The sequence below is a fragment of the Macaca fascicularis genome, chromosome 7 (genome assembly GCF_037993035.2).
Source record: "Macaca fascicularis isolate 582-1 chromosome 7, T2T-MFA8v1.1".
Taxonomy (NCBI): Eukaryota; Metazoa; Chordata; class Mammalia; order Primates; family Cercopithecidae; genus Macaca; species Macaca fascicularis.
Window position 1 is genome coordinate 105,011,981 of NC_088381.1, and position 1,153,433 is coordinate 106,165,413.

Here is a 1,153,433-nt window from a genome sequence, read left to right on the forward strand (position 1 = left end):
GTTAGGAAGTCAAATTGGTGGGCCCCACCCCGACCTAAACTGAATCAGAATGTCTGGGGATAGGGCCCAGAAACAAGTTCTCTGTTGGTTGTCATGAACGTTAAAGGTTGTGAACCACTGACCTAAACAATTGAGGAACATTAAGGAACTTACAGTGTATTCTCTCTATAAAAGGTTTGGTTATTCGTACTAGCACCTTAGGATAGTTACCAAAACAAAACTACTAATTTATACTCTTTTTAAACTACAAGTTGCCTATTTTATGTAGGAGAGATATAAGATTGTGAAATTCTCCAAAAATACCTGCCACACCCCTAACAGACAGGAGATGATAAGAGTAAAACAGAGAACTGGGAGGCTTTAGAAGCCCTATTGTAATATTTCTTAAAACACATTATTTAATGCTAAACATATTTAGTGTGAGCCATATAAAAATTGCCATTTTTGGAGGTCAAAAACCGTTGAATATCAGCAATTAGTATAGTTCAATTTATGTGATTTCTAATGTACCAAGTGCAATAATTTGGTCTCATACTTGATTTTTTATTTCTCAGACTGAGTCATTAAAAGTTGATCAGTGATATCTGGCAAAATTATTTAAAGTGCTTGAGGAATTGGGGAGACTTGCTGCTTATGTGATCAGATACACAAAAATGAAGTTTTTCATTTCATTAAATATTTGATTAAAACTGCTAAGTTTGAAAATGTTTACCAAGAAATAGTTTGCAGAAATTTTGCTAACTTGATAGAATAAAGGCTTTTGAGCAATATCTTTCAGACTTTTACTAATTAAATATGGAATCTTGAGTGCAATATAGAATCACTTATTCAACAAATACTGAGAACCTGTTATATATTAGGCATAGAAACAATTTCAGAGCTCATAGAAAATGTTTTCCTCATTTTTCAAAGCAGAAATTTAGTTTTCCAAGATCCCTCGGGAGTAATAGTATAGCTGGGATTCCATCGCAGGATTCCTTCTTTTGATAGCAGTAGATTGTGGATTTAAATATTAACCAAAGGCTAAACAAACTACAGTCTGTCACACAAATAGCCCCACAAATTAATTCCATTTTTTTTAAGTTTTTAAAAATTTGGTCACAACTATTAAACCTCAATGCACACACTGAACCAAATTCTACACTGAGAGCTCACTAAGTGTTAGCACTTGCCTAGATACTGACAATATCACTACAAATCCCTCCCCCATGGCACTTACAGTCTAATGGAGGAGATCCACCTTGTAAGTAAATTTTTGCCTTCCCTACATTATCCAGGAAATGCAATAATACTTTCAGGTCAAGATTTAAAGACAACCTTTTGACATAATTATTTCCATGAGTGTCTTCCCCTCCGAAGATCTTATCCAGGGTAGGTGGGAGCAAGCTTGTATCTCACTGAAACCCAACCTCTAAAAAGCCCTATGGATTCAGTTAGAGAACTCCCAGTTATCCTTGTTAAAAAGTTACTTCCTCTTTTTAACCTCTCTGGACTAGAAGAAATATCTTTGAGTGAAAAAAGCAAGACTTGATATCACATATAATCCAGTCCTATACCTCTAGAATACTAGAGGATATGGGGCCTAGGCATGAGAACATTCTAGAGGTTGGGAGTCAACAAGAGTGAAGACAGAGCCAACGAGTACTCACTGTGCTAAACACTCTGCTAAACACTCTGATAATAGAATGTAAATCTCATCTGCAGCTAAATTTGCTCATGGCCAATATTGGAATGCTGGAAGATTTAGTGCTGAGAAAAAATGGTAATATTTACTTGACCTATTTCAGATTCCCTAGCCTCTATCACATTGTTCTATTATTATTTTGAATAATGATGTGATATCCTAATGGGGCAAAACTGCTAAAGTATGAAGATTATATTTTTTAAATTATTGATTTATTTAGCTGATCTTGGTTGATAATTACATGATTAAATTATTGACTTCCCTATCATTTGTCAAGTGGCTAAAAAAACCGTTCAGGAACATTACTGGGAATCTAGGAGTTAATAAAACCTCTAAGCCGTCAACATGCAGAAATCCATTTAAAACTAATGTTAGAACCAATTTTTTAAAGGGTGGATATCTGATTTCTTGTTTCATATCAGATTAGAAAGAACATATTAAAAGATAATTGGGTTGTTTGGGGAGAATAGGGGAGGTTCTAGAAAAGTAAAGAGCAATCTGCTACCTTCAGGCCATATTCAGCCTATCTAGTCAATTGTAATCACAACGTTCATTGACTATACCTTCTCCCAGGCACTGGGCTAATAAGCATTTTGTAATCCATTATCTCATTCCTGTTTTACAAAGGAGGAAACTGGCACTGAGATTAAGTAACTTCCCCAAAATAACACAGTATTTGGCTGAGGTATTAATTTGAACCTAAGTATAATTTAGGAGCCCTCTATTTGGTATGCTATGGGTTTTTTTTGTTTTGTTTTAATTTTTAAAATAATCTTTTGTAGAGACAAGTTCTTTCTGTGTTGCCCAGGCTGATCTGGAACTGCTGGGCTGAAGCAATTTTCCCATATATGCCTCCCAAGGTGCTGGGATTACAGGTGTAAGTCACACCAGGCCCAGCCACGCTATGTTTATTATTAGACATATGACATTAGGCTATATTTATTATGTTTATGATTAGGCTATATTATTAAGCTACTATTTTGGGGAGTTTGTTGTTGTTGCTGTTATTGTTGTTTTGTGAGATGGAGTCTCATCCTGTTGCCCAGGCTGGAGTTCTATGGCGCTATCTCAGTTCACTTTAACCTCTGCCTCCCGGGTTCAAGCGATTCTCCTCAGGCCCCTGAGTACATGGGATTACAGGTGCACACCACGACGCCTGGCTAATTTTTGTGTTTTTAGTACAGAAGGAGTTTCACCATGTTGGTCAAGCTGGTTTCAAACTCCTGGCCTCAAGTTATCCACCAGCCTCAGCCTCCCAAAATTCTGGGATTGCAGGCATGAGACACCAGGCCCAGGCTTGGCTTGTTGTTATTTTAAAACAACAACAACAAAAAAAAAAACAACAAAAAAAAATCTAATAGTGATGGCATCTCACCAAGTTGCCTAGGCTAATCATGAACTCCTGAACTCAAGCCATCCTCCCAAATTGACCTTCCAAATGTTGGGTCTGAGCCCTGGCCAGCATGAATTTTCTAAGTCAGACCAAAGAACTGTTGACAGATAACTTTTTGTTGAGGGAGGCTGTTCTGTGCATTGTTGGATATTTAGCAGCATCCCTGACCTCAATCCAATAGATGCCAGTAGCAACTCGCTCCTGATTATGATAACCAAAAATGTCTCCAAACATTGCCAAGTGTTCCAAAGGTCACTTCTCTGGTATCATTTAACTTTCCAGCAACATTTAAAAAGAAAAGAAAAGAAAAGAAAAAAACCTGACCACCCTTTGTTTAAAAACTTTCTTTTCTGATTGTGTCAAAATCAAAGGGCTGGGCACGGTGGCTCACATCTGTAATCCTAGCACTTTGGGAGGCCGAGACGACGGGTGGATCACCTGAGGTCTGGAGTTCCAGACCAGCCTGACCAACATGGAGAAACCCCGTCCCTACTAAAAATACAAAATTAGCCAGGTGTGATGGCGCATGCCTGTAATCCCAGCTACTCGGGAGGCTGAGGCAGGAGAATTGCTCGAACCTGGGAGGCAGAGGTTGTGGTGAGCCGAGATCGTGCCATTGCACTCCAGCCTGGAAAACAAGAGCAAACCTCTTGTCTCAAAAAAACAACAACAACAACAACAACTTCCTTCTCTTGGCTTCTATGATACCTCACTTTCCTGGATTTCTTACTCCTGTGTGGTCTGATCTTGTTTTTTTCTGTTTTCCTCCTCCTACACCTAATCTCTATTGGAGTGCTCCAGAGGTTGGGTATGTACTCTCTTCTTTTGTTTATCCAGATTCTCTTCTCAGGGAATCTCATCCAGGGCCTTAGTTAAAAGTAATTTTTATACGCTGATGACTCCCCCATTCTTATTTCCAGCCATGGAAATAACCAACATCCCTGAATCTCCAGAATTATATATACAATTATTTATGTTACATCTTTACTTGGGTATCAAAAAAAAAAAGATAGTTTGCCCCAGCGCAATGGCTTCCCACCCCATGCGGCAGAAGGATCCCTTGAGGAAAAGAGTTCAAGGCTGCAGTGAACTATGACTATTATAGCGCCACTGCACTCTAGCCCCTGGGCAACAGAGAGACCCTGTCTCTAAAAGAAAAGAAAAGAGGCCGGGCGCTGTGGCTCACGCCTGTAATCCCAGCATTTTGGGAGGCCGTAGGCGGGCAGATCACGAGGTCAGGAGATCAAGACACGGTATAAACCCTGTCTCTACTAAAAATACAAAAAATTAGTCGGGGGTGGTGGTGGGTGCCCATAGTCCCAGTACTTGGGGCTGAGGCAGGAGAATGACATGAACCTGGGAGGCAAAGCTTGCAGTGAGCGCCACTACACTCTAGCCTGGGCAACAGAGCTAGACTCTTTCTCAAAAAATAAAAAGGAAAAGAAAAAGAGATAGCTTAAGTTTAACAGAACTTTTGATGCTGAACCCCAAACCCTTTTTTCCCCATATATTTCCTATTTCTGAAAATGGCATCACTATCCATCAAATAGTTCTAGCCAAAAACCTAGTACTCATGCCTGATTTTCTTCTCTCCACATCTAGCCCAACAGTATACCCTGTAAACTTTACCTTCAAATATATCTTGATTTTGTTCACTTCTATCTCCATTGCAACCACCTTTGTTCCAGCCATAATATTTTTCACCTGGACTACTGGAATTGTTTCCTAATTATTCTCCTGGCCCTTATTGTCCCCACTCAGTATTCAGCGTTTTGGTTTTTTTTCTTTTTTGAGACGGAGTCTCACTCTGTCCCCCAGGCTGGAGTGCAGTGGTGCAAACTTGGCTCACTGCAACTTCCGCCTCAGGTTCAAGCGATTCTCCCCAGTAGCTGGGATTATAGGCACCCACTACCACACCCAGCTAATTTTTGTATTTTTAGTAGAGATGGGGTTTCACCAAGTTGGCCAGGCTGGTCTTGTACTCCTGACTTCAAGTGATCCACCCGTCTCAGCCTCCTGAAATGCTGGGATTACAGGCATAAGCCATCATGCCCAGCCAGTAATCAGCATATTTTTTAACATGTAGTAGATTATGACAGTACCTTGTTTAAAAATCCTCCAAAGGGCATAGTAGCTCATCCCAGCACTTTGGGAGGCCAAGTGGGGGCAGATCATTTGAGACCAGAAGTTCAACACTAGCCTAGGCAACATTGTGAAACCCTGTCTTTACAAACAAACAACAACAACAAAAATTCTCCAAAGGCCTTCAGTTGCCCTAAAAACCAAATCAAACTTATAACGGTCCTTTCAGGGCTCTGTATGAACGGCTCATTTCTATGTCTTTATCTCATACTATTTTGCCTCTGATCCAAACACAATGGTTTTCTTTCTGAATTTGAATATTTCAACCTCGTTCTGCCTCATGGATTTTGCATTTGATGTTTATTTGCCAGGAATATTCTTCTCTTGGCCCTTCCCATGACTAATTTCTTCTTTTTTGTTGTTTTTGTTTGTTTTTTGAGATGGAGTCTCACTCTGTCCCGCAGGCTGGAGTGCAATGGCATGATCTCGCTCACTGCAACCTCTGCCTCCCGGGCTCAAGCAATTCTGCCTCAACCTCCCAAGTAGCTAGGATTACAGGCATATGCCATGATGCCCGGCTAATTTTTGTATTTTTACTAGAGACGGGGTTTCACCATGTTGGCCAGGCTGGTCTCGAACTCCTGACCTCAGGTGATCCACCAGCCTTGGCCTCCCAAAGTGCTAGGATTACAGGCATGAGTCACCATGACCAGCTGATTTCTTCTTATCAGAAAGGTCTCAATGTCATTATAGTGGATGATGTTGGTGCCCCATCCAGATCCCTTTACCAAGCTGGCCTGCCCATACCAGCTGCTGTGAGTATTAATGGCTATGGACTCATAGTTAATTTATTTTCTAGAGAAATGTCCTCTATTAGTCTGTTTTCACACTGCTGATAAAGGCATACCCAAGACTGGATAATTTATAAAGAAAAAGAGGTTTAATGGATTCACAGTTCCACATGGCTGGGGAGGGCTCATAATCATCTCAGAAAGTGAAAGGCATGTTTCACGTGGAGGCAGACAAGAGAAGAACATGACAGCAAAGCGAAAGGGGTTTCCCCTTATAAAACCATCAGATCTCATGAGACTTATTCACTACCATGAGAATGGCATGGAGTGGGGGAACTGCCCCCATGATTCAGTTATCTGCCAGCAGTGGGTCCCTCCCACAACATGAGGGAATTATGGAGCTAGAATTCAAGATGAGATTTGGGTGGGGACACAGCCAAACCATATCATGCCCTCAGCAAAAGAGAAGCTTGGGAAGTCACACACATCACTACCTTACCTGGGAGGTTACATATGTCATCATTTCCCACTTCACCATGCTGGAGGCAACCCCATAGCCAATGACTGACTGAAATAAAAAGGGGAACAAAATGCTGACCTCCTTGCCTTAAGATCGGACCAATACAGTAGCCCCCCGCCCCCACCAACCTTACCTGCTGGGAGGAATACATTTCAAGACCACCAGTAGATGCCTGAAACAGCTAATAGTACTTTTTTTTCCTATACATATATATCTATGATAAAGTGTAATTTTTAAATTGGGTAAAGTAAGGCTGGGCGCGGTGGCTCAAGCTTGTAATCTAAGCACTTTGGGAGGCCGAGGCAGGTGGACCACCTGAGGTCAGGAATTCGAGACCAGCCTGGCCAACATGGTAAAACCCTATCTCTACTGAAAATATAAAATTAGCTGGGCATGGTGGCACATGCCTGTAATCCCAGCTACTTGGGAGGCTGAGACAGGAGAATTGCTTGAACCTGGGAGGCGGAGGTTGCAGTGAGCTGGGATCGCACCATTGCACTCCAGCCTAGGCAACAAGAGTGAAACTCCATCTCAAAAAAAAAAAAAAAAAAAAAAATTGGGCACAGGAGCACAGTAAGAGATTAACAAAAATAATAAAAATAAAGCAGTTACAACCGTATACTGTAATAAAACTTATGTGAATGTGGCCTCTTTCTCTCTCAAAATATCTTACTGTACTGTACTCAACCTTCTTGTGACGATGTGAAATGATAAAATGCCTACATGATAAGATGAAGTAAGGTGAATGACATAGCCATTGTGACATAGCATTAGGCTAATACTGACCTTCTGACCATGCATAAGAAGGAGGATCATCTGCTTTTTGGTGATTCTGGGTCATCGAGCAGTGATGATGTGCATGGATGTCAGAAGCAATGACTGACAGGTTGGGTAGTATATACATCATGGATAATGCCGGATAAAGGCATGATTCATATCTGAGGCAGGACAGAATGGGATGGCCCAATATTTTATCATGCACTCAAACAACACAATTTAATACTCATGAATTGTTTATTTCTGGGATTTTCCATTTAATATTTTTGGACCACGGTTGACTGCAGGCAACTGAAATTGTGTACAGCAAAACTGCAAATAATGGAAGACCACTGTACTGTGTTGCAACTCATGCTCCAAAGCTGCCTTTGGACCTGGCTAAGGTTAAACTATAGCTGAGATGGTATCTTTGCTTACCTTTGCAAGAAATTTGTCCATTTCATGTAAGTTATCCAGTTTATTGGCATACAATTTTAATAATATTCCTCTTTTAATATCTGTAGAATTTGTAGTGATGTCACTTCTTTAATTTCTGATATTGGTAGACTTCTTTCTTTTTTTCTTTTTCTTTTTTAAAATTAACCTTCATTTATTTGGGTACGTCTGCTTTATTTCTTGATCACTTAATTTTATTGGTATTATCAGAGAACCAGGTTTTAATTTCATTCATTTTTCTGTATTGCTTTTCTGTTTTCTGTTATACTGATTTCTATTCTTATAATTATTATTTTCATTCCCTCATTTACTTTATTTTATTTTGTTCTTTATTAGTTTCTTGAGGTGGAAGCTAAGGTTATTGAGGCTGTTCCTTTCTAATATTGGTGTTTAGTACTATAAATTTATTCTAAGTACTGCTTTATAGGCATCCCACAAATTTTGATTTTTTTTCATTAATCTAAATTATAGGACTTTCCTTTTTTTTTTTTTTTTTTTTTTTTTTTTTGAGGCAGAGTTTCCCTCTCATCCAGGCTGGAGTGCAATGTCGCGACCTTGGCTCACTGCAACCTCTGCCTCGTGGGCTCAAGCAGTTCTCCCGCCTCAGCCTCTGGAGTAGCTGGTACTATAGGCATGTGCCACCAGGCCAGGCTAATTTTATTTATTTACTTATTTATTTATTTATTTACTTACTTATTTTTTTTTAGAGTCTTGTTCTATCCCCCAGGCTGGAATACAGTGGTGCTATCTGGGCTCACTGCAACCTCCGCCTCCTGGTTCAAGCGATTCTCATGTCTCAGCCTCTGAGTAGCTGGGATTACAGGCACCTGCCACCACTCCCAGCTAATTTTTGTATTTTTAGTAGAGATGGGGCTTTGCCATGTTGACCAGGCTGGTCTCGATCTCCTGACCTCAGGCAATCCAACCGTCTCTGCCTACCAAAGTGCTGGGATTACAGGAATGAGTCACCGTGCCCAGCGGACCTTATCTTTTAGAGAAGTTTTAGGTTTCCAGAAAAATTGAGCAGAAAGCTGGGCGTGATGGCTCAGCATGTAATTCTAGCACTTTGGGAAGCCGAGGTGGACAGATCGCTTGAGCCCAGGAGTTTAAGACCAGCCTGGGCAACATGGCGAAATCCCATTTCTACTAAAACTACAAAAAACAGCCGGGCATGGTGGCTCAGGCCTGTAGTCCTAGCTTCTTGGCAGGCTGAGGTGGGAGGATTTCTTGAGCCCAGGAGGTCGAGGCTACAGTGAGCCAAGATTGCATCACTGCATTCCAGCCTGGGCAACAGAAGGAGAACGTGTCTCAAAAACAAAAACAAACAAACAAAAAAAAATTGAGCAGAAAGTAGAGTTCTTATATACATTTCCCCCTGCACCCCATAGGGTTTTCTCTTATTGTTAACATCTTGCATGAGTGTAGTGCATTTTGTACATTAATGAATCAATATTGATACATTATTATTAAAGTTCATAGTTTACATTAGGGTTCACTTTTTGTGTTGCACAGTTCCTTAGGTTTTGACAAATGGTGTTTTCACTTTTTATCACTTTAAAATGCTTAGAAATTTCCCTTTTGATTTATTCTTTGTCCCATGGGTGATCTAGAAGCATGTTAATTAGTTTCCAAAAACTTGGAGATTTTCCAAACAGCATTCTCCTATGAATACCTAGTTTACTCTGGTCAAAGAACACAGTCTATATGATTGGAATCTTTTAAAATGTATTGGTGTTTGTTTTATGGCCTTGATTATGGTCTGTCTTTGCAATTATTCCATGTGAATCTGAAAATAATGTGTATTTTGCTGTTGATAGGTGGTCTGTTCTATAAATGTCAATTAGACAAGTTGATTGATACTGTTGTTCAAGTCTTCTGTATCCTTACTGATTTTCTGTCTGCATGTTCTATCAATTGTTGAGAGATAAGTGCTGAAATCATTAATTGTGGATTTATTCCCGTAGTTCTAAAACACTTGGAATCATGTATTTTGAAGCTCTGTTCTTAGATATTTAAGAAAGGGAATAGTGGAGGGCAGAGAATCTGATGCTGAGATCAGGAAGGAGAATGAGTTAGTTTTTTTTTTTTTAATTACATATGTGATAACTGAAAATGAATCATGAAAGGATACCAATTGGGAAGGATCAAATAAACTTCACGGATGACATGATTACTATGTAGAAAATTCCAAGAAGCCAATTTTTTAAACTCTCCTGAAACTAATAAGTTATCATAGCAAGGTTGCTTGATACAGCTTAGTATTTTGGAAACCAATTGTTTTCCTACACTCTAGCAATAAACCACTGGAATTTGAAATTAAAAATGCAGTGCTATGTACATTAGCACCAAAAAATTGAAGTACTTAGGAATAAATCTAACAAAATACGGTCAAGACCTAACAAAATTCTGATGAAAGAAAGAAAAGAAAATGTAAATAAATAGATATTCTATGTTCATGAATAGGAAGGCTCACTATGATTAAGATGTCAGTTCTTACCGATTGGATTTATAGATTCAATGCAATTCAACCAAAATCTCAGTAAGTTATTTTGTGGAAATCAACAAACTGATTCTAAATTTTATATGGAAAGGCAAAAGACCCAAAATAAAACAATACTGAAGCTAGAGAATAAAGTAAGAGGACTGATCTACTGACTTCAAATTCAAGACTTACTGTAAAGCTACAATAATCAAGAACAAACAGGTCAGTGGAATGGAATAGAAAGTCCAGAAATAGGCTGGAGATGGTGGCTAACACCTACAATCCCAGCATTTTGAGAGGCCAAGGTAGGCGGATCACTTGAGGTCCGAAATTCGAGACTAGCCTCTCTACCAAACCCCCTTTCTACCAAAAATACAAAAGTTAGCCAGGCGTGGTGGCATGCACCTGTAATCCCAGCTACTCAGGAGGCTGAGGCACAAGTATCGCTTGAACCCGGGAGGTGGAGGTTGTAGTGAACCAAGACCACACCACTGCACTCCAAACTGGGTGACAGAGTGAGATTCTGTCTCAAAAAAAAAAAAAAAAAAAAAGAAAGTTAGTTCAGAAATAGACCCCACCAATACAGTCAATTGATCTTTGACAAAGAAAAAAAAGCAATTTAATGGAGAAAGGTTAGTCTTTTCAATAAATGGCGCTGGAACAATTGGACATCAACATGCAAAAAAATGGATCTAGACAATGGCCTTATTCCTTCATAAAAAATAATTAAAAACAACTCACAAACCTAAATATGAGACACTCAATGACAAAACTTTTATAACATTTGAGAACATCTAGGTGATCTTCACTTAGCAATGAGTTTTTAGATTCAATACCAAAAACATGATTCATGAACGAAGAAATTCGTAAGTTGGACTGTTCATTAAAATAAAAAATTTCTGCTCTGTGAAAGACACTATTAAAAGAATGAAAAAACAAGCCACAGAATGGGAGACAATATTTACAAAATACATACTTGATGAAGGATATGTATCTCAAGTATACAGAGTCTTAAAACTCAGTATTAAAAAACAAGCAACCAATTATACAACATGGTGACTACAGTTAATGACAATATATTGTATTTTTGAAAAATACTTAGAGTAGATTTGTTTGTTTGTTTGTTTGTATGTTTGTTTGTTTTTTGAGATGAAGTCTCACTCTGCACCCAGGTTGGAGTGCAGTGGCGCAATTTCAGCTCACTACGACCTCTGCTTCCCAGGTTCAAGCGATTCTCCTGCCTCAGCCTCCCAGGTAGCTGGGATTACAGGCATGCACCACCACACCCAGCTAATTTTTGTATTTTTAGTAGAGATGGAGTTTTGCCATGTTGGCCAGGCTGGTCTTGAACTCCTGACCTCAAGTGATGTACCCCCCTCAGCCTCCTGAAGTGCTGAGATTACAGGTTTGAGCCACCATGCCCGGCCTTAGAGAGTAGATTTTAAGTATTTATTTAAAAATAAATAAATAAATAAATAAATAAATAAATAAATAAATAACTATGAGGCAATACATGTGTTAATTAGTTAGATATAACCATTTCAAAATATATTTTATTTTATTTATTTTTGAGACAGAGTCTCACTGTGTCGCCCAGGCTAGAGTGCAGTGGCACAGTTTGGGCTCACTGCAACCTCTGCCTCTTGGGTTCAGCAATTCTCCTGCCTCAGCTGCCCAAGTTGCTGGGATACAGGTGCCTGCCACCATGCCTGGCTAATTTTTGTAGTTTTTGTAGAGATGAGGTTTTGCCATGATGGGCAGGCTGGTCTTGAACTCCTGACCTCAAGTGATCTGCCCGTCTTGGCCTCTCAAAGTGCTGGGATTACAGGTATGAGCCAGCGTGCTTGGCCTTAGAGAGTAGATTTTAAGTATTCTCACCAAAAAGGAGATAACTTTGTGAGGTAATGCATGTGTTAATTAGCTAATTTTAGCCATTTCACAAGGCATATATATTTTAAAACATCATATTTTACATGAGAAGCATGTACATTTTTGTTTGTTTGTTTCATTTTGTTTTGTTTTTTTGAGACAGAGTCTTGCTCTGTCACCCAGGCTTGAGTGCAGTGGTGCAATCTCCGCTCACTGCAACCTCTGCCTCCCTGGTTCAAGCAATTCTCCTGCCTCAGACTCCTGAGTAGCTGGGATTACAGGCGTGTGCCACCAGTTCTGGCTAATTTTTGTATTTTTAGTAGAGACAGGGTTTCACCATGTTGGTCAGGCTGGTCTCGAACTCCCGACCTCATCATCTGCCTTCCTTGGCCTCCCAAAGTGCTGGGATTACAGGTGTGAGCCACCGTGCCCGGCTGAGAAGTATGTAAAATTTTATCTGCCAATTTTAAAACTGCAAAATCATTTTCTAGTAAGGTTGAGCCAAGTTATATGTCTAACAGCAGTATTTGAGAGTATCCATCTAATCTTAACTTTGTTGCAGTGAATAATTTTAAAAAAACAGAATGTGATATAAATGTATGTATGTAACATATAATTGTAAGCCAATTTGGATAACAAAAAAGAAAAGAAAAAAAAAACATAGAAAGGGGCTAGGGCTAGGGTTTTCACTGCTAGAAAAAAAAACAGCAATCCAATTATGGCCCAAATAACAAAAAACAGGCAAAACAATGTGAATTGACACCTCATCAAAGAAGATAATACAGAAGGCAAACAAGCATATGAAAAGGTGCTGAACACTACACAGTATTCCACTAGGGAATTGCAAATTATAACAACAATAAAATACGTTATACATCTATGAGAATGCATAAAACCCAAACCACTGACAACAAATGCTGGTGAGGATGTGGAGAAACAAGAACTCTCATTCATTGCTGGTGGGAATGCAAAATACTGCCTCCACTCTGGAAGACAGTATGGCAGTTTCTTACAAAACCAAACATGCTATTAACATATAATCCAGCAATTGCACTCCTTGGTATTTACCCAAATGAGTTGAAAACTTATGTTTACACAAATATAAAACATATATTTACACACACACAAAATATATAGATATCTATAGCAGCTTTACTCATAATTGCCAAAACTTAGAAGCAACCAAGAAATCTTTCAATAGGTGAATGGAGGCCAGGCGCAGTGGCTCTCATCTGTAATCTCAACACTTTGGGAGGGTGAAGGGGGTGAATCACTTGAGCTCAGGAGTTCAAGACCAGCCTGGGCAACATGGCAAAACCGTATCTCTACAAAAAATACAAAAATTTAGCCTGGCGTGGTGGCATACACCTGTAGTCTTGACTACTCAGGGGTGCTGAAACAGGAGAGTTGCTTGAGTCCAGGAGGTCAAGGCTGCAGTGAGCCAAGATTGTGCCACTGCACTCCAGCCTAGATGACAGAGTGAGACCCTGTCTTAAAAAAAAAAGAAAAAAAAAAAAAGAAAAACAAACCAAAAAAAAAAAAAACAGAGGAAAAGAAAAGAAAAAAAAGGTAAATGGATAAACAAATACTATTCAGCCATAAAAAGATAGGAGCTGCTGGAAGCAGTGGAATCCCAGCACTTTGGGAGACTAAGGTGGGAGCATTGCTTGAGCCCATGAGTTTAAGAGCAGCCTGGGCAATATAGTGAGACCCTGTCTCTAGCAAAAATAAAGTAAAATATAATAAACAAACAAATAAACAAACATGAACTATCAAGTCTTGAGAAGATATAGAGGAAACTTAAATACATATTGCTTAGTACAAAAAGTCAATCTAAGAAGGCTATATGTTGTATGATACCAACTATGTGACATTCAGGAAAAGGCAAAAACTATACAGACAGTAAAAGAAAAAAAAAAAAAAAAAGAGTGGCTGCCAGAGAGTGTGGGAGTGGCAGAGATGAATAGATGAACACAGGGGATTTTTAGGACAGTGAAACTATTCTGTATGATATTGTAATAGTAAATACATGACACAGTGCTGTTGGCAAACAGCTATAAAACTGTGTGACACCAAGAATAAGCCACAATGTAAACTACAGAGTTTAGTTAATAATGTATCCATATTGGTTTATCAATTGTAACAAATACTAATGCAAGGGACTAAAGCACATAAAATTGGAACAATACAGAGAATATTAGGCCCCTGCACAAGGATAACACACAAATTTGTGAAGTGTTCCATATTAAAAAAATAAATTTAAAAATAAAACAAAAAATAATAAGGGAAACTCTGGGGGTGACATGGTATAAGATAACTTCTGTACTATCTGATCACTTTTCTTTCTTTTTCTTTAGAAACAGGGTCTCATTCTGTTGCCCAGGCTAGAGCACAGTGCTGTGACCATAGCTCACTGCAACCTCGAACTCCCGGGCTAGTAGTGATCCTCCCCTTCTGGCTCCCAAGTAGCTGGGACTACAGACATGAGCCACCATGCCTGGCTATTTTTTGTTTTATTATTTCTTGTAGAGACATGGTCTCACTATGTTGTCCACACTGGTCTCCAATTCCTGGGTTCAAGTGATCCTCCTACCTTGGCCTTCCAAAATGCTGGGATTACATGTGTGAGCCAGTATGCCCAGGCTCACTTTTCATTAAAGCGAAAACTGCTTTTTTTAAAAAAAAAAAAAAAAAAAAAAAGCCTATTGGAGTCGCTTCCAAGATGGCCAAATAGGAACAGCTCTGGTGTACAGGTCCAAGTGAGATTGATGCAGAAGATAGGGAATTTCTGCATTTCCGCCTGAGGTACCTGGTTCATCTCATTGGGACTGGTTGGACAGTGGGTGCATCACACAGAGGGTGAACCAAAGCAGGGTGGGGCATTGCCTTACCCTGGAAGTGCAAGGGGTTGGGGGATTTCCCTTTCCTACCCAAGGGAAGCTGTGAGTGACCATACCTGGAGGAATGGTACACTTCTTCCCAAATACTGTGCTTTTCCCATGGTCTTCGCAACTGGCAGACCAGGAGAGTCCCTCCCATGCCTTGCTCAGTGGGTCCTACATCCATGGAGCCTTGCTTGGTGCTAGCGCAGCAGTCTGAGATTCACCTGGGATGCTGAAGCTTGGCGGGTGTAGGGACGTCCACCAGTGCTGAGGCTTGAGTAGGCAGTTCTATGCTCACACTGTAAGCAAAGCGGCAGGGAAGCTCAAACTTGGCAGAGCCCACTGCAGTTCAGCTAGACCTACTGCCTCTCTAGATTCCACCTCTAGGGGCAGGGCATATCTGGACAAAAGGCAGCAGAGAGCTTCTGCAGACTTAAACGTCCCTGCCTGACAGCTTTGAAGACAGCAGTGGTTCTCCCAGCATGGCGTTTGAGCTCCAATAATGGACAGACTGCCTCCTCAAGTGGGTCCCTGACCCACATGTAGCCTGACTGGGAGACACTTCCCAGTAGGGGCCGACAGACACCTCATACAGATGGGTGCCCCTCTGGGATGAAGCTTCCAGAGGAAGGATCAGGCAGCAATATTTGCTGTTCTGCAGTCTCTGCTGGTGATACCCAGGCAAACAGGGTATGGAGTGGACCTCTAGCAAACTCGAACAGACCTGCAGCTGAGGGGCCTGTCTGTTAGAAGGAAAACTAACAAACAGAAAAGAATAGCATCAACATCAACAAAAAGGACATCCACACCAAAACCCCATCTGTAGGTCACCAACATCAAAGACCTAAGGTAGATAAAACCCCAAAGATGGGGAGAAACCAGAGCAGAAAGGCTGAAAATTCCCAAAACCAGAACACCTCTTCTCCTCCAAAGGATCACAACTCCTCGCCAGTAAGGGAACAAAACTGGATGGAGAATGAGTCTGATGAGTTGATACAAGTAGGCTTCAGAAGGTCAGTAATAACAAACTTCCCCGAGCTAAAGGAGCATGTTCTAATCCAGCGGAAGGATGCTAAAAACCTTGAAAAAAGGTTAGATGAATGATTAACTAGAATAATCAGTGTAGAGAAGAGCTTAAATGTCCTGATGCAGCTGAAAACCACAGTATGAGAACTTCATGAAGCATACACAAGCTTCAATAGCCGATTCGATCAAGCAGAAGAAAAGATATCAGTGACTGAAGATCAAACGAATGAAATAAAGTGAGAGGAGAAGTTTAGAGAAAAAAGAGTGAAAAGAAATGAACAAAACCTCCAAGAAATATGGGACTATGTGAAAAGACCAAATCTACGTTTGATTGGTGTAACTGAAAGTGGCAAGGAGAATGGAACCAAGTTAGAAAACACTCTTCAGGATATTATCCAGGAGAACTTCCCCAGCCTAGCAAGGCAGGCCAACATTCAAATTCAGGAAATACAGAGAATGCCACAAAGATACTCCTCAAGAAGAGCAACCCAATCCCAAGATACATAATTTTCAGATTCACCAAGGTTGAAATGAAGGAAAAAAAGTTAAGGGCAGCCAGAGAGAAAGGTCGGGTTACCCACAAAGGGAAGCCCATTGGACTAACAACAGACCTCTCGGCAGAAACCCTACAAGCCAGAAGAGAGGGGGACCAATATTCAACATTCTTAAAGAAAAGAATTTTCAACCCAGAATTTCATATCCAGACAAACTAAGCTTCATAAGTGAAGAAGAAAAAAATCCTTTACAGACAAGCAAATGCTGAGAGATTTTGTCACCACCAGGGTTGCCTTACAAGAGCTCCTGAAGGAAGCACTAAACATGGAAAGGAACAACCAGTACCAGCCACTGCAAAAACATGCCAAACTGTAAAGACCATCGATGCTGTGAAGAAACTGCATCAATTAATGGGCGAAGTAATCAGCTAAAATCATAATGACAGGATCAAATTCACACATGAGAATATTAACCTTAAATATAAATGGGTTAAATACCCATTTATATTTAAATACCCATTAAAAGACACAGACTGACAAATTGGTTAAAGAGTCAAGACCCATTGGTGTGCTGTATTTAGGTGCAAAGACACATATAGGCTCAAAATAAAGGGATGGAGGAAGATCTACCAAGCAAAGGGAAAGAAAGAAAAAAAACAGAAAAAACAAAAGCAGGGATTACAGTCCTGGTCTATGATTAAACAGACTTTAAACCAAAAAAGATCAAATGGGACAAGGCCATTACATAATGGTAAAGGGATCAATTCAACAACAAGAGCTAACTATCCTAAATATATATACACCCAAAACAGGAGCACCCAAATTCATAAAGCAAGTTCTCAGAGACCTAAAAAGAGACTTAGACTCCCACACAGTAATAATGGGAGACTTTAACAACCCACTGTCAATATTAGACAGATCAACGAGAGAAAATTAACAAGGATATCCAGGACTTGAACTCAGCTCTGGGCCAAGCAGACCTAATAGACATCTACAGAACTCTCCACCCGAAATCCACAGAATATACATTCTTCTCAGCACCACATCACTCTTATTCTAAAATTGACAACATAATTGGAAGTAAAACACTCATCAGCAAATGTAAAGGAACAGAAATCACAACAAACTGTCTCTCAGACCACAGCGCAATCAATCAAATTAGAACCCAGGATTAAGAAACTCACTCAAAACCACACAACTACATGGAAACTGAACAACCTGCTCCTGAATGACTACTGGGTAAGTAACAAAATAAAGGCAGAAATGAAGATGTTCTTTGAAGCCAATGAGAACAAAGACACAACGTACCAGAATCTCTGGGACACATTTAAAGCAGTGTGTAGAGGGAAATTTATAGCACTAAATGCCCACAAGAAAGCAGGAAAGATCTAAAATTTACACCTTGACATCACAATTAAAAGAACTAGAGAAGCAAGAGCAAACACATTCAAAAGCTAGCAGAAGGCAAGAAATAACTAAGATCAGAGCAGAACTGAGGGAGATAGAGACACCCACAAAAAACACCCTTCAAAAAATCGATGAATCCAAGAGCTGGTTTTTTGAAAAGATCAACAAAATCGATAGACCAACAGCAAGACTAATAAAGAAGAAAAGAGAAAAGAATCAAATAGGTGCAATAAAAAATCATAAAGGTGATGTCAGCACCGATTCCACAGAAATACAAACTGCCATCAGAAAATACTATAAACACCTCTATACAAATAAACTAGAAAATCTAGAAGAATTGGATAAATTCCTGGACACATACACCCTCCCAAGACTAAACCAGGAAGAAGTTGAATCTCTGAACAGACCAATAACAAGTACTGATATTAAGGCAATAATTAACAGCCTACCAACCAAGAAAAGTCCAAGATCAGATGGAATCACAGCTGAATTCTACCAGAGGTACAAAGAGGAGCTGGTACCGTTCCTTCTGAAACTATTCCGATCAATAGAAAAAGGGAGAATCCTCCCTAACTCATTTTATGAGGCCAGCATCATCCTGATACCAAAGCCTGGCAGAGACACAACCAAAAAAGAGAATTGTAGGCCCATATCCACAATGAACATCTATGTAAAAATCCTCAATAAAATACTGGTAAACTGAATCCAGCAGCACATCAAAAAGCTTATCCACCATGATCAAGTCAGCTTCATCCCTGGGATGGAAGGCTGGTTCAACATATGCAAATCAATAAACATAATCCATCACATACACAGAACCTATGACAAAAGGCACATGATTATCTCAACAGATGCAGAAAAGGCCTTCAACAAAATTCAACAGCCCTTCATGCTAAAAACTCTCAGTAAGCTAGTTATTGATGGAACCTATCTCAAAATAATAAGAGTTATTTATGACAAACCCACAGCCAATATTATACTGAATGGGTGAAAACTGGAAGCATTCCCTTTGAAAACTGGCATAAGACAGGGATGCCCTCTCTCACCACTCCTATTATGTTGGAACTTCTGGCCAGGGCAATCAGGCAAGAGAAAGAAAGGGTATTGAATTAGGAAAAGAGGAAGTCAAATGGTCTCTCTTTGCAGATGACATGATTGTATATTTAGAAAACCCCATCATCTCAGCCCAAAATCTCCTTAAGCTGATAAGCAACTTCAGCAAAGTCTTGGGATACAAAATCAATGTGCAAAAATCACAAACATTCTTACACACCAAGAACAGACAAACACAGAGCCAAATCATGAGTGAACGCCCATTCACAATTACTACAAAGAGAATAAAATATCTAGGAATCCAACTTACAATGGATGTGAAGGGCCCCTGCAAGGAGAATTACAAACCACTGGTCAACGAAATAAAAGAGGACACAAACAAATGGAACAACATTCCATGCTCATGTATAGGAAGAATCAGTATTGTGAAAATGGCCATACTGCCCAAGGTAGTTGATAGATTCAATGCTATCTTCATCAAGCGACCACTGACTTTCTTTACAGAATTGGAAAAATCTACTTTAAAGTTTAAAGTTTTACAGCATTGGAAAAATCTACTTTAAAGTTTTAACCACAAAGGAGTCCGCATAGCCAATACAATCCTAAGCAAAAAGAACAAAGCTGGAGGCATCACGCTACCTGACTTCAAACTACACTACAAGGCTACCGTAATGAAAATAGCATGGTACTGGTACCAAAACAGAGAGATAGACCAATGAAACAGAACAGAGGCCTCAGAAATAACACCACACATCTACAGCCATCTGATCTTTGACAAACCTGACAAAAACAAGCAATGAGAAAAGGATTCCCTATTTAATAAATGGTGCTGGGAAAATTGGCTAGCCATATGTAGAATGCTGAAACTGGATCCCTTCCTTACACCTTATACAAAAATTAACTGAAGATGGATTAAAGACTTAAATATAAGACCTAAAAGCATAAAAACGCTAGAAGAAAACCTAGGCAATACCATTCAGGACATAGGCATAGGCAAAGACTTCATGACTAAAACACCAAAAGCAATGGCAGCGAAAGCCAAAATAGACACATAGGATCTAATTAAACTAAACAGCTTCTGCACAGCAAAAGACACTATCATCAGAGCAAACAGGCAACCTAGAGATTGGGAAAAATTTTTTTCAATCTATCCATCTGACAAAGGGCTAATATCCAGACTCTACAAAGAACTTAAACACATTTACAAGAAAAAAACTAACAACCCCATCAAAAAGTTGGCAAAGGATATGAACAGACACTTCTCAAAAGAAATTTACGCAGCCAAACGCTTGTGAAAAAACGCTCATCATCACTGGTCATCAGAGAAATGCAATTCAAAACCACAATGAGATACCATCTCACGCCAGTTAGAATGGTGATCATTAAAGAGTCAGAAAACAACAGATGCTGGAGAGGATATGGAGAAATAGGAATGCTTTTACACTGTTGGTGGGAGTGTAAATTAGTTCAACCATTGTGGAAGACAGTGTGGCAATTCCTCAAGGACCTAGAACTAGAAATATCATTTGACCCAGCAATCCTATTACTGGGTATATACCCAAAGGATTATAAATCATGCTACTATAAAGACACACACGTATGTTTATTGCAGTACTATTCACAGTAGCAAAGATTTGGAACCAACCCAAATGTCCATCTATGATAGGCTGGATTAAGAAACTGACACATATACACCATGGAATACTATGCAGCCATAAAAAAGGATGAGTTCATGTCCTGTGTATGGACATGGATGAAGCTGGAAACCATCATTCTCAGCAAAATATCACAAGGACAGAAAACCAAACACCACATATTCTCACTTATAAGTGGGAGTCGAACAACGAGCATACATGGACACAGGGAGGGGAACATCACACACCCGGGTCTGTTGGGTGATGTGGGTGCTGGGGGAGGGATAGCATTAGGAGAAATACCTAATGTAAATGACGAGTTGATGGGTGCAGCAAACCAACATGGCACATGTATACCTATGTAACAAATGTGCACGTTGTGCATATGTACCCTAGAACATAAAGTATATTTTAAAAACCTATTAAAAAATGAATCATGATCCTTTAGACAGGTAGCTAAAGGATCCTTATATCCTTTAAAAGGATTACTATAGTCAAGCAAAGTGCCATGGGACTGACTTGAAAATTTTAAAAATAGCCTTAACCATCATATCTATGTTCATTAATCTCATGTCTAGCCCAGTCTAGAACACTTCCTTACATGTGACTGCTGGAAAGCTACTCTAAGATGCTTCCCTAGCAATTCAAACTCATTCTATCAAAAACTGAACTTACTTATTCACCAATTTCTTTAATATAATCAATGCTTTCCTCTTTCTCAACTAGTTATTTACTAGATTTGCAAGCTATTTCCTACTTCTTCAAGCCACCCTTTTCCATCTATCCTCATACATTTTATTTATTTATTTATTTATTTTTTAAGACAGGGTCTAACTGTCGCCAAGACTAGAGTGCAGTGGTGCAAACTCGGCTCACTGCAACCTCCACCTCCCGGTTCAAGTGATTCTCGTGCCTCAGCTTCCTCAGTAGCTGAGATTACAGACATGTGCCACCATGCCTGGCTAATTTTTGTATTCTTAGTAGAGCCAGGGGTTCCCACCATGTTAAATAGGGGGGTCTCGAACTCCTGGCCTCAAGTGATCCACCCGCCTCAGCCTCCCAAAGTGCTGGGGTTACAGGTGTGAGCCACAGAACCCAGCCTTTTTATCATTTTTCAATTAGATTAACTAGTCTTCCAAATTTGAGAATTTTGATTCTGAAATATATTTCCACATTTATAAATGAAAGTGTAAATCTAATCTCATCACTCCTGTTTAACTTTCAATATTCATTGACTATAGAATCAAGTCCAAGGTACTTAACTGAGAGATCATTTATACTGCCTGGCATGGTGACTCATGCATGTAATCCCAGCACTTTGGGAGGCCAAAGTGGGAGGACTGCTTGAGACTAGGACTTTGATACCAGCCCAGGCAACATAGTGAGTCCCCAACTCAATTTTTAAAAAAGACCTTTCATAATCTCTCCAACTTCATTTCCCACCACTTTCCATGTTAAATTTTATACTGTGATACTAAATTGCTTATAGCTCCTTACAGTATCTCACCCCCGTATTGATTCCTTTATAAGGAATTCTGTTTTCTCTGCACCTCCACCCTCACCTGTTTACCTTGCTAAGTCTTATTCATACCACAGGAGGCATTTTCTCCTTCAGATTTTCCTGACTCTGTCTTCCTCATCCCCTAAACTCCCCTATCCCAAAGCCATTTCTCAGTTTACACAGTGTGATGGTTAATTTTGTTAACTTGGCTGGGCCATGGTGCACAGATATTTGGTGAAACATTATCCTGGATGCTTCCGTGAAGGTGCTTTTTTGATGAGATTACCATTTAAATCACCAGACTTTGAATAAAACAGATTATACTCCATAATGTGTATCCAACTACAATTCTTTTCTGAGGCTTACCCGCCTCTTCCCTCAGATTTTGGACTCACTAAAAGTTCACAATTGCATGAGCTATTTCTTTACAATAAATCACTGTCCCTCTCTCTATGTAGTCTCTATGTGTACACACATATCCTTTTGGTTCTGTTTCTCTGGAGAACCCTGATTAATACATATGGTATTCTCAGCTACTTGTGTGCCTAATTGTTATTCATTATTTTATTTACAGAACTGATCAGTGTGTGACATATTGCGGGAGCCTGATATTTATAGACTTGATAATATTAATAATAGGACATTCTTTTCTTCCCTGTAACAAAAGAGTGATTCATTTTCTTCTTCTCATCTTCATCCATATTTCTGCAAAAGCCCAGCTTATATGAGAGATGAAGACATAGATAATATCTTTGATAATCATTTTGAGAAGAGAAAAAAAGCTATAATTTATCTCTTTCACTTCTCATAGACAGGCAACTGTTAGAATGATAGAAAATGAAGAAATGGGTATGTTGGTTATGGTGGTGGTGGAGGGGAGTAGGGGAAAACTTACCTGTTGTGGTATGAAACATTTAGGGAAAGAGCATTAATGAGTTACTTCCGATACATTTGGAAAAATAATAAGGAGAATTAGTCCTAAAGTTTGAACTCACTGCATAAAACAGAGAGAGAGAGAGAGAGAGAGAGAGAGAGAGAATCAGCTTACTAAAAGGAAAGAAAATATGAGGTTTCTCTTTATCCTGGAGACGGTTAGCACCCAGATAACAGGCTTTAAAAAAAGGAGGAAATGAACTTTACTCAATGAAAAATATTATAATTTTCTCTAAATTTATTCTACTAATTCATCACATGGTTTGAATGTTCTCATCGTGGTAGTCACTATTCTGCTTTATTTCTTATTTCCTAGCTAGGAAAATCAACTTTTTCCTTTGTTTTGCACATAATTTGATTTGGCCTTAAGCCTTTGCACAAGCTATATACTTCCCGATTGGAGTATTTACTCTGATAAACTGTACAATCTTTGCTTTTGTTTCATAGATTTTTATGGTACTTTATGTTCATAAATACGATTCAAATCCTGACTGAAGCAAAAAAAAAGAAAAAAAAAACACACTTCAAAGCTGAACCGGTAACAAACTTCTTGAGCGCACTGTCTGCTCATTACAGCATACATAACCAAAATTTTGTGAATATTATAACCTCTGTTGTTCCAAGTTAATTTACATTCAAGTTTTCCATTTTGTTTGTTAGTTTTCACAGCGTCATGCTCTGTCCCCCAGGCTGGAGTGCAGTGGCGCCAGCCATCGTAGCTTATTGCAGTCTCCACCTCTGGGGCTCAAGCGATCCTCTCACCTCAGCCTCCCCAGTAGCTAGGACTACGGGTATGCACCATCATGCCCAGCTAATTTTTTTGATTTTTAGTAAAGTCAAGGTCTCGCTATGTTGTCAAGGCTGGTCTCGAACTCCTGGGCTCAAGCGATCCTACTGCCTCAGCCTTCCAAAGTGATGGGACTACAGGCGTAAGCCACCGAGCCCAGCCATTTTAGTTTTTTAAACTCTATTTTGTACATTTACTAAAGGATAAGTTCCTTTCATTAACTTAAACCACCAATTTAGGAACCCATCAGCACCTCATATTATGCCTATTCTCTGGGGTGTATTAAAAATATTATTGCTCATTACTCAGCACCCAGAAGAGTACTTGGCACATAGCATGTGGTCACTAAGTATTTGGCCTCTGAAGGAATCATGAGCAACAGGAGTTAAAGTGACATTTATAAAAGCAATTCTGAACTATGGAACAAAAAACCCAAATTTAAATTACTAGTAGTTAATTATACCATTCTTAGTTCACGGAGGTAGGCGAATTGAAAACTTTGGAAGTTTTTAAATTCTGTAAGGTTTAACATTTATTCTTAGAGGATTCACATATCGTACATAAGAATCCAGATCTCATTCCAGCACGTCAGTCAAAAAAAAAAAAAAAAAGTCACCAGCTCCAAGGTTTTAGTGTGAAACGTTCTTTGGCCAGAATCTAGACAGTACTTTTGTTTACTCAACCGGAGCCCGATCTGGTGCCATTTTCACTCGACCGTCGCTTCCAAACACGCCCCTCCCACCTCTCATCCCAAACCACACACAAAGAAGGAAACCACAAATTTCGCCACGTCCTGGGAAAACTCCACGAGGCCAAGTGTGAGGCCACAAGACGCCGCTTTTAGTTCCGCGTTTTCCCTCTTGTAATCCTATTAGGTTTTGTCCAGACAACGTTTTGCTCTTTCAGAAGAGAAAGAGCGTTTTGCGCTCGTCGTCTTGGATTCGACAACCATAAGCGGCCCGTTAGGGCAGCCACCGCAGCGGATTAAGTTCGACTGGTTTCTCTCCAAATTCCTCCCGAGCCTTCTCTTCAAGCTCTCCTTTTCGCCTGGAGGCCCCGCCTCGCGGCCCGGCAGCGCGGCACGCGCATGCCCGGTGAGCGCCGCCTGCGCCTTCCCCTGAGGCGCGCCGCCGCCCCGTAGGCCCTCGCGCGCCGCCAGCGGCTGGCTCCCTCCGTCCCTCCCGCGCCGTGTCCCGCCCCTCTCCTCCTCCCGGTCGTTTGTCCGTGAGTCTGGAACCGGGAGGTTCAGAGCTAGTGGCGATTGGCTGACGCGGTGGCTGCGCACTGGGCCGGAGAAACTCTGGTCGGGCGCGCGGTGTCGACTCCCCGGGCTATGCTAGGCGCATCTCAGGTAAACGGTAGGGCAGGAAGGTTTGGGCGACGGAGAATGATAGTGGTGGGCACAGATCAGCCCTGGAGTTTTCGGCCGCAGACTTTTCCTTGGAGAAGGAGAAGGGGCCGCGCGGAGTCTGTACTTAGTGAATGCTGACCCCGCGTGGCCGAGAGTGACGGGGCTCCCTCGAAGGTCAGTGTCGTGGGGTCCTCAGGTGGCAGACAACTCTTTCTGGGTATGATTTTGGTATTGTCTCCAGTTTCCTAATACTGGACCTGAGCAGCTGAGCATTTATTCAAGGGTGTATTTTTTTTGTTTTTGTTTTTGTTTTCCCCTTAAGTCGCGGTTAGTCAGAAGGTTCCAGTCCTTGCCCAAACTCTGATCGACTCTGTGTCCTTGAGAGAGTCACTTACTCGTTTTATATTTCAGTTCTGACACGTGGAAGTGTGGGCGAAGAATGAGGGGCTTCTTTAAGCGCGCTGAACCATGCAGTAAAAAGATACTGTTGGAATTTTTTTTTTTTTTTTTTTTTTTTTTTGTTCACTATGTCCCTGGGCCCAGTGCAACGTTTGGGAAGCATTTTAAGCTCGATGGATGGAGGGAACAAGACAGCCGCATTATTAGACAAGGATAGTAGAAAGGAACAACTTTGCACAAGCACACGCGTTTGGAAAAGCTCCTTTGAGCATTTTATGCAGGTTAAATCACAATGGTAGTAGAGAGAAATAAGTCAAAACAAAGGGCCAAACAAAAAACTACATTTCAAGGAGGTGTTTTTTTGTTCCTAGGTAACTTGAATATACTATCACAAGTTATTGGCGTTTCAAAGTTTTTCCTTGTGATCTGGTATGGAGTTAATCTAAAATGACAATTACATAATCATTCCATGCAATCGTATGCCAATAAAATTAATTAAAACAAAGTTGACTTTTTAATGTAAGAAATAGGAATCAAGACATGTCATTGATGGGAAGTATGATGGCAATCAGCAAAATGAATGGGATATGTATACAATTTTCCTTCAAAGGCAGAGAGTTTAAAGAAATATTTTTATTGCGTTAATATTTAAAGTATGAAGACCTATAGAAAAGTGTATGAATCATAAGTGTACAGCTCAGTGAATTTTCACAAAGTGTACATACCTATGTATCCAGTATCTAGATCAGGAAAGAGTATTAATGTATCCCAGAAGCCTCACTTCATGGTTCCAAAGGTAATCATTATCTGGACGTCTAACATTATATTTCACCCATTATTTACTTTATATAAATGGAGTAATATGGTATTTAGTCCTTAGTGTCCGATTTTTGCTCAATATTTTATTTGTGAGATTTATTCAAGTTATGTAGCAGTTCGTTATTCTCATGCTGTATGTATAGTGTTTCTAGTTTTTGGCTATTACCAATCTGCTATAAAGATTTTTAGAAATATTTTGATGAAATTATGTTTACTTTTTTTTTCTTTTTTTTCTTCTTTTTTTTGAGATGGAGTCTCGCTCCACCACCCAGGCTGGAGTGCAGTGGTGCAATCTCGGCTTACTGCAACCCCCACCTCCCGGGTTCAAGCAATTCTCCTGTCTCAACCTCCCGAGTAGCTGGGACTACAGGTGCCTGCCACCACACCCGGCTAAGTTTTGTATTTTTAGTAAAGACGGGGTTTCACCTTTTTGGTCAGGCTGGTCTCAAACTCCTAACCTCAGGTGATTCACCTGCCTTAGCCTCCCAGAGTGCTGGGATTACAGGTGTGAGCCACTGCGCCTGGCCATGTATACATTTTTACTGCGTATATGCCTACTAGTAAAATTACCGTGTTACAGGATAGGCAGATGTGTGCTTGTGGTATACACTACTGAAAAGTTTTTCATATTGTGTTGATTTACACTTTAGTGGCAGCTTGAGAATTCTGGTTCCTCCAAATGCTTGCAACATTTCACATTGTCTTTTTAATTTTAGCCATTCTAATAGGAATATAGTGAAATAACATTGGGATTTTCCCATAATTTCCCTAATGAATGATGGTATTGAGCACATATTCATGTGTTTACTGGCATTTGGATATCCTCTATTTCTGTAAGGGACCAGACAAAAAGTGTAGGCAGCCCTCGCTTTGTAGAGTTTCAGTTAACCAAGTAATGTGTGAAGCTCGGACTACCTGTATTTTAGGTTGTACAGGCTGTACAGTCTCTGTTACATATTCTTTTCTGTTTTTTTCCTCTTTTCTTTGTTCCCAACCATTTAAAAATGTAAAAACCATTCTTAGCTCATGGGTTATACAAAAACAGTTGTTAAAAGATAACTTTAGGCATATTAAAATTTTAGGGTTTATATGAGCATTCAGCAATTTCATAAATTGGGTATCACCAGACCACAAGTCGTTCAAGACTCCACCAAGAGGGTGTGAAGGGAAAACTTTTATAAGGTGTTTATGGAAATAGACAAAGAAAATATTTGATTGGTTACAGTGGAATGTCTCTAGTTAGAAGTTGGTTGGTGGTTTCTGATTGATTAAACTCAAGTTTAGTTTTACTGTTTACATTGAGTTGGGTTTTGGTTTATTTACATAGGAACCCAAAGTGCTGGAACTGTCTCAACCTAATGGTTTCCCAATTAGTTTTTTTTTTTTTTTTTTAACACAGTCCACTGGCTGGATTTGGGTTGTGGGCCATAGTGTACTAACCCCTGCTCTATTGAAAAATGTTTGTTCAATCTTTTGCCAATTGTTTGGATGTGAAATCAGTAACTGAGATGGGCTACATTAGAGAAATATATATCCATAATACTATGTCTGTCTGTCTATCTCTCTATCTATCTATCTATCTATCTATCTATCTATCTATCTATCTATCTATGTATCTATGTGTGTGTATGTATATATATATTTTTGAGATAGGGTGTACCTCTGTCACCCAGGCTGGAGTGCAGTGGGGCGATCTTGGTTTACTGCAGCCTCTGCCTCCTGGGCTGAAGTGATCCTCTTACCTCAGCTTCCCAAGTAGCTAGGATTACAGGCACACACCACCATGCCTGGGCTAATGTTTGTATTTTTTTGTGGAGATGGAGTTTTGCCACGTTGCCCAGGCTGGTCTTAAACTCCTGAGATCAAGTGATCCTACTTCCTTGGCCTCCCTAAATGCTGGAATTACAGGCACAAGCCACTGCACCTGGCCAGTATTGTTAAGCAGCATGAGTTATAGTGGTTTGGTGTTGAATTTCAGATCTCTAAATATACTTTATTTGGTTTACCAGTTTTACCTTGAGACTAATTAGAGGCCAATTTGATTCTTGTCTGAATTGTTTTTACTTCTCCCACTTTCTACTCACCCTGTAAATCTGAAGAACAAAAGAGAGGTAAGAAGTGAGAAAAGAAAGGAGAGACAATCTTTCTTTGATACTATTTAAAAGGCTAGGAAAGAAAAGTATGAATGTCCAGACAGTTCCGGGTATTTTGAGTAAAAAATATAAAAAAATACATTGTTTCACATGTTCCTGTGAAGAGATCACCAAACCGGCTTTGTGTGAGCAACATGGCTGTTTGTATCACCTGGGTGCAGGCGGACTGAGTCTGAAAAAGGAGTCAGCAAAGGGTGGTGGATTGTCATTAGTTCTTACAGGTTTTGGGATAGGTGGTAGAGGTAGGAGCAACGTTTTGCAGGCAGAGGGAGGATATCACAAAGTACATTCTCAAGGGTGGAGAGAATTACAAAGAACCTTCTTAAGGGTGGGGGAGATTACAAAGTACATTGATCAGTTAGGGTGGGGCACAAACAAATTACAATGGTGGAATGTCATCAATTAAGGCTATTTTCACTTCTTTTGTGGATCTTCAGTTGCTTTAGGCCATCTGGTCACAAGGGATATGATAGCTTAGCTTGGGCTCAGAGGCCTGACATATATAATATACTTATTGTAATATTTTGAAGTGCATATTGTCCTTTGAGCTATTCCATCCTGGGATGGCTTTTTAAAACATTTTTATCTAGTGATTGAGTATACTCATGATATAGGAAGTAATAGCCATTGACTTGGGCCATGAAGCTCAACTGTGACATCTCTTCCCAGGATCCATCCTGGGAAGTCGTTTCTTCCTTAAATGTCCCTTTGGACTGCCCAGTTCATCTTCTTTTACTCTTGGCCCCCTGTCTTTTACTCAGTATTGCCCAAAATTTTACTTTAATGCCCTTCAGCCCACCATCCATGTTAACATTTTTAGCTAACACTTTCTCGGTTTTTGTTGTTGTTCTTGTTGTTGCTTTTAGAAACAGGATCTTGCTGTCACTCAGGTTGGAGTACAGTGGTGCAATCATAGCTCACTGTAACCTTGCCCTGGGTTCAAGCTGTCTTCCCCACTGCAACCTCCCAAGTAGATAGGACTATAGGTGCTCAACATCACACCTATTTTAGTTTTTGTTTTTGTTGAAACAGAGTCTAGCTTTGTTGCCCAGGCTAGTATCCAACCCCTGGCCTCAGGTCCTCCTGCCTTGACCTCCCAAAGTGCCAGGATTACAGGCGTTAGCCACGGCACCAGCGCCTTTTTTGTTTTTAAGTAATTTATAGAAGTGAATTTAGTGCACATTTAAACATATATGCTAATACTAATGAAGGGTGTGAGGGTAATTTCATCAGTGTGATCCTTTCTTTGATATGTATAATTGGTTTTTTCCAGTCTTACTTGATTGTTATGCAGATGGATTTAAGATGGGCCTCACCTTCCACTATCAATTCATTGCAGTTAAGTAAGCTTTTCTTATATAGAAATTCTGGATCCAGTACATACTGCATTTCATTACACACACATGTGCACACACACACAATGACTAATGTAAATACCTTCCTGCTTTATAAGTCCCACACAAAGCAATTGTATTCATATGCAGTGTTTTTCATGGCACTCCTTGAATCAACTTGGAGTCACTGCAAATTATTATGGGTAATAAAGGGCATGTGCCAGTGGAAGGGATTCTCAGACAAGGGAGTCCCCTCCCTCCATGGCTTCAGACTTCATAAGGGAGCAAATAGGGAATTAATGTGGCACAAATATTTAATTTGTACCATCAACCTTAGGTGATGCTTTCATGTTAATAAGGATGTATTTGTGGGTTGAATTGTAGTCACTAGCTTCCAACAGTACCTTCTCCTCTGGACATTGCCTGCACTACATTGCCATTGTTGACTTCTGGAACAATTTTCCAGAATTTCATTGCTAACACACCTTGCCTGTTCTGGTTGCAGTTTTTAGATACTTTATTTAGGTTACATTTAATCTTGTTTACCCTGTTTAGGGTGACTGTGTGTTCAAGGTGAATGTATTTGTCTATTGCTTATTTGTTGCTTTTATAATTTATTTCCAGCAAATCTTATTACTAGTATGTCCAGCTACCTGGGACTGGGGATGGGCAGATGACTCACTTTCACTGGCAACTTCACATACCATCTAGAGATGGCTTAGGGTTGATGAGAGAAAAAGAGATAATGTACAAGATGAATCAATTGTAGCTGTTTTTGTTAGCATTGTATTATTATTCTCTCTATTGAATTTATTAGATTTTGAGACTATCATAAAGAGAAGATAGAACTGTTTTAGAGCATTAATTACAAAAAAGTTTACTATAGTGGAAAGAGCACAGGACATAAGAGCAAAAGAAGTGTGGCTTACTACCTGTTTGTGTTAACTTTTCCTGTGACTCAACTTTCTTTTGTGAAATGAGGCATTTTGATGAAGTATTTCTAATCTCTGGTAATCTTTTTCAAAAGACACAGAGTTGGGAATGCCAAGAGACCATAGGGGTCATTTAGGCTACCTTCTCAGTTTAGTCACATAGTTACTAGAACCTATTTTTTTCTGATTTTTATTACAGTTGCTTTTTCCATTATACTACCTGTGATAGGGAGCCTTCTAAAGTGACCTTGGTGTTCACTCTTATGTAGTTCCTTCCTCTTGAGGGTGAACTAGACCTAGAGGCTCACTTCTACTAGAATATGGCGAAAATGGTGTGATGTCACTTATCAGATTAGATTACAAAATTTATGACTTCCCCTTTTTGCTGGCACTCTGTTGCTCACTCACCTTGAGGAAGTCAGCTGTCATGTGAGCTGACCTGTGAAAAGGCCCACCTGTCAAGGAACTGAAGGGGACCTCCAGCCAGTAAGGAACTGAGTTTCTCAGTCTAAAAACCCTCAGGCATTTATTTAATTATTTGAGATGGAGTCTCACTCTGTTGCCCAGGCTGGAAAGCAGTGGTGTGATCTTGGCTCACTGCAACCTCCGCCCCCAGGTTCAAGCAATTCTCCTGCCTCAACCTCCTGAGTAGCTGGGACTACAGGCTCGTGCCACCATGCCCAGCTAATTTTTTATATTTTTAGTAGTGATGGGGTTTCACCACGTTAGGCAGGATGGTCTTGATCTCCTGACCTCATGGTCCACCCACCTTGGCCTCTCAAAGTGCTTGGATTACAGATGTGAGCCACTGCGCCCGGCCCCCTCAGGGATATTAATCCTGCCAGCAACCACCGAGAGAGTTTAGAAGCAGATCCTCTCCTTGTTGAACGTTGAGATGACTGTACCCCTGGCTGACACTTTGATTCCAGCCTTGTGAGAGACCCTGGGCTGGAGGACTTAGCTTAGCAACACTCAATTTCTGATTTTTAGCAACTGTGAGATTACAAATGTGTATTGTTTTAAGCTCTTGAATTTGGGTTTAATGTGTTAGGTAGTGATATGGTTTGGCTGTGTCCCCATGCAAATCTCATCTTGAATTGTAGCACCCATAATTCCCTCATGTTGTGGGAGGGGTCCAGTGGGAGATAATTGAATCACAGGGGTGGTTTCTCTTATACTGTTCTAATGGTAGTAAGTCTATGAGGTGTGATGGTTTTATAAGGGGAAACCCCTTTTGCTTGGCTTTCATTCTCTTTTGCTGCCACCATGTGAGACGTGCCGTTCACCTTTCATGATGATTATGAGGCCTCCCAAGCCACGTGGAACTGTGAATGCATTAAACCTCTTTCTTTTGTAAATTGCCCAGTCTCAAGTATGTGTTTATTAGCAGTGTGAAAACGGACTGACACAGTAAACAGACTAACACAGTAAATGGACTAATACAGTAGAGTGGGGTGCTGCTGAAAAGATACCCGAAAATGTGGAAGTGACTTTGAAACTGGGTAACAAGCAGAGGCTGGAATAGTTGGGAGGGCTCAGAAGAAGACAGGAAAATGTGGGAAAGTTTGGAACTTCCTGGAGGCTTATTGAATGGCTTTGCCTAAAATGCTGATAGTGATATAGACAATAATGTCCAGGCTGAGGTGGTCTCAGATAGAAATGAGGAACTTGTTGAGAACTGTAGCAAAAGCAAAGAGACTGGTGGCATTTTGCTCCTGCCCCAGAGATTTGTAGAACTTTGAACTTGAGAGAGATGATTTGGGATATCTGATGGAAGAATTTTTTTTTTTTTTTGAGATAGAGTTTTGCTCTTACTGTCCCTGTTGGGGTGCAGTGACACAACCTCCGCCTCTGGATTCAAGTGATTCTCCTGCCTTGGCCTCCTGAGTAGCTGGGATTACAGGCACGCACCACCACGCCCAGCTAATTTTTTGTATTTTTAGTAGAGACGGGGTTTCATCATGTTGGCCAGGCTGGTCTCAAACTCCTGACCTCAGGTGATCCACCTGCCTCGGCCTCCCAAAGTGCAGGGATTACAGGCATAAGCCACCACACCCAGCCAGTGGAAGAAATTTTTAAGCAACAAAGCTTTCAAGAGGTGACATGGCTTCTCTTAAACACATTCAGTTTTTTATTTTTATATTTTTTATTATACTTTAAGTTCTAGGGTACATGTGCACAAAGTGCAGGTTTGATACATAGGTGTACATGTGCCATGTTGGTTTGCTGCATCCATCAACTCATCATTTACATTAGGTATTTCTCCTAATGCTATCCCTCCCTCAGCTCCCCACCCCCCAACAGGCCCTGGTGTGTGATGTTCCCTGCCCTGTGTCCAAGTGATCTCATTGTTCAATTCCCACCTATGAGTGAGAACTTGCGGTGTTTGGATTTTGTCCTTGTAATAGTTTGCTGAGAATGATGGTTTCCAGCTTCATCCCAAGTCCTTGCAAAGGACATGAACTCACCCTTTTTTTATGGCTGCATAGTATTCCATGGTGTAAATGTGCCACATTTTCTTAATCCAGTCTATCATTGATGGACATTTGGGTTGGTTCCAAGTCTTTGCTATTGTGAATAGTGCCATAATAAACATACATGTGCCTGAAGCACATTCAGTTTTATAAGGGAAGCAGAGCATTAAAGTTGAGAAAATTTGCAGCTTGACCTTGCAATTGAAAAGAAAAACCCATTTACTGAGGAGAAATTCAAGCCAGCTACAGAAATTAGCCTAAGTAATAAGGAGCCAAATGTTCATCCCCAAGACAATGGGGAAAGTGTCCCCAGGGTATGTTAGAGGTCTTCACAGCAGCCCCTCCCATCATAGGCCCAGAGGCCTAGGAGGAAAAAATGGTTTCATGGACCAAGCCCAGGGTCCCCATGCTATGTGCAGCCTAGGGACTTGGTATCCTGTGTCCCAGACACTCCAGCCTTGGCTGAAAGGGGCCAATGTAGAGCTCAGGCTATGGCTTCAGAGTGCACAGGCCCCAAACCTTGGAAACTTCCATGTGATGTTGAGCTTGTGAGTGCACCGAAGTCAAGAATTGGGGTTTGGGAATCTTCGCCTAGATTTCAGAGGATGTTTGGAAACCCCTGGATGTCCAGGCAGAAGTTTGCTGCAGGGATGGGGCCTTCATGGAGAACTTCTGGTAGGGCAGTGCATAAGGGAAATGTGGGATTGGATCCCCCACACAAAGTCCCTACTGGGGCACTGCCGAGTGGAGCTGTGAGAAGAGGACCACCATCCTCCAGACCCCAGAATGGTAGATCCACTGACAGCTTGCAGTGTGTGCCTGGAAAAGCCTCAGCCACTCAACACTGACACATGAAAGCAGCTGGGGAGGGAGGCTGTACCCTGCTAAGCCACAGGGGCAGAGCTGCCCAAGATTTGGGAACCCACCTCTTGCATCAGTGTGACCTGGATGTGAGACATGGAGTCAAAGGAGATAATTTTGGAGCTTTAAGATTTGACTGCCCTGCTGGAGTTTGGAGTTGCATGGGGCCTATAGCCCCTTCATTTTGGCCAGTTTCTCCCATTTGGAATGGCTGTGTTTACCCAATGCCTGTACCCCCATTGTATCTAGGAACTAACTTGCTTTTGATTTTGCAGGCTCATAGGTGGAAGAGACTTGCCTTGTCTTGGATAAGACTTAGGGCTGTGGACTTTTGAGTTAATGCTGAAATGAATTAAGACTTTGGGGGATTGTTGGGAAGGCATGCTTGGTTTTGAAATGTTAGGACATGAGATTTGGAAGGAACCAGGGGTGGAATGATATGGTTTGGCTGTGTTCCCACTCAAATCTCATCTTGAATTGTAGCTCCCATAATTCCCTCATGTTGTGGAAGGGACCCAGTGGGAGATGGTTGAATCATGGGGCAGTTTCCCCCATACTGTTCTCCTGGTAGTGAATAAGTCCAGGTGAGTTCTGATGGTTTATATATATATATATATATATTTTTTTTTTTTTTTTGAGACGGAGTCTCGCTCTGCCACCCAGGCTGAAGTACAGTGGCCGGCTCTCAGCTCACTGCAAGCTCCGCCTCCTGGGTTTACGCCATTCTCCTGCCTCAGCCTCCCGAGTAGCTGGAACTACAGGCGCCCGCCACCTCACCCGGCTAGTTTTTTGTATTTTTTAGTAGAGACGGGGTTTCACCGTGTTAGCCAGGATGGTCTCGATCTCCTGACCTTGTGATCTGCCCGTCTCGGCCTCCCAAGGTGCTGGGATTACAGGCTTGAGCCACCGCGCCCGGCTCTGATGGTTTTATAAGGGGAAACCCCTTTCACTTGGCTTTCATTCTCTCCTGCCACAGCCATGTGAAATATGCCTTTTACCTTCCATGATGATTGTGAGGCCTCTCAATCCACGTGGAACTGTGAGTCTGTTAAACCTCCTTCTTTTGTAAATTGCCTAGTCTCAGTTATATTTTTATCAGCAGCATGAAAACAGACTAATATAGGTAGCAATAGACAACTACACTACTCATTAATGCCAGAAAAACTTTAATCTGTTTTTATCAGTTTAAACTTATTTGAGGACATGATATTATTATTTTTTGAGATGGAGTCTCTCTCTCTTGCTCAGGCTGGAGTGCAGTGGCACGAGCTTGGCTTACTGCAAGCCTCCCAGGTTCATGTGATTCTCATGCTTCAGCCTCCTGAGTAGCTGGGATTACAGGCACGTGCCATCATGCCCGGATAATTTTTGTATTTTTAGTAGAGATGGGGTTTTGCCACATTGGCCAGGCTGGTCTTGAACTCCTGACCTCAGATGGTTTTCCCACCTCAGCCTCCCAAAGTGCTGGGATTACAGGTGTGAGCCACCATGCCAGGCTGAGGGCATGCTATTTTTTATATCTTGAAAAACCAAATATTAACAGTTTTAATTATAAATCCCATACTTGTTTTTAGTTATAATTTAATTGCTAGGTGTTTGTTTTATTTCTAAGCTGGCAATGTAAATAAATTATTACTTTGAAGGGTTGATTTGGTGTTTTTTTTATAGTAGATGACCAATAAGACGTATTTACCCTAGATCTGCTTTAGGCTGTTGGCATAAGCATCTCTGACTCAGATATTGGCTGCATTGAAAGCATTTTTAATTTAGATTTTATACTGTTTTGGATGCGTATAGTCAGGTAATCTATTCTTGTTATGAATGTGCAGTTCCGTGTTAGGATGGTTTGATTATGTATAAATATTACTTGGAGAATGACTTTTAATATGCATGGTTTTATAAGTTTTGGAAGCTGCTTGAGTACAAGAAGAATCGTATTACTGGAATCCTTAATGCTGTATATTATTTTATTGTCTATTAAAGCATACCAATTTCCTATCATCATAGTTTTGAGGATTTTACTGCTGAGTAACAAGTTTCGAAAAGCAGAAAATATAAATAAATGAAAATATAAATAAATAATATAGAGAAATTAACTTTTAGAAAACATAGATCAATTAATGTAGATAGTATAGATCAATTAACTTTTAGAGAACATAGCAGCAAGTAATACATGAAAAGTACATAAAACATACATGGACAGTTTAGTGAATGAATAAAAAGTGAACACCCATGTAGCCACCATCAAAATATTTAGATTTTTTCATTTTTTGAGACGGGGTCTCACCATGTTGCCCAGGCTACAGTGCAGTGGCACAATCTCGGCTTACTGCAACCTCTGCCCCCTGGGTTCAAGTGATTCTCCTGCCTCAGCCTCCTGCGTAGCTGGGATTACAGGTGCATTCCACCATGCCCAGCTAATTTTTGTATTAGTAGAGATGGGGATTCACCATGTTGGCAGGCTGGTCTCAAACTCCTGTTGTCAAGTGATCTGCCTGCCTCAGCCTCCCAAAGTGGTGGGATCACAGGCGTGAGCCACTGCACCCGGCCTTGTCACTGTACTTCTGACATTATCATTATGCAAAATCTTGGTACAGTGATCAAAACCAGAACACTAATATTGTGGTTTCACTGGGTAATTCATTAAATATTGCATAAATTTGAATAAGTTGAATAAAATTACAAAATATAATTTAATTAATACTATTCATTAGACTGTAAACTTTATTGACATGTCACTAGATTTTCTATTAATGTTCTTTTCCTATTCTAGGAACAAATCCAGAGCTGATGTTATATTTAGTTGTCATGTTTCCAGTGTCTTTTCCTATTTGTGACTTCTTTCTATTTTGATATAGCTATGTCAGCTCTCTTTTGATTAATCTGTGCATAGATCTGGATTTTTAAAAATCCAGTGGGACATCTCTGTCTTCCAGTTGGAGCATTTAGCATTTGGGTCATTTCATCCCTTTATATTTTTTATTATTGCCTTTTTTCTTAACCTTTTGTTATTTTAGACATTATATAATATAAGACTGGGCATGGTGGCTCACCCCTGTAATCCCAGCACTTTGGTAGGCTGAGGCAGGCGGATCACCTGAGGTCAGGAGTTTGAGACCAGCCTGGCCAACATATGCGAAACCCCATCTCTACTAAAAAATACAAAAATTACGTGGGCATGGTAGCACTTGCCTGTAATCCCAGCTACTCAGTAGACTGCAGCAGGAGAATCGCTTGAACCCTGGAGGCAAAGGTTGCAGTGAGCCAAGATCATGTCACTACACTCCATCCTGGGTGACAGAGCAAGACTCCATCTCAAAAAAAAAAAAAAAAAAAAAAAGAAAAGAAATTAGATAATGTATACACATGGTTTTGGTTTTTGGCTTATTTGAGACAGAGTTTCACTCTGTTGCCCAGGCTGGAGTACAGTGGTGCAAACATAGCTCACTGCAGCCTTGACCTCCTGGGCTCAAGCAATCCTCCCACCTCAGCCTCCCAAGTAGCTGGGACTACAAGTGTGCCACCACACCTAATTTTTAATTTTTTTTTTTTGGTAGACATGAGGTTCCCCTATGCCCAGACTAGTCTTGAACTCTGTTCCTTAAGCGATCCTCCCACCTTGGTCTCTCAAAGTACTGATTACAGGTGTGAGTCACTGCACCCTGCCAAATTAATGTGCTCTATTATTTTGTAGCTTCCCTCTTTAATTTAATAATATCTTGTACATGTGTATGTTTTTGAAAAACGCTCAAACTGTGTTTCCCTCTTCTCTCACACCACACTAATCAACATGGAAGACTTCTGTGACAAAATGTCAGGGAGTTTTTCCCCACCAGAAAGCAGTGGACACCAACTGGATATCCCCCAATTCAATTCTGACACTATGTACTTGGAGATAGTGTCAGAACCCACAGGTTGGGTGCCCACTCCCCAAGACTGCCCCATCCCCCCGCCCTTTTTTAATGGCTCATCCCTTTTGACACCAGTCACAAGTTAGAGTTCCCATTACCTTCTCTTTAGTTTTGAGTAAATTGCTGGAGCAGCTCACAGAACTCAGGGAAAGTCATTAAGTGGTTGATTTATAAGGGATGTTTAACCGCCCATTGGGTGCTTCCTGCTCACTGCACAGTCAAAACCAATTCACTGAGACTGTGCTGTTGCAGTCGAGAGGTTTATCAATACAGAACTAGCCAAGTGGATGGACTGGCAGGATTACTCCAATCAGTCTCCTCGAAGACTTGAAGATTAGGTGGGCAGGGGGCTAGAGAATGAGTTTGCTGACATGTGATGCAATCACAGGCATATGGAGAGTGTGTGCACTGAGTTGGCCTCTCTGTGGGGGCCACAGGACTGGTTGAGGCATCTAAAGGAGCAATAGGGAAAGTCACAAACCTTGTGACCTCTGGCCACATGACTCCTGACAGCAAGGGATTATAGAAAGGGAAGCGAGAGGACAATGTCTGGTTATCATTTAACTACAGCTACATTGTAGCAGAATTTAGGTATCTCCCATAATCCTAATTTTGTGGCCTTTCATTATTTTTACAAAGGTGGTGTTTGTACCTGAACAAGTAGGGTTTCATTTTAGGCAGGTACTATTATCATCCCTACTTCAAAATTAAACTATAAACTAAATTTCTCCCATGATTAGCTTGACCTACACCCAAGAAAGGTGAGTACAGCCAGCCTGAGAAGCTAGAAGCAAGATGGAGTCAGCCATGCTTGATTTCCTTCACTGTCATAATCTTTGCAAAGGCAGTTTCAGATGTTATAAAGGATAAAGATGAAAACAAGCATAGGAGATGAGGAGGCAGAGCAAGGTGATGGAATAGAAAGCTCCATTGCCCACCCCTCCACCACCTAAACAAGGACACCAAGTTAACTATCTGCACAGAAAAAAAACACCTTCATGAGAGCCAAAAATCAAGTGAGCACACATAGTACCTGGTTTTAACTTCATATTGCTGAAAGAGGTACTGAAGAGATGGAAAAAAACAATCCTAAGTCACTGCGACTGTTTCCCCACTCCCAGCAGGGGTGGCATAGTGCAGAGAGTTTCTCTGGGAACTGGGGGAGACAAAACACAATTGTGAAACATTGAACCCAGTACTGTCCTGTTAGGGCAGAAAGGAAAAGCAGACCAAACTCAGCTGATGCCCGCCCATGGAGGGAACATTTACACCAGCCCTAGCCAGAGGGGAATTGCTGATCCCAGTGGTCCAAACTTGAGTGCCTTCGAACCTTGCCACTGAAGTCTGCAGCACTCTGTGTCTCCATATAAACTTGAAAGGTAGTGTAGGCCATAAGGACTGCAACTCTTAGGAGAGTTCTAGTGCTAAACTAGGCCCAGAGACAGTGGACTGTGGTTGAGGGGCATGTGACATACTGAGACACCAGCTGGGGCAACGAGTGGAGTGCTGATATCACCCCTCACCTAACCCCAGGCTGCGTAGCTCTCAGTTCCAAAAGAGACCCTTTCCTTCTGCTTGAGGAGAGGGCGAGTGGGGAGGACTTTATCTTGCATCTAGGATATCAGCTCAGCCACAGCAGGATAGGGCACCAGTCAGAGTTGTGAGCCCCACTCCATGTCCTAGCTCCCAGATGACATTTCTAAACACCCCCTGGGCCAGAAGGGAACTCACTGCCTTGAAGGAAAGGACCCAGTTCTTGCAGCATTCATCACTTGTTAACTGAAGAGCCCTTGGGCCCTGCATAATCAGCAGTGATACCCAGGTACTACATCAAGGGCATTGGGTGAGCCTCTGAGATTTGCTGGCTTTAGGTAAAACTCAGCACATTACCAGCTGTGGTGACTATGAAGCAAAACTCTTTCTGTCTGAGAAAAGTAGTTGGAAAAGTAAAGAGGATGGACTTGTTTTGTACCTTAGATACCAGCATTGCCACAGGTGGGTGGAACACTAAGTGGGCTCTTGGGGTCCCTGATTCCAGAACTTGACTCTTGGATAACATTTCTGGACCTGCTCTGGGCCAGAGGGGAGTCCACTTCCCTTAAGGGTGAGTCACAACCCAGGAAGCACTCATGACAGGCTGACATAAGAGACCTCGGGCTGTAAGGGAAGACTGATGGTAGTCTGGTGGTAATCCTCATGGCCCAGGGTGACAGTGGCTACGGGGTAAGGCACCTCTGCCTTTGGAAAGGGGAGAGAAGGACTGAGTCTTGTGCTTTGAGTTCCAGCTCACCCAGAGTACAATAGAACACCTGGTAGACTTCCAGTGTTTTTGACTCCACTTCCTGACTCTTTTATGGCACTTCGGGACTCACCTGGAGCCTGGGGGACCTCACCACCCTGAAGGGAAGGACATAGGCCTGGCTTGCTTTGCCTCCTGCTGACTGTAGAGTCCAAGGGTCTTGAGCGAACATTGGCTGTAGCCAGGGAGTTACTATGGCAGGCCTTGGGCGAGATCCAATGCTGTGCTGGCTTCAGGTCAGACCCTGCAGTCATAGTGGTGGTGGCCACAGGGATATTTATGTCACTTTATCCCCAGATTTATGTGACATAGAACAGAGAGAGATTCTGTGTGTTTGGGAGAAAGTAAGGGAAGAGAACAAGAATCTCTGCCTGGAACAAGAATCTCTGCCTGGTATTTCAGAGAATTCTTCCATATCTTGTCCAAGATTATCAAGATTATACCTATGTGAGTCTGCAAGAACCACAGCATTACTGGGCTTGGGGTTCCCTCTAAAGCAGATATAGCTTAGGTCACACCTAAGTCCTTTCAAATATCTGGAAAGCCTTCCCAAGAAGGACAGCTACGATAAACCCAGACAGTGAAGACTACAATAAATACCTAACACTTCAGTGCCCAGATACCAAAGAAAATATACATTTACACTGTTCAGGAAGACATGATCTCAGTAAATGAACTAAATAAGGAAGCAGGGACCAATCTTGGAGAAACAGATATCTGAGACCTTTCAGACAGAGAATTCAAAATAGCTGTGTTGAGACCACTCAAAGAAATTCAAGATAATACAGAGAAGGAATTTGAATTCTATCAGATACATTTAACGAAGATATGGAAATAATTAAGGAGAGTCAAGCAGAAATTCTAGAGCTGAAAATGCAATTGACATACTGAAGAATACATCCAAGTCCTTTAATAGCAGAAATTGTCAAGTAGAAGAAAGTTAGTGATCTTGAAGATAAGATATTTGAAAATACACAGTCAGAGAAGACAAAAGAAAAAAGAATAAAAAACAATGAAGCATGCCTACAGGATCCAGAAAATAGCCTCAAAGGGCAAATCTAAGAGGTATTGGCCTTAAAGAGGAAGTGGAGAAAGAGATAGGGGCAGAAAGTTTATTCAAAGGGATAATAATGGAGAAATTCCCAAACTTAAAGAGAGATATCAATATTTAAGTACAAGAAGGTTATAGAACACCAAGCAGATTTAACCCAAAGAAGACTATCTCAAGGCATTTGGTAATCAAACTCCCAAAGGTCAGTGATAAAGAATGGATCCTAGGCCGGGCGCGGTGGCTCAAGCCTGTAATCCCAGCACTTTGGGAGGCCGAGACGGGCGGATCACGAGGTCAGGAGATCGAGACCATGCTGGTTAACACGGTGAAACCCCGTCTCTACTAAAAAATACAAAAAATTAGCCGGGTGAGGTGGCGGGCGCCTGTAGTCCCAGCTACTCGGGAGGCTGAGGCAGGAGAATGGCGTGAACCCGGGAGGCGGAGCTTGCAGTGAGCTGAGATCCGGCCACTGCACTCCAGCCTGGGTGACAGCGTGAGACTCCGTCTCAAAAAAAAAAAAAAAAAAAAAAAAAAAAGAATGGATCCTAAAAGTAGCAAGAGAATAGAAATAACATACAATGGTGCTTCAGTGTGACTGGCAGCAGACTTCAGTGGAAACCTTACAGGTCAGGAGATAGTGTCATGACATATTTAAAGTGCTAGAGGGCAAAAAAACCTTCTACCCTGGGATAGTATATCTGACAAAAATATCCTTCAAATATGAAAGAAAAATAAAGGCTTTCCCAGACAAACAAAAACGGAGGCATTTTATTAATGCCAGATCTATTCTACTAGAAGTGCTAAAGGGAGTACTTTAATTAGAATGAAAAGGATATTAATGAGTAATAAATAATTGCCTGAAGGTACAAAACTCACTTGTAATAGTACACAGGAAACCACAGAATACTATGGCACGGTAACTGTGGTGTGTGAACTACTTTCATTCTCGGTAGAAAGAATAAATGATAAAGCAATAAAAAGTAACTTCAACAACTTTTCAAGACATAGTACAATAAGATGTAAATAGAAACAACAAAAAGCTAAAAATCAGGTAGATGAAGTTAAGGCAGAGTTTTTATTAGTTTTCTTTTTGCTTATTAATGAGAATAGTGTTAAGTTGTTTTCAGATTAAAATAACGGGTTGTAAGATAGTATTTGCAAGCCTCTTTGTGGGCGGCAAACTACCCAGGTGCTAAGGCAAGAGACCGAGGGCACGAACTGTTCCAGTATAATAAAGAAAATATATAAAAATAAGAATAGTTATACTAGATATAGATCATAGATATGATTATATATGAATATCATTAATCATTAGTTTGTAGCAATTACTCTTTATTCTAATATTATAATAATCCTTGCTTTTCAATTATAACCTAGGAAAAGCCAGGCCATACAGAGACAAGACCTGAGGGGACATGGTGAGAAGTGACCAGAAGACAAGAGTGTGAGCCCTCTGTCACGCCTGGACAGGGCCACTAGAGGGCTCCTTGGTCTAGTGGTAATGCTAGCTCTGGGAAGACGCCCCCACATACAGAGATAAGAGCTGAGGGGACATGGTGAGAAGTGACCAGAAGACGAGTGCGAGCCCTCTGTCACGCCCAGGCAGGGCCACTAGAGGGCTCCTTGGTCTAGCGGTAATGCTAGCATCTGGGAAGACGCCCCGTTGCCAAGCTGACCATGGTCTAGCGGTAGCATCAGTGCCAAGGAAAAACACCTGCTACTTAGCAGACTGGGAAAGGGAGTCTCCCTTTTCCCGGCGGAGTTTAGAGAAGACTCTACTCCACCACCTCTTGTGGTGGCCCACTAATGTCAGGCCCACTCACAGTTATCTGGAGGCCTAACCATCTCCCTGTGATGCTGTGCTTCAGTGGTCATACTCCTGGTCTGCTTTCATGTTCCATCCCATACATCTGGCTTTACCTTCTAGATAGCAGTAGCAAAATCAGTGAAAGTACTAAAAGTCTCTGATATGCAGAAATAATGGCATAAGCTGTCTTCTCTCTCTCTCTGTCTCTCTCTCTCCGCCTCTGCTGCCAAACAGGGAAGGGCCCCCTGTCCAGTGGACACGTGACCCACATGACTTTACCTATCATTGGAGATGGCTCACACTCCTTACCCTGCCCCCTTGTCTTGTATCCAATAAATAACAGTGCAGCCTGGCATTTGGGGCCACTACTGGTCTCCATCTTGGTGGTAGTGGTCCCCCAGGCCCAGCTGTCTTTTCTTTTATCTCTTTGTCTTGTGTCTTTTTTCCTACGATCTCTTGTCTCCGCACACGGGGAGAAAAACGCACCGACCCTGTGGGACTGGTTCCTACACCTCATGGTAACTTCAAACCAAAAAACGTAAAATGGATACACAAAAAAATAAAAAACAAGAAACTAAATCACATCACCAGAGAAAATCACCTTCACTAGAGGAAGACGGAATGGAAATAAAGAAGGGAGAGAATATCATAAAACAACCAGAGAACAAATAAGAAAATAGGTGGAGTAAGTTTTTACTCATCAATAACAATGTTGAATGTAAATGAACTAAATTGTCCAGTCAAAAGACGTAGTGTGGTTGAATTGATGAAAAAACAAGACATGTTAATCTGTTTCCTACAGGAAACACACTTCACCTGTAAAGACACACAGACAGAAAATAAAGGGATGGGCTGGGTGTGGTGGCTCACGCCTGTAATCCAAGCACGTTGGGAGACTGAGGCAGGCGGATCTCCTGAGGTCAGGAGTTCGAGACCAGCCTGGCCAATGTGGCGAAACCCTGTCTCTACTAAAAATACAAAAATTAGCCAGGTGTGGTGGCGGGCACCTGTAATCCCAGCTACCCAGGAGGCTGAGGCAGAAGAATCACTTGAACCTGTGAGGCGGAGGTTTCAGTAAGCCAAGATCATGCCATTGCACTCCAGCCTGGGTGATAGAGCAAACCTCCATCTCAAAAAAAAAAAAAAAAAAAAAAAAAAAAAGAAAAGAAAGGGATGGAAAGAGCGGAAAGAGCTATTCTATGCCAACAGAAACCAGAAAAGTGCTAGTTATGCCAGGCAAAATAGATTTCAAGACAAAAACTATGAAAAGAGACAAAGAATGTCACTATTTAATGAAAAAGGGGTCAATTCAGCAAGAGGATATGACAATTTAAAATATATATGCACCCAACACTGGAGCACTCAGATATATACAACAAATATTAGAGGTAAAGAGAGAGATAGGCTGCAATACAGTAATAGCTGGAGACTTCAACATCCCACTTTCAGTATTGAACATATTTTCCAGACAGAAAATCAACAAGGAAATATCAAACTACGTTTGCATTATAGACCAAATTGACCTAATAGATGTTACAGAACATTTCAGTGAAGAGCTACAGAATACACATTTCTTTTCCTCAGCACATGCATCATTCTCATGGATAGACCATATGTTAGTTCACAAAACAAGTCGTCAGACATTCAGAAAAATTGAAATAATATTAAGCATCCTTTCTGACTACAATGGAATAAAACTAGACATTAATAAGATGAATTTTGGAAACTGTACAAATACTTGGAAATTAAACAATATACTCCTGAATGACCAGGGGGTCAATGAAGAAATTAAGAAAGAAACTGAAAAATTTCTTGAAACAAATGATAATGGAAACACAGCATCAAAACCTATGGGATACGGCAAAAGCAGTACTAAGAGGGAATTTTATAACTATAGGTGCCTACATTAAAAAAGGGGAAATACTTCAAATGAACAGTCTAGCAATGCTTTTAAAGAATTATCAAAGCAAGAGCAAACCAAATCCAACATTACTAAAGGACAAGAATAAAGGTCTGAACAGAAATAAATGAAATTTTAATAAAAATACAAACGATCAATAAAACAAAATATGGGTTTTTGAAACGTTAAACAAAATTGACAAACCTTTAGTCAGACTGAGAAAAAAGAGAGGATCCAAATCAGAAATGAAAATGAGACATTACAACTGATACTGCAGAAATTCTAAGGATAATTAGTGGCTACTATGAGCAACTATATACCAATAAATTGGAAAATCCAAGAGAAATGGGCAAATTCTGAGATAGTACAACCTACAATGTTCGATTCAGGAAGAAATTCAAAACCTGAACAGACTAGTAATAAGTAACGAGATTGAAGCCATAATAAAAAGTCTCCCAGTGATGAAAAGCCCAAGACCTCGTGGCTTTACTGCTGAATTCTAACAAACATTTGAAGATAAACTTAATACCAATCCCACTCAAATTATTCTGAAAAATAGAGGAGGAGGGAATATTCCAAACTCGTTCTCTGAGGTCATTATTACCCTGATACCAAAACCAGACAAAGACACATCAAAAAAAGAAAACCAATCTCTCTGATGAAGGTTAATACACACATTCTCAACAAAATACTAAAACCGAATTCAGCAATCCATTTGAAAGATCATTCCTTATGATCAAGTGAGATTTTCCCTGGGATACGATGATGGCTCAACATATGCAAATCAATCAATGTGTACATCATATGAGCAGAATGAAGGATTAAAAACCATACGATCATTTCAATTGATGCTGAAAATATTTGATAAAATTCAACATCCCTTCTTGGTAAAAACCCTCAAAAAGCTGGATATAGAAGGAACATACCTCAACATAATAAAAGCCAGATATGACTGACCCACAGTTAGTGTCATACTGAATGAGGAAAAACTGAAATTCTTTCTCCTAAAATCTGGAACATGACAAGGATGCTCACTTTAACCACTGTTACTCAACATAGTACTGTAAGTCCTAGTTAGAGGCCTTCCTTCTTTTTTAAAATATTCTCTTAGTACTGTGGATTTACTTTTAAGCATTGATCTAACTACATCTAACATTTTAAAAAATTATCTAGTTCAAAATGTTGTGTTTCCATTTTTATCTTGTTCAGAAGTTTCCCTTTTAGCTTCCTTTTTAGAAAAATGGGTTATTTGGGATTGTTTAAGGATTTTTCAGATTATCTTTCTGTTATTGATTTCTAGTTTATTTCTTGTCTATTTTTAGTTATCATGGTAAGATAACATGATTTTCATGATTTCATCTTTTTTCAATTATTATTATTTTTTTTGAGACAAAGTCTCACTCTGTTGTCCAGGCTGGAGTGCGGTGGCACAATCTCAGCTCACTTCAGCCTCCACTTCCCAGATTCAAGCAATTCTCATGTCTCAGCCTCCCGAGTAGCTGGGATTACAAGCATGCACTAAAATGCCCGGCACATTTTTGTATTTTTTTTTAGTAGAGATGAAGTTTCACCATGTTGGCCAGGCTGATCTGGAACTCCTGACCTCAAGTGATCTTCCTGTCTCGGCCTCCCAAAGTGCTGGGATCAGAGATGTGAGCCACTGTGCCTGGCCAATTTTATCTAAGTGTATTGAGGTCTGTTTGATGGACCAGAATAGGGTCTATTTTGGTAAATGCATCATGTGCACTTGAAAATATTGTGTATTCTGCCATTGTTGGGTGGGGTTTTTAAATAAATGTTAAGTCAAATGGATTGATTTTTAAGAAAAACAGAGGCTGGGTGTGATGGATCACACCCAGAATCCCAGCACTTTGGAGAGGCCGAGGTAGGCAGAACACTTGAGCCCAGGAATTCAAGACCAGCATGGGCAACATGGTGAGACTCCATCTCTACAAAAAAATAGAAAAATTAGCCTAGTGTGGTGGTCCCAGCTACTCAGGAGGCTGAGGTGGGAGTATTACTTGAGCCCAGGAATTTGAGGCTGCAGTGAGCTGTAATTGCGCCACTACATTCCAGCCTAGGCAACAGAGTGAGACCCTATTTCAAAAAAAAAAAGAAAAAAAAGAAAACCAGAGCTGGGTAGTATTAATAGTTAAGGCGGTAAAAGCAGATATTATTTAGGAACTAATGCAATAAGGGAAAAGAGACCTCAATATAGAAGTGGGTTCAGTTCCCATGAGCATAGGCAAATGGGACTTTATAGCTAAGGAGCAGGGAGGGGATCAGTGGATGGAAAATTACTAACAGGAATCATCAGGGTTAGAGAAGATTGTGGTTAAACCAACTTGACAGGATTCTTTCTGAAGTCAGGCCATGGTGATCAAAGATGGAGGATTCTCAATAAACTGACTTAGCAGAATTCTTGCTAAAATTGGATGGTGCAGAGACAGACACAGAAACCCAAAAGGTTGAGGGCTAGTATAGTAGATGGTTCAAAGGAGCCTCATTAAAGTTTGGTCAAGGCAAGATCCTTTTTATTTGTTTTTTATTTTTTTGAGACAGGATTTTGCTCTGTCACACAGGCTAGAGTACAGTATAGTGGTGTGATCACAGTTCACTGCAGCCTCAACCTGGGATCAAGTGATCCTCCCACCTCAGCCTACGGAGTAGCTGGGACCACAGGCGTGTGCCACCATGCCTGCCTAAAATTTTTTAAAATGTTTTGTAGGGACGAGGTCTTACTGTATTGCCCAGACTGGTCTTGAACTCCTGGGCTCAAGCAATCCCCCTGCCTTGGCCTCCCAAAATGATGGAATTACAGGTGTGAATCACTGAGCCTGACTAAGGCAAGGGTCTCTGTCACTGAGATACTAAGTCTTCTGTATCCCTACTGATTTTCTGAGCACGTATTCTCGTGATGACTGAGAGAGGTGTGATGAAGTTTCCAACTATAATTATGGGTTTGTCTTTCTCTTTTCACCAGTTTTTACCTCAGGTACTTTGATGCTGTTTTGTTAAACGCTTACATATTTAGGATTGCTTATGTTTAGTTAGTAAGTTGAAACTTTTATTGTACGTATATAGTTTGAGTAATATCTTTGTTTTATATTGTCTGATATGAATATAGCCACTCCTGCTTTCTTTTGATTAGTATTTGCATGTTTTTTTCATTGTGCTCTATTATCCTAAATAATACATAGTTAGGAAAGGGTAGTTTGTGGAATGTTTTTACTTTGTGTGCCTTTTGTTATTTTAAATAACATTTTGATTTTAGAATATATCGTTTTATTAAATGTGACCTAAGATCCTTTTATTTTAAGGTGTGAGGATGTAAGTATTCATCACATAATTAGAAAAAAATTTGTATTATTACATTACATTCTTGGAAGGAATCTGAAAGGTAATTTCCTGTGGATTTTTTTTTGCATTTGAATGCTGAAATGCTGTTTTGCATTGTCTCAACCATATACCTATAACCGAAAAAACATTTAAACATTGAAATTCCTTCTTAATGAATTATTTTTTGAAGTATGACAGACTTCTTCTTTAAGCAGCATGTCTTGAAACTAATTAGTACTTTAATACTTTTATTATCTTTTAAGTTTAATGTAAATCAAAGCCACTTCCTTAATTTATGTCAAACAGCTTATTGCCAGCATGGGAGCTGCAGATACTGTGTGTTATAGCTTATGATATCCCAAAGTAGAACATTTTATTCAGTGGCATGAGCTGGCACAGTGGGCTAGATTATTCTAATTCATTTGGGTAAGTGAACTGAAGCTTAGAAAGTTTATGTACAAAAATGCACTGTCAGAATTTCTTTTTGATTCTTTCCAGGTAAGAAACTGGTTTTAGGATTTCAGCATCTTAATTTCTATTGTCTTTATGTCATGCAGGTAATTAATTTTAATCTTATTTTAAATTAAAATCTACCTACATGTCTCTATTTGTTTATTTACTTATTAATAGAGAGTCTCCCTTTGTCCCCCAGGCTGGAGTGCAGTGGCGTGATCATAGCTTACTGCAGCCTCGAACTCCTTTTTTGAAGCAATCCTCCCACCTCAGCCTCCTCAATAGCTAGGAATACAGGTGTGCACCACCATGCCAAGCTAATTGTTTTAAAAAAGCTTTTCATAGAGATGCGGTCTTGCTGTGTTGCCTAAGTTGTACCAACACATATTTAGATGCCTATGCTTTGTTTGTTAATTTTTTTTTTTTTTTTTTTAGAATTAAAATCTCATTTGAAAATATTTTGTCTCATGATTACTCACAGGTTGGTTTGGAAGCTCATGATCTACATGTAAATGTACCTGCCTTAGTTTGTCTTGTGTTGCTATAAGAGAATGTCACAGATTGGGTGACTGATCATGAACAGAAACTTATTTGACTTACGGTTCTGGAGACTGGAAAGTCCAAGAGCATAGTGCTGGCATCTGGCAAGGGCCTTTGTGCTTGTCATCTCATGACAACAGGTGGAAAGATGAGAGCAAGAGCAGGCCCATTGAACAAAACTACTCTCGTGATAACGTTGTTACTCCATTCATGAGGGTGGAACCCTCATGACCTAATCACCTCTTCACAGTCCCGCCTGTTAATACTGTCACGTGGTATATTAGTCTGTTCTCACATTGCTATAAAGAACTACCTGAGACTGTATAATTTATGAAGAAAAGAGGTTTAATTGACTCACAGTTCCAAAGGCTGTACAGGAAGCATGGCTGGGGAGGCTTCAGGAAACCTACAATCATGGTAGAAGGTGAAGGGGAAGCAGGCACATCTTCACATTGTGGAGCAAGAGAGAGAGAGCGAGCAAAGGGTGAAGTACTGTACACTTTAAAACAACCAGATCTCATGAGAACTCACTCTCATGAGAACAGCAAATGGGAAGTCTGCCTCCATGATCTAATTACCTTCCACAAGGACCCTCCTCCAACAGTGAGGATTACAATTTCACGTAAGATTTGGGTGGTGATACAGAGCCAAACTGTATCACATGGCAGTTAAATTTGAATATGAGTTTTGGAGTGGACATTCAAACCACAGCATATTACCCCTCATTCCACAAAACTCATGTTCTTCTCACAAACAGCAGCCCCAAAAGTTGTTCCAGCATCAACTCAAAAGTCCAAAACTCCAGAGTCTTATTGAAATCAAATATAAAAATAAATAAATAAATAAATAAATAGACAAATCAGATACAGTTGAAACTCAAGGCGCTATCATCCCAAGGCGGATTGCTCTCCCACTGTGAGTCTGTGAAATTAATAAGTTACATGCTTTTTAAATACAAGTGGCAAAGGCATAGGAGAGACATTACTGTTACAAAACAGAGAAATAGATAAGAAGAAAGGGATAACTGGTCCCAATTAAGTCCAAAACCTAACAGCAAAAACAACATTACTTTTTTTTTTTTTTTTGAGACAGAGTCTCGCTCTGTCTCGCAGGTGGCTGGATTGCGGTGGCACAATCACAGCTCACTGCAGCCTTGAACTCTTGGGCTCAAGTGATCCTCCCATCTCAGCCTCCTGAGTAGCTGGGACTACAGGCATGCACCAACGTGCCTGGCTTTTTTTTTTTTTTTTTTTTTAAACTTATTATAGAGATGAGGTTGCTCTCTATGTTGCCCAGACTGGTTAAAAGTAACCATGTAGCTCCTTCAGTATTTTGCTTAGACATTTCTTCTGCCAGATATCTTAGTTCATTGAGCTTAAATTCTGCCTTCCATAAAGCCTTTTGGGCAAGGACCTAATTAAACAAAGTTCTTTGCAACTTTATAGCAAGGAATGCCTTTACTCCAGTTTCCAATGCCTGTTCTTCATTTCTATCTGAGACCTCATCAGAATAGCCTTTACTGTCCATATTTCTACCAAGATTCTAATCGTCATCTCTTAAGTTATTGGTAAGAAGTTTCAGACTTGGCCTACAGCTCATCTTCTGAGCCCTTAACAGAATTGCCCTAAGCTCTCCATTTATGTCAATCTAAGCTTTTTCTAGCCTGTTCCTCCAAATTTTTCCAGCCTCTACCCATTACCTCGTTCCAAAACTATGTTCGGATATTCAGATATTTGTTATAGCTACAGTCCTGCTCCTTGGTACTGTGCTACTATAACAAATACCACAGGCTGGGTAATTTATGAAGAGAGGGTCTTCATCCATGGTGGAAGGTAGAAGGTGGAAAGGCAAGCAAGGTGAAAGTGAGACCGAGAGGGCCATACTTACTTTTTTTCCCTTTGAGACAGAGTCTCACTCTGTTGCCCAGGCTGGAGTGCAGTGGTGTGATCTCAGCTTACTGCAACCTCCGCCTCCCGGGTTAAAGCTTTTCTCCTGTCTCAGCCTCCCAAGTAGCTGGGATTACAAGCCTGCACCACCACACCTGGCTGGTTTTTCTATTTTTTGTAGACTCGGGGTTTTACCATGTTGGCCGGGCTGGTCTTGAACTCCTGACCTCCAGAGATCCGCCCACCTTGGCCTCCCAAAGTGCTGAGATTACAGGCATGAGCCACTGTGACTGGCCTGGTGTTTACTTAGTTTTGTGGTAGATGTTAATATTTAATATTTAAAAATATAATATTTTGTTTATGGGTTTGGGTCTACTATCCTGATTGCTCTATGTAGACATATGAGGAGTTTCAAAAACTATGCTGCCTCTACCACTATCTTTTTCAGGATCCTCCTGTTTTTTTTTTTTTTTTTGAGACAGAGTGTCGCTCTTGTTGCCATATTGGAGTGCAATGGCACGATCTCAGCTCACTGCAACCTCTGTCTCCCGGGTTCAAGCAACTCTCTTGCCTCAGCCTGCCAAGTAGCTGGGATTACAGGCATGTACCACCATGCCCAGCTAATTTTTTGTATTTTTAGTAGAGATGGGGTTTCACCATGGCCAGGCTGGTCTTGAACTCCTGACCTCAGGCGATCTGCCCACCTCAGCCCCCCAGAGTGCTGGGATTACAGGCGTGAGCCGCCATGCCTGGCCCCTCCTGGGTGTTTTTTACAAAGTTAAATTTATTGAATTTAAAGGGCTGTGTTCTTTGAAATTATGTCCTGCTACAATATTCTTTAATTTAGGAGAGGCTGGTTATTACAGATGGTGACTGTTCCTTCCTTTTAAAGTCCTTCCTTTATGAAATAAAAACCTGGCAACAGTTTTATTTTGGAGATTTTACTAGGTTGTGAAATCTAGCATTTTGATGACCATTTATCTCAATTCCCTAAAGCAGGAAAAATAAGTGATTTCTCAAAGGTTACAGAGTTAATAAATGGCAGCACCTGTATCTAAATATGTATTTTATGATTCCACATGAATCATCTTTGAACTGGTTATAGGAAGTGACTGAGTGAGAGAGAACTCTGTTTAGAAAATGCTTTACCAGGCGGGTGTGGTGGCTCATGCCTGTAATCCCGGCACTTTGCGAGGCTGAGGTGGGAGGATTGCTTGAACCCGGGAGTTTGAGACCCACCTGGGCAACATAGTGAGACCCTGTCTTTACCAAAATTTTAAAAAGTAGCTGGGTGTATTAGTCCACATTCATGCTGCTGATAAAGACATACCCAAGACCAGGCAATTTACAAAAGAAAAAGGTTTAGTGAACTCACAGTTCCATTAGGATGGCGAGGCCTCACAATCATGGTAGAAGGTGAAAGGCACATGGCAGCAGACAAGGGAAGACAGTGAGAGCCAAGCGAAAGGGGTTTCCCCTTATAGAACCATCAGATCTTGTGAGACTTATTCACTACAACTAGAACAGTATGGGGAAAACCAGCCCCATGATTCAGTTATCTCCCACTGAGTCCCTCCTACAACATGAGGTAATTATGTGAGCTTTAATCCAAGATGACATTTGGGTGGGGACACATCCAAACCATATCGTTCCAGCCCTGGCCCCTCCCAAATCTCATGTTCTCACATTTCAAAACCAATCATGCCCTCTCAGTACTCCCCAAAGTCTTAACTCATTTCATCATTAACCTAAATGTCTACAGTCCAAAGCCTCAACTGTTACAAGGAAAATTCGTTCTGCCTATGATCCTGTAAAATTGAAAGCAAGTTAGTTATTTTCTAGATGCAATGGGGTATAGGCATTGGGTAAATACAGCTGTTCCAAATGGGAGAAATTGGCCAAAACAAAGGAGCTACAGGTCCCATGCAAGCCCAAAATCCAGTGGGGCAGTCAAATATTAAGGGTCCAAAATGATGTCCTTTGACTCCATGTCTCACATCCAGGTCACGCTGATGCTAGAGGTGGGTTCCCATGGTCTTGGGCAGCTCTGCCCTTGTGTCCTTGCAGAGTACAGCCTTCCTCCCAGCTGCTTTCACAGGCTGGCATTGAGTGTCTGCAACTTTTCCAGGCACATGGTGCAAGCTGTCAGTACTTCTACCATTCTGGGGTCTAGAAGATGGTGGCCTTTTCTCATAGCTCCACAAGGCAGTGCCCCAGTAGGGACTTTGTGTGGGGGCTCTGACCCCACATTTCCCATCTGCACTGCCCTAGTAGATGTTCTTCATGAGGGCCCCCACCCTGCAGCAAACTTCTGCCTGGACATCCAGGCATTTCCGTACATCCTCTGAAATCTAGGCAGAGGTTCCCAAACCCCAATTCTTTATTTCTATTCACTTTTAGGCTCAACATTATGTGGAAGCTGCCAAGGCTTGAGGCTTGCACCCTCTGAAGCCATGGCCCGAGCTCTATGTTGGCCCTTTTCAGCCATGGCTGGACCAACTGGGACACAGGTACCAAGTCCCTAGGCTGCACACAGCACGGGGACCCTGGGGCTGACCCACGTTTTCCTCATAGGCCTCTGGGTCTGCAATGGGAGCAGCTGCTGTGAAGACCTCTGGAGACATTTTCCCCTTTGTCTTGGGGATTAATATTTGGCTCCTCATTAGTTATGCAAATTTATGCAGCCGGCTTGAATTACTCCTCAGAAAATGGGATTTTCTTTTCTATCGTGTGGTCAGGCAGCAACTTTTCTGAACTTTTATGCTCTGCTTCCCTTATAAAACTGAATGCCTTTAACGGTACCCAAGTCACCTTTTGAATGCTTTGCTGCTTAAAAATTTCTTCTGCCAGATACCCTAAATCATCTCTCTCAAGTTCAAAGTTCCACAAATCTCTAGGGAGGGGCAAAATGCCTCCAGCCTCTTGCTAAAACATAACAAGAGTCACCTTTACTCCAGTTCCCAACAAGTCTCTCATTTCCATCTGAGCCCACCTAAGCCTGGACTTTATTGTCCGTATTGCTATCAGCATTTTGGGCAAAGCCATTCAACAAGTCTCTAGGAAGCTCTAAACTTTCCCACATTTTCCTGTCTTCTGACCCCTGCAAACTGTTCCAACCCCTGACTGTTACCCAGTTCCAAAGTTGATTCCACATTTTTGGGTATCCACAGCAGCACCCCACTTCTGCTGGTAGTAATTTGCTGTATTAGTCTGCTTTCATGCTACTGATAAAGACACACCCAAGACTGGGCAATTTACAAAAGAAAGAGGTTTAATGGACTCACAGTTCCATGTGGTGGACTCACAGTTCTACGTGGATGGAGAGACCACACAATCATGGTGGAAGATGAAAGGCACGTCTCACAAGGCAGCAGACAAGTGAAGGCAGTGAGAGCCAAGCAATAGGGGTTCCCCCTTATAGAACCATCAGATCTCATGAGACTTACTCACTACCATGAGAACAGTATGGGGGAAACCACCCCCATTGATTCATTTATCTCCCACTGGGTCCCTCCCACATGAGGGAATTATGGGAGCTACAATTCAAGATGACATTTGGGTGGGGACACAGCGAAACCGTATCACTAGGTGTGGTGGTGCGTGCATGCCTGTAGTCCCAGTAACTCAGGAGACTGAGATGGGAGGATTGCTTGAGCCTGGGAGTTCAAGACTGCAGTGAGTCGTGGTTGCACTACTGCACACCAGCCTGGGCAGTGGAGTGAGATCCTATTTCCAAAAAAAAAAAAAAAAAAAAAAGGAAAGTCTTTTACCTTTCAGCTAACATGCTGGCTTAGGACTCCTTTCTGGGTAGTGTGAGAAATACTCCTTGGGAGATTGGAGATAAGATTTTTGGCAGCTTCCTGATTATTGAGAATTCAGTGTCCAGTTAATTCTTGACTGTGATGCCTCCTTTTTTGAGTTTGTTCTATAAGAAGCTGAAAATGTCTCTGAATATATGAGGTGCTGTGAGAGCTAGGGAACTCATAAGGCATATGTATTAGTTTCCTACTGCTGCTGTAACAGCTGTAAAAAATCATCACTAATTGGGTGGCTTAAAACAACACAAATTTATTATCTTATGATTCTGGAGGTCAGTAATGTGAAATAATCTTCATTGGGCTAAAATGAAAATGGCAGTAGGGCTGGGGATTTTTAGCGTGTCTTAGGGAGAATCTGTTTCTTGCCTTTTCCTGCTTCTTAGAGACTGCTTGCTGTTCAAATGAAATTGTGCATTTCCCCAAAGAGGTGATCAATTAACACTGTATAGTCTATTCATGTATTCAATACTTCAAATTATTTTAGTGTAGTTAATTATTTAACCTATACAGAGTCATTGTATACTATCTCTCCTCATATCTGGGGTTTGGAAATGGTGGTGCAGCTGAACAGAGACACATCCAAGGTCTAAAACATGAAGTGTGATGTGTGTGTGTGTGTGTGTGTGTATGTATGTATGTGGGTGTGTATTTTCAGAAGTGGAAGTGGGGTGAGCTGGAGGTTATTGAGTCTCAAGCACCACAGAATCACTGTTGACATTTGTTGTTATTGCAACAAGGAACTCCTTTAGTCAGCATTGAGGGAAGTGGGCCGGCAATCTCTTTAAGTTGTGTACCAGGATAGGAGAGACTATCTTGCACTTATAACACCCAAATAATGGCTTAATACAACACAAGTTTTTCACTCATACAGAGTTTGGCTTAGAGATTAAAGCTCCTTCTATCCTGTGATGGCACCATCACAAGGTTCTCAAGGTTGTTGTGGGAGAGGGCTAAAGGAGCTCACAGAATGCCTTTAGTGGTAAGTCCTGAAATTGGCTTGTATCACGTCTGCCCACACTACTTTGGCTACAATTCAAGTGACCAAAATATAAATAAGGCTAGGAAATATGATTTTCCTGCACATTTAATAGGAACTTGTATGGTTATAATCCAAATAGGATGGGGATTTGGAAAGGGATAGAGTAGAAGAGGAAATGATGGTTAGATCCCATCTCTTTTCATTACTCCAGCAAGATTTTTACCCTGCCTTGACAGTACCATTTGGCACTTGCTGCTTGGGCTGTTGCTGTGGATTTCTGTATTGGTGGGACAGACGATTGACCTAAGGTAACATCTGGAACTTAAGAAACATATACATTACACATTTTTCTCTCACCTATTCTTTCAGCATCACCAGTGTCTGCCTTTCACCTGAGGTGGCTCCCAACCCTATTTCAAGACAGTTGACACACAGATTTCTTGAAGTTTCTGGTTGATTCCTCAGGTCAATGACTTTTTTTTTTTTTTTAAAGTAGTTCTAGGTGGATTTTGGGGAAGAGAACTAGCAACCTTTTGCAGTTCAGCGTCTTAAGGGGAACTGGACGCCTTCGTGACTGCTGATTAAAACATTTTTAGGACAAAAACTCCAACCTTACCTTACCTAAAAACCGTTTAGTTTCTTGTCCCCATAAATAGAACAAACAGTTCATTGCTAGGGTCTTGGTATGATGGTAATGACATGATGGCACCATGACCCAGAGAATAGCAGAAAACTTTGTATTGGGTTACCTATGAAATGTAGTTCTTGCTTTAGGAAGCAAATTGTCTTTCTTTCAACCACTGATATTATCTTTATCCTCTCTCTTCAGGTCAAGTTAAAGGTCTGAAACAATAATTAAAAAATCAACTTATCAAAAATACTTTGCTTCACATTTTTTGTGTGTAATTAGTGTTGCAAGGCACCCAAAAGAAGAAATACTGGAAACAATTTGTGGCCTGGCACAGTGGCTCATGCCTGTAATCCCAGCACTTCGGGAGGCCAAGGCAGGAGAATTGATTGAGGCCAGGAGTTTGAGACCAGCCTTGTCAGCATAGTGAGACCCTGTCTCTAAATAAATGAATAAATTTGATTTGGTAAAATAAGTATCCTGACCAATAAAGAAAAGTTAACAGATTGAAAATGGTAAAGTTTCCAAAGTAAGTCAACAATTTCATCAAACATCTTTACAGTGTATAGCTTATTTAAACATGTATACTTTTCTAGGTATTGTGCAAAACAGGCACTAGAGAGATGAATGAGTGCATTGTTAAATTTATAAATATTATTAAAAGATTAATTTGTGTGTGTATGTGCTTGAGAAGGATCTCATTCTGTTGGCCAGGCTAGACTGCAGTGGTGTGATCTGAGCTCACTGTAACCTCCTCCCTGGCTCAAGTGATCTCTTACTTCAGCCCCCAGGTAGCTGGGAATACAGGTGTGTGCCACCACACCCAGCTAGTATTTTTTGTAGAGACAAGGTTTTGCCATATTGCTTATGCTGGTCTCAAACTCCTGGATTCAAGTTATCTATCTGCCTTCGGCCTCCTAGAGTGCTGGGATTACAGGTGTGAGCCACTGCACCCAAGCCCATTATTCATTCTTGCCACGAAGATTAACCATAAAACAAAACAAAAACAAAAAAGCCCATTGGCTATATGAATTAACATTACAGAGTAGCAGACCAATTAACATTATTAAATTAAGTCAACAACATGAAGAGATATACACTTAAATTCCATATTGAGTTTATGCAGCGATGTAGAAATAAAACTATTAGGAGGAATAATCTGTTACTGTCACTACTGATTATATACCTCTTTATGCTAGTGATTGATTTTAGGGGCTTTTATTGAATTAAATTTACATACTTTATATCATGATTCAAAAATAGGGTTTGACTCAAAGTTTAGTTACATTAAGGATTAAAATATTTTTACATTAAAAATATATATGTTACAAAAAGACTGCATGGTCTCATTTATATGTAGAACCTAAAAAAGTTGAATTTAGAAATAGAGAGGAAGATGATGATTATCAGGGGCTAAAGATTGGGGATGGGAGTGATTGGGGAGATGTTGATCAAAGGAGACAGAATTTCAGTTTGACAGGAGGAATAAGTTCAAGAGAGCTATTGTAAAACATGGTGACTACAGTTAATAACAATGTATTATATTCTTGAAAATTGCTAAGAGAGTAGATTTTGTGTTTTCACCACAAAAAAGACATGTGAGATAATGCATATGTTAATTAGCTCAATGTAGCCATTCCACAATGTATATTTCAAAACAACATGTTGTGCATAAATATGTACAATTTTGACTTGTCAATTAAAATACATAAATATGCATTTAAAAATAGTTATTAAGAGGTGAATTTTGATAATCTTAAATCTACTCTAACAGTACTAATAATTTTCACCAAATTTTTAAGAAATACAAAAATGTTTTACCATGTTATTTATTAATAGGAAAAGGTCAACAAAGTGTTGAGAAACCCTGCTGCTGCTTTTGTGTATGTCTCTAGCTGTTTGTTATTGTGACCAGTGGAACTTTGAAGAGAGTTTTACAGTGGTGCTTGCAGGGTATTGCTCCATATCTCTATCTGGTGGAGTAACTTTGTATATTTTATCATCTTCCTTAAAGGGACAGCATGAATACTAAGCTTTTCCGTGGAGAAATGAGCTGCCACTTTTCTTTTCCCTATGGGAAAATTTTAGAAGATGTTGAAGAAATCCCAAGTGTTCATAAATATTACTTATCAAACGAAAAATTTTGGTCAGAATCTTCATTAGGAAAAATGTGGGTAATTATATGTTATAGATGAAAAGCTGGGTTTTCTAAAAGTTTTGTTAGGTTTACTGCAAAATTAATAAAAAGGACTGACACATAAGCTTTGCAAAGTGAGTCTATTTCTCCAGTAGATGGCGCTGGATACTAATGATATTGTGCTACTGCATGGCAAACAAGGGAATGCAGCTGATGAGATAATAATATTAAACTTAAGTAAACCAATATATAATACAGTTCAATACTCTTCCTATTCATTATGTAACTAGAGGCAAAATATAATTTTATTCCATATATCTCTATCTATCTATCTGTCTATATGTTATTTTCCTGTTATGTGTGGAGAATGTATACAGTTGATTGGTGGAGATGGTTTTTATTGGTCTGTCCTTATACTTTCAGTCAGTACTCTAATGACCAAGAAAATGGAAAAGATTTTATTATTATTATTACTATTATTGAGACAGGGTCTCGCTCTCACACAGGTTGGAGTGCAGTGGTGTGGTCATAACCCACTGCAGCCTCGAACTCCTGGGCTCAAGCGATCCTCCCACCTTAGCCTCTGGAGTTATTAGAACTACAGGCACTCACCACCATGCCCAGCTAATGTTTTTATTTTTCGTGGATATGGGTTCTCCCTGAGTTTCCCAGGCTGGTCTCAAACTCCTGGCCTTGAGCAAGACTCCTGCTTTGGCCTCTCAGAGTGCTGGGATTACAGGCATGAGCCACCGTGCCCAGCTAATATTTTCAATATACAGTTGAAATTATTATAAATGGCTTCCACTCAATGATTTGCCAAAATAATGGAAGTTCTCCATTCCCACTGGTATTAACATACTGACTGATTTCTATAGTGTGCTTGATACTAAGGCTAGTAGATGAGTGTCTTGTAGATACTTCTGCTTTTGCCAGTTGATCTCTATACTTAAAAAGTAGTGTCAGGTGTGTTTGTTCTCAAACCTGTTTATACTAATTGTATCTGTGATCATAATTATGTAATTTAATATATTAAAATAAGCTAATGGAAACTCATTATAAAAAGCATTCTCTCTATTAAAAATAAGATGAATGTTTTGGAACAATCAGTAAAGGTTAATCACTAAAAAAATTGCTATCAAAGAGGTGTGGATGAGAAAACTGAATAAAAGCCCTAGAGACCGGGAGCAGCAGCTCACACCTGTTATCCTAGCACTTCAGGAGGCTGAGGTGGGAGCCTCATTTGAGGCCAGGAGTTAAAGAACAGCCTGGGCAACATAGGGAGATTGTATCTCTACAAAAAATTTTACAAAAGTAGCCAGATATGGTGATATGTGCCTGTAGTCTTAGCTACTCAGGAGGCTGAGGTGGGAGGATCACTTGAGCCCAGGAATTTGAGGCTGCAGTGAGCTATGACCACACCACTGCACTCCAGCCTGGGTGACAGAGCCAAACACTGTCTCTAAAAAATATTAAATTAAAAATAAAAAGTATTTTATTATTGTTTGGCATATAAATCATACTTCTACAGTTTACCTAATATATACTGTTTTATAGTACACAATGATATAAATATACACTGTGAATACAAGTAATACTTAGAAAATAAAAGTTAAAAGAAGTTACTAGTTAAAGAATTATCACTCAGCTAATACATTTCATATATCAGGGTTTATAAGGAGTTTTGGTTAAGGTCTAGATCAACTTAACTCTTTTCTTCACAGTCTACTCTCTGTCCCTTATTAGTATCTTGCTACACATGTTCAGTCATCTTTTTATAATTTGTCTCACATTTTTTTTCCCAATATTTTATATAAAAGGAGAAACATACTAGTATTCCTGTGATCACCAGGACTTGAGCCATCCAATGGGAAAATGGAAATTGCAACTATATCTCTTCACAAGTCTTCTAATGTCCTCTTACCATTCTAACTATTCTTTTTCCTATTCTGTCAACACATACTTGTACCTTTTAATATCCTCTTACCATTTTGACTATTATTTTTTCTTCTCTTTCAGCAATACTTGTACCTTTTTATAGTATTGATGGAGGCATTTACTTGCATGTATCATCTTTCTAAGACCAAATTCACTTTTTTTCTCAATTTTTCACACGTATCATGTCAGTTGGGGCCTTTAATTCAGCCTGCCAACATATTTTCTAATTCTGGAGATCAAGCAAATTTGATTTTCATTTACTTCTTTTAATGAACCTGCAATCCCATTGCTATATCACACTGCCAAGGCAGAAAGATTAAAATCTGGCCAGTCTAAGATGGCCAGATTCTACAGTGATTAAATTATTCAGTAGTCCTTCCTAAGTGATTATGTAAGTCTTCTCCATTGTAGCTGAGGTGTATACTGTTTCATCAGCTTAGTGAGGCATCCACTCCATGCATGTATAGCTTCATCTTTCTAAATTGATGCCAGTCTTGACCAGTCTTCTGGAAGACAGCACCCTCTAGTGTCACTATTTGGGGTAACACATGTATTTCATCATGAAATGCCACTCAACACCATTTGGGCTTGATTCAGTAATTCAATACTCCCTAAAATTTCCAGTCATTCTTTGATTGCTGGGGCCAGTGTTAATACAGCCACTACAAATGTTAACATCAGGTACTTGTGGCCTGAGTGCAATTTAAATATAAATTGGTCCCAAGAAGTAGTCAGTTGGCTGTATTTAACTTCCATATTTTTTCAAAAAGCTTTTAACTTTTTCAAAAAGTTTAGTCTATATGTGGGGGCTTCAAAAAGTTTTTGGAAAAATGGAATTAAAAGATAAAAAATATAAACTTTATTTCTCAACATAAGTGTCATCAAGTTCAGGACACTTTTGTTGATGATAATACCAGCCATTTAGTCCATCCCTAAAGAACTGAGGGTCCTAGGAATTTAATCATGTCAGTGCAGTCATTTTTACATCATTAGCTGATAAAAAATGAATGCCTTTTACATATTTTTTAAGATTAGGAAACAAAAAGAAGTCAGAAGGAGCCAAATCAGGACTATAAGGTGAATGCTTTATGATTTCCCATCAGAACTCTTGCAAAATTGCCCTTATTTGATGAGAGGAATGAGCAGGAACATTGCTGTTGGGAAGGAGGCCTCTCTGGTGAAGCTTTCCTAGGCATTTTTCTGCTAACGCTTTTGTTGACTTTCTCAAAACACTTTCATAATAAGCAGATGTTGTCATTCTTTGGCCTTCTAGAAAGTCAATCAAAATGCCTCAAACATCTTAAAAAACTGTTGCCATGGCCTTTGCTCTTGACCAGTCCACTTTTGCTTTGACTGGACCACTTTTACTTTTTGGTGGCCATTGCTTTGGTTGGACTTGGTCTTCAGGATCATACTGCTGTAAAACCATGTTTATCTCTGTTACAGTCTTCAAAGAAATGCTTCAGGATCTTGATCCTACTTTTAAAAAATTTCCATTGAAAGCTCTGCTGTTGTCTGCAGCTGATCTGGGTGCAATGGTTTTGGCACCCATCGAGTAGAAAGTTTGCTCAACTTTATTCTTCAATCAGAATTGTGTAAGCCTATTCAATTGAGACGTCTGTGGTGTTAGTTATTGTTTCTGCTGTTAATCATTGGTCCTGTTCAGTTAGGGCATGGACATGATACATTTTTTTTTCTTTTTTTTTTTTTTTTTTTTTTGAGACGGAGTCTCGCTCTGTCGCCCAGGCTGGAGTGCAGTGGCAGGATCTCAGCTCACTGCAAGCTCCGCCTCCCGGGTTCACGCCATTCTCCTGCCTCAGTCTCCCGAGTAGCTGGGACTACAGGCGCCCGCCACCTCGCCCGGCTAGTTTTTTGTATTTTTTAGTAGAGATGGGGTTTCACCGTGTTAGCCAGGATGGTCTCGATCTCCTGACCTCGTGATCCGCCCGTTTCAGCCTCCCAAAGTGCTGGGATTACAGGCTTGAGCCACCGCGCCCGGCCCATTTTTTTTTCTTGAAAATAGAGGAAAACAATCTGCTGCTGTGGGCTTCGTCTTCAACATTGTCCGGTCCCTTCTTTTTTTCTTTTCTTTTCTTTTTTTCAGGTGAGATCTTGCCGTGTTGCCCAGGCTGGCCTCGAACTCCTAGGCTCAAGTGATCCACCTCGGCCTCCCAACGTGCTGGTATTACAAGGCATGAACCACCATGCTTGGCCTTAATTTTTAATTTTTAAATTTTTTGTAGAGACGAGGTCTGGCTGTGTTACCCAGGCAGGTCTTGAACTCCTGGCCTCAAGTAATTCTCCTGACTCAGCCTCCCAGAGTGCTGGTATTACAGGCATGAGGCACCACACCTAGCCCCCAACCTTTAATTTAATTATTGACTGTTGCTTTTGTTAAAGTATTAGCATAACCTAGAATATAGTACGCTTCCATTCTAGCTACTACTCATTTATTCGTCCCTGCAGTACTGATAGAGGTCTACTGTGGTCCCCTTAGCTGAATTCTTTTTTTTAAATTTTTATTTATTTATTTTTTGAGACATAGTCTCGCTCTGTCACCCAGGCTGGAGTGCAGTGGCGCGATCTTGGCTCACTGCAAACTATGCCTCCCAGGTTCACGCCATTTTGCTGCCTCAGCCTCCCGAGTAGCTGGGACAACAGGTGCCCCCCACCACGCCTGGCTAATTTTTTTTTTTTTTTGTATTTTTAGTAGAGATGGAGTTTCACCGTATTAGCCAGGATGGTCTCGATCTCCTGACCTTGTGATCTGCCTGCCTCGGCCTCCCAAAGTGCTGGGATTACAGGCGTGAGCCACCGTGCCCAGCCAGCTGAATTCTTAAAGCGTATGTTCCCAAACTTTTTTTCATGATGCCCTTAGTGTCTTAATATTTTTATGCTACTTCTGAGCTATTGTTTTCTCTTGTTCCAAACTGATTTTTGCATGCTACTTGCTTTTTATCCCAGTAACTGTTGTAAACCCAGATTTGTAAAGATATGAATTCATTGAATAGAATGTAGTGAGATCTAATGATCCAACAGTGAACCTTCTTGAACTAGTAGTTCACATAATGTTCAACAGATGTCATTGCTTCTCTTGAAAATTTAAAATATTTAATCCCTTTGTGTTTGCTGCAGTGTTAGGGAATACCTTGACACACAGGTCAGGAACCATAGGTTTGAGGCCATCTTCAAGGAATTACTGTTGACTTTGTATGAGTGTGTGGTATAGTTAGACTCTAATTGTAATAATAATAGTCCTCTGTTACTGGACTATTTATTAATCGCAGATAGCATTTTTTCTTGTTTGTGTGTATGTGTATCATAAAAGTACATAACATAAATTTTACCACTTTAAGTGAATAGTTGAGTGGCATTAAGTACATTCACAATGTTGTACAAACATTACTGTTAGCAACTTCCAGAACTTTTCATCATCCCAAGCAGAAACACTGTACCCATTAAGCAGTATCTCCATATTCCCCCTCCCCTGGCTCCTGATAACCTCTATTCTGCTTTTTTTTTTTTTTGAGGTGGAGTCTCGCTCTGTCATCCAGGCTGGAGTACAGTGACTGGATCTCAGCTCACTGCAAGCTCCAAATGTCTTATGACAAAGACATTTGCCATAATATTATTTTAATTGTTAAAAATTTGATAAAACTACATGTTCAGTAATAGAATAATGGCATAACAAACTTTATAGTCATGCAATAATTTTAAATGATGGTTTGCTAATATTTTTAAGTGAAATTACAATACAATAACTTTAGTTTTTTTTTTTTTGCGATGGAGTCTTGCTCTGTTGCCCAGGCTGGAGTGCAGTGGCCAGATCTCAGCTCACTGCAAGCTCCGCCTCCCGGGTTCACGCCATTCTCCTGCCTCAGCCTCCCAAGTAGCTGGGACTACAGGCGCCCGCCACCTTGCCCAGCTAGTTTTTTGTATTTTTTAGTAGAGACGGGGCTTCACCGTGTTAGCCAGAATGGTCTCGATCTCCTGACCTCGTGATCCGCCCGTCTCAGCCTCCCAAAGTGCTGGGATTACAGGCTTGAGCCACTGCGCCCGGCCTCTACTTTCTATCTCTATCAATCTGCCTATTCTAGGGACCTCATATAAGTGGAATCATAAAGTATTTGTCCTTTTGTATCATTTTACATTCCTACCAGCAATGCACAGGGGTTCCAATTTCTCCATGACCTTACCAATGCTTGGTATTTTCAATTTGTGTGTGTGTGTGTGTGTGAGATGAAGTCTTGCTTTGTCACCCAGGCTAGCGTGCAGTGGCGCGATGTCGCTCACTGCACCCTCCGCCTCCCAGGTTCAAATGATTTTCCTGTCTCAGCCTCCTGAGTAGCTGGGATTACATGCGCATGCCACCACTCCTGGCTAATTTTTGTATTTTAGTAGAGACGGGGTTTCACCGTGTTGCTTAGGTTCGTCTCGAATTCCTGAGCTCAGGCAATCCGCCCACCTCAGCCTCCCAAACTGTTAGGATTACAGGCGTGAGCCACCGCGCCTGGCCTCAATTTTTTGATAATAATCATCTTGCTGGGTATGAGTCATAACTCATTGTGGTTTTGACATAGATTTCCCTAATAGCGCATGATGTTGAGCATCTTTTCATGTGTGTATTAGCCATTTGTGTGTCTTCCTTGGAGAAACGTCTAATCAAGGCCCCCCCCCCGCCACTTTTTTTTGCCTGTTGAAGGCTATAGTAGTGTGTTTCTTTTGAGGCTTTTCTAAATTATTATTATTATTATTTTTGAGACCCCTGTCACCCAGGTTGGAGTGTATTGGTGCAGTCTTGGCTCACTGCAGCCTCTGTCTCCTGGGTTCAAGTGATTCTCCTCCCTCAGCTTCCTGAGTAGCTGGGACTACAGGCATGCCCCACCACGCTTGGCTAATTTTTTGTATTTTTAGTAGAGACAGGGTTTCACTATGTTGGCCAGGCTGGTCTTGAACTTCTGACCTCAGGTGTTCCATCTGCCTTGGCCTCCCAAAGTGCTCGGATCACAGAGTGAGCTACCGCACCTGGCCTCCAAATTATTTGTGCCACTTTTCCTTGTTATGTGTGATCATTGACAGCTGTTCCTTTAGCTTATGTTCAGCTGGTGTTCTTACAGAGTTTTCCTGGAATGCCAGGGCCTCTTTCAGTCTTTGCAAATTGCTTATGTGCTGGGACACTCCTTTACCCCTTAGATTTAATCTGATCCAGGGGATCAGCCTGAGGTGAAAGTTTAAGATCTCAGGTCTTTTCTGGGCATGCCTCTTGCCTGGGCATGTGTTGGCTTTCTAGATTCCCCAGTATACTTGGCTGCTTGTCATGTGGTCATGTGTTAATTTCCCAGAAAGTCTTGCTCCAGCTTCTCTTTCAAGTCATAGATGGTCTGTCATATGTTTCCCCCAGTCATTTCTTGGCCTGGGTCTCTGTGGACCTGTTGTCACTTTGCAGCCTGTACAAGCAGTACCTGCCACTTTTCTTACCTGAGTTCTGAGCTAGAAGAAACAGAGGAGTGCCTTGTGTCAGTCCTTCAGCCTCTCCTAGACAGGTCTGCACAGACATGCACAACAATTTGTCTGTCAGGTCTTCTCTGCTCCCTCTAGTTAAAGGGTGGAACTGCTTCAAGTATAGGACTCCCACTGCAGCGGGTGGGGGATGGGGGAAGAGCAAGTGAATAAAGCCATATAATACTGTGCTACCATTTTGAAGATGTCTTTTTCTTGATTTGGCATTTTTTTGGTTGCTGTAAACCTTTGTTTTCTATAGCTCCAGGAAAGTTGGTTCAGACAGTTTCTGCTTTGATTTTTTAAAAAATTCTCTCTGGGATAACAAGAGCATACATTTTTCTAGTCTACTATTTTACTAACATCTCTGCACTTTGACTTTGTTTTAAAAAGTTTTATTGTTGTTTGTGGAGGCCGGGTCTTGTGTTGCTCAGGCTGGTCTTGAACTTCTGGCCTTAAGTGATCGTGCCACCTTGAAGTTTTGATCTTAAGTAGTTAACTTTTGCACCCAACTTGGTGGGTGGTTTGTGTCTGGTTAAGACACTGTGCAGGTGCTCAGAGAGATGTGATTGCTATTTAAGGAAGGAGAGAATCTGTGTGGTTGAACTCTAACCCTTGAGCCAGTTTGGTCTCTATTCTTGTGGACTGCTTGGTTAAGTCCTACTCACTGCCTGTTATGGTTTGTTTTGGTATGTGAACATTTCGCTTTCTTCCTTTTGAGCTTGCTTTTGTCTTTGAAATTTTGAAATTTTTTTCTTCTCTTAGAGACAGAGTCTCAGTCTGTCACCCAGGCTGGAGTACAATAGCGCGATCATAGCTCGTTGTAACCTTGAACTCTTGGACTCAAGTGATCCTCCTTCCTTGGTCTCCTAAGCAACTGAGACTTACAGGCAAACACTATCTTCTCCCTTCTGTGAAATAATTATTCAGTGAATTCTGCAAGAAAGTAAATGCTGTATGTTCTCTTTTATTTTGCAATATATGTTTTAACTGTTTGTTATAAACGATTGCAAACATACACAAAAGTAGAGAAACAGAATCACAAATGCCTATGTATGTATTACCCAGGTTTGAAAATTATCCTTCATGATTTGTGTTTGTTAATCTTGTTTCATATATATCCCATATTCTACCTGTCCTGTGAATCCTGCTGTTTTTCCCCCATCTCCCATTCTCACCCCAGGATAATACTTATTAGTGATACAAACTTCCCTCAGGAGGCATATAATGTTTGTCTTTTTGTAATAGTTTTAATACTTGTGACAGGATAAATATTCAGTTTTGGTTTCCCTTTATTTTATTTGAATTTAAGAAAAGATTTTTCTTAAAGAATTAATAATATAAAATGCCAGGTTACTCATACGCCGTTTTGCAAGTAGTAATCATGATCATGTTATATAAATCACCGCATCATAGAAATGAAACCTTCTTGAAAGAAGTGCTATTCTGGGCTGCGTGCAGTGGCTCACACCTGTAATCCCAACACTTTGGGAGGCAGAGACTGGTGATCGCTTGAGCCTAGGAGTTCAAGACCAGTCTGGGCAACACGACGAAACCCTACCTCTACCAAAAAAAAAAAAAAAAAATAGATGGGTGTGGTGACTTGTACCAGTGGTCCAGCTACTCGGGAGGCCAAGGCAGGAGGATTGCTTGAGTGTGGGAGCTGGAGGTTGCAGTGAGCCAAGATCACATCACTGCTCTGCAGCCTGGGCAACAGAATGAGACCCAGTCTCAAAAAAAAAAGTAATATTCGTATTTTTTTAAAATGAAAAATGAAAAGTCATCTGTGTCTTTTGGAAAGTCTTTTAAAAGTAGCATACATTGCTTAATTTTTTTTTTTTTTTTTTTGAGACAGAGTCTGGCTCTGTCGCCCAGGCTGGAGTGCAGTGGCGCTCAGCTCACTGCAAACTTCGCCTCCTGGGTTCACGCCGTTCTCCTGCCTCATGAGCAGCTGGGACTACAGGCACCCACCACCACGCCCAGCTAATTTTTTATATTTTTAGTAGAGACGGGGTTTCACCTTGTTAGCCAGGATGGTCTCGATCTCCTGACCTCATGATCTGCCCGCCTCAGCTTCCCAAAGTGCTGGGATTACAGGCATGAGCCACCACGCCTGGCCTGCTTAATTTACTTAATACTTGGACAGAAACACTCTGCAACTGTATTAGTATTAATTTTATCGCTAATATTTTTAGCTTAGTTGGTTTGTCATTTTGAGATAGCTTTTTAAAAATGTATGTTTGGAAACAAATTTGTAGTTGAATATGTATTTCTGGATCCTAAGAAATTATAATGTGGTTAAAAAAAAGAGTATAACACTTACATATAATTTATAGCTGAAATTATAATTTGAAATTGCAGGAAGAATAAAACTAATTGTTTCTTCAAGGAAATTTGTATATATAGTTCAGCTTCTTGTGTTTTTTCTTTTCACAATGCATTTTTATTGCATGTTATGGAACATCTGTTTTGGTATCATATTCTTACTACTTGCTTTTCATTAATGAAAACATTTATTAAGAATTACTCAAGAAATTAAATGAGCTTTTGTAGTTTCTTAGAAAAATGAATGGAGGAGGCTGTGACATACTTGGTAATGAACAAGAAATTGGAACTATAAGTCTAATTTATTTTACTATCTTTAAAATCTTCACTTCTAGTAATTGTGTTCTATAACCTGTAAGCTGACTTTAATATTAAAATTTTTAAAAATGAAGTACGTAGGTTGCATGTAGCACTGTTCTTTGGGATTGATTAGCTACAATAATTTTAGCAAATTATGTAGATAAAATACTGTGTTTTTTGGTGTTTCTTTGAGACATGTCTTACTCTGTCGCCCAGGCTGGAGTATAGTATGCAATTATGGCTCAATTATAAAATTGTCATTACATGTTTAAAACTCAAAGTATAACTTGTTAGTAGAATATATTTATTCTTCTGTATATGCCTCTGTTTGTTAAGGTCTTCTTTGTCAGTATTTATTGTAAAACTACAGAAGATATGGAAAATCACTAAATGGCTTTTGTTCAATTTGAGAAAAATCTGTTAGTAAGCATTATAATATATTATGAATTAAAGACCTAAATGATTATTTTTACTTTATTTCTGAAAGACATTTTCTGATAGCTATTCTTTTGTTTGATTTCAAGTGGCTGCTTATAACAGTTGTCATTATAGATCAGTTTAGCTTGCTCTAATATGTTTTCACCTTTGATTTGCCAGGAACTTCAGTTGGCTGTATGGAAATGTAAACCTTTGTATGAAGGAGTATATCATTGCGTCAGAACTTGGCACCCACAAGGATCTTAAGCAAACAGGCTATTTGTTCCCTGGAGAAACTATTCTATAATCTGACTTTGTTTTTATATTCTGTTCTGTGCTAGATTAAGTGATTTAGTTTAGTTTTGCTTAGGGCAAAACGTTTCAGGATATTTTAGAAAATCCTGGTATGTGATTACCCTCTGAAAATAATATTAGTTTTAAAATTTTGCTTTTTATCAGTAGGCTTTGTAGTGCCATATTCATTCTCAAAGTGTCATTTGCAGCTGGCACTAAAGACTACTGCTGTATTCAAAATAGTATATTGTCTTATCCTCCAAATTTTGAAAATGTGGAAGCCATATATTTGAAGCACTAAGTATTAATTTCCTCTTAATTTGATGTCCTTTTATGGTTAGTTTTTAGAGAAACTACCAGTAGGTGACACACACACATACACACGTGCACAGGTTTATTATAAGGAATTGACTTATGTGATTGTGGAGGCTAACAAGTCCCAAGATCTGCAGTCGGAAAGCTGGCGACCCTGGAGACCCAGCAGCGCAATTCCAGTGCCCGTTTGAAGGCCTGAGGTCTAGGAGAGCTGATGGTATATTTCCAGTTTAATGACTAGCCAGGTTGAGCCCCCAAAGAGTGAATATTTCATAGTCTGAAGACAGGAAAGGACTGGTGTCCCAGCTGAAGGCAGTAAGGCAAGAGGAGATCCCTCTTGCTTTCTAGAGGTCAGCCTTTTTGTTCTATTCAGGACCTTGATTGATTAAATGGTCCACCTACATTAGAGAGGGCAGTCCACTTTACCCAGTACACTGATTCAGATGTTAATCGCATCCAGAAACAACCTCACAGACACACCTAGAATAATGCTTATAAATATCTGGCCAGCCCACGGCCTAGTCAGGTTGACACATAAAATTAGGCTAGGTTCAGTGCCTCATGACTGTAATCCCAGCACTTTGGGAGGCCGAGGTGGGAGGATCTCTTGAGTCCAGAAGTTTGAGACCAGCCTGGGCAAGATAATGAGAACTCGTCTCTATTATGGGTGCGGGGGGATAGTGAGGGGGTGGGATGGGGAGGCGGGCGGAAACCATTACATTGACCTTCAATGATGGGATGTAATGAGTCTTTTTTGATGGTAACTTTTTGACTACTAAAGCATAAACAAAGGGGAACTGTCTGTGATAGACATAAAATGTAATAATATAAAGCAATTTATTTTCATTATAAATTTTTTAAACTTTAGACTCCTGAATTTAGATGCCTGAATTCTGAGACAATTGTAAATAGTCCCTAATTGAACTAAGAAATGTGGTTTTTAGAAATATTTGTTTAGTTCTCAGAAACTCTTTCTTACATTTTGAATTTCTCTATTTCAAGAAATTCTTGTCATATGTATTAGTTTATTTTGAACTTTTTAGTCCAGTTAATCCAAGCAAACACGGCAGCAAGCAAGCAGTCAATCAATCATAACAAAGTATAATTATAAAAGATTAATTAGGCAATAATAGTTTTTTCAAAGTTTCAAGGGTGTCATGAAGATCACTTTCTTTCTATTCATTTTGGGCCTCTCAGTGGTAATGTAATGTCCTTCAAGGTTTCCTATTAAATTCCATATTAATTATAAATATTTAATTATTAAATTAGAAGTAATACATGCACCCAATTAAAAAATCAAATTATACATATAAATATAAAATGAAATATAAATGTTTCTTTCCCTATTTTCTCTATCTCCCCACCCCAACTCGTAGGCCCTTTCTTCAGACTTACCACTGGTAATAGTTTCTTATGTATACTTCTGTAAAAAAATAATGTGCCTATTCAAGCATGTATATATATGTGAGTTTAATTTTTCTGTTTTTAATTTATCCATACTTGGTGCCTGTATTGTTTGACCAAAGATATATTTGTATAGGAAATCTATTTGTCTTATTCACCATTTTATATCTAACTCCTATAATAATGTCTGGCTCATAGTATACACATAGTATATATAGATCTCTTGCATTTGTGGTATAAACCATATAGGTTTTCCATATGGTTGAGCCACATTTTATTTATACCAATTTTCTATTGATGGACATTTATGTTAGTTCTAGTTTCCTGCTAGTCATGTCCCTCCACCTGTCCATCCACCTGTGTGTTCATCAAATATTTACTGAGTCCATATTTTATGCCAAAGACTCTTCTAAGGATGCAGAGATGGAGGAGAAAATCAAGGGCCCTGTTTCCATGTAAGTTGCTGAGATATATCAAAAAACAATGAAATAAAATCTAAACAAATCAGTTTCATGAAGGCAGTAGTGCAGGTAATGTGATGAGAAAAGAGTTTCTACTTTAGATGGGATGGCCAGGCAAAACCTTTGTAAGAGATGACTTTTGAGCAAGGCCTGCATAATGAGAAAAATGGCTTAGAGATCTAGAAGAGAGAATTCTAGGCATAGAGTATAATAGCAAGATAAAAGCTCTGAGGTAAGAATAAGCTTGGTGTGTTCGAAGAACAGAAAGAAGACCAGCATGACTGGAGCATGAGTATTTGTTCTTATGAATAAAAACTGCTTCAATGAATATCTTTGTACATAAAAATATATCTTACATATTTTTGTAAATATTTTTAGTAATGGAACTGTGGGGTCAAATAATTTAAATATATGCCTTTTAAATTTGTAGAGCTGTGGTACAGGGCCACTATTATCCCTTACCCTTTCTTCCTGAACCTCTTCTTGCTTTTCATAGCTCTGAGGAACTTGAGTTGTCTGGAGCTTCGTAAGGAGTAGGCACACTGGGTGAAAGAGATTCTTTTAGGGAGAGAATGTGTCAGGGGCTATAAATGTTTGAGTCTTTTGTATAATAAGATGAAAATCCAATAGTAGGACATGTGCTTATATTGTGTTGTGTGATAAAATATTTGGCTCTCTGAAATAGCATGCTTTCTTTTTTATGAAACTGTTTTAATGCAGAAATTATCAGCATTTCTCAAGCTAGAAAATACAAAATTCAGAGTTTTTCTGAAATTACTGTTGGATAAAATGAAGTATTGTAAATGATCTCTAGTTTGATACTTGGATTCAATTTACACAAATTTGTGATTAAGCTAAGAAAATATGAAAAATGTGGCATAAACCAAAGTCAGCTGAAAACATTTGGTAAAGTGTGGCTTTTGTGGAGGAAGGTAGGAAGAGCATCTCCTATTTAAAATGTTTTTAAAAATCCTGGATACTGTTACATTGGGGAATGAAATCCCATTTTTAAATGCTTCTCTGTCAAAAAGGCATTATTTAATTTTAAAGGGTAAATGTCAGAATTACTTACAATTTTTTAGGCAGATTAGAAATTTCAGACTGGTCAAAGAACAAATTTTGTTTCATGAAGTGTTTTAATGCTGAGTAAATAGGAGAGTCAAGTCACATTTGAGAGCGTAGGGATGTTTGTTTAAATTTTTTCAACCTACTTTTTTTGATGAGTGCATGTAGGAAACTTTATCAGATATATTGAGATTCCTATGTACCTAGAGAGAGAGAGGGTATGCAGTTTGCTTAATTATTATTTATTTTTATTTTCTTCTTTATAATAAGACTCACTTCCTTTTTTTTTTTTTTTTTTGTAAGACAGGGTCTTGCCAGGCTGGAGTGCAGTGGTACAACATTGGCTCACTTTAGTCTCCATCTCCCGGGTTCAAGCAATTCTCCTGCCTCAGCCTCCCGAGTAGCTGGGACTAGAGGCACACACCGCCAAGCCGGGCTTATTTTTTTTTTTGTAGAGATGGGGTTTCACCGTGTTGGCCAGGATGGTCTTGATCTCCTGACCTAATGATCTGTCCGCCTCGGCCTCCCAAAGTGCTGGGACTACAGGCATGAGCCACCATGCCCGGCCATTTCCTTTTTTATATACTGAAAATTTTTCAGAATTAAAAATAACTTGGAGGAATGAGGCTAAGAATTTATTATGGAGAATATTTTAATTTAACAGCTGCTCATATATCTTCTGTTGGTTATAGTAGAGTTTGTTTTTTTTTTTTAAATAGGTAATTTTTTCCATCCAACTTATAAACAAACTTTAGCTGGAAATTGATTTTACGTTGCCTCTTGAACTTGGTGTAGATTAGTAATAACGTAATTTTTATGTTTTGTCTGTAAAGTAGTAAGTTAGCATTTGGATTAAGAAACCCAGTTTATCTGATTGTCTACTGTAAAATCATCCCACTAGTTTTAATGTGAATATATAATTTTTGACCGAAGACAAATTCTTGATATCAAATCTTTAAGGTAAGGACAGAAAATAGTATTTTATTAGTCTTAATCCTTTGTCCTAAAAAAGATAGAAGTATAAATATGTTGCATGTTTACAGAAATCTTCTCCTATTATATGTAGATATGTTTTAATTGTTTGAATCATTAAAACATCTAATTTTTGCTGAATATGCAAATATGTCACTAAATCTGTTTTTTAAGATTTTTCCAGTTTAATGTCTGAATCCAAATTCATAAAGAGTTGGAAAAATGAGATGTCTGAGCTATAGGATTCACAGGGATTTCATATGAAGCCTATTTAATCAGGATAACACTGTTATTAATATTCATAATGTCAGCTGGAACACAAATGACAGACTATGAGGCCTAAAAATTTTACTTGGTGAATTTATTAAAAGTAGCTTAAAAAATTAATGGAATTTAAGTAAAGTTGGTGAGTATGAAAATCTTGTGTTAGCAGAAAAAAAAATCTCTATTAGAACTTTTCCTTTAAGACCATTTTGCATTGATGTCTTTTGACAGATTTCATTGGTACTTAAAGAAGAAAGATGCATGAATGGTCATTTAAGAGGATTTAAACACATTGGCACATTAATTTTTACATGAATAATAAGTACTTTCCAAAAGCAATTAACTTACAGTGTACAAGATATGAATTGAAAAATAAGACTGTGACATCAAGGGCAAAGCAAATGTGCTGTACATTTTAAACTTAGTGACAGGACTTTTTAATATTTTGATTTTTTTATTTTTATAGTTTGTGCTGGTTATGACTTAGAATGTGGTTATTTTAATGCACTTAAAAGCAAATTTAAAGGACATTAATTTATTGGTCTCTCTGTCTCCAAAAATATTGGTGTAGTGTTAAGCATTATCTTCTGCCAAGGACCATTTGTATTTTTTGAAAAAGTAAATATTTATTGTGTTAATTGCAATATTTTGTCAGAGAACATGTGCAAATTACAGAAAGGCAATGGGATGATACTGTTTGGGTTTAAGGCTACTAATACATATTTTTTACACAGGCTTATTGGTTATAACATAACTTAAGAGTATAATAAATAAGCTTCTGAAAGTTTAGTCTGAAAAGTTATGGACCACTTGAGTAGTTAGTATGTAAATACATTTGTCCTGAATTTTAGCCTAAGAAGGTAAAATATTGGGGATGACCTAAAATAGAATGCGTTTTTGTGTAGTACTTGGTACTCTTTACATTTTGAAATATGCCTATAATGAGAGTTATAAGAGTACTCAGGTTTTTGTTTTGATTATTGAAGTTTATTAAAAAATTAGTTTTAGATCATTATGTAAAGTCACAACAGTATTGAATATTTTGTTTTACATTTTCCATGCATGTTTTACTACATATAAAAGCATAGTTTAGTTATTATCCATAACAGTCAAGTTACACTTTGCCATTGAGAGAACAGAGGTGTTGACTGGCAGTCTCGTTGGGTACTAGAAGTTTCACTTGCAGTCTGTCATAAGCATTATTTGATTTCATTAAAAGTGTAGAAATTGCCTATATAAAATAGATGTAGTTTGGGACTCAGAGCTTTATTGGACGAGTCATTAATTATCTCAGTGTCCATAAATTATCATAATATAGGTATTAATTTAGATTTTTGTTGTAAGTCATGGAATCAAATTGATATATTGGTTATTTTGTCTAGAGGCTTTCTAAAAGTTGGGTTTTGTGGAATTTTTTTGTTTGACTCTGAGTTATTCCTTTAAATGCCCAGGAGAGGGCAGCATTTTACTACATCAGGCTTATAAAAGAATTTGCCCTGCTTAGACTGTCAATGTTTCTTGTAATTACTCCCAGTATATTTGTTGCTTGCTTATGAATTAACTTGCATTTATGGAACTAAATCATTCCAATCATTTAATTACACCTGAGGAGCTGAACTATAATTGCTTGCTTCCAACTAGGATCTGATATGGCTTGAGCAGTATTAATTTGGTGTTTACTTTTCTGAGTGCTAAAAGCATTAAAATGATTGTGCAATGGGATTACATTTTACTAATTGCTGGCATTCATTAGCTGGGTAAATGATGAGGAAGAGTGACTGTATATTGCAGAGGGATAAAATTATGGTTTTAAATAGTATATTACTAAGCACATTAAGGCCTGTAAGACATGTTTTAAAATACTCCAGAGGTTATTAAAGACTGTATTTTCTACATGTCTTGGTATATGAATCTCTTATTAAAATACTGCAATTATTATTAACCTTTTTGGGCAATATGTAGGGAAATGGCTTCATTGACTGGAACATATTTCTTTGATATTAATAACTTCCTATATTTTCAGCTAATCCAAAAGTAAATGAGAAACTTAGAAAAAGATTGCCAACTCCAAATCAACATATTTAGAGAAAATTGGAAAAGGAGAAGCTTACTACAGCTTTATTTGAGGACTTTTTAAAGAACGCAGGGTTTTATCTGTGAGGTAAATCTAATTTTATTCTCCTTAAAAGCATAAAAAAAACACTCGCATAGTGTTTTATCATGTTTACTACGAAAACAAGAGAGAGGAGTATCGGTAATTCCACAAGTTAGTGATGGTCTTTATGTTTTTTAAAATTAGAGTAGTATTCTTAAATTTCTTTTATAAGTAAAATTTATAAAAGTAATCTATATGAATATATACACAGTAAATTGAAATCAGTAAATTTGAAATGTTTGGTATAAAATTTATGGCAAATAAAGTAAAAATTTATTTTTCTTAAATGCTTAAAATTATAGTTGGAGAATATTTCAGTTAAATAAATTAAATGGTTCTCTACCCAAATCAGCATGAATGTCTAAAAAGCTTAACCTGAACTGTATATACTAAAATATATGTGTGAAGAAAAGAACCTTTTTCTGAGAAAAAGATTTAATTTCGCCTGTTGAAATTCTCAGTTAATTGTCCCATTATAAATGTTTTAGAAAACCATTTATCCTGTAAATTCTCTGTTAAACAAAGGTAAGGTTTAGGTGTGTTCTGATATATTGTTTTCAGTTTATTTATCTAGAGTTGACTTTATTTTAGCTGCAAATCTTGGAGTAAAAACCAGAGACATTGCCAGAGCAAACAAGAATAGAAATACAAATGGAGAACTGGTCAAAAGGTAAGGACTTTTAAGGTATTAATACCAAACCCCAGGTGTTATGCTAGTTCAAGGCACTGAGTGAAGTGTGTTTGTTCTAACCAATATATTAGACAGAGGTAGACAAGCGCGCACACACACACACAGACACACAACATGCACACAGAGACCCAGGGATTATGAAAGAGATAGAAAGAAAGACACACAGAGAAAAGAGACATACACACAGAGAGAAAGGGACACACACATGCACACAGAGAAGGAGACACAGAAAAGACATTGAGAGAGGGAGAAAAAAAAAGACACACCGGGAAAGAGAAACATGCCTACATACAAAGAGGCAGAGGAGACTGAATGACTGTGACAGAGATGGACGGAGCCACATTCAGAGAAAGAAACACACAGAGAAGGAGATCCTCAGAGAAAGAGACACAGGAAGGAAGATACTTGAAGAGGGAAACACATAGAGGCACAGACACACACCTGGAGGTGCACAGAAAGAGAAGCATACACAGAGACTCAGAGAAAGAGAAATACCACAGTAAGAGAGACTTGGTGGGAAAGAGACAGATGTATAGTGAGGGAGAGAGAAAAAAAAGAGACACACTGAGAGTGATAGAGACACAGGCATGAGGACGGATACAGAGAAAGAGACGTACATACAGACAAGGGACATATATAGTGAAAGAGACAAGATATGTCTCTTTCAGACATATAGTGAAAAAGACAAGATACATATATACATCTTCTCACAAAGAGAGAGAGAAATGCCAGAATGAAAAAGAAAAATCTACCAGAGAAAGACACACACATAAAGTAAGGAGAGAGACTAGAGAGAATGAGGGACAGACATGTATATATGCAGACAGAGTAGAAAGACATAGATCAGAAGACACATACACTGAAAAATAGACTAAGACACATATATGAGACAGAGAAGAAGATACTCACAGGTATGCACATGTGGAGGAACACAGCCTGAGAGGCAGAGAACAGTCAGAGACAGATACAATTTGAAAGACAGTCTGAAGACAGAGACAGACTGAGAGATGGCCTGAAAAACGGAATGAAGGAAGGAAGGAAGGATGGATGGATGGATGGATGGATGGATGGATGGATGGATGGATAGGTGGATGGGTAGATAGATGGATGGACAGACAGACAGATAAGAGTAGCACACATAAAGGAAGGGGCGAGAGATATTTAAGATCTATTACGGTAAAATGTTGAAAATTTGGAATCCTTGGGAAATGATTCTTTCTGAATGTGATATTACATATATTTGAAAACTTAAACCTTTATGTACATCTTTTAAAATTTCCTGTTATATTATAATTTTAAAAATAGGATTCTTATTAAAACACTGTATGCATCTCTTCCTTTTTTGGTTCCCCTTCCCCCAACAGGGCTCCTGTTCAGCATAGTCCAGCCACATTTTTATCCTTTTTTGAAGGTTAAAGTCCATTTTTGAGGACCATTCTATAATCATTGTACTGAATAAGTTAGCAATTATGTATTCTTTTGAGGGATAGAAAGATCTGAGTGCCTTTTTCTGATTTCTGCATTTTGTTTTTGATATTTATACTGTTACAAATTTTCCTGCTGTTTGTACCCACCATTAGTAATTTCCCTTTTTATTTGTCACACTAGGCTGCTTATTATGAGTTTAGAATCCAGACAGCTGATTTAATTCTATGTAAAACAATAATATATAATATCTGGGTAACATAGTTAAAGGTTTTTTGTGCAAAGTTAATAGTGCATGTACTATGTGACACTTAATTTTGGTGTGCTCTTTATATTCAAATTGTGGATAAGAATGTATTGGTATGAAGTTAGGAGCTAATTTGTTATAGCTATGTTTATTCATTTATTTGAGTAACTAAGTAGATACTCTTAACAGCTCAAAAGCATTTTACTCAATTTAAGTAAAAAGAAAAAAGAAGCAAATAATGATGCATTTGTTGTGTTTCTGATTCACACATCGTATTGCTGTAAGAGTCATGTTCAAATTAGAGACCAAACAATCTTTAAGGAGTGAAAGGAGTTATTTTTAATATATCTAAAGAGAGAGAGACTGTAGAGGGAGTACTGCTGATAAATGTCCAATAATCAGGAAGGATGTCAAGGAAGGAGCTGATGAAGCTCTGGGATACTTACGAAAAGGAAAGTTTTATGGTTGAAGATACAGATGCATAGACAGTTTACAGTAGGCACAGACTACAGCAGACATGACTGATACAGCATTAAGAAAATCTACATTTTTACAGGCATCTTTTTGACATTGGAAAGAGGAATAAGACATTCCCATTTATAAGGATCTGTTACTAAACATTATTAGGAAAAAGGTCAGATGCGGTGGCTTATGCCTGTATTCCCAGCACTTTGGGAGGCCAAGGCAGGTGGGTCACTTGAAATCAGGAGTTCGAAACCAGCCTGATCAACATGGCGAAATCCTGTCTCTACTAAAAATACAAAATTTAGCTGGGTGTGGTGGCGCGCACCTGTAATCCCAGCTACTCGGGAGTCTGAGGCAGGAGAATCACTTGAACTCCAGTGGCAGAGGTTGAAGTGAGCAGAGATCATGCCATCACACTCCAGCCTGGGCAACAGAGGGAGACTCTGTCTCAATAAATAAATAAATAATATTAGGAAATAAAATTAAACATAAATATTTTAACTTTTGAGTCTTGTGATAACAGATGTTTAAACAGTAAAATCTCACATTGTCATCTCCCTGATGGCAGGGTTCATGGGATTTATCTTAAATCACAGATTGCTTCAAAGCTCTATCTTACATAAATGTTCCTAGTCAGTTCCTTTGAATAGTTATTTTATTTAGCATAATTTTACTAATTAAAAAAAATTGAGTTAATTAAAACTTGTATTACACAGATATGGCTTTATTTCATCTTACAAATTTCATTATAAAGAGTGTTGAAGTGGCCATTCTTTTCCTAGCTTTACTGTAGAAACACTTCTGAAATATTTTAAGTCAAAGAGCTGATAAGATTGATAATGTAACATATATAACCGTTTATGTTTTTCTTTGTTTTTGTCATTGTAGACATTTTGGAAAATGGAAAGCTGAGGTTGGTAGGTGGGCTGGGTGATGATATCTACAAAATAAACCCAAGTTCTTTTTTTTTTTTTTTTTAAAACAGTCTCACTCTGTCATCCTTGCTGGAATGCAGTGGTATGATCATGGCCCACTGTAACCTTGAATTCCTGGGCTCAAGCAGTCCTCCTTCCTCAGCCTTCTGAGTAGCTTGGACTACAGTCATGAGTCACTGCACCTGGCTAATTTTTTTTTAAATGGTTTGTAGAGGTAGGGAGTCTCACTATGTTGTCCAGGCTGGTCCCAAACTCCTAGCCTCAAGCAATTCTCCTGCCTCAGACTCCCAGAGCACTGGGATGACAGGCAAAAACAACTGTATCTAGCCCCCACATTTCTTTTAAGTAGTTGAAAAAACAGTCCTGAATGAATGTAGTTTGTAAGTTGACAAAAACAATGTGTGTGTGAATAAACATATATTCCCAGCAAAAAATGTGTTACCATCTTCAGGCCTTTTAAGGGGTAAGTGATGTTTTGCCTTTTTGTGAAAACTTCTATTTAAGGGTTCTCTTTTAAAAAAAAAAAAGAAAAAAATGAAATGTAATAATCAAAGGAGTTTATACCCTCTGAAATAATGAGTTGTTGTTATATTATTGGTTGTTTAGCCCTGTTTTGTATTTACTTATATACATAACTGTAAGAAAAAAGACATAGGGATTATAAATCTCATATGAATAATTATTTGGAATACTGTTAGAAATTCCTGATCATTTCTTAAATGAATGTTGGGATTTTTATTAGCAGATACATGGTCTAGTTATTTTATAGCATACAGCAATTCTTTGCAAACAGTTTACATATTATTTACAGGTAAATATGTCTGCCCTAAGTATACATACTTGCAATTATGTAGGTAAAAATGAGGTCTGGATACCAGTTTAATTTAGAAAATTGTGAAACTCATTTAAATTTAGAACCTTTAGGGGTCAGTGTTCCCTAAGAAAGGTTACAAAAGGTTACTGTGCCTACCAAAATTAAATATTAAATCTGCTATATTTTAAATATATATATGTATATTTTACCAATTTAAGGTAAGAAATGATGAGAATTATACCTTGAAGAAGCTTTTGACCAAAATCTTTCAATTTAATGGCTTTGTTCAATATTGTTTTTAGGATTATTATTTGTGGGGATCATCATATGTAATATATGTTTTACACACAAAGTAGTTATTTTTACTTATGTATTATCTAAATTTAGATCTAGATTATGTATTTTAATTAATCTTTAAGCTTAAAAAATGATCATGATTCTAAGTCAGGAATCATTGTGCTTATTTGAAATAAGGTGAAAAAACACTTCTAGAACTGCTGTGTAAATAGAATTCTTACATTTTTAAGTTTATTGGATGCTAATAAATATTTAAAAATTTTTTATCTTACTGAATTTAAGTTAAAAAAGTTGTCATCTTTATTTTAGAATTGAACTAGCAAGTATCATTTGTATCCATGATTCTTACAGTTTTTCTATAAAGCACAGTAACACAAATATTTTTTTAAATAAATGAAACTTAACGAAAGGTAACTTGCAAGTGGTTAGTTTCTTGTTTAGTCAGAATAATGTTTATTTGTCCTTGGCGTTTTGAACCTGTGTGCCATCGTCAACCTCTTGTATTATTGATTCATTTATCTTTCTGTTTGTTCACAAAGTACATGTTCTTTTTTACCTTTTATCCATCTGCAATTCTGTAATTGAATTATAACTAAAACTATTGCATGATTTGCAAACAAATTGTAACTGTAGACACTGAAGAACCACTGTAGGAAAACATCATTGATGCTTTTAAATGTTGTTGATCATTATGACTAAAATATGATTGTAGAATCTCATATCACTTTCATAAACTATTTTATGTTTAAGGCAGAGAAGAAGGAAATGACAAATTGCTTAAACTGGACATTCATTGCTACCAGCAAGATAAGCTGGTAAAAAAAAAAGCTATTTCCTAGACATTATGATTATATACTCCTTGAAATTAAAGGTTTTGAAAATGTCTAGATCACTAATCATTCTGTATTCAATTACAGGAATTAAATTTTATTAATGATTGGCTTTCTAGTAAGTAATGGTATATTTTTCATGAAGAAGACATGTAATTAGTGGTTTTAGCTTATTGCCTATATTTTAAAGCAGAAACAAGATTGTGTTGGAAAACCAATACATTTAATAATGTCGGTAAAATGTTATGGTGGAAAGAACACAGATTTGGAGCTAAACATAAGTTTCAATTTTTACATCTTTCACTTAACTACCTACTTGGATTTGGGTATAAGTTTCATAAATCTTTGTAAGCTTGAGTTTTCTTTTATACGAAATAGAGAGATAATCTATTTAGGACCATTGCGAAGATTAGGAATGTTACATGTAAAGTCCCTACTACAATGCCTGAAGCAGGAAATGAATTTATTTAATCTGTATTTCACTTACCACAGCAATTATTTCCACCAATGTGATGGTGGTAGGTTACAGATGGTAAATAAAAATAAAAATAAAAGGTGGTTGACAAATTTAGAGGACTTTTAAGTAAACCGTGGTGATTGTCTTTCTTATTCCTTCTAGCTATGGAAGGTACATTCTACTGAGTTTCGAGAGTATTAAGAATCCTTAATAACAGTATTTGAAATGATTGTTATAGTATTATAAAGAATCTGTTTTCTTCTAATATAATGTTCAGAATATCATTGGAACTTTAATTTTTCAAAATGGTATGCTTATAGTTAGTATATTTGATATACTATAATATATAATTAATAATATTCATTTAGAGTAAAATCTATTTTTGTCTGTATTGAAATTCCAGTTGCAATAAAAATCTCCAGATTAGTGGCATCACAGAGTATTTTCATGTGCCTTTTCCTTTTGGCAAGTGTGGATTTAAGGTTGCATTTTAAAAATTTTACATGTGCCATTGGGGGTTAAAAGAAGAACATGTCTGAGGTCTGATTAAATTTACTACTTATCTCCATAGGACCTAGCTTAATAGAGTGCTAGTAGCTTCTCACACATGACCATCTAGAATATTTGAGAGAGTGGTTTTAGGAATACTGGCAGCTGGCCAGCAAGGATTGATTCATTTCCTGAGGAGATGCTGAGGCTACTCTTAGAAGAATGATTGAAGTTATAGTCTTTTATTTTAAAAAATTTCCTTTAATATAAATAAATTTATTAAATACAATTCTGGAATTTTTAATTTTTTAAGCTTGATATGAATGATTCTGTTAATACTCTTGGACTGAGTAGAAAAATGGAATGAAAAAACAAAAAATGTTTACAAGGGCAACTTAGTTTTCTAACTGGCTATGACATTTGTTGTGAACCCTTTTAAGATTCATGATTTCTAATATGAATACTTCATGTTGGCGAGTTTATGCCACAAATTATTTTTTAAATTATATTTTGGCAGTTTAAAAAATAGACTTTATCTTTCAGAATAGTTTTAGATTTACAGTAAAATTGAGTTGAAAGTACAGGGTGTTCTCATACATCCCCTACCCCCACAAACATCCAACCTCCCTCTCTGCCAATTCTCTACCACAGTTGTACATTTGTTACAACCAGTGAGCTAATCAATAAATTCTTAATAGGGGAAAAGTTTGTGAGCTAAAAGGATTTCTTCTTTCTCTTTCTTTCTTTCTTTTTCTTTCTGTTTTTACTAAATTTATAATGTTTTTAATCAGTTCACACTGTACTCTTCATGCGCAATTCTTACATCTTTGGTTCCTCCATTTTATAGAAATGATCGTTTCTAGGAAGAATGAGCATGAAAAGTGGCAAATTTCCCTTTTAGTAGGACCTTTTCTCCCACGTTTCTATTCTGTTGGTGTGATCCTCTTTGTAGAACTTGTGACTCTATTTCTTTGGGTTAAGGAAATACAAACTCTACTTTTAATATGCAGATTCTTTTACATTTATTTGTGGTCATGAAAACAACATTTTTTTTTTCTTTGAAATAGAAAACAATGACTTGATTTTGTCAAAAGATTTTTGCTTTGTTTTAAATTCTCCATCCTTAAGATTCTGAACAAATCTTTGCTAAAAATCCTAATTTATTTCTGGTTATGGCCTTTCATGCCAGAACACCTCTTATAACACATATTTACAGCATGCACCTTAATATAATGTTCCTGAATCTTTAATTTTCTACACATGAGAATTTCAGCTTGTCATATTTCAGATGACTGTGTGGCCTCTGTAGTACGATTAATATAAAGATCTGAGTGTGCGTTGGCATTTTGTTGATTTAGGAGAACTGGATCAATATAGTATGTAGACTGAATTGAAGGCCCTTTAGAGAGTTGTTCCAGGTTGGCGGTAGGGTAGGACTGATGTGACTTCCTGGACTTAAAGGTATTTTAAATACATTTTTAAAAAGTTTCTTAAGTGATAAAATTATATATTTTAGTGTACATTTACTTACTACTTTTTGGTTGTAAATACATTTGTAGTAGTAGAATAAAAATCTTTTGGAGGAGTTCACCAAATACTCCAACTTTTAGTGTTTTGGTTTTATTTGAATCAAAACAACCTGTCATGTAGGACGTTATTATCTTTTTGGGAGAATTTCAGGTACAGTTTTTCTTTGTGTTCTGCTTATTTCAGGGAATATGAAAAAGCAAACTTAGAGCAAGTCAGGCTTCAAAATTTTGAAATTAAGTAGATTATAGTGTAAATGATTGAATTAAAAATATTCTTATCTGTAGCTTTTGGATGAAATAGATAATACTTTGCCATATGGTAAAATTGTTTTTGAAAAGATGCAAACTAAAAAGTAATTATGTAAAAAAATTGTGTTTGAACTTCTGTGTTTATTTTTTGACAGATTCTAGTTTTTACATACAACCATTTAGTATTATAATATTAGGATGCTGATGTGTGAACAGTACAAACTGATGGATTTGTATTGATAAAATTATACTCGTGTAGAAACAATGTTTTTGCTACTCAGTATTTTTAAAATTAACAATTAAATGCTCCTTTTAAATACAGTTTTGCTGTCTGTACCAAGATAATTTGATACACTAAAATTAATACAGTTAACAAACACTGTTCATTGATTTGAACAGTTTTAATATAGAAATATAATCACATTCAAGCACAAGATACCATTATTTCTTTCTTTATTTAATGTTCTCTCCACTCCAGAAAATTCCAGATTTTCAGATTAGTATTAATCCCTAGCAGATTAGGGTAGGTATGGTTCATTTAGCATTAGTTTCCTTGAACCAACAACAAGTTTTGGAAGAAAGAAATATGATAAGGGAAGACAGAACAAATATGTAGTCCTTAAGGTTTCAGGCCTGTGTCCAAACGCTAAGATTGGTAATATGGAGTATGGATATTCTGTGTCCTTTCCATTAATTATTATAAAAGTGGAAAGAAGTTATAATTTGAAGGAATTTCTATTGTAAGTAGATCAGATTATTTTTAAATGTTTATCAAAAAACCAAATGTTACAAAATTTGGAGTCACTGAAGCTGTTTTACTCAATTGTTTTTAAGAGTTTAAAGTTAAAAAAAAGTAATGATTACAGTTCAGCAAACCTGTTTCCTTTTGGAAAACTTCATTCTTATATTTTATAATCAACCAGTATAGAGTTAAAGATTAGAACAAGGCTGCACTAGTCCAGGTAAGAAGAATGACAGAAAATTTTTTTCATTAAAAAAGCTGTCTTTGATCTCTTGAGAATGCAGTAGAAACTAGCATCAGAGATTTCCTCTGCATTTTTAATAGGACTTTTGCTTTCCATGATGTTCTATATTGGCCCTTTATTATCTCTTTAAAAAAAGTCTCTGCCCTTCCCCCAAGTCATTTGAAACGAACACATTACCAAAAAACAAATTTACTTTTCTGAGGCTTAATTTTTTTGTTTCAAGTACTTAATGCTTTTTTGAAAAGTTTAAAATGCTAACTCTAACAAGGGGCTGATTATGCTGTAGTGTAACTAACAAGGCACTAGTTTAGCAGTTACAGTTGATTAATGAAATAGCAGTCTTACCTTTTCCTTTTATGATTTTCTTTTTGTTTTTTGGGTTTTTTGGTTTTGTTTTGTGTGTGTGTGTGTGTTTTTGAGAAACAAGTGGGGAATTTGAATAAAATATATCATTTGCATAGAAAGTTATGTAATGATGCCATATAGAGTATAATGATTTCCTAAAACCTTGTATTTAAAGTAACCTGAATTACAATGAGAGATAAACAGAATATTTACCCATCCCTTATGAGCTGCTGCTGATATGTAAATTTATTCTTCTACTTTGCACAAATATACTTTTGAGCTACTGCTTAAACACTTTGAGGTCCTTAGTCAAACAGTTTTAATGATGCCTCCAATATTATGAAAGTGTGACATTTGATGAATGTCTCATATAGTTTTGATATCTGGGCACATGTCAACAAAAAAAAAAATGAGCATTGGTTTGTCATGCAACACCTAGATAATTTATAATTTTACTGTTTATATCCATCTTGACATTTTTTATCTGCCAAAGGCAGGTTTCATTTGGAATCTTAATCTGAGATTTATTTGGTGGATCTGGAAATCATAGCTAGGGTTCCCACAGGAAATGGTCCATCTACCAACAGATTAAATGGCAGTCCTGCAGTTGTTAGGGGAGCTCTGCATTTAACACACATGCATACTCATTCAGTCAGCGCTGTGGAGAAAAATTAAAGTAGTAACCCAGGTTTAGGAACAATGTAGCTAAAAAGTCCCATATTTGCTGAATGACAAAGGGTTATATAGCAGCATTTCATTTTATTATTCGTGCTTGAATTTCTTGTTTGCTTTGTTGAGTCTGCTGACGAATACTAATAAATGCCTGCAACAATCCAGACGAGAGATGCCTGGCAACAAAGCTATGCGGTGGACCTCCCTGATCTTCTCCAGTTCACAACCTGACCTTTTGAAAAATTGGCTGGGCTAAGCTGCAGAATTTGGGTGTAATGGTTATTGTTAACTCCAGCTTTAGGATTTATTAATTTGTGTGATCAAGACTTACCTATACTTCAAAGTTTCAAAAGACCAAACACAATCATCCATCCATTAGAACTAACACTGTGTTTCACTGATTCCCGCTTAGTATCTGACTGGTGATTCTTCTATTTTGTTTTCCAAATCTAAATATATTCTTAAACAAAATGAGTGGCACATATAAAGAAAGTTTGTTTTTTCCTCTTTATGTTTATTATTGGAAAATTTATCTTTTATAAATTATTTATGAAATTGTTGAATTCACAATTGGTATATCTTCATTCTTAACAAACAAAAAATACATAATTATTAAACCTATTTTATTGCAGTTGTAGAAATTTAAGACTTTCCCAGTTCACTCATGTTTTTAATTAACTTATACACATTATTCTAATAATAAGAAAATTTGAGAAAGGCTGAAAAGGTTACACATATATTGCAAATAGCCAAATAGCTCATATCACTGGGGAAAAACAACAACAAAAAGAGTTATGTTAGTTAATCGAATTTTAGGATAGTTTTCACAATCATTTCAGCCTAAATAATATTTGCAGTGTTTTTAATATTTGTAATAGAAGTTGTACAAACCCTTAATTTATGTGATTTATAAGTTATATAGCCTAAGCTGTAGGATATTACACTATTATATTGTCCTCATTGCCTTCATATGGTGAAGGATGTTGAAATTTAAAAGCTTAAACATATGATAGAATTTCACAAAATATTTATGTGCTTTAAAGAGTTCATACATAAAAATTGAAACTTTTCCTCGATAGAATGAATATTGATTCATTCATGACCATTTCAGACTTGGTGAAACAAACAAAAACTTAAAAAAAATTGATGTAGTATCACAGCTTTAAATAGCTGTTTTATCTGAAAAAAAAAAAAAGAATAAAATTGTAGTAAAAGAATTTTCATGAATAGCCAATAGATAGTTTGAAACATGGTACATCAAGTCATTGAATTGTTGTATCTAAGGTAAAATAATCTCACCACTTCTTTTTGGGATGTGTGTTTATCTAAATATAACCATGTGTAGTAGTATAAAGAATACAGTTTATTTTGTTTGTCCAACTCTAATGTCCAAATGAATGAGTTATGTGATATTGACAGATTTAGTGATTTTCTGGTTTTTCAACCTTAGTAAAAGCTTATTTCAGTATCTTATAGCTACACGTAGCCTTCACCATTCAATATGTTTTTGACTTCTCCTCAGTATGTATACAGTATACCTTATTAAGAATTACATATGCACTGAGGACAGTGGCTCACACCTATAATCCCAGCACTTTGGGAGGCTGAGATCACTTGAGCCCAGGAGTTCGAGACCAGCCTGGGCAGCATAGGGAGACCTTGTCTCTACAAATAATAAAAACAAATTAGCCAGGTGTGGTGGCACGTGCCTGTGATCTTAGCTACTCTGGAGGCTGAGGCTAGAGGATCGCTTGAGCCTGGGAGGTTGAGGCTGTAGTGAGCCATGATGGTGCCACCTCACTCTAGTCTGGGTGACAGAGTGAGACCTTGTCTTGAAAAAAGTAAAATAAAAAATTACTGTCTGTGCTTTCCAATATGGTAGCTATGGGCACCATGTGGCTATTGAGCACTTAAAATCTGGCTAGTCCAAACTGAGATTTGATGTAATTATAGTACAAAAAAGAACATAAAATTTCTCAAAGCAATTTTTAAATATTACATGTTGAAATGGTCATATTTGAGAAATATTATATTACTTGTTATTGTTTGATACGCTTATTAGAAAATTAAAAATTGTATAAGCAATTTGAACAATATATCTTTTGGATAGTGCTGATCTATATGATTGAACATATCACTGGGACTACCCACATTCTGCCACCAACCTTTTCTTTACTTGTTTGCAAGAGTTATTCATATCATCTGCCTCCCTCGTTCTTTGTCATTTCCCCTGAGAGCAGATAGAGTTTTTAATTTACCTTTACATCTTACACAGCACCTGGCACTGTGTTGGTTCTTAATAAGTGTTGAATAAAGTACTCATTTTCAATGCTTATTTGCTCTCCATATATTCTTTAGCTGATTTTCTAATTCAGTATTTCTGGCCAGATGCATTGGCTCACACCTGTAAACCCAGCACTTTGGGAGGCTGAGGTGGGAGGATTGCTTGAGCTCAGGAGTTGGAGACCAGTCTGGGCAACATAGTGAGATCTCATCTCAAAAAAAAAAAAAAAAAGGAAACCTAATTTAGTATCTCCTTTCATTGATTCATTTCATTTCATCGAATGAAAGCCCTAATATATTCACTGTTTTGTTCCAGTATGTTTTAGGAAGATGAGTATATTAGGGAGTTTACAGTCTAGAAAGGGAGACACACATAGATGAGAAGGCTGTGAACTGTAGAAACTACATCTGTGTAACTATTCTTCTATAATGTGGTTGGACATAGTTGCTAATGTAATGTGGTTGAACACATTATAGAAGAATAATTACATAGTTGTGGTTGGTAATTAACTTGGTGATGATACTGAAAAACAGATGAAAGAAAGATTCTCTTATAATTTCATTTATGCTGTGTGTAGAAACAATCTAAAAGTATGTTGGCAAGTTTGTTTAAAGCACAGATAGAGGGTATTAATTATGTAGACCAATGAAAGTAAAATTATGGCTTTATTTTATGACTGTTGAAGCCAAAATACAAATTTAAAGAGCCCTGAGAGAGCTGGTATACGGTATTCATGTAAAAAGTTTCCATTTTTTAAGCTAAGTTACCTAGTTTCCTGTGACTCCAAAATTAGATTCTCAGGAAGATAGGAGCCTGTGATCTACCAGCTGTGATCCTGATTGTAATTAATATCACATGCCAATATAATGAATGATCAAATTATGTTATAGAAGTATGTCATTTAAATTTCTTGTTTTCCTGCCATGGGGTTGAATTTGCTGTTAATTTTCTTTTTTTGACAGTGAATTTTCTCTCAGAATCTTTCCTGAATGTCAAGATTTCTAAATTTCAAAGTTGTTACTACTTCTGTAATGTATTAGTTTTATAATCTGATACAAACTTTATTAAACCATTATGTATTAATCACAAGTTTTAACCATCTTAAGTATTTTCTCTTTGTGTTTATGTTTGTCATTGAATTAGGTGGCGTTCTATTTATTTTTCATTTCCATGTCTTCTGATATTTTAAAAGAATTATATACAGTTGTTTACAGGATAACATTATTTGGGCCCAAAGAAAAGAGAAAAAGTAAAAAAGAGAAAGTATTAGATATGTTAGTATTTCTGAGAGATTTTTTCCCCATTGTTGCTAACATTTCCTGAAAGAAAAAGTAAATGTTTAGATAACAACTTGGTTGATTAGGTCAGCTGTACTGATTTTAGCTGTGCAACTATATGCTGACTATTGATCAGCAAATAAATTTGTTCAGGAAATTGAGAAAATTTAAAATGTGAAAACTAGAATAATAACTAGGAAAATAGATACCTTTCTTGCTTTTCTTAATATTTGAGAGAAATTAAAGACATAAATTTGAATTGTAAGTTTGAATATTGTCCCAAGATGGTGATGTTATCTCACGGAAAGGTAGGAGAAATCAAAATAGAGAAAGTAGCTTTTAGCAAAGCAGATTCTAAAGATAATAGTCACTAATATTTATTGTATATTTTATGCCAACACTTTTCTAAAAGATTTATGTAACTTAGTTTAATTCTCTTAACATTTTTTTGAGGTAGATGCTATCATTTGTACTCTTTACTGCTAGGGAAATTGATGAAAGGTTAAATATTTTGCTAAAGGCTGTACAGCTATATTATGGAGCCAGAATTCAAACCTTGTAGTCGTCTTCAGAATCCTGTGGTTCTGCTTGGAAGGTCTAAGTGTATCAGTGGTGTAGTGATTAGACCAGTTGGATGGTCTAAACTTTTATCTTGTACACACATATTAGGCAAATCTACTGTAATGTGACAGAGGTTTCTGATAATGTTATGTATGGGGAAAAACACATATAATATGCATCTGTGTTGCCTAGATGTTGTGGGGGAGCACATATAATATGCATCTGTGTGGAAAGCTAACCCTCTATTCCACAGAAAAGGGAAACATAGTTGGAAATATTTAGTAATGGAAATAAATATTATTTGTACACACTGAGAGAAAGAGAGTATATACTATGTTTAAATTACTTAAGGAATTGGTAGAAGTCATTGGGAGCAATCACTAGTCAACATTGTTCTGATTATTTAAAAACTAATGTTCATTAAAAAAAAAGTTTTTACTCATTGTAAAAAGACATCTTTTTTTGTTATTGTTTGTTTGTTTTTGTTTTTGTTTTATTTTGTTTTGAGATGGAGTCTTGCTCTGTTGCCCAGGCTGGAGTCAAGTGGCGTGATCTCCCCTCACTGCAAGCTCCGCCCCCCGGGTTCATGCCATTCTCCTGCCTCATGTAGAACTACTATAGAAATTCCATCATCACATCAAATTTGCAGTCTAATAGCAAAAGAAAGTCTTGATATTTTGATGTTTTTATATAATATGGCGATGGACCATATAGGAAGGAAAGAAGCGTTAATCATGAGATTTGGTTCCTTTTATATTTATAAAATCAGATGCTAAGGTATAACCTTCTTTTCTCACCCCCCAAAAGACAGAATTTACAGAAGTGGTGAAGTTGTGTTATCAAGTATCAGAGAACACATTAACAAATTGCCTTTACTATGTTCATTTTAGATATAAATGCACTAAGTAGCATCTTCATCTTAAGAGGCAGGCGATCCATTTATTTGAATGTATTTGCCCCTAATACTTCTATCCCCTCTTCCTCTTTCCTGTCCCTGAGCTCTCAGGTAGCTGGGATGTTGCTATTCTGAGTAACCCCAGTAGGAACCCTAGAGACAATTCTAGCTCAACCACTCTGAAGAAACAGCTCTGTAAACAGTATTGACCCCCCAGGGGACCATCAAATCCGTTTACACAGATACCAGTTGTCACAAACTATTTACAAAGCCAGGCAGAACAGAATTTCCCAGCCTCTAAGAATCCCTATTTGATTCTAGCTACTGCCTTACTTCTGTATAGTGGTCATTAAATAATAGTTATTTTTGGCAATGAGTCATGATTTACTGGGTAGCATCAATCTGAGTATAGTGTATGTTAAAAAATGTATAATTGTCTGAAGAATTGAACTCAAAGGGAATCTTAAAGCTTTCCTTCCTAGAATAGGCAATGATGTTGTAATACTGTTAATTTTCCAGACTAAGGAATTGAGGGTTTAACAACAGCATTAGCATTGTGACAGTTAACAATACTGACACCTCCAGGAGCAAGCAATAATTCATTAGATCATGAAAATGGTTCATTGGAAACAGCATGAAAGTCACTAGAGAGATACAGGGTCTTCAAAGCATATAATGCAGCTGGTCTCTGCAGATGTATTAAGTACTAAGATTTTATGCCTAAATGAATAAACTGTCTCTTGCAATAGCACTAGATGGCATTTTAGGGTAATACCTAGTAGTAATCCATAATGTCGTTTTCAATTGATAGCAGGATAAGTTTATGTGGTAGTGATAGTATCATACAGTAAATGCAAAAGTTGGGAATTATATTTGGTTTGAAGTGGTCGAATTCTTATGTCTAAATAAAAGAATGTGCCCACAGAAAAGCAAATGAAGAGATTGATAGTAATCATAAATTTTTCCCTGTTAACTCTGAGAAAGTCAGACTTCATAACTTTTGAATAATGAAGAAGAGATTGACAGTTTATTCTTTAAGTCCATATAGATAAATGAAGTTGAATAGTATTAATTCGGTTAGTCATAATGTTAGAACAGTCAACGATGACATTAATTAAACACTAAAGTGGATTACTAAAGAGAGTTTCCGTTTCAAACCACATGAAAGAGATAGAGGAATCAACAGGACGGTTTTAGGTTTCAGTTTTCATCTGCCTAAAGATAAGAGTTTGAATCGAAAGTGAATATCTTTCTGTTTAACATTTATCTTATCTTTTAAATTGACTAATATGCAAAACAGACCAATAGCTTCACTTTATGACATTTTACTGGCTTGTGTTTATATTTCTGTATGCAGTTCTTTTTCAAGTGATGGGGCAATACAAATAAGCTCAGCTAAAGCTCTTAGTAGCTTCATCTCATTATTGCTTCATAAAGATCCTTCAGAGATGGAGAGTTTAGGGAAAATAACTGAACTTAGAGTTACTAACTGCTTTCATCTTCTCTTGGTTGGAAAAGGTACTAATTCAGAAATAAATTTGGGCTCTGAATAAGGTAAAGAAAATTAGGCAAAATGCAAGATGATAGAGCAGTATCTTAACATTTGTCTTGAAAAGTCAAAGTGCATCATGCCTGTTACTTACTCACTAATGTTTCAGAAAAAAAAAAAAAAATTGTAAGGTCAGGCATGGGGGCTTATGCCTATAATCCCAATACTTTGGGAGGCAGAGGCAGGAGGATTGCTTGAGCCCAGGAGTTTGAGACCAGCCTGGGCAACATGGCAAGACCCCATCTCTGAAAAAAAAAAATTAGTGAGGCATGACAACACAGCACACAGCTGTAGTCTCAACTATTTGCGGGGCTGAGTTGGGAAAACTGCTTAAGTCCGGGAGGTCAAGGCTGCAGCGAGCCATGATTGTGCTACTGCACTCCAACGTGGGTGACGGAGCAAGATCCTCTCAAAAAAAAAATTGTATTTGTGTAGATACATATAGAAAGAATGGTTAATAAAGCAAGCATGATAAAATGTTAATATTTGGGGAGTCTAGGTAAAGGGCATACAGTAATTCTTTGTTTTGCAACTTTTTTATGAGACAAATTATTTCAAAATAAAACAGTAAAAATGAAGGATTATCTAATGTCAGTTTTTGTCAGTTTTCTCATTTAGCTTGCTTCTGTAGTCATTGAAATCTTTGACATTTGGCTCTCATTTCTTCTCTCCATTTTCTGCCATTTTTCTGGATGACTTCAGTGCCTTCAAAGGTGGTACTTTCAGCACACTGACTTCTTGATTTTCCCCACTCCAAGTATGTTCACTTTTAATTTATTTCATCAACTCATTTCCAGATGAGCCATACCCTGGACTTTGTCCTTAATACTGATTTTAGAAATTTTCTTCCTGACTATAACATCTTGTCATTTCAATACAAGAAGTGTCTCTTGGTTTTTCCTAAATTTATTTATTCTCCTCTATATTCCTATTCCTATTCTCTTATTTTTATAGTCTATTAACTTTTTATTTCATCTAACTCTGCCTATTCTTTGGCAGTTTGCTACTTCGCATATCCCTACTTGACCTTTTTTGGAGCAAATGCCTTTGTGAAGTCTTCCTAGAGTCTTCCAGGTGAGCATTAGTATGTCTAGCATATTGTATGTATTTGGCCTCCATAGCCCAAGCATAATCCTTACTATACTGTATTCAGATCATTAGATGAGTTTGCTATCCTCACTGTACTAGAGAGTCTTTGAGTGGAGTGTTCGTTTCTTATTCATCTTTGTTTTCCCAGTACCTACCACAAGGCATATCACACTGTAAGTTTTAAATGAACGATCAGTAAATTAATGAATAAATAAATTAGAGTAGTCAACCTTTTTATACAAATATTTGAATACTAATATAGTGTAATGCAGGATGACAGACAGGAGAGCATTGAGAGCCTTCAGAGGATTTAACATTGATTTCCTGGAATCATACTTGCCAAAATAGTTGGTCAAAAAAACAAGACAAGCAGGAAAATTTTTATAAATCAGCCATGTATATTCTAAAGTAAAATTAAATTCTCAGATTGGGAATCTGAGGTGGAAGGATTGCTTAAACCCAAGAGTTTGAGGCCAGCCTACACAACATTGCAAGATCCTGACTTAAAAAAATTTTTTTGAAATAAATTTTCAGTAGAAGAGTATGGATAGTCTGATTTGCAGAGCAGGCTCCAAATTTCTGATGAGCCTTTTGAATTAGAAATCTAAAAGCTTTTACTACTGAACAAAATGAGAAATATCCAGAAATAGAACCAAGTCACACAGTATGGGTCCTTTAAAAATTTTTAACATTTAAAATTAAATTTTAGAATGAAAGTCTAGAGTGTGTCAGAAATCAATGGATTTATTGTAAGAAAACTTCAAGGGGTTATAATTACTAAGATCCAGGAGGGATCAACAAAGAGCCCTCTTATTGGGAAGCTCTTATTGGGAAGTTTCCACATCTGCTCTAAGTCTGAAGAAGATAATGTGGTCACAAGTTAAATAATGGTGATTTATCAAGAGTTCAGGGGATCACAAAATTTGACATTAGGTTAAAACCGAAGAAAGAGAACTATAAAACTAGTAAACAAATAGCAAATTTAAATAGCAGGGATAAGGTCAACAAAACACCAGGAGGTAAGGAATAAAAAACTGAAAGGAAAAATTGAATTAGACCTCGAAATATGGTGGTTAAAACTTGGGACAAGGCTGGGCGCGGTGGCTCATGCCTGTCATCCCAGCACTTTGGGAGGCCGAGGCGGGCGGTTCATGAGGTCAGGAGGTCATGACTACCATTGCCAACATGGTGAAACACCGTCTCTACTAAAAATACAAAAATTAGCTGGACGTGGTGGCACGCATCTGTAATCCCAGCTACTTGGGAGGCTGAGGCAGGAGAATTGCTTGAACCCGGGAGATGGAGGTTTCCGTGAGCTGAGATCGCGCCACTGCACTCCAGCCTGAGTGATAGAGCAAGACTCTGTCTCAAAGAAAAAAACAAAAACAAAACAACTTGGGACCAGTTGTAGATAATGGTAAATTTGGTCTTGAACAGGCCAAAAAGAGTTGGGACTTAAGAGTCTGAAGCAGTTGTGGGGCTGTCATGGGGACCTGGGGGCTTTTATAGTTGGCAGTGGTCCATGGACCATCCTTTTTCCTTTTGAAGAAACATGGCACTTCATAAACTGAAGAAGAATGTGGGGCTTAAGAGTTTTTAAAAAATATGTCCCTAGGGGCAATTTTTGTTATTTTGATAAAGCTTTCAGTAACTATTTCTGATTGTTTTTCATTTGAGCTACTTACAATGTTATGTTAGTGTAAGAAAGCATGGTCTGTTAATAATATAGAGGCTTTCCTTAGTGCCCATTTATAAATTTTCTTATTCAGATTTTGAGAGTTTCATTATATTAATGCCGGCCTATTACAGAAAAGTAGCATGGTGACCATCTAATGCAAACCAAGTAAGAATTTTCAAATGTCAAGAATGAACAAGTAATCTTCAGATGTATCTGTTCCTAAAACTGTCTAATTTAATTTAAAACAATATAATGTTGAAATTTCACACCTGTCTTACGGTGTGTAATTATGATAGCACATTCTCTCTTCTAATTCATTTCTTCAGAGTGATATGAGAGTAATTTACCAAAAACAAATGATACTGATCTAGTTTCCAGCTACCAGTAAGAATAATGTCCAAGATCTGGAGTTCATCACTGGCTATACCTAATTTCAACATATATACAAGCTAATGATTTTCTCTTAAAAATGAATATTTTCATGAGAGGTATTTTATTTATAAGCACCCCCCTTTTTTTGAAAAAAATCAAAAACAACTCAGCCTGAGCAAAATAGCAAGACCCCATCTTTACAAAACATAAAAATTAGCCAGGCATGGTGGCACGCTCCTCTAATTCCAGCCATTCAGAAGACCAAGGCAAGAGGATTGCTTGAGCTCAGGAGGTTGAGGCTACCGTGAGCCATGATTGCACCACCACACTCTAGCCTGGGCAAAAGAGAAAGACCCCATCTAAAAAAAAAAGTAAGATAAAATAAAACGACTCTTTTCTGCCTCCAATGATTTTAAGTTTAAAGAAGGCACTGCCAAAAATCAGGTGAGATTAACCTGCCTTTTAAAGTTCAAGAAATATTTCTGCTCCAAATAATAAAATACTAGTTGCAATCAGTATTGGTGCCTGTTGAGCTGATTTACTAGTGAACGAGTTTGCTTTGTGTATGTATTTGTGTGTCATTTTCTCCCCAAAACTTTAATGTGTCATTAAATACACACTGTCCCTTTGAAATAGCCATTATGTACTAGCTGTAGCGTAAGATAATTTTTGTGAGATAGGCGTTGCAAAGTATCTTTTCTAATGTATAATACATATAGGATAAGATGGAGGTTAGAAATAATTCTCCTTGTATTGTGTCCCTTTTAATATGATGATGATTACAAAAATAATAGTTAACATTTATTGATGTGTCAGACACTAGGCCAAGTATTTTGCATGCATTAATTTAGACCTCAACAGTAATATTATATACCCATTTTACAAAAAAGAAACTGAGGCAGGATGGGTTGAGCCCAAAGCGATGCACTTGGCAAAGCTGGAATTCTAACCCAGGCGTCTAATACCAGAGTTCCACATACATTATCACTTCACTATAATCATTAACTTATTGTATACTATTTTCAGAAATCTAGAAAAATTAATCTAGAAAATAATACCTTCAAATCAGTGGTTCTCAGCCTTGAGCATATGCTGGAATCATTTGAGGATCTTCAGAAATATAGACTAAGTCTTACAGAGATTTTTGAAGCTCTGAGGATTTAAAAAAATCTCCTTAGGTTATTCCAACATGCAGCCAAATTTTGAACCACTATCCTAAATATCTATTAACTGTGGAAATGGAAGTCTTGATGACAAAAACCACACTGTCCATGCTTATCTGATTACAGTATGATTAAGACTAGAAACTATCTGTTTAAAACTATAAGAGTGTTTCCAAAAATATTTATTTGATTGAATGATTTAATTTGTAGTTATGGTGTTTAATATATCATGTGTTACTTTTTTGTTTAAATACAGACATAACCCACAGTTATCTTGAGCAAGAAACTACAGGGATAAATAAAAGTACACAGCCAGATGAACAACTGACTCTGAATTCTGAAAAAAGTATGCATCGAAAATCCCCTGAATTAGTTAATGAAATATCATATGAGAACACAGAATGGCCAGGGCAGAGATCAAGGAATTTGCAGATCATCAGTTCTCATCCAGATGATCAGTCTGTTTACGCCACTACTGAAAATTACAAGTAAGTGCTCATAGCCTTAGATTTAGAAAGTGGTAATTGGGGCCAGGCGTGGTGGCTCATGCCTGTAATTCCAGCACTTTGGGAGGACGAGGCAGGCAGATCACTTGAGTTCAGGAGTTTGAGACCAGCCTGGCCAACATGGTGAAACCCTGTCTCTACTGAAAATACAAAAGTCAGCCAGGCGTGGTGGCACATGCCTGTAATCCCAGCTACTCAGGAGGCTGAGTCATGAGAATTGCTTGAACCTGGTAGGCGGAGGTTGCAGTGAGCTGAGATTGTGCCACTGCACTCCAGCCTGGGCGACAGAGTGAGACTGTCTCAAGAAAAAGAAAAAAAAAAAAAAGGAGAAAGAGAAAGTTGGAATTGGAAGAACTTTTTCTTCCTTCCTCCCTTCTTCCCTTTCTTCCTCCCTTCTTCCCTTTCTTCCTCTTTCCTTCTTCCTTTTTGGTGTTGGCTAATTTAAAAACTTATTAAAACTTGGCGAATCTATCAGGGTTTTCTACTGTTTCCATGATATGGGTATAATATGTCTAGTTAACTAAGTGAAAAAGCACAAAGTGCATCTGAAGAAAGGCAGTGAGGTTTAATTCCATTTTGTTCAATATTATTTTCTGTGACCTTTCTTTATGTATTTGGAAATAACTGTTAAATTGATATACATGAGATATCATTCACGAAAGTAAAAAAGCTGGCAGCTCCAGGACAAGGTAAGCCCAAACATGCATTTTGGTTTGGGTTAGCACTATTTTTCATTTAAATGAATTTGAATGCTTTTAAAAGGGCCTTGTGCTCTACCATTTGCCTTCCTTATTATTTTACGTTCTCAACTTTTACCCATTCACCTTGCCTACCTAGCTCATGAAAGGATTTGAATTTGTGATACCTGATACTTTTACTCATGAGATTAAGGAACTTTGATAATTAGTCATGTGCTAGAAAAATATTATTAGATTTAAAAAGAAGTTTCAATGACTAATATATTTTCAGTCTAGACAAAATAATATTTTACAGCATACTATTTTTAACTGAGTTTTGCATAGGAACTTTTATTTCTACTTACTTTCAAATTATTCAGTAGATATGTTAATAGATAGTAAGATATAATTAAATAGATGTATTGATAGTTCCCATCCCTTTTTCAGATTCTTACTAAGGTGTAGGTTGGAGTACATACTGGGGAGTAGAAGCACAGAAGAATGAAGTAGGGATAAACATTTTATAACCACATGGGTAAAGTAAATAGTAGAGATTGGGCTAAAGTCAGATTATGAGATATCTAGTATAATTACAACAGGAGACATATATGGTAAATAGAGCTGCACTGACTGTCCCAGACCTCACTAAATTTGTTCTTAGTGACTCTAAGATTTACCTATGCTTACAAATTTAATATAAGGCCTTCAAAAAGCAGCCCATCTCTTTTTCTTTCCCTTCCTTTATACTGTTTACTTACAAGTTGATACTGTTCTCAAGTAGCATATAAAATGTCAAAAAATTAGTTTATCTTACTCTGAAATATTAATCAGTTTCTTTATTACAGCATTATGGAACATAGGCACAATGATATGCATTATGAATGTATGACTCCTTGTCAAGTTACTTCAGACTCAGATAAAGAGAAGACAATAGCATTTCTTCTAAAAGAATTGGATCTTCTCAGAACAAGCAATAAAAAGGTATAATATGGAAAGTCTGATAATTGCATAGTATGGTTTTAGCTGTTGATCTTCTAAATTTCCTTTGTTGCCCATCATAATTCAGTTTTATTTTGTACTTTAATCATTTAACAGTAGCTTTATGTTTTTGCCATAGCTTGCCATCAGGGTATGGTTGAGTTAAAGGGTTGACAATGAAAACATTTTTTTGGTTTCCTACCTTGCTGGTCCGCATTAGCACTTCCTTTTTCATAAGCCCCTGGTTCCTTGTATAGGTATCTTAAAAAAAAAAAAAAAAAAGATTCATTCAAATTTTAGTAAATATCTACTTCAGCATTATAGAGAATGAGAGATAGAATGTACTGGTTTCATGTTACTATCTTAATTTTGTTTTTTTATTAGTATCCGTTCCCCATATTTGACCTCAGTAATATATGTAATTAAACATTTCAGTAACAAGACTTGGCCATATTGTCATTTACCTTGTGTTAATCTTATACTGCTGCATTTTGTCCAGTCCAATTTGTCACGTTATGTTTTATCTTCTGACTCTTATTCTAGTTATAGTCATGTGATCATTAAATAATTTTACTAAATAATGTACATTTTCTGTGTCTTCTTCTTTTTTTTTAACCTCTAAATACTTCTCTGATTTTAATATTCTAGTTGTGTGACCTAATCAAACTGAAGCATGATGTCAGGAATGTTGATCATGTTTGAAGGAAAACAGCTAAAATGACAAAAACCTAGGGAGGAATTAAAAAAACATTTGGAGGGATTCTGTATGAGACATTTTCTGTACTTTCATTTAGCAGTTATTTATTAAATGCCAATTATGAGTCAGGTGTCAGTGCCAATTTAAATGGAATATGATGGGGTAGTATTCTCAAAGGGACATTTGTATCAGATATTAAGATTATTGTCTTAATTTTGTTTCAAAATATTGGACTTACTAAGAGAAACTGTAAAGCAGTGCTATCTATTATTTTATTAGGCAAATCCCCTCCAAATATTTTGCATTAAGAAAAAAGGATGGATAAAACTGCTTTTGCAGTAGTTGTTTTTATTATTATTTCTTTTGAGATGGAGTTTCACTCTTGTTGCCCAGGCTGGAGTGCAATGGCGCGATCTCGGCCAACTGCAACTTCCGCCTCCTGGGTTCAAGTGATTCTCCTACCTCAGCCTCCCGAATAGCTGGGATTACAGGTGCCCGCCATCACACCCAGCTAATTTTTTGTATTTTTAGTAGAGATGGGGTTTCATCATGTTGGCTAGGCTGGTCTCAAACTCCTGACCTCAGGTGATCTGCCCATCTCGGCCTCCCAAAGTGCTGGGATTATAGGCGTGAGCCACCGCACCCTACCTGCAGTAGTTATTTTTAAGAATAGTGTTGGTCTTCTGAATTTCATTTGCCTCTTCATGCACCTGTACACATAAATTAAGTGTATATTGGGATGTTTTCATAATTTCTATATAATTACAGGTAATTATTACTTTATAAATAGCTTAAATTTTTAATTTTTTTTCTGGAGTTATATATCTAGGCAGTTAAATATTATATAAGAATTAAGAAAAAAACCAAAAACTTTGAAATTAATTATATTTTTGCAAGACCTTTGTCAGATAAAAATCCATGATTTTTTTTTAATGTGCTTTAGCTTCAACAGAAATTGGCTGAAGAAGATAAAGAACAGAGAAAACTAAAGTTTAAGATGGAACTCCAAGAGAAAGAAACAGAAGCTAAAATTGCTGAAAACACAGCAGGTATAGTAGAGGAATATTAACATATGGCCTGAAGAATCACACACAAGGTTATTATATGATGTGTCTTGGTGAATACTAGCATACTGGCTTATTTGCCAAAGGAGGGAAGCTCTTTCCTTTTTTTTTTTTTTTTGGCTGCTTAGAAAATAGGTGGCTTTAACATCCTGGTACTGGTATTAGTGAGAGCTTTACCTGTATTCATACTGATTTGGGCATTAAATGCATTGTTAACACCATGTCAATCCAATCACAAAAAGGTTGTTTGTTTTGTTGGAAGGGGCTGAACAAACAAGGGGAAATAATGATTACCAGTGCCTCTACCTTTCAACCAGCAGTTCAAATACCACTTATTGTTTTAGCTCGTTGAGAGGAAATACTTCTCCTTTGTATGAAGATAGTCACATATTCATTGCCAATGGAAACCTACATTTGATTAAAAAATCTGTTTTGTGCAATTAATAAGTTTTCATCTGATGATGTAGATGCTAATAGAGATAATATTTTGCCTGAGATTAAAGTGAAAGGTTGCCAAACTTTCAGATTATAAATGATTACCTTAAATATGTTCTGGAGTCTATCTTTACTCACAGGTCTTTGCAAGGAGAAATTTTTTAATGTGTTTTTGATATGCTATAGATACAATGAAATGATTCTCAATGGTCTGTGATCTCCATCTGTGTATGCCACTGTGAATGTCTCTCTCACATTGTTTTAGTATGTTAAGGAAAGAGAAATTTCATAGAGTGATAGACATTAGCATTCAGAGCCATTTTAGACATCACTGATTTTAACATTTTTATATCATTTGGAATGCTTTTAAGAAACAATTGAATTTTGTGATTAGTGTGAGGTTATCATCATGCTTTGCAAGTCACTTTAATGGGATTACATATGTGAAAGAATTATTTTAGGTCAGAGATTTGATTAACTAGTAGAGCTTGTCTTTAAAATATTACTGTGGAAAATAGAACTGAACATTGCTATGAAAATATATCAAAGATGACCATAAATAAATACACCAGCTGAATACTAGATGGTTGCTTTTCTGTTAGTGTTAAACTACCATAACGTTTTTATTTTTGTGTGTGGGAAAATATGAGAGCAACATATTTTGAGGAAAATTAATAGTTTGTTAAAAATAAGTATTTCAAATATAAATTTAGAACAACTTGGCAATTTCTTAGCTTTTTATAATCAAATATATAAATATACTAATTGTTAGGATACTATTACAAGAAATTTGTTTTGGATACTATTAGAAGATTTTTGTTTTAAGGCATTTGCATAATGTTAACTTTGCATATGTCTTACGGAAATAATTTAATAAGATTTGGGTTTTCATAACCTCTTGAAAATCATGAATTAATGTGTCTGCCTAGCCCTAGCCCATTTATTTCTTGGAAGGGAAACCTAATTAAGCAATAATATTTACTACTTAATTTTTTTATAATGTAGCCAAGCAGATACTTCAAATATTTATTTATTGGTATTTAAGGGTTCCCATTTGAACAGTTTGAATCATGCATTCATAAAATGGAAATAATTTGATTACTTTGTTATTCTTATAATTATATTTCTCATTATTAACAAAATATTATATTAATAAATGTCAATTATTTAAAAGATGTTTAATAAAATGTTTATAGCATTCTAAATTGATGAAAATAACAGTGTTATTTAGTTTCTCTGGAACAAAACAATCTAACTAAGAGAGATATGTCCAACCATTTGCTTATAAAAATGACACAAAATGAAAATTCCCCAAAGTTTTTTTAAGGTATAAATTTTCAAAGTGTATCTTTCCTCTTTAATATTTTACTTCTATCTCATTTTAAGAAGAGACTTAAAGTATTTTGCCTATAACATTAGAAAGAATTATTATTACTATGTCAAAATAAAAATATGAATTGCTGAAGAAATTCATTGGTTTAAAACAACAGAAAATTTGGTAACTGACCCTTTGGTGGACTTTTGAACCTTTTCATATTTTCCCATTTTATGTATGATCTTAAATAAGCCTGTCTTAAATAAACTTATTTTCTATCTGATGAATAGGAGGTACAGTCAAAAAGCAAAACAGAACAACAAAAACTACCTTGTTAGTATCTTAATAGAAAAAAGAGCAGTATAGGACTATGATTATATCTAATGAATTCTTTATTTCTTGTAATGTGAAAGAACAAATAATCCACATATGCATGGATGTTTGTTTCTATGACTGCTCATTTTTATATTTGAAATAAAATGTGTATTTGGCAAAATATAAGCACGCACACATACATAAGTATTATAATATACTTAAGCAGAATATATATGTTTAAGAAGATCAAACCATTTCACAATAAAAGAAATACTTATAAGAACATCTGAACTAAACATTGGAAACAGCAAATAGGAGACAATCTGTCTATAGATTTTAAAAATAAAATGTTAACTAAAATATGAGGTACCCTAAGGAAATAGTAGGTATTTTCTTAGAGTATGTAAAATACAGAGATTTATATATAAAGATATTCATATAATATTAGTTGCTATAGCAAGAGAATTAAAAACAGTCTAACCATAAGGGAATTATTAAATAAGTTATGATACATTTATAATTTGAGACATTTTGTAATAATTAAGAATATTTGAGGATATGAGAAAAACATCATAACTATTAAGTGAAAGAAATAGGGGAAAAACTATAATATAATGTAAAAATAACAATATATATACGTGTATGTTATATAAAATAAGAGGCAACTGTTGGTGGTCTTTAAGTGAAACTATTAATTTTTCAGTGAACAGTTTCTGCCTTTTTCAGATTTTCTATAATGAGCATAGATTTAGTGTTAAAAAAAATTGTTTTCAAAAGATGTGATTTTTTTAAGAAATTACTTGCACTCTAATCTTAAAATTTGAGACATAAAGACCATATGGTTTTATGATGGCTGTGATCCAGTTTTGCCATTTTTTACCCATGCCATTTTTTTAGTCTTTCAGCTTTTCCTTGTATTTATTTTTATATCTTTATGTTTATTATGTATCATATATACATTAGTCTATCTTGTCTTCCAAGGTGATTGTATAATTTATAAGACTCTGGTACAGTCAAGACCACGTAAAACAAAAGATGTCCAGTTCTCAGTAGGCAGTTTGGAGCAATTGGGAAGACCAAAATCCTTAGAGTCACATTGATCCAGGTTCAAATTACAGCTTGGACACTTGATATTGATTCTCTACCGTTGGGCATGTTATTTAACCTCCTTTAATCTTCTCCCGTGTAAAACGTGAATATTAACCAACTTACCAGATGATTTTAAGGATTAGTGTTATTATATCAAAGAACATGATATATAACTAGTACTCAGTAAGTTGTGGCTCAAATTAATATTATTTTGTTGCTTTACGTTTATGAAATTCTTAAATCTTTGATGTCATTATTGCCAGAAGTTGTGAAAAGACATTTTATTCTGTTTGGCTTTTAAGTAAAAATTAATGGGCTACTGTTAATAGATTTTGAAAGGCACTAAACTGAAAAATGGACAAACAGAAGAAGAAACAAAGTATTTGATTATTAATAAAACTGCAGTTGAGATACAGATATTTAATATCACTAATACATTTTACTCAAATGTGAATTCAAAATAAAAGAAATGGGATGCAAAAGATTTGAGCTTTTATGCAATGTGTACCTATGATGAACTTTTATGTAGACCATTACTTAGCTTCAAGTCTTTTTCCTTTGTTTCCCCATTGGTTTTTTCATAACACAAATCTGTTATTCTAATGTGATTTTATGAGAGTTTGAAACTCAGCTGTGTTCCCTATCATGTTAAAATCTCTGATGGTTGACTCCCTTACCTTTCTTTTCCTTTCTCACTTCACCATCATTATTGTCATTGTCACCATCATTGATACTGTTTATTAAGCACTTAAATGTTTCACAGGAACTATGCTTACTTCTTTACAAATCAGACAAATATTTATTACAGACTCATTATGTTCTAGGCACTGTGTTAGACACTGAATATAGATCAGCATATAAGACAGATTTGGGATCTCAGACATTTTTTTTTTGTGCCTGTTATTACTTCTCTGAAATCATAATACACCATACATGTTGTAAGTAGTGGTTAAATGCGCAGACTTTGAATTCAGACCTTTGTTCTAATCTTTTTGCCACTTATCATGTGTAATGACAGCCTCACTAAGCATTAGTTAAAATCTACTATAGGTTGTTGTGATGCTTAAGTGAGATAATGTTTATGAAGTGCTTAACCCATAGAAGGCACTCGATAATAATTATGATGATAAGATGATGATGATGTAACCATCTTATTTTCTCAAGACTTCTTCATCTAATAGAGGACATACTCAAAGTGTTCCTAAATGTGTGATTATGTAAATAACTATCCCATACTTATCTATATAATTAGTATGGGATAGTAATTTATATATGGTTTTGTTTCATAAGGAATTGATTTTTATTTCTTTTGTTAAAATAGTTTACAAAGAATTTTTATTAACAATTTAATTTGATCCCCAGTTTTGAGTTTTCCTTGATTTTTAGAATTAACCTTATTTCAAAAGTGTTGAAATATTTTTTAAAATCTAAAATCTCTAAAAAAAAAAGTTAGAATGTATAATAAGTAGGTCTTATTTAGTCTTAGGAAAAGCTGAAATGACCATCTCACTCCCTATGTGTTAATTATTTACTTCATTGTAGCTGTTTAAAACTTTTTACTGAGTTTTAGCTCATTAAATTATACATGTGGGTAATATTATTTGAAAATTGTATGAATGACCTTCAAATGCTAGGGGATGTTTTAGAGAAGCAGAGAAGAAACATTGCATTTTTGTTCTTTAGGTATGTATCTCTTCTCACCTAAAAAAAGTCATTAAAACACAAGCATTTTAAAATTGGTTTTAGTTCAATTGAATTTAACAATGAGATATAGTATGCTATGGCCTGATTTGCATCCATTAATTTACTCTTATGTCAGTGATGATGTGTTTTTATGTGTCTTAAAAATAGCTTGTTCAATTAAACCTTTCATTTTTCCCAAACAGTCCCAGTGGGCATTATCTAGTGTTTTTTGTCTCTTTAATTTTTGTTATTCTATTATATTCTATTCTATTGCTTTTATAGCATGCAGATGATGCTTGAATTTTACATAAAAGTATTTATTTAAATAGTGTTTTATATGTTATTTTGTGATATTTAAAATATTTATGTTTCTTTAAAAGCCTTATTTTTCTATTTCTTAAAAGCTCACTTTAGAGCCTCTGCTTTATATGTTAGTTATTTTTCTTTCTTGCATGTCATCCATTAAAGATTAGCTGTGGAAGGTTGGAGCATGGAGAGATTATGAATGACAGAACAACTCCTGTAGAATAATAATCAGTTTTTGGTATTTAATGCTGTTTGACTTTTGCAGACACATTTCTTATTAACCTTTGGTACAAAGAGAAATCCAGGTTCCTGATATCTCATGGAGAAGATGAATTTGAGATCCTCTTCCAATTAAACTGAAATAAAGCCAATATTAGGTTTTAGCCAAAAGAACTCCTTAGTTCCTAAGTCTTGTGTTTTTAAGTTTCTATCTATCTATCTATCTATCTATCTATCTATCTATCTATCTATCTATCTTCTAATCTGTCTTACTGCATTTTAACCTGTAATTCAATGGTTACATAATTTGCTTAACTTACTTGTACTGATGATGCAAGCATGTGATTTTTCTCTTTAAACATAGATTTCTTTCTATGCATGCAAATTTAGACTGATACTTTGTAAATTAAAAAAATATATTGTCAATATATTTTTATTACAGAGAATGTTTATTTTCTTTTGGTAGGGAGAAGAGGAGTTTAATTGATATACTTTAATAGCAAGTATATCAAGATACCCTAGTGGATTAAAATGGGAGAAAAAATTATATTATAGAAAATGTTTACATTATTCTCTTGTGAAAAGATTATCTGTTACTATGTATCATATCTCAGATGATGTTGACCATCTAAGAGGAAGAAGAGTTAATTTTCTTTACCAGAAAAGAAAATGGCATAATTTTTATCTTTAAGAAATAATACACATTGGAATCTAATTTTTCTGTGTATATAATGGGCATCAATAAAATGTGATAGCTTTTAACCTAATACTTCAATGCCTTAACAGTATTAAATTATAATGCTGCCTTAAATTTATATCTATATTTATTTTTTTAATTTGAAAAGAAAAGGGATTTCAAGGATATGACCACTAATTTCGGATAAGAACATGAAGGCCCATCTCTGTGAAATACAGCAGGTAGAAATATTGATAGACTATTGAATATATTACTATCTTTGGCTACAGAATTCTATGGATATGAATCAGAATGAATTCTGACGAGTGCCAGGTCAAATAATACTTGAGGAAAGAATATAACCAATTTTGTATCCTTGCTTCCTGGAAAAGTTTGTTTTTTTCTGGAAAAACAATAAAATTGCAGTAGACGGAGGATCCGTTATATGTAAGAATAGCCAACAGCTGGAAATATTTTATTGGGTTTAACATACAGTGGACTTTAGCATAATGTCAAGCATTTGAAAATGTAATTAAGGTATTTACAACATAAAAATAACAAAAATAAAACTTTTCAGAAAGTTATCTAAAGACTCTTTCACATGTCTAATGATTCTAAAGAGGAAATGAGATTAGAAAATATTTAGATAGCACTTATATTTCAAATAATTTTCATATTGGTATCTATTAAAATTTAATGCTGATAGTCTGTTTAGTAAATACACAAAAAATTTTTAAGTTATATTTCAAAAGGCATATAATTATCAATACTGATATTAATGCTTCAGGGATAAATTTTTCTCTTTCACATTGGAAAAGGTAGCTCCAATATCACATATATTAAATCTTTGAATGTAAGCATAGAACATATTTTCAGAAAAGTTTTTTATAAAGTCTTTGAGTTTTCTATAGTAAATACATGTGTATACTAATCGAGGGTTTTTAAAAAAATGCTTTTGATTCATTGTCTTGCTACTGAAACGTACTATTTTGCATAATTTTCAAATTAATCTTGAACAGTTTCTGTACTGACACTGAGTATAAATTTACAGCAACTTTACAGAGGAAAGTTTGAAGTATATATTAAGAGTTTTAAAAGCTGACTTTTAATCTAGTTATCATACTTCTAGTAATTTTCTTAATTAGGTATGTATATACATAAAGATGTGTATACAAAGATATTCATTACAGTGTTGTTTATATAGCCAATAGTTGGAAACTTCCATAATCTCATATTAGGAGCATCTTAGTTGAATCATATATAGCATGTCCAAATGATAAAATTTCATGTGCTATTTTATGTTTTTGAAGAGTACTGAAGAATGTAGAAACATATGCTGCTTATTTTAATTACAGGGTTACAAGGCTATATTAAATATTTTTCTCCTTTAAATTTTTATGAGTTTGTACTACTTTTTAATCAGAAAAAGTTATTTACAAAGTAATTGTATAAAATGTTGCAAAGTCCAGTTTTAAAAAACAAATAGTCCCATCTATGAAAGAAGTTCTGGAGTAATCAGTTGAATTCAGCATTGTTATGCCAAAAACAGAAACATTGAACTAATTTGAGTAGGTTTTGGTTAATTTTCTACTGGTGTGGGTCATCTACCATCTATTTTAAAATTTCCAATAACCAGTTTATGCAAAGAAGGAAAAATTACAATTATTAAGGAAATTAAAATATATAGTGTTTGTAGTTCTAGAATATATATTTGGTGGTTTTATAAATGCCAATTGTTCTCAGATTTGCAAGAAATCAATGTGACATCATTATAATTCTTCTCCAGATGGTTATTGCTCAGGTAAAACTGTAATGGTAGATATTCATAGAATCTGAGATTCTTTATATGTAGTAAAGTCTGATCTTTTACAAAATTATTGTCTATATTGCTTAGAATTTTCCAGCATGAATTATTATCCAGTTATTATTTGATATGTTTAAAATCCTAATGATTTATTTTTCCTTCTTTTTAATTTAGCCTTTTATGTTTACGTAACTACCATAGGATGTTAACAGATGGATTTTTTTTCCTGCAAAATGTCTGTCCTCCAAATTATGTTATTTAGAGAATCATGAGCCAATGTTTAAACTAGAATGTTATCCAAGGTACTGTCTCACTCTTACTGTATTTTAAAAGTAGTTTGAAAAGTGTGGAATATGGATTTGTCAATAGACTTGGGTCTACTAAGAAAATATGTACTCTGCCTTGACTCAATAAACTCATACTTAGTATGGTTCAGCTTCTTCATATTTACTCTTGCCCATATTAGAAAACAATTAGCTTACTAAACAAATTTGAGTATTTGGTTGAGGGGGGTACGGGTGATCCTCTCTGAATCTTTCTCATTTGACTAAGAATTATAGGATATTTGATAACCATGTTTAAAAATGGAGATATCCAAATATTATTGTAAACACCCAATGATTTGTTTTACCTACACTATAAGTATTTTACTTGGTTGGCTTACATAGTAGCTAATAATATTTGTTAATGTAATTTAACTGCTGTGAACCTTTACTGAACAAATATTGAAATTTATTCAAGTCAAAGAAAGAGAATCTCTAATGACTTTTGTTAAAGCTTCTATTTAATAGTTAAGGAGAAAAGTTTGTATGACATATGAGATGCAATTAACAGTAGATTTTACATTTAATAAAAAGAAAGAAGCATGCGTATTTGCTTTATTCATTCCATCATAATTTGCATTAGAGCTGTGGGTGTTTAATGAGCAAATTCCAACTAAAATGCTATATTGATTTTCTAGTGAACTTTGTAATAGTCATCCACCTTGGAAAAGCTCAGTGTTTACAATTAAGTTTTCTTTACTAAAAATGTTTGAGAGTTGCATATTGATCCTTCGAAAGTACTGAATTCCAGAATCAGGATTTTTTATAAGCAACAAATTTCACATCTAACCTAATAGATGTTAAAAATTGTCATTCAGTTATACCTTAATTTTGGTTTTGAGGGTTTTTTGTTTTATTTTTAATTGACAAATAATAACTGTATATATTATTCCCTTAATTGATGTATGATTTGCAGATTTATGAAGTGCAATGTGATGTTTCAGTACATGTACATACATTGTGAAATGATCAAATCAGTCTGATTAACATATTTACCACCTCAAATACTTACTGTTTCTTGGTGATGAGGACATTTAAAATCCATTATTTTAGCTTTTTGAAATATATATTACTATTCATTATCAGTCACCTTGATGTATAATAGATCACCAGAACCTATTCCTCCTGTCAAACTGAAAATTTTATTTTTTGACCAAGATCTCTCCTTTCCTCCTCCACCCTCACCCCCAGCCTCTGGTAGCTATTGTTCTACTCTCTACTTATGTGTGTCCCACATTTTTAGATTCCACATATGTGAAATCATGAGGTATTTGTCTCTCTGTGCTTGGCTTATTTCACCTAGCATAATGTCCTCTAGGTCTACTCATGTTGTTGCAAATGACAGAATATCCCTTCTTTTTTTCAGCTTTTCCAGCTGAGAAACCTAAATCCTACCCTTTAAAGGCTGTATTGTATTCCATTGTACCACATTAAAAAAATTCATTTATCCATTGTTTGGCATATCTGTTGTTTCCATATCTTGGCTATTGTGAGTAATGCTGCAATGAACATGGGAGTGTAGGCATCTCTTTAATGTACTTCTTTCAACTCCTTTGGATACATACCTGGAAGTGGCACTGCTGGATCACATGGTAATCTATTTTTAGTTTTTTGTGGAACCTCATACCGTTTTCCAAAATGGCTGTACTAATTTACAATACCACCAACATTGTGTAATGGTTTGCTTTTCTCCACATCCACACCAACACTTGTTATCTTTCATGTTTTTGATAATAGCCAATCTAACAGGGGTGAGGTGATAGCTCATTGTGATTTTAGTTTGTCTTTCTCTTGTGATTAGAGATGTGCAGCTTTCTTTATATAACTGTTAGCCATTTGTCTTTTTTTGAGAAATATTTGTTAGGTTCTTTGCCCATTTTTATTTATTTTATTTTATTTAGTTTTCAGACTGAGCCTCACTCTGTCGCCCAGGCTGGAGTGCAGTGGCACGATGTTGGCTCACTGCAACCTCCAACTCCCGGGTTCAAACAATTATTGTGCCTCAGCCTCCCGAATAACTGGGATTACAGGCTCATGCCACCAGGCCTGGCTAATTTTTGTATTTTTAGTAGAGACAGGGTTCCACCATGTTGGTCATGCTAATTGTTCTTGAGTAGTTCGAGTTCCATGTATATTTTTGGTATTATTCTTTTAATTAATGTGTCATTTGCAGATATTTTCTCTTACACTGTAGGTTGTCTCTTACTGTTGTTTCCTTAACTGTGCAGAAGCTTTTTAGTTTGATGCAATCCTATTAGTCTGTTTTTACTTTCATAGCATGTGCCTTTGGGGTCATATTCAGGAAGTCTCTGTCTAAACCAATGTCATGGAACTTTCCCCGTGTTTTATTCTAGTAGTTTTACAGTTTCAGGTTTTATGTTTTAGTCTTCAGTGCATTTTAAACTGGTTCTTGAATAAGGGATGAGATGATGCTTATTTTTATTCTGCATGCAGATATCTAATTTTCCCAGCACCATTTATTGAAGAGATTGTACTTTCTCCATTGTGTGTTCTTGGTACCTTTGTTGAAAATCAGTTGACCATAATTGTGTGGGTTTATTTCTGGATGCTCTATCCTGTTCCATTGGTCAGTGTGTCTGTTTTTATGACAATACCATGCTGGTTTTTTTTTTTTTTTTTTTGAGACAAAGTCTTGCTCCGTCGTCCAGGCTGGAGTACAGTGGCGTGATCTCAGCTCACTGCATCCTCCATCTCCCAGGTTCAAGTGCTTCTCCTGCCTTGGCCTCCTGAGTAGCTGGATTACTGGAATGCACCACTTACGCCCAGCAAATTTTTGTATTTTTGGTAGATATGGGGTTTCACCATGTTGACCAGGCTGGTCTCGAACTCTTGACCTCAGGTGATCCATCAGCCTCGGCCTCCCAAAGTGCTGGGATTACAGGCGTGAGCTACTACACTCAGCCACCATGCTGTTTTGATTACTCTGGCTTTGTGATATATTTTAAATGGTAGTTACTTAAAATTGCTTTGACTGTTTGGGGTCTTTTGTGATTCCATATGAATTTTAGGATTGTTTTTTCTATTTCTATTTCTATTTCTGTGAAGAATTACAGTAGAATTTTGATAGGGATTGCATTGAATCTTTAGAGTAATGCCTTAATTTTGAAAAACATTCTTATCATTTATAAATTCTATAACTAGATTTTATGTGTTTGTGCATGTGTGTTTTCTGGCATTTAAAATTTTAACCTTAGAATACTTAAATGGCAACATCCTTTAAATGCACATATACATCTTTGGATTTGAAGTAGCATTAAAAAAAAATGTTTTCTCTTGATCACACAGGACCAAAGAAGCCCTCTGTATATAATACTTACTTTTAAGCATAGAGATGTTTGGACTTATTACTAAAGCACCTGATATGCTAGTCTTACCTCTTTCATCAGGTACTATTTCATGTAAAGTGGTATATAACTTGCATTACAAGTAACTGTATAAAGATCTGGCCACAGTTTATAGAAATGAAAGGAAACCTATTGGCATTTAAAGTTTAGTAATTAGTATTTTAACATTTTGATATCTCAGAATATTTCAGGGTAGCATGTTGATCTATGCTTACATCACTATTTACCATCATTTTGTCCCTTCTGTCTGGCCTACAAATTAGAAGTATTTTATTAGACTGATGTGCTGCCTGCTGCACTAAGGAGGCAACTTAGAAGTATATGATAATGTTAAACTTAAAAAATCTTAGAATACCGTATTTTTGTTTGTTTGATTTTTGAGACCCTGTCTTGCTCTGTCTTCCAGGCTAGAGTGTAGTGGCACAATCTTGGCTTACTGCAACCTCCTGCTCCTAGGTTCAAGCAGTTCTCCTGCCTTAGCCTCCCAAGTAGGTGGGACTACAGGCGTGAGCTACCATGCCTGGCTAAGTTTTGTATTTTTAGTAGAGATGGGTTTTCATCATGTTGGTTAGGCTGGTCTTAAACTCCTGACCTCAGGGGATCCACCTGCCTTGATCTTCCAAAGTGCTGGGATTACAGATGTGAGCCACTGCAATATTTTTGATAAACTATTATTAATATAAATATGGTATGCAGCATACAATATAGAATGGATTCAGAATAATTTTTCTTTCAGTCCCTTACATAATTTTTGCCTGCCAATGAAAAAGGCTAAAAATTGAGGAATTTTGACTTAGATTTTTAATATGTGAGTAGTACAAATTAATCAAAACCACATTATTAATATGTCTAGGAATTAAGTCACATTGTGACTGTGGTTTGAGTATTTACTGTAGTGGTAGAATGGAACTAACATTTGTTGATGATCCACTTTATTTTATTTATTTGGCCAAGAGCTTTCATATATTTTCTAATTGAATTTTTCATAACATCATGAATAGTGGTGTTTTACCCATTTTATATACCTGAACTTCAACTAAAATAATGTAAGAAATTAACAAAAACAAGGTTGCTAACCCTTAATACCTTAGATCACAATTAAAACTCATATTCTTCCATACACCATGCTATTAACCATACTATGCAAGATACACCATGTTGGTTTCTCCAAGCTGTTATTACTGCCCTTACTGGTAGGATATTCTGTAGCATTAGAAGGGAAAAATAAAATTCATTTTTGTGTACTACAGTTGATAGAAGTTGCTGTCGAAACAGCATGAGGCGCCAGGCGTGGTGGCTGACACCTGTAATCCTAGCACTTTGGGAGGCCAAGGCAGGTGGATCACCTGAGGTCAGGAGTTCGGGACCAGCTTGGCCAACATGGCAAAACCCCATCTCTACTAAAAATACAAAAAATTAGCTGGGTATAGTGGTGGGCGCCTGTGATCCCAGCTACTCAGGAGGCTGAGGCAAGAGAATTGCTTGAACCCGGGAGGCGGAGGTTGCAGTGAGCTGAGATTTCACTATTGCACTCCAACCTGGGCAACAGAATGAGACTCTCAAAACAAACAAACAACAACAACAACAAAAAACCAGCATGGGGAATTGATACAGTAGTCCCATCTTATCTGTGGTTCCTTTTTCCACGGTTTCAGTTATTCAAAGTCTGAAAATATTGTGAAACATTTCAGAAATAAACAGTTCATAAGTTTTAAATTACATATTGTTTTGAGTAGTGTAATGAAATTTTATGCCATCTTGCCCAGGGTGTGAACTGACTGGCTAGTTAGATCCATGCTGAATACTCTACCACCACTTTTCCACTACTTACAATTTAAGAAATACAATAATAACTTTTTTTTTTGAGACAGGGTCTTACTCTGTCATCCATGCTGAGTGCAGTGGCACAATTACAGCTTACTGCAGCCTGTACCTCCTAGGCTCCAGCTGGGTTTCACCAAGTTGGCCAGGCTGGTTTCAAATTTCTGGGCTTAAGTGATTCTCCCACCTTGGCCTACCAAATTTTTATTTTTTTGTAGAGACAAGGTCTCACTATGTTGGCCAGGCTGGTCTCGAACTCCTGGGCTCAAGTGATTCTCCTGCCTTGACCTGCCAAAATGCTGGGATTATAGGTGTGAGCTACCATGCTGGGCCTAATAACTATCTTGATTAACTGTATATTAATCTGTAACAATCCTTGGGCAGGGATCCAATGCTTTACAAACTAAAAGAGCATTTCAAAATATTTCTGAAGTTTATTTTGTAGTTCGACAGTATAAATAAAATTTGGTTCAGCAATTCAGGTATTTGAGGCCCTCTTTGTCTAATGTTGCAGTAATATTACTATTTTTTTTTGAGATGGAGTTTCGCTCTCATTGCCCAGGCTGTAGTGCGATGGTGTGATCTCGGCTCACTGCAACCTCCACCTCCCGGGTTCAAGCAATTCTCCTGCCTCAGCCACCTGTGTAGCTAGGATTGCAGGCATGTGCCACCACGCCCGGTTAATTTTGTATTTTTAGCAGAGGCGGGGGTTTCACCATGTTGGCCAGGCTGGTCTTGAACTCCCGACCTCATGTGATTCGCCCACCTTGGCCTCCCCAAGTGCTGGGATTACAGGCGTGAGCCACCGTGCCTGGCCCACATTGCAGTAATGTTTTAAAAAATTATGTAAGATTTCAAACATACAAACAATAAAATTATGCTTAAGAAATGATAATTTCAGATAACATTAAAGCTCCTGATACAGTGCTGCAAAAATCTAGATGATGCCATTTGTATTAAAATCTATATCAACAGTGTCCCCTGCTCTGTGCAGATGTGCACTACTATAACAGCAGAGCATTGTCCTATTTTATTCTTCCCTTACCCATTTTCTTTCCTCCCCTTCCACCTTCCCACTGAGATAATTACTATTTTGAATTTTGTGTTTACCCTTTTCATGATCATTGTATTATTATTTATTTATTTGATACTGAGTCTCACACTGTCACCCAGGCTGGAGTGCAGTGGCGCAATCTCGGCTCATTGCAACCTCCGCCTCCTGGGTTCACGCCATTCTCCTGCCACAGCCTCCCGAGTAGCTGGGACTACAGGTGCCTACCACCATGCCTGGCTAATTTTTTGTATTTTTAGTAGAGACGGGGTTTCACCATGTTAGCCAGGATGGTCTTGGTCTCCTGACCTGGTAATCTGCCCGCCTAGGCCTCCCAAAGTGTTGGGATTACAGGCGTGAGCCACCGTGCCTGCCCTGCTCATTGTATTATTTTTACTAACTGCGTCTATTCATAAGTAGTGGGTAGAGTTGTTTTACTTTGAAACTTGCTATTTTTGCCAGCATTTTGTTTTTGAGATTTGTCCATTTGTCCATAGTCAAGTCATTTTAAATGCTGGGTAGTATTCCATTCTGAATGTAATTTATTTATTCCTGTTAATGTTGATGGACATTTGGGTTATGCCTAACCTTTTGCTGTTATAAGCAATGCTGCAGTAAGTATTTTTGTACATGTTTACATTTACATATGTGCATGAATTTCTCTAGGCTACATATCAAAGAGGGGATTTGCTAGGCTAGGCCTATCTTCAACTTCAATAAACATTGCCAAATTGCTCTTCAGATGGTTGTAGAAATGTATCTGCCTATCTGCAATATGTATGAGAGTTTTCTTTATTTCACAGGCTTACAACATTTGCTATTATTAGACCTTTAAATTTTTGCTCTTTTTAGGGGTATGAAGTGGTATCCCAGTTTTGCAGTACCTATTACTAAAAATACTATTTTCTGAATTGATTAATTGATAGTAATTCAGTTTAATGAGTAGTCCTTACAATAATAATTACTTATGGCTTTTATTTTTGCTAAAGGTATATATTTCTCCTTTATTTTCTATGATTGATTGTGTGCTTTATATATTTTGGTAGCTCTGGTTGAAGAAGTGTATTTTGCGCAGAAGGAACGTGATAAAGCTGTTATGTCTAGACTGCAATTAGCCATTGAGGAGAGAGATGAAGCAATTGCACGAGCGAAGCATATGGAAATGTCTCTAAACATGTATGTACACTTTTAAAACTCTGTATGATATTAGGAGCACTTATAAAAGGTATGCTTTAGGTGGTAGTTACGTATTCAAAAATGTGACTCATTCTTAATGTGTTACCCTAGGAAATTGCATATCTCCAGTCTTTTTCTTTCTTTCTTTTTTTCTTTTTTTTTTGAGATGGAGTCTTGCCCTGTTGCCCAGGCTAGAGTGCAGTGGCGCAATCTCAGCTCACTGCAGCCTCCGCCTCCCGGGTTCAAGCGATTCTCCTGCCTCAGCCTCCCAAGTAGCTGGGACCACAGGCACCTGCCACCATGCCTGGCTAATTTTTTTACTTTTAGTAGAGATGGGGTTTCACCATGTTAGCCAGGGTGGTCTCAGACTCCTGATCTTGTGATCCGCCCACCTTGGCCTCCCTAAGTGCTGGGATTACAGGTGTGAGCCACCGTGCCCGACCTCTCCAGTCTTTTTCTAAAACCTTAGGCATGCTAGTTTGCCTGTCAGGAATAGCAGTCAATTTAAAAAAAGAGAGAAAGAATTGCACATCACTCTCAATACAATTACTTTCTTTATTTCTTCATAGTTTTGTTGTTCCTTCATATGTGACTCCTCTTTTTATTATCTCCTCTTCTCCTTATTATCACTTTTAAAATTTATTTGAGCTATCTAAGTCTTTCACTGCTCTCTGCTTAATATCCCTGTTCCTGTTCTTTACTATTTTTTACTTGCAGTTTTTTTTAGCTTTGGTTTTTAAACTTGAGTGATACTTGAATAGGGTGGAGCCTAAGAATCTACATTTTTTAAAGCAACCCAGGTGATTCTGATAGATAAATGATGGACTACACTTAGAGAAACAATGCCCTAGAAATATGTACTTTTCAAATTCTAATGTACAATCTAATCACTTGGGGGATCTTGTCAGAATGCAGATTCTGGTTCATTAGGCCTGGGTTGGGAGCAGAGATTCTGTCCTTATAACAAGCTCCCAGATGTTACACATGATGGTAGTCTAAGGAATATGCTTTAGTGGAAAGGCCCTAGAACATCTAGAAATATGTTACCTGTACAGATAGATAGAATCCAGTAATCTAATATTTAATGATCAATCAGCATACTTATGGCATGTTTACTTTGTCCCGTGTTGTAGTAGACTCTTGGAGGAATGGAGTAAAGTGCTAATTAAAACATGGTTCACTGGGGAGACAAAAAGCCACAAATAATTAATAATATGTGTTCAACTTGTGATTAGGTAATATTTGTTTTTTGTTTAGATTAATGATTTCATTTTTTTGAAGATTGATAGGCTCATTGTAGACCATTAAACTTGTTGGAAAAAAAAAAAAAACAAATAAAGAAACAAAAACATTCACCTAAATTCCACAATGCCTATTCCAAAATAACCATCTTTATCCATAGGGAAACATTATTTCAAACATTTTCTCTTATATACTTAAATATCATTACCTAGAAGGATAGATGGCTTGGGGTTGATTGGAGGTAGCTATCGATTTAATTCGATAAAAATCAATTCATTCTCTACATGTTGTTGTATTTGAGAAGCAGTGTAATGTAGAGACTAAGAGCACAGATTCTGAACCCAATCTATCTTTGAATATTGGTTCTGCTGCTTCCTTGCTGTATAGCGATGGACAAATTACCCAAAGTCTATAAGGCTCAGTTTTTTGGTCTACAAAATGTATATAATAGTGCAGGTTATGAGGACTTATACAGGTTGTCATAAGGACTAAATTACTTGTTGACTATATATGTATATATGTAAAATATTTGATATATATAATTAAAAAATATATATATATGTATGGGTTGGTTGGTTGTTTAGAGACAGAGTCTTGCTACATCACACAGGCTGGAGTGCAGTGGTGTAATCAGAGCTCATTGCAGACTTGAAGTGGGCTTAAGTGATCCTCCTACCTCAGCCTCCCAAGGAGCTATGACTACAGGGACTTCAGGCACATGCCACCATGCTTGGCTAATTTGTAAAGTTTTTGGTAGAGATGGGGTCACACTGTGTGGCCCAGGCTGTTTTCAAACTCTGGGCCTCAAGCGATCCTCTCACCTTGGCCTTCCAAAGCCCTGAGATTACAGGCATGAGCCATTGCACCTAGCCAAATCACTGAATATTGAAAAGTACGTGGCTCATAGTGGGTGCTATGTAAGTGTTAACTTGAATTTAAGAGTAATAGTCAATTGAAGTGAAATTGAAGAAAATTTTGAACTTCATGCAATATTTTCTCTCAATAAACTATATTTATTTTCTAAACACTCTTCTAATAACAAATGAGACTGAAAAAAAGGTGTTGGAGTCATCAAATTTTTTTCTTTTATTTAATATATATTTATTTTTAAAAATTGAATAGAGCCGTGGTTTCGCCATGTTGCCCAGGCTGGTCTCGAACTCCTGGACTCAAGCAATCTGCCTGCCTCAGTTTCTACAAAAAAAAAATTATTTAAAAAATTTAGCTTGACATGGTGATAAATGCCTGTAGTCCCAGCTACTTTATAGGCTGAGGTGGGAGGATCGCTTGAGCCCCAGAGATGGAGGCTGCAGTGAACCTATGCACTCCAACCTGGGTGACAGAGCAAGATCTTGTCTCAAGAAAAAAAAAAAAAAAAGATAAATACATAGCTCAGAGGGTGGCAAGTAGGACATGATTGCAGTCTCATTTTCATTCTTTCTGGGCCTGATAATTAAAAGGGCTTGCATTCCTCAGATAAAAGTTCTTTTCTCATATGAAAGAAAGAAAGAAGCACTTTAAAACTCCACTTTTTTCATTAAGAATTTCACATTAAAAAATCTGTAAAAGTTGTATTCATTTCTATAGCCATGTTAGTTTTTATAGCCAAAGTGTGCCCTGTTGTTTAATCTTAACTTTAAAAGGATTGAATAATCATTGCTGGAAGTTTTATCATAGATAGCATTTTTATCCCTGAGTTTTTTATTGTGAGGAATCACTGGGTGCGTCAGTGGAAACAAAAACACAAACTCAACGTGCTTTTTTCTTTTCTCTTATTCAACACAACAGTCAACACAGAAGTCTTTTGTGACCAAATGTGTAGTTATTTTCCCCACACACCAAGTAAGTAATCAGTTCTGCAGTAGACACCAGCTGGGTGTCCTCCAATTAAATTCTGACACTATCCACCTGGAGAAAGCATCAGATCCCATAGGTTGAGGGCTCAGTCCCACAAGACTGGCCCTGCTTCAGACAAAAATCGTTAAGTCCAGGCCTCTGAAACTTCTGACTGACCAGCTTCAAGTGAGGGTTCATACAGTTCCCTCTTTGGGTTCGATTAATTTGTTAGAGCAGCTCACAGAACTCAAGGAAAACTTACATTTATTATAAAGGATATGACAAAGGATACAGATGAAGAGATGCATAGGTCAAGGTATGGGGGAAGAGGTGCAGCGCTTCCATGCCCTCCTTGGGTACACCACCCTCCAGGAACCTCCACATGTTCAGCTATTAGGATGCTCTAGGAATCCTGTCCATCTGGGTCTTTTATGGAGACTTCATTACGTAGGCATGATTGATTAAACCACTGGCCATTGGTGATCAACTTAACTGCCAGGCCCCTCTGCAGAGGTTGGGGGTTGAAGCTCAGAGTCACAACCTTTTAATCATACAGCCTTCCTCATGACCAGCCTCCATCCAGAAGGTATCTAAGGGCTGCCAGCTATCAGTTAATCATTAGCATACAAAAAGACATCACTTTGGAGATTGCCTGTAGGTGAGGAAAGGAGTGGGGGAGTGGAATGATGACCAAATATTTATTTCACAATATCACAGCAGGTGAATGAATTTCGCTTTCAAAGTAAGAGCTCATAAATACCTTGTTCTCTGATTTAACATGCTTCAGATTGGCTGTGTGTTATCCTTGTATTCAAGTTTTTTTATGAATATAATTCTTGAGTCAAGTATCCTTTTATTCTAAACATTGTAAAAATGTTACTCTCTTGTCTTCTGTTATTGTTTGCCTGAAAAGAAGTCTTGAGATCAATCAGATTCCCGATCCCTTTGTGTGTGTGGGTTTTGTTTGTTTGTTGTTTGTTTTTTGAGACAGAGTCTTGCTCTGTCACCCAAGCTGGAGAGCAGTGATGTGATCTCAGCTCACCACAACCTCCGCCTCTGGGATCCAAACTATTTTCCCACCTCAGCCTCCCAAGCAACAGGGACTACAGGTGAGTGCCACCACACCTGGCTAATTTCTGTATTTTTAGTGGAGATGGGGTTTCACCATGTTGGCCAGGCTGGTCTGGAACTCCTGACTTCAAATGATCCACCCACCTCAGCCTCCCAAAGTGCTGGGATTACAGGCATGAGCCACCATGCCTGGCTGTGTGTGTGTGTGTGTGTGTGTGTGTGTGTGTGTGTGTGTGTCTGCCTTTTTTTTTGTCAGATACCTGAAGGATTCATCCTTTATTCTTAAAGTAGGGCTGAATCAGGGCAATTGTGTTCATCATTCTTTAATAAGGTTTTGGGGACCACAGCATGCTTTTCAAAGGATTATTTGATTCTTCCTTTATTTCATGGAAATTTTACCTTTTTAAAAAAATTTAACTTTTATTTTAAGTTCAGGGGTGCATTTGCAGGTTTACTATATAAGTAAACTTGGGTTTTGGGGTTGTTTTGTACAGATTATTTCATCACCCCAGTATTAAGCCTAGTATCCATTAGTTTTTTTTCCTGATCCTCTACTTCCTCCCATCCTCCATGCTCCAATAGGCCCCAGGTCTGTTGTTCCACTCTATGTGTCCATGTGTTCTCATAATTTAGCTCCCACTTATAAGTGATAACATGTGGTATTTGGTTTTCTGTTCTGGCATTAGTTTGCTAAGGATAATGGCCTCCAGCTCTGTCCATGTTCCTGTGAAGGACATGATCTTGTGCTTTTTTATGGTTCCGTGCTATTATTTCGTGGAAATTTTACTTTCTAAATAAGTTTTTTTGTAGAGATAGGGTCCTGCTATGTTGCCCAGGCTGGTCTCAAACTCCTGGCTTCAAGCAGTCCTCCCTCCTTGGCCTCCCAAGGTGATGGGATTATAGCTGTGAGCCATCACAACTGGCTCATGAGAATTTTAGGTCTACAAATGTTTTGGATTTTAGGTTTTCTACTTTAGAGACTCCAGATACACTTATACGGGACATTTTTGTCCTTATATGTTATCTATTCAATAATGATTAATATTTTAATCTGCTTTTGCATTCACTGTGATGATTACAAATCTTTCCTTTATGTTGGTAATCCCAATTGTCATTGTTCCTTTCCATGGTCTTTCTAATTAATGTATGTAATTTTTATTTATTTGTTTATTTTTGATTCTCAATTTATTTCCTTAAGTTTTATATTTCTCTTTTCACTTTATTGTTTTAGCCCCTTCTCTTTTATTGAAATGATTTTCTTTTCTTTTTCTTTATAAAATGCCAACCATGGGTAGGAAAATTTTCTTCTTTCCCTTGTGTCTTATTTCATTCATGCTGCCGCAATAATAGAATACCTGAGACTAGGTAATTTATAATGAACAGAAATTTATTGGCTCACAGTTCTGGAGGCTTGAAATTCAAGATCAAGGTGCTGGCAACTTTCAAGGGCCTTTTTGCCGAGTCATCACATGGTGGAAAGCAGAAGGGCAAAAACAGGCAAAAGGGAGCTAAACTTGCCCTTCTATAATGACATTAATTCATCCCATAAGAGAGGAGCCCAGTGGCCTAATCACCTCTCAGAGGTCTTACTTCTTAATACTGTTACCATGGCATTTATTTATTTATAGACAGAGTCTCGCTCTGTCTCCCAGGCTAGAGTGCAGTGGCGCTATCTTGGCTCCCTGCAAGCTCCGCCTCTCAGCTCCCTGCAAGCTCTGCCTCCCGGGTTCATGCCATTCTCCTGCCTCAACCTCCCAAGTAGCTGGGACTATAAGCGCCTACCACCACGCCCAGCTAATTTTTTGTATTTTTAGTAGAGACGGGGTTTCCTTGTGTTAGCCAGAATGGTCTCTATATCTGGATCTCGTGATCCGCCCGCCTCAGCCTCCCAAAGTGCTGGGATTACAGGTGTGAGCCACCGCGCCCGGCTGACAATTAAATTTTAACGTGAGTTTTGGAGAGGACAAACATTCAAATCATAGCACCTTGGTTTATGTTTTCTCATTTTATTACAAACTAATTTCTTTTGCATGTTTTGTGTTGTATTCGTGGTGTATTCACAGTTGCCATATCATTTCTTTGCATCTTGCTCATATTTGAAATAGGCAATTTTGTTAAAAACTTTTAGCAGAACATAATGGTACAAGTGAATTTTCCTTAATAAACTTTTTTTTTTTTTTTGAGAAGGAGTCTCACGCCTCGCTTTCGTCGCCCAGGCTGGAGTGCAGTGGCATGATCTTGACTGACTGCAACCTCCACCTCCCGGGTTCAAGCTATTATTCTCCTGCCTCAGTCTCCTGAGTTGCTGGGATTATAGGCACCTGCCACCCCCCCGGCTAATTTTTGTACTTTTAGTAGAGACAGGTTTTGCCATGTTGACCAGGCTGGTCTCGAACTCCTGACCTCAGGTGATCTGCCCGCCTCGGCCTCCCAAAGTGCTGGCATTACAGGTGTTAGCCACCATGCTCAGCCTCCTAAACATTTTATTTTTAGGCCTGTTTGCCTTATTTGAGCTGCCATTTCTTGGCAAGGCATTGCTTTTGCTACCTTTCTATATAACCCTAGGGCAATGGGATGGGAATGGAGTTTGGTAAGACCTCTCTGGGACTGTATGCTCCTTTTGTGGGAGGTTCTGTCCTCTGCTTATGGGATTTTGTTTGGTGCCGTACATTAAGGGTTCATGCTATCTGGTCTCTCTATATGTATCCTAATTTCATGGGGATATTGCTTTTGGGCTTTTATTTGTTTCACTATTGTAGTAAAACATGGCCAGCCTTGATTCTTGCTTCCTCTATATAGATTCTTAGGTAATACAGGCTTTTCTTCATGAAAAATTTTTGTTAGTTTTCTCTGGGCTGTCTACTCAACTCATTCTCAGATTATTTCTAAGCTGTGTGGTATCAGTGAAAATTTCTGTTTTGTTAGCTCACTGTCTTCCCAACACCTGTTTCATAGGTAATCTAGCCAAAATAATCATCTCTGCACCCTGCACTCCCTCCCTATTTAAAAAAATTACTACATGACAGCCTACTTTCTTTACCATTTGGTTAATTTGCATATTCTATTCATGTAGGTATATGATGGGATGAGTAGACTTGGGTGTTCAGATTTCACTGTGCCATCTTTACTTGGAATTCCAAGTTTTTAAAGATTTTTTAAAAATTGTAGAGTAGTTTTAGATATCTAGAACAGTTGTGAAGATCATACAGATAGTTGCAGCATAATCCTCACCCATTTTCTCTTATTGTTAACATCTTACATTACCATGGTACTTTTGTCACAGGGGAGAATTCAGTATTGTTACATAACTATTAACTGAACTCTATACTTCTTTTAGATTTCACTAATTTTTCTAAAATATCCTTTTTATGCTCTAGGATCCTAACCAGCATTGGATTTAGTTTGTATATGTCCCTAGCCTGTCCTGGGCTGTGACATTTTTCTCTAACTTTTCTTGTGTTTTAAGACCTTGATAGTTTTGAGGCATATTGATCAAGGTATTTTACACAGAATATTTCTCAATTTGGGTTTTTCTCATGGTTATGTTGGGGTTATGAGTTTTTAGGATGAAGACTACAGAAGTGAGTGCCATTTTCTTCATATCATTTCAAGGCTATATTCTACTGATTGGATTTACTACCAGTAATATTAACCTTGATGGCCAAGGTATGGTTTGCTAAGTTTCTCCACTGTAAAGTTACTTACCTCCATTCCTTTGTTCATGCTCTACTCTTTGGAAGCACATCACTAAGTACAGTCCATCCTAAAGAATGAAGATGGGAGGTTGTTGAGCTCCACCTCGTGCAGGGGAGAATATTTACATAAATTATATGTAACACTTTAATACAGGAGATTTGTCTCTTTTCCCATTTATTTATTTATTCAGCCATTTGTGTCAGTATGGATTCATAGGTATTCATTTAATACTTTGGATTGTAATCTAATACTATGTTATATATGTTGTTGCTTGAAATGTTCTACCTTTGTGGATTGGAAGCTCTTTCGGGTTAGCTCCTATATTTCTTTGACGTGTCCCCATTCCTTTCTGTCATTTATTTGTTTTTGTTTTGAGACAGGGTCTTGCTTTGTTGTCCAGGCTGGAGTGCAGTGGCATGATTACAGCTCACTGCAGCCTTGACCTCTTGGGCTCAAGCAATCCTCCCACCTCAGCCTCCCCAGTAACTGGGACTGCAGGCGCTCACTTGGCTAATGCCTGGCTAATTTTTAGAAATTATTTTAGAAACAGAGTCTCACTGTATTGCCTAGGCTAGTCTCAAGATCCTGGGCTCAAATGATACTCTGCCTCAGCCGTCCAAAGTTCTGGAATTACAGGCAAGAGCCACTACATCTGGTCTCTTCTGATTTTTGAACATTTTCTTTTTGGCATGACAGAAAGCTCCAGGGTCACCTTATGTAAGGATGTATAGAGCTGTGCCCCCCCAGTAGATTCAGTCATTCCTCCAAGGAACTCTAGATCCTTTTATTAGAAAATAGTATTAGAAACCAAGATCTGGGTGTGAGGTGTGCCCTTTGTTGTGGGAGTATGACTGCTTCTAGACCATTTCTGCAGACAGAGTAGGATACACACACACACACACACACACACACACACACACGTGTATATAGACACTAACTGATATATACACACACATATCTCTTATTTATACACCTATCCATTTGTATCTATATCAAGCTGAACATAAGTTCACACTGATGTTCTTAATTCTAATCCATTACCATACTGTTTATTATAGCCTTCCCCTTTTGTTCATCTGTAAATTACTCTACCCAGTGGTGACAAAACTGGCCCCCACTAACCACCATCTATTTACTTATTTGTTGAAACCCAGTATACATTATAACTCTTTCTGAGTCATTAACATATAACTCCATGAGAATTAACTTTAACAATGAGAATGTACTATGTATACTTCTTTTAGTGTTTAGTTTTATAGTTTCAAGACACCATTTTCCAAAATTACTTAAATTGGCTCCTTCCTCCGCCCCACCTCTATAAGTGAGTTTAGGCCATTTTTTAAAAATATAATTAGAGTTATTTATCGTAGTCTGCATTCTATCCTAGTGTCCTTTGATCTCCTAGTTGGTTTCTTTGTATGCATACATTAAGGTTCACTATGTGCTGTAAATATCTGTGGGTTTTGACAAATGTGTAGTGTCATGTATCCAAATTAGTTCTGCCACTTTAAAATCCCCACTGCTGCTTCTACTCAAATCTTCCTTCCTTCCCAACTCTGTGGCAACTACTGACCTGCTTTCTTCCCCTGACAGTCTTTCCTTTTTTAGAATGTCATGTTAATGGAATCATACAATATGTAGACTTTTCAAACTGGCTTCTTTCATTTAGCAAAATGCATTCATGTTAATGCATTAATTTATATTATGTTCTTTTTTTCTTGTTGAATAGTATTCCATCGTATGGAAGTATCACAGTTTTTGATTCCTTCCTTTGTATAAAGGATATCTTGGTTACTTCTATTTTTGGTGATTTTGAGTAAAGTTGCTCTAAGTATTCATATACAGGTTTTTGTCTGGACATACATTTTCAAATCAGTTGAGTAAACCCAGTAGCAATACTGCTGAATCATAAGTTAAATCCATGTTAATTTTACGGGAAACTGCCAAATTCTTTTCCAGAGTGGCTATACTAGCAACGAATCAGAGTTCCTGTTGCTGTATATCCTTCCAAGCATTTGAAACTATTGTTTTTGTTTTGTTTTGTTTCTTATTTTGGATGTTAGCCATTCTAACAGGTGTGTAGTAGTATCTTAGTATTTTTATTTGCATTTCCCTGATGACAGATGATATTGAGCATCTTTTTAAATGTTTATTTTCCATCTGCATATCTTCTTTGGTAAAGTGTTCAGGTATTTGGATAGTTTTTCAAATTGGATTTTTTTTTCTTATTATTTAAAATAGTTGTTTATATTCTGGATATAAGTCCTTTATCAGATATGTGGCTTGCAAATATTTTCTTCTAGTCAATGTCTTGTTTTTCTGAGTCTCTTAGTGTGTTTGGCAGAACACAAGTTTTAAATTTTGGTAACACTTAAATTTTGATAACAATTTTTTTTTCTTTTGCTTATGGACATTCTTATATTCTACCACCATTTGTTGAAAAGTCTGTCATTTCTACATTAAATTTCCTTTGCATCTCTGTCAAAAATAAGTTGACTCTTTATCTGTGGGTTAATTTCTGAATTTACTGTTCTGGTTCATTAACCTATATGTTGATCCCTTTGTCAATATCACATAATCTTGATAGTGAGTCTTGAAATTAGGTGGAGTCTTTCAACTTTGCTCTTTTATTATAAAATTGTTTTGGCTATTCTAGACACCCTTTTAACAAAATTTCTGTAGTATAGTCATTAAAACTTTAGAACTCTTCTTTGGAGATTTGCAGGTACTATAATGTTCATTTTATCACACACCAAACAGTGGTATGCTATATTTACATGCAGTTTATGTTAATAAATTTCATTATATAAATCAATCACTGATTTCATTCATGAGATTTGCTTCTAAAAAGATTTTTATGCTTTTCAAAAATCAAATTGACCTCCAAAAGACAACAAATCAGTTTTTCATAAAATGTCACAACTCTTTGGAAATAGGTGTATTCATGTTTTATAGATGAAAAGCTTACAGGGCTAGACTACTTGGCCAGAGACTCTCAGTCAGTCAATTACATATTGTCAGAATGTCTACCTCAGATTTACACAGGCAACTCAAACTTAGCATATCCAAAATGAAACTTATTCATTCATTCTTAAAACCTGATCCTCCTCCTTAATCCCTTATCCTGATCAGTGTTACAACCATCTTCCTACATATCCAAGCCAAAGCTTCTTCCTCAGAACTGCTATTAAACTGATCTCTTATTTGGTTTATTCTGTCTCTTTAACTAAAATATTTAAATTGAGCCTATCATTCTTTCCTATTTTTTACCCTTCATTGCATATCTACTTTAATTTATACATATATTTGTTACAGTTTTTATTAAAGTATATTGAAATTAGTGTTCCTTGAGACAGAATCTTTTTCATTTTGTCTTTTAGATCATTAGTATTAAGGGAAGAATGGGAATGGGAGAAAAGGAATGCATTCAATTTCAGCCTTTTCTTTTAATTAATTAATTCATTCAGTAACTATTGACTGTACTGTGTCCGGTACAGTGCTAGTTGCTGGGGACACAGCGTTATGGTCAAATTGACTTAAGTAAGTAAGTAATCATATAAATACTTAAAACAATTAATTAACAGTTAATTTGAAGAAATTTTTGGTTCCTAGAAACAGCTTATAAGAGGGACTCCTTCTGTATCAGAGTCTAGGAGTTCAGGTAGGGAGAAGAGTCAGGGAAGGCCACACATACCAAGCAAGAAAAGCAACAGCAACAAAGAATATTATGTCAGCATAGTATCAGATGGTTTGGTGAGGTTCTTTTCTCTTCTGCTGAATCTATAGGTTCTGAACCGTCAAGAGTGTGTTTTAGACTACATCTTGATAACGGGACCAATACATAACTGGTTTTGCTTGACTGAAAGGTATATGTGGGGGCATCTAGTGTATGATAAAATTATATAAATTGTTCACATCTTTTTAAAAAAAATTCCTAATTTCTTGCTTCCTATAATCTTCAGATTCTTTGTTGTCTTTTTTCTCTCATGTGCTTTGCTACTTCTGATCTACGTTGTATCTGTGTTACAGTGTCTGCTTTGTCTTATTCTGCCTTTCTCTGCTTTTCTTTACCCCTTGGATCATTAATGTTTTTTCTGTTTCTTTTTTGGCTTTTATCGAAAACTAGGGGAAAAAATAAAAAAGAATTCAAGTTAAAATTACCTAAATATACATACTCTTATACATGTTTGCATTTGTATACTTCAGCTTTTCAGATCATGATACCTTTTTTTTCAGTCTCTTTGCTATTGTTGGTACTTTTTAAACATGTTAAGTGTGGTGGTGTGTAGAAAATGAGAGAGAATAAAAGCAAACAAATCAGAGTTTTCTGATTAGAATAAAAGCAAACAAATTATAATTTTCAGAAAAATTTGAAATTTATTTATCATTTGAGGTCAATGTTTGGCATCTTAGAGTTGAACAAGGTGAATGACTATAGTTTCAGAAAAGAAAAAGGTGATATTGACTGATTTAGGGATAAATCAAGAAATGCGACATTTCACGCATGGATCTTTTCACTTAGAGTGCAAGGATGTCAGTCAGAATTTGCATGATATAGGAAATCAATTGAAACTTGAGCCCATAGACATTTACTTCAGCAAAATTCTTACTAATTATCATGACTGTGTCAAGTTAGACTGTTGCAGGCATAATTTAAAGTTTACAAAAGGTTGAAATTCTTTTGTCTAATTGTAAACCTCATATTAATGAGATATAATTTATAGTTCACCAGATATATTTCATATAACACCAACTATTATTTTAAGTCTTTATTTAAATCAGTAGAGTGTTACGTGTTGTACATACCACTAGTAAACCTTAGTACCTTCCCCAAAGTCTTTTTAAACAGAAAATTAAAGCCATGTATAGCTGCTTCAAATCACCTCTTTTCTGAAAAGACAAGTTGTCTAAGTTTTGTGTTGTTTCAAGTGACACAGTATGAGATATACTTATTGTAGACCTGATTTTCATTTTCTGAAAATTATTTTTGTTGATTCTTAATCTTTAGATATTGAATGATCTAGCTTAGAAAATTATGTCAAATATTTTAAATTGGCACTTACAGTGCATTAACATCAAAGATCTAGTCTCATTTTCCAACACTCTATATCAAGGATTTGCAAAGTAAGAACTTATGTTGAAATTCGGCCTGCCACCTGTTTTGTAAATAAAGTTTTATTGGGATACAACTATACTTGATCACTTATTGTGTATGGCTGCTTTTGTACTACAGAGGGAGAATTTCGTAGCTATGATAGAGAGCGTATGGTAAAGCCTAAAATAATTACTATTTGGCCATTTGCAGAAAAACTTGGCTGATCTCTACTCTATATAATCTAGTTGAGACTAAATTATGACATAATCTTCTTTGATAAATCTGTGATATCTGTGATATTTCCTGAAACTTTTAAAGAAATACAAGTAGAGAAATACAAGTATTGACTTTTTCTCTTTCCAGACTCATGTTTGTGTTGAAAGTTACTTGTATCTATGCAAATTTTCAAATCTCGAAGTAATAATTTTTTCATTTTGACTAAAGTTATATTTTTCTTTTGCTGGCCATTTATCACTATACTTACATCAATTATAAAGAATAATAACAAAGCAAGATTGAGATCCAAATGCTAAGTGACTCACTTAGCTCACTTACGTCCTGTGTGTCAGACCTAGTACAGTAGCCTTACCAAAAACATAATTTGAATTTATTTATCAGCAAAATGACAAGTCGGTATATATTGTGTGCTTTTAGCAGCAATCACACAAATTATTTAAAGTCTAAATACTAAATTCATGTGCCAGGGATCTGGAATAGCCCTTGATAAGAACTTTTGATTCTGATTTAAAAAAAATATTTAAATTAGTAGGGAATTTTAATATTAGACTAAATACAATGATCTTAAACCTTTCTTATTGAAAGCTGTTAGTTTAAAACATTTGAACTCTTCATCTTCCTCTCCTTAAAGTAATGCTTTACTTTGCAATGCCTGAAGACAACTTATAAATATTACATAGAACTTCCATACACTTTTTTTGTGTGTGTGTTGATTATTTGGAATATACAGACTAGGTAACTTACTGTTATTTCCTTCCTGGTCATATAAAATTCTTTGAAACTAAAAATAGAGATTTATAACCTTGGTAACTAAAAGTCTTTTGTTATTGCAAAGGTTCCAGAGGAATCTACCAGTCTCAATGTTTAATTGTCATGTATCTGTTCACATTTTAAATTATCAAGTTTAACAAGGTAATTATGAAGTTTGTAAGCATTTTAATTGGATTTTATTGGGTAGCTGTCATAATTAGATGTTACTTTGATTGTACCTAAAAAGAATGACATTAAAAGATAATATTAGATAAATATTTCTCACCACATATAACTTCCTTAAAAATCGTATTTAGCCAACCAATTACTGCTGGTTAAATGCCACTCATTTTTTTCAAATATTTTCACTATGATAATAAATAAATGTAAGAATTTTATTATCTTATAATTTTCTGTTAGGTTTTTCAATTGAGATGAAAAGAAGTTTCACAATTTATCTTCACAATTCTTATAGAACAAACTTTTGTTAGGCAGCATCATTGAAAATTGTTCATTTATTTTGAACAAAAAAAGATAAAAGATGAAAGTAGTTGCCCTTCTTGAAATGCAAACCTAAGTGGACGTTAGTAGTTTCAGATACATTGAATTATATATAACTTAAAATTACTATACATTCCTGTTAACTTATACTATTTTAGTATGTCTAGAAATAGCTCTTTAATATTTGTGTATATATTTTTTTCTGTTAAAATACTAAGTTCTAAAAGTACTACTTTTCCATGAGTGTAGCAATTTTATCCAGTTGTGAAGTTTGGAACCATTTTGTGGTATATTTATTAAGTGTCTTCTATTATCTTTGGCTAGTATCCTCTTTTATGGTAAATGTTAAATCATAGGAACACAGAAACAGAGGAAAACTTGAGAAAACAGAAACTTGGATATCTAAACTTTTAAATGTAATTTTAAAATAATTGAGATCCTTTCTAGAATCTATACCTTTTCACTAATGCATATTACAAATGTACTTTTAATTTACGTAATTGGAATGGTTGTCTAAATTATATTATAGACATTTTCTATGTAATTTAAAACTGCTTTCTTTACCTTTACTGCATTTCTTCAATTTCTCAACATCAATAAACATTTCAGTAGCCACTATGACTCCTAAAAGACAAAATGCATTTCTGAGGGGAGCCCATTTGTGTTTTTTGTCTTTATGTTGAATAATTCTACATACATTATGAAGAAGAAAATAACATTAGTCATCTAAAAACTTGGTACAATTTTGGTCAGCCTTCCTATACGTTTGTTTTATAATAACAACTAAGTAACAGCAAGAGGTTTTTACTTCAAATTTAGTGTAATTATTTGTTATTGCTTTTGAGGGAACATAGTTAAACTTTGTAATAAAAATACTTGCCTTGTTTTACTTATGATGGTGTCCAAAAAAAGAGAGGAAATACAGTTTCTGATAAAAATGGAAAGTCCAGGAATAAATATAATGATGAGAATGAGTGCTTTTATCACTGGGGAACTTTCTTCATCTAAGCACATATGAACAATTGATCCTTGTAGTCATATATAGCAGTAAACATTAATAACTTAACAGTCTGAAGTCAGTGCAGAAGATATGGAGCATTATTGAAAGATGGAGTCAAGCAGGTGGCACTTTAATATGTTCAGTGTCATGGTTGACTCTAAAGACTAGTCGAATGAAATTACTTGAGGTTCTAAAGATTTAAAAAGCGAACTCATTTTGCTGCACTAAGGAAATGCTACTGATCAGGCTTTCTGTGTCCCTTTTTTCTAGGCTAGAAAATATTAACCCTGAAGAAAATGACATGGTAAGCCATTCTCTGAGGAGATTTCTTGATGTCAGTCTTATATCTTAGAGGCTTAAGTTCAATTGAGTGGGTTTCAAGAACTAAGATGTGGGAAAAAGAAGAATTGACACACTAATAATGTACATCTTTGCTGCAATATGAAAATTCAATAACTTCACTCAGTCAATTTACAATTCACATGTGCCTATTAATTAAAACCCTATATTAAATAAAATATATTAAAACTTCATGTCTGACTAACATATAATGGTGTTGGTAGACATTACAGGAATTACTGAACAGAATAAACAATGCAGACACAGGGATAGCTATTCAGAAGAATGGAGCTATAATTGTGGATAGAATCTACAAGACCAAGGAATGTAAAATGAGAATAACTGCAGAAGAAATGAGTGCAATAATAGAAGAACGGGATGCTGCCTTGTCTAAGGTAACTCTGCATGTATCTGTAAAAGCATATACTTACCATTTTCATCTTTCTTTTTTTAACCATTAAAAAATGACTGTGGCCCAGATATTCTTAATTCACATTAGTTTTTAGCACATAATTAATACCACAATGACTAGCTATATTAAAATAATTATGTATTTTATTTTACTACTGTTCAAAATATGAGACCTCATTTTAAATAAAATTTAATGCAGTCTCATTTCTTAATAAAATTAAACTTGCTTTATAACAGGCTAACTTGTTATAGAAATTTAGTTATATTTTTTCAATTAATCACTTTTATATGGGACTTCTTACTTAAGTTACAGTTTTCTGAAGACTATGTCTGTATTACTGTTTTATTCCCAATGCCTAATTCAGTACCTTTTAGTAAATCTTGATTAATGGATCAAAATTATTCATGTATTTTTTTCTGAATGCTACTTACACTTTCCTGCTTTACCTGAAACCTGATTACCTCCCTCAGGCCACTGCTTCCAATGCAGTCCTTTCAACTAGTGACTGTGCTCTCTCTCATACCAGTTATACCACTGGACTTGGAGGCTTGTTTCTCGTTATTGTATTTATTTATTTATTTATTTATTTATTTGTGTGTGTGTGTGTGTGTGTGTGTGTGTGTGTGTAGATTTGGTATCACCTTGTTTCCCAGGCTGCTCTTGAACTCCTGGCCTCAAGTGATCCTCCTGCCTCGACCTCCCAAAGTATTGGGATTACAGGCATGAGCCACCACACCTGGCCTTGTTAGTGTTTTCAGATCTATGCCTTTTTCACTCCCTAAACACCTCCAGCTTTGAAACTCATGCATCAGACTCTAGCACCCAGTATACACTATTGTTGTAGTCATGTACGCACTTCTATATCACTTCCCTTGTTTTGTTAAGATTTTTGGGTCTACTCCAATGTCTCTTTCTTCAGCCTACTCCTGTCATAATTCTTGGTGATGTAAATTCCTATGTAGTTAATCCTTTCAAAAATTGCAGCCTCTTATTTCCTAAATTTCTCTACTTTAGTCATTGTGTGCTGCGCACTATATCTGCTATCTACTCTGTGGTCATACTCTGTTCCTGGTCATTCTGAGTGTCAATGTCAAGCTTCCCACTTTCTGCTCTCTTTCTAGCTCACTCATGCTAGAGCTCTGATTCCAGCTTTTTTTTTTTTTTAAGACAGAGTCTCGCTCTGTCACCTAGGCGGGGTGCAGTGGTGTCATCCTGGCTCACTGCAGTCTCTGCCTCCCAGGTTCAAGTGCTTCTCCTGTCTCAGCCTCCTGAGCAGCTGGGACTACAGGTGTGCGCCATGACGCCCAGCTAATTTTTTTGTATTTCGTGTAGAGACAGGGTTTTGCCATGCTGGCCAGCTGGTCTTGAACTGCTGACCTCAAGTGATCCGCCCACCTCGGCCTCCGAAAATGCTGGGATTACAGATGTGAGCCACTGTGCCTGGCCTCAACTTACTTCTATCAATCTTACTAACTCTTTTCTATCCCTCAAACCCCTTATGTCCTTACTCCCCCACCCCAACACACACACACATCTAGCCAACTTGCATATAACGTAACCTCATTTCTCTTGGCCCTCTTCGTTTGTCCTACTCACCCAGCAAAATCAAAACCTAGTTAAATGAATCTTTCTATCTGTTTTGTATCTTCACAGCTTTATAAGGCAGGAGAAAAATCACACAGATTTACTGACTGCACTTACCTTAAATCCATGACCAACTATTAATATATTCAGTTAGGTTCTTAGTGTTGCCTGGCAACTTCTTGCTTTTTGCTTGTCTATTCACTCTTCCCTCTAGAGGACTCTTTTATTTCTTCTTTCTCCTTAGTTATCTAACCTCTCCTCCCAGTTAAAAAGATAACTTCTGTATGCCCACAGCCATTTCATCTACCAGTCTGCCTGCATTTGCACCCATGTGCTCTGCCTTTTCTACCTTACTTTTTTCTAACTACATGCTTCTATTTAAAGACAATCTCTCTGTTTCCGTACTAGTTCACATCTTTTCTGGCCTTCACAAGGTGATCGCTTAACCACTTTTTCCTTTTCTCTCCTACTTCGTAAAATGTTTCATATTAGTTCATTTCCATTGCTATCCAAAATGCCTTACCATCTCCCATGGAGGCTGAGTGGAAGTTTTGGTAAGTCTTGGCCTAGTTGTGGTTCACCCCTCTATTTTGGATGAGGCCTCCCAAACTGAGAGCTGAGTATTTACAAGGGCCTGACTGCTGGATGATCCTGTATTCGAGTGTGTGTTTGTTTCCTCAGCACTGGTAGACTGTGGAAAACTCTACTATTTTTTCAGAGGTTTGGGGGCTTAGCTTTTTAACTTAAAGACCTGTAGAAGTTTGGAATTTGGCAAATGATTTGGTTCAGAAACAAGTCTCAAATCTCCATTTTGTCACCTCAGCTCTGAATAGCTGTCAAAAGCTTAGGTGGTTTCTCTGTCTTCCAGCAGGAGTTCTTTGCCTAGTTAAAGCCTGATTTCTTAGTGTTTTCCCAATACCTAGAATATGACACTTTCAGGGGGAAAAAATAACTGCATATCCTCCAATGATTCCTCTCCAGTTAATTCCTCTTTAGAATCTTAGACACTCAAGCCATTATTGCAGCAACAGCCCTCTGATACCTTTAGGCAGATGATTTTTGTATTAAATCTGGCTTTTCTTGTTCTTGAATGAAGCATTGGTTCACCACAAATGATTCCATGCTGTCTAGACATGGAAGTAAGTTAACTAAAAATAAGCACATAGAGCATAATTAAATTCACTGCCACTCATTCCCTCTTCCTATCTTTTCTCCCTCCACTGACTTTCATGGTATAAAAGGATAAATAAATAAGAAGTTAACATCTGGTAATATTTGCTGACAAGTTGTTATGTATAAATACCACTGCACTATATTTATGGTTATATTTTATGAGAAAGGTGTTGTTTAGTTATTTTGACTTGCTTATTTGCAAGCCTTATGGCTCAATAAATACTCATTTTAATTTTTATGTTACAGTCATTATATACTTACACTTTTGAATTATTGTCTTATATTTCTGAATGGAAACTTTTCTTAACTTTGATTTTTTAAAAATAAACTTGTTGGAATAGTTTTAGATTACAGAAAAGTTTCAAAAATAGTACAATATAGACAGCTCCCATATATTATCCAGTTTTGGTTTTCCCTAATTTTGTTATCTTAAATCATTGTGATGTGTTCGTGAAAGTTAGGAAACCAACATTGGTACATTAGTATCAATTCAACTCTAGATGTTATTCAGAATTCACCAGTTTTCATTAGTGTCCTTCTTATGTTTCATAATTCAATCCAGGGTAGCATATTGCATTTAATTGTCACGTTCTTCCAGTCTCCTCTGGTTGGTGACAGCCTATTCATCTTTCCTTGTATTTTTTTCCTCCATAACCTCAATAATTTTGAAGAGTACCTCTCACATATTTTAGAGAATATCTCTGAATTTAGGTTTGTTTTTCTTGTGATTAAAGTGAAATTTTGAGTTTTGGGAAGGAATACCACAGGGATTTTGCCTTAATTTAATTTAATTTAATTAATTTTTTACTTACTTTGAGAATGGATTCTCACTCTGTCATCAAGGCTGGAGTGCAGTGGCACCATCTTGGCTTACTGCAACCTCTGCCTCCTGAGTTCAAGCGATTTTCTTGCCTCAGCCTCACAAGTAGCTGGTATTACAAGTAGGCGCCACCACACCTGGCTAATTTTTTGTACTTTTTTAGTAGAGACAGGGTTTCATCACGTTGGCCAAGGTGGTCTAGAACTCCTGACCTCAAATGATACACCCACCTCAGCCTCCCAAAGTGCTGGGATTACAGTTGTGAGCCACCATGCCCAGCCTTAATTTTAAAGCTATTATTTAGCATCAGACATTTTCTAATTATGTCTTCTGTATAGTGCTAGGAAAACTTTAGTCACATTCCATATAGATATTAAAAATTTCTGATTCAGTGATAAGTTGTTGACTTTGATATACTTGATATCTTACTTTATTTTTCAAATCAAGTCAAAATCATTTATTTACTTTAACTGGCCTAGTTAAAAATGTTACCTTTTTCAGATAAATTGTTATACTCTTATTGATCCCAAATTGTTTTTTCATTTCTCTTCTATCTCAAACTGAGAGCCAAAAGCCTTAAAGTCTTTCATAGCATTAATTTAAAAATTATAATTAGCAATTGTTTGATCAAGGAATTATATTACCAACCAGTCCTCTATTCTTTCTTTATCATTTTTTTGGCCAGTTCACACTTCCCTATTTTATTCAAATTGTAGAAATATCTGGAATCAGAAGATAAAGCTGTAAAATTCCGTTTCTTCACTATTCTTTTCCGGGATCTTTCAGATTATTATTCTATCCAAACAAAAAATTTAGAATTTTAATTGCAAAGATTTTTATAGAATTACAGAATTTTAAATTTCATAGGACCTTAGGAGTCATCTAGTTAAATTGTTCACTAAATTAATGATCTGATCTGTCACTAATTTTTAATTTAGTCAAATATCCATCTTCTGTTAATATCTAGCCATTGATGTTAGAATTGGTCTCAAAACATTTGATCATATTATTTGCATCAAATATATTCAAATATTTATCAGTAATGTCTTAAGTCATGAGGGCTAGGCCTAGAAGCACAATTGGACCCAGGTCACACATCAGTAAGCAACAGAAAATTATTGAACTAGCCAGGATTGGTGATTTATTAGCTTTGAGGGCTGACTTTATTGGGAGATACAGTAATTAAAGTAATTATTCCTAGATATTCTGGCAAAATTAGGCTAGCTCTAGGGTATGTTTTCCTTATAAGGGTATACATAAATGGGCAAGGCCTGGCACCTGGAGGCTTTGGGTCTTATTGGTATTTGTAGTTAGTAAGATAATATTGTAGAGCTCTTCATTGATTGGACCCTTGCCGGTACCTAAGTGAGGGGCCCAACCCCTGGGACCTGAATAAGTCAGGTATGAGAATGGGGGTAACTATATGGACTTTATGGACTTTAACCAAGTGGACCACTCAAAACAGAAGGCAAAAGTCTTGTCATAGAGACTTAGAGTACAGCAGGGATAAAGGAAGAAAGTGGTAAATTCTATATGAACGTACATGTTTGGAATCTATTATAGGACTAATGGAAAATATGCTATGACTCTTGGATGAATTTCATTGGCATTGACTGATGAGAATGGAGCTTTGATTATATTGCCAGGCTTGATTATAATTAGTTCAGAAACTATAAGAAAAGGTGCATACATGCTAAAAACTTTTAGGAGCAAAGCACAGCAAGGCAAAGCAGAAACTAGCACTGTTTCTGCTTTTCAGGTTAAACATCTTTGTATCCTTCAACCTTTCCTTGGGTTTCCTTCTACTTTTGTGTCTTCTAGATGTTAGTTTTTTCTTGCCTGTCTGTCAAGGCCAAATCAGTGATCATACATTTCTGTTTTCTGGACACCATACGGAGAATCTGCACTCATCACTATTTTCTAGAAATGAGTCATTCCATATATCTAAACTTATTATTAATTTCTATACTCTTATTTCCTGTTTTTATTGTTTAAAATATTTCTAAGATATTTATATTGCTCCTTTAGATGAAATATAATGAGCACACCTTTTGTGATAATTTAGTGCCTCTTTTTTTTTTATTAACAAATATTGTAATGAAAAGTACAGATCCAGAGATCCTTCATGTTCAACATTGATAGAAAACCCATGGAAGAATCAAGGGGTAATTAAAGAAATTCAGCTAAACATTTCACTGTTCAGATTCCTTTGCCAATATAGGCTACAAACCTATACCAAGCACCAAGCTGAAGGAGTAAACTAAGTAAGAAGAAGACATGAAGAAGAAGACATGAATCCAATCTAGTGATGCAATGAAGAAAATTCTAGGAAACTGCTGAAGAATGCATGGAAAGTACATTAGTCTATTCTTTTTGACTCTTTCTGCCTTTAAGCCTGTTTTTCCCTCTTACTAGAACATACTTCCTCTCTACTTGTTGCTCACTTGTCTGCATTATACTTCAAAGACATTTTAAATATCATCTCTTCTGTAAAGATCGCTCGCATGAATCAATATTGATAGCTATGTCATTTGTGCCCATATTTTACCTTGTATCCTGTTACAGGCCTTATCACACTGTATTACAGTTAATTGATTTTATGCCTGGCTTTCCTACTAACATGCACTTGCATGAAGATAGAAACTGTTTATTTATTTGTGTCAATTACAGTCCCTTGGATGTGAAGTTACTTACTATGTTTGTGGAATTATTGAACTTAGCTATTTTAGATATTTCAAGATACATGAAACTAAAAGAATTTAGTGAAATATTATTCATTCATTCACATTTTATTGAGTACCTGTTATGTGCTGTGTGTTGGGAACTCAGCAATAATCCAGATATAAAATATTCCTACTCTTATGGAACTTACATTTTCATATGCAGATGTAGATAGTGAACAAACAAATAAAGTCCTTTCAGTGGTGTGATGAAAATAGGTAAATGTATAGTGACGGCAGCTGCGGGTGGGATTGTCACTTTAAATAGGGTGATCAAGGCAGGCCTAGTTTTCAAGATGAATTGTTGCTCTAAGACTTGAAAACTTGAGGAAGAGAAGTATCCAGCTGTGCAGAGAGCTATGGAAAGAGCATTCCACCAGAAAAGAAGAGATCAACAGTACCCTGAGAGAGTGAACAAACTTAGGTGTTTAAGGAATCAATGCAAATATGCCAAGCTTCCATTTGATTGAGGTACAGTGAGCAAGGAAGATAGTTACAAGTGATAAGGCAGAAGACATAGGCAGCAGACAAGTCCATATGGTCTTCAGATAATGGTCAGAAGCAGATATTGCATCTAAATGCAGAAGGGACTGAAAGACAAAAGCTGTTGAAATAGTCTAAGCAAAAGATGAAACTGATGGTGGTTCAGAGGAACAAGTGTCAATCAAGAAAGTGGACAGATTTGGGAAATATTTTAAAAGTACAATAAGTAGGCCTCGAAGACAAATTGGATTTGGACATAAAGGAGCAAAAAGAATTAAGGCTGACTTCTGTATTTGGACTTGAACACTGTGTTGGCTCCATCTGTTGTGATGGGGAAGTTTCTTTGGGGTGAGATCAACATATTTTAAGACATATTACAGCATATTACATTCTCTTTTGGATATGGTATATTTGAAATTATTCTTAAAAATTCAGGGAGAATTTTGAGCAGTTACTTGGTTATTGAAGCCATTGGGATATGGATAAGTAAAACTGTGGGACTAGATGAAGTTAGGGAAAGCTCACCAAAGAGAAGAGGGGCCAAGACCAAGTTGTGTGGTATGTCAACATTTAGCAGTTGGGCAAAAGAGGAGGAGCCAGGAGAGGAGATTGGAAAAGAATGTTGAATGAGGTGGACGGACACTGAAATGAGTGTGGTGTCAGGGAAGGCAAGAGGGGAAATTGTTTCTATTTATTTATTATTATTTTTTTTTTGAGACTGAATCTTGCTCTGTTGCCCAAGCTAGCATGCAGTGGCGCAATATGAACTCACTGCAACCTCCACATCCTGGGTTCAAGCAATTCTCTTGTCTCAGCCTCTCGAGTAGCTGGGATTACAGGCGTGCACCACCATGCCTGGCTAATTATTTTTTTGTACTTTTAGTAGAGACGAGGTCTCACCATGTTGGCCAGGCTAGTCGTGAACTCCTGACCTCAGGTGATCCACCTGCCTTGGCCTCCCAAACTGCTGGGATTACAGGCGTGAGCCACCGTGCCCAGCCAGAAATTGTTTCTAAAAGATGAGCATAGTCAGTTCCCTTGAATGGTGTGGGTTCAAGCAAAATGAAGATAGATTTGATCACGTGGATGATGTTGAGGGCTTTGACAGGAGTACTGTCCAGAACAGAGGCCACCTTGGAGTGTTTGAGGGGAGAATGCAAATAGAGGAAATGCAGACAGTGAATACAACTTTTTTCCCCCCCTCTTGTAATGTAGATGGAAAAATTGGCATTAGATGGAGAGAGGGCTTATGGTATCTTGGGAGTTTTTTTTTTTTTTTTTTTTCCTTTCTTTTTTTAATGAGATACTCTACCACATGTGGTTGTTGTAGTGATAAAAATGAACCAAGAAAAAAGTGATGTTTTCAGGGATAAAAAACATAATTGCAGCCTGTGCAATTATTAACAGGGTGGATGACCTGAGTTCAGGAGTTTGAGGCCAGCCTGGCCAACATGGTGAAACCTTGTCTCTACTGAAAAATACAAAAATTAGCTGGGCGTGGTGGCAGGCGCCTGTAATCCTAGCTACTTGGGAGGCTGAGGCAGGAGAATCGCTTGAACCCGGGTGGTGGAGGTTGCAGTGAGCCGAGATTGTGCCATTGCACTCCAGCCTGGGAGACAGAGCAAGACTCCATCTCAAAAAATAAATAAATAAAAATAAATAAATAAATATATAAATAAAAAGAACCAAGTCCTGGAGTAAATGAGTAAATTGATAGGAAATAGGTTCTAGAACATAAGTGTAAGAATTGGCTTTTGTTAGGAACAGGGAAACTACTTTCATTCTAACAGATGTATGCAAAGAGCTTGGATAGATACAGATGCTGGCAAGTTGATAAATTTAGTAAAGGAAAGTTGGGGGTGCAGTGTCCCTCTCTATTAAAATGTTAGATTAATTTAGATTTTCAGTGGATTAGTGGATGGTGCTGAAGATTTATAATGTAGAGACAGTTTGGAGTCGTCGTCATTGTTTGTATGTAAATGAACATAACTAGAGAAATATAAGATTGCCAGGCAGAGCTGAATACACATTTAAGAATTAGGGTAGTTAAATTTTTAAAAGCGTGTCAGGGAAGTTGTGTGATTTCTTTTAGCATCTTGAGTGTGGTGTAAGTAGTGTGGTGTAGTAGATATTTGATTTTAACTAAGATTGAGATTTTAATGGGTGAGGGACCAGAGTTATTACAGCAATGAACCCCAGACTCTCCCTCACCATGGACTCTCCCTTATGTAAAGAGGAAGAGGAGTGATGAGGCACGTAGAAAGAAACTGAGGAGAGTGTGGTATCACAGAAGGCAAGGTCCCGGATAGTAAAAAACTGGTAAATCCATGTGTTGGAATTCTTGGTTTGTCAAGTAATTGTGCTATAGTGATTTGCAGTCAAGAGAAAAAGGCACTAGAAATAAAGATTTTGAATGTATTTCAATTATTAGGGTTAGTGATTCCAGATATTTTTCTGTGTAATTTTTATATGGATGTATAGGAAAAAACCCTAAATGATACATACTTTATCACACAGTCCGTAAACCAGATTCAGAAGTGGTTAAAGAGAAGAAGCATATCTAAGGAAAAGTATGAATAATTTAAAACTTGCAAAGAATTTCCTCCTTATTGTAACAAGTATAGAAATTAAGGTCTGAGAAGATAGTATAATGACACATATTTCAAGATTCAGAAATGGGTGCTAGAACTTTCCTGGCCTGGTTATGAATTTCTCACTTGGCATCTGCATGACCAGCAGTCACTGTGATAAAGCAGATTGAGATTGGGGAGTGCAGCATAAGCTAACAAACCCACTTGATAAGCATACCTAGAATCCTGGCCAATGATGTAACCTTCAAGGTTATCTTTTCACTTTAGCAGAGGAAATAATCAAATATCCTAGTGTCTTAATCTCTCCTTTTTTAGTGTTGCCTTCACTTTGTGCTTCTTATAATTAGCATAGTGTTTAGCATATAATAGATACAAAATAATAAATTTAAAATATTAGAAATTTGACAAAAAGATTATACTCAAAAGGAAAATAAAGCATAACATGTAGAATTTCATTTTTCAGGAAAAGTAGGAAACATATTTGGTATTCTTAATTATAGTGACTGTAAGATTTTCATTAATTTTTTCCCTTGTCAGTTTGTTAATTTGCTTTCCTGTCTATCATACAATTATTTGCTTATGCATGTTTTTCAGTCAATCTTGCTAAAATATATTGTTGATGGTTCATCTATTGTAATTACTTTTTTCTTATTGTGAAATTTTTACAACTTTTTGAAAGTATATGTAACTTTGGAAAGTACAGATAAGCAAAAAGAAGGAAAAAATTGCCCCCAGACTCACTTCCTAGAAAGTTATATGTAGATTGTCTTTTTTCAATGCATATTATATTGTATATACTACTTTGTAGCCTGATTTTTCACATTAATTTGACATTTTGTTAGATATTCTCATAATTTTACTTCAATTTATTTATTTATTTATTTAAGACAGAGTCTCACTCTGTTACCCAAGCTGGAATACAGTGGTGTGATCATGGCTCTGGTTCAGCTCACTGCAGCCTTGACGTCCCAGGCTCAGGTGATCCTCTAACCTCAGCCTCTAAGGAGCTGGGGCAACATGCACACACTACGATGCCAGACTAATTTTTTTTTTTTTGTATTTTTTGTAGAAATGGGGTTTCACCATGTTGCCCAGACTGGTCTTGAGCTCCTGGGCTCAAGCGATCTATCTGCTTCTGCCTTCCAAAGTGCTGAGATTACAGGCATGAGTCACTGCACCCGGCCTCATGCTTTGATAATGTGGACGTGTTAAGATTTGTTTAACTCACCTGCCATTGAGAGTTTTGAGAATGGTAACATTTTTGTAACTAAATTTTTATGTACATCCATGTTTTTTTCCTCAAGGAAAATTCCTAGAAATGAAAAAGATGGACCAAAGAATATAAACGTTTAAAAATAAACGTATTTCTGAATAGCCTTCTTAGAAAAGTTATACCTAGAAATGTTATTTGAAATTTCATTTGGGGACTTTAGGCGGGTAAAATGCTAAGAAATGTAGACTTAATTCTCTAGGCAATGTGAAACTTGCAGTTTTTGAGTTTTCTTATAATGCAGAAAGTGCACTCCTGAGGAGGATTTCTGGGCAAGACTTTATCAAGTGCCTTGATATAAATATAAGTCTGAGGAGACCAGTGATAATGGGAACCTATTATAATTGAGGCAAGAGATGAAGAGGTTCTAAACAAGAAAAATAAGGAGAGGAATAGATATGAAAGCTCTGGAAGCTTGTATTTTTGTAAATTAAGGTATAACTTGAAGTGAAGTAATCTCAAGTGAAGGATTTGATGAATTTTTATATATTTGTGTTCCCTTGTAAGCAGCATCCAGATCAAGGTATGGAACACTGCTAGTACTCCAGGAGGCTCTTTCCTGTCTCTTCCCAGTCAGAATTTCTCACCAAAGATAATCACTCCTCTTACTTCTGTCTCCATGGGTCATTTTGCATGTTTTAAAACTTCATATAAAAGGAATCATATGTTATATACTCCTTGTGTCTAATTTCTGTCACCCAATGTTATGACTGTATGTTGATCTGTATTGTTAATAATTGTTAATAATGTGTCTTTTTCATTGTGGTGTGATGTTCCATTGTGTGAATATGCCATGATTTATTTGCGTATTAAACAGATGACAGAAATTTAGATTGTTTTCATTTTTAACTTTTTATGAATGAAGTATTACAGAGATTCTTGAACATATCTTTTGATGGACCTAAAAGTTTATTTCTTTTGATACATGTACAGGCACATACAAAAGAAAAGAATAGTGGAGTCATAGGTTTAGCTTTCTTAGGTAATGCCAAATGTTTTTCCAAAGTTGTGCCCGTTTACAGCAGCAATGTAAGTGAGTTGCTCCAGTTGTGAGAGTTAATACTTGGTATCATTACTCATTTTAATGTCAGTCATTCTGATGGTGTATAGTCATATTTCATTGTGGATTTATTTTGTATTTTGTGTTTCCCTAATGACTAATGATGTTAGTAGCTTTTTATATGTTTTTTGGCCATTTTGATATCTTCTTTTGTGAAATGTCTCTTCAGGGCTATTGTCCATTATTAAATTTCGTTGTTTTTCTTATTAATTTATGTAATTTATATATATTTGTACAGGCTGTGGCTTGCATTTTTATTCTCTTAATGCTGTCTTTTGATGGAAAAAATTCTTAATTTTAATTAAGTCTAATTTATCATTTTTTTCTCCTATGGTTAATGCATTTTGTGTCCTGTTTCAGAAACCCTTGCCATTCGCATTTGAACATGTTCTACTGTGCTTTCTTCTAGAAGCTTGATTATCTTAGCTTTCACATTTAGGTCTTGATCAGTTTCAAAATACTTTTTAAATTGTCAAAGTCGGTTATTTTCTTCATATAGATGTCTAGTCGACTTGTCTCAGCATTGTGCAACTAATGAGTTATGTCTCCCCATCCTCCCAGCAATGAATTGCAGTAGAGCTTGTGTAATAACTTAGGTTATTGTGTGGATCTGTTTCTGGACTCTGTTCTATTCCATTGTTGTAGGTTTTTATCCCTGCAATAATGATCCAGGATCTTAATTTCTGTAGCATTGTAGTAAGTCTTAATTTGTGGTAGTGTAAGGATCCAACTGTCAATGTTCTTCAGTATTTCTGTAGCTTTTCTCAGTTCTTCATTCAGCTTGTTGTTCTTCAAGCTGGTAGTATTTAGTGGGGATTGCATGGCCTCTGAAGAATAGTTAAAGCAAGACTGGCATCTTAGCAATATTGAGTGTTCCAAATGGTTGATCTTTTCATGAAAATGATTACTTTTTTCTTTATATACGGCTTCGCATTCCATAAATTTTTGATATGCCATTTCTCGTTATATGTGTCTAATTATTATATATGTTGAAATATTTTTTAGTTTCTACTTTTGTTTTCTTCTTTGACCCATGAATTACTTAAAAATATGTTGCTTAATATTAAAACATTAGGAAATTCTGAGGCTATCTTTCTGTCACTGAGCTGGAATTTAATTCTCTGGTGGTGAGAAAATATAAGCTATACTATTTCAATCCTTAGAAATTTGTTGATACTTGCCCTGTGACCCCAAATAGGTTCTGTTTCTTAGGCAATTCATGAAGTTTGTATATTCTGTAGTTATTGAGTGTAGTATTGTTTCCATATGTTATTTAGACCAAATAGGTTAATCATGTTGTCCAGTTGTTGTGCATAGATTTATTGTGCATCTGTTATGTTGGTTATCAAGAGAGGTGTTTAAAGTATTCAGTGATTACGATTAATTTTTCTCCTTTTAATTCTGTCAATTTTCATTTTATTTATTTTGAAGCCATTTTATTGTGTACTAAGGTCTTTACGATGACTCTATCTTCCTATCGAATAGACTGTTTTATCATTATGAAATGCCCACGTTCATTTCTGATAATACTTTTTGCCTTAACATCTACTTATATATCTGAATGTTATATCCTTTTCCATCCTTTACTTTCAACCTTGACCCTAACATCTTATTATGAAAAATTTTAAACATATGGAAAATTTGTATGAATTTTACAATGGACGTTTGTATACATACCACCTGAAATCTATTACTATATTTTGCTAAACTTGATTTATCACATTATCTAGGTATTTACTTAGGCATCCGATGCATTCATGTAAATGCAGGCAACAATACATTGGCTTCTATATTCTTCAGCATAGTATATCATTAGGTGGAATTCTGTATTTTTGTGGTTATTTTGTTTTTATTTAAAAGTTATACACATTGAAATATAGAAAACTAAGTGCGCATTCTCTATGTCTGACAAGTGCATACAACTATATAGTCATCACCACAGTCAAGATACAGAACATTACTACAGTATTAACCTAGAAAGTTTCCTCATGCCCTATCCAACCAATTCATGTTCCCACCTCTCAACAGCAATCACTGATCTGATATTTTTATATGACTCCTTAGTTTTATCTTTTTGAAAAAGTCATATTCGACATCACAGTCTATCTAAGATGACCACATTTATTTGTTTTATTCTGTTCTTATATAGATAAGAAATGTATCTTTTTAAAAAACTTGTACTTTGCTTAGGAGGATTGATTTTTTAAAAAATGTTTTCATTGTGTGAAGTAGACCTAGATTTTCTTTTTTTAAAAATATTTACTCATTTATTCATTTATTTTTGGAGAACTTGCAAACTTTTAACTATCATTTACTATAACAACTGAACTATAGGGAAAATGAAATAGGTCATTTTGTAAAAATACATTTAATTACCAAGAATTTAGTATGGGGAATTAATTGCAGACAACTTAGCTATAAAATTGACTCAAATTAGTATTTTTCCACATGCCTCTTATCAACCTCTTTTTTTTCATGTGGTGACTAAATGCTGCATTTTATTGATTAAGAGATTTTGAACATGACAATTCATTCATTCGATTGCACTTCTCTTTTGTTTTATTTATTTTATTTTTATTATACTTTAAGTTCTGGGATACATGCGCAGAACCTGCAGGTTTGTTACATAGGTATACATGTGCCATGGTGGTTTGTTGCACCCATCAGCCTATCATCTACATTAGGTATTTCTCCTAATGCTATCCCTCCCCTTGCCCCCAACGTCCCCCCAACACACACAGGCCCCAGTATATGATGTTCCCCTCCCTGTGTTCATGTGTTCTCATTGTTCAACTCTCACTTATGAGTGAGAACATGCAGTGTTTGGTTTTCTGTTCCTGTGGTAGTTTGCTAAGGATGATGGTTTTCAGCTCCATCCATGTCCCTGCAAAGGACATGAACACATCCCTTTTTCATGGCTGCATAGTATTCCATGGTGTATATGTGGCACATTTTCTTTATCCAGTCTAACATTGATGGGTATTTGGGTTGGTTCCAAGTCTTTGCTATTGTAAACAGTGCTGCAATAAACATATGTGTACATGTGTCTTTATAGTAGAATGATTTATAATCCTTTGGGTATATATCCAGTAATGGGATGGCTGGGTCAAATGGTATTTCTTGTTCTAGATCCTTGAGGAATTGCCACACAGTCTTCCACAATGGTTGAACTAATTTACACTCCCATCAACAGTGTAAAAGTGTTTTATTTCTTCACATCCTCTCCAGCATCTGTTGGTTTATGACTTAATGATTGCCATTCTAACTGGAATGAGGTGGTATCTGACTGTGGTTTTGATTTGCATTTCTCTAATGACCAGTGATAATGAGCTTTTTTTCATATGTTTCTTGGCTGCATAAATGTCTTCTTTTGAAAAGAGTCTGTTCATATCTTTTGCCCACTTTTTGATGGGTTTGTTTTTTCTTGTAAATGTGTTTAAGTTCCTTGTAGATTCTGAATATTAGACCTTTGTCAGATGGATAGATTGCAAGAATTTTCTCCCATTCTGTAGGTTGCCTATTCATTGTGATCATAGTTTCTTTTGCTGTGCAGAAGCTCTTTAGTTTAATTAGATGCCATTTCTCAATTTTGGCTCTTGTTGCCATTGCTTTTGGTATTTTAGTCATGAAGTCTTTGCCCATGCCTATGTCCTGAATGGTATTGCCTAGGTTTTCTTCTTGAATTTTTATGATTTTAGGTCTTATATTTAAATCTTTAATCCATCTTGAGTTAATTTTTGTATAAGGTGTAAGGAAGGGATCCAGTTTCAGTTTTCTGCATGTGGCTAGCCAGTTTCCCCAACACTGTTTATTAAATAGGGAATCCTTTCCCCATTTCTTGTTTTTGTCAGGTTTGTCAAAGATCAGATGGTTGTAGATGTGTGGTGTTATTTCTGAGGCCTGTGTTCTGTTCCATTTTTTTATGTATCTGTTTTGGTACCAGTACCATGCTGTTTTGGTTCTGTAGCCTTGTAGTATAGTTTGAAGTCAGGTAGCGTGATGCCTCCAGCTTTGTTCTCTTTGCTTAGGATTGTCTTGACTATACGGGCTCTTTTTTGGTTCCATATAAAATTTAAAGTAGTTAAGTGTATTAGAGATTTTTATGAGTCCTTTCGTTATTTTTGTTTTAACAATCATTGAAAATTCAGAGTTTTTCACTGTTAATGTTAACTTTTTATTTTCTCACAATTTTGATTTAAGATAAAATTTACATGTACAAATGAAATACATAAATATTAAACTGGCAATTTGATGAGTTTTGACAAATTTATACACGCATGTAACCACATCCTTATAAAGGTATACACATTTCCATAGCCATAGAAAGTTCCCTCATTTATATTTCTTCTCTATCAATCATTTCTGCCCCACCCAAACAACTTTACTGTTTTTTTTTAAATTACAGATTTGTTTTGCTTCTTCTAGAATTCTATGTAACTGGTATTGTATAATATCAGCAAGGTATTTGTGATATTTTCCAATCAGTAATTTTGTTCTTTTTATTGATAAGCAATACTTCATTGTTTAATATTACATTTGTTGTTCATTCTCCTGTTGGTGGACATTTGGATTTGTCCAGTTTTTATCTATTATGATTAAGACTGCCACAAGAATTCTTGTATAGGTCTTTTTGTGGACATACATTTTTATTTTCTTGGTTAAACACCTAAGAGTGGAATTGCTGCATTATAAGATAGGGATGTATTTATTTTTAAAATAAATCAGCACACTTTATTTGGAAGTGACTATTATTTTACATTCTCAGCAGCAATTTACTGAAGTTCTGGTTGCTCTACATACTAATCAACACTTGTTATTGTCAGTGTCTTAAATTGTAGATATTTTAGTAGGCATATATTGGTATATCATTGTGATTTTAATTTGCACCTCCCAGTGACTAATGCTGTTGTGAACTTTTTCAGATACTTATTGGCCATTCATGTATTTTCTTTATTGAAACATCTGTTCATGTCTTTTGCTCATTTTTATTTTGGGTGATTTGACTTTTTATTATTGATTTGTGTTTCTGGGTGTGGTTCTGATTGATTCTGGATGAAGTCTGTTGTCAGATACATGTGTTAAAATATTTTCTCCCAGTTTTTGCTTGTTTATTTATTTTGTTAATACCATATTTTGATGGGAGGAAGTTTTAAATTTTGATGACATCTAATTTATCAATATTTTAATTGTCTTGTTTAAGGAATCTTTCCTCATTTCAAGATTGCAAAGATGACAGCTTGTTTTCCTCTACAGGCTTTAATGTTTTAGTTTTCACTTTTAGTCTGTGATTTATTTTGAGTTAATTATTATGTATGGTAAGATAAAGATTGAAGTTCATTTTTTTAAACAGGTGAATATCCAGTTGTTTCAGCATTATTTATTGAGAGATGATTTTCCCCCATTAAGTGGCTTTCATGCCATTGAAAAAAATTAATTGACCATATAAGTGTATGTCTGTTTATGGATGTACTATTCTTTTCTAATGATCTATTTGTCTATCTTTTTGCTAATGTCACACTGCATTAATTACTGTAAATTTCTAAGACAACCGTTGAAAGTCCTCCAACTTGTTCTTTTGTAAGGTTTTTTTGGTTATTCTAGGTTCTTTGCATTTTCCTGTAATCATAAGAGTCAGATTTTTAATTTCTACAAAACACTTGATAGAGTTATGATTTTCATTGTATTGAGTCTATAGATTATTGGAACAGAGGGAGACTGACATCTTAATAATTTTTAGTTTTTCAATACATGGTATATATCTCCATTTATTTCACTTATCACACTCTGCTTCAAATTAATAATGCACTACATGGTTTAAATTGTAATAATCTTTAAACAGCAAAATTCCATTTGCCCTCGTCTTCTTAATATGTTGACATATATTTTGTATTCATTTTATTTCAAATAAAAAAAATCCTTCAAAGAAATTATGAGAAGCAAAAATATACTCTTTTATCTACACATTTATTTTAAATTAACTTTCTTTCTTTATGTAGGAATTTCAATTTTGTTTTTTCTTAACTTAAATAACTATCTTTTAGCATTTTTTCTTTCCTTCTTCCTCCCTCCCTTTCTCTCTCCTTTTCTTTCTTTCGTTCCTTGCTTTTTTCCTTTATCTCCTCCTCTACCTCTTCTTCCCTTTTTCTTCTTCTTCCTTCTCCTTTTCGCCTTCTTATTCTTTCTGCTTTTTCTAATACTGTATATATCTGCTGTTGTTGAATTCAGTTCTCATTTATATGAATGTCTTCATTTTACTCTCATTTTTAAAGGATATTTTCACTAGATATGAATAGATACATGACATGAATATAAGGAATGCCCTAGGGGATCTTCTGTATTCAACATATATTCCTCCTTACCCCTTTTGGATAGTGGCAACCCAGTTTCCTCTTGGTAGTGAGGATCTGTGATCCCAGCCAGTACAGCAGCCTCCCTCCTCACCTGTTGATTCAAAGGCATGAGGAATTCCAGGTGGTAATTTCAACTTCCAGACAAGTGGTATCCATGTTATGTCCTCCTGCAAAAGCTTTTCCCCATTTGGAACTAAGATGCTTGAATTAACAGCATCTTAATTTGCAGAGATAGGAAGCAAATATTTTGCTAGTGGATCACTAGGGGTAAAAGTGAATGGAGTCATTCCTGTTTTTATCCCTTAATTATTGAACCCATGAATCCTGGCTATGGGTAAAAAAGCATTGTATAATAGACTCTGATACAGAGTACATATGTTATTTTAGAGAAATTTACCCAGCCCCACAAGGGACTGCCACCTAGCTGGCACTGTAACCAAGTCTCCAAAAGACCATTTTGCCATTCTGTCAAGCTAGCTGCTTCAGGATGATTAGGGACATGGTAAGACTAATGAATTCCTTGAGCACAGGCTCACTGCTTATCTGTGCTTCACTGTGAAGTGAGTTCTTGAATCAGAAGCAATACTCTGTGGGATGCCATGGTGGTAGATGAAGGCATTCTGTAAGTTCACAGTTGTTTTTTTTTTTTTTTTTTTGCAGAAGCATTGTGTGTAGGGAAGGCAGATCCATATCCAGAGGAAGTGTCTATTTCAATAAGAAGACAGCACAATCCTTTCTGTAATGGAAATGGTCCAGTGTAATCACCCTGCCATTATTCCCCTTGTAGATTGCCCAGGGAATGGTGCCATTTTGGGAGCTCAGTGCTGGTCTCTACTGGCAGCAGTGGCTATAGCCAGGTCAACATTGGTGAGTGGAAATCCATGTTGCCGAGCCTCTGCAGAACTTCCATGCCTGCCATCATATTTACTGTGTTCATGAGCTCATTGAGGAGTGATAGGAATGTCTGGGGAAATAGGCGGACTGATATCCACAAAATGGATCATCCTGTCAACCTGATTATTATTAAAGCCCTCATCTGCTATGGTCACCCTTTGGTGAGCACTCACGTGAAACACAAATACTCAGTGTTCACATGTGAATGCTTTATCTTGAAATGTAAATTATCTTTAAGATAATCTTGGTAATTGATATAAAGGACCAATTCTAAGGAAGAGCAGAAAATGAAAAGAAAACTGTGAGTGTAGCTAGAGACAATTCTTGATTTGGAAAAGATTTAGAGGAGGCAGAGAGAAATGAACTCAGACAAGATTAATAACAAATATATAGCTGTATTTAGAAGTGAAGAGAGATGAAGTCAGAGAAGTTTATACTTAATCCCTTATTTCTTATTTGATATACTTTATTTGTTGAGCCTAGGAGATAGAAGGTTGGATTTAGGGTCTTGAGGTCAGTAAAACTGCAGTGTGTGGAAGAAATCCAGGTAAGAAAATGAAATGGATCAGCATGCAGTATCCCACATGAGGCTGGAAATAATAAAATTCAGAGTCTTTTTTTTTTTTTTTTTTTTTTTTGAGACAGGTTCTTGCTCTGTTGCCCAGGCTTGAGTGCAGTGGCACAATCGTGGCCCACTGCAGCCTCAACCTCCTCAACCTCCTGGGCTCAAGGGATCCTCTTTCCTCAGCTTCCCAAGTAGCTGGGACTATAGGTGCATGCCACCACACCCGGCTACTTTTAAAATTTTTTGTAGAGACAGAGTCTCCTTATGTTGCCCAAGCTGGTCTTGAACTGGGTTTAAGTGACCCTCCCACCTTAGCCTTCCAAAGTGCCAGGATTACAGGTGTGAGCCATCGTGCCTGGCTAATTCAAGCAGTCTTTAGCTGATGGTGAAAGTGGAGAAAATATATATTTGTTTTCTATTATAATGGATTTATCCTGGGTTGAAGTTGACAAGGTTTCTAGTGTAAGGAATTTGAAGGTGCTTGGGACAGTGTTACTGAAATAGTGAACCAGATGGTCTAGCATAGACAAAAAATAATCCTTTTTAAAAGAAACTATTATTTTGCTCTTCTTAGAGTATTTTTAATAAGAAGGCAGAAGAATAGAAGGTTGTTATCTAAGAGCAAGAATTTTGAATTAAGGAGTGAAGAGACCTAAGAGCAACATACAGTACTGGTTGTGAACATTGTTTGAAGGTAAATTTCATTAGAAAAAAAAAAAAAAAGAGGGTTAAATGTGAGTTTAGAGTGTTGTTTGGGTGACCATTGTTTTTGTCTAAAATTTTTGCAGAAATTTTTTTTTTTTTTTTTTTTTGAGGCAGAGTTTCGCTCTTGTTGCCCAGGCTGTAGTGCAATGATGCAATCTCTGCTCCCTGCAACCTCCACTCCCCAGGCTCAATCAGTTCTCCTGCCCATCCCCCCAAGTAGCTGAGATTACAGGTGCCCACCACCATGCCCAGCTATTTTTTTGTACTTTTAGTAGAGACGGGGTTTCACCATGTTGGTCAGACTGGTCTCGAACTCCTGACCTTGGGCAATCCATCTGCCTCAGCCTCTCAAAGTACTGGGATTACAGGCATGAGCCACCACACCTGGCCCAGAAAATTTTCCATTAAAATATGGGAAAGTAACCTTGGTGGTAAGTAGTTCACAGTGTCACAGATGAGAAACTAGTCATTTAAATCCAAATCAGTGCTTCTCAAACTAGCTGTGGTGAAGGACCATTTTTTAAAAGTTTTTTTCAAAGCTTTTTAAAAGTTTTATTATATGTTACTACCTTTGTAAATATGATTAAAATGAATTGTAAAAAGTGAAATTTTAAAAATATGCAAAATTCAAACATAATAGTTTTTAAACTATTGGCTTTAACAGCCATAAAATTTCTTTGTCAGATTACCATAAAGTGTTTAATAGCTGACTTTGAATTCTAGTACTAGCTTCATGTCAGTAACAGACAGTTTTGGAGTAGTACTTGTCCCTGGATCACACTTTGAGGAGTACTGCTCTAAATGAGATAGCAGAAACTTCAAAAATGAAAGCGATATATAACGAAGTGTTCTTAGACTGGAAATAGCAGTTGGAAAGTAGGAAAATCCAAGTCCTTTTTTCCTGCATCTGAAGCAACAGTATGTGAGAGAAGGAGCATGCTCAGTTACAGAGGGTTCAGAGAGAAGCGTTACTGGAAGTGGGGCAGTTTTGTATTGAGCTGAGGAAATAAACGGATTAGGCTTAAGAATATATAGAATGATCGGCCGGGCGCGGTGGCTCAAGCCTGTAATCCCAGCACTTTGGGAGGCCGAGGCGGGCGGATCACAAGGTCAGGAGATCGAGACCACAGTGAAACCCCGTCTCTACTAAAAATACAAAAAATTAGCCGGGCGCGGTGGCGGGCGCCTGTAGTCCCAGCTACTCAGGAGGCTGAGGCAGGAGAATGGCGGGAACCCGGGAGGCGGAGCTTGCAGTGAGCCGAGATCACGCCACTGCACTCCAGCCTGGGCAACAGCGTGAGACTCCGTCTCAAAAAAAAAAAAAAAAAAAGAATATATAGAATGATCTTGGCAATGAAAAACTACTTCCAAACACCAGAGATGACGAAAGTACAAAGAGGGCAGGCAGGTGAGGAAAGAGCTAAGTCATAGGAAAATTATAGTTTTAAAATACTAGTTGACTTTAGGGAGCTGAATGATAGACTGTTTTCACTAAGATTGCTCTTAAGTTAATCACTGCTCAATAGTTTGAATGATGTTCCTGGCCTTACATATACACATCCATAAAACAACTTTAAGAACATTAAAAAAAAATGCAGGTAAATGATTGACTTCATTAAAAACTAGAAAGTGTCCTGAGAACTGTCTAAGGTCTTTAAAGCTTTTGCTACAGTAGTTGGTTAATCAGTACACAAATATTTACTTGCCTCCTGTAGAGAACACTAGTTATCATACTTACATGTTCAGAAATAATTTGAGTTTGAAGTCTCAATGAGAATGACTTTTTATATAATATTCAACTTGTTGATACTTTGATTTGTCATATGAACTTTTAGTTTTAGTCATGTTGTCATCTTAGAAGTTAGAGTTGCTTCTGTTAGGATTTAACAATGTTTGGGCAGCACACATTATACAAGAAAATTAAGAATGAGCACTTAAATAATTGACAGCTCTGTTGAGATTACAACATTTATAATGGCAAATAAAGTTTGCAAACTAAGAGGAAGCACCTGTGATTCCACGAATATAACTGAAAAAGAGCTTAATAAACTATTAAACTGTGGCTATCATCCAGTAAACGCTAATGCTCTTTCCTGAACTCTGATTTGTGTTTTAAAATAGTGTAAGAAACATCTCTGTCCTTTTATGCAATAACTGCCAACTTAACATTTAGGTTATACTGTTGTTTGTTTATGGATTTTGAGAAGATCCATTGAAGTTTACTTAAGAACCAACTCATTACAATGGTATTATTTACTGAATTTTGTTTTCCTGGTCATTAGCTAACTATAGAGTTCAGCATTACAAGGTTATAACTATACAAAAAGGATCAAAATACCACATCCTAGTAGTTGTATTAGCCAGAGAAGTAAAGTCATCATCTTAGAAATAAATGCTTTTGCAGCACTGAAGAGATTATAAAAAACGAATAAGCCAAATCAGACCTTTTATGTGGTAATTTTATAATTATCTTTATTTTAATCATTTTAGTAATAAAATATTGTTCTACATTTTAATTACATTCTGATTATTCACATTAAACTATAGAAATGCAATACTTTTCTTGTATAATTCTTATCAAAACAGAAAATTCAGAACGGTTCTTGAATTTTTACATTTATTATTGAATTTGAAGAGGAAGTGTTGTTAGTGAATTTTAAGTTTTAATTCACCTACTATAATTGTAATCTCAAATCCATTTAGTCTGCAAAGAGGTTTTAGGTAAATATTGCAAACACCTGGAAGGTAGGAAAATACCAACATAGTGTTCTTAAATTTTATACAAACATAATTCTAATTTAACTTTAATGTATTAAATATAGTTATGATTCCATATAATTAACAGTCCTCAATATAATTAACGGTTCATACATTAAATGTGAGATATAATATCCTTTATGTTTGTATTACCATTTCCTCTTGTTAAACTCTATGACTATCCCAGCAGACTGAGATCTTGAGAAACTGTGGATGATAAAAGGGCTGTTCTCAGAATATCAGATACTTCTAAAATTAAGGGACTATGTAACTTTTGTTTTTGTGTCCTCTTAATTTTTTTTTTTTTTTTTGCAACCTGTTTAGATTACTTCCTCAGACTTATCATTCTACCCTTTCCTTCTTTTACCACTAGAATACACAGAGTACACAGCCAGAAAATTAGGATGCCAGGAGGAGAGATCAGAGAGGGATGGGTTAAACAGACAAGTGATAAATTAGTTTTTGTGACTTTTGTATTCAGGAGGGTATTTGTTGTATTTAAAGGGCTAAAATGGAGCAGACATCTGGGATATATTGAATATTTATCTTTTTTAGTTCCTTATGTGAAAAATGAGTGGGCTGTGAATGTGTGGATTTATTTCTGGGTTTTCAGTTTTGTTCCATTAGTCTATGTGTCTGGTTTTGTTTTGGTTTTTAGTCTATCCTGTGGTCCCATATTTATCTGTTTTTATGCCAGTTACCATGCTGTTTTGATTACTGTAGCTTTGTAACATAATTTGAAGTTAGGTCATATAATTCCTGAAGCTTTATTCCTTTTTTTTCTTGGAATCTTGTGACTCCATATCAATTTTAGGTTTATTTTTTATGTTTATGTGAAGAATGTCGTTGGTGTTTTGATAGAGATTGCATTGAATCTGTAGCTTGCTTTGAGTAGTATGGATATTTTAACAATATTGATTCATTCAATCTATGAACATGGAATCTTTCCAGTCTCTGTGTGTGTGTGTGTGTGTGTGTGTGTGTGTGTGTGTGTCCTCTTCAGTTTCTTTCATCAGTGTTTTATAGCGTTCATTGTAGAGACTTTTTACTTCTTTGGTTAAGTTTATTGCTAGGTATTTTATTTTATTTTTCACTATTGTAAATGGGATTACATTCTTGTTTTTTTTTTTCAGGTTGTTCATTGTTGGCCTATAGAAATACTACTAATTGTTTATGTTGATTTTATATTCTATAACTTTACTGAATTCATTTATCAGTTCTAATAGTTTTTTTGTGTAGTCTTTAGGTTTTCCTAAATGTAAGATCATGTCATCTGCAAAATAGGATAATTTCAATTCTTTCTTTCCAGTTCAAATGCGTTTTATATCTTTTTCTTGTCCAATTGCTTTGTCTAGGACTTTCAATAATTTGTTGAATAAAAGTGGTGAAAGTGAGTGTCCTTGTCTTGTTCACTATCTTATAGAAAACACTTTCAGGCTGGGCCCGGTGGCTTACGCCTGTAATCCCAGCACTTTGGGAGGCCAAGGCAGGTGGATCACGAGGTCAGGAGTGCAAGACCAGCCTGGCCAGGATGGGGAAACCCTGTCTCTACTAAAAATACCAAAATTAGCCAGGCATGGTGGCAGGTGCCTGTAATCCCAGCTACTTGGGAGGCTGAGGCAGGAGAATTGCTTGAACCTGGGAGGCAGAGGTTGCAGTGAGCCAAGATCATGCCACTGCACCCCAGCCTGGGTAACAGAGCAAGACTCCTCTCAAAAAAAAAAAAAAGGCACTTTCAGTTTTTTCCTATTCTATATGATTCTAGCTGTAGGTTTGTCATTTATGGCCTTTGTCATGTTGAGATATGTTCCTTTCATACCCAGTTTGTTGATAGTTTTTATCATGAAGGGATGTTGAATTTTATCAAATGCTTTTTTTGAAATCTATTGGAATGATTATATCGTTTTTGTTCTTCACTCTGTTGATGCAGTGTATCATGTTTGCTGATTTGCATATGTGGAACCATCCTTGCATCCCTGAGATTAATCTCACTTGATCATGTTGAATCAAACTGCATATAACTTTTGATTCCCCAAAACCTTACTAATAGCCTATGGTTAACTGGAAGTCTTACCTTTAACAACACACAGTTGACTAACACATCTTTTGTATGTTACGTGTATTATATACTGTATTCTTAAAGCAAGCTAGAGAAAAGAAAATGTTATGAAGAAAATTGTAAGGAAGAGAAAATACATTTACAATATTGAACTATATTTATCAGTGCCATAAATTTACATCATCTGTTTATAGGATGAATTGTCCAAAATGGCAGGCAACCACAATTTTAGTTGTCAATCTATGGTACATATCAGGCAATTCAACTATTTTTTGGTAATGTCATGACTTTTCTCTGCTTCTCTGGAGTACTTCCAGCATCACTAGTGGCACTTTGTGTGGTCCCATGGTGTTACTGAAGAGTTACAGTATTGCAGTGGATTAAAAATATGTGAGAACTGCAAGAGATCATTTTGCTATTATACACAATTTACTGGAGACATGAACTGCTGTTGTGGAGATGAGTAACGTCCCATGGTGTTTTAAGGAGATACTTGCAGTAAGTTAGCTCACTGCAATAGTAATAGCAGACAGTTATGAAATTATTATAGTAGTATAGTATTGCTAGAGATAATTTTATGCAGCTATGATTTAATACTATTAGATCAGTGCAAAAGTAGTTGTGGTTTTTGGCATTAATAAATCTTTACCTTTGTTTACATTCTCTTGATGGCAAATGGTTCCATGTATAATCTGTGTTTGTGTGTGTATATTTTGATAAATTTTAACTTTTTCCAATGAATTTGTATACATTTAATGGTAGTCAGTTATATTAATAAAATATGCACATTTTATGCACATTTTAATGCATTCATGGTATTCATGGTATACCTAACTTTTTATTAACTTTTCTGATATTTTTACCTTACACAGTTCATCTTTGAGTTTTTACAAATTGTCACAACCTTTCTGATATACCTACTGAAAAAAATCTGTGTATAATTCGGCCTACACAGTTCAAATTTGTGTTGTTCAAGGACCAACTATACTCCAGTTAAAGACAGATACTGTGACATATTAAAGGTAGTGAAAGTCAGGAGTCAATTATATATACTGTCTGTAAGAAACATACCTGAGACAAGACACAAATAAGTTGAAAGTAAAATGTGGAAATATATAATATGTGAGCTATAAACATAAGAAAGGTGCTATGGCTATATTAATATCAGACGAAGTAGACTTAAAGGCAAAGAGTATTACCAGAGATAAAGAGGGACGTATCACCAGAAATACATAGGAATCCTAACCGAATATACAAATAATAGCAGATCATCAAAGTACAAGAAGCAAAAACTGAGAGAACTAAGGGAAGAAGTACACTATTTAGCAATCATAATTGGAGGTATCACTGCTGTTCTTTCTGTAATTGACAGACAATTTGAACAAAATTCATTACCGTTATAGAAGGCTTGACTTTGCAATTACCTGTTGACAACTATAGAAATACATTCTTCTCAGGTTCACATGGAACAATCAAAAAGATAAGACTATATGCTGGACTTTAAAATAGTTCACAATACATTTGAAGATAGAATTTATAGGCATATATGTTCTGTCTACAAGGGAACTGAATGAGAAATTAACTAGAAAAGATATTTAGAATAGGAAATTAAGCAGCACCTTTTAAATAAAGTGTCAATGTAAAGTAGAAAGAGAAATTTAGAAAAAAAGATAATAACTGAATGATATACACAGCTTCATGCTAATGCATTTAGTAACCCAGATGAAATGGACAAATTTATTGTAAATAAATACACTAAAACTATTTACATTTTCCGTTTCTTGTGCAAGTTTTGATAAATTGAATTTTCAAAGAATTTATTCATCTAGGTTAAGATACATTTGAAATAGAAATATTGACAATTCAATATTTTTAATGTTATGGAAATGTGAGACCTCGACTGTTCAGACAATCTTAAAAAAGAGTGAAATTGGAAGACTTATGTTACCTGATTTTAAGACCCGAAAACTACAAGGGACAGTCAAGAGTGTAGCTTATCCATACACAAATCAATGGAACTGTATCAACAGTAGAAATAGATTCATTCATATATAATTACTTAATTGTTTTTTACATTTTTAACAGCTTTATTGAGATTCATATACCATTCATACCCTTAAAGTATACAATATAATGCTTTTTGGTATATTTAAAGTTGTGTAGTCACTACTACAATTTTAGGACATTTTAATCAACCCCAAAAGAACCCCTGTGCCTGTTAGTAGACACTCTCTGTTTATTTCCCCCAAATGTATTCCCGCCAGCCCTAAGCAACCAATACTCTATCTGTCTATATAGTTGTCTATTCTGGATTTTACATAAATGTATTCATAGAGTATGTGGTCTTTTGTGACAGGCTTTTTTCATTTTATATAATTTTTTTCAACATTTATCCATCTGGTAGTATGTATTAGTACTTTTATTGCAAAATTGATCATTTTTAAATTGTCAAATAATTGTATGGATATGCCATATTTTGTTTATTCATTTATCAGCTGATGGACATTTGAGTTGTTTCCACTTTGTGACTATTTGGCTGCTATGAACATTAATGTATAGGTTTTTGTGGGAGCATGTTTTTCATTTCTCTTGAGTATATACTTTGAAGTGGAATTGCTAGATCATGTAGTAACTCTAACATTTTGATGAACTACCAAACTGTTTTCCTAAGTACCTTTACCGTTTTACATTTCCACCAACAATTTATGAGGGGTCCAATTTATCTACATTCTTGCTAACACCTGTTACTATCATTCTTTTTATTATAACCATCCCAGTGGATGTGAGGTGGTATCTTGTGGTTTTTAGTTTTTTGTCTTTTTAAAAATTGTGGTAAATATACATAACATAAAATTTACTGTATTCACTATTTTACCTATACAGTTCAGTAGTGTTCATATCACCATCCATCCATCTCCAGAACTGTTTCATATTGCAAGACTTAAATTCTGTACCCATTAAACAATAGCTCCTCATTCTACTCTCCCCCTAGCCCCTGACAACCACCATTTCACTTTCTTTGTCTATGAAGTTGAGTATTCTAGGTACTTCATGTAAGTGGAATCATACAGTGTTTGTCCTTTTGTGACTGGTTTATTTCACGTAGCACAATGTCCTCAATGTTGATTTATGTTGTAGTGTGTATCAGAATTTCCTTCCTTTTTTAGGCTGAGTAATATTCTGTTATTTGTATATACCACATTTTGTTTGTCAATTCATCTGCTGCTGGCAATTTGGGTTGCTTCTAATGTTGGCCATTGTGAATAATGCAGCAATTTATTTATCTTCATTGGAGAAATATCTTCTATTCAAGTTTTTTGCCCATTTTTAAGCTGGGTTTGTTATTGTTGAGTTCTTTGTATATTCTGGATATAAACTCCTTATTTGACATATGATTTAGAAATATTTTCTCCCATTCCATGGATTGTCTTCTCACTGTCTTGGTTGTGTCCTTTTGTGCACAAGTTTTTAATTTTGATATAGTTCAATTTTATCTTTAGCTGCTTGCGCTTTTAGTATCATAGTCAAGAAATGATTGACAAATCCAATGTCATGAAATTTTTTCCCCATATTTTTTTCTAAGAGTTTCAGAGTTATTAGCGCTTATTTTAGGTCTTTGATCCATTTTGAGCTAATATTTGTATATGGTATAAGGTAAGAGTCCAAAATCTTTTTTTTTTTTTTTTTTTTTGCGTGTGGATATTCAGTTGTCTCTGAACTATTTGTTAAAAAGACAATCCTTTCCTCATTAAGTGGTTTTGGTACCTTTATCAAAAATCACTTGACTATATATGCAAAGGTTTACTTCTAGACCCCACTATTCTGTTTTATTGGTCTACATGTCTGTCTTTATGCCAATACCACAGTGTTTTAATTACTGTAGCTTTGTAATGTTGAAATTCAGAAGTGTGAAACTTTCATGTTATCATTCTCTTTTATTATTATATAATGTCCTTCTTTGTCTCTTCTAATTTGCTTGTCCAGCTATGTCTAGCCTACTCATAAGCCCAACAAAGGCATTCTTTGTTTCTGTTATAGGGTTTTCGATCTTTGGAATTTCTTTTTCGTTCTTTCTTAGAATTCCCATCTCCCTGATTATATTGTCCATCTGTTTTCCCTGATGTCTACTTTATCTATTAGAACCCTTAGCATATTAATCACAGTCGTTTTAAATTTCTGATCTGATAATTCCAGTATCTCTGCCATTTCTGAGTCTGGCTCTGATACTTGCTCTGTCTCTTCAATTGTGTTTTTTGTTTTTTGCCTTTTCATATGCCTTGTAATTTTATCTTTTTAAAAAATTTTTTATTTTTTTATTTTAAGACAGAGTCTCACTCTGTCGCCCAGGCTAGAGTTCAGTGGTGTGATCTCAGCTCACTGCAATGTCCACTTCCCAGATTCAATCGATTCTCCTGCCTCAGCCTCCCGAGTATCTGGGACTACAGCATGCACCACCACACCCAGAAAATTTTTTGTATTTTTAGTAGAGATGGGGTTTCACCATTGTTGGCCAGGCTGGTCTTGAACTCTTACCTCAAATTATCTGCCTGCTTCTGCCTCTAATTTTATCTTAACAGCGAGACATGATGTACTGGTTAAAAAGAGTACTAATGGGTCTTTTTTCCCCCTTGGTTGTAGTATCACTTGGTTGCTATGGCTTCCTAAATGGTTTCTAGAATTCCCACAAAATGTTGTTCCATATTTTGTTGTTAATTTGTGTTCCTATTGGGGATCGAGGGCTTGGAGCTTCTTTGTCCGCTATCTTACTGATATCACTCTCCTCACTGTGATCGTGATGTGCATTTCCCTAATGGCTAATGAAGTTGAATACCTTTTCCTTTGCTTATTGTTCATTTGTAAATATACATACATGTACATACTTTTTTTTTTTTTTTGAGACAGAGTCTTGCAATGTCACCAGGGCTGGTGTGCAGTGATGCAATCTCGGCTCACTGCAACCTCTGCCTCCCAGGTTCTAGTGGTTCTCCTGCCTCAGCCTCCCGAGTTGATAGGATTACAGGTGCCCGCCACCATGCCTGGCTAATTTTTTGTATTTTTAGTAGAGATGGGGTTTCATTATGTTGGCCAGGCTGTTCTCGAATTCCTGACTTTGTGATCTGCCTGCCTCAACCTCCCAAAGTGCTGGGTTTACAGGCGTGAGCCACTGCACCCGGCCTTGTGTGTGTTCTTTAGAGAAATGTCTGTTGTGATTCTTTGCTCATTTTAAAATTGTGTTATTTTTCTTTTGCTTATTGAGTTGTAAGAGTTCTTTTTATATTCTAGATACAATTTGTTTTAATCAGATATATTATTTGCAAAATTTTCTCCCATTCTGTAATTTATCTTTTCACTTTCTTAGTGGTATCATATGCAACACAGAAGTTTTTTATTTTGATAAAATCCAATTTATTTTTTCCTTGGTCACTCAAAGGATAAGAAGGCTTTGTCTAACTCATGGTCACTAAGATTTACTCCTGTTTTTTCCTAATATTTTTATAGTTTATCCTTTACATTTAGTTGTATGACCTACTTTAAGTTCATTTGTTGTATGGTTTACAAAAGGAATTCAATTTCAGTCTTTTGCATGTGACAGTGGCTTAATTTTTTTTTTTTTTTTGAGACAGAATCTCACACTGTCTTCCAGGCTAGAAAGCAGTAGTGTGATCTCGGCTCACTGCAACCTCTGCCTCCCAGTTTCAAGTGATTCTTCTGCTTCAGCCTCCTGAATATCTGGGACTATAGGTGTGCGCCACCATGCCCAGCTAATTTTTGTGTTTGTAGTTGAGACAGGGTTTTGCCATGTTGCCCAGGCTGGTCTAGAAGTCCTGGCCTCAAGTGATTTGCCCGCCTCAGCCTCCAAAAGTTCTGGGATTACAGATGTGAGCCACCACGCCCGGCCATTTTTATCAAGGTACCAAATCAGCCTACTTGAAAAAGAAAAGTATTTTCAGCAGCAGTGCTGGAATAGCTGGGTACCAGAAAAGAGTCTTGACCCTTCCCTCACACCATACTAAAAAATGAGTCAAGGTGGCTTATAGACCTCAACAAGACAGCTAAAACTGTAAAGCTGTCAAAGAAACCATAGGAAAATGCCTTTTTTGCCTTGAGGTAGGCAGGAATTGAAAGAAAAGACACAAGTAGCTGTAACTATAAAGACAATATTGATAAATTTAACTTAAACAAGATAAAAGTGAAAGCTCATCAAAAGCCAACCTTAAGAAAATAAATTGGCAAGCTATAACCTGGGAGAAAATATTTGTAATTCATGTATAAAACAGTGGACTTGTATTAAATGCATATTTCATCATGTATAAATTGATAATAAAAAGATACACCACCAAAGAAAATGAGCAAAAGACTGGAACAGAACTTCAAAATCATCCAGTGACAACCTGAAAAGATTCATTATCATTTGTGATCAGGGAGACATAAATTTAAATATGCTACTACATCACATGTACTATGGTGTCTGAAATTAAAAAGACAGACAACAGCAAACATTGGTAAGGATATGGAGCAACTGAAACTCCTCCATTGCTAATGGGAGTGTGAAATAGTACAACCAGGTTTGAAAACTGCTTTGTACTTTCTTAGGCAGTTGAACATATGTCTATTCTATGACTTAGCAATTCCATTTCTAGGTCTTTACCTTGGAAAAATGAAAATAAGAATATGCTGTAAGACATTTAAAGGAATGTTTATAGGAGCTGATTTATAATATTCAACTATTGAAAGTGATTTGAAAGTCATTTCATCAAAAGGCAAATGTATATACAAATTGTGGGATATGCATACAATGGAATACTATTTAGCATGAAAAGCATGAACTGCTCTCACACACTCTCACACACAAACATAGATGAATCTTTAATACATATGTTGAATTAAAGTCAAAGGATTACAGAATTAAAAGTTTCATTGTTTTTTATAAACTTCAAGAAGAGATGAAATAACCCATGCTATTACAAATCAGAATAGTAGCAGCCTGTGGGGATTGGTGCAGATTGGCTTAAGAGGGAGTACCAAGATATTTTCTGGTAGAAGTAGTCTACATCTTAATTAGGATAGTAGTAATCGAGATTTATAAATTTGTCAAAAACCAATCAATTCTGTACTTAAAATGTGTGCATTGTACTGTATGTAATTTTAACTAAAATAAAATCCCTATAAAATAATAATTTGGCTTATAAGGTACGGTTAAAATTTCAGAAGTTCCCTGTTTAATACATTTTTTTTTTCTTTACTCCTGCATCTTCTTTCCTCTGGTTTTTGTGCTTACTTTTTCCTATGCAGAATCTTAGCGTCTTACTACTTTGTCTTTCCTTATTTTGGCCTCCCTTGCTTTACTCTATTGCTGCTGTGATATAGTTGGTCCTGACCCTGGGTTAATGTGTGTGTTTTTGTCTTTGTTTCAAAAAAAAAGCTTAAATAGCAAAAATAAAAATTTTAAGACTACAGAAAGCTTGTAGAAAGAAGATATAAAGAAAGAAAAGATTCTTGTACATTTGTACAATGTGTTTATGTTTTAAGCTGCTTACTACAATAGTCAAAAAGTTAAAACAAATTAAAAGTTTATGATGTAAAAAAGTTACAGTAAGCCGGGCACGGAGGCTCACACCTGTAATCCTAGTACTTTGGGAGGCCAAGGCGGGGTGATCCCTTGCATCCAGGAGTTCAAGACCAGCCTGGGCAATATAGTGAGATGCCTTCTCTACAAAAAAATACAGAAATTAGTTGGATGTGGTGGTGCATGCCTGTAGTTCCAGCTCCTGCCTCTGGAGGCTGAGGTGGGAGGACTGCTTGAGCCAGAGAGATTGAGGCTGCAGTGAGCTATAATCATGCCACTACACTCAGCCTTGGTAAAAGAGACCCTGTCTCAAAAAAAAAAAAAAAAAGAAAAAGAAAAAAGAAAAAGAAAAAAAGTTACAGTAAACTAAGATTTTTTATTGAAGCAGAAAGTATTTTTTATAAATGTAGTGTAGCCTAAGTGTACAATGTTTATAAAATCTATAGTAGTGTACCAAAATGTCCTAGGCCTTCACATTCACTCACTCACTCACCCAAAGTAACTTCCAATGCTATAAGCTCCATTCATGATAAGTGTCTTGTACAGCTATACCATTTCTAATCTGTTAATACCATATTTTCACTGTACCTTTTCTATGTTTAGATATACAAATACTTATCATCGTGTTACACTTGCCTATAGTATTCAGTACACTAACATGCTGTACAGGTAACTATACCGTATAGCCTAGGTGTGCAGTAGGCTATACCATCTGGGTTTGTGTAAGTACATGTCTTGTTTGCACATCAACAAAACAGCCTAATTATGCATATCTCAGAATGTATCTCCATTGTTAAGCAATGTATTCCTGTATCGTGAGTATTAACCAAAGTGTGACACAGACACACCCAGTGAGCACATGCTATTGGAAAAATGGCACTGATGGATTTGCTTGACATGGGGTTGCCACAAACCTTCAATATGTAAAAAACATAATATCTGTAAAATGTAATAAAGTGAAGTGTAATAAAGTGAAGCTATAGTATGCCTATAGCTATTTTTTTGTTTTATATTTCTAAAAAGAGCATTCTGATTTTAGCAAGTATGCTAGCCTTAGAATGTGAAATTAAAAGGTGAGAAATATTTGCGTAGAGTGTTTTCATTAATTTACCGTAGACATTGTTAGGAATGAAGGAACTGAGTTAAAAGGTAATAATTCTATATATCAGCTAGTTCCTTTCTGATCTTTGTTAAGTATTTCCTTGTATCAGATCTAAGTATTACTTAAAAATTATCTGTATCTCTATTTGTTCAAAGTTCTAATGTTATTTTTAAAATTTTTTTATCAGTTTAGATGAGGTCTCACCGTGTTGCCCAAGCTGGTTTTGGGTACCTGGCCTCACGCGATCCTCCTGCCTCAACCTCCCAAAATGCTGGGACTATAGGCATGAGCCAACACATCTAGCCCAAAGTTCTAATTTTAAAATATCATTAACTTTTTCTGTAGTTCTAGCTGTTTCAGTTCCTTTTGCTATTGTAAATGTATGTGTACAGTAAAAATTTGTTGACAACTGATTTATACTGCTTGAATTTGAATCCTGCTTATTAGCTGCTTGACTTTAGAAAAGTTATTTATTATTCTTCGCTTCTGATTTTTTTCTCTTCAAAATGGTATAATAATACCTAACTCATAAGGCTCACATCAAGATTAAATAATTTAATACATATAAAACACTTGGAACAGGACCTGGCGCACACTTATTTCTCACCAAGAGTTGATTGACTATCATAATTAATGTGCATGTTGGCTGGGCAGAGTGGCTCATGCCTGTAATCCCAGCACTTTGGGAGGCCAAGGCAGATGGATCATCTGAGGTCAGAAGTTAAAGACCAGCCCAGCCGGGCGCGGTGGCTCAAGCCTGTAATCCCAGCACTTTGGGAGGCCGAGATGGGCGGATCACAAGGTCAGGAGATCGAGACCATCCTGGCTAACATGGTGAAACCCCGTCTCTACTAAAAATACAAAAAACTAGCCGGGCGAGGTGGCGGGCGCCTGTAGTCCCAGCTACTCGGGAGGCTGAGGCAGGAGAATGGCGTAAACCCGGGAAGCGGAGCTTGCAGTGAGCTGAGATCCAGCCACTGCACTCCAGCCTGGGCGACAGAGCGAGACTCCGTCTCAAAAAAAAAAAAAAAAGACCAGCCTGGGCAACATGGTGAAACCCTGTCTCTACTACAAATACGAAATTAGCTGGGCATGGTGGTATGTGCCCCCCAGCTAGTTGGGAGGCTGAGGCAGGAGATTTGCTTGAGCCTGGGAGAGAGGTGGAGGTTTCAGTGAGCCAAGATTGCGACATTGCATTCCAGCCTGGGTGACAGAGCAAGACTCTGCCTCAAAATAAATAAATAAATAAATAAATAAATAAATAAATAAATAAAGCAAGCATGTTAAGAATTATTCTGAAATATATGCAAATCACAATTTTTTTTTTTTTTTTTTTTTTAGAATCTCACCCTGTCACCCGGGCTGGAGTGCAGTGGTGCGATCTCTCGGCTCACTGCAACCTCCGCCTCCTGGGTTCAAGAGATTCTCCTGCCTCAGCCTCTCGAGTAGCTGGGATTACAGGCATGCACCACCACGCCTGCCTAATTTTTGTATTTTTAGTAGAGACAGGGTTTCACCAGGTTGGTCCAGCTGGCCTCGAATTCCTGACCTCGTGATCCACCCACCTCGGCCTCCCAAAGTGCAGGGATTACAGGCGTGAACCACCACGTCTGGCCGCAAATCACAATTTTTTAAATGAATAACTTTTTATGAGTACAGCTAACATAATAATCTTAGATAGTGTTATAAAGAATGATATTTTAATAGCATGGATTACTAAATAGCTGTATACATCTTGTATCTTCTTTAATAATTTTAAGTTCACTCATTTTTCTTTGTAACTTAAAATGTTCCTTCAAATTAATCTTTTATGGATAATTTAATAGTTTAAAATATGAATATAAATTACTATATTTGTTATTAAATCTCTATTTTAATATAGTATTTTAGGGATGTTTATATGTAGTTAAAATATATATTTATATATATGTATAAATATGTAGAAACATGTCATTGCATGGCATATATTGCCTGGTGGGTGCTGATACATTGCCTAATGAATGCTCAATAATAATTTATTGAATAATTTAGTTATGTTATATATAATGTATAAATATACACACATACATATCAGCTGTAGTGTTATGTGGTTTCAGAGATTCATCCACTTAATTTTTGGTATTTGTAAACCTCTTACTCTTATATAAGTATTCATGTAAATTAAATTGTTGATATTTTGCCAGAGTTTGAAGAAACAAGTTACCTTTTCAAGTTAAAAAAAACTCTTTATTCCAAGTCATTGTAATGTGGAAAAAGCATTGTAATTATTATTTTTACATCTAAAATGGAGTGATTTTTAAAAATTCTTCTAAATGAAAAGGAATAAAAACTTCTATAGTCCTAAATACTTTCAAACATCTGCAGTTCAATGTACATCATTCACATAGACACCAAAGTTTTGTTTCTGTTTTGACTGGAAAAGTCTAATATTATTTTTGTCTGCAAAGGAAAGAGTTGTATCACATCCAAATGGGAAGATGTTTGATTATAATATAATCAAGATGATTTGTGACTCAAAGCAGATTGTGGAAAACCAACAGCTATTAAAAACTTAGACAATGTTATGGAACTTTTTTGTTAGGAACTTAAGGCATGTTTATCTTTCAGAAAGTAAAGAACATAGAACAGAATCATTAGGATTTATTTTCTGCATGATATAATTCTTCAGAATTCACAATGATCAATAAAAGGAAATTGCAGATCATATAGTAAATACTGGCTACATTTATTTTCTAAAAATTTGTCATGGATTTTATTAGTTCACTTGCATTGTAGAATTAGTTTTTGTTTGTTTTCAGTGACAAATTTCTTCTTAACAGTGAGTTCAAGAGAGCTGGTATCATGAATCCTTATGGTATTTTCAGCCTGCTACAATTTTCCATCTTTTTAAAATATGTGTCCTCCATTCATTTACTCCTATTATTTTGAAGGAAATCCCAGATATAATATTCTTTTCATCTATAAATTTTATAGTGTATCTCAGAAATATATAGACTCTTGTTTAAAACATAACTACAGTATCATCACACCAAAAGGAGTAACAATAAATCTATAATATTGTGAAGCATCCAGTTTTAATTTTCAAATTCCAGTACCTCATAATTTCACGTTTGTTTTGAGTATATAAATAAGAATCACACATTGCAAATGAACAAATTGACTCTTAACCATCTTTTAATTTATAGATTCCCCTTCATCTTTTTTATTCCCCTGGAATTTATTTTTAAAATAAATTTAAAATAAAATAAAGTCAGTTTTCTTGTAGAGTTTTCCAGTTTTTTCATTACATCTCTATGGTATCATTTAATATGTTCCTTTGTTTTCTTTTTTTCCATATATGTACTTTTTTCCCCCAAGTATTCAAATATGGATACTTGACCTAGAGACTTAATGAGATTTAGATTTGTTTTTATTAGCAAAACTATTTTATAGGTGGTTTTGTGTTCTTTCATCTGGAAGCACATGTCACGTTGTGCTTCTTTCTATGTTGTTAGCAAATCTCAATGCCTAGATCTGTTACTATACTAATAATTTCAAAATTGTGATGTTCTAAAGATAACATTCCTATTATCTTTATTAGTTAGAATATTTCTCTAAAGAGAGCTATCTTCTTATCTATTGTTTGATTATCCAGTGGTAAAATTTATATAATAAAGAGTGGGCCAGACACGTTGGCTCACACCTGTAATCCCAGCACTTAGGGAGGCCCAAGCAGGAAGACTGCTTGGGGCCAGTAGTTTGAGACCAGCTGGGGCAACATTACAAGTCCTCATCTCAACAAAGTTTTTAAAAATAGCTGGGCATGGCGGTGTGCTCCTGTGGTCCTAACTATTCCAGAGGCTGAAACGAGGATTTCTTGAGCCCAGGAGTTCGAGGCTGCAGTAAGCTATGACTCCAGCCTGGGTGATAGAAGGAGACTTTATCCAAAAAAAAAAAAAAAATAGTGGACAATACTTAAATACTTGTTTGTCAATATCCTCCAACATTAACAATTTGTTTTTTAGTTTTTTATTTTCTTTTTTTGAGACAGGGTCTTGCTTTGTCATCAAGGCTGGAGTACAGTCATACAGACTGGAGTGTAGCTCACTGCAGCCTTGACTTCCTGGATGCAAGCAATACTTCCACCTCAGCCTTCTGAGTAGTTGGGCCTACAGTTGCACACCACAATGCCTGGCTAATATTTTTTCAGTTTTTGTAGAGACAAAGTCTCCCTACATTGACCAGGCTGGTCTTGACTCCTGGCCTCGAGTGATCTTCCTGCCTTTGCCTCCCAAAGTTCTGGGATTACAAGCAAGAACCATTGTGCATGGCCAAGTTTTTAAAATTTTTAAATTGTCATTATACACAATAATTTTATTCAGTGCACTTCAGTTATTATCAGTTATTGATACTGAAATTATATTTTCTTTAGATAACAGGGAACTTTTTCAAGTTGGCCTCTGAGTTTTTTCTGAGTCTCCTTAATAATTTATTTTTATTTATTTTTATTTATTTTTTTTTTGAGACGGAGTCTTGCTCTGTGCCCCAGGCTGGAGTGCAGTGGCGCGATCTCAGCTCACTGCAAGCTCCGCCCCCCCGGGTTCACGCCATTCTCCTGCCTCAGCCTCCCGAGTAGCTGGGACTACAGGCGCCCGCCACCTCGCCCGGCTAATTTTCTTGTATTTTTAGTAGAGACGGGGTTTCACCGTGTTAGCCAGGATGGTCTCGATCTCCTGACCTCGTGATCCACCCGTCTCGGCCTCCCAAAGTGCTGGGATTACAGGCTTGAGCCACCACGCCCGGCCTCCTTAATAATTTATTGGTATCTGCTATGACTGAATGTTCCTGGATCATTCTGCACATTTCTTGTTCCAGAACTGGAATCAACCAAACATCCATGGAGTTCTTTATTTTCAGTAGGAGGTGATACTTGGAGCCCATATTCCAGGTGCTAGGGGTCCTCACTGCTACTGAGTTTCCTGTTGTTTTTAGTCTGTTTCAGTGGGCAGAACTAGGAAGTACACACACATAAACACTCGTATTTTTTAAAAATAAAACTTATGTGTGTTCATACTGATACTTCAAATTGTGAACTAGAGAATGTTTACTTAACATATCTTATGTGTGTATCTTTTGTCTCTTATGGTGAGAATCTTAGTTCTTCAGAATACTATGATATATACAGTTGACATTTACTTGAAATACATTACTTGATTTAGGGACACATATCTTCTCTAGCACTTGTCCTGTGTCTTTGTATTTGTCAAAGTAGGGGGGATCATTAAAATACCTGAATGTGGATGGGCACAATGGCTCACGCCTGTAATCCCAGCACTTTGGGAAGCCGAGGCAGACAGATCAGTTGAGGTCAGAAGTTCAAGACCAGCCTGACCAACATAGTGAAACCCCATCTCTGCAAAAATACAAAAATTAGCCAGGTGTGGTGGCGCAAACCTGTAATCCCAGCTGAGGCAGGAGAATTGCTTGAACCCAGGAGGCAAAGGTTACAGGGAGCCGAGATCATGCCAGTGCAGTGCAGCCTGGGTGACACAGTGAGACTCCATCTCAAAAAAATAAAAAAATACCTGAAGATATGGCCCTTTCAGATACTTGCCACTTTGGGCATTCCCTGGACCTTACCTTCTGTTCCTTTTATACTGGTAGCCATGGAAACAACCCAAATATGCAAATATGGATAAATGCCTTCAGTGTAAAATAGCTTTATTATTTTTATATTATGCTTATCTCTTTATTTATAATACTTCATGTAAAAATTGGCCTGAAAGTCCCCCCGCCAACACAAACATACACACACAGCCTTTCCAGAAAAGTTGAAGAGAAAGACCATGAGGATTAAAAAATTGAGAGGAAACCTGAAGAGCTACAGACATACTGGGTAAATAGTGATATAAGACCAGATATTGATCCCAAGGGCTAGGAACTTTGATTTTTATTACCATTAGAAGGTGATGATATGGCCATGCGAGGTGAGAACTGAGTGGAGAACCTTGAACAGCCAGACTGTAGAAAGAATGCCTCTTCAGTGAAAGGAACTCTAGAAAAAAATAGACAACTTACTGGTTCAGAGAAGTGATAATGAAGCTTGTCTCTGGCCAAGACATAGCAAAGGGGGAAAAATTATCCTGAGAAATTAAAGGGCCACACCTGCTTCATATGGGAATATAGTCAACACGTTACATAACTGTCGTGGTGAGAAACCACAAAGTCATTAAGATGTAAATCTGACCTAGATTAATAAAACTTTAGGTCATCCAGCAGAAACATACAAAACCAATCTGGCAATTCATCTACACGCACAAGTTAATACCAAAAAAGGAATGTCTGCTAAAGATGGGAAAAGTGAAAATGTTTATGCCACATAAAAAATACAACATGAAAAATAATTAAAAGGATTATGCTACCAAAAAATTGAGATAACAGGAAAATGTGAAAGCATATAAAATATATACATGTAAACAGAGAAACCATTGAATAGACATATACAAAAGGATCACTGTGAAAGAAAGATAGAATTGAAAAGCACGCAACTAGAAAAATGAAAGCTATAGTCACTGAAATTAAAAAATAAGTGAATAAATGAAGAATAGATACAGCTGAAGATAGAATCAAGAATCTTGAATCACTAATGATAGATGCTCAGAATTCACACATAGAGATTGAAAATAGATTAAAAGTGATTAAATTAAAAATGAGTTGTAGATCTAATATGGCCAATATGAGTTTCAGAATGGGAGCACGATAATATTCCAAGAGATGATAGCTGTGGATTTTCCATCTTTAACAAGCACAGAGTATGAAGAAGTTAAAAGTAAGTCCACTCATAGAGATATTGTCGTAGAACTGTAGAACATCAAAATTAAACTAGAGAAGACGTTAAAGCAACAATTGAGAAAAAACATAGCAACCTACAAAGGAATTACTATGAAATTCATAGTGACTTTATGTTAACAACAATCGATGCCAGACTAAAATGGGATAAATCTTCAAAGTGCCAAAGAAGTAACATTTATCATAGTAGTTCTATCCAGTAAACTGTGTGAGAACAAAAGAATCACATTTTCAAAGACTGGATGTCTCAGTAAAAGAACTTTTTTTTTCTTTGTTAATAAAACTTTTATTTTGGATTCATGGGGTACATGTGCAGGTTTGTTACATGGGTATACTGCGTGATACTGAGGTTTGGGGTACAATTGATCCCATCACCCAGGTAGGGAGCCCAGTACCCAACAGGTAGTTTTATACCCCATTCCCCCTTCTGTCTCTTCCCTCTCTGGTAGTCCCTAGTGTCTGTTATTCCCATCTTTATGTCCATGCTTACCCAATGTTTAGCCCCCACTGATAAGTGAGAACATGTGGTATTTTGTTTTCTATTTCTGCATTAATTTGCATAGGATAATAGCCAACAGCTGCATACATGTTGCTGTAAAGGACATGATTTCCTCTAAAAGAACTTTAAAAACTGTACCTCTGAAAAAAAAGCGTTCAACCCGGAAGGAAAACTAGATGATTTGATAAAGGATGTCTACTGATTCTTCTAGAAATAGATTATAGACATGGCCCCAGCGAATAAAATGATGTGATGATCAATTAGGACTCATCAGAGTAATCAAATGATTGTTATACATTAGAAAATTGAGATAATTCACCGTATTAATGCAACACATTTGGTAAAAGCATGCAATAAAATTAAACACACTAGTATTAATATTACAGAAGGGGAGTGGGACAGGTCAGCAAACTAGGAATAAAAAATAATGTCCCTGATGTGATCAGAATACCAAGCAAAATGCCTCTTAATGGTTATATATTAGAAGCATTTGTTTTAAGGTCAGAAACCAGAGAAGGATGACTACCACTAAAAGGAAAATTTTCTTAGTACCTCCACTTCTACCTTCCTAGTCTGAGCCACCTCATCTGTCTCCTGGACTAACTACTCAACCTCCAGACCAGACTTCTTTCTTGCATCTTCCTTTTCCTTCCCCGCCCCCTCCCTTACCCTCCCCCCTCCCGGCACTTTTTTGTTTTTGTTTTTGTTTTTGGAGACAGAGACTCTCTCTGTCACCCAGGCTGGAGAGCAGTGGCGCAATCTCAAGCCCACTGCAGCCTCTGCCTCCTGTGTTCAAGGGATTCTCCTGCTTTAGCCTCCTACAGGCAGTGCCACCATGCCCAGCTAATTTTTTTTTTTTTTTTTTTTTTTTGAGATGGAGTTTTGCTCTGTTGCCTAGGCTGGACTGTGATGGCAGGATCTCAGCTCACTGCAACCTCGACCTCCCAGGTTCAAGCGATTCTCCTGCCTCAGCCTCCCAAGTGGCTGGGACTACAGGTGCCTGCCACCATGCCTGGCTAATTTCTGTATTTTTAGTAGTGACGGGTTTTGCCATGTTGGCCGGGCTGGTCTTGTAATCTTGACCTCAGGTGATCTGCCCACCTCGGCCTCCCAAAGTGCTGGAATTACAGGTGTGAGCCACCGTGCCTGGTCACTGTCTATTCTTAACAGCAGGCAATGTGAATGTACAGTAATGTCAAACAAATTATGTGGCTTCTCTACTCAAAACCCTTTAGAAACTTTCCATCTCACTCAAAGTAAAAGCAGTAGTCTTTACAAGAATCTCAAGGCTCTACTGACCTCATCTCCTACTCTTCTCCCCCTTGCTTACTTCATTCATTCCTACTACAGGATTCTCTTTGCCATTACTCAAATATACCAAATAAGTTTCCCCCTTGGGGCCTTTGCACTTATTGTTCCTTCTGCTTCAACCACTCCTTCCAAAGATATGCAAGATTTAGTGCTATTTCTTCTTAGACTCCGTATTCAAATATCTTCTCAATTATGTCTTTTCTACTTGAAATTGCAAAGTATTTCTTTACTCTGTTGGCACTCTGTATGCCTTTAACCTGTTTTTCTTCAACATTTTTCACCTTTATCATTCTATATATTTCATTTACTTATTTCATTTGTTTTCTCTTTTCCCCAACTAGAATGTGAACTCCACGAGAGTGCATTTTTCCCTAGCTTGTTAGATGCTGTATCTCCAACCATATACAACTGCCTGGAACAGAGTAATTGCTTAATATTGGTTGAAAAAAATGCACTTCAGAATAGGCATTCCTTGGGGGAGAAAAGAATGGTGATATTTAAGCATGGATAAATTAGTTATATAGTTCTAATATTTTGATTTTTTAAAATCTGAATTATGAAATATTAATTTACATTTGGTAAACATTGGTGATAGCAGTTTGTGTTATTTCCTGTCTCTTTCTGTATTCTTTTTCTTCTTTTCAGAAACAAGGTCTCACTCTGTCGACCAGGCTGGAATGCCATGGCAAGACCATAACTCATTGTAGCCTTAAATTCCTGGACTCAAGTAATCTCCCACTTCAGCCTCCCTAATGGCTGTGGGACTACAGGTGAAAGACTCCATGCCTGACAAATTTTTTAATTTTTATTTTTGTGGAGATGTGGTGTGTTGGTATGTTCCCCGGCTGGTCTTGAACTCCTGGCCTCAAGTGGTTCTCCTGCCTCAAACCCCAAAGTGCTGGGGTTACAGGCATGCGCCACTGTGCCCAGCCCATTCTGCTTTTTCTTTTCTTTTTCTTTCTTTCCTGTTTTTTTTGTTTGTTTGTTTTTTGTTTTACTTTATATATTTAACAATTTTTTTTAATTTTTAATTTTTGTGGGTACATGGTAGGTGTGTATATTTATAAGGTACACGAAATGTTTTGATACAGGGATGCAATAATCTTGGGGTATCCATCCCCTCAAGTATTTATCTATTGTGTTACAAACAATACAATTATATTCTTTTAGTTATTTTTAAATGTACACTTATCATTGATTATAGTTACCCTATTTTACTGACAAATATTAGGTCTTACTCATTCTTCCTAACTCTTTTTTTTGTACCTATTAACCATCCCCACTTCCCTCCAGCCCTCACCTACCGTTTCCAGCTTCTGGTAGCCATCCTTCTAACCCCTGTGTCCATGAGTTCAATTGTTTTGATTTTCAGATCCCACAAATAAGTGAGAACATGCAACAATCTCTTTCTGTGCTGGGATTGTTTCACTTACCCTAATGATCTACAGTTCCATCCATGTTATTGCAAATGACAAGATCTCATTTTTTTTTGTGATTGAATAATACTCCACTGTATATACATGTGCCGTATTTTCTTTATCCAGTCATCTGTTGATGAACACTTAGGGTGCTTCCAAATATTGGCTGTTGTGAACAGTGCTGCAACAAACATGGGGATGCAGATATCTCTTCAATATACCGATTTCCTTTCTTTGGGGTATATACCCAGTAGTGGGATTCCTGGATCATAAGCTCTGTTTTTAGTTTTCTGAGGAACCTCCAAAATTTCCTCCATAGTGGTTATACTAACTTACATTCTCACCAACAGATGGGCAATTTGCAAGTATTTTCTCCCATACTATGAGTTGTCTCTTCACTTTGTTGATTGTTTCCTATGCTGTGCAGAAGATTTTTAACTTGATGTGATCCCATTTGTCCGTTTTTGCTTTGGATGCCTGTACTTGCGGGATGTTGCTCAAGAAATGTTCACCCTTTTCACCCTTTTTCCACATGCTCACCAGCATTTGTTGTTATCTGTCTTTTAGGTAAAAGCCATTTTAACTGGAGTGAGATGATAATCGAATTGTAGTTTTGATTTATATTTCTCTGCTGATCAGTGATATTGAACACCTTTTCATATGCCTGTTTGCCATTTGTATGTCATTTTTTGAGAAATGTCTATTCAATTCTTTTGCCTTTTTTTAAAAAATTGGATTATTAGATTTTTTCCTGTAGAGTTGTTTGAGCTCCTTATATATCCTGGTTATTAATTCCTTGTCAGATGGATAATTTGCAAATATTTTCTCCCATTCTGTGGGTTGTTTCTTCTCTTTATTGATTGTTTCCTTTGCGGTACAGAAGATTTTTAACTTGAAGTGATCCCATTTGTCCATTTTTGCTTTGGTTGCCTGTGCTTGTGGGGTATTGCTCAAGAATTTTGTTTTTGTTTTTGTTATTTTTAAATTATACTTTAAGTTCTAGGGTACATGTGCAAAACGTGCAGGTTTGTTACATATGTATGCATGGGCCATGATGGTTTACTGCACCCATCAGCTCGTCATTTACATTAGGTATTTCCCCTAATGCTATCCCTCCCCCAGCCCCCTTCCCCCCGACAGGCCCCAGTGTGTGATGTTCCCCACCCTACGTCCATGTCTTCTCATTTTTCAGTTTCCACCTATGAGTGAGAATATGCGGTGTTTGGTTTCCTGTCCTTGCGATAGTTTGCTGAGAATGATAGTTTCCAGCTTCATCCATGTCCCTACAAAGGACAGGAACTCATCCTTTTTCATGGCTGCATAGTATTCCATTGTAGGTATATGCCACATTTTCTTAATCCAGTCTATCATTGACGGACATTTGGGTTAGTTCCAATCTTTGTTATTGTGAATAGTGCTGCAGTAAACATACCTGTGCATGTGTCTTTATAGCAGCATGATTTATAATCTTTTGGGTATATACCCAGTAATGGGATCGCTGGGTCAAATGTTATTTCTAGTTCTACATCGTTGAGGAATTGCCACACTGTCTTCCATAATGGTTGAACTAATTTACACTCCCACCAACAAGTGTAAAAATGTTCCTATTTCTCCACATCCTCTCCAGCATCTGTTGTTTCCTGACTTTTTAATAATCACCATTCTAACTGGCATGAGATGGTATCTCATTGTGGTTTTGATTTGCATTTCTCTGATGACCAGTGATGAAGAGCATTTTTACATGTGTCTGTTGCCTGCATAAATGTCTGCTTTTGAGAAATGTCTGTTCATATCTTTCAGATCCTTTGCCCACTTGTTGATGGGGTTATTTGTTTTTTTCTTGTAAATCTTGTTAAAGTTCTTTGTAGATTCTGGATGTCAGCCCTTTGTTAGATGGGTAGATTACAAAACTTTTCTCCCATCCTGTAGGTTGCCTGTTCTCTCTGATGGTAGTTTCTTTTGCTGTACAGAAGCTTTTTAGTTTAATCAGATCCCATTTGTCAATTTTGGCTTTTGTTGCCATAGCTTTTGATGTTTTAGTCATGAAGTCCTTGCCCATGCCTGTGTCTGGAATGGTATTTCCTAGGTTTTCTTCCAGGGTTTTTATGGTTTCAGATCTAACATTTAAGTCTTTAATCCATCTTGAATTAATTTTTTTTTTTAAGTTTAAAATATTTTATTGTATATCAACATGTTTTAAACATTGTAGTATAATCATTTCAGTATACCTTTAAATATTTTATTAAGACAAATTTCACTTTCCACAGTCATGTAGTGATGGGCTATATTTAATTTGTTTTATTTTATTTATTTATTTTTTTAAATTAATTTATTATTATTATACTTTAAGTTGTAGGGTACATGTGCATAACGTGCAGGTTTGTTACATATGTATACTTGTGCCATGTTGGTGTACTGCACCCATCAACTCGTCATTTACATCAGGTATAACTCCCAATGCAATCCCTCCCCCCTCCCCCCTCCCCATGATAGGCCCCTGTGTGTGATGTTCCCCTTCCTGAGTCCAAGTGATCTCATTGTTCAGTTCCCACCTATGAGTGAGAACATGCGGTGTTTGGTTTTCTGTTCTTGTGATAGTTTGCTAAGAATGATGGTTTCCAGCTGCATCCATGTCCCTACAAAGGACACAAACTCATCCTTTTTGATGGCTGCATAGTATTCCATGGTGTATATGTGCCACATTTTCTTAATCCAATCTGTCACTGATGGACATTTGGGTTGATTCCAAGTCTTTGCTATTGTGAATAGTGCCGCAATAAACATACGTGTGCATGTGTCTTTATAGCAGCATAATTTATAATCCTTTGGGTATATACCCAGTAATGGGATGGCTGGGTCATATGGTACATCTAGTTCTAGATCCTTGAGGAATCGCCATACTGTTTTCCATAATGGTTGAACTAGTTTACAATCCCACCAACAGTGTAAAAGTGTTCCTATTTCTCCACATCCTCTCCAGCACCTGTTGTTTCCTGACTTTTTAATGATCGCCATTCTAACTGGTGTGAGATGTTATCTATTGTGGTTTTGATTTGCATTTCTCTGATGGCCAGTGATGATGAGCATTTTTTCATGTGTCTGTTGGCTGTATGAATGTCTTCTTTTGAGAAATGTCTGTTCATATCCTTTGCCCACTTTTTGATGGGGTTGTTTGTTTTTTTCTTGTAAATTTGTTTGAGTTCTTTGTAGGTTCTGGATATTAGCCCTTTGTCAGATGAGTAGATTGCAAAAATTTTCTCCCATTCTGTAGGTTGCCTGTTCACTCTGATGGTAGTTTCTTTTGCTGTGCAGAAGCTCTTTAGTTTAATGAGATCCCATTTGTCAATTTTGGCTTTTGCTGCCGTTGCTTTTGGTGTTTTAGACATGAAGTCTTTGCCCATGCCTATGTCCTGAATGGTACTACCTAGGTTTTCCTCTAGGATTTTTATGGTATTAGGTCTAACATTTAAGTCTCTAATCCATCTTGAATTAATTTTCGTATAAGGAGTAAGGAAAGGATCCAGTTTCAGCTTTCTACTTATGGCTAGCCAATTTTCCCAGCACCATTTATTAAATAGGGAATCCTTTCCCCATTTCTTGTTTCTCTCAGGTTTGTCAAAGATCAGATGGCTGTAGATGTGTGGTATTATTTCTGAGGACTCTGTTCTGTTCCATTGGTCTATATCTCTGTTTTGGTACCAGTACCATGCTGTTTTGGTTACTGTAGCCTTGTAGTATAGTTTGAAGTCAGGTAGCGTGATGCCTCCAGCTTTGTTCTTTTGACTTAGGATTGTCTTGGAGATGCGGGCTCTTTTTTGGTTCCATATGAACTTTAAAGCAGTTTTTTCCAATTCTGTGAAGAAACTCATTGGTAGCTTGATGGGGATGGCATTGAATCTATAAATTACCTTGGGCAGTATGGCCATTTTCACGATATTGATTCTTCCTATCCATGAGCATGGTATGTTCTTCCATTTGTTTGTGTCCTCTTTTATTTCACTGAGCAGTGGTTTGTAGTTCTCCTTGAAGAGGTCCTTTACATCCCTTGTAAGTTGGATTCCTAGGTATTTTATTCTCTTTGAAGCAATTGTGAATGGAAGTTCATTCCTAATTTGGCTCTCTGTTTGTCTGTTACTGATGTATAAGAATGCTTGTGATTTTTGCACATTAATTTTGTATCCTGAGACTTTGCTGAAGTTTCTTATCAGCTTAAGGAGATTTTGGGCTGAGACAATGGGGTTTTCTAAATATACAATCATGTCATCTGCAAACAGGGACAATTTGACTTCTTCTTTTCCTAACTGAATCCCCTTGATTTCTTTCTCTTGCCTAACTGCCCTAGCCAGAACTTCCAGCACTATGTTGAATAGGAGTGGTGAGAGAGGGCATCCCTGTCTTGTGCCAGTTTTCAAAGGGAATTTTTCCAGTTTTTGCCCATTCAGTATGATATTGGCTGTGGGTTTGTCATAAATAGCTCTTATTATTTTGAGGTACGTTCCATCAATACCGAATTTATTGAGCGTTTTTAGCATGAAGGGCTGTTGAATTTTGTCAAAAGCCTTTTCTGCATCTATTGAGATAATCATGTGGTTCTTGTCTTAGGTTCTGTTTATATGCTGGATTATGTTTATTGATTTGCGAATGTTGAACCAGCCTTGCATCCCAGGGATGAAGCCCACTTGATCATGGTGGATAAGCTTTTTGATGTGTTGCTGAATCCGGTTTGCCAGTATTTTATTGAGGATTTTTGCATCGATGTTCATCAGGGATATTGGTCTAAAATTCTCTTTTTTTGTTGTGTCTCTGCCAGGCTTTCGTATCAGGATGATGTTGGCCTCATAAAATGAGTTAGGGAGGATTCACTCTTTTTCTATTGATTGGAATAGTTTCAGAAGGAATGGTACCAACTCCTCCTTGTACCTCTGGTATAATTCAGCTGTGAATCCATCTGGTCCTGGACTTTTTTTCGTTGGTAGGCTATTAATTATTGCCTCAATTTCAGAGCCTGCTATTGGTCTATTCAGGGATTCAACTTCTTCCTGGTTTAGTCTTGGAAGAGTGTAAGTGTCCAGGAAATTATCCATTTCTTCTAGATTTTCCAGTTTATTTGCATAGAGGTGTTTTTAGTATTCTCTGATGGTAGTTTGTATTTCTGTGGGGTCGGTGGTGATATCCCCTTTATAATTTTTAATTGCGTCGATTTGATTCTTCTCTCTTTTCTTCTTTATTAGTCTTGCTAGTGGTCTGTCAATTTTGTTGATCTTTTCAAAAAACTAACTCCTGGATTCATTGATTTTTTGGAGAGTTTTTTGTGTCTCTATCTCCTTCAGTTCTGCTCTGATCTTAGTTATTTCTTGCCTTCTGCTAGCTTTCGAATGTGTTTGCTCTTGCTTCTCTAGTTCTTTTAATTGCGATGTTAGAGTGTCAATTTTAGATCTTTCCTGCTTTCTCTTGTGGGCATTTAGTGCTATAAATTTCCCTCTACACACTGCTTTAAATGTGTCCCAGAGATTCTGGTATGTTGTATCTTTGTTCTCATTGGTTTCAAAGAACATCTTTATTTCTGCCTTCATTTCATTATGTACCCAGTAGTCATTCAGGAGCAGGTTGTTCAGTTTCCATGTAGTTGAGTGGTTTTGATTGAGTTTCTTAGTCCTGAGTTCTAGTTTGATTGCACTGTGGTCTGAGAGACAGTTTGTTATAATTTCTGTTCTTGTACATTTGCTGAGGAGTGCTTTACTTCCAATTACGTGGTCGATTTTGGAGTAAGTACGATGTGGTGCTGAGAAGAATGTATATTCTGTTGATTTGGGGTGGAGAGTTCTATAGATGTCTATTAGGTCTGCTTGCTGCAGAGATGAGTTCAATTCCTGGATATCCTTGTTAACTTTCTGTCTCGTTGATCTGTCTAATGTTGACAGTGGAGTGTTGAAGTCTCCCATTATTATTGTATGGGAGTCTAAGTCTCTTTGTAAGTCTCTAAGGACTTGCTTGATGAATCTGGGTGCTCCTGTATTGGGTGCATATATATTTAGGATAGTTAGCTCTTCCTGTTGAATTGATCCCTTTACCATTATGTAATGCCCTTCTTTGTCTCTTTTGATCTTTGATGGTTTAAAGTCTGTTTTATCAGAGACTAGTATTGCAACCCCCGCTTTTATTTGTTCTCCATTTGCTTGGTAAATCTTCCTCCATCCCTTTATTTTGAGCCTATGTATGTCTCTGCGTGTGAGATGGGTCTCCTGAATACAGCAGACTGATGGGTCTTGACTCTTTATCCAGTTTGCCAGTCTGTGTCTTTTAATTGGAGCATTTAGTCCATTTACATTTAAGGTTAAGATTGTTATGTGTGAACTTGAGCCTGCCATTATGATATTAACTGGTTATTTTGCTCGTTAGTTGATGCAGTTTCGTCCTAGCCTCGATGGTCTTTACATTTTGGCATGTTTTTGCAATGGCTGGTACCGGTTGTTCCTTTCCATGTTTAGTGCTTCCTTCAGGGTCTCTTGTAAGGCAGGCCTAGTGGTGACAAAATCTCTAAGCATTTGCTTATCTGTAAAGGATTTTATTTCTCCTTCACTTATGAAACTTAGTTTGGCTGGATATGAAATTCTGGGTTTAAAATTCTTTTCTTTAAGAATGTTGAATATTGGCCCCCACTCTCTTCTGGCTTGGAGAGTTTCTGCCGAGAGATCTGCTGTTAGTCTGATGGGCTTCCCTTTGTGGGTAACCCGACCTTTCTCTCTGGCTGCCCTTAAGATTTTTTCCTTCATTTCAACTTTGGTGAATCTGGCAATTATGTGTCTTGGAGTTGCTCTTCTCGAGGAGTATCTTTGTGGCGTTCTCTGTATTTCCTGGATTTGAATGTTGGCCTGCCCTACTAGGTTGGGGAAGTTCTCCTGGATGATATCCTGAAGAGTGTTTTCCAACTTGGTTCCATTTTCCCCCTCACTTTCAGGCACCCCAATCAGACGTAGATTTGGTCTTTTCACATAATCCCATACTTCTTGCAGGCTTTGTTCATTTCTTTTTCTTCTTTTTTCTTTTGGTTTCTCTTCTCGCTTCATTTCATTCATTTGATCCTCAATCGCAGATACTCTTTCTTCCAGTTGATCGAGTCGGTTACTGAAGCTTGTGCATTTGTCACGTATTTCTCGTGTCATGGTTTTCATCTCTTTCATTTCGTTTATGACCTTCTCTGCATTAATTACTCTAGCCATCAATTTTTCCACTTTTTTTTCAAGATTTTTAGTTTCTTTGCGCTGGGTACGTAATTCCTCCTTTAGCTCTGAGAAATTCAATGGACTGAAGCCTTCTTCTCTCATCTCGTCAAAGTCATTCTCTGTCCAGCTTTGATCCGTTGCTGGCGATGAGCTGCGCTCCTTTGCCGGGGGAGATGCGCTCTTATTTTTTGAATTTCCAGCTTTTCTGCCCTGCTTTTTCCCCATCTTTGTGGTTTTATCTGCCTCTGGTCTTGATGATGGTGATGTACTGATGGGGTTTTGGTGTAGGTGTCCTTCCTGTTTGATAGTTTTCCTTCTAACAGTCAGGACCCTCAGCTGTAGGTCTGTTGGAGATTGCTTGAGGTCCACTCCAGACCCTGTTTGCCTGGGTATCAGCAGCAGAGGCTGCAGAAGATAGAATATTTCTGAACAGCGAGTGTACCTGTCTGATTCTTGCTTTGGAAGCTTCCTCTCAGGGGTGTACTCCACCCTGTGAGGTGTGGGGTGTCAGACTGCCCCTAGTGGAGGATGTCTCCCAGTTAGGCTACTCAGGGGTCAGGGACCCACTTGAGCAGGGAGTCTGTCCCTTCTCAGATCTCAACCTCCGTGTTGGGAGATCCACTGCTCTCTTCAAAGCTGTCAAACAGAGTCCTTTGCATCTGCAGAGGTTTCGGCTGTGTTTGTTATTGCCCTGTCCCCAGAGGTGGAGTCTACAGAGACAGGCAGGTTTCCTTGAGCTGCTGTGAGCTCCACCCAGTTCGAGCTTCCCAGCAGCTTTGTTTACCTACTTAAGCCTCAGCAATGGCGGGCGCCCCTCCCCCAGCCTCGCTGCTGCCTTGCCAGTAGATCACAGACTGCTGTGCTAGCAATGAGGGAGGCTCGGTGGGTGTGGGACCCTCCCGGCCAGGTGTGGGATATGATCTCCTGGTGTGCCTGTTTGCTTAAAGCGCAGTATTGGGGTGGGAGTTACCCGCTTTTCCAGGTGTTGTGTGTCTCAGTTCCCCTGGCTAGGAAAAGGGATTCCCTTCCCCCTTGCGCTTCCCAGGTGAGGCGATGCCTCGCCCTGCTTCAGCTCTCGCTGGTCGGGCTGCAGCAGCTGACCAGCACCGATCGTCCGGTACTCCCCAGTGAGATGAACCCAGTACCTCAGTTGAAAATGCAGAAATCACCGGTCTTCTGTGTCGCTCGCGCTGGGAGTTGGAGACTGGAGCTGTTCCTATTCGGCCATCTTGCTCCGCCCCCCCTTCGAATTAATTTTTTTATAAGGTATAAGGAAGGGATCCAGTTTCAGCTTTCTACATATGGCTAGCCAGTTTTCCCAGCACCATTTATTAAATAGGGAATCCTTTCCTCATTTCCTGTTTTTGTCATGTTTGTCAAAGATCAGATGGTTGTAGATGTGTGGTGTTATTTCTGAGGCCTCTGTTCTGTTCCATTAGTGTATATCTCTGTTTTGGTATCATTACCATGCTGTTTTGGTTACTGTAGCCTTATAGTATTGTACGAAGTCAGGTAGTGCGAAGTCAGGTAGCTTGATGCCTCCAGCTTTGTTCTTTTTGCTTAGGATTGTCTTGGCAATGCAGGCTCTTTTTAGGTTCCATATGAACTTTAAAGTAGTTTTTTTTTTTTCCAGTTCTTTGAAGAAAGTCAGTAGCTTGATGGGGATAGCATTGAATCTATAAATTACCTAGGGCAATATGGCCATTTTCATGATATTGATTATTTCTGTCCATGAGCATGGAATGTTTTTCCATTTGTTTGTGTCCTCTTTTTATTTTGTTGAGCAGTGGTTTGTAGTTCTTCTTGAAGAGGTCCTTTACATCCCTTGTAAGTTGGATTCCTAGGTATTTTATTCTCTTTGTAGCAATTGTGAATGGGAGTTCACTCATGATTTGGCTGTTTGTCTGTACTTGGTGTGTAGGAATGCTTGTGATTTTTGCACACTGATTTTGTATCCTGAGACTGCTGAATTTGCTTATCAGCTTAACGAGGTTTTGGGCTGAGATGATGGGGTTTTCTAAATATACAATCATGTCATCTGCAAACAGGGACAATTTGACTTCCTCTTTTCCTAATTGAATACCTTTTATTTCTTTCTCTTGCCTGATTGCCCTGGCCAGAACTTCCAACACTATGCTAAATAAGAGTGGTGAGAGAGGGCATCCTTGTCGTGTGCCAATTTTCAAAGGGGATGCTTCCAGTTTTTTCCCATTCAGTATGATATTGGCTGTGGGTTTGTCATAAATAGCTCTTACTATTTTGAGATACGTTCCATGAATATCTAGTTTATTGAGAGTTTTTAGCATGAAGCGCTGTTGAATTTTGTCAAAGGCTTTTTCTGCATCTGAGATAATCATGTGGTTTTTTTCATGGGTCCTGTTTATGTTTATGCGATGGATTATGTTTATTGATGTGGGTATGTTGAACCAGCCTTGCATCCAGGGATGAAGCCACATTGATCGTGGTGGATAAGCTTCTTGATGTGCTGCTGGATTCGCTTTGCCAGTAGTTTACTGAGGATTTTCACATCAATGTTCATCAGGAATATTGGCCTAAAATTCTCTTTTTTTGTTATGTCTCTGCCAGGCTTTGGTATCAGGATGATGCTGACCTCATACAATGAGTTAGGGAGGATTCCCTCTTTTTCTATTGACTGGAATAGTTTTAGAAGGAATGGTACCAGCTCCTCTTTTTACTTCTGGTAGAATTAGGATTTGAATCCATCTGGTCCTGGACTTTTTTGGTTGGTAGGCTATTAATTATTGCCTCAATTTCAGAGCCTGTTATTGGTCTATTCAGAGATTCAAGTTCTTCCTGGCTTAGTCTTGGGAGGGTGTATGTGTCCCGGAATTTCTCCATTTCTTCTAGATTTTCTAGTTTATTTGCCTAGAGGTGTTTATAGTATTCTCTGATGGTAGTTTGTATTTCTGTGGGATCGGTGGTGATATCCCGTTTATCATTTTTTATTGAGTGTATTTGATTCTTTTTTTTTTTTTTTTGAGACTGAGTCTTGCTCTGTTGCCCCGGCTGGAGTGCAGTGGCGCCATCTCGGCTCACTGCAATCTCCACCTTCCAGCTTCAAGAGATTCTCCTGCCTCAGCCTCCTGAGTAGCTGGGATTACAGGCACGTGCTACCATGCCCAGCTAATTTTTTTGTATTTTTGGTAGAGACGGGGTTTCACCATGTTGGTCAGTCTGGTCTCGAACTCCTGATCTGCCTGCCTCAGCCTCCCAAAGTGCTGGAATTACAGTCATGAGCCACCGTGCCTGGCCACATCTATTTGAGTCTTCTCTCTTTTCTTCTTTGTTAGTCTGGCTGGCAGTCTATCAATTTTGTTGATCTTTTCAAAAACCCAGCTCCTGGATTCACTGATTTTTTTGTTGAATGGTTTTTTGTGTCCCTATCTCTTTCAGTTCTGCTCTGATCTTAGTTATTTCTTGCCTTCTGCTAGCTTTTGTATTTATTTGCTCTTGCTTCTCTAGTTCTTTTAATTGTGATAGTAGGATGTCAATTTTAGATCTTTCTTGCTTTCTCTTGTGGGCATTTAGTGCTATAAATTTCCCTCTACACTCTGCTTTAAATGTGTCCCAGAGATTCTGTTATGTTGTATATTTGTTCTCATTGGTTTCAAAGAACATCTTTATTTCTGCCTTCATTTCGTTATGTACCCAGTAGTCATTCAGGAGCAGGTTGTTCAGCTTTTATGTAGTTGTGCAGTTTTGAGTGAGTTTCTTAATCCTGAGTTCTAATTTGATTGCACTGTGGTCTGAGTGACAGTTTGTTGTGATTTCTGTTCTTTTACATTTGCTGAGGAGTGCTTTACTTTGAATTATGTGGTCAGTTGTAGAATAAATGTGATGTGGTGCTGAGAAGAATGTATATTCTGATGATTTGGGGTGAGAGTTCTGTAGATATCTATTAGGTCCGCTTGATGCAGAGCTGAATTCAAGTCCTGGATATCCTTGTTAACCTTCTGTCTCGTTGATCTGTCTAATGTTGACAATGGGGTGTTAAGGTCTCCCATTACTATTGTGTGGGAGTCTAAGTTTCTTTGTAGGTCTCTAAGGACTTTTTTTATGAATCTGGGTGTTCCTGTTTGGGTGCATATATATTTAGGATAGTTAGCTGTCCTTGTTGAATTGATCCCTTTATAATTATGTAATGACCTTTTTAGTCTCTCTTTTTTCTTTTCCTTTCTGTTTGTTTGTTTGTTTGTTTTTGCTCTTGCCCAGTCTGGAATGCAATGGTGTGATTTCGGCTCAATGCAAACTCCACCTTCCCCAGGTTCTTGCCATTCTCCTGCTTCACCCTCCCAAGTAGCTGGGACCACAGGCGCCTGCCACCACACCTGGCTACTTTTTTGTATTTTTAGTAGAGACTGGGTTATACCATATTAGCCAGGATGGTCTCGATCTCCTGACCTCATGATCCATCCGCCTTGGCCTTTCAAAGTGCTCTTTTCTTTTGATCTTCGTTGCTTTAAAGGCTGTTTTATCAGAGACTAGGATTGCAATGCCTGCTTTTTTTGGCTTTCCATTTGCTTGGTAGATCTTCCTCCATCCCTTTACTTTGAGCCATGTGTGTCTCTGCACATGCTATGGGTCTTCTAAACACAGCACACTCTTGGGTCTTGACTCTTTAACCAATTTGTCAGTCTATGTCTTTTAATTGGGGCATTTAACCCATTTATTTTTAAGGTTAATATTCTCATGTGTGAATTTGATCCTGTCATTATGATGTTAGCTGGTTACTTCGCCCATTAATTGATGCAGTTTCTTCACAGCATTGATGGTCTTTACAGTTTGGCATGTTTTTGCAGTGGCTGGTACTGGTTGTTCCTTTCCATGTTTAGTGCTTCCTTCAGGAGCTCTTGTAAGGCAGGCCTGGTGGTGACAAAATCTCTCAGCATTTGCTTGTCTGTAAAGGATTTTATTTCTCCTTCACTTATGAAGCTTAGTTTGTCTGGATATGAAATTCTGGGTTGAAAATTCTTTTCTTTAAGAGTGTTGAATATTGGTCCCTACTCTCTTCCGGCTTGTAGGGTTTCTGCCAAGAGATGCACTGTTAGTCCGATGGGCTTCCCTTTGTGGGTAACCCGACTTTTCTCTCTGGCTGCCCTTAACATTTTTTCCTTCGTTTCAACCTTGGTGAATCTGAGAATTTTGTGTCTTGGGGTTGTTCTTCTCAAGGAGTATCTTTGTGGCATTCTCTGTATTTCCTGAATTTGAACGTTGGCCTGCCTTGCTAGGCTGGGTAAGTTCTCCTGGATAATATCCTGAAGAGTGTTTTCCAGCTTGATTTCTTTCTCCCCATCACTTTCAGTTACACCAATCAAATGTAGATTTGATCTTTTCACATAGTCCCATATTTCTTGGAGGCTTTGTTCATTTCTTTTTACTCTTTTTTCCCTAAACTTCTCTCACTTTATTTCATTAATTTGATCTTCTATCACTGATAATCCTTTCTTCCACCTGATTGAGTTGGCTATTGATGCTTGTGCATGTGTCACGACATTCTTGTGCCATGGTTTTCAGCTCCATCAGGTCATTAAAGGTCTTCTCTATACTGTTTATTCTAGTTAGTCATTTCTCTAACCTTTTTTCAAGGTTTTTAGCTTCCTTGCCATGGGTTAGAACATGCTCCTTTAGCTTGGAGAAGTTTGTTACTACCGACCTTCTGAAGCCTACTTCTGTCAAATTGTCAAAGTCATTCTCCATCCAGCTTTGTTCTGTTGCTGGCGAAGAGTTGCGATCCTTTGGAGGAGAAGAGGCACTCTGGTTTTTATAATTTTCAGCTTTTCTCCTCTGGTTTCTTCCCATCTTTATGGTTTTATCTACCTTTGGTCTTTGATGTTCTTGACCTACAGTTGGGGTTTTGGTGTGGATGTCCTTTTTGTTGATGTTGATGCTATTCCTTTCTGTTTGTTAGTTTTTCTTCTACCAGTCAGGTCCTCAGCTGCAGGTCTGTTGGAGTTTGCTGGAGGTCCACTCCAGACCCTATGTGCCTGCATATCACCAGCAGAGGCTACAGAACAGAAATATCGCAGAACAGCAGATATTGCTGCCTGATCCTTTTTCTGGAAGCTTTGTCCCAGAGGGCATCCGCCTGTATGAGGTGTCTGTCAGCCTCATTGGGAGGTATCTTCCAGTTAGGCTACATGGGTGTCAGGGACCTACTTGAGGAGGCTGTCTGTCCGTTCTCAGAGCTCAAACGTCATGCTGCAAGAACCACTGCTCTCTTCAGAGCTGTCAGACAGGGATGTTTAAGTCTGCAGAAGTTGTCTGCTGCCTTTTTTTCAGCTATGCCCTACCCACAGAAGTGGAGTCTATAGAGGCAGTAGGCCTTCCCGAGCTGCGGGGGCCTCCACACAGTTCAAGCTTCTTGGCTGCTTTGTTTGCCTACTTAAGCCTCAGCAATGGCAGATGCCCCTCCCCTAGCCAGGCTGCAGCCTCACAGGTTGATCTCAGACTGCTGTGCTAGCAGTGAGCAAGGCTCTGTGGGCGTGGGACCTGCCGAGCCAGGCATAGGAGAAAATCTCCTGTTCTGCTGGTTGCTGAGACCATGGGAAAAGTACAGTATTTTGGCGGGAATGTACCATTTTTCCAGGTACAATCTGTTACCCCTTCCCTTGGCTAAGAAAGGGAAATCCCCCAACCCCTTGCACTTCCCAGGTGAGGTGACGCCCTGCCCTGCTTCAGCTCAACCACTGTGGGCTGCACCCACTGTGCAACCAGTGCCAATGAGAGGAACTAGGTACTTCAGCTGGAGATACAGAAATCACCCATCTTCTGTGTGGATCACACTTGGATCTGCAGACTGGAGCTGTTCCTCTTCGACTATCTTGGAATGGAAACCAATAAAGTTTTGCTTAGACCAGTGTCCTGGAGATTTTCCCTTATATTTTCTGTAGTAGTTTCATAATCTGAGGTCTTAGATTTAAGTCTTTCATCCATTTTGATTTGATTTTTTGTATATGGCAAGGGTTAGTGGTCTAGTTATTCTTCTGCATATGGAAATCCAGTTTTCCCAGCACCATTTAATGAATAGACTGTCTTTTCCCCAGTGTATGTTCTTGGCACTTTTGTTAAAAATTAGTTCACTGCAGATGTGTGGATTTGTTTCTGGGTTTTCTATTCTGTTCCATTGGTCTATGTGTTTTTATGTCCAAACCGTGCTGTTTTGTTTACTCTTGCTCTGTAGTATAATTTAAAGTGAGGTAAAGTGATTCCTCCAGTTTTGTTCTTTTGTTTAGGGTAACTTTGGGTCTTCTGCATCTCTTCTGGTTCCATATAAATTTTGGGATTTTTTTTCTATATCTGTGAAGAATGTAGTTGGTATTTTGATAAAGATTGCCTTGAATCTGTATATTGCTTTGGGTAGTACCTACGTTTTTACAATGTTGACTCTTCCAATCCATGAACATGGACTGTCTTTTCATATTTTGGTTTTCTCTTTAATTTCTTTCATCAGTGTTTCATAGTTTTCGTTATAGAGATCTTGCATTTCTTTGGTTAAATTAATCTCTTTGTATTTAATTTTATCTAAAACTGTGATAAATGGGAGTGTTTTCTAAAATTTCTTTTTCAGATTTTTCACGGTTGTCATATAGAAATGCTACTTATTTTTGTATGTTGATTTTGTATCCTGCAACCTTACTGAATTTGTTTATCAATTCTAATAATTTTTTTGTGTGTATGTGGAATCTTTAGGTTTTTCCAAATATATGATCATATCATTTGCAAACAAGGATAATTTGACTTCTTCCATTCCAGTTTGGATGCCCTTTATTTCTTTCTCTTGTCAGATTGCTCTGGCTAGGACTTACAGTACTATATTGAATAACAGTGGTGAAAGTGGGCATCCTTGTTGTTTTCCAGATCTTAGAGGAAAGGCTTTCAGTTTTTCCCCATTCAGTATGATGCTTGTTGTGGGTCTGTCGTATGTGATTTTTATTATGTTGATGTACGTTCTTTCTGTACCCAATTTTTTGAGTGTTTTTATCATGCAGGGATGTTAAATTTCATCAGATGCATTTTCAGCATCAATTAAAATGATCATGTGGTTTTTGTCCTTCACTCTGTTGACGTGATGTATCACATTGATTGATTTGCATATGTTGAATCATCCTTGCATCCCAGGGATAAATCCCTCTTAGTCATGATGCATGATCTTTTTAATGTATTATTGAACTCATTTGCTAGTGTTTTGTTGAGGATTTTTGCATCAATATGCATCAGAGATATTGGCCTATAGTTTTCTTTTTTTGATGTGTCTTTGTCTGGTTTCGGTATTATGATAATACTGGCCTTGTAGAATGTGTTTGGAAGTCTTCCCTCTTCTTCTGTTTTTCAGAAGAGTTTGAGTAGGACCGGTATTTGTTCTTCTTTAAATATTTATTAGAATTCAGCAGTGAAGCAATCAGGTCCAAGGCTTTTCTTTACTGAGATAGTTTTTATTATGGCTTCGATCTCATTACTTGCTATTGGTCTGTTCAGGTTTTGGATTTCTTCCTGGCTCAATCTTAGTAAGGTTGTTTGTGTCTAGAAATGTGTCCATTTCTTCTAGATTCTTCAATTTATTGACATATAGTTGCTCATAGTAGGCACTAATAATCCTTTGAATTTCTGTCATATTGATTTTAGTATCTCTTTTCATCTTTGAAGTTTACTTATTTGAATTTTCTCTTCTTTTTCTTAGTCTGGCTTTTGTTACATGGATCTCTTGTATTTTTTTTCATTTCAGATTTATTCATTTTTACTCTGAACTTTATTGTTCCTTCTACTAATTTTGGGTTTAGTTTGCTCTTTCTTTTCTAGTTCTTTAAGATGCATTGTTAAGATTGTTTGTTTGAGGTTTTTCTTCTTTTATGCTGTAGGCACTTATCTCTGTAAACTTCCCTCTTAGTACTACTTTTGCTGTATCCTGTAGTGATGTTGTGTTTCCATTATCATTTGTTTCAAGAAGTTTTTCCATTTTCTTCCTAATTTCTTCATTGACCTACTGGTCATTCAGGAGCATATTGTTTAATTTTGATGTGTTTGTGTAGTTTCCAGAATTCCTCCTGTTATTAATTTCTAGTTTTCTTCTGTTGTGGTTAGAGAAGATGTTTGATATTATTTCTTTTTTTTTTTTTAAAGACTTGTTTTGTGACCTAACATATGATCTACCCATGAGAATGATCCATGTGCTAAGGAAAAGAATGTGTATTGTGCAGCCTTTGGACGAGATGTTCTATAAATATCTAGTAGATCCATTTGGTCTGTAGTTCAGATCCAGTCTGAAGTTCCTTTGTTGATTTTCTTTATGGAAAATATGTTCATCCCTGAAAATGAGATGTCGATATCTCCAGCTATTGTTGTATTGGAGCCTATATCTCTCTTTAGCTCTAATAATACTTGCTTTATATATATATGGGTGCTCCAGTGTTGAGTGCATATATATTTAAAATTGCTATATCCTCTTGCTGAATTGACCACTTTATCATTATATAATGATCTTCTTTGTCTCTCCTTAGAGTTTTTGTCTTGAAATTTGTTTTGTCTGATATAAGTGTAGCTACTCCTGCCCTTTCTGTATCACTTAAATGACAAATTTAACAATTAAAAATATAAACATTGAAGAATTAATTTGGTGAGAATATCAATAAAATTTGAGATGTGATTAAATGATAGGATCTTTATCTGCTTTATAACTATTTTATGAAATTATAAAGTGACAGTAATTAATATAGTGTGCCACTTCCTAATCAATAAACTGTTCAATCCCGTTGCATCAAAATAAATTTCAAAATTACAGAGTTTAATAAAAGTAAAAAGAAACAAACCACTAGAAATTATATATAAATATGCGATTGTGGGGAATATGTTAGACTTTTCAAGGATAATGTCAAATGAAGAAATAATATAGGATTACGTAAATTTAAATAAACATTTAATGTAGTTAAATATGCTACAAATATTTATTTTACAAGAACGTTTAGCATTTATTTCTTGAGCATGAATGAGTGAATTTTTTATGTTTCTACCATGTAGTTTGGAAAAATCCCTATTCCTGGGTGATTTCTAATTTATTTGGAATGAAAAGAATAGGTGTCACACAACTCTTGACCATGCTTCCTCATTTTCTTCAGATACACTTAAGTTTCTACTTTCATTTATTTTCTCCTGTATTCTTCTTCTTTCTCCAGTGTCAGCTTACAAAATCACATGCCCAAAACAAGCCCAACTCAGATGTCAGCAGCTCCATGAAACATTCTTTCTCCCATAGCCAAAATAATCTGCTCCACCTTTGAATCCTAATAGATCACTTAGTTATTACATTTTAATACTTAATAATTTTATATTAAATTTAGTTGAAAATGTAAAGGATAATTTAGTAGAGTGTATCTCTACTTTATCGTCACAGTTAGTGCTATGCCATATTCGTTTTCTTGGACCATAATTTGTGTCCTCAGTAACACACACTGTGATTTGATTGCATTCTGACCAAATATTTTTTTACTGGCTATAAAAGATAACACAGTTTAATATGTAGATCATGTGTCTCCTGAAAATAAATGCCACATAATATGTGTCACAGAATTTTCATGTAAATTTTTAAAAATGTGATAGGTGAACTAAGTTGTCATACAGCTCATGATGGAATAGACATGGCAATGTAAAAAAATCTGCACTCAGTCAGTATTTTATCATATTTGGAGAATTTAGTTTCAACAAAACTATCTGCTAAATTAAATTAATGTTGATTAGGAATGCCTTGATATTATGGTTATTTTATTTATTTTTAAGAGTGTTTTGATTTTATAATTGCATTATTTATGCATGAAGTGTGTATACTCAATTTTACATTTGTACACAGACATCATTCGGCAATCTAAGTCAGTATCAGGAGTCTGGTAAGACTTTTTCTTCCAAAACATTTTGTATATTACTCAAAGTTGTGAAATATTGATACATACTGACTAATATTATTTGGATCAGAGGCAGAAGAAACCAGAGGAGTAAGAAATGTCATTTTGGATGATAGCTGCATTGTGATTGTAAAATAATAAGTAATGATTTTTTATTCATCCATTATGACAACTATCCATTTGTCAAATAATATAGAAAGAACTTTTTCCTGATCTTAAATCAGTATGTGTCCTTATTAGTTGTTTTGTAAGTATTCTAATTTTAAAATAGATAAATTAAGGAATGGTTTTTAACTTTTTCCTCAATGATGGGTTTAGTACTTTATTTGTTTAATCCCCCATGTATCTTCCTATTGTCCTGATTTACAGCACACCATTTTATAGCCTGTGTAATTATTATGTGAAGTGTTTTACGTATTTATATTGAAATCTTATATTGAAATGGCAAGATATTTCAAAAATTTTTTGAACACAGATGCTTCTATTGGCTCATTGAAACTTTTACTTATTTTTTTTACTTATATTCTCTTATATTCTTTACTTGTATTCCAAATAGGTGAAAGTGATCATTTCACATATCTGTTACCACTTTTACTTATAAGTAAAATTTGATCAAAATGGGAGAAATTAAAAACACTTAATTCTTTATCTGTTTCCAAGTCTTGGCACTCTGGCTATTGCTTTTTTTCCCTATAAAATTGTTTCCTTAGATATTTTTAAAAACTGGAAATATTTCTGAATGTACACCTTATAATTTTTATTTTAAAGTATTGATAAAATGTGATCATACAATATCATATTGTAGTTTATTTAGAATCCAATATGATTTTTAGAAGCACACTTTTATTCAACCAATAGATGGATAATCAGAACCATTTGCTCAAAGAATAATTTTAAATATGGTTCGACCTTAATTTTATAAAAGTGTTTTTGTGATTTATATAACATTCAGATTAATAAAGTAACTGAAAATTGTAATTGAATTTTTAGAATACTATAAGCAATGTTTTTATTTATTGTACTTACCATTACTTTTACTTACCATTCTTGTTGCCAAAAAAAAAAAAAAACTACCTTGTATTTTAGAGAATACAGTGATATTATTTACATTAATTCATGTGGCTTGGTGAAAAAAATGCTATAACTCCTTTACTTAATGGGATTCTTCCCCTGTGGCAGTGCAAACGGCTAGAGCAGGAGCTTCATCATCTGAAAGAGCAGAACCAGACTTCAGCAAACAACGTGAGACATCTGACTGCTGAAAACAATCAAGAACGTGCTCTGAAGGTAAATCTCCGTTCCTTCTTGCAGGCAAATTAAGGTTGTAAGCCCTTGGTGCCAGCTTTCTGTGCTGCATATATCAGTTGTGTACATTGCAGCAGAAGTGAGCTGTGGTGTTTGCCAACAACCCCTTCTTTAAACACAGATACAGCACCCTTCTGTTAGGGTATATTTTATTTCATGTATGTGTATGTGAAAACAACACATTTTCTGAATTTCGAGTGATGGTATGTTAATAACTTTTAGTACATGTTTATTCTGTTTCTTTTTTATATCATTACCTTTTGCAGTTAATAAAAAGTGACCACATTAAAAGAAAAAAATTAAATTATGGGCCTTTGCTTTGCATCAATATTTATTGTAATAATTTTTAAAAGGACTTTTGTAATATTAGTCACCCACAGAACTGACAGTCCTTGAAGAATATGTGAATGTGTTTGGGAAATGAAGAGGTACTTAGAATGTTACAGTAAAAGAGAAAGAAAGATGTTAAATAATAAATTCAACTAGAACTTTCAACAAGTGAAATACACGTTTCATAACAAAAAGTTCTGTCCCATTGTAATATAGATCAAGTAATTATGAAAAAGGACATGGTTTTAATTCTCCTAATTATATTTTTTTCTTAAAGTGCTTGTGACTTTTCCTTTTACTTTTTGTCTTTTGCCCAGTTCTCAGTATAGTGCCTGTACACAGTAGTTGTCTCTACCCTCAAGGTGCTTGCATTCTCATGCTAACCTGCTAAGGTTTAAAAAAAGAAATCCATGAGAAACAGAAAAGATTCATCATTGTTTTTATTGTATAATAAGAAAAGATTTGCTACCAAGAAGGTTATATTCTACTTCGCTGTCTTAAATTTTTTTTTTTTTGCTGCATATTACAGAGCAATATCATGGCATTAGCTGTATAACTCACTAAGCTGGAATCATGTACCAAAATTGAGGAAAATTGTGACATTTTAATGTAGAAAATATTTTTAATCTGTCTAAGAAGTATAAGATTTGGTAGAAGTCAGATTTTTCCACAAAATGTATTTAACTTCATTTTGATATTTTTAGTGGTAGGCTTATAATATCTTTGTTATTATTGTTTAATGCACTTTCTGCTTTAGATAGATGAAAACGATAAGTGAGAAAGGAACAAATTATAGATTGCTGTGATTATTTCTAATTACCCCCAAGGAATTTACTATTTTATGAAAAGTAGTAATAATTTTTAAAATGTATACTTGCAAAATAGAAAACATTATTTGAAAAGCAGCTTCCATAATGTATGCTAATTTGTCAGTGTTAATTTGTCAGTGTTAGGGGACAGATTTAATGGGCTTAATATGATATGGCAGTCTCCATTTAAAACAGTGCCTAAAATAAAAATTCTAGTTTGTTAAGTATATGTTAATTTCATGGTCTTTATTCTGGCACTTCTGGTTGTGTGTTTCTGTTGAATTTAGTGAAATGATAGCTGCTATTTATGGAGAGAGATAAGGAAATAGATGGAATAATTTTTTTTTTTTGAGACAGAGTGTCGCTCCATTGCCCAGGCTCGAGTGCAGTGGTGTGATCTTGGCTCACTACAAACTCTGCCTCCTGGGTTCAAGCGTTTCTCCTGCTTCAGCCTCCTGTGTAGCTGGGACTACAGGTGCCCACCACCACGCCTGGCTAATTTTTGTGTTTTTAGTAAAGTCGGGGTTTCACCATGTTGGCCAGGCTGGAAATAGATAAGTTCAAAACAAACATTAAACCCCCATAAGATAGAAATTTCTGCTAACTGTAGACTACTATCTAATTTAAAACAATATAGCTATATTTTCACTCCTGACAAATATACTATATTAAAATCTTTTCTAGTTGCTCATCTTTTTTTGCAAAAGTCTCAAATTTTTCTGTTGTCTTTTAATCCTTCGTAACATTCATTAAGTAAGCTAGCTTAAATTCTTGGTAAAGATGAAAGGAAGAATTAATTTTTTAAAACTTATCAACTCAATCTTTATTAAGCATCTGTGTTCATTTAAGCTTGTTTTAAAATGGTCTGTCTTGCATAACACTGACAAATTTTTTATTAATTTTATGCCATATTTCCTCATGAGAAACTCTAAATTTTTTCTGAAAATTAGGTCAATTATAAAACATTTGCTTTATTCTGAATCATTTTTTAAAAATTACTCTTACCTTCCAGGAAGTTTTTGTGTTTTATTTGATGCATTAATTATAGCGCTATGTACCTTTAAGTTGTCATATGAGTTAATGAATAATAAGTTTACTACCAAGCTATCTGGTGAGTGAACAGTTTGCCTCCTTTCTGAGCAATATGTTTATCTTTTACAACTTATTTATAAGTATCATTTTTCGGTTAACTGATTTAATATTTAATTAGTATCTAGTAAGTGTCAGAAACAACCTTTAAAAACGATTCACTGTCTCTAAAGCTTTCAGTCTGCCAATAATATTTTTAGTATTATAAATAGTACTGTTATGAATATCACTATTAAATGTCAACTTGAGTAGGGTAAAAACTGAAAAATTCATGCTTTATTTTATTGAATTACACGGAAATTCCTAAAGGTAACGATTCTAGAGATATATTTGGGGGAAAACAATCACAATTAGTAGTCATAGATTACATAGAATTTTCCAAAATAGTTATAGCAAAATCAGTTATCATGCAAGGAAATACTTTTTAATAATCTAGTGTCATTTTAATAATAATGTCTGTTTATTCTAATAACCAGAGATTTTTTTCTAAATTACTTTTTATGATAGAGACTAAGATAAGATTTTTACTGATCATTTATAAGCATTCTTTTTAATGTAGGATGCAGTTATGCTAGATAATTTTGCAGGCCGGGTGTGGTGGTTCACACCTGTAATCCCAGCACTTAGGGAGGCTGAGACGGGTGGATCACTTGGGGTCAAGAGTTCGACATCAGCCTGGCCAACATAATGAAAACCCGTCTCTACTAAAAAATACTAAAATGAGCAAGGCGTGGTGGTGGATGCCTGTAATCCTAGCTACTCAGAAGGTTGAGGCAGGAGAATTGCTTCAGCCCAGGAGGCAGAGGTTGCAGTGAGCAGAGACTGTGCCACTGCATTGCAGCCTGGGCAACAGAGTGAGACTCCATCTCAAAAAAAAAAAAAAGAAAAAGAAAAAGAAAAAAAAATTGCAAGGCATAGCACTGTTTCTCCTACTTTTATATTTTCTATTTTCCCTAATAACAAGTAAAACACAGTGGTATCTATAGGATAAGAGACTGAATTATATTGATACTAGTATATATTCTGAAAGTTACTTTTTTAAAAAACAGCTTATTTTCTTGTTTAAAGTAAATTTTATCTACTTAAGAAATTGGTTTCTGGAAGAACATGTTTTTGAACACGTGATTTTGTTTGTTTCTTCATTCTGAAACAGAGTCTCACTCTGATGCCCTGGCAGGAGTACAGTGGCTCGATCTCAGTTCACTGCAACTTCTGCCTCCCAGGTTCAAGTGATTCTCTGGCCTCAGCCTCCCAAGTAGCTGGGATTACAGGCATGCACCACCACGCTCACTAATTTTTGTATTTTTAGTAGAGATAGGGTTTTACCACAATGCCCACCCTGGTCTCGAACTCCTGGCCTCAAGTGATCCGCCTGCCTTGGCCTCCCAAAGTGCTGGGATTACAGGCATGAGTCACCAAGCCCAGCCTTGAACATGTAATGTTTTTAAAATAAATTTGCGTTAGATATAAATATGTAGACATCAAACTTAATAAGGAAATTCATATATATTGCCTTTCTATCCTTTCTTCTTTTTTTTTTTTTTTTTTTTTTCGTTATACTTTAAGTTCTGGGGTACGTGTGCAGAACATGCAGGTTTGTTACATAGGTATACACATGCCATGGTGGCTTGCTGCACCCATCAACCCATCATCTACATTAGGTATTTCTCCTAATGATATCCGTCCCTTAGCCCCCCACCGCCAGACAGGTCCCACTGTGTGATGTTCCCCTCCCTGTGTCCATGTATTCTCATTGTTCAACTCTCACTTATGAGTGAGAACATGCAGTGTTCGATTTTCTGTTCCTGTGTTAGTTTGCTGAGAATGATGATTTCCAGCTTCATCCATGTCCCTGCAAAGGACATAAACTCATCCTTTTTGATGGCTGCATAGCATTCCATAGTGTATATGTGCCACATTTTCGTTACCCAGTGTATCATTGATGGGTATTTGGGTTGGTTCCAAGTCTGCTATTGTGAACAGTTCCGTAATAAACGTAAGTGTGCATGTGTCTTTATAGTAGAATGATTTATAATTCTTCAGGTGTATACCCCGTAATGGAATTGCTGGGCCAAATGATATTTGTAGTTCTAGATCCTTGAGGAATTACCACACTGTCTTCCACAATAATTGAACTAATTTACACTCCCACCAGCAGTGTAAAAGTGTTCCTATTTCTATGCATCCTCTCCAGCATCTGTTGTTCCCTGATTTTTTAATGATCACCATTGTAACTGGCATGAGATGGTATCTCATTGTGGTTTTGATTTGCATTTCTCTAATGACCAGTGATGATGAGCTTTTCTTCATATTTTTGTTGGCTGCATAAATGTCTTCTTTTGAGAATTGTCTGTTCATATCCTTTGTCCACTTTTTGATGGGGTTGTTTGGTTTTTTTGGGGGTAAATTTGTTTAAGTTATTTGTAGGTTCTGGATATTAGCCCTTTGTCAGATAGACAGATTGCAAAAATTTTCTCCCATTCTGTAGGTTGCCTGTTCACTCTGATGGTAGTTTCTTTTGCCATGCAGAAGCTCTTTAGTTTAACTAGATCCCATTTGTCTATTTTGACTTTTGTTGCCATTGCTTTTGATGTTTTAGTCATGAAGTCTTTGCCCATGCCTGTGTCCTGAATGGTATTGCTTAGGTTTTCTTCTAGGGTTTTTATGGTGTTAGGTCTTATGTTTAAGTCTTAAACTGTCTTGAGTTAATTTTTGTGTAAGGTGTAAGGAAGGGGTCCAATTTCAGTTTTCTGCATATGGCTAGCCAGTTTTTCCAACACCATTTATTAAATAGGGAATCCTTTACCGATTGCTTGTTTTTGTCAGGTTTGTCAAAGATCAGATGTTTGTAGATGTGTGGTGTTATTTCTGAGGCCTCTGTTCTGTTTCATTGGTCTATATATCTGTTTTGCTACCAGTACCATGCTGTTTGGTTATTGTAGCCTTGTGTAGTTTGAAGTCAGTTAGTGTGATGCATCCAGCTTTGTTCTTTTTGCTTAGGATTGTCTTGACTGTGTGGACTCCTTTTTGGTTCCATGTGGAATTTAAAGTAGTTTTTTCTAATTCTGTGAAGAAAGTTCGTGTTAGCTTGATGGTGATAACATTGAATCTATGAATTACTTTGGGCAGTATGGCCATTTTCATAATATTGATTCTTCTATCCATGAGCATGGAATGTTTTTCCATTTATTTGTGTCCTCTGTTATTTCCTTGAGCAGTGGTTTGTAGCTCTCCTTGAAGAGGTCCTTCACATCCTTGTAAGTTGTATTCCTAGATATTTTATTCTTTTTGTAGCAGTTGTGAATAGGAGTTAATTCATAATTTGTCTCTCTGTCTATCCTTTTTAAGAATTATTTTCATTATTATTATAATTTTTTTTTAGGTTAGCATCTCACTCTGTCACCTAGGCTGGAGTGCAATGGCACAATTACAGCTCACTATAGCCTCAACCACCTTGGCTTAAGTGATTCCTCCACCTCAGCCTCCCACATAGCTGGAATCGTGGCATGTGCCACCATGTCCAGCTGATTTTTTTATTATCTGTGGAGACGAAGTCTCAAACTCCTGGGCTCAAGTGATCATTCCACCTTGACCTCCCACAGTGTGGGGATTACAGACATGAGCCGCCATGCCCAGCCTCCTTTTTGATTTATTAATTTACCTTCGTACTCACACATTTCCTTCCTATAATTGGAACTGTCCAATGTAATTCCATTGAAAGCGAATCTTCCTTAGATTATAAAAGAGCTCTGATTGCTGATAAAACTTTGGTATTTATTATTTATTATCTTTACATCCCAATCAACCTAAGAAGAATAACTCATTTTAATCTTGTTGGGTCCTACCCTCTTGACATACTGGTTTTCTTTCCTCTCTTCCTGTTCTTCTCTTCTCTTCTCTTCTCCTCTTCTCTTTCTTTTCTTTCTTTCTTTCATTCTCACCATGTTACCCAGGCTGATCCCAAACTCCTGGGCTCAAGCAATCCTCCTGCCTCAGCTTCCCAAGTAGGCAGTTACAGGCAGTTACTCCTGTGACTGGCTTTCTGTAGTTTACTGTCACTGTATCCCCATTTTTTTCCCTCTTTGTTTGCTCTTCCTTACTTAGTCTTAATTGTTGGTGCTTATTTTTCTATTTCTAAAGAATAAATGTTTTCTGGGTTAGTTGTTTCCTCATTCTTATTTTTTAAAATAAACTTTGCTTTTTAGAGTAGTTTTAGATTCACATCAAAATTGCAAAACACAGAGTTTCCATATACTCACTGGTCCCACAGACATACAACCTCTCCCACTATCAACATCCTGCACCAGAGTGGTATATTTGTTATAGTCATTGAACCTACATTGACACATCATCATAACCAAAAGTTCATAGTTTACATTAGAATTCACTTGGTGTTGAACATTGAGTGGTTATTGATAAATGTATAATGTTGTGTAGTCATTATAGTATCATGCAGGACAGTTTCACTGCCCAGAATATCCTCTGTGGTCTGCTTGTTCATCCCTCCTGACCAGCTTTTTGCTGTTTCCATAGTTTTGCTTTTTCCAGAATGTCATATAGTTGGAATTATAGAATATGTAGCCTTTTCATATTGGCTTCTATAACTTAGTAATATGCATTTAAAATTCATAGATATCTTTTGATGGCTTTACAACTTTTTTTTTTAAGTACTTAAAATATAGGCCTTTTTTTTTCTCTTGCTCAAAAAACAAATCAGGATATAGTTGCTTAATGTTCTGTCAGTGGCTCATGGACTAAGAGGTTTGTTGGTGCTAAACTCTTAGCACCAGCTAAATCACATTTAATTGTGTGGATATACCACAGTTTATTTAGTCAGTCATCTACTGAAAGGCATCTTTGTTGCTTCCAAGTTTTGACATTTATGAATAAAGTTTCTATAAACACCCATGTGCATTTTGTTTGTATGGACCCAGGTGTTTTCAACTCATTTGAGTATGTACTAAGGAGTACAATTTCTGGATCATATGTAAAAATATATTTAGTTTTATAAGAAGCTGCCAATTGTCTTCCAAGGTAGCTGTACCATTTTGCTTTTCCACCAGCAATGAATGAGAACTTCTGTTGCTCCATATTCTCACCAGCAGTTGGTGTTTCTTTTTTGTAGTCTTCTCAATTTCATTTTTCCCTATGGCATCACCTATCATTTTTGTCCTAATGATCCTATGTCTGCTCTTCCACTTGAATATCTTAATGTCTGCTTAACCACAGCAAGTTTGAATCCAAATGCCTAATTTGACTCTGTAAGCCTTCTCCCCGGGAGGAAATCAAGACCTGAGTCAAACACTATTGATTGTATAACTCAACATTTATTTCCAGTCATACTCTCCTTTGCATGACTCTGTTGTAGACACTGGAGAAGTTAAATACTTTCTCAGCTTTTCTTTTTACCAGTGAGACATAAAAATGAATCTACAGTAGTAGGGGAGGAGGAAAGAGGGATATCTTTGTAAAAGTTTTTGTTTTCCTTAGATAAGGGCAGATGAAGTAAACATCACTCCTTCCTCCCTTCTTATTACATGCTGTCTGAAATTGCAGCAGTCATTTTATAGTCATGAGACAAAGACCAAGGGTAGCTGGCTATAACACCATTGAACCTCTTAGCCAATGAGCCACTGAAAGAACATTAAGCAACTATATCATCAGCAACTTTTGGGGGGGCAAGATAAAATAGCCCTATATTTTAAATCATTCTTTATGGTTTTCTATTATTTACTGCCAAATTGGTCTATTAACATCTATCAATTAATGGTACTACCATCCTTCTAGGCATGTAGGCTAAGACAGTTGACATAATCTTCATATCCTTTCAAGCTTTCCCCCACCACAAAGCAATTCTGTGTTCAGTCTTGACAGGAATGTGGTGGTTCTTTCGTATTTTTATGCCCTTTTTTTTTTTCTTTAAGCGACAGGCTCTTTCATTTTGCCCAGGCTGGAGTGCAGTGGTATAATCAAAGCTCACTATAACCTCCAATTCCTGGGCACAAGTGATCATTCTGCCTCAGTCTCCTTAGTAGCTATGACTACAGGTACATGCCACCACACCCCACTCATTTCTAAATTTCTTGTAGAGACAAGAGTCTTGCTATGATGCCAGGCTGGTCTCAAACTCCTGGCCTCAAGCCAGGCCTCCTAACTGGGCCTCGCAAAGTGTTGGGATTGCAGGCCTGAGCCACTGTGCCCAGACTTCTCTGCCATTTTTATTGTCTATCCTATGTTAAATTCATGTTCTAGATGATCGTACTACCCTCCTAACTAATTATTTCATCCTCAGTTTCTCACATCTTAAGCAGTTGTCATGCTGCCATCAGCTATCATTCTAAAACATAGGTGACACTTTTCTACTCAAAAACCTTTGCTAATTCTTGCATTTTCTGCAATGTAAGAAGATATAGATATCTTGAGTGACCCTCCTGATAAAAATAATGAAAAAGGACAGTGATTATTTATTTATTTATTTATTTATTTATTTATATTTTTTTGAGACAGCATTTCACTCTTATTGTCCAGGCTGGGGTGCAACGGCACGATCTTGGCTCACCGCTACTTCTGCCTCCCAGGTTCAAGCGGTTCTCCTGCTTCAGCCTCCCGAGTAGCTGGGATTACAGGCATGCACCAACACACCCGGCTAATTTTGTATTTTTAGTAGAGATGGGGTTTCTCCATGTTGGTCAGGCTGGTCTCGAGCTCCTGACCTCAGGTGATCCGCCTGCCTTGGCCTCCCAAAGTGTTGGGATTACAGGCGTGAGCCACTGCACCTGGCCCAATAATTTATATTTTAAGAGTATTTTAAAAATATACTCTTGAGAAAGCAATAAAATAAGGAATCTCCAAAGGCCTCAAACAAAGCAGAAATGAAACATACACACACACACACACACACACACACACACACACACACACACACACACACACACGGGAAATAAGTAATTGCCTGAAGCTGTCTTTCACTCTGAATAAATTTGTCAAATCTTGGTAAATTTGATCTTCTGTATTAGTGGCTGCAAGGGCAAGATAGATAGGAGTTAGAGCTAAGAGCGCATTTATGCCAGTGAGTGTTATAATGAGACATCCTCTTCTGAAACTAGTATTCTTGATGGTCACACCATTAGTGTTTACGTGAACAAGAGGCAAGCCCTTCATACAAATAAGATAGCAAGGGAACTTGACTTTCTTGACTGTGAAGAGGGAAAAATCTCCGAGAATTTATTATCCACAGCCACCTTTTGGGCAAATTTAGAACCACATAGGTAGCCTGAATTTTTGCTGCATGTGTGGTTCTAAAAGCTGAGGACTTAATTTAAATGGTCCTGCCCTGAAGGTGCCCACAGACAACAGACCAAAGGAAACTGTCTTCACATTAAGCATCTAATAATTCCTATATATAAGTTTCAAAGACCCTGAGCTCACAGAAAACGAAATCAGAAAATGCATAAGAGAAAAAGGCACTTGTAATGAAAGTCAGCAAAAACATATAGCAACAAAATCATATAGTTCAACAAATAGTTCCGATATTTTAATGTCTCCATCACAATATGATATAAGCATGTTTATTATCTTTTAGGAAAAAAGAGAGACTTAAAAAGAAGAGCAAGTAAACTGAATAAAAATGACTTAAAGTCCACTCAGTCATGTTTAGTCAAATCTAACTCAATCACTAGATTGAACGTATAGAAATGTAAAATAACCAAAACTAAACATATAGCAAATAGATTGAACAGCAGATTACAAACAGTTTAGGAAAATATTAGTAAACTGAAAGATCAGAAGCAAGTATGAAAATGGAAGCCAGAGAGACAAATACATGAAAGTTATAAAAGAGATGTTAAAAGACACAAAAAACAGAGGAAAAGAGCTAAAATAAATCTATTCAGAATTTCAGAGAAGATGGCAAAGGGAATGAGGAAAAGGCAAGATACAAAGAAATTATGACTAACATTTTTAAGAATTATCAAATGACAAACACCTCAGATCTAGGAATTCCAAATGAATTCTCATTATAATAAAGGAGAAAAAAAAACCCACTGGAGAACATAGGAATTAAAGAAAAGCTCTTAAAAACAACCTATTAGAAACACGTTTATAAAAGATAGCAGACTCACTGAGTTCTCCATGGCAATAATGGAGTAGTACTTTGAATACAGTGAGAACAAGAAGAATAATGCATTAGATATTACACAGAGAGAGTAATTCTCAAGAACAAGAATGAAATAACAGTTCTATAAATAAAAAGCTTCGGTTGCATTCTGTTGCCTGTGGAATGAAAATTCAAGCTTCCTCTAAGTATGGAATTTAGGACTCCATACTATAGTTTTACCCTGCTTTTCTTTTTCTTTTTCTTCTTGAACTACTTCTCTCTCTTTTATAAACCCCAGATATTTCCCACTACTTAGAGTTTCCTAAATGTTCTTTAATTTCTTCTGGTGTTTGCTTTTGTTTTGACTTTACTTTTTTCTGTCATGATTATTAGTTAATTATTTAAATGTCATTTTCCATAAATCAGAAACTTCTTGGATATGAGGAATCATAACTTTTATGATGCTAGTCCCTTGGAATTTAGCACATTGTTTATATCATATTATACAACCAGTTTTTTAAATAAAAAATCTATTTTAATATATCCTAGTTGAAGTCAAGATATTTATTATCCACAGTGTTCAAGACATGGATAACATGGAATTATTCTGCTATAATATTGTCTTAATAATCACTAACTGTGTCCAACTAAAACTCTATAGAAGGATTTCTATTTTGTGCTAACATTTCTTAGTTTATAAACTGGACAGTACCATTACAGGAATTCTGGTTTTTACTATTGGCTTAAAAATATTGATAAAAGAGCTTCTGTTTGTTCATTTTGTCCTTTGCTGTTTGTAGTATACTGCAAGATAAGCTCTTTTAAGAGACTAAGTAAATAGCAAGCACCATTTATTGTACGTAATAGTAAGTAATAATACAATTGTTAAGAGGAAATCATTTGTTGAGGCTGGGCACGGTGGCTCACGCCTGTAGTACCAGCACTTTGGGAGGCTGAGGCGGGTAGATCACCTGAGGTCAGGAGTTCGAGACCAGCCTGGCCAACATGGCGAAACCCTGTCTCTACTAAAAAGCTCAAAAATTACCCGGGTGTGGCGGCACACACCTGTAGTCCCAGCTACTCAGGAGGGTGAGGCAGGAGAATTGCTTGAACCCAGGAGGTGGAGCCTGCAGTGAGCCAAGATCACACCACTGCACTACAGCAGCCTGGACAGCAGAGTGAGACTGTCTCAAAAAAAAAAAAAAAAAAAAAAAAAAAAAAAAGAAGATGAAATCATATATTGAGATGAGTTGTTAGCCTTTTTCTTATAGCAGCCACATTAATGTACTATCTTTGATATGCCCAGATGGATACCTTCTATTGACAGTGGAGTATGGCTGTGAGTTTTTTATTTCCTTTTTTTTTTGAGACGGAGTCTGTCTCTGTTGCCCAGGCTGGAGTGCAGTGGTGTGATCTTGGCTCACTGCAACCTCTGCCTCCCAGGTTCAAGTGATTCTGTGCCTCAGCCTCCCGAATAGCTGGGATTATAGGTGCCCGCCACCACGACTGGCTAATTTTTGTATTTTAGTAGAGACAGGGTTTCACCATGTTGGCCAGGCTGGTCTTGAACTCTCGACCTCGTGATACACCCACCTCGGCCTCCCAAAGTGCTGGGATTACAGACATGAGCTATCGTACCCGGCTGATTGTGGGTTATTTTTTATAAGATAATTCTAGTAATAGGTTTTAATTTAAAAATCCTGAATTTACCATTTACTAGCTATGCAGCATTGGGAAATTCAGAAATTCCATGAATATTGGCTCCTGCATTTTTACGATAATAAAAGCAGGGAGATAGTGTTACAGCTAATAAAATATATGTGTAATCTATTATAAAATATGACGTATTATGCCAATGTTACATTTGGTGTAGGTATCAAAGACCTGTGTTCTTGTCTTTGTTCTGCTATAACCAAACTGTATGATGTTTGTCAAAGTATTTTTATCTTCAAAATGAGGAGGTTGAATAACATTTTGTCATTTAAATTACAAAATAATGTGATTTTATGAATTTGTAGTGTGGTATCATTGTTTTACTTATTTATTCAACAATATATATTTGTGAGTTGGTCTGAATTCAGGCCTATATAGATTCTTAATTAAGAGAAGAGCAGTCATTTTCAAGCTAGTATGGTAATAGGTAGAATGACCATATAGTTTATCATTAAGACATTTTTGAGAGCAAAAAGTGTATGATTAATATTTACACCAAGACAACAGGGTTATGGCCGCAAAGGGATCCTTATGATGATGGAAGAGTTCCGTATCTTGATTGTGGTGATGGTTATGTCAATTTATGTGTGATAAAATTGCATAAAACCACACACACACACACACACACACACACACACACACACAAGTGCATGTAAGACTGGTGAAGTCTGAATAAGCTCGGTGGACTCTGTCACAGTGCCAGATTAAGATACTGTACTGTGGTATTTAGATATTATATTGTGATGGTATAAGATGTTAAACCATTGGGAGACATCAGGTAAAGGTACCTGTGATCTTCGTGGACATTTGAACTTCCTGTGAATTTATAATGATTTCAAAATACAAACTTACTTTTAAAATGTGAGTTACGTAGTCCAACCTATACTCAAGGGGAATGGATTACATAAGGACATGAATTCCAGGAGGCAAGGATCATTTGAGGCATGCTAGAGGCTGCCTATCACAACTTGGGTGTATATAAACATCATAAACTTAATATACCAGAAAGCAAATTCCTGGTCTTACCCACCCAAAAACTTGGTCATTTTGCAGACTCTATCTGAACAGAACATTCTTTTAACCTAGCAGTGGCTTAGGCCAAAATCCCAAGAGTTAGCCTTGACTCCTGTCTTTCTGCTGTGTTCCACATTGTCTCTGTAAACAAATTCTCTTGGCTCTACTTTTAGTACATATCAAGAATTTAGCCACTTATTACCTTTTCCATTGCTACTTCTATCTTTCAAGCCCCTGTCATCTCTTGCCCGAATTATTGCGAAAGTCCCCTAATGGTCTCCATTTCTTTCCTTGTCCTTCTCTATTCTCAGCACAGCCTCCAAAATGATCCTATTAAAATGTAAATTAGATTACCTTACTATTCTGCTAAGAACCTTCCTATGGCCTGCCATTTCACTCGAGGATAAACCTACATGATCTCTTGATCTGGCAGTCCCCTTATATCATACTTCATTGTAGGTGCACTACTCTTACTCTTTCTCAAACACACCAGGCATGCTTTTATCTTTGGACTTTGTACTGCCTGTTCCTACTTCCAAGGAAGACATTTCCCACAAATGTTCACACAGCTCACTTTCTTATCTTATTCAAGTCTATTCAAATGCCACCTGCCTAGTAAGGGCTCCCTGACCAACCTGTTCTATGTCTCAACCCATACCCCAGCAGCATTTTCTTTGTCTCCTTCCTTGCTTTTACTCTAAAGTACTTGACATCATCTTACAAAGTAAGATGATAATTTGTATGATAAAATATATATTTTTTAATTTATTATACTTTTGTGTCTAGTTTCCTGATAGGAATTAATGCTCTATTAGGTTAGGGATTTTTGTTTACTTTGTACACTTCTGTATCTACCGATGACATTTAAAATCATTGATAGTAAGTTAAAGATACTGACCAATCTCAACAGATGCCAGCTGTTAATAATTTGAATGGCCGTACCCATACATACCACCTGAAAACTAGCCCTGGCTGAATTTCCTACAAAAGTGCCTGGCACAGGGTATCCATTAAATAAATAAATATCTGTTGAGTGAATTAATACCACACATGTGGTTTAATGTCCTACTTTACCTGCTTAACACTTCTTAAGCATTCTCCAGTAGACTTTTTTTTTTTTTTTTTTTTGAGACAGAGTTTGCTTTTGTTGCCCAGGCTGGAGTGCAGTGGCACGATCTCGGCTCATTGCAACCTCCGCCTCCTGGGTTCAAGCGATTCTCCTGCCTCAGCCTCCCGAGTACCTAGGATTACAGATGCCTACTACCATGCCCAACTCATTTTTTTGTATTTTTAATAGAGATGGGGTTTTACCATGTTGGCCAGGCTGGTCTCAAACTCCTGACCTTATGTGATCCACCCGCCTCAGCCTCCCAAAGTGCTGGCATTACAGGTGTGAGCCACCACACCTGACTGACTTAAGTGTTCTTATAAATATTCTCTTAAAATACTACATAATTTGCATTGAACAAATGCATCATAATTTTAACTTTCTTTAAACTTGATTATTTAGCTTGCTTGCAGTTTTGCACCACTATGAATACTTCTGTGAAAAATATTTTGTATTTAAATATCTAACCATATTTAGCAAACAAAAAATGTTTTTCAAATTTTGGTTTTTAATAAAGCAATTTTTTTTTGAGACAGAGTCTTGCTCTATTGCCCTGGTTGAAGTGCAGTGGTGTGATCTTGGCTCACTGCAACCTCTGCCTCCTGGGTTCAAGCGATTCTCCTGCTTCAACCTCCCGAGTAGCTGGGATTACAGGCACCTGCCACCAAGCCTGGCTGATTTTTGTATTTTTAGTAGAGACAGGTTTCACTGTGTTGGCCAGAGTGGTCTCAAATTCTTGACCTCAAGTGATCCACCTGCCTCGGCCTCCTCAAGTGTTGGGATTACAGACATGAGTCACCACACCTGGCCAATAAAGCACATATTTTAAAAAGCCAAATGATTCTCTAAGGTTGTAATAAAAAATGGCGGTTTGCTTCCTTATCTACCATTCCTTATTTCTACTTCACAGAAAAAAATCACTTTCAACTTATTTAACTCTTCTATGTCTGCATTTATATGTCTAAATAAAAAGCTCATTTCTTGATGTGTAATTTTTAGTTATTATTAATTGATTTCCTACTATGAAGATTTAGCTTTCTCACCTTTTTGTTCGATGTTTAGTATTTACATTATTATTGGTAAATATTCACAGATGACCATATAGTATTCAGACATCTCAGCAAGAATTCTATTTTCTATCATGAACCAGTTAATATAAAAACACATAAATATAAAACTAAAGCAAAAATGTAAGGAGGCTGGGCACAGTGGCTTACACCTGTAATCTGAGCACTTTGGGAGGCTGACGAGGGTGGATGACTTGAGGACAGGAGTTCAAGACCAGCCTGGCCAACATGGCAAAACCCCATCGCTACTAAAAATACAAAAATTAGCCGGACATGGTGACGTGTTCCTGACGTGGTTCCTGTGCCTGAGTTAAGTCTTTTGTCCTTACCTAGGATTCTTGTATCTTTTGCCAACATGCATGAAACTGTGGCAGGCTTTTTTTTTTTTTTTTTTTTTGGTTTACAAGTAGGGTAAAAAATCTCAGACCCTTGACAGTGCTTGAAAGAACAGATTTCCTTTTTTGCTCTAAATAGTTTGTCTTTTTCACGATTATTGTCTAGATTTTTAGTTTGTATATTCTATATCTGTTACTAATACATACATATACTCTCTATTAGGCATATACATTTCCTGTTAATACATTCAAGTACATTAGGTAACCTAAAATTATTACATTTTTCTTTTATAGAATCTGGACCAATTTCTCTGTAGGACTGCAACACATTACTGGTCTTGGAACCTACCTTCATTTTGTGGGTTCCTTTAGTTTCTTCTCTATTGAATCCCCTGTTTTCTGGATTCAGTTTTTCTCCTTCTTAATTTACTCTTTCCTTTTGATGGAGCACATTCTCTAATAATTTCCTGAGAAAGGATGCATGAGGGATAAATTTTTTAAGAGTGTGCATTATTTCTTCAAGATAGATTATCCAAGAGCAGAGTAATTGAATAGCAGTATGACTATTTGAATTCAGATTCCTGGACTCAGTTCCAGTATTACTATTGCAGAATGTTTGACAAAAGTAGCTGAAATCTTAAACTCTGACTTTACTATTTTTAAACTTCTTAAAATTAAAATTATCTTTAAAAATTTACAAGTTTATTAAAATCATAATGAGATATCATGTCATACCAATAGAATGGCTAAAATGAAAAAATACTGATATACTAAATGTTGGCAGGATGTGGAGAAATTGAATCTTTCATACATTGCTGTTAGGAGTATAAAATGGTACAGCTACTTTGGAACACTGTCAGTTTATTATAAAGTTAAATTTATACTTACCATATAACCCAGCTGTTGCACTCCTGGATCTTTATCTCAGAAAAATAAAAATTTAACACAAATCATGTACATAAATGATCATAGCAGCTTTATTCATAATTGTCCCAAACTAGAAAGAAGCCAAATTTAGTAGGTCAATGGATAAATGTCCACACAATAGAATATTACTCAACAATAAAAGGAAACAACCTATTGATACACCCATGACTCAGATGGGTTTCAAGGGCATGATGCAGAAGCCATTCTCAAAGCGTTAAAATTATATGATTCCATTTTTATATAAGTCCCAAAGTGACAAAATTATAGTGATAGAGAACAAATCAGTGGTTGCTTAGGAGTTAGGTTTGGGAGTAGGCTATGACTATTGAAAGGTAACACGGGGGAATTTCTTTATAGTGAACCGTTCTGTATTCCCCTTATGGTGATATTAAAATGTCACAGACTTATATGCCGAAGAGGAGGGAAGGAGGGAAGGGAGGGAGGGAGGGAAGGAAAGAATGTAAGAAGGAAGGGATGAAAGAAAAGAGAGAGGGAGGGACAGAAGGAAAGGAAGAAGGGAGAGGGAGGGAGAAAGATAAGGAAGAACGGAGAGAGGGGAAAAGGGTGCATATAAAAATGGGTGAAATCCAAATACGTTCTATATCTTTTGAGTTAAATAGCATTGTACCAATGTCAGTTTTCTGGTTTGGGCAATGTACTATGGTACATATACAATAAGATATCATTGTGAGAAGTTGGATTATCATTGGGAGAAGGATAAGATATTATCTTTGGGAAAAGAAAGCTGCACTGGAGTTCTCTGTACAGTTTTTGCAAGTTCTGGTGGGCCTTGAATTATTTTGAAATAAGTTATTTTAAAGTTATACATATCCATTGTGGCCAGTGAGAAAAGTGCTGAGATATATAACAAAACCTAATGATGTTCCCCTTTGCCCTCTCAGTGTTCCTAGACCTGCCTAATTAACCTTGATTAGGAATTACAATCATGGATATATCTGCCTTTTACCTAAGTTTAGTGTAATGAATTCAATATTGTACCAATTAGTTTGACATTTATCATGGGATTTTTTGTTTATTTTCAAAATTTAAAATTTCACCTTGATAGGTCCAGTATATGGGTCGTCTCTGAGTCCGGTTTTGTGATTTGTCTTTTGACATTTTGTTTTGTTTTGTGTTTGCTTTTTGTGTGTCTCATAATTTTTCATTGAATGCTGGATATTATGAATAGAACAGTGCTTCTCCTATCAGGTCAGTAGTGTCAGCATTGAGTTGATCTACTCTAGAGTTGAAATAGATTTGGGTTTTGTTGTTGCTGTGCTTACTGTCAGCATATTATAGGTTTCAAATGGCTCTAGTTGTAGGAGGCTGTTGCCGTATGTTTAGAATGGAAGCCCAGATGCTAGATTTTTCTCAGTGTTCATGCCTCATTATTGCTTTTCAATTATCTCAATATGCTTGCATCTCAAAGGTGTCTCATGCTACACTCTTGCCCTTCTCCCAGCAGTAGAATACTATTTTATAGACTGGAGTTGGGGTCTGGGAGTTCTCAGCTCCAATTTTAGTCCTGTGTAGACTTTGGGTTGGGGCTTTTCTTAGAATTTCTTTCCAGTCAGCCCAGCTGACTTAGATCTGTGGCAGGTATTGTACAGGAGAGACTTTTCCTTCTCAGTTATAGAAGCTATCTAACGGTATGTTGTAGAATCCTGGGCCCAAGTCTATTGTTCCCTGCCACTCACTCAAGGATAGAGGGATTTTTTTTCTTTTGTCCTCCCCAAAGCACTGGGTTTTTCCTATATCCTAAGGGTTTTGCTGCCCCTCTTTCATATGGCTTTTGCTCTATTCATAGAAGGGTCTGGGTAAGGGGTAAGGAGATTTTTCCCCTTTCCAGCACAGCAGCCATTTTCCTCCCCTACACCCTCTGTACATCTTGCATCTCCAGGAAGCTATCTCTGGACACCTAACCTGCCCTTGATATTTCTCATGAGCACCCAGTGGAGATCTGTGTAAAAGATCCTATGAGTGAGTGCATACTTCCTTTTTGTCAGGTGTTCCCAAGAGTTCTAGGTAGGTGGTGGTTGGCCCCTCATCCTTCCATGCTCTGACCAAGGTAAGCTGGTTCATTCATTTCATTTCTCCTTGGAGGCTTGCTTCTCCTTGAAATTCAGACTGCTTCTTTGCCTTGTGAGTTTGGCTCTCTAATGGGCTCATGAAAGGTTACATTGTACTTTATTCAGCTTTTGTTAAAGTGGCCCTTATGAGATAGTACAATTCTATTTTATAGGTGAAGAAACTGAAAAACAACAGTTAATAACTTGACCAATGTTATGGTTAGTAATAATTTGTGAATTTCAGATCTGAATCCAGGCAGTTTGGCTCAAAGGTCACATTCTTAAACATAAGTGAAATTGACCTACAGTTTTGTTTTTATTTTTTTTTTGAACTACGTCAGGCATTTATTGTATTAATATATAAATATGTATGTTAATATATGACACCCCCCCAAAAACAAATCCCATATACATTAGCTGTCATTTCCCATTTCCTCCAGCATTCCTTCTCCAGCCTCAAGCAACCACTTCTCTGCTTTCTATCTCTATAGATTTGCCTATTCTGGAAATTATTAAATATGCCTTTCTATCTCGATAGATTTGCCTCTTCTGGCAAATCATACAAAATGTGGCCCTTTGTAACTGGCTTCTTTCACTTAGCATTGTTTTTAAAGTTCATCCATACTGTAGCATGTATCAGTACCTCATATCTTTTTATTGATACATAGTATTCATCATGCAGATACACCATGTTTTGTTTATCAGATCATAAGTGGATGGACATTTAGTTTGTTTCTGGTTTGGGGCTATTATGAATAATGCTGTTATGATCATTCATGTGTAATTTTTGTTTGGACATGTTTCCATTTCTCTTGGTATATACCTAGGAGTGGAATTGGTAGATCATATAGTAACTCTATGTTTAGCATCTTGAGGAACTGTCAAATTATTTTCCTAGGTGGCTGCCCCATTTTACATGCTATGCAATAATATATGACATTTCCAAATTTTCCACATTCTGATCAACACTACCTAGTTTTTTATTGAAGCCATTCTAAAGTGGGTGTGAGGTGGTATCTCCTTGTAGCCTTGATTTCCATTTTTCTAATGACTAGTAAATAAGGAGAACTTTTCATATGCTGGCTGACTATTTTTACATCTTCTTTAGAAATATGCCTGTTCTGATACTTTGCCCATTTTTGAATTGGGTTACTTGTCTTTTCTTTGTTGGATTATAAGATTTATATATTCTAGATATAAGTTCCTTGCCAGATATATGATTTATAAATAATTTTCCCATTATATGGGTTTTTTTTCACATTTTTGATGGTATACTTTAAAACACAAAAGTTTTAAATTTTTATTAAGTCCAGCTTATCTGTTTTTTAGTTGTTGCTTGGGATTTTGGTTTCGACCTAAGAAAGCTTTGCCTAACTGAAGGACCCAAAAATCTGCAGTTATGTTTTTCCTCCTAGGAGTTTTATAGTTTCAGCTTTAACATTTAGATTTCTGAACAATTTTCAGTTACTTTTGTATGTTGTGTGATGAGGTAGGGATCCAAATTTATTCTTTTGCATATGAGTAGCCTGTTGTCTCGAGACCATTTGTTGAAAGTACTATTTTTATCCCCGTTAAATTATCTTGTCACCCCTCTCAAAACCATAAATATGAGGTTGAGTTCTGGACTCTCGATTCTGTTCCACTTATCTGTATGTCTGTCCTTATGCTATTACCATAATATCTTGATTACTGTAGCTTTGTAGTAGGCATTACATCAAGACCTGTGAGTCGTGCAAGTTTGTTCTTTTTCAAGATTGCTTTGGCTATATCAGTTTTTATATTAGGATTACTAGCTTAATGAATGATATAAATTTCTACCTTTCACTGTGGTCTTGTTTAAATTGCATTAGAATGATCTTGGCTTAAGTAGTAAATAGGATACGTTTTTTAAGTCATATAGTCTTAATGCCTTTTTATACAGTGAATTTTAAATTACTTTTTCAGTTGTTTCAATATATACATCTAGTTTTCTCCTTCTTAAGTCAACTTTAGTGGCTTGTATATTTTGCTACGAAAATACCTTCTTTCCTTTGACTACCAGATTTGGTACCACAGAAATGTAAATAATTCTGTTATTTTATAATCTGTTTTAGTTTGCTATATTACTATCTCATCTTTATTATAGCAACTTATTTTTCGTTTTCCTTAGTGCATAAATGATTGTACATTGGGAAATACAATATCAGGAAATAGTTTGAAAAGGAAGAGAATGATATCAGATCTTGTACAGGTTGGACTGATACCATGGAAATGTATGGGAATATTCAGAGGTCAGATTTAGAAGAAGAAGAGAAATAAAAAGAAGAAACAATAGTGAATTCTAACATTTAAGTGGTACACAAAAATAAGTGGTTCATGAAGGAGACTAAAAAGTAGTAGAAAGATAGGAGGATAACCAACAGACTGTGTTATCACACAATTCAGAATAGAATAAAATTTCATGGAGTGGTTCAGTGTCAAATGCTGCAAAGAAAAAATATAAAGTGCCCATTTGATGTGGCATATTAAGGCAGTGGTAGCTTTGTCATTGCAATTTCTGTTCATTAGTGGTAGTGGAAGCCTTGACTCTTGTAAATGGAAAGTTTAAAAGTAGAAAAATGTAAATTATTTTTTGAGGTGCTCAGTTATTAAGTAAAAGTGGGAAGATTAGTGTATAATGTGTATGTAATGCTGAGGAAGATTTATTTTAAAGAATGAAGAGTGTAACAAATCTTTTTTATTGTTTACTCAAATTCATTTACCCATCCCTCAACCATTCTCTTTCAATAAGAAATCTGTTGCATGGCCATGTAACCCAAAGCCAGCTAATGACCTTGAGCTGTATGGCTTGGTTTGAAAAGATTGTAAGTCAGATTACTCCTTCAGTAATTTGGAATTGAAATACTGAAAGGGAAGGGAGCTAGTCAGTTTTGAATGCTAAACCAAATGATCATGAAGTAGGCCTGGGTCCATGTAGACAGCTATAGACTATGGGCAATCTGAACTTATGAAGCAGCCAGTTGGAAAAGAGGAGAGAAAGGAGTCAGTATATAAAGAAAACACCAATTTTTGAACAAGGGAGATGGGGAGAAATTCTGCCTTGGTTTCTAACAGCGTTCTGTTCCCTTGCCAGCCTTTGTTTTCTACGTAATAATTTTTTTCTCAAGAGAATGTCTTTCTTTACAAGCAAGACTCTCAGCTAAACCAGGTTTACAGTCTTTGCATACCAAATGTGGAATTGCTCTAACAGCATTCATTATGTGCTGTCTAAAATGAACAACTACAGTGAAAGGTGGTTCCATGGATTATAGCACCAGCTATAGTCAAATCATTATAGCCTATGCAGGTTCATGAGGTCCATCAAGACACAATAAAAACTGATGAGATGCAGATGAAACAACTGTGAACTATTACCTCTGCCATGAAAGGAATACTGAATTACTGTGAGAAATTTCTGTGGAGATTATTTATGACAAATGTAAATGTAACACTTATGATACTTGCATATAATTGCTTCTAACTGGTTACTAATGATGTTTTCCTAATTGTGAGTTTCATAGTCAGTGTTGTTTTAGGAATTTGATACTTTATGTTGATAAGTAATGATGGAAATATAAAATTACATTACAAGCTTCCCTACAGGAACCATTTTATACGTTTTGTAATATGCCACCAACTTTAAAAAATGAATACTTGAATGAAGCCATAAATTTTTAGTAAGAGACTGAATTTTAGGCCCAACAGGCAGACATATCAGTATGTTAACTGACTTTGGATAGATCCTGGAATGCTTTTCCAACCTTTGTGTCACTTGGTCTTTGTACCTGGCGTTTTCTCTAATGGAAACGCTCTATATTGTCTATTCCCTTACTTTGTTCAGCTAATACCTACTTATCCTTTTTTCAGTTTGGCCGCAGTACTTCTGGGAGAGGAATTTGGGTGGTAGAATGAAATTGTTTTAATAAGAAAATGTTCACCGACCTGGAAAAAATCGAATATGTAAGACTCTCGGTGTTGCCAGGCCTTCCTCCTCGGCCTTTCCTATCTCTGCCCACATCAATAGTAGGTACCTTCATTACTAGCTTCCTCCTTACCTTCTACTCTCATTGGTGGTGGTGGAAGCCATGACTCTTGTAAATGTAAAGTTTAAAAGTAGAAAAATGTAAATTATTTTCTGAGGCGCTCATTATCTTCTCCTTTCTTTTTCTAACCTATTGACTTTTGGTATTACAATGGCCAAGAGGGTGTAGAAGAGCAGGTGTCTGTGATATATTTTTGGGAACAATGTCCTGGGCAGAGGTCAGGTTAGGTAACGAATATAGGTTAATGGTTCTTTACAAAGGCATGTATTTGAATAATCAAAAAATGTTTCGAAAATAATAAAATCTGGCCCAACCCAAAGTCTACTGAATTGGATTTTTTTTTTTTTTTTTCAAGACAGGGTCTCCTTCTGTCACCCAGGCTGGAGTGCAGTGGTGCAGTTGTAGCTCACTGCAGCCCCCGTCTTCCAGGCTCAATGGATCCTCCCTCCTCAGCCTCCTAAGTAGCTGACACTACAAGCACACACTTCTATGCCCTGCTAATTTTTTTTTTTTTTTCCATTTTTAGTAGAGATGAGATCGCACTATTTTGCCCAGCCTGGTCTGGAACTCCTGAGCTTAAGCTGTCTTCTCAGCTCAGCCTCCCAAGGTGCTGGGATTATAGATATGAGCCACTGCGCCTGACCTGAATTAGAATATCTTACTCTGAATTTGAAAACTTGCCTAGTGTAGACTCTGTGTTTGGAAGGTAAAGCAAGGACAAAATAGTTTCTCAACCTTCTTTTAGGCCTGTGAATTTTTTGTTCTTAAGTTGATACCAATTGTGCTTTAAAATTTTAGTTTTGTTTGATTTTCCAGTTGATTTCTATATTAGGATGATGTCAGTATTTTGGTAGTATTATCAGTTTTATGTCTTTTTAGTGCTTTCTTGGTATTTTAGGGGGAAGAATTGGTTGAGGCTACATGGTGAATGCTGGTCAAATGAAATTTGACATTCTTTGATTTTTAACTATTTCCAGTAATTGAATTCTATGTAAAGTTGTGCCCTAAAGTGATTTGGAATAAGTGATGTATTAAATTCTTTGATGAATTGCAGTATAGTAATACTGTGAAAAGTATAGCATAAAGTCCAGATTGGTTGCTTGAAATACTATGAAATTTGATTAGTTAGATGTTAAAAATTAAGCATTCTTTCTAAACTAAAAATACGTTTTTAATAAATAAACTTACTATTGTCAAATGGAATTAATTTACTTTACTAAGTAAGTATTTCTGCTTTGAAATATGATATGGAAAGTAGTTGAGACCTTCATTAGAGATTACATAAAATTCTCAGTAAAAGTAGTTGCAGTTACCAATGTAGTTTTCGTACTAAGCTAATCTTTATTCTAATATTTTTGACCTGAGTGTTGATATTCAGACATACAGTTTTTAACAGTTCATCTAAAGAACTTTAGCATATATATTTCTTTTTTAAAAAATAACATTCACAGACTGACACAGATATGTCCTCTACAACAAAATGACTTTATTGTGTTGTTCAGTGTTGGTTAGTTTTTCTGTTATGTTGATGCATTAAAACAGATATTAAATTTTATCATTAATTCAGTGCCTGGTCTCTCATCAAATCCCCTTAATTACAAATTGACTCCAAGGATTAGACAGCATGGATTTTAATTTTAACTGAAACAAAAAAAGGCGTCTTGGAAAATCACTCTTGCCTACTGACTCATAGATACATTTTATAGATCTTATAATTTATTACTTAGCATTTAAAATTCGATACAAAAAGCATTATTTCCAACATTTTTATTCTTTTGTATTTATATTAATTTTTTTAAAGAATATATTTCACAGTCTTGAAAAAAATTTTGTGTATTTTCAGATGAATGTCAACCTCTGGGAGTTTTGATAACTTACAGCCTTTTCTTTAGAAAATGTTAGCTTTGAATCATGTACAACCATAATTGTATCTGAATGGCATTTATAGTATCTTTTATTTGTATGTTCTTAATGATTTCACAAAATCATGCAACATAGTTTTATAAATTCCATGCAAGTGTTTTCAGTATAATCCGGTATCTTGTTTCAGGTATTGTTTGTGATTTATGACTATTTAATCTTCACTTTCTTTTGATACTTGCTATTTGAGGTTTAAGTCCAGAGTCATTTTTGTGTATTTTATTCTCAACTTATATCAGAGTTTTTGTCCTTCTTTCTTAAAAGTGACAATTTTTTATATTGAATTTTATTACATAAATTATTCATTTTAAATACTAGAAAGACTATTATTTTTACTAGAAAAGGAGGATAGTGAAATTAAGTCATGATCACAGCCATCAAAAAAGTACATTTGTTCGTTGTATTTTTGCTCCATTATATGATGGTCAGGTTTTAAGTCTGAGGTGCCTCTTTTAAAAATTTACTTACTGTAATAATTGCTGGAATCTTACTTGTGTTAGTCATTTACTGGCTTTTATCCAGATCTACAAGTTTTCAGATAAGTACTTTACTTTTAGAAAGACCAAGAAAGAATTACCAACAAAACTTGAGTATTCTAAGATATATTAATATCATTTGTTTTTAATAAATTTTGCTGTGTTAATTACCTTCGCCTTTTGAGAGGTTATAAAATGTAAGTAGGAACCTTTTTCTAATTAAGTAAATGTTGTATATCTTACATTTTTGTGAATTTGATTTTTAAATGACATTCCTTTACTGGCTTTTGTTGCTGTTGCTGTTAAACTGGATTTTTATATGCTGAAAAATATTTAAAGTACAAATGAACTCAGTTCATCGTGGCAGAGGAAGAAATTCATTGCCTAGAAACAGATTGTTTATGTACTATTAGATGGTAACATAAATCAACAAAAGAAAGGAAGTTAACTTCTAATACTGACACACTACCCTTTCCTTGCTCTTTTGTGCCCATAGATATCATGCGTATGTTATAATACCACAGTACAGTGAACTCTGTCAAACTTAATTCTAAATGTCTTTACTTCGTTGGTTTGTCACAACATTATTATTTTGTCTCAATACTATATAATGTCGTTCACATTTGAGATGAAACAATGCATGGATAGATCTGAACAAGATGGCAAAAGTTTACTTTTATTTATTGTCGATTGCTTCTATTTAGCCAAATATTGTATAGCTCTGATATTAGTTCTTCACAATTTTAAAAAGGTAATAGAAAATGATAAAATACCTGAGGAAATTTTGGGAAAAATATAGCTACTGATATAAAATTGTCATTCAGTTTTATTTTCATTCCTATTCATTAATTTTATTTTATTATTTAAAAAGGCAGATATCTCTTTATTAAAAACTACTAGTTTTTTATTGAAAATAGTCAAATCTACAAACAAGTGTGATTTCAGAGCACAGTTCTTACATGGATTGCGCAAAGGAATTATTTGTGAAATTCTGAGGGTAGGACTAAACCTCTCAAAATAACCTCCAAGATTAATTTGGGAACTGGTTGATAATTACTTGGCCATTCCCTTTACAGTACCTGTTTCTTGATGTGTATGGTAAAATATAAAGAATTACTTTTTCTTTAGTTCTTGTATTTACTAGTTAGGTAGTAGCTTATCAATTTCTAATGAATTTTATCCCTGTTTTTTAAAGGGCAATTTTATACAATTATAAGTAATAGATTGATATTTCAGTGTTTGAAAATTGATGCCATTTATGAGTTGGTTCCAAAAACCTGAGTTCCATGTTTTGTAACAGTTTGGGAATTATTTTACTTTCCGTTTTCTATTTTTCTCTGTAAATGATTTCTACTCCTATTTAGGTACCTATTAGCATACAGTTTTCTAAAAGAGATTACATATTTCAGTTAAAGTTCTGCATTTTTCTGAGTTGTACGTTAAACCTTACAAGAAAAAATCAGATATTTTCTGTAAAAACTATACAATAGAAGAAACAATCTAAATATGGTCAAAGAAAAGATTTTGCTTTAAGAAACTAAAGAAACTGCTATAAAATATGGTGGAAGAGAGAGGGCAGGTAAGTTTGGGGTGGTGGAAATTTTTAAAGAAATTCCACTTTTTATCTTATGCAATTAATATTTAATTGGCTACATTTAAAAGTAGTGAAAAAGTGATCTATTTGCTAGAGATTTACAGAACAACACTTTAAGCTCTTACTTATTCTGAGGTGTTGAAAGGTGAAACATTTGACATTTTCTTTTCGGGTATTGCTTTAAAAAACAGAGGGCGAGAAAGAGGCGTTGCCACATCAGAGTTAAGGGTGTTTGTGGTTGTCCGTGACAGCAGCTCTAGTTTTAAAACACCTGTGTTTACTTTCCAGCTTTTCAGAATCTGCCTGAAAGTGGCCTAAGAATGGCACAGGCCTTCAGGATGGCTGGTTTTTTTATAGTACAGAAAAAGAACTAAACTTGACACTGTTGTTTTCTGTTGCAAGCATTTGGTTCTTTTCTTTTATTTTATACATTTTATCACTATACGTTCTTATATATGTCTGTAAGATAATGCATGATTTATATAATCTATACATTATACTCTAACATAACCATTTTTTTAAAAAAAGATTTCTTCTCAGCCTTTTGTTCACTGACTAGAAAAAGCTGATGAAAAACTGCTTTTTACTGTGCAAATGTTTTTTTCTTTCTTAACTGAAAGAAGTTTGTGAAAAATAAAAATTGATATACCATTTTAGAGAGAAACAAAAGAAAATTGCATTAACCAAAGTGGCCTAACATATAGCTTTGTTAATTTTTTATCTTTTAGTAGACATTTCTCAAGTCTTCTTTTTATATCTTTTGCTTTATAGGAGTGGTTTTTAGAAATATTTTTATAAACCTACAAATGTAATTTTCCCTTTAGGTTTATTTATGTCTTATTTAGTGGTTTGGAAATAGGTTGAGTTTCAGCCTACCTGTCATCTCTTAGCTGGTCATTGTTTCCAATTTATAGACGTGTGCTTTTTAAATAATTATATGGTACATTTTTTATTATTTTATGACATTCATATGACACTGAAATAGTATATAAACTTTATTCTCAATTTAAGATGCTCCTAGTTATGATATTTTAGTTTAATAAAATTGAGGTTATTTATTTGTTTCAGTATTTATTTTCAAACCTCTTTAATTCTTTAGTACAGTAGACATAGCCAGATGTCATATATTCTGTGATGCATTCCTTCTACATGCAAATTCTTGATTACAGTAGCAGACATTTCCATGAGATTACAGTTTATGTCAAGCCTGGTTGATGTATAAAAGGAATAATTCTGTCTTTTGACAATAAATTGATCTTATTTCTCCATGTAACTGGATTTTTAAACACTTTTTTTGTAGTTCAAACCCTTTTGAGAAGCCAATGCAAATATTGAGTCTTCTCCCTAAAAAAATACAAATTTACAGAAATTTGCATATAGCTTCAAGGAATTTTTGTCCTTCCCGAGCTCACTGATGAGCTCTAGGTTAAGAACCTGTATTCTAGGTCTTATTTTATTTGGATAATTGTTAATTGTTCAGAGAGTTGCTTAGACAGTTAATATAGTAGATCACAGAGAAATCGCTGAGTCAAATACAGAATTAAGTGCTTATTTAATATGTCACCATGTTAGGTGTTAAAAGGCATAAAGCAATAATTGACCTTACTAGCTTTAAATGTAAATAGTATTTTAACAATATAGTTCTTACTCCATAATGGCTATACATATATCTGTGTTATAATCCCAGCTTTTCAGTGGATTTGAAATACAAATTATAGTTATCTCATTTTTCCCAACAGAGCCAATTGATAATATGCCTATTTTCTATTATACCTATTATCTCAAAATAAATTCAACAAGTATCATTGCATAAAAGCTGTAAAAATAATATTCAATAATATTCCATTCAAAAACCATAAGTTCGGTGTTGACATCCAATTAGGTGAAGAATGATCAGCTGCAGACAGTACCTTAAAGGAATTATAAATGACAATGTATATTACCTAGAAGATAATGAAACCATAAGAAAAATAACTAAAAGGTGAATTTTTAAAATATGAAAGTATTTAGGAAACATTTTTTAATATAAGGAAAGTGGTAAATTTATTTTAAATGGAATAAATTACATAAAAATAACTAGAATATATTAATAAGGATTTATAATATTTCTTTATTGTATATACTTTAACATGGATCAGAAGAAATGTTTTGATCAGATTAAACCACTACTAAGAAAAATAATTTTATTTCAAGTGTTCCATTTTCATTCTTTTCTGTGACTAGGAAGGAAGTAAAGGGGAGGAAGGATTCTCTGAGGGCTTTTAGGACCTTTGTTTCCAGAACCTCAAATTGTTGAACTTAAATCATGAAACCTGATACAGTATTTCCATTGAGTGTATCAGTTTTGTCCTGGTGACAATTCCCATTTGGTAGTGCTGTATACCTGTGACCTAACTTTCAGCCTAATTTATGTATATTCACTTTATTGTATTATATGGAATTTAAGATTCTCTAACAAAAATGTGATATATGTATCTGTCTCAATGACATTTTTAACTTCCCTATTTATAAGACCATAGTTTTCTCTGTGGCAGGTTTTTTCAATCTGGAAACTATCAGTCTTGTTTTTAGAATGTATTTATTATAAAGTATTGGGTGTTTTACAATCATGCTTCTCTAAAACTAATATTTTCCTATGCAATTCTAAAGAGGAAATGAGAAAACCTCTAAGATCCAAAAGACATATTAAAATAAATAAATAAAGGAAACTTGAGGTAGAAATTAAGATAATTGAACCAAGAGAAGGGAAAGCCAAAGATGTAACTCAAAACTGTGCAAATGTTTGATAATGCTACTTGGAAAATTATATATTATTTCTTGTCCAACTAGAAGTGTGAACCAGAAAAAAATGTTAATAAGTGATTAGGAAAAACATTATGTAATAATTCCTAAACAATATAAGAGCTTAAGAAAGGTCGTCAGTCTCATCTTAGAAAGGATGAAAAAAACTTGAGGTAATCAGCATTGTTGGAGAATTGTGGGGTTTCAACAATTATTTGTTTAAAAGAAAACTGAGACTTTAAGCACCTGTAAGCCTTTTTGTTTCAACTGTTATTGACTATCTTTCAAAAATGCATTAATACATTTGCTTGCCATGGTAAATTTTGTAAATTGAATGTATTTGTATTGGATGGTATTTGCTTGTTTCAAGGGTAGAAAACCACACCCCAAACTGCTTAAGCGTAAGTGAAACTTATTGTTCACATAGTTGAAAAGACCAAGGACAGGGCTAACTTCCAGAGATTATTTTTATTTTTATTTTTTTCCTTTTTTCAATTAATTTTATTGACAGTATATTTCATCCATTTAAGGTGTACAGTCAATGCATTTTGACATATGTGCCCGCTGTAATGAAGATACAGAGCATTTCTATCATCCCACCAAAAGTTTTTTTGTGCTGCCTTCCAGCCTCTATCCCCAGCCCAGCCAACCACTCATCAGCTTTTTGGTCACAATAAATTCACTTGCATTTTCTAGAATGCTGTACAAGTAGAGTCATATAATACCTACTCTTTTGTGTCTGGCTTCTTTCAACGTGATGATTTTGAGATTCATCCATGTCATGTGTAATAGTAGCTCATTTCTCTTTTAACTTAAGCAAATTCTTGCATAGGACCCCAAAACTTTTGTTCTGTATCTGGGTTTTGTTTGCCCTGTTCTATGTATTGGCTTAACATTCATGAGGTAGAAGCTTCTGCCTTCTCAACTTCCCAGTTGAAGGCTAGAAGGAAAAAAAAAAGTTGTTTATCAAAAATAAAAACAGAAATTCTAGAATTGGATCTTTTAAACTTGGATTACTGCTAGAGGTCATGTGCTTACTCATTTATCTCTAAAATGATTACTGTGACCAAGGGAGTGAAATATACTGTTTGCCTTAGGACAATCTAGGTCTGCCCCTGAGGATATGTTATGAATAAGGGAAGGATGGTATTCTAAAATAAATTTGAAATATTTTCCTACCAGAAACACTAAAAGAGAATGAAGGGTGGTAAAAACAAAAACAGATTTTTACTGTAATAATATGTCTTCTTTATAAGACTAAAAAATGTATGCTGGCATGTAGTAAAACAGAGTTCATTTCTATTTCTTATCTTTTCAACTCTTGAAGGAAGAAAGATAATCCCAGAGTTAACGTGTATGTGTAGATAATATTTATATATGTACATGAATATTGCATCTAATCACATGATTGATATAGAGTAGATCTCTTGTTTTCCAGCTGGATTTCCTGACATCCTGGTAATCTGAGACTTTCTTTACTCTTTTTTGTGTCAATTTTTGTATTATACATTTATTGTTCTGTCTTCTGAGCCTTGATTTTGGATTCTTCAGAATCTTTTATTCATTGGAGTAATAAGACTAGAGAGAATAAAACAGTTGAAGTGAAGAACCTGAAAGGAGAGATTATTTTTGCAGCCACTTTTATCTCGTAGGCATGTGTTGATTATCTGCAGGCAGAAATCTAAAAATTCTAGCTTTATACTCATGGAGAGCCATTGTCAGGTATTAAAAAAAAAAAAAAGATTTTTGGTTGATATTGAGGGGAGGGAGCATTAAGCACACATCCAGTAGTGCCTTCTGGATATCTGTGACTGCACAGGTTTGGAGATTAAAAACAAACAAAAAGTCTGAAAAGCAGGATGGACTTTGCAGCTGTTTCATAAGAACTAGAGGTTGGGCATGGTGGCTGACACCTGTAATCCCAATACTTTGGGAGGCCAAGGTGGGTGGATCACCTGAGGTCACTTTGGAACCAGCTGGCCAGCAGGATGAAACCTGTCTCCACTACAAAAAAAAAAAATATATATATATATATATATATGTGTGTGTATGTGTGTGTGTGTGTATATATACACACACATATATACGGACTATACATATATATGTGTGTGTATATATATATAGAGTCAGTATATATATTTTGTGTATATATATACAAAAAATTAGCCAGGCATAGTGGTGGGCATCTGTAATCCCAGCTACTCTGGAGGCTGAAGCAGGAGAATCGCTTGAACCCAGGAGGTGGAGGTTGCAGTGAGCGAAGTTTGCACCATTGCACTCTAGCCTGGACAACAAGAGCAAAACTCCATCTCAAGAGAAAAAAACAAAAAACAAAAAAAAACCAACTAGAGGCTAATTGACCCCCATACTCTACAGTACTTAATTACAATGATCAGCCCCACTTTATCTACCTGGCAGAGATGAAGGTTAAACCTCAAGACTAAATCATATCTAGAATGTCACTTATATATTATATACAATGGAAGGCATTCCATTGAAAATTTCTAGATACACAAGAAGATAAGTCCACAGGCTCAAAACAAAGAGAAATACACATTATATAAACTGACTTAAAGTTGATCCAAATATTGGCATTAGATGACAGGGACTTTACAATAGCTATGATGAAAATATTCAAAAAAGTAGGAGAAATCAGAGACAAAATTGATGAAAATATTAAGCATTCCATTATAAAATTGTAATCTCTATAAAACAATCAAATGGAAATCAAATAGAAATTCTAATAGTAATGAACACAATATCCGAAATTAGATGGGCTTAGCAGAAAACAGGATTAGTAAACTAGATAACAAATCAACAGTAAATTTTTAAATTATAGCAAAGATAAAAAGGAGTTAGGGGAGAGGAGACGTAGCTGAAGAGACAGTGAAACTCAAAACAGTACAATGTAGGTATAATTGGAGTCTCTGAAGGAGATGAGAAAGACACCGTGACAAGCAGGAGTTGACAAGATAGTAGCCAAGATTTCTCCAAAAACTGTTGGAAATTTCAAACCACAAATTCTTGAAGCTCTGAGTACACCAAGTAGGATAAATAAAAGAAAATGACACATGGACACAACATAATTAAAGTAATAAACTCAGAGATAAGGAGAAAAATTTTAAAGGCAGACTGAGGGAAAAAAATGTTCAAAGAACAGCATTACTGACTTCTGAATTCTCAATATAAATAACAGAAGCCAAAAGAGATTAGAATAACGTTGTTAAAGCTCCAAAAAAAAAAAAAAAAAAAAAAAAAAAAAAAAAAGAAAGAAAGAAAGAAAAAAAGCCAGTGTAAAATTCCATACCTAGTTTAAATATCTTTCAAAGCAGAATGTGACATAGTGACATGTAAACATAGTTCAGACAAACCCCAAGAGAATTAGTCACATGCAGATGGGAATTGAAAGACATAGTAAAGGGAGTTCTTAAGTCAAGTGGAAAATGATACCAAACACAAACAAAGAAATGCAAGAACAAATTCAGAGCAGCCAGAAGGATAAATGTGTTTGGAAATATTAAAATATTGACCTAATGAAGCCAAATCTTTTTTTTTTTTTTTTTTTTTTTTTTTTTGAGATGGAGTCTCGCTCTGTTGCCGTGCTGGAGTGCAGCGGCATGATCTCAGTTCACTGCAACCTCCACCTTCCAGGTTCAAGCCATTCTCCTGCCTCAGCCTCCCAAGTAGCTGAGACTACAGGCGCATGCCACCATGCCCAGCTAATTTTTGTATTTTCAGTAGAAACGGGGTTTCAGCATGTTGACCAGGCAGATCTCTATCTCTCGACCTTGTGAATCGTCCGCCTCGGCCTCCCAAAGTGCTGGGATTACAGGCATGAGCCACTATACCCAGCCGCTTATTCAAAATTAATAATAATGTCTTGTGCCATTTCAAATCCATGTATAAATTAAAGTCCATGAGAAAAATAACCCTTAAGCCTAGAACTGGGTAATGGACTCAAAATGTTCTAAGGTTATAGCATTACTAGAGAAGTTATATGTTTATATTAGACTGTTATAAGGCAGGAAAACAAGTTAGAATCTCTAAGATAACCATGAAAAGGATAAGAATTTGAATTTAGGAACTAATGAAGGGGTAAAGTGATATAATAGGATACACTTAAATAGTCCAAGCTAAATATTAAAATAATAAATATAATCCTGAAAAAAAGAGTGATTTGTTAAACCAAGTGGACTAAATGTTCCAGTTACTCCAATTTTTTTTTTTTCCTTTCAGAATTGTTTTCAGCCTGTCTATATCTACAGAGAAAATCCAATTGGGCTTTTGATAGGAGAAATGACATCTTTACCATTGAGTTTTCTGATCAAGGAACAGTTATGTGTCTCCAGTTATTTAGGTCTTCTTTGATTTATTTAATAAGCATTCTGTAGCTTTGAACATACGGATTTTGCACATTTGTTGCATTTAAACCTAAGTATTTAATATTTAGCACTATTACAATGGTATTAATATTATTTTAACATTTTGCTTTCCACTCTTACATTAATAATATCCTACAGCTTTGTTGGACTCACTTATTAGTTTTACAGTTGTTTTTTAAAGATGCCTTGGGATTTTCAATGTAATTATGTCATCTACAAATAGAGACATTTGTATTTCTTTCCATTATGTATACCTTTTATTTCCTTTTCCTTCCTTATTGCATTGGCCGTAAGTTATTTAGCTATATTAAATAATAGTAATGAGAACAGACACCATTGCCTTGTTCTGTATCTTGAGGAAAAGTATTCGGTATTTTACCTTACGTATGTTGTTAGCTGTGGTTTTTTGTAAATATCCTTTATCACTGTGAGAAAGTTTTAGGCACTGACTAGTTTGCTAAAAGTTTTTATTGTGAATAGATGTTGAACTCTGTAGAAGGATTTTTCAGCATCAGTTGGGCATAAAAGTAATTTGAACTTATGAAATAAAAAATAGATATCAATAAGTTATAGTTTATTAAAGAAATTAAAGTCTTGTGCAATTTGGCTACTTGTAGTGGTTAGAGTTGTGTCCCCCAAAAATATATGTTCAAATCCTAATCCCTGTACCTCTGAAGTGACTTTGTTTGGAAATAGGATCTTTGTAAATGTAACTGAGTTAAAATAAGGTTATACTGGATTAGGGTACCACCTAATCCAATGACTGGGGTACTTTTCAGAGGAAAATTTGGACACAGATACAAAAGACATAGGAAAAAAAGCCATGTAATGAGGCAGAGATTAATGTGTCCACAAGCCAAGAAATGTGAAAGATTAATGGTAACTACCAGAACCCAGGAGAGAGGCAGAGAAGATTCCCTCTCAGACCTTCCATAAGAAAGCAACTGTGCTGACACCTTGATTTTGAACTTCTGGCCTCCAGAAATGTGAGAGTATTTCTGTGGGTTTTAAGCCACCCAATTTGTGGTTCTTTGTTTCAGTAGCCCTAGGAAACTAATACACTGCCCTTTCTGGTAACATATTTTTGAGTTATAAAACATTCTTATTTTCCAAAAAAATAAGCGTGTGTGTGTGTGTGTTTGTGTGGTTTTGTTTTGTTGCAACATACATATAACATCAAACTTGGGTAGTTCATTCTTCTTTTTCTAGGTTCCTTGTAGTGTTTTTTAGTGATCATCAAGCAGGTTTAAAGAAAAGCATATGAATTACTTACCTTTATTGTGTTTCTAAATTAAAGAGGACATTTTTTGTCCTATCCTTTGAAAATATGATTTTATGGCAGGCCAACTTTTTATTTATTTACTTATTTATTTATTTAAATTTTTCCATAGGTTATTGGGATACAAGTGGTATTTGGTTACATGAGTAAGTTCTTTAGTGGTGATTTGTGAAATTTCAGTGCACCCATCACCCGAGCAATATACACTGCACCCTGTTTGTAGTCTTTTACCACTCGCCCCCTTCCACCTCTCCCTGCAAGTCCCAAAGTCCTTTGTATCATTCTTATTATGCGTTTATGTCCTCATAGCTTAGCTTCCACTTATCAGTGAGAACATATGATGATGTTTGGTTTTCCATTCCTGAGTTACTTCACTTAGAATAATAGTCTCCAATCTCATCCAGGTTGCGGCAAATGCCGTTAATTCATTCCTTTTTATGGCTGAGTGGTATTCCATCATATTTTTATAACTGTGTTCTATCATGCATATATACATATATCTACACAGTTTCTTTATCTGCTCATTGATTAATGGGCATTTGAGTTAGTTCCATCATTTTGCAAAAATCGAATTCACAAAATTTAAGATTTTGTGTATTGTACTGCTATAAACATGCGTATACAAGTAAATTTTTCATATGATTTCTTTTTCTCTGCGTAGATACCCAGTAGTGGGAATGCTGGATTAATTGGGAACTCTACTTTTAGTTCTTTAAGGAGTTTTCACAGTGTTTTCCATAATGGCTGTACTAGTTTACATTCCTACCAGCAGTGTAGAAGTGTTCCCCGATCACTGCATCCATGCCATCATCTTTTGATTTTTGGATTACGGCTATTCTTGCAGTAGTCAGGTGGTATTGCATTGTGGTTTTGATTTTCATTTCCTTGATCATTAGTTCTGTTGAGCATTTTTTTCATGTTTGTTGGCCATTTGTATATCTTCTTTTGAGAATTATCTATTCATGTCCTTAACCCACTTTTTGATGGGATTTTTTTTTTTTTCTTACTGATTTGTTTGAGCTCATTGTAGATTCTGGATATTAGTCCTTTCTAAGATGTATAGATTGTGAAGATTTTCTCTCTCTCTGTGGGTTATCTGTTTACTCTGCTGACTGTTCCTTTTGCCATGCAAAGCCTCTTTAATTTAATTATGTCCTGACTGTTTATTTTTGTTTTTATTGCATTTGCTTTTGGGTTCTTGGTGATGAAATCTTTGCCTAAGCCAGTGTCTTTAAGGGTTTTTCTAAACTTATCTTCCAGAATTTTTATAATTGCAGGTCTTGAATTTAAATCCTTAATCCATATGTAGTTGATTTTTGTATAAGGTGAGAGATGAGAATCCAGTTTCATTCACCTACATGTGCCTAGCCAATGATCCCAGCATCATTTGTTGAAAAGGGTGTCCTTTCCTCACTTTATTTTTGTTTGCTCTGTTGAAGATCAGTTGGCTATATTTGGGTTTATTTCTGGGTTCTCTATTCTGTTCCATTGGTCTATGTGCCTGTTTTTATACTAGTACCTTGCTATTTTGGTGACTATAGCCTTATGGTATAGTTTGAAATCAGTTAATGCAATGCTTCCAGATTCATTCTTTTTGCTTAGTCTTGCTTTGGCTATGCGTGCTCTTTTTTGGTTCCATGTGAATTTTAGAATTACTTTTTCTAATTCTGTGAAGAATGATGGTAGTATTTTGATAGGGATTGCATTGAATTTGTAGATTGCTTTTGGCAGTATGGTCATTTTCAACAATATTGATTCTACCCATCCATGAGTATGGGATATGTTTTCATTTGTTTGTGTCATCTATGATTTCTTTCAGCAGTGTTTTCTCGTTTTCCTTGTACAGGTCTTTCACCTCCTTGGTTAGGTATATTCCTAAATATTTTATTTATTTATTTATTTTTGCAGCTATTGTAAAAGGGGTTGAGTTCTTGATTTGATTCTCTGCGTGGTCACTGTTGGTTTATAGAAGAGCTACTAATTTGTGTACATTAATCTTGTGTCCGGAAACTTTGCTGAATTATTTTATCAATTCTAGGAGCTTTCTGGAGGAGCCTTTAGAGTTTTCAAGGTAAACGATCATATTGTCAGCAAACGGTGACAGTTTGACTTCCTCTTTACAGATTTGTATGCCCTTAATTTCTTTCTCTTGTCTGATTGCTCTGGCTAGGACTTCCAGTACTATGTTGAAGAAGACTGGTGAGAATGGGCATCCTTGTCTTTTTCCAGTTCTCAGAGGGAATGCTTTCAACTTTTCCCCATTCAGGATTATGCTGGCTATGGGTTTGTCATAGATGGCTTTGATTAAATAGAGGTATGTTCCTTGTATGCCAGTTTTACTGACAGTTTTAATCATAAAGGGATGCTGGATTTTGTTGAATGCTTTTTGTGCATCTGTTGAGATGATCATGTGATTTTTGTTTTTAATTCTGTTTATGTAGTGTATCACATTTATTGACTTGCACATGTTAAACCATCCCTGCATCCCTGGTATGAAACCCACTTGATCATGGTGGATTATCTTTTTGATATGTTGTTGGATTCGGTTAGCTAGTATTTTGTTAAGGATTTTAGCATCTATGTTCATCAGGGATATTGGTCTGTAGTTTTCTTTTTTGGTTATGTTCTTTCCTGGTTTTGGTATTACGGTGATGCTGCCTTCACAGAATGAATTAGGGAGGGCTCCTTCTTTCCCTCTTTCTCTGTCTTGTGGAATAGTGTCAAAAAGATTGGTACCAATTCTTTGAATGTCTGGTAGAATTCTGCTGTGAATTCGTCTGGTCCTGGACTTTTTATTTTTGGCAATTTTTAAATTACCATTTCAAACTCACTTGTTATTAGTCTGTTCAGGGTATCTAGGTCTTCCTGATTTTAGGAGGGTTGTATGTTTCAAGGAATTTATCCATCTCTTCTAGGTTTTCTAGTTTATGTGCATAAATGTGTTCATAGTAGCCTTGAATGATCTTTTGTCTTTCAGTGGTGTCAGTTGTAATATCTCCTGTTTCATTTCTTAATGAGGTTATTCGGATTTTCTCTCTTCTTGTCTTGGTTAATCTTGCTAATTGTCTATCAATTTTTTTTAACTTTTCAAAGAACCAGCTTTTTGTTTCACTTATCCTTCGTATTTTTTTGTTTTGTTTTGTTTCAATTTCATTTAGTTCTGCTCTGATCTTGGTTATTTCCTTTCTTCTGCTGGGTTTGGGTTTGGTTTGTTCTTGTTTCTCTAGTTCCTTGAGGTATGACCTTAGAATGTCAGTTTGTGCTCTTTCAGTGTTTTTATGTAGGCATTTAGGGCTATGAACTTTTCTCTTAGCACCACCTTTGCTGTATCCCAGAGGTTTTGATAGGTTGTGTCATTATTTTCATCCAGTTCAAGGAATCTTTTAGTTTTCATCTTTATTTCGTTTTTGACTCAATGCTCATTCAGGAGCAGGTTATTTAATTTCCATGTATTTGCATGGGTTTTTTGTTTGTTTTTTTCTGAGATGGAGTCTCACTCTGTCGCCCAGGCTGGAGTGCGGTGGCACGATCTCTGCTCACTGCACCCTCCACCTCCTGGATTCAAGCAATTCTCCCGCCTCAGCCTCCCAAGTAGCTGGGATTTCAGATGCATGCTACCACGCCCAACTAATTTTTGTATTTTTGGTAGACAGGGGTTTCATCGTGTTGGCCAGGTTGGTCTCGAATTGGCTGGTCTTGAACTACTGACCTTGTGATCCACCTGCCTCAGCCTCCCAAAGTGCTGGGATTACAGGCGTGAGCCACTGCACATGGCCTATTTGCATGATTTTAAGGGTTCCTTTTGGAGTTGATTTCCAGTTTTATTCCACTGTGGTCTGAGAGAGGGCTTGATATAATTTCAATTTTCTTGTTGAGGCTCATTTTATGGCCTATCATATGACCTATCTTGGAGAAAGTTCCATTTACTGTTGAATAGAATATGTATTCTGTGGTTGTTGGATGAAATGTTCTGTACATATCTGTTAAGTCCATTTGTTCCAAGATATGTTTTAATTCCGTTGTTTCTTTGTTGACATTCTGTCTTGATGACCTGTCTAGTGCTGTCAGTTGAGTATTGAAGTCCCCCATTATTATTGTCTTGCTGTCCATTTCATTTGTTAGGTCTGTTAGTAATTGTTTTATAATGTTGGGATCTCCAGTGTTAGGTGCATATATGTTTAGGATTGTGATATTTTCATGTTGGACAAAGCCTTTTACCATTATATAATGTCCCTCTTTGTCATTTAACTGTTGTGTCTTTAAAGTTTGTTTTGTCTGATATAAGAATAGCTACCCCTGCTCACTTTTGGTGTTCATTTGCATGAAATGCCTTTTTCCACCCCTTTAAGTTTATGTGAGTCTTATGTGTTAGATGAGTCTCCTGAAGGCAGCAGATGGTTGGTGAGTTCTTATTCATTCTGTGGTTCTGTATCTTTTAAGTGGAGCATTTAGGCCATTTATATTCAGTGTTAGTATTGAGATGTGAGGTACTATTGCATTCATCATGCTATTTGTTGCCTGGGTACCTTGGTTTTTTTGTTTTTTGTTTTTGCTTTTGCTTTTTAATGAGGTTCTGTTTTGATGTGTTTCCAGGATTTGTTTCAAGATTTAGTGCTCCTTTCAGCAGTTCTTGTAGTGGTGACTTGGTAGTGGCGAATTCTCTGAGCGTTTGTTTATCTGAAAAGGACTGTATATTTCCTTCATATATGATGTAGCTTCGCTGGATACAAAATTCTTGGCTGATAATTGTTTTGTTTGAGGAGGCTTAAGATAGGGTCCCAATCCCTTCTAGCTTGTAGGGTTTCAGCTGAGAAATCTGCTGTTAATCTGATAGGCTTTTTTTTTTTATAGGTTACCTGGTCCTTTGTCTCATAGCTCTTAAGATTCTTTTTTTCATGTTAACTTTAGATAACCTGATGACAATGTGCCTAGGCGATGATCTTTCTGTGATGAATTTCCCAGGTGTTCCTTGTGCTTCTTGTATTTATTTGGATGTCTAGGTCTCTAGCAGGGCTGGGGAAGTTTTCCTCGATCATTCCCCCAAATATGTTTTCCAAACTTTTAGATTTCTCTTCTTTTTCAGGCACACTAGTTATTCTTAGGTTTGGTGTTTAACATAATCCCAGCCTTCTTGGAGGCTTTGTTCATATTTTCTTATTCTTTTTTTCTTAGTCTTTATTGGATTGGGTTAATTCAAAGACCTTGTCTTCAACCTCGAATTTCTTTCTTCTACTTGTTCAATTCTGTTGCCGAGACTTTCCAGAGCAGTTTGCATTTCTATAATTGTGTCCATTGTTTCCTGAAGTTTTGATTGTTTTTTTCTTTATGCTGTCTATTTCCTTGAATATTTCTCCCTTCACTTCCTGTATTGTGTTCTGGATTTCCTTTCATTGGGTTTCACCTTTCTCTGGTGCCTCCCTGATTAGCTTAATAACTAACCTCCTAAATTCTTTTTCAGGTAAATCAGGGATTTCTTCTTGGTTTAGATCCATTGCTGGTGAGTTAGTATGATTTTTTTGGGGGGGAGGTGTTAAAGAGCCTTATTTTGTCATATTACCAGAGTAGGTTTTCTGGTTCCTTCTCATTTGGGTAAGCTCTGTCAGAGGGAAGGTCTATGGCTGAAGGCTGTTGTTCAGATTCTTTTATCCCACGAGGTGTTCCTTTGATATAGTACTGTCCCCCTTTTCCTATGGATGTGGCTTCCTGTGAGCCAAGCTGCAGTGATTGTTATCTCTTTACTGGGTCTTGCCACCCAGCGAGTCTACCCAGCTCTGGGCTGGTACTGGGGGTTGTGTGCACAGAGTCCTGTGATGTGAACTGTCTATAGGTCTCTCACTGTGGATACCAGCACCTGTTCCAGTGGAGGGGGTGGGAGGTAGGGGTAAAATGGACTCCATGAAGGTTCTTAGCTTTGGTGGTTTAATGTTCTGTTTTTGTGCTAGTTGGCCTCCTGCCAGGAGGTGGCACTTTCCAGAAAGCATCAGCTGCGGTAATATGTAGAGGAACCAGCAGTGGTCAGAGCCCTAAAGTTCCCAAGAGTATATGTATGCCCTTTGTCTCCAACTACCAGGGTGGATAGGGAAGCACCATCAGGTGGGGACAGGGCTAGGTATGTCTGAGCTCAGACTCTCCTTGGGTGGGGGATCAGGGTGAGGTTCCCAGGTCAATGGAGTTGTGTAGGTAGGAGCATTATGGCTGCCTCTGCTGAGTCATGCAGGTTGTCAGGAAAGTGGGGAAAGCCAAAAGCAACAGGCCTCACCCAGCTCCCATGCAATCTAAAGGGCTGGTCTCACTCCCACTGTGGCCCCTCTAACAACCCTAAGTCTGTTTCCAGGCAGTGGGTGAGCTGGGCTTAAGAACTTACCCCAGGCTACCTGCCTCTGAGCTGCTAAAGAGAAGAGCTTGGTTCTTCCCCTACCTGTGGAGTCTGCACATTGGATTCATGCCCTCCTGTGAGTTCTGGCCAGGAGACTTCTTGCCCCATTTAAATTGATACAAAGTTCAGCTGGAGATTTCCTTCTCCCTGTGGTGTTTTCCCCTGTGCCTCTGGCTGCCCTCTCATTGGATTCCTGTGGTGCCAGGCAGGAATGGCTTCCTTGGGGACCCAGCAAGCTCCCAGGGTCCTTCTGCTGCTTCCTCTACCCCTGTATTTTGTTCAGCTCTCAAAATTGACTCAGCTCCAAGTAAGGTGGGAAACTTCTCCCACAAACTAGACCTTCAGTTTCCCCAGTGGGGCGGTCGCGGTGGTGGTGGTCGCGAGAGGATTATCTCCTTTCCCACTTCCGCAGGTGGGGCACTCACAGTATTTGAGGTGTCTCCCGAGTCCTGCAGGAGCACTCCACTTCCTTCAGAGGGTCTGTTGGTCCTCTTAGGATTCCTGGTTTGTTCTTGCAGTTGTTCTGGAGCTAAAATTCATGATGTGAGCCTCCACATACTGCTCTGTCCATCCGAGTAGGAGCTGCAATGTAGTCCTGCCTCCCATCTGCTATGATGATCTGTCCTCTCAGGCCAACCTTTTCGTATCTTCTCTGGCCATCAACAATGATAGCCACTGTAGACACATGTCTAAGGAGACCACCTCAATTTCTATAGAATAAAGAAAAATCATTAAGCAGTTTTGCATATTTTGGGAAAGTGAAAAGTGATCAAAAGCTTATAATATGAAAACCACAATATCACAGGTAAGCAAATCACACCCCTTCTAGCAGTGCTATGTACAAGGTATGCAGGACATTGAACTGATAAAATCTTTTCATTTTTCTTTGATAAGAAGTTTATAGACTAAATGGAAACTCCCAAAATTTACCTATGTGTTATGTACCCCAGAAAAGGCAGATAAATGAGGAAAGTCTAGTTTTTATTTGGACAATATATCAATAGTCTTTTTTATGATTTCTTTGGTTTTATTTAAACCATGGAAATCAAGATGATGATGTGAAACTTCATTTTTGAAATAAGAGTACCTAATAAGTAGCGGAACATTTGTTGTCATATTTTGACACATCACTTGATATACTATAGAAAGCATTATTGCTATTAAGTGCTGACAGAATCAGCTCTACACTGTAAGAGGCCAATGCATTTCTTATGAAAATTTTCGTTTTTGTTTGTCCATAAGACAATTTAGTTGCAACCTCTGAATGAATATGTGTATTAATAACTTCACTCAGTTTCATAGACCTGTCATGGAAACCATACAATAATGTGTGTTTCATGTGACTCAAGGTAACACAGCAGCTGCTAGTATTGGTGCCATTTTGGGAGGAAAAATAAAACAAACCTCTGAATGATTAAAAATACTTGCCCTATGAGATTCCATCTTCATATGTGCTTTCACATCTTCTCCAATATGTCGAATCCCAGATTCTTTTCTGTACAGTGTACAGTATATTCTGTTTTTGTTGTTTATCTCCCTAAGCCAGTGATGCATTCTTCCATTTAGTCTTCATTTTTTATGATATCTGAGTCACGGTGGCATTGGAGTTGTCGTCATTCTCATTTTCATTATCTGAGCTCTTAGAAAGGATAGTGATAATATTCACAGTGTTAAAAATTAAACTAGCACTCTTTTGATACAAAGCACAATAGTTAATCCACAGAGAAAGTCAAAGATGGGTTGTTAACTTTCATATTTACCATGCACTTAAGTTGTACACTTAAGTCACATCACTAGGAGTGATGCAACAATGGATGATCCATTATTGTCAGTCATAAATTATGCTTGCTCACATTAATGGTCAGGAAAAACAGCAACTACAGAAAGCAGATAATCTATGCCATGTCCATTAGACACTAACACCAGTGTTGTTTTTAGCTCTATTTTTTTGTACCACCACATGGATTTGTACATTTCCCCCAAACGTGGTCACCTATTGCCAAAGACTGGGACTTTTTAAGTTTCCCAGAATGATTGATCACCCACTGGAAAACTCTAATATTGTACAGTGGGCTCTTGAAAGTGAAGCAAAGATTATTCTTGGTGAAGGAGGAATTGGACAAGCCCTGAAGATTTTTGCCTGGAGGAGTGGTACTATGTATGACTTGATAATATGAGAGTCAGAGGACAGTAATCTCACGTTTTAGTGGCATTAATTAGGGCAGGTATAAGAAGATAGGAAAGACTGACTTGGAGGCTATTAAAGTATTTCATGAATGAAGTAAAGAAGATTGCAGGGCTGGGGGGCCTTAAATAACAGCAATAGTAAGAGATAGGAAAGAATGTGAGGCATTTTGAAATAAGTAGCAGAACTTATTGACTCGCTCACTGGATATGGGAAATGAAGGAGATGTTTTAAGATAACTTCAAGTTTTTAAGACTGACTAATTAGAGAAATAATGTGACTGACAAAGACAGTGAAATTGAGTTTATTTGATTTTTCTAAACAAGTAAGTTTAGAAAATGCCTTAGTTAAAGCATAAGTAAGATATATGGTTGGTGTTTGAATATACTGGGACTGAAGCTTGTTGATAAGGATAGTACAAAGCCTAGTTGTCCACTCTGTGGGACCAATATAAATTCCCTATGGAGTCAATGTTATCCAAAAGGGGGACTATTTTCCACTTGTATGGAAGCAAAATAAATACAACTTTTAAACGTTTGAATGAATAATAGAGAAGAAGCAATGGAATGAAGGTTATTTTTACTCCAACTACCTAACTCCAGGTTTTCTTAGATCTTGGAAAGAAACTACCCCTTGTCCTGTTAATGGTTGTGCCCTACAGAAACTTGCCAATCTACCTAATGAGGAAACTGCTTACTACTCACTTGTTTGCATCACTACTATTCTAAATATGCCAGTTTCGAAATGTGCTCGAGGAATCCATACCGTTTGGTATGAATAGCCTTTGAGAGACCATATGCAATTCAGGGAATTTGGTTGGTCCATGAAGAAAGACCACGTGTACCACATAGTTGGCTCCCTTGAGTCTTTTTTATTTAAAGAAGAAGAAAATGTTAAAAAAAAAAAAAACAAAAATAAGACTTCTTATAGAGAACCAAAGATATTTTGAAGGAGTGATTAAAAAAAGACCATTGTTTAAAAAATATAATAGGTGATTTTAATATCAATGATCAGGGACAAAAATATAAATAATGATTTGGAACAGCAAAGGGAGAAACACTAAGAAAAAACACAAAGAAATGGAGTGAAATGATCAGAAGCAAAACATAATTTATGGAAAATGGAGTAAGTGCAGGAGCAAGAGAAGTAAATGTCAGAGAAACCACATTCAAAGAAATAATAAAAGAAAACTCAGTTGAGCTGAAGGAAAACTTGAGTTATCAAAATGAAAGTCCATAACAATGTCTGAGTAGAATAAATAAATTACATCTTTGCTCATGTAAATTTATATACATATGCTAAATATATAGACATGTCTGGGCAAAATATCTGTACACTAATGGTGAAGAGAAAATGTTATACCTTTATAACATTTGTTATAAAATTGTATAGAGCTGATTATTTACAAAAGAAAGAGCATCACAGCAGCATAGAATTCCTGACTTGCAGTATTGGAAAACAAGACAGAGCAACTATGTTTATCAATCTTAGAGGAAAAGGTTGCAATTTGAGGATACTATATCTAGCCAAAATATCATTTATAGAGGAGGGCAAAACAAAGACTTTATGTTCATAGTCATAGGACTATGAATATACCCCTTTTTTTCTTCCTGTAGGAATTACTTGAAGAAGTATTATAGCTAAAGGAAAATTAAAACAGATATCCAAAGAGGATAAAACATTGTATAAGAATCAGTGAAACGTAGTCTATCTTAAAATTTATAGATAATTTTAAAGCAGTGATAACTTTAATTGTGATGTGTGTTAAGGAAGGGTCCTCAAAATACGTTACATAAAATAAGAAAAATAAAAAGTATGGCATGGAACTAGTTTTAAATTACTCCAAATGCACTATAGGAGTAGGAGTTATGGATAGAGGAGGTTTAAACATCTTATTTTTGCTTTAAATTTTTTCCTTTGTTGATTGGGCATATCACTTATGAGATGGTGCAAAACTGAAATTAATGTCTTGAATATGACATGCAGTAAAGCAAAGATGATTATTTCAGTTAAGAGAAAGAATTTTCTTATTCATAGGGATATGCATGCTGGGTAAAGCTAAATTAATATCTTTCTGTGATATGATTATATATCACATGATTTATTAAAATGTACTTTCTGAACAATTATTAAAGACATCTTCCTGATTTTAAGGTATGCATTTATATTTATTATTGAAAACATTTAATGAAAGCTTACATACTACCATCCGAAACTACAGAAAGAAAAAGGAAAAAATTTGCCACCTTTTGGGGAGATAAACATACCCCAAAATGCATATAAAATTAGATCAGTACTATAATAGATACATGCAGAAGCTAAAGGGAAATAGGAAGAAGATGTGAAAGACTTAACTGTGAGGATATTTAGGAGTCTGCCAATGAGCAAGATAGGAAAGGCGTACCGAACAGTGGGCACCTGTGTTATGGATGAGAAAATGCAGGTGTTTATCCCAGGTAATTAAGCCGTCCAGTGAAATTCTTAAATTGAAATGCATTGAAATTGGTGTGAAAATGAGATATCTTAGGTGCAGCCTGTTGAAAGCAGTTCTGAATGCTTGAGTCTTGTTCCAGTGTTTTTAAATTCTAGATGAATTGTGGCCTAAGTATTTTTAAATTTCAAAAAGGCAGCATTTAGAAGAATTGTGTGTAGTAATCAGATGTTCATTATATATTGCCATTAATTTTTTCCAAAGGAAGGAAGATATACATATCGTGGCTTATTTTTAAACAGCAATGAGCTTAGGAACTGTGACCGTGAAACAGGTTTCACTTCTCCCTTCCCTGTTTAGGTCACCTAGGATCTAATGAGGAGATGGCAGGCCTCTTGCTTCAGTAGTAGCCATGGCTGCTCTGCCTGGTTATTTAAGATGGGTAGAATTGTTAGGCAGTAGCCACAACCTGTTCCTTTCCACAGAGGAGAGAGAAGCACGATTAGCTGTTACATTGCTTGTGTACTTTTCCAATATTCCTGCCTAGTGGGAAGGGAAAGGAGGGCTACCCAATATCAGGGTGGAAGATATTTACTGTCACTGCTACCATGCTGAAAAGTTAGTTCTTTTCTTAAAATTGAAAAACCACAGAATAATTATATGGCCTAACAGAGATTTTCAAACATAAATGCTAATGTGTTGTTACTCTGTTTACACATTTTGTTAGCTTCTATATATCAGGGGATTCCCTGTAAATTCCAGAATCTTAAATATTACAAATTCTCATGGGAGGTTGGTTTTATAGAGATGGATAATTTTTTTGGTTTTGGTAATGTGCTTATCTCTCTTGTTTTGTAATTATATAAATGTTGAAATTTCTACTTTAGGAGCCATAATTACATAGAATGTGATAAGACAGGTTTCTAGCTTTTTTTTTTTTTTTTCCCAAATAGAGATGGAGTCTCACTGTCTTTCAGAGTCTGTTTTTGAACTCCTGGCTGCAAGCAATCCTCTCACCTTGGCCTCCTAAAGTGCTGGGAGTACAGGCATGAGCCACTGTGCCTGGCCTCTAGCTAATATTTTTTATATCAGACACCCAAAATACTTCAGTGGCAACCTACGTAATATTACTTTAGAAAGTTTGGTTCTGTTCATTGTTTTTTATTACAGCCTTTCTTGGTGAAATGATTTATTTACATGTTATTTAAAGTTTCTGTCCCCGTTAATTGTCGTGATGTCTAACTGAGGTGTTAAAAACTGATAAGCAGTAGGCTTTTCTATTTAATGCTGGAAGAACAAGCTGCTTGTGATGACCCAACAGGGACATGAGGAAGGTTTGTGAAAGGGGTGCATTCATCCAGCTCTAATCCTTGTTTTCAGAAAGGCAGTGTCTTTGAGTGTTCTCTAATTAGTGAATAGATATGGTTGTAAATTCTTGTAGACACCTCTTTTGTAGGACAGAGGTGGTTTGCCTGGCTTGTCTAAATCTTTGTTTTACATTTCTTGTAAGTAAAAATGTAAGATGAATATTTAAAATAGGAAACATAAAAGTAATTTTAAAACATGTAATTAATGGTACTTTATCAATGTGGTCCAACATAGCATTTCTTTTTTAACATCCTCATAATTAGAAACTTGAATATTGTATTTCAGAAAACGGTGTCTACAAAATAAAATGTTTTTATTTTTTGTTTGCTTGCTTATTTTGCTGATTTCTTTGTATACATGAAATGTTTACTGCAATGAAATAAATTCTTTTTGGGTTTGGTAAAATTGCTTCTACCAGTCACCTAGGAAATATAAGCTAGGGAACAAGTCACTGATATTTAGTCATACCAAGAGGAAATATATTGCTTCAGTGAACTGAATATAAAACGTGATCAGTGAAAACACCTGGAAATCAGAAAGAACTGATTTTAGTTATGCTTCTCTTTTTCAAAGAACTTAAGTGCTTAGCTATTATTGTTAGTGCTGGAGAAGTAAGTTGGCAGTGACATTTGAAATATGATAAATAAAAGCCTGCAGAATGTCTGCTTCTACTTGTAGCACTTGTCTGATTCCTTCTCCAGAAATTGCATAATGGAAACTGCCATAGAGTTAATGCCACTCTAATGTATCACCGTTACTTGTTTTAATAAATGCATTCTCTATTGCTTTGTAATGATAAAGGTATAGTTACTGAAACTGTCAAAATTATAGAAAGAGAAGAATAGGAGCTTTTTGTCTTTATCACCTGTATTAATAACTGGAGATAATTACTGCAGAGCAGCTGGCTGTTGGTTTTAGGGAGCATCAATTGTTCTTCTTACCCAGCTGTTGACTAATAAGGATAGTCAACACATCTGTTTCAACAGCTGGTAATTAACAAAAGCCTAATTGCTGAAACTCTTTTAACATCCAATCTGTGAAAAAGAAGGGATGTAGAAGAATATTATTTACTTTGTGCTTTGCACTTTCTGAAACCAGTTTCTCTTTTTTCTCTCTCCTCACTTTTTTTTTTTTTTCTTACTTTGAACACCACTGCCTTTGTATGAAGCATTGAATGGCAGGAGAACACAATATGGTAATCCAGAGCTTAACTTTTTCAGATCTTTGTTGGTGTTTCTTATTGCAACATTTCTTTGCTAACTTGCAAGATAAAATGGATCAAAAGCATTTTGAGTAGTTCCATACAACAGTTAAAATCCGCAGCAGTGTGCCCTAGGCTGTGCTGCTGTTGTCTGAAGCATCCAAAAGGAAACAGGGGATTCTTTTTTCTTACGCTTTTCACATGCTTAGATACTACTCCCAAATAATTTCCACATTCATATACAGAATTTTTGTTTAAATTACTGCATATGTGATTAACGTAAATGAAGTCAGCTTTAGCAAGGCCTCTTCCTGTGGTTAAAAACTATTTTAATTGTCATCTCTTAAAAACTTAAGTTTACTCATTTTAATGCCTATATGTCAACTTAAAGTATTTAAGAAAACTTTTAGCGTATTTGCGAAATCTTGCTTGGTTTATTTTACATTAAAATGTGATTTGGTCTTTTTAAAAAGTTTCTTTTAAATTAGATAACTTCGATAATTTCTTGTTGATTTTTATAATAAATGAATAAGATATTTGCCGGCTTGGACATGGACACCTGAATAAAACTGTTTCACAAATGAGAGATTTATAAATTAGTATTTCTTTTATTTATATACTTTTAGTACTTTAATCGTGAACTGTTTCAGTAAAAAAAAAATCTTTCATATAGCCTTGATTATAAATCTTTATGTGTTTCTGCAGTTATAATTGTTTGCTAGATATGAATTAATGTGTACATGCCAAAAAATTTGCTAATTTTTCTCCAATTTAAAAAGTTTCCTTGTAAAACAAAATTGATGAAAATGTTTTCTTTAAAAGTTTTTTTTTCAGTTTTCATGGCTGTTTTTTCAATAGTCATTTTCATATTCTTTTACACTTTTTTTATAGCCTATGCGCTTAAAAAACTTTTTGATGAATGAAAAATGTATTTGTATTAATTAAAGATAATATAATCATACTGATTTTCCTTTTAATACTTTCATAAAATTTTAGAATAATCTTATGGTTAATTTGCTAGACAATTATTCTGGTGCTTATTTGACTATCCGACAAGTCCTTAGCTAAAATGATAGACAAGTTCACTTGATTAAACCTGCTTCACTAACTTTTCATTTGGCAATATTTCTATGCAGGCAGTTCTTTAATTGATGTTGAAATGGTACAGAAGAAATTCTACCCAAGTGCTTGTCGTGGACTGAATTGCAGATTGCATAATTTCAAAATTTTTTGCTGGCAAGACAAGTTTGGTTCAGCATGTGTTCAGGTGATGAAGTGTACTATAGATGTAGTGAAAAAACATACACGATCCTGAACAAATAAACAAAATACTGCTTGCTAAAATTCTAACTAAATAAAAGGGCACTGGCATGTAGAGAAATGTTTACGACTCAAGTATAAAGGCGGGAAATATTGTCATTTTGAGAAATGTTTGCTTCTTGAGTTTAAATAAGAATTTAATTTTCTCTGTGTGCTCATGTTCTTAGGTAGTACCAGAGAGCTTAGTGAAAGGAGTATATCATGCCATGAAAAAGGAGAGTGGACTTTTTTGAGGAACCCACATTCCATCTGATGTTTTCAGTGTTTTCTTGTGCATAATTTGTTTTTATTTCCTGAAATAAAAACAAATTAATAAAAACAAATTATGCACATTCCTGAGAAAAATAAAAACAAATTAATAAAAACAAATTATGCACATTCCTGAGAAAATGACCTGAAGAACTGTTGGTTTGGTAGATGAAAATTCAGTAATTTAACAGATATTTTCTGAAGACCATTAAATGCTATGTGATTAGTCTCTGTTCTAGACATTAAAAGTGGTAAATCTCATTAAAGGATGAAGAGACTACTAGTGAAACCAGTGAAATAGTCAGTGGTTTTTACATCTCAGTAAGAGTGGCTTTCAGAGGTGGAGTCAAGAAGTCTCAGTATTTAAGTATATAAGTAAAGTAATGGACATCTAACTAGCAACAGATTTAAGATTTTAGTATCTTTTGAGCTAGGGTTCATTCAACTTAAAAGTTACAAAGAAAAGATAAAGTCTCCACAGTCTAAATTAATGCACTAAGAAATCGTTCAAGACAAATATTTTAAATTGTAAAAGGCTTAAGTAAATTATAACAGACACTAAAAATAAAAATACAGAGTTGTAAAATAAATGACAGGAAATGGACAAGAGCTAAAAATTGGAGTAAACAGTGTTACCTCTGGAGTTAATCGCAGTAGTATATAGTAGCACATTTGAGATTGGAGAAGTTGGGAGAGTAGTTAATGCATAGATAGAGTCACTAGTAATCCAAAGTCTAGTTTTGGTTCTGCCACTAACCTTTCTATATAACCTTAAACACTGAGTGTTTAAATAGATCATTTCCTAGTGAATGGTTTTCCTACACCACGGATTTGTTTCCCTAAAGGATACACATTGTTAAAGGCAGTTGGGAGGAATATTTCAATTTCTATTTTTGAACATCTTATCAATTATATAATTAGTTATATATACCTTTTAAAGAGTGACACTATGGTAACCTGTAACTATATATATGTAAGTTAGAATATGTGGCAGTTATTGGATATCAGAGACTTATAACACATACCACTCAATTGAACCACATCAGCTGCTTTAGTGATTAAACTGCTTTAAATAGTTCTTATTTAAATAATTCTTACATAGTGTTTAATGTAGTGAGAGACCAGTGAGAGAACAGTGAGAGACCACTGTTTAGACAGGAAGGATATTGTCACACAGGTAATACCAAGCTTAGAAATGATAATATTGGAAATTTACCTTGTACTATTCTTAATCATTTAATCAAAATTCTTATCTAACCAATCTTTATATCTCCCAGTACACACTTTATTTTTTCTTTTCTTTCTTCTTCTTCTTATTTTTTTTTTTGGAGACAAGGTGTCAGTCTGTCACTCAGGCTGTGTGTAATCATGGCTCACTGCAACCTAGAACTCCTGGACTCAAGCAGTCCTCCTGCCTCAGGCTCCCGTGGAACTGAAACTACAGGTGTGCACCACCACGCCTGGCTAATTTTTGATTTTTTTTTTTTTTTTTTTTTTTTGTGGAGACAGGCCCTCACTGTGTTGCCCAGTCTGATCTAAAACTTCTGGCCTCAAATGGTCCTCCTGCCTTGGCCTCCCAAAGTGTTGGGAATACTGGCGTGAGCCACCACACTCAACTCTCCCAGTATTTCTAAAAAAAAATGTTAAGAGAAAATATTATTATTAGAGCGATTATATCCAAAATTTTATTTTACTTTTCATATATTGTGATTTTAGACTAGAAGACACCACATGAAATACTTGAAAATGTCAATCTGAAACTTTTTTTGTTGTGTGCTTTTTTTAAAAAAACAAGGTTAGGTGCAGTGGCTCACACCTTAGTCTCAGTACTTTGGGAGGTCAAGGCAGGCAGATCACTTGAGCCCAGTAGTTCGAGACCAGCCTGGCCAATGCAGTGAAACCCCATCTCAACAAAAATTACAAAAATTAATTGGGTGTGGTGGCACGCACCTATAGTCCCAGCTACCCAGGAGGCTGAGGTTGCAGGATCGTTGAGCCCCAGTGGTCGAGGCTGCAGTGAGTTGAGATCGCACCACTACACTGCAGCCTGGGTGTCAGAGGGAGACCCTGTCTCAAAAGAAAAGAAAAAACAAGTCAGGAAAATTATTTAAATAAATAAATAAACCAAGCTAATCTACCAAATGTGAGAATTATAAACAGTGTCATCTATTTTTGATGGTTGCGATATGTGTTAACTTTCAACATAGACTTCTGCTTCCTGCAGTGTGGCAGGCAGATACTGCAGTGACCGTCTTGCTGCTAAACTGCGAGGTCCTAGATGAAACCGTTTCATCCATGCCAGCATTGCTGGTTTCACAAAAAGCATATGAAACGTCTAAAGATTTTACTTCACCAAAAAACGGGAGTTGAACCAGAGGCAACCCCCTTCCCCATGATAAGCACACAGAAGGGCCACAGCAGCCCTAAGAAAACACATCTAGAGGAATAGTTTGTATCATCATTTTGGTCCCAATCCTTGGTCAGCAGCAAGGCTAGGGATCTGAAACAGAAACTCCTGCATTAATTCAGGCCTCTTGAACTTTAGGAATTGTCTCCCTTGGCTCCTTCATGAAACAGATGCAAGTACTCCTTGGAAGAAGGCATCCCCAGTTTAGTCCAGCAGTATTCCCAAGATTATTATCAGGAAAATTTGATTTCAAAATTAAAGATCAATCAAGCACATCAGGAAGGAAACCATCATGAATGACAGCAGATACAACACAACAAAAACAAACAAATAATAAAATCATCTAAAGAATATAAGTAGCTATGTATGAAATGTTTAAATGATATTTAAATAAATGCAGTATGAACCACAGCCCTGAGTAATCCACAGGTGCTTTTTAGGAAACACTAGGCAAATCTGGAGAAAAAAAGTTGCAAGTTCTTACAAAAAAAGACAAAAAAATTATTTAGAAATAAAACACTCTGCAAGACATTGACCATCAGGTTACACACAGCGAAAAAAATAATTCGTGGCTGGGCGCAGTGGCTCACACCTGTAATCCCAGCACTTTGGGAGGCTGAGGCCGGTGAATCACAAGCTCAAGAGATCAAGACTATCCTGGCCAACATGGTGAAACCCCGTCTCTACTAAAAATACAAAAGTTAGCTGGGTGTGGTGGCACACGCCTGTAGTCCCAGCTACTTGGGAGGCTGATGCAGGAGAATGTTTGGACCCAGGAGTCAGAGGTTGCAGTGAGCCGAGATCGCGTTACCGCACTCCAGCCTGGTGACAGAGCGAGACTCTGTTTCAAAATAATAATAATAATAATAATAATTCATGCATTAGAAGACATATAAGTTGGAATATATCTTAAAAATTACCCATAATTCAACACAGATGGATGAATCAAATATTAGGAGATTTGCAGTAAGATGGTTCAACAAGCATTTAATTGGACTCCGAAAAGGAGAGAATACAGGCCATCCAGGAAAAGCATCATTAGAACTGAAAATGACTGAGATTTTTCTAAAACTGATGGAAGATACCTATCCACAGCAAGATAAGAAATCTAAACCCAATCACACCATAATCAAATTGAGGAATGCTAACATGAAATAATTCTAAACATCTAGCATTCTAACATAAAATTATAAAAGTAGCCAGCCAAAGGAAAAATACAGATTCCTTTCAAATGAGCAACAATTAGACTTGAACATGACCTCTCCATAGAACAGTGGAAGTCAGGAGACATTAGAATAATGCTTTAAATGTACTAAAAGAAAATAACTGCCTGTTTAAAATTATATACCAGCGTGAATATCCCTCAAGAATGAATATGAAATAAAGACATTTTCAGACAACTAAAAACTGAATTTTTACAATTTCAGAATTGTAGTAAAGAAACTTTCAGGAGCTGTTGTTTAGACACAGGTACATGGTTCTATAAGGAACCTCCCAACCAGGAAGGAATCAGAACACAGAAGAAAAGTGACTGATAGAAGTGAATATTAGTTCAACAAAATAATAATATTTTGGGGGGGTTAAAACTATGTAAAAAGAATTAAAATACATTTATAAAATAGCAAATAAATTAGGAGGCAAGTAAATAGAGTTAAAGGATTTTAAGTTCCTCTTATTGTCCAAGAGTATTAATATTAAATTTTCTATGAGCCAAGCTACATCTTGTAATTTCTGAGATAACCATTAAAAGAATAGAAAATGAAAGTATGGCATTCAGAAGTAAATAGGGAGAAATGGGATGATAATGAATGAATCAATTCAAAAGTTAGCATAAAGAGGTTTTATTTTAAAAATATAACATAGAACTAGTGAGGAAAGTAGAAAGCATACAAGAAGATGATAGATTTAAAGCCAAATTTATTGGAAATTTCTTTAAATGTCAAAGCACCAAATGTTCCACTTAAAAACAAAGATTGTTTAACTGGAGAAAATATGCTGTTTACAAGAGTCACATCTAAACCTAGGCATATAAAATAGATTGAAATTTAAAAAATATAAAAACATATCAGAAAAACACTGTTCAAAAGAATGCTGTTATAGCTATATTAACATCAAATGCAATTTGAAGCTATGAGGTCTTAACATTTTGTTTATTTTGCATTATATTTAATAGCTGAAGTCGTGTCTCCCTGATCCTGTTGCAATGCAATGATACTACACAACACATGATTTCTCTCATATAACCACTGTGAATTTCTTTTTTCCTCGTTCTACCATTATTTACTCTAAAGAACCTGTTCTAGAACAGCGTGTATTTTAGATATTTTCTTTCATGTAGAAACATGTTCATTCTAGACAGGCCAAGCGTATTGAAAATGTGCTCAGTTTTTCCATTTCTCATGTTTTCAGGTATCTGACAACTAACCAAAACCTTGTAAAGATCACCAGAGATTCTGGGCTCTATGTAAACCTGTGGCCACTCTAGTTTTCTGTGGTTGGTAAACTATGGCCTCTAGACCAGCTGCCTGTTTTTGTAAATAAAATTTTATTGGAACACAGCCACATCTGTTCATTTACATATTGTCTATGGCTACTTTCTTGTTACAATAGCAGTTGATTCCTTGTCCCAGAGACTGTGTGGCCCACAAGCCTAAAATATTTATTTTATCATCCTTAATAACTCCTAGTCTAGACTACCACATGGCTTGAACTTATAGTTTAAGCTAAGTCCTTTCTCACCTTATTCGCCGGTCACTTAGTACAGTGCTGTTCCTTACAGACATCAGTTACTTCATAATAATATCACATCAAAGGTTCAATTGTGCCTCTTATATAGCTTACATATTCACTTTGATATGGCTATATGAGATAATAAGTTACCTCTTTTTATCATTACATAATAATCCTGTGAGATGGATATTACCACTTTCATGCTACCAATGAGAAAATTTAGGTTCAGAAGCCTTAACTTGTTCAGTCCTCAAGCTGATTGCTGGTAGCCTAACCCAAGCTTGCTTAACTCCAGAGACCTTGCTCTTAACCACCTCATGGTATTACCTACTATCATCTCACATGAATGTGGAAGCTCTTTGGAAATGTGAAATACTAATCTGTTTTAATTGTGGCATCATAATATGTAATACTATACTTCAACAATATCTACCAAGTATCTGGTATGTGCTGAGCACGGCATTCATGTTTTGGGACTACTATGTAGTCCCTACCTTGATATGTATGTATGTAAATAACTGTGATGTAAGATAGGTTGAGATAGCTGTCATAAAAAAAAAAAAGGCTTTAAAAATCACTAAGGCAAAAACAACCCAAAGGTTTATCACTGGAATGGAATAGATAAATAAATAGTGGTATATTTATGCTCATTATATACTGTACAGCAGTTATAATTGTATACAATAAGGAACAAGAAACAATGTGGATGAATCTCACCAGATTAATGTTGAGCAAAAAAAAGAAACAGAAAAGAATATATATTATATTATTCTATTGATATAAAGTTCAATAACAGGCACTACTGATCTATGATAGTAGAAGTCAAGATGATGGTTACCTTTAGGGAAGGTGAAGATTAGGTAGAGGCATGAGGATGTTTGAGGGTGATGGAAATAATTGTATTTGTTTGTATAGTTTTCTTGTTAAACAGGTGTGTTCACTTTATGAAAATTCATTGAGCCCTGAACTTTTCTTTTTGTATATTATACTTCAATAAAACATTCATGTAAAACAAAATAAAATTTAAAAAATATTACTAAGGATTTTGCAGGTGAAAAAGTTTCTGGAGTGGGGAAGATAATCAAGAAAGGACTTTATGTAAGAAGTAATAATTAAAATGGGCCTTGAAGGATTGATGTAGATTTGATAGCATGGCATAGATTTGGTGTTCTAGATGGAGGGAATATTACAATTAGGCAGAATTTATGGCAGATCCTTGGCTAAAGTGAATGTGAAGGAACAAAAGAGAGTTCAATGCCACATTGTGGAAGGCCTTAAATGCCAGCATGAATGGTTTATGCTAATTTAAATATTATCAAATATTTAATACACATCTTTATTTGTACCATGTATAAAAGCATGCATATGTGTATAGTTCCAACTCTCAAGGAGCTCATAGTTTAAAAAGGAATATAAGTATTAATGTATTTTAATAGTATTAATCATTTAAATATAAATATTAATATAAGTATTGAAACAAATAGCAATAGCAAAAAAAGAACTCCATAAAGAAAATGAGAAGATATGCCTAAAGTTGTCTCAAGTTTTCCAGCTTCTAGAAGCTCTCCATGTTCCTTGGCTTGTGGGCCCCTTTCATCTTCAAGGTCAGCAATGGCCAGTTTAATCTTTCCTACACTGCTATCTCTCTGGTTCTTATTCTTTGCCTCCCTCTTCCACTTAAAAGGATACTTGTGACTACGTTGGGCTTACCCAGATAATCCAGGATAGTCTTCATCTCAAGGTCACCTGATTAGCAACTTTAATTCCACCTGTAACCCTAATTCTCCTCTTTTCATATAACCTAACATATTCACAGGTTCTGGGGAATAGGATGTGGCCTCTTTGGGAGACATTCTGCCTATTATGCCCAAAATAAGAACTCCTCCCAGATTACATGTGGGCATGAGACCACAGGTAGGATCAAGTAACAACATCTGGTTGGAGTGAGGGATTGGGAAACAAGGCATTTCCTAAAACACCTTAGTTTAAAAGGCTTTTTTACTAGGCTGTTTTATCCCATAAACATAGTGCCTCAAGGCTATGGGCTTTCAAAGGCCTGCAACAATGCGGGGGAGTCAAATATAAGTTAAAAACTAACCAAACCCAGTATTTCTGCAACAAAATGTAAATATTTACAATTAGTGAGATAAAGGAAGACCATAAATAGCTTTACATCAGTTTACCTAGGTTTAACATGAATTGATTTCAGTGCCAAAAATTTTTTTAAAGTTCTTTTTTGTTTTCAGAAATGTTGGGGTTTTTGTATTGTGAATAAAGGATTATTAACCTATAATTTTAATGACTTTATTAAAAATCAAATCTGACATAATCTTTAATAATACCCATAATACACATGAAAAGACAAGTTGACTTCTCCCAATTTAGTGAATGACATATTTTCATAATAGGCCATCCATGATCAGTAGTCCAAACGTTTCCTAAAAGCATGGAACTAATTTATACACCCACCCAAAATGTGAGAGATTTCTAGTAATTTCACATCGTAGCCAGTATATCCTACTATTGTTAGTCATTGTAATTTTACCTCTTCAATTGTGGATGAAGTGACAGCATATTGGGATTTAAATCTTATGTCCCGGAAAACTAGTGATGTTGAGCATGTGTATCATGTTTGTCAGCCATGTAGATGTCTTCCCTTGTGAAATATCTCTTCATGTCTTTTCTTTCATTACTTCGAATATTCCATCTTACTGCCCCTGGCCTCCATGGTTTCTTATAAGAAATTCACTGTTAATCTTATGGAGAATCCCTTTTAAATAATGAATCATTTATCTTTCACTGCTTCAAGGTTTCTTCTTTGTTTTTGCTGATATAGAAGCACAATTACATGTTTATGCCTCTGTATCTTAGTATTTAGTGTTTTGAAAAAGCCAAAGTGATACAATACTTTGGAGGGTATAAATTTAGGCAGACACCAAATCCAAGTAAACAGGCAGAGGTCTGGATTCAAGATTAAGCCAAGTACTAGGAAACAAGCACAGAATGGAACTCAGGCTAGTTGACTAAGAATAGTGTCTTAAAAACGCACTTGCAAAACAGGCAGAAGAACACTTGCTGAATCATTGCTAGATCCAGTAGAGAGAGATTTTTTTTCCTCTACCTTACCTGCATGTGTGTAAATGGATAAATGCTTGGAAGCTTGTGCCACCCCTGCCCCCAAAATAGAATAGGCTTCTTTGGGAGTTAGTTATTGCAGTAGAGAGAAATCCTCATCATCATTATTCCTTAAAAATAGATTATATACTATTACTAATATTTCTGAGAATGGTAATACTACTTTTTTGCCAGGTGTCTGTAAAGTTGAGGGAAACACCACAGATGACCTTTTGTCATTAAATGGACTAACATCCAAAAACTATATATGTGCCTCCAAGAAAGGCTTGGATGGCATCTTAAACTGTGTGAGTTATGTTTAAAAAAGTAATTCTTATACCAATTTATTTAAATCAAATTAGGTAATATAATTCATTGATAAAAATTAGCACAGATTTTTTTTAAAGCACCAAATTTTGCCTAGTATTTATAACATAGCAGTTAAAAGGAGAGACTTGGGCCATAATTCCTGAGTTCAAACCCTTGTTCCACCATTGATTAACTGGCTGACAAGTAAGTGATGTAACATTTTCCTCATCTTTATAATAGAATAGTAATAGTAGCTACTATACAACATCTTGTGAGAAATGATATATGAATATAGAATGCACTTAGAATAGTGTCTGGCATGTCTTCCTATTTTGCTGTGTCTATGTATAACTGTATATTGTTAGGACTTGAAAGAAGACCAGAATTTGCCCCCTCATTAACAGACAATCTGCGTAGTTAATAATCTCTCTCTTATTTTCCTCTCTTCTGAAACGGTAGAAATAGCATTTATTCATTCAATGAAAGTATTCAAGCTCCTACTATCTCAAACTAGATAATATAGTACAAGTCTTATACATCACACATCACTATACATATTTAAAGTATTATAAATTCTGGTATTGGTGTTCATGATAAAGAGAATCCAACCTAAACTATACTTAATAAAAAATATCCATTAAAATCAAGTCTTTAAAATGTATTCTGTTTTCACAAGTGATCACTGAAATCCTATGACACATAGTAAAAGGGGATTCTTGAGGAATACAACATTTTGTATACAGTCATGCGTTACTTACAGTGGGGATCCACTGTATGTATCCTTAGGTGATTTCATATACTAACCTAGGTAGTATAGCCTACTACAAACCTAGGTAGTATAGCCTACCTAGGTTATATGGTGTAGCCTATTGCTCCTGGGCTACAAACCTGTACAACATATTCAGCTGTGCCACAACAGCAAGTATTTATGTATCTAAACATATCTATACATAGAAAAAGTACAGTACAAATATAGTGTTATATTTTTATGGAACTATAGTCATATATGTGGTCCGTTGTTGACCAAAGCGTTATTATTCTGTATGTGACTGTACTAATTTTGTTGGGAAGGAAAATTACATGATCTGTGACAAAGAACAAGAAAACTCTCCTACTTACCTTGGTCAACAAAGACTTTCTGGTGAAGATAGAATCATGAGGAAGACTGTAAACAGCAAGACCTCTCAGGGACTTGGACATCTTTCATTATGTGTAAAGGTTTTCATGGTACCAGCCAGATCTACACTAGATTTTATTTTCTTTACTTGTTTTGCAGCACGTCTCCTGCTTCTTCATCTGCTGAGTGATCCAGCTAGTTCACATATTAAAGCATGTCCCAGGCACTGTTGTGTTTTACAGATTTTAACTTAGTTCTTCCTAACATCAGCCCTCTAAGATATAAAGTGCAGTTACTCCACTTTGTAGGTGAGGAAATTGAGGCATATGAAGATTTGCTAACTTGCCAAGATAGGACAGTTTGTAAGTGGTGAAGCCAGGATGTGACCCCAGCCTTTCTGGTTCCATAGACTATGCTTTTAATCACCATGGCTGCACTGTCTTTCTGGCATATGTCTCTCTCCCCTGCCTTTCTCTCCTCCATGGCTTCTGCTCACTGCCCATGAATCAGTTTCTGCCTGTGAATGTTCTGAGTTCTGCTTCCACCACAAACTCTTCTTCTCTCTCTCATCATGTCAGACTATCTCATATATCACTTGACAGTGTATATATGACTACTTTTGACTGAGGAACCTCATTATCTCTGGTCTGATAAACAGAGAGACATGACATCAGGACAAGATAGAACAACCTCTAAGGAATCAGCTGTAGGGAACAATACACTATGGTAATACACAATGGTAAGCAATCCAAGCCTTCCTGTGAAGTGGAGGTTTAATTGAAACCTGGTCATTTTTATCCTTGTGAAAACAGCTTTTAACTTTTTGGGTATCCTTATACAAGTTATTTAGTTATGTTTCTTTTCTACTAGATTCTTAACCTTCTTCTGAGGTTAAAAATTAAAATCCTGGTAGGTCTGTAGTCATGTTCTTTGAACAATCGTCTAACTTGATGTATTGTTTGAAGATATACCATTATATATTTTATGGATGTGTTTAATAGTGCTAGCTCAATCATATATATTTATGGTTACTCTGGAAATAACTCTATTAAAATAACTAACACACATATTAAATTATACGATATTGAAATGTGGTCTTGTATGGTAAAATAAGCAACGTTTTCTGAATACTTGTTAGTTCCAACTTCCTTTCTAACCAGCTATGAAACCTTGCACAATTTCCAAATGTTTCCCTGAACATGTTGTATTAGCAACAATTTCCTCCTCTATAAAACTAAGGTTCCGTATTACCTCTGAGATCCTTTCCAAGTCTAAAATTATTTGCTTCTGTGATTTAATTTGTACTGTATGCTTCTTTATTTAGCAGATATCACACATAACATCAAATGTCTCTGTTCTAAGATAAAAACCAATTTCTATTCATGGTCTTGAAGTTACCAAAATAAGGCTTAACTGTATCAGACTATAACTATTAAAAACACATTTAAACCAAACATAACAAGATCTCAAGGAGAGATAAAAGTGGTTTATCCACAATAGTAGTTAAGAATAGTGCTTAGTGATGTGCACAGTGGAGTCTTTTCTTTGTCATTCTGAGTTACTAAATTAAACTCTAATGAAACAGTGTAGTTCATTTCTGATACAGTGCCAGTACAAATGGCTGTCCTATTTAGATGGCATTAGTCAAGACTGATATCAAGATAGGTAACTATAAGACTAGCTTAACATTACTTAACCAACCCATTTTTCAGTCACGGAAGGTATAAAATACACTGTGATTATTCTGTGGACTTTCATTATTGTCATTAACTCTGTTATCAAATCATCGTTTGATTCCATTGTGACACCTGGAATTAAGTAATTTATATATAATGTGTACAGTGGTATAAAAAGAAAATATGTATTTTGGAACAAACAGGTCTGAATTTCTATTTGAGTTCACTAGCTCTGTTATAATTAGAAATTACTTAAGCTTTATAAACCTATGTTTTATATCTTGCAAAATAGGGATAATAGGAACTACCTCATAGGTTGGTTATGAGAATAGACTATAGTAATGTATTTTAAACACTTGAAAGAATGCCTAACTCATAGTAGGTGGTCAAAAAGTGGCATTGATTTGTAGTTAAGCATGGATGCTTTAAAGTGATATCATTATAGACAGAAAGTTTGGGAGTTTTTTAATAAAGTATATGTTTATTTATATATAACTTTATATATCTATATGTAGATATATAGATGTATAAAGTGTAAATATACACTTACCACAGGACTCAGCAATTTCACTCTTAGGTATTTACCCAAGAGAAACAAAGTTATATTTCCACGGAAATGACCTATATATAGATATTTACAGCAGCTTTATTAGTAATTGCCAAAGAACTAGAAATCAGCCAAATGTCTAACAGGTAAGTGGATATACAGTTTGTGAGACATTCATACAATTGAATACTACTCAGTGATATAAAAGAATAAACTACCAATACATGAAATAATGTGGATGAATCTCAAAAAATTATGTTTAGGTAAAAGAAGCTAGACTCAAAAGACTGCATACTGTATGATTCCATTTATATGACTTTCCTAAAAAGGAAAAAGTATAGGGACAAAAATCACATCACTGATTGCCAGAGGCTGGGTGTGAAAAGAAGGCATTAACTCCAGTGTTGCACAAGGACCATTTGGGGGTAACAAGAATATTCTGTGTCAAGCCTGGATAACTTTGTCAAAATTTACAGAACTATGTAGTGAAAATGGGTAAATCTTTACCTTGTACAAATTATGACTCAATAAGTCTGATATTGAAAAGTCCATGTGTGTACTTACTTGCATATATGTTTACTTTGATAAAATTTTACTTAAAATATGACTATAAGAAGAAAAAGTGTTATACTTGTGTAAAATGTTTATACTATAGTAAAATTATAAACTATTCTTGTAAATAATGAACCCAAATTCATAAAAGTGTTTTTCTTTGGGGCTAGGAAGGAAGAAAGGGATGTGACTGATGAGTGTGATACGTGGAATGGGGTAGGGATTTTTTTTTTCTTTTTTAGAAACAGGGTCTCACTTTGTTGACCAGGCTGGAGTGCAGTGGTGCGATCCTAGCTCACTGAAGCCCTTGAATTCCTGGTCTCAAGCAATCCTCCTGCCTCAGCCTTCTGAGTAGCTGGGACTATAGGTGCATGCCACTACACCCAACTAATTTTTAAACTTTTTGTAGAGACGATGTCTTGCTATGTTGCCCAGGCTGGTCTCAACCTCCTGGGCTGAAGTAATCCTCCCACCTTAGCTTCCCAAAGCACTGGGAAATGAGACATGAGCTACCATATAGGCATAAGCCACTGTACCTGGCTGAATTTTTTTTTTTTTTTTTGTGAAGCAAAATAGCAATTTTTGAAAAAAAAAATTAAAGCAAGGTGTGTATAACAGTGTGTATAAAGCGCTGTCAATTTTGTAAATAGGGATAATTTATTCGCAAGTGTCTATATATGCTTATATATGTACAAACTATCTCTGAAAGAAGGTACAACAGACAGATAACTAGTAATCTCAGGAGAAGGGATTTGTAGTACTGAGGGTAGGAGGTGGGAGATTTACTTTATATTGTATATTCTCTTACACTGAGTTTTGTTAGTTTTTGTTTAATGCATGCATTTATTTTTGCAAGTATACACATAAATGAATACATGCAGTTTTTATAAAAGTAATTGTCAGAAATATGGGAATAGGATGCCAGAAAGAAAGACAGGAAAAATATCTTGTTTGTTATTTCCTTGATATTTTTGATATGACATTTATTTTTGACCTATAGTATGATAGGATTATATGATATAAATATCAATCTAGGAAATACTATAGAAGTAAATAGCACATTTAAATTGGTTGAATATTTCAACAGTGCATGCAACAGATACCCAACTCAAACTAGCCTAAGTCACCCTCCAACTTACCCCCCGACAAAGGATTTTATCTATCCTGGAAGTCCAGGAAGCAGATCTGGATCTGTTTTCTGGCATACGTGAATCCAAGAGTAGAAATGATATCGTCAGGACTCGATTTTCTTCTGGGGCTAGTGGGATGCAGTACTTCAATTAGACAACCTGGATCTTACACCTGAGGTGATGGGGGATGAAACTCACTCTAGCCACAGAGACTGAACAAGATCACTGTAGCATAGGGTAAAGTATTTCCCAAAAAAGAAATGCTGCCAGATAAGCATATATGTGATAAAGTAAGGATATTGTAAAGCCAGAAAGTTTATAGTAGCTTTGAACATAATCACTAGGGCCTAGGAAGAAAATTAGATGCTGGGAATTAAGAAATTGAGTGAACTGTTATAAAACAACACCAAGTCTTCATAGTCAACTAAATGTGGGAGGAGAAAGTGAAATTTTCAATAATACCTTAAGCATGGGAATTTAAACTTATCACAGTCCCATTTTCATTATGAAAAATTCTAGGCCGGGCGCGGTGGCTCAAGCCTGTAATCCCAGCACTTTGGGAGGCCGAAACGGGTGGATCACGAGGTCAGGAGATCGAGACCATCCTGGCTAACACGGTGAAACCGTGAAACCCCGTCTCTACTAAAAAATACAAAAAACTAGCCGGGCGAGGTGGCGGGCGCCTGTAGTCCCAGCTACTCGGGAGGCTGAGGCAGGAGAACGGCGTGAACCCGGGAGGCGGAGCTTGCAGTGAGCTGAGATCGGCCACTGCACTCCAGCCTGGGCCACAGAGCGAGACTCCGTCTCAAAAAAAAAAAAAAAAAAAAAAAAAAGAAAAAAAAATTCTAGGCAAAAACTACATTTTAGTGTTTTCCTACAATAATTTTTGTTTTGTTGGTTGGTTTTGGTTTTGGTTTCTGTGCACAGGTACCAAGTAAAAGACTTCAAAACAATCATTTTATTTCAGCATTTGTATATATGTAGCACTGGCACATATTTATTTAGTAAAATCTATATTACCTGTTCAGTATTTGATATTCCTTAAATGCACGTTTGAAGTCTGAAGTTTTTAAAGTTGAATGTGATATGTGTGATTCTTTTTGACCTGCCATTAGTCACAGTGGGTATCTGTGTCTTCCAAGTTACCATTTTAATCACATTTTATGGTATACTGAAAATTGGAAAAGCTTTCATTCTTTGACATTAAGAATCAGCCATCTATTTTTACTTTAGATGCTTTTCCCTAATTTTTTAGAATGTTTTATCTCTAATTATGGACTATGGCATGTTAAAGCAAGCTTTCAAACATCTTAAATTTAGCTATAAGGTAACACTTGGATAGAATTTACCAGTTCAGAGAACAAATTAATCTTAATGCTAAAACTTATATGCAAAGGTCCGAACTGCTGCATGTTTTTAAAATTATCTATTATTAAAATAGAAAAGTGGCACTCTGTAAAGTTCACTTTTATTATGTTGATTAATTTTCCTATAATCAGGATTTTACAATTTTTCATATGACTTCTTACACAATAAAACAATTCCAGTGAAATTATGTGAATTCAGCAAAATTCTGAACCTGTGGCTCCAAACTTCTATTACTTTTTAATTGTTGGTGGTTTTCCTACTTTGTGAGGTTTGTGACAACAATTTGCTCTGCGTTACCTTTCAAACACCACTTAAAGCAAAGTGAAAGATAACCATTTTATGAAAATTTAACTTTGAATAAACAATACTAAAATCTGACTTACCAGTGCCAGATTTTCAGTTATGTTGAAAACTGTTTTTGGTGTTGTTTGAAATCCAATGGGAATGATGGTGGGAACGTGGCAAATTCTTTTTAAATTACTATGTTGAACCTCATTGAAAAAAACTGATTACCTGTTCTTTAAAACTGAAATATTATAGCAGGATGGAACAATAATGCTCCTTTAATAAAGTATCACTAGCATTTAGGGTTGCTGCCATTCTCCCCTTTCAGAATTTGTTTTTTTCCCACAGAGAAGGAATTGAAAAGGTTAAGTCATAACTGTAAGAATCAGTTTGTAGCCTGCTGTATTTTTTTCACATTCAGTATGAAAGATGGCTTAACAACATATTTAGAATTTTCTGAGTTTTACTGTTAATAAAGTTAAAAGAAAATCTAGTATGATCAGGCAGTGGAGCCACATTAAATTTGTATGTGAAACACACATTGTACTTATCTCTACTATAGATATTGCTCTGAAACCCATGTTCCACTTTCTGAATTCTCTGTATAAAGTTAAACATTGCAGAAGGGCATATATCTGATGATACAGATAAATAAGGTTGAAGTTTAGTAATGAGCAAGGTTGCTAAATTTAATATGTTCAAGTTTTTAGTATTTGTATTATTAATGCCTTTAGACTATTTTCTGGTAACTTATGGGACTCTACTGAAAACATTCATAGGTTTGGTTTTTTTTAACTGTCAGTAATTTAAGACTACTGTTCTTACTGTAGTACTCTATTTTATCACACTAAAATGAATACTGAATTTCTTAAAATATTAATTGCTTGCAGGCAAAGTTGTTATCTATGCAACAAGCCAGAGAAACTGCAGTTCAACAGTACAAAAAACTGGAAGAGGAAATCCAGACCCTTCGAGTTTACTACAGGTAAAATTCTTTTCAGCCTGGGGTTAAGTAAATATTGTTACTTTGGGAAATGTTTCTACCTGATTTTACAATAGTGAATAAGGAAATACCTCAATGAAATTAAATATTATGCACTTAAAGCATTTTTATAACTAAAAAAAGATTCAGGCTTACAATATTTCTTATTCTACCTCTTCTCTTTCCTATATTTGGTCAAGTTTAAATTTCTACTCTCGTCATAACTATGAAATTTACATAATCCATTACCATGTGTCTAAATGAAGCCTGGATAGCTGTTGAGCTATTTGTCCATCTAAATACCACCTCTAAAACAATTGTAAATGTAAAATATACATATATTTATATTTATATGTATAAATGTAATATATATTTAAATATATATTTTTAAAACAGCACATGCATAGTAATAATAATCTTTCATGTATTTTAATATGACAGAGTTATTAATTTATGTTACAGGAGTATTCACAACTACTCCTGTAACATTAATAAGGTAGGTATTTTTTAATGAAAATGAATAGAAATGTCAGAATGTATCTCTTATAGTAATGGTAAACTTTTGTTTCAGGTTTGTATGTGAGAAACAGAGAAAAGATTGTGTATTGGGTTATGTGTAAAACATATATTCTTACAGTGGATCATGGTAGAAAACATTGAAAAAACACACCAATGTACAATGCTATGTATATTCTTTCATTACTAAGTTTAAAAAAATCCTCAAGTCTGAAATGTAGAAATTCACTAAGGGGGCTGTTAAATTTTTGAAAGATTTTTGTTTTAATTTGGACCTTTTCTGAGAATAAAGTTAAAATGCATAAAATACAATTAAATCAAAATGTTTAATTGAAATACAGTTAAGAAAATATTGTGTCATGATATATCATGATATACATGCATCATTATTAATGGATAAAATAACTAGATCTAGCAGTAAGTCCATTAACAACTTTAATTTCAAGCCAGTGATGACTGTAAGTGGTATTTTTGGATAACTGCAAATGCTGAAATGTGACATGAAAATACCAGTGATTTCTATGGGTGCAAACTCTCAAGAACCACTGATAGTACTACTGCAATTTCTTGCTCATGTTCATAATTGTAGGAAATACTGTAGTTCCATGAGAGTTGGTGAAAATAAAGGTGTAATTCTTTCCCATCCCCAGGTTAAGCCCTCCTGCTTTGGAGCAATGTTAGTAACATCTGTAGTAGTTGGCTATTGTTATGAGTTGAATTATGCCCCCCAAAAGGGTTATGCTGATGTCCTAACCCCTGCTATCTCAGAATGTGATTTTATTTTGAAATAGGGTTTGTACAGAGGTAATCAAGTTAAAATAAAGTCAGTAGGGTGGGCTGTAATCCACTACTACTGGTGTCCCTATAAAAAGGGGAAATTTTGGACACAGAGACAGACATGCACAGAGGGAAGACAATCTGAAGACACATGGGGAGAAGACTGCCATGTATCTACAAGCCAGGCAATTGCTGGCAAACACCAATTGCTGGCAAACACCAAACACTAGAAGAGGCAAGGAAGGACTCTCCTTTACAGTTGTCAGAAAGAACATAGCCCAGCTGACACCTGATTCCAGACTTCTGTAGTTTCCAGAACTATGTGACATTAAATATCTGTTGTTTTAACAGTACCACCCAGTTTGTGGTACTTTGTTATGGCTCTCCTTGGAAACGAATGCAGTTATCAAACATCAAGTATGTTTGGTTGGTCACTGACTGTTGGGAATCATTTGCTTTTGCAATTAGAATTAGTATCTATAAGTGGGCATACAGGTAAGCAAAACCCTGATGATGAATGAATACGTACTACCAACCTACTTTATTTTGGACTATAAAATGAATATTACACTCTTTCGCCTGTCTTTTACCCAATGACTCTCAACTGTAGCTGCTATTAGAATAATCTGATGGTCTCTAAAAATTCTGATGCTTAGCCCACTGCATGCTGATTACATCAGTGTCTTTTTAAAGCTCTCTAGAAAATTCCCGTGTGCAGCCAAGTTTGAGAGCTGATGTTCTACATGCATATTTCAGTTAGCTCCATTAAATTAAGGTCTCTTATTGGTAAAGTAATAAAGAGGCAGATATTAAACCAGTTATTAACACATGAATACCATATGATTTGTGCCCTGACCATGGACATTGCAACGTGGTAAGTAGTAGATTCACCCTATTGATGGAGAGGATTTTTATGGAACATTCTCCAGTAGCATTTATGGGACAGGACAGTGGGTGCTCTGTTGATGAAGTGACAGTGTCAGAGAATTCCGAGAGGTATATGATAATGTTGCATGAACTGACATTACTTCCTAACAAGCAAACCTTGATGCCAGTTCCTGAAGCTCCTTCTCTGCCAAATTGTGAAAGATGATTGAATCATTTTTGAAAATCATAAGGCTAAAATTCTTGTTTTTCAAATACTCTTTAAAATCTACATGAGTCTAGTAGGATTATATGATCTCTTCTAAATAGAGGTTGGTAATTATTGGTTCAAAGATATGCTTCACAACTACTTTTCTCACTGCTACTTAAAAAATATTTCTGGTGATGTAATAAAGCCACTGGGATTTGCAATTAGACAGCCATGCCATGTGTGGTCGTGTATAAATGAACCTCACCAAACTCCTTTCCTTTCTTTAAAATGAGAGTAATAGTACCTACTTATAGGGTTGTTTTAAGTGTGTTCAGCTCTGAGCACAGTGTTTGGTTTATTGTTATTGATCAACCAGTGTTAAGATATATTTCTTTTTAAAACAAAAGATCAGTGAGGTAGGAGTAGAACCAAAAAATATATCACTGAAACTAGAGAAGATTTCCCAAAGGAAAAAAGAGTCAAATGTTACTAAGTGGTTAACTCTGATAAGGACCAAAGGTATCCTTTACATTGGAAATTCAGTGGCCATTAGTGACTTCCACAGAGTAGTTTAGTCAATAGAGTATTATATATAGACATCAGTTTTCTGTGAATTGAAGAGTAATTAGGAGGTAAAGAAGCATAGCAATTTGGACAATAGAGCAGTCCTTGAAGAAACTTGAGTAAGAAAGGTGGTTGTGATAATTGAGAAGAGAGGAAACATAGGTTAAGGATTTTTGTTTTTGAAAAATAGCAAATACTTGAGTATATTTATGGCTAATTTGAAGAAGCCAAAAGAAAGAATTCTTATAGAGCAGGATTCCAGAGGAAGTAGGAAGAGTTGGAATTTAGAGTATCTGCAGAAAAGTTCACCTTGAAAAAGAAGCTGGCCAAATTGTGATCAGAGACAGGAGTAAAGGAGTTAAGAATAGCTGTATTACTAAATTTGAGGCCACAATTAGTATTAGCCACGCCCCCCCACCTCCTGCATAAAGTAGGGGTCAGTGTTGGCTTCTGAACATGAGAGGTTGGGCAGATCACCTGAGGTCAGGAATTCGAGACCACCCTGGCCAACATGGCGAAACCCTGTCTCTACTAAAAATACAAAAAATTATCCAGGCGTAGGGGCGGATGCCTGTAATCCCAGCTACTCAGGAGGCTGAGGTAGGAGAATCGCTTGAACCTGGGAGGTGGAGGTTGCAGTGAGTCAAGATTGCACCATTGCACTCCAGCCTGGGCAACAAGAGTGAAACTCTGTCTCAAAATACACACACATACACACACACACACACACACACACACACACACAAAAATATATATATATAATTCAAGAGCTGAAGAGACAGGAGATTGAAATCAGAAAGCGGAATGTTACTATTTAAGTGAAATGCTTAAATGAAGTGAAGCACTCAGTTCTGAGCATGATGCAAAAACAGATAAATCCTACCTATTGAATGAAGAGTGGCATATCACTAGATATATCATAAGAGACCTGCACAATGTGTGATGCATGGAAGAATGTTTGGTATCCACTCAAAAATGTAAGGGAAGTTGCATCTTCCAGGGAGATTCCATGTTTCCCCTAAAACAAAAAGATACAGAGAACTTTCCTGCTTCGCTGATGGGAATGTAAATTGATGCAGTCACTGTAGCAGACAATTTAGTGGTTCCTCAAAGGTCAAACATAGAATTACCATATGATCTAGCAAGCCCACTCCTAGGTATATACTCAAAAGAATTGAAAGTAAGGACAAGCAGTTACTGTACACCAGTGTTTATGAAAGCATTGTTCATATTAACCAAAAGGTAGAAACCACCCAAGTGTCCCTCTGCAGATGAATAAACAAAATGTGGTATATACAGAGAATGGAATATTATCCAACTATTCATTATTCAAAAACAAATGAAATTCTGATACATGCTGCAACATGGACAAACCTAAAGACATTATGCTAAGTGAAATAAATCAGATAAGAAAGACGAAGATTGTATGATTCCACTTATATGAGGTACTTAAAATAGGCAAATTCACAGAGACAGAAAATAAAATAGAGGTTACCCAGAGTTGAAGAAAGGGAATAGGGAGTTATAAGAGTGGGGAATTATATGATGTACACAGAGTGGGATGATGAAAAGTTGTGGAAATGAATAATGGTGATAATTGTACAATATTGTCAGTGTACTTACTGCCAGTAAGTTGTACAGATAAAATGGTTAAAATAGTAAATTTTATGTTGTCATTTTACTACACATTTTTTAAAGGTACAGAGCACACTCTGTGAGGATATACAGAAATTTATTTTAAATGGGATCAGTAAAAGATTCCTGTGATGTACAACTCTAGGAAGGGGGAGGAAATTACCAAAAAACCAAGCTTAAGTTTCCTGCAAGCTGAAAGTCTATTTTAATTTGATTTAAATTAAAGTAAACTGTATTTCTTCCACACCTAGTAAATGATGCTTACTTATCTGTATGTCAAACACAACTAATTCATAGAGATATTAGGTTTCTCTACTAATTTTCTTATGTTATAGAAGAAATGAAAAGGTTCCTTTTTATGTGAAGGAACCTAAAACTAACTCCGTAATTTTCAGATAGATTAAATAGATAGATAGAACTCATAGATAACGGATTATATTTGGCAAGCAATACTTTCAACTATCCAAATCAGTTTACATTTACATATACATTTATACATGTATGCTGTCAGAGAAAGTTATTTACCAATATTTAAGAAAAAATAAGGGTAGGAAAATATAGGATTAGAACAGGTAGCTAGAGCCAGGAGTGAGTCAGAATACAGCCGGCATGTATACTGTGAAGCAGCAAAAGAGAAAGCTTCAACTCTGACTCTCAACTCTCCAACAGCCAAAACAATGGAGGACGTATGATCAGCTCTTCGTTTTAGGGGCAGATTAAAATATGATGATGGCTTTCCTTCTACCTTTCCTTTGATTTTACTAATTAGTGGCTGGACATGGTGGCTCACGCCTGTAATCCCAGCACTTTGGGAGGATGGCGGATCGCTTGAGTCCAGGAGTTCAAAACCAGCCTGGGCAACATGACCAAACCCTGTCTCTACAAAAAATACAAAAATTAGCAAGGCATGACATGTTCCTGTAATCCCAGCTACTCGGGAGGCTGAGGTGGGAGGATCACTGAGGTGGGAGGATCACTTGATCACAAGAGGCAGAGGTTGCCGTGGGTGGAGATCACACTAGTGTACTCCAGTCTGGGAAACAGAGTGAGACTCTGTCTCCCCAGTTTTTTTCTTCTTTACTAATTAGTGATACTGGCGTTTTTTTTTTTTTTTTTCCTTCTCTGAGTTTGGTGTAAGAGCTACTGCTGGTAAAAACATTCCATTCCCTTGTATGGAAATAAGGAAAATGGAAATATGGAAATACAGGTTTATGAGTTTCTTTTTTTTTTTTTTTTTTTTTTTTTAAAGAGTATCATTATTTATTTGATAAAACAAAAGATTGTATGTATTAATGGTAGACCATGATACATCATATGGATTTAATTGCTAAAAAATCAAGTTTAAGTAATATTTCAATGTAAATTTACTTAGCAATGCTTACAAATAAAAAACAATTATGTACTAAAGGGATACCATGCAACATGGATCTTTAAAGTTCATATGGAACCAAAAAAGAGCCCGCATCTCCAAGACAATCCTAAGTTTTAAAAATGAGTTTCTTTATTCTGTTTGTTTCCTTTGAGTTTTAGAATATTTTGAGTGCTAAGAAAATGAAGCCTTGGCCTTTTGTTTCTTTCAGCAGTTAGGAGGAGTGGCCAGTGAGATGGGAGAGTAGAGATAATAAACTTACCACTGTAGCTGATAGCTCTTTTGCATTAAAACAGAAAAGATAGCAGGAGAGGAATAACAATATCAAGATTTAAAATAAATTCCATATATTATAAAAGTGCTATTATTAAATATTAGTACCTCCTGATTGCTATAGCAAATGCTAAATTCATTTGCAACACCTTCGTTAATCAAATCTAGACAGTTCCATCAAGAAAGAATCTTAAACTTTTAGGGATTAGATTTGTATTTAGTAATGATTTTTTTCCTGTTGTTATAAACCTGTAGTGCTGCATTCCTACGTTCAGGAGACATAATAATAACAAATTCTTTTCTAATTGAGGGAATGCCTGTTTCAATGTTTGCTGATTTTATAGTGCTTCCTTATATTTCCTTTCACTTAAAGAAAGTGTAAATTAAAGTGTTTAGACAAGAATTAGACCTTGTTGTTTGGTGGCAGTAGTATAGGATTTATTATACATATTATAATTAACAACAGTCAGTGTGCTTTACATTTTTGTTATATTTTATGTGATTCCATGTGTGAATTTGTAATGCCATTCAGAATATGGTAAATTTGACATTTTAGAACATAAATGTTGAAGAGAATGCTTCACTTTTTAAGGTAGTTTGTTTCCTATGATTGAACTAGTATTTTTTGACAATAATTATATGAAATACTTATGTGTTTAACATAGTGAAAAGTGGGATAAACATGAACCCTACTTACTGGGTTTGTAATATACATTTAAAAGTCATAGAAACCATAAAGATAGAGTCCAGATGAAATATACTCAAAAAGAAAGTAAAATTCTTTATTTTTTTCTGTACTACTTTAGTAAATTTTATTCAGTATGGGTCCTGTTCTCTTTATATACTTTTTTTGGTCTGTGTATATACTATCCTTAACAATCAGAAATACTGCTGATTGTCACTAGAATCCGTGAGGTTTTTTATTTTTTTTATGGTAGTGATAGTTTTTTACTGAACCATATGCTTTCTTGGTTGGAACTACGAGTTGGTAAGAAAAGTCACTGGTGATTATAGCATGCAAACTATAGCCATGAAGCTAAAAATACATGAAGTATTTTTCTCAATGCAAATCCCTCATCAAGAGTGGGGTTGAACACTTGATCCTGACCTCATTAGTTGTATATTCTAATCAATTGGCCTACCCAGTGACATAAAATTTTTGTCACACCTCTGTTTTCTCTAATAATTAACTATTTATGGAGCTACATTATGGTACCATACTGCAACAGCTGTGATTAAAAAGAACACAAGAAGACTTGAATTACACTTCCATCTTTGGCATTAATCAGATTTTTTTTTTTTTTTTGATTACTGTAGACAAGTTTCAACTTTGCTAGATTTCAGTTTCTTTAATTTTGATGTGAGAAGCTTTTTCTACTTCTCACATTTTATGAAATTTGTTACCCCTTTATATGAAGTAGATTAAATTTTTATTTAGTAACATTTAGAGTCAAACAGTCTTTTTATGCCATTAAGTTATATCTATTTTTCAGGGCCTTTAAATTTAAAAATTTACAGCTGGCTTCACTATTCAAGTCACTATGTATATATTTATTGGTGACTCTGGAATGTAAAACAAAAATAAAATTAAAACAGTTTAAAAAAAAAACTTAAAGTATACATTTTCTACATGTCCAGTGATTTGGACTATATTTATTAAGCATTCGTCTCTTCTTCCTCTCAACTTACAGAATATGGCATTTACTAAGTGACTTAACTTCTGAATGTCGGTTGCCTCACCTGTAAACATCAATAATATCTGACCTGCTTAATATGAAAACCAGTGAGATGATATATCTGAATGTTTTTGAAAACTGTAAAGCACTGTGCCAAGGAAATATATTACTAAGTGTAATTTATAAAATCACTTACAAATTTTTGCTGTCTTGAGATATAAGACAATTAAATTAGTAAAGAGGTTATTGCTACTGAAGTAAATTTAAATCTTCTGTAACTTTGTATCCAGAAGGACGTTTTTTGGCATTATCAGTTTTCATGATTTTCTGCGCCTTATTCAACACAGTAAGTTATAAGAATAAAACTAAATTTCAACATGTATAGCTCTCAACTGCTAGTTGTTATTCTACAAAGTGACTCAACCTCCTTTTAAGAGCATTTAGCAAAATATTTTGTCACTCAATGGTTGTGCCTAGCAAAGGACCCAGAGTTTGTATTAGAATGGGCTTGCTAATTATAAGTCCTGGAATTTGATGTTTCTAAACATTATTTCTATTAGCTTGAGAAAAATATAATTTTATATTTTGTTACATTTTAAAAGTGCAGTGTTTCCCTTGGTCTTGGCACTCAGAATCACTATTATTATAGGTCCACAGGTGGCGGTTGCCTCCTACATAGGTAATCTTTGATTCATCGCTTTCTTAAATTTAATTTCTAACCAACTTTTGCTAGATTTTTCCTTGCAATCATTGTCACTTTTGCCTTTTCCTACTTAGACTACACCTGAATAATTTCATGACCAAGCTTTTTTTGCTACTTTGTTTACTTGTCTTCTCCATCCTTACTTCTCTTAAGATTCCTGAAACTTTATTTTCACCCTCTCATTCAGTCATCAATAGTATTTAACAATACCACATTACATATATAATAAAATCCAAACTCTTTAATGTAACATTCATGAACTTCCTCGATATTGCTGCCATCTCTGTTTTGTTTTGTTTTGTTTTGTTTTGTTTTTGAGACAATCTCTCTCTGTTGCCCAGGCTGGAGTGCAGTGGCGTGATCTCGGTTCACTGCAACCTCTGCCTCCCAGGTTCACGCCATTCACCTGCCTCAACCTCCCAAGTAGCTGGGACTACAGGCGCCCGCCACCATGCCTGGCTAATTTTTTTTTTTTTTTTTTGTATTTTAGTAGAAACGGGGTTTCACCGTGTTAGCCAGGATGGTCTCGATCTCCTGACCTCGTGGTCTGCCCACCTCAGCCTCCCAAAGTGCTGGGATTACAGGCGTGAGCCACTGCACCTGGCCCTGTTTCTAATTTAATATTTCACCAATCATCTTTTTGCTTCCCAGTTTCATTCATATTTGTGTCACTGGCATATTGCTTCACACATAGTAAGTGCTCAACAAGTATTTGTTACACTGAATTGACTATTATGTGCACTTCCAAAATAGATTGTTCAATATTTCATGGACACACCCAACAATTTCCCACTTCAGTGCTTTCTCATATGTCATCTTTTCCTCCTGGACTACTCCATCTCTGCCTATCCCATTTTTATTGAGGCTTCGCATCATAATTTAAATAACAGCTATTCTATTAATCCTTTTCTAATCTTGTCCTTTAGAAGTGATCTCAATATGTAAAATTCCTATCATAGTTATTCACAGTGGCTCTCTAGCAATACATACCTCATGCTTTCTTGTCCAATAGTTCTATGAATGTGTGTCTTAATTCCCCTACTAGTGCTTCTATTCTTCATGTATAGCAAGACTTCAGTAAATATATATCAGCAAATGAATAAACAATCAAATTTAACACGAGATTGAAAGTTTCTTCAGATGTAAAGTGTCTCCTGCACAGTTTTTTTTGTGTGCAATGCATATAAGAAGTCATTGATAAATGTGTGAATGAATGAATGATTTGAGATGACATGAACCTAGTCTAGCATGTAGGTTAGTTATTTACACGGATGTGGGTCAAAATGGGGTCTCCATATAATAAAGCAAATATATCACCTACCAAAAAAAATTCTTTTTTTTAGAAATACAGTGCTCATATTTGAAAACTATCATTGGAAACATTTGTTTGGATTTTACCTTTCTTAAAATTTAGAATTAAAAAAAACTTAGGAAAAATATCATTATCCAGTGTTCATTGCAGCATTATTCTTAGAATGAAAAAATAAATTAAAATATTTTCCGTGGATGCTTTGTTTGGTCTGCATATCATTGGAAAAAATATATTAAATTCATTGCCAAGATGAGATCTAGGAGATCTGGCAATGTGGGACCCTTAGGATTATAGTATGACATGTTTATTATTCAGGGTCTTCAGAGAAAGAGAATCAATAGACTGTATATAAATAGGGCAAAAGATTTGTTTTAAGAAGTTGGCTCAAACAATTGTGGGGCCTGGCAAGTCTGAAAAATCTCAGGGCAAGCCATCAGGCTGCAAAACCAGTGAAGGGTTGATGTACTTTTTATAATTTGTTATTTTTGAGTCAGGGTCTCGCTCTGTTTCCTAGGCTGGAGTGCAGTGGCGCAATCATAGCTCACTGCAGCCTCAAACTCCCATGTTCAAGTGATCCTCCTGCCTCAGCCTCCGGAGTAGCTAGGACTACAGGCACTTGCCACCATGCCTAGTTTTTTTGTTTTTTGTTTTTTGTTTTAATTATACTTTAAGTTCTGGGATACATGTGCAGAACATGCAAGTTTGTTACACAGGTGTACATATGCCATGGTGGTTTGCTGCACCCATCAACCCATTGTCTACATTAGGTATTTCTCCTAATGCTATCCCTCCCCTTGCCCCCCAGCCTCCAACAGGCCCCGGTGTGTGATGGTCCCCTCACTGTGTCCATGTGTTCTCACTGTTCAACTTCCACTTATGAGTGAGAACATGTGGTGTTTGGTTTTCTATTCCAGTGTTAGTTTGCTGAGAATGATGGTTTCTAGCTTCATCCATGTCCCTGCAAAGGGCATGAACTCATTCTTTTTTGTTTGTTTTTTTGAGATCAAGTCTCGATCTGTTGTCCAGGCTGGAGTGCAGGTTCAAGTGATTCTCCTGCCTCAGCCTCCTGAGTAGCTGAGATTACAGGTGCCCGCTACCATGCCTGGGTAATTTTTGTATTTTTAGTAGAAACAGGGTTTCGCCATGTTGGCCAGGCTGGTCTCAAACTCCTTATCTCACGTGATCACCCGCCTCGGCCTCCCAAAGTGCTGGGATTACAGGCGTGAGCCACCGCACCCGACCCTGAACTCAGTCTTCTTTATGGCTGCATTGTATTCCATGGTGTATATGTGCTACATTTTCTTTATCCAGTCTATTATTGATGGGCATTTGGGTTCGTTCCAAGTCTTTGCTATTGTGACTAGTGCCACAATAAACATACGTGTGCATATGTCTTTATAGTAGCATGATTTATAATCCTTTGGGTACATACCCAGTAATGGGATCGCTGGGCCAAATGGTATTTCTGGTTCTTGATCCTAGAGGAATCACCACACTGTTTTCCAAAATGGTTGAACTAATTTACACTCCCACCAACAGTGTAAAAGCGTTCCTATTTCTCCACATCCTCTCCAGCATCTGTTGTTTCCTGTCTTTTTAATGATCGCCATTCTAACTGGTGTGAGATGGTATCTGACTGTGGGATTTGCATTTCTCTAATGACCAATGATGATGAGCTTCTTTTCATATATTTGTTGGCCACATAAGTGTCTTCTTTTGAGAAGTGTCTGTTCATATCCTTTGCCCATTTTTTGATGAGGTTTTTTTTTCTTGTAAATTTGTTTAAGTTCCTTGTCGGTTCTGGATATTAGCCCTTTGTTAGATGGATAGATTGCAAAAGTTTTCTCCCAAAAATACGGAATGCTTCACGAACTTGCCTGTCATCCTTACACAGGGGCCATGCTAGTCTTCTCTGTATGGTTCTAATTTTAGTATATGTGCCAGAGGTGAGCACTAATTAAAAAAAGAAAATAGAGACAAGGTCTCACTATGTTGCCCAGGCTAATCTTGAACTCCTGAGATCAAACAGTCCTCTCACCTCAACTTCCCAGTGTTGAGATTACAGGTGTGAGTCACTGCACTTAGCAGATGTTGTGGCCTTGAGTCTCAAGATGCAGAATTTCTTCCTCCTTAGGGGACCTCAGTCTTCCACTGATAGGATAAGGTCTACTCATAATTATAGAGGCAGTCTATTGTACTCAAAGTCTACTAATTAAACATGTTAATCACAGCAAAACAAAAACAAAACCAAAAAAAACCACAAAATCCCTTCACAGCAGCATCTAGATTGCTGTTTGACCAAATATCTCATTACCATAGCCTAGCCAAGTTGACACATGAAATTAACCATCACTCATGCATTTCAACAATTGACTAGGGGTAAGTAAAAATTACCCTCTCTAAAAGAGGCATGCACTTGCCATTTCACCACTTTCTATTCCACCTACTTTGTGAATTTAAAGTCATCTTCCTCGACCTTGTACGTATTTAATTTTATGACCCCAAATGTGTGTTGTGATATTACTTATAAAATGGATGTTTGTACACATATACATATACTGTAGCCCCTGGCTACCTCTCTAACCTTATTTCTTAACATGTTTCTACTCTTGGTTCACTCTAGCCACACAAGGTCCCTTAATAACTCAAATATTCTAGGTGTGCTCCCATCCCAGTGCCCTGCCATGTGTTTTCTCTGCCTGGAGTGTTCTACCCCCAGAATGTCACATGAGTATGTTCCTTTACTTTGTTCAACTTTCTGCTTCAATATCACAACATCACACTATCTAAAATAGCGTACCCTGTTACTACATCACTCTATTTGTTACCCTCCTTTATTATTATTTTTTTCATAATAGACATGCTTACATGACACTGTACTGTGTTTATGGATTGTCCTTTAGGATTTTGTTTTTTTCTTCCTACTGAATCTTATACCTGAATCACTGCTTCGCACGTCTTTGATGCTCAATAAGTGTTTTGAATGAATGAGCATGTATTAATATATGTATGTGCTTAACCATTGTGATACATTAGAAACTTAACAACAGGTTGCCTGGGAAGTGAGACTGAGTCTAACAGTCAGATTTCTTACATTCATGGTAAGTGAGAGAAGACTTTAACTTTCCTTTCATACCCTAATAAAGTGTTTGAATTTTAAAATTTTTTATGTACATGTATTACTTTTGTATATTATATCAATGAGTTTGTAAGTTTTGAAAAGACTCATGCGTGGTAACCTGCACAAATTAAGCTTAGTGCTTAGAATTGATAATGAAAAACTGATCCATGTTTTGGTATATCTATTTATGACAATGTGATTAATTTTTTAAATAGATTTTATTAGTGTTGTGCTTTACAAAAGGCAGGATTTATAAGGGAATTAAATTCCAGAGTAGACTTTATTCACCTGTGTTATGTAAAATATACATGTAAATGATAACTTCACTTACATTTTATGTTTGCCAAATATTTTTAACTGTTTTTGAAGGTATTTTACATGGCAGTATTTCAAGCACTTTTTAAAAGTAAAATAAGATGTTAAAAAAATACTACCAACTTTAAAAGAACTATTAACGTAACATTCTTCTTCAACTTGATGTAGACACAGGGTTCTGTGACTGGTTAGAGATGAAGAGGGTGCCTTTTTAAAATAATTCAATACTGTGAACATTAGCTGTAGTCAGAAATGATAATGAGAGGAGAGAATTCCTTCATATTTCAATAAATTTCACTCAGTTTAATTAGGTTTATTTAGTATATTTTAATTATAGATGTTTTCTTTTTCTTTACATGACACATATGCATTAATAAATGAATTAAAGTTTTTTACTGAATCTAAACTAGTTAAAAATTTTGGCAAATGAAAATAATAGCTAATAATTGAAGACCTTTGTTCAGGACATTCTGATTCATTAATTGCAAAAACAATAAATGTTAAACATACAGTACAAGATCTAATAAACTGAGATCTTTAAGCTAGTTTTGATTTCTATAAACTTTCTAATGCCACTGCTGTCATAAAAAGCTTAGTAAATATTGACTAAGGATGATGATGACGATCCAGCAGTATTTTTAAGACTGGGTGGCACTGGCAGTACAGTCAGATATCCGGGACTTAACGTTGTTATTTTGCCATGAGGCCCTTTCACCTGGCCCTCTCCCAAAAGGATAAATGTTTACCTATAGTTAGGCATTTAAATGTGTAAATATTCCAGATTCAATTATATGTGAGGTAGCTAGAGTTTTCATTCTTTAAATCATGAACTAGTTCTCTAAAGTTTAAATGATTTACAAGTTTGCAAGGGTCAAAATAGACTTGACTGAATGTTTTCCCCATAATTCCAAAAATATTATTTTATAAGCCAGTTCAGTATAAAAATATTGTGCCCCACTGACTATTCCAAACCTAAAATATTTGTGAAACTTATGAATTTATTAAGGTTTAATTTACTATTCTGTTTAGCTGTTAAGCTTTAAATGTTGTTGTATAGTATGTCTTGTTCTCTTCAGGCTTAAAAGGGTTTTATGACAATCAGTATTCTATTAATGTAGTTCCAGTTATTCCCCAAATATCTTCTAAAACTTCCTGGTTCTAATTGAATCACAACTAAACAATATTCAGTTACTATGTAAAACAATCAGGAAGTTCAAAAGCCTAGAGATAGGGACTGGTTTTTTAGTTTAGTTTTATTCAATGTTAATCTGATCAAGATTTTCATTTATTTTAACCCATGGAAAGTTTAGTTGTCCTGTCAAGCTTGGTTAGCTGTTCTAAACTATAAAAAATAAAAATTTTTGAAAAAATGATATGAAAAAAGGTGAGAATTGAGATTTTGTCCTAGAAAGTTGGACACACTGTTGACTTAAATTATAATTAATAATGAAGAAAACATATATTTCTAAATCCACTTTCATTAGGTCTTCGTTCACCTTTTCACTTGTAAAACTTTTGTTTTCCATTCATTCTTATGTATGATACAGTGTTTTAATTGAGAGCTAACACCACAGTAAGACAGATGGTGCAGGTTGTGACTTTCTAGCTGAGTGACCATCTACAGGTAATTAACCTCTCAAAGCCTCAATTTCCTGACCTGCAAAATAAGAATTGTAATTATACCTGCCTCATATCATTGTTTTAGAATAACCAAATCAAATAATGCATGTACAATGCTTTATACAGTACTTGGGTACACTTAGGTGTACCCAAGGTAACCCATTATTATAATCCCTATGTTGAGTTTTTATTGTTATCATTAGCTCTTTTTTGAGAATCTGTCAATACATTTATAACTTTTTTCAGCATTTTAGACTTTAAATACAATATTTTGTGAACACAATATGCAATCATTTGATTTTTCTTTAGGAACAAGTTTTTACTGTAGTTAAGATGGTTGATTTTTTTCTTGTGAGGCATTTAAAAAATATGTTGTCAAAATGGCATGCTTGAACTTGGATTTGGCCCTTTTTGATTAACAGTTTGTTTTCAGGAGTTGTTTATTCACACAGCAACATTTTAATGTTCAAAATATATTGAGAAATAGAAATCTAATAATTTCATCACTTTTCCCCAACCTGTGAAAAACATGTTTTCCAAAGAGTACAAATTCAAAATAATAACATTTTCTTCAATGTTTTGTGTTAAAATTTTTACCCCAGAAAATACAGGTATAATTTTTAAAGCTATGTTTGTAATTCTTTCTATCTTGTATCTTGGAGTTTGATACATATGTTATTTAATCCCTTCAACATCCTTGTAAGGCATCATCCCTTTTTGGAGAGAAGAAAACTGAAACAGAGAGAAAACTAACATCCCCTAGGTTACATTAAGGCCATTGACAGAGGCATAAATATTACCTAATCCTCCTGATAGCTGGGCCTTTTACTTTACTACTGGACCCCTTCCTCTACCCTTGCCTCCCTCAGAAATACTGCTGAAGCAAAGCTGGTACTTCAGCATTATTTCCCTGATTTGGATATGCCTGACATGTTTATTGCACAAAACACATCACTGAGACCATGTTAAAGGCCGGTTAACGCGGTAAAAGAATCTGACCTGCTTTGGAGTTTAACAGTCTTTGTCTATGTTCAACCAAACTGTACAAATACAACCACAGTTGATGTCTGGATTTATAGACTACCACTGATTTTTTTTTGAAACTTTAAGCTCTAGCATTATATCATATGTTAAACTACAAAAACTAAATACTGTGCCTAACAGCAATTTTATCCATATAATCATAATAGTTTATGTTTATTAGTATGTTGTAGTGTTAATATTATTGTTTTATCTATGCTGTAGCACAATCACTAACCTAACAACAATCATATTTAGTAGTAACCATTAACCAAATAGCTATTTTCAGTTGTATATGAATTTGTTAAGAGCCTGCTGTGTACTAAAGACTCTGCAGACTTTTGTGAAACATAGAGTTAACAGAGGATAAGATGCAATTGCTACCTTAAAATAGATTATAATTAACTGGAGAAAAAATATATACTAAAAATGAACATACATTACTATGTGCTGTTAAATGAAATACTTGGACACTTCCATAGCAAGTCACAGAAGGGAGAGATTCTTCTAGGCTTGAATAAATTTCACAAGATTTTATGGAATACTTGAGAATTGAAGTATATGAACCAATAAGGCTCTGATAGAGAGGAGAAGGAAGAGGGCATTCTAGCCTGGAAGAACAGAATAAGGAAAAGTAGAGGTTTAATGAACACACTGTGTTATATTATGGAATTAAGAGAAAATTGCAGGAATTTTATTGTTAACATGCATTTAGTTTTTATTCTGTTTCCTGGAGAGCCTTGGGAATATAGAACTTATTCTTTGAAGCATTAAAAATTAAACTTATACTCAAAAGAAATGCTTCAATACTTTATATAGAATTTAAAGCATCTTAAAAGCCTAAATACATTTTTGAAAAGCTTATTATGGAGAATTTGGGACATATACAAAAGCCTACAGAATGAACTCTGCATGTACGCATCACTTGCCCCTGAAAACATCAACCCCTAGTCAATCAGATTTCATCCACACTCTCATGCATATACCCCCACTCTCTGGTATTATTTTAAGGTAAATCACATATATAATGTTACTTTACTTACAAATATTTCAGTATGTATCATCTAAAAGATAAGGACTCTTATTTTAGCATAATCACAATACCATTAACATACTTAAAAACAATTTAACAATAATATATTTTATTTAATAAATTTATTTTTTTGAGACAGGGTCTTGCTCTGTTGCTCAGGCTGGAGTTCTGTGGTGCAGTCACAGCTCACTGTAGCCTCCCCTTCCAAGGCTCAGTCTCCTGAATAGCTAGGACTACAAGCTCACGCCACCATGCCTGGCTAATTTGTTGGGGTTTTTTGTGTGTGAAGACAAGGTCTCACTATGTTATCCTTCTGGTCTTGAACTCCTGGGCTCAAGTGCTTCTTCCAGCTCAGCCTCCCAAAGTGTTAGGATTACAGGCATGAGCCACTACACCTGGGCTAACAATAATTTCTTAATATCATCAAATACCCACTCAGTGCTAAAACTTCCAATTGTTTCATGTCATAATGTCTTACTAATTTGTGTTAATCAAGATTTAAATAAAATCCACATTGCAATTGACATATATACATTTTTATTATATAAATTTATGTGGCACAAGTACAGTTTCATTACATGCACAAATTAAGTGAGGGTCAGATCAAGGCTTTTAGGGTATCCATCACCTGAATAATGTACATTGTAGCCATTAAGTAATTTATCATTATCTACCCCCATTGCACCCCCTCACCTTTCTGAGTCTCTATTGTCTATCATTCCACTCTCTATGTCCATGGGTATACATTTTTTAGCACCCAGTTATGAATGAGAACATGCAATATTTGTCTTTCTGTGTCTGGCTTCTTTCACTGAAGATAATGACCTCCAATTCCATTCATTTTGCCCCCAAAAAACATGATTTCATTCTTTTTTATAGCTGTGTAGTATTCCATTGTGTATATAAACACCATATTTTCTTTACCCAGTTATCTGTGATGGACTCATAGGTTGATTCCATATCTTTGCCATTGTGGATTATGCTATGATAAACATACGAGTGCAATGTAATGATTTCTTTTCCTTTGGGTAGGTACCAAGTAGTAGGACTACTGGATCAAATAGTAGTTCTGTCTTAAGTTCTTTGAGAAATCTCCATACTGTTTTCCACAGAGATTGTCCTAATTTACATTCCCACCAATAGTGTATGAGTTCACTTATGTCTGCCAACACACCAGCATGTTATTTTCTGACTTTCTAATAATGGCCATTCTGAGTGGTGTCAATAAGAATGTCTCATTGAGATTTTAATTTGCATTTCTCTGATGAGTGGTGATGAGCATTTATTCATACACCTATTGGCTATTTGTATGTCTTCTTTTGAAAAAAATGTCTATTCTTATCAACTGCCACTTTTTAATGGGATTATTTAGTTTTGCTGTTGTTATGTGAGTTTCTTGCCCTTGCCAGATGCATATTTTTCAGATATTTTCTCCCATTCTTCAGGTTGTCTGTTCACTTTGTTGATTATTTCTTATGTTGTGCAGAAGCTTTTTAATTCAATCAAGTCCCATTTGTCTATGCTGTTGTTGTTGTTGTTTGTGCTTTTGAGATCTTAGTCATGAATTATTTGCCTAGGCCAGTGAACAGAAGAGTTTTCCCTAGGATTTCTTCCAGGATTTTTATAGTTTTAGGCCTCACATTTAAGTATTTAATCCATCTTGAGTTGTGTTTTCTATATGGTGAGAGATAAGGGTCCAGTTTCTTCTGCATATGGCAATCCAGTTTTCCCAGCACCATTTATTAAAAAGGGCATCTCTTCTCCAGTGTACATTAGTGTCAATTTTGTCAAAGATCAGTTGGCTGTAAATATGTGGCTTTATTTCTGAGTTTTCTATTCTGTTCCATTGATCTGTGTGTCTATTTCTGATATAGCCTTGTAGTATAATTTGAAGTCAAGTAACATAATATACTGTAGAAAAGCCTCTAGTTTTGTTTTGTTTTTTGTTTTTTGGGGGTTTTTTGCTTAGGATTACTTTAGTTATTCAGACTCTCTTTTGGTTTCATAAGAATTTTAGGATTGTTTTTCCCAATTCTATGAAAAATGATGTTGGTATTTTGATAGGGCCTGCGTTGAATCTGCAGATTTCTTTGGGTAGCATGGTCATTTTAATAATATTAATTCTTCTGACCAATGAGCATGGGATGTTCTTCCATTTGTTTGTGTCAGCTACAATATCTTTCTTCTGCGTTTTGTAGTTCCCCTTGTAGAGATCTTGGCCACCTAATATGCTGGGATTGCAGGTGTAAGCCACCATGCCCCACCCCTGTGGATTTTTCATAGATGCCCTTTTATAGGTTGAAAAAATTTCCTTCTAATTCTACTTTAGGGTGTGTGTGTGTGTGTGTGTGTGTATGTGTGTGTGTATGTGTGGCTATTGTAAATGGAATTGCATTCTGGATTTGGCTGTCAGCTGGATGTTATTGGTGTACAGAAATGCTACCAATTGTTGTACATTGATTTTGTATCCTGAAACTTTAGCGAAGTTGTTGATTACTTCCAGGAGCCTTTTCAAAGAGTCTTTAGGGTTTTCTAGGTATATAATCATATTATCAACAAAGAGAGATGGTTTGACTTCTTCTTTTCCTATTAAAATGTCTTTTATTTCTTTCTCTTACCTGATTGCTCTGACTAGGACTTCCAGGACAATGTTGAATAAGAATGATGAGAGTGGACATCCTTGTCTTGTTCCAGTTTTCAAGGGGAATGATTACAATTTTTGCCCATTCAGTATGATGTTGGCTGTGGGTTTGTCATAGATGGTTCTTATTATCTTGAGTTATGTTCCTTTGATGCCTAGTTTGTTGAAGATTTTTTATCCTGAAGGGATGTTGAATTTTATCAAAAGCTCATTAAACCTGCACATGTACCCCCAAATCTAAAATAGAAGCTGAAATTATAAAAATAAATAAATAAAAATTTTAAAAAATTGTTACTGAAGGTACCATTAAAAAAGAAGAAAATAACCTTTGCAATAGCATCAAAAAGAATAAAATACTTTGGAATAAATGTAAGAAAATTATCGCAAAAACTTATGCTTTGAAAATGACAAATACATGGTTAAAGAAATTAAAGAAGATCTAAATAAGTGGAAAAACATCTGTGTTCATGGATCAGAAGACTTTATACTGTTAAGATGATAAGAATCTACAAATTCAATAAAATTTCTCAGAATGCTAGCTAACTTCTTTGTAGAAATTGAATTCTAATTCTAAAGTTCGTATGGAAATGAAAGAAATCCGGAATAGCCAAATTGATCTTGAAAAAAAGAGCAAAGGAGGCAGAATCACACCTCTTGATTTCACAGCTTACTGCAAAGCTACACTAATCAAAACAATGTGGTATTAGCATAAGAATAGACATTTTGTAATTGAATAGAATTGGGAGTCTAGAAATAAATCCTTAGTGTACATGAAAAGAAATAGAAACTCTGAACAGTTCAATATCCATTGAAGAAATTGAAGTCCAAAGCAGGAGGAGCTTTAGGCCAGGAGTTTGAGACCAGTCTGGGAAACACAGTGAGACCCTATCTCTACTAAAAATTTAAAAAATTAGCTAGGCATGGTGGTGTGTACCTATAGTTCCAGCTACTGGGGAGTCTGAAGTGGGAGGATTGCTTGAGCCCAAGAGGTCGAGACTGCAGTGAGTTACGATTACACCACTGCACTGCAGCCTGGATGACAGAGAGACTGTCTCAAAAAAAAAAAAAAAAAAAAAAAAGGAAAAAAAATGAGAGAAGAAGAAGGAGGAGGGAGAGAAGGAGGAATTGAATTCATAATTTAAAACATTTTGCAGAGAAACTTCAGGCCCAAGTGTCTTCATGGTGAGTTTTGTCAACCATCTAAGGAAGACATAATAACAGTCTTAATACAAACATTTTCAGAACATAAAAGAGAATGGAACACTTCCCAACTCAGTCAGTAACATCTGTTTTACATTAGTATGAAAACCAGATGAGGGCATTACAAGAAATGAAAACTGAGGCCAAAGTCCTTCATGATGATGGGCTCAAAAAAAAAAAAAAAAACCCTCTACAAAAACTAGCAAACCAAATCCAACAGCATATATAAAGGGTACTGCAATGCTAAAGGTGGCAATGCAAGGTTGGTTTAACATCTGAAAATCAATGTAATTTACCATGTTAACAGAATAAGGGAGAGAAAATAATCATTTCAGAGGATGCAGAAAAAGCATGTGATGAAATTCAAAACCCATTCAGTTGTTCAGTCTGACTGATAAAGAACATTAGGAGAAAATTTACAGCTATGATATTTAATGACAAAGGCTCAATGATTTCTATGTAAGATCAAGAACAAAGCAAGGATGATCTTCTCACTTCAACTTTCTGTAGGAACCGATAATTATTAAAAATTGGAAAAATAAAGCTGCTTTTATTTGCAGATGATATGTTGTACACATCCTAAGGATTCCTGTGGATTCTTTAAAAGAAACTGAACTTTTAAATTTCCTTTTCTAATTGTTCATTGCTAATATATGGAAATACAATTGATTTTTACATATTGATCTGAATTAACTTATTCTAGTAACATTTTAAAGGTTGCATACAAAATTATGAGAAATTTAAGGATGAATTTAACACTGTACTCTGAAAACTACAGATTGCTGAAAACAATTATGGAAGACCCATGTAAGGAGAATTACGTAGTGTTCATAAATGGGAACACTCAATATTGCTGTGATATCAGTTCTCTCCAAATTGATCTGTAGGCTATATATTATCCTAATAAAAATTACATTTGTGTTTACTGTAGATATTGACAAGCTAATTCTAAAATTTATATAAAAATGCAAATGATTAGAATTGCCAAAGCAATTTTATAAAAGACACAGTTGGAGGAATACCTGATTTCAAGATACATTCTGTAAAGTCACAGATATCAAGACATTGATATTAGTGAAAACGTAAATGTACATATAGATCCGGAGGATAAAAGAATTCTACACATATATGGTCAGTTTATCTTCAACAATGAAGACACGGCAATTCATAGGGAAAAGGCCACCATTCAAGAAGTAGTGATAAAACAAGTGGATATGTAAACAATTATATGCAAAAAATTAACATTAACCCTAACCTCACATCCTTCACAAATATTACCATGACAGTTGCTTTTTCTTATTTTACTTTTTATTCCTACACCTAATATACTATCTGGCTGATAGTAGGTGCAAAGTAATGGTTTGTATAATAATAAACAACTACACTCTAGTTCTCCTAGTTTCTGAATCTAATTTCAGTGAAAGATGCCCATCACACTTTTAGGAGGCGAACTTTTATGTTTTATCTTCAAAAAGATATAACCAAATTAGACTGGTTCTAGTTCCCTCATTTTACTGTGTCAATCTGGGTAGCTTTCCAATCATAGCTCCCTGAGGCACTCACCAGGCGCTGAAATGCTTTATAGCTTCACAGATATTTCTTTGTGTCATTGCGTTTGTATGTATTAGAAACTGTAAGAATAAGAACATGTTAAATTTAAATAGAGGAACAAGAGGCAGAACAATGATATGTGACTGTAGATAATTCAATGCTATTTGTTGATAGTGCTCATTTGCATTTTACTCCCACTGGCAGCTAGAGTCAACATGACTTATACATTTATCTTAAATACTTTAATTCCAGTCAGCTGTTTTTTTTTTTTAATAATATAGATGTAATGTGACTTTTATTTTGCTCAAAGAACTTAGAAAATATTGGTACCTATCTTTTTAATGTATGGGTAGGTAGGCAGTTATGAATGTTGGTAGGTGAACTAAAGAGATCAGATGACTTGGCCATTGACACGGAAGAGCAAGATTGAAGCCAAAGTTCAGGACTCTTGACTAATTTTATAAAACAAGCAGAAAGACTGCATACTTTTGAGTACCTCTCATTACAGGGCTGCAAACTGGATATGCTCTTAAAGACAGAAATAAATAGTCTGACCAACCAAAACAAAAATATTTCTCTCCAAAACTGTGTTTCATAATTGTTACTTCAGTCACTGCACTAGTGAGAAAACCCCAGTTAGGTGCTAATAGTCCTTTATAACCCTTCAATACCTGCCAATCTTCCTTTAAAGGGGAGTCTCTGCACTATAGCACTAGCAGCCATAGCCAGTGTGGGCTAATGCAGGAGTGTAGAGATCATTGCAGAAGGCAGCACAGAATCTGAAGTAGGAAATGTGAATCAATATGTCCTGTACATGCTACTTAGTTTGAAACTGGTATTTGTACTAGTTTATTTGTAAAGTGCCCACAGTATCACTAGCAAGAAATCCTGTTTGTTTTCATTGATGTTATTTTAAATAGGTTCTAATACGTAGCAAAATTCTTTTTACTTGCCAAACTATATTTATTTATTGACTTTTTTTCTTCTTGAAGGATTGTTTTATTTGCCAATAAATAATTACAGCTAGCAAAAAAATGAAACTAGCAGTTTTCAAAGTCTTTTTTTTTTTTTTTTTTTTTTTTTTTTTTTTGAGATGGAGTCTTGCTCTGTCGCCCAGGCTGGAGTGCAGTGGCTGGATCTCGGCTCACTGCAAGCTCCGCCTCCCGGGTTCACGCCATTCTCCTGCCTCAGCCTCCCGAGTAGCTGGGACTACAGGCGCCCGCCACCTCGCCCGGCTAGTTTTTTGTACTTTTTAGTAGAGACGGGGTTTCACCGTGTTAGCCAGGATGGTCTCGATCTCCTGACCTCGTGATCCACCCGTCTCGGCCTCCCAAAGTGCTGGGATTACAGGCTTGAGCCACCGCGCCCGGCCCAGTTTTCAAAGTCTTAACAGTTCACTTTATTCCATAGCATAAAGTCTGAAAAATCTTTACAAAGAAGTTAATGTCGTCGTTTGCTGTGCTGTTGTCTTTTAAAATCAATGAGGTGGGGTTAAGCAAGAGAGTGCAAGGGTAGAGAAACTTTTAAAGATCTTAGAGAACTAAAAGTCTTACTTTATACTGTTAATTATACTAAAAAACCAAACAATCTCAAATTTCAAAATCAGCACTCTGCTGACTCTTTCATATGTATAGAGGTCACTCATAGTTTTCGCATTAATTAATATTTTCTGGTGAACATATAATGTGTTCAAATTCCATGACAGACAGTTTCTTTTATGTCTTCAAGTTTGAGTTTTTCAGGTATTTATTTGTACATAACTCTTCAAACATTTCTAACTCATTTTTGACTCTTTGTATCTTCTCAAGAACTACCTTAAAATAATTTCTGGTTTATGCCAACAAAGAAGTGAATGGCAGCAAGATCACATTCTTCCTTCTGTCACTTGAGAAGTGTTTTTTACATTCCATACATCGGTACTTGATCAGACAGGTTACTAAAATTTTTGCCATGTCAAAGGCATTTCTAAGAATCAATAGCTTTTTCCATTTTCTTTTAACCTCCCTGTTAAGTTCTGCAGTTGATATTACCAGTAAAAATAAAAAAAAAAAAAAGGAAGAAATCTTTGGCAGAGACAGTCCACAAAATAATTTCAAAAAAGTACTTAAATAAAACCTACATACACTCAGACTATAAGTAATTATATTTATGAGTATAAACATTGACATAATGTAGACTTGTAGAAAACATATAAGTCTGTAAAGAATTTATATTGTCGCAAATAGTTCTGAAAAGTATTTAGCAAACTGAATGGAGATGAAGAATTTGATTTTTATCATTCACCTGTCCTTCAGTGGAATTAATAATGAAATTATTCATTGCTTTAATACAAGTTGATGTTAAGTTTTGAAAAGTAAGAAGCAATATTGCTGACCATGCTAGCCATGTGGTATTCTAAAATTATAGCTCCTTTCCTTTCCTTTGGATTGTATTTGTCAACCCTGTGCCAAATAGAATGTTCTTTGGATCAAGACAAAAGGATTTTTAAAATACTTAACCAAGTACTTAAAATTGGACCATATTTGGGGTTTTTTTTCTTACTTGAGCCATGACTTTCTTCTACCGATTTTTTTTTTATCCTGCCTGAAATTTCTGATTACTTTTTTTTTTTTTTTTTTTTTTTTTTTTAGACAGTGTCACTCTGTTGCCCAGGCTGGAGTGCAGTGGTGCGATCTCAGCTCACTGCAACCTTTGCCTCCTGGGTTTAAGTGATTCTCCTACCTCAGCCTTCCGAGTACCTGGGACTACAGGCATGCGCCACCATGCCTGGCTAATTTTTGTATTTTTAGTAGAGACAGGGTTTCACCATACTGGCCAGGCTCGTCTCGAACTCCTGACCTCAACTGATTTGCCATCCTTGGTCTCCCAGAGTGCTGGGATTACAGGCCTGAGCCACCTTGCCCGGCCACCTTTCTTTTTCTTGGATCTTGTGCATCATTATTTCAGCTCTTCCCATCCTGTCACTCTTAATTTCTGTTTTATGAGGTCTCCCTTTACATCAGGGCAGTCCATCTCCCTATTGCAATCTAGACCTGTGTGTGGCTCTCCAGTCTGCTGCACAGTTGTCATCCTAGGATTTGTCTTCTCTTCTGCATTGGTTTTGCTGTGTCTCGGATTCTGTATCTTCTTTCTTGCTTTATTTCCCCTTCAAGAAATTTCCAAACAGAGAAGTTTTCTGAATATAGAATTCATATTTTAACATTACATCCTTTCAAAACTTTTAAGATGTTATTCTTTCTCTTTTCTTGCTTCTAGTAACTGATTTCAGAATGAATCAATCTTCTTTGTTGACTTTTTCTCATGGAAGGTAATTTTTTTAATCTCAGTGTTTTTTTCAGTTTGGTATTCTGAAATCTGATAAGGAGGTATCTGAGAATGGATCTTCCTTCATTTACTGTGATCTCCACTTATAGATGCTTGCAACTTGAAGATGTTTGGCTTTCATCTCTGAGAAATTTTCCTTAATATTATTTGATAGTTTTCTCTTTCGTTTTTCCCCTTGGTGTATCTCTTTCTGGTATCCTAATAGCCAGATGTTATACTTTCTGGACAGATTCTTTCATCCTTAAATTTCTGATACGTGGACTTAGAAATTTCTTCAACTTGATTTCAAGTCTTTTTTATGAATGTTTTTGAAATATTGTATAAATATAAAGTCATATCTATTTTTTATGGAGGAAATAAAGTATTTCCTCATTGTTTTTAAGTAGCATTTCATTTCCTAGCATAGAATAAGTTGTCTATGGATTAAAAAATTTTTTAAGAAGTCTTGTACCCTGATAATGTAAAATATTCTGTATTCACTTAAAAATTTAATAAAGTGGTATTACAATTGTATTTATAAAGTTAATGCAGTCTTAATATTATAGTTTTTAAATAGGAATATTATTTGTTTCCTCTAATCAAATTATTCTAAACATTTATTTTTAAGATCTACATCACATTTATTCATCAAGATTGGTATTTTCTATGGAGTTCTTGACACCTCTTCCCCAGGGCAATATTAGCTACTTTGTACAAGTTAAGCTTCTTCCTTGTTCACCTTTGTATCATCCCCTACTTCATCTCTGTACCTTATCTCCACTGTCTTGCACATCGATGTAGGTGCTCAACTAACATTTGTGGAAGAGAAAGAAGGCAGGTATTGAGATGGCCTTATTAAGTGTCAGAAGCCAGTGTTTCTTCTACTTGTGTTTTTTTGAGAATTTTAAAAAATAACTTTTTATTTATAAATGAAAGATAGTCTCAAATATGATGAGGCTTTTTTGGTTTAGAAAAGATTGTACATCAAAAGGTTTGCATATTCTTATCATGGACAACACATTCACATGCCATTTCGGGTGGGTCTGTTATTCTTAAACAATGAGCTTTTCTTTATAACTGTGATTCTTATACATGGAAATGGAGCTGATTCTCTCTCATAATCATAGGATTGTTTAATGAAGAAATACATTTATGATAGAGAAAGAATTGACATCCAATTGATTTTTAAAATCAAAGTATGACTTAAAGGATTATTTTTAAGGGGGAACCTGTAGAAAGTAAATGTTCTGCTAAATTGTATTTGCCAAAATATATCAAAGAAATCATTATGAGCCTTAAGGTTCTTTTGTTTATTCTCTTTGCCTAGTACTTGACCATTAAGGATTTGAGATGAAGAGAAAGAGATATGGCTACTAAAAAGTCTCTCTTTTCAATGCAGTTCTAATAACAAAGTGTGAAATCTGGGACTCAGCCAAGTGTTACTTATTAATATCTTAAAATGATTTTTAAGTGTTGCATTTTAAAAAATTTAATATAGTAGAAAAGCATCAATTATAGAAATAGTTTTATGGGTATGAACAACAAATGAAAACTTGATTAAAGGTGGCCATATCAAGCATTCTTCACTTGAAGTATCTTGCCAGCTTCTGAGTAATGCTTTGATTTGGTTTGAACCTTTTGTATGCAACAATTTTTAATGCAAGTTACTACAGTTCTTTCTGAATAATATAGGTCATGAGAAGTTCATTTGTAGGTGGGGCAGCTGTACTACTTTGGGGGACTGTCTTAATAGATCCATTTCATTAATTGTCATGAATTTTTTATTAACAAAACCAGTACATCAGGTTTAGCCAGCTAAAAACTGTTCTCATAGTTGTTATCTTTATTGTCAGAAAGAATATTGTGAAAATAAGGAATTACTGCACATGCTTTAACTCTTCATTAAACAGAAGAACGGCACTATCCATGAAAAATAACTTAGGGGCATATTATCAAGTTGACATACAGTGTTTTCAGTTTTGCAACTCCCATTAACTTTAAAACCTTGTGCTTTAACTTCAGTGTCTTCCAGTTGGGAATAATGCCAGAGCCGTCTGTTAGGTACTCAGAGTTAATGGGATTAATGTCAAGTAGCAGGATGTTCATTCTCTCTTCCTTAAGCTTTATTCCTTAGGTATTTTTAGATAAATGTCCTTCTAAGGAATTTCTTTTAGAAACCAGGCAATGGTATTAAGAAGCAGCAGTAATGGACTGGAAAATGAATGATATTAGGATGTGCATTTTATTTACCAATGAAAGAAATTTACTTCAATCCCCATCTGATAATCTTTATTATTAAGTCATACATAGAGCTTTAAAAGTATGATTTTTTTTTTAACTTCAAGAAGTCTCAAGAGATTTCTTAGACATATGATAGGTCATTATATTGTTAGCCATATTCTTTGTGTCTTCAAGGCCATAATCTCTTTTTACTTCCTACATCTTGTGAGATAATTAGTAGCATGAATTATCTTTATTTAAATGGTTTTACAAGTGAAACAGGGAGGTGCTTAGTGGTTGCTTCAGGATCTCATAACTAATCTTTGATACAGTACTTAATAGAACCTGGAATTTATATTTATACTCATTGTATTTGATTAAACATTTGTCTTATAAAATTTTAAGGTTGAAAAAGTCTTGAGAAAATCATGTTTTGAAAAACAAAAATCATGTAGTCTTTGGAAGAAGGCATGTTATGGCTGGAATCCTGGCTTCACCCTTTACCTGCTTGACTCTGTGTAATTATTTGACCTCTTTAGCTCCATTTTCTCATTTTAAATGGAATGGTAACCACCTTTCAAAATTATTGTACACATTGAATACAATGTTTATAAGTGCCCCAAAAAGATACTCATTAAAATAATTAGTGTCATTTTAATATAATCTACACATTTGGAATTAGACCTTAAAAAATAAGTTAAACAGAATTAGCCAAAGTAACATGATTTGTTAGTGACAAGCTTGCAATTAGAACCAAAGCATCCTAACCAAAACCAATATTCTTTGCAGATGTATTCTTTTATTTATTGAAATTATCTAGGCTATTTAGTCAGTTACTCATTAGTGAAAAACACACCGTTCAGTATCATCACTTTTCTTTTTTCATACCCCAAATTCATTCATTATTTGAATGATTGTCATTTAGGCCAGAATTCCAGAAGTTTTTCTATGTGTGTGATTTAAATAATCTGGTCATTTTTAGAGGGATACTATCAAGCTCTTTTATAATCAGAAGTTTTTCAGCAGCTGTTTATGAGACTCTGCAAAGTGGATCTAGTTAGCCTTGACCTGGAATAAATAAGGCATTGACACACTATGTCATACATTTGCCCCAGTGTCAATATCTGCTGATTCATGGAGTCATGTTCTATGTACTGGCTCTGCTCATGACCTGTGTGCCCTCTGACTAGAACTGTGCTCATGGCTCCAGATTCGTTACTCCAGCTGGATTACAGGCCTCAGGGTACTCCTGGAGTTTGGCCTTCTCTGAGGCCAATCTTCATTGGCAGTCTTGATGTGGATCTTCTAACCCTCAATTTCCCATACCGTCTAGGCAGTTTACCACAGAAGGTGTAGTGATAGTGTTAGCTAACACTTACACAGACCTTTAATTTTGTCAGTTCTTTTATATTTATAATTTGAGCTGATGCTCATAACAGCTGTGTGAAATAAGCAGTATTATCTGTCTTACAATTGAGAAACCTAAAATTCAGTTAAGTAATTTCCCCAAAGTCATACTGATATTGAATGAAACAGCTCAGGTTTTTACAAATCCCATATTGCTTTCACCTTTCAATCATGGTTCATGATCCTGCTGCTGACAGTTGATAACAAAAGTATCCTATTATAAAAACACAATGAAAATATATAAAGTGACTGTTGTGATATGAGAGGTTTCATCATATGAAGCATAAAGAAGCATGTATGTATAAATCCATGTGGGAAATAAAGTATTGTCAAAGTGTTAATTAGGGAATAAATTTTACTTCTCTCTTTTTTCTCTCAGTACTGAGCACATGGGAGGCAGCCGATGATTGTTTCTGATTATTTCATTTAGAATACCAGAAAAAGGACAATGTCGATTATAAAAAATTCTTACTCTGATATATTGTGACCATCTTATAGGAATTTTTTTCACTGTTTGTGATAATAATTATCATATGTCTTTTCCTTGAACTGCCTCCACATACTCCTCTGGATTTTTTAACCCCAACCTATATGCTGATGACTCCCAAATGCAGAAGCCACATCTCTCTCTCTTTAATTTCAGTTTGTATATCAAAACTATCTGCTGGACATTTTCAGTTGATATTACATGGTAAACCTAATTCAAAATGTCTAAAATAGAAGGCAGCAATGTCCTTTTTAAAACTGCTCTTTCTTCTGAATTACTATGAGTCAATAAATTGCATCAATTTTACTTCTTAAATATTTCTTGAATCTGTTTTCTCTTTTTATTGTTAATACTAATATCCTATTCAGATCTTTATTATATATTACTTGAAACTACAGAAATAGCTCCCTAAATAATTTCTCTACACCTGATTTGTTCTCTTCAAGTTCATTACTCACTCTTTCTTGACTGCCATTTACCTTAAAACCATTCAATAATAGTCTTCCATTTCCACAAGATAATATTATAGTTTTAAAGCCTTCTCATTATCTAACTCATGACTGCCTCTTTGTCTTCATCTTTTACTCTTTCCTTGTCGTGTACTTGAGGCCAAACTGCTTTAGTTATCTGTATACTGTTATTTTTCTCACCAACATACTTTTGCTCATGCTGCCTCATGCTTTTTTTCAGGAATTGTTCTCTTGTAAATAACCTACTGCCTCTCTCCCCTTTCATTCACCAGTCAAATTAGGTGTGCATCTTCTCTGCTCCCAAAATCTATTATTATCTGCCTTCTCAACTTGCACTTTGAGTTTCTTAAGGCAAGGATGCTCTTATTCAGTTTATAATTCTAGGGCAACTAATGTGTTTATATTATAGGTATAAATTTTTTTCATTCATGCACTTTTAGAAATTTGGTGGTGTTCTGTGAAAATTACATGATTTTAATTTTTAAAGTGTATTTCATTGTGATGTCAATAATCTCCTTAATAGCTCAGATTTAGTAAGTCTATGTTTACCAAATTGGATTTATTATATTTGTATGTTATTTTCCCATTAAATAAATTATTTGTTACATTCTGTTATTCAATATGTTTCAATAGATTGCATAAATATAGGATTGCTGACAGCATTATTGTAGAATCCTTGGTCTTATCAATATCATGTAGAAGAAAATATAGGTTTCTTCTACATGACATTAATGTTGGTAACTTTTTTGTGAACTCATCATACTCGTTGCAGGAATAAAATAAATAAGATGTAGGTCAGTTTTCAGTCCTTTGCCCATCCAAATTAGTCCTCTTTCCTATTTTCACTAATTGAATATATCTTTTAAATAATGTATATTTCCTTGAATAGTTAACAAGATCAGATAGATATTCCTCAACCTAAATAAATGTTGCTAAATGATACCTGTCCATAGTATATTCCTCAGATAAAGAACAAATTATAGCCTGGGACCCTGTTCATACTTATATTATGGGTAAGTTCTATACAAAACCATAATAGGCACGTATTAAATGAAAAACAAGCTTATTGTACCTATGAATTTTTCAGATAAAGGAAATACAATTTTTATTAGTGAAAAGATCCTAACATTCTTTGTAAGGTCAGCATCATTGCCATCTTGCCCTAATCCACTATTTCAATCCCAAGCCAGGTAAATATGGAATTATAAGGGCAATAAATATTACCCTGTTAAATTAAAATTTAATTTAATTTAAATTTGCTTGTTAGATTGACTTATGTGTTTTTGTTATTGACTTGTTTCAACGAGATCTCATAGTTGTATTTGTCACTTCCAAAAGTAAACTTCATAAAGGCAGTGATTACCAGAAGGTAGACAGAGATATTGAAGTGCTACAAAATCTAATGTTTATATTTCAGACCTTTACTTAATATGAAAAAAGCTCATTCTACTGTTATTTTCTCATAAAAATATAGAATCTTTTGGAATAAAGTATGAACATATGAAAACACACTCTACAGACAACCTTTAAGGAATTGTTTTTACAGTTGACTAGTTCTTGATAATTGTAACTAATATCCTTTTTAATATTTGCATAATAATTGGATATATCTTTACTATTGAAAAGGACATATTGCAGCAATATATACTTTGTTGATAGAAAATTTATTTTAGAGCTATACATGATGTAAAAAGACCCATCGTGAAAAGATAAAATTTGAAATAAAGCATTTGTTATAAAGAATTGGCATCTGGGGGCTTTGGTGTAGAGTACAGAGTAGAAAATTCATGAGAGATGAGAGCCTCTTAGACCAGGGTAGTAGATGAGCTCTCCAGAAAGGGACTTTACCTGCACGTGGGTGTTTCCTAAATCTGGATAAAATCTTCATTCTGAAAGTACCACAAAAGTAGCGTTCTTGATCTTTCTCATTCATTGGTCTTTCCTTAATGCCTAGAACAGTGTCTGGCACAAAGTAGGTGCTCTGAATAAATGAGAATGGACATGCCTTCAACCAGACTCAAGAGTTTCCACATACTGGGTTTCCAGCAATCAGAAAGTGGGTTATTCTTTTCCTGGTTGCACAAAATACATAGCAATAGTGAGATGAGCACACTATCCTTTCCTCAAGATAATATTCTCTCCCTCACTTACCTTACTCTACATGTTGGTACTTGTGCTCTACTCTGCACATTTCTATTTAGGACTAGCCATATTTGCAATCCCATAATGAACTAAATATTTTCAGCAAAGATTTTCTCATACCACCATGCTGATATACATGACCTTTTCTACCTGAAACGCCCTTTATTTTTCCTTGTTTGATTAACTCTTACTCCTTTTTCAAGACTTAATCTGGATTAGGTGCTCCTTGTATGTATTCCTATATGTTCTTGTTCTTGTCTTTTGTAATCACCCAAATCAGACAATTTCTGAGGAAACATATAACTAAATCACCTATAGTATCACACCACAAATTATTTGGGTTCACAAGTTACCTAGCTGAAGCATTTGCTGCCTACAAGAAACCCACCTCATGGGTAGACACTCATATACTCACACATGGGTAGACACTCATACACTCAGACATGGGTTGAAAAAGATATACCATACAGATGGAAAACAAAAATGAGCAAGAGCAGCTATACTTATATCAGATAAAACAGACATTAAATCAAAAACAGTAAAAAAAAAAAAGATTAAGTCATTATATAATAATAAAGGGTTCAATTCAACGAAGAGATATAACTATCCTAAATGTATGTGCACCCAGATTCATAAAACAAATACTCCTAGACCTACAGAAAGAGATAAACAGCAATAGAATAATAGTGGAAGACTTCAACACCTCAATGACAGCACTAGATAGATCATTGAGGCAGAAAGTCAACAAAGAAATTCTGGGCTTAAGCTGAGCTCTAGACCAAATGAACCTAATAGACATTCTCAGAACATTATACCCAACAATGACAGAATACACATTTTTCTCATTTGTACATGGATCATTTTCCAAAATAGATAATATATTTGGCCACAAAGCAAGTCTTAATAAAGTCAACAGAATGGACATCATACCGGTATTTTCTTCTTGGACCACAGTGGAATAAAACTAGAAATCAATACCAAGAGGAACTATCAAAACTATGTAAATACACTGAAGCCAGTCACAGTGGCTCATGCCTGTAATGCCAGCACTTTGGGAGGCTAAAGTGAGAGGATCACTTGAAGTCAGGAGTTTGAGACCAGCCTGGCTAACATGGCGAAATGCTGTCTCTACTAAAAAAAAGAAAATACACACACACACACACACACATACACATACGCACAGACACACACACACACTTAGCTGGGCCTGATGGCACATGCCTCTAGTCCCAGCTACTTAGGACGCTGAGGCAGGAGAATCACTTGAACCCAGGAGACAGAGGTTGCAGTGAGCCAAGATTGTGCCCCTACACTCCATCCTGGGCGACAGAGCAAGACTCTGTCAATAAATAAATAAATTGAAAATAAACAGCTCGTTCCTGAATGGTCCTTGGATAAATGGTGGAATTCAGACAGAAATTTAAAAGTTATTGAAACAAATGAAAATAGAGACACAACGTACCAAATCCTCTGGGATACAGCAAAAGCAGCACTAAGAGGAAAGTTTATAGCGTTAAATCTCTACATCAAAAAGATAAAAAGGTCTTGAATTAACAACCTAATGCCACACCTCACCCCTAGGAACTAGAAAAACAAGAACAAACTAAATCCAAAGCTAGCAGAAGAAAAGAAATAACAAAGCTCAAAGCAGAACTAAATAACAGTGAGATGAAAAAAATGAACCAAAGAATCAACAAAATGAAGAGTTGGTTATTTGAAAAGAAAAACAAAATTAATAAATGACTAGCTAGAATAACCAATAACAAAAGAGAGAAGATTCAAATAAGTACAATCAGAAATGATAATGGTGACAATACAACTGATACCACAAAAGTACAAAAGATCATCAGAGATACTATGAATACCTCTATACACACAAACTAGAAAACCTATAGGAAATGGATATATTCCTAGAAACTTACAGCCTCCCCAGATTGAACCAGGAAGAAATAGAAACCCTGATCAGACCTGTAATGAGTAATAAAATTGAGACAGTAATGACAACGTTTCCAACAACAACAAAAAGCCTAGTACCAGAAGGATTCACAGACAAATTTTAGTACATGTACAAAGAAGAGCTGGTAGCAATCTTCTTGAAACTATTCTAAAAAGTTGAAGAGGAGGGATTTCTCCCTAACCCATTCTGCGAAACCATCATCACCCTAATACCAAAGCCAGGGAAGGACACATATGCACAAAGAAAACTACAGGCCAACATCCCTAAAAAGCATAGATATATAAAAAAAGCATAGATACAAAATTTTAGCAAACAGGCTGGGCGGGCACAGTGGCTCATGCCTGTAATCCCAGCACTTTGGGAGGCTGGGGTGGGCAGATAAGTTGAGGTCAGGAGTTTGAGACCAGCCTGACAGACATGGTGAAAACCTCGTCTCTACTGAAAATACAAAAATTACCCGGGCATGGTGGCTGTCTGGTGCCTGTAACGCCAGCTACTCAGGAGGCTGAGGCAAGAGAATTGCTTGAACTTGGGAGGCGGAGGTTGCAGTGAGCTGAGATTGTGCCACTGCACTCCAACCTGGACAACAGCAAGACTCCCATCTCAAAATAATAATAATAAAAAAAAAATAATAACAATAATAATAATAAAATTCTAGCAAAGCAAATCCAATAGCACATCAAGAAGTTAGTACACCACGGTCAAATGGGTTTCATTCCAGGGAGGCAAAGATGGTTCAACATATGCAAATCAACAAATGTAATTCACCGCATAAACAGAATTAAAGACAAAAACCATATGATCATCTCAATAGATGCAGAAAAAGTATCTGATGAAATCCAACATCTCTTCATGATAAAAACCTTCAACAAACTAGGCCTTGGAGGAGCATACCTCAAAATAATAAGAGCCATATACAACAGACCCACAGCCAACATCTTACTGAATGGGAAAAAGTTGAAAGCATTTCCCCTAAGAACCAGAACAAGACACCCATTTTCACCACTCCCATTAACATAATACTGGAATTTCTAGCCAAAGCAATCAGGCAAGAGAAAGAAATAGAAGGCATTCAAATTGGAAAAGAGGAAATTAAATTATCTCTGTTCACTGATGACATGATCTTATACCTAGAAAACCCTGATGATGCCTCCCAAAGACCCCTAGATTTGATAAATGACTTCAGTATAGTTCCGGGATACAAAGTCAATGTATAAAATCAGTAGCATTTCTATATGCTAATAACATTCAAGCTGAGAACCAAATCAAGAACTCAATCCCATTTACAATAGCCACACAAGAAATAAAATCCTAGGAATATGCTTAACCAAGAAGGTGAAAGACCTCTTCAAGGAGAACTACAAAACACTGATGAAAGAAATTCTAGGTGATGCAAATGGAAAAACATGCCATGTTCATGGATCAAAGGAATCAATATCATTAAAATGATCATATTCCCCAAAGGAATATATAGATTCAACATAATTCCTATCAAATTACCAGCATCATATTTCACAGAATTAGAAAAAAATACTGCTAAAATTCACTTGGAACCAAAAAAGAGCCTGAATAACCAAAGCAGTTTTAAGCAAAAAGGACAAAGCTGGTGGAGGCATCACATTACCTGACTTCAAATTATACTACAAGGCCATAGTAAAGAAAAACAGTATGGTACTTGTATTTGTCTGTTTTCCTACTGCTGATAAAGACACACCTGAGACTGGGCAATTTACAAAAGTAAGAGGTGTTTGGACTTACAGTTCCACATGGCTGGGGAGGCTTCACAATCATGGCAGAAGGCAAGGAGGAGCAAGTCACATCTTATGTGGATGTCAGTGGGCAAAGAGAGAGCTTGTGCAAGGGAACTCTCGTTTTTAAAACCATCAGATCACATGAGACCTATTCACTACCACGACAACAGCACGGGAAAGAGCCTCCCCTATATTCAGTCATCTCCCACCAGGTCCCTCCCACAACACATGGGAATTATGTGAGGTACAGGATGAGATTTGGGTGGGGACATAGAACCAAACTGTATCATGCTGCCTCTGGCCCCTCCCAAATCTCATATCTTCACATTTCAAAACCAATCATGCCTTCAGAACAGTCCCCCAAACAGTCTGCTTATGAGCTGGTAAAATCAAAAGCAAGTTAGTTATTTCCGAGACACAATGGGGGTTCAGGCATTGGGTAAATAAAGCCATTTCAAGTGGGAGAAATTGGCCAAAACAAAGGGGCTACAGGACCCATGCAAGTCCAAATCCAGCAGGGCAGTCAAATCCTAAAAGTTCCAAAATTATCTCCTTTGGCTCCATGTTTCACGTCCAGGTCATGCTGATGCGAGAGGTAGGTTCCCAGAGTTTCAGGCAGTTCTACCCTGTGACTTTGCAGGGTACAGCTTCCCTCCCGACTGCCTTCACGGGCTGGTGTTCAGTGTCTGCAGCTTTGCCAGGCACACGGTGCAAGTTGTCAATAGATCTACCATTCTGGGGTCTGGAAGACAGTGGCCCTTTTCTCACAGATCCACTAGGTGGTGCCCTAGTAGGGACTCTGTGTAGGGGCTCCCACCCCACATTTCCCTTCTGCACTGCCCTAGCAGAGGTTCTCCATGAGGACCCTACCCCTACAGCAAACTTCTGCCTGGGCATCCATGCATTTCCATACATCTTCTGAAATCTAGGCAGAGGTTCCCAAACCTCAATTCTTGACTTCTGTCCACTCACAGGCTTAACACCACGTGGAAGCTGCCGAGGCTTGAGGCTTGCACCCTCTGAAGCCATAGCCTGAGCTCTACATTGGCCCCTTTCAGCCACAACTAGAGTGCCTGGGATGCAGGGCGCAAAGTCCCTAGGCTGTACACAGTGTGGGGACCCTGGGGTTGGCCCACAAAACCACTTTTTCCTCCTAGACCTGTGGGCCTGTGATGGGAGGGGCTGCTGTGAAGACCTCTGACATGTCCTGGAGACATTTTTCCCATTGTCTTGGTGATTAACATTTGGTTCCAAGCTACTTAAGCAAATTTCTGCAACAGGCTTCAATTTCTTCTCAGAAAATGGGTTTTCTTTTCTATTGCATTGTCAGGCTGCAAATTTTCTAAACTTTTATGCTCTGTTTCCCTTGTGGAACTGAGTGCCTTTAACAGCACCCAAGTCACCTCTTGAATGCTTTACTGCTTAGAAATTTCTTCCACCAGATACCCTAAATCATGTCTCTCAAGGTCAAAGTTCTGTAAATCTCCAGGGCAGGAACAAAATGCTGCCAGTCTCTTTGCTAAAACATAACAGGAGTGACCTTTACTCCAGTTCCCAACAGGTTTCTTTTCTCCATTTGAGACCACCTCAGCCTCGACCTTATTGTTCATATCACTATCAACATTTTTGTCAAAACCATTTAACAAGTCTCTAGGAAGTTCCAAACTTTCCCATATTTTCCTGTCTTCTTCTGAGCCCTCCAAACTGTTCCAACCCCTGCCTGTTACCTAATTCCAAAGTCACTTCCACATTTGGGGGTATCTTTTCAGCAACACCCCACTCTACTGGTACCAAATTACTGTATTAGTCTGTTTTCATGCTGCTGATAAAGACATACCTGAGACTGGGCAATTTACAAAAGAAATAGGTTTATTGCACTTACAGTTCTACATGTCTGGGGAAGCCTCACAATCATGGCAGAAGGCAAGGAGGAGCAAGTCACATCTTATGTGGATGTCAGCAGGCAAAGAGAGAGCTTGTGTAAGCAAACTCCCATTTTTAAAACCATCAGATCTTGTGAGACCCACTCACTATCAGAAGAAAAGCACAGGAAATACCCACCCCCATAATTTAATCATGTCCAAATGGGTCCCTCCCACAACACATGGGAATTACGTGAGCTACAAGATGAGATTTGGATCGGGACACAGAGCCAAATTTTATCAGTACAGATAGAAAAATGGACACATAGATCAATGGAACAGAACAGAGAACCCAAAAATAAAGCTGCATACATACAACCAAGTGATCTCTGACAGAGTTGATAAAGATATACAGTGGAGAAAGGACACACTATTCAATAAACGGTGTTGGAAAAATTGAATAGCCATATGCAAAATAGTTAAATTGGACCCCTGTCTCTCACTGTATACAGGAGTTAACTCAAGATGGATTAAAGATTTAAACATAAGATCTGAAGCTATGAAAATCCTAGAATAAAACCCAGGAAAAATTCTGGACATCAGCCTAAGCAAAGATTTTATAACTGAGACCTCAAAAGCAAATGCAACAAAACCAAAAATAGACAAATGGGACTCAATTAAACTAAAAAGCTTCCAGACAGCAAAAGGAATAATCAACATATTAAACTGACAACCTGTAGAAGAGAGGAGATATTTGCTGTAAACTATGCGTTGAACAAAGGACTAACACCTGGAATCTACAAGGAACTCAAATAACTCAATAAGAAAAAAACAACCCCATTAAAAATTGGGAAAAGGACATAAACAGGTATTTCCCAAAGGATGACATACAAGTGGCCAGCAAACGTATGAAAAAAATACTCAAATCACTAAACAGAAGAAGAATGCAAATTAAAACCACTATAAGATACCATCTCACACCAGTCAGAATTGCTATTATAAAACTTCAGAAAACAAGGTAGCAAAGATGTGGAGGAAAGGAACCACTATACGCTGTTCGTGGGAATGTAAATTAATATAACCTCTGTGGAAAACAGTATGGAGATTTCTCAAAGAAATAAAAATAGAACTACCATTCAGCACAGCATTCCTGCTACTGGATATCTACCCAAAGAAAAAGATACCTGCACTTGTGCATTTATCTCAACACTATTCACAATAACAGAGCTGTGGACTGAACCTAAGTGCTCATCCAGTGGATGACTGGATAAAGAAAATGTGGTGTATATATATATACTGTGGAATACTACACAGCCAAGAAAAAGAATGAAAATATGTCATTTGTAGCAATATAGATGGATCTTGAGGTCATTATTCTAAGAGAAATAACTCAGAAACACAAAATCAGTTACTCTTTGTTCTCACTTATAAGTGGGAGCTAAGCAATGGATACACGTGGAAATACAGAGGAGAATAATAGACACTGGGGATTCCAAACTGGGGTAGGAAGAAGGAGGTGAGAGTTGAAAAATTGCCTGTTGGGTACAGTGTTCACTATTTGGGTGGTGGGTGTACTAAAAGCCCAGACTTCACCACTGCAATGTATCCATGTAACAGAACTACACATGTACCCCCTGAATCCATAAAAATAAAAATAAATTTTTAAAAAGCTGGCTGGTAAAGGTTAGTTAATGCAGCTTATCTTTTCACATATATGCAATTGTGTTTTCAGTGCCAGAAAAAGAATTTTAATTTCCTATTGAAGTGCCTGTTTTAGCATCAGTATACCAAATTTATATTTTTTGATTTCCATGAGTAATTGGTTACCTGTGCAGCCTGAGTTAACTAGTATCATATTTTCAACTTATTTCAGTGAAGTTTTGTTATCATTTTAGATTGAGGCTCCAGACATGTACCTGCTGGCCTCTCCCTTGTTCTGATCTGACATTGGTCTCTGGCCAAAATTTGAGAAGTAGGAAAATACCTTTATAATAAACATTTCAGAGATCAAAATCAAAATAGACATGTCTTCAGGAGGCACAAACCGGAAATACCAATTTAAAAACATGAATATTCTTTCCAAACTCTTGATATACTGTGGTCAGCAATATACAAAATGCAACTCCTTGAAGTTGGAACATGGTGGAATATGGTGCCTTACTCTTCCAAAGTGATACAATATTGAAATAATCTTTAGACAGGATTTTAGGAACAATTATATTACACTTAGACCATCAATAACATCGTAAAATCTAACTTAATATGTCACTAATAGTAGGAAACTAATAGTAGGAAACTTCCATACACCAGCTATGCAGGCAAAAACATATATAAATATTCCTTTCAGACCACCACAAGGTAAAATAAGCAGGTCTTCCTAGTGTTGAGAAATGCATCATTACCACCTCAAATCTGGCAAATTTGTAATATTTGTTCATTCTAAAAACTGAACTTTAATGATTTTACTCTAATACTTTTTCTTTATTTTTTCATTTTTAACCCTTTTGATATTGGATGTATCTTGCAGAGTCATTAATTCAATGTAGGACTTTCAGTCACCAGAACTTATTTCCTACTTAGGAGTGTAATTTGTGACTTTCTACAATTAGGCTATTAAAATTCCCACCTCATAAGTCAGTCAGTCTTTAGTAAGTGTCTTAAATTTTAGACTGAATAATAATAAATAAATTAAAAAAAAAAATTTTAGACTGAAATACATTTAAACTATTTCTCCTGCCAGAATTTAAAAAAAGTACTACTAACTTCCTTCCCAATCTGTAAGCATTAAATAAGTGTAAATTTAAAGAAATCAGACTCATTTCTAGACAGGACCTAAGCAATTATCAAGTATTCTAATAAAACTTAAATCTTAGGATATTTGTTTATTTATTTCAAGAATAAAACTGCTAGTTTTTCTGCTTAGCTAGGACTTAAATTAGATAAAACAAGGGGGCTCAACAGATAATTTAAAAAGTAAATAGGTAAAGCCCAACCTGTACTATGTTGAATAAAAAGCAAAAATCCAAATGTCTTCTAATTTTTCCAGAGTGTGTTGCAAGAGAAATTTTATAACATTTCCTTATGACAGCAGCTGTACAACAGGTTTTGAACCAGTCTAGTGTAGTGTTTAGTAAAGTGAAAGGGGTTGGGTTGTTTTATGCTTTTTAAGTTGGCATTTTACCAAGAGAGAAGTTTGGTGGTTGTTATTTTTCCCTCTTATGTTTAAGTGACAAAGTACTTGATTAAAGTGAACATGATTTTATATTAATTCTAATTTGTTCTTTTTCTGAGGAAGATAATAAAATGAAATAATCCAAATGCTTTTACACCTACACAGTATATTGCTGAGCAAATTATTTAGGGAATGGAAGAAAAGATAAAGTTGCTTTTAAGAGTCCTTTAACATATCAGTTTGATAACTAGCAAAACACCTTTACAGCCATTAAATATTTACCAAGACTTGGCTTTGGACAGGGGGGCAGTTTAGTGCACCAAATTTCACTCTATGCAATGCCATTGATTAGCTATCAGAAGGACATAGTTAATAAGTAACTTCAGGTATTACATGTAGAGCACTCTACATTCTTGTCAAATCTTTTCTCTGAAGATGACCTAAAAAAAAGTCAGTTACAACCAGCATTCACCCCACCAATGATTGCACAAGCACAACTTTGAAAGAAAGAAAGGCCGGCAAATCAGTTGAGCAGTACTTAGGCAATCTTTCCTAGTGACTGTTGTCATTGCTACTGGACTTTAGAACTGAACATGTTTACATTTAATTAGAAAGGACACACAGTTTACAGCACAGTAGCTATCAATATCGGATCAGAATTGATTTCCGCTTTCTCCCCAGTGATTGCTTCCTTCAAGCTAATTAAAAAAGGCATATAATCAAATGGCTCACATAAATTTTAAAGTAAAGTAAACAATATTTCCTGGCGATCAAAACAAAAGTAAATGACATTCATCCTTATCATTAGCTACATTTTTTGAAATAATTCTGTTGCTTATAAATGTGATATAAGCCATGTTTAACATTATCAGACTACAAAGAAGAAACCTCAATGAATGTTTTACTAAGTACTTTAGCTCTCAAAGAAGCAATAACCTTAATTTTATATTTATAACCCTAAAACCTGTAGATAAAGCAATCTGATGGAACCTTGAGTTGACTTTGTTCAACTTTTCAATTTTCACATATTGTACAGAAAAACTGCTGAAAAATATAATGAAATAAATAACAAATTGATTTTCTTTTAAATAAGGTGCATACAGCACATGCATAATATGCTTAAATTAGGGATCATCTTGGTGTAAGTGATTAACAGTTCTCTATAATTACTGTAGGCAAAATCATCAACAAAATTATGATAAAAGATCATTTTTTTGTAACTGCCTGTCTATTCTCTATAAAGAGACCTGCTTCAAATTTCATAAGCTAACATTTTGGTAATTATAATAAATTATGGTGAAGTGATTTTAAAATAAGAAATATAAAGGGAAGTAGAAGTTACGTTCAGGATAATCACAGCCTTTCTTCCTTATCTATGGGATCTGCTATGCAATAGCACATCTAGAATGGAAGACCATCAAGACTTAAGGAAATACAGATTGTGAGCAGGTCTTAAGAAACATTAATTAACTAATTCACAAATATTTATTAAGCATTCTTGAGGTGCTAAAGATAAAAAGGTGAGTAAAACCTCTATAAGATTAGAGATTTTTGGCCAGGCACAGTGGCTCACGCCTGTAATCCCAGCACTTTGGGAGGCTGAGGCGGCAGATCACCTGAGGTCAGGAGTTCAAGACCAGCTTGGCCAACATGGTGAAAAGCTGTCCCTACTAAAAATACAAAAATTAACCAGGCGTGGTGGCAGGTGCCTGTAATCCCAGCTACTCAGGAGGCTGAGGCAGGAGACTCACTTGAACCCGGGAGGTGGAGGTTGTAGTGAGCCGAGATCACGCCACTGCACTCCAGCCTGGGTGACAGAGTGAGACTCCATCTCAAAAAAAAAAAAAAAGAGAGAGAAAGATTAAAGATTTTGATCTGCTTTGTTTACTGTTGTATCCCCAAGCATTTACTATGTGACAATATAGTATATAAACATGTATTTACATATATGTGTGTGTGTGTACATTTGTGTGTGTGTGGTTGCTCAATAAATGTTTATTGAATGAATGCCCCTTTCAGGAATTATTTCACCACAAGCAAATGTTTGCTCAACTGCCAGGGGGGCTTCCAGTTGCACTTCTTTTCAGCATTCCAGGGAAACCACTGAAATCCACAATGATATTATAGTAATGAGAGTCAATGTAACATCCCCTTCAAGGATACATTAATTTCATGAAGTTAGTTTTGCTTGCTTTTCTTTCTTTCGTTTCCTTTTGAAATCTTGGGGTATTTTGAAATTACTCTTAGGGTCCACAAAGTAATTAGTCTGTAATCCACATTGATTAACTGTAGACTAGTCCTAAATATCCATACCTTATCTTCTGCAGGGCATATGCAAATTACAGATTCTTGTCATCCACTAAAACATAAAAAATTAAGAACCACATGAAACAGGCTTGAGCAACAAGTTATTTTATCCATTTCACAAATATTTATTAAACTGTTTTCTAGGTAGTAGATAGAAATTAAATGGTGAAAAGACAGTTTCCCCTGGGGTTTACTCTTTATCCAGTTGAAAGGTCTGAGTACTATGGGAGAACATGAGGAGATGACCTAAGCTGGACACTAGGTCAGATTTGTTGGAGACTCTCCTATCCAAGCTGAGATCCAAAGGATATGTAGGAGCTAGTTAAGTAAAGGGAGATAGTGTCAGTGTTCTAGGGGACTTGAAGGTTATTCATCCTGACTGGAGAATAGAGGTAAATAGGTGAATGATGAAAATGATCTATAAAGAGAGGCATGAAAAGCTTTGTAAATGAGGTTTAAGAAATTTGGACTTAATCCTAGGAAAAGTGAGGAGCCATTAAAGTGTTTTAATCCAGGGAGTGATACATTCATATTTGTGCTTTCGAAAACTCACTCAAGGCAAAGAACAACTGAAAAGACTATTGTAGTATATTAGTCCATTCTTGGATTGCTATAAAGAGATACCTGAGGCTTGGTAATTTATAAAGAAAGGAGGTTTAATTGGCTCACAGTTCTGCAGGCTGTGTAGGAAGCATAGTGGCATCTGCTTCTGGGGAGGCCACTGGAAGCTTCCAGTCATGGCGAAGGCAAAGGGGGAGCAGACATGTCACATGGCCAGAGCAGGAGGAAAAGAGAGAGAGCAGGGGGGTGCTACATACTTTTAAACAAGCAGATCTGGTGAGACTCACTCACTATTACAAGAACAGCACCAAGGAGATGGTACTAAACCATTTATGAGAAACCACCCCCATGATCTAATCACCTTCCACCAGACCCCACTTGCAATACTGGGGATTACAATTTGACATGAGATTTGGGCAGGAACACAGATGCAAACCATATCATGTGGTAATTCACTTGAAAGAATAATAGCAGTCACTCTAAATTAAGATAGTGATAATGGGGCTTGCTGTGGTTTGAATGTGTCCCCCAAAAGTTTATGGATTGGGAATTATTGCGATTATAACAATATTAAGAGGTGGGCCTTTAATAGGTGATCCAGCCATGAGGGCTCTGCCCTCATGAATGGATTAATGCCATTATCATAGGAGAGGGTTAATTGTCTTAGGAATGCACTCCTAATAAAAGGATATGGTCAGCCCCCCATTTTCTCTCTTTTGTGTGTCCTTCCACCTTCCACCTTCCACCATGGGATGACCCTCACCGGATGCTAGTGCCATGCTCTTGGACTTTACAGCTTCCAGAGCCAAATAAACTTCTATTATTTTAAACTACCCAGTCTGCGGTTTTCTGTTATAGCAACAGAAAATGAACTAAGATGGGGATGGAAAGAAATTGAAAGATGCAAAGGAGATTTATGTATAAAATAGCATAGACTGTGAGGTGAGATATAAATATTAAGGATGATGTGTAGGTTTCATGCATGAACAACTGAATAGATGGTGATGCCTAAGGAAAGGAGGAGGAAGAGAAAGAGTCAATTTGCAGAGGGGTACAAAATGAGATCATGAGTTCAATTTTAGACATTGAGTTATAGATATTTGAAGAAGGGTCACATGGAGATGTTTATGAGGTGGTTATAAGGATCTGTTGCTTAGGATAGAAATCTGAGCTGGAGAGAAATACTTCAGAGTTAAAGGTCATTAGTTATATCGATGATCAAGTGAAGCCACCTGATATGGTTTGGATTTGTGTTCCCGCCCAAATCTCATGTTGAATCGTGATCCCCAATGTTACAGGAGAGGCCTGGTGGGAGGTGATTGGACCATGGGGATGGATTTCCCCCTTGCTGTTCTCGTGACAGTGAGTTCTCATGACACCTGATTGTTTAAAAGTGTGTCACCTCCCCTTGCTCTCTCTCTCCTGCTCTGCCATGTGAAGATGTGCCTGCTTCCTCTTCACTTTTCGCCATGCTTGTAAGTTTTCTGAGGCCTCCCCAGCCATGCTTCCTGCACAGCCTGCAGAACTATGAGCCAATTAAACCCCTTTCCTTGCAAATTACCCAGTGTCAGGTAGTTCTTTATAGTAATGTAATAACAGACTAATACACTATCAGTGTGGGTTGCAATCAGGAGAGACTAGGTAGCATGAGAAGACAGCAGTTAAAGGTTGAGTAGAAGACAAGAACCCTTCAAAGAAGATTGAAAAGCATCAAGGAAAGTAAACAGAAACCAGAAGTGTATTGTCATGGAAAGCAGGGAAAAAAGGCATTTCTAGAAAGAATTCGTCTCAGGTCAAATAAGAAGCTTGAAAAGTGTCTTTTAATGCAAAGGAGAGTAATAGATGCTGGGAACTCCAAAACGAGGGATATTGGGAGGTGGGTGAGGGTTGAAAATTTACCTATTGGTTACAGTGTTCACTGTTTCGGTAATGGGTACACTAAAAGCCCAGACTTCACCACTACACAATATATCCATGTAGCAAAACTGCACATGTACTCACTGAATCTATACAAATAAATTTTTAAGTATCTTTTGTATTTGGTAACGTCATTGGAACACTTGGAGACAGAGACGATTATAGACCCTTGAATTGACGTTGAGAAGATAAAGACAGCAAACATAGACCATTTGATTCTAAATGAGATGATCCCAAACCAGGTCCAAGAGAAATTTTAGAACAAACAGGAATATTTTCATAATTTAGTGAGTCAAAATCTGTGATAGAAAACAACAACAAAATCTTCTAAGGAGTATGTCTGGTCCAATTAACTAAAAAAATAAGTTCCTGAACTTTGTTATATTTCCTGGATTTGAGCTTCAGTATATCTCCATGTTCTCTTACAATTCCAAAGCTATCCTGCTCAGAGAAGGGCGAGGTGAGGCTTAGCAATTAGAGATCTGGTGTCTTCTTAGAGAGTGGGAATACTTGTAGCTATACAAACTACTCCCTAGCTAGAGCAATTTTTTTGAAAGGCAAATATTCTTATGCTTTCTTTAAAATCCTTTAGTAGTTTCTCATTTTCCCTTTGATAAAGACCAAAATATTCTATATTTCAGGAAGATTCTATGTGCTCTGATCCCAACTACTTTTTTTTTAATGCTCTCTGAACACTGCCTAACTGGGATTCATTTAGCTCTTCAGCCATCCTTTCTCTTACCATCGGCCTTTGTACATGTTCTCCCCTGTGCCTGAAAAATTTTTGTCCACCCTCCTTCAAATTAATGCCTACTTTTATCTTTAAATCTCAACTCAAAAGTCACCTCCTTTGCTTTATAGCATTTATAATAATTTGAAACATGTGTTTAGTCAGTACTCATCCCTAGCCCTAGCAAAGCACCCAGCACATAGTAATCACTCATTTATAGGAGGGAGGGAAGCAGGGCCTGAGGTATCTCAATGCAGTGACCCAATTCTGAGTAAAACAAAGCATATGCTTACAATAGGCATGTACCAGCTGAACCCTATATTCAGCAATTCAATTAATCAAGTAGTTCTTTAGAAGCAGCTATGTAGCAAGCACTGTGCATTTGTAATATTCTCATAAATTGTGTTTATTTAGACCTCATATCTGAAATCAGCATCAGTGCTTGTCCAACAACTAAACTGTATATAATGTAAAATAAAACTATATATTTAAAAAGGCTTGATTTACTTTTCCTAAGGGAGTTGGGATCATTAATAAAATTAAAAAATATTGGGCCTATGTAAGAACAGTTGATTGTTTGCTATTATTAGGCTGGTGCAAAAGTAATTTTGCACCAGGCTATACATTTTTGCACCAGCCTATACATTTTTAGTATAAAAATGTATTCATGTTGATGTTATAGGGCATAATTTCCAATTATGGAGAAACTAGCTAGTGAGAGTGTGCTGAGCGCCTCAAAAATTCTTTTGGCTAGAACTGATCCTTATGCAGATGGCACTATTCTCTTGTGACGGAGTACCCCCATCTAAGTAGAATTAGGATGAAAAATGATATGATAGCTTATTTTTAACTAAGTGTCTTCACTGAAAAATCATGTAAAGATAATTTTGTCTAGCCTTCAATACTAAGCAGGAATACATCAACATAGTGAGAGCATCTTATTTTTTTGTAAGGCATCAACATCCTATTGTACAATTCTAATAAGTCCCATTCTGAGCTGGATTATGTTACCCTCTGAAGCAACACAGAATTCTGTAAACTGCCTCTTCAAATACTTGAAGAGACTTATCATAGACCTTTAATTTATTCTCACTTCCTGCCCAGTATGTTTTCTCAGCAGTTTTCCATAAAACCTAAAGTTTTACAGACCACTCACTACCTGGTAAGCCCTCCTATGGAGGTGCTTCAAAGTATCCCTATTATAAATTGTAACAGGCATAACTGAATTCAGGTCTGATTAGGTCCAATTTGGACACTGCTGTAGCTTGGATGTTTGGCCCCTACAAACCTCATGTTGAAATTTAATCCCCAGTATGGTGGTGCTGGGAGGTGGAGCCTAGTGGGAGGTGTTGGGGTTACGGGGGCAGATCCTCCATGATCTACTTGAGGCCTTTCTCATGGTAATGAGAGAGTTCTCACTCTTAGTTACCACTCTATTAGGTCTTTCTCGACTAAAGATGGTTGTTAAAAGCATCCCACACCTCCCCGCTCTTTCTCCTGCTTCCTTTCTTACCATATGATCTTTGTACAAGCCAGCTCTGCCATGGGTGGAGGCAGCCTGAGGCCCTCACCAGATGCCCAATTTCGAACTTGTCCAGACATCAGAACTGTGAGCCAAATAAACCTTTTTTTCTTTAAAACTACCCTGCCTCAGGTATTATTTTATAGCAACGCAAAGCAAATGAACACAGACACTATACTATTGCGGGCCATGTTTGACTGTTCCTTTGTATCTTGTCAAGTTTCATTCCTGCTGAATTTGGTTAGCCAGTTTTCACTCCTACTCTGTGTGTGTGGATGGGAATAGTGGTGGAGCAGGGACTCAATTAATAGACTTTCTTTATTAGAACAGTTTAGACTCATGGCACAATTAAGGAAGTAGCACAGAATTCCCACATAACCTCCCCAACACACAGTTTACCCTTTTATTAATGTTTTGTATTGATGTGGCACATTTGTTAAAACTAATGAAAACATACTGATGTATTATCATTAGCTAAAGTCCATAGTTTACATTAAGGTTCACTCATTATATTGTACAGTTCTATGGCTTTGAAAAATGCATGTCATATATTCATTATTACAGTGTCATAGAGAGTTTTACCATACTAAAATACCCATGTGCTTTTTATGCATGCCCATACTTTTTATTCCTCTCCCTTCCCCTGAATCCCTAGCAACTACTGATCTTTTTAATGTCTCTGTAGTTTTGTTTATTCCACAATGTCATATTGTTGGAATCACACAGTATATAGCCTTTTGAGACTGGCTTCTTTCACTAAGCAATATGCGTTTAAAGTTCTTCCATGTATGTTCATGGCTTGATAGTTCTTTTTTATCATTAAAAAATATTCCATTGTATAGACACATTATAGTTTGTTCATATATTCACCTATTGAAAGACATCTTGGTTGTTTCCAGTCTGGGGAAATTATGAATAAAACTAGTATAAACATTCTTGTGCAGGTCTTTGTATGGACATAGGTTTTTATTGGGTAAAAACCTTGGAGCATGATTGCTAGATCATATGGTGACATTCTTGGTCTGAGTCCCCACCCAAATCTCATCCAGAATTGTAGCTCCCATAATCCCCATGTGTCGTGGGAGGGGAGGGACCCAGTGGGAGGTAATTGAATCATGGGGGTGGATTTTTACCATGGTGTTTTCATAATAGTGAATAAGTCTCACGTTTTATAAAGGGCAGTTCCCCTATATACAGTCTCTTGTCTGCCACCATGTAAGACAGCCTTTGCTCCTCATTCACCTTCAGCCATGATTATGACCCTAGCCATGTGCAACTGTGAGTCTATTAAACCTCTTTTTCTTTATAAATTACCCATTCTCAGGTATATCTTTATTAGCACTGCAAGAACAGACTGTTAAATATGGTGAGGCTATATTTAGCTTTGAAAGAATCTGCCAAACTATCTTTCAAAGTGGTTGTACTATTTTGCATTCCCACCAGCAACGGATGAGATGAATGAGGATGTTGTACAACAATTGGTATTTTTAGGTTTTTGGATTCTTGCCATTCTAATAAGTAGTGTAGTAGTATATCATTGTTATTTTAATTTACAATTCTCTGATGACATATTATGTTGAGCCTCTTATATGCTTACTTAACCATCTATATATTTTCTTTGCTTAAGTGTCTGTTGAGATCCTTTACTTTTTTTTTTTTTTTTTTGAGACAGAGTCACTCTTGTTATCCAGGCTGGAGTGCAATGGCATGATCTCAGTTCACTGCAACCTCTGCCTCCCAGGTTCAAGCGATACTCCTGCCTTAGCCTCCTGAGTAGCTGGGACTACAGGCATGCACCACCATGCCTGGCTAATTTTTGTATTTTTAGTAGAGACAGGGTTTCACCATGTGGGCCAGGCTAGTCTTGAACTCCTGACCTCAAGTGGTCCACCTGCTTCTGCCTCCCAAAGTGCTGGGATCACAGGCTTACTCATTTTTAAAATTAAGTTATTTATTTTCTTATTGTTGATTTTAAAGAGCTCTTTGTGTATTTTGAATACCAGTCCTTCATTAGTATGTGTTTTGCAAGGATGTTCTCCTATTTTGTGAATTGTCTTTTCATTCTCTTAACAGTGCCTTTTGTAGCACAGAAGTTTTTACTTTTAATGAGGTCCAACTTACCTGTTTTTTTCTTTCATAGATCATGTTTTTGGTGATACATCTAACGACTGATCAGCAAGCCCGAGGTCACCTAGATTTTTTCTTGTTTTCTTTAAGAAGTTGTATAATTTTGTGTTTTGCTGTTATAGTCCTATGGTCCATCTTGAGTTACATTTTGTGAAAAGTCTAGTCTTTGTCTAGGTTCATTTTTTCATATAGATATCCAATTGTTCCAGCACTATTTGTTGAAGAAGAAGAAACTATTCTTTGTCCATTTGGTTGCTTATGCTACTTTGTCAAAGATCAGTTGACAGTATTTGTGTGTATCTGTTTCTGGGCTCTCTTCTCTTCCATTGATCGATTTTTCTATTCTTTTGCAACACAATGCTGTCTTGATTACCATAGCCTTACAGTAAGGCTTGAAGTTAGGTGGTGTCAGTCCTCCAATATTGTTCTCCTTATATACTGAGTTGACTATTTGGGGTCTTTTGCCTCCCCACATAAGCTTTAAAAATCAATTTGTCAATACAAAATAATTTGCTGGAATTTTTATTGGGATTGTGTTGCATGTGCAGATCAAGTTGGTAAGAACTGGCATCTTAACAATACTGAGTTGCCTTATCCAAGACTCAGTTTATTTACATCTTTGATTTTTTTCATCAGAGTTGTATCGGTTTCCTCATATAGATCTGGTACATATTTTGCGGGATGTATACCTAAGTATTTCTCTTTTCGGTACTAATGCAATCTCAAATTAAAATTGTTCATTGTTGCTACATAGGAAAGCAATTGACCTTAAAATAATCTTATGTCGTACAATCTTACTATAATCACTAATCATTACTAGTTCCAGGAGTTGTTTTATTTGTTTGTTTGTTTGGTTGGTTGGTTGGATGGTCTGGAATGTTTTTTTCAATTTCATGGGATTTTCTACATAGCCAATCATGTCATCAGCAGAAAAAAAGATAGTTTTATTTTTCCTTCCCAATCTTTATACTTTTCACTTTCTTTTCTTGTCTTACTGCATTAGCTAGGACTTCCAGTACCATGTTGAATAGAAGTAGTGAGAGGGCACTTCTTACCTTTTTCTTGATCATAGGGGTAAAGCACCTAATGTCCTACCATTAAATATGATAACTGTATGGTTTTTATAGATGTTCTATATAAAGTTGAGATAGCTCCTCCCTATTTCTAGGTTACTGAGAGGTTTTTATCATGAATGGGCATTTAATTTTGTCAGATGCTTCTAATACATTAAGTCTCACTTGGTCATAGTAATTCCTTATATATTGTGTTGGATTTAATTTGGTAATATTTTGTTTAGGGTTTTTGCATCTTTACTGGTTTTCAAGTTTTACTTTCTTGTAATGTCTCTCTCTCTCTCTCTCTTTTTTTTTTTTTTTTTTGAGACAGAGTCTTTCTCTGTTGCCCAACCTGGAGTGCAGTGGTGCAATCTCAGCTCACTGCAGCCTCCCCCTCCCAGGTTCCAGTGATTCTCCTGCCTCAGCCTCCTGGGTAACTGAGATTACAGGCATGCACCACACACCCGGGTAATTTTTGTATTTTTAATAGAGACAGGGTTTCACCATGTGGGCCAGGCTGGTCTCGAACTTTTGATCTCAGGTTATCGACCCACCTTGGCCTCCCAAAGTGCTAGGATTATAGGTGTGAGCCACGGCGCCTGGCCTCTTAACTTGGTTTTGGTATTAGGGTCATGCTAGCCTCATTAATTGAATTAGATGGTGTTTCCTCTGCTTGTATTTTTTGGATGAGATCATAGAGAATTGATATTATTTCCTTCTTAAATATTGAGTAGAATTCACCAGTGTGCCTGGTGCTTTCATTTTTGGAATGTTATCAATTATTTTATTGAATTTGTTTAATAAATAAATGTTTATTCCAATTATTTATTTCTCCTTGTATGAGTTTTGGTAGTTTGTGTCTTTCACAGAATTGATCTCTTTCATGTAAGTTATTAAACTTACAGGCATGGAGTTGTTCATAGCATTTTTCTATTATGCTTTTAATGTCCCTGAGATCAGTACAGATTGTGCATCCCTAATCTGAAAATCCAAAATGCTCAAAGTGTACAACTTTTTGAGTGCTGACATGACATCACAAGTATAAAATTCCACACCTGACCTCATGTGACAAGTCACATTCAAAATGCAGGGACACAACACACAGTTTATTCAGCATCCTCAAGAGAAAAAAAAGACCCTCCCAGCCCATTCAGCTGCAATATATCTTTTCTGAGCATACCCAGATTTCCCTACACAAGCACACCTACAAAGCATAATAAAATAGCATGTGTGCAGGCTGGCTGCATGAACAGCAGGTCACTATAATGCCCCACATGGGGCCAGGATTTACATATGTTGCTCACTGCGTGTTTTTGTTTTCTATTGCTTTGCTTATTCTCTGCTCTGTGGTATAAAGATATTGTTGAAAAAGGCTAAAAGGTCTGCAGATGCCCCATTGGGAACAATCATAAGAAAAAGAAGAATCATTTATGTTTATCCATAGCTCAGAAAGTCATGCTATTGGAGAAACTGGACAGCAGTGTAAGTGTGAAATGTCTTACAAAAGAGTATAGTGCTAGAATGACTACCATATATTACCTGTGTCACAGAAGGATAAGCCATTGAAGTTCTGTGCTTAAAGTGATGAAAAATAGAATACTACATAAAGCTAAAAGTGAAGACCTCAGTCATGTGCTGAAAGAGTAGATCCATCAGTGTTGAAGTGAATATATGACACGTAATAGTGTATTGGTCATGAAACAAGCAGAGATCTAGCACAATGAACTGAAAATTGAAAAACTGTGAATATTCAACAGGCTGGTTGCAGAAACTGAGAAAAAGAATGATATTAAATTTTTAAAGATTTGTGGTGATAAAACTTTTGATCACAAAACAGCAGAGAAATTCATTGACAAATTTGCCAAGGACATTACTGATGAAAATCTGATGCCATCAAACCAAAAAGGAAGATAGCAAGAGATGCCACAAAGTATCAACAAAACCACCAGAAAACAATTAGCAAAATGGCAGTAGTCTTTACTATCAATAATTACCATGAATTTAAATGGATTAAATTATCTTAAAAAAGGACATACTGTGGCTCAATGAAAAAAAACCAAGACCCAACTATATGCTATCTACAAGAGACTAACTTTACTTTTAAGGACACATAGACTGAAAGTGAAAGGATAGAAAAAGATATTCCACATAAATGCATACCAAAAGATAGCAGGGGTAGCTGAATATTCTTGGACAATTTAGACTTTAATTCAAAAGCTGTAAAAAATAGGACATTATAATAATGATAGAGGAGTTTATCAAGAGAATATAACAGTCATAAATATTGTTTTAGACAATATAGACTTTAAGTCAAAAACTATAAAAAAGAGACAAAGAGGACATTATATAATGGTAAAGAGATCCATTTATCAAGAGGATATAACAATTACAAATATATATGCATGCAACATCAGAATACCTAAATATCTAAAACAGATATTAAAGGATCAGTGGAGAGATAAATTGCAACAAATTAATAGCAGGGGACTTCAATATACCACTTTATTTATTTTTTGTTTGTTTCCAGTGGGGTTGGAGAATACCTCACTTTAAGCAATGGACAGATTATACAGACAGAAAATTAATAATAAAAGATTAGACATGAACAACACTTTAGCCCAAATGGAACTGACAGAAATATACAGAACATTCAGTCCAACAGGAACAGAATACACATTCTTCTCAAGCACACATGGAACATTCTCCAGGATAGATCACCTGTTGGAGTACAAAACAAGCCTTAGCAAATTGAAGAATATTGAAATCATATCAAGTATTTTTTTGACCACATTAGTTTGAATCCTAGAAATCAAGAACAAGAGGAATTTTAGGTAATTCACAGATACATGGCAATTAACATGCTCCTGAACAACCAATGCATAATGAAGAAATTAAAAGAAAAATTTTTAAATATCTTGAGACAAATGAAAATTGAAACACAACATACCAAAGCTTATGGTATAGAGGAAAAGCACTTCTAAGGAAATTTTACAGCAATAAATGCCCATATCAAAAAACAAGACATATTTCTAATAAGTAACTTAAGATTTCTCCTCAAGGAACTAGGAAAAGAATAACAAACTAAGCCCAGCCCAAAGTTAGCAGAAGGAAGGAAATAATAAAGCTCAGAGCAGGAAAAAAATGAAGTAGAGACTAGAAAAACAGTACAAAAGATCAATGAAAGTAAGACTTGGTTTTTTAAAAAGATAAACAAAATCTACAAACCCTTAGCTAGACTAAGAAAAAGAGAGGGAAGATTCAAGTAAATAAAAATCAGAAATGAAAGAGGAGACTGTACAACTGCTAACACAAAAATACAAAGTAACAGACTATTATGAATAAATATATGCCAATAAATTGGATAACCTGGAAGAAATGGATAAATTCTTAGACAATAGAACCTACCAACACTGAATCATGAAAAAGCAGAAAATCTGAACAGACCAGTAATGACTATAAGGAGGTTAAATCAGTAATAAAAAAAAATCTTTCATAAAAAGTTGCCCAGGACCTGACAGCTTCACTGCTGAATTCTACCAAACATTTAGTGAAGAACTAATACTAATCCTTCTCTAACTCTTCCCAAAAATTAAAGAGGAGATAATACTTCCAAACTCTTTTTGCAAGGCCACCATTACCTTGATCCCAGAGTCAGACCAGGACATTACAAGAAAAGGAAATTACAGGCCAATATTCTTGATAACATAGATGTAAAAATTCTCAACAAAATGCTGCCAAACCAAATTCAACAACACATTGTAAATCTACCATTATCAAGTGGGATTTATTATTGGGATGCATGGATGGTGAAACGTATGCAAATCAATACATTTGATACATCACATTAACAGAACGAAAAACAAAAGCCATGTAATTATCTCATTAGATGCAGAAAAAGCATTTGACAAAATTCAACATACTTTCATGATAAAAAACAAACAAACAAACAAACAAAAACAACTGTCACAACTGGGTGTAGAAAGGATGTACCTCAATAAAAGAAAGGCCATATGAGAAGCCCACAGCTAACATTACACTCAGCAGTAAAACATTAAAAGCCTCTCCTTTAAAATCTGGGATCAGACAAGGATGCCAGCTCTCACCATTTCTATTCCACATAGTGGAAATTCTTGCCAGAGCAGTTAGGCAAGAGAAAGAAATAAAAGTCATTCAAATAGGAAAGAAAGAAGTGAAATTGTCATTGTTTGCTGACAACAGGATCACAAACCCTGAAGACTCCACACACACACACAAAAAAAAAATCCTCTTAGAACTAATAAAACAGGTTGGGTGCAGTGGTTCATGTCTGTAATACAAGCACTTTGGGAGGCCAAAGCAGGAGGATCACATGAAGCCAAGAGTTCAAGACCAGCCTGGGCAAAATAGTGAGACCTCATCTCTATTTAAAAAGTTTAAAAAATAGGCATGTTGGCACATGTCTGTAGTCCTAGCTGTTTGGAAGGCTGACACAGGAGGATTGCTTGAGCCCAGGAGTACAAGGTTACAGTGAACTATGATTGCACCACTGGACTCCAGCCTGGGTGGCAGAGAAAGATCCTCTAAAAGAATAAAAACACAAAAAACAGATACGGTAAAATTGTAGGATACGAAATCAACACCCCCAAATCCATAACACTTCTATGCACTAACAACAAACTATCCGAACAAGAAATCAAGAGAACAATCCCATTTGCAATAGCTACCCCCTAAAAAAAAATAAACCTTAGGAATAAATTTACCAAAAGGAGATGTAAGACCTGCACAATGAAAATTCTAAAATGTCAATGAAAGATATTGAAGAGGACACAAATAAGTGGAAGGTTATCTCATGTTCATGAATTAAAAGAGTTAATACTGTTAAAATGTCACACCAAGTGATCTACCCAAAATCATATACAGATTCAGTGCAATAATTATCAGAATTCTAATGTCATTGTTAATAGAAATAGAAAAAAAACTATCATGAAACTCATATGGACGCCCCCAACACACACACACACACACACACACACACACACACACACACACAGCAAAACCACATAGCCAGGGGAATCATAAGCAAAAAGAACAAAGCTCGAGGCATCATAATAGCCGATTTCAAATAATACAACAGAGCTGTAGCAATTAAAACGGCATGATACTGCCAAAAAATAGACCTACTGACCAATGAAACAGAATAGAGAGCCCGGAAATGATTTTTGCCAAGGTGCCAAGAATGCACAATGGGAAAAGGATAGTCTTTTCAGTAAATAGTGCCTAGAAAACTTGATATTTACATGCAGAAAAATGCAGTTGGACCTTTATCTCTCACCACACACAAAAGTCAACCCAAAATGGATTAAGGACTTAAATGAAAGGCCAGAAACTATAAAACTATTAGAAGAAAACATAGGAGGGAATCTATATAATGTTGCTTTATTGGATTTGACCCCAAAAAGCATAGCCAACAAAAGAAAAAAATAGACAGATGAGATTACATGAAACTAAAAAGCTTCTGTACATCAAAGAAAACAATTAGCAGTATGATGAGACAGCCTAGGGATTGGGAGAAAATACTTGCAAACCATACATCTGATAAAGGGTTAATATCCAAAATATGTAAGGGACTCAACTCAATAGCAAGAAAACAAAACACCCAATTTAAAAATGGGCAAGGGATTTGAATAGACACTTCTCAAAAGAAGGTATACAGATAGCCAGTAGAGATATGAAAAAAATGCTTAACATTGCTAATTGTAGGGAAATGCAAATTAAAACCACAATAAGATATCTTACACCAATCAGAATGGCTGTTGTATTAGTCCATTTTCACACTGCTGTCAAGAACTGCCCAAGACTCGGTATTTTATAAAGAAAAGAGGTTTAATTGACTCACAGTCCCACACAGCTGAGGGGGCCTCAGGAAATTTGCAATCATGGCAGAAGGTGAAGGGGAAGTAAGGATCTTCTTCACATGGTGGCAGGAGAGAGAAATGCAAGCAGGGGAAATTCCAGACACAAAACCGTCAGATCTCCTGAGAACTCACTCACTGTCATGAGAACAGCATTGGGGAAACCACCCCCATGAACCAATTACCTCTCACCAGGTTCCTCCCTCAGCACCTAGGGAATTGCAATTCAGGATGAGATTTGGGTTCTAACCATATCAGCTGTTACCAAAAAGACAAAAGTTAACAAGTGTTAGTGAGGATATGGAGAAAAGGGAACCCTTGTATACTCTCGGTGGGAACATAAATTAATTCAGCTGTCCCTCAGTATCTGTTAGGGGATTGGTATCAGCACCCCAAGTGGATAGCAAAATCCATGGATAGTCAAATCCCTTTCATAAAATGGTATAGTGTTTGCATATAACCTATGCACATCCTCCTATATACCTTAAATCATCTCTAGCCTATACCTAACACAATGTAAATGCTATGTAAATAGTTGTTACACTATATGTTTAGGGAATAATCACTAAAAAAAAAATCTGCACATGTTCAGTACAGACACAACCATGTTTTTTTTTTTTTTTTTTTTTTTTTTTTTAGACCAAGTATCACTCTGTCACCCATGCTTCAGTGCAGTGGCATGATCCTGACTCACTCCATCCTCCGCCTTCTGGGTTCAAGCGATTCTCCTGCCTCAGCCTCCCGAGTAGCTGGGATTATGGGCTTATGCCACAATGTCTGGCTAATTTTTTGTATTTTTTAGTAGAGATGAGGTCTTGCCACATTGACCAAACTGGTCCCAAACTCCTGGGCTCAAGCAATCCAACTGCCCCAGCCTCCCAAAGTGCTGGGATTACAAGTGTGAGCCACCAAGCACAGCCAACAACAATCTTTCTTTCCTTAAAAAAAAATATATATATATATATATATATATATATATGTGTGTGTGTGTGTGTGTGTGTGTGTGCATGTGTGTATTTTTCATCCATGGTTGGTTGAATCCACAATTGCAGAATCCATGTATTCTAGGGCCAACTGTGTGTCCATATATTGAGGGCCAACTGTATAACCATTATGGATAACTGAAAAGCAGGTTCCTCCAAAAACTAAAAATAGAATTATATGATCCAGCAATCTCACTTCTGGATATTTACCCAAAAGATTTGAAATCTTTTTTTTTAAGGGCAGAGTTTTGCTCTGTGACCCAAGCTGGAGTGCAGTGGCATGATTGTAGCTCACTGAAGCCTCAAACTCAGGGGCTCAAGCAATCCTCCTGCCTCAGCCTCCCGAGTAGCTGGACTACGAGTGTATGCCTCCACACCTGATTGATTTTTTAAAAATTTTGTAGAGACAGGGTCTCACTATGTAGAGCAAGCTGGTCTTGATCTCCTGGCCTCAAGCAGTCCTCCCACCTCAGTTTTCCAAAGTGCTGACTTCACAGGTGTAAGCCACCACAACTGTCCTGAAATTATTTTTTCAAAGAAATGTCTGCATTTCCATGTTCATTGCAACATTATTCACAATAGCCAAGTTATGGAATCAACCTAAGTATCAGTACCATCAACAGATGAACGGATAAAGAAAATGTAGTGTATATATCCAATACAATACTAGTCAACCTTGGAAAAGAAGCTATGAGTTCTGTCATTTGTCTTTGGCTTTAGTTTTTTGAAGTTTAATTGTGATGTGTCTTTGCATTCATTTATGTGAGTTTTCCCATTTGGAGTTTTCTCAACTTCTTGTAGGTTTCTGTGTCTTGCCACATTTGAAAGTTTTCAGCCATTATTTCTTTAACTACTTGTTTTTTAGCTCTGTCCTCTTCCATTTCTCCTTCCATGACTCTGATGACCCAAATGTTAGATTTTTTTTTTCTTTTTTTTGAGACGGAGTCTCACTCTGTCACCAGGCTGGAGTGCAGTGGTGTGATCTCAGCTCACTGCAACCTCCGCCTCCCGGGTTCAAGTGATTCTCCTGCCTCAGTCTCCTGAGTAGCTGGGACTACAGGAGTGCGCCACCACACCCAGCAAATTTTTGTATTTTTTAGTAGAGATGAGGTTTCACCATGTTGGCCAGGATGGTCTCAATCTCTTGACCTCGTGATCCGCCCCCCTCAGGCCTCCCAAAGTGCTGGGATTACAGGCGTGGGCCACCTCACGTACCTGTTAGATCTTTTATTATCGTCCACAGGTCCCTGAAGCTATGATAGTTTTTTTCAGTCTATGTCTCAGTTTTTCATATTGAATCGTTTTTATTGTTCTATCTTCCAGTTCTCTTATTCTTTCTCTGTCCCTTCAATTCTGCTATTAAGCCTATCCGCTGGGCTTTTCATTTCAGTTATTTTATTTTCAGTTCTAAAATTTCCATTTGTTTCTTTTTTACTATTGTTATACTTTAAGTTCTGGGGTACATGTGAAGAACATGCACTTTTGTTACATAGGTATACATGTGCCATGGTGGTTTGCTGCACCCATTAACCCATCACCTACATTCGGTATTTCTCCTAATACTATCCTCCCCTTGACCCCCACCCACCGACAAGCCCCAGTGTGTGATGTTCCCCTCCCTGTGTCCATGTGTTCTCATTGTTCAACTTTCATTTATGGGTGAGAACATGAGGTGTTTGGTTTTCTGTTCTTGTGTTAGTTGGCTGAGAATGATGGTTTCCTCCACTTCCCTGCAAAGGACATGAACTCATCCTTTTTTATACTGCATTGTATTCCACGTTGTATATGTGCCACATTTTCTTTATCCAGTCTATCACTGATGGGCATTTGGGTTGATTCCAAGTCTTTGCTGTTGTGAACAGTGCCACAGTAAACATACGTGTGCATGTGTCTTTATACTAGAATGATTTATAATCCTTTGGATATATACCCAGTAATGGGATTGCTGGGTCAAATGGTATTTCTTGTTCTAGATCCTTGAGGAAATGCTACACTGTCTTCCACAATGGCTGAACTAATTTACACTCCCACCAACAGTGTAAAAGCATTCCTATTTCTCCACATCCTCTCCAGCATCTGTTATTTCCTGACTTTTTAATCATCGCCATTCTAACTGGCGTGAGATGGTATTTCATTGTGTTTTCATTTGCATTTATCTAATGACCAGTGATGATGAGAATTTTTTCATATGTTTGTTGGCTGCATTAATGTCTTCTTTTGAGAAGTTTCTGTTCATATCCTTTGCCCACTTTTTGATGGGGTTGTTTTGTTCTTGTAAATTTGTCTAAGTTCTTTGTAGGTTCTGGAAGTCAGGTAGTGTGATGTCTCCAGCTTTGTTCTTTTTGCTTAGCATTGTCTTGGTAATGCAGGTCTTTTTTTGGTTCCATATGAAATTTAAAGTAGGTTTTTCTAATTTTTTGAAGAAAGTCAATGGTAGCTTGATAGGAGCATTGAATCTATGAATTACTTTAGGCAGTATGGTCATTTTCAAGACATTGATTCTTCCTATCCATGAGCATGGAATGTTTTTCCATTTATTTGTGTCCTCTCTTATTTCCTTGAGCAATGGTTTATAGTTTTTCTTGAAGAGATCCTTCATATCCCTTGTAAGATGTATTGCTAGGTATTTTATTCTCTTTGTAGCATTTGTGAATGGGAGTTCACTCATGATTTGGCTGTCTGTTTGTCTGTTATTGGTGTATAGGAATGCTTGTGATTTTTGCATATTGATTTTGTATCCTGAGACTTTGCTGAAGTTGCTTATCAGCTTAAGGAGGTTTTGGGCTGAGATAATGGGGTTTTCTAAATATACAATCATGTCATCTGCGAACAGACAATTTGACTTCCTCTCTTCCTATTTGAATACCTATCAATGCTTTCTCTTGCCTGATTGTCCTAGCCAGAACTTCCAATAATATGTTGAATGGGAGTGGGTAAGAAAGGGCATCCTTGTCTTGTGCCAGTTTTCAAAGGGAATGCTTCCAGTTTTTGCCCATTCAGTATGATATTGGCTGTGGGTTTGTCATAAATAGCTCTTATTATTTTGAGATATGTTCCATCAATACCTAGTTTATTGAGAGTTTTTAGCATGGAGGGCTGTTGAATTTTGTCAAAGGCCTTTTCTGCATCTGATGAGATCATCATGTGGTTTTTGTCATTGGTTCTGTTTGTGTGATGGATTATGTTTATTGATTTGCATATGTTGAACCAGCTTTGCATCCCAGGGATGAAGCTGACTTGATCGTGGTGGATGAGCTTTTTGATGTGCTGCTGGATTCGGTTTGCAAGTATTTTATTGAGGATTTTTGCATCAATGTTTATCAAGGATATCTGCCTGAAATTTTCTTTTTTTGTTTTGTTTGTCTCTGCCAGGGTTTGGTATCAGGATGATGCTGGCCTCATAAAATGAGTTAGGGAGGATTACTTCTTTTTCTGTTCTTTGCAATAGTTTCAGAAGGAATGGTACCAGCTCTTCTTTGTACCTCTGGGAGAATTTGACTGTGAGTCCATCTGGTCCTGGACTTTTTTTGGTTGATAGGCTATTAATTACTGACTCCATTTCAGAACTTTTTATTGGTCTATTCAGGGATTCTACTTCTTCCTTGTTTAGACTTGGAAAGGTGTATGTGTGCAGAAATTTATCAATTTCTTCTAGAGTTTCTAGTTTATCTGTGTAGAGGTGTTTATAGTATTCTCTGATGGTAGTTTATATTCTATGGGATCAGTGGTGATATCCCCTTTATCACTTTTTATTGCATCTATTCGATTCTTCTCTCTTTTCTTCTTTATTAGTCTGGCTAGCAGTGAATCTATTTTGTTCATCTTTTCACAAAACCAGCTCCTGGATTCATTTATTTTTTTGAAGGGCTTTTTGTGTCTCTATCTCCTTCAGTTCTGCTCTGATCTTAGTTATTTATTACCTTGTGCTAGCTTTTGAATGTGTTTGCTCTTGCTTCTCTAGTTCTTTTAATTGTGATATTAGGGTGTCAATTTTAGATCTTTCCTGCTTTGTCTTGTGGGCATTTAGTGCTATAAATTTCCATCTGCACACTGCTTTAAATGTGTCCCAGAGATTCTGGTACGTTGTGTCTTTGTTCTCATTGGTTTCAAAGAACATCTTTATTTCTGCCTTAATTTCATTATTTACCCAGTACTCATTCAGGAACAGGTTGTTCAGATTCCATGTAGTTGTGCAGTTTCCTTATCCTGAATTCTAATTTGATTTCACTGTGGTCTGAGAGACTGTTTGTTGTGATTTCCGTTCTTTTGCATTTCCTGAGGAGTGTTTCACTTCCAATTATGTAGTCAAATTTTGAATAAGCGCAATGAGGTGCTGAGAGGAATGTATATTCTGTTGATTTAGGGTGGAGAGTTCTGTAGATGTCTGTTGGGTCCACTTGGCGCACAGCTAAATTCAATTCCTGAATGTCCTTGTTAATTTTCTGTCTCGTTGATCTGTCTAATATTGACAATGGGATGTTAAAGTCTCCCACTATTATTGTGTGGGAGTCTAAGTCTCTTCATAGGTCTCTAAGAACTTGCTTTATGAATCTGGGTGCTCCTGTATTTAGTGCATATATATTTAGGACAGCCCTTCTTGTTGCATTGACAGCCCTTCTTGTTGCATTGATCACTTTACCATTTTATCATACCCTTCTTTGTCTCTTCTGATCTTTGTTGGTTTAAAGTCTGTATTATCAGAGACTAAGATTGCAACTCCTGCTTTTTGTTTGTTTGTTTGCTTTTTGTTTTTTCGCTTTCCATTTGCTTGGTAAATATTCTTCCATCCCTTTATTTTTAGCCTTTGTGCATCTTTGCACGTGAGATGGGTCTCCTGAATACAGCACACTGATGGGTCTTGACTCTTTATCCAGTTTGCCAGTCTGTGTCTTAATTGGGGCATTTAGCACATTTATATTTAAGGATAATATTGTTATGTTTGAATTTGATCCTGTCATTATGATGCTAGCTGGTTATTTTGCCCATTAGTTGATGCAGTTTCTTCATAGTGTTGATGGTCTTTACAATTTGGTATGTTTTTGCAGTGGCTGGTACCAGTTTTTCCTTTCCATGTTTAGTGCTTCCTACACGAGCTCTTGTAAGGCAGGCCTGGTGATGACAAAAATCTCTCAGCATTTGCTTCTTTGTAAAGGATTTTATTTCTCCTTTGCTTATGAAACTTAGTTTGGCTGGATATGAAATTTTGGGTTGAAAATTCTTTTCTTTAGGAATGTTGAATATTGGCCCCCACTCTCTTCTGGCTTGTAGTTGTTTCTGCCAAGAGATCCGCTGTTAGTCTGATGGTCTTCCCTTTATGGGTAACCTGACCTTTCTCTCTGGCTGCCCTTAACATTTTTTCCTTCATTTCAACCCTGGTGAATCTGATGATTATCTGTCTTGGAGTTGCTCTTCTCAAGGAGTATCTTTGTGGTGTTCTCTGTATTTTTTGAATTTGAATGTTGGACTGTCTTGCTAGGTTGGGGAATTTCTCCTTGATAATATCCTGAAGAGTGTTTTCCAACTTGGTTCCATTCTCCCCATCACTTTCAGGTACACCAATCAAAAGTAGATTTGGTCTTTTCACATAGTCCCATATATCTTGGAGGCTTTGTTTGTTCCTTTTCATTCTTTTTCTCTAATCTTATCTTCACACTTTATTTCATTAAGGTGATCTTCAATCTCTCATATTATTTCTTCTGCTTGATCAGTTTGGCTATTGATATTTGTGTATGCTTCACAAAGTTCTCGTGCTGTGTTTTTCAGCTTTATCAGGTCATTTATGTTCTTCTGTAAACTGGTTATTCTAGTTAGCAATTCCTCTAACCTTTTTTCAAGGTTCTTAGCTTCCTTGCGTTGGGTTAGAACATGCTCCTTTAGCTCAGAGGAGTCTGTTATTACCCACCTTCTACAGCCTACTTCTGTCAGTTCATCAAACTCATTCTCCATCCAGTTTTGTTCCCTTGCTGGCAAGGAGTTGTGATCCTTTGGAGAAGAGACATTCTGGATTTTGGAATTATTAGCCTTTTGTGCTGGTTTCTCCCCATCTTCATGTATTTATCTATCTTTGGTTTTTGCTGTTGGTGACCTTTGGATTGGGTCTCTGACTGGACGTCCTTTTTGTTAATGTTGATGCTATCACTTTCTGTTTGTTAGTTTTCCTGTTAACAGTCAGGCCCCTCTGCTGCAGGTGTGCTGGATTTTGCTGGATTTCCACTCCAGACCCTGTTTGCCTGGGTATCACCAGCAGAAGTTGCAGAATAGCCATAATTGCTGCCTGTTCCCTCCTCTGGAAGCTTCGTCCTAGCGGGGCACCCCCCCAGATGCCAGCCAGAGCTCTTCTGTATGAGGTGTCTGTTGGCCCCTACTTGGAGGTGTCTCCAAGTCAGGATACATAGGGGTCAGGGACCCACTTGAGGAGGCAGTCTGACCCTTAGCAGAGTTTAAATGCTGTGCTGCAAGATCTGCTGGTCTCTTCACAGCCATCAGGCCGGGACATTTAACTCTGCCGTAGCTGCGCCCACAGCCGCCCCTTCCTCAGGTGCTCTGTCCCACCCAGGGAGATGGAGGTTTTATCTATAAGCTCCTGACTGGTGCTGCTGCCTTTTTTTTTTTTTTTTTTAGAGATGCCCTGCCCAGAGAGGAGGAATCTAGAGAGGCAGTCTGGCCACAGTGGCCTTGCTGAGCTGCAGTGGGCTCCACCAAGTTCGAACTTCCCTGCCGCTTTGTTTACACTGTGAGGGTAAAACCGCCTACTCAAGCCTCAGCAGTGGTGGATGCCCCTCCTGACACCAAGCTGGTGCATCTGAGGTCGACCTCATACTGCTGTACTGGCAGTGAGAATTTCAAGCCAGTGGATCTTAACTTGCTGGGCTCTGTGGGGGTGTGACCTGCCATGCCAGACCACTTGGCTCCCTGGCTTCAGCCCCCTTTCCAGGGGAGTAAACAGTCTGTCTCACTAGCATTCCAGGTGCCACTGGGGTATGGAAAAAAACTCCTGCAGCTAGCTCGGTGTCTGCCCAAACGGCTGCCCAGTTTTGTGCTTGAAACCCAGGACCCTGGTGGCGTAGGCACCAGAGGGAATCTCCTGGTCTGCAGGTAGCGAAGACCGTGGGAAAACCGCAGTATCTGGGCCAGAATGCACAGTTATTCAGCCTCAGTCCCTCACAGCTTCCCTTGGGTAGGGAAGAAAATTTCCCAACCCCTTACACTTCCCAGGTGAGGCAATGCCCCACCCTGCTTTGGCTCACCCTCCATGGGCTGCACCCACTGTCCAGTCAGTCCCAATGAGATGAACCAGGTACCTCAGTAGGAAATGCAGAAATCACCTGCCTTCTGTGTTGATCTCCCTGGGAGCTGCAGCCCACAGCTGTTCCTATTCAGCCATCTTGCCAGCAAATCCTCCATTTGTTTCTTAATTATATCTTCTATTTCTTCCATCTCCTCAAAAGCAGAAGTCTACCTTCTATTAAGTTTGACAGTATAATTTTTTCATTTTAGTGATGCCCATTATGTATTATATGACAAAATTCAAGATAAATTTTGTTGCCTGTGAGCTATACAGTGGTATATAAACATAAGTGGCTTTGTGAGTATAATCTCCTACCACTCTGCTTCCCACATCACCAAATTTATGAAGCACACAATATACTCTTAGATAATCAGGAGCTGGCCCTACATCAATTCCAGGTGCTGTAGTATATTTAATAATTAGATATTTTTGGCTAGGTGCAATGGCTCAGGCCCGTAATCCCAGCACTTTGAGAGGCCAAGGTAAGTGGATCACTTGAGATTAGGAGTTCAAGACCAGCCTGTGCAACATAGCGAAACTCTGCCTTTACCAAAAATACAAAAATTAGCTGGGTGTAGTGGCGTGTGCCTGTAGTCCCAGCTACTCAGGAGGCTGAGGTAGTAGAATCGCTTGAACCCTGGGGGTGAAGGTTGCAGTGAGCTGAGATCATGCTGCTGCACTCCAGCCTAGGTGAAAGAGCAAGACTGTCTCAAAAAAACCTCCAAAGACTTCGATATTTTTTAATGCTTCCTTGGAATTATTTGTATAGGTTGTTACATTTCTAAGCATGAATTCAACAGATATTTAGTGACACCCAATTTGTATTGTGAAATGTAGCATCCAGAAAGCTTTTAATAAATATTAATAAATATATTGACAAGTTATCCAGTTTAAGATTCTTGAAATTTTAAGTGCAGTATTAATTGGCTTGCTTTATAATAAAGAAATTATTTTTTCTCTGAAAGTACTTTAGCAAGTTATTTTATTAAAATAAATCAACTGCAGTAACAGTGGAAGCAAATCATTGAAGTTACTAGACTGTTTGATTTGCAGATTAAGCTTCCACATCCACACTTTTATCCATTCTGAATATATTTCCCTCTATCTGTATGTCATTAAAAATTAAAGCCTATTATACTGTAGCATATGCTGATTTCCTTAAAAATAAGTGAGGAAGTCAATGATTTTCTTTTTTCAATTAAAAATAATGTTTAAGACGGGGTCTTGCTATGTTGCTCAGTCTGGTCTAGAACTCCTTGTCTCAAGCAATTCTCCTGCCTTTGCCTCCCAAAGTGCTGATATTAAAGCATGAACCACCATGCTCAGCTTCAACTATCTTCTTGAAAGGGTCTTAGCAAATTAATTGATGTAGTAAACCAGGAAATAAAAGTAGACATTATCCTTTCAGAAATGTATTCTTAGGAAAAAGCAGCACATACTTCTACATTTCATATTTGCTTAGGTTTTATTTTAATTCAGTAAAACAAGCCAAACCTGCCCATTTTTTAGACAAGAATGATTTAAGAATGTTATCAGTAAGCGAACAAAGGTTAAGAAAACTAGTTTCCTTCTCCCAATTCATGAAAAACCTGTAGGGACAGGCAGTTGTTTTTCTCAGTAAAATGTTTATAAAATTCTTGAGTATTGTGTAACATTTTGTACAAAGTTAATTAGATATAAGTAATTCCTTTTAACAATTATACAGATATGAATGCCTATTCTCTGGCAGATATTGTGCCAGTTATTTTGACACATGTAGATCACCTCATTTCGTTCTCATATGATTTCCATGATATTTTTCTCATGATTTTGGAGTTGAGGAAATTAATATTCAGTAGGTAACTTTTTTCCCCAGTGTTACTCAGAGTGAATGACAAGACTGAAATTGTTGACATAGTGGTCTGGATAATTCTCTGTGGTAGGAATCTATCCTCTGTTTACCAGCATCTCTAGCTTCTATTTACTAAATGCTAGTACCATCTCACCCTCCCCACTACCCCCACCAGTTGTGACAAAAATGTCTTCAGATGTTGCAGAATGTCCTCTGAGGAACAAAATTACTCCTGGTTAAGACCTACTGATCTATATTGTCGTACCTCATCTCTAAATTTTAATCTAAAAATATATATCCAATTAAAATAAATAGCATATATACAACACACTAATGATTGAGCAATTACTGTAAAATAAATGAAGCATAAACAGAATAATAAGTGCATATTCTACGATGATGAGTAAAATGATCTCCTGTAAGGACTTGGCCAATACCTGATCATGGAGACAAGAGAGGAAGTCAGGAAAAGTAGCATCAAACTTAGTATAAATGGAAAAGTACTAATTGCAAAAAAAGGCTGAATCCATGTGTAACATTACAATTAAGAGAGAGTTCAATGAGCAGGTAGGCAGACAAGTTGAAGAGAATATAAATATCTGTAAGCAAAACAAATAAGTGGCTCATAAACCGGATAATTCCAAGTTATATTTAGCAGGGGTGGCATAGAGAGTCAGGGACCAGGAAAATAGTCAGGGCCATAGACAAAGTAATAGACCAGGGAACATCGAAACCAAGACAGAAACCACTTCAGAAGGGAAATCTATTACATGGTACTCACTGGAGTAATACACATTAAGGACATTTTCTACCTTGGCCTGCCATTGGACTTAATGTGGTGAGCAACGTAGGAGACAATGTGCAGGCTTATTTGATGTGAATTAGAAATATGATCATATCAAATATTAGTGAGTAAAAATATTTTTAAAGTTTTACCTTCTACACTAAATTATAAAAGTTAAATTTATAAAGAATTATATAATTTTAAAACTGGAAGAGTGATTTTAAACTTTGCTTATCTTATTGTTGCTTTTGGTGTTTTAGACATGAAGTCCTTGCCAAGGCCTGTGTCCTGAATAGTATTACCTAGGTTTTCTTCTAGGGTTTTTATGGTATTAGGTCCAACATTTAAGTCTCTAATCCATCTTGAATTAATTTTCATACAAGGAGTAAGGAAAGGATCCAGTTTCAGCTTTCTACTTATGGCTAGCCAATTTTCCAAGCACCATTTATTACATAGGGAATCCTTTCCCCATTTCTTGTTTTTCTCAGGTTTGTCAAAGATCAGATGGCTGTAGATGTGTGGTATTATTTATGAGAGCTCTGTTCTGTTCCATTGGTCCATATCTCTGTTTTGCTACCACTACCATGCTGTTTTGGTTACTGTAGCCTTGTAGTACATTTTGAAGTCAGATAGCGTGATGCCTCCAGCTTTGTTCTTTTTGTTTAGGATTATCTTGGCAATGCGGGGTCTTTTATGGTTCCATATGAACTTTAAAGCACTTTTTTCCAATTCTGTGAAGAAAGTCATTGGTAGCTTAATGGGGATGGCATTGAATCTATAGATTACCTTGGGCAGTATGGCCATTTTCACAATATTGATTCTTCCTATCCATGAGCATGGTATGTTCTTCCATTTGTTTGTGTCCTCTTTTATTTCACTGAGCAGTGGTTTGTAGTTCTCCTTGAAGAGGTCCTTTACATCCCTTGTAAGTTGGATTCCTAGGTATTTTATTCTCTTTGAAGCAATTGTGAATGGAAGTTCATTCCTGATTTGGCTCTCTGTTTGTCTGTTACTGGTGTATAAGAATGCTTGTGATTTTTGCACATTGATTTTGTATACTGAGACTTTGCTGAAGTTGCTTATCAGCTTAAGGAGGTTTTGGGCTGAGATGATGGAGTTTTCTAAATATACAATCATGTCATCTGCAAACAGGGACATTTTGACTTCTTCTTTTCCTAAGTGAATACCCTTTATTTCTTTCTCTTGCCTGATTGCCCTAGCCAGAACTTCCAACACTATGTTGAACAGGAGTGGTGAGAGAGGGCATCCCTGTCTTGTGCCAGTTTTCAAAGGGAATGCTTCCAGTTTTTGCCCATTCAGTATGGTATCGGCTGTGGGTTTGTCATAAATAGCTCTTACTATTTTGAGATACGTTCCATCAATACCAAATTTATTGAGAGTTTTTAGCATGAAGGGCTGTTGAATTTTGTCAAAGGCCTTTTCTCCATCTATTGAGATAATCATGTGGTTTTTGTCTTTGGTTCTGTTTATATGCTGGATTACGTTTATTGATTTGCATATGTTGAACCAGCCTTGCATCCCAGGGATGAAGCCCACTTGATCATGGTGGATAGGCTTTTTGATGTGCTGCTGGATTCAGTTTGCCAGTATTTTACTGAGGATTTTTGCATCGATGTTCATCAGGGATATTGGTCTAAAATTCTCTTTTTTTGTTGTGTCTCTGCCAGGCTTTCGTATCAGGATGATGTTGGCCTCATAAAATGAGTTAGGGAGGATTCTTTCTTTTTCTATTGATTGGAATCGTTTCAGAAGGAATGGTACCACTCCTTCTTGTACCTCCGGTAGAATTCGGCTGTGAATCCATCTGGTCCTGGGCTTTTTTGGTTGGTAGGCTATTAATTATTGCCTCAATTTCAGAGTCTGCTATTGGTCTATTCAGGGATTCAGCTTCTTCCTGGTTTAGTCTTGGGAGAGTGTAAGTGTCCAGGAAATTATCCATTTCTTCTAGGTTTTCTAGTTTATTTGCATAGAGGTGTTCATAGTATTCTCTGATGGTAGTTTCTATTTCTGTGGAGTTGGTGGTGATATCCCCTTTATCATTTTTTATTGAGTCTATTTGATTCTTCTCTCTTTTCTTCTTTGTTAGTCTTGCTAGCGGTCTATCTATTTTGTTGATCTTTTCAAAAAACCAGCTCCTGAATTCATTGATTTTTTTGGAGGGTTTTTTGTGTCTCTATCTCCTTCAGTTCTGCTCTGATCTTAGTTATTTCTTGCCTTCTGCTAGCTTTTGAATGTGTTTGCTCTTGCTTCTCTAGTTCTTTTAATTGTGATGTTAGGGTGTCAATTTTAGATCTTTCCTGCTTTCTCTTGTGGGCATTTAGTGCTATAAATTTCCATCTGCACACTGCTTTAAATGTGTCCCAGAGATTCTGGTATGTTGTATCTTTGTTCTCTTTGGTTTCAAAGAACATCTTTATTTCTGCCTTCATTTTGTTATGTACCCAGTAGTCATTCAGGAGCAGGTTGTTCAATTTCCATGTAGTTGAGTGGTTTTGATTGATTTTCTTAGTCCTGAGTTCTAGTTTGATTGCACTGTGGTCTGAGAGACAGTTTGTTATAATTTCTATTCTTTTCCATTTGCTGAGGAGTGCTTTACTTCCAGCTATGTGGTCAATTTTCGAATAAGTGCAATATGGTGCTGAGAAGAATGTATATTCTGATGATTTGGGGTGGAGAGTTCTGTAGATGTCTATTAGGTCCGCTTGGTGCAGAGTTGAGTTCAATTCCTGGATATCCTTGTTAACTTTCTGTCTCGTTGATCTGTCTAATGTTGACAGTGGGGTGTTGAAGTCTCCCACTATTAATGTATGAGAGTCTAAGTCTCTTTGTAAGTCTCTAAGGACTTGCTTTATGAATCTGGGTGCTCCTGTATTGGGTGCATATATATTTAGGATAGTTAGCTCTTCCTGTTGAATTGATCCCTTTACCATTATGTAATGGCCTTCTTTGTCTCTTTTGATCTTTGATGGTTTAGAGTCTGTTTTATCAGATACTAGGATTGCAACCCCTGCTTTTTTTGTTCTCCATTTGCTTGGTAGATCTTCCTCCATCCCTTTATTTTGAGCCTATGTGTGTCTCTGCATGTGAGATGGGTCTCCTGAATACAGCAACCTGATGGGTCTTGACTCTTTATGCAATTTGCCAGTCTGTGTCTTTTAGTTGGACCATTTAGTCCATTTACATTTAAGGTTAATATTGTTATGTGTGAACTTGATCCTGTCATTGTGATATTAGCTGGTTATTTTGCTCATTAGTTGATGTACTTTCTTCCTAGCATCGATGGTCTTTACATTTTGGCATGTTTTTGCGATGGCTGGTACCGGTTGTTCCTTTCCATGTTAATGCTTCCTTCAGGATCTCTTGTAGGGCAGGCCTGGTGTTGACAAAATCTCTAAGCATTTGCTTGTCTATAAAGGATTTTATTTCTCCTTCACTTATGAAACTCAGTTTGGCTGGATATAATTCTGGGTTGAAAATTCTTTTCTTTAAGAATGTTGAATATTGGCCCCCACTCTCTTCTGGCTTGGAGAGTTTCTGCTGAGAGATCTGCTGTCAGTCTGATGGGCTTTCCTTTGTGGGTAACCTGACCTTTCTCTCTGGCTGCCCTTAACATTTTTTCCTTCATTTCAACTTTGGTGAATCTGATAATTATGTGTCTTGGAGTTGCTTTTCTCGAGGAGTATTTTTGCGGCATTCTCTGTATTTCCTGAATTTGAATGTTGGCCTGCCTTACTAGGTTGGGGAAGTTCTCCTGGATGATATCCTGAAAAGTGTTTTCCGACTTGGTTCCATTTTCCCCCTCACTTTCACGCACACCAATCAGACGTAGATTTGGTCTTTTCACATAATCCTATATTTCTTGGAGGCTTTGTTCATTTCTTTTTCCTCTAGACTTCTCTTCTCGCTTCATTTCATTCATTTGATCTTCAATCATTGATACTCTCTCTTCCAGTTGATCGATTCGGTTACTGAAGCTTGTGCATTTGTCACGTACTTCTCGTGTCATAGTTTTTATCTCTGTCAGTTCGTTTGTGGCCTTCTCTGCATTGATTATTCTAGTTATCCATTCTTCTATTCTTTTTTCAAGATTTTTAGTTTCTTTGCCCCGGGTACGTAGTTCCTCCTTTAGCTCTGAGAAGTTTGATCAACTGAAGCCTTCTTCTCTCAACTCGTCAGAGTCATTCTCCGTCCAGCTTTGATCCATTGCTGGCGATGAGCTGTGTTCCTTTGGAGGGGGAGATGTGCTCTGATTTTTTGAATATTTTGAATTTCCAGCTTTTCTGCCCTGCTTTTTCCCCATCTTTGTGGTTTTATCTGCCTTTTGTCTTTGATACTGGTGATGAACTGATGGGGTTTTGGTGTGGGTGTCCTTTCTGTTTGTTAGTTTTCCTTCTAACAGTCAGGACCCTCAGCCGTAGGTCTGTTGGAGATTGCTTGAGGTCCACTCCAGACCCTGTTTGCCTGCGTATCAGCAGCGGAGGCTGCAGAAGATAGAATATTGCTGAACAGCGAGTGCTGCTGTCTGATTCTTGCTCTGGAAGCTTCGTCTCAGGGGTGTACCTGGCCGTGTGAGGTGTGAGTTGTCGGTCTGCACCTAGTGGGGGGATGTCTCCCAATTAGGCTACTCAGGGGTCAGGGACCCACTTGAGCAGGCAGACTGTCCATTCTCAGATCTCAGCCTCTGGGCTGGGAGATCCACTGCTCTCTTCAAAGCTGTCAGACAGGGTCATGGACATCTGCAGAGGTTTCTGCTGCTGCTTTTTTTTTTTCTTTGCTATGCCCTGTCCCCAGAGGTGGAGTCTACAGAGACAGGCAGGCCTCCTTGAGCTGCGGTGGCCTCCACCCAGTTCGAGCTTCCCGGAGGCTTTGTTTACCTACTTAAGCCTCAGCAATGGCGGGCGCCCCTCCCCCACCTTCGCTGCTGCCTTGCAGTTAGATCTCAGACTGCTGTGCTAGCAATGAGGGAGGCTCCTTGGGTGTGGGATCCTCCTGGCCAGGTGTGGAATATAATCTGGTGTGCCATTTGCTGAGACCCTTGGTAAAGCGCAGTATTAGGGTGGGAGTTACCCGATTTTCCAGGTGTTGTGTGTCTCAGTTTCCAAAGGGATTCCGTTCCCCCTTGCACTTCCCAAGTGAAGCCATGCCTCGCCCTGCTTCAGCTCTGGCTGGTCGGGCTGCACTCTCTGACCGGCACTGATTGTCCGGCACTCCCCAGTGAGATGAACCCAGTACCTCAGTTGAAAATGCAGAAATCACCCATCTCATGTGTCACTCGCACTGGGAGCTGGAGGCTGGAGCTGTTCCTATTTGGCCATCTTGCTCGCACCTCCCAAAAAAGGAATATTAATAGGACTTCTCATGCAAGTTGTGACATTTAGTGAGTTAACATATAGCATTTATTTTTAGATACTGTTTTCTCTTAAAATGCAAGAAAATGCTATTGCAGGATTTTAAGTGACATTATCTACTTCCATCTTTTTAAAAAGATCATGTCCCTTGTTTGGGAAAGTCTTGGTGGTAATTAACAGGTTTCCAAGACATTTTGAATGCTAAGAAGCTTTTGAACTTGCGGGTACAATCCAAACATGTCCATCTGAGAGAAAAATCAAAATCAGGTATAAATTTGCCCCCTAAAAATTAAATGATAAAAGACTAGGAAGTGAGGAGTGATTAGGAAATTAAATCAGGATGCTCATAATTTTAATAATAGTGAGATTTTTAAAACTTAATCATTGATTCTAATTGGTTACAGTATACTGGTTACTGCTTTAGGCATGATAGAGAAATGCAGAATTCCCAAACTAAGCTGTCTCACTGAGTTTTAAATTAGGCCATATACGTAAAGTTAAAATATAAGGGAATGGAGTAGGCTAAGATTTTTTAAACAGTTTACAAAAAGCATTGCCATTAAAGGAACAATGATAAATTGAACTTTATTTAAATTGAGAACTTACCTTCATCAAAAGACAGCATTAAGAGTCAGGCATTGTGGCATATGCCCATAGTCCAAGCTACTCAAGAGGCTGAGGCAGGAGGATTGTTTGAGCCCAGGAGTTCAAGGTCAGCCTGGGAAACAGTGAGACCTTGTCTCAATCAATCAATCAACATACACGTACATAAGTATATGAATAGAATGAAACATCACTGCATCCATATTAAAATAACTAAAGTTAAAAGCACTTGCCAATGTCATTCTGAGGGAGGATATAAAGCAATTGAAACTCTCATATTTTGCTGATGGGGTATAAATTGGTACAAGTAATTTAGAAGACTATTAGCAGCATCTAAATCTAAATCAGCATCTATTATCAGTGTACTAAATCTGAAAATAATGCATACCCTTGGAGAAATTCTACTTTAGACATGAATACCTAGGTCCATCAAAAGACATGTACAAGAATATTCATAGCAACAACAGTGGAATAGTTAAATAAGTTATGGCATATGTATATAACAGAATATTTTATAGCAATAAAAAGCAATGAATGATATGCAACAGCAAGGTGAACTTCACATACCAATTGTTGAGGAAAATAAGCCAGACAAAAAGTTTAAAAATAGGCAATTTACATTTTGATAAAGGTTGGATTAGTACTTACCTTTTGGGGAGGGGAAAAATGGGAGGGAACACTAGGGGTCTTCTAGATTTCTGCGTTTGTTCCGTATTTTGTTCTTCACATTTTTTCAAGCTGAATACTTTGTATATATGCACCTTGTGTAATTTAAAATGTAGTTAACAAATCAAAATATAACTAATAATGTTTTAAGCATAAAGAACATAAGAAAGTACCTTTGTTAAGGTTTAGCTTTTAGTTTGTTTCTTTTTAATTTCTTTCTTTCTTGCGTCTTTCAAGGAGATACAGAGAGTGAGCTAAAGAAAATTGGAACTTGGAACAGACGAGATGCAGAAAGTGAGAGGACACAGAAAAAATAGGAAAACGGGCAAGAGACAGTCCTTAGGCACATAGGTTGGTAGAAAAAACTGAGAAGAAATGAAGTAGGGTTAGTTAGATTAATAACAATGTGAAAACCATGAAAAAAGATATTTTTTGCACTCCACAAATGTGGCACTACATGCCATTCTAATTTTCTAGGTAGTAGCCAATTGACCAGGGCTTAGTAACAGTCTGTATTCTTAGGAAGGAATTTGAATCCTGAAATGATTTCATCTGGTATGCTGACTGTCCTTGTTTCATGTCCATCCTAGTTCTATGGGATGCCTTCTCCAAAATAAGCATACTGTAAAGGCTTATAGGTAACTTAAACTAAAAAAGGAAATGTATAATTAGTTTGAACAGTTTTAAAGAAAGTATCACACGAGGTATTAGGACAATGCCAAAGTTCACTGCCTAGCTTTTTGCAGGTTTAATAATGATATTGCTTTCCTTCACATTATCAATCTATATTATATAGTTAAGTTGTTTTACTTCAAATGTCTCCAATCGACATTTCCTTTGTATGCATATACTGAAATGATATTTAATAAAAAAGAACATCTCCTGTGTGGATTTTAAATTTCTCTTATTAAATATTTATATTTTCAAAATGTCTTTATTTAATTGAGTGAGGTGCTTGGTGCCATTTCAGAATAACCTCAGGTGGTAGGTGGTAATGACATATCAAAGATTTGACCTTTAGCATTTTAGGATTCTATTTGTCTGCATTTTCTTCTGCATTCATTTGGTCTTAATTTATATGCTATTTCTCTGTATGACTTAATGAGTAGATGTATTTGTTATAAGATTCATTAGCCAAAAATATATATATATATACACACATATATATGAATACATATTATTTCTGTGCAATCTGACCAGTGATTTTAAATTCATTTATATCTCAACTGTGACAAGTAGAAAATGCTGTGTAGAAGGCTGGTCAGTATTTGCATAAACCTCATCCATTCTCATTAAGTGCTTGGAAGAATAGACCCTCAACCTCCTAAACCAATGCCCATTCTCTTCTCACTTCTTTCAGCTTATTACATTCTTATATTTGCCTAGAGATACTTTATTTTCCAGTTCTCTATTCCTTTTAAAGAAAATTGAATGTAATATTTACATTGATTTAATTAAATTAACATCTTGCAGCATCTTTTTGTATGCTTTGGTAGCATAGTCATTTGTCTCGGTTTTCAGCCTAGAAGCAGAAAAATTATCAATTTTATATGTTGTGACATAAAAATTATTTTCATTTGCTCATTTAAGTATTCATTGATTTTTAGAATTAGAGACTCTAAATGGAGGTTTTTGTTAAATAGATCATAGATCACTCAGTCTACATTACTTATCTTTAAATTATTTTTTAATATTTTCTCAGTTTACACAAATCTTTATCTCAAGAAGAAAATCTGAAGGATCAGTTTAACTATGCCCTGAGTACATATGAAGAAGCTTTAAAAAACAGAGAGAACATTGTTTCCATCACTCAACAACAAAATGAGGAACTGGCTACTCAACTGCAACAAGCTCTGACAGAGCGAGCAAATATGGAATTACAACTTCAACATGCCATAGAGGCCTCCCAAGTAACCAATGAAAAAGTTCAAAAGTAAGTTAAATGATCTTTTAATACTTCAAACACATGAAACAAAACAAAACACTTTCTTTTGGGAACTAAACAATACGTATTTATTGATCATATTAATAGTTTAAGACAAAAGTAGAATTAACCCAGTAAACTTTTTTAGATTGGATACCAGATGCCATATTTGGGGTCAAAAAAGTCATTTTCTTGGGAACTAATGTTACCATGTAGGGCAGACCATTTTTATTTAATAACTGATCATCAGTTCATGGAGGCCATACTATTTAAATCATTTCACAGTCCCAAGTTAATAGGCAAAGTTATTAGCAAGGGGAAGAGGCAGTCAAGTTACCACCTCAACTCATTCAGCTTTTCAATAATCCTGCTTGAGTTGAGATCATCTGTGACATTGCAGTCTGAGACTTGTAGGTGCATAAAAACCAGTAGGGTGAAATTAATTTTCTTGTGTTGCTGTTCTGAAGTATTCAATACTGCTTTTCACAGTGCATAATTATATGTGTTTATTTTGAATGATCTTTGCATTTTTATTAAAATTTAAATTAAGCTGCATAATCTGTCAGTCCTTTTGACAGCTAGCAAAATGTTAACAAATAGCTTATCAGGCAAAGAAGTCACTTGTTAATTTATTGGACTTGAACATTGTAGCAGAATTTTCTGAGACACCTTTAATGTAATAGAACCACTGTAATAGAATACATAGAATACATGTAATAGAATATATTTTAACCTTCTTTATGTATTGTTAACAGCATTACAGCATTCACATAGCTAGTCACCTTCAATTTCAAAGATATACCTTTTTACTTAACAATTATTTTGTCAGTTTTACACTATGAAGCAGTGCTCACATCAAGGTTTCTTACTTCCCACTACTTCTTATTAGAAAATGTCATCTCGACCATTTCCTTAATATCCCCAAAGTTATATTTTGATTAATAGCCAAAGTTATGTAAGTCAGTAGTTTTAAAATAGACCATTTTAAAACAGTTTAGAATTTGTGCGTTTTAATCTTTACTACCAGTGTACCTTGAAACTTTTGATTTGTGTAGGTATTATATATATTTGTAAGTTTAAAGATTGGGTTTGTATTCAGTCATAAACTATATCTAGTTATTCACAATGTACATTATATTATAAGAACACGATGATGTATAGGTAGATCTCATTTCATTGTAAATCACAATCAGTAACTTTTGACAGGATCTGATTTGGCTCTGTTTGCTTAAAGTCTACATATAAATACAAATTTCAAAGGTTTCTTTATATGGAATCCTTCAATTTCTATACATGACCAAAATTCCCTAAAACAGTCATTCCCACAGACCAATTTGATTTTCAAAAAATCTTTGGATGTGTTATTAACCTTTTATTTTTTAGATCTCATCAACTATCATCATCATTTCATTAAAAAAAATTTGTTTATACACCCAAAAGTAGAAATAGCATTGTCTCAGATAATGTTTTAAATTAAATAACTTTACTGAATGGCCAAGATGACTGAATAGGAACAGCTCTAGTCTGCTGCTCCCAGCATGATCGACACAGAAGATCGGTGATTTCTGTATTTCCAACTGAGGTACCCGGTTCATCTCATTGGGACTGGTTAGACAGTGCGTGCAGCCCACGGAGGGTGAGCCAAAGCAGGGCAGGGCATCACCTCACCCAGGAAGCACAAGGGATCGGGGATTTCTTTTTCCTAGCCACGGGAAGCTATGACAGACTGTACCTGGAAAATCGGTACAGTCCCACCCAAATACTGTGCTTTTCCCACAGTCTTACCAGCCAGCAGACCAGGAGATTCTCTCCTGTGCCTGCCTTGCTGGGTCCCACACCCATGAAGCATGACTCACTTGCGAGCGTGGCAGTCTGAGATCCACCTGTGAGGCTGCAGCCTAGTGGGGGGAGGGGCATCTGGCATCTGCCATTGCTGAGGCTTCAAGGTAAACAAAGTGGCCAGGAAGCTTGAACTGGGTAGAGCCCACCGTAGCTCAGCAAGGCTTACTGCCTCTATAGACTCCATCTCTGAGGGCAGGGCATAGCTGAACAAAAGGCAGTGGACAACTTCTCCAGACTTAAATGTCCCTGTCTGACAGCTCTGAAGAGAGAAGTGGTTCTCCCAGCATGGCATTTGAGCTCTGAGAATGGACAGACTGCCTCCTCAAGTGGGTCCCTGACACCCCTGTAGTCTAACTGGGAGACACGTCCCAGTAGGGGCCAGCAGACACCTCATGCAGAAGCTTCCAGAGGAAGGATCAGGCAGCAATATTTGCTGTTCAGCAGCTTCTGCTGGTGATGCCCAGGCAAACAGGCTCTGGAGTGGACCTCCAGCAAACTCCAACAGACCTGCAGCTGAGGGACCTGAATGTTAGAAGAAAAACTAAAAAACAGAAAGGAATAGCATTCAACATCAACAAAAAGGACATCCACACCAAAACCTCACCTTAGGTCACGAAAATCACAGACCAAAGGTAGATAAAACCACAAAGATGAGAAGAAAACAGAGCAGAAAAGCTGAAAATTCTAAAAACCAGAGCGCCTGTCCTCCACCAAAGGATCACAGCTGCTCGCCAGAAAGGGAACAAAGCTGGATGGAGAATGAATTTGACGAGCTGACAGAAGGCGGCTTCAGAAGGTTGGTAATAACAAAATTCTCTGAGCTAAAAGAGCATGTTCAAACCCATCACAAGGAAGCTAAAAGCCTTGAAAAAAAGTTAGAAGAATGGCTAACTAGAATAAACAGTGTAGAGAAGACCTTAAAGGACCTGATGAAACTGAAAACCATGGCACGAGAACTTCATGACACACGCACTAGCTTTAGTAGGCGATTCGATCAAGAGCAAGGAAGGATATCAGTGATTGAAGATCAAATTAATTAAATAAAGTGAGATGACAAGATTAGAGAAAAGTAAAAAGAAACAAAAAAAGCCTCCAAGAAATATGGGACTATGTGAAAAGACCAAATCTACGTTTGATTGGTGTACCTGAAAGTGACAGGGAGAATAAAACTGAGTTGGAGAATACTCTTCAGGATATTATCCAGGAGAACTTCCCCAACCTAGCAAGGCATGCCAACATTCAAATTCAGGAAATATAAAGAACACCACAAAGATACTCCTTGAGAAGAACAAACCCAAGAAACATAATTGTCAAATTCACCAAGGTTGAAATGAAGGAATAAATGTTAAGGGCAGCCATGAAGGTCGGGTTACACGCAAAGGGAAGCCGACTTTCAGCTGATCTCTCAGAGGAAACCCTACAAGCCAGAAGAGAGTGGGGGCCAATATTCAACATTCTTAAGGAAAAGAATTTTCAACCCAGAATTTCATATCCAGACAAACTAAGCTTCATAAGTGAAGGAGAAATAAAATCCATTACAGACAAGGAAATGCTGTGAGATTTTGTCACCACCAGGCATGCCTTACAAGAGCTCCTGAAGGAAGCACTAAACATGGAAAGCAACAATTGGTACAAGCCACTGTAAAAACATGCCACGTTGTAAAGACCACCGATGCTATGAAGAAACTGTATCAATTAATAGGCAAATTAACCAGCTAACATCATAATGACAGGATCAAATTCACATATAACAATATTAAATGTATATAGGCTAAATGACCCAATTAAAAGACCCAGACTGGCAAATTGGATAGTCAAGACCCATCAGTGTGCTGTATTCAGGAGACCCATCTCACATGCGGAGACACAAATAGGCTCAAAATAAAGGAATGGAGGAAGATCTACCAAGCAAATGGAAAATAAAAAAAAAACAGAGTTTGCAATCCTAGTCTCTGATAAAACAGACTTTAAACCAACAAAGATCAAAAGAGACAAAGAGGGCCATTATGTAGTGGTAAAGGGATCACTTCAACAAGAAGAGCTAACTGTCCTAAATATATATGCACCCAATACAGGAGCACCCAGATTCCTTACAGGAGCACCCAGCTTCATAAAGCAAGTCGTTAGAGACCTACAAAGAGACTTAGACTCCCACACAATGATAATGGGAGACTTTAACACCCCACTGTCAATATTAGACAGATCAATGAGAGAGGAGGTTAACAAGGATATCTAGGACTTGAACTCAGCTCAGCACCAAGCAGACCTAGTAGACATCTACAGAACTCCCCCCCCCACAAAAAAATCAACAGAATATACATTTTCCTCAGCACCACATTGCACCTATTCTAAAATTGACCACATAATTGGAAGTAAAGCACTCCTCAGCAAATGTCAAAGAACAGAAATCACAACAAACTGTCTCTCAGACCACAGTGCAATCAAATTAGAACTCAGGATTAAGAAACTCACTGAAACTGCACAACTACATGGAAACCGAACAACCTGCTTCTGAATGACTACTAGGTAAATAGCGAACTGAAGGCAGAAATAAAGATGTTCTTTGAAACCAATGAGAACAAAGACACAATGTACCAGAATCTCTGGGACACATGTAAAGCAGTGTGTAGAGGGAAATTTATAGCACTAACTGTCCACAAGACAAAGCAAGAAAGATCTAAAAGTGACACCCTAACATCACAATTAAAAGAACTAGAGAAGCAAAAGCAAACAAATTCAACAGTTAGCACAAGGTAAGAAATAACTAAGATCAGAGTAGAACTGAAGAAGATAGAGACACAAAAAACACTCCAAAAAATAAATGAATCCAGGAACTAGTGTTTTGAAAAGATCAACAAAATTGATAGAACACTAGCCAGACTAATAAAGAAGAAGAGAGGGAAGAATCAAATAGCTGCAATTAAAAATGATAAAGGGGATATCACCACTGATCCCACAAAAATACAAACTACCATCAGAGAATACTATAAACACCTCTATGCAAATAAACTAGAAAATCTAGAAAAAATGGATAAATTCCTGGACACATACACCCTCCCTAGACTAACCCAGGAGGAAGTTGATTCTCTAGATAGATCAATAACAGGCTCTGAAATTGAGGCAATAATTAATAGCCGACCACCAAAAAGAGTCCAGAACCAGACAGATTCACAGCCGAATTCTACCAGAGGTACAAAGAGGAGCTGGTACCATTCCTTCTGAAACTATTCCAGTCAATAGAAAAAGAGGGAATCCTCCCGAACTCATTTTATGAGGCCAGCATCATCGTTATACGAAAGCCAGGCAGAGACACAACAGAAAGAAAAAGAGAATTTCAGACCAATATCCCTGGTGAACATCGCTGTGAAAATCCTCAATAAAATACTGGCAAACTGAATCCAGCAGCACGTCAAAAAGCTTATCTACCACGATCAAGTCAGCTTCATCCCTGGGACACAAGGCTGGTTCAACTTATGCACATCAATAAATATAATCCATCACATAAACAGAACTAATGACAGAAACCACATGATTATCTCATTAAATGCAGAAAAGGCCTTTGGCAAAATTCAGCAGCCTTTATGCTAAAACTTCTCAATAAACTCGGTATTGATGGAACGTATCTCAAAATAATAAGAGCTATTTATGACAAACCCACAGCCAATATCATACTGAATGGGCAAAAACTGGAAGCTTTCCCTTTGAAACTGGCACAAGACAAGGATGTTCTCTCTCACCACTCCTATTCAACATAGTGTTGGAAGTTCTGGCTAGGGCAATCAGGCAAGAGAAAGAAATAAATTATATTCGATTAAGAAAAGAGGAAGTCAAATTGTCCCTGTTTGCAGATGACATGATTGTGTATTTAGAAAACCCCATTATCTCAGCCCAAAACCTCCTTAAGCTGATAAGCAACTTCAGCAAAGTCTCAGGATACAAAATCAATGTGCAAAAATCACAAGCATTCCTATGCACTAATAACAGACAGAGAGCCAAATCATGAGGGAATTCTCATTCACAATTGCTTCAAAGAGAATAAAATACCTAGGAATCCAACTTACAAGGGATGTGAAAGACCCCTTCAAAGAGAGCTACAAACCACTGCTCAATGAAATAAAAGAGGACACAGACAAATGGAAGAACATTCCATGCTCATGGATAGGAATAATCAATATCATGAAAATGGCCATGCTGCCCAAGGTAATTTATAGATTCAATGCCAATCTATCAAGCTACTAATGACTTTCTTCACAGAATTGGAAAAAACTAATGTTCATATGGAACCAAAAAAGAGCACACATAGCCAAGACAATCCTAAGCAAAAAGAGCAAAGCTGGAGACATCACACTACCTGACTTCAAACTATACTACAAGGCTACTGTAACCAAAAGAGCATGGTACTGGTACCAAAACATATATAGAGACCAATGGAACAGAACAGAGGCCTCAGAAATAACAACACACATCTACAACCATCTGATCTTTGACAAACCTGACAAAAATAAGCCATGGGGAAAGGATTCCCTATTTAATAAATGGTGCTGAGAAAACTGGCTAGCCATATATAGAAAGCTGAAACTGGATCCCTTCCTTACACCTTATACAAAAATTAATTCAAGATGAATTAAAGACTTAAATATAAGACCTAAAACCATAAAAACCCTAGGAGAAAACCTAGGCAATACTATTCAGGACACAGGTATGGGCAAAGACTTCATGACTAAAACACCAAAAGCAATGGCAACAAAAGCCAAAATTGACAAATGGGATCTAATTAAACTAAGGAGCTTCTGCACAGCAAAAGAAACTATCATCAGAGTGAACAAGCGACCTACAGAATGGGAGAAAATTTTTGCAATCTACCCATCTGACAATGGGCTAATATCCAGAATCTACGTGATTTGTTTGCACTTAAACAAATTTACAAGAAAAAAACAAACATCCATATCAAAAAGTGGGCAAAGCATATGAACAGACACTTCTCAAAAGAAGACATTTATGCAGCCAACAGACATATCAAAAAATGCTCATCATCACTGGTCATCAGAGAAATGCAAATCAAAACCACAATGAGATACCATCTCATGCCAGTTAGAATGGTAATCATTAAAAAGTCAGGAAGTAACAGATGCTGAGAGGATATGGAGAAATAGAAACGCTTTTACACTGTTGGTGGGAGTGTAAATTAGTTAACCATGATGGGAGACAGTGTGATGTTTCCTCAAGGATCTAGAACTAGAAATACCATTTGACCCAGCCATCCCATTACTGGGTATATACCCAAAGGATTATAAATCATTTTACGATAAAGACATATGCACACGTATGTTTATTGCAGAACTGTTCACAATAGGAAACACTTGGAACCAACCCAAATGTCCATCGATGACAGACTGGATTAAGAAAATGTGGCACATATACACCATGGAATACTGTGCAGCCATAAAAAAGGTTGAGTTCATGTCCTTTGCAGGGACATGAATGAAGCTGGAAACCATGATTCTCAGCAAACTATCACAAGGACAGAAAACCAAACACCATATGCTCTCACTCGTAGGAGTGAATCGAACCATGAAAACACTTGGACACAGGGTGGGGAGCATCACACACCGGGGCCTGTCAGGGACTGGGGGACTGGGCTTAATGCTCTTATCTCTTAAGATAGCATTAAGAGAAATACCTAACGTAAATGACGAGTTGATGGGTGCAGCAAACCAACATGGTACATGTATACCTATGTAACAAACCTGCATGTTGTGTATATGTACCCTAGAACCTAAAGTATAATAAAAAATAATTAATAAATAAAATAACTTTAATTCTGAAAAATTCACTCTCTCTTCCTTATTTTTTGCAATTAACCATAGACAGATCAAAACTTTTTTATGGAATGGCACTAATCCATGGATCAGAGTTTAAGCACAACTGTGTCATTTATGAGAATTAAATGTTAAAACTCTTATTCTTCTGATTTCCAACAGTAAGCACTAGATGAAGTATTATCGGATTTTCCTTTTCATATTTGATCCACTGTATTTCATATTTAATTGGGCAGAGTATATCTTCATGAGGATATTAGCCTATTTTATTGAGTTTAAGAGAAATGTTATCCTCTTAAAGGAAACCAACTTATAAGACTTTGCAAGATGGTATTCGTAGTCTCCTTAAAAATCTGAAATCAATATTATTAGCAAATAATTTTAGAAAGTTCTTTGAAAATATGTCAGTATTCCAGGGAATTTAAAATTTGAACTAAAGGAATTTCTTCACAATCAAATTTTTCTTCACAATCAAATTTCTTAAATAACTTTCCTCTTTTCCCTTCACAATCAAATTTCTTGAATAACTGATCTGTATTCACCATCTCTAATTTTTCAATTCCCATTTACTCCTCTGCTACTCAGTACAGTATGGCTAGTTTATATACTGAAATTGTTCTTCTTAAGATCAGCAGTAATTTTCTAACTACTAAATTCAATGGCTTATTTTAAACTGTATTTTTATTATACAATGAATATATGTTTATGGTGAAAATAAATAAAGACCTTCATATCTTCAGCAATATAGCATAGTGGTTTAAAAGCTCAAGCTTTGAATTCAGAATGTATAGGTATGTGAACCTGGATATAAAACACTATGCTAATGTGGACAATAATGCTTCTATCTCCTAACATTGCCATGATAATTCGGTGAGCTAATATATATAATACTTTTAGAACAATATGTGTTACATAATTCCTCCTTCTCTTGGCATTTCACTCTACACTGTACTATCTCATTCCTCAGAAGGGCTCTACCTTTTCAGGACTAAATGCCTTTGTGTATATTGGTTCCTCTGCTCATACAATGTTATTTTAGGATTTTTTTTTTAAGGTTAGCAAGCATCCGATCACAAATGCAGTTAACTTTTACAATATTTATCCTACTTGAACTCTCATCGTTTAGTACTGTTCATCATTCCTTCCTGAAGCCTTTTCTTTTCTTAGATTCTGTAGCACCATTTTTTTCTACCTTTATTACTTCTCTGACTGTTCCTACTCCATTTCTTTGAGGGATTACATCTCCCAGCTATCCGAAAATAATGGTTTCTTAAAAGATTTTATTTTTCTTCTACTTCTACACAATTCCTGGTAATGCCATCTATTTCCTTAAGCTTCAACTACTACTTATTCGCCAAATAACTTCCAAATACTTATCTTAGTACTCACCTGTCCCCTGAGATCCAGTCTCATGTTTCCAAAACTCTTTACTCTTCACTTCCCTGAAAGTAAAGTCCTGTCCATTCTCCTGTATTTCCTGCCTCAATTAATGCACTTCAGCAACTTCCATGCTGTCCTTGTTTCCTCACTCTTTTTTTTTTTTTGCCTTTCACATTCACTTTGTCATGAATCTTTGTTTTGCCTGCTGCCTAAATATCTCCTGATTCACTTTACCTCATCCTCTCTTGGTAATTGCATTCATTGAGACCCTCATCATCACTCATCTAGACTTGCAATAATCATAAAACTAGTTGACCTGCATTGGGTCTTTCAAATTTATCCTCCTCACTGCCACCAATTAATATTTTTAAAATGTAATTTGTATCATATTATTTCCCTGTTTAAAAATTTTCAAGGTCTGTTCATTCTGTACAAGTTAAATGATTTAACATGACATATGAGGCCTATCACTTGCCTTCTCCCATTGTTCTAGTATCATTTTCTCCCACAACACATACCACAACATCTTTCATGTGCTATTTTTTCTTCTCAGAATATATTTCTCTCTTATTGTTGCCTGGCCAAATTTTTGTTACTTCCTAAAGTCCAGTCCAAATGTCACGTCTACAATAAAGACTTTACTGGCTTCTTCCAGTTAATTATTTCTTTATTTTCTGTTTCTTTAATGTTTTCATAGTATTTAATCCATACCTTTACTAATCATCTAAGATCGAGGATGTGTGTGTGTGTGTGTGTGTGTGTGTGTGTGTGTTTGTGTATAGTGACCTCCCTGACAATTCTGAGGGTTTTTTATATATATGTGTATATATACATCTATGTGTATATATACATACACACACTCAAAGAGTGATATATGCATATATCACTCTTTGAAGTGTCAGGGGAGTCACCGTAGTGTCACACAGGGTTCTTAGCATAGAGCAAACATACTTCCCACAAACTCAGCTGCTTAATCTGTTTGCAGGATGAATTACAGAACAGGATAGATGACTCTGGGTGCTGGGAAGAGGAACAGAGTACATTTCTACAGTTTCTCAATTTTAAAAAAGCCTACATATATGTACATATATAGTACAGGTACATATATACATACACATATATCATTTATATATGAATATACACATATATTGTTTATATATGTGCATGTACATATGTATATATACTTATATGTGATATATAGGTATCATATGTTTGTATATGTTTATACATATATGTGTCACATACACGTGATACACATACACATGTATGTGTGTATATACATATATGTATATCTATATACTTATGTAAAAACTATATGTGTATGTGTATAGACACATGTAAGCTGTGTATATGTACATATATGTAGGCATTTTTTAAATTAAGAAACTGTAGAAATGCACTGTTCCTCTTCCCAGCACCCACAGTCATTGATCATATTTTATATTCAACCTGAAAACTATATATATGTATATGCATACATACTTAGTTTATATACACACATATATAGTTTATATGTGTATATATATACATGTAGTCTATATAGTCTATTCATCTTTGTATGGTCTATATACATATAGACTATATATACTTACATATATAAACTATATATATGTCTATATATAAAGCTTATATATACACACATATATATAAACTACATGTATATAGACATAGATATAGACTCTGTGTATATATATGGTTTATATATATACACATACATGTACGTGTTTGTGTATATATATAGTTTTGTTTTGGTTTTGGGGGTTTTTATGAGACAGGGTCTTGCTCTGTTACCCAGACTGGAGTACTGTGGCACAATCATGGCTCACTGCAGCCTCAGCCTCCCCAGGAGCTGGGTCTACAGGCATGCGTCACCACACCTGGCCAATATTTTAGGTGGGTTTTTTTGTTTGTTTTGTGTTTTGTGTTTTTTTTTTTTGGTCGAGCTGAGGTTTCATCATGTTGCCAAGGCTTATCTCAAACTCCTGGGCTGAAGCAATCTGCCCGCCTCAGCCTCCCAAAGTGCTGGCATTACAGGTGTGAGACACTGCACCAGGCATAGGTGGTATATTTTTTACATCTATTTTCTACCTAGTGCACTCTCTCCCAGATTTCCTAAGACATTGACTGTGTTCTATTCATCTTTGTTTCTCCATCTCTTCTAAAATCTCATGCAGATACCTGCTGTAAAGTAAGTACTCTGTAAATGCTATGAACAAATCAACCATAACTGTTTATAGTTTGAGAGAATAACAGAATAAAGTTAAAGCAGGTCAAGTTAGAGATACACAGGAAAATTTCAGATATACTCCCCTCTACTTTAGGCCCATAACAAATACTTTTGTTCCCAACCCAGAGTCCAGAGTTTACTAGTTTCATAGAAAAGCATGACTTCTATGGCTGGTCCTTCCCTCCCTCCCCTCACTGCCACCACCATACCTTTCACTCTCCGAGGAGCTGGCAGTGCTTACTTCCTGTTGATCAGATTTTAACCACGCACTTCCATCAAATATAATTACATTTAGAAGACCTGAAATCTTTGGTAATAATACAGACTATCTACTGTTGCTATTTATTCATAGAATTTTACATTTATTTTCTTTCAGAATCATAAAAAAATTTAATATTTTATGAAATATTTTAGCCTATAGGAGTATTCCTAGAAAGACAAGTTGTACAGGATTACCATCCATAAGCTAGCCAGTATAGGCAGATCATCACTTACAGGGGAAAAGTCTGTGCATGCCATACCTCATCATCAAAAAATGTCTTCTTGGCCCACCTGTCATAAAGCCTAATCTTTTATCAGTGGAAATTCATTCTCTTTTATTTACGTACTTTTATTGAAAAATGTGTGTGTTTGTGGATGAATAGCATATTGTGATTTAGCTTTTAGATTGCTCTTTTCCTGGTACTGAATGTTTGTACTTGGTTTTGGACAGAGGGGTTATGTCGAAGTAAAGAGAATTAAAGAGCAGCTAAGAACACGGGAACTTTGTAGGAAAAACTTCTCTTAATAGTTTTGTCAAAGACTATCCCTAATCCCCATTTATTAAAGAGAAAACTGACATATCAATCCTTTAAAAGATGTTTTTATTCATCATGAGAGATTTAAAACTTTGTAATTCTTTATGCTATAGTTTCTTTTCCATCTACAAGTATGCTTGCTTCTTGTGGCCTGGAACAAGTGCCAAAGGACTTTTAAAAATACATTTTGCTATACTTAGCATGCCTAAGCTCCACATAGTTACTTAAAGTAAAAGTAATTACAACCAGGCTTATAAGGTTAGAACTCTCAAAGATCTGGATTTTACACGGAAATAACTTTTGTCATATGTCATTTTTACTGTGGTCCAGATTTACAGTGCTATGATTCAAATTCCCTCATAAACTATATAAAATCATATACTGTAACTATATAATGAATAGATGAGACAAAGAGATATGGAAAAAATTGTAAACTTTTAAACGGATTTGTAAGAAAAGATGTATCAACTCAAGAACTTTCATCCTTCCCATACTTTTCTAAAAAGAAAAAATCCATTATTTAAAATTTACAAGAGTTCTGCTCATCTTAAATTTTTATAACATAATTAAAACATCAAAGATCAGGTTAAAACATTTCAATTTGTAGGTTTTCTTAAGTTGTAGATTGTCTTTTGAAATATAGGGCACCCTATATCTTTTGATCAGTATTGACCAAACACACACACACACACACACACACACACACACACACACACACACACACAGCTGTTTAAAGTCTTTTCTGCTATTTGACCAAATACTGATTTCTGTGAAGAATTTGGTGTTACAAAGAAATTGTGAATTCTCAGCCTGGTTTTCCTGCTGACAAGTAAGAACCGTCTGTAGTTCTCTTCGAAGTGTCAGGGGAGTCACCATAGTGTCACACAAGGGTTCTTAGCATAGAGCAAACATACTTTCCACAAACTCAGCTGCTTAATCTGTTTGCAGGTTGAATTATAAAACAGGATAGATGACTGTGGGTGCTGGGAAGAGGGACAGAGCATTTCTAAAGTTTCTCAGTTGAAAAAAAAAAAGCCTACTATTTTCATCAATAGATTTTACTAGATTTTTTACTTTTGTTGCTGGCTCTAGAATCTGATTTTAACTATTTTAACCATATGAAAAATAATTATGCTTAGCATAATGAAATGCCTCAGTGAATTTTTTAAAATAATTTCATTGTCTTTTCATTAAAATTATTCTGGTTCTTGTCAACTTTACCTGTGATATTTTTTCTATAAATTTTTTGTTGGACTGTAAGTGTCAAGGCAAAATTAGACATATCTGAACAATGTAAGTACTTGTTGATTGAATCAAAGAATAAGTTTCATAATTCCTCAACTCAGCAGAAGGTATAAATCAATATTTTATATAATGTTGAAAGTTAGCTTTGATTTATTAGTACTATTAATAAGTGGGAGGAGACCTAAAACTTTTCTAGAAATTGCTCTTTAAAATATATTCTTGTGTTTAAAATTTGAAAGCTGTGAAATATATGTACTTCAGCAAGTAATAAGTCGAATGTTTATTTGTGATAGTTTATCAACAAATGCCCTCCCTAATTAGCTTTGGAAGGCACCTTCTAAATCTAATTAGAGATAGTTTTATTATCATCTATATATGGAAGATGGACTCAGATGGCTCCTAAACAGTCATCATAAGATGTACAACATCTAAACATGCTTAATTTTTATTCTTTGATGTGCAATATGCTTTTAAAGAATTTAATATTCTGAATTTGTGAATCATAAAAGTTAAATTGTATTTGACTTGTGAAATGTGTCATCTCATACTCTGTTAAACAAACATTTCATTAAAATTATCACTAATTCCATTATATGCTTACAGAGTGGATCACCTTTCCCATCCATCTATATATAAAGTAGGTTTCTTTAGAGCTGATTTTATTATACACATAGATATACCTACAATGTTTAACAAATACGTAATTATATTCATTTATTTATAAAAACTAAAGAATTTGGGCTTATATCTTAACTATTGGGGAATGTCTCATGTTGATATGAAGAAGAAACATAGTTTTAATTATCTGAGTTACTCCTTTGTGCCAGGGAAGGATTAATGTGGGATTATTAGGATTGGTGCCTAACCCAGAATATAAGAATTCCAATGGAGTGCAAAGTGAAGGATCCAGGCTAAAGAAGAAAAAGGGCTCTTTAAACCTAGCCTCTGTATTTTCCCCGATAAGGTAGATCCCTTTTGTAACTAACCTTATGGAATGAATGAAAATGAGCATAAAAGTAGGAACCAAAATTTTAAATTACAAGATGGCTTTTTGTATTTAATGTACTTCTTCATTTCAGAAACTGTCTTCCAGTGATTAGAACTAGAGTTGAGCTACTATATGTTTCTGCATACTCAGATAGATAAAACATGTTTCAGATGAACGCAATAGGAATTGAAGAAAAAGAACAAACGACTAAATATGAGATATCCATACTGTTTCAGTTCAAATAAAATACAAAAGTTTTGGGTTTTGGTTTTTATAAATGCCAGTACTACAGTGATTTTAAAAGTCAAAGACTGGAATTTTTATTATTTTAGGGAAATGATAGAATCCACTTATGATGATCATATACATTTTAACTAAAATTTGATAGGGAAAAATACCACATTTTTTATACCTTAGAGACACATACATGTGATTTTCACATAACTATTTTATATGAAATATAAGCTCCTTAGAGGCATATATGATCTAACAAGTATCCTTTTCTTTGTTTCTATTCTTAGCTGCAGTCAATAGCTTTCTAATTTTTTATCACTTGACAGGCTACATAGCTCCTGGATACTTCTGTGAAGTTAGGAGTACTCAACTACCTTACCTGAGATTCGTTGAAGAATTGATAAAAATAAGATGTATAAAGTGATTTGAATTCCCTAGGAAAAGATTACTAAATGACACTAATTGTTAGTGTACTTTAAAATATTTTTATAATAAAGGGGAAAAGGAAGGTATTGTAGAAGTTAGATTTTTAGAAGTTTTAGTCATTCCTGTGAAAACATTGCTCAGTCTCATTAGATTTGATGTAACATATTGTTTAACTTGATACTTTACATAATTCACTCAAAACTTTCCCCTTTGTTGTCTCTGTTATTAAACACACAGGTTAGATATAATGTATTTGCTGGTTAATATAGAAAAAATACACTTTTTGTTTTGTTTTGTTTTTTGAGATGGAGTTTCGCTCTTGTTGCCCAGGCTGGAGTGCAATGGCGCAATCTTGGCTCATGGCAACCTCCACCTCCCAGGTTTAAGCCATTGTCCTGCCTCAACCTCTCGAGCAGCTGGGATTACAGGCATGTGCTACCATGCCCAGCTAATTTTGTATTTTTACTAGAGATGGGGTTTCTCCACATTGGTCAGGTATACTCATCTAAAATCTGATTTCACAGTTGTGCAACTATCCTAAATAGACAAATAGGTTACTAGGTATAGATTTTATTCCCAAAATATAATTGGGAGAAACTCAATTGAACCCAAGAACACATAGAAATACAAATTTCACTTGGATTCTAAGATTCCATAATTGATTATTTATCCCTACTGGGTCAGGGATTTGCCCATGTCCATATTTGCCCCTTGGTAAATTTACAGAATGAAGAATCCTTTGCTTGTTTCATTGTAACTTTGATGGTGAAATCATAAACATTGTCCATAGATTAACTTTATTCTTGATCATCTACATTTAAGGAGAAAAAAGTTTGTATAACAATATTGAATATAGTTATAGCTGATGCATATCTTCTTTCTTCCTTCAGTGTTACACATTCTTGAACAACTCAGCAGAGGCACTTGTCACTTCTTAACCTAAATATAATGAAAAAAATAAGTTATACTACTGTAGAATACTTTAGCAGGTCTTTCTATAGGAAGACTGACCAAAAGTGAAAAAAAAAAAATTCTACAAATTCCATGTAAATGATATTTTGGAACCTACTAAACTAATTTTAATTTTTTAAGTTGCTTTGGCGTTTATAGAATACAAACTAATAGTTCTTAGAACATCATCATCTTTTTAGTTTTTCCTTTGCCTCAAACAACACTATCCTGTGTATATGTATAAGCATATATTGTATCTCTTTCTGTTACTGTGTGCCATATAACAAGCTATATAATGGTAAAAATAACATAAAAAATTTTTAGTGTCTTGAAAGATCTTTCTTAAGTTAAACTAATCTGCCTTTTTAGCTAAGTTATGTGTATTTCACATAACTTCCAAGAAGTTCTCTAGTACTGACTCTCAGAGGGCCTAAATCTTTCCCAGAATGATGGGAGTAGCACAGTTCAAGAACAAGAATGAATCTCTGTATAATCACACCACAATGTAAGGTGACCCTAGGACAGAGAACTGACCAGATACACATATGGGTTTTAGGAAGACTTTCTGATGCTCTTTTTTAACACAGCTGTGAGAAGAATGTGTTTAAGACCCAGTAGTCATTCTTGAGAAGAGCTGGCAAAGGAAACCATGAGGAGAAGAGAATTTAACACATGGGTGTAAGAGAGTCCGGCTTCATTGATGCGATCTGAGGGGAATTCCTAATGACTGGAAGAATCAAACTTGGCAATGAAAACACAAAGCTCTTTTCATCAATTCAAATGCAGACTCTAAAGCTGCAGATGGTCACCTCCAGCCTTGTCTATTCAGTGTGGGGTTTTATAAAATGGCACTTTGGTGAATACTAATAGATCAAAACAAAGATTTAATAACGTAAAGATGTGGTGTTCATTTTTAAATGAGTATACAGGTCAGTGTCTCAGAAAAGGATAAAAAGAGTACCTTTTATATGTGGGTCTAAAGTCTTTTTGTTATTTTTCAACCTGAAAAATAAATGGCATCTTTAACATACAGATTGTGTTTTATGGAGTCCAGTTTACATTATGAAAAAGAGGCCAAAATTGGAGTTTATATTTATGCTCAATGATTTCATTTCTTCTGATTTGAGGACTCTCAGTTTATATTTGTTAATGTCATTCTTTAATATTTTCTTGAAGTACGCTTGATAGGATAAATATATGTTGCCTTTCTCAAGGACGAATCAATCTAATTAAAATATAGTTCAAACATTTTATTCTCAGAACAGAACTTTTTCTCTCACCTTTTCACAGAATGCAAGGAGACATTGTTTAGAACAAAGGAAGACTTTGAACTTTAATTCAGTCCTGAAATTACATTTTGGCTACTTTTTACTTTATTTGCTATGACTTTAGAAATGTACAGCAATTGCTTATGTATTAAAATATAATTCATTGTGTTTAAGCTGTTACTTATTTTACATTACTAAGTCTTTCTTTAAATTGAAATATGCTGTATTTTTTTAGAATAAACTATATTGTACTTGGTTAGCACTTGTAGTTTATAAAATATTTAAGCTAAACCAAACAAATGAAGCTTTATTCTCCAAAATAAAATACAAGCTCAATAACTCAATAATAGCTTTCTTGTTTCTGCCATTTATGAGGTAAATATAATGATTAGGTCTGCATTCCTAATATTTGTATCTAGCAAGTTACACTAAAATATAGAAAATTAAGACACTAAAATTGAAAGTTAAAGGGGAGGCAACTTAGTATCTAGTAAAAATAATTAGTGAACTAACAGGACCCTCAACTGTCATTAACTAGGTATATACAAATCATTAAATTTGCTCTCAATGTTCTCATCTGGAAGACATACTTGCTCTAATCTACTTCAAAACATGGCTATAAGGATCAAATGAAATACATGTGCATAAAAGTGCTTTGAAAAGTATAATGTGCTCTGCAAACATCAGCTGTTTAATATCTTCAACTTATATATTTTTAATTAAAACATTATGATCACTTGTTTGGAAACAAAAAGGGAAAAAAATTATATTGTAGCCTCAGAAACGATACAAGAACCATGTAACTTTTGAAAGGGATTCTTTACATATATCTTGAAACTGGAAGTAAAGAGGGTTCTGTGCATTCTCATACATTACTGGTGAGAACGTGAAATGGTAAAACCCCTGTGGAGGAGAATTTGGCAATATCTAACAATAGCACATATGCATTTGCCCTTTGACTAAGGAAGAATCACTTTTAGGACTCTATCCTGAATATAAACCTCCATGCATATGAAGCAACATAAGAATTACAGTATTGTTTTTAATAGCAAATAAAAATAACCCAAATAGGAGAGAAGTTAAATAAATGATGGTACATGCACATAGTGTAATACAATGCAGCTGTAAAAAAGAATAAGAACAATACCTATAAACTGATATTGAGTGATTTCCAGGACAGATTGCTAACTGAAAAAAAATCAAGTGCTTCTCATTTACTGCCTTTTGTGTGAGAAATAAGAATAAAAGAACAGGAAAGATCAGCCAGAAACTAAAATGATTACCTTTGGAGGTATAAGGGAAAGAGATACAGGCACAGATGGGAGTGCAACTTTTCTGAGTATGCCCTTTTGTACAGTTTTGACTTTTGAGTCATGTAAATCTTTTACATATTTAGAAATTGAAATCAAATTAAAAAGATAAAAAGAAAGCCCTAAAAGTGACTATAAATAGGAATAAATATACCTAACTGTATAGAGAATTGATAAAATACAGAAAAGTATCTTTTGATCATCATACTCTGACTATACATCCTTAGTGGCATATAGTCTAAGAATAGAAATACATGCAAAGAAATTTTAAAGTTTACTCACTATGTTAACAGTTATTAGTCCTACTAGTATTAACATTTTGAAATGATTTTATGTATATTGTTGAACTGAGCAAATAAATAAATAAATGTTATTAGGAACCAAGATTTCCACCATAAAATAAATGGAATTAGGAAATAGAAACTGAAATATTACATTTGAATTAGAAATATCAAAATGAATCTCATGATTTGATTTTCCTTATTTATTTTTTGAGACAGAGTCTCACTTTGGAGTGCAGTGGCAGGGTCTCGGCTCACCGCAACTTCCGCCTCCCGGGTTCAAGCGGTTCTTCTGCCTCAGCCTTCTGAGTAGCTGGTATAACAGGCACATACCAACACACCCAGTTCATTTTTGTATTTTTAGTAGAGATGGGTTTTTGCCATGTTCTCCAGGCTGGTCTTGAACTCCTGGCTTCAAGTGTTCCATTTACCTTGGCCTCCGAAAATGCTGGAATTACAGGCATGAGCCACCGCGCCTGCATGATTTTAAATATATACATATTTTTCTTAGCTGTGTCAACTGAAAAGGGCTTAAAAGCAGTAGACATATCTAGCATCCAGATTTTAGTTTCTAAGTACCATTTCCCATTAAAAAGTACCAAGCTTCTAGGTCAGGTAAAATGCAGAGTAGTCTGGGATGTCTTTTTGTGCCAAGAAACAAGCAAATGCTCAAAGATTAACGGGGTTGTATAGAAAGGACACATAAGCCAGCGTGAAAAGGTTTCCACTGACCAAATTTGGGATGATTTGTGAGTCGAAAAAATAAACTCTATTTGATTACAAAATATTGAACTTTTACATCTTAGAGTCTACAAACATATTCAAAAACAAGAGATGAAGGATAAAGAGGAAAAAGCCTTTTGTACAGAATAATGTCAGTTAATAAATATAGAGAGAGTGATACAATTAGAAAATCAGTACCTTGTAACTTCCAGCATAATTAATTCAAGCAAAGACCATTAATCAGCTATAAAATTAGTTAAAAGAAGCAACCTTGGTACTAGAATCAGTCAGTCTAAATAGTTTCAGAGAGCTTACTTAGTATAACTAAGGAGTTTAGAGCTTAGAAATCAGGGTGGGTTTAGACATAGGGGTTTAGGATATCAACTGCCTTAGAACAATATTTAGGGATTTATTATTAAAATTTACTTTGGGTATTTTTCTCACTCATGTATTCTGTGCTTATGTAAATGATAGCAGATAGACCTAAACCACTCAACCCTTTATCAGAAGTCATCTTTTAAAGAAACTATGAGGTAAAGAAGTTTTGCTTTAGAGACTTTGTCAGTATTAGACTAGGTATTGATCCTTTCCTTATTTAAAATTTTGATATTTTTCTCATGAAGTTTTTGTGTTGTGATTTTCAAAACTATTTTTATTAACATATTCCTCATCTTGATTACTTTCTTTTACATCCTTTTAAATTTCAACCTGAGATGAGTGCCTCATTCACCTCACTCTAGTTCTAGCCTTGAATACCCAATAAAAGATGAAAAAGACACTATTACAGGGGGGAAAAAAATACTGTTACAGGGGAATAAAAGACACTCCTAGTTTATTCTCTTTAAAAATAAGAATGATAATGATAACTTGCTAAGTTATCCTAACTTGTATGATTTCTATTGAATGGTATTTTATGTTTAGAAATGATAGTAATATCGTAAACTTGAACTATCGTGGTTCTTTCCACCTTACAGAATTTGGCCAGGTTTTTAATTATATGGTGTCCGTAAACCTTACCACTGTCTAAATTTCTGTATCTCAATTCATGTTTGGAACCTGCATCACTTTTATCAACTGTTACTTTATCTTTATTTCAATCATCTTTTATACTCTATGTATATCAATCATCATATCTATCAATAGGGCCCGATTGCTTTCGAGACCTTAAATGTTGACCTAAAGATGAGAATGTATGGTTTTTATGAATCATAGTTAAAAGAGGTAGGGAAAATGACTGTGATGATGCCAGCTTAATAAGTTGAATATTACTTTTACTTTGTAGGCCCATGGCTTAGTCTAAAATTTGAAGTTGCATTGATATATTATCTCTACTAGTCTCCCAAAGGATGTTGCCTGTCTTTTGAATTAAACTTGAGTTAGGTTGATTTGTATTCCCTGTTAATCAAAATTTGAAATGTTGACATTAGAAAATTTCATTCAGTGCTAATTATATATGACTTTTATGAAAGTTAGGAAGGAACGAATCCTACATTTTAAAGTTTAGTATCTGCCTAAAGCCCTATGAAAACAATAGTGAGTAGCTTAATAAGCCATCTTAATAAGATACCTTAATAAAACTAACCAGTTATTCTAGCTTGCTGCATTTCATTGGCAGTATAAAAATCAGTGACTCACCTCCTCCATCATTAATTGAAACTTTTCTGGGTTTAAAATGATCAAAACCTTTAGCAATGTGAAAGCAACATTTCCCAATCTTTCTTGCCTCTTGAATCTCTCCAGTATATATTCTCTATGTAGTGTTTTAAACATCCTTTTTTGCATTGGTATAAGATAAAGAAGTTAACTTGCATTGATTGTTTTATAAATTTTATTTACCACAATCTTTAATACTTATGTAACATCACATGGTGTTTGACTTCAGCTATATAAGAAAAATCATAATTTGTTAAATTTTATAATGTAATATTAAGTTGAGTTTAGGGTCTGAATATAAATAAGAAAGTAGATTAAAATTTGATAACATATTATGACATTAAATAACTGCTTGTGAGGTGATATTTGGAATTCTTAACATTTTACTTTTTTTTTTTTTTTTGAGATGGAGTCTCGCTCTGTTGTCCAGTGGCGAGATCTCGGCTTACTGCAACCTCCGCCTCCCAGGTTCAAGTGATTCTCCTGCCTCAGCCTCCAGAGTAGCTGGGATTACAGGCACCCACCACCATGCCCAGCTAATTTTTGTATTTTTAGTAGAGATGGGCTTTCACCATGTTGGCCAGGCTGGTCTTGAACTCCTGACCTCAGGTGATCCACCCGCCTTGGTCTCCCAAAGTGCTGGGATTATAGGCATGAGCCACTGTGCCCAGCCACATTTTACTTTTAAAATAAAACAATAGAGCCTCTATTTTCTAGAATATTTTCACAAATAGCACATTGTGGGTGTTTTGGCCTTTATGCCAGTATATGAAAAACTAAATTGAATATTTTTGTTCTAATATGTTCTCTCTTTAACTTCTTTTTTTAAGAAGCAGCTACATAATGGGTAATGTGAGTAGTGGGATCAAATGAACACAATTTATAGATCTCGTGAAGAGAATCCTGAGGTGAATTTACAGATTTATTTTTATGCTCCTCATTAATTTGTATTTCAACATCCATATACTTTCTGCTTGCTTTACTTCTTCAATGGCCTATTAGGGATGGAAATTAAACAAGTTACAACTAAGAAAGAAAAAAATTATTATCTAAAACAACATGTTGGCCAGTTCTGTTCAGCTGAATGACAAACAACTCAGTCAGCTGATTGAGTCATGAATTGCTCTGCGGATCTCTTCCAGTACTCCACTTTGCTCATTTGTAGGCTCTTAGAAGTCCTCAAACTATTCCATTTTAAAAAGCAAAAAAACTTTAATAAAAATTTTATTCTTTGTTGCTTGAACCCAGAAGGTGGAGGTTGCAGTGAGCCAAGATAATGCCACTGCAATCCAGCCTGGGCAACAGACTAAGACTTTATCTAAAGAAAAAGTAAATAAATATATATATATTCTTTGGCTTCAATAATATAACAGAGAACATTACCACCTTTGCCTACATGATCTTTACATTTTTAAATTACAAAATTTTTACATGATGCTTTAGAGAATTTTATTGTGTAGTTTTTGCTCAACCCTTTTACTCTCTTACCAATTTAACACATTTTATTGTTTAAAAGTATTTATTTTAAAATACTAAAAAAATTTTTAATATTTTTATTATTTATTAACAAATACATTGCAAAAGTCAAGTTATCTGAGCTAGTTAAATTCAGATACATTATTGAAAGAAAGGACTTGTTTGCTAGCAAAAGTATTTGTTACATCATATTAATGTTAAATGTTACTTTACATGTCTTCAAATAAGAAAACATTTTCCCAAAAAAGAAATTTAATAGTTTGATATAGAATAGTTGACCATATAACATAAAATACTAAGTAAACATTTTTCCCATCATGGACAAAGTGTACAACTTAAAAACCTAATTTGTTTATGTTAGCGGACTTACTAAATATTAGTCTTTGCTAGTCTAGTTTACACCATATATCTTTTCCTTATGCCAACCTTCTGATTTGCTCTGAAGTATTCTGCAACTTACTATTGTATGATACTAGCCTCAGAGCTAGCTTTTCCAGTTTACTGAGAATGCTTATTATACTGTGTAACTGATAAATCAATAAAACCTCATTGTAATGTGTAAACTGCCATCTCTATGAAGCAGTTAAAAGCAAACTGTGAGTGAACACATGAGTCCAAAAAAAGTATGTTTTGATTATATTGACTCTGAAAATATTTGACTTTCATAGAATACATAATTTATTGTGTAGTATAAATTGGTTGTATTATTGCTCATAATTTTTTGAATAATGAATCCAGTGAATAGTAAAATAATAAAAATGTTTGTGTCCTAGGAATACATAGTTATTCTGGAGAGCTACATGTTAGTGACAAATTAATAGATATGAATCCTATTTTCTTACTTAGGGAGTGAAACCGGGACCCATTAATACAATTTTTATCCTTAGTAATTGAATTTTATATTGGTTTCATACATTTTCTATATCATATGAAAACAAAAATAAAGAACTTTAAAATAGCATTTAAGTAACAATTTAAACACAATAAACTCTACCCTAAGTAAATGTCTTTAGAAAGGAATCAGATCAGTGCATCAAAGATTTATGTTAGCAGTCATGTCACCTTGCTTTTTTTTTTTTTAATTCCTGCTTAATGAACAAGTTTCATTACTCATTAGAATTTGGGTCAAGTTCTAAGTATGATAGCTAGCCTATCTGTCTGCCTAATTATTTAATGAGTCCATACTTTTATGATAAAACTTAGCTTTGATACTGTTTTGTGATAGATTTTGTCCCTTTAGAAATACCCCTTTTGACTACTGGAAGTGGTTGTTTGTATTTTTAAATGGTGATCTAAGTATCCTAATTAGTTATTGTAAAGTGAAAATTTAAACACAAATCATTACAGATATCTCAGGAAGTAAATAGGTGAGTTATAATAGCTAAGCCAAATATAAATATTAGACTTTTTTTTCCAGATCTCAAATACAAATCTATTTCATTCCAAATAAAAAAGATGAAAGAGAAAAATTCCTAATGGATAAAAGCAGAAAGATTGTTGCACATTCAAAACAGGTCATGATTTAAATATTTTTCTATTTAGTAATTATAATAGTTAGATGTTGATCAATTGTATTCATGTCCTAATTCAACAGATTTTTTTAAAACATATTCTGTGTGTTCCAGGCACTGTGTTAGGCACTGATGAACAAACTCAAACTGTATCTTGACCTCACTGTACCTTTACCTCATAAAGTAAATCTTTCAGGAGAGACATATTAAAATATTCATACACGTAAGTATATAATTATAAATTCATTTAATATGATGAGGAAAAATTCCTAGGAACGCTAGGAAAGTATAACAGGTAGATTTAGATTTGTGGTAAGGGAAGAGGTGTTTATCTAAGCTAAGACCAGAAGTATAAATAGGAATTAGCCTGGAGAAATAGCCTGTATGGAAGCCGAAGCAAATAACTTGGCTTGTTGGAGAAACTGAAGGAAGATTTTTGCAGCAAAATAATGGCTGCTTGGAGCAAAAAAGAGGATGGAGTAGTATGCAGAGTCAGATCTTATAGAACCATTTAACTCCCGTGGTGGTTTTTGTCTGTTATTTCCCATTTTTTGACTTTATCTTACAACAGTGGAAGTTGTTGATGGATTTCAATCTGGGATATATTCTGATTTGCATTTTTAAAAGACTAACACTGACTACTATGTGGAAGATAATTGGAATGAGACAAGAGTAGAAATAGAGAGACTCACTAGGAAGAAATAGAACTGATGAGAAATTGTGATAACTTGGATGTTGGTGGGGGGAGATTGAGAGAAATAGTGAGATGAGATAAATTTGGACAGTAGACTTTCTGGAAAGATACAGGGTGTCGAGGAGAGCTCCCAGATAATTGTCTTGAACAGTCTGATAGATGGGAATACCATTTACTGAGATTTGGAAGACTGGAGGAAGAACAGAGTGAAATGGAATGACATCTTTAGCAGGTTGAATTTCAGTAGTATGTAAATTTCAGTAGTATGTAAAACATCCAGGTGGATGTTCGTCTTGACATCTTAGTTTTTCTTTTTCTTTTTTTTTTTTTTTTTTGAGATGGAGTCTCGCTGTGTCACCCAGGGTGGAGTACAGTGGCGCGATCTCAGCTCACTGCAACTTCTGGCTCCCAGGTTCAAGCAATTTTCTGCCTCAGTCTCCCGAGTAGCTGGAATTACAGGCACCCACCACCATACCTGGCTAATTTTTTTTTAATTTTTAGTAGAAACAGGGTTTCGCCATCTTGGTCAGCATGGTCTTGAACTCCTGACCTCGTGATCCACCTGCCTTGGCCTCCCAAAGTGCTGGGATTACAAGTGTGAGCCACCGCACCGGGCCTGAAGCTTACTTTAAAAGGACAAGGGATGTATAATCATTAACATGAAAGACTACCAAAAAAAAAAAAAACACAAACTGGAAATAAAATGAGCATGAATGGACAGCTGCTAAAATATTTTGGTGAAATAAGAATAAAAGGGGTCCTTAAATAATGAAAGGATGGAAGTTGAATGAGAGTAGTTCCTGTCCTACCTTGAGTTATTTGAAGGTACTTAGAGAATTCTTTGAAACTTACTTCTTCTGCCCTCCAATTCAATTATTATTTTAATCAAGCATGTGCTATGCACCAAGCAGTGAGGCAAGCACTGAGAATTACTGGTAAAATATAATTCAAGGCAGCAGCATCTGACATCACTGAGCATACAGTCTAGCAAGGGACACTGACTAGTAAACAGCAATCATAATAGGGGAAGTGTATAGTATGTGGGAACACTTAGAAAGGACGTCTGTCTCCAACTTGGGTGAATCAAGGAAGGTGTTATCATTGTGAAAACCATATATTCCATTAACTCTTTGGGCTATGTTGCTGTAAGTCTTTATTACTTTTTAGAGTGTACCATAGAGTGTAATATCTTCAATTTTAGAACCTCCAAAAATATGATTTTAAAATACTGAATTTGCTACGGCACATGAACAATATTGTTCACCTACTAAAGGAATAACATAGAATCTAATCGAATCGATATCCCTCACTTAAAACCCTTGGGTTTATATGTGTTTCATAATTCAGAATTTTCCAAATCTTATAAAGGGATGTTGTTCCAGAAAGCACCCTATAATCAAACACATGAATATTTTTGCAATGAGATATATGTGAATTGTCACCTTAAATCAAGTCAGGTTTTGCTGCAACAGGAGTGCAGCAAACTTATCAAAGTACCTTTTGTTTTTCAGAGCTTTCTGAACTTTGAAATTGTACATTAAAGGATTATGCATATAGCCTACTTGTCCATAAAAAAAGTTGGACCTGATGAATTAACAATAAAGATACCCAGTGAAAATTTTATATTGTTTTGTGCCCATAGTAATTGTTGAAATTAAAGAGAACTCATTCAGTTAAATTTGTTCCTCTATGATGTGTATTGAATATTCCTCAATGAGAGAGAGAATAAATGGGAAAAAGTAGAGGATACGCTTAATGGCTTCTTTATCATAGTATTTCTAAGAGACTATGACATATCAAATGTTGTTAAAGTTATAGAGAAAGAAGAATCACCAAAAATGTGATAACTTAAAATATGATTTCTTAATAATTTGACTAAATATTAGTGTCTCATAATCAAGCCTCTCTAGTCAATGTAGTTGTATATTTGTTTTTTTTTTTCTAAGAAATGCTACACACAGCAAAACCTATCAACTAAATGCATTTTACACAGAATGACTATTATTCCTGATAAGGAATTTGTTATGCTATGTTTAGAATTATTGCTATACTACAGTGAGAAGGCACTTGGAAAGGCAAAGTGGACTTGTACTTCTTTTCTTTTCTTTTCTTTTCTTTTTTTTTTGAGACAGAGTCTGGTTCTGTAGTCCAGGCTGGAGTGCAGTGGCACAATCTCAGCTCACTGCAAGCTCTGCTTCTCGGATTCACGCCATTCTCCTGCCTCAGCCTCCCAAGTAGCTGGGACTACAGGCGCCTGCCACCACGCCTGGCTAATTTTTTGTTTGTTTTTGTTTTTGTTTTTGTTTTTAGTAGAGACGGGGTTTCACCATGTTAGCCAGGATGGTCTTGGTCTCCTGACCTTGTGATCTGCCCACCTGGGACTCCCAAAGTGCTGGGATTACAGGCGTGAGCCACCATGCCCAGCCATGTATATGCTATTTTATAACACCAGTTGATATAGTAACTTAACAGACAAGGCTGAATTTGTTATTAAAAATTTGTCCCAACTGGGAACTTTTTATATTTCAACATTTCTCCAAAACTTTATCTCTTTGTTATTAAAGTTTTTTTTCTAGAATCTGACAAACCAGTTAAGTTTTATTTTTAATGAGATGCAAAACTACATATTAGTTGGGTTAAGTAAAAAGAAAATGTCAAATGCCACACATGAAAGGTTTTTTTGAAGGAGAGATTTGTAATTTTTTTTTTTCTGGAGAAGATGTCCTTTTGCATCAGGCTCCAGCTACATTTTGTTTTTTGTTTTTTGCTTTGTTTTGTTTTGTTGTTTTTGAGACAGAGTTTCGCTCTTGTTGCCCAGGCTGGCGTGCAATGGCGCTATCTCAGTTCACCGCAACCTCCCCCTCCTGGGTTCAAGCAATTCTCCTGCCTCAGCTTCCCGAGTAGCTGGGATTATAGGCATGTGCCACCACGGCTAATTTTGTATTTTTAGTAGAGACGGAGTTTCTCCATGTTGGTCAGGCTGGTGACGAACTCCCGACCTCAGGTGATCTGCCCGCCTCAGCCTCCCAAAGTGCTGGGATTACAGGCGTGAACCACTGTGCCCGGCCTCCAGCTAGATTTTGAAGGATGGGCCACTAATGGAGAAAACAAAATAGATACACAATTAAAATTGTTTTAAAGCCTCAAGTTTTCATTGAAACCAGATGAAAGCTGTTTTTACTCCTCCCCATAGCGTCTTTCTTTACAATTTGGTGAATGTAATCACTATTTTAAGGGAAGTATTTAGCCTATTTGTGAATAAAAATTTTTACTGACGTGCCCAAGAAAGATAAAAACAAATGTGTGTATATTCATAGTGCTAAACTTAACTTTGAAATGTTAGTGTCTTCAACACTGTCAACTTCTTTATAGACTTTAAAAACTATAAATACTGATTAGTAATTTCCAGACAATACACAATTTTATAAAAGTATAATTTGAATCTCAGAACTGTATCCTATACGTTTTTTTGTTTGTTTGTTTGTTTTTTTGTAGACCAGAGTGCAAGTTCTGTGACAAAAGCAGGTAATTTGGTTTTATTTATTTATTTTTGAGATGGAGTCTCACTCCGTCGCCCAGGCTGGAGTGCAGTGGCGTGATATCGGGTCACTGTAAGCTCCGCCTCCCGGGTTCACGCCATTCTCCTGCCTCAGCCTCGGGAGTAGCTGGGACTACAGGCGCCCGCCACCACGCCCAGCTAATTTTTTGTATTTTTAGTAGAGACGGGGTTTCACCGTGTTAGCCAGGATGGTCTCCATCTCCTGACCTCGTCATCTGCCCACCTCGGCCTCCCAAAGTGCTGAGATTACAGGCGTGAGCCACCGCGCCCAGCTGCGATTATTACAGAGGAAACAAATTCCTGGAAGTGGAATTCTTGAGTTAAAGAATATTTAGAACTGTTAGAAGAAGTTTCTAGATCAATTAGAAAAACAATTAGGCTATTTTTAGAGATATCCTTGAGGAACTGTGTATTTTTAACTCCCTTCAAGTACATGGAAAAGAGAGAAATATAGTACTGTTTTTTAATAGCAGGAAGGTAGCATTTCATCTTGCCCTCTAATTATAAAATATATTATAATATTCTCTGAGTGATCTAAGTTGCAAAATTTGTAAAGATATATAGTAATAGCTAGAATTTAATTTGGGTTTAGCCTATTTGTCAATAAAAATTTTTACTGATGTGCCCAAGAAAGATAAAAACAAATGTGTGTATATTCATAGTGCTAAAATTAACTTTGAAATGTTAGTGTCTTCAACACTGTCAACTTCTTTATAGACTTTTAAAACTATAAACACTGATTAGTAATTTCCAGACAATACACAATGGTACAAATACTGAGAAAGTCTGTATTCAAAATTTCTATACTTTTAAAACATGCTTTTTTAATAACTTTCAAAGACACTGGTATCCTAATAGAAAAGAATGATGTGAAGCTGAAAAAGGCAGTGTGTGTCCCATCAAAGAGCTTCACTGCTATGGTTTGCACAGACTGAGAGAGAAGGTTTGGACAGAAGTTAATAACTTCCTTGAGAATAGTCAGTCATCCTCTGTTCTCAGTAAGCATGTCAAAATAGTGGACCAGAGTCTTTGATCGATTAATGTGAGTGATTTAAATCTTCAGGTATATGAACATAGCATTCGAAGTACTATACCTATGGGAAGTTTTTGGCAAAAAGGTGACAAGTATGAATAACTCTTTCAACTTGTTTTTTACAGTTGGCAACACCTCTTCTTGCCATTTCATTGTAAGCATTAATACAAAAAATTTCTTGTTAGTCTGACTACTTACTGGATGGAATTTAAAACATTTTATCACTTTTTGGAAAGATGTAGGATTTTAGTGGAAAATGTAGACTAGTGTAAGAAAAAAGCAACAAAATTGATTTTATTTTCATCTCTGTTACTGTTATTACAAGATATAGAGAAAGACAGCTAATCGAAAAAATTGTGTCATGTATTTAGCACTACTGGTTGGATATATTAAAAGCATTTCATACCTCCTTTGCCTGTGATAAGTTTATACCACTGGTTTTGAGTTGTTTCCTAATACTGCTACAGTAAACATACTTGTACCTAAATATTTGGAGAGGGTTCAAGTGCCTGCAAATATAATTAAGTTAAAAAGAATCTGGCATGTTGTAATTTGTGTATATGTATGTGTATATATAATGCTAGTAATATATTAACATAATTTTCTTTGTTCATTTATTATTTCATAGAGTAGGATGGCACTAAGTAACCTCTTAGTTGTTCAGTACAGGGTAATACAGAGAGAAGGAAGGCTTCAAGGAAATTGAACATGGCCCTGTAGAATGGGTGGGATATGAATTAGCACAGGGGAAAGAAGAGAGGGTAATACAGAGGAGAGAAGTAGCAGAGATGAAGCACAGGCACAAGAGTAAATATAATCTATGAAAGGAGCTGCAGAGAGGTCACCCTGGCAGGAGCAGAGGCTCCTGGAGCATGAGATCAGATAAGCAAGACTAGTCTGAATTACTGAGAGCCTTCAAAAGTATGCAAAGACATTTAGATTTCATGTGATAGGAAATAAGAAGCCAGTGTAGAGTTTTTAAAGCAGCGATGATTACTTGATGAAAATAGCATTTTAGGAACATCGATCTCTCACTTAGCATTGGAAGATTAATTAAATCAGGTTGGTGTTACAGGTAAGAGTACCAGCTAAGAAGCAGTCATGATAGTATAGTATTTTAAGATAGACAAATGATGGGCTGATGTAGGTTGGTAGCAGTGAGAATGGGAGGAAGAAATTCGTATCAGAAACACTATTGACAAAATGTGATTTAATGACCAACTAGATGTGAAGGGTAAAGAATTCAGCATTTTAAGGTTCTCTGCATAAGAGATAGGAAAAACACAGTGCCATTAATAGAACGTCTTCATTTCAATACTAAGAACTAATTTCATTTTCTTTTTGTGTAACCCTAACTTATAAACTTATGAGAAAAAATATTAAGTTGAGTTTGAAAAAAGTACGGCCAGATGGCAGATATAAAACTCATCAAAATTGGCTTCTAGAAACTGACAAGGAAAAGAAAGGAAGGGCTTGTAAGGATTCTTCTCTGGGAATAATAGAAATACCCATGAGAATTTCTTTGGAATGACAGCAGTTTAGATTGTATAACCCCATTTCCCAAATAATTAAACTCTTTCCATGGAGTTTAGTGCTAAAAGTCAGAATGTCCAAAGTTATTCTGAATGATAAAGATTATTCATAAGAGCTGTATCTCAAGCCGTTCAAAGATAGGCCAGATGTCAAGGCTGCAGTTTGAGGTATCATCCTTCAAAAGGCAATAATATGTAACTCCTCTACTGGGCAAACAGCAGATCACTTTCTGAAGTGATGTCATTCAGACTGAGAATTATCAGAAGTAGCCTGATGTGTGAATATTTTAAAGTCCAGATATAAGCAGCTGGAGACTACATGTAGAAAGGATTTTTTTTTTTTTTTTAAGATGGAGTTTCACTCTGTCACCCAGGCTAGAGTGCAGTGGCATGATCCCGGCTCACTGCAACCTCCGCCTCCCAGGTTCAAGTGATTCTCCTGCCTCAGCCCCCCGAGTAGCTGAGATTACAGGTGCCCGCCACCGCGCCCGGCTAATTTTTCTATTTTTAGTAGAGACGGGGTTTCACCATGTTGGCCAGGCTGGCCTCAAACTCCTGACTTTGTGATCCACCCGCCTTGGCCCCACAAAGTGCTGGGATTACAGGCATGAGCCACCGTGCCCAACCAGAAAGAATTTTACTAATTATTTTGTTTAAGAAGGCACATGATGAGGATGGACAATGAATAGTTATTGTAAATCTTTGCTTATTTGCCTCTCTTTGTTCCTGCCAGACTGACCTCTATTCAGTTCCTCTCATAGATTATATTCATCCTTGTACCTGTGCTTCACCTATGCTGCTTTTTTTCTATACCTTACCCCCTTTTCTTTCCTCTTTGCTTTTTCATATCCCACCCATTCTACAGGACCAAGTTCAATTCCCTTGAAGCCTTCCTTCTCTCTGTATTACCTGTACTGTACAACTAAGAGGTTACTTAGTACAATCCTACTCTATGAAATAATAAATGAACAAGAAAAAAAAAGTAATTTATTACTAGCATGATATGTATATATATATAAGCTAATAAGCAAATATTTACAGCAACTATTCATTCATATTATCTAAGTGATTTACTCAAATAGGTATTTCTACCAAAGTTAGGTAACAAAACACATACCAGAAGAGGCAGATAACTGCGTATCACCCAAACCTAAACTAATCTAAGGAAAAATAACAAATTACAATTTTTACATGTCATGTTTTGTAGAGTTTCTGAAAATCCTTGAGGATTTTATCAGGAGACAGGTTTGTGACTATTTTCGTAGCACACAGATGAGAATTGTTCTGCTAATTAAGATGAAACAATAATTTTCATTTGGCCTTACAGAGCTGGCGCTTTAGGTGACCATATGGTACCTTGAGAGGAGGGAAGGGGACCTATTTGCCTCCTCTGCTCTATAAGCTGTCATCTTGGGGGACAGAGAAGGTGGTGGGCCAGTCCTTGTGTCCTTTCCACCTTCCATGCCCATACATTACCCATCTGTTCAAAAGGAGAGGAAGAGGCATTAAGGGATGGAGGGTGACTATGTATTACTTACCCATTTTTGAGTAAATGTTTGTTATTCCAAAAAAAATTGGCAAAGTATCTTCCATAACTCTCTAAATCATAATCATTATAAATAAATGAGGCCTTAATTATTTGCTGCCAATTTCTGGATATTTTCTAGAATACATAGATCTATATATATTGTTAACAGTATAAATACTGTAAGTCTAAAGGAAATCACATGAAAAGTCTATCTCTGTGATCACTCACAGTAAATAAATTTGAACATAAGTGTAATTCACACTTAAGATCATTGTAACTCAGTCCCTGATATAGTTTACTAGTGTCCTGTCAGTTCAAAAGAGTTAATTTGTTCCTATGTTACTAACTTACTACCAAAGAATAATCTAGGTACTGAGAATAAAGCCCATTAATCCTTACTACTAACACTTTAACGCATAAAAGAAAGATGTGTGTGATTTAATTTCAAGTCATCTATGGTGCTTGAAAAGTATTAACTGTGAAGTGAATGGATATTAAAGAATGAAAATTACATTTACAAGTGGCATATGAAAATCAGGAATCAGGAAAAAAAAATGAAAGTCAGTCTTACAGTCTTACTAAGAGAATAGTCTCAAACCTGTCTCCTGGTAAAATCTTCAAGGATTTTCAGAAACTCTACGAAACACGACATGTGAAAATTGTAATTTGTTATTTTTCCTTAGATTAGTTTAGGTTTGGGCAATATGCAGTATCTACCTCTTTTGGTATGTGTTTTGTTACCTAACTTTGGTAGAAATACCTATTTTGAGTAAATCATCTAGTTAATATTAATGAATAGTTGCTGTAAATCTTTGCTTATTAGCTTATGTATATATATCATGCTAGTAACATATTAATATGTTTTTTCTTGTTCATTTATTATTTCATAGAGTAAGATGGTTCTGAGTAACCTCTTAATTCTTCAGTCTTTCTCTGCATTAAGAATTCCTTGTCTATAAAATACAAAAGAAGTATGTATGTTTCTACACTATTTTGTGATAAATGAAAATATAAACATATGTGGTATGGGCTTTATAACATTTTCTATTTTCTGTGTTGTGATGTTATACTAATTAAATAAAGTATAGTCTATGATGAGTATGCATCATAACAATTTCAGAGCAATCTGCCTATTCGTGGTTATATAGCAACTAAATTTGATGTTTTAGAAAAGTAAATCACTCTTATTTATGTAAAAAGATTAGGACTCTGTAAAATATCTAAGCCCAATAAAATGCAATTTTAAACTGCCAGAAAGAAGCAGTGGCTACCTGAAAGTCCAATAATACCATGAATGAAATTATACTTCAGATTTCTATTTATTTTATCCTTATCTTGAAACCAAGGATTGATTCCCCATAAGAAAAAGACTGTGAGGACAGTATAATTGGGCAGTTTTCAAAACAATATTTAAGAAGGAAACAACTTATCACTCAATTTTTAACAAAAGACACTCTAAAAATAGTGAAACTGTGATGTTTTAAATAAGACAATGATGTAACCAACAAACTCCATTTCCAGCTGAAAGAAATCAGGATACATCAAGATACTCTATGAGCCTTCAGTTGTAACTTAAGCATATGCTCACATGGGGAGTAGGAGAGTAAAACACAAACACAAGAATAAGGCAAAAAGAGAGACTTTCCCACTCATCTACATCCTTTTTAAAAAATACCACTGATGTACCCCATTACAATTCTTAGAAATCAAATAATTTTAAATGGGATCATTGAAATGGTTGACACTGAATTTGTTTTTTCCTACTTTCTGTCACATGCCTGCTTATTTTTGACTCCGATGCTTCTTCCATAGAAGATGCATAAGCAGTCCACATTCAAGGCAACTTCATTCATTTGTAAGCTTCTTCTTTTTTCTTCTGACAAATTATGAAATCAAAAGAAGAGCTGAAACCAGCCTGACCAACATGGTGAAACTCCATCTCTACTAAAAGTACAAAAAATTAGCTGACAAAAAATTAGCTGGGTATGATGGCACATCCCTGTAATCTCAGCTACTTGGGAGGCTGAGGCAGGAGAAGCCCTTGAACCCAGGAGTTGGAGGTTGCAGTGAGCTGAGATAATGCCACTGCACTCCATCCTGGCAAGACTCCTTCTAAAAAAAAAAAAAAAAAAAAAAAGGAAGAGAAAGAAGGTGAAGAAGAAAAGAAGAAGATGAAAAGAAGAAAAGAAGACGATGAAGAAGAAGACAAAGGAAGAAAAAGAAGACGAAGAACAAGAGGAACTGAAATACCTTTACTTAGTTATTACTTAGGGTGAAATTTTATCTAACATATTTCTCACCAAACCAAGTGAGAGAAATCTGTTCTTTTTAGATAACTGCTCTATCATTCAATGTTATTCTGCAAAGATTATTGACAAACTATATACTATAAATCTTCACATCAATTAATTGACTTTCTTTTATTCTTGAAACCTACCTTTAGGAGGTCAGCATCAAAATTTCAGCCCGTTACTTTAAAATAAGAAATGTAAATGTACTCCTTATTCCCAACATATGTGTGCTATATTTATTCATAAACAATATTCTATTGATTTTTGAGAGCCTGTTGGGCTGGTTACCAAATATACAGGGGTAAATACATTGTCCCTACCCTTATGGAGCCTCATGGGCTTGTTATGGGAATTGAGTTTTCTTGGGGATGTTACATATGATTTAAATATCCCCTGATAGACAAAGTGAAAGAGCCCAATAAAATTGTAACTTAATCTTAATTTATTCTATTATCTCAGTCACTTTCTAATGTTTTTAGGGAATTAAGCAAAATAACTCCATTATCTTCTGTTACGTACTTTCCTGATAGTATCATCCAATACACTTAGTGCTGCCATGGGCCAACTGGAATCCAGGGGACAATCTAGACATCTAACTTACAAAACCTTAATTAAGCCTTGAGTAAAATTATACCAAACGTAGTATTTTAAAATCCAAAAGTTGAAATAAAATTATTTTAGTGATACTATAAAGAAGGAAATATTGCTTTATTTTCTGTGTTCTCATTTTTAAAGGAGGTGAAACAAAAGTAAAGAAAACAAAGTTTCACATATTTTAATTTTCATATCTAACTTTTATGTTTATTATTCACCTAAATAGATATTAACTGATGATATGATTGATTGGCGAGCTTCATTTTTCAAGGTTACCTAAAAGATAGTAGTCAATGTTTAAAATATAGGTAATATTTTGGTACCTTGTCTACTTTTAATATTAATGACATTGAAAAGGGAATGTCATATATCTAATCTAAGCACAGTTGAATATACACATACCAAGTTTTTTCTGTGTTCTATTTAATCTCAACAGTAAATCCAAGTTTCTTGCTGAATTTCAAGGCATGAAGTAACTTCTTAATGTAAATCTAAAAGTCAAACTTAATGCAGCATGGTAAATAAAATGACCCAGGAATTGTGAGATCTGAGTACAGCTTATTCTCACTTTATCACTGTTTTCCTATCTAACACACTCTCTCGTTCACAGTATTTAAAACCTTTTAGCCACTTGAAAAAGGTATTATAACTTGCTATGGATGAAAACTCCTTTTATAATCTATCCTTACAGAGAATTTTGTAAAAAGACTTCATATGATATATATCTACAGTAGAAACACCTAAAAGGCTGTATAGAACAAGTATTTAGAAGGTGCTATTCACAAAATAATTACCTAACAAATATGCATAAATGAGTGAACAACAGTACTTTGTGTAATTATGTATCTTAGGAGCTAAATTATCTACATTATTTCTTTGTTTCCTTTATTCCAGTAATTCTTTATCTTTTTTCAGTTTCTTTTTCCTTTGCTTTATTTTCCCTTTCTTTTCTTTTGGAGACAGGGTCTTGCTCTATTACCCAGTCTGGAGTGCAGTGGCACAGTCTTAGCTTACTCTAACCTCAGTCTCCTGGGCTCAAGCGATCCTCCAACGTCAGCCTTCCTAGAATTGCGGACCACAGGCATGCACCACAATACCTGGCTGATAACTTTTTACATAGCAAAATGGTTTGGGGAGAAGGGCTGAATTAGATTTGATTAATTTTGAAGTTATAGTAGAAATCGACAAATTAATTCATACCTGATTAGTAATGAGGCTTTAAAGGTAAATATTGTTGGCTGTATCTCCAAAATTTTTCTTGCTTTTCTCCCTTTTTTAAAATGCATGTATATCCAGCCAATGATACCAGTTGACAATAAGAGGGACATGTAAGGGACAATCTTATATGCAGACAGAGATGATAGTCACATCCCAGGAGTCATTTAAGAGAAAAATGTGAATACCAAAATACATCTATTTTGATATCTATCAATTGATACCTGAAATTACTCCATCAGATATTTCCATGTTACAGTTAAAGCTTTGTACTGTAATAAATTGTAGATATGCCTTTTTGTGAATCACATAACATCATCATAAAGTTCAGGACAAGTGCTAAGCATCTTTAGGGGGAGAATATGAGGATACTTAGATTCTTGATAGGAAATGAGTGAAGTATCATTGGGGTAAATTTCTGCTAAGCATTAAGTTTTTGTTTTGAGTTTTTTCTCTCTCTCTCTCTAGAATTCTCTATTAGTATCAGAATTCCATTTTAATTATTACTACCAAATTATTTTAGACTTTGCTCTTTGAGAAATAAAGACAAACTTTCCACTTTCACAGTTCTGTCCCATGACTAGCCCAAACGATTTTTACTTTGACTATTTGATATCAGGTGTAAAAAAGAAAAAAAATGCGGCCCAAAATCATTTTAAGAAACATAAGAATTTTCTAAGCTTCGACTTTTTTAGGGGATGGGTGCCAAAGATGGCCAAATAGGAACAGCTCCAGCCTCCAACTCCCAGCATGAGTGACACAGAAGACAGGTGATTTCTGCATTTTCAACTGAGGTACCAGGTTCATCTCACTGGGGCGTGTCAGACAGTCGATGCTGGTCCATGGGTGCAGCCCGAACAGCAAGAGCTGAAGCAGAGCAAGCCATTGCCTCACCTGGGAAGTGCAAGGGGGAAGGGAATTCCTTTTCCTAGCCAAGGGAAATTGAGACACACAACACCTGGAAAATCAGGTAACTCCCACCCTAATACTGCACTTTATCAAGGGTCTTAGCAAACGGTACACCAGGATATTATATCCCACACCTGACCCAGAGGGTCCCACGCCAACAGAGCCTCCCTCATTGCTAGCACAGCAGTCTGAGATCTCACTGCAAGGCGACAGTGAGGCTGGGGGAGGGGCACCCACCATAGCTGAGGCTTAAGTAGGTAAACAAAGCCCCCAGGAAGCTCAAATTGGGTGGAACCCACCACAACTCATGGATGCCTGCCGGCCTCTGTAGGCTCCACCCCTGGGGACAGGGCATAGCTAAACAAAAACAACAGAAACCTCTGCAGGGGTAAAAGTCCCTGTCTGACAGCTTTGAAGAGAGCAGTGGTTCTCGCAGCACGGAGGTTGAGATCTGAGAATGGACAGTCTGCCTGCTCAAGTGGGTCCCTGACCCCTGAGTAGCCTAACTGGGAGACATCCCCCATTAGGTGCAGACCAACACCTCACACCTCACATGGCTGGGTACACTCCTGAGACGAAGATTCCAGAGCAAGAATCAGACAGCAACACTTGCTGTTCAGCAATATTCTATCTTCTGCAGCCTCTACTGCTGATACCCAGGCAAACAGGGTCTGGAGTGGACCTCAAGCAAACTCCAACACACCTGCAGCTGAGGATCCTGACTGTTAGAAGGAAAACTAACAAACAGAAAGGACACCCACACCAAAACCCCATCAGTACGTCACCATCATCAAAGACCAAAGGCAGAGAAAACCACAAAGATGGGGAAAAAGCAGTGCAGAAAAGCTGGACATTCAAAAAATCAGAGTGCATCTCCCCCTCCAAAGGAACGCAGCTCGTTGACAGCAACAGATCAAAGCTGGACGGAGAATGATTTTGACAAGTTGAGAGAAAAAGGCTTCAGTCAATCAAACGTCTCAGAGCTAAAGGAGGAACTACGTACCCAGCGCAAAGAAACTGAAAACGTTGAAAAAAGAATGGATGAATGGATAACTAGAATAATCAATGCAGAGAAGACCTTAAAAGAACTGATAGAGATGAAAACCATGACACAAGAACTACGTGACAAATGCACAAGCTTCAGTAACCGACTCGATAAACTGGAAGAAAGAGTATCAGTGATTTAAGATCAAATGAATGAAATGAAGCGAGAAGAAAAGTCTAGAGGAAAAAAAGGAAAAAGAAATGAACAAAGCCTCCAAGAAATATGGGATTATGTGAGAAGACCAAATCTACGTCTGATTGGTGTGCCTGAAAGTGAGGGGGAAAATGGAACCAAGTCGGAAAACACTTTTCAGGATATCATCCAGGAGAACTTCCCCAACCTAGTAAGACAGGCCAACATTCAAATTCAGGAAATACAGAGAATGCCACAAAGATACTCCTCGAGAAGAGCAACTCCAAGACACATAATTATCAGATTCACCAAAGTTGAAATGAAGGAAAAAATGTTAAGGGCAGCCAGAGAGAAAGGTCAGGTTACCCACAAAGGGAAGCCCATCAGACTGACAGCAGATCTCTCAGCAGAAACTCTCCAAGCCAGAAGAGAGTGGGGGCCAATATTCAACATTCTTAAAGAAAAGAATTTTCAACCTAGAATTTCATATCCAGCCAAACTGAGTTTCATAAGTGAAGGAGAAATAAAATCCTTTACAGACAAGCAAATGCTTAGAGATTTTGCCAACACAAGGCCTGCCCTACAAGAGATCCTGAAGGAAGCACTAAATGTGGAAATGAACAACTGGTACCAGCCATTGCAAAAACATGCCAAAATGTAAAGACCATCAATGCTAGGAAGAAACTGCATCAACTAATGAGCAAAATAACCAGCTAATATCGTAATGACAGGATCAAGTTCACACATAACAATATTAACCTTAAATGTAAATGGACTAAATGGTCCAACTAAAAGACACAGACTGGCAAATTGTATAGTCAAGACCCATCAGGTTACTGTATTCAGGAGACCCATCTCACATGCAGAGACACACATAGGCTCAAAATAAAGGGATGGAGGAAGATCTACCAAGCAAATGGAGAACAAAAAAAGGAAAGGGTTGCAATCCTAGTCTCTGATAAAACAGACTTTAAACCATCACAGATCAAAAGAGACAAAGAAGGCCATTACATAATGATAAAGGGATCAATTCATCAGGAAGAGCTAACTATCCTAAATATATATGCACCCAATACAGGAGCACCCAGATTCATAAAGCAAGTCCTTAGAGACTTACAAAGAGACTTAGACTCCCATACAATAATCATGGGAGACTTTAACACCCCACTGTCAACATTAGACAGATCAACGAGACAGAGTGTTAAAAAGGATATCCAGGAATTGAACTCAACTCTGCACCAAGCGGACCTAATAGACATCTACAGAACTCTGCACCCCAAAGCAACAGAATATACATTCTTCTCAGCACCACATCGCACTTATTCCAAAATTGACCACATAGTTGGTCAAAGCACTTATCAGCAAATGTAAAAGAATAGAAATTATAACAAACTATCTCTCAGACCACAGTGCAATCAAACTAGAACTCAGGACTAAGAAACTCAATCAAAACCTCTGAACTACATGGAAACTGAACAACCTGCTCCTGAATGACTACTGGGTACATAACGAAATGAAGGCAGAAATAAAGATGTTCTTTGAAACCAATGAGAACAAAGATACAACATACCAGAATCTCTGGGACACATTTAAAGCAGTGTGTAGAGGGAAATTTATAGCACTAAATGCCCACAAGAGAAAGCAGGAAAGATCTAAAATTGACACCTTAACATCACAATTAAAAGAACTAGAGAAGCAAGAGCAAACACATTCAAAAGCTAGCAGAAGGCAAGAAATAACTAAGATCAGAGCAGAACTGAAGGAGATAGAGACACAAAAAACCCTCCAAAAGTCAATGAATCCAGGAGCTGGTTTTTTGAGAAGAACAACAAAATAGATAGCCCACTAGCAAGACTAACAAAGAAGAAAAGAGAGAAGAATCAAATGGACTCAATAAAAAATGATAAAGGGGATATCACCACTGACCCCACAGAAATAGAAACTACCATCAGAGAATACTATGAACACCTCTATGCAAATAAACTAGAAAACCTAGAAGAAATGGATAATTTCCTGGACACTTACACTCTCCCAAGACTAAACCAGGAAGAAATTGAATCCCTGAATAGACCAATAGCAGGCTTTGAAATTGAGGCAATAATTAATAGCCTACCAACCAGAAAAAGTCCAGGAACCAGATGGATTCACAGCTGAATTATACCAGAGATACAAGGAGGAGCTGGTACCATTCCTTCTGAATCTATTCCAATCAATAGAAAAAGAAGGAATCCTCCCTAACTCATTTTATGAGGCCAACATCATCCTGATACCAAAGCCTGGCAGAGATACAACAAAAAAAGAGAATTTTAGACCAATATCCCTGATGAACATCAATGCAAAAATCCTCAATAAAATACTGGCAAACCGAATCCAACAGCACATCAAAAAGCTTATCCACCATGATCAAGTGGGCTTCATCCCTGGGATGCAAGGCTGGTTCAACATACGCAAATCAATAAACGTAATCCAGCATATAAACAGAACCAAAGACAAAAACCACATGATTATCTCAATAGATGGAGAAAAGGCCTTTGACAAAATTCAACAGCCATTCATGCTAAAAACTCTCAATAAATTCGGTATTGATGGAACGTATCTCAAAATATTAAGAGCTATTTATGACAAATCCATAACCAATATCATACTGAATAGACAAAAATTGGAAGCATTCCCTTTGAAAACTGGCACAAGACAGGGATGCCCTCTCTCACCACTCCTGTTCAACATAGTGTTGGAAGTTCTGGCTAGGGCAATCAGGCAAGAGAAAGAAATAAAGGGTATTCACTTAGGAAAAGAAGAAGTCAAATTGTCCCTGTTTGCAGATGACATGATTGTATATTTAGAAAACCCCATCGTCTCAGCCCAAAACCTCCTTAAGCTGATAAGCAACTTCAGCAAAGTCTCAGTATACAAAATCAATGTGCAAAAATCACAAGCATTCTTATACACCAGTAACAGACAAACAGAGAGCCAAATCATGAATGAACTCCCATTCCCAATTGCTTCAAAGAGAATAAAATACCTAGGAATCCAACTTACAAGGGATGTAAAGGACCTCTTCAAGGAGAACTACAAACCACTGCTCAGTGAAATAAAAGAGGACACAAACAAATGGAAGACCATACCATGCTCATGGATAGGAAGAATCAATATTGTGAAAATGGCCATACTGCCCAAGGTAATTTATAGATTCAATGCCATCCCCATCAAGCTACCAATGAGTTTCTTCACAGAATTGGTAAAAACTGCTTTAAAGTTCATAGGGAACCAAAAAAGACCCCCTCCGCATTGCCAAGACAATCCTAAGCCAAAAGAACAAAATTGGAGGCATCATGCTATCTGACTTCAAACTATACTACAAGGCTACAGTAACCAAAACAGTATGGTACTGGTACCAAAACAGAGATATAGACCAATGGAACAGAACAGAGTCCTCAGAAATAATACCACACATCTACAGCCATCTGATCTTTGACAAACCTGAGAAAAACAAGAAATGGGGACAGGATTCCCTATTTAATAAATGGTGCTGGGAAAATTGGCTAGCCATAAGTAGAAAGCTGAAACTGGATCCTTTCCTTACTCCTTATACGAAAATTAATTCAAGATGGATTAGAGACTGAAATGTTAGACCTAATACCATAAAAACCCTAGAAGAAAACCTAGGTAATACCATTCAGGATATAGGCATGGGCAAGGACTTCATGTCCAAAACACCAAAAGCAACAGCAACAAAAGCCAAAATTGACAAATGGGATCTAATTAAACTAAAGAGCTTCTGCACAGCAAAAGAAACTACCATCAGAGTGAACAGGCAACCAACAGAATGGGGGAAAATTTTTGCAATCTACTCATCTGACAAAGGGCTAATATCCAGAACCTACAAAGAACTCAAACAAATTTACAAGAAAAAAACAAACAACCCCATCAAAAAGTGGGCAAAGGATATGAACAGACACTTCTCAAAAGAAGACATTCATACAGCCAACAGACACATGAAAAAATGCTCATCATCACTGGCCATCAGAGAAATGCAAATCAAAACCACAATGAGATACCATGTCACACCAGTTAGAATGGCAATCATTAAAAAGTCAGGAAACAACAGGTGCTGGAGAGGATGTGGAGAAATAGGAACACTTTTACACTGTTGGTGGGACTGTAAACTAGTTCAACCATTGTGGAAAAGTGTGGCTATTCCTCAAGGATCTAGAACTAGAAATACCATTCGACGCAGCCATCTCATTACTGGGTATATACCCAAAGGATTATAAGTCATGCTACTATAAAGATACATGCACACGTATGTTTATTGCGGCACTATTCACAATAGCAAAGACTTGGAGTCAACCCAAATGTCCATCAGTGACAGACTGGATTAAGAAAATGTGGCACATACACACCATGGAATACTATGCAGCCATAAAAAAGGATGAGTTTGTGTCCTTTGTAGGGACATGGATGCAGCTGGAAACCATCATTCTCAGCACGCTGTCGCAAGAACAGAAAACCAAATACTGCATGTTCTCACTCATAGATAGGAATTGAACAATGAGATTACTTGGACACAGGAAGGGGAGCATCACACACTAGGTCCTATTGTGGGGAGGGGGTATGGGGATGGATAGCATTAGGAGATACACCTAATGTAAATGACAAGTTAATGGGTGCAGCACACCAACATGGCACATGTATACATATGTAACAAACCTGCACGTTGTGCACATGTACCCTAGAACTTAAAGTATAATCATAATAAAAAATAAAAAAAGAATTTTCTAAGCTTCATTTCCTGAGTATCCCCTGTGTTTGGGATAGTGAGGGTTGGTAGTGGAAACAATGTGTACATAAGTATTGAATTGGGAGTCATCATTTTTAGGTCAAAAACTAGACTGATAATACAATCAATGCTTTTGCCGAAAGTTGGCTTTTTTTACTGAAATGTGTTTAAACAAAACCTAGGTGTCTACTCTGCTTAAACTTACATAAAGCTCTAAATTTAGCAACATTTTAGTACTGATGAAAATTCTCAAATCTCATGACTATCACAAGATATTGGAGATACCTGAACACATGGGATCAAGTAGGTAGTAAGAGGGCCTTTTAAAATGCATTCTTTGGTTTCTACTTAATCTCAAAGATCTTGATATGAAGATTAACAGAGAGAAGAATGCTTGATTCTAATTATTATATCCATGTAAACTTTCAATGACACCTTAGCTAGGCTAAGATTTTTAACACTATCCTTTGTCACGGAAAACACTTATATGTATGATATAAGTCATAGTTGATAGTTACTTTGGCTTTCTACATCCCTGCTGGTGTCATTTTTTTTTTTTTTGCATTTTCTCTACCATAATTACAGCTGAAATCTCACTTTATTATTGTTGTAGTGTCCAATTCTAGGTAAATAAATTATGCCCACAGCCAAATCAATCACAACCCATTATTACATTTGAGTTTTCTATTAATAAGATTACAAACAAGTGTTTTAGTCTCAAAATTGTGTAAAACAAGATCAATTTGTAAGTTTCTATCCATTTAATAGTGAACCTGTTCAATAAAAAAAGATATTTTTTAATAAGGCAAAATGCATGATACCAAACACAGCATTGTTAGGTTGGTAGTATTTTGGAATTCACGGTTTGGGTTTGATAAAAGTGACTCATGAACTCTTCAGTAAAGCTTTCCGGTGACTATATATTGAATGTTGAAAGATCACTCATTAAAATTAAATTTAAAAATAAAGTAAATGCTCTATGCTGTGAGCCATACAAGGCATAGTATCAACTTCAACAAGAAATGGTCTGCAAACACACCATATTTGCCAAGTATCATCACAGTCTAGAAACTTCTGCTTCCATGTCACAGATCAAGAAATTAGGTATTAGGCTTTTTTGGGTATCTGTAAAAGCCCTAATTAAGCCCTTTAACACTCTAATTGAAATAGGTACAAATGCTTCTGGATGATACACTATAGCTGGTCCAGATTCTTTAGTTGCAGACTGACCTAATAACTCAGTGATCTACTCACTAAGGACTTAGTATGCTCTGACAGTGAAAACAGTCCTAGTTGCCATATAATGAGCCTTGCAGGTCTAGCTATATTTCAGGAATTAACCTCTATAGCTAGTAGGTAAGGAGGAATAATGAACTTTAATATGTCTTGATTTCAGAAGTCATTTCACAAACTGTCTCAAAATAACTTTCTGGAAAAGATCAAGAAATGATTGCACAGTTCTGAGAATTTATAGCTAATTGAAAAAGAATACATATTATAATCTGTAAAATTGCCTCTAAGAGCTTTTCTCTGTACTTTATCTTTGGTTCTTTCCTAGTCAACATTTTTCTGAAGACCTAAGTTAAAAACATAAAGAGTAGACTTCTCAAAAGAACAAAAAAAAAAGTGATAGCAAATTCAGGATGCCAAAAGATATGAATTGCTGGGGAAAATGAGCTATATTTACTAAGATGAAATCTGACAGGGATAAATGTAAAAATCTTAAATTTAGGATCAATACTGTAGTAGAATGAGAAATGGCCACAAATTTTTTTCAGCTGCTCCTGCTCCATCCACCCTTTGAATCTGGGCTGGCTGCGATTCACTTTAACCAACAAAAGAAACCAAGGAATGCTGTACAACTTCTGAACAAGGTCTCAGGAGGCCTCACTGATTCTGGCATTGCCCTCTTGCTGACTTGTGCTCACCATGTAAATAAATCCCAGCCAGCTTACTTGAGAGTGAGATCGCACATAAAGTGGGAGTCCTAGCCAGAAGGCAGGACCAACTGTTAGCACGTGCCACGCAGCCCCAGTGAACTATAGCTGCTTGAGTGATTCCAGGCAAAGCTTATAGCTGAGCCAAGCCCAAACTGATATGATTAAATAAAATAGAGTTGTTTTAAGCTACTGACTTTTGGGTGATTTATTCTGAAATGGAAATATTAATTGTAAATGTCAAAAAAGAAAGTTTGCCTTGGTTTTGCTGGCAAAGCAGGCCCAGGTATTAGTGTGTGAGCCTTTTGCCCCAACGCTAAGTCTAAGCCCATAGTGAAACATGGCAGCATTAAGATAGCAGTAAATTCCCAGATTCAGAGAGATATAAGTTCCATTTCCCTTTGTAATGACCATACTGGATTGTTCTGTAGGACTCTATGTTTTTAAAGACACTGGACAGCAGAGAGAGTAACCAATAACGGTGAGCAATTTATTAACCTATACAAAGCCCTTCGAGGACTGGAAGTGTTAGACTCAAAAAAAAAAAGTAAAACACAGTAAAGATATAACAATTCTCTTAACATTTTGACAACACCTCATAAAGGAAATCAAGTAGGGTAATGATTTAAAGGGTAGGTGTAGGCAGACAGGTAGAAGAGCCCAGGAGGCTCTCTATAAAAATAAGGAATAATTATCTGACTATATAGTTATTATTCACTTCCCCGTTTGATGTGATTTGACTGTGTCCCCACCCAAATCTTATCTTGAATTGTAGTTCCCATAATCCCCACATCTCATGGGAGGGACCAAGTGGAGATAATTGAATCATGGGAGTAGTTTCCCCCTTCCTGTTCTCATGATAGTGACTTAGTTCTCAGGAGATCAGGTGGTTTTAGAGAGGGCTTTTCCCCCTTTTGCTTTACACTTCTCCTTGCTGTTGCCATGTGAAGAAGGACATGTTTACTTCCCCTTCCCCCATGATTGTAAGTTTCCTGAGGCCTCCCCAGCCAGGCTGAACTGTGAGTCATTTAAACCTTCTTCCTTTATAAATTACCCAGTCTTGGGCAGCCCTTTATAGCAGCATGAGAACAGACTAATACACTATTCTTATCACTTTCTAACAATTCTTGTTTTCACTTTCTGTATGACTTTTCAACCCATTTTCCCATCTACTTCTACCTTCACCTTTTCACTTATGAATTCTTTCTTCAGTCTTTTTCAGATATACTTTTATCAATTTCATTTTTTTATATTCCCTGATTTCTTATATGTACTTTTGTGAGCATATTTGTGTGTGTTCATATTTATATGGTAGTATCTGTATTTATTCACAAATATGTCTGCATATGTTCATTTTTATATGTATCTGTGTGCATTATAGTCTGTACATGTATCTTTCAGTTGTGGCTAAAACTGAGCAAGAAGTTTATTTCATTAGTTACAGTTTCTGCATGGTGGAATGGGTAAGCCCGATTAATTGCCTGTCCTCTTCCATATATTTCTGTGCTTCCTCCCCTCCCCATCTTTCCCTCCTTCTCCTTTTGTCCTTACACCTCAGCTCCTTTTAATCTGTCTTCACGAACCTTCTTTCCTTTGTTTCTACTTGTGTCTATCCACAACTTCTGCACTGAATGTGTCGCCCTCACATTTTACCCGAAACTTGAATTTACCAAGGACACTATTTTCCCAGTAGCCCACTGAACACTAGCATTTCTCCTTTACCCCATATAATAGGAAGGAAAGCTCTGGTTCCCTTTTAGTACTTTCATACCTTCTGCATCCATGTAAAACCCCTTCTTTGAGGTTTACATCATCCATCTCTATCATTCTCTATCCCTCTTGTTCAGTAATTGCTTCTGATCTCCTGATCAATGCCATTTATTTAACGTGAGTTTCAAGCATCTCATTCAGTGTCTTCCTCTCTACTCCAGCTTCTGCATTCATGCTAACAAACTTCAATATCTGTGTCAATAACCTGCATTATTCATTTGCCTCCTGAATGTTAATGACCTTTACCTTTTCACTTCAGCTACTCACTCTGGATCTTGTTGTCACTCAGAACTTTTCTACATCTGAAATCCTAAGGTCAAAGTTGCCTCTCTGACAGGAATCACAGTCTTATTCCAACTTTTCTTGCTTTTTAGCCTCAACACAAATCAAGATATCCAGTCCCTTGCTCTCTCCATTCTCCCCGTAGAGTAACAGCCCTTTGTTGACTTGCTTTCTTCTCTCCTCAGTCTGGAGTCTAGATTTAATCACTTTCTCCCTAAGACACTCAGTTTCCTTATGTCCTGGTCTTTTTCATGCTCCTGTCCTGTAAGTCATAAACTCTGAGTTACTTCTATAACTTGCTTTCCCCAAATGTACCCCCAAAGTATAGAGTTGATGAGGGGGAAAGTATACCACTATGATGGTTTATGTCTTCTACAAAGCTGTAGTGTCTAGCTTTAGCTAGATGAATACCACTTAAAAATCCTTTTTCATATCCCTGGTCACCTCCCTTTCTTGTCCTATTAAACCCTCACTATTGTCTTTCAGCCTTTTTCCTCACTCTGTGCTTTCAGCAGAAATCTTACCTTTCTATTCCATGAGGAAAATTGAATCTAGCAGGCATGAGTTCTGTCATTTCCTTCCTCTACAACTACAAGATTATCCACAGATATATTCTTTCCACCTCTTTTCTTTTAGTCTTCAAGGAAAAGTTAACCAGTCATAGTTTCAAGGATAATCCTACAAGTTATGCTTATGATCCATTCCTCAGAGGCCCATTTTAAAAAGCATGACCTTCCTCCCTTATATCTTAGCATGTTTCTGTATTCTCCTTTTCCATAGTCTATCAACACATTCACATGTTTTCCATTTCTTACAAGACTCCTTCAGCCAAACATCCCCTTGTAACTACAATTCTCTTTTCTTTACATTCTAACGAAGATCTTGTAAAGCAGCCTATACTTAGTTTTCACTTTTTCACATTCCATTCATGCTTTATCTCACTTTTATCATACCATTACAATTGCACTCAAAAAAGGTTATCATTTCCTGGCAAATCAAATGGACACTTCACTTTGATCTTGCTTAAGCACCTACTTAACTCTGATGATCACTCCCTTCTTGGAGTTCTCTTCTCTGGATTCTGTGACTGTCATATTCTTGGTCCATCTTTTACTTCTTTGACCATTCTTGCTCAAATTATTTTTAAAATTTATTTTCTTTATATATTTTTTGTCATTTTGGTTCTATCCTCTTCCTCCCTTTCTTCTTTTTTATTTCTTCTCTCTCCAAACATTTCCATCCACTCCGCTGGCTTCAGTTGCAACTGAAAGTAAAATGTAGTATGTATGGCATGCCTGTCTAGCCCCATTTCCTGCTATCTTTCACCTCTTATTTTGTTGTTCTGAGAAACCATACTACTGGCAGTACTTGAAATGCATCAAGCTTTTTATACCTGTGTGTTATTTCCTCTGCCTGGAATGCACATCCATGCGCTGTCTCCATTCTTACCTTTCTTGAGGTAACTCTCATCCTTCAACACTTAGGCATCATCAGGAAGCCTTTATAGACCTTTCCTCTCCTTCCATACCCAAGGTAGGTTCTGTTAATACCTGTGTTTATATTATAACATTTACTAATAACTTACTGGAGTTATCCATATAAAGATCTAGTTTCCCACCTTACTGCTTCTTATGAGTAAGAAGCAGTTCTTTAAATAATCAAAGCCCAGCACAATGCCTGGCATATAGGAATTACCCAACAAATACTTGTTGATTGAACTGAAATAGACCTAATATTCTCTCTTTAACACAGACTCTTATATCCAAGTGCCTGCTTAAGATCCCCACTTTTATGTCCTACTGACACCACAAACGTGTAAGACTTAACTTACACACATATTCCCCACACACACATACCCACACACATACTCCCCAGCAAAAATCTACTGTTCTTCCTCTCCATTATCTTGATTAGGGCATCACTATCTATCTAGTCACCAAAACCAGAATCCTAGGAGTCAGCCAATCTTGCCCAACCCACCTCAGCTCATTCTATCCTCAGAGGTCATGAAGTCCTTTGGATCCCATATCCTAAATATCCTTCAAATGCATCTCCTTCTTTCCATCTGCATTGCTACAGCTCTAATTCAGGCCTTTATTTTTATTTATTATTTTTTTTAGACAGAGTCTTGCCCTGTTGCCTAGGCAGAAGAGCAATGGTGCGATCTCAGTTCACTGAAACCTCTGCCTCCCAGGTTCAAGCAATTCTTGTGCCTCAGCCTCCCGAGTAGCTGGGATTACAAGCATGTGCCACCACACCTGGCTAATTTTTAAATTTTTAGTAGAGACAGGGTCTCACCATGTTGGCTAGGCTGGTCTCGAACTCCTGACCTCAAGTGATCCGCCCACCTCGGCCTCCCAAAGTGATGGGATTACAGGTGTGAGCCACCTTGCCTGGCCTGACATATTTTTAAATTGTGGTAAAATGTCATAGCATAAATTTATCAACTTAACCACTTTTAAGTGTATAGTTTAATGGCAGTAAGTACATTCATACCATTATGCTCACTAAGGTATTTTTTAAATAAAAGGCTATGTGGTCTTCTGACTTACAGGTCAACCCGCCTTCATCCCATCTCTGCAGTATTGGCAATATGAACTTTCTAAAATGCAAATTATGTTACTAGATGAGTTAAAACCCTTTCATTGTGTTCCACTGTCTACATCAGCAGTTTCATCACAAAGTTTTCACAGGTTCAAATTGAAGTAAAGAATAAAATAAATAACATACCAAGTTTTTCTTAAATATTTTAGCTGAAAGATCGAGTGAGTGAATGGATGGCAACATTAATCAAGACAAGAAATACTGAAACATGCATAAGAATTAAAATACTTTTGTTTTAAATATACTGAGTATCATATGCCGACAGTATAAGCAAGAGGAGATACCTTGAAGGCAGTTGGATAAGTGAGTCTAAAATGCAGAAGAGAATTTTGAGAAACGGGTCTAAATTTGGAAGTCATGAGCATTTAAGTGTCATCAAGGGAGCAAAATGTAAAGAAAAGATGATAAAATACATCAACATTAAAAATACCAACAAAACAACAACCATAGTGATAAAAGAAACAAAAATCATATTTAAAGTCTTCTCATCCTTCTGATTGAAAGGGGGCAAGATCTTGAATACTAATGGCAAACCCTAGGTGCAGCATTTTTAGTGACTTTGTCTCCTCTGCTGGAAGGATAATTGTTATTTGCCTCTCTTGGATTTCCCTGGTTTTTTCCTCTTGGAAAGGAAAAATAAACAAAAAGCCAACTTCATTGCCTAAGTAATAGGAATGCTTTTTTCTGGAAAGAAAGTAACCAATAAGAATTTTCCTATTCTCACATTGACAAATACAAAAATTATTTTCAAAAAGGGAATCTACAGTGAGATATTTACTTTGGTACAATTCAATTAATGATGAGGAATTTGTTCTGCTTTTACTCCTTCCTGTCCCTTTGCAATAAATTACCTAGTCAATAAGAGTAATTCAAGCCACAAAAATTCAGGAATAAGCCTTAAAAGTCTCTATACTTTTGGAAGCATTGTGGCAAATTGGATCAATCAGGAACACGGTAGTTGGACCTAGCATCATGTCTCAGTTTCAAAACCCATTAGCTATATGGCTCTTATCAAATTGCCCCCCTATATACTTTGGTTTTGTAATCTGATGGTAATTCCTATAGGTTGGTGCAAAAGTCATTGTGGCTTGTTTATGTGGCAAGTCACATTTATTGATTTGCATATGTTGAACCAGCCTTGCATCCCAGAACAAAGCTTACTTGGTCATGGTGTATTGACTTTTTAATGTGCTACTGGATTCAGATTGTTAATAGTTTGTAGAGGATTTTTTATGTCTTAGTTCATCAGGGATATTGGCCTGCAGTTTTCTTTTTTCATGTGTCTCTACCAAATTTTCATATCAGGCTATTGCTGGCTTCATAGAATAAGTTAAGGAAGAGCTCCTCTTCCTCAATTGTTTGGAATAGTTTCCAGTAGGACTGGTACCGGTTCTTCTGTGTATGTCTCGTAGAATTCAGCTATGCGTCCATCCAGTCCAGTGCTTTTGTTGTTGTTGTTGTTGTTAGTAGATCTTTTATTACTGATTCATCTGATTTGTCTATTCCTATAGATTTTCTAATTTGTGTGCATAGAGTTGTTCATAGTATTCTTTGATGATTTTTTATATTTCTGTGGGATTAGTTGTAATGTCATCTTCGTCATTTCTGAGTGTACTTATTTCAATCATCTCTCTTTTTTTCTTTTATTAATCTAGCTAGCAGTCTATCAGTCTTCTTTATTTTTCTGAAAAATTGGTTTCATTGATCTTTTGTATGGGTTTTTGCATCTCAACTTCATTTAGTTCTTATCTAATTTTAGTTATTTATTTTCTTCTACTAACTTTGGGATTGATTTATTCTTTTCTTTCTAGTTCCTTTAGATGCAGTTAGATTGTTAATTTGAGATTTTCACAACTACTTGATGAAGACATTTAGCACTATAAACTTTCCTCTCAACACTGCTTTAGCTGCATCCCAGAGACTTTAGTAATTTGTATACCTGTTTTTATTCATTTCAAAGAATGTTCTGATTCTGCCTCAATTTTGATATTCACCCAGGAGTTATTCAGGAGGAAACTGTTTAATTTCCATGTATTTGTGTAGTTTTGAGTGATCTTCTTGTTATTGATTTATATTTTTAATGCACTATAGTCTGAGAGTGTGCTTGGTATGATTTTATTTTTTTAATTTATGAGGACTTGTTTTATGACCAAGCGTGTGGTTGATCTTAGAATATGTTTTTTGTATAGATGAGAAGAATGTATGTTCTGTGGTTGTAATTTAATTTCTTATAACATGTTGTTACTAGAATACCAGATGAAATACACCAGCAAATATGTCCTCAGATAAACTGAATAACTTGAGGAAAATTTTTTAACGATGCTACTAAGACAAACAGTTCATTAACCTGTAATGTGAAATCTGTAGGTCTATAGTAACTCAAACCCTAATGGAAATAGCTCTGAACTAAAAACAAGGAAACCAGGCCCAGGTTTATCACTGTTTTACCTCACAATCTTGTATAAGGGTTTACTTGTCTGTTCTTCAGTTTCTTCATATTTAAAATGGAGAAATCCTAATCCTAGCTCTAGCCCTTTTCGTGTTTCATGAAGCTGTTGGGAAGATATCATAGAGTAATATTTAAAGCATCTGGAGCCTATTTTAGTGAGCTACATAATTTTTTAAGGACATTATTGATTTGGATAGTAAGAATAGCCTGCAGGCAAATCCTGCAAGGTGCTTCAACAGACACACACGTCTACCTTCCTGTTGGCACAGCCCATGTTTGGCAGGTGTATTCCATTCCTTACAGGAAGGAATAGGTGCTTCATTGTGTTACAGAAGTCAGTAAGCTTTCACAAAACTAAGTAAGTGACATTTTTCTCATTTCTGAGAGCAGATTTTCATAAATCATTCGACCTGGATAAATTGAGAATGTAGTTGATCTGGTAATTGTTGAAATATAATGAAGACATTGCAAAACATGATATTTAAGTATTTCCTCCTAATCTCTTACCTTAACAAGATATAAGAGTTCTAAATGGAAAGATGTCCTAATGTAGAAAAAGGAAACAAAAGTAAGATGAGCCTGTCTGTAAAGGAGAAGCCAGAAGAAGCACAACACAGATTCATCTCAATAATTTGGGATTCCACTGATTCTGAATTTATAGTAACAATAATAATAACTAGACAAAATAGAGCTTTTATATTGTGAAGAAGGTTTTTTCACTAGTTAGTAGTATAAGTTATATTATGGAGAAGGGATACATTCAGCCAGTTTGCAAGTAATATTTTCTGGCTTTTAACAATATATGCAAAGAAATGCTACTAATGTCTTATAATGATTTCTGCTGGGAGCTGTTTAATGGTTATTTCAAGTTACTATCAGATTTTAACAATAAACTTAAAATTTCATAGTGTAATTCTGTAATTCATACATTTTTCTTTCCCCTCATCCACAACTCAAGTTAATTAAATATTGCCTTAAAAGATTCATGTAGTCCTATGAGTCATAATATTCAGAGTGTGTAAGTTAGCACTAGTTTTTAACCACTAGGGAAGGTTCAAGTATTGCAGACTAATCTGAGAATACAGTGAATTTTCTAATGACTCTTCTAGTTCGGGTATTTGTACCACTAGACTGTTTTAGTGGATATACAACGTTTATGTATAGTTTGCATTTTAGAAAAGTTTGTAGTAATGAACTTAGACAAGATTTGCCTTTTTACTCTAAGACCATTACTGTGTTTCTTAGAGCAAAGTTTTTTGATGTACTGAATGATTTTGTTTTATTTTCCTGTTTTTTGTTAACAGAATTCTTGATAGATACAAAATCATCCAATAAACTTCAGCTAGTTTTCAGCATTATATGCAGTTGATTTGTCCATTCCTTACTGAAACTTCCAAATCTTCTAACCCAGCGTATATGACACTAAGAATACCCTCATTCCTTTCGTGTCTAGCTCTGTGCTGTGTTTATTTGCAGAGGACCCTCATGCATGGATCCATATAAATGAGGCAAACTGTGAAGCAGACTAGACTGTGCCGCTTACCAGTCTTTGAGAGAGAAAGATTGTGTATATGAAAACTGCTAGGCATGATATTTACTTATAAGGAAGATTTCTGTGTGTATAACATCAAGCAAGATTTTTGGTTGAGGTTTTATGCTTTCAGTAAAGAAAATAAAAGAAGAAAACCAATTAATGGTCTGATTCTATCATCTTTTGTCAAGCAAAACTCTCACTGATCCACATGAATGTGACCTCCCGCTCATAGAGTAGTCTAAGAACACTGCAGAATGGACTTCTGAACTTTCGACTCTCTTTTCGATTTAATTAACTAGTTTTTAATCAACCAAAAAAAATCATTTTCTTTGACGAAAAAGTCTATGTAGGTAATTTCCAGTGTATTTATGCTACTCAGAAATAGAAACTTTTTTTTTTTTAATTTATTTATTATTATTATACTTTAAGTTGTAGGGTACATGTGCATAACGTGCGTGTTTGTTACATATGTATACTTGTGCCATGTTGGTGTGCTGCACCCATCAACTCGTCATTTACATCAGGTATAACTCCCAATGCAATCCCTCCCCCCTCCCCCCTCCCCATGATAGGCCCCTGTGTGTGATGTTCCCCTTCCTGAGTCCAAGTGATCTCATTGTTCAGTTCCCACCTATGAGTGAGAACATGCGGTGTTTGGTTTTCTGTTCTTGTGATAGTTTGCTAAGAATGATGGTTTCCAGCTGCATCCATGTCCCTACAAAGGACACAAACTCATCCTTTTTGATGGCTGCATAGTATTCCATGGTGTATATGTGCCACATTTTCTTAATCCAATCTGTCACTGATGGACATTTGGGTTGATTCCAAGTCTTTGCTATTGTGAATAGTGCTGCAATAAACATACGTGTGCATGTGTCTTTATAGCAGCATAATTTATAATCCTTTGGGTATATACCCAGTAATGGGATGGCTGGGTCATATGGTACATCTAGTTCTAGATCCTTGTTTTTTAATTAGAACAAAAAGTCTGGTTTTCTTAGTATCAAATCATTATGTATATTTAAATTATTTCCATTCTACTGTAACTTGAAATTTTTTCCACCTAGCCACATAATCTGGCTTTATTTTTATCAGCTGATTCTATGAAAAGATGGGAATTTAGTACCTCATAGAAGTTACACAGTATACCAACCAGTGAATCACTTATCTAGCTAAGTGACAAGTGAAACATTGCTGGTATTTCTGTTTTGAAATATGTGCTTTTCTTAGGTAAAAATCAGTTTATTCTACATTTAATATGTGATCCTGTCATTGCATAGTAAATGATTCATTCACAACCTTAATACAATTAGGTAAATGCATTAAATGCATTGAAGTAAGTATCTTATTAGATGCCACTTTGTGTGGCATCTAATGCTGACATAATTCAAGGATCTGGGTTAAAGTTTGTGTCATTGCTGGTTTTTGAAACCTCAGATACTTGGCACTCTGTAGCAGTGTCTTTCACAGTAATGCTTTGTTTCTTAACATGACTGTGAGGACTGCTTGGTCACAGGCAAATACTGTCCTTTATCAGCCAGGACATTCTTAACAATAATTGCCCTTTTTTTTCCCCTTCTCACCCCCATCCCAACCCCAACTTAGTTTGGAAAGGCTGGTGGATGTACTGAGAAAGAAGGTTGGAACCGGGACCATGAGGACAGTGATCTGATTGAAAAAAAACGACAGTCTGGGGAAGCGATCACATCTGGTGACCAGGCTGCTTCATTCAACACTGTGTAAACACTAAAGCCTTAACTTAGCAAACAGTTGTTAGAAGTGGGACACTCCAACCACATTCCAAGCTGAGATAAAATCAAATCACAAATGTTTAACCACTTTGCTGCTGACTTGAGTTATTTATCCAAATATATTAACTACAGACTTTTACCAATGGGTAGCTATAAGGTTACAGCTTATTTTGTAACTATTTTATATCTCAATATCTTTAATATAAATCTTTTTACTGAGAGATCATTATAGAAACATGTTAAAGTTGGTTAGTATCATATCTTCACATGTGGCCCTTTCTGAATCAAAGTGCAGCAAAGTAAATATTGTCTAAGCTTTAATCCACTGTGTTAGGTCAAAACTTCAAATACATGCATTTTTCAATATTTCTTAACTGATGAGAGAGGCCTAAACATGAGTGTGTAGTCTTCCTTCAATGCATGTATGTAATCTTTGTTAGTATTAAAAGATATTAAATATAGATGCCATGAATTAAATGTATAATTTGTTTAATAAGAGATGGATATATTAAAATTACATTCATCAAGGCATGATTTTTGTTTCACTGTAAATAATGCAAACTGTTTCAATAAAAAGAGCAGACTGTTAATGTGTACTTATAAATTCACATTGTCAGTATTTTTTAATGTTGGGTCTGAAAAATTATCTAAATTCTACTTAAGCTATAAATCTCTGTCATTTTTGCTTGAAAATTAGCATGCCTCTGTCTTAAAAGAACAGAGACCATCAAACCTGTTAAGTATTCTTATTGTTTATCTTTTTTTAATTGCCATTTGATTTTTGTTGTGGAGGAGGGGGATCTAATACATAATATACAATAAAATTATAATGTAGAAATATAAGAATTCAGAAAAAAGTAAACTTGCCATTTGGTTGAGGTTACCTGCTTTTTATTTTATTTCAGAAATAAGATCATTACAGCATAGCAGTCATATGAAGTTATGAATAGAACTGAGATTTTTATGTAATTAGCTATAGAGAAAATACTTTCATATTTTTAGATGAGACAGATGAAAGACCAAGAGGAAATGACTGTGCCTGGAACAGAATGAAATAGACAAGTCGCGATTTAATTAGTGAAAATTTTGTAGGCAAGTAAAATTTTTTTCTAAGTCTATATATTCTTAATTCATCTTTAAGATTGAGCTAAATTATCTACCATTGCCTATTTACAGGATAAGTACATTCAGGACAATTTATTGCACCATTCTTTCATATACTATAGTAGATTATCCATTTGAATTTTGTTTTACTCCACAGGAAAATGTAAGCTACTTTGTCATAGGTGACAAAAGAATCATAGTACTAACAAACTCTATTTCTTCCTTATTAAATCTGTATCCATTGAAGTACCTTTTTTAACTATGAGAATTAGAAAATAAGGGACAACAGAGGTTAAAACAAACTAATTTAATTTGCTCTATACTCCTAAAGATAATTATATCCTCTCATAGACCAATGACTCTATAATAGAGAAATATGTAATGATTTAGTCATGCATGCAGTTTTTGTCTCTGGGCTCTATTTGAAACATGTAACAGCTCCCTATGTGAAGAAAGAGCATCTTTAAAGTCATCTGGGAGGTGCAGGTAAGTAATGAGAAAGTTTTTGTCACAAAATAGTCCATTCCTGATCTCACTTAAAATAAGTCACAAGTAAACTTGAATTTTCAGTTTAATCCTGAAAACAGATGAACTTTTCTTGAGTTATTTTGTCTGAGTTTTTAGAAGACACAAAATATAGTATAAAGACATTTCACGATTTCCAAACAAATGTTTCTACACTTAAATGATCAAATTAGAATAACCAATTCCTATAATTAAGATGTGGAACTTTTATAGAATATGATATTATAAAGTTAAATTTGCAAAATAATTGTAACATCCACTGTTGTTCAGTATAGGTAATCTCCCAAAAATATCACATCCTCTTGAAAATGAGTTGTCTACAAAATTTCAAGTTCAAAGTATTACAGCCAAATATTATCTTAATTTCTTACACTTAAAAGTGTCCATCAACAGTGTGTCAGATGGTCTTTATATATTTTTTCTGTATGAATGAACAGCCTTGCCTACTGAAGATAGGTTCTCTATATATTCAACAATAATGCAACTTTAGAAGTATTCCACACTGCTGAGAAATGTTGCTTTGAGTTTGTTTTATACATCATCTACTAAATCCTATAGTAACATGAGAATTTACTTCTTCTTGTAAAAATAAGTAACTTAGAGGAAAGGCAGAAATGCTAATACTAACATTTGTAGCACTTGATTTACAAAGTCGTTTTACATCTGTTTTTCTTTTCATTTGATCCTATCAACAATCATAATAATAATAAATTATATATAACCCATATAATAATGATGGTGATGATAATTTTAGTATTACTGTCATTATAATTATTATTATATTCATTCTACAGATGAGGAAACAGACTCAGTAAGTCTTGAAATTTGCCAAGGACTGGCTGGGACCTGGAACTAAGATCTTATAACCACATTCCATGTAACTATGAGTCTGTAAATCTCTCTGTAAGAAAAAAATTTCAAAGTAAAGATTTTAACTCTTGCAATTTATGTTGTTATAGTACCATTTCTTTCACATACTACATACGAATTCCTTAGTAATCAAAAGATTGTACACATTTCTTTCAATGAAGTACAATAATGTGAATTGCATGTGTAAACAGCATCACATTATTACCACCTCTCTGTGGTATTATAGTGGCAGTATGCTTTGCCTCAGCCTTCACTAATTAGGAATATTGTGACAATTCATTCCTAATAAAACATATCATGAGTCTCTTTGTACTATTTTTAATTTGGCCTGATGCTAAAACCTGTCAGCTTAGTTTTATAACATGGTAGTCTAAACTTCAAGCCTTGCTGTATCTCCTAGAACAATTTAGAGCTAAAACCAGTTATAAGCAAAGTTATTGGTTATAAGCAAGGTATAAGCAGTTAAAGCAAAGTTATTAATTATTAATATATGAGAATTTAAAATTTTATTAATAAGTTAGAAATTATTAATGTATTTTAAATACTTTAAGGAATAAAATATTTTGCTTATTTTTTCAATGATAAAGTTGATCCTTTGTATATTTCCTTATTCAAATAAACTCAGTCCTATCATCTTATCAGGTCACTTATTTATATAATTAGTTTATTTTATTAAAAAGCTAGAAAATTAAAGTGTATACTTTTAATATTGAATATAGTTTCATAGAAAAACATTTTATATGTACTATTCTTAAAGATCACAATTATTTTTAAAGTTTCTATTTTCAAATAGTTGTGATTAATAAGGCATTGTATGATGAAATAGCCATGGCTCATACATTTTTGTCTTTTCACATATGATGTGTTTGGAACCCACATTTTTTACTGATTTTATTGTGTTGTTGGTAACTAGTATTTACAGCTAACCTATCTATTCATATTTTACATATTTATGCATGCACACACACTGATACATTTACCTTTTTAAAAAATCATTTATAAATGAACTGTTAGGCTCCAGTGATTTCAGTATTTTGTTCATGTTTTATTGGAAATGCACGTGGTTTCTTAGGCTTTTAAACAAATACATGGAATGGTTGAGAGATTTATTTTGCTCGTGCTTAGCTAAATATGTCATCTCTAGAAAAGATGTGGTTTGTTTTGGCACTGTTTTAAAAACTCAAATATTTTAAGCATTTGTTAAGTTGGAGCTTGCACATTTAAACTAGCAGCATACGTTCCAGAAGAGCATCTCAAGTTACCAAATTTTTTGTAATCCTTTTACTAGAATAATCTTTTTTGAAAAGGTTTTCTTGTGCTAGCTTCGGCAGCATATATACTGAAATTAGAAAAAAAAACCTTTTTTATTACATGTTTTAGTGTATGTTAAGTTAAACTTCTAAAAGTTGAATTATTTAATGTAGGACTTCATAAATAGAATTTGACAATGATAAATGTGTATTTTTGAGAATCATTAAAATATTGTATATAATGATATTCCTTTGCAGAAGTCTTTATATGCTTAATTTTTAATCTAATTGTCTTCTAAATATAGTTTTGGTGTATGCTAGTATTTTAGAAGCCACCAATTTCTGGACTATCTGATTATTAACAAAGATGTATTTTAATGCACAAGCCCAAATGTCTAAAATATATATTTACTTTGTATTCAAATAAAATCCCCTATTGCAAATCCTATACATAGTTCAATGCAATTCTTATACATCGATCTTAATCAAATGTATAAATGTACAATCCTGAAGACAGTGTACTAGTCTTAAAAATATGCAGTATAAAATATATTGCAGTAAGGAAACAGATTAAGTTCACTGTCAAACTGTCTGACTTCCTTAACAAATTTAATAAAGAGAAATGTCAATATGAACAAATTTGTTAGGCACCTTAGGAATCTTTCAAAACTATTTAGATATAAAATAAAATTATAGCAATAAAATATTGAAGAGAAATATCATTTTTAGTGAATATGGTTAGAAAGAACCTAAGAGGGGAGATCAAATTATTTTAATTAAAAAATAATAGACTGACTCAAATCTACCATAAAGCACCTCTACTCACTTTGGAATATGTACGTGGAATTTTGCTGTCAATAGCTGAAATCTAAAAACACTGTTTCTGTTGCATTTGATTATTCAATCATGATAAGGTAAATGTAAACAGACTATGTAGCACTGTTATCACCTGGAGTGAACTTAGAATTTAGTACGTGAGTACAAGAGGAATGCAGTGGAAGTGGGCAGTAGGTGTCTTTGGGGCAAAAATTCTATAAACTGGTAATATCTAAACTATCACATTACTTTGCTAAATTATTGTTTCATGATGTATGACCTTTGTGATTTGTCACACATTTTACTTCTACATATGCACATAATTGTAACTTTTTTAACTTTAAAAAGTAATTATATTTAAGAAAATTTTTAAAATAAGAATGAACGTATGTGATATTTACTCACATATTTACCATTTCTAGCGCCCTTATTTTCTTTGCATACATCCATGTTATCCACCTGTTACCATTTTCCTTCTGCCCAAAGTATTTATCATCTATACTAGTGAAGAACTGTTGGTTCAACTTTTGTATGTCTGAAAATGTGACTCTTTTTCTGCCTTCATTCTGTGAAAAAAATGCTGCATATAGAATTTGAGGTTTACAGGGTTTTGTGGATTTTTTTCAGTATTTTAAAGACGTTGCTCTAATATTTCTGGTTTGCTTTGTTCCTGCTGTCATTCTTATTTTTATTTTCTGTACATTATGTGTCCTCTAGCTGCTTTAAAGATTTTCCCTTTGTCACTTGTTTTAATCAATTTGATTATGATGTGCAGTGTCGATTTCTGCATGTTTTTGTGCCTGTGGTTTGCTGAACTTCTTGGATCCATGTTTACAGTCTTTATCAGAAAACTTCAGCCATTATTTTTTCCAATATATTTCCCTATCACTTTTTCTTCTTTCTCTGGAACTACTATTCTCTGGATATTAAGCTACTTAAAGTTATCCTACAACTTGTTCATGCTTCATTCTTTTTTTTTAATTTTTAATTTTTGTGTGTACCTAGTAGGTGTATATATTTATGGGGCACATGCGATATTTTTATATAGGCATCCAGTGCATAATAATCACATCAGAGTAAATGGGATATCCATCACCTCAAGCATTTACTTTTTTGTTACAATTAATTATACCCTTTCAGTTATTTTAAAATGTACAATAAATTATTGACTGTAGTCACCTTGTTGTGCTATCAAATATTAGATCTTATTCGTTCTAACTAACTATATTTTTATTATATTTCTTTTCAATTTTTTTCTGTTTCATTTTAGATAGTTCTATTACTTTGTCTTCAAGTTTGCTAATCTTTTCTTTTGCAGTGTCTAATGTGTTGTTAATCCATCCAGGGCCTCTTTCTTCACAGACATTGTATTTTTCATCTCTATAAGTTAGAATTGAGTTTTTTAAATTTTGTATGGCTCTCCTTAACTTGTTCATGCTTTGCATTATCTTCAGGAACATAAAACATATACAGTGGTTTCACTTCCTTGGTTTTAGTTACCCACAACTAACCACAGTCCAAAAATAGGTAAGTATGGTACCATAAGATATTTTGAGAGACAGAAACCACATTCACATGCCTTTTATCACAGCATATTGTTATAATTATTCTATTTTATTATTAGTTATTGTTTATCTCTTACTATGCTCCATTTAGAAATTAAACATTATCATAGAAATGTACATATAGGAAAAAATTTATATAGGGTTCGGTACTATCCTTGGTTTCAGACATCTACTGAGGGTCTTGGAATGTGTCCCCCACAGATAAAAAGGGATTGCTGTAATAACTGTTTTAATGTTCATGTTTGTTAATTATGTTATCTGTGCCATTTCCAGGCCTGTTTCTATTGACTGATTTTTTTTTCTTACTATAGGTTATATTTTTCTGCTTTACATGCTGGTAACTTTTTACGGAATGCCAGTTATTGCAAATTTTATCGGGTTGGGTGCTGAATATTTTTGTATTTTTTTAAATGTTTTGAGTTTTGTTCAGGAATGCAGTTACATTACTTAGAAACAGTATAATACTTTTAAAGCTGTTTTATGCTTTGATGGGCAAGACCAGAGCAGCTATTCTAGAGCAGAGTTTTCCTCACAACCAAGGCAATCCCCTTCTGAATATATTACCTTATATTCTTTATAGTATATGATGACCATATGTAAGTTTAGGTCATTGCTCTGCCTTTTCTTTCCTGGTGATTTTTACCCTGGCCTTGCTAATTTGCTCACATATGTGTGTTGATCAATACTCAGAGAAAGACTCAAGGAATGGTCTACAGCTCTTCAGAGCCAAACTCGCTCTCTGGTATATTCTCGCGCTCTCTCTCTCTCTCTCTTTTTCTCTGTGCAGCCTCTCCCAGCCCTCTCTGCATATAATTTCTTCTCTCCAGTACTCTGAGCTGCAAATTCTGTCTGCTCTGGTGTCCCCAGATTCTCAACTCTGTGTCCTCAACTCAGGGAGACTTCCAAGCTCTGTTTTGGTTGCCCCACTCTACACTCTGTAAATTCTCCAGACTATAAGCGGGGGCAATCATAGGGCTCACTTCATTTGTTTGATTCACTGTCCTGGACTGCCTATTGTCCAAAGTCCAAAAACATTGTTTCATGTATTTTCACTATTACTTTTTATTTGGTTGGTGGTGTTGGTTTTGGTTTTGTTGTTGTTGTTTTTCAGTTTTTTGAGGACAGTGGCAGGATAAATCTGGTCCCTGTTATTCCATTGTAGCCAGAAGTGTAGGCCCTCCTGTAGATCTTTTAAAATGTCATCCTGTTAATGTCTAGCTTCTCTCTTACCTGTTTAGAAATCAGCCGTCAGTCTTATTGTCTCCTTGAAGTAAACTTTTTTGTTTCTCTGATTGCTTTTTACATTTTTTTCTTTTACTTTGTTTTTTGGCAGTTTTATTTTATGCCTTGATGTGGTCTTCTTTTTATATTTCTTGCTTGAATTCAGAGACCTTGTTAAAGCTCTGTCTTCATCTTTTCTCAATTTTAGGACATCTTTAGTCAATATCTCTTTCTCCTCCTGAGACTTCAATTACATATATGTTAACCTTTTCACTGTGTTCCTATATTTTCCGTTCTTTTTTTCTAGCTATATGTGTAACAGTTTTGATTTTTGTTTTTGTTTTTGTGTTTTTAAGATACGGGGTGTTGCTAGGTTTCCCAAGCTGGTCTCTATCTCCTGGCCTCTAGCATTCCTCCCATCGTAGCCTCCAAAAGTGCTGGGATTACAGCCATGAGCCACTACACCTGGACAATTTTGAATTTTTTTGATTACCTGTCTTTTATTTCAGTAAGCCTGTGTTCTGCTTTGAAGGCCAACTATTGAATTCTTAACTTTAGGTTTTGAATTTTTAAATTCTACAATTTCTTTTTTTCTTTTTTGTACATTCGGATTCTCCAGTGAAATACTCATCTTTCTAAATCTATTTTCTTCTCCCTTTGCCTCTGTTTTCCTGAACATACTGGTCATTATTACTTTAAAGTCCATGCCTATTAACTCCAATATCTGAATTACCTCTGGGTCTTTCTCTATCATCTATCTTGTCTCTTGGCATGCCTATTAATTCTTGATTGAATGTAACATAACCTGAACCTCCAGATGATTTTGTCTGCCTCCCAAGAGGGTTTATCCTTTGTTCTCCTGCGATGACTGAATGAAACCCAGTCACCTTTATCTAGTAAAGTACTGTGTTGGCTTGAATCTGGGTTCTAGTTTGAATAGGATCAGTTGTTTCTGGTTTGCCTCCTTTCTTGTTGCATAATTCACTAGGGCCTTCAGTGGTGAAAGTGATATCTTCACTGAGCTTTTTTAGAAATTCTCATTTTAGCTTTTTTAATCTTTCACTTAGGATATCTCAGAATTTGCCAACTAGATATATGTGTCAGGCCCTTTAGGTCTCCAATTTTGTCACTCCAGCCCTGCAAAATTGCCCAAAGCTCTGCTAGTTTCCCTATTCCTAGAAGCAATCTTCTGCTAGGACAGAGCCCACATTATCAATTCCCTCATCTTCACCCAGAACCAGCAAATGCCTCCAAAGGAAAAGTGGCTGCAGATCATCAGTTTACCTCTCTGTTGTTCTCCTTTCTGGAATCTTAGTCTCTCTATTTGCCTTTATTTTACATCCTCTTCAACACTTCTAAACAAATACTGTTTTTTATACTTTATTCAGCTTTTCTGGTTGTTGTTGGCAGGAGGACTGGTCTATCACAAACTATTCTGTTTTGTCTCGAAGCAGAAATTCAATGAATTTTAAATTTCCTTTATTATAATTTTCATTTCTAGAGGTTATATTTTGTCTGTCTCCAAGTGCGTTTGATCATTTTTAGAGTTCCTGTATTTTTAATTTTTTTTTATTTTCTTACATGTTTTAAACATGTATTTCATACTTAATTTCTGATAATTTTGACATGTCAAGTATTTGCTGCTCTGATTTTGTTGTCTATTATTTCTGCTAGCTATCTTTATTTAAATGTTTGGTGATTCATTAATGTGAACTTATATCTTCTTAGAACTATTCTCTATGGAGTTTTTCAAAGCCTGGGTTAAAGGTGGGTTCCTCCACAGAGTTTTGCATTTGCTTCTGCCAGTCATTTGGAAGCATGTTGGATCACTTTAAAATCTTAATTTGACTTTTATTAGGCCACTTAGGTAATGTTAATTTGGGTTGAAAATCCACAGAAGAGCTAGCTTATGGTTATAAACTTCATATGGGAAATTTTTTTTTTATCCTTCATTCATAGCCTGAGTTCAAGATTTCTCTCCCCAGATGGGTTCTGGCTTTGTACTTTGTCCCCTTCTACATTACAAGGCCATGAAAACCCAAGCTCAACTTTACCCCTGTCATAAGACAAATGCTTTTGAGATGAAAACTGCCTTTTGTGCTTTACTTACCACTCAGGGTTGCATTTTACTTAGGTTTGGGCCTCAGAGTATTCCTTATTGACTGCCAACATATTGATGAATTTGAAAAGATGTTTTTCATATTCTATCCAACATTTTTAGTTGCTTACTGCAGGAGGTACCAGGTCCATCATAGCAGGAAACAGTAGTCAAGGTGGAATGTTATTAAACCTATACACACACACACACACACACAAACACACACACAGAGAGAGAGAGAGAGAGAGAGAGAGAGAGAGAATTGCACTGCTAATAAAATGTTCTGAATTTAGTATCACTTGTATACATGATTAAAATGAGCAGATAATAAATTTACCTTCCAAGATCCATAATTGCAGCTCTTTTTCCCCACCAGTAACTACAAGCAGTTTTTCATTAAAGAAAAGAAAATGATTGAATAATCCAAATTAGCCTGGGCAAGAAAATTAACAGCTGCCTAAAATGAAATGTTTGAGTTATGAGCCATGTACCACTTTGGTTTATCTGCAGCCAAAAGGTTCAGAATCCTTATTCAATTAACCATGTTGCTTGGGAGGGCATGGTTGCCCTGAATAAGAGCTGCCTGGTGATGAGTAAGAGGTATCCGTGACACACAAGTTCAGACCTTGCAACTCTGTTTTTGTTGTTTGAACTTTCTTCTCCGTTGTAGCTAGGGATCCGGCGTGGAATTTAAACACTTGTGTGGTAACTCCATTCCTTCAAGCCATTGTGTTGTTAAGCTCTAGCTAACGAACTTTTCACACTGGCTCCATGTAAAGCAAGACTTAGAAAACAGCAGTGATCAACATTTTTGGCTTTATAATAAGATTATATAATTTATATGTCTTCATGCAACTAAGATGCTCTTGCCTTCCTAGACCAACTGCTCCTAAAAGGTAGCCTTTAAAATATATATATGAAAAGTAAAGAAATAAGCCAAACTGCACTAGCAAAAATTAAGAAGTAACTTTCATTTCAAAAATCATACCCACTGTGGCAGAAACTTCAAAAAGTATACCTGTTTTAAAACTTAGGAACTTTGCCTAAAATAGAGGAACTATAACTGTATAATATTTTTATAAGGTGAGAACTGCCAAATGCACCAGTCATGTATACTTTATCTCATGTGGCCCTTCTTCCATGCCAAATGTTTTTTGTTGCTTAGGGAGATCTTCCTGATAATGTCACAAAGAATGTCTCTCAGACCCATATAGATTAGGTACACATTGGCTAAGAACAAGTTTTTCTTTAAAATACCTAAGCTTCATGTTGCTTCTAACTATACTATCTTGAGTCTAAAAGCCAAGTGACTGAAAGACAAGAGGCTGAATTTCTCCTCTAACTCATAAACCAGTTCTGAAGATACTTCTGTGGGAGAAAATTCAAATATATTTTGAACAATAGTATAATAATTTGACATAAAATATCTCAGTGTTATTTCTTTGAAGAATTACACTTCATTTAAATGTGTACACGGATTACTAATGTCTCAGTATGATATAGTCTTAGCACTTTGCAAAATTGGATTTGCTTTTTGCATCTTAAACTGTGATCATATCATAAAGAGTAGTTATATAATTTTATTTAGGTGACATAGAGGAATGTAGGAATGTGAATATGTAATTGTTGTCAAAAAAAAGTGAGGAAAAGTTTTTGAAATCAGAAGTTTCCTTTCAGTTAAAGCTTCAGTTATATCACAGCAATAATTTGTTTCTGCTTTTATAAATAAAAAACTTTTATAAATTGCAACAACTTTTCAAGGAATATAGTTAGTTATTTATTGCAGATATTATTTTCTTTACATTTTAGGAAAGTTGCCTGGGCCCATGTTGCATTTTTTAAAGAACCAGTTTCCCAAACTATACATAGAAGTTCTATGCTACATTTTGTTTTCTTATGAATGGCAAGAAAATTAATAAAAGTGACTTTTATTCATAACGTACTAATACCTGAGACCATGTACTCCAGGCATACTCTCCATTTCAGTTCCTAACCCATATTTTCACTGTTTGATTCATTCGCCATTTTCAACCCTATACTCAATCAAATCCACCTTCACTTTTTAAATCCAGTTCATCCATCAAGCTCACTTATGTACCACCCCCTACATGAAGCTTTCCCTAATTCCCCACCCCCACCCCCCCACAAAGTTGTAGTTAATCTCCCTTCTATTTGCCATCTAGCTCTTTCTTCATCTCTCTATTAGGGCAGTTAATAACTTTTCTCTTGGTTTCAGTATTCCTTTACTATTTCCCATTAGAATGCAAGCTCCTGAAGATGAGAGATTCAGTTTTGTTCATATTTCTTTGCACAGGTAAATACTTGATGAATAATCATCCTTGTTTAATGAGAAACCTAAATTTTCAAACTATTTTAACTTTGTAAACATCTGTGTGATATGCCTTTCTAAAAATATGACATTAAAATATTAAAATTTAAATATTTTTCCTATATCAGTGATGTTAAAATATACAATTATGTCAAATTATCTAGCACCTGGCACATTCCCAGCTAAAACATTGTACTTACCTGAATACTGTAGCTTTTTAACTGTAATTAATTTATCAATTTAAAGTGAAGGGTTGCTATGGGGTTTTTTTGACGTTGTTGTTTAATTTTTTTTGTTGTTTGGTTTGGGGAGGGGGTGTGTGTGTGTGTGGTGTCTGTTGTGGTTTGTTTTTTGTTTTGGGTGTTTTGTTTTGTTTTGTTTTGTTGAGACAGGGTCTCACTCTGTCACCCAAGCTAGAGTACAGTGGTGTGATCATAGCTCACTGCAACCCTAAATTCCTGGGCTCAAGTGTTTCTCCCACCTCCGCCTCCCAAGTAGCTGGGACTGCAGGCACATGTCACCAGCCTGAATCACTTCTTTTTTAAATTTTTTGTAGAGACAGGGTCTTCTGAAATTGCCTAGGCTGGTCTCAAAGTCCTGGACTCAAGCAATCCTCCTGCTTTGGCCTCCCAAAGTGCTGGGATTGCAATCATGAACCACCACACCCAGCCTTGGTTTGTTGTTTTAATCCAAACTTCTTGTGTAGCTGTTAAATGTTGGTACTGTGCAGTCCAAAGTTTGAAATTTCACTCCATGATGAACTGAAGACTGGTTTTATTTTGTTGACTACAAAGTTTATACAAAATTTCCAGGTAAGAAAATAGGTCATTTAAATCCTTATTGAGCAATAATGATAACTACATTGCTTGTCCAAATTCAGGCAAGGAGAAGGAGAATGCAAACAATGTATAAACCAGTGTAAATTGTTTGGATATCCTCTTATGTTGCTGCATGTACTTTAAATCATGATTTCAAATTCAGTGGTCCCTCATTTTCTAAAAACAACCAAAGTTATATGAGCTCTTATTACTTTGATATACTTTCTTGAGATTTTACTCTCTGGTTATATTATTCTTTCAATACCCAAGTCATATTTTAAGATATTTGGGAGCAAAAATAAATTGTGCATGAATGTTACCTACTAAACTACAGCTTCAAAAATTGATATTTGGTTACTAATATTATTTTGTCTCTGATTCAGTATCCACCAGTTTTCATCATGTAACTTGTTGAATGATGATTCTAAAGCTTCAAAAAATGCCTGCCATTCTTCAACAAATAGGTCAGTTGTATCAAAGCCTTTCTGAAATACTCAAGCAAAGAATATTTACTGCATTTTACTTGTATGACCATGACATTAACATACTTTAAGTTCCTTAAAGAAGATTTTCTTCTCATAAATCTGTTTTGGCTGTGGCTAATCAAATTATATTTTTCAATATAGTATGTCCTTCTCCAATATTGTTTCTAGTATGTACTTCATACACAAAGTTAACTATGTTGATTATAATTGACTGCTGGCAGAGTGATTCACTTTTGATAAGAGTAACTGTATTTTGCTTGTAATTTTCTAGGAAATTAGCTTTTTTACCATGAAGGAACAGGAAACCAAAACTTTCAGCATTGTTTTCCATGTTGAAAAATTAAAATTACATAGATGAATATTGCTCAAATGCTAGCATGTGGCCAAATGAATCATATTTGCCTTAAAGTAGCAAAAAGGTTAAGATACTACCTGCGTTCATACTTAATTTTTCTTGAGATTAATCACAGAAGAAATGAAAATGCTATTGATTCCTAACTCTTGTCTTGAACATCTGAAGTTCTCTTAGCTAATAACTTTTTACTTAGAATTGTATCTTTAATTATAGGATCTCTAATCACTTTGAAACCACTTAATTAAAACATTGTCCTTTTATATAAAACCTTCACATTTGTGAAAAATGAGAACAAAGGAATTGAAAAACATTTATAATGTGACATAAGCAGGCATTTTCACAGCTAGAATTGCGAATGTGCATCCATCCCTAAGCTGTTCAGGTTGTCAGCCATACTGCTTCCCTATCTGCTGCTGTTTAGAGCTGAAACTTGTGCCATCATGGTTAATGTTTTGACAGATTTTATCATAAACCTTGATGCTGTAAATTTGCCTTGAGCCAAAATTTAACATGTTGTAAGTTCAGAAACAGTTTTTACTGTTGGTGATCCAGAAAGGGAAATAAATCAATTATGCTCTTTTGAATGATAGGAGTATAGAGTTTAACTCCCTAAAAGTTACACATTGCTTGAAATTTGGGACAAATTCTCATTCTCTATTTTCAGGACCTCTCAGTTGTCAATAAAACCATACATTAACACTTTTGTGACTTTTGTAAAGGAGAATCTACCAAAGGAAATATTATGTAGCTTATATATGCTTACTAAATTTTGTAACCAAAATATTATCCGTAATTTTTTTTAATGAAAAAGTCCTTTGCCTTAGTATATGGAAACAAAAATGCAAAACTCTTGGAATAGCCACTTTCTTTCCAGATAATTTATTCAGAATTCTCTTTAGTGAGCCCCTATTTTACAGTGCCTGTCATCTACTCTTTTATACCTACTTATTTTATTAAACATGCTCCCAATCATTGCTATTTCTAACAGCCTGTAGATCTAGATTTTTTTTTCTCTCTAAAACATCGTCATTGACCATGACCATTAATATTTACTCATAAATGGATTTGTACACAGGCTTAACCATAGCACATCAGTGAAGACAAAAAGAGTTGTTACTCAGTTCTTTACCCTAGAATAAATCAAATCAACAAATATTTATTGAATGTCTACTATGTGCAAATAGCCCTGGACTGGTCAGCTTTTAAAAGTCATCCAACTTTTCACATTAACAAATCAAAGCATTATTATTTCAAGCATTGCTGAAGCTGCTTCCATGTCCTTAAGGTGACAAAGCATGTGAGGACTTTGCAAGTACTTGGAGTAAAGGAAGAGGAGAGAATTCACAGAGTGAAAAGAGGAGAAAGAGTGCTCTAAAATATCACCAATGGACTGCAACATGTATGTATGTACGTGTGAGTTTATGTGTATGTGTCTATATTATGTATGTGTTTATATCTGCATATACATACAATGAGAAGAATGAGTGATTTTGGAGAGAAATAACCTTCATTAAAGTACTATAGGAATAGGCATTCACATTTTAGTCCAGAGTTTTGTGTTAAAAATAGGCTTACTAGTTTAACTAGTGTCAAGTCCTGTGATAACAAAAAACCAAAATATATCATGGTACAACAGAAAGTTTGATCAATTTGGAATCCCACATTCTAAAACCTGCTTGCCCTAAAGTGTATTATGAGATAACCTCATCAATCAATAGAATTATAACAAAAGAAATGACTTGTACATTATCATTATAAAAAATTATTGTATAGGCCTTAAAAAGAAGTTAATTTTATCATAAATGAAAGAAGCTACTTAAGAGCTCATTTTAAAGATTCTAATTGCTATTGGAAATGAAATAGAAACTACCAGTAACAGCCAAAACTTGTGTACTTCATTAACCTACACTATTCTGTGTGCTTAATTTTGTTAATCTATAAAAGATAATATACTATCTATTCACATCAAATAATTAAATGTATTTTCTTAGTGAGGTATAAAAGAGAAACTGGTGATAATTTCCAGCTTTGCCAAACAGAATTCATCCTGGCCGTTTTGCATAGAAGGTATGCGTGTATGTTGGCCATAGAAGATACTGTCATTGACATTCTCACGGGCGATATCTGGTAGCAACTTAAAAATATTTGTTTGGGAGAACTAGTTTTTAAATATCAATTTTTGCCTCCTATTCATAGGCTAGTTTAATTCCTAATGAAAATCAAAACGGACTCTTTAATCTTTTTAAACAGCAGATTTTCTCTTTCCTAAAGTGCCTCAGATAATTTCTTAATTTTTGTTTTCAGAAAAAAAAAATGGCATAGCTCTATTGAAACTTTATGTTTCTGTTACAAAATTGTTCATTATTAGGATCACCTTGAAGCAAAGATATCTTCTCGTGTCGTCTTTTAATTACTTGCTACTTTGCCTATCTGGTTGTAATTTATCTTCAAACCATACCCCAATTGCTCTGCAGTAAATTTTTGATTTCTTCTCACATACAGTCTTTTTTTTCTCAGCAAAATTACCCCGTTGACCTTCTTAAACACAGTAAGCACTTTCAACATGGGACTATTTACACTGGTTTGATATATTTCATTTATTTCCTTGCTGTATTGTAATCAATGTCTTAGAGATGTTCTAAATAAAATTGCACTTGGGTGATCCAGATCCAATGCTTGTGTTCATGAAGAAATACTATCTTTAGAGTTGTTTCTAATTCTCACCTAACCTTTCCCTATCTTTTGACCAGGATTCCCAATACTGAGACCCTCTTACCTAGGACCTAGCCTGGATTCACCTGCCCCCTTGTGGTGTTCCTCTCTGAGAAGTTAATTTCTGAAATTTGGGAAAGATAATTAATTTCTGATATTTGGATTTGGCATTACATAGCCTGAGAAGAGAAACCTCATTACCCTTGGCTAGTAGTCTAGAGTCAGAAAAGTTATCTTCTTTTAGCCACTGGCTAACATAAAAAGATGAAAGGTATTTTTTCTTATTCAGGGCACAAGAAGGAACTTGAGCACTATAAAGAAATAGAAGTATAAAATAAGTGACAATGCCTAATTTTGTCTAGTATCAATATTAGTGACCTACAGATTGATAAACTAAAGAAGTGTTTAAAAAGTTCTCATATAGCAACTACATAAAATTTATTCCATGTCAGTGTCTCCATTTTTAGTGAGTGGAGAAGGAAGGGAGACTGGTATTCTATTTTATTTAAATTTTATATAGATTGCCTAAGCCTTTCATCAAGGATGAATATATAAATATAAAAAATAAATTGAATCTTGTATAATGTATAGTCAAGTGTGTTTGATATGACTGACGCAAATAGATTGTTTCCTTTTCTCAAAAAGAATTCATTCCTCACATGCCACAGCACTAACTTTTACTCTTCAATTGAAGTCAATAGAATTTGCCATGGAAAGGGGATATATATATTCAATGAGTGACTTTACCTAACCACAAATTCAGTGACATTTTGCAAGAATAAGGACTTCACAGTTAGGCCTCTAGTTAATAACAACATAAAAATAAAAGCAAGGGAAAGGGAAAGTACTATTTTCACAAATAAACCATTTATCTTTCTTAGGAAGAAGAGATAGATTAATAAATTATTATTGTTAGCAAGATCCCAAGTAAAATTTTAAAGATCTCCATTTCTGTCTGTTAACTGTAAAATATTTTTAAAAGAAAGCAGTTGTCTCTTTACATGGTGTACTACCTCCCACCCTACCTGCACCCAAGCCTGTTTGGATTGAGAAATAGTGATACTCTGTGGCATTTTAAATATCATGTCACCTGACCTGAGATCTAGAAGAAGAAACAGTATGCAAGCTTTAATAAAGCTATTTGCAGGCCAACTCCCAAATTTCTAGTATTTACCGCTCCTTTGCAGTTCCTCTTACATTTGTAACAGTTGACCTACTAACAGGTTCCCAGAAACACAGATTCAAATTTTGGCAGGCTTACCTCACCTCTTTGTCCTTCCAAAGTACATAAATGCTAAACTGGGTTCACAGTGAGAATGAGAGTCATTCCAACAAAACTTTTAAAACCAAGACCCTTTCTGCTCCCTACCAAGTTACTGCCATCTTCTCCGAAGAAATAAAGTTTTGTCAGTGTGCCCTTGGCATAATTTCTTCAGCCTGGATTAAACACAGGTGACTGAGAGTCCGCCTTATCTCCACAGGGCATTAGTCACTCTATAAAAGTTAAATTTATTATGAAATGCTTTGTTTGTGTTAACATATATCTTCTCTGGGAAGTTGGAAACAAAGGCATGTCCTTTAAGACTCCATATGGGGAAAACACATCCTCCTTTGGAATTTAACCTTAATTTGAACCAAGATCTGTGAAAGAAAAGTACTTTAGTGTATTGTTCCCTTGCTCCACCCTTCTATCCCCTTATCTAAATGGAGTTACTGTTGCTTCGTGTTTTTTTAACTCTTCCAATTCCAGTCCTTGCTTTCCTGAGTTTAAAATTTATCCTGGGAAAGAAATATATTAAAATAATTGTGGCAAACAATTATGCTTTGCTTTTAAGAATGAATTTTTTTTGTAGTATATTAATTCTGACATCCTTAAAGTTAGGTAAATGCACAGCCAGTTTATACATCTTCGTTTTTCATTTTGTTGTTTTAAGGTACATTGTAAAGAATATTTTATTTCCTAAAAATTTTATTTCCTGCATATCGTCTCTAAGATTCTCTTGCTAGCAAACATTGTTATATGTGCATAGTTTACACCTTATTAGAAGTAAAAAAGAATTAGAAGTAAGAAAAGTTTCCATTGGGAACGATGATGAGGTGCTATTTGAAAGACCAGTTTTCGATCTCTGTTTTCCGTCAGTCTGTTTGCAAAGTCTTTGTGAGGGTTTCCTATGTATCTAAAATCCAGAGATGCTCCAATGCTTCTTTTCAAAAGCAAAAGCAGAACCTCCATTACTGCTGCCTCAGCATAACAGCCTGGTTGTTTAATAAGCATCAAAGAAAGCATTTCAAAAAGAAAATACTTTTATTTGACATTTTAAAAATGTTGCTTATATAAATGCTTAATATGTTTTAATAGTGTCTACCAACAAACATGTAATCATCCAAATGATTTTCCTTTCTTGACTTTTCTTACATTAAAGAAAAATCAGAAACTAAATTCAAATATGTTTAGATATTAATTTATTCTTAAAAACTGAACATAATTTTAAAATATACTTGTATGCAACCCCTCCCAAAATAACTATCCTCAGCATTATTAAATTGAAAATTTCATAGCAAAAACAAAAATAATAATAATTTTAGAACAAAGCATTTACAGATTCCTTTGCTCACATACTTCATTATCTCATCATATATTTTATTTAAATGATAATATTGAAATTAGTTTGATAACCGTATTCTTAAAATATGGAATATATATAAATAATGTATTTAAGGGACTGGGACCTTTATCACAAGTAATATGAAATCAAGATATCATTGTTTTCCCACCTCAGTTCCATCTATTTATGTTAGTTCCACCCCAAGCAACCCTCATATAATGATCATTGAAGCTTAGTCTCTACTACTTGTTAGCATATGATTATATACTATCATTGTTATTTAAGTTCATAATATATATCAAGTTTCTTCATGGAAATTATAAACTCACATGGGGTAATAATGAACTGACAGCTTGAATACTTTACCTCTTAGACTCTAAGTTTTTAGTCCTCTTGGACTTTGTGCTGCATTAGATACTAATTTGACTTAAAAAAAAAAAAACTTTCTTAAAAGATGACAACCCTATTCCTCTTGATGCCTTACTAAATGCTGTCCCCAATTTTTTCCAAAGATGATCTGGATGATTATCTTCATGGCATCTGTAGATACCTGTATAGTTATTCATAGATAGTTCTACCATATGATAGGAAGGTTATAGGAAGACATTTCACAGGTGTAAAATGGTCAAATAATAGATGAACAAGATGATGGGAGAAGTGAAGATAGGTAAGAATAAGGTTGAATAGGCAAATGTTAACCAGAATTAAAGAAAATAATAAAAAGTGTGAGCTTTATAGGTGAGGAGAAGAAACAATATAGCAATAAAGGAGCAAAAGGAAGAGAAAGAACCAAAGATAACTCTAAACTGTCATATGTATCCAGGTTGGTAAATTCCAAAATATTTGCAAAATTTGATTAAAAAGATTAATAGTGTGTGTGTGTATAAAAATATAGACAAGAATGGTCTTCACATGTTAAATTCAAAGATGCAAATATTTGACAAAACAATTAGAATAATAAAACACTGAATTTCTTTATTGATCATGAGGAATATTACTTAACCATGAGCTGTATTACTAGACAAAACCATGTTAGATAAAATAAGAAATAATGTTTGTTCATGAGAGTTGTTTATTTTTATCAATTTCTATTTATGTTTGAATCTTATAAGAGACACTTTAAAATGTTTAGCTAAATCAAAATAGTCCTTACCCAATGAAATCACAACATGATAGAGTCATGAGAAGTATGGGTAATAAACTGTGGCAATGGGTGAGGGGTAGGGAGATAAGATTGTAAAACATGTAAGTTTTATCAATATATATTAATCATATAATGATTTACAAATAATGTACAGTACAAGGAAAGGTAAAAGTAATGTTCTCAGAGGAAATGTTTCCATTCTCGTTCTATTTGGAAGTCCTTGGGACAATTTGTGTTCTGATTATATTTAGAAATCTTTAGTATTTTGTCTTGGCCAGGTGTACTTGCTCAGGTTTGTAATCGCAGCACTTTGGGAGGCTAAGGTGAGTGGATTACCTGAGGTCAGGAGTTTGAATCACCCTGGTCAAAATGGTGAAACCCTGTCTCGACTAAAAATACAAAAATTAGCTGGATCTGGTGGCGGATGCCTGTAGTCCAAGCTACTTAGGAGGCTGAAGCAGGAGAATCGCTTGAACCTACGAGGCAAAGGTTGCGGTGAGTCTTGATCACGCCACTGCACTCCAGCCTGGTGACACAGAGAAACTGCGTCTCAAAAAAAAAAAAAAGAGTCTTCAGTATTTTGTCTAAAAGTATATCCTGCAGAGAGGATTGAATGAGATCATAGAGGGGGGTTTATTGTTTTTATTTCTTAATTATTTAGGCAATACCATACCTGGTGCTGGGGATACAAAGTTGAATAAGACGTAGTCTCTGACCTCATGGAAATCGCAGTTGAAAGGGAATTCACATAGCTTTAAATAATTGTCATACATCGTGTTAGGGGCCATGACAGACATAGGCTCAGAACAGGTAAAAGGGCATCTTGCTCTTTCTGTGACATTAAGGAAGGTTTCCCAAAGGAGATGATGTTTGAACTAAGTGCCATTGGGATTGGCAGTTAAGAAGTCCTTGGTGACTTTAATGAGAGTGATTTCTACTGAAATGAGAGGCAAAATCCAGATTGCAGTGAGCTGAGAGGTGAATGAAAAATGTAGAAATGGAGACAGTAAATATAGACCACTTTTCCCAGGAAATTGCCTTCTACCTGTTCTTACTTACTGCCTCTGAAAAGATATAATAAGGAATTTCATATTACATAGCACAATTAAGTGCTAATTATAGCAATGGATTATTTTCTGGGTGTTAGTGAAATAAGAGCATTCTGCTTGTACAAGCTCAATAACATGAATCCTTCCATCAAGAGCCTCAGTACTTGAAGGAGGGTCATAGCTACACCTTTGTATTATATACAGCTTTGATTACCAATTCTATTTCTTGTCTCTACTGTGGAACTTCACAGTCTTAATTGCCAAATACACCCAGATGAAATTTTCTCTTTTCTTCCTCTCTTCTATCTTTCTTATAAATTCTCTTTACACCTCTAACCATATCTCTTCGAGGGATTCAAATATTTTATTATCCATACATTATCTTTCTAATGTTAAATATTATTAACTGAATAAACACCAAACGTCTTAGAGCATTTAAGGCCCTACAGACTTTTGTTCCAGCCTACTTTCTCAGCTTTATCTTTCTGTGACCTCCCCTTTCATGCTGCAATGTCACCTTGGGCTGTATGTGCCCTGAACTTTCTGGCTTCCAATTTCTTACACTTAACTCTACCTGGAATTGTCCCTCACTGCAATCTCATATCTAAATCCTAAATCCTATCTGACATTTATGGTTTTACTCAGTTGTCATATTCCCTATAAAAGCTTTTTTTTTTTTTTTTTTTTGAGACAGTGTCTTGCTCTGTCTCCCAGGCTGGAGTGCAGTGGCATGATCATAGCTCACTACAGCCTCGACCTTCTGAGCTCAAGTGATCATCCTACCTCTGGCTCCTGAGTAGCCAGGACTACAGATGTGCACCAACTTCCTGGCTAATGGTTTTGTTTATTTGTTTGTTTATTTGTTTTCTCCACAGAGATGAGGTCTCTTCCTATTGCCCAGGCTGGTCCCGAACTCCTGAGCTCAAACAATCCTCCCACCTCAGCCTCCCAAAGTGCTGGGATTACAGGCATAAGCCACCGCACCCAGACATTTTTTGTCTTTCTGCATATAAATAACTTTTCTTCCCAACTCTTACTATTTTATATGTGCTTCCTATGTCTTTGATTCATTCATTCACTTATTCATTCATTCCACAAACCTGTGTTGGACACCTACTATGTGTCAGAAACTAAATTGGCCATTTTCTCTCTTTCTTCTAATTATTCGTGTGTTATCACTTCTATCACATTATAAATTCCTCAAGATCAAGGATCATCTAATATAACTCTATAAATAGCTAACACATGCTTTACCCATGTTTTCAACAAATGTGCTGAATGTGTTAATGAATAAATTAATCTCAAATGGAGATTCATCCCTGAAATTTGAGAAGGCAAAGATAGCACCCAAATCATTTATCCTCCCTGCTGTGGATTTCCCTCCTGCCATTATCTGCAAGAATACTGTTTGACAACTTCTCAGCTTAAATGTCTTTATATGGCATTTTTAAAAATGGCATTTATCTTCCTTGTATTTATTCTCTTAACCTCTTCCCTGCCCTCAGCTCCACCATTCCACTGAAAGATTCTGCAAGTTATAGTATTAATCAAATTCTTCCACTTTATGTCCATTACTACCTCACCTAGCTGGTGACCATGCTACAATTTCTTTCTAAAAAGATTCACTCAGCCCCAGTGACTTCCTTCTTTCAATTGACACTACATGTGTTGTCTTTGAACATGGACTCAGATTATATGGCTTTCCAAATTTCTTCTCTTCAACAGACATTTTTAAACTGTGTAATACGGCTGGCCACAGTGACTCACGCCTGTAATCCCAGCACTTTGGGAGGCCGAGGCAGGCAGATCACTTGCGGTCAGGAGTCCAAGACCACCCTGGCCAACATGGCGAAACCACGTCTCTACTAAAACTACAAAAATTAGCTAGTCATGGGGGTGCACACCTGTAATGCCAGGTACTCGGGAGGCTGAGGCACAAGAACTGTTTGAACCTGAGAGGTGGAGGTTGCAGTGAGCAGCGTTCGCACCACTGCACTCCAACCGGGGCCAACGGAGTGAGACTCTGTCTCAAAAAAAAAAAACAAAAAACAAAAAACAAAGAAACAAACAAATATACTATATAATACCAACACTAACACACTTTCATTTCTTTCCTAATCCCTTATCTTCTATTTGTCAACAATCTTTAGCTTAAAATGTTAGTCACCTCTGGAACGTTCTATGTGTTCATTTCCACCAGCATAGTTTACTATCAGTTCAGCTTTCTAGAACCCAGTTTGTAATCCATTTCCAGGAGGGTTTTTTGATTAACCTAGATTTGTGTATCACTACCCTTAATTGTTCAATTACTATATGTTGTTTACTATAATAATTTGAACTAAATTTGTATTCAACTTGCTCTCTGTAAGAGTACTCCATTATGGGCATTATCTAATCCAAACTGGACAAACTCCAATAGGAATCCTGTACACTGATCTGTATTCTAAGTGTGAAGATTTGCTCTTCATGATGATGTTAATCTGTGTTTCCTAGTCTTGAGAAATGGATTTAAGCTGGGTTCTAGAGAGCTAAAGTGATAGTAAACTTGCTGGTGGAAGTGAAGATGTAGAATGTTCTAGAGGTGACTAACATTTTAAACTAAAGATTGTTGGCAAATAGAAGATGAAAGAGTAGGAAATAATTCCAAGATCTTCAACTATTCTAGCATTACAGTATGTACCCAAATTATCTTAATTGTCTAGTCAACCAAAGTTTACAAAAAATAAATTCTGCCATAACTATGACTCAAATATATGCTAACCCATAAAATATAGGTAAGAAAGTGAATTTGAGGCTTGAACACAGGTAATTAAGAGGATCTTATAAGAATTGCCAAGACTTGATGGCTAAGGACTCAGGTTTAGACTATAATAAGGAAAGGTCTTCTGCTTCTGGCTATGACAGAGTTGCTAGAATCAGATGAATTCATACACTGAGAATAACTATAAAACTTGGACAAAATACAAAGCAAAACAAAACAAAATCTGAAAGCTCTGGAGAACAACCAGTGCAGCCAGGACCTCAGGGACCAAGATCCTGGAGAGAAGGAAAACATATTGAAGTGAGTACTGCTCTGAGAATAGCGATTTCGCCTTGGAATGTTTGCTGATTCAAGGCTTGGGGCATAGAGGCATAACAAATGGAGCATTCTTGAGCCTGTGGCAGTTGTACTGGGCTGAGGAAACAGAAAAAGTGGAGTTCAGAGTTAAATTAAGCAGTTATTACATGAGGGGCCAAGATCTAGAGAAAAGTGCTATGGACAGTTAAGACCAACATTCTATGTGCATTTTTCCTTCAAGGCATTTTCTGATATCCAACAGGCTAAACTCAAGACGAGACACAGAAAAAGCAAGTAAAAAAATACATATTAGGAAGATTAAATCTAGGGAGAGAATCTGTCAGTTCCATGATTCTGAGGAGACAAAAGTTGGAGTGCAGGTCTCACCAAAGAGGAGAAACTCAGCTTTTGATTCACACCTTGGAAAATCTACATCATAAGAGTAAGGACACATTTATAGCTAGATTACCCTCAACTATACCAAGGTGATATTCTCAAACTCTTAAATCTCCGTAGAAAGCAACAATATCATCTAGAACCCCCACTGTTTTCATACATAATATTTATCATTCAACTGAAAGTTATCCAGCATGGCAGACAATAAAACTAAATGACCAAAAACCAACACAAACAGAAAATAGAAACAAATCCACATGTGATTCAGATATTGTAGTTATCAGACACAGACTTTAAAATCATTATAATCATTATAATCAAATTTGCTCAAAGGTGGATTTTAAATGGAAATTTTTAAAAAATTAAATGGAAATCTTAGAACTGAAAAATATAAGAACAAAGTTAATAATTCAATAGATGGTTTTAGTGGATTAGACCTAGGAGAAAACTGAATTCAGGAACTGAAAAGGAAATTCAGAAACTGAATTTCCTGAAAAGGAAATTTTCCAGAAAAGGAATTTAGGAACTGAAAGAGAGGCCAATGGAAAATGTCCAAATTGAAGAAGAGAAAGAAAAAAAAGAAAAATCTATAAAACATTGTAAAAGATATATGGAACATAGTAAAAGACTTAGTGTGTGTAATTGGGGTTCTAGGACAGAAGGAAAATGGGATAGAATCAGTATTTGAAGAGATATTGACCAAGAATCTTCTAAAACTGATGAACAGTATGCTATTGAAACATGAGATTCTAAAAACTTAAACACACACACACGCATGCACACACACACACCCCTAGGCACATCATAAACAGCTCAAAAAAATACAAATAGACAAATCTTCAAAACAACAAGAGAGACAGCTCTACTTCCACTTAGGATGTAGAAAACCATAAGAAAGTGTCACACCTGCCTAAGAATGAAAAAAATAAATTATTATGTATAAAATCATAACTTTTTAGCCTATCAGAGAGTTGAGATTACAAAGCAACTAGATGAATTAAATTCCAAAGAAGAACGAGTCCCTCTGAGGAGAAATGAAACACACGAATTGTCTCATTTTTTGGCAGAGCATGGGAGAAAGAGGTGGTAGTCATAAAGTGGGTAAGCAGGAAAGAAAATGTTAACAAAGCCTTAAACGTACCCATGGACTAGCATGACAGTTCAGAATCCCTGGGAATCCCAGAGCACAGAGGACATTTGCCCACACTCACCAACACTTTTTCATGGACCTCCACTGGGCGCTTATGAGAAAGACTGAGAGTAGAGCGGGGACCTGAGAGAGTCTTCTTTTCTATGGAAGATTTCTGCAGGGCCTGCCAAGGTTTGAGGCTAGAGCAGGAGTACCTGGAGAAGCACACCCAAGGTCCAGGCCCCTTTTGAATACAGGTTGATGAATGGCCACAGCTATGAGCAGGTATGTATCTAGGAACAGGTATAAAACCCACCTACACTCTGGGTCCTCCACTGATTCCAGGCAAAGGGCATCTACCAAGTGGAGAGAGGTAAGAAATCTGCCCATATATTGTATCCAAACCTGCTTTAACATGAGGCAAAAGCTGTCTTCGTGGGAAGAAGGGCAAGAACCATCCTATGCCTTAGGCCTAGGTAAAGATTGGTGATATTTAGAAAGGTTCAAGAAACTCATACACACTGAAGACACTCCAATACAAGGTAGAATTTGTAGGAAGGGGCAAGGAACCTGCCTGTGTGTTTTTAGGTTTTTAGAATCTCATGTTTGTTGTGGCATATTGTTCATCAGTTTTAGAAAGCCTGCACTGAGTAGGAAGCAGAGATCATCTGCTGCTGGAGGATGCTCAGATGTACAGGGCTTGCCTAAAATCAAGAAGAGAGCAGGAGAACTGAGAAACTCCTCCCCTTCCCCCGCCAGAAGCCTTGTGTCTGGTAACAGGTAACAATAGCCATCTACTGTTGGAGAAAGAAGAAAAGCATGGAAAAGATGGAGCAGGGAAAGAGGAAAAAAGCAACAATCACTCTCCAGAACTGCAGGTCTTACATTAAGCACAAAATAGGAGCAGCCCAGCCCACCACCAGAGGGATTTCAAGTCTGTTGTACACTGAAAATAACCATAGCTACAACAAAACCCAATTTACCGCAAATGCTGACTAAATCAACTAATAGCTCCACATTAATAGCTTGATGGAAGGATAGATATTCCCTCTTTGAACATTTGCTTCAGTCTCTACTCTTCTTCTATAAAACATACCTGGCATTTAAAAAAAAAAAAAAACACACACACATTTAAAAAGTTTAAAATACCTATGTGAAAAGATAAAATAGTCAGCAGAACCAGACCCAGAGGTGACTCAGAAGTTGAAACGACTAGAGACTACTAGAGACTCAAGAAAGAAACAACAAAAAGAATAAAACGACATATGGCTTTCAAAAGAGTAGGAGTAATTCTGTCTTCTCAGAGAAACAGAAGCCAGAAAAAATGAAATAGCATCTTTAAAGGGCTGAAAGTAAAACAACAGCAACAACCTGGAATTAAATTCCCAGCAAAAAGTGAGAGAGTATCACAAGCAGAACTCCACTAAAAGAAATCCTAAAGGAAGTCAAGTAGGCAAAAGGAAGGTGGTCACAGATGGATCATACTGACAGAGGAATGAATGAATATAGCAGGTAGGATAAATATGTGGGATAAAACAAATGAACATTGACTGTGTTTTAAAAATAGAATACATGAAACAAAAAGTTTATTTTATTCAAAACAAATATATCTATTGTAATTGAAAGTTGAATGACTAGAGCTAAGTAAATAAAGCGTAAGTTTGAGGAAAATGTATATCCAAGTGGTCATCTGATGTACACTTGAAGCTTCAATGTTGAGAAGCTCAGTATTTCCTGAGGTGACCTACTCAATCTAAAATCATGTTATGGATGTCTTCATATAAGCTGTAATCTGTAAGTCTCTAATTTCTACCCTTTGGCCCTAATTCTGCCCTCTATACTCACATACAATAAATGGTTCTAGTCTCCCTCACATATGCTTGAAACAACTGTAATATCCTTCAACTGTAACATAAATATTTTATTCTGTGGCAAAACATCCCCATTCTAAACCATCCTTCACAAGGCCTGATTTAGTTCTCATCTATATTTACAATCTCCTAAAGGTCTTGCTTTTTCTTTTTTTTAATTTTAATTTTAATTTTTTTTTATTTTATTTATTTATTTATTTATTTATTTATTTTTTTGAGACAGAGTCTCTCTTGTCACTGAGGCTGAAATGCAGTGGCATGACCATAGCTTACTGCAGCCTCCAACTCCTGGCTCAAGTGACCCTCCTGCCTCAACCTCTGAGTAGCTGGGACTAGGCACATGCCACCATGCCCAGCTAGTTGTATAAAAAATTGTATAGAGACAGGGTCTCACTTTGTTTTCCAGGCTGGTCTTGAACTCTTGGCCTCCAGCAATCCTTCCACTTCAGCCTCCCAAAGTGCTGGGATTAAGGGTGTGAGCAACCATGTCTGACCTATAGTTCTCAGAGAATAAATCCTAACATAGGAAACATGACCCTGTGTTGACCAGTGCGTTCTTGCCTTCCCCATTTCATGTATGCAGCCTAAGATGACATTATCTTTTCTAAGGGAGGAAAAGCATGCTAGTTATCCCTATATAATTTCTAATTTTACTCTGTGAAAACTCTGGCCTCAAGAGGTTAGAACTTAACTGCACTCACTGGAAGCTTGTTGCAGGAACATTAGGCTAGAAATAATGTACAGACAAGAATTGGCCAAAGAGCATCTGGAGGCTATTTTAATGGATAATGGACAGTATTATAGACTAAAATTGTGACCTCTGTAATGTCCAGAAAATAGATATTGGGAACAGGAATTATTGACAGGGCATATTAATCAATTAGAGATATATGGGCAAGAAGAGAGACAAGTCAATGATGACTATGACTTTTCGAGCCTGAGTGACTAAGAGTTTGAGAAAAATGTAAAAGTCAGGAGGGATGCCCTGTTACTGAAAGAAATGTGTTGTTTTAATTTAAATATATTAAATAATCATGGAAATGCCTTGTAGACCAGTATAGAAATAAGAAGGAAGTTTTGTTCAAAGGGTAGCAGTTAACTTTTAGTTTGCTGCGTGATAATTCAAGCCATGAAACAAAGGAACGAAAGGTCTGTCAATATTCTCACACCAGATCATTAGAGGCATATCTATAGTTGAATAAGTTGGGTTTGTAGCTTGTTGCAAATAAGGAGACTATGCATCATGGGGAATTGTGTGGCATTTCAGTAAGAGGATGTTAGAAAGGACATTATATGATTGGGGCTTGTGTTAGGTTATTCAGGGGAGAGTTCAAGATAGTGGGACTTTGGCTACAGCTGTAATTTGTAAATAAGCAACAGTTACTCTTATTAGCTGGGATGAAGGGATGCTTGCTATAATTGTAGTTTACATAGGGATCTTGTTTTCATCTGTGCTTAGACAAAATTACAAAGTGGTCTTGGTTTTGCCTCACTTCACTCTGGTTATAGAGTGGCCTTGACTAATGTTAGTGTTCAGTAAAATCGTTTGGTGGGCATGTTTATTTCAGAGAGGAGGCAGGACTCCTTCTCATCCATGACCTCATGGAGGATGCACTGGTATAGGAGTAAAAATGTTCAGTTGGGATAAGGGTAGATGAAGAAATGGATGACAGGTAAAATCATCTGTCTCTTTACTTTTCTTTTCTTTTTTTTTTTTTTCTTTTTCAGTGAAGTTAGAAATAAGGCCATCAATCAAGATTGGGGAGAAAGGGAGATGAAAAAGCCTAGAGAAAGTTTAACTCATCTAAGAGGTTATTCAGTGAATCAACAAAAGATGCCATTTTCTATTAAATCATCTATTTTATTAAAGAGATAAATGCAGCTGTTGCTGTATATCATGAATTTATGAAAGATTTAGGAGTGGGAGTTCTTTTTTTCCAAAAAAACAAATGAGACAGGTTACTATCTTTTTATATGGGAGTGGTACAAACCTTTTATTTGAAATACCCATGCTAGGGTAAATATTCACTGATACAAATAATTTGTAACCTTTATTTTGGCTTTTGGACTGTGTCTCTCAAAGGAAAAAAAAAATCTTGCTATTTTCAAAAGTTAAATAGAACATCAACCAGGGACCATGGCCATCCAGAAGACTGAGTTCCATAAAAATGGACTCCCCACTCCCACTTGAATCCTCTGTTTTTGTGTATCTAAATAAATAGACGCCTTGCTCATTTCTGGTATTAGGTGTGATTGAGAGATATAACTCACTTAGCAGCAGCAGCAGCAGTTTCTGTGCATGCTATAGCCCATGCTCTTGTGAGCATCAAAAGGAGATGAAGCCTGATTAACCATTTTGAAATCTATCGGATGAGAAGTCCTTACAAAACAACTTTTATACGCTTTAATTAAAAACGTGTTCCGGCAGCTCAGAGATGAATGGGCTTCAGGGGGAGCAGGGCTGAGCCCGTTGCTATGACGACACCAAATCTTTTCACGCCTGGCCCTTCCTCAGCACACTCTGTCTAGCTCTCTCCAGCTATTAATTTGCCTCTGTCCCAGCTCTCACTCCCTCAGTCCCCTGGACTGTGAGTCTATACATGACCTAATACCTTTTGCTGCTTCTCCTATGGTACTTCTGTTTCTATCATCTTTTCATCACTTATATTTCCTTGGGAATCTCTGCTTTCTGTTCCTCTTGAAAACAAGTTACTCGCCTGAGTTGAAAACACTTAAAAATGTTATTTCAAAGCATGGTAATCATTGTTTATTACCCCAATGATAAATTTAATTGTAAGGGTCTTGTATATAGTTGAGAAGAATCTTACTATGTTCTACATTTTTTTGTATTTCAGGTTGAACACTGGCTACTACACTACTCTTTCTGTTGCTGAGGGTAAGATGAAAATAGGACTCTGTTATACTCTGGGAAAGTTAATTTGTGCTTAGTGTTAAAATCTCAGGTTATTCCACAAACAACATCACCTGGTAACAACTGTAAGTGAACATAAGACTTTAAAATATGTGTTTACTACAAATCCTGGAGAAAAAAATAGCAGATCTTACTTTATTTAAGAAGGCTCTTTGGATATTTTAAGGTAGTAGTCATTGTATAGGGAATTAAATAAAACGCAACACTGTCACTTGCTATATCATATGAATCATCAAGAATTGGATAGAATTTTCCCCTCTCAAGACCCAGTAGCAAATTGGGAGGAAGCTGATATCTGTGCAATCTTGTATTCAATGGGAGTATATAAATTATAGTATTATTACACAACTTCTCAATGTCACTCTTTGACTCATCAGAGACCTTACAATCTTTCATTTTGCTTACAATTCCCATTCTCCCTTTTCACCTATTCTGTTTTGTAAGATGAGATAGGTGAATGGAATGCAGTGGAGATCATTTCTCAATATTTCTCATTTCTCTCTCTGCTTACCTCACAATCTGTTCTTGCTATGGTTATACTTTTAACGTGAATTATCTGTCAGACTAAAGGAGCATTTCCTTCCTAATTGCCTGACTCAGTAGAAATGCTGAAGTGTAAAAGACAGGTGCAGACTCAAGGGTTAAGCCTGGGCATGGCATTTCACTGTCCAGAGGGCAGGCTACTACTTTGGCACATTGGAAGCCCAGAGTCTGGATTTGAGTCTGGGAGGCCAAATCATTATGCAGTGCTCCAGCTCCAGCTTTTGAATCTCTGCAATTGAAATATAAAGGTTTTACTTCTCTTTGGAAGTTTTATAATGAACTGCCTTGACCTATTTGCTATTGAAAACTCTGATAAAATATATTCCTGATAGGACACATGTAAATCTCTGGGTCACAAGGAACAAACACTCTGAAAATTCTCCAGTAAGAGGAACAGTATTCTCAATGAACCAACTCCCAATTGGTTTCTAGTTTTTCTTTCTTTTAATTTAAGAATTTAGCATATTTTAAGAAGTTGAGGTCCTGTGATGTATTATCATAAATTATACTTAAAAGGCAAAGAGACTTCATGACTTAGCATTTGGGTGACATCTCACAAATGGATCAAGTCTCAGGTTTATAATGCTGGTATCATTCAAAGGAATTTGGAGATTTAAATTTATTATTTTCCTCTCAGTATTAAGGATAGAAAATCAAATGCTTAATACATATTAAAGGAAGTTTCCCACCTGGGCATTTTATTTGGATCAGGATCAATCTTATGTAGGAACTAAATAAAGTAAGTGTGTATAGACTGGCTGAATAAATAGAGAGACAAGCATGTGGGTATCTGAAACAGGTTTGAGAACTAATAAAAATGGATCCTCGAAGAGGCATATTTAAAATGCAAGACAATTTTACCTTAATAAATAACCAAGAAAATACTGTTGGCAAAATGTTTTGCACCATGAATATAATTTCTCCAAGAAACTCAAGAAGTGGAAGGGAGTCCTTCAGTTCTTGACATTTAAATCTATTCAAACCATGGCTTGGGAATACTCTGAGGAGAGTAATCTTTAAGGTGAGTGAGCTAGAAGACATAAGAGTCTTTTCCATCACTATTTTCCATGGCTTCATGATTCATGATTCAAGGCTGAAATGGGCATTGGGGTTGCACTTTAGATAACATTGGATTTTCATTTCTGTTGAAATGCTTCACATCTTCTTCCTTCCTAATTCTGTTCCATGGCCAAAGACATCTACATGAAAATCATAGTATCTTTTGTTTAGTAATTCATCCATCCTATGGGGCCCTGCTCACCTGAAGCCACATAATCCTTTATGTGTACTCAGACACTAGATAAATTGTTTATGTGATAAACCACGGGCCTGTCCTGTAGTTTCTGAGGTTGGGTAGACTATATGTCAGAATTAAAGCTTTTTTGGTGGTTGTTTTAAACATATAGTTATGCAGGGAATTGTTCTTACGCTGGGTCCCGAGTCCTCTGAAGCCCTCAAAATATCATAAAAATTAATTATTAAATAGCTATACCTACATATAACTTATTCTTATTATACATATTATGTTAAACTCTTATTCAAATTGTTAATATGTAAAATCTAATTCACTGCCATCTTTACCCTGTATAAACATCTTTCTCTTCCCAGTATTTCTAAGCATGTGACAATGAATATGCAAAGGAAGCGCAGCGGTCCACCAGGTGTGGGATGTGTGTGGCAAAATTCAAGACAAAGATTAAACCTCCACTTGATGTTGCAAAAGAGATTTTATAAAAGGTGACTGAAGTAAGTCACCACAGTGTAAATGAGCCCGTCACCAAGATTCAAACCTATTTTTAATAAGTTAATAAAAATGGGCTAGGGGTCCAAAAGAGAATTCATTCAATTTTTGACAACCTGTAGCATTCAGAGTTTAAAACTCACCTAAAGAATAGAATTTCCCATACACTTCTTTATTAGACACTCAGAATATCTGCAGGGTAAATGTTTTACATCCTTTCTGAGGTAAATGAAAACTATAAAGACTTCACAAAAGTGAATCTATATTTTAATGTAAATTACATTCAGGATGCTGCTGTATAAGACAAAGGGGAAGAAAGAAAGCCTGGAACGAAGAACTGAAGTCTTTTAATCTTACATACTTGAGAGGAACCCCCGTCTCACCACCCCCAGTGCCATTGAAGGTTGTTGTCAGAGTCAATGGGTTAAATTTGTAAAGGTTACTCTATGCTGAAGAGAATTAAATAACTAATCCCTGTATCTCCTGATGAAAATAATGCCTCGCTGGAAGTCAAATCTGAAACACTTCTCTTGGTTGACCTGAAAGCAGCATATTACTCAGTTTCTTGCTTCCTTGCTTTCAGGACAGTTGTATAGATAGGAAGTTCTTGTGGATGCTCCTCTAAGTCCATGTATATATTTGTGTGAGTATATATAGCTATCTACCTGTCTATATACCTCCTACAGCATGTGTGTACTGGCTCTAATTCTCTGAAGAGAAAGGTGAAGAGTCCATTGCTTGGAGGCTGGGATAGTCATGACTCATTGGTGAGGAACGACCAATTCAGTTACTACTGCAGAGTATTTCAATAAGTCTTCTGTTTGTTTAAAGTACTTTAAATTGTTGTTATTATTATTGTTTATCTGACTGAAATAAAACTTTAATCTGAACTTTCCCCAGTAATGGGGGTAAAGAGCGGGGAGTAAGGTTGTATAGGAAGCATCTCAGTAATACCTTGAACTGCAATTTAAGACACGGGGCTATGAAGTCTTCTTTGATCACGATTCTGAGAGATTCAAAATATAATCTCTCTCTTTCCCTCTTCCTCTCTCTCTCTCCCTCTCCCCGCTCTCCTCTCTCTCTCTCTCTCTCTCTCTCTCTCTCTCTCTCTCACACACACACACACACACACACACACACACACAGTCAAGACCCACAGTGTCTGTTTTAGTCGGTTGTCACCTCCACCTCCCTACAATCAAGAGGGCAGAGAAGGCGGGGGCTGGAGGTGGCTGAAAGGGAAGGAATGGCGGTGGAACCCGGGAGGAGGCGACATTCGTGTCAGGTGGCGGTCCCAGGCAGTGTCCATGGGCCCAGAAGCGGAGGGGACGAGGCATCACGCCCGGCGCCCAGACCCCTACACCCGGGGGCGAGACCTGGTATTCCGCGGTCCCCGCCCAGGCTCCTGGGGCGCTTTTCCGCAATGGCTGGCGTGGAAGCGAGAGGGGGCCCAGTTTTTCGGTGCCAGGTTGCGGGTACAGCCGGCTCCGCGCCAGGGTTGGGCGGCGCGGCCGGGATGCTGAGAGCCATGCGTGGTCAGCCAGGGGCGCAGGGCGGCCCTTCTGCCCAGCGCTCCCAGGGCACCAGGGATGGCTTCCCAGCTGGAGGACGGGAGGGAGGAGAGTTAATATCCATTCTGCGGGGGCCGCCCTCGGGGGATGGTTACGAAGGGAGAAATGAAAAATAAATCAAACGAGAGAGCCATCCCGCCCCTCCCCGCGCGGTCGCGGCGAGCGGCGCCACTGGTCCTGCAACCTCGGGCATGCCCGCGCCCCGGAGCCCAGGGGGCGCCTCAGTGGGCCGGGCGGGCTAGGACTGCGCCTCTGTGCGGGTCCCCAGGAGCGCTGCTAGCCGGCCAGCCCCGCCCGGCCGGGCCCCTCGGGCAGGATAGAGCTCTGCTTTGCTCTTTTCGTTGGCCAAGCACAATTGTGTTATTGGAGATAATGAATTCAATCCCCATCAAAGGGCATTAGGCTCGCCCGGGCCCTGGCGTTGCTGATGCCTTTTTTTTTTTTTTTTCAAACCAGGAATGAAAGGCTGAGGGAAAAAAAAAAAAAAAAATTCTCTGGGGGAGCCTTTCCCCTGATCGCTGCTTTGAAGTGAAGGGGCCCGGGCATTGTTGTTCACCTCGCGGCCCATACGGCTGAAGAAAGCCCGGCTTTTGATGGGCTGAGAACCGCCTCGGCAATGAGCACTACGTCGGGCCGCGCGGCCTGCGGGCAGCATATGTCTCAGGGCACCCGGGCACCGTCTGGCGGGCGGGGCCTGGGGCCCGGTGGGGAGGGGGCTTGGCCCGGGAGGCCGGGACTGGAATGAGGCCAGTACCCAGCGGCGGGGATCCTTGGGCTTCAGGCCTCGGGCCAGGGGTCTGCCGTTCCTCCTGCTCACCTGGCGTAGCGCAGGAGATCCACCTGTGTGGCTGATGAGTCCGACTGGGAGGCCGCACAACCCTTTGGGGTGAGGGTGGGAAAAGTTGGCTTCTCCTTGAGGGCAGGGAGCGGGTTGGTCTTTATTTTTAAGCACTGGGACCCAGCATCTAAGGTAGCTGGCTCAACTAGAGCTTAATGAGTCTGAGTCCGCGAAGGTGTGCACTCGGCAAGGGGCCTTCGTGCGACACGTAGTTAGGACTTTTCACCCGTGACTCTGCACATCGCGCAGCGCGGCGGAGCTCCCGGCCCGGAGTTGGGTAGGGGAAGCGGACACTTCGCTGCAGGCGCGCGGCCCGCTCCGCCGGAGGGACAGTTTCTCTGGCGTCCGCCGCGTCTGGCTGCGCAGTTTGTGCCCAGGACCGAGCATTAGCATCAGATCACCTTTTCTAAAACTTGTTTCAGGCAGTGAAGTTTACTTTCAGTGCCCCCAATGTGAACTTTTCCCACCTCGATTCGCTCCTCCACTCCCGGTCGGCCCCAGGGCTCTCTGGCCCAAGGGTCAGCAACCAGAGCTGTTCGGTTCCCTTCCCTGCCCTCCCCATCTCCAGCCCCCTCCTCCCCTCCGCTAAGGATCCGGGTTATCCGCCCCATTAATATATTAGCCAAGCATGACACAAAGGAAGCGCGTGTCAGCAGAAGGCGGTGTGACTCCAGGGAGAGGCGAGGAAACCTGGACGAGGCCCTGCGCTACAACACGGCTCATTGCCGCTTGAGCTCCTGAATCGGCCTCCACCTACTAAAAGCGGTGGAGGACACAGCGGGAGTTGGCGCCCAGGGTTGAGCCGCTGTTGAGCCGCAGTGTATAGCTGGACTGTGGCAGTGAAGCACAAAGCCCCCAGGTGGGACCCAGAGCTAGGGGAACGTTCCAGTAATATCCCAGTCACCTGAACCATGCAAAGAAATTCCGCTCTCCAGGAGCACGGGACTAGGCGGGCGCCTACTTCCTCCCTCGTGCATAATAGGCCCTTAAAATTAAATATACAAAGGATACAAACCTCCGCAGAGCTCCTTACAGTCTTTTCATTAAACTGTTTGTGTTTTAAAACAATTATTTGGCGTAAGAGAGAGAAACCAAAAAACTGACCTGGGATATGAGCAGGCAAGCAAAAGAGTAACAAATGTACTCCTTTATAAAGGTGTGTGTGTGGGGGGGGGGGGGTTGACTAAGGAGGTTTCCAATTTAATTTATTGTTCTCTATTTCCAGGCAATGCTTTGGGGGGAATTTCCAGGTTGTTTTTTTCTTGGTTTCAGAAATTGAAAGAAGAGAAAAGAAAAAGCCCCTGACGTGTAATCTTGAAGGGGAGTTGAGAGACGTAAAAAGTTAAACCAAGGCAACCTCACACTTAAATTCTGGGTAAGGCCTGCCATTGGTGTCACTGGCCTGGTTCTTAACCTGACTTCGCCAGTGACTTGACCCGCATTCCACCTGGATTCTGATGTGTTCGAGCACGATTCTACTTAAGCCCTTTCTTTCCTGGATTTTGAGGGAGAATATCTTGCCTCTGTCCTGTAGGTTGACTGGAACATAGAGAACCCCAAAAGATCACGGAGTGGCACCTAGAAAAAGGAGGGCTCCTTATTTCCCGGGGCTACAAGGAGGAGGGGCGCTCACTCTCACCATGCGCTTTGCTCTTACTCTGTAGTCACAGCTAACATAATCGGAGAAATAAGGAAGTTAAATAGAAAAAGAAAGGTGGCAAGTGAGGATTTCCCCCTTGTCAGGTGTTTTAAAATGTTTATAATAGGAAAATGCATGCATTTTACAAGTTAAAATTGAATGGCATGGGTATTTTCCAGCCCCAGATTGCTTGGTAAAACGATGGTGGAGAACAAAAAGGTGAGGGCTGCAGTCCTAACTGGCCAAAGTTCAAAGAACCATGCTGGGCGGGGGCTAAAAAGAGAAAAAACAATGGAACTATTATGCCCCCAAACTTAACTATTTGGAAGAAAAAACGTAAGATTTAAGGTAATCTGTTGTTAAATGTTATTTGGATACACTAGCATCGTGGATGAAAATAAAACTTGCAAAATAAAACTTGCTACTTTAAGAAACGCTTTACCTTCCAAATAGATTCTATTTATAAACAGGAAGATTGTGAAATATTCACGTTTTTTCATTTCATTTTCTTACATTCTGACTCTCATGAGAATCTATTGATTCTAATGATTCTTTTAGTTTGAGAAAATTTTGTTTTTATATTTCAGTGTAATTTGATTACCTATGTAGTTCTAGGTATCTTTAAAACAATCACCTTTTTGCATATAACTATCTTGGAGTAATTAGGCATGCTCTTAACTCCATTTAGTTGCAAAACACACTTTATTACAATTCAGAAAAACAATTGGTATTTAATTTTTGAAGGCAAAATATTTTTTACACATGTATAAAATGTCTATTAACTTACTTAAGCTATTTTGTTTTTCAACGAATTTTTTCCTGTTGACATTGAAGGATCACATTAAAATACATTATAGCTAAATGTTCTACAATATTACTGCTAAATCAACAGAAAACCAATTGATCTTTAGGAAAGGTTAATTAATTTGGGCGACAGGTCTTCTACTTTGGCCCGCATTGAAAGGAATTTGTATTGATCTCAGCAGTTTTTTGCAAAGAAACTTAAGCATGTTTGTGGAATTGAGACCAATTTTTTAAAACGCCAAAACAAGGGCTTACATTTTTATCACTTCAGGACTTCTTTTCTGTTATGGCTCATTCAAATCGGTTAGACTTCTGGGAAATAGAATGTTTTTTATACTTTCAGTGAAATCAATTAGGTATCTATCCTTCAGAAAATGAAAACAGAGGTTAGGAGCTTTACTAGGATCTTGTTTGTTTTAATCCTTCCTTTCCTAATAATTCTAATCAGTTTATCCTTTATGAGGGGGATCACAAAGGAACAATGGAAATTAAATTGTGCCTTTGATTTAAACACTGTATTAGCCATCATGTAGAAAATGGACGGAGCTGCCTTCTACTTGCGAACACTTGTGAGTTGTTTAGTTTTTGCTGAATAGAACTGGTGAGCTTTTCTTCTTCCCTATCTTTGGTTCTCTTTTTATCACCTGAAAAATGTTTCACACCTGCCCTTCCTAAACGCAAGGTGAGAGTAACAATTGCAGCTTCCCTACCCTGTCCTATGCTCACCCCCAAAACATTTGTTTTTTTTCTTTTTTGTAAAAGTGTTTGCTTGGTGGCCTTGGTGGGTCCGAGCACCTCCGGAGCTGTACACTTGGGTCTGGAGGAAGGCTTTCCCTCCTCGCCCCTCCTCGCCCCCTCCCTCCCCTCCCTGGGGACCCCTCCCCCATCTCGGGCGAAATTCCTAAGTCCAGCGAGCGGGAGCACCGCGGCGGGACGGTCAACAACCCCTTTCAGGCCCTGGTCTTCGGGAGCTGGCGAGGTGAAGAAATGTGGAAACACCGAGACGAAAAGCGGATGGGGTGGGGGTCGCAGGAAGGCGGCGCCCTCGGGGAGGGTCTCCGCACTCCCTGGGAACCACAGATGGTTTCCTCTGGCCCAGGGGCGCGGCGCCCCAGCCCGGGCGCCCGGGCGTTTGTGTGTCCGGGTTTCCGAGGAAGGGATTACGCAGCGGGAGCAGCCGCGGCAACGCGGGCAGCCGGGGCCGCAGGAGCCGTAACGAGGCGGCTGGCCTTCTTTGTTGACTTTTAGGTCCCAGGCTCAACAGGAGATTTATTCGCTAGGAGGGGAAAATGCTCAAACAATGAAGAACTAACTGCACTTGTCACCTCGAGACGTTTGCTGTCCTCCTCTGTCCGCCTTCCCTGGTAACCAGCTGTCCTGGCCGCCAACCCGCGCGCGTCCTAACGCCCGGGTGGCAGGTCGCATCGCTCAGAGGTGGCGGAGTATGCGGTCTGAGAACTGCGAGAAGCCCACGAGGCAGGGACTGGGCCTGCAGGCTCCTCGCGGCCCAGCTCCCGAGGCAGGTCTCCAAAGTGCCCCGTCCCCCGCATAATTAGACAACGTCTCCGGCAAGTAAGAGAGCAAGAGCTAAGGCCAACTTAATGGTGGGGTGAAGGCAAGGCGCTGATGTTTCTAATACGTTGAAAACAAGAAAGGGAACAGCGCAGAGAGGACAGCACAGAAGTTAAACATCTTAGATTCAGTGGGGGCGGGATTCCGAGGCCCAAGCCCATGCCTTTGTCTTACGTTTGGAAGCTGAATTTGCCCACATTTGTTTACCTTATGTAAATATGAGTAACTGTTGGGGTTGGAAGCTTTTTCCTCTCTTTGGGACTTTGATGTCCTTACGAGGTCTCCAAATTAGGGTTTGAAATTATTCAAACCAGTAATTTCCCTCCCCTCCTCCTTTCATTAACTAAAGTGAGTGGGGGTTTGGGATTTCTGGATTTTTCTCAAGTGCTACATGGCACCCTTTCTCTCATCTGGGGAGGCAATTACGCGATAATTAAGCGACTCACACAGCTCTTTTTATCTTGTCCGCGGTGTGGAGTGGCGCGATCAAAGTAAAGGCTGTCCAAGTTCAAGCCCTGGTGAGGATGGAGTTCATACACAAGAGCTCAGGCAGGCCGGCCTCTGCTTGAGCTGGTGTTGTTATTGTTGATGTCAATCCGAACAAGACTTACAAAGAAATAGGTGGACTGGAAAGTGAGCCTGCTATCAAAGGAGATTAATGATTTTGTGATCCCAAGCAACTATGGGGTGTGAAGTTGCATTTAAAAGCTCCTTAGAAGTCAGACAAATTATCAACTTTAAGTTCTTAGGAACGACATTTTTGAATCAAAATTTAAAAAATAACTTCACAAAATGCAAAACAGCGGCTGCCCTAAAATGTCCTGTAGGCACAACGCTTCCCCTGCCAGAGTGAATTAACTCCCCTCCCCAACCTCCTCCCGAGCTACCCTGATGGCTAAGTTTTGTTTCTCTTTTAATGAGAAGAGGGTTCAGGAGTCTCCGTTGGAGACAACTTAATTCTATCAGCCACAGCTGATATTTTATTTTCATTGGAAGAATTCTCAGATAAAGGAAAGTGATACATTGGGGAAGGAGGAAAGGTAGTTAAATTAATATTTGATTTTGTAGTGAAAAGGCTCAAAGGAAACACAGAAGGCTTAAGCCGGTGTGGAAAAAAAAATGAAGTAAACATCACTGGGAATAAAGAATCTTAAAAATCTCAATTCTTGGAATATTAAATCAATTTATACACTTGAATTTCTTTCACTCCCTTTTACTAGCTAATAAATTCATTATAATAATAGACAAAACAATTTTATTTTCATTTTTGTCATTTATATTCAGTTCTAGAATTTGAAAAATATCATATTTAGAAATATCCACTTCGGATTTAGTTAAGTGAAGAAAAATAACAGAAATCCTCTTTTGTTAACATTTGATTTATTTAAAGTCCTTAATTGCAAATGATCAAGAACATTTTCCACGGCTTAAAATCTGGTATTATTTTTGTTATTTAAATCAAAATATTTTTAATTACAATCACATTGATAAAAATTAACAATTTAAGTTGTAATTTTCACCATCATTTAAAGCAATTTCAGCTGTAAAGAAAAAGAATAAACCATGCAATAAATTAACATTGAGAAAGCAAAGAGAAATAATAATGAAACCCGTCTGGCTATACTAACACCATGTCCAACTGTGGAAAGTGCATAACACTGGATGAAACAAGCACACGATGGCAATGATTAAAATGGCCACAATCAATAGGATTTTTTAATCTTGGACCACATTTTCAAATCCAGCTCCCTATAACTTATCTCTCCTCCAACATTGTAATATTCCCTTTTTCTGGAAAAAATATTCTTTAAATGGTATACACTCATAGAAACTAATTTTATGTTATGTGACCTCAGAATGACATGACCATGGCACTCTGCAAAGCAAGAAGCAGAGTTCTTGAGGGCAATTCCTGAGGAATTGATTCCCAGGGCCGTCTGTGGGTAGAGAAGACAAAGGGGTTGGGGTCCTTGTAACTTTCGGTCAAGCAGCTCTTGAGAATGTATCATGTATATCACCTATCTATTACCTCTATATGTTATGTAAATATACGGAGGATGTCTACACATCTGAGCATGTGCATAATTAAGTCCATACACAATATACATGTGTTTCATTTAAAGACATCTGCTATCTGCATGTATCAGAAATGTAAACTGAAAAGCAAATGGCTCTGATGTTTATAATCTGTTTATGTCTTGCTATCTAACAGCAGTATTGTCTTTCAATACTTTAAGAACCTCTAGTGTATACTTGTTTCTTCACCATTTCAATTCTTATGGTTAAGAGTATTGCCACAGACCTGTAAACTCGTAGGGGGTCAGGTAAGGAGGGGGGAAAAGCACAAACAAATATTTTACAAACTTGAGCATCTTCCTTTTTTGTTTTTTTTTAAATAACCCTCCACAAACTAGAATGTCTGGAGGGGAAAGAGGGAAGAAAGAGAGGGGGGCAAAGGAGGAGGAGAATTTCATATATACACTTGTGGATCATTGAACTTCGCACGAAAAAAATTGGTTTGGGGTTGTCTTTGTAGTAATATACACAATGAATTTTGAATACAATAATAAAGTAACAGTCTTTTGCACTGGGGGAAAGGTTGTGTATGAAAAGGAAATAAAAATAGTTGTTGGGATTTTATTATGCTGTTGTCGGTTTGGTTTGTGTGGTTTTGTTTGCTGTTGATTTTCTCTCTTGCTACCAGCATGGCTGTGCCTGACAAACCCCCCAGTCCCGGAAGCTAGGAAGTGTTTAGGACGGGTCTGGAATACACACCTTGGTAGTACGCCGGCTCCAGGGCTGAGGGCTCGATGGGGCTCCTGGTGGTCACCGAGGCGCTACCTAGAGGCAGGCTGGTGGGCAACGTAGAGCCGTAAGGCGAGTACTGCAGTGCCTGCTCGTATGCCTTGAAGTCCAGCTTATGCTGCTGCTCCGAGGAGGACATGAGGTTGTTGATGGAGAACGGGTGGTTGAAGGAGTAGTGGGGGTCCCCTTTCAGATGCAGCTGGGACTCGTGGGGTGCCAGGCCGTGTGCCGGGTGAGAGGGGGGCACAGAGGCCAGCGCCCCGGGCCCGGAGCTTATGGGGGGCGCAGATGAGGAGGCTGGTGTCTTCAACTCCGAGGCGCCCCCTGTCGCCGTCGCCCCACTGTGGTCCAGAGTCTGGGGGCTGGCGGCGGGCCCGGGGGCCGGCGCGCCCTCTAGCTGGCCGGCCTTCCCATGCACGCCCCGATGGAGGGGCGAGTCGGCGCTGGGGTTAGAGGCGCCAGAGGGGTCCTTGCGGCTCTCAGGACCGCCCTTGGCGCCGCCGCCCCCGCTCCCGCCCCCGCCGCCGGCCCCCGGCTGCTTCTCGCACTTGAAGCGCTTCTGGCGGCGCAAGTAGCAGCCGTTCTCGAACATGTTGCCGGAGTCCGGGTGCAGCGTCCAGTAGGAGCCCTTGCCCGGCTTGTCCGGGGAGCGCGCCACCTTGACGAAGCAGTCATTGAAGGACAGCGAGTGGCGGATGGAGTTCTGCCAACGCTGCTGGTTCTGCCGGTAATAGGGGAAGAGGTCCATGATCCACTGGTAAATCTCGCTCAGCGTGAGCATCTTGCTGGGCGCCTGCTGGATGGCCATGGTGATGAGCGAGATGTACGAGTAGGGCGGCTTGGCGTGCGGGTAACTGCGCTTGAACGTCTTGGCGTCGCCGCCACCGCCCGCGCGGCTGCGGCCCAGGTTGGACGGCGCGTACGCCATGGGGCTCATGCACTGGTTCATGGCGGCCGCGTAGGGGCCCAGGCCATTCATGGAGGCCGCCTGCTGCGCGCCCATGGCGCCCATACCGCCCGGGCTCAGCGCCGTACCCATGGCCGTCACGCCGGCCGCAGTCATGCTGTTCATGGCGCCCGCCGAGCCCCCGGGCATGCCGGCTACGGCGCCGGGACTCAGGCCGGCCCCTAGGCCCGGGTTGGCATAGGACATGTTGAAGGACGCCGGGGTCATGTTGCCGCTCGTGGTCATGGTGTTCATGGTCATGTAGGTGTTCATGGAGTTCATGGAGCCCAGGCCTGAGTTCATGTTGCTGACCGGGACGGAGGAATAGGCCTGGAGCAGAGACAGCGAAGAAGCCCCGGAGGGCGGGGTTAGTGGTGGGCACCGGAGGGCGGCCGGCCGGGAGTTAATCCGGGGGCAAGTGCAGAGCACTTCTGCAGAACACGGGACACCCCCACCCAGGGCAAACGGCTAAGCGCCCTCCCCAGACCGAGCAAAGATGTCTTGCACGGTCGGGGGAAAATCCTAGCGCGACAGGCATGAAAGATAAGCGCTCACAGAAAATATGTCCCCAGGAAGATGTGTAATCGCCTTACACGCCAGGCTCAGGGGCTGGCTTCCAGGGCCCCCTCATCGCCTCCTCCATCCACGCTAGGCGGTCTCCAAGTCTCCACCCCAGCCAGCCTCGGCAAAGCGCTCTTTGGGGGGAAATGTCTTTAAAACTCCGAAAATAGAATTAATCTCTGACCCTCTGCTTATTCACTTCACCCTAAGGGTGCAATGGGTTCCGCGTCACAGGCCCACGGAGCGGGCCACAGGGCACCAGCTCTGTGCCCTCCTCGCCTGAGTCTGCAGGCCTGGCTGACCGCACAGCGGTTTCGGTTGTTATAGCTGACTGTTAATGAAACTCCCTGATAGAGCAAATCACCTATGGACATGGGACCCCCTGAATCATTTATTTCCCAACAAGTGGCTTTATTGTCCTAGGAGTTTTTGCTTATGGTGACTTTTTGTTTTTTATTGTATTTAGAAGTACTGTTTTCTACCTGCTTGTAGCAACTGTAATGTTAAAAAGGGAAGCAAACTCAGAAGTTAAATAAGTTTTGGAAAAATCAAACTAAAAGTACATCCATAACAGAACGGGCTGGGAGGGGGTGCCATAATAATCTCAATGTGCTATATGCATTTTATTTTAACGTGACTTTGCATGTACACCTCTGCAAGCTATTTAGAAACTCGCATTAATTTTGTCACCACTTCACCGTCCCCTATTTAAAAATACTGGTGACACAGTTTGTCAAAATAAATCTTTTTTTTCCCACATACTGATGTTGCTGCTGATGATTTCAATGCCCGGCTTTGAAATTCCGTGAGTAGTCTTGAATAATTTAAAATTCAAAAATAAAATTCTACCTATTTTCTCTTATGCTATTGTATTTCCTAATTCTCAGCTTTAATATGTTAGAAAGTACTTTCGCTAGGGGTCTCAGTTGAATGGTAGGGTCGAGATGACTGCGTCAGAATTAAATCTCTGGAAGACCTCTGAGCTGCTTTAAAAATCATCAGCAAGCGAAAATCCTTATCAATAGCAATGTGGGAATGCATTCGGTACAGTATTTTAAACATACAGAACCTAGGCATATTAAAAAGCACTCCACTGATAATTTAATAAGGAATAATGATGTCCTTAAGTTTATTTTCATCAGCAAGTATGACTCAGTTTGAAAACATGAGAACAAATAGATTTAAATAGGAACACCCAGTAAACTATGGTATGCAAATAAACTCAGAGGTAAACTTGTGAATATACAAATCTAAATAAGTTAGTTACCATCAAAATATTACGTGATTCTATATTTTTCTGTCCACGTCTTAAAATTCTTTTTTTACTTTGGGGCTTTATTTTCTTTCCCTCTTCCCAAGATTATCCAAGGCAGTTCCAATACGCGTTTTCAATAATGGTAATTAAACTTTTGGGGGGTAATAGCCAGCTGTTTCCAGAAAAATACTTTTAATAGGTGCTAGTCCTCCCTGTACCTGGTTTTCCCTGTAATCCTTTTGTGCACATTGTAAAAATAACCCCCATGAACGTGCCACCAAGGGGACAATGAAGAGAAACAGGTTCTCGGCCCGGAGTTCTGAAGAAGATTCTGGTCGCACTAGCGCCACCCAGCGGTTTTAGAGAAGGCGCACACTTCTCCCCACATAGGGCTTTTGAAGAACAAGTTTTACAAAATTTAGAAATCGTTTCATTATTGAGACACCCAACTTGGCGGCAGAGCGCTTTAATCAGAAGACGTCTGCGGATTAAACGGCGGGACGAAGAGGTCGCCTTGCGGGTATGCTCCGGCTTTCTCAGAGTTGCTTCCAACTCGCGCCAGCGTTCGCCCGCCCGCGGCACCCCGGGCCCGGCTCCTGCTCCCGCTCGCTGCTGGGAAGAGGCAAGTGCTTCCCAGGGCCGCTGTTTTCAAAGCCCGGAGTTTCCTAAAACTCCCTCTCCGGCTGCTAGAGTCGGGACAGAGCAGGGCAGCAGGTCCCGCTTCCAGGCCCGGCCAAGGCCCGGCCGGGACCACACCGGCGGGCGGGCAGCGGTGGCACCGAGGAGGCGCCCCCGGCCCGACTGTCCGCCCTGCCCGGCGCCCACCGTTCCCCGGCCTCCCCCGGCACGGGCTCCAGCGACGCCCCGCCGGCCGCCCGCCTCGTCTCGCCTCTCACCTCCTGCGTGTCCGCGTAGTAGCTGTTCCAGTCGCTGGTCTCATGCCCTTCCATCTTCACAGTCCCTAACATCCTGGAGCCACCCTGCCCAATACAACCATCCAGCCCTGTGCGAAGCGACGGGCGGCCGCGCGGCGCGGGGCGGGGGAGGGGAACCGAGTAGCTGCAGTCACCCGAGCGCCCGCGCGGGCCCAACGCCACCCCGGCGAAGAGGAAGCCCAGAGCTGCGGGGCGCGGCTTGCGAGGCGGCGGCGGCGCTGCAGGCGGGGGCAGCGCCGGGGGCAGGCGGCTGCCGCGGAGCGCGGCGCCGGGGAGCGCCTCCGCGGGAAGTGAGCGGGCGGCCTCTGCGAGGCGAGTGCAGTTGAGCTGATGTGGATCTTACGTCGCTCGAGTGCCCACCTCCTCGTCCTCTCCCCATTTGTCCGCCGCACAAAGACGCTCGCACCTACAAAGCCCGAGGTGCACCTGCAAGGCGGCCGCCCGCCAGTCCGGCCGCCGCGCCTCCCGCCCCGCCGCGCCACCGCTGCGCGCCCCCCCTCCCCCGCAACCCCTCCCCCAAGCGCGGCCCTCACTTTGTTTGCAAAGCAGTGTAATTGGTTTAGGCCCGGAGGCTAGGGAAAGAGGGAAGTGGGGTGGGAGGGGGTGTAACACCCTTTGGAAAAAGAAAAAATAGGCGGGGCCAGGCGGGCGGGCTAGGGGTCTAGATGGGAACCTCATAGCCAGAGAAGGCTGGGGGCGGTGGCGTCGGAGACTGGGCTTAGAGACTTTGTGGGCTAAGTGACCCCGGGGTCCCTCCCCAGAGGTACTTGCCACCTTCTGAGCGCGGGCTGCGGCCCAGTCTCGCGCCCCTCCTGCTCTCCTTGCCCCCTCCCTCCTGATTCCTGACCCAAAGTTCAACCCCAGGAGACTGGAGAATACAGACTTTTTTTTCTTTCTTTCTTTCCTCCTGAGCTTCCTACTAGAAAAGGGAAAAAGCCCCACTTTTGCTTCGTCACTAGAAACCGGGTCATCTGAGTCAGCCGAGCCAAGTGACGTTAGGCCGACCCGGGCTCCCGGCTAGCAGAGCGGAGGCGCTGCCACGAAACTCGTACCTGCGGCTAAGAGCAGGTGAGTCACAGCACCGGTTTATATCTTTATGACATAACTTTTTTTTTTCCGCCTCGTTCCGCTCCTCTCTCCTGTCATCTGTAGCGACCATAAAGAGGAAGCAACTGAGAGCAGATGTCTGTGTGATAGGGCAGGCAGACCCAAGTCGGGCCGTCCTCCCTCTGCCGGGCTCCTCCTCCCGCCCCCCTTCAGCAGCTTCAGGGACTGAGCTGGAGACGACCGTCTGGTTTCTGATAGGAAAAGGTCAGGGGGAGGGGACATCTCCCATAACACGCGCGTTAGCTGGGAGAGCAAGGGCCTGGGCGCGGGAACGCGTGTGCACTGCGAAAGAGGTGCCAGGCAGAAGCCCGAGACTGCCCGCAGCGGCGCTTGGTCCTGTGACCCGGAGGGTCCGGGCTGAGATCTCAGGGGCTCACTTGGTTCCTAATCGGTCCTGGACGTCGGTGGGAGAGTCTCCCCAACGCAAAGTCTCTTTACTCTCCTGAGGCCCTGGGTGGTGGATTGCCCACTTGTCCTAGGAGAGAGAATACTGAAGTGACTGGGTGATAGGCAATGAGTTGGTGATAGATTGGGAGATGGTGAGTGTGTTTCTGACTGTGTGACCGTTTGTGTATTTCTGAGCACGTGTGACTGAGTGTGTTTGTTTCTGAGTGTCCTGTGACCATGGGTTTGTTGTACTGCCTGTAGAACCACTAGGTTTCCTTAAGTAACAATAAAATAAAATCTAAAGTAATTAAGAATCCGCAAAATCTTCTTGTTTTGCAAAGTTTTTAAAATGTTATTAATCTCATTTTAAGAAATATGTTTTAACTTGTTTTCCAAACAGATACCTTTTTCCCTGTGCTTTGTTCTTTTCAATCTCTTCTACTTGAAATCTGGCAAGCGAATCACTTTAAATCCCTGAACCAAACAAATCTCTTAAGTCAGCAGGGGAGCAGAGAGGGTGAAGATGTGCAGTTAAGGAAATAAAAAAGATAAAAGCATTGGATTACTTTTTTTTTTTTTTTTTTTTACAAAAAGGGTGGGGGATAGAAACGTCACATAAGGAAAGGAATGAATGAAATTAAATCCACCTGGACCTCAGGAGGGCAGGAACCCTCCCTAATGCAGCCTTCTTCTGTGACTGCAAGTTGTCCCATCAGTTTGTGTAAATGTATCTGCGAATTGTGTGTCAGAAACTAATTCTTTTTTGCAAAGTTCCCATCAGTAGCTGACTTTAGTTCCATTTGTAAAGTACACGGATGCTCAGCTTCCTCGGCCTGATCCGGGGGACTTTCAGTGCTAATGAGCTTCCTTGTTCCTTCTGGAGGTGATTCTCCAATACCCTCTCGGCTCTCCAATAACACGGAGCAAGACTAGGGTATTTTCTACCGAGAGTAACAATTTATAGATAGTAATAGCTTTTATAGTGCACAAAAAAGCTGGTGCTTTAAGCAGGGGGAAAACACTGTCACCTTAAATGGGGGATCAATTACAATATTAAATATTCTTTTAGCCCACTTCCCAAACCTGCTAAGTCTCATATTTTCAAAAACAAAACAAAACAAAACAAAAAGTTGTCTTAGGAAAAAAAAATCCACTTTTCATAGCATGATGGCCAAAGCGGAATGTCTTCTAGGCTTCTTCAAAGCCCAAGACCGGTGATGCAGAATGGACTCTGACAGCTTCGGAGCCTTGATCCAGCTCAGGGATCCCAGGTTCGCGGCTCGCGGCCAGGGGGATTTCAACAAACACAGCGCCTCCTGTCGTGGAGAGGGAAAGCTGAATTTTCCCGCCTCCAGGGAGCACCGCCAGGCGATACTGGACTCCGCATGCGTCCCACAGCCAGGGAGTTAGGTTCTTAGAGCTAAGGCCAAGATGGAAGGAGAGATGGCAGTTCGTCCAGCTCTCAGCCTCTCTCCATCTCAGTGGCCGCATTGCAAGATACCTAACACATTTAGGAGGTGAGGTTCTAGTGTACCCAGATGCCAGCCAGTCACTTTCCCCGAGGTTTAAAAGCGAATCAGCAGGGTCGTGTTAGGTCTTTGACTTGGAAATACATACATACATACATACATACATACATACATACATACATATATACATACATACATAACTTCCATGCTGCTGTCTGGGAGTTGCTGGCCAGTCGGTAGCCAGGTCCAGCGACTGCAGCCTGCTCTTTTCGAACCTCTTTTCCCAAATAGGCACCTACGCTACTGCAAACTGTGCTTTGCAAGGATTGCGCTGCTCGTTGGAGGAAACCAGGCCTGTCTTCAGCTCTGGGGAGGACGGGTGGACTTGGGGCTGGGTACCCACGAGGGCAGGCACGTGGCGGCTCCTGGGGTATTCCCGGTTAAGCTTGCCTGTGTAAGGACAGGTCTGCGACAGCCCGGGGCGGTCCAGGTCGCGGGGAGGGCGGGCTCCTCAAGTGGAGGGAGCCGCGGCAGTGAGGACTGTAGGGTGCGCGGGTACTCCAGGTGGCCGCCAGCGGAGGAAGCCGCCCCGCCCTTCCCGGAAGCTGCGCCTGCTACACCCATGGGGCCAGCTCCCGAGGCAGTCCCGCAGTACCTGGGCCGCACTGGGTCCTTCGACCACGCTGGGCTGCCTCAGCTTACACTTCCCAGCAAGCTCTGGCTGGGAGCCCCTTCCTTAGATATTCTCCAGACAGGGAGAACCAGAGGGCGACGACGGCGAAAGGTGGAAGGAAAGGCCGCGGGCTCGCGCCTCGGGCCCAGCCGGCGGCCTCTCGCGGCGACGGGGTCCTTCCCATTTAGCAGGACCGCAGGGTGGGCAGAGAGCAGGGCCTGGGCCGGTGGGGCTCTGCGGTGCCCACTCGAATCTATCTAGGGCTTCCCTCTGTGGCTGTCCTTCGCCTGTCCCCTTTCCTTGCTTACCCTTCCCTGGACGGGGTTGTTGTCAGGTGGCGGCTGCAGCAGCCCAGCCAAGCTTGGTGTGGAGTGGTCCGAGTTCCCCCGCGGACCCCCACCCCCTCACCCAGATAAGAAGCTTAAGTCCTCCTTCTGCAGGGGAGAATCGGATCCAATGAAACTAAGACCTGTGGTCGTGAACGCGGTTCAAAGCCGACCCCAACTGGGACCCGGCTTAGCTTAGAAGTGAGGAAGGCCTGGGACGCTGGACACAAGGGGTCACACCTGCGTGTGCCTGGCCTTCGCAGTTGGATGTGTGCGCCGAGCTGGGGAGGGGGCCAGGGAGCCGTGAGATGGCGGTCCCCCGCGAGAGAGAAGCATGGGCGGGGCCAGGTTCGAACTCCTTTCCTTCGCTGCCTTCTTTTTATTTTTCTTCCTTATACCTTCCTTCCTCTCTCCCTTCGTTCCATCATTAAATCTTTAAGGGATTAATTCACAACTCTGTAGTAGGTAGGGGCCCTGGGACCACTTGACGGGCCTTTGCAGGCAGTTCTGTACAGAGTCCAATCCTGTAACCGGCCTCAACCCTGGCTGTGTGTGCATGTGCTTGTGTCTGTGTGTCTTTGTGTGTAAAAGCAACGCATAAACATAACCAGGGCTTTCCCTTATTTTATTGAAGCAAACAAAAACAGCTACTGGGTTTGTCTTTTCCCCTACTGCTGCCTGAGCGCCACCGGGTTTCTGAGCTGCCGGGGGCGCGGACCTAGCTCACCCGCAGCCGGATGTCGGAGCCGGAGCTGCTCCCCACCCGGCCTCGCCCGCGGGCGACAAAACCGTCCCTCTGGCCGTGAGAGAGCATGGCCTTGCCAAAATCAACTCGCATTTTCATGTATTCAAATGAGAAAGATTGAGAAGGGCAAGTTCCCCTGCTGGGCAATCGACAGCGTTGGAAGGAAGAAGTGCCCCCTGGGGCCTAGTGGAAACGGGAACCAACCTCCCTCGAGGCCCCGGAACCGATACGGCGCCCCCTCCAAGGCCTGGGTCCCCGCGACCGCGCGCATCTCCCGTTCTCTGTGGCCCCCGAGTTACTGACTGTTTTGTTCACACCGGTCAGCGCTTGTTGGAGGACGTGCTCAGTCCCAGCCAGTCCCTCCTCATCTAGCCCCTCCTGGGGAGCGCGGTGTCTGCTCTGTGCTGCTGAAAGGATCCTCAGACTTTCCGGCTCTACTTTAAAAACTCTAGGACTAGGGTCCTAGGGGAGGGACTGGCAATGCGCGCTTCACACAAAGAGTTGGAAAATTAGAGGTAAACGTGACACCTCTTAGGTATCCGTTAGAGCAGAAAAGACCTGAGCAGCTGAGGTCCTACTGGGTGCCACAGACTTGGCAGGGTGCTTGGAGATCCTGGCGTTTCCCCACCTGCTGCTCCTGTGTGCAATAGCTGGGAGACTGGAAACCTGGGCGAGGGTAGGTCAGGACCTCCATTCCTCTCCATCAGCAGAAGCCCGCGTTAATGGAGAGCAGTGATGGAAGCTGATGAGCTTGGAAAAGTCAACTATTTCATATCCTGTCTTAAAGCTGTAGCTTAAATCTAAATCCTTCCTGAAGGGTCGACCAGTGTTTAGCTTCTCCGTCCTAGGCCAGCCAGCCCCCGCCAATCCACTCGCGCCCCTCCCCACACACACCCAGGAGCTTTCCCACGGTCTCTCAGTTGTCCCTGGTAGTTGAACTTTGGCTATTCATATGTGATTACCCTCAAATTACATAGTGCTATTTAACAGATGCTTTAATAAAAAGTCATATGTCATATCTTACACTTAGAAAGAAAATAAAAATATATTCTGCCGGTAGTTTTTCATTGTATCAGTTTTCTGATTTCCCCCCATATTTTGAAATTATGCTTTGGACTCCTTGACTAATTTACTGGCATGCCTAGAGGGAGGTTACCTTCATTACTTAAAATTAAAATTCGATTGGAGAGCACTGTTGGGTGGCTGTTTCTGGGACTTCCAGCAGCTGTTCCAAGAGCTAACATCAGAGGAAAGTTTTGTTTTAAGAGTTGTGCATTTGCGTGAAGTGTTTTGATTTTTCTTGTTCTGTGGACCACAGAGCAAAACTACTGCTTAGCTTACCTTGCAGTGAGTTTGCTTCTAAACTAAGCGCTATGAAGCAGCCTCCTTGGCAGCATTTGCTTTTGCTGGGTTACTAGCAAGATTTTCAGGAACTCTGATTACTTTCTGAATGTTGTAATTTTGGATGCCTACCAGAATCATGGATCAAACTAAACAAATGCAGCAGCTACCACTGGACACTACCTGTGGTGGAAGTCCAGAGCAACCTCCTGGAGTTCCTGTTAAAACATTTCAGCCTTTCACAAACAACTGAGCCCTGCCCTCCTAAGGTTCACACCTTGCTCTGGATGCCTTGCTATGTTTTTATCACACACCAACAGCAAATTCTATTTGTTTCTTTTTCATTTTTTCTCTCCCTTACTGGTCTAGTAGCTCCTTGAGGGCAGACACTGCTGTGGTTCCTGCTGCCAGAGCAAAGCCTGTAGCATAGTAGACTTTCAATAAAGATTTGTTGAGTCAGTCAACTGACTAGCCCATCCCTGAGACTGGCCAGGTTAGCTTCAGTCAGGGAAGAATTCATGAGTCTAGACACCATATCCACCACATCCAAAGTCCCCAAGTGAGAGGATCTGAGGGACTTGATTCAGGTGCACTAGGAAAAAAAACAAAGGTTTTGTGGAATGAATGGGCCGATGGACTGAGTGAAGAATTGGATGGGAAAGATGCTCTGGCACAGCCGACAGGGTCTCAGACATCTGAGAACATTGAGCTTCCAAACCCGTTGGGTCTGGCTCTTCCCCTGTCAACCACGCCTCATTTTAACCAGTATTATCGGGTGGCATAACAAATAAATGCTCCCTTTCCTGGGCACCTGGACATGGGCGGAATCAGTTCCTCGCTTTGCCCATATAGGACAGTCATCGTGTGACCCAAAGTCAAATATTTCACTTTTCCTCGCTGTGAAAATGCAACAGCCACACCTGTCAATAGCAGATATTGACTAGAAGTTAAAGAACCCCATGAATTTTCCGTCAGGCAACACTTTTCACCAGGAGCTGGAAAGGAAACATCGGTGTTTAAATAATATGTTTAAATTGGCAAACAAATAAAGCCGAGCCCACGTTGTGAGAAGGAAAAGCCTTGCACTAGAGCTCTTTATTAGTCCGAGCCTGCGCGCCCGGCTTAGAGCGCGCTGAGTGTTCGTTCCGGCCCCTGCTGTGGGGGGCGCCTGGGGCTCTGCGCGCCTGCGGGGCGGGTTTTCGCACCGAGCGTCACAGAGGTGATCTTCCTCGGTGCCTGCCTCTTCGCTGGCCGCGGCGGAGACAGCGCACTTGAAACTACCAGGCATTGACCTTAATTGCCTCTCTGTCTTGTATCATAAGATATAGAGTGTTTTATTCTACCTAAGATACAAAGTATTTTATTCTACACACTTTCCATGTGTAATGTAACGATTTCCTTAAAGGATCACCAATCTCAGAATCTGCAGTGTTGTGGAAATGTAATAACTGGAGACCCCTTCTGTCATTTTTTCATCCTTAAATTTTAATTGCCCCGAAATAAAATGCAGGAGTTGGGAGAGACGTTACAAGAGTAAACATGCCTACCTCCTCTTCTGGGCTGCTATCACTCGAGAAGCCACAAGGCTGTGCGGTCCTCCGGCCGCATCTGGTGTCCTCGATGTTCCTCCCACCCCCACTCTCCCACCGGGTGGATGTGGGGTTCAGCCGTGGCTCCGATGCGGCGGAGGATCTGCACCCCAACCTTCCTGCTTTCAGGTCCTCTTCTCCAAGCTACAGCTTACCCAGACCTCTGTCACCTCGGTCAGGGGGAGGTGGTCGGAACTTGGATCAAGCCTCACCCACCTTAGAGACTCAGGTTTCGAGTTTTAGCAGATCTGGTGTAGATTTGTTTTCTTTCAAATGCTTTCGAGAATGCAGTTGGTGGCGTGGATCCCACTCTTCTCGCGCCACTGGCCGCCTCCCGCCAAAATACCTTCCATTGTGAATTGCTGATCTCCACTGACCTCCTCATGACCCTCCCCCTACACCCCCGCCAAGAAAAGTGGTTTCAATAAATAAATCCCGGTGCTGGGGTTAAAGGTCAGTTTACACTGGAGCAGGAGCTTCACAAATTCCTGCAGGTGCTGGATGGGAATAAACCACCATCCCAAGAGATGACAGAGAGAGAGAGGAAGTGAAGACTACAGAAGCTGTGTGGAGATGCGGACCCGGTGTTAAGATTAGGGTGGGGCAGCATGGTTCTGACATTGGCAGCAGTGCTGCCAACTTCTAATATGTTAGGGAACCCAGCCAGGCCCTCTATGCCGCCGTTTCCTCTTTTCCCAAGTGAGGAGCTTGGACCCGATGCCGGATTCTGGCAATCGTCAGTTGTAGGAACAAAGTCTGGAGTAGTGGCTGACATGAGAGTCAGCCCTGAAGACCTCACCCAGAGAAATGAGGAACCTGTGTGAACCTAAGAAGGAAACCGCTATGGTGATTGTGGTGGTGGGTGGCTCAGCTCCAGAAGTGGTGAAGCGACTTTCCCGGAGGGGAGGAAGGCTCTGGGATAATTGATACCGCAAACATTTCCTTCCTTTTTGCTGAATATCCAGGTTTGTGGTGTATGTTTTATGGTAAATTTAGGGCAAAAGCTTTCCTCTGTTTCACTGCCTGTCATCTCCAAAGACAGCAGCAGCAGAAGAGAAAGACCAACCTGTCCTCCCAATTTCCAAGCCCAGGCAAAGCCTCCTCAGGGAGGCGAAGTCTCAGCACTCTGCACACTCCTCTCCCTAGGGCTGGCAGGCTCAGGCCACTCGTTTCTGAGGCTGAAGATCTCTGAGACTTTTTCTCATTAGACAAACTCCATTGGGGCGTATTCCTTGCAATCGACAGTGCAGTTGGACATGTTCAATGCAATTCCAGCTTGGAATCAGACCTAGATTCCAATCCAGATACTGCAGGGGACTAGCTCTCCCTGAGCCTCAGTTTTCCCAACTGTAAAATGGGCGTGGGAGTACCCACCTCATACCAGTTGAGTGTAGATTGAGTATGCAATAAGTGGTAACAAAAAGAGCCTTCACAGAATTCTGGGAGCCTGGGTGGTGCTGGATGCTGGGACATGTAGTGGCAGGTGCTGCTGACCAGGTGTGCCTCCTGTGCTTCGCCTTCTAGATCTTTTGTATGTTGTCACCATTCCTTCTCTGCATTGTTGCAGTTCCTCCAAGCTACAGTCTAGGAGGAGGAGGGAGCTCTCCCATGGGAACTGGACCGCCGGGGGGCGGAGTCTCAGTGTCCACCAGGACCCTGCTGGGAATTTCCTAATTTCCTTGACTGGCGGAGCCACTCTTCACTCAGTCAGTGATGGATGACAAAGGAAAAGCACCATCTGAAGGAGATCCAGAGACAGCATCAAGCTCACATTAAGGACCTTCTGGGGGAAGGTGGTTCAAGGGGAGAGGAGATGAGAAGTCTTGAACCTCCTACCCTTTAGGTCCTGCTGAACCCAACTGGGGTAGCAGAACACATTGTCCATTCCTCCCCCTAGGCGAGAGAGGGAAGATGCCTCCCCAAGAGTCTGCCTGTGCCTTTCCTGGGCTCCTGAGAGTATCGTCGGAGCCCGCCTGAATTTACCAGCTGGACTTGTAGGCATTGGGTGTCTGGGCATGCCTCTCTCAGAGACCCCGATCATCACCCTGGCTATGTGTACCTCAGGCAAACACGGGTTGTGGTTTGGATCTAGGAGGCACCCAGGAAGGAGAGGGGAGATGAGGAAGAGGAAGAAAATGAAGTCTGGGCTTCTGAGAGGTCAATCCATCCTCAGCACCTGAACTTGGGGAGAACTGAGATGAGAAAGCAAGACTCTTGATTTCACTTAGACACTTTCTCCTTCCTCCTCTGCCCTTCTCATGGACAGTTAGGACCACTTATAACTCATTTAGAGAAGTATACTTAGACATTTTCTAAAATCCTGAAAACTCAAGACATCATTACATCAAGGAAGCTTTAGTTGCTCTCTTCAAAAATTATTTGATTTAAATTCCCTAAAACTTTTTTCCTGGGAGTTGAAGTCCATCTGAAATGAAGCGAGCATGCTGGGCTTACGGTGTATGCTTCAAATATTAAAGACTTAAATGTTACCTCGCATGTGCAAGAAAGCTTAGTGGGATGCTAAAGTTTAATTAAGACAGACAATATAGTCTGTGAAAAGACCAAATCACAGAGGGGTTTCAGTGATTTGTCTGCTCAGATATAGGTATGTCTGCTCAAGTGAAGACCAGAAATTGATTAAACCCTCCTACTGACGAAGTTTGGAAGGGCTGCAGTTCAGTTGTGGATCCAGGACTCTTTCATGAGAAACGTCCCACAAATTTTAGACAGAGTTTGGATGGGCTAAGAAGGTCCTGCATACCAGCTTCAGTAGGTTTCTGAATTCTGCTTCACTCAGTAATCAGAATCCAGGTGAATAAAATAAAATATTTCCTTCACTGGAAAACAGAAAAACAACACATCTTCAAAGCTTATTAATTTTTCTTGGATTGGTATGTGGGTGAGTGAGTATGGGGGAAGTGGGATCATACACAGAAGTCTCAGGCAGTGATCTCTGGCTAAATGCAGCTTCTGTTTTTACAGCTTACTTGGGAGAGCTGTTAGTTTTTCTAAGCGTAAACCAGGCATTGGTTCTCTAAGTTCAATGTTTAGGCTACAAAGCACATACAACAGTCTTACATATTTACCTTCAGAAAAGGAATGGCTCTGACCTAAAACTCAGCAAAATCTCTAGTGTATTACCATAGCTGGAGAACATCTAAGCAAAGCCCTTTGGAGATGTAACGTGTAAATGGAATGCTAAACATCAGCCACTACCTCCAAGAAAAATAAATCCTTAATTCCTGGCCAAGTACACCTGCTTTGGACCAGGCTCATTACTGTTATTTGTATCTTTTCTTTTTCAAATGGATAGTTTTCTTCACAGGTTTTTTTTTTTTTTTCTTTCTGCTCAGTGTTTGCTATTTTTATCCTGCCTTAAGAATCCCGAGGTCATTCCCCAGTGACAGACTTCCAAGGTGCTCCAAGGAAGAGTGGTAGCTGACTTCCCAGGGGTCCATTCCTGAACTCCATAAGCTTAGATGTTAGAACCCCATTCAAGTTTGGGATCTGGAGGGAAGCCTGGCAGATGTTAATTAGGTTACCATGGGGAAGGTGGGGTGCGTAGGTGCTTGAAGAAGGCTGGAGGTAATCAATGCCAGAGAAGGCCCTAAGGCAATGGAAGCTGTCTCAATATGTTTATTTCTGTGGATCAGTGGCAGTACAGGCAACTTTTGGTAGGGGACTCTGCTGGTTATTCTCTGTTATACTCTCCAGCTCCCCGTTTTGCCTAGTTCTCTATGGACCACACTACTTAGTCTTCCTTGCCTTTGGACTTACAAATGGGTTTGACCAATGGAGGACAACGGTGCAGGACTGAAGGGCAGGAGGGCAGAGTGGTAGGAGTACTTAGGCCTCCTGCTTTCTCCCTGCCTCACTGTGGTTTTGACCTTTACTTCCCGTCTCTGTCTCTACAGTCCCATCAGCAGCTCATCTTCCACAGCTTCAGCTCTCACCAGGCTCTGTTAACACCTCCTTTTCCCCCCTTGCCCCTTCAGATCAAAAGTATTAATACCTTCCTAATATTGCTAGACCTTGAGTGACTCATTTTCTCTTGTTAATTCCCTTTAATCCCACCTTCAAATTTTTTCCCCCAGGAAAACCCTTTCGAGTGTACCATCTGTTTTCCTTGGGGCCTTGACTGATGAGGAGAGGAACAAGGATTCGTAGAAGTGAGGTATGGTGTCTTCAGTTCTTTCCAGTTCATCCTCATCCTGTAACTCATCAAAAGGCTCTACTCCTTCCATGTCACCATCTTGGAGTACAGCCATGAAGGCTCCAGGATTTCTGTGGTGGCTGGTTTCTACAGGAAAGCCTGCCTATGGGTCTAGCAGGAAAGCACACTCTGAGTTTATTTGCATTATATTTGCCATTTTAATTTGCTGATTTGCATTTGACATAATCGTTAAAGTAACTGATGCTAAAATAAAATATTGATAGTATCAAGTTTTTTTGGCCTTCAGTGAACTGAGCTTTGCTATAAATCAAGGACTGAGACTTTTGCTAGTGATGAGTTGTGTTAATAGAAGCAGATGCTAAACTAGGTCCAGTGACCGAGGGGCTCATGGGAAATGTCCTTGTGTGTTCCCCAAGGCCTCAGCATCTTTGGCTCCTCATCTCTAGAATATTAAGTCTAGAGCTCAGTCCTTTACAGGTCTGTGTCTGGCAACAACTCAGTCTTGACTAGTGCTAAACCAGTGACATTATTTAGGTGTGACCATCAATGAGAATTCTATGTGCCAACATTGTGCTAGATACTAAAGACACTAAACTGAAGACAAGATTCTGCCTTCCAAAGATTAAAACAATGTTCCAATATTATTATTTGAAAATTTTGCATACTTCTATGTAGGAAAAGTTCATAAAAGTGGAATTTCTGGGTTAAAATACATGCAAGTATTTAGTCTTTTTTTTTCTTTTTCTTTTTTTGAGACAGGGTCCTGCTCTGTTTCCCAGGCTGGAGTGCATTGGTGCAGTCATAGCTCACTGCAGCCTTGGACTCCTGGGCTCCAACAATCCTTCCACCTCAGCCCCAAAGTAGCTAGGACTACAGGTGTGTGCCACCATGCCCAGCTAATTATTAAAATTTTCTTGTAGAGGTGGAGTCTTGTTATGTTGCTCAGAATGGTATATTTAAGCCTTTTGAGACATTTTGCTATATGACATCTAGCAGGATGCCCTCAGAAATCTGTGAGTAATGCTGTTTCCTCATTCCCATGCACACACTCTATTACTAACTTTGTAATTTGATTGATGAAAACTGCAAAACATTGTTTTAATTTGTATTTATGAGATTAGTTGAGTTGAATATTCTTATAGTTCTATTGGCCATAATATTTCTTCTTTTGGGAACTGTCATTCACACCTTCATTAGCCAATTGAAAATTTGGAGTGGCTACTTCGCATCCACAGAATACTGGTCCCATGTCTGCTATAAGTGTAGTAACATTTTTACTAGGTTTTTATTTGCATTTTAATTTTATTTTTTAATGCATAATGCAGGTGTTTCAAAAATCGGTATTTTTATTTATAGTTTCTGCCTTTTATGGTTTAGTGCTTACAAGTTTTTGTTGTTGTTGTTGTTGTTTGAGACAGGATCTTGCTGTGGCACCGAGAGTGGAGTCCAGTGGTAAGATCCTGGCTCACTGCAGCCTGGACTTCCTGGGCCTAAGCAATCCTCCTACCCCAGCCTCCCAAGTAAATGAGACTATAGGTTCATGCCACCATACCTGGCTAATTTTTTTGCCAGGTGAGACAGGGTTTCACCATGTTGCACAGGCTGGTCTTGAACTCCTGGTCTCAAGTGATTTTACTGGCCTTGGGCTTCCAAAGTGCTAGAATTACAGGTGTGGGCCACCAGTGCTTACAAGCCTTATCTGCACAAAATCAAAATCTTTCATCCAGTTGGAACTTATTTTGTGCACAATATGAAGTAAAGACATGATTTTAGTATTTATTTCCCAAGTATATAAACCTTTAGGTGGGCCCTAATTGTGAGGAGACTCAAATTCTCTTTGGAGAACTGTGTTTGGACTTTGTTCTGTGGTGATACATCAAAGGTGTGGGAGCTGGAAAGTCACACTGGCCATACTTTCATTAATGCTGTAGTGAACTACAGGGGGTTTCAAAGCTGGGTGGCAAGGGGACTGGTAGGTGGTGGTTGGAAAGTGGCAAAAGTTAGAGGAAATCATAGTGTTTCAATGACTATTGAATGATTTTATGCTGCTCTTTTGAGTCTAATTGCCCTCTCTTTAAGATGGTACTAGAAGTGTTAACATTTCCATATGAAGTCATTACAACATCAACAAGTTTGAAATACCTTTAACTCAATAACTAACTCCTCCTCCTCCCACTTCTTCTGTCTCCCACTCTCACCTTTTTAAAATGAAACTAGATCTGCCAGGCACAGTGGCTCCTGCCTGTAACACCAGGCACTTTGGGAGGCAGAGGTGAGAGGATTCCTTGAGCCCAAAAGCTCAGCTCTGGGCAGCGTAGAGACCCCTGTCTCTAATATATATAAAATTAGCTGGGCATCCTGGTACACTCCTGTAGTTCCAGCTACTTGGGAGACTGAGGCAGGAGGATTGCTTGAGCCTGGGAAGGCGGCAGTGAGCCGTGTTTGCCCCACTGCCCACCAGCCTGGGTGACAGAGTGAGACCCTGTCTCAATCAATCAATCAATCAATCAATCAACTAGACCTAGAACAGAGATTCCTAGCACAGGATTACTAGCTAGGGGACCTCAGGTGAATTCCTTAATCTCTTTGTATAATCTCTTATCTGTACAATGAAGATGATAATACTACCTAGCTCATGGATTGTATTATCCTATGACATGGATACCTGTGTCCTTAGTTACTGTTTTTTGATTACATAAAGTGTTAATGAACAATATTTATTTGTCATTTAAATTGTTTCCTGACTATATGATAGACATATTTCAAGGTTATATTAATTTGAATATTTTTTCAATTTAGGAACATGGCATGTATATTATTTTTGTGCATCTTTTGCGATAGTACCATGAACAATTAGTCACTTCACAAGCACTTTGGCTGCTTGCTTATTATTTTGATTAGGAGGGAAAAGTAATTTACTCCTGGCCTGAAGGGGCTGCCCATGCAGAGTGCTCACAGGGCAGTGAGATGTGATGTAAATGCAGTAACATCGCAGGGTTGGCAGATCTTCTTCTGTAGAATGCTTCTCATCTTGACAGCATTCAGCAACCATTTTTGAACACATTGTGTTAGGGAGTGAAATAACAGACCTTAGAGGTTGGATTATGATCTCCATTTTATAGACGAACATGCAGAAACCCAGAGAGGAAAAGCAACTGGCCCACATGGTAAAGCTGTGTGTCCCACCCTGGCTTTGTCTGTCTCTAGAGCAGGAGCTTCCTTCTGGAGGCCTGAGGATGCATCAGTCTCCAAAGCAAGGCTGTTCAGAGGCCCCTCTCTAGGGAACTGTGCAGCACAAGACTTTCATCTTGGACTTCCGGGAAACACGTTGCCCTCTTCCAGGACAGATCTTACGGAGGATCTCTAGAACGTTTATTTCTTATTTTGACTCTTCATGACAACAAACTCCAGTACATTTTATCTGCCATTCTCCCACATCATTTTTTAGTTGCCTGAATTTGGAGAGAAGGGTTGGTACAGAGGAACAGAAAATAAACATGTGCGGTTCTGCTAAGTGTACTGAGCAAAGCACATTCATCTACACTATATTATCTAATTGGTTTTTCTTTTTCTTTTTGAGCTGTTAAAAAATGGTGAGATATTACACAAGAAAATGAACACAATAGAAAACAATGGTTTATCACAAAGAGAAAATCTGAGAAGCCATCACCAAGGTTAAAAGTAGAATGTTGCTAGCATCCCGACTGCCCTGGTACTGCCTGCCCACTTACCATCACCGTCCCACTCCCAAGATGGCTACTCTCTGGACTTCTATGGTTATTACTTTCTTCTGTTTATTTGTAATATACCAGCTGAGCCTACGTTCATAAGCACCACAGTTTTTGAACTTTGTGTGCTGAAATCATACAGTATGTACCCCTCCGTGTCCGGCTTCTTCGCTCAACATTATGTTTGTGAGACATTCATCTGTGTTGCTCCCCAAAGCTGAAGGTTTAAGTCTCGGGGTCCAGTATTATTCTTTTAAACGTAGAAAGAGCAAGAGTGTTAAGTAAGCAGTTGGTTAAGTTCCGTAAAAGCTGCCAATCCAGGCGGCTTCAGTCCAGGAGGCTCTTCCGGAGCAGTGTCTTTTAGCGCCCGGAGAAGTGAGGCCTGGGTTTGGGGTCCAAGTCCGAGGTTGCCCTGGAGCGGGTCCCGCAAGGCGGGTGCACTTGAGGCAGGCGCCACGGTGCTGGAGGCTCCTACAGGGCTGAGGCGCGGGAGAGGCGGGGCCGGGGAGGGCGCGCGGCTAGTTGCTGGGCGACGGAACGCGTCCTTTCTTCCGTGGAGCCAGTCGAGCCCACCCAGCCAGTCGAGCCCACCCGGCCCCTCGGCACCGGAAGGGCCTGTTGCACACAGGCCGAGCGGCGGGGCCAATCTCACCGCCACCTGAATGGGAGCGGAGGCGCCATCGAGGCCGGGTGAGAGGAGGACGCGGCCTGGGGCGCGGTGACTTCGTGTGGGCGCTTTGCGAAGGAGAGGTGCGTTGTTTGGGCGGAGTGGTTGTCCACTCTGTTCCGCGTGGCTATTTCGTTGTGGCAGGTTCACCCCGGCAGAAATCAGGGTAGAAGGGGCTGGGGCACTGGGGCTGGAGTTTGGGCTGCCTTTCGTGGGAGAATGACCACGGGTTGAAGAGGAGCTGGGAGGATTGAGAACCTGGTGGAATGGAGAGGTAGGTGTACGACGCCAGACCGGGCTGTGGGGACAGGAGAAAAAGAGGCTAGGAAGGAGAAAGAGGGGGATTCAAAGAGACTTCGGGAGGTGAAAGGTCACAGTGGAGGTACTTTAATTTCCATCTACCTGACCTCTGCTGTTCCTTTACAGGGCAGCTTGTTTTGAGTAAACCTTAGCCACCATTAGGTGACTGCTCTCACTAGGGTCAATGTATGCAGTTTCAGAATAGAGAGCAGTTGCCTGAGCTTGGCTCTAACTCCTTGATGGACGGTGAGACACTGTGGGCTTAATGCCAGGATTGTTGGCATTGAAGCCCACAGATCCACAATGGAACTGTTGCAAACTACTGTTGCAGAAATTTAAAGGAGATCAATAGTTTTTTTGTTTTGTTTTGTTTTTTTGTTTTTAACATGCAAATCTCAAAGTTGAACAAATTGCTTTTTTCGTATCTACAACTTTATAGAGGCATAATTTATATTCAGTAAACTGCACAAATGAACAATTGTACAATATACAAGGTACAGGCATACAATTTGATGAGTTTTGACAGATGCATACACCTTTGAAACATTTCCTGCAATCAATATAACTGAACCTTTTTATTCTTCTGCCCTCTTTGCTCTTCATCCCTGCTTTTAGCCCACACCCTGCAACCAGTCACATATCTGCTGTGTGACACTATAGAATAGGTTGTATTTTCTAGAATTTTATATGCAAGAAAGCATACAGTATATGCCCATTTGTGTCTGGCTTCCTTACTTGGCATAATGATTTGCCATGACCTTTTCCTTAATTACTGTAGCTTACTGTAGTAGGTTTTGAAATTGGATAGTGCAAGTCCTCCAGCCTCTTCTTTTTAAAAATCACATTGGTGATTTTAAGTCATTTGAATTTATGTATACATTTTAGATTCAGCTAGTAATTTCTATTTAAAAACCTGCTGTATTTTTTATTGGGATTGCATTGACTTTATAGATCTATTTGGAAGAATTGTGATTTTAAGAATATTGAGTCTTCCAATCTATGGACCTGGTATGTCTTCATTTATGTAGATCTTTAATTTCTGTAAATAATGTTTTGTAATTTTCAGTGTAGAGATTTTGGACATTTTTTGTTACATTAATTCCTAAATGTTATGTTTTGTGGAGGCACTAGTGTAAGTGGAATTTAAAAAATATTTTCCAGTTGTTTGCTGCTACTATATAAACATGGAACTGATTTTGTATGTTGCTAACTGTGTATTGTGCAACCTTTATATTTTCACTCATTAGGACATATAGATTTTTGTAGATTCCTCAGGATTTTTACCCTAAAAATTATGTCATCTGCAAATAGGGGCACTTTAACCTTTTCCTTTTCAATCTTTATTACTTTTATTTCTTTATCTTGCCATATTGCAATGGCTAAGACCTTCAGTATGATGTTGGATATGCATGAAAAGAGTGAGATATTTTTTCCTTGTTTCCAACTTTAGGAGGAAAGCATAAATATAATGTTAGCTGTAAAGTTTTTGTAGATTTTCTTAATTAGATTGAGGACATTCCCTGTGATTCATAGTTTGCCTAAAGCTACTAATTTATTTTTATCCTGAATGGTTGTTGAATTATTTCAAATATTTTTTCACTACCAAAATAATCATATTGTTTTCATGTACTCTGTTAATATAGTGAATTATATTGATTTTCAAATAAATATAATAAATCAAGATACTTAAATCAATTTTTCAACCCTTGGATAAATCTATTTGGTCAAAATGTATTATCCTTTTCAAAAATATATTTTTGGATTTGATTTGCTAATATTTTGTTAATGATTTTTGCCTATATGCTCCTAAGGAATATTAGTATGTAATGTTCTTTCTTTCAAAAAAGCCTTTGTCAGGTTTAGTATTATGGTTATGCAGGTATCATAAAATAAATTTTCCTTCCTCCTCTATTTGCTGAAATAAATGTATGTAAGATGGGTGTTATTTCTTTCTTGAATATTTGAGAGAACCATCCAGGGCTGGAATTGTCCTTGTGGTAAGATTTTTTGATAACAGATAAAATTTTTTAAAAATATAGAGCTATTCAGATTTCCTGTTTCTTGTGTTAGTTTTGTTAAGTTGTAATTTTCAGAATTGCCCATTTTGTCTAAATTGTTAGATGTTGTTGGTGTAGTGTTGTTTATCACATTTTTAAAATTGTCCTTTAATATCTTTAGGTTCTGTAGTGAAATCCTCTCTTTCATTCCTGATATTGGTGATTTTTGTTCTCTTAAACAGTCTAGTCAGATGGGTTTTTAAATTCTGTTGAAATTTTAGAAGAACCAACTCTTGACTTAATTTTCTCAATTCTTTTTCTGTTTTCCATGTGATTGATTTATATCCTTATATTTATTATTTCATTCCATTACTTTGAGTATACGTTATTCTTCTTTTCCTAGATTCTTAATGTGGAACTTTAGGTTATTGATTTTAGACCTTTCTTCTTTTTGATTTCATCATATAGGGTATAAGTTTCCTTCTAAACACTGCTTCAGCTACACCCCACACATTCTGATATGTTGTGTTTTCATTATTTTTCAGTCTAAAATATATTCTATGATTTAATAATATCTTTTGTTTTCAATTTACTTACCTGTTGGCTTTTTAGTTGCACTTCTTTGCATTACTTTAAAAATGGTTTCTCTAGTAATTACAATACACATCCTTAACATTTCAAAGTCTACTTAGAGTTAATATTGAACTAGTTCACATAAAATGCAGAAACTATACAACCATATAGTTCTTTTGCCCACGCCTATCCCAGTCTTTTTGGTTCTTGTCATATGTACTGCACCTACTTACATAAACATTCCACAACACAATATTATACTTTTTATACATTATTTTTAAACTTAAGAGAAAAAAAATAGCTTCATGTACTTATTCAGACATTTGACACATTTCTCATCTTCATTCATTTTTAAAGATTTAAATTTCCTTCTGGTATCATTTCTCTTCTCCCTGAAGACCATTCTTTAGCATTTCTTGTAATTTCTATTGGCTGGTGAGTAATTCTCTTAGATTTTTTGTTTTATCTGAATATGTCTTTATTTTGTTTACCTTTTAAAAAAGAATATGCATGCTAGATATAGAATACTTGGTTGACAGTTTAAATTAATCAATTTATTTATTTATTTATTGAGACAGAGTCTTGCTGTGTTGCCCAGGCTGGAGTACAGTGGCACAATCTTGGCTCACTGCAGCCTTTGCCTCCTGGGTTCAAGAAGTGTTCTTGCTTCAGCCTCCCAAGCAACTGGGATTACAGGTGCCCAGCACTGTGCCCAGCTAATATTTGTATTTTTAGTAGAGACGGAGTTTCACCATGTTGGCCAGGCTTCTCTCAAACTCCTGACCTCAGAAGATCTGCCTGCCTGGGCCTCCCAAAGTGCTGGGATTACAGGCATGAGCCACTGCACCTGCTCTGGGTTTACAGTTAAAAAAATCTTTTAGCATGTTACAAATCCTGTTTCCCTGTCTTCTGTTCTTAGGGATGTCTGATGAGAAGTCCATGGTCTTTGAATTATTGTTTTCCTGTCAATAACGTGTTGTTTCTTTCTGTCTGCTTTTGAATTTTATCTTTGAATTTGTTTTTTATCACTTTACATATGATTTGCTTTACATTTATTCTGGTTGAGTTTCACTGAGCTTCTTGAATTTATAAATTTGTCTTTCTTCAAATTTAGGAAGTTCTCAAACATAATTATTTTTTATTTTTTGAGACAGATTCTCTCTTTGTCACTCAGGATGCTAGAGTGCAGTGGAGCAATCATTCTCCTTTTTCCTTGGGATACTAATTATCTGAATGTTAGTGCTTTTTGGTATTATCCTTACAGGTATCTCAGGCTTTCTTTTTTCTCTTTTCTTATAATGGATAATTTCTGTGCATTTATCTTTAAACTCAGTTACTCTTTTCTCTGATATCTCCATTTTCCTAATCAATTTTTTTTGAAAATGTATTTTCAGGTATAAAATTTCTATTTTTATTTTTTTAATTTCTCTGCCAAGATTTTCTTATTAATTTCTAGCATATTTTCCTTTACTTCATTGAGCATAGTTATAATGGTTGCTTTAATGTCCTTTTCTAATAATCTCAACATCTGAGTCATTTCTAGAATGGGATCTGTTCAATTTTCTTTTTCTTTTTATTAATCTCTAGCATATTTTCCTTTACTTGATTGGGCATAGTTATGAGAGTTGCTTTAATTTAAGTCCTTTTCTAATAATCTCAACATCTGAGTAATTTCTGGACTGGGATCTGTTTATTATCTTTACCTCTGAGAATGAGTCAATTTTCCCAAGTCTTTTCATGCCAAGTATTTTTGGACTATATCCTGGACATTGTGAATGTTTTATCATGTAGAGTCTAGGTTCTGTCATATCCTTTCTGAAGAATGTTGTTGTTTCCCATTTAGCAGGCATTTCACCAGTCAGTTAAACTCACCGTAAGACCTGTCTTACTCTGCGGTTGGTGGTTCAGTTCAGCTCTTTAAGCCTTTGCTGTGCTACTTTGAGTTTGTCTTGCATATACATGAATCAAAGGTCAGTCAGAGATATGTGGGGTTTAGAAGAATTTGGGGATTATCTTCTCTGGGTCTATTCCCTCCAGAATTTCTCTCTCAGTTCTCAGTGATGTTTGTTGTCTGGGTTCCTTTCCCTGATTCTTATGGCTAGAATAATGAAGGGCTTCCTATCAATGTTTTTGACACTTGCACTATGCCATTCTGCAATTATGGACTGTGTTTGAAGAAAAACCACAATAAACCAGAAACTTCTCTCCAGGCCAGTTTACACAAATGTTGACTTTCCTCCACAATCTTCCTGTTTTATTTACTCTGAAGAATTCTTAGGTCAATAAAAAAATATTTTGTCCAGACTTTATATGTTGTTGTGAGGAATTGGTCTGTAAAGATGCATCTGTGAATTAGCCAGGCATGGTGGCGGCTCCCTGTAGTCCCAGATACTCAGGAGGCTGAGATAAGAGAGTGGCGTGAACCCAGGAGGCAGAGCTTGTAGTGAGCTGAGATCACGCCACTGCACTCCAGCCTGGGCGACAGAGTGATACTCCATCTCAACACTGCACTCCAGCCTGGGCGACAGAGTGATACTCCATCTCAACACTGCACTCCAGCCTGGGCGACAGAGTGATACTCCATCTCAACACTGCACTCCAGCCTGGGGGGCGACAGAGTGATACTCCATCTCAGAAAAAAAAAAAAAAAAAAAAAGAGATGCATCTATGGCTCTTCAACAAATTGCATTTGAAACTGAGAGCAGGCAATATTTTAATATGTCAGAAGTACGATGACCATTAAACACACACACACATATCATTTTATTTTTATTTATTCTTTAAAAATTTTTATTTAAGACAGTCTTTGTCACCCAGGCTGGAGTGCAGTGCCACAATGATGGCTCACTGCAGCCTTGACCTCCTGGGCTCAAGCAATCCTTCTACCTCAGCCTTCTGTCTAGCTGGGACCAGAGGCATGTGCCACCATGCCTGGTTAATCTTTTATTTTTTGTAGAGATGGGGTCTCCCTATGTTGCCTTATTTGGTCTTGAACTCCTGGGCTCAAGTGATTCTCCCTTCTTGGCCTCCCAAAGAGCTGGGATCACAAGATGAGCCACTGCACCTGGCCACATTTTATTTTTAAATTTTGGCTTTTTAAGCAATTAAAGGGAGTCCAAGAAGGGAAGATAGAAAATGGGGAGAAGAAAAAGGCAGGGGAGTATTTTGTTGTTTCATTAGCTGTTATGTATTTATATATGTATGTATTTTTGAATGTAAGTATACATTCACAAGGGATATAGGCATATTCTAGATGACTGTTATAAAGGGCTGAGGTTTTATAGTTATTGAAATTTCTGTGAGCTTTTGAAGAGCTTAGAGAGAAACCTTTTCTGAGCCTGAAAAATAGCATTTTTTCTATTTTCTATATCCTTGTAAATGAGCACATGTAAGTGGTTTTTACTATTATTGATATTAACAGGATTAAAGGCAGCAAAACAAGTATAGAAAGTGCAGAAAAATAGAAATAAATCACTGGTTTCCCATTCTTTCAGCAAAATTATTAATGTGTTTATATATTTCTTTTGAGGCTTTTTTTTTGTAAATGACAATGAGGGCACAAACAGATCTCATTTCTCCCACTGATATTTCAAAAGCAAGTATTGTTTTCAGAATATTTTTGTTTTCCTTGCAAGGCTGAAGATTTCACTAAATGAGATAGATTGTCTTTGGGCTAAGAAGTTTGTTTTGGAACTTTAGTACTGTGCATTGGAAATTGACATTGGCCTGAAGTTTAGGAAGTATGTCAATTGAGATGATATTTGATTATGGACCTAGGAAAACCCAAATCTTGTTCTTAATATGTTATCCTTCTCAGTGTGGTCCCCTGACTACATATAGGAAGAGGTCAAGGTCAGGTAATCCATATTACTTTCTGGGCCCATTCCTAATGTAATACTCTGATGAGTTAGGCCTAACATATGCAGACTGCTTTCCCTTTGTGAGGTGGGTTTGTGTAGCTTGGAACCAAGTCATGTGGTAATCTCCATTTATTTCGACTTTAGTTATAGTCTAGAGCAAAGTTTTGGATTTTCTGTTCCAATAGGAGAAATAAACACAACTGCAAGAACCAGAGAGCAACCTGCAATGGTCTAGAGAATTCAAGTGGGCAGCCCTGCCTGAGTCTTTAGCCATTTTTGGCTGGAGAACTTTCTTCTGATGGCTGACCCGGCCTTGTGAGAGAGAAGAAAAGGCTGGCTCTTGACGCTTCTGACTACTTCACTGCTCAGGCCTTGAACCTCCTGGCAGAAGAGAAAGGAAAAGGCATAGACAGATTTTTAAGAGCATTGTCCCATTTTAAAGGGTAGGGTAAACATAATCAGCCTGGTTTGTGAGCTGCCTATTTGACACATCATGTAGATGAATACTTTCTCCTTCAGAGACAACTACATTATTTTTCCCTTGGTATCTCCAAGCTAGAACTAGTTTCTCTTAGTAAATTGCTCCTTTGAAAAAGAGAACATGCTATTTTCTCACGAGAATGAATGTTTAAAAGTCATTTTATGTATTTTGTGTTGTAGGAGTGGGTAGGGGAATAAAGGCACTTAGCTTTGATGGACTGGCCCATGAAGCACTGGTATACCACTCATCTTGAATGCACAATGGAAGTTCCTGTTGAATTTAGAAGTTCTATTTCCTGTTGGTTTAATTTTAGATAGAAAGAGCAACTTTCCTGTTAAGAACTCATGGGAATGTACTAAGAAGTGTTAAACAATGAACAGTTGTTAAACTTCAATAGCAAACAAAAGGCCTGGGAGAAGTGAGAAAGCAGGAACTAAGAAATAAAAGGGAAGTGTGAGTGGGAGAGTCAAGTCAGATTCTCATCAGGTACTAATGTACTTCTGGTCTGTGCTCTGTTCCAGTTACTACCTTTCAACCTTTTGCAGGAAGAAATGCAGATAGTGTTGATATGAACATATTGCCACCTGTGCAAACAATAACAGTCAAAATACTGGGGGAGGGGGTGCGATTATACAGCATTTTTTAAAGTAGGGAAACTTTCTTAAGGGCTTTAGAAATAATTTCTATTGTTCATATCCTATGGTCTGGAAAACTGGCAACAGATAATTTTCACTATTTAACATGAACCCTTCGTATGGATAGAATTGAATTGCCCAAGGTCTAGTCAGTGATGGAGCTAGGTAAAGAAAGAAAGCCTATTGATTCCCAGATATGATGAGCTCTTCATGTAGCGGGGTCTTCAATTAAAAGCAATAAGACTATATTTGGAGGATAAACAGGAGATTTTCTTCATACTATCAAACATCATGATAAATGAATAATTACAATTGTAAAGATAATTATTTCATGAATTGATATGAGTCCAACTAAGAAATGTAGATAAGTGATAAAAATGCAAAGTAAAATAAAAATATGTTTTCCTTTAAGTTTTAAGTCCATATGGATTTATTTGGGTACCTGTCATGAAATACACCAAAAAATTGCACCAAATAGCTGTGTAGTAGTCTCAGCACAATTTATTGAAAAATTCTTTTATCATCAATTTAACTAATATTTCATCCTTTTTCTCACTTTCTCAGTGTACTTATTGATTTTAGCAGGAGGTTTTCAATTCTAATTATTGTATCTGTAAATCTTTAATCTGGTTGCTCTTCATTGAGCAAGAAGTGCTGCCTCATTTCTGTTTTCCTTTCTTTTTTTTGGCTAATCCAGCCTGTTTATTATTTCGAATGAATCCAGAATTACCTTTCAAAGTTCAAAATATCATTTTCAGAGTTTTGCATTGGCATGAAACCAATACAGTATTTTGGTAAGGCCTGATATAATTAAAATATTTGGTCTTTCCATCAAGGAACATTAACTTCCTATTTAGTTGAATCTTTCTTCAATATCCTTCAGTAAAATTTAAAAATTTTAATCATGTAGTTTCAGTACATGTTTTTGTTAGGTTTATGCCCAGATACTTACTTTAAAAATACTACAAATGAAATTTTACCATTATAGTAAAAACATTGTTTTACATCTGTTGCCCAGGCTAAAGTCCATTATGTTTTTGATGAGACCATTTTGGTATAAAGAAATTATTGGGGGATATATATAAAATATATATTATATATAAGGTATTATATAAATATGTAAATTATATCTAATATATATTATACATAAATTATATATAATATATATCAGTTACATATAATATAATATAGTATAAATTATATGTAATATATTATATAAAAATATATAATATATAATATATGTAAATTATATATAATATATAATATGTAAATACATATAAATTATACATAATATATTATATATAAAATTATATAAAAATATATAAAAATATATAATATATAATATATAAAAATTATATATAATATATAATATAATATATAAAAATATAAAAACATATAAATTATATATAAATATATAAATTATAATATATAAATATATTAATTATAATATATTAACTATATAATATATAAATATATAATAAAATTATTATATATAAATAATATATTATATATAAATTATATATAACTATATTCTGCAAGGGATTTGAATTTAAAATATATAATATATATTATATATAATATAAGGATATAAGGATATAAGGATGGAAATTCTCTAGGATATCATCCAGGAGAACTTCCCCAACCTAGTAAGGCAGGCTAACATTCAAATTGAGGAAATACAGAGAATGCCACAAAGATACTCTTTGAGAAGAGCAACTCCAAGACACATAATTGTCAAATTCACCAAAGTTGAAACCAAGGAAAAAATGTTAAGGGCAGCCAGAGAGAAAGGTCAGGTTACACACAAAGGGAAACCCATGAGACTAACAGCAGATCTCTCGGCAGAAACTCTCCAAGCCAGAAGAGAGTGGGGGCCAATATTCAACATTCTTAAAGAAAAGAATTTTCAACCCAGAATTTTGTATCCAGCCAAACTAAGTTTTATAGTGAAGGAGAAATAAAATTATTTACAGACAAGCAAATGCTTAGAGATTTTGTCACCACCAGGCCTGCCCTACAAGAGATTTTGAAGGAAGCACTAAACATGGAAAGGAACAACAGGTACCAGCCATTGCAAAAACATGTCAAAATGTAAAGTTCATCGATGCTAGGAAGAAACTGCATCAACTAGCGAGCAAAATAACCAGCTAATATATATTACATATTACATATAATATATAATATATAAAATATATATTATGTATAATTTATATATTATATATTATTATATATTTATATATAAATTATATATTACATATTATAATATATATTTATATATAAATTAATAATAATATACATTAAATATATATTATATATATTTTACATTCAAATGCCTTGCAGAATCCTATTAGAGTTCTAGTGTCGGTGTTTTCAGTAGATAATCATATCTGGAAATAATGATGACATTCCAGAGGTGTTTCTGCCTTACTGTTTTATTTATTTTCAAAGAAACTTGACCTTGAGTGTTCTCTAAAGACTTATTATTCTTCTAGTTCATTGTATTTTGTTTTACTTTCATTGTTTTACCCTGATTTCTTGAAATGCTCCTCTTGGTGTGTTCTGTGGAACACTGTCCTCTTCATTTTTCTAACTCTCTGATTGCTCTTGCCCCTGCCACCTCACACAGGTAAGTATGCCACAGAACCTGTCATTGGTCCCCTATTTATATTTACTGCTAGCCTGGCTTTGGGTAATGATCTTTTAAGATCTCAAAATGTACTTATGATCATAGCTAGCTGGCCCTGCTGAATAACAGAATTTTTAAAAATTGTAGTTAAAATACACATAACAAAATTTGTCCTCTTAAACATTTTCAAGTGTACAGTTCAGTGAATAATAGAAGTTTTGTTATGACTAAGACGTCATTAGGCTGACTCAAAGTCCCTATTTTTTGAAGGAGTTTTCATTGCTCCCATTTATTCCTAATCATTGGCCAGGTCCTGTCAGTTTTACCTAGCTTTGTCTCTATTTTTACTCTGCTTCATTATCAATGCCAGACTCAGGCTCCAGCTACCAGATTCTTACTTGTCCTTCCAGGCTTTATTCCGTTTTCTACTCAATATATCGTTACTTTTCTGCTAAAAATTTAGAGTGGTTTCCAGTAGCTCACAGAAAAAGTACAGAGAGTGGCACTGAAGGCCTCATAATCTAGCTGCAGCCCATCCTGAGGTTTCTCGCATTCCCTTCCTACATGTTGCTGTGACTTAGATGACACTTTGAGGGAGTGAGCTGGGTAAGGAAGGGGACACCTGGGACCAGTTGGAGAGGGAAGGGGAAACAGCTGTCTAGCCACAGGAGCTGGGATTTGGCCCTTGCACTGACAGACCCTTCATTTTTCTTTTTTTCTGAGAAACTGCAAATCTGAATTGGTATATGAAAATCTTCCAATTTAAAATAGTTGGCTATGAATTAAGATTGTGGAAGTAAGCCAGACATGGTTGCTCACACCTGTAATTTCAACACTTTGGAAGGCTGAGGTGGGAGGATGGCGTGAGCCCAGGAGTTAGAGACCAGCCTGGGAAACACAAAGAGACGGAATCTCTACAAACAAAGTATTAGCTGGATGTGGTGTACCACATTTGATCACAGCTACTCAGGAGGCCGAGGTGGGAGGATCGCTTGAGCCCAGGAGGCAGAGACTGCACTAAGCCATGATCATGCCATTGCTCTCCAGCCACTTGGGCAACAGAACGAGATCTTGTCTCAAAAAAAGAAAAAATTGTTGAAATACTCTGAACAATACGGGCTGAATGATCCAGGCCTCAGGCCACAGTTTGTGGCCTTCATTCTGTTGTAGCAGGGGTCCTGGGGATTTTCTAAGCTATGCTTAGTACGATACTACTTGCCTGGAAGTGAAACATTACATTAGAGTTTAAAGAAATGTTAAAAGAAATCCAATAGAGGTTTGGGAAACTTCCACCGAAAAAAATGACTGCTTTAGAGGTTTTTCATGGTTCTTGTGAAATGGCCAATAGGTGGACATAAAATTACATGATAATATTACCCACTTGTGCCTCAGGGAGCACAGTGAGGTTCTATTATGAGAAGATTTGCTGAGCTAGAATTTTATTCCAGTTTTGTTTTGTATTTATGTATATACGCACACCACACATATGATTGTTTTGGGGCTTACTTTACAGGTCAAATTTATCAAGATGTCCACGATCCCGAGGCACTTTGGCCTGAAATACAAAGAGGAATCCTATATGTTTAAAGAGCTTGAGAAGGTTCGGCAGGAAACTAAAAAGGATTTTCTCCGATTCAAGCAGAAGTTGGCCTCCAAGCCGGCTGTAGATGAAAGGCCAGTCCACAGCCTCTATGCCCCCGGCGCGGCCCGCCCCGAGCGCGTTTCCTGCGCCGCAGCCCGGACGTCGAGAGGGTCCCCTTCGGCTAAAGGCCCTGCAATGTCCGCGGCCGCCCTCCTGCAGGAGGTGCTCGGAGGCGCGCCGCGGCCCTCGGGCCTGGGTGAGGCGGCGGCTCCAGGCAAGACCTTGTCGTTTCGCCCCCGGGACTTTTACTTGCGGAGCTCCGCGTTCCTACGGCATCAGACCCTGAAAAAGCCGCCAGTCATCGCCTCGGGGTTCGGCACGGCCAGACCCGTGGTCCTGCTGCCACCGCCCGAGCCGCCCGTGAAGCGCAGAGCGTGCAGGGTATTGGGGAGCTCGCGGCACGCGGCCCCCAGGCCGGTCCTTGACCTGGGCAGGGGGCGCGAGGAGGGCCAGGAGGTAGCTCCTCTCTCAGGGCCCTGCATGGCCAAAGAGAGGAAGGTCAGCTCCATCTCCACAGAGGACGGTTACACGGATGTCAGCAGCGGGCGGAGGAAAGTGAGGATCCGCACCCACTTCATGAGCGAGAGCCGGGCCCGCGAGGCGCGGGAAGCGGCGGGGTTAGGAGCCCAGGGAGAACAGGAGAGCTTGCCGCCCAGCGACGCGCGGGAGGCCGCCTGGCAGGCGCTGCTGCCCGCCCGCGTGATCCCCACGTCCATCGAAGAGATCATCGCCTCGCTGCAGTCCGAGGCCCAGCTGGCCTCCGACCAGACCATCAAAGAGCTCATACGGAGCATCCTTGGCCAGAACTACGATATTAGAATGGAAGTAGGTGAACCAAAACCAGAGTAATGTTTCTCCCAAATGCAATTTGAGGTACATTGCATATGTAAGCGTAGTTTATTATGGATGCTATTTCGGTGCACAGGGTGTCATGTATTATAACACAAAAACACTGCGGCGTTATTCAACTTCTTTGCATTTTGTTTGAATTTTCCATTTGAATTTTTGAATTTTCTGTCTAGGGAGTGTATCCTCTTTTCAAAGCGAAGGAAACTGAGCGATGATCCCAAAAACTGATTCAGAGAACATTAGCTGAAGACTTCAGTAACACGTCACTAGTAGCCTTACCCTTCAAAGGTTTTGTGATTATTTACTATTAAAGGAACAGGCATTTTATGTGAAAAACTCTTTTTTTCTGTTACAGTTTAATATTAGCAGTAGTAAATTAAAGTAAAAGTGCATTTATATTCTAAGAAGATCAGCATATTACAATTTATAAGAATTCTGTACTTTCAGTGAAAATCATTCTCTTGAAACATTTTAAAAAATATTTTCTAGGTCTTCCCAATCATAGAGATTTGTAAGTGCGTCTTGTGTGCCAAACTCTATGGGACACACTATACATGCATTTTTGTCCCCATGACAACCCTATCAGGTCAACAGATACTAATAAAAGTCCTGTCTGACATGGGGGCCTTCTAGCTTTAGTGAAGTTAAAAAAGATTGGCACAGTGTTCTGGAGCTAATGCATGGCAGAGCTGGGATTCCACCCCAGGCAGTCTCATCCGAGACACTGAGCTGGAACCATGCCCGGGACAGCCCACTGATTCATTATGACTTGTCCTGGGTAGGAAGCTAAGCTAGATAGGGTCATATTTAAGTTTAAGGTATGTTGTCCATTATACAGACTTTGCTGTGGCAGGGACATTGACAGCAAAAGTAGTAACAAGGGAACTTGACCCCCAAACCCAAAGAAAGAAAGAAAGAAAAATATGAGACACAGTCTTTTTTGAGAATGACAGAAGCAAGAAGATTCTATTACTGTTCTTGGCTGCAGCTACAAATATCTTATTAGTACACAGAATACTGCTACTGCATTATGTCTTTAAAATTGTTTCAGCCCCAGAATACACTCTTGGCTGTGATTTAAGGAATGTGACCATAAAGGGAAGCAAAAACAGGTATGAGCAAGAGTCTCTGGTGTTGCCTTTGGCCTAATGTTTGTGGGCAGAGTATGACAAATGTTCTGAGTTGAGACTCACACCTCCCCATTGTTACTGAACAAGATCAGGGTGACTGCTCAGGCCATTTAAAAATGGGTATTTCTAGTTAGATTTTCTGTGAATCTAATAAGAAATCAGGGATGCCCAATGAAGAGCCTTAGCAAAGAGAGGAGAGGCCTCGGCGCCCCTTCTTCTGACATAGGCCCCATGCTCTATGACGTAGTTAAGGTACTTGACATGAAGAGGGGATGGTATTAGAAACTGGCCCAGAGGTCCCGTACGGTTGAGGAAAGTTATACCTCAGAGCAGTGTCCCATAAGAAAGATTGTATTTTGGCGGGCTCAAATGGACTTAGGGATATATGAAGAGAGACTATTAAATGAATAATGAACATTGCAGTGTATTCGGCTCTTCTACCAGAAGTGTTAATTCCTCTTGTGTATTCTTTTTTTTTTTTTTTTTTTTTTTTTTGACAGAGTTGTGCTCTGTCGCCCAGGCTGGAGTGAAGTGACACGGTCTCCGCTCGCTGCAACCTCCACCTCCCGGGTTCACACCATTCTCCTGCCTCAGCCTCCCGAGAAGCTGGGACTGCAGGCACCTGCCACTACGGCTGGCTAATTTTTTTGTATTTTTAGTAGAGACAGGGTTTCACTGTGTTAGCCAGGATGGTCTCGATCTCCTGACCTTGTGATCTGCCCACCTCGGCCTCCCAAAGTGCTGGGATTACAGGCGTGAGCCACTGTGCCTGGCCCCCCTTGTGTATTCTTTTTATGGCATTTATCCTACGTATTGTTTTATGTAGGAGAGTGGCATGGATCATGGAGCATTAGAATAAAGTGTATCTTGGACAGTATCAGGTATCTCAGTCCCATCCCTGCCTCTCATTATCTTGATTTTTTGAGTGCAGCCTGGATTTTGTTCTTGGCTTTTAAAATTTTGACACCCCCACCCCACAACAATTCCAGAAGATAGAACTTGCATTTCTTAAAGTAAAAGTGGCTTCGGAAGTTTTATTAGGGTGAAAAATGTACAATGGGGAATTTGTTGCAATGGCAATGGGTGGTAGGTGAGAGACAGTAATAAGAATGCAAGTATGGGCCCGGCGTGGTGGCTCACGCCTGTAATCCCAGAGCTTTGGGAGGCTGAGGTGGGTGGATCACCTGAGGTCAGGAGTTCAAGACCAGCCTGCCCAACATGGTGAAACCTCATCTCTACTAAAAATGAAAAAATTAGCTGGGCGCGGTGGCAGGTGCCTGTAATCCCAGCTACTTGGGAGGCTGAGGCAGGAGAATCGCATGAACCTGGGAGGTGGAGGTTGCAGTAAGCCAAGATCGTGCCATTGCACTCCAGCCTGGGAGACAACAGTGAGACTTTGTAAAAAAAAAAAAATGTAAGTATGCAAGTGTAAAAGTGGTATCCAAATTATGATTTGAAAAAATTCTTAAGATTAGAATAAGAATGTTTGTTTTAAACGTTTGGGGCTTATGTTAATGATGTTCTTTCCAGGAAAAACAAGGAACATGGTTCTTCCCTTTAGAAATCATAACTTGCAGCCACATAGCAATCCCTAGAGGGAAGCTGAGAGGTAAGATGATCTTGGCAGGCTGGACTGTCTTTGTTGAGAACTTGTTAAAGGACATTCCACACGCAGCACTTAGAGGTCCATAGTTACGTGGGCCTGGAGTTGCAAAGAATACGGAGGGTTAAACTTAGCTGTCAGATGTCAGACATCTAAACCAGGATTTCTCAACATTGGCACTCTTGACATTTTGGGTCACTTAATTTTTCATTGAGGCTGGCTGTCCTGTGAATTGTAGGATATTTCAAGGGATCCATGGCTTCTGCACACTAGATACTAGCAGCATCTCCCAAGTCATAACAATAAAAAATGTCTCCAGATGTTGCCAGATGAGCCCTTGAGGCGGGAGCAAAATTGTGCCATCCTCTTTTATCCAATCGAGAAACACTGACCTAAAAAGTATGCATATACCTTGGCAGGAGAAGTAGAAATGTTATGAATGTTTGTTTGTTTTGCTAAGACATTCAATAGCATCAGTCACAAAGATACATTCTAATTACACGAGGCTGGGATTCACAGACCACTTTCTAGATGTTAACTGGAGGATGAAGTATCCAGGTGGTCCTTGCTTCTGTCATGCATAGTTGTTTCTGATCATACAGCTCAAAAGGAAAATGGCTTAACGTGACCTAGATAAGAGAGAATTCATAGTCCAAGTCTCCTATAAGCAAATAATATACAGTCTACAAAAAAGTTATGTCATAAAACTTATGCTTATGTTTGCCTCAGGGAAGATGAAATAGATATCCTTTTTCTCTATTCTTCCTGCTTAGTAAAACTAACTATAAACCCTGAACATTGTATATAAAACAAATACCAGAAGACTCCAAAACATGAATAGCAGAAGACAGCACATCTAGGGACTTTGGGGCACAAGGAATGACCTGGTGGTGAATTCTCTGACTTTTCTTTTTTCCTAATTTCTCCCAGACTTGTAGCTAAAGAAGCTAGTAACATACATAGGAATGCCAATGGTTACAGCTGGAAAAAGCTGCAACAAAAGCCTGCTCTTTAGCCAAAAGATCAGGAAAGGGGCAGCCTAGCAAGACAAAAAGTTTTTAGACAATAACTATGTTACTCTGGCTAAATACTGCAGAAAAACCTGTGGCCCCACTCCCTCCCCACCCATCAAGCCTGGATGGGGAGCCTGTATTTCTGATATAATTTGGATATTTGTCCACACTCAAATCTTATGTCGAATTATAATCCTCAGTGCTGCAGATGGGGCCTGGCGGGAGGTGTTTGGGCCATGGTGGGATCCCCCATGGCTTGGTGCTCTCTTTGCAATAGTGAGAGAATTCTTGCAAGATCTGGCCATTTAAAAATGTGTGGCCCCTCCCCGCCACTCTCTCTTGCTCCTGCTTTCATCCTGTGAAGTGCCTGCTCCCGCTTTGCCTTCCACCATGATTTTTAGCTTCCTGAGGCCTCCTCAGAAGGTGACGCCAGAGCTGTGCATCCCGTAGAACCATGAGCCAATTAAACCTCTTTTCTTTATAAATTACCAAGTCTCTGTTTTTTTAAATTGTATTAAATCTTTAATTTTTATTATTATACTTTAAGTTCTGGGATACATGTGCAGGGTTGTTACATAAGTATATAAGTGTCATGGTGGTTTGCTGTACCCATCAACCCGTCATCTGCATTAGGTATTTCTCCTAATGCTATCCCTCCCCCAGCTCCCCACCCCACGACAGGCCCCGGTGTGTGATGTCCCTCTCCCTTGTCCATGTGTTCTCATTGTTCAGCTCCCACTTATGAGAACATGTGGTGTTTGGTTTTCTGTTCCTGTGTTAGTTTGCTGAGAATGATGGTTTCCAGTTTCATCCACGTTTCTGCAAAGGACAGGAACTCATCCTTTTTTTATGGCTGCATAGTATTCCATGGTGTATATGTGTCACATTTTCTTTATCCAGTCTATCACTGATGGGCATTTGGGTTGGTTCCAAGTATTTGCTATTGTGAATAGTGCTGCAATAAACATACATGTGCATATGTCTGTATAGTAGAAAGATTTATAATCTTTTGGGTATATACCCAGTAATGGGATCACTGGGTCAAATGGTATTTCTAGTTCTAGATCCTTGAGGAATTGCCACACTGTCTTCCACAATGGTTGAACTAATTTACACTCCCACCAACACTGTAAAAGCATTCCTATTTCTCCACATCCTCTCCAGCATCTGTTGATTCCTGACTTTTTGTTTTGCTTTGTTTTGTTTTGAGATGGAGTTTCGCTTTTGTTGCCCAGGTTGGAGTGCAATGGTGTGATCTCAGCTCATTGCAACCTCCACCTCCCAGGTTTAAGCAATTCTCTTGCCTCAGCCCCCCGAGTAGCTGGAATTGCAGGCGTGTGCCACCATGCCCGGCTAACTTTGTATTTTTAGTAGAGATGGGATTTTACCATGTTGATCAGGCTAGTCTTGAACTCTTGAACTCAGGTGATCCGCCCACCTTGGCCTTCCAAAGTGCTGGGATGAAAGGCATGAACCACTGTGCCTGGCCTGTTTCCTGACATTTTAATGATTGTCCTTCTAACTGACTTGAGATGGAATCTCATCATGGTTTTGATTTGCATTTCTCTAATGACCAGTGATGATGAGCTTTTTTTCATATGTTTATTGGCCACATAAATGTCTTCTTTTGAGAACTGTCTGATCATATCCTTCACCCGCTTTTTGATGAGATTGTTTTTTTCGTGTGAATTTATTTAAGTTCCTTGTAGATTCTGGATATTAGCCCTTTGTAAGATGGATAGATTGCAAAAATTTTCTCCGATTCTTTAGGTTGCCTGTTCATTCTGATGATAGTTTGTTTTGCTGTGCAGAAGCTTTTTAGTGTAATTCGATTCCAACTGTCAATTTTGACTTTTGTTGCCATTGCTTTTGGTGTTTCAATCATGAAGTCTTTGCCAATGCCTATGCCCTGAATGGTATTGCCTACGTTTTCTACTAGGGTTTTTATAGTTTTTGGTTTTATGTTTAAGCCTTTAATCCATCTTGAGTTAATTTTTGTGTGAGGTGTAAGGAAGGAGTCCAGTTTCAGTTTTCTGCATATGGCTAGCCAGTTTTCCCAGCCCCATTTATTAAATAGGAAATCCTTTTTCCATTGCTTTTGTCAGGTTTGTCAAAAGTCAGATGGTTGTAGATGTGTGGTGTTATTTCTGAGGCCTCTGCTCTGTTCCATTGGTTTTTATACCTGTTTTGGTACTAGTACCATGCTGTTTTGGTTACTGTAGCCTTGTAGTATAGTTTGAAGTCAGGTAGCATGATGCCTCCAGCTTTATTCTTTTTGCTTAGGATTGTCTTGGCTATATGGGCTCTTTTTTGGTTCCATATGAAATTTAAAGTAGTTTTTTCTAATTTTTTGAAGAAAGTCAATGGTAGCTTGATGGGGATAGCATTGAATCTATAAATTACTTTGGGCAGTATGGCCATTTTCACGATATTGATTCTTCCTATCCATGAGCATGGAATATTTTTCCATTTGTTTATGTTCTCTCTTATTTACTTGAGCAGTGGTTTGTAGTTCTCCTTGAAGTGGTCCTTTACATCCCTTGTAAGTTGTATTCCTAGGTATTTTTTTCTCTTTGTAGCATTTGTGAATGGGAGTTCATTCATGATTTGGCTCTCTGTTTGTTATTATTGGTGTATAGGAATGCTTGTGATTTTTGCACATTGATTTTGTATCCTGATAGTTTGCTGAAATTGCTTATCAACTTAAGGAGATTTTGGGCTGAGATGATGGGGTTTTCTAAATATACAGTCATGTCATTTGCAAACAGAGACAATTCGACTTCCTCACTTCCTATTTGAATACCTTTTATTTCTTTCTCTTGCCTGATTGCCCTGGTCAGAACTTCCAATACTATGTTGAGTAGGAGCGGTGAGAGAAGGCATCCTTGTCTTTTGCTAGTTTTCAAAGGGAGTGCTTCCAGCTTTTGCCCATTCAGTATGATATTGGCTGTGGACTTGTCATAAATAGCTCTTATTATTTTGAGATACGTTTCATCAATACCTAGTTTATAGAGAGCTTTTAGCATGAAGGACTGTTGAATTTTATTGAAGGCCTTTTCTGCATGTATTGAGATAATTATGTGGTTTTTTTGTTGGTTCTGTTTATGTGATGGATTACATTTATTGATTTGAGTATGTTGAACCAGCCTTGCATCCCAGGGATGAAGCCAACTCAATCATGGTAGATAAGCTTTTTGATGTGCTGCTGGACTCAGTTTGTTAATCTTTTCAAAAAACTCGTACCTGGATTCATTGATTTTTTGAAGGGTTTTTCGTATCTCTACCTCCTTCAGTTCTGATCTCAGCTTAGTTATTTCTTGTCTTCTGCTAGCTTTTAAGTTTGCTTGCCCTTGCTTCTCTAGTTCTTTTAACTGTGATGTTCTGTAGATGTCTATTAGGTTCGCTTGGTCCAGAGCTGAGTTCAAGTCCTGAATATCCTTGGTGATTTTTTAATCTTGTTGATGTGTCTAATATTTACAGTGGCATGTTAAAGTCTCCCACTATTATTGTGTGGTCGTCTAAGTGTTTTTGTAGGTCTCTAAGAACTTGCTTTATGAATCTGGGTGCTCTTGTATTGGGTGCTTATGTATTTAGAATAGTTAGCTCTTCTTGTTGCATTGATTCCTTTACCATTATGTAATGGCCTTCTTTGTCTTTTTTGATCTTTGTTGGTTTAAAGTCTGTTTTATCAGAGATTAGGATTGCAACCCCTGGTTCTTTTTTTTTTTCTTTCCATTTGCTTGGTATATATTCCTCCATCCCTTTATTTTGAGCCTATATGTGTCTTTGCACATGAAATGGGTTTTCTGAATACAGCATATTGATGGGTCTTGACTCTTTATCCATTTTGCCATTCTGTGTGTTTTAATTGGGGCATTTAGCCCATTTACATTTAAGGTTAATATTGTTATGTGTGAATTTGATCCTGTCATTGTGATCTAGATGGTTATTTTGCCGGTTAATTGATGTGGTTTCTTCATAGTGCTGATGGTCTTTACAATTTGGTATGTTTTTACAGTGACTGGTACTGGCTTTTCCTTTCCATATTTAGTGCTTCCTTTAGGAGCTCTTGTAAGGCAGGCCTGGTGGTGATAAAATCTCTCAGCATTTACTTGTCTGTAGAGGATTTTATTTCTCCTTCACTTATAAAGCTTGGTTTGGCTGGATATGAAATTCTGGGTTGAAAATTTTTTCTTTAAGAATGTTGAATATTGGCCCCCACTCTCTTCTGGCTTGTAGGGTTTCTGCTGAGAGATCCACTATTAGTCTGATGGGCTTCCCTTTGTGGGTAACCCAACCTTTCTCTGGCTGCCCTTAACATTTTCCCCTTCATTTCAACCTTGATGAACCGGATGATTATGTGTGTTGGGGTTGCTCTTCTCAAGGCATATCTTTGTGATGTTCTCTAGATTTTCTGAATTTGAATTTTGGCCTGTCTTGCTAGGTTGGGGAATTTCTCCTGGATAATACCGTGAAGAGTGTTTTCCAACTTGGTCCCATTTTCTCCGTCACTTTCAGGTACACCAATCAAACATAGATTTGGTCTTTTCACATAGTCCCATATTTCTTGGAGGCTTTGTTCTTTCCTTTTCATTCTTTTTTTCTCTAATCTTGTCTTGTTGCTTTATTTCATTAAGATGATCTTCGATCTCTGATATCCTTTCTTCCACTTGATCAATTCAGGTATTGATACTTGCGTATGCTTCATGAAGTTCTCTTGCTGTGTTTTTCAGCTTCATCAGGTCGTTTATGCTCTTCTCTAAACTGGTTGTTCTAGTTAGGAATTCCTCTAACCTTTTTTCAATATCCTTAGCTTCCTTACTTTGGGTTAGAACATGTTCGTTCCCACTTTCTGAAGCCTACTTCTGTCAGTTGGTCAAGCTCATTATTCTCCATCCAGTTTTGTTCCCTTGATGGCAAGGAATTATGATCCTTTGGAGGAGAAGAGGCATTCTGGTTTTTGAAATTTCAGCCTTTTTGTGCTGGTTTTTCCTCATCTTCTTGGATTTTTCTGCCTTTGATCTTTGACGTTGGTGCCCTTTGCATGGGGTTTTTGTGTGGACATCCTTTTGGTTGATGTTGATGCTATTCTTTTCTGTTTGTTAGTTTCCCTTCAAACAGTCAAGGCTCTCTGCTGCAGGTCTGCTGGAGTTTGCTGGAGATCCACTCCAGATCCAGTTTGCCTGGGTATCACCAGTGGAGGCTGCAGAACAGAAAGATTGCTGCCTTTCCTTCCTCTGGCAGCTTTGTCCCAGAGGTGCATCTGCCAGATGCCAGCTGGAGCTCTCCTGTATGACGTGTCTGTTTACCCCTGCTTGGAGGTGTCACGCAGTCAGGAGGCACAGGGGTCAGGGACCCACTTGAGGAGGCTGTCTGTCTCTTGGCAGAGCTGGTGTGCTGTAGTGGGAGATCTGCTGCTCTCCTCTCTTCAGAGTCAGCAGGAAGGAAGGTTTCAGTCTGTCAAGCTGCGGCCACAGCCACCCCTTCCACCAGGTGCTCTGTCCCAGAGAGATGGGAGTTTTATCTATAAGCCCCTGACTGGTGCTGCTGCCTTTTTTTCAGAGATGCCCTGCCCAGAGAGGAGGAATCTAGAGAGGCAGTCTGGCTATAGTGGAGCTGCTGTGGGCTCCTCCCAGTTCGAACTTCCAAGCGACTTTGTTTACACTTTGAGGGGAAAGCTGCCTACTCAAGACTCAGTGCCTTAGTAAGGGCAGACAACCCCCCCTCCTCACCCCCACCAACCTTGAGTGTCCCAGGTTGACTTCAGACTGCTGTGCTGGCAGCGAGAATTTTAAGCCAGTGGATCTTAGCTTGCTGGGCTCCGTCGGGGTGAGATCCAGTGAGCAAGATCACTTGGCTCCCTGGCTTCAGCCCCCTTTCTAGGGGGGTGAACGGTTCTGTCTCGCTGGTGTTCCAGGTGCCACTGGCGTATGAAATAAAAACTCCTGAAGCTAGCTTGATGTCTGCCCAAATGTCCACCCGGTTTTGTGCATGAAACCCAAGGCCCTGGTGGTGTAGGCACCCGAGAGAATCTCTTGGTCTGCAGGTTGCGAAGACCATGGGAAAAAGGTAGTATCTGGTCTATAGTGCAACATTCTTCATGGCATAGTCCCTCATGGCTTCCCTTGACTAGGGGAGGGAATTTTCCAACCTCTTGCACTTCCCAGGTGAGGCGATGCCCCATCCTGCTTTGGCTGACCCTTTGTGGACTGCACCCACTGCCTAACCAGTCCCAATGAGATGAGCTGTGTACCTCAGTTGGCAATGCAGAAATCACCTGCCTATTGCGTTGATCTTGCTGGGAGCTGCAGACCGCAGCTATTCCTGTTCAGCCATCTTGCCAGCAGGTATTTCTTTATAGCAACATAAGAACAGCCTAATACAATTTCCAATATCAATGGGCTGTGGGATGGAGACAATGGAGTGTCCCCTACCCCTACCCCTTCCCAGTGGGATGGAGACAATGGAGTGTCTAGACTTTCAATACTGTCCAGAAGTAAAGAGGCCACCCTCTCCCTCTTCCCTCTGGTGTCAATGGAGGCCATGTGGAGAACCGTAATGAGACACTCCTATTCTTTCCAACTAGGATGGGATCAGCAGAGGCCTAGTGGGGAGCCAGAACTCCTAGTCCCACCATCAAGTAACAAGGAGGCCCCCATCCCAGGTGCCAGTAGAGGCTGAGTGGGAACCTAGACTTCTACCTCCACTTGGCAGTAACAGGGGAAGTGCCTCCCTGCACTGCTTCTGTTAGAGCAGTGTCAGAGAAAGCCAGTTGAAACAGAAAGTCTAAGTAATATCCAGACTCTCATAATATCCAAAATGTCCAGGTTTTAATAGAAAGTCACTCATTATGCCAATATCCAGAAACATCTCAATTTAAAAGAAAAAAAGACAGTTAATGGATGCCAAAGTCAAGATGACAGAGATGGTGGAATTATCTAACAAAGATTTTAAACAGTTCCTCCACCAAAACACCTCAGTGAGCAGTTATGAATGTACTTGAAACAAATGGAAAAGTAGAAATTCTTAGCAGAAAAGTAGAAAGTCTCAGTAAAGAAACAAAATATTCAAAGAAGAACCAAAGGAAATTTTAGTACTGGAAAGTACAATAACTGAAATAAAAACTCAACAAATGGGTTCGTTAACTGAATGGAGAAGACAGAGGAAAGAATCAGTGAACTTGGAGAACAATACAATATACTTGAGCTGCAAACAGAGACAGTAGACTGAGGGGAAAAAAATGACAGAGCCTTACGGACCTGTGGGACTAAAACAAAAGATATAATTTGGTGTCATCTTAGTCCTGGAAGAAGGGGAAAAAGAGGGCAGGACTGAAAAAGTACAAAAAGAAATAATGGCTAGAAGCTTCCCAAATGTGGCAAGAGACATAAACCTACATATATTCAAGAAGATGCTGAGTGAACTCCAAACCAAAGAAATCCACACTAAAACACATAATAGTAACACTTCTGAAAACTAAAGTCAAAGAAACAAAAATTTAAAGCAGTGAGAGAGAAACAATATGTTAACCAATAGGAGAAAATAATTTGACAGTAGGTTTCTCATTGAAAACTATTGTAGTCAGAAGGAATTGACACAGCGTTTTGAAATGCTGAAAGAAAAGAACTATCTACCAGAATTCTATTTCCATTGAAATAATTTCCTAAGAATGAAGGGGAAATCAAGACATTCTCAAATGAAGTAAACTAGGATTTTTTTTCACAGCAGTTCTACCCTAGAAGGATGACTAAAGGAAGTTCTCTAAACAGAAAAGATTAGAAAAAAAGATTCTTGGAGCACTAGGAAGAAAGAACATAATAAACAAATCTATGGCTACGTGCAATAGACTTTCCTTCTCCTGAGTTTTCTAGATTGTGTTTGATGATCGATGCTAGAATTATAACGCTGTCTGATGCAGTTCTAAATGTAGATAGAGGAAATATTTAAGACTATTATAGATAGAGGAGTTAAAGTGGATATAAAGGGAGGTAAGATTTTCATGTGTCACTCTAATTGGAACAATTTCCATTCCAGGAGACCATGCTACTGGTACTGGTATCATGTACTATCTAGAGAAATGACTTAAAAAGGTATAAAAAAGATGTACAAAGCGATTCACTCAAAAAATATAGACACATCAAAATAGAATTCTAAAAAATATTGTTACCCATAGGAAGGCAGGTAAAGGTAGAAAGAAGTCACGTAAAGGCATAAAGAACAAAAAGAAAACAAAAAAAAAAATAAAGTGGCAGACTTCAATCCTAAGATATCATTAACTGTAAGTGGTCTAAATGTACCAACTGAAAGGCAGAGATTGGCAGGTGGTTTAAAAATATGACTCAATGATATATTGTCTACAAGAAATGTTTTTCCATTATGATATTGGTGGGTTGAAAATAAAGTATGAAAAATATATATTATGCATATATTAGTTGGGAGGAACCAGGAGTGGCTATATTAATACCAGATAAGGTAGACTTCAGAGCAAAGAAAATTACCAGAGACGGCCGGGTGCAGTGGCTCATGCCTGTAATCCCAGCACTTTGGGAGGCCGAGGAGGGTGGATCATCTGAGGTCAGGAGTTTGAGACCAGCCTGATCAACATGGTGAAACCCCGTCTCTACTAAAAATACAAAAATTAGCCGGGCATAGTGGTGCATGCCTGTAATCTCTGCTACTCAGGAGACCGAGGCAGGAGAATCGCTTTAACCCAGGAGGTGGAGGTTGCAGTGAGCTGAGATCGTGCCATTGCACTCCAGCCCCTGGCAACAAGAGCAAAATTCCATTAAAACAAAAAAATTACCAGAGACAAAGAGGACTTTATAATATTGTAAAAGGACCAACACACCAGGAAGACAAATCACAGTTTTAGGCATGTATTTACCAAATAACAGAGCTACAAAATATGTGAAGTAAAAACTGGAAGGAGAGATAGACAAATTGAAAATTATAGTTAAAAACGCATAATACCCTTCTTTCAGCAATTGGTAGAAAAACTAGACAGAAGATCTCTTAGGATACAGAGGAACTCAAGGACCCTATCAGCCACTAGGCTCTAACCTACATTTTTAGAATACTTTACCCAACAACAGGAGAATATACATTTTTATCAACTGCTCGTGGATCATATACTAAGATGGACCATATCTTGGACCATAAAATGAACCTCAATACATCTAAAAGAATTGAAACTATATAGAATGTATTCTCTGACCCTACGGAGTCAAACTAGAAATTGATAACAAAATGATGATAGGAAAATCCCCAAACACTTGGAAACTAAACAATACAATTCTGAATAATCCATGGGTCAAAGAGGAAGTCTCAGGGAAATTAAAAAAAAATATTGAGCTGCATTAAAAAATGTCAAAATTTGTATACCACAGCTATAGTAATGATGAGGGGAAAATTAATGGCACTAAACGTATACATTAGGAAAGAGAAAAAGCACCAGATCAATTATCTAACTTTCCACCTAGTGTTATAATGGCTGGTTTACTGAAATAAGTAATATGGTATCCACTTGTAAGAAAATTACATTTAAAGCCATTTGATCCAAGCAAATTTTATTACAGTTATAGAAAAAAACAGATTTCTAAAATTTAATGAAAAGGCAGAGGAAGTAGAATGATTAAAATAATTTTGAAAAAGATTTTGAAAAAGAAAAAAGTGGGAGGTATCAGTGTACTTTATTGCAAGCTTTTTATTTAGGTATAGTAATCAAGACTGTGTGATATTGGGGTGGAGGGAGAGAGAGTGGAATAGAGGACACAGAAGTGGAGCCACACAGATATGCCCAGCTGATTTGACAAAGTGCAGAAGCAGTTAACTTCATTTCAACAACTGGTTCTGGAACTAGTAGACATCCACAGGCAAAACAACGATGACGACAAGAACAACAACAACAAACAAAACAAACCAAAACCAAAAAAAAAGAAAAAAAAAAAACCATAAAACAAAACCACAAGAAAAAAACCCACCTCAATCTGTCTCATGGACTTAAATGTGAAACAATAAAACTTTCAGACAAAATCATAGAAGAAAATCTTCTAAATCTCAACTAAGAGTCCTTAGACTTGATACTAAATGTATGATCCAAAGGACAAATTGAGACAGTGGACTTTACCCAAATTAATTTTTTGTTGCTCTACAAAAGACCCTCTTAAGAGGATGAAAAGACAAGCTGTGGACTGGGAGGAAATATTTGCAACCACACATTCAGTAAAGGACTGGTATCTTGAATTTATAAAGAACTCTCAAAACTCAACAGTAAAAAGTTCAATTAGAAAATGGACACCAGTGTGGTGGGTCATGCCTGTAGTCCTAGCTACTCACGTGGCTGAGGCAGGAGGATCTCTTGAACCAAAGAGTTTCAGGTTACAGTGAGCTGTGATCATGCCATTGCACTCCCACCTGGGCAACAGAGTAAGACGGGGTCTTGAGGAAAAAAAAAGAGAAAAAAATAGGCAAAAGACATGAACAGATATTTCACAAAAGAGGATATACAAATGCCAAGTAAGCACATGAAAAAATGTTCAAAATCATTCATCATTAGGAAAATGCAAATTAAAACCACAATGACATGTCACTGCACAACTACCAGAATGCCTAAAATAATAAAAAAAAGTGACAACACCAGATGCCAGCAAGGAGGCAGAGATGCTCGATTACTGATACGTTGTTGGTAGGAATATAAGATGACATGGCCACTCTGGAAAACAGTTTGGCAGTTTCTTAAAAAAGTAAGCATGCTACTACTGTGTGATCTAACAATTGCACTCCTAGGCATTTATTGTCCAGGATAGAAAATTTATGCTTGTACAAAAGTCTGAGACAAATGTTCCTAGCAGCTTTTTTCATAATAACCCCAAACTGTAAACAACTCAGATGTCCTTCGAGGGGTAAATGGATATCTAACTTAGGAAGAAAAGGAAATGAAGTATTGATACCTGCAACAACGTGGATGAATCTGCAGATGATTATGCTGAGGCAATAAAAGCCAATCTCCAAAAGTTAGACACTTTATGATTAAATTATATAATGTTCTTTTTTTTCTTTTTTCTTTTTCTTTTTATGTTTTTGACATGGATTCTTGCTCTGCTGCCCAGGCTGGGATGTAGTGGTGTGGTCTCGGCTCGTTGCAACCTCTGCCTCCCGGGTTCAAGAGGTTTTCCTGCCTCAGCCTCCCGAGTATCTGGGACTACAGGCACTCGCCACCATGCACGGCTAATTTTTATATTTTTAGTAGAGACGGGATTTCGCCATGTTCGCTAGGCTGGTTTTGAACTCCTGACCTCAAGTGATCTACCTGCCTTGGCCTCCCAAAGTGCTGGGATTACAGGCGTGAGCCACTGCCCCCGGCCTATATAATATTCTTGAAATGACAAAATTTCAGGAATGGAGAACAAGTTTGTGGTTGCTGGGAGTTAAGGGTGGGTGGGGGTGGGAGGGAAGTGTGTGTGGCTTTAAAAGGGCAACATGAAAAATCCTTGTGGTGGTGGAAATATTTTTGTATCTTGACTGTATCATTGTTGATATCCTGGTTGTGATATTGTATTACAGTTTTGCACAATGGTACTGTTGGCAAAAGCTGATAAAGAGATCTCTGTATTTTTCTTACAACTGAATATAAATCTACAGTCATCTCAAAATAAAAACTTTAATTAAAGATGCTAGCAGATTCTTTATAAAAGCATGTGCCTCTTTTTATAAGTTATAAGAAGATACATATGAAAATAATATATTCTCTTTAAACCTCCAACTTCCCAGACTAACCAATACTTATTGTTGTTTATCCTTCTACACTTCTGAATTCTTAGTACAAATGTGTGTGTACATCCATACATACAATACATTTTTCTTTGTAAAAATAAGAACATGCTATACATATTATTCTGCAACTAACTTTTTGATACATATCAAAGAACATACATTGCCATGTATAACTTATGATGTATTCTTTTAAAGAGCTGCATATTGCAGAATTCATGGCCCTTTGCTTTTCAAATTTCATCTTTTCCTATATTAGGAACACAGTTTTGCTCACTGAAGGTATAAATCAAATAACCTACCAGGATTTGGGCAAATAAAAGCAATGTGTTGTTTGAATGACAGCAGTACAATTGGAAGGGACTCATTTGGGCAAATCATTTCTACTCAAAATTACAGACACTTTTATTACACTTTTCTCTTAACATTCCCTTCATGCAGTTCTTTTTCCATCCTTACAGATGTAACAGCTTATGCTAGTACAAATTATGTAATAATTCAGAAGTTTCCTTCTATTGCCAAATTAATTCACAGTTTTTTTCTGTGTAAATGTAAAAGTTCTCACATAACATTTGGATGCTTTCAGTAAATGCAAATGCTATGTATTTAATTTTTATTCATTTTTAAAAAATGGAAAGTGACTGGGTGAGGTGACTCATGCCTGTAATCGCAGCACTTTGGGAGGTCGAGGAGGGAGGATCACTGGAGCTCAGTAGTTTGAGACCAGCCTGGGCAACATGGTGAAATTTGTCTCTACAAGAAGTACAAAAAAAAAAAAAAAAAAAAAAATTAGCCAGGCGTGGTGGTGTGCACCTGTAATCTCAGGTACTCGGGAGGTTGAGGCAGGAGAATTGCTTAAACCCAGGAGGTGGAGGTTGCAGTAAGCTGATATTGTGCCACTGCACTCCAGCCTCGGTGACAGAGTGAGACCCTGTCTCAAAAAAAAAAAAATAAAATAAAATAAAAAGAAAGAAAAAAGAAAAAGAAAAGTAAGATATATATATAGAGATATATATAGAGATATATAGATATATATAGGTATATAGAGAGATATATAGCTATATAGAGATATATATATCTCTTTTCTATAATAATATATACTAGGTCTAATATATATATATGTATAAGATCTAAAGGAAAATACCTATTTCTTTAGATGGTTTGATTGTAACAAGGATTTCGAATCAAGTTAGAAGTTGTTTCTTCAAAATAAACTATTCTTTTTCAGATACAGGTGCGGTTTATTTTCCATGAGAGTTTTTTTTTTTTTTTTCAAGATTAGAATATAGAGTTACTTGAAAAATGAAATGCTAATTTATTACAGAATGCATATATATTGTTTTCTGTTTCTTAGTACAGATGCTACTCAGCAATGATTTTTTTTGCTTGTTTGCATAATTAAGTCCCTTAATTTAGACTCTAAAGGACAATGGCCAGGTGCATTTGAATTTTGGAACTGATCAATTTCTATGCATACCAGAGTTTAAGATCTGCAGATGAGATAAAGTGAAGAATTTTTAAATGTTGTTAAAAATAATTGCTTTTTCTGGCTATTTCCGGTACAATTACTTGAATATTTAGGGTAAAAGCATCTCCTCCTAGTCCTCCATGGATTGTTTTTTTAATACATAACTCAATTTCACCTTTGATTTTGTAATGTAGAGGGTTTTTTTGTTTGTTTGGTTTTGTTTTTTGAGATTGAGTTTTGCTCTTGTTGCCCAGGCTGGAGCACAGTGGCACGATCTCAGCTCACTGCAACCTCTGCCTCGTGGGTTCAAGCACTTCTCCTGCCTCAGTCTCCCAAGTAGCTGTGATTATAGGCATGCGCCACCATGCTTGGCTAATTTTTGTGTTTTTAGTAGAGATGGGGTTTCGCCATGTTGCCTAGGCTGGTCTCGAATTCCTGACCTCAGGTGATCTACCTGCTTTGGCCGCCCAAAGTGCTAGAATTACAGGCATGAGCCACTACACCTGGCCAATGTAGGCATTTTTAATGCTTTTACATTTTAAGGACTGGTCCAAGGCCTTAGAATCTTTCTAGGTGGGAGGTGAGGTGGGCCACAAGCTGACAAGCTGCAGAGTTAAAATTCAGCACTAATCACTGTCTTGACATTGTAGATTGTTAGTCTACTTTAAGGGTAATTTTTGTGATACCTTCAAGTCATGATTTTCATTTGTTGAGTGTAAAACTACAGGAAAGAACTTAAACAGTTTAAAACAGTTGTTTAACATGTAAAGTTGATATTACAGCTTAAAATAATGTAGTTATCTTGACAGCAAATTGAACCAACTAAATATCCCAGTTAGGTTACACATTGACATATTGTACATGGGAAGCTGTTTATTTTTTATTACTGAAAAGTACAGTATTTGGTTGCCTTTGAAGTCAGCCATTCTGTAGCTGTAAACAGCCTGAAGCTAGGCAGCTGTATTCTTTACAGTGTTTGTTTTAAAGCAGAATAGGTAAATATGTGGGTTTTAGGGATGGGTAGATAAACAGTTTGACAGTAAAATCAAAATCTTGAGAGCTAGCCAACCACAATCATGTTTAAGCATCTCTGATCCCAAATGAAAATAGTCTAACAGACTGCACAGCACATTTTCTAGTTGTGTTGGATATGTGTTTCATTTTTGGAGGAATATTTTTTTATAAGTACCTGGTTTTCTCAGTTCATTGCTAAGGGTGCTGGATCTTAGTCTCGCCATAGTGAAGAAGGATAGCCTGACAAAATTAGTCGTATTTATTATCTTTGTGAGTTTGTATGAACCTGGTAGGAGAAGCTTTACATTTTTAGTCTATCTTATTGAAACTATAAGTAATATGTTCTCATTTAATACATTTTATTTGACATATTTTACTTTGTTTTCTCATTATTTGGGGAAAAAAACTTTCATAGTCCTGGTGATAAAATTCCCCATAGTGTTTCTTTACCCTCATTTTTCACTAAAATAGTGTCTAGAGCTGGAAAGTAACCTGATTAATTTTGTATTATTGATAACAAAACTGAGACCCAGTGAGGAAAGTGACTTTCGCAAGGCCATACAGTTGATTAGCATAGTTGAGACTAGGACTATTTAGTTCTTTTGACAGCCAGTCCAGAACTGTTTTTATTCATATTACATCAGATGTATACATACATGCAGATGACACTTTGCTTTCTCTCTTTTACTCTATTCCTACCTTCCTTTTTTCCTTTACTGACTTAAGATCTAGATGCTCAGGTATCCAGAATTACTTGTCCCTTGATTTCTCTCTCAGATCTCTGCTTTGGTGGGAGGACCATTGCACTTTCCCGTGCTTTGATGGTCCCATAGCCTCTGCTGGTAGCTTCTGAGCCTAGCACACCTGGGCCTGAGGAGGGTCAGCAAGAACCAAGGATTTGCTCATAGAGCCCTGTGGTGTTGGTAGGAATGGTGGGTGTGGGATGAGACTTGGGCTGAGCACCTAAGGTAGCACATTTTGTCATCAGAGTGAAAGAATACAGTTGGGACAATCTGCAGGTGGTGATGACATTTGCAATTGGTTATATGGTCACTAACCAGTTACATTCAGTCAAAACCCACTAATTTTGCCAACTTAAGTAGCTGTTAATATGAATAAAAGATAAAATCTTTATATGCCCTCTGTAACAGACTGACCTGCTTTTATTTAATCTTCTTAGTTATTTTTGAAATCTTTGAACTGTTCTCAAAGTGAATACCTGCAAGTACTTTCTCATCTTAGCCTGATGGGCATGGGTTATGAGTCCCTATCTCTTTTTTTGGAAGAAGAGCTACTTTGACTCTTAACAATGGGGATACTTTCTGAGAAATGTGTCATTAGGTGATTTCATCATTGTATGAACATAGTGTACTTACACAAACCTAGGCTAGATGGTATAGCCTACTACACACTTAGGCTGTGTGGTATAGCCTGTTCCTTCTAGACTACAAAGCATGTTACTGTCCTGAATACTCTACCCAACTGTAACATAATAGAAAGTATTTGTGTATCTAAACAATGTAACTAACGTATCTAAACTATGTAAACATAGAAAAGATAGAGTAAAAATGCAGTATAATCTTACAGAATCACTGTCATATATGGGGTCTGTCATTGACTGAAATGTCACTATGTGGCACACAAAATGACATTTGAAATCTCATTATCTGGCTGGGTGTGGTGGCTCACACCTATAATCCCAGCACTTTGGGAGGCTGAGGCAGGGGAATCACTTGAGGTCAGGAGTTTGTGACCAATGTGGCAAAACCTTGTCTTTACTAAAAATAAAACTAGTTAGGTGTGGTGGCTCACTCCTGTAATTCCAGCTACTCAGGAGGCTGAGGCAGGAGAATCACTTGAAGCGGGGAGGTGGAGGTTGCAGTGAGCCGAGATTGCACCATTGCACTCCAGCCTGGGTGACACAGTGAGACTCTTGTCTCAAAACAAAACAAAACAAAAAACAAAAACCCTGAAGCCAATAGAAAACAAAAACAAACAAAAAAGACGTCTTACTATCTGTGGTGAGTTTTAGGGTCTTGTTGAGAATTTTCAACTTGAGAGAATGGGGTGTGTCTATGGCCTTACCAGGAATTCCCGAAAGCCAGGAGGAAGAGCCAATGCTTTGGATGTTATTTAAGGAGGGCTACAGGATTGCTATGATCACACGGCTAGCTGTTAATCAGCATACTCATCATCACATTTTTTTCAGTCTTGGTAATAAGTAAAATTCCCTGTACCCTTTACCCTTTCCTCACCCTTTAACGAGGAAGCCTATCTTTTTTAAACCTCACAGATAATACAATAAATAAAATTCCTGTCATTTTCTTGGCTTACTACAAATTTATTAGGCATACAGGAGCAGATTATAATAAAGCCAGACCTCATCATTTCAGCCAAATTTCCCCTCAAGAACATCACTAGTCAAGCTCTTCATCTCTTAATCATTGGAAATAGGGTTATGAAGAAAGGAAAGATTGAGACAGCTGAGACACTTTTCATTGTTCTGATTTCATTATGCTGTCGAGACCTGCCTAGTTTATAGTCTTTGACAATCAATTATTACTCTGGAAAGTGATTATTAAACAGTTTATGGAATTATGGCTTTTTATGCTTTACTGTTCTGTTGCTCTTTAGGGTTAAGTGAAAAGGCTTATTAAATATCCATTTACAATGGAATCTTTGAAAATGTTAAATGGAATGCATAATTCATATCGGCTGTCGCTAGGACAAAGCCAAATCGGTTTAACTAAGTATCAAGTTACAATGAAAGAGGGAGTAAGAGGCAGCCCTAATAGAACTAGTTCAAAGTAGCTAATGGGTCCAGATAATCAGAAAACCCAAAGTAATATTAATAGTGGATTAGACAGGATGAAAGTTTATTTCTGTCTTGTAAAAAACGGTCTTATAAAAAGGATATGTAATACCAATGTGACGTTCCATAGGGCCAGGGATCCAGAATCCTGACATTTGAGTGCTCCACTGACTCATCTGCATTCCCAAGGCCACCGTAAGGTCCAACATAGCTGCATCAGTTATCACCTCTGCATTCTGGCCAGCAGGAAGGTTTTACACAAGAAAAGCATGTGTCTGAGATTGCACACCACTTCTGCTTGTATTTAATCTGGCAGAATTTAGCCAGCTACAAAAGAGGATGAAAAATGAAATCACTCTCCTAGACAGCCATATGCCATATGCCAAGGTTCACATTATATTACTATGGAAAAGGGTAGAAGAAATAATGAGGTAGTTTCTGATATGGTCTCTATGGTGATACACCTTGTGTAGAGACTCTTGTGGCCAAAGTGTTATTCACTCTTCCAGCAAAGTTTTTTTTGAGCACCGGCAATATTTAGCCCTGTGCTTGGCACTAAGTATGGAAATATTTTATTATGCGACGGTTTTTAGCTTTGAGGAGTTAGGTAACATAACAAGGGAGCTAGCAGACAATGGAAAAGGGCAGAGAAAGCCCTGGGTTTAGAGTTAGATAACCTAGGTTTGGATCCTTGATTTATGATTTATTTGTTTCTTAAATTATTGGTGCTGCAGTTTTCTTATCTGTTCAATAGGGTTAATAATACTTACCTTGAAATACTGTGAGAATAAAATGTTCTTAAATAAGACAATACATGTTAAATAGGCTGCATTTAAAAAGGCTCTTAGTACATACTACTACATTGCATCCCAGTAAGGTTGAACCAACTACTTGCCAATTAGTAGGGAGTACAAGTCTGTTTCCCCACATCCTCACCAGCTTTGCGCATTTTGGTACTTTTCACTCTTTGCTAATTTGAAGGGCAAATTAGCAGTAGTTTTCCAATACTTTTCAGCTGTGGAAACATTTCTTCAAATGAAATATTCAGTGAAAGTTTAATATCTCAAACATTTAGTAGCATGTCAGCAGTGTCTTAATTAGAAATGGAGGACCTGGTCCTACCTGCTCAATCCAGACTCTCAACAGCACACTCTTTTTTTGAGACGGAGTCTCGCTCTGTCGCCCAAGCTGGAGTGCAGTGGCCGGATCTCAGCTCACTGCAAGCTCCGCCGCCCGAGTTTACACCATTCTCCTGCCTCAGCCTCCCGAGTAGCTGGGACTACAGGCGCCTGCCACCTCGCCCGGCTAGTTTTTTGTATTTTTTAGTAGAGACGGGGTTTCACCGTGTTAGCCAGGATGGTCTTGATCTCCTGACCTCGTGATCCGCCCGTCTCGGCCTCCCAAAGTGCTGGGATTACAGGCTTGAGCCACCGCGCCCGGCCAGCACACTCTTACTCTTTGGTCTTTAAAACAATTATTCATTCTTGCAATGTTATTGGGTGCCTGTTGTATCTGGTGCTATACCAGATGCTTGGAAATGTTAGTAAATAAATGAAATCCTTGCTTACAATCTAGAGGGAGGAGGCAGAGTGTAAACAAATCAGTAATGTCTTAGGTGGCAATAAGTAACAAAAGGAAGAGTAATTTAGGACAGAGAGATAGAATAATGGGGGAGGGAGAGACAATTAAATAAGATGATCAGAAAAGGACCATAGGAGAACATGACATTTGAGCAGAAGTCTGAAGGAAGTAAGGGAACAAACCATCAAATTCATGTGTGAAGGAGAACATTCCAGGCAGTGAGAGGAGACAGTGCAAGTCTCCAAGGTAGAAATGTTCTGTGATGTTTGAGAAACAACAAGGTGGGGATCTTTGTATGGGGAGTATGATGGCAGATGATGTCACAGAGATAGCCAAGAGCCAGATCAACTGGGGCAGTGGTTCTCAATACTATCAGACCCAGCACACTTTTCTTACTGGGTATGTTTTGCTCTTTTTAATATTCTGAACAAAATTTATAAATAATTATCTTTTACCTATTCATGCAATGTAAAAATTAATATAACACCCTTTTTGTAACGTACAGGAACAATGAGAATGATATGTGGTTAAATAAATTACAAATGACTACACCGGAAGAAATATGAAGTTGTTAGCTGCTTTTATCTACCCATAGTGAATCTCTTTGGGTAGGAATATAAGGAACCATGATGGGTATGGAAGACTGGAAAATGAAATAGCAGTGCAATTGGCACTATAATACATTAGGATTTATGGTAGCAGACTAGGCATATGTGTATATGATGAGAAAGTGGTAAATAACCTTACATGAAGTTGGAATGTATGCCAAGACCAGTTATAGACTTTTGAAATGGAGAAAATGAGCTAGGCCTCTTTATAAATGTAATGTCAACATAAATCTCTGTTGTGACATTGGACAAAGTGACAAAGTATCAGAAAACCAAACCAAACAAAACAAAACATCTCTCCCATCTTGAAATCTCAACACATCAGAACATATTCAGTTTCTGGTGCTTAAAAGGACTTTGGAAGACATATCTTTCAAAAGATGATGAGACTATAGGGTGGATAGGAAAAAAGAAAGTAATACAAGAAGACATGAAATAGACCTCTGTGGACAATTTCAGGGTAAAACAAAAACAACAGGCCATTCAAAATTAATAATTTCAATATGTAACTTTCCCAATATAAATGTATTATTTTGCTAAAATATTAAAAAATTATATAGATTGGCAATAACATTTATTTTAAAAACTTCATTAATGCAATATTCCTTATTCCCAAATTTTACTTGCCTCTGCTAATTTAATTATGGTTGGTTCTAAGTTTACAAAATGAACTTCATATATTCTTTGTATATATTTGTATATAACTGCTGCCAATGCAGAGTGAAACAGGTGTGTTGTTTTGGTGACTAAACTATTAGCATAGTTGCTATGATTTACACAGTAGTTGCATTTCTGGAAAATACAGAATGGGTTAAATGAGGGATATATTTTGTGTGTTTAAATATATAAAATGGAATTAGATTCCGTCCTCATCTATTTATGAAACTATTTTACCCACATGAAAGTCTTTCAGGACATGTATTTCTTTGTTTTGTGGACTGCGCTGTGAACTGCAGGATGTCTACTATATCCTTGGCTCCTTCTTTCCCACTAAATGCCAATAGCAGTTTGTCATTCTCGCAACCAAAAATGCTGTCTCTCCCATCCACTGGCCAGCAATTTCTAAATGTTCTCTAGGGAGTAGTACTGTCCCTTCTGAGAATCACTGATGTATAGAGTCTTGTAGCCCATGGCAAGAAATATGGATTTCACTCTGAGTGATTGGGGAAGACACTGGAGGGTTTTGAGCAGGGACATGACATGATCTGATCTTGTTTTAAAGGGAGTATCTGACTACTGTGTGAACAATACATCATAGGTGGAAAATGGTAAAGGAAGGAAGATATGTTAGGCACCTGTTAAAATAATCCAGGTGAGAGATGATGGTGACTTGGGTCAATCATGGTGACAGTAGGAAGGATGAGAGAAATGGTCACATTCAGCATCTACTTTGAAGGTTGCTTGTGGTTTGTATGTGTGTTGCAGGGGTGGAAAGAGAAGAGGAGAGTCAAGGATGACTTTATGGTTTATGGTGTGTGTAACTGGTAGGATAGTTTCCATTTTCTGAGATGGCGAAAGTCAAGGGTGGGCTGCCCAATTGTGAAGTTGATTTTAGACATGTTAAGTTTGAAGTGCCTAATACACTTTCAAGTGGAGATATCAAATATGCATTCAGTTATAATTCTAGGGTTCAGGTGGGAGGTTAGGGTTAGAGGGATGGGAAGTCATCAGTGATCAGATGGTATTTGAATTCATGAAACTGGAAGAGCTGACCCAGGGCATAAGTGTAGCTAGAAAGCAGAAGAGGCCTAAGGGCCCAAGGACATGCCACTGTTAGAGTTAGAGAGAAGTGGAATAAACGAAAGAAGCTGAGGGGAGCCTGGTATAGGAGACAAACCAGGAGAATGTGTTTGGTGGAGACCAAATGGAAAAATTATTTCAAGAACGATGCAATAACTGTGTCAAATACTGTCAAGTCTAGTAAGATGAAGACTACAAGGTTTAACCATAGCGTTATAACTATAACATTACTCTCTCTGTCTCTCTCTCTCTCTCTCTCTCTCTCACCCCTGCCCATCTTATAGATTTTATTGCTGTTGTACATGGGATGCATTTTGTATTTGCATTTTCAAATTGCTTATTACCATATTGGTTTAAATATGTTGAACTTGTGGAATTTCTTGTTTAATATGGTTGGTGTTTAATGAAAGTGGTGATAGTAGGAGTTCTTGTTTTATCCTTGACTTTAAACCAAAGACTTCTAGAATTTTACCACTAAGTATGTTGTTCACTATAGCTTTATGATAGATATTCATTATTAGGTTCACTTCCTTTCTCAGCTTGCTAAGAATTTTTATCATGAATAAATGTTGAAATTTGTTGAATACTTTTTCTCTTTAATCTGTTATTGTGACTTACTAGTTAATCTGAACTATCCTTGGATTCTGGGAAAAATGTTCTAGGTTACAGTATGTTTCTATACACTGATGATTTCTATTAGAGTTTTTGCATTTGTCTTCATAGGTGAGATTGAGTATTCTTTTTTTTCTTCTACTGCATTTGTCCACATTGGTTATCAAAGTTGTACTATCCTCATATGTTGGATGTCTGATTTCTTTTTCTGTTCTCCAGAAACAGTTTGTAAAAGTTTGGTAATTTTCACCTGTAATATTGTCTGGGCTTGTGTCTTGGGTAAAGAGATTATAAAAAATAATCTTGGTTTCTTTAATAATTACTAATTTATTCAGGATGTTAATTCCAACGATCAGTTTTGTGACTCGTGTATTTCTAGATATTCTTTTTATTCATGTTTTCCCACATTCATTATCATGAAGTTATTAATAGATTGTTTCTTGTTATTCTGTGGCTTGACCTTTTGATTTTATAGCTATAGAGTCTGTCTCAGCATGTAGTGGGTTTGAATCTCCGTTTGTAAACAGAGATGTGCAAGAATCATGTTTATTTATCTACAATTTGGAGATTCACACCTCCCCACGCCCCAGGATATATAGAGTTTCTTAAGATCACACGCCATGCTGGACACCTCTGTTGAGACATCCATACTTCTATCTGATGGTCCACTTAGGTCTTCCCAACATTGGTAGTCCACACAGGTCTCTTCTAAATTGCCCCTGTTCCAATCTCCCTCTACTCGTGGCTGCACAGAAATCATTTTGCTGTTCTCAGGCTAGTCTAGGGCCTGCTAAATTCTGTGAGATGATATAATGCTCCACCTGCCTTGACATTCCGCAGGGCTATTTCTTCTCTGGGATCTTACTGCTTCCTGGAGTCTCCATGAGACGAAGTCCTAGGACTTTTCTGTTCTTCCTTCCCAGAAATGCATCTTCTTTTGTTTCCTTTGGGCTTAGCCCTGGGGAGCTGGGTATAAGCCCCTAGCCCAGGAACCCCACAACATTTATGTTTTCTTCACCTACCTGCCAACTTCCTCTGGGCCAGGAATTTAATTCATTTCTAACTGCAGAGAAAGGAAATGTTACTCAAACTCATTTTGTTTTCTCCCAAATCACTTGTCATTTATTCTTTCTATTCTACCTGGTTCCCAGGTTTTTGAAACCTGAAAGCCAGAAAGAGGCTCTTGTCTGTCATTTTATGTTCTCCAGTAGTGCCTTTTACCTGAGGCCATGGTCCCTCAGTGGTCTATGTGGGTAAAGGGAAAATATTGGGTGTGTGAGTTGGAGGGAAACATTGGTGGATATTTCACAGCTATCTCTTTAGCCTCTTCATTTGACAGATGAGGAGATGGAGTCTCCGGGAAGTAACTCATTTGCCAAGGCCATATGTAGTTGGTGGTGAAGCAGAGACCAAACTCTAGATACCCTATTACTCCTGTATTCTTTGATGTTATATATTGTCAAACAGTTATTTGAAACCCTTATGGAGTTTAGGTCCTACAATCCCATATATATTTCAAATAGATTTTTAATTACATTGTAACTGCTATCCTTAACAAATGAGTCATCTTTAGATACTGACTTTTCTTGATAATTAGCGATTTAGTATTTTAAGGACAAGTAAGCTTTCTTTTATGCTTAGTCTTTCAGAAGAAACACTTTCTAAAATCTGCTATGCTCGTTCCCCTTTGTGAAAGCAGGTGTTGCTTGTTCCTTCTTGCATTTCCATTACCTGGCACAGGTGTGCCCCTGCAGAGGCGCTAAGTTGATCTTTTCCTTGAGGACAAAGGGCACCATTTTAGATGTGGATCCTCTATGCTCTACTGTGATACAGTGATGGCCCAAGATCTCACTGGGTGAGTGAAGCCTTTGCCCCCACACCCTGCTTTCAGCTGTGTTTTGAATCTTTTGTTTCTTTTTTTATAATTTTTGTTTCTTCCTCCTCATTAGGCCGACAGTTGGCTCCGTTTTGCAGTCAGTATTTTGGTTTGCTGTAAGTGCCCCTTCTCCCACAGCTCTCATCCTAATATCTTATTCTGTTCTGCCCTGGGCTTAGAAACTAGATAAATAAGCTTGGCTACATTGTTTGTAAAGTAAAAGTAAATAGCCTCCAAGGGAGGGCCTCAAAGCTTTCCTATGGGAAAGTGTGTGAGCTTCCTCTGCACCGGCCTTTGCTAACATCTCTTTTGCCTCCTCTAAAATCTTTTTTGCTTACATCCTGCTTCTTGTCTCTGCTAGATCCGTGAGGTCAGGTCTTTGGATGACTGCACAGTGGATAGGTGAAGAATAACAGCTTGTTTATTTTTTTCTTATAAATTGACTCGGAGATACTGTAAAAATATTTTTGCATTTGAATAATCCATATTCTTAGTATAGCGCTATTAACTGGATCCTTTGCAAATCAGAATAAAAAAAAACAGCCGTAGAACCACAGAATACCTTTGGGCAATTTGGTTACTTACAATGCAAACTATAACGCTGACCCTGGGGGCTTTTGAACCACAACTGTCAGTTTAAACAAAACTCCAAACCTAATTAAACATTTGTTGGATAGGATGCTAGTTTGAGAACTGGTTGGGCAGCTTTTGAAACTTAATGATGCAGTTCTTCACCAGAAAACATATAGAAGTATTAATACTTGGTACATACATTATTTAAGGCTAACTATAAGGACTTCATTTCATCACTTTTTAGACAGTGGAGAACAATTTCCTGCACACAAATTAATTGTAGTGTTTGTGAATTTTCTTTTCTTAGTTGTTACATTATAAAATTGAAGTGAAGCTATTTCCCATACCCCCTTGGCCCCCCCTTTCCCTGCTCCTTTTCTTTTTCTAATTCTTCTCTGTCAACACAATTCATATGTTGTTCTTAGATTCCTGTCACTATCCATTTGAATATTTAAATAACCAGAGTCAGGCTTTTGAACTTCCACTTGGCTCTTAGAAGAAACTGAATATATGTACTGTATATGAGATATATATATATATATATATACACACACACACACACACACACACACACATACACACACACACGTGCACACACACATATATATGTTTTCATCCATGATTCATTTTTGGGTCATTAATGAAAACAATGAATTTTCCTTTCATAAATATTTATCAAGTACCTTCAAGGTGCCACATATTAGAGATATTTAATCTCCCATATGTACATTGTAATGTAAGAAAATAAAAGGAACATTTCTGCATATAAGTTGTTTAGTGTGTCTCAGGTACAGAAGGCGCCAGGCACTGTGGTGCACACCTGTAGTCCCAGCTACTTGGGAGGCTTGAGGCTGGCAGATGCTTGAGGCCAGGAGTTTGAGGCTGCAGTGTGCTGTGATTGCTCCTGTGAGTAGCCACCGCACTCCAGCCCTGGCAACATAGCGAGACCCTGACTCTAAAAATAAAAAAAGTTTAGAGGGCACAAATGGGGCAAAGCCAGGGTGGGATGCAGAGTCTAGAGGGAGATGAAGCTGGAGAGGCAGGCAGTGGTCAACATGTGGCCATGGAAAAGAGTTTAGGTTTGATTCTGATGGCACTGGGCTGCCATTGGAGGATTTGAAGCAGCAAAGTGATGTGATGCAACTAAAGTCTTTGACAGATCATTCTGGAGGCAGTGCTCACATGGACTGGTGGGCAGAGGAGTCAGGAGCTGAAGCCTTAATCCAGAAGGAAAGGAAGTATGTATGAATTCAGGCAGGGCAGTGAGGCTGGAGAGCAGGATATGGTTAAACAGGACAGCAAGTATTCAGGTGATGGACTCAGCATTAGGTGGTTGAAATGACAGTAAACTATTAGGTTGAACCATATGAAATTGCTGTTTTTATAGGTAAAAAATGATCAGATCAGCAATTTTGTATGGTTTACCTTAATCCATTGCAACAGTTTGAAGAGGGACGGTGAACACCTGATCAGAGAATAATTTACAGTAAGACTGGCTGTGATAGAAAGAAATTGGACTACAGCTGAAAGAGGTTATATAGGGATTTTCTTTTAAATGAATGTTTATATGATGAGAGGAATGATCTAGCAGACAGAGAGAGAGATGGAAGATGCAAGAAGTAGATTTAATTTTTGTTGTTGCTGTTATTATTTTAGTGCTTTATTTTTTGTTATATTTTAACTTTTATTTTGATCAAAGTAATACATGAACATAGTTTAAAAAAATCATATAGTACAACTAGGCTTATTAAAGCAGTTCCTTGTCAAACCTTTTCACACCTCTCATTTGTACTCCCTAAAGACAACCACTTTCCAGCCTTTTAGTTATTTCATCTTATCTATGCCTTTATATTCTAAATCATATCTTAATGATACTAGTTTCTGACTCCCCTCCTCCCCCATTAGAGAAGATTTGTTGATTCCTATTATGGAATATAATGATTTATTGCTTTTACTAGCAACCACCTCTACCCATGGCACATGCACTTTCCTAGCTTCCCAATAGTAGCTAAGTATAATTTTTGATATCTGCAATATTATATTTAGATACCACAGGTAACATTTCCTTTCTCAAGTAGCTGCTTTTTCCTACAGTTCATGATTGCAAGCTTTATTTTTTTCATGAAATAATTTTCTATGTGTACATCACTAAGTTATCCCTAAACTCTTTATACACGTGTAAATGTCTTCTTAAAATATTCAGACATGCCAGGTAATCTCTCCTATTCTTTTTTTTTTTTTGAGACACTCCTCTTGGAACCCTTTGATCTCCTGGTATAATCAGGATTAATGGCCCTCTGGGCTTGCTGTTTAGCAGTGGCCCCGGCCTTTGCTTTCTTCTGTTGATTGGGTCCCATATCTTTCTCTTTCTTAATTTACTAACTCTACCAACAAAGGATACATGGGAAATATATATGACATGACGTGATGTGGCTCCTTTTTCATTTATTTGCGATGGGGCCTGAGTGGCCCTTTCATTCCAACATCCTTCAATTCTGGGAAATTTCCTTTTAAAATATTTTCCCCTTTGTTTTCTCAATTCCTACTTTCTATAACTTCTGTTATTTGGATGTTGGGGGTGTGGACTGATTGTCTTATTTTTATATATCTCTCCTATTTTCCTTTTTGTTCCCTCCTCTTCTTTTCTGAGAGGATATTTTCAATTTTATCTTCTTACTTTGCCTCAAAGTATTCATTCCTGCTAGCATGTTTTATGTTTGACCCTTGCTGTCTTCTGCTGTGGTGTGGGAGAGATGTTACTGGACTGCGTGGAGGTGGATCTAGGGAGGCTGTTTTCAGTCCACTTGCACTATCAGTTTTGGAATTAGCTGCCTCCAATTCCTAAATCTTTCTGAGGTCTTATGATATGACTTGTTTTGCTTCTGGGTTTTCATTTTAGTAAAATGTAGTTACATTTCTTAAAGAGTTGTTGATAAAATAATAAAATATTTGCAAGACATTCTCTTGTCAATGTACTCATGTTTGTTGTTTTTAAGGTACACCTTTTTAATGTATTTATACACTGGCAACTTAACTACATGCATTACAATAGTCAGTCACAAGAATAAATAACCATCTTGTAGAATACATTTTGAGGTTCTTACTGTCTATCGAGTCATGTCCAAAGTAAACTTCCTTTTATATATTTGTCCCCAATTAGAAGAGTGTTTATTTAAAGCAATGTCTTCTTATAGTTAAAGCTTGTCTAAGAAAATTGTTTCTATAGATGCTTAATATAGTTTGCATGTGTGTTCATGCCCAAATCTCATATTGAAATGTAATCCCCAATACTGAAGGTGGGGCCTGTTGTGAGGGGACTGGATCATGGGGGTGGTTTTCTCATGAATGGTTTAGCACCACCCCACGTGGTACTGTCTTTGAGATAGCGAGTGAGTTATTGTGAGATCTGGTTATTTATAAGTGAGTAGTTTGTAACTCAAAGGATAAATGCTTGAGGGGATGGATACCCCATTTTCCATGATGTGGTTATTTCCCATTGCCCCATAAATATATATACCTATGTACCCACAAAAATTTTAAAAATAATGAAAAAATATTAAAAGTATGTAGCACCTAACCCTTCACGCTCTTGCTCCTGCTTTTGGAATACAGTGTGGGTGTTCCCCCTTTGCTTTCTGCCATGATTGGAAGCTTCCTGAAGCCTCCCCAAAAGCAGATGCCACTATGCTTCCTGTACAGCTTGCAGAACTGTGAGCCAATTAAACCTCTTTTCTTATAAATTACCTAGTCTCAGGTATTTCTTTATAGCAATGTGAGAAAGGACTAATACAATGCTTTTTAGAAATTCTTTCTTTATAGAAAATATATTAAATGTAGCCTTAAGAAAATAGAAGTTAGAACTGACAGAATTATCACTCTGGGGGTAAGCAGCTCAGGGATAAATTTTTCTCCTTTTTAATTTAATCTCACGTTTTTAAGAGAAAATATATAGTTGATATCCAGACAAAATTCAAATTATTTTAAATAATAGCACTCCCAGAATATGGCCAAGTCAGGTATTTGAATCTTTGAAAAATGTTGTTTTCTAATGCATAAGGGATGATGTTAGGTTTCATAATCAATTTATGTTAATCTGAAGATTACGCTTTCCCATTTATCAATTTGTCCCTTCCATTATTTTTAAATTGATACTAAGTGCATGATTTTAGTACCCTGGGAATGGGTTTGGGAATACTGAGAGGGAGTTATTTTGGCTGCTTTTAGCATGTGCATTACAGTTACTGCCACTGACAGCTCTCGTTCCCCCAGCTGTCAAACTACTTGCTTGTCCAGTGTAGCAGGCCCAGAGATTTTGACACAAAGACTGGAAAAGCAAGAATTATGGCCAAATACCACCCTTGAATTATTATACTCTAAAGATGAATATTTATGATAAAACATAAATTGATAAATACATTTATCTAAATAGAGAAACTACAAAGACCCTAGAAGAAAATCTAGGCAATACCATCAGGACATAGGTATGGGCAAAGATTTCATGATGAAAATGCCAAAAGCAATTGCAACAAAAGCAAACATTGACAAATGGGGTCTAATTAAACTAAACAGCTATTCCACAGCAAAAGAAACTATAATCAGAGTGAACAGATAACCTACAAAATTGGAGAAAATTTTTGCAATCTGTCCATTGACGAAAGTCCAATATCCAGAGCTTGCCAGGAACTTAAATTTACAAGAAAAAACAAACAACCCCATTAAAAAGTGAGTGAAGGACATGAACAGACACTTCTCAAAAGAAGACATATTTGTGACCAGCAAACATGTGGAAAAGAGTTCAACATTACTGATTATTAGAGAAATGAAAATCAGAACCACAATGAGATACCATCTTATGCCAGTTAGAATGTCTATTATTAAAAAGTCAAAAAACAACAGATGCTGGAGAGGTTGTGGAGAAAAGGCAATGCTTTTATACTGTTGGTGGGAGTGTAAATTAGTTCAACCATTGTGGAAGACAGGGTGGCAATTCCTCAAAGACCTTGAGGCAGAAATACCATTTGACCCAGAAATCCTATTACAGGATATATACCCAAAAGAATATAAATCATTCTACCATAAAGATAAATGCATGAAAATGTTCATTGCAGCACCATTCACAATAGCAAAGACACGGAATCAACCCAAATGCCCAGCAATGATAGACTGAATAAAGAAAATGTGGTATATGTACACCGTGGAATACTATACAGCGATAAAAAGAATGAGATCATCTCCTTTGCAGGGACATGGATGGAGTTGAAAGCCTTTATCCTCAACAAACTAACACAGGAACAGAAACCAAACACCACATGTTGTCACTGATAAGTGGGAGCTGAATGATGAGAACACATGGACACACTGAGGGAGAACAACACACAGTGGGGCTGGTCAGTGGGTATGGGGAGAGGGAGAGCACCAAGAAGAACAACTAATGGGTGCTGGGCTTAATACCTAGGTGATAAGATGATCTGTGCAACAAACCACCATGGCACGTTTACCTATATAACAAACCTGCACGTCCTGCCCATGTACCCATGAACTTAAAATAAAAGTTGAAGGGAAAAAAATGATGAATTAGCAAAATTAACCTTCAGCATCTTGAAGAAAAAGGGCTATGTGAGACGAACACAAGCAAGTTCAGCAGGGCCAAGCTGAGCTTGTGATGAACTGGCTAGTTAATATTTAGGGACTGTACCTCTCCTTAAGACCAGAATCACACTCTTTGTGATGAGATACTCAAACTCCAGGGCTGCACCAGGAACTGAAACTGACCTTAAAGCAGCTAAATCAAGCTTGTCCTCTCATGCACATGCCAGAGCCTTGATTTAGCATTACTTCTTTCCTGTCTTCTACCTCCAAAATACAGAGTTTAACCTATAGGAGCTAAATGAATATAGGATAACTAAACAACACATGAAATGATTCTAAGTGTAAATTTGATTTTAGATCATCCATCTATATTATACTGCAACTTACAAAAGCAGTGATTTCCAGTGTTTCAGAGAGACCTTGGGTCCTATGGAGGGGTGAGGGCAGGAATGAGTGGATAGGCTGTGGTCCTTCCAGCAGCCTCCATCGGCCTTCACCTGATTGCAACATTCCCCATCGATCTACTTTATACACTGGGCCTCCAAGTATGAGTTTACTTGACAGATAGGTCCTACCACTTATAAAAGGTGAAAGTGGCCAGGCTCAGTGGCTTATACCATAATCCCAGCACTCTGGGTGGCTGAAGTGCAGGGATCACTTGAGCCCAGAAGTTTGAGACCAGCCTGAGCAACATAGTGAGACTCTGTCTAAAAAAAAAAAAAAAAAAAAAAAGAAAAAGAAAAAGAAAAAAAATGAAAGCCATGGATGTAAAGTATAGTTTTAATATTCTTAATTTTCCAGTGTCATAGCAGTTTCCTGGAGCAATGCAGGGAGAGTGCCTGGTCAGGCCACTGAGGAGATTCCTTGCTTCTCTCAGAGGGTGGCTCTTTTGTCAAACTGCCCATGAACTCCTTTAGGAGAGAAAGGGATGGGAAATAAGGAAAGATACCCTCAAAACCTGTTTGCTCAATCTGTGAAATTTATCCCCTTTTTGTAACATATTACCCATATCCTTTGAGGGGATAAGTGGGGGAAAGACAATTACCGAACCCTGTCCTGGTAATGTCCACAACAATTCAGGGCTCTCAAGGTTCCAAAGTTACACTGTGGGCTGGGACCAGGGATGCATTTTGACTTTGGTGGGCCTCAGGCACTTTTGCCTTTGGGGGCACTTTTTCCCATAAAAATACTGAAAAAAAAAATTTATGACTATGTTGGTATAAAAGTAAATATTATCCAGGCTGATTTTATTATTATATATTTATTATTACTATATGTATTTTTCTTCTGATTTTTTATTTTTATTTTTTAACTCATCCTCCATTATTGGACATTTATTACGTCTAATTTTTTACTTTTATAAACCACGCTGTTTTCTTTTGATTTTAAAAGAAATTAAAAATAAAACATTTTTGTGGGTCCTTAAAATATCACAGGCCCTAGGCACTGTACCTACTGAGTCTACTGGGTAAGTCAGCCCTGCTTGGGACAGGGAGATTAGGTTGGGGGAGGAGGACTCCTCTTCATGTCTTAGTGGGACAGTTTTAAGTTAATTGGTTCTTTCGTATTTCACTTATAGTACCCACATACTCATTTTCTGTTTCCCCGCCCCCTGTCCAGCACATTAATATTATGAATCAGAAGTGAATGTCATGGGGTGGAACTGGAGACAGATCAGAGAGACGGAACCACATCCTTTCCCAGAAGACCAAGGTTTTCGTATGGGGCCCTGCTCATCAAGCTTAACTTCTTCATTGGTTGGGATGTTTTCCCAAGTGACTCTCCATTACTCATGCAAATGAGATTTTGGAAAGTCTGTCCCATCAGACTTTGTCAGACATGCCCAAACATGTTCAAATCCCAGTTAGACTCAAGACAGGGTTCCCTATATTTGAAAAACGTTAGGGTTATTTTTATTAATCTTTTCCTTTGATCTGTAAGAATACCTTTAAAAGATGAAGAATGAGAATAAGGGGTGTTTATAAGTAGATATTCTTATTTTCACTGTCTGTGCTTTAAGTTAGGCTCTTATCAGCCTTCACTTGGATCCTTACAGTATCTTCAGGACCAACTTTCAGTTTTTACCCCCACTGAAGTTTATTCACCAGACATTAGTATTAATTTATTTTAAAATTTGGCTAGGGCTGGGCATGGTGGCTCACGCCTGTAATCCGTGCGCTTTGGGAGGCCGAGGCAGGCAGATCATGAGGTCAGGAGTTCGAGACCAGCCTGGCCAACATAGTGAAACCCCATCTCCACTAAAAATACAAAAATTAGCCGGACATGGTGGCACGTGCCTGTAGTCCTAGCTACTTGGGAGGCTGAGGCAGGAGAATTGCTTGAATCTGGGAGGCAGAGGTTGCAGCGAGCCGAGATCATGCCACTGTACACCAGCCCTGGTGACAGTGTGAGATTTCCTCTTAAAAACAATTTTTTTTGGCTGGATACCTCCTGACTGCAGGATATAGTCTAATTCCAAACTATGGATGGCATAGAGGGTTCTTCATAATTTGACCTTACTAGCATATTTTTTTTTTCTTTTTCCTTCTAATTTATTCACCAGTTGTATCAGTCGGTTAATGCTATGTAACAAACTCTCAAAACTAAGGGCTTAGTACCAAACAATATTATTATAGCTCTCACCTTTGTGGATTGGCTGGAGTCAGCTAATCTAGGCTGGGTTCTATTCTGGCTGGAGACTTTAGCATGGTCAGCTCTGTTCCATGTGGCACATCGAGACCAGGGACCTCCATGCACTTTTATTCCCCTGGAACTAGTGAATTGACTAGGCATGCACTTCTCATAGTAACAGAAGAAGTTCAAGAGAGCAACCTGCAAGCTGTTGAGTCCTAGGGTAGGAATTGGTGCATCATTACTTTTGGCCCATTTTACTGGCTAAAGCAATAAAATGAATAAATCCAGAGACACATGGTTACATCCAGAGTCAGGAGGCAGGAAAATAAACTTTGCTTCTTGACAGAAAAAAAACTGCAAAGTCACATGGCAAAAGGTGTGGATAGAGTGAGAGGTGAAAAATTGAGGCCGTTAATACAAAATTTACCACACCAGCCATCCACTGAATTTTAAAATTTCCTGAACACACCATGTCTGTTTATGAAAGGGATGATAAGGACTCATTCCAGGTGACTGAGTCATGAGGAACCTTGGAAAGTTTATTATTGCTAAAAGACTGTTGTGGTGTCTCTTGCTTCTTGGTTCTATGACTTCTTCGGTTCTTTCCTCACTGATTCTGTTAATCCAGACAGCCTTTCCATACCTCCTACATAATAAGAGTCTGTTTCTGATGCTTCCAACTGAAAACCTTGACTGAATACCTTGATAACTTGAATAATCTCATTGCTTCTGCCCAAAGATTGTCTCTCTTGAGAAGTGAGAGAAGGGAAATGAAAGAAGTGAATAATGTGGTAAATATTTCCATAGCTTCGTATAAATGAAATTAATGGATTAATTTCCCTTTTGAGGCCGGGCGCGGTGGCTCAAGCCTGTAATCCCAGCACTTTGGGAGGCCGAGATGGGTGGATCACGAGGTCAGGAGATCGAGACCATCCTGGCTAACACGGTGAAACCCCGTCTCTACCAAAAAATACAAAAAACTAGCCGGGCGAGGTGGCGGGCGCCTGTAGTCCCAGCTACTCGGGAGGCTGAGGCAGGAGAATGGCGTAAATCCGGGAGGCGGAGCTTGCAGTGAGCTGAGATCCGGCCACTGCACTCTAGCCTGGGCGACAGAGCGAGACTCTGTCTCAAAAAAAAAAAAAAAAAAAAAAAAAAAATCCCTTTTGAATTAGAATCTGGCTGTGAGCAAAACCATGTTAGAGCACCAAATAAGCACACAACCACAGGGCTCATCACTACCCCTTGGAAGTACAGCTGGGGATGAGGAGTGAGGGAGCCAATGGGAAGATGCTTTCCATCCTAACCCTGTTTGAGTACAGTAAGTGGCACATGTGCACCTGCCTCAGGGGAAGAGAAAGGATCTGAAAATCAATCTAAGGAGTGTTTCTCTACTTGCAGTGCTCTTTGAATCCACTGGACACATTTACTTTCTACTTCTCTCTTAAGAACTATTTTAAGGAAGTGCTGCCTTCTATTCTAAATATAATATTCCCCTCCCTTGCCCCAACTCCTTGGTACAAGTTTACTTTGTGCTTCTCTTATGACATGCATTATTGTTATTTATCTACACATCAATATATATGTTCATCTAGGCTGTGACTACCTAAGTGATCATAATAGACTTTTGCCTTTCTATTTTTAGTAGGATGGATCAAATGAATGCTGAATTTGTTTTATAAGACCATAAACAATCTGGAAGCAAGATTATTTATCTTTTGCTTTTTTATCCTTCACATCACCTCATATAATTCCTTGGACTTAGTAGTCACTCTATAAATAAATATTTGTTGAATGATGTAAACAAAAATATGCTTACTCTTGAGGCTCTGAATTTTATTATTGAAGTATTTATTTATGTTATTAAATCCTCTGTGAGATTAGGAGGCTTAAGAGAATATTCTTATGGATTCTTCTGAAAATTTATCATTTCCTCTCCCAGATCCATATGAGAAAAATTTGGAAGAGATGGAATTTAGTATGGAGAAGAGATAACTGATGGCTGATTATTAATGCTCTTTCACAGGTGATATGAATCAATCACTCTTCATCTTAATTAGGGAAGGTATATGTATTCTCTAAAATACAAACATAGGTTAGATGTTATTAAATATATATTTCTGTTTGTTAGGGGACTTATAGAGTTTCTCTCGTTGGCTTTGTTTAATAATAGGACAAAGAACTATGTTCTTGGTGTGGGCTTATGATGAGTCCTGCCTCTAGAAAGCTCTTTAATTTTCTATAATTCCATATTTTTCACAAATACTGTAGAAATGATACATGGAATGTGTCTTTCAAAGTTACTGACAATATAGTGAAATGTTAGATGATTAAATATATTTCCTGATATTTGGGATAATTATGTGGGACAAAGGAGGGCATATTAAGTATTACACAGTATGTTTAACACATGTACTTTGTGTTTTTCCTAAGGATCTAGTACAAACTACCTCACTTTTTTTTTTTTTTTGAGCCTCCTTCTATTGTCCAGGCTATAGTTCGGTGGTGTAATCTTGGCTCACTGCAACCTCCACCTCCTAGGTTCAGGCAATTCTGGTGCCTCAGCCTTCCGAGTAGCTGAGATTACAGGCGTCCACCATCATGCACAACTAATTTTTGTATTTTTAGTAGAGACAGGGTTTCACCATGTTGGCCAGACAGGTCTCGAACTCCTGACCTCAAGTGATCAGCCTGCCTCAGCCTCCCAAAGTGCTGGGATTATAGGTGTAAGCCACTGTGCTGAGCCAAACTACCTCACTTTTTAATGGGTTTTGTAAAGCAATAGATATCTTTTAAGAAGGCTAAGAACAATTACACAATAATAGGTAATAATGAAGAAACACATACCTAAATAATAAAAATTATGAGATTTTGAGATTTTAGGTTCTTTAGGAAATGCCATGAAATATCTGAAGAGCTAGAGTTTTAGAGCCTTTTTAAAGTTATTTATTTCTGTGCAACAAATCACCCCAAAATTTAGCAGCTTGAAACAATGAACATTTATTTCACACAGTTTTTGTGGGTAGGGAATCTAGGAGCAACTTATCTATGTAATTCTAACCTGTGGGGTTGTGTCAAGTTCTTGTCTGGGGCTGCTATCATTTGAAGACTTGATTGAGACTGAGGGATCTGCTCCCAGGATGTCTCAGTCATAAGACTGGCAATTTGGTGCTGGTTGTTGGCAGCAGACCTCCCCATAGGACTGCTTAAGTGTTGTTATCACATGGCAGATGGCTTCCCCTAGAACGAGTCATCTAGAGAGGGCAATGCGGAAGTTGCCATATATATTTTTTTGAAATAGCCACACACTGTAATTTCTGCTATATCTTATTGATTACACAGGTCTGTCCTATTCATTGAGGAGGTGACCATTCAGGAGGTGGGAATCATTGGAGATCATCTTGGACAATGGTTACTAGAGCCTTTTTGAAATAAGATCTGCAAGTGGTACTACAAATGTTTTTGTTGAACGCCAGGATAGGTGAACACATATTAATTTGTTGAGTTTTATATTAGTTAGTATTAGTTAACATTTTTGAATGGTTTTACAGTAGAAAACATTTAAGAAAATTAATGGAATTTATTATTTGATTCAGGAACAGCAAAAACAGTGTTTTTGAGATGTAGCGTCATTTGAGAAGGCATAACAAATATGTTTTCATCCTTCCTCAGTGATATGATTTGGCTCTGTATCTCCACCCAAATCTCATCTTCAATTGTAATCTCACATGTCGAGGGAGTGTCCAGTAATCCCTATGTGTTGAGGAAGGGAAGTGATTGGATTTTGGGGGCGGTTCCCTCATTCTGTTCGTGATAGTGAGTGAATTCTTATGAGATCTGATGGTTTTATCAATGTATATTTTTCCTGTGTGCTCACACTGTCCTGCTGCCTTGTGAAGAAGGTGCCTGCTTCACCTTCCACCATGATTGTAAGTTTCCTGAGGGCTCCCCAGCCATGCAGAACTGTGAGTGAATTAAATCTCTTTACAAATTACCCAGTCTCGGGCAGTTCTTTATAGGAGTGTGAAAACAGACTAATACACTCAGTTTGTGTCTTGGGAATTTTAGTTTTATGGAATACTGTTGACTAAATAAACAAAAGAGGCATATGAACTTTCAAAAATCATTGATGTAGATGCATAATTATTTTCATGTGGTCTTACATTAAAATATGGGATAAGAACTGTATTTCCCCTCCCTCCATCCCTTGACCCAGAACCCAGCTCTTCTTCACATTTATTTTTCACTAGCATAACTAAAACTGGTGCATTCTCTGATATTGATACTCTTATCCTCATCTCTCTAAATAAATTAGATTCCTATTGAACTTGGAGCCTGTGCATAATAATTACGCTTGATTAAATTCAGTGCTTTGCATTTTGAAAAACATTATTCCTAGTCTGTTGTTTTCATCTCTCTAACTAACTGAAACTTCTTGAGAGAAAGAATCTTGACTTATATTTCTCTTAGATTCCTAGCCTTGGAATGCTGTGGCACAGTGCTGCTTGCATAGCTCCTCATAACTCACTCAACAGTTGGTATGTAATTCAAAGGGGTGTTGTACCTGAAATATCAGATGCTATAACCTAGAATCAGGCATATTAACTTAGATTTCTCCATAGCCTTCTGAAACAAAAAGTCTGGATTTTTTTGTTGTTTTTTCTAGTATGAATGTCAAGGAATAAAGAATGGTGCATTGCTCAACTATAGGCTTTATCATATTCTGGAAATATTTTTTCTGGTTGCATTGCATCTGTTTTGGACGACCTGATTTAAACAAGCTTTTCATGAATGCCTCATTTTTTTTTTTTCTAAAAGCACTGTAGTTTTCTTTCATAGGGTAGCTATCAGAGAAGTGATATTATAAAAAGTAGAAATTTTACTTGAAACCCAATAATGTTATGTTTCTGGAACTACTGTAGTTTTTGAACAGGTTTAAGTAATGGATTATGTTCTGTTAGGACTTTGTGCAAAAGATTCTGTACACATTTAGTTATAGATAGTGCCTGTAGCAATTTTGATGTTTAAATTTATATGGTAGCTGTTCAAATTCCATTTTTTTTTCTTTTTCAAATTACATTTTTAGAGCCAACAGGTCTATGGAATACAGGGTCCAGTCACCCAGAACAGTCATATAAATGTTTAATTTAAAGAGTCACAAGGGGTAAGAATGGATGTCAAGCAGCCCTGATACATTCTTGTGCCTGTAAGGAGGATTCCACAGGCCAGCGCCATCAGGGTTTTGCCTGCAGGAAGCAAGAGAAAGTTAACGCAGATCAGGACATTTTTTCAAGAAAGTAACCTGTGTGGATAAATATTGTTTAGGGCCATACAATGCCTTTTCTTTCCTTCTTTCTAAACCTTGAACTTTACAGTAAGTTATCTAAAGGCAGTGCAGCTTGACTAAGTGCTGATGAAATCATAAAAGGGTATATTTTAGAAACACTCTTTTGGCCCATGCTATTTGGGCCAGTGTCATTTGGGGAGAACCTGGATTGCATGACGAAGAGTAGAGGGCAGCTGCTGTCTCTACTCGTTCTTTTAATGATGATTGAGAAAATACTGGGTCTGCCTAACGGGGCACAGGAACACTGCTGCTTCTGTTGCTGTCCATCTGCTTGAAGCAGTTTAGGGGAAAGACCATGTGGTCTGTTTGTTTTGAATACTAAACAGCACCCTTTAAGCCTCAAAGCTTTGGTTTCAGTGTCTGTGAAATTTGGGTGTCCTTCGGGTTTTATTGATCCTTCAAGGTCCTTCCAGCTTGGACATTTTGGATTCTGTTACATGCTTTAGGTGGAAACTGCTCTATGAAACACATTAAAAAAAATGTATCCAGGATTGTGAAGCTGGACCCCTTAGAGCTTTATAAATTTTCAATTGTTTGTGGAGTTAAAAAATTTTGTTTAATACTTTGGCAGACTTGTGGAGAATGTAGAAATAAACTACTAGTTACAGTTTATAACTCAGGGAGAACGGTAGAATTAATGCACGTTAAACAAAATACTAATTGTATTACTTAAAATTTTTCTTTTTGATCTTTTTTTCTTAGTCCAACATCCAAATTTTCTGATTCAAGTCAATTTTTATGTCTCAGTCAATTGTTTTTTGTTTTCCTCACATTTCCTAAGGCACTGTTTTGCTAGTTTATAATTTTTGTTACTTTTAGGATTTTGTTCCTTGTCTCATTTTCTAAATTTCTGAGTTTGGTTTTGGTGAATTGATTTTCTGTCTGAATAACTCTACAGATTATTTTGGGAATTTTAGGTATATAGTAGTACCTCTTCAAGTAACAGTTATGTGGTTAGCTCATTTCTTATAATTATGTTCTTTTCTGTTTCATATCTAGAATTTCCAGTATAACGTGAAATTATGATGGTGCCAATAGGGATCCTTATTTTGCTTTTTATTTTAACATGAACAAAAACTATTATTATGTATAAGACACTTTCTGTTTGCATGTATTATATCATTTAATCCTCATAATAAGCATATGAGGTATGTGCTAATATTATTCCCATTTTACAAAATTGAGAGGTTGAGTAATTTGCTTGAGGATATCCTAAAGTGACCGAGTCAAGATTTGAAACCAAAACCTAAGCATGTGTGCTCAACCACGTTATCATTCCACCTTCCATGTGATTTTCACTTGAGAGTACCATGAAGATCATTGTATGTTTGTACATTTGACTTATAAATTAATGGATTTCCTAATGTTGAATAAATTGCATTATTTTTACTCTCACCTGTTACCTCTACATCCATTTGTGTTCCTTTGCTATTAAACTTTAGATCCAACACTAACAAAATTATTGTTGTCAATAAAACATTTTTTTACATTACATGTCTTTTTTTTTTTTTTTTTTTTTTTTTTTTTTTTTTTTTTTTTGAGACAGTCTCTCTCTGTTATCAGGCTGAAGTGCAATGGCGAGAGATCTCGGCTCACTGCAACCTCCGCCTCCCTACGTGTCTTTTTTAAATGTCAAGTGTGAAGTTTATTTCTCTGGCTTTACTAGACTATAGACAAACAAAAATAAATCCTTATGTCGTTGGGTTGGGCAATGTAGTAACTATCACGTATAAATTTTACTGCTATATTAGTTAAAAATGTTTAAGGAGCAGGGAAATGACATTTGTTGTGTACCTACTATTTTCAAGTGCTCATCATATCCAATTACTTTTTTTTTACACTGAGGTGAATTCACATAATGTAAAATTAACCATCTTACAGTACACAATTCGGTGGCATCAACATTTCCAATGTTGAGCAGCCATCACCTTCATTTAGTTTCAAAACCATTTCATCCTTCCAAAAGGATACACTATACACATTAAACAGTCATTCGCCATTCTCCATACCCCTCAGGCCCTGGCAACAACAATTTGGCTTTGTTCTCTATAGATTTACCTATTCTGGATGTTTCATATAAATGGAATCATACAATTTATGACCTGTGGTGTCTGGCTTCTTTCAATTATCATAATGTTTTCACGATTCATCCAGCATCGTGGCATACATCAGTACTTCATTACTTTTGTTGGTTGAATGGTATTCTATTGTATGGATATACCAAATTTTGTTTATTCATTCATCCGTGAGTGGACATTTGGCTTGTTTCCACCTTTTGGCTATTGTGAATAGTGCTGCATCGATGTACAAATATCTATTGAAATACCTACCTTCAGTTTTTTTGGGCATATTCCTAAAAGGGAAATTGCTGGGTCAATTGGTAATAGTATGCAAGTTTTTGAGGAACCTCCAAACCTTTCCAGTGGCTGCACCATTTTACATTCCTGGTAGCAGCGTACAAGGATTCTAGTTTCTCTGCATCCCAGTAAAGTCTTATTTTCTTTTTCTTTTTTTTATTGTAGCCATCCTAGTGAGTATAAAGTGGTATCTCATTGTGATTTTGATTTGCATTTCCCTGATTATTTGTGTTGGTCATCTTTTCATGTGCTTGTTGGCTTTTGTATATCTTCTTTGGAGAAATGTCAAAAATACTTTGCCCATTTTTTGACTATATAGAAATGAAAATTTGTTGTCTATCTCCTGTGATTATATCTTCACTTTCGCCAAATAATTCACAGAGTTTTGTAATTCACAACAGAGAATTAGTGCTATGACTTCCAGAATATTCTTCTTGTATGTTAGTGTCAAAACTCTTTCAAGGGAAAGAATACTAGACAATTTTCTGTTGCATGGTGATATTAATGACAGTGACTCTGAGACTAAAAAACTTGCTTTTCTTGTTTGGGAAATGCTTAATTGAGAAATGCCAAAGTTGTTGACACTAAAGAATGATTAGTTAGAGGATCATGGTCAGATAGTGGTGGCCAGGACACTTATGACTAGTAGGAAGAGGGAGGGAGTGAAATTCTTAAGCTGAATAATCAGGGTATTTCCTTTGAAGCTTCTTTCTGTTGTTTTTTTCTGCTTTAAAAACTGCTTGTGTTATTGCCAAAGAGTATTATTAACTTCAAAGCCAGGAGTCCATTGCCCATTTTTAATTTTTTTGGTCTTTTTGTTGACTTCTAAGACTTTCTTATATATTCCTAATATTAGACCCTTGTCAGGCAAATGATTTACAAATATTTTCTCCCATTCAATGGGTTACATTTTTACTTTCTTCATAGTGTCCTCGATGCACAGAAGTTTTAAATTTGGTAAAATTCAATTTGTCTATTTTTTCTTTGGTTGCTTATGTCTTTGTTGTTATATCTAGGAAGCTATTGCCAAATCCAAGGTCATGAAGATTTATTAATATGTTTTCTTCTAAGAATCTTACAGTTTATAGGTCTTACATTCAGGTATTTGACCCATTTTGAGTTAATTTTTATATATCATATGAGATAGGGGGCCAACTTTATTTTTTTTGCATGTTGATATCCAGTTGCCCCAGCACCATTTGAAGAGTATATTTGTTTCCCATTGACTGTTTTTGGCACCTTTGTCAAAAGTTGATTGACCATGGGTTGGATGAGTTTATTTTTGGACTCTCACATTTATTCCATTGATCTAGATGTCTATCCGTATGTTAGTATCACACGTTTCGATTGTTGTAGTTTGATAGTAAATTTTGAAATAGGTAAGTGTGAGTCCTCCAGTTTTATTTTTCCTTTTCAAGATTGTTTTGCCTATTCAGGGGAACTTTCGATTCTATTGACTTTTAGGATCAGTTTTTCTAGTTTTGAAAAAAAGGCCCTTGGGTTTTTGATAGGGATTGCAAAGAATCTGTAGATAGCTCTGGGGAGTCTTCCCATCTTAACAATATTAAGTCTTTCAATCCATGGACATGGGATGCCTTTCCTTTCATTTAGGACTTCTTTAGTTTCTTTCAGGAATATTTTATACAAGTCTTGTGCTTTTTTGGTTGAATTTATTTCTAAGTATTTTATTCTCGTTTGTGGCATTTTAAATGGAATTGTTTTCTTAATTTTGTTTGTAGATTGTTCATTGTTTGGAAATAAAACTTATTTTTATATAATTTCCCTGTACCCTACAACTTTAGTGAATTAGTTTATTAGCTCTAGTAAGTTTTTTTGTATTCTTTATGATTTTCTGTATATGTGTAATCATATTCATTTACAAATAAAGATATTTTTTAGAATTACTGGTTTTTATTATTCTGATGACAGTGAACTTTGGGCAGTGTTCTTTGTGTGTTTCTGCTCAGAGGTCATTGAACTTAGGGGGTTTGTAGTTGTCATGATATTTGGAAAATTTTTGGCCATTTGCGTGTCAATGTTTTCAGTCACTCTCCATATCCCTTTCTGGAGCTCCAATTAAATATATGTTTGACTGAGTATTTGTTCATTTTATTTTAGTTTTCTTTTGCTCTGTGGTTCATTTGGCATGGTTACTGTTGATAAGGCTTCAGGTTAACTGACATTTTCTTCTGCAATGTCTTTCTCTTCTGTTAATGCCACTCAGTGAGAATTTTATTTTAGATGATGTATGTTCTATCTATAGATGTCACATTTAATTCTGTTTCTTAAGTTTGCTCCTCTTTATGCTTACATTTTTATTTAATGTTGAACACTTATAATATTTATATTAGAAGTTTAAGATCCTTATTTGCTAATTGCAAAATGTATGTCATTTCTGGGTCTTTTTGTATGATTTTCTTCCTGGTTATGTATCACATATTTGTGCTTCTTCATGTGACCAGCAACTTCTGATTGGATGTTGGACATTATGAATTTTGCATTGGGTTTTATTGACTTCCTTTAAAGAGTGTTAGAGTTTGTTATGATAGGCAGTTAAGTTACTTGAAGAGCAGCTTGATTTTTTAAAAGAATTATTTTAAAGCATTGTTAACGTCCACAAAAGTCTTTACTCAAGGGTTAATTTAGCATTACTACTAATGGATGATCCTTTTGGCCTTTATAATTAATGTACCATGTATCTTCCATGTCTGGTGGGAGACCTAATGAATTCCAACCTTGTGTGAGCTCTGGGAATTGTGGCTTACAGCTCCTTGGTAATTGTTTTCTTCCCTGGCAAGGTTTCTTTGTCTAGCCTCATGGGTTTCCCCATTGCATGGGCAGACTTTCAGCCAAAGACTCAAGGACCCTATGCCGATTTCTGGAGCTCTTTGTCTGTGCAGTGCTCTCATCTCCACACTGTTCCTTACAAACTCTAGCCCCTTTGTCCTCCTCTCATCTGATTTCTGTCTCTTCAATTTAGTAAGATACTTGGGCTCTGTTTGGTTTCTGCCTTTTTGTGCCATGTTCTGGAAATTGTGTCAGGCAGAAATCAGGTAATTGTAACTCTTACCTAGTTTCCATTCTCTGTCATCACAGTTCTGTACTGCCTGTTGTCAAATCCTAAAATAGTTGCTGTAATATTTTGTCCAGTTTTATAGTTATTTATAACCAGAGGACAGAAGTAGAAGCCAATGGCCTGAATTAGATCCTTTTAATAAAGCAAATAAAAAGTAGAAAAATAAGAGTTTTAAGGTACAATGGGAGTTTGAATCTTGCTGTTGACATTACTAAAAGGCTAGAAGAAAAAGGAACCTTAAAAATTCATGTAGGCCAGGCACAGTGTCTCATGGCTGTGTAATCCCAGCACTTTGGGAGGCCAAGGAGGAAGGATTCCTTAAGACCGTGAGGTCAAGATCAGCCTGGGCAATGTAGAGATACCCCATCTCTACAAAAAAGCAAAAACATTAGTTGAGTGTTGTGGCATGCACTTGTAGTCCATGCCACTCAGGAGGCTGAGGTGAGAGGAACGCTTGAGCCCAGGAGTTTGAGGTTACAGGGAGCTATGATTGCACCACTACATTCCAGCATGGGTGACAGAGCAAGTCTGTTTCAAAAAAAAGTCATGTTATTGAATGCCTATTTAAAAAGTATTAAGACTGAGGGGAAGGAAAGCAAAATAATGTGCCTGTTGATGCCTGATTTGTGGCTTTACAGTTTGGATGGACAGAACCTGGGTCTCTTTATACCTAGATCATTGTTAGTAATTGGAGTGTACTATCTTCTTGCCATTTCAACTGAGTAGAGAGTATATCATTGCAGTTATCACTAGCTGTGGTAAAAATGATACTAACAGTCCATCCGGTGAGGTTTTAAGCATATTCCTTCTTGCCCTTGGATGCATTAAATTTTAGTTTTGATTTTATCTTTCTTGTGCAATGTTTTATAGAATCTGACTTAATAGCATTATTTTATAGCATCTGACTTAATATTACCTATCTTGTTAAATCTAAAAATATATTTATAGAGACCAGCAAAAAGCCATGAAATTGAAAACATAGATAAAAATATTTTATATTTATTTATTTATTTATTTTTTAAACAGTTTCCCTCTTGTTGTCTAGGCTGTAGTGCAATGGCATGATCTCAGCTCACTGCAACCTCTTCCTGCTGGGTTCAAGTGATTCTCCTGCCTCAGCTTCCCAAGTAGCTGGGATTACAGACATGCGCCACCATGCCTGGCTAATTTTGTATTTTTAGTAGAGATGGGGGTTTTACTATGTTGGTCAGGCTTGTCTCCAATTCCTGACCTCAGGTGATCCACCCACCTCGGCCTCCCAAAGTGCTGGGATTACAGGCATGAGCCACCACACCCTGCCTTTATTGTTTTTATTTATTTACCATGTGTTATTGACTACTTTATATTTCTCTATTTCTCATTTACTAGCCGAATTGACTAGCATTTTAGTATAATGAATAATGTGCCTCAATGATTTAAAAAATTTGCATCACTTTGCTTCCTTTTCTTATTCAAGGATATTTCTTTAATGGGAAAAATGTACCGCAAAACATCAAGTATGCAAGCAGAAACACCTGAGATACAAGCAGAGCATAGATTCCAGATGGGTGCTGAGGAATCACAAACGGTAAAGCTTTAATAAAAATCCTCCTTGCCTCTGTTAAAGTAACAGCATGCTTTCTGTTGCTTGAATGTTTATATAGAGAGTTAAAAAAATTTCTCTGATGTATTTTAGAAGTGTGTTTACCTGTGAGAACATCTAACTCGATACCACACTGGGAGTCTTGGGCCATTTTGGCTCACTGTTGCTGGCTACCATGGACCTTCTGAGCTAAGGCCCCAAACTCTTTTTAGAAGGGGAAGATTTTAACAATTCTGATTTAGAGACATTTAGATCTAGAAGGTAGTTGGATAATTAATTAAAAATTGTTAGCTTCTAAGAAAGCATTACTTTTGTCTGTATTCAGCTAGAAGAATTGTTAAAAGCATTGCGAGGGAAGAATTTGGTTGAGAAATGTGGACAGTTGGTGACAGATATTTGTTGTGGAAATAAATATTTCTTTTTATCCATCATTGGTAAAATAACCATTGGATTCAAAGCAATCTGGAACATATTCCTTGTGAATGGAAAGTGTCTCCCAGTGTATAGAAACTCACATTTACATAGAAAAGTGATAACCTGATGGTCAGTTCCTCTACAAAGAATTCATAAAATGTTACCATTAAATTACAAGCTCCTTTGGTTCCTGAAAATATGACCCCCGCATACATAAAATTGTGATCATATTTCATTTTTAGGTTAGCATATCATGTTCAGAAAGTGCATGGAATTTTTTCTTTTCACAAAAGCTATGAATCCTGTAATATTAGAGTTACCCCAAATGGTTGAACTCCTAGAGTTTGAGATGCTTTCAGGCCATATCTTTTTCTCCTTTGTATTCTTATTACTAGCCTCATGACCCAGCATGAGATGGTACCAGTAGCCCTTTGTAATAGTATGTGGATATATCAATTAGGAAGCCTTACCATATATGCTGTGGACTTAAGACTGACATCTAGGGTAGCTGCCTCTAGTTGACACTGTTTACAAACACATATCAAACCTTCTGACCTTGACGCCTCTAACAGGTATAGTAAACTGAAAATACAATATCAGTGAGGTTTAGCAAAATAGAAATCTTCATTAATAGAATAAACTTAATACCATTCACTACATTCATGTAAAGTATAAGGAAAGATACCATTTTGAAGGAAACTGTGAAAAAGGCCAACAATCAGGTATCTAGCTTAGATACCATCTTGATTATTTAAAATAAAGAGTTAAACAAAAATATTAATTTATTTGTAATTCTGCTGGAACCATTCCCTAAGCATTGACATTTACAGGCAATCACTGGACCTCTTCTGGCCTCTGGCTTTTTATAAGGAAGCTGACCCACTTCTCTAGAGGTAAAATACTTTTCGACTTGGTACCTGGTCATGGACGCTTCCATCCATCCCTCCTGCCCTCAGACATCAGACTCCATCTTCTTTGGCCTTTGGACTCTTGGACTTACTCTAGTGGTTTGCCGGGGGCTTTTGGGCCTTTGACCACAGACTGAAGGCTGCCTTGTCAGCTTCCCTGCCTTTGAAGATTTTGGACTTGGACTGAGTCACTATTGGCTTCATTCTTCCTCAGCTTGCAGAGGACACACACAAAAACTAAATACAAAAAAAGATATATCCCTTGTAAAGATGTGAGTCAAGCCAATGGAGTGGCTGAATGGCTCCCTGCTAAATATTCAAATGTCCCCCATCCTCTTGCAGTTAGATGGGGTCATGTAGCTGTTTGTGGCCAATGGGGTGCGAAGGAAAGTGATATGGTCACTGCTCTGTGGTGACCATAAAAGCTGTGTTTTGGTGTGAAGGAACTACAACCTGGAAGCAGCCTAGATGGCTGAGCTACCATAAGAAGTATGCCTGCCCTAAAGAGCCACTTTGATTTGTAGTCAACACACTGTCCCAGTGTGTTGAACCACTATTTTTTTTGGTGGGGGAGTAGTTGGGCATAGCCTATCCTGATGACCAGTGACAAAAATGAAGCTAAAAAAGTTTAAGTAACTTGGCTAAGGTCAAACATCTATTAATTAACAGATCCCGGATTTGAATTCAGTCCCATTTGGTTAAAAACATGTTCTTAATCTTTCCATAACACCATCCAGTAGCTTTATAAAAACATGAGCTCCTGCTTGATGACTTGTGATATGGAAAAAAAAAAAAAAAAAAACCAACATGAGCTCAAGATTAAAGTTCTATTTTACAAAATTAAATTTCTTGGTCTAGCTATACCTTCTTGCATAATAAAGAAAATTTCATAGTATTTGGTATTGTATGCCATCTTTTACCCATAACAACTGTGGGGTAGCTGTAGTTTTGAGACAAGGGCTGAGGAAAATAATTTGCCAGCGTTCACATTTTTCTTAAGTCAATTTGAGCTTCTCTTTCTAAATCTTCAGAGGAAACTTATCACCTGTGCTTAGTTTCAAGCGTGCATTTTCATATTCATCTTGTTGTCAGATAGAATCTGTTGCATCACTGAAAAGCCTAGAAGGACCAATTAAAAAAAAAAAGCATTCTCGCACATTTACTTTTTCCAACAGAATATGCATAAGGAACTTCCTGAAGCCATGTCAAGTATTCTCCAGATTGAACAAGAGGATATAGAATGGGGAACCTCAGAAGTAGAAAGCACAGTATTTAAACCTCAGGAAATTTTGCAAGTTCAGCCAGCAGAGGAATTAAGTAAACCTTTGGAAGATGGACAGCCCACAAGTGATTCAAAAGAAGCCAAGCGGGTGTCTTTAACGGTAAGAAACTATTTATGTTGGAAACACCTAAGAGTTATGAGAATTGAGGATGTGCAGGTGTGAAGAATTGGCCCAGGCAAGGACCAAGGTATGGGGCTGGGGGTGGGGGTGATGGTGTGTTCACTCTGAAAAGGGGACCTCAGAAGTGCAAGTTGCCCATTTAGGAAAAGAGAACATGTTTTTTTGAGGATTTCTAGTGTCAACCCTAATTGCAACTCTGAGGAAAGAAAACAGATTTTCAAGGAGGGAAGGAATTTTTAGGTCTTTTAGAAATTGGCCAAGAATCTTCTAGTTACCATCTCGAGGAAGTCAGGAATTATAGTGCAGGAAATAGAACTTGGTGAACTTCATAGCTTTTATAACGTTTTACCTCATTTAGGTTCATACTAACCCCTGGGTCTTTCTCTACTGTGAGAATGTTTACAAGATTCATTTTATCTATTGTTTACATAATTTTTTTATCATATTTGCACATCACCCTGCCTTTACAGTAGGGTTTAAGTTTCCTCTTATCCATGGCTTTACTTTCCGAGGTTTTAGTTAGCTGTGGTCAACTGCAGTGTGGAGATAGGTGAATATACATAGGACAGTAAGATATTTAGAGAGAGAGAGAGAGAGAGACCATATTCACATAACTTTTATTACAGTATGTTATAATTGTTCTATTGTATTATTAGTTATTGTTGTTAATCTTATACTGTGCTTAATTTATAAATTAAATTTTATCTTCAATACGTATGTATGGGAAAGAGCATAGTATATATAGGGTTCAGTACTATCCAAGGTTTCAAGCATCCACTGGGATTTGGAACATATGCCTCACAGATAAGGGAGGATTGTTGTATTAATTCTTTTCATTAATGTGAGTCACTTTTTTACTTAAATAAATTTATTTAAAAATAGATATATTATTAGCATTTAAAAAAAGGCCCTTTTCCTTGAACCACAGCATGTCATCTTGATTATCAACAGAAATCCTCTCCCAAACTGATTCAGATGGATGCCCCTTCTTGGGTAAACAGCCTTTCTGGTCAGTTCTTCTACTTCTGCGCCTCCCCTCCCCACCAATGATTATGTTCCTACTACGGTTCACTGACGTCAACTGGCAATTACTCGTTCTTCAATTTTTGCTGGAGACTCCCAATTCTGAAACCTGGGATTTGTCTGTGGCCTTCCTCTTCTCTTGCTGTTTACATATAAATCAATCTCCAAGGCTTGGAATTTCCCAAATGTTATTGCTTCTATATTTTTCTTCTCTTTTCTAGTTACCCCATCCTAGTCTGGGTCCTGGTGACCTTATGTCTGAATTAATGCAGTGGTTATTCTTCATTTCTTAAGCCCTGTTTTCTCAGGTTTATCCTGTATGACACTAGCCTATTGGTCTTCCACGAATAACAGGTAATAAGGAAGATCCACAAGTAATAGTTGACCAGAGGAAATACCCTACTGCTTTCAGGGACAAGGGTCTTATCCTGTGGTTGGTGACTGACCCCATCAGTCATGCCCTTTACAAAGCATGCATTTGGATGTTTCTAAGAAGCATTCTAGGAAGAATGTTTTGATCAGAGTGACTTGGTGAATGGATTACAAGACTCTAAATTGAAATGAGAAATATTTCAAGGGGAGGAGAAGAGAATGTCTAATAAAATATTATGCCTTATTGTTGTGGGATATTGTGGTACCTTTAAGAAATGCCATAAAAATAGCACCGAACTATTCCCACCAAGTCTTCACTAAGAATCATATGTTTATTTATTTGTGTTAACATCTCAAGATTAGTTGTTATTCATGAACTTTACACTGTATGTGGACATTTGAGTCCATAAGGGTAGTTTCTAGCATTTCTGCTCAAAATGCTAGCAGAATGAGGAACAACGTACTCCAGCAAGCCTGGCCAGGTTGAGGATTAAGCAGACAAGAAGACCTTTTCTGACATGATTAAACAGAAGTAGCACAGAGGTGTGATAAAGGAACAGTGCAGGACTTTAATTGCTCAGATACATGCTGGAAGGTTTTGTTCAGCAGAAAAAGTGAGAATTTGATCAATCCTTACCTGATTGGCCATTTCTACTCTTAGAAGCTCATTAGTATAATGAAGGTAGTTAGTATTTTTGTCATGATGAACAAAAGAAAGTTAGATAGAAATAATAGTGATTCTGTGAATAAATAACTGACACAAAGCCAATAATAGGATGGTTGAACATTTTAGAAAATGTCAGTAAAAGTCTAATAAAAATATTGATATGATCTCATGACCTGATATTATAAATTGAAGGAAGTTTAACAGGTATGGGGATGCCCTAAATCCCCCAAATTCTCACAGAACATGTGTGAGTAATCTATTGCATTTAGAGTTTTAAAAATATCCATAGAAATGCATATCCATATAAAAATATAAAGGTGGCATGTTGCTATAAAATTGTACCAAGAAAGCCGAGATCCAGAATGGGTTTAGTCCTATGAATAATGTTAAGAACAAAAACAAGTGTTTTTGGTGTTAGTTTTGGAGCAAAGAGAGGGGGAATAAAAAGAAAGATAACTCTGTTATTTGGATGAATAGTGTGATGACAAGAGATGACAGAGCTGCCTTAATTTATTTTTGGAAAAAGGTTGAGGTTTTAAATAAACAGAAGTATAACAAAGAGAAAAGGAAGCTGATAAACTTATGCTTTGTGTCTTTTAAATCTGACAGGGAGAATGATCTTTAGTTTAGAAAGAAGAATTCATAATAGAAACTTAAAGTCCAAGATTTGTAAAAGATTTTAAGAGTTAACTTGGATATCTGAGGCTGTTGGATGGCTCAGGTAGATGAGTTTAAGCTTGTTGCACCTTTCAGCAGCAGCTTTGGGGAGCTGCTGCAGTGGGAGAGGTGCCAATGCCTGGAGCCTGGCAACTGCAAATATGACTTTTATATTTTTTTTAAGTGTAAGGGTTAAGATTTCTGCAATCTATGCATTGATCTTGGACAAAACTCTAGAATTATTAAATGACTCATTAAAATAATTGTGTCTGAACCCTTCTAAAAGGAAGTGGTAATCACTTGGAGTATGGGCCCCTTAAGGTAAGTCATGGAAGACTGACCTCATTTATTTTCCTAGAATTCCTAGACTGAGCATCATAAAAATGTCAGACCTGGTGTTCAACATGAGGATTGTGGGAAGAGCACAGGTTCTGCAACTAGATGTCCAAGGACCGAATCCTCTCTTTACCCTTTACTAGTAGTGTGACCTTAGGCAAAGTACTGAACTCTACTATATGTCTGTATTGTAAAATGAGGATAACGACAGTACCCACCTCATATTGTTTTTGTGAGGATTATATGTAGATGCTACAATATAAAGCACTTAGAACAATGCCTGACACACAGAAAACTCAATAAACATTAGTTATTGTTATTATCATTGGAATATCAGCAACTGCTTATGAAAGCCTCCCAATGATGGTTTTGTAGAGGAGATTGTGGTCAGGTGGACTGTTAAATGGATTTGTAATTAGTTATGCAAAGGATGCACAACTAGTGTATGGAAGTCTTGTGGACTGCTACAGGGCTGTGCCCAGTTCAATATATTTCCTAAGGGTTTAGATGATGTATTAGTCTGTTTTCATGCTGCTGATAAAGACATATCCAAAACTGGGCAATTTACAAAAGAAAGAGGTTTAATGGGCTCACAGTTCCACATGGCTGGGGAGGCCTCACAATCATGGTGGAAGGAGAAACGTGTGTCTCACATGGTGGCAGACAAGAGAAGAGAATGAGAGCCAGGAGAAAGGAGTTTCCCCTTATAAAACCATCAGATGTTGTGAGACTTATTAACTACTATGAGAACAGTATGGAGGAAACGGCTCCCATGATTCACTTATCTCCCACTGGGTCCCTCACACAACAAGAGGGAATTATAGGAGCTACAATTCAAGATGAGATTTGGGTGGGGACAAAGTCAAACCATATCATATGAGAAAACGGAAAACTTGCTGACTGAATTTGTAGATAGCATCAAAAATGCTACTGGTAAGATGTGTCTGGAGGAGGTGGAGCAAGATGGTGGAATAGAAGGCTCCACTGATTGTCCCTTCCACCCCACAGTACACCAGGACACAGAACCTGACTGTAACTTCATATCACTGAAAGAGGCATTGAAGAGGTAGGATAAATAGTCTTGCATTGCCGACACCACCCTGCCCTGACCCGCTGGCAGCAGAGGGGTGGTGCAGAAAGTGTTTCTGTGCCCTGGGGAGAGGAAGAGCCAGCAAGTGTGAAGTATTGAACTCACTGCTGTCTTGTTATAGCAGAAACCAAAACTTAACCAAACTCAGCTGGTGCCTGCCCACAGAGGGTGCATTTAAATGAGCCCTAGCCAGAGAGGAATAGCTGATCTCAATGGTCGGAGCATGATTTCTTAAAAGCCTTGCCACCACAGGCTAACATGCTCTGAGGCCCCAAATAAATTTGAAGGGCAATGTAGGCCACAAGTACTGCAACACGTAGGTAAGTCCTAGGGTTGAACTGGGCTCAGAGATAGTGGACTAGGGAGGCATGCAACCTACTGAGACACCAGCCAGGGCAGCTAAGGAGTGCTGGCATAACTCCTCCCCTAACCCCAGGCTGCATAGCTCATGGCTCCAAAGGAGACTCCTTCCTTTTGCTTTAGAAGAGGAGAGGCAAGAGTGGGGAAGACTTTGTCTTGCGTGTTAGATACCAAGCTCAGCCACAGCAGGATAGGGCATTGGTCAGTGCCATGATGCCCTAGCTTCCAGACATTTCTAGATATGCCCTGGGCTGCCTTGAAGAGAGGGACCAAATTGTAAGATTCATCACCTCCTAACTGAAAAGTCCTTGGGCTCTGAATAACTAGAAAGGATACCAGTTGAGGGCCTTGGGTGAGACCCTGACACTTGCTGGTCTCAGGCGAGACTCAGCACATTCCCAGCTGTGGTGGCTATAGGGTGAGACCCCGGCTTTAAAAAGGGGAGGGAAAAGTAAAGAGGACTTTGTATTGTACCTTAGGAACCAGCTTGGCTACAGGGGAGTAGAGCACCAAGTGGGCTCTTGGGGTCCTCGAGTCCAGGACTTGGCTCTTGTACACCATTTCTGGACCTGCCCTAGGCCAGAGGGAAGCCCACTCCTCTGAAGGATGAGTCCCAGACCAGGCAGCATTTACCACAAGCTGACTGAAGAGCCCTTAGGCCTTTAGGAAACATTGGCAGGAGTCTGGCAATACTCCCTGTGGGCCTGAGAGCGGTGGCTACAGGGAGAGGCTCCTCTGCTTTTGAAAAGTGGGAGGAAGAGTGGGAAGGATTTCATTTTGTAGTTTGAGTGCCAGTTCAGCTGTAGTACAATAAAATGCCAGATGGACGTCTAAAGTTTTTGACTGTAGTCGCTGGCTCCTGGATGGCACCTCTGGTTGCACCCAGGGCCTGAGCAAATTTGCCACAAACAACATACGCCTGGCTGGTTTTGCCACCTGCTGATTGTAGAGCCCTAGGTCTTTGAGCAAACATAGGTAGTGGCTAGGGAGTGGTTATAGCAGGCCTTGAGTGAGACCCAGAGCTGTGTTGGCTTTAGATCTGACCCAGTGCAGTCCTAGGAATAGAGGCCATGGGGTGCTTGTGTCACTCCATCCCCAGCTCCAGTTGGCTCAGTAGAGAGAAAGAGAGAGAGAGAGAGAGGGACTTTGTTTGTTTAGGACAAAGTAAAGCGAACAAGAGTTTCTGCCTAGTAATTCAGAGAATTCTTCCAGATCTTATTCAAGACCATCAAGGTGGTGCCTCTACGAGACTGCAAGTACCACAGCATTACTGGGCTTGGGGTACCCCACCTTAAAGCAGATACAGCTGAGATCACAACACCCAACTCCTTTTGAATATCTGGAAAGCCTTCCCCAAAAGGATGGGTACAAACAAGCCCAGACTGCAAAGTCTGCAATAAATACCCAATTCTTCAATGCCCAGACACAGACAGATATCGACAAGTACCATAATGATCCAGGAAAACATGACTTCACCAAATGAACTAGATAAGGCACCAAAGGCCAACCCTGGAGAAATAGACATATATTCAAAATATATAGAGACATAAAAATAGCAGTTTTGAAGAAACTCAAAGAAATTCAAGATAACACAGATAAGGAAGTCAGAATTCCATCTTAGAAATTTAACAAAGAAATTGAAATAATTAGAAAGAATCAAGCAGAAATTCTGGAGTTGAAAAATGCAGTTGGCATACTGAAGAATGCATCAGAGTCTTTTGGTAGCAGAATTGATCAAGCAGAAGGAATAATTAATTAGCTTAAAGACAGGCTATTTGAAAATACACAGAGGAGACAAAAGAAAAAAGAATAAAACAATGAAGCATACCTACAAGATCTATAAAAAAATCTCAAAAGGGCAAATCTAAGTGTTATTGGCCTTAAAGAGGATGTAGAGAAAGACACAGAGGTAGAAAGTTTACTCAAAGGGATAATAACAGAGAACTTCCCAAACCTGGAGAAAGATATCACTATCCAAGTATGAGAAGGCTATAGAACACCAAGCAGATTTTACCCAAAGAAGACTACTTCAAGGCATTTAATAATTAAATTCCCAAAGGTCAAGGATAAAGAAAGGATTTTAAAAACAGCAAGAGAAAAGAAACAACATACAATAGAGCTCCAATAAGTCCAGCAGCAGACTTTTCAGTGGAAACCTTACAGGCCATGAGAGAGTAGCATGACATACTTAAAGTGCAGAATAAAAGCAACTTTAACCCTAGAATAATGTATCTGGTGAAATTATCCTTCAAACATGAAGGAGAAGTAAAGACTTTCCCAGACAAACAAAAGCTGAGGCATTTTATCAACACCAGACCTGTCCTACAAGAAATACTAAAAGGAGTACTTCGACCAGAGAGAAAAGCATGATAATGAGGAATAAATAATAATCTGAAGGTACAAATCTCACTGGTAATATTAAGTACACAGAAAAACAGAATATTATACCACCATAACTATGGTGTGTAAACTTATCTTAAGTAGAGAGACTAAATGATTAACCAATAAAAAATAATAACTATAACAACTTTTCAAGATATAGACAGTACCATAGATATAAATAGAAACAACAAGAAGTTAAAAAGCAGGAGAATAAAGTTAAGGTGTGGAGGCTTTATTCATTTTATTTTTCTTTTCTGCTTGCTTGTTTGTGTGTTTATGCAAACAGTGTTAGGTTGTTCTCAGTTTAAAATAATGGACTATAAGACAGTATTTGGAAGCCTCATGATAACCTCAAATCAAAAATAATTCAACAGATACACAAAAAATAAAAAGCAGGAAACTAGATCATGTCACCAAAGAAAGCCAACTTTACTAAAAGGAAGACAGGAAAGAAAGAAGGAAGAGAAGACCACAAAATAACCAGAAAACAAGTAACAAAATGGCAGGAGAAAGTCCTTACTCTTGAGTCACAACATTGAATGTGAATGGGCTAAACTCTCCAATCAATAGACATAGAGTGGCTGAATGGATTAAAAATAATAAGACTCATTGATCTGTTGCCTACAAGTAATGCACTTCATCTATAAAGACACACATAGACTGAAAATAAAGGGATGGAAAAAGATATTCCATACCAATGGAAACTAGAAAAGAGCAGGAATCTCTATACTTATATAAGACAAAATAGATTTCAGGAAAAAAACTATAAGAAGAAGAGAAAAAGAAGGTCACTATACAATCATAAAGGGGTCAATTCAGCAAGAAGATATAACAGTTTTAATCATATATGCACCCAACACTGGAGTGCCCAGATTTATGAAGCAAATATTAGGGAGTCAAAGAGGGAGACTCCAATACAATGACTGAAAACTTCAACATCCCACCTACAGCATTGGACAGCTCTTTTAGACAGATATTCAACAAAGAAACATCAGACTTAATCTGCACTATAGAGCAGTGGATCTAATGGATATTTATAGAACATTTCATCCAATGGCTGCAGAATACACATTCTTTTCCTTAGCACGTGGATAACATTAAAAAAAAAAAACCAATATTAAACATTTTCTCTGACCACAATAGAGTAAAACTGGCCAGGTGTGGTGGCTCACATCTGTAATCCTAGCACTTTGGGAGGCCAAGGTGGGTGGATCACTTGAGGTCAGGAGCTCAAGACCAGCCTTGCCAACATGCTGAGACCCCATCTCCACTAAAAATACAAAAATTAGCCAGGTGTGGTGGTGTATGCCTGTAATCCCAGCTACTCAGGAGGCTGAGGCATGAGAATTGCTTGAACCCAGCAGGTGGAGGTTGCAGTGAGCCGAGATTGTGCCACTGCACTACAGCCTGCGTGACAGAGCAATACTCTGTCAAACAAACAAACAAAAGCAAACAAAAAACAACAAAATACAATAAAACTAGAAATTAGTAACAAGAATAATTTTGGAAACTATACACATTGAAATTAAACAATGTGCTTCTGAATGACCAGCAAGTCAATGAAGAAATTAAGAAGGAAATTGAAAATTTTTTTTGAAACAAATGATAATGGAAACATAACATACCACAACATGTGGGATACAACAAAAGTAGTACTAAGAGGGAAGTTCATAGTTATAAGTGCTTACATCAAAAAAGAGGAAAAACTTCAAAAGAACAATCTAATGATGGATCTTAAAGAACTAGTAAAGAAAGAGCAGACCAAACCAAAAATTAGTGGAAGCAAAGAATAAAGGTCAGAGCAGAAATAAATTGAATTGAAATGAAGAAAGCAATACAAAAGATCAATGAAATAAGAAAGTTGGTTTTTTGAAAAGCTAAACAAAATTAATAAAGCTTTAGCCAGACTAAGAAAAAAAGACAGAAGATCCAAATAAACTCAGAGATGAAAAAGGAGACATTACTACAGAAATTCAGAGGATCATTAGTAGCTGCTATGAGCAACTATATGCCAATAAATTGGGAAATTTAGAAGAAATGGACAAATTCCTGGACACATACAATCTACCAAGATTGAATCAGGAAGAAATCTAAAACCTGAACAGACCCATAACAAGTAACAAGATCAAAGCCATAATAAAAAGTCTCCCAGTAAAGAAAAGCCTGGGACCCAATGGCTTCACTGCTGAATTGAAAGCACTAACACCAATTCTACTCAAGCTATTCTGAAAAATAGACAAGGGAATGCTTCCAAACTCATTCTATGAGGCAGGTATTATCCTGATACCAAAAGCAGACAAAGACACACACACACACACACACACACACACACACAAAGGATTACAGGCCAATATCCCTGATTAATATTGATGCAAAAATTCTCAACAAAATATTAGCCAACTGAATTCAACAATGCATTAAAAAGATCATTCGTGACAAAGTGGGATAAATCCCACTTTGGGATGCAAGGGTAGTTCAACATATGCAAATCAATTAATGTGACACATCCTGTCAACAGAATGAAAGACAAAAACCTTATGATCATTTCAATTGATGCTGAAAAACCATTTGATAAAATTCAACATCCCGTCATGAACAAGAAGAAGAAAAACCTTCAAAAACTGGGTATAGAAGGAACGTAGCTCCACATAATAAAAACCACATATGGTTTTTACCAGTGAGGTGGCTCACACCTGTAATCCCAGCAGTTTGGGAGGCTGAGGCAGGTGGATCACCTGAGGCCAGGAGTTTGAGACCAGCCTGGCCAACATGGAGAAACCCTGTCTCCACTAAAAATACAAAAATTAGCTGGGTATGGTGGTGTGTTCCTGTAAGCCCAGCTACTCAGGAGGCTGAGGCTGGAGAATTGCTTGAACCTGGGAGGCGGAGGTTGCAGTGAGCTGAGATCACGCCACTGCACCCCAGCCTCAACAACAGAGCAAGACTCCATCTCAAAAATAAATAAATAAATAAATAAATAAATAAATGAATAAACAAACCCCAAAACCACATATGACAGAACCACAGCTAGTATCTTACTGAATGGGGAAAACTGAAAGCCTTTCCTCTAAGATCTGAAGCACCTGAAAGACGCCCTCTCTCACGACTGTTATTCAACATCATACTGGAAGTTCTAGCCCCAGCCATCAGACAACAGGAAGAAATAAAAGGCATCCAAATTGGAAAGGAAGAAGTCAAATTATTCTTGTTTGCAGATGGTATGATTTTATATCTGGAAAAACCAGAAGGCTCCACAAAAAACTATTAGAATTGATAAACAAATTTAGTAAAGTTGCAGGATAAAAAGTTGACGTACAAAAATCAGTAGCATTTCTATGCCAACAGTGAACAAACTGAAAAGGAAGTAAAAAGTAGTCTCATTTACAAAACACCTAGGAATTAACCAAAGAAGTGAAGGATCTCTATAATAAAAACTATTAAACACTGATGAAAGAAGTTGAGGAGGACCAAAAGATGGAAATATATTCCATGTTCATGGATTGGAAGAACCAATATTGTTAAAATGTGTATACTATCCAAAGCAATCTAGAGATTCAATGCAATCTGTATCAAAATACCAATGACATTCTTCACAGAAATAGAAAAAACAATGCTAAAATTTATATGGAACCAAAAAGGCCCAGAATAACCAAAACTATCCTAAGCAAACAAAAACAAAAACCATACAAAGCAAAACAAACAATAACAACAACAAAAAACAAACCCCAAACAAATAAAAACAAAAACAAAAAACCTGGAGGAAAATCACATTACCTGACTTCAAATTATACTATAGAGCTATAGAAACCAAAACAGCATGATACTGACATAAAAACAAACACATATACCAATGGAACAGAATACAGTACACACCTACAGTAAACTCATTTTCAACAAAGGTGTCAAGGGCATATGCTGGGGAAAAGATAGCCTCTTCAATAAATCATGCTGGGAAAGCTGGATATCCGTATGCAGAAGAATGAATCTAGACCCCTATGTCTCACCATAGACAAAATCAAATAAAAATGGATTAAATAATTAAATCTAAGACCTCAAAGTATAAAACTACCGCATAAAATTGGAAACTCTCCAGGACATTGGTTTTGGCAAATATTTCTTGAGCCATACCCCACAAGCACAGGCAACTGAAGCAAAAATGAACAAATGGGTTCACATCAAGTTAAAAAGCTTTTGCACACCAAAGGATACATTCATTAAAGTGAAGAGACAACCCACAGAATGGGAGAAATATTAGCAAACTACCCATCTTGCAAGGAGTTAATAACCAGAATATATGAGGAGCTCAAACAACTCTGTAGGAAAAAAATCTAATAATTTATTTAAAAATGTGCAAAATATTTGAATATACATTTCTCAAAAGAAGACATACAAATGGCAAACAGACGTATGAAAAGTGCTCAGAACTTCAATGCGATATTATCTCAGCCCAATCAAAATGGCTTATATCCAAAAGACAGGCAATAGCAAATGCTGGCAGGGATGTGGAGAAAAGGGAAGCCTTATACATTGTTGATGGGAATGTAGATTAGTACAACCACTATGGAGAACAGGTTGGAGGTTCCTCAAAAAACTAAAAATAGAACTACCATATGGTACAGCAATCCCACTGCTGGGTACATACCCCAAAGAAAGGAAATCAGTATATCAAAGGGATATCTGCACTTCCATGTTTGTTGCAGCACTGATCACACAACAGCCAAGATTTGGAAGCAACCTAAGTGTCCATCAACAGAAGAATGGATAAGAAAATGTGGTACATACACATGATGGAATACTATTCAGCCATGAAAAAGAATGAGGCTGGGCACAGTGGTTCATTCCTGTAATCCCAATACTTTGGGAGGCCTAGCCGGGTAGATTGCTTGAGCTCAGGAGTTTGAGATCAGACTGGAAAACATGGCAAAACTCCATCTCTATAAAAATACAAAAATTAAACAGGCTTGATGGTGCATGCCTGTAGCCCCAGTTACTTGGGATGCTGAGGTAGGAGGATCAATGGAGCCCAAGAGGTTGAGGCTGCAGTGCATCATGATCTTGCCACTGCACTCCAGCGTGGGCTACAGATTGAGGTCCTGTCTCAAAAAAAAAAAAAAAAAAAAAAAAAAAAGAGAGAGAGAGAGAGATTTAGTCATTTGCAACAACATGGAAGGAACTGGAGATCGTTATGTTAAGTGAAATAATCCAGGTACCGAAAGACAAATATCACAGATTCTCACTTATTTGTGGGATCTAAAAATCAAAACAATTGAACCCATAGAGATAGATAGTATTAGGATTGTTACCAGAGGCTGGGAAGGAAGGCTTGATGGGCGTGAAGTGGGAGTGGTTAATGGGTACGAAAAAATATAATTAATGAATAAGCCATAATACTTGATAACACAACAGGGTGACTATAGTCAGTATTTATTTATTTATTTATTTATTTATTTATTATTTGAGACGGAATTTCACTCTTGTTGCCCAGGCTAAAATGCAATGGTGCAATCTCGGCTCACTGCAACCTGCACCTCCTGGGTTTGAATGATTCTCCTGCCTCAGTCTCCTGAGTAGCTGGGATTACAGGCAAGCACCACCATGCCTGGCTAATTTTGTATTTTAGTAGAGACGGGTTTCTCCATGTTGGTCAGGCTGGTCTCGAACTCCCAACCTCAGATGATCCACCCGCCTTGGCCTCCCAAAGTGCTAGGATTAAGGCGTGAGCCACTGAGTCAGTCAGTAATAATTTAATTGTACATTTAAAAATAACTAAAAGAGTATAATTGGATTGTTTGTAACACAAAGGAAAAATGCTCAAGGGAATGGATACTCCGTTTTCCATGATGTAATTATTATGCATTGTGTGCCTGTATCAAAACATTTTATGTACCCATGAATATATATACCTTCTATGTACCCACAAAAATTAAGAATTAAAAAAAGATTTGATTAGTCAAATCTCATATGAAATTTAATTAGGATAGCCTTAGGATCCACACAGTAAGTGCATAGATATGGGATGACAAGATTTAGTAGCAAATGTGAAAAACTTCAGTGTTTTAGGCTGTAATGTAGTTTTGTGATGAAGTCACATGCAGTCATAGTTTGCATTCATTGACAAATACCATCTTTTTTTTCTGGCTGATCTGATTATATCACACCTCAGATATTATATTCACATCCGGGTGTCCAACCCCAGGAGGAGCTCTAACAAATTAGAGACTATTTGGAAGAAAGCAGTGAAGATGACTAAGCATAGTACTTCAAAACTATGTCATGTAAGGTAGAGTTGAAAGGACTGGGGATGTGTATCTGAGGGAAAAGCAGGCCCAGGGGATTAAACTGTATTCTAATATTTGTCTGTCTCTCAAACAATTGAGAGCTAGATTGTGCTTGGATGGTTCCCGAAGTTTGAATTGAGACTGGTGGATGAAAGTTGTTAGATTCAATAATAAAGAAACAAGCAAAAATTCCAGGACTGGAAGACTTTCAAACAGAAACTGGTTGAGTTTATATGTATTCAAGTTCTCCACTCCTGCCCATGTTTCAGCCAGTTGATGACCACTTTCTGGAAATACTGTACAGGAAATTCAGATTACCAAGATGGTTGGATGGAATGCTCTGTATTCATTGAACTTTCTTTATTCTTCATTACTTCATCACCCAAGAAGTTGCAATAGCTCCTTCCTTACTACTGTATCAAACCTAAACCCTACCTAACATAAGAAAATTAACTTCCTTTTATCTGGCTACCTTCTACTTATTCAACCATAGCTTTTCCCAAGGAGGGCCTCCCTGATTTCTTCCTTAAATCTAATCTCAAAAAAATATAGAGAAACCCACAGAAAACAATATCTTTACATGAATGATTACCATGAATTCTGCATAAGTTTATTCTGATAAACTGATCAAAACAAAAATATAAAGCACTAAAGTTCTTTTTAGCTTGTGGTTGTAACTAGCAGTCATGCCAAACTTTAAGGATATAAGGGTAAGTTTTATTACAAATACCAATAAAGAAGAGTGCACTTATTGGGGGGAAATATTATATTTATTCTTCAGTAATTTTAAGGTAATAAATAAAAATATTGTAAATAAACATGGTACTAATATTTTTATTGTTATATAGGTATATATGTAAAATTTAGGAATGGATTCAGATGAAACTATCACTTTACTTTTAGCATTCTGTTATAAAATATACATAGAAATCTGGAGTTTAAATATTAGATGACTCACTAAATATGAGAGAAAGATCTAACTCTCGTGTTGCATCTTACACTTACACTTTATATTTTCTTAAAGGCAAAATCATCAGAATTTTTGCAAATTGAAGGAAAAGAAGTTAAGCAAATGCAGAAACGTGTATCACTGAGACCAAGAAAGTCTTCAAAACCTCTTTGTGATAAAAAACTACGTGAAAAGTAATTTTCTTACATTTATAATTTTCCTATTGGAAGAGGAGTTATTCAGTAGCATTGAGACGTGAAAATACATTTTTATAAAAGAAAACTAAATGTTTTAGAAATTCAGATATGAGAGCTAAGTTAAACCTCACAGGAAAAGTTGGTGACAGATTTTACAGTTAGTGCTATACTTTATGCTTTTTTCTTTTCCTATTTTTGACAAATGTGCCTACTTTCATGATGTAACAATAACTGGAATAAAAATAACTCCTTGTGAGACTAAAGAAAATTAAATGTTAGCATGTTAGATTTGATATTTTTGGTCACTGTAATGCCTGATTTGGATCAATTGCTTATTATATTGGTTAATTTTGTTATGATAAAATAAAAAACAAGCCAACACAAAATGTCCATAAGCCATCTGTTTGGTAATTTAGATGGCATTATTTTTCTCTACTATTAATATCATGCTTCATCCTCACATCCATAATTTTAATGGAGTTTCTTGTTACACAGGAATACAACCACAATTTTAAATAATAGTGTGGAAATGCAATTTAGATTATGATTTACGTTTTGCCAGTCACCTTGTTGATACTCAGATTTTCTCCTTATTTCACCACTAAGTTTTTATGGGTTGGTTTCTTCTAGATTCTTCTTCATTTAACTCTTAATGGGGGTTTGAAGAAGCTTTAATTATTAGCTTTTGTTGTTTCTTAGGGAACGGAAAGGTATGCTGGACATGGAAGACAACCTTTTTATGGCTAGCTCAAACTTTGTAAATGGATATTACTCACAATTTAGTAGCTAAGAATAGACTCATGGGAAAAGAATTCCAAAGTTTATGAAACAGTCAAATTGGCATTTAAGTGACCCTGTACATACCATTGCTTATCTGCATTGCTTTAAGCTCATTTAGTTAGCAAGATTATGTATTAAAACAAATAGTGACAGCAGACAACAAGTATTTTACCTTCAATAAATAGTTACTGTCAGATTATCAATGAAGCAGAAACTGCTTGATTTTTTTTCTAAAAAACCTTTTGCATTTAGTGCATTAAGCAGAGTAGTATGGCCACACACAGAGTCAGAGTCTTTTCTTTTTTATGTCTTAGTGTTTCAAAGAATGACAAATAGTCCTGTTTAAGAAGAGTGTGCTATAAAAACACACAACCTTTCCTGGGCATGCCAAAAATATTTGTAGATCTTATTGATATATATATATATATATATATAGTACTGCTTTAATTCATTAAAACAAAAATTAGAAATTTTTATTAGAGAGAAATAGAATGAGATGCAGAGGAATAAAAGTCTGATATTTTAAAAAATTATATAGTAAAAAAGAACCTTGGAAAAATGTTTCTGAAAGTCTTTTATTTACTGTTCCTTTTTCTTTAATCAATTTTCAAGCTAAATTTTCTCACTAGCCCTCAAATTAAATTGTATTCTTGGGAATTCAAACATCTATTGCAGCATATTGTTATTTAGGTCAATAACCAAGAGAAATATATTTGCTTAATGTTAATAGACTATAATGGGCACATAGGAATTCAGATTTGTTGTGATGCTTTTTAAAGAAAATATAAAAATCAGTAATGTAATCTCAAACACATTCTACTAGCCAGGACCTGTCTCAGGTAGAATGATGGTGTAGGTGAGCTTGACATCAGAGCACACCTTTTTTTTCCACCTCTATTTTAAAAGCCCTTTGTTAGGAGTCCAGAGTACCTGGGAGCCCTGGCTTTCTGGACACCCCCTTTCACTCCTCCAGTTAGGCCTCTTTGTCTCAGGCATTTCCAAATGTTTAGACTTACCTCTCTTTTCCTCTTTCACATGAACATATTTCATATCCTATTTGTGTTAGGCCCTATGCTTTTTTGGAAATGCCATAGACCACTCTCTATTAATGATTCAATAGTGTACATATGGTGCCTGGCAATGGGTTAGGTGTTGTGTAGTGCAAAATAATAGTAACAACCTTAAAAATAAACCATTTCTTGAGATATTTCAACAGACTGGGAATGACACATCTTCTATTTTTATCAGTTCTTATAAAGGCAAGAGTTAGGGATTTTTATCCTCATTTATCAGAAGACTTTTAAAGAAGTCAGTAATACAGTTGGCAAGTATTAGAACCAAGATCCTGATCCAGGCCCAGCCAACTCCAAAGTCTATATTCTTTACACCATGCTAATCTCTGAATCAGTCCCAGCCATATGAAGTGGTCAGTGGACAGACCAGCATTAACCCTCTAGATAAAGGGTCAAAATGGGTGACACAAGAGTAGAGCAGCTTACAAAAAAAGACAGTTTGTAAAAAAGAAAAAAAGATAAACTTGGCAGATAAGTCTGTCCTTGAGATCTTGTTTGAAGAATATTTAGACGTGGACAAAAGGGTAGACAGCACTGTATCCATAACTGAAAGAACTGACAGGTCTAACCCTGTGATTTGTCCTGGAAACTGATGAGAATAACTAACTTCTGCCAGGTGAGACACACTGTTCTAAATGCATTCATTCTTCTTTCTTAAAGCAACTGTATCCAGGACAAGGTATAGAGAAATTAATTGACTTGCTTATGACCAAGTGAGAATTGTAAACAGTGTTTGAACCCAGGCAGTCTGACTCCAGAGTCTGTACTCTTAATCACTATGCTAGAAGTAAGTCCAAAGGCTAGGAGCCTTGAAACATAGAGAAAGGAAGTTAGACAAATGCAGTAAGCAACAACCAATCAATGTGCTGGGTAAAGGAGCACTTAAAGGAGATCGATCTGGTAGAATTTTGCAGAGGGGAATAGACAGAGGCTGCAGTGCTCAACCCAACTGGCGAAGGACTGCCTGTGCAGGCTGAGGTGATGAAGGGTATGCTGGCAGTGAGGATGCAGAAGGAGCACATCTGAGCAATCCTGTGCAGGGGAGAAACTGTTTTGCATTGGACGTGCAGGTGAAAGAGAGAGGGGTCAAAGATGTTTTCTGTCTCCAAAATGAGAAATCTAGTTAAGGTAGTGATATTGGAAGTAAGATTTGGGAGCTCTCAGCACAGAGGTAATAGCTGAAACACTAAAGATGATTTTTCCAATGTACAAAGAAAAGTTCAAACCTCAGAAGCCACACCCAGTTCAGAAACTGGAGAAGGAAAACCAATGACTAAGTCAGATTATGATGAATTTGAGGGGTAGATGGAAATCTGGGATATTGCAGTTTTAAAGGCCCGTGAAGGAAGAGCAATTTCAACAAGTCATTCATATTCTCAGCTGTATTTTGGGGTTCAGAAGAGAACATGATCTAAAGATCTAAAGCTGATTGGATTGGATTGGATTGGATGGGATGAAAAGAAGGTCATTTTGTTATGTAAGCTTTAATAGGAAGGTAGGGATGGAGTACTTCTGGAGAAGGACCACTTCCACCCAGAAGTCACTAATAGGCAAGAAGTTTGGTCAATAGCCAGTAATGTTGTGTGTGGATCCCAGTGGTTACCCACTAATTTTGTGACCTACCCAAAATAAGGATAATTATACCTCCAATACAGCTTCATCGTGGGAATTAGAGAAAATGTGTGTAGCGGACCTAGCGCAGAATCTGTCATATAGTAGGTGCTCAATAATTATTTGTTGATTGGATGACAGGTGGCACTGGGGATTAAGAAAGCAGATTTTGGGTTGGGCGCAGTGGCTTACGCCTGTAATCCCAGCACTTTGGGAGGCCAAGGCGGGTGGATCACTTGAGGTCAGGAGTCTGAGACCAGCCTTGCCAACATAGGGAAACCCCATCTCTACTAAAAACACAAACATTAGCTGGGCGTGGTGACACAGGCCTGTAGTCCCAGCTACTTAGGAGGCTGAGGCAGGAGAATCGCTTGAACGTGGGAGGTGGAGGTTGCAGTGAGCCGAGATTGTGCCACTGCACTCCAGCCTGAGACTGGGTGACAGAGTGAGACTCCGTCTCAAAAACAAAAAACAAAAAACAAAAAACAAAAACAAAAAGCAGATTTTCATGTCATCCTCTCTACTTAGGAAAGAAAGGAGAGACATACAAGTCCCAGCAGAGTGGGAAGGGAGATACCACACTAACTTAGAGAGACCCAGAGTTCTATCAATGCTAGTTAATGGATAATGTCCTTCCTATATTGTTCCACTTCTTTAGGGACATTAGCGTTTGAGCAGAGTAGCAAAGGGGTAATACGTGATGGCTGGATATGGTTTCCACAGACTGAGTTTCAGAATTCAGGAAAGAAGAGGTTGGGATGAGATTATGATAAAGAGTGTGTTTTTAGACTTGATCCTGAGATGCCTGTAGACTGTAGTCTGTAGAGGTGTAGGTTGAGCTGTTCAGCAGGCAGTTAGATACAAGTTTAAAGCTCTAGACAATGGCCTGAGATTGTGATAATAAATTTGTTATATACCATTATTATAGTTTTAAATCAGATCTCCTATATTTATATATGTCTTTAGAACCTGAACTAAATTGTCAGTATAAATGTACTTTATATCTAAAGGCCACAAAATGATGAAAGAAGCCCACTTTCTTTTTTCTGTTGCAGAATTCCACGAGACTACTCCATGCCGCACCTTCATGATTTGTGCGCCACCATCCCAGCCCGGGAGCTGCCCATTGACTTGCGCCTGGCTTCTCGAGTGTATCACACTGCTAACAGGAAAGGCCACAATACCCTGCTTGGAAAATTTGGAACCTCTTTCTTAGATGATCACTTTACAGATGAAGAACAAGCAGATAGGTAAGAGTTCCACTGGTAATTTGATTTTAAACTGAATGTAAACTATCACATAAATCCTGCCTTTGAGTTCTAGATTTTAAAGACTTGATTCTGTTCTTGGACACTAAAGAGAAGGGAGCAGTTTTTGTTTTTTTTTTTCTGCCACTTCCTCAGGTATACAGTCTAGGTCTGTGTCTCCATTTCCTGATGATATTAACATGAACCCATTCCCAATTGTAAGGTAACGCTAGTATTCCCAGAGTGTTACATACATGATCTCATTTGTTTGTCATCACAACTCTGGAGTACAAATGTGGAAATTGAAAGTAATAAAATTTAAGCAATTAGCTACACATAGACAATTAAAAAAATCACAGATTTGACACTTGGACCCAGTCATTTGAACTAGATTTCACCATCATTGGGCATACTTGGGTCCAGGGATCACATACAAAAGTCATTGCTCTTGGAGTTCGTTCCCCTTCTTGGGTCTCACTTTCCTTTGGAATCCGCATATTCTTTTGTGGAGAGTGTATAATTTGCAGCATCCTCAAAAGAAAGGAGAAAAGGGAAGGAACCTAATATTTATGCAGCAATAACTCTATTCTGAGCACTGTGCTGTGTGCTTTGCATATGTTTCCTATTTAAATCTTCAACTGTAAGGGAGAAGTTGTAATTTCTGTTTTATTCATGAAGAAATTTAGGGTTCGTGATATCAGGTTACTTGCTGAAGTTCTTATCTCTCGATAGTGACTAGAATCCAGGTTTGTCTAACTCAGTTTTTATCAGCCTTTTCATTATCACCCACTTAAAGAGAATTTTAAGGCTTTTTTTTTTTTTTTTTCTAATCACCCCTCCTGATTAAATTTTAATGTGCTAGATATACTGTATATCTGTTTATATATTATATGAATGTATGTCCTTTATAAATAAAAAGAGTAAGCTTTAATCACTCTGTGCTCCCCCCACCCCAAGCACCAATTTTCACCTCCAGGGAGGGATATTACCTACCCATTGAGAATGCTTGCTCTACAGTCTCTTGCCTTTCAGAAGCCTTGGTAAAAATACTGAAAAATGTACTACATGTTTTAAAACTATTGCAAATATTAAATATTAAGTTAAATGGAAACTTTTTTAGTATTATAATTTAACTATCCTAGGTATATGAGAATACTATTCTAAAATATTACTTTTAATGACACTGTCACAAAATCATTAGTAACCATACTTTCCATGGCATATTTTGAATGCGTTTTCTCAAACTTGACTTCTAGTAAAAATGGCAACACTACTGCATTATTTCATGAATTAAAAATTACCTGGTTTCCCAGTGATTAGCAATCACAATTAGTTTCTATTTGAATCCCTAAAAGAAGGTCACTTTTATGTTTGTTTTCTATGTAGGCAAAAAAAATTTTAGGATTTATTTATCAATCATAATTTTATACATCTAAAGTCTTTTAGTTTTGCTTTATCAAATTAAATTCTTGAAAAAAATTGTGTATGAAGAATTTTTGAAATTTCAGAACTGCTCCAGTATCTCCAGTAGAAAACAGCAGTTCAGCATGCCATTCTTTGGAATGTATGTTAAAGCCTAAAGCTGGGAGTAGAAAATAAATACATAAACATAATCTAGTAGTCATGAAACTCTACCATTTTGAGTCATTCCCATTAGCACTACGCAAGCCAAGCATCATTTGGAGGACTTATAGCTTCAATTATTCATGCAAAGTGTTAGAAATGCTGGTTTCTTTCCAATTCTGAAAATATTTTTCTTCAAGTAGACCTCACTTTCTTTTTCCGAGAGTCAATAAATGTTCTATTTGATGAGGATAATTCTTGGCAATTTGTTCCTAAGTACTAAATAAGAAGTTAATTTAAGTACTGAATATTTAATTCTCCAGCATCTATCTCTTGAGGATTACCTTGCTAAACATAGCTTAACCTTTTCAAAATATATCTGTCTGCTGAGCCTACAAGTTCAGAGAAATGTATAATTTTTTTCTGCGCTACCAAGTGTTCTCAAGTAAGGTAACTGTAAACAAAATGAATACCCTTTCATCGGATGGCTTTTTGCAATTTTTTGTGCAATGATCAGTTAACTTCAAAGGTAGTAATACTTGTGGTTGTATGGTTTTAATGTTTCCTGATTTTGTTAATCATTATTTATGGCAAATACCAAGACTATTTTAATGGAATTGGAAGGGTATATACTTAAGTTTATTTGAAGTATAGTGTAGTGTTCAAACTTAACGCTTAGTTTGCTAAAGAGTAATTATGATGAGAACTATACAAATATCTTGTATTGGCCATATTTTTGCTTTAAAAATGATTTGTATATTATATAGAGAAGTTTATAGACATTTAGTTCAAAGTTTTGGTATGGGATTTTATATTTGAGGCTTTAAAGTAGGGGAAATCATTAAAGGTATTTAAAGACTTAGATTAATGTTAACAACTTGGTGAATAGCCTTTCAGACATCTCTTGTATATGTACGTGTTTAAACCACCCATGACATTCTATAGCCTGAGTTTCTTCACTCAAGATTGTTTGTGAACATTTAAATTATTTCATGATATTTACTGCTTTATACAAAAATTTTTTAATAGAGACAGGGTCTTGCTCTATTGCCTAGGCTGGTGTGCAATGGCATAATCATAGCTTACTGTAACCTTGAACTCCTGGGCTCCTCCCACTTCAGCCTCCTGAGTAGCACTAGGCTAATTATTATTATTTGTTTATTTTTGTAGACATAGAGTCTCACTATGTTGACCAGGCTGGTCTCAAACTCCTAGCCTTAAATGATCCTCTTGCACCAGCCTCCTAAAATAATAGGATTACAGGTGTGAGCCACTGTGCCTGGCCAGATAGTTACTGCTATAACCAAGCTATGGTGACACTGTTTATGCCAATTTATGACACTGTTCTTTTCCTTACACCCTTGCCAAACTATGATTGTTGCTCTTGTTGAATTTTTTCTAATATTTTTTTATTTTTATTCATTTCTTGTAAGGTTGAACATATTTTTAGATGTCTCTTGGTTATTTGCTTTTTTCCTTTTGAGAATTACTAGATCACATTTTGTGGAGTTGTCATTTATCTCTTTTGTATTGTTTTGTGAATGATCTTTTTATATTAAAAATTTTAGTTATTTGCCATATATGTTATAGATATTTTTTCAATTTGTTGCTTGCTTTTCAGTTTTGTTTTTGGTGTTTTATGCTATCAGAAATGTTTTAATGTAGCAATTTTTTAATGTGTTCTAGTCTTGATGCTAATCTTAGAAAGGGTGTTTATACATTTACATTTTAAGGTATTCTCTCATATTTTCTTCTAGTAACTTTGTGGTTTCCTTTGGAAAAAAATTAAATATTTAATCCATTTGTAATTTATTTTGATAAGAACAATTTTAAAATACAATTTATTCAATGAATCTTCTTTTCCTTACTGTTTTGAAATGCTAACTTTCAAATACCTTAAATTCCGACATGTTATTGAGTCTATTTATGGATTTCTGTTCCATTTCACTGATTTGTCTATCTAAAACTACTTGCGTATTTCCTTGATTCACCATCAATAGAGAGTTGGTGGCAAAAATCCTGTCCTACAAACATTGGCTGACCTTTTCAAATCAGGCACCCCTTATAGCCAGCTCTTGGGTGGTGAGCAATGCCAGGCTATAAATCCCAGACTTAACCCGCTAGTTGACTTCAAATTAAAAAAGAAATTCCTAGTCAATTTTTGGAAAATATGTGGACAGATCATTAGTTTTATACATTAGAACAGCAGCAACAACAACAGAAAAACTAAAGGTTAAGTGTCAAAATTCAATGTTTAATTTCATTTTTGATTATTTTATTACAAAAAACAATAAAAATATTTTAACAAATATACAAAAACATGCAAGCAAATGTGAAAATGAAAAACAATTAAAATCTTGCCATTTATAGATAACACTGTTAAACATTCTTAAATATAGGATTCCAGAGTTTTCCTTTTGCAAATAAATCATATAGAACAAAACTAGAATAATACTATATGCATAATGTTTTGTAACCTAACTTTTAAAAACTTATGTGTAAACATCTTTCCATGTCAATAAATATTGATCCGAGTGATCAAATGATATGCCTAACTCGGTAGTAGGCACAGAGGTAGGCACTAGAGAGGCATCTGCAAACAAGAGAAATATAATCACTGCCTTCAGGGAACCTGGAGACCAGTGAAAAGAAAGGTGAATTAATTACTGTGAATGCGACAATTAATATAGAGTTGTGCAGAGTGCTATGGAAACATGTAAGAGGAGTCCCTGATTATTTAGGGAGGTTTGAGGAAATGATACTTAAATTGAAACCTGAAAGATGGATAGAAGATAGGAAGGAGGAGGGGAAAGAATGTTTTAGGTCTTTGGTACTCAAAGTATAGTCCACAAACTAGCGGCATCACCATCACCTGGGAACTTGTTAGAAATGCAGGAAATTTGTATACACTTTGAAGTTTGAGTTCATGCTGTGGACAATTGGAATCCATCTGAGAACTGGAAATAAGTCCAGTATTAGAGAACAGGAAGAGCAGTGATACATTTGAAGCTAGAGCGGAGGCAGGATTTTACAGTTACCCCGTATGTGTATGTGAGGGCACACGTGAGTGCTTGGGGGAGGGATTCTTAGTCACAGTGAATTGGGAAAGCATTGATAGGTTTTCTGAGGAAGAATGACATGATCAGGTTTGCTTTAAGATATCACAGTCCTTGTCTTCTCAATTGTGTTTGACACAGTTGATCACTTACTTTTCCAGAAGTCACATTTATCCCTTGGCCTTAGGGACCACTCCTTTCTTGGCTATCTTCCTGCTTCCTTGGCTATGACTTCTCAGTCCCTCCTCCTGGTGTCTCCTCATCTCGACTTCTCAACATTGGACTGCCCAGGCTTAGCAAGGTGATCTTATCCAGGACCATGGCTTTAAATGCCATTTATATGCTGATGACTATCAATTGGTAAGATAAATGCATGAGGATGTTCATCATATCGCTTTTTATAATAACTAAAAACTGGAAACAACCTAAGTGTCCATCATGGAAGAATTTTAATTGTGCGCTCAATAATGAGATGCATTGCAACCATAATAAAGAATGAAGTAGAGCTCTGTATTCTGAAAGGGTTAGAACTAAATTCAGAAACAACATGTGTATTATATAAAACAATTTTTTTCTGTGTGTGCGAGAAAAGTTCAAGAAACTGTTGATTGTGATCATTTTGTTTTCATTGTACACTTAACCCATAAAAATGAAAGCTACTTTGTTTTATTTTTTGCTTTATTTATATGGCATATATTTCCATTTTAATTTTAGTCTGTCTTAGTTGTGTCCCTTGTAGAATGCATAGACATAAGTATTTTTTGAGCTAATCAGAATTTTTTTCTGATAGGTTTTTTTCTAATAGGTTGCGTCACCCCATATTCATTTATTGTCCTATCAGATGTACTTGGTATTATTTTGTCATTTTATGTTTTCTTTTTCCTTTTTTGCTTCTTTGCTATTTCCTATAATCTGTTTTATCTGCCAGCATTTGCCTATGTGTTTTTTGTTTGTATCATTATCTGATGTCTAATCTTGTGAGACAGAAATCTAAAGCCAACCCGTTTTTCATTTATTTGCATGTAATATGTTTCTCCTACTCATCTTGATGCTTACAGAATTTTTATGTTTTGCTTTAAAATGAACAGTTTCCCTAGCATATGTTTGAGACTGGATTGCTTTCTAATTAATTTTTAGGGGTACGTGGAAAGCCTTTCTTGTATGCAAATATAGTTCTTCTCTATAAGACTTTTTTGTTTTATGTTGAGTAATGTTTCTATTCTATTTATTTTGTGCATTTCTTCAGGAATATCAATTAGCTGTATGTTGGATCTTCACTATCTTTCCTCTATATTTATCATTGTTTTGCTTAGATTTATCTCTTAAACCTCTGTTCTTCAGTGGTTTCATTTTCTGTGGTATAAATTTTAAAAAGTCCTTCTAATTTCCATTGTGAGACTGCTATGGCATTTACAGATTTTTTTCTAAATTCTATCAGTCTCTTAAGAGAATCTCTTTTGTTTATATGAATTTTATTACCTCAAGAAAAAAAGCAGAATCTTTCTAAAATATTTTTGTGTCCTATAATAAATCTTTCCCAAAAGGATGTTCTTTCTGTCACTTTTTGAATGCTGTATTTCATTTTTGTAGCTTGGAGACAGTCTTCACAGAAATCATTTTGGGTTTTTCTGTGTACTCAACTTTGAATGAAGGCAAATTATTTCTGGCTCCCCAAAGTTAATATTGGCTAGATTTACCAGGCATTTTTTGACTGTTTATCTTGGAGGTATTAGAATAGTACTTTTAGATCTTAAGTAGGAGAACCAGAGATGCAGGTTTATGTTAGCAGTTGAGTCAGTCAGAATCTGAAAGGCACTGGGGGTGGGATGGGACAGGATCTGAAAAATTTGCCTCTATAGTTTCTCTCTATGATTGTTAAAAATATTGTACTAAGGGTGACCTTTTCCTATCAGGCTTTCTATATGGTAGATTACTATAAGCTTTTCTTCTGTGCATATACATATATTATATATACATACATTTTATGAAAATGACATTATAGGTGTTATTTTGATAACATATTCCTTTGAGGGTATATATCTATATATATAAATAAAAATGTAAGGACACATATATGAGTAGTTTGACTTACTATCTCTACTGATGATAGCTTACAAATCAAATATTTAAGATGTGCTTTTATTTGAAAGATTTTATCCAAATCCTTCAAATAAGGTAGTAATATTTGTTAAGAAAATGGAAAATTATCTAACAGAAAAATGCATTGAAATACACTACATTTATTATATAATTTTGTATTAATAACAACTCTAAGTAGTAGATAAAATAATTTTATTTCCCAAATAAAAAATACAGCATAATGATTGACTAGTCCATGTTTATGTAGCTGGTAACAGCTGGGATTCAAACCCAGGTCTTTATAATTTTAAATGTGGTTTTTATTATATTCTACTGCTTTGTGTATTTGTGAAAGGCCCTTTCATTTTTTCTCTTTATGCTTAATTTGTATACTTACCCTCATTCTGTTTTTAGGACCAATTTGACCTAATCTAGGAAGAATCTGAGGAGCTTAGTTGGATAATCTGTGTGAAGCATATTTTATTTGCCCCTGGTGGTTTGTATTTGATCAATTGTGAACCAATTTTGGAACCTGGGCTTCTGCTTATATAGGATGAGGATTTTATCTTACTATTGCTTGTTGCCTCCTAGGAACTGAAAATCCTGTTTTGATTCTAGGCCAAGGATGTGGCCTTGGTCATTGTGGGAGACTTCTCTGATGTTAATTACTGAAAGCTTTGCAGTCTCTGAATATTGCCTGGTTTTATACTTCCTATCACTGGTTGCCCCCCACCCAAATGTGCCGTCATCTCATACTAAACCTTTCTAATTATAGTACACCCAAGACCTGTGGTCTGTTACACTTCATTTGTAATACTCTGTTCTGTCTCATATGCTTTTTATTTCCTACCAGTTTAGGTATCTGCGACTGACCTTCCCCCTACCATCTGTCATTTCTCAATGATCAGGTCTAATCCTGGCCCCACCCCTACCCCTTACACGGCCTTGTTCCTTGCTGCATAATCCAAGCAGTGACCTAAGGTATTACACCAAAGAACATGAGAATCACTGTGTGAGTTGGTGGTATATGTCGCAGCAGTACATTGAACAGAGTTATAAGACATCTTAGTAGTTCCCTAGCCTAAACCTCTCATATTATGGATGAGGAGACTGAGGCAAAGCTTTGCACTCTATGTCACAGTTGGTGGCAGAGATAGAACTGGAATTAATAGTAACCTCATTTTAAATTTCTGTTATATTCACTTTGAACAAATAGTCCTGTCAGTAGGTCTTCAGCATGTTTTTAAAAATACAGTTTGGGATGACAAAAAATCATTTCAGTATGCACTATCAATCTCTGGTAAGAGTTAACACTTGTGTATTTCTGTTTTTACATGGAAATACCAAAAAAGGAATTATTTGGAAATTTGTCTGTTTCCATAATTGCCAGTATGTGAAAGCTGGATTTTTAAAAAAAGTAAAGCAGTATCATTCCACCAGATGTCACTGTTTACATGTAGCAATGAAGTTACAATGATTAAAAATACAATTTCCCCCTCCCCAATCATGTTTTGTAAAATGTATATATATACACACATATATATAGTTATATACTTACTCTTCTATAGACTTGTTATTTTATCAAGACTATATTTTCTGATCTTTTTAAAACATACGAAGTATTCATATGCCTCTGCTGTAGATTTCAAAGAAAAAAATTATAAAAGACTAAAGAAAGTTATTTGTAGATTAACATTTTCAAGAAGATGAAAACCTAAAGCTTTTTCCAGACCTTGGCGTATGCTTTTTAAACAACATTCTCTGTAAGTTAATGTTTTTCAAATTGTGAATTGCGACCCAGTGAGTGGGTTGTGAAATCAGTTTAGTGTGAATCAGTTTGCTATGAGCACTTTAAAAAAATGGTATCTAGAATAGAACCATTGCATGTGAGATTGACTTTGATGAAACTTTTGTATGTGAGCACTCTTCAAATTTCCCTGTATACATCTTCTATGAGTTACCTAAGAGTGACTGTGATCTACATCCTGTGAAGCCTCTCGCAGGCTTTTGTACACCAAAGAGCAAGATAAATTTGTTAAGGAAGAGATAGTGAAGCTGTGATGGAGAACCTGTCTGTTAGGGTCATGCCAAGGTAGGGGAGGATTGCTGGAGGGAGATCCCTTCTCCATGCTTCACAAGATGTAACTCACAGTCACCTTTATGTAACTCGTAGAAGATGTGTGCAGAGATTTTTTCAGAGTACTCACAACTTAGAACAAATGTTTTCCAAACTTCTTTAACAGCATCATACAATCAGAAATACATTTCTCTCTCTGGCCTCATGGGATGCCAATGTGGACCCAAAAGGAGGTTTAACTTTCACTCCAAGAGAGGTGGGCTTGTTTCCTTCATTCAACTCCCTCAATGATCATAAGCAATAGTGGTTATAATATCAATCACTTTCTTAGCATATTCTGTGTGCAAGCCTCTTCACACACATGATTTCTAAGACATTTGACTCTGAAAAACTCACTGTTGCCATTTGTAAATGAGGAAACAGACTGAAGAAGGAAACAGCACAATGAGGGGCTCAAATTCTGTTTTCTAACCTCATTCTAAAGGCTCACTCTTTCTACTATATTAGTGATTTTTAGTCTTTCTTGAGGATAAGAGTCATCTGGGTTGTTTGATAAGTTTGTCAATTCCCAGGCTCTATCACAAACCTACTGAATTAGAATCTTCAGAGAAGGGGTCTGGGAAGATGCAAATTTGATTTCATCCCAGGATATTCTTATGATTAGGCTGTTTTAGGAAAGATTGAGTACCTCAGTTGTTCTCCATCTTCAGAGTGTACAGAATTACCTTCAGGGCTGGTTATAACACAGATGGCTAGGCCTCAGCTCCTGAGTTTCTGACTCAGGTCTGTGGTGGGCTCAATAACTTGCATTCCTAACAAGTTCTTATATGATAATAATGCTGCTCAGTAGGGAACACACTTTGAGAACCCCCAGCATCTCGTGCCTTACCAGTGATTCTGTTTCCCAGGGTAGAGTATGGGGCTGGCTTTGGCTCTGAGACTTTTCTTACTCAGCCAAAATTCAACAATATTTATTTAGTACCTACTCCATTCAAGTTTTTGGGAGACAGAAAATGAGTAAGTCTCACTTTTTCTCCCAAACAAGCCTATGCTCTACTGTGAAAAAGGCATATGGAATAGAATGCAGTATATTGTATAATGAAAGAGCAGATGAAATGCAACAGGGAAACCAGGGAGTCAGACATGAATCTGGGCTGGGCAGAGGAGGATTTGTAAAGGTCTGTGGAGGAGTTGAGATCTGAAGGTCTTGCTCTCATCATTCTCCATTTCCATAGCCACTCGGTACTATAATGGCCTGTTGATTTTGCCTGTTTCCCCTATTGCTCCTGGAGTAATCCCAGCACATAAGGCATTTTTTTTTTGCATTGCAAATGTAGCTTGGGTGGGAGGTTGGGGGAAGGAAGCAGAGTTGGCAAAGTAGATGGTGCCCAGACTGTGAAGGACCCTGACTGCCAGAGTCAGGAGCTTGGATTATATATACTGTGTGTGTAGTCAGTGAGATGTTTGGAGAGGGGGTGACTGATAACAACAGTTTCAGGGATATGTGGCATGGATTGGAGGAGGGAGGGTCTGCAAGTAAGGGACCAGCAAAGATGGTATCACAGGACTCAGGTGAGAGAAGATGCAATGAACAGGAGAGACATCATGGAGGGAGAATGAACAGAAATAGTCATTACTGTTGGGAGTGAGGAAGAGATTGGTGATGAAGAGATTTGCAGTCTGAACCACTGAGATAGTGGTGTTTTCCAGACAGAACTCTAGAAAGGGTTGGTTCTTTTCTCTGGACAGAAAGAAGGAAGCAGGGAAAATCTGGATAAAAATTTCCAGGTAAGTGCTTCATCTTTGTCATACAGGAACATAAAGGCTAACCTTAGGTAAGACTTTCCACCAAAGCCTCCATTCACGTCTACCAGAACTATGCACTCTAGAATGTCCAGTGACCTTCACTTTCTTCCAACCAGTCCAATTTCTGTTTATTTAGCGTGCTTTTGGAATATGAAAGAGCAAAAGACAGTAAGTTAGAAATGACTTTTACTATCCTGTTTCTGGCTTAGAGCCAGAGAAAAGTACAGCAGTGCTTCTAGATAACTTCTTAGTCACCGCTCTCCTCATCACCATCTCCTTCTCCTCCCAACCTATCTTAGAAATACTTATTCATCCTGATGTATGTATTCACTTGGCTCATTCTCTTAGTCCCTAGACTTTCCCCTGTTCTTTTGTTTTTCTGGATGCACTGGAATTCAGCTTCAGAAAACAGAAACATCCTATATTAGTCTGTTCATATGCTGCTAATCAAGACTGGGTAATTTATAAAAGAAAGAGGCTTAATTGACTCACAGTTCTGCAGGCCTGAGGAGGCCTCAGGAAACTTACAATCATGGTGGAAGGGGAAGCAAACATGTCCTTCTTCACATGGTGGCAGCAAGGAGAAGTGATGAACAAAAGGGGGAAAAGCCCCTTATAAAACCATCAGTTCTTGTGATAAACCACTCACATCATGAGAACAGCACTATGGGGTAACCACTCCCATGATTCAATTACCTCCCACCGGGTCCCTCCCACAACACATGGGGATTATGGGAACTACAATTCAAGGTGAGATTTGGATGGGGACACAGCCAAATCATATCACAGCTGTAGCTATTTTAAGCAAAAAAGGACTTAGTAATGGGAATTTGGTGTTTTAAAATCAATGAGAGGGTTAGAAAAATGGGGCATTAGGTAGGGAGATCTCCTGGGGATGACTCACAGAGCATGTTTAACTGGCTGCCTGGGACGCTGCTGCTCCTGACACAGGAAGGCAGCATATCTGGAAGCCAGCACTGGCAACATACCACCTTAACTGAGATTCAGGGATTAAGTAGCCTTTACTGTCACAGCTTTGGACTCTGGAGCCACACTGTGTCTGTTTGACGTGCTCACTGAAAAAAAACAAACAAATAAAAAACACAACTCACAAAGTCGTAACTTTACTGGAACACTGCTACAGAAGAACTCAACATTGTCGTGACTGTACTTGCCAACAGAAACATCAGAACCTTCTGCCTTCTGAATGGCATTTGGTTAGTGGATTCTAAATAATATCGAGAACACTGGCCTCAGGAGAGTTGTTTTTTTTTTTTTTTTTTTTAAGATAGAATCTGACTCTGTTGTCCAGGCTGGAGTGCAGTGGCGTGACCTTGACTCACTGGAACCTCCACACTCTGAGTTAAAACAATTGTTATGTCTCAGCCTCCTGAGTAGCTGGGACTACAGGTGTGTGCCACTACACCCAGCTAATTTTTGTGTTTTTAGTAGAGACGAGGTTTCACTTTGTTGACTAGGTTGGTCTTGAACTCCTGGCCTCAAGTGATCTCCCTGCCTCAGCCTCCCTAAGTGCTGGGATTACAGGCATGAACCACCATGCCTGGCCAAGAGAGTTTTACCTTTCTATCCTTGGCAGTTCAGAAAAGTACGTTAGAAGGAGGATGGAATGGGTGTTAAGTGGCAGTGGTATTCACCTTGCTGGGAGTAGAGTTTTAAACTCTCCTTGAATTCAAGTATTTTAGTAGGTAAGATAGGAAACTTTTATTCATGACTCTACTCTGACAAAGCCATATCTTCTCTAGCCTGGCTCTGAGTGGGTCTACTTCTTAACAGCAGGAATGATGGGATTTGAGGATTTCAGTATATTATTAACCTGCTGTAATCAGTTGGGTTTTTGTATGCTTAATTTTCACATTTGGTAACTCATAAAGTGATTCTTCATATAATAGTGTATCAATAAGTTAGAGGAAACAGTAGCTCTAAATGCTTCAATGTGAAATCGATATATCTATAATACGTATGTGGCACTTGACTATGTATATATTCTTGGATATTTTGTCTTTATGTTTATTTTATATTTATTTTACAGTTAAGTGTTACAGTACAAAAGTTAATGTATTTTTAAGCCAGTCTGTAGGTCAGTAATTAATGACACATTTTACCTTCAAATTTTGATTTATCTCATCTCTTTAGCTTAATCTTGTATTGATAAGTTTTGTTCCATATATATTCTTACGTATATGTAGCTTGTAGTCTAAAAGAAAGACTTGATGCCTGAACAATTTTCTGTTCATCCCAGCAAGAAGGGAAAACCATAATGTGAGAAGGCACTTCTGCTTAGGCTGATGCTTTGCCCCAGTCCAAGAAATGAAACTCTGTGTGTATATGTGGGCTTGGAATGTGGAGTAGGTGAGAGATCAGAAGGTAGAGAAGGTTTTTTTTTTTAAACCTCTTTTGTAACTAGGCTTTCATAGGGTGAATTTATTATTCTAGTATAATGAAACAAAATCATCATAAATGTTACTATTAAAATGTATTAAGAACCAGATATTAGCATTTTTTGGATTATTTCTCATTTTGGATTATCTGACTTCTACACAATCTCTGTTTAGTGCAGGTGTCAAATGTCTATGTGTTTATTTCAGTGGAGTTATGAAATGAGGGCAAATATCTTATGCTTTGTCAATTACTTAAAAACAAACTTACTGTTCTTATCACATTGTAGAATATTATATGGAATTCCTGTTATGGATGACAACCAAGAATATGTCCATATTCCTCTGACACCACAAGGGATACCACCTGAATTGGCACAAGGAACTAGAGAGCGTGCTCACAAACCACACTTGCAAGTCTTGGGAGAGGAAGTAAGAAACTTTCTTTAATATTACTTTTTTGTACCTCACAGGTCCTCAAACTTTTTGGTTTCAGGAGACTTGTTTTACTCTTAAAAATTGTTGAGGGCTGGCCAGGTGTGGTAGCTCATGCCTGTAATCCCAGAACTTTGGGAGGACATAGCGAGAGGGTTGCTTGAGCCCAGGAGTTTGAGTCCAGTCTGGCCAACATAACGAGACTTTGTATCTACAAATAATAACCCAGCTGGGTGGCACATGTCTGTGGTCCCAGCTACTTGGGAGGCTAAGATGAGGGAATCACTTGAGCCCAGGCAATTGAGGCCTCCGATGAGCCGTGATTGCACCACTGACCTCCGGCCTGGACAACAGAGAGAGACCCTGTCTCAAAAAAAATTATAGAAGACCTCAATAATTTTTTATGTGAATTATATCTATTAACATGCTAGGAGGCCAATAGAACCTTGGGGAATCTGAGGGACTATAACAAAAGATCTAGTATTTGTGTTATCACAAAAGATGGGGAGAGACTGAAAAGTATTGAAATAAATTATATCTGAAAAGTTACCAGTTTGGCAAAAGGCAGAAAGCTATAGATTCAGGAGCCTGAGCAAATCCCAAACTGGAAAAATCCAAAGGAATATGGAACAAATCACATAATATTCAAACTTCTGAAAATGAAAGATAAAGAAAAACCAAACATCAATCTAAGAAAAGTGGGAATGGCTATATTAATATCAGATAAGATAGACTTCCAAGCAAGGAAAGTTCTCAGAGACACAGAGGGGCATTATATTAAGATAAAGAAAGCAACAAAAAAGAAAGGACATGCTACCTGTAGGGGAAAAACAATTTGAATGGAAATGGGTTTCTCATGAGAAGTGATGGAGGCCAGAAGTAAGTGGCAGAACATTTTTCAAGTGCTGGAAGAAAACAACTGTGTTCCAGAATCCTATGTCCAGAAACATATCCTTTAGGAATGAAGGAATCAAGACATTCTCAGATAGAAGAAAATTTGTTGCCAGCATACCTACCCTAAAAGAATGGCTAGGAAAAGTTCTCTAAATAGAGAGAAATAAGAGAAAAAATTCAGGAATATATAGAAGGAACAAAGCCCATGTAAAGCAAAAATATGGGTAAGTACTATAAAACTTCCTTCTCCTTTTGAGTTTTCTAAGTTATGTTTGTCCGTTGAAGCAAAATTTATCATGCTGATGTGGTTGTAACAGAATTTAGAGGACATATTTAAGACATATTATATGTCTTAAAGAGACATAAAGGGAGGTGAGATATCTACGTATCACTTGAACTAGTAAAATAATACCCTCAGTCAATTGTGGTAAGCTATATTTATAAAATGTAATACTTAGAGTAACAATTAAAAAGCTATACAAAGAGATACACTAAAAACACTATAAATAAATAAAAGTAGAATTCTAAAATATGTTCAAGTAATGTACAGGAAGACAGGAAAAAGAAAACAGAGAAACAAAAGAAACCAGAGCAGACAGGAAACAAAATCTAAAATGACAGACTTAAACCCTAATTTAAATGTAAATGGTTTGAATTTAGCAATTAAATGACATAGTGGTAAAATGGATTAAAACACATGACCCAGATATATAATATTTACAAGGAACAAATTTAAAACATAATGATATAGCCAGTTTGAAAATAAAAAGGTTAAAAATACACAAACATCCATCAAAGAAAAGTGGGAATGGCTGTATTAATATCAGATAAGATAGACTTCCAAGCAAAGAAAGTTCTCAGAGACACAGAGGACATTACATAATGATAAAAGTGTCAGCACATCAAGAAGACATGCCAGTCTTAAAAAATATATGCACCAGACCATAGAACTGCAAAACATGCAAAGCAAAATCTACGAACTGAGAGGAGAAATAGACAATTCCACAATTATAGTTGGAGAGTTCTGCATTTCTCTCTCATGAATTCATAGAACACTTAGAAAATCAGCAACAACCTCATCAACCAGTAGGTTCCAGTTGAAATTTATAGAACACTGTACCCAACAAAAGCAAAATGCATATTCTTTTCAGATGCCACGAAACATATACCAGGATAGAGCAAATCCATAAGGGACTAAAACTAGAAATCACTAAGAGGAAGATAACAAAAATCTCCGAACACTTGGAATCTAACAGAATCTAACTCCAAATGGTACAACTATGAATAATCTATGGTAAAGGAGAAGTTGCTAGGAATTTAAAAAATACATTGAACTGAATGAAAATGAAAATACAACATATCAAAGTTTGTGGGACATAGCTAAGCAGAATTTATAGCACTAAATGTTTTCAATAGAAAAGAGAAAGTCTCAAATTAATAATTTAAGCTCCCACTTAAGAACCAAGAAAAAAAAGAGCAAAATGAACCAAAAACAAGCAGAAGGAAGGAATAAAAACAGAAATCAATGACATGGAAAACAGAAAAACAGTAAGGAAAATTAATGAAAGGAAAAGCTAGTCATTTGAAAAGATCAATGAAATTAATCTCTGGCAAGACTGACAAGAAAAAAAGAAAAGCCATAAGTTACCAATATTATAAATGAAATGAGGTGTTACTACAGACCCTGTAGATATCAAAAGATTAATATAGGAATACTATGAACAACTCTATACACACATACACTTGATTACTTAGATGATGTGAAGAAATTCTCGAAAAACACAAACTACCACAACTCACCCAGTATGAAATAGATTATTTGAATAGCCCTATAAGTATTAAGGAAATTGAATTATTGATTTATAGAACATTCCACTTCTCCTAAATATGTAAGCCCAGATGATTTTACTAGAGAGAATTCTACCACACATTTAAGGAACAGTTAACACTGATTCTATACAATCTCTTTAAGAAAATAAGAGGAGGGAAGACTTCTCAATTCATTTTTTGAAGCTAGTAATACCCTAGTACCTAAACTAGGCAGTAAACAAACAAACAAACACACACACAAAAGGAAGAAAGAAAAATGCAGACCAATATCCTTGCTATGGTTCAAATGTTTGTCTCCTCCAAAACTCATGTTGAAATTTAATTGTTATTGTAACAGTATTGAGAGGTGGGACCTTTAAGATGTGAGTAGGCCCTTATGGGTGGGAAGAATGCTATTAGAAATGGGCAAGTTCAGCCCTCTTTTTCCCTCTTGGCCTTTCTGCCTTCCCCATGTGAGGACATAGTAAGAAGGCCTACATCAGATCAGTGTCTTGATCTTGGACTTCTTTCCAGCCTCCAGAACTGTGAGAGAATAAATTTTTATTCTTTATAAATTACCCAGTTTCAAGTGTTCTGTTACAGCAGTGCAAAACAGATTAAGATAATTCCTTATAAATATTAGATATAGGAAAAAACTGCTTTAAAGTTCATATGGAACCAAAAAAGAGCCTGCATTGCCAAGACAATCCTAAGTCAAAAGAGCAAAGCTGGAGGCATCACGCTACCTGACTTCAAACTATACTACAAGGCTACAGTAACCAAAACAGCATGGTACTGGTACCAAAAAAGAGATATAGACCAATGGAACAGAACAGAGTCCTCAGAAATAATACCACACATCTACAGCCATCTGATCTTTGACAAACCTGAGAAAAACAAGAAATGGGGACAGGATTCCCTATTTAATAAATGGTGCTGGGAAAATTGGCTAGCCATAAGTAGAAAGCTGAAACTGGATCCTTTCCTTACTCCTTATACGAAAATTAATTCAAGATGGATTAGAGACTTAAATGTTAGACCTAATACTATAAAAACCCTAGAAGAAAACCTAGGTAGTACCATTCAGGACATAGGCATGGGCAAAGACTTCATGTCTAAAACACCAAAAGCAATAGCAGCAAAAGCCAAAATTGACAAATGGGATCTCATTAAACTAAAGAGCTTCTGCACAGCAAAAGAAACTACCATCAGAGTGAACAGGCAACCTACAGAATGGGAGAAAATTTTTGCAATCTACTCATCTGACAAAGGGCTAATATCCAGAACCTACAAAGATCTCAAACAAATTTACAAGAAAAAAACAAACAACCCCATCAAAAAGTGGGCAAAGGATATGAACAGACATTTCTCAAAAGAAGACATTCATACAGCCAACAGACACATGAAAAAATGCTCATCATCACTGGCCATCAGAGAAATGCAAATCAAAACCACAATGAGATACCATGTCACACCAGTTAGAATGGCAATCATTAAAAAGTCAGGAAACAACAGGTGCTGGAGAGGATGTGGAGAAATAGGAACACTTTTACACTGTTGGTGGGATTGTAAACTAGTTCAACCATTATGGAAAACAGTATGGCGATTCCTCAAGGATCTAGAACTAGAAGTACCATATGACCCAGCCATCCCATTACTGGGTATATACCCAAAGGATTATAAATCATGCTGCTATAAAGACACATGCACACGTATGTTTATTGCGGCACTATTCACAATAGCAAAGACTTGGAATCAACCCAAATGTCCATCAGTGACAGACTGGAGTAAGAAAATGTGGCACATATACACCATGGAATACTATGCAGCCATCAAAAAGGATGAGTTTGTGTCCTTTGTAGGGACATGGATGCAGCTGGAAACCATCATTCTTAGCAAACTATCACAAGAACAGAAAACCAAACACCACATGTTCTCACTCATAGGTGGGAACTAAACAATGAGATCACTTGGACTCGGGAAGGGGAACATCACACACCGGGGCCTATCATGGGGAGAGGGGAGGGGGGAGGGATTGCACTGGGAGTTATACCTGATGTAAATGACGAGTTGAGGGGTGCTGACAAGTTGATGGGTGCAGCACACCAACATGGCACAAGTATACATATGTAACAAACCTGCACGTTATGCACATGTACCCTAGAGCTTAAAGTATAATAATAATAATAAATAAATTTAAAAAAAAAAGAAAAAAAATATTGGATATAAAAATCCTTAACAAATGTTAGGTCATAGAATTAAAAATACATAAAAGGAATTATCCACCACGACTTTAGGGAATTATTCCAGAGATTTGAGGCTGGCTCAGTACTGGAAAGTCAATCTTTGTAATTCATCATTTTAACAGAATAAAGAAGAAAAATTACATGATCATATTAATCAATGAAGAGAAAGCATTTGACAGATTTCATCACCCATTTTCATGATAAAAATTTTCAGAAAAATAGGAATGGAGGGAAACTTCTACAGCTTGATAAAGAGCAGCTACAAAAACCTACAGCTAACATAGTATTTAATGGTGAAAGCCTGATTGTTTCCCCACACCACTCTTTTCAACATAGTGCTGGAAATTCTAGGCGGTGCACTAAGGCAAGAAAGGGAAAGAAAAGCTTGCAGACCAGCAAAGAAGCAATACAGCTGCCCCTATGTGCAGATGACATGATTGTCTACATAGAAAACTCTGAGGAATCAGCCGGGTGCAGTGTCTCATGCCTGTAAGCCCAGCACTTTGGGAGGCCAAGGCAGGCAGCTTGCTTGAGCCCAAGAGTTTGAGACCAGCTGGGACAACATGACAAAATCCCATCTCTACAAAAAATACAAAAATTAGCTGGGCATGGTGGTATGTGCCTGTAGTCCCATGGCCTTAGGGCTTTCTGGGAGGCTGAGGTGGGAGGATCACCTGAACCTGGGAGTTTGAGGCTGCAGTGAGCCGTGATCATGCCACTGCACTCCAGCCTAGACAACAGTGAGATCCCCATGTCAATAAATAAATAAATAAATAAGTTCTGAGGAATCTGTACAAGAATAATCTCACAGAACTAATAACTGAGCTCAGTAAAGTGACAGGATACAAAATAAACATGAATAATTCATTGTATTTCTATGTATCTATAGATGAACATGTACTGAAATATATACTGAAATTAAAACTGTATCATTTATAATTGCTTAAAACTGAAATAATTAAGTGTAAATCTAACAAAGCATGTGTAAGAGTTACATGCTGAGGACTACAAAATGCTGATAAAAGAAATAAAAGTGATCTAAGTAAATAGAGGGATTCCCTATTTATAGATTGGAAGAATCAGGATAGTAAACCTGTCATTTCTCCTCAAATTGATACACAGATTTAAGCAATTCCTGTCAAATTTCCAGCAAGGCTTTTTTTGTACATGTAAACAGGAGTATTCTAAAGTTTGTATGGAAATGCAAAGGAAGTAGAATAGCTAAAATAATTTTGGATAAGAAAAATGAAATGGGAGAAATCAGTTTAGGTGACTTCCTGACTTACTGTGTTACAGTCATTAAGATTGTGTGGTCTTGGTGGATGCATAGGCCTATAGATCAATGGGACAGAGTAGAAAACCCACAAATGGACTCCTACAGATATGCACAACTGATTTTTTTAATAAAAATCCAAAAAGTATTCAATGGTGTAGGATGGCCTTTTCAAACAATTGCTGCTGAATCAATTGTACATCCCTTAGCCAAAAAAAGAACCCTGACCTAAGTCTTGCATCCTATAAAAAATGACTTAAAATAATAGTTTGTAGACAAATGTAAAATATAAAACTATGAAACTTGTAGAAAAAAATAGGAGATCTTTGGGATTTAGGGCTAGGCAAAGCATTCTTAGACTTGACACCAAAAGCACTATTTGTACAAGGAAAAATAGGTAAATTGGACTTCATCAGAATTAACTTTTTTTCTCTTCAAAAGACTCTGTTAAGAGGATTAAATACAAGCCACAGACTCGGAGAAAATATTTTGCAAAACACATATCCAGCAAAAAATTAGTATCTAGAATACATAATGAATTTTCAAAACTCAATATAAAAAAATCTAACTGGAAAGTGGGCAAAACCATTAATAAACATTTCACCAAATAGGATATGTAGATGGCAAAGAAGCATATGAAAAGATGCTCAACATCATTAGCTGTTAGGGAAATGCAAATTAAAACCACCATAAAATATTACTACAGAATGGTTAAAATAAAATAATAGTGATAACACCAAATGCTAGTAAGGATGTGGAAGAGAAATAGGATCGTTGATATATTGTTTTTGGGAAGGTAAAATGGTACAGATGTCTAGAAAGCAGTTTGGTAATTAGAGAAAAATCCAAAGTATGCATGCAGTTCTGTAAGATAAAGTGTCCGGGCATGCATACAACCCAGCAATTGCATGCCTGGGTGCTTATCTTACAGAAATGAAAATTTATAATTACATTATAATTTGTACACAAAGGTCATCACAGCTTTATTAATAGAAGCCAAACTCTCTGTGGGCTTCTCACAGTGTACTCATGCCAGAGTAAACTGCAGCCTTGAACCATTGCTCAGCCGCCTTACCTGTGAGCTATGAATACTGAAGCAGGTTGCACAGTGAAAAAAAACAAAAAGCTCAAACAGGAAACACTCTGGATATCCTTCAGTGGGTTAAGAAAACTGTGGTACATCCATAGATGGAATACTAATCGCCAGTAAAAAGGAAGTAACTATTGATATATGCAACAACAATGAATCTTAAGATAATTATGCTGAAAAATCCAATTCTAAAAGATTACATACTGTGTAATTTCATTATATAACTTCCTCGAAATGACAAAATTATACAAATAAAGAATAGAATAGTGGTTTCCAGGTTTTCAGGATGGGGGTTAGGATGAGTAAGACTTTAAAGGACAAGATGGATCCCTTATGATGATGGAAATGTTTTGTAGCTTGACTGTTTCATGTCAACATGTTGTTTATGATATGGTACTATGGTTTTGCATGATATTGTCTTTGGGCTAAACTGGATAAAGGGAAGATGGGATATCTTTGTATTATTTCTTAAAACTGCATGTGAATCTACAATTATCTCAAAATAAAAAGCCTGATACCAAAATTGCGGTCCGTGGAACAGAGAAAAAAAAGAAAAAAAATTTAGCCTCAGTTAAAAAGATAATTGTTACATGATGATGTATACAATAAAAAACCTTGTTGCAATTGAAATCTGAAACTGTACTGATGACTTCCATACTTTATTATGTTAAAATCTATTGTTTTATCTTGTACTTTGAATGGATCTTTTACTCATGCATTATTTCAAATAACATCACACATTAGTTATTTGGAAAATGTTGTTCATTCAGTTATTTAACTCTTCAAATATTGACACATTTCAGTATAATACACAATATCAAAATAGATTATTTTAAAAATTGTCAGAAAAGTTATTTAGCATTGGGAACCTTGCAAACTCATGGTAAGGGACACACGTTTTCCAAAATTCTAATTTTTGTTCAAAAGCTCAATTTTTTTCGTTGTCACAAATACACTTGGTTGTTTTGTTTGAAGTGACAAGTTTGCTTCTTTCCTTTTTAAGAAAAATCTTGCCATATACCCAAGTCTCAATAAACATGGTTTGATGTTTGTTTTCTTAAATGAAAATGGAGGCTAGTTCAGTTCACAACTCAAACAATAGCACACATGCATTTCCTCCAAACCACCATCATACTTCACCATGGCCACAGATGTATTTTGTTTGTATTTCTCATTTAATCACATTAAATATTAAGATGTTTGGAGATTTAATAAAGTTAAAAATTTTTCCTTCTTTCTGGTGGGCACTTTTAAGGTGCTGCTGTCTTGATTCATACTTTGGCACTGTGAGTTTTACCATATATATAATATATATACACACTCATATATACATATATACACATATATATGTGTGTGTATATATATACACATATGTGTGTGTGTGTGTGTGTATATATATTTTTTTTCCCCCATCAATGCAAATGTTAACATAGTGAAAAAGGCAAATAACCTTCCCCAGGGTCTCAGATTACATTTTGAAAACTGATATTCTGCCTTAGGTTTCATTTAAATGAAACTTAACTTGACCCTGAAACTAATTTGCATGTCTCTTTCCCTTAGTGAACAGAATACTCTGACCTTGGGTCATCAGTATGAACAAGAGTTATTGTATCAGCTTATAATATGCATCATGGCCTTAGGAGGTATGCAGGAACTGTTAAACACACATTAACCCAGGATGCTTCAGAGTTAGTCATTCAGTTTGCTATGCAACAGCCATTGTCCTTTCAAGTTCTGGCAGCCACCACCTCTGTTGCTTCTAATATTTTCCTAGGACTCTTCTTAGAAGTTCTGAGCATTGCTGGGAGAAGCAATTTACCATGGTTAGTCTTATTTACTAGTTTAATTTAATAAATTCTCTCCTGAAGGTGCATCTGTACTTTCCCTTGAGAGCAAATTATTGTTGTTTAGTGATAGCTTTCCTGCCCTTCCTACTTGGAGACTTGTATCTTAACTTCTAGGGCAGTAGTTTTATTCTGGTTGCTTAAGCTGCTGGAAGTGTACTCCATGGGAAAAATTACTGTACTATATGTGACATAACATTTGAATACCTGAAATCCTCTTAATGTGTAGGTGATCCTTAGAAGATTTGCCAGCTGTTTTTGGAAGAGTTTATTCATCTTTTAGTAAGGACTTCCTGGCTCTAGGTGTGTACAGCATAAAGTGATGTACTATGCCCAGCATAACAGGACAAGTGAGACCAAAAACTTAATTTTGAAGTCTTATGCTGGAAAAATTACCTGGCAACTACAAAATCTGCCTTTCTCAAAATACTGTATTCTTCTGGGAAACAGGAAACATGTGATCAAGTATATGGAATAGTTGAGGATTATATCTCTGACTAGAAATAAAAGCACTCCAGATGCAGTGACACCTTATAATAGTGAATCTTTATTTACTGGGTTTGGGTTTTCATGTATTACTCTGGAAAGTCTGTGTATCATCCACACTCCAGATGTCATTGTTAAGCATTCATTTTTAAAGCTAGAGTTATGTCTTTTTGCAGTTGATGCTTTAAAATTGAGCTCAGTTTCCTGGTGAAAGACAGATCATTTTGGGGAAAAGGCATAGTCCAATTAAATATTATTACAAGTAAATAAAAATATTAAAGAAAACATAATTATCAATATTGTGGCAAAACATAATTATCAATAATATTGTGGCTTCATAAAGCTATTATTTTAAAATCTTACCACATTTTCTTCAAGATCTTGTCATGAATACCTGATTATTATTTTTTCGTATGTAACTATTAAAAATTTTTTCTTTTTACTGTTTTATTATTATTTTATTTTATTTTTTGTTTTTTGAGGTGGAATCTCACTGCAATGCCCAGGCTGGAATGCAATGGTGTGATCTCAGCTCACTGCAACCTCTGCCTCCTGAGTTCAAGCTATTCTCCTGCCTCAACCTCCCAAGTAGCTGGGACTACAGGCATATGCCACCATGCCCAACTAATTTTTATATTTTTAGTAGAGATGGGGTTTCACCATATTGGCCAGGCTGGTCTCAAACTTCTGACCTCAAGTGATCCACCCGCCTGGGCCTCCCGAAGTGCTGGGATTACAGGCATGAGTCACTGTGCCCAGCTTATTGTTTTATAATAGTTTTATTTTTAAAAATAGTTTTAGACTTACAGAAAACCTACAAAGACAGTATGGCAGTTTCCCATACATACCACACTGTGTTTCTCCTATTATTAACATAGTAATGGTGGATTGAATAGTTGTCTCCAAAAGATATGTCCAAGTCCTAACCCATGGCACCTGTGAGTGTGACCTTATTTAGAAATAGAATCTTTGTAGATGTAGTTAAGGATCTTGAGATGAGATCATCCATAGGGTGGGCCTTGAATCCCGTAACCTTATAAAAGGCGAATGCCATGTGAACACACACAGAGACACTCAGAGAAGAAGGCCATGTGCTGGTGGAGACAGAAATTGGAGTGATGCTGCTGCAGGCAAAAGAATGCCAAGGATTGCCAGCAACCCCTGAAGCTGGGAAGAGCAAGGAGGAATTCCTCCCCAAAGTCTTCAGAGGGAGCATGGCCCTCCCTTCACCTTGAATCCTGAACTGTGAGAGAATGTTTGTTGTTTTAAGCCAAGCAGTGGTAATTTGTTATGGCTGCCCTCGGGAATTTATATGACATATTACAGTAGTATGGTGCATTTGTTAAAATTAATGAACCAATGTTGATACATTATTGTTAACTAAGATCCACATTTCATTCAGATTTCCTTAGTTTTTATGTAATGTCCTCTTTCTGTTTCAGGATCTCATCCAGGATACCATATTTACATTTAGTTATCAAGTCCGTCTTAGGCTCCTCTTGGCTGTGATACTTTCTCAGACTTTCCTTGTTTTTGATGGCTTTGACAATTTTGAGGAGTTCTGGTCAGGTATTTTGTAGAATGTCTCCCATTTGGGATTTGCTTGATCTCCTCCCCTCCCTTCCTTTCCTTAGAGACAGGGTCTTGCTCTGTTGCCCAGGTTGGAGTGCAGTGACATGATCGTGGCTGACTACAGCCTTGACCTGCAGGGCTCAAGTGATCCTCCCACTTCAGCCTCCTGAGTAGCTAGGACTACAGGCACATGCCACTATACCTGGCTAATTTTTAAGATTTTTTGTAGGGTCTTACTTGCTTAAGCCAGTCTTGAACTTCTGTCCTCAAGTGGTCCTCCAGCCTTGGCCTCCCAAAGTTCTGGGACAGGTGTGAGCCACCACACCCAGCCATGATGTTTCTCTGATTTGATGGGATTATGTGATTTTCTGAGGAAGACCACTGAGGTAAAAAGTGCCGTTTTCATCAGGTATCAGGGGTATGTACTATGGACATGATTTATCAATGTTGATGTTAACCTCCATCACCTGGCTAGGTAGTGTTTACCAGGTTTCTTCATTTAAAGTCTCTCTTTGTTTCCCTTCCCATATTATTCTCTTCAGAAGAAAGTCACCATGCACAGCCACACCTAAGAAGTGAGGAGTTATGCTCCATCTCCTTGAGGGTAGAGTGTCTACAAAAATTTATTAGAATTCTTCTGTATAGGAAGTGTGTCTATTCTTCTCATTTATTTATTTACTCAGTCATTTATTTATGTCAGTATAATTTGAGAATATTTACATTATACTTTGAGTTGTAATCCAATATTACATTATTATTATTAGTTTTGATAAAATTTTTTGATCTTTGGCCATTGGGAACTCCTTCAGTTGGCTCCTATGTCTCTTTTGACACCCTATCATTGTGGGATTTTTTAAATAACACTTTCTTAATTTTTGGCAGTATTAGATATTCTAGGTTCATCTTGTATATTTCCTGCCCTAGTCCTAGAATCAGCCATTTCAACAAGGAGTCCTAGGTCTCTTTATTGGGGAATATAATTAAAAACTAAGATCCAGGCAGTAGGTGTACTTGTTTCTACTGGGCATTGTTGCTTCCAGGTCTTGTCAGCTGTCAAAGCAAGGAAATATATGTGTGTACACAAACTTGTATAAATAAATACATGTATGTATACATATTTCTATATGTAAATATCTGTATCTATAGTAAGCTAAATATGAGTTCTTACTGATGCATCCAACTCTAATCCATTACCTCATGGGTCGTTCTAGTTTCCTTCCTTTTTTTCTACTCCACTTGTACTCCAGCAGTGACAAACCAGTCTTTCGTAATTCTCCCTCAATTTATTAAATTTTTCAATTCCAGTACACATGCATAGAAGTATCAGAATTGTTAATTCATAATCATGTGGAATACAACTTTATTACCTAATGTGTAACACTATGTGCACAGTTCTTTTGCCTTAAGTTTTATGTCCTCATTTCCAACGTAACTGAGGTCAACAACTTTTCCCCCCACCCCTTTGGGTGAGATTGTTTCATATGTTTGTAATATAGTTAGACTGTTTTATTACATTCTGCATTCCATCCTGGGATTCCTCCTGACCTCCTAAATGATTTTTAAAAATTCATATTAAAGAAGAGATCAGGCATATTTAGGGTGGTATGGCCGTAGGCATCAATTTGCATTGCATTAAAATTCAACTCTTATGCTTCAAAGTTCAGTGGGTTTTTAAAAATGTATAATGTCATGTAGCCACAATTCTACAGAATACTTTCACGTCGCTAAAAATATCCCCTAGGCCTGATTAATTTTTATTTGGAAAAGAAATACAGAAACCAAACTAGCAAACACCTGAGAATATGTTAGTAAGATTTTGGAAATGTTAACATTTTGTCATACTTGTTTCATTTTTTTTTAAATAAAATTTTAAAAATTATTAAATTAAGGCCTTTTGTACTTCTTAATTCCATTTCTCTTCCTCCCTACCCAGCAGTTACTGGTATAATTATAGTAGTTTTTCCATTCCATGAGTTTATACTTTACTAGATGTATTCGTGAGCCTAACCAATAAATAATACTTTTTTTGTGTGTTTTCTGGATACATTTATATAAATGACATGGTTTTATATGATTCTTTCTAAAACTTGCTTATTTTCTTCTCAATACCATGCTTCTAAGATCCACCTCTAGATCATAATTTTTGTATTTTAATGTGTTTTATGGTGTTTATGAGTATACCACATTTTATTTATGTTACTCTATTAATGGCTATTTAGATTGGGTTTAATATTTTTATTTCACATGCTCTGTGAATATCCCATACACATTTTCCCATGCATGTGTGAAAGAATTTGCCTAGACTATATAGCTGGAAGTTAAATTCCAGGAAGATGTGGCATGTACACTTTCTACTCTACTAGATATGGCCAATTGGCCTCCAGTGTGTTCTACAAATTTCCCCAAGTCCTTAGGGTCAGTTGGTAATGCAGACTTTTACATTGTTGCTAACCTGATGGCTTTAAAAAAATTCTTTACCAGATTTTCAGAAGCTATGGAACCAAAAATTCTCAGCAACTAAAAATAATTTTGACAGGAGATTGAGTGTTTACTCTTGGGGCCATTTCGTACCATTTCTAATAACCTTTTATGTTGTTTTCAAAGATGTGTGCTTATCCAGAATTCACGAAGTTGTTTTGGAATACAGCTGCACCTAAATTCTCTGTTCCAGAATCTGTCATGAAGGAAACTCTATATCCAAAATATGAGGTAACATACCAAATGGGTTTTCTCTTTTATTGTTGTTGTTATTATTTAATAATTAAATTGTATAATTGGCTGTGACATTAAATTTTACTGGACATTTATATAAATTACCAGTTATTGCCATAATTAGGATTAATTGGATATCACTATAGAAATTATTTATATATGTAAATAATTATATGTATGTATAGAATTATATACCTACATACTTATGAATTTATAATTTTATTATATGTATATGTTCTATACATATAATATATAATACATATAATAATACATATACATAAAATATGTTCTATACATATACACACACATATATAATTTTTTTTGAGATGGAATTTTGTTCTTGTTGCCCAGGCTGGAGGGCAATGGTGCAATCTTGTCTAACCGCAACCTCTGCCCCACCGGGTTCAAGCAATTCTCCTGCCTCCGCCTCCTGAGTAGCTAGGATTACAGGCTTGCGGCACCACACCTGGCTAAATTTGTATTTTTAGTGGAGACGGGGGTTTCTCCATGTTGGTGAGGCTGATCTCGAACTCCTGACCTCAGGTGATCCACCCACCTTGGCCTCCCAAAGTGCTGGGATTACAGGGATGAGCCACCATGCCCATCCATAATTTTATATATTTAATGTATATTTAAAAAATGTTATACTTATCCATGTGACTTTAGCTAGTTAAGAAGAATATTCTGTTTTCTTTTTGAAAGAATGTTTTATTTGATTGAGAGTTCAAGATATAAAGCTACTTGAGTTGTTTAGAGATCTTCATGGTATTTTCATTTGTTTTTAAAATCACATTTTAAATTAAATTAATATTAAAAACATTTAATAATACCCAAATGTGGTAATCTTTTTCCTTCCCTTAAAGAAGAATGATTACTCTCATTTTATGTTATACTGATCATTTTAAAAATTAGAAAAATAAGGAGAAATAAAACCAAATAACCTATTATTCTTCTCCCACAGAGAATTGCTGCCCACTTTTTGGTTCATTTTCTTTGGTTTGTAAAAATTCTTCTCCTTTTTCCTCCTCCTGTTTTCTGCTTTTTCCTTTTTTTTTTTCTTTTACAGTATTTCAGTGATGAGCATCATTGTACATAAATTTTTAGTGGCATTCAGGATTGTTTTATTTGCACAACGCTGTAGGCAGCTTATGAAAACACATATATCAGAAAAGGATAAAACAAAAAAGTTAAAGAAATTGTGGGGAAAACATAACATGAGTAATAGCATAATAAAGCCAGAGGTAAGGTTAATATGAAGACATTCAGTTCATGTATGCTGTTGCTTGAAATGGGGTCATCAATTTATCTCCTAGCTTCCCTGCAACCAAGGCATGGTTGGAGTCTTGTTCATATTTAACCTGTCGATACTACACGTTTAGAATGTTAATATTGAAATATCTTTGCATTTCTTGGATTCCTTGTTCATAGTGTATTATTGTTAAATATTATGTTGAATTCTGTTAGGCCATATTTTATTTTTAATTTTAAATATATACTCATGGGTGAAATATCTGTGTAGTGTATTTTTTTTTCCTTTGTTGGACTTTGCTATCAGAGCTATTCTTGCTTTATAAGGTTAACTGGATAGCATTTCATCATTTTTAATATTCTGAAATTGATATGGCATAGGAATAATCTTGAAAAGTTGGAAGAATTCACTGTTCAGACTCATCTGAGCCATTTGGTAAGGTAATTGATAATTAAAAATTTTTCTTTTCTAATTCTTAGCTTATTCATATTCACTATTTTTCTTGTCAATTGGCAACATATTCCTACAGAAAGCTATGTATTTAGTTGAAATTTATAAGTTATATGCATAGAGTTGCATATATTTTGTCAGTTTTAATATTCATTTCTAATATTGCATCATTTTCTTTTTCCTTTCTGATGGTGTTTCTGATTTTTTTTCTTAGAATAGAATTTTTAGAAAGTAGTTTTTTTCTTGTTTCATTTGTTTTTAAATTAAGTGCTTTCTCTATATGTGTCAGACTACTATACTCATACCAGTATGACACCATCCCTTTTATTTTATTTTTTTAGAAAGATATGTAATACATAGTTCCCCGGCTGTTACATATCATGGCCAGTCAACCAGGAAAACACATGAGTTTAACCCACCGTCTTTGACCAAAACCCTTTTGGATTAAATATTAATTCAGTGTTGTTACTTCTCCTTTCAAACATATTTTTGGTTATTGGCTTTCTGCTTTCCATAGAATGTTGACATTCTATGTTGGCATTTTTCAAATTTTTTTTTTTTTTTTTTTTTTTTTGAGACAGAGTCTTACTCTATCGCCAGGCTGGAGTGCAGTGGTGCAATCTTGGCTCACTGCAACCTCTGCCTCTTAGGTTCAAGCAATTCCCCTGCCTCAGCCTCCTGAGTAGCTGGGACTACAGGCGCGCACCACCATGCCTGGCTAATTTTTTGTATTTTTAGTAGAGATGGGGTTTCACCATTTTAACCAGGATGGTCTCCACCTCCTGACCTTGTGATCTGCCCACCTTGGCCTCCCAAAGTGCTGGGATTATAGGTGTGAGCCACCACACCCAGACTCTAATTTCTTTTGCTGAAAACTTAATTAATTTCTTCATGTTTCTTCTTTTTTCTAAATAAGTAATTTATGAGTTTTCTTCTGTGTACTTGACCTTATTTCAAACCTTTTCATTTGCAGTGTCTTTATTTATTTTCAAAGTAATTTCTATTGCAATTTTCCTTTTCTTTTTGATACACCATAGTGTTTAAACATTTTTTAAAAGCTTATTGGAATTATTTAAAATTTTATTTTAAAACCTTATTAGTGTAAGAAATATATTCTTCAAAATACCAGTTTCTTGGAATTTATGGATATTTGCTTTTTTGTACTAGATATCCCAATATCTCTCAGTTAATTCAGTGGTATTATTTGTTATCATTTTTATATTGTGGCCAGACTAAGCAGAGCATACCTTTGGGATCAGATAGTCTCGAATCTGATATCCACTTACTTCCTGGGTAACCTTGTACTATTATTTTAACCTCATGAAGCCTCTTTTTTTTGTTTGCACAGTGTGTTTTTTGAGGATTTAATGAGAGACTATATGGTGCATTGCTCAATAAGTAGTAGGTGCTCAAATAATAATAGACTTAGCTATTATAATATTATTACATTTTATGTGGTATATTTATTTCATTTGATCTTATAAAGACTTTAATTAAATACGGATTTTCAATGAAGTTATGTTTTGTCAATTTTTCCATATGTTAGCCGGGCGTGGTGGCTCATGCCTGTAATCTCAGCACTTTGGGAGGCTGAGGTGGGTGGATCACTTGAGGCCAGGAGTTGGAGACCAACCTGGCCAACATGATGAAACCCTATCACTACCAAAAATACAAAAAAAAAAAAAAAAAATTTCCACGTGTTACTAACAGTTTTACTTTCTGTGATTAGAAGATGTTTTGTCTTTATTATGAATTTTGTCTCTTATTGATTTGAAATGATCCAGTTTGGCCTATTCAGTGTTTGAATTCTACTCTAGTATATCTAGCCCTGTGTTCTTTTCTCTGTGTTCAGAAATATTTTTATGTTAATACTTTTTGTTGTTTTTGTTTTGTTTTGTTTAGTTGTGCCATATAAGTAACATATGGTGTTTTGGTCCTACTATTATTATTTCATTTTGTGATTTCTGTTTTTTTAAAATTTCTGTTCTCTTTTGTTAACTCCCTACTGTCTGTGCTGTTTTCAGAGTGGCAAAGGCTATTACAATTGCTTCAGAAATCACACTAGTAGTATATGAATGCTTTCTTGTAGTAAAAATTCAAACAATAAAGATGAATATGACATAAAGAGCATTCCCCCTCCTTAATGCTGTCCTTCTCCAGTTCTCTTCTCCCTGAAGTTGGCCGTTGTTAAATGCATTTTGTGTATCCATTCAGACATTTTCATTGTCATTTATGTCATGCAGGTGTGTGCAAATGAATACTTTTACATATATGCATTTGTAATTTATATTATTCTACATCTTAATTTTTTTCACTTAAAATACTTGAATATATATCTTTGCACACACATGTGTATTTCTCTGTTTGGAATTCCTAGTCAAAGTGTATGTATATTTCAAATCTTAGAAGACTATATATATTTGCATTTTTTTAATAATGCAGTCTAACCTTTTCATTTACTTGAGAAAATACATATTGTTTTTGAAAAATATGTCATGAGCTAGAAGGAGAAAGTTAATAATATAAAGTATATGAAAAGATTACCTTAATGCAAAAGATTGGTGAATATTAATTTCCATAAGTCAATGTGGCATCCATGAAAATATGATGCTCACAATCTGCTTCAAGAAAATCTGCTGAGGGGGCATACTTGACTGGCGGCCTCCAGCTGCTGTCCTGTAGACCTAACATGGCATTTGCTCCAAGGCCATGCTTCCTTGGGGCTGCTCCCAGCCAGGGACTGAGCACAAGGTGGTTGCTAGAGCAGATGCATTCCTGCTTGATTGTGATTGCTTTCATGGGCAATTTTGGCTCAGGGACTTTTCATCTGCCTGATTGAATCTTTCTTAGAACTGTTCCGTGGTCTGAAGCTCTTCCTACCTAATCCTTCCTTTCTCATCCCCTTTCACAGATGTCAAATCTGCATAGTGTTCTGAAGGCTCCCCCTGCCTATTCCTGTACCTTCCTTTTATCCTATACTGTTGATGTCTACTTCTACTTGAGCTGACAGAGTAGGGATTCTGTAATATGAGTGCAATGTTTTTTAAACTATATGTTTGTTTACAAAGTATGGGCATATATTTTTCTATGTATGTTTACAGGAAAGTGTGAATGTAGGGAATTGAGGGTAGGCAAAATTGTTTTAAAAGAAGTGAAATTGTAGCAGGAATAGGAAGAGTTAGTGAGAACTGGTGACCATGGAGTAACCCACTAGAAAAGTAGTATTGATACTACTACAACACCGAAAGAAAATCAGTATTGGTGGTTGTCCACTCCCGGAGACCAGGAGAAAAAGATCCAATAGCATTTTCTGGCACAAAAAGATAGCTCAAGCTCACCCGACATTTTCATTTCACCAGAACTGGCATTGACTCTTTCTTCAAAGACTCCTGGTTCTGATGAATGGGAAATGATATTTAGATGCACAGATCTATGTGCTCATATTTTTAAAAAGCAAATTTAACTTATTTTTTTTGTTTGATGCTGCCTTTTTTATTTTCACCTGTTATTCCTTTTCTTAAACTTATATTTTTCAGTTGTTCTTTTTTAAATAAAATTCAGTAGTCTGGATATAATATACTCATGATTTTACATTTTCATGGTTATTTAAAAATATCTGGCATGTATTTAAACACATCAAGAGTCAATCAGAATCTATATCCTTTCTATGAAGGATTAAGACTTTAAAATGTTTCACTTTACTCCCATCTGCCATCTGCCACATTTGAGACCATTAAATATTTTTGATCCTGATAATTTCAGTGTTCACTCTGTGCATCAACAATTACATAGATTTAGCTGTTTTTCTGACTTAATTTTCTTTCCACAATTTCTTGTCTTATATCATTTCCTTTCTTCTAATCATTTTTGTTTTCCTGATTATATTTTTGACTAATTCTTTCCAGAAAGATTTGTGGGTGGTAAATTTTGGAGTACTTGTATTTGTGGATGTATATTTATTTTCCTGTGCCTCTTGCATTCCAATTTGATGTGGCATAAAATTCTATTGTTCTAATTACTTGCCAGGCAGCATCCAGTGTTGATAATAAGTATTCAGACACTGTAGTTCTCATTCATCCCACTTGGAATTTCTTGGTCTTGTTTAAAATGAAGACGTGAGTCTTTTTACATGTCATTTTTTCATTCATTCATCAGATAAATACATGCCAGTCACCTCTATGTTTGAGTCACTGTTCTAGAGGCTGGAGCTGCAGCAATGAAAATTCAAGGTCACTAATTTCATGGAGCTTACATTTTGGTGTGAGGTACAGATACAGTAAACATGTACAGTGGATTCTTGTCATTTGTGGTAGTTATGTTCCATAAAGTCACCTCAAGCACTGAATTACTTGATATTGAACTGTTGCCCTTAGGGGAAGTAGAAGGCGAGGGTCCTGTGAGCCTCTGGTTTTCATCAGCTGATCAATACATAACCTTGCTTTATGAGGTTTTCTATTTAAAAACACCTTATTTAATATATATTTTTGATTCATTACTACTGAAGTCATAGCCGACAGCACTATAACTCACGCCTGAAAGAAGCTTATGTAACACATTTATTTTCTCTGTAATGTACATTGCAGGCTTCTTGCACTTAGGAACGCTAGCCAGCACTTCAGCACTATACTGGGGACCATTTTAAAGAGCAAAATCACAAATCAAAAGCACAAAAATGTGAAAAACACGACACTAAATAGGCCATGAAAAGGAAACTTCTTTACAGTACGAGAGCTAAAACAAGAAGGCAGAATGACATTTTGTTCAACCTCAGCTGGGTGTTTAAATCTGCCACTGTGGTGTAGATTTGTCTATATTTTTCTGTAATATTGTCAATTTTTACTTTATATATTTTGGGGCCATGTTATTAGATGCATACAAATGAAGAATTGTTAAACGTTGTTTGTGAGTCAAAACTTTCAGTAATGAACTGAGCTACTTTATTTTAGTAAACACTTTTACCTTAGAGTCTATCTTTATTATTAATGCATTGATAACAATTTTCCTTTATTAAATATTTGTTCCCTTACACATAACCTTTCTGTATTCTTATATTTTAGATGTGTCTTTTGTAAACAACATGTGATTAGAGGAAAACAATTAAATAGATTTGGATTTTTTTTTTGTTTTTTAATTGGGCCTATTTAAAATTTACGTCCACTTTTCATTGTTATTTTTATTTTCTTACCCATTGTATGCTTAATTTTTGCCAATTATTTGGGTGTATTGTGTTTTATCATTTCTGTTGTAAAAGTTATATATAATTGATCCTTGAACAATGTGAGGGTTGGGGGTGCCAATCCCTGCACCGTTGAAAGTCATGTGTAGCTTTCAACTTTCCAAAAACTTAACTACAAATAGCTTATTGTTTACTGGAAGCATTACTGATAAACAGTCAATTAACACATATTTTATATGTTATATGTATTATGTACTGCATTCTTACAATGAAGTAAGCTAGAAAAAAGAAAATGGTATTAAGAAGATTATAAGGAAGAGAAAATATATTTACTGTTAGTTAAGTGGAAGTAGATGATCATAAAGGTCTTCACTTTGTTGTCTTTATACTGATTAGGCTGAGGCAGAGGAAGAAGAGAGGTTGTTTTTGCTGTTACAGGGGTAGCAGAGGCAGAAGGAAATCTGTAAATAAGTAGATTTTCTGAACCCGTGAAGTTCAAACCCATGTTATTCAAGGGTCAACGGTATGTTTTTCTTATTCCTGTGGCAGTTTCCCTAGAATATGCATCTTTAACTTATTGCTATCTAATATACATTAATACCTTTATACTCCTCCAGGAAAATACAGTGACTTCAGAATCCTTTGATTCCGTTTTCCCTTTCTTGACTTATGCTCTTACTTTGATCCTTAGCTTTTAAAGTCCAAACTAAATTTTCATTTTATGTAATATACCTTAAATTTTACCCATATATTTATCTCTTTTTTTTTGCTTTTCTTTTTTTTTCCTCGCATCTCAGACACTTATATCTGGAATCATTTTACCCTCTGCTTAAATTGTATCCTATAGAATTTCTTTTAAGAGGAGGGGTAGAAGGTCTGCAGTTGGTGAAATCCCTGGTTTTTCTTAGTTTCAAAATGTCTTCATATTGTTTCATTCTTGAGGAATATTTTATCTGAGTATAATATATTGGCAGATGTTTTAACACAATAGTGATGTTCCATTATTTTCTGGCATTCATTATTGCTGTTGAGAAGTAAGTCTTAAATGTAAAGACTTTGAAGCTAATGCATTTTCTGCTTCTACTAAACCTGGCCGGTTTTAAGTTTTTCATTTGCATTTCCTATAGTTTCACTATGATGTGTCTAGGTGTATATTTCTTTTTATTCATCACATATTGAAATCCTTTGAGTTTGTAGTTGACATCTTTCATTAGCTATGGAAAATTTTTAGTAATCTCTATCCATTCTCTATTTCATTTTCTAGGATTTTAATCACATGTATTAGGTACCTTTTTTTTTTTTCCTCTCTTGTGCTTGGTATTGGATTCTGGACAATTTCTTCTAACCTATGTTATCGGTGAGGTCCACGAATTTCTCTCTTTAGTTGTGTATAATATACTGTTAAACTTGTTTTTTATATGGTTCTTTTTAGTATTTCTATTTTTCCTTAAATCTGTTATGTTATGGTGTTTCGTTTGTTTGTATACCTGTCTGTCTTTACATGTTTGCTTATCATTGTATTTAAAACATGATTTTAAGGAAACATTTGAGACTTAGAATGGCATTATGGCATTTTCTTGCTCCAAAGGACATTTTTGTTAGAACCTGAGGTCTTTACCATTTAGAAACAGCTTTAATCTAAAGTTGAGGCTTGAGTTTCTCTGACTACCCTCGTGATAGAGCCCAGATTGAAAGTCCACAAAAAAGTTGATTATTTCCACCCACTTTTAATCTGAGGGTGTACCCCTGTGGTATTCCAGTTTATATATAATTGGGATGTGTTATCAGGCTCCACATCTCAGGTAGATTCTGGACTTTGATTTTTGTCACCCTTGCCCCAAGAAATTGCCAACTCTGCAACTCAGAGTTATAGTTGTTTTGGCAAACATTCTGAGAACAAAGCATCTTTGAATAGTAGGCTTACTTTTTCTGGTCCTTGTTTTTTTCTCAGATTTTGGCTCATCTTTTCATTTTGCTAGCTCTCTGATGGTTTGACCATTGTTTTTCAAATTGTATGTAGCTCTCAGTTGTCCTCAGCAGAGTTCCTAATGTTACATAATTAGAAGCAGAAGTCATTATTGACTTTTAAAGAAACTGTTTCCATTTCTCTTTGCATCCCAGCTTTTATTGCATGCATACCAATTTCAACAATATCTTTGGGGTAGAGTAGGGGGACTTTTTTTTTTCCATTGGATATCACATAAGCAACACTGTAAGTGCCCTCTCAAGATACCTTAGTTTGGGCTTTATTTTGACAGTTTCCAAGGCTCCAGCATATAGGTTCCTTTTTAAAAATAAGTAACCATTGATTGTTAATAAGTTCCGAAGTTTTGATATCTATGAAGCATGGTACTAAGGTTGTTGTCCTTATTGTTGTTAAAAGCATTCTTTTAAATATGTAATATCTGCTATTCCATCATATTTCAATATCTTGTGTAAGCATATGACAAAATGGTTTGAAAATACCTGGTATACCATGTAGTTTGTTTTTAAAGAATAATGATGAAAGTGACCAGTATCTTTCTATTATGTCCGGTAATTATCTTACCATACATTGTACTATCACTACTTTCTGAAAATATAACTTGAGAGGATTTTTAGCAAAAATTCAATGCTTGGTGATTCCTAAGTTACCCATAGCCTTCTCCATTGTCAGTAATAATTACATAATATTTTTAAAATCTGACTTTTTGTTCAATAAATATTAAAAAAATTTTAATGTTAGTGTTCAAGACCTAACAATTTCAAAAAACAAAGTAGTAGTATGATTTAATTAATCATTAATCCACCCAGCTGTCAAATTTAGGTCTTCTAGGTTTCTGCATATCCAAACCACTGATTACAAGATAGAGAAGTAGCACATTTAATAATAACATTAATTATTGTGGCAGTTTACTCTTACAACAATAAATATATCTACATACTTAACCGATAGAATTCAAAGCATAAAGCACTTAAGGCAAATTTCATTCCAGTTTACATTTAGAATGATTGTTTGTATTTAACAATGAATGTTCATATGTTGACAAGCAAACTAGATAATGTTTTGTTCATAATCCTAATATTAATATGCTACATAAATTCAATGTTAACCTGTGAGATCATAGGATCATCGATCACTCCTAAGATTAAGGATGTCAGAAATAATGTAGAAGTAACCATTTTGCTAAATGCCAACACTGAAGCCAAATTGCAGGTTTTAGCCAAATACTATGGCTGTAGCTGGACTTTGATGCATCTCTGGTGTTTTCTAGAATTACACTACTTTCATATGTTTTCTCTTTTGTTAATAATGTTGTACTGTGAAGTAACAGTCATCGTAGGCTTTTAAAAAGTATTCCAAAACATAATTTAAAATTGTTATCTTTTTATCACAGAGTGTTCAAGCAAGCAGACTTTTAACTGATAAATTTTCATATAAAAGCAGTGCCATTACTTTTCGTCGACATAGCAGAACAAATTTTTGGGTATGTACAATTTTTGTTCTTAATTAAGATTGTTTAGTATATCTGCCTACAGTCCAGATATTAATTATGGTAATTCCAGAAATTATTTCTTGGGTCCGGGCATGGTGGCTTATGCCTGTAAATCCCAGCATTTTGGGAGTCTGAGGTGGGCAGATCATTTGAGGCCAGGAGTTCGAGACCAGCCTGGCCAATATGGTGAAACCCCATCTCTAGTAAAAAAACGAAAAAATGAGCTGGATGTGGTGGCATGTGCCTGTATCTCAGCTACTTAAGAGGCTGAGGTGGGAAGATGGCTTGAGCATGGGAGATCAAGGGCAACAGGGGGAGACTGTCTCAAAAAAAAATTTTTTTTTCTTGGTACTTCCTCATTCTGGGAAATGGCTCAGACCATTCAGTGCTATCTTTACTGAAGATACATTTCTACTTTCTCAAATATGCTGTTTTTATGACTGTTAGAAGATGTTATTCACTAAACAATAGCAGGATATTTGTTGTGAGTTTTTCTAACACTTCTAGTTTTTTCAGTCATTCTTGCATAGGTCTTCAATATCAAAGGAACATGTATATGAGTCTTTGACTAAATGGAGAAACTGTTTGTGGCCATGAAACACAGTAAGACTGATCACTTTAAATGGTGATCAGATGCATAGTCATGACTTTTAGTATAACTAACTGCAGTGTATCCAATGACCTGACCTTTATTGGGTACAATTAGGACATGGTTTTATTTTTCTCTCACTAGTGCCTAATATAGTCCTTTTTTTTTTTTTTTTGAGACAAAATCTCACTCTGTCTACCAGGCTTGAGTATAGTGGTAAAATGGTGGCTTACTGCAGCCTGGACCTCCCGGGCTCAATGGGGTCTCACTATGTTGCCCAGACTGGTCTCAAAATTCCTAGGCTTAAGTGATCCTCCTGCCTCAGCCTCCCAAACTGTTGGGATTGCAGGTGTAAGCCACTGGATCTGGCCTAGATATTTCTTTATTACTGTTTGCATCATTATTATGCTTAAGGATATGGAACGTGCCATTTTCTTTGTATTTTGCAGTCTAGTTTAGTAGAGCTTTCCAACTCTTAATATAATAACACCAGTCTGGGTGTTATTATAGTAAGTGGTAACACTTGCGTGGTTTCCTGAACTATAAGGTTGAGATTGCTCATGATTAGAGGAGACTATCCAGGGGCTCCCACTAAAGCAGCCCCAGGGTGAAGGGGATTCATGGCTTAGCGTATCTGTCATACATTCACACACACCAGTGCCACCTACACCAGCTGGGTAGCTTTGCACTGTCCTACCTTGTACATAGCAGGTAATTGGTGTTTGTTATATCAAGTTGAATTTTAAAAAAACAAGATAGTTTTTATTATTATACACTCTTCTACATTAATTGATAGATTTTAAGTTCTCTTCCTCTGTATAAAGTCAGTGACTTCAAACTCAGTATCTGTATTTTAATTAGTATTTCTGAATTTCATTAATTTACCTAAACAGTTATTAGCCAAGGGTTATATATTTTAGCTTACCAAATAGTATTTGTGGCTAATGTATATTTTTCATTTGATTATTTCACAGTGTTTCTTATCAAGAAAATCTGCATCATTTGAAAATATCCAAAAATGGTTTAGTGCACAACCTACACAACTAAGGGTATTATAATTTTATAGTTTTTACTCTCTAGAAGAAACATGTGTATTCCTAGGAATAATAATCACCTTATGGTTTTTTTTAAAAGCATATACTTCTATATTATATTCTCTAGTCTAATTACATATTGAGTTTTATATAGTTTCTTGAGATGGGGGAGTACAGTAAGTTGCAGATGGTCAATATCTCTATTGTACTTTAGTATATAAAAGTATGTAACTGGCTAGTATGAAATTATTATGTTTGAAATTTGGGCCAAAATTCACTATACAGAAATACATCTCTGTAACAAATTATTTATTAGCAAATGAAATGCATTTAACTTATTGATGATGGCTCAATAGGCAGGAAATGCTATATCAAAGGATTTAAAGTAATTTATCTTTTGTAAGTAATGAGTATTAGAGTTTCAGGTATTAATGCATAATTATTAAAATTATAATTATTAATATTATAATATTAAATAATACTATTATTAACAATTAAGTGGATTCTCTAATGATTAGATAAAATAAATACTGTAATAGATTGTGATTTCATTACTTCCTATTATAAATATAGAATTGAAAGTTATTGTGGAGAATATTTGAATGGTACTGTGTAGAAATTCAGTGTTGTTAAAGCGCTTTTGAAAGAAAACCCAAATTGATTTTTATGGAATAAGGCATTTTAACAGCTTTTGCCCATTCTACTAGTTTTTTTGCATTAAATATAAAAGTACAACATGTAATTTATTTGGATATGTAGAGAGCATTCTCTTTCAATTAAAATATAGAAAATCATAATGCTATCTAATTTATAGTGTTGTTTACATATACCTAATTAAACATCCTATGACCAACCAAATTATTGTACTTTGCTTGAACTAACCCACTATTAACTTTATCAGCTGACTTTTGAATAATTTTAAGAATACTGATTTTTAAACTTTTAAATTAAGTGACCAAACCACATTAATAGTAATTGTAACAGAATTAATTAATTTTGAATGCATAGCAACTAAATTGATTTTACACTTTTTCTTCCTCTTTGCTTGCTTAACTAAGCAAGTAAAATCTGCTGTAGACTTGAGGAAGGAGGATATCATAGCTCCTTTGGAAATCAAGAATGATATGCAAAGCAGTATAAAAGAGGTTATGTTTCAGAAAACAAAGGAATTGAAACGTCAGCTCCAGCTCACTAAGCAAAATAAAACTGAAGAACCCATCCCTGTGAAAAAAAATATAGATGACATCTTTGATAACATGTGCGAAAAACACAGTTTGAGAAATCTCTCTTTGACTCTCATTGAAGCATCTAAAAAAGCTGGCATTAGTTACATTGTTTATCCCAAGAAAAAGAAGATGAAATGGAAGAAAAGATTGAAACAACAAAAACTTATATTCGTGTATGAAGAGTTATCCAAGCCTCCAAAATCTCTTGAAAGGTCTTGTTTAAGTGATTTCTTTTTATAGTTTAAGAAATATATTGTGGTTTTGACCTCAATTTTATAATCTCACCTCATGAAGTTATTATTTTATTCTGCACTGAAAATATGAACCCTTCACTTTTTGAAAGACAAACCTCTGGCTGGGTGAGGTGGCTCACGCCTGTAATCCCAGCACTTTGGGAGGCCAAGGCGGGTGGATCATCTGAAGTCAGGAGTTCAAGACCAGCCTGACCAACACGGCGAAACCCCTCTCTACTAAAAACACAAAAATTAGCTGGGCATGGTGGTGTGTGCCTGTAGTCCAAGCTACTCAGGAGGCTGAGAAGAGGTTGAACCCGGGAGGCAGAGGTTGCAGTGAGCCGAGGTCAGGCCACTGCACTCCAGCGTGGATGACAGAGTGAAACTCTGTCTTAAAAAAAAAAAGAAAGACAAACCCTCATTTAAAAATATATGGATATTTCATAGTATAAGTATGTGAATGATTCAAATTATAATTTAAATAGGGGATTGATTTAAGGACATGAGGTAAGACTAAATCAATTTGATAGCTAACTGAAATCTTCCAGAAAGTAAAAAACCCAAACAAGTTATTTGAAGTGATTTAGTAACAAAAAACAACTCCTGCTCCACACAAATTCTACCCATTCAAAATAGATATTTAAGTATTTTTAAATTTTAAGTTATTGAATTGATTTATAAATCTAGATAATTTTGGGCCCGGTGCAGTGACTCACACTTGTAATCCCAGCACTTTGGGAGGCTGAGGCGGACAGATCACGAGGTTCAGGAGATCGAGACCATCCTGGCTAACACGGTGAATCCCCGTTTCTACTAAAAATACAAAAAATGACCTGGGTATAGTGGTGCGCCCCTGTAGTCCCAGCTACTTGAGAGGCTCAGGCAGGAGAATTGCGTGAACCTGGGAGGCAGAGGTTGCAGTGAGCTGTGATCATACCACTGCACTCCAGCCTGGGTGACAGAGTGAGACTCCATCCCCCTCCCCCCCCAAAAAAAGGCTGGGCGTGGTGGCTCAAGCCTGTAATCCCACCACTTTGGGAGGCCAAGATGGGCGGATCACGAGGTCAGGAGATTGAGACCATCCTGGCTAACACGGTGAAACCCCATCTCTACTAAAAATACAAAAAAATTAGCCAGGCGTGGTGGTGGGCACCTGTAGTCCCAGGTATTCGGGAGGCTGAGGCAGGAGAATGACGTGAACCCAGGAGGCGGAGCTTGCAGTGAGCAGGGATCACGCCACTGCACTCCAGCCTGGGCAACAGAGTGAGAGACTCCGTCTCAAAAAAAAATGTTAAAAAATTTTTTAAATATTGTAAGCTCTTATTTAGGAATCAACACAGAAATATTTTTTTCCTTACTTGGAAGTAATAGTAGCCAGTATATTTAAAATTATGTAGGGACCTGAAATAATAACCACTGAAATTCCAAATGTGTTCATTATTAAGTGTTCAGGACATAACTTTCTTATAACAAAAGTATTGTGCAAAATAGTTTCCTAAAAGCTCTGAGGTTTCTTTTTAGATATCCCAGGACATCACAGAATTTATTAAACTTGTGTCCTTTTGAAAAAGTAAAGACTTTACTGATGATAAGAGAGTAAAAAAAAATTTGTTCACTTTATAGTTATAAAGACTTGCTGTCTGCAAAAGAGTTAATTATCTCTTGAAATGGTGACTTATTGTCCTTGAGAAGACTGGGGGGCATAGTACTTCATAAGTGTGAGTGATAGAGTGGAACAGAGGCCAGCCATAGTGGAGAATGCCATTCAAGTCTCATGTTCTTTGTATACTACTTATGCTTAAGTTTCATCTGCAACAAATAGAGTATCTGGAAAATTTTTTTTGTTAGTTCATCTGTAGAAGACTTCAAGTAGGTTTTCTAAGTTGATAAATGTTTTAGATCAGAACCAGAAGTTTGCTTATACATTTTAGATACATTTACTGATTTTTAAAGTATTATGAATCTTCACCATCCTAGAAAGGGTAATACACACAGCACCATTTTGGCCACAACCTAAATGACTTCTATCTAAAAAAAGGATATAAACTGATCAAATGCTGCTTCTGTGGGGTGTGGTCTTCTTACTGACCTTGTATCATTCTGAATATAAAGTTTTACCATTTAAAAAGATTTCTTTGCCTTCTAATAACTGACTTTGAAATTTGTATGTGCTGCCAATGAGTGTAACAGGAACCCTAGGATGAACCTCTTGGTGGAGGCAGTAAAACAAACTGTGGGAATATTTGTTTAAGACAATATGTTAGTACAGCTTTCTTACCTTTTTAAAAAAAATCTTATTTCAAACTAATTTACCACATATAAATGTAGACACAAATTGTTAGTTCAAAACTAACAACTATGGAGCAACTTGAAAAATAATTTTGTTCCTATAGTTTGAGACTTTTTTCCCTTTTTTTTTTTTTTTTTTGAGACAGAGTCTCTCTCTATTGCTCAGGCTGGAGTGCAGTGGCACCTCGGCTCACTGCAACCTCTGCCTCCCAGGTTCAAGTGATTCTCATGCCTTAGCCTCCCAAGTAGCTGGAATTATAGGCATGTACCATGACGCCTGGCTAATTTTTCATATTTTTAGTAGAGACAGGGTTTTGCCATGTTGACCAGGCTGATCTCGAACTCCTGACCTCGGGTGATCCACCCGCCTTAGCCTCCCAAAGTGCTGGGATTACAGGCATGAGCCACCGTGCCTGGCCTTTTCTCACTAATCTTAATTTGGTAATTCACAGATTTGCGTCTTACCATTTTGTGTTCAACCATGAAGGTTATTTAATCACACCCATTCTTGGCTGGCTTCTCTTAATGGTGGGAAGCAGACTGCATGTGTTCTTATACATCAAGTCAAATTATGACTGTGGAAAGTCACTCCTGCAGACTGGAGCCACCTCACCCAGATTCATGCATTTCCTTTTATCTCCTTAGCCCTGTTGCTTCCCTGCTCAGCTAGGTCATGGCAGGTTGCCAGAGTTTGCAATAACTTTGCAGCTTCATTGTTTCTCTAGAAATTTCCCTCTGCTTTGGTCTCTGAGCTCAGTGTTGACAGAGCAACCCGAGGGAGTAGAGGAGACCTTCCTCAGTAGCTGGCTGACCCACAGTGAGCTCTTCCTATCAATGAATCTTGGCTGCCTTCACTCCCTTGTACCCACTGCCTTACTTCCTATGTGGGCTTTTGTGAATTGCTAGCCTCTTGATCTCTGCCAACGTTCTGTCTTCTGGGACTGAGTAACATTCTTCATCTGAGATCCAGGCTACCAGCCTGTGTGACAATGGCGTTCCTATCCCTCTGAATGCATCTTCTTGTGCCCCTTTCTAGAATAATTGTCCTTAGTCTTGACTCACTTGACCTGCTCCTGCAAGTGAACCTGTGGTCTCAGACCTGGTTTTCTTGGCCCATCTTGTGCTGCTGCATTCCTGAGAGTAGCAGAATTTATTTTCCCCCAAGCAAGAGTTGTTATATTTTCCTTAGTTGTTTTACTCTTCCACTTTTTGTTTTTTGTTTTTTTGTTTTTTTTTTGAGACATGTTTTCACTTCTGTTGCCCAGACTGGAGATCAATGGTGTGATTTTGGCTCACTGCAACCACAGCCTCCTGGGCTCAAGGGATTCTCCCACTTCATCATCTTAAGTAGCTGGGCCTACAGGTGGGTGCCACCACGTGTGGCTACTTTTTGTATTTTTTGGTAGAGACAGGGTTTCGCCATGTTGCCCAGGCTGGTCTTGAGCTTCTGGTCTCAAGCAATCCACCCGCCTTGGGCTCCCAAAGTGCTGAGATTACAGGCATGAACCACTGCGCCTGGCCATCAAGACTATTTTGACTTTCATTTACCACTCTGCTTCTCTAAGAGCTGGCAGCAGTGATGTTCTAGGAGCAAGAACTCTGGATCAGGAATTTGTATACATCCATATCCCAACCTCCATTTACTAGATCCTCAGTGACTAGACCGAGCTACTTAATTTCCTTGAATATTTGTTTCCCCATCTAGAAGATGAATACCCTGTCCACATGGTTTCTGAAGTTATGTCCAGCTCAAATATCCCTTGATTTGGGTAGTCAAATTATCCTTATTTTTATACCAATAATATTTTGAGCAAAACGTTTAAACTGTTCAAAATTTCTGTTTCCTTTAATTGTCTTACATCTCATCTCAGATTAACTGTATGTACACATATTCCAGCCCAAAGGCTTGACTTTCTCAGACTGGTGTGATAGCTAGCAGATTAATTTACTCTTGTTCCTCCAAATGAAAAACCATAAACCATATTCATGGCTATGAAAACATGATTTAAACTTGCAGTACAGGAAGAAATATTTACCTTTTGGGGTAGATGTAAACAGCCAGTCCCCTCTTTTATCATGTTCCTTTTCTTTGTATTATTTAATTTTAGTGATCTGGGACTATAATTCTTCCTCATGAAAGTTCATCCATTGTCTGCATTTCCTTTCCTTTTTACATCCTTCTAGAAAGTTATATAGCAAGATCTTGTTTCCTTAAAAACATTGTACTTATTTTATTAATATTTATAGTAAAAATAATACATGCTTATTGTAAAAACTTAGAAAATACAGCAATACTACCATTGAGAAATAAGTCACAATTAACATATTTTTGGATGTTTATGTGGGAATATATTTTAACAAAGCTGTATGTATATACATGTATGTGTGTATAATAGTGCTTATATATCTATATAGAAACCTTGAAATTATATACATCAAACTATGAAAGTGATTATTTCTGGAATAATGAGAAGTGATTGGTGGGTGGTTCAGGAGTTAGTCTGGGATATGTATAGCTTCAAACTTAGATTTAGAGGACGCCCTCTTTCAACTCTCTTTTATCTGGAATTTCCTCCTCATTCTTGCCTCTTTAGTATCCTTTCTGCAGTTTTTCTGCCCAGTAAAATTTCAGAGTACTGATCACAATTTTAGATGTTACAGAAAAGTCAGGATATTGAAAGAGTGAAGCCTCTGAGTAGGCAAACGTGGATGGGACATAGAACACAAGTGATACAACTGAACTCCCAGGGAAGAAGTTTTGTACATTATATGAATAAAGCATCTTCCTTCCCTGGGAATGTATATTTTGTTTAAGAAAATGAAGTAAGTGTTCAAGGCAGATAGCTCCTATATTTTCAATGAAGGCAAAGTTTATCAGCTTAAAGTGAAGAGTTGGAGGGACTATAGTTAAATGCAATTTCTCTTGTTAAATCATGGCACATAGTAAGAATTCAGCAACAATTTGATGAATGAATAAGTTCAGCCATTCATTTCTGCAATATACATTTATTGAGCACTACTCAACAGTACTACATAACAGATACCGTTTTAGACAAGGAGCATAGGGCAAGGAACAAGATTGGCAAACTCCCTGTCCTCATAGAGCTTATATTCTAGTGGGAGAGAAAGTGGAGAGGTAAACAAATAACATTAGGAAGTGACGAATGTAATGAAGAAAATAAAGCAGTGTAACAAAGGTTACTATTTTAGACAGAGTGGTCAGAAGCCTCTATAAGGTAGTGATATTTGAGCGTAGAACTGAATGGAATGAGGGAATGAGGTATTTGAATATCTGAAGTGGTCATAGTGAGTGCAAAGGCCTTGAGTTGGAGACATGCTTGTTGCTTTTGAGGGACAACATAGAAATCAGTGTGGCTAGAACAGAGTGAGTGCAGGGTGGAAAGAAGCGAGGTTGAGGAAGTGGTCAGAGATAATACCAAGTGGTATAGGCCAGAGTAAATTTGAAATTATTCTTAAGAGTGCCAAGAAATCATTGGACTTGAGAATGGGGTAGTGATGTTTATAGGTTATGGCAAAGACTTTGGATTCTTAATAGAAAAGGAAACACTGGGATTTGGGAGCAGTGAGTTGATAGGATCTAGTTTATGTTCCAGAAGGTTCACTCTGGTTACTTGTGAAAAATAGATTGTAGTGAAACAGGGAGACCAGTTAGAAAGCTATTGAAATAATTGAGGTGATAAATAGTTTCTTGGTTTGGGATGATAGCAACCAAAGTAGTGGAAAGTGGTTAGATTTTAGATAGATTTTAGAAATAGGGACAACAGGATTTGCTTGTGGGTTGGATATGGGATATATATACACACACACACACATACACACACACATATATACACACATACACATATATATGTACGTACACATACACATATATATAGGTATGTACACACATATATGTATGTGTGTGTATATATATGGAGAGAGTTGTCCCTGACATCTAAATGTAACTTCATCAGATTCTCCTAAACTAGGGGAGTGGAAAAGAAAGCATGTCAGGTCAACAGCTGCAAACCAGGTGCCAGAAGGTGTGTTCATTGCTTCAGTAAATATACCACATCTGGAACTAAACCTGTAATTGTTATCACCACCTGATTAAATTTGTGATAATTTATAGTCACTTCCTACAAGCGATGTTGGTTTTGCACTGGTAGAACAGGAAAGTAAACTGGAGATGTGGTGGGAATTGCCACCTATATCCTTCAAGTCTGATGGTGACACTAATGTGTAATTTCCCCAGAATCTGGTATTGCTTTTTGTTTGCTATCTTGGTGGATAGTGGTGTGAGATGGGATGAGGGCGATTTCCACTTGGCCCTTACTACCATTATCTTCCTCAGTCTACCGTTTATTCAGTTGTTACATGTATTTACTCCCACTATACATTCTGGGACTAGGGAAATTATCAAAAAATGGGTCCATGTCTCACTAGATCCACTGTTAAATGGTCTCAGACCAAGATTCTATCACTTGACTTTCGTAATTCTTTAATTTGATTGATAAACATCAGTGGGATTTGTAGTGGGTATCTGTGGATTAGCATAAGATCAGAGCCAGTATCTAATTACCCCTAAAAGGTTTGAGGTTCCCCTTTCTTATACCTTTAGAAGATTTCAGGGAAAATTCACTGTGTATACCGAAGCCACATTGAAGGATTCTTCCTCAGTGATACTTTTCCCGACCTTCCTGTTAAGAGAGGTTTTGGACTATGAACTGCCTGGGGTGTGAAAGCTGGGTAAAAGATTGTGAACCCCCACTATAGCTGGTTAGATTTGTACTGGAAGACCTATAAATTTTTCCCCTATGTAAGCAAAGAACACCCAAGCAAGCTGCCCATTTATCTCATCTCTAAGGACATTTAGACATTTAGTTATTGCCACAGGTCCTTGAGAGTTAAAATCCTGTTATTACTATTCTGACTCTGTTGCTTATTGTGGTCATTGTATCTACCATATCTGTAGTGGTAAATGGGATTTTACCACTCCAGGGTTCTATTATTCCCACTGGAGTCAGTGAAACAAATTTCTTTGCTCCCGTTCTCCCACTGTCATTCTTTTCCAGCTCTGAGGTCAGCATCCACAAGGCTTTTCAAGGGTATTGCCCCCTCACTTATGCGTTCTCTGGTCTTTCCAAGGGTTAGGACTTGACTAAGCACATTCCATATTGCAGTCAAATTCCTGTTTCTTGAACCTTAGAACTCATTCCTCTATAGCAATGGCTCTTATAGTGTAATCCATGCATGTTTGTTACCTGGGAACCTGTTAGAGGTGCAAGTTCTAGAAGTCCACCCTAGGTCTACCGAATAAGAGACCCTGAGGGTGGAGCCTCAAAATCTGTATTTTTAACAAGTCTTTGGGTAATTCTGATGCATGCTGAAGTTTGAGAACCCTTCACTTAGAGTATTCCCAGGTGTTCTAGCTAAGGCTGTGTGTGGTGAGGCCAGCAGCCACCAACCCAAGGTCACCTCCATGGAGGAGGAATGTGGGAGACTGAGGGACTGTAATGGCTGAGGCTCCATGAGAGGGTTTGAGAGTCACAGCTGAGTGATTTCAGGACATGCTTGAGGTAGGTGCCTTACAGCATATGAGGCAATGTCACAGTGTAATCATTGAAAGAAACTTATGCAGGAGAGGACTGAGAGTCTGAGATAGGGGATCTGACAATTCCTCAGCCAGTTTCCTCAGTAAAGGGAAGATAAGCGGGAACTGGAGATTTAAAATTCTCACTCTCATTCATAGCTCCTTGCATGTTAACATCCCATATTTCAGTTTTCTGCTTCTTGCCTACTAGCTTCATTAACTTGGTTCACAAAGTTTAGAGGCTACTTAATAGGTACTGCAACTACTCTTTGGTCTGAAAGAAGTAGTCAACTGAACACACAATTTTTTATTTTATTTTATTTTTTATTTATTTATTTTTTTATACTTTAAGTTCTAGGGTACATGTGCACAACGTGCAGGTTTGTTACATATGTATACATGTGCCATGTTGGTGTGCTGTGCCCATCAACTCGTCAGCACCCATCAACTTGTCATTTACATCAGGTATAACTCCCAATGCCATCCCTCCCCCCTCCCCACAATAGGCCCTGGTGTGTGATGTTCCCCTTCCCGTGTCCAAGTGATCTCATTGTTCAATTCCCACCTATGAGTGGTGTTTGGTTTTCTGTTCTTGCGATAGTTTGCTGAGAATGATGGTTTCCAGTTGCATCCATGTCCCTACAAAGGACACGAACTCATCCTTTTTTATGGCTGCATAGTATTCCATGGTGTATACGTGCCACATTTTCTTAATCCAGTCTGTCACTGATGGACATTTGGGTTGATTCCAAGTCTTTGCTATTGAACACACAATTTTTATAATAATTATTGTTGTCTTAATGACTTAAAGCTCCTTGATCTCCCAATGCCTTGTCTTCCACCTGAACATCAGTCCCTGCTAACATTGGTGATATTTGACAAATTTTTATACCACCACATGCCATGGATTACCTATGTCCTATTTCAGCCTGGCAAGGAGGTTATCCTAGAATGCTTTATGTGTGTGTGTGTTTCCTGAGTCCATCTCTGGTACTAATTACTTCGTCAGTGAAGATCCCAATCATAAACACCACTCAGCTTAGGATAATATTGGGAGAAATTTACAAAAATATCAAAGTACAAGGAAACCAAAAATAATAATGCAGTATCCTGGGATTAAAAATGTAAAGCCATTTTCTACTCCGAAATTTGAGAGGACAAAAAGAGGGAGTGATGACTAGAAGCTGAAAGAAAAGAGTTGTATAGAAATGGTTTTCTCGAAAGCAGTAGTGATCTTTGTTCAAGAATCCTGGGGAGTTTGAGGAGACCCTTCATCAGGAAGCCAGAGGAATAAACACCTTGACTTCACTCTCCTCCTTCCCTCTGTTGGGGTTCCTAATTGGATAAACTTTATGAGAAGACAGAGACCAAGGGATCCTAAGGCTATAGTCTGTGCAGATCAGTTTCCTGGGACAGGGAGCAAGATGGAGAAGGGTAGAGATGAATATGGAGGTGCAAACAAAACTTATCTGGCACAGAAGACCTTTCTAAAGTGACATTTGGTCAGAAATATGAATTGAGAAGGAGCCAACCAGTCAGAAGGGCTGACAAGGGCAATGGCCTTGAGGCTTGCTCAAGGCTGGAAGTTAGGGAATGAGGGGGAGAGTAGTGGTGTCGAATATTTATGCTGGTACCTGATCATGTGGGGTCTTATGGACCATGGTGAAGAGCTTGATTTGCATACTGGGGAAGCTCTTGGAGGAGTGATATGATCTTATGTACATTTGTAAAACAAAAAACAAAAACTATGCCTGGCTGCCATGCAGAGAATGAATTAGACAAAGGGCAAAAATAGAAGCAGGGAGTTAATAAATTATTCTACTCTAAGAAGAATAGATGATGGTGGCTTGCACTAGAATGTGGAAAGGAATAGAGAATTTATGAAAGTAAGGAAAGGGAAGGAAACTGACTTTTCTTACTTTTGTTCTCCTAGTGTTCAGCACTAGGTATTTCTCATAGTACATACTCAGTAAATATGAAGTGATAGGGTAAATTATTTTATTTCAATATACTGAGTTTATTCTTATTTCCTATGGCTAGTACAGTACCAGCCCTATGGCACATGTTACTCAATGAAGACTATATTGCAAAGGGAGAATTTGAGAAGGCTAATCCTAGACTTGTAGCATTTGAAAGCATATTAGGTATTATTTAATTTGATAGCCTACTAGAGAAGGGTAAAACTGGGATATTCAGTTGATAGTCTGAGGTGTAGTCAACTCCTGCCTTCTTCCCGCTACCTCAAGTTCATGTCCTCTTTAACCTCTTGCATGGCATTTTTTTTTTCTCACATTATGTTTACTTCCTTAATTCTCAATTGTAATTCCTCTGGTGGGTTAGGTATGGTAGAGGGTGTAAATTAAACTTGAAAGGCGCATTGACCTCATTTTTTTAGTACTCTAAGGAGGCTACATCTTTAAAAACAGTCTTTTGCTTTCATAAACTTGAGATTCTTCATACAGTGTTACCGTTTTATTAAATGAAAAGGAGAACTTGCGCATAAAATTAGCATGTAATTTTGTTTTGATAACAGAAATAGTAGTTTTATGTGTGACTGAGTTGATTTACTGATTAGAAAGATGATTGTATTTCTGTAATTAAAAAAATCACTCTTTTAAAAACTAGATCAACATCTCATGGAATACTTCCAGAACAGAAGAAATATTTGTTCAAAGTTCCATTATATGAACGTCAAATACGGTGTCCCAGTTTACCTTTGTATTTAAATTTTGAAAAATTCTTCCAAACTAAGGGAGGAATTCCAGAAAATATTGATCCTCGGACATGGGCTTTTGATAGCCTCATTGCGGACAAAGATGCGAGCACGCCTGTAAAAGAGAAAGATGATAAAATATCAGTTCCTAAAGACCCACCTGAAAGAGTGAAAGAACCACCAAAACTAAAATTAAGTGATGATGTGGAGTCCGATCTTCCACAAGAGGTCATTAAACATTATGAATCTGAAGTGAAGATTTTGACTGAAGAAATAAACGATAAGACAAAATATCCTGCATTTGCATATTGTAGGCGTGGAGCTATTTATAGAAAACTGGGAAAGTTGCAGAGTGCCATGAATGATCTACAGAGAGTAAGTTTTATTTAACCAAAATAGTAATATTCACCATTTACACTTGCTTTTAATTGTATAGTAATTTTTGCTGAAATTTTGAACAATGAATGTTTATAGTATAGCATGTAGAATTATTATAACAGTATAATTATTTGCATTTTCAAATAATATTAAAAACATGATTTTTAGTTGTCAGATTGGGAGGTTTTATTTTACATTACATACATACAAAGCCACTGGGATCAATCGTGTTTGAAACATTTATTTGATAGGATATCCTCCTTTAACAAATCAACTTTAACTGAATTTTTACATATATTTTCTAGGTAATGCTCTTGGAACCATTGTTTCTCAATGCCTATTGGCAACGACATTTAATTTATCTTTTCCAAGACAAAATTAATGAAGCTTTGGATGACTTGAATTATATACATAAATATAATAAAAATAATACAGGTGGGTTGTCTGTAGAGACAGTTATATTACCTACATTTTGACCTCAACTTTGTCATTTATTGGTACTGTAAGAATACATAAATCAGTAGATATATGTCCTGAAAATGACTTTCCTCAATTAAATTTTTTTACTCTTGTTATTGTAAATCCAGGGCTCATACAATCCTATAGTCTTTTTAAAATACTTATCATGGTTTGAAAGTTTACTGTCTTTGATATATATTGCAGTAAATTGGTTCCTTACTGCTCATCTCACAACGAAAGAATATGAATTTAAAATAGTTAGTTATAGAAGTAATTTACAAATCTCTCTTTGATTTGTGTGATTTGATCACATCTCTCTGAGTTAGTTATTGTATGCTTAGGCTTACTTGGTTGTAAGAAATTTGTACCTTTGCTCTTATGTGCTATCCTCCAATCAACTTGAAGCACCCATGGAACTTTCTAGGAATGTGAAAATGTGATATTCACCTTTGTATCCCCAGCACCTACAACATACCCATAAAATAAAACATGAGCTTAATAAATGATTTTTGACCCGTGTTGATCGCTGCTAAAAGTCCATTAAGTTTTGTGTTATCACAGCCTAACTTTTTACTATGATGATTAAAGGATTATGAAAAAACATTTTAGACATATGGAAAGGTAAAGAGTAATTTTTGTTACTTCAAATTGAAAGTACTTTTAACCACAAATGAGCATTTATCCAGCCTTTGAGAACAAATTTGGCATTGTCAAAATAAAAATTAAATGAAATGGGTCAAGGCACAGTGACTCACGCCTGTAATCCCAGCACTTTGGGAGGCTGAGGTGGGCGGATGACATGAGCCCAGCAGTTTGAGACCAGCCTGGACAACATGGTGAGCCCCCGTGTCTATAAAAAAATATACAAAAATTAGCTGGGTGTGGTGGCATGCATCTGTAGTTCCAGCTATTTATTAGGCTGATGTGGGAGGATTGCTTGAGCCCTGGAGGTCGAGGCTGCAGTGAGCCATGATTGTGCCACTGCACTCCAGCCTTGGTGACAGGAGAGCCTGCCTAAAAAAATAAAATAGAATAAAATAAGATAAACTAATAGTTAAGAAAATGTAATAGAGAAAAATTATTTTGACTACATTTTTTGGAGGGAGAGGGATTAATCTTTTAAAATTTTCATAGTGAATGAAAGGATTATAACTCCAAATTTTATCTTTTTAATTTTCTTTAGAGGCATATTTGTCAAAGGCAGAAATTTACAGGGGAAAAAAAGACGTAACTATGGCAATTCTAAATTATACCCAGGCAATTAAATGCAGGCCCACAGATGCTGACATCTATTTCAGGAGGGGTGAGATGTATGAAATAGCAAACAAAGTACTGGCCATTGATGACTTTTCTAAAGTAAGTCTTATCACATATAATTCTACCATTTATATAGTTTAGATTGCGATATCCTCATGCAAATAGTACAGCAAATTTTTGAAGATCTTTTCATATATATTATATAATCAAAATTGATTTGTTATAGGTTAGGAGCTAGAGTTTTCATTACTGGAATTTATATTAACACTGTGTTAATTATTATTTTTTAAATTGTGAATGAATGAATTTACATCAGAATTGGACGTGGAGGCCTTGAGATAACATGTAGAGGGGACCAGCTTTTCCAGCTGCCTCCTCTGGAGCCATGCTACAGTGGTTAAAGAAGCCTTTGAAAATTGCTTCTTACCTTTAAACATTAAAGAAAAGTATTTTCTACTTTTTAACTCTTGAATAACTGATTCTTTTCTGCAGGGAACCTATCTGCTCTCAAAGAAGCTGTGCTTACTGGTTTGTTCATACATTCATTCATTCATTTGTTCACTTGCAAGTATTTATTTACTAAGGCAGTATTACAAATTATGATATTAAGGCATTGTTACAAATTGTGGTAAGTACTATGAAGGAAATAAGGATGGTGGGAGAGTAACTTATGTTTAGGAGATGTCAGAGAATTGAGGAAATGAACTTTTTTTTTTTTTTTTTTTTTTTTTTTTTTTTTTTTTTTGAGACAGAGTCTCACTCTGTCGCCCAGGCTGGAGTGCAGTGGCGTGATCTTGGCTCACTGCAAGTTCCGCCTCCCGGGTTCACGCCATTCTCCTGCCTTAGCCTCCCAAGCAGCTGGGACTACAGGCACTGTGTTAGCCAGGATGGTCTCGATCTCCTGACCTTGTGATCTGCCCGCCTTGGCCTACCAAAGTGGTGGGATTACAGGCATGAGCCACGGTGCTGGACCAGGAAATGAACTTTTAACTGAATCGTAGTCAAGGCAAAATATTCCCCTTATTGCAGTACAGTTCTAACTCTGATCTCCTGACTTTAAACTCCAAATTCTTATTCCTTACTGCAATTTAGAATTTAGAAGCAATTATTTAAATAATTTAACTTTCCATGTTCCCAACTGCCCTATTTATGAATCCATGACATCCACTTGACATTTTTCTGCTTGAGGAGAATATTACATGTTTTGTTAACTTCTGGTCTAGAAATGACCAAAAAGCTCTTTTGAAGATGCTGAAATTGTTAGATTATCTATTCTCTTTGTTTCCCCTATCCTGCACCAATAGTTCAGAAATAGAGTAATGCAGCACACTGAGATCAAACAAAATTTGAAATCTTTAGGATTTTTTTTTTTATTTGAAAGATATTTGGTCATCACCTTTGTGCTTCAATTCTTTTCTACTAACAATAGGTGAAGAGCTTTATAACTGATATATGATTTAGTCTGTTCCCTCTATTACTTTGTATGTCAATGTAAAATGAATGAGCCATGCCAGTACCAGTTCAATTCTCTTCCCTATTTTAATGGCTAGATTAATCTATATTTTATGTGATTGAATCAGCCTTGATGTAGTCTAATATGTTACGTCTTTAATTAGGATAAAATGCTGAGATAGATCCAATGAACTCCATTCTAGTTGAACAATTCACTTATGAATTTTTATCAGCAAAAGTTTCAGTGAGCAGAAGCCTGGGCTTCCTGTATATGCTGTTTTTTTTCCTCCTAAAAAATATTCCCTCTCTAGAATTCGATGATGGAAAAAATCTCCTAAAGGTATGTTCTTTAGCTACCACTCTGAAAATTCTGACATCTTCAGATGGTTTGCTTTTATTAACCTGAAGTTAAAAACATAGTTTTAGATCACTTATGTGATTATATACTTCGTTTTTTTTCATTTTGTGATGTTTATGTACCTCCCCCTGTCCCTGTAGTGTATTTTTTATGATCCCAAAAGAACAGATGCATTACTGAAACGTGGGCTGTTTTATTATGAAAATGAAAACTGGTTTGCAGCCATAGAGGATTTCACAGCCTTGTTAAATATAGATCACCAAAATTCTCAAGCAAGGTAAGAATGATTTTAGATGTCGTTTTTGAAATTATTACTATTATTTGAAATACATTTTCAGAACAGAAAATTGCTTGAAATATATCAGACAGCTCTTTAAAAACAATGAATCAATTTTCAGTGCCATCAATAAATGAAAAACCCTTGCCTACAACCTAATGGTGTGGGTCATTTAATAGGCATAAATGACAATTTAAAATTGTTTCGTTTGCATTTCCTAAATACTAGTTGCATTATCAATTTCTAAAGCATTGCCTACCACCTTGCATCTCTTCTTCATATCCTTTGTACTTTGAGCACAGAAAACTATTCATACATTTTCTTGCAGTATCTTTTGTTTACTTATTTATAGAGAAGGAGTCTCACGCTATCACCCTGTCTAGGGTGCAGTGACGCAGTCATGGCTCACTGCAGCCTCAACCTCCTAGGCTCATGCGATCCTCCCACCTCTTCCTCACAAGTAGCTAAGACTACAAGGTTGTGCTGCCACAGCCTGTTAATTTTTCAATTTTTTTTGTGGAAATGGGATCTTGCCTTTTTGCCTAGGTTGTTTTTGAACTCCTGGCTTCAAGGGATGTACTATCTTATTGTATTGTATATTAAACTTTGTGCATTGTGCAGTTTTCATTTGCACATAGTATAGTTTCCATTTTGTTGCTTTTCTTTTAGTCTAAATTTTGTTTTGAAATGGTTTAAAATATGTATATAATCATGTCTACTCATCTTTTCACTTGCAGTTTTTAATTTTAAATCATTTTTAAAATATTATTTTATTTTACTTTAAGTTCTGGGATACATGTGCAGAACATGCAGGTTTGCTAGATACACATGTGCCATGGTGGTTTGCTGTACCCATCAACCTGTCATCTAGGTTTTAAGGCCCGATGCATTAGGAATTTGTCCTGATGCTCTCCCTCCCCTTGCCCCCGACCCCTGACAGGCCCTGGTGTATGGTGTTCCCCTCCCTGTGTACATATGTTCTCATTGTTCAACTCCCACTTATGAATGAGAACATCCGGTGCTTGGTTTTCTGTTCCTGTATTAGTTTGCTGAGAATGATGGTTTCTAGCTTCATCCATGTGCAAAGGACATGAACTCATTCTTTTCTCTTTCTTTCTTTCTTTCTTTCTTTCTCTTCTTTCTTTTTTTCTTTCTTTCTCTTTCTTTCTTTCTTTTTCTTCTTCCTTCCTTCCTTCCTTTCTCTCTCTCTCTTTCTCTCTTTCTTTCCCTTTCTTTCTTTCTTTCTTTCTTTCTTTCTTTCTTTCTTTCTTTCTTTCTTTCTTTCTTTCTTTCTTTCTTTCTTTCTTTCTTTCTTTCTTTCCTTCCTTCCTTCCTTCCTTTCCTTCCTTTCCTTCTTTCTTTCCTTCTTTTTCCTTCCTTCCTTCCTTCCTTTCTTTCTTCCTTCCTTCCTTCCTTCCTTTCTTCCTTCCTTCCTTTCTTTCCTTTCTTTCCTTTCTTTCCTTTCTTTCCTGAGACAGAGATTCGCTCCTGTTACCCAGGCTGGAGTGCAATGGCATAGTCTCAGCTCACTGCAACCTCTGCCTCCTGGGTTCAAGCGATTTTCCTGCCTCAGCCTCCCGAGTAGCATCCGCCACCACACTTGGCTAATTGTTGTATTTTTAGTAGAGACAGGGTTTAACCATGTTGGCCAGGCTGGTCTCGAACTTCTGACCTCAGGTGATCCGCCCACCTTGGTCTCCCAAAGTGCTGGGATTACAGGCGTGAGCCACCATGCCCAGCCTGGACTCATTCTTTTTTATGGCTGCATAGTATTCCATGGTGTATATGTGACACATTTTCTTTATAAGTCTATAATTGATGGGCATTTGGGTTGGTTCCAAGTCTTTGCTATTGTAAATATTGCTGCAGTAAACATACGTGTGCATGTGTCATTATAGTAGAATGATTTATAATCCTTTGGGTATATACCCTGTAATGGGATTGCTGTATCAAATTGTATTTCTGGTTCTAGATCCTTGAGGAATCGCCACACTGTCTTCCACAATTGTTGAAGTAATTTACACTCCCACCAACAGTGTAAAAGCATTCCTACTTTTCCACACCCTCTCCAGCATCTGTTGCTTCCTGACTTTTTAATGATCAGCATTCTAACTGGCATGAGATGATACCTCACTGTGGTTTTGATTTGCATCGATGAGCTTTTTTTCATATGTTTGTGGGCCGTGTAAATGTCTTCTTTTGAGAAGCGTATGTTCACCTTCTTTGCCCACTTTTTGATGTATTTCTTTTTTCTTGTGAATTGGTTTAAGTTCCTTGTAGATTCTGGATATTAGACCTTTGTCAGATGAATAGACTGCAAAAATTTTCTTCCATTCTCTAGGTTGCCTGCTCATTCTGATGATAGTTTCATTTGCTGCACAGAAGCTCTTTCATTTAATTAGATCCCATGTAGCTATTTTAGCTTTTGTTACCATTGCTTTTGGTGTTTAAACATGAAGTCTTTGCCCATGCCTGTGTCTTGAATGGTATTGCCCTGGTTTTCTTCTGGGATTTTTATGGTCCTAAGGTGTAAGGAAGGGGTCCAGTTGTAGTTTTCTGCATATGGCTAGCCAGTATTCTCAACACCGTTTATTAAATAGGGAATCTTTTCCCCATTGCTTATGAGTGTCAAGTTTGTCAAAGATCAGATGGTGGTAGATGTGTGGTGTTATTTCTGAGGCCTCCGTTCTGTTCCATTGGTCTATATATCTGTTTTGATACTGGTACCATGCTGTTTTAGTTATGGTAGAATTGTAGTAAAGTTTGAAGTCAGGTAGCGTGATGCCTCCAGCTTTGTTCTTTTTGCTTAGAATTGTCTTGGCAATGTGGGCTCTATTTTGGTTCCATATGAACTTTAGAGTAGTTTTTTTCAATTCTGTGAAGAAAGTCATTGATAGCTTGATGGGGATCGTATTGAATCTATAAATTTCCTTGGGCAGTATGGCCATTTTAACGATATTGATTCTTCCTATCCATAAGCATGGAATGTTCTTCCATTTGTTTGTGTCCTTTTTTATTTGTTGAGCAGTGGTTTGTAATTCTCCTTGAAGAGGTCCTTCACACCCCTTGTAAGTTGGATTCCTAGGTATTTTATTCCTTTGAAGCAACTGAGAATGGGAGTTGACTCATGATTTGGCTCTCTGTTTGTCTGTTATTGGTGTATAGGAATGCTTGTGATTTTTGCACATTGATTTTGTATACTGAGACTTTGCTGAAGTAGCTTATCAGCTTGAGATTTTGGGCTGAGACGATGGGGTTTCCTGAATATACAATCATGTCATCTGCAAACAGGGACAATTTGACTTCCTCATTTTCTAATCGAATACCCTTTATTTCTCTCTCTTGCCTGATTGCCCTGGCCAGAACTTCCAACAATATGTTGAATAGGAGTGATGAGAGAGGGCATCCCTGTCTTGTGCCAGTTTTCAAAGGGAATACTTCCAGTTTTTGCCCATTCAGTATGATATCGGCTGTGGGTTTGTCATAAATAGCTCTTATTATTTTGAGATATGTTCCATCAATACCAAATTTATTGAGAGTCTTTAGAATGCGGGGCTGTTGAATTTTGTCAGAGGCCTTTTATGCATCTATTGAGATAATCATATGGTTTTTGTTTTTGGTTCTGTTTATATGATGGATTACGTTTTATTGATTTGCCTATGTTGAACCAGCCTTGCATCCCAGGGATGAAGCCCACTTGATCATGGTGGATAAGCTTTTTGATGTGCTGCTGGATTCGGTTTGCCAGTATTTTATTGAGGATTTTTGCATCGATGTTCATCAGGAATATTAGCCTAAATTCTCTTTTTTTGTTGTGTCTCTGCCAGGCTTTGGTATCAGGATGATGCTGGCCCCATAAAATGAGTTAGGGAGGATTCCTTTTTTTTTTTTTTATTGATTGTAATAGTTTCAGAAAGAATGGTACCAGCTCCTCTTTGTACCTCTGGTAGAATTCAGCTGTGAATTCATCTGGTCCTGGACTTTTTTTGGTTGGTAGGCTCTTAATTATTGCCTCAATTTCACAGCCTGTTATTGGTCTATTCAGGAATTCAACTTCTTCCTGGTTTAGTCCTGGGTGGGTGTGTGTGTCCAGGAATTTATCCATTTCTTCTAGATTTTCTTGTTTATTTGCACAGAAGTGTTTATAGTATTCTCTGATGGTAGTTTGTATCTCTGTGGGATCGGTAGTTATATCCCCTTTATCATTTTTTATTGCATCTATTTGATTCTTATCTCTTTTATTCTTTATTAGTCTTGCTAGTGGTCTATCAATTTTATTGATCTTTTCAAAAAACCAGCTCCTGGATTCATTGATTTTTTGAAGGATTTTTTGTGTCTCTGTCTCCTTTAGTTCCGCTCTGATCTTAGTTCTATTTTCTCTCTTCTGCCAGCGTTTGAATGTGTTTGCTCTTGCTTCTCTAGTGACTTTAATTGTGATGTTAGGGTGTCAATTTCGATCTTTCCTGCTTTCTCTTGTGGGCATTTAGTGCTATAAATTTCCCTCTACACACTGCTTTAAATGTGTCCCAGAGATTCTGGTATGTTGTGTCTTTGTTCTCATTGGTTTCAAAGAACATCTTTATTTCTGCCTTCATTTCGTTATACACCCATTAGTCATTCAGGAGCAGGTTGTTCAGTTTCCATGTAGTTGAGCAGTTTGGAATTAGTTTCTTAATCCTGAGTTCTAGTTTGTTTGCACTGTGGTCTGAGAGACAGTTTGTTATAATTTCTCTTCTTTTATATTTGCTGAGGAATGCTTTACTTCCAACTATGTGGTCAATTTTGGAATAAGTGCGATGTGGTGCTAAGAATGTATATTCTGTTGATTTTGGGTGAAGAGTTCTGTAGATGTCTATTAGGTCTGCTTTGTGCAGAGCTGAGTTCAATTCCTGGATATCCTTGTTAACTTTCTGTCTTGTGGATCTGTCTAATGTTGACAGTGGGGTGTTAAAGTCTCCCATTATTATTGTGTGGGTGTCTAAGTCTCTTTGTAGGTCTCCAAGGACTTGCTTTATGAATCTGGGTGCTCCTGTATTGGGTTAATATATATTTAGGATAGTTAGCTCTTCTTGTTGAACTGATCCCTTTACCATTATGTAATGGCCTTCTTTGTCTCTTTCGATCTTTGTTGGTTTAAAGTCTTTTTTATTAGAGACTAGGATCGCAACTGCTGCTTTTTTTTTGTTTTCCATTTGCTTGGTAGATCTTCCTCCATCCCTTTATTTTGAGCTCTGCATGTGAGATGGGCCTCCTGAATATAGCACACCGATGGGTCTTGACTCTTTATCCAATTTGCCAGTCTGTGTCTTTTAATTGGAGCATTTATCCCAGTTACATTTAATGTTAATATTGTTATGTGTGAATTTGATCCTGTCATTGTGATGTTAGGTGGTTATTTTACTCATTAGTTGATGCAGTTTCTTCCTAGCATCGATGGTCTTTACAATTTGGCATGCTTTTGCAGTCACTGGTACTGGTTGTTCCTTTTCATGTTTAGTGCTTCCTTCAGGATCTCTTGTAAGGTAGGCCTGGTGGTGATGACATCTCTCAACACTTGCTTGTCTGTAAAGGATTTTATTTCTCCTTCACTTATGAAGCTTAGTTTGTCTGAATATGAAATTCTGGGTTGAAAATTCTTTTCCTTAAGAATGTTGAATATTGGCCCCTACTCTCTTCCGGCTTGTAGAGTTTCTGCCGAGAGATGTGTTGTTAGTCTTATGGGTTTCCCTTTGTGGTAACCCGACCTTTCTCTCTGGCTGCCCTTAACATTTTTTCCTTCATTTCAACTTTGGTGAATCTGACAATTGTGTGTCTTGGAGTTGCGCTTCTCGAGGATTATCTTTTTTTGTGGCGTTCTCTGTGTTTCCTGAATTTGAATGTTGGCCTGCCTTGCTAGGTTGGAGAAGTTCTCCTGGATAATATCCTGAAGAGTGTTTTCCAACTTGGTTCCATTCTCCCCCGTCACTTTCAGGCACACTAATCAGACGTAGATTTGGTCTTTTCACATAGTCCCATATTTCTTGGAGACTTTGTTCATTTCTTTTTACTCTTTTTTTCTCTAAATTTCTCTTCTCACTTCATTTCATTCATTTGATCTTCAATCACTGATACCCTTTCTTCCAGTTGATCGAATTGGCTACTGAAGCTTGTGCATGCGTCATGTTCTCATGCCATGGTTTTCAGCTCCATCAGGTCATTTAAGGTCTTCTCTATACTGTTTATTCTAGTTAGCCGTTTGTCTAATCTTTTTTCAAGGTTTTTAGCTTCTTTTGATGGGTTCGAACATCCTCCTTTATCTTGGAGAAGTTTATTATTACCGATTTTCTGAAGCCTTCTTCTCTCAACTCTTCAAAGTCATTCTCCATCTAGCTTTGTTCCGTTGCTGGCAAGGAGCTGTATTCCTTTGGAGGAGAAGAGGTGCTCTGATTTTTATAATTTTCGGCTTTTCTGCTCTGGTTTCTCCCCATCTTTGTGGTTTTATCTACCTTTGGTCTTTGATGATGGTGATGTACAGACGGGGTTTTGGTGTGGATGTCCTTTCTGTTTGTTAGTTTTCCTTCTAACAGTCAAGACCCTCAGCTGCAGTTCTGTTGGAGTTTGCTGGAGGTCCACTCGAGACCCTGTTTGCCTGGGTATCACCAGTGGAGGCTGCAGAATCGTAAATATTGCAGAACAGCAAATGTTGCTGCCTGATCATTCCTCTGGAAGCTTCGTCTCAGAGGGGCACCTGGCTGTATGAGGTGTCAGTCATCCCCTACTGGTTGATGCCTCCCAGCTACTCGGGGGTCAGGGACCCACTTGAGGAGGCTTTCTGTCCATTCTCAGATCTCAAACTCCATGCTGGGAGAACCACTACTCTCTTCAAAGCTGTGAGACACAGACGTTTAAGTCTGCAGAAGTTTCTGCTGCCTTTTGTTCAGCTATGTTCTGCCCCCAGAGGTTTAGTCTACAGAGGCAGGCAGACCTCCCTGAGCTATGGTGGGCTCCACCCAGTTTGACCTTCCTGGCTGCTTTGTTTACCTACTCAAGCCTCAGCAATGGCAGGCGCCCCTCCTTCAGCCTCCTGCAGCCTTGCAGTTCAATCTCAGACTGCTGTGCTAGCAGTGAGCGAGGCTCTGTGAGTGTGGAACCCTCCGAGCCAGGAACAGAATATAATTTTCTGTTGTGCCGTTTGCTAAGACTGTTGGAAAAGTGCAGTATTAGAGTGGGAGTGATCCGATTTTCCAGGTGCCATCTGTCATGGCTTCCTTTGGCTAGGAAAGGGAATTCTCTGACCCGTTGCACTTCCCAGGTGAGGCAATGCCTCCTCTGGCTTTGGCTCACGGTCTGTGGGCTGCACCCACTGTCCTGCATCCACTGTCTGTCAAGCCCCAGTGAGATGAACCTGGCACCTCAGTTGGAAATGCAGAAATCACCCGTCTTCTGCGTTGCTCACACTAGGAGCTATAGACTGGAGCTCTTCCTATTCAGCCATCTTGCAACCTCCCACTATTTTTGTTTCTTCTAAGTAGGCAACCTAGTAGCTTCTTTCTTCTATTTTTCCTTGTCATCTTTATTTTATTTCTAACAATGGATATGCTTCACATTATTAACTAACTGAAAATGAGTTTTTTAGCATAGATCTAAGTCAGTGATAATTTCAAAATTGGAGTCAGAAGTTAATGATAAAGGAATCCAGTTTACACAACTAACGCAATAGCTTTCATCCATGAAAGAGCAGACTCTCACATATTTGGATGTATCTTCAAGACCCAGAGAAAAATCTTCTAAAACTTCTACTCACTAGGGCCCATGTTCTGCAAAATGGATCAATTTGTTTTTCTAGGGAGCAATTTTGTATAAATTAGTGCTTAATACATTTTGGGAAATGAATAAATAATAAATATAATGCTTATTTTATTGACATACCTCAATGAGAAATGTAAGAAATGAAATTAGTAAGCATATAATTAATATGTAGAATGTACCTAATAAGCATATAATTATGTATACAATAAAGTGTCCTTCAATTTATAAAAAGTTTGTATCATTTTTACTGTTAACTTCATGACTAAACTCTCTTGTGAAGCAAGGAGAAACATTTACAAATTGTTATTCAAATATAAAATTAGTTGTACAGGTTTACCAAAAAGAGAAAATGTATACTTTACAATACTTGTTAAAACAAATCTTTTTTTCCTAGGACATACCGAGGGATTGCATATGTTAAACGGAAATTTTACAAAGAAGCAACTCAAGATTTTTCTGCTGCAATTCACTTAGATCCTAATAACTGGTTAGCATTGTATTATCGAGGTTGCTTATTCAGAAAGAGTAACCCTTTTAGAGCGCTACAGGATTACAGTGTTTCAGGTACTTTGCCTTCAATTACATGTATGTAGCAATCTGATCTGAGATTCAACAGCTCAGTTTCATAGTGGTGAATGGTAAAGTGGGGCCACTAATGTAATAAGTATACTACTATATACTAATATACATTATAAGTATATATTACATGAGCTTATACATTTTAATATTCTTATATAGATATACAATATATGAATATATAGCTATAATGGTTTAGTTATAAGTGTTTCTAATATGCCCGTTGTGTGTGTGTGTGTGTGTGTGTGTTAACTGTGGCAAGGGGAGAATGTGACATCAAAGAAATCTCTTTCTATAATATACTGGGTTCTAAAGACTTTTCTGGAAACCCAGGCCTGTTTCCTAGTCAGCTTTCTAAAATGGCAGTAAATTGTCCTGGTGGGCTGTGTCCTGCTCCATAGGCTCAGCCCAAGAGATTTGTCAAATTCAGCGTTTTTAACCCATAAACTAAAAATAGGTTTTGGGAATCCTTAGTAGCTAAGGACACCAACAGCTAAAAATGGCCATTTCTGTGTTACCCTCAATCAGCACACTCCTGGTTTATGCATGTGGCCAGCACATTTGGTGAGCATAGAGTCAGTGCTCAGTAAACAGACTCCAACAGAATGAATGAGCTCATCCTGACTGATGAAATCCAGCCTGAGTCTAACGCTCCAGATATGCCTGTGTTCACCTGGGTGCGAAGTTCTAGAATCCCATCATTGTAGATTAGACGGTGTCTAGAGATGAAGAGACAACTAGATTTCCACAGGGAAGAAGAGCTAAGGTGATGGTTACTTGATTGTCTTAAGTCCATTTGCCTTCTGAGGTCACCCTTCTCATTAATGTTAAAATAAAATAACTCAAATTTCATTCTGTGTATTGAGAGGAGTCTAGTGTCCTCCCCTCTATTTCCAAGGATTCTTGGGAAAGGGGCCTGAGGATTTCTGTCTAATTCTTTCGTCATCTTTGAGTCCAGTTTCAGCTTTTGGCTGGATTCCCCATCTTTGCTCACCCTCACTTCTGTGGCTACTGTTCTCTTGGCTTTGCTTTTTACCAGGTCTGTCCTTCATTCCCCAGTATAACATCAACACAAACATGTTGTGTCTACTAATCTGTTACTGAATGCTTTAGGGTTCAGAAGATAAATTTAGCACAGGTAACTTAAATTTGAAGATCAAACCACCCCCATTTTTAGAAGTTTATCTGACTCTGTCAGCCCTATCCATCTACCACTGGCCAAATCCCTTTCTCTCTGGTCTTCCTGTAAAGGCTTCTTTCTTATATTTCCCTCTTATACAAGTTTTGGGCTTCTCATGAACTCCTCTCCCCACTTCTAGGCTATCACAATAATTGAACAAAATTCCTATTATTTAATTATCCAGAGCAGACAAACTTGATTTCAGCCTCAATCCTTTCCTACCAGATAGCCCAAGGAGTTTTATCGCCCACAACAAAAAAGGACTCTCAAGATATTTTGCTAAGCTAGTAATAATAATAATAATAATAATAATAATAATGATATCTAACATTTATTGGGCATTTTGCTACTTGCAAAGTGCTTTTTAAAGTGCCAAATAAGAAGTATCTCAATATTCAGAGTAATACTAGGAGCTCGGTACTATTTTCATTCACATTTTACTGATGAGAAAGCCACAGCACAGAGAGGTTAAATGATATTTTTTTCCTTTTTCTTAAGAATCATTTTTTTATTATTATTATTTGTTAAGAGCAACCATCCAAACTGCAGCTGATTTTTCAATTGCTAGTCAATCATACCGTGAACTGAGCAGTTAGATTTTCTTCAAGTGATACCAGTCATGTGCCACATAATGATGTTTCAGTCAAAAATGCACTGTATATACTATGGGTAAACCTGATATACGTATATACATATGTAACATATACCATCTAGGTTTGTGAAAGTACACTCTATGATGTTTGCACAATAAAGAAATCCCCTAATAATGCATTTCTAGAACATATCCCTACTGTTAAGTCGTGCATGACTGTATTTACTTAATCTTTATGATCATTGCTGACACTAACTATACTTCCCTAAATTTAGTACTGTGAATATTTTTGTCTTAGACTGTAAACATTATGCACATTTTGGCAAAACTTTCCATCTTAAGGCAGAATGGCATGAGAAGCTTTAAAGATATGTGTCAAAACTTGTGGAAACCCCATCTAATTCACTAACATGTTTTGAAAGTGAAGGGGCAATCAGTAGGCGAGAGACATGAGATGACCTCTAGACTGGTTACTGATGAGAGTCACACACCTAGAGTACTGAGAGGAGGTTCTTTTTCTCCCTTCCATTATTTGGGATGTGCATCCTGGATAGTTGTTATTTGGGATGTGCATAGTCAAGCCATCTGCCTTACCTCCAAGCTCTGCTTGCCTTGGTGTAGCCTCTTTGCTTGTCCATCCTGGTTTGTGTGTAAGCCTGACCTCTGCTTTCTGCCTTCAGGACTAGTAACCAAGCCTGTTCTTGGCCAGTAACGATGGCTTCCTGATAAAATCAGGCCATCAAGGGTCATGTCACCCTTCTGACTGGAGTTGGATTCTAGGCCAGTCTTTGCCACTGACTGTCATATCATGACGGTGGTCAATGTACTTACCGCCTTTGGACTTTAATCTCCTCACCTATACAGTGAGTGGACTATGCTAGATTCCGATCAGGGTTTAGTTCAGCTCTAATGAGTTTGTGAACCACAATTGCCACATTGTTACTAATAAATACATTTTAATGTACAATACTATTGTTTAACTTACCAAACAAGTACACTCATCATAGATATGTTTCTATTTTATATAATGTTAAAAAAAGAGAATAAGCAATAGGAAGGTTACAGACTAAAATATAATTTACATATGGTTATTTTAGAACCTGAATGAAATACATTTTTTTAAATTTTTAAGCACTCATAAATGATGGCTATGAGAATCTTGGTTGTTTTCTACATCGGGGAATAGTCTATGCACATCTAAAACTTTGGTTGCTGGCAATTTGTGACTTTGAAACTGTTATTTCTCTAGAAAGGTACGTTTTCCTTTTCATATTTATTGATTTCACTTTTGTAAAAAATTGAAAACCTAAAATGGGAGAAAAAGTTTCTTTCCCCTAATCGTTGATAACCTAGAAAAAGTGAGACACTTATAAAGTCATCCTAGAATTAGAATACTACTTCTAAAAACAAGATTACTTCTAAAATAAAACCTGTTCTCAACAACTGTTTGCCTCGGGTGTTTTTGCAAATTTTAGAAGTTAAATGGGTTTGACAGGAGTTAAATCCATGGATAAGGAATCAATACTATTGAGGATTTTGGAGATGCCCAGGCTAGAGCTTTTTGAAATTAACTTCATGGAAAACTGTCATTAAGTTTTAAAATAATAAAAAAATTCTGCTTGGTATATGATTGCTATGGATAGCATACAACTCAATGGAAGGCAACCTTCTATTTAGAACTTCTGGCTTTGTTTTGTTTAGTAAAGCAAAATAAAAACACTAATACCATGTAGACCATAGGTTCAGGAAGAAATACAGACTGAAAGTTAAATGCACTAGTCAGAAAGACAAACTGTAAATCACAGATTTAATTAAAATTTCCCCTTTCTTCCAATGAAGCATTTGTGAAAAGGAAGGTGTCAGAAAGAGTAACTAATCATGTCAATTCCTTGCCAACCAGCAGATGGTTTGCTTAATCTATCCAAGGTAAACTTTGAATTTGACACAGGAAATTCGTGGAGCATGACTCCATAATGACCACAGTGGTTTTCTTTTGGACATTTTTGAGCCAGAAAGAAAAAGAAAAGAGTGTCAGTTTCAAAGAGACAGAAAACGGGAAGTAGGAACTTTGGTGTCTAGGCAAGGGGTCAGGGATTCTTTTAGACCAGATTATTGGATGGGTGGTTTTCTCATTTTGAAATAGTGGCATCAAACATGATAATTTCTAAGGTTATTTCTCTGCTGAAAATCATTTGATTCTAAGAGAGATAAATAACATTTATTTGATACAGAAAAGCTGTGTTAATATGTATGTGGAGAGGATTTTAACCCCAAGCCACCAAACCCTTGAATATGACTGTTTCTTACCGTCACTCATGGCCAATAGAACATAGCCTGAGGTAAAGACTCTTTAGTTGAGAAAAACTAAGCTTGTGACTCAAGATAACAGGAAAGTAAATCAAAGAAGAGTAAAGTTTTGCTAAAAGTCTAGGAGACTTCAGGAATTCTGTTCCTAGCTCAGACCCTAAAAACATTAATTCCCTCCTAAGGGTTTCATAAAGGTATTTATAGTTTTTCACAGAGAGCAGCTAATTTACTTTCCTTTGTAAAACATTAAAAAAAATACTCTGATGAATACTGATGCATCTATTTCATTCAGTTTATTCCTAATTGGAGAATATTTGGAATAATGAAAAATGTTTAACAAGATTTCACTTTCTCATTTTTTTTTTTTTAGAACTACTACTTTGGCTTATGTAAATATTGGCCTCATACATCTGCTATACCTGGATAACTACACGGAAGCCATTTGGCAATTTTCTGAGGCTATTAGAATTGATCCTTTATATATTCAAAGCTATCTTTGTCGAGCAGAAACCTATTTTAAGGTATTTAAGCCTTGAGAACCTTCATTTTTTTAAAAAAAAACGTTAATTTTCTGGATATTTGTTCAGCATAATTTTAATATATATATACATATTTTAGATAATTGTAGGGGCTAATGCATTTATAAACAATGTGTTAAGCTGATAGTTAACTCTAATTACTCATTTATAAAGCTTCTGCTTTCAAGGTGTACATTTTTATGTCTTTCACTTTTGCAAATAATACCTTTTTTTCTTTATTACAAAAGCATTATATATTTATTGCAGGTAATATATGCATGCAAATACAAATAAACTGAAAGCTATTATATATAATTTTATTCTCTAGGGATAGCTGCTCTAAACAATTTGAGTCTATGGTCCAATGTTTTGTGTGTGTGTGTGTGTGTACATACAGGTGAGTAGGTAGATTTATACAATGGGATCCATCCATAGAACGGGATACTGACCATTCATACTTCCCTTTAATTTTGTTTAATTTTTATAAGTTGTTTAAATTAAAAATAAATGTTATATGTCCCAGCTGTGACAAATTAAAACAGCACAATAAATAGGAAAAATCCTCTCCAATTCCAGCCAGATCTGATTTTCAGAGATAACGCTATAACTTTTGTCTCTACCCTTCAAAGTAGACACGCATTTCCTCCACTTCACCTCTAACTGCCCTGTCCAAATACTAGTTTCTCACCAGGATTTTCAAATAGCAGCCACAGTGATCTTGCCAAAACATGTCAGATTATTTCGTTTCTTTGCTCAAGCCCTTCAATAGCTTCCCTTGTGTTTAGAATAAAAGCTAAATTCTACAAAAGCCAAAGATCTGAAAGACCCCACAGGAACCATCTCCTAATTGCCTTTCTACCTTTGTCTCTTGTCTATGATGGTTTCAGCCAGGATAAACTAGGCTATGCTGGGGTTAAAAAAAAAAAAAAACCTTCAAAATTACTGTATTAAAACAAAGGTTTATTCCTGGCATACACTATATGTCCCTGGAGGATTGCCTGGAGGCTCTGCCCTCCATTGTCTACGTCTCAGGACCCAGTGTGACTAGAATCCCATTCAAAGTCCTTACTCTGCTGACGATGGAGGTGGGGACCCAGGGCAGGTTCAGTGTTGCCATTAGGTCATGTTAGCTCTTGACTCTGTCGGGGAAAGGATGGACATACTCATAGCGTGTGGTTCTTTTGCTTAACCTAACCCTGTTGATGAAGCCAAGACCATCTGTGGAAGTTGGAGTTTCTCTGAACACATAGAGAAATCAAAACACTAGCATGATAGCAAGGTGTAAGGATATAGTCAAAGGCTGTTCTGAGAGGCAAAAATCTCTATGCCGTAATGATTGAATAGTTTGTGGTGCATTCACACCATAGAATGTAACAGAGATGGTGACAAGAATAATAGAAGTATGCTAGCTGACTTGGAAGGGTTTCCATGAGATATTTTTGAGTTACAAAAGTAGGGCTCACAAAAGAGTGTGAAGTGTGTACAATACAATTCCATGTAAATAAAACAATTGTAAATAAACCCTTGTATATGTATGTACAAGAATACATACTCTCATTATGTGGGTTCATCCTCCAGGGTAAATCTAATCTAAGGTTGCCTGGTAGTGGTCTAATGTCTCTGGACCACAGGGAAGCTTGTAGAGATCTGAGAATGTGCCTCCATTTGTCTTAAGTCAGGGTTTCCTCAATGCATAGACATGTATGGTTGGTAGAACAGGTGTAGCAATGTGGACATATGACTATATGATTTATTAATTACACCATCCTGAATAGGGTTAGCTTAGGAAGCAGCAGGCCTGAAGTTCCACAGAAAATTTCCAATTTGTTTTAACAAATTTCAAACTTCTTCCTTTTCTGTTCCCTCTTTTGAGTCCATCCACCACTTCCTCCAAACATTTTTACCATCTCTACAGGTACTGCCTGCTTCCATGCACAAATTAGTTTTGTACATTTGCTTCTTTGCATCATTGTGCGATAACAATAAAAAAATTGGTTGGTTGTCCCAGGTTAATTTTGCTCTGGTCTGCAGAGTGCTCTGTTGTCAGTATTTCCAATGGTAGTTGATTTTGTCCCCAAATTTGTACAAATTCAGTTTCTGTGACCAATATTAAGGGAATGATTAATGTTTACTTTTCATTATATATTGATATTAAACAGATTACTTTTCATCATTTTTTTATTTTGTTATATTCATTCATTTACTTAATTTTTGTGCAGGCCTGTTCTTCCTCCCTTATTTTTAAGTGGAATATAGTTTTAGTTTTTATCTTACTGTCCTTTGCATGATACTTTATTTCTTAGTCTTTATTCTTATTATTGTTTTTGTCTAGACAGGGTCTCACTATGTTGACCAGGCTGGTCTTGACCTCCTGGCCTCATCAAGCGATTCTCCTGTCTCAGCCTCCCAAAGTGCTGGAATTAGAGGCCTGAGCCTGGCCTGTATGCTACTTGATTAAGATGGATCAGGTTAACTGAAAAAGTTGTTAGGGTTGAGGGAGAAAAACTGAAAGCTAAATGATAAAAGAGAACACAAACATGCACACAATCCAGAATGTATTATATAATCACATTTGTGTGAAATAGTATAAGTGGGTATGTATAATTATTATTCAAAATTAAAGATAGATTATTTTTAAAAACTAAGAGTATATCATAAATTTTTCTTTTCACTTCTCTGTAACCTATTTGCTTTGTTGATTCTTAAGAAAAACATGTATGTTAGGAGATGTACCTGCAAAATTTCTGTAGAAAGGGCGAGAGAATAAATATCAGAAAGGAAGCAACTGGTATTATTAGGAGCTAAGTTTCTGTTTATCACTCAACAGTTGCATAAATTGAAAAAGGCAGTAAATGAATTGTCTCGTGCTATCCACCTTCAGCCAGATGGAATCCAATTATACATAAGAAGGTATGAGCATAGAAACTGAATTTTTCCTGGGATAATTTAGCATCAGAGAAATTGAATGGGGATCTTCAGTTCCCTCTTGAACCTTTCAGACTCCCCATTTTACATTTAATCTCCCAGTAATTGCCATTTCCCCACCGGCAAGCCAGTTTGTTAAACTTTAAGATAGTTTATTACATAAGATAACCAGATTTTTCCCTTTGCTCTACCTCTGCATCAAAATATACCTGTTTAGTGTTTATGTTCTTTGAGACCTTTTTAAGCAACTAGTCATATAGTTATCACATATCTCATAAGAGTAAGGTAACATATTTTGAACAGTTGTTTTGATTATGTCCACAATCAAACATGAGCACGTGTACCAAACATAAACCTCCACTAATTCAGTGAAAAGAAATGACATATTGAATTTTATACCATTTCTACGGGTACTGCCTACTTCCATGCAGTATTTCAAATGTAGTAGAACTTTCTATAAAGATATCCTTTGCAAGTTATGAGTTATCACTATCAAAAATATAATCTTTTAAGGATTTATAGACCTGGGAAAATGGAATGAGACAATGCTTTACTGATAAGGGCTTGCTTTGTCCTTGAACCACATTTTAGCAATTTATGTAAATACCTCCTTCCTTGTATATGCCTTGAACTTTATCTTTTAATAATTTCTCAGCAAAAAGTATAACATTTTAAATACAGATAATTACAAAAAGAGATTTGGGTATTTTTCTTTCAGCGTTACATTTCCTAAGTTTCCTCATCACATCACTATGCTAATTGATGTATTTAGATTATACAAAATGTCTATAATTTTCACTTTTTTAATGCATACATAAGTAAATAAGAATAAATATATTGTAAAATTTTAAGTAACTGATTATAAGAAACTTTATTTTAGAAAGTTTATTTTTAGCTGCTTGGAATCAAAATCGATTATTTCTTCTAGAGGACAATATCTTCTTATGATGAAATGTTATGATCTTGCAAAGTTTACTATTTATCAAGTAGCAGAAATGGACAAAGGTAAATATAATTAATTATAACTTTTAAGAAATACTTCAGTATTTAAAATTTTTATGCTATTTTGCAATAGTTATGTATAAGTAGCATGAAGGATCCAATTGAAAATCAAATTAGATTTTGAAACTTTAGTTTTATACGTACATTGCCAATTAGTAAAATGATTCATAGCAGTGAATTTTGTGAGAGAGTTTTTTATGGGAAATATTAAGCTTACAATTTTTCTATTTTTTGTTTGTAATTGGAATGTCTTGTTGGTTACTGGTAGTAAATAAATCTTAGTATAATTTGTTAATTTTATAATTTGTTGATTTGTTAATTCATATTATAAAGACAAATTATTGAATTACTCCCTTAGAATAATTATATTCAAAATCCTTGATACTTGGCAAAGATATCGATAAACTTTCCTTCCCTTTTAGGTCTTATTGAGTTGAGTCCTATACAGCAAGCCCTCATTTATTCATTTTGTGAAAACCATGACAAGGCCATTGAGGTCTTGGAAGGAATCAGCTGGAATAGAGCTGAGATGACCATGTATGCTCTATTAGCAAAAGTTCAAATGAAGGCCAAGAGAACCAAGGTGAAAAGTCCTCTGAGTAATGTTTACTAAACCTATTAATGAAGTGTATATATTGTGCTTAGTATACCACTTCAAATATTTTTCACAAAATTAAGTCATACTATTTATTTATTTTTCTGTGAATTAACATTTGGGTTATTTTCTCTCTTTTTTTATTGCCCCCTCTTAAGAACAGGGCTGCCCTAAATATTCTTTTTCATGTATTCAGTCAGCATGTGGAGTAGTTTTCTAGGATATATTTCAAGGAGTGCAATTGGTGTTATATAGAGAATGTGAATGTTTAACTTTCAAGGAAATGACGCATTGTTTCATAGGGTGGTACCAATTTATTCTCCCACCCGAAGTGTAGGTGTATTCCTGTTCCTGTTGATCTGCATCTTTTATAGTAATTGATATTGTTAGGCTTTATTTTTGCCAATTTGGTGGATAAAAATTGATGTCTCGTGGTCTTAATTCACACTTCTCAGTTTGAGCATCAGGTTGAGAATCTTTTTATGTTTATAAGCCACTCATATTTCCTGTTCTATCAATTTGCTATACATATTTTTCATTTCTCTTGTTCTTATTGATTTTAGGTATTTAAGATATAAATTCTGTATACTAATCCTCAATTGTGTGCTGAGTATCTTCTTACAGTTTGTGGCTTGTGTTTTGTTTCTACGGTGTCTTCTGATGAACAGAACTTCTGAAGTTTAGTGTAGTTGAATATGTCTATTTTAAAATTTGTCATCAGGGCGTCTTTAAAAACATCTTGTTTAGGAAGCCCTTTTCTACTCCAAGGTCAAGATATTCTTCCCTATTTTCTTTGGAAAGTTTGAGTTTTTCTTTTTCCATTTAAGACCTTACTCTATCTTAAGATTATTCTTTTTTAGCATGAGAGAGTGATAAAATTTCAGTTTTCTCCATATGGGTATTTAAATGTTTCAGTAACATTTATTGAGATGTTCTTCTTAACCCAAAAATCTGCAGTGGTACATCTATCTTATTACAAGTTTTCACATATGTGTGGATCATGTGCTATTTTAGGTTCTCTGTTCTGTTCCTTTGGTCAATTTTTCTATTACTGGCCCAGTAGTACAATGTCTTAATTGCTATAACCTCATTGAAATTATTGATATCTGGTGGAGCAAGTCCCCACACCATATTCTTCTCTAGGAAACTCCTGGTTACTCTTCAGCATTTACTCTGCCATATATGTGTTAAATTTAGCTTGCCCAAGGTCCATTAAAAACTCTCTTGAAATTTTGAATCTTTAGATTATTTTAGGGAGAATTGACATCTTTATGATATTGAATTCTTTAGTTTATGATCATAATGATATATCTCCCCATTTATTTCACTTTTTCTTTTGAATAGATTTTACATATCCATTGCTAAAAATTTCCTAGTTTTCTAGGTTTTTTTCCCATAGTTTTTGCTGCTATTATAAAGGGTATCTTTTTTAAAAATGTTCTGTTTGCTGATGGCTTGTAGAAATGAAACTGATTTTTGAATACTTATCTACTAGCTGACCACCTTGCTGAACTTGCTTATTTCTGAAAATGTTTAGGTCTGTTCTTTTGGGTTCATAACTAGGAAAATATGTCATCTATAAATAATAATAGTTTTATTTTTTTCCTTTCTTTTTATGTATTCTGTTTCTTATTCTTGTCTAACTGTGCTGGCTAGAAACTCCAAGACAATACTGACTAAAAGTAGTGACAAAGACACCCTTATATTCTTCCAAATTTTAAAGGAAGTTTACCCCTAAGAATGAAGTTTGGGATTGATTTTTGTAGATAATTTAAACAAAGTAAAGGTTAAATAACCTTTCTGTTTCCATTTTGAATTTTATCACATTATTTTTCATCAGGTATTGAAACAATTATTATATTTTTATCCTTTAATATGCTAATGTAGCAGATTATATGTCACACATGAAATTAAGTAATCTATGACATTGTTTAGTATTAGACCAACCATGTATTCCTGGGTTAAACCAACTTGATCGGAATATATAATCTTTTTGTAGACATTGCTAAATTTGAGTTGCTTGTGAGGATCTTTGTGTCTATATTTATGAGTGAGATTAGTTTTGTGGGATTTGAGTATTGATCTTATAAGATTATTTGGAGAGTATTTCTTCTTTCTATTTAGTGAATGAGTTTGTCCAAAGATTGTAAGGATGTCTTCTTTGAAAGATTATTTAATGCTTTAATATCTAGTACATGACACACATTTAATAAACATTAGCCATTATTATTCCTATTTTTTTCTCCCTGGGCATTTTAAGACTTTTTATAGGCTTCATTCCATAAGCATTTAATCATGAGAAACTACCTTTAGTATGAAAACTAAAAAACCTTTATTTTTGCTCTCTTGACCTCTCCAGTTACTGGCTTTTTTCTCTTTACTCTGGCACAACCAAATCTTGCAAAATTGTTTATATCCCTTATCTTCATTTCCTCACTTTCCACTCATTCTGCTGCTCACCACAATCTGGTTTCTTTCCTCTTGGACACATGATAAAGTGACCCTCAACAAGTTGTGCGCTTGTGTGACCTTGAGTGTGAGTGGAACCTGTGACTTGCTTCTAACCAACAGAGTATGGGAAAGATGATAGGACGTCACTTCCATGATTATATTACGTTATGTAGTAGACTGGAGAGAGAAATTCCCTTCCTGGCCTTAAAAAAAACCAAAGAATTATACTATGAACTGCTTGTGGAGAGGGTATCATGGCGGGGAACTGCTGTGGCCTCATGGACCTCAGAACAATCTTCAGCCAATAGCCAATAAGAAGCCTGGACCCTCAGTCATGCAGCCATAAGAAAACGAAACCCACCAACAATCAGAATGAGCTTAAAAGAAGAGAAAAGAAGTTTTCAGATGAGAATGTAGCACAGTTGACACCTTGACTGAAGCCTGGTAAACCCTAAGCAAAGGACTCAGCTAAGCTATGCCCAGACTCCTGGCCCCTGGAAACTGTGAGATAAGAAATGTGTGTTGTTTTAAAGCATTCCGTTTGTGGTATTTTTTATTTTTTGCAGCAATAAGAAAATAATACAGATGGAGTGCCGCTATAACAAATACCTACAAATGTAGGAGCAGCTTTGGAATCAAGCAGTGGGCAGAGGCTGAAAGAATTTTGAGGAACATGACAGAAAAATCTTCAATCACCTCAAACAGACTGTTAGTAGATACCTGGTTTTTAAAGACACTAGCATTGAGGACTCTGAAGCAAATGAGCAACATGTTATTATTTTTATTTAGCAGTTCAAAGCTTAGTAAAATTTTCTCATATAGTTGTATGGAAAGCAGAACTAATAACTCAGAGCCTGGATACACAGCTAAGATAATTTCCAAGCAAGGTGTTGACAGTGCTGCCAGCTTTCTTTTTGCTTCTAATAGTAAAGTGTGAGAAAGGAGAGATAAGAACTGTTAAACAAAATAAACCAGGACTTGCTTATGTGGAAAATTTTCAACTTCTCCAGATGGCAAAAGAGGACAAAATTCACTATCAAGAGAAAAGGACAAGGTGTGGCTGGACAGCACTTTGCTAAGATCTTAGAAGGATCATGAGGGCAGAGTATTCAGTCACACTAGTTCTCTTTCCTTTCAAGAGATTAAGGACATGCCTTACAAATCTTCTTAACCAAACCAGAGGATCTCTAGAAGCTTAAGGGCATTGTCCCTCAGACATCTCAGCAGGAGGCCAAAGTAGAGAAGGAATTTTCTTGAAAATAGTGGATGTGGCTTTTGTCTAATGAAGTGAATCCCTGTGAAATCCATGGAAGATCCCCAGAGTTTTTAAGAGAATTATTTCTTTATAAACACTGATAATTTGGACTCAAACAGACAGAGTACAAAACGAAAGAAGGCTGTCAGACCTCAAAATCATTCTGGCAGGAAGTAGGTTAATAAAACAACTCAGCTGCAAACATGTACAACCTTTTATAAAAAAGGAAAAAGGACCCAGAAGGCAAGACTAAGAACCCACAGGATGACACTAAGGGCCATAAATGTTTTGAAACCTAATCAAGAGACTGAGCGTTTGCCCAAATGTGTTTCAGAACTGCCATGGACCAGTGGCTCATTTTAATCTCCCATTTTCCCCTTTTAAACCAGAATATCTGTGGATATTATTCTATGCCTATCTCACCATTGTACGTTGGGTGTTTTGGGGACAGATGCCTTGTCTCTTTAATTTCACAAGTTCACAGATGGAGAGAGAGCAATTGTGCCCCAGGAGTGGGACCTGGTGGATTTTACTTGAATGCCTCATCTAGACTTGGACCTGCTTTAAATGATGAAATTTTAGATGTTGAGCTGATGCAATAATGAGCTGAGACTTTGGGGGACCTTGGAATGGAGGAACGTATTTTGCATGTGGTAAGAATGTTGAATTACTGGGGGCCAGATCATTGGAGTCATCTGGTAGACACACTCTAAGATTATTATTATTATTATTATTATTATTTTGAGACAGAGTCTCGCTCTGTGGCCCAGGCTGTAGTGCAGTGCCGCGATCTCGACTCACTGCAAGCTCCGCCTCCCAGGTTCACGGCATTCTCCTGCCTCAGCCTCCCGAGTAGTTGGGACTACAGGTGCCCGCCACCACACCTGGCTAATTTTTTTGTATTTTTAGTAGAGATGGGGTTTCACCATGTTCGCCAAGATGGTCTCGATCTCCTGACCTCGTGATCCACCCGCCTTGGCCTCCCAAAGTGCTGGGATTACAGGCGTGAGCCACCGCACCTGGCCTCTAAGATTATTCTTAATCATACCCTATGTTACCTCCTCACCTTCCTTGAGTATGTGCAGGACCTGTGACTTGCTTCCAACCAATAGAATATGGCAAAATTGGTGGGGTGTTGCTCCATCAATTACGTTACAGTATATAAGACCTTCTTAGCAGAGTAAAGAGAGAGAGGTTCTCCTGCTGGCCTTGTTGTGACTTCCTGTGGAGAGAGTGATGTGGTGAGGAACTGTGGGCAACTGGGACCTGAGTGCAGCCAATAGCCAGCAAGCTGGTATCTCTTATTGTGGTTTTTATTTGCATCACACCAGTCAGAATGGTGATTATTAAAAAGTAAGGAAACAACAGATGCGGCCGGGTGCAGTGGCTCAAGCCTGTAATCCCAGCACTTTGGGAGGCCGAGATGGGCGGATCACGAGGTCAGGAGATCAAGACCATCCTGGCTAACACGGTGAAACCCTGTCTCTACTAAAAAATACAAAAATCTAGCCGGGCGAGGTGGCGGACGCCTGTAGTCCCAGCTACTCAGGAGGCTGAGGCAGGAGAATGGCGTAAACCCGGGAGTCAGAGCTTGCAGTGAGCTGAGATCCGGCCACTGCACTCCAGCCTGGATGACAGAGCGAGACTCTGTCTCAAAAAAAAAAAAAAAAAAAAAAAAAAAGAAAAAAGAAACAACAGATGTCGGCAAGGTTACAGAGAAATAGGAATGCTTTTATACTTTTCAACCATTGTGTAAGATGGTTTGGGATTCCTCAAAGACCTAGAGGCAGAAATACCATTTGACCCAGCGATCTCATTACTGGGTATATATCCAAAGGAATAAAAATCATTCTGTTGCAAAGATACATGTGTGTGTATGTTCCCTGTGGCACTATTCACAATAACAAAAATGTGGAATCAACTCAAATGCCCATCAATGATAGACCGGATAAAGAAAATGTGGTACATATACACCATGGAATACTATGCAGCCATAAAAAGTAACGAGATCATGTCCTTTGCAGGGACATTGACAGAGCTGGAAGCCATTATCCTCAGCAAACTAATGCAGGAACAGAAAACCAAACCCTGCATGTTGTAAGAGGGAACTGAACACTGAGAACACATGAACACAGAAAGGGGAACAAGACACACTGGGGCTTGTAGGAAGAAGGGTGGAGGGAGACAGAGCATTAGGAAAAATAGCTAATGCATGCTGGGCTTAATACTTAGGTGGTGGGTTGACAGGAGCAGCAAACCACCATGGCACACGTTTACCTGTGTAACAAACCTGTGCATCCTACATATGTACCCCGGTACTTAAAATTTAAAAAAAAAAAAAAAAAAAAAGAAGCTGGGGCTCTCAGTCCTGGAGTCTCAAGGAAATGAAGTCTGCCAACAACATGAATGAGCTTGGAAACTGATTCTCCCAGTCAAGTTTACAGAGGAGAATGTAGCTCAACTGACATATTGATAGCAGCTTTGTAGGACCTGGAGCAGAGGACGCAGTTAAGCCATGCCCAATCTCCTGACCTGTGGAAACTGTGAGGTGATAAATGCTTGTTACTATCATTTGCTAAACGTGTAGTAATTTGACTTGTAGTGATAGAAAATGAATGCACCTCTGGTTTGGAATCAAGCACTCTTGCTAACTTCATTGACTTGTTTTTTTTTCTTTTTCTTTTCTTTTCTTTTTTTTTTTTTTTTGAGATGGAGTCTTGCTCAGTCGTCCAGGTGGGAGTGCAGTGGCACAATCTCAGCTCACTGCAACCTCTGCCTCCTGGGTTCAAGCAATTCTCCTGCCTCAGCCTCCTGACTAGCTGGGATTATAGGCACGTACCACTATGCCCAGCTAATTTTTGTATTTTTAGTAGAGATGGGGTTTCACCATGTTGGCCAGGCTGGTCTTGAACTCCTGACCTTAGGAGATCCACTTGCCTGTGCCTCCCAAAGTGCTGGGATTACAGGTGTGAGCCACTGTGCCCGGCCTTCATTGGCTTTCTTATTGCAGATTCTGTGATCATTTCTCAGTATGGATCATGTCTACTCTTTTGTTCACATTTGGAGTTTTTGGTCTCTGTATTCTTTGAGGACTGCTTTTTTATATTTACTTTAATCTCCTCCTCCCGGCCTGTCCCCTGTGACTTTAGCTGGATACCTGATGTCACCATCAGCTACCCTCTTCCATCCAATAAATAGTGATGTTAATATAATAGTGATATTAGTGTGTGTATATATATATATATATATATTCTCTTGGTTCTAGTAATAAATAGTGATATATAGTATTTATATATACTATAGAAATATAGTAATAAATAGTGATGTTAATATGTATATATATTTTCTTGGTTCTACTTCCTAGATATTTCTCAAATCCACTTTCTTTCTTTATTTCTATAGCTATTATCCTGGTTTGGAACATATAATTAAAAAAATTTTTCTTGAATTATATAGCTGCATTGTTGTACTCTTCCAAGCTTTTATCCACACAGCAGCCACAGTACTTTCTGCAGACCATAAAGATGACTTATCTGCAAGCCTCTGCAGATGTCCCTCAGATGACACCATAAAGTAGTGAAAGAGAGAGAGATGGGGGAAGCAGGAGGAAGTGAAGATGTGTTCATTTTAATTTAAACGGGATGGAAGGCTTGAGTAGACAAGTTTTTTGGACTTAAGGAGTCAGTGAAGGGGCAGAAATCCAGACAAGGAAGGAAGTAACAGGTTGGTCAGGTGGGGCAGAAGGAGATGGGGTCAAGGACAGCTTTTGAGGAGTTAGCCCTGCAAGGAATGAGAAAGAAAGCAATTCAAAGACAGGAGAGAAAAAGGTTAAAGTGAATGAAGATATAGATTTGTTGAAAAGTCGAAAGGGGGGAAATTGAGACAATAATCCACTTTTTCTAGGCAAGGTCATGTGCTGAGAGTGAGGACAGAAGGAGGGATGCTGGGTGACTTGCAAACACGTAGAGCTAATGCTCGATAGAAGCCATAAAGGACACTTAGCATATCCAAGTGAAATCTCATTGTTTCTTTAGCAACTTAATACAATTAAGAAGATGGTGTGACCAGGAACAATTATTTGACTTTCTATATAAAGATATACAAGGAGTAGTTAAGTATTAAATGGCATTTCTATCTTTTTCATTAATGAGACTTTTGAGTTTTTCATTTAATGAGACTTTTTCATTAATGAAACTTTTGACTATTTTGAACGTTTTCATTAATGAGACTTTTGAGTGTTTTGAATAAATAAATGGGTGAGTTTTGGAGGTGGTTTATTTTTTTGATGCCAATAAAACCCTATTAGGAGGACAGCAGGACACAATAAAAATTGATTAAAATTATGTCAGATATTATCAGTGGAGATCTTTTACTACCTAGTAGCTTCCTAGTATTCCATTCAAAAAAATTATTAGGAAATTATCAATAAACTAGTTTATAAATTTAAGCCTGACTTAAGCTTGAGTATAGCCTTGGGAATTTACAAATTTTAGTTCTAAAGATCCATGTCCATAAACCTGTTTAAGTACTGGCTTGTAGGATAGGCATCTGGGTGGAACTCATGAGGGTAAGACTTCTGAACTGGATTCTCTTCCTGTAGTGTGCTGACAAGACCTGTAACTTCACCAGGTCTGTTTGTTCCCAGATAAAGTAAGAGTAGAGGTGTGTGCTCTGTGCTCCTTTTAACATATAAGGCTGTAATGTTAAATCAATAGTGGAAAGAAACATTTCCTGCCCCCTCCCTGCTTTTTTATCATTATAGGAAGCTGTGAAAATGCTTAAGAAGGCTTTGGATGTCATTTCTCATTCCGATAAAGGACCAAACACCACAGCAATTTCAGCAGACTGTCTGTATAACTTGGGTCTTTGTTACATGGAGGAAGGCAATTTACAAATGGTATTTCGTGTATTTAGGAGTATAGATTATTTGTAATTTTAGAGACTGGTTGCTTGTATGCAATTCTGTTTCCGAAGACCACGTATACAGTGGGCAACTGGTCCAAAGCTGCTTTTGAAGCTTGGCTCATTATAGTCAGTCTGCACCCTGCAACACCTAGGACATTGTTTTATTTAGCCAACATGTTTTATTTGATGCTTGTTTGTCAACAATATTCTAAAGATTAATGTATGTTTCCCACCAGAACAATAAATCTAACTGCAGGAAATTATTACAGTAAAATAATTTTATCACATTAGTATGAATTCACTTACTAAATTTTAAGTACTTTAAATGCTTTAACATAATGTAGAATAAATGGAAAAGATTAGGGCATTCTGGCTTTTCTTATTGATCATTGAACAATTCAAATCAGATTGAAACGGGTTGTTAAGATGGCCAGATACACTGAAAAACAGTTGATTCAATTATTACATATTTATCCAGTCTTTGGTGATTTTAGGCAAGTCTTTACTTCAAAATTATCACTGATATGACAAATATGTAAAATAATTGATACTATCTGATGGCTAATGTTGGATATTCTACAACTGTATCTCTAGACACACACAGACACACACACACACACATACAGACACACACAGACACACACATACGCATGCACAAATACACACACATCATTCTAATTCTTAGGTTCATGGAGTGGACAGTGTTTTAAAGTGGTATTGGTATACACAAAAAAAGAGGTGCACTTGATTAGTTGTTCTATTAAGAAATTCCAGTAAGTATGAGACAAATTACAAATATTTTACATGTTTTTAGTCCTTTTGAACAACAAGAGCAAACTCAGCTTTGCTTTAAAATGTGGGGAAAATTTTTAGAGTTCTGTGGTTCTGAAGTTTTATAATGATGCATTTGCTGGATCCTAATGGAAAATAAATGTGCTAGTTGTGATTTCTTTGAAGAAACAAAATCTGAATAACAATTAAAATTATACCACCCAAAATATTGTAATATAACAATATGGATTATGTAGACCTTAGTCTGGGAATAAGACCTTTAATTATAATAATCATCTCTACTTGTTTCTAAATATTAGTTTTATTTGTTCCATGAGATCCATTAGGAGAAATGTATTAAAATAATCCACAAATAGAGTGAAACTCTTCAACAATAGTTATATACTGTAATTCATTAACATTTTAAAACAATATATTATGTCACTAAATGGTTTGCATTTTGACAATATGCTCCTGTAGGCTTTTGATTCTTTTACAAAAGCTGTGAAAGCAAATCCAGATTTTGCAGAAAGCTTTTATCAACGAGGGCTTTGTAAAGTGAAACTCCACAAGGATAGCTCGATTCTGGATTTTAATCGTGCCATTACCCTCAATCCAAAACATTACCAGGTATCTAAATAGATGTTTTTAGTGAGTTGTAAAGTGTTAATTTTGGTAAAACTATTAAATCTCTTATATGCCATTGTTATTAATTAGCACCAATCAGTTTCTTATACCTACTTTTCACTTAACTGTATTTTGATAATCCAAATAGCTGTATTTCTCCTTAAACTAAAAGTATTCTTTCCATCAGTGATATTATGATGTTATATATAAATGTATATGTGAATGTGATGTATGTAAATATTGTTAATATATTAATGTGGCTGTTAATACTTTAAAGTTTATATACTCATTAATTTTACTTACTTTTTGTTTTGATGTTACATAGATTCCTAGCTTTCAATAGACTATACAGACAACACAAAATTCAATAGGTGAAGCTTGATTGCATCTTGATTTTAGGAATCTACAAAATTCGAATCTGGTCTAAATATTAGATGATTTTAGGAAATTTCTATAAATCATCTTGGATATATAATGGCAGTGTGGTTATGTAGGAGAATGTCTTTTTTTCACAGGAGATGCATACTAGAGGACTTGGGGTAAAGTATTACCATATCTACAACCTGTTTTCAAATAGTGCAGGAAAAAAATAGAGAAATATGGCAAAATGTTAATAATTATTAACTCCAGGTGATAGGTATTTATCATTCTTTCAATTATTCTGTGTCATTTGAAATTTTTTTTCTAATAAAAGAAATTTTTTTAAAAGACTATATTTTAATACCCTCTTTGGGAGGCATAGATTTGTTCCAAGTATCATATATTTTGGTAGAATTGGTGCTTTTACTAAAGCACCCATTCCTGCTTTCTTTCTCTCTCTCTCTCTCTCTCTGAATAGGCATATTTAAGCCGAGTAGCATTCTATGGTTTAAAAGGCAGGTATTCCAAAGCAATCTTGAATTGTAACAAGGCTATAAAAATTTACCCTGAGAGCGTACGTGCCTATCTCTACAGAGGAGTTCTGAAATACTACAACAAGGTAGGGCCATTTCCTGCCTGGCTTACTGAAATTTTAGGGTGGGAAGACTCTTATGCTAGGCAGGGGACTCACTTACTTTTTTTCTTTGTGGTTGGGAATCACTGTGATATGAAGGGCAGAACTACATAGAAAACTTTACACTTTCCCAATTCATATTTTTTTCACAAAATAATGGTATTTATTTTTTATATTACATTTTAAATAACATTTATTATTTATTTTTATTAAGAATGTAGCATATATTCATTGCAGAAAATTTGGAAAAATACGGAAGGGAATAAAGGATTATTATCTCACCATCAATGATAATTCCTGAGTGCATTTGTCATATTTGTATTTAGTCTTTTACTTTCCTCATAAAATATGATATATATTTTCCAAAATTTGGACTATGTACTTATATAACTTGTTTGGTGCCCTGCTTTTTACACTTAATCTTTGAAGATAGTATTTTGCTGACTGCATAATATTCCACCATAATTTACTTTTAATTACTTTATTGTTGAACTTTTTGATTGTTTTTAAAATTTTTACTATTTTACTGTTTAAAATAATATAGTTATATACATCTGAGAACAAAATTGCTGCTTGGGTTTATGATTGGTTCTTAAACAGAAGTTACTGGGTTAAAAGTTGTGAGCAGTACCATTGATATGTGATACTGCACTGAATACTTTATTTCTCTCTACTTTTCTTTTCTGATCTTTCTTTGTAGCCATTTTATATGAAATTTTTACAAATAATGCCTTAAAGCAAAGGTAAGACCTTGCATTATGTGTTAATTCCATGAAAATTACTATCTATAGAAATGGATGATATAAGGTATCAGAGAAGAATCAAAGAGGAAGCAAAAGAGAACAAGGGTAGAAAACATGCTGATTATGTGATATGACAGTCACAATGACAGAAGCAAGCAAGCACTGGTGAATGTTTGCTGCATTAATATGGTTGGCTTTATTTTATTTTACCTAGAAGTATGATTTTCTCCTTGCCATATACCAACACTGGTAATAAGATATTTACCTAAATTAAAGTTGTTGATATATTTAATTTTGTTTGTAGGTAAGAGAAACTATAATGATAATTTCTACCAGGGGATTTTCTTAATTAACTCTATGAAAGATTAGCTTCAATGTGTTAATTTCACAGATGATACAAGGAATGGTTAAATGAGTGTTTCAAAAACTCTGATAGAAACAAGAATTTATTTTATGATTAAATTTCAGTCCATTATGATTTTCCTTTCTCACATAATTACTTTTTTCTTTTTAGACTTATAAGCTAGCAATTACAGATTTAACCACAGCTATCAGCATGGACAAAAATAGTTATATAGCATTTTATAACAGAGCATTATGTTACACCAAGATAAGGGAACTTCAAATGGTAAGATGACCATTTTAGTAAACAATGTGTTTAAAGTGTTTAATAAATAACATGCATTAAATAGCTTGTTGATTTCAGTCAATAAACATGTAATAAACAATACATTAAAGCATTTGTAAATTCATTTGAGGCATTTATAAAGTATTTTCTTATTACTTCTGCTAGAATTTTCAAAAGGAATTCCTAAGAAATACACACATATAAAACTTGAGAAACCAAAGAACCATTTCAAAGAATATTTAATTTCTTTGTTGGTGCTCACGAAATTTTCTTATATAATTTCTGAAAGAAGTCAAATGAAAAATTAAGTTGATAATGCTTATAGAAGCATTTAAAGGCATTTATAAATTAAATCCATCACATAATTATCATTTGAATAAATGTTTCTACCGTATGCGGAATTTTTTATTTTTTTTTTGAGACGGGGTCTCACTCTGTTGCCCAGGCTGGAGTGTAGTGCTGTGATCTTGGCTCACTGCAACCTCCACCTCCTGGGTTCATGCCATTCTCATGCCTCAGCCTCCCAAGTAGCTGGGACTACAGGCACCTGCCACCATGTCCGGCTAATTTTTTGTATTTTTAGTAGAGACGGGGTTTCGCCATGTTAGCCAGGATGGTCTCAATCTCCTGACCTCGTGATCCGCCTGCCTCGGCCTCCCAAAGTGCAGAATTTTTAAAGCAGTAGCAATCACTAGCAATATTGTGGTTTCAAAATTTTAATGTTAGCTACGGCAGTTTGTGTAGGCATTCTTTTGTTTGGTCCTCAGACCACACATGTAGCACGGAGTATGGAGTGATGGTTTTCAGCTCCAGGGACCAGTGACCAGGTTTGGCCCATATTTTGAAGGCCTGTGGGCTGCAGCAAACCTTTTTTTCCATTTGTCTTGATCCAGCGTCTGCCGGAGCAAACTCTTGTTTATATTTGTAATCTTACCTACTCTCTTCTCTCCTCTGTTGGTTTGGTCCCTTTTCAATGAGGATTCCTCACTGGGGAGCAGCTAGTCTTGTGGTCTTTCAGAATAATGTCCCATCCTCTTCCTCTGTTACTTGCCTCCCTCTCCTTATTCCTGCCCATGTCCGTAGTAAATGACGCATTCTTTTAAAAGGCTAGGTCACATTCCTGCTGTTCTTTGTTCACACACTCCCCAGTCTGTGAAACGTGGACAGTGAAATCTGTTTAAAACATTTAGAAATTTAGAAATGTACAAGCTTTAGAAGGGAAGTTGAGAAACTTTGTCTCTACCTAAGAGGATATAAAATTCTTGGTAACCAGATTATCAGGTTTCCTTCAGAGATGTTGATAAATGAATAGCTAATTTTTAACAAGGGGATTGTTAAGATGCTAGCAGCTGACAGAAAGATCATTTATTAGAGTGACCTGCACAACAGGGGCCTTTGAGGATTCCCTCCCCAACCCCATTCTTGTAGGAAAGGTAACCCTGAATAGGAGAACAATGGGCTGGGGTGGGGAGGGAACACTCATTGTTTTGTTATCTCAGATATGTGAAAGAGCCAGTGCCCTGTTAATAAAGAAAATGGAAAACTACCTAAATCAAGTAAAACTAAATTACGATAATAAAATATTGGTGATTTCAGAGTTGCCAGGACTCTGAAGCATTTTATCCAATCTGCTAACTTTACAGATGAGGAAATGGAAGTAGGGAGAGGTTCGAAAAACCATCCAAGTCACACAGAGGGAGTTAGTGACCTGTATTGTTGTCCACAAATTTGTTTGCTTCTGGGTTAACAGTGTTTAGGTGGCTTTGTAAAACCGTCTGACCTCCAGCATGTGGACTGGATGTCATTAAGCAGTGTGTCCTCCTCCACCTGTTTCTCAGCATTCCTGCCATCCCTAGCCTGAGAAAAACCAAGTAACTTTCTGCAGAAAATGCACTTAGGCATTCTCCCAAGATATAGTTTCATAAAAACTAAGGAAAGATGAATTCTGGTTCTAACACTTGATATTAATAAAAATACTGAGCAGTTACCACTTATTTAGGGTTTATTGTGTGACAGGAACTGAGCTAAATGCTTCACTGAGATACAATCAAAACATTTTTAAGTAGATCCTTGTAACAATATGATGAATTTTTAACACGCCAATTTTGCAGATGAGGAAGCTAAGGCTTAGTGTTAAGTAATTTTCTCCAAATTGAGGAGTTAGTAATGATAACAGAGGCATGGCACAAATCCAGGAGAGGCCAAGGCCCTGACCCTTCCTCTTAATCAAAACCTGTGTGCTCCCATCCCTACCCCTTACCATCATTGATCTTTACGAAATCTTATTTCCCAGTTTTTATTTCCTCTTGTGTTGCAGATTCAGCTGCTCAGTGGATCTCCAAGGCATCATACTGGTTTCACATAATGTAATTTAGTAAAAGAAAAATGTTAGACAATTTGTGGCTAATATTCTAGGTTTGGTTTTTTCTTTTTTGACAAATATTACTATTTATTTTTACAGTCCTGGCAATTTTTATTTATGGTTATGCCACAACATACCTATAGGATCTTTAACTGCACATTTTTTAAAGACACTTGAGCACCCAACATTAGGAAACACCAGAGGAGGGCAAATGAACAAATATAAAATGCTCTTTGTCATTTTCAGTTGGCAGATGCTACAGGCATAATAAGATTTAGCCCTTTTGTGTTCAGACCATATGGCTGTTTTGGACAGAATGTTCAGTAGGAAAATGGTTTAAGAGATTCAGCTCCAACCCAAGTTTAGGATGCTTCTAGTACCTAGTGCAGAGTAGAAACCAGTAAAATCTTGTTTAGTCAGTGAATGTAAAAAAAACAAAAAAAGGTAAAAGTAATGGAGAAGGGTCTGAGTTGATTCTCAGATTACACTATGTGTCTTTTAGAAAAATGAATATATTTATCAAAATATTTTGAGGTAACTTTCATACAAGTGCTTATTTGTTAGTTTTATTAAGATCTATTTTCATTGATTCATGACTTTTTCATTGTATACAAATTTATTGAATGCATGGTATGTGCAGGCTTGATTCTTGTTACTGGGCTTAAAACAGTGAACAAAATGGATAAGCTATGGCTTCATAGAGCTTAGGTTTCAGCAAGGAAAACAATACAACACTAAAAAGAAATTATATATTTAATGATCATTTGATGAAACTACTGAGTCAGGGCAGAGTGCTAAATCCCTCTCTTCCAGCCCATACACCAATGAAAATGTATGGGGTGACTTGCAGGTAAAACATGAAATGCAAGCACAGTGTGCACTGCTTATTGAAAAGTGTCCATGATACTTTTTGCCTAAGGGTACCCTTTAAATCTAACATATGGTTATTTTGGCCATAAATTATAAAACAAATTGAACTAACCATTGGGTCCTAGTTTGGACATAAATATATTTGTTCATAGCCAATGAATTCAGGCTCTAAAAAGCTGAATCTATGTTACAAATGATTATTTTATTTTTAGGCATTAACAGATTATGGAATTGTGCTGCTTCTTGATGCTACAGAAACTGTAAAACTAAATACGTTCCTTAATCGTGGACTCATCTACCTAGAACTAGACCAGTATGGCTTTGCATTAGAGGTAAGCCTTCCTGTTATGTGAAGAACCCACTTGATTTTGCACATTGACTTCTGAGAACTAGTGAACAAGATTTTATTATTATCAACTGGCAATATTAATGAGTGATAGCTTAACTTTAGCAAGAATTCTATTAAAATACTTGAAATGACTAATACACTCTGTGAAAAAAATGTGTATTTTTGCTTTGTTTGGATTACAGATAAACAGCCAATACATTTTTAGACATTTCTAATTTGATCAAGACCATCACTTCTTTTAAGGGAGTACAGACAAAACTCAAGTTACTTAGTAAATAAAATGATTCCTGTAACGTGTACTCTGCTGTTTAGTGGTAACTTTCTCAAAAGTTTCCTCTTTTCCCTTTGCAAATATAGCAAAATAAATCTGTTTCAAACAGGGCAGGAAATAGTTGCTCAGAATGGGCTACTGGTAACAGGTTTTTAAGTTAGTGGTGACAGGCGTTCAGAATCAGTAGAAAAAAGCATAGACAAGGTATTCAGATGAAACAGGTAGTTTAAATGTATTTCATTAAAGAATAATTAGGCCGGGCGCGGTGGCTCAAGCCTGTAATCCTAGCACTTTGGGAGGCCGAGACGGGCGGATCGCGAGGTCAGGAGATCGAGACCATCCTGGCTAACACGGTGAAACCCCGTCTCTACTAAAAAAAATACGAAAAACTAGCCGGGCGAGGTGGCGGGCACCTGTAGTCCCAGCTACTCCGGAGGCTGAGGCAGGAGAATGGCGTAAACCCGGGAGGCGGAGCTTGCAGTGAGCTGAGATCCGGCCACTGCACTCCAGCCTGGGCGACAGAGCCAGACTCCGTCTCAAAAAAAAAAAAAAAAAAAAAAAAAGAATAATTAAACAAAATTCATCCTCATTTTTAACTTTTTATTTTTATTGTCTGTTTGTAACTCTTAGATTAAGAAACAGGAGGTAAAAATTAAATAGCAATTTGAAATGTGTAGTTAAATAATAACAGTTTTGCTTCTTTGTCTCTGAGGAACTGCAAAATAACATATGGAGTGGAGTACATCCTGTTCTTTTCATCTCCCAAGATGATTATTTTTTCTATTTCTGGAGTCATTTTTTTGAGATTCTGTGCAACTTAATCATTTACCTTTGAGGAAGTTTACGCTATGAATAAATGTGATCTCAATGTTTGAATACCTTTAAGCTTTTTGATATATTAAAAATATTTTTGAGCTGTGTCACTAGGTATACCCTCAGGTAGATGGAAATAAAGAACCTGCCTGTTTGTAGTAGGCAAGAAAACAATGGGCAACAGTGTTGAGGTGGAGAGAGTGAGATAATGGAGATGGGGAACAAGGGACTGCAGCTGTTAGAGAATTAAATGCAGGGCCCATGTTATCCTTTGTATAAAGATTTATTTAGTACTAAGCAACCACTAAACAACTGTTGCACACTTGCTACACACTGGGTCCTCAACAATGCTGCACAATTTATCATTGTAACTTACAGAGGAGGAAACTGGTATTCAAAAGAGGTTAAATAAGGCCTTTCCACAGTAAGTACTGGGGTAACATCTGAACTCAGACCTCAATTCCAAATTCTATCTTCTTTCAGGCAAGGCACTGGCATTAATATATGGAGATAAATGAGACAGAGTTCCAGTCTTTGAGGAGCTGATGGTCTAGGGAGAGTCATTCTTGTCCCCTCTCTTTCCTCATACCCCACATCTGACCCATTAGCAAGTGCAGTCAGCTCTACCACTAAAGCATATTTTGAATTAAATCATCTCTCATGATTGCCACTGCTATCTTCCTTTCAACCAGTAAGTACTGGGGCAAGAGCAGAACTCAGGTTTCAGAACTGAATCATTTCTCTTCTGGACTACTGTAGTAGCTTCCCAACTGGCTTAAGGTTCCACTCTTGCCCCTCTACATGCTATTCTCTAAACAGATGCTACAGAAATCTCTTAAAAATATAAAGCAGATCAAGTTATTCCTTTGCTCAAAACCCTCTGATGGCTTCCCATCACACTTAGAATAAAATCTGAACTCTTGACTGTGACCAAGCAAGACATTACTTGATACGACTGCTGCTCACCTCTGATCCCGTCATCAAACATTCTCTTCTCTCCACTAGTCATGCCACCCTGGCCTTTTGCCATTCCTTGGAAATGCTGAGCTCCCTTGCTGCCCTAGGACCTTTACACGAGTGAGTCCCTGTGCATACAGCACTCTTCCTCCTGATCTGTGTATGATTCATGCCATCGTTTCATTTAGGTTTCTGCTGAAATGTGACCTCTTCAGTCAAAAAGGTAGAAGCTAAACTAAAATGGAATATTAAAAAATATTAAAAGAATCCCATATAAGTCTAGGAAGGGGAAGCAGAGGAACAGAAACGGAGAAAATCAGCAGAAAAGAAATAATAAAATAGTAGACCTAAATCCAGCCACACCAGTAGTTATATTAAATGGAAGTAGTCAAAATACAACAATGAAAATCATGAAAATGTCTGATTGGAATTTTGTAAAAGTCCCAACTATATTTTGGCAACCAGAAACACATTTTAAATATAGTGGTATAGATAGGTAACAACAAAAAGCTGGAAAAGATATATCACAGAAACACAAATTGAAAGCAAAAAATTCAATTTTTCTCTATGTGAAGTTAAAAAATTAATTAAAACAACTAAAAAACGATGTGAGCAGGGGAAGAAGCAATGAAATATGTAAGACTGAGTAATTAGAGGTCTGCATGAAAAATCAAGAGAAAGTAGAATCTTTAAAAACACTTTTAGTGGGAAAGATTGATTAACAGAGAAGCTGAGTAGCCTGAGTGCTGAAAACATTAGTTAGTTGAGAGCTGTATGCCCTTCATAGGAACACTTTGTTCAGGAAGCATTTCGACTGGGATTGTTTGTGAAGTTATGGCTAAGTTAACCAGAAGTTAATGGGTTAAGAACATTTGTTTTCCTCTTTTCCCTCTTGAAAACCTACCAAGATAATAGTAAAGGGATTAAAAAAAAAAAGTTATAATGCTGCAAGGTTACAGATAGTAGAGAAGAGATGTTCAGGCACCCCAAACTGCCATTCTCGATCTAAATCCCTCAAACTTAAATATAAATGGGTAGCCAAGGATCAAAGCTTAAGGGAAATGAAAGAGCGACTAAAACAAACAGGTTGTCATAAGTATATAGCAGTGGCCCCCAACTTTTTTGGCACCAGGACCGGTTTCATGGAAGATAATTTTTTCAGGGGATTCAGGTGGCAGGGTGGCAGGGTGATGGTTTCGGGATGAAACCGTTCCACCTCAGATCATGGGGCATTAGATTCTCATAAGGGGCACACAACCTAGGTGGGCGCAGTTCACAATATGGTTTGCACTCCTATGAGAATCCAGTGCTGCTGCTGATCTGACAGGAAGCAGGGCTCAGGCAGTAATGCTTACCTGTGGCTCACCTCCTGCTGTGATTGAGATGTAAGATTGAGATGTAGATTGAGATTGAGATGTAGATCTACATCTCGTATTCCAGGGGTCCCCAACCCCTGGTATATAGAGCTGATGGGAGAAGGGGAGGCATGTGAAGTGGTAGTGTGAGACTGCTAAATTCTATTCTATGTGGTACACATTAGTGACTGTGTGGTTTGTTATTTATCATCCTTATATTACAGAGATAATTAATGCAGAAGAGAAAAATTATAATATTAAATAACAGTGGCTAACTTTATTCTAAGTAATGCTAATAGTCATCTTTTATGTCTATTGTTGATAATTACTGCCTAATTACCATGTAGTATAATAATGATTATGTAGAGTCAAGTTCACTTTTGTAAGTTTCATCTGATTACAAAACTGAATTTGTTTTAGCCTTTTAAGTTACATGGTCATCCTTGAAACTTCCAAAATTCATGGGAATGTTTGTATTAAAGCTCACTTACACTTGGAAGTTTGCCTTATTTTTAGCAAAAAAAAAAAAAAAAAAAAAAATCCTCCTAGAGAGATGTCTGGAAGCATTTTTATTATATTATATTTGATTAGACAATAATTAAAAAAATTTTCTTCCAAATAGTTCCATTTGGTATCAAATATGCTTCTTGAATCAATGTGGGGTGTCCACATCTACAGGTTGGTCTGTGACTAATACTGCCTCCTCCAGCATGATCTCTGAGTGCTCAGATTAACCTTACTACTCCCTCTTCCACCTCCAATAACAGCAGAAAATTTATCCTACCCTTCAAAGACAGTCAGCCTCTTCCCTCTGACATAGCCAGGGAGGGTTTGTGGAAGGGAGGGGGCGGGGAGGGAGAGGGAGAGTGTGGGCTTTGATTAGCTCCTTTCTGGCTGGGTAGTGTCCTTTGGGGCTGTAGAGTTCCAATGTCTGGCTTCCAGGAAGGAAGCCTGGAGGGGTTTCCTTTTGCCACTCCAGAGAAGAGTGTAATATTCCCTACTGCTCTGCTTGATCAAGTGAGATCACAAACACTGTCCAGGAAGATTCCTACTGAAGCAGTCTTCTGGGGGAAAAAGCAGTGCTATTTTCATTCCTTCACAGATTCAGTACTCTTTCAGAAGCCCTTCCTATAGTATAGCAATCACTAAAATAAATCTACATCTCATATATTAATACATATGTAAATATCATGCAGTTGACGTGATATAATATTTTGTTTTGCAGTTATATATTTGAATATTTTCTTAATTTAAATTTCTTATTAAAAATAAGATTTATTTTTAATAATAATTTTAATAATTAATACTGAATTAATATTCAGTATTAATTCAGTAATAAAATATTAATTCAGTATAATTCAGTAATAAAAATAAGAAAATTTAAATTTTCTTATTTTACTTCAGGCCTCAAATATTTCTGTAGGACTTTGAAGAGCCATAAGCTTCAGACACTGTCCCTGGGGCCTGATAGAGAAAAGAGCTCTGGGCTACCATGGCATGATCTTTTGTGGACTTAGCCCTTTGAATGCTTTTAAACAGCCTCTTTCTAGTGGCCACTGGGATCCTTCCCAGCTGACCTCCCTAACTTCAGATCTGGCGATTAGAGTTTCCATTTCTCCCTCACAGGAGGGCTTATGGATCCTTGACAAGAGACGATTTCTCGCCGGAAGTGTGGATTCCAAAGGCAGCAGCAGCCCCAGCTCATCCATACAGAAGGCCTGGTTATGCCCTTTCCCCAACCTGGATGCCTGTTTGTCCTATAGTCATGTAACATCAAAGGTTCTCTCCAGGTGCATTTCCTTTTCTGTCTAGATAGAGAAGTCTCCAGAGGAGTTCACTGGGAATAAACAATAGAAAGAAAGTAAATGAGATAGATACCTCATTACCCATTGCAGGGAAAAACCATAGGAAAATAATCTCCATTCTTGAGTAGAGACCAGTAGTACAAGATTCTGAGTGAGTCTACAATAATAGGTTTCCTTTGTTTCATCTGTTCTTATTTGATGTGATGCTACAAGGAAAATATAAAGTTTTAGAAAGATGTGTATTTTAATGCTTGTGTCACATGTATTTAGGAAGATGTGTATCTTAATGCTTGTTTCATTGTGGAATCACAGTTAGAAGGAAGTTTAAGATAGCACATAAAATAATGTTGCAAAATTAACAAAAGCTTATAACATTATTTCAGGATTTTAAACAAGCTGCTCTGATAAGCCAGACTAACGAGAGCCTTTGTCACGCCACTGCCATGTGCCATCACAGGTATGGAGTGCAATTGATGTCGAAGTGGAAGCAAGCGGGACCATCAGACTTATCTAATTATCACCCCATAAACAAGCCAGGAGAGAATGGAAGAAACTGGGAGAAATTGTGAATGTGACAGAGTACAAAAACGGGGAGGGACACAAAGAGTTCCCTGTGTAGACACGGGGACCACATTTAGTGTTCCTCAGCACCCTTCTGCCTTCTAATAGACTGTTCTACACAAATTAGCAGGCAAATGCTTCCATCATGGCATTGGGCAGAGTTCATCTAATCCAAGCATAGATGCTGGGAAAGGATCATGGCAATATATAGAATAAAATTATGTGTAACTCAAAATAGCTAAGCATAAAATAATTTATTTTGTTCATAAAGTGGGACTATTATAAAGTCTCTTTCCTGGAAGAAAGGGTGATTTTAAAATCTTATGCATTTTTAAGAAAAGTTTGCGTTTAAAAACATGACTAAATCTAAATAAAAAACACCAGCAAATATCTACAAAAAACACAATACTTAAAGCAAAGTTACTTCTTCCTGGGTTTATTATAAAAATAAGTTATAGAAGAAGAGATGAAAACACTTAAATAAGGTTAAAATATAGAAGATAATCAGCTTAAAATATACTCTGAAATAATATTATAGTGTATAGACTTTGCTAGCCATAATGCTTATGTTTCTACATATATATTTGACATCATAAAATTAACTTTTAGTAATTTTTCTTTTAAAATTATAGAGGTTCAGCCTGTGAGGATTTTAATATGTGATAAAATGTATTTGATCAAATAATAGTTTATCACTTTTTTCCCCCTAAGAAACAAATAATACCAGTTAATTTGGAGGATTAAATTAGAATAGTTCCAAATTATGTAGACTAGGCTGTATAAATACCCAGTTTAAAGAGTAAAACATAGTTTGAATTATTTAGGAAATTGACATCCTTTTTTCTTTGAGGACATATATAGTACGCTACATTTTCCTATGAAAGTTTATTTTTTTTAAATTTTATGGGCAGAGTAATACCATAACTGGAACTTCTGAAGGTGTCTTTGTGTTAAAAGGCCTAACCTGGTCTCAGACCTTTCATTTTGTACAGACAGCGAAACCCGGTCATACTATTGTCTATTTTAATCCAGCAACCTTTGTGCAATCTATCTCTTTAAGTAATTGTCATTCTTAAGAAGGGATGGAATAACGATGACTGATGTGTTTGTTTTGGTGGGCGGGTGAAGACCAAAAATGTCCGAGCTCATTGCATTCTGTTAAAATTAAAAACAGACTCCAAAACTACTCTCTACCTCACTCCTAGGTTTAGGAACCATTAGAACCAGTAAATTTCTCTATATGTCGGTTCACAATCTCTTTTATGAAATGTAATCACTGGGTATATACTGGAGAGCCTCCTTGAGCTGATACTGCTTTGCAATTCCAAATAACCAACTTTCATCACCCAACTAGAATCTCTATTGTTCTTTAATAAAAGTAGAATTTAAATCAACTGTACACCTGTGAAAACTCAGAGTCCCAGTTCCACATGTTCCACGTGAGTTGTGCTGAATTTAACAATAAGGAGTGTTTAGTGATTGGTCGTATATATATATTTTTTGCTTTTCAAGGTGAGCTATAACATCCTTAAGCCACAGATGCATGGACTGTAACTATGGGGATTTATTCCTGGTGTGTCTTACAGTAGGGAAAGTAAACATTTTCTCATTTGGAAAAATTCTTTAAAGAAATAAATTTTTAAATTTTAAGACTTTGATCTTTGATCTCGTGGGGTTGCAGACTTTTGAAGTATCCTTTGTATATCTCTGGTTCTCACTCTTGTGGTTGCTAGGAGACAACATTCCTTAGGCTTGAATATCCTACTTGTTGCCCAATTTAGTCACCACTAGTGTTATGGTAGAATTAATTTTTAGAACTGAGAACGCCGCTTTCATATTTCAAAAAATATCATAGAGGGAGATTACTCAAAGTTATATATCCTATCTACTTTTTACTTCAGCACATTTATTTTACTATTCTTACATATTGGGGCATAAAATATTTTTGAGTCTTTAACTCTTCAAGCCAGATTCTTTAGTTTGGGCAAGGATTTGTGATTTATTTGTACAACTCAGTAGGGCACATCTGGTCACGTATGTGATTAATTTGTAAAATGCAGTGGACCTTTGTGTCTGTGGCCTAGTGGACAAGCTCAGCACACAATCCCTTGTTCACAGAACACAGTAAATAGAATCATGCATCTCCAGGAAGTGATCACATGGCTCTAGATTTATGTGAACACATTTTATTTTAGAAAACCTCATTTAACATACTTTTACACTTGTGGTAACTGGTGCTTAACAATGTATATCTCATTGAACGTGTATCCTGACAAGATCATAGATATTCTGCCACATTCTCCCATTGGCTAAATGCCATGCAGTTACTTAACAAGGGCTTCAACCTGTAGGACACTGTGACAGACACATATTCAGAGAAATGAAATTACTGTTTCCACAGTGGCATCTGCTCATTTTGTTTTTTTCCTGGTCTATTGGTGCAGGAGGCTGGGGAGCCTCTGATTTTCAGCACTTTTACCTCCCTGGACTTGATTTTAGTCACTATCGGCTTTGAGGAGCTTGCTAGCTGTCTTTCAAGATCTCTTTTCAGTTTTAAGATTTAATGATTATTTACTTTGTCTGAACAGACTAGTTGTTCATTAAAGATTAGTGCTGATAACTTGATGGGTACAGAAAAATAGCTTCAATCACTGCCATTTGGTAATTCACAACTTGTATGACATTGTGGTGAGCTTCAGTTCACTGCCTTATTTTTCTAATTGGTTAAGCTATACAGAAGGGAAGATTGTATTTCATAAACCATATATTAGAATATGTACTCACAAAGGATTTTTAATTTCACTGGGTAAGAGGGGCCAGGGTGTATGATGCAATTTGGATGTCAATATTACTACGGGCATTTCAATGAATTTGGGGAGAATATGAGAGAAAGGGATTTCCCTGGAAATGTCCATTGAAATGCTCACTATAAGTATGCATCATAAGTAAATGCTTCACTACCCACAGATAGAAATACTAAACACAACAAAACCTCTCTGAACCTATCAAAACTAAATGCATTTTACACGGAATGACTATTATTCCTGATAAGGAATTTGTTATGCTATGTTTAGAATTATTGCTATACTACAGTGAGAAGGCACTTGGAAAGGCAAAGTGGACTTTTACTTCTTTGTCTCTTTCCTTCCTTCCTTCCTTCCTTCCTTCCTTCCTTCCTTCCTTCCTTCCTTCCTTCCTTCCTTCCTTCCTTCCTTCCTTCCCTCCTCCCTCCCTCCCTCCCTCCCTCCTTTCTTTTCTCTTTTCTTTTCTTTTTTCTTTCTTTTCTTTCTTGAGTCTCACTCTGTTGCCCAGGCTGGAGTGCAGTGGCGTGATCTCGGCTCACTGCAACCTCTGTCTCCCGGGTTCAAGCAATTCTCATGCCTCAGCCTCCTAAGTAGCTGGGACTACAGGTGCATGCCACCATGCCTGGCTAGTTTTTTTGTATTTTTAGTAGAGATGGGGTTTCACCATGTTGGCAAAGCTGGTCTTGAACTCCTGACCTCAGGTGATCCACCTATCCCGGCGTCCCAAAGTGCTGGGATGACAAGCATGAGCCACCATGCCTAGCCCGACTTTTACTTCTTAAATAGTGCCAATTATCAGGAAAGAGAGCACAATTTCATTGTATACTACTTAAGGAAAGTGACCTTGTGTTTTCCTGAGTAACTCAAAAGGCGGCGTCTGATTCCCATATGTGGATGTTAACCTTTGCCTGCTTGTAACATCAGAAGCAAGCTTTCTTAATGCTTCACTGTGGATTGTTGTGTGAGCTTCTAGAAGAACACCTGTTGCACCACATTTGGGAAAACATGGAGCAAGTATTGCAAGTACCTTTTACTTTTCATGGCCTGGACAAGCATTAAAAAAATACTGTATCACATTGTGAGAAACTGAATTGCCTTTCAGTTTCAAAATGAATTCTTTCCCAAACCTTCTGAACACATCAAGGAGAATGTCTTAGCTAAGAGCTGGTCTTTTTTTTTTTTTTTGAGATGAAGTTTTGCTTTTGTTGCCCAGGCTGGAGTGAAGTGGCACAATCTTGGCTCACTGCAATGTCTGCCTTCCAGTTTCAAGCTATTCTCCTGTCTCAGCCTCCCGAGTAGCTGGGACTTCAGGGGACTGCCACCACGCTTGGCTAATTTTTGTGTTTTTATTAGAGACAGGGTGTCATCATGTTGGCCAGGCTGGTCTTGAACTCCTGACCTCCCAAGGTGCTGGGATTACATGCGTGAGCCGCTGCGCCTGGCCAGAGCTAGTCTTGAAAAACTTTCTGTTTGTAATCGATGGTGTAGCACTCAGGCTGTTTTCTGCAGAATAAAGTATCCAGCTCCAAGCTTATCATTTTAGCTTATTATTTTATTTATGACATGAGATAATTTTTCAACTTGTGGTATTTAAATTAATTTGCTTTCAAAAATAAATTTAGTTAAGTAAAAAAAGTGAGTTGATTTAAAAGAAAATATTTAGTAAATGATAGTATAGGTGGAACCTGGGGCAACTTTCATGAAGGAAGGGGTAGTTTGGAAATCACTGGTTTAAGAGATACTCTTGAGTAACCTCTAGAAGATGATAATTCCTGGAACAGTCTATCCTGGGTTCCATGTATTTTATAAAGGAAAAATGGGCAAAGTAGTGATCCATCTTATTAAAATTTGAAACCTGTTTGAGAAGTAATGAAGAGAATGGAAGGAAGATATAATCTTCAATGGGTGAGGGTTTCTGTGCTAGGTGTTCTTCACATGTTCTTATTTGATCCTCATAACAACCTTAAAAAATTAATATTAATTTTCATGTTCAGGCTCAAATCTGAACTCCAAGCCTTTCTTCTGGCTACCTTGTTGAGATATCAGCTGGCTCTTGTACACCAACCACAGGTGTATTATAGGTGCAGATTGTGTGGTAGAGATGGCTGTGTGGAAAAGCACGGATTTTGGAGTAAGGCTTATCTGAATCTCAGATATTTTCTCTGTGCAAACATAGTATGTTAGTTACTCTGCCATTACCTGTGTGCAAACTTTTCTGTGCCATAATTTTCCTTTCATCTGTAAAATGTAGATAATTATAACTAGCTTACACAGTTGTTGGAAGTATTAAAGGAAATAGCACATGTTAAGTATTTAGCACAGTACCTGGTAAGTAAACAATGCTAGTTTCCTCATTCCATTCTATTTTTAAAAATCCTAGACTCTCTCCATGTTAATTGAAACTAATTATTATTATTAGATATGCATATGAAATGGAGAAGCGACTTTATATGCCCATGAACAAATATTTGATGCCTTTACAAGAGAGTAATTAGGGAGGATAGAGAGAGTTATCATTTAGCCAAATACATTCACAATTTGATAAATAAAATGCATTTTACTTTCTTCTCTCCCCTTCTCTCCTGGTGTCCACATTGAAATGGCCTGCCTTTATAGGAGATCTGACGTAAGGACGCCCATGTGATGAAAATCTGGCTGTTTTCATTGTATAAGGAAATATTAAATGCATACAAATAAGTTTATTTTAATCTATTTTTAAAAAGTAGATTTCATCAATCGTAGCATATGTTTTTCTATACTGGTAATTAATGCCTGTTAAAAACAGATTTAAGAATGCCATGTGGACTTTAGTAACTTGAAAAAAAAATCCAGAATATCATCCCATCACATTCTGCTATGAAAATGACCCTTTCTTGCCGTCTTTCCTTTTACCAAAATCTTCAAAGGACCTGTCACACTTCCTTAGGTCTTATGGACTTATGTGTCTACCTCCTACAATGGATAATAGAAATGGAGATTTTTTTTTGTGAGTCAATTCAAATCTTTATGGACAAGTCAGTTACAGAAAACATTGCATATGCCACCAGAATGCATCAGTTCACCAGAAGGCATCAATATTTTTATTTATTTGCAGAATTAATGAGTTTGAAGAAGCTGTCAATTTCTTTACCTGGGCTCTTAAAATTAACCCATGTTTTCTGGATGCTTATGTTGGACGGGGAAATTCTTACATGGAATGTGGTCATGCTGAAGCCACCAAGCAAGCACAGAAAGACTTTCTGAAAGCGCTGCATATTAATCCAGCATACATAAAAGCCAGAATTAGTTTTGGCTATAATTTGCAGGTAATATAGCAACATTTTGAGCATTAAAAGCATCTTTTGGGGAGAAAGAATTTATTTGGCTCTTTCCTGGCAATGGGAGTATATGTTATTTCTTTGGTTATGAACATTTGTCTTTTCCTTGCTTTTAGGTTCCAGAGTAGCAGTGGGAGCAGGGGGTTTAGTTAGTTATAGAGAGACTGTCTGGATCTGGATCAGCCTGGGGAACTGGTAGGCTGGTTAAATGAAAATCTTTTGAACCTGAGCTTCCTTTTATGTCTGCACCCCTCCCTACCTTCCTCCTCATTTACAAACAACTTTTAAAATTTGCCTGATGAAGTTCATCTATAAGAACCTGGGTAACATTTATTTTACTAGCTTGTATACCTAGGCCCCACAGGTTTTGTCCTATTGCATTAGTGGAAAGCTAAAGAGAAGAAAATTAGCCATTATTGGATCACAGAGAAATTTTCAAAGTCCATTTAAAGAGAGGGATTTCCAAGGCAGCTAGAGCTGACTGCAATCCAGTGAAGTGTGTTAAGATCATCATCATTCATTGCATTCAACAGACATTAACTGAGCACTAAATATAGAACGGAAACTGCTCTAGGCCTAGGGATATAGCAATGAACAAGATATACTTCCTTCTTCTTGCAGAGTTTACTACTCAGTGGAGAGATAGGCATCAAACAATTAATCATATGAATAATTGATCATAATCATGATAAGTGCAACAAAGGAAAAGGATGAGTTGTAGTATAACTTATAACAAAATAACCTAGCTTTGTTTGGGAGGTGAGAGAAAGCTTTTTGAGAAATTAATAATGTTGAGGTGTGAAAATAGGGGCCATGGCTAGGATACAGTGTTCCGTAGAGCAGAACCGGCCCATCAGAAAGTCTCCTAAGAAAGAGACAAGAGGGCCCAAGTGGATGGAATGTTATGGGCAAAGGGAGCAGGGCATGAGTTGAGGCTGGAGTAAAGGCCTTATGGTCCAGTTAAAAATATGAATAACAGTAATAGGAGAAGTGACATCAAATTTGCATTTTATGAAGATCTCACTGGGTGTATAGCAACCTAAAAGAGAATTGAAAAGCCCAGCAGTGTAAAGAATTGAGTGAGGAAGGAGGACTGCAAAAGGAGAGTTAGGCTCATCTGAGTTCTGTCCAGGGAAAGAGCAACAGTTTGTTCAACAAATACTTACAGATTCCCTTATTATTTGCCTAGCACTAGAAATATAGAAATGAGCACAACAGATGTGGTCTGGAGCAGATGACAGAGATCTTACTGTGAGGCAGTTTGCTATTTAATATTCTAATAATCTAATCTCAATTTGCCTGATTCCTTGTTTATTAAATGAGCTTGTGTTGACAGTGTGGATTTACAAATGGTTTACCCAGAGAGAGAAGATTTGATGGTCAGGAAACAGGGTCTTGTTCCCTTAATGGTTGTATTTCTTTTTACTTTCATATGAGAGTCCCTAGGCTCAGCTTGGTTAAAGTGAGTCAGCTTCCGAGATTCTGGCAAGATGGGTTTTTTTAGCCCATTAGAAAAAAAGACAGACTCCAGACTGTACTGAATTTATTAACTCACTGCCTTCCTGTGGAGGCATTTAGTTGCCAGCTGGTCTTCTCTAGGAAGCACTCTGACATCGTTCTATTAACAATGCCCCTCTCCTGACCTCTTTCTTTTCCAGTTGGTATAAACAGAAGCTTGGTAGATTTACATGTATTTTCCATGGAATACGTATAGTGATCCTAAAACGCCAGATGCTGGCATGATTTATCAGAATATGTTTTACACCATTATTCATTTATTATTCAATACATGTTTATTTTATTATGTATATTATGTATATATTATCTATAACTGGAGATTCAGTGCCAACCAAATAAATGCAATCCCTCCCTATGTGTGTGCAGCTCAATGTGAATCTTTTTGTGTTGGTAAAAACCGTTGGCATTTCACATGGTGGCTATGATTTTATGTTGTCCAGGATTGGTACAGGAGATGACTCTGAAGTTAAATATATTTTAATTAATTAAAATTTCATCATAAATACTCAGAGGTAATTAGTCAACTGAATACAGCCACAGTATGCTTTCAGTATGCCTACTTTCTGGTTTAAAAGAACTTAGATTTAGCATGGCTAAATACCCTTACTAAATACTCTTACTAAAGTTTTATTTGATTGAGTCAGAATCATAAACATTTGTTATGTTATGGACTATTTCCTACTTTGTGTAATTGGAAAATTATTTTAGGCCCAAGGAAAATTCCAGAAAGCTTGGAACCACTTTACCATTGCCATAGATATTGATCCAAAGAACTACTTAGCCTATGAAGGAAGAGCTGTGGTCTGTCTTCAGATGGGTAATAATTTTGCTGCAATGCAGGATATTAATGCTGCCGTGAAGGTAAAAACCATCTTAGATTATATTATTATTAGCATAAATTAACACTGTCAATGAATAGGTTCAAGTAAGAAGTTCTCTGTTAGCTTTTTAAAGTACTTATGCAGAAAATAATGTTTTGTATTTTTTTAACCGAAGTGATCCCTAGGGTAAAGAGTTATGGCTTGCCAATTTTATAACCTAAATGCACTAAAACCCCAAAGTCCTGATAAATGTTGATCGCTTTCAGTAAACACGCTTTATACTTTCATGGGACATCAATATTATTTTGTCATACAAAGTGAATGCGTAACATAAAATAATGTTCTAGGTTTGAAGGAACTAAAGAGAGAACAGTGTAAATCCCCAGAATCTTCCCATAATGAAATGACAAGTAAAAATCTCATGTTGAATGCATGGACAGAAACTCTTCTTTACTTCTAGATTTTGGGTTTTGATTCTATAGATTTGGGCAGATATTGTAGTGTTTGAGATGAGGAAAAGGAAAGAACTGAAAGATAATTGCTACTACATAAAAATACACCTGTTAACTATTCAATTTAATTTCTTCTCTAGCTTAACAGCTAAACAGATAAGCTTTTCCACTTTGTCTATTCCTTGGAAAGGAACTGAGTGAAAAAACACTAAGATTATTTGTTTTATAGCAACCAAATCAACAAAATGTTGACACTGAACCAACTTCATACCAACTCCTTTCTCAAAATATTTGTTCTACTGGGGTTTTACATGCACTATAAAACTACTCATTTCCCACAAGTAGATTCTCTAATGTTCATTTTGGCAGACGTGAAATCAGAGATACATACTATTCCCAGATGTTAAATAATCATAATATTATACTGCAGATCAATACTACAGCAGAATTCTTAACAAATCGTGGGGTGATTCATGAGTTTATGGGCCATAAACAGAATGCAATGAAAGACTATCAAGATGCAATTTCTCTAAACCCCGAGTACTCGCTGGCTTACTTTAATGCGGGAAATATCTACTTTCACCACAGGCAGTTTTCCCAGGTAATGTGAGTTTTACTTAACACTTTCTTTTTGACATGAAATGCTATCTTTATTATATATAGCTTCAAAATGTAGTTCATACAGTCTCAGGCTAATAATGCATTGGATATTAGCTCTTTTATTTAAAATGTTGTCTTACATAAGAATGCTTATAATTTATCCATTAAATATTTATGCCTCTATGGATTTATTCTCCTCATTATCATCAACAACACTTGTAAAAGTTTTTTCTTCTTTTATATTTTATCATAATAAATGTCTTGCTAGAATCTTATTAAGACATAATTGACATAGAACAAATCACACATATTTGAAATGTATGATTTGATGTCTTGACATATGTGTACACCTGCAAAATCATCACTACAATAAAGATAATAAATATCTATCAGCACCAAAAGTTTTCTCATGCTCCTTGATATTTTATCCTTCCTTCCCTGAAAAATATGAAATGCTTCATGAATTTTCATGTCATCCTTGCACAGGGGGCATGCTCATCCTCTCTGTATTGTTCCAATTTTAATGTATATGTTGCCGAAGTGAGCATCCAGTAAACATTTTTTTGGACTTCCCCAAGTGTGAGGACTTGCTTTGCGATACGTATTGTCACCAGCTCCCGCCTGGAATCCTCTGTTCTTTCCCCCACTTAGACTTCCTTCAAGACCGTCCTTATGATTATCTAACTCACCTTAATTTATGCTTTTTCCAAATTTCTGCCATGGGAGCACTTGACTGGGAGTAAGAAGACTTGGATTTTAGTTCTGGTTTTGTGTGATGCCTTAATCTCTTTGGATTTCAATTCATAGTATCTGAAACAAAAATGTTGGGTCATTAGATGATGGTATTTTCTATTTTTTGGATTTATTTCATTTGAATCATAAGGCATTTACATGATTCAAACTCTTAATTTTTAAGTTTTTGCTTTTTATTTATAGTCACTCTTTTTTCTGCTTTCCTTGAATTTGTCTTGTTATTCTTTATCTTTTTGAGTTGGAAGCTTAATTTATTTTCACCCTTTCATTTGTATTGTAATAAGTTATTAAAAGTATGACTTTTACCCAAGTACTGTTTTGGCAGCATTCCACACATTTGGCCCTGTAATGTTTGCTTGTTTAGCTCTGGTAAAATACACCTAACAAAAACTTTATCATCTCAACCATTTTTAAGTGTATATTTCAGTAGTGTTGAGTATATACTGAAATGTTTTTATTAATGTTTTTCCCAGATTTTGCACCTGTAATTTCTATTTCCCATTTGACTAAAGAATAAATTAATAGGGCATTTAACCAGATGGAAGGACATTTATATTTTCTACATTCTGGAATTTATTGAGTTTTAATGTAGTCTAATGTAAAAAGCTTTTTTGAATATGTCAGGGTCATTCCAAAGAAAGGGTAGCTACTATTAGGATGTGGATTTAAGTCTACATTTATGAAGTCTACATTATTAATTAGTTTACATTCATACTTTTTTTTTCACTTGGTCTATCTTGGACTGAGAGATTTATTCAAGTATCCTGTTATTAGGGGGTTCCTATATGTTTCTCTTTACATCTCTTATAATGTCTGCTTTGTGAAAATCCATGCTACATTATTTCATGTATAGATATTTATACCTATTATATATGCATTATGAATTATAGCCTTCAGCATTACAAATTTCCTTCTTTGTTTCTTTTAATGCTCTGTGGAACAAATTATCTTTTGTGTAATATGAGGATCATGACCTCTGAGACCTTCTGATTTGCTTTGCCTGATATCCTTTGCTTTCCCTTTTCCTTTCAACTTTTAAAATCCTTTGTTTTTGGTATGTCTCTTTTATACTGCATAGAATTGGATTTTACTTTGAGAGCTAATTTGAAAATATTTTTCTTTTAATAGGCAAGTTAAGCCCATTTAATTTTGATGTAAGAAATACATTTGATCTTAGTTCTGTCATTTTATGTAATACAAGTATGTTAATGTTAAAAGTATTTTGAAAGTATTTAACTCTCTGTTTTTTATTTCTTGACTTTTTTTCAGTTTTTGTGATATTTAGGAGGGTTTATAGTTTTGCTGTAGTGATTACCTTTATAAAAATAACTTTAATACTCTTAATTTAGTTTCTCTACTATGAACAACAGTGAAATTACCCCTAAACTCCTCCTCCCTCTCATCCATTATTCAATTTTAGTTAGTAATATTCTTTTTTTTAAAAAAAATAGTTTATCCTCATATTCTTAAATATGCTTCAGCTTATTATGTCAGCTTGTCATATAAACTTAGTTTCCACAGTCTCTTGGGTATAAAAATTAGTCCAAATTAAGGTGAGTTGGATAATCACATCATAGGGAGGGTCTTGAAGGAAGGCTAAGTAGGGGAAAGAGCAGAGGATTCCAGGCTGGAAGCAGTTGACAATAGATATTGCAGGGCAACTGCTGACGCTTGGGGAAATCCAAAAGAATAGTTGCTGCATGTTCACTTGGGCAGTACATAATCTAATTCTCTCATTTTGTTGTAAGTTTTATTATTTCTACACTGCCTGAAGATTTAATATTTATGTATTATTTTGTTACCCTTATTGCACATTTTAGTCTTAGTTCTTCAGTTAAGTATATTCAGTTCTCATCACCAGATTATTTGCCAAACTCCCCTTCCCCGCAATAATTTCTTGGTTATCTGAAATTAATCCTCTGGTAGAGTTCTAAGGAGGGGCTCCTGAGAACAATATTCCTTGGATTTTTGCATGTTGATAGCTGTTTGCCTGTAGCCTATTTTATACCTTAAGACATCATGGCTCCTTGACTCATGTTTCTTTCCTCGAGTGTCTTGTAAGCGCTGCTTTCTTTTCTGGTGGTGTATGTTGGTGTCAAGAAGCATGATGCAAACCGGATTTTCTTTTTCTTAAAAGCAACTTGCTCTGTCAAAATAACCACATTTGTTTTTTAAGGAAAAAGTTTTAACAAGGTATGCCTTAGGGTTGACCACTGCAGGTTAAATTTATCAAGTATACAGTATATGTTTTCAGTATGTAGATTTCAGATAAGTGTTGTTGAATTCAGTTAACATTTTTTTTTTTCTGTTTCATTGTTCTGAGTTTGTTCACTGGGGATACCAATTATATAGATGTCATATATTCTTTAACTTTGAGTTATTCTCATTTTTTTTTTCTTAATGTCTGTTTAATTTTCTTTGTCTTTCTTTTGTATTTTTTTCTAAATCTTTATACTGTTTCCTGAGATACCTGTTATCCGTGTGGACCTCATAAGTCAGGTTTCCTTTTTATTTTATTTTTCTAGTTCTATCCTATTTCCATGCCATTTTTTCCTGATCACCTCTTTTCTGGGTTCCTATATTTCTGATTCATTTTTTTTCTTGATAGCAATTGCTTCCTTAAAAATTTTTTTCTAAAATAAATTTTTTAAATGAATTTTTTTCAGAATCATTTTATTTCAGAATGTTATATTTTTATTGATACATACTAATTGTACATATTTATGGGGCACATGTGATATTTTGATACATGCATACAATGTGTAATGATGAAATCAAAGTAATTGGAATATGCATCGCCTCAAACATTTATCTTTTCTTTGTGGTGAGAACATTTCAAATCTTCTAGCCATTTTGAAATATACAATAAATCATAAATATAGTCACCCTGCTGTGCTATCAAATACTAGAACTTGTTCCTTCCATGTAACTGTATTTTTGTTCCCATTAACCAACCTGTTTTCATCCCCCCACCCACCCCTCCCAGCCAGTTGTAACCACCTTTCTACTCTCTATGTCTCTCTATGTTTATGATGCAAAGTTTTTTTTTAAGCCTCCAAATATGAGTGAGAATACGTGTTGTCTTTCTGTACCTGGCTTATTTCGCTTAACACAATGTCTTCTATGCTCACCCATGTTGCTGCAAATAGTAGGATTTTGTTCTTTTTAATGATACAATAGTATTCCATTGCATATATGTAACACATTTTCTTGATCTATTCATCTGTTGATGGACACTTAGGGTGATTCCATATCATGGCTATTGTGAAAAGTTCTGGGACAAACCTGGGAGTGCAAATATTTCTTCAATATACTGATTTTCTTTCTTTTGGATATATAGTCAGCAGTGGACTTGCTGGATCATATGCTAGTTCTTTTGTTTTGAGGAACCTTTGTACAGTTTTCCATAATAGCTGTACTAATTTAGATTCTCACTGTCAGTGTACTAGAGCTCCCATTCTTTGCATTCTTGCTAGATGTGTTTTTTTTCTGTCTTTTTCTTTGTTTGCTTTTTTTTTTTTTTTGACAATAGCCATTTTAACTGAGGTGAGATAATATCTTACTGTGGTTTTGATTTGCACTTCTCTGACAATTAGTGATGTTCAACTTTTTTTTTATAGATCTATCTATAAAAAAAAAGTATGTCTTTTTTTCAGATCATTTGCCTTTTTAATAGGAATGGTTTTTTTTTTTTTTTTTTTTTTTGCTGTTGAGTTGTTTGAGTTCTTTATATATTCTGGTTATTAGTTCCTCATTGGATGAATAATTTGTAAATACTTTCTCCTATTCTGTAGGTTTTCTCTACACTCTATTGATTATTGCCATTCCTATGCAGAAGCTTTTTAAACTTGATATAAAACCACTTGTCTGTTTTTGCTTTTGTTGCCTGTGCTTTTGTGGTCTTAACTCTTGAAAAATCTGTGCCATATTAATCAGTGTCCTGAAACATCTCCACAATGTTTTATTCTAGTAGATTTATATTTTCAGGTTTTACAGTTAAGTCTAATCCATTTTGATTTGATTTTTGTACATAGGGAGAGACAGGGGTCTAGTTTCTTTCTTCTGCATATGGATACCCAGTTTTCTCAGTTTTATTTATTTGGGTCTTTTCTCTCTTTTTAGTTAGTCAATCAGTTTTGTTTATTTTTACAAAAATATAACTTCATTTTATTGATGTTTTATATTTTTTAAGTCTTTATTTCTGCTCTGATATTTATTATTTCTTTTTTTTTTTCTAATTTTGGGTTTAGCTTGTTCTTGCTTTTCTAGTTTTATGAGGTGCATTATTACAGTGTTTATTTGAAATCATTCTACTTTTTTGATGTAGGCATTCAACTCTATAAACATCCTTCTTAGGTTTGCTGCATTTCGTAGGTTTTGGTATGTTGTGTTTCCATTTTCATTTGTTTCAAGAATTGTTTTGTTTTCCTTCTGAATTTCTTTATTGACCCAATGGTTGTTCGAGGCATATTATTTAATTTTAATTTGCTTATTTAATTTCCAAAGCTTCTCTTGTTGTTGATGTTTTATTCCATTGTGGTCTGAGAAGATAGTTGATATAATTTTGATTATTAATATTTGTTGAGACTTGTTTCATGTTCTAACATGTAGCCTATCCTGGAGAATATTCCATATACTGATAAGAATGGGTATTCTGGCCAGGTGCAGTGGCTCACGCCTGTAATCCCAGCACTTTGGGAGGCCAAGGTGGCCAGATCACGAGGTCAGGAGATCAAGACCATCCTGGCCAACATGGTGAAACCCCGCCTCTACTAAAAATACAAAAATTAGCTGTGCATGGTGGTGCGTACCTGTAGTCCCAGCTACTCAGGAGGCTGAGGCAGGAGAATTGCTTGAACCCGGGAGGTGGGAGCTGAGATTGCACCACTGCACTGTGGCCTGGTGACAGAGCAAGACTCCGTCAAAAAAAAAATAATAATAAGTATTCTGCAACTGTTGGATGAAATGTACTGTGAATGTCTGTAAGGTTCATTTGGTCTATAGTGCAGTTTAAGTCTGCTGTTTGTTGATTTTCTGTCTAGATAATCCATCCAATGCTGAGTGCGGTATTGAAGTCCCCAACAATTGTTTTATTATTAATGGGTCTAACTCACTCTCTTTACCCATAATAATTGCTTTATATATATGGGTGTTCAAATGTTTGGTGCATTTGTATTTACAATTGTTATATTTCTTGCTGAACTGATCTCTTTATCATTATATAATGATATTGTTTGTCTCTTACGTTTTCTGTCCTGACGTCTATTTTGTCTGATATAACTGCTTCTTTTGGGTTCTGTTTTGTAGGAAATATCCTTTTACATCTCTTAACTTTCAGTCATGTGTCCTTAATGGGTGAAATGTGTTTCTTGTAGCCAGCATATAGTTGGGTTTTGTTTTATTATCCATTCAGTCAGTCTATATCGTTTAATTGGGAAATTTAAACTGGTTATGTTCAGAGTTCCTTTTGATAGGTAAGGACGTATTTACGTCATTTTGTTGTTTTCTTATTGTTTTCTATATTTGTTCCTTTCTTTCTTATTGCTTATCTTTGATAATAAAATTTGGCAGCTTTCGATAATGATAACATTTGTTTCCTTTCACTTTCTCCATTGTGTGTTGTTTCAGTGAGTTTTATATTTTAGTGTATTTTTTATGATGGTGGATATTGTCTTTTGGCTGCCAGATGTAAAAATCTCTTAAGCAGTTCATGTATGACTGGTCTTATACTGATGAATTTCCTCAGTCTTTGTTTGTCTGGGAAAGACTTTCTCCATCATTTTTGAGCAATAACTTTGATGGGTATAGTATCCTTGCTTAACAGTTCTTCCCCTACCACCCTCCAGCACTTTGAATATATCATCCAATTCTCTCCTGGCTTATAGGATTTCTGTGGAGAAATCTGCTGTTAGTCTGACAGAAATTCCTTTATATGTGACTTGATGCTTTTGGTGTTTTTAAAATTCTCTCTTTGTCTTAGACTTTTGATAGTTTGATGATAGTGTGCCTCAGAGAGGGCCTTTTTGGGTTGAATCTCTCTGGGGACATTTGAGGTTCCTGTATCTATATGTATATCTCTTCCAATATTTGGGAACTTTTCAGTTATTATTTTACTGAATAGGTTTTCAATGACTTTTTCTTTTGAACTCCCAAAATTGAATGTTTGTTCACTTGATGGTATCCTCTATATGATGTAAGCTTTCTTCGTTCATTTTTATTCTTTTTGTTATTGTTGTCTGACTAGGTCATTTCTGAAGACCTGTCTTCAAGTTTAGGAATTATTTCTCCTATTTTACCTAGTCTATTGGTGAATGTCTTGATTGTATTTCTTTAATTACATTCATTGAATTCTTCAGTTCCAGGATTTCTCTTTGGTTATTTTCTTATGATATCTATATTTGTTTGATTTCTCATCTAAATCATGAATTCTTTTTTTGATTTCTTTGTATTGCTTATCTGTATTCTTTTGTTCTAAATTTCTTTAAGGTAAATATTTTGAATTCTTTTTCAAACATTTCACAAAATTTCTTTTCTTTGGGGTTACTGGAGATTTATTGCACTCCTTTTGGGGTGTATTTCTTTGCTTTGTCATGTTTCTTGTGTCCTTACATTGATATCTGCTCATCTGGTGTAACCATCACTTCTTCCAATTTTATTAAGTAGCTTTCATAGGGAAAGACTTTTTTCTGCAGATGTATCTATAAAGTAAGTTGAATAGGGTACTTCGGCTTAGGTTCTAGGTGGGCACCATAGAGTGGTATAGTCTGCATATGATTACTTCATCTATAATCAATGTCAGTGGTGTCTGTGAGTTCCTTGGTGGCTTAGGCTGTGGTTATTAGTGGACACTGTGGTGAAACTTCACTGGAGGTGGTGATGCCAGGCAGTCCAGTCCTCAGGCCCTGAGGTAGCACATGGGGGCCGTTGCAGGCAGTGGTTTTCCCTGGGTGGGCAGTCTTTGTGCTCCTGGCAGGGCACATAGGCACTGGCAGTGAGGGCGGTAGGCTGGGAAGGTCAGTCTTTAGGCCCCTGGGCTGGATGTATAAGCACTAGTGGTGTCCATGGCAGGGTAAGTGTGGTGTGAAATGTTATAATTTTAGTTTTCATTGTAGAAATACTATCTTTTTCCTGGTGATTTTTTTTTATTGTCTTTGAGACTTTGAGGGTAAGAGGTTTGTGTGTATGTGTCTTTAAGATGAGAGATATCAATTTACGCTCCAATGTTAATAAGAACAAACTAGTAAATTGTTGGTAAAGGAGAGTGTCAGGGATAATTAGGATCAAAATCTTCAAGAATTTGATGAAGTTAAGAGTTTGGAAGTTGCACATGTGGCCCTTGATGGGAGCAGAACACACTACCCGTTATGTCATTAGGAAAGGCAGAGGGTTTGGGCATAGTTGAATGTAGGTTTTGGTAGTATGTAACCCTATCTGTTGATTATATCTTCTCCATGGATACAAGTATTAGTCACCAGTTAACAGTGGGAGTGAATGGTTAAGAAAGAAAGACAAGATGGCTAGGATTTTTAAAGAGAAGAGAGAAAATGTGAAATAATTGTGTTAAGAGAGTGGTAAGATGAGCATATTAGAGTGTAGTAACAATATGAAGTCCTCATTTGAGGTTTGTAGTTTTAAATTTCAAAATGAGATCTTGAGTCTTTCTTGCTTTGCATATAATTCTCTCTATACAGATTAAATACTGCTTTATGTCATGCAGTTGTTTCTGTGTTGATCTCTGTCTCCTTACTCTGTAAGCTGTTAAGGGGCAGGAAGCACACTCTGCCCTCTTATCTCTACATTTCTCTGCTCTGAAAGTCCATTTATTATCATGACTTACACTACTTGAAACTCTCCTTTCTTCTGAGCTCCTAACCCATATTTAGGAGTTGCTACAACTGGATATTTTACAAGTTCATTAAAGCCCATTCTGAATTGCTCTCTCTATCCATTATCCTCAGCCGAGCTTTCTTCATATAAATGCTCTCTCAATTCGAGTTGTCATCTTCCATAAAGTCACTTGAATAGAAATGTCAGAGTCAACCATAACTTTCTGTTTCTTATGTCCTTAAGCTAATGTCATCTAATCCTGTCAGTTTTACATCTATCCTGTCAGTAGAGACAATTGCTCAAAGATCAGTTGTCTCTAACTTGACCAAACTCAGATCACCCTCTGGCTGGATCCTAGAAATGTTTATGTGCATTGTAGTTAGTTAATGTGATTAAGGCAAATAAGATTCCCAGGGCAATGTTATATTTCCATAGATGTTTAAGATCTGCATGAAAAGGAGATATTCACCTTTTTCATTCATTTGTCTTTGATTACTATATGGGCATCATGTAGAAAAGTATTTGGTTAGATCCAAAGTGTAGTTTAAATTCTTTTTGAAGTATGGCTGTATTCCCTCCAAAGTATAGACAAATTATCTGGGCAAATATTTCATGTAAAATATGTTCCATCTTTTGACTTGATATACTGGATGCCTGAGCTTTACAGTGCACACTCCCTCCAGGGACTAGCAAGCTTTGGGAATAGGTATTCAGCTATTCTAGTATGCTTTGGGCTCCGTGGAGAAAATGGCTTTTATTCCCTTTCACCCTCTGCCCTCATCACCTTATTTCTGACTATAAAGGAGGTAAGACTTCGGCTAGGAGGAAGGGTCCCTCAACTGATCTAATAAACTCTAGAGGGTTAAAAAAATGTGTGTGATCTGGCTTCTTTTATCTTTAGTGACTTAATGATAACCACTTAATGTGATTTAATGATCTTAAACCACAGTTGGATGTGCTACTTGCATACATTATGAACTACAGGTGACTTTAAAAAATAACTGGATCTGCTTTTTAATTAATTACAACGTAAGGGCATTAAACCAATTATTAAAAAATCAAGGCCATCTGTTGTGGTAGATGCCTTTAGCCTCTAATTGCTTCATAGTTAATATTCTGATACTTCAAGTAACCTCATTAAATTTATAGGTTTCATTTTCTAAGTAATATATTTGGCAGCTAGAGTAGAAAGTTACACAGTTCAAAGTTCTTTTCTCTTACGTGAGAAAAAGAATTTGCTCTTACATGATTGAAGGTTTGCCTTGTGATGTGTAATTGTGTCTTCTTTACTGATAATTTACTGGTGAATCAAAATGAAGTCTAAATTACTTTAGGAAGAAAGTTTTGGCCTTGCTTGGAGTCTTTCCCTTGCCTCATTTCTGAGAACTGGGGGTGCAGCCTTCTCTTCAGGAGAGAATCCTCTTCAAGCTCTTCACAGAATGCTGTCAATCCTGTCCCCCCTCCCCCCAACCTGTCTCAGGGTTGAGATGGATTTTACATCTTGAGCTAATTACCTCTCAAAAGTAAGAGGAAGCAAAATTCATGGAGTATTGCCTAAAGGTGATGTTCCCTCTCCATGTATAGACACTGGGAAAAACGTGATATATAAGTAATAATTGACAGAGTCCTTACTACTTTCTGCATATTGTTCTCAGTACATTACATATTAGTTCACTTAACCCTCACATCAACACTGGAAGTGGAGTTTTATTTGTTACCTTTGTTTTACAGATGAGGAAACTGATGCAAATAGAGTTTTAGTAACTCATTCAAAGTAGAGGCAGGATATAAACCCAGCAATATGACTCTATGGTCTGGGCTGTCAGCCACTGTGCAATCAGTGTTCCATATCACTCATGAAGGAAGTGAATAGAGGACAGCTCTTCGGGAAACATAGAGGAAAGTAGTTCAGTGACAGAGAGAATTTTAAGAAGGAAGGAGAGACCAAAGGTGTCCATGCCACAGAAATGTCATGGAAGACAAGAACTAGAATGTGTCCAGTAGGCTTGAGGACAGCTGCAATTTTAGCAACAACAGAATTCATGGAATAGGGAGAAATAGAAGCCAGATTATGTTTGGTTCGGAAAAAGTTGAGTATTAAGTAATTGGCGAGTGGCAAGCTTTACTGTGAAAAGTGACTCTCTCTTTAAGGTAGGTTTTAAAGTAGCGGCCAGGTTTTCATCCATCAGGGAATTAGAGATTTCTAAGTTGACTAGCAGGATGTCTAATCAGCATCTCAACTATTTGTGGTGAAAGGCCAGTTAAAAAAAATTCTAGTATACTGTAATCAATATACATTGCTAAAACCCAATAAAAATGAATTACTAGAAATGTGATCAAGTGCTGGGATGTCATAGCCATGTCAAAATTCTATAAAAGTTACTTATTGTTTATTCTCAATTTTGGTACTTGCCTCTTTGCAGAGCTCTAGCAAATGGCTCCTGGACCAGGACTCCAATACTGCTTTGCAGACTAACTTGAGGGTCCCTTTCAGATCAATGATGAGTTGTGAATAATCTCAAGTCCTTGGTCTTTTCAACAAGCTGATATTTCCTCTCTCTTTTTTATACCTTTTTTTGGTATAAGTGAGTTTTTATCACTCTTGTATGTCTTAGAACCTTATTTTGAAAAGTCTCTTGTGGTTGAGCTCTTACTCTGCTTTTTTACACAAAGTTTTACTTTTCTTTCTTCTTTTGTTTTCTTGTTTACTTTTTTTTAAATTGTACTTTAAGTTCTGGGGTACATGTACACAATGTGTAGGTTTGTTACATAGGTGTAAATATGCCATGTTGATTTGCTACTCCCATCGACTCATCATTTACATATCCCTCCCCCAACCTACCACCCACTGACAGGCCCTGGTGTGTGATGTTCCCCTTCCTGTGTCCGTGTATTCTCATTGTTCAACTCCCAATTATAAGTGAGAACATGCAGTGTTTGGTTTTCTCGTCTTGTGTTACTTTGCTGAGAATGATGGTTTCCAGCTTCATCTATGTTCCTGCAAAGGACATGAATCCATCCTTTATCATGGCTGCATAGTATTCCATGGTATATATATGCCACATTTTCTTTATCTAATCTATTATTGTTGGGCATTTGGGTTGGTCTTTGCTATTGTGAACAGTGCTACAATAAACATACGTGTGCATGGGTCTTTAGAGTACAATGATTTATAATCCTTTGGGTATATACCCAGTAATGGTGTTGCTGGGTCAAATGGTATTTCTGGTTCTAGATCCTTGAGGAATCACCACACTGTCTTCCACAATGGTTGAACTAATTTATACTCCCACCAACAGTGTAAAAGCATTCCTATTTCTCCACGTCCTCTCCAGCATCTCTTGTTTCCTGACTTTTTAATGATCAGCATTCTAAATGGCATAAGATGATACCTCATTGTGGTTTTGATTTGCATTTATCTAAACACCAGTGATGATGAGCATTTTTTCATGTGTCTGTTGGCTATATGAATGTCTTCTTTTGAGAAATGTCTGTTCATATCCTTTGCCCACTTTTTAATGGGGTTGTTTATTTTTTTCTTGTAAATTTGTTTGAGTTCTTTGTAGGTTCTGGATATTAGCCCTTTGTCAGATGGACAGATTGCAAAAATTTTCTCCCATTCTGTAAGTTGCCTGTTCACTCTGATGATAGTTTCTTTTGCTGTGCAGAAGTTCTTTAGTTTAATTAGATCCCATTTGTCTATTTTGACTTTTGTTGCCATGCTTTTGGTGTTTTAGTCATGAAGTCTTTGCCCATGCCTATGTCTTGTATGGTATTGTCTAGATTTTCTTCTAGGGTTTTTATGGTTTTAGGTCTTAGGTTTAAGTCTTTAATCCATCTTGAGTTAATTTTGGTATAAAGTGGAAGGAAGGGATCCAGTCTCAGCTTTCTGCATATGGCTAGCCAGTTTTCCCAGCACCATTTATTAAATAGGGAATCCTTTCCCCATTGCTTGTTTTTGTCAGGTTTGTCAAAGATCAGATGGTTGTATATGTGTGGTGTTATTTCTGAGGCCTCTGTTCTGTTCCATTGGTCTATATATCTGTTTTGGTACCAGTACCATGCTGTTTAGGTTACTGTAAACTTGGAGTATAGTTTGAAGTCAGGTAGTATGATACCTCCAGCTAGCTAGACTAATAAAGATAAAAGAGAGAAGAATCAAATAGATGCAATAAAAAATGATAAAAGGGATAGCACCATCGATCCCACAGAAATACAAACTATCATCAGAGAATACTATAAACACCTCTATGCAAATAAACTAGAAAATCTCAAAGAAATGTATAAATTCCTGGACACATACACCCTCCCAAGACTAAACCAGGAAGAAGTCAAATCTCTGAATAGACCAATAACAAGTTCTGAAATTGAGGCAGTAATTAATAGCCTACCAACCAAAAAGAGTCCAGGACCAGATGGATTCACAGCCGAATTCTATCAGAGGTACAAAGAGGAACTGGTACCATTCCTTCTGAAACTATTCCAATCAATAGAAAGAAAGGGAATCCTCCCTAACTCATTTTATGAGGCCAGCATCATCCTGATACCAAAACCTGGCAGACACACACACACACACACACACACAAATTTTTAGGCCACTATTCCTGATGAACATTGATGTGACAATCCTCAATAAAATACTGGCAAACTGAATCCAGCAGCACATCAAAAAACTTATCCACCATGATCAAGTTGGCTTCATTCCTGGGATGCAAGGCTGGTTCAACATACGCAAATCAGTAAATGACAAAAACCAAGTGTTATTTTTCTAATTTGTATTTTATCCTGTTGTTGTGGCCTTCTTTTCTATTTTATGCTTTAACATATTTTCATCTCTATACAGGGATCTGGGATTTGGGGTAAGAGGCAGTGGGAGGATTTTTTTTTTTTTTTTTTTTTTGAGATGGAGTCTTGCTCTGTCACCTAGGCTGGAGTGCATTGGTGTGACCTCCACACACTGCAACTTCCGCCTCCCAGATTCAAGCAATTCTCCTGCCTTAGCCTCCCGAGTAGCTGGGATTACAGGCACCTGCCACCACACCCAGCTAATTTTTGTATTTTTAGTAGAGATGGGGTTTCCCCATGTTGGCTAGGCTGGTCTCGAACTCCTGACCTCAGGTGATCCACCTGCCTCAGCCTTCCAAAGTGCTGGGATTGCAGGTATGAGCCACCGCACCCAGCCAGTGGGAGCATTTTAACCCAGCCAACAGGAGTATTATATCACTGACATTATCTAGAATTGCTGACACATTGTAATAACAAAAAACAGATCAACTTTTGGTTGGGTTTACCTTTTTACATTCTCTGCAGACAATGCACCTCTGTACCTGGGATGAATTGCTTCTATTGCCCCCTTGGTATGCCACTGGCGTTAATTTAAAATTAAGACTAAAAGTGCTTCAAATTTCGGTATAGTAAGTTGCTAATTAAAATATATCATTATCTTCATATTTTGTAGGCCAGTGGCTACTTCTCAAAAGCTTTAAAATTTGATCCAGAAAATGAATATATTCTCATGAATCGAGCTATTACAAATACAATATTAAAGAAATACGAAGAAGCAAAAGGAGATTTTGCAAATGTAATTGAAAGCTGTCCATTTTGGGCTGCAGTATATTTTAATAGAGCACATTTCTACTACTGCTTAAAGCAATATGAACTAGCTGAGGAAGACCTTAATAAAGGTATACTTTTGGTAATTATTTTGGTAAGATTGCAGTGGTTGATGTGATTATTTTTAGACTACAAAAGAAGAAAATCATTAGGTCTATTTATTTAGATAAAGTTACATAAGAATTAGTGGTTTTAGATATCATGTCCTTGATATAATCGATATAGATTCCTTTATGTAATATCTTAACTTAAAGCTCTAGTAAACTGAGATATAGAGAATTATTACAAAACTATACACAAACAATGCCAACCTTTCGAAGAAAGACATTGTACTGTGTTTCCCCAAGTTAGTTTGCTTAGAAAGATTCAATATTTTTAATTTAACTAAATAGTTCTGTTTGAAGAAAAATATTTTCAAATAAAAAGTATTAAAGTTCTTGATTTCATCCATTGAGTTACTTTTTAAAAAAAGTTCTTATACAATTTTTGTTTGTAAGGAAATGAGACTATTTTTTGAGTGCTAGCTTAAACATATCTTGATTTTCTTTTTCTTTTGCAGCCCTGTCTTTGAAGCCTAATGATGCTCTAGTATATAATTTTAGAGCAAAAGTTCGTTGTAAAATAGGTCTGATTGAGGAAGCTATGGCTGACTATAACCAAGCACTTCATCTTGAAGACCATAACTCAGTTATATGATTACATAGACCGTGGTTGCTAGAGTAATTTACACAACTGTTCTCTCTGAAACTGAAACATATTTGTTGTCTAAAAGGTTCCACCATTTTCATTATTGTATTCATTATGCTTAGTCTTCCATATAACCTTCTATGCATTTTAATAAAATGTTTGTTATACATTAATTATAAAATTTATGTCATTTTCTGCATATTTGGAATACCTTGATAATTGAATTTTTTCAAGGCTGCAAAATTTAAAGGAAAATGTTTCTTAAGGAATTAAATAGGAATGTTTCTTAACATTTAAAATATTTTCTTTAAAGTAATTCTTTTTGAAATAATACTATATATTGTAGAAAAAATGTCATCAACCTTTTCATCAATCCTTGCTGATAATGTATTCAACAGTATACAGATTAAAAAAATAAACAGAACTGATGACTATAAAAAACTGAACTCAAGTAAACCCCTTCTCTTTTCCTTTAAACAGTGTGTATACAGGTTAATAGTCTTCCTAATACCTATATTCTTCCAATAGACAAATGTGTTTCTCTTTTACATGTGGCCTGCCTTCTAGGACAGCACCTATAAAGATTTTGGACATCATGTTTCCTTGAGATAGTTCCCTCTGCCTCTTTAATGCAGCTATCATAGATACATATAAAATCTGTATATATTTATAATTCTTGCATTGCAGGAGTTGATGAGTGAAAATAAAACAACTAAAAACTATTTATAGAGTGTCTCTGAGGAATCTTTGAATGAACCAGAGAACTCTTTCCCTTTGCCTCACTGATAACAGCAAGACTTCTTAACTTTTTTTTTTTTTTTGAGACGGAGTCTCACTATTGCCCAGACTGGAGTGCAGTGGCGTGATCCTGGCTCACTGCAACCTCCACCTCCCAGGTTCAAGTGATTCTCCTGCCTCAGCCTTCTGAGTAGCTGGGATTACAGGCGTGTGCCACCACACCCAGCTAACTTTGTATATTTAGTAGAGATGGGGTTTCACCATGTTAGCCAGGCTGATCTCGAACTCCCGGCCTTGGGTGATTGGCCCGCCTCCGCCTCCCAAAGTGCTGGGATTATAGGCATGAGGCATTGCTCCAGGCCTGGCTTCCTAACTTTAAATTTGCTCATATTTGCCTCATTTGGGTTGTTTCCCTTCTTGGTTTTATTCTTCCAGTACATCTCCATCTCCTCAGAGACCTGTGTTCACTGTAAGCAGGCATTTGGAAAGAATACTTCTCTCCACTCAGCTTTCTTTGTTTTTAGTTTGATGTACCAGATTTTCATAATAGGATGTTGACTTTTATTTAATTAGTCAATTAAGTAATTCTTTTTAAGAGGCAGGATCTTTCTGTCACCCAGGCTGGAATGCAGTGGCGTGATCATAGCTCACTGTAGCCTTGATCTCCTTAGCTCAAGTGACCACCCTGCTTCAGCCTCCCAAGTAGCTAGGACTACAGGCATGCAACACCATGCTTGGCTAAATTTTTATTTTTTGTGGAGGCGGGGTCTTGCTATATTGCCAGGCTTGTCTCGAACTGCTGGACTCAAGTGATTCTCCCATCTTGGCTTCCCAAAGTGTTGGGATTACAGGCATGAGCCACTGTGCTTAGCCAGAATGTTGATTTTCATTTGTAAGCCACCATGGGATGCTTCACACTATTTCAGGAAAATTTTCTTGGTATGATGTGTGGGCCCATGTGAGGATTGGGTCATCCCTGGTGAGTTATTTTACTTGGTAAATCAGACAAATTTAATAAGCTGCTTCATAACCTCTTTCTCTCACTTATCTTCATGCCTTTTCATCTCTGCCCCAGCCACAGATGAGATTCAGACAAACCACATGCAGCCACAGACAGCCCCTGCCTCCTGCCTATGCCGCAAGTCACTCACCGACTGCCCTGGGGCTTCTCTGTTGAAAGAGGTGATAGAGGCTGTGGGATTCTCAGTGCCTGCCCCTATGCGCTGTGGACGTGCAGGGGACAGTTCCTGTCGGATGAACCTTTTTGGTGATGGGAGAAATGAACTGGTAGATAAATTCTAACCTCTTCCGTCTCTTCTTGGTGGAGTGTTCTGAGACACTGAGTGTACACGGCTCCGTGGAGGATAGTCCTGAGTGATTATGCAATCAGTTGTACTTACTGGTGGCCACTTTCAAATCACACCTCATGCTGGTGCTTCTGTCTTCCTTGCCTCACCCTCCCTTCTCAGCGTCCCTGCTTTCCTGGGATTGTACTTCTCGATAAAGTAGTAACACAGAAGCATTTGCCTTGGGGTCTACTTTCTGGTGGGAGCCCAGGCTGAGACAGTTAGTAATTTAATATTTTTTTCTAATTGTACACAAATCCTTGTAACACAAGGCAGGATGTGATAACTATTGGGGAAATGATACAATCCAAGGGTCATGCGAGCAGAGTAGGACAAAACATGTCTAACTTTTCAAAATGCCGTATGTCCCCTGGCTCATATCCCCTTGGCACCCACAGTTTCTGCATGCACTGACAGAATCCTATTGCAAGCATCCGTGATTTTCCACGGGAGGCATTTCTTTCTCTCAGCCCGTGCCCAGGCCAGGCCTTCTGAAGAGGAGCTGATGACACTAGGAGGAACCTTCAGCTAATGACAGAAGGGAATTAAAGGATAAACTCCCTTGTCTCTTGAAGGGATAGCTCTCCCTGACTTCCCCAGTGGGATTAAACCCCAGTGACCTGCCATATAATTTTTTCTGTGGCCACACCTTTTGTTGGCTTTTTCCCTTCCCTGTCTTACCTCCCTCTCCCCTGGCAAAGACAAAAGCATGCTAGGATCTCCTCCCAAGTAAACTACTTGCACTTAAATAAATAAAACCTGTCTCAGGATCTAAGATGGCAGCATTGAGGAAGAAGCATTTAAGCTGGTCCTGAGCAGGAGAAAATGCCCATGGGCAGAGGTGTTGAATAGTAAGACTCTCCATACAGACTGAATGTCAGGACAGAGATACAGCAGTGAGAAAATAAAGAAGCATATTTTGGAAAGGGGCTGGAGCAGAGTTTTTGTGAGTAAATGATAGAAGGAAAATAAGGCTCTGTAGTCAGAAGGAGATAGAGAAAGAGGGTTTTTTTTTTCTTAGTCATTTTTTCTCCCTCAGTCTTCACATTAGTAGACTGCGGATATTTTAGCCTCGCCAATAAAATTGGACATATGAAAATTGATCAGTACTCTACAGAAAAAGGTTTACCTTGTCCTGTATGTGCTCCAACTGTATGTGGTATAGATTCCAACTCTGACAGTTGGAAGATGCAGGGCAGATAAAGGGAAGGATAGCATGATGAAGGAAGGATTGAGAGGATGGAGAACACAGAAGAAAGTAACTTCAGGAGGTCATAGGATGTAAATGAGGTACTCATGCCCCAAGGGAAAAGGAAAAAGGGAAAAGGAAAAAAGCTTTCATCTTTTCTAATTAACTTTGCTTGGTTTTGATCGCTTCAGAAGGTTCCCTGAGTCTACATGCTTCTCACTGTTGTAGGACTTACTGGTTGGGTTTAATTTATTTATAATAAGTACACAAACACACACACAGGACTTCTTCTGATGATTATCTCTGGGAGATAAAATTGGAGGGAGAAAGGAGAAAGGGAGCAGAAGATTTTTCACTTTGTTTTATTAAATTTTTTTTACACATCAAGATGAAAGAAGAGTGGTGGAATTATAGATGACTTTTTCAATTTTATGCACTTCTGTATTTTTTTTTAGTTTTTTTTTTTTTTGTTAATTTATGTATTTTTTTAACTAGAATATAAGCTTTATAAAGACAGGAATTTTGTCTTTTTTGTTAAGTGCTGTATCTCCAATGCCTGTAGTGCCTGGCAGCTAATTTATGCTCATAACATATTTGTTAAATAATACACAAATTACAACTACCAGGGATCACCATTATTGTATAGATATTGTGGTGTGAATTATTTGCTTGTCATATGCCCTTCAGACATCTTGCATTCCTTCCATAAGACAGATACTGAAAGCTAAAAGTTTTGCCTCCCAAATGTCATTGCAGCCAGCAGAGTTCCAGATGTGATTTAGTTTCTGCCAGTTTGATGCAATCTGATGAGGCTGAATTGAGGCAGTATCATCCAAAGCACCCTTCTGCTCATGCTAAAATAGTTGGCTAGAGTAGAATTGTTAGATTTAGCAAATACAAATATAGAATAACTGTAGTATGGTTTGGATTTGTCCCCTCCAAATCTTATGTTGAAATGTGATCTCCAATGTTGGAGGGTGGGGCCTGGTGGGAGGTGATTGGATCTTGGGTATAGATCCCTCATGAAGGGTTTCATGCCACCTTTTTGGTGATAAGTGAGTTCTACCTCAGTTAGTTTACTGGAGAGTTGGTTGTTTAAAATAATCTGGCTCCTCCTTCTCCCTTTCTTGTTCCTGCTCTCACCATGTGCCTGCTCGGGTTTCACCTTCCCTCATGATTGTAAGTTTCCTGAGGCCCTCACTAGAAGCTGAGCAAATGTTGGCACCCTGCTTGTAAAGCCTGCAGAACTGTGGGCTGATTAAATCTCCTTATAAGTTATCCAGTATCAGGCATTCTTTGTAATAAAACAAAAAGCTGACTAATAAAATCTGGTTAAATTAGAATTTCAGATAAATTATTAATAATTCAGGGCTCCCAGTTAAACACAGGTCACTCAAATTTGAATTTCAAATCAATAAGTTTTTTTAGTATAAGTATATCCTATTATATGGGATATACTTATACTAAAATTATTCCGAAATTTAGTTTCAGAAAAACATTTTCAAAAGAAAATGTTGTTGATCAGAAATTCAAATTCAAACAGGCATCCTGTGTCTTATCTGGCAGTCCTGCTCTGGAACCAGCCATCTGGCCATGGCTTCTGACCCTAGATGGATCGTATGTTTCCCTAGAATCTACAGTTGCTGTGCCCATTTCTTTATTTTCAGGCTTCCTCTCTGGCAGAGCAGCATCTCCCCCAGTTTGGCCAGTCTTGTGTTGCTCTTCTGGGGGCCAAGCCCAGACCCTGCTTCTCCAGACTTTCCAATGATGTGAGCACCCATGTCCTTGTAGGAAACCCCTTTCTTTGTAAAAGAACTAGATTGCCTTTGTTATCTATAACTGAACTCCTACTGATACTTTTCTGTTCCCAAGATTTTTTTTTCTAATTTAGAGCTTTATTTTTCATTTGACATGGATGGGAGTCTCTTCTCTGCAATGAGGCATTTCTATAGTTTGGTCACGGGCAGAAGAATGTAATTAGAACTAAAAACTAATAATCACAATATTTAGCACTTAGAGGTATAGCCTTCCATGCCTCACCTATGTTGCCTCTACTTTCTCTGTAGCCTTGTAAGGTAGGTAGGTATCATTAGATGAGGAGACTGAGACTCAGAAGGATTGAGTTGTATGATTGGGGTCACATAGCTAGTGAGTGGTGGGGTTGAGGTTGAAATCCTGTTCTAGTGCCTGCTCTGCGCTTCCTGCTCCTGTTCACCTGGAAAAAAATCCAAGGCAAGATAAACGCATGTTCTATTAAACAGTCTTTATTATAATGATATTAGAGCTCTTTGGCTTCCTAATGATTTTTTGTGAAGAAAAAGTATTTCCAGTCTTTCACACTTTTTTTTGGTACTGTCTTATATACATATATGTATGCCTATGTCTGTCTATCTATCTCTTCATTTATCTATCCATCCATCCTAAAATTAGATAAATGCACAATAGTAATAAGGTTATCTCAAGCTTTTAATTTGAAATACAGTCAATGTGCTATGTCTTATATTTCATCTCTAACAATAAAGGCAACATAGGAATTGACACCATAAAGGTCAACACACAGGCAGTAAGAAAGGGAGAAAAACAAAACCATTATTTGTTAAAAACCGACTATATACCAAACACCCAACTGTGGCTTAAGGTTATATATAGGTGTAGATATATATACACATATATGTATATATAGTTGTGTGCATATATATGTGTGTGTGTGTATATATATTTTTGAGACAGACCAGGCCGGAGTGTAATGGTACGATCTCAGCTCACCACAACCTCTGCTTCCCGGGTGATTCTCCTACCTCAGCCTCCTGAGTAGCTGGGATTACAGGCATGTGCCACCAAGCCCGGCTAATTTTGTATTTTTAGTAGAGATGGGGTTTCTCCATGTTGGTCAGGCTGGTCTCGAACTCCCAACCTCAGGTGATCCGCCCGCCTCAGCCTCCCAAAGTGCTGGAATTACAGGCATGTGCCACCACGCCCAGCTAATTTTGTATTTTTAGTAGAGATGGGGTCAGGCTGGTCTCGAACTCCCAACCTCAGGTGATCCGCCTGCCTCCGCCTCCCAAAGTGCTGGGATTACAGGCATGAGCCACCATACCCGGCCAATATATTTTCTTAAATTGATTTGCTAGTATTAATCGAACTCATTTTCAAAGAAAGAATTTGTAAAAGTAAATGCGTGACTATTAAAAATGTGTCATTCTACCTAAAATCATCTCATTTTATTCCAGTCATATTACATTTTGGGAAACATTGTACTTCACAGTATTATTGTTTGATGGGTATAGCTAGAAGAGTAACCAGAGTGCGGGAGGGAAGAATGTCAAATGCCAGCTGAGATGGATAAGGGAAAGAGAATGAACAGGAAACATAAGGTGATTGCCTGGGCAGACAGGTCAGAGTCAGAACAATAATAGCCTTTTACTTTGAGAGTCCCAGTCTACATTCTTAGTGTGTTTTTGTAACAGTAAGATCTTACTCCCAGAGCTTCTCCAATGTCACAAAAAGGTTTTGTTAGTCAAAGCTTTAGACTCATTGATTTCCAAAAACAACAGGAACCTTAATGACCATTCACAATGAGGTACCAGACTTTGTTCAAAATCTCTTCCTCTTCTCACTCATCTTTGCCTGGCTAATTTATTCTCAAGAAGGGTCTTATTTCCCCATCTAGGAGAGTGGCTTAGATCTTTTGTTATATATTCCCACAGCACTGTCACCTTCTCTTTGGGAACGCCCTTCACATCTGTGTATCCTTGTTTAATGGTTGTCTTCCTCACCAGACTGGAAACTCTTCCTCACCAGACTGAAAACTCAGATTGTGTATATCTGTTCACCACTGCATCACCAATGCTTATCACAGCTCCTGGCACTTATCAGGTGCTTCATAAATATTCGATGTGTTTATTTAAGGAAAAGACAGGTATGGACCCTCACACAGGACTCTGTGACCCAACACACTACAGATACATGTTTTACTATTCATTTATAAGATAAAGTGAGCATCCTGCGAGATTTCAGGCAAGCCTTGACAAAGCAGTGACTGCCTGCATCCTCAGTACTTTTCTTATTTAACAGTTCATCCTTAGTGTCCACACAGCTTTAACTGTGCCTAACTCATACACACACACACACACACACACACACACACACACAACATCCTTAGGATCAGGAGATAAGATTAACCTTGAAAAATGAAGTTTCAAGCAAAATCAAGACATAATGCATGAGATCACCCTGCTATAAAAATACTCTAAGGATTAGTCAACCAGTAGTAGCTGAAAACAGAACTCTGTCAAGGTGATAAGGTTGTAATGTCTGAAACAATGATGTATCAACATCTCAACCTAATCATTGTACTCTTTATAATTAGATGATGACATAACATAATCAAGTTGTAACCCAATAAAGTCGAGTGCATATGAGACTATGCAGATTTTTAATTTCTGTGCTTTTTAAGAAAGGTTATACTAATCGAAAGGGCATGGTGGGTGTGGAACTTAGAATAGGAAGAGGAGGGAATGATCAGAGTGTAAACATCTATATGCACGTTTCTGGCTCTGTCTGCTGAACAGATTCTCTAAACAGTGCACAGGAACATTCTGATATTTTGACCCCTCCCCAACTGGTAAATTTCCATCAAGTATATGGACCATACCATTGTCATAACTTTAATTCATGAAACCAATAAGACAATTCAACAACTTCTTTTCTTGATTCTATTCTATCCAAGAAGTCTTCCATTGATAATTAGTTTTCCATATGGATATGCAGAACAGTATGTATAGTGTAGTAAGCTTCCATTTTATTGTAAAATAAAACCATACATATGCAGAATATATTACATTTTCGTATAAAGCCTTAAATGAGTTTCATACATCAGACTTTAACAATGAGTGCCTGTAGAGAATGGGATTGATGGTGTAGAGTTTATTGGTAGAAGCTGCATGAGAATTTTAAGAGATCTTCAGTTTGATTTTTTTTTAACTTTTGACACTTCTGCATTCTCTGATTTATGTATTTTTAAATCACTGAGTACAACTTAGTTTTATAATAGGAAAAATGTAAAGTTATCCCCCTCCCATGTTAAAATAGCTTATTCGAGGCAACATTTCAGACTCTAAAAGTCCCACATTGCCTTTTCCATGTATGCCTGCAGTGGACTCTGAGCTAGAGCTGGCAGAGCAGGAGTTGTTCAGAGGTCCCACTGGTCCAGGGAGGTACTGTCCACAAAGCATCTCAGGTCCGTGTTTGCATCATGACCATCTCTTGGGAAGAACTTAGCTTTAAAAGTATTTTTCTAAAATACATAGGCTGATGACCATAGTCACTTAAGTTTCTAAGGAAAATATGAAACTTACTACCTAAACCTGTGAGTCAATTGAGGTCTTTTACTTCCCAGGACTACAATTTTAATTTCTCTGCAAAAGGATCTGTTCATTTGCATGCGCTCATGTGATGATTTTGCTTTGCTTTAGAGCTGTTACTTCTCTGAAAATAAAAAGATCTCTAAAGCCTCTGATAAAAAGAAAAGAGGATAATCACTGAAAACTTTGTCTTAACATATCTATCAACTTTATGACACAAATTTTAAAAGAGGAAAGAATTTTGGGAGGCCGGTGGTTTGTGCTGATAATACCTGTAATTTTGTAATGTGACTTAAAAGCAAAAAATCACTAAGTGGAAAAAGCATCATTTACATTTCAAATACAAATATACTCCTTAATCTTACTTCAGTTGGTTAATAGGTGAGACAATTCAATTTATTGCATATATATAAAGTATCATATGATTTTATATATAAAGGATGTGATTATATATATATTATACATAAACCACATGACACTTTAAAGTACAATTTTTACTTACATGGTTGTAAGACCTAAGGGAAAGATTCCTAATTGTTTTGTATGAAGCATTACTTTCTTTCTCTAACCTTCCTATAGGAGACCTATGTGAGTCTACAAATCAACTTGCCTTATATTTAAAGAAAGAAAAAGTAATTGGGAATTTAACTTAATATTTATGTCATTCTTCCATTCTTAGTATTTATGTCATTATTACTCTTACCCAGTAGTCATTTTGTGTAAAAAGCTTGTTATAAACCACTAAATGCTGAATTTATTAGACTGGGAGAGCATCATTTAGGAATGTTTGCTTTATAAGTCAGGAACAAATCTCTCTTTTGAATGTAAAGACCAAGATAAGAATTTTAGTATCTAAGTTAAGGTGTTTTATTCTGCAAAACCTAGAGATGAGGTCTTCTTTCCCTAAAAATGATAGAGCAATGATTTTTATTAGTCTTGGAGTCCTATTCAGAAAATTGACAAATTCTGTAGCAGAACTCTGTGCCTTTGAAATGTGAGAGACATCTCACCACAACTTCTCCATGTATAATTTACCCTGAATAATGTATGAGTCGTGTAATAGCCCTGCAGCGCATACTCATCTTCACAGAATACTGACTTCTCTAGTATTGCGTCTTCTGCTTTCCATTCCTATGCTGTGTGTTTACTATATTAAGTCTTTGATGGTGAGCAGAAAAGGTGGGAGAAGAATATTTGAGAGCTGAAAATCCTGGGCAATCCAGGAAATAGTTTAATATACTAGACTTCTCATTGTAGCTTGGTTGTGAAAATGTGATCTTTGCTTAGAACTTGCCTCTAGGGTTTCGGAAACCGGGATTTCTTTACAACTAGGGAAATAAGTGAGTAGCCAAAGAGTATCAACTTTACTTCAGGGGTGTTAGAGGGGGAATTGGTATAGGGCACCGGGAGGGTTGAGAGGGAAGAGAAATTTAAGTTATTTAAATGGAAAGTAATTTAAAATATTTTTACATCGAAAGATACAGCTATGTCATGGGACAGAATTTTTAAAGTTCGCATGAATCTTAGTGGTAAGGCACAGGGCTTTGTAGACATTTCTCGTTTTTGTTTGACTGCTTTGGGATATGCCACGGGCCCACAGGCTGGCGTTCACTCTGCTAAGGACCATGAGACAACGGCAGCCTCTGCCACCCCAGTCCCACATCAGCACTGTTTTCTGAAGCCCCTTCAACAGCAAGTGCTCACTGGATTCTCCCAACGAGTTGTTAGCCCATTTCGCAGATGAGAAAACCTTGAGTACAGAAAGATTAGGTGGCTTATTGAGGTCCCACATTTAAGGACAGAGCCACAATACAACCCAGGCTACCTGCAAAATACCATTTCAGGAAAGCTTTGGAATGGAAAATACCAATAAAGCAAGATTAAAAAACCCTGAGGCCCTCTCTTGCAAGTTTTTATTTAAACGATTCTAATAGAATGCATTCTTGACTGGATGTAGAGTAATTCATTTCTCAAAGTATTTTCAATGATACATGTATTTTTTAATTAGTATTTTAAGTGCCATCTCCATGTCTACTTAGATTCATTCTATGCTATATAAAATATGGGAAATAATAAAAACATTTAAGTGCTTACTAAATGTCAAGACCTTTTCTAAATGCTGCATGTGTACTCTCTCTTTAATTACTGCAACCGCTCCATGAAGCTGTTATGATTCATATCCCCATTTCATAGATGAGAAAATGGCAGTGGAGAGAGGCAGGGTTATTTGCCTGAAGTAACGTGTAGTAAGAGGTGGAACAGTTTGAGTCCAGGACCTCTGCTTTACCATGATCCTAAATGGCATAAGGAGAAAAAGGACCGAGGCCCCCGTCCTGTACAAAGGAGGTGACTGTCAGTGGCCTCCAGGCCTCAAGGAAATCTGTGCCCTGGAAATTCTATCTCTTGGCACCCCAGAAATTATATGTCTCCTTGAGGAGTTGAGGAACTTTATGTTTTATCCTATGTTTGAAATAGCCTAAACCCAAAGTGGCCGATTCAATTTTGCTTTAAAATGAGGAAGATTAGAGGATAAAACACAACCTTAAAACCTAATAATTAACTTCACAATGCTGTAGGGTTATAGCTACTGCTAAGCCAGAACTTTATTTTCTGGATGCTAAGTCACTCTGAGATTTATCCCTGAAAGTTTATAGGAAAAAGAAAGGAATCTCTGAGAGGAAATAGCTAATGCTGACCGGGTGCTCAAACAGGACAGGGGTTTAAGAGTAATTTCTGCCATTAAGCTCTCCTGTAACCCACAAGCAATAAATGACAGTCTTTTAAAAATGACAACGGCTTATCGAATTCCTGGGCACCACACAGGAAAGAACTCGATCAATTTCTCTACACTTGTAATGTCAAGAGGACTCATACTCTAGACCTCTGTTATAAAAGAGGAATTGTTTATGGCTATTGAAAAATCCTTGTGGAGCTGTCCATCAAACTTTATGAAATATGTGAGTTACTTAGGTATCAGCTCTCTGGATCTAATTTTCTTTCCAGAGCATTTGGAATCAAACCTTTTTCTTACTGGCTGGTTTCACATTGATAAACATTGAGCATTTTTACTCTTTTCTCTCCTTTCCTACCTGTTTTTATTGACTCTCTTCCTATCCTTTTTTCTTTTCTTCATCTCCTGTTCTGAGATGAAGAAACTGTTAGTGTTTCTCAAAATGGAGCCTGTGGTCTACCTGTGTCAGAAAAGACTGGGATGCTTACTAAAACTTCAAATTTCAGGCCTTACATCAACTGTACTAACTCAGATTTTTTGGGAGTGATACCCAAGAAACTGAACTTCAGTAAGCTCCCAAGGAGATTCCTATTCACATTGAAACAGAGAAGGTCTGGTTTAGTGGTTTTCAAACTTAATTGTTGTGGAGGGTTTGTTAAAAACACAGATGTCTAGGCCTCACCCCAGAGTTTCTGATTCAGGAGGTCCTGGGTAGACCTGGGACTTGCATTTCTATAGGGTTCCTGGGTGATGCTAATGCAGCTGCTGTTTTGGAAACCCCACTTTAAGAACTCCAGAGTGGGAGGCTGAGGCAGGAGAATGGTGTAAACCCGGGAGGCGGAGCTTGCAGTGAGCTGAGATCCGGCCACTGCACTCCAGCCCGGGCGACAGAGCGAAACTCCGTCTTAAAAAAAAAAAAAAAAATTCCAGAGCGTTGAGAAGCTCTAGTCTAATCTCTGAAGTTCTGAAAAAGCTTTTAAATAAAACATACCCTAAAATGTTGAATGTTAATTATTTTAGTTGTAAAAATATAAACATTACAAAAACACTTACATTTCTATCTGTACCTCTGTGTGTATCATTCCTCACTCTCCATCTCTACATATTGAACTCTGCTCATGGTTCAGAGGGTGATGGTCCTTGATATGGGTTGGCTGTGTGTCCCCACCTGAATGTTATCTGAATAGTAATCCCCACATGCTGAGGGAGGGAGGTGATTGGATCATGGGTGTGGTTCCCCCAAGCTGTTCTCCTGATAAGTGAATTCTCATGAGATCTGATGGTTTAAAAGTGTTTGGCAGTCCCCTCCTTGCACGCTGTCTCTCCTGCTGCCTTGTGAAGAAGATGCTTGCTTCCCCTTCACCTTCCACCATGATTGTAAGTTTCCTGAGGCTTCTCCAGCCATGTGGAACTGTGGGCCAATTAAAACTCTTTCCTTTATAAATACTTTGTCTCAGGCAGTTCTTTATAGCTGTTTGAAAGTGGACTAATAGAGTCCTCCTCCACGAGACCATCCTTGATTCATACAAATGTGGGTCATCTCTCTCCTCAGCCCCAAACCCCCACCCTGGCTTTCTACTTCTTTGTGGACACTGATTCCCTTCTACATGGCTGTGCAGTTGTTTGTGTTTGGGAGAAGATGTTTCATCTTTCCTACCATATTGCAAGCTCCTAAACACAAGGTTTGTGCCTTTTTATTCTGTTTTGCCCTGCAGTATATAGAGTAGTCCTAGGCACTTTGGTGATGCTCAACAGATGTTTCAGTAATAATAAATGAATGCTTTTCTGGGCGAAGGATGCATTTAATTCCTTTAAATTAGAGCTAGACTATTAAGGTTTCATATCTTCCACCTGAAGGATCCTTCCACCTGAAGGATCTTTCTTCACAAGAGTGATGGCCATTCTTTTCTTTCATTTGACTGAGAAGGTAGGTAGTGTTTTGGATGAGTCCCCTTATAGAAAAACCTATTAAAATCCAAGGAACTCTCCAATAAGTTGTTGAGGCCTAGTGCTGGTATCTCAGAAAGATTTTCCTACTCTCTGTCTATGTAAAGTGTGTTTCCTGCCTCACCTGAGAGCATGTTACAAAGGCAGCGTCCGGGGTCCTACCCCAGACCTCCCGAATGAGAATCTGCAGGTGACTTGTATGTGCGTTCATGTTTGAGAAGCAGTGCCCTAAGAAGTTTCCTTCTTTGACTGAAAAAAGTACTTAAAATAGTACTCAAGTCAGTACTTGAAATTTTGGCGATTATAGGTTTGTTAATTTTTTTTGTTTATTTTACAAGACACTCTGTGGTAACTGGGAGTTCTGCCGAGGGTTTGTAACCATCATTAAAGATTCTTATTAAATGGGCATCATTTTATGTTAGACATACTAAAGAAACATAATCTGAGCTTTGCCACAAAACCAGACATCATTGATGTGGTCAAGCATATATTAAGACATAATTAAACATACAAAGCCTATAGATGCAGCATCAATACAACATGGGTGGATTTGTTTTTGAAATTTTTGTTATTCATCCTCTGTAATCTGTATTTCTTTGATTTCAGAGTTTTCAAAACAATATTTTTTAGCTATATGTCTATAAAAATTTGGTATTAAACTAAACAGAAATTTAGTAACCTGGGCTGGTTTTATAAAGATTGATATTCCTGAGTACCTTTGAATCTGTCTCAATTTGTAATGAAAAAGCATAAAAATTCTGTCATATGGAAAACTAGTTGTGCTATATGGTACTCATTTTTGACTTTAATTTGTAGTATAACTCATGTATAATGGATCAGGCATCAAAGGGATAATTAACAGTTTGAAGTAAATTCTCAAAAATAAGGAAAAGTGCTTATATGCTTTGTATTAAAATGTTTATTCATAATTTAGAGTTCAGAGTATGCCATTATTATACAAATATAAAAACATTCATTTAAGCTTATTTGAGATTCCTGTGCTTAGACTATTGATCCTTCCTGCTTTTCAGTGCATGGATTATGCAATATTTAATGTGTGAGGCTTACGTGGGATATAAACTTTCTTGGTTAATAAGATCTCTTTCCTTTTATGACAGTTGTGATTCTGGTAATATGCTCATTAGAAAGGTCAGAGTGGCTGCTTTGAAAATGTGTTCAGTACTGGGATGAGTATATTGGCAAGGCTCTTGAATGAGTTTGGGAACTTCATATGTCTTGTTCATAACTGTGCTTTTTTTCATTTCTTTGGGAGGTTTTATGTGACATAATTTAGCCAAAGAAGAGCAGTGTCATTAAAAAGCTATTTAAGAGATGGATAGTATTACCGGCTATAAACATTCTGCTCTCGTAGGCCCAAAAGCTTTAGAATAAGTGAACATAGCAGTTAATTGTAAGAATATCTTTTTCCATTTTACATAATATTATAGGATTTGGATGAGTTATTTCTTGACTGTTGTAGACTCTACTTTTAAATGTTCTACTTCCTAGCTATATCATTGCTGTTAAATTTCCAGCACATAATAAATAATATATTATTCACATTCATAATAATTTTGTTTCACTGAAACTGTCTTTGAGATTGAAAACAACCAATGCATGCTATCATTTCAGAATACGATAAAATGACCATGTTCATTATAAGCAGATACAAAACAATACCCATCTCTTCTTAATGGGAGCATAAAATCCTCTTCAAATTTGATATGTACTTTTCTAAGTTATATGAAGATTAGCATTGTAAACAGTCACGTTTCTTATCAGCTTTATTTCTCCTTGGGGAATTTTACTTTCTGTTTCTTCTTCCTTTCCTCAACAAAAATCTCAATAATTTCTAAATCAGTAATGGAGGGGCCAGCTTATAGTAGGCATTTGATGTATATTTGTTGAAATTTATATTTGGGGAAAAATTTTGATCCTTTAAAAAAGAAAGGTTTTAAAATGCAGACATGGGTTTCAGCAAATCTCAACAAACAGTCAATGCTAACAGCCAGGATATGGAAGGTAGTTACGTATGTTTTATATCAGTAATAACTAACATGCCTTTTAGTCTTGTATTATTGCGCTTTAATGTTTAGAATAATAAACTTCTACATAAATGCATATAAGTTCCTTGATCTCCCTGTATGTCAGTTTTCTGAATCAAAGCAAATTAACAGTAAAATAAGGCTGTTTCCAGAGATGAAATAGTTCAAAAGGCTAAGGCACTTCTTTTTTTTTTTTTTTCTAAAGTGCATATCTGCACTTAGGTTTAGAATTGCATGTCTGGAAAAACTATTCATAATCTGCTTTTCTCCCCTTTTCTTTTATTTTTGCCTGTATTTATTTTGGCCAGCTGGTGAGACAGATCTTTTTCAGGGCTCAGCCTTCCAGTCTGAGCGTGGTTCTCCAAAACCAATCTTTGGATTAAATTCCTGTTTTATTCACTCTGGTGTCTGAACAGTGTTGATGTCAGGGGGCCACGGTGACCCAGTTGTCTGTCCCAAGTGGCTGGTGGCTTGCCAAGTAAAGAGCTTAGCCGGGCGGCCACACACTGTTGCATAGTAGTGCACCTTAGCTAGGCGGTGGCCACACACTGTTGCACCTGGGGAAGGAAGTTGGGGTAGAATCCTTGGGCAATCTGTCTCACGTTTGTGTCTCTCATGTCAGTTGTCTCATATGAAGGTAGACACAGAGGTCTCCTGATAAAATAAATGGCCTAGTGTGGCTTTCACCTTGTCTCTAGTCTTGTCAGTACATCTGATGGGCTCACATAAAGATTGAGCTGAGGAGGCTGGGGCTTAAAAGTTATCCTTGTTCTGAAAATATTCCATGGCTTTGATTCTGGGGGAAAATGGTAAAATTTGGTTCCATTCTATGTATAATTTGTTCTAACATCGTTTTAGGATTTTTAGTTAAGTTTGAGCTCTAAGCATCACAGTCAGCCTGAGAAATGACCTTTCTTCTCAGAGGTTCTGGAATTCCAGACCTAGGCATCCCCTGAAAAAGATCAGATGGGGTGTATTGACTAGGAACCAATTTTCGTTTGGGATTGGGCAGGCTTAACAAGTGGCTAGTTCACTTCTCTGTCAGCTGTTAACATTGGCACATGAACACAGAAGATTTAAAGGGGTCTATACCTCACAGTCCTATAACCTTGAATGTGAAGGTCTCAGCTGATGTTGTCACAAAACAGAGATATGCTACAATTGAAACCCTTGAGCACTTCTCCCCTCCCTCCTTCTCTCCTCCCCCCTCCCCCTCCTTCTTCCCTCCCTTCCTCTCTCCCTCTCTCACTTCCTTCCTCTCTTCCTCCGTTCCTTCCTCCCTTCCTCCTTTCCTTCCTTCTTCCCTGCCTCCCTTCTTCCCTTCCTCCCTTCCTCCCTTCCTCCCTCCCATGTGCTCACTACACACAAAATGGCCACTTTCAGCTTTCCCTAGTTGGGATCAATAAGGCAATCTGGTATGGTAGAAAGGCAACAGAGGGGTCTGGGTGTCAGAATGAGGCTTTGTAGTCATGTCTCTACTAGCTATGTGACCTCAGTTAACTGCTCTGAACCGATTTTCTTACCTGCAGGATAGGCCTTCAAGTCCCTTCTAGCCCTAAGATCTACGGGTTTGATGGGAATAATATTACCTGCCTACCCGACTGAGTTGTTGTGGGAATTAAAGGAGATCATATTTATGAAACTACTCTTTAAACCCTCTACAAAAGATTAAGCAATATGATACTATTAATTCCCTCTGAAGAATCAAAATAGCTTGCAATTTACTCTTAATCTTCAAGACTGTGTATATATATCTTTTGTATTTAGACCTTTAATGATGTATGCCATAATGCAGGACAAATGAACAGACTAATCTGTCTCTCACTAGATGTTACTCCAAGTCACATTCTAAAGCAGTGGATTGGAGGGAGGAACTATTTTTATTTTTTTTGAAAACAGAGAGAAAATTAATCCCAGGTACACATGGTTCTGGACTTTTTTTTTTCTACTCCTTTCAAAGTTCTGAGAAGCAGTTTACTGTTTCACACTAGAGATTGCTTAAATAGAGCTGGGCACTCAACATTGTCGGGGAGGAATATGCTGTGGTCCAGAACTGCCCACAGCCAGGGAACCCGGTTAGAAGTGAGGGACGGTGAGTTTTGCCTGCAGCCACGACACACTCAGAGCCCAAAGGGAAGTGGTGGTAACCTTTGTACCTGGCTGTCACTGTTGAGACACAGCAGCAGCATTATATTAGGTCCTCTATCCTCTTGTGATAGCAAAAGAGTATTTTTTATAGTTCCAGTTCAAAGAGTGACAAAGAAACTAAAATGTCCCAAATGTTTTAAATCTGTCTATCTATCTATCTATCTATCTATCTATCTATCTATCTATCTATCTATCTATATGTATGTATTTATCTATCGATCTAGTCTGTCCATCTAGCTAGTCTGTCTGTCTGTCTACCTACCTAATTTGGATGTAGCTGAGAGTAGCATAGAAAAAAATAAGACTATTCAAGAGGTTCTGAATTGTTCCATAATTCTGCATGCTTCTGAGTCATCTTTCCATCTAGATTGCCCGTTCCCTGAGGGCAGAAACTATGTATTAGGCTCTTTTCATGTCCTTGCCTTACCCTGATAGCACTGGACTCAGTCCTCAGCCCATCACAGGTGCTTGATAACTCCTATTCATGAAGAAGAGGTGGCTGGTCCGACAGAAAGAGAGAGGGGGTGGGAAATCCCATTCTTCCTCTCGTTCTCTGTGTCCTTGAATTTTGAGCTTATGGTTAAAGCTGAGGGTTAAGCACTGCTTAAGCTCTGTAAGGTGTTGTAAGGTGGTGCAAAGGGCCCTGGGAGGAGGGTCCCAGTTGCCCACCTTTTGTCCACTGCTTTGTGATGAATTCTAGATCACCTTGTGGTTACCTGCCTATTAGGAGGTGCTGTTGAAAAGTCACTTAAAAAAAATAGGACTTTGGGAGAGTGGGGCAGGATCAAATGAAGGGGACCAGCAGTGTTCATAATGGTGCTGAAATTTAATTTCAGTGCTGACCTTTTATTTGACATTTTAGATAATGCTATGGATGTGCTCAGCTATTTGTTCTTAACATATTTTCCATCTTTTGGGGGCACTAATCTACTTAAATTCAAAGTCAACAAAAGAATAGAGTAAATTTTTTGGCTTTAAAAATCACCCTTTTGAAAAAAGAGTTCATTCACAATAGCAACAAACTATGCAATGTGCATGAGTTCACTTAAATGTTCACAACTATGAAAGAGTGCAAAACTATGAAGGGGCAAAAAATTAGAAGGATCATGTTCTGAGATGGGAACAGTTCTAATTATTATATAATTAATATATAGGTGCTAATTATTCCACATTAATATATGCAGTTTAAAATTCTATTAAAAATCTTAATGAGTTACATTTTTTAGAAGTTGACAACAGAATTCAAAAGTCTTCCTAAAAGAATAAATTGATCATATTGAAAAATGCAAACTGAGCGTGGTGGCTCACGCCAGTAATCCCAGCACTTCGGGAGGCCGAGGCAGGTGGATCACCTGAGGTCAAGAGTTCAAGACCAGCCTGACCAACATGGAGAAACCCCGTCTCTACTAAAAGTACAAAATTAGCCGGGTGGTGGCGCATGCCTGTAATCCCAGCTACTCAGGAGGCTGAGGCAGGAGAATTGCTTAAACCTGGGAGGTGGAGGTTGCGGTGAGCCGAGATCGTGCCATTGCACTCCAGCCTGGGCAAAAAGAACGAAACTGCATCTCAAAAAAAAAAAAAAGAAAAAAGCTTAAAAGCTTGAAAACACTAAAAACTGATGAGGCCGTGGAGTGATAGAAACCCTGCTTATAGGGAGGTAAATGTACAAGCACTCTGGAGAACAACTGGACAATACCTACTATGAAGTTGAAGATGTATACATCCGGCAGCCCAGCGAGTTACTCAAGAGATCTTTCTACATGTTTATGGAGATAGGGACGAGAATGTTTTACAGCAAAAGAAACCGCACATAAAACCTTATATACAAGGCTATAGGCAAATAATTTAAATGATACATTCCATTCATACAATGGAATATTATAAAACAGTGAAAATGAAGGAACTGGAGCTACATATATAAATTGCACAAACATTGAACAACAACAAAAAAATAGGAAACAGGAATATTTTCATTTACTTACAAGAAGTTTTAAAAAATGCTAAACAAGTGTATATAGTGTTTAGAAATACATATGTAGTCAGAGTATAAATAAACTCGAGAATGATAAATGTCAAGGACAGTGACAGGATAGTAAGAAGCTCTTTTTTACTGGGGGAAGTAATTTGGGAAGTGTACACAAAAGACATCAACTGTACTGCTAATGCTAAAACACCTTAAGCTCGTTGGTAGGTATATGGGTGTTTGTATTAGTCCATTCTCACACTGCTATAAGGAAATACCTGAGACTGGGTAATTTATAAAGAAAAGAGGTTTAATTGGCTCATAGTTCCACAGGCTATACGGGAAGCATGATGCTGGCATCTGCTCAGCTTCTGGGGAGGCCTCAGGAAACTCACAATCATGGCAGAAGGCAAAGGGAGAGTGAGATGTCTCACATGGCGAGAGGTGGAGAGTGAGTAGGGGGAGGGGCTACACACTTTTTAAACAACCAGATCTCATGAGAACTCCGTCACTGTTGTGAGGACAATACAAAAGGGGATGGTGCTTAATCATTCAGGAGAAACCACCCCCATGATCCAATTACCTCCCACCAGGCCCCACCTCCAACATTGGGGATCACAATTTGACATGAGATTTGGTGGGGACACGGATCCAAACCATATCAGGGTTTATTATTCAATATACCTTTTCATATGGTGGAAAATCTTCACAACATGTTGAAAAATGTTAAAGGGTAAATATATGAGACTAGCACAATTTCTATTTAAACAAAACAAACCAATCATGAGGACCTTATCATACCATACCAGATATGATAGTGTCTTTTAAAAATTGAATGAGTGCATACTGTTGGCTGAGGAATGGAATTCCGACTAATGGAAAAAATAGAAAATCTTCAATCTGATTCATATCGTCTATAAGTTTTGGTATGCAATTAAATGGAAGAAACAATAAAAAGGGATGGAATTTTTGCTAAGTAGTGTTGGGACAACTGGATAGCTATTTGCAAAATATATAGGGAAAAAACCAGTACTTTATCACCACATAACAAAATAAATTTCAACTGGATTAAAGAAATTTACATGCCAAATTGATAACAGTATAAAAAACTTTGAGAATATTTATATAATCTTGAGCGTGTTAAATTTTAAAAACTTGAAACCAAATCCAGAAATAAAAAAAGATAAAGGTGGATTGATTTGACCATGTACAAATTTATTTTTTTGTAGCAAAACGCTACAAAAATAGTAAAAGCAGATATTAAAAAGTATATATTTGCAGCATATGTATAAAGAGTTGTCAAGAATGAAAAACCCCAAATATCAAATATATGAATTTTATGGTGAAGGCTATAACTCAAAAAGGAAGAAATCACATGAATAATATGCATTATAAAATTTTTAAAATCAGGAATTAAAGACAAATTAAACCACAACTTTCACCTAGCAAATTAGCAAATAATAAAACATAATCATCATATCCAGTGTTCAAGAAAATCACCTCCCATTCATTGCAGAAGGAATATTAAATTGGTCTTAAGATTTTCACAAGCTTTGTCTGTATCCATCAAAAACCTCTAAAATATGCCTCCTCTTTGACCTAAAAATTATACTTCTATAAATTTGTCCTAAGAAAATTAAAAATATAAGCAAATATTTAGATATTATCATGCTCATCAAGTTCTGTTTTTAAAATTGAAACATTGGAAGCCATCTAAAGGTACAAAAGCATACAGATTAAATTAAATATGGAATATTTATAAAATATGATGTTATTTCCCTATTACAAAGTACATTATCTCTGAAAGGTGGAATTAAGATGTTTATTTTTCTTAATTATATGTAAATAAAATAATTTGCTAAAATAAAGTTTTCTACAATTTTGAAAAGACAAAAAGTCTTACACTTAATTTTTAAGTCCCTGTTTTTATTGTCAAACTCTAAAGCAATTCTGAAGCTAAAAGCAAATATTCATGAACTTCTGTAAGAGCCGTAGAAGAATTTTCTATAGAGATTATTATGTTACAGTACAACTAATATATGTTGGCTAGATTTCATGGAGTAGTGACCACCATTACCATTTCATATTCTTAAGAAACATGTGAAATATAGTTAATTGAGTTTATTGCATGTTTAATGCCTCAAAATAAGACTCACAGTGTCTGTGTGCTACTATTACTAGTTTTACATAATTAACGAGGAAAATAGCCCTATAGAGAAAAATATATTTTCACCAATTTTCAGGAAGAAAATTGGTGCATTAATGATGTTATAAGTTATTTGAGTAAATTAAGAATATACACCTAGGGTTGTAGGCTATGAAAGATGGACCCTACCCCAAGGCACCTGAGATGAGAAGAGATTGTGGGGCCATCAGAAAGGCTTCCTGGAGGTCATTCCCCTTGGTAGGAGTGGTTGGGAAGCATTTTATTCTGTCCTGCCCCTCCCTCTAGCAGGGACACTTTCTTAATTATGATTGATGTAGGCGTCATTTATGTGAACTTTTGCTCTCTGAGCACACAACACAGCTGGTAGGCTGAGAGAGTATTCTGGGCGGTAGGAAGAATTACCTTTGGGATTAGAAACCGGATTTTTTTCCTTGTTCATGCTACTGAATATTACTGTTGATAAGAGTTACTATAAAGTTTGATAGTGAAATCAGCCCTGCTGACAAGAGTTTTCTCAGCAATTAAGCAAGGATTAACCTTCCTGAAGTAACTATTTTATCAAGTCACCCTTTTGCTAAGGAATTTTTCATGATTTCCATTACTTTATGATCTGAAAATCAGATTCCTTGATCTGGCACCCGTGGCCCTCCATTTCCTGACTATCCCACTTTCTGACCACATTTTCCACTATTTCCTATACACCACTGCCCAGGCACATGGGACCATCTACTTCCTTTAAAATGTAGGTCCAATGTTTTCCTCCTCAATATCATCACTCACACTGTTTCTCCTTGAGAATACCTACTGCACCATCTTTGCGTGTACTACTTTTACCTCAATCCTGAGCTCCTACACAAAATATTTTTAATTTCCCAATTTGGAGATCATCTCTCTTCCTCACCAAGAACCAAATGAAGGTTTGATCTTTAACTATATGATGAAACTTACCTTTTTTTTTAGCCTGTATTATAGATACCGTGTATTAATACTTATTGTTAGTGATTACAGTAAGCTTTTCAATGGAAGGACCTGTGTTTATTTTTGTTTTGCAAAGCATTTAACCCAGTGCTTTGGGATATAAATATTTGTTGAGTGAGTGAATGAATGAAATGCCTGACTACAACCCTAGCCACCAAATCTTTGAGTTCATCTACTAATGCTTGTTCCCTGGGCTATACAAGCCAGAGGTAAGAGCTGGTGGTCCTGTTAACATATAGGCATTTAATTTTGGTTCTTGCCTTCATCATGGCTGTGAGGCTTTAGAATCTCACAGTGAGTTCAGGGGGTCACTGGGTACCATGTCAGCGGGCTTCATGAACAAACCCTGGCTGCCGTTACGTCAGTAGCTGCCATCTGTTCCTCTCAAGCTCCACCTTCCTTTGGTGACTTCTGTGTGGCTGATTAAAGCCACTTGGAGGACCTCACTAATGCTCACTCCTCCTATGGGTCTCCTCTATTGATCTCGTCACTGGGGGGCTGGCTCCACAGGTAAGCCATACTTGCTACTTGTTCCTAGGAAGTCAGGGAAGAGGGGAAGGAGGCAACGGATTGCCGCTTTTCACCTCATCAAAGCTATGGGATCCTGCCTTTTGGCTGCTTTCATTGATCCTTTTATTCTCTATGGATGTTTGTTATGAGATCTTTGTGTTCACAATGAGGAGTCCTAAAAACAAAAAAGATGTCAATGTCATCCATTTAAGTAATCTGTACAGCCTTTTAGAAGCAACTAAAATATTCTGTGACAAGCATTTTCATTAAAAAACATCCAATGTGAGAGGCTTACTATAAACTACACAAAGTGTTGTGGTCTTCTAACGGGTGCAGACATGGCATCCTCATAATCACTCTCCTTTGCAGTTTGAGCCTATTGTTTTTTGTCCTTCCTGCACTGAATTGAAACCACCTTTGTCACCTCTGGAAACTTTGACTTTAGGGCAGCTCCAAGGCTGACTGAGGTGAATATGGAACACGTCCCTCCAGTGTCTGGATTGAGCAAGTGAAATATCTCTCTGGGGGTAGAGGAGTGCCTGCCTGCAGGGACAAGGTAGAATGGGGGACAGGGGAAGAGTATCCACGTCTGCAGCCAGGCCAGCACAACAAGGCCTCGTTTCTCCTCCGCTGCAAAAAGACTGGATGCCTCACTGTTTTGTACTTCATTTCCTTTGAGCTGCTGCCCTCTCTCCTCCTCTGCCAAGTGTATGAGTTTGGCAGGGAGGCTGGCAAGCATTTCACAAGACGGTAAAGGTTAAGGTACGGTGGAGGTTGTTTAGTGCAGAATTGTAAATATTTGTTAAAAGGTTTGTGGAGCTGCTTCTTTTGATACCTCTAATCCACCGAGACAGAAATAACTTCAAAGCCATGCCTAGTCTGACTTGGTCCTCAACCAAAGGAAAAAATCAGCTACTGCTAAAATGTGTTTTCACTCACAGCCAGGCAGCCTGCCTTAGCAGGCGTCCTGAAGGATGAATCATAACGTAATTGTCTTTGGGCACTTGCACATCTGCTTAGGAGCGTCAACAGGGCAGGAGCTGAGCTGCATGAATAAATGTGAAGGAGCCTTTAGTTTACACCGTTCCATGCTGTCGACAGCGGAACGAGAAGTCCGTTCAGAAGGATGGGCTGAGCCAGCTCGCCTGCCCACAGAGAAGGAAGGCTTCCCAGCGTGCTACTTGGAATGTAGGGAGAACAATATTTCTTTACAATTTGGGGCTTCTCCAGGGATTTCAGAGCAAGGATTTCCACATTATCTCATGAGACCTGAGTATCTGAGTTCTTAGGTGGAAAACAGGAGAGGGAATTGGAAGGTATTGCACAATTGCAGGTGGGTTTTAAGAATTTTGGTAGTTTAAAAAAATACTATAAACTTCTGTGAACAATTACTGTTGAAGCCAATTCCTTTATTTTCTTCCATTATTATTTTTATCTCACAGAATTTCATTTGTTCCCCAAAGCCATAAAGAACAGACGAGTGAATAGTATTCTGGGTGTCATCTATAGGGAGAAAATTGATTACATAAACTTAATGTAACAGTTGAAGAGGCTTTAGAACTTTGCAAGGCCTCTGGACTGAGGTTGGCTTATTTCTCAGTCAATGCTTTGTGGCTTTGGGGTTGAGATTTGAGGCCTGACCACAGTCTCCCTACTACTTTTAACTAGAAGATTGTAGTATGCATTTTCATACAAGAGCTGACTCTACTGCTGAAAGTGAAAATTGTTGGTTGCATCCAAACCCTTGGATCATTTTCTGATAGATGATGATGGGCTCACTTGCTCACTGCAAGAACTCCTATGGCAGTGGATCATGGCTTGCCACACTTTAGAATCACTGAGAGTAGTAAAGAGGCAAGAATGTCTTTGCCTGCCACCAGAACTTCTGATTCTATTGGTCTGGGATGGCTCACAGGCAGGAAATAATGTTTAATGCTCCCACGTGATTCTAATGTAAAGCTAGGGTTGATGATCTGTGTTCTGTGTTAGGTGACTGCCCAGCACAAAGAGATAAAACAGCGCCCCATCCTCTCCATATTTTCTGATTCGTTTCCTGTTTTGGCAAAGAGTGAGGATGGTAGAGGAGAGAAAATATTGTCATGATCTTTGGTCTGAGACTTCATTTTTTCCCCAAACAATAATTTTGTGTACCTATTCCTATCCCTATGAAGATACCAATGACAAAAAAAAATACAAAAATTGATAAGGAAGCAGTGTTTGCTGAGTGAAATAAGTCAGGGCATTTAGAGACCTGGGTTAAGAATCCTGACTCTTAAACTCTCAAACTTTGTGATATAGGGCAAGGAATTTGACTTTTCTTCAACATTGGTTTGTTCCTCTTATAAAAAATGAATAATGATGTATATCTCATAGTGCCATTACAAGAGTTAAAATGATGATAAATGTAACATCTAGCACCTATGCACGCAATAACAGCTATTCTAATATGGTTGAGTGGGCAACAAAAACAGTTACTGAGAATCCATGAAATTTTTTTAAGAAATGAATTTTATGGTTCAGTAATAATTTCCAAAAGAATTCATTCAGTAATTTATTTATAAAATCTTTATTGAGTCAGTATTATGTACAAACAAATGTGCTGGGGATATGGGACCAGACACAGTCTCTTGACTGATGGGGCTTATAGTCTAGTGGTAAGTTAGAATAGAGAAGAAGGAAAGGGAAACAATGGTGTCGAGACTTTTACCTGAAAAGGTTGAATTCTCCTCTATTTGACTAAGAAACACATCTACTGAGAACACTTATTTTGTAGGCAAGCTCAACAGTTAGATACCCAAGTTTTGTTATTACTGTGTAGCAAACCACCCCAAAACTTAGTGGCTTATAACACACATTTTGCATTATCTCTCATGGTTCTAGGGGTTGATGGGGACTCACTCAGCTGGGCTGTCCTCAGGATTTTTCACACACTTGCAGGCAAGTGGTAGCTGGGACTAGAGTCATTGGAAGCCTCTGCTGGGTTCACTGACATGGCTTGCATGTGCTGCTGGCTGCTGGCTGGGAGCACGGGTGGGGCTGTCAACTAAGACACCCCCATGAATCTTGGGCTTTTCACAACATAATGAGTGTTCCAAGAACGGGCGTTCAGAGGACCTAGGTGGAAGCATCATGGATTATTATGACCCTCAGCTTTGGAAACCACAGCATCTCACTTCTATCACTTAACACATTAGCAGGAGGCCCCAGATTGAAGGGGTAAGAGATACTCAGGGCGTGGATTCAAAGAGGGGTAGTTCACTGGGGAGGGAGCGTTAGGTATCCTTGGATCTTTGGAGATGAGCTACCATAGAAATCCTGCAGATAGCTGGAATAGTGGCTGTGGAGTAGGGATGAGTGATTGTGAGACAGGATTCAGATTTGGAAGACATCTGTGTAGAGGTTACAGTTAGAGTGAATGGAGGACTACTTTTAGAGGAATGGAGACTCTTACAGTTATTCAATGGAAGAAAAAACTGAACCAAAAATAGGTCTCATAGGTGAAGAATGAAGAAAGTCTAAACTCGGGTGTTAATGTAGAGAAGTATCTCATCAAGAAGGGTGCGATCAGATTTAAATGTCTCAGAGTTTGAGAAGAAAGAGATCTAGAAATGTATGTGATTTAACAAAAGGGAGGTCAATGAGTCACAGCATAGTATAATAAATATGTGCTAGGAGTTTGAGTTTATAGTATAAGATTATCAGTTAGATTGCTCCAGAAGGACTTCATGAATGGAATGAGGCCTTAGCTGGCATTTGAAGGGTGTATCTGGGAATACATTCTGGATAATACATTCTGGTTGTGTGTTTGGGCTGGTTGTGTCAGGAGCCAACCATTCACCAAACCCATCCTCATCTTGCTGGATATTCCACTGGACTACATTAGATGTTATATGACTCTGAGCTCTGATATGTGCTTATAACAACCATCCACATGTGATTCTCCATGTTCTCTCTCCTTTTGAAATGACCCTGGAAGTCACATGTAAAGGATGGCAGAGCTGAAAGATGGAAGAATCCTGAATCCCTGAACCACCCATTGTAGGAGAGCCACCTGCCAAGTAGGAAAACCTGTTTTGGATTTTAGGTAAGCAATAAAAAAACTTTTGTATTAAGCCACTGACATTTTGGTTAATGTATTCCAATGACTAGCAATATCTAGAAGTGAAAGAGTCCTTTAAAGGACAAGAAATAGACTGATGAGGCTAAGGAGGAGAGCTGGGAATGGGAATAATTGGAGGAAAAATTGAAAAAGTTGGTGGTGGCCAGATTGTGGAGGACATCTTACAATATTACCTCTTACATTTGTATTTTCAAATTTGAAAAACATGTCATATTATCTTTTTCTTACATAGCCTTATGAGGCAGATATTAATATTATATTTTAAAGATGATGAAATTTAGGCTTAAAGCCAGTGATTATACCCTAAAGTTATGTAAGCACAGAGCTAAGGTTCAAATGCAGGTTGACAGAGTTGGAGGCTAATACTCTCTCCAGTAATAGACAGCTAACTCATATGGCCAATTGAAAGTTGGAAACTACTACACACAGTCTGTGTGTTCAAGGCAGAGTCTAAGGATTATTATTTTGGTAGCAGCTTTTAGGATGAATGAGCAGTGATTCTAACTAATGAGCTTTGGAGACAGCAAGGAGCAAAATGATAAGCTTGAATTAAGATGGTGGCAGATGAGAAGGAAAGGAAGGGTCAAAGTAAAGTTTTATGAAGGAGAAATACACAGGGCCTGGATCCTGGGTGTGAGATACAAGAGTGAGGCAGGATTAGATGCTACCTACTGTTAAGGTTCAAGTATGTCTGGGCATGTTTAGCAAAATGGTAGGCAAGGCCCCAGAAGAGTTCATTTGCATGGGGACTTCAATTCATCTTGAAAAGAGGACTTTTGTCCCTGTCTGGGGGAATGGAAGAGAGGTGCTTATTCAATTCCCAGGCCCTGTTCTAGATCTAAGATAGGCAGAGAGAGGAACAGAAGGCAAAAGCAGATGAAGATGGTTTCATAAAATATTTTGTGAAATGTGGGGTAAAAGACTGTTTCGGAGCTCAAGGAACAAACATGTTATGACATGGTGCTGGAGTAACAGGCCCTCTTGCCTTTTTCTTATAGGACCTGCATGGCTCTGACCCGATGCGGCTTGAAGGGGGTGTGCATTTTTTTGGAATTGAGTGCACTCTGCACATTTGGGAGCCTGGGGATAGCACAGGGGCAAGAATGGCATTTGGGAATTGTATCCCCTCAGAAGGTGCCAGTGGGGCAGCAGCACCTGTGCCCCTGTGGAGTAAGCAGGCAAGGGCTTCTCATCTGCATGAGTGGGACACTCACAGGGGGCTCAGGAACACCTGGTTGGGGTGAGGGGAGGGCCTTGCAGCACGTGGGGACAATGGATGAGCAAAATTTAAATTATTGCTATTGATGTAGTTATTTGCCTCTAACAATTGGTGAGCCCTGGGGAAATTCTGGATCCCACTGGGCCCCATGCTGAGAATATTAATGTATAATTTAATGAGGAGACACCTTCCATACACAAGATAGGATCATTTAAGGATTGAGACCTGAACAACAAAAACCGGCTTATTTATACAAATGTAACCTAATCCTAACCCTGTTTAAGCTTCTTATTGTGGGCCCTTTTACTTGATGGGACTTGGTCTGGCAGCATCCTTGGTGTTTAAGAGGTTATATTTTCAGAAAGAAAGAATTTTTTTTACTTGAATGTTTCAAAATGCTTTCATGGTATGTGAAGAAAGCCACTTGATTAAAGCGTTTGTAGTTTATATTAAATCCCTTTCTTCTTTGCAAAGAATGTAAAGTTCTGGCACAAACTAAAAGGGTTAACCTACACCTGGCCCTTTCACTGTGTCATTGCAAATATTGTGAGTAAAGTCCAAAATATCAGTCTTCATGTGAATATTTGGTAATTTCTCCCTGCCCCACCCCTGCACCCCGAACCCCCCAACCATGTATCTCACGCTGTAAATATGTTATTCATTTATTAAGTACTGTGTGGCAAGCAAGCAAATTAGCAGTTTTGACACCCCCTCCAGTAGTAAAGAGGGAGAAAACCTGTAGAGACTAAACGTTTGCTCATTCATCTGTTCATTGTACCACCCTTCTCTTACAAAACCCACTAACTAGAAGCCTCCTGGTATTGGTTCTGTGTCTGTCTGCTCCTTCTCCTGTGTTTTTGAGATGCAGAGCTGCCTGTTTAAACACATAAAACCCATCTACACGTTGAGTTTAGATGAGACCATCCTAAGCCACAGGCTATTATTTTTCCTGCTTTGAGTATCACTACCTCGCTCGCATTTGTTATCCTCAAAGAAATGGCTCCCAAGGGCGAGGAAGCAGTCAGTGCTGCACCTTCCTTCCCCCCTTCTCAGCAGCCCTACTTGTTTGATAGATTGCTCCATTAGAGCAAGTCTATTTACTTAAAGACAGACTGCCAGACTTCCATAAACACTTGTGAGAGAAAGACAGTCCAGTTCGTTGTTCTCTGCCCAGCCATTAGCCACGTTGTTTCAAACCTTCTGTATTTTGGCCTGGAGGACACACACTTGGAGGTCGGTGAGCCACGTTTCCTGCAGGAGCTGTTTCTGGCACTCCGGGTGTTGCTCATTCCCTTCTCTGCAGCAGGGGAGTCAGTGTCCCTTGTAGGCAAGAATACAAAGCAAACTGAAATGCTAAAGAAATAAGTTGGCAGAGCACGTTCCACAGGCCCAATCCAACAACAACGTAGTAACCATTTAATTTTTGCCCATTTGTTTTATTTGTTGCATAATATGCTTTAAGGCAAAGTTAGCACAAATAATTCATTCATCCAGTATTTACTGAATGTCTGTGATGTGCCAGGTACCATACTAGGCAATGAGGATGTAGCGTCGAAGTAAATCAGACAATAATCACTGCTCTTCTGAAGCAAACAATCTAGTGGGAAAAGAAAACAGTTTGCATATTAAGTGAAAATTATGCAGTGAAACCTAAAATTACAGGGCTTCACATATTTCCTAAATCTATTTGAAATAACATACAGTGTCTTATCACTTTACAGTTTGTAAATAGTTTTTTACATATCAGGTGAAATCAAGGAGGCACTTTCATATGCTTCAACTTTATTATCATTTCAGTAGTTCTGTGAAGTGGGCGTTATTTACCTTGTTTACTAATGGTGAAGCTAAGCTCAGAGTTGGTTGTGTAAGCCCAGCTTTGCAGAGTCACCTCAAGCTCAGACATTCTGACAGAGCAACTAGAACAAAACCTCAAAACATCCAATGAGTTGTATGTTTTTGAAATAATACTGGTAAAAATGTAAACACTCAAGGTTAATAGTGGTCTGACAGTTAGTGGAGGGAGACTCAAGGAAATTCATAAATTATGCTACTGTCACTTGCATCCCTCCATACTTTGCCTCTTAGGGTGTTACATACTCAAGAAATCGCGGGGAGGGGAGTGTGGAACAAGCAGTGGGAAACTAGCGCCACACTCTTCCGTCTCGCAGTGAGATGCTGGAAAAGACCACTGCATTTAGAGTTTCCATACCTGAGTCTCAGTTGAATCTGTGATGTGGACTGGAGATTCCAATTATCAGGAGTGTGTCTGGGGCACTCTGGGGCCTATGAACTCTAGAAACAAAAACTCCCCAACTCCCTTCAGAGGCCAAGTCCTGCATTGAGGAGAAACTGCTGGGAGTAGAACCCAACCTGACAATAGGAATCACAACGCCAATAGAATGAGAAATCCCAGTAAGAATGGGAGAGGGAGCAGAGAAGGAGCATCTCAGAAAGCCGGGATGTATTTATCTCCTTAAAAACAACAAAAGAGGTAATTATAGAGCTATGGGCCTAGACAAGTGATCTAGACACATCCTTCTCTCCTAAAAGTGGAGGAAAACTCATCTGTCTGAAAAATGAGCAACAGAAAAAGGATCGTGGGTGAATCACATACAAAGTTACGCAAAAAGGAACGTAAAAAGCAGAAAATGTCCCTATTCAATGAAGAATTTAGAAAAATGTGCTGAAATAGATGACAATTATAACCAGATGTTTCAAAATAAGCTAAAAATTTTAAGAAAGTGATAGAAACTACGAAAGAACAACAGAAGTAAGAATTAGAAAAAACTCAGAAATGAGATAATTGGGCAAAAGGATAATTTCATTGACAATAGAATTTATAAAAAAAGTTTTTAAAATTAGAAATGATAAAACTGGGAAGAAAATAAAAGTTAATTAACACAATGAATATTGTCTTAAGAGAAATAGAAGAGGGAAAAAGAAAAAAATTTAAAAATCAAGAAATGAAGGAAAGAAAAGCTGTTTGAGAGAATGTGATACATAAAAGAACAAAGAACATCCAATATACATATTATAGGAACCCCCAAAGGGGAAAATAAAATAAATGAAGCACAGGAAATATTAAAATCTGTAATATGAGGAAACTTTCCTGAAATAAAAAAATGAAGTCAGGTCTCATATTAAAAGGAATGACTTGGGAAAACTGCTCCCCAGAAAACCAATACCAAGACATACTCTAGTAAACATTGGACCTGAAAGCGACCCTAGAGAAAAAGATCCTTTGGGTATCCAGGCAAGAGAACAATTCACGTGTTAGGGAAAATAAATAAAATTTTAATCAGACCATCTAAGAGCAGTATGTTAGCCAGAGAACAACAGAATAACAATTACAATACTTAAGAAAATGTCAGCTATGGAGTTTATATCTAGCCAAACTGACCTTCACATATACAGTTCAGACATGTTTCGTGGCCATGGCCCAAACTTAGGAAGCGGCAATCCTGTGAGTTCTTCCTGAGGGATCTATAAGAGCATGTGACTTAGACAACCCTGATTACTGTCAAGTTGTTGGTGGAAGGGCTGGTGGACCTTGCTGGTGGAAATGCTCCACTAAAAGGAGGAAGCAAACTCAGGAGAAGGAAGGATGATATTCAGGATGCATGGGATCCAATGCAAAACAGGTAAAAGCAAGAATAATCTGACAGATTCCTTTGTGGAAAACTGTCTTCAATAGAAGCACTTTGGAGGGTATGGGAAATTTAGTCAGATGTTTAAATAAAGCACATGAAAAAAATAAGACAATTATTCATTCCAGGACAGACAAAAAGATGTATGAGAAATTAGATAGAATCATAGTATATTACCTGACTTAATGAATAATATGTACATAGTCAAAACACAGAAACTGAATATAGATATGACTCAAGATATATTAATAAGACAAATTATATTTAGAGAATAATGAAGAAGAAAAGATGGTATAATTGAACTATTATCCTAATCCACTAGAGTAAAAAGTCAATAGCTAATGAATCAAGTAATAGGATTATATTGTATAAATTATTCAGAAATATGGAGCAAAAAATGGAGGAGAAACAGTAAAAGAGTTTGAAGATATTGTTTCTGGGGGAAAAAGATAAGGAATGTGAGAGGGATAAGGGACTGTTGTTTTGGTTATAAGCCTTTTAGTCCAATCTGATTTTTTTAGACAGCGTCTAGCTCTGTTGCCCAGGCTGGAGTGCAGTGGCCTGATCTTGGCTCACTGCAACCTCCGCCTCCCAGGTTCAAGCAATTCTCCTGCCTTGGCCTCCCGAGTAGCTGGGATTACAGGCACCCACCACCACGCCTGGCTAATTTTTGTACTTTTAGTAGAGATGGGGTTTCACCATGTTAGCCAGGGTGGTCTCAAACTTCTGGCCTCAAGTGATCCACCCGCCTCAGCCTCCCAAAGTGCTGGTATTACAGGCGTGAGCCACCACACCGGGCCCCTATCTTTTTGTCCAAAGTGTATGTAATCTTTGATAACAAATGAAAATGCTAATTAAAAAAGAAAAACCTCCACTGAGCCCTGACTTTCAAACAAAACCGACTCCCTGCCCATCACATGTCCCAAGGGCCTCACCCTGGCAGGTGACCAGCTGTCTCTCCATGGTCTCTTCCAGATTCCTCCAGGTCCGAACAAGAACCACTGATGCAGAACGTGAAGACCAGAAGCGTTCATTAGCGACCACCCTTTGTTTGACTGATGAGGAAATCAAGGCTGATGGTGAGTGGCTGGCCCCAACGCACTGCTCTCTTGTGTCTGACTTAGATCTTGGGTCACCTGCCCGTGATTGGTGTTCTTTCTGCTGTCACAAAGTGCTCCCTCCAGTGAGTTTATTCGATCCGTGTGAACATCTGCCTTCGGGCTGCTGGTGGTCTCAGCGCCTGCTTTTCCCCTGTCCTCTTAGGCATGCTCTGATTTGAACTATTTTGGAGCTGCCTTTGGGGTGAGTTTGGCCTGTGAGTCCAGTGCACTTTAACCTGCCCTCTGCTGCCCTCTGCTGGCGACATCTGGGCTTTGCCGTTCACCCTTTTAGGCGTGGCCCCACCACTTCCTTTCTGTGAAGAACATTCTTTGCGTCTGGGCATGATTGTGCCCTCTGACCTGTGCCAATCCATGTTGACTAGTCCCGTCTGTTACCTGGGAGCTTGTTAGGAATGCAGAACCCTAGGCCCCACTCTATATTTATTGAATCAGAATCTGCATTTTAACTAGATCCCAAGTGATTCATATGCACATTAAAGTTTGAGAAGCACTGTTCTGGGTCAAACTCAGCTACACTCAGGAAACAGTCGAGATCAATCTTTTCTACTCAGTAATTATCTTGGATCACTCTAATACCTGTTCCAGTTCTGTCACTTGGTAATGATGATTTCTGGTCCAGATGCTTTTTTCTGCCGGGATGGCTGTCTGCAGTAACAGAGAGCAGGAAGTGCCGTACTTGGAATCCTAAATTTTAAAAATCCACTAAATTAAAAGCTGGGATGGCAGGAAGGCATAGCACATGAATTGTGCTACAATATTTCAATCCTCCTGCATCTTTTCCCCTTTACCTCCCACAATTAATAGAAATGTCATTTTGGCTTTGAAGATAGACTAAACTTATTATTCAGTAAGTTTAAAAAAGATCTATTTTGGTTTTGGAGGGTTTTATTTTATTTTGTTGTGACATGGTCTCGCTCTGTCACCCAGGCATGTGCCACCACACCCAGATACATTTTAAATTTTTAGTAGAGACATGGTCTCCTCTCCAATGTTGCCCAGGCTGATCTTGAACTCTTGTGCTCAAGTGATCCTCCTGCTTCAGCCTCCTAAAGTGTTGGGATTCCAGACATGAGCCATGGCACCCAGTCTCTATTTTGTTTATAAATTATAAAATCTTTTTATATAACTGCACTGGGTATTTGGGAGACATTAGTCTGTGGGGTTTTCAGAATGCTAGAAATACAACATGTTACTTAATGAAGTATTCCCCCATGTTCTCTTTCACAACTTCATTCATTCTCAGGCATTTGATTGTCAAAGGTTTACTAAGCACCCACCATAGACCAGACATGTGTTAGGTTCTGAGAATTCAGGGCAGACGTGGCTCCTACTTTCATTGATATTCCAGTCTAATGTGGAAGACAGAGATTAAGCAAATTATGATTTCACGACAATTGTATCAAGAGAAACTGATGAAAGTTCAAATTGGTTTCCACAGAAAAATGACATTTAAATGGAGACTTAAAGGATATTGGAGTTGGTGAGGGGTGTGTGGGAAAGAGCAATTTAAGCCAAGAAAGTCCTGAGAGGAGCAGGAGCTGAGTGGGAGCACCAGGAAAAGGAGTGTGGTGGCGCACAAGCTGGAGACGGTCTGTGAGGGACATTGAGGTCAAACGGGGCAGGGTTTAGTAGCATCTGGAAGTTAGCTGGTGGTTGATCTTATTGTAAGAACAATGGGAGACCCTGGAGAGTTAAACACAGGGAAAATGATGTGATATAATTTTTTCAGTCTCACCAAACATGCTATTGTTCATGCAGTTTGAAGCTGACCCTAAATCTCTGGGCCATGGTATCTCTTATGGGCACACCAGACTTTGGGTTGAGTGTAGGCTCTGAAACCATATTCCCCTGTTCCCAGGAGACCAGCAAAGACACCTAGTTCTCCTCCTTCTGCATGCCCTGGAACACAGAACTGTAGACTGTGGCTACCCGTGTTCCATCTACTTCCGGAAAGAGGTCCTCCCCTCCACTCTCTGCCATCCAGCCCCTTGCTCCAAAACTGTAGTAAATGGGTTTAATGTAGTCTGAAGTTTTTCTACAGAGTATATTTATCGCCATAGCAAATGATGCTCATTCTTTGAAAACAAGGCTCTGGTGTATAAATGATAAGGATAGTTTTATCCAGGCATAAAGCAGAGAGACTGACACCAGTTCATGCCTGGATAGAATGATTGGAAAGGGGAGTCCAAAGAGAGAATTCTGCTCTGACAAGAAGAATTTCAAAATATGACTCTGCCCCCCAAAAATTTGACTTCAGAAGGAGGAACTCACACTATTCGAGAAGGAGTAGGCAGGTTGTTTAGAATCTGTGAAAACGGAATAAGTGGGCATGTTTGCTTTTATGACTTACAGCAGAGCAGAAGAAAAAATAACACAAATCTATTATTAGAAATGCAGTTTGCTTTTAAATCAATTATGTAGAGACTGTGAGAAAGAGGAGTCAAAATAAACTTAGTATAAGGAAGATTTTACTCTGTAACTAGGTTTTGTTTTCTTTGGTTCTATATTTTGCTATTACTGAAAAATTGTTTATTTAGTGAAATACATTAAAGTTTTCTTAACACGTGTAACTACCTTTTACATAATTAGCCCTTCTGTAGCAGTATTTAACATCTGTCTTTGCCATAAGTCCCAAGGGCAGCTGAACCCAGGCTGCAATGGGCCACATTGACTGGCCATCTGAGCTTGTGGCTCGGTGTAGCAAACATGGTCCCCAGAGATATCCCAAGAAGCCTGGAGGACCAGTCTCAGAAAACAAACCAATGTTGGTGTGTGTTTTGTAAAAAAGTTTCTCCAAACTCACATGTAGCACTTCTCTGACCATAGCACTACCTATTGCTTTGGTTTGAAGCCAAGAATCTGCTTTTGCAATTTTAGTCTGCTTCCAATATGTCAAAAGATGCTGTAAAATTCTCAGACCTGGATGATCATATACTGATTTATACATTTCTATTTCCACCTACATAAGCACATACCATGTAACTCACCAGGGACTTCAGGAGTAAAATCATGCAATGACAGGTAGTAACTCTAAGAATTCTGCACAATCAGTGAGTGTCCAAGCTCTTCTAGAACTCTCTATGAACCATCAATAGAGCAGGTGTAGTTTGAGGATGATTTATTCTTCAACTGAAGTCGATTCAAGTCACTTTCTAGGGAAAAAAAAGTGTTGCTTCTTAGGGAACTGTCATTTCTCTCCACATTTCCTTTTCACCCGCCAATCTTGCTTGAACCAGGCTCCGTTTTAACAGTGAATGTGGAAGTAAGAATGCAGAACCCCATTCTGAGGAACAAACAGCATTTAACAGGTGAACTTGTAGAAGGAAGACCAGTATTTGGGCACCATCAAACTTAGTAGGGCATTTCTAGTGGAACAGAAATGTTTTCCTTGCGGACAGATATCTAACAGCTCTCACACTGATTTCTTGGGGAGATAATAAGTACAGTAAAGTATGCAATTTACTTTAGATGTTCTGGATGCCTTTTCCTGTGAGATTTCCTCATGTGCCTTTTTTGTGCTGTTTTGTGTTTCTGTGTACAAGAGAGAAATGTGTTTCCATTATGCCTAGTGGCAAAAGTAAGCCAGGCTGGAGGTTTTTTAATTTACTGTAAACTGCAACTTCCTTATAGCAAGGTGCTTACTACTGGGGGATGGAGTTTACAGAATGAATACAGTTGAGTGAGGTTAGAAAGAAAACCAGAGACAAAGAAAGTGGCTATATTGAGGATGCTTAAAATGTTCTATTTTCTGCAGAGGCACATATAACAAACTGACCTCTGAGAGCCATAGTCACAAGCTCATTAAAAGCCCAGAGCTAGAAAAAAACCTCCAGATGTATGGCCTATTTCTCACTCCATCCTTGCCATGGTTGGGCTTAGGAACTTTGACTACCCTGGTGAAAAAGGAAAGAAAAAGAAGTGGGAGGGAGAGAATCATTTTAAAATGAAAGGTTTAAATTTGAAGTGACTGGGTATACTTAAGTGAAAGTAAAGACTCTAAAGCTAAACCAACATCAGTTCTGGAAACATAAAGAAGTGTAAATTTTTGCACATCCCACTCTCAGTACAGAATCTCTGAAACTTAAATCTGCTCAGGCACCAAGCAGAGCCCAGAGAAGTATTATACAGTAGTTCCTCCCAAGAGCACTTCCATGCATAGAACTTACAAGCCATCCTAGTGAGTTTCCTAAAACGAAATCATCACTCTATTTTCCTTTGATACCAAAACAAAACAAAAAAAAAAAAAAAAAGGAAAAAAAAAAAGAAGGAGAAGGAGAAGGAGGAGGAGGAGAAGGAGGAGAAGGAGAAGGAGAAGGGCAAGTGGAAGGGGAAGGGGAGGGGTAGGGGGAGGGGTAGGAGGAGGGGAAGGGGAAGGAGAAGGAGAAGGAGTCATTCTTTTTCTGGCATTGGCCAGTTTTGTAACGTTAAAATTTGATATCTGTTAAATGTGTACAACATGCCTGGTCCTGTGTACCTCTGGGGTAAAAATGTAAATATGGTACAGTCATGCCCATGGAGACCTGACATTCTAGTCAGAGACATTAGATATATGCATGTTGAGTAAACGATTAAGGAATAGGACAGCGTATCACGAAGTGATCATTGGGTAAAACTGAATAACAATGACATTTGTTGCACACTTGCTATGCACCAGCTTCTGTATTAATCACGCTATGTATATTAACTATTTTACCCCGACAACAATCCTGCAGGGTAGGGGCAATTATTATCCTCATTTAACAGAAGAGAAAGTGGAGATACAGAAGGTGAGCGCCATCTTCAGGCTGTATGTCATTGAACTAGCGTTTAAACCTGGCCTGAGCTTTGCTGCCTCCCAGAGTTTAAAGCAGAGAGGAGAGCCTGGGCCAGAGTTATTCGAGTGGCTTCTTAGGAGAAGCAGAGTTCTGGACTCTGGGCAGAGTCCAGAAATAAGAGTAGGTAGTTGTGGATTGCTAGTAGTGGAGGTTGGAAGGCCTTCCAGGTAGGAGAACAGCATGAACACAGGAGGGCTCCAGGCAGGAAGAGTGGTACTAAAGAGAAACTCTGACATGGAGGCCAGTGAGTTCCAGTGGAAACAGAACAGGCTCCAGGGTTATGCCCATCCTGAGTTCCAGCCCAGTCATTTACTTGCTTCAACTTCCCTGAGCTTCAGTTTCTTCATCTATATACTGGAAGCAAATTAATAACCTCACTACAGAGTTGTGAGTACTCAAGATATGATTCACGTAATCTCTTAGCACAGAAACTATCACATTGTCAGTGCCCAATAAAAGGAAGCTATTATATTATTCTAAGAGATATGTTAGGAGAAGTGGGAAACTCATACAGAACAGGGAGATGGGACCAGATTGTGGAAGGTCTTGTAAATCAGGTGGCAGTGAATAGGCATGTCATGGTAACCACTTGGGAAGTGAAGTCACAAACTTCAGGCCAGTGTATTTCTAACAGGGTTATGACTTATAAATGAACAATGATCAATATGGTGGGCTGTGACAAGGGTTTTTTAAAAAATAAAATCGAGCTAGAATTGAAATTTCACAGTGCTTCAGGGATAATACATTATTGTTTTATGATTCTCTTGATTCAGTTTGTATGTATTTTTTTTATTATACTTTAAGTTCTAGGGTACATGTGCACAACGTGCAGGTTTGTTACATATGTATACATGTGCCATGTTGGTGTGCTGTACCCATAAACTCGTCATTTACATTAGATATATCTCCTAATGCTATCCCTCCCCTCTCCCCCCACCTCCCCACAATAGGACCTGGGGTGTGATGTTCCCCTTCCTGTGTCCAAGTGATCTCATTGTTCAATTCCCACCTATGAGTGAGAACATGTGCTATTTGGTTTTCTGTTCTTGCGATAGTTTGCTGAGAATGATGGTTTCCAGCTGCATCCATGTCCCCACAAAGGACACGAACTCATCCTTTTTTATGGCTGCATAGTATTCCATGGTGTATATGTACCACATTTTCTTAATCCAGTCTGTCACTGATGGACATTTGGGTTGATTCCAAGTCTTTGCTATTGTGAATAGTGCTGTAATAAACATACGTGTGCATATGCCTTTATAGCAGCATGATTTATAATCCTTTGGGTATATCCCCAGTAGTGGGATGGCTGGGTCAAATGGTGTTTCTAGTTCTAGATCCTTGAGGAATCGCCACACTGTTTTCCACAATGGTTGAACTAGTTTACAGTCCCACCAACAGTGTAAAAGTGTTCCCATTTCTCCACATCCTCTCCAGCACCTGCTGTTTCCTGATTTTTTAATGATTGCCGTTCTAACTGGTGTGAGATGCAAATCTCATTGTGGTTTTGATTTGCATTTCTCTGATGGTGAGTGATGATGAGCGTTTATTCGTGTGTCTGTTGGCTGTATGAATGTCTTATTTTGAGAAGTGTCTGTTCATATCCTTTGCCCACTTTTTGATGGGGTTGTTTGTTTTTTTCTTGTAAATTTGATTGAGTTCTTTATAGGTTCTGGATATTAGCCCTTTGTCAGATGAGGAGATTGTAAAAATTTTCTCGCATTCTGTAGGTTGCCTGTTCACTCTGATGGTAGTTTCTTTTGCTGTGCAGAAGCTCTTTAGTTTAATGAGATCCCATTTGTCAATTTTGGCTTTTGTTGCCATTGCTTTTGGTGTTTTAGACATGAAGTCCTTGCCCATGCCTATGTCCTGAATGGTATTACCTAGGTTTTCTTCTAGGGTTTTTATGGTTTTAGGTCTAACATTTCTAATCCATCTTGAATTAATTTTCATATAAGGAGTAAGGAAAGGATCCAGTTTCAGCTTTCTACTTGTGGCTAGCCAATTTTCCCAGCACCATTTGTTAAATAGGGAATCCTTTCCCCATTTCTTGTTGTTGTCAGGTTTGTCAAAGAGCAGATGGCTGTAGATGTGTGGTATTATTTCTGAGGGCTCTGTTCTGTTCCATTGGTCTATATCTCTGTTTTGGTACCAGTACCATGCTGTTTTGGTTACTGTAGCCTTGTAGTATAGTTTGAAGTCAGGTAGCGTGATGCCTCCAGCTTTGTTCTTTTGGCTTAGGATTGTCTTGGCAATGCGGAGGGGGTCTTTTTTGGTTCCGTATGAACTTTAAAGCAGTTTTTTCCAATTCTGTGAAGAAAATCATTGGTAGCTTAATGGGGATGGCATTGAATCTATAGATTACCTTGGGCAGTATGGCCATTTTCACAATATTGATTCCTCCTATCCATGAGCATGGTATGTTCTTCCATTTGTTTGTGTCCTCTTTTATTTCACTGAACAGTGGTTTGTAGTTCTCCTTGAAGAGGTCCTTTACATCCCTTGTAAGTTGGATTCCTAGGTATTTTATTCTCTTTGAAGCAATTGTGAATGGGAGTTCATTCATGATTTGGCTCTCTGTTTGTCTGTTACTGGTGTATAAGAATGCTTGTGATTTCCCATTGATTTTGTATCCTGAGACTTTGCTGAAGTTTCTTATCAGCTTAAGGAGATTTTTGACTGAGACAATGGGGTTTTCTAAATATACAATCATGTCATCTGCAAACAGGGACAATTTGACTTCTTCTTTTCCTAACTGAATACCCTTTATTTCTTTCTCTTGCTTGGTTGCCCTAGCCAGAACTTCCAACACTATGTTGAACAGGAGTGGTGAGAAAGGGCATCCCTGTCTTGTGCCAGTTTTCAAAGGGAATGCTTCCAGTTTTTGCCCATTCAGTATGATATTGGCTGTGGGTTTGTCATAAATAGCTCTTATGATTTTGAGATACGTTCCATCAATACCGAATTTATTGAGAGTTTTTAGCATGAAGGGCTGTTGAATTTTGTCAAAGGCCTTTTCTCCATCTATTGAGTATTAAGATGGGAGTTACCTGATTTTCCAGGTGTTATGTGTCTCAATTTCCTTTGGCTAGGAAAAAGAATTACCTTCCCCCTTGTGCTTCCCAGGTGAGGTGATGCCTCACCCTACTTCAGCTCTCGCTGGTCGGGCTGCACTCGCAGACCAGCGCCAACTGTCCGACATGCCCCAGTGAGATGAACCCAGTACCTCAGTTGAAAATGCAGACATCAACCATCTTCTGTGTCGCTCATGCTGGGAGCTGGAGGCTGAAGCTGTTCCTATTTGGCCATCTTGGGCATGCCCCTCGACTGATTTTTCCATGTATTTTTGTATGTGTACTTTTTAAATATATATATATATATGTGCAGGGTAACTACAAAAATTATTTCTTAGTGTAGATTGAGGTGAAAAAGCTTTAAAAACCACTGATTTAGATAGTATCCTCCTCTACCAATTCCAGATGTCCTGATAAATACCAACTTGCCTACAAGAGCCAGAGGAAATTCGAAAATGCATGACATTATAGTAAGTACAGATTTTAAACCACAGCAAAGTGAGACTGTGTAGAAAGTTTATTTTGACTTTATCCTGTGGGGCTGCAGTGGCACAAAATGGTACCCTGACATAGTTTTGATGTTTGTCCCCCCAAATCTCATGTTAAGATGTGATTCTCAATGTTGGAGGTGGGGCCCAGTGGGAGGTGTTTGGGTCATGGGGGTGGTTACCTCATGAATGGCTTGGTGCCCTCCCCATGGTAATGAGTTCACACAAGAGCTGGTTGTTAAAAAAGAAGAGACTGGGACCTGCCTCCTCTCTCTTGCTTCTTCTCTTGCCATGTGACACACCTGATCCCCTTTTGCCTTCTGCTATGAGTAAAAGCTGCTTGACGCTTCACCAGAAGCCAAGGAGATGCTGGTGCTATGCTTGTGCAGCCTGCAGAACTGTGAGCCAAATAAACTTCCTTTCTTTAGAAATTAGCCAGTCTCAGGTATTCCTTTATAGCAATGCAAAATAGATGAATACATGCTCCATACCAAAGAACCTGAGGTGAGTGGAGTTCCTTTCGAAGAGGCACTCTTTACCACTTTTGATCTCCAGAAGCCGTGTAGTGAAAGTTGTTCCACATCTGGCTAAAAACTTTTATAAATCTTCCAGAAAATTTGTGTCAGTTCCCCTTCCTAAAAAAATAAACAAATATGTAGGAAATCATCATTGTTAAAGAAACACTATTTTAAATTTTGCTAAATGAATGGAATTTCCCCCAGTCAAATTGCCCTTTTTCCCCGATAGCAACAATACCCTTTCAGCTAATCATTTGATATGTTGGGTCTGTAGAATTTCCTCATTCTTAGGAGGCAAGAGCTGGTTCTTCTTGAATTGTTACCAATGGCAATGATTAACAAAGGGTACAATGTGGGAAGTTGGAAGGGGGAACATAAAAGGTGTTTAGTAATTACTGGTTAACAATGTCAAACCTAAAACTAATCCTGTCCTAAATTGTTCCATAAGTGAGATTCCTCCTTGTTCCCAACCAGAGAGAATATAATTCTGTTCCCTAGGTCCCCAGTATCCTCCAAGCCCCTCTTTCTCACTCCATATGGACACAGGAACAATTCACAACTGATCTCTCTAAGGACTGAAGTAACTTTGATGCAGTTTCTTACTGGTGCATCCCCAAAGTTGTGTTTCTATTCCTAAAGGCTGTCTTCTAACTCATCTTTCCCTCCAGGAAGATGTTGTGGTGTCTTTTCCTCATTTCATATTCTTACCTTCCTGCTCTGCTTATTCATTGAAAACCATCCACTCTTTCCCTCAGCACAGTGATTTGAGAAATTGCCCTCATGCAGTCTGTTTTTGTTTCATAACATGTTTGTCCCCAAGCTTTGTGGTAATTATTTTGACCTTGGATCTTTCTGGAGGACTATGAATTCCTGTATCTCCCATGCCTCACTTCCACCTACCAAGTTGATTCTGTTCTCCTTTTGCTCCAGGCCAGGAAATTATCTCTTGGCAATCTTTCTTATTTGCATTACAACCTATGTAAAGCATTCCTACTTTTAGAAACCTTTCTACTTTCTGAATGCCAAATCTTGTTTCCCTTTCTTTTGAGATATTTTTCAATGCTATTTTGCAATACAGACAAAATATGGACTGGATTCCCAAGACCCCAACTACACCCAACAGTGGAAGGAGAGAAAAGGACAATGGGACATGAGATGCTAAATTCAGTACTGACCTGGATCCCAAGAAATTTGAACATTTTCAACTATTCTATTTAGCTATTTGACAGTACTTGTGAGTTTTTTGATTATGAAATTATTTTGTGTGAGTACTAATATAAGGTGAAATGTTCTTTGGAGAACTAATCTTCTAACTTCTCTAACCATTGATTTGTTGCATATTCAAAATATGTTTTATTAAAAAATTTTATTTTTAGAGCAGTTTTCAGAGGAAAACAGAGTTTTCTATAATATCCCCCTTACTTTCCTCATTATGAACATGCTGCATAAGGGTAAGATGTTTGTTACAATCCATGAACCTACCTCAACACATCCTTATCATCTAAAATCTCTAGTTTACATTAGAGCCCACTCTTGGGTTGCACAAATATATAATGACATCTATCCACCCATTGTATTATTGCACAGAATAGCTTCACTGCCCTGAAAATCTTTTGTGCTCCACTTACTCATCTGCTGCCCCACCTGCCTAGCAACCACTAATCTTTTTTCTTCTCCATAGTTTTGTTTTTCCCAGAATCTTATAATAGTTAAAATTGTACAGTATGTAGTCTTTTCAGATTGGCTTCTTTAACTTAGTAACATGCATTTAAGTTTCTTCCTTGTCTTTTCATGGCTTGATAACTCATCTTTTTAACACTGAATAATATTCCTTTGTCTTGATATACCACAATTTATTTATCCATTCACCTGTTGAAAAACATCTTGGTTGCTTCCAAGTTTTAGCAATTATGAATACAGCTGCTATAAACATCCATATGCATTTTTGTGTGTGTATGGACATAGGTTTTCAGTTTATTTGAGAAAATACCAAGGAGCATGATTGCTGGATCATGTGCTAAGAGTATGCTTAGTTTTGTAAGAAACTGCTAAGTTATCTTTCAAAATGCTGTATCATTTTGTATCCTCATCAGTAATGAATAAGAGTTTCTGTTTTTCCACATTATTGCCAGCATTTTGTGTTCTCAGTGTTTTGGATTTTGGCCATTGTAACAGGTACATAGTGGTACCTCATTGTTGTTTTAATTTGCAGTTCCTTAATAATATGTGATGTTGGGCGTCTTTTCATTTGCTTACTAACCATTTGTGTATCTTCTTTGGTGAATTGTCTGTAAGAGTCTTTTGTCCATTTTTAAATTGTTCATTTTATTTTTGGTGAGTTTTAAGAGTTCTTTGTATATTTTGGATAACACTCCTTTATCAAATGTGTCTTTTGCAAATATTTTCTCTCAGCCTGTGGCTTGTTTTATCATTCTCTTGGCAGTGTCTTTTGCACCGTAGAATTTTTAATTTTAATGAATTCTAGCTATCATTTATTTCATGGATTGTGCCTTTGGTATTGCATCTAAAATGACATCTCCATACAAAAAGGTCATCTAGATTTTCTCCTATGTTATCTTCCAGAAGTGTTACAGTTTTGCATTTTGCATGTGGATGTCCAGTCATCCCAGCCATTTGTTGAAAATGCTATCTTTGCTCTATTGTTTTGCCTTTGCTCTTTTCTCAAAGATCAGTTTGTGAACTGATCTTTATGTAGGCCAATTTCTTGGCTCTTTGGATCATTTTCTTGGCTTTATGTGGGCCTATTAGCGAGCTTTCTGTTTTGTTCCACTTATCTACCTGTATATTATTTCATTGGTAACACATTGTCATGATTACTGTAGTAATATAAATTACTGTAATAATAAAAAGATATTAAGTCTGACGTTGGGCAGTGCCAATCCTCTGACTTTATTCTCCTTCAATATTGAGTTGGCTATTGTGGGTCTTTTTCCTTTTCATACAAACTTTAGAATTAGTGTTTAATATCCACAAAACAATTTGCTGAAATTTTGACTGGGATTGTGTTGAATCTATGGGTCAAGTTGAGAAGAACTAAAATTTTGACAATATGGAGTCTTCTTATACTTGAAGATGAAATATCTATTTTAAATTTTGTCTTGGGTATCTTTCATCAGAGTTTTTTCGTTTTCCTAACATAGATTTTGTATATATTTTGTTATATTTAAACCTAAATATTTCATTTTTGGGGGTGCTAATGTAAATGGTAATTTATTTTTAATGTCAAATTCCACTTGTTTATTGCTGGTATATTGGAAAGTGATTGACTTTTGTATATTAATCCTGTATCCTGCAATCTTGCTATAATCACATATTAGTTTTAGGATTTTTTTTGTCATTTCATTTAGATTTTCTACATAGAAAATTACATCATCTATAAATAAAGCCAATTTATTTCTTCCTTTCTAAATTTGTATACCATTTTCTTCCTCTTCTTGTCTTATTGAATTATCCAGAACTTTCAACACAATGTTGAAAAGCAGTGGTGAGAGGGGACATTTTTGCTTGTTCTTGATCTTAGTGGGAAAGCTTTGAATTTCTTACTGCTAGGTGTGATGATATCTATAGATATTTTGTAGATGCTCTTAATCAAGTTGAGAAAGTTCCTCTCTATTCCCAGTTTGCTGATAGTTTTTATCATGAATGTTTGATTTTGTCAAATTATTTTTCTGTATTTATTAATATGATCACATGATTTTTCTTTTTTAGACTATTGATGTGATAGATTATATTAAATGACTTTTGAATGTTCAGCCAGTCTTGTGTACCTAGGATAAAACTTACATGGTTGTGATATAGAAGTATTTTTATACATTGTTGGATTTCATTTGCAAATATTTTGGTGAGGATTGTTGCTTCTATGGTCATCAGTGATATTGGTCTATAGTTTTCTTTCTTCGTAATGTCTTTGTTTGGTTTTGGTATTAGGGTAATTCTGGCCCTATCAAAAGAGTTAAAATGTAGTCCCTCTACTTCTATCTTTTGAAAGAGATTTTAAATAATTTGTGTAATTTCTTCCTTAAATTTTTGTTAGAAGTTACCAGTGAACCCACCTGGGCCTGCTGCTTTCTGTGTTGAAAGGTTATTAATTATTTATACAATTTCTTTAATAGATATAGACTTATTCAGATGCTCTATTTCTTGTGTGAATTTTAACAGATCGTATTTTTCAATAAATTGGTTCATTTTATTTAGATTATAACATTTATGGGCATAGTAATTTTTTTATTATCCTTTTAATGTCCTTGGTATATTTACTGAGGTCCCCGATTTCATTTTCATTTACTGATTTGTGTGCTCTCTCTTTTTTTTCTTAGCCTGGCTAGAGGCTTATTGACTTTTATTGCTCTTTTCAAAGAACCAGCTTGGTTTTACTGATATTTTTCTATTGATTTCCTGCTTTCATTTTTATTGATTTCTAGTATAATAATAATAACAACAACAATAATAATTTTCTTCTGCTTACTTTGGATTTAGTTTGTTCTTCTTTTTCTAATGTTCCAATGTGGAGGCTTAGATCATTGATTTTATGTATTTCTTCTTTTCTAATATAATCATTCAGTGCTACAAATTTCTCTCTACACAGTGCTTTCACTGAATCCCCCAAATTTTTTAAATTGTATTTTCTATTTTATTTGGCTTAAAATATCTTATTTTTTCTTTTTTTGACGGAGTCTCACTCTGTTGTCCAGGCTGGAGTGCAGTGGCATGATCTTGGCTCACTGCAACCTTTATCTCCTAGGCTTAAGCAATTCTCCTACCTCAGTCTCCTGAGTAGCTGGGACTACAGGCATGCACCACTATGCCTGGCTAATTTTTGTGTTTTTGGTAGAGACAGGGTTTCACCATGCTCGCCAGGCTGGTCTTGAACCTCTGACCTCAAGTGATTCACCCGCCTCAGCCTCCCAAAGTGTTGGGATTACAGATGTGAGCCACTGTGCCCTGCCAAAATATTTTAAAAATTTTATTAAGATTTTTCCTTTGACCCATATTTTTTAGAAATATGTCGTTTAATCTTCAAGTATTTTTGGATTTTATAGACTTTTTTTCTGTTATTGATTTCTAGTTTAATTCCATTGTAGTTTGAGGTATTATATGATTCTATTATTTTAAATTTGCTAGGTTTGTTTTATGGCCCCAAATGTAATCTATCTTTTGGATGCTTCTCGTGAACTTGAAAAATGTATATTCTGTTATTGTTGGATGAAATAGTCTATGGATGTCTACTATATCCAGTTAATTGATGATGCTAGTGAGTTCAACTATGTCCTTACTGGCTTTCTGCCTGTTGGACCTATCCATTTTTGATAGAGGGATATTAAAGTCTGCAACTATAGTAGTGGGTTAATCTATTTATTCTTGCAGTTCTGTCGGTTTTTGCCTCATGTATTTTGATGCTTTGTTGTTGGGCGCATACACATTAAAGATTGTTATGTCTTCTTGAGAGTATTGACTCTTTTTTTAATCATTATATAATGTTCTTCTTTATCCCTGATAACTTTTTTGCTCTGATGTCTGCTCTGTCTGAAATAAATATCATTACTACATTTTTCTTTTGATTAGTAAGATCATGGTATATCTTTCTCCATTCATTTACTTTTAATCTATATGTGTCTTTATATTTAAAGGGGATTTCAGCTGGAAAACATATAGTTCATATAGTTGGACCTTGTTTTTTGATTCTTCTTACAATTTTCTTTCTTTTTCTTTTCTTTTCTTTTTTTTTCTTTTTCTTTTTCTTTCTTTCTTTCTTTTTTTTTTTTTTTTGGAAGAGTCTCTTTCTGCCTCTCAGGTTGGAGTGCAGTGGTATAATCACAGCTCACTGTAACCTCTAATTCCTGGGCTCAAGTCATCCTCCTGCCTCAACCTCCCAAGTAACTAGGACTCCAGGCATGTACTACTATGCTCAGCCAATTTTTAAATTTTTTTGTAGAGACAGGGTGTTGGTTTCTTACCCAGGCTAGTCTTGAACTCCTGGTTTCAAGTGATTCTCCTGCCACAGCCTTCCAAAGTGCTGGAATTACTGGCATGAGCCATTGCACCTGACCAACAATCTGTATCTTTTAATTTGTGCATTAGGCCACTGATGTTTAAGGTGATTATTGATATAGTTGAAGTAACACCTACTACATTTGTTACTGTTTTGTATTTGTTGCCCTTGTTCTTTGTTCCCAGTTTTTTCACTTCTTTTATGCATTTTGTGGTTTTAAAGGAGCATTTTATATGATTCAACCTTCTCTGCTTTCTTAGCTCAATTATACTAATTTTTTAGCTTTTTTTTTTAAGTCGATGTTCTGGAATTTGCAATACATGTTTACAACTAATTCTAGTTCACTTTCAGATAACACTATGCCACTTGATGCGTACTGTGGAGTACCTTACAATAACAAAGTATTCCCAACTCTTTCCTCACTCCTGTCTCTGGTCTCTTCACTGCCATTCACTTACACACACACACACACACACACACACACACACACACACACAGGCATATAAAATCAAATACATTCTTGCTGTTATTTTGAACATGCTAGATCTATTATGAATAAAAAAGTAAATGTTTTTATTTTACCTTTATTTCTTCAGATACTTGTTCCTGTGAAGGTTTCTGCTCTGCTAAGTTGTGATTTTCTGTATCTGCCTGTCTGTCTTTTGACAGAGTCTCGCTCTGTTGTACAGGCTGGACAACAGAGTTTTTGGGATGGTGGTGTTCCCCGTGACCTCCCTTCTCTAACAGATCTAAGAAGAGTTGTTGATGTTCCAGTTTGTTTAGCTTTTTACTTTTTGGGTTGGAGTGAAGACTTCTTAGCTGTTTAAATGCCAGACTAGAACCTGGAAATCTGCGTATTTTCATAAAAAGGATGCAATACATAAAGGGATACAATCTATTGGAATATTATACTGTAAAGTTAGAAAAAAGCTAGAATGAAACTACCACATTCTCTTCTATTTTTGTGATTTTTAGCCAGGAAAAATGAGAGGCTCTAATTCCCTTCAGAGAGATTTCTTACTCTCACTGTGGGTAGCTCTGGAGCCCTTCTATATGAATATGTTATCAGTATATTGTCACGTATTCAGTGTCCTCTGGAGGCCTGGCTGTGTTCTGGTACTCGGCACACATTGATGCCAACAAACTTGAAAGGTAGAGATTATTTATCAACATTTTTTTCTGATGGGGAGATGCTCAGGTTAAATGGCCTCTCTAGTGCCAAAAAACTGTAACCAAGGATTAGAAATATAAGCTAGATAGCTTAATCTACAATGTCAGAACCTTTCTATTATTTATAGATAATTTACTATTTTTGTATTTTTAGTATTTAAAGTCTGCACTGTCCAATATTGTAGCCACCAGACCCAAGTGGCTACTGAGCACTAGAAATATGGCTAGCCCAAATTGAGATGTGGATTTCAAAGACTTAAAATGGACATATCTTATTAATAATTTTAAATATTGACTAAGTGTTGAAATGATAATAGTTTAGATATATTGGGTTAAAGAAAGTATATTGTTAAAATTAATTTTACCTGTTTCTTTTTATGTTTTTAATATATCTACAACAAAATTTTAAATTATATTTTTAGCTTGCACGATATTTCTGACAGCTCAAATCTTATTGTCCTGCCCTAATTAACAAAGGTGAATTTGTTAATTTGTGCTCTGTGTCCTAGGCTGCTGAATGTGGCATGGACCACTCCCTTGCAGTTGTATGTAATATTCGCTCTCTGCTTAGGGAATCTGAGCCTTTTGATTGTGCCTGCCAGAGGCTCATCCCTTCAGCTCAAGGTCAGCGAGATGTTTGGGCTTGCACCCAGATGTCCTACTTTCTTAGTTGGCTGTGTGCCAGGCTGTCTGTCTGCTGCTGTGTTGCACTGTCTCTAAGCCACCAAAGTCAGTGTTACCTTGTTCCCCTGCAGATCTTGTGAGACAGTCCATGGGGAGCTTTGGCCCTGAAAGACTTGGCTAAAGGCCTGTGAGTCTTTAGAAATGATGCCAGAAGCCCTGTGGAGAGCAGCGTGATTCTGGCGAAAATGTAAATATCTTCTATACACAGACATCTCATACACCTTACCCCACATTCCAACACCTCGTTGACTTTACTTAAAGGGCACATCATATATTCTTGTTGTCTTACAAATTTTGAGTAAACTTTTCAGATGCCCAACCAAATCCTGGGTTATGAGCTCCTTTGAATGATGAATGAAGCAGAAAAGTAAAAATAATAGATTATTATACTTACCATATTGGTTGTTTGTTTCAAATCTGTTTTTATTAAGCTGAAACCAACTGAAATTCTCATCACATGTACTTAATACACTTTCATTCATTCATTAATAGAGCATCATCTGGGCAATAGACACTGCAGGTGACCCAAATAATACATACTCCCTTCCCTCAAAGTACTTTTGAAAGTCACATATGTAAATGGACACAACATGAAGCTAACTGCCAAATTGCATTTAAGGATCTCAACAGAGTGCTTTTTGGAGGTAAGAGGGGAAAGAACTTTTCACCAGGATGACCAGGGCAAACCATCAAGTAGAAGATTTAATTTGGGCTGAACTTTGAGAGATTAAGAGAGCCTATTCAAAGAAAAGAAAGGATGTTTGGGTGATGGAAAAGGGTCAATAGTTAGGTTAGAATACGGTGTTCTTGTTTGGGAGGAACAGGAGGTGAGGTCAGGAAGGTGGAAGATCACATTGAATATAATTACTCAATGCCAGGCTGAAGAGTGTCAATTTATTTTTCCCCCTATATTAATGTTAGGATAAACAAGATAAAATTATTGCAAGAAACATATACAATGGAATAATAAAATATAATGAAAACTACCAGACAAGAGGAAATACAAATTAAAATAAGAAGGCAAGAACAGATGACATTGCTAAGGAAAAACTATTTATGAGCTTCCTAGTGGCCAAAGCAAAAAGGAAGGTCAGATTGATATTATAATTATTATAGTCCAAAAAAACTTTAATTCTATGAGAAAAGTGACATCAAATTTAAAAGAAATTTCTCATGTGGGCTTAATAATGTATAGAAAATTCTTTAATCATAGATTTATTTAAATGTCCTTTTATAAAATAAGAGAGAAAATACTGTGTATATTGGTGCTTTCTAAGTAGAATGTGCATACAGTCACCTGGGATCTCATTAAAATACAGATCCTCTTTTGATTACTATAGCCTTATAGTATGTGTCAGGTTGGGTAATGTGATACCTCCAGCTTTGTTCTTTTTGCTTAGGATTGCTTTGGCAATTCAAGCTCTTTTTTGGTTCCACATGAATTTTAAAGTAGTGATATGGTTTGGCTGTGTCCTCACCCAAATTTCATCTTGAATTGTAGCTCTCATAATCCCCACGTTTTGTGGGAGGGACCCAGTAGGTGTTTCATGGGGGCAGTTTCCCCTATACTGTTCTCATGGTAGTGAATAAGATCTGATGGTTTTATAAGGTGAAACCCCTTTCACTTCACTGTCTTTCTTTCTTGTTTGCCGCCATATAAGATATGCCTTTGCTCCTCCTTCACCTTCTTCCATGATTGTGAGGCCTCCCCAGCCATGTGGAACCATGAGTTCGTTAAATCTCTTTCTTTATAAATTACCCAGTCTTGGGTATATTTTATCAGCAGCATGAAAATGGACTAATACAGTAAATTGGTACTACTAGAATGGGGCACTGCTGTAAAGATACCCAAAAATGTGGAAGTGACTTTGGAACTGGGTAACAGAAGAAGTTGGAACAGTTTGAAGGGCTCAGAAGAAGACAGGAAGATGTGGGAACATTTGGAACTTCCTAAAGACTTGTTGAATGGCTTTGATGAAAATGCTGATAATAATATGGACAATGAAATCCAGGCTGAGGCGGTCTCAGATGGAGAGGAGGAACTTGTTGGGAAGTGGAGTAAAGGTGACTCTTGCTATGTTTTAACAAAGAGACAGGCAGCATTTTGCCCCTGCCCTAGAGATCTGTGGAACTTTGAACTTCAGGGAGATGATTTAGCGTATCTAGAAGAAGTACTTTCTAAGCAGCAAAGCATTCAACAGGTGATTTGGGTGTTGTTAAAAGCATTCAGTTTTGAAAGGGAAACAGCATAAAAGTTTGGGAAATTGCAGCCTGACAATGAGATAGAAAAGAAAAACAAATTTTCTGAGGAGAAATTCAAGCCAGCTGCAGAAATTTGCATAAGTAATGAGGAGCCACATGTCAGTCAACAAGATAATGGGGAGAATGTTTCCACGGCATGTCAGGGACCTTTGTGGCAGCTCCAGCCCTCACAGGCTTAGAGGCCTAGGAGGAAAAAATGATTTCATGGGCCAGGCCCAGGGCCCTCTGATGTATGCAGCCTAGGAACTTGGTGCCCTATGTCCCAGTTGCTGTAGTCATGGCTAAAAGGGTCCAAGGTACAGCTTGGGCCATGACTTCAGAGGGTGCAAGCCCCAAGCATTGACAGCTTCCACATAGTGTTGAGCCTGTGGGTGCACAGAAGTCAAGAATTGAGGTTTGGGAACCTCTGCCTAGATTTCAGAGGATGTATGGAAATGCTTAGATGTCCAGGCAGAAGTTTGGTGCAGGGGTAGGACCCTTATGGAGAACCTCTGCTAGGGCAGTGTGGAAGGAAACTGGGGTTGAAGGCCTCACCCAGTCTCCACTGGGGCACTACCTAGTGGAGCTGTGATAAGAGGGCCACCATCCTCCAGACCCCAGAATAGTAGATCCACTGACAGCTTGCACCGTGCAGCTGGAAAAGCAGCAGACACTCAACACCAGCTCATGAAAGCAGGTAGGAGGGAGGCTGTACCCTGCAAAGCCACAGGGGTTGAGTTGCCCAAGACCATGGGAACCTACCTCTTATATCAGTGTGACCTGGATGTGTGACATGGAGTCAAATGAGATCACTTTGGAACTTTAATATTTGACTGACCAGTTGGATTTTGGACTTGCATGGGGGCCTTTAGCCCCTTTGTTTTGGCCATTTTCTCTCATTTGGAGTGGGTGTATTTACCCAATGCCTGGAACTCCACTGTATCTAGGAAGTAACTAACTTGCTTTTGATTTTACAGGCTCACAGGCAGAAGGGATTTTCTTTGTCTAGGATGAGACTTTGGACTGTGGACTTCTGAGTTAATGCTGAAAAGAGTTAAGCCTTTGGGGGACTGTTGGGAAGGCATGATTGGTTTTGAAATGTGAGGACATGAGATATGGGAGGGGCCAGGGTGGAATGATACAATTTGGCTGTGTCCCCACCCAAATCTCATCTTGAACTGTAGCTCCCACAATTCCCATGTTTTGTGGGAGGGTCCTGGTAGGAGATAATTGAATCATAGGGGCAGTTTCCCCCGTACTGTTCTCATAGTAGTGAATAAGTCTCATGAGATATATTGATTTTAAAAGGGGAAACCCCTTTCACTTCATTCTCATTCTTTCTTGTCTGCTATCATATAAGACATGCCTTTGCTCCTCTTTTGCCTTCTGCCATGATTGTGAGGCCTCCCCAGCCATATGGAATTGTGAGTCCATTAACCTCTTTGTCTTTATCAATTACCCTGTCTCAGGTATGTCTTTATCAGCAGTATGAAAATAGCTTAATACAAATAGTATCTTCTAGCTCTGTGAAAAATGACATTGGTAGTTGTGATTGGAATAACATTGAATCTGTAGACTGCTTTGAGTAGTATAGCCATTTTAACAATACTGATTTTTCCAATCTAGGAGCATGGAATATTTTCCATTTGTTTGTGTTATCTATGATTTCTTTCAGCAGGCAGTGTTTTGTAGTTCTCCTTGTAGAGACCTTTCACCACTTGGTTAGATATATTGCTAGGTATTTTTTTTTTTTTTGCTATTGTAAATAGGATTTTATTCTTTCTGTGGCTCTAAGCTTGAACATTATTGATGTACAGAAATGCTACTGATTTTCATACACTGATTTTGTATCCTGAAACTTTCAAAAACAGACACATGACCAATGGAACAGAAAAGAGAAGCCCGAAAATGAAGCCTTACACCCACAGCCATCTGATCTTTAACAAAATCAAAAAACATAAACAGTGGGGATAAGACTTCCTATTCAATAAATGGTGCTGGGATAGCTGGCTAGCCATGTGCAGAAGAATGAAATGAGACCCTTACCTTTTACCACATGCAAAAATTAACTCCAGATAGATTAAAGATTTAAATGTGAGACCTCAAACTATAAGAATCCTAGAAGAAAACCTAGGAAATACCATTCTGGATATCAACTTTTGGAAAGAGTTAATGATTAAGTCCTCAAAAGCAATTGCAACAAATCAAAAATTGACGAGTGTGACCTAATTAAACTAAAGAGCTTCTGCACAGCAAAAGAAACTGTCAAGAGTAAACAGATAATCTCCAGAATGGGAGAAAATATTCACAAACTATGCATCTAACAAAGGTATAATATCCAGCATCTATAAGGAACTTAAACAATTAAACAAAAATAATAAAATCAAATAGCCCCACTAAAAAGTGGGCAGAGACATAAAGACACTTCTCAAAAGAAGACATACAAGTGGCTAACAAACATGAAAAAATGCTCACCATCACTAAACATCAGAGAAATGCAAGTCAAAACCACAATAAGATACCATCTCACACCCTTCATAATGGCTATTGTTAAAAAGTCAAAAGAAACAAAACAACAACAACAACAACAACAAAAAAAACAGATGCTGGTGAGGCTGTGGTGAAAAGAGAACACTTATATACAGTTGATGGGACTGTAAATTAGTTCAACCACTGTGGAAAGCAGTTTGGAGATTTCTCAAATAACTTAACATAGAACTACCATTCCGTTCAGCAATCCCATCACTGAGTATCTATTCAAAAGAAAACAAATTGTTCTACCAAAAAGACACATGCATTCATATCTCCATTGCAGCACTATTCATAATAATGAAGACATGGAATCTAACCTGGGTGCCCAGCAGTGGTGGAGTGCATAAAGAAAATACGGTGCATATTCACCATGGAATACTGTGCAGCCATAAAAATAATGAAATAATATCCTTTACAGCAACATGGATGGAGCTGGGGGCCATTATCCTGAGCAAATTAATGCAGGAACAGAAGATTAAATAAGTTATGTTATAATTTATAAGTGGGAGCTAAACATTGAGTTCACATGGACACAAGAGAGCAATGGACACTGGGGACTACTAGAAGCAAGAGGGAGGGAGTAGGGCAAAAGATATAAAATTAACTATTGGGTAATAAGCTCACTATCTGGGTGATAATATCAATCATACCCTAAACCTTAGCATCGTGCAATATACCCATGCAACAAACCTGCACATGTACTCCCTGAATCTAAAATAAAAGTTGAAAGTATTTAAAATGCAGATGCCAAATTGGTAGGTCTGGAGTGGGCCTCATATTCTGCATTTCCAACAAGGTCCATGCTACGGTTTGAATGTTTGTCCCCTGAAAAACTCATGTTGAAATTTAGTTTTAATAAATTAGTATTTACAATACACATTGTAAGAGTAGTAAGAGGTGGAACCTTTAAGAGGTGATTAGAGGTGGTATAAATGCCATTATAAAAGGGTGAGTTTGACTCTCTTTTCTCTCTTGGCCCTTTTACCTTCTGCCAAGGGAGCATCCAGCCTACTCTTCTCTGAAGGACGCAGTGTGTAATGCTCTATCTTGGGACAAGAGAATGACCTCACCATACACCAAACTTGCCAGCACCCTGACCTAAGGCTTCTCAGCCTCCAGAGCTGTCAGGCAATAAATTTCCATTCTTTATAAATTACTTAGTCTCATGCGTTCTGCTATAGCAGCACGAAATGGACTGAGACACTCCCACTGCTGTTGCTGCTGGTCTGCAGCGAAAACTATGCATTAGCAAGGGTCAACTACATGAAAAGTCTATTAAAGCAGGGAATCACAAAAAATGATGCATATGATATTAATTTGTTTTGTAACTAATGGTGTAGCCATGTAGCTGTCTTTTGATGTACAGCCAGAGCCTTTTTTTTACATGGCAATCTGAATGAAGTATGTTTCTAAATTTTTACATTTTTAGAAATTTCCCAGTTTTTTACAGTTTTTTCATATACATCTAGTATGACAACAATTTTTAGTACCCAGTTTACTGAATGTATCCAAAGCAATTAACTAAAATTTTCGCAAAACCTATCCTCTTTTCATTGCATTCTGATCACTTCTATAATATTTAACTAAATTATAAAATTATAATAACAAAATTAACTAGCATAAATGGATTTGAGGAAAAACACAATTGACACTTGACAAGCAAATAACTGGGGAAGCAGAAATGGCCAGACTAACTGGCTGTTGGCATTCAGCTGGCCATGGGCTTTCCTCAGTGCACTTCCAGAGGAGTATCTGTTAACTAGCATGCTGGGTAAGTGGAGATCAGTTAGTGTGGCTCCAAGAGAACCAAGGCCAGGAATTAGTCTTTCAGAGAATTAGGCTGTATAGAATACATGAAAGTGTGGGTGGGCAGTATTCTTTCAATAGTATTCCTTAACTGTCTTATCTTGGCTTTTGATGAATGCTGGACAACAGCTACTTCCCCATTGTGTTATCTTGCCAGGCTATAGAAGAAGCAGAGCCCTGGGAATCTCCTGGGAATCTTCCTTATTTGAGTAGGGTTCAGCGCACAGTAGCTGCAGACTGCGATAGTTCTGCATGGTCCAGCTCATTTGGAACAAGACAGTTTGAAGTGATGTTAAATCCATAGAACTTCTGGTTGTCACCAAGGAGCAAGGGTCACTGAGGATCAGCCTGAACTTCTGTGCCTAGCCAGTGACACGCAAGTGATGGAATAAGACAAAATATTTTCAGCATGTAAGATACGAAAGACTTAGCGCCCTGAATGTATAAAGAACTCTTACAAATAGGTAAGAAGAAAACAAATCCAACTGCCAAAGGGATAAGGTATCTGGATAGGTAATTTACTCAAGAGGTTCTCGGGGAATGAAATATTGGATTAACAAAAAATTTAACAGACTTATAATATTCAAGGTTAGCAAGGATCCAGGTCAAAAGGCACATGCACATTATGTGATTATGTAAATTGATAGTCTTTTTGAAGGATAATCTCACAAAAAATGTGTCCCAAGTACCCCCGGGTGCCAGCACTGCTTTATGGGCCAGGAATGTAGGAGTAAAAGAAATTTTTATTCTCATAAAGCTTACCTTTTAGTGGAGGGAGATAGACAATAAACAGGTATGCTTTGGTTGATAATAGCTGAGAATAAAATAAAGCAAGGTAAGAGATGAGAATGGGTGGGGTGCTATTTTATATAGAATGGTCAGGGACAGCCTCAGATAAGGTAATATTTGACTATTTGCATCTGTTAGAAGAACGATTTATATCTATATGCGTAGGCGTTAAAAGAGCTTCAACCTATTGTTTATTGAAAATAGCAACTTACAGAAATATGTCTTGGGTGTGATCCCTTTATATTAAAAAGGTATGTGTGTTTGTACTTAAATAAATAAATACATGTAATGCATTAATGCAATACAATAAATTCATAGTGAGGCATGCACAAACACACGCACACTCAACCCTGGTTGTCTATGGGGTTAAGTTTGCGCAGGTAGTGGTAGGAAGGGGAGAGATAATGTACTATGTGGATAATTTCTTTTTAAAGAAAGTAAAATAAGATCCTTAAAAGGCACAGTAACATTTGGAAAATATTACAAAAATAGAATATGACAATGATAAAACATATTAAACTTTTTTTTTTTTTGAAAACAAGGATTTGGAGGCATGACCTTAAATAAAAAATATCAGCAGGCTTAAAAACAAGAGCGAGAATCAGGTGAATGGTAGCTTGTTATGGTGGAGGAAGGCACAGTTGGGAGCCACAGTTTACATTCTAGCACCCGCAACCCATGTGTGATGAGACCTTGGGCCACTTAACCATTCTGTGCTGTTTGCCTCACCTGTAAAATGGAGACAACTACTCCTGGGAACAATTGTGTGGAATAGATGAGTTGATTCATATGCAATTCAGAACACTGCTTGGCACATAGTTTACAGCTTACTAAATGTTAGCCGTTAAAAGGGTCCCCAGTTCCACTAAGTGAGGGGCTCTAATAGCTCCACACAAGGCCAGCAGCCCACCTGCAGATGGTGGGACCTCTTGACCTTTCCTTTAGCATCTCAACACTTTACAGATATCTGTCATGGCTGAAAAACATATGTCGGGTAATTACAGTACAAACTGACTGACTGGTGTGTGGTATAGAAGTCAGAGAACAAGCGTGGGACACAATGGAGCTTGGGTCCTGACTCCACTACTTAATTGCTGTCACCTTTGTTAGTTGAAAAAACAATGGCTCTCCTGACTCCTTCTAGGGTGCTATTTGCAGTTATGGAGAGAGGAAAAACAACAGGCAGGCCCCCTTTGCTTTGCTGACATTTATTTGCCTTAATAAGCTGTGCAGCTGATCCTCAGGAAGCCAAGGGGTTTAGTTGTTTTCCTAGATTTCTAGGAGAAGTAAGTTTACATATCTCAAACTGAGTAATCAACTTTAAAACAAATAACTAGATACATTTTAGTTGCCACAAGGCAACTTTCAAATTCTGCCCATTGTACAACTTCCATTGTACCTGGCGAAGTGGGTGACACATTTAATTTTGCTGAGAACAAATGTTAAGGGACCCTACCTGAACTACTTTTGAGGGAAAAGGAACCCAGAATTTCCTGGGTTACCGTTTTTCTTGGGCATGATCCCGTTATATTAAAAAAGGTATGTTTTTAATATAAACTGGATACCACTTTTTCTTACTGCTTCCTTAATATAGTGTCTCCCTTTTCCTTCCACAATGATGTTGCCAAGTAAGCCAATGTATGGAATGAGTTGTCCCAGGGCAGGTAATCCTGCCAGGGTCACCATGCATTAATAGCTTTGGGACAAAGCCAGGTATGTTCACAGGAAACCTAGGCAACCACTCTAAGTCCTGACCTACCAAAATCTTCTCATGGGTTATGGAAGTGATCATATACCACTTGTCAAGCCAGACTCGGCAGGGTTTCTCTTGCCTTTTAAACTTTCTCTTCATTTCTGTCTTCTTTCTGTTCATGTTTCCTCTCTCCTTTTTATTTAATCATTGCTTTCATTCTCTACACCTGTTCTGTGCATTTCCCATATTATTTCCTATCTTGTTTCCTATATAACACACTCACCAACATTATGTTCATAATTTTCCATTTATTTTCATAGCATGCGTGTGTTCAAAATAGACATTGTCTCAGATGAAAAAAGTTGTCATGTACCAAGCTAGGGCAGGCTTAGCTAGACTGCCATTTCCCCATGAAATCTTATTGACCATTCTTTTTAAATGCCTCATAGCTTTTTTGAGAAATAACCATTTTTGGGGAATGAGCTGTAATTTATTGGGAGACATTAGCTTTAGTAAACACTTAAGTACTCTCATGATAAAGAGACCAAGCAACATTTGTCTCTGTCCCTGCACGTTTAAGAATGTAAGCAGAAAAGCTGCAGCAATGTTCCTGGTGGATGTTTGCCCCAAAGTTAATATGCTTCTGAAGATTCAGGACAGTTTCTGTGGAGTATGTTGCCTAATAACTGCTGTGACTGGTGCTTATATATTTTGTTCTTGGCACTTAAACTTGTGCTTGGGGTGTAGTGTTCAGTTTATTGAAGAAGGAACAAAAAAGCAGTGGCTTTATGAAACTCATTTATTCACCTTATCAGAATTGCTTCATTGTTTGTCAACTCGAAATATTAGTGAGGATTTAGGGAAATAATCTTGCTCTCTAATTAGATGAAATGGGAGGCTTATTGCTGCAGCCATAAATGATCTTTTAGGTGTTACTAAGTCAACTAAATCTCAGATGTCCAATTTGTGCAGCCTGTTGATGATATTATTCGGTGAAAAAGGGTTGGGGAGATTGGGAACGATTAAGAAAATTAGTTTTGCTCACAACCTAATGATAACACGTGAAGATAATGTAAAAACAATAGCAACTTTGAAAGTCAAGATGGGTCATCCAGCAATGAACTATTACCCAACTAGGTCGCTAAGATTTGGATCATTAAGTGCTCAGCTACATAAGGAAGGAATGAATTAATAATTTGTGTTGTTAAGGCTAATGTTCTTGTTTAGTGTTTAGTCTGAAATATAAGTTCCTGCGCTGTCCTGAAGCCTTGCAAGATGGAAATATGGCAAGGTTGCCAGGTGGGCTGTACTCACAGGGGTCCCAGATTATCTCTGTCCAGGAAGCAGTGGTGGGAAACAGGGAAAAATATTCTCCACATGGTGTCTCCACTTCTCTGGCATCAATAATCCAAGCTACAAGTTCTTGCTATTCTTTATCTTTGTCCTTACTGTGCCAAAATTTATCTTTATCCATTCTCAGCCTTTGTTCAAGGAAAAGAAGTATTGTGAGGGCAATGAGGATCTACGTCTTTACATCCATTTCTTTGCTTTGCATAAAGTCCTCAGTATTTATTTTCCCTTAGGGATGCTGGCTTTCTTAGGGAGGGGATCTGTTATAATAATTAATTTCAAGGCCACTAGGCTGAGATGGCTCCAGTGCCTTTGTAAGCAAACCAAAACCTAACTCAACCTAAACACTAAAATAAAACTTAAGTTTAACCAATCAGAAATTGCTAACCAACCTGTAACCAGAGATTTTCAGCCTAAGTCAATCAGATATTTTCTTTGTCTGGCTTCCACAAATATCTTATACAAATTTTCCCCTTGCACCCTCTCAGTGGAGTGCTGAACCACTTGTGGTCTGAGACTGCTGCGTTCATGAATTGCTGGATGCTCAAATAAACTTGTAAAAATTTTAATGTGCCTAAATTTGTCTATTAGCAGATCATTCTTATCACGGGATTCAAAAGGAACTGAAAAATGCAAAAGTGATGTACTTTTATGGAAGATAATGAAGATCAGAAATCTTAAGGCTGCCATACAGATCAGAGGTTTCATACGTTCCTTTGATAGATTAGGCAAACTAACTCAAGGCAATTAACAGAAGAGTTCAGGCTAACACTTTGGGGTCCATTTAATCAGAGACTAGTGTAGTGGCTCAACTCTGAGGCTCCACTAAGCTCTAAGAGCCAAAGCAGCCTTTGGCTTTCTAATAGTGAAAAGGACGAAGTTTTAAAGCAGACATGTGTCTGCTAATAACCAGGGCTCAATCCTTAAAATTAATTCTGAGGCCTCCGGGTTTATACTTGGCAACTCCAAAATACTGAATTATTATTAAGCTATTGTGACACTTTATGTATGCTTATTATTTTAGCGTCCATAAAAAGAAATACTTTATGTAGTGGCTCTAATAAAATTTATTTTCTTAATAAAAACGTTGGCCATATCATGTGCTGGATAGTAGAGAAACTTCACCTACATTTTGAAGAAGATCGATCATGGATAATTAAACTTAAGCGAAAAGGGCCACTTAGTTTTAACTGCCCAAATAGTGGCATCGAGTCTCAGAGAGGACAAACACAAGGTTTAAGAAGGCAAGTCTTATAGACTGAATCTTATTCAAATGACCTAAATGTCCAAAGTAATATGATTATAAACCTACAAAAAAGTGAGAAAAATCCATTTCTTGCTTACATTGTTAAGTAAAAAAAGAAAGGTGCTACAAGTATATATAATATGCTACATTTTGTGTATGGCCAGCACAGAAAATGAGAATATATATTTGATTTGCATGTATTTGCACAAAGAAACTTTGGAAGGATAAACGATAAACTAATAAAAGTGAAGGAATGAAGTGGATGGAGACTTGGGTGGTAGCATGACTTTTCAGAGTATACGTTTACATTGTTTTGAGTTTGAAACAAGTAAATGTATTACTTATTCGAGAACAAAAATGAAAAGACAAAAACATGATGAGATATTTTGTTGGAAGAATTAAACCTGGAGGGAATATTTGCAGAAGACGTAAAGTGTGACATTTGAACATAAGTACAACATTGTGATGTAGTAGAAAGGTCAATAAGCCGAGAGAGAGGAGACGTGGGCCCAGTTTCACCACAAAATAGTTTAGCATCATTCAACACTGGATTGGCAAATGGGTTTAATGTTTGATGTCATTTATGTTTATGATTAAATATGAAAAGTCTGCCTGAAGCATTCTGTCCAGAAGGATTTTAAGGCCACACCTGTGCGCAGTCGAAAAGATTGCTTTAATTCATCAGTGACCTGTGCTGTGGGTAGAGGACAGGAGAGTGATGGTGTGCATGCCTTCTATTTGTCCTTGTGGTTTTTTTTTTTAATTATGTACAAGATTAGGGGTTTAGACCAGATTATCTTTAAGTCTCATGGTTTAAAAATGTTACTAATAAACAGAATATGTTCTAAAAAGATAAAGCAAAGAAGGAGGGGAGGGTATGGTCAATTGTGGTCCTGTAGCTTCAGGCAAGTTACGCCTCTCAGTGAGTGAACAGGCTGGATTGGTCTAGCATTGAGTACTCCTTAGTCATTCTGTTGGAAGGTGTTCAGGGCAAGGATGCAACACTTTCTCAGGGAATGTGCTGGAGACAATTTTTGGAATATGGAAAACTTGATAGGTTCCATTCCCATTTCCGTTTCTGGACATTATAACAACTAGAGAGCCTGCTGGAGGAAACTTGGAAGAGCCTCCGAGGCGGCCAGTTGTCTGTGGTGCTGGGGAAGAGCTGAGTGACTGATGGAAATGGAGACGGCTCATCTCTCTTGAAAGCCGGGTGGAAGGACAGATTTTTGTGGCTTCTTCAGAGCCTAGCCAGGAGAAGTCTGTGGATCTTCTTGAAAAAGAATTGTCCTGTCCATGTGGCATTTGTGCTTCCTGATGAACTGCTTGATCATACTTTCCCTGAAGTTTGAGAGCCGTGTTTCTAGTCTAAGGCCAGGTGACTGTGCAAGAAGTCTGTTTGCAAGAGGAAGGGGGCTGGCTCTCCATCATCTGAGCAGGACATCAGGTAGAGGTCCCCTAAGGCCTGAGAGGGATTGCTAGTGTTCTAAGGACCTTCAGAGTCCTGGAGATGAGACAGTTGAAAGCTCCTGGTGCCATAAGTCTGCAGAGAGATAAAAGACATGTGGAGAGCCGACCAGAGCCCATTTGGGATGGCAGTTCCCTTTTCCTCTTAGCTCCTTGGAAACTCTTGTGCCCTGGGGCTCCCGGCAAAGCAGGCTGCACTCTGTCAAGTCGGCCCCAGACTCCCGGCCTCTGCTTCCCAGATGGGGCCCTTCCTATCCCAGTATCCCTGCAAGACAAAAGCTTCTAGGCTGTCCTGTCCAATATAGTAGTCCCTGGCCAGCTGTGGCCATTTCAATTAAAATCAGTTAAGATAAAATAAAAATTCCAGTTCCTCAGTTGCACTAGCCACATTTCAAGTGCCTGGTTGCCATTTGTGGCAAGTGGCTACTGAATTGGATTGCACAGGTCTAGCTCATTCCCACCATCACAGAATGTTCTGTTGGACAGTGCTGCTCTAGAATGTGTATACAGAAGTCACCACAGACAGATGGATTCACCAGTGAGAAGTTTCCAGCAGGGAAAACACAGGTAAGAGCCCCTGGAACTTATTTTTTATCAAAGCTCCCCAGGTGGTGACAATCTTTCCAGTCTCCCTCCAACCCTCAGAGGAGGAAAAGCAGAGTTTCCCTCCAGCCTCCAGCAGTGCCTTCTAGGTTACTGTTATCTGAAGTCTGATCTGTGGACCTATAGTGGTCTGTGAACTGTTTGTATTGAGGTTGAGAGCAGGCATTCAGAAACTGACAGATTTTTTTTTTTTTTTTTTGGCATGGCCATGACATCCAAGCATGTGATCAGGTGACTTGTCTTCCTGAAGAGTGTCCAGACCAGTTCAGGGTTTGGAATTCGGCAGGCACAGTAGAACCGAGTTACTTACGGCAGGGGATATTTTAAAATTAATTGGCAAACTCAAATCTGAAAGAGTATAAAATCCAAAATTCACTACTTTCATTAAAAGAACACAAATTTAACTGCAACTTTACAGGATAAATTGTTGTGACTTGCTATTGATAAGGATAAAAGAATAAGGATTCTTTTATTGAATAAGGACAAAAGATTAACAAGGATAGAAGTTAAGTTTTGCAAATGTAGTGTCAGTTGCTTCATTTTGGCTAAAAGTTGGGAATGAATATTCTGATCTTGCTCAAATGCCTTTGAAATATCTTATTCTGTTCCTGCCAACATAACTCTGGTTAAGACTTGTTTCTCTGATATCAGTATTATTAAAAGAAAACATAGAAATTAGATATCCATCATAGCCTGTAAGCAGTATTGTTGCCAACTCAATTTGATTTAGATTAGTTAATAAGCAAGAAACGAGCTCCTTTGTACCATTAAAGACCTTAAGTGTTGATATGTATTGTGTTTGTACAAAGTATCTACACAGTACTTACTACAGAGACCGCTATTTCTTTCATAACTTTTTGTTTTATTGCACAATGAGTAAAAGTGGCAAGTATAATAAGCATTTTCCAAATTAATCTGTAAACACACTTTCAATGAATCATTCATATGGTTTTGGGGTTCTTTTATTTTATCCCATGCTGTTTGTTTTGCTCGTATGTATTAAAATTTATTTTTATGTGTATTGAATCTAATAACAAAAGATTGGGGCTTATATTTCACATGTTTTTACTTTTGTGTTTCTTTTTCTCTAGTAATTCATTTATATAATATTTTACCAAAAATGTCTACAAAAGATTAAATTAAAAAAATAGTCATTCAACCACAGATGATTTGAACAGCATGTCCACACTGGACCAGATTACTTTGCTGTTCTTTCCTGGGAGCAGCTCGTAGGAGACTCCTGGAAGCAGGCTGGCTGTAACTCCAGGGCTGGGTTTGTAGGCTGCCAGTTTAAAATGGAGATCTGCTGAGCCATTGTGGAAGAAAGTTCTCAGGACAATTCCTAGTTCAGCAAAACTGTGGGCTTAGAAGGGAGCATGGCAGGGAAGGGAGTGATAGAGCAAAATGTTCAGGTGGGAGGGCGTAATTATATTTTAATTTAGACACATTAATAGAGCAATACAAATCCAATTATCAGCAAGATTAATAAACACAGCTTAACTTTCCAATTAGTGGAGGTAGAGGTGGAGGTAGAGGGGTGATGAAGGCAAGGGAATGAAAAAAATTTGACCAAGTCAGCCAATGTAAGAAAACAGAAAAGAGGAAATAACAATAAAGAATAAGGGATAGTAAATCTAAACTCAGATGAAATGGCAAGGCATGTGTATCTCTTTTCATGTAAGATATGAATGGTCTAAAATCATCAATCAAAGAACAGAAAACTTCAGATTGAGTTTAGAAAATATTGCACTATCTGTTGCTTATAGATATTTCACACACCACAAAGTGGCCAAGATAGGTTGAAAAGTTCTTGTAGATGGGTGACAGTCATGCAGTATGCACTTTGTGTAGCTGTTTATTATTTAATTTTATGAGGGATGTTGACCAGCTGTAGTTTTAGAGAATTAAATGGCTTGGATTCATGCCAAAGGAAATAAACAAACTTGTGGACAAAAAGACATCACTATCTTTTCGGGATTCTCACTGGGAACATTGTTCTGCTAGAAGTAGAGAAAGCAGGAAAGACAGAAGGAGAATCAGTCTCTTTAGGAAATGTCTTGCCAAGAGGGCAGGTTTCCTACCAGCTGGATGGAACCCTGTGGTGGCGGATGGGCAGCTTCCTGGCAGCACTTCTGCCTGCATTTCTCCTTACAACCCACCAGGAGCCTGTCCTGGCAGGCCCAGTAAAAGGCAGGACTGCCTTGGGATGCCTTGGGTTTTTCCACCCACACTAGTTCCCTCCCTTTGGAGGCAGGAAAAGGCAGTTGGGATCCAAATAGACTGATTATTCTCTTTCATGGAATTCCTCCAGATACAGCAGTAATTCAGTTCACAATGCTCATCAACGTGCAGGCCATATGTCTCTGGATGGTCGCTGTGTATTTGAACATTCTTCTCTTCCTCTGATGTTTCCCCCAGCTTCCAGATGTTCTTGGGAGATTACAAAACAGACAAGAATAGAAATTGAAAATTTTGAAAGCATATTTTAGTCTCTATATAATATAAATTTAGCGTAAGCCAAGCTAAGAGATTCAACCTGATGTGCATAAGAGTATTTTCTTTGGATGCAAATGTAGAGGAAAAACACACATTTGATGTTGGAAACAAAATTTGCTTATTCTCTGTTGGCCTTTGCCGTGAACCTAGTTCTGTAATGGGCATATAGCAGATATTCAATACATCGTGTTAAATTAATGTCATTTAGCAAAGTGAATTTTATCCACAAAGTTTCGTCATAAAAAAACATGATTCAAAGTTGTTATGTGGTCTGATGTATGAAGAAGAGCTAAAATTACAATGCTGAGCTGAAAGTTAAAATGAAATGTACCCAATTCGAATCATATAAGCAAACAGGGTTATTAGTAGTAGTAGTACTTGAAAACGTGAGTGGAAGACTAAATGACAGAGATATTTTGCACTGACTTTCATTTTTTCTCAAGTCCAAGATACATTGGACTAAAGGTTGGAGATCCAGTCATGTAGAGTGAAGACAGGTCTTCATATTAAACACAGTCAGAGCCTAAGTGAGAAATAAGTTCTCTTTTCATTGAAACAACTGAACATTTTCTTTCTGAGTTTGCCAATCATAGATGGTGGGTGGGCAAAAGAATGTATGCTTTGAACATTATTGGAGTTATTGTGTGAGTATGAGAGAGACTCAACCTTGTCAGTAGAATCAGTTTGTCCCCACTATGTGTTGGGAGAGCTTATCCTAGCCTGGATTATTACCCACTCTATTCTCAGAATGTAATCAAAAGAGAAGGTACCTCTAGCACAAAGCCGCAGCCATCTATAGATAGATGCTGCAGTGGTCTTTGAACTGGTGGTGACCAGAACAGTAGCCTCACGGGAATGAAAGCATTTTTATAACACTGTGCCATATTACCTCTGTTTTTTGAAAGACTTCAAGAATATATGTAAGACAGTTCTTATAAATTTTCATCATTTATGGGTGGTGTACAAACATTTAGACATTTGGAGTTTATCTTGTTGGTATGCATGCATTAATACACAGGGACCTGCAGGAACCAGATGTTAGAATTTCGTTTTTCACTCTTATGCTACTCTTAGAAATATTTTAAGCTTGTCATTATCTGGCAGATGCAGGAAACATGGGCATGGAGAGTTCCCAACACTGATTGATACTGATGCTGTGTTGGAACTTAGTAATTCCCTCAGGAGATTTCGGGTCCCTCCCAATCTCCTGCCATCTCTTTTACTGCCTTTAGCTACTAAGTCCATCCCCCCCCTTGCTATAATCCTGGGCAATCTCTCTGCTGAGAAAATCTCTTAAGACGCCATTCGCGGGTTTTTGTCTGTGTTCTTCCTCTATCATACACTTGGCTGTAAAATAGCATTTTACCATGAGGTGTCGCTGTCTAACACATAATGTAAGCAATAAAGAAAAATAATTTCAATTTATTTTAAAAAGTCACCTGATTGATACTGTAACACATTAAATATGTAGATTTTGAATTTTTTTGTTTTAGATAGGAAATTCAGACAAAAACTGGCAAATCTTCAGTTGGAATTTTTTAAGTAAATAAAATTTCAAAGTTTATTGTATTTGCTGGAAAGATTGCTAAGGAAAATCCAAGCCTTTTAGGTTGTCATTCTGAGCAATCTCTGACTTATTTCAAATCTACATTTCCAAAATTGTTTCTTTTGAAAAGAAGAAATCTGTCTTTAAGTACCCCACACAGCTTAGTAATATTGTGATATTTGTCACTGTTTGGATATTTATATACTTTTCCATGCAATCTCATTTATTAGGAATATTCTGCCTTCACCCTCCAATGTTATCTGTTTGAAACCTACTTACTTTTACAAAGAAGCTTGGATACTAAGTTCTCTTAGTCTTCTATGAAAACTTACTTAGTATTTTCAAATGGAAGCACTTATCCCTACTTTTAGGTGTGTATGCCTTTTTTTCTTTTTTCTTTTTTTTTTTTTTTTTTTTGAGACAGGGTCTTACTCTGTTACCCAGGCTGGAGTTCAGTGGGGTGATCTCAGCTCACTGCAATTTCTACATGCCCAGGTTCAAGTGATTCTCATGCTTCAGGCTCCCGAATAGCTGGGACTACAGGTGTGTGCCACGACACCTGGCAAGTTTTTTATTTTTATTATTATTATTTTTTTGGTAGAGATGGGGTTTCATTATGGTGCCCAGGCTGGTCTAGAACTCCTGGGCTTAAGCAATTCACCAGCCTCAAACTCCCACAATGTAGATCTCTATGCCATTTTATTGTGCTTCTTGTGCAGCGTTTAGTAAAACACTAGCTCAAACAATATTCATTCCTATTTTATCGTGAAAGCAATGATGAATGATTATGATGTAATAATCACAAAGCCTAGAACAGTACTTAAAGGTTAGTAAATGTTAGTGATGTTAGTTAAGTTAGTGAATTAATAATTTAAAAGAACGAACACGGGAAGATTGAATTCTAGTAGACTTTCAAAGCATTGCTAATTTACTGGGTGCTGGAAACTGGCCATACAATAATAATTAAAGAGTAATGATCAATGACAGTATATCAATATATGAAGACATGTATTCTATGCAGTGCTATAGGAAACCAATCAGAACAATTGATTTACTGTCCATAATAATTGATGACATGAGAAAGTAAACAGGTCATCAAAGTGTTAGCAATTCTATTTTGGGCTTCTTGCTTTTTAGCCCTGCTCTTGTGCACAAGTAAGAATACAGTTAGAAACATGATATATACCCTGTCTGTATTCAAGTCAGGAAGAGTTTTCCCTTTATCCATCATATTGGTGATAAAAATAATGAGAGACCAACAATACCGAAAGGGGAGAACAGAAAGTCTATCAAGGTAAAAATTAAGGAGATAGGAGTTTGAACTCACTCTTTAGTAACTCAGTCTATCAAAGAGAGATGAAGATTAGACTTATTTTTTTCTATCACTATTGGTCTTTGTGATTGTTACTGATAATCTTGTTTGCCACCCTACTTAGCGCTCGAATGGAAATGGGCTATTTCAGCTACAACCCTCAGAAAAATCCAGCCCAAAGGTTGGTAAGCTGTCGGAGCAAGCAGAGATTCTACAAATCCTGATAGTCTCAAACACTCCAGAACTAGCTGCCTATACTCATTGAAGCCTATCCCCAAAATTCTGGTGCAGTATTGAGTCAAATGGCTATTATTTTAATTTTAAAAGTTAAAAGAAATCATTTATAGAAAGTAGAACAGCTATACATTTTGTTTGATCAAATTACCCAGGATAGACCAAAATTTAATTGATGACCAACCAGTGACATCTGATTCACCCTTTAACCTTTACATTAAGATACTCACAAAAGTACAGGGAGTTGCAGAGGCATAGTGTCATGGAAAATGTAAAAATACTTTTTTGATTTAGCAACATCTTGGGGAATTGCTTCTAACTGTCATGTGGTTGATCAGGAACCTTGATCTATGTATTACCAACAAGGAAATAGTGGGAAAAGGTAACCACCCATCCCTTTTGCTGTGTCCTGTCTTAACTAACTGCTAGAATTTAGAAAAGTCTTCCCCATACTGCCCCACAATCACTTTCTAATGTGTTGAAAGCTGTTCCTTTTCTCTAGTCAGAACCTGGAGAAAATCTATAGAATGCACGTAACCTATTAGCTTGGGGCGCTTTTTGTGTCTCAGCGTTTGACTGAGTACCGGTATGCCAGACAGGAAGAGTGAGAGGCAGGTTTACAAGGCAAATGGACCCAAGAAGGTGTTTCAAGCTTCTGAGCTCCTCGGAGAGGATTTTGCAAGGAAGTCAGTGAGGAGTTTTCTCTGAATTGGACTGTGAGACGGGTATAAGTTCCTTTCCCAGTTTGGGATGGGTGGGGGGTTTGTCACCTTCTAACCCTACATCTAGAGAGGGAAGTTCAAGGGAACTACACAAAGAGTTTGAAATGTGTTCCCTGTAACTGGAAGACATTGAGGACTGTGTCACAGGCCTATCTGAGGAAGCTAAAGTGATTGCAAACCAAGATATCAGAGAGATTAATATGAGTTTATGATTTTAAATATATGTGTACACACAGTTGGACAGATATAGAAATAAATTTAGATGTGTGAGCACACACACACACACACACACACACGTTATCTAGCTATGTATTTAATGAGGGCCTAGAGCCAATTATTCTCTAGTAGCAATGAGCATAGCAAGGACCTAGATCTTGGTTTCTAAGTACCATTATCCATTACAAATGGAACAGGGCTCTTTGGAGAAATAATTGTGTTCAGGTCTAGAGCAGGAGAAATACAGAAAGCATGGAACATCTTGTGGCACTAAAAGCAAATGAAGCACTGAAAAAGACAAGGATATATGACAGGATCTCCCAATGGGCAAATCTAGGGGACTTTGAACAACAAAATATGTAATAAGAATAATGGATTATAACCCATATAGAATAAGGTAAAAACTCATGCATCCATACTTATATAAAGAAATAAATGAGGTAGAAGAGACTGCTTTTTATTGCTGTAGAAATGTAATTAATAAGAGAATGGAAAGGTAAGCCATAGAGTAGAAGATGGTATTTTGCAATACATATATCTGATGATGGATTAATGCCCATAATATATAAAGAACTTCTACAAATCAATGAGAAAAAGACAGACAACCTAATAAAAAATAGGAAAGTCCTTGAACAAACACTTCACAGAAGAAGATATTTAAAAGGCCTGTAAGCACATGAAACAGGAAAATATCACTAGACACCTGCAAGAATGGACACATTTTTAAAAATTGACAATACTAAAAGTTAGAGAGGATTTAGAGAAAGTGAAGCTTTCATGCACTGCTTAGAAAACTGTTTGGCAGAAGCTGCCAGAATTGTATATAAACATACTTTACAACTCAGTATATATGCGCCAAAAGACACGTTTATAGCTCCAAACTGAACACAAACCAAACGTGTACCAACAGGAAGAAAGGCAAATAAACTGTGACATATTCATAGAATGAAATACTATAGAGCAATGAGAATGAACATTTCTGGCCATTTATAACATGAACGGATCTCAAAAACATAACCTAGAACAAAGGAAGCTAGACACAAAAGGATACACAAAATATAATTCCATTTATATAAGGTTCAAAAATAGGTAAAACTAATCTGTGGTGATATAAGGCAGAACAGTAATTACTTTTGAGGACAATTAATTATTGGTCAAATTACCCAGGACAGACCAAAATTTAATTATGCATACTTTTGACATATTTTCATCTTCTTTTAATGCTCTTCCACATTTAAGATGCTACTAAAAATAACTTAAAAGAACCTTACAAAATCTAAAACACATACGAAGATTTCTAATGTGTGGTGATGACACACATCTAATTGCATCTAATGAGACCATGGTTGATTTATATATTCTTCCTTATGTTTTTATATTTAATAAACAGGAAAAAGATTAAAGTTGCAAATCAATGAAAATAAAAATTTAAGCAATGTTTTCTGTTCATAAAGGAAAAAGACAGAATCAGGCTACTGTTTAAATATTCACCTAGGTCTGTTTTCTTTTTGCATCTGTGATGCAGTAAGAAATTAGATTTGTGCCACATCTAATGTGTGGCACAAAGAGGGTGTCTGAAGTGCTGATAATGTTTTAGTTTTCATCTTATTGGTGGGTACAAGGATACTATGTAAAAATTCAAGGTGCATATTTAAGATTTGTAAACTTTTCTCCGTATACTATATTTCAATTTAAAAGTTTACATTAAATAGGAAAAAACAAAACACCAAAACAAAGGAATAGTGTGGGACTGTTGTCTTCTTAGTACATCATAAATCATGCTTGTTCAATATATAGGTTTTTTATACTGACACATAGATGCACAGACACATAGATAGATCTAGATTCTATCTATCATATATCTATCTAGATCTATAGATACATCAATATTGATATAGCTATATTGATATATGGAACTATCTATCTATCTATCTATCTATCTATCTATCTATCTATCATCTATCATCTATCTAGAGAAGTACTCTAGGTGCACATAAAAAGACATGTATAGGATCATTATCTAGAGACTAATGCAGTTTCTAGTAAGGGTCTGACATTAAGACCAGGTCTCATAAAGTCTCTCAGACAAACATCTAGAGGGGCTATGTTCATCCATATTCAGTCAAAGGCTTGAGATAGGGACACTGAGTAGGAGTAAAGGGATGACTGCTTTTCCCATCTGGCAATCACCAGAGGTGGTTAAAATTTCTCCTTGTTCAAAGATGCATTAAACAAGGAAAAAAACACCAAATGAAATCCTTTTAAAAGCCCATATAACATAAAAGTAGGGACCCACTGCTACAAAGTACTGTTAAAAAATATGCATGAAAGTTCATCATGGTAAAAGAAGGAAATTAAGAATGCACCTGCTTTGAGTTATTAAAAGATAAAAAGGTTATCTATAAAAGATTATTTAAAAGGGAAGCCGATAAAGATAAAAAAAAAACCCTGCCAATATTAAGAAAAGAAGCCATAGAAATTAAACTCCAGTGCAGAATGAAGATCCACACTGGGGACAGTTAGTGCAGAATGTTTTATATAATGAAGAAAAAAAAATAAGAAATAAAATGATAGATTTGGGAATAGAATATGAAGCTATGAATAATTGGCACCCTTGAGAATAAGACTAAATGAATAGACTAGAAATTATAAAGTTAATAATTAAAGACATATAAAGAAGAGTTTCTTAAATCTGAAAAAAAAAATACCCGACTATAGACTGAGGAAAATTTTCCAGACAAAATGAATCAAATGAGGAACGGCATATGCTGGTGAAAATGAGATATTCCAGTATAAAAACAATTTAAAGTTTTCAAGCAAGAAGGGAAAAAAAAAGCAGCTTACTTGTAAGGGCATAAAATTTAGATTGGTCCTAAAGAACCACAGAACACTGATGCCAGACTTATGTGTAGTGTAAAGCCCAAGTAATTGTTATAAATTGGTACCCAAATGGAGTATACTAATTAAAAACAAAAGAGAGGACAGGATGAGAAACAATTCAATTATGTTTTAGGTGCATATTCTCAGGTTGTACTGGCAAGGATTGGGAAATAAAAGGATATTAAACAAATGCTTATACTACTATTGGGATTTATAATTAATGTAAATTCAAATTTGAAAAAACTTGATTATATATATTAAAAAGTAGCTCTACACTGTCCAAATCACTGAAAAGAAAAGAAAAAAAAAATATATATATGACTGAACTTATTGGATATATGTTACCAACTGAAAGTCAACTCAGCAAAATGCTGAATTTAAAAGTTTACATAATAGGAAAATATTTTCCTTTTTAGAAAAAAATATAAGCAAATATGATTTTGAAAAAACTTGATTAGTTAAAAACTAGTCATACACTGTCCAAATCACTGAATACAATGAGTATATAGATATGACTGAACTTATTTTATGTATATTATAAACTGAAAGTCAATTCAGCAAAAATGATATAGAGGTTACCTCTAGTTACTGAGACCATGGTTGATTTTTACATTCTTCCTTATGTTTTTATATTTAATAAACAGGAAAAGATTAAAGATGCAAATCAATGAAAATAAAAATTTAAGCAATGTTTTCTATTCATAAAGGAAACAGGCAGAATCAGGCTACTGTTTAAATATTCACCTAGGTCTGTTTTCTTATTGCATCTGTGAATAATTATGGATATCAAATAGGAACAAGGCAGGAGGATATCTGAATCTATTTCAAGGTTCTAATAATATTGACAATGCTTCAAGTTTGTATCTTCTTTATGAAGCCATAAAGCCTTTTTAGGGCTATTAGAGCTGCCACATGTAATCCCAAAGGATGTATCATTCCTACCTTTACAAAGCTGGGCCCATTATCTCAAGTAGAGGATCATTAGTGATCAGTCTCTTAACTGCATTGGATTGCAAGGGTGATATGTAAGAGATTCAAGTAAAGATACACTATAGTAGCCAGAGGTTTAATTCCAAACTTAAATTTAGTCACCCTTTGAGCTGAGCTGTATACCACAGTATGTCACCCAATATTTTTGGCCTACAGTAGTCAGACCTAAGTGGTTGAGACAAACAGTAACAAACTCTAACAACCACAATGACCACTGCAAAACAGTCATAGAGTCCTCTTTGGTGTCTGTTCCTAAGCCCTCACACTAATATCAGCTGTCTGGATTTCACCACTCAGTGGTGAGAAGAGGAAAGACAACCCAAGTAGACTGTACCAAAGTCAGAGAAGAGAACAGTTTGCTATAAGGCCTAGAGAAGTGCTAGTCTAAGGCACCCACATCTGGGCCTTGCCAGGATGGGGACCTCCCCATTGGGAGGCAGCCCAAGGTTAATTTTCTTGCAGCAGTTACAAAATGAGAAAAAAACAAAAATGATTCAAAATAACTTCAAGAGAACAGATACAAAGCAATGTCTCCATGATCTGGAAGCCAGAGTTTTAACTTTCCATCTTCACGAAGAACTCAATTCTGGCTCAGTATTGCTTTAGACTTGACCTGTTCTTTAAATATCCTATCCTCTGAAGTATAGGAATTAAATAAAAATAAAGAACCCAGATAAATAAGTTATTTGAATGATAAACAACTGGTAGATAGGGTAACTCAGTGCTAACGCCAGCCCGAGATTTGGCAACGTTGGGAGTCTAGACATGACCACTTTGCTTCTGTCAAGCTAAATTAAGACATAATTTAGCCTTCCCAGTTAAACAGTTTACTTTTCATATACATCCCACTTTAAGAACAACTTCCAACCTCAGGTACCCCACCTTCCTACCCCATGGCTGCACACAACATGGCTAACAAGCAGCAATTTCAGTGGGCCTCAGACAACATAGATGTAAGGAGAATTTGAAGTTATACGTGGTGGATAATTCTGAAAGATGGTGATTTCCTTTTCTTTCGCTCTCAACTCCAACCTATTTGCCTTTGCTGAGTCAAATGGTTGGTGGAACTGATGGGTAGCTAAATGCGAGTGTGGCCTTGGGCAAGGTGGGAATTCTGGTGAGGAGGGCTGGTGGAGACTTTCTTCTGTGTGCGCTGGGTAAGAACTGGGAAGCAGCACTAGAGACCCTTGTGTGAAGACAGAGCTTCTTGGAAAGAGCTTGTTTTATACAGGTGTATGCTCACTACACCTTGCAGGGATTGACAGTGGCTTTACATAAATATACTAGATTTTCTAGCCCCTAAGCTCCAAAAATCAGCTGAATATGAATGGATTGAGTCCCTCTAATTAAGGGCAGAGAGACTGTCAGGTGTTAGCTTCAATGAGTCAACAACAATAACAATAATAAAAAGGCAGCTTATCTAAAAGACTCAGTAGCAGAAAGGTGAGTAGTCAGTACAAATAGGACACATGCTCGGTAAAATAGAGTTGCAGGAGGAGATGGAATACAGCTGAAGAAAAAGACATAATCAGAACATTTAAGGAAATTTAAATATAACACAAATAAGACTTTCTGTAATCAAAGATTATTTCCTAGTGATTTCAGTGGCTGATTTGGAGAGGAAGGTCATTTTTGAAATAGGAATTTGTGAAAACATATCAAAAGATGGAAGTCATTATGGAGAAGATACAATTAACTCCACAAGACTCACTACGTTCATTGTAGGAATTCCAGAAATAGAGAGGAACAGGAGAAGGAATGTCAGTAATTGAACAAGAGCAGGAAATGTCCCTGATTTGAAGAAAGCTCTGAAGATCTAAATCTACACACAGAAAGGGCTCACAAGTTCCAGTAGGGTGCATTAAAAGAGACATACTGAGGCAGGTAAAAACCCTTGACTCTGTCAGAACAAAAACTATCCAAAAGTTGGAAATTGATAGAAGAGATTGTTGAGTGCTATTTCCCATGCAGGTCTGGGCTTGACTTTTTATTGACTGAACTGTTTAAAGTGTGTGGCGGCAGAGGCCTGTAGTGGTAGAGGTTAATGTTTAGATTTGAAATTTAGATTTGAAATATGAAATATTTCAAATATGAAAATGATGTCTGTTTGGTGGAACAAAAGGAACAGCTTATGGCCCTAAGACATTAAAAGTTTTGTATTTAACCTAGTGATTTTATCTTATCATTCCTTTATCAAATTACCTGTATATACTTACCTTTTTCAATGCTCTGTGAACCTTTTATTAACATTTTACTGGTTTCCTCATTTTTTAATGAGATAAAATTATTGGCAAATGTTCATCTTATATTGAATGAGAATCATGGTGTTGACTTTCTGAAAATGACTTTTTTAGGTTTTGGAGATAAATCACTAGAACACCCAAGTGCACTCATGAAGATGCTGTATTGCTGGATAAGTGTAGCTCGTGGGCTGTGTATGCTCAAGTTAATCTTTTCTTGGCCCCTGAAGTAGATCCTCAGCACCAACTAAAGTTTGCCAATGCTCTGTTCCTCTATTATTTTTTTTCTCTCTCTTTATATTGATTTTGTACTTTTGCTTTTTCTGGTTCCTGAATGGGCAGTAGTCATTCCCCCCTGGTGGCAGCAATGATTGGGAATTTTATTTTATGGTCTGACCATGGGTGACCTCTGTCCAATGGATGATGGAGATCTAGTCTCTGAAGGGTAAGAGATGACAGGATTTGATTTGTTAATCTTTTTCTGTTTGCCTATTTGTGAACTCAGATCAATTGAAAAATACTCTGTGACCATTATGGAAGGGCAACAGCTCTTGAGATCTAGACTAGTGAGTTTTTATGTTTCTGGTCTCACTTTGGACCTGCTACTGAAGTTGTATACTTGGGCTGAAAATTATTTGTTCGTAATTCAGAAAAGCCTTTAACTCTTGTGTATGAATGGGCAGCATTGTCTTACTTCTGGAGAGTATTTAAAAATAAGGTATAATGTCCATTAAATTAAAGGAGATCTGTTCTGATTGCTTTTTCAAGATAAACAAGTACTTATATAAATCAATTGTTCCAAGAATTCACAAAACCACCAAATCTTTAATACTTTAAATGTGTGAAAGCAATTCTTCTTACAGAAACTTGTATCACAGAAATATTTTAAGAATCCAGGCTCACATAATTAAGGGAATCTTTGGATGAATTAGACTACTTGGATAATTTTCTGTGATTTAACTAGCGTTCAGTACAGTACAGCCATCTTTTTAGTTTGCTTTGTAAACATGATTTAAGTATGTTTCTCATAAGGAGATTAGTTAATATATGAACATTCTAAACTTCTTACATTGTCTTATAGATCAAATAAACATTACAGTTATATAATGCTCAAGATGATAAAACTGTAAATTTGTCTTCATAATTCTGACATCTTTATAGCAGTAGTTATGTTCTGTAGTGTGTCAGTTTGAATGTAATTTTCAAAATTCTTAAGGAACTTAAAACTTTGGAATTTAATAAATTATGTTAATTAAAATATAATCAGTAGATACCAAGATAATTCATATATAGTATTGATACTGAAATGTTGATTACTATACATAATTTCAAGTTCATATAGTTTTGCATGTAACTGTGATACACCATTTAGTGGCTATATCTTTGGGCTATGATATGGTTTGGATGTTTTGTCTTCTTCAAATCTCATGTTGAAATGTGATCCCCACTGGTGGAGGTGGGGCCTGGTGGGAGGTGTTAGGGTCATGAGTGTGGATCCTTTATGAATGGCTTGGTGCCATCCTCCTGGTCATGAGTGAGTTCTTGTTCTGTGATTTTATGTGAGAACTGGTTGTTTAGAAGAGCGTGGCACCTCCACTCCCTTTCTTCCTCCTTTCTTGTTCACTCCCCCTCTCTTGTTCCCTGTCTCACCATGTGACATGCTGGCTCCCCTTTGCCTTCCACCATGACTGGAAACTTCCTGAAGCTTTCACTGGAAGCAGATGCTGGCACCACACTTCCTGTACAGCCTGCAGAACCATGAGGCAAAATACCTCTTTTCTTTATAAATTACCCAGTCTCAGGTCTTCTGTTATAGCAACACAAACAGACTGAACAGGATATTCAGAATAATACCGAAATGAATTTTTTTTTTAATTTTTTATTTTTGCTACTTTGTGAGGGTGCAAAGTGATATGTATAGCAGGAGAAAGTTTTGTTATCAGTATTCAATAGTTTTATTGTACTGGCAAAATCCCTAATTATGATGTATTTGTCAGTTTTCTAGTTTCTAGTTTGTGCTGTGAAATAGAAATTAGAGTTTTAGTTAAAAGTAGAATTAATGTGACTGCTTGAGACTATACTAGGAGCCATAGAGAGGAAATACAACTGGGTATGTGCTTTTATTTTTCAAGGAAAAAGGGGAATGATTTTCTCCTGTATTAGTGTCAGTTTGTTCCAGAACATGAGGGCACAGTGAAGGACAAAATCTGATTCTGTATAGCAAGTTATAGAGGGTTTGAGGGATCTGAATTTTATTTGCCTTGAATTATAATAACTGAAATGGAAAGGAAGCTATAAAATACATTAAATTTTGGCAAAGTTTGTTTGGTTTTGATAGGTTTATTCACCAGATAATGTAAGGAATGAAAAGGGGCTTGTGAATCTTTTACTGCCAAATATGTTAATTAAAAACTAGAATTCAACTTTCTCTCTGTTAAAAATAATCTTAGAACTTTTAGTAAGGTATATAAAATGTCATTCTGTCCCCTCTGTGAAATCTGTTCCTACAGCAGAAACTCCATATCTCATCAGAATAATTTTCTCTGCTTTATGTCGAGTTTTATAATGTCCTTAATTATTTTTTAAAAGAGCAAAAATAAAGAACAAATATTCCTGTCTTGTGAAAGAACTCGTTTCTTACAATAATTTTAACTTGTTTGCTGTTATTTTAAAATATTTTATTGTCACTTTGATTAAATAAACAACCAAGTACTATTTCTCAGCATTCATGATGCTATCTTAGTCAAGTAACCAAATCTCCAATAACTTTTGATTTTGCCTTCTCAAATTCAGATCCTAAAATTAGAAAACAAGGTATGTCTTTTATACCTAAATCTGTCCTTGTGAGTTGCCCGAGGGACCCTGGAAAATCACAAAGATGTATTATTTTACCTTATGAAGAGAAATACTGGAAATAAATGTTCAGCATGTTCCATATTTTACAATTACCTTGACACTATTAGAAGAGTTATATAGGAAAAATTGTCAAACCAGAAGACAGGCATGCTCAATCTTTCTTTGTTAAGTTTGCATAGGTAAAATGTTATTAATATAAATATTTTAGAAACTGTATGTTTTATGGGAAGGCCTCTGAGATTTATCAGTACTCTTCAGTCTTATCCTCAGGAAAAACATTGATCAAACCCTTATGAAATTGTTATGTACTGTATCCCAAAAGAGAATATAACTTTCCTTCATTCTGATATTCTTAGTCACTGTAATAAATTGACCACTGTCATTGTTTTATTATTAAACAAGTGTCAGCCTCCCTTAGATGTTTGCCTGAAGGCTATTCTATAAGCTACAGATGAGTTTAATTTTTTTTTAATTTTTTTACTTTATTTTTACAAGGAAAGGCAGTTTCAGGGCCTCATGGGATGAACTCTACCAGGTACTCTAAAGTGTTTATACTTTAAAGAATAGATACTTGGATATGTGCTTCAGAACTCTCTTTGCTTAGACAAGTTTTAGATTTTTGCCAGTGGACTGAGTTAGGAATTCCAGGACTCTTGTTAGCCCTATAGCAGATATACTAGATGAAAGCAAAAGGTAACTGGCCCAACATCTAGTGGAACAAAACTGATCTACATAGGACTAAATTAATTGATAAGGAAAGTTAAATTATGGTTATTTATTTGAAATATTGTTGATGTTATTTTTAATGTTTCATTTTTAATGGGTATATGGGGCAACTCTTCTTAAGCTTTCACTAGCTGTCAATTTAGGAAACTTTGCTTTTTAAACTGAAATAGAATATTTTAATGATATCGATTCACATTGACTTCAGAATTCAGAAATATTTCTACTGTTATTTGTTCAATAGTAATAAAACTGTTTGTATAGGTTCAGTAAGACTCTGTCCTCCTTTTAACCAGAATACAATTGAATAAATTGATTGTGCAACTGAGTCCTAACAAATCTCATTTAATCAGGTATGACATGTCCCTATTAAGAAGCATCATTTGGCTTTATATAAGGAGCCTATGCTGTTTGCAATATATTTCTTCTCAGAAAATATCTTTTTGAAAGGCTATAATCAAACAAGAAATGAACCATATTAGAAACTAAAATACAGGAAATTGAAGAAGAGAGAAAACAGTGAGAATCAGTTTAAATTATCTATTAAACAGAAAATAAATTATCTGGAAATGTATACACAAATGCCAAATTGGGATTTCTAAGATACAAGGAACCTACCACAAGAAATATTCTAATAGTCTAGGACAAAAAGTACTAAAATCTAGTAAACTATCTCAGCAAAGACAAGAATTGGACTGGAGCAGGCAGAGTAAAAATATTCCAAAGGTCTCATAGCAGTGGGCCAGGCCAGAGCACAGGAAGTGTTCCAAAAGTATCATTTTATTGGGATGAGAGGGAAGAAGGGAGAAAAATAAAACATGTTTATAAGTTTATTTCAAATATCAGTAAAGACAAATGTATCTGATTAAGAAAAGACAAATGAAAGGTGTTTCTAACAGGAAAATAAGGAAGAAATTCCAAATTAACAAGAGAAAAAGTGGAAGAAACAGCAATTTGATTTTACCAGAGAAAAAGGAATGGGAAAAAGTGGCAACTTTAATGAAAATTAATAATAAGCATAAGGAAAGCTGGAAGAAATAAGATCAGATATATATTATTTTACTAAATATAAATGCACTATGTTCTGTCATTGAAAGAGAGACTATCAGGTTGTGTTAAAAATTACAACTTAGCCACATGATTCATATAAGAAACATCCTTAAAATAGCTGGTTGAATATAAAAGAATTAACAAAGAAAGACTAGGCGAATGCAAACAAAAAGAAGCCAAACTGGAATATTAATTTTAAAAAGGTAGAATTTAATGTTAAAGGCACTAAACCTAGAAAATAAGACATTATATGATAAAAGGCACAGTTTATGAGGAAGATTTAGTTATCAAAACCTTTTATACACCAAGTAATACAGGAGATGAATAAATATATAAAAACAATTTGAAATTCAAGTAGAAGATGAACACATAAACACTGTTTTAGTGGGAGACTTCAATATACCCATTTTAGAAATAAGAATACAGATAAATAATACAATTAATATCATCCTTATTTCAGAGCAAATCTTTTTTATCTATGCAAAAATTATAAACATCCTTCATATATTTAGCCACAAAGAAAATTTTAAAATTCAAAAACGTAGAGATTTAGCAGACATCTTAAAAGTTATGTTCTCTGATTTTAATCTTATAAAATTAGAAAAATAAATTTAATAAAATCTTAGAAAGGCAGAAATAAAAAATTATATTTGTAGATAATCTTAGTGGTTGATGAGAAAATAAAAAGGAAGCAATAGATATTACTTTATTCCCAAATCGAATAGAGCACAATCCAAGTTGTGCTTCATTATTAAATACCAGATAATAGCTAAACATAAGAGTATAAAATTGGTCCAGGTACAGTTAAAGAGATCAATAGAACAGAATAGAAAGTCTAGTAACAGAAACAAATGCATATAAGAATTTAGTAAAGTAAAAGCACTATTTCCTTGCCATGGTAACAGTACAAATTATTCAATATTTTTTTTAGAGGGGGCCAACCAGTTATTTACTTGGAAGAAAAATAATTAGGTCTAATAAAACTTTCATTACATATTAAAACAATTTCTTGAGAAATTAAAAACGTAAGTGTACTGAGATAAATGATACAAATTTTAAAGAAAATATAAGTGAAAGTTTATTTAAAAACTGGGCTATGTAAAGATTTTCTAAGCAGAAGGTAGAATACAGAAGTAAAAATGACTAAGAAATTTGATAGATTTCAAATCCTAAATGTTTGAAACTTTCATACCTCTAAACTCCATGAACAGAAGTGAGAGGTAGATAACAAAGCAGGAAAAGTGTGTTAGCTGGAGAGTCAGTGGGCAGGACTTAAATTCTTCAATATGAATTACATTTCAATAAGTGTAATTAATATCATATTTTTTATGATAATAGAAGGATAATCAATAAAAGAGAAGTAATGATTGGGTAAAGAATATGGACAAGAGATTCTCAAAAGAAGAAATGGAAATGATAAACATAAAACTATATAGTCTCACTAATGATCAAAGAAATGTATATATTTCAAAGAAATGTATGTACATATATGTATCCCCACAAACACACATATGATACATACACAAAAAATAATTGGACATCATTTTTTACCTATTAAATTTCTAAAGATTAAAATTATGTTAACACTCAATGTGGATGAGGATATTTGGAAAAAAGCACTTTCATATTCTGCTGCTGGGTACGTACAACATTTCTGGAGTATAATTTACAAATGCTTTTTGGTTTCTGAAAGATTTCATTGAAAAAATAATAAGATATTCATAATAGAATTCAATATCAAATAATTGGAAATATTCCAAATTTCTATTGATAATTGGTGAGTTAAATGATGCAATACTCATATATTAAACTATGCATATAATTATTTTCAATAACATTGTGGGATGGTATTTAATAAGATGGACAATAAATATTTAATAAATGACAACACAATAAAGTATAAAGTAATTTTAAAAATACATTTAATTTTTAGAAACAAGAGTAGAAGGATAATATTTAAAACATTAATGATTTACTCTGGGTCATGAGATTTGTAGGTAATTTTAGTTTTCTTCATTTTGTTAATGTGTATTATTAGAGTTACAAAGAACATTAATTTTTGGTAAAAATAAAGCCATTTATAAGAAAATAACAATACCCTCAGATTCTTTTATCCATATACCCTTTAAGTATAGAACTATCTTATATATACAACTTCAACTTAATTTCCAAATATCTTTGGCTTGAAAAAGATAAATCCTTTCAGTATGAGATTAGAAGGCTGATATCTCTGTGTTTATTTTTTAAAGCAGAGTTAGATTTTGGGAGAAAAATATCTCTGTTTGATCCCCTGGATGTTTGCCAACAATTTTGGGGTATGTATGTGTGTGTGTTTTGCAAGTAAAATTTTAAAAATGCTTAGCTGGACAAGGTATGTTTTATTAATGACATGTAACATAGCCAAAGTTTAATTTTTTTTTTCTTTTATTTTGAGACAGAGTCTCACTCCGTTGCTAGGCTGGATCGCAGTGGCGCGATCTCGGCTCACTGCAACCTCCAACTCCCTGGTTCAAGCGGTTCTCTTGCCTCAGGCTCCCCAGTAGCTGGGATTACAGGCACCAGCCACCACGCCCAGCTAATTTTTGTATTTTTAGTAGAGACAGGGTTTTACCATGTTGGCCAGGATGGTCTCCATCTCCTGACCTTGTGATCCGCCCGCCTCAGCCTTCCAAAGTGCTGGGATTACAGACGTGAGCCACCGCGCCAGGCTCAAAGTTTAATTTTAAATTCATTCAGAAGTGTGTTTCTGAGATACTTAAAAACTAACACCAGGTTCCAAAAATCTGCCCAGAAACTGTTCAGAAATTTTCTTTAATATTCCAAAGAAAAATTATTTCAAATTATTTAACCTCTCATTAAAACTCATTTTCTAAAGGTCAAAAATATGAAAGCATGAAACATGAAAACAAATTTCTAGCTTCTCCGAGTTGCTCTTTGTATTCCTACACAACCAGGTGCCAATTATTAGGGTCAGTCCTAGGAAAGGATGTGAAGTACGGGACATGGTAAGAAGATGTTCGTTTCCAAAAAATTGTTCTTAGTGCCATATGTTCATAAGTGGAGAGTGACTCAGAGGGATTTCAACTCACTATAGAGCTGCTAAGAACCTCTGGAATCAGGAAATCTCTCCTTCTACTTGGGAAATTCTACCCTAAGTGGATCAGTTTTAACCACGACCAAAGTCTGTTGAGGCAATTCAAGACCACCCATCCCACCTAACCCTACATCACCCTACAAAAAGTTCTACATTTAGGAACTTCAAGATACTTAATATATTGCAGAAAGTCGGCTTTTAAGGAGCAAATAAAGAAGGAAACACCTGTCTAAACAGGAAGCAAATGGTGGCCAGTTAGTCCCAGTTCAGGACACAGTTTCACCTCCAGATCTGCAAGTCTTTGGCTCGGCTCCCTGAGTCACTCCTGCTCCTGACTTCTGAAATATACTCCTGATCTTGGTTGTTTTTGTTAGTGTAAGAAGCTCTGTCATTGGAAACAGATTGGAATGTAAAAGTTGTACTAGTAATATTAATTAGAAAACCAAAATCATAGTAAATAAAGGAAATACAAAACCATGGTGATCCAGTGTATGCATTTTTTAACCCAAAAAGCAAAATCAACCTTTGCTTCCTCTTTGCCATATTTCCCCTTACCTTCTTCCTGTATCTTTGCTGTTCTGAGGTGGAGAAAGGGCTGAAATGGAACCTTATTAGATTCTCTGTTTTCAGTGGATGCTGAATGGTAAGTAAATGGATGGGTTATTCCTGGACTGTAAAATATTTCTCTCTTCTCTGGGAGTATACTGATTTAAGGAATAGGTGACAACAGCCAGGAGAGCCATGTAACTCTGTCTATCTGTCTTACTTTCTTTTTGTTGTAAGGTGTTGAATTATTGGAATGAGATCTATGTTTAACCCTGAGGGAATTTGACTGATAAAGGCCTTAAAATTCAAAGACAGTTTTTGTGCCTATAGCTCTCCTTGAGTTTGGCAACAGAATAAAGCAAGTACTCTTTCACTGTGTAATTTTAAAAATAAATACTACTGAGATCCCTGAGTGGGTGGCCATTTGTAGTGTTGTTCTTGACATGGACTTCAGTTTTCTAATTGAGAAAGAATCAGAGAGATGAGAAAACGGAGAACACTTGGTATTGATTGGCAGAATTTTATAAAATTACTGCTCATGAAGGGATCTTGGGGTAAATAACATCAGCCCCTCAAACTTACAGAAAAAGGAATAGAAGGGCAAAGTCACATCTGTAATGTCACATTATGAATGGTAGAATTAGGGCCAGATAGTGCAAGTGAGTTTCATGTTACCAGAAGTTACAGACTCCAAAGTTATTTTGGTTTTTGGAAATAGTGACTGATGTGATGCTGGTATTTAAATGTATATTCTTAAACTCTTTTCTGTTTCCCTCTTCCTATCTCTCTAGAGCTCTGCCTTCTCTCTTCTCTCTTTTTTTTTTTTTTTCTGTTTGTTCTCTTGTCTTCGAAGAATGTGCAATCTCATAAACAAAAGGAACAACCTTTAGAAATAAACAAGATAACTTCAGGATTTTTCCCCCTTCTTTTTCAAGGATCATTTGTGAGCAATTGAGAATCTGTGTTAGAGTTAAACATGAATTTCCATGTATGGAAATTCCATGTGTAGAGATCCATTTAAGTCATAAATAAAGGTAATGGGGTATAAGATTTCTTTAAAACACATTTTTTGCAAATTGGCTTCAAACGGATGACACCCACTCAGTTTCTCAGAGAGTCTGGAAAGATGCAACCCACTGAATTAGTTTACAGCTTCCTATCCAATGGTCTTAGAAAGTATTTAGCCATATTTTTCCTGTGAGTATACTCTGTCTGGAAATTACTTTTGGAATTAGCTGCAATATCTCTTTCTGGTCACTAGGGTGTCACTTAACGAATTGCTCCTAAGTGTTCTTTAGTGACTGTAAAGAATTAAGTTGAGAATCTCGCTATAATTTGTTAAAAAGAAGACAACTCCATATTGCAAACATTTCTGAAAAGTAATTCCATTGTTAGGTTTGTTCATTCATTCAACAAACATGTACTGAGTACCTATGATAGGGTAGGCTCTTTATTAGGTAGTGGGGAAACAAGATTAAAGTAATCCCTGACTCCCAAAAGATAAGTCTTGCAAGACAGTAGCAAGTCACATTTAAGTATAATGTAAAATTGCCTAGAAAGAGGCATGCACAGGGTTGCCGAAGTAGATTGGGCTGTAGTGCTAGAAGTGATGTCACAGTAGAATGATGGTGATGGGGTGGTTGGGTGGTGGAGAAGGAGAGGGAGATGGTGGTAGCAGTAGTAGAGTGGTGGAGGTTGGTGTTGATGGCTGGGGTGGGGATCTGAGAAAGCTTCCTGAAGAAGGTAATTTTTGAATTGAGCATTGAAGAATAAATAGCAACTAGTCAAGTGGAAGAGTAGCATGTTTCCTTATTCTTTCCCCTGAGTGCCCCAAACATATATGCAATGTATTTCATTTCAAAATTCCAACTTATGTGACATGAGAACAACTCTGAGAGATTCTTCAAGTTCTCATCCTAAAGCTTGGCGTGGCTCTTCTGGTGTGTGGTATGCATCTCATGCATGCATTGTCACAACTCTCTGTACATTTGTAGCCTATTCCACTGGAGAATGTATTACACACCACAATTTTTGCCCTCCTGTCAGTGTTTGATTCAAAGCATTACCTTCTCCATCGCCTTTGCTCTAGCAAGAAGTATACCATGCATCATCAGACCACCTAGTAACACTGACACTTTTATATATCCCTGAGAAATCGCTTTTGTAGCTGAAAGGCCCAAAAAGTTGTAGAGCAGAAATTTGGAGAAATAAGCAAAATAAAGACAACCTGTTAAATTCTCCAGTGGTGATGCACTTTACAAAAAATAGCATTCAGGGGACTAAGGCCACTGAGGTGAGAAAAATGATGCATGAGGCTGTCACATAAATCTCATCTGTGTACTACAACTTTTAAACTGTTCCAGGTCAGTAGGGATTTAAAATGCCTGAAAAACAGGAATGGGGCAGTCAGGACATTCCTCAAGGGATCCTCAAAAGAAATATAGACTTTTTACATCTTTCTTGCCATAGAGACCATGAAACCGTGAAGTCATTCTTGATACCTGGACACATACTGGTCTCTGCTTAACACACCAACACATCTGCTTCTGATCTTCTGGCAGTTGTTTTCATTTTAGTTTCCATCAACATGTGTTCTGTTTTACTAATAAGTATTATTCTCCTCAACAGCTTTCCTAAGCATCTATCTATCTATCTATCTCTTGATCATCCACAAAATTGACTGGCGATAGAAGACACTACCTATTTGTAGTACTGACTTGAATTGAAATGAAAAATCAGGCGTGTAGTGGTGAGTGTTTTCTAATATTGATAGCTATTATTTAGTGAGGGGTTATTCTGTGCCAGGAATTGTCTAGTTGATTAAAGGATAATTTCCCACGTATTATACACCTTCCAGGTGTGTGTTATTATCTTTTCACAAATAATACATATTTATAAAGGTAAAAGAATTTCAAAGACCATGTATTAGAAAGTAGGAAAAGCAGAATTTCAACCCTAGTCAATGTTCTTTCCGCCACATCTGATCAATTTTAATCTTTCATAGATGTACATGACTTAGAAATTTTCTAATTAGCCTTCACTACACTTGAACTTAGATGCTTTCTAAATGTGAAGCAGACAAATGGGATCATTTCAACAAATTTAGATACATGACCCTTAGACTGAAAAGTTTAAAAATAGTAATGCAGGAGACTTTGTAGTGGAAAAGAAGAAAATTTCGCAGAGAAATGGAATCTGAACTAAAAACTGTAAAGATATATGAGAGATATAGAATAGAGAAGGGAAGATATTTTAGGAAGAGGGATATTATTTTGAGGAAATGTCACAGATAAGTATATTCATAAAAAGTGATGATAATCTGATTGTTCACTGATTGTATGAATAGTTTAAAACCTGAGCAGTACCAGGATGGGAAGTCAGGATCAAACAGCTGTGAAGGACTTACTGGTAAATGTAGGGTTCTCAAATTTCCCTGCCTTTTCTTTCTGTGTCCTGACCAAAAACTCACAGAGTGATTTGACTGCTCTGTGATCCAGCCAGCTGCAGGATTTTCCCAGCAGGCTTGAACTCAAACCAGGGCCTTGAACCTTCCCAGATACTGATAAAAGTATTGAGGTTGTTGCTCCAAACACTGAAAGCAACAGGCCCCATCCCTGAGCCAAATTCCTTTAACTCCCATATAAAATTGATATGCTGACCCGTCCACTGCAGGACATAACCTGGGTAGAACACCCCTTTTCTCTTGCTGTCCTTTGCGAGGACTGCTGCAGCCCGCTCTGTGCTTTCGTCTAAGAAATAGTTTGGACTGATCACCCTGGCAATTAGTGCTTCTGTCTTAGGAGCCTCAACCTGCCTCATCTTGGGATGGTTTGGGGCACTGTCTTGTGGGAATTCCCCCCACCGCTGCTTTTGGGCTGATTCTAGCTGTGCGTTTGGCAGGACATAACAGGCATGGAGACTAAGGTTATACTTCACCTTTTGCTGGACGTGAGCTCTGAAAGAAATGGTTTCTCCTCACTTCAGAAAGAAAAAGAATCAGAATTTCCTGGCATTTCATAAAAAGAATTTCCTTGCATTTCATAAAAAGTCCCCAAATCTATTTTACGAGAATATCCATGCCAACCAGTGCCTTTGGAAGGCAAAGCTCTGTGGATTATGTCAGAGGACTGAGGTATGAAAAAGTTTGTAATTATTAACCCCTCCTCTTGCCTTTACAAAAACATCGGGTGCACCAACTTTCTTCAACCAGAAATCTTTCAAAGCATGAAGTTAATAAATGAGAATGTAATAGGTCTGATACTGGTATGGACTCTATGGGAAATCGCAAATTAGCTAATAATTTTTCTAACTTTCACAGGGTTCTAATGGAATTTTCACTTTAAGCCTTCCTTGGAAGTAATGTGTTTTTGTTTTCAAGTCTGGAATAAAGAAAGAATAAAGATGGTTTGATGTAGTGCAGCAGTTTGAAGATAGGTAAGCTGGGGGAGAGTGAGTAGGATTGGCAGTGATGCAGACCTGAAGGTGTTCAGGGCATGGCCATCAGGGCATGCTTCCCAGGTGACCATGCCAACGCAGCAGAAAGCAGCAAGGCCAATATTCAGCTGGTATGCTGCAGTCCTACATACCACTTGGCACCAATTTTTGATGGGTTAGGCATCTATTCCAATTAGGTGAGGGCCATGCTATACTTGTTAAATATTTTAAATATCCACCCCCAAAACAAGGCCAGCTACACTATTTGTGGACCACAGTGCAGAAAGAAAATGTGGGGTTCCTTATTCAAACAGCAGGTAAACATTACTGTTGAAGATACTAAAATATGAAGATTTTTCTTTCTTCTGTAGCCTTTATCTCACCTTGTCACAGTATTTTTAATTTACTATGTCATTATACATTTAATACATTAACAATTGAATAAATAAAATTTCTAAAACTTTCAAAATGGTGACGGCAGGGCATTAAGCCAAGTGCATGGCCCATTTGAGTGTGTGTTTCTGCACACAGGTCGAATGCCCATTAAACTGATCTTGTCTGGAAAGTTGGAAAGTCTCAAACTTTAATAGCATCAAGGTGAGCATTTGGCAAGAGCAATTCTTTCAGAGTAAAGAATGAAGACAAGAAATAAACTAGGGACTTTGTATCTTTTACAACAAAAGACATCCAGGAGTACCAGGTACTATCCTGGAGATGTAGGACACAAGCAGACAAGGAATATTGATACCAGCAGAGCAAATGTTATGGACTTTCACAAACTCCTTGAGGAGGAATCCTGCAGGAGCCTGTGGGCTGCAGGCTGGTACCATTAGGTGAATTCCTAAATGGTTGAATTGACCCTGCCTATCAGCTGCTGAAGTGTGAGCTGATCTCAACCGAGAAAGAAGTCTACAGGGTGTGGGGCAGAATTTCAAACTCCCTTTTCGTCTTTGTTTGGTCAATATTTTTACTCAATGACTTGGAAGGACACTTATGAGGGAATGAAACTGTGAAGAGGAAATCCATTTAATGACAGAAATGAATAAAAAACCTTCGCCCTTTATTTCAGCCTTCCCAAATTTAAGAAGTATAGCTTAATATGAAAAAAAAAGTCAAGTAAGCAAGGCATAGGAATAGGATCTTGGAAAATGTGGATTCATAGTTGTATATGTAAAAAAGACCTAAAGGCTTTGCTGTAACCATGGCAAATTCATGTGAGTCAGCAGCATGAAGTAGCTAGAATAAAATAGCTAATTTGCTGTTGAACTACATAAATAGAAGTATAACATAAGACAAGGATGGCGACAATGAAATTCCACTTGGTACACTTCAGATCACACCTGTGGTATTGTATTTAATTTCTAAAAAAGTGATGTGAACAACTGAGACTATGATTATTGGAACTGAGCAGGTTTTGCTACCCTACTGAGCAGGTAGGGACTTAAAACAATGGAATATCTACCCTACTGAGCAGGGAGCGACTTAAAACAATGAAATTTAAAGCAGAGTAGAAAAGTGGGATTATTTTGTTTTGAAGAAAGGAAAACTTGATAGAGAAGAGTGAAGAGGAGAAAGAAAGAAAGGAAAGGTGTTTCTGAATATCTGAAGAGCTCTCATGTGGAAGAAGAATTAGTTTAACTAATTTAACTGAAGTGTGAAACTACAGCCAATGGTAACTACAAGGAGAGAGTAGATTTCAGCTCAGTGTTAGAAGAAACTCTGAATTATAAGAGCTTTTAAAAAGAAGAAATGAACTGCTTTGAAAAGTAATAAATTCCCCGTGGGTGGAGCCCTGGTGTGGTGTTCTCAAAAGAGGGTAAGTTAGTCAGACAATTAGGGTTCACATTCAGGCCTTGACACTTATTAGTTAGCATAACTTGGTAAACTGCTTAACATCTCCTGGTTTTAGTTTCTGATGGAGGAGGATGTCTAACTTTACTAGAAGTATTTGGAACATTAAAGAAAATCTATGTAAGTCCCTGATACACACTCAAATATTGTGCTCATAACATATAGAATGTGCATTACAGGAAGTATATATCACTGGACACAAGTATATGAACATGTTTCTGGTCACAGAGGCTTACTTAGACCTCAAGATCCCTCCGCAGGCCTTTAAAAAGTAGGAACTTGCTTAACAGTCCTCATCAGACTTTCCCCTTAACTCAAATCATAAAAGCTAAGATGATTAGAATTTGCCTACATGAATATTTTAAGAGCTTTCCTAGTGAATCATCAGTTTTTACATGACCGTATTAAATATGGTATGGTGAATTTTGATATTCAAAGTAAAAGAAAAGTAAATGGAATTTAATGTATCATAAGCCTAAACTAAAATATCTACATTCTTATCTTGTTTTCTGATCCTATTTTCTCTGAAGCATATTTTGAAAACTATGGTATTTTCTAGGCTGGTCTGGATGAATTAGGGAAGAATTATAGAGATCAGTACTCTCACACCCAGCCAAGTGAGATAAGATAAATTCCATTTTATAGCTGGAATAACTGAGATAATCCCAGTGGTAAATGTATTGGGTGCCTTCCACGTGTCAAGTGCTGGGGCAGATGCTTTACATTCTCTGATTCAGTCCTTGCAGCAACCCTGACTGAAGCAAGCCTTGTTATCTTTCTTCCAAGGTGAAGGGCAGAGCTCTGTGAGGACTGAGACCATGCCTCTTTTATTCACCACACTTACCTAGAAAAATAACTGGCATATTGGGCACAGAGGAAATATTTGTTGAATCAATGGACAAAGGAACAAACAAATGAAAACCTGGAACCGCAGAAAGAACAAGCAAACTGACTGAGGTCACAAAGCCCTCTAAATGCTGAAAGTTGACGCAGACTTGGGTCATTGTGTTGGCCCTCCCCAAAAAGAGTTGCAGAATCTACCTGTATGCCCTGGGTTTTCATGCGCAGTATAAGGTGCCATGGCTAGTAATATGCATTTTCATATGGAAAGATCATTGACTATCTGGTAACTGATATTGGGTGCATCTGAGATAAAATATTATTACAGATTTTTAGCCTCTACAGTGGCATTTTTTTTGGAAGCTTTTATTTCTTTTTTTTACACAAGTTGATTCCACTATTCTTTCTATATTAGATACTATTTTGAGTATGTCTTCTTTTCTCCTTCTGATTATGAAAACAATATATGGGAGACAACAAAATTACGTAGACTTGGCTGTGAATCTTGACTACCATATATCAGTTGAGTGACCTTAGGCAAGTTACTTAATGGGAATAATGCTTCCTACATAGGTTCTTTTGTTTTCGTTTTTGGTCAGAATTAAATGAAATATGTGCATGTATATTGTAAGCATTCAATACCATGAATGATAAATTACTAACAATATATGCTTTTCATAGAAAATGTAAAGGTGTTGAAAAGAAAATAATAAAACACTCCCAATTCCATTTTCAAAGATTAGTAGTTAGTAATTTGTTGTGTTTTCTTCTATCTTCTTCTCCTCTGTTTACATTTCTAAGTTTTTTTGTAAGCGGCTCTTCTTGTTTTTACCTCAGCAAGAGGCTAATTGGATGAAGATATAAAAGCTGAAAAATGTCAGGCACACCTTCCTTACCAAAGAATTTTGGTGCTGTGTTCACAGAGCCCAAGTGGGCATTTCTTTGTCCTTTAAATTACTTTTCTGTTCAAGGAATGATGAAGTTGAAGGTTGTTCCTAGGACATCTGGAAGGCAGTAATCATTCTATGCTCTAATTGAAGAATAAATGTCCAGTTTTACTCTGTGCTTTTTCCAGGCCTGTGCTAATCAGGATGCTGGATCTTTGGGCTTTCAGATAATTAGTGATGGACGTTTTGCTCTGGTTGTTCAATAACCCTCCCTTTTTCTTTTTCAATGCCTTCTCATTAGTAAGCCAAAGAGAAATTGCATCAAAGCAGCTGAATACACATTTATATGGCTGAAATATTATACCATTGCCCGTTCGTGAATTACTTAAGGGCCTGGGAGTATTTCACTTGAAAACCAGGTATGCTTCTAGAGATGAGAGTGGATTGCCTTTAACAAGGGACACACTCAGATGCAAGCAACCAATGGTGGAAAATGTCATGTGGCTGTTTTCTTCCTGGCTAGCTCTGTTCATCGGAGCAACAGCATTCAGCTAAGGTCAGGGACTGAGGGGTTGATGAGCTGGTACTTTTGGCTCTCACTTCATCTCGGGAAGGCACTGTGTTGTCAGAAATACACTTACTGTTCTCAGGAGAGAGGGCATTAAAATCCAAAGCACTTACTGAATGCTCAGAGCAAAGATTCTAGAAACCGTCACTAGCCTAGAAAGATAAATAAAAAGCAGATGTAAGTAGGAGTTAGGAAGCACTGGCCATGGTTTTTTTGTATATTCTAACTGCTGAGAGTTTTGTTCCTGGCTGGAGTAGATTTCTAAAATTCTCATCATCACCGTCATTTTCATCATCACCATTATTTTCTTCATCATCATCATCATCATCATCAGCAGCAGCAGCAGCAGCAGCAGCAGCAGCAGCAGCATATTTGTTACATGTGAGTGAGCAGGGACAGAAAGCTGCTTGACTTCTCTTCTGTTAGACTGGTGGATGTAGCATGTTGTGGGTGAAATTTTGTCCCGCCTTAAGTATGTTCAAGTCCACACACTTGGTACCTGTGGGTGTGATCTTATTTGGAAATAGTATTTGCAGATATAATCAAGTTAAGATGAGGGTCATGTTGGATTGCAGGAAGCAGGAGGTTTCCTAATTTCAACACTGGTGTCCTTATAACACTATGTGAAGATACAGAGAGACACACATGGAAGAATGCCATGTGGAGTTGGAGGCAGAGACTGGGATGATGCAGCTGCCAACCCACACACATGAAGGATTGCAGACAACCATCAGAAGCTAGGAAGAGGCAAGGATGATTCCTTCCCAAGAGCCTTCATGGGGAGCATGACCCTGCTAACACCTGGAATTTGGACATCTAGGCTCCAGAGCTGTGACAGAATATGTTTCTGTTCTTTTAAGCCACCGAGTTTGTGACTTTTTGTCATGGCAACCCTAGCAAACTAATAGATAATATGCATGAGACTGACCTCCACCTGTAAGTACTTTTTCAGGAGGACTAGAGTTATTTTCTGTTCTCAGATTGAACTTTATACTGCTTCTTATTCACTATTGCCTCCTGAGGAAAATACAGAAATAGGGTGTTCTTACAGTCCCAAGGGACTCATGGGCATACACACCATCTTAGGTTGGGTTTCCTTAGAAGTAGACACTGACATGAGGATTTGTGTGAAAGTAGTTTCTTTGGAGACAATCCAAGGAAGCACTGATGAGGGAGTGGGGACATGGGATAGGGAAGGGAAGAAACAAATAAAGAGCCCATTACTAATCAGTTTACCACTGTGGGCAACCAGGGCTTAATTCTACTGGGGAAATCTGGGAGACAGTGCAAAACATACTTTAGAATACCTCTCCACCCCCAGAAGAGGGGAGTCGGAGACCTTTTGCCATAAATATGCTTTTTTTTCTTCCAAAAATCTTGTCCTTTTTTATTTCTATAGCATTGCATTTTTAGAATTTTTTTTTTAAATAACCTCTGTGAGATCCACCTCTCAATCTGCATATTCAAATTTCAAAGTCATAATGAGCATGACTTTTCTTGGATAAAAACGAATCAAACTGTATGTATTATCTTATTCCTTTCCATGATAATGTTGGATCCCTCTAGCCTGTCAGTCAGTGTATAGTTATCAATCTAGAGCCCTCCTCCTCGATTTGCTTCTGCACACACATTACCTGCATTAGAACCCTTAGTCCAGCTCTTGTCTACACTGTGTGTTATGCATAATACCTGGAGAAGGTTAAGAGAACAAATCCTTGAAGGGTAGCTTTGAGGTCAAATGTCCACATACTCTGAGTCTGCTTAAAGCAACGCAGTGTAACTCCTTTGAGGATTTGAATTTGCCAACAGCTTACCAGGTGTGAAAGCCTGTTTACTTGATCTTTAAATTGTTTTTCTTTAGTCTTATTCTTAGCTACTGAGTCAGAATGTCTGTTTTAGAAATGTAATTTTAAGCTTTAGATTTGATTTGGCAAAGAGCATATGTGAAAAAGTCAGCAAAAATTATTTAATTGTCTCTTTAACCAAGGAAATGATGAACGGGTCCAGGGATTACATTTTTCATGTATTCACATAGAAAGATTTGCCCTACAAGAACATACTGTCCCCAAGTCAGAGAGCCTTTTGGGTATTGCAAGTTCTGTTAAGAAATTCAAGGCATGCAGGAGAGAAAAGTTTTATGTCACCTCAAACAATAGCAAGTGGCAATGGAACACCTGTCAAATGAACCTGGCTTTCACTCCAACAGCAGCAGCATCATTGAAACTTTCAAGGTGTGATGAATTATTATCCACCATCTGTTTTACAAAATGTTAATTCTTCTTGAACCAAAATTACAGTCCAGCAAATGAGCTCTTAGCAAAGCAACAAGTCATCATTCATATGAGGCTGTAGCGAGAACTTGAGCCAGAAATTATTAGCACAAATGATTTGCCAGAAACAAAGTGGAATCTTATTAAAGGCCAGACAAAATGGTGAATTAGATAATGAGAGGCAAAATAAGCAGCCAGCTATAGGAAGAGGGAGAAATAGTGTCTCCAGAGGGTAAACTAGAAGATGAGTTTTATTCTGTGTTATCCTTTAGAAAACAATTACTGACCATCTCCATAAACTTTGTCACATGCCCTTTGTCCAGGGTTACCGAAGTTAGAGCCCCAGAGTTGTGAGAAGCAGTTTTCCTGGGTTTTTGTTGTCTCCTGTGATTGTAACAGGATCACTGTGTAGAGAGCCTATATCTGTCCTTTCTTTTAAATCTTTCTGGACTCTTCATACCACTGCTTTATTATAAATACATTAAAAAATGAGGACATGAAATGGAAAGTTGACTAGGGATTAGACTGTAATAATGTCTTCCTGGAAATTAGGATTAGGTTTCTGAAAACCTTTGGGATAAGAAGTTTCAGTTGAATAAAGATTATATACAGGAAAATATAGGAATAGGTCTCAAGTATGACTCTGAAAGCCATGATAAACATATACTTACACCTAAACCTATGACCATCTGTTTCTATGTTTATGTCTTTACCTTTATCTATATCCATGTGTATAGCTAATTTTAATATATTTAAATTTTTTCCAGATATCTTTTTTTCTAATTTTCATTTTATTTTAAGTTCTGGGATACACGTGCAGGACATGCAGGTTTGTTACATAGGTAAACGTGTGCCATGGTAGTTTGCTACACTTATCAATCAATCACTTATCCTGATTTCTCACTCCCCCGGAACCCCCAGATATGCCCGTGTGTGTTGTTCCCCTCCCTGTGCCCATGTGTTTTCATTGTTCAGCTCCCACTTACAAGTGAGAACATGCAGTGTTTGGTTTTCTGTTCCCATGTTAGTTTGCTGAGGATAATAGCTTCCAGCTTCATCCATGTCCCTGCAAAGGACACGATCTCATTCCTTTTTATGGCTGCATAGTATTCTATGGTGTATATGTACGACATTTTCTTTATCCAGTCTATCATTGATGGGCCTTTGGGTTGATTCCATGTCTTTGCTACTGCGAATAGGGCTGCAGTGAACATATGCATGCATGTATATTTATAATGGAATGATTTATATTCCTTGGAGTATATATCCAGTAATGGGATTTCTGGGTCAAATGGTATTTCTGGTTCTAGATCTTTGAGGAATTGCCACACTGTCTTCCACAATAGTTGAACTTGTTTACATTCCCACTAACAGTGTAAATGTGGTCCTATTTTTTCACAGCCTCACCAACATCTGTTGTTTCTTGACTTTTTAGTAATCGTCATTCTGAGTGGTATGAGATGATATCTCATTGTGGTTTTGATTTGCATTTCTCTAATTATCAATGATGTTGAGCTGTTTTTCATATGTTCGTTGGCTGCATAATTGTCTTCTTTCGAGAAGTGTCTGTTCATGTCCTTTGCCCACTTTTTTATGTGGTTGTTTGTTTTTTTTCTAGTAAATTTCAAACATCATTATTTTAATGGTATAGGTTACAGCAACAGATAACTATGTATATGTAAAGGCATGTATTTATGTAAAGATATAAACATAGACACAGGTAGATTGTAACTATGTAGTTACAGTCATTCAAACAATACTATTTAAACGGACTCTATATTTTACATATCTAAAATTTTAAAAACCATAAATTTAATGCAGTATTTCCAATTTCTTTCATCTTCAGGTGACTTTCTGAGATGCTATTTCTGACAATTTTGGTGGTAAATCCTTCAACACTTGGATCACCAAGTTCTTAGATTTTCTTCCTTCTCTTCAGAAATTGAAGTTGTAAAATTGTTTGAGAAGTTTTATCAGTTCTTGGATGCATTTGAATGACACTTCCCAGAGGACTAAATAAACTATATAGTTTGGATGCATTTGAAAACTACACACACACATATACACACACACACACACACACATTATTACGTGTTTACTGATCACATTATAACAGATAATTTAATTATTGAATATTAGAGGAAATTAACAAAAGGTCAAAGAAGAAAATAAATCATTCATAATGCTGTCATCTCAAAGCAGCCATTGTTAACATTTTGGTACTTGTCCTTCCAAATATATATTTTAAATATTTCCAAACATAATTGTTCTAATGGCATAGTGAGGTTAAAGCAACAGTAATTATCTTAAACTTCCCTGACTTGTGCTCCCTCCAGCCTGATAAAGAGCCTAAGCTCTCCCTTATCACCATACCATGCCACTACGGCAAGTCCAAAGTGGGTCCTATAGGCTCCTAAACAAGCATGTCTTCTGCACTCCAAGTCTACTGTGCAAAACCACTCCATGACAGCTCTTCGGCCACCTTGTCTTTATCTTCCTCGAGGATACCTTGTCTGTGACAAGGGAACTGCCTTCAGGTCCTCCCTAAACTGCAAAATCTTGAACTTGAGCTAACAAAATAAGCCAATGCCCTGCGGTCCTCACGTGGCAGAGCCATACTGTGTTTCATACCCCATGTGCTGTGTCGCTATCCTGGGACCCTGAGAAGAGGCGCTGGCCCTCAAGCCTAACAAAGTATTCCACAAAAACCTCTCCTTTTACCAGCATCTGTTCATTTTTTAGGACTCAAAAAATGCATAGCAACTGGGGAACAAACACTGTTCTGTTTGCTGCACCCTCTGTTTTTGACACCCCAGGCCCAGCAGAGCACATTTATCTCTGCCTATTAATATGTGCAAACAGATTCCTTTACTGGCCCCACCAATTTAATCAGATATACTGCCAAACCTAGGCTCAAGCAGAGATCCCTATGATATGTTTGCTTTAGCTAACACTTTTTTTTTTTCTTTACAGTGGGAGGAAACTTAAATAACTTTCAGTAAAAAAATAAAATGATTTTATCAAGGTTTCCTCTTTCTCTTCAATTCTTAGTTCCATTCTCTTCAAATAGTAGGCATGATGACCATGGTTAGCCTGAGTTCCACCTCAAAATCTTAACAATTCCATCAGGAAGGGATTATTTTTTCCCATTTGCTTTGACAAAATTATCAGTGAAGTGTCTGACTGTCCTGGTTTAGGACACGTGCTTATTATTTAGCACTCACTCTAGCCTAAGGATGGCTTACTGTGATGGGCTACAGCTGTGTTCAATACTCAATTACAGCTGTGTTACCTTCCTGCTCCCAAGACCTGCAAAGGTGTACAGGTCAAGAAGAGGCCCATGAGTAAGTACTCAAGGACTGAAGAATATTATGAGAATCAGAGTGGAGAAGGATTGGTTTTCAAAAAGATGCTAGACAGACAATACCTGAATATCTACTATCATATATATATATATATATTTTGTTGTTGTTGTTGTTGTTATCATAGAAGGTGAGCTCCCCGCAAGCAGGGTTTTGGTTGCTTTGTTCACTATTGTGTCCTCATCATCGTGGTATATATTTTAAAAGTTATTTTCACTTAAGATTGTATCATGACCATTTTCCTATGTGATTAATTTTTTTTTTTTTTTTTTTTGAGACGGAGTCTCACTCTGTCGCCCAGGCTGGAGTACAGTGGCGCGATCTCAGCTCACTGCAAGCTCCGCCTCCTGGGTTCACACCATTCTCCTGCCTCAGCCTCCCAAGTACCTGAGGCACCCACCACCACACCCGGCTAACTTTTTGTATTGTTAGTGGAGACGGGGTTTCACCGTGTTAGCCAGTCTCGATCTCCTGACCTTGTGATCCGCCCATCTCGGCCTCCCAGAGTGCTGGGATTACAGGCGTGGGCCACCGCCAATATTTTTTATAACATGATTTTAAGGACTCTACAGCATGCTATTGTTTGCAGTCCCCTACTTATTGCATCATTTTCTCCCAGTTGTGCAAACCACTGTATTTGTACTGTGATTTCCATCCTTTCATAGTATAACTATCTCTTCTGATCAATGCTACCCAATTGAAGGAAAACATGCAGTGCACATTCAGTGATTTGTTTTGAAAATCTCTTTGCACCTCCTTATAAAATTGTATCAAATCATTTAAACCTCAAAGTTCCTGCTTTAATTTATGTAGTTTAGTACTAGATCCCTCTGTGTCTTGCTTCCTAAGTTGTAAAATAAGCCTGATAGTACTACTCACCTCACAGGGCTATTATCATCATAAATGAGTATAGTATTGCCTGGCACATACTAAGTACTCAATAATTATTGGTTAAAATAGCCATTATTATTGTTAACTGCTACGTTGCCTTTCTCTGAAAGTAGGGTTTATATGTTAGTATGAGAGCACTGGGCTTAATAAGTGGAAGGGACTAGCACTCTGACAATAGAATCTGCAGGATATCAAATATAAATTACTGCTTTTTGTAGTAATAATTGATGTATATGAGAAATTTGATTTGCTTCGATATGTTCCACAACATACTGGCTTTTATTTTCATGCTGCTGGGCTCTTCTGTATCCTGACCATTCTGTATTTGTGTTCTTTTATGGGGGGCACCCTCTCTCTTTCAGTCACATTTAATATTCAGTTTTTCTAGCAGTAGGAGGAGCATTTTAAAATGATTTCTATGAGTCCTTATTGGAAATGAATTCCCTACTGTAGCATCATAAGGTTTCACATGTAAAACTATTAAACTTGAGAGCTGGAGCTGATGAGGCCTACCATCTAAGCACTTTATGTTCAATAACATTTGGCCTTCTAAAGCACTGCATAATTAGAATAGTTTTTTTTTTTTTTTTTTTTTTTAACCAGATTAGGAAGTCATCACTGCCTGTGCAGTTGCAGGAGGGAGAACAAGCTTGGAAATCAACAATCCAGACTTCCAAGCTTCCACCTTTCATTCATTTCACCTCACAGGCTAGTCACAACACAAATCAGTGGTCACTTGGAGTCATGGATCCAACATGCACACAGTTGTGGAAGAAATGCAGAGACAATTTAATGTGTCTTCAGTGAAGAACTGGCAGTTGTGGGAGGAATACTGCAGGTCCTCTTCTACTCTCAAAGGTGAGCTCCTCAAGGGCAGTGGTCTTGTCTGGCATGTTTTTGTGTTACCAGTGCCTGTGCAACCATAACCCAATGCCTCCTACTGGCCTGGATCTGTGGCAGGAGACTTACCTGATCTCACTGAATTCCCATCACAGCCTGAGGGGTAGGCAGCAGTAGACTCATTTAAGAACCAGAGTGAGAAAACTGTGCAATTAAGTAGAGTAGCAGGGTGAGAAAACAGTTTCAGGTCTGTCTGCCACAAAACCCGTGTCTGAGAGGCATGTGACAGGGAGTCGGGAAGCGGACTCTGGAGCTGAACTATCTGACCTCCAACCCTGGCTCTGCCACTCACTGGCTGTGTCACTTAATCTCTCTGTGTCTCCAGTCCTGCAAAATGAGAATGGTAACAATACTTGCCTCAAAGGCTATAAGCTTAAATGACTTTGTAGTACTGCCTGGAATATACTATATGTTCAGCAAATATCAGCAAAAATAACCATTATTGTTATGGTTGTTTTTGTTATTGTTATTGTTACACTGCCCTTCTCTAAGAGAGAGTTTTAAATTTTGGCAATATATAGGATGGAGCTAGCACTCTGGTACAGAATCTGTAGGTTATCAAAGATGAATTACTGCTTGACTCCCTTTAGTGTATCTTAGTATCTTTTCTTCCATTATGTTTGGATCTTGCTCTGGCTCACTTGGAGCCATTCCCTAGAAAGAGACAGAATGTACTAAAATTCTACCCAGGAAACACTTTCCACACCAGTGTACCTGTCCATAGGAAGTCATAAAAATTCATGGAAAATTTCATCTTAAGAGTAAAACTGATCCAACAAAGGACAAAGCACAGCAGTGACGTACATTTGCTAACTTTTTTTCGGGTTCTGTTTCTCAAGATAAATACATAATGGTGAATATTTTAATCCCCCAAGAATTTCATTTTATACAATGATTAATAACATATATTTTATCTACAGAGAAGATCATGGAATCTAATACATCTAATTTAATTTTTTCCCTTAAAATAATGGTTAGATAAGTATTAAAATGTGAATCTCCTTTTCTTTAAAGCAAAGGAGAAATGTGTACTTATTGCACTTCTTGCTTGACCAAATCATTTTTGTGGAATCTTTTTGTTGACTACTCATGATCAAGAGGCACATGGTGTTGATCATTTCTTTTAATGTTTGCAACTGTTCTGTGGGTGTGGTTGGGTATTAAGAGGATGTGGGGGCAGTGGAAGAATTTGTTTTGCTTATACTGTTTCTTTCATTAGAAAAACATTTTTTAAGAAATGCACAGATATTTTGTACATTTCAAAGACATGAAAGGTAATCTTTATATTTGGAAAAAGAATACTGGAAAGATATCATAGGCAGCTGTTACCTTTTAAAAGGAATTTAAACAATTTCTTGGAGATCCTGAAAATTTTTGTTGTGGATGATCTTGGCTCTCACTCAGCAAACTTGAAGTTCAACTACTTTTAATTGTATATTTACTTCTTTTCATTATTCAGTTGTTTATAAAATACTATATCATAAATATTTACTATAACCAGCACACATATACAGTGTAAAATTTGATAAATTTTGACATAGGTACGTACCCATGAAACCATCACCATAATCGATATATAGTCAACCCTCAGTATTTGTGAGGGATTGGTTCCAGGACCTCCTGCATACCAAAATCTGTGGATGCTCAAGTCCTTGGCATAGGACTTGGCATAGTCTTTGCCTACAACCTAACTTATATCCACTTGTATACCTCAAATCGTCTCTAGATTACTCATAATACCTAATACAATGCAAATGCTATATAAATAGTAGTAGTTATACTGTATTGTTTTTTCATTTTTATTTTTGTAGTAGTATTGTTATTTTTTTCATTTTTTTGTCAGTATTTTCAATCTGTGATTGGTTGAATCGTAGATGTGGAACCCGGGGATATGGAAGGCTGACTATAGTAAATATATCTATCACGACCACCTCCAAATTTGCTCAAGCCCCTTGGTAAGCCCTTCCTCTTAATCCTCCCTGATTACCCACTCTACTTCAGGCAACAACTGATCTGCTTTCTGTTACTATATATTAGTTTGCATTTTAAATGTTTTATATAAATAACTGTACAGTATGTATCTTTTTTTTTAATTTGGCTTGTTTCATTCAGCATAAATATTTTGAGATTCATCTCTATTGTTCTTTTTATCATTTTTATTCATTTCTCTCTATAGGTAAATGATTTTCCATTGCACAGATATTGCTACAGTTTATCCATTTACTGTTCAATGGACATTTGCGTTGTTTCCAGTTCTCAGCTATTACAAATAAAGCTTTGCTGAAGAAAAATACTTTAGACAAGTTAAATTTAATAGAGTTTAATTGAGCAAAGAAAAATTAATGAATGAATCATGCAGCTCTTAGAACCAGAACAGATTCTAAGAACTCTGGCCTGCCATGTTGTTGGGCAGCATTTATGGACAGAAAACAGAAGTGAGATATAGAGACAGTTTAGTTGGTTACAGCGTGGTGTTTGCCATTATTTGAATCAGCCTCTTGTGATTGACTGAAGCTCAGCTACTGTAATTGACTGAGACTCAGCTATTTGATCTAAGGGTATTGCATGGGTCCGTTCTCACATTGCTATACAGAACTACCTGAGACTGGGTAGTTTATCAAGAAAAGAGATTTAATTGACTCACAGTTCCATAGGCTGTACAAGTGGCATGGCTGAGGAGGCCTCAGGAAACTTCCAATCATGGCAGAAGGTAAAGGGGAAGCAAGCACATCTTAACTTGATGACAGGAGACAGTGAAGAGGGAAGTGCCATACACATTGAAACAACCAGATCTCGTGATAACTCACTCACTTTCACAGGAACAACAAGGGAGAACTCTGCCCCCATAATCCAATCAACTCTAACCAGGCCCCTCCTCCAGCATGTGGGGATTATAATTCAGCATGAGATTTGGGTGGGGATACAGAACCAAACAATATCAAGTATACTTTTAAATTAGACCTTTAGTTCATTTATGTATTCTTAGGTTGCAGTTCATTACATAAGGACTTGAGTATGGAGGCATTCTCAGGCCAAATTTAGTTTAGTTTAATGTTTTCTATCAATGGGATTTTGGGAGGAAGACCACTGGAGTGTGACAGTCATCACATCATATCACTTCATATCATGGGTACATACTGTCAATAGGCCTGATCAATGTTGACGTTAACCTTGATCACCTGGTTAGGTAGTGTTTTCCAGGTTTCTTCATTATAAAGTTTTTCTCCCCCACCCCTTTTCATATTTGTAATGTATTCCTTGGAAGGAAGTCATTATGAACCACCACATTTAAAGAGTGGGGAGTTATGGTCCACCTTCTTGAGACTAGAGTATCAGCATACATTATTTTAAATTCTTCTGCATCGGAAATTTGTCCATTCTCCGAAGTTATTTATTTATTCAATGGCTTATATTCATACAGATTTATAGGCACTCATGAGGATTTTTTGTACTTTGGATTATAACCTAATATTAAATTTTTGCTTGAATTGTTCCAGCTTTGTTCCTGTTCGGTTGCTTAGAGTTTTATTGGGAGCTCTTTCAGTTGAATCCTAGACCCCCTTTGACATATGCCCATCATTGTGGTGTTTTTTTTTTTTTTTTAACACCTTTTTACTCTGGCACTATAAGATGCTCCAGGTATGTCTTGTATATTTCCTGCCCTAACTGTAGAATCAGCCATTTATCCCAGGACCCCAGCTCCTTTTTATTGGATGATAGTATTTAAAACCAAGATTTGGGCACTGGATGTGCTTTTTGCTGCTAGGCCCTCTCAGCAGTTAGGACAAAGAGATGTATTCTAACCTATGTATATAAACTTATCTAAAAGTACTTCCATGTGTAACCAACCTTATGTATATTGAGTTAGACAGGAGCTCATGCCGATGCTCCCAACTCTTTCTCTTGCTTATCTGTAACTTTCCACGCTCACTACCTGCCATCCATCTACTTAATTATTCAATTTTGGTATGTACATATGGGGCTTTCAGAATTGCTAACCCAAACTTCAATGGGAAACAGCTTTTATCAACTAGACTACAGTGCTCATGAGAAGTTCCTATTGCTGTTATTATTACAGACTCCATTAATTTACAAATTTTCTTAGGTCTGAAACTAATTCGCCCACCCAATTTTGTGAGATTGTTTCATACATGTGTAATACATTTAGTTAATTTTTATATCCCACATTTTCTGCTGGGATCCTCTAAAGTGATTTTTAAAAAAATTTCATACCTTGAAGCGTACCTTTTTTGCTTTAAGTTTCTTTGGAATTTGAAAAATAATGTCTTGTATTCACAATTACAGTATCATACAGAATAATTTCCATACCTAATAAATCATCTGTGCTTCTCCTATTCAATCATTTACCTCACTCTCTGTGTCCCTGGAAACTACTCATTACCATTTCTATACCTTTTCCAGGCTGTCATAGAATTGGAATCAGTTAGTAGAGAGCTTTGTCAGAGTGGCTTCTTTCACTTAGCAATATACATTTAAGATTCATCCACTTTTTATGGCTTGATAGCTCATTTCTTTTTATTGCTGAATAACATGCCATTGTATGCATGAACCATGGTTTATTTACCTATTGAAGGGCTTTTTGTTTGCTTCCAGTTTTTGATGATTATAAATAAAGTAGCTACAAACTTTCACAAGCAGTTTTTACATGAACATAGTTCTTAAATCAGTCGGGAAAATACCTAGAAGCTTGATTGCTGGATTGTATGGTAAGACTCTGTTTAGATTTATAAGAAATGGCCAAACTGTCTTCCAAAGTGGCTGTATTGTTTTGCATTCCTGCCAGCAATGAATGAGAGTTCCTGTTGCACCACATCCTAGCACACTAGTTAGTTATTTGTATTGTCAGTTTTTAATTTTAGTCATTCTAATAGTGTTTGGTGGTATCACATTGCTCTTCTACTTTGTAATGATAAATGATATAGACGGTCTTTTCATATACATATTTGCCATCTGTATGTTTTCTTCCAGGAGGTGTTTGCTTAGAACTTTGGCCCATGTTTTCGTTGGGTTGTGTAAAAATAAGTAGTTACAATCAAAGCTGATGGAACTTTAAATTATTTTGAGTCTTAAAGGAATGTGATTATAGGACCTGAGTTATGTAAACTAGCTGTAACTTTTGTTCCTCTGATTATAGATTGGCCTTTTTCTTTACCTGCATTTTTTGTAAAATGTTGTAAAAGACTAAAGGGCACCAAAGAAGACCCCTTCCGTCTTCACTGTTGATCTTCATTACAGATTGACTTCCCTCTTACTTCTCTTACACAAAGACCTCAGGACTATCACATTGTGTAAGATGGAATGTAAAATATACTCTTTTAAATTGAAAAAGAAAAAGAAAACAAGTTGTAACTAATCAAATCGTTGTAACTCTTAAACTAGTCCTGTGTGAAAAATGTAATCACATTAAATTTCTTTGTTTTCTGCCTATATAAGCAAGACCTTAACTTTTCAGCTTTGGAGCACTGACTAAGTTGGCCATTCTTGCTTAGCACTTGAATAAACTCTTTTAAATTGTATTCTTATCCTTCCAATTATTTCAAGTTGATAGTTTTTTTTCTTATTGTTGATTTTTAAAAGTTCATTGTTTATTTTCGATGTAAGTCTTTAATCAGATATGTGTGTTGCAAACATTTTCTCTCTGTGGTTTGCCTTTTCATTCTCTTAAGAGTATTTTTTTCAGAGAAGTTTTTAATTTTAATAGAGCCCAGTTTATCAACATTTGCTTTTGTGGATTATGCTCTTGGTCTTGCATTTAAAAACTCATCAGCAAACCTAATGCAGAGTTTCTCTCTTTTTTTTTTCCAAGATGTTTTACAGTTTTGCACTTTACATTTAGGTGTATGGCACATTTTCAGTTAATTTTTGTGTAAATTGTAAGATTTGTGTTTGGGTTCTTTTTTTCTTTTTCTTTTGTAAGAACATCCAATTGTTTTGGCACTATTTATTGAAAAGACTATCATTTATTTATGTATTTATTTATTTAATTGCCGTCGTTCCTTTGTCAAAGTTCAGTTGACTGTATTTGTGTAGGTCTATTTTGGGTTCTTTATTTTGTTTCATTGTTCTATGTGTCCTTTCACCAAATCCATGCTGCCTTGATTACTGTAGCCTTATAACAAGTTTAGAAATAGGGTTGTGTTAGTCCTCCAGTGTTGTTCTTCTTCAGCATTGTGTTGGCTGTTCTTAGTGCCTTGCCTTTTCATATAACCTAGAATCTGCTTAATGAAATCTACAAAATAGCTTGCTGTTGTCTTTTTTTTTTTCTTTTACAATTCTCTCTGTTGTCCAGGCTGGAGTGCAGTGGCATGATCATGGCTCACTGCAACCTCAACCTCCCAGGTTCAAGCAATCCTCCCACCTCAGCCTCCTGAGTAGCTGGTACTACAGGTGTGTGCCACCATGCCAAGCTAATTTTGTATTTTTTGTAGAGAAAGTGTTTTCCTGTGTTGCCTGGGCTGGTCTTGGACTCCTGGGCTCAAGAGATCCCTTGTCATTGGCCTCCAAAGTACTGAGATTACAAGCATGAGCCACTGCACCTGGCCTACTGGTATGTTAATTGGCTTCACATTAAATCTTCAGAGCAAGTTGTGAAGAATTGATAACTTAATTACCAATATTGAGTCTTCACATCCATGAACATGGAATATTGCTCCATTTATTTAGATATTTTATTATTTTCATTGCTGTTTTACAGTTTTCTGCATATAGGTTTTGTACATATTTTGCCAGACATAACTAGATATTTCATTTTGGGGGTACTATTGTAAATGGTTTTGTGTTTTTAGTGTCAAATTCCAATTGTTCATTGCTGACAGACACACAGGAAGGCAATGGACTCTTAAACATTAATCTTGTATTCTGCAACTCTGCTGTTCTTGCTTAGTTCCAGAATTTTTTGTTTTTGGTCAATTATTTGAAGTTTTATATCTATCTATCTATCTATCTCAACAACGATGTCCTCTGTGAATAGAGGTAGTTTTATTTCTTTCCAATTTGCATATCTTTTTATTTCTTTTTCTTTTTTTATTGTACTAGCTAGTATTTGTAGTACAACATTGAATTTGAGTGGTGTATTAGTCTGTTCTCACACTGCTAATAAAGACATAGCCAAGACTGGGTAATTTATGAAGAAAAGGAGGTTTAATGGACTCAGAGTTCCACATGGCTGGGGTGGCCTTACAATCATGGTGAAAGACTAATGAGGAGCAAAGTCACGTCTTATGTGGCAGCAGGCAAGAGAGCTTGTGCAGGGGAACTCCTGTTTATATAACCATGAGATCTTGTGAGACTTATTCACTACCACTAGAACAGTATGGGGGAAACTGCCCCCATGATTCAATTATCTCCCCCTGGCCCCGCCCTTGACACATGGGGATTACTACAACTTAAGGTGAGATTTGAGTGGGGACACAGCCAAACCACATCAAGTGGTGAGAAAGGAATCCACACCTTATTTCCAGGCTTGAGGGGCAAGTAAAAAGCATTTCATTCCCCATTAACTATTATGTTAACTTAGGGGTTTCTTGGTAGATGTTACTTATCAAGTTGATAAATTTTCCCTTTATTTGTAGTTTGCTGATTTTTTTAAAAAATCACAAATGGGTGGTATATGTTGTTATATGCTTTTTCTGTGTTAATTGGCATGATCTTATGATTTTCTATCTGTAACCTGTTGATGTGGTAGATTAGGTAAACCAAAAAGTATCTGAGATAGGTCTCAGCCAATTTAGAAGTTCATTTTGCCAGGATTAAGGACATGCCTGTGACACAGCCTTAGTGGGTCCTGAGGAAAAATGCCCAAGGTGGTTGGGATACAGCTGGGTTTGATACATTTTAAGGAGACATAAGACATCAACCAATACATGTAAGATTTCTACTGGTTCAGTCTGGATGTAAGATTTCTACTGGTTCAGTCTGGAAAGGTGGGAAAACTTGAAATGGGGGGGTTGGGGGGGCTTCCAGGTCATAGGTGGATTCAGATTTTCTGATTGGCAATTTGTTGAAAGAGTTTATTTAAAGACATACAGTTGAGGTGAGGGACAAGATGGCTGACTAGATGTAGCCAGGTGGAACAGCTCCCACAGAAGGACTGAGACAACTTACATGCTTTTAACACATCTTCAGAGGAAAGATGCCAAGAGTGGACAGAAGGAAGATGCAGAGGCTGGGCTGAAGGGGGAGAAAACTGGGAACCCTGCACAGGACAACCATGCACAGGACTCATTTTTGGGCCACAACAGCTCCAGGGGAATGGGTGAATTGAACTGGCAAGGAGCAACCCACTCTTACCATGGGACTTTGGAAGCCTGGCAGGAGGAGACTCCTTGACCACCATGGACACTCAAGTTGGCAGGGAGAGCTGCTTAGAGAAGTGGTAGGGGCAGCAAGTCAGCTAATGTGGAGCCCAGATGGTTTAATGTGGGAGCAACTGTAGTGGAGCATGGCTAGAGACAGCCACCCCTGTGGGCTTGACTTGCTCCATTGGAGACTCGAGCCCTTGGGGAACTGTCAGATCTGAACTCTGAAGGGTGGCCTTGCCCATCAGACAGGGCTGGTCTGACCTGAGCAATCCTTGGTCTGCTGGTCTCTCCTGGGGCCCCAGCCTGGCCACACCTGCTTGTAGGGTAGTCTCGGATGCCCTGGAGGGCTCTACCGTAGCTTCAGCACTGGCAGACCATGCCTTACTGGTGAGGAGCTCCAGCAAGGCAGCCCCTACAGCCATGCATCAGCCCACATGCTTCCTCCCCATACTGCAGCTTCCCCTGGGCCCATGACAACTCCCTACATCACTTTGCTGGCTTGTGTCTGCATGGGCAGGTTTTGCTCTCCTTGCTCCATCAGTGTGTGGGAATGCAGTAGCCCTCTCTCCCTCCACCAACCACCTTTGCAGATAGGCCTTTGGTGGGCACAGTGCCAGCAAACCCCATCCCCACCAGTGCCACACTCTTGCACTAACACTGCACAGAGAACAACAGATTCTCCCCCACACTAAGCAATCACTCCTGCTTGTGGGGCACAAAGAAAGCACCCAGACCTGTGGCTGCCAGCACCCCACCTTGCGCCAACATCATCTCCAGTGTGATCATGCACACAGTCTCCAGCAGAGGCCCCCCACTCACCACCAGCTATGTTGCCTCTGCCACTGTGGTGAATGCCCACAGTGAGGCAGTCACCCCAGTATCCACTAGCACTCTGCCACACCTGCCTCACCTCAGTGTCCCCAGCACAGTGTATTCCAAACCTTGAGGAGGCAGAGAACAAAGTCGGGGCTGAATACAAGTCTCCAGAGTTAGAGCACGCAGTCCAGGAGTTGGGAGGTGAAGATTGGGCCTATAAAATCTTCCAGAAAGGAATGCACCCAGCTGAATCCACCGTATACAACAATCAAACCCTCAAATCCATCAAATAGGATAAAACAACAACAAAAAAATCCATCCAAAGGTCAGCAACCTTAAAGATTGAAGGTAGATAAGCCCACAAACACACACAATCATCAGATTTTCCAAGGTCAAAATGAAAGAAAAAAATGTTAAAGGCAGCTAGAAAGAAAGGTCAGGTCACCTATAGCGGAGAACCCATCAGACTAACAGGAGACCTTTTAGTAGAAACCCTACAAGCTAGAAGAGATTAGAGTCCCATATTCGACATTCCTCAAGAAAAGAAATTTCAACCCAGAATTTCACATCTAGCCAAACATAAGTGAAGGAGTAATACAGTCCTTATGAGACAAGCAAATGCTGAGAAAATTCACTATCATCAGACCTGCCTTACAAGAGCTCCTGGAGGAAGCACTAAATATGGAAAGGAGAGACTGTTGCCAGCCACTAAAAAAACACACTGAAATACACAGACCAGTGACACCATAAAGCAACCACATAAACAAGTCTACAAATTAAGCAACTAACAATCATGATGACAGGATCAAATTCACATGTATCAATACTAACATTAAACGTAAATGAACCAAATGCCCCCACTAAAATGGCAAGCTGGGTAAAGAACCAAGACCCACTGGTATGCTGTCTTCAAGACACCCAGCTTGCAAGCAGTGACACACACAGGCTCAACATAAAAGGATGGGGAAAAATCTACCAAGCAAATGGAAAACAGAAAAAAGCAGGGGTTGCAATCTTAGTTTGTGAAAAACAGACTAAACCAACATAGAAAAGACAAAAAAATAATAGTGGGAGACTTTAATACCCACTGATAATATTAAACAGATCACTGAGACAGAAAATTAACAAAGATATTCAGGACCTGAAACTGAACCCCTTCCTTACACCATATACAAAAGTTAACTCAAGATGGATTAGAAACTTAAATGTAAAACCCAAAACTATAAAAACCCTAGGCAAAAATTGACAAATGGGATCTAATTAAGGAGCTTCTGTACACAAAGGAGACTATCAGCAGAGTGAACAGACAACCTACAGAATGGGAGAAAATTTTTGCAAACTATACAGCTGACAAAGGTCTAATATCCAGCATCTGTAAGGAACTTTAACAAATGTACAAGAAAAAACCCAAACAACTCCATTAAAAAGAGGGCAAAGTACATGAACAGACACTTTGCAAAAAGGGACTTATGTGTGACCAACAAACATAGGAAAAAAGATCAATATTACTGATCATTAGAGAAATGTAAGTCAACACCACAATGAGATACCATCTCACATAAGTCAGAATGGCTATTATAAAAAGTAAAATCAGGTCCTGGTGAAGTTGTGAAGAAAAAGGAACACTTACACACTGTCAGTGAGGGGTATAAATTAGTTTAACCGTTGTGGAAGACAGTGTGGTGGTTTTTTAAAGACCAAAAAACAGAAAAACCATTCAACCTAGCAATCCCATTATTGGGTATATATACAAAGGAATATAAATTATTCTATTATAAAGAAACATGCACATGTATGTTCATTGTGACACTATTCACAATAGCAAAGACATGGAATCAACTTAAATGCCCATCAGTGATAGATTGGATAAAGAAAATGTGGTATATATATACCATGGACTACTATGCAACCTTAAAAAAGAATGAGATCATGTCCTTTGCATGAACATGCATGGAGCTGGAGGTCATTATCCTTAGCAAACTCACACAGGAAACCAAATACCACATGTTCTCACTTATAAGTGGGAGCTAAATGATGAGCACATGTGGACACATATAGGGGAACAGCATACAGGGGCCAACTGGAGGGTGGATAGTAGGATCAATGAAAGTTTCAGGAAAAATAACTAATGCATAATATGCATAATACCTGGGTGATGAAATAATCTGCACAACAAACCCCCATGACACAAGTTTACCTATACCACGAACCTGTACATGTACCCCTGAACTTAAAATAAAAGTTTTTTTTTTTTTTTTTAAACCCTGGTATCCATAAAAGGGAGTGTCTGGGTTAAGATAAGGAGTTGTGGAGGCCGAGGTTCTTTTTATGCAGATAAAGCTTCCAGGTAGCAGGTTTCAGAGAGAATAGATGGTAAATATTTCTTATCAGAGTTAAAAAGGTACCAGACTCTTAGTTAATTCTCCTAGATCAGGGAAAAGATCTGGAAAGGGAAGGGGATTTTCTACAGAATGAATACTTTTCCCACAAGAGATAGCTTTGCAGGACTATTTAAAAATATGTCAAAGAAACACATTTTAGGGTAAAATGCTTTGATTTCTTTCAGGGCTTTCTATCTGTCATGTGATGCTATACTAGAGTCAGTCTGGAATTTGGTGTCTTATTGCTACAAAAAGCATTAAATGCTCCATTTTAATGTTAATACTGGCCAGTTGTGTCTGAATTTCAAAGGGAGAGTGTATAATGAGGTCTGTCCAAGCCCCCACCAACCATCATGACTGAACTAGTTTTTCAGGTTAACTTTGGAATGCCCTTGGCTGAGTGGAGGGGTCCATTTAGATGGTTCAGAGACTTAGAATTTTATTTTTGGTTACAATTATATTGATTGATTTTCAAGGGTTAAACTAGCCTTGCTTACTTAGAATACATCCCAGTTTATCATGGTATATAGTTCTTTTTATACACTGTCAGATCTTATTTGATAATATTTATTCAGGATTTCCCTATCTGTATTCATGAGAAATATTGGTTTGTAGTTTTTGTTTCTTGTAATATCTTTATCTGCTTTTGATGGTGGGGTAATGCTGGCTTCACGGAATGAGTTAAGAAGTGTGCCCTCTGCTTCTATTTTCTTGAGAAGATGAGTATCATATCTGAATCTGGTTCTGATGCTTGCTTTATCTCCTCAGACTTTTATTTTGCCTTTTGGTATGCCTTCTGATTTTTTTTTTGGTGAAAGCTGTAAATGTTGTGTCAGGTAATAGAAAACAATGTAAATAGACCTGTTCTGTGAGGATTTATGTTAATTTGGCGTGGATTCGGGCTGTGTTTGCTGTAATTGTAAGTTCCAGCCTCTTCCAATTCCTTCTGTGCCTTTGTTTTGTCTTCCCCTAATTTGGGCTTCCCTAAGTACTATGCCTCAGAAAGAATCTGAGTCTTGCATCTCTTTTAGCTGTAATCAACTATTACCATACTGGATCCACATTTGTGTGGTGATAGGAGTGGGAGAAGATACAAATTTTGTAATCTTCCAAAAAAATGTCAGTCTTTTAGTGGGCTTGTGTTGATGGCCTAACACCTTCACAAATGTTTCTTTTGTATAGCTTCTTCCCTATCCCCTTTAGGTGAAACATGAGGACTGGAGCTCCAATGCTCTGATAAAATATTTTCTTATGTAGAAGAGGCCTTTGTTGTATAGAAGGAGGCTCTGAGCATAGTTTACAAGGATTGCTTTTGCCCTCTTCCTTCCCGAGACAAAAGGGGATCTTTTTGATTTTTTGAAATTGCCATTTAAGTGTTTCTACAATATATGGCTTCTGCTATAGATAGGCAAATTTTGGCTGTGACTCTGAATGTGCTTGTTTGTTCAAATTTGGGGGTGGTAGTGTGGCCTGCAAACTCAGTTTTTTCATGGGCCCAAGAAAACTCATTGGTTTTCAGTTTGTTCAGCTTTTTCTTGTTTTAAGGATGGAATGAGGAATTTTAATTTCTTTACGTGTTTTAGCTGAAACTGGAAGTCTACTTAAGATCTATTTATTTTACTCTGGTTGTTTCTTAATGTCTTACCCATTTGCCCCTCCTCACCTTCAATTCCCCATTACCACATGTATACATACAATACTTGTCCCTGTCTACCTCTGCAAGAATTTTTCTATTTTTATTTTTATTATCTAGTAGTTTTATGCTTAAAATTAAATCTTTGATTCATCTTGAATTAATTTTGGTAGAAAAAGTGAGATGGTAATAAACTTTTTTGTTTTTGTCCAAATGCCAGACCATTATATCAAATGATCCATCTTTTCTCCACTGACATGAAATGCTGATCTTTTTTATATACTCAATTAAAAAATATATTTCATCATTTTTCAACTCTCAATTTGTTCATTATTTTGTCAGTTTACTCCTATATCAGTATCAATTTTTTTCATATAAGTTTCACAGCTTGGTAAATTACTAATAATCACTTTTTAAAAAAATGTTAATACATTAATTGCATATGTTTCTTTAAGGATAATTGATGTATTTATAATATTTATTTTCCTCTCCAAGAATAGGTATATCTTTTTATTTATTCTAAATTTTCTTCCACAAACTTCTTAATTTATTATAAATATATTATTATCTCTTAATTGAATTTTCTTGCCAGTTATCATTTGCATATACGAAAGAATATAGGATATCATTTGCATATAGGAAAGCATTTTGGTAAATGTATTTTGTACCCGTGGTTTTACTGAATTATCTCGTTGTGTATAATCATTTTTTACTTGTCTTTCTTGGGTTTATGGTGAAATAACCACATCATTTTCAAATAATGATAATTTTGCCTTTTCCTTTCTATTTTTTGCCTCATTTATTTGTTGTCTAATGATAATGACCAATACTTTCAGAACAATATTAGCTTGTTTTATTATAATAGACTTTTTAAACCGTATTTATCATTGTCTTGATAGAATACGAAGTCCTTGAGATACAGACTTTTATTATCTTTAACCCCTAACATAGTGTAGGCATAAAATAGGTAATCAATTGGTAATTGTTAAATGATCCAGCCAGGGTAAGGTAGACTAGGCTGAGCTGAGGTGAGTAGATATGTACTCCACCCAGGTGAATCAGCCTAGGTAAAGTGAGTATCCTCTAATATCACAGGGATAGCAAAAGTGACTCTTCATCAGACCAATAAGTCTGGTGTGAGTCCCATAGCTAGAACCTATGATTCTTGAACACCATTGGGTCCTCAAAGAGCTGTCTCCTTCAAGGTCTGTCTCAGATCAGTTGGAGTTAGGAAATGCTTCTGCTCAAGGCCTGTTTTTATTTTAGCCACACATGCCCTGAAAATAGTGATTTAAAAAGTCTGTGTACAGAAGAGAAATAGCCAAAGAGAAGTAGAAGGGCTTTGTGGATTCTATACGGCCATCCTGCAGCCCTTAGGACATCCTCACAGAAGCAGCAGGAACCTTCTCTGGCTACTGAGTGGGACTCCAACAGTGGTCCTGTGTTGGGAATAGGATGATGGAAGTTGCAGTTTGGCTTCCCTGTACATAATAAGCATCAGTACTCTTTGAAGCGTGTGTAGGGGCAGACATATCTCAAAGGCAGCTGCGAGAGCTCCATCTGTGAGGCCTGCCTAGAACGTGGTGAGGGTAATAGAGCATCAGTAATGGGCAGGATGAAAAAGACAGCTGCTAGTTGGAATGGGTCCAGAGTGAGAAGAGAAACTGCAGTACATAAACTAAAGACACCTGTATCTTTAGGTTCTGAGCAGGGGCCAAAGTAGTGACGGCTTAATGGGCTTTCAAAAACATGAACAGACCTGAGGCCCATGGCCTTGGCTTGTGGCCCGATGGACAAATATCTCTGGCTTGGTACTAGCTACTATAACCCAAATTTGGTGGCTCAAGAATAGTGCTCTCCTTTTCAACTCTATTCCAGTAAGTCCTTCATCATGCATTTTTATTTCAGAGAAGATTGCTTCTAATGTTTTCATTAGAAAAATGAATATTATGATGGATTTCCATTTTCCAATGAAGTTAATTGGCCATGGGCAATAATAATAAGCACTGTATCTAGTGGAAAGAAAAGCAGAGGAATGTTGTTCACAAATTGCTGGGGGCAAGCAAAGATCATGGGCTCATTTGAGGAACTGAGGCTTTTGATTAGCTGTGTGACTTGAGGCAGTCTCAGTGCCCAGCACTGTATCCTCAAATGGGGTTTGTGCATTTGTTCTCTCATTCATTCATTCACTCATTTGTTCGTGAAATCTTTTTTGAGTGCATATAATATTACATGTGGATCATGTGCCTGGGACTGTAGATTCAAAGATGAATAGACCATCCTCCAGGCTGGTGTGGATAATGTATTACTTTCCTTTCTTTATACAGAACATAAACATAATTTTGGTCATAAATCTTTATGAGAATGATAAGTGAGCAATAGATCCTCTCTCCAGGAAAAGGCACAGGAGCCTAATTTTACATCGGTGCTGCAGAGCTACCTGAAGCATATCCATAGACTGTCTCAGATTGAGATATAATACCAGGAATGCAGTAAGCCTCAGAATTGAGTGCAGAAGGAAGTGGGCTTCATGCATCAGGATAGTGAATGCCATAATTCTGACCAAGACCTGCTCTGACATTTCATTTGATTTTTTAACCCATCTTTTCTTTTTTTTTTTTTTTTAAATTTAAACACTTACATATTTCTCTCTCCAGGAGAGTGTAAAATATTACTGAACTGTGGTGAGGGATTGGTTGAGGATGGAGACCAAACATGTTGTAATACTGCCAGTTGGCTGTATATGTCTCTACAGCAGCCCAAGAATGCTGGAAGCCCTTTTGGGTGAATTGATCCAGGGTCTTGCCTAGGATCATGTGGGTTGTTAACAGCAGAGGCAGAACACAGACTTCCTGATTCTCAGGTCTGTGCCTTTACCACTGGCTTAGACCTCATTCCAGACCCGGATTCTGTCTCTAGGTCCATCTTCTGGCCTGAAAACCACATGCAGGTCTAATGAATACTTTTTCTGAAGGCAGCTAAGAATTTGTTTACCAGAGTTGTTAGAGACAAATATGGTTAGTGAAGTGTTTCCCTGATTGAAATGAGTATGTTAAATATGTGCCCCTTTATTACACACACAATTTTAAGGGCAAAAAAAAAAAAAAAAATACTCAAAAGAAGCCCTTTATCTTATTATCTTATTTAAGATATAAAACAATACTTTTCTGTGATTCCCAAATGAATATATATACATACATGTATATGTGTGTATATATATATACACACACACACATATATATGTATATATAAATATATATATATATTTGGAAAAGATGGTTTTCTGGAGAGAGCTTTCTTTTCAATGATGTAGGACACTACTATTGTCCATATAGAATTTTAAAATGCAGAAGTTAGGACTTAAAATGCTGACAGACTCACAACCTCAGAGGCCAAATGGCACCACAATGAATTCTCACATTTTTTACTTTCAAAAAACCCTAGAGACCACTTTTATTGCATATTTTATGGAGCCATCTGTCTTTTTACTAGAGCTAGTATAGGTTCAAAACTTTAAATAAAATTTTTCTTTTTGTCAAAGGGCCACAACTGCATGCAGTGCAGTGGCCAGTAGTAAATTTCCAGGGTTCACAATGGAAGGAAGAATCAGCACAGCATTAAAGCCTGACGCATCTGCTGTTACGGCAACTGCACTTCTCATTAGAGGTGTTCTTCTACCTTGGCCAAGATAAGTCAATGTCATAAATCATCTTAATTGACAACATTCTTTTTAGAGATCTTTTGGATTTGCTGACATGAGGTCATTTAAAATTCTTTATATTTCAAATAAGACACCATAAAGTGAAAGGCTTCCTTCAAATCCATATTTTGCTGCCTGGGAGTAAGGGGGTGGGGGTGAAAATATGAAGAAAAGGTGCTTGCTAGGGGTAAAGCACTATGGTAACTATGTGAAAGAAATGGCTTAAGCTTCAGTGGAGCCTAAATATAACTAGTAATTTAGACATACACAATGCTAGTCCAAGGATATTTGTACATAAAGTATACAGGGCTTGATTTAGGGAAAGCATTTTATACAGTCAATCATTATCCACTAGGCTGCTACTCCTACTGATACTAGGCTTAAAATGAGATTTGCAAAAATCATCAGTCATAATTCATGTCCATCATAATGGAAATGCTACTGAGGTCATTTTCACATTTATTATGAAAGATGCCTCAACTTCCAAAAGGCTATAGATCATATTAGTGAGAATGCAAGAGTAGAGGAACTCGTAATTTTAGCTAAAGCTGCCAGCAACATTTTCCCAAATTTTTTGGAGCATGGTAACAGTGTCTTTTGGGAGGATTGTTAATATTCAGAGTTAGGAGGCAGTATACTTGTTTCTCAGAGGTTGATCTAGAAAATTAGATTTGGAATAGAGAATAATTTAGGCACTGCTTGTGTTTTTAGACAAGAGTAATGGTGGAGGTGGTAGGGCAGTTGAGAAAGTGCCATGGAGTGAATGGCAATATTCTCTCAGAAGTTTAGGTCAGTGGGTCTCAAATTTGAGTGCATAAGAATCAGTTGGTGTACCAGTTAAAAATGTAGATTTCTAGAACCTAGTCCCCAGTGATTTTTATTGAGAATGTAGAGGGTGGGGCCAAGGAAAACTGCACTGTCAAGAAGCTCCCATCTGATTCTGATCAGCTGCCCTATGGTCCACACTGTAAAATGTTGGGGACCCTGTCATGACTTAAATTTGTATGCTAATTGTATTAGTCCATTCTCACACTGCTGTGAAGAACTACCTGAGACTGGGTAATTTGTAAAGAAAAGAGGTTCAATTGACTCACAGTTCCACAGTCTGTACAGGAGGCATGGCCTGGGGGGCCTCGGGAAACTTACAGCAATGGTGGAAGGGCAAAGGGGAAGCAGGCACATAATCAAGTCAGCAGGAGAGAGAGAGAACAAAGGGGGAAGTGCTACACAGCTTAACCAGATCTCATGAGAACTCACTTACTATCATGAGAACAGCAAGGGGGAAATCTGCCCACATGATCTAATCACCTCTAACTGGGTACCTCCCCCAACACTGGGAGTTACAATTTGACGTGAGATTTGGGAACATAGAGCCAAACCATGTCACTAATATTTCTAGATTTCATTCTGAACAATAATAACTTACGAAATACACTATTTTTTTTTTTTTAAAAAACCTCAGAGTAGTAGTAGTAGTAGTATTTTTTTCAACTCACAATACATGAACACACTTGATTTAAAAGCAAAACATTATGCATTTAATCAATAATTGGCTGACAGAAACTTGAATGAAGTTTTTACATGGAAGTCACATGATATATCAACAGCAAAACTACTAAACTGATGATACATTGTCTATCCTATTGCCTGCCCTATCCCAGACTTCATATATGACAAATACCTTCCTTTGCACACTTACACAGACATCATTCATTGATAATGCCATACTTTCCAGCTATATCAGATGCAACCTCAGAATTCTTCTCGGTAACAACAGTCAATACGAAGTTATCAAAGCTAGTGTGAGTGCACAATTGTCTTTGACAGAACTGTCCCACCCCAAACAAAGACCACTCTTCTTTCATTCTTTATTTTATTCTCTCCTTCCCTTCCTCTCTCCTTATCTCTCCTCCCCACCCTCCAAAGCTTTTGGAAACAAGTGGTCCATATAACTCATATTGAAGCAAAATGGAAGACCCTATTTTGTCCTAAATTAAATCAAATCAAGAGCAGGGCTTCCTGGATGTTAAAAGAAAGCATGAAACTCCACGTATTTTCTTAGAAGATTTTCCTGGTAATGGTACATTTGTTTATAAACATGCAACAGATAGTCTATATCTATCCATTTTTAAGAAGATAGTGACTTCAAACCACATCTTCAAGTTCATCAAAGTACCGAGGAATCAAGAATCCTACATTTCTTTTTGAGGTTTCACTTTTGAATAAGCCAATAAACACCCTGAATTATTTTAGGAAAACATAATGTGTCTCAATTTAATCATTTTTTATGCTTAGCCAAATTGTATTTTGTGTACTTTTTCTCTAAAACCTATACTTCGTTAGGTTGTGATGGTTAGATGATGTTTTAAAGTAGAAAATAACATAATCTCATTTTAGGAAATGTAGGATACTCAGAAAAATACGTAAAAGAAAATGAGCACCACCTATAAAATCACTACTCAAAGATAACTACTATTAACACTTTGGTACATTTTTATTCATTCTATTATCCATGTATCTTCATGTGAATGAATGTGTCTTTTCTTTGATTTTCCTACAATATCTAGGTCATTTTGGGCATACTATTTGCATCTGTCTTTTTTTAAATTTTATTTTCTCATCTTTTATTTTCTTTCTTGCCTTTTTTTTTTTTTTAGACAAGGTCTCACTCTCTCACCCAGGCTGGAGTAACCTTGAACTCTTTACCTCAAGCAATCCTTCTTCCAAGCTCTAGGATTACAGCTGGGAGTTACCATACCCAGCACATAAAATTAGGCCGTGTAATTAAATTATCTTTTCAAAACATATATTTTTAACTCTAAGCTCAGGGGCACATGTGCAGGTTTGTTGTATAGGTAAACTTGTGTCATGGGGGTTTGTTGTACAGATTATTTTATCACCCAAGTATTAAGCCTAGTAGCCATTAGTTATTTTTCCTGAACCTCTCCCTCCTTCTACCATCCACCTTCTGATAAGCCCCAGTGTGTGTTTTTCCCCTCTATGTGACCATGTGTGCTCATCATTTAGCTTCCACTTATCAGTGAGAATGTGTGGTATTTGGTTTCTGTTCCTGTGTTAGTTTGCTAAGGATAATGGCTTCCAGCTCCATACATGTCACTGCAAAGGATATGATCTCAATCTTTTTTATGGCTACATAGTATTCCATGGTATATTTGTACCCTATTTTCTTTATCTAGTCTATCATCGATGAGCATTCAGATGGATTCAATGTCTTTGCTATTGTGAATAGTGTTGTAATGAACATACATGTATATATATCTTTAAAACAGAACAATTTATATTCCTTTGGAAATACACCCAGTAATGGGATTGCTGGGTCAAACGGTATTTCTGCCATTTGATCTTTGAGGAATCACTGAACTGTCTTCCAAAATGGTTGAACTAATTTGCATTCTTACCAACAGTGTATATGCATTTCTTTTTCTCCACAACCTATCCAGCATCTGTTATTTTTTGACTTTTTAATAACAGCCATTCTGACTGGTGTGAGATGGTATCTCTTGTGGTTTTGATTTACATTTCTCTAATGATTAGTGATATTGAGCTTTTTTTCATATGGTTGTTGACCTCCTGTATGTGTCTTTTGAAAAGTGTCTATTCATGTCTTTTGCCCACTTTTTCATGGAGTTGTTTGTTTTTTCTTGTAAATTTGTTGAAATTCCTTATAGATGCTGGATATTAAACCTTTGTTGGATGCATAGTTTGCAAAAATTTTCTCCAGTTCTGTAGGTTGTCTGTTTACTCTGTTGATAGTTTAGTTTCTTTTGCTGTGCAGAAGCTCTTTAGTTTAATTAGATCCCCTTTGTCCATTTTTGCTTTTATTGCAATTGCTTTTGACATCTTAGTCATGAAATCTTTGCCTGTGCATATGTCCTGAATAGTATTGACTAGGTTGTCTTCCAGGGTTTTTATAGTTTTGGGTTTTACATTTAAGTCTTTAATACATCTTGAGTTAACTTCTGTATGTGGTATAAGGAAGGAGTCCAGTTTTAATCTTCTGCACATGGCTAGCCAGTTATCCAGTACCATTTATTGAATAGGGAATCTTTTCCCCTTGCTTGTTTTGGTCAGGTTTGTCAAAGATCAGATAGTTGTAGGTGTGCGGTCTTACTTCTGGGTTTTCTATTTGGTTCCATTCGTCTGTGTGTCTGTTTTCATACCAGTACCATGCTGTTTTTGTTACTGTAGCCCTGCAGTATAGTTTGAAGTTAGGTAGCATGATGCCTCCAGCCTTTTTTTTTTTTTTTTTCCCTTAGGATTTCCTTGGCTATTTGGACTCTTTTCGTTTTATATGAATTTTAAAATAGTTTTTTTTTTTCTAGTTCTGTGAAGAATGCCAATGTGAGTTTAATAGGAATAGCCTTCAATCTATAAAAAGCCATACTGCTTTGGGCAGTATGATGATTTTAATGGTACTGATTCTTCCTATCCATGAGCATGGAATATTTTTTCATTTGTTTGTGTCATCTCTGATTTCTTTGATCAGTGGTTTTTAGTTCTTCTTGTAGAGATCTTTCACCTTCATAGTGAACTGAATTCCTGGGTATGTAATTCTATGTGTGGCAATTGTAAATGGGAGTTTGTTCTTGATTTGGCTCTTAGCTTGACTATTGTTGGTTTATAAGAATGCTGGTGACTTTTGCACATTGCTTTTGTGTCCTGAGGCTTGATGAAGTTGTTTATCAGCTTATAAGAAGCTTTTAGGCTCAGACTGTGGGGTTTTCTAGATATAGAATCAAGTCATGTACTAACACAAATAATTTGACTCCCTCTCTTCTTATTTAAATACTCTTTATTTTTCTCTCTTGCCTGACTGCCCTGGCCAGAACTTCCAATACTATGTTGAATAGGAGTGATGAGAGAGGGCATCCTTGTCCTGTGCCGGTTTTCAAGGGGAATGCTTCTAGTTTTTGCCCATTCAGTATGACGTTGGCTTTGGGTTTGTTATAGGTGGCTCTTATTATTTTGAGGTACGTTTCTTCAATACCTAGTTTATTTTTTGTTTTGTTTTGAGACAGAGTCTTGCTCAGTCGCCCAGGCTGGAGTGCAGTGGCCTGATCTCTGCTCACTGCAAGCTCCGCCTCCCAGGTTTATGCCATTCTCCTGCCTCAGCCTCCCAAGTAGCTGGAACTACAGGCACCCACTGCCACACCCCGCTAAGTTTTTGCATTTTTAGTAGAGACAGGGTTTCACCGTGTTAGCCAGTATGGTCTTGATCTCCTGACTTCGTGATCTGCCCACCTTGGCCTCCCAAAGTGCTGGGATAACAGGCGTGAGTCACCGCGCCCGGCCCAGAGTTTTTTAACATGAATGGATGTTGTAATTTGTTGAAAGCCTTTTCTGCATCTATTAAGATAGTCATGTGGTTTTTGTCTCTAGTTCTGTTTATGTGATGAATCACATTTATTAATTTGTATGTGTTGAACCAACCTTGCATCCTAGGGATAAAGCCTACTTGATTGTGGTGGATAAACTTTTTGACATGCTGCTGGATTTGATTTGCCAGTATTTTGTTGAGGATGTTTGTATCAATGTTCATCAAAGATATTGGCCTGAAGTTTTCTTTTCTTTTCTTTTTTCTTTTATTTGGTTGTATCTCTGCCAGGTTTTGGTATCAGGATGATGCTGGCTTTATAAAATGGGTGAGGGAGAATTCCTTCCTTCTCAATTTTTTGGAATAGTTTCAGTAGGAATGGTACCATTTCTTCTTTGTACATGTAGAATTTAGCTGTGAATCCATCTGGTCCTGAACTTTTTTGGTTGGTAGGCCATTTATTACTGCCTCAGTTTTTGAGCTGATAATTGATCTGTTCAGGGATTCAATTTCCTCCTGGCTCAGTCTTGGGAGGTTGTATGTGTTCAGGAATGTATCTATTTATTCTAGATTTTCTAGTTTATGTGCATAGAATTGTTCATAATATTCTCTGATGATTGTCTTTCTGTGGGGTCAGTGGTAATATCTCCCTTGTCCTTTCTGATTGTGTTTATCAAAACATATTTTTACGTGTCTTAGTACTGCAAGAATTTTATTAGACATACCTGTGTGAGAGAAAATAGAAAATGGGCTACATATGGCTGGGATGGCCACCATACCACCATTGAATTCTGAATGGGTTGGCTTTAGGATATTGTGTTTTGGGAGCAGGCCTTGGGAGGTCTGGCCTTGATGGAAATGCAACAGTGAATTTTATATTTTATTCTATTCTATTCTATTCTATTCTATTCTATTCTATTCTATTCTATTCTATTTTTGAGATAGTGTCTCACTCTGTCAACCAGGCTGGAGTGCATTGGTAAAATCTCAGCTCACCACAACCTCCACCTCCCAGGTTCAAATGATTCTTGTGCCTCAGCTATCTGAGTAGCTGGGATTACAGGCAAGTGCCACCACACCCAGCTAATTTTTGTATTTTTAGTAGAGACGGTGTTTCACTATGTTGGCCAGGCTGGTCTTGAACTCCTGGCCTCAACTGATCTGCCCACCTCGACCTCCCAAAGCTTTGGAATTATAGGTGTGAGCCACCACACTTGGCACAACAGTGAATTTTACAATGCAGCAGCCAGCAAGCCCTTTGTCCTATTATACTTCCTGTAACTGTAGGTCTATTAGGTATAGTCCTATGGTCCCCATGTTAGGATTGAGTGATAGTCGATCATATAGATAGATTTTTCTCAATCTTTTCCAACAACTATTGTGTATCAGTGATATTTTCTTAGGTTCCTATATAGTTTCTGGATCACGAATCAAATTTATTTCTAAATTTATTTTTTAATATTTAATATTTCTTTTTTTTTTTTTTTTTTTTTTTTTTTTTGAGACGGAGTCTCGCTCTGTCGCCCAGGCTGGAGTGCAGTGGCGCTATCTCGGCTCACTGCAAGCTCCGCCTCCCGGGTTTACGCCATTCTCCTGCCTCAGCCTCCCGAGTAGCTGGGACTACAGGCGCCCGCCACCTCGCCCGGCTAATTTTTTTTTGTATTTTTAGTAGAGACGGGGTTTCATTGTGTTAGCCAGGCTGGTCTCGATCTCCTGACCTCGTGATCCGCCCGTCTCGGCCTCCCAAAGTGCTGGGATTACAGGCTTGAGCCACCACGCCTGGCAATATTTAATATTTCTAAATAGTTTTTCTAAAAGAATTTCTGATTAATCTATCTACTTATTTGGAAGGTAGACATCATTATACTAGTGTCTATCTTCAGGTGTTTCAAAATATTTTTTCAGTCTATATTTGACACCAGTTTATAAAACAGTTATTTAACATATTTATACCCTTTTCCTCTTGAATTTTTCATCTTTGGGAATATTATATGGAGTTTGAGGCTAAGATTATTATTATTATTGTATTATTAGACTTACAGAATATAAGACTTTTCTTGTATTCCCTGACTTTCAGCCAGATGATCCAAGTTAAAGATTACAATATGGCTATGCACTCAGGACAAGCCACACTTATGTTCTTATACTTCCATTTCCTAATCTGCGAAATGCAACAAAATCTGCTCTACTAGGATGCAGAATTTTTATGATAATCAAAATTATATAATGTGGGTATTAAAAAGTAACATACCAAGGTATAGAGTGGTATTCTTACATATGTGTAATTAAAAAGAGAATCACCTGTTATGTTTGTCTTTTGATATTTGATTTTATGTTAGCGGCAATATCCCAGGGGAGGCAGAGCTAGCTTCACCGAAGCAGAATTTTCTCTAAAATTGATTTTGAGGCAAGGAAACTTGGAGCTGATTTAATTATTCTGCAGTGCTGTACTGCAAGTTGACCAGTAAGAGTGTCTTCGTTTCACTCATCAATGAAGCTCTCCACTGGATAGGAAGGCTGCCTTACATCTCCAGCCATAGGTTTAATGAAGGTCAGTTTCCACCTCTCCCACCTCTGTGCTCCAAAATGTTTCACAGTAGAAATATATGATTTCTATCATAACATAATTCTCCTGGCACATTAAAAATAAAATGTTGACTCTATGTTGAAAACACAATTCCAAATTCATCTCTCTCCAGCAGGGAGAAAGTTTTAATCACTTCATATGAAGGTGTTAACAGTGTGAATAGATAACAAATTGACAACAATTTGCATATGCATTGGGAAATGAACTCCTCTGTGAAACATAATTTTTAAATTTGCCTACTAGCAATTTTTACTCCTGTCAGGGAAACATTAATAAGTCTCACTGTATGTATATCCAAAGTGCTAACAAGCAAAATAATAAAGAGGGGTGGGGTGAGGGAACTGGTGGGGGTGTGGCAGGTGATTAATACCCTGTTAACGGGATGACAGAATTGTCTTGTGCAATATTAACCACCCATAACACCATTTAGTCTGATAAAGGCCAGCCCTGTGAATATTTAACTTTCACAATGTTTGCTTTACTGATAGTGGGCCATTTTCATATACGAAATATAGCCTATTGCTTATTATTAATTAGAACTGAGTTGACCTTCAGGATTTAATATTCTTTCAACAGTTATTCATGTAATTTATTACATGGTAACATACATTCAAAATGTGAGAACATTAGGACTTAAAATATCATAGGCTGGGACAGAATCTTGATATACCATCTAACTGATTAATTCGACTGCCTATTGCAAATCTTTTACATGCTAAGTACTAGAGGGCATTCATGAACATTCATGAAGGATAGATGCCTTCTATTCCCTTATGTACTGGAGCTCTACTTTCAAGGTAAAATGAAATGACTTCATAAGAACACAAGGCAGAGAGGTCTTTTCAAGCTCAGAGCAGAGGAAGTGATGTGGCAAGCAGACAAAGTTCTAGCAGAGGAAGAATCGGTTTGAATGGCCATGGAAAGAAGGGGAGGGGCTTGGGCAGGCAGCAACTTGGCTAGCCAGAGAGCAGCAGAAGTCAGACAACACTTGCTGGCAAACGTGTCGACAGGTTTGTAGGTCAGCCGGCCTCCCAGCTGGTTTAGGCCCTTTCTGACCGGTGTGAGGTTGAAAGTCCTGACTGCTTTTTCAGAAATATTGATGGCTGAGGCAGGTGGCTGCCTCCTGGAGGGATATATTGCTTCTTTGATCTGGTGATTTTTCAGAGATTTCTGTGGTATGAACATAGACTTATCTTCTGTGACTCTCCTCAAAGCACCCCGTATTTTAATCAAACACACTGCTTCCTGTTCCTGATGGCTCAAGTTTAGAAACTAATATGGGAATACAGGTAGAGAAAGATAAGCTAGCCAGGGAACCTGAGGCCAGTATATCACATGGTATCCTGACACTTAAGAGTTATGACTTTAATCATTAGTGTTTTAGGAAAACATTGATGGGGTTAGGTTTTTACCCAGAGAAATGACATAATTGGATTTGCATTTTAAACAGACAACTGAGTACAATGGTAATATCTTATGGTTACTAAACACCAGAGTTCTGGGGTCAGACTGTCTGGGTTTGGATTCCTTCTCTAACCTTATTAGCTCTGACTTTATTCACATCTCTAAGGCTCAGTGACCTCATCTGTAGAATGAGGGTAAAAACTATTACCTGTCTTATAAATTTGTTGTGAGGATTAAATGAGTTAATGCATGTAGTATGCTTAGTTCAGTGGCTGGCACAAGAAAGAGAGAGCATTCAGTACCCATTGGCTGTTGTTATCTTATCCCTCTGGAATAGTGCAAAAGATGGATGACTCTGATGGCAGCTTGAAGGAGGGCCCTGGAGACCAAAAGGAATCTATTATGGCAATATTTTAGGAGAGACATTGATGTATTGAATTAAGACAATGGCACAAGGATTGAGAAGGGTAAAGGAAGTTGACAATACAATGGGCATAAAATCAATAAGATTTGGTGTCTGAGTCAATGTGAAGGGTGAAGAAGAGGGAGAAATCATGGATGGTTCTAAGGGTTCTAGCTGTGGTCACTGCTGGGTTGTGGTGCCACTGACCAACATGCAAAACAGAGGTGGACAGGACTTGCTTGTGTCCCCCTCATAACCTCTGTGTGCAGCCTTACAGCTGAAGAGGGCATCCAATGCCTGAGGGGTTTTTCTGATGGCAAGGGCAAAGAAGATGGGAAGTGCTAGAGAATTAATGTCCTGGCAACAGCCCTCAAACATTTTCTAGTGGGTTGGTGGCTAAATATCTCAGTACCTTTGCACCCCAGGTGGGATTACTTGAGGTTTATAGTCTACTCTGAGTTTCCCGGTGTGATTCAGCTCCAGGTGGTAACTCGTTTGATAACTAAGCCTCTTTGGTTACCTTCCCTTCCTCATCTCACTGCTCCAATTCCCTAGTAGTCTCTTCTGGATCACCTTCCAAATAAACTATTTGTACTGGAATCCTCACCTCCAGATTTACCCCTGGAAGAAATGAAACGAAGAGAGTAGGGAAGGGAAAAGGAACAGAAGGAACAGGAAAATAATTTCAGTTTTAGATATTTTAGTGGGAGATACCTGTGGGGCATTCAAGTGGAGATGGGCTGGAATGCACTGGAAGTAAGAAAACATGTTGTTTATCTGGAATTTAATAAACAGTTGGGCTCTGCTATTCTAGATTGGTGAATACACTGCAAAACAAGTGAGAGCTAAAACTTCAAGGATGACTTGTAACCTAAGAAGTTTAAAAAAAGCTAGCTGGGCATGGTGGGCAGTGGCTCATGCCTGTAATCCCAGCACTTTGGGAAGCTGAGGTGGGTGGATCACTTGAGCCGAGGAGTTTGAGACCAGCCTGGCCAACGTGGTGAAACCCCATCTCTACCAAAAATACAAAAATTAGCCGGGTGTGGTGGTACATGCCTGTAATCCCAGTTACTTGGGAGTCTGAGACAGGAGAATCACCTGATCTGGGAGGTAGAGGATGCAGTGAGCCGAGATGGCGCCACTGCACTCCAGCCTGGGTGACAGAGCAAGACTCTGAAAAAAAAAAAAAAAGAAAAAAGAAGACGAAGAGAAAAAGAAGTTTGAAAAAGCCAAATGCTGTGTCTTTAGAAAGGTGACAATAGAACAAGAGGGTGGTGTTATTTAAGCCAGAAGACAAAAGTTTTCAGGAAGGCAAAGCTGATTTTTTTTTTTATAAAGTATAAATCCTTTTTAGGGAGACTCTATTGCATCTTTGTAATAGCCAAGGTATTCCACACATAATAATAATAATAAATGTTTATTGAATAAATATCGCTTTTCTCCATCCCATTGTGAGGATATAGAAGGAGCTGAGGGGCAAAATTAGGGGGTGAAGAGTAACTTAACAATTATTTTCATCTTACACAATCTTTTCTGTTCCCAGATTGATTAGTTCTCTGCCTATGTTTGCCACAAAATTGATTCATATTGTGAAGAAATGGGCTCTACCATGTTTCCTTCATGAGCAGTGTGTATTCTATATGAATCTATTCCCAGTGCAAGGAACACTAGGCAATTTTTGCATGGGGTAAAGGAGAAAGGGGTAGAGTCTTGGAGCAGGTAGAAGGAGAATGGACAGGCCCCCACTACCCTCCCCATGCTACATAGCTCTGATCTTTGCCCACTCGCATCAACTACTATTGAGTTTCCAAAATTCTCCTTCTTTACTTTATCCCTGCTTGTTTGGTTGGAATGGGAAGTAGCAACATGATGCCATTGTGATATCATTACTTGAGGAAGAGATGCCTTTGGACGTTGGCTCTGGGTTTTAACGTCACTTACTTTTTTCCTTCTCTGTAGTTTAAGATGGTACAGAGGAGCCAGGTCTTTAAATTCCTCATTTATTACCATAAATTCTTCTGTATTATGATTTATTTCTAATCTGTAGTCAATTTTTTACTTGTTGCAGGTAGATTTAAATGCAATAACATTTCTGAACATTTTAGGAAGGTTTTACACTGTCCTTGGGAGTTATAATGGAATTTAACTTGCATGACCACGTGCAATTTTATTAAGTTTATGAAGACAGAGCGAGTGCAAATACTTTTCTTGGGTTTAAGGCCTTTCTTGGTTTCCTGTGTTCCTTTAATACACTGCAATATTCTGCAAGATTGTCCAGCAAAACTTGCTTCATACTTTGCTAGAATGAAGAAAAAGTGACTTTGTAGTTGTTTGCCATCAGGTCAGCCAATTTTATAAATTCTGGAACATCGTTGTTTTAAAATTAATTTATCATTTAAAGAATAATTTGTGATCAACTCTGTACATTTTACTTCAATGTTCAGCACCCCTAAAATTGTACTCAATGCCCCACTGCCTCCAGAAGTATCTTTTCTACATTGTCTACTGTTGTACTAAGTCAATTACCAAGTTGTCTTTTCTCATTTGTATAAAGCCATTAAACCAATGTCCTGTCCTGTGCAGATACAATAAGCATTCACTGACAGTTTTCCACTTAATTACATGCTTCACTGGGTGCTTCTTGATTGGAAATATTTTCACATAATTTCCACTGTTTTATGCTCATGATCTCACCCTGTAACATAAGGGATGATAAAAGAAGATCTGATTCAACAAGATGACTTCTCTGGGTAGTAGCTGTACTTGTCACTCCAGTGAAATACTTAACATCCTTGCCCTTTACTTTTGGGCCAGGATGTCGGATCTGGATTCTCCCTTGTAGGTTACTGAATCTTTTATTTTTCCCGGAGGGATTACTCAGCCCTTGGGTTATGACTTCTCTGAAAGTTGTTCTTTAGAAGCCAAACATCTGCTTCAATTGGCCTTTTCTGGTGTTTGGGAAAAGCAAAGTGATGGTGACATTTCTATTCAGGATTTGTTTTTTCAATTTCCTGACCTCCTGGTCATTGGACCATCAAGCAGTGCACTCCTACAAGCTTTATGACACATCAGGAATCTCCCAAACAGCTTTTTAAAAAAGAATCACAGAAATATCTTTGCTCAACTAATGTGCTATTTATTGGACCCAGAAACACTTTTAGCTACAGTTGGTCCAATAGATGCTTTGAAATGAAGGTTTTGTTTGAATTCTTGTATGACTGAACTCTTAGACCTTGACCTTTTACCTGATAATCATGTTATCACCATGGAGTGATAAACATCAGCAGCCAGTTTGCCCTCATGAGGAATAAACTATCTGTTGTGCTCAGCATTCACTTTTTGCCTCCCAAATTCTTTCTCCATAAGAGCTGGATAAAATATCATATTTATTCATTTCATTTAAAGTGTTAGGTCTGTTAAAATAAAATTAAGAAGAAGTAACAACTTAGGACTCATTTTATTAATCACTAATTTATTAATCATCATGTATATAATGCCATCTATGTAAAAATGTTAGAACTCAGAGGAACCTCAGAGAATTATGTTGTTCAATTTTCTTATTTTGCAAACAAAGGAAATGAGGCAAAGAGGTTAAGTGACTTCTCTTGATGTTGACTCTTTCTATTAGAACTGGCATCAGAACACAGACTATAAGAAGCTTAGTCAAGTGGCGTTTTGATTATACCCAGCTTGTGAGGTTCTTTCATGGGAGTAAGTTTTAAAAGAAGGGGTACAATCTTAAAGGTGCTAGGGAAAGAAAAGAAGCTTAACCTGAGGAGCAAAGGAGGCTGGAGAAGGAAAGGCTGCGATTATTACTATAACAATTTTGCCAGGGGGGTTGGCCGGGCTGATAGGGCAGAGTGCTCTGGAGTCTGTTTGTAACCTTGGAAGTATTGTCTCAAATACCTCAAACTCAAAAGTATTTGGCTGGTTTTTTTAAAAGATAGAACCATTTCTTTTTCTTCCTTTTTTTCTCAATTGGATATTCAAAATTTCCTAAAACAATGTATATATCAAAATAGGTAAAAGGTGTTGTGCTTCTACAACATAGAAGACTGCATTGTGTCTAATCAAATCTCCTGGACTTTGGGTAATGTAGGGAATACAGAGTAATCTTGGTGAAGTCGGGGAAGGAGCAATTAGGTTTATTCACAGTAATGAGTAAGTAAAGAGGAACCCGAGCTTGTTCTTAAAGGCCTAGAAGAATCAAGCAGACTAAGAAGAGCTGGCAGAGTCAGGGTGCTCATTAAAGGCACACATTTAGAAATGAGCCTTGGCTGTCTCACTACTAAGCAGAGTCTTGGAGATTAGCGGGAGAAGGGCTTGGTGAGTGTGAGTGGACCTTGACTGGGGACCTCGTAAGGTGCCCCACTGTAACTAAAATCAATTCCACAGGAGGTTCCTAAATAGAGAATGGCTTTGAGAATGTAGCACTGTAGGAAGTTCAGTCAAATATTCTACATGGATTGGACCAAGTGGAAGCAATGAGAGGAGGATGCTAGAGTACCCAAGACAGGAGGTGATAACCTGGCAGCACTATGAGGGGGAGAAATGAAGTTTTTTTTTGGTTTTCTGTGAGAGAAAACCAAAAAAAGCATGGATTGTCCTCAGGACTGATTTAATGCAGGAGAACGTGGGACGTACAACTTCAAGTTTTCAAGCTGGGGAGAAGACTGATGTCAGTGATGAATCTTACAAACATTGGATAAAAATATAACAGCAGACGGTGAAAAGTTGAATCTCAGGGATGACAGGAAGGGAAAAGTTAACTGTGATGTGTGTGGTTCTTTCTCAACTTTGGTGTTCACCCTCTGTTTGTCATCCTTTCTGGCTGGGCTGGGAACATGTTGGGAGTTGAAGACCATATTCCATTTCTCTATTCCCAGCACACATCATGGAGGCAAATATTAGGGAACCTGGGTACCTAGGGGAATGGTAATATTATAAACAAAAAGTGGGGGCTTTAGATGGGGAAGGAATGAAATGTTGAAATTCTATGTTTATGGAAATGGCAGGAACCTCATACAGCCTCTTAGCTATGGTTGGAAATACTGAATCTTGAGTAATGTCAAGCTCAATGATAATTATGATTGACTGAATGGAATTTAGGGTTGAAGTTTGAAGACTGGATGAAATCTCTGAGAATGGAGAGTTAGGGAGGGAAGGGTGGAAGGTTTGAATATAGGCTGTCAGTTCCCACAGGAATCCTGTCTGAAAAAAAGGAACTACAATATATGTAAATCTATTGTTTACTATTGAGTTTAGGAACTTCTGTTTGCCTAGCAAGTTTGAGTGATCCTCTAATCTCTTTGATATATATTTTTTTCTTCACTTCTCTTGTCAAAAAGCAAAGGATAGCATCTCAGCTAGATCAAGACGGGGAAGAGAAAGACCAAGAAACTTAGTTCCATGCTGTTCTCAGTGAGGTCTATAAATCTTGAGGCATCAGTACTCAGGTGAGGACTTGGAGATTAATGAAAAGATAATGAAAGTGTTAAAAACCCAAAAGGTAAGGAAATAAAACAAAATTGCACAAGAAACCTTCAGAGTCAAAGTTATGTGGAGTTACAGATAAAGGATATAATTATTATTATTTTTATTACTAATATATGAAGAAAGAGCAAGGCCAACAGAACATGAGAGTGGATTACGGGAAAATGTGGTTAGAATGTCTAGGAGATAAAATTATCTTTTCATTACTGCATTTAAAAAAGATGAGCATTTCAAAGGCTGAAATATGTTCTGTTTTTCTGGGGAATTATATTGTTAAATGTCAATTATAGCTTATTTCTTGATATTAATGTACTTGCTAGGCCTGGTGGATCATGGCTAAGGACTTGGCCGCACAAATCAGAAAGTACTCAGAGAGGGTGGAGGGGTGGTTGCCTTGAGCTCTACAAGTGTCTTTCAAAACCATGTGCTTCTGATTTGCCTGAAGTCCAGACCCCTTCCCAGGTCTGTGGCACGACAGGACCAGAATGAGAAGTGAGGGCCAATGGAGTAGTCAGAAATGTGGCCAGGGGTGTAACAGTGACCAGATCATGTAGTTCTTGTCTGTAAACCCTTTTAAAGGAGTTTGGAATTTCCTAAGCAAGTAATGTGATCCAGTCTCTGTTTTAGAAGATTTCAGTCTCTGGCCGGCTCAAGTATGGTCATTGAATTAGTATAAACAGTAGTGGAAGGGAGACAAGTAATATAGAAAAGATAACTAACATGGAGGCAGTGAGGATGGAGAGAAGTGGGCAGATTTAGGAACTGTCTAGAATCACAGGGGTGGGTGAAGGGTTGGGTGTGAAATGGGAGTCAAGAACAATTCCAATTCTTAGACCTCTTTCAGTCTTGAACAGGTGGTTAGGTGGTGGTACTGTTTAAAAATTTTGGGCAAAATACACATAATAAAATTGACTATCTTAACCATTTCAGTATAGCGAAATATAATTCAGTAGTATTTCAGTACATTCACATTGTTGAGAAACCAATCTTCAGAACTCTTTTCATCTTGCAAAATGGAAACTCCGTACCCATCAAACAACAACTCCCCATTCCCTGCTCCTCCTATCCCCGGGCAACCACCATTCCTCATTCTGTCTTTTTGAATTTGTTTACTCTAGGTGCTTTGTATAAATGAAATCATACAGTACTTGTCTTTTTGTGACTGGCTTATTTTAGTCTGCATGATGTCCTCAAGATTCATTCATGTTGTAGCATGTGTCAGAATTTCCTTCCTTTTTAAAGCTGAAAAGTATTTCGTTGTTTGTGTATACCACATTTTGTTTATCCATTCATGCATGAATTGACACTTCCTTTCTTCTACCTTTTAGACACTGTGAATAAAACTTCTATGGTTGTGGGTGTATTAATACCTCTTTGAGATGCTGCTTTCAACTCCCAGAAGTGGAGTTGCTGGATGATATGAGAATCCTATTTTAAATTTATTGAGAACTACTATATTGTTTTCCATAGCAGTTGCATCATGTTACATTTCTACCAACAGTACTCAAGAGTTCCAATTTCTCCACATCTTCACCAACACTATTATTTTTCTATTTTCTTTCTTTCTTTTCTCTTTTTTTAAGTAATAGTAGCTATCCTAGTGAGCGTGAAATGTTGTCTCATTGTAGTTCTGTGATATGTTTCTATTTTTGGAGTTTGATGCCTTGTAAAAGATATGAGTAATACATAGGTGATAATTAAATTAATTCTTATTAAATAAGTTTTTATTAAATTATTTTATTAAATAAACTAATACATTAATAAATATATTAAATTAATTTAAAAATTGCTCCGTGAAGTTGAAATAATAAGAGAGAAGGCAAAAGGGTAATAATATAGCTTTTAAATCTCCTTGAATCCACCTCAAAAGTGGGCAATGAAAGTAGATAACAAAACCACTACTACCACCACCAGTAACAAAAAATATGGAAACCTCTACAAAAATAGGAGGAGTGAGATACCCCATGAATTCAAAAATGCAAAAAGCAAACTAATAATAGCAACAAGAATGATGCTGTCTAAGCAGCTGTGTTGAAGAAAGTGGGGTGGGCAGAGGCAGAGCCAACAAAGTCAAAAATCAACAGGCTCTCTTTCAGTGAGCGGAGTGCAACTGGCTTTTCTGAGAATAGTATCAAAAGCTGGGAGGGGGCTTTGATGTACCAATGTCCCAGTGAGTGTGAGGGGGTTAAAGGAAGGACATATGGTGAAGACGTTATGGGGAGTTTTGGGTCCTAGGAACTCTCAAAATTAACAGACAAAAGTGTCCTTTCTGGACACAGACCTTCGCTGAAGACCAACTGTTGGGAGTAGGATCCAGATTGAGCAGTGCATGGGTTCTAGGAGCAAAGGAAAGACAAAATCTAGGAAAACAATAAGGAGAGGGGACAGAGGAGAGGTGAGTATGAGAACCTATTTGCTGGCATTCTTAACAGAAACACAAAAGAAAGTTTTGTGAAGGCATGGAAGTCACCGGAAGCCCCCACTGACCTAGCACATAGAAACATCTAAAAGGACAGGGGGACCCATCTCACTTAAAGATGAAGCCACAGCAGAAGACATGAGTCCCATCCCACACAGATTCATTATAAGATAAAGAGAATATGGAAGCGGAGCAACATTTTCATAGCAATCGGGTAAAATTCATTAACTAGTGTTTAAAAAACCATCTCAAAGAAATATAAATATTTTTAGAAACTATGAAGAACATGATAAATTAGGAAAACTCAGTGATAAAATGATTGGATGAAAGGAAGATTTGAAAGGAGAACTGGCCACACTAAAAAATATAACAAAGGGGAAAAAAACTCATTTTAGAACTAGAGACTAATTTAGAAGGAATTGTAGATAACAGCATGGATACTATGAGACCAATAGATAACGGAAAGCAGAAAAATAGAAAAGATTAAACATTTGAAAACAAAAATAAAATGGCTTCAAAGAAAGTTACAGGTATATAAGGTAGACAAAAATATACAATATATTTGAGTCCCACAAAGAAAAGCAATGTGACAAAACAATACTAAAAGCTGTGTTTCAAGAATAGTTTCCTGAAGTAAAAGAGGTCTTGAAACAACTCTATGTTTATGAGAAAATTGTCTCAGAGCAGCTAACACTGAGACATATTCTAATAAACCAAATGGACAAATCAGAAAAAGAAAAAAAACTTTGAGTTTTTGGCCGGGTGCGGTGTCTCACGCCTGTTATCTCAGCACTTTGGGAGATCGAGGTGTATGGATCACGAGGTCAGGAGTTTGAGCCCAGCCTGGCCGAGGTGGTGAAACCCCGTCTCTACTAAAAATACAAAAATTAGCTGGGCATGGTGGCATGGCTGTAGTTCAGGTACTCGAGAGGCTGAGGCAGAAGAATCGCTGGAACTGGGGAGGCGGAGGTTGCAGTGAGCCGAGATCACACCACTGCACTCCAGCCTGGGTGACAGCGAGATTCGGTCTCAAAAAAAAAAAAAAAAGAATTAGAATTAAAAAGAAAAAACAACTCTGAGATTTCAGGCAAAACATTCAGGTCACTTATAAGAGGAAAGAAGTCATAGTTAAAACAACTTTCTTTTTTGTTTTAACAGCAATGCTTTATGCTAAAATAGTAACACCTACTATACTTAAGTTAAAAAAAAATGTAAGTTTTATATCCTGTCAAACTGACTGTCAAGCATAAAGGTGGTCTTATGAACATGCTCAAGAGGATATTGTTTCTAACATTCCTTCCTGAGAAATCTTCAAACAACAAAAGTGACTAGAAAGTATTGACTATCTGTGTGCACTGAATATACATTTACTTGTAAAACTGAGGCTAAATGATGGAGGTAAGGGAAACAGTATAGTACATGACAACCGTGCTCTGATACTGTAGATAAAAATGACTGAGAAATGGCAGGAGAGGAACAGGGTGCATTTATAAAATGTAATATAAACTCTCTGGTGGGCTTATTGGTAATGAAGTAAAATGTTACGTAAAATTTGACGTTAGGGGAGAGGAAGAGGAGGAGATACAAAAGATAACTAGTTATTTTCAGTGTTGTTCATACTAGGGAACAAACAGAAAGCATCTGAAAATGAGGAGACTGCAACGAACATTCATGCCCATGTATCTTTATGGTAAAATAATTTATATTCCTCTGGGTATATACCCAATAATAGGATTGTTGAGTTGAATGGTAGTTCTGCTTTTAGCTCTTTGGGGAATTGCCACACTGCTTTCCACAATGGTTGAACTAATTTATACTCCCACCAACAGTGTATGTGTTTCCTTTCCTCCACAACCTCTCCAGCAGCTATTATATTTTGACTTTTTAATAATAGTCATTCTGACTGGTGTGAAATGGTATCTTATTGTGGTTTTGATTTGCATTTCTCTAATGATCAGTGATATGGAGCTTTTTATCATACACTTGTTAGCTGCATGAATGTTTTCTTTTGAAAAATATCTGTTCTTGTCCTCTGCCCACTTTTTAATGAGGTTATTTTTCTCTTACAAATTGAAGTTCCTAATAGATGGTGGATATTAACCCTTTGTCGGATGCATAGTTTGCAAATATTTTTCTCTCATTCTGTCTTATCCATCAATGACAGAGTGGACAAAGAAAATGCAGTACTGAGTCATGTCTTTTGCAGGAACATAGGTGGAGCTGGATGCTCTTATCCTTAGCAAGCTAATGCAGGAACAGAAAACCAAATATTGCATGTTCTCACTTATAAGTGGGAGCTAAATGATGAGAACTTATGCAAGCAAAAAAGGGAACAACAGACACTGGAGTCTATGCTATGGGAAGTCAGGGACCCCAAACGGAGGGACCAGCTGGAGCCATGGCAGAGGAACATAAATTGTGAAGATTTCATCTTAATATGGACATTTATCAGTTCTCAAGTAATACTTTTATAATTTCATATGCCTGTCTTTAATCTCTTAATCCTGTTATCTTCATAAGCTGAGGATATATGTCACCTCAGGACAACTGTGATAGTTGTGTTAACTGTACAAATTGTTTATAAAACATGTGTTTGAACAACATGAAATCAGTGCTCCTTGAAAAAGAACAGAATAAGAGCAATTTTTATGGAACAAGGGAAGACAACCATCAAGTCTGACTGCCTATGGGGTCAGGCAAAAAGAGCCATATTTTTTTTTCTTGCAAAGAACCTATAAATGGACGTGCAAGCAGGAAACATATCACTAAATTCTTTTCCTAGCAAGGAATATTAAGATTAATATCCTGGGAAAAGAATGCATTCCTGGGGGGAGGTCTATAAACAGCTGCTCTGGGAATGTCTGTCTTGTGCAGTTGAAATAAGGACTGAGGTAAGCCCTGGTCTCTTGAAGAACCCTCAGGCTTACTATTGTTGGGAAACTCAGCCCTGGCAAATTTGTGGTCAGACGGGTTCTCCGCTCTCAAACCCTGTTTTCTGTTGTTTAAGATGTTTATCAAGACAATACGTGCACCGCTGAACAAAGACCCTTATGAGTGGTTCTGCTTTTGCCCTTTGCCCTGTGATCTTTGTTGGACCATTATCAGTGGTTTTGTTTCTGCCCTTTGCCCTGTGATCTTTCTTGGACCCTTATCAGTGGTTCTGCTTTTTGCCCTTTGAAGCATGTGATCTTTGTACCTACTCTCTGTTCTTACACCCCCTCCCCTTTTGAAACTCTTAATAAAAACTTGCTGGTCTGAGACTCAGGCAGGCATCACGGTCCTACCGATATGTGATGTCACCCCTGGTGGCCCAGCTGTTAAATTCCTCTCTTTATACTGTCTCTCTTTATTTCTCAGCCAGCTGACACTTAGGGAAAATAGAAAGAACCTATGTGGAAATATTGGGGGTGGGTTCCCCCAATAGGTCTACCTGAGGGTGTAGGGTGGGAAGAGGAAGAGGGGAAGAAAAGGTAACTATTGGGTACTTGGCTTAATATCTGGGTGCTAAAATAATCTCTACAACAAACCCCCATGACAAGAGTTTATCTATGTAGCAAACCTTCACATGCACCCCCTAACCTAAAATTTTTAAAAAAGGAGACAAATGAAATTATATATATTTTTATGCATTTCTTTATAGGAAGTAATGCATTTTTCTTATCTAACCTTCCTCTGGAAGCAGTAATAACAAGAGTAATCTGGACTGGAGGATCAGTATCCCCTTTCCTCCCTAGTTTATAGTACACATTGAATGTCCCCTTGCTCCTTAATTTGGTTTGGTTAATTGGTACATGCAATAATGTCTCTTACTCCAAAAAATATTTGTGTCCTAATTCCTGGGACCCGTGAATATTTTAGGCTACATGACATAAGAGTTAAGATTGCTAATCAGCTGACTTTAAAATAGGGAGATTATCTTGGATTATCCAGCTAGACCCAAGGTAATTACAAGGATTCTTAAAAGGGGAAGATCAGAGGCAGAAAAGAACAGAGATATGGCAACCTGAGAAAGACCTGGCCCAAAGTTGCTGGTTTTGAAGATGGAAGAAGACGACTATGAGCCAATGAACGAGGGGAGTCCAACATGGAAAGAGAAAAAAAAAAAAAAAAAATGGATTCCCCCTAGAGGCACTTGAAAGAAGTGCAGCCCTAACAACATTTGGAGTTGAGCCTAGTGAGACCCATTTTGGACTTCTTAATTACAGAACTGTAAGATAGCAAAGTTGTGTTGTTCCAACATTCCAGCAGTCATAGAAAATGGATATAGTTAGTTTGAATATAAATTCATCTTCACGGGGTTTATGATGAATATTGGTAGATTGGTGTTCAAAATCCATTCTAACCTCCATCTAGTGCAGTGGATAGCAAAATATTTTGGCCTTAATCCATGTGGATTAATTTCATTTTATAACCTGGTTATAAACACACACACACACACACACACACACACACACCCCCTAAAATAGAAAGCTTTACAAAACAATCCTCCTTTGCTATGTAGGATACAATGATCAATTCTATTCCATTTCATTAAAAATTGATTTCATGGCTCATTAAATAAGTTGATTTATGATATTCGACTAATTTGCATTTGGGAGTTGATACTCTTCTAATATGCATGCCTGCCTGGTAAAATATATTAGAATGCTAAAATTTTCATTTCCTTGACTCTCTGGATTTAAGGGTCCAGCTATGATTAGATTAGACCAATCAAATGCACTTGCGTGAAATTAGGGGCCACGTTCCAATATTTTTTCTGTACTTTTGGAAAATAAAGTGCTTAGGAAGCACTACGTTTTCTTAAGTAGAACTCTTACGACTAATTATTAGTTTTATAGCCATTGAGAAGTAGGGCTTAGAGTGTAGCTAAGATGGTTCCTGAAGTCAAATTTCCAGTGGCAGCTTCCTAATTGCCCTGTTTCTTGATTGTGGCGAGGGAAACAATTCCCTCAAAGGTCAGTTCCGAAGTGGTTTTATGAGAATCATTCTAAACCCAACCTAGACCTGCTCCTCTAACTCTACCAGTGATATTGTAAGCATTCAAATATGTTTTTAAAGAGTGTTTTTCTGAAAGTGGTTTCTGTCTTCTGCAAATCCACCCTGACTATACAATGTTATACAATGTTACAACCCTTTAAGTATAATCAAGCAAGAAGATCAAAGGAAACAATCAACAAAGTGAAAAAGCAATTCACAGAATGGGAGAAAATGTTTGAAACCATATATCTGATGAGGATTTAAATTAAAAACATATAAGGGATTCATACTAGTGAGTTCGATAGTAAAAAACCAAATAACTGGATTTTAAAAATGGGCAAAGGACCTAAATGAACATTTTCCCAATGAAGACATACAAATAACCAACAGGTATATGAAAAGGTGCTTCACATCACTAACCATCAGGAAAATACAAACCAAAACCACAATGAACTACCTATACCCGCTAGGATGGCTATTATCAAAAAGCAAAAAAAGTGCTAGTGAGGGTGTAGAGGAAAAGAACTCTTATACATTGTTGCTGAGAATATTAATTGTTACATCCATTAAGGAAAACACTATGAAATCTCCTTAAAAATTAGAAATAGAACTAACATATGATTCAGCAATCCCACTTCTGAGTATATATCCAAAGGAAATGAGATCAGTATGTCAAAGAACTTTCTATCTATCTATCTGCACTTTCATGTTCACTAAAGCATTATTTATAGTAACCAATATATGATGAGTGGATAAAGCAAATGCAACACACACACACACACACGTACCTATACATATAAACCCTGGAATGATGTTCAGCCTAAAAAAAAACACACACACACATTCTGCTATTTGTGATAACATGGATAAACCTGAAGGATGTTATACTAAGTGGAAGAAGCCAGGCACAGAAAGACAAATGCTGCATAATCTCGCCGATATTTGGAATCTAACAAAATCCGACTCATGGAAACAGAGTAGAATGGTGGTTATTAGGGGTTGAGGGGTGGGGAAATAGGGAGATATGGGTCAAATGGTACAAACTTCTAGCTGTAAGATCAATAAATTATAGACCAATAAATACAGATTAACGAAGATCAATAAATATACAGTATAGTGACCATATTTAATAATATTGTATTGTATACCTGAAACGTACTAAGAGAGTAGATCTTAAGTATCCTCATCACAATAAATAAAGGTAACCATGTGAGGTGATGGTATGTTAATTAGTTTGATTGTTGAAATCATTTCATAATGTATATGTATATCAAAACATCATGTTGTCCACCTTGAATATACACAATTTCTATTTGCCAATTGTACTTCAATAAAGCTGAATTTATTTATTCATTTAGTTAGTTATTGAGACACAGTCTTGCTCTGTTGCACAGGCTAGAGTGCCGTGGTGAGATCTCAGCTCACTGCAATCTCTGCCTCCTGGGTTCAAGCAATTCTCCTGGCTTGGCCTCCTGAGTAGTTGGTATTACAGGCACATGCCACCATGCCTGGGTAATTTTTGTATTTTTCGCAGAGATGGGGTTTTACCATGTTGGCCAGAGTGGGCTTGAACTCCTGACCTCAGGTGATCCACCTGCCTCAGCCTCCCGAAGTGCTGGGATTACAGGTGTGAGCCACCACTCCTGGCCTTGAATTCTTTTTAAAGATGTGGGAAAATTCCATCTACAAATTCTAAGTGCCTCGGCCTGAGGTTGTCACGAGGCACAGTTATTCTCAGAGATGCAGTCTTCGTCTTTTGAGCAACTCTGACTTTGTGTGACTGTAGAGGTTTTGGAAGTGACACTGCTCTTAATAGTCTTCATTCCTTTGTTGAGGACCTAAAATCACAGCTGTTAGTTACAGGCTATTAAAAATGGGTACTGTGTATGATATATTTGTTTGACTATAACTAGGATATATATTTTCAATTTTGGGATGATTTCTTTTGCATTCTTTAGTCTTTGAGAATTCTAAGGAACAAAGAATTTTAAAAGCACAGATTGGCTTGATGTGCAAGCATATATACATATGTATATTCACATTAAGGGAAAATATGAATAGTATTTAACTACTGGTATGACCCAGACACTGACCAATTCAGAACCAAGAGAATGGATGCCAGCCATACACACTCTAGGTGGCCAAGCTGGCACCCCACAGGCTATCAGCCTTGTTTATTAGTAATATTTTGCTAGTCCAGAAAGAATTAAGTTTGTTTACAAAAATTCAAAAAGATAAAATAACTGTAAACATAAAAAGGTAGGCCGGGCATGGTGGCTCATGCCTATAATCCCAGCACTTTTGGAGGCCGAGGCAGGAGGATGTTTTGAGTCCAGGAGTTTGAGACTAGACTGGGCAACAGAGTAAGACCTCATCTCTACAAAAATAAAAATTAAAAAAAATTAGGCAGGTGTGGTGGTGCATGCCTGTAGTCCCATCTACTCAGGAGGCTGAAGTGGGAGGCTCACTTGAGCCAGGAGGTTGAAGATTCAGTCAACTGTGATCACGCCTCTGCATTCCAGCCTGGGAGACAGAGTGAGACCCTGTCTCGAAAAAAAAAAGTTTAAAAAAATTTGCTAAAGGAAAGAAGAAAATAGGAAAGGCAAGATGAAGCCAGGGGAGAAATGGACATTTAAAACGCACCTTGCAAGCTCTTAGACACTTTTTAGGGACAGAAGGAAAAGGTGCCTCCCATCATGCTCCACCAGGGGGCACTGAACTTGTGACAGTTTATCCTTTTTTTCGTGTTTGAAGTCATTCACATTCTCCATAATACAGATGACCAGCTAGATGCTAACCATGCATTGGCTAAATTAATACCTTCAATCTTTAGAAAAACAGAGCATTTATTTTAGTTCACAACACAATATTTCCTCTATGCCCTTTCCCCAGAGGGCAGAGGGAAGAATAGATGAGAAACAGCTCCTCTGAACTGATAGAGCATGTGTGAGTTCAGCCTCATTATAACAGATTGGATCTGAGTTACAGTGACCACTTAGACATCATGTAATTTGGTGATAAAAGCAAGTTCTGTTTTTCAGCTGTGGTCTCTTAACTAGCTACAAATGATCACCAGGCTGACTCTTCATGTACTCTTTCTCTCATCATCCTACCACACAAATTTGCTTTGTAGAATTTTATTGACTCTACATTCTTTGAAATACTTTGCTTGACATACTTGCTGAGGGGAAAATGTTCTAACAAGTGAATGAAGCCTTAGTGGCCTAATGTTAGTACCTCTAAATCGACAGCTCTGAAGAATATATAAAGAATTAATGCACGAAGGACAGTGCCTGGCATGTATAAGTGCTATAAAAGTAATTGCTTCTATGCTGATGGAAAGAAGCAATTAGAAATACAGTCAGTCCTCTATCCTGGCTAATACGGTGAAACCCCGTCTCTACTAAAAATATAAAAAATTAGCCAGGCATGGTGGTGGGCACCTATAGTCCCAGCTACTTGGAAGTCTGAGGCAGGAGAATCGCTTGAACCTGGGAGGCGGAGGTTGCGGTGAGCCGAGATTGCGCCACTGCACTCCAGCCTGGGCGACAGAGCGAGACTCCGTCTCAAAAAAAAAAAAAAAAAAAAAAAAAAAAATACAGTCAGTCCTTCATATTCATATGTTCTGCATTTGTGTATTTACCTAACCAGGGACTGAAAATATTTGAGAAAAAAATGCATCTATACTGAACATGTATGGATTTTTTTCTTGTTATTATTTCCTAAACAATACAGTATATCTATTTATATAACATTTACATTGTACTAGGTATTATAAGTAATCTAGAGATGATTTAAAGTATATGAGAGGATGTGTGTAGGTTATATGCAAATACCACGCCATTTTATACCAGGGACTTGAGCATCTACAGATTTTGGTATCTGAGGGAGGTCCTGGAACCAATCCCCCATGGATATTAGGGATGACTGTACTTCTCATTCTCCAGATTAGTCCTCACATTCAAGGCTCAAATAATTAAAGAGATAGAATCACTTACAATTTCAGCAAAATCATTAAAGTGGTTTTTTCTCTTGAAAGAAATGTCAAAAACCAGCAAGACTTCAAGGCTGTTGAAACAAGAGGATTTATGGAGCCTTAGGGTTTAAACCCGAAGCCAGAGATTAATTCCAAATGTTTTTCTTTAACTGACATTTTTCTTTAGGCAAAGTCATCCTTGAGGCTACTGGAAAGTCATGGCAATTGAAATACAGAAAGGTGTATGTATGTAGGAGTCTCCCAAATAGAAGACTTCATGGTAAGATTTGACAAATAATAACTTAAACTCCCTTAAGAACATCTGGGTGAAAGTGATGCTTATAAGCCATTTTTAGAAATTAATAACTATGATAAATAACAACAACAGCCAACATTTATTGAATACTCAATTTTGTGTCAGGTGCTGTTCTAAATACTTAAAATCAATTGCATTATATAAATCTCACAATTACTTTACGAGTTAGGTAAAGGTTTTACAGGTGATGAAACTGAATATTTACAGAGGGGTTAAGTAATTTGCTAGAAGTCTAACATGAAGTGTGTGGTACAGCTGATTTCAAACCCAGATCTTCTGACTCTATAACCCTTTATAATTTCTATATGTCATGCTTTCCTACACCCATACAGCTAAAGATATATGAATCAAATAGTTCCCCACTTTAGCTTCTTGGCTGACTCAATGGCACATGATAATTAGATGGTGTATGAAACCTACTTACTATAATTAGAATTGGTAGATTAATCTAAGAAGTCCGTGGGTGTGGAATAATCAAGATAAGTGACAAATATATTTAATTAGATTCTTTTAATGTCCTTGAGGACAACTTTCATACAAAATAAACATTATTTAGAGTTACATTGGATTTTAAAATTAGTCTTTGACTCTTTAAAGTAATAACTATCCATAGTAGTTTTTCCTTAAAAGTTTCAATTTAGCTTAAAATATTCTGACTTTATAAATAAATCTATGAAATTTCAACAATTACTTCTAAAAAAAGCTTTACAACTTCTTAGACCTAACTTATACATTAAAATTATCCTAAGTATTTAAAAATATCATTAAAAATTTCCTCTTAAGAATTTTGAGGCTGGGCACAGTGGTGCATGCCTATAATCCTCGCAGTTTGGGAGGCCAAGGCAGGAGGATTGCTTGAACCCAGGAGTTTAAGACCAGCCTGGGCAACGTAGGGAGACCTCCGTCTCTCCAAAAAAAAAAAAAAAAGAAAAGAAAGAAAAAAGGCCAGGCATGGGGGTGCATCACTGTGGTCTCAGCTACTCAGGAGGCTGTGGTGGGAGGATTGCTTGAGCTTGGGAAGTTGAGGCTGCAGTGGGTTGTGATTGTGCAACTGCACTCCAGCCTGGGTGACAGAGCAAGACCCCATATTGAAGAAGAAAAAAATAATTTTGACAAAACTCTTCAAGTATTTAAATAACTCACATTGTCTAATGGAATAAAGTATAGATTTAGTAAATTTTGAGTTCTCACAATACTACGATAGTATTTATGAACTTAAATCAGACTGGTACATTTTTAAAACTAAAATGTGCAAGACAGAAACTAATGCATCAAATTTTCTCAATAAAAAAAGAACTATACACAATTATCACAATATGAATATAAATAACTTCAACACCTCTAATCTTAATTATAATTTTCCCCAGCTTTAAAGTCACTTATTATTCCCAACAAATAGTTTTATCACCTCAAGAATTTAGAGTTTCTTTCCCAGATAAATTTCAGGTTATCTTCTCAGCCAAATGAAGTTCATATTTAGCAAAGATTTTTGCAGTACCGTGAAGTCTGGAGCTGTAGGAACCCAGGTTTTTTTTTTTTTTTTTTTTTTGAATAGAGGTGGAATTCTCATTATATTGACTATGCTCATGAGGACCTCAAATCTGTTCCTCCAAGTGAGTCCCTGGGATGTAAGTTATACATTCCCCCATTCTCCAAGTTAATTTGTGTCTACAAGTTGCTTCATCATTTGATTGGACCAGCAAATTTATTTACTGTTTGATACTGTTATTCTTTTCAGATTTTTCCTATATATCAACACAACAACTCTTGCAGATATTTATGTGATATCCTATCCCACTCTGAATATCTCTCAAGTCGTTTGGTAAACTATTAAGTGAGGCTAAGGACATATATCTATTTTATTTTAATTTAAAATATATCAATGTACAAGTATTTGGCAAAAAGCATGGGTTTTTCTTCAAATAAGGATGTACTAAAGGAGCTTGTCTTTCTTGCATAAACCATAACAATGGTGCATTCTTTGTGATATTCTTTTGGAATAAGGGCTTAAAAACACTTGTGAGGCAATCTGAGTTCAGGATCACTCTAGATCGTTGCAATCTCCCCTCTGTGTGTTTTACAACAGTTTTTCAATGTTTTTGTTTGTTTTAAGCTGTTCGCTTTTATCATGTTCTTCCAAGGCATTTCAAACTTAGTTTTCCTATAAGCAATGTCTTTCTTTTTATAATCCTATTCAAGAAGTGTATATAATATTTAATCAAATTAAATAATTATAAATAAAAGCCAGTAACACAACTGACTCCAGATGGTCATACATGCTAACTTATGGGAGTAGTAGTATACATGTGTATTATCAGAGAAAAGCCTATAAGCTATGAGCATTTAATGCCTTTTATAGATGAAATGGAAAAATATTGACTCAAGAAGAAATAGAAATAGAAAATCTGAAAAACAAGTAAAGAAATTGAATTACTAATTAAAAATTCTTACACAAAGGAAACCCAGGCTTAGAGGCTTCACTGTTTAATTTTATCAAATATTTCAGAAAAAATAATGCCAATCCTCACAAACACTTTTAGAAAATAGAGGAGGAGGGAGTACTAATTAATACATTCTATGAGGTCATTACAACTGCAATATCAAAGCTAGACAAAGAAATTGTAAGAAACGAAAACTACAGATCAATATCTCTCATGAACGTAGACAAAAATGTTCTTAATACATTATTAACAAATGGAATTCAGCAACATATAAAAAGGCTAATATACCGTGACCAAGTGGGATTTATTCTAGAAATTCAGGGTTGGTGTGACATTTGAAAAATCAGTTAGTTTAATGCATCGTATTACAGGAATAAAGCACAAAACCATATGGTGATCTCAACAGACATAGGAAAAGCATTTGACCAAATATAATGCCTATTCGTAATAAAAACTGTTGACAAACTGGCAATAGAGGAGAACTTTCCCCATTGGGTAAAGAGTACTTATATATTTAATAGTGAAAGATTGAAAGCATTTTCCCAATTGGAAAGAAGAAAGTAAATGAGTCTTTTTAATAAGATATTAAGCTACTATTCCAAGATGTGATATTGTATGTAAAAAATTCTAATGAAGCCAAAACTACTAGAACTAATAACCGTGTTTACAAAGGTTGTAGGATAGATTAATATACAACATTAATTATATTTCTACATACTTCCCAAATTGATCTATATATTCAATGCAATCCCTATCAAAATCACAACAGGTGTTTTTATATAAATTTAAAAGCTTTTAAAAAATCTATTTGGAAATGCAAATAACTTAAAATAGCCAAAAACACCTTTGTGAAAGAACAAAGTTGGAGGGCTTATTTAACTAGATTTCATAACTTATTATAAAGCTATAGCCATCAAGACAATTTGCTATTGTCATTGATATGGTTGGCTGTATCCACACCCAAAATGTCATTCTTCAATTTTAATCCCTCATGTCAAGGGTGGGACCAAGGGTGGAGGTAACTGTAACATGAGGGCAGTTTCCTCACTGCTGTTGTCGTGATAGTGAGTAAATCTCATGAGATCTGATGGTTTTACAAGTGTCTGGCATTTCCCCTGCTTGCACTTCTCCTTCCGGCCACCCTGTGAAGAAGGTGCCTTTTTAACGGTTCACCTTCCACCACGATTGTAAGTTTCCTGAGGCTTTCCCAGCCATGTACAACTGTGAGTCAATTAAACCCCTTTCCTTTATAAGTTACCCAGTCTCAGGTATTTTTTCATAGCAGTGTGAAAACAGACTAATGCAGTCATAAAGATAGGAATATAGATTAATTAAACAGAATTAGAAGTCCAGAAATTAACTCATATTTATAGTTGATTAATTTTTTTAGAAGATGCCCATTTCAATGGAGAAAGGATAATCTTTTCAACAAGTGGCACTGGAGCAATTGGATATCCACATGCAAACAACAACCAAAACAACAAAACAAAAACCAAACCAAACCAAACCAAACCAAAACTCCTTAGATTTTTACCTTACAACACAGACAAAATTAACTCAAAATATATCGAAAGGAGGAAAATCTTTTTTTTTTTCAGTCTTCATAAATATATAGCTGGAGCAGATTCCTGTTAATTAAAGACAGATTAACAAGAGAAAAAGAAACATTTTTATGTTTAATGCACACTGTATGTACATCATGTGGGAGGAGGCTCTCAAAAGTCTTTTACAAGGTAGTGGTTTGGAGCTCTGCCTTAAATGGTATTTTAACAAAGAACCATAAATTCTATAGTGATAAGACAAAGGAGTCCCTTGCAAAGGCAGAAAACCTGTGGGAAGGTAGTAAAATTTGTTCCCAGATTTTCCTAGCCCTGCTGGTGCCAGCTTCTGAGCTAAGAGCTCAGAGTTATCACCAGTAAAGACAGAGTTTGCATCTCTGTCTTCAGGAAGGAAGGAGAGGGAGCAGGTAGAAAGATACTTTGTCTTTGTGAATTGCTGTCCCCATCAGGCAAGCACAGGGAGAGGCAGATGTCTTTCTGTGTTTTAGTCTTCTTCAGCTCGACAATCTTCAGTATTTTAGAAAGAAATATTTTGGTTTTCTTTAGTGTTGTTGACCTAAATGTAACATTTTTGTTGAAACAAAAAATTTCTAGGGGAAAACACAGGAGAAAATCTTTGTGCTCTCAGGCTACGCAAAGGATTCTTAGACACAAAAGCAAAAGGAAGAGCCATTAAAAAAAAAGAAATTGCGGCCGGGCGCGGTGGCTCAAGCCTGTAATCCCAGCACTTTGGGAGGCCGAGACGGGCGGATCACGAGGTCAGGAGATCGAGACCATCCTGGCTAACACAATGAAACCCCGTCTCCACTAAAAATACAAAAAAATTAGCCGGGCGTGGTGGCGGCGCCTGTAGTCCCAGCTACTCGGGAGGCTGAGGCAGGAGAATGGCGGGAACCCGGGAGGCGGAGCTTGCAGTGAGCCGAGATCGCGCCACTGCACTCCAGCCTGGGCGACAGAGCGAGACTCCACCTCAAAAAAAAAAAAAAAAAAAAGAAATTGCTCAATTAGATTTCTTTAAAATTAGAACTTCTTGTGCTTCAAAATGTAGCATTAAGAAATTGAAAAGACAAGTCACATCCTGGAAAAAAATATTTACCAATTATCTATCAGATACAGGGCTTGTATCCAGACTAAACAAAGAACTCGTGCAACTCAATAAAAATAAGAGAAACAACCAAATTTACAAATGGGTAGGTTCAGAAGAGATTCTAATGAGTGTCACCTACAAGAATGGCTACCACTATGGTTGCAGTTACAGGGATCAGCAGACACTAATGGGAGCACCTCTAGGAACCACATAAAGACCTGTTGTTAGCAAGAGGAGCCAAGTGGAGAGCATCTCGTGAGGTTGCTGGGAGAGGCCCACAGTGGTCAATGCATGCTGTTTGTGAACAGCAGCAGGTGGTAAAAGCAGATGGTGTTGGGTGTGTAATGTGGGTGGGAGTACCTTCTTGCTCACACAACCCCAGCCATCTGTCATCATCATCATGGGCCATCCTCAAGAAAAAAGGGGTGTTAGCCCGAGTTACCTATTTATGTGTGTGTGTGGTGGGGAAAGGAGTGAGAACATAGGGTATTTGGTATTTTAGTATACATTTCATTGAATATAAAGAATAACAACTTTCTGCCTTGATACCAAATGTGGTTCCAAGCCCAGAATCTCTGAGTAGATATGTATATTAGGCATGTAAATACAAAACAAAACAAACAACCCCTCCCAAACAAAACAAAAAATAGTATAAATTTATGTGAGAGAAGTCTAGGACCTTTGAGTTTGAACCAACAAAGACTTCAGAAGTAATAAATAAGTCCTGATTGTTTTTTTCTTTGTCCCATTTATTCTGCACAATAATCTCACGGGATAGGTATTTTGCAAAGGAGAAAACGGAGACTCAGGTATATAAATTAATGTATCCAGGATTGCACAAGGAGCAAAATAAAGACACAGTTTTGGTATCCTGACTTCAAATCCTGTGCTTCCATTCTGCCAAAATCTCATATTTTTTCACAAGTAAGATCCAGGAAAGATAACTTCATGTTACTTAGCAACACACAAACTGGAGATGGTGCCTTTAGCCTTGGCAAGAAGGCACCCCAATGGGAGTGGGCCTTCTGGGATTCTCTTCTGTGCTCGTGAATAAGACATGCTGTTTATATTTTAGGAAAGTCTTTCTGAGCCCCAGTTTTCTCTAGAAAATGAAGATAAATTATATTTTACGTTAATTAATTAATTATTTATTTTCTCTCTCCTTTACTAGAATGTCACCTATATGAGAACAGGATCTTTACCCTATTCCCTTCCCATAGCACTGAATAAAGACATTTTGTAAATATTTGTTGAATCTGTGAAATAAATGACTATGACTATACTTTGTACTTGTCACTGTTACAGTAGGTAGCTAGTCAGACATTAGCAGGGCAGGAAAGAGGTGTTATGAAACCATCAGGTGACAGTCAGGTGGTTGTAAAAATATCTCTCTAAAATAATAATTGGTCACAGCCCATGCCAGGGAAAGGCAGTCTCCCAACAGACAGAAAAAACAAACAAACAAACAGAAACCCCGAAACTGGTGATCAGCAGCTTCCCAGTAAGATCTCAGGAGCTGAGTGAGTGGACTCAAGCATGCACATTAAGGCAAAATGTAAGAGTTTAAGTGGTATACAACCTTCTTCCAGGAACAGAGAAAAACTGCATCAAGCAAGGGAAAAATGCCTCAATTGAGCTAGCGTACAACATCAGTAAATCCACTTGGCCCCTCCCCAGTGCTGGTAGGCCACTGCACAAGCGGACAGCCCACACCAAGGGAAGAATCAGGGCAAAAGAGAAGCAGATCGCCCAAAAGCATGCCAATGTATAAAACCCCAAGTCAAAGTTCAAACTATGCACTTGAATGTCTTAAGTCGCCCACTTGTCCCTCTTCCAAGCATACTTTTCTTCTTTCATTCCTGCTCTAAATCTTTTTGTTTGTTTGTTTGTTTTGAGACAGAGTCTCGCTTTGTAGCCTGGCTGGAGTGCCGTGGCGTGATCTCTTGGCTCACTGCAACCTCCGGCTCCCTGGTTCAAGTGATACTCCTGCCTCAGCCTCCCGAGTAGCTGGAGTTACAGGCACATGCCACTGCACCCAGCTAATTTTTGTATTTTCAGTAGAGACAGGGTTTCACCATGTTGACCAGGATGGTCTTGATCTCCTGACCTCGTGATCTGCCCTTCTCGGCCTCCCAAAGTGCTAGGATTACAGGCGTGAGTCACTGTGCCTGGCCTTTCAAACTTTTTAATAAACTTTCACTCTGATCTAAAACTTGCCTTGGTCTCTCACTCTGCCTTATGCTTCTCAGTCAAATTCTTTCTTCTAAGGAGGCAAGAATTGAGGTTTCTGCAGACCCATATGGGTTCACTGCTGCTAATATCACCTGAGTTAGTTTTTCAGGGCTACTGTAACAAAGTGCCACTAACAGAATGGCTTGAACAACATGAATTTATTGCCTTATAGTTCTAGAGACTGGAAGTCCAAGATCAAGTTGTCAGTAAGGTTGCCTCCTTCCAAGGGCAGAAGGAGAAATATGCTCTTTGCCTCCCTCCTAGTTTCTGATGATTTGCTGGCAATGTTTGGCATTCCTTGGCTTCTGCTGCATCACGTTGATCTCTGACTTTGAAGGAAATCAAAATAGTTTACCTCAAAATACGTTTCTTTGATATATTTCAAAATGGCTGCCACAGTACCGGTTGACTGAAATTTCCCTGCAATGCTGTCTTTTGTGGGGGAAATTTGCGTCTGTAGAGACATTCCATTAATGCTGCCAAGGCTTCCCTTTCTAGGCCTTCCCTGGATCTAGGAAAGGTTAACTGAGACGATGACACCATTTAAGGCCTGAAAAAAATGTTTTCCGACTATTCTATCTGAGGGCTACTACCGGTGAGGCTTCATCTACATAACAAGACCACCTTTGCTGGACAAGCCTCTTCCTTTCTCCTTCCCATAACATGTCTTGCCACTAAAACTTGATTTACCAACAGAACCCGGTTTTGGGTTTTTGGCCATGCTTTTTCTCATTCTGTCTATAATCTCAAAATAATCTATATGCTTCTGTAACTTGTTGGGGAATTGAGTCTTGATTTTGAAAGCTCCCATGTATACAGTTAAATAAATTCATGTACCTTTTCTGTTATTAATCAATTTGCCTCATGTCAGTCAGTGATTTTTTCAGCAAATCTTTAGGGGGCTAAGGGCCTTCGTGCCCACAACTTAATTTCCACATGATATTTTCCCTGTGTGTGTGTGTGTATGTGTCCAAACTGCCCTTTGTTATAAGAAATTATAGCAGTTCTATTGGATTAGGTATCCTTATAGGCCTAACCTACTCCAGTATAACTTCATTTTAACTAATTACATCTGTAATGACCCTGTTTCTAAATAAGGTCACATTCTGAAGTTACTAGGAGTTAGGATTTCAACATATGAATTTTCAGGGACACAATTCAACTTATAACATCACACAAATACACAATTGAATAAAATATAGTCCTTGCCCTTGAGGCCCTCACAAAGTTCCAAAACATGACCTAAGAAGCAGTTCATAGGTTTCAAGTAGCAGATGGATTTTGTGCTGTTAGAGGACCTTTTAAAAGTTTAGACTTTAATTTTTAGAGCAGTTTTATGTTCACAGCAAAATTGAGAGGAAGTTTTAGAAATTTCCATGTATCCACTCCCCCCACACATGCATAGACTCTTCCATTACCAACATCCTCCACCAGAGTGGTACATTTGTTATAATGGATGAACCTATATCATTATTACCCAAAGAATGTAGTCTACATTAAGGCCTGCCTAACTGAAACAGAGTTTTGAACTGATTTGGTTTTTACATTTTAGGAGAGAAAAGCAAGTGGCAGATTATGAGGTGAAAAGTATAATACATCAATGCTTATTTTGAAAATAGGCATTATTGGGTTAAAATGAAATGTGCACATGGGACTGAATGCACCTAAGTTCCTTTTCCTTAACAAAGGAAAAATGCATCTAATTCAAATTGATACAATTTTGGAAATAACCATGGTTACTAAAATGGATGCACTTTACGCTGATTGAGAGAAAGCATTATGACAATAGCTGCTCTTTTCACAAGGGCAAATGTCTTCATGCAGCTAAAAATTAAAGAGTCAGCCTATGTTTGAAAGCAACCGATTTCAGCCTGAGACTATTCATTTAAGCTAAACAACATGAGGGCTGCTGAGATTTGGTAAACACACAGATGTGTACTTCAATGAGGAAACTATGTGATGAAAGCATGACACAATGGTTTAGAGATGTGGAATATAATATGTTTTACTTAGTACATTTATTAGGTATGCATTAGATCTAGAGAATGGGATGATATCACTAATTTCAGACATAAAGACTGTTAGACATAAAGAAACCTGAAGTTCTATTAACTGAGTTGTTGTCCACCATTATTACTACCGGGTATTGATTTTGGGAATATCCACAAAATACATTTTGTGAAAGAAAACTGATGTTTATCACTCTTAATGAGTTTCCAAAAGCCTGGGGTTGCATAAAAGTGAAATTCTTGTACTTGCAGGTGATGCTATCACAGAGCCAGGGCCTCTGGAGCTCTGTGGCTTTCTCTGGCTTCCTGAAGGCCAGGGGCACAGGACACAGCCATCCAGACCACACTGGCTGCTTTGCTTGAGTTTATACCTCACTTGTGGTGAAAGTCATTTACCTTATGTTAGCATCTGTATTCATCCATTCTTGCACTGCTATAAAGAAATACCTGAGACTGGGTACTTTATAAAGAAAAGGGGATTAATTGGCTCATGATTCTGCAGGGTGTACAAGAATAGCCGCTTCCGCTTCTATGCTTACAAACATGGTAGAAGGCAAAGCTTATAATCATGGCAGAAGGCAAAGGGGAAGCAGGCACATTTTTACATTGCTGGAGCAGGAGCAGGAGCAGGAAGAGATGCATCAAATAGGATGCAAATACAGAGTGTTGCTTGATTTTTTGGGTCTTTGTTTAATAACTTTTTCGGCAAATATGCATTGAATGCTATCTATGTGCTATCTTCTTTGAAAATCGTTCTTACTTAATTTTAGGGAACTCTCCTAAATCATAGGAGGATGTATTTTAAATACTAGTCACAATGCACATACTAGAGAATATTTAGGAGAACCATATGTAATTGACCACTTTGTACTAAATAAAAGCCTGTAATCCCAGCACTTTGGGAGGCCGAGGCGGGCGGATCACAAGGTCAGGAGATCAAGACCACAGTGAAACCCCGTCTCTACTAAAAATACAAAAAAAAAAAAAAATTAGCCGGGCGCGGTGGCGGGCGCCTGTAGTCCCAGCTACTCAGGAGGCTGAGGCAGGAGAATGGCGGGAACCCGGGAGGCGGAGCTTGCAGTGAGCCGAGATCGCGCCACTGCACTCCAGCCTGGGCAACAGCGTGAGACTCCGTCTCAAAAAAAAAAAAAACACTTTTGTAAGTTTTGGTATGTACATATACATGTACACACGACTGCAGCTCTACAAAATTTTGCATTTACCGCCATGGTTTATTCTATATTGTGTTTGTTGCTTATTTCTATTATTTTCACAATTATTTGCATTATGGCTGAGTTAGCTGTTGCCATGTAAAAAAGAATTACAGAATCCCAATGGCATTAACAATAAACACATGCTTATGCTCCAGGTCTACTGGTCTGTTTCATGTAATCTTTTAATATCTTTGGACCAGCAGACTCCCTGATGCATGTTCTTGTCATGCATCAGGCAGTGTCGAGCTGCAAGGGGGCATGCAACACATCTTAAGGCCTAGATGTGGAATGGACACAACATCACTTCCAACACCTCATTCCATTAGCCAAACTATCCAAGACATGGATACAAAGAGGAGGGGAAGAGTTGAGGCCAGTAATACAATCTACACCATGGCCTAATATTAAAAAGCAATAATTTGTCTTTTTATATCACTAAAGTGTTCGAGGAAAGTGCTTTCCAATTAGGAAGGGAATCATCATCATCGTCATCATCATCATCACCCTTGTCATCATGATCACCATGATATCAAACACATATCATGCCTTCCATATGCCACACACACTTCTAAAGTTTTACATTTAATTTTTGCACCACTCCTGTGACATAGTCAGTAGCGCTGCCTCCATTTACAGCCAAGGAAATGGAGGCATGGAGAAATTAGTAAAAATGCTAATTTTTCCTAGGAACTCAAGACTATCTGGATGAATTTCAAACTGCACTATTCTAGCACAGACTCATGTGTTGAAGGATGTGGTAATATTTAACTTCTTGTCTACCTTCAAAGTCACAGAGAGAATAAAAAGCTCTACAATGGAGTAGCCATACCACACCAGTGGGTTCTGCTAGTTACCTCTCCAATTCAGTGGCTTAGTTAATCAGATATCGTTCTGGAATGTTAGTTCATTTTACTGCTGGTAAATGAGGGAGTCAGGACCACCATTCATTATTATTATTTTCTTTTTTAGTGATTTTTTTGTTCATCCAGTATATTTTCCTTTTAGCACACTAATGGGATTTCACTTAAACATATTTTCTAAAGAGTTTTTATACCTTTTACATTCAATATATTAATAAATCCACTGGTACTATCTGAAATACTTAACCCTTTACTGTACAGAGCATGACAAATTTGTTCTTTCGCTATAGGAGTAACCCAGCCTAGAGAGAACCAGAAAACCAGGGCCCGGGAAGAGTGGGAAAAAAAATAGATTCCTAAAGCATTTCTTTCCGTTTAGAATCTAGTAATGAAAACATAGGCTAAATTTGATCCACTGTGAGAAATGACACTCAGTAGTTTATTTTAAAAAAAATTCAAGGCTTCAAAGGAGTATGTGAGAGTACATAGATTCACATTTTTTGGTATGTCTTTATATATCATCAATTTGATAGGATTTAAAAAGTCCTCTAATTCAGTTGTAGATGTGATTATCAAACTTTTTGACTCAACTTTTGTTCCTTACATCCCATGTATTAAAAGTTTTTTGTTGCATTTATTAGATTGTATCTTCCCCCTGTTATTTTCACTCATAGGCATTTAAGAATTATTTATACATTCAGGAATTAGGAAAACACTTGTTACTTTGTTCAGTAACAGGCATGTTGCTCAGCATGCACTGTACGCCAGGGGCTGAGCTGGCGGCTAGAGCCACCAAGTACATAAGGCTCAGGTTCCTTGTTTCCAGAGAAGTGTTTTAGGACTTACCTTGGAATCTGACCTTGATGCTCCAGTCATTTGCAGATTGGATAACATAGACTCCGCCTAAAAGGGAATGCTGTGATGTTTTATGATAGTAAGAAAGAGTTGCTCTTTTCAGGCTCTTCCCAAACCATAAACAATGTGCTAATCACGAGAAATGTTTGGCAAATGCATTTGATAATGATATCCTTTTGGGGAGTTTTTCCTATTTGAAATCTTTTGGTTTCTCAGCTTTAACTGCAGTGATAGTTACTGGATTACAAGGTAGTGTTTCATGACAAGATGGAAATACTCTCTGATGAATACCTGTGTCCCCCACAATACTAAGCTAGACAGCAGGAGGAAGACAAATGCCGAGGCTGGGCACAGCCTTGCCTTTTCTTTGGCACTGATTTGCTTTGGCAAAACAGCCATCATTTTTAAAACTCAAAACTATTTATTGACTTCTTATTGTAGACTGGACACTGAGGTAAGCATTGGAGATAAAAAGAAGGGAAAAAGAGGTGTGATTCTTCACTTCCTGGAGCTTTCACTGGAGGCTAGAGAGCAGGGGGAAGGTAGCAGTTACTAAGTAAATAAATGGACACGTAAATAAAACAGTTTTAAATTGTGTTGTATGTCAAAGAGAAATCAAAGGGGCTACGATATGGGATAATTGGCCAGGCAGAGCTGAAGGGGGATCCTTGCTCCTGGTGCTTGCTTCTTAGCGGTCTGTGAATGAGGCCCCCTCCTCATGCTCAGGTAAGAAATCACCTAAAATAGTTGCTTTGAAAAATGATGGAAGAAACAATGGTTCATGGATGAGGTTCTCTGGAGACCTTGACATTCTGCTCTCTAAGTCCCAGAGAGAGGAAGCCTTGGCTTTCCTGCAAAAGAGTGATGCTTTCTGAGGTCCTGCTGAGCTGACAAATAATAGCTTTTCTTCAATTTAAATAACTTACGGTATAGAGACAATGACTTCTGTGGAAATGTTTCTGAAAGCTCAATTATTAAAAGAAAAATTACTCACAGTTAGAACATGTTTTTAGTTTTTAATATGTTTGCATGTGTCCTATACTGAACTAGTATTATGCAAATACTCCTATACTGATCCCATAATAACATAATATTAACATGACTAATTAATTCTTCCTATCATTATGAGCAACTTGGTTCAGGTTAATTGGCACAATGACAAACACATAGAAGGTATTTTTAAATATTTGTTTGTTGAGTGCTGTGACACCTGAAGAACTTGAAGAATGAAACCAATGTACTTTAGCCCAGATACAGCATGGCTGGATAAGTTCCCAGTAAACTGCCTTTCGGCCAAATCTCTAAGAGATTTCTTTAAACAAGTAGTGCACATACACACACATACTGTTTTTCAGGAATATCTGTTTTACCTACAAAATCAGAAAATTTAGAGCAAAATTTAAGACAATTTTTAAAACATAGATGAGCAGATTTTATAAACCTGTCTCTTCTAGAAGGTGGATTTTAGCACACTGCTTACAGTGAGAGCCACTGAGCTATGCCGATAGCTGGTCGTATGCTATCCTGCCTACTGAGTGTTGACTGATATACAGTCCACTGGACAGGACAGTGCAGGATGGATCTGGTTGTGGAAGCCAAACTATGAACCCACACCCACCCTTTCCTTGCCTGAACACAAGGCTAGAAGTGGATAGCCTCACTAAAGGAACAGAGCTTGCCTGCCTTGGGTCTAATCAAGGTGAAGGAATAAGCTTGGCAGAGTTTTCCCACCTGTGAAGTGGGTCTACAGATTATCAAACCCTGTGTCTCCCCTCACCTACCTCTAGTAGAGTCATTGACAGAGTACCTCTTTCTTGCTCTATCATTAGCCTAAGGTGACTTGTAGAAGCACTGGCTTTTCAATAGCTAGAAAAAAAGAAGGATGGAAATGGGAGTTGTAAAGAAATATCCTGATAATGTTTTTATTTCCTTCTTTATTTCCTTCCTCCCTTCTTCTCATCCTCTCTCCTTTCTTTCCTACCTTTCCTCATTTTTGCAAAAGCATGGAGTACCTACTTGCTTCTGTCATCCATTGTGAATGAGCAAGGCTGCCAATGATAAGATATTTACTGGTCTATTGGACTTAGCACCTTTCTCTGATTATGTAGCCACACCAACACAGGGATATTCTCACTGGCTGTCCTGGGACAAATGGGCAGCAGGTCTCAGCGGCCATGTTGACTGGCAATAATGCACTGGTCAGTCTCAGCTGAAAGCAAGTCTCAGCAAACAGGGCCTGGGTCCAAGACAAACTTACATGTTTCTTTGGAATTTTCATTGGAGGTGTGCAATTAAATGACTTCTGTGGAAGTCATTCTGTGGAAGTCATATTTAATTAGGCTCATTGGAGGAGTATAATTAAACAAATGCTGAGGGCTGGCTTTTGACAGTTTATGTCCCTCAAGTGAGTTAACAAATAGTAAAAGCCTTCCCTGTAAAATGTAAAGTGAACCCTTTTTGCTATTCCTTTCCTTGGTCACACACGAGCTGCAGGAGATTATAGAGATTAGTTGGCTAGTAGTGTTTTTCAAATATAATGCACACATAAATCACCTGGGAGTGAAGATTCCAATTCGGTATGTCTGGGGTGAGGCCTAAGATTCTGCATGTCTGAAAAGCACCCAGCTAATGCTGCTACTGCTGCCCCAGGACCACACTTTGGGGACCAAGGGGCTATTGTACTGGAATACCTGTGCTTCTATTTTTCAAAGATGTTTACTTTTGTCAGATTCAGTTTGAAAATGTGTTAAGTGATGCTTAGTGGGATTCCTTAGTGAAGCTCTACAAATTAGCTTGAAAGATACAAACCTGAGTACAAATAGTCTACCCACAACTAAAGCCTTTTTAGAGGGTAAAGTTTATCCATGTCTTTATAAACCTTGTTTTTTTTTTTTTTGATATGGTCAAAGCATGGAGAACCACAAAGAAAACTTAGTGATCATAAAAATCAATGGTAGAGGCCATTCCAATTTACAGGATACTTGTGACTGAGACAAGGAGACACTTCCTATATTGCCAGAGAATCTTTGCAAACCTGGACAACAAATTGACTTCTCTCTGCCTCAGATTCTATCGTCACAAGTTGTGAATGTGATAGGACGGATCATGTTTAATATAGCTTGAGGGATTTGGTGAGGTTCTTTATTGAGATTATGCAATCAAACGTGGGAATTATGACTTATAGACTACATATTTCAATTCAATCATACTGCATTCAGATGGATTTAGGCAAATTTATAAAATATAATTTTTAATAATAAAAATGCATAATATGAGACAGTGCAAATGCTTACCATGTAGTAACACATTTAATTTCTCAAACAATGCTATGAGAAAGGTATTATAGTTATCTCTATTATATGGATAGACAAATAGAGATGCCAAGGTGATAACTTCACCCTGCATTAAACCAAGCTCATGGACCTTTTATGGTAGGAGGTTGCAAATTGGGGGCCTATAGATAGGTTTTGTTTGAGCTGCCTGGAGATTTTTTAAAAAGTTGAATTAGTTTTGACAGTTACAGGCTATTTCCACTTCTTTTAGAAAAGCAGAGTATTTGGTGCTTTAGGCTTGCATTTCCACATAGCAACAATCAGCTACAGATAGCAACCCTGCCCTTATAAGGGCTGTGAGCACTCCAGCTTGTTGTAGTTCTACCTGGCCCACTTCACTTATGTTTATGATTGTTTCCTCGCTTTTGCACTATTTGAGTTGGAAACCCCTGTGTACCTATCATCATCAAAGATCTTTATATAACTGGGAATCACCACCCTTCGCTAGTGTTTTGTTGAGCTTTCACAGGGACGAAAGTCACTGTGCTGGGTTCCACAGAACCTGGGCACGGAAGACAAATAGCTCAGCCCTCAAGATTTTTTTCTGATGCCATCACAGACAGAACTATTTCAAGAATTCCAGAAGTATAATATTTATTTCTATATTACAGTATGATATATATATACTATATATTACCTACTTCTATATTATATTAATATTTACATCTATATTACAGTATAACATTGTGTGCCATCAAGGAACATGGTTAAGTAACACTATGGCTCAAGGTGTGACTCCACACTGACATAGCAGTAGTGACTCCGTTGTGCTCCATTTTGCCTGTCCGTCCCTTCTCAGATTTGCCATTTTGTCTGCATCTTCATTTTTGCAGTAATCCATGAAGTAAGATGCAAAGGGAGCTGAGTAAATTTCAAGGATTTGTACTTTAAAAGTCTTCATACTACACACACACATACACACACACACACAAACACATACACATATGTGTGTATATATGTATTTATATATATATGTATATATATATAGAGAGAAATGTGAGGTAGTTTTACTTTTTAGATGTTTTATCTTTTAAAAAATAATTGGATTTTTAAAAGATAGTTAATTGAATCAAGGCATTTTCAAAGTCAATTTGGGCATGACTGACCAATCTGGGTCATGACTTAATATTCACCTTCCATAATCTGGGTCATCAATGGTATGGTTCTTCTATACAGAATGTCTGGGCCCTGAAGACAGGTAAGACTCTGTGTGTGTGTGTGTGTGTGTGTGTGTGTGTGTGTGTGTGTGTGTGTGTGTTGGAGTGGGGGGAGGGGTGAGTGGGGGCGGGGCAGGGAGATCTATTCTGATGAAAAGAGGACTGATTCAAAGGAAAACTGTATTTTTCTAGCCTGTGTTAGTAGGAAGGGGCAGAGTATATACGGATAAGGCAAGTGAACACGCTTTTAATTAGCCTGAAACACCAGCTGGCATAGATTTCACCTGCATCCAAGCAATCGTGTAAGGATAGGAGAGAACTCATTGTTATTCCTGAGGCATTCCCAGGTCCTCGGCTTCTAAGAAAGCAGCACCTGCTATAAATCTCTGTTTTCTCTGATTTCTGCAATCTTTCAGCAAAACCTTGCTGCTCTCCCCTCTGGAACAGTTTCACAGAATGTGTTTTGAACTATCTATCCGCAGGAAGTTTCAGGGCCTCAACCAGTACACACAGCTTCAAGGGCAGCAGGGACAGGTACAGGAATGCTGGGCCCGTCCTAGACACTGTTAGTGGAGGCCGTGCGAGCAGGTATAGTTGGCAGACAGAACACAGAAGTCATGGAAGGGAGAAAAAAGAGAGCAAGTTGTTTCTGAGGGCAAGGTGTGTGTGTGTGTGTGAGGGGGTTGGGGTGGGGTGTTGGAGGAAGAGGTTGGGGCAGAAAATGTAAGCAGGAAAAGGAGGAACTGGACAACAGAGGGGATAGTCAACAAGGGCTTGTGAAGTGTGACGGGGGAAAGGAATATAATTTCAATAGCAAACTTTACTGGGCTCTCCTATGGGATAGGCACTGCTTTAAGCACTATGAGGTACTATTACAATTCTCATTTTACAGAAGAGGAAGCAGAAAGACAGCAAGGTTAAACAATTTGCTTAATGTCACATAGTTAGTAATTTGTAGCACTAGGATTTAAACCCAGACAGTCTAATTCTACTGCCCAAGCTCATCAAACCCTCTGCTAGGGTACTTATAAAGCAGAAGAGGAGGAAAGAAACAAGGCTGAGGGTGAACTGTTTAGAAGAGAGACGAACTGAGAAGGTGGAGAGTTCTCCACCTGGTGGAATCGTCCTGGGTGAGGCCCACCTGAGACTGGAAACCAGAGGACCAAGGTATCTGCTTTTGTTGTACCACTTGTTAATATGAGTTTGAGCCTCAGTTTCCTTATCTACAAAATATGAGTGACAACGCAAGTAACTGCTTGTAAGGATGAAATGAAACAAGTTAGAACACACTTTGGGAATTATCAGATGCTTTGTATGTGGTGGGACTCGATGCTGAGCTATGTTTCTCTTAACACATTAAGTAGGAAGCTTAATTTGATTATTGCACCTGTGTTCACAGGAAGCCACTTTTCTTCCGTGATGCATTTTCCTGGCTTCTGTTCCTATGTCTCTGCTGTTGGGCAGAGCTGTCATCTTCTTTATCTGGCTCTTGTGGCTCTGTTGATTTTTCCAAGTATCTGAAAGAGCTGCACATTTTCTTACTTCACAGGATCAGTGATCCTAGCCTCCTGAGCCCGTATTATTGACCATCTTGTTAGTTATTGCCACTGCTAAGTGGTATCGGTGGCAAAGTCACTGCTATGAACTCAACAGCCACTTGGACTCTTAAAGACCATATTTTTCCTACCTTGCCATAGCAGGATCATTTGCTACAAGTCAAACAGAATTGATTTTCCAATTTTCTTTCCAGTGACTAATACCATCCCAGAGGTTACCAATCCTTGTTTTTACTGTCCCTGGTGCTGTTTAAAGGATATTTTCTAATTGGATGAAGTGGGAAGAGAAAGGGTCTGTGCAATTGTTAGGAGAGGAGGCAGACAGTAATACCACCTTCTTCCCATCTCACCTTTACATAGGTCATCTAAACACATCACTGTCTCTACCCAGAACCAGTGTAGGGACAGCAGTGACATGGGCAAGGCTTAGTGCCCTTTGGTCTTCCCTTTTGGGGACCTGCTTTGCAATCCACTTTGCCTTCTTACCCTTGCTTCATTCTCTGCAGCTTGTTAATTCTTAAACTGTCACTGCTCCTAGTGGTGTTTGACTTTTAATAGAAAAATAGTGAAAAAGAAAAGCCTTTAAGACTCCCCCAAAAATACATATTTCTAGAGATAGAATGTTCAGTTTTGGCACCAGAATTCCTTGTACCCCAAATTCCTGATTCTGGGCTTTTTCACTTTTGGGTCCTTCTGCTTTGTTTTTCCTCCTGATCATCAACTGGCTCTATGCATTTCTTCGTTCAGGTCTCTGCTCAAATGTCACCTCCCTAGAGAAGCTTTAAATTGCTTTTTTATGTAGTCATAATCCCCTGCCAACCCTGATCTTGCTTTATTTTTTTATAATGCTTATTGGTACTTGACACTATATTCTATATTTGTTAATTGTCTGTGTACCTTGAAAAGAATGTAATCTGTATGACGTCAGGAGCATTGTCTGTTTCAATTACCACTGTGTTCCCTAAAGCAGGATCTTATTAGGGTCTATAATATTTTTAAAATATATTCAAGTAAGTCATTGAAAAAAGCTTTTCTAATGCTTCCTAATCTTGTTAGATATGATATGCCTTCATTTTTCTGTTTGATATGTCTATGGCCTTAGCATTTTGTCTACATTTATTCATTGATTAATTTAACAAAAATCTTAACATTTATTAAGTTGCTGTGATTGGGCTGGTGCTGAGAATAAAAAGGTAACAGCACAGTCCCTTTCTTCAAGATGCTTACAGTCAAGTGAAGAAGGCAGATGAGTAACAGACACGTGCAGTGGATGTGAGATGTGAAGCTTGGCAAGACAATATACATTCTGTAGCATCTCAAAATAAATGAGAATTAGCCAGAAGACCTGGGGGTATTGGAATGTCTTTCCAGGCAGAGACTAGTGTATGTTAAGGTGAAGAAGGTGTAAGTGGCTGGGCGTGGTGGCTCACACCTGTAATCCCAGCATTTTGGGAGGCCAAGGTGGGCAGATCACCTGAAGTCAGGAGTTTGAGACCAACCTGGCCAACATGGTGAAACCCTGTCTCTACTAAAAAAAAAAAAAAATTAGCTGGGCATGGTGGCAGGTGCCCCTAATCCCAACTGCTCTGGAGGCTGAGGCAGGAAAATCACTTAAACCTGGTAGGGGGAGGTGGCAGTGAGTCAAGATTGTGCCATTGCACTCCAGCCTGGGTGACAAGAGTGAGACTCTGTCTCAAAAAAAAAAAAAAAAAAAAAGAAGAAGAAGAAGAAAAAGAAGATGTACGCATTCATGGCAAATCCATTGAGGTGAAAGCAGTTCAAAAAGCTCATCCTAAATGACATGAACAAATATTGAGTGAGATAAAGCTGAAGATAAGTGAGGTAAGGTGGGAAATTATAAGAAGTAATGAATGCTATTTTAGAGTTTGAACTTCCTTAAAGACACCAAAGGATTTTAAATAAGGGAAAAGTGTAATTAGATATGTGTTGATTTACCCTGCTACTTCCTCAAGGATTTTCTTTTACACCCAGAATTGGCATCGACCACAATAGGTGAGCTGTGTAGGCATGGAAAAAGTTTCATTTATTTATATTAAATATGACTATAGTCAGCAACAAAAAGATAAAAAAGATCTAAAGTATACAAACAGTATTCTGGTTGGCACACTTATTTTGTAAACAATTTTAAATATAAAATTTTAAGCGTATACCAAATAAGCAAATTGTGTAATTAGCCTTCCTCTGTCCATCATTCGGATTCAATAATTGTCAATATTCTATGATTCTTGTTTCATCTGAACTCCTACTCATTTATCGCTGTTATCCTACCTCAATTATCACTGTTACAATTCTAACAGCTCTTTTAAATGTACAGTTTATATATGTCTATTGAAGTGTACCAATCCTAGCTGTAGGATTTTGACTCATGCCCATGCCTCTGCTCAGGGCAGGATTGATGGACAGCCATCTAAGAACCATCATGGGATACTGGAGAGCCCTGTAGAAGAAGCAGCTGGTAGATGAGGTAGAACACAGCAGGAGGGGCAGAGGAGGGTAGAGAGTGTTGTAAGCAAACTATACACTTTCCTATGCTTTCTTTTTTGATCTCACTCCCACTGAAGCTTCCAGGTCTTTGGTCCTCTTAGGTCAATGACAAGTCATGTGGGAAAGATGAAATTAGTTCATATCATAGGGTGTTATTTCTTTCTAAACTCTGTGGCATTTTCTTTAAATCAACTTTATTGAAGTGTAATTTAGATACAAAAAGCACATCCACTTTAAATGAGCAGTTCAATAAGTATTGACAAATTTATGTATACCTGTGAACCACCACCACAACCAAGACGTAAGGCATTTCCATCTCTTCAGACAGGTCCCCTGTGCCCCTTCCCAGTCGTATGCCTCCAACCATGGCAACCTCTACTAATATTTCTCACCTAAGATTAGTTTTGCCTTTTCTAAAATTTCATTTAAAAGGAATTATTCAGTATGTACTCCTTTGTTTCCAGTGTCTATTCTTTTGAGCATAATATTTGTGATGACAATCCATTTTGTTGTATCAGTAGTTCCTTTCTTTCTATTGCTGAGCAGTATTCCATTTAGATGGATATGCCACAAATTAGTGATCCATTCACCTGCTGATATTTTTTTCAGTTTGGGGCTATTACAAATAAAGCAGCTATGAATATTTGCATATTGGTCTTTGTATGGAAAATATGCTTTTATTTCTGTTTGGTAAATACCTAGAAGTAGAATTACTGTGTTAAACAGATGTGTATTTAACTTTTTAAGACACTTTCAAGTAGTTTTCCAAAGTGGTTGTATTATTTTACACTTCCATCAGCAATATATGTGAATTCTGGGCACTCCACATCTTTGCTTACATTTACTGTGGTCCATCTCTTATGTTATTCATTCTAGAGGATGTGTAGTGCTTTCTTACTGAGGTTTAATTTTGCCTGTGATGACTAGTGATGTTGAGCGCTTTTGCATGTGCTTAATGATATTTGTATATCTTCCTTTGAAAAATGCCTATTTAAGTTTTTGACTCATTTATTGGGTTTTTATCTTTTTATTATTGAGTTCTATAAATTCTATATTGTATATGTCTTTGTCAGATGTATGTTTTATGAATATTTTCTCTCAGTATTTGGAGGAAATTTTTATTAATTTTCTATTCATTTTCTTAATAATATCTTTTTATGAGAATTAGTGTTTACTTTTGATGAAGTTTAATTTTTCCGTTTTTTTTTTTTTTTGAGATGGAGTCTTGCTCTGTCACCCAGGCTGGGGTACAGCGGCATGATCTCGGTTCACTGTAACCTCCACCTCCTGGGTTTAAGCAGTTCTTTTGCCTCAGCCTCCTGAGTAGTTGGAATTAAAGGCACATGCCACCATGCCCGGCTAATTTTTGTATTTTCAATTGAGACAGGGTTTCACCATGTTGACCAGGTTGGTTTCAAACTCTTGACGTCGTGATCTGCCTGCTTCAACCTCCCAAAGTGCTGGGATTACAGGCGTGAGCCACTGCACTCGGCCCAATTTTTCAGTTTTCTAAATAATTATTGATTTCTATGTCATCAAAAAATCTCATCTCTTAAGATCTTGAGGATATTCTCTTATATTTTATTTTAAAACTTTATAGTTTTACGTTTTACATTTAGGTCAAGTTTCCATTTTGAATTAATTTTTGAATGGGGTGAAGGAGGGGTCAAGGTACACTTTTTGAGGTCAGTTTGGATGTGTGGGTTTGAGGTGTCTTTGAGAACCTAAGGTACAACAATTAGGATTATAAACATAAATTCAGGAATGATTAGCATTTAAGCACATAAGCTGTTGTTGACTTCCTATACATGGGACACAAGGATCAGGCATAGGTAAAGGTAAAGGATTAAATGAAGACTTTAGTGTTGCTGCCGCTTACAGGACCAGTGGAAGAGAATAGAAAGCATCCGGGAAGATGGGAGTGGTTTGAGAGACAAGATTGAGAAAATTTCACACAGGAGGGGAATGTCCAATAATATCAAATGCTGAATGCAGGTGAAAGAAAAAAAGATCAATATTAACAGGGCTTTGTGTGTGTGTGTGTGCAAGTAACAATTCTGACTCAAACCAACTTCAATTAAGAGATGAATTTATGGACCAGGTAGTTCACTAAGAGCAAAGATAGAAGCTGGTTTTGTATACAATTGTACCAGAAACAAGAAGACTTGTGGGCTCTGTGTTTCTTAAGTTTCCTTCCTGCATGTTGGCTTCATTTTCTCCTGTTATAAATCAGCAGTTCAGTGACAGACAGGGTAATTAATATATCTTGGCTTAAAATCTTACAGCTTCTCCATTATAGAGTAACTGAGGCTTTCTCTATCTCACTTTTTTTTTTTTTTCTCATCTCAGTTAAAAAAAGTAATCTCTGGAAGGGTTCTGAGTAAGCCTAGAGCTAGACAAATCCCACTGCCTGGATGTGTTATGAGAGACGTGATGCCAAATATGGCATCTCCTATTGGAAATATAGTATAATGTAGCAGTTAAGACTATAGACTCTCGAACTGCCTGGCTGGGTTCAGATTCCCAGTCACTCACTTACTAGCATGTGAAAAAGTGATACAGTTTGAATACTTGTCCCCACCCAAATCTCAAGTTGAATTATAATCCCCAGGGCTGGAGGTGGGGCCTGGTGGGAGGTGTTTGGGTCATAGGGATGGATTCCTCATGACTTAGTACTGTCCTCATGATAGTGGGTGAGTTCTTGTGAAATCTGGTCATTTAAAAGTGTGGGCATCTCCCTCCACCACTCTCTCGTGCTCCTACTTTCATCATATAATGTGTCTGCTCCCTCATCACCTTCTGCCATGATTATAAGCTTCCTGAGGTCTCCCGCGAAGCCAACCCAATGTCAGCATCATGCTTTCTGTAAAGCCTGTAGAACATGCACCAACTAGATCTCTTTTCTTTATAAATTACCCAATCTCAGGAAATTTTTTCTAGCAATGCAAAAACAACATAATAGCAAAAAACTGGTACTGTGGAGTGGAATATGGCTGTAAAGATACCTGAAAATTTGGAAGTGACTTTGGAACTGGGTGACTGGCAGTGGTTGGAAGAGTTTGGAAGGCTCAGAATGTGGGAAAGAGAGTTTCTGGGGTGCCAGATGAGTTGATCTCCCCTGTGTGAGACACCTATGGGGTGCCATGAGTGGCCTCTGAGGAGAAAAGTCTCCTTATTGCCTTCATATCTTTATGCCCTGAGAGCATAACCCCTCAGTAGCATTCCACAGGTTGCTCAGGGAGATAACACTCCCTTGAAGCAGTGGAGTGTAATCAAAAGTCTTGACTCCTCCTGAAACCCACTCCCACCCATTTCAGTCCTGATAAGTTAAAGATCTTAAGTAGTTTACACTCACGCCTTTGCTCAAGGAAATTCACAGAAACTGCCACTGCTATACATTTTATTGAATGACTCACGAGTTCTCCTTCAGTGATTAATCCTTTTCCTCATCCCTTCCTACCCTTCCCATCTGCCCTAAGAACAAAGAGCTTGTAAACCATTAAATTAGGCAGGGCCGAAGAGCTCTGGGCCATGAGCAAGCCTCTGATGCTCCGGTCCCCTGGACCCGCCTTTTAAATGCTTATTCTGTCTCTTTCTAACTCTTTTGTCTCCGCTGGACTTGGGGGACCCACTGGATGGTGTGGGGCTGTTTTCCCCAACACAGAAGAAGACAGGAAGATGGGGAAAGTTTGGTACTTCTTAGAGACCAGTTAAATAGTTGTGACTGACATATTGATAGTGATATGGACAGTGAAGGCCAGCCTGATGAGGTCTCAGATGGAAATAAGAACTTATTGAGAACTGGAGCAAAGGTCACATGTATCATACCTTAGCAACAAACTAGGCTACATTGTGTCCATGGCCTAGGGCTCTCTGGAAGTTTGAACTTCAGAGTGATGATTTAGGATATCTGGTGGAAGAAATTTCAAAGCAGCAAAGGATTCAAGGTATGGCCTGGCTGCTTCTAGCAGCCTAATTCAGATGTGGGAATAAAGAAATGACTTGAATTTGGAATTTATATTTAAATAGGAAGCACAATGTAAAAGATTGGAAAATTTACAGCCTTGCCACATAGCAAAGGAAAAAAAAAAAAGCTTTTTTGGGGAGAGGAATTCAAGCAGGCTGTGAAGCAACCACTTGCTAGAGATATTTACATAACTAAAAGGGAGTCAAATGCTAATATCCAAGACAGTGATGGGAAAAGGCCTTGAAGATATTTTCAAGATCTTTGTGGCAGCCCCTCCTAAAGGCCTAGGAGGACTAAATGGTTTCATGGGCCAGGTCATGCTGCTCTGCAAAACCTCAGGACACTGCTTTTTGCATCCAGGCTGCTCCAGCTCCAGCTGTGGCTCAAAGGAGCCGAGGTATAGCTCGAGCTGCCACTTTGGAGAATACAAGCCATAAGTCTTGGCAGCTTTCGTGTTGTGTTAAGCCTGCAGGCTCAAACTGCAAGAGTAAAAGAGGCTTGGCAGTCTCCTCCTAGGTTTCAGAGGGTGTATGAGAAAGCCTGGGTACCCAGACAAGAGCCTACTGAAGGAGTGGAGTCCTCAAAGAGAACCTCTACTAGGACAGTGCAGAGAGGAAATGTGGGATTGGAGGCCCTATATAGATTCCCCACTGTGTGCCTAGTGGAGTGGTAAGAAAAGGACCACTATCCTTCAGACCTGAGAATGGTAGATCACCAGGAGCTTGCACTTTGCTCCTGGAAAAGCCTAAGGCACTCAACATCCTGTGAGAACAGCCTTGGAAACTTTACCCTGCAAAACCATGAAAACAGAACTGCCCAAGGCCTTGGGTGCCCACCCCTAGCATCAATGTGCCCTGGATGTGGAACATGGAGTTAAAGGATATTACTTTGGAGCTTTAAGATTTAATGAGTGCTCTGCTGGGTTTTGAACTTGCATTGGGCCTGTAGCCCCTTTCCTTTGGCCAGTTTCTCCCTTTTACCCAATGCCTATATTCCCATTGTATCTTTGAAGTAAAAAACTTGTTCTTGATTCTACAGGCTCATAGGTGGAAGGGACTTGCCTTGTCTCAGATGAGACTTTGGACTTTTGAGTTAATGTTAGAATGAGTCAAGACTTTAGGAGACTGTTGGGAAGGCATGACTGTATTTTACAATGTGAGAAGGACATGAAATTTGGGAGGGGCCAAGGGTAGAATAATATAGTTTGGATATTTGTCCCTTCCCAAATCTCATGTTGAATTGTGATCCACAATGCTGAAGGTGGGGCCTGGTTGGGGGTATTTTTGATCATGGGGATGGATCCCTCATGGTCTGGTGCTGTCTTCATGAAAGTACGTTCTTGCACGATTTTAAAAGTATGCAGCACCTCCCCACAACTCTTTCTCTCTTGCTCCTGCTTTACCATCTGACATGCCTGCTTCCCCTTTGCTTTCTGCCACGATTGCAAGCTTCCTGAGGTCTCCCCAGAAACTAAGCATATGTCAGCATCATGCTGCTGTAGAGCCTGCAGAACTATAATTAAATTAAACCTCTTTTCTTTATAAATTTCCCAACCTTAAGCATTTCTTTACAACAATGCAAAAATTTCCTAATACAGGAAGGGAGACTATACTTATCCTTTGTGTAAACTGAAGGGCATCTGGAGGATTGGCACTAAGCATATTAACAGTGACATCCAATGAAAGGTGGATGTAGAACCCAAACTGAATTGCTTTGTGAAGTGAATGGGAGGTGGATAAGTAGACAATGAACAAAGACAATTCTAGAGGCTCAGTTGTAAAGAGAGAGAGAGGGGGGCAATGTGGTAATTACACAGGGATCAATGACTGCATGTTTTAAAAGCTAAAGGCATAGTTTATATATAGTATAATTTATATATTAAGAAGATAGAGCCACTAAAAAGATGTTAATAATAGAGGTGAAATTAGGTGGAATGATAAGCAAGGAACATGAAGAGTAAAGGAAGACTGCAATGAAGAGTTCTGTCTGGAAGGATTAGTCTCAGGCAAGCTCAGACTGAAAGAAAGGGAAAAGAAGAATATGGAGGAAGAGAAATACATAGATGGAAGGAAGGGTGAAGATGGAAAGGCAAGCGTCTTGAAAGGTGAAACTATGTCTTAGGTGTCTTTGAATTGCCAGCACTCAACGTAGCACTGCATGTGGTAGGCGTGAATAAACATTTCTTCAGTTGAATTGAGCTCATGCCCGTTGGCCTCTGTTCTTTCCATGAAGTTGAGGTTTTGGCATTGAAGGGAATGAGAAGAACATAAGGTAAGGAAAGGGTGGAAAGATAAAACTATGGACTAGCTTTGCGGTATATAGAATAGATGCTATTGTCAGACAGACGAACATGCTTTTCTTTTTATACACCTTGTAAAATATGTGCAATATTGAGAGGGAATGGTTTCATTCTCAGTGTTTAAAAGAAAAGAGTGATTGCTTATGTGCAGATAGGCTTCTTAAGTCTCTATATTAGAAGTCCCTTTTCATTAGAAGTCTGTTGGAGTTCAAAAATGTTGCAGAGAAGATTTTGGACTTCAATTCTGATTTTATTCTCTATTTTTTCTTTCTTTTCCTTTATTCCTTATATCTCACTGCATATTATCAATGCAGCTGATCCCTCTCTAGTCTAACCAGCAGTACATTTACCCAAAGGTTTCAGAAATGTCCAAAGTTTAAACTCAAGGAGTCAGAGATGTTACTCTAAGGGCCACCTCTCTTCTGGAGAATAGAATATAAGAGAACATAAGACAAAGCACAGATTTTTATGAAACAAGATTGAGTGGGGCAAATGTAACTGTTACATTTATTCTAAAGTTTACAAATAATTGCATTCATTCTAAAGTTACAAATAATCCTTAATGACCTTCTGCTAGACAAAGCAGCAGATTGGATAAAATGTATGTTTCATGCTGTATATGTATAATTATTCATCTATATTCTGAAATGCAATAATGTTTCAAATATATTAATTTGAATATCAAACATAATATATAGATATTCTAGTTACTGGGCACTGTTATTTGCTAAGAAAGCAATGAAGGAAAGGTTATTAGACTTTTAAAGGCTGTTTTGCACATGTTTCCATTACCATCATTATGCCTAAAGTTTAAAATCTTTAGAACCCAAATTTTTACTACAAAAGTAGCTTATATCCTTCGTATGCCAGTGAATTTCATGATCATGAGGTATCCTACCTTTCTTTCTGTATTAGTCCATTTTCACACTGCTGAAAACATGCCTGAGACTGAGCAATTTACAAAACAAAGAGGTTTAATTGGACTTAGAGTTCTACATGGCTGGGGAAGCCTCACAATCATGGTGGAAGGCAAGGAGGAGCAAGTCACATCTTATGCGGATAATTGCAGGCAAAAAATGAGAGAGCTTGTGCAGGGGAATGCCTCTTTTTAAAATCATCAGATCTCATGAGATTTATTCATTATGATGAGAACAGAATGAGAAAGACTTGCCCCCATGATTCAGTTACCTCCTACCAGGTTCCTCCCATAACATGTGGGAATTCAAGATGAGATTTGGGTGGGGACACAGCCAAACCATATCATCTTTCCTATTTTATTCAGTTGTTACTAGGAACTGATTAAATTCTAGAAAACAGTAAACACTCAAACATCACCTACTGTATGAAGGCTTCCCTAGCCTTAACCAGCTATTGGTTTCTTCCTTTATCTATTCCTGCAGCTTCATGGTCTTTTACCCAGCTATAGAAATGTATATAGTGTTTTATAGTTACATTTTGGTTTTATTATTTCCTTCTCTAGATTGAGGTAAGGCAGAGATTATGTCATTTTTCTCTTTGTATCTTTTGGGAGACAATTTTCTTGGCATTTCTGCACATCTTGCATCAATTTTTATTATGGACTATATTTTCAAAGATGTTTGTATAGCAAACAACCTTGGAAGATGGATAATAAAAATATTTCCCTTGGGGCAAAGGATTAGGAGGTATTCTAGCAATCTCCTTTAAAGAGCAGAATTTCCTAAGTTCCAGGTTCCTTAACTGTGACACAAACCCACTGTGCGTGCAGTATCCCCCCAGGATGCCTTAATATCACCTGAATACAACCAAGAGGAGGGTGGTGATGGAGGAGGGAGATTGGTGTGAACATGAAGCTCATACTGTCCAGTGTGCTGTGAGTAATCAAGTCCTTTTCTCTGACCCCAGAGTATCATGTCTCCTAAAACATCCACGAAATGGGGCAGGCTTGTTAGCTTGCAAGTAGGGTAAAGTCTCAGAACTTCAGTTCTTGGCAGCTTCTCTAATGTATAGCATGTTGTCTGCAAGTGTAGGGGAACAAAGTAGATTTTCAGTTTTTGAGTACATTTAATCTAATGTACTTTGATTGTAACTGCAGAAGAGATATTTTCACCATTTTAAAGTTACAAGCTGTATTATCTTGGTAAATTTCTTAATCTGTCTATATCTGTTTCCTTATGTGTAAAATGGGAAAAATAAAAGTATTGACCTTATAGGTTTGTGGTGGAAATGGAGATGTACTGACAAGACCCCTCTTCTAGGAAAGACCTGCCCAGCCGTAAAGACAATAGTCAGCAAATGACCTCCATCAGTTTGCCTTTAAGGTCTGCCTGAGATGCAGAGTCACATTACCCGAGATCACTCCCATGTTTGGGCAATCTGCATCCAGTAATGGTGCAGTGTGTTTATGGGTTTTATAAAGGATCAGTCATTTGGGTCCCATATGGGACAACTTTGTTGGGCAATGTAATTGCTTCAGAGTCCCCTGCTGGTTTGGCTGAGGCCTTGTCAGGCCTACACTGCAATTCGATTTCTCTCTCTGGGAAATTGTGCTTCCTTTCACAAATTTCCCTTTCTCTTACAGGTTTTGATTCTTGACAGACATTCTCCAAACTCTCTCCTAACATCAGCTTCTGGAGCACTCAAACTGCATCAGGGCTATTGTAGGTAGTAAGAGAGTAACAGCACATCAGTCATTCAATGCAATCCTTGTATATGGCTGATACACATTAAATATTAGCTATTAGCTTCTAATTGTTATAATTAATATTATTATGATGATCAACTATATGAAACACCCCAAAAAGCATGGTCCCTGAAACTCAGCATGCTGGTGCTCTCCAAAAGTATGTCTGGTAAAGATGAAAAGAATAATTAAGTTACTAAAATCCTACCATAATGTGTGATTGTTGAAACAATCAGAGATATTCGATCTGGAGAAAGAAAGCTTTGGAAAGCACTGGGTAGCTGCCTGACAATACTCAAACGGCTGTGATCTGAAAGTGAGATTAGACTGATTCTGAGAGAACCCAGAAGTGAGGACAGGGCCTTGCTGACCTGCATAGCCTCAGGACACTGTTCCCCATATCTATGCCACTCTGTCTCCAGCCTTGGCTCAAAGAAGCCCAGGTACAGTGTGGCCCACCACTCCAGAGGGTGCAAGCTGTAAGCTTTGGTGGCTCCCATGTATTTTTTTACAGCAATGCAAGAACAGATTAACACACCTTCATTTTAAAAGTTGCCCAAAAAGAGATGGGCAACTTTGTCAAGGAGTCAAATTGCCTTTGGGGTGTGGGGTTGGAGAATGGTGCTGTAACCCTTGATAATTTTCCTTTAAGTTTGAAAGTTATTAAACATGATCATATGTACTGGGGTAGCCCTCCCTGGCCCCTGAGGTGGAACTTACTGGAAGAAAAGTCATGTTCTTAATTCTAAAACTGTTAACACAAGCCTGTCAAAACATCCTAGAGAGCTAGCTCAAAGCACAGCCTATGGTGAACTCAGCATTTCTTTCATTATAAGGAGGTCTGGAAAGAGTCTGAGTGGATGTGTGCTTATGTGTGTGTGTGTGTATGTGTGTGTCACTGCAGAAGACAAGAATCATATCTTTTTACCCTGGGTTAATGTAGTTACACATTTTCTCTTCCCTCAATCCATGGCAATGTCCTGTATCCCTTGTAGTTCTGAAGGTGCTATGCTGTTGACAACACCTTGGTTATGGGCTTCTCCTCTGTGGGCCTGGGCAGGCTATGTGGACAAGCTAGAAAGGATAGTTTCATCATCTGCAGCCAGTTCCAGTTGGTATCAGAGTCAGCTTCCTTGTGGCTGTTTGTACGGAGCAAAGTTATACATAATAGATGGGAATTTATATATGTGTGTTTGTGTGTGGAGAGGGTTGGGGTAGATAAAAGGATCTATTATCAAAATAGATGTTTCCAGTCCATATCCAAAACTAATTTTTTGTGTCAACATAGGGACTTATCAAAAAGCCCTTTTGTGATTTTTCTGAACAAGCATATTCATGTTTTCAGCTGAAGGTACTGTTAGGAAAGTCTCCTGAGGTGCAAGCACAGCAGGATATTTTATTTCAGGCTGTAATAAATGGCCCACTCTCCTTTCTTTGGTTATGTTAATTTGAGAGACACATTTCACTTTTTTCCTGCCTTTTTCACTTTTTTCCCCTTACACCTGCTTGTTTTCTCTTGGGTAGTCATTGCAAGGTTGTAACACAAATGATTCAGTCTCTTAGGGAGACTTTTTCCAGTTTCCTAAAAGGCTTTATGTGGGGAGACCAGAGGTAGTTGTAACACTGGGGAGAGAAAATTTGCCTTTTTCTGCTCTCTCCTGAGAAAGTATCACCAAAATAACCTAGTTCCTACGGTAGCTCATGCCTGGATCACTACAGTACTGCCAGACTGATTTTTGGCAGCAACATCAGCAAATACAATGAAGAATGATTCATGTCAAGGGACTGATGAACCTTTCCAGTGTCTTTTCTGTAAGTCACTAATAACCTGAATTGACCTTTCTTGTTTGAATAAACACCACTGGCCTTCAATGATTTCTTATGAAAAGGAAGTGAAACACTATCAAGAAAAGTAAGACATTCTCTGGATAAGTGGGAGGAGCTCGAAGTGGATTAATTTGAACGTTAAAGGGAATATAACCTTATTTTACGAAGTATAGCATGCCAGATAATATTGGTTAGGATAAGCTAGCTCATGCAAAAAAGTCAGGATCATGCACACCATGACAGAGTGAGAATCTAGTGAGCCTGATTTGATTTCAGTCAAACTAAATTTCAGACCCAGATTAATATCAACTGCCTTATCAGCAATTCTTTATGGGTTTATAGCTCCTTTGTTAGTTTGGGAGCCTTATTCAGGTGATGAGTGATCCTCTGTAAAGGTGAGACATTCAACCACAAATTCAATAAATTTCAAGCACAAATATATTTGTTCAAAAATCTCAGCCTAAAAGTCTGCTGGGATGATGAGGAATGAAAGACACAAGGACTTGATTTTGTTAAGCACTACTGAAAAAGGAAAATGCAAGTCCTCCAGATAGTAATGACATCCCCAATGAGCACTTCAACCACAAAGGAAGCAAAATCGAGTTAAAATTCATATGTCTGCTGAGGCTGATCATGAGACCATTTGTAGAAAAGCAGGAACAGAAGATGCTGCTTAACTCTACCTGTAAGTGTCTTGCCAGACATTGTATAAACACTTAACACAAGGAGGAGGAAGAAATAGTGCCCATTATCTTCTGTGATAACACAAGATCTGATTACTTGTTCTCTCAGATACCCTGCAGTTCAGAGTATTAATTTCTCTATACCTTGAAGTGGCCAATAGCAATATCTTTCAGGTCTTTAATTAAAGGCTAAAGGTTGATTTTAGAATCTCCCCATCGTCTGGACCTATTCTGATACAAACTCAACTTGCCACAAAGAATTTCAGGAAAAAAAAAAAGAAAATGAGATAAAAAATAGCTGAAAAGGAAAATACCAGTTATTTAATTCAATCTCCATTAAGCTTTCCCTTCACATGTAATCTTTGAGTTAGACAGTTCCTCTCCCATAGGGGTAACACTTTCTTGTCACTAATCCCTGGATAACACAAGTCAGGGGAAACAGGAAATAGATACAATAATAGGTTTGAGTTTCTGGACTTTTCATTTAGCCAATAGTAAGGTAGGAAAGGGGCCAGATAAAAAAATAAAACAACACAGACAGAAAATATCTATTTGTCCAGGGAGAGAACACAAGCACTTGATGGAAAGAAGCCCACAATATACAGGATTGTTTTTTCACACATAAAGCAATATTTTATATACTCTGTGGTGTATTCATTTTAACTTAAGCAAATGCATATACATTAAAGAGTCCCATAGCAGCACTATTTTTAATAGCAACAAACAGAAAATAACTTGTTTATACTAGTAGATGACTAATTATTTAGATCAGGGGTCAATAAACTATGTTTTGTGGGCCAAATCCAGCCTATAGTCTGTTTTTGTCAAGTTTTATCAGAGAGTACAGTCATACCCATCAGTTATGTATTATCTACGGCAGAGTTGAATAGTTGTGATAAAGACCAAATATTTCACAAAGCCTGAAATATTTTCCGTATGATTCTTTACAGAAAAAAAAATCTGACAACCAGCAATATAAATGGTTGCACATATATTCAATGGAACACTCTGTTACAATGAAGTGAATGTAAAAGGTTGGTATATAACAATATAAAAAGATATCTGATATCAAGAAAAAATGATTCAAAACAGTGTGTATATAAGTATTTTCAGATTCCATTTGCCTAAAAACAAAGCATATGCATGTGCATCAAACTTCTGAAAGCATATACACACACAAAAACTTAATAATGATTACCACTGGTGAATGAAATTAGGAGGTAGGACTGGGGAGAGGGAGAATGAAGAAAGAAAAGAGAGAGAAACATTTATTTAATATCCTTCTATATCATCACAAATTTTAAAATACTCATGTTAAATTTATAATTGAAAATCAGCTAAAATTAGAATTATAGAAGCAATAGGAATATAAGAATATTTTATTTGTAGAATGAATTAATGTAATTCTCAATGATATAATGCCAATTTTCTTTTATTATGAATGTTTTTGTTGAATGTTTATGTAATATTTCCTGTGTCTTTGACTAACAGAGTATGTGCTATCTCTTGCTTAAATATCTGTCTGTGATTTTAGTATCACTATTTGCTTTAGATGATTACAACGTACCTCTTCAATAGTGAAGTGAAAAGAATCACTAAGACATTTTATAACATATTTTTGCTGTGAGGAATTTCACATAATAGTGTTATTTTCCAATACGATTTATAAAGCACTGTCTTAAATCTCTCTTGAGTCTTCACACAAATTTAAAAATTTTTGGTGTTTCTAATTGTACAGAAAGATGTTTGATTTGGGATAAGTTATTTAAATATTTCATGATTTCTTAATTTGCAACATAGAAAAATGCTACCTACCTTACCACATAAAAATTTTGTGTTAAGAAGGTTTTTAAGGGTTCCATAAATTATCAATTATTTTGAATATATTCATTTTGGCACAATTTTAGTGCAATCAAAATGTGGGCAGTCACAAGAAGATTTTTGATAGTAAGTGAGTAGGGAATCAATTAAAACAGTGTTCTAGAAGACCTGTAGTCTAGAATTTTAGACTCTTAGACCACAAATGAACCTGAAAAGTCATACATAAACTGTACAAAATTAGATAATATGGGCTTCAAACAAAAACAACAGCAAGCTCTCTTTCAGTATGAAAACCCTCCTTTTTTTTTTTTTTTTTTTTTTTTTTTTTTTTTGTGAGCCAGTGCTTGCTTGTTTTCTTGTCTCTGAAACGTGGATGGTTATACTGTATCTGTTTGCCAAATTCATAGAATTCTTGTGAAAATTAAATGGATTAATTTATGCTGGAGAAATCTGTAAATTATAAATCTCTATACAATAATCTCTCAAAATATGGTATGCAGATAATTTTCAGGGGGGTGACAACATTTTTATGTTTTAATGATTACAGATCTATATATATTTACTTCTTTTTTACGGTGAGTGACATGCTACTTTTATTGTAGCTTCCTTTGAAATTAATGTATGGAGGCAAAAATGTGAGTCAACTTAAAAGAAAATTACTAAATAATACTATAGGTAAAATGTGGATATGACAAAAATCGTGATGATGGTATGTGCAAAAGTGAAGTTCAGAAAACATTGCACTGTGAAGATATAAATTCGATTTAGATTTTCATATTTTAGTATATGGTTCTCAACTGGCATTATTTAATTTGCTGTGGTTGCAAACATACTGTGTTAAAACAAGACATATGGAGCTCTTTTACAGCAAAGGAAGAAAGAAATGAAGAAACAGATGCGTGAAACATTTGGGAAAGTAACCCCTCTGCAGCTGAAATACTGGATGTTGCAGGGTCCATTGTCCTAAGTTAGTGTAGGTTGCATTGATTTCCTTGAAAGAAGAAAAACAACGACAGTTAGCGGACTGAAAAGTATACTTCTAGAGAGGGCCTGCAACATTTTTGAGAAATTAACTTTAGTTCATATTACTGTAAAAATTACTCTGGAGAAGTGTGATTTCTACAATGAGCACATCTAACTACATGTCGGATCTGACTTCCCAGACCTGACAGCCCAGTGAGACACTAAAGCTGCTTGAATTATGTACGAGTAGCATATAGGACATGGGGTGGCCTTTGAAAAACCACTTCTGCGTTTACCACCTAATGCTACTGGAATTCTGATTGTATCTTCATGACTTTAGGTGACAAAGGCATACCGAGCTCAGGCTGGGAGGAAGTGAGTTGGGTCAGTGGTGCCCATCTTCCTCTATGACCTACAAAGCAAAAATGTCATGCCATACCCCAGCAACAAGCTCACCCTCAATCTTCCTCTCATTCCTTTCCTAATCTGCCCAGCAGACTGTTCCAAGGGAAGAGGTGCCTTCTCCAGGGCACCTGTACATTGCCCCCTCTTATTTCCTTAAACCTGGGTTCTGCCTGAAAATAATGCATTTTTTTCCCTCATCCAGTTTCATGCCTTGACTTAAGAGTGCAAAAGCAAGCTACTACTGCATTGAAAATTGAGGATTTGATTCCCAGAGTCTCACAAAGCCCTGAAGCAGAGCAGTTCCAATCTCTGCCCTTCATTTAGGATAGTGGTGCTTCCTGGTCTCTAGTACCTGCCTGTGTGACTACTGATTTCTTATGTCTCTGCAAATTCTGGTGACTAAGGAACTGCTTGTGCAGCAGTTCAGAGGCAAGATGGAGTATCTCTTTCCATTATTTATTTAAAACATTCTTTGAAGGCTGCCATTTAACCTCAGCAGGGAAGTTGGAATTTTTCACCCACACATAGTGATTTTATTCCTCTGAAGCCTTATATGAATTATTAAGCTTTTAAGAAAAGAGAGCAAATAGAGTTTTGCAAGGTAATCAAAAGCAAATATGCCAATTTGGGTCTATAGGACAGTATTTTTATCAGAAGGAACATTAAGGTTAGATCCGTTATTCAACTAAATTAAAGAAATCAAGAAAAAGAAAAAGAAAAAGACTAGCAAATTACCTTTGCTGACGGTCGAAACTAGCCCTATCTTGGACTCTCTTAATTGTCTTTCTCAGTATAAAACCTAGTTACTAGGATACGGCCGTGTGGCAGCATCTTTATTAGAAATTGTGTGGGAGAAAAAAAGGTCAGAGGCTCATTTCCAATAACAGTTTGACAAGTAACATGGAGAAAAGGGCAGGAAGGAATTGAGGCTTGTGATGTTTTCTTATATCAAGATTTTGAGATAATAGCACTTATGTGGATAGGAAGTCTCCAGGAATACATTTTATTAATCTCAGGGTTCAAAGAAAAAGACATGGTATCATATTATCATGAAAATTAAAACAAGCCTAAAAAGATACATAAATATCAGGTAAAGGACAAAAATATCATGATCTGTCATTGTTAAAAAACTTTTTTAATCTTAATATCCAAAAGCCCTATAATTATATAGATAGAAGTCACACCTTCAACTACCATAATTGAGGTCAATAGTCAATAGTTAAAGGGCTTAAACATTACAGAAAACTTTATAAGACCCAGGTGGGTCTCCTAAATCCAACAAAAAGGTCATCATCCCTCTCTGTACTGGTAGATCTTTGTATTAGAATAGAGATATATTTGTAAAATTTGTACTAATGAAAATTTCTTTGAGTTAAACTCCATCTTATCATTGTCTTCTAATGAAATTAAATATATATTAATAAATTAGTAGGTTTTCATAATCAGAATTATGCCAATTTAGAGACACACTAATACATTTCCAAAATTCACATAAAGATGTGAAACCTCTACGGTTAAAAAGTCTAAGTTATTAACAATTTAAATTTACTGTGTAATAAAAAAATCAAGACAATAAAAATACCTGACATTTCAGACACTCTGCCTTATCTCCCCTTCCCTGGGCTTCTCCCTGTCTGGAGCATTGCCATTGCACACAAGACAGAGGGGGTCAGAACAGTGTTGTACAGTTTGGCTTCCAATAAGCCTGTCGTTGAAACTCAGGTCTGCACTAGCTCCCCAGCAATGGTTCTTAACCAGAATGGAATGGCTGAAATGACAAACATAGGATTCAGAATCTAGATGGCAATAGATCTCATTGAGATTCAGGAGAAAGTTGAAACCCAATCTAAGGAATCTAAGGGATCCACTAAAACGAGTCAAGAGATGAAAGACAAAAATAGCTATTTTAAGAAAGAACCATATGGATCTGATAGAGCTGAGAAACTCACTACAAGAATTTTATTATATAATCCCAAGTATTAACAGCAGGATAGACCAAGCTGTGGAAAGAATTTCAGAGCTCAAAGACTGATGCTTTGAATCAACTCAGACAAAAATAAAGAAAAAATAATAATCAAAACCTCTGAAAAATATCGGATTATGTAAAAAGACCAAACCTATGACCCATTGGTGTCCCTGAAAGAGAGGGAGAAACTGCAAGCAACTTGGAAAACATACTTGAAGATATTGTCCACAAAAATTTCCCCAATCTTGCTAGAGAGGTTGACATTTACATTCAAGAAATTTAGAGAACCCCTGAAAGACACTATACACAATGACCATCCCCAAGACACATAGTCATCAGACTCTCGAAGGTCAATGGGAAAGAAAAAATATTAAAGACAGCTAGAGAGAAGGTGCAGGTAACCTATAAAGGGAACCCCTTTAGATTAACAGTGGACCTTTCAGTAGAAATCCAACAAGCCAGGAGAGATTGTGGGCCTGTATTCAGCATCCTTAAAAAAAAGGATTTCCAACCAGGAATTTTATAGCCAGCCAAACTAAGCTTCATAAGCAAAGGAGAAATAAAATTCTTCTTAGACAAGCAAATACTGAGGGAATCTGTTATGACCAGACCTACTTACAAGAGGTCCATAAGGAAGTGCTAAACATGGAAATGGAAGATCATTACCAACCACCAAGAAAGCACACTTAAATTCATAGACTATTGACACTATAAAGCAACTACACAATCAAGTCTATATAGGAACCAGTTAGCAACATGATGACAGCATCAAATCTACACATATCCATACTAACTTTGAACATAAATGGGCTAAATACTCCCCTTAAAAGGCATAGAGTGACAAGTTGGATAAAGAAGCAAGACCCAACTATATGCTGTTCTCAAGAGACCCATCTCACCTGCAGTGACAACCACAGGCTCAAAGTAAGGGGATTTAGAAAGATCTATCAAAAAAACAAAAAACAAAAAAGAGCAGGGGTTACTAGTATTACTTCAGATAAAACAGACTTTAAATCAACAATGATCAAAAAGGACAAAGAAGGGCATTACATAATGATAAAGTGTTTAATTCAACAGGAAGACTTAACTATCCTTAATATATATGCACCCAACATGGAAGCACTTGAATTCATAAAATAAAAAGTTCTTAGAGACCTATGAAGAGGCTTAGAGAACCATACAATAATAATGGGAGACTTCAAAACCCCACTGACAATATTAGATCATTTGGGCAGAAAGCTAACAAAGATATTTGAGACCTAAACTCTACACTTGACCAAATATGTCTAATAGACATCTAGAGAACACTCCACCCAACAGCAATAGAATATACATTCTTTTTATCTGCACATGGCACATATTCTAAAATCAACCACATGCTTGGCCATAAAGCAATTCTCAAAATATTCAAAACAACTGAAATTATACCAGCCACACTCTCAGACTACAGCAAAATAAAAATAGAAATCAATACCAAGAAGGTCTCTCAAAACCATACAAATACATGGAAATTAACCTCGTACTGAATGACTTTTGGGTAAACAATGAAATTAAGGCAGAAATCAAGAAATTCTTTGAAACTTTTATCAGTTTCAAAGATACAACATACCAGAATCTCTGGGACACAGCTGAAGGAGTGTTAAGAGAAAAATTTATAGCACTAAATACCCACATTAAAAAGTTAGAGAGATCTCAAATTAGCAACCTAACCTCATACCTACAGGAACTAGAAAAACAAGAGCAAACCAACCTCAAAGCTAGCAGAAACGAAAAATAACCAAAATCCAAGCTGAAATGAATGAAACTGAAATAAGAAAAATCATAGAAAAGAGAAACAAAAACAGAAGTGTGTTTTTTGAAAGAATAAATAAAATTGATAGACAACTAGCTAGAATAATAAAGAAAAAAATGAGAAGAGCCAAATAGACACAATCAGAAATAATAAAGGAGACATTACCACTGACCCCACAGAAATACAAAACACCCCTGATACTATTACAAACTCTTCCATACACACAAACTAGAAAACCTAGAAGAAATGGATAAATTCCTGGAAACATCCTAAGATTGAACTGGGAAGAAATTGAAGTCTTGAATAGACCAATAATGGATTCAGAAATTGAGTCAGTAATAACAACAACAAAAAAACCCCTACCAAACAGAAAAAGCCCTGGACCAGACATATTCACAGCTGAATTCTACCAGATGTATAAAGAAGAGCTGGTACCACTCCCACAAAAGCCAGTCCAAAAACTGAGGAGGAGGGATTCTAACTCATTGTATGAGGCCAGCATCATTCTGATACCCAAACCTGTCAGAGACACAGTGAAAAAAAGAAACTTCAGGCCAATATCCCTGATTAACATAGATGCCAAATCCTGAACAAAATACTAACAAACTGAATCCAGCAGCACATCTGAAAGCTAATCCACCATGATCAAGTGGTGGATTAGCTTTGGGATGCAAGGTTGGTTCAACATACACAAATTAATAAATGTGAATCATCACATAAACAGAACTTAAAAAAAAAAAACTCATGTGATTATCTTAATAGATGTGGAAAAGACTTTTGATAAAATTCAACATCCCATAATTTAAAAAACCCTCAGCAAACTAGACATCAAAGGAAGATATCTCAAAATAAGAGTCATCTATGACAAACCCACAGCCAACATTATACCGAGTGGACAAAATCTGAAAGAATTCCTCTTGAGAACTGAAGCAAGACAAGGATGCCCACCCTTACTACTCCTATTCCACATAGTACTGGAAGTCCTACCAGAACAATCAGGCAAGAGAAAGCTATAAAAGGCATCAAAATAGGAAGACAGGAAGTTAAATTACCTCTCTTCACAGATTATTTGATTCTTTACCTAGAAAACCCCATAGTCTCTCCCCAAAAGCTCCTATACTATATCTATCTGATGAACAACTTCAGCAAAGTTTCAGGATATAAAATCAATGTACAAAACTCAGTAGCATTTCTATACATCAACAAATTCCAAGCCAAATAAAGAACACAATCCCATTCACAATAACCACAAAAAGAATAAAATACTTAGGAATACTAACCAGGGAGGTGAAAGATCTTAATGATGAGAATTACAAAACACTGCTCAAAGAAATCAGAGATGGCACAAGCAAATGGAAAAACATTCCATGTTCATGGATAGGAAGAATCAATATTGTTACTACTCAAAGCAATTTACATATTCAGTGCTATTCCAATCAAATTAACAGTGTCATTTATTCACATAATTAGAAAAAGACTATTCTAAAATTCATATGTAATTAAAAATAAGTCTGAATAGCCAATACAATCCTTAGCAGAAAGAATAAAGCCAGAGCTATCACACTACCTGACTTTACGATAAGGCTACAGTAACCAAAATATTATGGTACTGGTATAAAAACAGACACATAAACCAATGGAACAGGTTAGAGAACCCTGAAATAAAGCTGCACACCTACAACCATATGATATTCAACAAAGCTGACAACAACAAGCTCTGTGGATAGGACTCCCTATTCAACAAACGGTGCTGGGATAACTGGCTAGCCATATGTAGAAGATTAAAACTAGACCCTTTACTTTCACCATATAAAAACTCAACTCAAGATGGATTAAAGATAGAAATGTAAAACCTAGAACTATAAAAACTGTACAAGAAAACCTGGGAAGTACAATTCTGGACATGAACCCTAGCAAAGATTCCATAGTGAAGACTTCAAAATCATTTGCAAGAAAACTAAAAATTGACAAGTAGCACCTAATTAAAGAACTTCTGCACAGCAAAAGAAACTGTCAACAGAGAAAACAGGCAACCTACAGAATGGGAGAAAATACTTGCATACTATGCACCCAACAAAGGTCTAATATACAGAATCTAGAAGGAACATAAATCAACAAGAAAACACAAACAATCCCATTAAAAAATGAGCAAAGGGCATGAAAAGACACTTCTCAAAAGAAGTCATATATAAATGCAGCCAACAAGCATCTGAAAAAATGCTCAACATCATTAATTATTAGAGAAATGCAAATCAAAACCCCAATGAGATATCATCTCACACCAGTCAGAATGCCTATTATTAAGTAAAAAAAAAAATATGCTAGTGAGGTTGTGGAAAAAAGGGAACACTTACAGACTGCTGGTAGGAATGTAAATTAGTTCAGCCACTGTAAAAAGAAGTTTGGAGATTTCTCATAGAACTTAGAACTAGCATTCAACTTGGCAATCCCTTTATTGAGTATATACCCAAAGGAGTATAAATCATTCCACCATAAAGACACATGCACATGTATGGTTCACTGGAGCACTACTCACAATAGCAAAAACATAGAGTCAACTTAAATATCCAAAAGTGATGGACTGGATAAAGAAAATGTGATACAATGTATACTATGGAATACTATGCAGCCAAAAAAAATAATTAAATCATGTCCTTTGCAGTAACATGCACGAAGCTGCAGGCTATTATTCTAAGCTAATTAACACAGGAGCAGAAAACCAAATACTGCATGTTGTCACTTGTAAGTGAGAGCTAAACATTGACTACATGGACATAAAGAAGGGAATAATAGACACTAGGGCTTACTTGAGGGTGGAGGGTGGGAAGAAGAGATAGAAGATTAAAAAATCCACCCGTGAGGTACCATGTACATTACCTGGGTGACAAAATGATCTGTAGGCCAAACCCCCCGATATGAAATTCACTCATGTAATGAACCTGCATATGTACACCCTGAACTTAAAAGTTGGAAGAAAAAAACATACAGGTAAATATCATTTAAAACTGTAACTCAGGTCCACCAATTTATTAGTTGTGTGACCTTGGGAGGATCACATAACTCTTCTGAGGCTCAGTTTGTTCAACGATAAAACTGATTGAACAGTTTTCAGGGTCATTATGTCAATGAATGAGATTCTGTAGTTAAGTGGTAGGTATTTAATGAATATTAGCTATTATCAACATTATTATTACTACAGTTTTGGGAAGCCAATCAAGAACAGTCCTCTTCCCTGACTAAAGGTGGAACCAACTGAGGAAAAGACTTCTTTGTCTATTTCTAATAATTCCTCTGTAAATAAAATGTACCCATCCAGTCACCAACACAGCTGGACAGGGACAGGACTCTTACCTTGGAAAGAGGATAGGGATAGAGTAGAACATCCTGTCCTACTAGACAGGGATGCTTCAGAAAAGAGAGAGCCCAGAAGACACGAGTCATGCATTCACAGATGCTTCTAAACTCACCTATTCCTTCTACCCTGGGAGGTGTGAACGAGGGGGATGACAGAAGCTGAAATCCCTCCAGGTGGGAACACAAGAGGGAGGGACATTGAGATTTCTCCCTAAATATTATTATGAGTTTGATGCCAATGCTTTTAGGAAATTGAAGATTTTATAGCTTAAAAATTTTATTACTATAATATTTGTGTATTTATAATTTAGTGTGTGCATATTATATTTATTTCTCTTATATATATATTTCTCATTCCTTCTCCTTTGATATTTTTTTTACCTTGGTAAATTGAACTTTTTGATTTCCAATTATTACCTTTTTCCCACTAAAAAATTTCACATTTACCCTTTGCCACAAATTTTGTAGTATCTTCCCCATTGGTGGAGTATACTTTTCCGTCCCATTAGCTTTGTCCATGGCCATTTGACATGGGTTGGTCAGTGGAACGGTTGTAGATGTGAAGTAAGCGGCATCTGAACAGAAGCTTTAAATGAGCTTGTGTGATTATTCTCTTTACCCTTAACATTTCCCTCTACCATGGGAACACCGTGCTCCAGGCAGTGGCCACTCCTTAATTCTGGATCTCAGCATGAGTAAACATACAAAGATGGCCCACTGGACCTAGTGCAGCCCAGTGAAGTCCATATCTGGTTACCTATGTAACCAACATACCTGCAGCTGACCTGCATTGCTCATGTAAAGGAATAAATATTGTAAGCTACTATAATTTATGGGTTGTAAGTAGCATAACACAAATGACTAAAGAGTACACCATTTGTTCTTAATAGAGTCTTGACCAGACAGCTTGAATGGTCATGATCTCAGATGAGAGGCAAGGAGAGCAGTCAAAGCTCACGACTAGCTCATACAAAACCTGTGCAAGTGTGCTGTGTCAGTCCCACACCTGGTCACCTGTTCTTAGCACAATGGTGACAGCCAGGTTTCTCACTGAGACTATTAACAGTTTTTGAGTTTGACAAGAGTAGGCAAGGTCAAACACTGGCCAGGTGCTGAAGTGTTACATGTACTGCCAGAAGCAGCACCATTCATATGTACATTCCAAAGGAGGGTTTTCTTAAAGTGAATCTCCTTAAGTTCTAGTAAGTGCATGCCAGTCACAGGTATACTAGATTGTCTTAGCCCTCCTGAATAGTATAATGTAACATGTAAACATTACGAATGTTCAGTTGCAAAAGTGGATTATCGCAAATAGGCTAAATCTTATTACAATAAAACATTATAATGGAGTGTTTATGACCCTAAAGATTTCTAAAACCTAGTAATGATCAATTTATTTTGAGAAATATTAAAATTTGATACTTTGTTGCTTTGTATAATGGAATTTAACTAACTTTTTTTTTTTTTTTTGCTTTTTGGGGGGCAATGTACAGCAGAGTGACTAAAGGTGCAGGCTTTTAATGAGCTAACAGCAATCATTTCAAGTCCTGGCCACTCCGTGTCCTAACTTTATATTCTTCGACAAGCCACTTACATTGAGTGGTGTTTAACTTTCCTTATCTGCAAAATAAGAAAAACAGAAACTTCCATAACAAAGTTGTAATAAGGACTGTTTGAGATTATATATGAAAAGTATTTATCCCACTGCTAGAATATTGTAAGCACCAGATGTTTGTAGACATATTTTTACTGTTATTCTTGCCATAATTATGTGTAAAGCACAAGCAACATTCAGTCTTTTAAAAAGTTTCAGCTTTTCATACTTCCAAATGATAAAATATGCATAAAATTTTATCAAAAACCAGAATCCTCCTATCATGACAGGAAAAATATGGAGAAAAAGGAAATTCTATTTTGTTTTGACAAAAGACAAGGCAATAATTTCCATAAATATTCAACAGCTAACATTGGAACATTTCATAATGTCACTGCAATTTAGTAATAATTATACTAGTTACACTGTATAGCACTTAATCTTTTTAAGATATTTTGCCAACTGCTTTTTTAATCCTCACAGCTATTTTATTAGAAAAGTTATTTACATGTGTCATATCCTTGCTATTCTTCTCTATCAAAATTAATGATGTTTTCACAAATAATAAGCATTGAAAACTTCCACATCAGATACTATCAATGTTTTACATTTTCTTCACACCTACTTCACTTTCTTCTAGAAGCTTGGATTTTTAACATGAACAACTTAGATTTAGGCTAGCCCATTTCTTTACAACTTTCTCTGTTATTCAATATAAATAATATAAAGAGAAATATGAAAATATTAATATGAATACTCATGTATGCACACCCATATTTTTTATACTTAACATTTTTCCATGTCTGGCTTTTTCAAAAAACAAAGAACCAGAAATAGAGCTGAGGTCCTTTGTGTAACTTGCTTTCTTTTCTTTTTGATATTCTCTAAATGCACCTGCTCTTCCTAAATTTGCTATATTTTTCATTCTTTTAAACTGCATGGAAATGTTACATATATTAATTATTGTGATACAAATTCCATTTTATCTCAATATCTTATTTGGAAATTTATTGATGTTGACTAATTTAGAGCTACACTATCCATTGGAACTGTTGTATAATATTCCTTTGAGCAAATGACAACTCATCCATTTTCAGATTCATGTTTGTAACTGTTTGCAATTCAGCAGAAACTGTTGTTTTTGCTCTTATACCCTTGACACTCACTTTTCCAGACTGAAGGCTGCTTCCTGTGGACACCTGCAGCACTCTGCTGAAAGGTGTCTGTTCTGGCATGCTCAGAGCACACTCAGCTTACTTGCAGGGCAAGTTGAAATGCCAGAGAGCCTGAAGCAGCCTTCATTCAATGATAGGCAGGGATTTGGTGGATAAATACCTTACCTGTTTTTACACCTATTGTGAGACAACTCTGAGGTATTTTTCCCAGCAGTACTTGCCTCATATCCCAAGGTGAGAATTTGTTGATTCTGCACCCTTGGGTTTCCTGTCTTTTCCTATCTCATATCTTCGCTTCCCCACTCATCCTTTTCTGAGATCACCTCCCAAATAAATTATAGGCATACCTTGGAAATATTACAAGTTTGGTTCCAGACCATAAGGCAAATATCACAGTAAAGAGAGTCAAATGAATTGTTTGGTTTCCCAATGCATTTAAAAATTATACTTACACTATACTGTAATCTATTAAGTGTGCAATAGCATTAGATCTAAAAATAGACATACTTTAATTTAAAATACCTTATTGCAAAAAAATGCTAACAATCATCTGAGCCTTCAGCAAGTAGTAATCTTTTTGTTGGTGGAGGATGTTGCCTCAATGTTGATGACTTCTAATGAGTAGGGTGGTGGTTACTGAAGGTTGGGGGTGGTGGGGGTTGTGGCAATTTCTTTTAAAAAAGGCAACAGTGAAGTTTTCAATATCAATTGGCTCTTCTCTTCATGAAAGATTTTTGTGTAGTATATGATACTATTTGACAGCGTTTTACCCACAGTAGAACTTCTTTTAAAATTGTATTTAGTCCTCTCAAAACTGACTTCTGCTTATCAACTAACTTTATGGAATAGTTTAAAACCTTGATTGTTATTTCAACAGTATTCACAACATCTTCCTCAGATGCTCTTCTTGATATTCTTGATATGTTATCTCAAGAAACCACTTTCTTTGCTCATCCTTAAGAAGCAGCTCCCCATTTGTTCAAGTTTTATCATGAGATTTTAGCAATTCAGATACATCTTCAGGCTCCACTTCCAATTCTGGTTTTCTTGCTATTTCCACCACTCCTGCAGTTACTTTTTCTACTGAAGTCTTGAACCCCTCAAAGTCATTCATGAGTGTTGGAATGAACTTCCTCCAAACTCCTGTTAATGTTGATATTTTGACCTCTTCCTGCGAATCATGATTGTTCTCAATAGCATCTAGAATTGTGAATCCTTTTCAGAAGATTTTAACTGAATTTGCCCAGATCCATCAGAGGAATCACAGTCTATGTCAGCTATGGTCTTACACAATGTATTTCTTAAATAATAAGACTTGAAGTTGTATTATGCTTGATCCATGGACTGCAGACAGATCTTGTGTTAGCAGGCATGAAAACAAGATCAACTTTTTGTATATCTCCATTAGAACTTATCAGGGGAAACCAGCCCCCGATATTCAACATGGGTTATTTTCTATTTCCCAAAGTTTTGGCCAGTTTGAGAAATAAAGGGAAAGAGTACAAAAGATATTAATTTTAAAGCTGGGTGTCTGGGGGAAACATCACATGTTGACAGGTTCTGTGATGCCGCCTAAGCCACAAAACCAGCTAGTTTTTATTAGTGATTTTCAAAAGAGGAGGGAGTGTATTAATAGTGTGTGGGTCACAGAGATCACATGCTTCACAAGGTAATAAAATATCACAAGGCAAATGGAGGCAGGGCGAGATCACAGGAGCTGGGCAAAATTAAAATTGCTAATTTAGTTTTGGGCATGCATTGCCATTGACAACATCTTTTCAGGAGACAGGGTTTGAGAGCAGACAAATGGCCTGACTAAAATTTATTAGGTGAGAATTTCCTCATCCTAATAGGCCTGGGAGCGCTACAGGAGACTGGGGCTTATTTCATCCCTTATCTGCAACTGTAAAAGACAGACTTTCCCAAAGTGGCCATTTCAGAGGCCTCCCCTTCAGAACGCATTCTTTTTCTCAGGGATGTTCCTTGCTGAGAAAAAGAACTCAGCGATATGCCTCCTATTTGCTTTTGAAAGAAGAGAAATATGGCTCTGTCCCGCCTGGCCCACAGGCAGCCAGACTTTAAGGTTAGCTCCCTCATTCCCTGAAAATCGCTGTTATCCTGTTCTTAAGGTGCCCAGATTTCATACTGTTCAAGCACACATGCTCTACAAACAATTTGTGCAGTTAACACAATCATCACAGGGTCCTGAGGCGACATTCATCCTCAGCTTATGATGATGACAGGATTAAGAGATTAAAGTAAATACAGGCATAGGAAATCACAAGAGTATCGATTGGGGAAGTGATAAATGTCCATAAAATCTTCACAATTTATGTTCTTCTGACATGGCTGTGCCGGTTTCTCCATTCGGGGTCCCTCACTTCCCGCAACAGAACTCTTGGGCAACCAAGTGTATTGTCAATGAGCAGTAGTATGCTGAAAGGAATTATTTTCCAAGCAGTAGATCTCAGCAATGGGCTTAAAATATTCAGTGAACCATACTCTCAACAGATGAGCTGTCATCCAGGCTTTCTTGTTCCATCTATAAAGCATGGTAAAGTAGAGTTAGCATAATTCTCAAGGGCAATAGGATTAGCAGAATGGTAAATGATCATTGGCTTCAACTTAAAGTCACCACCTGTGTTAGACCCTAACAGGAGAGTTCATCTCCGTTGAAAATCTGTTGTTTAGTGTTGCAACCTGCATGCATAATTTTAGCCTGATCTGGATAATTTTCTGCAGCTTCTGTATCAGCACTTGCTGCTTTCCATTGCATTTTTTATGCTATGGAGACAGTTTCTTTCCTTAAACTTCATGAACCAACCTCTGCTATGTCAAACTTTTCTTCTGCAACTTCCTAACCTGTCTCTACCTTGATAGAATTGAAGAGAAGTAGGGGTCTTGCTCTGGATTAGGCTTTGACTTAGGAGGATGTTGTGGTTGATTTGATCTTTTATTGACAACTAAAACTTTCTCCATATTAGCAATAAGGTTGTTTCACTTTTCTATTATTTGTGTGTTTACTGGAATATCCCTTTTCCAGAAATTTTCCTTTGTATGCATAAGTTGGCTGTTTGGTGCAAGAGGCTCAGTTTTCAGTCTACTTTGGCTTTTGGCATACCTTCCTCAAAACTAAGCCTAATTCTTTCTAGATTTTTATTCAAAATGAGAGATGTGAATCCCCTTCTTTTTCTTAAACACTTTCTTGAACACTTGAGACCATTGCAGGGTTATTCATTGGCCTAATTTCAACATTGTTGTGTCTCAGGGATTAGGGAGGCCCAAGGAGAGAGAGGGAGATGAGGGAATGGTTGGTTGGTATAGCAATCAGAATATATACAGCCTTTATTAATGAAGTTTGCTGTATAATATGAGTACCACTACTGGGACCCAAAAACACTTACAATAGTAACATCAAAGATCACTGGTCACAAACCACCATAAAAATAATAAGAATGCAAAAGTTTGAAAATTATAAGAATTACCACAATGTGACACAGAGACACAAAGTGAGCACACATTGTTGGGAAAAATCATACTGATGGACTTGCTTGACACAAAGTCAAATTTGAAGTCCAGGAGTCCATGGAATTTGAAATCCAGGTGGCAAAATCCAGCCTGCCACCTGTTTTGTACAGCCATTGAGCTAAGAATGGATTTTATATTTTTAAAAGATAGAAAAGATCAAAAGAAGACTAATTGTCTTTGTTTTGTGCTACTATAATAAAATACCATAGACTGAGTAACTTATAATGAACAGGAATTTATTTGGCTCATGGTTCTGGAGGCTGGGAAGCCCAAAATCAAGAGGCCACATCTGGTGAGGGTCTTCTTACTATATCATAACATGGAGGAAGACATCACATTGAGAGAGAGCAAGAGAGGGCCAAACTCACTTTTATAACAAACCTATTCTTGTGATAATGAATGCACTCCAATGATAGCAACATTAATTCATTCATGAAGGCAGAACCCTCATTACCTAATTACCTTTTAAAGGCCCCACTTCTCAACACTGTTGGAATGGGGCTTAAATTTCCAACACATACACTACAGAGAACACATTCAAACCATAGTATGAATTTTTCATGACACACAAAATTGTGTTAAATTAAATTTTTAGTATCCATAAGTAAGTTTTTGTTGGAGTTCAGTCATACTTATTTACTTACTTATTATCTGTGGTCATTTTTATACTACTACAACACAAATAAATAGTTGCTACAGAGACTCTATGGCCTGCAAAGTTTAAAATACTTATTATCTAGACTTCTGCTGAGAAAATTCACTGATCCTTTCTCTAGGATATATATTTAGAAGTAGAATTTCTATGTTAAAGATAATGCATATAAATAAATAAATAAAGATTTAAACATTATATGTATAATATAAAATAAGAATATTTTTATGTTATAGATATATACTATAAACTTTGCCAAATTGCTCTCTAATGTAGTTGTTCCAACTTATACTTCCACCTACCAGGAGCATTTGTGTGTTTCCACTTCTTTGTATTCTCACCAGGATTTTTTTTTTTTTAGCACTTTTCTAATACTTGCTAAACTATCTTTTTAACCAAGTAAATATTCATGTCTCAGCCTCCTTTAAAGACAATGATATCTAAAATTGTTTTGCTTTGAAAAAAATCTTTATTTTTGTGGATTACCTTTAAACTTTTGACAAATGATATTGACTTCCACTTATGGGGGTGATAGAAAATTTCCTCTTAAAAAATTTTAAGGAAAAAGAGTAAGTCAATTAAAAGATAAACATTAAGTATATAACTGTAAAGTGATATCCAGATGTAGTGAAGTCATAAAGATGGATTCTGAATGATTGAAATTTGTGAATCAGTGAAGCAGTGGAAACTTGCCATCTGTATTTTAATTGTGGATCAATCATTTGCCAGTTGTGTGTTCTTGGACAAATTATTTATACTCTCTACATTTCAGTAAAATGAAGATAATTGCTAAAGCTTCCCTATTTCTTTCATAGTGTTATTTTGGAGATCTATCGAGATTATAAGTTAGAGCTCAATGAAAGTGTACAGTACAATATAAAAGTAAGACATTGTTCTGTTACACCATCTCCATGTGGTGCCTATATATAACCTCCCTGAAGTTTCTACTGTTCTCCCCAAAGACAATGGACATGGTCCACTTTTTTGTTTGGTTTTGCTCACATTGATAACTGTCAATAGCACTAGCTCCACGCTCTCCATTTCTGCTAGTAGAAATTCTATTGACTGTTCATTAGCCTTTTTCTATTAAGTGTTCCCCAGATTCTATTCCCTCTTGTCATGTTACATATCTTCCTCCAGTAAATCTTTGTATCATTTAAAGATGTTCTCTGACAACATGGAATATATTTCACTGTCTATTCTTGGACTGCTTATGCATTATGAACATAGATGCTGTACTCCTTTGGCAACTTCTTCAGACCTAGCATAGTTTCTTGTACAAAATAGTAGCATATGAATATATATATTGACCTTAATTTCTTTTATAAGGATCCATTATCCCTTTTAAAAGTATGTTTGCCCCAATTTTGCCTACATGGCTGAAAATATGAGGCCTCAATATGGTGTACGGGTTCCTCTAAGGTGGACCTCATCCTACCTCTTCAGGCTCATCTTATAGTAGCCTGTCTTCTCTCTCTCTGCTTCAGCTGCACTGACCTACCAGTCCCCCAAACATGCATGCTCCTTCAGCAGCAGGGCTTTGGCACATGTTGTTCTGAGTACATAGAATAATCTCAATTCCTTTCATTTATTAATTTTTACTCACTTTTCAGACTTGATTTCAGTGGTGTCTTCTCCAGGGAAGCCTTGCTGTATCTCGACTATGCCAAATTCCCCTCTTACATGCCCTGATAGCACTAGACTATTCATTGGCAGCATTCATCATAGTGGCAACTTTACACTTATTTATGTGATTATCTGGTTAATGTTAATCCTACCTGTTAAGCCTTGAGCTTCACGAAGACATGGGAATGTTTGTTTTTCCTCACCATTGTATCTCTTGCATCTAATAGCATGGTACATTGTAAATGATCAATAAATATTTGTTGGATGTTTTACTGAATGACTAATAAGTTGCTCTATTCCCTGCAAAATCAAATCAAACCTAGTGTCCTTTCTTGCTCCCATCTTCCACGATCAGAAAGAAAATACATACGATCAATGGCATAAATTGAGCTTTATCTACTCTAGCCAAGTCATTTGGGAAAACTTCCAGGGTGTCAAGACACCAGTCATTGCTTCCAGGAATCAGTGACTCCCTGCAGCAGTTCTTAGTGACCTGCTATTACTGAACCCCTGCCCCTTGAAAGCTATATCTTCCCCAAGCAAATGCCAGAATGCTTTCTGTGATAGCTGGACTCCAGCTGCAGTCTTCTCTAAATATATCCATGTGCCATTTTACCTTAAATTTCTATCTAAAAATAATCAGGTTGTTGAACTACAGCAGAGTAATACACAATTTAAATTCAGTTGCCAAGAGGCACATTTTTGCTTAAGAACAGGCAATCTTGCACTTGGTTTCTGACATAAAAAGACCAGTCTTGCTGTGAAGCATGAATTACAGATAACCCTTGAACATTACACATCAAACCTGACACTAAGGGCAGCCTCTCTCTCTCTCTCTCTCTCTCTCTCTCTCTCTCTCTCCCCCCCCCATATATATATACACACACACACACACGTATGCAATTATTATTTAAACTCTATATTTTAAAAGCTTCCTTTATAGCCAACAATGGTAGACTTCATCACGAATTATTAGTTTTAATATGATGACAATATATTAAGGCAGAGAGGATTTTAAAAAGTACTTATCTTTTTGCCACTTCAGTATATAATATTCTTTTAACTCTGACCCCCAATCTCTTTTTTTAGAATTTCCAAAGAGTTCCAAGAGGTTGTATTTGAGTGAAGATAAAATATAGTGAGATCAAGATGCCATGTTTACATATCCTTATTTTAAATATCCTCACAGTATAGCTCTGGCAAGGACATGGTCCATGAACAAGATGTCAGCATTTGATAGGATAAAAACAACAACAACAGCACTTCTTATGTTGAAACTGGGCCAAGGCCTCTTTCAGCAACATCATCTACAGTCTCCCCACAACCCTGTTAGCCCATGTGTGCTACTGAGGACCACACAATTGAACCACAGGGAATCATCTTTTCCAAGATTTCAGTGTGGACAGATACTTACTTGTTTTGATCTAAACTTACCTCTTTAACTTTTGGATCCCAAGCAAAACAAATGCTTAAAAGAACAAATACTTGCTTTTAACCAGAGGAAATGATCAAGCAAATGGCCTGGATACTATAGCAGTGAGTACTTGTTTAGTCACTCACCTAACAGGCAGAGAAATTATTATAGAAAATGTTAATATGTAATTCTGGATTTTCTAAATTAATGAAGACTCTCATTTCCATTTTCAAACAGTGCTGTTGGGTATCATTTGTGTTTAATGCCACATTGTTGCTGGGTTGGTAGTGGATTGGCACTGAAATGGAATATAGAAAAGTTGCCAGTGAATACCAGAGTGGCCCAGGAAGAAAGAACGCCAACAGAACATCTGGGTTAGAGATACAGCTGCTTTGGGGAAGGCTCTTATGCTTGTAGATTGGGTGATAAAATTCAGTGAGTCAGAACTTATATTACTGTGTGTTTCATAACAACTTTCTAACACAGTGTTAGGGTGAGGGTGCCAGGCCTGCTATTTACAGTGGAACCATTTGTGTTTCATTTGATTTTGCTTGATTGCTTCCATTGCATTGTAATAAAACTTGCACAGAAGTTTTGATAAAGAAGACATCTTAATATTTTTAATACTGCACTTTAAATTTTTATTGAAATTTGAGTATGTGTCAATGTAAAATTCATGTCATGCTTAATTTTGTTTGGTGGAATAAACAAACATTGATGTGAAAAGGAGTTTTTAACTACAAAATGATATAATGTTACGTCGACAGTGGTTATCTCTGGCTGGAAAGTTTTGAATGATTTAAAATTATTCCTTTTTTATTTTTCTCTGTTTTCTAAATGCCTTATTTGTATTATAAAAGTGCACACACATACATATATGTGCATGTATGCATACATGTGTACATATATGCATATACAGATATATTTAAGTGGACACTTTTCCTTAGGCAGAGCTGTTATTTCAAAAGCACATGATATTTTCACCCTCCAAGATTCTATCGTAGAAGTGTGTGTTTACGAGGTAGGAGAAATGAAGAGCAGGGGAGAAAGGGCGGGACAGAGCAAAGCAGAACATTTCATCTCTTCTCTTGTCTGTAACTGTTGTCTGCAGGTAGGTCTTTTGCTTTCCACTTTTCTCTTGGGTCCCATATGGCTTGGTTATAGAAATGTCACTTTTGAAACTACAAAATTCAGGACAGGAGAAACTCGAGGACCAGACCGTCCCTGTGGTGGGACATGAATCCTGCCTATGCTGTGCAGCCTCCTAACCCTTTTGAGTTTCTGTCTGCTCCCCAAGTCTGGTCCTGGGAGCCCATGATAGCCTTCTACATCATTCATATCTTTTTTTCCTTTGGATAGCTGAGTTTACTTTTCTTACTTTCAGCCAAGAACTGACTGACATAACTAAGATTAAATAAAATAAACATGTCTTTTTTTTTTTCTATGTGAGATGATCAATAATCACTAGAAACTTCCTATGGGAAAAGACTGTAGAATATGAGTGTCCTCAACAAAGTTTTAATTTGTGATTTCTGCAGCAGCAAGCCAGCTCTGGGTCTCTCTCTATTTAATCATAGTAATGATGATGCATTGTTCTTTTACATCCATCAGGCTGCTTTCACCTTTGGTTACATGGAGAAGGAACAGAAGTCCTAAAGATAATAAATGGAAATATTGTTTCACCTGGAGTTTAACTCTTTTAAAAAATTATATTTGTAACCTGCTTTACAGTGGTAGATTATGGACCTATAGAGGGGTTGTCATTGAATTTAGTCTCTGAAGAGAATTCAGTAATTATCTAGGAGCATTCCCTCAATTTATAGCTAAGAAGCTGAATCCGCCGGTAGTTAAGAGACTTACCCAAATCACATAGCAACTTAAAGGTACAAAATTAGACTTAAAATTCGTGACTTCTGAATCTTAGTCAAAAATTCTTTCTCTAGATGTCACTCTCCAAAGATTTCATGATTTAAACAAAAGGATTGATGAATGAAATAGCCACTTTGCTTTGAAAAGAATAGTAAATAAATTCATAAGAATACTTTTTGGACTATGGCCAAATAATATTCCAGTCAGTATTTGCCTCACTTACCACCTATGTTGCTTTGATTAACATGTCTGGTAAACTCTGTCTTTAGATAAGAAGCAGAAACAAGTGAAATACATATTTAGATGATTCTCTTTTCCCCTCTTTTTCTTAATTATACATCTTAACTGTATTCTTTTTCTTACTATATTGAAGGTGGTTACGTAAGCAGAAAATGTATCTCTGATCTGTCTCCATTCTTTCTGAATGCGTGACTGTTGCCTGGAGCCCTGCAGCGTGCAGCTAACTGAGAAGTTTTAGTGCTCCAGGGACACTTGCTGTATTTCCAGGCTTGGCTATTTCATATTATGTTTCCTTTCTGTGTGTGTCTTGCCTCCTGAATGAGATTGTGCTCTGAGGGGGCCTTTGGCAAATTATTTTTGGTGGCTTAACTTTCATTCAACATATATGCACTGAGCATCTACAACCCGTGCTGTGTACTGTGGTAAGAATTAGTGGCACAAGTAGGAGAAAAACCTCCTCCTGCCCTCAGGGAACCGACACTCTATTCAGAGCAATGTGCATTTTAAAGTGACAGATGATAAGAAATAATACACAATCAAACAAAGTAGGATACTGAGCTCTCTTAAAAATTTATTATTATATCCTTAAGAACTCAGATTAAGGAGTTCTGTTAAGAAATTATAACTAGTACTTTGGGCAGCCTGAAGGGGGCTCTCCAGCAGCCTGTGAAGACAATTATGCTGGTAAGACAAAATGTATTCCTGTGAATAATTAAAATAATTAAACTGTTTATAATATACATTAGTCATTTAATTGCTGATTTTTCCAAGACAGAAAGAGTATATGTTTTTACCAAATGCTTAGGAAAGGTCAATGTGAGCCAAATGGTGGCAAATAGGCTGACAACTCTGTGAAGGTGAAAGGAAAATGGGTAACATAAACTCTGTAGAATGATAGGGTGACATGCTAGGGGCTTAAAATCACCTTTGTCTCGGCAATAGTATTCAAAGGCTCCATGTTTTCATTGCTGTACAGTTTCATTCATACATTCAGCACATCCTTTGAGCACAACATTTTTTTTTTTTTTTTTTTTTTGAGCAGACACTGTTCTAGACACTTGAGATACATCAGGACAAAAATGCCTGACCCTGTGGGCCCGCATTCTCAGCAGGGGAATATAGGAGATAAGCAAGGAGCATGTGAATATGCAAATGATATAGTATGTTGAGGGATATAAAGGCTAGAAAGCAAAAAGGAGATGCGGGCATAGTAAGAGGGATTAGCAATACTAGAGTGGAGAGTTTTTAAAGTGTTCACAATAGGACTCCTTAAGATAGTGACATTTGAGCATTACTTGAACAAGATCAGGGAGTTTACTACATGGAGGAAGATCATTCCAGGCAGATACAAAAAGTGCTAAGATGGGCATATAAGTATGCCAGACAGGCTGGAACAGAGTGAGGGAGAGGCAGTGGGTTGGAGATGAAGTTAAATTATATAGCATCTTTCAGTGTGATGTAAGGACTTTCCCTTTGACTGTAAGTGAAATATGGAGCCACCACAGCAATCTGAGCAGAGGAATTACATGATCTGATTAACACTTCGAAAAGCATTAGTCTGATGACTGTGCTGTGTATACACTGGAGGGCAATGGTAACAGCAGAGTCCAGCAGGAGGTGATGGCACCAATCTCAGATAGAGAAGAGGATAGTGCAGATCTGGTGGGTGGCAATTCAGGTGTTGAAAAGTAATATGTTTCTATTTACATTTTGAAGGCAGAACCAGTAGGACATGCTGATGACAGATGTGTGACGTGAAAGGAAGAGTCAAAGATGACCCTAAGATTTTTTCCCAAGAAATCCCATTAATTCAGATGGGAAAAGTGATAGATGGAGCAGATGTGAAAGAGATGATGAGTTCAGTTGTGGGCATGTTGAATTTCAGATGTTAATTAGATATCTATATAGACATGTTAAGTAGGCTGTTGGATATATAACTCTGGCATTCAAAAGAGATGTCTGGGATAGAGATATAAGTGTAGGAGTTGTTGGCATAGATTTTATTTAGGATGCAACACTGAATGCAGTCAGCAAAAGAGTGAGCATAGATAGAGAACAGAAGAGGATCAAGTAATAAACCATATGGCACTTCAACACCAAGACATCAAGAAGAAGAGAAACCCTTACAAAAGAAAAAGGAGTAAAACAGAGATGTAGGAGAAATCCAAAACTGCAAGTCCTAGGAATGAGTTCTGAGTACTGGTTTCTGAGGTTACTTTGAAGAAGTTTTGAAGGCTCCATTTTGTCAATTGAAGAGTTAGTTTGACTTGTTAGGCCAGTCGTATACAGATGAGACCAATTGAAGGGGACTACCTCCAAATAAGGTATTTTTTACTTTTAGTTTCCTAAGAGAAAAGGGGAGAAGGGAACAGGTAACAGGCTTTTTAACAGAAAAACCTATCACAAGATGGCTTTTTAAAACAGGAAATCCATACAGGATTTGAGCACATCCCCTGGCACAGGATCAGTATTTGATTTGGGACAGTGCAGAATTTTGACATAACAGTGACTGGCTAATTCCACTGAATTTCAGGATTCAGAATTTCATGCTTGTCTGCTACTGTCAGAGCTGCAGGTTACCTCCAGTACTGAAGAAGATGGATTCCAGCATCAATTCAGATAGAAATAATATTGGGAACAGAAAGGTGAAGTCTAGGATATTTGAAGAGGCCTGTGTATACTAACGTGGGGATCGGGGGTGGAGGTTTTTAGATGGCAGAGGTTGATATAGCATCAAATTATGCTTAGATAATAAAGAAAATGCAAATGCAACCAACATCCTTTATGTTGCAGCCAATATTTTTCTTTTGGATGCAGGACTCAGCAATAATTCAACTGAATGACATTACAGGGTCACAGCATTGATCCTCTAGGCCAGGGTCAGTTCCTTGGGCCCCCTGCTTAATATGTCTAAGTAGAGTGGGAATAACTATCATTCACCAGGATCCAGTAGAGTAAACTATGTGGACCTGTTTCATGGAAAATTCTATCTATTAAAAAGTTATGTATCCTTCCTAGCTTGTTTTTTGCAGCTTTTCTCCTGGCCAAGGTGAGTGAATGAAGTGAAAGGGAGAATGGACGGTGTTTGAAGACAGAGCACCTTCTGTAAAACAGAACATTGTAAAATATACTCAAATTTTTAATTATATTCCAAGTTACATATTATTATTTGCTTTAATAAGTAAATAATGTATGAAATACCTTTCCAGAGAGTAAAATTGAGCCTTCAGCAAGAGTGGCTTTTGTAACCTGGGCACGGAGTCTTTCCTTAGACCACATAGCATGCCACTAACAAGGTAATTAATTACTTTACCAGATGAGGGAAGACAAGCTTCACACAGCTGACTGCCTCTTTCCTTTTCTCCTTTCTAGCAAGCTAGACTGAACTGCCAGGCATCCCAGGAAGAGGCAGAGACAGAGAGGAGGCAGAAGCGTAAGTAGAAGAAAGAGGAAGCTGAGCTAAGAGGGAGAAGTAGATATAAACACGCCCTTCCTCCCTTTCTCTCCTTTACATTTCAGCCCAGGTGGGATTGCCCCTGCCTCTCTTTTCCTCATCATATGGAGATTGAAAGACCACACAGATGGCAGGATTCTGCCAGTCTTGGCCTGGAGAAGAGAGCACAAGACACATTGATCTTCCCAGCAGTGAGAAAACCATCTTATTTATTTTCTCGTTTTGCCTTATTCTTTGACAAGGCTACTGACCTTGTCAAAGGCCCTAATTATGACAAATTTAAGACCAAAAAGAGGGCTCTTTGATTTCAGGTTACATATTTCTTATTTTACAATTAGATGCAAAAGACTTTTCCAAGCTCTCCATATGTATCATTTTATTTAAACTTTATATCTACCTCCATTGTGATAGTTACTGTTACCACGATTATACAGAACAGAAAGCAGAAACAGAGAGGTTGAGTCTTGTTTAAAACCACACAGGGAGTAGGTAGTGGTGCCAAGATTCAAGGTCAGATTTGTTTGATTCCAACTTCTTCATGTTTCCTCTTGAGCATTTTATTGGGGAAGAGGACATGAAGCTTTTGAATTATGGCACCCACTCTAAGTAACATACTCAAAACTTTTGCTTATGCCCATGTTAGAGACACTGGGACCGGACTTCACCATAAACAACTAGAAAACTGGAACAAATATATGAAACACCTGTTTTTAAACACTGACCATCAGGCAGTGTTGAACTGTAACCCTTAGAGAAGGGAAACAAATGAGGTGAGCCCTACAATTTCCTTGGCTTTCTGCTTGGAGGCATTTCTAGACCACAGAAACAGGGAAGAGCTCAACCTGAATACAGTGGTTGCACTGAGTTAAGAAGAAAAAACTGGAGTTGAGGGAGGTGGAAGTAGCTAGAATTTACAGGACAAATAAAGAAATAACACTCAAAATTTGCGTAACGGTCCTTTTGATTTCTTTGCTGAATACCAAGCCACAAATGATGTTGCAAAAAGAACAAATGGGAAGCTTTAAGCTAAAGCAGTTCCCCTGTCTCATGCTAGGCTGGGAGACATTTGAGTTCCAAACAGGCAAAGCAGAGAGTCCTCACTGAACACCTGGGACATTCAATGGAGACCCAAGAAGGATCATGTCACAGTAATAGGTCTAAACTAGACATACCCTAGCATACCCCTATGTCTAAACTAGACATACCCTAATGTTAATAGATCTAAACTATACACACCCTAGCAGACATACTCTAAACTAGACAAACCCTAGCAGATTTGTTTTTGAGGCTTAAAAACAAACCTCAAAATGATCAAGGTCATTCTCAGGTAACTTATCTACCTGATAGAAAAATGTTCAGCACTATTTAAGAAAAAAAATGGAACTCAACAAAAAATTCAAAATGTCCAGCATATCATTTTTAAAAATCATAAATTCAAAGAAAAAAGAAAATGTTACCCATTAACAAGAGAAAAAAATCAGCTACCACAAGTGAACACAGAAATAATAGAAATGTGAAATTAAAAGTTAAAAGGTATAGAGACTCAAGGATTTGAAGGAAAGCATGAACTTAATGAAACAGAAATGGAAAAAAGACCCAAATGAAAATTTTAGAGCTGAAAATACAGTGTCAGAAATGAAAAATTCAATAAATTCAAAAAAGTAGGTGAACATGTCAGGAAAAAAAAAAATCAGTGAACTTGATGACATTGTAATATACATTATCCAAAGTAGGGCACAGACACCAAACACCTAAAAAAAACTAACACAGCCTCAGTGGCCTATGGGGCATTATCAAAAAGTCTAAAATATGTCAATGGGGTCTCAGAAGGAGAGAAGAAAGAAACATAAAGATATTTGAATGAACAAAGGCTTAACATTTTCAAAAGTTGATGAGAACTATAAATTGATAGATCCCATATACTCAACGAACTATCAGCAGGATAAACAAAAGAGAACCACACTAAGCGTATCAAAGTCAAATTGCTGGAAATCAATAATGAAGATAAAGAAATAAAACAAAACAAAAAACACACAGTAAGTACAGAAAAACAATAAATTACCATAGACTTCACATAAAAAGCAATGCAAGCCATGGGACACAATGACACCTTTACATTTTAAGAGTAAAATCATTCTACCTAGAATTCTGTATCCAGTAAAAAGATCCTTTTTGGATAAAACCAAAGTAAGAGCATTTTCAGACAAACAAAAGCTAAAAGAATTTGAAGAACTTCTTCAACAGACCTTTATGAAAAGAAATGTAAAAAGATTTTTCAGGCAGTGCAAGCAAAGAAGTGATAATAATAATTGGCCATGGAATTTCAGTTGAGGAAGGGAAGAAGAGAAGATGTCAAAAAGACAGGGTAAAGGTGAACGAGTCAATAAATGGGTTGCAAAATGACATTATGAGGTTGTCGAAACTGAGTTTCTAGAGAGAATGAGGTGGAAAATAGGGTTGTTAGAAAACAGAATACTTGAAATTAAAATATTGAAGAATTTGTAGTTATTGGTAATAATGAGGTTCATAGCAAAGACTATAGAAATGGAATTTGTGTGAAAAATGGGTGCTCGCAGAAACAATACATAACTGAGAGAGATATATTCACAAAGAAACAATTTTAGCTATCATGACAGAAAGAGGAGCCTCATACATTTTCTCACCTACACAACTGCTGATTATCCCTGCAGGTACTTCTTTCTGGTCATGGTTTTTACCTGACTTCTATTTCTGTCTCAGGCTCAGAGGGCAGTGGTGGGTCACCTTCCAATTTTGAAAACTATTTTCCAGTGAGTGATGTGCTTGACAAACTAATATTAGAGCAGAATTCTATATCATTAGTTTAACTGAAATATTATTGGTAAAATAAAAATATTTTACATAGAAAGAGGGAAGACACAGATGGAGGCAGCCTTTAAAAGCTCTTTGGGAGCAATTGCAGTTCCAATTAGACCCATAGGCCGTCACCCTAGCAATCCCATGGCCAGCCATTCAAACATCAAGTCACCAGGGACATGCTTGTCATTTTGACTAAGTGCTGCAGTGTGACTTCTCTTCAAATGCAGGTCACTGTGACTTTTTGTCTGGGAAGTTGATGGGTTGCTTACATTGGCTGAAATAGGCAGATGCTGGCGTCATGTACAACTCTGTTGAGCATTGTTGACATTCTCTACTTTCAGAATAAGTATCCTTAGACTTCCTCAGGATTTATCTGTATTTTTTTCTAAGCTGAATAACAACATAATGCAGCAGGAATAAGGACATCTATGACAGAATGAAAAGACAGCAAAATAAATCTAATTGAGAATTTAGCCAAGAATGGATTTTAAATTACTTGAGTTAATTCGTTTCCCAAAGATTATGATTGTAATGTCTCTGAAAGAGATATTTTATCAACCGAAACAGTAAACACTGAATAAAATGACAGTTGGGTCTCTTTTTGGTAGCTCATAGGTAGTTCCTCCTAAATGTGATCAATTTAAATTCTACCCCTCCTTCAAGAGATTGCTCAAGTTGAACATCCTCAATAAATCCTATGACTGCTCCAGTTTTTGGTGGTCTCTTTTTCATCTCAGTGCCAACAATGAATATAATCTGCTACACATAGTTAGGCACTTTTTGACTTATCTTGCATTGCTTTTCTTTCTAATTGTTTTGTTTTCAAGCTTGTTCCCTAATTGTATAACATGAGGCTATTTTTCCCTAAAGACATAGCAGCATCTAACGCTAGCTGAGCATTTGTGATACTGTTTGGCTCTGTGTCCCACCCAAATCTCATCTCTAATTGTAATCCTCATGTGTTGAGGGAGGGATCTGGTGGGAAGAGATTGGATCATGGAGATGGCTTCCCCCATGCTGTTTTTGTGGTAGTAAATGAGTTCTCTCATGAGATCCGATGGTTTAAAAGTGTTTGCCAGTTCCCCTGCCCTCTCTCTTGCTGCCATGTAAGACATGCCTTGCTGCACCTTCTGCCATGATTATAAGTTTCCTGAGACCTTCCCAGCCATGGGTAACTGTGAGTCAATTAAACCTCTCTTTTTTAAAAAATAAATTAACCAGTCTCAGGTAGTTCATTACAGCAGTGTGAAAACAGATTAATACCATATGATTGTAATTTAAAGCATATTTATCCCATTGATGAGAAATTTATTACAGAGATTTGGCAATTGACAGGTAGAAGATAACTAAACAATTATGAATTCATTAAAAAAATCCTATTGTTTATTGTATTTGTTTGGCTGGTAAACTCTCATTTGTTCCTCATGTGTTGTCAATCTTAAACAAGTATTTAGCTGTCAGGTACCATGTGAGGCACTTGGGATATGATAGTGTTACAGCATCTTCCCTTATCTCAAGGACTCTCTAGTCTTAAGGGAGAGACAAAGAGAAAGGGAATTTTTGTGGAGTATGATGTGTGTTAAACATAGAGTGTTATGGGAACACAGAAGAGACATCTAGACCTGGTCTGGAGATAAAGAGAACTTCTGGAGGAAATGACGATTTGAGCTAGCTGAGACCTGAAGGTTGGGTAGGGGTTAAGAGGGCTGAGAATATCATTGCAGCAGAGGGAAGTGTATGCGCAAATATCTGAAGTTTGACTAGAACATTTTTTTTTTCTTTCTTTTCAGAACTTGGAAGTTGCTATGCATGGCTGGAGTTTAGAGTAAGAAAAACAGAGTGTCAAGAGCTGGAGAAATGAGCAGGGCCTTATGTGTTGTGCTTGTTTTAGATTTCATCCTGAGTATATAGAGAATAATTTGAAGTGTCTTAAGCAAAAAGCAGTAACATGTCCTATTATAGAAAGAACATTCTAGATGTAATGTGAGTGGACTGGAAGAGTGCATGAATAAATGCAGAGATAGCAGTTAGGATGTTGACAAGTACTGTATTTCACTAATTTTAAGACATGCAATTTTCCCTCCACATTTTATTATATCTAAATCTGGATTCATCTTACTGTTAGTGGCATGTCATAAATTAATTGGAAGCTTTTATTTTCTTTATCAGTGATACAAAGCATAATAATGTAGTTTACAAACAATGGCAATTTAGATTCAAGTAAACAAAGTCAGAAATGATTGCAGCCTTCACTAAAATGTCTGTTGAAGAGAAGTGAATGTGAAGTTAACATGTATTTTGGTGGTCCAATCATCGGAATCTGATGACTGTTTGCATTTGGGAACATGAGGTTGAGGAAAAAGTTAATGACTCCTACTTTTTTTAAATTTTATTTTATGTTTTTTCATTTGTGCAGTTGGGATGTGGTGGTTCCATTCATTGAGGTAATGAACTCAATTGGGTTTGTGAGGATGAGGTAGGAAAGTATGGGACAGGATAGATAAACAGTAAAGTTCTACATGTAATGGTTATAAGGTTCTAGTGACTATCCAAGTTTGAACATTCCATCAGCGATTGCATCTACACTTGTTTATGAAAGGAATCTGAAGAGAAGATGTGGGCTCTTCTGAAAGATTTTTTACCAGCAAACCCATAAAGTAACCACAGTTGCCTTGGGCTATGGGGGAAGCAGTTTTCATCCAAAGGTGCCTCTGTCTTAGGTTTCATTCTTGTTCTAGAAATCCCCGAAGTGTGAACTCTGATATTGAAGTCTACATCCTCTTTATGCCTGGTAGATGTCCCTTAAGAAAGGTCCAATCTTCTCTTTCCTACAACCCACATGTCTTCTAGATGGTGCATATTTGAAGAGTAACCTCGCTATCTTATAGAAAAGCTAAATGTATATTCACTCTGTCTGGATTTCCAGATTTAAGAGAAATTAGATGGAAAGGGCTTACCTTCATGACTTCAAAGACAAGGATTGAGGTATAAAATTGTCTGCAGGAATAGTGGAAAGATAAGGAAAAGAGTAGAATATTCTGATCATGACCTTGCCATCTCTCTCTCCATAAGTTTCCCCTGGACCACTGGCGTCAGGCACTTCCTGATTAGGTGTCTGCCAAGATCCTTGCCAGGCACAGCTCCTCCTTTCTGAGTGGTGGGACTCAGAACCTCTGCACGTGCTGCCAGGGTGTGTGCTATGACTCGCGGGTGATGCAGGGGAGACTCTGGACCTGTCTCTTTGCTTTCCAGGGCTTTATAGTTTTGGAGTGAGGATTGGGAAATACGATACAGCCATGAGAGGCTCCCCCTATTTCATTTAGATTCATAGTATTTACATTTTATCAGAAGCTTTCTTATGCATTACCTTATTTGATCCTCATAAGTACTTGATGAACTAGCTTAGTTGGGCACCGTTACACCCATTATATCTCCACTGATAACCTTGTGTTTCAGAAGAGGAAAAGTCCAAAGCTAAGCATGGATCTGGCAATATTAGAATTTAGGTCTCCTGAATTCCAGTTCAATCCTTTTCTCACTAGACCAGTGAAAAGGAAAAAGATTTCTAAAGGTGTTTTAAGATACCTTAGCTGATGTTGAATGGAATTCTCTGAGACAGGCCTAACAGGGTCTTCTAGAAGCTCAGGCTATTTCAGAAAAGCCCAATGTCTCTTAAAAGTAGTGGTGGTACTGAGGATCTTTGCCACTATTTAATTCAGACCAATAGAGCAGGGAGGTCTCTAAGAGGGGTCTTTTAGGAGCCATGCATATAGAATTTGTTTACTCCCAGAGGCCAGCAAATACCCTGTGGTTTGGCCCTTTTATTTTGATACTCAGCACAGTACATCTTTTGCCTGCCCGTTCCTAGGCTCAGAAAAATATCCAGGTGAAAGAAGTAGAGTATTATTCATTACCCTGGGCAATTTGTGTGGAATGGTTTGTTTCCCAAAAACTGTCACTCCAAGGTGTGAAGAGTTCAGATCTGGAGTTTTGCAGTTGAGAGGGTGTTGAGCACCTTATGACAGGCAGTTCTATAAAGTGAGGTCACAGAGTTCAGTAGTGGAATATATTAGAAAGGGAAACACTTTCTGGTGTGTAGAAACATGCCCTTCAGCAAATCTGTTAACTTCATTTTAACCTGGACCTTTTCCTTCTTGAATGTAATAAAGCCTCTGAAATGACTGCACTTGGTGAGAGGGCCTCTTCTGTCATTTATAGCAGTGAAGAATTCACAGAGTAAGTGAATTACTTTGGTTTTCAATAAAAATGTTAATATCTACCTTAGATGTGAACAAAGGACACTGCATTTCAATAATGAAATGATCAAATCCACAGGGGCTGAGAGAGAGGGAGTGTAGGGAGCTGCCACTCAGTGAGAGAATGAGAGAGAGAGAGAGAGAGAGAAAATGAGAGAGAGAGAGAGAGAAAATGAGAGAGAGAACAAGAGAGAGACTGCAGAAGAGAACAAGTGCATGAGTACAAGGAGGAAGACTTGGAGATACACAGTGCTTTAGAGGAGAATTCAAACTATGCAAAATATGATTAAGAAGATGGCAAATCAAACTGCTGTCTTTGAACAATAACAGGTAATGCAGTGATTATAATTTCTTTTCCAGTACTAAAAAGTGGCTGCATGTGTTTTTCTTCTTTGACTCAGAGATGTCAGTGGTCATGAGAAAAACTTCAAAAAGTAACCTTTTTTCAATTACATAAAATGCAGGTAGCCTTTAAAGAGAAGCAGCATAATTTTAACACATAGAGAACTGTTCACACCGATCAGCATTATTTTGTGTATTTCAAGACTCAAAACCCCCATCACCAAAAATCACTAAGAAAATTATACGTGCCGTGTTAAAAAGATAGCACAAACTTGTCTTTACAAGATCCTCACTGAAACATTTTTTCTATATACTATTATTATTAATAACAGCTATCATTTAATGAGCACTAAGTAGCTGCAAGGCATTGCGCTAAAACAGTTGCATAAAATATCTCTTTAACTTTGGAGAACTTTAGAGGTTGTATAATTACCCCTATTTTATGGATGTGTAAATTGGGGTTCAGAGAAGTTAAGTAACTTGCCCAGGGTCAAAGGGCTAACTGGGAAGAGTTGAGATTTTAACTCAGTGTGAGGAGGAATCTGTGGAGAAAATTAACTGTAAATGGCATTTTTAGGCAGTGTGCTTCCATTTATCCATCTAAGACCTGGGAATAGGCAATTCTAGTGCTTAGATTCTATTTAAGAATGATTTTAAGATACTTCCGGTGCAGCTAATGTCTTTGCTTTATCTTAGCGTTTCACTCAAGTTTCAATTTCATTTCTCAGTAGTGCAATCTTTCTTTTTTTAAATGTATAAGTGATTGATCTGAATAACTGAATAGTGATAGCGATCTGTATTTATATAAGATGGATCTTCAGACTGCAGATATTCTGGGGCCTTTAAAAATCCCTTTCCTCTTTTACTTTGTTCAGTCTCCTAAAAATAAAAAGAAAAGCCAACTATGGAAGTGTTTTCATTCATGGAAATCTACGTGTATTCCTCCACCTCTTTACTTAAAATGTTTGGTTTACTTTAGTCTCTGTAGTTCCTGAAAGTAACCTATGTAGTATTTAAATTATGTCTGTAAACAAATACAGATTAACCAGCCTATCTATAATAATTTCCTACAGAAACCATGGTAAGAAGATTAATTTGATATTTTTTACTATATTCTATGTAAAATTTGATACTTATACTGGGACGATGACTAATCAGGTACTCCAGAGCTCAGTTGAACTCAAAAATTCTAATTTATCTCAAATAAATGCAGTGATTGGAAAAGAAGGATATCTACTGGGTGACTGTGAAGGAAATAAGGAAGAGATAAGGAGACCTATGACCCTGGATAACCCTATAAGGACCTATGACCCTGGATAACATCTCCCTGACCTACTTCAGAACAGGTGGCTGCCATCTTTTTGAATGTCAAAATTTGAAGAAATAACATTTAAAAAAACAACAACAAGAATTTCCCTGAGGGATTATATCAAAATGTCAAGTTTGAGTTGCAGCAGAAAATAGATAATTTCTGGAATCATGGCCTTTTTGTGTGTGTTTGTTTAAAACTGTTCCTCTGGTATAGGTGAGAAGGCAAAAATCAAAACAGTTTATGGAACTCATTACATGGCCATCCAGGTATTTCTCATCCACAAAAATATTTTAACTTACTGATCCTTAACTACCAAGTAGCATATCAACCAATATCACCACACTGCAGTCTCTGCCAGATGTTGATGCTGCCATCACCTGTAAGTACATCTCATTGAATTATTTTATCCCTTAAAGCTTTTACAATGGGCAATAATTCTCAAAAATTCCTGGCATCTGCCAGATGGGGTACTGTGGTAGACACACTCTAGAGTGACTCCAGTGAGACATATCCTTGTATATCTTCTTTCTCTTGAATGTGAAATGGACCTGTCATTGTTTCTAACCAATACAATATGGCAAAGGAATGGGATGTCACTTCCGTGCTTAGGTTATATTATGTGGCAAATGTGATGGGACCTCACTCTTGTGATTATATCATGTTCTATACGACTCCTTCTTAGCAGATAAAAGTGAGATGTTCTGGTGGCCTGCAAGACATAAGCAGAATACTGTGAGATGGCCACTGGAGGGGGCATGTGACAGGCCTCTGAGGGTGCCCTAGGAGCTAAAAGCAGCCTACAGCCAGTTGCTAGCAAGAAAATGGGGCCCTCAATCATACAACCACAAGGAAATGAAACCACCATTGCAAAACTGTCACTGAGACAGTGACACAGATCTGACCTAACCAACTCCATCTTTCTTCTAACCTCCAAGCTGTCCTTGATTATTTCTGGGCATAGGCTAAACAAACTTTGAGAGGAACTTAGTTTATAGTTTAAAACAAAGATAATAACAGCTCTTTCTCAAAACAAACCTCCTTGCCTGGGGACTAACCTGCTTCGCAGGACTAACAAATTAGCCACAAGATTAGAAATTTTGATTTAGGAATCATGCAACTGGAGGCCACAAGATTTTGACCTTCCCTCAACTGCTCCTAAGATCAGTGCTTGAGTTATTTTGCAGATCCTGTACCACCCAGGTCGGTAAGCTGGCTCATCCGATCTTGTGGGCCCCATCCAAGAACTGACTCAGCACAAGAAGGCAGCTTTGACTCCTTCTGATTCCATCTCTGACCTGACCTATCAGCACCCCCAGCTCACTGACTTCCCCCCACCCACCAAGTTGTCCTTAAAAATTCTGATCCCTGAATGCTCAGAGATACTAATTTGAGTAGTAATAAAACTCTGGTCTCCTACACAGCTGGGTTTGTGTAAATTACTCTTTCTCTATTGCAATTCCCCTGTCTTGATTAATTGGCTCTGTCTAGGCAGTGGGCCAGGTGAACCCACTGGGGAGTTACAGAAATACATTTTCCAGACTGAATGAGCTTGGAAAAGGAACTCTAACTCCAGGTAAGAACACAGCCCAGCTGATACCTTGATTGCAGACTTGTGATGTCCTGAGACAAGGACTCAGTTAAGCTGCACCAGAATCCTGACCCAGGACAACAGCGAGATTATAACTGTGTATTGTTTTAAGTTCGTGGCAATTTGTTACACAATAAGAAATGTAGATGCTGTAGCCTGCCTATCCTATTCATTTTTCTGTTGAAAAGAACTGCCTGATAACAAAATGTAGAATATTAATGTATTTTAAATGGTTTCAAATTTTAAATAGATTACACAAAATTTACTGCTAAATAGACCTTTAATTGTATGTAAAAATGAGGGACTAATGAGAGAGAAGTCAGTTGCCCACTGGCTCATGGGATGGATTATAGGAATCACATTGTTGAGCCAACAGTGTGATTGCTTGAGTGGGGCTGAGGACCTATGTTGAGAATCACTGCTTTCTATTTTCATATTTGCCCTTGTTGAGGAATCTCAGCTGCTCCTAAAATTGTCACCACAAAACACAAAGGTGTTTTCTTTTTTTCTTTTTTATATTATTATTATTTTTATAGAGCTGGGATCTCACTATGCTGCCCAGGCTGGTCTTGAACTCTTGGTCTTAAATGATTCTCCTACCTCAGTTTTCCAAAGCACTGGGATTACAGGTATGAGTCAATGTGCCCAGCCACAAAGGTGTTTTTATGTTACCTTTGCTCTGTTTTCTGGATTAATGATGGGTAATGTAGTCAGAAGGGTCATCCTATAGAAGAGATAGAAGAGGGAAGTTGTGGACTGGGACATTATTCCTGGATGAAGCTGAGAACCATAATTTAATGTAAGGGTCTCTTTATTAGCTGCTTGATTCAATTTCTTTTAAAAAAAACTACCTAGATTTGCAATTTTAAAAATTAATGTATCCCTAAGGTAAGAATGTCAAGCCATACAAAAATATACACTAAAGTATCTTTGATTTCTGATCTTGGACCCTGTATTAGTCCATTTTCACGCTGCTGATAAAGACATATCAGAGACTGGGCAATTTACAAAAGAAAAAGGTTTAATAAACTTATAGTTCCATGGGGTTGGGGAGGCCTCACAATCATGGCAAAGGCAAGGAAGAACTAGTCACATCTTACACAGATGGCAGCAGGCAAAGAGAGACAGAGATTGTGCAGGGAAACTGCCATTTTTAAAATCATCAGATCTATTGAGACTTATTCACTATCATGAGAACAGCATGGAAAAGGCTTGCTCCCATGATTCAATTACCTCCCACCGGGTTCCTCCAATGACACCTGGGAATTGTGGGACTTACAGTTCAAGATGAGGTTTAGGTGGGGACAGAGCCAAACCATACAATTCAACCCCTGGCCCCTCCAAAATCTCATGTCCTCACATTTCAAAACCAATCATGCCTTCCCAACAGTCCCCCAAAGTCTTAACTCATTTCAGCATTAACTCAAAAGTCCACAGTCCAAAGTCTCATCTGAGACAAGGTAAGTCCCTTCTGCCCATGAGCCTGTAAAATCAAAAGAAAGTTAGTTACTTCCTAGATACAATGGGGTTACAGGCATTAGGTAAATACAGCCATTCCAAATGGGAGAAATTGGCAAAAACAAAGGGACTGCAGGCCCCATGCAAGTCTGAAATCCAGCAGAGCAGTCACATTTTAAAGCTCCAAAATGATCTCCTTTGACTCCATGTCTCACATCTGGGTCACACTGATGCAAGAGGTGGGTTTCCATGGTCTTGGGCAGCTCTGGCCCTGTGGCTTTTCAGGGTACAGCCTCCATTCTGGCTGCTTTCATGAGCTGGCATTGAGTGTCTGCAGCTTTTGCAGGAGCATGGTGCAAGCTGTTGGTGGTTCTACCACTCTGGGATCTGGAGGATGGTGGCCCTTTTCTCACAGCTCCGCTAGGTTGTGCCCCAGTAGGGACTCCGTGTGGTGGCTTCAACCCCACATTTCCCTTTTGCACTACCCTAGCACAGGTTATTCACGAGGGCCCTGCCCCTGCACCAAACTTCTGCCTGGGCATCCAGGCGTTTCCATACATCCTCTGAAATCTAGGTGGAGGTTCCCAAACCTCAATTCTTGACTTCCACACACCCACAGACTCAACACCATGTGGAAGCTGCCTCTGGTGCAAGTCCCCTCTGGAGCAGTTGCCAGCCCAAGTTGTACCTGGCCCGTTTTAGCCATGGCTGGAGTAGCTGGGACGCAGGGCACCAACTCCCTAGGCTGTACACAGCAAGAGGGCCCAGTGCCTGGCCCAGGAAACCATTTTTTTCCTTTTAGGTATCTGAGCCTGTGATGGGAGGGGTTGCTGTGAATACCTCCAATGTGCCCTGGAGACATTTTCCCCATTGTCTTGGGGATTAACATTCAGCTCTTCATTACTTATGCAAATTTCTGCAGCAGGCTTGAATTTCTCCTCAGAAAATGGATTTTTCTTTTCTATCATATTGTCAGGCTGCAAATTTTCTGAACTTATATGCTCTGTTTCCCTTTTAAAACTGAATGCCTTTAACAGCACTCAAGTCACTTCTTGAATGCTTTGCTGCTTAGAAATTTCTTCCACCAGATACCCTAAATTATCACTCTTGAGTTCAAAGTTCCACAAATCTCTAGGGCAGGGGCAAAATGCTGCCAGTCTCTCTGCTAAAGCATAATAAGATTCACCTTTGCTGCAGTTCCCAACAAGTTTCTCATCTCCATCTGAGACCACCTCAGCCTGGATTTCATTGTCCTTATCATTATCAGCATTTTGGTCAAAGCTATTCAAAAAGTCTCTAGAAAGTTCCAGACTTTCCCACATTATCTTTTTTTTTTTTCTTCTGCGCCCTCCAAACTGTTTCAACCTCTGCTTGTTCCCCAGTTCCAAAGTCGCTTCCACATTTTTGGGTATCTTTTCAGTAGCACCCCACTCCCGGTACAAATTTATTATATTAGTCCATTTTCACACTGCTGATAAAGACATATCTGAGATTGGGCAATTTACAAAAGAAGAGGTTTAATGAACTTACAGTTCCATGTGGCTGGGCAGGCCTCACAATCATGGCACAATGCAAGGAGAAGCAAGTCACATCTCACATGGATGGCAGCAGGCAAACAGAGATTGTGCAGGGAAACTCCCATATTTTAAACAATCAGATCTCGTGAGACTTATTCTCTAACATGAGAACAGCATGGGAAAGATTCCTTCCCATGATTCAATTACCTCCCACCACGTTCCTCCCATAACATGTGGGAATTGTGGGAATTATAATTTAAGATGAGATTTGGGTGGGAACACAGTCAAATCATATCAGACCCTTTCTACATGGGCAACAACTGTCAAGCAGTTTCATGTATATCTTGTAGGAAATGTGTATTACCGTTAGTTACCCATGTATCATTTTGGCACTTTATATGAAGACTTACCTTTTTGAACACACATGAGAGCACAGCTCACTCTGATATTTGTCTTATTATTTGAATGTAACAATATATCTCAGAAATGCTTCCGTATTAACAATGAATTTTTACTGTTTTAAAATAATTTTATAATATTACAATAGTGTAGATACTTTTACATATGTATACCTATATACACATGTGCATATGTATGTACATTTATATATTTATATACACATATACACATATAAATGAGACATATCTTGTGTCATAAGCAGTTTACATGTGTTAAACAAAAATTATAGGAGGTCCTTATTTTGGACTGAGCTCCTGCACTAGACCCCAAGAGATCAGACTAAAAACCAGAATGGAGTCCTTCAAGCTGAGGTTCTACTCACTACATGGAAACTGACTTGTTATGGGTCTTTTCCAGAAATCAGGAGAGAGAGATAGCCAAATCTCCCAAATAAGTTAGTTTTAATCTGCATGGCCATGAAATTCCCTCTGCCTTTAATCCTTACAACAAAAAGTAACCTGGGATTACCTGAAGTTAACTAATGGGTCATTTTTCTATTGTTTTATTTCCCTGTTTGCATCTTACAAGAAAAGTAACTTTGAAATAACTGGTGTGCTTTTTGTTCTTTGTTTCTGCTTTCTTCATCTCTCTGTCTACAAAGCCAACTTATTCTACTCAGCTCATTGGAACACATATTATACTTTAGAGAATGAAGTTCTCTAAACTTCACTGGATTCTGGACTTGCAAATAAAGCCAAGTAAGATCTTTAAGCTAAATTGTAATTTTTGCCTTTTGACTTATGTGTTCACTCATTTTCTCTTAACTATCCAATGAAATAGGTAAAGTATTTCTTTTAGCACAGCTTTACAGATGAGGAACCTGAGGCAAGAGTGCTGAGGAAGCTTGTTCAGGGTTACAAAACTAGTAAGTGGTGGAAGCACCCAGACAATAAAGTCTCATGCACTTAACAATCTAACTATGGTTATACTTAGGCTGCTCCCAATGTTTGTTTATATATATAACTATGCTTTAAAACATTTTTTTGTACATTGCAGTTGCACACATGTGAGTATCTATGGGATACATTCCTCAAAATCAAATTTCTGTGTTGGAGGTTATCCACATTTTTAATTTTTATGGTTACTGTCAAATTCCCTTCCAAAGAAGCTGTGATAATGTGTACATTCACTGTCTGTGTGTGATAATTCCTGTTTCCTCACAACCTTGCCAAGGCTGTATACTATCAAACTATTGCCAATTTGGCAGCTAAAAAATACTGTCTTTATTTTGCCTTAATTTGCATTTATTTATGAGAAGAATTGGGCAACCTTCCATCTGCTTATAAGCCATATGTGTTTATTTTTCTGTGAAATGCCTATTATATTTCTAAAAGATTTGGGGTATTTTTCTTATTGATTTCTAGAAGTTTTATATATGTGCATATATATAAAACATATATACGTATATAATTTCTACATAAAGCTTTGTGTCATTTTTGTTTTTTGTAGAGACGGGGTCTCACTTTGTTGTTAGGGCTGATCGTGAACTCCTGGCTTCAAGAGATCCTCCCAGCTCAGCCTTCTGAAGTGTTGGGATTATAGGCATCAGCCACTGTTCCTGGCCTGAGAGTTTTATATTTTAAGGAAAATAGTATTTTATCTTTCAATATATTGCAAATATTCTCTCCCCCACTTTTTAAAAAACTTTTATCTTTGTTTATACTATTTGGTTCTAACAAAAGTTTTAAATCTTCATAGGAACTAATTTATCAACATATTTATGGGTTCTGGATTTTATAGTCTTGATTTTAAAAGTTCTTTAACTTTAGGATTTTGAAAAATTGGGATATATTCTTTATTATGGTTATGGTTTCATTATTTTTCTTTCAAAATTAATCAGTTGGAATTTATTTTGGTATAAAGAGTGAGGGAATAATTCAGCTATACTTTTAGTTTAAATTGCTAACTGGTTGTCTCATCAAAATGTATTGAAATATCTTTCCTTTCTCCACCATTTGCTTATACGGTTTTCCTCCCTTATCTGTAGTTTCGCTTTCTGCATTTTCGGTTACCCAGGTCAATCATAGTTTGATAATATTAAATAGAAATTTCTGGAAATAATGTTTTAGTTGCATGCTGTTCCTAATAGTGTGATAAAATCTCACACTGCCTTGCATTGTCCACACTGGACAAGAATCCTCCCTTTGTCCAGTGTATTCAGGCTGTCTACCTGCTCTTTAGTCACTCAGTGGCCCTCTTGGTTATCAGATCGACTGCAGCAGTATTTAGGCAGGAGGTGACCAGGACTTATTTTCCCAGCACCAATCACGACCCTGATGATCAAAACAGAATGCAGTGAAGAAACAAGTGGAAACCACCACAAGGTGAAAAAAGTGACCTCTAGTTGCTCTCATTGCTCATTAGCATAAAGACACTCCCACCAGCGCCACGACAGTTTACAAATGCCATGACAACAACCCAGCAGTTATTTTATATGGTTTTGGAACTCCCTCACCCATTTTCTAGAAAATTCTGAATAATTCACTCCTTAATTATTATACAGCTAAGTGGGTATAAATACAGCTAGCCACCAATCTACAGGAACTGCTACTCTGCACTGCTACTGTTGCTGTACACTGCTGCTGCTGCTGCACCTCCTCCTCCTACTCCTTCTTGGGGCTGCGGCTACTGCTCTGGTCTGCTCTGCCTATAGAGCAGCCACTTTGCTATACACTGCTACTCTGGGCAATTCTGCCTCTGGGAAAGGCCTGCTGTGTCTATGGACAGCCATTTTGCTGTACATTGTTGTTCTAATCTTTAAAAAACTTGCTTTCTTTCGCTGCTGGCTCTTGAATTATTTCCTAAATGAAGCCAAGAACCCTCTGGATTGAGCACCAATTTGGGGGTCTGCCTGCATCAGTATTGTCATGGGTGATCAGCAACTATTTGAGGCCAGTGGTGTGGTGGTAAGAATAATTTACAAGTCGGCCGTAGGTAAAGAAAGGCAGACTTAATAGAGAAAGCATGAAAATATGTTGCAAGAGTGGTTACAGACAGGTTAGCAAGAGAGGAGCTAACTGCAAAGAGACAAAGGCTTGCTGGGGATTTTATAGGATGGTGCTTATGCTGTGTGCTGAGGAAGGTTTTGTGCAGTTCTAATAATGCCAAAATTGCAGTAACCTAACTTTTTTTTTTTTTTTTTTTGAGACGGAGTCTCGCTCTGTCGCCCAGGCTGGAGTGCAGTGGCCGGATCTCAGCTCACTGCAAGCTCCGCCTCCCGGGTTCACACCATTCTCCTGCCTCAGCCTCCCGAGTAGCTGGGACTACAGGAGCCCGCCACCCTAACTTTTTTTTTTTAATTTTAGTCAGCTGAGGATCTGGTGATAGCTGGGTGCAGGAAGATTGTGTTATTTGCACAGGAGGGCTATATATCCTGGACCAAGAAGAAAGGCAGACTTAGAGCTTATCTGCTTTCTCTTTTTGCTTTCCCTCAGTTCCACCAACTTGACTCCTTCTCCTCAATTAAGACTCCTCAAGTATTACAGTGTTTCTATTCAAGTAACCTTTACATTTCTTTGTAATGGCCCCAAAATGCAAGAGTAGTGATGCTGGTATATTGTTATAATTGTTCTTTTTATAATTGTTGTTGTTGTTAATCTCTTACTTGCCTAATTTATAAATTAAACTTTATCATAGATATGTATAAATATGAAAAAGCATAGTACTGTATTTATAAGGTTTAGTGCTATCCAAGGTTTCAGGCATCTACTGAGGTCTTGGAATGTATCCCCCTTAGATAAGGGAGGACTACTGTACCAATTCTCATATCTGCTTGCATGTATTTTTGAACTCTTTGTAACCATTCCATAGTCTGGACACCTTGGCCTCTCTAAACTCTCCTACCTGCCTCTATACACATTTCTATTCTTTTTCAGAATGTTCTGGGTGTTATCATCACATATTTACTTTTTTTCAGTTAACTGTAAAAATAATTGATGTCTTTACAAAAAGTTGTTATTCTAAATGATATTTCACTAAATATTTAGATTAATTTATGGGAAATGGAAATATTTACTATTGAGTATTCTTAATGAATAATAAGGTATATATGTGTGTGTGTGTGTATATATATATATGTCTCCATTTATTTATATTTTTCATGTTCCTAAGAAATTGTGATGTTGTTTTCCCCACCATTTCTTGTTTGTTACTTGGTTGTATGTATGTATTTGTGTGTATGTGAGTGTTGGTATTGGTAAATAGGATCTTTCCTTATATTATTTTTGAATTGGTTATATTTTTTATATAGGAAAGCTACTGGATTTTTAGTACACAATTTTGTAGCAGTTAGATGAGTAAATTATTTTGCGGTTTCTTTTTTTTTCTGATTCCCTAGGATTTTAAAGATTCACAAGCATACAACTGTATCATCTGTAGATAATTTTGCTAACTCTTTTCTTCTAAAACTTTTATTTTTTTCTCTTAGATAATTGGATTGATCAATACTTCCTGAATAGTGTTGATTAAAGCTTAAAAAAATCTTGTTCTTGACTTTAATGAATAAAGTCACATAAAGATGTTTAACCATCAACAACTTTTAGTAAATTCCCTTCATTAAGTGTATAACAATAGAGCATATTTTCCAGAGTTAGTCAGGATTTTTAAAATTTTACTACCTAAATGATACTTTTTAATCTACAGAAATGATAACTTTTTGCCTTTACTTCTTGTTATAGTGAACTATGTTAATGCTATTCTGTTATTGGTTTCCATAGATCATGCTTCTATTTCTGAACAAACCCTACTTATTTGTTTGATTTATTGATCTTTAAATGTGCTACCGAAATGGGTTTGCTACATTTTATTTAGAAAGTTTACATTGTTATTATTTATAAATGAGATGGGTCTGTATTCTTTTTTATGGGTTATGTTTGTCAAATTTGGGTGTCAATATTATACTGCTTTGACGCCGGGCGCGGTGGCTCACGCCTGTAATCCCAGCACTTTGGGAGGCCGAGGCGGGCGGATCACGAGGTCTGGAGATCGAGACCATCCTGGCTAACACGGTGAAACCCCGTCTCTACTAAAAATGCAAAAAAATTAGCCGGGCGAGGCGGCGGGCACCTGTAGTCCCAGCTACTCGGGAGGCTGAGGCAGGAGAATGGCGTGAACCCAGGAGGCAGAGTTTGCAGTGAGCCGAGATCGCGCCACTGCACTCCAGCCCGGGCGACAGAGCGAGACTCCATCTCAAAAAAAAAAAAAAAAAAAAAAAAAAAAAAAAAATTATACTGCTTTGAAAAAAAGAACTTGGAGGTTTTCTTTCCCTTGTTCAGTTCTGGAACAATATGAATTAACACTGAAATGATCTGTCCTTTCTGCAGATATATTCAACTTTTATATTTTTAAAAACATTCTGGACTTTTTTCATTAAAGGGTAAGTTCTTATCAGATTCATATCAGAACTTGACCAGATTCTTAAGTGTAATTGTACAACTTTATCTTTCTGGGGCCAATTTTACTAATTTTTTTTTTCTAAAGCGTTATGACCTCATCCAGATATTTCAGATTTATGTTATGAGCTTTCAACATTTTTTGCTAATCATTATTCCCCTATTCATTATTTCTAATTTATTTTATATAAGTAAATTTTACTTCTATTTCTTTTAAAAATACTTTTCATAGGATATTCTTTGCTCTGCATTTACCTTTTTCTATTTTCTTCACTTACTTTTAATTTTTTAAAATAACATGCAATAAATTCACACCAACTATTGCTTCAGCTATATTCCAAAACTTATGATTACTACTGTTATAAGTATCATTATTTTCTACAGTAATTTTGGTGTATTATCAACCCTTCTTTGCTTCTCTGTATTTTTATGGTTATGCTTTTCCTGGGATATAGTCAAACATTTAAATATCCACAAGTTCCTATTATTTGATCCTCCTTAGATAGAAGTTATTGGCTCTTCCTTATGACAGATGAGAAAATCTCACTCTTTTTGCTCCTATCTTCCAGAGTTCACTTACTAAATTTTGCTACAGTACAACTTTTTATTTTACTTCATACACTGGTATTATACTCTGTATCTGTAATTTATTCTACATTATATGTTTTCAAAATAATTCAGTGTTTACTATCTCTTATATAAAAATGACTTCTCCAATTATCTCTTATTTTGTTGGATTTTTTAATTCTGTTTTTCTCCTCAACATACATGGGTGTCTGTCACATTTAAGGTTAAACTACTTTATTCATATAAATTTCTTATGTTTTATTTCCTTTCTTTGAGGGTGTACACTACCTTTTTGCTTATTTATCTTTTATGATTTTGCTATTTTATTTTTATTTTTAATAACACTTTATTACTACAAAACAAAATGTATGTGTTGCAGAAGTTAGAAAACAAAAATAAGCAAAAACAAAATTAAAAGATTTGACTCCCAAAGATCACCACTACAACATCACTAAAAGGATATAGTGCATATTATTTCGATATTTTCCATGTACATGAAAATAAACATAGACATGCATAATATACAAAATATTTTCCCTATCATCTAAAACATAAGTTTCTATTAATAAACCCAGGCCAGCCTGCTTGTATTCACCACTTGGCAGCTTGCTTTTTAACCTGAATGGAAGTGCATTCTCAAGCTTGAAAACTAATATTACTCAATTGTGTTACAGTATCAGCCATTCTCTATCATTTTCTCATGAGGATGTGTGTGCCCATCTAATCTGCAGATTTGGGGTGTTCTTTATTTATTGTTTTAATATGAAGGTACAAAAAAAAAAAAAGCATTTCTATGGCTTCAGGTATTCTGACAATAATCTTAAAGTGCCTTGAACCATGAGAGGAGAACATACTGAGACCCTCCAAAACATTGGTGGCATTGTCCTTTCAGATCATTTGCAAAGATTGTATCCTAGACCTATTTATTTATATAATCACAACTTTTATTGAAAGTTTTACAATTATTTCCATGGTTAAGGAGCACTATCAGTTCTTTTTCAGTTCAGTTCATTTATTCAAAAAAGATCATTTCCAGCTCTTTCATTCCCTTTTCACTTCATAGCTTCTACCATAAACATGAACTGAAACATGCTAATTTGTAAGAAATTTTTGTTGTTTTATTTTAGTTCAAATTACTTTTCTTCTTGTCTCTTGTTTTGCTATTGCTCTGTTTCTCTCTTTTTCTATGTGTCTTTCTCTACATGCATGTGTACATAAATACACACATAAGCATGCACATCCACACAGATATACACATAAAATTTTAACCCTCCACTGTTTGTGTCATAAGAGAGGATACAGTCTGAGAACCAATCCCATCACATAAGTACTGTATATGAATTCAACCCAAATGGATCTCAGACTCAAGACATACATTCCATGAAGTTGTGGTGATTTAACAAAAGTGTGTTTGTTTGTGAGGTAAGTGGACGTTTGAGTTTCTATTGAAATTTCCCAGGGAAAGGAAGCAAAGGGTCAAATATAATCCATCATGTCTAATGAGAGTCTGCAAATTGTTTTGGGTTTCCTTTTTCTCTCCTCTCATAAAAATATTCCAAGGCACTCATCTGTAATTCTACCACTTTGAGAAGCTGAGGTGGGAGGATCACCTGAGCCTGGGAAGTTGGGACTGTAGTGAGCCATGATTGCTCCACTGCACTCCAGCATGGGTGACAGAGCAAGACCCTGTCTTAAAAAAAATAAAAATAAATAAATAAATAAATAAATAAATAAATAAATAAATCTAAGGCAATGGTGGAACACTCATGACAACATAAGGATATATGGCAGAGGATGGAAGGAAAGGATTAAAAGAAGGCAAATTGGTTTTATAACCTAACTGTCCTTAGAAGACCAGGCTAATGAAATGCATTTTCCCTCTAATGGCTTTCATTTCAGAATATTGTGTGGTTTTCCCTGAAAATGTGACGAATTCTCACTTTACAAATCATTTTGATTTCCTCTTGTTGTCACACTCCGTCTAATTTTGCTGAGTTACTGGCAGTACAGTGACTACAGTGATGGAGAGTTATCACCACCAGTATTACTTAGGATCAGATTTTCTGGTTTTATGACTTGAAATCATATGTTTCACTAAGAATTCTGTGACTTAATTTTCCTGAAGTTTCATTGATACTAAAAACAAGAAATGACAAGTTTTATAATTCTATAGGCACCACTGTAAAATGCCTGGTGTAGAATATGTTTGTGGTAGGTAGTAAGTATTGATTTGTTATTGAATCAATAAACGGCAGGCAAATAGAATAAAGTGATTTATAAAAATAATCATGATGTTTGGGCCCATTAGAATGGACAATTTACAACTAGCATAATTTAGTAATTTCTTCCCTGGTTATTTGGCCCACATCAAAACACAGTTCATACTGTAGGGATTTACAAATCTCTGCTACTGAGAGAGAGCAATCCTGTGCCCTTGGATGGTGAAGGTCTTTTTGGACAAAGGTACACACACACACACACACACACACACACACACACACCTCATTCACACATACAGAAGCATACCCAATACAGAAACATTGTAGCTTAAATGAGTGTTGCTGTTGGTATTATATTATCATGTAGGAAAAATAAGTGAGAAATGGATCAACTTTCCATTTTGTTTTTCATCATTGACTGACCCAAGCTTAAAGCTGAGAGGATTAGCTCTCAGACAGTCCCTTCAAAGTTTGGAGATTTATTCAGGGTAAGCATCTGGAAGATTAGATGCTTATCCGTTCTATTTAGTGCTGTCCTGCCCAAAATGTGGTTAGAAATATAACAAGATTAAGTCTTTCCTATGAGAGGAAGTTGGACCTTTCTCTTGTCAGCAAAAATAGAACTGTTGGATTTTTTTTAAGAACTAAAACCATTTCACAGCTTCTTGTAATCCAGCTGTATCCAGGAAATAACAATGATAATCAAAGTATCATTCCCATGTTTTCCACTCTCTCCAAAGCCTTCTTTGGGAAATCAGGGGATGTTGGAGATACGTGTGTATTTTTCATTCCTAATAAATTTAAATGAGATTGGATTGGTTTTGTGGGAAAGAGGGAATTGAATAGCTTGAACTTACCTCCTTTGAAACAAAACACTTTTTATTATATCTAATTTAACACCAGAAAAACACTCAGAAGAATGCAAACCATTTTGGATTTTTGAAGGGAACACAGACAAATGATTTGAATGATGATTTCCAGAACAGAGATAATGGCACTGTCTTTTCTGTCATAAATAGAAAGAACTTTGGGTGGCCTGAGACCATTCTGGGCCATAGTCATCAGCAAGTCCTGCTCTGGATATGTGACTTTGGCATGTCCTATACAGAGTTCATCTCAGAGGAGCTGCTAATGTATGTTAATTTAAAAAGCCCCAAATCTTGCAAATCACCCACCATGATTTAGGGATTATCCCTCTCCTCATTAGAACAATAAATTTTCATATAAAAAGAATTGAGATAATCTAGTTCAGAGGTTTTCTTCAAGTTGTAGTGTCTAACTATGAAATTCTCCAAAGACACTGAAAATTACAGAAGATAACAATAACATTCATCATCAGTAGTAAGCAGATGGTAACATTTTGTTGTATCTACTTCAGATCTCTTTTTTAAAAATAGAAACAAATATTCCTGATACAACAAACCGCCCTTCTTCCAACTCCCAATTCTTTCGCCTACGTTTTTCACCAGAAGTTATCTCAACTTTGAAATGCATGCAGGCTAAAAAAATCTTTCCTACAAACGTATTTATTCAATAATGCTATATGGTTTTGTTTCACACGTTTTAAAATTCACATAAATGGAATCATATGAATGCCAGCCTGCAAATTGCCTTTTCACTCATTATTGATTTTTGAGATTTATCCATGTTGGTAAATGCAGATCTAGCTTATTTATTTTAACTGCTGTATAGTAATCCATTGTATGAATGACATTTGAGAGATGGTAAAGTTATTTCCAGGTTATCATTACTTTAAATAGTGCTTCAGTGAACATCCTGGCATGTGTATCCTTGTGTACACACCCCTTGTGCTTCTCCAAGGTAAAGAACATGAACCCAGAAGCGAAATTTCTTAGTCAGAGACTATTCACATTTTAGATTTTACTGGATTTTGTTCTATTACTCTTCATAATGCTTGTACAAATTTACATTCACACCAGCAGCTGCTACTTGGTTAAGAGTTTGTCCTCTCAGATTTGTTAATTTGTTTGCCAGTTTGATGATTGTGAAATGATATCCTAGTTTATGGTTTTTGTGTCTTCTTTAGGAAATCCCTACCTTTGTCATGGGCATAAAATATTACATGTTTTCTTGTAAAAATGTCATATTACTGATTTTTCTTCTTTATTTAATTCATTTTGATTTTTGCGATGGACATAAAATATCTTTTTGTCTTTTTCCATATGGAGAGCCAATTTTCTAGAAATAGTTATTGAATAGTCCACTCACAACTCTTGGCCAGTTCTGGTCACATGGTCCCATCCAAACATGAGGGGAGTAAGTAGTGCCCAGAAGTGGCTCCCCACTGAACATATTGGTGAACAACAGTAGTATTAAATAATTACCTACGAGGGATATGATGGTTTTTAAAATATGTTCACAGATTCTTTGACACTTTTCTTTTCAAAAGGTGGAGTCTAATTTCTCTTCTCTTGTGTGTAAGCTGGACCTAGTAACATGTATTCTAGTGCCAGAAGTGGGGGTGTATGATTTCCAAGATGAAGTTAGAAAAGGTACTGTGGCTTCCATGTTACTTTCTTTTGGATCACTTGCTCTGGGGAAAGCCAGGTGTCACGTTACGAGGATACTTGGGCAGCCCTATGGCGAAACACATGTGGCAAGGAACTGAGGTTTCTTTGTAAAAGGCAGCAGTAATTTGTCAATTATGCAAATAGTCACCATGAAAGCAACTCCTCCCACTCTAGTCAAGCCTGGAGATGACTGCAGCCTTGGCCACTGGGGTCTTCACTGCAAACTGAGGACAAGTCCCGAGCCAGAGTCCTTAGCCGCTCAGCTAAGGTGTTCCCAAATTCTCAACCCACTGAAATTCCATGAGATAATAAATGCTTATTGTTGTTCTAAGCCAATCAATTTTGGAGTGATTTGTTTAATAGTAATAGAGAATTAATCTATTGAGTTTCACTAAATTTGAAGGCAATGTTTATTTCAGTATGATTTAAAATATAGGTTATGTGGCATAAATCACATCTAATTTGGTAGTCCTAGGAGATCACCTCAAAGAAATGATTACCAACCAGAGCAGGTATAAACTGATGGACAACCAGAGGTCTGGAAAGACATTTATACCTGTTGAGGTGCTGTGGACAGAAAAAAAAAAAAAAAAAAGAAACAAAAACTGAAACCTCAAACCAGTCATTACTAATAGGAACCACAATAAAAAGTTGTGGTTTGACTTTGAATGCTCCAAATTGCAGTGACTTATTTGCTATTTGTCTGCTTCTTACATGGACAACTCCATAGAACCATGCCTCCATGGAATAGGAATTGAGTAGGGATTTATTTATTTAATGTTTCATGATATTAGAGAATGAAACAAAGGTCCATGTAGTCTCTAGCATATAAATATCATCTGGTTTCCATACTTCATAAAGTTTTGGGAAGGTCAAAGTAAATAATGTGAGAAAAGGCTTTGGGAGCATGAAAAACTGTGTTAATGTATCACCAGAATTATGTGTCAGTCAGAAAAAGCTAGGTTTTGCTGTGGTAATGGAAACTCCCAAATCTTAGGGGCTTACAACTTGTGAGCTTTATTTTTTGTTTATGTTAGACCACTCCAAGTTAGCTATGACTCTGTCATGTCGTCTTCACTCTGGGACCCAGAAGGCAGAGTAGCCTGTAGTCAGAGTAGTGACACTTGTCATACCAAGGAGAAAGAGTCATGAAGGACTTCCCGGAAGGGCAGCCTTTGTGATTTGCTAGAAAGACTCAGAGCACACAGCTGTATAGTGATGATTTATTACAGCAAAATGATACAAAGTAGAATAAGCAAAGAATAAGTACTTAATAAGTAGAATAAGTACATGGGACAAAGGTTTCTGGAGGAAAACAGGTACAAGATTCCGAGTCCTTATCCAGTGCTGTTACACAGGATATGCTTCATTCCTCCAGTGCCAAATCATGGCAATGTGTGAAATGTCATCTACTGGGGAAGTTCACAAGACACTCAATGCTTACAGTTTTTACTGGGGGATGATCACAATAGGCATCCTCTGCCTAGCATGTACCCAAATTCTGTACCCCCAGAAAGGGATCATGGGTTCAGCATAAGCCTTATTGTTTGCACAAGCAGTTTAGGTGTGTGAGCCATCCTTATCAGGGAATGTGAGACCCTTCCTGAAATTCAAGCTCCCCAGTTCCAGCTGAGGGCCAATCTTCCACACAGGTCTTTCTAAGCCAAGCAGACTCAGACCTTTTATGCTAATTCTTTATGCAGAAATCAATATCACTTCACATGTTCTTGCACAGAGCAGGTCACATGGCCAAAACTGACATCAAAGCGGTGAGAAAAAGTATAATCTTCCCGCAGGAAGTGGCAGTCCATATTTTGAACTATAATACAATCTATTATAGAAACAACATGAAAAAAAGAGAGAAGAAATTGATATCTCCTCGACCTATGTATATGTGGATTTTACGCATATTTTCATGGTCTCGGCTCACATTATATACATTGCTTTAATGAAATGAACTGGACCAGGTAATCCCACCACCTTGTGAGGCTGAGGTGGGAGGATTGCTTGAGTCCAGGAGTTCGAGACCAGCCTGGGCAACACAGTGAGCGCCCCATCTCTATAAAAATGGAAAAATTAGCTGGGCATGGTAGTGCATGCCTGCAGTCCCAGCTACTCAGGAGGCTGAGGTGGGTGGATTGGTTGGCTCAGGAGTTTGAGACTGCAGTGAGCCATGATTCCTCCACTGTACTCCAGCCTAGGCAACAGAGTGAGACCCTGTCTTTAAAAAAAAAGAAAAAGAAAAAAAAAAGAATTATATAATGACGAAAAGAAAAAATGCAATAGCAAGTATTAGAGAGACTCCAAGAGCTGATTAATTGAAAAGTTACTATTCTTTCCACATTATAAGTCTTTTTTGTTTTTGGAGATCAAGTGGTTCTTTGATTCCTTTTTAAAGGCAAGTGCTTTCATTTTGCTTTTGACTTTCTCTAAAGCAGTGCTGTATTTGTTAAAGCTCTAATCCTCTCAGGCACTTGTGATTAGACCCCCGAAGAGCTGTTTCATGGCCTCTGCTATGTTTTCTTATCACTGTACCTTTTAAGCTTTCAACTATATTTCAAGTTCTGGCCTGCATATGGCCTTCAGCATAAATATCGTGGGCAAAGTGGTTTGTTCTAATGCTTTCCTCATCTCTATCAATTGTTTGCATGCTTCTTTGTATTATCTTTTCTTAGCTCTTTGACCTTTTCATTTATTAGCTCAAACTACATGGAATATAATTTGGCTAAGGGTTAAGTCAGAAAAATAGGAAAGGTGGTTGGCTTTTGGCATATATATTTTTGAATTCTGTATTTTTGCATTTTCACATAGTTTTATTTTCCTTAAAAAAACCTTGGGTCCTCACCTCCCCCTTCCTAAAAACACTAAAGTTAATTGTATAGAAATAGAAATAAAAATCTTTTTGGTAAAAACAACAGCTTTTAACCTCTGATCTCACCACCAAAAAAAAAAAAATAGTTATTTAGTAGGAAATTACAATATATCGGAGGGAAGTCTATTTGCAGCATAGTTTTAAAAGATAACATCTCCCTTTTCAATGAAGGGAGGACGTTATATGGGTCTCTTCTTTATGGTTAGATGGCAGAATGTTTTATTGCTATTTATAAAAGCCTGCATTAAAAGAATGCAATATTGGTTCTCCCAGAGTGGGATCTATTTGGAAAACTAATTATCTCCAATTGGCTGCAAATTTTCAAGAATCTGCCAAGAAGACAAATCAGGAATACCATCTAAATGACTTATTGCAGTCGGAGGTACTTTGGAGCTCTTGAGACCTTCCCAACAGCTATTTAAAACACTGGCCACTTGCCTCTAGCTCCCTTCCTTTCCTCCTCCCTCTTTAACCTCTGCAGGTGACCTCAGCTCTTATTTATTGGAGAAAATAAGGACCAACTAGGGAGAACTTGCCCATTGTCCTGCCATGCCCACACATTTATCTGCTTTCACAGCTTCCTAATGCCCTTTCCTTCCACTTCAGAGGAGGAACTTGCTCTGCTCCATCTGAGGCTGATCCTATTACATGGGGTCTCCAAGGTTCTTGCTCCCTTGGACACCTCTCCCTCACCTGCAGAGTCGCCTCTCCCACTTTTTTGGCTCTTTCCTTTTAACCTATAGATTTTTTTTTTCAAATTTCTTCAATTGAAACAGTAGCAACTACAATAATACCCCTCCCACAACACACACATGCACACACACCCCGACACACACACACACACACACACACACACACACACTTGCTCCAGCTTCTTTTCTTGTAATTCAGATACCTGTTACAGAACTATCCAAGGCCTGTCACCTGGCAGATGAGACACTGTCTGGGTGAGGTATCCTGTTGTAATCTGGGTGCGATAGTGATGAGGGCTCCATTACCAGATGACCACTTGTGTTTACTTTGTAAGCAGAAATGTTTAGCACATTTTGCTTGAGCTGTGTGTGTGTGTGTGTGTGTGTGTGTGTGTGTGTGTATGAAAACATCAGTTAGTACGTTGTTAAAAGGCAAAAAATAAAGGCTCTGATGATTTTCTCCCAACTGAGTGGTCAGATAGCATGTACTGAGTACTTACCATATGACAGGTGCTGAGCTAAGCCTTTCATGTGGATTACCTCATTTTATCTTAATAATCATGAGATAGTACTATCATTCCCATTCTCCAGACAAAGAATTGGAACAACAAATATTGAGCACCTTGCTCAAGCACACAGAACAAGCAAGTGGCATTGACCATTGTTTCCCTGGCAAGACTCCAAGAGCATCCACCTTTGGGGGTAGTAGAGTACATACCCAGAATGCCAACCTTTCAATAACAAAACTGTCCATTCTCTGCAGTGCTCCTGAGTCCACTGCGATACCTCCTGTGTCCTCAGGTGTACCTGTTCATTCTCTTATAGTGATTTTCAACTTAGTTTAAGCATGAGAATTATGCCTGTCCATCCCCAACCCAGACCAGGTGAATGAAAATATCTGGGGGAAGCTTGGGTACCTGTGTTTTGCAAAATAGGTGAATGAAAATATCTGGGGGAAGCGTGGGTACCTGTGTTTTGCAAAATCTTCCCTAAGGGATTCTGATGTGCAGAAAGGCTCACCGTTTCTCTCTTTTCTCCAGTATCCTACTTCCTGCTCCCTTTATTATTTTGTTGTATTCTCTTCTGAATGGAGAGAAACCTTTCATTTTGAATAATAAGATAGTTTGATAATCAGCTCTCTGTGGGTGTTGTTAGTGGGAATTATTATAACTGTGTTTTCACTCTTTCATTAAAAGATAAGTACAACTCATATGGATTGAGTAAATACTGGTGGTATTGTGAAATGATTTTTAAAAGCTCCATTACTCTGGACATTAGAAACATGAGTCAGATGTCTTCAAGCTGTTTCTAGTTATAGGTTAACCTGAGTCTTGGAAACATTCAGTGAATCAGTGTTACCTTTCAGTTCCTCTGCTAATAACCACAGTTGTGTATTGGGTATTCTACTGTATAAGCAGTTTAAAAAAGTAATAATGAATCTACGTGGTGTATTTAACACATAACTTATTGAGTTTAATTTCCTTTGTTATTTGGAAAAAAATACTTGAAATCACCAAGCTACTGAATGTGTTACATTGAAGGGAGGTAGAAAAGGGTTTTGAATGACTTTTCTGCCATTTTCAATTTAAGTCTTATATTCTGGGAAACTAAATGCCAAAACTAATTTAGAAAAAAATAAAATGATAAAAATATCTATATCACTTTGTAGAGGGAAAGTAATTATTTTCAAAAAGCATCTCACTTTGCTAATGTTGAGAATAATCTGTGGCTTGCTCCCAGACCTCTCTTATTTTGTCCTGGTGGGGGTAACTGTCAGCAAAAATTACTATACTGCTTTCCAACTATCAAGCTTCATTCTCAGAAAGTGTATAGTGTTTCTAGGATTTATGACACTAATGGGACTCTCCTGGCAGCAGTGTGATTCATTTTGCTGATATAAAGGAAGCAGACAAACTCTAATCTCCTGTTGCACATATCCAAAGACTGAAGAAGAAGCTAACATTTTAATTAGCATGGAAATGAGAGATATGGAAGCCTTCAGCCCCTGAATGAACTAAGTCGTGTAATAGAGTCATATATAAAAGAATTAGGCTCCATCATCCTTAAAAAACGACTGAAACAAACACTGACTATTATGTGTTACATCACTTTACCAAAGGACATCAGAATATAAATCTGATTGGAATTTTAAAGGGCAGCTTCTATTTCATGAGATAAAGTTTGTGACCTGAAAAATAACCGTATTTATAGAATTATAGTAGTGTTTGGAAACATGAAGGAATAATTTATACATTAAAAGTAAACTTTGAAATATGATTGTGTCAAAATTAAAGGGCTGGGCGCAGTGGCTCACACCTGTAATCCCAGCACTTTGGGGGGCTGAGGTGGGCAGATCACCTGAGGTCAGGAGTTCAAGACCAGCCTGGCCAACAGGGTGAAACCCCATCTCTACTAAAAATACAAAAATTAGCTGGGCGTGGTGGTGCATGCCTGTAATCCCAGCTACTCGGGAGACTGAGGCAGGAGAATCACTTGAACCCAGGAAACAGAGGTTGCAGTGAGCCAAGATTGTGCCACTGTACTCCAGCTGGGGCAACAAAGCAAAACTCTGTCTCAAAAAAATAAAAAAAATTAAAGAATACTAGACTCAAGTCAAATTGAATATCAATCCTAGTTTTTCCATTAACTAGCTGTGTCATCTTGGACCAATTACTTGATTTTTCAGGGCCTCACTTTCTTTGCTAGACTAGATAACCTCCAAAGACTTTTACAACTCAAGCATTTGTGATTTCAATAGATTTCCCATAGTAGGAGCTAATAAGTGAGCTGGAATTGTAATGAACAAGACTACTCTTCTGTAGTAAAGAGGAAGAACTGACTCTGAGTCAAAAAAGCTGCCTTCTATTCCTTGCATCGCCACTTAAAAACCATGTGATCTGAGCACATTCTTAATGCCATTTCCTTACCTGTAAATTAGGAATGGTGGAACCCCTTTGCATGGACAGGAGTTTTGAAAAAAAATGACATATGTATTAGTCTGCTTAGGCCGTCATAATAAAAATACCACAGACTGCATGGCTTAAACACAGAAAAAGTTCTGCTCACAGTTCTGGAGGCTAGATGTCCCAGATCAAGACCTGGCATAGTCAGTCTCTGGTGAGGGCTCTTTTCCTTGCTTGGAGACAGCCATCTTCTCTGTGTCCTCTCACAGTGGAGACAGGAACTCTGATGTCTCTCTTCTTCTTATAAGGGCGCCATTGTTATCAGATTATGGCCCCAGCTTTATGATCTCATTTGACCTTTATCACCTCCTCACAGACTCTATCTTCGAATACAGATGCATTGGGGTTAGAGAGTCAACATATGAATTTTGGAGAAATACAATTCAGTCCATGGCATATATGAAAATTCTTTGTAAACACATCATTTTCAATTGTGTGTAAACACACAATTTTTATGTCCCAATAAAAATTAACAGCATAAGCAGATTGGGCACTTATATCCAATGTTGGTGAGACTACTGCCAACCAGAATGTCTTTGAAAGACTATTTAGTAATTTCCACTAAAATATAAAGTGCCTTATGCCTTTTGAGCTACGACTTGCATTTTAAGAATGTATACTTCTGAAACATTCTTAGAATTGCACAAATATATACATATGGAATACTTAGTGAAGTACAGCTGAAAAATTGGAAAAAATTAATAAACAATAATTTGATACACTGTAGTACATCATACAATGAAATATTTTATATCTAATATGTATCTGTAATGTAAAAAATTATATATCCATTAAAAATGTGTTTAATCTGTACATAGTGACATAAACTGATGTCCAGGACCTGTTACAGGAAAAACAAGTGCAAGTTGCAAAATAGTTTCTGTAGTATGATTGCATTTTTTGGTAAATACAGAAATTTTGGAGGAAATATACATTAAATTGTCTACACTGGCTCTATCTGAGTGGTATTCCAGAGGCTTTCATCTTTCAAGTTATACTTTTCTCAGATTTTTAATTACACTTATCTTAAGAAAGTAAAAGATTACTTTTACTTTCACTATCACTAACTCGGTCTCCACCAATTTTTCAGTTTATATCTGAAATACTTTTAAAATTAACTTTCATTTTATTAAGGAATAAATGTACATAATTTAAACAACTGGAAAGCTTATTATGAGGAACAGACATTCCTGGCCTTATGCTTCCCCTTTCCTGATCACTTGGGGCAACCTTATTCCACCTTTCAGCAGTTTTACCTGCTATTTACCTACATGTTGTAAATAATATGCATATATGGATTCTTCTTGATTCTTTTATTTTCATATTATCTCCTGGCTATTCTCGGCAGATGGTTTAAAATTTTCTATTGTTGCTTCTTGTTTCTACCTTCTCCAACAAACACCCCTCAACCTATCACTTATATGTATCATCACTTTGGCTTAATTAATATTTAGGATTTACACTAGTAGTACTTTGTAAATATTGTTCATAGCTGAGCTACATAGTACGTTATAATCATACATCCTGCCTTAATACAACTTTCATATTTTTATAGTTATGAATTACCTTATATTTTATTTGCTTTGTATTCTATGCCTATATTTTTATTTCTTTTCCAAATCTTTCCTTCAAAGTTGTAAAATTCCTTTCAACATGTTCAAACATAACAGGCAATCAATTAGTTCTATTCGATTTTATTTTTTTGAGACAGGGTCTCACTCTGTTACTCAGGCTGGAATGCAGTGGTACGATCTCAGCTCACTGCAGCCTCTGCCTTCCAGGTGCAAGAGATCCTCCTACCTCAGCCTCCCAAGTAGCTGGGACCACAGGCATAAACCACTGCATCCAGCCAATTAGTTCTATTTTTGTTGGTGTCACCTCTCCTACATTACCATTCAGAAAGCTAGTAGGTGCCCATGTTTGGAAAACTAATGCTTTTGAAATATTAACAATTTTCTCCTTGATTTTTCTTGAATTTTTGGTCCTTTCCTCTGTTTCAGCAGCTAGATAATTCTGTTCTCATTTCCGCAGGTAAAAAAACATGAGAGCAGATGGGCAGAGAGCAGGGGAGAGGTCTTTTCCTGAGTTTCAAAGGTTATACCCCAAGGGAATAGAAAGGGCCAATGTCCCCTACTCAGCTTCTCCTGCCACACTAGAAGTCAGAGGAAAAACGATGAAAGACAGAAGTCTGTGGTAACTAGAACTAAGGATGCAGCAAGGTTGGTGCTGACTGATGGCCTGTGAGTAATCTGAATCCCCACATCTCAGGGCAATGCTGACAATTTGCTCGTCAGTCCTGGTGCAAAACTCTCGACAGCAGCTACCACATCATCCCTAGAATGCCCAGGTAAGAGATGCCTACATCTGTGTAACATCCCCAGCAATGACACAAGAGACTTGTGAACCCCAGAGAAGGTTTAGGATCTCCATCACTAGCACTTGGTGGTGTTGAATAAAACTAGCTTGACCTTCTTTATGACTGGGGTTAGCAGCAAATTACAGTTCTCGTATGGGGCAAATGCTTGCGGGCAACTTGGATTGTTGTGAAGGCTGTCCATTAAGATTGTTGAATCAACGAGATAGAGAATAAAAATGATAGAAAATTTCTGTTCCAGTGGAAGGAACAAAGAGCATAAATCAGGTAATTTCTCATCTGTAAAATCAGGACAACAAGAGCTTTCTACCCCTTAGAATGGTAGTTTGGTGATGATATACATAAAAGTATATTGAAAATTTACAAGCAATACAATACTAAGTATCATTTTAGGTAGAGATCAAATATGTGTCCTATTTATCTATTCTTAATTCAACAAACATAAATGGAGTATAGTCACCAAATTTGAGCAGAATATCAAAAGCATATTTTCACAAGGAAGCCGATTATTAGTATTGTAGTATAAGAGAAATTATATCATTTGCCTCTCCAAGTGATTACACCTGAGAAAGGTCACTTGAATGCTACATATTCATTCTAAATACTTCTCTGCTATTTAATTTGAATTTCAAACCTAGTGCCTACTTGTCAGATATCATCTGTAAACACTGATTAAGCCCCTGTGAGTACCACAGCAAGCTTGTCACCTACAAAGCTAGTTATGAGACCTTGTTCTCACTGAGAACATTCAATAAGACCATGACTGGGTGCAGATTTTAACAGTAGAGGGTATCTACAAGTCTAAACTTGAATAATATCATGATGCCTCATGGAAGAGTAGACTATACATTTTTAGAAGCAATGGTTCTCATTGATTGTAGCTTCTTTTTTGACAGTAAAAAAGAAAGTAGGGAGGAGAGAAATCTCCTTACACAATGATTCCAATGAATAAATATTGAAGGAATATCATCATTAGGCAAATATAATTGCTGCAGGCAAGGCCCACAGATGGATGTTAAAATTAGTAAGTGGAAGTTTGAGGAGAAACCAGATATATACATGATCTTAAAGGGCAAGCTGGGTAAAGTGTGTATGGGGATTCTCTGAACCCTTTTCTTGCAACTTTTATGTAAATCTGAAGTCATTTCAAAATTTAAAAAATCTAAAAATATGGATAAAATTTGTTAAATTTCCTTATCTAAAATATTTATTTGGTTTTAAAATTCTACTCTTACACTTAATGCTTCATCCCTAGTTAATTTACAGTAGTATTCAACTTCCTTATAAAAATCTTCCAAAATTATTTCTATCTTTGCTTTCAAGTTTTCCTCAAGTACCTTCTAGAACTGTTGAGGACTGTAAGCATTCAGCCAAGAGGCATGTCTTGAGTGACTACCATTTTTATAGAAATACGCTAACAATTGTAAGGGACCAAAAAACTGTGCAGGATCCAGTCCCTCCCTTGGGAAGATAAGCATGTTGGGAAGACAAGAGGTACACAGATAAAAGAATGAAATAGCATCTTGTAAAATTATGTGATGCCGTGCTTTATTTTCATAGTATTGGTCATAAGAATTAATGGAGACAGAGAAAAGTGAAACATGAGTGCTATAGTTTGGACATTTGACCCGCCAAACCTCATAATGAAATCTGATCCCCAGTGTTGAAGGCAGGGCCTAGTGGAAGGTGTTCGGGTTGTGGGAGTGGATTGCTCATGAATGGCTTGGTTCCATCCTCATGGTAATAGTGAGTTCTCACTTTTTTAATTCCTGGGAGAGTTTCCTGAGAGCTGGTTGTTAAAAGGAGCCTGGCCCCTTCCCTCTCTTTTGCCTTCTTTCTCATCATGTGATCACTGTACACTCTGGCTCCCCTTCATCTTCCATAATGAGTGGAAGCAGCTGAGGCCCTCACCAGAAGCAGATGCTGGTACCATGCTTGTTGTACTGCCTGCAGAACTGGGAGCCAAATAAACCTCTTTATAAATTACCCAGCCTCAGGTATTCCTTTATAGCAAAGCAAATGGATCAAGACAATGAGTAAATAAGAGTAAGCTGGACCTAAAAACATATGAAGGTCTTAGATGGTGAGTGGATGCAGGGAGAATCTGTACAGGCTTTGTGGGGAATTGGAGAAAGACAGGAAGCAGTTGTGAGATGCATTTGAGTGGGGTGGAAAGCTTGAGGAGATGAGGAGAATGGGCCCGTATAGAGTTGGCCTAGATCACAGAAGTTTGCAAAAGCCAGACTCAAGAGTCCAAATTTGGTCCAAGTGAAAACGGAGGCTATTTTAAAGGCTGTTAGGGGCAAGTTACTTCTCTGGCACCAGTATAAACATGCACAGTATATCTCAAGCCAGAACCAGCTACTTTTTGGAAAATTTAATGATGCACCTTTCCAAGACCTTTTCTGAAATGTAAATCAGATTGTCTTCAACTTCTCCACTCCACCCCACCCTCTTTTTGCCTAAAATACTCTACAAGTCGCCTTTTACTCACAAGATAAAGACCAAAGGCATTAACGGCCTCAGGACCCTTCAAGGTTGGATGCTTCCCCATGTATCTGTCCTTCTCTGTACCCTATTCCCCTCAAGGCCTGCCTTCTTTTGTTACTTTCAGCATTCTCTTCTCTTACCAGGTGTTAGCAAACAATTTTCTCTCTAAATTAAACATTTCTCCTTATCTTTTGACTTGTATACTACTTTTCATCCTTCTGATGTCAGCTCTCTCTCCCAATTACCATCTCCAGGGGGAAGTTTTGCTCCCTTCTCTGACTGGATCTACTGATAGCACTGAGAACATCATCTTGTAAAACTTCCCATATATATCACTGAAGATTATTTGATTTAATTATGTGATTATTTGATTAAGACCTTTTGCCTTTATTAGACTGTAGACATCTGAGGGCAGATGGTTTATTTGTATTTCCCATTTTCATGTCAATCCCTAGCATATGGTAGACACTCAATAAGGATTCATTGAATAAATAAAAAATGAAACATTCATTTTCTCCACTCCCAAGACACTATCCTGTCCCAATGACATGATCTTTTAAATTATAAGAAAAATGTCCTATCTAAACAACAGTGTATATAACCCAGTATTTTGCAACTTTTGGAATGTAAGCTGTAACAGCAGTATTCAATTTAAGTTTTAAAAGTTCGCTATTTTACTAATGAATCAATTCATTTTGACTTTCTGAATTTTTAAAAGCCAGAATAGTAGCTAGAACATATTTGATAGATGGAATCTGTTAGCATTTGGGGCAATTAAACTGGGTTTCTAAAAAATGGATCAGATGATTGCATCAAACTAAATTAGTAGAGCTTAAATAGAACAGGGTGATCAATAGATCAATATCTAAGTGCAGGGCACTTTACTCGGCACTGTGACTTATTCTAAGCTAAATAATAGATGGTTCCTGTCTGGCTCATAATCAAGTAGGGGATCTAGATGTATCCAGAACTATGTGTATTATATGGTAGACTATGAGTGCTCTAAGTATTATAGAAATATGAAAGAGGGAGGATTTATTTTAACTAAAAGAATCTGGCAAAGCTGCAGGAAAAAGTAATATTTGAGCCAGGAAGGAAGGAGGTGCTTTTGACAGACAGACTTTGGGAAGACAAAAATTCCAGGAAAATAACAACTAAAACCACAAAGCATGAAAAGGATAAAGCATCATGATAGAAATTCTAGAGGTGCAGCAGGGCTAGACCAAAGGGTGGGTGGTTGCAAGTATGCTGTGATAAGGAGGAATCTAAGAAAGTTAGGTTGGAACTAATAATAGGCCATGCTGCCTGCACGTATTTGATGGATAATGAGCAGTTACAAGGATGATGGACAGGGAAGCACTACAATCAAATATGTGGGTTCTGGTGGAGATGTGAGGGAACAGATTGGGAGGGTACTCCAGGGATTAAAGTGGGTGGGATGATTAGAGGCAAGGGGAAGCAAATTTTGTGAAGGCTGAGGAATGCTAAGGAAGATCTGGGTTAGTAGTAGTGAAATGAGCAGCAGATGAATGAGAGAAGCATCCAGGAAGTGAACAGAATGTGATTTAATAAGCACTTAATATGAGGACTGAGGAATATAAAGTTTAAAAGTTTTCATCTCATAATTTAACTCAGCATGATTTAACTGAGAGCAAAAATAGGAGTAGGAACAGGTTAGTAGCAGCAACTCATTTCTCATTGTTTTAGAGCTGCTGGTGATAGTAATCTTGTTAATGTCATCCACATCTTTTGACGATAAAGAATTACATAATTTGCATTTTACATGATCTAATTATACCATTTGCATTTTATATGATTTAATAAGTGTTCATACTTGCCAGCTGTTGAGACTTTTCTGATTTAAAATTGAGCAGAATTTATTAATATCTATTCTTTTGAGTGCCTCGTCTTCATCTCTTCATTTTTCTAGTTGTCTAATTTTATGTATAGGAAAACATGGTTATGATTTACATGTAGGTAATTCTTTCTTTCTGTTGACTGTGACTTTCTTGCTTCCATTATTCCGTAAGCAATTCGACCCAACAGACACTGACTAAATAAATATCTACCCTATATCCTGAGAGTCTTAGATGATTAATACACTATCTCCCTCCTCAAGGAACCTATAGAGTTGTGGGTAGAACTTAAGTACAATTAAATATAACATAATATGCATAATTCATGATAATATCAACAACAAAAGCTACCACTTAAATCTCCTGTGCATTCATTCCTTCCTTCCTTTAACAAATACTTTGAGAGCCTTTACTAGATCTTTGTCTAGACACAGGATTTACAGTGGTGAACAAACCTCATCCAGAAAGTGCCCTTCTGGAGCTTATGATAGTGTAGGAATCTTACTAACCAAATAAAAAACAAATAAATAGATATAATTAATGTGTAAATACAATTAATATTATGAAACAATAATAATAACAATGGACATATTTAGAGATTAGTATATTCTAAGTCAGGTATTCTGGTTCCAGAGCTGATCACTTGATAATTACATTATGCTACAATTTTAGAAAATGGGGGTATCTATATATATAACGTAATAAGCAAAGACTTGTCTAAAAAGATAATGTTTAGCCAAGACTAATGGACAAAAAGGCAAAATATACACAAAGATTCAGGAACTGAGTATTTCAGGCAGATTAAATAGCATATGTAAAGGTTCTAAGATAGGAAAGAACTTGGCATTTTCTAGAAACAAGAAAACAGGTTAGTTTGAGTTGACCATAGTAAGAGAAAAGGATTTGGAAGATATTGGGGAAATAAACAGGAGCCAAATCGTTAGTCTTTTAATAGTCAAAAAAGAATCTGATGATTTTTTAAAAGAAATGAGAAAGTACCAAGACTGTATAAACAGGAACAGTGAAAATATCCTATTTACATTTAAAAAGTATCAGTCTGACTCCTATATGGAAAATGGGCTAGCAAGTGCAAAAGAGGAAGTTAAAAAGCTAGTAAGTGGCGAGGAACAATGGCTCATGCCTATAATCCCAGCACTTTGGGAGGTCAAGGCAGGAGGATCCCTTGAGCCCAAGAGTTTGAGACCAACCTGGGCAACATGGCAAGACCCCATCTCTGCAAAAATTAAAATATTCGCTGGGTGTGGTGGCATGTGCCTGTAGTCCCAGCTACTTGGGGGGCTGAGGTGGGAAGATTGTTTGAATCTAGGAGGTTGATGCTGCAGTAAGCCATGGTCTCACCACTCTACTCCTGCCTGGGTAACAAAGCAAGACCCTGTCTCAAAAATAAATAAATAAATATGGCTAGTAAGTAACAAAATCAGAATTTAGGTTAAGAGGCCTGTGACTAAAAAGTTAAGACTTGTACTGCCACATTATGCTGTCCCCTGCATTGTATTAGATTTGCAAACTTGCAGAGGGGATTGTCCTACCAGATAGCAGTGATTCATAAGTTGTATCTTTTCTTGTCCCCTCCCTGCCTCTGTGATTCCCACTTGACCCCACTTGCTCTTTTGTTAGGTCAGAGGACAGGAACATAGTCAACGATTTTCATAACAAAAGAAGAAATAAATGATGGATATTAATGTCATTTTTAGTTTATCTTTACTCTCCCTTGAACATGTAGCTTCCCATCTCTAGTACATTGGCTTACAGTAGTTGTTTTTAAACTATATAACTTAAAGTCATTTTTACTGTACATAATTAAGTACCTCATATGGGGTGGGGTGTTTGATCATAATGCAATGCATGGGTGTCACCCCCAGAGATTCTAATTCATTATATCTGGATGGGGACATTTTAAATAAGCACTTCAGGTAATCCTGAAGCAGATGAAGCACTCTGCAAGACACTGGTTTTATGATGGAGAGCGTTTAAATTCTATCCCAAGCATAGTATGATGACTTGGACATATCTATTCTATTAAAATCATCAGCATTAGAAACCATCAATTGCATGTAACCTCAGAATTTAATAGCCTGTATATTTTTGGTAGACTTCTTTCTCCAATGCAATATAATACAATACACAGATGATCAATTTGGTCTCTTTCTTAAGGCAAGAGACAAAAGAATTTATGTAAACAATTTCCTGACTGGTCAGTCCCAATGTGGGCTAAATATATCATACAGATTAATGGTAGAAGGGTTTTTCCAGCTGAGTAGAAACAGAATATTGCCTTCCCAATATTAATACAGGGTTACATATAAAACCCAAATAAGTATTGCACACTAACTCTTTTGAAGGAGATTTTATAATAAGTAAACACTTACAAAAATTAAATAATAAATGAAAGTGAATCAAAGTTCTTTACTCTAGGTCTTGTACAAAATAATTACTAGCCTGTGTAAGTGGTTATTTAAAAGGCAATAATAATAGCCAACAAGATAAGTCACAATTATAAATCATTTAAAAAATCAGCACCCTAATTATATTTTGGAATTATGTTCTAGAGAATACTCTTCAATGTAGTAATCACCCAGCTAGCTTCTTATAGCTGTGCTTTTTATAAGAGTTGATCATATTAGTGATTTTCCTGCCACATCAAGTCCCCTCTTGGTTAATACCATCCATAATCAGGCCCTAGGGTATCTAGTTCTTCTAAAATATACTGACTTTTTTTGCATTTGCCTAAATTATTCTGCATCTTGCATTCCCTTAATGAACCAGGTAATGTTCAAGACATGTGTTGTGTTTGTTCAAATCCAGTTCTAAATTTGTGTGAGCTCCACTTGGCCTTTTGAGAAGGGCATTCCCATCAAAATCCTAATAGTCTCAGATACAAGTATGTAATAACTGAAAGACATCTCAGTAATACTCTATAGAGGCAAGATTTTATTAATCAAGTTTCCATATGATTTTGAGAATTATTCCTTTATCTCATAAAATAAGTATTTATTGATCCCCTAGTAAGTGTCAGGCTTTGGGGCTACAGAGGTAAAAAAGAAAATGTGCTTCTGGAACTTGGAACTTAAGCTCTAGAGAGCGAGACTTATACAGAAAAGCAAGTATAACATGATGGATAGATAAGTGCAATGCAGAAAAATTAAGAAGAGTAAGGAAATAAAATGTGATAAAGGGTGGTCAGGGATGCCCTCTCTAAAGGTGACAACATATATGCAGACTCTTGAAGTAGAGGGTGAGTTATTCAATTATGCAGGGGTAGAGGACTCCTGGCAGAGGGCACAGCAAATCTAAAAGCACTGAATAGGAACAATTATTGGCATATTTGAGGATCAGAAAGGAGAACAACAGGAAGGAAATTAATAGAAGATGGGATTGGAGAAACAGCAGGAAGAAGGTGGCACAGGGCATCAAACAGCCTTGGTAAGTAAGGATTTGGAGTAATATGAGAATGTGGTAGATTAAAAATGGCCACTAATTATTTGTTACTTTTTCCATTGAAAGGTGGAATTTAATTCCCTTTTCTTAAATTTGGCGTGGCTGTGGTGACTAGTTTAGTCAATAAAATGTGCAAAAGTGATGTTCTGGGATAATAACGGGTCATAAAAGCCCTGCAGATTCTGCCTAGACATGTTAGGATCTACCAACTGCCATGTCAAAAGTGAGTCTACCCTGAGACCACCATACTATGAGGAAGTCAAAGGTATTCATTTAGAGAGCTATATAGAAAGAAAAACAAAGGTGTCCAGCCAGCCCCAGCTGTTCCATCCATTCCAGCCTAGCTGTCAGATATGCGTGAAGAAGTCACTCACTTGGACAATCCAGCGTCAGCAGATATCATATAAAGGAAAACCCAGGCACTAGACATATGATCCTAGTAGGGCTGTTCCAACCACTGCTAGTCATTCAAATAACCCCTGCTGAGGCTCACTGGGTAGCAGAGATGGATACTCTCCATTGTGCCTTTTATACTTTCTTGACCCACAAACTCATGAGAAGAATAATGAGTTTGGTTTTTTTTTTAAATTTATATCTCTTTATTGAACTTCTCATTTCATTCATATGCTATTCTTTTGATTTTATTGAGTTGTCTATTTGTGTTCTTTTATTGTTTGCTTATATTTCTTACCTCTGAGTATTGAGTGATCCGTTATGTATCAATGGATAGCCTATAAGAAAACAATGGAATAGCTGGAGTAGAATTTAAACCTGAATTATGTTCTAAAAGGACCACTCTAGCTGCTGGGTTGGGCCTGGCTTTGTAACAGAGCAAGAATAAAGGCAGAATGATCAGTTAATTCAATTGAAAGTCCAGGCAAGAATAAATAGTGGCTTGGATTAAAAGAGTAGCAGAAGAGGAAGAGAGAAATGGTTGAATTTGAGATATACTTTGAAGATAAATTGATAATATTTGCTCAAAGTTACAGATAATATTTTTATTTCAGTTTCAATTTTGAAAATATATCAATATGTCATACACTCTACTCATGCAGAAATGCCTGCAACATATAAACAATGCTAAGACTCTTAAACAAATGAATGTATACTGAATCTTTCTTTGACTCAGAACCTGTCTTTATGTCTGGCTAGTCATTATGAGCATCAGATAAATATTGTATTTTCATTGTAGAAATCTGTATTGACTAAGGGCGTGCCCAGAGCTTTTGGTGTGCCTCTGCTTTTCCACAGAACTTATTAATTACTATTATTTTTAGCTCTTTTGCCAAATAATTATGAAGGATATTCCATATCTATGTTGCTAGCTGTGAGAAAAGGTAGGCATAGTCTCTTTTGATGAAAGATGGAATTTTCTTATTGGAAGTAGACTTTTAACATATAATCACACAAATAACTAGGACAAATGCTACAGCCACAGCAAGGGCTGTAATAGAAGAATTTGATTTAACAAGGATGAAGGTTATCTTGAAGAAATTGAGTAAGTTGAGAGCGAATGTAAAGAGAAGTGCAAGAGTACTCTAAGCAGACAAGAAAAGCAAGCCCAAATGCTCTGTAGTGTCTAGAATATGATATACTAGTGAAACTCAAAGAAGATCTCTCTTTCCCACTGTGCAATTAGTTTTCCATACTGGAGCTAGAATGATGTTATACACATCTAAACCTGCTATCTCTCTCTTGCTTCCAAAAATCCTAGCATGGCTAATCTTCGCAAAGTGCAACACAGATAGTGATTCCATTTACTGTGCAGAAGCACGGAGAAGATAAGACTTGGGAAGAAAAAATGAGTTCGGTTTTGGACATACTTTGTTTAATGTGACTTTGAGACATGTTAATGGAGATGGCAAGAAGTGAATCAGATATATTGCTAGGGAAGTTGGCCTGCAGATGAGCAGGTTATCATTCTCTAGGAGGTATTCAAAGCCATGGCATGAATGAGAACACTCAAGGACTGATTATAAAATCAGAAGAGAAAGAGAATGCAGTTCACCCCTTTAGAAACCTCAGGGGAGAAGAATATACATTTATAAAGGAGACAAAGAAGGAGTAGCTGGAGATGTGAGGAAAACCTGGGGACTGTGGTGTCATAAAAGCCACAAGCAGGAGTGATGTCAGTAAGATGGTGATCATCCTTCTGTAGAAACATCAATCTTGATGAATACTCACGAATGAAAGTACCTTTTTGGGACACTGATAATCCGGTGGAGAAGTTCTAGCACACCACTGGAACAAAAAAATTTCAGAATAGATGCATTGAAGAAAGCAAGAAGAACAGTTTTATCTTATTTATGTCAATCTTCCTTGAAAGTAGTACAGCTCTGTGCCAAGAGAGAACCCCTTTGCCTGCACTTTCTCCCATGGGAGAAGGTGAGAGTGCAATAAATGAGGAACCTGCTCCCCCAACCATGTGAATACTGCCCAGGAAGACTAATTTTTTTATCTCACCCAGACAATGGAGATGACTGGCATAGCTGAGTTGTTGGGAGAGACTAGGATCAGGGAAGAGAGGCCCTAATATCTTCTCCACATACTCCATCTTCAAGGAGCCCACCTATAAGTCACTTGGGGTGCCTCACCTATGGATATTCCTAATTGACCCATAGGCACTCCAAATGCTTTGTATGCCTCATGCCCCCTTCCACCAGGTGAACTCCCCAGTGCTTCCCCATGGACAGTGAGGGAAAACATGCCCCACAAATAGCCATTTCTACTCTGTGGGCCTGAAAGAAAAAACACAAACTTGACAATTTTGGGGCTCTTCCCAAGGGAAAACAAATGTGAGGCTCTGAGCACCTGGCTTGGCTTTGTGAGATTCAGAAAATACATCAAATCTTAAGAATTTCATCCCCATCCTAAGAGGAGACAAAGGTATAAATCAAGTGGATCCATGGAGAATGTCTGAGAGGGTCTCAAAATCCCTAGTCAAGCTGATTGGTGAGGATGTTTGTTTTCTTGAAGTCAGTCAGTAAAGTCAGCAATGCAAGATGTCAAGAAATAAACACAAATGATCAAAGAAACAGCACCATTAAAAGAACACTTTAGTAGTCTAGTAACCAACCACAAAAAAAGTGGAGATCAATAAATTGCCTAACAAAGAATTCAAAATAATTATTTTAAAGAAACTCAGCAAATGATGAGAGAACACAAATAGACAACTCAACAAAATCAAAAGAATGGCATATGAATTAAATGAGAAGTTCAGTAGAGAGACATAAATTTTTAAAAACCCAAATAGAAATTCTGAAGCTAGAGAATACAATTAATGAAATGAAAAAATGGAATAGAAAGCATCAATAGCAGGCCTACTCAAGCAGAAGAAAGAATCTGTAAACCTGAAGATAAGTCTTTGAAAATATACAGTCAGAGGAGAAAAAAGAAAAAAGAATGAAAATAAATGAATAAAGTCTATGAAATTTATGGGACAGAAATATATCATTATAAAAGTTTCAAAAGGAGAAGAAGGAGAGCTAAAGGGAAAGAAATATTATTTAAAGTAAAAACAGTTAGAAATGTCCCAAATCTGGGGACAGATGAAACCAGTTACAGGACACTCAAAGGTCTCCAATCAGGTTCAAACCAAAGAAGAATTAATGAACACATATTGTAATCAAATTGTCAAAAATCAAAGACAGAATTTTGACAGAAGCAATATAAAAGAGGCTTACCACATACAAAGGAACCTAAATAAGATTGTCAGTTGATTTCTCAGCAGAAACCATGCTGGCCAAGTAACAGCAAGACAGTAATTTCAAAGTGCTGAAAGAAAAAAACTGTCAGGCTGGGCGCAGTGGCTCATGCCTGTAATCCTAGCACTTTGGGAGGCCAAGGTGGGTGGATCATGAGATCAGAAATTTGAGACCAGCCTGACTAACATTGTGAAACCCCGTCTCTACTAAAAATACAAAAATTACCCATGTGTGGTGGTGTGCGCCTGTTATCCCAGCTACTCAGGGGGCTGAGGAAGGAGAATCGCTTGAACCTGGGAGGTGGAGAGCGCAGTGAGCTGAGATCACACCTTTGTACTCCAGCCTGGGCGACAGAGCTAGACTCCCTTTGAAAACCAGCACAGGACAAGGATAGGCTCTCTCACCACTCATATTCAACATAGTGTTGGAAGTTCAGGCCAGGGCAATCAGGTAGGAGAAAGAAATAAAAGGTATTCAATAAGGAAAAGAGGAAGTCAAATTGTCTCTGTTTGCAGATGACATGATTGCATATTTAGAGAACCCCACTATCTCAACCCCAAATATCCTTAAGCTGATAAGCAACTTCAGCAAAGCATTCAAAATCAATGTGCAAAAAACACAAGTATTCCTATACACCAATAACAGACAAACGCAGAGCCAAATCATGAGTGAACTCCCATTCACAATTGCTACAAAGAAACAAAATACCTAGGAATACAACTTACAAGGGATGTGAAGGACCTTTTCAAGGAGAACTACAAACCACTGCTCAAGAAAATAAGAGAGGACATAAACAAATGGAAGAACATTCCATGCTCATGGATAGGAAGAATCAATATCGTGAAAATGGCCATACTGCCCAAAGTAATTCATGGATTCAATGCTATCCCCGTCAAGCTACCAATGACTTACTTCACAGAATTGGGAAAAAAAAAATTACTTTAAATTTCACATGGAACCAAGGAAAAGAGCCCACATAGCCAAGACAATCCTAAGCAAAAAGAACAAAGCTGGATGCATCATGCCACCTGACTTCAAACTATACTACAAGGCTACAGTAACCAAAACAGCATGGTACTGGTGCCCAAACAGATATATAGACCAATGAAACAGAGCAGAGGCCTCAGAAATAGCACCACACATCTACAATAATCTGTTCTTTGACAAATCTGACAAAAACAAGCAATGGGGAAAGCATTCCCTATTTAATAAATGGTGTTGGGAAAACCAGTTAGCCATATGCAGAAAGCTGAAACTGGATCCCTTCCTTATACAAAAATTAACTCAAGATGGATTAAAGACATAAACTTAAGACCTAAAACCATAAAAACCCTAGACCTAGGCAATACCATTCAGGACATAGGCATGGGCAAAGACTTCATGACTAAAACACCGAAAGCAATGGCAACAAAAGTCAAAATAGACAAATGGGATCTAATTAAACTAAATGGCTTCTGCACAACAAAAGAAATTATCATCAGAGTGAACAGGAAACCTACAGATTGGGAGAAAATTTTTGCAATCTATCCATCTAACAAAGGGCTAATATCCAGAATCTACAAATAATTTAAGCAAATTCACAAGAAAAAGCAAACAACTCCATCAAAAAGTGGGTGAAGGATATAAACAGACACTTCTCAAAAGAAGACATTTATGCAGCCAACAAACATGTGAAAGAAAGCCCATCATCACTGGTCAACAGAGAAATGCAAATCAAACCCACAATAAGATACCATCTCATGCCAGTTAGAATGTCAATCATTAAAAAGTCAGGAAACAACAGATGCTAGAGAGGATGTGGAGAAATAAGAATGCTTTTACACTGTTGGTGGGAGTGTAAATTAGTTCAACCATTGTGGAAGACAGTGTGGCGATTCTTCAAGGATCTAGAACTAGAATTACCATTTGACCCAGCAACCCCATTACTGGGTACATACCCAGAGGATTATAAATCATTCTACTGTAAAGACACATGCACACATATGTTCACTGGGGCACTGTTCACAATAGTGAAGACTTGGAATCAACCCAAATGTTCATCAATGATAGACTGGATAAAGAAAATATGGCACATATATACCACAGAATACTATGCAGCCACAAAAAGGATGAGTCCATGTCCTTTGAAGGGACAAGGATGAAGCTGGAAACCATCATTCTCAGCAAAGTAACACAAGAAGAGAAAAACCAAACACCACATGTTCTCATAAGTGGGGGTTGAACAATGAGACACATGGACACAGGAAGGGGAACATCACACACAGGATCCTGTCAGGGGCTGGGGGGCTGGGGGAGAGATAGCATTAAGAGAAATACCTAATGTAGATGACAGGTTGATGAGTGCAGCAAACCACTATGGCATGTGTACACTTATGTAACAAACCTCCACGTTCTGCACATGTGAAAAAAAAATTAGGGAGAGATACTTTCTCAGATGAACAAAAACTGATAGAATTCATCACTAGAACTGCCTTACAAAAAATGCTAGAGTGTTCTTTAAGATCATATGAAATGATGCTATTTAGTAACATTAAAACATACAAAAATATAAAACTTGCTGATAAAGGTAAGAGTGTGTGTGTGTGTGTGTGTGTGTGTGTGTGTGTGTGTGTGTGTGTGTATGCATATGTGTGTGTTCCTTTTAAAGTGTTCTCCTTTAAAGGAACACATCCAAACTCATTTTACAATGTCAGTATTACCCTGACACCAAAACCAGACAAGTACACCACAATTTTAAAAAGCCAGCAATGAACATAAATGCCATAGTCCTCAACAAACTTTAGCAAACAGATTCAACAGCACATTAAATCGTCATTCATTATGATTAAGTGGGATTAATCTCTGAGATGCAAGTATAATGGTTCAACACATGCAAATCAATCAATCAATCAACATGATATAACACATTAACAGAATGAAGGATAAAAGTCATATGCTCATTTCAATAGATGCAGCAAAAGCATTTGACAAAACTTAACTTTCTCTCATGATAATACCTCAAAATATCCGGTATAGAAGGAATTCATCTCAACATAATAAAGGCCATTCATATAAAACAAACCATAGCTAACGTAATACTGAATGGTAAAAATCTGAAAGCTTTTCCTTTAAAAATAAAAATATGACAAAGATGCCCACTCTGGCTATGTCTATGCAACACAGTACTGAAAGTCCTAACTGTAGCAATTAGGCAAGAAAAAAAATTTAAAGCATCCACATTGGAAAAGAAGAAGTTAAATACTCCCTGTTTGAAAATGACATGATCTTATATATAGAAAAGTCTAAAGAGTCCACCAAAAAACTGTTAGAACTCTAAACAAATTCAGTAAAGTTGAGAAGCCCAAAACCAACATGCAAAAATCAGTTGCATTTCTAGACACTGGAAAGGAATTATCTGAAAGAGAATTAAGAAAACATTATCATTTGTAATAACATCAAAAAGAATAAAACAATTGAGTAAATGTAACCAAGGAGGAAAAAAATCTATATACTGAAAATTATTAAACACCAATAAAAGAAATTGAAGACAGAAATAAACAGAAAGATATCGTATCAATAGTAACAAAATGGGATGCATACTATTCAAAGCAATCTATAGATTCAATGCAATCCCTATTAAAATTCCAATCACAGATTTTTCATAGGAGTAGAAAAAACAATCCTAGAATTTATATGGAATCTCAAAAGATCCTAAATAGCTGAAACAATCTGGAGCAAGAAGAACAAAGCTGGAAGTATCACACCTCCTGATTTCAAATTCTATTACAAAGCTATAATAATTGAAACATTATGGTACAAATAGACACATAGACCAATGGAACACAATAAAAAGTCCAGAAATAAACTTACACATATATGGTAAACTAATCTTTGACAAATGAGCCAAGAAAAACGTAATGATAAAAGGAAATCTTTTCAATAAACTGTTTTGGGAAAGCTGGATATTCACATGCAAAAAAATGAGGGCACTAATCCCATTCACAAAGGCTGCACTCTCATGATCTAATAACCTCCCAGAGGTCCCACCTTCTAATATCATCACTTTGAGAGTTAGAATTTCAATACCTGAATTTTGAAGGGATGCAAACATTCACATTATAGAAATTACATACCTTTTAGAAGTACTAAAATGGGAAAAAAACAGCAATAACACCAAATGCTCTTAAGGATGAAGAAAAACTGGGTTACTCATATATGTGGTGGAAATGTGAAATGGTACAGCCAGTCTGGAACATAGTTTATCAATTTATTTATTTAAAACATGCAACTAGCTTAAAACCTTGAAATTGTTCTTCTGGCCATTTATCTCATAGAAACAACTTATGTTCATACAAAAACCTGTACATGAAGTTTTACAGCAGTTTTATTTTGTATTATTCCCAAACTGGAAACAACCCAGGTGCCCTTCAATGAGTGAATGATCACACTGTGGTACATCTGAATCATGAGAATGCTGTTCATCAGTAAAAAGCAATGGACTATTTATACATGCAACAACTCAGATAAATATTCAGAGAATTTTACTTAATCATAATAGCCAATACTGCTGGGCATAATGACTCATGCCTATAATCCCAGCAACTCAGAAGGCTGAGGTGGCAGGATTGCTTCAGCCCAAGAGTTCAAGGCTGCCATGAGCTGTACTTGTACTCCAGCCTCGGCAACAGAGTGAGACCCTGTCTCTAAAAATAAAAAAAAAATAAAAACAAAGAATAGCCAATTCTAAATATACTGTATGATGCTATTTATATAAGTGTCTCGAAATGAAAAAAATTACAGACATGGAGAACAGTTTAGTGGTTTAGAGGGCTTAAGGAGGGTGTGAGAGCAAGAGGGAAGTAGGTGTAGAAAGGATCATTGTAATGATGGGAAATGTTCTGCATCTTGACTGTATCAATGTCAACATCCTTTTTGTGATATTGCATTATAGTTTCCCAAGATTGTGTCATTGGGAAAACTAGGTATGAGGTCAAAAATATCTCTGTATCATTTCTTACAACTGCATGTGAATCTACAATTAACTCAAAATAAAAGTTTAATTTAAATAAACATGTTTAAGAAAGACATTGAGACATGTATAAATATGTCTATGAAAGAGAAACATAGATCAAATATTATAGTTTAGAGAGGAATAATTTATTTATAGGTGAGGAAATTGAGAACTATTTTATACAATAGATGAATTGGATTTGGACATTCAAATCTAGGGTGTTCAAGCAGAGAAAACCATATAAGATATCCTTCTAGAAAATGCATGACATATTTGGAAGGCATGTTCAATTTCACTGGAGTCTCATGTTCTTGTAAGATAGTAGTGAAATAAGATTGGACAGGATGTAGAGAGACTGTGGAGAGCTTTAAATATTATTCTGAGGAATTTTTAGTTGTGCATGTAGGGAGATCTACTAAGGGGTTTGAGATGGGGTAGAGTATGACTAGCACTTTGGGCATCTGAATGGTGAAAATGGTTGTGGGGAGGTAAAGATATCAGAGAGGATGGAAATGATGGAAAACCACTTAAGAAAGGATGGCAATCAGGCCGGGCATGGTGGCTCACGCCTGTAATCCCAGCACTTTGGGAGGCCGAGGCAGGTGGATCACGAGGTTGGGTGTTCAAGACCAGCCTGGCCAAGATGGTGAAACCCTATCTGTACTAAAAATACAAAAATTAGCTGGGCATAGTGGTGCACACCCATAGTCCCAGCTACTCAGGATGCTAAGGCAGGAGAATCACTTGAACTTGGGAGGCGGAGGTTGCAGTGAGCCAAGATTGTGCCACTGCACTTCAGCCTGGGTGACAGAGTGAGACTCCATCTAAAAAAAAAAAAAAAAAAAAAAAAGAAAGGATGGCAATCATTTAGGAGTTCAGTGAGTTCAGGAAGGAATACAGTGGTGGACATGAAGAAATGGTTCAGAATCCAACCTGTTTTTCAAGTGTGTCTTTACCTGTGCCGAACACAGCAATTGATACACAATAGGTGCCAAATAAATATTTGTTAAACCCAAACATGAGTGGATAATTAAACAAATATATATAAAATTTTCGCAATACTGTGAGATAGGCATTATCTGCATTTTGATGAGAAGCCAAAGGAATTTAAAAAGAGAAGTATCCAAGGCTGTAATTTATTTGGCAAGCTTCAAAAGAGAAGTTGAGGAAGTTGCAGAAAGAAAGTTGGAAGACAGCAGAGGTTGATTTGTAAAGTTTAAGGACAGAAGACATCTCTGTAACATAAAAGTGAAAGGTGAAGTAGCAAGTGCTGATGTTGAAGCTGCAGCAAGTTAATCAGAAGATCTAGCTAAAGTAATATATGCAGTTAGTTACAATAAACAATGGATGTTCAATGTAAACAAAACAGCTTTCTATTAGAAGAAGATGCCATCTAGGATGTTCATAGCTAGAGAGGAGATGTCAATGCAAGCCTTCAAAGCTTCAAAGGACAAGCTGACTCTCTTCTTAGGGGCTAATGCAGCTAGTAACTTGAAGTTTAAGTGAGCCAAGGCTTATTTACCATTCTGCTAATCTTGGGGCCCTTAACAATTATGCTAAATCTACTTTGATGTGCTCTACCAATAGAATGACAAAGCTTGGATGACAGCACATATGTTAAGAACATGGTTAACTGATTATTTTAAGCCCCTTGTTGAGACCTGCTGCTCAGAAAAAAATAATTCCTTTCAAAATATTACTGCTCATTGACAATGCACCTTGCCCCCCAGGATCTCTAATGGAGATGTACAAGGAAACTTATCTCGTTTTCATGCCTCCTAACACAATATCCATTCTGTAACCCATGGATTCAAGGAGTAATTTTGACTTTCAAGTTTTGTTATTTAAGAAACACATTTTGTAAGGCTACAGCTGCCATAAATAGTAGTTCTTCTGATAGATAGGGGAAAAGTAAATTGAAAACCTTCTGTAAAGGATTAATCATTCTAAATGCCATTGAAAATGTTCATGATTTATGGGAGGTCAAAATGTTAACATTAATAGAAGTTTGGAAGAAGTTGGTTTCAGCCCTAATGGATGACATGAAGGCATTCAAGACTTCAAAGGAGAAAGTAACTGCAGAGTGGTGGAAATAGCAAGAGGACAAGAATTAGAAGTGGAGCCTGAATATGTGTCAGAATTGCTTCAATCTCATGATAAAACTTGAATGAAGAGTTGCTTTCTTGCTATGAGCAAAGAAAGTAATTTCTTGAGATGGAATCTATTCCTGGTGAAGATGTTGTGAATATTGTTGAAATGACAACAAGGGATTTAGAATATTCCATAAAATTAGCTGATAAAGCAGAAACAGGGTTTCAGAGGATTGATTCCAAATTTGAAAGAAGTTCTATTGTGGATAAAATGCTATCAGTGTCGCGTGCAACAGAGAAATCTTTCCTGGGAGGTAATGTCAATTGATGTGGCAAATTTTATTGTTGCCTTACGATAAGAAATTGCCACAGCCCAATATTCAACAACAACCACTACCCTGATTAGTGAGCAGCAATCAACATTGAGACAACACCCTCTGGGCAACCCTTCCAGGTTCCCTTCCACCGCATGGAAGCTTTACTTTCACTTTACTTTCGCTTTTGCTGTAATAAATCTTGCAGCCGCACACTTTTTGGGTCTGTATGTTTCTCTAATTGAGCTGTAACACTCACCGCTGTGGTCCATGGTTTCGTTACTTGAAGCCCGTGAGACTACGAACCTTTTGATTGAGAAAAACCTTCGATCAGAAGAAGACTTCTCATCTCATTTCTGGGGGCCCATCGGGATTTCTCCAAAGCGGTGAGTAACATTGGACCCCTTAGGCTTGCTATTCTGTTCTATCTTCTCACTAGAAATTGGAGGAAAACACCGGGCACCTGTTGGCCATTTAAAAGCAATAAGTGTGGCTGCTGAACTTAAGACACAGGTGTGAGGTTTTCTGGGAAAGGGCTCTCTAGCAATCCCTGGCCCTCTGGGCTGGGAGCATTGGTTTGCCTAGAACCAGTTCCACCTTTCTCTACCTTTCCTGGGAAAAGCTGAGGGCTGGCTAGAGGCGGAAAACTGTTGTCCTGAACTCCCGGCACTGACCCGGTGGAGATTATGGCACAGCGAGAAGCTTCTACTCCCCAGCAGCCCATGTGTGCATTCCCTGCCTTTTCTGACCCATGCCTCCTGGGTTCTAACATCCTCAGAGAAGGCTTTCTTGAGGCCCTATCCTCTAGGATCTTTCCTACCTCTGAGTCTAAGAGTATTTTGGCTAGGAGCCTAAGTCAAGTGGGGTGGCAATACAAAGACCCTTGCCCATGGTGCCCCCAGGCTTATTCTTATGCCAATGGGTATCAATATACGGGACTGTCCCTCGTAACCTGTACCTTAGGCACTGTCCAGGACATCAAAAGACATGTCAGTGGCTGATAGAAGGCCTAGGACATTTTTCCTTTTGTTGCCCTAAACTTACTCCAGATTGTAGAGGCTACTTTATCACCTTTCCTGTCTGGGATCAGCAATTAGAACTGTAGAACTTCTTCACTCCAAGAAGTCAGACTTATGGGCCAAAAACAATATAATAGACAATAGCTCCCCTGATTCAAGTCCAAAGGTCAATAAATATTCTTAGGAGGGCAAATAGGGGACAGAAATTTCGGGTATGAAAAGCACTGTTCCAACCTTAGTCCCCCAAATTGCCGCTGCCTACCCTAAAACTGTTGTGCTTCAGTGCCATTTTCAAGGAATTTATCTTGCTGGGACAGCTCCAAGTCCAGAAATATGCTAACTGGTGCCTGGTGTCTGAACTCAAAATACACCCTGAACCTAAGACCCACTCACAGATGCAAAGACAATTGTGGGCACGCTGGTAAGCAGCCCCGGCCCCCTTTTTTGTGGCTATAAAAGGGCAGGAAACTAGTGCCGGCAAAACTGCTACGTCAGCAGGCTCAAGTAAATCAGATAAGCAGGGTTCCATGGGTGATTGCACACCCTGGAAAGAAAAGGACACTAGAACCATACGGGATGCCCTAGGGCTAGTGCTCACTAGGGGATGACTAGGATTCCAGGCACTCCCATGTTCTCCTTTCAGATGAGAGATGTTTCCTCAAAAGTGAAGCCACCCCTGAGGTGTATTCTGAATAATTGGGACCAATTTGACCCTCAAACGCTGAAGAAGAAGCGACTTATATTTTTCTGCAGCACCACTTGGCCACAATACCCTCTTCCCAGAGGGGAGACGTCATCACCCAAGGGAAGTATAAACTATAATACCACCCTACAGCTAGATCTCTTTTGTAAATGAGAGGGCAAGTGGAATGAAGTGCCATATGTACAGGGTTTTTTCTCACTAAGGGATAACCCACAATTATGTAAAAAATGTAATTTACATCCTACTGGGGGTCCTCAAAGCCTACCCCCATACCCAGGTCTCCCCACGGTTCTCCTTCCCACTAGGAAGAACTCTCCTTTGGCCCTAACGACCCAAAAGGAACCAGACAAAACGGTAGTCAAGGAACCGAAATGCACCAATGGCCCTCGATTGTGACCCCTGCAAGCTGAGGGAGGAGGAAGAGACTTTGGCCCAGCACGAGTATATGTCCCCTTTTCCCTCTCAGACTTAAAACAGATCAAATTGGACCTAGGAAATTTCTCAGATAATCCTGATGGATACATAAACATCTTACAGGGATTAGGACAGTATTTTGATTTAGCACGGAGAGATTTATGTTGTTCTTAGGTCAAACATTAACTTCCAACGAAAAAGAGGCTGCCTTAGCTGTGGCCCGGGAGTTTGGGGATCTCTGGTACCTAAGCCAGGTAAATGATAAAATGGCATCAGAAGAAAGGGAACAATTCTCCACAGGCCAACAGGCGGTTCCCAGTGTGGATCCCCATTGGGACCTTGATTCGGAGCATGGAGACTGGAGTCACAGGCATTTATGGACTTGTATATTAGAGGGATTAAGAGAGACCATAAAAAAGCCAATGAATTACTCAGTGATGTCCACCGTAACGCAGGGAAAGGAAGAAAACCCTACAGCATTTTTGGAGAGGCTAAGGGAGGCATTAAGAAAGCATACCTCCTTGTCACCCGACTCTATTCAAGGCCAACTAATTTTAAAGGATAAGTTTATCACTCAGTCAGCTGCAGACTTCAGAAAAAAACTTCAAAAGTCTGCCCTGTGCCCCAAGCAAAATTTGGAAACTCTATTGAATTTGGCAACTTTGGTGTTTTATAATAGGGATTAGGAGAAACAGGCTGAACGAGACAGACAAGACAAGAAAAAGGCCACCGCCTTAGTTACGGCCCTCAGGCAGACAAACTTTTGTGACTCTGAAAGAAAGAAGGTCTGGGCAGGCAACCCACCTAACAGGACTTATTATCAGTGCGGCTCACAAGGGCACTTCAAAAAGGACTGCCCGAAGAAAAATAAGCCGCCCCCTTGTCCATGTCCCTTGTGCCAGGGAGATCACTGGAAGGCACACTGCCCCCAAGGATGAAGGTCTTCTGAGCCAGAGGCCACTAACCAGATGGTCCAACAACAGGACCGAGGGTGCCTGGGACAGGTGCCAGTCCATGCCATCACCCTCACAGAGCCCCAGGTAAGCTTAACTATCGAGGGTCAGGAAACTAACTTCCTCCTGGACACTAGCATGGCCTTCTCAGTTTTGCTTTTCTGTCCCGGACAACTATCCTCCAGGTCTGTCACCATCAAAGGGGTCCTAGGACAGCCAGTCACTAGGTATTTCTCGCAGCCCCTAAGTCATGACTGAGGAACCTTATTTTTCTCACATGCCTTTCTTATTATGCCAGAGAGCCCTACTCCTTTACTAGGGAGGGACATATTAGCTAAAGCAGGGGCCATTATATACTTAATTATAGGAGAAGGAATACCTGTTCGCTGCCCTCTACTCGAGGAGGAGTTAATCCTAAAGTCTGGGCAGAGCAAGGACAATAGGGACGAGCAAAAAATGCTTGTCCAGTTCAAGTTAAATTAAAGGATCCTACCTCCTTTCCTTATCAAAGGCAGAACTCCCTCAGACCAGAAGCCCAACGAGGGTTACAAAAGATTGTCAAAGACCTAAAAGCACAGGGATTAGTCACTCACTCCCACTTGCTAAATTTATTTAGCTCCACTTTAACGTCACCCTTACCGAAATTCACAAGGCCTCCAGCCAAAATCCAACTGACTGCTGGATGTGCCTCCCCTTACGCTTTAAACCGTATGTCCCCGTTCCTGTTACCGAACATTGGAAAGCCACCGAACTGAGAACAAACACCACAGGCTTGGTGGGTCCTTTAGTCTCAAATCTAGAAATAACACATACATCAAATCCCACCTGTGTAAAGTTTAGCACAACCATTGATGCAGCCGCCTTCCAATGCAAAACACGGATTACCCTAACTCCACGACTCTCTTGCTTACCATCAGGAATATTTTTTGTTTGTGATTCCTCAGCTTACCACTGCTTAAACAGCTCCTCCGAAAGTCTATGCTTTCTCTCCTTTTTGGTGCCGCCTATGACTATCTACACTGATCACGCGTTACAGAATTTTCTTCTACCCAAACCCCGTTACAAATGGGCACAAGTCCTGCCATTCATTATTGGGGCTAAGAGAACGAGGAAACAACATTGGAGGCATTACCACCTCCCCCAAATTCTATTACAAATTATCACAAGACTTAAATGATGACATGGAATGACTCACAGATTGGCTGGTCACCTTACAAAGCCAGCTTAACTCTTTAGCAGCAGTAGCCCTTCAAACTCGGAGAGCCTTAGATTTATTAACAGCCAAAAGAGGTGGAACCTGTCTTTTCCTAGGAGAAGAGTGCTATTTCATTAATCAATCCGAAATTGTCACCGAGAAGGTTAAGGAGCTTTGAGACTGTATACAGCGCTGGGCACAAGAGCTCCAAGACACAGGATCTTGGAGTATTGTCAACCTATGGATGCCCTGGCTTCTCCCCTTCTTGGAACCCTTGGTGGCTATTGTGATGAAGCTTATTTTTGGACCCTGCATCTTTAACCTCCCTGTAAAAATTGTCTCTTCCAGAATAGAATCCATAAAACTGCAAATGGTTCTACAAATGGAACCCCAAATAACCACCACTAGCACCTATTATGGAGGACCCCTAGACCGACCCGCTAATCTGTTCTCACACCACGACACTGAAGACTCCCCTCCCGAGGAAACCTCAACTGCAGAGCCCCTTCTATGCCCCGGTTCAGCAAGAAGTATCTAGAACCATCATCGCCCAACTTCCCAACAGCACTTGGCCTTTCCTGTTGAGAGTGGGGACTGAGGGACTAAGTGGCTAAGTTGGCTGGACTTCCTGGGTCAATGGGGACTTCCCTAAGGGGACTTTCCCCTAAGCCAAAATGAGTCATGGCTACAAGCTAAGGGATTGAAACTTCAACCAATCAAAGGGGACTTTCCCCTAAGCCAAAGTAAGGCATAGCTGCAAGCTAAGGTATTGAAACTTCAACCAAACAAAGGGGACTTTTCCCTAAGCCAAAATGAGTCACAGCTGCAAACTGAAGGATTGAAACTCCAACCAATCACATAGGGAGTTTAAGCTTTAGCTGCAGCCTAATGTTTTTAACCAATCAGGCCTGCCAACACTAGTGGATAGAAAATAAGCTAATCCTATAGGACAGAACAAGGAAAAGGGGAGGAGTCATAAGGGGATATAAGCATAAGCATAAGACACCCAAGCCAGAAACGGCAACTGTTCTGGATACCCTTCCACTACCTGGAAGTTTTCCTTTCGCTTTCGCTTTACTTTCGCTTTCACTTTAATAAATCTTGCCGCCGTGCGCGCACACACACATACACACACACACACACAAAGACCCTCCACCAAGGAAAAGATTACAACTCACTGAATACTCAGATGATTGTTTGCATGATTTAGCAATAAAGTGTTTTAAGTTGTGTACATTTTTAAAAACATAATGCTATTGTACACTTAATAGACTACAGCATAGTATAAACATAACTTTTATATATACTGGGAAACAAAAAAAAATTGTGTGACCTGTTTTGTTGTGATATGTGCTGTACTGTGTTGGTCTACAATCAAACCCACAATATCTCCAGGTATGTCTGTATTTTTCTCCCTAAATTCTGATATTCTCATAGCCTTTGGGTTTGTGTTGGTTATTTTGTTGTTATTGTTGTTAGTCTCCAGGCCATAAGTGAAAATATATTGTGTAAAGGCACATTATATCCTCAACTTTATGATCATTTTAGGTGTTTTTTAAAAGATTTTATCCTTTAATATACATATAACCTTAATTATTAACATTTTTAAATTCAAGACTACTTCTAGAAGCTTATTATAGCACTTTAAATAGTTTTCTGTTGATTAACATAGAGGCCATTAGTTGAGCTCTCTTTGGTGGAAATGTTGCTAACATTGCATATTGGCAGCAGAATGACCACAATTCTTGAATATCTTACCACTGCCCACAATTTGGCACTTGAAGTTGAGTAAAGTAAATTAGATTTTTACAGTTCATGATATTTTAAAATCATTTTCAATGCCTGGGATTTCGAAAGTCATATAAAACTAAAGCATATGTCCTTTTAAAATCCCAGCAATCTGTCACTTAATTGACTTGCTTGTGCTTTTTTTAAAGCAAATAATAAAAATGACTAAAATGATTTGAAAGTTCTCTGTAGTATATCACATTCTTTTCTAACATTTAATGGACATGACTGTCTACATATTTCGTATTTTAGGACCTGGTATAACCTTTTAACTTCACTTTTTCTTTGCTTGTATAATTAAAGTGTGGATCTGGTACACAATTTAATAGTGTTCCTTTTCTCTCCTCAGAAATAACAAATTGGGTGACTAAATTTTTTAGCATAGTGTACATTTGGTCTATAAAATACACCTACGAACCAAATTTTCATGATACTGTATACAAGATGATATGTGTTTTAGATGTAATCTAGATGCCATAGCTGAGTTGATGATGATGTTACAATTAGCTGTCCCAGGCTCAAAATCATGAGTGACCTTTCAGGAACATGCCTGATAGAAAACAGTCCTTAAACATCCAAACTCTAAGAAAGAGAAGTTCACAGTAAGTTAGAAATAAACACTCACATTCTCTAAGTCAGCCAGATACAAGAAGCATGAGGATAGAGCCTATGTCCAAACTGTTTTAGCTAATCATAAGATTTAGTATAGTGCTTTGAGCCCAATAAACAATAAAATCATGATACGATAAAGTTCTTTCCTTCCATCATTTAACAAAATTCAATCCATCAAATGTACAGTGAATGTCCACTATGTGTCAGGCTTATGCCAGGCATGAAGATAAGATGAATGACACAGAGTCTGCCACCAAAGAGCTCACAATTTAGGGAAAGAGACAGGCACATAAATAAATTAACGACAAATATGTGGCATGTAGTCTAAAAGAAGGAGGTAAAAAGTGTAGTAGTTACCTAGCTAAGATAGCAATGGATTTAAGCATCGATGCTACTATCATCACAATCCATGCTCTATATTTACGAATGAAGATTGAAGTACTATAAAATTTTAATGTAATTTTTTAGTTTTTCCAGTGCTTGTAATATAAAGTCTACATGCATGTCCAAATACATCAGTGTGTGTATTACTTTATATGTCGTTGAACACTCTCTCATGCACCTCTTGACTAAGTAATGCTATTTGTGGATGTTATGACTGTGACAACTACAAGTTAAGTAACTAGGGAACCACTTAATATTCTAATTTCATAATGCCAAATGTCACATACTCTACCTGATGCACCATATCACGGAATACTTATCATGAGAAATTGAGAAATTATGACTATTCTTCATTCTAGGTTTTACTTATGAGAATAGTACAATAAATATTCACCTATATCTCCAGATATTACATTTCTACCAACTGAAGTTTAAAAAGTGCAAGTAATTAGCCTGGAGCAAGTTTGATTCCATTTTGACTAATAAGTTTTCAAAGCTCAGTTTTGGATTTTTCATTATTTCACTCTTCTTTCAAGTTTACCCTCTACCTTCCAACAACAATCTGCTGCTGTACCTCCAAGTGATGAAATTTCATTGAGGATACTTTCAGAGCCTGTCATTATCACTCAGGATTAGCTTGGAAGCTTTTACAATGGGGTGAAAAAATGTTCCTTCTGTCTCCCTGTCACCCTCCGTTATCATAATTCTAACCACTGTAGAAAACTACATTTCTCACTTTGATCAGGGAGGAGAAAATTTGGGGCTAGAGGCAGATTAAGAGTCCCATAAGCAGATTTAGAGCATCATAAGTGGGTGGTAAGGTAGTTAGCATTTATCAAACAGTAAGTAGATGCCAGGCACTGTGGTCAATTAGGTACATATTAATAGAATGCATCACTAAAAAAAATCTCACGAGGTTAGAATTTTTGTCTATATTTTAATAGAAGATGCAAATTGAATCTTAGAACGTCACTGAGCTATTAAATGGCAATATAGGACTCAAACCCAATGGAAGCCTGAATGAATAGCAAGTGCAAAATTGAGGGACATGGGGTATGACAGCATCAGAGATTTGACTGAAAATCTTGGCAAGTGCAATGGTAAAGTAAGAAACTGAATTCAAGTAGGTAGAAGTTGCGGGGGGGAGGCATACACTTCCCACAGTCTTCTATCTAACTCTCTGACTCTTCTTTAAAACTGGATTTATGATGATGGTAAGTTAGTCAGGGATAACAAGGGAACAATGATGGTTCAGTGTTCTAATGGGTTGGGAATTGGGGATTATGCTTACACAATGTAGAATTAGGAAGGCATTTATTAGCTTGAAAAAGGACCATCTGTTCATTGAAAACTATTATGAAAACCATTATGGCTGGCTGGTGTAAATGCCACAGTGGGCAACAAAAGTGTGCATTTCAAATATGTAAGGAATGATCATGCACACCAAGATCTCACAGAAATGGGGTGGCCTTGATACATTGGATTGGAAACAAAAGGTTGGGTTCTTTTTTTTTTTTAATATACTTTAAGTTCTAGGGTACATGTGCATAACATGCAGGTTTGTTACATATGTATACTTGTGCCATGTTGCTGTGCTGCACCCATCAACTCGTCAGCACCCATCAACTCGTCAGCACCCATCAACTCGTCATTTACATCAGGTATAACTCCCAATGCAATCCCTCCCCCCTCCCCATAATAGGCCTCAGTGTGTGATGTTCCCCTTCCTGAGTCCAAGTGATCTCATTGTTCAATTCCCACCTATGAGTGAGAACATGCGGTGTTTGGTTTTCTGTTCTTGTGATAGTTTGCTGAGAATGATGGTTTCCAGCTGCATCCATGTCCCTACAAAGGACACAAACTCATCCTTTTTAATGGCTGCATAGTATTCCATGGTGTATATGTGACACATTTTCTTAATCCAGTCTGTCACTGATGGACATTTGGATTGATTCCAAGTCTTTGTTATTGTGAATAGTGCCGCAATGAACATACGTGTGCATGTGTCTTTATAGCAGCATGATTTATAATCCTTTGGGTATATCCCCAGTAATGGGATGGCTGGGTCATGTGGTACTTCTAGTTCTAGATCCTTGAGGAATTGCCATACTGTTTTCCATAATGGTTGAACTAGTTTACAATCCTACCAACAGTGTAAAAGTGTTCCTATTTCTCCACATCCTCTCCAGCACCTGTTGTTTCCTGACTTTTTAATGATTGCCATTCTAACTGGTGTGAGGTGGTATCTCATTGTGGTTTTGATTTGCATTTCTCTGATGGCCAGTGATGATGACAAGTTACATCACAGACTTTCTAGTGGCCTTAGGCAAATCATTCAAACCCAAAGTACAGTTAATAATATATCACTTAATGATGGAGGACTCCATTCTGAGAACTGTGTTGTTAAGAATTTCATTGTTGGGTGACTATCATAGAGTTCACATACACAAACATAGATGATAGCGCCTACTACAAATGTAGGCTATATGGAACAGCCTACTGCTTCTAGGCTACACACGTGTAAAGCAGGTTACTGTCCTGAATACTGTAGGCAACTGTAACATAATGATAAGTATTTGAGTATCTAAACATATTTCCACGCAGAAAAAGTAATATGTTGCATTGTGATATTATGACAGCAATGACATCACTATGTCACAGGAATTTTTAGCTCCCCTATAATCTCATGGGACCACTATCATATATGCAGTATGCTGTTGACCAAAATGTCATTTTGTAGCACATGACTGTGCTGTGTCCTTATCTGTACAATGGAATAATTATTCCTACCACTAATACCTCACTGAGAAGTTGATTTTTCAAAAAATTAATTGTTTTAGGGGGTATTAATATAAAAGACAACTTTCATTTGTAAGCCTTTTTTAGGGTCAATAACTAGTTGAAAGTATATTCCAATGGCTAATTTTTGTATCAATTTGGCTAGTCTGTGGTGACTGGCTGGTCAAATACTAATCTAGCTGTTACTGTAAAATAATTTTTAAGGAAGTTATTAACATTTATAATAAGTTGCTTTAAGTAAAGCAAATGCCTTTTCCTAATGTGCATAGGCCTCATCCAATCAGCTGAAAGCCTTAAGAGCAAAGACTGAGGTTTCCTGAAGAAGAAACAATTCTGCTTCTAGGCAGCCTGAGTTTCCTGCCTTTGGATTCAAGACCGCAAAGTCAACTTTTACTTCAATTTCCACCCTGTAGCTAGCTGTGTGGATTTCACACTTCCCAGCACTCACAATCTTGTGAGCCAATTTCTTAAAGCAAATCTCTAGATAGAATGATAGACAGATACATATAGATAAATGATAGACAGAGATAGATAGATAGATAGATAGATAGATAGATGATGGATAGATAGATAGATAGATAGATAGAGATCTAAAGATCTCCTGTTCATATTATCTCTTTTATTTTGAGTTCTTTGCAGAAAGGTATTTTTAAACCCCAGTGCTCTAAAACTGTTAATATCTTTCCCCCATGATTTTAAGAGTTTTACTTATGACATTTGTTTATTTCAGTGATTGGCAATTGTTAGGATTATACCTCATTCAAAAGAGAGTAAATAAGAACGTGGAGATAAAAATGTAACATCAATATTTATCACCCATGAATTAATCAAAATTGAAATTCACAAAAACTTATTAAAATATTAAATACTTTATCAGTTAGGGGAAAGATTGAAAATTTAGTAGTGTGTTAGAAGATAATATACAAATGATGAATAAACTTCTTTTTGGCAAGTAAAATATTCCATAACATTTTAAATAAAAAACAATTTTCATTTTTTATTGAATAATTCCTCATATCTAACTGAAGATTTAAATTACTGATGTCTCAAATGCACCAGCAAGTCTTTTCTTCACTCAAATATTTACGTCAACTTGATCAACTTTACTTTCAGCTCCATTCTTCTTTGATTTGGCATGTGAAAGGAAAAAATCATTTTATTTGAGTTAAATAAGAACTGATTTCTTCTTCTTCAATTTTCTAGAATTGAAAAACTATGAAAAGAGGTTTATTTGGGCTTAAGTTATTCATTCATTCATTCACTTCAAAGTTAATATTAAGCATCTACTACACAGATTGAATCAGAGGATTTTCAACACCAAGGATGCGATGAAAGCTTCTAAGCCTTGGTCACTGCCCTACATGTGCTATTGCCTCCATGAGGAGACAAAGCACACATACACTCTGATAATGAGGGAAGCTACATTTAACTAAATGCCATGATAAGTGCTACAGGAACTCAGAGAAAAAAATTAATGTGTGATTGATGTGAGAAAGAGAAAAGTAACCTCTCACGCCCAGGAGCTGGCCTGGCAGGATCACTCAGGAGTTGGTGGTGGTAGTTGCTATCTTGGCCTTCACAGCTAGATGATGGGGTTCTTCTGCTAAGCATAAACAATGTTATAGAACATTAACATCGGACAAGGCCATTTCAGGGCTGTGATACATCAAGACAAAAGCAAGACCATTCTGTAAGCATGTCTAAACACAGACAAAATGTAAACTCTGTCCAAACTGCAAAATGGCCATACATGCCCCTATCCTGGCCACTGAGGGTGACTCCTGCTTCCCCTGCCCCATTTTGCACTTGCAATTTATTTACTGAAGAAGCTGGGATATTTGTCCTGTAGAGTTTCCCATTCTAGTTACCCTGTAAAGCAGGAGTCTCCAATCTTTTAGCTTCCCTGGTCACATTAGAGGAAGAATAATTGAATTGTGCCACACATAAAATATACTAACACTAATGATAGCTGATGAGCTAAAAAATAAATAGCAAAAAAAAATCTCATAATGTTTTTAAAAAGTTTAGGAATTTGTATTGGGCTGCATTCAAAGCTATCCTGAGCCTCATGCGCCCCACAGGCCATGTGCTGGACAAGCTTGCTACAAAAGAGTGACTGCTGCCGCTTTATCAATCACAGAGTTAGCTCTGATCTAGTTTTTCCTCCTCCTAGATACAATTTATTAATATACTCAATCATCTGCCCAAATCGTGTGAGTCTTTTCTAACACCTTCACTGAGACACTCCGTAACTTACCTCACTGCTAGAGTAACTAACCTGAATTGTTAGTAAACAATAATTAGCTTAACAATGAAGGTAAGACACTACAGGCATGTTGTGTCTCAGGAAACAGGGAGGCCCAGGGAGAGAGAGAGAGATGGGGGAACAGCTAGTCTGTGGAGCAGTCAGGACACACACATTTATCAATTAAGTGCACTGTATTTTATGGGTGTGGTTCATGGTACCCCAAAACAAGTATAATAGGAATATCAAAGATCATTTATCATAAATTACCATAACAGATACACCAATAATGAAAAAGTTTGGAATATTATGAGAATTACCAAAATGTGACATAAAGGCATTAAGTGAGCACATGTTGTTGGAAAAATGGTGCTGATGGACTTGCTTGACACAGGGTTGCTGTAAACCTTCAATTTGTGAAAGTATAATAGCTGCAAAGTGCAGTAAAATGAGATATGCCTGTGTAATATCAAATATGGTCTTTCATAACAGTTTAAAACTTTTCAACTACTACCAGACTTTAGTTTTTAAAATAAGATTTATCAGAGTTAGACTCAAATACATCATGGAAGATAAGGATAAAAGTGAATAAGAGAGAATTTCAGATATCACTGTGTTGTCTTGAGTCATTGTTGCAGAAACATATTATCGTTTAAATACCAACCAGCCTCTAAATGTGTGTCTGTCTGATTTCCCTCCCTCCAAGTTTAGACTGAAAGCTCTGGAAGGACAAGAATTGTTGTCTACATTTTTTTCCCCAAATCTCCCAGGTTGTTTTTGTATATCCTTAGAGCTATTTACTGAACTGAAATGTCGGCAGAGCAAGCTTCTATAGTTTTGAGTTAAAAAGGCCTTTATCCACAAATCAACACCTTTAGTCTCATCTACACATTGAAATTAGGCTGTATCAGTTATGTTACATTTGTAGGTGAAGGACAATAATAAAACAGAGAGTCCTTAAAACTATTTGTGGTGTGTGTGAAAAAAGGTGATTCTCTTGTCCATCAAAATATTGGTTTTCATTCATTCTTCTTTATTTACTGAACCTTTATGTAGCATAGCAAGTCCTATATTTTCTAGAATAAGATCTTCAACGTGAGAAGATATTTTTTAGTTACTCATATATTCACTCATTTCATTTGCATAAAAACAAAGTCACAATTAAATAGAAAGACATCTTAGGTTCATAGACTGGAAGACAATATTGTTAAAATGTCAGTCATACACAAAGCCACCTATAGTTTCAATTTAATCCCTACCAAAACCTTAATGACCTCTTGTAAATAGAAGAACCCATCCTAAAATTCATATGGAATCTCAAGGGACCCCAAATAGCCAAAACAATCTTCAAAAAGAGCAAAGTTGAAAATCTCACATTTTCTGATTTTATAACTTACCACAAAGCCACAGCAATCAAAACCGTGTGGAACTGGCATAAAGATGGACATATAAATCAATGGAATAAAATATAGAGCTCAGAAATAAACCCTCACATACAGGTTCAAATAATTTTTGACAAGGTTGCTAAAATCATTCAATGGGTAAAGAATCTTTCAAAAATGATGATGTGAAAACTGTATATTCACATGCAAAAGAATGAAGTTGGGTCTATAACTCATACCATACACAAAAAGTAACCGAAAACGGATTCAAAACCTAACACGGGCCAGGCACAGTGGTTCACGCTTGTAATCCCAGCACTTTGGGAGGCCCAGGCGAGCAGATCACAAAGTCAGGGTATCGAGATCATCTGGCTAACACGGTGAAACCCCGTCTCTACCAAAAAATACAAAAAAAAAAAAAAAAAAGCTGGGTGTGGTGGCAGGAGCCTGTAGTCCCAGCTACTCACGAGGCTGAGACTGGAGATTGGAGAGAAATCCGAGAGGCGGAGCTTGCAGTGAGCTGAGATTGAACCACTGCCCTCCAGCCTGGGTGACAGAGCAAGACTCTGTCTCAAAAAAACAAAAAAACAAACAAACAGAAAAACACAAAAACCCTAACATAAGAGCTAAAACTGTAACACTCTTAGAAGAAAACAGGTGAAAAGTTTATGACATTGGATTTCTCAAGGCTTCAAGTTATGTATCAAAAGCATAACAACCAAAAAAAATTGAACTTCATCAAAATAAACAAAAATTGTGCATCAAAGGACCACTATTAACAGTGAAAAGGCAATCCACAGAAAGGAAGAAAATATTTGCAAATCATATGTGGGATAAGAGATGAATATTCAGAGTCTGTAAAGAAGTACAACTCAACAACAACAAAATGATTAAATTAAAAGTGAAAATATGATTTGAACGGACATTTCTCTAAAGAAGATGTACAGAGGGCCAATAAACACATGAAAAGATGTTTAACATCACTAATCATTAGAGATATGCAAATTATAACCACAATGAGATATTACTTCACACCCATTAGGATGGTTATTATTTTTAAAATGCCAAAAAACAGAAAATAACGTCTTGGTGAGGATGTGGAGAAATTGGAACCTGTGTGCACTGTTGGTGGGAATGTAAAATGGTGTGGCTACACTGGAAAACATTATGGAAGATCCTAAAATAATTAAACATAGAATTATTGTAAAGATCCAGGACTTCCACTTATGGGTATGTATCCAAAATAACTCAAAGCAGGAACTTGAGCAGATATTTGTATACTCATGATCATAGTAACATTACTCACAATATCCAAAATGTAGAAACAATCTAAATGTCTATTAACACATGAATGGATAAACAAAATGTGATACATATTATATACTTTTAATATATAATATATATTTAATTGTGACTTTGTTTTTGTGCAAATAAAATGAGTGAGTTCATGAGCCAGTAAAAAACATCTATCTCATGTTGAAGATCTTATTCCAGAAAACACAGGACTTGCTATGCTACATAAAGGTTCAGTAAATATATATATATCTCACATTGAAATATCATTGGACCTTAAAAAGGAATACAATTTTTACATATGCTATAACATGGACAAACCTTGAAGCGCTGCCTAATTAAAAGAAGCCAGACACAAAAGGACAGATATTGTATGATTCCACTGATACAAGGTAGCTAGACTAGCCAAATTTATACAGACAGAAAGTAGGATGGTGGTTGCCAGAGCCTAGAGGAGGAGAGAATGAGAGTTATTGTTTTAATAGATAGAAAGTTTCAATTTGGGAAGATGAAAGAAGTTCTGGAGGTGGACGGTGGTAATAGTTGTACAACATGATTTTACTCAATGCCACTGAACTGTATGCATATTACATAAAATGATAAATTTTATGTATGTTTTACCACAATTAAACAAACAAGCAAACCATAAATAGCCTAATACCTATTAAATTAGCCTAGTCAACAGACTAATTTAAAGATTTTGAATCCCACAGAATTCCTCAGAATAAAAAGATTTCACAATAACACGTGAAAAGGCAAATTTTGTTCAGACTCTACTTTGTATCAGTGAAGAAGGATGTGTAATCACTGATAACAGCATTTTACAGGTTTGGCTTGAAACACTAGAATTGTCAATTTACACAGAAAAACCACCTTCGACTTTATATACTGTAATGCTGCTGAAGAAAAGAGAAATCAAGAGGAGCTTATCATTTTCCTTCTTATTTTAGTTCAGTGCAATTTTCAGAGCTCACACATTCCCACAAGAAATGGCTTTTGAATTTATGGATTTATATCTATACTCTTCTTGCTTGTTAAAGAAAACAATCAAAACTGTTGCTACCTGAGGAGTGAAAAATGATGGAAGCCACTGATAGAGGCAGGGGGCAGACAAATGCCTGGGCAGACAAGGAAGCATCCCTGGAGAATCTTCCAGCCACCCTACAAGTGTTTATACCAGATGTTTTTTTGTAGACAAAGGAACCTGCATGGGGTCTTGCATGGGTAAGTCCGCAAGGGACTGGAGGCCCACGCAAACTGGAGGAATGGGGTGAAGCCACGAGGAATTAGTGCCTTATGCAGGGTAGGAGCATGGCCTCTTTAGCTTGTGTAGGGTGGCCTGGTATTCAATTTGTGAGGTGGAAACATGCATGCAGGACCCCTCTCTTTGCTGAGAGCTTTCCTTTCATTTAATAAATTCTGCCCTTGTGTCTGCTTGCTTAATTTTTCCTGGTCATGAGACAAGAACCAGGATGTAGCTGAACTACGGAGCAAAAGTTCTTGCATCACCACTGGGAGAACTCTTTTCAAGGGAAGGAAACTGGTTCTTATTAAAGGATAAGCTGTGCATACAACTCAGAATGCAGCTGGAAATCTTTGGGTTCTACTAATCTCTAACTATTAATACTGTGAACAAATGAGAATCTAAAAGTGCCAATTTTTCAAGATGGATCCCAAGTGGCTAACTGAGGCTAAATTCTAAATAGAGACAAATTGGCATTTGCTGCATAGAGGTCACACATATATTCCGAGTTCCCCAAAAACCCACAGCTCTCTTTAGGGCTTTCAGAGCTTACCTGAACCAACTAATCAGAGCTCAGCTGTGTGAACCAATCAATACTCAGCTAAGTCAGCCAACAGGAACTAAGCAATGTTGAATCCTTCATTTGCATAAATGGACCCGATTGGGAACCTGGGTAAGAACTCTTCGTGTAAAACCTAACCCTCCTTTTGTTCTCTGGAACACACCTTCATTTTACCCTAAAGAGAGCATCTCCCTGGTTTGCTCACTGTTCACTGGAGTAAAGTCTCTTTCCTCCAAATGTCTTTGAAATTTTGTTCACAAATACCATGGTAGGTTCTTAATGTCCAATTTACTAACCCATGAACTCAGAAGTGACTTAAGCAGAAGAGAATACTTGTGTAGTACATGTTAGAAAATTAAGTCTTAATAAAGTTTTGTGATGGTCCCATTTCTGCAGATGTATAAAAGCAATTACAGAAAACTCAGTCTGTTGGCATGAATGGCTTTTCTTAGCAACTCAGCATCAAACTGGATGGCAAAAACAAACTACCTGAAATGAGAGTAGGAACAAGCTTTTGCTAAGGCAAGGGACTGGTACTCTATTTCACTTGACCAAAACACCATGGCTCTATAGGCCAATCCAGGTCATCCTTTTACCACTTGCAATATGTCTGATGCTACTTTCAGGAGAATAAACCATAGAAAAGCCAAATTAAATTAATTTTCTCAATTTTTGACTTTTATTTTAATGCTGTATAATTTTATGTAGGTGTATATTTATTTTGTTCTTTCTCTATGTTATTCCTAGTTACCTAGTAATTTTTTGATTATGTGGGTAGGAAAGATAACCCCAAAAAAGCTATTTGCAATGTATATAGTACATGTGTGTGGCATTGTGGGATAAAAGGGGAGACATTAGAGTTATATAAATCCTTTATTAAAATTGTTTTGGGGAGGAGAGTTTTGCTTTTAAAAACAATAATGAGTATTGAAAACCCTCAGATCCTGAGGAAAAAAATTATAACTGCGAGTATTCTTTATTTTCTGGAAAGAAATTTGTAACATAAATTACCATCTATCATTTAGAATAGTGGTTCTCATTTTTTTCTTATTGTCATAGAATTTAGGAGGCTTAAAAAATACTGGGTATCCTAGCCCCAAGCTAAATGTGAATCAGCATCTATAGGCCCTGATGCTCAGTCTGAATACTTTCCCTAATGATTCTGATGCACACCAAGGCACAAAACCACAGACTTAGGGTGTCTTTGACACTCTGAAACATAAGCAATTTGCATTGCTGTGCAATTTTTTTACTGTAAAGTTGGGTGGAATTTATCTGGTCCTAATTTATTCTATTGACATCAATTAGTGTTACCTATAGTGACCAGAATTCATGAATATATAAAAATGCCAAAGGAGCTGTTGAAACCAACTAAAGAAATTAAACAAATCATGAATGAACTCCTATTCACAATAGCTTCAAAGAGAATAAAATACCTAGGAATCCAACTTACAAGAGATGTAAAGGACCTCTTCAAGGAGAGCTACAAACCACTGCTCAGTGAAATAAAAGAGGACACAAACAAATGGAAGAACATACCATGCCCATGGATAGGAAGAATCAATATTGTGAAAATGGCCATACTGCCCAAGGTAATTTATAGATCCAGTGCCATCCCCATCAAGCTACCAATGACTCTCTTCACAGAATTGGAAAACACTGCTTTAAAGTTCATATGGAACCAAAAAAGAGCCTGCATTGCCAAGAAAATCCTAAGTCAAAAGAACAAAGCTGGAGGCATCATGCTACCTGACTTCAAACTATGCTACAAGGCTACAGTAACCAAAACAGCATGGTACTGGTACCAAAACAGAGATATAGACCAATGGAACAGAATAGAGCCCTCAGAAATAATACCACACATCTACAGCCATCTGATCTTTGTCAAACCTGACAAAAACAAGAAATGGGGAAAAGATTCCCTATTTAATAAATGGTGCTGGGAAAATTGGCTAGACATAAGTAGGAAGCTGAAACTGGATCGTTTCCTTACTCCTTATACGAAAATTAATTCAAGATGGATTAGAGACTTAAATGTTAGACCTAATACCATAAAAACCTTAGAAGAAAACCTAGGTAATACCATTCAGGACATAGACATGGGCAAGGACTTCATGTCTAAAACACCAAAAGCAACAGCAACAAAAGCCAAAATTGACAAATGGGATCTAATTAAACCAAAGAGCTTCTGCACAGCAAAAGAAACTACCATCAGAGTGAACAGGCAACCTACAGAATGGGAGAAAATTTTTGCAATCTACTCATCTGACAAAGGGCTAATATCCAGAACCTACAAAGAACTCAAACAAATTTACAAGAAAAAAATAAACAACCCCATTAAAAAGTGGGCAAAGGATATGAACAGACATTTCTCAAAAGAAGACATTCATATAGCCAACAGACACATGAAAAAATGCTCATCATCACTGGCCATCAGAGAAATGCAAATCAAAACCACAATGAGATACCATCTCACACCAGTTAGAATGGCAATCATTAAAAAGTCAGGAAACAACAGGTGCTGGAGAAGATGTGGAGAAACAGGAACACTTTTACACTGTTGGTGGGATTGTAAAGCAGTTCAACCATTGTGGAAAACAGTGTGGCGATTCCTCAAGGATCTAGAACTAGAAGTACCATATGACCCAGCCATCCCATTACTGGGGATATACCCAAAGGATTATAAATCATGCTGCTATAAAGACACATGCACACATATGTTCATTGCGGCACTATTCACAATAGCAAAGACTTGGAATCAACCCAAATGTCCATCAGTGACAGACTGGATAAGAAAATGTGGCACATATACACCATGGAATACTATGCAGCCATAAAAAAGGATGAATTTGTGTCCTTTGTAGGGACATGGATAAAGCTGGAAACCATTATTCTCAATATACTATCACAAGAACAGAAAACCAAACACCGCCTGTTCTCACTCATAGGTGGGAACTGAACAATGGGATCACTTGGACACAGGAAGGGGAACATCACACACCGGGGCCTATTGTGGGGAGGGAGGAGGGAGGAGGGATGGCACTGGGAGTTATACCTGATGTAAATGACGAGTTGATGGGTGCTGACAAGTTGATGGGTGCAGCACACCAACACGGCACATGTATACTTATGTAACAAACCTGCACGTTGTGCACATGTACCCTAGAACTTAAAGTATAATTTAAAAAAAAAAAGAAATGACAAAGCATATTGTACTGTTAATTACAAGTTGTGGACCACTCTGTAACTAAGTAATGAGAACAAAGAAGCAGATATAACTATTTATTTGCAAGGGTACCAGAGAAATACACTACAGTGTATGGTAAATAGAGAACCTTCCACACACAACTTCCATATGCAGATACTAGGGGCTCTTTGAGGAGCCAAAGTAAAGAAGGAACGTTTTTGTTAAGCATATTTTCTTTAAAAAGGGTGACAATTTCTGGCAACAACTGAACTATTGACTTTCCTGAGATTAATTAGGCCTTTTGAGGTAATTGGCAAATGTAGGATCTAAACTTTGTCATGTGCTATACATCAGGGAGACGTAGCTTTTTCTTTAGACTACCAGCATTTCTACGTGAGCACATATGAAATTAATTCTGCTTCCAATTTTATTGCCTCTAGTCCCTTAAGTCTTGTTCTTTAAGTAGTTACCAAGCTAACATGGTTATTTTTGGAACAACTGGCATCTTTATAATTACAGATTTATAATAAAGAAATAACACATTAGCACACAAAACTCAACTCCTGGAAAAAGAACTAAGGCAAGCTTATTTCTCATTTTCCATGTAATGTCTATGACAGAGTCTTAGTGTAAAAACACCTAGAAAGTTTTTTCAAGAACAGAATTATTTTGCTTTTCCCAATGTTAAAAATCTCAAGATCAAAGCTATTGCATTCCTTTATTCTTGCTTCTCTAATTATCAAATATTTGCAAAATGCCTAATTTGGGTTTTTGTTTTTCACAGGAGATTATTGCACAGTGCAAGGCTAAATTCAGTGATCATGGTGCTTCCGCAGCAGCAGCAGTGTTAATTTTACAGTGGTGAAGAAACCGCCCTCAACATTAATCCCTTCTTTCTTGCTTCAGTTAGCATTTTGATTCTGTCTTTAATGAGTCTAGGTCTGACATTGGCAGAGTCAGCACACATTGCTTACTCCACCCAACAGAGCAGATTAGTACTATAAATCTCATGGAATAAACTGCTTGCAAGCATCCTTTGTTTAGACATTTGCTCTGTTGTAACTACAGACGAGCATGCATTCTGGTTCCTTTATGCTCTGGGGAAATCGCATGTGTCTTTGAGAGGCATTGTCACTCTGAATTAACATTCACTTCCTAGTAAGGCTTTTTTCCCCCCAGATTTTAATAAATTCCTCAGCTCATTATTACAGAAATTAATTAATGTGATGAAGTCAGACGGAAAGTGTAACCCTTAGCCTCCATACTTTGTATCTAATGAAAAGTAAGTAAACAGGAAGCTAGAAATCCAGAGTGGTTTCCTAATATGACTGGTTTCTTCAATAAAGTTGATGCTATGCTAACATGGGATCTAACTGTTCTGCTACTAACAGATTAGGCACTTAAGTACAGATTATTATAAATTTCTTTTTTGCAGTGCATTATTTTATACACATGAAGTATAATGTTTTTATTGGGCTATTTTATATTATGTTAATCTAGTTCCTTAAAAATTTTTTCTTCTTATGCTTTCATTTTAAAATTTCATTCCCAATTTCAAATACTCTAGCTTTGTGTGTGTGTTTGTGTGTGTGTGTGTGTGTGTGTGTGTGTGTTTGGCTTTGACTTCCAGAATTAGTGAAGACATATTTTTTCCAATTTAAGAGTACTATCACAGTCAACACTTCATCTAACATTAAAAGTGAAGTTCAGGCTGGATACAGTGGCTAATGCCTGTAATTCCAGCACTTTGGGAGGCTGAGGCAGGAGGACTGCTCAAACTCTGAGCCCAGGAGTTTAAGACCAACCTGGGTAACATGGCAAGACCCCATCTCTACAAAGGTAAAAATAATTAGTTGGGCATGGTGGCACGCAACTATGGTCTCAGCTACTTAGAAGGCTGAGGTAGTGGGATAGTTTGAGCCCAGGAGGTTGAGGCTGCAGTGAGTCATGATCCTGCACTGGATTCCAATCTGAGTGACAGAGCAAGACCCTGTTTCAAAAAAAAAAAAAAGTGAAGTTCAAATATATGTAGTTCTTAAAAACTTAGCTCAATCAAATTTTAAGTAAGCAGCAACAGTATCCTAAATGTATTAAACAGGATATATGTTTGACAATACGATGAACTCTCCATAAATGTTCTGACATTATTATTATTTATAACATGGGTTACTTAGTCCTTGACCCCAAATTTTACTCAGCTTCAATTTTATTTCAAACTTGGGAACTTCACCGTCATCCATAAAGTTAGGCCGAATCTTCTGTCTCCAGATATAAGTGAATAGGCACAGGTCTAGGCAGAAGCAGAATAAAAACACTACATGTACCGGGTGGAGAATCATTACAATCTCAGTTTTACAGTCTAGAAAAGTATGTCTTGAGGCAGATAGGCAGAGACACACTCCTGGTGGAGCTCAGATCTTTGCTGCTTAGACCAGGGTTTTTCACATCGCATTCCCTACTCCAGTGGTTCCAGTGTTTCATGGAACGTTTGAAAATGTGTATTTGGGAAACCATACTAAAACTGAGAAGTTTTCCTTTTCCGAATAAGTTCATTAGAAAATGTTGTCCACCATCTGCTGTCACCTTGTTTCATTGAAGCAAGTCAATTTAATGCTGAAAACATAGGACACAATCTCAAAATAAATGACAGTTCTTAAATTGAATAAATTTAGTGCTATGAAAAACAAATTGCACTACTCTTACTCTTCCCATTCTCCTGGGGATGGTACTGCTTTTCTGTCCTCAGCTCTGAGATTCGACATAGTTTTAAAAAGAATATAGTATTTGAAATCATACTGTCCTGAGGTTGAATCTTTGTTCTTCCATGACCCAGTGCAGTGCAAATCAACTTAACTATTCTGAACTTCTGCTTAAAAAAAAAATACAATAATAATATCTAGCTCTCAGTTAAGTTGTGCTGAGTAAAATGGAATATTTAAAATACTTGGAACTTTGGCATGAACAAATAAAGACTAGAGAACTATACAACATTGCTTGTCTTTGCAAAGAGAATAAAAAGAATGTGAAAACTACAAATAACCTAAATTCCATTAATGGAGGAACATTTGTGTAAATTTTGATACACTCAAACTATGGAAAATCATGTAGCTATTCAAAAAATAAACTGGATTTACATATATTGACCCACAGAGATCTCGATAATTTAGTTTTCAGTGGAAAAAGCAAGTTGCAAAGTAATGTGTATAATATAATCTTACTTTGTAAAAGGTGTTAAAACAAAACCATGTGCATGCATTTATGTTTGGAGTATTTGCATAAGCAAGAGAAAATTTTGAGAAAAATATATTCACCCGCTTTATAAACCTCAGCCATTCACTCAAGTGCCACCTTCTCACAATGTGTTTTCTGATGGCATCAGTCAAAACTGTTCATGTGTGCACACCCTGTCCTTTCTCCTTCTATCCCCTTCCCAGTTCGATTTTTCTCCAGAGCTCTTATCATCTCTGATATATTTATACTTACTTGGTTTGTAATGACCTGTCTTTCCTCACTAAAAAGTAAGCTCCAGGAAAGCAGATGTTTTGTCTGTTTTGTTCACTGCTATGGGCCTGGCAGACAGTGAAGAGTCAGCGTGTAACACAATAGTATTGAGTCAATAAATAACACAATTGTTGAGGTTGTTGGTCTTAAAAGAGGGCAGTGGTAGTGGTGGGGGATAGGCATTTAGTTGACTTTATTTTATACACCTGGTTGTGTTTACATTATGTGAGATGTACAAATTGCTTTTGAAATCTAAGAACAGTATAGCAATGTATTAAAAAGAAAAACACATAGTATACTTCCTGGCATTATGTGACACTCAATAAATGATTATTTCTTTCTTCTCTCTCAAACTCCTCCTAATTTCCTCAACTCCGTAACTTATGTTTTCCCCTCTGTGGTCAGAAAAGAATTTTCTATGTCTTTTACAATTTAGTGTAAATTTAAAATGACCTTTTACCTTTCTCGGGGTTGTCAGCATTTAATTGTATAACAAATTTGTTTTCCTCTGGCAAAGAAAGTAGAAAGCAAGGACAAAATGGGTCTCTGAGAGTAGGCTGGAGAGTAAATCTGGTTTACATGGTCACAAAGTGATAAGGGAGAAAACTAGGGGGGCAATAAGGAGGAGGAGAAGGAAGAGGAGGAGTCTGTTGTGGGCTAGAGAAAGCAGGTAATAGGGGTTAGACCTTAAATCAGTAGAGAGGGTCTGGACATTCAAGATAGATTATTACTAGGAGGAAGAAGGCTGATGTGGAGAAATGGGAAGAATGATGAGTGCCTGATGCCTATCCTTAAGACCTCCTGGTTATCACAAAATCATGGTCTTTCAGATCTAAAAAGGCCCATAATATCACCTACTCTACTGCCTTCAATTTGCAGATAAGGGAATTGAGACCTCATGAGTTGAGCCTCCTAGTTCTTGCTCAGACATTTCAAAATTGGTTATACTTGTGGAGGGTATGGTGCATTATCTCCTCTTCCAAGGGAATAGGTATATGATTTTTCAGAGCTTGGGGTAATGCACAGTTCTAAGCTCCTGGGCTGCTAAGGAAGTAGCAACTCTTACGGGATAGTTACTATTTGAATTGACAGGTGTATTAGATCCCACAGGATCCCACAGGATTCCACAGAATGTCATATCAGAAGTCAAGGCTTATGGATCTGAACCTCTAGTCAAGGGGTCAGTAGGAAATCAGCTCAGGGTGGCATGAAAAGAACTTCCACAAGTCTCCACTTCCTTATCCACTTCCTAGGATTATCTTGCCACTGAATCCCATTAACAACTGGGATATCTTACCAACATAAACTTTTGGAGCTTTTTTTGTTCTATTTAGAGATTGTATTTCTTTGTAGGCTATATGAATGTTGGGCTGAAGAGAACAGGTAGCTTAAAAATTATGTTCTCTAAATCTTCACCACCAAGCTGAAAAGGAAATGAATGTCAAGATCAGCTGCATAGGGTAATAAATTTGATTAGCAGAAAACGCTCATGGGTGAGAACACTGGGACAGGAAGCAGCAATATACTGTGACTGGTGAGGCAAAGCTGAATGTCAGCGCTTAATTGCAAGGCAGGAGGCCATTATCCACTGGCAGCAATTCCCCTGGTGACTTTGTTTGTTTTATAACAAATTATTAAAGCGGTGGGAGAGCAGCATGCGAGGTAGCAACGGGTTGCCTCTGACAGGAGCTGTCTCCTGCTTCCGGGTACTGCGGCTTCATGGCGCCAGCCTTTGCAGGCTCTGGAGCCTGAGTGAGATGGAGAACATGTAAGGGGCCTACGCCCAGTGTTTGGCACCTCTAGGATTCTACTCACATACATCTGGACGTCTGAGGATAGGGCTTGGACCGACAGGTTTTTTCCTTTGCCACCAACTAGCTGTGACATCCGGTGCAAATTCAGCTGACTGAACCTGTTGAACAGCCGTGAGAATGAACATGGAAGACCTCCTTCCTCAGGGAGAGTGATTCAATCAACGTCCCAGCTACTGAAATCTGTCACCCAGATACTGAAGCAGACCTATTCCTGGGAGACAAGGAACATTTGGTCTGCAACCTTGGTTCAAGGACTCCTTGGTATACTGTTCTTAGCTCAAGGACTCCCTGGCAACATTGCAGAACCTTCCTTAGAGTCCAGAATATTAGAGGGTACATTTTTCTTTCTCCCATTTATCCAGGAGCAAACTTGACTGTGGTCTGATGGCTTTCCAACTCCCTTCCTATTTCCTTTAACACAGGCATCTTCCCTAACAAGATTCTTGCAGTTTTAATCCCAACTAGATGTCTGTTTCTTGAAAGATTCAGACTTACAGAGCTCATTTTTCTCATTTATGAAATAGGAAATATTCCTTCATACTTTCCTTGCAGAGGCATTATAAAGATTAAATGCAACAATGTATGAGGGATGCCTAAAACAATGCCTGGAAAATAGCAGGTGATAATAAAATAGCAGCTGTTCCCTATTGTTATTCTGTTGCACTACATGTGGGTTGAGCCACAGCCCAGAAATTGATCAGAACCTGTGTTCCCAGAAGGTATAAGAGCTGAGACAATGCAGAGGGCATGTTTTCCCATCTAACTCATGGAGTATGACATATATAGAAGTTTAATGCATAGCTAACACATTTCTAGTATTCTCAGAAGTTTGGGGTTTTTTTCAGGGTGATATAGAAATATCTAAGATCAAAATCTCTTTTTTTGTGAAAGATGAAGAAGGGACAAATTCTCTGGTTCTTTGAACTATTGAATTCCAGTGAAAACATCACATCTCCCAATGATACTTGGATTTAAAGTCATATTTCTACTTGCCAAATGACATATTTTATTTTCCCTGTCAATGGAATCAGTGAGCAAGTGGAGAAAATGGAAGGAGGGGACTTTTCTATGCATAAACTGAGTGCATGGCAGTGTAATCCACCATTCAAGTGATTATTCTACTAGCAAGTAATGCAGAACAGTCACTCACAGCCTGGCACAGGGGTGGGAATCTTGTTTTTATCAAATTTATTTTGATAGAAATCTGTATTTGGTTAAGGAAATGTAACCAAACTTAAAAGTGTGAGTTGCCTCTGAAGCAGAAATATATGATGAATATGTATCCAGGGACTACATTTTCCCAGGCAAACAGATATTTTCAAAATGCCAACTGGCAATAAAAGGAATCAGGTGATAGTGACCAGCAGCATTAACATGAAAACAGGTATCAGGAACATTTTCAAAGTCATCTCTTCCTAACAATTCTGAAGGAGAAGGGATTTTCAAAAGGCCAGCTAAAGCTTCAGCATATTCTCTTCAGTCTAAGCTAAAGGCTCTCTTCATTGATGTTCACTCTATATTCTCCTCCTCTAGTCATTTGGCTTTTCTTTACCTCAAGCTTACTGCTTCACAGACAGAATTTTCACTAGATAGTCCAAGTGTTTTTCAAATCTTTTTGGCTTTTGACTTTGGGCCAATCTCCATCTCTGTTTCTGCATGTGCCTGCCCAGCAGGATGTTAACATTAATGCTCTCAGTGCCCAGGTGGAGAGCAGCTCTTTGCATAACTGTCCTAGAGCCAGATGGTTGGGTGACTTAGCACTCAGTCTAAATGTGTCAGAGACTTTAAATCCAGTTATACATCTATTAGGAAGAGATTCACAGATGCTGGTTCTTTATATTAATTTTTATACTAATTTGGCAGTTCCAAGTAGAACCTAACTGTAATTTTTCAAAGGCAAGAGCTGGTATGGAATGCTAGGGCTCACGGTAGTCCTGGAAGGGAATTTGGTCCAGTCCCTGTACTTAGAAGCAAGGTGAAGCTCAGAGCTGGCTGATTTCTTCACTGCTCATTTTGATTGTCCTAGAATCTGGTCTGCCAAGTTCAGGGAGGACTTTCCACAAAGCTGTGTGATGCAGCCTGCCTTAGCACATGGAATTGAAGAATGTGAGAGCTGCCAGGGAGCTAACATCTGTTGGCCAAACCTGCCCAGTTCTCAGAAGTAGAAACCAATGGCCAATGAAGTAGGTGACTTACCCATATCTCACAGCTAGTTAAGAAGAATCCCCCCGTCGTCTCTAGTAAAAATACAAAAAATTAGCCGGGCGAGGTGGCGGGCGCCTGTAGTCCCAGCTACTCTGGAGGCGGAGGCAAGAGAATGGCGTGAACCCGGGAGGCAGAGCTTGCAGTGAGCCGAGACTGGACGACTGCAGTCCAGCCTGGGCGACAGAGCGAGACTCCGTCACAAAGGAAAAAAAAGAAGAAGAATCCCTGAAGTATTCCACAGGCTTGAAAAGGTGAAGCCAAGAATAAAGCCCATTGCTCCCAAGTATGGTAATTACGGTTCACCAGGCTGTCTTCCTATTGTCTTGCTTAAGAGAAATTAATTTTAGAGTCATTTTGGATCAATATTTAATTTAACCAATACTTAATTTAATGATATTTAATTTGATCATTAATAATTCAATCAACAGTTAATTTTTAATTTTAAACGTGGTAATATTTTACTTTGAGGAGGAGCAAAATACCTATGTTATTTTCCTCTCTTTTTTGTAGAATTTCTCATGGCAAAGTTTGTAATTAATTTATAGGCCAGAAAGAAGTATGATCCTCCTATGAGGAACACCTTTGTACTGCAAAGGTGACTCTTCACTAGGGAAGACATGCCCTTTAGTAAATTTTCATAATAAGAAACACTCCCCTGGCTTTAAAACTTTCAGGTACAGTACCGCTTGACACAAAGAGTGGGGATTAGCTGGATTCGCTGGATTTTGCAATTCATTTTGTGTCTCAGGGCACTTATCCTTTGAACCAGAGGACTCAACAAGATATTTCTAATAGTTTCTGGAGGCTCTGAAAATGTTTCATAATGTATACATGGGTGGATATATAGACATACTTAGCTAACACTTACTGAGTACTTTACTATGCACAAGACACTGACCTAATCACTTTACCTTGTTTACTTCACCCTGGGAACACGAGTATTATTATACCCACTTTACAGACGAAAAAACTGAAGCCTGTGAGAAGTTAAGTGACTAAGTTAAGGTTGCTTAGCTAGCTAGTGGCAGAACTGGGCTGCTGAATTCTAAACCCATATATTCAACCTAAATGATATACTGTGGGCCCTACCCTCAAGCCTGGAACTGTGATGCAAAGTGAGAACTTTACATCCCTGTTTTCCCATTCAAACGTTGCCTTTTCCAAACACACCTGGCCCACCCCGCCCCCCATCCTGTACCCAGGCTCCACAAGCTGAGAAGCAGCAGAGAAGGAGAGAAGAGAAGCAGCAGCCGGGTATCAGAGAGAAACAGCAGCCAGATGTCAGAGAGAAGCAGCTTGACTTCAGAGGGATGGCTTGGTGGCAGGACCCCAGAGAAGAGTTTGGCTGGCCTAATAGTCTGTTTTCACGCTGCTGATAAAGACATACTTAAGACCAGATAATTTATAAAGAAAAAGAGTTTTAATGGACTTACACCTCCATATGGCCAGGGAGTCTCACAATCATGGAGGAATGCAAAAGGCACGTCTTACATTGTGAAACAAGAAAGAATAAGAACCAAGCGAAAGGGGTTGCCCCTTATAAAACCATCAGCTCTCGTGAGACTTATTCACTACTATGAGAACCGTATGGGTGAACTTGCCCCCATGATTCAATTATCTTCCACCAGGTTCCTCCCACAACACATGGGAATTATGGGAGTTACAATTCAAAGTGAGATGTGGGTGAGGGCACAGCCACTGGGGACGGCCGAACTTCAGGGAAAGACCACCTTCCCCTCCATCCCCTTTCCAGCTCTCCATCCTTCTGAGAGCCACTTTCATTGGCAATAAAATTTCCCATATTTACCATCTTCAATTCATTCATGCGACCTGATTCTTCCTGAATGCTGAACAAGAGCTTAGGATACAGAGGGCTGTCACACTGCGCTGTTTAACACTTAAGATGTTGGTGGATGGCAAAGCTAAAAGAGCACTGTAACACATGGCCCTCTGGGGCTCCAGGAGTCATGAGTTCCCCTTCTAGACACTGCCATGGGGCCACACAGAATTCTGCTCCTGCTGCCATCCAGAAGCACTCATCTAGCCCCTGTACCCACTCACCTGCATGCTCCCCCTCCCACGAGGTGTTAAGAGCTGCGGGCTGAGTAAAGGAGGCCTGTGAAGGATTTCCTGTTACAGTCTTACATTTAGGTCTGAGTTCTCAGAGGAATTTTTCTAACACCTAAATTGTTAAAAGTTATGTAACCTTCCACCAAGAAAGCAAATTCCCCCATTTTGATGCCTATTGTGTGCAGGCTCTGACAACTGTCAAAGGAGAACATAAGAATTCAGTCCTTGCCAATAGTCAATGGCTTTAGTGTTTCTTCCATCTATTTTCCAGGAGCAAAGGATATCTATAAGAAAATAATTAATCTATCAAGCATTAAAAGAAGAACTAATACTAATCCTTCTCAAACTATTCCAACAAATTGAAGAAGAGAGAATATTTCCAAACTCATTTTATGAGGTTAACATTAACTTGATTCCAGAACCAGACAAGGACACTAAAGAGAAAAAAATTATAGGCCAATATCTCCAATGAGCATAGTTGTAAAAATTCTCAACAAAATACTAGCAAACCAAATTCAGTAGCAAATTAATGTATCATACATCCAGAACCATATGTAGATAATCATAGGCCAATATCCCGGATGAGCATAGATGCAAAAATTCTCAACAAAATACTGGCAAACCTAATTCAATGGCACATTAAATGAATCACACACAATGATCAAGTGGGCTTTATCCCAGGGATGCAAAAAAACTGGTTTAACATCTGCAAATCAATAAATGTAATACATTACATTAACATAATAAAAGACAAAAATTATCTGATTATCTCAATAGATGCAGTAAAAGCACTTGACAAAATTCAATATCCTTTCATGATAAAAATTCTCCACAAATTAAGTATAGAAGGAATGTACCTCAACACCTTAAAGGTCATATGGGACAAGCCCACAGCTAACATCATACCAAACAATCAAAAGCTAAAATCTCTTTCTCTAAGATAAGTAACAAGACAAGGGTTCCCACTCTTGCCACTTGTATGCAACAAAGCACTGGAAGTCCTAGCCACAGCAATTAGGCAAGACAAAGAAAGAAAAGACATCTAAATTGGAAAAGAAGAAAAATTGTCTCTATTTGCAGATGACATGATTTTATATATTAAAAACCCTAAAGGCTCCACCAAAAAACTGGTAAAACTAATAAATTCAGTAAAGTTGAAGGATACAAAATTAATATGCAAAAATCAGTTTCATTTCTATATGCTAACAATGAACTATCTGAAGAAGAAACCATGAAAACATGTATGAAAGAAATTGAAGAAGACACAAATAAATGCAAAGATATTTCATGTTCATGAATTGGAAAAATTAATATTGTTAAAACATCCATACTACCCAAAGTGATCTACAGATTAATGCAATCCCTATCAAAATCCCAATGGCATTTTTCACATAAATAGAAAAAGTAACTCTATAATTTAAATGGAACCAAAAAAGACTCTAAATAGCTGCAGGAATTTTAAGCAAAAAGGACACAACTGGAGGCATGATACTACCTGACTTCAAAACCTACTATAAAGCTATAGCAATCAAAACAGCGTGGTATTTGCACCAAAACAGACATTGATAAACAGAATAGAGAGCCCAGACATAAATATATGCATTAATGATCAATTGATTTTTGACAAATATATCAAAACATACAGTGGGGAGAGTACAGTCTCTTCAATAAACAGTGTTGGCAAAACTGGATATCCACAAGAAGAAAAACAAATTAGACCTTTATCTCACACCATATATGAAAATCAACTCCAAACTAATTAAAAACTTAAACATTAGCTGTGAAACTGTAAAACTATGAGGAGAAAACACAAGGAAAAAGCTTCATGACATTTATCTGGGCAAATTTTTTTTAGATATGACACCAAAAGTACAGGCAACAAAAGCAAGAATAAACAAGTAGGAATAAATTAAGCTAACAACACAGTGAAAGAAACAATCAACAAAATGGAAAGCCAATTCAGAGAATGCGAGAAAATATTTGCAAACCATATATCCAATAGTGTGCACGATCCAAAATATATAAATAACTCCTACAACTCAATAGTAAACAAAACAAAACAAAATAAAAACATCCAAATAACCTGATTAAAAATGGGCAAAGGACCTGAATAGATATCTTTCAAATAGTACCTACAAATAGGCAACAGATATATAAAAAGGTGCTTGAGATCACTGATCGTCAGGGAATTGCAAATCAAGACCACTATGAGGTATCATTTCACACCTGTTAGAATGGCTACTATCAAAAAAAAGAAAGATAATAATTATTAAGGATATGGAGAAAAGGGGAAGGTGTACACTGTTGGAGAGAATGTAAATTAGTACAGCCATTATGGAAAACAGTGTGGTGTTTCCTAAAAAAAAAAAAAATTATAATTAGAACTGTCATATGATTCAGCTGTTCTACTTTTGGGTTTGCATCTGAAGGAAATGAGATCAGTATCGTAAGGAGATATCTGCATTCCTAAGTTCCCTGAAGCACTATTCACAATAGTCAAGATACAAAAACGAGAATTTGTTGATAAATAAATAGGTAACTTGTATAATATATACATACGTATGTGTGTGTATATATATACAAACACACAGACACACAGATACAATGAAACATTATTCAGCCTTAAAAAAGAGGATAATCCTGATGTTTGGAACAACATGGATGACCCTAGAGTACATTATGCTAAGTGAAATAAGCAAGGCACTGAAAGGCATGATATCACTTGTAAGTGGAATCTAAACAAATCAAACCTGGATAAACAGAGATTAGAATGGTGATTGCCAGGGGCTGGGAAGCGGTGAAATGGGAAAATATTAGTCGAAGGGTATAAACTGTCAGTTATGAGATAAATAACAGAGATGCAATGTGTAGCTTGGTAACTATAGTTACTAGTAATGCCTTATATAGTAGAAATTTTCTAGGAAAGTAGAACTTACGTCTTCTAATCTCAAGAAAAAGGTAATTATGTGAGGTGATGAATATGTTTGATGGATATATTAATTAGCTCAATTATGGGAATCATTACAAAAGGTATACTTATGTAAAAAGACACCATGTTGTACACCTTTAATATATCCTATTTAAAAATTTTCCAAATGGGCGTGGTGGCTCAAGCCTGTAATGCCAACACTTTGGAAAGCTGAGGCAGGCGGGTCACCTGAGGTTGGGAGTTCGAGACCAGCCTGGCCAACATGGAGAAACCCCATCTCTACTAAAAATACAAGATTAGCCGGGCATGGTGGCGTATGCCTGTAACCCCAGCTACTCCAGAGGCCGAGGCAGGAGAATCACTTGATCCGTGGAGGTGGAGGTTGTGGTGAGCTGAGATCATACCATTGTGTTCTAGCCTAAGCAACAAGAGCAACACTCCGTCTCAAAAATAATAATAATAATAATAATAATAATTCCAATAAAAAAATTAATTTCACAGAAAATATACCTCTGAACTGAGGGGAAACTCAGTTTTGTCCTTGACTCTCTTAGTGTACTCTGTCTTTAAAAATCATGGAGTTTTCTTTTTTTTCTTTTTTTTTTGAATTTTAAGATTCACGGGATAGAAGTGGTTTTGTTACATGGATATATTGCATAGGAGTCTGGGCTTTTATGGTCCCCATCACCTGAATAGTGAACATTGTGCCCATAGGTGATTGTTGAATCTTCACTCCCTTTTGGAGTCTCCCAGGTCTATTATTCCCCCCTGTATCTCCTTGCATACCCGTGTTTTAGCTCCTACTTATAAGTGAGGACATAGAGTGTTTGACTTTCTGTTTCTGACTTATTTCACTTAGGGTAATGGCCTACAACTCCATCCATGTTGCCACAAAAGACATAATTTTATTCTTTTTATGGCTGTGTAGTTAGTCTTTATAGTCATGTGCTGCCCCTTCTCACATCTCACGTCTTCCAATACAGAGAGGCAATCTTTTAAACTGGTGTCTTACTGGCTAAGACTTCCTAAGAGCAAAATTCTCACAGAGTTGATCTGCTTCATTTTATTTTGTTTCATGGATCTAGATATTTTTGATAATTATGGAAATGATTTAATAAGAAGTCAACCTTTGAAAGACACAGAGTCTCCATATTGAAGCCTCTTATGCATACACGTTAAATAAATTTGTGTGTCTTTTCTCCTATTTTAAAAAAAGAAAGACAAAGAAGAAAACAGCATATGCTCAAATTCCTTGTATAGTGGTCCTAAAATTGCCTCAGTGGTCTCTGCTATATCATAGATTCACACAACTATTTTTTTGGTAGGATTAAGTTTAATTTTTTTCTTGAAATTGTAATAATACTCCTCAAGGTATTCTTTTAAAACAGCCCAATATACTCTGTTGTGGAGTGTAGCAATGGTTCAATAAGAAAAAAAGGTATGGTTGCTTTGATAACCACCAAAAAGCATTTGGTAAAATTAAACAAACATTCTTAATAAGAATTCTTGGAAAGAGGAAGATAAAGAAATACTCATTGCATTAAACACACACACACATACATTTCAAAAATTAACACAAAATATATCTAACAGTGAAACATAAAAAGAATTCCATTAAAGTAAGATCAAAACTAGGCTGATCACACTCAATGCTGTTATTTGACTTAGTACTTCTGGAGAAAGTTAAGGCACAAGTTATAGACACACTGTGTTGGGTTTGTAAGTTTATTATCGTGACAGCATTTTTAGTGGTCTTGGTATTTTTTTTTTCTTTTACAAATGCAACAGTTTATTAAGAATGTATGCGGGATTGTGAAATTAGAGGCATCATCTGATTTGGATGTTGGAATCGCCCCACAGCCTTGACTGGGCCACTGACAGATGTTTGGCAGCCAATATGTCCGTGCCTGGTATGATACCATTTTGGTTTTCTGCAACTGACTTTGCATTTCTGCTCCTCTAGGTAAAACTAGTAACTCTGTTTTATCTTCTCAATAAAGTTATTGACCCCACGTGAATATCACAGCCAGTCCCAGATTTAGCAATGAGATCTAAACCTGCTCTTCCCATAAACTAGCAGAGAAGTAATAGACCATAGGGGTAAAGCATGCAAATACTTGAACTCGACGGCCTGAATCCAAATCTTGGTCCAGCCAGTTACTAGCTGGTGACTCATGGCTTGTTGCTTAACCTCTCTGTGCTTTACAGTCCCTATCTGTAAAACAGAAACAAAATTAATAGCATCTACTCTATAGCATTGTTGTGAGGATTACATGATTTAATGTAAGTAAAGTGCTATGAAATGTGACCTACCAGGGAGATGTAGTATGTCTCTGTATCAAGCATAAACACTTCCTCGTATAACTTCTGCAGACAACCTCAGTACTGACCCTCATGGCTATACCAGGAGTCAGAGAGCACCACTCCACACCATGATACAACCACAAAGGACATTAAAGTTTCTCCAATCTAACTCTCATTTTACAGATGAGGAAGCTGCAATCTGATCTAGGGCCTGAATTCACTTTTCTAAGTTCACAAAGTTAATTGGTGGCTAGTTCAGAGCGAATATGTCTTTGGTTATATAAAGAAGCACAGACAACTTGAATGTTACTTCATTCCCATTCTTTTAATGAAGTTTATGCTCATAAAACAACAATAATAATAAACAATAAAACCACCCAATCTTACTAAGCTAGTTCCCTTGTGGGAGAGTCGAACATGACGTATTTTCTAATACTGAATTTCTTGAAATAAATAAACAATGACTGAGAACATTAAAGTTTATTTCATTGTAAACAAATGAAATAATCACATTAATCACATAGCATTTCAGATTTCCATTACCACTCACTTCTTTAAACTTCTTGATACTATGAATGCAAAGTAGAATGCAAAGTAGAATATCTCCCTGGGTCTCACACAAGGTCAAACTCATTTAATATTAGATGAATGTTGAAGAAAAAGTAGCTCTGTAGTCTATAGTTCATGACATAAAACTTAAATTTAGTGTCCCACATCTCAGAACAGGAAAATAAGCCAAAATACTCTAGTAATAATCTTTCCCAAGCATTATTTCCCAAGAGACTCTAAATTGTTCCCATGTCACACTCAATTTGCTCCCATAATCATTTTTTATTTCCATCCTTAATCTCCATTTTGAAAATTAAGATGCTGACTTCCAGCACAGGTTCCTTTTAAAATGTCTTATTAAACACTAGGGGTTAGCTTCTAACTGATTTGTAAAATGGTCTTAAGTAGAAGTTGTTTTAATGTTCATAGCTACATTTAATTTTAAGGGGCAGGAAATACTAGCTCCTGTGAGATGTCCTTCATTTTATTTGTTAGGTATAAAGCTGGCTAAAATAGGAAATGGAAAGTCCAGTCTTAAAGACGATCAGGGCAATTATTTTGTATTAAAATTGCAAAACACGCCAGTCTAGCTCTCCATTTTCCTGGAGTAAATAATTTTAATACCATGACCACAATCCTCTAACAGCTTTGTCAGAAAGAACCTGTGACTTACTCATTTGATTCCTGAAATCTACAACCAAAGAGTCATTTTTTAGATCAGTATTTTCTAAGTTTGGTTAATTTTCAGAGTCACCTGGGTTCCTTGATCCCACCTGAGATCTACTGAGTTAGAATATGCAAGAGATGGATTTAGGAATGTTCCTTTTTCACAAGGAGTCTGCGTGTTTCTGGGAGTTTATTAAGTTTGAGAAGCTCTGCTTTAATTTAAAATGTATGTTCTACTATTAAGGGGCACACCTTTGGAAACTCAAGATATTTAAGCTCTTTAATGACTTGTTTACATCTGAACCTATGTGATCTATTCTGAGAACAATTCTGAGGCAAGAGTTGTGAGCAACAACACTGAGGAAGACAGAAGAGAGTGAGAAGAGGGAAGACAAGCGCCCATGGGCTTGTACCCCATTTCTATGTTGGCAGGGTAGGAGGAAACAAAAACTCCTCTATGAGGAACATGCTCTTGGCTCCCCACAGGAGTAGAAATGACTGTATTGATTAGAGTCTGCATATTTTGTTATAATTTATAGTAAAATAGTTGTTTATTTTTGGGAAAGTAAATGCAGAAGAAACCAATTTCAATGTATGTGTTTAATGCACTGAGGATGTGAGAACCTGACTGTTTATGTAAATTATACTCTAAAGGATATTTTTTTCTTAGTTTTCTTTTTATAATATCACAGTGAAAAATAGTTTCTAGTGCCTTCCAGTATATTGTGTTCTAAATTTGTATTGCATTATATATTAAAGTCCAAAGTCTATGTTTCCCTTTAGTGAGTGTGGCAACCCAGGGTCTCGGCCTCCAGTGGACTAGATCTAGGATATATGAGTAAGCCCCTCAGTTCTGGAACGAGAGAATAAAGATCTTGCCAGAGAATCCAGGACAGCTTTTCCAGTAACAAACAAATGCATGAACAATCAAACAAACATTAAGCATCTGTGCCCACGTCTGCGCTGTTACAAGAACATCCTCATCATATTTGAACTTTTTAAAATATGATAAAACTGGAGTTACTTGTACATGATGTGTAAAAGGTTTGTCGTGACATGATTTATCATGCTATATTTTTAAAAATTACAATGCAGGCACAGTTTATTCAATATTAACTAATTATTTCGAAATCCAAGAACTTGAATAGATCACAAAATGATTAATGCAGGTGCTGGCCTCATAGTCCAGTATAATTTTCCTTTAAATTATAAAGGCTGGAAAATATCTTTGCTTTTTAATTCTTTATTCTATGATGGTACTGCCCTTTGAATAATATATTAAATAATATCAAACTATAGAGGTGAATTATAAATTAATACCATTGAAATGACCTGAGACAATATGATAACGAATAGATAAATGGATGGATAAATAGATAAACAGATAGATGGATTTTAAGCAGGGGAGAGATAAAAATCTTCTTTTGTATTTTATATAGATAACTCTATTATTTGTGTAGCAAATTAATTTAAACAGAGGAGAGAAGACCAATAACAATGACAATAAAACACTTGGTAAAGAGTGAAGGAGTGAAGCAGTGTCCCTTAAAATTGTAGCACAGAGTTTCAAGGAAGCAGTCCTTGTGGCCTTATTGATAGATGATCTCCCTCTGTGATCTGCACATCAGGGCCCAGCGCTTGTATTTTATATCAATTACTAGATTCCATGATCTCACACAGCTAATTGGTGACATACATAGGATTTGAATATAAGTTTCTCTGAGTCTAAAATCACAGTACACTGTGTGTGTATTGGTGTACATTTTTAAATCCTATGTAAACCATCTAGTGTTTAAATTAAACTCTAACCACTGGTAAAGCTATCAATATTTTTAACAAATAAATTTCACATTGAACCCATGGCAAAAAGAATGATGTGACTACATAGTATAAAATTTGACTGAAAATTAATATCACTCTATAACATAAACAATGGAACTTATAATATTAAAGGATATTAACCTGAGCATGGCAGTTATTTGTATTAATAGTATAATTAATGTTAAATAAAAATATGTCTGAATGCCTAATATAAAATGAATAATACATGTAAAGAGATTTTCTCTGGTAGCAAAATTAAAGGTGAAAGCCTACTACTAGGTGTACATTTTTTAGTATAAAAGTATTTAGGATAAAGAGTATCTGGTTCTGAAAGAGTAGCTGACAAACATCTATTCTACCACTGATTTCTTTGCACTGTAAAATTATGTGAGTAATGCCCTTTACTGAGCAGATTTATATTATGGTAATATCATTCTTTTTATCACGAATGTAATTATTCAAAGCTAGCCTTTCAGTCACAACTAATTTTGTACTACGGTGACTCATATGTCTCACCATTAAATAAGGAAGCATATACTCTTAGATTTTTTTTAAGATAACTAAACCTAAAGATTTGCATAGTTAACCTTGTTATATTTCTGTTTACTTAGGTATGTTAAGCTAAATATTATAAGTACGATAAATTAACTATTTTGTCATTATTTAAAAAGAAAAAATGTGATGGTGGAAAGTGGCAGGAGTTGCTGTGCTGCTTACTCTCGGGCTGAGCATCACCACTGTGAAGCTGCATCTCCGCTGCTAAATTGCCAACATCATGACTCAGCGTCACACAGACTGACCACAAAACCAGGTCATACATTTTGTAACTCTGACGTAAGCAAGCCCTATGAACCAGACTCTCTTCCCTTAAAAAATAAGGGTGTCCCAGAGGTCCCCAAACAATAACACCAATTTTCACCCTCATGGAAACTGCCTCAAATGGCAGGGAATTACCATGAAATCTATGAGGATGAAAGGGTCTCAACCTCTCACAGACTCCCTAAGAAGACAGAACAAATTTTACTGGCTTCTGTATGTCAAAAGGCAAGAGAAAGAATGGGGGCAGATTATCAAGGAGCCTCTACTAATTAATGACTCCCTGTCATGTAGCATGATCTCAAATCTATAGGAAGAGGACATGCTGGAGTCCCTGAGTCAGGCTTCAAGGTACTGAGGGCTATACATACCTGGTTGTTACAGAGTATCAGTGGGCAAACCAGGACCTGAATTGAAGTATGTTAAACCACAGAAAACAGCCAGAATTTCTTACCTCTTTTGAATAATTTTATTTAATCAGATAGATTTTAGGAAAATCCTAGCTCTGCCACTTACCTAGCATTTGTCCTATAAGTGACTCAAATACTCACATAAAACAAAACGGTAATAATAATTCTTGCCTGCCTCATTGGATCCACTAGGTTCTGGCTGGCATAGAACCTACACAAAATAAATGTGCAATATATGTTAGCATCCATTTTTAACACAGAGGTAATATTTCACCAGAAAATCAAACTATTGTCATGCCTCATTTTTGTTTAAATTTTAGAAGGGTTTTATGACTCATGAAAGGTAATAAAATTATAATAAAGATTTTGGAATATACCTTGTAATGGATGAAAGTCACTTTGATAACATTGGAGATGTACAATAATAATGGAAAATTTTTTAAAGAATGGGAATATGGCAGTTGCTAAACTGATTTCTGTTGTTCTAGTGAATAACTATATTAGTAAAATTAGGATAATTATGACTATTTGCTTAAGTCTATTTTGAATAACTGCCTCATTATATCAATCCTAGTATTTAGAATAGGGATAAGAGTTTATATGTAGAAATTATTAAATAGAAAAATAGCAATCTGACATCTGCAGGTGGCTCTGTGATTACAGATTAGGATTTGCCTTACTTTCAGAGACTCATTAATGAGATCTATTGTGCAATGGCTCAAGTCCATTTCATTCCGTTTTGGAATCATTGCCTATGGACTGTTTAATAATCCAGCAAAACTGTGTTTGCTCAGCCAAGAAATAGGAAACCTACTTGAAGAAGAGTGGTAAAGATTTTTAAGAGATGAGACAGTTTCGTCCTGCTCTCCAATACGCTGATAATGAAATTCAAAGACTTATACTCCAAAATCACACAGAGAGTTAGTGGGGCAAGGCTGAGGCTAACTCTCAGATTCAGATTTCTTGACCATTAGCTCAGTGAATGTCTGGCACAGACATCCTTTTGTTTGTGCTTTTTGTTTAGCATGTCCAAGGACTTCAGTGTGTCAACCCTTACCTAGATGTGCAATCTTCCATGATCATCACAGAATTTAAATGCTGAGCATATGGCCCTTAAATCTCCAATCCTCACAGAGTAGAGGGAGAATTACTGTACCAGTGTTGGTAGAGAATAACTCTAACTCACACTCTCTTTTTGCTTACACCCTCCTACTCATCCACATGTCATTCTGGAACTCCCTTTCTGCTGGCATAGCTCATTCCACTTCCCTTCTGCTGTAGACTCTGTCTTCAGTTTGACCTTCTCTCCCAATTTCAGCTTTTTCCCTCCATCTACTGCCCCTTCTTCGGCAGGTTTGGGTCCCTGTTTCTCCACCTTGCCTTATTAAGTATTGATGATCAAGGCAAATATATAATTTGGAACAACGTTGACATGGACAGTGGAGGTAGATAAAGATATGGAAGCGAAAGACAAAGGAAGACAAAACATTTCTGACGTGTCATCTTTGGAAAATATACAATAAGTAGTACTAGAGGGTCAGTTGTACTGTGTAAAATAAAGGATCTAATTTCCTCCCCTCTTTGAAATTCCCCCAGCCCAGTGTCCCCTCCCAACTACTCTCCCCCCGCCACCACCCCAGTGCTTCTTCCCTTCTCCCTCAAATCCCACCGTGGTTCTTCACTCCCTGCAGCCGCCCCTGTTCCAAGTCAGTGAAACACCTGCAAGGCCACAGTGTGGAGCAGGATCTTGTCTCACATTGTGAAGTACACATGCTCCAGATATCTGAATGTGGAATTAAGGATCCATTTTTGTCTAAGGCATTGCTATGTGAATGCTCAGCACTTAATTATGCAATAGGTGAAGTCCCTACTGAGGACACTAGCACAGCTGTGGCACGAGAAATGGGACAAATCCATCCTCCCCTTTGGATACACTGACCTGAGATGTTTGCAATAAGAAAATTTAGAGGGTTATTTTGATTTGGATATATAAACAAATACCATGTCATTATAAAAAAGCAATATGTTATCTTGAATCACGTGTAAGGCCATCATAATCTTTCATAATCTTTGTAGTACTTACATTTAACACAATCTAGTGTCATTTCTTGTATATAAAGTTTAAAAACTTTTCTACGGGTCTACCTGTGGACCAACCCTATGTAAAACATTATCTACTTGGGAAAAGTTCATTCTGAGCTTCAGTCAATTTACAAATTTGCCGAACTGTTAACAAGTTAAAGACTACCTATAACCTATAAGATAGTTTATCTTTTCAAGTGCCTTGAAATTACTCAAAAAAGCAGTTTATAACCTAGTTTTAAAAATCCTAGTGAAAAAGTCGTAATGAGGAGCATCTATTTAAGACCAATTGGTTTAAAAAAACCACACACACCTATCTTTTACTTAAATGAAATTTATCGTTGCTGTACAAGTATATTATTTATCTTCAGAGTTGTATTATCTTCATTCAAAAGCCACTATTCCCTTATCTGAATAGGGCTCTAAAAGTTCAATTTAAAAAAAGACGTTGAATTTTAATGGCTTTTGTTTTGAAAACTGTTCTCTGACATAATTGGGAATGTCTTATGTTACTGTAAATTCATGATTCGGAATGAGTAGCTTACATAAATGAGGTAAAAGGAGATTTTTGATTTGATATTTTCCCCCATCAAGTTCTTCCATTGGCTTAAGTGATGTGGAATCATCTTTCAACCACTGGTGTCCTTAAATAGTGAGACGTAATCCCTGGGGCACAACTCTCTTGGCCCAGAAAACTACAGAGGGGACACAGAGATAAGCCAGGATGGATGTGAGGATGGTGGAAAATGATCTACCTGCTCCTCTTGCTTGTGAAATAATGGCCAACACTATTTTAAGTGCCAAAACCTATCTCATGAATTCCTAGCAGTGAATCAGTAAGACAGAAAAATGGCATAATATGATACAGTCATATTTATTATGTGAAAATCGATGTAATTAATTAATTGGACTATTTTTTAAGGTTCAGGCTCCAAGCTTACCTTTTGTAATTTTCTTTTCATAGTATAGTAAAGATGTACAGACTTAATTAAACTAATAATTGTTTTTCAATAATTGAGACTTAAACTGTTCTTTGGGTATAAAATTTTAAATGATTTGATGACAGATGAGAAGAGACAGTGTTTGCATCCCTGATAGCAGTGCATGTGGTGACCCACATCTAATGTATTTATATATTAGTGATTATTAAACTGTGGATACATTTCTCCTGTAGCTGCATGTCCTTTCAAATTCAGAGCCTGAAGCTGTCTGGTGGACTGTACCTTATATAATTCTGTGGCCATTTTAAACCTAATAAGAAAATTGGCTTCTGTACAACACATTAATCTTGTAAAGGTATGATCCTTAAAATGATAACAAATGGTTTTCTCATATCTGTCAAAATATAAAAAGATTTAAAATTTAATAGGGATGTTTGAGGGTGTGTGTGTGTGTGTGTGTATCTGTTTGTGTGTGTGTACCACCAACAAACCTCACCGTAGTAATACATGACCCACTAATTTGGATGTCGTATTTTTAGGTCTAGAGCAAAGTTGAGAATTAGAAAGTGGGTAAAAATGCTGCCTGAGATAAATGCCTTAAAGCTATGTGCTTTTCTTCATCAGAGGGAGACACACAAATTTACCTCACTCAGTCACCCAGCCACCCAGGGTCTACTGAGCACCCATTATATGCTGGGCATTATATATAATGGAGGTGGGCTTATGAAGGTGGGCTACTTTGTCTGTAAGAAGCTCTGAGTTAACTGAGGAAACAAATGGGAACAAATAGTTATGATAAAATATGAAATTTGAATAATAGAAGTATGTATTTAATTAAAAGAGCACACAGGAGTAGTTAATTATGCCCGAGGAAAGCATCCCAGAACAGATATTTAAATGGGAGTTAAACAGATGAGTAAGCATTTGGAAGACAGGAAAGAGACAGTTGACATTTCAAACTACAGGAAGAATCTAACACTAAATGTTATTCTCAGATATGAGCAAAGAGTCTATATGGCTATGTGGGTGAACGCATGGGGGAGAGATTTTTTTCTAAGCTGTGGTAAATAAAGAGTAGCATTCTCTCCTAAAAGTCACTCATAATCTATTCCCCAAATTTTCATTGAGAGCCACAGTGATGGAATTCTTGGGTCAAAGCACTGTTCTTTGTACCAAAAGTAAATTTGCTTCCTGTTCCTAAGGATTTCTGTTGAGATGAGGGCGGGTAATATGTAGTGTATTAGTTGACCAGCCTGGGCGGGGACATGGATAGAATGGAGGGAAAAGAATACAAGTTAACAGCAAAAGCACTGCTGCCTGGAGCAACATAAGATAGGAAAATGCAGCTGAAGTCACCTCACAAACCGTAAGGACCTCATTGCATCTCTGGGCACTACAATGATTCACACGCATCACGTTCCTCTGAGTCACCAAGAAAAAATTACATCATCAAATTTTATCTTCAGAATAGAACTTAGAGGCTTAGAGGTCATCACTTCCCTTCCATCCCAAATCACTGCTGAAGACTAAGATCTAGTTTCTCCTTTTCCTGCTGAAAATGAAACGAATTTCAGTATTTGCAAAGCTGTTAGTTTACTCTCACTTTAGACAGCTCTGAGGGTGGTGAAAATCTCCATATGTTGCACTGAAATCTGCCTCCCTCTTAATTTCCTCCCCTGGGGAGTTCCTGAGAGGATGAATAAACTACTATCTTCTGCTCTTCAAACCTTGGGATTTCTATTTGATGTTGGATGAGATAATACAAAAATGCATCCAGAGGAGCTTTCAGCTCTTTAAGATCTCCAATATGCAAGAAATAGTCTCTCCAGGCACTCTATGATTTGTTTCATTCCTGACTGAATACATGCCAAGCTATGGCCATGCCAGGTCCCACAATGATATGCTTTCTGGCATATTTATGAATACAGTTCACAGGCTGACATTTTTCCTCGTTGGGGATGCAAAGCCAGTATGCCAAAATGACCTACAGCATTCTTAGGCCCGTCCTCAGGTTTTTCTTGTATAATTCATAAACATATATAAAAAAGTTACAAAGCTCTCTATTAGATAGGAGAAAAGCTCACCTAGAGCCAAAATTTATGTATGTGATGGGTGTGGGTATAAAACCACCCTTAAGTTCTACCCTCAGTAAAAGAACTGGGTCAACTATGCAGATTGGTTGCTTACTAAGCACAGATATTTCCTAATTTTTCTCTAATTCTAATCAACTTGAAGATTCTCTTCCTTATTTTTACTTATCTATATCCATGGAGCTTCTGACTTAAGTTTGTGTAGTAGTTGCACTCCACTCTTTGAAAACCCCACCACCATTCCTTTCAGTATCCTATTCTTTCTTGCATATATCTCAGGGCCCTTTCACCGGCTCCTGACTTTTCAGGAATGTGCCTTTCCCTGCCCTGTGAACTACTTCCATGGGCTAGGCTGGTTCCTCAGCTGGCTACTCAGTCAATTAACTAATGCTTAGGTCTACACCATGTATAATATCAAGCACTGCACTAGGGTACAAGAGTAAACAAGGAAATGCAAATCCCTGCCTTCATGGGGCTTAACAGTCTGGTGATAGAGGCAGAAATAAGCAAACAGTTTTAAGGGAGCATAATGGATAGTGAGAAAATATATGGAGTGCTATAAGGGCCTGTAGAAGGAGAAGTTACCTGGAAGGCTTTCTAGAGGGAAAAACGGAGACCTGAGAATTGGCAGAAGTTAACTACATGATGGGTCTCATGAGGGAATAATACACACGATATGGTTTTTATCAGAGATGAGAGAACAGGATATGTTTAGAGAGCTGAAAGAAGTTCCTCATGGTTGGAACACGAACCAAGAGCGGTCAAGCAGTAAGAGATGGAGCTGCACAGGTAAGCAGGAGTAAGCTTACGAAGAGGTTTGTGAGTCATGTGAGCCATGTTAATGGCAATGAGATTCATTAAAGAGTTTTAAGCAAGTGGTGACATGATTAGATATCGTAACATAACACCAGCTGCATGGAGATGAAAGTATTTCAAGAGCCAGATTGGATGCTAAAAGACCAATAGGGAGGCTGTGGCAGTGATCCAGGGAGAAATGGTGACCTGGATCAGGTTTGTGGTAGCAGGGATAGAGACGTGGTTGAATTGGAGAGGCATTTAAGGGATATACTCAACAAGACTTCATACTCGATTTAATGTTAAGAGTGATGCAAAAAAAAAAAAAAAGAACTGAGAGAGCTGCCAGGTTTCTGACTTAGGTGACTGGGTAGATGATGAAATTGATATTGGGAAGATAGGAGGAAGCACACTTGGGGGAATGTCAGAAGTTCAGTTTTGTAAAGGTTGAATATGAAGTGACTTAGGGATATCCACAAAAACTAAGGACAAGTTCTCTGAACTGCATATTATTATATTCAGCACCCTGAATTTGACACAGTTATCATCTTGCACTCCTTTATTCCTTTAACTCCTTGTTTTAACTCATTCCTTTTAGGTAGCTCCCTATTGGGTAGGCTACAGGAGAAACGGAGAAGTTATTTATATCGGTTTTTAGTTATAATAACGTAATGTGCTTTATTTGGCAATAAAAGCTGGATAGCAGCTGGCAGTATAAATTCATTTTCAAATAGTCTTGGCAAACAATTGAATCCAACCTCCACAACAAAACTTGAGCAGACCTCAAATGGTTGCTTTGGGGCTCACTGAAAATTTTGATGTTCTAAATTACTCTTCTTAGGATTCACATGCTGTGAAACTTTCATTTTATTATTTTGCAGTGAAACAATATAGAGAAGGTATTTTTGATTGTGAAGAACAAGACTTTTGATGAAATGATTGTATTACTAAAGAAGCTCCATCAATCACTGTTCAGATGTTTAAATATTACAAATGGAGGCATTGTCACTTACATTGAATAGTTGCACCATCTGTCTCAACAAAGAACATTTGGAAATTTTTTAGATGCTGTGTAATCTTCTATTATGTTCGGTTTCCACAAAGGATTATTACTTGACGCTCAACTGAACTACATTTGATAATTTTAAAGATCCAGGAAAATGATCTAGCAAAAGAAATTACATAGCTGATTTTCTCAAATCAAAGGAGTAGTTTTCAATATATAGTAATGTTCTTGTCATTTGGGAAAGCAAGGCAGAGATGCACTCATTTCAGAAAAGCAACAGTTCATTCAGACATCAAACACTGATCATTTTGTGGAGAATTATGTCGGTACTCTGCTTGAAGAGTCGTGGGGGCAGAATGCAGACACTTGGAGAACATGACATTCAAAATCTAGTAGTATGAGCAGCAGTGCCCAAAACTTGATAGTTCTTATTTATATTACAATAAATAGCAATAGATCCCCGTAAGAGGCTTTATAATTCTGCAACAATTTTTATTGATGGCTGTGAACTCTGAACCTAAAATGGACTTTAGTCGGCTATCCATTATTGACTAAGACAGCTTTTATAATTTTATTTTCAAAGCATCAGTTGTCAAGTTGCTAAAACCAATATGCTTTTCTTTAAGATTAAAATCTTAAGGAAGTTTCTGAGAGCGTTACTGTGAACATTACAATGTGTTTTCTACACAAAGAAGCTTCAGTTTGTTCAAGCAAGGACATAACACAAAAGGCTTTTGGAAACAAGAGATTTCCCTGATCACTGAGAACGTGAGCGGCATTTATGCCAGTCGAACTACTGGACTACAGGAAGTAGTCAATATGTTTCCCAAGATATTCTCTGAAAAACTGGAAACTTGTTGTAAAAGTGAACCAATGTCATTATGGTCATCTAGTTCCATCATTCCACCAATTTGAATGCTAGAAAATGATTTTTGTTAAAAAAAAAAAAAAAAAGAAAGAAAAAGAAAAGAAAGCATCATATTGTATTCAAATGAACTGTGCTCAAACTAGTTACATTTATCTCATGAGCTGCACTAATAATTTTGGAGTCAAGACTTGTTTGCTGAAGTGAAAGAAAAGTTCAAATAAATAGAAATTTACAAGTTTTCTCACTTTGAATGAAGGAAAGACCTTTACAGGAAAAAAGAAAAATGGAGTTTCTTGTCTAATAACCAAGATTTAGATGGTTTCTAAAATGCAACCTCCTGCCAAAACAACCAGAAGGCAAATTTGCTTCAAAGGAAGAAAAGCTGAAATGATAAGCCTGCTACATGCCACACGGTGTGCTAAGTAAACACTTTCATAAAATTATTACATTTAATCCTCAAAACAATCCTATTGGGCAGAAATGATTATTGCCATTTTACGAATGAAGGAATAGAAATTGAGAGAGTGTATGTACCGCTTAAGGTGGCAAAGTTCTAAATATAAGAAGCAGGACTCAAAATCAAGTCTAGATGTTTCCAAAGTCCATTTTTCCCCTAGTACACCATAAACTGAATGTTAGTATATATTGGCCAGAGAGTAAAAATGATTTCATATAATTTTATTTAAAAAGTTAATATGGCAGAGCTGTATACAATCACCCATTTGGGGTCAGGGGAGTCTAAAAGCAGTTTATCATTTGGAGTTAACTCGTTTAGTTTTGTTTGATCTCCAACCCCTACTTCTTTTCTGTCCCTAACACAGGTGGTTTGACTTCTCCATGCCAGCTCAGGCCCACATTCATCCCTAAGACATGTAAACCAAAAATAAAATTGATGCCCCACAACTGACTGATGGACCCCATCTCAACCAAGGGCATTCCAAAGTAAACCTGAAAATCTAGTTCAGACCATGATGGGAAGGCGGGGGTTGGACATGCCTTGTTATACTCTCCTGTCTTTGGAATTCAGGCACAACTGACCAACATTAACATTAACACAGAAATCTTAAGACTAACCAAACGAGTTTTTGTAGCAATAATTCACCAAATTTCATCCTGACTCTAGTATAGCATCATATGACAGATAGCAGGCCCTGACTGAAATCAAAGTATTTTACCCAAAATATATTTATTTGACATATTTTGAAATGGCTCTGCAAAACAGTCTCTTGTGGGGAAAATCCATACTCTGTGGAAAGTCTCTTTTCCTTTCAGGACTTTCCTGTTATTCAGGAAAGAATTAACTAAGAGTCCGGCACCTTTTTAGATCTGATAAGGCTCTGAAGCCTGCTGCCTGGAGGCTTCATCTGCATGATAAACCCTTGGTCTCCACAATCCCTTATCTTAACCCAGACATTGTTTTTCTGTGGATACCAGGTCTTCAGATAATAAATCTTTCAGCCAATTGCTAACCAGAAAATGTCTGAGTCCACCTATGACCTGGAAGTCCTTTGCTTCCAGTTGTCTTGCCTTTCTGGACTGATGCCTTCCATGTACTGATTGATTTCTTATGTCTCACTAAAATGTATAAAACCAAGTTGCAACCTGATCACCTTAGGCACATGTTCTCAGGATCTCCTGTGGCTTTGTTACAAGCCATTCATTTGTCACTCATATGTGGCTCAGAATAAATCTCTTCAAATATTTTACAGAGTTTGACTCTTTTCATCTACAGAGAATTCCTGGCTTTAGTTGGACAGGTTTTAGGAATGCAGCCATAAACCTAGGTGTGATAGACAGAAAACTGTATCCCCCCCGCCACATGGTGTCCAAGTCTTAATCTCCAAAACCCATGAATATGTTACCTTACCTTACATGGCAAAGGGAACTTTGATGTTGTGATTAAGGATCATGAGTTTGAAAGGTTATTCTGGATTATCCAAGTGGACCCAATGGAATCACATGGGTCCTGATAGAAGTTGGAAAACGCAAGAAAATGGAAATCCTCTATTTACCACAGGAGGAATGCAGCCCTGCCAACACCTTAATTTTAGAACTTCTGACCCCCAGAACTGTAAGATAACACATTCGTGTTGTTTTAAGCTACGAGATCTGTGGTGATTTGTTACAGAAGCAATACGAAACTAATTCACTGGGTCCTTGCATCAACTCACCTTTGTTAATCTTGGCTCTGATTTTGTGCTCCAGGTCGGGTAAATAGGTCATTGTTTTGGTTCTAGTCTCTGAACATCTGCTTTGCTACTCAGATCTTAATCTTTCCAGAGATCTATTTTTGCTCAAGTGACTTTGAAAAGAAGTCCAACTGGAAAAAGGTAGATACTTATAGTTGTTATATACCTCCCAATCAACAAGTCATAAGGGTGAAAAAAATCGTTGTTCGATATATTTTGCTGAGGACAGTTTTGCAATCATAACTAAGATGAGCTTTGTTTCCTAAGATATATTGAATTGTTGTCCTCACTATTATTTATGAGGAAGTGTAGTGTACATAAATTATGAAGTAGGAGCTGAAAGTCAAAGGCCCACATGTCACCCCTAAACCTTTGGAAATGAGATTCTACTCAGTTTTTTGAACATTTCCTTCTCTAGGAGACTAAAGTCTGATTTAAACTTTTTCTTCTGAAAATATTTCACATGCCAACTGCCTGACTGAATTTAGGCAGTTGTGTTTTAGTTACGGTGTTTTATTTAGAGTTATTGGGTTTTGGAAAAAAATCAGTGAAATATATTGTGCCACATTGCTTGGACTTTGCCTAGTTACCATTTTCCTAAATGTAAACAATTTCTATTCCACATGCTCACCACTAACCCCAGTCCCTACTTTCCAAGTCTACCCCAACATTCCCTTTTCTCTTATGGAAATAGTGGGAACATTGTTTCCTTCACTACTCTGTAAATCATAGTCTTGCTCTATATAAGGGCAACAGAGGAAAGGTGAATTATCTGACTTTTGCTAGAACATGACTGATACCTATCTTGTGCAGTTTTGATGATAGAATAAATACTTGCTTTAATAAATTAGTTATATATAACCAGTATACATTGTAATTTACTCTTCTGACTTGGCTGCTTGAACAAAGTGGCAGATGCCCTCTTGAGGTTTATTTTTATAATAGAGACAAAATTATTTGAAGTTCAAGCAGAAAATATAATTTATTAACTCATTTACCTAGAAAGTCAGGGTCCTTAAACTTGGCCAAATCCCAAGGCTAAACTGCATTGTGGGCTTCCTTCTCCCTCTTTCCAGCTCTTAGCTCTGCTTCCCCTGTGTGCTGACCTTATCCTTTATCCTTTTTTGGTTAAAAATGAGAATTTTCTGGGGAAACTGATTGCTGATAGTCTTTAATTTACAAGTCTCCAAAGTCCTGAACACCCGCCCCTCTGTTTTTAACAGTCCATGGGAGAGGGAACTTTCAACTTCTTTCTGCTAGCACCCATGTATCAACTCCAAAGAACAACTTTGGTCCCACTGTTGTACATGCTCACTTCTGTACAAGTTACTAGTTCTAGCAGAGTGGATATTGTGGTTGGATAGACCTTTACCAAATGCTTATCCCTAAAATGGAGTGGTGAGGTACTTTAACCAACATGTACAGTAATGGGGTTTGGGAGAGGAGCAGGGCATAAGTCTCTAAAATAATGTATGGCAGCCAGTCTCAGGAAAAGACTTTTCTCTGTTTGGTTCTCCTAGAACCAAAACCAGTACTTGACCAATAGTGGCATGTAATACATGTCTAGAAAATTGATTTTATTTGAATTACATTATATTTTGGCATTCATTGTTATGTTAAATCATTTTAGTACAGTGTGGTGATCAAGAACATTGCTCTGGAGTGAACTGACTGGGTTTACATGTTGGCTCCAGCTTAATTTCCTCACTTACATAGAATGAGACAATAACACTACCTCCCCTTTAGTGTCCTTTGCCTAGGGAAGTCGATGCAAGTAAAACACTTAGCAAAATCTGTGCCATGTAGTAAGTTCTCAAAAGAATGTTCCTATTATATTTGTGTGTTTTCATTGTGGTGTGTGTGTGTGTGTGTGTATATAAATAAAAATATGTATACACAGAGATGTTCCTATATGTATTTGTGTGTGTATACAAATGTGTGTGTACATACCTACATACACATATACTTACACACACATATAAATGTGTGAGTGAAAAACATACATATGTTAATTAGAATCATTCAAAAGCCATGTTTATTTCCTAGTATTAGATACTTCACTAGATTCTGTGGACACAAAGAGGAGAAATTTATAGCCCTCAAATAACTCATGAATACATACATTATAAAAGTATTTATACATACATACACTCATGCACACACATCCTCTAATCAAGCTGGAAATCATTCCCAGAAAATATGTTTGTCATATGTTAAAAAAAACAATGGTAAAATGTCAGAAAAACTGGGTTCTAGACATAGTTCTTCAATACTCTTTCAAATGTTGCATCCCATGACTTCTCTGGCTATTCAAAAACACTAATGGACTTAGTTAAGCAACTAAGCAAATAAATCTCTATGGAACAAACCTAAGCATTATTACAAATGAGTTACTTGCAAATAATTTCCAGGACTGAAGAGACCATCAAAGTCATGCATTTAAACTCATAACCAAGCCTTGACTCTCCTCCCTAACCCCCGAGTCATTTAATTGGCTTTTATTAATTAAATTGCTTGCTTACTTATTTTTCAAAACCTCCAAGAAATGAGAAACTCTAAATTAGAAAAAAAGTAATGTATCTTTTCTATTTACAGAGGCATCTTAACTATGTATGGTATATAGTTTACTAAAGAGATCACCTGTGTGCCCTCCAGCCAAGATGAACAAATAGAGCCTTTCATAAGGGCTGCGTGTATGCTCTTCCAAATCTCATTCTCTCCTTGTCCCCCACTACATTGCCATTTGTAATAAACATCCTCCTGGGCTCCTTATAGTTTTATCATTTTATCACATATTAGCTTTGCCTGTTTGTGAACATTGTATAAATTGAAAGCTTACTGAATATTTTCCTCTATGGCTTGCTCCTTTGTTTTGGAGATTTGTTTGTGCTGTGCATGAAGCTATAGTTCATTCATTTTCACTGCAGTTTCATTGTGTCAATTTGTTTATCTATCAAACTGTCAACCGTTATTTCCAGTTTGAGGCTGTTGCACAAAGTCTTTCCATGAATACCCTTCAATCTGTATCTTCATGCACTTATTTTCCATCAGGTAGATACTAGAAGTAGAATTTCTGTGTCATGGAGTATTTGCATTTTCAACTTTATTAAGGGAGAAAAAATTATTTCCCAAAGTGGTTCTACAAAGTTCAGCAACAAGAGGAGAGATTCCACATCTTCTGCAAACATTTCATTTAGTCAGACCTTTTGATTTTGCTGATCTTATTATTATAAAATGTAGTCTCTATTTGTTTTTAATTTATATTTCCTTCATTAATAATTAGGTTGACACTTTTTAATAAGTTTGTTGATCATTTGAATTTATTTCTTGTTTTTTGAAGCAATTGCCAATTTCTACCATTTTTTTATTGAGTTGCCTTTTTTATTCTCATTATTTGGGAAAGTGGGTAGAAGGAAGGAGTTCTTTATATGGTCTGAACACTTGTCTTCTGTCATTTATATTAATTGAAAATATCTTCTTCCCATAGTGTTTTATATTTTCACTTTCTTTACAGTGTCTTTTGATGGACAAAAGTTCTACTTTAATGTAGTTAGATTAATCAATTTGGGAGTATTTTGTGGGTTATTAAAAAATCTCCAAAATTTTTCTCATATTCTTTTCCAAAAGTGTTGTACTTTTGCCTTCTATTTAAGGTTTTAAATCTACACTGAACTGATTTTTCTGTATGTGTATAGGGCAATGGGAAGGAGATAGGAATCCACTTTCCTTTCCTCCCATCTTTTCTCTACTTGGCTAACCAACTGTCCCAGAATAATTTATAGTAAAATCCATCATTTACCTGCAATGTGATTTGATTCATACATCAATTATGTTTTAGTCTACTTCGGGGCTCTGTTTTAATATCTTTCTGTCTATCTACCCCATTGCCAAAATCATATTACCTTAAATATCATAGTTTTATAATGAAACTTGATATGTGGGAGAGCAAGACTTCTATCTTGTTCTGTTTCAAGAGTATCTTAGTTTTTTAAACCTTTGCTCATCCATATAAATTTTAGAGTCAGTTTTTCAAGTAGTACACACACACACACACACACACACACACACTTAAAAACACACATACTTAAAGGAACTGGCATTTTTATAATGCTGAATTTTCTAATCTATGGACTCAGTACATTACTCTATTCGGGTCTCTTTTAATCATTCTCAATAATTTTTTGTATATTTTTGTGTAGACATACTACACTTCTTTTATTCCTATGTGTTTGATATTTTTCTGCTATATTCAATTTTTTCTGTTTGATTCTGGCATTTAGAAATACAATTCTTTTTTGTATATTGACCTATATATCTAGTAACTTTGATAAATTTACCTATTAATAATTTATTATAGGTTATTTTTGACATTCTATTTGTGCAATCATATGTCCCATAAATAATGATAGTTTTGCTCTATCTATTGAGTGGGTCACATTATTGTTTTCCTTTAGTCTTTAAATATAGTAGATTATTTCAATTGATTGTGTGATGTTTCGTTGTTTGAATGTGATAACGTTTTGTTTGGCTGTAGCACCTATTTTCATGAGTGGATTAGTCTGCAATTTTCATTTCTTTTGCTGTCCTTGATAGGTTTTGATATTAATGTTACACTTGCCTGATAAAGTGAATTAAGTGTTCTTTCTTTTCACTAGATAAATTTATGTAAGATTGCAACTGTATGTGACTTTTGTTTTTTTGAAGCAATTGCCAAATTTTACCATTTTTTAAAATGAGTGGTCTTTTTTATCCTCATTATTTGGGAAAGTGGGTAGAAGGAAGGAGTTCTTTATATGGTCTGAACACTTGTCTTCTGTCAGCTATATTAATTGAAAGTATCTTCTTCCCACTCTGTCTTATATTTTCAAATTGTTGTGATTTTTTTTTTACAACTCATAGAAAAATTATATAAACTTACTTGTAGCTTACTCTGTGGGCAGATGTTTAACTACTGTTCCAATTTTTTCTAATGATTAAAGGAATAACCAGGTTTTCTAATTTTTAAACATTTTAGTTTTTCTGGGAATTTTCACTTATCTGAATTTTCAGATTTATTCAAATAAAATTATTGATTTTTATATGATTATTAATTTGCCTTTAAAAAATTTGTCTCCCTAGAGTTGTCAATTTAGTTTATAGTTTCAGAAAATCAACTTTCATCTTTGTTTTTTTTTATGTTTGTAGTTTTTTTTATTATTTTCTGCTTTTTCCTGTTATATACTTTATTTTACATTTCATTTATTTTGCTGTTTCTCTTCTAACTTCTTAAGGGTTATTTATATAATTTACTTTTTTTCCAGACTCTTTTTTTCTGTAATATATACATTTAAGGCTATACATTTTCATGAAGTGCTGCTTCCACGCTAAGTAAGCTTGATTTTAAAAAGATGTTATGTGGTATTTTCATTTCTAAATGTTTTCTAATTTTCTGTATGATTACTTCCTTGAAGCACAAGTTATTAGAAGTGTGTTCCTCAAGTTCTGAACCTATAGAGCTTTTCTGATTATCTTAGTATTATTCATTTCTAGCCTAATTGCATTGCTGCCCAAGAATAAGGGTGATATATACCAATTCTTAACAATTTTACACTGTTATTTTATTATCCAGTAAGCAATCACTTGTTTATAAATGTTCATCATGTACTAGGAAATAATATATAATTGTTTTATAATTCTGAAGTATGAATTTAATACATGTTTATTAATTGTATTGTTGAAATCATCTATATCCATACTGGTATTTTTTTTTTTTTTTGCCTGCTATTCTCTGATTCTCTGAGAGAGCTACGTTTAAATTTCCCACTATTTTTATGTATTATTAAGTGTATGCAAATATGAAATTGTATATTTCTGGTTTTATTTTTATACAAAGTTATCCTCTTTATTTCTAGTAATGCATTTTGCCAAATAAAGTAGTTTTTCCCATCTTAATATAACTCTAAAAATTCTCTTTGTATTACTATTGGTCTGACTTTTCGTTTTCATTCTTTTACCTTCAACATTTGTGTTTTCTTCTAATTTTAGCTATCTCTTAAAAACAAAATATAGTTGTTTTATAATTTAGTTTAACAATACTTGTTTTTTAATTTAGTTCAGTTACAGTCAGTATAAAATTACTGACACATTTGACTTTAAAGCTATTATCTGTTTTTCTGCTTGATTTTTCCTGACATTTTAGGTTTATTTTTGTCCCCTTTCTTCTTTTCTTTTAGATTGAATAAGTATCCATAAATATTTTTTGTTTTCTCTACTAATTCAAAAGTGTACATTATATTTTTCTTCTTTCAGTGTTTACCCATATAATTACAACATAATTAATTTATCAAACAATAAAAGAAATAAGTATCTTTACTCTTCTTTTTTTTTAAAATTTATTTATTATTATTATACTTTAAGTTGTAGGGTACATGTGCATAACGTGCAGGTTTGTTACATATGTATACTTGTGCCATGTTGCTGTGCTGCACCCATCAACTCGTCATTTACATCAGGTATAACTCCCAATGCAATCCCTCCCCCCTCCCCCCTCCCCATGATAGGCCCCGGTGTTACTCTTCTTAAACCTTAAAACATATTTACAACATTTTATAAAGTGTATGCTATCAACATGTAGATTGATGCTTTGTTTTTACAAAGACATTATGTTTATTACTTATAAGGTTAATATTTGTTTATATTTATTCACACTGCTACTACATTTTTTTCTTCATTTTTGCATTTCAGTGTTTCATCTGGGCTGACTTTCTTCCGTAGAATTTTTTTTTAGTGTGGTTCCACTGGTAGAATAATTTTGGATTTGTTTGCCTGAAAAATACCTTCATTTCACTCTCATTTTTGAAATATATTTTCACTGGTCATACAATTATAGCATGATATTGATTTATTTCGATATATAGGCTATATCATAACACTTTTCTGGCTTTCATTGTTGCTGTAGAAAAGTCAACCCAGTCTTACTGCTGCCTCTTTGAAGGCAATCTCTCTTTTCTATAAGTGTATTAATATCTTTTTCTCATTAAACATTTACAGTTTTGCTGATGTGTGTGGATTTATTTTTATTACTCCTTCATGATAAATGAAGGATAAATTCTTGAATCTGCCTGTAGTAGGCAAAATTCTCAGATGGTGTCCAAGATTCCTGCCCTCTGGTGTATATAATCCTCTCCTCTTGAGTTTGGAAGCAACTTGTCAATCTGGTGGGATTTTATTCCTGTGATGCGGTGACAAAGAAGTTTATATGACAAAGATGAAGGATTTTGAAAATGTAATTAAAGTGTTTAACCAGTTGACTTCGAGCAAGCACTTTAAAAATGAGCGGATTCAGGCCTTCCTTGAGACAAAAATCTGGAATAAGAGAAATTTTCCTGCTTTTTTTAAAGAAGCAAACAATCATGTCATGAACTTCCAGTGGAGGGGTATGTGGCAAGAACCTTAGTGTGGATTCTAGAAGCTAAAAGAAAAAAGAAACACATATCTATGTCTCTCTCTCTCCCCCTCTTTCTCTCTCTCTCTCTATATATACACACACATATGTATATTTCATATACAGTCTTTCACACATATACACAAATATATGTACATTTCATATGTGTATATATAAAGAGAGAGAGAGAAAGAGAGAGGGGGAGAGAGAGAGAGCACAGGGAGGGAGGAAGAGCATGTTAGTCTTATACTGCAAAGAAAGGAATTCTGTTCACACCTCTGAACTTGGAAGAAGACCCTGAGCCTTGGATAAGATTGAAGCCCTGGCCAACAACTTGATCGGAGCCACCATGTGAGACCCAGAGCAAAGGACTTAGCTAAGTTGTATACAGATTCCCTACCCACAGCAACTGTGGGATAACAAATTTGTAGTATTTTAAGCTGGTACATCTTTGGAAATTGTTTACACAGTAATCGGAAACTAGCATGGTAGGTCAGTATTTTTCATGTCTTCTAGAAAACTCTCAGCTATTTTCTTTTCAAATACTGGCTCTGCTCTCACTGTTTTTCTTTCAGAAATTTTAATTAAATAAATATTAGACATTTTTCACTCTATTCTCTATGTTTCTAAACAGGTGTTTTCTTCTATTTCTTGGTCTTTGTGTAATGTACTCTGGATAATTTCCTAAGGTTCCCCTTCTAGTTCACTAATTCTCCATGTGTGTCTGTTCTTCTGTTAACCTGCCATTCAATCTTTAATTTTAATGATTGGTTTTTCATCTCTAGAAGTTCTAGTTGTTTCTTTTTCAAAACTGCTTGTTCATATTTAGGTAAAAGTATTTCTAAAATGTTTTCTATATTTTCCTGCTTTCATTAGAGATGCAGATATGAGGCATAAAGGAACCATTTTTTAGTTTACTCATGTATAATACTTCCTCTGGTTTCCCAATAGAAATAGCATTGACTATATTCCCCAACACACACACACACACACACACACACACACACACACACACCATGCACATACATACAAAATTAAGTAACTATTTTCTACAATGAAAGTCACCATTATCAGAAATTTAGTTATATCTGTGTTAGGTCATTGGACATAACTAGTGATCATAACTGTGTTACAGATTCCTCATTCTGATGAAAATATGGGGAATGTCAACCATTAAAAAGGAAGAACCATGAAGAGCCATATGTTGGTGTAAAATTCCAGGTCATGAAACTGTATGTGCTAGCAACCCCTAAGGCTGCTGCCTCTTACATATATGGGGTGAAAGTTGACGTTTGGACAGAACAGAGCTAGGTGGCTGGGCTAGGACTCTCTTCTGTGCATGTCCCTGTTTCATTCTCCTTCTAGCTTTTACAGTGTATTTCTCTAGCCATTTTTTCCCCCCGAGATGGAGTCTTGCTCTGTCGCCCAGAGCTGGAATGCAATGGCGCAATCTCGGCTCACTGCAACCTCTGCCTATCAGGTTCAAGCAGTTCTCCTGCCTAGCTTCCCAAGTAGCTGGGATTACAGGTGCATGCCACCACGCCCAGCTAATTTCTGTATTTTTAGTAGAGGTGGGGTTTCGCCATGTTGGTCAGGCTGGTCTCGAACTCCTGACATCGTGATCCAATCGCCTTGGCCTCCCAAAGTGCTGGGACTACGGGCGTGAGCCACCACACCCAGCCTTCTCTAGTCTTTATGAGCTCATTTGTGAATAAGCTTTATAGCATTTCCTATACAGAGAAGAATTGGAAGAAATTACTTATAACAAAGTCAGTGTTTTCATAGTGATAAAATCAACTGGGAAATTGTATTTATAGAAACTTACATTGACCTGACTGCTAAAAAACATAATGCCTGAGTCTATGGGTAAAGTCACCTAATTATCTTTTATATACACCCTCACCCCAGTTTGGAGTTCTTTATAATGGATGTTCCCTTTTCCTTTCATCGGGACAAAGCTCAGCCAGGCTGATCAGAATACGAGAGGAAAGGGTAAAGAGTGGAAAGGGCACCAGTCAGGAAATCCAGTCACCATCGCACCACTGACTCAGAGATGTTTGCTGGTCTCACCCCTACTCTATTCCTAGTTTCTTTATCTGAAAAATTTAAGTAATTTGAGCAGTCTAAATTCTTTGATTCTAGATATAGCTGTGAAATTTCAACAGCTATAGAAAAGGAAATTATTTTTTAATTTCCTTCATCTCTGCTATTTTATTCCCTTCTTCTTTGCCTTACAAACATTTTTTATTATGTTTTAAATTATTGGGGGTGGAAATCTCTTATACATTTTGATGGATTTTTCCTGGTTTTGCTTGTTTTTCTACTCATGCCAACCAGTGTAATTATTTAATATTTATTGAATAATCATGGGCATAGCTGGTAAGCTTTTTGTTACTATTTTTATTTGGCATTGTCATTTGAACCACGTATAAAAAACAGTACATTGCAATTTAGGATTTTACAAACACAGACTTATTTCTTTTCCAAGTTTTAAGATTTTTTTTAAGAAAACATTTCCATGTCAATTATGATATTTCCTTGTTACCAGTAACAAATAATCAACTATTTCCCCTATTTTAGGATAAAACAAACCATACCAATCTCAGGTCAAATTCTGTTAAAGGGAGGAACAAAAATATCATATATAATGGCTCTTTTAGGCAGACAGGATATCATTAAATAAATTGTTTCTCTAGGTTTGGAAATGTCACCTTATTGACCTGAAAGAATTCCCATAATTCTGGAAGAGCAACAGTTTATTCCATACACGGGAACAAGAAGAAAATAGGGCAAATGTAATTTCAACTGAGGATGACTGAAAGTCATCACAAATTTGAGTCTAGTTATTACTCTTCAATTTCTCACTCATATATAAGCATAGAAAATAAATAGATAAGTGCTTCCCAAACAACTTAAATGAAGGGACCTGAGGGCATGAGCTCGCCTAAATTCTAGGTCACAGAAATGCTGACCTAGTCACCTGTCACCAACTTTCTACAAAAAAAGTCCCATTGTAATTTTCTAATGACTCCTTACTGAGTTTAAAATGTGAATGTACCTTCCTAATACTGACCTTCTCCTAGAGACTGATAAGCAGATTCAGGAAGTCTAATATTCCTTTCTGTATGAGCATAAGAAGCTTATCTTTTTATGACCCGTACAAAGAAACCAAAGTAGTCAAATTCTCCTCAACAATTAACAGTATACTGCACCAACTCCTCATGCCAAGGCTAAATGTCAAAAAGACTGTAGTTAGTAAATGTTTTCATTATAAAATAAAATTTTATTGATCTCTTTTGCATAATCCATTGAATTTTAAAACTTCTAAATTGATTCTTCATTTTGCAGTACCAAGAATGAAAGTAATTGCTCGCTATTGCTATATTTAAAAAAAAAGAAATATAGGGAAATATTTGCTTTAAATGTATAAATCCTATAAATCCTATTTATTTCCCATTGACTATTGGCACGTAAAGAGTTAAATTATTTGACCAAAAAAAAAAAAATTTTATTTGGCAACTTTTCCTGGGGTTTCCCTCTTCCTTGCTACTATTATAGTGGATTATTTTTCAGTTTTGTTCACTTTTCATTTACAGCTTGATTTAATGAAATCTTAAAAAGGGTAGTTAGTTTTCTAATGCAATCCAGATGAAAATAGTAGTGTAATTATTACCACCTTCAAATTCGTTCTGGCTTCAACTTTTTTTGTCTTTATAATTTGGTACTTTCAAATAAAATTTTAATTATGCATAAAATTAATAAAGGGTGATTTATATTACCATTGTGACTGCTTGTCTGGTAATAAATGGAAGACTGAATCCTTGACAGAATTTTTATAACACGAAAAATAATTAAATGGCCATATCATTATTATCAAGGAGGAGTTATTAAAGTACAGTGTATTGCCTCTTACACAAAAGCATTTTGTTCAGCAATTTGAAAATGAAAAGTGGAAAGAGTAGTACATGGGGAATTGGGTTCCTAGGCTTTATGCATTAAGATATACAGTCAGAGCACCTGTATAGGTATATGATTTAAAATATAATGGGAAAAGTATTGTGCAAGAAAAAATAAGTAACGGCTCCTTCCCACAGGAGGCTGTGCTTGAATGCTGAAGTAACATCAACACACACATGTAAAGGAGAAGCCTGTGAGACTGGATTAGGCAAAAAAAAAAAAAAAAATTCCATTTCTCTAGGAATTTCAGACTAATGAAAAAATGGACCCTGTTCAAAGGAATATGAGTTGGTGAGCTGCAACATCACCATATCTGTAGTAGTGTCAATATTTACATTTTATTCAAATACAAAGGTCACTACTTTTTCTTTTATTTCTTGTCATTGTTCTGTTATGCATAGAATAAAGAATTTTAAAACCACAAATTTAAAGGATACATTCCAATTTTTAAACATTTTGTCATATGTGTAATCATATATTACCTATTCTGTTTTAACCTTTTATAAGAAAGAGGTAATATGAAAAACTCCATGTTAAATCAAACTTCTATTACTTGTTTGAAATTTTGGTAACTAGTCCATAGTGTCATTCATTTATTCATTCACGCACTAAATGTATGTTGAGCACTTAACTAAATATCAGGGACACTTAATAGGTTTAGATTGATTTACTTCACTTGATTTAAATAGCAATCAGCCAACTACCCAGTAACTTGTGTTGAGCAGTAACAGGGCATAGAAAATCTCAGCCCATCTGTGGTAGCTTAAAAACTTGAAAGCACAGTTGGCATTTACTTTTTACTTGGAGGAGAGCACTAGAGAGTTCAGAAGATCCCCACTTCATCCAGTTTTTAAAATATGCCAAAGAAAGAACACATCAATGGAAGAGTACTACAATATTTATGGAGGGGATAAAGTGAAAGTATTTGGTAAAAAGTATTCTTTGACAGAGAAGAGTCTGCTGAGAAACTTATTTTTTAAAGAATTTCTCCAAGTTGTTAATTCTAAGGTTTCTGCCTCTGCTAGATCATTTTTATTCTGTGTCTATTACCTGATTGATCATCCGAGGCCCATTTGGTAGGGCTGCAGGAAAAGCACCTAAGCTGTGAGGCAACTGGTAGAGGAGAAAGAATTGGATCCTCCAATTCCTGCTAGAGTAGACCTGAGACTCTCACTTACACAGTCCTCCTCTAAACCTTCTCACAATCATCTCCACTTTGACCACCTCTCAATCCAGCGAAGGTGGTCTCAGCCTAGTCTGCTTCCACATACAGCATCTGAGGCTAGAATTCCAGGCCATTCTGGAAACTGTTGTTAGCCTAATTTTACATGAAAGAAGATGTTGGTGGGGTAGGAGAGAAGATGTCTTTCTCACACATTTTCCCAAAGTTCTTTCTTTCTCTCCATCCCCAGCAGGGAGAGGAAAGGGAACTGTGCACACATCACAGGAAGGGTGCCAGTTATACTTCATTTATTTTATTCTGCTTGGTTTTGTTTAAGCTTTTCTGGCCTAGGCAAAAAGTTAGCTAATTTTGCTTCACTAAGCCAGTGTATGGTATAGGGAACATTTGGGCCTCCATGTTTATTTAGAGCTCTTCATTTTGGATGTGAGGCCTGAACTTACTGAGTTCATGCTTGCAGATTCAATAATTAATTAATTATTGCCAATAATTGCCAATGAATTATTGCCAATTATTGCCAACTAATGGCCAATAATTAATTAGGGAATCTTAAAAAGAAAAGCCAGAGAAGATATACATACACACACGCGCGCACATGCACACGCACGTACACACGCACACACAGAGGCATACACCATCAGGTGGGCTAGGTACAATAAAATAACAAAGAAAACAATTCAAAGAAAGCAAGAAATTCCAGGAAAGAGAAAAAACATATTTCATGGGTATGGAAGTTGAGATCAGCTCTGTGCCTGAGAGCTGAAGTGGAGAAGGAATAAAGGTTTGGGGAAACGCAGAGACTGAGAATCATACACCTATTATTGGTGAGTTATTTATCAACAATCTGTTTTGAATTAGTTGTATATCTTTGGGGAAAATATTGCTCTGCTTTCAATTTTCTTGTGTTTTTAAAAAGATGAGATGACCTTTCAGATTTTTCCTAGCCTTACTAATAGTGATAATAATAATTTCTAATAGCAGCTGTTATTCATTGAGAACCTACTGTGTTATCTGAAATAATTCTCTCAAGCAGTAATCATCATCCTACCAAAAGATGGCTCAAAGCTGTCCAGTGCTTATACACAGTCCTATGTTTTACCTACAAAATATTTTTATGAGATGCAAAAAGTTAAGAGAAATGGATAAAAACTATTAATTAACAATACATGAATAATTTCCACATTTACAATTTGTTGCCTAATCTAAACATAATAAATTATTATTTATGGGCCTATTATATAGTAAATGATAAAGTAGTATACCAAAAAGCACTGGGCTGGGAACAAGGGACCTGCCCAGGAATGCGGGGCTGTTCATTACACCCCTGTGGGCCATTTTCACCATCTCTGAACTAGACCTGGGTTTCTGAATACAGATGACAAGTTTGGGGGTCTGTGACACTCCAGATATTATATATAAAATTGTAAGATTTGTATACTTATGTAGATATATCCAACATTCTGGGGATAGGGCTCCAAACTTTCACTAATGTCTAGAACAATGGTTTTTAATCAATAAAATTTTAGCATCGTGATTCTGGATGATATTGAAGTAATTTTCCAGCTCTGACTTGCATGGCTGGATATGCAAAGTGAGTGTATCTTGCTCTGCGCTTTGCTTTCTATTTGTGAGGTTCATTCTGAGAGGCATATCTCTTTCACCCCCTCTTTCCATGAGTGGTCCACCTGAGCACCTAAGTCCTTCCATAGAAACTCTTTAAAATGCCCCCTGAACTCTCTTAAAAGGACCTCAGATCAAAAATGTAAACAAACAAACAAATCAAAATATGTATTCTAGAAGGAAGAGTACATCAAAATAAAACAGCCTAGCTCTTGCTTTATAACAAGAAAATGAACCAGAAACACAGTTTTAAGAAACTGGTTACACGAATCATAATGAACCATAGTACCTACTTCCATTTTCTATTCTTTTTCTTTTCTTTTCCACTCTGTTGCCCAGGCTGGAGTGCAGTCACCCAGTCTTGGCTCACTGTAGCCTCCGTCTCCTGGGTTCAAAAGATTCTTGTACTTCAGCCTCCTGAGTAGCTGGGATTACAAGGGAGCACCAACATGTCCTGCTAATTTTTTGTATTTTTAGTAGAGACAGGGATCTTACCACATTGCCCAGGCTGGTTGTGAACTCCTGAACTCAGGCAATCCGCCCCACCTCAGCCTCCCAAAGTGCTGGGATTACAGGCGTGAGCCACCTCACCAGGCCAGTAAGTCTTTTTAGAAAATGGAAGTAGGGCCAGGTGCGGTGGCTCACGCCTGTAATCCCAGCACTTTGGGAGGCTGAGGCGGCTGAATCACCTGAGGTCAGGAGTTCAAGACAAGCCTGGCCAACATCGCAAAACCCCGTCTCTACTACAAAAAGTAGCCGAGCCTGGTGGTGGGGGCCTGTAATCCTAGCTACTTGAGAGGCTGAGGTAGGAGAATCGCTTGAACCCGGGAGGTGGAGGTTGCAGTGAGCTGAGATGGCGCCACTGCACTCCAGGCTGGGCAACAGAGCAAGACTCCGTCTCAGAAAACAAAAAGACTTATTGATGAGTGCAACTTCCAAAATGGAGAAGTAGCATACCTAGCATATTTGAAAACCACAGCAAATCATTTTTAAACAAACCCTTCTCTGTATGGCAAAGTGATTTCAGTAAGAATTATGAAATGAAACAAATATTAACAATAATGGCCAGAAAAAAATTTTTCTATAACAGCAAAAAGTAATTAATTAAATGTTAAGTCCTAAAAACAAAAAGGTTATGGATTAACACTCTTTATTATGTTAATGTCTTTTTTGAAAGATAAGAGGGAGACACAAGGAAAATACTTCCAAAGGAGTGAAATCTGTAAGGATCAGATAATAATTTGCATGTAAAATAACAGAATTGAAGAAAGGCACATTCTATTTGTTCTTTATAATCCCTGTGATATCTTTGATCATTTCCAATCTACTGTTTAAATGCAGAAATAAGTAGCAGCACAGGGGTTGGAGACATGAACTAAATCTGAAGCAAGTTTGAGTCATTAGATCCCTGTCAAACTTACTCTTGAATTAGAGGCGTAGCTGAGTCTTGGAGGAACAGTGTATTAATTAGGAGTCTTCTAAACAAACTACTATGTAGAATACAGTTTTTATTAAGTGATAAGTAATAAAGTGTGTTCATTTGAACTTTGCAGATATATTAGTATACTCAGTTTTAGCTATAACAATTGTTTGAACATAAACCAAAAAACTATTTTTCCACTGCAGTTATTTTATCACTGACAAGGCTTAGCATTGATGATGCATGGTGAACATTCAAAAACAGTCCCACTTTTAGTTGGCTTTGTTATTGTTTTAAAACTCACTAGAGTCAAGGCCTATCCTCTGTTATGTCTATACCCACCCAGTTTGGACCACTGCCCGACCTTGATATGCCATTGGGGTAGGAGGAATAAATCACTTATAATTCTTCAAAATAAATTACCTTTTCCCTTAAAAAAAAAAAAAAAAAAAAGAACGTATGACCAATTCTGTTACCAGACCATCTTTTTGCTGTCTAGGATGCTGGCTTTAGGAAGACTTTTCCAAAAGCATGATCTATGAAAAACATTTTAATGACTATATGGTGAATAACCTCTAAGATGTTAAACTGGATGATTTTTGTAGCAGATAAAAAAATTCTTTCTGTTTGGGAAGGTATCAGGCTATGCCAGTCACTATCCCTGCAGTTTCTCTAAGCCACAACATCTCTACCTAGCTGTAGAAGGAAAATTCTGCTTCTTGTCATTACCTTTTTGGAGTAAAGTTAGAGTAAAAAATGTATCCGGTGCTGAACACTCTCTTCCATTCCACTGAGTTGGCTCAATACGGAAGATTAGGTGAGAAGATGAGGGACAGGGAACAATCCCGGCAGTAGAGTTTAAAGGCAGCAGAGAACAGCTTCTTTAATGGAAACGGTACAACCTGACATTAGTTATGTTTTCATTAAGTTTGTGTTAAGTAATTTAGTATTGCTTCAGCATTTAAGTCAAAATATATTACTGTGATTTGTGCTAAGATAGTTTTGCCTCTGCCCACACCAACCTTTCTTACAAACTAGAATTTCTACCACGGCATCAGACACTGGAACATAGCTCGTATTCTCATACTTTGAAAAAAGACCTTTTCAAGTTTTTCTTTGAAGTAGGTTAATAACCGAAGAAATTTGTAGGTTTGGAAAGTCTGTGGTATTCAGCTGCTTGCTTATTTTTGTAATGGTCACCTAGCAAAAGCGTACCCTAAAATATTTGGAATGTTGTAATAGTTTCAATTAATTAGACTCTGTATAATCAAGAGGGGAGTAATGCAAACAACAGACATGTGTAAATTTAAAACATAGATTGCCCCAAGCTTTCTTTGTGTCAGGAATTTTACTTTAAGATGGTCTATTGTGTCTGCAGAAAATATGAGTTACATGCAGAAAGTTTTCCAAGACAAGAGCAAAGAATTTAGGGACTATTGAGTTTTTTAAGGCTAGCAGATTTTTTTCCCCATCTAGTGCTACTCAAAGCCTTCAATATGCTAATTCAGATTCAATATGCTAATCACAACCAGGAGGGGGATATGGTATGATGACGTGTTTCCAAATTTACTACAGAATTCTTTTTTTCATGGGGTGTCTTCTGGAACTTAGCATTCCATATAACCTACTTAAGAAATGTTTCTATGTCTGTACTATGTCTCAGATGGAACCCATGGAAAAATTGCATGTTTCCGCCCCTAAGATCTCTGTTTCCCTTCATCGAATTCCACATCTTCTGCTTAGAAACTTGTGTCCCACATTTTCCTGCTATCAGCAAAGGAAACAACCATAATCTTCCCAGTTGAATTGGAGAGTCTCTAAAGTGTTCCCTAAGGAAATGTGATGCTATGGGAAGTACATGAACTTGAAATAACATTTAAATGCCTTAAATGGTGCTTGCCACATTGTAGATACACAGTATATGTCAATTTGTTCCCTTCTCCAATTATCTTTGAAACATGAAGGTTTCTTGTTAAATTTGCTTCAGAGTAGATATTGAGTACAAGCCTACAATCTCACTAAATGCTGTTTGTTATTTAGTGACTGTGATGTAGTGAGCATGTGATATGGAGTCCACCTTAGATGAAAAACTGTTAACATAATTTAGTAATAAGACACTCTTATCTACAAGACAAAAATAATCAGTGGACCTATGTTAGCCAGTAAGACCCATGGGATCTATCAGCCCTAGCTAAAGAGAGTGACTTACAAGAAAGACTTTGAAATAATAATAACATTTGATTTAGATGTCAATCTCTTGCATTATATAATTATACAAAGTCAATTTGAAGCCTAGACATTTATGAGAAAATCATGTGATTTAAAACTTATGAGTGACTTACCTGATTTCATGCCAGAGCATTATGCCTCTAGCTTCTACTCACAATCTAAGCTAAGTCGTTTTGATGTGTGTGGCCTTTGAATTTGTTCCAAATTTTAAGATGTATGCCATTTAATTTTAGGATGGGACAGAAGTGGAAACTGTTGGGAGGGAAGGAAGTTACATTCATTTCCTATGTATGAGGAGTAGATGTGCTCTCTTGTTTAATCCTAACATCAATGGTATGGAGGGCTTATTAATATCTCACTTTTACAAATAAATTTGGGCTCACAGAGCAGAAGTAAAATGCCCAAGGTTGCATACTTATTAAGTCTGGACAGAGTCAGGATTGTGAACCCAGATTTACCGGGTTCCAAAGTTCACATCTTTTCCATCACTAATGGTGTTGCAGCAACATTAAGATTTTGTTTAACAGGATATTTTTCATAATATTTTAAAAATCCTAATAGTAAGTTTTCAAGTGAATTTAAAACAAATCAGTTAGAAAAAATGTAATTTTCCATGTGATCCTGAAGTAACACTATTGATACTAAACAAGAGATTCACCCATCCTTCTTACTTGTGATGGTTATTTTATGTGTCAACTTTACTGGGCCATTGGGTGTCCAAACATTTGATCAAACAGTATTCTGAGTGTGTCTGTGAACATGTTTCTGGATGTGAGTTAACCCTTGAATCAGTAGATTGAGTAAAGCAGATGGTTCTTCCTAATGTTGGTAGCCTTCACCCAATTAACCAAAGACCTGACAGAACAAAAGTCTTAAGTAAGAAAAAATTCCTCCTGCCTCTGACCACTTTGAGCTGAGACATCTGTCTTTTGCTGCCTTTGAAATCAAACAAAAATACTGGCTCTTTTGAGTCTTGAGCCTGCCTGCTTTTTAACTGGAACATATACCATTGTCTCTTCTGGCTCGCAGGACTTGGGACTTAGACAGGAACTACAATATGAGCTTTCCTTGTCTCCAGCTTGCAAGCTGCAGATCTCAGAACTTCTCTGCCTCCATAATCACATGAGCCAATTCCTTGTCATACATCACTTCATATATATATACACACACACACACATATATATATGCACACACACATATATATAAAGTATATATACACACACACATCTGACTCTATATATACACACAGACACATATATGTATATATCCTACAGGATCTGTTTCTTTGGAGAACCCTGGATAATCTGGAGAATACATTAAGTAAGGTAATTTCTGTGGGAAATATAAATAAAAAGTATGATGTATTGTTGCCAGCAGCTTAGTATTATCACTGTGTGACTATTTAAATTATTTCCATTATAATCTGTCTTACAGAGTAGTTTCATATTTTGTGATTTTTATTTGCTTTCCTGTCAGGGAAAATGCTTGTTTCTGGGGTGTATCCAAGCCCTGTCACTTTTTCAGATATATGGGGGCACAGAGTTCACTAAAATTTGCTTTCCCTGAAAAGGCCCGTCTGTCCTGTACTGGGAACTTGAAGTATCTTTAGAGTAATGGGTCTAAACTTGGGAAATCTCAGTCCTTGTTGGCAGCTCTGGAACCTCTTACCATGAACACACACGCAGACACACACACCACACATACACACACACGGATGCACATGTGCACACTCACATAAGTTTGTATCAATTTTAGTTTTAAAACCCTTTTTCTGACATCCCTATCAAAGTCTCTAATGTTTTCTCCAAGAAACAACTGAAAAGAGTTACAGGAGTCAGCGAAAAGCCGACTCAAAAATGAGTGCTTGTGGATTACAAATTAGAAAACAAAAGAGAAAAGACTGAAGACCAAGGGAAGACCTGAGATCTGCTGGGCGGGTGAACATTTTCTGTTAGGCAATTATCATTTCATTCAACAAACTTACCAAACATTAAATATGTGTAAGACACTTTGGAATGCATGGAGATAAATCAAACATAAAATTTGCCCTCATGATTTTACAATCAACAAGGGAAAAGTTTGCTTGTACATATGAATCTAAAAACTGGTAGGTGTTATAACAGAGGTTTGAGTAAAATGATATAGGGCTGAGAGAGGATATTATCATCTGGGGTGATCCGGAAAGCCTTCCTGGAAGTGGCAGCATTGGAAGATGATGTTGAAGGATGAGTAGACCTTGGCAACTGGAGGTGTGCATTATGCTCCAGGCAGAAAGAATAGGATAAACAAAGTCATGGAGGAAAGACATGTGGGGATACGTGTGACAGCATGGCTGGGCTAGAGATCAGGCATGGGGTCATTGTAGGTATTGTGGGAAGCTTTGGTAAAAGTAAGAAGGATTTTTACCTTTCATTAGTCTTCTTGAGCGTTTGAAAGATTTAGAGCAAAGTTACCTGAAGAGACATGTCCTTTTGAAAGAGTGATCTGACAGAGGTGTAGTCTAGATTGAAGCAATGACAGACTGGAATAGTGAAAAACCTGCAGGGAAGTTAACTTGATAACTCAAATGGAATAAAAGAGAAACAAAAGGAACGCATTGCAAAGGTTTGTTGTTTCCGTAATGCTCTTCTAAGGCTGTTTTGAAAAATACTTGGGCTAACGTTTTGATGGCAAAACCACCGCTGAGGCATGTTTGCAACAGCATTGCCAGTTCATAGGGTGGATGGGGATTACTGGGACTTCTCAGCCACTAACGCCTGAAGGTGTGAAAACACCCAAGATGCCCAAGTAGAAAGAATGAAGTTTAGAGACATAAAACAAATGTGGACACAGAAACCCTGTCAATACTCTTTAACCAGAGGAGCTCTGGATCAGAGACTTATAGTCTTGGGGTTAAAGGAAATAAGTATCAACTAACTATCAGAAGCGAGATATACACACTGTATATTGTGTGGCCAGAGGTTTTAGATGATAGAATTGGGCCGCCTGTGTTCTTCCTCACATTTTGAGAATGAACACACATTTTGGAAAAGCAATCCACAAACACTGCCCACAGTGACTTTACTTAAGTATCCTTCCCTCTGGCTGATGTGTGATTTCATTATCTCACATATTTGATGTTTTCTGATTGATGGTGAGCAAAGTACAAGCTATTTGTAGCTTGTTATGTAAAACGCTTGCTAATGAAAAAGCACAGCAGATTTAAATTTACTTAATGTTCATTCTCACTTTTTTTTTTTTGCCTTCACATAGCATTTCCCTTTCTTCTATAATTTTTTTTTTTTTTTTTTTTTTTTTTTTTTGAGATGGAGCCTCGCTCTGTCGCCCAGGCTGGAGTGCAATGGCGCAATCTCCACTCACTGCAACCTCCGCCTCCCGGGTTCACACCATTCTCCTGTCTCAGCCTCCCAAGTAGCTGGGACTACCGGCGTCCCCCATCATGCCCGGCTAATTTTTTTTTTTTTGGATTTTTAGAAGAGACAGGGTTTCATCGTGTTAGCCAGGATGGTCTCGATTTCCTGACCTCATGATCCGCCCACCTCGGCCTCCCAAAGTGCTGGGATTACAGGCGTGAGCCACTGCGCCTGGCCTCTTTTATCATATTTTTGAATCTCAGAAAAATATTTTTCTCTGTATTTAAGAACCTATTTCCAGTGATCTGAAAGTTTTATTATAAGAAATAAAAAGGAGAGACAAAAATTATGTACAAGATCCAAAAAAAAATGTTTGTTTAGTGAATCAGAAATTAATTGAGGTAAATAGAAAGCATCTAAAATAAAATCAGCATTTTTATAGCATGTACAATGCTGTACATATTTCTGACAGTTTGAAAAATGGCTTTTAAAATTTGCTAATAGTGTTTCCAAATTGCTGAATTGATTGTAATTTAATAGACAAATAAAAAATAATGTTTTCTTTGCTCATTTTGCAATGCTTACTTGAAAAAGAAATGAAAAGTTATGCGGATTAAAACCTTCCCAGCATTAGGGGAATGGCCAAGAAAAGAACATATCATGTCTACTCTACCAGCCTGACTTGAAACAGAAAATTGGTTTACAATTTCTTTGAGTAAAAACTAAAGCATGTACTCTTTTATTTATATACAAATGCTAAGTTAAACATTTATATGTGAAGTTAGGAAATTATATAATTTTAGAGAAGAAAATATACCGTGTGATTGAATTAAAATGGGAATGCAATTCTAATATATTTCATTTATTCTAGCTATAAGTTTTCCATATTTAAGCATGTCTGCAGTCAAGGTTTAAATATCAACAACTGTCTGAAAAGGTCAGGTACTGAGTTAATTTTTTACTTATCTATGGTACTAAGGAACTAAAATTGGACAAATACATAAACTAGGCAAATAATGCAGATTCTTCATTTCAGTCAAGATTTTCAGCTCTCTCCTGCAAAATATTTCACCACAGCTAGTCAGTGGTAGCAAATTTAAAGAGATGTCAGTTCGATTTTCTGCACATGTGCTTCTTCTCTGGTGAAGGTACCATTGATTTTGAAGCTTTTTATTCCTGAAATTGTTTGTCTTCACCCTGTTGATCCACCCAAGGATCAGCTTAGACAGGATTTCATCTTCAAGATCCAACTCAAGGGCTTACATAACCACTCATCTGTGACCATTAAGGACTTGGGCACTCCGCCAAGTCTTCCTCTTTGCCCCACTCACCTACACTTTTGGTGACCATGTGGATGAATCACTCTATAACCTTGCCAATGATTTTTGCTTGTACTCAGCTCCAGTCACCGAAAATCATACTGTAGATATTGCTCTTTCCAAGTCTCTTCCACTTTTCGAGAGACACTTATATTCTTAAGCACCAACATTCTTCTCTCAGTCAATATCCTTGAACCCTTCCATTTCTTTCATGTTCTTACTCACACTGTACCTATTTTTTTTACTTCATTGACACTTCCTGCCTTTTCACTCCTTCTTTTTCTCCCAATTAATCATTTTCCTACCAGTTTCACTTATTTAAATAAAAAGACTTCATCATCCATAAACTTAGTATTTTATTTATTGCACTTTCAAATACCTTATTCCTTGTTCTTTCATTTGGTCATAGTATAACCCTGGTTCAACTTAACTTTCTACTTTTTCTACTTTTATACCTAGATAGATGACTCCTAGAAAACAAGTTATACAAGAAGGTGGGTTGATTTCATTAAAAATCTATGGGTTCCAACCTTAGACTGATACATAAACCTTCTTCATAACTGTGCCCCCAACCTGACTGGTTAGACCTGCAACAGCTATGCTTAGCCTCTGACTCTCTCCTTGAGCTTCTGTCCCACCACATCTCTTTTAATTTCAGCAGAACCTGTTGTTTCCAATTTCACATATGAAATAGTAGGCATCAATAAGACACTGAGAGTTTGGCGTTCCACTGACAAATATATACCTCCCTTCTTCTGATCTACAGATCTATATATCAACCCATCTACTAGACAGCTCTTTTGGAATGTCCCAAAAGTACTTCTGTATTCAAAATAAAACATGCAACCATCTCTATATTGATTATTTTATATTTCCTATAACCAGGTAACTAGCTACCTGATTGACTGGAGTAATGAAATCCTGTTTCTTATAGGAAATCTAGTTTACTAGAAAACTAACTAGAGCCCACATTTCTCTCCAGTCTCTAAACTCTTTTCATACTTAGTGTCAAAGTTCTTCAATTTACAGTAACTACCATTTGATCCAAGTTTAATCATTTATTGCCCCATGTTTTCCAAAGGCTTCAGATATTTAAATTCCAACTCTCCATTAAAGCACCCACCTCCTCAAATTTAGTAACAGTGTCTAAAATTAATTTTATTTTCTGTAGAAACCGCTGTTTAGTAAGTGCTTAATAAGTGTTTTCTTATAAGAAATAAAAGATGTAGTCATGACTCAAAGAAGACAAACAATAAACTAGGATGAAGCTAATAAATCTGTTCCTTGAACCAAAAGTCTGCCATGGAGATAGCGTTTTGTAGTATATGAACTAAAGTTCACTTATTCTTTTGTTAATTTTTGTTTATTAAATAAAACGAAACAACATAACTTCAGAGCTCAGTAAGTTTTTTGGAGCTGTAAAGACAGGCTCCAAAAGATTTTGGTTTACCAGAGTCCCCTCAGTGAGTAGTCATGACAAGCCAAGCCTCTTCCCTCTGGTCACATATTCTTTCCACAATAACATAAAACCAAGACACAAGAATGTTGGTCTTGACTGCAATCTACATGGACAACAAGAGAAAGAGGGAGTCAATCAATTGTTAATTTCTTATATTTGGGGTTTTAAAAAAATGTGTGTACCATCTACTTTTCCCACTATGTTCAGGAGAGAAGTTCTGCTTCCTGCATCCATTTTCTTCCTGACATTACTACAAAACTATTGTTTGATAATTTGGTAGTAAGAGGATGTAATCTACTGTGAAACACTTAGGCAGCAAAAATGTGGCTTCAATTTACCTTGATTGGGATGAGTATAAGGAAGATATTAGGAATATTTAATCCAACTATTAATGGGGTTAGATATAAATAACTGTCTCTCCTATAGTTTAAAAACTTGATATTCCTTATTATGCTCTCTTTTAGTTGTGGCAAAATCTTTATTAATTTAGATATTGCTCCAAAACATTTTTCCATTAGAAATTGTGTTGTTTTGTTGCACTAATTTTTGGCATTGTTTTTATTTCATAACAATTACACTTCAGCCTTTTTAGCTGCACTGATTCATTCCTTAAAGCACAAAAGTAGCATTTTCAAGATTTCTAGAGTAATGAGTAGAATTTTGAGACATGGTTTGAAAGAAATAATAAATTAAGATCTAAATAATTAAGGTCTAAAATAATTATGACAGCCATAAATTATGATTTATTACAACACCACAGTCGTCTTTACAAGATGCTTTATTATTTTATTGGTAATAAAAAATCTTAATGATTTACTCTAAATGTTACATATTTGTAGTAGTAGTAAGTGCTTAATCATAATCACTTCCGGATTATAGACTCTTTGAAGATAAGCGTTGCTTTATTTACATTTATATTTATTTTTAGTATAGTATCTACTCTTAATTCTGTACTCCTCAAATATTGAGTGTTTGGCTCTTAGATCACTTATTATAATCTTCCTTTATGATGGCTAATTGGTTAATGGTCAGTCCCTTCTAGATTATAAGCAGGAATTGGTCAATCACTTCCAACTGAGCAGAGAGAGCTGAGCTGTGGAAGAAAACAACACAGCCATGAAGAAATTGTGTAGCCAGAGTAGTGAGGCACTTTGGAGAAAATGACCAATATCTAGATAGGACTTCTGTAAATGAGACCGTTTAGCATACTGTGCAAACTTTCTAGGTAACAGCTAAAGGAAAGACACATTTTGATTTGGAGCTTCTATAGTACAATTTATCTATGGGGCCCCAAGACTAACGAAGGCTGTGTATACTTTCCTATTTACATGCCTATATTTCCTCTAGGCTGTAAGCTCCTTCTAGGTAATAACTGTGTCTTTTCATCTACACATCCTCTGTACTTACTCCAAGTTTCTGACATCCCGTGCCTGTTCAAAAATGTTATTTAGACTGAGTAAAATCTTAGAGTGCCTGGCCATTTAAATGGGATGTTTCTCCATAAAAGCTAGGTCATATATTCATAGCTATGCTGATATGAGCCTGTTCATGTATGAGCAAGTATAACAATCTGAAAACGTCTACTGAAATTCCAAAAATGTAGACAATCCTCTAAACTCACTAGAGTCTGCAGTCCCTTGATTCTCCTACCTGCTCACTCTCCTTCACCCTCTTTATGGCCTTTGTCCCTCCTTTCTACCTTCAGATTCCATGGTCAATCATTATAATCACACCCTTTCAAACTGCTTGAATTCCATTGCCTCCTCTTTATTTTACTTGCTTGACCAAACCACAAGTCTGGCTAAATTCATCTCCCTGCCCACTCCATGTCTCTGCCTGTACCATTAAATATAATTGGAGTAAAACACAGAATTGCTCAAATTAATTTATTTTAAAATTCCTACTTGTTCATTTAATGGGGTCATTCATGGTCCCAGGCATCCATATTCTACTTGCCCATGGCATTCACTTTCACCACTCTCCTTTTCTTCTTTCTTCTAAAACTTCAAAAAACTCTCCCCAATCCTTGCTCACAACTGAAGGCTATATTATCAACTCCCTGAAAAAATTAAAGCATTCAAGAAAGAGCTTTCACAAACTCCTACACATTTATCCTCATCTACCATCTGTGACCATTTACTCTTCTTCCTTTTACAATGGATAAACTATTAATTCCCCTTTCTACAACCCGGACTTTGCTCATTCCTTTATCACTTACTCAAAAATTTTCTTGTCTATCCTTTATTCTCTTATTTCCTTCTCAAAGATCATTCACATCAGCATGCAAATAAGCTGTTATTTTTCTCATTTAAAAAATAACCTCTTGATTCTACTTCCTCCAGCTATTCCCCATTTCTCTGCTCTATTTTACAAAGAAAACTTTTAGAGATATTAGTGTAAACTTGATGCCTCCAATTTAACTATTTCCCTAGTCTCCTCAACCACACCAATCAGGTTTTTGCCTTTAACACTCCACTGCAAATAATCTTGTCAATGTCCCAGCTGACCTCCATAATATGGGTGAATTCTTAGTTTCTGTTTTATTTGATTAATTAGCAGCATTAGACCTGAAACACATTTTTCACTTGTCTTCCAAGAACCCACATTTTCTTGGTTCTCCTCCTATGAAACTAGCTACTCCTTTTGTTCTCACCTTTTCTGGTTCTGCCTCATTTCTGACTCTTAACATTACTCTCAGTACCTTGGTGATCTTATCCAGTCTCATGGCTTTAAATATGCTGCTGACACCCAAATTCATATCTCCAGTCCCTGCCTCTCTCCTCTGAACACCAAATGCCTATACCGATGCTCTTCAATTTATGATAGGGTTATGACCCAATAAGCCCATCATAATTTAAAATCTTCTAAGTGAAAAATGCATTGAAAATATCTTAAGTTGTTACACCTAGCCCATGGAATGTCATAGCTTAGCTTAGCCTACCTTAAACATACTCAGAACACTTACATTTGCCTTCAGTTGGGAAAAAAAGTCTATTGAATTCAGTGTCTATCTTATAATAAAGCATTGAATATCTCAAATAATTTATTGACTACTGTACTGAAAGTGAAAAACAAAATGATTATATGAGTACTTGAAGTATGGTTCCTACTGAATGTATATCCGTTTCACACTGTTGTTGAGTTGAAAAATTGTAAGTTGAATCATAAGTAAGTCAGGGACCATCTGTGTACAATTCTTACTGACATCTAAATTTGTCTAATAAACATCCCAAAACAACCTGTCCAACATAATTTATGATTCTCTCTAACCAAAACTACACAACCTGCAGTATTTTCCATGTCATGTTACAGAGACCATTTTTTCCCAATTTCTCTGGTACAAGATGTTGAAATAATTCTAACTCTTCTCTTTTTGTCATATTGTGTTTCCAATTTGTCAGCAAATCCTGTCAACTACGCCTTCAAAACATATCCAGAACATGACCACTTTTTGTTATATCCCCTTCTACTACTGTGGTCCAAACAGCCATAATAATGGATTACCTGGATTATGGAGATAGCCTCCTAACTGTTCTTTCTGCTGCCATTCATTCCCTTCTTCAGAAAATTTTCAACACAGCAGCCAAAATTATTCTTTAAAATGTTGTGGCTTCCTATCTCCCAGAATGAAAGCCCCAGCCCTTATAATGGCATACAAGGCTCTATATCATCTACCCCATTTCTTACGCCCAATAGACCTCATATGCTACCTTCTCTCATGTTCAGATCACTCCAGCCACAGTAACCTCCGTGCTCTTCCTGGGGCACAACAGACTTTTCTGTCTCATGACCTACACTTGTGGAGTTCCTACTTCTAAGAATTTTCTTCTCCATGTATCTCCGCATGGCTTAGTCTTTCATTCCTTTCAGGTCTTCTCATTGAGGTCTTACCTGGCTTCCTTAGATGAATGGCAATCTCCATTCTCTCTGCTCCTCTTCCCTCTACATTATTTATCACCATCTAGTAAATATTCCACATAATTTTCACATTCATTTTGTTTTTATCTCTCTTATCCTAAAATATAAGCTTCATGAGGGCAAGGGATTGATGTGTGTTTTGTCACTAAGCACCTTGAACAGTGACAGGTTTCCAATAGGTGATTAACAAATATCTGTTGCATAAAAAATGAAAAAGATGGCAAGAAACAGCAATGACAAAGAGAAAAAACTGACTGATTTTCTAAATACTAAAAAATATAATAAGATGGTGAAAAGGAGAAAAAAAAAAGCAGATAATTAATTTTAACCAGCAGGAAGTTCATTTTGGTTGGAGAAGTAAGAAGCACTCAGTATATAATTTTGCCCCTGAGAGGAAAAGTTTCAGTAAATGTAAGGCTAGAACTGTCCCTACAGGGCAGATCCTCATCTCATTTACCACTCTTTATAACTGACTTAAAGAAAGCAAAGTCATTTTGTAGATCCTCAATAGATGTTTATTTAGTAGATTCTCAATAGACGTTCATAGACTGAGCAAAAAGTAATGACTTATCAGTGAAAGAGTTTATTTGTTATTACTTCCTGGACTCAGGGAGAAATATAGTGAGTAACTAAGATACATCTTTTATACACTAGCGAACATCGTTTTTTGTTTGTTTGTTTGTTTGTTTGTTTGTTTTTAGACAGAGTCTCACTCTGTTGCCCAGGCTGGAGTGCAGTGGTGTCATCTGAGCTCACTGCAACCTCCGCCTCCGGGGTTCAAGCAATTCTCCTGTCTCAGCCTCCTGAGTAGCTGGGATTATAGGTATGCACCACCATGGCCGGCTAATTTTTGTATTTTTAGTAGAGACGGGATTTCACCACATTGGTCAGGCTGGTCTCAAACTCCTGACCTCATCCGCCTTAGCCTCCCAAAGTGCTGGGATTATAGGCATGAGCCACTGCACCCAGCCTACACTGACAAACCTCTTTTTTTTTTTTTTTTTTTTGAGACGGAGCCTCGCTCTGTTGCCCAGGCTGGAGTGCAGTGGCCGGATCTCAGCTCACTGCAAGCTCCGTCTCCCGGGTTTATGCCATTCTCCTGCCTCAGCCTCCCAAGTAGCTGGGACTACAGGCGCCCGCCACCTCTCCCGGCTAGTGTTTTGTATTTTTTTAGTAGAGACGGGGTTTCACTGTGTTAGCCAGGATGGTCTCGATCTCCTGACCTCGTGATCCGCCCATCTCGGCCTCCCAAAGTGCTGGGATTACAGGCTTGAGCCACCACGCCCGGCCACTGACAAACTTCTAAGCACAACTCTACATTCTTTGATTTTTAAATTTCCTTTTAAAAACAATCAAAACACAATCACAAATAGCAGATTTTAGGGTGGCCTCTTTCCTCCCATAGTCCTACCCTCAGACTTCACAAGAGAAATATTTCTTTTCTTTTATTCGTATTTCAACTCTCAGCCTGGAACAAAGTTATGACAAAAACCAAAACATATTCTGAAAGCATCCATTATAAGGTTTATAAATATAAAATTTCAACAAAACTCAAATATTCACTGTAATGTTTCACACTAGATCAATGGAAATGTTATCAAGGCCTCAATATCCTCTGATTACATAAAAGCAGAATGACTTCACAACTCATCTCAGTTCAGCAACTAATATGTATATATTAGTGAAAAAATTTCCCCTGGGTTTCCTCCTTTATGAACAAAAATTTCCCTTTAAGCATGATCTATTCGTGGAAGTATTGTAGCTTTAGCAATTTTCATAAGGCCTGTGTAAAAATGTTGTTATATGTGATTAAAAGGTGATATATTAGATATTGGGTATTTGGGGCATTGGGCAGACTGAATTTTATTTAAACAATTAAATTTTTATGTTTTATCTATAAATGCTGATAGCATAAAAACTTAGCCTAAGAACTCTTGAAATGGTCGTGACGTTTCACTTTTAATTGAATTCTATATAATATTTATTCTCTTGAGATCAATGCATTTTAACCCCGATATCATACTCTACATCTAGCAAGGGAGAGTAAAGGTTTTTAGAGTTCTTCACAATAGAAACTTCAGTCCTTCAGTTCAATTTAATATAATATGTTTTATTACTATTCACTGAGCAATGATTATACGTTGAATATATTACCAGCCACCTATGGCATGGTCTCCAATGCTTTGGAACTTACAGTCTTTCTGGACCTATGTCTGCATGCATAAAAGAAAATCAGAATTCTGCCTCAGATCATGATAAGTGAATGGCATGAAATTTGCCTCCTGCCAAAAGAAACTGTAAAACCGGACATAAATATGAGACAACTGTTTTCTAGTATTAGGCACAGACAGCTCGGAACTGCAATCATTGAGGGGGGAAAAAGCACAAGATGATCACCACTTTTGAGTAGCTTCCTGTTTGGGGGCATTTTTCTGACTACTTCTGAGGGAAGTGAAGCCCAAGGAGAGGCCAGTGGTCTCACTAAGCAAGGAGAGAAGTAGAAGATTTTGGAACTGCAAAAGCAGCAAGAAATTCTGGGATAGAGAACCGGAGATGAGGAAGATGTGCAGAAATGGAGCCCAAAAACTCTACTCAGGAGGTTCTTGTCTGAAAGATTGGCAGCAGATATGTAGAAAGAGATACCACAAGGCCTAACAGAGGGTGGAGGTTGTAGGGCTCAGAGCTGTCCCACAAGAGAGACGCAACAGGTCTTCCCATGCTGGGAGATGTTTGGCCACTATTCCACCCTCACTGTGTACTTCAGTCATTTAGTTGGGACTCCAGAAAGGACATGTCTATGGAATAAGAACCACGTTAAAGTAGGAATATGCCATAAGACTAAGGAAAAAATACAGCAGCTCTAAAATAACAACAGCAACAACAACAAAAAACCCAAGCCTGAAATAAACAAAAGGATGTACTATTAACAACCCAACAAAACAAAATTAAACACCTTTTTTATATAAAAAATAGACAACATAATGAAGACAAAATAATCACCATAAAGTCCAGCATAAGATTTGAAAAACTACTAAATTTGTGAGCAGCAGGAAAATGTGTACTAAAATTGAGAAAAATCCTGCCCATAGAAACAGAATTCCAAATGATTTGCAGTTTAGAATTAGCAGACAAGAACTTTAAAGGGCTATAAAAATGTACAAAGACACATCAAAAAATGTGGGCATAAAGAGTAAACAGATAAGAAATGTCTCCAGAGAAATGGAAACTCTAAAGTATTCAATTTATAGAACGTGTTGAGCATATATATCTGATATGGTTTGTCTGTGTCCCCACCCAAATCTCAACTTCAATTGTATCTCCCAGAATTCCCACGAGTTGTGCGAAGGACCCAGGGGAAGGTAATTGGATCACAGGGGCTGGTCTTTCCCATGCTATTCTGGTGATAGCAAATAAGTCTCATGAGATCTAATGGGTTTATCAGGGGTTTCCGCTTGCTTTTTCCTCATTTTTCTCTTGCCACCACCAAGTAAGAAGTGCCTTTTGCCTCTCACCATGATTCTGAGGCCTCCTTAGCCATGTGGAGGCGTTTAATTAGACTTAATTAATAATTAATTAAGTCTAATTAAACCCCTTTTGTTCCCAGTTTCAGGTATGTCTTCATCAGCAGCAAGAAAACAAACTAATACAGTCTCAGATAAAAATTTATTGATTGGCTTAATAGCAGATTGGAGACTGTAATGAACAGGTCAATGAACTCGATTACAGATCAATAAAAAATTATCCAGTCTGAAAAACAGAAAAAAAAAACCATAACAATATTACTAGAGTCATAGGGACTTGTAGGAGCAATAGCAAGCAATCTGATCAATGTGCAACAGGAGGTCCATAAGAAAAGGATAAAGTTAATGAAGCAAAAAAAAAAAAAAAAAAAGAACAACGACCATCTGTTTCTAAAATCTAGTGAAAACATTAAGTTATTAAGTTATAGATCCAAAAAACATAGAAAACTTCAAGCAGGATAAACATAAGGCTAACTACACCTAGGTACAACATAATCAAATTGCTGATAACCAAAGATAAAGAGAAAACATATATAAGTAGCCATTAAAAATATATATTGCATACAAAGATACAAGTAATGGCTGAATTCTCATCAGAAAAATGCAGACCAATATAGTTAGATAGAAAGCATAAGTTCTAGTGTGTGACAGCATAGTAGAAAAATTATAGTTAACAATGATTTATTATATATTTCAAAATAACTAGAAGATAAAAATTATAATGTTCTCAACAAAAAGAAAAGATAAATGTTTGAGGTGATGGATATCCCAATTACCCTGATTTAATCATTGCACAATGTATACAGGTATTGGAATATCACATGTACCCCAAAATATGTATAACATATATATCAATAAAAAAAATTTAAAAAATAAATTCAGAATCTAATTCAAAAATAGAAGAAAAGTGCAGGCCCGAGGAATATGAAATGATGTCTTCAAAGAGCTAAAAGGAAAGAGAAAGCATTTTCCAAAATTTATGCATGGTGAAAAATATCCTTCACAATGAAGGTAAATTGAAGACATTTGCAGATTAGTGAAAACAGGAAATCCATCTCCAGCACACCTGCACAACAAGAAATGCTAAGGCTAATGAAAATGATTCCATGTGGAACCATGAATCAACAAGAAGAAATGAAAAGCACCAAAAATGGTAAATACGTGGATGAATATAAATGATTGTCCCTTTCCTCTTAATTTCTTTAAAAGATTACTAACTGCTTAAAATAAAAATGAAATCTTTTATTTGGACAGATTTATAATGTATGAAGTAGTAAAACAGATGTTAACAATTGCATCAGAAACCATGGAGTAAATAGAATTGCACCCTGGTAAGAGTCTCACATATTACACCAGGTGGGACAATAGTAGTTCTAGGAACACAGTAATGAATTAAGAATGCATAGCTCCTAGTGAAATGACTAAAAATCAATAATACAAGTGCTTCAGTAAGGATCACATCTCAGACCTAACAAAACCACTTCAAGATTGTCTTGAAGATACACTCTGGCAGGTTAAGTGAGATGGCTTCACTGAATGATCAAGTTGAAACAAGTGCCATCATTGTAGTCCTCTTTCAAGAAATAGTTGATGTGGGTTTCTGGTCCCAAATTGTGTGGCCTACTCCCATTAAAAAAAAAAAAAAAAAAAAAAAAGTTGCAGCATTCTTAATTATCTCCACTAACTGCCCTTCTAATTGCTTCCTGAGAGTGAAAACCATGTCCACAACAACTTAGAATGAGAGCCAAAGGAGCCTTTTCTTTGGAGAAAAAAAATTGACAAACTATTTGTTTAATCTTTATGCCAAGGTCTCAGAGAAGAAGACTAAAACAATGACTTCATGTAGATTGAGTAATAGACTGAACAGTATGTTGTAGGTGGCTATATAGATTTAACGATATTTTTAGAGGAATTAAGGGAATGGTGAGCATTTCTCCTTCGATAATGTTTTTTTCCTAAAAGCTTGAAATATTGCATATTTTGATTGCATAATGGTTATATTCTTTAGTTAGTTTCTTTATTTTTATTTTTATGTATTTAATTTTTTTTAGTCAGAGTCTTGCTCTGTCATCCAGGTTGGAGTGCAGTGGCACAATCTCAGCTCACTGCAATCTCTGCCTCCTGGGTTCAAGCAATTCTCCTGCCTCAGCCTCCCAAGTAGCTGGAATTACAGGCACATGCCACCATGCCTGGCTAATTTTTTGTATTTTTAGTAAAGACGAGGGTTGACCATGCTAGCTAGGATGGTCTTGATCCTCTGACCTCGTGATCTGCCTGCCTCAACCTCTCAAAGTGCTGTGATTACAGGCGTGAGCCACCACGCCTGGCCCTACTGTTTAGCTATTTTTAGTAACAGCAAGATTCGCCTTCTGAAGTGCTGTGCTTATTGACATAATTCAAACCTGGGGACTTGTAACATCAAAAGAAGTTCTGATATTTCTATTTAATTCTGGCCTTTTATTCACATTCTTTCATGTTTCCAGCTAGTCTCTCATTTTTGCAGTGGTAATGAGAGAGATGAGGAGTTAGAATAAGTCTGTTAGTCAGACAAATAAGTTGGCATTTGCCTTTGAGAGCACTTTTAATTTTCCTTTGTGCTGAGGTAAATCAGAAGCCTGGTAAGCCATGAAATATTTTTCAGTTCAACATATATAACAATATATATAACAACATACATTGTTTTAGGCAAGAAGCCCTCACTTTAGAGAACTATGTCTTTCTGCAGTCCAATAAACCCTCGAATGCATTTGTCACCTGTGTGAGTCCATTTTGCATTGCTATAAAGGAATGCCCGAGACTGGTTAATTTATAAAGAAATGAAATTTATTTGGCTTGCAGTTCTGCAGGCTGTACAAGCACAGCAGCAACATCTGCTCAGCTTTTGGTGATGCCTCAGGAAGCTTACAGTCATTGTAGAAGGTGACGAGGGAGCAGGCATGTCACATGTTGAGAAAGGAAGCAAGAGAGAGAGGAGGATGCTTCAAACAAACAGCTCTTTCATAAATTAACAGAGCGAGAGCTCACTCATTACCACTGGGAAGACACCAAGCCATTCATGAGGAATCTGCCCCCATGACCTAAACATGTCCCACTCACCTGCACCTCCAACACTGGGCATCACATTTCAACATGAGATTTGGAGGGAACAAAACATCCAAATTATATCATTACCCAAGGCACTGAACAGGAATTCTTCAGAACAATAATTTTCCAGGAACTTTCCCACTGATAAAATAAAAAACTTCGCATGTTGTAGAAACAATAGAAGTTGAGAGACTCATTTATGTTCCTCAAGAAAGAACAAGTAAAACCCCATTTCCCAGACCAAGGCATTTGAAGCTATTCCATTGTGCAAAACCACACCAAAGAGATTCATTTACCATTTTGCCCATCCAGTATGCAGACATTGCATGTTGCACAGACTCTGACCTCAAGGATCTCACCATCACTGTAAGAGATGCACACATGAACAGATACTTACAACGCAATGTGAAAAGTCAATCATCATTACAATCCCCTGTGTAATAAAGAATGTAGCCTTGCCTAAGGAAAGAGAGAGCTGGCTTTTGCCCTTGGCTTCTGGAGGCAGTCGGTAAACCCTTGGAATGCCATGCCTGATAGGGATGTCTTTGTTTGCCTGCTGGCCTTGCAGAAGACAGATAAATAACAATGTGATTTAGAGAGGGGTTTTTGGGTCACATAGTGTAAGCTAGATCTCTTGAGGGGTTGGAAATGGAGATCTAACATGTTGGCAATCAATTGTGCTTACATGATGGAGCTCCAACGAAAACTCTGAACACCAAGACCCCCATGAACTTCCTGGCTGGCAATACTCAGCATATTACCAGACATCAATCCTGGGAAAGTAATGCTGTTCATGACTCAATAGGTGAAGGACAACTAGAAGCTCTGAGTTTGGCACTTTCCTAGACTTTGCCCTGGGTACTTCTTTTCTTGGCTAATTTTAATCTGTATTCTTTTCCTAAAATACAAACTAGAGTAACAAACAATGACTGATTACAACAACTTTTGGTAAGTTCTATGCATACTTCTAGTGAATTATTGAAACTGAGTGTGTTTGGGGGAACTCCTTAAACTTGCATTTGGTTTCAGAAGTGAGAATGGTCTTGTGGACTGTGCTTCCTCACACATCACATCCCCTGTATCTTCAATTTCTTCTAAGATCTTCACGTGGCTCTGACTTAATCCTGGCTTTTTCCTAAAAACACTTCTTCCCTGGGAGCCCTCTCAAATAGTGACTGTTTCTTTCCCACATTCCTCAGGCCTCTGGATGCGGAGGTGGGATAGGTGTTCTCCATTTTCCTCATTTCCATTGTGGACCATTCTCTTCGCTGTTTTAAGAAAGTCTTCCATTTCTAATATCATGCTATCACTTTCCACCACCCACTACCTTTCTTTGTGGCAATCATCTGCCTCCCCAAGCTTTAGATCACCTTCACTCCTCAAAGTTACCACCTGGCCTGATAACTAATTACCTTACCTGTCTCATGGATATGTAACTTTTGTTAGAAAAGTGCCATCCTGAAAAAAAAATCCCCGACCTCAATCTGTACCAATCTAGACCCCTGTCCAATCCAGGATTCCTCTATCCTGAGTTGATCCTTTTATAGCCCTAAAGCCTATTTTCTCTAATAATATTTTTATGGAATTCTTTAAGGTTGCTTGACCGCATAACACACCAAAGTTTCGGTTTTATATAACCCTGCATTATTTTTGGCTTCTTAATCAGTTTGTGGGACGTATCCAGGGTCATAGGACCTCTCCTGGGAAAACTTTTGTGATCCATTCATTTTGATGGTTATATTTTACATAGTTTCAAATTAAACCTTGCTATGTGCACAGAGAGGTGCTTGTTGCTTGGAATTCAAAAACAAAAATATATCATTCCTATCCTCTGTCCAATGGGGGATGGAGCAGAAACTTAAGTATGTATTGGAGCACAATATGATATAAACTAGACCAAAGCTATGAGGGCACAAAGGACGAAGTATTGATGGAACCTTTCATTGATGTCTGGCAGTGGAACAGACAAAATCCTGCAAGAAGTCACTAAGAAAAATGGAGGAAAGATAAGTGTGTGACCTTCAGCTTTAAGAGAATATTTAGTCCACTAATTCGAGCACAGCCAGAGGAGAGGAACCTGAAAGTGGAGGAAATAAAATGAAATCATGGTAGCCAAAGGAAATGGAGCCTTAAGTCTGAGAAGAAGAAGACATGGATGGACATGATAGCTGGATTCAAGTGTGAGAATTGGTATCATTCAAGAAGACAAATGTAGTTCTTAGTAGCCCCAGATTGCAACATTCAGAAGTTATCAAAAGTACTGGATTTCAAGTCAGCCGGAGAATTTTCCTCTCAAGTAGAGTGCCTAAAATGTAATGTCTGCTTCCGGAGGTAATGAGTCCTTTGTCACTAGAGAGGCTCAGGGAGAGTTTGGACACATATTTCCAGGGATGTTGTAGAGAAGATCAAATAACCATTTGGTGACTGGACTACATGGTTTAAAACAGCTCTCTTTCTGAGGTTCTATACTTCTATGCCTCTTCTGGCTCCTTGTCATCTGGCAAAGCCCAGAAAATAAATGAGCGTGAGAAATACTGCCTTTCCAGAGGTGACACACTTGGTTTGGTTGGCCTTTCCTGTTTATCTTTCTTCTGTGACATTTTTTCTCTAATCTACACAGAGCATATGCAATCAGTGAATTTAAGATGTAGAGTTATTTTAGTACAGTGGAAGAAAATGTCAGCATAAGTAAGATAGAGTAGGTAGATTTTAAGCTCATAGTCTAACATTATTTAATTAGCATGGCAGGAATTTAAAGAATTAAACAGCCTCTTGCAGGCTCTCCCTTTTCACCCTCCCCTATTCACCTGGTACCTTTTCTGTATTGCCAGTTCTGAGTGTGGACAACAGAATACTCTCTTGCTAGTCTAAGGAGAAAGTGGATTTTTAAAAAATGGCATAAGCAGGTATTTTATATAAAATAGAGAAAAATACAAGTTTTTTTTTTTAAACAAACAAACCAAAAAACCTCACTCTCATCACAAGGATGCAATATGTTTGCAGAATATTCTTACTTGTATTAGTTTCCTATGACTGCTATAAAAAAATTACCACAAGCAACACGGTTAAAAACCACAGGAATTTCTTCATTCACAGTTCTGGAGGCTAGAAGTCTTAACTCAAGGTGTTTCAGGGCCATTCTCTTTCTGAAGGCCTCTTTGTCTCTTCCAGCCTTTTCTGGGTGGCTCCTGGTAGCCCTTGATTTGTGACACTGTAATTCCAATCTCTGCCCCTATCTTCACGTGGTCTTCTGGGCAGCATGTCTCCCTGTGTCCTCTCCTTTTCCTCTAAGGATACTAGTCATTGGACTTAGAGTCCTCCCTAAATTCTGGAGGATTTCGTCTTGTGGGTCTTAGCTAATTAAATCTGCAAAGACCATATTTTCAATACGGTCACATTCTGCGGTTCTGGATATACATGAATTTCTGGGGGACACTGTTCATCCCATTCCCCTTGCCATAACTGAAATGTGGCTCCATGCTGAGGACCCTGCATCTCTCTCAAGCACACGTCATTCTTCCATGGCTCCTCCCGCTGCTACTCTTACCTCTTTATTCCTCCATCTTTATGGGAAAACACATCCTCTTTTAAGATTTTTGTTGTGGATATCTCGTCTTCTCCTCTTCCTCATTTGATAAAAGACAAAGTTTTCCAGACTAGATTTAAAACACCAATGACAACATTAGCTACATATTATTTATGAGAGTGTGGTGGTTTCATACTGTGTCAACTTGATAAGCCGGGACACCTTCTGTATGTTCTCAGGCTAACGTGTGTGGAAGTGAGGTAGCAGCCATTATTTTCTGAAGATTCTGGAGGCTAGACACAGGGAGAGATGAGGCAACAGCTGTCCCTGCACTTTTCTGCCAGCTCTCCTTACATTTCTACTCTGGCAGCTGGATAGGCTATTTCAGGAGCTCTGCTTTTTAACTTTTCTCTGAACCTCCAACTTCCTCTTTCAGACCTGGATATTCTCAGCTTCTCCCACAATTCCGTAAGGTATTATTCCTGCAATAAACTTTTTGTCCATTATATTTATAGAGATTCTATTTCTCTAACTAAACCCTGACTAGTAGAAATAGACAACATTTCCCACTAGAATGTAAATTCCATAAGGCAGATTTTTTTTGGTCTTTTTCATTCACTGCTTTGATCCTAGAACACTATCTGATACATACCAAATAATCAATATTATTTGAATAAATTAATAGTTAATAAGAAGCAGATTTAAGAAGAAGATGATGATGCCATTTTCAAAACGTTGAATTAGGGTTAATTTACATCATCTAAGTGTAGGCATCCTGTATGCAGCTGGTACTCAAGAGAGGCCTGTTGTATAGGTACAGGAACATGGGTCATCAGCCTAAAGGTAGACTTGCACCTGTAATAGTGCATGAGCTTTCACTTGGAGAGGGGCCAAAATGAGGGTTGACCTCTGGGGCATCAACACTTAGAGGTAAGAGGAAAATTAGGTAAGAGAATGTCAAGGAAACAATAGTAGATATGATCATTAAGAAGGAGAGAGAAAGTGTATCGATATTTAAAATGATAATTAAAAGTAGATAATATAAATTCTGAAATACTTTTACTGTATTCGGCAACAAAGGGAAGAGAATGACCTTAGCAAGAGGAGTTTTATGATTAAAAAGTGAGACAGTAAGTGTTGACTGATCTTTCCTGATAATTGGCCCTGAATGGAAAGAAGGAATGGAAAGAATGGAAATAAGGTGGTAAATAAAGAACACATAGGATCAATACAGTGCTTTTTTAAAAAAGAGAAAAGGAAAACATTGAAAAAGTCATACACACACACACACTTATGTGTGTTAGTATGTAATTGTACATTACACCTAATGGAACCTAGACAAATGAACTGAAATCTATCATTTACTAGCTGTGAGATCTTGGTCAAGTTAACAACAACAAATCTTTCTATAATTATTTCTTTGTCTGCCAAATGGGTATAGTAGTGGTTCTGCATAATATTCTTTTAAAAAGTAAAGAAGATGATATGTAAAGTTCTCACTATTGTGCCAAATAGATAAGATCAATAACTGATAAATCATGAGATACTTGCTGTTGCTAAAAAGAGAGAATGAGTGGAAAGGGAAAGTCAGGCCATCGCAGCAGCTCATGCCTGTAATCCTAGCACTTTGGGAGGCTGAGGCAGGCAGATGACTTGAGGTCAGGAGTTTGAGACCAGCCTGGCTAATATGGTGAAACCCTGTCTCTACTAAAAATTAAAAAAAGATAGCTGGGCGTGGTGGCACACACCTGTAATCCCAGCTACTTGGGAGGCTGAGGCAGGAGAATCGCTTGTACCCAGGAGGCAGAATTTGCAGTGAGCCAAGATGGTGCCACTGCACTCCAGCCTGGGTGACAGAGTCAGACTCTGTCTTAATAAAGAAAAAAAGGAAATAGAAAGAAAAAAGGAAAGGGAAAGTCAATTGCAGAGGAGGTAAACGGAAGGGCCTCTGGGAAGAAAGGTCCCTGAGAAGTTTGGAAGTTAAGAGATTCAAGGCAAAATGTAGGGCAATTCACCTTAGAAAGGAATAGTTTTCTATCTAGATGAGAGGGAAGACGGGAAAGAGAGTTAGGATCCTAAAAAATTTAAGGAGTACAGGGAATCAAAATGAGGGAATTTCTGCCTCTTCAATGTACTCTATTTTTTTGTGAAGCAAGATCAGAGGGCTGACCACTGTGAGTTAAGGAAAGAACCAGAATAAAGTAGGGTACTTGAAAAGAGTAGCGCTCATTTGAAGTAGCAGTTGTGGGGAATAAAGAGAACTGTGTAGGGACAGATCAAATGCTGGTCAAGCAAGGTCAATGACCCAATTTGACATAAGGAACAATGATTTGCAGAAGTAGCAATCCCATGTAGCTGTGGACTTTCTCTAGCTGCCATTCAGTGGCTTGGGTTTACAAATGGAGACTGTGGTGGTGGATTGGTTAGTTATGGCGATTTTGCTGGACAAGGAAGTGAGGAAGCTAAAGGCACTAGGAAGAAAGTATCTGAAGCCATGAATCCTAGGCATAGCCAGCAGAGGGAATGGTGAAGTCATGAAGGGGCTGAGGTTTGAGAGTCCTGGGGCTGGAAGAACAAGTGTGGTAGAATATGGAACTGATGCTTGCGTTGAAGGCAAGAATTTTCTGAAGTTAGGGAGAAATTCTCCCTGGTGCTCCCTTTTCTCCAGAGTTGTTTTCTCCAGTCTTCAAAGGTATTTCTTACCCAGCACCAAAACGTCTGGAGAGTCTCCTGGACATTGGTTATTTGTCTGCATTTATTACAGCTGTATAATCAATGTGACAGCTGTCATGGGCCACCTCTGTGCTGGTTTCCACCAAGAGACTGGGAACTTTCAGCCTAAAATCAAGGCTCCCTGGCCATTAATGTTAATACTCTTCTATATTCTAAGAGTTCTGGCAGGGAAAAATCCACAGATGTCCTCTTTCATTGAGACCCCCAACTTGTCCTTTGCCCCAATCCCATAATAGCTCCAGGGATTTCTTTTCATTCTGAGTTAAATATTTCTTCTCAAACTATACTCTCTCAGTGGGCTTAGGCTTATAAACCAAAAATAAAATTCCAAGGTCCCCCAATCATCTAAATGGACCCCTTCCCTCGGCCAAGGGCATTCCAAAGTTAACCTGAAAAACTAGTTCAGGACATGATGAGAAGTGGAGAGTTGAACAAGTCTCATTGTATCTTTCTCCCTTTTGTAATTCTGGAAAAACCAACCAGCATTAACATAAATGCAGACCTTAAGTCTGATAAGAAACATTTACAATCCATTCTCTCGGAAGCCTGCTACCTGGGGGTTTCATCTACATAATAAAACCTTGGTATCTACAGCCCTTTATTGTAACTCAGACATTCCTTTCTATTGATAACAGCTCTTTCAACCAACTGACAATCAGAAAATTTTTAAATCTACCTATAACCTGCAAGCCCCCTGCTTCAAGTTGTCCCACTCTTCCAGATCAAACCAATGTAAATCTTACATGTATTCACTGATGTATTATGTCTTCCTAAAATGTATAAAAGAAAGCTGTACCCTGACTACCACCTTGGGCACATGTTGCCAGGACCTCCTGAGGCTGTCATGGGCAAAATAAACTTTCTAAGTTGACTGAGATCTGGCTTAGATACTTTTGGGTTCACAGCCCATACACACACACACAAAAAAGCCAGGAAGTCAGCCGCACACCTCACAGAGGCAAGGAATCCTCTGTTGTCTACATCAACTAGGGAAGAAGAAAGGGGAAAATAAAAGAAGGAAACATTAGTTTGAATCTCAAAAGAAAATATCCTTACACAATATGTTAAAGGATACTATACTATATGGGGAAAAGATATAAGTATATGATCTAAGAGGATGAAAAAATTCATTTATTGGCAGAAAGGAAACATCTTTTGTATGTAGAAAATCACCTCTCAAAATGGTAAGTTGCGGAAAGGGGAGTGATTGTGCTAGAATGAGCACCAATGAGTCTTTTATCCAATTTCTCAGTTTTAGGGGAAAAGACTCTACAAAACTGCAGGTGTTTTGCTGACAGTAGAAGAACTTTCACTTGTTTACATGTTAATCAAACTTTGATTAACATGTTTGAAAAACACATCACATGTCAAATCCTATCACAGGATGCTTTCTAGAGATTATCTATTTTAAATTTTATTGGAATTTTGATGACATCAAGTTATTATTGCTTGGACCACACTGGTGGTGGTTATCTAAAGATTTCTGCAAAAGTGTCATGCCTTCTTAAATAAGGCAAGTCATCTCAAAAATATCCCTTATATATATTTTTCATTTCTTTCATCATGTTACAGAGAATTTCAGTGGTATTCTAAGACTCAAAGCCTCCCCACGGAACCAAATCTAGCTTTTGTGCATCAGTGGAAACCAGAAATTACTAACAGTGTACACAGTGGCAATGGCCATAGATTACTCTTTCATCTGGTTCAACCCCTAGAGATACAAGGTCTCATCCCGTTCAGATCCAAATCCCCCTCCTTCCCCAAACACACAGCCTCCACATGCATTCTCTGACAAGATTGAGTAATATTTCATCAGTTCTCCCTAGCCACTCAGTTCAGGTTTTAATATAGCTGGAATATCTTGGGTAGCTTTATCAAGATGTAAACCTTATAATCAAGGCTTAGTTCAAAATGTAAGTTGTTCCAGCTGTCAACTGAAATACAACTGTATAAAATCTGAAACTTTCCCTATCAAAGTTCTCAACGTTAAAATCTCCCCCTGGTGGATTTTCAGAGCATGTGTTTTCACAAGTAAAACTGAACAGAATTTTCCAAAAAAAAAATGCCCAAAATTTCATATATGTGAGAAAAATAAGACCTATTAATCTCAAAGTTCAGAGGGAAAAAAAATGCAATTATTTAAAAGCTTGCCATCAAAACAAATTCTAAATCTAAAATCGAAAGTTTTGAATTACTGTAGTCTTATGTGCAAGTGTGAATATTGAGTTTTACAAGTTTTTCTTGTATGTCATTATCCTCTATTAAGTTAAGGCATTTTAATGGACTAAACATGCTAATTTCCTACTTAATTGCTTAGCGAAGAGAGGCATAATGTTTCAATTAGGAAAGAATGTTCCCCCACATGAGTGAATCTGCCATCTGTGTATTCTCATCTCTGTTAAAACTGTCAGTCAAATCAACAAAAGTCCAAGCGCAAAGCCCCTAAACCAGTTGAAATGTGCACACACTTGCTCTAGGGAAGGGGAAGGTTTTTTTTAATTGATTTTGTTTCAGCAGCAATCCCTCTTCCTTTCCTGGGAATACATTTTGGCTGGGATTTTGTGGCATCAATACAAATCACTTCAAAGTAGCTATTGCTCCTTTATCCTCTACCTAGTGACTCTGCTGACCCAGCACTTGGATACCCATTTTCCTGAGGTAGGGCAAAGGTGAGGCAGGACAAGATCACAGGAATGGAGTAGGAAAAAAACTACAGAGAAATATTCATGCAGAAGACAGCACAAAGCTGTTTGCAGTACTGATCGTTACATGTTTTGAACTGGGAAATGGTGGTCAGTTGTTAACAGAAAATGCATTTTCTTTGGTACCAAAATACCAATGGCTCATCAATCTTAATATTTTTATAATAACATTTTTTTAACGTTAATTTTTTTCAAAGCATGTCACTCCAAATTTCTAATGAGGGCTAGTTACTTTTAAATAATTAGGCAACATGAATAGAGGAGAAGACTGAGGCAATTTTTGGATCCATTGAGGAATTCATAAAACACAAAAATGACTTAAATTTGCTATTTATGTAATTTCGTGGTCTCAAAACCACCCTTTAATTTAATTTAATTTAAACCACCCTTACTAAACTGAGTTTAGTAAGAGATAAGACCACAGCAGTGTGGCATGATGTTTAAGAGCACAGGCCTTAGGGTAGATTGCTAGAGTGAAATTCGAGCTCTGACTGTTTTTAGCTGTGTGACTTTGAGCCAGTAATTTAACCTCTCTGTGCCTTGGTTTCTTCATCAGCAAAATGAGAGTAGTAAATAGTAACTTCCTCATAGTGTAGTTGGAAGGGTTAAATATGCTGAAACCGTAAATGGAAAGTACTTAGTACACACAGATTCCACAACTTTTTTTGTTCACTTTCAGACATTAAGAGTCTCATTTTCAGACATTATTTTAAAAATCCTTTTTAAATTGAAACTTTCATTTCTCATTGAACTTAAATCTCTTTGTCCCTGTACCAGCTCCAGCACGACCTATGCTTGGATCCTGCAGTAGGGAAGAGGGAAGTGGTTGATTCTTTATCATGTCTTTGCGGTATTTTTTCACTCCAACTCCCTCACTCCTTTCTCTGTCTTTGGTTCCTGCAGGGAAGAGGGAAAATCATTTGGGGACAGCCAAGTTCTTCCTTGAGTAGTGCAGTTATGATTGTTCATCGTGCCGTCTGTGAGTGCTTCTTTCTCTTTTCAAATTCTTCAGTGAGTTCTTCAGCATCGCCCACCCTGTTGCTGGAGACCAGCCACTGTGCCCTTGGGTGGCGTGCCCAATATCCTCAGCCAGCTGTCTGCATTCCCCACTCAGCTACTGCTTGTTGTGCTTCACAAACTTCCCGCTGAGCATCCTCTCATCCTGGGATGGAGCAGGCCCATCACTGGGCTGCCATCTGCCTGTCTGCCATACTGTCCATGCCAGTGCCTGAGAAACACCACCTCTGCTCCACTTTCAGTGGGAACCAGCTTTTTCCACCCCCATCCGTAGCCTTTTCTCTCCAATCTACCACCTGAAGCAATTCCCACTGGGCCGCTTGCTCACCTTTAAGGTTTCTAGGTAAGAATCAGGCATCAGCCTCTGTGTCTTGTCAAATGTTCAGGGGTACTACCAAGCTCTTTAAGTGGTCTTACAGAAGCCTCTGCAGTTTACTGATGGGGTAAGCACCCGCTTTCCATCTCCCGTGGGAAGAAAAATGCACAGCACTCTGAGAACTGTCTCAAGAATTAATCACTATCAATCTTCCTTTCTACTCTCATATATGGAGGTAGGCAATGGGCTAAGGGGGTGGACTAAGAGGTGGACTAAGGGGGTGTATCTCTTTGGAAAGTGGATACATTTCCCAGTTGTAGTCATCAGGATTGGAGCCTGGGGCCTCATTGGAAATTGAGACAAAAAACAAAAGTCAGGTCAAACTTAGACTGTGCATATGTAACATTCAGATATTTGGGTTATTTGAGTCAATGAGTTCAGTGATTAGTATGAATCCTTACCATGTGGTAGACTAGATTGACTTCAGTATGATGTAGATAGATTTGATTAATACCTTAGAGTTATTTTAGCTGAGGGCGTGTCATGTACCAAAAACTGGTGAATGGAACATAGTTCACAGTGTTGGATTTATGGGACTCACCTGCATAGGCAGGAGGAAAAAGAAAGGGTATCATGAACATAGAAACTCAATATTTTTTAGACTGAATAAATGAATGTCAGACCTACTGTATTAAGCTCTTAAGCAAGAGACAAAAATGGATTTTTCAAGTCTTGGAGCTAATTCAAAAACAGTATTTACATTGTAATCTATACCTCAGAAATTATTTTATATTAGCTAAATATGTACATAGTGCTTACTATATGCCAGACACTGTTTTAAACACTTTTAATGTATTTAATCCTTTTAACAATTCTACAAGATAGATGCACTATTACTTCCTTTTACAAATGAGTAAAATGAAGCACAGAGGGATCAAACAACCAGCACAAGGTTAAAGTCATGGAAAATATGAGATTTAAGTCCTGATGTTTGGTACCAGACTACACTTTGCTTTCACAAACATTATCTTGTGATTTATATCACAAATAAATCACATTATATAACAATTATAAACTGATTCCAAAAGGTAGGCATATCGGACTCAAGCATACTCAAGGAATCACTTAGCTGTGGGATGATAGGGGCTGCCTAGAAAATAATAGACAGCTATAGCTTCTGTTTCAGTTCCTTCTACCACCTTCTGATGGGTATGTTTTGTTTGCTATTTAATTTACATCACAACACGTCAATTTCAAGAATAAATTTATTAGTGTTTTTCTAAAACTAAAAATAATTGAGCAGAAAATAAATCAGCAGCAAATGTTACATTAAATAGAACAGACACTTATGGCCTGGAGTCTTTTCATTTTTAAGGTATAAAAAGATGTTATTGCTTTTATCTTACTTAAAAAGCAATGCATGCTTATGACTGAAAAATTAGAACATCTCTGCAAAAGGGAGAAGGAAGTATTCATAACCCAACTACCTGATGATAACCACTGTTAATATCTTAGTAACTGTCCTTTCAAGCCTATGCATACATATGTTCATTTAATGTGTGTGTATGTATTTGCATCATTATTTATATAACATTTTTATTTCTGACTGGGGGAAGAGCAAAATTTTATTTTGGAATGAGAAAGGCCAAGGGGATAGTCAGAAAAGAATAAAGTGAGTGGTGTGGCATCCTCTCTCCAACTACTCAATGGCTTGGGTTAAACATCTGTGCTTCAAGTTCTTCCAAAGGCCCAACTGTTTTGTTTGGTTTGCATGTTTGCTTACCTTGAGAGTTATCAATCAAGCTCAGAATCTGTTAAATAAAATATAGCCTATCATCTATCTTCATTATGACCTGGAAGGACAGAGTCCAATTTAGTCTGCTAGCCCTCTTCACAAGCTCTACCCTGGAACTTGCCCCCACTGGCAGCCTGTCCTACTTCAATTTCCATTCCTGGCTTTGTCCTGCCCATGAATAGGCTCATGTACATTAGGATAGATACCTGAACCCCTGTGGCCAAACTCATTCCTTATCTGCCACATCCTCTTCTAGTCACCTCTGAGCCTTTTCTTGGCCGTGTATTTGGCTCACACTTGCCCTGGAAGTGGATTTGGAGCCTCTGGACAGGGAGTCATGGAGTCTAGAAGATTGTGATCTAGCATATGGTCTAGATGTGGTTTGCAGGCTCAGATTGGGCACTTGTTGGCTATGGGAACTCCTTCCCTTGCCAGGAAGGATGTGGCTAGAAGTGGGAAAGAACAGGATCTTCATGTATTCTCTATATGAGGTGCTGATCAAAATAAATAATTTATTATTTACACCTAGAGATGTTCTCTAAATTATGACTGTAGAAAGAAAAATGGAATGTGTAGCTTTAGTATGCCAACACCTACATCTGCAGGATCCCCATGGTTTATGTGCACTGTTACCTTTGACTGGAACAACCTTCATCAGACATGTGCGCTTTTACTTTCAACTTATTCAGAGCTGCTCAAACATCTTCTTTCCTTCCCATCTAATCTATGCCAAGTACACCCACCCCTCCAGCACTCTGTAGCCTCTCACCCCTACTTATCTTCTTAGAACTTATCACTAAATGAAATTACAGTACCTGTACTTGTTAATTGTCTTCCTGCCCTACTAGAATTCCACAGAAAATTAATCTAATTTGTTACTATATCTATTGTGCCTAGAACAGTGCCTGCCACCCAGTGGGCATTCCATAAGTGTTTGCTGAATTAATAAGTAAATGACTAAGTTACAATTAAAAACATACATTACTGATACATAGATTAATTTACACTTCCTTTTAACTAAGAAATGGGACAAATCACTGGAAATAAGTCTGTTCTACTGCAGTCTGAATTTTACTTCCATAAAATAAAACACATACAAATAATTTTTAAAAATTAGGATATGATACCAGAAACCAGTCCATTGGCTAATGGCATAAGCAGCAAAATCTTGGCTCAACCAAGCAGTCAACAAAGAAGGAGTATAGGCCAGGTGTCCCCACTTGGGCTATGCTATCATCTTACTTCCTCCTTCTGGCAGGAAAGGAGATGTCAGGCTGTAGGAAAGGAGTAGCACAGGCTACTTCCTCAAGGACTAAGTAAAGTATCATTCCATACATTGGGCAAAAGGAGACAGGGGCAGGGCCAGGTGCTGGTCAGGAGAGGCAGTCCACTCTCAAGCAGGGAGAGTGAGCTGAAGATCCAGGACCTCTTTCTGGACCCCTCATGATAGTTCTGAGCTCCATTCTGACAGTTCACAGGCACAGCCCTCCATTTTGCCTCCAGCAAGAGAAAACAAGAAGATGGAGAGGCTGTCAACCTAGAACCAATAATGACCAGTTCCAACTTAATTGCAGAAAGGGAGAAAAGATCAATAATTTAAGTTGCTTCATTGTCTAAATAAAACCGTGTTTTGACTGATGAAACATGAACCTAGATTCCTGTCTGAGCATATTTAAGATGAGAACAAAATGACAGTATCATGGTGGTGGGCGTTTAGATGCCTACATTGTTTTCATCTACAAAACAGGCTTTCCTTCCACATCCCAGCTCTTTGCTGGGCTGGTGGAGCTGATTGACAGATATAGCCCGCTCCAAAGGAACAGCCCTTTCTCAAGGAATGAATGATTTGCTGTAAGTATTTAAATCCTCTGCTCAAAATCAAACATAAATTGAAGTATCAAAAGAAACAAAAATATGGTTTGTAGTTTTGAAAGCACTTATTTGTGATTTTTGCTAAAAAGAGAAATTTCAAAAAATTTTTTTTAAGATTTGAGACAATTTTCGGGCTCTATGACTCACGCCTGTAATCCCAGCACTTTGGGAGGCCGAGGCCAGTGGATCACGAGGTCAGGAGATCAAGACCATCCTGGCCAACAGGTTGAAAACCCCGTCTCTCCTAAAAATACAAAAATTAGGTGGGCATGATGGGCGCCTGTAATCCCAGCTACTCGAGAGGCAGAGGCAACATAATCACTTGAACCCAGGAGGCAGGGGTTGCAGTGAGCTGAGATCATGCCACTGCCCTCTAGCCTGGGCAACAGAGCAAGACTCATCCTCAAAAAAAGATTTTGAGACAATAGTTTTAAACTAATGCAGTCCATCTTCAAATCCTTAACTAATAGACTTTATTACAGAAAAATGTATTACTGATAAGGAATATTCAAAATGATACAGATAACATGAATGTGCTCCTGTTCTGTTTTTATGTATCCATTATTTGTAATGAATACTTTCCCGTATGTGCCGAATTCTTGTTTTTAGAAACATTATTTTGTAGTAGAGAAAACATAGGGAAGAATATGAGTTGTTACAACATATGGGTCTTTCCTAAAAGCACAAAAAAGACTCTGTCATGCTGTTCACAGAAGAGGCAATAGGAAAATCAGTGGGCCAGGGTGAGTTTGCTAAGGTTGGTGATGAACTAAACCACAGGCTACCAAGGCTGCTGTGATTGGATATTCCTGAGAAATGAAGTCCAGGATTGTTTCTTAGCCCTATAGCCACATTTGTGCTCTGGTAACTTTCTCATTAGACTGACATCATGTTAACTGCTTAGTGGCAGATGGTCCTTAAGTGACACAACCTTTGCTGTGGGCCATATTGCTGAGTGGTGTTAGCCCCTTATACTCAGTTTGGTCCCATCTGTCCAGACAGGTGTTTGTAAACCTGACTCTGATTCTGCTGCTGCAGAGAATGTTCCAGGAAGTGTACCCTTTAATCCCTGGCCCCAGCCAGCCCTTTATCACTGGTATGGATTAGAGGTGCTCATTTGAGGATCAACATAGGCTCTGGTTGGAAAAACCACATTAGTAATGATTTTGACATAAGCAGAAGTTGAGACCCTAATAATTACTATTCCACCAAACCAACTGAGGCTCAAAACTGCAATTAAAAAGAAATGATCTTCCACACATGATGACTTTCACACTGCATGACACTATTAAATAACCATCATTAGCTACTAATGCATGTACTACCCATTTTCCAGAGCCCTTTCTCTGCCAAGAAATTTAAGACCAAGAATGATGAATGAATGAGTCATCAGCACAATAATTGTTGATACAGGACATGCGAATTGAAATTATTTAGAATAATTTAAGTGTATAAGGAATTATTACACATAATGATATTCCTCAGCTAGTAAAGCTCTGCTTGTAAGGAGCCCACAGTTCATTTCTTTGCATCTACATTTTATAGTCTAGAAAAGAGGAAAGTACTGTCCATGGGATGCCTTGACAAAATAAAACAAAGTGATTTGGGGCAGTTTTGTAGGTACTTCACTAGATGCTGGGGATAGAAAAATAAGTAAAATATAAGCCCCTGGTCTCCACAAGCTTACAAATTTATGAGAGGGTACAGACAAGTACGCAAAAAGCCACAGTACCGTGTGATAAGTATAATAATCAAAGTGTGCACCTGGTACATGATAGCACAGGAGAGTATAACTGGTAGGAGAAAGTTACAATGAGGGAAGAAAATCAGTCTGCTTAAGAATCTGCAACTTCCTAAATTGGAACATTTCATTCTCCCCTTTCTGGAAAACATGTCCTTCTTTTCTATCTAGAAATGTTGATATCACAGAGGCATAGGAAAGATGGTAACCAAAGAGGGCTGGAGGATGGGTAACTTATATGGAGAAAACAAGTTCTTCCTAATCTTTTCAAGGTTTTAGACATGTGAACTTAAAAAAAAAACAAAACAGTTTTTAACAAGACAGGAAGATTGTTGAGTTCTGACTATTCACTGACTGTGTTTTTTGCAAATTAAAGTGATCTCATGCCTATATCAGTTTTCCTGTTTCTTCAGAAATATTTACATTAAATTGAGATCTGAGGGGAAGATAGCACTCTAACTGGGCTCCTGCTTTTCATACAATTTGAAAATAGCTGCAACCCCAATCCACCTTTGTGGTGGCCCAGAAATGCCACGCTTTTTGTTTATTTGTTTGTTTGTTTTTGTTGTTCATAGATTAGTTCACAAATACAATAATTAGACATACATGACTGGGCTGAGCATGGCGGCTCATGCAGGTAATACCAGCGCTTTGTGAGGCTGAGACAGGAAAATTGCTTGAATCCAGGAATTCCACACCAGTCTGGGCAACATGGGAAGACCCCATCTCTACGAAAACCTTAAAAATTAGCCAGGTATTGTGGGGCACACCCGTAGTCCCCAGCTACTCCAGAGGCTAAGGTGGGAGGATCACTTGAGCCTGAGACATCAAGGCTACAGTGAACTGTGATTGTGCCACTACACTCCAGCCTGGGTGATACAGCAAAACCCTGTCTCTAATAATAATAATAATAAAAACATGACTGAAAAGATTTAATAATGCTGCATAGCTTATATCCATCTCAATCCCTCCTTTGTCTTTCTCTCATGTTTTTTAAAATTGAAGTAAAACTCCCATAATATAAAATTCATAATTTTAATCATTTTTGAAGTGTACAATTAAGGGATTTTTTAGCATATTCACAATGCTATGCAATCATCACCACTATCTCATTCCAGAACATTTTCACCAGCCAAAAAAGAAACCTCATACCCATTAAGCAGTCCTTCCTCATTCCCCACTGCCTCCAGTCCCTGGCAACCACTAATTCGCATTGTCTCTATGTATTTGCCTACCCTGGGCATGTCATATAAATGGAATCATGCTATACATGGCCTTTTGTGTCTGGCTTCTTTCCTTTTGCATCATGTTTTCAAGGTTCATCTATGTTGAAGCATATATTAGTACTTCATTTCTTTTTATGGTTGAATACTATTCCATTGTATGGATATACCACAATTTATTCATTCAGCAATTGATAGGTATTTGGGTTGTTTCTAATTTTTGGCTATTATGAATAGTGCCGCTATGAATGTTAATACACAAGTTTTTGTTTAAACACCTGTTTTCAATTTTGAGGAGTAAATAGAAGTGGAATTGCTGGCTTATGTGGTCATTCTAGTTTAAACTTTTTGAGCAATCACCAAAATTTTTTCTAAAGTTGCTGCATCATTTTTTATTCCCACCAGCAACATATGAGTGTTCTAATTTCTCCACATTCTGTCTAACATTTATTTTTTGTTTTAAAATATTTTTTCTTATAGCCATCCTGGTGGGTGAAAAGTGGCATCTCAAAAAAAAAAAAAAAAGAAAAAAAAAAAAGCATTCTCACGTCAGGTCTTAAATTTTCTTCTTTTGTATATGAGGCCACAAAATTGAGAGACGTTTTCCCTAAGATGAGCTGAAAGTGAACTTAATGAAATTCTGAACAACAGAGCTGTTTTTCACTGACTCCCATCACCCACTCCTCAAAGAGCAACCATGACCAAAGCCACGGCATCTAAATAATGCCTGTTGAAATTCAAGCTCCCAGAGGTACAGATAGTCAGGTGTCTTTAGCCATGGCAGAGGCATCTAAACCATTTTATGAGGCTTGGCTAGTAAAATGCTCTTCTGGGATTCTGGGACAATACCCACTCCCTTTTTTTAAACTTAATGAACATTTATTTTCTCTCCATATGTGCTGTATTTGTAAAGGAAAAATAAATATAGCTAAACACCAATTGTACATTCCACTTTAAAGACGGCAATTTGTTCAGGTAAAACAATGGATTAAAACAGTTTGAGTCTTATGAAACCTCAAATTCCACCCTAGCACATTCCTCATTAATAATTGCACACATTCCTATGAAAGTCTGCCATCATTTATTTTAATCTTTGATTGCTATCATCAACACACTACAGAAGTTAGTCTTTCCTTTTCAAGACATTTAGTTTTGAGAACTAAAACATATACAGTATATGTCAGTGATTACCTGTATAAAGCAACAGGGCATTAGGAATTATACTTTTTTGTTTTTAATTTCTGCATCCATTTCTTCATTCAGGACTGATACAGATAGCCTCCATGAGGAGTTTAGCCTCTCCTCGGAGTAAAGTCTACTGAGAGGAGGAAAACTGAGACTCAGTACAGTGGGCACAGCCTGGTTGAGGAGAAGGAGAAACTAAGGAAAAACTGGAGACAGCAAACCTTGAAGGAGGCAGAGCAATAAGCTGCTGCGGGTCACTCTTCCTGTGAACAGACAAGTTTCAGATAAAGACTTGCAGGGATCTTACCGAGCAAAGCAACGTTTATGAAAAGGAACAGGGGAGTTGCATGGAGTGTGATTCTTCCTTCCACAGGAACAGTTGGAAAGCCAAAGAGACGCTAGGGTAAGAATGGTGGGAAGTCCCAGGGTTCGTTTAAAATCCTGATAATTGAACATCCATTCTTTCTTACAGGGAAACCGTTTTGATTCTTAAATGAAGTCAGCGAGCCTCAGGCTTGCCTACAGTGATGTCTCCTAATGGTTTGGGCACGTGACTCAGATCCAGGTCACACATCAAGCCTCAGAAAGAGCTGTCATCCTAGCACTTCCCGGAAAAATTCGAATATCGCCCTGCCATTCCTGTGGTTGGTGACAGGTCTGGTCATCGCATGGCGGCAGCTCCTCACCTGGATTTAGAAGAGCTGGCGTCCCCGCCCGCCCAAGCCTTTAAACTCTCGTCTCCCAGAAGCCGCCAACTCTCCAGGGTACAAAGTACAGCAGGGACGCGGGTGGAGCCCTTCCAAGCGGCGCAGCCTTATCTTTCCCGAGTGAACACCTAGGTGGATTCCTAATACCGCGCCTGGCACGTTCTGTAGGGAGTCTCAAGCTCCTCCAGAGCTCCCAGCCGCGCGTCCTCGTTTCTGCAGTCGATATTCCTGTGGTAGACACGGGGGGATCTGAACGCTACGAGCTTTATTAAGAGATTTGCAAATGGTTCACTCAGGTCCCTGAACACTTCCAACAGCCTAAGCTGCCTGCTGTGTTATAGCGCAGAAGCCCCTAATGCACGGTGGTTGGCCTTTCTTCTCATAAGGCTCGCAGCTTAGGGTCAGTTTCCGCGACTCTAAGAGTAATTGCGTGGGCACCTGTGCTCGGGCCAGGCGCAAAGAAGGGAGTTGGACTGCGCGAAGAACGTCAACCTGCTACCAGACCGCTCATGCACTTTACACCGGCCATCTACTCCTCAGTCTGGAGGTTGAGCGCTCTGGGTAAGGAGGGCCCAGAGCTTCCCTGGCGGGTCTGAGCTGCAAGGCAAGCGAGGGTGGGAAGAGGGAGAGTAGGGTTCTGGACTGCAGGAGGGGAGAGGAGCTGGGGTCTCCAGAGAAAAGGGCAGCAATAGAGGGAAACTGAGATGAACTCCAGACATCCATGTTCATGGGTCCGTTTGAGTCTTTGCTTTGGGTAGGAGAGGAGTGGGATGGGACAGAATCTATATCTTTGGTTCCCACCCGCTCTCCAGTAAAACCGAGGAACTCTCTTGGTTCATCTGAGAGAGAGATGGTGCTGCGAGGGAACCCCGGAAGCAGCCACTGAAGTTGAGCAGAGTGCAGGACTGGGAAGGAAAAAGAATGGGGGTAGGGGGGACAAGCCACCTATGTGCTCTCCTCCCTCTCTTTCTCCACCCCCACTCACTTTTTTCGTAGCTGCTGACGCGCTGGTGGTGCCTATTAATCATTCACCAGCCCAGAGCCGCGCCAGTTAATGGCTGTGCCGCTCGGGGCTCCCGCATCCTGGCCTCCCCTCTCCACCGTCGCGTGTGCCCGAGCACCCCGGAGCTGCAAACGGCAGCGCCCAGGCAACTGCTGGGCTGTGCGCCCCGCCGGCGCCGGTAGGAGCCGCGCTCCCCGCAGCGGTTGCGCTCTACCCGGAGGCGCTAGGCGGCTTTGGGCTGCAGGCAAGCGGTAGGGTGCGGAGACAGGGCGCAGGCGGCAGGTGCGCTAGGAGAGAGCCCCAGCCCTGGCAGCCCCACTGGGCCCCCTCAGCTGGGATGTTCCCCAATGGCACCGCCTCCTCTCCTTCCTCCTCTCCTAGTCCCAGCCCGGGCAGCTGCGGCGAAGGCGGCGGCAGCAGGGGCCCCGGGGCCGGCGCTGCGGACGGCATGGAGGAGCCGGGGAGAAACGCGTCCCAGAACGGGACCTTGAGCGAGGGCCAGGGCAGCGCCATCCTCATCTCTTTCATCTACTCCGTGGTGTGCCTGGTGGGGCTGTGTGGGAACTCTATGGTCATCTACGTGATCCTGCGCTATGCCAAGATGAAGACGGCCACCAACATCTATATCCTGAATCTGGCCATTGCTGATGAGCTGCTCATGCTCAGCGTGCCCTTCCTGGTCACCTCCACGTTGTTGCGCCACTGGCCCTTCGGTGCGCTGCTCTGCCGCCTCGTGCTCAGCGTGGACGCGGTCAACATGTTCACCAGCATCTACTGTCTGACTGTGCTTAGCGTGGACCGCTACGTGGCCGTGGTGCATCCGATCAAGGCGGCCCGCTACCGCCGGCCCACCGTGGCCAAGGTAGTAAACCTGGGGGTGTGGGTGCTATCGCTGCTAGTCATCCTGCCCATCGTGGTCTTCTCTCGCACCGCGGCCAACAGCGACGGCACGGTGGCCTGCAACATGCTCATGCCAGAGCCCGCTCAACGCTGGCTGGTGGGCTTCGTGTTGTACACATTTCTCATGGGCTTCCTGCTGCCCGTCGGGGCTATCTGCCTGTGCTACGTGCTCATCATTGCCAAGATGCGCATGGTGGCCCTCAAGGCCGGCTGGCAGCAGCGCAAGCGCTCGGAGCGCAAGATCACCTTAATGGTGATGATGGTGGTGATGGTGTTTGTCATCTGCTGGATGCCTTTCTACGTGGTGCAGCTGGTCAACGTGTTTGCTGAGCAGGACGACGCCACGGTGAGCCAGCTGTCGGTCATCCTCGGCTATGCCAACAGCTGCGCCAACCCCATCCTCTATGGCTTTCTCTCAGACAACTTCAAGCGCTCTTTCCAACGCATCCTGTGCCTCAGCTGGATGGACAACGCCGCGGAGGAGCCGGTTGACTATTACGCCACCGCACTCAAGAGCCGTGCCTACAGTGTGGAAGATTTCCAACCTGAGAACCTGGAGTCCGGCGGCGTCTTCCGTAATGGCACCTGCACGTCCCGGATCACGACGCTCTGAGCCCTGGCCACGCAGGGGCCCTGCTCCAAAAGAGGGGGAGAATGAGGAGAAGGGAAGGACGGGTGCGAAAGGGACGGTATCCAGTGCGCCAGGGTGCGGTCGGGATAACGTGGGGCTAGGACACTGCGAGCCTCTGACGGAGGGACCCAGGAAAGGCGCGCGACAATGGTAGAAGTGAGAGCTTTGCGTAGAAACTGGGAAGGCTTTCGGGCTACCTTTTTCTGCGTCTCCTACTTTCTGTTCCTTCCTCCACTGCGTTTACTCCTCTGACCCTTCTATTTTCCCTACCCTGCAACTTCGATCCTTTCTTCTGCACCGTCCCGCCAGGGCAGATCACGAACTCATTAACAACTCAGTCTGATCCTCAGCCCCTCCAGTTGTTATTTCTATTTGTTTAAGCTGAGCCACGGATACCGCCACTGGTTTCCCTCGGAGTTAGTCTCTAGCCGCGCGGGGCCGCTGTCTGGGTTCTGCCTGGTGCCCCTACTGGAGTCTCGGGAATGACCGCTCTCCCTTTGCGCAGCCCTCCCTACCTTAAGGAAAGTCAGACTTGAGAAAGATCTAAGCAGCTGGTCTTTTCTCCTACTCTTGGGTGAAGGTGCATCTTTCCCTGACTCCCCCTCCCCCGCCCGCCACCACCATTCTCACTCCACCCAGAGTGGAGCCGGGTGCTTAGTAAAATAGGTCCCGCGCCTCGAACTCCAGGCTTTCTGGAGTCCCCATCCAAGCCCTCTTTTGGAGCAAAAAGGAGGGTCGAATGAGGAGTTTTTACAAGATTGCGAGGTCAGAGTGGGGGGCGCGTAATAGGAATCACCTTCCTGCTGGGCGTTTTCAAAGACCAAACGTTGGGCGCTCCCGGGCCGCGCGTTTGCGTTAGGCAGGGCAGGGTAGTGCAGGGCGCACCTTCCTCGGGGTTCAGGGTTCGGTTGCAGGGCTACAGCTCGCCTTGGCTTTCTCCCTTACGCAAGCTTCGGGAGGAACCGACCTAAAAGTAACAAGAGATAGGGTTTCCTGCTCCAGTGTATCTCAAAAGACCGGGCGCCAGGGGCAGGGGACCCAGGGCGACGTCTTCAGAGTCCGCCAGTGTTGGCAATGTCGCCGCAACCTGCCGGCTCCAGAGTGGGGCCTGCCTGGTCTCTAGAGGGTTGCTGCCTTTCAAGCGGTGCCTAAAAGTTATTTTCCTGTTTAACTTATGTATTTATTAATTTATTTGTGGTGTTGGAAAATGTGTCTCTGCTTTCCTTTTCTCTGCTTGCCTAGCCCCAGGTCTTTTCTTTGAGACCCCGGGGGTGGGCATGGAAGTGGAAGTGGGGGCAAGCTCTCGCCCCACTCCCTGGTCATCTCAACGCCTCTCCTCAATGCTGGGCCCTCTTGTCTTATCCTTTCCTCTAGCTTTTCTATTTTTGATTGTGTTGAATGAAGTTTGGAGATTTTTCATACTTTTCTTACTATAGTCTCTTGTTTGTCTTATTAGGATAATAAATAAATGACAATGTGGGTTATCCTCCTCTCCATGCACAGTGGAAAGTCCTGAACTCCTGGCTTTCCAGGAGACATATATGGGGGAACATCACCTTATATATGATTTGAGTGTATATTTACATATATATATATATGATGTGGACATATATATACTTGTTTATCTTGCTCCATTGTCATGAGTCCATGAGTCTAAGTATAGCCACTAATGGTGACAGGTGTGAGTCTGGCTGGAACACTTTCAGTTTCAGGAGTTCAAGCAGCACTCAAACCTGGAGCTGAGGAATTCAGACAGAGACTTTAATCACTGCTGAAGATACCCCGGCTTCCTCTAGGTTCCAGCAGAGGCGATTCTTACATATGATCCAGTTAACATCATCACTTTTTTTGAGGACATTGAAAGTGGAATCATTTGTGTCTGTGTTTAATATTACCAGCTACATTGGAAGCCTGAGCAGGGTGAGGCCAATCATTTTAATTATTTGTATTTCCTGTATTGCTTTAGTATGCTGGCTTGTACATAGTAGGCACTAAATACATGTTTGTTGGTTGATTGTTTAAGCTAGAATGTGTTACAAAGATCTGGAGATACTAAATCTGGGGTTCTCAGGTTCACTCATTGACATGATATACAATGGTTGAAATCACTACTGAAAAATACATTTTGTGTATATTTGCTTCAGCAACTTTGTGCTTTCCTGAAAGCAGTAACCAAGAGTTAAGATATCCCTAATGTTTTGTTTAAACTAATAAACAAATATGTTTTGGGTCATAAATCAGAAAGTTTAAATCTGTCCCTTAAACAAAATGTATATTATTGCTCCTTTGGAAAATACATTTTTAATGGTTAAGAACTGTGAAATTTATAAAACAAAATCTTAATTATTATCCTTCTAAGAGGATACAAATTTAGTGCTTTTAACCTGTTATCATTGTAATATTAACTAAATAAACAGATGTATTATGCTGTTGCAAGTTGCCTTTGCTATTTGAATTTTATTGTTTCAGTGGATTACTTGGTAACACACACACACTGGCTTAGTTGACTTACGTGTCACTTAGATTTTAAGAAGAAAGTTTTCAGATTACTTTTGGGAATTTTACCAAGTTTGTGGTTATACCCTGAATTATTTTGTTAAAAAGAAAAGTCGGCTAGTTCAAAAAGGGAGAGAGAGGTGGACAGAGAGAAAGAAGAAAAAGTTGAGCCAGAATGAACAGGAAGTAATGCACTCAGTTGCACTCCGTTGTCACCAAACTAACTGGATGATGTCTTAATCTCTCACAGATAAAATTCCTGTCTACCCTCATTTATAACCTCAGAGTTTGTTTTGGGAGCTAAGTAATTGCTGATTTACATCCTGAGGAAACATAACGGAAGGAGAAAACGATCTCCTAAAGATGTCCCAGAAGACAGTGGGTAAAAGAAATAGAAAAATCAGATTTTGACATAAGAAGACATATTTTCTGCCTTGTTCAGTGATGGCCATATCAATCTCTGGAGAATGTAAGAAATCACTAGGAAAGTTTGTTTTTAACAGACTTTAAAAACAGCAGTTTTATTTTCATATCTAAATGAGCAAAAAGGAATATTTTCCAAGCAGGTAATAGCAGTGATTCCAGAAGCAGAGTTGGGGACACAGAGTTCAAATGCCTTCAAATGCCTTGTAACTCTATGCTTTATATGGTTCTATACATCATCACAATATGACTAAGGATAACTGGACTTTCGTCATTTCTTTTTTTCTCTCACTATGCAAGTCTCTTTTATTATTTTTAAAAGCTAGAGCAAGGTGGGAAATTAAACTCGTAACTTAGATGTGCAGAGAAAACACATTTTGTCATTTGGTTTCAACTAATCTGAACAAAATTCCAAGCTCCTTCCAATACATTAACTGAGCGAAAAAATTAAACAAATAGTCAAGCATCCAGTTGAGCTAAAAATTTAAATAGCCATGAAAAAATTAAAAATTTCATTTGAATAAGTTTGGACAGCCTCTCAGCTGGCCTCCTCTTTCTCTTTTGACATCCCTATAATGGCTTTAGAATGAATATGAGGAGGAGGTTTTATGCATGCTACTGGAGGAAGGGATAAGGTCAAGTCCTTGGGAAAGGGGCTCTCTCTTCCTTTTGCTCTCTGGGGCCAGGTCCTTTGTCTATCTGTCTGCTTCCTGGCTGCAGTTTGTTGGAGTCTGCAGCTGTCAGAGCCTGTGAATCAACCTCTCAGCTTGGGGAGGCCTGCACTTCAGTTCCTGTGGGCTGCAGCTTTCTCTGAGTCTTCTATAGTCCCAGTACAGCCCATGAGCCCTGTGGTCTCCCCCAGCCTCTGCTGAGGAGTGAGCTCACCCTGCCACAGAGGCTGCATGGTAAAACTCTTGGCTCAGTGACCACAGGGGACCTCAATGGCTGTAGACTGGCAACCCTTAGAATCTGCTTGACCTGACCATGCGTCTCTTTTTTTCTGTGGCTTTCAGGACTTCTTCATCTCTCTTTAATTTTGTCAACCTCACTTATTAAAACTTTCCACTCTCCCTACCTCACCTTTACACTAGAGGAAAAAGATAGTGGTTTAGTCCTTCAGTCTTACCCCTTGATGTGCTGCTGTAGCAGGAAAAGTATTTAGTAATCCCTCCTGTCCCTCCCCTAAACACACACCTACCTGATTTCCAAGCATGTTTGTATTACCTATAAAGAAGTTGGAGTCAAGCCCTCTCCCACCCTAATGTAATGAGCCTCTCCTCAGAGAGAGAGACTAAAATGAAACATGATTTATAGAAGTTAAAACATATTAGTTTAATGTCTGTGAATTACTATCTTTTTTATAAGTGGCCTTGTGTTCCCAGAGTAGCATTTCCCAGGTCATCTTCTTACATAGTACCCACAGAAAAGGGATCACACTTGAAAACCTTTGACTCCTCATCCATTTTAACCCTGACCATTGTACAAAAATGTTGAACATGTAATTTTGGCTTGAGAAAAAAGGCAAGAATTTCACCTGGAGAATAGTAGGGATGATTCATTTTTAAAATGGCAATATATTTCCAACCTATTTTAAACAAATAATAGAGATGTCATATTTGTATTGATCTGAAAACACTCTAACAATGGGATTCTGTTTTGAAAATCTTGTTCATTCCCTTTTTTATTCCAACGTACCACATCAGAGTGTGGTATTAAACTGAAGTAATAGATGTTCATACAACTTTTGCCTATAGCACACATAACTGTGGTGGGTACTTGTAAAATACAGTATTGCAAAGTCTATGTTTCTCTCTCATTGCACCACACAACTTTGAGCTAATGAGAACCTCTTCCACATATGCAGACGGATATCTTTCTTTTCATTCAATAAATTTCAGTTTGTTGGCTTAAAAGAAGACAGTTTCCACAATGTTGAAATGACATGGTTTCCCAAGGGGAAGGCAGACACAGAGATAATGTTGTAAGTGATCACTTAGTATTTTGTTAAATATCTGGAGACAGGGTATTCAAGTGAGCATACTTGTAAAAGGACTGTGTTAGGAATGACCAAATACAGCCCAGCTTCTGATATCAACTAGAAAAGAAGGGGTTCTGCAAGTATGACAAAGTTGAGGAGGCCTATGAACTGAATGAGCCAGTTAAAATTGAAATATCAAAATGCTTCCTTATCATACTATTGGGGAGAGAGGAGCACCATCTAAAGAAAAGATATAATTTTACATAAAATCATTAAAACTTTGGTTAGAATGTTCACTTTTATAATAAACGTAATTACTGTCAAAACATACCTTAAACTCAACTGAATTAGCCAGAAACTAGAAATATTATACCCATTTAAGATTGAGACTACAGGAATGTTACCAGAACTCTTTGGAGCAATAAGGAACTTAAAACTTTAAAAATAAATACCTCTTTAAGCCAGGTTGATCTAAGTCTTCAATTTTGAGTGGACAAGAAGTATAAGAGAAAATGAGAAGTGGGAAATGCTATCAGCTAGCATATTAACTCGTCACTGAATAACTCTAGCCCACCCTCAGTGCCTACATGCTTGGAAATGTTAATAAGGAAGACTTCAAGTATTCCCAGCTTTAAGAATTTAAGAATACAAAGACTATATGCTAGATTCCACTTAACGGAGGACATGTTACATAGAGGAGGTCACTGTAGAATACTATGTACAAAAATAGTTCTGACTTTCAAAAAATAATACCTATCTCAAAAGGCAACTGACACTTCCCTTAAATTTAAAAAGAGAGAGAAAAAAACAAACCAAGACGTGATAGGCAAGCAGGATGATATTTTACAATAGCACACATGACTTCCATAACTATTCTGTGAAAGAATGTCCAAATATTGATGAATAATAACTCTCACTCTGTTCTTTCCATCTCCACAACCCTTGAACAACTATTAATCTAGCTAATCTTATTAGCAGTGACAAAATGTCTATTCAAAGTCAATAATTAAGTTAAACATTTTCCTTTATGTCCAATGAGCCACTGTAACTAGCAAACCAAAATGTCTGTATGTCTTTTTCAAAAGACTTTCAAGTCTTCCTATATATAAACTCTGGTACCTGAAATTAACACACACACACACACACAATTATTAATTAAACAAAAAGGAACTTCTTAGGCAATAATTGGTGAAATAGAACTTCAAGACTGTCTTTTTTCCCTTTTCCCTTTTTAGGTCCCATTTCTACCCCTCCTTCCCTCAGCTCAGGACCTCATGTTTTCTGATTTTTCTCCACTTCTCCCAATAAAGTTCTTCTCAGAAAAGGATTTCCTTTGATTTATAGTTTACATAACTGACAAAGCTTCAAGTATTATTCCTCCAGAAGCAGGACTTTTTAATAAGGGCATAGTATCAGAAAATCAGGCAGCAGAATCCCTAAAATCGCATGTTCGTGTAAGGCAAATGTTTCTCAACAAGTGATCCATAATTCCAGCATCAGAATCATCTGAGAACTTATTAAAAATTCATGGCCTCTGTGCCTCACCCATAGATATTTTGATTAATTAGGTCTGGGGTAGATCTCGATTCTCAATGATTCTAAAGTACAATAAATTTGAGTACTAATAATTTAAGTGTTAAGAGCATGGAGTTTCCCATCAGCAGATGTGACTCTGTTTTGTTGTTGTGTAATAGTGGGCAACTGAATCTTTGTGATGCACATTTCACTCATCTATAAGGTCAAGATAATGACATCTCTTCCATAAGGCTGTTGTGACGAAACAATGCATGTCAAATGCCAAACAGTCAGAACTGTTTTAGTATGAAAACTCAATTAGCTCACATGTGTGAAAAGTCTTGAGAAGATCTGGCTTCAGGGTGCACTTGACCCACAACTCACTAGAATCTTTTTTCAGTCTCCATTTCTCATCTCTGATTTGTGCCATGTTGGCTTCATACTCAGTCTGGTTATTCCTTTGTGGTAAGATAGATGCAGAAAGTAAAATATGTCTTCTTTCCAGGCTCAAATTTCAAAGGAAAGAAAACATGTTATTTTCTCTTTTGGGCTGTCTGAGAACATTTTTCTGTTGGGAGGCAGTCCTCTCTGCATTTTTTGCCTTCCATATATTTTGCTGAGTATGCCAAGAATGTGAGGCCCTGACTGCTGACTGTTCTGTACCTGGATTATTTCTCAAGGTTGTGTTTGCAGCAACCAATCTTGAGCAATCAGCTAATGTATATTTCAAGGTCAGAAGGAAGGCTTGGTTACTTCTTGCTATAAAGTGGTGGTTTCTTCAAGATCAGTGTCCTTCAACTGTGACAAAACCCACTGCTGCATAGCATCCATCTGGACTCATAGCGCATCACCCATATGAGAACGGGAGGCAAAGAGAACTAATGCAAATCATGCTTGCTGGCTATGCCATAAGCAATAAAGTCCTCTGCCTGACCCAGGAATCTTGTATCTTCTGCCAACCTCTATGAAACAGCAACAGACTAACTTATTAGCTTGTAAGGAAGGTGAGTAAAATTCCAGAATATGAGAGCATCTGCCACTGAATTCATTAGCAAGGTCTGAGGAATATAGCTGGCTGACCTGGATGATATAATCTGCCCTTGGAGCTAGCAGTGTCAACTTTATCCAGAAGTGGGAGGGTAGCAGGGTGGATTTCAAGAGGAAAAATTGAGATAAAACTACCCAAAGTATGTAATGAATGGTAGTTGCATGGCAATAAACAAACAGCAACAACAACAAAATCAAGCACCATCTACGACTGCCAGGCATATTAAAAGCTCAGTAAGTTGAAGATATTATTAATATTATTATTAATCATTATTGGTGTTCCACAAGAGAAAGTGGAGAATTGAGGTGATTCAGGCTTTAAAATGCTTCTGCATGATCTAGCCATATAAAATTACTTAGATAGTATTAGATTTACTTTAAACAAACAAAACTTTGCTTCATTTCTTTGCATGTAAGTACCACTGAAAGCTGAGCAAAATGTATTTGTATTTATGCATTTTTTTTTCTATGAGAAAGGACACTAGTGATGCTATTTATTTGGGAAGTTCAAAATATCTCATAAATGTTAGAAGGATTTTGATCTAGAAATTCACAGATTCCATATGACCTCAAGAAAATCAGTCTTTGCATTAGATTCTACGGCTTTAAAATCAGATTAGATATTAATCCAGATTAGTAACATTTTGTTACATTTTCATAAGATTAATAATATTATTTAAGTATGTTTAAAAATAACTTCATAAAATCATTTTAACGTTACACACAGCATACTGTTAAGCATATTGAAGATGGCACTGAGGTTAGCAATATATAGGAATAAAACACAAAGTGATATGCAAAGGTTTGGCAGGGCTAGATATGAAACTACACCTTATCATCAACAATTTTGGGAATGTTTGCTTTAAATATAATTTTAAGTAATATAAATAAGGTAGCCCACCACAACCAGAGATAGGTATCAATGATTAGTAAAATAGTATCCAAATAAGCTTCCTTCATTTTTCCTGTGACTGACACATATAGCTATGCCACACATTTGGGGCCCTAAAACACCATTGTGAAAATAACCAATTCCCATGAATTAGACTGACAGTTCAGCTCCCTTCAGATTTCATAGCAGTTACATAAAACTGTCAGTAACCAGAGTTTAAAATATAGCAGCAGGGCAGGCAGAGAAGGAAAGAGAAGTAACATTTACTCATTTACTCAGTATCTACTTTGTAAGTGACACATTTTGCTAAGTGCTTTACATTTTATCCCATTTAGTTTTCCCCAAGATTCCTATGAATTAGAAATCTTCATTTCTTATACAAGGAAGGGGTGTGTGTGTGTTTGTGTGTGTGTGTGTGTGTCAGAGAGAGAGAGAGAGAAAGAGAAAGAGAGAGAGAGAGAGAGAGAGAGAGAGAGACTTGTCCAGCACATGAAAGCTGATAGGTGATAGAAACAGGAGGACTGGAAACCAGATCAATTTGACTCCAAGAACAATGATCCTCTATCAATTAAAGTCCTTTTAAATGACACATGAATGTCATTCTGCAAACTATCTAAAATTGAGAAAAGTTTGACTATTGTTTCAGGATTCCCACATTACAGTGACCAAAACCAAAATGTACCACCCTACTCATGATCTCTACCTAAAGTACAATAAGATAAATAATTGGTAAATACTAAAGAAGCTACAATATTTCCCACAGAAATGAGTCAGACTGCTTAGGAGAAACACTAGTTTCACTGCTAAGTCAAATGTGCCCATTTCAAGAACTCCATATGATACACATAAGGCCATACCATACATGACCCTCCCTCTAATGAGGGAAGTAGTGCCACAATGCCATGACTAAGTAGGTGGCATCAGGAATCAGAATGCATTGTTTAGAATCTTGGCTTTGGGAAATCACTGGTTATTGTTTAAAGAAAAATCTTAGACAAATTATGTGTAACAGAGTTTAACTGAGCACAGAATGATTCACAAATTGGGCAGCCCCCAAATCAGAATAGGTTCAGAGAGACTCCCGTGTGCCTCATGGTGAAAAATTTACGGACAGAGAAAGAAAGTAGGCTACAGAAAATGGAAGTGAGGTACAGAAGCAGCCACGTTGGCTATAGTCCAGTGTTTGCCTTATTTGAACATGGTTTGAATGGTTGACCACCTTTGATTCGCCAAAACTCAGTGACTGGTACAACAGTAGGTTGCAGTCTGTTTGCACATCCACTAAGGTTACAGTTCACTATGTATAGAGAAATTTTGAGGCCAAACTTAGAATACATAAGGAGGCAGCTTTGGGCTAAACAATTCCTCCCTTTTGGTAATCACTCAATGTTGAGAGATTGACCAAAAATTTAGGCATTGATATCACTCTGTCACCATTTAAAAGTGCACTTATTTGGTCTTAAATTTTACTGGAAAATAGGTAGGAAAGTAGGTTTGTAAGGTGGAAAGTAGGTTTGTAAGGTGGAAACAAGGACTTCAGGTTATTTTTTGTTTAGCAATTTCCCCCTTTTGGTCAGTTTCTCACTTAGGTGAGAGTATGTTCAAAACATAGTGCCTTCGTGCCACACTCAGTTAACATCTTTCTGAGTTTCTGGTCTCACCACATCATTCACAAGTTATGGTGCCCACATTTTTCTTTTGAGCTTTTATCACTACAGTTGAAGAGAGATCATTTGACATCGTTGAGATGACTGCATGCAAACATTTAAAACTTTTGAGAGAATACAGTGCACCAGGGAGACTATTATGTCTATCAGGAGGATAATACCAAGAGTTTGGGGTGTGCTCCTTAGCCAGGTCCCAGTGAACCAAACCAACTAAAATCAAATAGATCAAAGAATGGGCTACATAAAATGTCTACCATTTTCAACCAAGCAGTCTGCTCATTAATCTCCTACTACTGAATCTCCGTAATACCCAACGTATGCCTCTACGTGCAACTAGAAGTATCAGCGACAGCCAGTACTTCTTTGTTTAGCCAGTAAGTCATCTAGATCAATTCTGTTATTTAGCATAACTTTAATAAGAGAATTTCAAATCCGTTGTGAAACCATAGCCTTTGCAGTACAATCTGTTATAGAGCCCAGCGTGAGGGATAAATTTCTAACTATTGCCTCATTTACTCCAAACCATGGGAAAAAAGACCTAACAAATGATGCCCATCCAGGTGAGCAAAAGCCTCCTGGCAATGTACTCTTTAACTTATGCAGGCAATGTTCTCTTTAATCTATGACGTAGGTTAAAGAGTGGACCAATGTTTTGTTTCTGATCAATTATGAAGCAACAAAGGTGCCATTGATTCTGCCTTGTAGCCTCTGGTCTAGGTGTTGAGAACATATCTCTAGGCCTCACAATGACCATCTATCCAGACCCCTGAATCTAGAGGCTCAAAACCAAAAACATACATAAGCTCACCGTCAAATCAAGCAATTATTGAATTGTATTTCACCAACAATTTTGAAGTCATTCCTATTTTACCAACAACTTTGAAGCTAGCTTTATTTACCAAACATTATCATCTACAAATAACACATATAGACATATAGACATATAGACATAGAGACACAGAGACACATAGAAGCAGATTTACAGCTTTCATAAAGTGTTCTCATTTGCTGGCTTTCAGTTTTTTCCCCCCATTCAGACTATCTCTCTTTCAATTGCCCTGTTTCATTGCCCTAAGCAATTGTTAGCTAGGCAGCTCTAAATTTGCATTTCTAAAAGGACAGCTCAGGTGAAACAAGAAACTGTATATTTCAAAAGTACATAGCTAAGATTTTAGGCCTAAATATAATAGCATCATTTGTTCAAATCAAGGAAAATCTGATGTAAATGAAAGTTCAATTAAGAGGAAATGTTCAGAAAAGCAGCTTAAAGAAAGTATGACTTGTTATGTAAATGTAAAACAATGGCAGGCATTTCTAATGAACACAAACTTATATACGGAGGTTTCCTTTATAGATGTAAATTTATTTTACTAAAAGGTTTCAAGATAGCCAGTTAAATACCAGAAAAGTGCATTTTGGAGATCAATTTAGTTCAATAGGTAGGTAGCCTTTTCAGTTACTATTTCTTAGATAAAATTACTGAGTTCAAGGTGTAGCCCACTAAAAAAAAAAATAGGGCAAAGATAACTTTTTGGTTTTTTTTTTTAGTCAGAGTCTAGCTCTGTTGCCCAGGCTGCCAGGCTGGAGTGCAATAGCACATCGACTCACTGCAACCTCAGCCTCCCGGGTTTAAGCAATTCTCCTACCTCAGCCTCCCAAGTAGCTGAAATTACAGGTGCCTGCCATCACGCCTGGCTAATTTTTGTATTTTTAGTAGAGATGAGGTTTCACCATATTGGTCAGGCTGGTCTCTTGGTCAGGCTGGTCTTGAACTCCTGACCTCATGATCCAACCGCCTTGGCCTCCTAAAGTGCTGGGATTATAGGTGTGAGCCCCCACATCAGGCCCAGCATTTTCTGTACCTCGAGTTAGCATGAATAGATCTGAAAAAGAGAAGACACAAGTCTACTTTGCCTGAAGGCCTACATTTTTTTTTTTTTTTCGACGTGTACATGGTGTGGGAAGGCTGGTTGCCCCACCATGATCTTTTCTATTTATTTATTTATTTTTATACTTTAATTTCTGGGATACATGTGCAGAACGTGCAGTTTTGTTACATAGGTATACACGTGCTTTGATGGTTTGCAGCACCTATCAACCTGTCACCTACATTAGGTATTTCTCCTGATGTTGTCCCTCTCCTAGTCCCCGACCCTCCGACAGGCCCCAGTGTGTGATGTTCCCCTCCCTATGTCCATGTGTTCTCATTGTTCAACTCCTACTTATGAGTGAGAACGTGCAGTGTTTGGTTTTCTGTTCTTGTGTTAGTTTGCTGAGAATGATGGTTTCCCGCTACATCCATGTCCCTGCAAAGGACATGAACTTATCCTTTTTATCCTTTTTTATGGCTGCATAGTATTTCATGGTGTATATGTGCCACATTTTCCTTATCCAGTCTATTATTGATGGACATTTGGGTTGGTTCCAAGTCTTTGCTATTGTGAGTAGTGTCACAGTAAACGTATGTGTGCATGTGTCTTTATGGTAGAATGATTTATAATCCTTTGGGTATATACCCAGTAATGGGATTGCTGGGTCAAATGGTATTTCTAGTTCTAGATCCTTGAGGAATCACCACACTGTCTTCCACAATGGTTGAACTTGTTTACACTCCCACCAACAGTGTAAAAGTGTTCCTATTTCTCCACATCCTCTGCAGCATCAAAACCAAAATGAGATACCATCTCACACCAGTTAGAATGGCAATCATAAAAAAGGCCTACTTTTATAAACACTTTATTCAAGATACCTTTCTTTTCGACTTTAGGGTGGATAGTAACTTAGTCAAAAGGTTAGCAGATTAAATTTTTCTTATCAATTAGTTACTTACATTTTTTATTGATCTTTTATAGAGTCTTTTTTTAAAAGCAATAAAAATACTGAAATCTTTGCAGAAGCTTTTGCACATCAAGAGGCATCCCTAGATAAGACTAATTTGGAAGCCCTCATTTTCAAATGCACTCTTCAAGTGTAGTGTTGTTCATTTGGAACATTCCACTGTAATTTTAAATTATCTTTAGTAAGATTTTGCCATTTCTATAAGTATTTGCTGCTTCTGGGGCCTAGAACTTATACCTGTAAATGTGGGCATACCTGGAAGGTGGAGTACTCAGTTCTTTAGAAGTTAGGGATCTTGCCTGTAATCCCAGCACTTTGGGAGGCCAAGGTGAGCAGATCACAAGGTCAGGAGATCGAGACCATCCTGGCTAACACAGTGAAACCCTGTTTCTACTAAAAATACAAAAAATTAAATTAACTGGGCGTGGTGGCAGGTGCCTATAGTCCCAGCTACTCTGGAGTCTGAGGCAGGAGAATGGTGTGAACCCGGGAGGCGGAGCTTGCAGTGAGCCGAGATTGCGTCACTGCACTCCAGCCTGGGCGACAGAGCGAGACTGTGTCTCAGAAAAAAAAAAAAAAATTAAGGATCTCATTTTTACCTTGAATACTGGCTTTGGCTCTCAGATCTCCCTGATCAAATTAGCCAATGATCTTTCCCTACCTAAGCACACAAGTAAAAGAAACAAGGGGGACAGACACAAAAGTCTCTGTAAATTTCTGAAAGCTGCAGTTTGCACACCCTGCAGTATTACCATTTACTACCAGTTTCTGTCTGACTCAGTCAGACATCTGAGGCCTCTAACTGGATCCAAGCCAGTTAATTATTGGATGCAATTCAATTCTGGACTTGGTTCAGTTTCTCTTGTGATGTCCAAACACAGTCTGAATCAGAAATGTGCTCAAACAAACTCGGAGAGCTCAAAACACCAATTTGTGGAGCTTCAGAATCAGAGAGAGAGAGAATTTAACCACAATCCCAATCCCTAGTTGCGAAGCAGTGAACACAGTGGGCCTGGTGGGTACCTGGCTTGGTACTCCTGGTAGTCACTTGAAGTGCTTCTTCAAATCCCACTTCTGATACCATCTGTTAAAAGAAAACCCTTAAACAAATTAAATTTAACTAAGTTTAATTGAGCAAAGAACAACTTGCAAATTGGGAAGCCCTCAAAGCAGAAAAGGTTCAGAGAGGCTCTAGCAGAGCCACACGGTAGAAGACTTATGAACAGAAAAAGGAAGTGATGTACAGAAAAAGGAGGTACAGAAGCAGCCAAATTGGTCATAGCCCACTGTTGGCCTGATTTGAACAGTTTGAACAGTTAGGCACCTTTGATTAGCCAAAACTTAGTAACTAGCACAAGAGTAGGTTACAATCTGTGTACATATCCATTTGGGTTCATTAAGGACAGAGAAACCTTTAAGCCAAACTTAGAATATGTAAGGAGGCAGCTTTATGCTTAACTTTTTAACACTATGTACCATGGGCAGGTTATTTGTTCACTCATGCCTCATACTGCTTAACTGAAAAATGAGAATAAAAATAATTTCTGTCCCACAATATTAGCAAAGTTATGTTTAAATTCTTTCAGCATTTTTACTTTAATAATCATTCTTATTTACATAACTATCATAGAGATACCAATAGTTCAAGAACACCAAAAACCCATAAACATGTTTCTTTTTACTTATGAAGATACAGTGAATACGTTCTAATTAATAGGAAATAAGTAATTAAGAAATATTAAAATAATTATTAAGTACTACCCCCTTTGATAGCTATTAGAATAGGACAAATCCTTGGAGTTTAAAAAAGCTAAATTCTAGATGAGTAACATTAGTTCAGTCCCATAAACTACTATAAACAGATTTTAGGACATTTGTAATAAGTAAGGATTTTTTCCCCTCTATTTAGTAAATTCTGCTATAGCAGTAATGTATAGTAATTGAAAAGCATTAAAGGAAATCTTTTTATCAGGCACTTTTCCCAATTAAGTGGTCATACTATTTATCAGAATACCAATTAAATATAATTCACTGAATTATTCAAGTGAATAGAGTCTGGTTAAGGAAAGAGGAGAAATTCAGAAAAAAAAATACTTCTCAAATATTGAAAACTGATATTACAAAACGGTAAAACAATTTATTTTCTCGTAAATTATTCTTATAAATTATCTCATTGAGTCCACAAGCAGAAGAATGAACCTGCAAAACAAAGAGGTAAATAGGCAAAATAAAATTTCAAACAGCTGTGGAGACTTTAAAGCTGGGGTCTACCAAACATTCCTCTCAAATGAGTGCTGTCTCACCTGCAGCTGCATCTTGTTTCATTTGCAAACCTAGGATGGATCCATAAGAATAAAATTGATGATTGCATCAATTTCTCTGAGTTTTAATCCTTTCCCTATGATAGCATCTTCTCCAAAGTGAGAATCTCTAGAATCATCACAACCAACATCTGGTTACATTCCTGTTCGAGATAAAATAAAACTGACTCCACTCTTCATTGAACATACATTCTAATTTTCCTTTCATTTTTCTGACAAAAGCACAGGAAGGAACAAGGGCAAGAATATGGCAAACCAAGTGCAGGGTTCTTGCAAAAATAACCAGCCATGAGGAAGATGGAAGGTCAACCAGGATTTGCTTGGGCAAGACACAGTTTTTGTTCTCATTTTCAAAAACACAGATGAAAGAAACTTGATTATCTAGCTGTTTTCTATTGGCCTATAAATTCCTCAGGGGACATTTCCTCAACATCTAACTGTCCATCTACCACAACTAAATGGCAACAGTACACAATAGTTAGGAACAGGAACTGTGGCACTCAGCTGCTTAACAGCTGCGTGACCTCAGGTCAATAACTTCATTTCGTCATCTTAGATTTAGTTTTCTCATCTATAAAATGGAGCAAATCAAGGTACTTACATCATAGGACTGTTGTGAAGATTAAATAAGTTAATATTTGCAACGTTCTTAGACAAAACTTGACACATGGTCAGTTTTTAAGCACTCAACAAAATATCCTTATATTGAATTGGCGGGTTTATTAGGACAAGGCAAAACTTGGAAGTCATTGATGCTGGTATTGGGAACCATTGCCTATCTGTTGAGAGTCTCTCTCCCTGCTTTTGGTCTTCTAGTCTTTCTCATATAAGCATGTTAAGGCAAACTAAATATGGCCTGAGAAGGACTCTGTACTTGTATATTTGAGTCCTGGTGGATGAACTGTAACCTAGCTTAATAGACAAAATTGAAAACCTAACAGGAGTATGTGCCTATAACAATAACTGAGTCTTGGCCGATCCCAGCAGTCACACTTCAACCACTCATAAACTGCTAAGTGTTCAAACCATGTCCAAATAAGGTAAATGCCAACCTGTAACCCATCCAGCTGTTTCTGTACCTCATGGCCAATTTCTGAACATCTTTTCCCTTTTTTTGTCTATAAGTCTTCTTCCACCACGTGTCTGCGCTGGAGTCTCTGTGAACCTGCTGTGATTCTGGGGGCTGCCGGATTCACGAATTGCTCATTGCTCAATTAAATTCCTTTAAATTTGATTTGGCTGAAGTTTTTCTTTTATGAAGCACCTCACACTCACATGTCAACTAATTTTTCTGAAGAACAAGTTATTGATGACTTAAATTATTAATTCCTTTACTCTTAGTGTGTTGGCTTTTTAAGGGAAGTAACAATGATTTTCTAACTTTGCTGCATATCAAACATACCTGGGAATCTTTTAAAAGCTTTAAGTCCCAATGCCCAGCTTTAGAAACTTCTGAAAACTAGGCCTAGGCATTCATATTTAAACCAGGTTTCCTTGGAACTCTGACACTGGCAGTGTCAGTAACTGGTATTTGGGAAACTTCGAGTATAGAAAATTTGAAACGCTTAAGTACTGCATTTTTAGTGAAGGAGTTTTGAGTGCTGTGATTAGTCTATTGGTGGTGGAGGAAGTATATTTTCTGCAGTATGGAAACCTCTTTCGGCTGTTAAAATTGCATTATGCCATCATTAGTGTTGCTTGGTAACCCTAATGGTTCTTCAGAAGACTTCCTGTAAACTTCCCAAGTACGAGAGTGTTGCTGCCAACTCCTTTTTTTACTGGTATCATTTTCAAGGGTAATAGAAATATTTATTCTGATATTCCTCTTTAATATTCTTCCCACAAATACTGCTCTTCAAGGGAATCAGACTTATTAAATGAGTACATTTCCATAGCTTTCCTTTCTACATCCTTCAATACTCCCTTGGGTATTGGTTCATGCTCCATCAGTTATTTAAAATTAAATAATGAGTAAAAAAATATGCTTAACTTTCTGCACCTTTTTCTAGTCATCTCATGTAATTATCATATGCAATATAAAAATCCAATTTACAAAGTACTTTGAGATCCCTGAGCAAAAAGGGGACTTTGTTTCTTGGGTGTTTTAGTTCATTAACTGCTGTAAGGAATAGAGAATATACTGAGGCCTGAGAAAGTTGTGGTTGTGACTAGTGGGATTAATATGATGATGATGATAAGGGCTATTATTATCTCCATCATTCTTATTATGACCTCCTGACTGGGCAACTGTAGTTAGCAGCTTCAAAGTAGTGGCTTATTAGCTTTCAGATGAGAAACTGTAGGGTCTCCCTGAATATTTAAGGCTACGATAAAAAGAATGAAATAGAGAATTAATGACTTGGAAAAAAATCAAAATGACGGATATGGCTTTGAAAGGAGAATATAGGATCTATCTTTAATATATCAGGACAATATTTAGCCTAGGTATAAAAGTATAGTGGATCAAACATCAAAAAATAGCTCAAATAAACATAGTGTTTCATTTGTTTCCCATAAGCTACATAAAACTAGAAAAATAAACATCGACTGATAATGTGGAATAAAAGACATTTTGCAAATAACTTTTCAGCAGTAGGAAAACCCTTTTTTCATTTGGTTAAAAGTGTTAAAGACGGAAAACCAATGCTTATGAGACCAAATGCACTTAATGTATTTCTTATAGTCTTTAGTAATACATAATAAAATATTTTTAGTACTGGGAACAACTTCTTTACAAAAGTTACCCCTCTTCATTACGATTGACTATCATGTTTTGTTATGACTTAAAGGTTACTTCTAAGTTAGAAAACATGTATTTTAATATTATATTCAGTAGGTTAAAAATTCATATAATATTCTTAGAAATCAAGAATTTGTGATAATGTGACTCTAGAAATACCTTAACTTGGCATCATTGTTTTAATTATTGCTCCTCAACAATGTTTTATTTCTTTCAGAAACATTGTAAATTTTAGATAGCAAATTTGCACTTGTAGATTCTTAAATTAATATTCTATTTTTTATTTCATTGCTGAAATAATGTACTATTTGTGGATTAACATCACTAGGCAAGTAATATTGGTTAAGGATACTTTTCACAACACAAGCGTTATAATAAAAGGCTCCTTAAAAATATGTTTTTATATTACCTTGAGATTTGCTTTTTTATGAATTCGGAATACACTTTTATGAGCCATCATTCATATCGGCCAAGAAAGTCCCATCTTTGTTGTTAGGAATTGAATATTATTTGTCTTTATTTGTAGTCTAAATAAACAATCTCAGAAATTTTTAGTATGAAAATGAGAAGACATTGAGAAATATTAATTTATTTCACATATTTAGAGAGATATTTGGTAGCACGAGTGCTGATACATTTATTAAACAAATTCCTTACAGAATCTGATTTTTGTTAGAGCACATGAGTCTTCAGGTCATCATGAAAATTACCCTAAATCTTATAAATTGGATAGTTAATGATTTACAGATTTCTTAGTTGATTTATGTGTTGGTTGAAAAATAACTAAATTAGGCTGGGCGCGGTGGCTCACGCCTGTAATCCTAGCACTTTAGGAGGCCGAGACGGGCGGATCACGAGGTCAGGATATCGAGACTATCCTGGCTAACACGGTGAAAACCCGTCTCTTCTAAAATACAAACAAAAAAAAATTACCCGGGCGTGGTGGCGGGCGCCTGTAGTCCCAGCTACTCAGGAGACTGAGGCAGGAGAATGGCGTGAACCCGGGAGGCGGAGCTTGCAGTGAGCCGAGATGGCGCCGCTGCACTCCAACCTGGGCGACAGAAAAAATAAATAAATAAAAGAAAGGAAAGAAAAATAACTAAATTAAAAATCTACATAATGTTTCTAGATTCCCATTTCCAGAATTTATTTTCTACCTCAGTGTCCAAAGTTAAATAAAAAGATTCATCAAAGTTATAAATAAAAAAAAGTACTAGCATAATTTAGGGGAGAATATAATTCTTTTTGCACTAAGCAGTGCTGTAAGGAAGTAAACTAGAATTGCGTTTAAACAAGTCAACATATTTAAGTTTAAATCTTAACATCTCAGTGTAAATCTGAAGTAGACACAATTATTCTTGCTGCATATTTAGCAACAATTTAATTAGAAACTCCTTTTTTTTTTTTTTGAGATGGAGTCTCGCTCTGTCGCCAGGCTGGAGTGTAGTGGGGCCATCTCAACTCACTGCAACCTCCGCCTCCCAGGTTCAAGCTATTCTCCTGCCTCAGCCTCCCGAGTAGATTGGACTACAGGCGCCTGCCACCATGCCCAGCTGATTTTTGTATTTTTAGGAGAGACAGAGTTTCACCCTTTTGGTCTCTATCTCTTGACCTCGTGATCCACCCACCTTGGCCTCCCAAAGTGCTGGGATTACAGGTGTGAGCCACCACCCAGCCTGAAACTCCCCCTTTTTAAAATTAACAATTGTCACTGCCTTCGAAAGAGCCTTTCTTTCTTTTAAGGGTAGTTTTAGACCCACAAAGGATAGATAAGTACTGCAGTTTCTAGGTTAGTATTTGAAATAACAGATCAAAGTCAATGTAATGGTTTCTAAAACTTTGTAGATCCTCTTTGAGTATGAAATCCTTTTTAAAAATCCCATTTTGGGCAGGCACGGTGGCTGACATCTGTAATCCCATCACTTTGGAAGACTGAGGTGAGTAGATCACCTGAGGTCAGGAGTTTGAAACCAGCCCAGCAACATGGTAAAACCCTGTCTCTACTAAAAATACAAAAATTAGCTGGGCCTGGTGGTGTGCGCCTGTAATACCAGCTACTTGGGAGGCTGAGGCAAGAAAATTGCTTGAACCCAGGAGGCGGAGGTTGCAATGAGACAAGACTGCACCATTGCACTCCAGTCTGGCTGACAGAGCTAGGCACCATCTCAAAAAAAAAAAATTTATCCATATGGCATTAAATATTGTGACAAACATGGAAATGCAATAAAGATACGGTTGTTAGTGAACAAATAATGCTTGTCATTGTGTTCTCATTCACACAAGAAACACTTCAAATTACCTACAACCTAGAACAAAACAGACAAGTTCCTACTTTCATGGGATTTATCTTGTAATGAGGCAAGACAACAATGAACAGATACAGTAAATAGAAACATGTTAAGAGCTATGATAAAGATAAAACAAGGGATATCAACTAGCATTTCTGGGACACTAAGATTGAGTGGTCAGAAAATGCCCTTCTGAGTGGACGATATTTAAGGCAGGTATTGAATGACATGCAGGAGATTGTCCTGGGAAGGTCAGTGGGAAAGGACACTCCCAGCTGAGGACCTAATATGTAAAAGATATATTCCAGAGACAAACTGGAGATTGAGCAGAGGAGGCTGAGCCAGGAAAGGAGATATGACCAGCAAGCAAAGAGGAAAATTAGCAGAGGAAACTGTTCTATATAAAGGAGTGGTGAACAATGTGAAATGCCTATGAGAAATTTAGTGAGATAAGGACGATCAAGTGACCATTTGACGGAATGTAGGTTGTTACTGATCTAATACTGCACAGTTTCAGAAGAATAGAGAGTGGTCCAAGGAAAGAATGAAAGGGAGAGAAAATGGTTATAGCAACATAGTCAACACTTTTTGAAAGGTTTTGCTCCAAAAGGGAATGGAGAAATATGGTAGAAGCTGGAAGACAAAATCAAAGAAACCTGCTTGTGTTAGTGGAATAAATCAGCACAGAGGGATAAATTGGTAAACAAAAGGATTTTTCAGAATGTGAGTCCTGAATTAGGAGAGGCATGTGTTTGAGAGCATGCATGCAGGGCCTGGTTTTAGGAGAAGCAGGGATGCATCACCTCTGGTAATGGAAAATATGAGAAAGTGGGTGCACGGAGGGTGATTTGCATCATGGGATGGAGGTTGGAAGATTGAGGAGATATGAAAATTGTGACACAGTCTTGTTTTGGAGAGTGGGAAGAGAGCATTGATTAAAGTATAAGGGTAACAAATCAGTATGGAATGCCCAGTTAGGATTTGTGGTCCTGAGTTTAAACTGAGATCAGTCAGGAGAAATTCATGCTTTTCTCCAGGCCTGTTCAGCTTCCTGTGTGGAATAAAAGATAACCAGAGTTAGAGGTTTTTTACGGAAAATAAAATGGTGGAAAAGAAGAGCAAGAGAGTTAAATGTATTTTTTGAATGTTGCTATAATGATGTAATATGAAATATCAGGTGAATAAAGAGGAAAAAATGAGAGAGATCACAAATAACAAACAAGAATAAAGATTGGTGATTTGGAGAATTCATTAAGATCACAGCATAGCTGGAGTGGGAATGAGAGAGAAAGATAGGCAGGAAGTTTGAAGAATTACATACAGAAAATTGGGGGAGTGGTGCAATTATTAGTGATTTAAAAGGTCAAGAGTACCACCGTGGGGGTGGGTAACTGCTGTATGATAGGGGAAAAGGACACTGAAAATGGGCTGGGAGGCGGCCAAAGAACCGAGGCCAGGGTGTTGGAGGAGTTTTTCATGAGCATATTGAAGTCACCAATAAAAATGGCAGATACAGGAGTGGAGAATATAACAGATTCACGTAATGAAATCTTCTGTAGATAAGAGGAAGGGGCCAGGAGGTTAATAGATGCCAACTGTAAGAAAGGTGGTCTAATACGAGCTTCAAATAAGTCTGCATATTTCAGGTGGGGAGAAGTGACATGGAAACACGAAGAAAACAGACACCAACTTCATTATCAAACCCCAAAGGTTATCTGCATTAGTGACCAAATTACTATATTTACATCCAAATAATCCACATTGTATGGACAACACAAAATCTATTCCATCAGTTGTTATAGCTAAAAAGGGGTAGTATTTCATTTGAGTTTAACCCTCCTGTCTAATTTTTATTCCATAGCAAAAGATATTTGACCTTACTCACAGAGGTACTCTAGAGAATAGTTAGTTATTAGTATTTGAAATTATTATACATTCAACTCTATGTTCATTTTAAGGTTTGCCTTATATGAAATAAACATTGAAATCTTAGGGTATTACACTGGCAGAATAGAGAATTGTGATATAATGACCAGAAAAGAAGACTAGGAAGGCACTTTATTCTCATAGGTAATAAGAATGCACGCTCATCCTTTCCTTTCCTCTTTCAAACTGCAAACATAACAATTTAACTCTAAAGAGTTGATATTCCCTTGGCTGAGTGAAGTTAATAATGCAAAATAATCAGCGTATCTGAGGTACAATTTACAGGAACAACTTATAATATACACATCTTCTAATTCTTTTGACAAATGCGTTTGTTCCGACATCCTACGTTAGATCTATTTCTATGTCTTTTTTTTTGTAATGTATCTCAGAAAGAGGGTAAGGAGAATTCGTATTCTACAACACAACAGTTTGTTTTTTCATTTCACATTCATGATTACTCAAGTCACAAATGACATATGATGCAAACCAGTAATATATGTTTGCGCCTGACAGAGGATATTTTTCATCTTGCAAGTTTAGGTTACAGCTTCAGCAGCAGGTGTTGTGAATCTCAGTGAAGTGAAACGAGCTTCTAAACTCACTTCTCAGGTCTGACATACTTCAGAGTATTTCATGGGACCAGAAACAAAAGGAGCAGTCTGCCTTTTCTACTGTCTAAAATTTCTCTACATCATGAAAGTCTTTAGCTTCCTTCTAGGCTCTATAAGCTAGACTAAATCATTTTGCTGTGGTGGTTTTTCTTTCTTCAGATTAGAGCCTAGTTACCTAGAACCCAACTTTCCTGTCCTTTGCCACACCTCTTTCCTCTGCCCGATTTGATCTTGTTGGATCAGAGCAGTGTGGGAGCAATTCCTGTACACCAAATAATTATCCATACCTCTAGAAAAAATTCTGACTGATAAGACCTGGGTCACAGGAGGCACTTGATAAATACAATCAGTTCTTTATATCCGTGGGTTCTATATCTGTGAATTCCACCAAATGTAGATTGAATATTTGTTTAAATGGATGGTTGCACTTGTACTAAACATGTACAGACTTTTTTCTTGTCATTATTTCTAAACTGATACAGTATAACAACTATTTACACAGCATTTACATTGTATTAGGTATTATAAGTAACCTAGAGATGATTTAAAGTCTACATGAGGATGTATGTAGGTTATTTGCAGATACTGCATCATTTTATATCAGGGTCTTGAGCATCCCTGGATTTTGGCATCTGTAGGGGTCTTGGAACAAGTCCCCGACGGTTACTGAGGGATGGCTTTACTGGCTGAACAACTTGAGTGACTGCAGCAACAGGTTACTTGTGAGTGGACTGTGAATAACTGGAGGTAACTCTCCTACCTGCTGCCTTCTAGAGCCGGCCTCCAAGTGATTTCCAGTCATTCAGGAATGCTCTGCCCTAGAACTGCTGCTTTCCTTGCAGGAGAGTTACTTGAGCAGTCAGCACAGGTCCTAATTTCTGTTTGCTTCTTTGCTTTTTTCTATTTTACAAGCACTTTTTGCCATTAACGACTTGGTAGTAACTTGGGGAAGTAAAAGGGAGTGTTATTTCCAGCTGATGCTTACAGAAGTAATGAATTTGTGAAATATACCATCAGGATGAAAATCATCTTCTCTCCAGACACTTCCTCCTGCCTTCTTTTACCAACACAAAAGGACTTTGAGAGGACTTTAACTGTCCAAGCACATCAACACTTTTGACTGCCAATTTGATCTAACTTGCCCAATAACCGCAGCTCTCAGATTCCTTCTAATCTAAGCAGCCTTGTATAAAAAGACACAGGAAGAGAATATATTTTAGGGGCCTCAGATACCAAGGCCTATGAAACACTTTTATGGTAGGGAGGACATGGATATTGTCATCATCATTATGTAACAGCCCCTGCCTGGGATAAAAACTCACCAAGAGACTTCATGTGCTTACCATCGGTCACTTATAGCCTATCAAGACATTCTAGATTCTGGAGGGAATGAACTAGAGTGAAGCTGCCTGGCAAAATTTGACTTGAGAATCTAGACTTCAAACGTATTCTTCTGAGGGCTGGAATATGTTGGAACATAAAGAATGTAATTTTGATGAAACAAATACAAATACCTATCTGGAATAGTTGCATTTGGGGGATTGCTGGGCAAAAATTCACTTCTTCTATTCCCCCGAACTAAGCAGAAATACTACTAATATCAATAAATAAAATGGCAGGTTAATGTCATCCCACTCAACCACCAGTTATTTAACCAACTTGTTTCTAATGACCCACTTAGGCATCAGAAGCTCTGGGGCCACATTCCAGAGGCCAAAGGACTCTTCCCCTCCTTCCTTTGCCTACATGGCTTACATTACTTCATGGAGGTATTTCATCTTCCATGCCCCAAACTCTTTATCCATATAGCTGAGTAATTTTTTGGAACCATAAAGTCGATCATGTATTTTCCTAGCTAAAAACTCTTCACTGGACTTTCATTCACTTAGAACAAAATCCAAAAATTAAAAATAAAAGTATTATATGATCCAACAATCCTACTTCTTATCCAAATAAATTGTATTTATCCAAAAGAATTGAAATCAGGATCTCAAAGACATTTCAGCACTCCTATGTTCATTGCAGCACTATTCACAATAGCCAACATGCTGAAACAACCTAAATAGATAAAGACAAAAAAGATAAAGAAAATGTGGTATATATATGCAGTGGAATACCCTTCAGCCTTAAAAAGGAAATTCTGCAATATGTGGCAACATACATGAACCCTGAGGACATTATATTAAGTGAAATAAACCAGTTACCGAAGGACAAACATTGCATAAGACCACTTACATGAGGTGTCTAAAATAGTCACATTCATAGTATCAAAGAGTGAAATGGTGGTTGCCTGGGGCTGGGGAGAGGGGAATATAAAGAGTTAATAATCAATGGGCATACAGTTTCAGTAAGAAAGATGAATGATTTCTAGAGATCTGCTTTATGACATTTCACTTATAATCAACAATAATGTATTGTACACTAAAAAATGTGTTCAGAGGATAGATCTCATATTATGTGTTCTTACCAGAGTGAAACAAATTTTTTAAAAATCAAACTCCTAGGCACATGCTATAATGTCCTGGCCCCTCTATACTCAGCTCATATTACTTTTACCCTCCTTTACTAAACCCTAGCCAGTCTTATTTTGAAGCCTCAATTATTCCATGTGTATTTTAGCCTCAGGGCCTTTGCACATGCTGCCCCTCTTCCTGGAAGGCTGCTCCCCTTTCCTCCATACAACTACCTTCCTCCTCCACAGACACTTTATCTTGCTCTAAAGCTCTCATTGCACTTGGTAACTGCACATAGGTGTGCTTGCTTATCAAATGTTTTTCCTCTCTGGAGTGTAAGTTCTAGAAAGAAAAGTGGGGACCTGATGTGTTTTGCTTACCACTCTGTTCCCTGGTACATAGAAGATACTCATTAAATATTTTTTGAAATATGATAGAATAAAATCATGAGGATGGCATAGATGGCCACTGGGCTCAGACACCTTCCAAATTCCCATTGACTGTTAAGTGACCCCAAAGTAGCAACATCCCCTCTTCGTCAGTCCTGGGCACTGATCTGACCCAGACAGCCTTTTGACAAATAATAAATATTAGGACTAAAAGGTACATTGGAGATATTAGTTGACAAAAGGGAAAATCTGAGCCTTATAAAGCTGAAGTGACTTATCGTGGGAGGGATTGCTTCTGCTCCACTCCCTGAGGTTCCTTGATGAGGGATTTTTCCTCAACACTCCATGCCTCTTATTCCACTTCTACTCACCTCTTGGAGGTGGAGTGAATTAGATGTGTAACGGGTCTGGGAGAGGAACTTCGGATGTGGGTTCAGCCTCTAAACCCCGCTTTCTCTTTGGGATCTGCCACAGAACACAGACATTCTGCACTGCTCCTCCTTGCCTTCGGGTTAGGCTCTTCTCCAAGGTGTGGTGTGTAGCTGTCTGATTCTGCATCTCTTTGGGGTGATGAGACAGACTTTGAAATTCTGGGTTCAGTATTTGCAGGGCCTGCATACATAAGCTGTGTTCCCAAACCTAGCTTTTATCAGTTTAAAAGGAAGTAAGTTTCTACTTCCTCTCTCTTAGTTGATTCATAACTGGGTGAATTTATTCCCCTTACATCCCAACACCAAAGCCCAAAATTCATCACTGTCAGAGTAAGGGATTAGAATTCATCTTCCCAAGCTCCAGCTCTGATTTCCAATGTGTGATCCTAATAGCTTAGCCAGTTCCCTGACAACTCCCTTCTTAGCCACGGCCTAAACTGTCACCACCACAGTCAACACTCCCACTGACCCAGCACACAGGGGCAAGACCGTCCTCCAATCCATATTTTTCCCAATTATTATAAATATGTCCATATTTATAATGATTTCACATGAATATGTTTTCAGGCTAGTGAAATAAATGTTTATATAGACAACTTAATAAAAAAATTGAGTAATGATTAGATTAATGAGAAAAATAACTCATCATAAATTAAGTTGTTAATACATATTTTAACATCAACATGTTTATTTTTACTTTTCCCTATTTTGTTAATAATTTTCTCAAAAGACAAGTGTTTTATTTTAAATTGTCTTATATAGCTTCTTTAGAGCTGGACATTTATCTGGACATGCAATCACAATATTAATCCTCTTCTGGTTGATGCATATTTCAGTTAGTAATTGGCTAAGTAAAGATTTCCGGTCTGTTATTGCTATAACCGAATGACTATAATATTGCTAATGGGCCAACAGGTGGGCCTTGCCTATGTTCTAGTAGAATATAAAAATTATTGGGTATGATTATGACCTTTCTTGTTAAAACAAATACCTTCCATGGTCATTCCAGAAACAGGAGGAAGAGAAAATTACCTGCAATGAAAAAGTAAAAGAAACACATCTCTTTATCAAAAATGTTAACCACTATTACCTCTTAGGCAAAAAGAAAAAGAACAATAATAAAAATATATAAATAAAATAAACTTTCAAGCAAACAAATGAAAACATCTCCCCTATAGTCATGTTTTTTAGACTGAGGTAGCAGTGTTGAAAAGGGTAAAGCTATTTTAAGTCATGCATTTGGAGGAGCACTGAATCAATGGATGTTTTAACATTTTCCATTAGGAGACTGACATTCTAAACGTTTTTCTGTGTCAAGGTGGTATATGTCTTTCTTAGTTTGGAGGCTGTGTGTTATTTCAAAGATTCTTGTGTGTTGGGTATAGCTGGATATAGTTTTGATTTCTCATATTTTTGTTTTTTCTTATCATTAATCAGCCAACAACTATCTGCAAAGAACCCCCCTCTGGATGTAGAAATGTTATAGATCTTGAAGAGATCAGAAAAAGACTATTTCGGTTTTGGCCGGGTGCGGCGGCTCAGGCCTGTAATCCCAGCACTTTGGGAGGCCGAGGCGGGTGGATCATGAGGTCAGGAGATCGAGACCAACCGGGCTAACACAGTGAAACCCCGTCTCTACTGAAAAAAAATAAAAAATAAAAAAATTAGCCAGGCGCGGTGGCGGCACCTGTATGTAGTCTCAGCTACTCGGGAGGCTGAGGCAGGAGAATGGCGTGAACTGGGGAGGCGGAGCTTGCAGTGAGCCGAGATTGTGCCACTGCACTCCAGCCTGGGCGACAGAGTGAGACTCTGTCTCAAAAAAAAAAAAAAAAAGATTATTTCTGCTTTAGCTCCTACTATCTCAAAGCTTATCATTGGTTGGAGACAAACAGATGTCTGTGTGTGCGTGTGTGTGTATGTATGTATCTTTTTTTTTTGAGACAGTATCTCACTCTGTCACCCAAGCTGGAGTGCAGGAGTGCAATCTCTGCTTACTGCAACTTCTGCCCCGCACCACCCCTGCCCCCACTTCAGCCTCCCAAGTAGCTGGGAATACAGATTTGGGACACCACACCTGACTAAGTTTTGTATTCTAGGTAAAGATGGGGTTTCACCATGTTGCACAGACTGGTCTCAAACTCCTGAGCTCAAGTGATTTGCCTGCCTCGGCCTCCCAAAGTGTTGGGATTACAGGCGTGAGTCACCGTGCCCATCCACAGATGTGTCTTGACATTCCCTTTGTGTATTGTATGCAGTAACACTACTCCCTTACACAAAAACTATCTCCAGTCAGGATCATTGTCTCTCTTGATTTTTCATCTCTTAGATGGGGTATAGGCTGAGCTACTGAAAGAAAGAGACCTGGAGACACAGGGGCTTGAACCTGAGAGAAGTGTATTTCCCTCACACACAACAGTCCAGAGGAAAGGTTCCAGGCTGCAACAGTGGCTCTGTTCCACAAAATCATTTGGGGTGAGGTTCTTTTCATCTTGTGCTTTTACCATCCTCTTGAGTGTTTTTATTGTTATGACCAAAAACTGGTTGATGTTACATGTGTGTTTCAGCCTTCAGAAAGTAGAGATTAAGCCTATGATATGTAGTTCCACTTTATGTAAGTGTCATTGACATAACAATATTTACCAATATCCAGTTATTTTCTATTTATGGCCACACAGAGGATTATACTTCTTCACTCTTTGTAGTTAGGCATGGTCACATGGCTAATTTTGAGCCAATGTGGCATAAGTCACTTCCTTGCTGAAGTTTTAATTGCTAGTGCTTGACTCTCCAGCCACAAAAACCTATGCTGATGTGGAGGTGATACAAGATAGAAACCTGCAGGAATCCTGAGTCAACACATAGAAGATGGCTGCCCAAGAGAGTCATCTGGGCTTGCAACAAATTTCTGTAAGAAAAGAAAACTTTTGCTGTTTATTGCACAACATAACCTATCCTAGTCTGTCTATTACAACAGATGATGTGAAAATTGTACACATAATTTCTGTCCATGTTTCATCGCTGAGAACATAGTCACATGGATACACCTGGTTCAAGGGCTAGCTAGGCTGTTTGTATTGCATTACTATGGAAACAGAGGACATCAGATGGTGGAGGTGTTGGGGGCATTAGTAGTCTGCCTTATTTCCTTGTTCAGTGTTGCACTTGCTTGTAATAGCCTCCACCCACTTCTCAGTCTGTGCACATCCCACTCATCCACCAAAGCAAAGTCTTCTGCAGACTTTCTTCTTAGAGAAATTGACTCTTTAATTTCTCTAAGTTTTGATTGCTCGATATTCATATTTTATTATGGGATTCATTCAAAAAGGTTATGGACTACCTACTCATCTTCAGGCATTGTATGACACTGGGTATATGATGGCGACATAATTCCTAACTTCCAGAGCCTGCATCTTTCAACTTGCTTAGCACAAGTCCCTATCCAAATTACACAGTTAATAAATACTCCTTGATTGAACTAAAAAATAAGTCAGTCATGTATCAGCAGGTAATTAAACATTAGGGGACAGAACCCTATTGGCAGATAAGAGAAGGGAGAAAATCCTGTAGTAGATTATAGGAGGCATGAGGGCAGTGATCATGTCTGTCTCAGATCCAGGACAGGAAGGAGGAAATTCTAGCATGGAGAACTGTGAGGCAAGGGGCCTGATGGGTGATGGTGGGTCTTGAGGAATCTTAGGACATAAGGTTTGACAAGCATGTAGGGTGGGGCCAGATATCAGGAAGTCACTCATGGATTTTTGCATCTTCATGTGCTACAAAATGGAAGCATAACCTTTAAAAAAAATTCAACGGGCTCTAGAAAGACGAAACTGTTTTGTTAAATGGATTTGAATATAAATACTAATATTAGAGTCAAAAGAGGACTAAGGGAACACTATAACGATGAAAACTTAGACTGGGATGGTGATAGTGTACCTGGATGGAAAAGGGCAAATCTCATGGACATTTCAAAGGGAGGATAAATACGAATTGGCTACATGGAATACAAGAATTAAGGAGAAAAGAAGGGTTGAAAAGAACAATTGTGGATTTCAGCCTGGAATTCTGGAATGAGAGTTACACCAATAAAGAGATAAATGTATTTTACAGAAGGAACATGCAATGAGTTTAATCTGAAACATGTATTTGCTATGACAGGGTGATGTCTTTGTGGGGATGTTGAGCGGGCAGCTGAGGTCTGGAAAGCAGGGGTCAATAATGAGGATGTCTTGGAAGCCACATTCCGTGGGCATGCAGACTCAAAGAGACCTTGGTTCGGCTTTAATGTTTCCCAGCACATGTGAAGGTAAACATGACCAGTCCTCAGTACAACTGTCAATTGCCTTGCCCTCTCATGGACTCTCCCCTTGTTGGTGGAGTTCCTGGCTCATATGTACATACCAGGGAAGCGGAAGATGCCAGCTCATCTGGAGGAAGGGTAGAGTGGATGACGGCTGGAGAGAGGGAGAATGGTAGAAGGAATGCATCCCAGAAAAAAAAATATCATGCCTAGGAAGCACAGAGCTCTAGAGCAGAAGCACACGGGCAACTTCTGCAGAGCTGCAGAGGTGAAAGATATACTTATATATGTGTACATGTGTGTAGGCACAGTCAAATGCATATGTATTCATAAAAGAGCAGCAAATGTGTCTCCCTTACTAACCCTGCCCCTCAGCTATGTTTCAAACCACCTATCTCTTCCTCCATTCATTCAATAAGGACTTACTGAGTTCCATTTATGTGCCAGACACTGGGAATGTACAAAAGGCTCACACAGACATAGTCTCTGCCCGTACAATACTTATATACTAAAGAACCCACATGTAGGTGATGAATACATACAAACTAATTTGCTAAATCTGTGGTAAGTGTGAAGGAGAGAACTATGTGCTCTTGGTTTTATCAATCTTGCATCCTCAAGGTAAGAGAGTTTAAGTAGAGTTTTGTGGAAGCAACATGCATTTTGGGTCAGCTGATACTTTGAAAATGGATCATTTAGGAAAATACTAACCTGATGGCTTGGAGAGGAGGGCCTGACCTTGGGTGCTTAAAACTATTCCCACTCCATCTACCACCCAAAATCTCGGCGCCTCATTCAAAAGGCAATCTCAGTGAGAGTAGAGGCCTACGTACAGCTTCAGAGGCCTGGAAGTGTCTGTACAGACTTCTTCTCAGTTATTTCCAATTGTAATGGATTAGTCTGTCTTTGTGTTCAAGAAATAAGGGAAGTAAGCCGGGCGAGGTGGCGGGCGCCTGTAGTCCCAGCTACTCGGGAGGCTGAGGCCGGAGAATGGCGTGAACCCGGGAGGCGGAGCTTGCAGTGAGCTGAGATCCGGCCACTGCACTCCAGCCTGGGCGACAGAGCGAGACTCCGTCTCAAAAAAAAAAAAAAAAAAAAAAAAAAAAAGAAATAAGGGAAGTAAGGCTGGTGGAAAAATAATACAAATGGGATGTCAAGAAGATAATGGTGATGATAGTGGAGATTTGGAGTGAGGTTAAAGAATGATAGACGTGTAATTATTTTAAATTTAATTTGTATTTCCTTTTTTTTTTTTAACCCATTGGTCACAGATTTGTTGGGTAGTAGAGTCAGGATTTTTGTCATTGACTGGAACCACTAGAATTCTAGTTCCACAGACCTTTGAGTAGAGAAGCCAGTGTTCCAGGGAACCTCTGTCCTCCTGAAGTTACAGCTGTAGAGCTGTTGGATAGGTTCTACTAGAATGCAGTTTTGTCCCTGAGGACACAGACCATTGCCATCTGTCCTTCAGCTCCCTGCTAGACTTAGATTTGCCCCCACCCATACTCCTCCAAACAATGGCACCTCAGCTAACTCAACTTTTCATTCCAGAATTCCTGCTGCTTTCAGCCATCAGGACATCTGACACTGGTCTTCAGAGGGGAGGACGTTTAGCAGCATGGGTGGAAGAGGTGGTGTTAGAAGATATTAGGAGAAACAGATTCCATCTGCAAGTCTTATTTATAGATGTCTTTGTAAGAAAAGAGATGGTCTGGGGAGGAAGAGTGTCTCAGTTCTTAACCATGTAGGAGGGTAGATGTGGGTGAGTGGAAAGTTAGACTTTCAGGAATACAGATCAGAAAACTTTGTTTCATAATTGTCTGAGTTAATATGTATATACCATAAAGTGAAAAACTATATAATGTGGCTATGATACCTTTTAGTAATAATGTATAATACAGTTACTTAATTATGTTTAAGGATTTGAAATTGTTGAAACTTGGATTTTCAGTAAAAAATTAATAGCCATTTAAACTATTTGTTGCCTATATAACTTATTTAGGAAACATCTGTTGATAGCTTGCAATATGAAAACAATTTGCTTTTCACAAAATGTGTAAGGCATAGCCCTTGACTTAAACAACATGGCATGTGGTTGAGAGATTCAAATAAAGTGATAAGGGATTTCCAAGGATTGGTTTGGCTTTTAGGTAACTGGGGAAGATACCTTGGAAGAGGTAGCATTTAAACTGGGATATGCAGCATGGACACATTTTAGCATTCCAGCTGGTAATGACTGGAATCTCAGGTAGAAAGAATGTGGATTAAAATCATGAAGCTACAATAAAGCAAAGGAGTGGGTAATTTAGTTTGGCAAAAGCACAGGGTGTAATATGAGAGAAGTGTGGACTAACCTGATAAGGTCTTGAAGGGCCCTGAGCCAGCACAAAGAGCATGAACTTTGTGTAATGAGGATGTCTGGGAACCTTTTGAGCAGCAGAGCTGAATGGTAGAGTGGTATATTAGGAAGGTAAATCTGATAGCAGGCTGGGGTAGATCACCAGAACAGATGAAGTGCAAATGGAAAAAGCAAGATAATGAGATTTCTCCTTGTGCTGGTGTTTTGGCACAACAGACCTAATGGATGTATAACTCAAAGGAAAGATCAGTGCAAAGAGAAAAACTGAAGGCAAAAAAGAGACTAAATTATTTTTAAGGAATTAAAACTGTTGAAACTTCAGTCTCAAACAATGGAGGGAAGTGTCAAGACTACAAATGGAAGCATTAGCCAACCCTGCCACACCTATTCTAAGACCTGAAATAGAAGAAAAAGAAAAAAATTAAAGTATACTTCAAAATTACTCAGAGTAGATTTAAACATTTCCAACATTCTCATCACAAAAAAATAAGTAGGTGAGGTGATGGGTTGTTAATTGGCTTGATTTAATCTTTCTGCAACATACATGTCAAAATATCACATAAATATATACAATTATTTTTGGTCAATTAAAAATAAAATTAGTTAACCAATTAATTTTTTTTAGAAGGTGGCATGAGAGGTTCTAATGAAGGTGCCAAGGTCTGAGATAGAGAATTTCCTAGCGTTGGCCCATATCTCCTTATTCACCTGCCAAATATAACCAAAGCATTAAAAAAAAAAGTTTTAATTCTGACTTGGCTTTCACAGAAACCTGAAAAGTTCAGTCAAATGTGACTCAGCTTCAAGAACATAGAAAGTTTACTCCCTATAAAACTCTTTGGTTTCTTACCTTTTCAAGGAGAAGGACTTCTTGTTAAAATGAGGAACCTTACTGATCTGCCTATGATAACAGTCTCAATAATTCTGTAGGACCCATCTTGAGAACTGTTGTAGATACTGCAGCTATTCCTCCCCCAGTTTCACAGGGATTTTGTGAGGCTAAATAAAGCAAGATAGCAAATGTAAAATATTTTCTCTATAAAAAGTTGCTATGCAGATATTATAGCCCTATAAAAAAGTGCAATGTGGTTATTGCAACATATCAGAATAATCTGTGATTGTTTTTCTGTTCTTTATTATTTCTATTCAACCATCTTAGAAAAAGAATTTAAAGCCGTTTTATCTGGCTTATCATTTTAGGAGCTTCCTATATATGCTGATGAGGAGAGTAATGGGGAAAAAAATACTTTAAGCCAAGCAGGGTGTATGGGTAATAATGATACCTGCCAAAATGACACCCTTAACATTGTTGATAAATAAACAATTACAGCACTGGAGAGTAGACCATCTGGGGCTTGTCCAGGGAATAAACTATTGTTACTGCATTCTATGGCACAATAATTTCAGAATAACTTACCTATTGAGGTGGATCATTCAGAGGACATACTCATATTCTGGGCTTTAAGAAGGAAGCTTTCTGGCCACGTGTAAGTATCCATTCTAGTACCTTTTAGTTCAATACTATATGGACCCAGTTCTGTCATTGGAAAGAGGGGTAAATGTGGGAATTGAGTAGAGCTCTCTTTTCCAAATAATAATGAGAATCACTGCCCGCTCCCATAACATCTCATATCACATAACTGGTTAGTTAGTAACTAACTAACCAAAAGTATGTATTGGTTAGGAAATTGCCTGCCATCCCTGGTTACATTTAAAGGCTTTTCACTTTTTCAGAGTTGTGGACCCGTAGACTTGTTTTCTCATTCTCAGGACTCTTAAATTGTGTTCACTAGTTTATAATGACATTAATAAGATTTCCTAAAATCTCTAGTGGGTGCGGTCTGAGCGATTTATAAATATGATACGGGTGTTTCATAGCTTTTATCTTCAATCTGCTACTAAGATTGTTGATAAGTGCTTACACTACTCCAGGATGCTGTAATAAGTCTCTATATTCATTTTTTTCATAATATTCTTATGAGGCAGTTAACATTACTTCTCTCGTAGAGACAAAATATATGTGATATTTTCTAAACAAACCACTACTAATACCTAAATATGTACAAATAGAAATGTCTTTATTCTTCAGTAAGAGAACTCAGTTTTTGCATTCTATTTCTGATGACAGAAATCTAACCTTGCCACAAGGTAAACTCAGCTCCTTCTTATTTTTCTTAGTGCTGCCTGGTTGACTATTCACTGTAAGATTTTCTCCCTCTTAGTTCTTCACTTACCCATAAGAATGACCTATGTTCCAGGAAGTTTCCATCTTGCCCTGGCCCTGACAGATAGATGAACTACTAGAAGAAAACACTGGGAAAATGCCATAGGACACGAATTTGGGCAAAGATTTTTTGGGGTAAGACCTCAAAAGCACAGGCAACGAAAGCAAAAATTGACAAATAGGATTATATCAAGCTAAAAAACTTCTGCACAGCAAAGGCAACAATATAGTGAAGAGACAACTTGCAGAATGGGAGAAAATATCTGCAAACTTTCCATCTGACAGGAGATTAATATGTTAATATATGGTTCCAGAATGTATAAGAAGCCCAAACAGTTCAATAGAAAAAACAACAAATAATCTAATTAAAAAATGGGCAAAACACCAGAGTAGACATTTCTCAAAAGAAGGCATACAAATGACCAACAGGTATATAAGAAAATGTTCCACATCACTAACAATCAGTGAAAGGTAATTCAAAACCACAATGAGATATCATGTCACCCTAGTTAGAATGGCTGTTATCAAAATGACAAAAAATAACAAATGCTGGTAAAGGTGGGCAGAAAAGGGAACATTTGTACATTGTTGACAGGCATGGAAATTGGTATAGCCATTATGGAAAACAGTATAGAGTTTCTTTTAAAAACTAAAAATAGAACTACCATGTAATCCAGCAATCCCACTGCTGGCTATGCATCCAAAAGAAAGAAAATTAATGCATTGAAGAGATATCTGCATTTTCATGTTTATTGCTGCACTATTCATAACAGCCAAGATATGAAATCACTTATACTTCATATAAGTGGAATTATACAGCAATTGTTCGTTTGTGACTGGCTTATTTCACTTAGCATAATCTCAAGATGATGATAAGTGTCCATCAATGGATGAATGGATAAAGAAAATGTTGCACAAATTCACAATGGAATAGAATTCAGGCATCAAAAGAATGCAATGCTGTCATCTGCAGCAACATGGCTGAGACTGGAGGTCATTATGTTAAGTGAAATAAGCCAGGTGCAGAAACACAAATATCACATGTTCTCACTCACATGTGAGAGCTAAAAAAAGTATATCTCATGAAGGTAGAGGGTAGAATGGTGGCTACCAGAGGCTAAGAAGGGAAAGGGGAAGAGTGGGATGAACACAAATACAAGATAAACGTTTGAGGTGATGAATATCCCAGCCACCCTGATTTAATAGTTACACATAGCATACATGTATCAAAATATTACATATACCCTTAAAGTATATACAACTCTGATAATTTTCTACTCATGAATTAATAATCACTCAGTTTGGCTGAGGAGACATGCCAATAATTTCCTGTAAAATATTTAACACTAAGCAGCATAACCTCACAAGGTGTCCTCCAATGTAAATGAGCTGCTAAATATATCTCTAGGTAACTAAAAGAACTTGACCTATAAGTGAAGATATTTCATCAAATCAGTTATATTTTTGCAAATATCCGCCAAAACAAGGCTTTATTTTTAACTTGATGATTTTTTCCTTTTTGGCAATAAAGAGATACTGGAATCAATTAATTTTTAGAAACCTCTAAATAGTTAACCTATAGTAAGACACATTCTTTCTATTGCATTTAAGGTGGCATAAGAACCTGCATTCGATCCTTCTAAATAATCACTAGAAATTTAAGATATAGGTTAAACAGGGTGATTAAAACATACACACACATATACATAAAACCTCCTATGTGCCATACACTGAGATGATAGGATATGTGACCATTAGATCCTATCCTGGAGTTAAGACTTTGGAAACACCTTTCAGGTAAAATAATATTCAATCTTATACCTGAAAAATAATGGGGGTTTTCCAGATGAAGTGAAGGGAACAGGTTGTTCTAGAAAGTTATTTTTTTAAAGACAGTTTTTTAAAAGTACATGGATATGTATAGATGGGTAAGCATAACTTGTGATAAGAATTCAATATCTCTTCGTCTTCCCTTCCTTTCCCATTTGAAACAATTTAGCCAAAACATCATTAAGTGGGACCAAGGAGGGTCAGTGTCCATGCCAGTAGAATGGGGAGTCATCATGCCCAAGAGCAAAATGTTATAGAGTCTGAGTGGTGTGTAGAGAGTGGCCCAGATGGTGGCCCAGTTTAGTGTCTGAGCCTAAGCAGGAAGAAGAGAACTTTCACAAAGGCGGGGCTGCTAGTAACAGGCAGCTGTTTGGGATTAGAATCCAAATGATTTGAAGAGGACATTTTCAATGGATGGCAGCCAAGAGCAGAGTAACAGAGACCAAGTGGGATGAGAAGACTAAATCCTATGGTGTTGGATTGGAATTAGAGATATTGGTGTGAGTTATGGTCTTCAATACAAATGGAAGTATGAATAGATAAGATAGATTTAGGAAAAATGTAGGTATAAACACACGTGTATATGTGTGTGTATATTGTAGGTTTATGTATATTTATGCATACACATACACACATAAACACATAAACACAAACATACATTTCCTAACTCTGTTGAGAAGACACCTAGTAACAACAATAACTTAAAAGCAATGAGTATATCTAGGGTACAGATCATGTTTTCTGATGACCATTTTTCCCTAAAATTAACTGTAGCTTCTTGGACTTGAGCAGAAGTACAAAATGAGTCTGGGCTATTTTCTTGTGCCAGAAAGCAAAGAACTGTCCAAGAAGGTTGGGAGCCTGTCAGAAGGACACAGGAAACAACCTGAAGGGGATCACACTGCCTAAATCTGAGATAATTTAAATATCAAAGTAAATAATGATGGTAACTTTTTGAATAAAATAGAAGTTCATAAATATATACTGATACAAGTAAGATATTGAAAGTTTCATAAGGAACCGTGTATTTACACAGTCTCAAATTACCTCCCCACAAAACACTTATTAATTAAGAAGGAAGAATTTAGAGTTGAGAAGTCTGGCAAACACCACCTTAATTGAATGATCAAAGTTGACATCACAAATAACATGACAATTTGAAATCACATGCCAACTGCTAAGAAGCAAAAGCAAGGGAAACAAAGCATCACTTCTATAATATTCCATCCAAAGATGGGCCACCTGGATGAAAAACAAACCCTAATGAAGAACATGCTACAAAGTAAATCTGTCCAATAATCTTAAAAACTGCTGATGTCATGGAAGTCAAGGAATGACTGGGGAACTCTTCCAAACTGAAGAAGACTACAAAGACATCTAAATGCAACACATGGGTGGTACTTCCAGATGGCAAAGTAAGTTTCTCTGAAAAATCTGCTCCTTCTTAAAAGCAGTGAGGAACCTGGAAAAAATTGTCCAAATCATATCTTTTGGTACTCTTAAAATTAACCAAAGACCTGCAATAGCCCAAAAAGTGTTTATTCAAGAAAAATAGCTAAATCTTGGTAAGAATAGTGAGCTTTATGGTATTTTAACTTGGCCTAGTTTCATCTTCCATTGCCCAGCTCTGCAGAAGCCTTCAAAGCAGCAGCATTGCAAATAGTAGCTGTGAAGACTCTCATCCGAGCAGCCACTAGGAGGGGCAGAACAGGTTTGGAGCTTTAATAGAGCCCCATCCACACAGAATTATCACTATTTGACCTGTCACTGAGCTTCATGGAAAAGCCCCATTCACAGGAATTATTATTTGACATGATTCAGAGTTCACTCAGTGGGAAAAGTCCTATTTCTAGAGTATTTCTTCAAAATATTAAGTGGCAATTAATTAACATAGCAGCTTCTCAAAGGAGGAAAAACATAGGTCTATAGCTTAAGATAAAAGATATGGATTTGAGAAGCTTGAGATAAAAGATATGGATTTGAGAAGCACAATATAAGAAGAAAAATACTGTAGAATGCTTGTTGTGGATTGCATTGTGTCCTCCAAAAACATGTGTAAATTAGCCCCTGGTACCTGTGAATACGACCTTATTTGAAAATTATTATTTGTGTTAAAATTGCCTACAATATTCAGTGCTGTAACATGCTATACCATCTAGGTTTTTGTAAGCATGTGCTATGATGTAGACACAATGACAAAATTGCCTAAAAACACATTTTTCAGAATGTATCCCTATTGTAAAGCAATGCATGACTATGTATACACACATGTGCACACACACACAACAGTTCAGCTCAGTTATAAAGCTATTTTTCAGATTACAAAAGAAAGCATCATATGTTCTACTCTAATTGTTACCTTCTCTACTGAGAGATCATGTGAAGAGGAAAGATAAAACACCAAGATTGAGATGAACTGAGATATAATGTGACAAGTCAGGTTGGGGAACATGGGCAAGCCATTTACTGTACTTACCTGATTTTTAATTTAACTTGTAAAGTAATATCTAAAATTCCCTTGAATGTTGTTAATTCTATTTTTTCTGTAATTTTATTTAAATGTAACTATTTAGAAACATATTTAGTATATGAGGCAAATTACCTATTGTTTTATTCTTTTAATGTTATAATACTAAATATATATATTTATACTTAGGAAATGAATTTATGGATTGAGCTGTTTTAATTTTTTAGTAATATTTTATAATTGGTCACTTACTAATTGTAAGTCTGTTTTCCATTGTATACATTGTACATGCAAGAACATTAAAATAATTCTGTGAAAATAAAGTGTAAGCTTCTTTTGTTTTTATTCCTGTTACTAAGCTTGTTTCTCTGCCTCTCTGCATGCACCAACCCCCATACTCTTAGTTTTAAAGTCTCAGCATACTAATAAAAGTGGGATATCTTCTAGGGACCTTGATTCCACGAGACAGTGATTTTTATTATGTCTTAATTATTTTTCATAGGAGTGCTTCATTTAGATTACTTTCTAACACTCCCCAGTTATAACAAGATGATAGGTTTTTAAAATTAAAAATTCGTCACTTATTTCTTATACTATTATTTCTTATGGTGAACTGTTTACCATGCCTTTGCCCATGTAAACACTTGTAAAATTATCATCATTGCAAGATGAACAAGTATTGTTATTGCACAAATTCTTATCAAGAGAAAAAGAAAATGGCTTGGTATTCAAGTTTTTCCATGGGTTTAAAAATGCACAAGAACCTAGCAACTTTGGAGGAAACCCAGCTTACTTTTTTTCTGATGCAACCAGAAGATTGCAAATCAATACTTAGCATTAACGTTTTAATTGAGAATTAACATCACCATAATTGAAGATGAGGATGAGCACCTTGATGTTTAGGAGGGGGCTATTTGCTTGGGGAGGTCATTACACTGGAAAGCACAAACAATGGAAGGGGAAAACGCAAATCATGTGTTTCCTTGGGCAAGGACATAAAGTAAACACTTGAATTGGTGGTCAACTATAATCTGCTTCTAGAGCCAGCAATTCTGGCAACACTACACTTTGGATTTATAGCAAAGCACACAAGTAGCGGTGACTTTGAAAACAAAGGATAAAAGAACCAAGGGAAAAGTTACAAGTTCTTAAAGATCCGTGTCTCCTTCCAGGAACGTAAGGATCTTTCCCTCAATCTAAAAGCAGAATGCACTCTTGCTGCTTACGCCCAGCATGCCCTCAGCTGTTCCTAATTACTCCCGGAGGACGCCAGTGATATTTGAGTCTGGGTTATCAACAATCCTTATTTTTTTATTTTTATTTTTTTTCCCCTGGGATTTCAAACCAATATACTCCCAGCCTGAACAACACAGAAGATTTCCTTTCCATTCTGGTAGAAATTATTTTTTAATGTAAATTATATTGTGTTCTATTTGTTTCCAATGTCTTGAAAAGCTCAATCACTTCTCCAAATCCTCCAGAATAAACATAAGAAAATATCACTCTCCAGCAATACCTGGTCCCCTAATATCACCATCCTAAAGGCACTTCCACTTCCTCTATCTTCAGGGAAGGAGTGTGAGTTCTGATTTAGCTCCTCGGTAGATTAGAGGGAATTTAGAGGAAGGGGGATTTCTTCAGAAATCGTCAGTTACACAAGTAAGTTCCTCTTGGTTCCCTGTTTCATCAAAAGTGAAAAACTGTTCACAGGAGTTCCCATGTCCCCTGTTTCCCTATGCGTCACTAGAGCCAAGAGAGGACTCCGCCAGCAAGGTACCCTCTGCTCTGTCCCGCAGACCACAGTCCCCGACCTTCACCCCATTGTTTGTGCAATGTGCAGAACTGGAGCCCAAAGCAGCGGGCTCAGGATCACCCTCCAGGCCCGGCGGGCCCACAGACTCCTTCCTTGGCTGGGAAGAGGGGCTCTTGCGAAAGCAGAGCTTGACAAGCCCCAGCACTGTCATGGTCAAGATCACCAACACCACTACTGCTGTGCTCACAAATATGAAGACCACGGCGGAGGAGGTGTCAAAAACCTGAGGAGTGGCAGAGGAAATCGTAGAATTAAACTTCGAAATCACGCTCCCTGATGGGGTGATGGTGGCCTTTGACTCGGCTTGAAGGGACATTTGAAGGGTAGACATCGTGCTCTGTGATCCCCACCGCGGACTCTCGGGAATAGATGTTACTGAATTGTCTTGTTCAGGGACAAGTGGTATCTCTCCCGGCTTCTCGTCGACCCTGATTGACCACGTTCTCTGCTGCACGGGGCTGGTTGCAGTGGCCGGCGGGAGCCTAGTGGACACCCTGGTCCCCACGAGGGTCGGCTGTCCTTCCCCACTGGTCACGCAAGAGCGGCCGTCCTTCCCCAGCTCGAAGCCGGTAGCACATTCGCATGCAAAACCTCCCAAGTCGTCTAGGCAGTTAGGGAGCTCTGCGCACTTGCCAGCACGGAGGTACCTCCCGGGGCAGGGACACAACACATCCCCTGAGGATAGTTTGTCCCAGCGAGCGCCGATTTCGTCCGCGATGCAAGTAACTGAGATCGGAAGCTGTCCCCCGCAGAGCGCACTCACCTTGGTCCCAGGTGGACTGAAGTCCAGAGCGGCGCTGTACAGCTGGAAGGGCGCGCGATAGCTCAAGTTAGAGGCGGCCCCGGGGCGCGGCGCAGGACACAAGACCTCAAACTGGTACTTGCACAAGTAGCCGTTGGCGCGCAGATGGCATCGCATCTCCTTCCAGCCTGCGGGTTCGACCCCACCGGTGGCCTGGAGTACCGCGCATCTCCGCGCGGTGCAGGAGCGTTGGGGCTCCTCCACCCACTGCAGCGTGTCGCTTTCGAACCCGCCGGCGTCGGAGGAAAGCCAGGAGAAACCCCGCAAAGGCTCGTTCTCCTGGGTGCAGTGGGAACGCCCGCGCTCCAGTGCGACCCAGAACAGCAGGTCTTTGGAGCCCCCTCCAGGCCCTGGGCCTGCCCGCAGGAGCGCGAGAACAGCGCGCAGCTCGGCGCCCCCACGCACAGTGCTGAGCGCCCCACCTCGCAGGTTGCAGGCCTCCTCGGCCGCCTGCCGCTTCATGGTAGCGTGGTGCAGGCTGTAGCAGGCCCCCGAGGCCGAGCAGCCAGCACGGTCAGCAGTGGGGTGTTCGCCGCCGCCCGGCCCAAGCCAGAGCGCCTGCCAGAGGAGGCACAGGGCGAACGCTGGCCTCATTCTCTGAGGCCCCGCGCGCAGAGCTGCTCCCAACTTGGATCTGTCCCGCTCGAGGACGCGGAGCAGTCTCTGGAGCGCGGTCACCGCCCTCTACAGCTGGCTTCCCCAACCCGATTCCCCCTCCCTTCCCCTCCGCCCTCGCTCCCGACGGACCCCCCAGCTGCCAAGAATCCCCCCACGGGCCCAGCGGCCAACAGCTTCCCTTAGGCCGAGACAGGAAATGTGTGCGGAGCGCTGCCAGGCCCCGTGCAGCCCTGATTTATTCTGGGGTCAGGAACACAGCTGGCGCCGGGGCACAGAGGACGCAATCGACTAGAAGGTCAAACACCCTGCTTGGAGCAAGAGGAGAAACTCGCCACTGGGATGAAGTGTGTGGTTTTTCTCGGTTCAGGGAGTTTCATCAGGACCGCAGAACCCATAACACGTAGGCGAACATAGGCAGGAAGGACTGGAGAAAGGAACTGGCTTATGATTGTAAGACCACGCCCGTCTATTGTGTTTCTGTCCGGAGCTGTGGAATTAGCGTCAGAATAATTCGTAGACGGCTCCAATGTTCGAGAGGCCTGCGCCTGTGGGAGAAAAATAACCTTGTGAAACAACTTAGCATCTCCTTTCGCCACCAGAGGCAGCGCTATTTAACCGCATATCTCTCTTTGGGTCTCTGCTTCTCTATTATGTCTAGAGATTTCAGGCGTGCTAACTGCTAGTTAAAGAATTTGGAGTTGTTTGGGTATTTTAAATGGGAAATTTTGCTTCTTCCATCAGCACTTGCTTTAGAAGTGGTCAATTATAATTTGGTGTTTTTCAGTTCCACTTGTTTCTCTTTGAAATGGACCATATTGATTCATTAAAGAAAGGAAATATATTTCTAGGACTAAATGAAAAGTAATGGCCATAGATCTTACTATTAGGTTGTTAGCTTTCCTTGCCACTATATTGGTTCATAAATTCTTCAAGTTTATAGGTTATACATAAGTGAGTTTGTGGCCTTATAAATATTCGAGAACAACTGCTCTATGTGTGATTTTAGCCTTGAACTATTTTAGTATCATTTTCTCCTATGATTGAGTGGCAGCATTTATAATAGTAAGTTGTAAACATCCCCTTTAAGGAAAATTAGAGTTCAACATCCTTAAGATATTAAAATGTTTATTCCATTATAATGAATATTGTATACTGTCAAAAAATATCTTGTAGTTTCAAAGATGGGTGAGCCAATTTCTTCAGAATTCCGGTGGGTGTTTTGTTTTAATATAAACATTTCAATTCAATGGGAAGCAGCAAGGAATTAAAGATGAATAAGGAAAGTAAAGGTTAAAAACTGTACTGTTATGAAAGGATTTCTTGTTAGCAATTTAGACAATTCAGTATCAGTTTAGGAAAAATATCATCTATCTTGGTTCATAATGGCCAAATACGTTGCAATCAGAAATACATAAAGAGTTTCAGCTAAGGTCTCTTAGAGATATCTGATGCTTTTAAATATCTTTAATCAGAATGAAAGTTGTCATTCCATGAAGAAGGCATATAAACTCACTTTGTTGTACTGCATTCACGTTAATGAGGGGTGGGAGGGAAGGTTTCAGGATCACATCTGTATGCTTCCATCTTATGTTTACCATAATTCTCATTTTTCTTTCCTCCAGGAAATTCCTTGTATCTTAACAAACAACAGTAAACCCATGAGTCATCATCACACTTACCTTGCTTTTGCTGAGGTAGACATTTGCACTAGGATTTCTCTCCTGCCTTTTCTATTTCCTGATTTAAAGAACATTCATCAGTTCTTCTCTTCAGATGTCTGAGAATCACCTTAAATGTGGCTTTGCATTTAAATTAGGTAACTTAATGTCTTATAAGAAAGAAACATGAAAATCCAGAAATCGAATTGAATGGATTTTAAAAAATACTTAGTCACTTGGGCCAGCTCTCTACAGACCATTGCACTCTTATGACTGTGTTTGTAAATGTGTCCATGTAGCACAGTACTTTTAATAAAATCTTTTTCAAACTTAAGTAGTCAATGGAAATTTCTTAGATATCTTTAAAAATTATTTGGGATGAGATGAGATGTCTATAGTAAGAAAGAATGAATGGCTGGAAAGCTTACAGTAAATACATGATCTCACTCCCTGACATTCTGTCTAGGGAAGTGGGATTATACATTGGCCATAAGGACTGTATATCAGAGTACTGACCATGACTATGACCATATCATGGAATGACACAAGAGTTAGAAAAAAGTAGCTCAAAGTAGGACATAAATAGTTTTGCAATTAGTTTTAAATATACAGTTTATCTGACCAAATTAGAAATGGAGGAAAGTTTCTATTTTAAAATAATATTTATTAAGATAATAATACAGAACCATTTTACCCCCACTGGATTCCAAATGCCTAAAAATCTTATAATACTAAATGTGAATCTATTGGCTCTTTTACATGTTTCAGATTAGAGCAACCACTTTGGAAAAATTGACATTTTTTTCACTAAAATTGAATATTTGTAAACTCTAGCACTTCCATGGTAAGATATAAAACTAAGAGAAATTTTTACACATGTACAACAGAAGATATGTAAAAAATGTTTATAGTGACACTATTCATATTAACAAAACCTTGAACCAATCCAAATATCCAAAAACAGTATAAAAATAAACTGTAATATATTCACTAATTTAATATTATATAGGAGTCAAAATTAGTGCAATATAGTTTCAAGTAACAATATAAATTAATTTTAGCAATACAATGTTAAAGGACAGAAGTTCCAAAAATTATACAGAGCCTGACAGTTTTATACAATTAAAAGAACAGTATTAGATATATGTTTGTATATTCTTTAGAAAAATAATTACAATAAAATGAGATAAGAGGAACAATAAACATAAGATTCTTAGGGATGCACCTTTTGGTGAGAGGAAAGAGAAGGATGGAATGTTGGAGGAAATAGAAGTCTTGATATGGGCTGTTGATAGAGTCCTAGCTTTTGTTTTGTGCAGTGGCTTTGTGTCACTACCCAAATAATGGAATCTTTATTCCATTATTAAAATAAATAATTAGTAATGAACAAATAAATCAAAATGGCTATATCTGAATAAATAATGAGTGAATGGACGTGAAGCAGGAATTAAAATTAATTCTGAGTGGCTGAGTTTCGAAATGAAAAGTAAAAATAAAATCAAAATGTCAGTTACATTTAAAATATATCTTCATTATGTTTTCTTTTTTTTATTATTATAATACTTTAAGTTCTGGAGTACATATGCAGAACATGCAGGTTTGTTACATAGGTATACACGTGCCATGGTGATTTGTTGCACCTATCAACCTGTCATCTACATTTCTCCTAATGCTATCCCTCCCCTAGCCCCCCACCCCCTGACAGGCCCCAGTGTATGATGCTCCTCTCCCTGTGTCCATGTGTTCTCATTGTTCAACTCCCACTTATGAGTGAGAACATGCAGTATTTGGTTTTCTGTTCTTGTATTAGTTTGCTGAGAATGACGGTTTCCAACTGCATCATGTCCCTGCAAAGGACATGAACTCATCCTTTTTTATGACTGCAAGTATTCCATGCTATATATGTGTCACATTTTCTTTACCAAACCTGGGTATTTTGCTCCACCTGAGTGCATTGCTTGTGGCCTGAAAACATTTCAGATACCCTAGTGCACCCAGAACCCAAGCCCAAGGGTCCACAGGATGGAGCCATGAGCCAGTCCTGGCTCCCCAGGACTACAGCACATAGTTCAGCTGTGCTGAACCAAGATCATTGGCCCGCACTCAAGTAGTGGAGAAGCCCACATTCTCAGAGCACTAAGAAGGGTAAGATGTGTGGGTTCTTGGGCTGGCAAAGGAGCAGGACATACCTCCCTTTGCAGTGACAGTCTGAAAAAAGGTGTGGCTTATCTCTCTGCCATGGCCTCTGCTGGATGAATCCCTGTGGCTCAGAACACCTAACAAAAGAAATGTGGGCATGGTGTCAGTGATCAGAGGGAGCTCCCCTAAGGCCCAGGAAAAGTCCTGGTAGTGGAGTCACCTCTCTCCCAGCACACCCCATACTGCAGAGCACTGCTACAAATGTGAGGACATACAAAAGAGCTGCACACTCAAGTGCCTATCTACCAACCATTACTCTTAAGCACTATCTCCTGAATCACAGTCCAAACTACAATACCAAAAATATTTTGCTAATATACCACCTGCTGAAACCAAGGGCAAGAATTCAGCCAGAAATAAAGACCCTGAACAGAGCCTTAGCCCTCTGGAAACATACAGAAATGACTATACTCAACTTACATCATAGCTAAAGTAACATTCAACCTTCCCAGACAAGAAAGAATCAGCACAAGAACTTCAGCAATTCAAAAAGCAACAGTGTCCCCTTACCTCCAAAGAAATCCACTGGCTATCCAGCAATGGTTTTTAACCAGTCTGAAATGACTGAAATGACAGACATAGAATTCAGAATCTGGGTGGCAAAAAGCTCACTAGGATTCAGAAAAAAGTTGAAACCCAATCCAAGGAATCCAAGCAATCCAGTAAAACAATCCAAGACTGGAAAGACAAAATAGCCATTTTAGGAAAGAAACAAACTGAACTTTTATAACTAAAAAATTCACTATAAGGATTTCATAATACAATTGGAATTATTAGCAGAATAGAACAAGTTGAGGAAAGAATCTCAGAGTTTGAAGATTGGTTTTTTGAATCAGACAAAAAATAAAGAAAAACTGGAAAAAATTAAGAAAACCTCTGAGAAATATGGGATTATGTAAAGAGACAAAAATCTATGACACATTGGCATCTCTGAAAGAGAAGGAAAGAGAATAAGCAACTTGAAAAATATATGAACAATTCCTTAATCTCACTAGAGAGATTTACATACTAACTCACAAAATACAGAGAACTCCATCTGGAAACTATACAAGATGACCATCCCCAAGGCACATGGTCATCAGATTCACCATGGTCACTGAAAAACATTCTTAAAGGCAGCTAGAAAGGAGGGTCAGGTCACATATGGGGGAACCTTGTAAAGCTAGCAGTGTACCCTCTCAGGAGAAACCTTGTAAGCAAGAAGAGATTGGGGGCCAATTTTTAGCATCCCAAAGAAATTTCAACAAAGAATTTCATATACCACTAAACTAAGCTTCATAAGTGAAGGAGAAATAAAATTGTTCTTAGACAAGCAAATGCTGATGGAATGCATTTCAACTTGACCAGCCTTAAAAGAGGTCTTTAAGGGAGTACTAAACATGGAATTGAAATAACAGCACCTGCTACCACAAAACACACTTAAGCACATAGCCCACAGACACTATAAAGCAAATACATAAGTCTACATAATACCCAGCTAACAATGTGGTGACAAGATCAAAATCTCAAATACTGATACTAATCATGAATCAAAATGGGCTAAAAGCCTCACTTCAAAGAGATATATAATGCCAAGAAGGATAAAGACATGACCCTAACTCTCTGCTGTCTTCAAGAGACCCATCTCACACGTGATGGCACCCATAGGCTCAAAGTAAAGGAGTAAAGAAAGATCTACCATGCAAACAGAAAACAAAAAAGAGCAGGAGTTGCTATTCTTATATCAGATAAAACAGACTTTAAATCAATAACAAGAGGGACAAAGAAGGGCATTACATAATGATAAAGGCTGTGATCCAACAAGAAGACTTAACTATCCTAAATATATACACATTCAACATTAGAGCACCCAGATTCATAAAACAAGTTCCTCTTAATATATGAAAAGACTTAGCCACACAATAATAGTGAGAGATTACAACACCCCACTGACAGGACTAAACAGATTATTGAGGCAGAAAACTCACAAAGAAACTCTGGACTTAAACTCAACACTTGATCAACTGGACTACTAGACATCTAGAGAACACCCCACCTAACAATCACAGACTATGAGATCAGAAGATAAGATGAGATCAGAAGATGAGATCAGAAGATGAGAACACTCTTCTGATCTGTATACAGAATATATTCTAAGATCAACCACACGCTCACTCATAAACTCTTAATAAACTCAAAAAAATTGATTTCATACCCAGCACACTCTCAGACCACAGTGCAATAAAAATAGAAAGCAATACTAAGAAGATCTCTCAAAACTATACAAATATATGGAAATTAAACAACTTGCTCCTGAATAGCTCCTGGGTGAACATTGAAATTAAGGCAGAAATTAAAAAAAACTTTGAAATTAAATAGGGACACAACTTACTAAAATCTCTGGAATGAAGCTAAGGCAGTGTTAAGAGGAAAGTTTATAGCACTAAATGCCTTCCTCAAGAAGTTAAAGATATCATAAATTAACTTTGCACCTAGGAAAAAGAAAAAAAACAACTCTAAAGGTAGCAGAAAAAAGAAATAACTAAAATCAGTGAACTGAACAAGATTGAGATATAAAATTCATAAAAAGATCAATGAAACCAAGAGTTTGTCATTCAAAATAATAAACAAGATTTACAGACCACTAGCTAGATTAACAAGATTAAAAAAAAATATCCAAATAGGTACAATCAAAAATGACAAATATGACATTACAAGTGATCACACAGAAATACAAAAGATCCTTAAAGGCTACTATGAACAACTCTATACTCACAACTTAGAAAATCTAGTGAAGATGAATAAATTCCTGGAAACATGTAATCTCCAAAGATTGAATCAGGAAGATTGAATAGACCAATATTGAGCTCTGAAATTGAAACAGAAATAAAAAACTGAGCAACCTAAAAAAGCCCTGGACCAGATGGAGTCACAGCCAAACTCTACCGGATATACAAAGAAGAGCTGGGGCCAATCCTACTGAACGTATTCCAAAAAATTGAGGCAGAGGAGCTCCCCCCTAACACATTCTCTGAAATCAGTGTCAACCTGATACCAAAATATGGCAATCACAATGTAAAAGGCAAACTTCAGACCAATCTAATAAACATAGACAGAAAAATATTGAACAAAAAACTAGCAAACAGAATCCAGCAGCACATCAAAAATTAATATACCACCACATGAACAGAATTAAAAGCAAAAACCATATGATATTTTCAATAAATGCAGAAAAAGCATTTCTATACACCAATGATGTTCAGACTGAGAGTCAATCAAGAACACAATCCCGTGTAGAATAGTCAAAAAGGAAGTGAAATACCTAGGAATACAGCTAAGTGCCACCACCCCTGGCCAATTTTTGTATTTTTAGTAGAGACAGGGTTTCACCATGTTGACCAGGATGGTCTCCATCTCTCGACCTTATGATCCACCCACCTCGGCCTCCCAAAGTGCTGGGATTACAGGCATGAGCCACTGCACCAGGCCCACATATGTCTTTATAGTAGAATGATTTATAATCCTTTGGGTATATACCCAGTAATGAGATTGCTGGATCAAATGGTATTTCTAGTTCTAGAATCTTGAGGATTCACTGCACTGTCTTCCACAATAGTTGAACTAATTTACACCCCCACCAAAAGTGTAAAAGCGTTCCTATTTCTCCACATCCTCTGCAGCATCGGTTGTTTCCTGACTTTTTAATGATCGTCATTTTAACTGGCAAGAAATGGTATCTCATTGTGGTTTTGATTTGCATTTCTCTAATGACCAGTGATGAGCTTTTTTTCGTATGTTTGTTGGTTGCATTAATGTCTTCTTTTGGAAGTGTCTGTTCATATTCTTTGCCCACTTTTTGATTTTTTTTCTTGTAAATTTGTTTAAGTTCCTTGTAGATTCTGGCTATTACCCCTTTATCAGATGTATAGATTGCAAAAGTTTCCTGCCAGTCTGTAGGTTGCCTTTTCACTCTGATGATAGTTTCTTTTGCTGTGCAGAAGCTCTTTAGTTTGATTAGATCCCATTTGTCAATTTTTGACTTTTGTTGCAATTGCTTTAGGTGTTTTAGTGATGAAGTCTTTGCCCATGCCTATGTCCTGAATGGTATTGCCTAGGTTTTCTTCAAGGGTTTTTATGGTTTTAGGTCTTACATTTAAATTTTTAATCCATCTTGAGTTAATTTTTGCATAAGGTATAAGGAAGGGGTCCAGTTTCAGTTTTCTGCTTATGGCTAGCCAGTTCTCCCAACACTATTTATTAAATAGGAAATCCTTTCCCCATTGCTTGTTTTGGTCAGGTTTGTCGAATATCAGATGGTTTTAGATGTGTGGCATTATTTCTGAGGGCTCTGTTCTGTTCCACTGGTCTATATCTCTGTTTTGGTACCAGTACCATGCTGTTTAGGTTACTGTAGCCTTGTAGTATAGTTTGAAGTATCAGCCTGTAGTATAGTTTGTTCCATGTTTTTCCATTTGTTTGTGTCATTGCTGATTTCTTTTGGCAACGTTTTATAATGGATCTCCTTGAAGAGATCTTTCACTTCCTTGGTGAGCTGTATTCCTAGGTATTTAACTTTCTTGGTGGCTATTCTAAACAAGTGGTGGATTGGACAAAGAAAAATGTACATATACACCACGGAATACTACATAGCCATAAAAAATAATGAAATCATGTCCTTTGCAGCAACATGGATTGAGCTGGAAGCCATAATCCTAAGCACATTAATGCAGGAACAGAAAACTAAATACTGCATGTTCTCACTTAAAGTGGGAGCTAAACATTGAGCACACAAGGACATACATATGGGAACAATAGACACTGGGGACTACTAGACTGGGGAGGGAGGGAGAGAAGTGAGGGTTGAAAAACTACCTATTGGGTAATATGCTCACTACCTAGGTGGGGTCCATACCCCAAACTTCAGCATCCTGCAATATAGCCATGTAACAAATCTCCACATGTACCCTCTGTCTAAAATAAAATGTCAAATTAAAAAAATAATAAACTTCTCTTTCAAGCTAAAAAAAAGTAGTCTTATTTAAAGTCATACACTTACACACAATTAGACACACACACCTCTCACCTAGCATTTGTTTTTGTTTTTTTGACAGATGATAATGAAGGTGAAATTTGTGGGGTTAATATCATTCAGCAAAGAACAGAACAGACTACTGTTGTATGGGTTTTGGCAAGTAAATGGGTTGCAGATATTCTTCTTGGTTGAAGTTTAGTGTTTTAAAAATGATATCAGGTCCATAGTTCATGGAGTTCTTCAAGGCTTAGTCCTGGGTCCCCTTCTGCTTCCACTGAATAGTCTCTCCCCCAGCTAAACTCATCTCATGCCATCCTGTGTTTTTGGGTATCATGTCTATGCCAACGATGCCCAAACTTATATCCCCAGTCAACTCTTCTTGACTGAGCTCTAAATTGATATATCCATCATCTACTTAATGTTTCCACTTGGATATCTCATTGGCATTTTAAACTCTTATTTGCCAAACAACTTTGGTTCTTCCCTGTTCAAATGGCTTCTCATCTTTTTCATTATTTTAGTAAATGGGACTTCTATCCCACAAGAAGTTCACTCCACCTCCCTCACCTCTTATACTGGTCAGATTTTTTCACTTGTAATTGGCAGAAAACAAAATCAAACTAGCTAAATAGAAAAGAGAATTGTATGATTCCTATAACTGGGTGAAACTCTGGGGTAGTTCTGGTAGTCAAATGGAATATTGCCAAAACTACAGCAACCAGGAGACTCTAACGCTTGGGATTTGTCTCAATTTCTCTTCATTTCTCTTCTCTCTGCATGGCTGCCTTCACTCCTGCTTCTTGTGGGCCTTCTCCAAACAACACCCTCATACCAGATTGGCAGTTCTCAAGTCACAGCCTTAAAACATTCTACAGAAGAAGGAATCTTCTGCTGTAGCTCCATGAGGAAAACCCCAAAAAAGGATTCTGACTGACCCAGCTTAGATCGTTTGTCAATCATTGGTACAATCGCTGTAGCCAAAAATAAAGGATTAGTCAAGCTTAGGGGACAGTTTGTTCCACAAGTATTTGTAAGGAGTGTTTAATTCTGAGCCTACCATATAGTTTGAATAGATCCAGTTTTGCGTATCAACTTCGAACATACTGGCGATCACATGTCTTCTCACTGGTCTGCCTCCACCATTTTGGGACCCATCAAATCCATTCTTCAAGAGCATCAGCATGATCTTTAAAAACCTTAGATTGGTTATGTCTCTCTTCTGTGTAAACACTTTAATGGCTTTCCATCTCCAAAAATGAAGCTCAAAATTCTTAGTGAGGAACCTACAAAGCCCTGTTCCTATGCCCCTGCCCAGCTGTATCTTCTTTTCCTTCTGGTCTCAGTTCAATTGCCAACACCTTGACAAGATCTTTCCAAGTAATCCAGTCTCAATTACCCACCAACCAAATATTTATCCCAGTCTCTGTGACATCAACTTATTTTTTTCTGCATAGCAGTTATTAATCTCTGAAATTATCTTGTTAATTTATTTGTTTGATTGTTTTTTGTCTGTCTCCCACTCAATGTAAGCCCCATAAAAAAGGTAGTACTTGTCACAAATGAGTGAATGAATGTAGGAATGAATCTTCCACCATTCTCTGTTGTTCATTTTACTCCACCCAGAATGACCTCTTCTCTGTTCCTCCAAAACACCTAGCTTCTTACTTATTTCTCTTTACTTAAAATACTCTAGTGTTTGTTATGTTTTAAATTACTTTTTTAAAATTATAAAATATAATGTGCATACAAAAAAGTGCCTAAAACACTTATGCACACTTTGCCAAACAACCATGCACCCACCATCCAAGTCAGGAAATAGAATAGAGACAGCTTATAGTTACAACTTCTTTGGGATATTTCCTCCCTGCTCCGCTCAATGCCAACACAATTTCCCTTAAAGTTTACTAGGATTAGAAGGTACAGTTTCTGTTTTATCTTGACATTAAGGATGCAGTTCAGTTGATTGGTAGGAGGATCACCTTTGGTGGGACTGGGTTTAGACACTTGTTCCCTTCTTACTGAGAAGTCATTAAAACAGAAGTTTAAGATCATCAGGGTTGGCAAATGCCCAAGAACAAAGGCAATCTCATTGTTCACTTTAGGTCCCTGTGTTCTTTCTCCCCCTTATATTTCCACCTGGTTTTGTGTGTGTGTGCATGTGTATATATACATACACTTATACACATATCTACATATACCCTTAGGCACACATATGCACATATAGAGTGTATATTTTGGCATTGTTTGTCTGCTCTCTGAGAGGGTTGATTTCTTAAGTTGAATTCCCTCAAAAGCAAACCCTGAGACAAGGATTTGGGAGCAAGTAATTTATTTGGAGATGAGCCCAGAAGTCATTGGCAAGGAAAAGGGATGTGAGACAGGGAAAAGAGGAGTACTGAAGTTAATATAAGTATTACAGCTATGGGCAACTAGAGCCCAATCCTGCTGTGAGCCCTCTGAGAGCCTAGGAAACCCAACTCAGCATGTCCCACTAAGGGGTGATGAAGCTGAGATATTTATTTACAAATTTCTGTCCTTCAACCAATTAGCTCCAGGTAAGTTGGTCTTATGCACTTCCAGCACTTCCTGAGCACAGGCCAAGCACACTCTGGTGTATGGAGAACTGTAGTCAGAGAGACACCAATGGTATGTGTAGCAGTAACTGTAGTTGGTTCCAATAACTTAGCCTGCCATATGCCCACCATCCTTCAGCTTTTGGTCTCCCAGCCCTGAAGTACTGTAGATTGTGTCCCCCACTTTATTTTATCTCATGGTCCCCTGTACTGTTTTATTTATAGTATGATCACAAATGTAAGCATATAGTTATTTGTGTGATTTAACATCTGTGTTGTCTAATACCTTGCTACTCAAATGCCAGCAACATTAACAGTAAAGGGAGTATATTAGAAATGCAGACTCAGACCTACTCCAGACACACTGATCCAGAATTTGGATATTAACAGACTCTTCTTGTTTTCTGTGCACACATTAAACATTTGAGAAATACTGCTTCACTAAGCTATACTTTCTTGAGGGTGGCAGTTGTGTCTGCCTTCTTCAGCATTTATCCTAGGTTCCCAATAATGTGGCTGTTATATAGTTAGCACCCAGAAAATAACAGTTGATCAAACACACACACACACACACACACACACACACACACACAGAGTGCATGTGTGCTCCCACACACATACATAGTACAAGTACACACAATATGATAAAGTGCCAGTGATTTAGAAAAATGTCGTATGTTAGTCATTGAACACAGAGAATTTTGTAACTTTTTATTAATAGATTACTGCTCCATGAGACCAGCGGTGTTCTAGGCCCATTGGCTAGGGTGCCTCCTGATAAATTGATCTGATGTACTGCTTTGGGACCTCTTGTTAAGAAACTCTTATTATAACAAAGTGAGCAGTATTTTATTTAGATTTTTGGACAGCTCATGATGTCCAATCCAGCTGTAGCTCCACGCTACGATCTAGTCTGGGAGGATTTGCACGGTAAGTGTGCTTGCCCATCAGGGCATGCCTTAAGTCTGAAAGTGTGCCTTTTCTGTTGGTACTTGCAGAATTTCCAATTCACAGAGCTGGAAGAGGGAGGGAAAAAAATCACAGCTACTTAAATTCAAATCCTATTAGGCTTATCTGTGATCACTTTGTAAGTACTAGGGATAATCAGCAGTTATTTAGCATTTACCTTGTAGAGGCAGTAGAACTTTGCAATTATTATTACCTAGGCTTAATATCTGGTTCATTTTAAGGCCTATGTATCTGACAAATCCACATACCCTTGCACAACAGATTCAATTTTGGCTTGTCTATTCCAGATATGTGATTTATTCTTACAATTATAAAGCATTTCAAATCTGGTACATTCAGATGATTTTTGTTTGACCTTTAGATTTAGCATCAAATGTTTCTGTTTTAAAACAGCAGTGATTTAGGTAAATCTATTCAATAAAATTGGATGCCATCTAACTTTTTGGTATATCATCCCTTTGTTTTGTATGGATGACACATACTATGATGTGATTTACCACAGTAGGAAGAGATGAAAAAGGGCTGCTTTCTAAATATACACTAGTTGCAGCATACCCACATCTATCTATGAAAAACTAAAGTTTATTATTATTATATCTTTGCCAAATTACACCTTTTTTGAATGTTCTTACTGTGGGTTTGGCTTTGGAGTTTATTAAGATTGGAATAATTTGGACCCACTTTCTTTCAAAAACTCGTATTTAGGATGGGAATTAATCATCTTATACACATTTATGAATATGTCATTGTTTAATAACCCTCCTGAGAATAATCTTTATATGATTGGATAGATGCTAATTGGAAATTTGACTGGGAATCCTCTGGAGCATTTTAGTTTTCCTGTTCTCTATTTAAAAGGGTCACTCTTCTATTTAAAAAGAGTCACAGGAGATGAAGGTGGAGAACAAAGAGAGAGTTTAGAAATGCATTGTTCTTTACAATTTGGTGCCTTGAATGACTGCAGTGTTTGAAGAATGATATGTAAATGTGCATTCAGAATGAGGTGAGGGAGATACAGTGGCTTCTTATGTGCTTTAAGTCTTCTACCCCTTGGCATCAACACCAAGGAAAGGGCTGTGTAAATCCCTGTTCACTCATTCCCAGAGCCTCTTTGAGGCATAGTAGGAGAGTGGAGAGAATTCAGAAAATGTTTTGCTGGGTCCCGTTTGCTAAAGGACAGAGACATTGATTTTGCTGCATCTAGTAATCACAACCCAGTGGTGAGGGGCAACTTCCCTGAACCTCCCCTGACTCTTTCATGTTGCAGATAAACTCTGTCTTTTGAGATTATAAAGAATAGGAATAAGAGCTCAATTTGCTGGCTGCTTGAATAAACAACCTCTACCTATGTTATTTCTCAGCCTCAGAAGGACTTTCCACCAGTGTTTTGTCTCCAAATCTGTTCTAGCTTGGAGTAATAGAAATATTTTAATCCATCTGCATGAAAATTCAGGGCAGTGATAAAGTTAGAAAGGATTTATTACTCAACCCTCCTTTTCTTCCCACTAACTCCTCACTGAAACATTTGGCTTTGGAGATGCCAGGATCATCCAAAAACTTTGTCAGCCGGGATGCTTCTGGTATGCTTAGCAGCACCCATTAGGCACCCAATCAGCACCTTACAATTTTTTTAATTGTGGTTAAGAAAAACACATAACAAAAATTTACCATCTTAACCATTTTTAAGTGTACAGCTCAGTAGTGTTAAGTATATTCACATGTTGTGCACTGTTAGTAGCAATGTAAAATGGTGCAACTGCTATGGAAAACTGTATAGTAGTTCCTCAAAAATTAAAAATAAAATTACCATATGACTGAACATTTGAATCTGAGTACATCTCTACCTTAACTGCTGAGATAGAGCATAACTCTGTGGCCTGTGGTGCAGCAGTCCCCAGGCGCAGAGGTTGGAGAAAGAAAGTTTATAGTCACCCAGTTCTATGTCACTAATATCTCCCTCCTTCATATCCCATATCTATTTAACTATTAAATTCAGTTAGATTGTCTTGTCAATTTTTTTCTTTTATCTTTTACTTCTTCTCTAATCACATAAGATTGATTATCAAATTCTTACTCAGGAAGACAGTGTATGCATGGTATCCAAAGCATCAAAAGCAAAGGAATTGAAACAGAGAATTTGTCCATTTATTTAACATATATCATTGAACACCTACCATGTCCTTGGTACTGAGCCATATACTGAGAATGCAGTGACAAATAAAAAGAAAATGTCTCCTTGCTTTAAAGGAACTTATAGTCTAATGAAAGGCAATAAATAAATTAATAAATGAATAATTATGTAGTATAAGTCTATGAAGGAAAGCAACAGGGAGCTACCACAGAGGATTACAGAGAAAATCCAGTTAGACTCCTTGGTCCTGGAAGGACCAGGCTGCATCACTGAAGCAGAAGTCCCAGGAAGAGCAGCTTTTCTAAGTGTGGAAACAGGGTCAAATCCTATTGGAGGAGTAAATGCGAACGGTAGCTTACCATCACATCTGTGAATCCCCAAGTGAATGTTAGAGCTGCCTTTTCAGGGGTGCTGGTGGTGAGAACACTCAGGGCCACACCTGCTTTCCACTTGTATACCTGCATTACCTGCAATCAATTGAGCCCTGAGTTACTTCAGAAGGGTAACCTACAGTCACAGCACTTAATTCCTTTTTTTTTTTTTTTTTTTTTTTTTTTTGAGACAGAATCTCTCTCTTGTTGCCCAGGCTGGAGTGCAATGGTGCCATCTCGGCTCACCACAACCTCCACCTCCTAGGTTCAAGGGAGTCTCCTGCCTCAGCCTCCTGAGTAGCTGGAACCACAGGCGTGTGCCACCATGCCCAGCTAATTTTGTGTTTTTAGTAGAGATGGGGTTTCACCATATTGGCCAGGCTGGTCTCGAACTCCTGACCTCAGGTGATCTACCCTCCTCAGCCTCCCAAAGTTGCTGAGATTACAGGTGTGAACCACTGCACCCGGCCTTAATTCCATTCTTAACACTAAAAGCATCTTGGCTTCAGACAGGTTTTGTTCCATGCCCAAATGACACAGACTGCCTATTTCGAGTTAAGACCCTGCTTCAAGAGAGAAACCACAGCTATCTTCCCATCTTTCTTGTCCCTTCTTCCATTAACATTAAGCCACTCTGTTCTGTGGTGCCACCTCAGATATGCCTTAAATGCATCCACTGTGCTCTTTCTGTTCTCAAAACCTCAGTTCCTAAGTCACATAGATTCTTACAATAGCCTCCAAACGAGGCTTCCAAATCCACTCCTGCAACATCTCTCTACCTCTCCTGCCCCAGTGCACTCTGCCCTCCACACCACCTCCAGTGTTATTATAAATTCACATACACTTAGGTGGCCCTCCCTACCATCCCCTATCCTGTTAAAATATGACATGGTTTCTTATTTACCTCTAGTAGAACTAGAAGCCTTCGCTGCGTGAACATACGACTCTGTATCATTTGCTATTGTTTTCTGTGTGTTCAGCTTGGCTTCCCACCTACATGTCTTGAAGTCATTAATACTTTGTAATGGGACTATATCTGTACCCTCCAGAACAACTAGAATAGCAATGAGCACATTGCTTAATATCAATAGCTATTAAATTAAGCTCATGAGTATCTTATTGCTAGAGTTTAGTCAGAACCATGATTTATCTTTTCATAATTAAAATAAGTAAACATCTGCTTTATTTGATCAATTGGTTGCCTTTGGTGGCTACGGTTCTCATTTTGAGACTTTGGTCATGCTATATGCTAGTGGTCATTTTTGTGGGGGTGAATGTTATCCTCACAATGACCCATCCACTCAGTTACATCAGACACTGCTCACAGAGTTGAGCAAACAAATGCGCTCTCCTTTCAAAGCAGTCGGATGGAAAATAGCCTCAAGGTGTAAATCTTTTAGTTCTTTAGGTACAAAGGGGACACATTAAACGTGATCTCAAGTTTAAACTGTGTATGCTGTCAAAGAAATTCAAATGGAGGCACCTCTTATTATGTTGGACACAAGGTGAGTCTGAAAAATATACCTTCCATTGACATGATGAGAGAGAATTTCTTTCTTTCTTCTTTCCACTAACATACTCCAAGGGATTAATTCTGTGCCGGCAAAGCTCTTGGAGAATTTTCATGTTGTATCCTGAATAGTTATCAGGGGTTATATTGCTCTCATACCTTTTATTAATTTCAAGTATTCTGCAGTCTTAAGCCAAAATAAATCAATAAATAAACACTAGAAACTACTGAACTTGGCAACTGTCTCCACTTGAGACCCACTAGGAAAACAACCAAGATAGTCTTTAGTACAAATTTGGTTTGGGTTGGATTTCACCATCAGGGAATTCTCTTTGATTTGTAGATATACAACCTCATCTCAGGAGATTGCTTCAGTTTCGTCCCATCCTGAATATAAGGGAAGTCAATTTTTTTCTTTGCATTATGTTTCAATCTTGTCTCTCTTAACTGTTATTTAATTTGCATAAAATTATAATTACTGGGGGTCTAATGCATTGAATAATGAGAAAAAATAAGTTATTATAGGTTGAAAATTATAGTCATCTAGCATTTTAAAAATTCACTCAGAACAAATTTTAATAAGATAAATTTTTCGGTTCCTTCCCAATTGAAGTGCAACCATCCACTAATCTTCACTACTGGAAAACTAGACTTGTCACAAAAGAGAGTTGTCCCCTCCCATGCAGTTGCTCTATGTTAAGCCCCTTGCTACCTATCAATTTTCCTGATATATATCCATCACCTCTCTTCCACCTACTCACATTATTTCTCCAAAAGGAATTACTTCATTGATTTTTGGCTGTAATATTTACTCACTTTTAATAGAAAATGTCAGGATGGTAGGAAGGACTTGTTTGATATTTATAATTTTTATAAGAATCCCTAAGTTATTTTCTCTGAATTAAAAAAAAAAAACATAACTTTGAAATTTCAGAATGCATCTGTTACTCAACACAGAGTGCCTAAAACAGTACGTATATTCTTACATATCATATTTATGCTTTCATAAGGCCAGATTTTTAAAAAATGACTTCTAGTTGCTGTGCTCCCACAAATTGTATTTGTCTCCTTTGTCCACATATACAAGTGTGTCTTTATTGCCTGAAATGAGTCAATTGAGATCCTAGTAAGGTTACAATACAAAAGGAGGTCTATTGGTTTGGAAAAATGAAAACTGCCTATTACACCTCTATAGCCTGATTTTTAATGGCACTTAATCAAAATGTCTAAGAGTTATATTCTGAAAAATTCTTATAAGAGCTTAGTCTAAATCATTCTTAGCTACACTCTTATTAAACTTAGAGTGCTATTATATCCATGTAAATTGTGGTTAAATGATGTTTTGATTATGACTAATAGTCACAAGTATGGTAAAGGGTATCCATAGGTGGAGAAGGAGGGTACTAGGAAGCTGAGAGGTGGAAAGAGTGGGAGTAATGACGGGCAGGTCTGCTTGTTCATGTTTATTTCCCTACAAGATAGAGAAGGAGTCATAGGGTCAGGCTTCCTCCTTATGGCCATTCCCATTTCTTCACAACTGAGGAGACTCAGCTGCAAACATGGCTTATTAAGGAATCACCGGGAGAAGGCTGGGAAGTTAGCCATGTAAAGGAAGAACATGGCTGCTGTCGACATGTGATATCTTAGTGCTGGGCATGAAGTAGGTTTTCCTTCATCATCCACCTGGAAAAGTAACCTGGAAATGTGTGGTGTATGCACAGCATATGTTGTTACTTTGTCTTAGATTGAAAGAATAATGATAGGTTTGGTGGGGAGGCTATTAAAGAGAAGTAAATTCTCCTTCCCTCTTCTTGTTCTGAAACAGTTTAATATGTCATTTTTGCCTGGGGAATAAAAATAAAAGATGGAAAATTCTTTTTAGCAAATAATATGTTACAATTCATTTCATGTTTCTATTATAAAACAAGAAGCAATTTGACTAAACAAACTTTGGAACTGAAGTAGTTTATGATTGGGCTTTTTTTTTTTTTTTTTTTTACCTTTTATTGACAGAAAGCTATTTTGGAAACATTGAGAATTTGAATAGTGTGTGTGTCTGAATTAACAAATTATTGTTTAAATGTTTAAAACAGCATTTTATTACCATTATGAATGTCTCAGTCAGGTAGGGAATTTCGCAAATGAATAGGAAAACAAACAAAAGAATGTTACATGGACCATTTATTTTCTAATAGTTGTAGCTGAGAAATGAAATTTGTCTGTTGACTGTGGGTGGTGAATGTTGCCATAGCAACCTATTCCTTAGGCGAAACTGGAGGGTAATCATGGTGACGAGGGTAAAAGTCAGAAAGCTGACTTGTGAAGATATATTTTTAGGCAATGTGAGATCATGAATATTTTTGTTTAAGGTATGTGTGGGAGAGCAGCTCTGGAAGAGTTAAAGGTCTTAGGTGAGAGGTGCTGGGTGTGCTTCGGCTTAAGCATTTTATCATTATGGGGACCGATCTTTTTTTTTCATACAGTGATAAGTATTGCATTTGCTAGCTGCAGCACTAGCCAAAGGGAGAAATAATTAAGACTATTTTCTCATAGGTAATAATAACATCAGGAGCTCATACCTGTTTCATCAAGTGCTCTTCTGAGTACCTTACACATATTATTTATTGTAATCTTCACAAGGAACTCCAAAGTAATATTGTTAATGACATTTTATAGATAATGAAACTGAGGCACAGGAAAGTTCATTAACTATCTTAAGGTCATTCAGTTGTTAAGTGACCAATAGAAATGGAACCCAGACAATGATCTCTGAGTCAGCCTGCCCTAGCTCTTATGTTTTGCTGCCATGCAGTGTGACAAAACAGCATGATGTGAATGATGAAAATACATCAGTTTTTGAGAGGAGGTTCTACTTTTTATTTCCTCAGAAGTTATTAATTACCTTAACTGAAGTGGGGATCCTAGCAGTAAATCCTTGAGTGAAATAAACCATAGAGGCTTTCTCCCTGTTGGGAATTGTTAAAAGAAATAGTGTGTGGGAAGGACAAGTTGGGCACTATCGGATTGAAGCTATCCTAGCTCTTAAGTACTGTCAGTAGAACCTGCTCTATAAGTGTTGGGTAGAAGGTCTATGGCCATGAATGTAATGCCCTGAGTTCATGATTCTCCTCTAGGAGACCAAAGGCAAGCCATTTTAACCCTTCTCCTTCAAACATGAAAAATAATAGTTTACATTCCCACCAGTAGTGTAGAAGTGTTCCCTTTTCACCACATCCACGCCAACATCTATTATTTTTTGATTATGGCCATTCTTACAGGAGTAAGGTAGTATCACACTGTAGCTTTGATTTGCATTTTCCCAGTCATTAGTGATGTTGAACCTTTTTTCATATGTTTGTTGGCCATTTGTATATCTTCTTTTAAGAATTGTCTATTCATGTCCTTTTCGATGGGATTGTTTGTTTTGTTCTTGGTAATTTGAGTTCTTTGTAGATTCTGGATATTAGTCCTTTGTCAGATGTATAAATTGTGAATATTTTCTCCCACTCTAGGGGTTATCCGTTTACCCTGCTGACTGTTCCTTTTGCTAGTACAACCACTATGGAAAACAGTGTGGAGATTCCTTAAAGAACTAAAAGTAGAACTACTATTTGATCCAGCAATCCCACTACTGGGTTTCTACCCAGAGGAAAAGAAGTCACTACACGAAAAAGATTCTTGCACATGCAAGTTTATAGCAGAATTGCAAAAACATGGAACCAGCCCAAATGCCCATCAATCAACTAGTGGATAAAAAATTGTGACATATATATATATATATGATGGAATACTACTCAGCCATAAAAAGAAACAAATTAATGGCATTCTCAGCAACCTAGATGGAACTGGAGACTATTATTCTAAGCAAAGTAGCTCAGGAATGGAAAACCAAATATTGTATGTTCTCATTCATAAGTGGAAGCTAAGCTATGAGTGTGCAAAGACATAAGAATGATACAATGGACTTTGGGGACTCAGGGGAAATAGTCAGTGGGGGTGAGGGGCAAAAGACTACAAATTTTGTTCAGTGTATACTGCTTGGGTGATGGGTGCACCAAAACCTCACAAATCACTACTAAAGAACTTATTCATGTAAGCAAATACTACCTGTTCCCCAGAAACCTATGGAAATAAAAAAATAAGAAAATAAAATAAAGTAAAACCACTGAACTATCTGCAAAAAAAAAAAAAAAAAAAAAAAAAAAGAAAATAAAAGAAAAGAATGTCTGGCTGGATTTGTGGCAGAGGTGTTATGAAAATCCAATGATGCAATGAATGTGAAAATGATTCATAAATTCAACAGAACAGAGCAAACACAAAGAGAGTAGTATTAGAGCTAATGACCATCAGCATCACTTTCAGATTTTCCAGGCTTTGATAATAAGTGTGTATGTATTTGCTTATTTAGGGAAGATGCGAGACTGGAATCTGGTTTTAAATGGCAAACCATTCTTTCGGGAAGATTGTTCAGAGTATAGAGAAGGAAATCTATTTAAAATGAATTCATAGGACCATGGTAAGAGCTAACATGTATTGATGGCTTACCACGTGCAAGGCACTGTTCTTAGCAATTTTGCCTGCTTTAATTCATATATTCTCTACAATAATTCTAAGTACTAGGTACCATTTCTATTTTCCCAACATTTATAGATGAGGACCTAGAGAAGATAGATATAAACTTACCCAAGGTCATGGAGCTACAAATTTCAAAACCAGGTCTCAAAACCTGGCGCTTGACTCCAGAGTCAATGCTTGTAACTGCTATACTTTATTGCCGTTTATTGTGTATTATTATTTCATAAAAATTGGTGTAAATGTAATGCATCAGCCTGTGTGTGTGTGTGTAAATTTTTGTTTATTTTTAGTTAAAAAAAAAACTCTTCTGAACTATTTGGGCAATGCATATGTTTAACTACTAAGATAACAGGAGAACATTAACTCAATAAAATGTGTAATTTTAAAAAATGTTAGTTATTTCACAGATGGACAGTTTTGTGAAAGTGTCATAAGAAAAGGGTAGTAAAATCCTGGCTAAGAAGCCTAGGTTATGCCATCATCCATTTAATGTATTTATGCAGCAGATCTGAATACCAAATATTTCTGGGAGGAAAGGATACAGTTGTCATTATGTTTGTTTTCTGGGAGCTTTCAGTCCAGATGTGGAAATAGGATGTGTACATGGTAGGAAAATGTAGCAAACAAGAAGTTGACGTAAAATGCTAAAAGCCTTCAAAGGGATATAAGCACTTCTGGTGGGATTGGGAGTGAGACATGAGCATGGCTTGTTTTTCTCCCTTTTGTCTATAAGTAACATTCTTATTTGTTCCATTATATACTCCATTAACTTTATTGTTAACATGTGTTACAGGTTACTAACTTACTGTCTTATGGATTCTGCCTATGTCTCATAAGCCACTTTTTCACTCATTATACTTAAGTAGCATACACCATGACTTTTACTTGCATTTCTGATGTGGTCTGAATGTTTATGCCCCTCACCCCTGCTCCCAAATTCATGTGCTGAAATCCAATTACCAATGTGATGGTATTAGAAGGTGGGGACTTTGGGATATGATTAAGTCAGGAGGGCAGAGTGACCTTATAAAGAGGCCCAGAGCACTGCCTTGATCCTTCCACCATCTGAGGACACAGCAATAAGGTACCATTTATGAAGCAGGAAATGAGCCTTCACCAGATACCAAATCTGCCATCTCATTGCTCTTAGACCTTCTAGCCCACAGAACTGTGAGCAATACCCAATTTATGGTATTTTGCTACTGTAGAATAAAGTCAAGGTCATAGGCTATCAACTTACTATCTATACTTAACACTTCTTTTGCATTTCACCATCTTGTTTGTTTTATAGTCTTTTATCACAGAATTGAATATTCTCAAATAATACAGCAAACTTATATTAGAAGGTTTGATGTGACATGGTCTGTCTTCAGTGCTTCTGTAAAGTTTACCTGGGACGCCACACAATATAAAGACTGAAGAGAAGGAAGCTAAGGATAGAACTTATGGGAATGTCCACATACAGCAAAAGGGGAAGGAAGGTGAGCCAAAATTCCAGTGTCACTTTCTTTGCAGATATATGAAAAACAATTCTCAAATTTGTATAGAACCGGAAAAGATCCCAAACTGACAAAGCAATCTTGAGCAAAAAGAACAAATCTGCAAGCATCACATTCCTTATTTCAAAATATATTTTCAAGTGATTGTAATCAAAACAGCATGGTGCTGGCATAATAACAGATACCAACCAAAAACAGAAACCAATGGAACAAGATAGAAAGCCTAGAAATAAACCCAAGTCTTTATGGTAAATTTATTTTCAATAAAGGTGCCAAGAACACACAATGGGAAAAGGACAGTCTCTTTAGTACATGGTGCTGGGAAAACTGGATATTCACATGCAGAAGAATGACATTGGACCCTTACCACACACCATTTACAAAAACCAACTCAAAATGAATGACAGACTTAACATGGAAGACCTGAGAGTGTAAAACTGCTGGAAGAAAAGAGGAGAACAGGAGAGACAACATTGGTATGGGCAATGATTTCTTGGATAGGACTCCAAAAGCACAGGCTACAAAAGCAAAAATACACAAATGAGATTATATCAAAATAAAACTTTTATGCAAAGAAATAAAAATTAACAGAGTAAAAAGACATTCCATGGATTAGAGGAATATATTTGTAAACTGTACATCTGATAAGCAGCTCATATAAAAAATAGGAACTGAAACAACTTAATAGCAAGAAAGAAATAATCTGATTTTAAAATGGGCAAAGGATCTGAACAGACATTTCTCAAAATAAGAGTTAAGAAGGGCCAACAGATAAATGAAAAATTGCTCAACATCTGTAATCATTAGGGAATTACAAATCTAAACCACAATGAGTTATCATCTCACACCTGTTAGAATGGCTATGATCAAAAAGACAAATGAGAAGTATTGATCAGGATGTGGAGAATAGGAGAATCTTGTACACTATTGGTGGGGATGTAAGTTAGCATAATCACTTTGGAAAACAGTATAGGGGTTCCTCAGAAAACTTAAAGTAGAATTATCATCAGCAATGCCACTTCTGGGTATATATCCAAAGGAATTAAAATTGGTATGTTGAAGAGATATCTGCACTCCTATGTTCATTTCAGCATTTTTACAATAGTCGAAATATGAAAATGAGCTAAGTGTCCAATCTAAGAATGAATAACAAAAATGTGGTATATATACACAATGCAATACTATGCAGCCCTCCGAAAAGAAGGGAATTCTGTCATTCAAGACAATGTGAATGGAACTGGAGGGCATTATGTGAAGTGAAGTTAGGCAGGCACCAAATGACAAATGCTATATGATCTCATTGGTGTGTGAAATATAAGAAAAGTTGATCTCATAGAACAGAGAGTATAAGTTGGTTACCAGAGGGGGATGAGGGACAGGGTAGTAAGGAGGCAGAGAGATGGGAACAGGGAAGATTTTCATCAAACAGTACAAAGTTTCAGTTAGACTGAAGGAATAAGTTTTAGTGATCTATTGCACTGCATGGTGACACCAGTTAATAATGATGCATATTTCAAAATTACTAAAAGAATAGATTTTTAACATTCTTATGAAAAAAGATAACTTGGTGAAGTGATGATATGTTAATTATCTCGATACATAGATGCATCCAAATGTATACATAGATCAAAAGATCACATTGTACCCCATAAATATACACAATTATTATTTGTTAATTCAAAAGGAAGGAATGGAGAGAGAGAGAGGAGAAAGAGAGGAGAGAGGAAAGACGGAAAGAGAAAAAGAAAGAAAGAAAGAAAGAAAGAAAGAAAGAAAGAAAGAAAGAAAGAAAGAAAGAAAGAAAGAAAGAGAAAGAAAGAAGAGAAGAGAAGAGAGGAGAGGAGAGGAGAGGAGAGGAGAGGAGAGAAGAGAAGAGAGAAGAAAAAAGAAAAGAAAAGGAAGGGAAGGGAAAGGAAGGGAGGGAATGTAGGTCAGAGAAGTAGGAGAGTCAAGTTTTGTTTTTGTTTTTTAAGGATCATGAAAACCAAGGGAAGATATTTAAATTTAGGATATGCTGAAACTGTGAGATTAGGGAATCAAACCAAGAGAGTCCCTGAAGATGCTGGTACAGGAGAAGCCTTTCCCAAAAGATAGAATCTCTGTGGAAGATTTGACCATATCCTGGCTGTCAGAGAACAATGGCAATAGGCAATGAATGGTCTAAGTGAGGAGTATGGACTTGGGATGATGTATAACGCGGAGGTCAAATGTACAGGTGTTGACATCTATTGGATAAAGTCCTAGCTGGCAGTTTGACTTTGGACAATTTAACACCTAAAAAGACTCAACTTCCTTAATTGTAATAACATAATAATAGTATTTGTAGGGCTGTTATAAAGCACATAAAAGAAAGAACCTAATATATTATAGCTATTATTTTTATTTCTATTTTAAGGGATATTAGTAAAAAAATGTTAAGAATATAGAAAATTCATTCATAACTAAAGAAGAAGAGGATTTATTTCACAGGCCACAGCAAAGAGGTTAATAGAGTGTAAGATACAAATACAGAGGGAAAGATCTAGGCTTCATGTGGGGAAAGGCAGTGGCCAGAGAGTTGATAGTCTGATTATCCAAAGCTAGATCTCAGGGTGGGCTCATCCTACCTATCTCCCAGTTCTTACATAATTTCATTAATGTGTATGCCTGGAAAAAGATGACTAAATAAAATCCCAATAACTCTAGTTTTGGGTCAGTGCCAGTAGGGAGAGGCACGATCATTTGGGCATAATTTTATTACTGAGAGGTCTAGGAATGAGTTTAGATGCAGTCCTTTTCAGGTATTGCGAAAATTCTTCATAAGGAGAAAAAATTTAAAACGTAAACTAATTCATGAAATCCTCTTATTAACTGTTACTGTAATAAAAATCTGTTACAAAATTATACACAAGGTTAAAATCATAGACCATTCATTTGTGCTTAAAAAATGTTTAAGGCCACAAATCCATTGATTCCTTTGGAAATGCAAAATAAAATTTAACCTTGACTTAAAATGTATTTCCATTCCCTTCTACCGTGTTTCTTTCCATCCATTACAATTCAGTCTTGCTGGTTTAGTTGTGAGAGGAGGAGGGGTAACAGCAGGATAGCAAGGCAGTGGCAGTGTGGTATGAATTAAAGTGATGTTTGAGATAATGCAAAAACAATATGAGGACAGAGTTACTGAAACACATTTGAATCAATGTAAAAAAAAATAGCATATTATTACTGGACCCATGGAATAGCTCAAGGAACCTACTCAAGTAGAGAAATGCCACTTCAACAAGAACATCTTGTTTTCTGGTAGAAAAGGGACAAAGATTCACCAAGGTGTGCCAATCAGAGAAAATGTGCAATTTATATAGATGAGAACTTGATTGTTTCTAGACACATGATAGGTAAGAAAATTTGGGCTGTGCACGGTGGCTCACACCTATAATCCCAGCACTTTGGGAGGCCAAGGATCACCTGAAGTCAGGGGTTTGAGACCAGCCTGGCCAACAGGGTGAAACCCTATCTCTACTAAAAATACAAAAATTAGCCGGACATGGTGGCACATGCCTGTAATCCCAGCTAGTCTACTCGGGAGGCTGAGGCAGGAGAATCACTGGAGCCCAGCAGGCAGAGTCTGCAGTAAGCCGAGACTGCGCCACTGCACTCCAGCCTGGGTGACAGAGCAAGATTCCATCTCAAAAAAATATAAATAAAATGAATGAATGAATAAATAAATAAATAAATAAATAAATTTGAAGACGAGTAAGATCTTTCTCATGATATGTTCTGCTATTAACTAGGGAAAATGGGAAAAACAGACCCCCATTTTCACCAGTATGCAAAAGTTTAATGATAGTCAAAGAAAATTTGGTATATGTGCACAATGAAATACTATTCAACCATTAAAAAGAATGAAATCCTCTCATTTGCGCCCACATAGATAGAACTGAAGGACATTGTGTTAAATGAAATAAGCCAGGAACACAAAATTAAACACCACATGTTATCACTCATATGTGGAAGCCAAAAAAGTTGATCTCATAGAAGTAAAAAGCAGAACAGAGGGTATTAGAGGCTGGGCAGGGCAGGGGGAAGGGAGGGTGAGGGAGATATTTGTTAAAGAATGCAAAATTACAGCTTGATAGGAGGAATAAATTATAGTGTTCTCTACCAATGTAGGATGATTTTAATTAACAATATATATAGTTTCAAATAGCAGATGGAGGATATTGAATGTTTCCAACACAAGAAATGATAAATGTTTGAGATTATGGATGTGCTAATAACCTGGATCTGAGCACTATACATTATATGCATTAAAATGTCACTATGTACCCATGAATATGTATAATTATTATTTGTCAAATAACAAATTAAATTAGTCAAGAACCACACTAATTAGAAAAATTAGAAGTATTTTTCTAATAATTGTATTTGAAAGTATTTTAAAAAGTATAAACACAGGTTATATCCTGTATCCTGGAATATCTGGTTAAATATACATTAAAACTCCTTTAATTTGCACTTTGCCTTGCTTTTACAGAATGGGAGGCAGTGCAACATGCCCTTGTGAAAAAAGAGAGTAAACATTTGGTGTGAAACAAAAATAATTTTTAACCTAATAATAAAGAATAATAAATATTTTTGGATACAATTTTGGTAGTGTCATTTATATTCAAAGTATAAATATGTAAATCACATAGACCTGTTATTGATAGTATACTCTTTTCTAGAGTCACTGAATTGACCAAACCAAATAATTTCTGAAAGCATCATTGATATGGTTTGATAAGGTAATATGGAGTAAGTGGGTAGGGCAGTGGGAAATGTTATTTGGTATTAAAATTTCAAATAACTGAACATCTGGATGATATATGAGAACCACATCTTTTCTCTTTAAATTTATTTTCTATTTCATCAGGTTTTACATGTACAGACTTAAAGTCAAAAACTGTAATTACACTTGTTATTAAACCAGTACTCCCCAACCACTGCTCTCAGTTACATCTTTTTATTTTCATGTTGACTTCTACAGCTTTAAGTAACATGTTTATATTTTAATCTCCTGATTTTCCAATTTTAGACTTTAGAAAAATGAAGGCTCTTTTTCAGTTACTACCTACTACATACACGCACCACCTCCCTGACTCTTGTGTCCCATTAGAGTTCTACTTTTGATTTTAGAATCACTTCAGATTTTCAGAAAACTTGCAAGGACGGTACAGAGAAGTCATATGTACCTTGCACCCAGTTTTCCGTATATTAAACCTCCCCTTAACTCATTATGTATACTGGTGTTCTTTCCTTCTCAGAGAGGCCTCTTAAAGCCTCATAATCTGCTCCAATATAGATGAATTAATCTCTGAGCCTACTAGAGCTCTGTAGTCTTGGAATCTTCATTCATATTTGTGTTCTCTTGCTTCCTGGACACACACACATACACACTCTCTGTTTCTCTCTTTGTTTATTCCCTCATTTTCATGGAGCATATCCTCTACAAAGACCTTGCATGTCTTAAAATGACTTTATTCTACTCTCATATTTAGTTGATATTTGTTTCGGTATAAAATTTCTGGAAAAAAAAAACAAAATTGTCCTTGGTATTTTGAAGCATGACTCAATTGATTCTAACATTCATTTGTTGTCCTTGTGATATCCAAGCCATTCTTAATTCTTCTTACAAAACCTACTTTTTCTTCCTTGATACTTTTAGAATTTTCTCTGTGTCCAACTTTATCTTCCAACTATTTATTGAGTCTTTCACAAATTCTTATCTTATTTTTAATTTCCAATACCTCTACTGTATTCTTTGAATGCTATAGGAAGTTTGTCAGCAAACTTTAGAAAATTAAAAGCAATGAACTAAACAGTTGATTGAAAGCTCTGTGTGTGCAAGCATGTGGCTTATTGTCTAAGGGCTTTTCTGCAGAGTGACCTGTATGATAGAATCTCTACAGTCAGTCAGTAATTTTTGCTCCTTTCTCTTGACTAGTTAGACTAGTTAGAGTCCTCAGCAAATGTGCCTCTAATCTCCTACCTGGGGGACAAAAGCCTGGCTGCTCACCCACTATGTTACTGTATAGTCTTTCAGTATAAAGACAGTGTATTTTATATTCTGGAGATATTAAAACTCCCAGGGCAAGGAAGAAACTGTTGTCTAGCTGCACAAGAAAGTGGAGAGAATCTGAAAACCAAACTCTTTTTTAAAAAAGACTTTCGGCTACATTTAATTTTTAGCCTGTATCTTTCCTGCTCGCATCTGCAGGGGTTACTGGTATCATTAATGCAGATCCTTTTTGAGTTCTTTGGTATAAAATTAAGTTGCTTTTCAGATGTTCGCTGCTAATTTAGAATTTAACTTTCTAGTCCATCTGCTTTCCAGTTTCCAAAAATTTATCATGATTGTGTTCTCTCCTATTATCTCTTTGTCCTTGCTATGCTATCGAAAAAAATCCTTTTATTGTTGTGTTACTGGGGTTTAAATGAGGAATGGAAGCTAATGCATATGTTCAACCCACCATTTTAACAAATGTAACCCTGTTATTATTAATCCAATTACAGCAGATATATTAGAAAGGGAAAAAATTCATATCTTCATAGCCATTTCCTCTCATTTGAAGGGAGATCAGGGTAAAAATTAGAACATATGCATAGTGTTTAATAATTTTAGGTTTGCCTAAGACCCCGAACCGGGTAATTCTAAGTCCATAAATCTTTCCTTACTGTTTAAATTCCAGTTTATTTCAGTGTTATGAGTCATTAAAGCAGAGAGTTCGTGAGAGAGGAAAGCAGTTGGCTCATGTTCCAAAACAACTCTGAGTGTTTACTGGACTTCAGGAAGCTTATCTTGGTACTCTCACATCAAAGCTATTCACACAATGACTGAATAAACACATTGGCTAATGATGATGGGAAAGATTCTGATATGATACTAAGGAAAATACAAATACTAGGACAAGAAGAGTTTGAAAAGCATTAAGAATTTAATTGAGAAGTAAAACTTTTCACTTCATGGGAACGAGTGTGCTAAGTCATTAATCTAAGCCTGTGCCAATGTGATTGCATAACTGCAAGTCTTACTAGACAATTATTATTTGTTATTCTGGGATATTCTCCTAGGCTATCATATCACGTTTAAATAATATATTCAAAATTATTCCAGTAAATATTTATTTATGACACAAGATCGTAATTGACATTAGCATTAAGTCAGGCAGTATCTAGATTGTTTTTTTAGATTCTTTATATCAAAACAATGTGTTAACAATGAGATGAAAGAAAGTAGCTTCCAGTTTCTGAATTGGAGATTTTTCTTTGCAGGATTTTTAATGTTATTGTTCTTTTGAAGAAAGTGGAAGTATGTCTCATCTTAGAATAATTATGCTATGCTCTAAACACTTGTTCCTGGGAAAATTAAACTTACAGGTAGGGATTAAAATAGAAGCAACTTCCTAGAAGGGCAATTTTTAAAGTGCTTCCAAAGAGTCCATATCTTCTAATTTTTTATTTCAAGACCTTTTTTCTTGCCTCAGATAAGAACCTTTCTAAATGCACCCTACAAAAGATATTATGCTTTTTGGTATAGGAATCTAACATCAGAAAACTCCCAAATGAAGCTGTGCTTCCCTTCACAATTTTTGAAGTGCAAATCTGCACTTTGGTATTTTTCTGCTGATGAGAAACAAAAAAGTGGGGGTGGGGACATTAAAGATAGCTTTTATGTCAAATGTTAGGTGAAAGGTCTCTTGGAAATCATGTCAGATAACTGATTTTGGGGGAGAAATCAGGCCTGTCTGTGCCCTTACAGATAACACTGATGTGAGTAACTTTGAGTCCATTATCTTGGAATCTACTCTGTGATACCTTCTGCAAATGGCCACTGAAGTATTTTGATAAATGGGATTTTTCTTGTCTATTTTTAAGTGGTGGTGAAGTGAAATGTTAAATTGCCATAGAGACTGGCTATGGGGTGGAGCCCCAGATATAAAGCATGTAGCTGCCAAATTTGGAGGTATCTTTTGTTAAAGGAAATTCTTTGAAGAAACATTCAGATGATTCTAGCCACACCAAGTCACCCTAATCACTGAATCTTCCTAACTGAGGCCTCAGACATTGTAGAAGAGAGACAAGGATTTCTGGGGGGAAAAAAAAAATCATCACTGTTTAAGCCACTAAAATTGAAGTAATTTGTTGCACAGCAGTAGCAACTGGAGTAACTGCTTGTATTATTTTTCCTTCTAGTAGCTCTGTCAATGTCTTCCCCAAAAAAGGCTGAAGCTGTGCTGCATACTCTTACCTAGCCGAGGAAGTCATGAAACATCAGTCTGCTGCATTCTGTTGGATACTGATGAGTCAAAACTTGCCATTTTCAAAGGAAAAGAATGCAGACACCTCTTAAAAGAACACGTGAGATGGGAAATGCATTGTGGCTATCTTTGGAAAATATAATCTGTCACCTGAATCATTACTAGACCACGGCACATCGAAATGTTAGAATATAAGAAACTGAGGAAACCTGCTTAAAAAGTACTTAATGATAAGGGTTGTTTCTGTTGCAATTTTAAGTAACATGGGATATAAATATAACAGCGTTTTAAAGGTGGAATTAAATGGAATAAGAGAAGATAAGGATCCAATACTATTCCTCAGTAAATACGAATATTCACAAGAATCATAAATGAATAAATGTCTGCAATACTATAATGTGCCAAAATGAGCATGAGAATAAAATATGAAAGCTGAATAGTACTAATCAAAAACATTTAAATAATACTTAAAGATTTTGCCAAAACCTAAAATATAATAAATGAAAAGATATGCTTAACCAAGCAAGTTAAAAAATTATTTCTATTTCAATAGTTTTTGGAGTACAGGTGGTTTTCGGTTACATGGATAAGTTCTTTAGTGGTGATATCTGAGATTTTGGTACACCTGTCACCTGAGCAGTATATACTGTACCCAATATGTAATCTGTTATCTCTCACCACCCTCCTCCTGTCTCCCTCATTGAGTCCCAAAAGTCCATTATATCATTCTTATGCCTTTGCATCTACATAGCTTAGCTCTTACTTATAAGTGAGAACACATGATATTTGGTTTTTCATTCTGAGTTACTTCCTTTAAAATAATGGCCTCCACCTCCATCCAAGTTGCTGCAAAAGACATTATATCATTCCTTTTTATGGCTGAGTAGTATTCCATGGTGTATATGTATCACACATTCTTTATCCACTCATTGGTTGATGGGCACATAGGTTGGTTCCATATCTTTGCAATTGCAAATTGTGCTGCTATAAATGCATGTGCATGTATCTTTTTCATATAATAACTTATTTTCCTTTGGGAAGATACTCAGTAATAGGATTGCTGGATTGAATGGTAGTTCTACCGTTGGTTCTTTAAGGAATTTCCATACTATTTTCCATAGTTGTTCTAATTTACATTCCCACCAGCAGTGTAAAAGTGTTCCTTTTTTACCACATCCATGCTGACGTCTACTGTTTTTTTACTTTTTAATTATGGCCACCCTTGGAAGAATAAGGTGGTATCTCACTGTGGTTTTAATTTGCATTTTCTTGATGATTAGTGATGCTGAGCATTTTTTCATATGCTTGTTGGCTGTTTGTATATCTTCTTTTGAGAAATGTCTATTCATGTCCTTTGCCTACTTTTTTATGGGATTATTTGTATTTTTTTTCTTGAGGTTTATTTGAGTTCCTTGTAGATTTTGGACACTAGTCCTTTGTTGGATGTATAGTTTGTGAATATTTTCTTCAACTCTGTGGCTTGTCTGTTTACTTTGCTGATTATTTCTTTTGTTGTGTAGAAGCTTTTTAGTTGAATTAGGTCCCATCTACTTATTTTTGTTTTTGTTGTGTTTGTTTTAGGGTCTTAGTAATAAATTCTTTGCCTAAGCCAATGTCCAAAACAGTTTTTCTGATGTTATTTTCTCCAATTTTTATGGTTTCATGTCTTAGATTTAAGTCTTTGCTCCATCTTGAGTTGATTTTTGTATAAAGGGAGAGACGGGGATACAATTTTATTCTTCTACATGTGGCCTGCCAGTTTTCCCACCACAAGTTATTGAATTTTCTCCAATTTATGTTTTTGTATGCTTTGTTGAAGATCAGTTGGCTGTAAGTATTTGGCTTTATTTCTGGGTTCTCTATCCTGTTCCATTGGTCTACATGCCTCTTTTTTAAATAACAGTACAATGCTCTTTTGGCAACTATAGCCTTGTAGTACAATTTGAAGTCAGGTAATGTGATACTTCCAGCTTTGTTCTTTTTGCTTAGTATTGCTCTGACTATGTGGGCTGTGTTTTGGTTTCATATGAATTTTAGGATTTTTTTTTCTAGTTTTGTGAAGGATGATGATAGTATTTTGATGGGAATTTCATTGAATCTGTAAATTGCTTTGGGCGGTATCGTCCTTTTTACAATAATGATTCTTCCTTTTCAAGAACATAAGATGTGTTTTCATTTGTTTGTGTCATCTGTGATTTCTTTCAAAAGTGTTCTGCAGTTTTCCTTGCAGAGATCTTTCACCTCTTTTTTTTTAACCAAGAAACTTTTACAGGTGATTTCCATCAAACATTCCAGGAACAGATAATCCCTGTATTTTACAAGTTGCTTCAATTATTTTTAAAAAAGCTATTAAAGCATTTTATGAGGCCAGTATAACTTTGACTTTCAAACTAGATGAGCATAGTACAAAAAGCAAAATAAATCCAGAAGCCTAAATAACACATATGAAAAATTCTAAATAATTAGTTAACTGAATGTAACAGAATTTTTAAAATACACAATGTAATTTTTAGAGATTATTTCAGGAATGCAAGGATGATTCAAAATTAAGAAAAATTTTCAATGTCACTTATCAAATATATCTCAATCAATGCAGAAAAGGCATTTGATGTAGTTTAATATTTCACTGAGACAAAAATTCAAAATCAAGGAATTGAGTTAAACTTCCTTAACTCAATAAAACCTCTACACCAAGCCTACAACAAATTTTACAACTAACAATAAAAAATAGACACATTTCTTCCAAGTTAGAGAAGAACACAAGCGTGTCTGCTGCCTTCACAAAGCTTCAACATGGTATAGTCAGGACATCCAGGTTAATTCAGTATGAAAACAAAGAAAGAAGGCATAAAAATTTGAAAGAAAATGACAAAACCATGATCATTTGCAAATACTTAATTATCCACATAGAAAACCAACAAAATCAATATATAGAGTTAATAAGAGTTTAGCAAGTTTACTAACAAAACATTGTCTTTTTAAAATCTACCATATTTCTATCAATAATAACCAACTGCAAATTAAAATAGAAAATAAAAATAATATTCACAGGAGCAACAAACACTATAAAGATTTTAGAGAGTAACATAAATAATACATAAGACCTTTATGGAGAACATTTTAAAACTTTATTAAAGAATATACAAAACAAAATGTGAATTAGTGGAGAGGTAAATTATGCTTATGAATAAGATAACTTATTTTAAAGATAAGTCTATAATTTCAATGTAATTTTAATTAACATTTCATAAGGATTGTTGGAGAATCCTGAAAAGTTATAAAATATATTTATAAAAATAAACATTGGGCTGGGCGCGGTGACTCACGCCTGTAATCCCGGCACTTTGGGAGTCCTAGGCGGGTGGATCACGAGGTCAGGAGTTAAAGATCAGCCTGGCCAAAATGGTGAAACCTCGTCTCTACTGAAAAACTACAAAAATTAGCTGGGTGCGGTGGCAGGTGCCTGTAATCTCAGCTATTCTGGAGGCTGAGGCAGGAGAATCGCTTGAACCCGGCTGGCAGAGGTTGCAGTGAGCCAAGATCGCCCACTGCACTCCAGCCTGGGCAACAGAGTGAGACTCTGTCTTGAATAAATAAATAATGAATAACTAACAAAACATTTTTAATTAACGAGCAAAGAGGAAGGTAAAATTGCTACATAATTACAGAAATAAAATGATGTGCCACTGGCTAAAAAATAAGCAAATAAAATAGCAGAAATAAATAAAAGAAGGGCCCTGCAACAGGTATGTCACTCTACTCTGCTATAGTTTGGAGAATACAATTAACTGTGCGTATCTGAAATACAGGAAAATACAAAGAAAAAGAAATTACACAATGTACAAAACATCTTATATATATGAGTAACAAAGGAAAACTGTGGGAAAAAGATAAAGGAAAAATTATTTGTTGTTTTTCATTGAAAAGAAAACATGAGGCAGGGTGAACAGGTACAAAGGCATGGCTGGGTGAAAGAGTGTGGTATGTTTGGGGAACTGCTAATGATTTAGACTGGCTAGAGCTTGGGATGCACACCTGGGTAGGTGGTAGAGATGAGGCTGATGAAGTCTAGAGAGCTCAGATAGAGAATACCTTGTGTTTTATAGTAAGGAGTTAAAAAATGTAGGGAGGCCATTGAAAGCTTTGAATAGGAAGAATGACAGACTGCATTTGACATACTCAGTACCACAGAGATTGGATTGGAAAGACTGAAGCAAGGAAGACGAGACTATTGCAAGGTGTTTAATTTGATGTGATAGCAAAGGGAGCAAAGGAAGTCAAAAACATAACTCTGAGATTCTGAGTGAAGTACATAGTGATTTCATTAAACAAGATAGAGAAGATGGTGGGGTAGACAAGATTCTCCAGATCCCAAGAGTCAGTGTGTAAAATCATGCTTTACAGATAAGACCAGTTAGATATATGTTAAATGTAATATATAATCATCTTTGCTTAACCATGAGAATATGGTCTGAGGAATGTGTCAGGTCATTTCATGGCTGTGCAAACTTACACAAACCTAGATGGTATAGCTTGTTTCACACCTAGGCTATGTGCTATAGCCTATTGTTCCTAGGCTACAAGCCTGTACAGCATGTTACTATAATGAACACTGTAGGTGACTATAACACAATGAGAAGTATTTGTGCATCTAAACATTTCTAAACCTAGAAAAGGTACAGTAAAAATATTATATTATAATCTTATGGGACTACTGCCATATATGTGGTCCGTCGTTGACTGAAACATCCTTATGGGGTGCATGACTATATTCTGAACCAAAGGCAAGAAGTATAAAGTCAGGCTATATTAGTGTGTATATATAAAACTGCTATGGGATAGTCTAGTACCTCATTGTTTCTATCTGAAACATGACAAAATTAGATGATAACTTGTCAGAAAGTAGAGGTTGTAGCATGCATTCAGTACTTTTCATTGATAAAAGAGATAAAATATGTCAACAGCAATTAGTATGTTAATAAGGAAGAAGCCCCTCAAATGGGGGAAGATGTTTGTGGTTTCTCCTTGGTCTGGGTATAATATTTCTGTAAGGTCAGAGCCCTGCTTGAATAGCTACCACTTTGTTCTACCCCTGCTTATCATATAGCTTCTCTTATCGATTGCTTCAGGGGTGGGTGCAGAGACACAGAGACAATTGTGTTTGCAGATATATTGATCTGTGTAAAAATTTTGTATATTTTTTGTAAAATAGAAAACTGGCAATTTAATTAATGTCTCTTGTAAACATATTAGGGTCATTCGGTTTCCCTGTATATACTTGACTTTGGAGCACTAGACAAGATCAGGTTCATGAGTGTAAAAAGCTGAGGCCTGGTCCCACATCATGATACATTCACCAAATTTCACCCAGGGAGATTTCTAGGCAGCCAGCCATTTGGGTTTGTATGTGAGACAGTTAAGTGGAAATGTTTAAAAATGTTGGAATTGGAGCGAATCTGGGCTGAAGAAAGAGAACTTGGAGAACTGGTATTAGATGCTGCTTTAGGAGGGAGTGAGATTTCCCCAGAAGGAGCATGCAAATTAAAAAGAAAAGCAGGTTATGACTTGAACTAGCACAACCCTTACATAAAAGGATAAGGGGAGTCAAAGCAATCAGACAATTTTCCTTTTCCAAAATACTTATCAGGACGTCAACAACTAAGGCAAAGATTTTAAGTGTTTAGGATTTAAGTGAGGTTGTTGTTAGCAACAAGAAAGGAAAAGACAAGATGTCAGTGAGACAACTGGAAAAAAGAAACAAAAATATTATCTGATGAAACATGGAATAATGAGGAAGAGGATGACAACAGAGTTATAGCTGAGATTTTCTGAACTGAGACACTGGGGTAGCAATTCAAATGACATAGTAGAAGAACATTACAGAATATTTAGTTTTGGTAGAAGAACAAGAATTTGTTTGGAGGCATATCAAACATAACCCTAAGAAGACATCAAGGTGAGGTTTTGAGCAGCCATATTATTTTTGTACTTTTGTATTTATTCATTGTTTATTCCCTCACAGGTAGTTAGAATGCAACACTGGAAGAATGTGAGTCTGAGACTCAGGCTAGAAAGAAAAATTGAGGTTGCATTCATATGGCAGCATCATCTGACTTGATGTGAGTAAAAGAGATTTCTGCTGGGGGATGGGGAAGTGGTTTGTGCGAGACAAAAGCTAAAATTATAACTTTAGGGAAGTTTTGGAGGCTGAGGTAAGAGAAATCTAAGGAGTTTCTAGTGCAGAGTCCTAGAAATAAAACGAAAAAGTGAAGAGATTTTTTGGTGCCTGATCCCTCATGTAAGAAACTTAAAAGTCTTCACTACATCCTAACAGTAAGTAAAAAGCTGAGCAAACTGAAAAATCAACAACTCTTCTTAGATTCATCAGAGAAGTGAGGTCACAGGGCAAACCACTGCAACGCAAAATTGAAGAGACAGACAGGTGAATACTGAGACTCACAACTTATGGGAGCAGAAATCCACAAGCAAAATCCTGTGTGGGAACTAGTGCCAGCGAAGGCAAACCCAAATGGTAATTGATGACTTGCTGATGGCTGTATGTTCAGTGTGGACAAGACAAGAGATGAAAACTCCAGGGGGACCCAGCTTGAGGTGGAGGAGACTCATACTTTTGTGAACTTTATCTCCAGGGGCTATACCAGGTTCTAAAAATGCATATCAGAGAAAAATTCCCTCCTGCTTCCAGGAGAGGATAGATAGGGAATGTGGGGAAAGTGACCATTTTCAAATATACCAGAACATTCTGTTCTTAACAAGACCTGACCTCAAGATGATGGTTTTTTTTGTTTTTTGTTTTTGTTTTTGTTTTTTTACATCATAACTGACTTGGGGGAAGAAAAATAGCCAAATCCTATCCCCTCTATCCTGAACCACCTAAGGGGCTGAAGAAAAAAAAAAAAAAAAACAACCCTGAGAAGTACTTGTGAAGCTCACAGTTCAGTAGCACAAGCTCTGTAAATAACTGAAACCTAATCATATAACCATACAACACTTCTCCTCCTTCTACATCTCACCACCACATTACTAAAAGTCTGTTTACCAGAGTTCCTTTTACACAGTACATCTTGTCCACCTTTCAACAGCAACAAAAAGAATGCAAGGTACACTAAAAGGCAAAAAGCACAATTAGAACAGTCACTGCAAGCATCAGAACGAGACCCAGATACAGCAGGGATGTTGGAATCATCAAAGCATAAATTTTAAAAATAATTATGATTAATAAGCTAAGGGCTCTAATGAGAAAAGTAGACAACATGCAAGAACAGATGAATAATATAAATAGAAAAATAGAACTTCTTAGATAGAAGTAAAAATAAATGCTAGAGATCAAAAATGTTGTAACTGAAATAAAGAGTCCTTTGATGGGCTTATTAGTAGATTGGCTAAGAAAAGAATCTCTGAGCTTGAGGATATGATGATAGAAACTTCTAAAACTGAAAATCAAAAAGAAAAAATATTGAAAAAAAGTAGAACATATATCCGAGAACTGCAGGACAACTATAAAAGATGTAATATCTATGTAATGGGAAAACCAGAAGGAAAAGAAATAAAAGGAAACAGCAGCAATATTTGAAGCATAATGACTGAGAATTGTCCCCCCACCCAGCTGACACCAAACTACAGATTTAGGAAGCTCAGAGAACATCAGGCAGGATAAATGCCCAAAATACTACACATAGGAATATTATATTCAAACTAGAAAAAATAGTGAAAAAATCCTGAGAAAAGTTAGAAGAAAATAAAACCTTAATGATACAAGAGCAAAGATAAGAATTATATCTGACTTCTCCTTAAAAACCATGCAAATAGGAAGAAAGTAGAGTAAACTATTTAAGATTTTGAGAGAAAAGAAGCTCCAACCTAGAATTCTGGAGTTTGCAAAATTATTCTTCAAAAGTAAAGAAAAAAGACCACCTCAGACAGAAGGAATTTGTTGCCAGTAAAGCTGTCTTGCAATAAATCTTAAAATAAGTTTTTCTAAAAGGAGGAAACTGATATTGTTCAAAAACTTAGATCTGTATAAAGAAAGGAAAAATATCAGACAATGAATAAGTAGAGGCAAAACTAAAACTTTTACTTTTCTCATTCTTAATTGATGTAATGGATAACAGTTTGTTCTAAATAATAGCAATAATGCCTTTGATAATTATATTGTACATATAAGTGAAATGAATGACATCAATGATGTAAAAGACAGGAGGAGGAATTAGGGATATTTTATTTTAATAACTTGCACTGCCTGTGAAGTGGTATAGTGTTATTTGAAAGCATTTGTTAGTTGTAAAGTTGTGTGGCAAACTCTAGGACAACCACTAAAAAGTATAACAAAAGAAATATTATTGATGTACTAAGAAAGAGAAAATGGAATCATATAAAATGTTCAGTTTAAACCACAAAAGGCAGAAGAGTGGAACACACAAAAAAAAATGGGGGGAAAGGACAAAGACAATAACTAGAAAATGATAACAAATATGGTAGATATTAATCCAGCTATATCAATAAAAGTAGTCTAAATACACTAATCAAGACAGGAGAGAGAGCCAAGATGGCTGACTAGACACAGTTAGAAGGAACAACTCTCACCAAAAGACCAGGACATCAGGATGACTGGCACACTTTGAGCAGATCTTCAGAGGGAAAACACTGAGAGTGGACCGAGGGAGGATACAGACACTGGACTGATGGGAGAGGAAGCTGGGAACCCTGGGGCTGCCAAGCACTGGGAACCACTGCTGGCCTCCAGTGACTCCTGGGGAAGGAGTGAGTTGAACAGGTGAGGAATGGCTCACTCTCACCACAGACCTCTGGAATCCTAGCTGCAGGAAAGCCCACCACCCGCATGGACACTGGAGCTGGCAGGGAGAGCTGTTTAGAGAGATGGCAAGGGCAGGACTCCAGCCTGTGTGGGAACCTATAGGGTTTGGTGCAGGAAGGTCTGCAATGGAGCATGGGCAGGCATGCTCATCCCCCAAGGCTCTCTAAGCTCCTCTACGTGGTCTTAGCCTTTGAGCAACTGTTGAACCTGGACAGAGCAAAAACATCTTGTCTATGAAATGGGGTTCCCTGTCTCCTAGCCTCTGCTGGAGAACCAGCCTACCCACCCCCAATTGCAGCACAGCCTTGGATGCACAACCAGGGTGATTCTCAGGGGCCCTCATCATAGCTCCTTTGCTGGTACCATCCCTGACCACTGGAGAGCTCCAGCTTCTCTGACTCATACACATCCTGCCCCCACTACAGCCTCCCCTTGAGTCTTTGCCACATGCACTCACCCATGGTCCTCTCCCACTGCTTTGCAAGTGCATTCACGTAACCAAACCCAAACCTCACCACCACACCCCCAATGGTATGCATATGTGTGCACACCTCACCACTTCACCAACTGTCAGAGCAAGTTTATCCTGCCACCCCACCCACTCTTGCTGGTGGTCCACCCCTACTGAGGTGTGGGCAACCCACTGCACTGCTGCCACTGCTGCTGCTGGAGGAAGTGCTTGCACAGGGGTGGCAGGAAACTCACCCCTGCTGGCACCCTGCCCAACTGACACTCTACCCCCTGCCAGTGCCCCAGAGTTAGAGCACACAGCTGAAGAGTGCTGAGTCGAGCTGTGGTCCCCTGAAATCTTCCAGAATTGAAGAGAGTCTACTGAACCCACCTGATAGCACAATCAGACTCTCAAGGGCACTAAAGAAAATAAAAGTTTTTTAAAAATCCAAAGGACAGCACCTTCAAAGATAAAAGGACCATCAGCCCACACAGATCAGAAAGGCCAGCACAAGAACTCTGGTAACTCAAAAAGCTAGGGTGTTTTCTTAATTCCAAATGATTTCACTAGATCCCCAGCAATAGTTCTTAACTGTTCTAAAATGATAGACATGGAATTTAGAATATGGATAGAAACAAAGACCATCAAGATTCAGGAGAAAGTTGAAACTGAATCCAAGAAATCTAAGGAATACAATAAAACAATATTTGAAGATACTGTCCACAAAATTTCCCCAACCTCATGAGAGCAGCCAACGTTCAAATTCAGCAAATGCAGAGAACCTCTGCAAGATACTTACAAGGTGACCATCCCCAAGAAACAAAGCCATCAGATTCTCCAATGTTCATATGAAAGAATAAATATTAAAGACAACTAGAGAGAAAGGGCAAGTCACCTACACAGGGAACTCCATCAGGCTAACAGCAGACCTTCCAGCAGAAAACTTACAAGTGAGAAGAGATTAGTGGCCCATATTCAGCACTCTTAAAGAAAACAAACTCCAATGAAGAATTTCATATCTGGCAAAATTAAGCTTCACAAGCAAAGGAGAAATAAGACCCTTTTCAGGCAAGCAACTGCTAGAATAATGTGTTACCACAAGATCTGCCTTACAAGAGATCATTAAGGGAGTGCTAAATATGGAAACAAAAAACCGTCACTAGCAACCACAAAAACACACTTAAATACATAGATCATTGACAATATAAAGCAACTACACAATTAAGTCTGCATCATAACCAGCTAACAACACAATGACAGGATCAAATCCACATGTATCAATATTAGCCTTCAATGTAAATGGGCTAAGTGTCCTAATTAAAAGGCACAGAGTGACAATTTCGATGAAGAAGCAAGACCCAACTGTATGCTGTCTTCAAGAGATTAATCTCACATTCAATGACACTCATAGGGTTAAAGTAAATAAATGGAGAAAAAAATCTACCAAGCAAACAGACAACACGAAAAATCAGGGGTTGCTATTCTAATTTCAGCCAAAACAAGACTTTAAACCAACAATGATCAAAAAGGTAAAGAAGAGCATTACAGAATGGCAAAGGGTTCAACTCAACAGGAAGTCTAACTATCCTAAATATATATACACCCAACACAGGAGCATCCAGATTTATAAAACAAGTTCTTAGAGATCTAAAAGAGCCTTAGATAACTACACAGTAATACTGTGAGACTTCAACACCCCAGTGGCAGTATTAGATCATCGAGGCAGAGAAACAACGAAGACATTTGGGACCTAAACTTGACACTTGACCAAATGGACCTAACAGACATCTACAGAATTCTCCAACCAAAACCAACACAATATATATCATTCTCATCTGCACATGGCACATACTGTAAAATCAACCACACATTTGGCCATGAAACTATTTTCAGCAAATTCAAAAAAAAAAGAAATTATACCAAAAACACTCTTAGACCACAGTGTAATAAAAATAGAAACCAATACTAAGAATATCACTCAAAACCATACAATAACATGGAAGTTAAACAACCTGTTCCTGAATGACTTCTGGGTAAATAACGAAATTAAGGCAGAAATCAAGAAATTCTTTGAAACTAATGAGAACAAAGATACAACATACCAGCATCTGTGGGACACAGCTAAAGTAGTGTTAAGAGGAAAGTTTATAGCATTAAATGCCCACATTAAAAAAGTAGAAAGATCTCAAATTAACAGCCTAACATCACACCTTGAGGATCTGCCTTACAAGAGTTCTTTAAGGGAGTGCTAAATATGATACAAAAAACCATCACTAGCAACCACAAAAACACACTTAAGTACATAGATCATTGAAGAACTCAAGAAAAACAAGAGTAAACTAACCCCAAAGCTAGCATAAGACAAAAAATAACCAAAATCAGAACTTAACTAAATGAAATTGAGATGTGAAAAACCATACAAAAGATCAATGAAACCATAAGTTGGTTATTGAAAGAAAAAATTACATTTACAGACTGCTAGCTAGACTAAAAAGAAAAAAGAGAGAAGACCCAAATAAATGCAATCAGAATTGAAAAAGGTGACATTACCACTGATCCCACAAAAATACAAGAAACTTCAGAAGCTGTTACAAACACCTCTATACACAGAAACTAGAAAACCTACAAGAAATTGATAAATTCCTAGAAATATACAATCTTCCAAGATTGAACCAAGAAGAAATTGAAACCTGAACACAATAGTGAGTTCCAAGATTGAATCAGTAATAAAAATCCTACCAACCAGAAAAAGCCCAGGATCTGACAGTTTTCAGCCAAACTCTAACAGACATATAAAGAAGAGCTGCCACAGTTCCTGCTGAAACTATTTCCAAAAATTGAGGAAGAGAGCCTCCTTCTCAACTCATCCTATGAGGCCAGCATCATTCTGACACCCAATTAGTGGCAGAGACACAACAAAGAAAGAAATCTTCAAGCCAATATCGCTAATAAACATAGATGCAAAAATCCTCAATATGAAAATCAATAACTGTGATTCATCACATAAACAGAACTAAAAGCAAAAACCATATGATCATCTCAATTGATGAAGAAAAGTCTTTTAATAAAATTTAACATCTCTTCATGTTAAAAACCCTCAACATGCTAGAACTGAAAGAATATAGCTCAAAATAAGAGCCATCTATAACAAATCTACAGCCAACATCATAATGAATGAGAAAAAGCTCAAAGCATTTCCCTTGATAACCAGAACAAGACAAGGATGCCCACTCTCACCACTCCTATTTAACATAACACCGGAAGTTCTAGCCAGAACAATCAGCCAAGAGAAAGAAATAAAAGGCATCCAAATAGGAAGAGAGGAAGTCTTAACTCTCTCGGTTTGCAGACTGTATGATTTTTTATCTAGAAAACCCTATACGCTCTGCTCAAAAGCTTCCAGAGCTGATACACAACTTCAGTAAAGTTTCAGCATACAAAATCAATGTACAAACCTCAGTAGCATTTCTGTAGACCAAGAACATCCAAGCTGAGTGTCAGATCAAGAATGCAATTCCATTCACAATAGCCATAAAAGTAAATACCTTAGAATATATCTAACCAGGGAGTAGAACGATCTTTACAATGAGAATTACAAAACACTGCTGAATGAAATCAGACATGATACAAACAAATGAAAAAACATTCCACACTCATGGACAGGAAGCAAGATGTTGTTAAAACGGCCATACTGCCCAAAGCAATTTATAGATTCAATGCTATTCCTATCAAACTTCTAATGACATCCTTCACAGAAATAGAAAAAAAGTATTATAAAATTCACATGGAACCAAAAAAGATCCTGAATAGCCAAATCGATGCTAAGCAAAAATAACAAAGCTTAAGGCACCACATTACCCAGCTTCAAACTATACTACAAGGCTACTGTAACCAAAACAGCATGGCACAGGTATGATAAACAGACATATACACCAATGGAATAGAACAGAGAGCCCAGAAATAAAGACCCACACCTAGAACCATCTGATCTTCAACAAAGTTGACAAAGCAAGCAATGGGGAAAGGACTCCCTATTTAGTAAATGGTGCTGGAATAACTGGAACATAGTGACATATGGAAGATTACAACTGGACTCCTTCCTTTTACCATACTAAAAAAATCAACTAAAGATGGATTAAAGACTAAAAATGTAACACCTACAACTATAGAAACCCTTGAAGAAAACCTAAGGAACACTATTCTGGATATAGGCCCTGGCTAAGGTTTCATGACAAAGACGCCAAAAGCATTGAAACAAAAACAAAAATTTACAAATGGGATCTAGCTAAGCTAAAGAGCTTCTGCATAGCAAAAGAAAATATCAACAGAGTAAACAGACAACCCACAGAAAGGGAGGAAATATTTGCAAACTATGCATCTGACAAAGGTTTAATATCCAGATTTATAAGAAACTTAAACAAATTAATAATCAAAGAAAAAACAACCACATTAAAAAGTAGACAAAGGACATGAACAGACACTTCTCAAAAGAAGACATATATATGGTCCACAAGCTTACGAAAAAATGCTCAACATCACTAATTGTTAGAGAAATGAAAATCAAAACCACAATGAGCATCTCACACCAGTCAGAATGGTTATTATTACAAGTCAAAAGAAAACAGATGCTGGCAAGGTTGAAGAGAAAAGGGAACACTTACACACTCCTGGTGGGAATGTAAATTAGTTCATCCACTGTGGAAAGCAGTTTGGAGATTTCTCAAAGAACTTACAACTACCATTCAATCCAGCAATCCCATTACTGGGTGTATACCCAAAGGAATATAAATCATTCTCCCATAAAGACACATGCACACATATGTTTATTGCAGCACTATTCACAATAGCAAAGATATGGAATCAACCTAAATTCCCACCAAATGGTAGACTGGATAAAGAAAACATGGTACACATACACCATGGAATGCTATGCAGTCATTTAAAAAATGAGATCATGTCCTTTGCAGCAACATGAATGAAGCTGGAGGCTGTTATCCTAAGCATACTAACACAGGAACAGAAAATGAAATAGTGCCTGTTCTCACTTATAAGTGGGAGCTAAACATTGTGTATACATGGACACAAAGAAGGGAACAATAGACATTGGGGCCTACTTCAGGGTGAAGTGAGTGAGGAGGGTAAGGATTGAAAAACTATGAATTGGGTACTATGCTTATTACCTTGATGATGAAACAATATACACATGAAACCACTGCAAAATGCAATTTACCTATATAACAAACCTGCACATGTACCCCTGAACTCAAAATAAAATTTATTAAAAAAAGGCAAGATTGTCAGGGTGGATCAAAAAACGAGACTCAACTTTATGTTGTTTACAAGAAATCCACTTTAAATATAAAGACATATATGGATTAAAAGTAAATGAATAAAGATATATCATACTAACACTAACCAAAAAAAAGAAAACAGGATAGTTGTATTATGTTTAGAAGAGATGACTTATGAGCAAGGAAATTATCAGAGATAAAAAAGGGCATTACATAATAATAAGTGGTCAGTTTTCCAAGAAGACAACACTTCTTAAAGTGTATGTACCTAACAACAGACTGTCAAAATATGAGCAGCAAAAACTGATAGAATTGCAGGAAAAAAGAGATGAATGCACTCCTATAGTTAGAAATTCTAACACTCCTCTATCAGAAATGGACAGATCCAGCAGGCAGAAAATCCCTAAGGACATAGCTGAAATCAACAGCACCATGAATCTGCTGGACATCTATAAACTCCTTCATACATCAACAGCAGAGTACACATTCTTCTCAAGCTTACAAGGAACATCCACCAAGATAGTTCATATTCTGGGTCATGAAACAATACCTTAAGACATTTAAAAGAATAGAAATTATGTAATGTATTATCTCAGACTATAGTAAAATATGTACTAGAAATCAATAACAGAAAGATAGGGAAAATTGCAAAGTATTTGGAAGTTAAACAAAACACTCCTAAATAACACATAGACCAAAGAAGAATAGACATTTAAAAATACTTTTAACTAAATTGAAATGAAAACACAATTTATCAAAATTTGTGGAATGTAGTAAAAGTATTGCATAGAGGAAAATTTATAGCATTGAGTGCAGATATTACAAAAGGAGAAGAAGCTAATGATATAATATAAGCTTCTGCCTTAGGAAGCTAGAAATGAAGAACAAATTACACAAATGTAAACAGAAGAAAACATGTGATTAAAACATAGAGCAGAAATCAATGAAATTGAAAACAGTAAATCAATAGACCAAATCAACAAAACTAAAAGCTGACTTTGGGAAAGATAAATAAAATTAATAAGCCTCTAACCAAACTAAGAAAAAGACAGGCTGTGTTATGTTACCTTTCATATCTAAGTATATGATACATTTCCAAGCAATTTAGTATATATGCTAAGGTAGGGTTCAAGGTTAGTTTTCTCTATACAGATGTTCTAATTTATTCAGTATATTTACTGAAAAGACTATTATTTCCTCCAGTGAATTTTGCTGTTGTCTTTGTCGTAAATCGAAAGGTTCTATATGTTTGGATCTGTTTCTGGACTCTCTATTCTGTTCCATGGACCCATCTGTCTACTGTTACACCTACATTCTGTCCTGGTTACTATAGCTTTATGGCACCTTGTGCAATATCTGGTACTATAAGTATCCAATATTGTTACTCATTAAGATTATTATAGTTATTCTACTTCATTTGTATTATATATTTTAGAATCAGCTAGCCAATTTTTATAAAATCGAATTCTTTTAAATTTATTAATAAATTAAAATATTAATAAACTAAAAATTAATAAATTAAAAAATTATTAAGAAGATTATTTTCTATGAGGCAAGGGGCAGAATGTTTCAGGTGTTAAATTAATCATTTACATATTTTGTCATTCACTCAGTAAACATTATCGAACAGCAATAACTGGGGCAAGGAATTATTTTTTCCAGCCCCTAGCAAGAGAGGAAAATAAAACACAAATTCTATTTTTCAGGATCTGATATAGTAATTTGACTTGTGTCTTTTTAGTAAGAAGAGGAAATATAGCCCAGTCCTTTTTCAATTGTGCAACAATTTTACACTTGCAAGACTTTTATTTTGCCTAATGGGAGCTCAGTCTCTAGATTAAACTTCAAAAGCACCAATTTCAAAATGTCTAAGACATATTGAAGTATAATTTCATGCTTTAGTAATGTTCAAACATTTCTAACTTGCTTTAGCCCAATATTTTTATAATAAAACAAAAATAAACCATTTGCTTAAAATCTTCAATAATTTTAATATTTTGACCCTGAAATCATGTTGAAAATAGTTCCCAAGGTGAGAAAAGGAAATTTTATTTTAAAAACTTATCTTCATTGACCCTCTTTTGACCAAGAGTTGTCGATTTGGGGGAAGGATAGGAGACAAATATGTTTCTGAACCACGTAAGATCAATGAGCTCCCCAGCATGTTTCTTTCCGCATTCTGCATCTCCTCCATCCTTCCACGCACTTAATTTTGTGTTTCATCTGTTGCCTCATAGCCCTCCCTGCTGCTTCTCTTACTAGAATACTTTCTGCCCTACGTGGAGGAAATATTTTTCCTTAAGAACCTACCCTTCTTGGGTGCAGTGGCTCACGCCTGTAATCACAGCACTTTGGGGGACCGAGGCCAGTAGACTGCTTGAGCCCAGGAGTTTGAGACCAGCCTAGGCAACATAGTGAGAACCCATCTCTAACAAGAAAAAAAGTAAGCCAGGCCTGGTGGGGTCTGCCTGTGGTCCCAGCTACTCAGAAGGCAAAGGTGGGAGGATCGCTTGAGCCCAGGAAGCCAAGGTTGTATTCCACTTCACGTCAGCCTGGATGACAGAGAGAAACCCTGGATGACAGAGCGAAACCCTTCACACCAGCCTGGATGACAAAACAAACCAAACAAAAAAAAAAACCTACACTCTCTCCCACCCCACAGAGTGAAGAGGTTAGGAAGCCAGTGTCATCGTGTGGGCGGGTTAAACAATGTGGTTGTCAACAGCAAGAAGTTATGATCTCTAACCAATATCACAGCAATACCGCAGTCCTATTTATCTAATCTCTGCTTTGTGAGTATGCGGAGGAGGTGGCTGAGGAAATGAGAGGCAGGGTGGGGAATGAGGGAGAGCTGAGGAGCAGGGGAAAGAAAGAAAATGAGCAGTGCCCTGCTATCCTGGGCTTAGCTGCATAGCATCTTGAAGTGTGTCTAGCCTGGTTAAAATGCAAGAAATATACTTTTTGAAACCTAGCGGCAAAAAATAAATAAATAAATAAATAAAATAGTGCTGTTTCTCTTAATGTGAAGTGTTAGTGATGTAGAAAAATCATAATTCTCAAAGCCTTCAGATGATAAAATGCAAAAGTCATTCAGTGATCCAAAGACCACAGAGCATTAGCAAGTAGCCAGATATAAGTCTTGAAGAATAATAAGGCATTGTAAAACGGCTTGATAAAAGCAAGTTCTCAAGTTGCTGTGTTGTTCAAAATCCTGAACTGGGTATTAAAACTCAGTTTTACTTTCCTTGAATTGAAGTTGAATTTTATCTTCAGGAAATAACCTGGAAGACCATTCTTCTTCATTTCCTGCTTTGAATATATCAAGTTTCAAATCAGGGAAATGAAAAGAGAAGAAAAGAATGATGTATGAAGTCAAATGGAAGACAGAACTAACAATAACTCTTCTGAAATACAAAACAAAATATGCTAAAATCAGCTAGAATGGGCTGAAACATTAGACATGGAGCAAAATCAAAGCAAGAGTTTCATTGCTTTGTTCTTTAAGAATGCAAAGTGCTTCTCGAGCACTGGGTATGAAAATGGGCAGATCTTAGTGCTCTCTAGTAAAACTCTAAGAGTAACGCCTTTTAATAATAATGTCTTGTCATAATATTGCTATACCACAGTATGGCTTTCCCATTTCCATTAGACATTAAATATAAGGCTCATTTTGGTATACAATTGGGGATATTATTAAAGAAAAAATGTCAGAAGCAAGTGTTGAACATTTGAACTCAGAAACTGCCTACTGCATGTCAAACATCAATTTGGGTTACCTCCTTTACAAACAAGGCTGTTTCATGAACACTGAATAAGACAGCAAAGCAAATAGGATAAGAATAAATGAGGATTTCTTACACATAACAAAAGGGCACATTGCTGAATAAATTAAAGGGAACTAAGAAAAGATGAAGATATCAGCGTTTTAAAAGCATAAAGCTAAAAGGCATAAGTAAACAGAACAGAGTAATGCTGATTCGATGGGAATTTACATTCCTTACACTAGCTTGTCATTTATATTCAATTTAAAAATGGGTCATCATGTCAGAGCCTGCAATTTATGCCATTATGGATATTTGAATACTGATGAGAAAACATTCCTTTTCTCAGGAACTGAGGTCATCTTATACTTTAAAAGGTATATCATAGTTGTTTTTAAAATGATATATTACAAATGATTTGCCATTTTAAATAAAAATTGAGGGAATAGAATTATTACGAAATTCTCCCTAACAACTAGTGCTTTAGGACTGCTCAACTAATAGGAAAGAAAAACAAGGCCGGGCGCGGTGGCTCAAGCCTGTAATCCCAGCACTTTGGGAGACCGAGACGGGCGGATCACGAGGTCAGGAGATCGAGACCATCCCGGCTAACACAGTGAAACCCCGTCTCTACTAAAAAATACAAAAAACTAGCTGGGCGAGGTGGCGGGCGCCTGTAGTCCCAGCTACTCGGGAGGCTGAGGCAGGAGAATGGCGTGAACCCGGGAGGCGGAGCTTGCAGTGAGCTGAGATCCGGCCACTGCACTCCAGCCTGGGCGACAGAGTGAGACTCCATCTCAAAAAAAAAAAAAAAAATCACTAGTGGTACTTCGCAGAAAGAAAACATAGACATTTTTTTTTAATTCAAATTGCTCTCAAAACCATAACTGCTTCAATGCAAGAATACCTTCTTTTGTTTGCCTCAGTTGCTATCAGATAATCTTTCAGCATTTGGTGCAATGCCTACTTTCAGTAAATGCCTTTTTCCCCTCCCACACAGGATGTGAGAGTCAACTGTTCTCCTTAGTGGGTTCTCTCAGCAATTCCAGACCCCATGAAATAAACCTCTGAAGCTTGCTCGTCTCCCAAGCACTGTGTAAACCCACTGAAAACTTAAGTAATGGAGTAAACAGCTTCCTGTGGCTTCCTGATTTTACTGCTTCAGTATGCAAATTCTTTCTTTTGCCAAAATAAATAACACTAACACAATCATAAATGCAGAAAATTTCATGAACATATTAAAATAATCTCATGCATTATAAATGTTTTATTTCTACATTCAGCTTAATTTCCCTGATGCTAATTATCCCCAGAATATTTCTGAATTTGTTTTTTAATTCACTTTTTGGAGCAATGGACTATAACTACATTTTAATTGCTCAGAATATTCTGCTTATATATCTCTGATTGTGTGTTTCTAGTTCTTTCAACCTTGATGATTGTGGTCTTTTTATAATCAGTTCAGAAGAAGGAGACAAAAAAAAAATCTGGACTCTGTATGTACATAATTTGAAGTACAATTGTGTTTCATAAGAAAGCTTTATAGGTTTTTTTGGACCTACTTCACATAGAGAAAATGGAGTTCAGGGAAATTTTATTATTTTTCACATGCGTTTAGCAATATGTGAGTAAATGGTATTCAGTATCACAAATGTCTTCGAGGAAAGGCTTTTGATTTCATTTTATACTGAGGATTTCATTTTTTCATCCATTGGCAGACAGTCTACCTCCCTTGGATTTCAACCATTTAACAAATACTTATTGAAAGTTACCAATTTTTCGGTTATTGTTTCAGCTTGTGGGACCGTGAGCAAATTAAACAATATTCCAATCCTCAGGGAGCTTACATTCTAGAAGGAGAGATAGATGATAAACAACTAATATGCTACGCAGTATCAGCAATGATGAATGCTGTGAAAAAAAACAAAATAGGATAAGGAGCTAGATAATGACTACAAAAGGGCTATTTTAGATGGGGTGGTGAAAAAAGGCTTTTTTTTTTTTTCTAAATACAGGGAGCATATGTATAGGTTTGTTACATGGGCATATTGTACTCAGGTAGGGAGCATAATCCTCAAAAGGTAGTCTTCAATCCAGGACCGCCTCCCTTTCTCCCCACTCTAGCAGTCTCCAGTGTCTATTCTTCCCATCTTTGTACTGATGGGTGCTCAATGTTTAGCTCCCACTTTATATATATATATATTTTTTTAATTTGAGGCAGAGTCTCACTATGTCGCCCAGGGTGGAGTGCAGTGGCACGATCTTGGCTCACTGCAACCTCCACCTCCCGGGTTCCAGCCGTTCTCATGCCTCAGCCTCCCAAGTAGCTAGGATTATAGGCACCCATCACCATGCCTGGATAATTTTTGTATTTTTTTTTAAGTAGAGACAGGGTTTTACCATGTTGGCCAGACTGGTCTTGACTCCTGACAAGCGATCTGCCTGCCTTGCCACTTATAATTAATAAGGATTATGACCTCTAGCTCCATCCATGTTGCTGCAAAAGACATGATTTCATTCTTTTTTATGGTTGTATAGTATATCATGTTATATATATACCACATTTTTTCATCCAATTCACCACTTAATTCCACGTCTGATTCCATGTCTTTGTTACAGTGAATAGTACAGCAATTAACATGTGTCTTTTTGGTAGAATGATTTATTTTCCTTTGTCTATATACCCAGTAATGGATTGCTGGGTCGAATGGTAGCTCGTTTTTTGAGAAATCTCCAAACTGCTTTCCACAGTGGCTGAACTAAATTACATTTCCACCAACAGTGTATAAGTATTCCTTTTTTTTTTTTTTTTTTTTTTTTAGAAATGGCATTGATTTTAATACTTATTATATATATACAATCAGTATTTCTTTTTTTTAAGGTTGAGAAGGTATTTCTTTCTTTTTTTTTTTTAATTATACTTTGAGTTCTAGGGTACATGTGCATAACGTGCAGGTTTGTTATATATGTATACTTGTGCCATGTTGGTGTGCTGCAGCCATCAACTCGTCAGCACCCATCAACTCGTCATTTACATCAGGTATAACTCCCAATGCAATCCCTCCCCCCGCCCCCCTCCCCATGATACGCCCCAGTGTCTGATGTTCCCCTTCCCGAGTCCAAGTGATCTCAGAAATAATACCACACATCTACAGCCATCTGATCTTTGACAAACCTGAGAGAAACAAGAAATGGGGAAAGGATTCCCTATTTAATAAATGGTGCTGGGAAAATTGGCTAGCCATAAGTAGAAAGCTGAAACTGGATCCTTTCCTTACTCCTTATACGAAAATTAATTCAAGATGGATTAGAGACTTAAATGTTAGACCTAATACAATAAAAATCCTAGAGGAAAACCTAGGTAGTACCATTCAGGACATAGACATGGGCAAAGACTTCATGTCTAAAACACCAAAAGCAACGGCAGCAAAAGCCAAAATTGACAAATGGGATCTCATTAAACTAAAGAGCTTCTGCACAGCAAAAGAAACTACCATCAGAGTGAACAGGCAACCTACAGAATGGGAGAAAATTTTTGCAATCTACTCATCTGACAAAGGGCTAATATCCAGAACCTACAAAGAACTCAAACAAATTTACAAGAAAAAAACAAACAACCCCATCAAAAAGTGGGCAAAGGATATGAACAGACATTTCTCAAAAGAAGACATTCATACAGCCAACAGACACGTGAGAAAATGCTCATCATCACTGGCCATCAGAGAAATGCAAATCACAACCACAATGAGATACCATCTCACACCAGTTAGAATGGCAATCATTAAAAAGTCAGGAAACAACAGGTGCTGGAGAGGATGTGGAGAAATAGGAACACTTTTACACTGTTGGTGGGATTGTAAACTAGTTCAACCATTATGGAAAACAGTATGGCAATTCCTCAAGGATCTAGAACTAGATGTACCATATGACCCAGCCATCTCATTACTGGGTATATACCCAAAGGATTATAAATCATGCTGCTATAAAGACACATTCACACGTATGCTTATTGCGGCACTATTCACAATAGCAAAGACTTGGAATCAACCCAAATGTCCATCAGTGACAGACTGGATTAAGCAAATGTGGCACATATACACCACGGAATACTATGCAGCCATAAAAAAGGATGAGTTTGTGTCCTTTGTAGGGACATGGATGCAGCTGGAAACCATCATTCTTAGCAAACTATCACAAGAACAATGAAGTATTCCTTTTTCTCCACAACTTCGCCAGCATCTGTTATTTTCTGACTTATATAAGATGGTTATCTCATTGTAGCTTTGATTTGCATTCTCTGATGATTAGTGATGATGAGTATTTTTTCATGGTTTTTTTTTGGCTGCTCGTATGTCTTCTTTTGATATATCTATTCATGTCCTTAGCCCCCATTTTTAAATGGGGTTGTTTTGTGCTTGTTGATTTAAGTTACTTATAGATTCTGGATATTATACTCTTATCAGATGCCTAGTTTTTTGAATATTTGTGTCGTTCTGTAGGTTATCTATTTGGCTTTTTGAAGAAGGTGGCATTTGCACAGTGATGCCAGTTTATACTTCAATTGATCAGTGGCTCCTTCTGGAATGACTCACTAAATCCTACAGTTCTCATTTGTTAGCTGATGTTCTTGAGTCCTGCTAATGGCCCCTGTACTCTGTAGTTTCAACTGAACAGTGAACATAAACCCTCTATCTTTATGAGTCTATCAGACTGCTTACCAAAAAGGCTTTCTATTACTGAGACCCTATCAGGTTTGCAGCACTACAGGTGAATTGAGAAAGCAACATTAGGTTCCATAATAATTATTAATATAAAAGTATATGATGATTATGACAGTGATATATAATAAAAGTCACCCTTAAAATAAAGTTTTAAAATCTATGTGTACAATTTGTTCTTGTTTTAGTTATTTTAATAGGCCCTAAAGCTCTACATATTTTTTTGTTATTGTTTCTATAAAAGTAAATATTGATTTCCTCAGAGTTTGTAACATGTTGGTTATTACAAAACAAAGTAGACCATTGCTCATTGCCTGTGATAGATGTAGTAGAAAATGTTAAAGTTGAGTCATTTTAGTACAACCTTATTGCTTTTTAATAAATTTATCTTTCTCTACTGATTCCTTTGAAAGTAGCATTTAGATTACAGGTGTTCCTATATAGGGTAATGACGGTTTTGGCTGCAAGGAATAAACTTCTGGGAGTAATCTAGATGTCAACTGTTCTCATATTTATGAATTTCCTCTGAAGCTTCAGTGAGGTAATGGGGAAAATCTTAGTTTACAAAGAAGTGAGAGGAAAAAAGATAAATATATTGCAAACATGGTGACAATATTTTTATCTTTTACCTCTCATAATGATGGTATTCAAGTTACATTTACTTGATTATTTATTACCTTGACTTTATTTTCTGAGCATGATGATTGATTCCTCATATTGACTTTTTGCTTTACCTTTTTGCATGACTGTCCGTAACATTTTAATCAGTAAAAGTTTTTCCCTTTAATTATGGTGATTACTTTGAAGAATTAAGTTGTCCCTTTAATAGAAACAGTAATATTAAACCTAAATTTGATTATCTATTCTTTGTTATTTTATAAAGGAATGTTTGGATAATACTGCTCATTAAAGTTAATTCTACTATCTTTTTTGTTAATAAATATCCCTTCTATTTATTGCTCTTTAAGAAAATTAACTAGATCCTACTAGTGCCAGTAATATAAGAACTTTTTTTTTTCTTTTTACTGTGAAAATTTGGCTTATATATCAGATAGAAAAGCAATCCTTAGGAGAATATTTTCTAACATAACTCTTTGGGCAAAGGTAGCTGATGTTATAATTTATTAATGCCAATTTAATAGTTAACTGGCTGAGAACCTTAGTGAGCATGAATGTACAATCTTTGTCAAGAAAACTGGAGCAGAAAAATCTAGAATAATCAGATTCCTGCTTATAAGCTGAATGAGCCTTTCACTGTGGATGTCTTCACATTGTCCTTATTTTTTGAAGAAAATTTCTTTAAGCCCTTTTAATTATGCCAGAAACTACACCTTTTTTTTTTTTTTTTTTTTTGAGCTGGAGTATCGCTGTCTCCCAGGCTGGAACGCAGTGGCACAATCTTGGCTCACTGCAACCTCCACCTCCTATGTTCAAGAGATTCTCCTGCCTCAGTCTCCTGAGTAGCTGGGATTACAGGCATGTGCCACCACACCCACCTAATTTTTTGTATTTTTAGTGGAGACAGGGTTTCACTGTGTTGCCCAGGATGGTGTCGAACTCCTGAGCTCACGGGATCCGCTCACCTCAGCCTCCCAAAGTCCTGTGATTACAGGTGTGAGCCACCACGCCCAAACCCAGAAACTACACTTTTTAAAAGCTTTACTGTAGATAAATAAACGGAATTCTCCTTGAACAAAAGAATAAACAGCATATGAGTTTTCAGTAAGAATTTATCTTTTGTATTTGTGAAATGAGACCGGAAGCACAGAAAAGAACATTCTATGGATTGCTGCCAGTTCAACTGGGAGTTGAAAGAACTACTCAGAAGAAGCTGGACCAACACCTGAAACTGAAACAGAAATTATCAAGGAGTCATAGAGTAATAGGATCTTGACAACTCTGAGTTTAAAAAGGTAACTTAAAGTCCATGAAATAACCAATTGCCTAATGCTTTAATTTTTATAACAAAATACCAGCTAAGTTGGCTGTCCAGCCTATGATTGAACACGTACAGCAAGCAACTCACTGCTACACTTCTCTTTTATATTTCTATTAAAAAGTCATTTTAATAAAATTAAATCTATTGATATTCATCCTAGCTTTATCCTTGGCAGGTTAAATTGAACCATTCTCATCACACAGAGCATGTCAACAGCACACTGAAGAGAGCAATGAGCATTGTGGAGCCAAAGGAGGCTATCACACTCCTTTCATTGCAGAATCTAGAAACTATTTCTATTAATGTAGGCTTAGGATGACATTAGCTTTTGTGGATGAACATCACAGGGTTGACACAAAGTGAACTCAGGGGCAACTGTAACCTGAAATCAGTTTTAACAATGCTGCTGCCAAGTCATGTATCTCAATAAACTACTTTAGAATCTACTTCGGCCTCCTTTTATTAATAAGTTTTTAATTTATCCTCTGGATTTCTCAAAATCACATCACCTATGTAAATGTATTGAGCACATGCTTATAATTTGGTCCAAATCATTAGCAAACATGTTTAAAAAAAGAGGTATAAAGACACCCATAGAAACTTACAGATTTATGTTAACTCTTCAATCAGTGTCATTTGTACAGTCATTTACCCAATTCATAATCCAGTTAATTAGAGTAGCATTTAGCTATTCCTCCACTTTGGCAAGCAATGTATCATTGGTATGCTTTTCATATGCCAGTTGATATCCAGATATCCTGCTGTTACACATGACTTATCTTTGAAATTAATAATGCCATTGAAGAAAAATAATTGTTCACTTTTTATTTCTTTATCCCCCTCCTTCCACAATTCAATCACTAAGTACAGCTGATTTTCTTCTAAACATGTTTATTTAATCATTTCCTTTCATTCTCCTTGTAGTACCTTCATCCAAGCATATTGCACCTCAGTTTATTGCCTCTTACCATAGATAGATCCATGTTTAATGAAACTTGAAGCTGATAACATTTGAGGAATCCTATTTCAGAAAAATAATACCAAATTATGAAGTAATTATGCATATTGAAACTAGTCCATGCAAGGAGGGAGCTTAGGCTTAGCTTCACAGTAAAGCTGCCACTGTGCTTCACTGGTTGATCAGGTGTTTGGAGTAGAGTGGTAACAAGTCTGGCAAGGCTCCTGTTCCCATGGCACTTGAGTTATAACCATAAGAAATAATTCTACTGCATTAAGACTAGCGTTGGGTCACGGTCCATGATGCTGATTTAATATGAGCATAACACTGGCACAAATATGGGAAGTTAGACATTAAAACAAACTGATTGACAACTCATTTTCTTCCTTTCTTCCTTCTTTTTATGTTTTATTTATTTAATAAACATATAATAATGGTACATATTTATGGGGTACAGTGTGATGTTTCCATATACAAACACATTCTATAATGATCAAATCAGGGGAGTTAGCATATCCACTACCTCAAACATTTACCATTTATTTGTGGTGATAGCATGCAAAATCCCCTCCTAGCTATTTGGAAATGTACAATAAATTATTGCTAACTATAGTCATCCTACTGTACAATAGAACATCAGGACTTATTCCTCCATCTAACCATAACTTTGTACCAATTGGCGAACCACTCCGTATCCCACACTCTGACTCTCCTCAGCATCTGGTCACTGCCACTGTACTCTCTGCTTCTGAGATCAACTGTTATAAAGTGCACATATGAGTGGCATTATGCAATATTTGTCCTTCTGTGCTTAGTTTATTTCACTTAACATAGTGACCTCCAGCTCAATTCATGTTGCTGCAAATGGCAGGATTTCATTCTTTTCTATGACTAAATAGTATTTCATTGTGTGTGTGTGTGTGTGTGTGTGTGTGTATATATATATATATATATATATATATATATATACACCATATTTTTAATCCATTCATCCATTGATGTACACCTAGGTTGATTCCGTATTTTGACTATTGTCAATAGTGCTGTAATAAACATGGGAATGCAGACATCTCTTTGCCATGCTTATTTCATTTCCTTTGGCTCTATACCAAGTAGTGGGATTGCTGGATCATATGGCAGTTCTATTTTTTATTTTTTGAGGAACCTCAATACTGTTGTCCATAATGGCTGTACTAATTTACATTCCCACCAACTGTGTATGTGTTCCCTTTCTCGAGATTTTTGCCAGCATTTGTTATTTTTTGTCTTTTTAAAAATTGATTCATGTCATTTATGATAGTCCTCTTTTTCTCTTATTATTATCTATTTTAGGCTCAGAAGCAGATTCCTCTTTCTCCCAACCCACACTCTATTCGGATCTGTTCTTCCTGACTTGACCTTGACTTTCATCTTAATGTTTTAATTTGAAGCATCTGCCCCTGGAAAGCTGTTTTCTAAATTTCTGGTTCCCAGTCTCCTGACTTTCTAGTTCCTTTGTCTCAAGGACACCAGAACATAGGATGAGTAGGCAGGTAAAATGTTCAATTGTAAAAAACAGGGACTGGAAATTCATGCTTTGCGTTCTTTACTGTGGACTTGTTCCTTGCTGTGAATGCCAGGAGAGTCTGTGGGACCACATTTGTAGTTTTGCTCTTTTATAAAATCCAATATGTATTATGAGCATAAGTGTATGAACATTCATTTATCACCTTAAATTATATGTATAGGAGACCCTTGACATTGCTGTATACCAAGCTCTTTCTGAATGTCTACTTTTATGTTGTGAAAGTTACATCCTGAATAACACTATTGAATAATCTTTTAAAATGTAAACCAGTGAAAATGAACTGCCTGCATTAGGAATAACAAGAAAGCTTTTTAAAGAGCGGATTTCCATATTTTGTCTACCACATGTATAGAGAACAACAACAAATGGCTTCATGGAAAATGACAAAGTCAGTGGTTCACAAATTCTAGCAAGCACCAGAATCACCAAAAGGGCTGGTTACAATGCAGACAGTGGGGCCCCAACACAGTAGTTTCTGATTAAGCCAGTTTGGAGTGACCCCCAAGAGTCTGCATTTGTAACAAGTTCCCAAGTGATACTGATGCTACCAGCTCATGGGCTACCCTTTGAGAAGCATTGGACTAGGACTTCCCAAAGCCCAGTGTCATGTACAGAGGCATACTTTTACCACAGGTTCACTGTGAATACTATTTAAATCAATGCCTCAGCAAACTTACAAACCACCACATCACAGATTTAACAATCACTTGTAAGTGGTCAACTTTAAATCCATAAGTGCCAACAGTCTACTGAACTTGATCTGCCTTTTTTACAGTTGAGTACTAAATTGAAGCTTAACCTTTTTTTTTTTTTTTTTTCTGAAAAGGGACACACATCTTTTATTCAAGTACCTGGACAATACTGTAATTGAGATTGAAAATCCAATGGCAATGTCCAAATGTAAAGATCAAGCTTTTATGTAAATTTCTATCTGAATAACTGCTTCTATGTATTAGCACTAAAATGATCTTTGTTTTCAATCTGTGACAGTGTGGCAACAATTGTATAGTAGCAACTTTTGCTAGATTGTTTGCTTTAAGGAACACTTCCAAAATCTCACTGGCTTACAACAATAAGATGTATGTCTTGTCCATGTTATAAGTAGCCTGTAGATAGCTCCTGTTCTGCTCTCTCTTCTCATTCTGGGACCCAAGTGACAAGCCATTTTCATGGCAGAGGAAGGGAGAAGTGGCTGAAGCCTACTATGGCTCTTATGGTTCTGCCTTGACATAGTGTGTTGCGTTTCTGCTTACAGTCCATTGTGCAAATAGTTACATGACTCAACCAGATGTCAGTGTATCACATGACCACATATGTTGCTGTGTAATCCTATAGGTTGGGCATCAAATAATTAGACATAAAAGTACAATATTACATACTAGAAACTAGACTATATATTTAGCTCTACAAAGAGTATGCTCAGAAGTCGCAGTGACTAATAGAAGACTTCAGAATAAAGAATGAGTTATTTCTTTTCTAAAAAATAAAACTTGTGTATATTTGAGGTTTATAACATGATGTCATGGGATACAGATAGTAGTAAAATATTATTAAAGTGAAGCAAATTAACGAATTTATTATCTCAGTTACTTTTTGTGTGCAAAAGCAGCTAAAGTCTTATTTTAAAAATCCCTATTACAAAAAAATTTTATTAACTTTAGTCCTCATGTTGTACAATAGATCTCTAAACTTGTTCATCCTATGTACCTCTTATTTTATGCCATTTTTTTTCTCTCCCTGTACCCCCACCTATGGTAAACAGTTTGTATTCGTCTGCGCTCACAGTGCTATAAAGAATACCCAAGGCTAGGTAATTTATAAAGAAAAGAGGTTTAATTGGCTCATGGCTCCTCAGGCTTCACAGGAAACATAGTAGATTCTGCTTTTGGGGAGGTCCTAGAAACTTTCCAATCATAACAGAAGGCAAAGGAGGAGCCAGCACTTCACATGGCCAGAGCAGGAGGAAGGTAGGGGAAAGTGCCACATACTTTTAAACAACCAGATCTCATCAGATTCACTATCATGAAAACAGCACCAAGGGGGAAATCCACCTCCATGATTCAATCAGCTTCCATTAGTCCCCACCCCCAATATTGGGATTACAATTCAACATGAGATTTGGTTGGGGACACATATCCAAACTATATCATTCCAGCCCTGGCCCCTCCAAATCTCATGTCCTTCACACATTGCAAAATACAATCATGCCTTCCCAATACCCCCCCACCAAAATCTTAACTCATTCCAGCATTAACTCAAAGGTTCAAAGTCCAAAGTGTCATCTAAGACAAGGCTAGTCCCTTCCTGTCTATGAGCCTATAAAATCAAAAACAAGTGAGTTACTTCCAAGATACAATGGAGCATAAGCATTGGGTAAATACTCCCATTCCAAAAGAAAGAAATTTTGGCCAAAAGGAAGGGGCTACAGGCCCCATGCAAGTCTGAAACCCAGCAGGGAAGTCATTAAATCTTGAAGCTCCAAAATAATTTTCCTTGATTCCATGTCTCACATCCAGGGCACCCTGGTGTCAGGGGTGAGCTCCCAAGGCCTTGGGCAGTTCCACTTCTGTAGTTTTGCACAGTTCAGTCCCTACAGCTGCTCTCATGGGCTGGTATTGAGTGTCTATAACTTTTCCAGGTACATACTTCAAGCTGCTTGTGATCTACAATTCCAGGATCTGGAGGATGGTGGCCCCCTTCCAACAATCCCACTAGACAATGCCCCAGTGGGGGACTCTGTGTGGGGGCTCCAATCCCATATTTCCCCTCTGCACTGCCTGAGTAGAGGTTCTCCATGAGGGCTCCACTCCTGCAGCAGGATTCTGCCTGGCCATCCAGGCTTTTCCATACATCTTCTGAAATCTAGGAGGAAGTTCCCAAGCCTCAACTCTTGCATTCTGTGCACCTTCTGGCTTAACACCACACAGAAGCCACCAAGGCTTATGACTTGCACCCTCTCAAGCAGTGACCCAAGCTGTACCTGTACCCATGCTGGGCCCTTTTTACCCACAGCTGGAATTGGAGTGGCTGGGATGGGAAAGAAGTGTCCTGAGGTTGAACAGGGCAGAAAGGTGCTGGGTCTGGCCCACAAAACCATTCTTCTGTCCTACTCCTCCAGGCCTGTGTTGGGAGGGGCTGTAGCAACGGTCTCTGAAATGTCTTCAAGGCCTTTTTCCCCATTGTCTTGGCTATCAGCACTTATTTTCCTTTTAGTTATGCGAATTTCTGCAGGCTGCTAAAATTGCTTCCCTGAAAATAGGAAACTTTTCTATTTTTCTTTTCTACCACATGGCCAGGCTACAAATTTTCCAAACTTTTATGCTCTGGTTCCCTTTTTAATTAGAATTTCCAATTACAGGTCATTTCTTTGCTCACTCACATAAGCATAGGTTGTTAGAAGTAGCCACATTACAATTTGAATGCTTTGCTGCTCAGAAATTCCTTTCACCAGATACCCTAAATCATCACTCTATAAGTTCAAATTTCCACAGATCCCTATAGCAGGGGTACAATGCAGCCAGGCCCTTTGCTAAACCATAACAAATGTGATTTTTTTTCCAGTTTCCAATAACTTCCTTATCTCCATCTGAAACCTCATCAGCCTGGGCATCTCTGTCCGTATCACTATCAGCATTTCAGTCACAACGATTCAACAAGTCTCTAGGAAGTTTCCAGATTTTCCCTGATCTTCTTGTCTTCTTCTGGGCCCTCCTAGCTCTTCCAACTTCTGCACATTACACAGTTCCAAAGCTGCTTCCACATTTTCAGATATCTTTATAGCAATGCACCATTCTCGGTAGCAATTTTATGTATTAGTCCATTCTTGCACTGCTATCAAAAAAATCTGGAAAAGGATAATTTATAAAGAAAAGAAGTTTTATTGGCTCATGATTCCAGATTCCACAGGCTGTACAGAAAGCATAGCATAGCTTCTACTTTTGGGGAGGCCTCGGGAACATGGCTTCCAATCATGGGGCAGGCAAAAGGGGACCCAACACTTCACATGGCTGGAGCAGGAGTAAGAGGCAGGGAGGTGCCACACACTTTTAAATGACCAGATCGTGCGAGAACTCACTTACTATCATGAGAACAGGACCAAGGGGGTAATCCTCCCCCCATGATCCAATCGCCTCCCACCAGGCCCCACCTCCAACATTGGGGATTGCAATTCAACATGACATTTTGTTGGTGACACAGATCGAAACCATATCACAGTTTCATTTGCTATGTCTGTGTATTTGAGTACTTTTAAAAAATATATATGTTCTGCACGTGAGATCATGTAATATATTTTTTCTGTGTCTGGATTATTTTACTTAGCATAAAGTCTTCCAAGTCCAGCCATGCTGTGGCATATGGCAGTATCTCCTTCTTTTTTAAGGTTGAATACAATTCTATTGTATATGCCATATTTTCTTTATCCATTCATCTGTCAATGGACATTTAGGTTATTTCCAGATCTTGGCTATTGTGAATAATACTGTAATAAACATGGGAATATAGGTATATTTACAAGGCAGTGATTTCATCTCCTCTGGATATATACCCGTAAGATGGATTGCTGGGTTGTATGGTAGTTATATTTTTAATTTCTTCAGGAATCTACATACTGTTTTCCATAGTGGCTGCACCAGTCAACATTCACCACAACAGTGTACTGGGGTTCCTTTTCTTCACACCTTTGCCAACTTGTATTATCTCTTGTCTTTTTGATAACAGCCATCTTTATGGGTGTGAGGTGATATATCACAGTGATTTTAAGAACAGCTATTTCTTATCTACACACTCTTAGAAAAAAAATACAAGGCCAAGTGATAGACAAACTGAAAATGAAAGAGCATTACTGTAGTTCTGGCCAGTATATTCCTGAAAATAGAAAGTATTAGCCAAGTTCTTTGCTTTTCTATCTATAATACAGAATTAGAAAACATCTCATAATGCTTTAGGGATATTAAGGATAATATGAGGACTTATTATTTTTCAGAGAGGCTAAGTAATTTCTCCCAAGGTATTTTCAAGGTTCTGTGTTCCCCCTGGGAAAAAAATTTCTCAAAAAGTCTAAATGTATTTTTAGTTGTTATTAATGCCATGACATTGTACTTACTCTGGATGGAATACATGAAAATATAATTTCTGACCTTGTTAAAATAAATTTAAATTGCTTTAAACTTTTTTTTTACTTTGATAGATTGTGCACTCTCTACTATTATATGAATAGGGCCAAGGGCACTTGGTAATAAAATTAACTTTGATCTCCTTTCTAAACTTAATAGAATTATGTTACATATTAGCTTATACATAATTAATGCTTGGAATAACACATTTTACTCCTCTGGCATAGTTTTCTACTCACCTATTTTCTACACATACAGTCATGCATTTCTTAAATATGGGGTTAGGCAAGTTCAATTTTGTCATTGTGCAAAGATCATAGCACGCCTATACACAAACCTAGATGGTATAGCCTACTACATACCTGGGCTACAAACCTGCACAGTATATTACTGTACTGAACACTTTAGGCAATTTAATACAATACTATTTGTGTACCTAAACATTTGTAAACATAGAAAAGGTACAGTAAAGATACGACATAAAAAATAGAAAGTGATACACGTCTATGGGGCAGTCACCATGAATGGAGCTTGCAGGACTGGAAGTTGTTCTGAGTGAGTCAGTGAGTGAGTGGAGAGTAAATGTGAAAATCTAGGACAGTACTGTACACTACTGTGGACTTCATAAAAGCTGTAAACTTAGGCTACACTACATTTATACAAGAATATTTTTATTTCTTCAAAAATAAATTAACCTTAGTTTACTGGAACTTATTTCCTTTTAAAAATTTTTAATTTTTTAAAACTTGTTAACTCTTTTATAATAACACATCTTAAAACCAAACACACTGTACAGCTGTACAAAAATATTTTCTTTCTTTATATCTTTATTAGTTTTTTTCTAATTTTCTTTTTTCTTTTCTTTTTTTCTTTTTAAACTTGTTTGCTGAAAACTAAGACACACGAACATTAGCCTATACCTACACGGGGTCAGGATCATCAATATCACTGTTGGTCACCTCCATATTTTGTCCCACTTGAAGGTCTTCAGGGGTAATAACATGAATGAAGCTGTTATCTCCTATGATAATAGTGCCTTCACCTGCAATATCTCCTAAATGACCTGCCTGAGGCTGTTTTACAGTTAACTTTTTTATATATAGAAGATTACACTCTAAAATAATGATAAAATATACAGTACAGTAAATATATAAATTAGTGATAGTCGTTATTATAAAGTATTATGTCCTATACATAATTATATGTGCTATATTTTTATATGACTGGCAGTGCAGTATTTGTTTAAACCAGCATCACCACAAACTGGTGAGTAATGCATTGTAACTATAGCATTATGATGGCTAAGACATAACTAGGCGATAAGAATTTTTCAGCTCTGTTGTAACCTATCAGTGACTGAAACATTCTTATGTGGCTCATAACTGTACTTAAAAAAATTTACTTACTAAAATTTTTGTTTCTAAAGGAAGAAATTCTTTTTATTTTCCAATTTTACTGAGGTAAAATTGACAAATAGGGATTGTATATATTTAAGGCATACAACTTGATGTTTTCATATATGTATATGTTGTGAAATAATCATCAAAATTAAGCTAATTAACAGGTGTATCACATCACATAATTACCATTTTCTTGTGTGGGGGGGTTGGGGGGGTACATGGGACACTTCAGATGCACCCTTAGCACATTTCAAGTAAACACTGGTATTTTTAACTATCATCACCACGCTGTATACTAGATCTCCAGAACTCATTTATCTTTCCTAACTGAATCTTTGTTCCCTTTGATGAACATCTCCCTATTTCTAACCTCCACCCCTCCCACTGTCCCTGGCAACAACAATTTTACTCTGGACTTCTCCAAGTTTGAGTATGGACTGCTAAGGAAGAAATTATAATTGCTCTTTTACAATAGGCAGCAGCTGAGCTATCAAAAGTATAACTGCTTTTCTACCAGTTTGCTCAGGGATGTCTGTTGTGATGTAAGTGGCTTCCTGGACCCTTCACTGGTGCAGAGAACTATGTTATTGAATTTTTTTAACTTTTATTTTATTCTCCAGCAATTCCCAAGTACCAAGAGCTATGATGTAAAAGGTGCTATCTGTTTACCTGCTGCCACAATAAACAGGACAACTTTTAATTTCCATGACTACTGAAATCCAACTTTTAATTTCCATGACTACTGAAACCCAACAATAATACTGGGGTGCCTTGATACATCCAAATGACAGTTCAGAACACCTGGGACCTGGGGTCTGAGACAAGAAACATGGCAATACTTGATGTGATTGGAACAGCCAGAAATAAACCATTCCTTTGAGGGATGCAATGTCTAATTAGTAGCAGAGAATATTAATACAACATGGCTGTGATTTAAGGGACCCGTATGTACATTTTCCTTTATTCTTAAATTATGTTTTTAGCACCTTATTATTAATATATGATACCTATATCTTCAAAGCCTTTGTGTTATCTCATTCTCTCCTCACAGTCTTTCTGGTCATATTCACTTTGCAGATAAGGAAATTACATTGCAGATAATTTAAGCAACTTTTCCAAAATCACACATCTGGTTAATGAAAAAATTACAACTTGAACGCAGGTCCTCCATTTCATATTCTGACACCCTTAACAATAATGATAGCTGCTTATTACTGATTTTTGTAAAAAATAATCAAACTGACCTTGCAGTCAATTCAGTTCGCTCATTAAAATTGCTGACAGCATTGGATTGCTTATTCTTAATCTCATGTTCTTTATTACATAAAATGATCTTGATGTCTGTTACACCTATTTATTAGAAGCATTTCAAAATAGTCAAATCTTCCTTCTGGACATAGGACCTACTTACCAGAGCAGGACTGGTAAATTTCCAGATTTATAGAAAGTGTTTTTTACACAAACCTTCAGGCTTGAGTTTGCCAGAAGATTCTACCAGATATCTGAACCACCAACAACAGAGACATCGAATTTGAGCACAGATTATATATCTATTGTCACCTTTCTCCCCGTGCCCCTCAAAGTTACCTCACTCAATGAGAAGTCAATTAGGATAAGCAAAGATATGCATTTTGGAGAAGACAGGAATTGCTGACTTTTTAGTCTATTACTTTCTCTATATTGCCTGGATATGTATGAATGATACCATGAGAAATATAGTACTTGGTCTTTGCTGTAGAGAACATACAATCTATACCAGGAGATAGGACATACACATCAAATAAGATAATTAACAATGTTTCTTAATTAATTCTTTAACCATGTATTCAGCAAATATTTATTGAACACCAAACCTGTGCCAGGTATTATGCTAAAGGAACAAAATAGGGAGGTTGTAGTGCAGACATTAAAGCAACATGAGCACCACAACAAAATACAAAACTTAAGTGTTGTCCTAGTCCACCTGGGTTGCTAAAACAAAATATCATAATTTGGTGGCTTATAAACAAGAGAAATTTATTTATCACAGTTCTGGAGTCAGGGAAGTTCAAGGTCAAGGTGCTGGTGGACTCACTGTCTGGTGAGGGCCCATCTTGTTGAAACTTTACATGGCAGAAGGGATAAGCTTGTGCCTCTTTAGTGCCTTATAAGGGCACTAATCCCATTCATGAGAGCTTCACCATCATGACCTAATGACCTCCTAAAAACCCTACCTCACAATACCATCACGTTGGTGATTACGTTTCAGCTTATGAATTTTGGTGGAATACAAGCATTTAGATCATAGCAGGAGTAGACGTTAAAGCAATATATAGATTGCTGCAAAAGTAACTGTGATTTGCACAAACTGATAGCTGTCACATACCTGTGACAAATGGAGGATGATCCTGGTGTTTTCACTGAAGGGCAGGTGAAGCCCTAAAGAATGGATACAAATAACAGAATTTATTTTATAGCTGGGTAGTACTCTATTGTGTATATACACTACATTTTCTTTATCCACTTATCCATTGATGGACATATAGGTTGTTTCCATCTCGTGGCTATTGTGAATAGTGCTGCAGTACACACGGGAGTGCAGGTATTTCTTCACCACACTAATTTCCTTTCTTTTGAACATATAGTCACCAGTGGGATTGCTGGATTATATGGTAGTTCTACTTTTAGTTTTTTGAGGAATCTCCATATTGTTCTCCATAATGGCTGTACTAATTTACATTTCCCCTAACAATGTATGAGAGTTCCTCTTTCTCCATATCCTCACCAGCATTCATTATTGCCTGTATTTTGGGTAAAAGCCATTTTAACTGGATGAGATGATATCTCACTGTAGTTTTAATTTTCATTTCTCTGATTATTAGTGAATTGGAGCATTTTTTCATATATCTGTTGGTCATTTGTATGTCTTCCTTTGAGATATGTCTATTTAGCTCTTTTGCCTCTTCTTTAATAGTATTACTTTTTCCCTATTGAGTTGTTCCGAGATTTTTAATATTTAAGTGCTTAAAAGAAATTTAACTCATGGAGATAGAGAGTAGAATGATGATTTCCAGAGGCTGTAAAAGGTAGTGGGAGGGGGAGATAAAGAGGGAATAATTAACACATGCAAAAAAACAGTTAAAAATAATAAGATCTAGTATTCAGTAGCACAGTTGGGCAACTACAATTAAAAATAATTTATTGTATATATCAAAATAACCAAAAGAATTAAATTGAAATGTTCCTAACACAAAGAAATGATAGATGTTTGAGGTGATGGATATCCCAATTACACTGACTTGATCCTTACATATTTTATGCTTATACAAAAATATCACATGTACCCCATAAATATGTACACTTTTTTTTTTTTTTTTTTTTTTTTTTGAGACACAGTCTCACTCTGTCACCCAGTCTGGAGTGCAGTGGCGCGATCTCACCTCACTGTAAGCTCAGCCTCCTGGGTTCACGCCATTCTCCTGCCTCAGCCTCCCGAGTAGCTGGGACTACAGGCACCCGCCACCATGCCCGGCTAATTTTTTGTATTTTTAGTAGAGATGGGGTTTCACCATGTTAGCCAGGATGGTCTTGATCTCCTGACCTCGTGATCCACCCGCCTTGGCCTCCCAAAGTGCTGGGATTACAGGCGTGAGCCACCGCGCCCGGCCAATATGTACAATTTTTATGTATCCATGAAATTTAAAAATTAAAAAAGGAACAGATAGAATCAAAAAGAGAAAATATTTTAGACTAGATATGTGTAAAGTTATAGAAGATGGAAGTGAGTAGAACTTATCTGGGAGAGAGTAATGAATATGCTACTTGTTAGAAGGGAAGAAGTGGGAGAAAGGAATTGGGACGAATCAGTGGAAGAGTTTGAATTACAGGTTAGTATGTTTAGATAGCTTGTTGCAATAGGGCATGACTAAAGTTACCAAACAGAAAAACCGGTGAACAAAGCAGCAACCTGAGATGATTAATCTGGTTACAGTGTGCAAAATGGATTGTTGTAAGGGGGTTGGGGAAGATACCAAGAGTAGATAAGAGTGGAGGACAGATTAGGAGGGGGTCAAGGGAGATTTCTAGAGTACGAAAAATTATCTACGTCTTGATCTGGTGGCTGGGCTCAAGCAAATATATACACAGAACGTCAACAAACTGAGCATTTAATATTTGCTTACTTTACTGAATGTTTTACTTCAATACCAAATTACTAACAAAAGAAAAACAGTGCTTATGAGGATGGAGGCTGGGGGCAATGGAGAGTGGTTATCTTTCCCTCATCTCGTGTATCTGATCCATCAGTAAACCTAAGTGAGTCTACCTCCAAAACATATCCTGATTCTGACTCCTTCCTTCCATCTCTACTACTTTCTTCCTAGTCCAAGCTAATGCTATCACTCAGCTGGAATATTACAGTGCCTTTCTAACTGTCTTCTTTTCACTTTTACTTCTGTCCCACCCCTCCCAGTTTGTTCTTGGTACAGGGGGCAAAGTCAGATCCTTTAGAAAAGATCATGTCACTCAAGCTGAAAATCCCTCAGAGCTTTCATATCTTTTAACTGAGTCTCATACAACCTCCTAAATCTGATTTACCAAGCTCCATGTGACCCGATCTTTGCCTACCTCCACACCAACCCATCCTGCTATGCTCTAGATACCCTGCCCTTTATTTTCCTCTAACATGCCACACTCTTTCTCAGTCTAGGGCTTTTGAACTAGCTGTTATTACTCTGACTAGAATGCTTTTTCCTGTTTTTCCTGGACTTTTTCTTGTCACACAAATCTCCATTTACATTAGCCCTTTAGAAGGTGGCTGTTACATGCTAGTAACAGGAGGCAGACAAGAAATAAGCATTACTTAAATACAAAAAATATGAACAGTGATAGGTGCTAGGCAGAGAATTGATGTAGCATGATGTGACAGTGTCATTAGAAAGGCCTTCCAAAGACCTGCTAAATTATCCCTCTGTCTCTCATGTTTATCATCTTCTCCCCCATTGGAAACACTGTGGTGTTCATAACACTGGATTTAAATTCTACCTTCCCTGCTGTGTAACAATTTACATATCACTTAGCTTCTAAGAAAGTTCATGACTGCATCTTTAAAATGGAAAAAAATGGTATTTTCTTCCTCATAGATTTGTTGGGAGATTTCCATAAGATATTCATGAAAAGCATTTAGCACAGTAACTATCACTTATTAGCAATTGTTATTAACCTAAGTGAAATGGGGTTTAATAAATGTTAGCTATTGTGATGTTGTGGTAAAAAGTACTAGTGGGTGAACGTGAGGTATTCACATTTTTAAGCTTCAAGCTGAGCCATCATCCTCACAACATGGGAATAGAAAACCAAATACCATATATTCTCACTTATAAGTGGAAGCTGAACAATGAGAACACATGGATACAGGGAAGGAAACAACACATGTTGGGGCCTGTTAGGGCAGAGTGTGGGGGCAGGGAAAGGGAGAGTGTTTTAGTTTGTTTTCATGCTGCCAACAAAGACATACCCAAAATTGGGAACAAAAAGAGGTTTAATTGGACTTACAGCTCCACATAGCTGGGTGAGGCCTCAGAATCATGGAGGGAGGTGAAAGGCACTTCTTACGTGGTGGCAGCAAGAGAAAAAAAATGAGGAAGAAGCAAAAGCAGAATCCCTGGTAAACCCATCAGATCTTGTTAGACTTATTCACTATCCTGAGAATAGCATGGGAAAGACCAGCCCCCATGATTCAATTACCTCCCCCAGGTCCCTCCCACAACATATGGGAATTCTGGGAGATACAATTCAAGTTGACATTTGGGTGGGACACAGCCAAACCATATCAGAGAGCATCAGGATAAATAGCTAATGCAGGTTGGGCTTAATACCTAGGTGATGGGTTGATAGGTGCAGCAAACCACCATGGCACATGTTTCCCTATGTAACAAACCTGCACACCCTGCATGTGTATCCCAGAACTTAAAATTAAATTAAAAAAATTTTTTAGGGTACCAAGGCCATCACCTCACATAGGTAACAAATGAGTATTTTGTCTACATCAAAGACACCATATACCCAAAAATACATGGTATTGTCTGAGGCATGTGAACCAGAGCAACTCCATCTTAAATAAGCTGGGTAAAATGAGGCTGAAACCTACTGGGCTGCATTCCCAGACAGTTAAGGCGTTCTAAGTCACAGGATGAGATAGGAGGTCAGCATAAAATACAGGTCATAAAAGACCTTACTGATAAAACAGGTTACAGTGAAGGAGATAGCCAAAACCCACCAAAACCAAAATGGCCACAAGAGTGACCTCTGGCCACCCTCACTGCTACATTCCCATCAGCGCCATGACAGTTTACAAATGCCATGGCAACATAAGGAAGTTACACTATGTGGTCTAAAAAGGGAAGGCATGAATAGTCCACCTTAACATATCATCAAGAAATAACTATAAAAATGGGTAACCAGCAGCCCTTGGGGATGCTCTGTCTATGGAGTAGCCATTCTTTTATTTCTTTACTTTCTTAATAAACTTGCTTTTACTTTGCAGTGTGGACTCTCCCTGAACTCTCTCTTGTATGAGATCCAATAAGCCTCTCTTGGGGTTTGGATCAGGACTCCCTTTCTGTAACAGTATCACATGACCAACCTTTTCATTATATCTCAAAGACAATAGATACAGCATCTCAAAGTCTTAGATATATCATCTCATTCCAAAATGACACTATTTTTAGCCTCACTAATGAAGTTTGCTAGGTCACCCAAATTACCTTGAAGGAAGTTTCATTAAACGTAGCTTTTATTTGCTCACAGGAATCTGAGAAATTATATTTTATTTTAGATTGCTAAAGTGATTCTGTTAACAGATCGCAAACCATTCTATCAACCCAAAGACAGTGAAAAGGCAAACAGGCAACTCTTTCATCTTTTTCTCTATCTGTGGAATAAGGTTAATGAGACATTGCAACTTAACACAAAATACTCTTTATAAAATGGGTTGCATACAAATAGAGAAATGTGACTCTTTTGTCTTAAACATGTGCCACAGGTATGCTTCTGAATCTTCATAGGGTTCACGGATTGTCTGGCAAAGTTCTATAGGTTTGCGATGATTCTGACAAATAAAAGTTCTGCTATTGGCTAGGTCTAGCAACCTGGATACCAAAATTCAAGACACTGCTCCTAACATGAATCTCAGCATTTTCTGGGATTGTTTATAGTGTTTAAAATCAAATCTAAACTCACATAGAGAAGGATGAAGACATATTTGAGAAAAGTATTATTTGAAAGTCAAAAGGAGTATGGAATAGGAATAGAAAGTCTCCATTTCTTATGATCAGTTTTCTGTATTAGATTGCACCCTATCTTCTTACTCACTCAAGAAAAAGACATGTTAAAAAAAATTCTTACTACTACCAAACAGTATTAGTGCTAATTTCATAGTATCATAATATATCTGATCAATAACCCCTTTTATTAATGTTTAATATTATAATGGATTTTTTCTCATTTAATGTTAATTGTTTTTTGCTCTTGTGCATTGCCTATATTTGGACTGCTTTACATTTAGAATATTCCAATCTTTAGAAAAAATGTTTAAGTTTTATTAGACTTTTGTTTTTCTTTTTGTTTGATAATACTACTAATTTTATGACTCTTCCAACTAAGATTCTCTTTCTAGTCTTCAGAGCTTCATTAAGGGCTTACTTACATAATAAAGAATAATGTTTTTATTATACTTTTAAGGATTTTAATACAAGTGAAGATGATTCTTATTAAAAGTGTCAAAGTATTTTAAAAAGGGAACTGTGTATAATCTGCAAATTGTCAGATACTTTCAATTACTAAAGATCAAAAGGCAATTAAATACCTGACTTTCAACTGAGTCTTATTTACATCAAAAATTGAAGCATTACTTAAAATATTGAGGTATTTTTAATAATAAAAAATTATATTGCTGAATTTTCCTTTTTTCAAGCATCTTAAAATATTTCATAGAATGCTTTTCAGCAAATGTGCATCTTCTCCCAGGAAAGGGACTATGCCTTAGGACTAACTCAAAAATGGAAAAAAGTAACTGTAACAGAACTAATATTTAAATTTTGAAAATTATGCCAGGATTAAGTTAATGCTTGCACTAGAATACTGCTGTGAAAATCGGGATATCAACAGTTAGATTAACATCATTTTACAACTGACTCTTATGATGCATTTGGCATGTTTTGACTTTAAAAGTATCAATCTAAATCTTTAATTTTGCAATATTCATCATAGCAATGACAAATGATGATTTAAAAAAACTCTATCTGGAATGTTGCCATTTGCCCTATTTTCTACTAAAGATAAACTTCATTTTATGTAATTTTTATGTGGCAGAAACTATGCCAAATGTGTTACATATCTCAATAACTACAAGAGCTCTTTGAAGTAAATATAAGCTCTATGAGGGTAAATATGTAAAAATAAGCTCTATGAGTTTGTCTGTTTTGTTCACAGATACACATCTAGTACTTAGTACTGTGTCTGCCGCATGGTAGGGGTTCAACATATATTTATTAAATTGAATAAATTTTACCAATGGGGTAAGTGAAAGTGCTATGTACATAAACACAAAACCATAATTTTGTTTGGCTAGATTCTTACCTTCCATCTTTGTGGTTATATAGAGCAGACTTTCTGAGAAAAACTCTCTTTTTCTTGCAGATATAGAAAGAGCAATCAATAATTCTGCATAATTTTTTAGCTTTCTTCTGTGGGTTTACAACAGCAAGGCCTCCAAGCTGCAGATCAGATAGTAGAACTGACTACTAGAGGATAAATGGCACTCATGGTAGGGGTTGTAGCGATATTAAAATATAGTTTCAGAAGACTTTAAACTTAGAAAACTGATGTTCTTTTGAGACCTTACATTTGCAGGATACCTGGGCTGAACTTTAGTCTACTGAGGTTAGCCCAAAATGATCAGGAAAGATAGTTGAGAGGCATTCTTAAGCAGACAATAGTAGCTAAGTTCACTCGCAGATCATCAGTCCACTTTTATACCTTTCGCTGGAATCAAGTTTCGCTCTATTCCAATCTAGGATAAAAGAGAGACCACGAAGGTCCATGGAACATGAGTTTGGAACCACTGTGGTCAAAGATTAGGGAAGTCCATGCATAGAGCTAACTTGGGATTTCGAGGTCGTTGGACAAGGTCATTTAAGAGATCTCTTTTTAAAATGTGGGTGGATACTGGATTAGGGAAGCCAAAAATAGGCAACACTGGTGAATCCAGAAAGCGAAAACCCAAAGATCATGCCCAAAGTCTCTCTTTATGGCCATTTTCCCTGTCTGCACCCGAGGTGTCCACTGCTATTTCTTTAGCACATGTTCCATATATTTTGGAAACATATTTTCAAAACTAGGTAGTTGATTTCTGATAGAATGACTACCAGCAAACTTAAGGCAGACAACTAAGTGAGTAAAATGTTTTAATATCAAAAACTGCTTCACTGAAAGTACAAGTTCGCACGCTAGTGTTAAATTTTGGGTTATAGTTTCTGTTGATAATCCACAGCTCTAAAAATGCTCCTTACCCTATTCAGAACAATTACTTTATCTCATTTTATTTTACTGTAGTAGGAACACTTAACATGAAATATATCCTCTTTACACATTTTTTATTCTCCTAGTTTTTTTAGTGTTGTGGGACTCAGCGCTTGATCTGTAGGATCTGATGTATCTCCAGGCCTCTTTACAAATGTTTACGTCTAATACAGTACGGTTGCCTACAGGTACAGTGTTGTAAGCAGATATCTAGAATGTATTCATCTTGCTTAACTGAAACTTCATGCCCGTTGCTTGGTAACTTGGTATTTCTCCCTCTCCCCAGACCTTGGCAACCATCATTCCACTCTGATTCTACGAATTTAACTATTTTAGATACATCAAATAAGTGAAATCGTGCGATAGATGTCTCTCTGTGACTGGCTTATTTCTCTCAGCCTAATGTCGCTGGGTGAACTTATGTTGTCACATATTGAAGCATTTCTTTATTTTTAAAGGTTGAAGAGTATTTCACTGTATATACATTTCACACTTTTAAAATTTCATTCATCTGTAAGTGGATCATTTAGGTTATTTTCACATCTTGGCTATAAGGAATAATTCTACAACAATCAAGAGAGTGCCAGTATCTCTTTGAGACCATGATTTCAACTCTTGAGTAAGTTCCCAGAAGTAGGATTGTTGGTTCATACAGCAGTTCTATTTTTAATATTTTGAGGAACCTCCATACTGTTTTCTATACCGAGTGCACCTTTTTGCACTCCCACCAACAATGTGAAAAAGTTTTAATTTCTCTACATTCTCACCAACATTTGTTGTCTTTTGTTTTTCTGATTATAGCCAATCTGGCAGGTGTGAGGTAATATCTCGTCACGGTTTTTATTTGTATTTCCCTGATGCTTAGTGACAGTGTGCATTTTTTAATATACCTATTGGCCATTTTTAATAGATCTCAAGCCAGGAATTTGAATGCACTGAAAAAAATGCAAGAAATTTCCAAGGGAGTATAAATACAAAGGCTATCAGTTGTTTTTACTAAAGGTAGCTGGTTACATTAATATGAAAACCTTATGTCGTTTTACCTGGGGTGACTGAAAGAGAAAGGCAGAAAGCTTCAAATGTTGGTAATGACTTTAAAAAATGATTAATAAAGTCCTTAGATGAAAAATCAAGCAATTCTCTAAATTTGTTCTTGTAGCTGTTTAATATGATTTATTGTAAGTTCTTTACCTTCCTGGTGGAATATTAATTAGTGCACACACACACTTATATCATTAATATTTTTTCAAGTCACTTAAAATATACTGCCTCTCCAACCTTGTGATCCGTTCCTAAGACGGGTGACAAATTGCAATTGCTGCTGGCGCAAAGCTAAAAGGAAATTGTAAAAATTACTACATGTCCTTAGGATTAATCAGTGATATGAGAAACATAGTGAAAAAGAAACGATTACCTTTTTAGAGCTTTAACAATAGGCTCTGACTCAGACTGTTTTGTCCTGACCTTTCTATTTGAACCTGTGTCTAGGGTAAGTAACCACTACTTCCTCATTTGTAAAATAAATTTCCATTCTCTTTTTTAAAAGATTTGTTTTCAGAGAAGTTTAAGTTCACAGAACAATTGAGAAGAAGGTATAGAGTTCCCATCTACTCCCTGCCCCACACAAGCATAGCCTCCCTCATTTTCAGCACCCCTACCAATGTGATACATTTGATAAACCAACACTGATACATCATTATGTAAACCAAAAATAAAATTCCAATCCCCTGCCCCCAACCATCTGAATGGGCCCCTCCTCTCAGCCAAGGGCATTCCAAAGTTAGCCTAGAAAACTAGTTTCAGACCATGATGGGAAAGGGGAGCCAGAGGCCCCATTATACCCTCCTCCTTGTTGGAATTACTGATGGAACAGACTCTTTAAGTCTGATAAGAAACATTTACAATCCGTTTTCTCTGAAGCCTGCTACTGGAGGCTTCATCTACATGATAAAACTTTGGTCTCCACAACCCCATATTATAATCCAGATATATCTTTCTATTGATAATAACACTTTCAGTCAATTGCTAGTCAGGAAATCTTTGAATCTGCTTATGACTTGGAAGCCACTCTTCCAGTCATCCTGCATTTCTGGACTAAACCCATGTACATATTACATGTATTGATTGATGGTGCATGTCTCCCTAAAATATATAAAACCAAAATGTTTGCTGACCACCTTGAGGACACGTCATTAGGGCCTCCTGAGGCTGTGTCATGGTAGTGTACTTAAGCTTCACAAAACAAACTTTCTAAATTGATGGAGACCTGTCTCAGATACTTTTGGGTTCACAATTATCACCCAAAGTCCATAGTTTATATTAGAGTTTACACTTTACATTGCGCATCCTAGGGGTTGGACAAAGGAAAATGACACACATCCACAATTGTAGCATCACACAGAGTATTTTCATTACCCTAAAAATCCTGTGTGCTCTACTCATTCATCCATGCCCTCCATGACTCTGACAAGTATTGATATTTTTATTGTCTTGTCTTTATAGTTTTAACTTTCCCAGAATGTCACATAGTTGGAATCATACAGTATGTATTTTTGTTAGATTGACTTCTTTCACTTCATATGCATTTAAGGTTCTCCATGTCTTTTCGTGGCTTTCCATAACTAAATAGCTTATTTTTATTTTTGTTTTATTTTATTTGAATTAATTTTTGTTTTCTTTTGAGATGAAGTCTCACTCTGTCACCAGGCTAGAGTGCAATGATGCTATCTTAGCTCACTGCAACCTCCACCTCCCAGGTTCAAGTGATTTTCCTGCCTCAGCCTCCCAAGTAACTGGGACTACAGGCGAGTGCCACCTGTAGTCTAGCTACTTTTTATATTTTTAGTAGAGACAGGGTTTCACCATGTTGGCCAGGATGGTCTCGATCTTTTGACCTCCTGATCAGCCCACCTCAGCCTCCCAAAGTGCTGAAATTACAGGCGTGAGCCACTGCACCCGGCCTTCCCCCTTAACGTTGAATGATATTCCCTTGTCTGAATATTCCAAATTTATTTATCCATTTACCTACTGAAGAACATCTTGGTTGTTGGCAAGTTTGGGCAGTTATTAATAGAGATGCTTTAAACACCTGTGTCCACATTTTTGTGTGAACATAAGTTTTCAGCTCTTTTGGGTAAATACCAAGGTGCATGATTGCTGAATAACATAATAAGAGTATATTTAGTTTTGTGAGAGACTGCCAAACTGTTTTCCAAAGTGATTGTGCCATTTTGCATTCCCACCAGCAATGAATGTGAATTCCTGTTGCTCCACATCCTCACCAGCATTTGATATGTTTTGGCATTTGGCCATTCTAATAGATGTGTAGTGGCATCTCATTGTTGTTTTAATTTGCATTTCCTGGATGAGACATGATATGAATCATCTTTTCATGTTTATTTCCATCAGCATATCTCCTTTGGTGAGATGTCTGTTAAGGTCTTGGCCCATAAAATGTATTTTCTTGGTACTAGTCTTACAGATATTACTTTTCGTATAGATATTTCCTAAGGAGTCATTAGATTGCTATTAAAATGAAAATATATTTGTGGAAATTTCAGGAGAGGAGTTTCATGCAATTATCACAAACATTCTGAATCATACTGTATTTGTTACATGCAATATGAGGAGCAAATCAGGTATTATATTTATAGTAGTAGAATTCTTCCTGATTTTTGAAAGTGGAAAATCATTTCTACATTAAATCAATGTTGTAATATTTTATAAGTAGTGAACATCTACAGGTAATTTTCAAAAAACATGTTTTGGGACTAATAGCCAAAGAAATTACTATTAAATGTGTATTTCTAATGAAAACATGTCTTTATAAATAAAATACTCAAAGTGCAATGTAGTTCTGGAGCCCAGAGCTGTTTCTGGCACATCATAAGGGTTCAATAAATATTTGTATAATTAAATGAATTTTACAGATCCTGAAAGTGCTATGTATAGTAAACAAAAAATAATATCCTTGTTAGACTAAATGCTTACTTTTCACCCATATCACATTGAAGAGTAGGGTCTTCCAGAAAGCTATCATATCTATAGAACTACTATGATTCCTTTGTTTATTACTAAACATCAAAATAATATAACTGTACATAGCAAGACAGTAATTAAGTGTCAAAGATGGAATCATATTCCTTCAAACTAAAAACTTTACTTGAAATTTTTAAAAGTCTAAAAATGAATAAAACTAAAATACAAGTTTTAAAATTCAGGATGCCGACTAAGGAAATCTGTTTTTTTTTTTTTAAAGTCTGACCACAAATAAGGCATCTTCTATTTTTGTTGCTTTGTATGCAGTAAGATAAAAGCTTGAGGCAAGGATTGGATCTAAGGTCATATTTACCCCAATGCCAAAGTAACTTTTGAGCTAAAATTTTATATGACATCCTGCTACCCAATTTATTCCAATGGATTTTTCAGATAACTAATATGTAAGAATGATATTTAAGCATACCCAATACATTTTTGTCTGCTAGTAACATTCTTTAATATTAGATATGTGATTTATTTTTGCCAAAGAGACCCGAAGGATTGCAGTGAAACAAGGATAATTTAGATATTATTAACTATTTTCAAAATAGTAAAGTATTTTTATACAACTCTCACTATTATTTATCTTTAGGTACTTTAACACTTATTTATATCCCTATCTCAGGAAAGGAGAAAAATAGAGAAAGGAGGTAAAATTAAAAGAAATAATTATGACTAATTGCTTGAAAATGATGAAACATTAGGAAGGAAGACTGAAAACAGTTCTGAAGCAAGAACTCTCGGGAAGTCTGAATTTTAGCCAAAGATGATAAATTATATGAATCCTCTGATAGATCAGCCCTTTGCATAATATTGCTTTTACCACTGGCTCTCTCTCTGTAGTCATCGAAGAGATGACTTGGTCCAGATTTGAAGACAGCGGAGGTAGTGAAGGAGTATTGCTATTTGAGCTTCTCACGATGACAGTTTATATTTAAGAATAAATTGTGCAGTTAAAATTTTCTAACATTGAGAATTTCTGGTTCAGTTTCAGTGTTAGACTACTTGTTTTCAACAGGAAACACTATACAGTGGTCTTTCCTGAATGGGATATGTTTCAAGGCCCCCAGTAGATGTCTGAAACCTCAGGTAGTACTAAACTCTATATATACTATGTTTTGTCCTGTACATATATATGATAAAGTTTAATTTAGGAGGGCAAAGCAAGATGGCTGAATAAAAACATCCACTGATAGTTTCCCCTGCAGGAATATCAAAATTTAACAACTAACTACACACACACAAAAGCACTGTCATAAGAACCAAAAAATCCGATGAGCAATCCAGTACCTGGTTTTAACTTCATATCATTGAAAGAGGCACTGAAGAGGGTAGGAAACACAGATTGAATCACTGATGCCACTCCTCCCCACTTCCCTTGGCAGTGGCCATGTAATGCAGAGAGAAAAACTGTGCCCTTGGTGGAGAAACAGCACAGTACTTGGGAGACTTGGCATTGAACTCAGTACTGTACTGCCCTGTCACAGCAGAAAGCAAAGCCATGCTAGGCTCATTTGGCATCCACCCATGAAGAGAACATTTGCATCAGCCCTAACAAGAGTGGAATCACCCATTCCAGTGGTTGGAACTTGAGTTTTGGCAAGCATCACCACCAGGTGCTAAAATCCTTTGGGGTCCTAGGTGTACTTGAAAGGCAGCCTAGAACACAAGGACTGCAATTCCTAGGCAAGTCCTAGTGCTGGGCTGGGCTTAGAGCCAGCGGACTAGGGTGGCCTATGACCTAGGGAGACACCAGCTGGGGCAGCTAAGGGAGTGTTTGCCTCACCCTTCTCCCAACCCCAAGCAGTGAAGTTCTCCTTCTGCTTGAGAGGAGGAGAGAGAAAAGTAAAGAGGACTTTGTCTTGCATTTTGGATACCAGCTCAGCCACAGAATAGGGCTAGCTCATCCCTGGCTATAGCTTTTGGACAACATTTCTAGACAAACCCTGAGCCATAAGGGAATCTGTTGACTTGAAGGGAAGGACATTTGCCCAGCAGGATTCATCACTTGCTGACTAGAGAGTACATAGGCCCTGAATAACCAACAGGGATACCCGAGTAGTACACTGTGGGCATTGGGTGAGATTCTGAGAAATGCTGCCTTTAGGTGAGACTCAGCACATTCCCAACTGTAGTGACTATAGTGAAAGAATCCTTCTGTTTGAGAAAAGCAAAGAGAAAAGTGAAGGGGACTTTTTGTCTTGCACCTTAGGTACCAGCTCAGCCATAGTAAGGTCCAGCACAAAGTGAGTGCTTGGGGTTCCTGAGTCTAGTCCTAGGCTCTTGGACAGCATTTCTGGACCTGCTCTGGACCAGATGGGAGCCAGCTGTCCTGAAGCATGAGTCCAGGCCTAGCAGCAGTACCACAAGCTGACTGAAGATGCCTCAGGGTTTAAGTCAACATTGGTGGTAGCCTTGCAGAATTCCCCATGGGCCAGTCATGGTGCTGGCCACTGGGAAAGGCTCCTGTTGCTGTGGAAAGGTGAAAGAAGAGTGGGATGGACTTTGTCTTGTCATTTGAGGGCCGGTTTAGTTGCAGTAGAATAGAACACCAGATAGATTTCTAAGGTTTTTTACTTCAATCCCTGGTTCCAAGATGGCATCTCTGGACCCTCCTGGGGCCTGGGTGAACTCACTGCCTAGAACGGAAAGTCGCAAACCTGGCAGACTTCCCCACCTGCTGATTGTGGAGCCCTAGGGCCTTGAATGAATATAAGTGGTAGCCAGGTAGTGGTTACAGCAAGCCTTGGGTAAGACCTAGTGCTGTACAGGCTGGGATAAGACCCAGTGCAGTCTCAGTGGTGGAAGCCACAGAGGTGCTTGCATCACTCCACCTGCAGTTTCAGGAAGCTCGGCAGAGAGAGAGAGAGAGAGAGAGAGAGAGAGAGAGAGAGAGAGAGATATTCCATTTGTTTGGGGAAAATTAAGGGACAAAACAAGAGCCCCTGCCTGATAATCCAGATTATTCTTCTGAATCTTATTCAAGAATACCAAGGCAGTACCTCTATGAGTCTGCAAGAACCCCAGTGTTACTGAATTTAAGGCTCAAGTGCCTTTAGATACCTGCAAAGCTTTCCTAAGAGGAATGGGCACAAACAAGCTGAGACTGCAAAGGCCACAATAAATGCCTAGTTCTTCAAGGTCCAGACACTGACAAACACCCACAAGCATTAAGACCATGCAGGAAAACATGACTTTACCAAAAGAACTAGATAAAATACCAGGGACCAACCTGGGACAAATGGAGATATGTGACCTTTCAGACAAAGAATTTAAATTAGCTTTTTGTTTTGTTTTGTTTTTTTTAGGCAACTCAAAGAAATCCAAGATAATACAGAGAAGGAATTCAGAAGTCTATCACATAAATGTAACAAAGAGATTGAAATAATTTAAAGGAAGAATCAAGCAGAAATCATAGAGTTAAAATATGTAATTTACCTGAAAGAATGCATCAGGGTTTCTTAATAGTAGATTTGATCAGGCAGAAGGAAGAATTAGTGAGCCTGAAGACAGGCTATTTGAAAATATAGTCTTTATAGCAGCATGATTTATAATCCTTTGGGTATATACCCAGTAATGGGATGGCTGGGTCATATGGTACTTCTTGTTCTATATCCTTGAGGAATCGCCATACTGTTTTCCATAAGGGTTGAACTAGTTTACAATCCCACCAACAGTGTAAAAGTGTTCCTATTTCTCCACATCCTCTCCAGCACCTGTTGTTTCCTAACTTTTTAATGATTGCCATTCTAACTGGTGTGAGATGCTATAAAGACACATGCACGCGTATGTTTATTGCGGCACTATTCACAATAGCAGAGACTTGGAATCAACCCAAATGTCCATCAGTGACAGACTGGATTAAGAAAATGTGGCACATATACACCATGGAATGCTATGCAGCCATAAAAAAGGATGAGTTTGTGTCCTTTGTAGGGACATGGATGCAGCTGGAAACCACCATTCTCAGCAAACTATCACAAGAACAGAAAACCAAACACCGCATGTTCTTACTCATAGGTGGGAACTGAACAATGAGATCACTTGGACTCGGGAAGGGGAACATCACACACTGGGGCCTATCACGGGGAGGGGGGAGGGGGGAGGGGGGAGGGATTGCATTGGGAGTTATACCTGACGTAAATGACGAATTGATGTGTGCTGACGAGTTGATGGGTGCAGCACACCAACATGGCACAAGTATACATATGTAACAAACCTGCACGTTATGCACATGTACCCTAGAACTTAAAGTATAATAATAATAAAAAAAAGAAAATATAGTCAAAGAAGACAAAAATGAATATAAAACAATGATGCATGCCTACAAGATCTAGAAAACAGCCTCAAAAGGGCAAATTCAAGTTACTGGTCTTAAAGAGGAGGTAGACAAGGAGATAAGGATACAGAGTTTATTCAAAGGGATATTATCATAGATCTTCCCAAACCTAGAGAAAACATCAGTATTCAAATACAAGAAGGTTATAGAACACCGAAGACTTAAGCCAAAGAAGATTACCTTCAGGCATTAAATAATAATATTCCCCAAAGTCACAGATAAAGAAAGGATCCTAAAAGCAGCAACAAAAATAAAACAAATAACATACAATATAGTGCCAATATGGTTGGCAGCAGAGTTTTTAGTGGAAACCTTCAATGGTTAACTAGGAAAAAGTGGCATGACATATTTAAAAGGTTTACGGAAAACACTTTTACCCTCAAATACTACATACAAATATATCCTTCAAGCACGAAGGAAAAAACAAAGGCAAAGAAAAGTTGAGGCATTTCAACACCAGATACCTGTCCTACCAGAAATGCTAAAAGGAATTATGCACTTTGAAAGAAAAGGATGTTAATGAGCAAGAAGAAATCATCTGAAGGTACAAAACTCACTGGTAACAGCTAGCACACAGAAAAACACACATTATTATAACACTGCAATTGTGGTATGTAAGACAACACTACTTTGTCATGAAATATCTTTTTTCATCCTTAGTAGTCAGTCTATTTGAATCTTTATAGATGTTTCTTACAGGCAACAGTAAGTAGTCTTATCTTAAGTAGAAAGACAAAATGATGAACCAATCAAAAATAATAACTACAACAACTTTTCAAGATGTAGTACAATAAGACATAAAGAGAAACAACAAAAAGGTAAAAAGCAGGGGGACAAAATTAAAGTGTAGAGTTTGTATTAGTTTTCTATTTGCATGTTTGTTTGTTTATGCAATGAGTGTTAAGTTGTCATCAGTTTAAAATAATAGATTACAAGGGTATTTGCAAGCCTATGGTAACCTTAGATAAAAAACAAACATACAATGGATACACAAAAAAATAAAAAGAAAGAAATTAAATCATACCACCTGAGAAAATAACCTTCCCTAAAAGGAAGACAGAAAGGATGGAAATAAGGAAGAGAAGATGACAAAACAATCAAAAAACAAGTTTTAAAATGGCAGGAATAAGTCCTTACTTATTAATAATAAAATTGAATGTAAATGGACTAACCTCTCCAATCAAAAGACATACAGTAGTTGAATGGATTAATAATAATAATTTTAAAAAAACTAATGATCTGTTGCCTGTAAGAAACATCTATAAAGATTCAAATAGACTGACTACTAAGGATGAAAAAAGATATTCCATGACAAAGGAAATTACAAAAGAGCAGGAGTAGCTATACTTATGTTAGACAAATAGATTTCAAGACAAAAACTGTGAGTAGAGACAAAGAAGATCATTATATAATGATCAAGGGGTCAATTCAGCAAGAGTATATAACATTTGTAAACATATATGCACACAATGCTTGAGCACCCAGATATATAAAATCAATCTTATTAAAGCTAAAGAGGGAGATAGATGTCAATGCAAAAATAGCTGGAGACTTCAACACCCCTACTTTTAGCATTAGAGAGATCATCCAGATAGAAAATCAACAAATAAACATTGAACCTAATCTGCATTATAGACCAAATGGACCTAATAAGTATTTACAGAATATTTCATCCAACATCTCTATAATACAAATTCTTCTCCTCAGCACATGGATCATCCTAAAGAACAGACCTAGGTCACAAAACAAATCTCAAAACATTCAAAACAATTGAAATAATATTGTGATTGCCCAACAAGTTCACCTTTCCCACTCCCTAGACATAGTCAATTCATCAAGACAGGGGAATTGCAATAGAGAAAGAGTAATTTTCACAGAGCCAGCTGTGCAGGAGACTGGAGTTTTATTATTTCTGAGCATTCAGGGATTGGTGTTTTTAAGGATAACTTGGCGGGTAGGGGATTGGGAAGAATGGAGGGCTGCTTGGTCAGTTTGGAGATGTAATCATAGGGGATTGAAGTGAATTTTTCTTGCTGTCTTCTGTTTCTGGTAGGATTGCAGAACTGGTTGAGCCAGATTGCCAGTCTGGGTGGTGTCAGCTGGTGCATCAGAACACAGGGTCTGCAAAATATCTTAAACACTGATCTTAGGTTTACAAGTGATGCTATTCCCAGGTGCAATTTGAGGAGGTTCAGACTCTTGCAGCAGAAGACTGCAAGGTCCCTAACCCATAACTTCTAATCTTGTAACTAATTTGTTAGTCCTACAAAGGCAGAATAGTCCCCAGGCAAGGAGGGTTCTTTTTTCAGAAAAGGACTATTATTAATTTTGCTTCAGAGTTAAACTATAAACTAAATTCCTTCTCAAGGTTAGTTCGGCCTATGGTCAGGAATGAACATGAACAGCTTAAAGGTTAGAATTAAGATGGAAAAAATTAGGTCTGATCTCTTTCACTGTCATAATTTCCTCAGCTATAATTTTTGCATAGGCAGTTTCAATATTAAGCATCTTTTTTGACTACAATGGAATGAAACAAGAAATCAATAATGAGGAATTTTGGAAACAGCACAATCACATGGAAATTAAACAATATGCTCTTGGATGACCAGTAGGTAAATGAAGAAATTAAGAAGAAAATTCAAAAACTTATTTAAGCAAATGATAATGAAAATACAACTTACCAAAACCTATGGAATATAGCAAATGCAATGTTAAAAGGGAAATTTTAATTTTAGCTATATGTGAGAAGAAAACTTCAAATAAATAACCAATGATGCATCTCAAAGAATTAGAGAAGCAAGAGCAAACCAAACCCAAAAGAAGTAGAAGAAAAGAACATAATACATATGAGTGGACAAATAAATAAAATTGAAATTAAGAAAACAACACACAAAAAAGAAGAAAAGCAAAAAAGATAACAAAAAAGAAAACAGCACAAAAGAACAATGAAACAAAAAGATTGTTTTGAAAAGATAAATAAAATTGACAATCAGTACAATAAGTAAGAAAAAAGATAGAAGACTCAAACAAATAAAATCAGAGATGAAAAGAAGACATTACAACTGTTACTACAGAAATTCAAAGGATCATTAGTGGCTACTATGAGCAACCATATGCCAATCAATTGAAAAATATAGAAGAAATTGATAAATTCCTAGACACATACAACCTACCAACATTGAACCAGGAAGAAATCCAAAACCTGAACATAGCAATAGCCAGTAATGAGACCAAAGCTATAATAAAAAGTCACACAGTTAAGAAAAACCTGAGACCCAATGGCTTCACTGCTGAGTTCTAGCAATTACTCGAATTAATACCAACCTTGTTCAAACTATTTTCACAAATAGAAAAGGGAATACTTCCAACCTCATTCTAGAAGGTCAGTATTACCAATACCAAAACCAGACAAACACACATTAAAAAAAGGAAACTACAGGTCAATATCTCTGATGAATATTGATGCAAAAATTCTCAACAAAATACTGGTGAACTAAATTCAACAACACATCAAAAAGATTATTCATCGCGACCAAGTGGGATTTATCCCCGGAATACAAGAATGGTTCTACATATGCAAATTAACCAATATGATACATCATATCAACAGAATGATGGACAAAAGCCATATGACCATTTAAATTGATGCTGAAAAAGCATTTGATAAAATTCAACATCCCTTCATGAAAAAAATCCCCCAAGAAACTGGGTAAGAAGGAACATAACACAATAAATGTCATATATGACGGACTTACGGCTAGTATCGTACTGAATGGGGAAAACTGAAAGCCTTTCCTCTAAGATCTGGAACACAACAAGGATGGTCACTTTCACCAATATTATTCAATGTAGTACTAGAAGCCCCAGTTAGAGTAGTTAGAGTAGTCAGACAAGGGAAAGAAATAAAGTCATTCAAATTGGAAAGAAAGAAGTCCAATTATCCTTGCTTGCAGATTATATAATGTGATATTTGGAGAAAGATAAAGATTCCACAAGAAAACTATTAGATCTGATAAATGACTTCAGTGAAGTTGCAAGATACAAAATCAACATACAAAAATCAGTAGCATTTCTATATGTCAACAGTGAACAATCCGAAAAAGAAATCAAAATGTAATCCCATTTACATAGCCATAAATCAAATTAAATACCTAGGAATTAACTTCACCAAAGAAGTGAAAGATGTCCACACTGGAAACTATAAAATACTGATGAAATAAACTGAAGAGGACAGAAATCAATGGACAGATATTTCATGTTCATGGACTGGAAAAATCAATATTGTTCAAATGTCCAAACTACCCATAGCAATCTACAGATTCAATGCCATCATTATCAAAATACCAATGACATCTTTACAAAAATAGAAAAAATGTCCTAAAATTTTTATGGAACCACAAGAGATGCAAAATAGCCAAAACTATCCTGAGCAAAAAACAAAACTGGGAGAAGCAAATTACCTGATTTCAACTTATACTACAGAGCTATAGTAACCAAAACAGCATGATACTGGTATAAAAACAGACATATAGACCAATGGACCAGAATAGAGAACCCAGGATCCTATCCATACATCTACAGTGAACACATTTTTGAGAAATGTGGACATACATTGGGAAAAAACACTCTCTTCAATAAATGATGCTGGGTAAAAGGGATATCCATATGCAGAAGGATAAAACTTGACCCCTATCTCTTGTCTTATACAAAATCAAATCAAAATGGATTAAAGACTTAAATATAAGATCTCAAATTATGAAACTGCTGCAGGAAAACATTGGGGAAACTCTATAGGACATTTGTCTGGTGAAAAATGTCTTGTGTTGAGTAATACCCCACAGGCACAGGCAACTAAAGCAATAATGGATAAATGGGATCACATCAAGTTAAAATGCATCTTCACAGGAAAGGAAACAATCAACAAAGTGAAGGGACAAATCACAGAATGGGAGAAAGTATTTGCAAACTGCCCATCTCATAAGGAATTAATAACCAGAATACATACGGACTGCTAAACACTCTATAGGAAGAAAACCTAATAATCTGATTTTTAAAATGAGCAAAAGACGTGAATAGAAATTTTTCAAAAGAAGATATACAAATGGCAAAGAGGCATATGAAAATGTGCTCAATATCATTCATCATGAGATAAATGAAAATCAAAACTACAATGAGATATCATCTTGCCCCAGTTAAAATGGCTTTTATCCAAAAGTCAGGCAATAACAAATGCTGGTTAGAATGTGGAGAAAAAGCCTCATCCACTATTAGTGGAAGTGTAAATTAGTACAACCACTGTGAACAGTTTGGAGATTCCTCAAAAAACTAAAAATGTAGCTACTATACAATCCAGCAATCTGCCCTCTGGGGAGGTATCTAAAAGAAAGAAAATCAGTATATTGAAAAGATATCTGCACTCTGTATTTGCTGCAGTACTGTTCATAATAGCCAAGATTTGGAAGCAACCTAAGTGTCCCACAACAGATGGATAAAGAAAATGTGGCATATATACACAATGAAACAGTATTGAGTCATGAAAAAGAATTAGATTCTGTCATTTGCAAAAACATGAATGAAATTGGAGGTCATTATGGTATGTGAAGTAAGCGAGACACAGAAAGACAAACCTCACATGTTCTCACTTATTTGTAGGAGCTAAAAATTAAAATAATTGAACTCATGGAGATAAAGGGTGGAAGGAAGATTACCAGAAGCTGGGGAGGATAGTGGCATAGTTGGGGGCAAGTGGGGAAGGTTAATGGTTACAAAAAGCAGTTAGAAAGAATGAATAAGATTTAGTATTTGATAGCACAATAGGATGGCTATAATTAATAATAATTAAATTATACATTTAAAAATAATTAAAAGAGTATAATTGGAGTGTTTGTAAAACAAGGGATAAACACTTTAGGGGATGGATACCCCATTTACTATAAACTAATTATGAGACATTTCATTCCTGTATCAAAGTATCTCATATAACCCATAAATATATGTACTCACAAAAACTGAAAACTAAAATTTTTTTAAAGTTTAATTTATAAATTAGACACAGTGAGAGATTAACAATAACAACTAACCAAAATAGAATGATTATAACAATATAGTATAATAAAAGTTATATGAATGTGGTCTTCCTTTCTCAAAATACCTCATTATACTGTACTCATCCTGCTTCCTCTTGTGATGGTGTAAGATGATAAAATGCCTACATGGTGAGATGAGATGAGGTAAATTACAAAGGCATTGTGAACTAGCATTTAATACTTATGAATTGTTTATTACTGGAATTTTACATTTAATATTTTTGGACTGTAGTTGACTGTAGATACCTGAAGCTTTGGACAGTGAAACCAAGGATAAAGGGTGGGGGGAATACTGTGCTTATTTGTTGAAAATATGAATAAATGTGAAATTGAATGTAATATTCAAAGAATTTACCATTTAGTTTCAAGCCCTGCTTATGTACAAATATACAAATATTTTCTTGTTTTAGTTAGTTGCAATCAAGAAACAAATTCTCTGGGATTAACTTTTTAGTTAGAGTACAGAATACACAGGACTTATAAAGAGGGCATTATCTCAAAAGATAATTGCAAGTACTGAACTATACTTCTTAGGCAAATAAGCCCATAAAATTTAATAAAATGTTGGGGTGCAACACAAATTAAGTGGAAAACTCTCAGAATTAAACTGACTTAAGTAGGCTTTTGATTTGTATAGGAAGTAGATTGTCATTGATTTTCAAATCATTGCTTACACATCTAAATAGGCATAATTAACAGATATGTCTTGGTTTTGGAGATACTAACACTTTATGTCAAAAGTTGCTCTCATAAAACGTACTAAATAATGAGATCCTAGTGTGTATTTTATGATGTGTGTGAATCTGTATGTTTAAGCCTGAGAATATTAATGGTTTATGGACCAGTTAGTGCCATTGGTTAAAATGAAATGATTATGCTAATGAACTTGATGTCATGAGTTGGAATATTACAAAGTAGAATTTCCATTGAGTTATATATAATATTTTCCATGGTTGACAACTGCGTGCCTTAGCTTGGCTATTTCCAAAATGTCTTGTTGATTACGAAGGATGATATAAGAGAGTAGCAGCCATTTTCAGCCATGTGAATACAATACAAGTAATAAGCATAGTATCTAGCACATAGTTTAAGTGTTCTATAAGTATTAACAATTATCATTGGTACTACTACAGAACAGCAGTACTTTAAAGATAGCCAATAGATTAGTTTCTACTAATAGTAAATAATACCAACTTCACAAATGAAGTTCACACACAGTTATAATAGATGGCTACAATTTTTATAGCTATGATAAATATTTGCTTTTAAGAACATATGTTCTTTATTTCTACAAAAAAATTGACCCCTTCTTGATATCTGTAGGAGATCATTCTATCGGATAATGCTACCTATAAGTGATTCTATGAAAATTATTCTATGAATAATTTTCTGAAGGTATTTAGAAAAACAGAGAAGAAAGAATAGAATGTTTGCTGTTTTTATATTTCCTAGAATATGTGCCCGATATTTACCAAGATCTGATAGTATTCAATACAAATTACAGAATTTTCAATATGCATTTCTTCTGGCAAAGTCATTTGGATTATAGTCATATCTATAACTTTTTAATGTTAAAATCTTACAAGGGAAATAAACCTCAATTAGCTTACATTCTATTAGGCAATTAATCATAGTGTGTGTCTATTGAGAAAAAGAGGTAAAGATAATACCAGTGCATGAAGATTGTCTGGCAGGGCAGACAACATAACTCATAATCCTTTCACTAGAGTGAAGGTAGAACAATGAGAGGGAGCTTTCAGGTCAACAGGTTCGTACAAATCAAAAGCTGAAAGGGCCTCTGGATAAGCACATATTAGCTTGTAACACTGATTTCAAAAGAGATATTGTCCACATTTTAATGTGGCAATTGTCATAAGAACCATGGCCTCCATAGCCGACCTTGAATAACGTCAAATTTTATTGTGATTCCTTGTAAATGTTCATAAAACATGACTAATTGCTTGCTCAATGACCTCTTTTATATCATTCCTCAGTCTGTTTATCTAGTGGTTTTAACTTTCAAAGAACTTCTTTTCTAATTTTACTAAAGTTAAGAAATCTTAAGCAATTTTTGATATTTCTTATACAAATCTACATTCCTTACTTTTTAGGGAGATTTGTCTTAGACGAAGCTTGGAATTGTAAATTCACATTAAAGTATACAAGCTGGAGACACTGTGCTTAGGTAGAATAGCTTTCATAAAAGAAGAAATTTCTGGGATTTCCATACTAAAAATAGTAAAAATATATCATTATATTAAGACATAAGAAAATGCCCTAATTAAAGGAAATTAATTATCTTCAGGAGAATTCTTCTTAAATAGTATTAAAACCATATAATCCGAAATTGGTAGCAAAAATGTACAACTGCCAAGAGTGTGAAGAGCAAATAATAGGTCCTAAACACATTTTATGGGATAGTGTGTGTCACTTTAGTAGGGGGTGCATAATCCACATCAGCATGAAATGTTTCCTTGACAGTAGACAGAATTCATTAAAAGATGAATAAATCTCAGAATGAAATGTCAAGGAGAAATTGAACCTATTATTTGGTCAACTACGTAGTCTCTAAGTAAATTTACCAGGACAATGCAATGGCCCATTAACCCTAATGAGAAGGATAGCAAGGTGTCTATGGTGTGGTGAGATTTAATTCATCAGTATCACACACTAACGGTAATTACTTAAAACATGTAGTTGGATCACATGGTGCTTTAAGTTACATAATTCAGATGTTTTGTTAACCAGGACATCCTGACCTTCTGTTTTCTGTCTCTTTAAGTCAGATAAATGAAATCTATTCTAGGTAACGCCTGATGTAGTGTGTTTTGTATTTAATTAATTATGGGAATACTTATAAAAGCAGTTTGTCGGTGTGTAATGCTACAAAATGCTGTCTAATTGGACATCAAATATGCTGACCCAATTGTACCCTAAAACGTGAACACAAAAGCTAAATCCAAAGATAAACTTTCCTCCATTATGAGCTGTGTTTGGTAATTGATTTAGTCATACTCTTGAACAATGATCCTGTTTCTGAGCCTTAGTTTCTTCTGCTGAACAAACAAGTACTTTTTAAAATATATGTACCCAAATGTATGGCTGAATTACTTAATACCTGCTGGGAATTAATGGGTTCTATTTACTTAGTGTCAGGTTGGATGAAAAGCATCTACCACTGAATAAGAAACTGGAAAAGCATCTACCACCAGATACAATTTTATTGTGGATATTCACTGCTTTGGTAAAGTAAAGTAAGAATACTGCATATATCAAAAGAGTTCCAAGTATACACAGCAGCCAGAGTAAGAATGCACAACGAAGTTCAGGTCATGTCAGTCCTATACTCAAAATCCTCCATTTCTAAATGTAATGTGGTATTCTAGATTAGATCAGAATCAAGACAAAAGTAAAAACACATTAGTGGAAAAACTGGAAAATCCAAACAAAGTCTGTAGTTTGG

At 37.2% G+C, this 1,153,433-nt stretch overlaps 5 protein-coding genes, 2 non-coding genes and 1 pseudogene across 31 annotated transcripts; 4 read left to right on the plus strand and 4 right to left on the minus strand.

Annotated features, from left to right (window-relative positions):
• The first annotated feature begins 14,182 nt into the window (after window positions 1-14,182).
• LOC123574776 (U6 spliceosomal RNA) lies at window positions 14,183-14,283 on the plus strand (annotated as a pseudogene).
• Window positions 14,284-24,970: 10,687 nt separating this feature from the next.
• Window positions 24,971-428,492, plus strand: MIPOL1 (mirror-image polydactyly 1). 22 transcript variants are annotated; one of them, XM_045396307.3, is made up of 15 exons: window positions 24,971-25,101; window positions 76,096-76,233; window positions 76,819-76,897; window positions 94,224-94,298; window positions 97,783-98,014; window positions 99,555-99,690; window positions 101,328-101,433; window positions 116,897-117,026; window positions 132,725-132,758; window positions 133,018-133,188; window positions 196,274-196,381; window positions 262,704-262,798; window positions 339,304-339,534; window positions 425,552-425,592; window positions 428,200-428,492. In XM_045396307.3, the coding sequence occupies exons 5-15, from the start codon at window positions 97,875-97,877 to the stop codon at window positions 428,346-428,348; spliced, it is 1,341 nt and encodes a 446-aa protein (XP_045252242.2). In that variant the 5' UTR covers window positions 24,971-25,101; window positions 76,096-76,233; window positions 76,819-76,897; window positions 94,224-94,298; window positions 97,783-97,874; the 3' UTR covers window positions 428,349-428,492. The 22 variants fall into 22 exon arrangements, with proteins under 22 accessions (XP_045252242.2, XP_073854609.1, XP_045252239.2 ...); XM_073998508.1 differs by lacking the exon at window positions 94,224-94,298 and having other exon boundaries at window positions 24,971-25,275; XM_045396304.3 differs by lacking the exon at window positions 94,224-94,298.
• Window positions 274,545-274,649, minus strand: LOC123574736 (U6 spliceosomal RNA). The gene has a single exon (XR_006699940.2). It is a non-coding gene; the product is annotated as a U6 spliceosomal RNA (small nuclear RNA).
• Window positions 428,493-435,699: 7,207 nt separating the features above from the next.
• FOXA1 (forkhead box A1) lies at window positions 435,700-441,134 on the minus strand. Its single transcript, XM_005561120.4, has 2 exons — window positions 440,800-441,134; window positions 435,700-438,417 (listed from the first exon to the last, which is right to left on the minus strand). The coding sequence occupies exons 1-2, from the start codon at window positions 440,869-440,871 to the stop codon at window positions 437,077-437,079; spliced, it is 1,413 nt and encodes a 470-aa protein (XP_005561177.1). The 5' UTR covers window positions 440,872-441,134; the 3' UTR covers window positions 435,700-437,076.
• A 386-nt stretch (window positions 441,135-441,520) lies between these two features.
• On the plus strand, window positions 441,521-659,447 carry TTC6 (tetratricopeptide repeat domain 6). Of its 3 annotated transcripts, XM_005561122.4 has the most exons (33): window positions 441,521-441,906; window positions 452,570-452,649; window positions 469,030-469,983; window positions 518,263-518,373; window positions 520,886-521,092; window positions 535,303-535,421; window positions 539,944-540,138; window positions 553,403-553,544; window positions 567,366-567,470; window positions 577,726-577,815; window positions 579,388-579,462; window positions 580,506-580,885; window positions 591,414-591,876; window positions 592,185-592,314; window positions 593,522-593,694; window positions 595,546-595,682; window positions 603,865-604,034; window positions 606,951-607,071; window positions 608,496-608,646; window positions 611,471-611,553; window positions 612,497-612,573; window positions 612,993-613,153; window positions 621,634-621,768; window positions 623,028-623,177; window positions 624,013-624,153; window positions 625,426-625,539; window positions 628,984-629,103; window positions 634,705-634,778; window positions 640,781-640,991; window positions 643,230-643,382; window positions 644,225-644,395; window positions 658,433-658,658; window positions 659,147-659,447. In XM_005561122.4, exons 2-33 carry the CDS (start codon window positions 452,617-452,619, stop codon window positions 659,281-659,283), a joined length of 5,709 nt encoding a protein of 1,902 aa, XP_005561179.3. In that variant the 5' UTR covers window positions 441,521-441,906; window positions 452,570-452,616; the 3' UTR covers window positions 659,284-659,447. The 3 variants fall into 3 exon arrangements, with proteins under 3 accessions (XP_005561179.3, XP_073854606.1, XP_073854607.1); XM_073998505.1 differs by lacking the exons at window positions 452,570-452,649; window positions 595,546-595,682; window positions 603,865-604,034; ... (14 more) ...; window positions 658,433-658,658; window positions 659,147-659,447 and having other exon boundaries at window positions 593,522-593,864; XM_073998506.1 differs by lacking the exons at window positions 441,521-441,906; window positions 452,570-452,649; window positions 469,030-469,983; ... (14 more) ...; window positions 606,951-607,071; window positions 611,471-611,553 and having other exon boundaries at window positions 608,508-608,646.
• LOC123574738 (U6 spliceosomal RNA) lies at window positions 644,836-644,942 on the minus strand. Its single transcript, XR_006699942.1, has one exon. It is a non-coding gene; the product is annotated as a U6 spliceosomal RNA (small nuclear RNA).
• A 356,652-nt stretch (window positions 659,448-1,016,099) lies between the features above and the next one.
• SSTR1 (somatostatin receptor 1) lies at window positions 1,016,100-1,021,144 on the plus strand. 2 transcript variants are annotated; one of them, XM_045396311.2, is made up of 2 exons: window positions 1,016,100-1,016,735; window positions 1,017,559-1,021,144. In XM_045396311.2, exon 2 carries the CDS (start codon window positions 1,017,626-1,017,628, stop codon window positions 1,018,688-1,018,690), a length of 1,065 nt encoding a protein of 354 aa, XP_045252246.1. In that variant the 5' UTR covers window positions 1,016,100-1,016,735; window positions 1,017,559-1,017,625; the 3' UTR covers window positions 1,018,691-1,021,144. The 2 variants fall into 2 exon arrangements, with proteins under 2 accessions (XP_045252246.1, XP_005561184.1); XM_005561127.4 differs by lacking the exon at window positions 1,016,100-1,016,735 and having other exon boundaries at window positions 1,017,224-1,021,144.
• Window positions 1,021,145-1,059,196: 38,052 nt separating this feature from the next.
• On the minus strand, window positions 1,059,197-1,061,157 carry CLEC14A (C-type lectin domain containing 14A). The gene has a single exon (XM_005561128.4). It carries the CDS (start codon window positions 1,061,113-1,061,115, stop codon window positions 1,059,640-1,059,642), a length of 1,476 nt encoding a protein of 491 aa, XP_005561185.2. The 5' UTR covers window positions 1,061,116-1,061,157; the 3' UTR covers window positions 1,059,197-1,059,639.
• Between the last annotated feature and the right edge of the window lie 92,276 nt (window positions 1,061,158-1,153,433).

Bases quoted from the DNA above. Each gene is read 5' to 3' on its own strand.
- MIPOL1 (XM_073998508.1), top strand. The intron at 98,015-99,554 runs GTAAGTGCTCAT...TCTTTATTACAG, and splicing joins GCCACTACTGAAAATTACAA to CATTATGGAACATAGGCACA. The intron at 262,799-339,303 runs GTAAAATTCTTT...ATATTTTCTCAG, and splicing joins ACCCTTCGAGTTTACTACAG to TTTACACAAATCTTTATCTC.
- CLEC14A (XM_005561128.4), bottom strand. From the start codon at position 1,061,115: ATGAGGCCAGCGTTCGCCCTGTGCCTCCTCTGGCAGGCGCTCTGGCTT.
- FOXA1 (XM_005561120.4), bottom strand. From the start codon at position 440,871: ATGTTAGGGACTGTGAAGATGGAAGGGCATGAGACCAGCGACTGGAAC. The intron at 438,418-440,799 runs GTGAGAGGCGAG...TCTCTGCTCCAG, and splicing joins ACTACGCGGACACGCAGGAG to GCCTATTCCTCCGTCCCGGT.
- TTC6 (XM_005561122.4), top strand. From the start codon at position 452,617: ATGAGGAGAGGAACAAGGATTCGTAGAAGTGAG. The intron at 591,877-592,184 runs GTAAGTTTTATT...TATATTTTCTAG, and splicing joins CCATGAATGATCTACAGAGA to GTAATGCTCTTGGAACCATT. The intron at 624,154-625,425 runs GTAGGGCCATTT...TTTTCTTTTTAG, and splicing joins TTCTGAAATACTACAACAAG to ACTTATAAGCTAGCAATTAC.
- SSTR1 (XM_005561127.4), top strand. From the start codon at position 1,017,515: ATGTTCCCCAATGGCACCGCCTCCTCTCCTTCCTCCTCTCCTAGTCCC.